The sequence below is a fragment of the Natator depressus genome, chromosome 2 (genome assembly GCF_965152275.1).
Source record: "Natator depressus isolate rNatDep1 chromosome 2, rNatDep2.hap1, whole genome shotgun sequence".
Lineage (NCBI taxonomy): Eukaryota > Metazoa > Chordata > Testudines > Cheloniidae > Natator > Natator depressus.
The window spans coordinates 126,694,452-127,847,884 of record NC_134235.1 but is presented as its reverse complement, the minus strand read 5'-3'; the positions used below and the strand labels follow the sequence as shown (position 1 = coordinate 127,847,884).

At 40.7% G+C, this 1,153,433-nt stretch overlaps 1 protein-coding gene, 5 long non-coding RNA genes and 1 other non-coding gene across 11 annotated transcripts; 6 read left to right on the top strand and 1 right to left on the bottom strand.

Annotated features, from left to right (window-relative positions):
- Positions 1-18,666: 18,666 nt before the first annotated feature.
- On the top strand, positions 18,667-78,758 carry LOC141982696 (uncharacterized). Of its 2 annotated transcripts, XR_012638178.1 has the most exons (4): positions 18,667-18,785; positions 19,316-19,418; positions 64,401-64,529; positions 75,910-78,758. It is a non-coding gene; the product is annotated as an uncharacterized LOC141982696 (long non-coding RNA). The 2 variants fall into 2 exon arrangements; XR_012638179.1 differs by lacking the exon at positions 64,401-64,529.
- Positions 78,759-234,249: 155,491 nt separating this feature from the next.
- Positions 234,250-1,057,078, bottom strand: CDH12 (cadherin 12). Of its 3 annotated transcripts, XM_074944993.1 has the most exons (15): positions 1,056,830-1,057,078; positions 770,202-770,302; positions 531,512-531,655; positions 469,881-470,074; positions 440,096-440,511; positions 383,682-383,976; positions 319,375-319,494; positions 314,839-315,006; positions 289,246-289,433; positions 276,194-276,447; positions 253,344-253,480; positions 245,703-245,824; positions 242,169-242,286; positions 238,492-238,743; positions 234,250-235,438 (listed from the first exon to the last, which is right to left on the bottom strand). In XM_074944993.1, the coding sequence occupies exons 5-15, from the start codon at positions 440,324-440,326 to the stop codon at positions 234,939-234,941; spliced, it is 2,385 nt and encodes a 794-aa protein (XP_074801094.1). In that variant the 5' UTR covers positions 440,327-440,511; positions 469,881-470,074; positions 531,512-531,655; positions 770,202-770,302; positions 1,056,830-1,057,078; the 3' UTR covers positions 234,250-234,938. The 3 variants fall into 3 exon arrangements, with proteins under 3 accessions (XP_074801094.1, XP_074801093.1, XP_074801095.1); XM_074944992.1 differs by lacking the exon at positions 469,881-470,074; XM_074944994.1 differs by lacking the exons at positions 469,881-470,074; positions 531,512-531,655.
- LOC141982698 (uncharacterized) lies at positions 300,210-302,416 on the top strand. Its single transcript, XR_012638181.1, has 3 exons — positions 300,210-300,440; positions 301,322-301,410; positions 302,365-302,416. It is a non-coding gene; the product is annotated as an uncharacterized LOC141982698 (long non-coding RNA).
- On the top strand, positions 309,104-347,077 carry LOC141982697 (uncharacterized). The gene is made up of 3 exons (XR_012638180.1): positions 309,104-309,211; positions 309,875-310,021; positions 346,952-347,077. It is a non-coding gene; the product is annotated as an uncharacterized LOC141982697 (long non-coding RNA).
- Positions 890,111-890,182, top strand: TRNAC-GCA (transfer RNA cysteine (anticodon GCA)). The gene has a single exon. It is a non-coding gene; the product is annotated as a tRNA-Cys (tRNA).
- LOC141981545 (uncharacterized) lies at positions 916,960-981,407 on the top strand. The gene is made up of 6 exons (XR_012637822.1): positions 916,960-917,014; positions 920,561-920,674; positions 961,614-961,809; positions 969,185-969,292; positions 977,936-977,958; positions 981,328-981,407. It is a non-coding gene; the product is annotated as an uncharacterized LOC141981545 (long non-coding RNA).
- A 40,946-nt stretch (positions 1,057,079-1,098,024) lies between the features above and the next one.
- On the top strand, positions 1,098,025-1,141,622 carry LOC141981544 (uncharacterized). Of its 2 annotated transcripts, XR_012637821.1 has the most exons (4): positions 1,098,025-1,098,092; positions 1,109,691-1,109,890; positions 1,110,185-1,110,300; positions 1,140,550-1,141,622. It is a non-coding gene; the product is annotated as an uncharacterized LOC141981544 (long non-coding RNA). The 2 variants fall into 2 exon arrangements; XR_012637820.1 differs by lacking the exons at positions 1,098,025-1,098,092; positions 1,109,691-1,109,890; positions 1,110,185-1,110,300 and adding exons at positions 1,138,095-1,138,408; positions 1,139,730-1,139,796.
- The last annotated feature ends 11,811 nt before the right edge of the window (positions 1,141,623-1,153,433 follow it).

Genomic DNA, 1,153,433 nt, shown 5'->3' with positions numbered 1-1,153,433 from the left:
AGTTGAGCACCCAGCACTCCCAATGAGCTCCACAGGAGCTGTCCACCATAAAAAGTAGATTTGAAATATGTAGCCTATCAGAAAAGGCCTGTCAGACATCCACTGGGAATGGTGAAATATCTGTGAGTTCCCTCAAAAAGCGTTCACTCAAAAAGATCTTCTACTACAAACATGTATATTAAATTCTCCAGCTAAGCATCTGAAAAAAAACTTTCATTTGTTAACTGTCTGATGTGTTTAATGAACAAGGAGATGCAAAATAAATGTCTTGATCTCACGAGTGCATTTGACTTGACTGGAAGGATACTTGGATTCCTTAAGAATTATGAAGAACTGATCACTGTAGCTGATGTTTACTTAACCAAGGAGATTGTTGAAGAAGTTACTTGTAATCCAGTCTTTATCACAGATGATATCAGTGATGGAAAGAAGTAACAATTTCATTCCAAGACCCAAGCAACACATGGTGGATCATTGAGACACACAGAACTCTACCACACACTGAGAATTTGTAATTTGCACGACTTTATGAATCCTTTTTCTTATCCTGTTAACATGCAATTCAGTGATAGCTGAGGTTGCACCTTTTTTAAAACTGTAATTGATGATGACTAAAATATGTGGTTCTTTGTGTTTTGTGGATGTATATTTCACTATGAGACACCAAATTGAGGGGCATTTTAGTTTAATTTCCCCGCTTTCACTGGAATTCAACCTCTTTTTGAACAGTTGTTCTTATTATAAGGTTTTCTTTTGCTTATTTCTGTTTAAAATATTTGATTAAACAAATAAGCAGGCCAGACAGCAATATGCAGATTTACACCAATTTAGATTCTGACTTGACAAGCTTATATTGGTAGGACAGCATTATGTATGAGTACTCAGATTTTACTCCATATTTGAGAAATAGCATGTTTGTATATCAACTGAAGTAATTAAATCTGCAAAATTTAACTATGTATATGAGACTTTGGCTTCCTAATCTAGCTTCTCTTTCATGTAACAATAGTGGTGAGTATATCCGTTGCCACCATTTGCCAAGCACGGTCATCATGGTACCCACCTAGGCATTTCTTGTATTTCCTTTGAAATTGTTCTGATCACCTCTGGAAACTGATCCAGATATATGTTGCATAGGCAAAATACCCCAATATGTGGGATCCTTTTGCTTCAAACACCATCAACTGGGAAATATTTTAAGATTTATTCAACAAGCTTAAGCTGTGTCTGTATAGGACTCCTGTTTAACAAAGATAGAATACGTAAACAAATCCCTTCTAAAAAAGATACTGTAGAAATTAGAAACTACTCCATACATTTGTTTACTTGAGGCTACCTGACCACAATATAGGACCCGATCCTGCAAAGAATTAAGCACATGATTAACTTTATGTAGTGTATGCAATCTAATTGAATAGTTAATGGGACTACTCACAAAGCACAAAGATAAGCAATGCCATAATTCATTGCAGGATTGGGGCCATAATGAATATTTGACATACTATTTCTAGAGGCTATACATCTGCAGAAGAGAGTAATAAATACAAATGTCTGATTTTTCCCAAAATTAAGACCCAAGGCTTTTTGTATAATCTGTGTGGAACTACATGCAGTAGTTGCAAATGCAAATTAGACAATTGCACACACAATCAGAAATTTACATATGCTTATGCCCAGTTATGTGACAAAATACCATCTGTTGCATAAATATCTGATTTAAGCCTATTTTTGGCAGCTCTGTGCACAACTGTGATAATTGCACAGGTGAACTGCCACACACGAGTATGCATACAATAGCATAGTATACTATTTCTGCTCCACCATAGATTTCTTGTGGGACCTTGAGCAAATCACTTAGGCCCAGAGCCTCAAAGTTTTCAGACACCTTTTTGAGGATCTGGGCCTTTTGTCTCTTTGTGCCTCAGGTTTCCATCTTTAAAACTGGGATAACAGCACTTCCCCTCTTGACAGGAATACTGAGGATAAACATGTTAAAGATTATGGAGCACTCAGATACTACAGTAATGTGGGATATATAAGTAACTAAGATAGATAATAAAAAGAATAGGGTTACAGAGCTTTTATCTTCATTTCATACTATTAGATACAGTACAATTGAAATTAGAATAATATAGGAAAAAGGGCTAACATTTTAAATTGAGTATTTTACTATTTAGACAGCTGTAGCCAGTAGGCAATTTCATATTGAATTTAATTTATTACTTTCATATTCAAATCGTAGAAAGCAGATATATACCTTGGGATAAATACAGAGAATAAACACGCCTAATTAGCTTTGCCAACAATTATCGTCATAGTTATTTGAAACACCTGGTTGAGACTCAGATAAAATAATGTTGAAACAAGAGGGACTGTAATAAAGCAGATATTTAGAGATATCATTTTTTATGATGAAAATTTGTGGTAATTCAACTCATCTGAAATGTGGTTGTTGCACTTCTTTTAAGAGAACTGTTTGACTGTCTCGCTTTGAAGTTTGCTTCTGAGAAACATTATGCATGAGGTGTGTGCATGTGCACAACAAAACACAAGTAAAAATAATAATCAAATGTAATGTACATAATTTGATACCGTTCTTAATGTGAGTAGTACTTGTGTCCTGACACCAGTCCTTTTTCGTGGCAGATGGGATTAAGAGATGTTCTCCTGCCCACATAGCATGGAGGTGGAGTAATTATGCCGTTGGAGAGTACTCTCCCATCGGCATAGCGCGTCTTCACCATAGTGTGTTAGTCTATGTTAAATCTCCCTTGCTGCAATTTAAACCCATTACTTCTTGTCCTGCCCTCCATGGATAAAGCGAACAATTGATCACCCTCCTTTTTTAATATAACCTTTTATATACTTGAAGACTGTTATGTGCCCCTAACCCACATCTTCTCTTCTCCAGACTGAACAAACCCATATAAATATCCAGTCTCTCTTGAATCTTGTTAACTTCTTAGCTTCAACAATTGCCTGTGGTAAAGCACAGTCAAAGCACACTCTGTATAAAAAAGTATTTCCTTTTTCATAAACTTTGTGGTTGAGTTCCCCCCAGCTGAGCCTGGGGCTAGCTGGTTCAGCCCTCAGTCATGTTAATGAGCCCAGCTGAGCTGTAACAGAATTGCCTGATTGGCTGGCTTGTCTGATTGGCTGAAAGTAGCTGACAGGTCTGTATGTAAGCTCAGAAACAGCATATCACTGACTGCTCAACAGTTATGCCTGCAGTTGTGATATCTCTGGCTGTAACCACTGGGTCTAGTTACTGACTTCCAGTTCTGACCACTAGCTCCAGTTACTGGCTTCTGACTCAGGCTCTGACCTCTCTCTCTGATTATTCACTCTAGCTCTAACCTTTGGTTTGATTCCTGGTTCCTGACTCTGCCTTTGACCTGTGGCTATGGTGTCTGTCCTCTTGTTCTAACCACTAGGTAAGGACATCCACATCCTGGACCTGATATTGTCCCAACCCAATGGCCCCCTCCCTCGGGGTCCCCTGGGGAGGCAGATCAGCATTGTATGTAGCTAATGCTGTGGCAGGCATCGCAAGGCATTTTTGGAAGGGTTGAAGGTGTGAGTGTGGAGTGAAAGATTCCTTTGCACAGTGTGAGAGGCCGAAGGGGGAGGAGGGAGAAAGGAATGGGTTAACTTGACACTCTAGCTAGGTCTGAAGATAAGACGCTGACTCCAGACCAAGGCTTATTCAAATTCTTTTAAAAGAGGCTGGATTTTCCACTATTTAATAAACAGTGCAACCCTCCCAGGTTTTAACATAACCTTTAAATTAAAATAATGGCAATCAGTGGAATAAATCTCTAAATTATGAGAGTATTATATTTAATATTTTTTACTTTTGAGCATTATTACCCTTAAGTCACAGATAATTAGATGCATATAATCCTTTGAAGACAAGGACTGAGAGTTCGGATATGGAGTGATCACTTTGTGAAAAGTATTTTCCCATGGGTGATAAAATGGTAAGACAAAAAGCACCTTATCTAACCTAGTGGTTAGAGCCAGAGGCTAGAGCCAGAGGCCATAGTTAGAGTCAGGAACCAGGAATCAAGCCCAGGATTAGATCAGGAGTCAATAACCAGAGACGGGCCACATCCTGAGTAAGAAGACAGTAACTGGAGCCAATGGTCAGAGCCAGAAGCTGGACAAGGGAGCAGGGCCAGGGCAGACTGGAGAAGGACCAAAATGGAGCAGGAACAGACTGGAGAAGGAGAGGAGCAAGATTAGAGTAAGGCAGGACCAAGGTGGGGAACAAGGCAGCCACAAGAGTGGTCGCAGCTGTGGGCATAAGTACTCAACATGCTTATTTATGTATTGTCAATGGGGCAACCCCCCAGTTTGCCTTTCAGAATGCTTTGGTTAATTGTCTTTAAGGTTTGTTTTAATTTCAGGAAGGTTCAGACCCCAGGACTGGTATGTTTTCTTCATATTATCATTTATTATTTGAGCTGGACAAAAAATGCAGGGTAATTTTTGAAAAACAGGTGAAAATGTTCACATACATTTTTCATAAAAATTTAAAGTTTTTGACATCTTTTTACCATTCTGTAAAATGGCTGGCAAAACAAACGAAGAAACTGGATTGTACTGCAATGATTATTTGTATTGTGGCAGCACTAACGGGCTCTAAAGATGCATCAGGGCCCCATTGTGCTAGGCACTGTACAAACACATATCAAAAGATGGCCTCTTCCCTGAAGAACTTAAAACCTAAATATTTCAGAGAGAAATGAAATGCATGTATGGTATTTATCTGCCCCCCACCATTAATGTAGTATTTGACTTACCCCAACTAACCCCCTGTGAGGTAGGAAATCACAGATATCCCCATTTCACAGATAGGGATCAGATGCACAAAGGCCCTGATCCACAAATAAATGTAGGCAATGAGACATTGAGCCACAACAGCTAACATTTAGGCACTTGGAAAATCGCAGGGACAACACCGAAATTCATGAAGTATGAGTTAGGGACTTAGGCTTCCTGTACAATGAATGGGGAGAGACTGGCACCTTAGATTCACAAAAGCCAGCACAGTAGATGGGGAGCCACCTAAACTAACAAATAGGAGTTGCAGACCAGAGGGGTGTGTGCCAAGCCATGCCCCTCTCTTGGAGATTGGCCCCTAAGTCTGGTCTGCAGAGAGGTGGACACAGGCACCACCATCACTTTCTTTTCCTACTCCTCTGGCCAGATTTTGAATAGGACCCAAATGTGTTAGGGGCCTCTGAGCACAGCTACCACAACGGTGAAGCCCCTATATTTCCCTAGTTTGTGGATCACTCTGGGGCTTGGTCAGGAGAGAGGTATCTGGATGCCTAGAGGGACGTGGTAGCGTGCATGCCCGGAGGCAGAAACTTAAGCACCTAAAGAACTTTTTACTGTGAAAATGTAGGCACCAAGTGCATATAGGCATCTGCAGGGTTATATGGCAGCTGAGCTGTCAATGGCTTGACACTCTGGTGGTGTAAATAAGCATAGATCCATTGATTTTAATGGAGCTATGCCAATTTACCCCAGCTGAGGAACTGGTTCTAAACTTTCTTGGCAAAATGTGATTTGCAATGTTTCAAGAAGCATCTTTAATTGAATCTAAAATACATTTTGTTCATATTAACTGTAACCTTTAGACAATCAATGGCTATACAATTTCAGTAACAGTTCCTTAAAATTAGAATTATTGAAAAGCCTTATGAGCGGTGATGAAGCGAATAAAGTAATATTGATCAGCCAATGAGAGACATTGACTTGGTAAACCAATCTAACGCTGGAAGAAATATATTATTGTGCTCCTTTCCGCTACTCTGTTCCTGAGTCAACTATAATTAGATTCGCAGATTTTATTTTATAAAGTAAATAGTATTTTAATAACTTAAGCAAATTTATGACTGCAGAAACTTCAGGATCTCAAATACAGCATGTCAATTGAACAAGGGGTGTAAATATACTCTTATTTTGTATTGCATATATTTTTGCTGCTTATCTTTTACTGAGCAAATATATCTACTGATATAAGTCATTGTCATTCTTGGTTTCCAATATGCCAAGCTTGTGGAAATCTGAGCTTGTTCAGTCTTAAATAAGAAAGAAGAGTAATATGTAATTTTACACTTATATAATTATTTGTCATTGTTACATTAAATTAAATCCAATTTAGAGAGGATGTTTTCCCTGGAACTTATGAGGCATGTGCATTATGAACATCTAAATAGAGATAAGATGATCTGGGGGAGGATTATGTATCCAAATAAACTATGCCATTAGAAATATTCAGATTTTATTCAGGGAAGTATAAACTAAAATAGAGGTTTACACAGTTTAGCACACTTATGGCTAGCTCATGGTCTATGGCCTGCAAATGACACATAGGAAAGTTTCACTGCAGGTACTTCAGAGAGAGATTTATTTTCCTATTTTAAATATGTGGAATCTAATTGTATTTATGCTAGCATCCAGCACATCACCTACCAATTAAATTCTTCCCTTCTCTGGTACACCTAATCCCAGTCTCATCTGAGAGAGTATTTGGTGAACTTCATACTCTGTTACTCCTGGGATCATCCAAAAAATTAACTGGTATGAAGAGTGTTGCATTTGAGCTGGGCCCCAACTGTAACAGAACCTCATCCATGGTTAAAGGTAAGATGGGATAATGCAGAAGAAGATGGAGAATCATGGTATGTGGTAGAAAGGCCTTCTGGAAGCTGTGGGTGGGTGGAGAAGAAAACTGGCATGCAGAGAGAAAGAAGGTCAGAGGAACGTAAATTTACACGGACCAGCAACCAGCACCCCCAGATACCAAAATGTTTCAGCATTCCACTACATGTTCTTCCAATATAACTCCATTGCAGGTGCCAAGCTTTCTGCTTGAACAGTGCACACAACTGCCTTCCCCCAACTGCCAAAATCTTCATCCAGCACTATATTAACCAGCATACGCACGAAATCCAAGGCTAAAACACAAAGATTAACACCATAATAACTACAGTTGCTTGTTGGCATATTTTATAATAATTTACTAGATAATCTTAAAAATATGTTTTTACTATTTGACCAGCTTTACAAACCATTATGCATATTTTATAACTTAGACCTGCCAAAAACAGTGAGAGCTGAGTTAATAAAAAACTCATTGCATGAGCATAGTAAGTTCCCAGACACTCAGGCATATGCAGTACTGCACACCTCATCTCACACATGAGAACAGGTGGGATTTTCCAAAGCTAATCAGTGTTGGCCCAACTTTGCTCCCATTGAAATCAGTACCAAAGCTTCCACTGGCTTCAGTGGGAACAGAGTTAGGCCAATGCCAAGCGTTTCTTGAAAATCTCAGTGTGGCTTTGGGCCTCTATTCAAATGCTGCAGCAGGAGAGTAAGAGAATGGGGAAAAAAAATCTTTGCCCTTTGTGCTGGTGCCTAAAGTTAGCTCTGTGTTTACTCAGAACAAAGACACTCTTAATCACAATGTTGTCGTAGTCTAACCATCACATCTTCAGAAGAAATGAGTCCCAGAATTCTGTACAGTGCTGAGGCATTAGCCAGCCCTTGAAACTAACAGGTGACTCTTTCAGGACATAGACTGTACTGCCACAAGCAGGGATCACTACCCACCTAGGCCATGAACAGTGCCAAACATTGACCGAGACAGATGGAGAAAAGGACACAGTCCCTTGGAATCCTGCTGAGAGGAACAGGAAAATATTAAGCTTGGCTGTTAATTGAATACACGGGATTTCAATTACCTGAGCAAACACATTAAAAGTACATCAGAAATGCTTAGTGTCATAAAGGGGGAAAAAAGTAAATAATAGCAATAATAAAAGACCAGCACAACTGATAGTTGTGCAAAATCAAATCAAATCAAACAAAACAAAAAAAAAAGCAACACGTCAGCTGTTCTGTAGGCCTATCCTCATTGGCAGTTACCACACATTAATTTCTGGCCACCTGGCAGCCTAAGTAAAATTGGTTGATCTCAGCCTAGGTCCTAGTGGACAGATGTCCACATCACAAAAACTACAATCACAATTAGACATGTCCAGAGAGACAAAATCTACAATTTCTTGGACAATATTTTATTTCTTCTATGGACAGAGGGCTTTGACTGTGTCCCTATCATCACCAATACCGTCACTTGGACTATACTTAGATTCCGCCACCCACCCATGTGCTGAAGTCCCACTTCCCTCACTACCTTCCTGCTTCTGCATTAATAGTGCTTTTTAACAAGCCTCTAATGAACCGTCCTTACTATAATAATGGCCCAAATGTTCTCCCTGCTGTATTTCCATAACAACCATTGCTAGAGAGAAGATGTACACGTTTGGATCTGTGGTGTGGAATGTTTCGGCTCCTTCCTCCATCAGTGCTAAAATAAAATTCTTTTCTGTGATCCACATTATGGACATCTTATCAGCATGGATCTATATTGCAAACTCTGTACTTGCTCTGTGTGCAAATCTCCTATTGATGTCAGTGGAAATGTCAAGCATTAAATGAGTTCAGTGTATGTGAAAGGCCTGCACTGTGGCTCAGCAGAGATTTGTGCTCCAAGTTTGTCTGCATTTGTAAACCCTGTTATATAAAAGAGATCCAGTCTTCGTAAACTCACTTGCAAGGGTGTGTATTTGTATGTAAGTATAAGTTATGTTTACTGAGGGATGGGAGGGGGGGAGATTCAGCTTGCACTGGTTTTAGACCAGTTAACTTCTACTGAATGAAATGTAATTACACTGGACTTGCACACTGGTTCCTGAGTGTCTATGGTTTGGCAGGAGGATATATGAAAAAGACCACATGACAGAGTTTCAGAATGCTGAAACATTTTTTATTGTTCTCAGTGGGAACTTTTAGGTGCTGAAAACTTTTCAGAGTTCACTCATTTCATTTAGATCTCTAAATGGAAGCTGAGCTCTTTAGAAAATCCAGGCACTTATTTAAACTAGATGTGATATATTGGGTGTTGAGCTGTTTTGAAAATCTCAACCCAGAATATATATATTAAATTCTGGGGTGAGATTTTCAAAACAGCTCAACACCCAATGGATCAAATATTATATGTATTCCTTTTCTGGTTTAGATTTTGTTCCCCTTAGTTACATCTACTCTGAAAGAGACAGAACCTTTTTCTTCTTCTGTGTACTTTGGATTTACACCAGTGTAATACATTGCAATTCCGTAGTATTAATACAGGTTCATACCAGTCTGAGAAGAAAATCACACCCTCAGTATAGGATTTCCTTCCATAGTATTTTAAAAAACAGTATTGTTTGGGTTTTTAAGTTTCCCTGTAATTATTTTCCTGACCTGACAAATGTGGTGGAGAGGCTGTTGAGGTTATCAGATTAATTGAACGGACAGGGAACACGTTATTGATTCTAGGCTTTTGCGCATGTGCTCAATAGGATGCTGTTGGGATCAGTTCAATGGGCCAGAAAGAAGCCACACTAGAAGGAAGGTGAGAATATCACCCTTTCATGTGACATAGTGACATGGTTTTCTCAGGCTTTGCAGGTTTCACATGAAGACTACATGCAAGAATAATTTTCAGTAAGGGCTAAAGACTATATAACCTCAGTGGTATTGTTTATTTGCAACTACCCTGAGAAAGAGAAAGAAACACAGAGAAAAATGAAAGGGGATACTAGAGAATCTGGAGAATTTGAGCTTTTTAATATTTTTTTGTGGGAGGCAGGCAGACAGCACAGGGAAGAGCAACCTTATAAAAACCTAGATAAATAAATATGCACCAAAAACATGCTAAATAATGACAGGTTTCAGAGTAACAGCCGTGTTAGCTCAAAATTTATTTGAGCATAAGCGTTCGTGAGCTACAGCTCACTTCATTGGATGCTGTAGCTCACGAAAGCTTAAGCTCAAATAAATTTGTTAGTCTCTAAGGTGCCACAAGTACTCCTTTTCTTTATGCTAAATAATAAATCACCTCTGAATTCTTTTGCTCTGATATGCACTAGTGGTCACTGGGAGATTTCTGTCATTCTCTTAAATCTAGCCCTTTACTCATGTAAGCATGGGAAACAACATGCACTGAAACCACAGGCGATTAACAAATCCTGAGGTATATGAACTGAGGACAAACAAACAAATCATATGAAACCCATGCAGGTTCACCTTCAATGAATCATAGCAGTCTGGAAGTCTGAAGGCTTTAAATAACTTTATGTCTGAAGCTACCCCTCTCATGACTGGTTAGGCTACCAATAGAGCTATGGTTGAAAAGTATGAAAAGAGATTCCCAAATATTTTCATTCCTCCTCACCATGAATTTGTTATGCTGTTATTTCTGGCGTCAGAGCTGCCATTGTTTGGGAGGTTTAATTGTTAAAAGGTTCATGAATCCCCAAACTTTCCTAAATAGTATAATGAATGATTATGCATGTGAATATTTACACTGGAAGTACATTTTACTGTTATTCATCCATCATTATACTCCTGTTTTAAAAATTTTAAAATCCTGTCAAGGCTCAGAAGCTATACCAAGTGATTTAGGTTACCAAGCACACACTACACAGATCTGGCATCCCAGGTAGACTAATGTCTCTGTAATCAAAATAATCTTGCCCAACTCTGCCACATCATGCACAGGAACTGAAGTTGGAATTTCAGGCCAGAAACTCTGCAAAAGAATTTGAAGTTTATCTTTTTTCAACTTTTTTAAACTCAATTTTGTGTTCAAGACCTGATGTATTCTAGTTCCAACAGCTACATTTTTTGCCAGAGAACCCACCCCTTGCCAAAGAATGATACATCAGACTCTAACTTTTATTTAAAAACAGACTATGTCTATATTATTATTGCAGTGACACCCTAGAGACCACAGCTGATATTAGGGTCTCTTTGTGTCAGGTGCAATTATTGAGGCTGCCCCATACATCAAACCGTAAGGGTGCCTGTAGCATGCCAGGTTTACTGCGATTTGGACGCAAGCACTTCAGGTGATTCATCAACTAGACCTTGGAGGCTCTAACCCTTGTGGATCATGATTGCCAGTCACATGCATGGCCGAGTGAGAGGGTATTTTACTAGGGCTGGCAGGAAAGGGAAAGGTTCCAGATGTCCTAGGTACAAAGGCTTAAACAGTTACAGCAAAAAGTGAGCTATTGTGGTTCCATGGGGGCCATGTGAAAATTTAGGGAGTTTACATAAAATAAATGTAGTTCAACATCAAATTAAATAACTCAAGGAATGTTGTATTATTCATTTTCATATCTGACTTAATAAAAAAACCTCAATTTTTAATTTGCCGGAGGCTGCTACAGAATTTCCATGCTAAGTCTTTCATATGTGTGTCTAAAGCTGAGCTCCTAAATAAGTGGATGGCATTTCAAAAAGTGAGTGGAAGCTGCTGGATGCTCAGTTCTTTTGAAAATCAAGTCATTTAGTTAGGCAACTAAATAAGGATTCAAATCTTCAGTAGTACCTAAGAGCTAGATTCACAAACGTACTTAGGAATTGCAACATTGAATGTTGAAATGCCTGACCCCTAGTCATCCTCTGCCTAGTGGACTTCTCAAGTCTGAGTTAGGCATCCAGGCTCCCCATACTAGTCATTGGGAGGGTTAGGTGCCTAAGAATGGGATTCTCAGGAGTCAGCATGCTAAATGAGGAGCTGCCTATGCTATCCAGCAGTGAAATGCAAAAGAAAGGGGAGGAGTTTAGGCCCAGATCTTCGAAAGTATTTTGACCCTATGTCCAGTGATCTGAACCTTAGGTGCCTCACCAATGGGCCAGAGAGAATCACCTCCTTCTGCTCAGAGTTCTCAGCTGTGAGCCCTCTCTGAGAGTTAGGTTCCTAAATCAGGTCAGCCCTTTCTTATGAAAAAAGAGAGAGAGCCACCCCACGCCCCACCCCTGAATAGCCAGTGTCCCAGTGGTTAGGGCACTCACCTGAGATGTGGAAGACCTGACTTTAAGCAGATGGGCCCAGAGCATGTCTACAGTCTTGGGCCCCATTGGTGAGGTAAGTGGTGGAACACACAGGTTCAGAATCTCACTTTGGAGCTGCTGGATCTTTAGTTTGCTTATGGCTCCAAGCAGCTCATTAGCTCTGGGGTGGCATCAGGACTTAGGCAGCTTTGTACATGGCAAGCAGCAGAAAATTAGGCAGCAGATGAGCAGTGTATTTTGGGAATATCAGTGGTGACTAAATGTTGGACTTCATGCCTAAAGTTCAGTTAGGATCCTATGTAACTTTGTGAATCTGGACTTCTCAGGTGAGTGCCTAGCCACTTGACTATACAGTGATTCTCATTCTTTCTCTGGCCCCTAATTCAGAGAGACCCACATAAGAATACTCTTCCCTCGGCCTTCCCTCCCCTGGCCATTTTGTGCAGGTTAGGCATTCCCAGAGCACATCTTACTCCTGAGGGCATTCTGAGCCCCCCCCCCCCCGCCCAAAAAATATGCGCACAATATTTTAACATTCTGCAAATAGTATTTGTCAAATAAATGTGGAGGCTCCATAATGGTCCTGGGGAGAATAGGCTACTGGCTGCACAGAAGTAGGAGATTACTGTGCAGCTTCCTTGGGGACACGGACTCAGTAGTGAGGCTGCACTCAACCCTGACACAGCGCAAGGACCGGGCCTGCCCCAGAAATACCCCAGGGTCATGTTCCTCTGTGCCAGGTACACCAGGTGTGGGCAGGCAGGCTCAGAAACGCAGGATCCAAGTGTGGAGGGGCTAAGTGTGTGTGTGTGGGGGATCCAGGTGTTGTTAGGGCAATCTGGTTGTGGGTGGCTTAGTGTGGGATCTGGATGCACAGGGGCTTGTTGGGGGGTTCTGGGTGTAACGGTAATGGGCTCTGAAGGGTGGGGGTCCAGGTGAAGGTGGTTGGGACTCAGCGGGGGAGTCTGGTTGTGCGGGGGATAGAGTTTGGCAAGGGGGTATGGGTGTGGGGGTCTCAGTGGAGGATCCAGATGCAGCTGGTTGGGGCTTGGTGGAGTGGGGATCTGAATGCAAGTGGCTCGTTGTGGCGGTCCAGGTGCAGGTGGAGTGGGGCTCATTGCACAGGATTCTGAGTGCAGAGGATGAGGCTTGACATGAGGGTCTAGGTATGAGGGGGTGTGGATGTGCGGGGTTGGGCAGATGAGGGAGCAGCTCCCTGAGCAAGGATCCCTCCCCCTGCAGCTGAGGAGCAAAGCATGCCAGAGGCCGGGGAGACTGCAGAGCTTCTTTCAGCCAGGGGAGAAATCTGGGGCTGGGTCTGACCTGGCCCTGGATGGAGTGCAAGGGAAGAGGAAGCCCTATCCTCCTCAGCCCAGCCAGGACTAGCAGCTGAGTCTGGTGCAGGGTAGAAGCCACCAGCCAGGTCTTCCCCAGTCCCGCCTCCCTGCCCCATAGTGATTTACCTCTCTGACGGCTGCCCTTGCCCCCCTACCCCCGCCAAAAACATACTGCTGGGTAGGGTTACATGAATGCTCTTGTGGCTTCCCTTTGCTTCCCCATCAGAAAGTAATTTTTCTGCAGGGAAGCAAAGAAATCTGCATGGGACATAAATTCTGTGCATGCACAGTGGCACAGAATTCCCGAAGGAGTAACACCTATCAGATTGGGACCTGCAGACAAGATAGATTGAGGAATGCCCACCTTCCCATGGTTTGTGGATCACATTGAAGCTTAGATAGATGTCTAGATGCCTAGAGTGAGGTAGCAGTGAGCATGGCCAGAAGAAGAAACATAGGTACCCAGGGATTTTTTTCAGTGAGAATGTAAGGGGTTGAGTAAATTTAAGTACCTACACCATTATGTGGCAGTGAAGAAGAGTTTTATGGATTGCAGTGGTGCCTTAAAATGGGACTTAGGCGCCTAAATCTGGGCTTTAGGCACCTAAATCATTTTTTTGCATATGGGCCTAAGTCTCATTGACTTTCACTAGTAATCACTGTTCAGTGCGGTGTTTGTCTCACCTTTGGGGGAAACTTGGTCCCAGTCCATTGATGTGGAATGCTGCAGAATTTAGGGGCATGGATGGAGAATTTAGTTCATGATTTCAGTAGAGTAAATGGGGGCCTTGTATATGTTTAATACATCTGTTAGGGGTATTTTAACATTATGTGGGTTAACCAGAATGCAATTTTGTTCGTTTTTTAATTCAAGTATTTTAAATATTACCTACAGATTTATTCTTGCTCATTAGGAATTTAAGACTTCACCATGTTTACAAGAAACAAACTGATAGCTGAGGCCTTATCTTTGCAATATCTTAAATGCTAAAGCTGAGCATGAGGTAATTTAACCACGTGTCACTAAAATAATAATTATAACTGATTTCCCTTGGCGTGAAACTTATTTTGAAATTATATTACAACAGTTTCATGTATGAGACATTTCAGTGTGATGATTTCCATCTTAATGGCTTAATCAAACTATTTTTGAGCTCTGTCTCATCTCACATTTGAATGCACTACCTACTGAATGTGAAATAGCTATGCAAGTTACTGTTGCTTTTGTGATTCTGGAGAAAGACAGTTGTTTTCAGGCAATGGATATTTCTTTTCATTGAAGAGGAACAGTATTTCTGGATTCTAGATACAGTAGTTAAACTTCAAAGCCTGTTCTTCTTTTTATCCTTTGGTCCTTTAATAAGAGACTATTTGTACAACTATCTGTACAAGAATAAACTTCAGAGATCAAAGAAAAAGATTTTAACAGTATCTGAGGGGGAGGTAGAGTCTCCAAAAGCATTTTTTTTATTAGAGCAAAAGGCGAGGAGGAGAGGGGAGGATTTTGATTCATCTTTGTTCCCACATTGAACTCAGGCTCATCTATCAGGGACAATAAAAAGTTTCTCATCTTTCTCCTTTAACCTGCACCTCACCACACATACAAACAGGCGTGGATTCATACTCCTAATAAAATAAAAGACAGGAGATCTAAAGCCTGTCCATGAGAATTTTTTTCTCAGTTAAGTAACTTAATGGTATCTGCCATTTGGAAGGGCTACCATTCCGTTGCAGAGTTCTCTGTGTCATAAACAACAGGGAACTGTGTAGGCACAGTATTCTAAACATTATTATTATTATTATTTTGTAATAACACCTGCAAGTCCAAAACAAGATCAGGAGCCTATTGGACTAAGTGCTGCACATAGTGAGAGGCAATCTTTGCACCAAATGGGACTGATCACAAAATTAAAGTTATGCACATTCATAAGTATTTGCAAGTTTAGCGCCTAAACAGACAGAGTATTATTATTATCCTCATTTTACAGATGGAGAACTGAGATTCAAAGGCACCATTCAGTAAAGTGTTTAAGCACCTGAATAGTCCCATTGATTTGAATAGAATTACTCAGATGATAAATTTAGGCCCATTGCTAAGTACCTTGCTGAATCAAGAGATTTATATGGGATAGTCTATGTGGGGATCTCCTTTTGAAGCTCTTCCCCTATAGTTGTTGAAGCTGTACCACTTCCCAGGTGGGTGCCTTAACCATTGAACTACAGACTCCTTCTCTCTTGTACCCTCTCTCTAGCCTAATGAGTATTTAAGTATTTGTCCAAAATGTAACAGTCTTTGGGTGAGAGAGAGACTGTAATCCAGTGTTTGGGACACCCACCTGGGAGATAGAAGACCCCAGGACCACTCCTCTTGCTCCAATCACTCTTTCATTATTTATCCACAGGGGAACAGCTTCAATGGCAGACACTGCACATAATCAGAATATTCCAGAACTCTGTGGTTAGACCAGGCTCCTGAGTAAGTGGGAGCTCCTTGTTTAAGTCTTTTCTTAAGGGGAGAACTGGTACCACCATTTCCTCCTTCTCCTTCTGGATTTTGAATGGGACCTGATCTGATAGAGAGCCTCTGAACAAGCCTACTGGATCAGGTCCTGCACAGGATTTAAGCAGCCAAGTGCCTATCTTCTCCCAGTTTGTGAATTACTTTGGTGAATTTAGGCAGGAGATAAGTGTCTGGGCTCCTAGAGGGTGGTAGCAGTGTGCATGTTCAGAAGCTGAAACATTGGTGCCTAGGGAACTTTTACCCTGAAAATTTAGGCACTGAATGAGTTTAGGCACTTACCAGGTTTAGCAGGGATTTTGTGGATTGCAGTGAAATTAAAACTGGGACTTGGGTGCTTAAATCTGAGACTTAGGTTCCTAAGTCTGGGGTTTGGGCACATACGTACCTTTGTGGAGGCAGGCCCAGGTGATTGCTCCGATGTAGCAAAGGAGAGACAGTGAATGTGTCTGAATGTAGCAGAGAAGGGACAGAGATGAGTTTATACTGTTTCTACCATACTAAGACAAAGCTAATACTACCAAGTTGTTTTTGAGGACCCCTCTGTTAGAAAAACGCCACTACAGCTGCTGGCTCAGACAGAGCAGGTTGAAATCGTTTTGTCAAACATATGGGGTTTGATTTATCAAAATGAAACTATTTGTGAATGGTTTTCATTTTGGATGAAATTTGTTTGACAAATAATTACAAAAAATTTTAAAAAAATCAAAGTGTCTCATGTTTTGCTAGAGAAAAAGTCCACTCACCTTTTTTACTCTCTCCTCCTTTATTCCCACTGGAAAAGAAGGGTAGAGAGAGAGAAGGAATGAAAGACAGTGTTGTTGGTTTTTTCCCTGCTCAAAAATTAAATTGTCCAGAATAAGAAACACTTTTAAAAACTTTTTTTAAAAATACCTGAAAAACTATGGATGATAAATATTGTTTCTTTAAAAAGTTTCCATAATACCCTTTGTTTGTTTTTAACCAACCCTACTCATAGAAATTTCATGGGCTTCCTGAATGTCTGCAGCTAATGATGCTCATACCCTGTTTGGCAGGGGGAGTACTTCCTAGCTGGGTCATTCATATGTTCATATTTTTATGCTTCCTGGGCAATCCCTAGATACTGAACTTGATTATTTGATGGGACAGGTGAAATAAGAAGGAGGTGCATGCTGTGTCAAGCCATGTTTTTCCTTGATGAGTTCAGTCTCTTATGGAACTCTTAGAGAGCTTATTCCTTCACTCTCCAACTTCCCTGGTCCTTCTCACATGAACAGAGAGCAACAATACCTGAAGTCCGAAGGTGCAAACAATATGATGTTTATCAGGGTGCCCTTCCAGCAAGCTTAAATCCAAGTTCCTTTTTCCTTATTTTCAAATCCCAACTTACTTCCTGTTTGCCCCTAATTTATATAGTAGTAATCTTAGCTATACCTTAACCAGTCATTCTACTGAAATTTACCTAACCAATCCTAACATATTGTAACATGATTAGCTAACCAATTATATCCCACCACCTTAATTAGTTTACACCCAGCAAAATTAATTATACAGCAGACAGAAACAACCACCGAACCAGACAGAGACTATGCCAATAAATAATAGCGGAGGGGGAACTATAATGACAAAAAAATAAAGAAGTGAGGATTTCACAACTACAGCTATAAAGACATACGGGTTTCCCAGCTATGACTATTGATAAGTGAGTTTTTACCAAACAGAAAACTATCAAACTAAATTTCCTTTTACATCTTCTAGGCTCTTCCCTTTCTTTGGAGGTGATAGTTCGGATCACCTTCCTAACAGCCCCAGATTGCCTTATTTCAATGTGACTGGTTTGGAATGTGAGGATGTGAGCGTTCGCTTCCCAGCTTATGGCTGCCTCTGCTGCTTAGCCAAAGGCCTTAGCCTAAGAAGAGGGCCTCAGACTGTCACAGTGAGAGAAAGCCCTTGCACAGATTCTTTCTTTTATACCTCTATAACTAGCTAAATGATAAACATATACCTACATTCTTAAAGTATAGGCCTTTACAGACAGGCCTGAATATTTATATCCTAACAGGAACTATCATGCATGGTTTTCCATTGCTAAATGATTTGGAAAGGCATGGACCTCTTCAACTGAATCAGGCACCACATTTTCCTCCCCATCATGTTTAGTTTGGTTCAATTTCTATGAAGTCAGAAATATGAGTGAGGTGTATATATGTATTTTACTCAAAAAGAAACCAAGTATAACCCAGGGTGAAGTCTAAATTCACTTTGCCACTGACTGTGCTAATGCAACAATTCTCATCTTTGCCAACATGGAGGGACCTCAGGGAGTTAAATACACAAGTCTCTACAGATTTTTCTAAAAAGCTAGGTCAGGGTGGTGCTAGATCCACAAAGGGATTTAGGCATTGCAATGCTCAGTGTTGCAGTGTTTAGTTACCCAATAGAGTCCAAAGGTGTGAGTTAGGCACCCAGGCTCCCTACACAATGCAGATGGAGATTTAGGTGCCTAAGAATAGGTTCCACAAAAAACAGTATGCTGAGCAAGGAGATGCCTAAATTAAGCAGTAAGAAATGCCAAGGAAAGGGGTGTATCCTAAGCCCAGCATCTGAGAAAGAGTTCAGTGAATAAGTCTGGGCCAGAGGGAGACCCTTCCCTCTGCTTGGAATTCACAGCTAGTCCTCTCTCTCTCTCAGAAAAGACACCCTCCCCCTTTACTTTTAACTTAGTGGTTAGAAAAATCATCCAGGCTGTAGGAGACCTAAGTTCATTTCTTCCCTGCTGTGGAGAAAGGATTTGAGTTTCCCACATGAGTGCCCTAATCACTGGATTCATTTGCTCTCTGGCTAGCCTAGTGAATATTTAATTAGTTATACAGTGGAACAGCTGCAGCAGGTGAGACTGAAAGCCCTGTGCCAGAATGTCCCAAAGCCCAGTGCACTCTCCTGTGAGGTAGGGGGCTCAAATACAAATCCTTTTTCCACATCAGACAGAGAGGAGGATTGAACCTGGCTCTTCTAAATCCCAGGTGAGTGCACTAATCACGACGCTACAAGTTGGTCTTCTTGGCTGCAGGGTTAGGTGTGTGCTGAGAATGCCTATTGGCTTTGACCCCACTGTCAAGGTAGGCAGGGAATGCCTAATGTGAGGATCCTGCTAAGGTTTAGGTACCTGGGCTGTAGCAACAGCGCACATCCACACTGACAGATTTTTAGGTACCTAGGGGACTTTACCAGCAGAAATGTTGGAATCTCCAGAGTTGGGCAGCAGCTGAACCAGGGTTTTAAGAATCTCAAAGGTGCCTAAATGTTGAATTTAAATGCCAAAAATTGCAATTAAGCTAAATCCCGCTTGTGAATCTAGCCCTTTGTAATCAGAGACTATAACTCACGCATCCGCACAGAGGAGAAGACATAGAACATACTATGCAGTGTGTTATACTATAATAATACTTTACACAACACAGAAGTGGCCTCTTCTTTACGAGTTTCTTAGTTCCTATTAACTCTTTTTAGAACCTTCTTTTAAAGGGGTTTCCTTTTATACTTGTTTTCCCAGCACACCTTGCTGCACAGGCCCTTTAAATTGGGCAGAGCCAAGCAACTTTAGCCCTAAAGGAGCCATTTCGTACCTGAAAGATGCCTCTCTACTTTTCTTGTTTGTAAGTACTCAATTAATGTTTTGTACTTAAGGGTGATACACTTACACTGGGGTCAACAAATACTGTTCTAAGTGACATAAAATGGAATAAATATGAACCCCCATCTGGCAAACACTGGTGGTGTGTTATCTGTGAGTGTTCCTATTGAAATCAACGGGGTATGGGTGGTAGCAAAACCTGTGGGTTGGTGTTTGCAGTAGCAGAGCTTTGGTTTCTTCTCTCTGTTCTTTATTTGCTGATGTAAGAATCAGGAGAGTGTCCTCAGCATATTTTGGGTGGCAATTCCCTAATAAAGGATATAATCCTATATTTAATGGTCTTTTCTGCTAGAACTCATTAAACTGTGTTCGTACCAATCTGTTAGAAGGGAGCCACCACCCTATCATTGAGAGAAATTATTGGAAGAATCAAAAGTTTTGAAGCCTCACCTTTGCAATTATGTCTCTAAGCTGCAGTCTTAATTAAGGCAAAACGCCCACTGAAGTCAATGGAAGCTTTGCAGGATTGGTCATTTAGTTAAAAGTTTTCAAAGAGGAAAGACAATGGTACTAATTCATTACCCTTCTGTATTAACTCATTAAAGGGAATATCCCTAAGTGATAGGGAGTCCATATAAATATTTTAGCAATGAAAAATCTTTGAAAGACCATCCCTCCTCTCCATGAAGTTACATATGCATTATTTATTTCTTTGATCTAAACATTATCTTCATCTGGAAACCTGCTATCAAATCCTAGTGAAAAGAAGGAAACAAATGTTTATTCATTTTAGGCAATGAGCTCTCCTTGAGGGCACCTCATTGATTTCAATAGGGATCTACAGAAAAACAGGAATCTGCATATATGGGGCTCCTTGTAGGATCAAGAATTTAGGGTGTAAATGTAGGTTACAATCATGCAAACATTTAGGCATGCACTTAACTTTTAATTAGACTATTCATGGTAGTCAAGTTTAGCACATGTGTAAGTGTTTGCAAGATTGGATTATATTAATTAGGGTATTGCAAAAAAAAATGTCCAGAGTACAACACACTTCTGAGGGATACAAAAGTATTAATCATCAATTTGAATATTGGGGGCGGGGGGGGAGAGAGCCATAAACAGTTATTAATTAAGACATTTCTAATTGTAATTTGTAATAACTTCCCTTAACTAAAAAAAGACTTTAAACCCTGATCCTGTAATAATTTATGCACAAGCTTATCTTTGCACGCTGTTAATTCCACTGAAGTTAATGGACTACTCACTGTGTGTGTAAAGTTAAGCATATACATAGGTGTTTGCAGTGTTGGAGCCTTAGACGACAAAATTATTGTTTCTTTTTCTTTTCTTTTCTTTTTCTTAATTGTAGTTTACTTCACTTTCAGTAATCCATATTTTTCCCCCCACTGGCTTAAATATTAGAAGTGACATATCAAGTGCATGCTATTGAAAAAAGACAACATCGACTTTAAAAATGACTTGTTAAAGTAGTAATGGTCTCTGTTAAAACTGGATTTCTCCTTTTTGAAATAATATATTTTTTACTCTGGAAATTTAGGAGCACTCATTAGCTATGAAAAGAATAGGGCAACCTCATTTCTTGTATTACCAGCAAGTTGTCAAGTCTCTTTCTTTGGAGTTTGTACCTGAATCTTTTTAGGGATAATTTGGCTTATCATATTATATCTTCATTTATGATGATGCTTACTGCACAGATGATAAAGTGCATTGGAAGCTATGTTCCACTAGCAGAATTCCTATCTTAGCTTCCAAATTACTCTTCAAAATATTTTATAGCACATTCCAGTATTGCTGTTACAAGCCTTTACCTGATCATTTTAAAGTGCTTTATAGATTCTTGGTAGTACAAAACATTAATAAATTCCTTCCTTGCATATAAAGGGGAAAACAAAGCTTTATGTTAAAGGATGATGGGAAGCTACTGCAGTTCAGCTCCCAATTAAGGATAAATTCATTCTAAACATCCCTCTCTCTGCTTCAGTGATACTTCCTGACAAAAGACGCTCTTGGGTATATTGTGTTTGAAAATGTAGCAGTGGTAAATTAAGACGTGCGAAGCAGTACCAAGGAAAACTATCTGTCCAAGGACACATCTTTTATTTTTCACCTTCTATCAAACCATGAAAACATACAGGCCAGCAATAGATAACTTCTCTTGCAAATACAAAAGTAATTGGTCCTATCCTGAGTGTCAGTACAGTAGACAGAGTTTCTCTGGCTGCAGTCTTGATTGTCTTCCTTATTTATAGTGGAAGCTTTAAGGAGGCTTTGAATTTATTGTCAGAAAAGAAAATAATTTGTAAAGTTCACCTTTTTAGACATATAAAAAGGAATCTTTAACTATAGCTCATCCACTGTACTCTACAGTTAAAGTCGATTTCACTATTTCTATTAGAACCACCTGTTTCCTGGAATTTTTAACAGGCTTACAAATTGGCTGAACTTCAGCACACAGGAGTCTCAGGCTGGAAAGGAATGTTGTTGTGTTTAGGAGTTATAAAACTCAAATTACATTTCAAGAATAGAAAATAATATGGATAAGACTTTATTATTATTTTCTTGGTTTGGACACCCAAGATGCTATCAAAAAGATTCAATTCTTCCAACCTTATGTTGAGTGGTATCCAACTTAGTGAACGGTTCCATGGACCCATATGTTGAATATGATACTAATCGGTAGAGTGTGTCAAAAATAATTTAGTGAAATTATTTTCTATTGAAAAATGCTGTGTCATTGAAACTGAAATGTTTCACAGAAATGTGTCAGGTCCATGGAAATATTTTCTCAGGCCAAGGGTGGAATTTCACAGAGAAATATGGAGACATTCACCACCCCAGAATAGCTAATAGCATGATGGTAAGGGTACTAGCCTGCTTAATTCAGAACAGGAACTTGAATTGGGGTCTTCCAAATCCTATGTGAGGGCCTTAACCACTGGACCATTGGCTATTCTAAGATGGGTTTCTTGTCTTTTTTTCATGAATAAAATTTCCAAAGTTCTTATTTGTGTTCTGCATCAGAAAGAAAACAAATTTTGAAACCTCAATATTATTCATTGAATGGGATTGTTGTTTTTTGGACAGCTCTGCTAGTTAACGTGAGTAAGATGACAAAATTAGACTGTAAATCAGCACTCTACCTTTCAAATATATTAATAAACATATCTTAATAACACTTTCTATTAAGTTTCGATTTGTATTGTCATTAAAATTTCATTTATAAATCAGTTAGATTAATAGCATTTTAATGAACAGTTCCTCAGTTGTTATAGATTGATGCAGAATCCAGCTGTTCAATTGGCTACTTATAGGATGGGCCGCAATTATCTACAACACCTTCCACTGATATGCCTATAAGCATCCATAACACATTACTCAAGTCTGTAACATATTTATAACATATTTTAATAATTTATAAATGCTTTATAACCCATTTACAAATGTAATTTTACTATAAAGTATGGCCCTCTTTCTATTAATGCTTAATTTGAGGCTGATTATTATTGATACACTTTGCAATGTGCATTTATAGTTTATCAGAAGAAGCTTTTTTACTAGCTTCACTAACTCGGACATCCAATTAGCTCTCCTGTTATCCCCAGCTGGCCAATGGGAGGCATAGAAAATCCCACCACTACCCCTATGCACATTCCTAAATGCATTAGAGATATGAGAAGAGGCCTGGCTCTGGAATTTCTGGGCAGAGAGTATCCCCCTCTTTGGGGAGTTTGGATATCGTTCCTGCTAGTCCAACCCCAAACATCCCCCCACTGATAAGGCATTTAGTAATCATTCTTAAACAAGACCCAGTTGATGGAAGTCTTGTTCCTTTGATCTTAGAATTGACTTGCATGTAATGTACTCCACAAGTTCTGTCTTGATTCTTTTACAGATAAAAAACAAACCCAGTAACCCAGCTGCACTTCTTGTTACAATAACATTTTAGGTGTATTATATCTAAACTTCAAAACATAATATTTTTAAAATATATGTCCCCCTATTTCACCCCCTGGGAATTCTGCCTTCCTTAGTAGCAGAATCTCAAAGAAATATCTCTACTTATCTGATAGCCTGGAAGTCAGAGCTAACTGCAGTTGCAATATTCAGCCTGACTAGCAATACCATGAAATCCATTCCAACCCTTTAACAGGTGAAGTAATGACAATAGTATTCATATAGGTCTGAAGGTGTTAGTGAGAACTTATGCACTGATTAGTTGTCCCTGAGTCCCAATGTGTGGCTCTTTAATTTGAGAGATGTGCTTATTCTGAGATGTCATTTTCAGAAAAACTCAGTTTCTAGACATGAAGGGGAACTGATATTACTTAATTAAAACTTAGAACTAAAGCTGCCATAACTTAGTATATACTCTAGTGGAAATGAGGTCCTCAAAATTTACTAAGAATGTTTACATGAACTTTAAAATTTTGATATATACATTTATATACTGAAATATATCTTATATGCATGCTTTGGCTATGGTTCATAATGTGATTTAGAGTATTTTTAGAGGCAAAGTAGTATGAAACAGTTACATAATTTTGGTGAAAAAATATAAAATAATTCATTTATTATTTGTATCACCAAACTACCAGTTTCCACATACAGGTGTTGGATGAGTAGAGTTGTTAAAAAAATAGCAGTTACAAAAATCATTTTTTCTCCTTTTTTAACCTTTGAAATAAAATTGTTTACATTTGTAAAGAGTTTTCTAAAAAAATTAAATGTTTAAACTCTATAGGCGGCTAAAAGAGTGAAATACAAATTTGTGACAAAGTTAATTAAAATACTTAAATTGTATCCAGCTCTCATAAAACAAAAAAATATGATGGACTATGTCTGGGTTACCAGTTGTTCAAAGACAAAGGCCCCAAACTTGCAATTACTTATTCATTTGTTTAACTTTACTGCTGTGGGTTGTCTCATTGAAATCAATGGGGCTACTCGCAATGGTAATGATGAGCACAGATATGAATATTTTCAGGATCTGTGACCAAAGTTTGTAAATCTGCAAATGAGATCTTCCTTCTAAAGCACTACTGCTTTAATACAGTGCACAGAGTCTTATTGACACAAATGAGCTCCATACAGGTGCAAATGAATTAAAAGATCAAGGCCTGAGATTGAAAAAGAGCTAAGTACCCATTTTTCTTATTTTATTCCATGTACATTTTAACACAAATGTAATGCAGGACAGAGATTTTGCTTTTTAACTGGAACATAAATTGGTTTACCTTGAAAATTTTGCTTATGTTTTGCACCCATGTTTTTAATGATTTATAGCACAGTACAACCTCAGAGTTATGAACATCTTGGGAATGGAGGTTATTCATAACTCTGAAATGTTCGTAACTCTGAACAAAACATTATGGTTGTTCTTTCAAAAGTTTACAGCTGAACATTGACTTAATACAGCTTTGAAACTTTACTGTGCAGACAAAAATGCTGCTTTCCCTTTCTTTTTATTTGTTGGTAGTTTGTTTAACACAGTACAGTACTGTATTTGCTATTTTTCTTTTGTCTCTGCTGCTGCCTGACTGCATACTTCCGGTTCCAAAAGAGGTGTCGGTTGGTTGATTGGTCAATTTGTCACTTCAGTGCTCATGACTCTGAGATTCGACTGTAAAGAGATATTTCTCATTTTAATAATTGAAAATGGGGTGCACTGTGCCATTTTTGTCCTTTCAATATTAAGATATACTGACGAATGCATTACAAAATATCTTTCTGATATTATTGCTAAAAAAAGGTTTAGAGCACTGCTTTGTATTAACAAATGCTTGGATAAAATGAGGATCCTTTTAAATCAGTTTTGTTTGAATTTTGACAATTTTGTTTTTAAAGAGTCACAAGTGAAGGAGAAACATAGTGGTTTGATATATTTAGTTTTAAATACCAAATAATGACATGCATGTGCTAATTATTAATAATGTGTGTGATTACCAAATATGTTACGAGGTTAGAGGGAAACAACTTAAATGTTGACCATACATTTTGGAATAAAACTGAATTTTGTACAAGCCTGGCCACACCAAATTAATATAGAAAGGAAGTTCTTCAACACAGAACAAATAAAAATCTTCAGAAAGTTGGAAATAGATACACTTAAAGAATTAAAAATTATATAAGCTGGTGATATATAAAGAACTTCATGCAACTTTAATGGTAATAAAGTTATTTTTAAAGATATATTAGGAAAATATTAGGCAACAAGATTCCTGAGCTACCAGCATTGTTTGAACAAAGGCCACCTATTGGAAAACTTGATAAACACCTGTTTCATAATACCATTAATCAAAGTCTTATCAACTTTATTTTTATATGAGATGTTTCAAAAAGTGTGCAGGCAAAAGATGCAGGTATTCTTCAAGTAACTCAATCTAAAAGAGCTTATTTACAGTTTTAATAGAAATCAGTGAAAGGCAGATGTAATATAAAAGGACTATTTTGCATCTGCACACTGAGTTCCAGTTAACATCAGAAACCTCCCACTATGGAAGAAGAAGAATCTTGAGGAATAGTGAAAGAATTCTCCATGTGGAAAACATCATACCACAGCTTCAGCAGTTGAGACACTGGGACAAGTTTGTGGGTGAGACCAAATGTGCACAAAGTAGTCATCTGTTGTTATCCGTAAGTCAGCCACCTATATAGATAGCAAGTATTCTGATACGATGGAAATAAGAAATAGTATTAATTATAATTTCTAGTCACAGAATTATTCCTCAAGTGAGTTTGGTGGGCCTAGAGATACCTATATTGGACTTAAAGTGTACAGATACTTTAGTAATTTCCTTTGCTGGACATTTACAAATATGTACTTTGGGATCTAACTGCAAAAAACGGAATTTGTTTGTGTCTGGTATAAAGGACTGCAATTTAAAGGAACAGAAGTTTAGTCTAAGCATTCAGTTATGAATAGGGTAGGCTAAAACACACAGACAAGGTTTACTGAAACTGAATGTTGTAGTACTAAACAACCTTCTGTTGAACATTGAATTGTGAAGGAGAAATATATGTGTTGTATTAGAGATCATGTATTGGTAGTTATTATTGAAGTTCATTTTGTTGTGTGATAATAATTAGGTAATTAATTTAAGGTCAAAGAATTCACATAAATCAACTTCTGAACGTGTAGAAATGACCATGGGAACGAGTTAAGACTATGGTGGATGTTTTTTATTGGTAATAATTAATTGTTAATGTTTTCTGAGTATTAAACTCTGTCAAGGGCAAGCCAGAAAACATAGTTGTTTTGATCAATTGTCTGTAAGGTGCTTCTTGAATTGTACTTGAATATAATTGATGTCTGAAGGGACTCATCCCTATTTTCTCTGTTTTGTTTTGTTTTTCATGTAAAGTCACAAATTTATTCTCCCTAAAATACCTGTCCAGGAAGAGTTTATTCTCATTAATTACCCGTTAGAAAGTTTAAAATGGAGAGAGGGAGATAATAAGAGCAAGAGAGCTGAAACTTAAATACATTACGAAGTCTTGATTTTTATATTATGTTCTGATATCCTGGAGAACGTCTTTCAGGACTCTTTTTCATTTTAATCAGTCAAATCATTTTTTATATAACTACAAAATCTGTGTTCAAAAAGTATTGCTGTACCAAGTAGAATTTTCTCTGTGTTTACCAAGAACTTACAATCCCAGGGATTGAGCACTCTGTGATGAACAGTGTTTGCCAGGGTCAACGCTCATTTAACGTTTCTTTCCATTCCAGAGCTGCTGTCTGGCTCAAAGTGAAGTTAACCCTGGCTCAGTGTTTCCTAATACACTAATTCAAAACTCTCTGTTACTGAAAAATATCCTGCGCCCAAAGACATAAGGACATGTTGCTTCTGTTGCAATAGATGGTAGTAGCTACAACAGCATACACTTTAAAAAGTATAATTTTGTATTGTATACTACTATTTCACAACCCGCAAAATTTGCTACCATTTTCCCAGCTTCTGATTTTGAAAATATAGTTATCTAATCCTTAAAACAGGTTTTTAATAACTCACTATATTTATAAACAAATAGGCCTTACTTAATGTAAGTCTAAACTCTTAAGTGATCTAGATGGGAAACATTATAATTGTATTTTCAAGTATAAATTGCATTAGGTTAAAGTTGCACGTCAATATATGGCACAAAAAACATTGTTATGAACCCATAGTAACCAAACAGTGTTGACAAAAACAACATCCAAAGACTTGCTAAAAAGAAACCTCTACCAGATCATAATTTATTAGATCATTAAAACATAGCAATGGTTAGAAAATAAAATGTGTTTTGTTAAGTGCACCAACTGCACAATTAAGGGAATATAGTTTTAAAAATGAAAATAATTGTAATTTCAAATATTAAGTTAATCTTTCTAGAAGTTGTGTTCCCCAAAGTATGCTGCAAACAACTTTAGTTTGATTAGTGTTAACACACCAATAACAATAGTGTTTAACTTTTATATGGTTATGTAGCAGCTTGTACCTCAGAGCGTTCTGAAGGGCTGTAGATACTATTTTGGCCCATGATCCAAAGTAGCTCTGCTGAAATGAGTCCTGGTGTAACTGAGACAAAATATAACCCTCTGTCTTTGAATGTGAACTAATGACTCCCACTGACTTAAGTGGAAACTGCAAATGTATCACAGTGTAGAATTTAGTCCATAGTTAGTAAAGTGACTTGGAGACATGATTTTTATTCATGAGTATATTCTTCGTCCTGTGCTATCCGTGACTACTTTTCTGTGTTAAAATAGAACATAATGTGAAAATTCCTTTTTGTTCAGTTAACATTTAACTTGGCCTGCTTCATTACTTCTGTCTTCAAAATATTATGTCCTTCAGACTATAATATGACTCATGAAACTAGAGCTCATTCTGTTAACTATATTTCTGTCACATTATATTATTTTATGGTTTCTTATCCTATACTAATCTATAACTGTATTCTTGAGTATGAGCACTGTTCTTGTATTTGATAAGTTTGCCCATGAATTTCTTGTGTTGAGCTTTCACTTGTATCAAATTCCATTTGAAAAGCTGATTTAAAAAAAATGAAATGGCTTTTGCAACCAATTTCTATTAAAAAAAAATAGTCTTCATACTTACCTTGATCAGGAACATACAAAGGGCATGCAAGTACTATAATGGTTTGTATAAAATAATCTAGTTCGTTATACCCATTCCTTTTATTGTGCGTAAGTCTCTCTACTTGTGTGTGGATTTGATTTGCTACTGATGCCATCATCACCCTAACTCAGTTTAGCACCATCTTTAAATAACTGTGTACATCAAAGCTGATTTGACTGAAATCTGTCACCTTTATAATGCTCAGCATTCATACCTACTACATTAATGAATGGTTCATGCAAAGGTTATGCACAGTGACATTGCAAGCACCCTTAAACATCATTATTCCCACAGCAATAAATATTCCACTTGCAATTGAAGAGGATAATTAAAACCATTTCTGTGACTAGAATGTTGGTGCTTAGTGGAGTCCAAGCACAACATTGCTGAAGGATTTATGAATTAAATTTGCCTGATGAGCTGCAACAAAGGTGACAGCAACTCCAGTTTACAGCCTGGTTTTTAATTTCAACATGTTATGCATGGCCAGAAACAACAACAGTGATTTCCTTTTAACAAGCATTATTATTTATAAATCATGTCAGTGGGATAACTGCATTAATGTGAATGGATGAACAGATAGCGGTGCTGTAACTGCTTGATCTGTTTTCTAGTCTTCATCCACAAAAAAAACCCAAGCCAGTCATAGGGTGGGACTTCGGATTTAATTGCTTTTATGCATTAAAAAGTAGCTGCTCCTGAGGTGTAGGTTTACAAGGAAGGATAAAGGTCTAAGGCTCTGATTCAGGAAAGAACAAACTAATGCCTCTCTGAATTAAAACCTAAGTCACCCACCTCACAAATACAGTGTCAGAGTACTACCTGTGAGGAAAAATTAGAACCATATCAGAAAAAGGTGGAGTTTCCAAACTGCCATTTTTTTGGTAATATATTATTAGAACTTCCTTTTAAGGGGTAAAGTTCAGTCCTTGACTTTATTAATTTTTATTTTAATATTAAATCTTCTCAGTTGGATCCTTACTGGGACTCTTCCCTGAGTAGTATCCTGGTGATTGAAATGTGATTAGGAATTCTTTGATTAAACTGATTTTTGTCAGAAAATGCCAATTTATTGAAACTGAAACTTTGCAAGAAAATATTGGTTTTGACAAAAGTTTTGTCAGAAAGGCTTCTCAGCTCCAGCTTGGGAGGAAAGGGAAGAGTGAGAGAACGAGAGAGACAACTGCACACATGTGCCCCAGAATTTGGAAGCAGGGATTACATAAAAACACTGATAGCAAATTCTTGTATTTTAATGGAGGGCTCAAAAGATAATATTCATATTATTGGCAATATTGTCACCTCTGTAGAGTAATAGTGGGTGTCAGGGACTTGCAGATTGGCTTCTTGTTAGAGGAGAAATCTAGTCTATGTATTCTTAGTGTGATTTGTTTCATTAACATACATGCACCAGTCTTGGAACAGTGGTGGTCTCAAGTGGTAGCCTGGTAATCACCTCTTTCACAAATCTCAACCAAGTACTAGTTACTATAATCCAAAAATTAGCAGTTCTAGCTGAGATTGTGACACTAGAATGCTACAAATGGCAAAACTGGCTTTAATTACCTCCACAACTGAGTAATGCACACCTATTTGGAAAAGAAACTCACACAGAGACCTTGCTGATACCCAGCTAAATTTGGCTATGAGAATTATAACTAGCACCCTGATGTTTGCTCTGCTGCCTTACGCTGCCTCACAAACATCCCTCCTTCAACCATCAGGAGAGAGATGGCTTCATTACTTAAAGAATTGGAAACCAAATTGTAACCAAAAGCTCCATCTGTGTGACAATTTTGTTCACCCTCCTCACACTCACCTTAAGTCCCACTGACCATTCTGGGTGGCTGGAGAAGCTCTTTGGTTATCCAGCTTCAACCCAGAAGACAGCTGAAGGATGCAATGGGCAGACTCTGATGTTAAAATAGCAAGCACCTCATAAATGATCCCACCACCAAACCACCTGGTTTCTTGCTCTGACAAACACAGTGAACAATCATTAACCACATCAGGACATCAGATGGAACATGAGTACACCTGATACACAAACAGAGAACCAAGGATTTTCCATAATATGAATGCGGAGACCTACAAACCATTAACCATAGTGTGAACAAGTGTCCCGTTTTTTTCATTTCCAGGAGGCATAGCAAAGGTGCATTCTGAATCTCCTGAAGCTCTCAAATGGATTTCAAACCTTTCTATTAATTTGTAAATGTTGCTATTTTCATATGAAAGGAGTGTCAATGGCCAGTTCCTAGAGAGCATCTCTGTCTCACGAATGGACCCCTCATAGAGAGATTATGACAAAGTCCAAATTCCCTTGCTACCTGCCACAGTTCCAGCAAAGAAATGATAACAGAAAACTAAAAATAACACGTTTCTTCCAAAGTTAAAGTTTTATCACAGTCAAAGAAAAAAAATTGTAAGAGTATGTATAATAGCACCATCTGGTTATCCTTTGCCATAATAATATTTAATATTTATATTTTGGTAATGTCTGGAGGACTCAACAGATTAGTGGGTCCCATTGTATGAAACACTATACAACCGTTGTAAATGATAGTTCTTGCTCCCAAAAGCTTACCATCATGATGGATTAAGTGGATAAACAATTAAATTGTAAATACTGCCTTTAATGATTTTAAGGATCATTAGCCAACAAGGGTATCAAATAGACACAGCAGCTAATGAGGGGGGGAAATGACTGTTAAACAGAGGTGCTTAAGACACAGACAGATGCAAGGGTCAGATCCTATCTTCCCTCGGTGTAGCTTTGCCATCATGCTCTGAGCATTTGCAGAAACATGATTGTGAGTTCTTAAATTCCACATCATGTGACCATTTTTGCAAATCAAACACAGCTGCTCAAATGTTAACTAACTCTACAGAGATACAGACAAAACTGAAGAGAGAGAAGTCTGAGCAAATATTTGGGTAAATACTTTTTGCAGTATTCTCCTGACTCTACTTCAGAGTAAACTAATAAATGCACGGTAGTATATTTTGCAAAAATAATTACATCCTGAAATGAGAAGTCTTTGCAGCAGCTGTTATTAAATCTTTACTGATACATGGGGAGAGATGGATTTTTTTTTCCCTGAAGATTATAAAGTATGTGGTTTAGCAAAGCAATGATTGGAGTAGAGTTGTAGATTTTAATTCAATAGCTACATATTAAAATGTGTACATTTGTCTGACCCCATCCAATATCCTGATTTGATTGGAAAGACAGCAATGAAATATGCACAGTGGTGGGAGTTCCAACACTCACTAGTTTCATAGTATTGTTCTGATAGCTTTTCCTAGCACAAAACAAAGGGGTAGATGAAATACTAAAGGGACAGTATGGACATGGTGCCTGTCATGAGAAAACTGTATTTGTGGCTCATTGTCAGAAAACATAGCACAGTGCTCCTAGTCCCCAAACATTATCTCATGATGATCTCCCTTTCTGCTGTTGCCTTATACGTTATGAAAAGTCTATATTCTGAAGGGAAGTGAATGTATGTTTCTTCTGCTACCCCTCATCTTGAAGATGGAATTGACAGTTTAGAATATCAGAGTCATGTGACTCTGATTAACTTGAAATGGCTCATATTCATAGCATATTCAGTAATTAATGCTGTTTCTTCCACCAAGATTTTGTACCAGTGTTTAATTGCCCATATTAAATCAGAACAATTAAGCCTCAAACCATTCTCTGTCTAAAGTATCAGTACAGTGAAATTGAAGACATTCCAACATGCACACAACTTGAAAGGTGAAAAGATTATCTTGGTAAATGATTAAGATTATAAACTTTAGACTCTAACATGCAGCTCCACAGAACCATGAGTTTTTCATAGAACCCTATGGAAAGACAAAGTAGGGACTGTACAGCTAATGATGAGACAGGAATGGACAGTACTGTGAGGGGGTGAGAGAAATAACCATATGGGCCAAATTTTCAAAGGGAGATTCAACTTGGTCTCAATTTGTGCATATGGAAACTAACAGCTCTGTTCAATAAGTAACTTACAGAATTTACATATATAAAATCAGTCTGGCCAAAAGGGACAGACATACAGAGATCTTCCTTTAGAGCTTCCATGGAAGTCAATAGCAGTCCATTGTGGCATGCATGTAGAATCAGTACTTTCAATGCGAGCCAAAGTGCTGACCTGTCGACCAGATCACAAGCTGCTGTGATGTCGATATGTGCTGAGGGAAGCAGGTCATTATATTCCTGGTGCAGTTCAGCCAGAAGCCAAAGGATGAGGACAGTGTTTATTGTTGACAGTGGAATCTGAATGCTATGGATGACAATGTCTGTTAAGGAGTGGCTGCATCTTGCAGAATGTGACTGAAGACTTTTTTCCAGGAACTGATAACAATGAGACAAACTGCTGAGAAATAGGGCAGACACACCCCAAAACTGGTGGCTGTTCTTCCATAAGATATACCCAACCAGCAATAAAGGTAAACTTCTGTCTCACCACACTGGCTAACCAGAAGTCAGAAATGTTGTCTCCTTAGGGTACATCTACAGTACGAAATTATTTTGAAATTATTCTATTTGAATTTTCGGAAGCTATTTTATACATTCGGTCTTCTGTGTCTCCACTGAAGCTTGTGAACTTGGCGGATTGCGTCCACAGTACCAAGGGTAGCATCGAATGTCGGAGAGGTGCACTGTGGGTAGCTATACGGTGTCCATTGGAATTCTGGGTGTTTCTGGGTGTGTGTCATCAGAAAGCTATGGCAGACAAGCATTTTGTGCCTTTTTGGTGTGCAGACACCATACTGCTTTCAGCAGATGGGTGCACCGCTGCTCTCCTGCTACTATGAATCCACCTCTCCAACTCAACCCTGCTCGGCCATTGTGAACCGAGCAGCACAGCTTCCGCTGCCAACTCTGCTCTCCCGCTTCTCCATGTTCTCTGTCCTGGGCTCCCACCTCTGTGAAAGCCACAGAAGACAACCATTTTCAGCCTTTGTTTGGCTACCGTGAACCAAACAGCACAGCTTCCGCTGCCACTCTGCTCTCCTACGTTTCACGCCCTTTTTCCAGGATTACCCGTGCAGGCGCCATAGCCATGGAGCCCGATCAGATCTCCACTTCAGGTTTGACCATTGTAAATACCTCGCACATTATCCAGCAGTATGTGCAGTACCTGCAAAACCGGGTGAGGAAGCGACGACAGCACAATTACTATACTGATGAGGACATGGACACAGATGGTACAGCATGCGGCAGTTAGGAGATCATGGTGCTTTTGGGCCAGGTTCATGCCATGGAATGCCGATTCTGGGCCTGGGAAACAAGTACAGGCTGGTGGGACCGCATAGTGTTGCAGGTATGGGATGATTCCCAGTGGCTGAGAAACTTTCGTATGCGTAGGGCCACTTTCTTGGAACTTTGTGACTTGCTGTTCCATGCCCTGAAGCACAAAGACACCAAAATGAGAGCAGCCCTCACAGTTGAGAAGCGAGTGGCCATAGCCCTGTGGAAGCTTGCAATGCCCGACAGCTACTGGTCAGTCAGGAATCAGTTTGGAGTGGGGAAATCTACTGTGGGGGCTGCTGTGCTGCAAGTAGCCAACGCAATCATTGACCAGCTGCTATCAAGAGTAGTGACTTTGGGAAATGTGCAGACCATTGTGGATGGCTTTAATGCACTGGGGTTCCCTAACTGCGGTGGGGCGATAGACGGAACGCATATCCCTATCTTGGCCCCAGAACACCGGGGAGGCCAGTACATAAACCACAAGGGGTACTTTTCCATGGTGCTGCAAGCACTGGTGGATCACAAGGGACATTTCACCGACATCAACGTGGGATGGCCGAGAAAGGTGCATGACACTCGCATCTTCAAGAACTCTGGTCTGTTTGAACAGCTGCAGGAAGGAACTTACTTCCCAGACCAGAAAATTACTGTTGGGGATGTTGAAATGCCTATAGTTATCCTCGGGGACCCGGCCTACTCCTTAATGCCATGGCTCATGAAGCCATACACAGGCACCCTGGACAGTAGTAAGAAGCAGTTCAACTATAGGCTGAGCAAGTGCAGAATGGTGGTAGAATTTGCGTTTTGACGTTTAAAAGCACACTGGTGCAGTTTACTGACTCGGTTAGATCTCAGCACAACCAATATTGTAATTGCTGCTTGTTGTGTGCTCCAAAATATCTGTGAGAGTAAGGGGGTGCTGTTTATGGTGGGTTGGGAGGTTGAGGCAACTCGTCTGGGGGCCAGTTTCACACAGCCAGACAACAGGGTGATTAGAAGAGTGCAGCATGGTGCGCTGCACATCAGAGAAGCTTTGAAAGCCAGTTTCATGACTGGCCAGGGTACGGTGTGAGAGTTGTGTTTGTTTCTCTTAAAGTTACCTGCCCCCATATGTATATATGAAAGGAAATAAAGTCACAATTGTTTAAAAACTATTCTTTTTTATTTGTTGCACAAACATGGAGAGAAATCAGAAGCTAGACGGGGAGGGTGGGTATTTGGTTGGGGGGGAAGGACAAGTCCAGAAACCAAATAAAAATTTAGGATATGCCAGCTTTCTGCTGCTTGTGCAATCCTCTGGGGTTGACTGCGTGGGTCCCCGTAGCCTCTCCCTCCCTTCCCTCCCCGTGTTCTTGGGCATCTGGGTGAGGAGGCTATGGAAGTTGGGGAGGAAGGAGGGCAGTTATTTAGGGGCTGCAGCAGCAGTCTGTGGTCTTGCTGCCTTCTCCGCATTAGATCCACCATACAACAGAGCATGTCCATTTGCTCCCCCATATGAGCTTGACCATAGCATCCTGCCTTCTCTCATCGTGCACGTCCCTCCTCTCTTCGTATTCACGTAACGCTTTACGCGACTCTGCAATTGTTTGCCTCCATGCATTCAACTGGGCCCTATCAGTGTGGGAGGACTGCATGAACTTGGCAAACATGTCATCCCAAGTTCGTTTTTTCCACTTCTAATCTGGAACAGCCTCTGGGACAGAGTAGATAGGGGCCACATTGAAACATTTGCACCTGCTGCAGGAGGAGAAAAAGGGAGGATAGTACTTTAAAAGATACATTTTAGAGAACAATGGGGACACCATTTCTCAGTGAAACAGGCAATTCATAGTACACAGCACATGTTCTTTCTGTACAAGGTCTCATTTTGCCTCTTATACTGAAGTGCCTGCCACTTTGGTGTGAGTAAGCCATCACATGCAGCCAGGCAACAGAATTCAGCTTGCAGGCCGTGGCCAGGCAACAGAATTCAGCTTGCAGGCAGCCTGCGGGCTCTCTGGGATGATCGCTTCACACAACATCCTCCCATCCACCCACACACATACACACACGGCGGGGCTCTGATGAGGCTCTGAGCAGGGGTGAGCCCTTTAAACTAAACACGAACAGCCCAGCGATGCTTGGTTTCTCCCCATCCCCCACCGTGTGGCTCCGATCAAGCTCTCACTCACCAGAAGTGCCTTCTCCAGGGTCATGGTCTGGGAGTATGCTTTGGGAGTAGGTGGAGGCTATTGGCTCCAGCATTAAGAATAGTTCCTGGCTGGGGGGGAAAGAGATTCCCCACTTGCCACCTGTGCACTGTCCTCCTCCTCCTCTTCGTCCTCCAAAAACTCATCCTCCTCACTCCATGCTACTCCCTCCTTACAGGTGTCCCTGGACAGTGGTGGGGTAGTGGTATCACCCTCCCATAATTGCATGCAGCTCACGGTAGAAGCGGCATGTATGGGGCTGTGACCTAGAACGCCCGTTCTCCTCCCTGGCTTTTTGGTATGCTTGCCTGAGCGCCTTGATTTTTGTACGACACCATTCTGTGTTCCTGGAGTAGCCTCTTTCTGTCATGGCCCTGGAGAATTTAGCGTATGTATTTGCATTCCTTTTTGGAACATAGTTCTGCCATAACAGATTCGTCTCCCCAACATGCAATGAGATCCAGTACCTCCCGTTTGGACGATGCTGGAGCTGGTCTGTGAATCCGGTACTGTGTGGTCTCTTGTGATGGTGGACTCTTCATGGTCACCTGTGATGGTGGACTCTGCATGGTCGCCTGTGCTGATGGTGACCAAACAGGAAATTCAAAAGTTCCCGGGGCTTTTACTGCCTACGTGGCTAGTGCATCAGAGTTCAGAGTGTTGTCCAGAGCGGTTACAAGGGATCATTCTGGGATAGCTCCCGGAGGCCAATATTGTTGAATTGCGTCCACAGTACCTGTAACCCGGAATGGCGATCTCGATTTTAGTACTACTCCACTTGCCAAGGTGGAGTACAGAAATCAGAGTAAAGAGCCCTTTAAATCGAAAAAAACCTGGTTTGGTCATGTGGACAGAGCCAGTTTTATTTCGAGGTAACTCGGCTAATTCCGAAATAACTGCGTACTGTAGACCAGGCCTTAGGTATTCCAGCTCTTGTTCCAGCACCCAGACACTAGACTTAATGGTGAATGGTTATTTAAAACCAGTTTAATCAAACAAAGGTTTCTTCTGATCCCCAAGGACTAGCCAAATACCCAGGTCAATATAGAACTCAGATCTCCTCCCTACGATCACATTGTTGTTAATCCTTCAGTATCTAATATCTTAAGGTCCAAAGATCAGAGCAGGAAAGAGGCAAAATGAAGATGTTTCCATGGCCTTGTATAGCTTCTGCCATGTGAAGGGAACTTCATTGTCCCAAACAAAGCCCTCAGCACAGTTTGAGGAAAAGTACAGGCACAAAATGTAGTTCAGTACCACATGACCTAGTCACATGCCCTTGCCTACTTCAGTGAGTCATAGCAGGGGCCATTACCCATATTCTAGCTCGAACATCCACAGGAAAGTCCATTAGGTGGGAATGGCTTCTTCTATGACCTATTGTTTTTGTTGATGGGCCATCAGCTTGAATACTCCATTCACAATATGCTAGCTAGACTGGATGTAAATTACTGTGTGGGTGTTACCACAGGAGCAAACATATTTGAAATACAGGTACATAGTAAATATTCATAACTTCACATACAAAAATGATATACACATAAAAAGAAGATAATCATAGTCAGCAAATCATAACTTTTCATTGATACCTTACATGACATACTTTGCACAAGCTTTGTTGCAATTTTATAACAGTAGTAACAACAATGATCTGCATGGTCATATTTTAATCATATAATTCACAACTTGTAGTTGCCACACACCATGCAAAATCCTTTACATTGTATAGGGACTCTTTCCATTCTGCTGGTACTTTGCCTGATGGTAACACTTCTAAGAACAGCTGATGCAACCTGATGCCCACTGGTTCCAAGGCATCTTTGAGCAGCTTAGATGGAATACAATCAGGTCAAACACTATGTCCATTCCTTAACTTTTGGATGTCCTTTCATACTTCCTCAAGTGACAGAGGATCAGTGTTTGTCCCTGGGTCTTTAGCCCTGTGGTTTGCCCAGTTACTTAGTTCTAGACAGTCACCAGCAGGTGCATAGTTCAGCACCTTTTCATAATGTGTTTTATATCTATCCAGAATCTCTTCCATTCATGAGCAGGGAGAGCCATCTGGTTTTATGATGGGGATGTTAGAAGGCTGTTTATGGCTGCCAACCAGGTGTGTGATGGCTCTGGAGACAGGATTCAGATTATTGTACTTTAGACCATCCTCTGCTTCATTGGCCAGGGAGTTGATGAGGATCTCATGGTCACATTTTGCTATGGCCTGGAAAATGCCTTTCAGCCATTTATGCCACATTTTTACACAATCTCAGATGTGCATCAGGGAGGCGTTTTTGCCTTGGCACTATTCTCTCAAGCTATTGACTGCGTATTAGGACTTATCGTGGCATATGTCTGAATCGAGCTTGGTCAAGAAGTGTTCGTCGACCAAGACTACACCAGCGACACTGCCTGGCTTTTGGAGAAGTCAGAGAAGTGCCCTCCAGTGTCTCCAAGATGCTGCCCACACTATGGGGATGAATGTTTCCATGACAGACGACCAGGATTTGGAACCTGAGAGCTGGTCCACCGACCCCTCCAGTGCAGAGGGGGCAAGTCCTATAGAGAACATTGATAAGCTGATCTTTGTAGGCTGCAATCAAAGTTAAAACGTCACAGCAAATTGGGCATTTGTCGATGACTGTGTCTTGCTGCCTCCTGGATAATATCCATGTCTCATTTGTGGATGCAAAAATATCTTTTTGAACTGAGACAAAGATCATCGTCTATCAAACCTATGTACAACCTGCATTGGTATGGGTCAGAAACCTGGTCCTTTTTACAGGCAGATTTGGAACAGCTAGAGGCATTCTACGTGCGCTGTCAGCCCCAAATCCTAAGGATGAAGTGCAAAGTGCAAAATTTCATAATCTTGCAGAGATCTGGCCTTTCTTCAATCACTCCTTATATTAAAAAGCAGCATTGCGTGCTCTTTGACCATGTCATCAAGATGGACAAAAATGCCCAAGTAGGTCATGTTCTCAAACTCTCTATTGACTTTTGAAGGGGTATATGCCATGACCCTACCAGGAGCCACAGATCTGCAGGATTGAGCCAGATCTGGAAACTTCACTATATGATGCCTGGTGTGATTCCATCAACCATGGTCACTCAGCTGGTGGAATGATCTTCAGAAGAATATAGAATATCAGGATTGGAAGGGACCTCAGGAGTCATCTAGTCCAACCCCCTCCTCAAAGAAGGACCAATCCCCAACTAAATCAACTATGTGATTTGGTAATACATACACTCTGCCCTTCCACAGACTCCATTTTAACATAGTTTTTGTCTGGGAATTTTACTTTTATGATTCATTCAAACAGAGCTGGATCTTGCAAATCTTTGTTCATGGAAGCAGTTACTAATCATCTGTTCCCTCGACTAGTCATTTGAGTAAGGTTAAGGTTTGCATGATTTAGCCCATATTAACAAATTTACATAAAGTAGTTTTGATATTTGTTGTTATATGAATATATTATGAGAGTGTCAAAGATTCTTATGACAGGTTTCAGAGTAACAGCCGTGTTAGTCTGTATTCGTAAAAAGAAAAAAGAAAAGGAGTACTTGTGGCACCTTAGAGACTAACCAGTTTATTTGAGCATGAGCTTTCGTGAGCTACAGCTCACTTCATCGGATGCATAGCATATCGTGGAAACTGCAGAAGACATTATATACACACAGAGACCATGAAACAAAACTTCCTCCCACCCCACTGTCCTGCTGCTAACAGCTTATCTAAAGTGATCATCAAGTGATCATCAAGGAAGGCCATTTCCAGCACAAATCAAGGTTTTCTCACTCTTCCCCCCCCCCCCCACACACAGACACACATACAAACTCACTCTCCTGCTGGTAATAGCCCATCCCTCTTTGAAACCTCTCTTTATAATGCGCATGATAATCAAGGTGGGTCATTTCCAGCACTAATCCAGGTTTTCTCACCCCCCCCCACACACACACCCCCTCCAAAAACCACACACACAAACTCACTCTCCTGCTGGCAATAGCTCATCTTACAATGTGCACAGCAATAATCCAAGTTTAACCAGAACGTCTTGGGGGGGGGGGGGGTTTGTAGGAAAAAAACAAGGGGAGATAGGCTACCTTGCATAATGACTTAGCCACTCCCAGTCTCTATTCAAGCCCAAATTAATAGTATCCAATTTGCAAATGAATTCCAATTCAGCAGTTTCTCGCTGGAGTCTGGATTTGAAGTTTTTTTGCTGTAAGATAGCGACCCTCATGTCTGTGATTGCGTGACCAGAGAGATTAAAGTGTTCTCCGACTGGTTTATGAATGTTATAATTCTTAACATCTGATTTGTGTCCATTTATTCTTTTACGTAGAGACTGTCCAGTTTGACCAATGTACATGGCAGAGGGGCATTGCTGGCACATGATGGCATATATCACATTGGTGGATGTGCAGGTGAACGAGCCTCTGATAGTGTGGCTGATGTTGTTAGGCCCTGTGATGGTGTTCTCTGAATAGATATGTGGGCACAGTTGGCAACGGGCTTTGTTGCAAGGATAGGTTCCTGGGTTAGTGGTTCTGTTGTGTGGTATGTGGTTGTTGGTGAGTATTCGCTTCAGGTTTAGTGGATTAGTGCTGGAAATGACCCACCTTGATTATCATGCGCATTATAAAGAGAGGTTTCAAAGAGGGATGGGCTATTACCAGCAGGAGAGTGAGTTTGTATGTGTGTCTGTGTGGGGGGGGGGGGAAGAGTGAGAAAACCTTGATTTGTGCTGGAAATGGCCTTCCTTGATGATCACTTGATGATCACTTTAGATAAGCTGTTAGCAGCAGGACAGTGGGGTGGGAGGAAGTTTTGTTTCATGGTCTCTGTGTGTATATAATGTCTTCTGCAGTTTCCACGATATGCTATGCATCCGATGAAGTGAGCTGTAGCTCACGAAAGCTCATGCTCAGATAAACTGGTTAGTCTCTAAGGTGCCACAAGTACTCCTTTTCTTTTTTCTTTTTAAAGATTCTTATGTAACTATAAAAATACACACATCAGATAAAACTATTGTATGCTCTTAACCTAGCCTTTCTAAAGGAGATTTTCAGAAAAGATGTATGAATTTAACACATGGTGTTGATCTTAATGCTGTCTTGAAAAAAGGGATTGGCAGTGGGCACTTGTTGATGAATAGCATATTTAAAAATATGTTTACATTTTTAACTACCTATTACACTCCTTGATAGCTACACTCATGCACTGTTACACTGTATAATTGCATTTATAAGAATTACAGGTACTCTCTGTTAGGGAAGGACTTCAAGTATCATGAATCTGCATAATAATATGGCCTCCAAATACAAAAGCCAGATTAGTGCTAGCTGGAGTTATGTTTTGAAAGACGTATATATTTTTAGAAGGCTCTATTTTAAAGTGGACTTCGCGGCTTGTGACTATCTTAGATTTTAGGTGAACATAATGAATATGATGCATAAGGACTTTCTAAATATCTGGAATATCTGAATTCCTATTCACTGTGTGCCACTGTGACTAAACTGCATCATTCTAGCAAGTAATTTTCTGCTTCATAATTGATTGCTCCCTATTACTTTGGATACATACTTTGCTGGGTCTAACCTTCCTCTTGATGTTGCTAGGAGTCAGGGTTTTTTTCCCAGTTATGCAGAACTGCAGCAACCTTTCTACATGTAGTGTGACAGTGACATCTACAGTAGTAACCTGTTAAACCCATATTGCAGGTGACTATGGTCTCTTTAGACTGTCAGGACAGATCACTTCAGAAATATGTTTGGTTATCAATTCTTGGGGCCAGCTCTTCACCATATTAATTTGCTTGTGTGTTATATCACCGTCCTTTATCCTTCTTCTATTTTATGTCTATTAAATAGTGAACCATCTGGAGCAGGAATTGTCTTTTTATCTATATTTGTATAGCTCCCAGCACATTAAGGGCCCATTCTTGGGGCTCTTGTTTGCTACTACAATAACATAAATATTTATTAGTGGTGATGTTGTCTCTTGACCTCTTAGGGTCCTGCAGATTTACTGATGAAAAGCACTATATAAGAGCTAGGTGGTGGTATTATTATTACAGGTCAGCTTCCCATTAGAGCAGAAATCACTGACTTGATATCTGGGTGTGATCTTAGTATGACTTCTTGTATTTACACACATATCCCAGTCCTTAAATAGAGGTGGTGACAGACAGTACCCAGGCAATCTCCCCTTTCAGGAATCTCAGCACAAACAGTAATGTCTGGTTCCCAGGGAACAGCTCTGCCACAAGAACTGATCTGGTTAAAGAGATTTAGGCAGTGAACATAAACTCTCTTACTATTTGCATTATTTTTGTCAAAGAACCTGCATAAGAAAACCCACAACTGTATCATATTTTCTTCCAAGACTGAAAACTTGCTCACATGCTAAGAAAAAGAACTTGTAAGACTATGTGTAACAGTGGAATCTGGTGACCCTGCTGTAACAATAACTAACTCAGCTACACTGAGGGACAGTTGCCTCATGTTGAATGCATCATTCCTGTGCTGTATGGAGGAGATGGCTGATCCATTTATTGGAGAGGTGATCCAAAATTTTAGGCTGTCTTTTTCTCACTTTTTACTTACTGGCCTTTTTTAATTTGGAGCAGATTGACGGACTACTTCCCAATCCAACAATGTTAGAACAAGTTTTGCACATACACGTACATATGCACTCACATCTAAACTGAATTAGTGACTCTCATCATTAGCTGAAAATGGCATTTGATTTGATACCCAAAGAGGCTGCTCACAGCTTGAACCATGAGCAAGAGAAGAGTGCACAACTACAGTGAAGAGGAGCTCATTGATTGAATAATGTAATTGGTTTTTAGTGAACATATATGCACAATATAGTTAGAGAGAACTATATCAAGAACACATCTTTCTTTCTATCTTGTGATTTTGTTCAGGTTTGCAAAAGGAATCAGATCATTTCAGTGCTGATGCTCTTTGTGGCCTTATGGTTTTATTGTGGATTCAAATGATTATACAGTACACCCATAATACCAAAGATAGTATAAATGAGCTGCTCATGTTTAGTCACCTTAAGGGAGCAGTTTAATAGATTAAAATCCTTGTTGCATTTTCATATCAAACATTGTACTTACTGAAAATTTGTTTAACTATGTGCAATGAAAGACCATTTTACCATCTAACTTCTAGACACTAGCATCATCCTAGGCATCTGGAGGTCTGAATTTGTTCATATTTAGTCCAGTTCACTACACCATACACAAGTTGCACAGTGCATGGACCTTCCTGGAACAGCCATTCACAGCTCCCCATTTGGGTCCAATTCACCCTACCCACTCTGATGGCATTTGGCTGGTTATGATGTTGCCAGATGCCAGACTGGTAGATGTGCTGCATGTGTATGGCACAGGAGCCTCCCTGACCGTGGTATATAGTAGGAGGCAGAGGGAGCAATCACCTTGTCCTTAGCGACCTGGTTTCTGTCCACCATGGAATGTCTTTTTACTTGAGGTCTATTCCTTGGAAATATATTTTAAGATATTTCCTATTTTGGAATGAGATACAAAGGGCAAGAACTTGTCACAAACCAGCAACACACATCTAATTTCTTTGTTTCACAGCACAGACCATTACAAATAGTGGTGAAAAAAGGTCTAATTCAAAGCCTGTTGAAGTCAATAGGAATCTTTCCTTTGGCAGCAATGAGCTTTGGATAAGGCCTATAAGGGGTGTAAAATTATGGGGGGGGGAGCGGGAATCAGATGCTTGCATAAATCTTAGAGAAAAAGCTCTGTTTGCCTATTGCTTTTCCAGTTATTTCTTATTATTGTTTCCTTTTCTCTTCTGTTCTATGTAGATTCTTATACTCTGCTCATCAACATACTATCTGAGCACCTTCCAGTAGTGCATTAAGCAATGAGACTAATATTCGTAACATCTTGTTTGTTCTCTCTTCCTCTCCAGAAGGGAAGAAGTATGTACTCTGGAATGTATTGTTTTGTAGGGTGGTTTTAGGACTTGAAGATGTTGGGTTTTGTTTTTTTTGTTATGTTTTTGTTATCTTTTTTTAAAATTCACGTTATGTATTTATGCTAGATAAAACAAAATCAAAGAAATGCACCTGGCACTTGGAGAGGAAGATGGTGATGTCTGTGTTGGTCCCTAGATCCTGTGGGAGATCATTCCAAAGTCTCCGCCCCCAAGAATGTTCTGTCTCCTGCACAGATGAGCTTTACTCTTACTTCAGAGAGATTTGTTGTGCCAGAGGAGTGGAGTTGATTACCATTGTCTTTATTCCCAGTGATTTAGGCAGTCTTTTAGATATCGCCAGGCCATAGAATGTTGAAGATAGGAACTGAGACCTTGAACTTGTGGGGGCGATGATGAGGAAGGGGCCATCTGGGGGGCAGTATGTCAATGGTTGAAGTAATGGACAATAATGGCAATTCACCAGGTCCTTGACTATCAGCCTGTGGGTGGAGTACTGTTGTCCTTTTAGCAGGCTCTGGAATTTGTTGGAATCCTTAAATCTTCACTGTCAAATCAGGTTCACTGGTCTGTTTTGTTTCCTGGTGGAGGAAAGATCTCGGACTACTGCCTTAATGAAGTGATGGTCTGTCCAAGATAGTGGCTGTGTTGTGAAGTCCTCCATACTGTTATTTAAGCCAAAGGTCAGTTGAGGGTTGGACCAGAGATGACCTGCAAAAGTCCTAGGAAGGAGATGAATTTTAGACTTTTGCATCTGTGGCCTTACTGGTGTGTGTTGAAATCTCCCAGGGTGACAAGTCTAGAATATTTCACCACCTTCACCAATAGGAATCATTATATTCTTCTTTTTTTAATTCTTTAGTCTGTGCTAGTTAATGAGTATAAAATCTGTTAGGTTTGGCTCCTGCACATCTCTTTCATTTGATGTTTGCAGAGAAACTTAATGCAGTTCTGCTTGCCTTCTAATCCTGTCTGGGTTTGTGATGTACCAAGCCACACAGGGTTCACTGCGTCATTCCACCAGGTCCTGGAGATGCGGGCTATTTTGGGTGCTTCATCACTGATGAGGTTGCATACTCTTTGTGTGTTTGTGCTGTCTGCTCCTGGCCTGTGTTGAGGTAGAGTTCCTTTGCAGTAAATAAGTGCTAGATGTCTGGAATATGGATCCTTATCTGTTTTTTCTGTTTCCTTGGACACTTCCTCACAATCTGAACTGTGATGGATGATGACATTGATTGTACCATGGGATAATCCAAGCGGAGGAATGGTTCTCTGATGTGCCAGATGCCCTGGGAAAGGCAGGTCTGTTGGCTACCTTTTGGTATGGTAATATGGTTGAGTCCTGGGAATGGGTGGAGCTGAAGCAGTGTGTTCCCGGAGTATTGGTGTGTGTGCTGGAAGCATGGCAGCATAACTGCAATGGAAATAGAAATAATAATTGAGATGATAACAGGTAGGATCAAGCCCAACAGAAGGAGTAAGCATGCATGGCATCAGATATCCATTTCTTGAAATAAGCTGCCTGTGTTGTCATGACACCCCTGGATACTCTTACCCTGCTTTGGGAGAGGTGGAGAGGAGAGAGGAAGGGAAATTGAATTTACCATTTAGTGCTGTGAAGTGTCCTCCAGGCCAGGAGATGGCAGTGAAGCCAAGACTTGTCTGCAGTGAATGTAAAGGAAGTACAGAGAGAGGCTTTGGGCACAGAAGTGGATGATCTGGAGTGGCAGACTTGCAGTTTCTTTGCTTAGAAATCCCCCAGCTGTCATTTGTTTCTCTGGTGGTCAGGGACACAGGAATTTCTCTACATTTTTTTTTTTTTTGTAAATAAATAAGAATACACCAAAGAATTGACCTGACTTGAATCATCAATTTTTCATCATAATGGAAACAACCTGAATATCAAGCTGAATATCAGCTGACTGCTCAGCACAGAGGCAACAATTTAAATATTTAACAGGGCAAGAATGTGAATTCATTTGGAGCCACATACTAGAGAAGGAAAGGAAAGTAATCTGATGCTACTGCTCCCTTAGTGGATGACTTGTATAATAAATGTCTGGGAGTGAGAAGTCAGAAATCCCTTATGAAAAGAAAATGTCATAAAGCTCTACAAAATGATGTGAGGCAAGGTCTGTTACATGCTGAGTCTGTAGTCTTCATCTTGGAGAGCGATGCTCATGGTGTGAGTGGCTTCCCTTCTGTGCAGGGATTTGATAAATCCTTTCAATGGAAACAGTGAGTATGCCCTTTAATAAAAGTGCATTAATAATAAGCAATAGTGAAGTCATATAATTACTAAAATGGATTTCATCTGAATGCTGTAGGATGTGGAGATTAAAAGAGAGAGAATGTTCCTGTTGTGTTGCTGAGTAAGGAATAAGTATTAGCAGAACCCATGATTAAAGGGAAATGATTGCATCAGGCTTCTTAGAAGGAGATATATGCTCAATAAGAAGCAATGAAAGTTCACTGTCTTATTTCACCCCTGCTTTATCAGTGTCCTCAAACATATGTTGCTGTAGAGGGAAGTTAACTCATTGATCTGAATGGAGATTACTCCAAGCTGTGTATAAACAAAACCAGTTGGTGGCTTCAGACTTGTTGCCATTTGTACAAACCAAAAGATCAAACCACAGTTTGGCACAAGTTTGTTTCCATTCAAAAGAGATCCAGGACTGGAACAGCAAGGATGCGACGGGTCAGAAATAAGATGCCCATTGGTAGTTTGTGGGGAAGGCTGCACAATGCTGTAGCATTCCTGGTTCTAACCAGTGCTACTAGTTCCTTACTTTTACCATGCAGTAAATAAGAGTAAATATTTTAATTTGAATGATGGCGAAGTGATGATGGGCCAAACTCCATCTCAGGACTACATCTTTCATGATGCACCATGGCCTCTTCTCTGATGCTCCCCTGCGCTCCATCATGGCAGTCTCATAATTGCAGATGCAATGTCAGATATATAGTCTGGTCAGGTAGCCTTTCCAAATAGGCAAAGAATGAGGACAAAAAGCACCTGAAATACAACTCCCATGACTTGCTGTGGTACCATAGGCAGATGCAGTTTAATGTTGAACTGGCACAAAGCGAAACCTTTTGACATTTGCAAATGGATTTTTATATGCAAAAAAATGAGATATTTTAACAAATATCAGAATTTCCCACAGGATGGTAAAATTTTCAAAAGCAACTAAGTCCCTAAACCAAAGAATATACAAGAAGTCTGGGCCAGCTGGAATTGAACCCAGATCTTCTAAATCGAGTCCAGTGCCTTAACCACAAGATCTTCCTTGTTGTCAATAATACTTACTTCACAGTCATGGTCCCAGGACCCAATTGTGCTAGTTGCACCACAAATACAGAACAAAATAAGAGTCCCTACCCCAAAGAGCTTACAATTCAAGTATAAAACAAGAGACAACTGATGGATATAGACAGACCATGGGGGAGTACAAGGAAATACAGAGACAGTATTGGTCAGCATGAGAGCTTGTGGTCTCAGCACACCAGCATCCTAACTGTTGTCGAGATTTTTGTAAGCATTGCAACAAAGGAAGGATTAGGGAAGCTTTAAGGAAGGATTTGAAGGAGGGTAAGGAGTTCGTTTTGCAGATGTTTGCTGGGAGCATCTCCAAAAAGTGAAGGGGAACATGGGAGGAAGCATGAAAGCGCTTGTTTGAAAGTTTAACAATGCTTGAATCTTCAATATTATTTTCTAGTGCAGCTCTAATGTTATCTGGTATGCTTTATGTATGTGCCACCTGCATTTACACACTATGGCTCTCTGTTCCCTCTAATGGCTGGACCGTACAGGGGTTTGAGTCTGCTACAGCCCGTGTCCTAACAGAACTATGATTTCTAGTCCAGGCACTAGAGGATTGTGCTTTTAGATCAAGAGGTACCACGTATAATCCTCATTGTTGGCAGCCCACCCAGGGATGTCGTGCTACATATTCATTCACATATGGGCAAATTCTGCATCCTGCTAGAACCTTGGGCAGTCGCACCCTGTGAGGTTTTGCTGCATGGGGACAGGACAGGATTTAGAAGGAACTCCCTTTATGGCAAAGCATGGAGTTAGATAGTGTATGCAGGCAAGGGAGAGGGCTGGACTTTTTGCTGCTATGCAGTTCCTTCCATCCTCTACCCAAGAGCTGAAAACATAAAAGCCACTCCACCACTTTAGCCTGGGATGGTGGGAGGGATGGTTACTTGTCCCTCCTTTTCCCTATTTGTCTGCACAGTGTGGTTACTTGGGCTGGACGCTGAGCTCTAGATTTCTCCTAAAACTACTTAATAATTTTATTTCTATAGAGTTTTCTTCCATGCTGAACATTAGTACTGTGCATTAGTCAGATGGGTATACGGTTTTGGTAAATGGCCTCTTTAAATGTAAGGTGAGAGAACTGACACAGCAAACTAATTCTCAATTAGTCCCTTAATTGCTTACAGCTAATAAGATCAGGATAGGTCAGCAATGAAATGGTCCTGGCAAATTAATAGCCAAGAAGATTTGGAAAGAAAGTCTGCTAACACAGTGGATAGTGAAGTAGTTTGCTCAGCTAAACTCCTCTTCAGAATTACAAGGTGGATTTTTGTCTTGTAGGTTTAATAGGTTATTTCATCAGAATTTTGTTATGCAAAAGAGCAATGACTTAAAATATACTAGGGCTCAAATATCTGTCTGGGCCTTAGACACAAAGTCATCTCAGACAGAGCCCAGATTCTCTGCTATGTCAAGATCCACACAATGTAGCTGAGAAGGGGGATTTACTAAACTCTGGCAGCCCCCAATGGATTGTATGCCAGATGGGGGTTGGTGGAGCACAACATTCTCTGCTCCTGCACTGCCTTTGGCACACACAGTGTGAGGCTGATTCAGGAGCTGGGGATGTTAGTTTTAGCATTTCCTCACGAGGGGAATTATAAAATGGCCAGATCCAGCTGCCTTCTGGCATCCTTACTCTGCCTGAGTGGCACAAAGGGACAGAATGCACAAAAGGATCAGTCTTACACTCTATATTGCTTTTTAAACTAAGCAGGGATTAAATCTATTTAACCATGAGGAAACTGGTTCTGGAAAGATGAAAAAAGGACCAGATTTCTGACCAAATGTTGACACAAGTCAACAGGAAACTTTTGTTAAGTTTGAGCTATTTGAAAAATTTCCATCAATGCTGTTTTAGCAAATAGAAAATGCTTTTGCTTTATTTCATTTATTTATTTATTTATTTATTTATTTATTTATTTATTTATTTATTTATTTATTGTCCTAAACATTGCTTTAGGCAATGCCCATTTTTTATTAAACTTTTCAGTATTAATCAAAACACTTATTTTTTCCACGTGTATAATTTCAACAACAAGAAAAAAAAGAATTCCCCTGGAGCTCTAAGAAATGCTTCCTTTCCTTCTCCACATGATCCAAAATTGGGATTACTGTAATGGGAAGCTGTCGTTGGGTCTCAGAAGGCTCTGACAATCTCTTGCTACTGTCTTCAGATCTTATGAGCTATGGAGCTACCTAATCTTGGGTATTTGACAAGAGTCTTGGGCTTTTTGACAGAACCACCAGAGCTTTAAGGACTGTTCCCTAAATTTCAGGTTTTTAGGCTTTGCTCTGGTTGTATCTGTTAGCACGAATGCAAGAGCTACAGCTGTGAAAAATTGACTTCAATGGAACTGCTTGTAGGGTAAGATAATACACAGCATTAGTAAGGGTGGCAAAATCTGCCCCAAAGACATTATGCATAAAACTCTAACTTGATGGCTTTGACAGGTCATGGATGCTTTAGCCTGGAATTTTAAAACAAGGCTAATGGAATTAGATGTTCAACTCCTGTTCAATTTCTTTGTGAGAGGAGCATCTAACTCCATCAGGATTCTGAAAATCCCACCCTTCCACAAAAGCAGGATTTTCTATTAAACTTAGTTAGTGCCTGGAGGGAGGAAGAGGTTTAATGGTAAAATAAACTAGTATAATAATCAGCATCATTATTAAAGATCTTCCCTAAAAGAAAAATAGGCCAAAGGATAACAGGCAAATGTAGGTTACTTCAAAAAGGCCCAGAACATTGTATTCAACAATAGCGTTCTGATGTATGTTCTTTGACCGAACTGTGTTTAGGAAAGGTTGACCAGGGTTTTAGTGGACATGCAGTAATACAATACTAGAAAAAAATATTGATATTTAAATATAGGTATTGATACATATAAGAAATTTAAGATCCCTTTAATGCTATTGCCTTACAGACAAAATAGAAAACACATTAAACTCAAACCTGTGTAAATCTTGTATAAAACACTTAAAGTACTGAAATCAACATGCTCTCTGGCTGTCTTTACAACTGAGATAAAATAATATGAATATAAAGGTATATTGCAGACATAAAAAGTAAAAGAAAATCTAAATTGGACAAGAATGAACATAATGTTAAAAAGGTATTATGCATTCAAAATGAGATGTCATTGTCGAAAAGTCACAGTGATTCTAAAATATATCAATTAATTCATGTGCAAGGGTACAGCACAGCAAGGAATCAACACAGAAACAAAAGCAATAAGGATTGGACAGAATATTGAACTTGGCAAGGAAAAGTAAATAAACTTTTACATCAAAAGCTTTTGTCAAGGCTGAATCCCAACTCTGTCACTCTGAGTGCAGAAGTTTGGCCCGCAAGGATTTTAAAAAATTAATACTTGCCACTCCAGGCTTGTATTTAAACCCCCAAGGTTACAGCTTGTCTCTGACCATGGCTTGGTAAATGCTGCCACCACTTAAATGCAAAATAAACCCCTTAGAACCCAGGAAGGAGTACTTGGGGTACTCCTTCCTGTGGGGTACCCTCAAGCCCTTTCACCCCCCTCCCCCCCTCCGGGGAAGAGCTGAGAAAGAAAACAAAGGAAATTATCTGTGGCTACCAGCTAATCAAACAACATGCACAAACCTCTTAGGACACCAAAAGTCCAATCCTGTTCTTTAAAAAAGGTAAATTTCATTAAAAACAAAAAGAAAGAAAATACATCTGGAACTTTTGCTAGATTTCAAAAGAGCAATTCCAAAAATCAAGCACCCAAAATAGCGTTCTTGGGGGTTCAGCTTAAAGGTTACAAGCAAACAAAAGCATCTGGGATTAGCACAGAGAAGATCCACAAGCCTTGAAAAATAAACAGAAATATACCTGATCATGTCTAGCTAAACATTCTGATCTACTTACACCTTTGGGCTGTTAAAAGTAGTTCTAGATATGATCTGATGATTTTCATATCTGGTTCAAACTTTACACAGCATTCCTGCTGCCCTGTCTCTTCAGCCCAGAGAGCAACAGACAAAAGGAAAGTTTATTTCCCAATTTTAAAAAGTTCTACCTTCCGAATGGCTTTCGGTCAGGTGCCCACTTAATTTTCTTTACCCCGGGGGACTTTTTAACTCTTTACAGGTAAAGCAAGTAAAGAACAGTTACCAAGAGGGATTTTACAGCTAACTGGCTGGCTCGGTGTCCATCAAAGGGAGCTATCCCCCCACCCTTTATTTATCACAGCTTTATGTGCAATTTAATTGTTTTAGAATGTGCCAGATAATTATGGCAAAATGTACCTCTAGCAGTGCCCAGTGTACAAGGTATGTCATTGTGTGATTAAGCATTGTGTTCAAAGCTAGTTCCTGGGGAAGGTGAGTGGGGCAGTTGCCCTGGATGCCAACTTTTTCTCAATTCCACAGCTAGCAATGTCTTTATTCAGTGCCTTGGGTTATTCAGTGCCACTGTGTTATTCAGTGCCTTGGGTTAAATGTTCAGTACATTGCATTGCAAAATACACATACCCATCTCATTAACAATAATTCCCTTCATATATTTGAAACAAAGAAATTGCCGTACACTGGATGAGAACATTTGTCAAGTTAGAATAGCATCCTGTTCTCGGCAAATGTCTGATGCTTTATAGTAATAGGAACTACGCATAGCGAACACCTTCTGAGATTTTTATTCAATTGTCTTTATATTCTTGGGAGGAAACATTTTTCTTGATACAGATAGATGATCTCTTTGCAAGCTCTAGCATGAGATTTGATTGCCCATATCATTAATCTCACTTGCATAATGTTATGAATATTGATAAAAATATCCAATCTTTCTTTTTTTTTCTTTTTTTCTTTTTTAATCCAGGCATAGTGTTGGAGTCAATGAATCTTCTGCAGAAAAGTTAACCCAAGTATGTTGAAGAGAAACCAGTTGTAACTTTACAGACACAGAGGTGAAAAGACTGAATCAAAGCTATGTTTATTTGGTCAAATAATAAAATTAAAATAGTACTAATCCTAGCTAAAGGGTTTGAAAAATCCACTCAGTAAAATTAGGCTTACATACATACTAGATGGCTTAATTCTTCACCCCCTGTTCAGTTTCCTACTCACCAATAATAATTGTGTGGATTTTTGAAGCCCTTCAGATGGGATTAAAACTATTTTAATTTGTCACATATAGAGTCATTATTGTAGTGAAAAAAACCTTCCAAATGTGACTCTGTGCAGCTCTGTGACTGAGTCTGCAGACAGACAGCTCCTGTGTCTCTCATATGGTTCATAGATTTCCCAGAGTGAAATTAACTAGTCCCAAGTCAGATACATTGACTAAACTAAATCTGAAACTGACAGGGCCTGTACTTTTCAATTTGCTGATGACCAAAGCAGCATCCCAGGCAGGCACTTGGGGTAGTCACAAGGAGGAAGTGTCTAAAAATAGATTCTTGGGGAGAAGAGGTATAGTAGCTGCTAAACTCAGAGGTTCCCATCAGGAGGCTCTGGGTCAGGAGGGCTCAAAGAGAGAAGGAGACCTCCCTTTTCCTCCTAGTAAGCCAGAAGCAAATGGAGAACAGCTTGAGATTTCAAACACCTAGTAACCAGGAGCTGACCTGAACTATGAAACCCCAAAGAAATTATTGTGAGAAGCACTCACTGTTGCTGTTATTTTCCTCTTGTTTCAGGATAGTCTATTTTAAAGCTGGATGAATACTGAAGAATTTCTCATTAGTGTTCATTTAAATTTCAAAATGAATTTGCTAGGCTGTGCTCGCAACCCTTGTGTTCATTGTCTGAGGACATTTGAGTAATCAAATTTTATATGTGTGCGTATGTATATTCATACAATATAAATTTACAGCCACCCACTTGAGTCAGTGTACTTGAAGTGATACCTTTTATTTTATACTAAGAGCAAGTGCTGTAATTTTGGGAAGAATACATAATGAAGTAGCTGAAACATCTGCTTTAAATAAAAAATCAGCTTAATCTTAACTATGGAAGTGGGGCTGGAGCTTCCAAATTATTCAAGGGTTTGATATTTTGCTTGACCCCATCACTGGCAAAGGTACAAATTACTTAATTCTTAACTTTCTGGTGGTGAAGACATGCACAACAAGAAACGTGTATACAGTATCTATATTTTGGATTGAAAAACTGAAAAATCTCTTTTGGCAAATATAAACGTTTAATTCATTCTAGAAAGCTAATTGATATCCTGAGCCAAAAGGAACTGAGATCACAGAATGCCAAACACAGATTAGGACTGTCCTCAGGTTTTTTCCAATTCTCATTAAAACAACAACAGTTAATTCAGTTCTGAAAAAGACGTAGTTTGCCTATTATGTACCACTTACTCAGCTATTGTTCTTTCTGATGCCTGACAATTGACATCATGGTCTGTGCACAGCAAGGGTTCAAGTGGGGGGTAAAGAGGATATTTTTTTTTTCTTCCCAAATTGCCTGAGTTATTTAGAATTAACACTAGTATATCTAGCTTCTTTAAGGTGACATGTTTTTCCATGTTCAAAAAATCCAAACGTGACACCATTGTTAGGAATGCATGTTCACTATTTACACAGAAACTTTGAGAAGGAAACTATATTTTTATTTTCATCTACGAGGTTTATTTTTTAATCTAACTCATTTAGCTGTGGTAGGTTTTTATACCGTGGATGTCATTATGTTACCTAACAAACTCAGAATGAAACCCAGTAAAATCACAAGGCTCTATGTGGTTTCCCATAAAAGTGAGACCAAGCTGCAAATTTCACATTATTTTGGGTAAAGATAGGCTAAAACAAGGAAACTTTTGTTTAACCCCTCCAACCCATGCCCCCAGACCTTGTGGTATTCAGATAGAATGGGACTAGAGGGTGCATCACTTGTACTTTTGATTTTCAATTCATAAACCTAAAATCTGAGAGCCTTTGCAGAATTGAAATAATCCCTCTTCTCCCCCCTCCTCCCCCTTCATTTTTGTGTACATTTAATTTTGGAGTGAAATCATAAACTCCCCATATTGACTTGAAAGTTTGTGAAAGCCTGGTTTGAATGTGTGACAAAAGCTAAAACGGGTGAAAGTCAAAATTTTGCACATCTCTAATCATTATGAAAAGAAATATTATTGCCTGTGGAAAAGTACTGGAGAGTGCCTACATAATTCAGAATGAGATTCACACAGATTTTCAGCCGATATAGCACTCTGCAAAATGGTCTTCGTTTTGATCTCGTATGTAAATACTTTATTAGTAAGTATTTATTTTTCCAATAGCACACAAATGTCCTGAGTGCAGAGTGCAGTACAAACACAGAAAAGACACACCTTGCACCCAGATTCTATAATAATCACTACAAAATTACTTTTCACCACATTGTTCATTTGCTAATTCACGTTCTCCAAGGTGATTAATATCCGTTTGATTGCACATTAGAATATCTTGCTTACGCTGTTTTATGAGAAGTTTAGTTTTTCATGTTTTGAATACTAACCATGTAGAATAACATTCTAGGCCATTTAATTGTGCAGTACAAATACAATGTAATGTAATCTCAATGTTCTTTTTATGCATGAGAAATCAATTTCCCCCCTCTCCTTTTCTGAAACAGAAATGCTACATTTTTTCACCTCCTGCTGACCCTGATTTTCTTATTGATCTATTTTATAACAATTACTATAACAATGGAAATGATCTGCAGTAATCTTTTATTAGGGTTCACTTTCTAATCAACCATAGCATGGACAAGTTTTTATGAGAAAATGGGGCGAGATGTTTTCCAAATATTCTTCCATGCAAATGGGCAAAAGAAACACTTAAAACCTCTGAATTATTTATTGCTTATGTATTAAAATAAAATATTCCATTTTTGCAGGACAGTTGTTAGGTGCTGCACAATTTTCCAGTAGCACCAGCAAATGTTCCTTTGTCTTATTTCATACGTTCTGCAGCTTCTCGGTGAGCAAAAATATTCATTAAGTGAGATTTGTATCCTAGGCCAGTTCAGGCTTCAGCAAACAGAACTTGTTGCATCTTTACACATGTACAGCTTGCCCAGTCACCTTGTAGCCAGGGGTGTGTGCAGGAATTTAAATCTGACCACTTTTGGAGTGGCATCTTAGAGCAGCGACCAGGGGCTGGGTCAGTGGCCAAGGGCTGGGTGAGCCGCTGGGGCTGGAGCAGTGGCCAGGGCTGGATCTGGGGCTGAAGAAGCAGCTGGGGCTGGGTGCAGGACTGGAGCAGAAATACATATTTTTAAATGAATATTGGGGGGTGAGGGATGTCCCTGCTTGATCCCCCTTTGTGCACTCCCCTGCTTCTGCCAAAACAGTGAAAGGCTCATAATGGAATGGAATGTAGAGCCAACATTACTTTCTGGTTTCAGAGTAGCAGCCATGTTAGTCTGTATTTGCAAAAAGAAAAGGAGGACTTGTGGCACCTTAGAGACTAACAAATTTATTTGAGCATAAGCTTTTGTGAGCTACAGCTCACAAAAGCTTATGCTCAAATACATTTGTTAGTCTTTAAGGTGCTACAAGTCCTCCTTTTCTTATTACTTTCTGGGTAACTTTATACTACTTACATAATCCAAATACCCTATTTATACATTTAGTTTCATCCTATGTAACCTCTGTGTTCCTCTTTGGTCATTCTTTATCACTAGGTGTATTTAAAGTTAAGCAATATATTTTATTTCTTAAGGATTCAGTTGAACCCAGTTGCACAATGCAGGGGGAAGGAGAGGGCAAAAGATGTCTTCTCCCCACCCCTTGTCTCATTCCCAGGTGCAGGGCAAGGCATCATTCAATTCTTTACTCTCAAGTTACAGAAGGGCTACAGAAGTCCAGAGCAACTAATGGTATAATGACTGTCATCTCTGTTATTACCAGGGATTGAAACCAGGACCCTCCAGAATTAAACTACAGGTGTCTACGGCTTCAGTCTAAAGGATTTAGGGCCAAGATTTTCCAAATCTGGTGCTTAAATTGAGGCTGCTAAATGAGGGACGTGAGTTTTCAAAAGTGCTGAGCCACCCTATAGCTCTTTCTGACTGATGCTGAGTTTTTCAGGTGCAAATTCTGGCTCTTGTATGTAGGTGTTAAATTGCTTGTACCTGCAAAGTTCTGGGTGCATGTATGTGAGTATGCAATTTTGCACTCATTTTAAAGCTGCCGGACTGATCATTTACACCATAGAGTCAACCGAAGCAACACAACTCTCATAGATGCTCACACCTAGGTAATGCACGTGCAAAATGTTCTCAAAAACTAGCACAATCAGAACAAGAACAGAAATGACTCTTGTATGTCTCAATTTCTTGATGATTGAGTATAATTGCCCAGGAAGCTATACAGTTTCATAGTTGTAGCACAAAAAATGTGTCTGAAGGTTCTGCAGTGAAAGGGATCACTGCTAAATTTTGCTGCCTTTATCTACAAGGAATCCTTCAAAGGATCTTCCAAAGTCCTTAACCAGTTCATCAAAGTTCTGTAACACTGTGTTTCAGGTTAGGCACTTTTTAAGGGATTTTGCTAGATAGCAAGTAGTGTCATTAATCAATTCATTCAATGAAGAGAAAAATAGATAGAGCTCGTCATTGTCTAAGTGACTGTGAAGTAGCAAAGGCTTTATTTCAAAGACAGATATGGAACCAAACATCTGTTACGTGTTTCTCACAGATAACAGGTTCAACATGTCCAATGATCTGTGGTGTGTCACAGGACAGTCAAGTCTAACACCTTTCAGGACTAATAGGTTCTGGGGAAAAAATAATTCTTTTTCTTTAGGAATATCACCAGAGCTGAAGAGATTGGGGAAGGGGGGGCATGGAGAGAGAAGCACAAACCCTGCTTCTGCTTAGTCTTGTGATATATGAATATCACAAGGAGGGAATATCACAAGGAAGGGGGGAGGGATAGGTCAGTGGTTTGAGCATTGGCCTGCTAACCCCAAGGTTGTGAGTCCAATCCTTGATGGGGCCATTCAGGAATCTGGGGGAAAAAAAGGGGGGGGGATTGGTCCTGCTTTGAGCAGGGTGTGAACTAGATGATCTCCTGAGGTTCCTTCCAACTCTGATATTCTATGAATACCAGGTCCTGAATTTACATAGCAATAAGTTTATTTTGTGTGTGTTAATACTTGTGGGTGTGGTGCCCTGAAGTCTCAATTCTTGGGCCAGATATTCAGCTGGTATAACTTGTTGTAACTGCATTAATTGGCATAGCTCCATGAAATCTACACTGGTTCAACATCTTGGCTTTCTCTGTTTAGCCACTCCTTCCACATAGTGCATGCAGTGGCAATGTCAATCTTCCCCACCAATGTCTCACCCTTAACTGGAAGGCACATTTCTAAGGGTGAGTAAATAATCCAATGTCAGTCAGTACTGACAAACCCAAACGTCCAAAAAATCATGAGTCAAACCTAAAAAATCAAATTGCTAATAGAACATGATTATAAAAAATCCCCATGCATATATTTTGGGTTCTTTTTATTTGCCTGCTGATTTCTGAGTCTTTTGGGGTTCATGTTTTCAACCTGTTCTGTACAACCATGAGGACTAGAAACTTGTTTTTTCTCTCTCCTATAATCACATGACTCCAAGAGTTGAGGGCTTTAAGAAAATCATCCAACATCTCTAGACTTCTGACAGTTGGCATTACTGATTCATAATAACATTCCCCAGTCTCTTGACTGAGGGACCCACTCCAGAAATCCTTAATCATTCAAGCACTGACATTGTCATCTGTATCCTGCTGGTGACGGAAGGCTTTCTGGAATGAAGCAGAACACCCCTGTGCTCCGGTTTGTGTGATTTAATTAAGCTTGTTGATGTTATAGCTTAGTTTTTTCTAATTCACCTCCAAAATTTTTAATGTTACAGCGTTGCAAACGGCGATATTGTAGTTCTTGTGAACATTTGGTATTTTTCTTAAAGGCCCCGATCCTGGAGCTATGTGAGAATCCTATCTTTCATTTAAAAAAAAAAGTTTCCAGCTCTTCCATTTGTGGAGGAAAGCTTGAAAATATGAACTTAAAAGACTCAAAAGTCAGAAGGCAAATAAAGAACCCACCATTTATTATAGATTTAAAATATCATGGCTTTTTTAAGCCAATCTGGTGATTTTCTTGTGCACCTGACAAGATTTTTGAGCACTTACTATTAGCAATATTGATGCTATTGCTGCAAATGAAACAGTATGGACACATGTCTGCTAGTAACTGAACTGAAGTGACCAAACTAATTTTCTATAAGCCACTAAATTGTACCTCTTTTCAGTTATGTGGTTGAGATTTGAACTGTTGTTTTTAGACTCTGATCCTGCAATTCACTCTGCACAGGAATACCACCTGCCTCTGCACAGAGTCTCACTGAAGTTAATGGGGCTCCGGGAAAGCCGTGGGATCCCATTATTGCCAACCCCCAATGTTCATCGCAAATGGTAATAGCACACATGGTGCAATCACAAATGTGATCCCAGTGACAAGATGTTACTGTTGAAAACTTATAATTAGATTTTACATTAAAATTATGGGCAGCTCATTTGTAAATGAAAGGGATTTTCACCTAAAAAATGAATCATTCATCTTATCAGTTGTGTCAGAAGTGTCATACAAGTTGAGCAACCTTTTCAAAAAGGAAGACCCTAAAGTTGGCCTTCTAAATCAATGGCCTGACTTTCAAAACTTCTTAGCACCCAGCAGCTCCCACTGATTTCTAGTGAGAAGGAGTTACAAAGGTGCAGAAGCTAATCAGATACAACACTGACAAAATCAGCTATTACTTCAGAGTACCACAACCAGCTCTTCCTGCATGGGATTTATTGCCAAGGAGGTGATTTTTCTGTGGTGTACGCTACACCTGCATTCGTTAAAAGGGAAAAAAATACAGTCCCCACAGTAACTAGAAAGTTATCTTCATTATATCTCCACCTGAGAAAGCTTTGTTGTTTTTTTCTGAGAAAAAAACGTAAAATAAGGAAGGATGATGCTATATGATTCACTACTTTACTGAAGGCCCTTGGAGAAATGTCTGCTGATGGAACAAAAAATTCATCTCTTTCTGTGTTTGTCTACACAGATCATTATCGTTTGTAATGCCAGCAGGCAGGATTTTTTATTTTTTTTTACAAAGATGTGTTTCTATGTTCCAAGTGGTAAAGATGGAGGTAGCACCAAGCACAATAAGAAGGAAGTTGGTGATTAAGGCCCTGGACTGGGACTCAGGGAATATGGGCTCAATTCCTGCTCTGCTGCAGGCTGCCTGTGCCATCCGAACAAGTCACTTAGGCTACATTTGCAGACACATTATTGGCAGTGGCATGTAGTGTACAAGTAGTTACACATTGTGGTGAAAATTTTGCTACATGTGTCAGTGAAAGGCTCGGGGGGGGGGGGAGACAACTGGGAAAGGCTGAGCCTTTATCAAAAGCCATGTTGACTCTTTCCCAACGTATCATGTTCATCTATGTTTCCGATAATTCTGTTCTTGACTATAGTTTCAACCAGTCTGGCTAGTACTGAAGCTAGGCTTACTGGTCTGTAATTGGCAGGATTGCCACTGGAGCCTTTTTTAAAAAAAAATCAGCATCACATTAGCTATCCTCCAATCATCTGGTTCAGAGGCTGATTTAAGTGATAGGTTACATACCACAGTAAGTAGTTCTTCAATTTCATACTTGAGTTCCTTCAGAACTCTTGGGTGAATACCGTCTAGTCTTAGTGTCTTATTATTGTTTAATTACCAATTTGTTCTAAAACCCCTTCTGTTGACACATCAGTGTGGGAAGTACTTCACATATGACACCCAAAGAGAATAGCTCTGATGTGGGTATCTCTCCTACATCCTCTGCAGTGAAGACCAATGCAAAGAATTCATTTTGCTTCTCTGCTATGGCCTTGTCTTCCTTGTATGCTCCTTTAGCACCTTAAACGTCCAGTGGCCTCTCTGATTTGACAAGCTTCCTGCTTCTGATGTACTTAAAAAAAAGTATTGTTAATTTTTATGTCTTTTGCTAGTTTGCATTTCAAATGATTTTTTGTCTTCCTAATTATACTCTTACGTTTGACGTGACCGAGTTTATGCTCCTTTCTATTTTCAAAAGTAGGATTTTAAAAGGATGCCTTTTTGCCTCTAACCTCCTCTTTTACTCTGCTGTTCAGACAAGGTGATGTTTTTGGCCTTGTCATAAATATAAAGGGAAGGGTAAACACCTTTAAATCCCCCCTGGCCAGAGGAAAAACCCTTTCACCTGTAAAAGGTTAAGAAGCTAGGATAACCTCACTGGCACCTGACCAAAATGACCAATGAGGAGACAAGATACTTTCAAAGCTGGGGGAGGGAGAAACAAAGGTTCTCTCTGTCTGTGTGATGCTTTTGCCAGGAACAGAAAAGGAATGGAGTCTTCAAACTTAGTAAGTAATCTAGCTAGATATGCATTAGATTCTGTTTTGTTTAAATGGCTGAGAAAATAAGCTGTGCTGAATGGAATGTATATTCCTGTTTTTGTGTCTTTTTGTAACTTAAGGTTTTGCCTAGAGGGATTCTCTATGTTTTGAATCTGATTACCCTGTAAGGTATTTACCATCCTGATTTTACAGAGGTGATTCTTTTACTTTTTCTTCTATTAAAATTCTTCTTTTAAGAACCTGATTGCTTTTTCATTGTTCTTCAGATCCAAGGGTTTGGGTCTGTGTTCACCTATGCAAATTGGTGAGGATGTTTATCAAGCCTTCCCCAGGAAAGGGGGGTGTAGGGTTTGGGGAGGATTTTGGGGGGAAAGACGTTTCCAAGCGGGCTCTTTCCCTGTTATATATCTGTTAGATGCTTGGTGGTGGCAGCAATAAAGTCCAAGGACAAAAGGTGAAATAGTGTGTACCTTGGGGAAGTTTTAACCTAAGCTGGTAAAAATAAGTTTAGGGGGTTTTCATGCAGGTCCCCACATCTGTACCCTAGAGTTCAGAGTGGGGAAGGAACCTTGACAGGCCTCTTACTTTTTCTTTTATTTGGGGTCTACATTTTGTCTTATAAAAAATGAAGAAGTTGAAATCTATACATAATCTGTCAGTTTTGTCAGAAATTAAACATCGGATCATCCCAAAATGAGATTTTTAAAAAAAAAAATTGTCACAGGGAATTTTGAAAATTCAAGGTTTGATTTCTAAGCAGAATGAAAACTAATTCTGAAATCTCAAAGTGCTCTGCAGAATGAAATTACCATTCTCTAGTAATTTGAACAGCTCTAGTAATATATTTGTAATCAGGGTAATAAATAGGTGTCACTATGTAGTGTCATATTCTTGCACTTTGTTTGAAACTCTTTATATTCAGGTGCTAATAATTACTAGGTCCTCCTTCAATATGTTCATGGCCCATGGAAAAATGTTTTGAATATGGGAATACCAAGACAGTATTTCTGATCAGCTTCCTCCCACCCCTGTAGTTTCACCACCCAGCCGTACAAACTATGACCCTTACCCACTGCACTCAACCCCCATCACCATGCATTTTAGCTAGCCTGAAGTGCGGCACTCATTGTGCGGCATTCCAGACAGGAAGGCTGAATATGACAACAGGACAGATGCAAATCTGTGATTCTCCCGTTCCCCACCCCACCCCCTTCCCTCCTCCCACATAGCACAGATGTATCATGCCCTTTCTGTTTCCCCAGCAGTTATGTTTCTTTTCAATAAATGAAATTTTTGGCTTTGAAAACACTTTATTGCATTAAGTTAAAGATACCGTAGCCCAGGAAAGCAACAGGCACCGCAAGTCAGTGCATTGTACGTAGCAAACACAGATGCCTACTAGCATTGGAGCCACTGCACTTCACCTCCTGTGTAGGGCACCAAACATTACTGGTGGCTTTCAGAATTGAATTGCTTCCTCAAGGCATCCTTAATTCTTACACCCCTGTGTTGGGCCTCTCTAATAGCCCTGGTCTCTGGCTGTTCAAATTCAGCCTCCAGGTGTTGAACCTCTGTGGTCCATGCCTGAGTGAAGCTTTCACCCTTCCCTTCACAAATGTTATGGAGAGTACAGCACGCGGCTATAAACGTGGGGATGGTGTCATTGGCCAGGTCCAGCTTCCCATACAGACAGCTCCAGCGGCCCTTTAAACGGCCAAAAGCACACTCAACAGTCATTCTGCACTGACTCAGCCTTTTGTTGAACCACTCGTTGCTGCTGTCAAGGCTCCCTGTGTAGGGTTTCATAAGCCATGGCATTAAAGGGTAATCAGAGTCTCCAAGGATCACAGTGGACATTTAGACTTCCCCATCAGTGATCTTCTGGTCTGGCTTGCAGCTTCCTAAACAAGCCTGTGCTCTGAAAGATGTGTGCGTCATGCACCTTTCCAGACCAACCTGCGTTAATGTCTATGAAATGCCCACTATGATCCAAAAGCACTAGGAGAACCATAGAGAAATACCCCTTCTGATTTATGTACTCGGAGGCTAGGTGGGCTGGTGTCAGAATTGGAATATGCATCCCATCTATCGCCCTCCGTAGTTAGGGAAACCCATTTGTGAAAAACCAGCCACAATGTCATTCACGTTGCCCAGAGTCACAGTTCTTCTGAGCAGGATGCGATTAATGGCCCTGCAAACTTGCATCAACACTATTCCAGTGGTCGATTTTCCCACTCCAAACTTGTTAGCAACTGATCAGTAGCTGTTTGGAGTTGCCAGCTTCCAGATTGCAATAGCCACCCGCTTCTCCACCGGCAGGGCAGCTCTCAATCTCGTGTCCTTGCACCGCAGGGTGGGGGTGAGCTCAGCACACAGTCCCATGAAAGTGGCTTTCCTCATCCGAAAGTTCTGCAGCCACTGCTCATCATCCCAGACTTGCATGACGATGTGATCCCACCATTCAGTGCTTGTTTCCTGAGCCCAAAAGCAGTGTTCCACTCTGGGGAGCATGTCCGTGAATGCCACAAGCAATCGCGTGTCGTACGCATTACGCGAGTCAACATCACTGTCAGTTGGTAGGTTAAGGAGTAACTCGACTGCAATTCATGACGTGCTGGTGAGACCCATCAGAATATTCTTCACAAGTTCAGGATCCATTCCCACAGACTGAAAGGGAAGACAGAGCACGTAGTACAAAAAACGTTGAAAGATGGCGCCAAATGTGGACGGAAGCACAGGGGATGCTGGGATGTGAATCGATGCATCATGGGGCGTTGGGACAGGACCCAGAATGCCCGGCCCCCCCTGCCCCCTTCCCACAAGCCACAGCGCCAGAATGGGTAGAGGTGATCTGTGGGATAGCTGCCCATAATGGACTGAACCCAATGCCGCTGCAAGTGCTGCAAATGTGGCCACGCCAGTGCGCTTGCAGCTGACAGGGTGAACACATGGCAACGCTTTTCCTGAGGTCTCCGAGGGCTGGTTTAACTCAGAGCGCTCTACATCTGCAAGTGTAGCCATGCCCTTAGATTCAGCTACTTGTGCCTGATGAAGTGAAGCTGTCCTTGTTTTTATAAAATGATAGGGTATTTTCAAGAGAGGTTTGCTTCCTGATGTCTGTCAACTTGGGAGTTTAATATATATTGCTGCCATTGGCTCCATGTGTATCTCAAACTGGTAGAGTAAGCAGCTCTGCCACTCATGTCTGATTAAATGAAATCAATAATCCTGTCTTTGTTTGTCTTAAGCAATGTACTCATGCCAAGCTTTCTGCTACACTAATTAGTCTGAACCTCTTTCTTTGTTTTGTTATACTGTAGCAACTTTATACTACCAGAATCTGGATTTTTCTGGTCTCATACAGTGTAGCTGCAGGCGTGTATTCTTCCCTCAAGAAAGTTTGATTAAATAATTGTTATGCAGATAACCAGTGGGAGATCATGTTTTATTATGTGATACATTGACTGAATCATTAAAAGAAACAGATTGTTTTAGATATATTCACATGTGAATGATGATGATGATATTCATGTGATAAATTGCAGAGCTGCAATGTTATTGGTGTGTGTACAAGTTTTGTTTAACTGAGTGCACAGGCAGTTATATTTCAGGGAAATGTTAGTTGTGGAATAGTGCCATTTTAGAAGTTGTTAACTATACATTAGACAAGTTGATTCACGATGTGCATCGCTGAACCATTTTTTTTTTTTTAGTGGCAGAGCTGCTATCTGCAGGATATATACACACACTATGTGTAAACCTTGCAGAAGAACTTGGGACCCACCATTAGTTGACACCATCAACCCTTCTGTATGAGAAAGCACCTTGCCAGCAGTTTATAGGTGGGTAATTTATGGTTCTTGGACAAGAAATCCTCTCTTGATGAGCCTTACTAATACCACCTTCTCCCATTTTGGGGAAAAGATTATTGAGAGGGTTATGGCAAAGTAGTTCTGACAATATCTGTATCCCAAAGATTTTCTAGGTCTTTTAATCTGATTTTTGTCCTGGGTGTAATACAGATACCAGTTGGCCTACTTGGGCAGTCATCTTTCCCCACAAGCAGCTGTACCCTTTGCTAATCTCCCCTTTTGGTTTCCTTTATATTATTACTTTAATGCACACTTATATTTACTTTAATACTCTCAAGGATTGAGTTAAGTGAAACATTTCAGTGGAACAGAGTTATATTTTTCTGGCACTGCCAGACTGCTTCAGTATCCTGATACTCGTAAAGCTCAGAGATAAAAAGTGATCAAATTCTCATAATAAGAAAAACAAACAAAAATCAATTCAGGCCTGTATATGAAATACCTTGTCACAGTTAATCAGAATCAATCTATCAAACCACATATTTGTTTACTTTCTGGAAAATAAGTTCTGATAATCTATAGCTTGAGGCAGTTAATTTTAAATTGGAAGATAGGTAACATTGCATACAGAACTTCTGAATTCTCTGTACACTAAGTGCAAAAGCAAATATTCTAATCCAGTGAGCTATGGTTTCACTCTTATGCTGGATCTTCTAAAAGGTTCTCTTTAGAGTTCTCTCATGCTGGCATCTAGTGACTATTAACTAAGTATGAGCATTTGAGGAAGGATGCGGATGACACAGAACACAGATTGCTCTGGAGCCGCAGGGAAGTGTGGGTATTTTGTTTCTTGCTCTGTTATTTTGTTATTTATTCCTGGATTATCCCCCCTCCATCCCGCCGCCAAAACAAACAAACAGCTGTTAGAGAAAAGCAAACAAAAATTAGAAATAATGATGGACTGATTCTTTCTGCAATCTTATTCACAGATTCTGATACTTCCAGGGACACGAGAGTTCAAATTCATCTTTACTGCAATTCAGCTGATGTCAGTAGAGTTACTAGGAGTGAGTTTTGCTCCATGATGTCTATGAATAATGTTTTAAAAGAGATGCAAGGGTTCTGGATATCGCTGATCAGTGGTGCTGGAATAATGTTTATAGTGGGGGTGCTGTAGTCGGAAACCATGTATTCGGATGATTATCACTTCAAGCCAGGGGGTGTGGCAGCACCCCCAGCATGTCTAGTTCCAGCTATGCCTAGTTCTACCTATGTCTCTGATTCTAATTATCTCTCATATTCAAAACACAAGGCTGAATTCTACACTCATTTGCTCACTTTGTATACCACCATCATTGGTCCTGTTGTGGCTGCTTCAAACCTAGTACACTCTGGGCTGAGATGTTGATTTTTGTGAGCCATGGTATATTGTTATATCTTCTGCTAGAGAGATGCTTAACAGTGCTCCTTATTGGGGTCTACAGAACAATTATTCAAATTGCATGAATAGTGGCTGTAATTATTCAGATATACTAAGATATCCACATATAGTCAATATTTATTCTATTCAGGATGCTAGTTATTCATTTCACCTACCTACAAAACTATACAATGTATTTTACAAACTATTTAGAGTACCTTTGAAGTATTAGTAATATATCATATTTCCATAATTAGTCAATGAAAATTAGTTGTTCTATGCCAAGGCTTTTCTCATGGCAGCTTAAATTTGTTTGTTTCTAATAAAACTACTGAAAATCATTAATATTGTTGTGAATGAAAACAGTTGACTGTTGTTCATGCCAGCCATGTGAATAGGCAATAATCAGAGAAGTATTTTTTTTTTCTGAACCCCGGCAAATTTACAAATGGTAGCATGAATAATTATTCATCTTAATATTCATATTAGATGTGTATTATGTATTATTTGCTATCCATTATTCATCATTCTCTGTTCATTCTTCTTCTCTCTCTCTCTTTTTTTTCTATCTTATAAACAGGGAGCAGAAACAATAACCTGTGACTTAGGTAGCTAATCATTCTCCAGGAATAATGAGTAGTTAACAGACAAATTGGTCAGTTCATGAAAAACACCTTGGATGAAAATTGTTCAGTAGATTAGTTAGATATTCACAAATAAAATAAATTTGCTGAAATCAGGATTAGTTTACAAATAATTAGGGACCATAAAATGGACTAAATTGGTAATGAATATTGTACCCAGCACATAATTCAGTCAGCTCTAGGCCAAATTCTCTGTTGGTGTAAATGAGTGAAATTGCATTGAGGTCATGTGAGCTGGGCCCATTTACAGCAGGAGAGAATTTGGCCTGTGGTCTCCACATTCATAATGAATTGCTGTTAACTGCTTGATTATTACCATCAGATATTGCATTGTCCTTAAAATCAATTAGAATCTGAGTTATTCACAGGCATTGTATTTAAATACCATCAGTGTGTCACTAAAGGGGGAAAAGACACATTTTTATTAAAAGAGAATTCACTCACAAAATCACATACAATTGCACTTTAAACTTTATAGTTAATAGGATTTATTACTACCCTGATGAGTTGAATATATTGCAGGGGTCAGTACAATTTACCTTTGTATAATAATCTATTGAGTGATCAAGCCCTTTCATTAAGCAGTTTAAAACCAACAAAGTACATCTGAAAAAGCAATTCAGTGGAAATGTGCTATGTCACATGCTAGAAAAATGGTACTGAATTTATAGATGCTCCTTTACCTGCATGTTACACAGCACACCTGCCTTCCTCTCCTTCATCCACAATGGAATGATAATGACAAAAACATTGAAAAGACTGAGAGAAAGGGAGGAGGCTGGGACACACACAAAGTACAAAATATGCACTCTCCTCCCCAGTCTTACTAAACAGGATATTTTGTAATTTGGACCTATGCTGTTTGGCTCATTTAGGTTCATCGTAAAACCTGAAGGCAGATGCTTATCTAGTGTAAACCAACCTAACTTCACTGAAGTCAATGAATTAGGCTTCAAACACTTAACTGGTGCTTAGGTGTCTGTTCATTATGGTATTTCTAGATTAACCATCACTCTAGTATCTGGTGGCAGAATATTTTCAGTAAAGAGTTATTGAACTGGAACTAACAGGCTGTCAAAACTTACAAGGTGTGCTGGATTTGCCCACAGTTTGTTCTTGAAGCATTTATCAGCTATCTCCAAAGGAAAAGAAATCTGTGAAGGTTACACGCTCCAGAAAAACGTCCTCACTTACAGAGCCTGTGTACGGCTTCATGAGACACAGGAGCAAGGGGTAGGCGGGGTCGCCAAGGATAACTATTGGCATTTCAACGTTACCAACAGTCATTTTCCATTCTGGGAAGAAAGTTTCTTCTTGCAACTTTCTGAAGAGACCGGAGTTCCTAAAAGGTGCACGCGTCATGTACCTTTCCCAACCATCCCATATTGATGTTGGTGAAACAACCCCTGTGATCCACTAGTGCTTGTAACACCATTGAGAAGTAGCCCTTCCAGTTTTTGTACTCTTTGGCAAGGTGGTTTGGTGCCAAGATAGAGATGTGAATTCCATCTATCGCCCCAGTTAGGGAACCCCATCACAGCAAAGCCATCCACTATGTCCTGCATGATTCCAAGAGTCACTACCCTTCTTAGCAGAAGTGAATTGATTGCCCTGGCTACTTGGATCACATAATCCCCCACGGTAGATTTACCCACTCCAAACTGATTCCCAACTGACTGGTAGCTGACTGGCATTGCAAGCTTCCACAGGGCAATCGCCACTTGCTTCTCAACTGTCAGAGCAGGTCTCATTTTGGTATTTCTGCACTTCATGGCTGGGCAAAGCAATTTGCAAAGTTCCATGAAAGTGGCCTTACACATTCGAAAGTTATGCAACCACTGTTCCTCATCCCATACCTGCATCATGATACAGTCAGTGCTTGTTTCCCTGGCCCAGAAGCAGCATTCCACTGTGTCAACAAGCCCGGCTGCCGCTGCCAGTATGTGTGAATTGCTCCGTTCCATGGCGTCCAGCACAACTGTTTGGTGGCATCACATTCTTCCATGCAGCTGCTCCTGGCTAGGCTCTGCAAATACCGCAGGATGATGTGCGAGGTGTTTGTGACGCTCACAACAACAGCGTACAGCTGAGCAGGGTCCAGGCTTGCTGTGCTATGGCGTCTGCACAAGTAACCCAGGCTTAGGCGCACTGTTGCTTTCAAGGAGGGAAGAGCCAAGTGCATCATGGGAGGCTGACAATATGTACCCAGAACACCTCACAAAAATGTTTTTGTCCCTTCAGGCATTGGGAGCATAACCCAGAATTCCAGTCGGCAGCAGGAACTGTGGGAGCTGCCCACAGTGCATCGCTCTGTGAGTCGATGCTACCCATCATAGTGGAAATGCGCTCCGCCAACGGAATTTACATAGTGGGGACATACACCATTGATTTTGTAAAATTGGAGGCTACAGGTTGACTTTAATAAATTCAAACTAATTTGGTAGTGTAGACAAGCCCTGGGTCATGCCTGGGAGTTCTGGGAGGCATTGTCCCTCTTAAGGCTAAAGTGACCATGGATAATGTTTTCTAAATGATTTATGAACCCGAAGTCCCATTTGACTTTCAGTGAAACTAGCCACCCGAGTCTAAGGCTGCTTGACCCTCTGGATCAGAATTCAGATGGTAGCCTGAGCTGCCATTAGTGCCACAATGTCCACGCTGCTGTTTTTCATGCACTAGCTCAAGCTGATCTAGTGTGAGTCTGTCTGTCTATGCTGGGAATCGCAGCTCCCATCTGTTACGTAGACATAGCCTTAGGGTTCTAGTGGCTCAGTTACTTCTGAAAATAATATTTAGGTTCCTAAGTCATTTAGGTACTTTTGGAAATGTTGCCTATGTCATGGATTTTTATGATATTTTGGTGTCCTGCAAATGACTGTCAGGACATGTGAAATGTCCGGTTTTTTGTTTTAGTAGTCAAAATATTTAGGTATTTTATGATTGAAAAATGCTTGTTCTAGATGGATTACTATAGTGAGTCAAATTTGTTCTGGATTTTGCGGGGGGGGGAGATTATTAAAATGAGAAAAAATGTATTTTATTCAGCATTACAAACTACAGAAGTATCTGAAAGGATTTTATTCAACCATCCCATTAATGAAGACCAAACATCATTACAATTAACTGTGCCAATAAGTATTCCCATTTAGGAGCCTAACTTTTGATTACACAAAAAATCCAATAGCTTCGTGTCTAAACAGGCATTTGTCCACACTTAATTTGTGCATACAATTTGTGGCCACACTATTGAGGCTCAGGTAAGAACCAGGTCATCTATGCATCTGATTTGCATGTGAAATCTGGTATTTTAACTTCAAAATGACCTGAAGTGGAGTAACCAGACTGCAAACCCCAGAACAGAAGCCACTTCTACTGGTATTCCTCAGTTTAAATACAGGGAATCTCTCTCAAACTGGTAGAATATTTCAAAATAGAAGAAACTTTTTAAAGTGTGTGTGTGTGACTTTCAGTTATTGCTTTGCACATGTTCCTCTCTATCTCTTGAATAAATTTGTGTAATAAATTAAAAAAAAACTGACTAGTGTTACTTGCCTTTGTCCATGCCCACAGGCTAAACCCATTCTGAAAAACGCATGGACATATATATCAAAACATATTTTGAGAGATCACAATACCTTATTTTTCAATAGCTCTACTAGCTCCTTTGCTTGTACATTTTTGAGATTTCTATTGGATTGAATTTAGTGAGTTTAAGATTTGGACTTTGTACTTCCATTGGACACATTCTGACTTGAGCTGAGAGAATCAACCAGGAGGTACCTTGCATGCTCCAAGCAGCTTGTTTAGTAGTGTTTGTCAGACTGGTGAACAGTTCACTAAAGCTTTACTCTGTGTCATCACTAAGTGACAGGCACAGCTCATTTTAGCAAACAAAGCACTTTACTTCCAAGATTTTGCATTGTGATTAATCCAATTATCTCCCCTTCTGTAGGAGAGCAGTGATTATATTGGATGGTTTTGTTTCCTGCAGCAGAATAATTTTCTGCATGACCAGCAATAACGTAATATGGGAGATTTTAATAAATGGCAATTATTTTTTTTAAATTAAACTTTTAACAGAATGCAGATTGTAATTATATGGCAAATATGTGCACAAAATTATGAGCCACTCTTAAAACTGTTAACCCTGAACTGTGTTCCAATACAGGATAGCTATGACAAAAGGAACAGATTTTACCCTGCCCACAAAAAAAACAAAACAAAAACAACTTAATACAAGCAGAAGGGTTGCATCCTGCTCCTATTGGAGTTTGGCTATTGGCATCAATGACAAGACAGTCTATGCATTATTACACCCAAAGACCTATGTTAAAAAGATTGTTTTTAAGGTTGCAAAGTCAAGCGCTCAAAAATTAGGAAATGCCAGAATTAAAGTTGCTCATGCAATTCTGGCATTTCCAAACTTTTGAGTGCTTGATCTTGCAACATTTAAAGAACGTTATTAATATAGTTTGTGGGTAATTTCCTAGGTTTTTTAAACACCAGACTGGGGGGGGGAGCAGGGAAGGGAAAGAAATTATGTCACGTGACATCTTGTTGAAATGCATATTATTCAGCAGCAAGGTTGGAACCTTTAGATCCACAGCATAGACCTCTGCCACTTGAGCTAATGGAGTAACTGACAGTAGTAACTTGTCTGTCTCTATGTGGCTCGACAGTAGAGGGGGATGAGACGTGCCTTTGCCAGTGGATTTTACATTGTTGACATTGGAGGAATGTGCTCTAGTGTGTAGACACATACTCTTCTACCTGTTCTCCACAATCTTGACCCCTTCTGTCCTGTTTCAGTTCGGTCTCTTCTCTGCTCCTGCTCATTGTCCCAATCCCATGTTCCTTGCCAACCTAGTCCCATGGTCTACTCAGGGTTTGTCTTCACTACTGTACTTACATCTGCACAACTGTATCAATGCAGCTGAGCTGATATAGCATGTGTGGTGAAGACATGCTAGGCCAACTGGAAAGTACTCTCCCATTGATATAATTACTCCACCTCAACGAGAGGCAGAAGCTAATTTGTCAAGAGAGCATCACCTGCCGACATAGTGCAGTGTAAACACCCTTTTAAATCGATGTAACTTACATTGGTTTTCAAACCCCTAAGTGACGTAAGATACATCGACATAAGCAGTACTGTAGTATTTACAAGCCCTCAGACTTCTCATCCCAGTCCTAGACTCTTTGACCAGCTGGTTCTAATCTCTTCTTGGGGGCTTCCTATCACAGTCCTAGTCTGTACTCCCAATCTCTCCCTGTCCCCACACCACAGTCCCAGTCTCCTTGCCCAGCCAGTCTCATTTTTCCCCTGCTCATCATCCAATCAGTCTCTCCCCTGCGCCCCTCCCTCTAGCTCCGAGTCCTGGTACCCTTCCCAGGATAATAGTCCAACCTAAGTCTCTCCAGGCACCCCATTCCTGGTCCCTTGCCCTACACACTGCTCACATTCCCTCTACAGTGGTTCCTAACAGAGCTGACTGGAGGATGAAAATTCTGTTTCCCAGCATCATCTTCAAAGGCTTCAAAATTTTCCCAGTGAGGAACAAATCCAAAACTTTTTCAAATGTTTTTGCTAAAATGGAATTGTCAAAATGTCTAGTTTTGAATAAAAAAACCTGGAGGAATCCACCTTTATGTCACAGTCCTCACCAGGAATAGTTGAAATTTCAGAAGAAATTGCAGTGCACTGGGATTAAAAAAAAGTGTTAATTAGCAAGATTTGACATTAGAAAGCCAATAAGTCCCTCCATTAGACTCCTTTTACTGATCTTTATAGTTTTGACTGGTTTCTACTGGTCTCCATTGTTTCTACTGGTGGGTCAGTAACTCCAGGAAACAATAGATCAGAGGATCCATTTTTCTTTTCCAAAACCCATGTGAGAACTGAAACCAGCTGAAAATGTGTCTGTACAAGGAGCAGCAAAAGGAAAACTTATCACAATGTTTTTTTCCTGACTGAAGTAGATAAGGACAGACAATAATGAACAGAACATTAGCAGATGAGGAATGTTCCTTAACCCTTGAGTATCTCAGCAGAAGTCTAAGGAGTGTACAGGCTTTCTGGCAGTGGAAATTTAAGTTGTACATGATGGTCAATTGGAGAGAGGGGAATGTCTGGATCTTCAAAGCTGATATTACCTCAATATGGTAATATCTCTGTTAGATCATTATCTTTATCACTGCAGAAGGTTGCAGAAACCAGATTCAATTCAGCTTACTTTATGTGGAGTACAAGCTAAAGTTTTAAATGTGCAAAAATATTTTACAGTTTTACTTGAAAAGGAGGAGGAAACTTGAGGTTTGCTTCATTTTATGGAATCACAAATTGAGTCATTAATTCCAGACAATGTATCTTCAAAGAATGGAAAACATGTAGAAGTTTTACAAATATTCAAAATATACTATTTGTAAACTCTCTGATTTATGGACCTGATCCAAAGCCCACTGAAGTCATTTGAAAGACTCCCATTGAAGTCGAGGGACTTCATATCAGCCTCTATATCGCCAGGGAATTCTAATAACCAGTTGCCTCTTCAGGTTTTTAAAATAGTTCTCAAATAGGTGCTTGAAATTAAAAAGTAATGTGTCCCTCCAATAAACAAAGCCCTTTTTAGTCAGCTTACTCTCTTCACCAACATCAAATAGTCTCGGAGGGGGAGATTTTCAAAGACCCAAATGATAATGAGGCACCTAATTCCCACTGAAAGCCAATAGGAACTATGCACCTAACTGCCAGTTGTGCTGTTGAAAATCTCTCACAATACCCCTATTGCTGCCCCAGGTTTTGCTCAACCACCTGATGTCTTCCCAAGGAACACCTGTATTGTGACATTTGTCTTTACGGTGTATCAAACTGGGAATGGATTTTATGACGAGCGAGAGGGTATAATGGAAATATTATTCAGTGATTAGATTTTTTTTAGGATTTTTTTCTTTCCTGGCATGATGGGAAGAAAAAGCATGTTAACCTTTTTTGACAGAGATTAAACATGAACTATGAAGGGAAATTTTAAACTCAGATTCCCCTGTTGTTGCTAGATGAGATGAAATGGCAAAGTGTGTTTGTTTTAGGATCCTAACTAGAGGCCAGATTTGTGTTTCTTAAGAATAAAGCTTTCAACAACCAAAAAAAGTCTCTCCTCAACCCTAGATACTCAAACGTCCAATCCAAGAGAGGAAAGATTTTTGAGGAAATTGTAACAATAACATTTCTGTCCCTTATAATTACTTTTAGTGTTTTCTTTCTTCTTCTTGAATGTAGAAATATATATCTTCAGTCTGAGATTGACAGTTTTATCATACAGAATTAAAAGTTGAGCTACAGCATGAGTGGAAGATTGTATATTTATAGCTTTGCTTTATTCCAACTTTTTAAGTTTCTGTACTATTAGCCACAGTTCATGAAACTACATAAGCCCGGGTCTTGCAAAGAGTTACACACATGCTTAACTTTACATCCTGTAAGCAGGACTTCCATGAGAATATTCACAGTGCTGAAAGTTAAGCGCTTTCAAGTCTCTGCAGGATTTGAGTCCTTTTTTGTTAAAATTTTTGCTATTATATATCTCTGCTTGTGCATTTTAGGGAGATTTTAAGTATTGTGAATGGCTATGAAAGATTCTTACATAAGAAAACAATGAGGGGAAAGAATGTTTTGTGTAAGACTTTCACAAGTGCCTAAGTCCCGTTGAAAGTCATTGAAACTTAGATGTGCTTGAAAATTTTAAGGTACAGGACTGGGAGGCTGGAATCCTTGTCCAAATCTTAAAAAGCCAAAGATCTTCAGAATATCTGAAGTAGCACTTACTGAGTGTAATTATTCAAACTTGGCCAGACAAGATCATGCAGTTTTCCTATCATGAAGAATTACAATGGTGAGTCCAGGTTACTTATATTCATTTTTGCAATGTTTACCGTGAGGTTTTGTATGTTTCTGTGTGCAATTTTCCAATGATGATGATTTTTTTTTGCAAGTACTTATGTGTATTTTCCCAATATTAGGGACAGATATGCCCATTTTGTTTACACTCCTGTTTTATAGCCCTAGAAGCAGGGGAAGAAATATTTAAAGGGGAGAGGAGATATTATTTCAGTTAGCAAGTCAAAAGTGCACAGTGGAAACCTGAAAGGTGTAAAATACTGCAGATTCCAACTGGCAGAGAATGCAAAGGTTGGAATAGTTTGAGGCTAGCAAAACTACTAAAGCACAATAACTGGGCTCTCACTTCAGTATCATGCCTGGCAAATAAAGAAACATACTTTATTATCAGTATAATCAAGATCTTGTGCCTGGTCTAAGTAATGTTTGCAGCAATTTTGCAAGGCCATACTACATACATTAGATAGTCTTTATGTCAGTCAAGAATGTATCACCTCTAAAAATCCTTCTAACTTCCTTGCTTAAATATAGTCTCATATTCCCGAAAAAGTGGTGTTTTCGCTTATCCATTTTTATGTCTGTTTCTGGAGATGCCCAAAGAATGCAAAAACAATGTTCATGAATATTTGTTTGCTTTTCCAAACAACAGCTCAGTTCAATCATATTGTGAGCACCTTTTTACCTGCTTTATGCAAGCATTCATGTAAGTACATTTTGTGATGTAACAATGTTTGCAAAATGGCTGTTCTAAGAACAAATAATATACCACTGTTGACATGCATTCAAAGGTATATGCACATGAACAAGACTCTTCTGTTCACTTTTCATTATTCACAAATGCTATTCATTATTTGCCACTTGTTATTATTCTCCTATTTAAAATATTTCAGACAATCAGGGAATCAGCAACATTTCCACACGACTTAAGGGGCTCTGCAAGTAAAGAATAGCCAATAATGAATAGTTGAAGTGAACCCTTTGCAAATAATGTGAATATTATTTGTCAGAGTTACTCAGTAAAATCTTACTAAGGACAAATAAATGTACATAAATACAGTAATTGCAGCACTGGATCAGACTTGAGCTCCAGTTAGCCCAGTATCTTCTCCCTGACCATGTCCAGCACCAACTGCTTCAGAGGAAGATGTAAAAACCCCACAGAAGACAGTTGTGGGATAATCTATCCTCCACATTAGATCTCATGTTGATATCTAATAGTTAAAGATTAAGCCCTGAAGCATGAGGTTTAATATGCCTTCCAATATTTTTAGTACCAATAAGAATTGCAACTCCAGAGCATCTTTTTATTCACATAAATATACATGAAATTAATGTGGGTACACAAACAATTAATGAACTGAGAATGGGCCTAAATTGGTCATATAGTTTATTTGCGATAAATAAGGCCACCTTTTTCTCTTATTATTATTTTATTTATTTGTGTTTCATTAGGGCCAAGAAACCGATGCCCATTGTACTGGGAACCGTACAAACATATAACAGAGGACTGCTTCTGCACTCAAAAATTTACAGTCTAAGTATCAGCCTGGAGACAAAGGATGTAACCAACATCCACAGTGAGATTATTTGTTTTACTTTGATGTTCTCTACACATGCAGAAAGTCTATTTGAAAGTTTAATGGAAGTGTTAGTGCTTAAGTGATAACTTGCAGCAGCAATACGCAGAAAGGAAATGTGGAAATCACTTAAGTGTCAAAAATATAATTTGTTCCTTCCCCTAATACACTGCACATAGTTTATCTACTCCACTGCTGTTATGTAGCATACTGAACTAAAGTTCAGGATGATAATAGATTAATGAGACACTTCTCACAATATAAATGAGGAAGTTAGCAGATTTACATTACTGTAAGCCAGAAGATGGATGAATGTAATTTCTATTTTGGTGCCTTGAATTTAATTAATCAGTGTTACCAGGAGAAAATGCATTATTGGGAACATGCTTCAAGGGAATTTGGGTTATGGTTGTACTAGGGCCGTGTCACTGGAGGTGTTATTTACTATGGATCATCGCAACAAAAAATGAGGGCCCAACTCTGTGATATGCTAGGTACTTTGACAGGATCAAGCCCTTACTTTGTAGGAAGATGGAATAATTTCTGTTATATTTCCATGTGCTGAAAAGCAGGTATAGGAAAAGTATGAAGTTATGGGGAAAAAAACTGCATTTTGTTTCTTTGGTCTTAAATTTCTTTAATTTTTTGTTTTGTTAAAAAATATTTAAAAACTTTGTTTTTATTTAGACTTTAAAAATACAGTTATAATCTTAGAATACTGATAATTCCCTAATTCAGGAAAATAAACTTGATTGCTTTCATGGGTAGGATGGAACTTAAACACATGGTTAACTGCTTTTCTCAATAGAGGCCATTCTTTTTGTCCATAGATCTTTTAGTTTATAAGAATAGAGTAATATTCCTTTAACTAGTCTGTGAGCCTTCTAGTGGTGCTCACTGTGTTCTGTGGTTAGAACTGGACAGAAGCAAGCCAGGACAGCAATATGTACTTGTATCTAAGCCTTGCATGTTGTGATTATTTAGTAAACACAATTATTTGAACATCACCATGCTCATATGAGTCCTCTATATTATGTTCATTTTGTTAAGAGCAAAAGATACAATAGAGCGTGAAATGCTTTACAAAGGTATTATCCCCATTTTAGATGTAACCCTCTTGGGGATATGTTTTAATTCTGAAAGAGGCCTTGAGCACAGCCTTGTCTAAGACCTTGTCTACAGCTGATATTATACCACTTTGGCTACACTAGTATAGTTAAAGCAGTGCAATTACCCCTAGTGTGAACACAGTTACACCAGTATAAAAGTCAGGAAGGGGAATAAATACCAGTATAAACAATTGTACACTGATATAACTGTATCTACACTAGGGGTTGTAATGGTACATTTGGGTTTTTAAAAAATCACTCTCCTAACCAACAAGTTTACTGGTACAATACCTGTGTGTAGACCAGGGCAAAGAACTTACATCCTGTGTACCTGAACAGTGTTCAATAAAAGTGGCAATATTTGATCTTGCAGCCTGTTGCCACTTCTGTTTTCCCAGGCAAAGTAATGAGGAGTGAGAGAGAGGGAGGGGTGAATAAGACTTTAAAAATAAAAGCATAATAAAACACTTTGTGAAGGGACAGAGAAAGACAGAGCCCTGGTCTACAATACAGATTAGGTCGATGCAAAGCAGCTTATGTCGACCTAACTCTGTAAGCGTCTACACTAAAATGTCGCTCCCGCTGATGTAGTTGCCCGCTACACTAACTGAATAACTCCACCTCCACAAGAGGCATAGTGCCTGGGTCAACTTAGTTAAGTCAACACAGTGGCAGAGTAGACACTGTATTGCTTACATCGACTGTTGCTGCCTTTCAGATGTCGGCCCACAATGCCCCCCACTGACAGTTGAATTGGTGCAAGTGCTCCTGGTAAGGACGTGCACCACCAATACAAGGAGTGTAGCGTGGATGTGCAAAATCAATTTAATTACTGCGGTGGCTGTATGTCAATGTAATGTAGGTTGACATAAATTTTTAATGTTGACATACCCAGAGTTCTTTGCAACTCCTCACTTCATCCAGTTGTTCTTCCAGTCAGCAGAGAGAAGGAAAATAAATGAGAAAATCTGTTCTTTGTGTTACCGTGATTTTGAAATGAACCAACAGTGAGTGTTCCCTAATTTCGAGGTGGATGTATATTGACTTCTGGAAGTAGGAACAGACTTTTACTGAGCAATCCAAATGAATCCATCTGTTCCAGTTAGCCTTTCAAAAATGCCAAGAAACAACCTTGCAGGTATTCTAAGTATCCTTCATCACTTTCTGACATGTAAAAAATTGTTTGGGTCAAGAGCAAAGCACCATATGAGATTTATAGAAAGATAGAAATAATATAGATATATACTATATACAAGAAAAAAAAAAGATCACTAGTTCTAATGTTCATGAAAATGCTGCACAATGATTACTCTTTGATTGTCTTACTAGTTGGATGATTAAAATATTTTCTTTAAAGATCACCCTCAAAGAAACCTAACTAAAATGCTTTTAGTTTATTATATTTTACATTCTTACAATCGTTTTGTTTGTTGTATTTGTTTCCACCCCCCATTTCCTCCTCACTTGGTTACTAAAGTAAAAATGCAATTGTGCGAACACAGTGATTTCCCTATTCTAGTGCTATGTTGCAGGTCAAAAAAATGTCTAAATCATAGATGTACTTACTAAATGTACTTACTGAAATGTTCTTTGTGGATTATTTTTATTCCATTTATTTCAACTGAATAGGGAACTGTGCAATCTGAAATGTCTGTTTTATAGCTTGCTACCATAGAGAAGGGAAAAACACACACACAGTTGTAATCAGAGATAGTTGAACAATGGAAATATAGTGAGTTAAAATTCTGCTGGCCCTTGGAGAGACAGAAAAATGGAATCTCACAAAAAGAGTGGTAGGGGTGAAGCATAAGTTACAATAAGAATGAGTTTCCAAAGAAGCAGAGTGAAGGAGCTCAGACCCTATTATATACCTTAAATACCTTCCCAAAGATTATCCCAACAATGGTTACAAAATTCTTTAAAGAGTGAAAGGCTCAAGGACATCATAATTCTTGAAGGGAGACAGCCTCTTTGATTATAAATTCCTCAAAAGGAACAGGTTTCAGAGTAGCAGCTGTGCTAGTGTGTATCCGCAAAAAGAAAAGGAGTGAGGTTCCATTTTTCTGTCTCTTCAAAGGCCAGCAGAATTTTAACTCACTATATTTCCATTGTTCAACAATCTCTGATTACAACTGTGTGTGTGTTTTCCCCTTCTCTATGGTAGCAAGCTATAAAACAGACATTTCAGATTGCACAGTTCCCTATTCAGTTGAAATAAATGGAATAAAAATAATCCACAAAGAACATTTCAGTAAGTCTCTAAGGTGCCACAAGTACTCCTTTTCTTTCTTCAAAAGGAACAGTTCATTATCACTACAGAAATCTTCCTTCACTTCTCTTACCTTCCACTTTCAAAATGAACACAAATAGGTACTGGTAATGTCTTTGACAGGTGTTGTGTTTTACTATTTCTGCAATATTCATTCCAGCTGTGATTGAACCCTCTGCTTATATGAGGGCTACTGACTGAAAGGGAGAAAGAGAAATGATTGACTGAAATTCTTGAATCCCACAGTAAGCATAACTAATCAGGCATTATGAGGCTGTCTGGTGTGAGAACTGAGGGAAAGAAATCCCACTCCCAACCTTGCACAGATCTTGGGTCTGCAGCTGTTGTGTCCCTCCATATCCCTTTTCCAGCCACGGGATAATCGTAAGGACAGATCCAGTGGTCCTCCTCCAGCCCATCCGCAGTGTCCCTCTCTGCACTGGCAAATTTGGAACTAACATGGAGCTCTCTTCAACAGCACACAGGGAGTATGGAATTCCCCCAGCACAACTGCTCCACCCGTTCTGCCTTCCCCATTGCAGGGGTGCTATAGGTATTCTATGGAGAGAAGAGGCTCCAAACAATGGGCAAATTTCATCATTTGAAAATAAAGTGAAGCTCTTTCAGCATTAAAATTCTTCACCTGAATTGTGCTCAGCTCCAATTCAAGGGACACAGACTCCTGGTTACTCACAGCCACCTTCATCTTTCTGGATTATGTATGCATTTCTGTAAGGTGCTCCATTAAAATAAAAATATTTATTTTCATGCAGTCATGAGAACACCACTTTTCACTGCTTTTGCTAGCAGTCATATCCCCTGCCCCCCAAAAAACCCAACTCCCCAGCAAAAAAAACAAAGCCATATTAGCTGTATCTCCTCTGGTGTTACATCCTGGAGACCTTTTTAAAAATAAATAAATGAAAATGTATTTAGGGATTTCATCAGCACTGCTGGGACCCTGTAAATAGTTATTAATGCCATCATCTAAAGCAGTGGAGTTTTTACAGTTATGCTTGACCTTTCTTTTTATAGAAAAGGAGCTTGTATTACAATAGAGCTTTACAGCTTTTTTCAGCATACCATTAAATTTACCTTAAGCAATGTTCTTATCTATAAGTGGTGTACAGAATGAAATATCTTTTTAATTACATGTTGAATGATCTGACATAAGAAGAGATTTGAATGAGCTATGTGACTCTAATTATATTCACAGCATAAAATTATACTGCAAACCCTCTGTATTACTTTGCAGTGGTGCTACCCATCTCTATAAGATATTTTAGTAATGTATTCTATCATAGTGGCCCCAAATGCTATGGAGACGATTTTTGGATCTGCTCCTGTCCTTTTCAGACACTCAGACAGCATAGAGAGAGAAGAGAGTGCCCCTAACTTTTCTGCCAGGGAATTTCTAGCAATCATAGAGCTGGTGCATTGGACCTGGACAAGTATAGTAGGTGGAAAGAAGGGTGAGCAGAGGTAGTGGATGGTACAATATATTCTGGCAATCACCAGCAGGCATGTGGTGGTTTGAAGACAATAGCTAGCTGGCTCAGTGCACAGTAACCAGCTGTTCGGTAGCCTCCTCATCTCTGTTGCGCCCAGCGGAATCAGGATACAGCAAGGGGGGGGGTTACCTTTTCCTTTTCTCCCCCCTCTCGCCCCGTGCTGCATTTTTCCTCTCTGCAACTTTTCCAAATGGAGAAACTGCTGAAATGTTGCAGTAGGGGAAAAAAGAAAAATAGAAGCCTGTTCTTTCTATTTCAGATAGTGGCAAAAACAGGAAAAAAAGGGAGGAAAAGAGAGAAACAAAAATCAAAAATGTAATTTAAAAAAATCAAAAGAAAATATTCACTTTGAAATGAAAATGTTCTTTTCTCCAGTTTTCAAAATTTTCAAAAGAAAATTTACATCAAACAAAATTTTCCTGGGGGAAAAAATTAGTTTTCACTAGGGTTGAGTGATCATGTGGGAAATTTTCCTGGCCTATGGAAAAGTCCATTATTTCAGTATTTGGTTTTGACTCAATCTGGACAAAACTGCATTGTCAAAACTTTGAGCAGAATGAAAAGTTAAAAAGAAATAGAAATATTGAAATGTTTCATTTTACTTTTTTGATTAAAACAATGTTTCAACAATCATGAATTGAAACATTTTGTATTAGTGTGTTGAATCAAATTGAAACATTTCACTTAGACTCATTTCAATATTAAATTGCATCTGCCAATGAAGTTCGGATGGAATTTGAAACAGATGAGGCTTGTCTGCACTACTGCTTAAGTCGATGTAACTCACGTCGCTCAGGGGTGTGAAAAAGCAACCTACTGAGCAATGTAAGTTACATTGATTTAAAGCGGCATTTACACCGTGCTATGTTGACAGGAGATGCTGTCCTGCTGACGTAACTTTTGTCTCTCATTGAGGTGGAGTAATGCCAATGGGCGAACACACTCCTGTCAGCATAGTGCATCTTCCCCAGAACTGTAGCATGGTAGTGTAGACTACCCCTTTAGACTAAATCAAAATTTTCCATAGGGTTTTGCAGAAATTGCATTTTATCAATTCGCACCTAGCTTTCATTTTGACTAAACCTGTTTTTGCCAGATAAGATATTCAGTTGAAAAACTTCAGCTTAAAAACTAATGATAAAAGACTTGATTTAAAGTTGATTCCTCCCAGTAAGTCTCTGCTGTTTGTGGTTGTTGGATTGTAAGCTCTTAGCATTGATTGTATGCCTCTCCCACCGAAACAACAACAATAAAACCATTTCTTCACTTGTGTCCATTTTGTCTGCACTTGAGGCTCCACCTTGACTATGGAATCAGCATAGGCATTATATCTTTTTAGGCAAAGCAATTGATAAATATATTTTAAAAGGAACTTCAGTGACCAGTATGCTAATACTTCCAAAGGGCCTTTTTTCTTTTGTATATCTCAGCCATTTACACTAATGGGCATAATGAAGCATGTTTCTTTAAGATTTTTGTGTGTCCTAAGCCACTTAAGCAAAGCTTATTATATCTAAGTGAGCCTGCATATTTTGTCTGGACACAGTCACTGCCTTCCCAGCCAGTGTGCCACTTTGATCAATTATTAATTATGCACACAGTGGAGTTTGCTGGCATCCAGGAGAGATTGGCCTGCCTGTTTTCTTTTCAGCTCTGATTGAGCTCCAACGCTTTTGCTGGCATTTATATAATTTGATTGCTAGCTTTTTAAAATTCTTTTCTTTCTTTGTTTCTAAATTATTTTCACTTTTATTTTCTTCCAAAAGATCCCTTTGGCTGGAATTTTATTTTGCTGAATTATGGTGCACATCTTTTGAAATCCAAGTGGCTACCTTAACGAGAAAGATGACAACAATGATGATAAAAATCATTCATACATTTGGCAAGATCTAGAGCTGTTAGACATTTCTCAAATGAATAGAGCTAGGCAGTATTTTTTTTTTCCATTCTATGGACAAAAATTAAAATTTCAAATAATTTTCCCATCCTGAATCAGGATAAAAAGACAAAATATCAAAAATGTTCACAAACTGAAAATAAATAAACAAATAATTTCAGGCCAATAATTAAAAATAATTATTTCATTTCAATAATTCCAAAATGTTTCTTTTTTTCTTTTTACATTTTATTTATTTGTCATAATTAGTTTAATTTCAAAACAAAAAATATTTTCAAACTAGAAAACTGGAATTTTTAATTTTCAAATTGTCATTTTTTAAAATTTTGTCTTATAACTCTTATTTTTTCAAGACATTTCTCTAAGCAGACCCTTTCCAGACCAAAAAAAAAAATTATTAAACCGATATTTTCCAACGTTTTGTCAAAAAATTCCTATCCAGCTCTACAAATGAAAAGATTTTTGTATTGAAACATGATTTTTTTCAATGAAAAAATCGGCTACAACTGTTCTTTTTCCCCTCAATATTTTGTTCCTCTTTTGAGGTTTTGAATAAAGATTTTATTGAAACCACAATTGATATATCAAATTTTCAATTTCCAGCAGTCAATATATAAAAGGTCTGGCAGTTATGAAAAGTCAGAAAAGAAATGTATTGGTCTAAGCAAAGCCAAAATGTTTCAGAACTTTCATTAAATTGAATGAGTTGTGAAAATGGTATTTCAGGTCAAACCAGACATTTCATTCAACACAGAACTAAATTTGTTGGAGTATTTTTAATAAAACTAAAGGAAATGAATGATCATAAATGTCTAGAAAAAGGGGTAAATAGTGAGGTGGCAAAATTTTCAGATGATACAAAATTCCTAAAAAGAGTTAAGACCCAGGCAGCCTGTGAAGATCTACAAAAGGATCTCTCAAAACTGGGTGACTGGGCAACAAAATGGCAGATGAAATTTAATGCTGATAAATGCAAAGTAATGCACATACATATAAAATGAGGGGGTCTAAATTAGCTGTTACCACTCAAGAAACAGATCTTGGAGTCATTGTGGATAGTTCTCTGAAAACATCCACTCAATGTGCAGTGGCAGTCAAAAAAGTAAACAGAATGCTGGGAATAATTAAGAAAGGAATAGATAATAGGACAGAAAATATCATGTTGCCGCTATATAAATCCATGGTACACCCACATCTTGAATACTGTGTGCAGATGTGGTTGACCCATCTTAAAAAAGATATATTGGAATTGGAAAAGGTTCAGAAAAGGGGGAAAAAAATTATTCAAGGTAGAGAAAGTAGATAAGGAAGTGTTGTTTACTGCTTCTCATAACACAAGAACTAGGGGTCGTCAAATGAAATTAATAGGCAGGTTTAAAACAAATAAAAGGAAGTATTTCTTCACACAATGCACAGTCAATGTGAAGGACTATGAGAAGGAGAAGGACAAGTCCCCAGATGCAGGGGAAGCCACCCTAATACTGAATGGCTCCTGCCCTCTCGATTATCTGAACTCTGGATTATCAGAATAAAATCTGTGTCCCCCATGCTATTTGAATAATCAGGAGTACACTATATTCCTAAAGAGATGGGCTAGGTAATGTAATAGGTCTGTGTCATAAATAGAAAGGGAAGGGTAAACCCCTTTAAAATCCCTCCTGGCCAGAGGAAATCTCCTCTCACCTGTAAAGGGTTAAGAAGCTAAAGGTAACCTCGCTGGCACCTGACCAAAATGACCAATGAATGAGGAGACAAGATACTTTCAAAAGCTGGGAGGAGGGAGAAAAACAAAGGGTCTGTGTCTGTCTGTGTGATGCTTTTGCCGGGGACAGAACAGGAATGAAGCCTTAGAACTTTTAGTAAGTAATCTAGCTAGGTATGTGTTAGATTATGATTTCTTTAAATGGCTGAGAAAAGAATTGTGCTGAATAGAATAACTATTTCTGTCTGTGTATCTTTTTTGTAACTTAAGGTTTTTGCCTAGAGGGGTTCTCTATGTTTTGAATCTAATTACCCTGTAAGGTATTTACCATCCTGATTTTACAGGGGGGATTTCTTATTTCTAATTCTATTTTTATTAAAAGTCTTCTTGTAAGAAAACGGAATGCTTTTTCATTGTTCTCAGATCCAGGGGTTTGGGTCTGTGGTCACCTATGCAAATTGGTGAGGCTTTTTATCCAACATTTCCCAGGAAAGGGAGGGTGCAAGTGTTGGGAGGATTGTTCATTGTTCTTAAGATCCAAGGGTCTGGGTCTGTAGTCACCTAGGCAAATTGGTGAGGCTTTTTACCAAACCTTGTCCAGGAAGTAGGGTGCAAGGTTTTTGGGAAGTATTTTGGGGGGAAAGACGTGTCCAAACAGCTCTTCCCCAGTAACCAGTATTTGTTTGGTGGTGGTAGCGGCCAATCCAAGGACAAAAGGGTGGAATATTTTGTACCTTGGGGAAGTTTTGACCTAAGCTGGTAAAGATAAGCTTAGGAGGTTTTTCATGCAGGTCCCCACATCTGTACCCTAGAGTTCAGAGTGGGGGAGGAACCTTGACAGTCTGTATTCCACAGGACAAATTAATACTTGCATAGCTTGCAGTGCTGTGAAGAGAAGATGGAGGTGCTGTGTGAGATCCTTCCCTTCCTTTGCACTAAGGGAACAAAGTTCTGCCTATCTTCTGTAAGGGAGGGAATGTTATTGAGAAGAAGCTTCTCTCCATCCTTTCCCCAAGCACACTTTAATTAGGCCAGCCATAAGCTGGCTCTAAGCATCTAGGATATGGATGTTGGAAGGTAATTCCTTTGAACCTGGTGCTCTGATAAGGCAATTAGAGCACTGAAGGTTATCTACTCCAGTGCAATGAGAAAATCTTTTAAAACTTTTAGCCTGTCCCCGAGAAAAATGCAAGTAAACCTCTCCAATGTTACCTTTCATTTATTTTATGAAAGTTCAAAATGAAGAAATCATTAAAGCTATTTCTCTGTATATGAAGGCTTGTTAGCAACCACCAAGTTTAATCAAAGCTGAAAAGTAAATAACTCAACTAAGTTGACACTATAAATTGTAGCAAATTATCTGTTACGGGTCTGATGTTGATTTCACTTTTGCCGGTTTTAAATAAGTGTAACCACAATAACTTCATCAAAGCTACTCCTGATTTAGACTCTTGGATTTGAGGTCAGATCTATCATATATAGGTTCCTAAAATGTCTGCATCACTGTAGAATGTGAGTGCCTTCTAGTAGTGCATTAAATGACATAACTAACATCTGTCACATTTGGTTTATTCTCTCTCTGATTCTTTCTACAGGGGGAGAATTGTGTGTGCAGTGTTCAGTTTTGTTTTTTTTTAATTAATATGTATATGCTGTCATGTGTTTATATTACAGAAGGCAAGGTCAAAGAAATGTGCCTTGTGCTTGGAGCAGGAGGTGGTGAGATTTGTGATGGTCCTTAGTTCCTGTGAGGGAGCTCATTCCACAGTCTTGGACAGGCACCAAGAAAAGCCCACACAGAGCTTTACCCTTATGATGTAAATTTCCATTTTGCCTGAGGAGTAGAGTTCACCACCACTGTATTCATCCCAAAGCTTTAGGAGATATTTTAGGTATCCTGGGCCATGGCCATTGATGCTAAGGACTAAGACCTTGAATTTAACTCAATATTCTATGGGAAGCCAAATTCAAGAGCAGCAGATGGGTTTGATGTGCTTGTGGTAGCCCCAGCAGGAGAGTGCTGCACTCAAGAATTGCTGGAATGCATGCACTGTAAAATGCAGTTCTGGCTCCCTAAAAAAATGTTGAACCAATGTCCTAGAGGATCCTGGCACGACTCAATCATTTGGTAGCCAGATTTTTGAGAAGCATTCAGTGCTAGCTGGAGTTTAAGTATTAATGTCTTCATGCCCAGGTATCTTACATTGCTGTGGTAAGTGAAGAGGTCATGGTCATTGTCTGCCAGCTTGAGATGGAGTATCCTATTAGTCTCTGAGTCTACTCTATTGTGTCCACTTATTTTCTCCCACATATGGAATTATGGGTATAAATCAGAGCATTTGTTCTTCCAATTACATAGAGCACACTCACTGTCAGATACTTTGAGGCACAAGCCTGCTTGCAACAGAACAGTTAGTGGTCCCAGAATACCGGTATACTTGCACGTTCGCCCAGAAAGTAAGCTCTGCCTAGCTGAGACACTAGGATTAAGTGGTACTCCCAGATTGTGCAGATCTTCATAATAGGATTCTTCTTCTCCTTTCTTAGATGTTATGATCAGCGGTCTAACAAGCTAAAAATGTTGACATTTAAATTATCACGATTGGCCATTTGAGTTAACAGCTCACTGAGATGAATGAATAGTTAATAGATTGCAGACCAATTCTTAATTGCTGTCTGCTAGACCGGGCCCAGAATATCTAAAAAAAGCTCCTAAAGATCTGGTAGGAATACATGGTGGTGAACTCAGTCAGAAGTCACTGCACTAGTTGCACTCACTTCAGGTTTTGAAGGTTAGCTTTGCATCCATAAATGCTAGAGACTATTTTTTAAAAAATGAAAACTATTATTATGGTGCACCGGACAGTTTGGAGGAGCTGAGAAAATACAATATCCCCACACAGTCCCAGTTAAAACGGCACTCACAATTCAATTGTGGATGCAAAATCTCAGCCATACATTTTATGGGTACAAGTTGCTTCAGAAAAAGGCAGGTTGTATTTTGAATATTTGTCCCAGTCTGTATTTTACAATGAATTACATACTTAAATAATTAAACTTTGTATGGCACAATAAGTCTCCACCAGGCCTGAGTCACCACTGATTTATTTCAGTTTTATGGCAGTGACACAGGATATTATCCACTCTGTGCTGCATTTGGCATTGTACAGAACCAGCATTTAACAGTGTAATGATTGTGTCCATAAAACTTCTTTTTCAACTGTGCAACAAAGAACTACAAAACTGCAGACTATAATTTCCAGAACAGATTCATGCAGTTTACTTATGTGTAATATTGAGTTTCTCCCGAAAAAATATGGTTATGCTGTCCCTTCACAACTGCATGTGCAGAATGGTTAGGTAGACATATAACTGGATGTTTGTATGCCCAATTGCTAGACTTATATACAAATGATGTGTGTAACCACACCTGAACTTTTCTGAAAATCTGGCCCTTTATGTCTAATTGTAAACTGCACAGACATTGAATTAAAATTGTGAGCCAATTTTCACACCATGATCTGTCCCTGGTTGTCTAATTTACATATGTAAGTAAATCAGGTTTTTACTGTAGTAATATCAACACCGACAATGGATTTGAACAATGCAAAGAGGGTAGGATGGGTGGGAACTGGTTGATTAAATGTGTCAACCATAACTTTTAAAAAAGATAAGTCAATTCATTAGACACTACAGTATTTATCATCAGATAAATTTGGGAGATAACTGTTTAATAACACATAACTGTTTTACACTGAAATGATCAGTCATGTGAACTAATTAACTCTCCTAGTACCACCCACTTTCAGAGCATGACCAAGAGAATTATATCCACTTGCTAATCTGTATTCATGCGATTACTGTGCATATAAATAAGAGCCTTGTACATTCAGTTCTCAAATTAATATCTAGAAATCCTTCATGGTCAATAGGTGGACAGAGGTACAGAACAATACTTATGCCTTGTCTACACTACACAGTTTTGTCAACAAAAGTTAGGTTTCATAGACAAAACAGTGGATGTCTACACACAACAATGCTCCTTCCACTAATTTAACTCTCCTGCTACACCGAGATAATAAACCCGCTTTAATGTGTGGCATAGAGCTGTTGGTGACAAAGTTAAAGTGACGCAGTGTCAGTGTAGACATGGCACTTGCTTATGTTATCCTATGTGGCCTCAAGGAGGAGTCCCACAATGCTGATCATGACTGCTCTGGTAAGCAGTTTCTACTCCACTGCCCTGCAGCCAGGTACACAGGCATGGACCCCGCCCCCCTGAAAGCCCTGAGAATTTTTGAAATTCCACTTCCTGTTTTCTCAGCATGAACAGCTCACACTACATCTTCCCAGCTGACCACGCTGGCTTTCCACAGCAAACAGGTTCCCACGTGGAGTACAGCAGAGTTGCTGGTTCTATTGGGTCTGTGGGGAGAGGAGGCTGTGCAGCCACAGCTCCTATCCAGACATAGAAACTTTGACACCTATGAGTAGATTACTTGTGGCACGGATGAGAAGGGGCAAAAAATGACATGCAGCAGTGCCATGCTAAGATCAAGGAACTAAAGCAGGCGTACCAGAAGGCAAGGGAGGCCAACCATCATTCTGGTGCAGTGCTAAAAACATGCTGCTTCTACAAGGAGCACTATGCCATCCTCAGCACCGACCCCACCTCCACTGCCAAGAACCCCATGGATACTTTGGGAAGAATGGAAGCAGCAGCCAGTGGAGTCAACCCCGAGAATGAAGTGGTGGATGAGGACGTTGAGTAGGAAGAGGTTGTAGGACAGGCAAAAGTTCATCCAGTGGCGTGGTGAGCCATGACTTCTTTTTCGGAGGAGATTAGCCAGTCCCAGCAGTCTGGCTCTGGCATGCCTGAAGCAGGGACCGGAAGCTCTTGTAAGGACTCATTTTTCTTTTATAGTGCATGGTTACATGTGGTAGAGGTGTCCTTTATTTTGTTACATGGTGCACATGGGGTAAGGGATCAAAATTAATCCCAATTGTAGGAACTTTGGCCTGGTAAAATGACAATTTCTGTTCTCCACCACCCTCCTTCACCTCCTGCCAGCCTTCTGCTTCTACCATCTCCATTATTTGACAAAATATAAGTACTGTTATTGCAGCAATCCTGTCCTGATGCAATGCTGTGCTCATGTGTGCTACCTTGTGTGTCAGGTAGATTGAGTTACTATACAAATGTGAGAGAGAAAATCTACTTCTTTTTCCCCATCAAACTGCTATACTTTTGCCCTGTGTCCTTGGAAACATAACCACTGCTTTATGTGTATTATATATTATATGTTTAAAGCTCTGGACTGGCAAATTTAATATCTTTCTATCACTGTTTTTATTCTGTGCTCGTCACTATGGTACCTGAGTGCTTATGAAATAAGAGTAGAAAATAAAAAGCACTTTCTTTAACATGTTTTAATGTAATCTGTTTCCCTTATTTCTCTCCATAGATTATCCACATCCAAGTCTCTTCACAAGATATAATTGAAAGCAAGGATTATATATATCTTTTTGTTAAGTTTTTACTGTCTTCCGTTTTAAGATTTTCCATTTCAATACATTCTGGTTTTAAATTTGCTACAATAATTACTTGGGGCTGTGTTGGAATCAATTAAGTTGTTTCCTGGGATCAGGGAAAAAATTGTTATGCAAAAAGAAAAGACATAATAATATGTAGCTGGTATGCATTTTTCAGTCTCTCTTTTGTCAGTGTGCAGGACTAGGCCCCAAAACTGCAAGGAGTTGTGCATGTTTAATTTTATGGGACTCCTCATGTGTCAGTTAAGCAAGAGACTTAAAACGTAATCACCAGTTCCACCTTACAGTTAAGGCTAGGTGAATAATGAATTGTTTGGTTTGCTGGCAATTCTGAAAAAAATAAATAGTTTTGGCTCTAACTGAAAACAACATTTTTTTTTAATGTTTTGGTAAAGTGGAAAGTTACAAAAAGTGAGTCAAAACAAATCAAAATGTTTCAACATTACTATAAATAAAAATTTTGAGTGGAAACATTTTGTTAATGTCAAAACAAAATGTTTTGTTTCAACTTGAAACATTTCATTTTGATTTTCAGGCATTTTGACAAACATAATGGAAAGAGAGACAGGGTGGATGAGAATCTTTTATTGGACCAGCTTCTGTTGGTGAGAGAGACCAGTTTTCAAGTAGTGGAAGTGATTCACAAAATGGCTGGAGGAGAAGGAGATGATAATGGATAGTGATTAGGCCAGGGAAAGTGTGAGATGACTCTAAAGTCTGGTACTTGGGTCTACCATATCCTAGATGAGTGTCCTAAATTCAAATCTCTGCCCCAATGACTAGTTATTTATAAAACATAAAACAGTTTCAAGAAGAAAGATTGAGAAACTAGGATATCCGATAGCCACAATCCTCCTCTACATCAGGCAGAAGGTGGGGCTGAGCTTCGGTCTCCCACATATCAGGTGAGTACCCTAATCACTGGAATAAAGTTTATAAAGGAGGCATTATCACCGCCACCTTGTCTTCCTACTCCTCCTGTTTTGTAAATACTTTCCTTTGCTTTTGTCAAAATTTCTTGAAAATTGAAACAAAACTTTTCATTTAGCTGCACTCACTTTCCATCCACTAAAAACACTGTTACCCTGTGGATAGCCACTGCGTGTCTTATCTGGCATGAAAAGAAATAGCATTGCCTTAAAGTAATACAGGAGTGCTTAAAGAGCCAAACATGATTGCCTGAACTACTCTGCTCCTCAGCTGCTGCCAGAAAAAAAAACTGCTGTTTAAGTGCTCATGTGTTTTCAGACAGCTGATGGTATGGTTCCTTGAAGTGAGGGTGAGGGATTACAAGGCACAAAAATGCCTGCAGCCAGCACCAAGAAGTCATCTTAGATTTCCCATGAGAAGAAATCATGACCTGTAAATTCTCTTGTGTCTCATTAATTTTACCTGCAGGAGGTACGGAGGCACTCATGTTGAAAAGGTTTTTGACTTCACTGCAATAAAGGAAACAAATTCTAAAATTGCATTATTGGCCCAGATTACCCTCTCCCCTATTAAAAGTCACAGGAGGGAGCTTTTCGGAATACCACTGTGAGTGTGGGTTTTTCACTGGAGTTATTTTTTATGGTAGTTAAATAATTTCCTGTTGAGATAAAGTGATATACATGACTATAAAGCATTGAGAAATTAATATAGACAAAGTTGGGTTTTCTTGAAGGACTTACAGTAAGAAAGTGCTCCTTATTAAGATTTCCTTTCTAGTCTATCCAGATTCTTATACCGTGCCCATCACCATGATATCTGAGTGCATTAGGAATCTCTTTGGGGATGCTCAGATTTTAGTCAGATCGGAGAAGAAGCCAACTGCTGTGTATTTGAGTACTTGACAACTTGTAGGCCTTGGTCATCTCAGAACTTCTGGAGACCTAAGTGATATTTGGGATCAGGACCTCCAATCAGGCATCAAAAAGAAACGGTGCTCTCAGCACTCATTTCTGAAACTTTCCCCCCTTTACAAGTCACCAGTGGTTAGTGCTGTGACCGTGCAGATACCAGAAGGGACATTATCATGAGGGCTGGGTAAATAATCAATTTTGTTTTGGTTCAGTGGTTGAACTGAAAAATAAAATAAAAGAAATAATAATTTCCGGCCAAACTGAAACAAAAAAAAATCTTTTTCTTGGTAAAATGAAAAACAAAAAAAATTGGTTTGGGTTAAAGAAAAAAAATCAGTTTATTTTGGGTTTTTTAACTGGTTTTAATGGTTTTTAATTAAATTTAGGTAAATTCTGAAAACAAGTCTTCCTGTAATGAAAAGCCATTTTTAAAATGGCAAAATGAAATGTTTTGATATTTCTGAAATAAAAAAAGTCAAAACGATTTGCTGAATTCTACCCCAAATCATAAATGCTTTTGGTCTGCCTGAATCTCTATTTTTTTTGCAACTCCCCCTCCCCCCATTTGCATGAAAAAAATCACCCAGCTGTACTTACCATTGTGGATGCCTTTTAGCTCTGCTTAGAATGACGATAGGTTATTACTGCCTATATGTGGCAGTAAGGCAGACTACTGTTCTGGGATTGTGTGTTGTATGAAGTGGAAGATGGAGATGTCCTTTAAGATATGTCACGTGTGAAATTTGTAAATTTGTGTGATTTAAAAAAAGCCCAAAATGCGGGGGGGGGGGGTCTTGGTTCCATGTGCTGTGTTGTAATGAGCAATGTTGCTGTGTGTACGTTCCCCAAAGTTTGTGCACAGCACTGACCCCGGCTTTAGGCACAATGACCTCTTTGTTACCCGACTTTCCGTGATCAGTTTTTGCATTCCAACTTTCACAGAATCTTTGGATTCCAACATTCCATTTGGTTCTCACAGGCACAGTGATCTCTGAACCTGGTGGTATTAGAAACAAATAGATCTCTCAGCTATGCTTGCAGCTGTTTTCATCACTTTACACTGACTCAACGCATATTCTGGGTTTCAAAGTGACAAGCAGAAAGGCAATCCTGGAAGATTTGTGTTGATTTGTGCATGTGGCAAATGAGGAGAGTGTGATGCAGTGAGGCACTATGTTTGTTTGGGATGATTGTGTATGCTGGCTGTGTTTTTGTTTGGGTGGTTGTGTTGGTTTGTGTCTAGGCAGGATTGTGATGGGAGATTTGTGCTGATTTGTGTGGGTGGCAGTTGAACCAAATAATCCACCATCCCTGCAGTCTTACTGTTACAACCCAGGAACTGTTGCATGTAAATTAGCTGTAGAGTAAGGATGGTGATTGGTTGAGTTACCTCTGATATCACAAAAGTCTCAGATTCTTGGTGTGGCATAGAAACATGCCTTACTGTGTCTGTTTCCATCACTTCATGCTGATTCAGTGGACATAATTGTCTTCAGAGTGACATACAGCTTATTATCCTTGAAGCTTATTATCTAGATATCACTGGTCCCTATCAGGTTTCAGGTCCTAAGGCAGGAAAGGTATTTGCTTCTTTAATGGTCCATGCTGTTAAGATAAACTATTTGAAGTTTGATAATATACAGTGACTTAGGGTATCAAACACGGTTATCCCTTTGAGAAAGATTTGACCACATGACTGAACATACGAGGAAGGGTATGCTAATTTTAATTAACTGAGTTGTCCCTGTTGTTTTTTTAATGAACAACATACATTAGTGATGAGTTTAACATTAATTTAAGACTAAACCATAATGTTCAGGGAACTTTTGATTTGCTAAGTGATGTACAATTGACTTTTAGGATAATGACTCTTAAATTAATGAATGTATGCTAATTTGCTCTCACTAACTTTGAGATTGACCAAAAGAGCTCAACATCTGGAATCTGCAATAAACAGAAGTAATACTTTTTTTGTTTCAATTACTTCCTCTAATTTATTGACTGGTGATTCCCTACCACATGTGTATCAGCTCCCCTGTGTACTTTTCTCCTCCTCAAACTCTTTTATTTATTTTTTTGTAACTTAACTGCCCTTTGTTCTGTGTGTGTTTCTGATCAGTATTGTGACCTTGTTCTTGTGAATCTTAGTAATCTTGGCGTTACTTGGAGAGGGAGAGAGGAGGTGGTGTGTGTGTGTGTGCACTAGAGAGAGAGATGGAAGTAGTGATGGTATACAAAAATCTGATGGCAAGCTCCTTCTCCCATTAACATTTTTTTTTAAACCGGAAGCAATGGGAAGATTTGATCTGTCATACTGACCTAAATGCACACACTTCAAGCATTGGGTACAGAATACTGGGACCAAACATACAAATTATCCAGAGAATCCTGAAAATAGGCATTGTGTTTCATATGGCTTAAAAAAATTCCCTTCACTTGTAAAGAGTATGTTCTGTGTTTCATTGCACCATCCAGCCAATTCCATTCCTAAATATTTAAGGACAAAAGGAACTAGAACTGGGCAATTTTTTTTGACAAATAATAAAACTTCAAAAAAGGCATTTTCTGGAGTAACAGAACTATTCATCAATTTGGGTTGAATTCAGCAAATAGTTTTTGCAGAAAAAAAAACCCTGGGGAAAAAAACAATATTTCATAAATGTTGAAATGTTTAATTTTGAGATTTTCAAAAGGACCATTTTGACATTTTGTTTTGAAACAATGTTTTTCTAAAAGAAGATGTCAATTCAAAATTAACACCTTTGAAAAATGTGTTTCAAATCAACATTTTGTTTAGAAAATGTTGTTTCAAATCAACCCAAACACAACTTTTTGGTTTTTCATTTCCATGAGAAAAACTGCAGGGGGGAGTTTCTATTAGAAACTTTTTTTTTTGTTTTTTTGTTTTTGTTTGATCACCAACGTGAAAAAATAGGTTATTCACTTAGCTTGAAAAGCAACTGTTATGATCATCTAGTTTATCCTCCTGCATAACATAGGGCATAGAATTCACCCACTTTATATGTTAATTTTTGTGAATTGTACATCTCTGCATCTCCAGCAAATTTCAACTTAATGTGTCAAACTGAAGGCATCATTTCTCCCAAGCCCCCCACTCTGCTGGCAACTTAACTACTCTCCTTGCCCCTCAAGCTTCCAATTTCATTTCTCTCCATCGCCTTCCACAATGATGCCCTCACTAAATCCAGGGTGTATTTCCTTTGACATCTTCTCCAAAATCCATCCACTCCTTTCCTTTCTTACTCTGAAAATCTTTTTTAAAGGCAGTGATGATTTCTCATCTTGACTATTCTGAAATTGTTCATTCACTGTTGTGGTTCTGTCATTTGGGGTACTATGGGGTTCCATCTTATCACCCCTCTTGCTCCCAGTATATATGAAGCTTTAATGTGTTAAGGAGGAGGCATGCTTTGAAGTGCTCTCAGTGTGTTGACTGCACACAGATTAATACTTTTATCTCAGTTAGTCCAGTGGGAGTGGTTGAGCACACTACCCTGTCTGGTAGAGACTGGGGCATGGGTGAGAGCCTGCTTGTTGAAGTTTAATTCAGATATGAGGGAAGTGATTATTGTAGGTTGTGTAAAAAAACCCAAAAGATATGGTGCAGATAATATCTGCACTTTTGATTGTGGGTATACATCTGCCACTCACTGCCTGATTTCATAATCTGGGGTGTGGTTAGAAGGGCAACCGGTTTTATACAAGTAAGAAGCAACAGCAGATATATAATTTTTCCATTTATAATCGGTCCAAAGAGTCCAGTTTTTTTCTTTTAGCTGTAGAATTTAGTACTGTAATTCATTTTGTTATTACTGAGATTAGACTGTTCTTTATACCTTAATTCTCATCAGAAACATAAACTGATGAGGAATACAGCCACCAATTTATGGGATGAAGTATCTCACTGGGAGTCTATAGCATCTTTGCTCTGTGAGCTGCACTGGCTTTCAGGTAAAATTTAAAGTGTTGACTTGACCCATATAGCCTGAGACCCCCTTTTTGATATAGTGCATCTCTCTCCTTACATCACTGCCACAGCTCCATTCAGCAGATATGTTTGAGTTGAACATACCTTGGTTTTACCTTTAGAGCATGCTACAAGGACCATCTATTGTCACAGGCATTTGTGAAGGGGATACAGAGAGGATGAGGTGGAACTTTGAGGTGGATTGTTTTGTTTATTTTGTTACTTTGATAATGGGTCAATTTCGTTAAAGGGTCAGGATGATTGATTTGGCTTTTCAGTATTACATAAATATGTATGTGATACTTTAATGTAAGTGTAACCCACACACCTTCTGGGTGTGGTGTTCTGTCCCATCTAGTGGCACCGAGACCACTGAGAGAGAGTTAAATGAGTCTGTTCTACAGCCTTTGATTAGAGCCAACCGGTTTTTAGCTCATGCGGTAGAGGCTCATGCAGTAAGCTCCAGGAGGTCCCCGGTTTGATCCCGTCCACCGCCGACTGGGGTCTGTTGGTGTCACATAAGAACTCTGGATAGGTCCTTTTTTAGATATCAGAAGAAAGTCACTTTAAAAATTAAAGAATACTGCAACCTACTCATCTCTGATCTTCTAGATTTAACCTTGCTCCCCTCATCCCATCCAAAATGCAGCCACGTAGATTATCTACCTTCTTAGATGTGCTGTTGTATCCAGCCCTTTTTTCATTTCCTTTCATTGGCTTCCCATCTTCTCTTCATCAACTTTCGATTCCCTCTCTTTGCCTTCAAGGGCCCTCCTTAACCTGCTTCCTTTGCCTACCTCTTTGCTGTCATTTCTTTCTGCTGCCTCCCTTGCCCCAAACTCCCTGATGAATCCCCATTCTTAATCTTGTCTCCACAGGACTTTTTTCCACATGCTCTTCTTGTATTCAGAAACTTCTTCCTTAACCAGGTCACTCTGTCTCAGGCAAAGGAGAAGGGAAGTAGGCACAATATATATATTTATCTTCTTATTTCCCTGGATGTGTTTCCTATACATTTTTACTTAATGACTAGTGCTAGGTAAATAACTGATTTTTTTGTTTGTTTGTTTGGGTTTTTTTTGGTTCACTGGCAGTTCTGAATAAATTTGGGAAAAAATCCTTTTAGGTCAAACTAAATCCAAACATTCTAAACAATCTCAGTGTTTTGGGTCAAATGAAAAAATGTCATAAAATAGTGGCTTTGAATAGCCATTGGGCCAAGATAATGAAAATGACTTTACAGGCTGGTGGTTAAGGCACTTTCCTGATATCAAGAAGACGTAGGTTCAGATCCTTTCTCCGAAGAATTTTTATTTATTCAAATATAGCTTCAACTGGAGATATTCATAGAGACCCATGCCAGAATAACCAACAGCCTGGTAATTACAGAACTCATGGGGCTGGCAAGACACCTAGCTTTAAGTCCTTGGTCCAGAATGTGAATTTGAACCAGGGGCTCCCATATTCCAGAGTGCCCTAAACATTGGGCTAAAAGCTACACAGTGGCCACCACCACCACCTCCTCTGGTCTCTTTGTGAATCTACCCTGAAAAACAACTATGGACAAAAGTATTTGGTGAATAGGTCAGGTTGACCAAAACTGCATTTTTCAGAAAATAAACCATTTGTTTGAAATATTTCACACAGCTCTAATTATGACCCTTTTCCGCATCTATTTCCCAACACCTCTTCCCAACAGTCAAGTCATCTCCTTATTCCATACAGACCCTCTTTCCTTGGCAGATATGGACAGTTCCCTAACCTAGGTCTGGCTGATGCCAGAGGATGGAGTGAGCTTCTGGAGTTTTGAAGATGAGTCCCTGAGGGTCCTTTTATAGGCTGACCCATGGGAAGTGCTGGTGAAGGTTGTTGGGTCTGGGAAGAAGGCCTCAAGGGGGCTAGGTGGCCTAGCATCCAGGTATCAGGGGGAGTCAACTAGCTCGCTCCCTCCCCTTGCCCTGATCTTTCCCTACTGCTCTTTGTTATGATCCTCCTCAGAGAACCTTTGTACAGTTTCTACCCCACTTGGAATGTGTGGGTGTGTGCTTTGAACAGCACCAGTAGGCCAATCTCTCTACAATATAAATTCTTTGGGGTGGGGATATTGTCTTTATACCTGTCTGTAAAGCCCCTAACACACTGCTGTTGGCATACACATAAATAATGATATACTAGTATTTTAAATCATTGTCCTAGTATTTTAGTAAGGGCTTGTTCCCTGATGGGCAGCAGCACTGTTGGCACCACTGTATGTGCTTCCATGGTCGTAGCAAGCAGAGAAGTAGCCCCCTCCTCATCCCAACCCTTGTAAAAGGCAGAGTTTCAATAGGGTAGTGCCACTACAGGGCCCTGTGACAGAGGTTCTGAGAGACTCTGTGGGAGCCAAGGCTGTGAGAGTAAGATATAGAAACTGTCACTCAATTGGGAGTGACTGGATCTGATCATGAAGTGAGACAGCTGACATCAGAAGCTTCAGAAGAGAGTATTTGGATGTAATTGCCTCCCTATAGCTTAGCTGTCCTACTGGTAGCACTTTTCAAGATGACCTCGGGCATCCAGCTCTAGCCCCAAAGCCCCAAAGTGCTTGTTGCAGCCTTTTTTTTTTCCCACATAAGGGCCCTCAGAGCCACTAACTCCTGTTAGAGCCAGGTTAATGATAGAGGGGAAAGTTGTGAGGAAGTAAATAAGGAAATCCTGTTGAGAAATACAGATCCATTCTCTCTCAGGCCAGTGTCTGTTGCTTGTTTAAATAGAAGGCTAAAATTGAAGGCCTGCAAGTCAGTTTACTCAGCAGTGTCTGGATAGACTAAAATGGACACTGTAGCCTTTATTGCCGAGCTGGAATTTTAGGAAGAGACTGACAAAAGCCAGAATAATTCTTGCTGCTGGTTGTAAAAGAGTGAACAGTTCTGATGTTGGTCTATGTAGTGTGTTATTTATAGAACTAACTAGTGTGAGCTGTTGTGCATTTGCAAATCTCAGGGTTTGGCCTATAGAGATTTTCGCCTTCAAAATACTGTATATGTATCAATGAATTAATCATTACAACACCCCTGTGAGAGAGGTAATGATAATTACTCACTTGTACTTCTGCTTCTCTTAAGGAACCATGTGACTGGATTCCTACTCATAGGTCTCAGATATCTAATGTGAGCTAGACCCTCCATTCCCCCCACACACCCGGCAAATTCATAAAGTAATGGGGTCAAAATTAGCTGTTACCACTCAAGAAAGAGATCTTGGAGTCATTGTGGATAGTTCTCTGAAAACATCCACTCAATGTGCAGCAGCAGTCAAAAAAGCAAACAGAATGTTGGGAATCATTAAGAAAGGGATAGATAATAAGACAGAAAATATCATATTGCCTCTATATAAATGCATGGTACGCCCACATTTTGAATACTGCATGCAGATGTGGTTGCCCCATCTTAAAAAAGATATATTGGAATTGGAAAAGGTTCAGAAAAGGGCAACAAAAATTATTCAGGGTACAGAACGGCTTCTGTATGAGGCGAGATTAATAAGACTGGGACTTTTCAGCCTGGAAAAGAGACTACAAAAGGGGGAAATGATAGAGGTCTGTAAAATCATGACTGGTGTGGAGAAAGTAAATAAGGAAGTGTTATTTACTTCTTCTCATAACACAAGAACTAGGGGTCACCAAATGAAATTGATAGGCAGCAGGTTTAAAACAAACAAAAGAAAGTATTTCTTCGCACAATGCACAGTCAACCTGTGAAACTCCTTTCCAGAGGATGTTGTGAAGGCCAAGACTGTAACACGGTTCAAGAAAGAACTAGATAATTTCATGGAGGATAGGTCCATCAATGGCTATTAGCCAGGATGCGCAGGGATGGTGTCCCTAGCCTCTGTTTGCCAGAGGCTGGGAATGGGCGACAGGGGATTGGTCACTGGGTGGTTACTCGTTCTGTTCATTCTCTCTGGGGCACCTGGCATTGGCCACTGTTGGAAGACAGAATACTGGGCTATATTGACCTTTGTTCTGACCCAGTATAGCCATTCTTATGTTCTTTAAGAACTGTTAGCCCTGCATGAAACACTAGTTGTGAGATCCATTCTGAGACCAGCTGCAAGCACCGCAGTGTGTATTTCTTTACAGTCACAAAAAATCAAGGATTGGATCACAGTCTTGCAAAGTGAAGTCTTGACTATACCAGGGATTAAAAAACAGTCATCTTGATGATGAGTCTGTAATAACATTCTCCCTCAAAAATGTTAATGGAAAAAATTTCTGCAGTAGGACAATCAACTTCATCTAGCATGTACCATTGAAATTCCTTCTTCCTCAGCTTCTGCTACAGTCATTTGACCATGTGTGTTTGTCTCTCTATCTATCTATCTAGATATTACACAATACACACATTTAATCTTTAAGTGTAACTTACTCTCTACGTTAAATGTGAGGCTCTGTACATAGAATCATAGAATCATAGAATATCAGGGTTGGAAGGGACCCCAGAAGGTCATCTAGTCCAACCCCCTGCTCGAAGCAGGACCAATTCCCAGTTAAATCATCCCAGCCAGAGCTTTGTCAAGCCTGACCTTAAAAACCTCTAAGGAAGGAGATTCTACCACCTCCCTAGGTAACGCATTCCAGTGTTTCACCACCCTCTTAGTGAAAAAGTTTTTCCTAATATCCAATCTAAACCTCCCCCATTGCAACTTGAGACCATTACTCCTCGTTCTGTCATCTGCTACCATTGAGAACAGTCTAGAGCCATCCTCTTTGGAACCCCCTTTCAGGTAGTTGAAAGCAGCTATCAAATCCCCCCTCATTCTTCTCTTCTGCAGACTAAACAATCCCAGCTCCCTCAGCCTCTCCTCATAAGTCATGTGCTCTAGACCCCTAATCATTTTTGTTGCCCTTCGCTGGACTCTCTCCAATTTATCCACATCCTTCTTGTAGTGTGGGGCCCAAAACTGGACACAGTACTCCAGATGAGGCCTCACCAGTGTCGAATAGAGGGGAACGATCACATCCCTCGATCTGCTGGCTATGCCCCTACTTATACATCCCAAAATGCCATTGGCCTTCTTGGCAACAAGGGCACACTGTTGACTCATATCCAGCTTCTCGTCCACTGTCACCCCTAGGTCCTTTTCCGCAGAACTGCTGCCTAGCCATTCGGTCCCTAGTCTGTAGCGGTGCATTGGATTCTTCCATCCTAAGTGCAGGACCCTGCACTTATCCTTATTGAACCTCATCAGATTTCTTTTGGCCCAATCCTCCAATTTGTCTAGGTCCTTCTGTATCCTATCCCTCCCCTCCAGCGTATCTACCACTCCTCCCAGTTTAGTATCATCTGCAAATTTGCTGAGAGTGCAATCCACACCATCCTCCAGATCATTTATGAAGATATTGAACAAAACCGGCCCCAGGACCGACCCCTGGGGCACTCCACTTGACACCGGCTGCCAACTAGACATGGAGCCATTTATCACTACCCGTTGAGCCCGACAATCTAGCCAGCTTTCTACCCACCTTATAGTGCATTCATCCAGCCCATACTTCTTTAACTTTAATTTTTTAAATTCTTCTTTAGATGCCTTCAGACATCTAACCATTCCCTGAACAATGAAAACAATCATAAATAAGGCTGTGAGTCTGTTATGGAGGTCACAGAATCATGGATTCCATGACTTTCCATGACCTCCATGACGTTTTCAGCGACTGGTGCTGCCTGAACTTATTGGTGCAGAGCTGCAGAGTTTTAAAGATTACAAAACAAAAATGGGTTGGTAATATAAACTTATGACTAAGTCTACATTTTAGTCACAAGTATTTTTAGTAAAAATCATGGACAGGTCATAGGCAGTAAACAAAAATTCACATCCTGTGACCTGTCCATAATTTTACTAAAAATACCTGTGATTAAAACCTGGGCGGGGGTCCATGAGTGATCTGGAGGGAGGAAGTCCGGGGGCACTGCGGGTGCTCGGGGAGGGAGCTGGGGGAGGGGGGCAGGCCATGGTGCATGTCCCAGGACCCCTGCTGGTGCGGTGGGGAGGGGTTGTGTCATGGTTGGCGGGGCTGGCAGGGGCTCCCTACCTGGCTCTGCATCCCTGCAGCTCCTGGGCAGAGGAGGGCACAAGCACCAGCTGCCACAGCTTCTATTGGCCGGGAACCGCAGGGCCTCCAGGCGCGGGCAGCACATGGCGCGGAGCTCCTGCCCCCGGCCCCTCCACAACTGCCAGTGGAAGACACCACCCTGTGGCAAGCACCCCCACAAACCCATCAACCCCCTGCCCCTAGCCCTGAATCCCCTCCCAAACACCCAAATGTCCATGGCTTTTACTAAAAATACCCGTGACTAAAATGTAGCCTTAGTCATAAGTTTATATTACCAACCCATTTTTGTTGTGTAATCTTTAACACTCTGCAGCTCTGCACCAATAAAACCTATTAACTTTTCTGATTGTCTAAAACATGTAAATATTGTCCTCTGATATCAGGGTTGGGGGAAAATGCAGGGTTATCAGCTCCAGTATAGTAAATTTCAATGTTTTCTCTTAGGTTTTATCTGGGATCATGTTAGTTCGTTTAGGAGATTAACTTCAGCCATTGCATATCATAACATTTCCTTCTTAGAAATACTAAATCCTTTGAAATGTACTGAATGGTATTGCTTCAAAAAGTTGCAAAGCAGTATTTGAAATGATAAAAAGTACCTACAGACTCTACACAGACAACTTGTCAATCCATTTATCAAATTGTGTGTGATTCCTGTCTTTAGGCAGATTGACACAGCACTAAATATTAAGCTAAGAAAGTTCATCTTTCTCCAGAGCTTCCTAATAAATATGTTGTTTTAAAAAAGCAGAACCACTGATTTTTACAAACTGTTTGGATTTGTGTTTTGTTTTAATCTCCCAGTAGAATAAATAAAATTATTCTTAATACTGAAGTGGCGGGCAATCCAAAGCAAGGTTTTGTCAAATTATATGTAACCCCTTGAGGGAAATCCTGGCAGCTACACCGATAAAGATAAGCTTTATCAACCATATGTCAGGCTGCAGTACAACTGTCCATGGGGCTATGGAATGCATTAATTGAACTACATTTTACATCCAGAGGAACCCGAAGGGATCAAAAGGTTTATGCCATTGTAAGAGATTTTTCTTTTTATTCTAGATTAGAGATGAGTCAGACTGCTTCAGCAATGTGGAGTATCCCCAAACTCTGGGCATTTGGAACCCACCGATAACTTAAATAATTGCCTGCTGTTACTGGTCTACTTGAACTCAGATTTTTTTGTCCAGACTATTGGAAATGTACAAGGCATGGAAGATTTAACCAGAAAGAGGGAGCTCTGCTACTATATCTAAGTGTTCTCCAAAACCTTTTCGTTATTTCAAAATGAGTTCAGATCATCCTTGACTATAAGGCAATTTCTAGCTTTAAATTATACATTTCCGGTGAGCTGAAAAATACAAAGTTAAACAATCTACCCCTATTGCCCCTATTACTGAGTATTTCCCAAATGTTTAAAAATAGAAATAGGTTTCTCTCTCTTTCTTTCTTCCCAGCCTTATTGGAGAAATGGTTTGATTATTTACTTGTGTATATATATGTATGAATAGAGCTGACTGAGGGAAAGGCAGGTCAAAGAGATGAATTTTGCATTAAGTTCTGAACATGGCACAGCCTGTCATCTAGATGGAGTAATGCATATGACAGTCTTTCTGATCAGTCTGTAATGTACATCCCACACTGCTTGGTATCTTCATACTTGTGATAAAAATTATCTTATCACTGAGCTGTAAAGTTAGTCTCTCTGTCTGTCCCTTCCCCTTCCTCCAACTGAAAAATTTCAAAATGTCTGTTTTACCCTAATGTAAAATGGGACAAATTTATGAACTCTTGAAAATATTTGTGGAATGTGAAAACTGTTTCCTGCTCAGCTCTACTTCATACCTCCGTAATGTTTCTCCTTTTATAACAGCCACAAAGATTAATCCATAAGGGACATATCAAGTATCAGAGAGGTAGCCGTGTTAGTCTGTATCAACAAAAACAACAAGGAGTCTGGTGGCACCTTAAAGACTAACAGATTTATTTGGGCATCAGCTTTTGTGGGTAAAAAACCCACTTCTTCAGATGCATGGATTGAAATTACAGATATAAGCATAAATATGTATTGACACATGAAGAGAAGGGAAGTTACCTTACAAGTGGAGAACCAATATTGAAGGCCAATTTGGGACATATCAGTTCCCTAACCCCAGCAAGTCCTTAAAAGTAATTATTCAGGGTAAAAATGGGTCCTTAAACAGGGCAAATTGGTGCAAAAGTCTGTGTTAGCCCTCTGTGCAAAGTGGGAGGTTTCACTTACAATGAATACTTAGCCAAAAACTTTGTTTTTGTTTTTGTCATAACATGAAACTCTGCAACCTGCAGATCTTATGGATGCTTTGTGTGCTTGGGGCCTGATCATAATAGTTGCTGAGCACCAACAATGCTCAACAGGTTAGCTGGACATTGTACACGCCCAAAAAGTATGTAGCAACTCTTAGGGGCAGGCCAAAGGCCCCAGTACTGCTTTAACTGTGATCCAGGGCAGTTTTTTCCATTTACTTTATTAAGACTAAGTTTAGGCCTTATTCTGTGCTCGTTTAAGTCAGTGGGAGCTTTGCCACTGATTTCAATAAGTGCAGGATAAAACATTGAATGAGCAGAAGGTTTTCTAACATGTGTGTCCCTGTTGCTGTTTTATACTCTCTGTGGGAGTACAGTTATGATTTTTATTTGAAAAGATAACTGCATCTATTTTCCACAGTTCAGCTATCTGAAAGTTGAAAAGTTCACATGGGGGCAAAACACTTGTCACCATGAATAAACTGTTAAATATATTTGAAAATATTTATTTTAAATTACAACTGACATTTCTAAGCCTTCTGCTAGTTGAGGCCATCTCATTATAGTCACCTGATTTGTGACACTGGCAGTATGGGAGAAGATAGGATGCTTAAGATATTATTTTTTTTAAAAAAAATCTGTTAAACAGGAATAAATTACCTTTTGAATTCTCTCTCCTGCTGTTATTCCCAAAGCTTAAAACAAGTATCATCTGGTGTGAACTATAGAGAGTGACCAGCTATCATGGCAATTGAAGTAAAAGATCAATGAATAAGCCAAAAGCCTTTTGTTCATAAATCAGGGCAAATTTTTTCATCCAAAACTTCTTTCACCAAAACTTTGCAGATTTGGGTCAACCAAAACATTCTGTGAACTTATTGAATTCATCATATTATTATGGTAGGAAAAAACCCACCCAAATTCCAAATGAAATCAAAATGTTTTGTTTTGAACTTTCAAAATGATATATATATATCAATTTTTCAATTCAAAACTACTTCATTTCCAATTTTCATTCAATTTTATTTCACAATATAGAAGGGGACAAAACCCCTTAAAATAAAAATAAAATTCTGTTTGACTAAAACCAATTTTGTATGATGTTTTGGTATGGTCAGCAAACTGAAAAATCAGTTATTCTTGCTGCTCTATTTCTTATGATTTGACATAGTGTTTCACTAAAGTACAGTACATTACCATATCAAATATGAGGTCATCGGGAAATGAATTAAGAGACGTTATCAAATTATATAGTGAATGTGGATAACCTGGTAGATACAAGCAGAGTAAAACTTGAGTGCCTGTGGTATCTGGGAATTAGTGAAAAAACACTAATTATTTTTGGTGGCATGAAGAAACACATTTAAGAGAAACTGTACATACTTTTTTTTCTCAGGGCACACAATGCTGTACTCAGTCATTTTGAGATAAATATGAAAAATAAAGGACAAATAGAAAGCATGCAGTTTTGAATGATGCCTTCTAATCTGGGTTGCTTTGTAGCTCTCCATTTATGGAGCTTTCTGTAAATCCCAAAAGTGTGGGTATATATTGCCCACTCACCAAGTCAAACTATTCTGGGGAGGGTCTCTCTGATGTGGTAAGTGGGAGAAAGTGATATTTACCCACAATAGTCACTTTACTCATAAGATGCCAAGTTATTCCATTATTTGGTTCCACCCTGATTATTGTTTTAAAGATTTAATTTCCAATTCAGCAAAGCATTTAATCACATGCATAAATCCTATTGAAGTCAATGGAACAGATGCATGTGGTTAAATATAAGCACATGCTTAAGTACTTGGCAGGACGTAACCTTGTGCTTTCATAGATTAATAGAATTTTTAAGATAGAAGGAGTTGTCATGATCATCTAATCTGACCTCCTGCATAACACAGACACAGTAATCTTCATTAAGGTGGTAGACTATAGCTCATACAGAAGTTATCTTTTAAAGAGACCTCCAATCCTGATTTAAAGATTTGAAGTGCTGGAAAACCCACCACATCCTTCGGTAAGTTTGTCCAATTGTTAATTGCCCTCACTGTTAAAAATATTACATTTTATTTCTTGTCTGAATTTGTCTGTATTCAGCTTTCAGCTATTGGAGCTGATCATGTTTTTTTCCTGCTATATTAAAAATTCATGTACTATTAGATCTTTTCTTGTGTTAGGTACTTGTAGACTGTGATCAAGTCAACTCTTAACCATCTATTGGATAAACTAAATACATTGAGCTGCTTAAATCACTGGCTATAAAGTATGTTTTCCAGACCTTGAATATTCGTATGTGTCTTCTCTGAACCCTTTTCTGTTCTCGAACATCATTTTTGAAGCATTGACACCACAGTTGGAAACTGTATTACAATAACAGTTGTGCCTTTAAGCTAAGCCCATGCTTCAGTGGTTTGATAAAATTGCTGCCTCTGTGGGTGTTGAGGGAAAATCATCCAAAAACAAACTTTTAAAAACAACAAAGTTATCGGTGGGTTCCAAATGCCCAGAGTTTGGGGATACTCCACATTGCTGAAGCAGTCTGACTCATCTCTAATCTAGAATAAAAAGAAAAATCTCTTACAATGGCATAAACCTTTTGATCCCTTCGGGTTCCTCTGGATGTAAAATGTAGTTCAATTAATGCATTCCATAGCCCCATGGACAGTTGTACTGCAGCCTGACATATGGTTGATAAAGCTTATCTTTATCGGTGTAGCTGCCAGGATTTCCCTCAAGGGGTTACATATAATTTGACAAAACCTTGCTTTGGATTGCCCGCCACTTCAGTATTAAGAATAATTTTATTTATTCTACTGGGAGATTAAAACAAAACACAAATCCAAACAGTTTGTAAAAATCAATGGTTCTGCACTGCTTTTTTAAAACAACATATTTATTAGGAAGCTCTGGAGAAAGATGAACTTTCTTAGCTTAATATTTAGTGCTGTGTCAATCTGCCTAAAGACAGGAATCACACACAATTTGATAAATGGATTGACAAGTTGTCTGTGTAGAGTCTGTAGGTACTTTTTATCATTTCAAATACTGCTTTGCAACTTTTTGAAGCAATACCATTCAGTACATTTCAAAGGATTTAGTATTTCTAAGAAGGAAATGTTATGATATGCAATGGCTGAAGTTAATCTCCTAAACGAACTAACATGCTTCCAGATAAAACCTGAGAGAAAACATTGAAATTTACTATACTGGAGCTGATAACCATGTATTTTCCCCCAAGCCTGATATCAGAGGACAATATTTACATATATTAGACTATTTAAAATAGTACTTCTTTCCACCGAAAAAGGTGTGTGTGAGTTATTGTGTCTAGTTCAGAAAGTCAAGCGTATTAATCCTAAATGGTAGAGATTGAGAACAGACTTAAAGAACTAACTCTGGTCTTAGTTACAGCTAGAGAACTGTTTCAGAGTAGTAGCTGTGTTAGTCTGTATTAGCAAAGAAAACCGAGAAGTACTTGTGGCACCTTAGAGACTAACACATTTATTTGGGCATAAGTTTCGTGGGCTAAAACCCACTTCATTGGATGCAATTGTGAAGTATACATAGTTATATGAATATATGATAGATTATAGAATTATAAATGATATATAGAGAGATCTTTTGATGAATGACTTGGTAAGAATTTGAGGTCCAAACTGATTAATTGTATCTACCTGCCAATCATTATACCTACAGAAACCTCTTATTTACACTCGTCACACTCACCAGTCACAGTAACTGAATTCTGATTTTCCTGTCCATTGTTCTTGGCTATAAGTATTAAATATGGCCTTCCTTCAGTTTGGTTGTATTCCATTTGTACAGTGGCCTCTTAAGTAGAGAAAACAGATTTTTCCTGAGTATGAATCCCTTTTATAATCATCTTCCCTGGCTATGCAATATAAATTATTGAAAGCCCTTTTGACACAATGGCAATTAATATTGATTGATTGATTTTACAGTTCACAGAAATGTGTTATGTGCCATATAGAACAAATTTGTAATTTAATTTAGTCCATATTACTTCATTTTTACTTTATATACAATTTCTCTACCGTTATAGCAATAGGTTACATTGATTTATGGTAATAGCTGATTAAAAGTCTTCAGCTGGAAGATTCTCTTTACTTGTCAGAAGTCTGAAATCCTAAAGAAAGGTGAAATCTATGGAACAGATCACCGGCTCATGTAAATCAGCATAGCTCTGTTAATTTCAATGGAACTATGCTGATGTACACCTGCTGAGAATCTGGCTTTGCATATTTATAGCTGGATAAAGAATTACTACTTTGAGCCATGTTTAATGGCTAATATAACATGTAAAGTTATTTAGCACCTCTCATCTTCAGATGCCAAACAATTATTAGGCAGTGATAACACCTCTGTGTGGGGAAGGCATTATTTCCTTTTTACAGCTGAATAAATTGGGGGCACAGAGGGGTTGTATAATTTGCCCATTTGTTACAGAGTGAGTCAGAGAGACACTTGAGAACAGAAACCTTGCATCCTGACTCCTAATCTTATTCTCTAACTACTAAAAATGCTTCCAATGGAAATAGAAAAGTGTCATGGGAGGCCCACCGATATATTGGAACAAATATTTCTTGCACTAGTCATGACATTTGGAAAGGTTACTTTCACAGTGGATGATGATAGTATGTCGATCAGTGAAGGGGAAATTTGGGGTATACATTGTGGATAGTGAAGGTTGCAACCAGCCAAGAGTGAGACAGCTTTCAATACCATCAACAGCTGTTGACAAAGAATATCACTCTGCCCTAATCCTACACCAACCACTTTAATGCAGATTTTTTAAAAATTGAATATGACTAGAACTTCAACTGCTTTGAGGTGGTAAAAGAGTCCAAGTTCTTCATGTGTTAATGACCACGGAAATTAATACATAGCAGTGATAAAAATTACTTCATATTAAGGTCTTTTTTTCCCCTAGGATCATTTTGCCAGTCTTTGAAATAATGAGTGAGCTATTAATAATAGTGATACATTCCACTACAATAATAGGAAAATGTAGGGGTACATACTGTAGCCACCAGAGTCCTTTCACAGTGATAAGAACAAAGATTGGCATACACATTATTAAAACTTATTACCAGGAATGAGGGTGGGAAAGGGGGGCTGCGGGAAGCAGATGAAATATTGAAAATGAAAGCAAGGGTTGAAAAAGAAATGAAACTGAACTATGTATATAAAATGGAGACCAAAGTCCATGCAAGGAAAAAGAGTTTAAATGACTATCATTAAATATAACATGTACAAGAAAGTGCATGCTGGTAGGGTTTAGAAGGTCTTAGAAGCACACACCAGAGAAAATTTCCCATGATTAAGAGGTATGAGCTATGGGAGCAGGCTAGTGAACTATGGGAGCGCTATTGTCTTAATTAAGAAAAATGGGATAAACTAATGTTTAACCATGAGGAAATGTTCCCCAGGGTTTTCAGAACCCAAAACAGTGGTAACTTAACTGTTTCACTCCAGGCAGTGTCAGGAATAAATCAATGGAAACACAGCACTCCGGCTGATAAAAGATTAATACAAGTAAGCGTGCTCTTATCTAAAACTACAATTTATTAGATTTAAGCACACACAAGTGAGAGGTTTAGAATATCCTAAATATTTACTTAAAATCTGGGACAGTATTGGGTAAGTTGTGGCAGTTCAGCAATGGTTGGTTTTCCTGAGTTTTCCTGCCAGGGAATAAGGTGTCAGGAAAAAACTTCAGAGGACTACCCCAAAGTACACATTATTATCTAGTCCTTTTTTATAACTAACTTTTACAAAATACATAGATCATAGCATAGGCACTGACTTTTGGTTTTGCTGGTGGGTGCCTCACCCTGGCCCCAGCCCCTCCTGAGGCCCTGCCCCCACTCCACCTATCTCTGCTCTCCACCTTCTGGTGGCTCTGTCTAGTGTCTGTCCCCACCCGTGCACTCAAAGTGGCAAGGAAGGTTCCCCTCCTCACGGTAGGAAGGGTTTCCTAGTGGTTAAGGGACAGGCCTGACACTCAGGTGTTCTGGGTTTGATTCTCTGTTATGCCACAGACTCCATGCTTATCCCTCAGGAAAGTCACTTCACCTCTGGGTGCCCTACATCCTCCCTTACAAATGGGGCTAATACTTCCCTGCCTCCTAGGCTAAATCCATTCATGCCTGTGTGGTGATGGAGGCAATGGAGGTTTTGGCCTTCACAGCATCTCCTGGCAATGAATTGACAGGTTGACTGACTGTGATTTGTGTGAAGAAATACTTCTTTTTGTTTGTTTCCGATAAGCTCTAAGACACCTGAAGGTGTATTTCCAGTAGATGCAAATGTTATCACCTTTTTCCAATGGCAATATATTTTCTTTTCCTTTTAAGATACTCAGTAATTAGAAATAGAGTCTTAAACATTGTAATCTACTTATACAATGCATTTGATATTTCTCCAGCACAAATGAAAACACACTCCAGTTCAAGGTACTAAAGGTGTAAAGATTCAAAACATAAAAACAAATTTAAAAATTGAACTTGCATTTCCAATGACTGATCTAAAAGCCCCTGGAAACAGTTCATCCTGAGCATGTATCTACAGTGACCCAACTAGATGATTTTTAACCATGTCTTAATAAAAATATAATATTACACTATACGTCTTAAATGTTATTAAGAAAATTTGCCCTCTAAACAATGTCATTTTCAAGGGCATACTCAAATATTAAGAAATTAATAAAGAGACCTGTTCTAAGGTTGTAACACCTGGTAGAATAAAGAGCACTCCATGAGTTGTTAAAAAAAGAAGAAAAAAAGTCCCTGGAGCTGATTTGTGGCTGCCCACAGCTGATCATCCCAGTGGGTGATCTTTTCCATGAGTGCTCCAGCCCCGGAGCACCCACGGAGTCAGCACCTAGAGATTATAGTGACCCCTACTGGGTCCTAACATCGATAAACAATTTCTCAGCAAACATTCCTAAAAAGCTTAGTCCTAATAAGCTTCTATATCAAAGGTGCCCAAAACTCAAGGTTCCCATTTGCTTATTTTCTTTCAGTCTCAAATTGTTGATTCTTTTTCTCCCCTCCTCCCATTCTGATTAGCAGAAACTACAGATAGTTTTGGCCTTGTGGCGAGAAGCCATGCTTGTTCAAATTAACCCTTAATTAGGTGGTCCTCTATTTTATAAAATCATGGTGGCTGAATGAACATAATATACTTGCAATTTATCAAAATCTGGGGTGCACACATCCCCCAATTCCAGGCAAGAGGAGAGCTAAACTCTAAAGGTAAGTCTACCCAGCAAGAGCTGTGAACCAGCTAGCCTACCTGAGCTAGATTGAATCCAGCTAGGGTGCGTAACAACAGCAGTGTGAGCTTCAGTAAAATCCTGACATGGACCCTGGGTATATACTCAACTCACTAGCCCACACTGCATTGTCTTCACTGCTGTTGTTACCTACCCTAGCTGGATTCAAGCTAGCAAGCGTACAGCTTCTGCTGTATAGGTATACCCTTAGGGAAGTCAGTGTGCATGTATGCATAAGCTTCCTTTAAAGAACAGATGAAACCTTGACCCTAATTTTGTTTAAAAGTGAGTGTCAGTGATAGACTGTCAAGATATTTTAATAATTTAAGCATGTGAATAGGTATTCACAGGGTCAGCATCTGTATTATGAAGAAAAGGAATTAAGGAAGAATCACTGTAAGTTTCTATGAACACCAGTTTGATGGGAATGGAAAGATTAATACCACACAGTTACTTAAGCAGGTATCAAGAGAGCATGTCTGAATTTACAGTCAAGGACTAAGAGAATATAGATGAAATTTTTTATCTTAGATTACCAACATTAGTAAGAGGAAGAACTAATGAAAACACTTTTTAAAAGAAGTTAAATCTGTGAACATAACTTTTTTTTAAAAAGAGATTTTAAATTAATTTATAATATTATAAAAGTGTACAGAAAAAGGCGGACTGGACAATGACTAAACAAACAACAATGACAAAACCCCTCTCTATGGTCTTGATGCAACACTGATTAAAATCAGCAGGGTTTTTTCATGGGCTTGGATCAGATCCCATATGAGCAAACAAAAATAGGTGGAGATTAACATCACAGTTAAGTGCAAATGCATCTGTATTCCCCCTCTGTAGTCCAGTAAGGCACCTGCTCTCAGGCTTCTGGGTCTTCAGCCTCTCTTTGGCAGAGGCATACAACGTCTCTTTCCTTCCTGACTGGGGTAATTCCTGGCTGCACAGTTCCCTGCCTACACTGTGAATTCCCCAGTAAGTCATACTGCCTCAGCAGGCCTCCTTTGCCTTCCTTCCTCAGATGCTATAAAAAGCATAATTGCCAGAATTAAGTTACCACATAGCTCTTTTTAAGCAGACACATTCTTTTTAAGGTGAAAACATTAAGGAGAAAACATTAAAAACAATGAAAAAACCTAGCTGCATGCTAATAAATGTACCAGAGATCACTCCAGCTCCCTCAAGGGCTCTGTTCATCAAGTTCATCACAGGTGTTAGCTCAGAAAAAGCACCCCAAGAACAAGAGTCACTTCTTTATATCATTTGGGTCTTTGAGCTGTCCTCATGTAACAGGTGATCAGCAGACAAAAGGTCCTCTCCTCCAGGTGAAGCTTCAAAAGGCTGAGTCTGGGGCTGGGAAATTAGTATTCCCTCCCACCAGGTAGTTCCTAGAAAACTCACTTTACTTTAAAAGTTCACATTATTTCAAATCTTCCTTTGAAGCTCACAACACTTCCAAGGATTTGCATTAGTCAGGTCTCTTCCTTAGAGATGTTACATAAAATCACAGCATGATACATAAACATTTGAATTTTAATACATGGAGCTCCTAAGATACTTAAACTTAAGTCAATAAAGTTTCACTTAATTCAATAAGCTTTTGTCCAGAATACTGCAGGAAATTGCCATGTCTGTCACTGTCATAAATATAAAGGGAAGGGTAAACCCCTTTAAAATCCCTCCTGGCCAGAGGAAATCTCCTCTCACCTGTAAAGGGTTAAGAAGCTAAAGGTAACCTCGCTGGCACCTGACCAAAATGACCAATGAGGAGACAAGATACTTTCAAAAGCTGGGAGGAGGGAGAGAAACAAAGGGTTTGTGTGTCTGTCTTTATTCTGTCTTTGCCGGGGATAGATCAGGAATGGAGTCTTAGAACTTTTAGTAAGTAATCTAGCTAGGTACGTGTTAGATTATGATTTCTTTAAATGGCTGAGAAAAGAATTGTGCTGAATAGAATAACTATTTCTGTCTGTGTATCTTTTTTGTAACTTAAGGTTTTGCTTAGAGGGGTTCTCTATGTTTTGAATCTAATTACCCTGTAAGGTATCTACCATCCTGATTTTACAGGGGGGATTTCTTATTTCTAATTACTTCTATTTCTATTAAAAGTCTTTTTGTAAGAAAACTGAATGCTTTTTCGTTGTTCTCAGATCCAAGGGTTTGGGTCTGTGGTTACCTATGCAAATTGGTGAGGCTTTTTATCCAACATTTCCCTGGAAAGGGGGGGTGCAAGTGTTGGGGAGGATTGTTCATCGTTCTTAAGATCCAAGGGTCTGGGTCTGTAGTCACCTAGGCAAATTGGTGAGGCTTTTTACCAAACCTTGTCCAGGAAGTGGGGTGCAAGGTTTTGGGAAGTATTTTGGGGGGAAAGACGTGTCCAAACAGCTCTTCCCCAGTAACCAGTATTTGTTTGGTGGTGGTAGCGGCCAATCCAAGGACAAAAGGGTGGAATATTTTGTACCTTGGGGAAGTTTTGACCTAAGCTGGTAAAGATAAGCTTAGGAGGTTTTTCATGCAGGTCCCCACATCTGTACCCTAGAGTTCAGAGTGGGGGAGGAACCTTGACATGGTGGCATAGTGGTGGGATTAACCTGAAATCATTTTGAGATCCAGTTGAGATTTTTTGAACTAGAAATACAGATTTTAAAAAAGGAGATTTTTTTTTCCTTTGGAAAGGAAGTCCAGAAAGCAGCTTGTTTTTTGTCTGCTTTGTGGCCAAGCAGAGACAAAAGGGGATTATCTTTGTGAATTGCAGGTTTTCTTTGCCTGGAGGCAGGGTACTTAACTCCTGCAGGGAAATTCACAGTCTTCCAACCCAGAGTTTTTTTTTTTCCTAAAAGTAAATAGGGGGGGTGTGTTCTACCCATTTGCTTTTTCTTTGGGCTGGGTAAGCAGGTTTCCAAGTAGGTTTTTTGCTTTGATTTGGGCCCAGAGCAGAGACAAGGGAATTGTCTTTTTCTGTAGGCTGACAATCACTATCAGAGAATAGGTATTCTATTCCAGCACAGCAAAATTTTACAGCCAAGTTTTGTTTGTTTATTTCTAAACCTCGGGTGTAAAGTTAGTTAAAAACAGAGAGGTTAGAATGACAAAATCCGCGACTCGACTACAGCTGGAATTAGCCAAATTTCAGGCTGAGGAAAAACAAAGGGCACATGAAAGACAGATAGAACTCATGCGGCTGGAGAAGGAGGTACAGGAGGCTGCCCACAAGAGGGAAATGGAGGCAAGGAAGCATGTGGAGGAGGAGAAGGAAAAAGAGAGGAAGCATGTGGAGGAGGTGGAGAAGATAAAGGCTCAGCAGAATATACCAACAAACCCTAGCAATCCTTCTCCAGGTACCATTTCCCATCCCAGAAAGTTCCCCACCTACAAGGCAGGTGATGATACTGAGGCCTTCTTAGAAAACTTCAAAAGGGCCTGCCTTGGGTACAGCATCTCTACCGACCAATACATGGTAGAGCTGAGGCCACAGCTCAATGGACCCTTATCTGAGGTGGCGGCTGAAATGCCTAGAGAACACATGAACGAGTATGAACTGTTTAAATCCAAGGCGAGAGTAAGAATGGGGATAACACCCGAGCATTCTCGTCGGAGGTTCAGAGCCCTAAGGTGGAAACCAGACGTGTCATTTACCCGACATGCCTACCACATTGTGAAACATTGGGATGCCTGGATATCCGGAGCAAGTGTTGAATCTCCAGTAGATGTGCCCTTCCTAATGCAAATGGAACAATTCTTAGAGGGTGTTCCTGAGGAAATAGAAAGATACATCCTAGATGGGAAGCCCAAAACTGTAATCGAGGCAGGAGAGATTGGAGCCAGATGGGTGGAGGTGGCAGAGAAGAAGAAAACTGGTTGCAGTCGGAGCGGAGACCAGAAGGGACAACCCCAGACCCCACCCTATTACCGGGGGCCGCCCAAAGCCCCACCTACCTCCCAAAGAACCCTCCAGACCCCTTATCGTCCCACCACCCCGTTCTCCAGCAACCCTCCTCGCCCCAGTGACCCGTCAGCTGGACGATGTTTTAAATGTAACGAGCTGGGGCATGTAAAGGCCAACTGCCCCAAGAACCCCAACAGATTACAGTTCATTGCACCAGAATCACACCAGAGGTCCACAGGCCCAGATTCCTCCCAGATACCCTTGGAGCGGAGGGAAACTGTGAGTGTGGATGGGAAGAAGGTCACCGCGTGGAGGGACACCGGAGCACAAGTGTCAGCTATCCATGCTTCCTTAGTGGACCCCAATTTAATCAACCCAGAGATCCAAATGACGATTCAACCCTTCAAGTCCAACTCTTTCAATTTACCTACAGCCAAGTTGCCTGTCCAGTACAAGGGCTGGTCCGGAACGTGGACTTTTGCAGTCTATGATGATTATCCCATCCCCATGCTGTTGGGGGAAGACTTGGCCAATCATGTGAAGCAGGCCAAGAGGGTGGGAACGGTCACCCGCAGCCAGGCTAAACAAGCCGTGAGGCCTAGCTCTGTTCCGGAAACTTCTATCAGGACCCGGTCAGAGGTGATGGACCCGGACCCCAGGCCAATATCTGCAACAGCAGTAGTGGATCCAGTCCCAGAGACCCAGATGGAACCAGTCCCAGAACCGGAACCAGCCGAACAACCAACACCAGACCCATTGTCAGCACTGGATCCAGTACTTGCAACCTCAACACCAGAGGGCCCCACCGACCCTGAACTGGCAGCAGCCGATAACCCGACACAAGAGGCTCAGCCGGAGCCTGAATCCCAACATAGTGCACCAGCGGAGAGCGGTTCACAGTCAACAGAAACAGCTCCATCCCCTATATCGCTTCCAGAGGGACCAAGCCTAGGTCCACAATCCAATGAGGAACTGATGTCTCCAGCATCAAGGGAACAGTTCCAGACTGAACAGGAAGCAGATGAAAGCCTCCAGAGAGCTTGGACGGTGGCATGGAGCAACCACCGCCTCTCAGCTCTTCTAATCGATCCAGGTTTGTTGTAGAAAGAGGACTTTTATACAAGGAAACTCTTTCTGGTGGACACCAGGAAGACTGGCATCCTCAGAGACAGTTGGTAGTTCCAACTAAATACCGGGCCAAGCTCTTGAGCTCAGCCCATGATCACCCTAGTGGCCATGCTGGGGTGAACAGGACCAAAGACCGTTTGGGGGGGGTCATTCCACTGGGAGGGAACGGGCAAGGATGTTTCTACCTATGTCCAGTCTTGTGAGGTGTGCCAAAGAGTGGGAAAGCCCCAAGACCAGGTCAAAGCCCCTCTCCAGCCACTGCCCATCATTGAAGTTCCATTTCAGCGAGTAGCTGTGGATATTCTGGGTCCTTTTCCGAAAAAGACACCCAGAGGAAAGCAGTACATACTGACTTTCATGGATTTTGCCACCCGATGGCCGGAAGCAGTAGCTCTAAGCAACACCAGGGCTAAAAGTGTGTGCCAGGCACTAGCAGACATTTTTGCCAGGGTAGGTTGGCCCTCCGACATCTTCACAGATGCAGGGACTAATTTCCTAGCAGGAACTATGAAAAACCTTTGGGAAGCTCATGGGGTAAATCACTTGGTTGCCACTCCTTACCACCATCAAACAAATGGCATGGTGGAGAAGTTTAATGGAACTTTGGGGGCCATGATACGTAAATTCGTAAATGAGCACTCCAATGATTGGGACCTAGTGTTGCAGCAGATGCTCTTTGCCTACAGAGCTGTAGCACACCCCAGTTTAGGGTTTTCCCCATTTGAACTTGTATATGGCCATGAGGTTAAGGGGCCATTGCAGTTGGTGAAGCAGCAATGGGAGGGATTTACACCTTCTCCAGGAACTAACATTCTGGACTTTGTAACCAACCTACAAAACACCCTCCAAACCTCTTTAGCCCTTGCTAAAGAAAACTTACAGGATGCTCAAAAAGAGCAAAAAGCCTGGTATGATAAATATGCCAGAGAGCATTCCTTCAAAGTAGGGGACCAGGTCATGGTCTTAAAGGCGCTCCAGGCCCATAAAATGGAAGCATCGTGGGAAGGGCCGTTCACGGTCCAGGAGCGCCTGGGAGCTGTTAATTATCTCATAGCATTCCCCACCTCCAACCGAAAGCCTAAGGTTTACCATATTAATTCTCTAAAGCCCTTTTATTCCAGAGAATTAAAGGTTTGTCAGTTTACAGCCCAGGGAGGAGACGACGCTGAGTGGCCTGAAGGTGTCTACTACGAAGGGAAATGTGCTGGTGGTGTGGAAGAGGTGAACCTCTCCATGACCCTTGGGCGTATGCAGTGACAGCAGATCCAGGAGCTGTGCACTAGCTATGCGCCAACGTTCTCAGCCACCCCAGGACTGACTGAACGGGCATACCACTCCATTGACACAGGTAATGCTCACCCAATTAGGGTCCAACCTTACCAGGTGTCTCCTCAAGCTAAAACTGCTATAGAACGGGAGATCCGGGATATGTTACAGATGGGTGTAATCCGCCCCTCTGAAAGTGCATGGGCATCTCCAGTGGTTCTAGTTCCCAAACCAGATGGGGAAATACGTTTTTGCGTGGACTACCGTAAACTAAATGCTGTAACTCGCCCAGACAACTATCCAATGCCACGCACAGATGAACTATTAGAGAAACTGGGACGGGCCCAGTTCATCTCTACCTTGGACTTAACCAAGGGGTACTGGTAGGTACCGCTAGATGAATCTGCCAAGGAAAGGTCAGCCTTCACCACACATCTCGGGCTGTATTAATTTAATGTACTCCCTTTCGGGCTGCGAAATGCACCCGCCACCTTCCAAAGGCTTGTAGATGGTCTCCTAGCGGGATTAGGAGAATATGCAGTCGCCTACCTTGACGATGTGGCCATATTTTTGGATTCCTGGGCAGACCACCTGGAACATCTACAAAAAGTCCTTGAGCGCATAAGGGAGGCAGGACTAACTGTTAAGGCTAAGAAGTGTCAAATAGGCCTAAACAGAGTGACTTACCTTGGACACCAGGTGGGTCAAGGAACTATCAGCCCCCTACAGGCCAAAGTGGATGCTATCCAAAAGTGGCCTGTCCCAAAGTCAAAGAAACAGGTTCAATCCTTCTTAGTCTTGGCCGGTTATTACCGACGATTTGTACCGCACTACAGCCAAATCGCCGCCCCACTGACAGACCTAACCAAAAAGAAACAGCCAAATGCTGTTCAGTGGACCGAAAAGTGTCAGAAGGCCTTTAACAAGCTTAAAGCGACACTCATGTCTGACCCTGTACTAAGGGCCCCAGACTTTGACAAACCGTTCCTAGTAACCACAGATGCGTCCGAGCGTGGTGTGGGAGCAGTTTTAATGCAGAAAGGACCTGATCAAGAATTCCACCCTGTAGTGTTTCTCAGCAAAAAACTGTCTGAGAGGGAAAGCAACTGGTCAATCACTGAAAAAGAATGTTACGCCATTGTCTACGCTCTGGAAAAGCTACGCCCATATGTTTGGGGACGGCATTTCCACCTGCAAACCGACCATGCTGCACTGAAGTGGCTTCACACCGTCAAAGAAACTAACAAAAAACTTCTTCGGTGGAGTTTAGCTCTCCAAGATTTTGATTTCGACATCCAACACGTCTCAGGAGCTTCTAACAGAGTGGCTGATGCACTCTCCCATGAAAGTTTCCCAGAATCAACTGGTTAAAATCGTCCTTGAGATGTAGAAAATATTGTTAGTCTTTATGTACTTGGTAGTATACTTAGAGATGCATGTGTCTTATTAACTCTGTTTTTCCTAGAGCTCCAGGAAGAAATCCCAGCCAGTGTTTCACCCTAGCTGAGATTTGGGGGGCGTGTCATAAATATAAAGGGAAGGGTAAACCCCTTCAAAATCCCTCCTGGCCAGAGGAAATCTCCTCTCACCTGTAAAGGGTTAAGAAGCTAAAGGTAACCTCGCTGGCACCTGACCAAAATGACCAATGAGGAGACAAGATCTTTCAAAAGCTGGGAGGAGGGAGAGAAACAAAGGGTTTGTGTGTCTGTCTTTATTCTGTCTTTGCCGGGGATAGATCAGGAATGGAGTCTTAGAACTTTTAGTAAGTAATCTAGCTAGGTACGTGTTAGATTATGATTTCTTTAAATGGCTGAGAAAAGAATTGTGCTGAATAGAGTAACTATTTCTGTCTGTGTATCTTTTTTGTAACTTAAGGTTTTGCTTAGAGGGGTTCTCTATGTTTTGAATCTAATTACCCTGTAAGGTATCTACCATCCTGATTTTACAGGGGGGATTTCTTATTTCTAATTACTTCTATTTCTATTAAAAGTCTTTTTGTAAGAAAACTGAATGCTTTTTCGTTGTTCTCAGATCCAAGGGTTTGGGTCTGTGGTCACCTATGCAAATTGGTGAGGCTTTTTATCCAACATTTCCCTGGAAAGGGGGGGTGCAAGTGTTGGGAGGATTGTTCATCGTTCTTAAGATCCAAGGGTCTGGGTCTGCAGTCACCTAGGCAAATTGGTGAGGCTTTTTACCAAACCTTGTCCAGGAAGTGGGGTGCAAGGTTTTGGGAAGTATTTTGGGGGGAAAAACGTGTCCAAACAGCTCTTCCCCAGTAACCAGTATTTGTTTGGTGGTGGTAGCGGCCAATCCAAGGACAAAAGGGTGGAATATTTTGTACCTTGGGGAAGTTTTGACCTAAGCTGGTAAAGATAAGCTTAGGAGGTTTTTCATGCAGGTCCCCACATCTGTACCCTAGAGTTCAGAGTGGGGGAGGAACCTTGACAGTCACAATTAGAGCTGGTTGGAAATTAGTCTTCACAGTCAAAATATTTTGTGAAAACATTCACTGCCAAGAAATTGTTATTGAATCACAGGCATGGTTCTAATGGGTTCCACTGTGAATGACTACAAATGACAACATATAGTCACAGAAAGAAAATGAGTGATTCTATAGCCTGCACCCCATTAGGGCACTCACATAGGATGTTTCACGTTCTTGTTTGCCTATTTGAATATCTATTTATGCACAACGGAACAGTTTCAACAGGAGAGAGTGAGAAAAACCTGCCTTAGAATACTGTAGAGCCCTGTGTTTGGGGCACCCACCTACAACGTTAGAAGACCCAGATTCAAATCCCTTTTCTATATCAAGCAGAGGGGATAATTGAACCTGAGTCTCTGACCTCTCCAGTGAATGCTCTGATCATTGGCCTAAAAGTTATAAGGGAGATCCACTAGCGAGAAAATCCATTTCAGATTGATTCATTAGACCCAACATGGATTGTTTCAGTTCACCAAAAGCTTTCACAATTTCTGGACTTTGGGTCAAATCAATTTTTTTTGAACTGCCAGTGAACCCCCCAAAAATCAGTTAGTTGTAACAAATATCCAGGGACTAGAATGGTGGGAGACAGATGCTTACAACAGTTAACTAGTGTGGTGGGTACGATTATTTGTGGGATCATTTTGAAAGAAACAATTTCAGATAATGTTACTTTGAAGGGAAAGCACAGGAGGGTTCACAGGAGGGTTTTAGTAGGGTTCACAGGAGATGTTTTAAAGAGTGGCTTGAAAGCATGGTAGATTCAGACAGTAAGAGAGATCCGGATGCATGGAGGGATGAACTGAGAGAGGATTAGAAGAAGGAAACAAAGAGGCTGGTTAACTTGTGCAGTTTGCGGCAGAAGGAGAGAGGAACAATGTAACTGTAGTACATTATTGTTGTAACATTGCGGAGCAGAACTAGTAAATGAAAGGAGGTGATGGAAATACTGTGGTTGGGCTTTCAAACCTGCTTGTCCCCTAGACCTTTATGTATCTGACATTATGTCCCTCTGATGCTGAATCATGAAAAAGCTGTATAATAAGAATAATAAAAAAATATTGTGTTATGCCCTGATGCAGGGAGATACTAGTTAGGGGTAATTAATTAAAATATATAACTACTTTAATTACTAAGAAAATAAATGTATGAATCAAATGATTGATTTCCATGGAAACTGCCTGGAAGTTGCAAGTACTAAATTAAAATCAGAAATGCAGTTTTTTGGTTATTGTTGTTTTAATCCAAGTTAATGGACCAGTTACTCAAAGCCATTAACAGATACTGTATCTTTTCTCTGAGTCATTCCCCCTTGTAAGTAATACTCATTTACACCTTAATGTTCTTAAAATTACATGCTTTAGTTTGATATTGTAATATGCTCCTTATTATTTACTAAAGGTCTATTTCTGACACACAAAAAAGCAGCCATCTGTGAAACAATTGCCATAGCACTTTTGCCTGTTAGGGGACATAAACCCCAGCTTGTGTCTCAGAAGGAGACCAAACCACTGATGATAAAAAGGTAGCCATAAGCCGTTCTGCTTATTTGCTGGTTTAGTTATAGTTAAGATATGGTGTCAACCCTGAAAATGGAATCAGAAATCTATTTTGTAAGTGTTGTCCAGTTACACAGCTCTCCTCTACTCTCCCAAATGATAAGTAAAAACACAGCTGAGTTCCAAACATGCTAAAAAGCTCCCCCTGCTGGCAAAGACCATTGAGAGAAGAATCAGTCTTCATTTTTTCTTTTGTAATGGGAAGCAAAACTTCAGAGCTATAAACCTGCTAGTAACTAGAAAAACACTCATTTAAGTAAGGTCATCTGCAACCGATGAAAATAGGAAGGAAATATGCTTGGTGGAGATTTTAAATTACTGTAAGAATCATAGGATAAGAAAGAATTGCAAGGAGGAAAAAAAACCTACTCTAATTAAGCAAATAACAAGAGGAAAACAAAGCTACTGTATAATTCTGCAACAGCACCATTATTTTAGACTTGTGGAATTAATGTATACTGTGAATAATTCAAGTTTTTGCCAATGTATATTTCACAGTTATGCTCTAGTTTGAGATACTTTGTTCAAAGGAATTCTGTGATGGACTAGTATTAACTTCTGAGCCTGATTTACAAACGTGCTGCCACTTACAACTCTAGTTAGTCTGTGGCATATAAAGGTGAATCATCACCTCTGAAAATCAGTCCCTTCATTATTATTCATAATAACTCAAATTACTTTATAATAAGGTTAATAGATTCATAGATTATAAGGCCAGACAGAACTACTCTGATCACCTCCTGAAAAACACAGACCGTAAGACTTTCCTGAATTAATTCCGGTCTAAACAGGTAGTGCAATATATGGTGTTCAGTACTCCCAAGTGCAACTGCGGCCAAAGGGCCTGTGTATACTAAGGAGTGCATGTTGGCGAATAGAACGCACCATGCCTTGACAATAATAATGAATTATGTTGGTGTAAAGGAAATAAGCAGATATGAAGAGGCCCAGAATGCTTAGGATACTGAAATAAATGGGCTCTTTGGTAAATGGACTGATTTGTTTGCCTGTCCTAACCAGATACGCCTCTTCTGTTTCCTCAAAGAAGTGCCTTCCTGCCAGCCGCATAAAAAGCAAACTTTTAGGGATGCCCCGAATGCAGGTCTAGCATTGGGAAACCCACTAGAATCATAACCAGCCAGGCCCCAGCATTAAGATGGCAATGAAGACAGATGTCTGTCACTACAGGTGAGGTGTGCTGGGGTGGGGGGGGTAGCTGTACTGTTGTGGAATGATGGGATGAGAAGGAACCACAAACATATAAAATATTGTGGTAGCTCATGAACCAAATAAGACAACAAGGAAAATTGATCTGGAGTAGAAGGATCTCAATGGGGGATGCATGTGTGCTGCATCCTATGTCTATAGCACAGCATCTTGGCCTGTGACCCAACTTGTCTGCTTCAGGCTGTAAAACTGAATATCATTCACAGCTGGATCGGTGACAGCTAAGCTGTACTCTAGGGTATAGTCCCAGCTCTGCCACTGAGTTTCTGGGTGACGCTGACCAAATCACTTCAGCTCTCTCTGCTTCCCCTCAGTTTATTCATGTGTAAAATGGGTTAATGATGCTTTCTTTCTTTGAGATTGAAAGATGAAAATTGTTATATAAGGGCTAAGTATAGCAAAGAGGTTATTGTATAAACTGGTCTGGAATTTTTCATCAAAATGGGTTTTAGTGGAAAATGCAGCCTTTGGCCAAAAAAAAAAAAAACTATCTGGACAATCTGAACAAAATATTTCATAAAAAAAAATCAGTCTGTCAAACCAAATCAAAACTTGAATTTTGGGTCAGTGTTCGTCTGTCCTGTGGCAGTGCTTTGGGGGTGTAATTTGGGTGCCTCATGCCTAAAATGGGCTTCCTGGCTGGACTACATCTCTGATCATTCTACATTGCAGTCTAAGTTGACGTAACTTATGTCACTCAGAGGTGTGAATTAGCCACCCTCCTGAATAATATAACTTATGCCAACTTAAGCCCTGCTGTGGCCAGCACTCTTTTGGCAGGAGAGCTGCTCCCGCTGACATAGCTACCACTGCTTGCGGGGGGCTGGAGTAATTAAGCCAACAGGAGAGCTCTCTCCTGCCCGCTTAGAGCAGCTACACTGCACCACTGTAAGCTCTCTAGTGTAGCCAGAACCTCTAGCTAGATCTCTCTGTTGGTTGAATTGATACGGTGTATCATGGGAGATGTAGTCCAACTGAGGCGCAGGGAAAACAGGCTCTTAAAAATGCAGAGTGTTTTTTGTATTGAAGGGAAACAAACTCTCTGCACATACAGTATATTACCTTATACCACTAATACTTTTTCTCTGTCAAGCTGGAATGCTGAAGCAAATTGTCTAGCAATAGTCAGTTGGAAGGATTCATGCAACTCAATATTTTAAAAGGGTCAAATAGAGTATTATGCAGAGTGGCAGCATAAGACCAAATTCTCAGTTACATCCATGCAATACCATTAGAATTAATGTGGTGGTACAGATATAGCTGAAGGGAGAACTAGGTCTCTAGTGTTCAGCTGGAAAAACTAAATGGAGGCCCCATTTCACTGTCATAATTCTTTGTGAACAGAAACGCAGCATGTCTTGTTTTCCAGGATGGCAAGCATAAAACCAGGTATTAATTGCCACTAAAGTTGTTGTGAGATCAGCTGGCATAAAAGCAAAACTGAGTTCAGTGATTCGAAAGAGTTCTTTGGTATACAGTTCTCATCTGCATGATTATCTAGACATCTGTCTGTTTCTCAACCAATTGTCCACTCACTTCTTATCTGGGCAGCCTGTGTAACTCTGAGATCAAACGGCATACTTTAAAACTGGCTGGGGTAGTAGCCTTATGTAAACATCTACCTATAAAGCATCTCATCATCAAGATATCTGGAGTTTCACACACATCTTTACTTGCATTCCTTTCCAGTGTGACTGGGTGATCAGGGAACATGTGACACTGGTTTCTCTTTTCATGGTTATTTCTCAATATTTTAACTGGCAATACCCATTTCTGTATTAGACTTCTGTTACCCTTTTCATATTGGGCAGCGTCATGGTGCTAGCTTTTTACCCTTTTTCTTAGAGAACTTGTAGCACTTTATACTGTTTTTTTATATATACCAACCACATATCTGACAGTACATTTGTGTACTAGTTTATTCCCAAACTATAGATTATACAAGTGTCTATGTCTGTGTCTTATTTATGGTAAGAGCTCCAAAGCATCCAGTATATTTTACTGCTCATCTATGTCACTTGATTCTGGATCAATTCCATTGGTGAAACCTTTCCTGTTGTGACAGCCTTTATCAGTGGTTATGATTTAGTTGGGGTTGGTCCTACTCTGAGCAGGGGGGTTGACTAGATGACCTCCTGAGGTCTCTTCCAACCCTAATCTTCTATGATTGTATGATCATCTTATTGTGTGAGTAGCACAGCGGATTTACAGATTTGTTACGCGAGGGTGCTATAAGAGGCCTTTACTGACTTTAATAATGAGAAATAGTCTTCCAAAAATCTAGCTTTTCTCTTTGATCTGATACTTCTTCATTCCTTTGATCCTCAAGTTCTGCTTCCCCATACATCAAGAAAGGAAGCTGTTTTCATTCAACCAGCATTATCGTCAACAGCTGTTCGGTTTATATAAATAATACCGATTAAGTTCTTCCCTTTCTGCATGTGCATTGTTGCAAATTAAGGGACTTAATTAACAAGGTGCTGAGCACCTATTGCAAAGTGATCTTGAGATACACTGACTAGGAGTTGAATGTCAGCACTTCAGAGTTGGTGCACGGAATTGGGTCTTAGATCTGTAACATCTTACTAAAGCAAAAATATTACTTTAAGCTCTTATGGTTCACCTGTCAGCATATTACATTTGATTTCAACGCTTTATTAGATGACAGCTGTCACCTTGGAACATCAAATTTGTATATGCAGAGTGATTTTTTCTTTTCTTTTGCTATTTGTTCTGAAAATGCTGCTGCATTCTTTTGAGAATATGTCAAATATTCCTAAATGAGTCAGCCTAGGAATCAGCAGTTGGTTCTTTTGCATAAAGCAAAATTGAATTGAGCTGAACCAGATTTGCTTGTAAAATATTTTCCTTTATGCACATGTGACAAATACAGAACCCAGAACCCAGTGACAAACAATATCGGCCCAGTTCTTTGTATCCCACCGGCATAATACCTTTCTCAGCACCCTGTAGAGCAGTGCTTCTTCAGACTGTCCCCATTCTTATTTGACTTTACAAGGATTGGTATAAGAATGCTGAAATATTTTGAATTCCTGATTCTTTCCCATACTGTTTACAGTCCTTATTCATGCTGCTGAGCATTTAGACATTGTCTACTTTTGGATTTTTACTACCGTGTAGCTGCATTGATGCAAAAACCTAGTGTAGATGCAATGTGGTGATAAAATCCATTACTTGTCTTGGTGCACCATTTCTACTGTATGGCTTTGCACTGGTGCAGGTAAGCTGGTGTAGAAATGTTAATGTCTGAAAGCCCAATGTAGACAAGGCCTTACACAAATGTCAGTGGAAACTCCTTGTGTGAGTAAATACTCATTATCCTGAGTAAAGGCTGTACAATCTAGTTATATACCTATATAGCCCTCATCACCATCGCATCTAAGCACCTCATAATCATCAGTGGATATTATCCTCACAACACCCCCATAAGATAGGGAAGTGCTATTGTCACTTTATAGATGGGGAGCTGAGTCACAGAGTAGATTAAGGGAGAGATTTTCAGGAGCAGATATGACAACTGCTTAACTCCCAGGTAGTATCAATGGAAGTAAAACATCTCACTGCCATTTATGCCTTTGAAAATTTCCCAGTAAGTGACTTGTCCAAGGTCACACAGGAAATCTGTGACCGAAACAGGAACGGAACCCAGCTTTACTGAGTTCCAGTCCAGTGCATGATCCACGAGACAATCCTTCCTATTTCAATTTAAGTAAGGTTGAAAAAAGTCAGTACTATTATACTATAAAGTAGTCCTTTTGTTTATAAAAAATCATATAAATTGCAAATTAGATAACATTAGTGTTTAAATTAAATGTGTAAAAAAATTAGATTTAGCCTAATAGATACTGATGGTATAATAAACTGTTGAAAAGAGTTTACTTTCCTTCATGATGAATGAAATCAAAAGCAATGAATGTAAATGAATACATTAATTCAAATTTTAGGGAAGTACAATATTCCACAATATACAGTACTCTCTAATGCTTTTATTGGTAGTGGTGATCATAGTTTAACACCCAGGGCTCATAATAACAACCTTTCACATGGTGGGAATGTGGCGATAGGAAACACAGGAAGAGGAGGGAAAACATAATAAAAGGACCCTAGGATTTTCAACACTCTGATAGTTTGTTAAATGTTTCTATGCTAGATGTCATTTGGTTTTCTTATTAAGCTGTAACTTATGGAAAGATGATTTGTTGGTAAGAACACTTTGTTATAAAGATCCCTTGATTGTACATTAACATAAGTATGAACATATGAGAAGCAGTGACCTATGCAGTGAAAAGATGCCATGCCGTGAGCAATTGGTCTTGGATGAAGACATTTGAAATCTGTTAGTGAACACATTGTTGGCAATAAGAGAAAGATTAAAGGAACCCAAGAATCTGCATTACTAAGTGTTTCCTACAACTTTGGATAGCTGTCTTAATTTCCCCCTACTTTGTTTAGCTCCTGTTAGATAAAATGTAAAGTTTCAGTTACTTATGTATCTATTCACTTGGCCATTTTGCCCTGCCAATGTAGCAAGTGGGTCTGCATTGGGAGTGAGGTCAAAGCTCTTTGGTTACTTGAGATATTCACTAGACACTATCTAGTATGTCACAAGTATTTTGGAGTTGTTCTTTTAAACTCAGTTTGTATTTCCTTGACATTTCCTTGATATTATGGGCTGGGGTGAGAAACAATCAGAGAAGCTTGTGAAATTGCAGACAATTACTGTGGTACATAAAGAATTATTAGAGATACTCAGCCAACAGGCAAGCATGAAGCGATGACAGATGCCTTAGGAAGCTGAGAAAAAAGATGTTGATGTTGATGAAAGGGAGAATTATAGAAGGAGAGCCGGAATGACTAAGAATGAGTATGGGGATGCTAATTCTGAATTCCTGTGGGGAAAAGAGCTGAAAAAGTTCCATTAGTGGCATAGAGAGAGCAGGGACATGGAGTGGAAGAGGCCTGGAAGAATTATGGAAGTTAATGACTTCCATAATGACTGAAGTAGTACAATAAAGAGCATGCAGGATTTAAAGGGCCTAATGAAGTACCATTGAAATTAATGGGAGAGAACTGGCATCTACATGACATCCCAGGTATCTTTTGGATGAAGCTGAATGGTTTCTAAACTTCATTTTGGAGCTGGAAACCATAATGGAATGGGTATGACTTGGTGAGATTGTGATACAAGAGAAATGGAGATGATAATATAACCATGAGTTACCTAAAGCAGAGTGGAGACTTCAGTTAACACATTCTAAATATACCTGAGACTAAAGGGGTAAGCATTTTCCTAAGTAACTGTCTCCCTGAGCAAGCTGAGTGACACTGATCAGAGAAGGGGGCAAATAGAGGGTCAGATTATGATTGGCCTTTGTGTGCATGCACAAGGGAGAGAAGAACAAGGAGACTTATTTCCCACCAAATGACTTAAACCAGGAACCACTGCAGTCCCTATGTTTTGTTCAGCACAGGAACTGCTTCCTGCTAGCAATCCCTGGAGTGCAAAGACTGGGTAGAGAGACTATGACCCCAGGCCCCTTGTGTCTGCAGAGGAAGTAATATTCTGCACTATCTTGGTGGGACATTCAGCAACCATGTTTCCTCCATGCTCTATGGAGATCTGGAAGGCACTGAGTTCTTCGCATACTGGGTAGTGTGAAGCTGCACTACACCAAAACTAACCTGTGCTTTCATAGCACAATTTGGCTCTCAGGAATTTATAAAAGCCATTTGAAACCAGCATAGCTGGGGGAGCTGAGTACTTATTGTAAATGTTTGGTGTTCCTTAGCACCTCAAAGGCAAAAATTAGTGAAGGAGGAAATAGGATAATTACAAAATACGATACAAAATGAAGCACTATAAAAAGGGGGAAATAGTTTAATTAATATCTATGTGTATAAGAGAGGGTGCTTAAATATACCGTCTGACAGTTGGAATGCACATCATTACCTTTGATTTCTTTATCAATAGGAAGTGATACTAGAATAACTAGAGCATATCTTAATCAGTTCAGATTCAGAACTAATTAGTGTTGCCTTCAAGTTTTGAAAGGTAAACAGGGCAACTACCAGTAAGCTGCTAACAAAAATCTCTGAAATCATATGGAGTTGCCAAATAGACTAGACATAGAATTTTAAAGACAATGGATTAAATCTGCATGGATCCACTCATGTCATTGAAACTAAGTTGATTTTCATCATCTGAGGTTCTGGCCTTATGTATGTTTGAACAGCGCATTTATATTCAAAGTCAGAAAGCTTTTTAAGGAGTTTGGGCCCAGTTTGTCTGATAGAACCCTGTTCAAGTCAATGGAAATAGATCAGGGATACATTTGGGCCACTTAGTTTAAATTAATGTCTTCCTGACCAAGACATAGTGCTAATTTATGTTCCATCATTATGCAGAATGAATATCTGAAGAGAAGGGCAAAAGTGGAAGTTGTAATGGTTTTTGCAAGACCTCATTGGTCATGTGGTCACAAAACCAATACAAGGATTTCGGTCCCATTCTCGCTTTAAGCAGCTGAGTTAATTAAAACTTGCCCAAAGCCACTGATGTTGTTAGAAGTGGTATGGGGACTCAGGAAGAATTAGTTTGTCCTCTGCTCAGAACTCTGAACCACCGATTAGTCCAGAATGCCAGACCTTACATGAAAATATATGGGAAGTAGTGTGACATAGTGGACAGGGTGCATTGGGATTCAGGAGCTCGGGGTTCTGTTCCAGGTCTGCCACTGACCAGCTGTGTGACCTTGGACATTGATCTGCTTCTATTTCCACTCCCACACTTTTTCTTGCCTATCTAGACTGTAAGTACTTCGGGTGTTTGTGGCAGGAACTCTCTCTCACTAAGTGTTTGTATGGCACCTAGAACAGTGGGGCCCCAATCAGCTGAAGTCTCTAGGAGCTATTGTAATACAAATAATAAGCAGAGAAACCCCACATATATTTTATGATAATAAGCACAAACTAAATATTGTTTAAGATCCCACTGACATTTTGTGGAACAATTTGGAGGAAGGAAGCATTTTGTTTGGCAAATTTTCATTCCCTAGCAACCTAAAACTGAGGTCCGAAAACATATTTCATGCAGTGCGAACATCACTGGGAAAAAAAATTACCCCCCTCCAGCCCCACCAATTAGAGTTAAATACAGGAAAGGGTCTTTTTTGGTTGGTGTTTTTCTTTCTTCTGCATAATCAACTATACCAAGATTCAAGGAAGAAAATGCAGTTACCCTGGATGCCAATGTTAACTGGAGATAGTGATTATTCATTAATTTACTCTTTTACTCTTTATTTCAGTTATGTATGGTTATTCTTACTCACATGTACAAGTTGAGCTGATCAACAGATCATAGAGGTCAGATATTTTCCTCCAGGACATGTCGTCAAGGCTCTTAAAGGGTTTTCCCCCTTCATCTGTAGCATTGAGCACGGCTTATCTGTTAGGATCAGTTAAGGCCCTATCCTACCCAATTAATATGCTGATATTGCAAGGGGACAAGAATTGGTGGCTCTCAGGCTTTCTGTCTTACTTTTCCATAGAGGTGGTCATTGAAGCTGTGTGAATATTGATTGCAAAACCCAAGGACTTTCTGATTTTGTAGCAAACTGAGATCACATTTGTTTCAAAATATTTGCTAGGTTTTGCAGATCCTCTTAGCAAACCTGTACCTGGCTCAAAGTGAAATGGAGACATTTTGTAGTTTGTGAGAGATTTATGATTTTGCATCTGACAGGTGAAATGCAGTAGTTTTAACTTTTGATTTTTGTTTTGGGGTTCATTCATTTCAAAACAAAACATGGGACTTGCAAACCAGCACAGATGGAAAGCAAAGAAAATTCTAACTTTCCCCTGTGAAGTGACCCTAGATGTGTGCTGGCTTTATTGCAAGATGGTAAATATATTCTAATCAACAAAAATTCCCCATACAAATTTGGCTAAGCAGATATTAACAATTCCATCCAAAAATCTTTTCTCTATTGTTGCTGGTTCAGAGTGGTTCACTAACAGTTGATGGTCCTTTTTTAGGCTCAGATCCTTCATCTGCTGAAGCTGCTTTGCAATACATTGGTTGGTCTCTCACATACCTGACTATAGTAGTCCCTCAGGCTCAGAGAGAGGACAGTCTGTCTTGTTGTGTCAGGCAACAAACAATTATCAATCTCGGGTAAGATCAAACCTCCTGGTTAGGGCAGACAGCAGACACAGTTGGGCTCTGACCCTCTGGGTGGGACAGAGCAATAAGCAAGATCACAGGCCTTCGGACCTAAGGAGAGTGTGCAGCGCATCCCCAGCTGTGGGATTGGCAGCGAAGGGGGTAGGAGGACCCAGGGCCACCCTACTCCAGCAGGTCCCACCCAGGGCCCAGCTAGTGGTGGATGGTCCTGCCACTTGGTCAGTGGGAAAGCCAAACTCCACTGCCCTGCTTCCCAGCAGAACAACTTGACCAAAGTCTAGTTCCTGTGGACTATCTCCTATCGCCTTCCATCAGCATGGCTACATCATCAGCGAGTACTCAGTCACTTCGGTCTAGACTGCTGATGGCAGTCCCAGTAACTCCTCTCCTCTCGGTCTCCTCTGGTGGCAGGGCGTGGTAGAGTTCAGTGTCTGGCCAGAGTCGTGTGGAAGGCTCAAGACATCTGTCTCCTTCCACAGCATAGCCCCAATTGAGCTGTAGGGCTCTCTCTTTATACTTCCTGTCCTGCCCCTGCACTTCCAGGATGGGGGGGCTAGTTCGGTTCGGCCCACGAGGGGAAGTGATGTGGTCCCTCAATCTCAGGCTTGGAGGGAGGCTACTCTGCCTTACTACACTGACCATAGGAGGATAATCAAAGTACCGGTGTATCCTCTTTTACAAAAAAGAGCATACTAACTCCTGCACGATTCTGCTCTCTGTGGCAAGTGTGGAGTGAAGGTGGCTGGGGGGAAAAAGACTGTGTCCACAGGTTCACTACAATCCTCAGCTACTATATCTGCTTTTTGGCAACATTAGCAGCTGGTGTAAGCCCTCACGCTATATTTACTTATGGTTGGGAAGTTGCACGATGAACAGCTGGCCCAGGGGTATAGGAGAGCATGTGAATGCACATACCATAAGCTTACCCACTTGATAGAGAATGGACAGATTGGACAAAAAGTGAAGAGTCTGAGTTGTAAAGTTAATTACACATCTTGTTAATTCCATACATTTTGCCTGAATTTCAGCTATAATATATAATTTCTTCAATACCAAAACTTTTTCTGAAGGGTAAAGTGCCGGTTGGGCTGACATATGTTGTAATTGAATCTCTGTTCAGGAAACTCTCTTGACATTGAGGAACTAGCCTTCTATTTAGAGAAAAGTAATCAAGAAACTTGTGACTAAGTGGCTCCAGGGCTTTCTGGACAATGTATGATTTTATCACATCTTTCAACTTGGTGTGGGTTTTTAATTCTTGTTATCGTTGTCAGTTGCTTCATATTAAGTAGAAGGCAGGGATCAGAAATTAGGATATTCAAAGCAGAACCCACCAACCACCTGTATCAACACTGGTTTAGTTTTGGTGGCTTTCTTGGTATCGACATATTAGAATGGAAGACCAACAAATTCTGAAGCATGTTTACCAAGAAATGCTGCTACATGGCCACCAATCACATGGATGAGAAAAATAAGATTGCCAATGTCAAACATAACTGAATATGAACGTAACAGCTAGACTACCTTAAAGATCTAGCCAGAGATAAGTCTGGGTGGTGGTCAATTTTCAAAGAGACTACATCCTTCTGGGTTTTGCCATGGTGATGTTGATGGTAAGGAGGAGGATGAGGAGGAGGATCCTGGTGTGGGGATGTGGCATGTTTTGGCATTAGTGTGCATTATGGATATTGGGGTGAATGCCAGACAGCTTTCCAATGTTATTTTCAACCAGCTGTTTTTAATAAAATTGATTGCAAGTTGTTCCTCAGTCAACTGCATGATCTAACAAAAGTGAATGGGACCGATCACCTCAGTGATTAATTTCTCATATATATATATATATATATGTTTCAGAGACTGGTAATGAATAATACTCACCTAGTCATCATACTGTTCAATGTGTATATGAAGCCACCTCAAGAATTGGCACCAAGGTCTATGCAGTGAGAATAACCAGGTCTTATATAGCCCACCATGTCCAATCTGGGCAATTCTGTCTTGGCCAGAATTGAAGGGTGGTGGTGAGTAATTTGGTTGAAACTCCTAATGGACAAGATGTAGGTATTTTTATGATGTACAGAAAACATAATGAGCATTCTTTCTGTGCAGTGGAGGCCCTAGAAATAATTAAACTTATTCCAATCAGATTAATAAAGTTTAAAGTTTGGTGAGGATCTATTTTTGACTTGGAATTAAACATGAAAGTTAATATTTCACCAGTGGTCAAGAATGCCTATTTTAATGACGAGAAATCACAGTCTTTTCTTCCTGCTGCATGCACCTTGTCAGAGAGTGATCATTGTGCTTGTGATTCCTAGGTTAGTTTGTAGTGTGAACTTTTGTTGGACTACATTTCAAAAGCACTCTTAGATTGTAGCTAATTCTCTTGAGAAGCAGAGACGAATGATCTCAGCCCTATGTTTTCTAAAATGTCTGTGTAGAGTGAAAAACTTGATGTGAAACTATGGAGCTGCTATGGCACTTCCATAGTAGAATTCACAAGCTGTCTTATCCACTAAGTTTTCAAAATCTGTATTGCCTTTGAGTCCTTTCATAAGTCATTTTGGACTCTAGTAGGCCGGGGTCTTTTTAAGCAAATGTGTTGAATTTGTTTCTAGGTACTCCATCCTTGCATCACTCACTCTGAGTGGTACAATATGTAGCTTCTTTTAATACTTAATTAACAAGGTATTAACTTCCTTTTTCACAAGCAAAGCAGAAAAGTAACCTGATCTGTTGCTTTCCATGTCCTTGTAATTTACACTTCAGCTGCAGCATTGTTTATTGTGCTGAATTTCCTGACTGATTATTGTGACATGTTCCAATCTCATATTTGCTATCATGGACATTGTAACTTATAATACAATGGGAAATGTTTTCTTTGCTTACAAAAGATGTTTCCATTAACACTGTCCATGTAGTTTGATTTCTTTTAAATATAATCATAGCGACTATTCAGATAGATGAAACTGTGGACTCATGTAGCCCTGAAGTATGAGTAGTTCTATTTAAGTCAATGGGAGTTGAAAGTGCTTACACCCAGGGGCTGAATTTGATTCTTCATATGAAGTCTTGCTATACAACATGGTTGGGTACAGTGCCTTTACTTTTGTTCAAGACTCATTGGAAAATGGGTAACTGGAAATGTGGTGAATCAAAGTATTGTGCTGAAAAGCTTTTAGTTCTAGTGCCATATTTAAAATGTTGGGAAGTGCCTAATAGTCACCAAAGGAATAAAAAATATAAATAAAAAATAACAATAGACATTGTCTATTAGTCAGCACTTTAAAAACAAGGTAAATTACATTCCTCCCTGTTGAGCACACTCAATTAGGTATTGTATGTTTCCGATAGTGTCAGTTATCAGCTTTCAGATCACATCACACAGACAATATGCAATGTGAAATTGCAGCTTCAGTGATAAGGTGAAAGACTTTGGTGCTGATAGTACTAATACAATTACAGAAGTGTTCAACAGAAGGAAATTAATGTTCTGCAAGATACAGGAGAGGCAATTAACATGGTTTTTCACTCTGTACTGAATATAACAGACATAATGGCATTGAAATGGCTGACTGCTTGTCAATATCTGTACAAGTCATTGTGAATAAGAGACATAGTTGATGAATTGTTATAGAAGAACAATGGAAGAGTTAAAGATATATATTTCTCTCTATAGATATAGATATATTTAAAGTTTAGCACCAACTTGCATTGTAGTACAGTCTTTAGTTTCCATCCTTATGGTTGGGTTTTGCATTTTTGATAAGCATTTAATTCACATTCCTGTTGGAAACAAAACATCCCATAATAATTATTGGGTTGTAGTGCTGTGTTTTGTTTTGTTGTTTTATTTCCCATGGTTCTCTTGCCAAGCTCAAACATTGCAGTTTACACGGCCGACTAACTTCAGCCATTTAGTCAGTCACCCTGAAGGTAAAGAGAGTCTTCCTGCCAGAAGAGAAATAGAAAGTTAGTTAAAAAGAACTGATGAGATAGCAATTATATTGAACAGAAAACAGACCAGGTAGATAAACTTTAACAATCTGTAGTCACATACACACATAGATACCACAAGCATCAGCTAAATAGCGAATATGCAGCATGGAGGGGAAAAAAAACGCGTGGACTTGTATTTCAAACATGAGCTCTGGAGATAGGCCTGGATCAAAACCCTGGATCCAAATACTCCTGAATTTGGGGCAAGTTTGGCTCTAGACTGACAATCCTGACCTGAGTTTCTTCTTAGTTGGCCCACATTTAGGCCAGTGTAACACCACTAACCTCAGAAGTTACTCCTGATTTACACTGGTGATAACAGAATTAAGCCTAAACTCGGTGGCCTGTCCATATTTAGTGCAACTACCTACCTTGATGTGCTTTTAAGGGCGAGATCTTGCTTCCCAGCATCATCTATATTGTTTGGCATTTGTAACAATCTTTAGGTTTGAGGAAATAATGTGGCCACTGAAATTAATCCGTAAATTAGCCAAATCACAAATATGAAAAATTTCTTGCAAAGAGGAATGGAACAGGACTGCATTATCATTATCCCTCACTCTCAAGTCCAGAGGGAGGCCGCTCCATCTCACTACACTTGCGCTTAGGCTAGTTTTCATCAGAATTTGTTGTTTTATCTCCCATAGTATTTATGAAGAAACTGACTTGGAATTCCCCACTTTAGTTATTAAGTGCAGATGCCAAAAGCAATTGCTAAAAATGGGCAATCCATTAACACCAGTGTGATTAAAAAGCAAAGCTAAAAGCATATGGGGCATTATGGAGAAAATTATTTCCATTATCTTTTTGTTCCTTTGCAAACCCTGTTTTATTACAGCCCCTCCTTTACTGCTTCTGGACCTTTAAATTTGGGGTGTCGTTTTTCCTCTCTGAGGATTGGCACATTCTTTTCTAGGCCTTCTTGCTAGAGCTGGGTGGAAAGTTTTGGCCAGTACTCTTTTATGATGAAGAATGCAGATTCAGGTTGATCGCAATATTTTGCAAATGCATATTAAATTCATCAGATTGTTTTTGTTAAATACAATCTAAAAATTTGAAATATTTTGAGATGAAATGTTTTGATTTTTTATTAGAAATGTCTTTTCATTTCAAAATATATTTAAATATTATTTTTTTAAAATAAGCAATTTAAAAACCTCAAAAATGAAATAAAATATTTAGTTCAACTTGAGAAAAGCTTTTTTCTCCTTTTTTTTTTTTTTTTTACTACAGCCAGTGAACTGAAAAATCAGTTCTTCACACAGCTCTATTCCTCACGGCAGCTGCTTTGCTGTAGAGCCAGAGGATATTTTCTCTGTAGATTCTTCCTAATGGAGTTTAATTTTTCTTTGCCCCTATGCTGGTCTAGGGCTTTTCTTGTCCTCTCAGCCCTTCTCTCCTTTCTGTGGATTCCTCTTTTGGGGCCTTCTCCAGGGCTTGGGATGAAGAAAACAATTCCTCCTCTCTGAAGGTGGAATCCAGTCACTTCTAACATCGTGTTTGTCATAAATATAAAGGGAAGGGTAAACCCCTTTAAAATCCCTCCTGGCCAGAGGAAAAATCCTCTCACCTGTAAAGGGTTAAGAAGCTAAAGGTAACCTCGCTGGCACCTGACCAAAATGACCAATGAGGAGACAAGATACTTAAAAAAGCTGGGAGGAGGGAGAGAAACAAAGGGTCTGTGTCTGTCTGTATGCTGCTTTTGCCGGGGATAGACCAGGAATGGAGCCTTAGAACTTTAGTAAGTAATCTAGCTAGGTATGTGTTAGATTATGATTTCTTTAAATGGCTGAGAAAAGAATTGTGCTGAATAGAATGACTATTCCTGTCTGTGTGTCTTTTTTGTAACTTAAGTTTTGCCTAGAGGGATTCTCTATGTTTTGAATCTAATTACCCTGTAAGGTATCTACCATCCTGATTTTACAGAGGTGATTCCTTTATTTCTATTTACTTCTACTTCTATTAAAAGTCTTCTTGTAAGAAAACTGAATGCTTTTTCATTGTTCTCAGATCCAAGGGTTTGGGTCTGTGGTCACCTATGCAAATTGGTGAGGATTTTTACCAAACCTTTCCCAGGAAGTGGGGTGCAAGGGTTGGGAGGATTTGGGGGGGGGGAAGACGTGTCCAAACTACGTTTCCCAGTAAACCCAGTTAGAGTTTGGTGGTGGCAGTGGAGATCCAGGGACCAAGGATAAAATTAATTTGTACCTTGGGGAAGTTTTAACCTAAGCTGGTGAAAGTAAGCTTAGGAGGTTTTCATACAGGTCCCCACATCTGTACCCTAGAGTTCAGAGTAGGGGAGGAACCTTGACAGTGTTGTATTGTGGTGCATGTAAGAGCAAGGAGTGTATGTGTTTCCAACATAGGTAAGAGCTTTATTCCAAACAAGTGAGTGAACATTATTTTCAGGTATAATGAGGCCGTCTAAATTAACCCCTTAAGTACCTACCTCTAAAGCGAGGCTGGCGAAGTAGGTGGCCCTATGTGTGATGTTTAATAAGCAAGCAGGAGTCAAGTTTTTCAGGAAAGATGGCTCAGTACTACTTCTTGTATTAGGATTTCATTATGGTTGAATCTGTTCAGGTTTCTAGAAAATCAAATTGGTTTTGCATTTCTCTAGTATGGAGGGGAGAATATAGTATTTAGTTCTAGGTGGTGGAATGGAGGTTATGTGACGTTACTCAGTGACAACTTTTCTAGCAAATGAAGTACTCTTCAAAGAACTCTAATAGGGTGAGACATGTTCAGTATTGTCAACCTGGGGCATTAAAAAATGTCAGTCAGTTCTATCATGACTTAAAAATCATTACAGAGAGGTCTGTGTGTCGTGGGGGAGGAGGAGCATTCTTTATTTCCCTTTTGCGTTTTGAGCCTTCAGGGGACACTGAGGTTTTTCCCTGCAAGTATGAGGGCTAAAAACTTGCTTTAATTTGTAAAATGAAAGCTGATATAATAATATCGAGTGCTTATCTGTCACTTTTCGTCAGTAGAGCTCAAAGCTATTTACAAAGGGAAGTGAGTATCATACTCCCCATTTTACAGATGGGGAAACTGAGGCACGGATAGGTGAAAAGGCTACCCAGCAGGCCAGTGGCAGAAGCAGGAATAGAACCCCGATTTCCTAAGTTCCAGTTCAGTGCCCTATCCCCTAGGCAGTATTGACTCCATTGACTTAAGGTGCAGCGTCTTTAAGAAAATCACCAAATATCATGAGATTTACAATAAAATTGTGAGTTGGCAACACTAATTACCACTTTCCTTTAGAGAAGCCACTTTCACTTTCGTGCAGCTGTTTCTGATTTAGAGATGGATTGGAGCCAAACTTCTTCAAAGTTGCTGGGGTTTCAGTGCTGATGCTCCAGTTCACATGCTTCTTATGGAAGGAACGGGTCATAAAGTTTGGATTGGATCCAATCTAACTTCCAGAAAGTTCAAAGGGGTCCAGATTAAGTGTCCTGATTTGGGTCCATCTGTAATCTAATTCTAGGCATAAGTGCATCTGTTGTGAATATATTTATAAAGAAAGAGGACTTCTGGATGGTGAACAAAGCCAAGTTTGAGTTTCACCAATTAGAGTACAATACAGTGGTATTAACTCAGGACAAATAAAGTGAGCTTTAATGAGCAACTGGGCACAGAAAAATAGATTCTTAGAAATGTATTTATCTCAAAAATGCTTGCAAACAGATTAAACATTTGTAGGGAAACTACACACACTTTTAAGATGACAATAAACTTGAATATGCTCATTAACATTGTTTTGAACTCTTTTAATCTGTAGGGAAAATAGCTACTAAGGAAGCCATTTTTGGATTTATTTGGGATAACTGATCAAAATATTGTGCAGGTAGGAAAAAAAGATGGAAAAGGAACTGTTAATTTCTTTAAAGATTAGGTCCAAATTGTGATCTCTCTCATTCTACCATGAATAATTATTGTCTTTAGTGTAGTTATTCCAGATTTCCTCCAGGGTAACTACAACCAGAATTTGGTTCAAAATATTTATTTAAATATGCCTCATTTGAAGGAAGTCTTCTATATAGTCAAATTAAGAAAGTAAATTAGAATGTACTTGTTTCCCTTTCTAGGGCTAATAAACCCATAAAGCAGCTCTGAAATGGAGACAGGCAAGATGCCATCTAATGCTGCTTTCCTACTTGACTGTAGTACACTACTGAGACAGTTATTCTGATCTCAGTTACATTGTTGTAAACCTGGAGTGACACAAGGGTAGTGAAGTAACACCTATGTAACTGAGATCAGATTCTCCCTACCCAAAGCATCTATATTTGCAGTGTGCAACTCTCAGTAACACCAATGACTACCACCTAGCCTCAGGTACCACTTTGAAAATGTAAGCCCTTTTCAGAATCAGAGTTACAAACATTGTGTAAGTAAAAACATTTCTCACACCAGATTACATGTAGGTGCCAGATACCACAGTAGTTACATGTACCACAATATTTTTCACTCTGTGTATCAAGAATACTGCGAAGACAATGGTAAAGATAAATACCATGGTGTGGTAAACTTCCAGATTTAATATTGCCCACTGTACTTGTAGTTACATGCCTATATTTACCCTGCAGGTATCATGCTATTTTTAAAACAGGACACATGGGGAATACAGAATCAATGTAAAGCAGCAAAAAGAGCATGCATTAATGGTACCTACTGTACATCATTGTTCTATACACCACAGTGTAGAATTGTAGTTTCTCCTGTTGGCATATACATCAATAAGGATGTTTTAAAATATTTTGTCTCAAGTAGGATTTAAATGATTTCCCATTCGTTCTTTCCAAATGCTTACACATCAAGGAGATGGAACATCTTTAGTTATCGTCTACATAATTAAAACTCATGTAAAATGTCTTTTTGTATTTACAGAATGAGGGCTATGGATCCTTGCTGTGGCAAGCAGAGCAGTGATTCATGAAAAGAGGCTGAATTTTGCTGGCCTTTGCTAAACAAAATTATCCCATTCTTCAGAATGCACACTCTTAGAGGGGGGGGAAAGCCTAAGGGAATATTTGTTTGTAGATATACTGTGGGCTCATAACATCACTCACTTTATTAGACAGCTGACTCTGCATGGTGCATAAATAAGCTCTGTGCAAGGCACAAAATCTTCCTTGTAATCATTTTAGATTAAAGTTCAAGGACTACACATAATGGATCACATTAAATCTGTATAGAAACTGGTATTGGCATTTTGAGGAAGCATGAACTTTTTGAGGCTTGGTGCTCAAAGAGAAGTTCAATGTGATTGGGTTCAAAATGAGACACAGTGTATGGTGAAAAAATATCTGGATGTGTGGCTTGAAGATTGACGTATGTTTGAATGTGAGTTATTCTTTCCAATTTAACCAGACTCCATCAGAAACTTCACTGTTGACCACACACACGTCATCTGGAATAAAAATAACACATTTCTTCTTTAAGTGATGCCCATGTGCATGCCATTCTTGGTGTCTGTGCACCCAGAGTATGGCGGTCAGAAGCTTTTCCCTTCAGCAGTGTCTGTTGGGTGACCCGAGTACGCTCTGCTGCTGCACACCACAGCATGCGGGTATAAAAGGTAGAGCTGCCTCTAGCCCCCTCAGTTTCTTCTTACCTACCGTGATGGTCACTGGAAAGCTTGTTCATTGCCAGAACAGTTTCTTTTGGCTCTTCATATAATATAGGTAGTTTAGGAGTTTATTACAGTTAGTACGTTTTAGTTGTTCAGTTTAAAAGAATTGATTTTGCCGTTTTTTCCCATTTTGGGGTTCTGCTGCTTACACTGAGGCATGCCCTGTCACTGAGCTTTAAGCCATGTGTTTCTTGCTCAAAGCTTGTGCTGGTGAGCAACCCTCACAGTAGTTGTCTTAAGTGCCTGGGTGAAGTATATGTGAAACCAGGATTTGCCTGGAACTCAAGTCTAGATCAAAGAAGGAGAAGCAGGAGAGGTTGAAATTCCTGCTGATGGAGGCAGCACTTAGATCCCCATTAGGGCCATCCTGGTCCAACTCTCTGAGTGCTGCAACTTCAGGGAGAAGCCCATGCCTCCAGCATTGTCAGAGTCCCAGCACCGATCTCCTTCACCCGTCCCAAGGAAGAAATGAGGCTCTGACCAGGGGAATATCTCCACCTTCCACGTCTGGTAGGAGGGTGAGAAGTAGTCAAGTAGAGTGCATCTGAAATCTAAACACTCCTCCTCCAAATCAGTGGCTCAGTTGGCTCCAGTACCAGAGAGGGCACCATTATGCCTGGTGCCAGAAGTGGCACTGTCAACGTCATTGGCACAGCAGCAAGATAAAATCTTCATGCTGAGGATCCTGAAGGTGTTTACAGCAACAAGGAATTTTCTCATCTTTTTGGTGCTAATGTCACCAACACAGCAGGGTTCAGATTCCTCGGCACCATTGCCCCACCCGGCATCAACACTAACGGTGGAACTAGTGGTACCACTCCAGCTGCCTTCTTCCTGGATGGTCAGTCTGATGGTACCGCCTGAGGGGAAGCCAGAAATGATGGCGACACACCACCCATCACCAGGTTCTTGGTGCTGGCCCCAACACCAACTGGAGCATTTCCTCCATAGTTGGAGGAAGGGGAACCTTCATCATCAGACTTGGAGGTGGGATCTTATATCTCAACCCCAGACCAGAATCAGCCAGTCCCTTTGCAGAGTTTTCTTCTCCACTTACCATCACAAACTCACAATGGGAGCTGCCATTGGAATGTAGCCAGGAAATCACTGGGATCCAGCCACATATCTCTGGCCTTTTTGGAACTTGTGGAGTTTTTCCCCAGCTTCTATATTTTCCCTTGGCCATGACTGCTAAGCACAGTATTCTAGGTGGGGGCGGGGGGAATCTACACACCAAGCTGCCGTGTCTCCTGTGTCCAGTACTAGGCCCAGTGCCAAGCATCAAGAACAGGTTCTGGAAGCAGAGGAATAGCCTGTGAAAGAGAGTCAACCATTTCCAGTCTTGGCTTCCTCCTTTTCCTTTTAGGATGAGGTGTTTTCCTTACAGGCAACTTCACTATCTCCTGCTGATTGTAAAGCTTATCAGGAATTGTTAAAGAGGGTGGATTCAGACATGGGCATTCAGGTCCAGGAGGCCAGGGAGTGCTAACATTGCCCAATTGACATTTATTAATGGAAAGTCCCTCTAGCATGGCACTACCAATTACTGAGGCAATATAAGAGCCTACAGAGACACTATGGCAGACGCCGTTTTCATTGCCTCGCATCTCAAAGCAAACAGAGGGAAAGTACTATGGGCCCTCCCAGGGCTTTGAATATCTTTACTCCCACCCACCTCCAAGGTTGTTAGTTGTTCCATCAGCTAATGAGAGATAGTGAGAGGGCATCAGGCTGCCACTCCCAAATCAGAAGACAAAGAGATTGGCAGAAAGATTTATTCAGTTGAGGGACTGCAACTTTGAATTGCCACCATCAGGCTCTGCTGGGACAGTATGATTTTAAATTATGGGAGTCCATAGAAAAGTTCAAAGAACTACTTCCTGAGAATCCTAGGCAAGAGTTCTCTTCTCTGATGAACAAGGGCAGACAAGTAGCAAGAACATCACTGCATGCTGTGCTGAATGTAGAAGACTCAGCAGCTAGAACCACGGCTTCCACTATGGCCATGCACAGATCCTCATGGTTACAGTCTTCTGGTTTCCCCTATGAAGTCCAGAATGCTATACAGAACTTTCCTTTTGAGTGTCCTTCTCTGTTCTCAGGCCAGAAGGACAGAAGTGTGATGTGCTTAATGACTCAAGAGCCACTTTAAAGTCCTTGGGTTTGTACATGCCTGCCCCAGTCAGAAAGCACTATTGACCTCAGAAGATGCACCATTTTCTGCTCTACCTCTTTGTCATAACATTTCAGTAAAGAAGTCAATGCATTGTAGGCTCAGGACTTCCCCTTCTGCTACTTTGGTTCCAACTTTGGGACCTTCAAGACACCTAGGAAGTGCCAAACAGTCACTCTGATGGGCCTGTTGAGGACACCATACCAGTGTCTCTCTCTCCAGATACAAATTCCCCCATCTTTACAAAGAGTCTGTCCCATTTCCCTGGTGCTGGGTCACGAATTACTTCAGACCAAGGGTCCTGAGCACTCTGGTGTTGGGATAAACTCTACAGTTTGTTTCTACACCTTCCTCTCACTCTCCCTTTCCATCCCTTTCAGGGACCACTCTTAAAGGGAGCTCCTCGTCCAAAAGGTACAGTCTCTCTTCTCTTTACAGGAGGGTCCATGCTGTCTCAGAGAGAAAGGGTTTTATTTCCACTATTTCCTAATTCCAAAAGCAAAGGGGGGTTTCAGACCAATTTTAGACTTGTGTCAACTCAACAACTTCTTAAAAAAGATAGTTTTGAATGGTCACCCTAGTTTCCACTATCCCTCTTTGGATCCTGGGGGATTGGGATGCTGCCCTTGATAATAAAATATGCCTACTTCCATGTGGTAATCAACCAAGCTCACAGGAAGTAGCTCAGATTTCTGGGTAAATCAAAATCAGTACCAATTCAATATACTACCATTTAGCCTGCCAGCGATTCTCAGGGTTTTTCCAAAAGTTGTGGCAGTAGTAGATCAATTCCTCAGAAGATCAGAGGTTCAAGGTTACCTCTATCTGCACAACTGGCTTGTCAAGGGCTGATGCAAGAGGCAGGTACTCTGGACTGGGTATCCCTAAAGTAGTCAACATTCAATGCTTTGGGTCTGCTAGTCAATGCAGAGATGTCTCCCCTCTCCCTGGTCCAGAAGATAGAGTTTATTGGGGCTTACTCGACTCAACTCAAGCTAGAGCTTTGCTTCTGGACTTGAGGTTTTAGGCAATTCAATCAATTGGGAGATAGGAAAGCTCACCCAGCACAACAGTATGAAAGTATCTGAGGCTCTTTGGATGTATGCCTCCTGCACTTATGTAGTTCAAGTTGCCAAACTGTGCCTCAGGGTTCTAAAGGGTTGGCTGGCATCAGTTTACTCACCAAGCTGGCATCATCTAGACTTGGTGGGGCATGCCTTCTTGTGTCCATGACTCCCTAGAATGGTGGATAATGTATGTATAGGAGTTCCCTTTGCCCACACGCAACAGATGCTCATGTTAGTGATAGACGCATCTGCCTTTAGCTGTGGGGCCCATCTGGGTTCTCTACAGACTCAGATCTAAGTCCTTGGAGGACTTAGCTTTACACATCAGTGTCAGAGAGCTGAAATCCATTTGACATGCCAAGTGTTTCTAGTGCAAATCAAGTTCTATCTCAACAAGCAGGGAGGACCCTGATTTTTTTCTACTCAGTCCAAACACAAGTCTGCTCTGGGAGCTCTGCATTGCCAACTTATATCTAGAAGCTTCTTACCTACTTAGATTCCAAAATGATCTAGCAGCAGTACCAGATTCACAATGACACCAATGGTGCCATGCACTGGGCCCACACTCAGAAGGGGCCCCAGTGCCTGGACTGTGGCCCCATCCCCAGTGCCCGGACTGTGACTCCACCCTGAGGCCCTGCCCCCACTTGGCCTCTTCCCCAAGGCCACACGCACTACTCACTCCTTTCCATCCCCTTTCCCTGTGAGAGAGATGGGAGGGTCCTTGGGGGGAAGATGCTGGGTGGGGCAGGGAATTGGGGAGCAGTGTGAATGAGGCCTTAGTGGGAAGAGTCTGAGTGGGGATGGGACCCCAGAGTGGAGCAGGGTACAGGGCCATGGTCTGGGCACCGGGGCCCACAAAAGATGTCCCTGTCTAGCAGACCACCTGAGCAAATCATTTACAAGTTACCAGGAGTGGTCTTTTTTCCAGATATGGATAGATACAGCCGCCACAGGTGGGGGTTTCCCCAAGTACGCCTATTTGTGACAAGGACCAACAGAAAGTATCAGCAGTTCTGTTCCCTACGAGGTCACATCCTGAGTTCTCTGACAGATGGTCAGGCAGTCTCCTCTAAGCTTTTCCCCCAGTTCTTTTCATTCACAAAGTATTATTAAAGATAAGATGGCACTAGACCAGAGTCATAATATTAGCCCCCGTGTAGGCCCATCAGCACTGGTTGTTCACATTCCTGGCACAGTCAGTGAAACCTTCAATCTCACTTCTGCTGAACTTGGACCTAATCTTGCAAGAGCATGGTTGCCTACTCCACCCAAGCCTACAATCACTTCACTTAACTGCATGGATGCTCCATGGCTAGATAATAGAGAGTGGTCTTGCTCAAAAGAAGTTAACAGGGGTTAAATAGTAGAAAGCTTCCTACAAGAGCTACTTACCTCTCAAAGTGGAGATGTTTTTTCCATCAGGTCTAGCCAGTATGGAGTATCACCAACCTGTTCTTCAATTCAGCATATCCTGGACTACTTGTTGTCCCTGAAACATTAAGGTTTGGCTGTTAGTTTAATCACATATTCTGACAGCTATTTCAGTGTTCCATCCTAAAGTCGATAATCACTCTATTTTTTCTCACAAGTCCATAAGGTTTTTGAAAGGTCTAGTCAAATTGTATTCTCAGGTGCAAGACCACATTCCCCTGTTGAATCTAAACTCAGTGTTATCCTGACTTAAGGGTTCTACATTTGAGCTTTTGGCTACTTACTTTCTGCTGTATCTGTCAATGAAAGCAGCACTTTTAGGTGGCCATCACCTCAGCAAGAAGGGTAGGAATGCTGGGGCTCCCTATATGATATTCTTTAAGGACAAAGTTTACTTGTGCCCTCCTCCAAGGTTTGTCCCAAAGAAAAGTGGTTTTCTCTTTCCATATTAACCAGCCAATTTATTTGCCTGCATTCTACTAGAAGCCACATTTGAGGAGAGAAGAAAAGTGTTTACGTACCCAGGACATGAGAAGATCTCTGGCATTCCACAAGGACAGAATCAGGCACTCCTGTAAGTCCTCCCACCTCTTTGTAGTGGTGGCAGACAGAATAGGACAAGCAGTCTCTACCCCAAAAAAATCATCCTGGATAGCCTCCTATATATGCATACACTAGGGCCTGACTAATGTCATCCTGCCAAGCAGAGTCACAGCTCATTCAATGTGATGGCATTGGCCTCAATGGCTTTTTTGGCACGTGCACCAACTGTGGATATTTGTAGAGCAGCAGCCTGGTTTTCAATCCATACATTTACCTCCCATTATACTGTTGCTCAAGATTCCAGAGTTGAGGCTGGAGTTGGACAAGTTGATCTTCAATCTTTCTTTATTTAAATGGACTGATCCCACCTCCTGTTTTCATGGCTTGTGAGTCACCAAGACTGGGATGCATGTGTACAATTACTCAAAGAAGAACAAACGGTGACTAACCTGTTCTGTAACTGTTGTTCTTTGAAATGTGTTGCACATGTCCTTTCTACAAGCTGCCCTTCTACATCAGAGTTCCGGAAAGAAGGAATTGAGGGTGGCTATGGGGGGGCTCTGCCCTTTATATCTGCATGCAGTGGCACGCAGCAGCAGAGGGCGCGTGAGCCTCCCAACAGGTACTTCTGAGGGAATAATTTTCTGACTGCTGTGTACTGGGTGTACAGACACCATGAGTGGAGCGGACATGTGCAAGACATCTTGAAGAACAACAGTTACTAAATAGGTTAGTAACTTTTTTCCTACTAATGGTGTGAAATTCATGCCAGAGCACAGTGCACCATAAAAGTGCCACTTTCATGACAAGATTCTGGGTCTATTACGAGTAAAGAGTAAAGATTCCTTAAATACCTGTGTAGAATCACTGCACTGGACTGCATCTCATCAAAAATAAGTGAATATATATAACCTATTAGCTAATATAAGGTTATTAAGAGTGAGTTTGTAATTTTTAATTTAATTACAATTTCAAAGGAGCATATGTATTAAGTCCATTCCGTTAGCCAAGTAACACACTTTAACATATTGTTTTCTAAAAGACTACAAGGCTGAAAAGGCTCTGTTTATATTTGTAATACATTAAATATATTTGTGGCATACTATTACTTCTGTGATTTTCAATATTTTTGTCAGGATCTAACCCTGCAAATTCTTATCACCATGAGTAGTCCCATTGATTACTCACTATAGTAAGTAGTATCTTTGGTAATAAATGCTTGTATGGCTGGACACTAATTTTTCATCAAGCACTTTTATGGACCCATGTAGTATGTTGGGTCCAGCCCAGTACAGTACAGTGGGAAAGCTTTTGTTTTGGGGCCCAACAATTAAACTGTATTTATTTCTTCCCCCCACACACACAAAAGAGAAATAATTCCTTTCAATGAATTCAGGTTTTGTAAATGATCACAGCTGAAGGCAGTCATAATTTACACTCTATAGATAACACAGGTTTTAGACTCTTAATTAAATAATAATTAAAATTAATGTATTCAGTAAAAAGGTAGATAATGGCTATAGTAACCCCGGTAATATATGTTTCTATTAGAATTTTAAAGAGCCAAATTGCTGTTTCAAAATACAAGGAGCCATATGATTTCTCACTGTGAAAACCATTTCAGTTTAATGGAAAGATACAGAATATTGTGTTCAGTGGTTTTCACAATGGGAAACCTGTGCTTGTTCACAAAAAGGCCCAACATTTGTAGACAGATGGCATGATTCCTAAAGGACCACACTAAAGGGGGAGAGTGTTTTGGAAAATATTTTTTTTCCTTTGCCAGTTTCCTCATAGGAGTTTATCTTAGATTCCTTTTGGTCTTTTAATTCTTAATCCATGGTAGAAAAAACAGCAAATTACTGGATAAACTAGAGGAATTTTGCTCCAGACAAGCACAAATGGCGTAAACTTTAATTTTTAGTTTTGCTGAAACAATTATGGCAAATTGCAGACTTCTACAGATAATTGAAAAAAGCCATATGTCTCTTTTGTGGAAATTTTCAAATCTAATACATCTTTGCACAAGAAGCTTACTTACAGGTATTTTATCATTAAGTCAATGGGAGAGGAAGTTTGCAGCTGGGTAAAATAATTAACATTAAATATAAAGAATGCCAAATTTTGTGTCTATTTTTTTTTTGCAACCCTGCTGTAAAAAATCTTAAACACATTTGGAAGCTAAGTGTGTTAGACATTGTTGGGTTAACACATGTGAGGCAGAGATACTCAGGTTTCTTAATTCAAACCTTTATTTGAATCAAAACCATAACTTGCACTTACAATTACTATAAACGCGATGGATAACAACAGATACACAGAAATTTATGATCATCAGTTACTTTCTGTTGGGGTGTAGTCAGGTCATGATAGATTTCTCCTATGATGCTCCAACTACTCCATTACATTCTAGCATATTTATATCTTTCCAAATTATAGAACCATAACTTTCCAACAATTGACATTAAGCATTATATTGTATGTAACTCACATAATATGCATGTGCAATTTTCAATTTAAGTAACTTTTGCTGTCCATGCTATTTTCATGTTATATTTCTTTTCTAATTGTTTTTTTCCATATTGATCATGCTGACCGGGCCATGTACCTCTTACTCAATTAAGGGACTTTCCTGTTTTTCCTTAATTGCTTTATGGCAGTACATTCTGTATATCTGTTGTACTGACAACTTTCTCTTATCTATACAATATCCCCAACTTAAATACATTCCATGTTCAAAATATCATCTGTGCTCTACACAACAGCTATAAGCATTATTGAGCAAGTTTACATAGGGACAAGTCAGCAAAGTAACATCCACATCAAGTATTATCCCAGCCTGTCCAAACTTACTGAATGTACATGATCCATACTTCTGACATTTCCAACAACATATAAGTACTGCAAATGCTCTGTCATTATATAACTAGAAGACATTATTATGGCAGTGTGTTTCACCTCACTATCTATAACTAAGATTGAACAGAAATTCATCATTTTCACCAACTTATAACTAAAAATGGTAGAGTGGGAATCCTGTAAATATTAGAAGTATTTGAAACTTTTGTATAGTACCTGAAGTTAGGTGAATCTCAAAGGTAGTGCTGTGTGTAAATGATAAATATTTATGCACTGAATTTCACATGGAAATATTCACCATTTTATTTTGTAATACATTCTCCTGACATTGAATTTTCCCATAACACTTTGGCATCATATGGCTATTTTAGATTTACTTGCCAGGATCCATCTCTGAGACCATTATTAAGCCAAAGTTACCTGTTGGTTCATATAATCAGTGACATTGTTACCCATGAGCGCTCCTCTGTCAAATTAATGGTAATTGACAACCTAGATGTGAAAGCTTGCCCCCTCCACCAGGTAACACAGGTACTGAGCCCTGCTTATCTTAAGCATGTAAGTTGTCCCATTGAAATAAATTTGACTACTCATGTGCTTAAAGTTAAGCAGGTGTTTCGCTGGATCAGGGTCAGAATGCTCAGCAATTTGCAAGATTGAGTCCATAATGTCTAGATACCTAGGAATAGAAGCTCCTTTTAACCCATCCCTTGAACTTCATTCTCAAGAACTTTGAAGGAACTAGCTGGAAAATCATTAAAATATTGAATCCAGTCTTTTTTAAAGCTCCAGTCCAGATCCACATGGGCAGAGCCTTGTGCCTGGATGGAGCTCCATTGTCTACAATTGGACTCCGTGTGCGGGTGGAAGACTTTGCCCTTGCAGATTCTATTGCCTAAGTGGGACCTAACTGAAAATCGCTAACATAAGAATTAACAACATTTAGAGAAACCTTTCTTTGTCACCCTTTTACAGGTATCGTAAACTGGTTATGCAATCAGAAAACACTCATCAGCTGTTCCCATGTCATTCACACCTTTGGTAGTAGCAGTAATTATATGTTTATTGACCTATAACCAGACTGCACAGGAATTAATATACTATACAGAGTAAATATTAAGATCAGTTTAGTTGTTCAGTAAATGGCTCAGTTTGTTGAAAGGAATTCTAAAGTGTTTGCAAGAAATGAGATTTTAAATTGTATTGATAATTATTGATATCTCACAGACTGAACATAAATAAACAATAGGTATTACTTTGAAATTAAAGGCATATTGAAAAAAATATATTAATATAAGTGCTGTGGTATAATTTTTGCCTGGCAGGGTCTGAGATATTAAGGCCTGATGATTTTTAGGTATCTTTTATTTTCTGTAATTTAAATATTACTTGTACTTCAAATAATCTAAAAGAAATAATAGAATTACTTTTGATTGACTTAAGTCAGCGTATTTATTTATTTGTCCTGAGTTTTGTATAGATTCATGGATGTTAAGATCAGAAGGGACCATTAGGATTTATCTAGTCTGATGTCGTGCATACCAAAGACCACAGAACAGTGGTGAGCAACCTGTGGGCCGCCTGCGGCCCATCAGGGTAATCCACTGGTGGGCCATGAGACAGTTTGTTTACATTGACTGTCCTCAGGCACGGCCGCTCGCAGCTCCCAGTGGCCGGGAACAGTGAACCGTGGCCACTGGGAGCTGCGGGCGGCCGTGCCTGCAGACGGTCAATGTAAACAAACTGTCTGGCGACCTACCAGTGGAATACCGCGATGGGCCAAGTGTGGCCCATGGGCCGCAGGTTGCCCACCACTGCCATAGAATCTCATCCAGTAATTTCGGCTTCAAGTCCATAACTTCCATTTGAAAGTTATCCAGTCTGATTTCATGACTTCAAGTGATGGAGAATCCACCAAGTTGTTCCAATTGTTAGTTAACCTCACTGTCAAAAATGTGTGCCTTCTTTCTAGACAGAATCTATTCATTTAGACAGCATCCAACCACTGGATCTCCTTATGCCTTTTTGTACTAGATTGTCTGCTTTCAGAAATCTCATGATCAAATCACTTATTAATCTTCTCTTGCATGAACTAAATGGATTGAGCTTCTTAAGTCTATCACTATAAATCAGATTTTCCAGACCTTGAATCATTCTTCTGGCCCTTTTCTTAAGGGATCAACATACAAACCCTACTTTTCACATTTTATGCAACTTTCCATTCAATAAATTTCAAGGTGCTACGAGGTACGTTATCATCCCTAGAAAGGTTTCAGAGTAGCAGCCATGTTAGTCTGTGTCCGCAAAAAGAAAAGGTACTTGTGGCACCTTAGAGACTAACAACATTTTTTGAGCATAAGCTTTTGTGAGCTACAGCTCACTTCTAGAAAGGGGATCTAGTAGTACAATTATTACAATTATTTTTATGTAGCACCTAAAAGTATGCTCACTACTTTACAGATATATCAAGAGAAGTTATTGCCCTAAGAAGTTCGTGCTCTAAGGCCCCAATTACATCAATTAGACTATTTCTGGGTGTCAAGTTAAGCATGTGCATAATTGTATGCAGGATTAAGGACTAAATAGATAAAAGTTAAGACAGGCGAAGGAATCAACACAGGATTTTTTCTCACTTTCAAAATCCATATTATACCTCTGATATGGGTTCTTCTAGCTGAATTGATGTCAGCTTTTTATTTGAAAAATGAAGTATGTTTTATGATGATGCACAGTTTTGCCTGAACTCTCTATTTCATATGACTTCTCAGTTTTCTAACATGGAACAACAAGTGATTGTGTACAACAGACCTGTTTTTTACACAGAGAAAGCTGTATAAGAGAGTACCCTGACTTGGCAAGATTCTCTTTGAAGAGATCACCCCAAATACACACACCTGGATTCAGTTCAGTTCTGCACCACCTTCTTTTAGAGAACAGATTTGTGTGTGTTACTTTAAAATAGGTTTCACTCTATGTATTCAGCACATTCCTGCATGCACTCTTGAAAGATCTAAATGAGACACACACCAGGTTTTATGCATGAAAATTCAACTCCCTAATAATGAGTTTCTATCACAGGCTTATTTGTGATTTATTATCTTACTGCCTCATAAGCAGTAATTACAATGTTATTTATTTGTACTGTGCATAATCTCTGTTGATCTGTTAAAATTGAATTATTTTCTTTTCCCATAAATTTAGCTCTGATTTCAGGCTGTCCATGCTGCTGACTCTTGGGCTCCTTTGCTCACCAGTGCTGCAATACAGTGGGGAATAAATGTGTAGAAAAAGGACTGGGGAGACCTCTGACAATTAAAAGATAGCCACAAGGAAATTTCTCTCTCATCCCTAGTGGACTCAAATTTTGCATCCTTTTGAACAGTGGTCAGTCTGAAATACATGCAGTTTGGAAGGTACAAAATGGCTGGTCAGAAACAGTTCAAACTCAGGGATTTGCTCCTTGATTGCATACTACTTTCACCAAGTAAGGTCAGATTCTTCTCTTAATCACACCAAGTCAGAAATAATTCCCCTGATGTCAGTGGTGTTACTCCAGACGTGCATCACTGTAAAGAGATCAGGATTTAGGCGTCTATTAAACACTTGACTTGACTTGACTTACACTGACTTGTGTAAGCAGAGTTATTCAACACTACAAGCTTCCTATTCCTGCTTCTGAAACTGGAATAGTGTGTGACCTTGAACAATGATTGTTACATGCCTCTGTTTATTCATTTGCAAAATAATGACATTCACTGGGGTGCTGTGGGTTTATTTAATTAATATTTGTGAAGCACTCTAAGACCTTAATCACTTGAATTGTCATTTTGATTTTTCCTTTTATCATTGCATTATTACCAAAACCATCTCTCTCCACTCTCCATGCCCATCTTTATACCCTGCTCCCATTCATATAACTATGGGCATCCTACAGGAACAGCACAAGGTACCATGAACAATTGCAGAGTTGGAGTTGGGGGTGGAAAAATCAGTGAGTGAGCTGTCACATAATTTCTGACCAGAATGAAACTGAATTAGAGATTCATTCTCTATGCCCATGCACCATAGAGATAAAATAAAACAGCATTCATACGTCTGCATATAAATTGTTATACTCCATGATTACACATCCAGTAAAAGATTAAAAATTGGCTTGTTGTTCTATGAAACATAAGCAATAAGTAAAGCATTGTGCAATATGTCATCTATACTGAGAGTAAAATTAGGCTTGTTTTTCATATTTACATATTTGGAAATGACTTTAGCATTGCACATGCAACACAATCAACACATTTATATGATATGATGCAAATCATATTGCCATGTTATTGATGCTCTTTGTGAGGATGCTCTTTGCAATAAATATGACATTAGCTGTGCTTGAGTATGTGTGTGTTTTTCCCTTCTTAGTGCAAATCAGTGTTTTTTGTAAGAATATGCCATATTGGGACAGACTAATCATCCATCTAGCCCAGTATCCTGTCTGTGACAGTGGCCAGTACCACAGCTTCAGGTGGAGTGTGCAGAACAGGGCAGTTTTGGAGAGATCCACCCCTATCTTCCCCTCCTGGCTTCTGGAAGTCAAGGGTTTACAGTTGCCCCAAACAGGGAGTTGCATCCCTGACCATTTTGGCTAATAGAGATTGATGGATCTATCCTCTGTAAACTTACCTAGGTTTTTTTTTTTTTAAATCCAGTTATACTTTTGGCCATCACAACATCCTGTGGCAATGAGTTCCATGGGTTAATTCTGCATTGTGTGAAAAAAGTATTTCCTCCTGTTTGTATTAAACCTGCTGCCTATTAATTTCAGCAGGTGACCTCTATTTTTTGTATTGTGGGAAAGAATAAATAACACTTCTCTATTCCTTTTTTTTCCATACCATTCATGATTCTATAGACCTCTCTCACATCCTCCTATAATCATCTGTTTTCTAAGATGAACAACTCTAATATTTTTTCTCTCTGGTCATATGGAAGCTGTTCCATATCCTTTATCATCTTTGTTGCTCTTCTCTGGACCTTTTCCAGTTCCACTATATCATTTTTGAGATGAGGTAATCAGAACTGCACAAAGTATTCAAGCTGTTGATGCACCATGGATTTATATAGTGGTGTTATATTATTTTCTGTCCTTTCACCTGGTGTTATGTTCTTTTCTGTCCCTTTCACAATAGTTCCCTATATTCTGTTAGCCTTTTTTTACTTCTTCTGTGCATTGAACTGAAGTTTTCAGAGAACTATCCATGATGACTCCAAGATCTCTTTCTTGAGTGGTAACAGCTAATTTAGGACACATCATTATGTATGTGTAGTTGGGATTATTTTTTCCAGTGTGTTTTACTTTGCTCTTCTTAATGTTGAATTTCATCTGACATTCTGATGCTCATGTCATGCTGTCTGGAGTGATTCAGGATTGTGATTGCCAAACTCAGGGCAGACTGTCAAAGGGTAGCACAGATGCCTCTCACTGTTCTATAATTAGATTTCACCAACTCCACAGCAAATATGAACTCCTAAACACTGTGTTGGTCTTACCAAGAAGTCACAGACAGTCCCATTGGGCACTCCAGTCTAGCTTGCCACTCAGGCAAGCTGGACTCTGTGATAAATGGTCACTTATACCATAGATCACAAAATATCCAGGTTTCTCCCAGTCCCAAGAGACCAATCACTTACCCCAGGTCACTGTATAACTTTGACTTCACACTATAGACAATGTTAGTAGCCAATCCTATAGTAAATTAACTAAGACTTTAGGAAAAAAGAAATATGAGAGTTATTTTATGAGTACAGCAGGCAACATATATGCACAAATGAGTGCATGGTTCCAAAAGATGGCAGAGTTGTAGTAATCTGTCCCCTGAATGTCTTTTAGGGCTAACCCAGCTTGGCCCTGGGAGTTTCTGCTTTTGTTTCCTAGCTCCAGCCCTGTGAGAGTTCAAACAGCAAAAAGATGAAAAATGTTCCGTCAGCTATCTTTATTTCCCTTTTCCAGGATTCAGACTGATGGCACATTCTCTTCTGCACATAGTCTGTTTAGGGGAAGTTAGCAAAGTCTTTGTATCATGATTCTTTACAATGGCCAACTTAGTCTTGATAGTCCTCATTGATGGGCAGGGGAAACCACTTCTTCTATCTGAATTCACAGGTCACAGCAAGCATTTTTACAATTATAAAGCAAAACATATACATTACCCTATTGCATGGGATGCAGACATTACAGACGTTACAAGTAATATTAATGGAAGCAGCAACATAAAAGCATTTTATAGAGACTGAACACATCTTTACAAGTTAATACCGATTTTGAACAATACTAACGTACAGGTGTGATGGTCTATTTACCAGCTATGAATTTGTTAGCACTCAGCTGATGCCTCCCACCCTAGCAAGAGCTGGTACCTGGTCAACTAGGATCACAGCCCAGTCAACCAGTTCTGGGAGTTCCCCCTGTAACTCTTCGCAGTGTGCTTTGGACATAACTATCTTGAACAATTTTAACTCATCTGCAAACTGCCACTTCACTGTTCATTCTCTATTTCAGATAATTAAGTAATATGCAGCACAGGTCCCCAGTACAGATCCTTGGAACACCCAACTATTTACCCTTCTCCATTGTGAAAACTGACCATTTATTCCTGCCCTTTCTTTCCTGTTTTTTAACCAGTTACTGATCCATGTAACTCTTATCCTATAGCTACTTAGTTTCCTTAAGAGCCCTTGGTGAGGGAGCTTGTCAAAGACTTTCTGAAAATCCAAATATGATATATTGACTGGCTCATCCTTATCCACATGCTTGTTGACACCCTTAAAGAATTTTAATAAGTGGTTAAGGCATGATTTCGCTTTACAAAAACCATGTTAGTGTAACACTGACAGACCCCAGTCCTCAGCAGGCGGGATCGAACCTGGGACCTCTGGAGCTTAGTACATGAGCCTCTACTGCATGAGCTTAAAGCCACATGGCCTTTAGCTAAGCCTGTAGAGCAGACTCATTAATCTTTCTCTAAGTGGTCTCGGTGCCACTACATGGGAGAGAGCACCACACCCAGGAGGTGTGTGGGTTACATTAGCTCTTCCCCAACAAATCATGTTCATCTATGTGTCTGATAATTCTGTTCTTTACTAAAGTTTTAACCAATTTGCCCAGCACTGAAGTTAGTTTCACCAGCCCGTAATTGCCAGGTTCACCTCTAGAGCCCTTTTTAAAACTCGGCCTTACATTAGTTACCCTGCCAGACATTTGGTACAGAGGCCTGTTTCGATGATAGATTACATATGAGCTTCTCTGCAATGGCCTTGTCTTCCTTCAGTGCTCCTTTGGCACTTTTGTCATGTAGTGGCTCCACTGCCGGTTTGGCAGGCTTCCTGCTTCCAATGTGCTTGAGACCCTTTTTATGGTTAGTTTTTGCATCTTTAGCAAATTGCTTCTCAATTTTTTTCTTGGCCTGACTTATTATACTGTTACACGTAACCTGCCAGACTTTGTGCTCCTTCTTATTATCCTCTCATGATTTTGACTTCCAAATTTTAAAGGATGCCTATTTTGCCTCTAATCCTTGTGATGGGGTGTTTACCCCACACCAACCCTGAAACGGTTAATGAAGCTCAGAAAGGGCCAATTAGTGTGATAGGCCCCACAGGAGGAGATTAGGCTGGAGAAGCAACTCCTGTTTGGAGGATGAAGCTCATCTGAGCAGAGACGGCTTGGGCTAGTATAAAGCCAGGAAGCTGGCAACAGAAAGGATGGCAGTGGGGAAATGTATATCTCCGCTCTGTGCATTAGAAAGGAAAGGAGGGAACCCAGGGAAATATTAGGACCTGAAGGAGAGATGTACCCCAATGAGAGAAGGGTGGAGAAGAAAGCCTGTGGGAGGTGAGTATGAATGAGCCCAGGGAATGGGACACAAGGTTGGGGACTGAGCAGACCTTGGCTGCAGGTTGTAGTGTCCTTGGGCTGGAATCAAGAGTAACAGGAAGGCCTGGCTTCCCCTACCAGCCACTGACTGAGTGGCTCTGCCTGGACATTGGCTCCAGGAAGACTATATCCTGGAAGGGGAAACCTCACAGTGACCAGTCCAGCGGGCTGAGTCATGAAGAGGAAGCCGCAGCTCCTGGAGGGAGAGAGAGGCTGCAGTGTGTGTGAGAGAGGACAACAGGTGGAGACACCACAAGGGGAGGTGTTGGACCTGGAAGAGAGCTAATCTCCAGAGCGGGCAGGAGGAGGAACCCTGTGACATTCCTCCATTACTCTGCTGTTTTGGTGGTCTTATTGTCTTTTCTGATTTGGGGTACACATATAGTCTCTATTAGGGTGTTCGTAAATATTCCCCTGGCTGCTTTTAGGTATTTAACCCTTATGAGAGCTTATTTTAATATCCATCTAATAAGTATCCTCTTTTTGTGTAGTTCTCCTTTTAAAAATTAAATGTTACTATTGTGGGGTCTTTTGGTATTATCCTCCCTACAAGGATGATAAATTTAATTATTGAGCAGTTCAGCTATTGTTACCTCTTGGACCAGATCCTGTGTTTCACTGAGGACTAAATCAAGAATTGCCTCTCCCCTTCAGGGCTCCAGGACAAGTTAGTTCAAGAGGCAATCATTATAGTGTCTTTATTGGTCTTTCTAAAACTGCCCCCCATGTGAGTCAGATTCTCGGGGAATCCTACCGCTTTGGGTGGAGTCAGAGCTGAGAATGGGTATACTTCATACATATCACAGGTTCTAAAGCACTCAGGAGGGGGATGGGAACACAGGTCTATTGCCACTCGCTTCTCAACTGTGAGGGCTGCTCTCATCTTGGTGTTCTGGCACTTCAGGGCAGGGGAAAGCAAGTCAAAGTTCCATGAAAGTGCCCTTAGGCATGCGAAAGTTTCGCAGCCACTGGGAATCATCCCAGACCTGCAACACTATGCAGTCCCACCAGTCTTGCTTGTTTCCCAGGCCCAGCATCGGCATTCCACGGCATGAACCTGCTCCATTAGCACCATGGGATAGTAAAGGGGCTGCAGAGAAACCTAGTCAGTTTTTATCTGGTGTATGTGCACGGTGAGCCTTCCAGACTTCACCTCTATGCAAGTGAAGAAGTAGAATGTGTTCTTAACTACAGTTCATAAGTTTGGGTTCCCCAAAGACATAGTGAGAGCCAGTAACTGACCGACCGATACCATTTTGATCAATAGTTTGATCTCGAGCTCTGCACAAAAACTCCACTCCACCTATTTTTAAAATGCCTATATTTTTCAGGGCTTCTCTCTTCAGAACCACTGGATCAAACAATCCCAACATGAGTCATTAGCCCTATTCTGCACTCGCATGAGGCAGAACAAATAGCAAGACATTCCATACAAGCATTGTATTTTAGATCACTTAAAAGCATCATCTTTTAAACTGAAAGGATACAAGGACAATGTAAGGAATGGGCTCCTCTATATCTCCATCTGCACCGTAGAATGCCCTGAAAGGTGTGAAGTAACCCATTCAGCTCAATGTGATGTTCTCAGTGGAATGACAACACCATGTCACAACACTGTGGAAGCCTATTACTAGCCCTTGGGGAGGAAGGGGACAAGTGGCTACTTCCTGCTTTGGGGGCAAATTAATGTGATGGTTCCAAAGACACACATTGTGCAGATTTAGAACTGACATTGCAGTTACTTTTACCACTGCCAAGGTTACCAAGGTGTAGACTCTGGGTGCTTCCTGGATCATGAAGTTGCAGACATTTGCAGGAGATCAAGGAGTATACCATGACATGGGGATTGCTGACTATACGCAGATTTGGCATGCTGGTCAAATTGCAGGACATGATATGTACAGCTCCCTAAATGACTAACTCCTGTTCCAAAAAAACCTAGGAAATTCAATGGCAAAAAACTAACCTCATGCAGAGTTAAGGTTGTCCTTTAATAGTGTTAGGTGGAATTCCGTGGGTGAGAGTGAATGGGTTGTAATGGAGGTGAAAAGCTTGTATATTTCAACAACTGTGGGGTTGACAGAGTAAAGATACGTGTTAATGGGAGACATTGGGGCGGTAGTGGGGCAGTCACCTCATTCCATTGTGGAAGGGGTTAAAACAGCCCTGGGAAAGGGCTGCCTCGAGGAGTCAATCAGGAGCGGGCTTGAGGCTGCGAATCAGGGCCGGGCTGGGAGTATAAGAAGGACTAAGGGAGGGGCTGAGTCACAGTCTCTCTAGGTTTGGAGAGAGATGTACCTAGCTGCCTGAAGGAGCAAAGGGTACATTGGACAGAGCAGTGCTGGGGAAGGGCAAGAGCAGCTGGGGAGCTACAGCCTGGCAACTCTCCAGGCTGAGGCCTTGATAAAGGCCTACACAGGTACTGAGCTGGGAGGTGCAGCCTGGGAATAGGTAGAGGCAGCTGGTCCAACCCCCTTGCCAATAATCAGTAGCCATTACAGACTGCAGTTTGCCCCAGTGAGAGGGGGCTAGGTGAGATGACTGGCAGTAGCCACTGAGGCAAGGTGGGTACAGAGGGTTGGGAGGTTCCCCTGGGAGGGGAGATCCAGCATATGCGGGTACTGGAGTGGGAAGAACCCCAGGGTAAGGAGCACCACGGGCCTGGGAGGGACATGAGGGCCTGAGGCAGGTGAGACGCCGGCCAGCAGAGGGCACTCCGAGGCTGGAAAACAGCTAATTCCTAGATGACCAGCAGGAGGTGCCGCACCGGTGAGTCTCGACCTTGCTACAGGGGCAAAGAGGGCATTTCCTGCTTTTCAGAAGCTTGAGTTTTGTGCAACTCAATAGCCTGCAAGGGGACAACATACCACTAAGCAACCTTAACTCTGTATTAATGAAACAATCAATCACAAACTATTTTGTGTAATACATTATTCTTGCAGCAATTTGCATCTAAGAAGTGTACAGACATTAACTAGTTAATCCCCACAATACTCATGTGATTTAGGGATATGTTAATCCTCACTTTAGAGATAAGAAAACTAAGGCAGGAGGTTAAAAAATTGACTAAAGGCAATCTTTGAGAGAGCTGGGAACAGAACCTAGATCTCTTAGGTGAAACCTTGACTCTATTGAAGTCAATGGCAGTTTTGCCATTGGTTTCCATGGGCTTGTATTTTCACCTTTTGAGACCCAATTCTAGTGGTAGTCCTGGTCTAAACTAAAAAGTTAGGTTGCTGTGTTGAAGCAAGCGGAGCTTTCATAGTCAATGCCAAGAAGACCTAACTTGAGGGTAAATAATGGTGGCCACCATCCATATCCAAGAGTAATGGGCATATTTTTTGGATGGGAGCAGATGGAGAAGACATTTGTCATAAATATAAAGGGAAGGCTAACCACCTTTAAATCCCTCCTGGACAGAAGAAAAAACCCTTTAAGAAGCTAAAGATAACCTCACTGGCACCTGACCAAAATGACCAATGAGGAGACAAGATACTTTCAAAGCTGGGGGGAGGGAGAAACAAAGGTTCTTTCTGTCTGTGTGTTGCTTTTGCCGGGACCAGAGCAGGAATGCAGGTCAGAACTCCTGTAGAGGGTTAATAAGCAATCTAGTTAGATATGTGTTAGATTCTGTTTTGTTTAAATGGCTGATAAAATAAGCTGTGCTGAATGGAATGTATATTCCGGTTTTTGTGTCTTTTTGTAACTTAATGTTTTGCCTAGAGGGATTCTCTATGTTTTGAATCTGATTACCCTGTAAGGTATTTTCCATCCTGATTTTTACAAAGGTGATTCTTTTACTTTTTCTTCAATTAAAATTCTTCTTTTAAGAACCTGATTGCTTTTTACTTGTTCTTAGATCCAAGGGTTTGGGTCTGTGTTCGCCTATGCAAATTGGTGAGGATTTTTATCAAGCCTTCCCCAGGAAAGGGGGTGTAGTGCTTGGGGGGATATTTTGGGAGGAGATGTTTCCAAGTGGGCACTTCCCCTGTTATTATTGTTAGACAATTTGGTGGTGGTAGCGTTTAACCTAAGCTGGTAAGAATAAGCTTAGGGGGTCTTTCATGCAGGTCCCCACATTTGTACCCTAGAGTTCCTTTCCCACTTTGAAGCTTGACAAAAGAAGACATTTCTTGCCAGTATTTGCTTACATTTCTAGGAGTAGTAAAGAGGTCAGCAGGACTCTAGGATGACATATCCAAGGAAAAAGTGACTTGTAGAATGGGAAAACAATGTCCCATGTATCTCCATGAGTGTACTCTCTCTAGTAGTACAAATTATATTTTAGTTGTACTAGACTGAGTCAGTTGTTCTGCATCCATATGCTTATTGTTTGTTTTTCATTTTGACGTTGATCATGTCTCCTTGGAAAGAAATTCCAATAGTCTATTTTAATAGTCTAATCTCAGTGACCCTAATGGCTATTGGTACATGGATATCTAAGCACATATGGAAATCTAAGGCCATGTCTAGACTACAGAGTTAAGAAGACTTAAGTTTTGTTGATGATCATAAATTGCTTTAATAACATCAATGCAGCACATCCAGACAACACTCCTTGTGTTGACTGAGTCCATCCGCAGTCATTGCTCTTACATCAACAGACAGAGCATTGCATCGTGAGTAGCCATCCCACTGTGCAACTCATCACCATCTTTCATCCTCTGCTGCTGGGAGCTCTGGGAATGGATCAAAATGTATCATGGGGATGTGCTCGCTGTCCCGTGATGCAGTTAATTCCATTCCATCATTCCATGGGCTTCCTAATTCATTTTGTGCTGTTTTTCAACAGCCCTTGTAAACTGTGCTCCCACCATCTCTGCCTGACAGGTTGGATCCTGAACTGCTGACCATTCTGCTGACAAGTGTTATGAACACAGCGTGACTGGTCCTGCAGTATTTCATGAGCTGTGAAACAGAGTGAATCAGCGATGCCTGCCCTGCTGTCTGTCATGGGAACAAATAATTCAAGATTGCTGCTGGAATTCATGAATCAGCTCGCCACAGTGGACTGTCAGTATGGGCTTAGGAACCCAGCACATAGTGGTGGGATGATGAGCAGTAGCTGCAGAACTTTTGGATGCACCTTCCTGGAACTGTGCGCGGAGTTCACCCCTGCACTGCGGCGCAAGGACACCAGACTGAAAGCTGCCCTCTCCGTGGAAAAGTGAGTGGTGATCGCTGTATGGAAGCTGGCAACTCCAGATTGCTATTGGTCAGTCGTGAATCAGTTTGGAGTTGGAAACTCCACCTTGGGTGCTGCGGTGATACAAGTGTGCAAGGCCGTTAATCGCCTCCTGCTACAAAGGATTGTTAATCTCAGTAATGTCCAGGAAATATTTGATGGCTTTGAGGCACTGGGATTCCCTAATTGAGGTGGGGTGGTAGATGGAATTCATATCCCAATTTTGGCCCCTGACCACTTTGCGATGGGATACATCAACCATAAGGGATACTTCTCCATGATTTTGCAGGTGCTGTGGATCACCAGGGCTGTTTCACTGACATCCATGTGGGCTGGTCAGGGAAGGTGCATGATGGTGAAGATGCATCTTTCGGAACACTGGACTGTATAGAAATCTGCACACTGGGACTTTCTTTCCAGACAAAAAGATTCCAATGGGGGATGTGCAAATGCCCATAGTGATCCTTGGAGACCTCCCATACCCCCTTGTTACTGGTGTAAGGCTGCATGAACCATGGGACTTCAACAGGCTCAGCAGGTGCCAAATGACCGTTGATTGTGCCTTAAAATATTTTTAAATTTTCCCTTGGAAACTTCTGAACAAACTAGAACTAACATTTTCAATTGAAGTTTTTGTTTTATTTTTGAAAACCTACTTTAAAAAATATATCCGATTTGATTTTTCCCTTATAATTTTTAATGCAAAGGTATGAATAATGACAAGGGGTTTATTTTCACTTCCCTCCCCCATTCAATTTCTTTAAACTTCCTCAACTTTTGAAAAGTTTTGGAGTGGCCAAAGATAAAAATGAAACTCCATAACATTGCCACTTTGTAATTTTTGAAAAGTTTTCAGAAGCTATTGTGGCAGCATTACTTTTGCCAATCTAACTCCTTCCAAACTGCAGAAGTTTTCAAAGGTGTAGTAGAATGGAAAGAAAAATGGGGATGGTGGGTATGTGAGGTAATGGACATTAGCCACTTTAGTTTGCACTGAGTGGAAAACCAGGAAGAAATGAAAATTCAAAATTTTCAAAAAAAAATCACAAATTTGAAAAAGACAAAACCAATTTTTTTTCCATAAAATGAGAAATAAAATATTGAAATCTTGAATTTTTTCATGGAATAGATTTTCCATTTTTCAACCAGCTCTATTTGGAATTAATCCATTTCTGGAGCAAAATTGTCAAAACTGCTTCAGCTATAATGTGTATAATCTGCACAAAATATAACCAGCTTCTTTGCTCTTTTTATTTCTTTCTTTGCATAGTTCTCCACTGCTGTGAACATTAATATCGTGCCTGATCTACTTCCAAATTTTACCAAAGCATTAGTGGCAAAAGTTATAACCAATTAAAATGTATATTTCTTATTTTAGTTATATGACACTGTTGCCTGACTCAAACAGATAATGAACCCTTATACAGTCTCTGCCCTGAAGAGCTTTCAGTCTAAAGAAACAAGAATCTAGAAAAGGGAGGGAGAAAGAGAAACAACATACATGGGATAAAAATGGGAAACTGGGATGCACAGCGATTAAAAACCTGATCCAAAGATTAACAAAAATAGGCTTGACTTTAGTGACCTTTGAATCAGACCACAATTAACTTGCTCAAGATCCCAGCTGGAGTCTGTGGCAGAACCAGGAACTGAACCCAAATCTTCCAAGCCCCAATCTAGCAGTTGTGCAAAACAACAACCCATGCTGGAGCTAAAATTCATCTGATAAAAATCCTACACAATTAATATTTATGATACCAACACAGCTACTGTGAGAGCCGTTTACTCTTTTGCTCCTTTTCTTTCTATGGCTTATCAACTCTCGATCACTTTTCAAATCCAATTTGCAAAATTTTGCTGCCCCACCCCTTTCCTATACCTATTAATTTCTCTCTTCCTTTATTTTTTTAAAATTTTGTAGCCAAGCTATTTTAGGGCTATATTGTGGCTTTGCCAGAAGCCCTATATAATGAGATCATATTTTTTTCCTTTTCCAAGGGGTTATTCATTTGTTGCTGTTCCATGTCAGCAGCAAATTATTGCTCCTCAACACCCTCTGGGATAGCTAATAGGGGTGCTGGGGAAGTAGATCAAAGACTAGATGTCAATGGCATTTGTTGTTCAGCACCTTTCCAGATTAAGCCCTTACATAGCCATTGCACAAGGCATGTTGGCCTATTTTTTGATCTCTTTGCATATTTTAATGTCACACCACCATTACTGAAGAAGTAATGGCTCCTTGATGTAGGCCTGGTTTGACGCAAGTAATTTGCCTCATTTTTTACTGGGCATGATTAGGACAGTGAATTGAAGGGTAAATTGTCATGACAAGCAGTATGCTGGAGTCAGGATGGCTAGCTAAAATTACCAGGAACATCCTGGTGTTAGTAAACAAAGATCAATGTAAGATAAATTAGCAGTCAGATTATCTATGGAAAGAGCATGCAGCACAGGAATTGGTTTCTACAAAATACCCATGCCAATCCCCAGATGTGTGATACAATGTAATGGGTATATATGTAGAAAGGGAAAGGTTTTCTCTAAGTTTGGTTATGTACATGCCCTTTACCCACCCCCTATGCTCAACTCTGCGTAGATTTCCTGTATGCAGTGGTGAGCTGGAGCCGGTTCCCATCGGTTCGCTAGAACCGGTTGATAAATTTAGAAGCCCTTTTAGAACCGGTTGTTCTGCGAGGGACAACCGGTTCTAAAAGGGCTTCTAAATTTAACCAGCCAAAAGTGGCACCTTAGGCGCCAACTCCATGGGTGCTCCAGCCCTGGAGCACCCAAGGGGAAAATTTGGTGGGTGCAGAGCACCCACCGGCAGCTCCCCACCCCATACCTGGCCCCAGCTCACCTCCGCTCCGCCTCCACCCCTGAATGCGCCACAATGCTCTGCTTCTCTGCTCCCCCCCCGCACAGGCTTCCCGCAAATCAGCTGTTCGTGTGGGAAGCCAGGGCGGGCTGAGAAGCAGGCGGTGGCTTCACACTCAGGCCCAGGGAAGCAGAGGTGAGCTGGGGTGGGGGGGACACGAGGAGGGCTGCCCGTGCCCGAGGGGAGGGGGGGGGCGCAGGGGAACTACTCCTCACCCCAGCTCACTGCCGCCACCCTTGGCCTGAGTGTGAAGCCGCTGCCTGCTTCTTAGCCCTCCCAGGCTTCCCGCTGAACAGCTGATTTGCAGGAAGTGGCGGGAGGAGAAGCAGAGCAGGGCAGCACGTTCAGGGGAGGACGACGAGGTGAGGTGAGCTGGGGCCGGGCATGGGGCAGGGAGCTGTTGGTGGGTGCAGAGCACCCACCAAATTTTCCCCATGGGTGCTCCAGCCCCAGAGCACCCACAAAGTTGGCGCCTAAGGCTCCACTTTTGATGTGATCAGTGGGGGGAGCGGCCACTTCCCCTGCTCCCCCCCAGCTATGCTACTCCGCCCCTAGGAGCGAGAGGGACCTGCCGGATGTTCCCTGGGAGCTGCCCCAGGTAAGCATCTCCGGGACTCCCCACCTCGCCCCCCTGCAGGTCCCTCTGGCTCTTAGGGGCGGGGTGGGCACCCACTACAGTGGCCCACGAGACCCTCCTGCCCGGTTCTGGGGGCAGTCAGGGGAGAGGGGTGGATGGGGCAAGGGTCCTGCGGGGGGGCGTCAAGGAACGCGGGAGGTTGGATGGGGCAGGAGTCCCGGGGGGTTGGGGTGGGCAACGACCCCCTCGTGGGGTGAGGAGGGAACCAGTTGTTAAGATTTTGGCAGCTCATCACTGGCTGTATGCCAAATAAAGGATACACAAATGACAAAATCTGAAGTTGAAGTTGAAGTGAGCTCTTGGGAAGCTGAGTGGAAAGAGGTCTGAGAGGGAATCCCAATAATTGATACTCTCCTTTGCATGGTTAAGTTACCCATGCAAGTGAAGTCTTTTTAAGGATCATAATAGAGGTTCTTTTTGACCATACATTAACTTTTTTAATGAGCTTTTCCACTTAACCCAATCCAATATTCAAAAAGCATATGGAAAAAAAGCATCAAAGGAGACTTGTATCTTTCATTCTTTAAACTGAAACATTTTGACTTTGATAAAAGGAAATAAAAAGATAGAGCGAAAGGAATATATGGATAATTGAATTGCTCTTAAAAAGAAAATGGTGAGTCTAAAAGCCTGCTATGACTCTATTGTACATTTTTTTTTCATTGTAAAACCTTGTTAAGAGGTGCTAAAAAGGAAATAAAAAGCAGGGAAGATCTGATGTCCCCTTTGAAGTAGGGAGTTAAAAATAAAAAAGCCAATGCTATGGTTTAGAAAGATCATATTTTATAACTACTACTAAAACATAGTCACTCATTCTGCATTGAAACTGGTGGAGACCCCGCAGAGTAGTAAATGTGGACTAGACAATAGACATTTTAGCACCTCTACCCTCTTTAAGCTGTTAATTTGATTTGCCATTATTAAATTTCCAAAGCATTCTTAAATGTTGCTGTTGCAAGATTGTGCTGTTGATTTTTCTTTGCCTTGTGTTCAGTCAAAAAATCATTATAAACTAATATGTTAAGATTTTCATGATTCCTAGGGCTAAGAAGTGAGTACTTAGCAATTCAGTGCCTTTCCTTAGGGAAACTGATGTGATGGTGTTAAAGTAGCAATTTCAGTCAATTAGAGGTTTTTCTAAAATAATAAAAAAAAAGATTCACATTACTCTTCCTTGTAGAGCTCCTACATCTTAAGGGTTTCAGGGTATGTCTACACTATGGAATTAGGTCGAATTTATAGAAGTTGGTTTTTTAGAAATTGTTTTTATATAGTCGATTGTGTGTCCCCACATAAAATGCTCTAAGTGCATTAAGTGCATTAACTTGGCGGAGTGCTTCCACAGTACGAAGGCTAGCGTCGACTTCCGGAGCGTCGCACTGTGGGTAGCTATCCCATAGTTCCCACAGACCCCACAACCAATTGGAATTCTGGGTTGAGATCCCAATGCCTAATGGGGCAAAAACATTGTCATGGGTGGTTCTGGGTACATGTTGTCAGGCCCTCCCTCCCTCCCTCCATGAAAGCAATGGCAGATAATCGTTTCATACCTTTTTTCCTGGGTTACCTGTGCAGACGCCATACCACACCAAGCATGGAGCCCACTCAGCTCACCGCTGCTGTTGTGAGAAGTGTAAACATCTCGCACATTATCCAGCAGTATGTGCAGAACCTGGCTAAGAGACGCAGCACGAGGACTACTGTGATGAGGACATAGACACAGATGTTCCTGAAAGCACGGGCTGTGGCAATTGGGACAGCATGGCGGCAGTGGGGCTCGTTGATACAGTGGAATGCCGATTCTGGGCCCGGCAAACAAGCATAGACTGCGGGGACCGCATAGTGTTGCAGGTATGGGATGATTCACAGTGGCTGCAAAACTTTTGCATGCATAAGGCCACTTTCCTTGAACTTTGTGAGTTGATTTCCCCTGCTCTGAAGTGCAGAAATACCAAGATGAGAGCTGCCATGACAGTTGAGAAGCGAGTGGCAATCGCCCTGTGGAAGCTTGCAATGCCTGACTGCTACCGGTCAGTCAGGAATCAATTTGGAGTGGGAAAGTCTACTGTGGGGACTGCTGTGATCCAAGTAGCCAATGCAATCACTGACCTTCTGCTATCAAGGGTAGTGACTCTGTGAAATGTGCAGGTCATACTGGATGGCTTTTCTGCAATGGGGTTCCCTAACTGTGGTGGGGCAAGAGAAGGATCACATCCCTATCTTGGCACCGGACCACCTTGCCAACCAGTATATAAACTGAAAGGGGTAATTGTCAATGGTGCTGCAAGCACTGGTGTTTCACAAGGGACCTTTCACCGACATCAACATGGGATGGCCGGGAAAGGTGCATGATGTTCGCATCTTTAGGAACTCAGGGCTGTTCGAACAGTTGCAAGAAGGGACTTACTTCTCAGACTTGAAAATTACCGTTGGGGATGTTGAAATGCCAATAGTTATCCTTGGGGACCCAGCCTACCCCTTGCTCCCATGGCTCATGAAGCTGTACACAGGCAGCCTGGACAGTAGTAAGGAGCAGTTAACTATAGACTGAGCAAGTGCAGAATGGTGGAAGAATGTGCCTTTGGACGTTTAAAAGCTCACTGGTGCTGTTTGCTGACTAGGTTAGACCTCAGTACAACCAACATTCCCATTGTTATTGCTGCTTGCTGTGTGTTCCATAATATCTGAGAGAGTAAGGGGGAGATATTTATGGCAGGGTGGGAGGTTGAGGCAAATCGCCTGGTGGCTGATTTTGAGCAGCCAGACACCAGCGCGATTAGAAAAGCACAGCTAGGTGCACTGCACATCAGAGAGGCTTTGAAAACCAGTTTCATGACTGGCCAGGCTACGGTGTGACAGCTGTATGTTTTTCTCCTTGCTGCAAACCTGCCCCCTTTGTTGATTTTAATTCCCTGTAAGCCAACCCCCTACCCCCCTTCAATCACAGTTGGCAAAGGAAATAAAGTAACTGTTGTTTTGAAATCATGCTTTCTTTCTTTCTTTCTTTCTTTATTAAATTTTAAAAAAAAGTGAGATAACTGACAAGGTAACCCGGTTGGTGTGGGGTTCAGGAGGAGGGAAGGACAAGGCCACATTGCTTATTCTAACCACACTACAAATCAAAACTTTTTGAATGACAGCCTTCTGTTGCTTGGGCCATCCTCTAGAGTAGAGTGGCTGAGTGCCCGGAGCCTCTGCCCCCTGCATTCTTGGGTGTCTGGGTGAGGAGGATATGGAACTTGGGGAGGAGGGCAGGCGGTTATACAATGGATGTAGCGGGGTCTGTGCTCTTGTTGACTTTTCTGCAGCTCCAACAGATGCTTCATCATGTCCGGTTGCTCCCCCATTAGCCTCCTGCCTCTGCTCTTCACGCTCACTTAATGCTTTCCTGGCCTTTGCCACTTAAGGCCTCCATGCATTAAGCTGTGCCCTATCAGTGCGGGAGGACTGCATGAGCTCGGAAAACATGTCATCGTGAGTGCGTTTTTTTTCACCTTCTAATCTGTTACAACCTCAGGGACAGAGGTGATAGGGGAAGAATAGAAACATTTGCACTTGGGAGTAGATAAAAAGGGAGAGTAAAATTTAAGATGATACATTTCTGAGAACAAAAGGGACACTCTTCCACAGTGAATCAAGCAATTCACAGCAGACAGCACATGTGCTTTAGGTACAAGGTCGCATTCTGCCTTTTATATTGAGCACCTGCCAGTATGGTAACACATCACACACAGCTGGGCAACAGAATTTGTTTTCCAGGCAGCCAAGGTAAGCCTTCTGGTATGTGGGGTTGGCTTCTTATCCCTTCATAACATGTGGGAATGGTTTCAAACTGCAGTGCCATCCTTTCCCACAGCAAGCAATGCTGGCTGGGTTTCACATTTAAAAGGAGGAGCTGCAGTTTTCGGGTGGATGTGCAGCACACACCTCTCCCCACCCCACTGCATGGCTATTCTCTGGCATGATCCCTTCACCCCTTCCCCTGCCGTGTGGCTATTCTCTGGGATGATCCCTTTTAGCCAAGCACAAACAACCCAGCATGAACGGGGTCCTTTTACTGTTCCCATACAAAAATTCCCCTATTTCAACCAGGTGGCCATGAATGATATCACTCTCCTGAGGCTAACACAGAAAGATAAAGACCAAATGTTGCTTGAATGCGACCAAAACCCAGGACCATTCGCTGCCATGCTTCATGCTTCAATGATTCCGGGCTACTGGCTTGGTGTGGTAAAGTGTCCTACTGTGGAGAATTAAATAAGGCAGCCCTCCCCAGAAACCTTCTGCAAAGACTTTCAGAGTACCTCCAGGAGAGCTTCATGCAGATGTCCAGGAGAGCTTCAAGGATTCCCGCTCCATCCCCAGACACGTTAAGACTTTTCCAGTAGCTGTACTGGCCATGAATGCATCCCAATTCTTCAGGGCAAATCAAACATTAAACACTATTGTTTTTAAACCCTGTACTGTAGTTACAAATGTACACTCACCAGAGCTGCCTTCTCCAGCTTCAGGGTCCGGGATCCCGCCTTGGGAGGGTATTGGCTCCAGGGTGAAGAAAAGGCCCTGGCTGCCAGGGAGAACAGATTCTCCTCTTTCCTGCTGTGCATTCTCCTCCTCCTCGTTCCTCATCCACAAAATCCTCCTCCCTGGTGCATGAGACTCCCCCCCTTGCAGACAGTGGTGGGGTACTTGTAGGGTCCCCTCCTAGAATGCCATGCAGCTGATCACAGAAGTGGCATGTATGGGGCTCTGACCCGGAGTGACCATTTGCCTCCTTTGTCTCTTGGTAGGCTTGCCTGAGCTCCTTAACCTTCACTCGACACTGCTGTGTGTCCCTGTTGTAGCCTCTGTCCACCATTCCCTGTGCGATTATATATATTAGCATTTCTTCTTTTTTATCGGAGTTCTGCCTGCACAGATTCTTCTCCCCATACAGCAATCAGATCCAGTGTCTCCCTTTTGGTCCATGCTGGAGCTTGTTTGCGATTCTGGGGGGACTGCCTGGTCACCTGTGCTGCTGAGCTCGCCACACTGACCAAACAGGAAATGAAACTCAAAATTTCCCGGGGCTTTTACTGTGTACCTGGCTAATGCATCAGAGTTCAAAGTGCTGCCCAGAGTGGTCACATTGGAGTCACATTGGTCACAAGCTCCCGGAGGCCAATACCATCAAATTGTGTCTGCACTACCCCAACTTTGACCTAGCGAGGTCGATTTTAGCGCTACTCCCCTTGCCTGGGAGGAGTTCAGAGGTCGATTTTAAGAGGCCTGTTGGTTGATGGAATGGGGTTGGTTGTGTAGACGCATTCATTTTAAAATCAACCTAACACAGCTAAATTCGACCTAACCCCATAGTGTATACCAGGGCTAAGACAATCTCCCTTACTTTCAAAAATAGTGTGTAAATGTAACGTTGCTATGATTTTTGGGATGTCTTTTGCTGCTGCTTCCACCATATTCCACAAACAGCATCATCTCTCTTTCAGATAGCACATTCTGAATGGCTTCATTAACGAGGAAAGCAGAAGATAAGCTGGGACAATCAAAGGAATGTCCACATTGTTCCTGTATACAAACAATCCTTTCTCCCTTAATTTAAACAGATTTCAGTTACAAAAGATCCTTTGTACAGATTTGATACTTGTTTGATATTTAAATGTAGGAAAAATGAAGTCTGTATTAAAACAAAGAAGAGTTCTCATGATTGATAAATTCATAGAAAAGCAAGATTAAGTGTTTTACATTTGCTGACACTGTGTTTTCCTAGGCATCTGCTTTGGAAAAAAATCATTTAAAAATGTCCATTTTTAATAAACATTAGCCCAAGTGTTCAAAAGTGCACGTGTGGAAATCCTTCAAGTGTTCGCAAAAAGAAAAGGAGTACTTGTGGCACCTTAGAGACTAACCAATTTATTTGAGCATAAGCTTTCGTGAACTACAGCTCACTTCATCGGATGCATAAAGTGGAAAATACAGTGAGGAGATTTATATACACACAGACCATGAAAAAATGGGTGTTTATCATACACATTGTAAGGAGAGTGATCACTTAAGATGAGCTATTACCAGCAGGAGCGTGGGGTGGGGAGAGAGAAAACCTTTTGAAGTGATAATCAAGGTGGGCCATTTCCAGCACATTTCCAGGAGTTAACAAGAACGTCTGAGGAACGGGGGGGGGGGGGGGGAGTGAACCCTTCCAAGCCACCCTGCATTTATGGGGATACAGCCCTTTCTGTTTTTGAATTCTGGTCCCAGATTGGGGGGTAGAGAGAGGAGCCAATAATAGGCACATGTGTCCCATCAATTCCCCTAAAAAAGTTTGGGAACCCTGTGTCTCCAAAGTCACTAGTAATCTCAGTATAAAGCATTACCAAGCTTTATAACATGGTGCAACAGTATACTTTATTCATGACATCACACATGTGCATGAAATGGGCCAACAATCAATTTCCCTGTAGCCAGCCAGTTTGGCATGGGATGGTAGCATTCAGGGGTGGCCAGTTTCCTTATGGCAGTGGTGACCCACTTGTCCCCGGGTATGGGACACCACATGTTGGTACATTGCCTCTGCAGCTCCGGGGTAGGTTCAACACCTATCTTCAAAAAGGTTGCCTTCCACTTTCTGAAATTCTCTCTCCACTGATGGTCATCCCAAGTCTGCAGAGAACTCCTTTCCCACCAATCTGTGCTGGTTTCCTTAACCCAGAAAGGATGTTGCACGCTGTGAAGCTGCTCCAAGGACCAGTCTTCTGCTATCAGTTCTTCGGCATCTTCCTTTTCTGCATCCTGGTTTAATGGTGGCTGAAGCTGCTGCTGCTTCCACCTTAACTGCTTGGTGGTACAGAAGGCAAAATCCCAAACTGACTTCATCTAGCTTTGAGTGCTGAAATACAGTCAAAATCAGCCTCTGTGAATTCTTGGTTGCCACCATAGTGGCATGCAGCATTGCTGGATCCAGGCTGGCTGGCAGCAATTGAAAAAGGGCACTAGCCCACCTGTAAAGGAAGTACAGCAGGATTTGTTTCAAAATTTGACTAGCCTGGCTTTTGCTATGCATCCCATAATGCACAGTGAGAAAAGTCCCAAAATACACACAGTGTAAATAACAAGATGTCTTTAAAATTCTTGCACATTGCTCCCCTTCCACTATACCTAAATTGTTTGCTGTCCATTTAGGGCTGGGATTTCAAAGGAGTCTAAGCTGCCCAGTTCCCACCCATTGAATTTCAATAGGATCTGGGTGTCTTAAGTCCTTTGACACTCAGCCTAAAAAAGATGATGTTCTTTTCGGCAGATACCTTATATTTTTATCTCTATGTGACTCACCCAGCATATTATGGATGCACATATATGATAAATATAGAAGATTCCTGGAACTATTACCTTGTGCGTCAGCATCAGTGTATATCGTGAGTGAGAAATGGGGCCAATAATTCTTCATTGTTTCATGGCAGGGATTCTCTTTTCCTTCAGTGTCATGAGTTTTGGATAAATATTGAGGATTTGGCTTTCTTATCCTCCAGAAAAGCCACGTAGGGCTAGATTGAGGAGTTACCACAAGGCCGGAGGAAGGGGCAGTGTGTAGTTGGACTGCCCCAGGAGCTTGATTGTCTCTTGGTGCATACCCATGGAAAATGACCCATGAATATTAAATTCACACTTCTCTTTTTTTATAGCTTTAATCGCCATTTGTGATTATTTTTATGGCATCTGTTGTTCATCTTTTAGTAGTGAACTTGGAAAATGTTGAAATATAAATGAAAATAATTTAAATTCACTTAAGATGTTGCAACTAGACTCTACCCTCCTATTTTGAAAGCTATTCTAAGCTGAGGGATCCATTGACCTTGGGGAAAGCAAATGAAAAATCATTTCCGCACAAATTGAACTTGCATTTTCCAGGTGCCTTTACCTTATGAGCTTTTTAGAAGTTACTGGATGTACAACAGTTTCTCAGTCTCAAGCTTTATCACCTAGTTGAAGCACTTTGAAGTAGCCCGGCAAAATTTGTGTGGCAGAGAAAAGTCAATTACAGTCTAAAATTATTGGCCGTTAGTAAGTGATAAAGTGTCCGATAAAGCAGAAGATCTCCAAATTAACTCTTTATTGAATATCATGAGTACACAGAAGATATATATATTAGCAGTTCATTGTTTTCTGATGATCGATCTCATGCTATGAGCATAAAGAAAGATTATCTGAAGATGGCTCGAATGTGCACATGTTGTAGGAAAGCAATGCAGTTTTTCAAAAGAGGTAAAGTTTTTCTTTTCCTTTTTCTTTTTATATATATATATATATCAAGGCAAGTGAGGCCTGCAGAAATGACATAGCCTGAAATGGTAGGACTACCATTAACCTGAATGGGCTCTGGATCAAACCCTTTACACAAAGAGTTCTTTGTTTCTTGGCAGCACTCCCACATTATTGTTGTTGATCCCTCGGAAGGGAAAAATGGTTAATCAGGGAAAAGTTTTGCATAAAGTCAGTATTTCAAGGATTTCCTCTTGAAGCTAAGAATTGGTCAGATTCCCATCTGGGGAAGTCAGTGTAACTCTATTGATTGCAACGGAGCTTTGTCTGTCTATAATGACTTGTCATTTCAAGAGTAACATGTTTCATGTGGTGCTGTTTTAAATTCAGTGTTTACAAACATTTTTCATTTTACATGACAAGAGTGAGACAGTCTTAGACACACACCAAATGAACTAATTGATCATTATTATTACGACTTATAAACCACCATCAGTACAAAGGATAACACTGGATGAACAAAAGTCATCCATTCTATTCATTTTCAATAGAAGATTGGTACCCACTTTATTCCCATGCACACTGCAGCCATCAGTCTATCTTCCTCCCAATGGGCCCATGCCATAGCCCTGAATATAGAGTGCATCTAACAGACTAATTTACTGTATTTTGACAAAGCTAAGCCTCCCTCCAAACGTCTTGTGCACGGATGCTGTCAGACAATCAGGTGGCTAGCATACCCACTTTCCCAGATCCAAGTTACTCCGTTACTCATCATGCCCTCTGATTTCTCTCTGCCCCAGTTTCAGTCATGATTTCCCAAGGCAATAATGAGAAATTTCTATATATTACCTTTTAAATATTATCTCTATTGGCTTTGAGAAGGTGTAACATGATTGGGACAGTCCACTCCTGTTTCAGTCTCTCTCACTGAAAAGACTAGGAGTGTCACCTTCTGGGAACTCACCACCCTCTGGGGGAGTGCTCAGTGGCCTTGGACCCTGGTCCTACATTCCCCATCTTCATCAGATTCAAAGGCATTTGATCTGTAACATGCTGTTGGCTGGAAGGATCCACACCCTTTTGGCTACTGTCAATTCCCCAATTCTGCACAAAGGCATGGCTGCAAAGGGCCAAACACCAGATTCTACCACAGGGGGCATGCTTTGTCCACCCCCTAAAAACGGGGCCATATGATCCATAAAATCCACAATCCCATTCTGACCTCGCAGTCCAGCTACTGGCAGGAGGTGGAGCCTACTCTACAGACTACTCCTAGTCCCTGGAAAATCCAAGGGACCAGAAAACTCCTCTAACACCCAATCCTTGGGTAAAGGATCCTCTAACTTCCTCCCTTGACGAAACCTTACAGGCACCACAGCTTTAGGCATATCACCTACATTCCTTGAGAAGGGACCTTCTAACACCCCACCACAGATCAGTGATTTCAGCCCTGGGGAAAACCCCCAACTCAACTTCCCTTTCCTTCCAGTCCTGCTCATAGCTCTGGTGGGAAAGGCCAGGAGTGGGATTCAGCAAATGTATCCCACCATCCTGCCCCTCCAGGGCCCACTCCCACACCCCTTGTCCAAGGGCAATCCTCCCTACAAGGGCACTGTGCAGGGAACCTCTGAATCACAGATCACTGATTCCAGTCCTGCGAAACTCCCGGTCTCTCCCCCACTTCTTCTTTCCCCTCATATCTTGGTAGGGGGAAGAACATAGCCAGGATATCAACGGCCCTATGTCCACTCACCCACCGCTGGCCAAGAGAACACCTCTGGTCACTGCCATCCTTCTCTGTTTCTGCTTGGGGCAAGCCAGGGTCATGCTGTCCCCATAAGGGAAAAGCCTAGTGGTGTTACTATATTTAATGGGACTGGCCCCTAGGCTGCAGCTAATGGGGTTGCTCACCACTGTGCTCCTGGGGATGTTCTCCATCCAGTCCCTATGGCACCCTGCTGGTCAGCCGGAGGCTCAATCCAGTAATGGGCACGTGTGTAACAGCAGGCTCCTTGCAGCCTTTCTAATGCAGAATGGTCACCCCAAGTACAGGAAAGGGCTTATAAACCCGTCCCTTGGGTATGCATGAGCCAAGTAGGCCTATCCTGTACCCCTCTGTCCAACCAATCAACCATAGAGCATCATTCCTCAGTTGCATGAGGAAAAAAGTATACAGCAATCCTGAAGGGTGTCAAGGGTTTTCTTTCTCCTGCTGTTCCAGACAACTGCAGATGGGGCATGTTCTATGCATATGGCATCGAAGAAGGTACAAAGATGCTCATGGGAGAATCAGACCACTGGACCATGCAGGGTGAAAAAGAGGAGGTGGTGGGAAAAATGATAAGCTATAGTGGCAGACAAGTAGGGAGGGCATAGGGTGGGAAGGGCCTTCAAGGTGAGGACAAGAATCTTGTAGTTAATGAAGTGGAGCTAGAGGAGCCAGTGAGAGGATTCAAATTTTTGGAGGGGGAGAGGAGGATAAGATATGGACAGAACAAGAAGATAATCTTAACAGCAGCGTTTTGAATGGACTTGAGTTGGTCAAGGGAGTTGTTAGGGAGGCTGGTGAGGAGGAGGGCCTGGCTGAGAAGTTTACCTATGTGAACAGATTAAAAAGGCTAGATTTTAGGGCTTGTCTACACAGGAAAGTTAGTGTGGAGCTAGCTAGGTATAAGGCAATGAGTCATCCCTGAATGATAGCCTGATTAAGCTGCATGAGATAAGTCATTTTTATGCTAGGCTTCAGCCAATCAACAAGTGAGGAGCTGGTCTGGTGACTCTCAGGGCAGCTACATTAGCCTCACAGGATAAACAGCAGCTCAGTGTCACTGCATGGCTTGAACTCTTCCCTGCCTGACAGCAATGGGCTTAGCCTGCTCCAGCCTTATTATTGCTCCAGTCCTATTCCTAGCCCTGCTTTAGCCTTCCTTGACCTCTGACCCAGGGCTCCCACCAGTAAGTCCAACTGCCACCACGCCAACCCATCGGCCCAGCCACCCCCATCATGGTTTCTGATACTAGGCTGTGAATGTACTCTGCACTAGCTACTCCCCACTAACTCCCTGTGTAGACGCTGTGACCTAAAAATGCATTTGTGCACTTTAGCTTAATACACTCCAAAGTCAACTAAGCTAAGCTGCCCAAAGGCATTTTTCATTCACAGGAAAGAGCATCAAAATGGAGAGTTAGTGCAGAGCAGCTAGTGTGATGTAAATTCACTCCCTAGTTTGCTGAGCGCTAACTTCCTGTGTAGAAAAGCATTTACAGTTGTTAAGGAAGAAGACAGAGCAAGGTCTGTAGAAAGATGTAGTCAGCACAGTAATACCCAGTGATCCCCTGTGTGGCTGGAGCCACAATCTAAGAAACCCTTACTCCAGGGAGCATGGAACTAAGGGAGGTGAGGTTGGTTGTTTTTTGTTGTTTTTTTCGGGGGGGTAGGGGGCATGCAGATTGGGCAAACACCTGTCAGGGATGGTCTAGATAATACTTTGTCCTGCCTGACCAGTGTGTTACCAGCTCTTTATAGCCAAGAAAAGCTATAACCCTCTGTCCGTGTACACATCAGAGTGTACATTTTTTTTGCCTTGTGACAGTCTAATCCACTTGGATGACTTTCAAAATGGTTTTCCATAGGAACCAGGGGTTTGCCATATCACAGCAGACCATTAAGTCCAAAATCCTCCCTCTATCTGTGTCCAGTTCCTGATTTCAGAGAAAAGGGGAATTAAATTTCTGCACCTCACTAAAAATGATTATGGTTTGGAAGTATGAAATTTAATTAGCCTTATTTTAGCATTCATATCAGTTACAAATAGTTGCTCAAAATTATCTACTCTTTAATTAAAATCTATTTTGAGGATTTGACCCCACACTTGCATATGAATGTTGCTATGTAAATTTCATGTCCTTAATATGTTAAGACCATCACTATTAATAAACTACAATTGATTTGGACTTTTGTAATGCTTTGGGGATTCACCCAGACTGTAAGGGGTTGGGTCATTGCCTGCCCTGTAACCTAGGGCACTTCTGTGCTGCACTGCTTTGGCTCACAGCGCAATGGCCTCACACTAGCTTCCAGCAGCCTGGTTGCTCCAAGTACAGTGACACCAAAACTCCTGACACTCCCAGGTCTCCCCACAAAAATCTCCCTTGTAGCATCCAGTCTCTCACAGTGGATACTCACAGAAGTTATCCATAGTTTGCTGCCTCCAAAGAGACAGAACAAACTCCAGCCTGGTAATTTGGACAAAGACCCACACTTCAGTTAAATACACAGCACTGAGATGGTTTTGTAATAAAACAAAAATAAGCATGTCATAAGGCACTCCCTCAGGTACCCTATATGCCTTACTGTCTAGCCAGTTACTATCATAAACACAGCCCAGTTGTTTTCCTGTCACCCCATGTACCTTTTATTCCTCTTCTCATTTACATATCAAACAGCCCATAGACATCTCAAAGCACAGCCTCCCTTCTGACTCTTGCATCCCCATTCCTTCTACTTATATCCTCCCAATTACATCATGAGCTCAATAATTACCATCCAGGCGCACATAATTCCCCAGCAGAAAGTGTTTCATTGCTCGCAGCTGATCCTGCAGCCTTCTTTGTGTTGCAGCAATGTCAGCAATCAGGGTGCTGTTACTAGCACTTTGTCCCAGAGTTTATTAATAAAGAACGTAGGTTTAGGTGATTATAAGTAAGAGTGAGTGAGATAGGAAAGGTTACAAATAAAGCAAACAAAATATGCTTTCTACTGACTAAAACTTAATTCTAGTAAGTTACAATCTTTGCTTAAGCAGTTTGCATAGTTACATCAAGTTATCAGTACTCCAGACTAGGATCCAACTTAATAGATTCTAAGGTTGCTGTATCCTATTCTCCCCTCAGTGATGGATACCAAAATGGTCTTTTGGTTCTGCTTATATTTTCCCAAATGTAATTGACCCTGTTTCAAGGGGCAGGAAGACTAAGGGTATAGTCTCCATCCTCTGTCGAGACTGTTCAGTGGTCATCTTCTTCCACTTGCTCTCCTGATAGCTCTGCTTTCCATACTTATAAATATGCTTTTCTTTTTCTTTGGCCTTGTGATGTTATCTGATTAAAATATGACTATGTAGATCATTGTTGCTACCACTGTTATATAATTGCAACAAATCTTGCACAAAGTGTGTCAAGTGAGATGTCTATGGAAAGGTTATAATTTGCTGAATATGGTTATGCTATTTGTATGAATGTATCAATTTTGTATCTGAAGTTATGAATATTAACAAGTTAAATGGCTCATCAAGGAACACTTAACTCACAATGGACCATGGAAGATACCTATCTACACTTAATGGACTTTCCTGTAGTGGCCTCTGCTATGACTAAGCGAAATCATGCATGGTCATGTGACTTGCCCTTCTGACTCCAAACACCATCTTATTACCTGTAATTTTCCACAGTGAGAACACTGGGATTCCCTTTACTTGGCAGAAACTATACAAGTCCTGGAAACACTTCCATTTTGCCTCTTTCCTGCTCAGATCTCTGGACTTATACTGATGGGAGCATTCTAACCAAAGGACTGAGGACCTTCCCATTATTTGGAAGCAACCAGAGACTTAACAAGCCAGTAGTTTATTCCATCATTGCTACAAGCCTGATCCAAGAGCTTTGCAATTATTGTATGTATTTGATAACTTTAACCAATTTTAACTCTTGCCTTTCTTTCTTTCTTTTTATAAATAAACCTTTAGATTATAGATGCTAAATATTGGCAACATCCTGATTATTGGGTAAGGTCTGAGTTATATATTGACCTGCATGTGGGGCTGGTCCTTTGGGATCAGAAGAACGCTTTTGTTTGATGAAATTGGTTTTAAATAACTCATCATTAAGTCTAGTGTCTGGGTGTTGAATCCAGGACTGGAATACCTAAGGAGGCTGCAATTCTGACTTCTTGTTAGCCAGTGTGGTGAGACAGAAGTTTACTTTTGTTGCTGGATTGGTATATTTTATGGGAGAATAGGCACCAATTTTGGGTTATGTCTGCCCTATTTCTCAGCAGCGTATCCTGAATTTGATATTCTCAGTTGTGACCCCTGGAGGCACGGTGACAGGCCTCACCTTGCTTAATTTACAGTGGAGACACAGTCAAGCCAGTGAAACAAAATTCCTTTGTCTAGGACAGGTTGGGCTTATGCACTGCTTGCTAAACACAGTTTTTGGAACATATTTTGAGCACACATCTGTAATTCTTCATACGCTGCCCGTACATACATCAAACAATAATATTAATGACCAGTGTGTTACCAGTTTTCATATGACACCTTACATGACTCACTTTAGATACACTCATTTCCATGGTTCAGTGTTGTCATAACCTCTGACAATTGTGGTCTGATGTGCACTCTGCCAATTTGCACTGAGGGGCTAACTGAGTCACAGCTTTGTGTGGGGTATTGCACTTGCTTCTATCTAAGGAGTGATCCTCACACATTTTGTCTCCTCAATGCTAGCGTCTGCACTCACTGATAATAACATATAATTAGTGGTTAGACCAATGGTCCATCAAGCCCAATATCCTGTATTTTGACAGTGGTCAGTGGCAAATTGTTCACAGGGAATGAACAGAACATGTCAATTGTTGAGGGATCCATCCCTTGTTGTGCAGTCCCACCTTCTGACAGTCAAAGGCTTGGGGATACCCAGATCATGGGATTGCATCCCTGACCTTCTTGGCTAAGAGCCATTGATGGAGCTATCTTCCATCAATTTATCTAATTCTTTTTTGAACCCAGCTATACTGTTGGCTTTCATAACATCCCTGGCAATGCATTCCACAGGTTGATTGTACGTTATGTGACAAAGTACTTCCATTTGTTTATTTTAAACCGGTGGCCTATTAATTTCATTGAAGGGGTAAATAACACGTTTTCATTCACTTTCGCCACACCATTCATGATTCTTATACATCTCTATCATATCCCCTCTTATTGATTCTTTTCCAAGCTGAACAGACACAGTCTTTTTAATCTCTCCTCATATGGAAGCTGTTGCATACCCCTAATCATTATTTCCCTTCTCTGTAACTTTTTCCAATTCTAATATATCTTTTTTAAGATGGGGCGACCAGAATCGCATTCAGTATTAAAGGTGTGGGAGTACCATATATGTATACAATGGCATTATTATATATACTGTCTTATTGTCTTTTTCTTTCCTAATGGTTCCTAACATTCTCTTAGCTTTTTTGACTAGCACAGCACAATGAGAAGATGTTTTCTGACAACTATCCATGGCTACTGCAAGATATTTCTTGAGTGATATCAGCTAATTTAGACCCCATCATTTTGCAGGTATACTTGGGATTATGTTTTCCAAGTGCATTACTTTGCATTTATCAACATTGAATTTCAGCTCCCATTTTCTTGCCCTATCAGCCAGTTTTGTGAGATACCATTGTAACTCTTTGCAGTCAGCTTTGGACTTAACTAGCTTGAGTAATTTTGTATCATCTGCAAACTTTGCCACCTCACTCTTTACCCCTTTTTCCAGATAATTTATGAATATTTTGAATAGCACAGGTCCAGTGCAGTACAGGTGACTAACTTACCTCTCTCCATTGTAAAAACTTATAATTTATTCATACCCTTTGTTTCATGTCTTTTAACCAGTTACTGATCCTTGAGAGGACCTTCTTCTTATCCCATGACTGTTTACTTTGCTAAAGAGGTTATGGTGAGGACCTAAAAATCCAAGTACACTATATCAACTGGATCACCCTTGTCCACGTCTGTTGACCCCCTCAAAGAATTCTAATAGACTATTAAGGCGTGATTTACAGTACAAAAGCCATGTTGACTCTTCCTCAATATACCTAGTTCATCTATGTGTCTGATCATTCTATTCTTTAATGTAATTCGACCAATTTACCTGATACTGAAGTTAGGCTTACCAGTCTGTAATTGCTGTGATTGCCTCTGGAATTTTTTTGTGGGGGTTTGGGTTTTTTTTGGTTTAAAAGAGTTACATTAGCTATCCTCCAGTCATCTAGCACACAGGCTGATTTAAGCAATAGGTTACAGACCACAGCGAGGACTTATACAATTTCATATTTGAGTTCCTTCAGATCTCTTCTGTGAATGCCATCTGGTCCTGGTGACGTATTGCCATTTAATGTATCCATTTGTTCCAAAGAAAGAATTTCTCAGTTGTGGGAATCTCCCTAACATCCTCTGCAGTAAAAAATGATTCAAAGAATTCATTTAGCTTCTCTGCAATGATCTTCTTTTTCTTGAGTGCTCTTTTAGCTTCTCAATTGTCCAGTGGTCCCACTGATTATTTGGTGGACTTCCTACTTCTATGTACTTTTTAAAAAATTGTGTTAGTTATTTGTGTCTTTTGCTAGTTACTCTTCAAATACTTTTTTGGTCTGCCTAATTATACTTGATTTGCCAAAATAAATGTTCCTTTCTATTTTCCTCAGTTGGACTTGACTTCCAATTTCTAAAGAATGTCTTTTTGCCTGTAACTGCCTCTTTTACGCTGTTGTTTAGCCATGGTGCTTTTTTGTTTGGTTTTTGTTTGTTTGTTTGTTTGTTTTTGTTTTTGGTCCTCTTACTGTTGTTGGGTATTTTTGTTTGTTTTTAATTTGGGGGTATACATCAAATTTGAGCCTCTATTATGGTGTTTTTAAAAAATTTCCATGCAGCTTGATGAAATTTCACTCTTGTGACTGTTCTTTTTAATTTCTGTTTCAGTAGCTTCCACATTGTTTGTATGTAGTTCCCCTTTCTGAAATTAATTGTTAGTGTGTTGGGCTTCTTTGATATTTCATCCCCACAAGAATGTTAAATGTATTTACATTATGGTTGCTATTACTGAGTAGGCCAGCTGTATTCACCTCTTGGACTAGATCCTGTGTACCATTTAGGATTAATTCAAGAATTCCCTCTCCCCTTTTGGTTTCCAGGACCAGCTGCTCCAAGATGTAGTCATTAATGGTGTCTAGAAATTTTATCTCTGCATCCCATCCTGGAGGTGACATATACCCAGTCAACAGGGGATAGCTGAAATCCCCCATTATTATTGAGTTTTCTATTTTTGTAGCCTCTCTAATCTCTGTGAGCATTTCACAGTCACTATCACCAGCCTGGTCAGATAGACAGCAGTATATTCCTACTGCTCTACTCTTATTATTCAAGCATGGAATTTCTATCTATATAGATTCTATGGTACAGTTTCAGTCATTTAAGATTTTTACTATATTTGTCTCTATGCACTCTTTCAAATATGTTGCTACTCCTCCCACCAGCATGACCTACTCTGTCATTTATATATATATTTTGTATTAATAGTACAAAGTATTACCACATCCCATTGATTATCATTGTTCTACCAAATTTCTGTGATGCTTATATCAATATCCTCATGTAATACCAGGCATTGAAATTCACCCATCTCAGTATCTAGACTTCTAGCATTTGTATCAAGCACTTATAAAAATTGTCATTATTTATTTGTCTGATTTCATGTGATGTAACTGAATGGGTCTCTTTTTTTCCTTTGACGGTTTCTCTTCAGCTCCTACCTGTACTTTATGAACTTCTAGCCTCTCCTCTATACTAGGATCTAAGGAATCCCCATTAATAGAGCCTTCACTAAGGGATGTTTCTGTCTGAAGAGAGTGCTCCTCCACACCTGTTGGCTTTCCCCCAGCCCTTAGTTTAAAACTCCACTACAATATTTTTTTTTTATTTTACATGCCAACAATCAGGTTCATTTTGGTTTAGATGGAGCCCATCCTTCCAGTATAGTGTCCTCCTTTCCCAAAAGGTTCCTTAGTTCCTAATAAACCTAAATCTGTCCTCCAGAAACCATTGTTTCATCCACTCTTTGAGACCCTATCTGGCTCAGCACGTGGAACTGGAAGCATTTCAGAGAATGCTATCATCAAGGTCCTGGACTTCAATCTCTTATCTAGCCGTTTAAATTTAGCCCCCAGGACCTCTCTCCTACCTTTGCCATGCCTATTTATCATGAGCCTCTTTCTGGCATCCACTAAGCCAGTTTATTTTTACATTCTGCCTCTTTCCCTTAATCCATAAAATCCAATTTTGGGTTTGAAAGATCAAGTTGCTAATTACAATAACTACAACATCTGAAACAAACCAGGACCCTCTCATCCACAGTCAGGTAGCTGTCTATCTGCATTAGAAACTGTCAAACTCTATGTCATATAATTAGACATAAGGCAATTATACATTTATCTCAGGGATTGCCTGCATTTAAAATGCTACAGCAGCATAACTGTGCCACTGTCGTGATTCAGTATAGACACTACCTATGTCGACGGGAGGGATTCTCCTGTCACTGTAGGTAATCCACCTCCCTGAGAGGTGGTAGTTAGGTTCTTCCTTCTACCTTGTGCTGTGTGCATGGGGATTTAGGTTGGCTTAACTACGCTGCTCAGAGGTTTGGATTTTTCACACCCCTGACCAACATGGTTATTTCAACTAAATTTTCTATTGTACACCAGGGTTAACACTGCAAATGGTGTTTCCACTGTGATTGCATACCTTACCCCCCAAAACCCAAACCCAACAAGAAAAATAATTTCTGAGCAAATATTTCAGAGGCAGAAAATCACTGGGTTATTTATTTATTTTGAATAATTAGAGAGTGAATAATTCTTTTCAATTTTGAGAAGTCCAAGCCAGTTCATATTTAAATTGTAAAGCAGACTGTTATGAGGCAGCACTTCACAGGAAGAAAGCTAAATAAACTGCAGTTTAGAAAAAAAAACCCCACAATTTACTACAATGGCAGATTCTTCTCTCAGATAAACAGGTGTAAATCCAGAGCATTACCATCACTGAAATAAGATGATTCCAAATTTGAATTGGTGAAACTGAGAGCCGAATCTGGCCCTTTGGGTTTTTCATTATTGTGTGACCTTGGTGACAGTATTCTGTAAAATACTTTGAGAGCAGCCTTGGGCTCAGTATGTTCTGCTTGTGTTTAAGGAACCTATATATTTTCTAGAAGTGGATGTTCAGAATTCAATCGTTTGTGATTATGTGTATTTCTTTGGTCAATTTCATCTAGCAAATGTTTGACACAGCCTGTGCTTTGGCTCCATATTTTGTATCTATGTACATAAGATAAATAACTGGAGAAGAGAAGTTTGCCTTCTGTAGTTCATTAACACATGTACTGTAAGTCACGCTGTCCGGTATAGCTTACAACTCAGCGTGCCAAGCTCAGGTCAGACTGTCAGAAAACAAGGAAGACACCCCAAACAGGTGGTGTGTTCTATAATTAGATTTCACCAAGCCAGTAACAAATGTGCACTCCTGGATTACTATATCAGTTTTACCATGGAGCCACACATAGTCACGTTAGGCTCTCTAACATGTCTTTACCACCCAGAAAAACTGAACTTAGTGATGATAGGTTATTAAAACAAACAATCACCTTATATTAGGTTACTCCCAACCTCAAGGGGTCAGTCACTTAGCCCAGGTCAATAGATACTCTGGATCTCACACCAAAGATCTTACAGCCAATTATTCTAGTAAACTAACTAAAGATTTATAAACTAGGAAAAATAAATGAGTTATTGAGAGTTTAAAACAAGTCAAATACGTTAATAGGTGAGTCAAAATGTGTAAGTCCAAAATGATAGCAGAGATATAGCAATCTGCTAGTTTTCCATAAATCTCTCAGGGTTGTGCAAAATAACTTTAGAGACCTTTGCCTTTGCATCTTAAACACTCCCTGTATGTGTCCAAGACAACTCAGAGATACAGGATTGCTCCCTGGATCCATTCTTATAGCTGTCTTCCCTGGACAGCAATCTGCAAAGTGTCTCCATCACAGCATGGACTTTTTCTCTGTTGACTAAACACAGACTGGGTCTGTTGATTTTCTACAGTCAAACACAATGACCCATGCTTTGAAGTTAGCGTGCTTCTTCATTTACAGTTCCAAGGCTCCAAACCCATTTGATGGGCAATCCAATTATAGATACATAGATAATGCATTTAGTTACAATCAATCTTTTATTAATTTTCATGAAGTTTAAACATCAAGAAAATACACCTTTGATATAGGATTATCTGATTACAACGTATACATAATGTAACTACATATAATGTAACAGACAACAAAATACAGACAGGAGAAAACAATACTGTTTACAGTATATTGTTTAAAGTTGTAAATGGCCTTAGTTACTTGAAAGCCTTCCTGTGTATGTGTGGGCCAGCCCATGGGGAATGGAGACTAGGGGTCTTACAGTGACCTATGACCATGTCACCTGATAATGAAATCCATCTTAAATTTGGTACTTTTCCATTTAGAAGGAGGTGTGGGGACCCAGAGAGACAAAAGATTCCTGCCTTATGCCAAAGCTATAAAGGGGCTGGAGAAGGACAAAAGGGGCTGCCAGTCCTGAGAAAACCCCTGCTTACCACCTAAGATGTCTCCTGGAACTAACAAGGACTGTGCCATTGGAACGGATTGGGCCCAGACTAGGAAGGCATGTAGTCTGTGAAAGAAGCTTATTAGAACATCTCTTAGGGTGAGAAATTACCTGTAATCAGTTTCTTAATGTATTAGGCTTAGATTTCGCATATTTTTGTTTATTGTGCTTGGTGACTGACTTTGTTCTTTCTGTTATTAATGAAACCACTTATATCCTACTTTTTATACTTAACATCACTTTTGTTTATTAGTAAACCCAGAGTAAGTTATTGATACCTGGGGGAGCAAACAGCTGTGCATATCTCTCTATCAGTGATATAAAGGGTGAACAATTTATGAATTTACCCTGTATAAGCTTTGTACAGAGTAAACTGGATTTATTTGGGGTTTGGATCCCATTGGGAGCTCTGCGTCTGGGTGCTGGAGACAGGCAACCTGCAGAACTGTTTTAGTTAAAGTCTGCAGCTTTGGGGGCGTGGACCAGACCCTGAGTCTGTGTTGCAGCAGGCTAGCATGGCAGGGTTCTGGAGTCCCAAGCTGGCAGGGAAAATGGGCTCAGAGGTAATTTCAGCACATCAAGTGACAGTCCCAAGGGGATCTCTGTGACTGAACCTGTCACAAATACTATTAACATTTCCTTTGATCTGATCTAACAAGTGAATTGGCTTGAACAGGCTATGACCTTTGAACATTTCCTTGATAGTCATGCACAAGTGAATTGCCCTGTTTCTCTATCCTGAGCAGGCAATCTGTTAGACAGCATCACACTATATACCAATGTTAAATGATGATAAATAGTGATTATAATCATTATAATTATAATCAACATAATAATTATTAATTAACTGAAGCACCAAGAGATCTAAATAAGCCCATTTCAGCCAGGGTTCATGATTAGTCCCCTTCAACAAATCCCCTTGACTCCTGCTCAGGAACAAAGTGATGTTCTCCTGCCATCACCAAGGTATACTTTATAAAAAGCCATCCCTCTAATGAGCATCTACAAACCTCTCAGCTCATGCTCCTAACTAATTCATCAATTACATAATCTCACAGTTAGATTTCACCTTCCTGCTACAGTGACAAAGCTAGAATAAACACAAACACTTAAGCATACTCTCCACTAGAAAATTAATTTAGCTTCATTGTGTTGCTTAGGGATGTTAAAAATCCACACCTCTAAGTGGTGTAGTTAAGCTGACCTACCCACTCCTCTCCCTGTGTAGACAGCGCTAGGTCAATGAAAGCATTGGTCAGTTGACATAACTACTGCTTCTCAGGGAGGTGGAATACCTACACCGATATGGGAGGGGGTGTGTGTTCTCCAGTTGGCGTAAATAGTGTCTACACTGAAATGCTACAGCAGCACAGCTGCAGCCATGCATCTGTGCCAATGTAGTTTTTCAACTGGAGACAAGACCTTAGTAAGTGTTGGCTCTCAAATAAAATAAAACCAAAAGGAGATGAGGGGGAAAAAGTCTCAAAATCCTGCTTTTCCTCTGTCAGGATCTGGCCTTCAATCATGGTCTTGAACACAGGTGCTTGAGATGAAGTGTTGGACATCACACCGTATCAACTCCTCCATATACTAGGGAATTCACAAACTGGAGTGGGAGGGAGCAGCTTCCGGAGTTCTTCAGCCTGATTCCTGATTGGTTGGTGACCCTGATTGGTTGGTTCCTGCTTCCTTTCTGCCCTTGTCTGAGACATAAGCTGATAGTTTGAACCCTGCTTGACCCTGCCTTGCTTCCCCTCATGATGCTGCCTTTCCTAACACTGCATTGCTGCTCCACCCAATCCTGCCTTTCTGCTTTGCCTGACTCTTCCAGCTGCCTTGCTGTGCATTCACCTTGGGTTGAATCTCCTGCCTATTGGACTTCTTGTTTGAATACTGACCACCAATCCAGATTGCCCTTCAACCTGCCTGACATTACATTGCCGGGCCTTCCATCCTCCTTAGGACAAGCCACCTTTCCCATCCCCAAACCCACTTAATCTGTGCCCTCAAACTCCACCAGAGAACAAATAGGGAGATTACCTTCCCCACCAACTTTTCTTCTTTAATAAATAAATCAAAGACAAACCATAAACCCAGACACAAATTAAGGTGTGCAGATGTGAGGAGCTAATGTGAACTTGGCCCTTTAGTTAAATGGACTTAATATTTGTGTCTATTAAGAAATGATATAAATTCTCCAAAGAAAGACTCTATATACAGCTGCCAACATTAAATCCCTCCAAATAAAACAATATCATGATGATAATCTTGAAACAGCATGTCCTTTTCTATCACACAGATTTGCTTATGAGCTCAGCTGCTTTAAAGCACAGTATGCACATTATTGAAATCACTGCCTGGGCTGAGTCATATACAGCTTTTCTGGTGTCAAAAAGCAGTTGCTAGATTCATTTATTTTCCATGTTAAGTGCTGATCCTGTGATGAATGCTTTAAGAGGCTTTTCTTTGTATTTCATAGCTAGGAACTGCTTAAAGGAGAGCTATATTTTTGGTTATAGTTGTCTTTCCTTTTCAATACTGTGACCCTTGCTCACCAAAACTTTTCTTTTTGTCTGAGGCAGTCTAGGCTTTTATTATCATATCTTGAAGATGACACAGCACACATAAGCACAACAGTTCAGAGAGAGAGAGAGAGAGAGAGGAAGAGAAGTTGAAATATGTCATCCTAACGATACCTAGAGGTTTCTTTTGCTATCTGTTACCATCCACGTAGGAGGATTTTTATTTATTTTATTTTTGGATATGCTTATGTGAGAAACCCATCAGCATTTACATCTGACGCCTGTAAATATAGTTTGTCAAAAACTGCTCTCCCAGACAACTCAATATGATATCCACCAATATGACTATCTGATGCATCTTATTATGGAGTGTAGTTGTAGCCATGCCAGTCACAGGATATTAGAGAGACAAGATGGGGGAGGTAATATATTTTATCGGACCAACTTCTGTTGGTGAGGGAGGCAAGTTTGTGTCTCTGATGCATTTTAGATCTTTAATGGACAGCTCCAAGATGGATTGCATGGAGACAACTCCCTGGCTTGTCATGGAAAGAGGAAATTTCTTCCAGAGGGCCTGCGGCTGTGATTCAAAAAAGCAGTTCTGTTCAAAATGACACAATGTATCTGAAAAATACCCCTTTAAAGATGGGGGGAGGGAGGAAGTTGTGTCTTTTATTGCCTCTATCGTGTATAAAGAAAGAAACACGTTGTTGAGGGTTTTTTAAAACATTTTTCTGCTTGGCTTTTTTAATACTAGAAACATTGGGTCTCGGCTTTGTTTTTGCTGAAAGTCTTTTCAGAATACTGGAGAACATGAGTCTTAAATTGTGTCCGCAAACTCCCTTCCCTTCCTCTCCCTCCTAGGCAGGGGGTTGGGAAAGCTGTATTGCATTTTCCATATGAGCCTTTACTTTCAGGGGGAGTAAATTATATTTTATACTAAAAGAAAAAAACAACAAAAACAATAAAGGGAAAGAACAAGACTGTGTCACCATGAGAGAGGACAGTGTGTCTCTTCTTTAAGATGCTGCAGCAACTGAGGAGGCAGGCTCAGAAATGTATCGTTACAGTACATCTGCTAACAGATCATGACATTTACATAGGTGCATATATAATGAGGGGTAGGGAATGCTCAGGCAAAATTCTGTATAACTATAGACTCCCCTTCTTCCTGCACCTTCGCTTAACTCTTTGCAAAAGCACAGGCCAGTGTTGTGTGTTTTCAGAAACTTATGGAAAGCATTACGCAGAGGTAAATCTCAGGGCTATTGTATGTAAAATCCTGGTAAATGGATGTGAATAGCCCCCAGTCAAGTTCAAAGAGAGTGCACCATACACTTTCTTAGTAAAATGAACATATATAGAACATTGTAAATGATTGGAATACTATGAATAACTTTTGAACAAAAGCTGCTATACAGTAAATTACTGGAGTTCCGTATGCAAACTTTCCTCCTTTTGTTTTTGTTACAAACATTCAAGTATAAGGTTTCAATATAACATTTTCTATACTTCAGCACACACATCAAAACACATTCCCATCTGATCTTTTCTCAGAAATTTTTCAGTCTTCATAATGTGACAGTAGTATGTAGTGGCTGTCATCTGGACTCTTCAGAACTTGATCAAATGGCCCCGTCTCCATCCTTTCATAGAATATCAGGGTTGGAAGGCACCTCCGGAGGTCATCTAGTCCAACCCCCTGCTCAAAGCAGGACCAATCCCCAACTAAATCATTCCAGCCAGGGCTTTGTCAAGACTGACCTTAAAAATCTCTAAGGAAACAGATTCCACCACCTCCCTAGGTAACCCATTCCAGTGCTTCACTACCCTCCGAGTCAAAAAGTTTTTCCTAATATCCAACCTAAACCTCCCCCACTGCAACTTGAGACCATTACTCTTTGTTCTGTCACCTGGTACCACACAGACTAAATAATCCCAATTCCCTCAGCCTCTCCTCATAAATCATGTGCTCCAGCCCCCTAATCATTTGTGTTGCCTCTGCTGGACTCTTTCCAATTTTTCCACTTCCTTCTTGTAGTGTGGGGCCCAAAACTGGACACAGTACTCCAGATGAGGCCTCACCAATGCCGAATAGAGGGGAATGATCATGTCCCTCAATCTGCTGACAATGCTCCTACTTATACAGCCCAAAATGCCATTAGCCTTCTTGGCAACAAGGGCACATTGTTGACTCATATCCAGCTTCTTGTCCACTGTAACCCCTAGGTCCTTCTCTGCAGAACTTCTGCCTAGCCATTCGGTCCCTAGTCTGTAGTAGTGCATGGGATTCTTCCATCCTAAATGCAGGACTCTGCACTTGTCCTTGTTGAACCTCATCTCAAACACTTCAGAACCCCGTAAGCAAACAAACAGTCTGGAGATCTCCACAGACATCAGCATTCCAGCCCTTAGGTTAGTAACTCTCATTTGCTGGTGAAACAGAAGTCTGTAGCCTGTATTCAAAGTAGTATAGGGATTGGGATCAGCATACAAAAGCACCATTTCTTGGATTTCTATAAGACTTCCACTCTATAGAGCACCATCTTTGCCCCAGCCATCACAGCACAGACACATTTCTTGGTCTTTTTCTAATCAATTGCCACATTCATACCGCAGTCTTTAACTCCTGTATTTATGATTTTCCTTCCCTTGGACTCTGATTGGCTCAGCTTTCAGAGGGTGACTAGGGAGTGCCCTGCCAGCTGGGTTGCCAACAGTGAAAACTTCCTACACAGCCCCAGAAATAGTTACTGAGCATGTCTAATTAACTGTAACACCCCTTCTGAGTCCTTCTAATTCAGTTGCTCTGCCTAGCTCCTCTATATGTGTGCAGAGACACAGAATATCCAACTAAGATCTATGTCTTCTTCCCACGGCTTCTCTCCCTCTCCTCGTAAGAAACAAAGTTAAATGCTGTGGTATAAATCATATGGGTTCCACATACAGTAGAAGATGCAACTAAGGTTTCCACCTCTTGGGATGTCATTGTTCCATTTCATTACTCTTCCAAAAGAGACCTCCAAAATTTGATATGTTTAATGGGAGGGGAAAATAGTGGGAGTAGGGAGGAATAGAACAGAAAAATAAATTCTTCTGGGAGCTAACCAGAGACTTTACACTTCAATAGTGACATTCACCTAGGTTCAGGGGGTCACAAAAAGTGAGACTTTAGTGATATTTAGGTCTTGTACTGGCCTTCAGTAAAGAAGTAAATTTAATTCCAAGAGGACAATGAAGACCATGATAGTTTCTTTTCCTTTTGCAGTGCACCTTTATATGTGATGACTCTGAAGAGAATGACATTAATGTGACTTAAGCGCATCATGTAAAAAATGAAAAAGCACAGCTAAAACTAAGCCCTAGATGCATCAATGCTATTAGAATTTGTTACAGGGAAAAATAAAGCAAAACATCCAGGCTCGGAGATCTTACTGGGTGCTCAGGCACCAAGATTTTCATGCGGGTGGCTAGCAAAAGTATGCTTAAAAAGACTGAACATTGTGTGAAAAATCAGAATAGCCCAGCACAAATAGCTACAGTACACTGAAATCAATCAATCAATCAATCAAAATGCCACGGGTTAGCCAATGGAGGAAGCATGGTTCAGTAGAGTTAGAGGACTGGGAATCAGGACCTAGATTTTATTTTCAGCTTTGCCCAGGATGGCTGTGTGGCCTTGTTCAATGCAGTGTTGTAATGGCCAGCTCAGTCCCCCCCAGGATATTAGAGAGAAAAAAGGGGTGGGACATTTGGGGATGATGTTTATTACCTCAGCTACCTTATCTCACAAGTGACCTTGTGCAAGACATTTAGAACAAAACGCTTGTATTTGGCTACTTAAACATTAAGATCCTTAATCCATATCTAGACTCCTAAGTATATTATTTGATTTCCAGAAGTTCTGAGCACTTGCAACTCTCATTGACTTCAGGGAATTTTATTTATTGAGAAATATATTTTATTTAAAAGGTCACACTCAGATCTGAAAACCTACCTGATTTTAAAAAATTGCATATTTTCATGAGGACTATGTGGACTTGTTTCAGTAAAGCAAGAATTGACCCAAGCCTTCATCCAGAGGTTGAACTGAATTTGAATAGAATCTGTTTCAATCTTTTAAATTACTTTCCTATTAAGATAAATATAGAAGAATTAACATCTTAGAATTACTAAGCTGGAGGTGTGACCCTCCCCCCCCCCCCCCCCGTGACTTTTGCCTGCAGTAACAGAGAGAACAAACAAACTAAACCAAGACTCTAGCTGCACACTGCAGAACCAAGAATATACATTTTTGGGTACTCTAATTTCAGTTTATTTTTTTTTACTTAGGTGGCACATAGGTGATAGATTTTCTACCAAGATAAGTTCATACAATCCCTGGCAAGACATACTGCAGTCTCACTAGAATAACAGTGGTGAGTGATCCATCCTTAATACAGTTCATATTTTCATCAACGCAAATGTAGAGGATGAGTTCCTGGGAAAGAATGAACTGCAGGTGCAGTTCTATAAGGACAATTTAAAGAAACCTCATTCTAGAAGAACAAAAATGTGGAGTCCAATTGCTGGCAGGAGACAGATGGTAGTTGAATTTCTGGTGGGAGGAAAATACGTTACAGATGTTTGATGGTGCATATATAATGCTCAGAGTGGAGAGGGGTGCACATAAGAGCTGAATTCTTGTCACCATAGCCTTATAATGTGCCAGTAAAACAGTTGCAGTCTTGGCAAGTGAAAACTCAAGGATTTATTATTTGTTAGGGAATAATCAGAAGTTGAATGACTGATGGAAAAAAAAACTAACTTAGAAGGTTATTTAACAGTTTGACAGGACTACTGTTGAATTACAAACTAAAACTGTATGAAAAGGGGGGAGTCACTAAACTGTCAAGTATATGGTTAAAGTAATTGATTATCAATTTGCATTCCACAGATGTAATGTCATTAAAGTAGTGTCATGCTTATTATTACTGTGCTTATGATTGTGTAATACAATAAATCAGGATTTGCTTTGCTGGGAGGACCATGAGATAGATTTAAGGTTTTTTGCCCTAAGACTCCTGTTATGTTTAATCTAAAATCACTGAAGTGATGATTCCATGAGAAGGCTGTATTATAATTAAGCCTTATTAAGAGAGTTGTCTTCTTTTTATGTTGTAAACTTTGTTTGAAGTTGTGAGTAGGCAACAAAAATATTAACCAAAAGCAATCTCTGGGACAAATTACATTAACTCTACACGTCAGAGGGTATTGCTGTGTTCAGATGTGCTGTACCAGAAAATGTGTGAGCATATCTGTGATGTCTTCAATCAGGACTAACCATTTGGACTGGTCTCATACTCTGATGTGATATATAACAAGAGGTGTGATGTAAATTTCTATGAAGTCCTACAGTAGTTCTTGCTGCGATATTGGTCTGATGTACACAATTGAATGCTGGGGGTGAGGACTCTGTAAAAAGCCAAATGGGACAATGAGGCTTCTGAGATATAGGAATGACAAGTGTAAATAACATTAGGTGATAACATACAGTACTGAAATAACTCAAATTGAATTTTAAATAGCGGAAGTGTAAATAGAGGAGATGAAGTTCACCTCTATGAACCTTAATCCTTCCAATACCCCAGAATATTCCTTGACCTCTGCATGAGTTTAATGATTTAATTGCTCATAGGCTTATTTGTACTTTGTTCCTTTTCCTAAAGTGCATTGAGCCTTATCAGATGAACCCTAAGAAGGGTGGAGGCGGTCAGGAGAGTGCCTATTACAGCAAGGCAAAAAACATTTGTTTCTGCTCAGAATTTAGAAATGAAAGTTGAAAGAGATTCAAATGTCCTCCTAGGAAATTCTCTTTGCAGTGATTTGTGGGAAAGGTCACAAAGCAATATATTCTTACCTCAATGCTCAATAATGAGGAAAATGAAAGATGACTGCAGACATATTTAGTCCAGCTGAAAGGGGAAAACAAATGTCATGTGCCCAGGAGAGTCAAGACAGAGCACTAAAAACAGTATTGGATGTACATGGATGATTCAAAGCAGCAGTGGGTTTAATGTCACAGTCATAACTATCACAGCAAAGCAATAACAAACAGGCATTTGGGGGAAGGAAAGTATCCTGAATTATTTTTAGGCGTTTGCTTCAATTTGACCAAACTCATAATAATGGACGGAATTTTGCCCTGGCCTAACTTGGCCAGACAGAGGATAGGAGGTGTAAAGACATTCCGCTATCTTTGTGCACGCAAGTAGTTTGCAAATACAGCAGGAGCTTGGGAGAACACAGAGGATGCACCCCCTTCCTTCCTTCTAGGGGCGAATTGATGGGGGTGGGAAGGGAGAAGATGGAGCCATTCTGCTGCACCAACACATGCTAACCAGCACAGCTAGCTGTTTGCACAGTAGTATGTATGCTGCATCTCAAACAGATTCCCCCTCCTTGCAATGGGGACTACTGGGAGGTATTGTGAGAATTCCTCCAGCATTTGCCCTGTGAAGGTCTTACCTCCCTCCACATTGTCACTTAGCTTGGGTTGTGCCTAATGGCCAATGAGAAGAAGAACTTTAAACATAGCCTCTGGGTATTTTGTTCATGTTTTATATACTTTATTAAAGTTTTAATGATGTAACAGCCATTAATGATGTATTCTGAATGTTCAGAAAATTTTAAAGGGTGCATCAAACTATTTCATGAAAAGCCCTTCTATTATATATTACAGTGCTCGGGGTGGGAGAGGTCTTAAACTGGCTATATTTTAAGTGTTGCATCTCAAGTTTCCAGTGTGATAGTCTGAAACAATATATGCTGTACAATTTCACAAATGCAGCGTATGTCTACATTTGAGATGCCCAGCTCAGGAAGCCATACCCACGTTAGCTGAGCATGAGCTAGTGCCAGAAACTAACTGTGCCTACAGCTTCACAGGTGACTGCTTGGTCTAGATGCACAGAGTACAATCCTGCCCAATCCTCGGCTATTTATTAAGGAGTCTAGCCTGAGCTTCCGCCTATGCTACCCCAGTCACACTGCTGTTTTTAGGTGCTAGCTCCACAGATCTAGCACAGGTATGTCTACGTGAGCTGAAACATCACATCTCCAAGTTCAAATGTATCTGTACCCTAATAGTTATCTGACACCTACAGTTCTGCTTTTATACTCTTATTTTTAGAGCAGGTCTCATACTTGGGATTTTTATGGCATAAAGAACACTTCATCACTGTTATATACAGCTGTGTTCCTGCCTGCATCTCAATTCTCATTTCCTCCTCCTCTTGCACCCTAATCTGTCAACTTTGTTCCAACTTTGTTTCCTTCAAGTGGGACTACTGAGGGACTAAGGTTCTGCTCAGTCTGAATGGCAGAATCTTGTCTATTGACTATAGTGGAATAATTGTAGAGTAATAGGCTAATTCTCAACATGAGTAAGAATGGCAGAATCTGGAGTGGATTTTGAGCATTTTAATACAACTGTGTCCTGAGAATCCAATTCTGTACTATTTACGGTGAGTAGCACTTACTTCCCTGAATAGTCGCACTGAAGTCAATGGGCCGGATGTTCAGCTGGTGTAAATCTGTGTAGCTACATTTGATTTTAATAGACCTTCATCAGTTTACTCCAGCTGAAGATGTTGTGTAATGAAACTACTGGGGGAGTGAATACTACTGCATTCAAATAAAGTAAAGAATTATAGAGAAACAGTAGTTTATTAAAGTGCACTTAATTAGGCTGCACAAAGTAAAGCTGTCTTGGGCAGCAGAATCAAATAAGTGACATTATTTGCAAAATAACCTGACCAAGGCCCATGCTATGATGAACAACTGAAATGATCATTCTGTATGATTACGAAACGTGAACCAAAGATTTATACTGTTGCTCAAATCCTACCGTTAATTCACTGTGAGAGCATATGAGAAATGTCATCCTGCCAACTTCTTTATAAAACAAAATTAAAGGTAATTCTTTTTCAGTAGCAGTGTAGTAGATTTCTGATCCAGTTGTGTGTGTAATCCGATGATAAATGAAAAATTCAACTTGAAGCTTGAAGCACAAAGTGGGGGAAAGCCACTATATGGCTTCAGGCTGTCATCACTATAATGGCTGAAACAACAAATATATGTGAATATGAACCCTGTGAAGTTCTAGGCAGCAAATCGGCACAGCTGAGAAGTACTATTTGAGACAATTGCCTTAAGATGCTTTCTGCACAGAGTGAACCGTGCTAACTCAAACAGTTTAAATGTTCTTGGATGTGGATAGAACACATCTGGGACCTGTGGCAAAGCATCCGAATTGCATAGTAGGCACACACAGAACAATTTATGTCTTTAATTAAATAGCAAAGAATTCGTTAGCACAGTATTAAGGTTCCCAGTGATAGCTGGTTCCCTTCCCGAACGTTGAGTTCAGCAAAACTCAGACTGCTGAAAAGCAGGCAATACAGAGTAAGTGCCCATGCAACCTTAACTCTGCTTCCCTAGTGCTCCACAGAGCACTCTCCAGTTGACTCTGGTACTCCACCGGAATGAGAGCAGTAAGGTAAATCGATGGGATACTCTCTCCCATTGACTCCAGTTACGTTATCCATGTAGCTGGAGTCGCGCAACTTAGGTTGACTTACCCTGGTAGTGCAGCCAAGGCCTTCATGTGCCTAACTGGAGAAGCTGACTCTTTTTCAAATGATATTTTAATTTGATTTCCCCCACGGTCTGAGTATGAATTGATGGGGGTATGCACAGCTGCACTACCCCCAGAGCAAACACACTACCTTCTGTTGCTTCCAACAATGCAGAGTGACTGCCAACCACTATGCAAGCTCCTCTGGCCATTGTGAACAAGAGTCAGAGCCATGACATTGCCCCTCCCCATCCCTTTTGTAGTAGCTTACAATCAATGGGGCACTAAAATGCAATAGATATTGTCTCCGTATATATAACTTATGAATTATAAACTGGAGCAATTTAGACTACTTTGGCACTTGGACCCATCTTCTTACATGCAATTTATACCAAACATTTAAATCACATATGAATGAAATCCAACATCTCTAATCCATCAGATGAAAACCATGCAGTGTAGAATATCTTGAAACAAAGGTTCCCCATTTTTAATTTATCAATGTCATAGTGACTAGATTATTACATTAAAAAAAACCCCAAACAATACAACAACAAATACAAAAGCTTGCATTGGGCATGAAAGCCATGCAGATATTACATTTGTCACTGGTCAGATTTGCTTAATGCCTCTTTGTAAACTTCTTCTCTGTGGAGCACCTTTTGAAATGTAGCTGTGTCATTTCTGGGACAAGGCTGATTAATCACCAATCAACAGCACAACACATCCCAGCAGTCAAATTAATAACCATAAGCTGAAGGTTAGCTTGTAAATGGCATCAGGACTTCTGTGATGAGGCTATAGATCTTGAAACCTCTGAGATGTTAGTCTTCTCAACATCTCTTCCTTGGAAAGCCTATTTATTGCTACCAGAGGTGAATGATTTTTGCTTTTATTACCAAGAATAATTGAGTACTACATTCTCCATTTTTCTGTGGCTTAAACACTTAGTCCTGGGCTATTAGTTAAACAAACATCTGGTTATCTTCATCCTGGGTGCTAGCTATCAGGGCAGTAAATTGAATGATGATTTGCTGTAATAGAAAGCAGAAATGAGTACAAAATCTCTTTGAGGATACAAGTTTCCATCTATACACAATAAATAGTAATATCTTATCTTTTGGTCCTTTGTATATCTAGATTTCTTTTTAAAATGTAAATTATTTTGAGTTAATGAGTCACTGTACCTGAAAGTGAATCACCTATGTTGCACTGTATTCACTTGGGACCATACACAGTATCCCCTTGGAATCTAGTGGCCCAATCCTGCTTTCCATGCAGCTCTCCATGACGTTACGGGAACTGACTATACATTTCTGAGGACCGTGGTCTGAAAGTATGTCTGGGCTTTCAAACCTTGACTTCTAAAAAAAAAAAAAGTGTGTGTTCTACCAGGAAAATTATGTTTTAAAACAAACAAAACAACAAGACCAGTGACATGACGGTTCTCAGCTGTGATTAGGATGTGCTAAATGCAGCTGTAAGGAGCGTGTGTGAGAAAAAGTAGCTTTCCAGTCTTGGGGCCCTCTTGCACTAAGTCAATCTCCATCATAAATTAAAGCAACCCAAAGGCTGTTATTGTAACGCCAACAGACCCTGGCCGTTGGCAGGTGGGATCGAATCAAACCAGGGACCTCTGAAGCTTAGTACATGAGCCTCTACCGCATGCACTAAAAGCCAACTGCCCGTTAAGTAAGGCTGTAGAACAGACTCATTTAACTCTCTCTCTAAGTGGTCTCAGTGCCCTATAAGGGACAGAACACCACACCCAGGAGGTGTGTGGGTTACACAATAATCTGTCATCTGCCAGATGCCTCCATGGGCTATTCAAGCAGTCATAGATTGTTGGGAAGTAGGGACAACCTGGTCACACACTCTAGGCATCTCATAGGGAGGTTTATGAGGGAGGAACTAAGGAGGCTATACGCCAGGTGTGGCCTCACTTACTGACTGTCCAAGCCGCATATGACAATCTTTGGAAGTTCAAGAGCTGGGTGCGCCTGCCAGGCCTTGTGGCTTCTGCCTCTGCAAGCATGCCCTGTGGGGCTGAAGCCCCAAGACCCCCTCCTCCCCTCTGGGAAGAAGCCAGCGGTGACACATGACGGGACATGCCACATGTCCCCCCAGATGTTTGCCAGCCTTTTCTGGCCCTGCTCAGTCACATGGTGGTGCCAGAGCCCTTTCCTGCAGGGCAGCTCTTGGAGCCGGCAAGCTGGGAGCTGGGGCCATGGGAGGAGGCAGCAACAAACAGCTGGGAGCTTCAGGGAGAGAGGCTGCTTTTGCTGCTGCCTCTTCCCAGGAAGCGAAGGCAGTGGCCCCTCCCTGCAGCTTCCAGCTGTTTGCCACTGCCTCTCCATGCGGAGCTAACACCTGGGAGCGGCAAGAAGAGGCTGCTGAGAGGGCGGGCATACTTGGAGATGTGTGACTCAGGTGGTGGGGGGTGGGATCTTCAAATTGTGCCCTTCTCCCTCTCAGCAGGTACCAGTCACCTCTGAAAGCCCTTAGCCTCACCACCCCACTGCAGGACAGAAGCCCTGAGCTCCTCTTCCCTGCCCTCAGTCTGGTAGGTAGTCAGTTTACTTTAACTGTAAAAGAGCCGCACAGTTTGGCCGCCCCTGTTATATGCTATCCTTGGATCCCTCTGTGAACGGGGACTCCTAAAGCAGCTGTATTCACAGTAAAATTCAGTAAAAAAAAAAAAAAACCAGTAAGTAGGATAATGATAGTTCAATAATTTAGCCCCCCACCCCCAAAGGAAAAACAAGTTTGCTTAATTGTGTGGTGTTTTAGTTTACAAATAGGTAAATGACAGACTATATACAGAGGATTTTATTCATTCAAGGTCGGAATGTGTCACTCATAAACTTTGTCTTTTTTGTGAGTTCTCAATAACCTTATCTTTTAATCAATAAACACCCACTAGAAATAGTTTAATGATAATGAAATCAAGCCTACCAACATGTAGATGGACTGTTCTCATCCAAATTGTCCTAGCCTTGTTGATCCACCACTACATTTTGTCATTTCTGGTGTGGTGCTTCATCAAGTGTCATTAACAAACAATGACAAATAATCAATATTGCTTGGGCTGCAATTATTTACAGAGTGTCAAAATGAGCTGGGGCTAAGAAACTTAACTTGACGTTTTTTTTTGATGCTTCCCATGTATCTGTGTAAGTACATTGTTAATTGCAGGTGATCGTATTTCCCCTAGCACCTGGCCTGAATTGAGGAGCCCAGCCTGCTACTTACTCATAGCTAAAGGAGTTATTCCCTTAACTCAAGTGCTAGGGAGTTTTGGAGATGAAGGGCTTAGGTTCTATTCCTGCAGATGAGTGATTGCTCTAGGTATGTGGTGATGGGTTCATTACATTTGCTTCCTTTGGCTGTTATGGAGATTACAGGGGAAAGGAGTTACAAAAAATAAAAAAAAGTTGTCCTGCAATAAGCTCCAGGCAACTGTTTATAGACTTTTTTGACCTGATCTGACATTTGTATCTACTTAGAGATGATACATGTTGTACCAATAAAATAAAAACCAGCAGGATCTTATTAAAGGGAAAAAGGCAAAATACCACATTTATTGTGAATACAGAAAGAATCATAGTAAGCAGTTAGTTACAGCTGTAACATTCCATTCAATCTCATCTTTATTCACACATTCATTCATACACACACACACACAGGTTCTGCAAGTTTGTTATCATAGTAAGCAGTTAGTTATAGCTATAACATTCCATTCAATCTCATATTTATTCACACACACACACAGACGTTCTGCAAGGTTGTTATCATAGTTACCAGCCTTAGAGTTGCTCATGTCAAGCCACTGGCCAGGTGGCCTGGACATGAGGAAGGAGCAGGGCCTTGTCAGATGCTCATCTGATGCTCCTGGAAGTTGCTTTGCAGAATCAGACCCCAAAGTTCTCACTTTTTAGAGTCTCTTTTTATAGGAATTTCTTCCTATGCCAGTCTATGGGAATTGCTTCATCATGCTGTTGCTGAATCAATCAGCAGATAGCACATTCCTGACGGCTCCGTGCTGCTAGATGTTATCTTGTTCTTTGGTTCTCCCATTCTTGAGGCTGTTGGGTGGATTCCAGTCTGCTCTCTGGGGGTCCTCTGGTTATTTCCACTTGACTCCTTCTTCAGCCGATGGACACTGGATTCTTAGGCTGGCACCTCCCTGATCATTCAGTTATTATCCACACCAAGCATCCATCCACATACATCCTCTATCTCTATTTTAATCACAATTGTTAATACAACAAAAGGGCGGGGAGTCTCTGGGTGCTGTTTCTATTGTTAGAATGTACTAACACAATTAGCAGCTTGCAAGTTTCACACATAGAGGGAGAGAAACAGTACCAAAAACCAAGAGACCTCTTAATTAATAATACCCTGGAATTTAAACTATGGGGAATCAAACTCATTTGTGATTTTAATACAGAACTTCTTTAATATGATCCAACATACAGATATCTGCTGTTGGCGGTGGAGTCATTGACCCTTTGCAGAACAATAGTTGGAGCATACAGAGTCTCCTGCTGGTGCCACTACCATGGCTGCTCCTTCAAATCACTTGGTAAAAGTACTATTTGTTATCTTCAAAGATTCTTATCAATGAAGGAAATTCTTTAATGAAATAAAGTATTTGCAACCCTAAATTGCAATCTACAGATAAGGACACGACAGGGATGCCTATGATGGCACTATATTTAAATGTTTGCCTGTGATTCTGTGAGAAACTAAAGTGCAGGACAGGGAATCAGGAGATCTAGGTTATGTTTCTGGCCTATCATAGGCTTCCTTCCATTGCAAACGTCATTTAGGCCCAACTTTTCCAATTTGGGTGCCTAATTAGGCACCTGAATAAGTGGCAGCATTTCAGAGATACTGAGCACTTGCAGTTCTCCCCCAAGTCAATGGGAACTGCAGGTGCTCAGCACCTCTGATAAACAGGCAACTTTCTTTGAGTCTAAATATTGTAATAAAATCCAGGCTGAGGGGGCTGGGAAATAACAAATAATCTGGGAATAAGAAGATCTAGTGCCTGGAATTTGGAATGAAAAAAGAATTGAAACAGAAAATAAAACACCATTTCTGCCCCCAACAGTGAAGGAAATTAACCATTGGATCAGGTTGCAAGCAACTGGGGTAAATTCTTCATCAGTTAGAGTCTTTAAATTAACATTATATGTTCTTCTAAAGGATATCCACTTCATTAAAAGTTATTTGGCATAATACAGGAAATACTGGGTAAAGTCCTATGGCCCCTATTATGCAGGAGGCTAGGTGAGATGACCGGAAATGTTTTCTTCTTACCTAAAAAGTTATTAATTTTAGATTTCCCAGCTTTGCATTTGTGACATTATTTGGGGAATCTGTTTATATACAACTTTTTAATTATGATGTTATAAAATTTTTGACTCATGGAATACCTCAGTGCATGTGAAGTCTTTCATCTGCTGTCAGGGCTGTAACATGTCCCTCCCAGGCCATGTGCAATGGTAGGTTGTTAGACCTTAACTGTTGCCTATTCAGGTGCAAATGCTTTAGGACAATAAGCTGGTTGAGGTTTGGAAAGTCAGTTTTCTCCAGCTTCTCTACAGAGGCCTGGCATCTGGAGAGCAGAAAATCCCCAAAACACAGGACAAAGAAAGAGAAAGGTGTTTGCTAACCTTTAAAATTAAAAGGACACACAGGATGCTTTAGGTCATAGAGAGGAAGAACAGGCATGAGTTTGTGGTGGGGAGCTTAACAGAGGGTAAAGGAAGGAAGGTGTGACCTAGAATAGAGGGAGAGAGACTCCATAACTTGGAAGAGAATCCATGTGCGGGGGGATCCTGAACTCCGGTCTGAGCCCAAAACTCCCAGAGGGATGATGAAACTGAGGTATGGGAATATGGACCGGTTTGTTTATTATTTCGTCTAGATCTGTGTATCTCATGTGATATCTGAGTAGATACGTTCTGTAAGGGTTTCTAAAAACACAATAACTATCTGTCTGTTTGCTTCACTAGCATATGCCCCCCTGACAAATTACTCTGTAAACCCAGAGCACCCACATGGTTGGCGCTCAGGGAGATTGTGTCCTTATGGTACTGAGGAGTCTGGGTGGTTAGCAGCACTGGTGTTGGGGCCTAAAGCAGTTGGGCCCCAGGGACCAATTTCTGAGAAGGGATCAACAGAGCCTGGGCTCAGGCAATGTCCCAGAGAGGACAATGGGAGAGAGAGTACTGTGGCCTACTGAGACCCAGAGAAGTTAGAGTGTGAGAGTCCAGGGGATTGGGATTCAACACAGCAGCCAAGTGAATGTCCGGCAGAGGGATTTTGAACAGGGCTGTGTGTGACAATTAGCAACTGAGACACTTACTTACTTTTTGGTTTTATCTGTGTAGATATGTATCAGAGCTTTATGGATAGTCATATTTCTTCTAAAGAAGAAATAGCCCAGTTTTGTTGCTACTGAAGTCAGTTGGATTTGTCTTGAATTCATCCACTGTCCAGTGTTTTACAGATCAGAGGTAAAATCTTGTTAACCCTACTTGTCAGTGTAGGATTGTGTGTCAACATTCTGACACAAGAAATGAGGGGAGGAATACTTTAACACCTGCTCACTTGAATAAAGCATGCACAATTTACTGGTTTTGAGAAGTAGTTTCATCCCAAACATTACACCATTGTTCCAGTTCATAATAACTAGAAAATTAACAACGCCCAGAAATGGAGCAGTTCCCTTTCACTTATGGAAACAGAAAAGGAAGCAAGGCTCTGTGAATAATGAAAAATAAATAGAACTGTAGCAACTTTTAAATTCCCAATCTAGAATATTATCAGTAACATAGGTAAGGATTTATTTTAAAGTATGGTATGTTAAGCTTGATTCACCTTTGCAACATTATTTCAATTAATGTGCTTGTACTAGCATAACTGGAGTAGAATATGAGCCATAACATTTATTATGATGATCCTCCCTTTAATTTCTAAAATATTATATATATTATATATATATATATATATCTCTGCTATAGTAGGCATTTCTACACTTTTTGGCATTTTGAATAAAAGCTGCCTTTCTGGGTATTTTTAGGCTTGAAAAGAAACTGCTGAGGTGAGTCACCTTTGAGTCTACAAAATGAATTCAGCTGTAGCACTTCCTGAAGAGTGTTGGTGCTAGTTTTGTTCAGTAGGGAATAATTTCAATCAAGCCTTCATTAGTTTTCTCAGTCAGAATGGCTAAATGAAATGAAGAGACATTTTACATTCTGCACAATGGTTTGTGTCTAAAGAAATGACTGGTTTTGAATTTTTTCCTGTCCATCTAGTTTTATTGCGCTTTACTTTGACACCTTACTGAAATATTAATAGTCGTGGTAGTCATCTGAAAACATCTCTGTGCGTGAGAGAGTAGTGAAGGGAGTTTGCATTCCCAAACTCCACAAGCCGCTTCAAAATTGCGGACACAACTGCCCACTTTTAAATAAGCTTTCCTGGTCTTTTTGAAAAGAGATGAAAGAGTACCTGGTGCCCATATGAGTCAGGGCCTTGCATAAATAGTCTTTCTGGCTGTGAGTGAAGGAATCATGCAGGCAGAAACTCCTATTTCCTCATGGGAAGATTTCTTGCTGTAATTATACCAGAAGAAAAGAGTTCATAACCTAGGAGCATTACACTTTAGCTACCTGTGTTGTTAAAGGGAAAACTTTGTGCTTTTAATCTTCCCACATTTCTGAATGACTAATCTACCACTTCTCTCTGATTACTGAGCCAAGGCCTCCCATGAGCTTTGCTGCTTCTTTTTGGCTTCATAAATGCAAGGTTTTCAAAGATGTCTAGCAACTGGAGGACAATTCAAGGAGCTGATTTTTCTGAGACAATTTAAAGGCCACTTTCTGAAAATCAGGTCTGTTTAAAGTGTCTTGAATTGGCACCCCAAAACGGAGGTATCTAAATTCACATCACTTCTGAACATTTTGGCCAAAGCACTTCATCTTTGAACTACGTACTACAGTGTAAACCTTATTCACATTGGCTGAGGAGGACCACTTGTCTGACTAATGCTCACCAATGTGAGGGCTGCGAAATCAGATTTATGGTTTGATCCACGCTACAGAGTTAGGTTGATGTAAGGCGGCTTACACTGAGGTTATTATGTCAGTGTACACACTACAGTCTTGTTGCTGCCAATATAAGTGCCATACTACACTTTCTAGGGCTTATGTCAGTGTTGTTAGAGCAATGCAATATCAGTGTAGACAGCACCTTTGAGTTTGCAGGTGGAATGGATTTAGAAGATGGGGTGGTAGACTGAGAAATAGGTGGGACAAAGAGTTGTTGGGGGGGAAAACTAGAATATGTTTGTCTTTGGAAGGAAAGGAGCTAGAAGAGAGCAAAAGGTTAAGATTGAGAGGAAGGGAGTAAAAAGCGTGGATGGGCAACATGGAGAAAGAAGTTGCTTAATGACCCTTAACCATTGCCAAAATTTTATATCCTCTGCAGTGTGGTACTGTTAAATGGTTTACTTCCCAGACAGGAAGCGTGAGGAAGGGGCTGCCATAGTCCATGTTTTGTTATGCAAAAGGCAGTAGGTGCAGCATCAGGGTCAAGGCTGATTCCCCACTCTGGCACTTCGAGTGCAGAAGGTGGAAGCCCACAAGTATTCTAAACATTAATACTGGCCAGTCCAGGCTTGTATTAAACTCCCAAGGGTACAGCTTCTCTCTCACCTAGAATGGGTAGATTCTGCCACCTCCAAAATGCAAAACCCCTTAGAACCCAGAAAGGCACACTTGGAATTCCTTCCTGTGGGGTACCCTCAAGCCCTTTCACTTCCCCTCCGGGGAAGAGCTGAGAAAGAAAACAAAGGGAATTAGCTGTTGCAAAACCCCTACCCCAGGTCAGAACCCCCTCCCGCACCCTAACTCCCTCCCAGCGCCTGCCTCCCTCACCCCCAACCCCTTGGTCCCATCCCGGAGCCCCCTCCCAAACCCCTCATCCCTTGCCCCAGCCCAGAGTCCACCACCCTCAGGCAGAGACCGCCCCCCTACTACAATGCAACCCTCTGCCCCAGCCCAGAGCCGCCTCCTGCACCCTGAACCCCTCATTTCTGCTGCCACCCTGGAGCCAGGACCTGCTGCTGGAGCACTCACCCCCTCCCACACCCCAACCCCTTGCCCTAGCCTGATGAAAGTGAGAGAGGGTGGAGGATAGTAAGTGACAAAGGAAGGGGGATGAAGTGAGTAGGGGCAGGACCTCGGGGAAAGGACAGGGCAGGGGGTGGGGCAAGGGTGTTCGGTTTTGTGCGATTAGAAAGTCAGCAACCCTATCCCCAAGTCATCCTAAAAAAGTAATAAGGAGAAAAAGGTTGGTTTTGAACAGTGTAGTAACAATCTGGGTTACCCAGAATATTTATTTACTACTTATGTGCATACAATATTCTCTTGGACCTGCATTTTGGCATATTGATGGGGTTTTGTTTTTTCTCTTTGGAGAGCAGCTGTCTCAGTGCTGCATTATTTCTGAAGTTAAGAGTCATAAATGTTCCATTATCATTTTTAAATGCCTACTGTGGTGCAACAAATGCAGTATGCTTCAAATACAATGTTCCTTCCCACGCAGTCATTTCTGGAGTATACAATTTGGCCTTTTTTATAATTACATGTACAACAGCAGTAACTCCACCTAGCTTGTGTAACTGAGATTTGTCTGCACTGAGAGTAGTCCCCTTTCTATTGTGCTAGAGCAACTAAACTTGGGGGAGAAGCCACTCCTCTGGCGGGCCCTCACTCGCTCCGGGTGTCTTCGGCAGCACTGAAGGTCCCCTAGCGAGTGAAGGTCCCGCTGCCGAGGTGCCGTCGAAGACCCGGAGCGCCACCGGGTGAGTAAAAGCGCAGCAGCGGGTGGCGCCTTTTTTGGGGATCGCTCCCCCTGTTCCCTCAACAGGGGAAAATTTAAAAGGCACCAAGACACTGGCAAGGCGCCACTTGTGCTCTAGGGGGGAGCGGCCGCAGCCCCGCTCCCCCCCTAGCTACGCTGGAGGGGAGGAATGGGGATTTTTCAAAAATCCTGAGGTTAATTAGACGTTTAAATTCTCTTTCTATCTTTAACAACCTCCTCCAAATGAATAAGGAATATCATAAGCCTTCCGGGCCAAATTCACAATAAGGTAAGAGGGGAAAAGATTCCAGGAAAATGAAATGAGTTTTGCAGACTTACACTAGTAGTTATTTTTGTGCTATGTCTAGATGATATAGGCCCTAATTCAGAAGGTATTGAAACATATGCCCAACTTTAAGCATATGAAAGGGTTACATCAAAATCAAAGGAACTACTAACATTAGGCACATACACTTTCTGAATCTGGACTTTACAGATTTTTTTGTTGTTGTCACACTCCGTTGTAGTCCAGCTGCTATTATAAAGGAGGAAGCAATCATGGCTAGTTTCCTTCTTCTCCCTTCCCCCGCCATCTTTAACAAAGAAAAAGGGGTTGTGTAGGCTTTCTTTTCCATGTGGACCTAGTCCCAGCCATCTATGCACCTTGAGACTAACCTTGAATAGGTTACAGTGTGCTCTATAGAGGACTACATCTAAAAACCACCTGGAAATTTCAATGGATGCAGAATTAATTCTTTTGATTGGTAAGAGGAGGGTTTATTAGGCCTGTGCTCTTTGACCTGTAGTTGGCTATCTAGTAGCTGCCAGGCTGATTTTAAGATGTTAGGCTTTCTAGGTCAAAAACCTAAATGACTGGGAACCTCCCTAAGAAACCTTTTTCTCCCCATAAAGCCTTGTCTGCAGTACAGAGTTAACTCAACTTAAGTTATGTTGATGACCATAAGCCATTTAAATTGCATCAGTTGTGCATGTCCACACAGTGCTCCTTGTGTTGGCAGAGCGCGTCCACAGTTGGTCCTCTTGCATTGAAAGAGAGAGTGTTGCATTGTGGTTAGCTATCCCACTGTGCAACTCGCCACTTCTGTTTCTGGGAGATCTGGGAACAGATCGCACTGCATCATGGAGGTGTGCTCACCATCCCATGATGCAGTTCCTTCCATCTCATCATTACATGGGCCTCCAACTTCATTTCGTGCAGTTTTTTTAACAGCCCCTATAAATTGTGCACCTGCCATCTCTGCCTGAAAACATGGATCCTGAACTGCTGACAAAGTTTGGTGATGAGCGTTCTGAACACAACATGGTTGGTCCTGCAGTATTTCGTGAGCTGGGAAACAGAAAGTGAATCTGTGGTGCCTTCACTGCTGTGTGCAATGGAAAGAAACAATTCAAGATTGCTGCTGGCATTCATGGAGCAGCTGCACATGGTGGACCTTTGATACTGGGCTCGGGAAACAAGCATTGAGTGGTGGGCTCACATCATGATGCATGTATGGGGTGATAAGCAGGGCTGCATAACTTTTGGATATGCAAAGCCATCTTCCTGGAACTGTGTGCTTAAAGACACCAGACGAAGAGCTGTTCTCACTGTGGAACAGTGAGTGGTGATTGCTGTGTGGAAGCTGGCAACTCCAGACTGCTACCGGTCAGTCGCAAATCAGTTTGAAGTTGGAAACGCCACCGTGGGGCCTGCAGTGATGCAAGTGTGCAGGGCCGTTAATCACCTCCTGCTACAAAGGACTGTGACTCTCGGTAACGTGCAGGAAATAATTTATGGATTTGCAGCAATGGGCGATGGATATGCATTCCATCTCAATTTTTGCAGCAGACCATCCTGTGACAGTGCATCAACAGAAAGGTTTTCTTCTCTGTGGTCTTGCAAACGTTGGTGGATCACTGGGGCAGTTTCACTGACATCAATGCAGGATGGTCAGGGAAAGTTCATGATGCACACACCTTTAGGAACAATGGACTGTATAGAAAGCTGCAAGCTGGGACTTTCTTTCCAGATGAGATGATTATAATGGGGGATGTGTAAATGCCCATAGTGATCCTTGGTGACCCCACCTACCAGTTCCTCCCGTGGGTCATGAAACCTTACACTGGGAACCTAGATAGCAGCAAGGAGCGCTTCAACAACAGGCTCAGTAGGTGCTGAATGACTGTTGAATGTGCCTTTGGCAGGTTAGACCTCAATGAAGAAAATATTTGATGGTCATAGCATCCTGCTGTGCTCTCCATAACATTTGTGAATCAAAGGGGGGAAAGTTTCCTCGGGGTGGAGCGCTGAGGTGGATTATCTGGCTTCTGATTTTGAACAGGCAGATATGAGAGCAATTAGAGGGGCTCAGCGGGTAGCTAATGGAATCAGGGAGGCTCTGAAGAAGCATTTTGACACCAAACACCAGTAATGTTTCTTTATATGATGCATTTGTCAGGCAATATTTACATGCCACCTCAAATGATCCCTCTAATGCTTGCTTCCTGAGCTTTAATTGTATTGAGCAAATGTTCCCGCCTATTGCCACTGTGTTTGAATTTAAGCAGCAACTACTGTGTGCATGACACACAGAGAGACTCATTTTGTTTCAAATACTAAAAGTTAATTAACTAGAAGCTGGGTGAATAATGGATTTTTCTTTTTCTTTTTTGGGGGTGGAGGTAGGGGGGTTCACTGGCCATTTTGAAATGTTGTATGTGGGCAGTGGAGAAGTGGGGACGAGAATTCCTTTTTCGTTGGACCAAACCTAAAAATTTAAAACAAGTGCTGATAAATCAAACCCTCCTCCCCCCACCACCCCGAAAGGCTTTTGTTTCAAGAGAATTGAAATGTCTTATTTTGGCTCTGACAATTTTTAAACTTGAAAAATTAAAAAAAAAAAGAAACTCAAACTGATTTTCAATTTTTTAAAACTGCCAGTGAAACAAATGATCAGTTATTCACTTAGCTGTACTCATAACATCATCCTGCTTTACTTCTCTCATCCATTTGTGTAAAAAAACCCGGGAAACAGCCTTAATTAAAATGACTTAAGAAAACAGCCATGACCATCCTCTCTGTTGAAACTAATGACTTTTTACATTCAAAATCACTAGAAATATTGTCCTCGTTGCTCCTGGAGATATTGTGAAAACTGTGATGAAATTATTTGCAATGGTCCACTCTCTTTAATGATTTTTTAAAAAAAAAAAACATGGAGTTTAAAGTATGAGGTATGATATAAAATTGCTCATCCATGGAAGTTCTTTTCTATTGGCAATATTATTACTGTTAATAATCTTTCTTGTTTCTTTTGGGGCATTTTCACATTAATCTTTCTTATCCTAGGGAAATCACAGTGTTTTCGGAATAAGTGCATCAAGAAACACACCACCTGTGCTCTGTCAATGTCCATTTCAGAGTTCAGTAAAGGGTCGTTATTTGAGTGTGGCAAAGTAACAATTTGAAAACATTTTAGACTTCATACGTTCACAGGGCTTTGGCTATTTTAACAAAATACGCCGGAGGACGCTTTTGCAACTGCAAGACTATTTCAGGAGAGTATACCTCTAAAGTTTGTTTTTGCTTGTCTGTTTTTTACTCTAAATTAGGGTATGTCTACACTGCAATTAAACACACATAGTTGGCCCATGTCAGCTGACTTAGGCTCACGGGGTCAGCATAGGCGCCAACTCCGTGGGTGCTCCTGGGCTGGAGCATCCACGGGGAAAAATTGGTGGGTGCTCTGCACCCACTGGCAGCTCCCCGCCCCAGCTCACCTCCGCCCCTGAGTGCGCCGCCACGTTCTGCTTCTCCCCCCTCACTCCCAGCACTTGCGCCATGAAACAGCTGTTTCGTGCAGCAAGCCTGGGGAGGAGGGGGAACGTGGTGCGCTTGGGGGAAGAGGCGGGGCCAGGGCGGAGATTTGGGGAGGGGTCCAATACGAGCAGGGAGGGGTGGAGTTAGGGTGGGGACTTTAGGCCAGGGGTGGAGTAGGGGTGTGGCGGGGGGGAGCACCCACAGGCACAGAAAAATGTTGGTGCCTCTGGTGGTCAGGCTAAGGGGCTGTTTTAATTGTGGTGTAGCTGTTCGGGCTTGTGGTGCAGCCCAAAATCAACATTGGGAACCTCCGGTCCCAGAGCTTGGTTCCAGCCCAAGCCTGAACATCTACACCATAATTAAACAGCTACTTAGCACAAGGCCAGTAGCCTGAGTTAACTGACAAAGGACAGCCATGGGTGTTTGTGACCAGAATCCCAGGTGAGCCAGCAGAGGTCACTCAATTAGGGCAAACTACAAAGAATGGGGCAGGCAATCCCCAATGCTGGTGGATATTCCAACACTTAGATTTACCAAGCCAGCACAAAGCATCTTCTATTATACCTCACTGGTTACTCAGAAGTCAACAACACAGTTCCCTTAAAGTAACCCAGCTTCAGCCCTCCACCTAGGCATCCAAGTCAGATATGATGAGGATTAATGAAAATGTTATTCATCATATAACAAAGGTTCTACCAATGAATATTCCAAATCTTACCCAAATACATGCTTATAACCAATTCTTATTAACTAAACTAAAATCTATTTAAAAAGAAAAGGGAGAAAGAATTGGTTAAAAGAACAGTTTACATACAGACATGAATCAATCTTGAGATTCAGATTCATTGCAGAGATGGGGAGCTTTGCAGATGCAAAGAGTTCTTTCAGAAATAATTGAAAGTTTATAGTACAATGTTTATATTTCAGGGCGGTCCAGTCAGAATTGTGATCTCAGTCCTTGTGGCTTAGGCTTCCCCTGCATGAAACCTCAAGCAGATATGAGATGACAAGATCGGGATCCAAGGGTCATTTATACAGTTCCAGGCCTTGTTTGACAGGTCAGAGTCCTTAGTAGAAAAATAGGCACCCCTATGGACTTTGAAGTGGACCCATTTCCTAAGCATAGCCGGTAATTATCCACACAGATTAAAACAAGACAATTGCCAGTTTTTCCACCATTCACAGATGATTTGCCATATACTTCAAAGAGAGATGAATACAGGGATATCCTATGTTTATAGCTCATTTAAATGTTAAGGTGTTCTTTTGATCTCTGAGTTAACAGAATTCAGCATAGGCAGGGACTGTTTGATTACGTTGTTGATTTCTACCAATATATATGTAAATACACAAAAACACAAACATTATCTCCCCATATGCTTTTAAGGGTTGAATTTGAGTCATTTATCCTGCAGGATGCTTAACCCTTTCTGGTCATGCTTGTCAGTGTTTAACTGCAGTGTAGAGAGACCCTTACTGTATTGTGCTGGTTTCAGAATTACCATAATTCTGGTTTCCCCCTACCCACAACATAACCTATAGAGATCTTTCTTTTCAGAATGAAGCATTACAAGGGCTGTCCATCAATCACATTACAGCATACCATGAAAAGCCTTTCCTACACCTCAAAGGAAAATCCATTTCAATCCAGTGCACCTCAGTTCTAGCTGATAGAATTATACATTACATCATGTGGCATGAGCAACAGAAAGGGGAAAAAATAACCCTTATATACATTTTTGTTAATTTAAGTAATGATAAACGACATGTCAGGTTAGAGTCATACACACGTCCCTCTGCAGCGTTAGAATAAGCTACAGTAAGAGCCTTTCAGCTTAGTACACTTGAAGGCAGGTCTGATTCTGGACACTTTATTATGCTGTTTTATGATGTGGCATGAACACTCCATTGCACTAAAATCTAGTGAATGGCCAAGCTAAAGAGATCGTCATTGCTTTTGTGATTTATATGATGTGATCTTAGCAAAATTATGTCATCCTTCAGATATTGCATTCTTCCTCCCTTCCTATGATACCTATGAAATAATTGACTGCCTTCTTCCCCCCTGCAAACCCTGCCCCCCCCCCCAAAAAAAAAGAGGGAAAGATAGCTGGCAATGATAAAGGAAAACCTCATCAACTTTATACAATACTTATTACGGAAGGACTAAAAATCTGTCTTTCTCATGAGATATTTGCTTTTATTAACAAAAGACATTATATTAAGTTTAGCATTTTATCTGGGAGCATCATACTATGGCACCTCTTAGGTGAGTTAGCAGAGATGCTCATTTATAGCCTGATCTTGCAAACTTTAATGGACATATTGTGCAAAGACATCCGATGGAATAGTACATGTTCCAGGCTTGCAGGATTGTGCCCATTACTTGTGTAATACTACTAGTGATTGTGGTTTTAAATTTGACAGGGTACCGTGCATTCTGTTTCCTCTTTTTATTGTTATTAAAGTGTTCTTCTCCATATAAGAGCTTCCTGAGAGTCAGTTGGTTAAATTCAGCCTTGAGGTAAGCAAAAACAACTCTCACTGACTTCAAGGGATTATAACCTACTCATGTCTGGGCTGAATTTGGTCCATTGCTTTTGATTAAGTTGTGAGCATCAGATTCCCCACTTAATAGGGGTAATGTTATGCTGAAGATCTATACTGAGACAACACTATAAGTTACATGCTATTAATTCATCGCTGCAAAGTGCATAGAATCCTCCACAAGGTTAATATGCAAAGTGCCATAACGCTCTCCATTAGGATTCAATTCTCTCTTGCTGCACTCAGCAGCAATTCTGAAAACAGCAGAGAGCTGTCGGTTTCTTGTGAGCAGGGATTTGATTGCCCAGCTTTCTCCCTGCTGTTTAATTGAAGTATGTTCAAACAATAAAAAAAAAAACTTTGTTTTAAAAAACGTTCATGATCAGTGTTGTCAATATAACATCACAGATTAATACAATTATTGTTTTAATTAAACAAATCACATGTGCCTTTTTAAAATGCTAATTTCTGACTATTACTGATGTTTTCATGGTTATAAATGCTAGAAATACCAAATATAAATGAGTGAAATGACCACTCATGAAGAGTTAATGTTGACAAAAACCTACCTGAGTAAGTGGAAACAGCTAGTAGATGGGATGATTCAATGAATTGTTGTGTGGGTTTTTTTTTAAAGTACTCACTATGCAATAGAACTCAATGCACTGAACTGTACAGCATAAGAAATTATATGTACAACTAGCTTTGTGCTATGAGCATAGCATTGGATTGTAATAGGTCAATTTCCAAACTATAAACAAGACATATACAGTGGGTGAAATCTTGACCCTGTTGAACACAAAGGGAGTTTTTTGCCATTGCCGTCAACATGGGCAGGATGTCCGCCTTTAACCATAACCTGTTAACAGATAGATAGGAAGATGTGTGTGTATCTCTTACCATTTTGATGTATGATGTCTTAACACGTGTAGAGTTGATTGAGTATAGCGCATGGTGAATCAAATTAATTTAGAATTAACTGAAAGCATAGGAGGTTTTTGGTAAGTGTGTGTTTTTTATATTAAATGTACAGTAACAGTGAAATTAAGAAAAGGAAAAAAATAGGTTGAATAGGAAAAACCCTTCAATGGTGAAAACTATTAGATTACAGTATAGCCTTTCAAGAAAGTCATTCAGCCTACAGTATTTAGGGTCTTAAGCAGTACTGATGGTGTCTGAATGTCACTGGCTAGGCAAACTGTAGAGTTTGATCCTGTGCTCTATGGTGTTAAAAGCACTGTTCAAGCAGCTAAAGGATGAAATCCCTGAAGTGGCATGTGTAGAAAACTCATAAATCTATTAGCCTTGAGAGGGGAGCAAAGACTTGTGCTCTTGTTGCAGGTTACAAGAGCATCTAAAAAATTCACCACTTCAGATAGCTTTAGATTTTTCTTTCTCCCTCCTATATCTATAGCTAATGAATTTGTGTGAATATGATAGAAGCTCCATTGCTGGAGTCATTTTAAGACTTAAATGCATTCTTGAGTGCTTTTCCGATATAGAGAACAGTCTTTACAGCTTTGAGATAGATTAATTGGCCTAATAGGTGTTTAATTTCTGTGTTACTTTAACAAAGCTATAGACTTCATGGTGGTGGTTATGATGTACACCATGGATATTGTGATCCTGGGAGCCCCTCAATGGCAACTGTAGAGAGCACACCATACCATAACTCAGATCAGGCCTAACACACTCATTGCCCCTGCATACTGCTGTCAGAATCTGTGTCTATAAGGTGTCAGGTAAGGTATGATATGCAAACTGGTAACCTGATGGTCATTAATAATATTGTGTGATGTATGTGTGGGCAGTGTATAAAGAATTATAGATGTGTCCTGCAAATGTGTACTTAAATGGTGTTTTGCAAGCAGTGCATAAGCCCAGACTGTCCAAGACAAAGGCATGTTGTTTCGCCGGTTTTCCTGTGTCTCCAATTTAAATTGAACCAGGTAATACCTGTGAAGACAATGAAAAGTACATCTGCATGGAAGCTAAACAGAGCTATCAAGCCAAACAAATGGGGGCTGGGGACACAGATGGGAAGACTGCTTAATGATCACAATGGATGATGGAGCCTCCATCTCCAGTTCTTAGCTCTTGAAACAGAGACTATAGACTTTGGGAAATATAAGCAAAGGCAGAAAGACATTTTGGCATCCAACGTGGAAGAAATTGTTTGTCACTGGAAAGCATGTTTGTTTTACTTATTGTTTGCAGTGTTGTTGTAGCCAAGTGGATCTATTCTCTTTTCTTGCTTATCACTTCACTACCAGTTCTTTCTTAATAAACTTAATTGTGTTTTATTGCAAAGCTGAATGGTGAAATCCTCAGCTGAACTACCAGGCAGGTGTATGTTCTGTCTCTTTGGAAGCAGTGAACTGAATAACACCTATGAGGGGGACTGGGGACTGGACACTGCAAGGGAGATGGTTTGGGGGAGACTTTAGACATAAACGACTGTTGGTGTCACCTTGCAAGGAGCAGCCAAGCTGGGGGAAGCCAGATTGAGGCCATTGTGTTGTGAAAGTGCTGCTGGTGTCAGGACTTTGAGCCAAAGCTGCACACTACAGAAGCACCCAGGGTTACAGGGCTGGCAGTGACACAGCCCCTTCCTGGTCTCGGAGAAACCCCATAGCATCACAGCCAATAGGAATGTCACAGTGAGAGAAGGGACCACATTTACATCCTCTGTTCCCAAATTGCCTTGCAGTTGGAGAATTCTTGTAGAGGGGTTAATGTTTAAAAGTACTCATGCCAGCCAATAGAGGGCAGGGGTAGACATTCTCCCCAGGCCATTGCAAGCTATTGAAATAAGGACTCATACTGAATAACTTAACCTCATAAGATATAATTATATGTAATGGTCTATTAGCGGGGAAAAAATCAGATATGCCTTTCCAGAATAACACATCCTAAATAGCAGCAGCATAAATACTAGTTTTGTAGTAACTTATGAAAGACTCTTCATGGCTAATTGAGGGTAAATTAAAAAAAAAGATTAAACTGAGAACTTGTGATGGAAATGAACTCAAAGACAAATAAACAACAGGTATTGCCTTCAGGCATCTCATCTTGTGCTATAACATCTCACAAACTAAGTAGAACCATAGAACTGGAAGGGACCTCAGGAGGTTATCTAGTCCAGTCCCCTACACTCATGGCAGAACTAAGTATTATCTAGACCATTTCTGAAAGGTGTTTGTCTAACCTGCTCTTAAAAATATCCAATGGTTGAGATTCCACAACCTCCCTAGGCAATTTATTCCAGTGTTCAACCACTCTGACAGTTACATAGTTTTTCCTAATGTCTAACCTTAACCTCCTTTGCTGCAATTTAAGCCCATTGCTTCTTGTCCTATCCTCAGAGGTTAAGAAAAACAATTTTCCTTCTTCCTCCTTGTAACATCCTTTCACATAATTGAAAATTATGTCCCCTCTCAGTCTTCCCTTCTCCAGACTAAACAAACTCATTTTTTCAATCTTCCCTCGTAGGTCATGTTTTCTAGACCTTTAATCATTTTTGTCGCTCTTCTCTGGACTCTCTCCAGTTTGTCCACATCCTTCCTGAAGTGTGGCTCCCAGAATTGGACACAATACTCCAGTTGAGGCCAAATCAGAGCAGAGTAGAGTGGAAGAATTACTTCTCATGTCTTGCTGACTACACACCTGCTAATAAATCCCAGAAGGATGGTCGCTTTTTTTGCAACCGCATTACACTGTTGATTCATATTTAGCTTGTGGTCCACATTGACCCCCAGATCCCTTTCACAGTCCTCCTTCCTATGCAGTCATTTCCCATTTTGTTTGGGTACAATGGATTGTTCCTTCTGAAATGGATTACTTTTGCACTTGTCCTTAATGAATTTCATCCTATTTGCTTCAGACCATTTCTCCAGTTTGTCCAGATCATTTTGAATTTTAAGCCTATCCTCCAAAGCACTTGCAATCCCTCCCAGCTTGGTATCGTCCACAAACTTTATAAGTGTACTCTGTATGCCATTATCTAAATCATTGATGAAGATATTGAAGAGAGCTGAACACAGAACTGATCCCTGCGGGAACCCACTCATTATGCCATTCCAGCATGAGTGTGAACCACTTATAACTACTCTCTGGGAATGGTTTTCCAACCAGTTTTGCACCAACTTTATAGTAGCTGCATCTAGGTTGCAGTTCCCTAGTGTGTTTATGAGAGGGTCATTGAAAACTGTATCAAAAGCTTTACTAAAGTCAAGATATACCACATATACCGCTTCCTCCCCATCCACAAGGCTTGTTACCCTGTCAAAGAAAGCTATCAGGTTGGTTTCACATGATTTGTTTTTGACAAATCCATGCTCACTGTTACTTATCACCTTATTATCTTCTAGATGTTTGCAAATGGATTGCTTAATTATTTGCTCCATTATCTTTCCGGGTACAGAAATTAAGCTGACTGGTTTGTAATTCTCTGGGTTGTCCTAATTCCCCTTTTTATAGACTGGGACTATGTTCGCCCTTTTCCAGTCATCTGGAATCTCTCCAGTCAGGACTTGTGAATTGAAGGTCAGGCTCGACTGGGCCAAATTCAGCTATAATTTCCTATACTGATTTGGCATCAGTGTCACACAGGCCTTATTAGAGATCTGATGAAATTCCTATTTCTCATGGTATGTCTCCAGGCATTTCAGGAGCTGGTACATAACCTTTGTCACTTGCTGCAACTTCCATGCTGACCAAGATGGACATTACAACAATTACTCCATGATTGAGGTAGTGGCAGCAGGATGTTTTCAGGAATGCAGAAATAAACTAGTTTTTGTGTATATAGTAGAACATGATGCTGGGACTGAAGCCACCCTTCTGGTGCTATCATCATGGTACAGATAATTTGGCCACTAACACTTTTTTGCATGGACTTACATTGAGTGAATGGAATTATAAGGCAGAGAGATTGTCCCCTTGTATTTTCCTTACCAATATTCAGACTGTAAAAAGAAGCAGAATTCATTATGCTACTTAAGCATCCAAGATTACATGTTAAAAATCCAAAAAAACAGCACTCCCGAGTACTGTCAGAACTAGCCAATGTCATGTTAGTTCAGGACACGCTTAGTTGGTAGTTTTTACAGGAGTGATGACATCTGGCAGTGGCTGTCTGGTTCATCAGGTTTTGGTACACAAATTATCCAGTGTCTGCTACCCATAAAAGATAAAATTACTATGAAGTGGAGGGCTTGAATAGGGTGGTGTGGCGCCCCAGAGGCTGGAGGAATGGCGGAGGAACTAAACCCGTGTCCTATCCCTGAGTTCAAGGATGGATTTCACTCCTCCAAACCTTTTGAACTTCATCAAAGTCCAGTCTTTATAAAGTTATATGGAGATCAGTTTTGCTGGGAGCAGTGGAGCAGGGTGACACAAGTGGCTCATTAAGTTCCACCCCAATCAGACAAAATAGACTCAAAGGGGAAGCTTTAGCTTATGATGCTGGGGAAGGCCTTTCAACAGCATGGAATTGGTATCATAACCTTGTTCTGTCACGTTACCTTCTCTTCCCTCCTGTCCCCTTACACTGAGAAAAGCCACTTTACACTGATTGGAGATTCCTCCTACGCATGCTGATTTAAGTTTAGTTTGCATTTTGTAAGCAGTGCAAAGTGAACTACGTAGACTATTGCTTGGTCTATGCCAAAAACGTAGGTAGACTGAGGTATATCAATCAGGGCTGTGAAAAATATTGTGCCCTGTGTGTCGTAGTTAGGTCAACCTATCCTCCACTGTAGATGTGGCTAGGTGATAGATGAATTCCTCCATCTACTTAGCTACTGCTTCTCATGGGGGTTGATTTAGTTCAGTGTCAGGAAAAACCCCTTCCGTTGTGGTAGCAAGAGTCTACACTACAGCAGCATAGCTGCAGTGCCTCTGTAGTGCACGCGCAGCCTGAAGAATCCGGCTCTGATCATCCTAAGCAAATTTCCTTCTGCATTGACAAAAAGGTGTAACTAACATATACAGTTAATTACATGACTTCTTATGCTCCCTGAGATGGTTTGGATGGGGCGGGGGGAGAGAGATCTGTATTTAAAAAACAAAAACAAAAAACCCAACCCAACCAAAATACAAACTAATTAATGGTGTTAGCCATCCCAAATCCGGATATGGTCTGATATTTCCACTATGCAATGGTTTTGTAGATAGTTGCATTTGGGGTATAGTAAATATCTGACCACAAAAGGAATAGAAAATATACCACATGTAAGGTAGATAACTGAAAACAGGGCTCGGGAAAATGTGTTTTAGTCCCTGGATGTGCAGGATTTTTTTTTTTAATGTTTACTGGCTTTTTCCACCAGCTGTTCTTTCATTTGAAAAATGTATGTCTTTTGTTAAAGAATATATAGCAGCTGTTTGCACTTTCATAGCTAAACTAAGCTGCATTAATATCCATTAGTTTTCATTAACTCTGCTCACTTCTGTCTAGCCTATGAACCATGGTAAACCTTTACAGTGGTGGGTTTTTTTTTAAGCTCTATTTGAATTTTTTTTAAATACCTTGTTTGTTAACGGATTACATTTCACTGCACCACAATTAAATATGTGCAGAATATCTATATTCTCTCGTAAAAGTAGAAACCTGTTTAAAAAAACATACCCTGAAGCTTCAGGGTAATCTACCAATTGAGAATATTTGAAAATTAACCCATAATTATTTTTTTTAAATTAAACTTGTTCTGTGACCTAATCCTCAGTATACTTCATGAACATGAATACATACAGTTGAATATGTCAGCTTTGTTTCCTCTTCTTAGTTATGCCATTGTAAATCAGGAGTAACTACACTAAAGTTAATAGAGTTGCACCAATGTAAAACCAGTATGAGGAGAATCTGTTCTTTACACTTTAAAAGGTCAGACTGTCACAGCAGCAAGTTTTCTATTTAACAAGTTTTAACAAGATTTTAACAAGTTTCTACTGTAGAAAAAATAAAATAGCATTAGTGCAGTATTTATATCTATCTGGAGTAATGCTTTACATCATTAAACTGAAAAATATTACAGAGCTCTTCACTTGAACTCAATACCAATAGTTTAATGACCATGTGTATATACATGCAAAATTGTCAACAATTATGCATCTAGCACTTTCTTGGGAGACATAGCAAGTAACTATGGAAAGTCATTTAGGAAATAGGCATAAACAATAACACTGGGCTTTGTTAGTTGCAGAATGCAAATGACAGTGCAAGGGGACAGGCATGGAACTGAGTAAATAAGAGGGAGAAATTACCCAAGAGAAAAGGGCTGAGCTTGAGAATAAATTCATTGGACAGAGTATCTCTTCTGGTAAGAAGGAAAACCTATGGAACTGATCTTTTCTTCACAAAGGATAGGCACAGTTTCTACAGCTGCAAGAGAGAGGTGCAGAGTCAGGAAAGTACTTAAGCACGTGCTTAAAGTTAAACATGCACTCTTTGTCTGTATTGGGGCCACTTGCCTGATACTGTAGCCCTTTTTGTATCCTTTGTGAGGAAAAGCTCAGTTCCAGAAGATGGAGATCCTCAGCTGGTATAAATAATCATAGCACCATTGAAGTCAAGCCAGCTGAAGATCTGTCTTTAGGTTTTGCTTCTGACCCGAATCACAGCCAAAAGGATGAAGAGACACTAGAATTGATTCTGATCTCATTTACCTGGAGTAAATCAGAAGTCATTCCATTAATCCCAGTGTAATTGCAGCAGTTTAAAATGGATGTGAAATGGGAATGAGGCCCACAGAAATAAACAGCTCCACTGTAAACTTGGGCCGTTAAATGCAGTGCTGAATTCAGCAGCAGAACTAAAAAATAAAAATATTTTTTCCCCAATAATTCCTCTCCCACTAAAAATTCAGGAATACCTACTATCTTAATGTTAGCAGCCTTGGATTGTTTTCCATTATTTCCATTTTCCTGTATACTACTATATTGTATTTAATGCATGTTCCACTTATTTTGCATTTGTCCTATTAATTTTATTGCCAGACACTTTCAGTGTATTTTTCCATAGACAGAACATGTTATTCCAAATCTAATATTCTTGTGGGAACTAGATCTAATTAAAAAGTTTGTGAGCCTAATTTGTTGTTGGTGTATATACATGCTTATGCTGTTCAGAAAGAGTGTGAAGGGCTCCTGAAGGGATGACCAAGGGAGCTATGATGGAGGGAAGCCTGAGGAGCAGGAGACTCTTATTGGGAAACGGGGACAGCATTTGGACTTAGAAGTTTGAGGGCCTAGAGCTAGTGTCAGAAGGCTAAGTGCCAGCTAGCAAGAGCTGAGAGGACAGACTAGGACAGAAGAAAAACTCTTGCTGTGAGAGAATACCAGAGCTAAATATGGATGGGTGCATGGTGAGGGACTTCATTTCGGGATCCTGAGGATTTTTTTTTAAGTTTGTTATTTAAACAAACCCAAGGCAAGGGTGTTCATTATCCACGTGAAGGCTGTATGCAGTTCATACGGGGCCCTCAAGGGGGGGCTAGAAGAGGCAGCGTGCATGCAAAGTGACCTGTGGCCATGAGGAGGTGCTCCGTAAATGGCCACCCTGGTACACACCAACATACACAGAACATTGGAGACCATACAGAGTAAATTTATCTCTCACACACAAAATCTATAAGCCTAACAGACAGGCAGGAAGGAAAGTAAATATATGACCTACACACACCAATGAAAAAAGTCAGAATGTTGAAAGTGTTCACCGTTTGACCCAACTCTGCTCCCAACTGAAGTCTCTTGTAAAACTCTTACTGATGTCAGTGGAAGTAGAGTTAGGCCAATTCTAAGAGCTTTTCAAAATCCCCTTCTAAGTAAATAAACCAACTGTACAATTTCTCTCTGCAGATGTGCTTTGTGCAGTGCTTTGTTTCCACAGTGAAAATTTAGCTGTAATCAAATTTTCAGCCAGCACCAAAGGTGGACTACACGGGGGGGATAGAACCAGACTTCAAAGTGATCTGGAAAGAGGAGAGAAGTGAGAGCTAAAGGCAGCAAGGTCATTTTGAGTACAATTAAATGTATAGTCTGACACCCACTGACAGAAAATAAACATCACAGATAGAAAATGTGGGTGCATAACCAGAGGGTAGAAAGCATTCTATTAAGGCAAGTTTATTTTTACTCTCCTCTAATATAATTTTTTATTTTCATGAAATTTAGCACTCTATTATCTGCCCGTGAAGGATTGGGAATCTGAAGCTAGAATGGGAGGTCTCTAAAGAGAGATGCTCTGTATTTGAAGACTGTGCACTTATACGTTTTAGAACTACAGTTCTGAGACACAAACAATGCCTGTTGCAAAATAACTTGTATCTAGTGCAGCAATATTCTCAGTCATAGCAACATCCTGAGTTCAGGACTGACACAGTGGTGGGGCTTCTCTTAGAACATTACTAGAGAGGTCACTCCTATTTCCCCTTGACTTCCTCAATATATTCTTAGGCAAGAGAGGAATAACCAGAGCAGCGGTTTACCCTTTTCCCCCATAATAAAATAATCGATAAAATAGAGACTAAGCAAAACCCAACATCACTAGTCCATAGCCACCTGTGTATTTTCCATGTTAAGGACAAAATAGTATAGATACAATGTAAAGATATTCATACCCATAGGGTATATGTCACATTTTATGATTCAAGGGAAATCACAAATTATGTACATGCACATGTATACAAACAATCAAAATGGGCCTAAGACAATGGATCTAACTGCTGATATTGCACCATGATATGGGGAGGAGTGTTGCAACAAGTAATTTGAAAAATCAATGAAATTCATATCTAGGGATCATGAATAAGTTGTATTCTGGATCTGTGAAACACACACACACTTTTGCCCTTCAGACTGATATGATTGGGACTTCACAAGGTAATGTGTGCTTGCAGGTTGTGAAAAGGAACTCCTGCAAGGGCACTTTAGCTTTATAATAACAATTATAAAATCAAGATAGCAGAGTCTTCTGCAACCCAGTGGAAAGGACACCCAAATAATTTCCCTCTGCAAAAAGAACACCCCTAGCTTTAAAGATGAAAGTGGATTGGGAACACATCCACTTTTGCAAAGGATTCACACCATAAATTGTGCTGTCATCAAAAAGTGGTGCTTCTCACTTTCATGGATTATTAATGCTCATTTTATAAATGGTTGTTTCTCACATTAATTACTTGATTCACATTTCTTCCTCTACAGGTCTAGTAGCAGAAAAGCTAGCAATAAGCATTTGTTACACATGAGGGTTGCAAGTGACAGTGCATGGAAACTCAGCTTTGATCTCAACCTCCCCTTACACCCAACTTCATCAAGAAATTATCTCATGTTCTTAGAAAAGATGTCAGTTATACATTGTACTTTCTTTTGAGACACTCAAAGCACTTTATCATGAATTAAGGTTCACAAAAACCATGTGAGGTAGAGAAATATTACTGTACCTCTCTGTGTATATCTATGTTGGGGAGCGTGCTAGCTGCCCTACATTCAGGATAAATATAAGAACCAGTTAAGCCCATTTACAGAGTAAGATAGATGGAACAGTAGGAGTCATCACCCAAAACACATGCCACACCAGTCAGGCACTGATCTATGTAAGTGACAAGATTTGGCTGGGGCGGGGGTGATTGCAAAATCAGGGGCTGTGTCAGCAGGAGTCAGTAGCAATCAAGAAGAAGAAAAAGAGGACCAGAAAAGGGATGGGACAGCCAGAGATGCACTTGGAGAATGGCCTAGGAGGAAATCAAGCTTGAGCATTTTGGGCAGAGTGCTGGCTGGAAAAAGGCTTGGAATTGTGAGAGAAAAAACTGTCTCCTGTTTGATTTCTACTATGTTCAGAGAAGCAAGACCTCATTTACAAAGAATGTATATGAACAAGATTGCTTTGAGGAAACACCTGACTCTGTCGTCAGTTTCTCCTCCTAATGGAAACAACCTGGAAGACCTTGAATATTGGCTACCCACTTGGGGAAAAAAAGGGGTAACACTGGTGTCATTGGTGGGATCCAGTTTCCAAGGTGAGAAATTGTGAGCTGGTATTCCTGTTGAATTGTAATGGAGAAAATGAGATAAGTTCTTGAAGAAGTCAAAGATGGCCAAAAGAATTTTAAAAAAAGAGCTAAACACTTTGAAAAAAGGAATGACAACAACATCTGGAAGTGTCCCAGAAACGACTGAGAAATGAAATGCAGGAAGAGATGAAAATTTTGTTATGACAGCAGCTACAAAGTGTCTGGGTGGATTGGGAAGCCCAGATGCAACAGTCCTAATCTGGAATGGCAAAATGAATTGAAGAGGTGGCCAGCAACCTGATTGCCATGGATCAGAAGGTTTTCCATGACCTACGGAAGATGAGGAAAGCCTGGCAAACTTGGAACTCACTAACAGAGAAGCTGTCACATGGACTGAAAGACTGAAAAATCATGTGGAGAAGTATATCAAATCTTGGAGGATCAACCCCACAGATGTTGTTAAGGTCTCAGCAGTTGAACAACAATGATGGCTACTGAATGTGTAATAGGATGTGTGAAATGTGTGGGGATAATGGGCATTGGATCAAACGGAACAGTATTGGATCAAATATTGTAAACAGGCTGGAGAATAGGGTATCTAAAGTGAACCATCTAATTGGTCCAGGATGAAAACAGAGACTGGGGAATGTGGACCAGTCCAAAAAAGGGAAAAATAGATTTGAAAATTGGACCTCAGAAATTCAAGAAAGAAATCCAGATTGCTGAGGCAATGGACAAGCTATTAATTGGTTTGGATTTCATTATGGCTAACTGTAATAAATGCAGGGAGAGGGGTCCTACAAATTCAGTCTGTGGGAATGCCCTCTAAAAATATGACCCAGGAGAGAGAAATTATTTATATACAAATCGTTTGCGGTGAACAAGTTGTCCTGCCTCCTCAGGCAGAAACCATAGTAATAGCTATCTGCTGAGGTAGCTTTCTAGCAAAGGACAGTGCAGGAGTAAGAGCAGCTTTGCAACCCAGGGTATTGGAGAAATTTTAGCTGCTAAAGTTCGTGTGGATCTGAAGCAGGAATGCATTCCTATTTCTTTGATGAATGTTGCTGACAAGTAGCAAATAGTGTAAAGGGACTCACAGCTTCAAAATGTGAGCCAGTGGATCTAGTAAATGGTCGGGTAGAAGAAAACTGAAAGGAGTAAAAGTGAGCTCCCAGAGTTTCTATTGGACTTGTTCCAGTACAGTGCTGTTCATTTAAATAAGCAACAGAACGGTCAGACTTTCTGATTAGGAATTGGAAGTAGTTCTTCCGTTCCAACAAAGATATATGTTGCATAGGCTATGTTGGGTAGGTCTAGCACAACAGTGATAATGGGGGATGCCAGCCCATTAAACAGTCACCTCAGTGTGTATCGGTAGCAAAGAAGGAAGAGGCTTTAAAGGCTATTCATGACACCTATCAGGAAGGCATAATTGAGTTTCCAACCTGTCCTTGGGTTCATCCAGAGTGCTGGTTAAGAAAAAGGATGGCAGTGCCAGATTGTGTAGGGTCTATAGAAAACTACATGAAGTCACTTTAAATTAGGGTGACCAGATATCAAGTGTGAAAAATAGGGACAGGACGTGGGGGGTAATAGGTACCTATGTAAGAAAAAGCTCCAAAATCAGGACTGTCCCTCTAAAATCGGGACATCTGGTCACCCTACTTTAAATGATTCACATTCATTACGGTGAATAGATAATGTAGCAGGTTCAGTCTGGCTTTCCACACTGGATCTTAAAAATGGGTGTTCACAGCATGGTAAAGGCTGTGGCAATTTAAAGTGATGGCTTTTGGCTTGTATAATGCACCAGCCACATCGAAGAGGTTATTACAAGGCAGGACTTGTTTGTTAGACCTAGATGTGGTCCTGAGGCATACTAAAAACATTGAATAGGAAATGAAACATTTACAAGTGGTCTATGATAAGTTAAACGCTGCCAATCTGAAACTGAACCCAAAGAAATGTAAGTTGTTTCAAGAAGAGGTAAAAGACCCTGGGTACACAACCAGCGAAGGGGGGATTTCCAGTGAGAACTATAAAAATAAGGCTGTTCAGATTGGGCCAGCTCCCCAGATACTTGCAGATGTGCAGAGTTTTGTAGGACTTTACAGAAGGTTTATTTAAATGTTTTCCAGTATTGCAAAAACACTGTCTCAGCTGGGAGAGGAAGGGGAATCACTTCAGTGGTCAGCAGAGTTTTAAAAGGTCTCTAGTGACTGCTTCTGTCTTAACTTACCTGTGTTTCAAAACCCCTTTCTAACTGGACACAGATACTAGTGCTTACAGCATGGGATCAGTATTGATCCAAGGACACATCTGGTAGTGACTTATTACAGTAAAAATCTAAGCTGTCGAGAGAGAAATGATTGTACCATCCAAAAAGAACGCATCGCGGTGGTTACATCTATAGAACATTTTCACCACTATAGAATGGGAAGAAATTTGTAGTCAGTAGAGACCATGCATCTCTGTGGTGGGTTTTTAGATTCATGAATCCTCAGAGACAACTTGCCAGGTGGCTGGAAAAACTGCAGGGTTGTTTTAGTCACATGCTGTCCACAAGTACAGATGGGCAATTATTTGTTAATAATAAATTCACCAAAAATGCTCCTTTTTTTTTTCTCCCTCAGAACACCAAAATTATTTGAGAACATGGGTCAAACTTGGTGAATAGTTGCAGACAAAACGCCCTGAAAATTAAAATTTTTGACATGTCAAAATGCTTTTTTTTTAAAAAATAATTGAAACAAACCATTTGAAATAAAAAAAAAATCAAATCAGTATTTAAAATTGCTTCATTTTGACCCAAACAATTTTCTTTTGTTTTCATTTTGGCAAGAAGAACAAAAATCAACTCCGTTTTGATTCTAAATGAACTGATTTTATTAGTAAGTATTATTATTTTTAGTTTGGCTGCTGAACTGAAAAAATGAATTATTCATTCTACTCACAAGCTGATGACTTGTCCAAACAGCCTTGTAGTGAGGCTAATTGCAAACAATGTCCTTCTGACTCTACAGAAAAAAAATAGATACTCTCCGGGGGCGTTTGGAAAGATCACCCTCCAAGATTGAAAGGAAATTAGGCAGGGGGAGAGAGAAGCTCCAGGTAAATATGGATGGACGTGAAATTGTTTTGGATTAGTGATGTGTGAATATCCCCCCAGAAAGACACTTTGTAAATAGCTAAGATTGTGTAGTTTACAATTTTTGTTTTTTTTTCTTTCTTTCTGGGATAGGTGGTTAGAGTGTCAGTATGTTAAGCTGCATTGGGGACAAAGGGCAAAACTGAGATGGGGTGTTAGACTAAAGGGCATGCTAGCTGCCCTTCATTAAGCATAAATGTAAGAAGCAATTAAGCCCCTTTCATGGAGTAAGATAGTTGTAATAATGGGAGTCACCTTCCAAAACAGAGGCAACATGCAAGGCTGGCCAGAAGCTGGACTATGTGGGTAGCGGGGGTTGGCTGGAGATTGGTTACACATGCAGGGACTGTGTGCTGTGTTGTAGGTGCATCGGAAGCAGCCAAAAAGTAGGCAGAGAGGACCAGAAAATGGAAGAAACAGCCGGAGAAGTGTTTGGCATGTGGGCCTGAGAGAAAGAGAGACCTTTTTGAGCACAGTGATGGCTGGAACAGTAGGCTTTGAATTGTGAGCAAGAAAACTTTCCCCAATGTTTGATGTTTGATTCCTATTGCCTTCAGGGAAACAGAACAGTGTACAGTCTTTGTAAATAAACAGGATTTCTTCAACTAAATACCTTATTACATCATCAGTTTTTCCCTCCTAATAGAAACAACCCAAAAGGCTCTGAATATCGGCTACCTACTTTGCTCAAAAAGGACTAATATATACCCATTTTACACATGAAAAAGTGAGGGCACTGAGAGGCAAAATAGCTTTCCCAAGGTCACACAGTGGATTGGTGGCAGGAATAGAATCCAGGAATTTTGACTCAGAGAACCTAGCTGTGACCATTTGAAAATGACCCCTCACTAAAACAGTCTCTGTCTCAATCTCAATGTACAAACTGTAAAAGCATTTTTTCTTCTATGAGGCCCATTCAACCTTTTATTTAGTTGAAAGAATGAAGCCCCATGAGACATCTCACATCAGTCTTGGTGTCTTTTTGTGGTTGAAAGAGACATAGTTTGTACTGGTATTGTTTGGTCAAAACTCAAAATTTCCATCTTGTGTAAAATTTTGAATTTTTTTTTGGTCTGAGTCAGAATCAAATGCAGTCTCTTAGAAGAGAGAGATCCATTATAACAGAAAGTTACATAGGTTTTGCATTGCTATTGTTTTGTTTAGACAATTTATTCTGTTCTTAATTTAAATAAAAATGAACCTGATTTTGCATTAGCAGAAGGCTAGGTAATGGTGTAATGCATTTTGATTTTTCAGGCACACTTAAATGTCACCCCCATTAGGGTTATGATTAAGGGTCATTTCATTATTTGTTTTCATCAGTGCTCTATATCTCAAAACACTCTCACTATTCAGGAGATGTGGAGTGGAATAGCTTTGCTAATGGCATTTAAAAAAAAATAATTGCAAGGAACTTACACAAACAGAAATTACCAAACTAAAACCAGACATACCATGTGAAGAAATGATGAACTACATTTTAATGGATTAGTAGACCCTCTTTCGTTAGCTCTATTTTATACAGGGTCACAGTTTACTGTGCTATGTCACACACAGTTTTAAGAACTCCTTTATCTTCATAGATGCAATCAATGCTAACATAAATACAATGCTTGCAGCGCTATGGGATAAGGCTTTGATAAGTCTTCAAAGACAGATTTTTTTCTTTTACTTTTAGATGTGGATACTCTTAACATAAGAATATTTTCAATGAGGCCTCTGTAGCATAATAACTCAGTCAGTTGTCCTTGGATGCAGTTAAATACCCTCTGGTCTATAATATACTCTGAGAGACAAAGGCTTGGTCTACACTGCATAAGTACTTCAGTATAACTGCGTTGCTCAGGAATGTGAAAAATCCACGCTCTTCCACCGACATAGCTACAGCCTCTCGTGGAGGAGGATTTATGAACCCAACGGGAGAGCTGTCTCCCATCGGCTTAAAGTGTCTTCACCACATATGCTAGAACAGAGCAGCTGCATCAGTGCAGCTGTGCCAATGTAAATTTGCAATGTCGACCTGTCCAAAATCTGCTCTCAGGTTCTCCAGTGTAAATCCAAACTAATTCCGTTGTCTTCAGGGGAGAGTAACCCTGGATTTGTACTGAGTAGCACAGAACAATTTAGGCCAGAGTTCATTTGCATCCTATGCAAACTGATCTCTGTATGTGAATACCCTTTTTCCATCTCTCCCCAAATTCTTGCAGTTTGAATTTTTGGCTTTGTTGCAAATTCACATTTTAAGAGCCATGTTCAAGGATCTCAGGTTTACAAAGGAGAATGTTCTTGAGTCTAGATTTCAATGCATATTTTAATTCTGATAATGTAGTTAAGCCATCTGAACTTTTCTTACTACTAACCTTTTAGTAAAGAGACATTTTTTAAAAAGTCCTCTTTTTCTATCCTATAAAACTCCCTCTTCAGGCTATGACACAAAAAGGTCTGTCGTCTTATATAGTCATAATTTGAACCCACCAATTTTCTTTTTTTGTTCTAACTCAGATCTCCTTACACCTCTATCTTTATAGGAATTTCTTATCTGTAGCACTTCCTTTCTCTAGCACTGATGTAACAGGCTGGCCAGGTGAGCAGCACTTGGATAATCTGTACCAATACACACAAGTGCTGATTGCAAAAAACAGATGCATGCAGATGGCCCCCTGTGCCAGTGTGGAGGAATCTTATTGAAGTCAGTGGGGTTCCTCCACAGCACAGGGATCTTTACATGCACATGACTATGCAGGTGTCATAAATATAAAGGGAAGGGTAAACCCCTTTAAAATCCCTCCTGGCCGGAGGAAAAATCCTCTCACCTGTAAAGGGTTAAGAAGCTAAAGGTAACCTCGCTGGCACCTGACCAAAATGACCAGTGAGGAGACAAGATACTTTCAAAAGCTGGGAGGAGGGAGAAAAACAAAGGGTCTGTATCTGTCTGTTTGCTATTTTTGCCGGGGACAAAACAGGAATGGAGTCTTAGAACTTTTAGTAAGTAATCTAGCTAGATATATGTTAGATTATGATTTCTTTAAATGGCTGAGAAAAGAAATGTGCTGAATAGAACGACTATTCCTGTCTGTGTGTCTTTTTTGTAACTTAAGGTTTTGACTAGAGAGATTCTCTATGTTTTGAATCTAATTACCCTATAAGGTATCTACCATCCTGATTTTACAGAGGTGATTCCTTTACTTCTATTAAAAGTCTTCTTGTAAGAAAACTGAATGCTTTTTCATTGTTCTAAGATCCAAGGGTTTGGTCTGTGGTTGCCTATGCAAATTGGTGAGGATTTTTACCAAACCTTCCCCAGGAAGTGGGGTGCAAGGGTTGGGAGGGAAAGACGTGTCCAAACTATGTTTCCCAGTAAACCCAGTTAAAGTTTGGTGGTAGCAGTGGAAATTCCAAGGGCAAAGGGTAAAATTACTTTGTACCTTGGGGAAGTTTTAACGTAAGCTGGTAAAAGTAAGCATAGGAGGTTTTCATGCAGGTCCCCACATCTGTACCCTGGAGTTCAGAGTGGGGAAGGAACCTTGACAGCAGGATTGGAGCCTTTTAAAAAAAATAGATAACTACTGGGTGTTTTGGATGTCCAGTTTGTGACCTCTAAATAGGACCTGTTTTTGAGAAGTGTCAGACACCCAAAATCATCAGTCATGCTCGGATCTGTAGACCTAGATATCTATCTATATTCTTTCATGGCCCTCATCATCATGATATCCAACATCCTCATAGCAATCAATGTATTTACCTGCAAGACACCACTGAGAAGCAGGAAGGACGGAGAATTGAAGCACAGAGCGATTAAGGGCCTGATCCATCTCCCTATCCAATGGAAAGACTCCGTGGACTTCAATGAGAGCTGGATTTGACACTAAGGGCCTGATTTTCAAAGGTATTTAGGTGCCTAAAGACACAAATAGGCAATGCATAAATGATCTTCAAAAAGTGTGTGTGTGTGAGGGGTGGGGTTTCCCATCCTAATCTGGGAGCAGCAGCTTTGGTACAGCTGTGCTTACAGGGCACCCTGCAACCACCCCGCCCTTTTTTTTTTTCTGTGCCTGTTACCTATTGTACCTCCCCACGCCCTGCGTGTGTGTGTGTGTGCACATCTTTTAATCACTGCAGATAGGCACCTAGCACAATCTTCAAAAGCATTAGGTATCAAATGCCACTGATTTCAATGGGAGTTCGGCACCAAGGCACTTCTCAAAATAACACCTGCTGCCTAGCTGCATTTTCAAGCATCTAAATACTTTTGAAAATCTGGCTCTAGAAAGTCACATAAGGTCCCACAACAGGTGTGTGGTAAAGACATGAATTGAATGGAGTGCCCAAACCACACATTAACTACAACCCTCTCCTTCTCCCTTGTTCCAGATATCCATGTCCAACAGTAACTTCAGCAGGCTGAGCTAAAACTGTTTGATTGCTCTTCAGATTAGGTGGCTGAAATAAAAGATTTTAATTGAGATTGACAATTAAATTAATAATTGCATATCAATTCATTTCAGAAACAAAATCTTGCTGGAAGTTGATTAGCTAGATGATAGGAACATCTCAATTACAAACCTCTGAAATGTCAAAAATATGCATCAATTTTGTATTTATTTAGCATACAATAACTCTCTTGTTAAATATGTATTGTGAGCAATGACATGGCAAGGATCATATTATCTGGCTACTCACCTTTGGAGTCCAGGCTGCGCTATCCAGAGTAAATGCCAGTCTGCTCCAGAGCCCTAATATCCTGTTCTCCAGCCCCAGTATCCAGAGGAATTAGAACTTTTAGTGACATTCATGCTTTGTAAAGTCAGACGGTCAGAATCTGCTCTCTGTTACACTACTGTAGGAATTATTAGTGAAATATATGTAAAGAGCTTGGAGTAATGTTACCGGGAACTGAATCTAGCCCTGTGACTTCAGTGGTGGGAATGGACAGTGTGGGAGTCCTAATTTAGCATTTTGCTATTGCAGAAGAGGAGTGATGAAATTCCTGTCTACAACACAGATGAATCATCACATATACAACACGCAGAAAAGGGTGCCTCCACAAATGTGAATTTTGGCTGGATTAAGCCTCTCTGGCAAATACTAGCAAATCATTCACATGAAGTTTTGTTTTGCAATTGCACAATTTTCATTTATGCTACAGTCCCGTTACATCTCTTTAGCAGTGTAATTTACACCTACTTTAAGAGCAGTGTAAAGTGACCTTAGTGTAAACAATCATCAAGCCCTAAATTTGATTAAAATGTGTTAAGTGTGCTTGACATTTACAAGTTCTTTAGATGGCAAAGGACAACATATTGTCCTTTGGTGAATGAAAGACTGTGATTCACTCAAGGCTCACACTCACCCTGCCAATGCCATAAACTTCAAGTGCAGCGCAAGCAGATTATGGAGCACTGTAGAAGTCTGAGAGAGAAAAAAATAATTGTATATTCACTTTGGGCCATAAACTGCTGCTTCTAAAAAAAAAAAAATTACCATACTTTAGATCAGCAGACAATTCAACATTAATATTAATACTGATGTGGCATCATCCAGGCCAATCAGTATCAAAATGGTCAATACTTGCATGGATTGGTTGGTTGGTTGTTTTTTGAAAGTGTAAGAAAAAATGCAATAAAAAAATCAGATGGAAAAAAAATGTCAAAAATGTAATACAAGGAAATGCCAGCTGGAGCTTCCAGTTTCTTGAACTTTGTTTATGTCACAATAAATCTTCAGTGGAATGATGTCTGGGTACCACATGATTTGAAATGATATCTACACTTCTAAGTATATGAGTACGTATATATAACATTTTACATGTATAATTTAATCTGACGCTGAATATTTTCTTGAAGACTACTGTAGGCTTAATTTTCAGAGTGCTCTAAGACATTTGAAACATCTGACACCATAGTGGCACTGATACCAAAGTATGACATATCCTGAATTTTAGAGTATGACCAGTTGCGCAGGTTCCAGCAGGAGTTTAACATATATGTCCTCTCTGTCATGTATGTCTACAATATTGACAGAATAACAAACTAATTTCAAAGAAAAGCAATGTGAGGTCCTTTATATATATTTCATTATTCATACTTACAATGAAAAAAACCCAACACTGATACTAAAAAATACATTAGCCCTCTAAAAACCACCACTGATGTACCAATAACTTGTCTGTACATGATGAGTGGGAGTCAAGGGAAGTTTCCTTCCTATAAAGGAATAGATGGTTTTTTATAATTTTCTCTTTCATCCTGGAAAAAGTGTAACTGATTATTTTTTTTAAATATTCCTTTGTGTATGTGAAGATCAGTGTGTGTATGTTTTTAATTTTGGGCTTTACATCTTGAAATCGAGTAATAGCACTTTTTATTCAATTTGTCAGTGAAATGCGGACAGAAGAAATGTGATATCTTGGCATACAATTATTATTATTATTCCTTAAAATTAAAATAAAATAAAAATCCAAAACAATACCCCTTGAGTTTTAGTCACTGGATATATTCCAGAAAGTTATCTTCATTTTTGTTTTATAAGAACTAGAAGTCAGCATGTTGCTATTGCTTCTTGACATAAAGATAACGTCCTTTATGTCCAGTTTACAGCTCAGTTCTGTAACACCATCATAGCAGAGTCTTTACCACTTTAAATGATAAAAGTTTCAATAGGCACTTTAGTGGAATTAAGAAAAATCTACCACTCTTCCACCGCGATGCCAGAAAGCTAGCTTCTGTCTAAGTTGTCATATCAGGACATCATAGCTAATAGGCCTGAGCTTGTCTCAGTGTTATTCCCAAGTAACAAAAAACAACAACCAAAAAGTATATCTTACAGGGTTTATCCTCCCTTTGCAGACCAAATCAAAACTGACAGTATGATAAATATAGTAACTTGCTGGAAACAGGTCCTGTCTTTAATAATCAGAGGAATCTTGTCCTATAAAGCTTGGGTTTTATTTTTAATTTGTTGTTGTTCTAGTTTTCTTATTCTTGCCTTTTGGGTTTCCCTCCCTTAAGTGACTTTATCAGTGTTATAATTTTCTTCCTCTCCGAACATCTCTGCCAAGACTTTAAAGCGGGGTCCCCAGTCACTCAAGTAATCATAATCCTGGTCTGCCTCTGTAGTAAGTGAATCTATAGAGCTCAGAGACTCTGCTACAGATCCGTTTCCTTCATAGGCGTAGGTTGCCAGTGAATCATAAGGGGGTGCAGTGGGATCCACATCGTTTTCCTGCAGCCTTTGATTAATGAAATCTCTTATGTCTGTGTTGTCTTCCACTGGTGGTCTCTGACGTGGTAAACATAGAGTGTCCGGTTTTATATCCCTGCGTATTTTGTTATCTTCAATCACTTTTGGATTCCTCAGGGCACCAATGTCGAAAGCCTGGGTGTCTTCCTCCCCACCTCCTTCATCATCATAATGGATGACATTGTCTCTGATGTCTTCTTTAGAGGTCATCAGGGTGTCTTTTTTCTTCTGCCTTCGCAGTGCTACGTACAGCACAACAATGACTGGAACAAGGGAAGAATTGTAAATTAAGACAAGTATGGAAATACCTTGGCTGTCTGCAGACACACTAATATATCCTTCTATGATAGCTAAGGGCAAGCAAAAGGATCTTTTCTTTAGAAGACATGTTCCTGCTACCTTTTTTTTTTTTTTTTTAAACAGTGCTGTAACCAGTAAGATAATATTTGCGGCTTGATGCACCTAACTCCCATCATGCTAGCTATGCACTGAATAATGAATAAGCCCCAAAGGGCTTGCCTTTACTAGTAAAAAGAGCCATGTAGGAATCAGATTTTTTTGTTTTGAGGGTAGTTTCACAATGTGAAAATTTCTTCCATTCTAGAATGGCTGGAAGAACATTGAAAAATGTTAAAATTTCCTGCAAGCTGAAATTATGTGTGTGTGTGGGGGGGGGGGGGGTCATTTTGGATTGATCAAAACTTTTCATTCAGATTTTGCCTTTTTTATTTCATATTGTATTTACTAATAAACACATTTTAAAATAACAAACAAAAATAATTTTGAAACAGAAAACCAATGTTCTGTATCAAAGAGGTCAAAATGTTCCTTATCACTTTTTTTTTTCCTCCAGTTTGGAAATTAATTTTCATCAATGATGACATATTTCTGCTATATGTTTTGCTTTTTAAACAAACCAGCATATTCTGATGGAAAAATAATTCATAATAATATTCCTGACAATGTCAAATAGAAAATTACATTTGAACATAACCTTGAGGAGTTACACTAACTGACATGATGCTGATAGTGACTTTGCAGTCAGGGACAAATCATGTCAATATGGTATCAATTAGTTGGGGTTAAACCCTGGTCCTAATAATTTACCCAGGAACCAGTGACACAGTACTGAACATGACTTCTCCCTGTCTATACTGACTGTAGGATCATGGCCAATAATATTGTGTTAATTAACATGGCTCTTCAAGGTGGTGGTCTAACTCAGTGTAACTTTCTAGTGAAAATGAACCTTTAGGGTACAGCAGGCTGACTTTTGAAATATCTGATTTTAAAATCTCTGTATCAGGTAGGTTTCTTAGATAACAATTATGGGGGAGGCTTCTAAGTTACAAGTACAACAATAAGTAGTAGGAAGTGGGTTTGAGAGATAGAAGATCACCTTAAGCTACAGGGAGTACTGAAGATTGTCATTGACAAATTTAATGTTCCTTGGTCAAGTGTAACATAGCACACTGTTATCACACTGAATGGAATACAGAGAACCACTAATAGATCCAAATCCTCTACTCTGTACAAAACCAAATTAAATGGGCCTCGGAGTTCTGTGGGAATCAGTGATGGAACCGACCCCTCAGACTCCAGAGTCATGTAGCAGCTGTTGCTATAGCCCACGCTCTTCAGTAATTTACACAGTTGCTGTGTCACATCATAGAATCATAGACATGCAAGACTGGAGGGGACCTTGATAGGTCATCTGTCTAGTGTTTCTCAATCTTGTTGGGCTCAGGACCCATTTGTAAAAGTTTACGATCTGTCTCAACCCAGTAAATAGTCTGAGGGTGGAGGCCATAGGGTGGTTTTGGTCAGGACCCATGCCCCACAGGGGACAAGATCTGTCAGGCACTTACCCCTCAGTGGCAGCTCCTGCAGCTCTGTACTGTGGGGTTTGTTGGGCTTGGCTCTCCTCTCTGGTCATTGCAACCTCTAGGGTTGAAGCATCGCCCAGGTTTGGCCCATCCCCCGGACTGGGCTAAATTTTTGTGAGTGAAGTTGTTACCTGGCTCATTGGGCTGCAGTGCCACCCACTCTCTCACATTTGGCCTACCCACACTCCCATCATCAGGGCAGCCCATCCAGCCCCGTGTGACAGGAACCATTAGAGCTGCCATGCGACCCTTTGAAACAGTCTTGCAACCCAATTTGAGGTCCCGACCCTGGGGTTGAGAAACCCCGACCTGACCAGTCCCCTGCACTGAGGCAGGACTATTAGTAGTAGTCGTATCTAGAACCTTGGTTTTCAACCTGTGGTCCCCAGATCCTTGGGAGTCCACAGACCATGTCTAAGATTTCCAAGGGGGTCCACACCTCCATTTGAAATTTTTTAGGGATTGCAAATGAAAAATTATTGTAAATCCAGTGATCTAGACCATTCCTGACAGGTTTTTGCCTAACCTGTTCTTAAAAACCTCCAAGGACAGAGATTCCACAATCTCCCTAGGTAATTTGTCCCAGTCCATAACTATCTTATATGCAGGGATTGAGTGTGTTCATTTGTGTGTCCTCCACCAGTAGTTCTGTGTAAGGAGCACAGATCTGGTCTGAAAAGCTTGGATTCAGGGCATTTAACACCTTGAAGTGCTATTTTAGGCATAGGCTAACACCTATCAGAATCTGAGTTACCTAGTCTACTGTGTAAGCAATAAAGCAGGTTCGATTACACTACTATTGTAGTGGGGCTTTATTCTGGGGAAGATAGGCAGTAGCATGGGCTGCCAATGACACTGTATAAGTAAGATGTCATGTAAAGAGCACTTGTGCTCAAACAGCAATGTCATGCTATGGAATCCATTTCTGTACAAATGTTGTATTATTTTTCAATGCTCCAGTCAGCCACAGGCTACATTATAATTATGTCTTCCTGTCTCATTTCTTAATTCTTCTTACTTAATCCCTCATAATAATTGAAGAAAGGTCCTTACCAGGTAGCTGCTGGTGCAGATTTAGTAATTTTATATATATATATATATATATATATATATATATGGAAATCAGTTCCTCATGAAAGGTATTTAATCAACACTGTTTCAGAGCAAAATTTGCATTTCAAACCAAACTGTAAGATATTTTTTCCCACTCCATAAGAAATATGTAGTAGTTAGCAGATTGCATGCTCGGATTCAAATTAATGGTCAGTGCTTTGGGATATTTTTCGACAAAGGTAGAAGCATAAAAGTTCTCTTTGTAAACAGCTGTACATTTTCAATGGCCTTTGTTAAACAATAAATGGAATTATGGTGACTCAAATTAATTCACAAGTAGAATCAGAGACATACTTTGTTACAGGATGAAAACTAACCTAGAAGTATAACAATACACAGCAATATTGCGATCAAAGCCCCTGTGCTGAGTCCAACTGGTAGGAAGATTGCTTCAACATTGCAGGATAGAATGGTACCGTCGGAATCGCATCTACAAACGTGGATAGTCATTGTGTTTGTGCTGCTCTGTACAGGATAGCTGCTGTCTTCTATCACAACTGGGAGGAAATACAAGTCTTGCTGCCTCCGGCTGTAGCCACTTCTCCTGGTTTCAATTCCAGCTGTGTTGTCTGCAAAACATGACAGTCCTCATAGGATTGTTTCTATGGTGCTTCACTTAACATTTAAAAGTTTGTATTTTGTTGAACAGCAGAAAGATAATCTGGCTTCCTGAATCAGTAGATTATATATGCTCTGTAAATCCCTTGGTTCATTATTACTGAAGCTGTCAAATTCAAATCAGATGCAGCCAAGGTTTTTTTTTTTTCAAGGCAACAACTAATCTTTGTTGTTTGTATTCATTTATCCTGCTGAGCTTGACAGCTAACATTTCAAAGCAGAAATGAAAAAGAATATATATTTCCTTTCCCCCCCCCCCCCCCCGTTACAGGTATTCCTTAGCAGGGGATTTCAATCTTTCCTTTCCTTTTCTTGCCATGGAATTTGGATCAGGTCCCCATTATGAATGTGTCTCACTTTAACCCTTTGGATTTGACAATGAGGCAGCTGGAGGAAGCACAATAGCCCCTCGACTTCTCCACCCCACTGAAAACAGACAATTAAAAAAAATTACAGGAATCAACTGAGCCCTTCGTGCCGTTAGTACATTTGCCACTAATCAGTGCCGAAACTGCACAGAGCTCCCGGGAGCAGAGTTTTGCCACTTCTTCCCAGCAGAAGCTGACTTACCACGGCTTTACGTGAATCAAACAAACTTGAGTAGAAAGGCAATGATGTGAAGATTAAAAGGATTAAATAGAGGCGAAAGGAAAAGCATGATTGGAAAGCAATTTACTATCAGGTCTGATTGGGGATAGCCTGCAGTGCTTATTCCCCTTTACCATCTCTCCCATGTGAATTACTGTCTAGTTCAGATCATTTGCTGCAACATTACAAGAGTTCACTTACTGGATGTTTTTTCCCTTCCCCCTTTGAATCCTGCCACTGAATATAAAGATTAAGAGCTACATCCAGCTCTCAGATACCTATGTTCAACAATCATTAAAGCTGGTAAGAGTTGAGTGCAAGTATCTATAGACCAGATTTCTTAAGCACCTAGATACTATTCTGATTAAAGCTGGTTGAACATTTTCCAACTGAACATCCTTCTGTCAGACAATGGTGTTTCATTGAAACTGAAACTTCCCACAGGAATGTGTCAGTTTGGACAACATTTTGTCATGGGGCGGTGGGGGGCAGGAGCTTTTTTGATAAGGTTTAAAAGTTCCATTTCTGACCAGAACATTTTGATTTCTTTAGTATCAACATGACAATCCATTAAGAAAATAATTTTATGTTGTATAGTAATGTCAAAATTGGGGGAAAAAAAAAAAGATTTCAATAGTCCCAAAATACTTCCCGCCCCCCCTCAAAAAAAAATCTTCATGGGTAATTTTTGAAGTTTTTTTTTTTTTTTCTAAATCAGAATGAAGACAAAGAATATAAAAATTCTGGAATTTACCACAAAACAGAAACTGTGGTTCCCACACAGATCGAATTCTGATGAGGTGCCTTACAGCTGGTCTGCACTTAAAAATGCCACAGCTGCACCGCTGCAGTAGCGCTGCTGTAGCACTTCTGTGTAGAAACTACATACCCTGATGGGAGGGATTCTCCTGTCAGTGTAGGTAATCCACCTCCAATGGGTGATAGCTAGGTCAACGGAAGAATTCTTACATTGACTTAGCGCTGTCTACAAGGGGACTTAAGTTGGCTCAACTATGTTGCTCAGAGGGTGTGGATTTTTCACACCCCCGACTAACATCGTTAAACCAAATAATTTTTTAATTGCAGACCAGGCCTTGTAAGAACAATAACAGACAGGTAGGATTTGGTCCTAGATTCAAATACCAATAGTTATGGGAAATTAGCATTAAAATGGGCCTAAAAAGGCTCTTTGGATGCATATGTATGCCTCTAGCACAGTGTTGACTATTCTAGTAACTTTTTATTTTACTGTGAGTCCTGCAGTGCTTGGTGGTTTTTTTTTTTTTTCCTTTCTTTTAAACCCAAACTCCTGGAATCAGGAGAATCCCAGCTTTCATTTAAAAATGTTTTAAAACCTCATAGTTGCAGAGAGAAGCTTAAAAACATGAAGTTACTTAAAATATTGGTGTTTTGTTTCTTTTAAAGCCTCATGATTTTATGCCATTTGTGATTTTTGGGAGCCTTAACTCCTAAGGTTTGAATGGTTGGGGCTGGCAAAACTGCTGCCATTGCAGTTGCTAGGAGCAGTACACGTCTTTAAGAGCAGAATCTGGTAGACTACTTTGGTGTGGTTTTTCCTCAGCCTCTGGTCCCCCTGATTTCTTCCCCTGCCCCCCCAAAGGAGAAAATCAATGTTATGAAACAAACTCTTTCATGCTTCCTTTCCCTTCTGTGCCTTCCTTCTTCATGTCACGGCTGAACTTGAGGTAGAACTGGATGCAGTTTTTTTCATGACAAAGTGTTGATTTCTTGAAAGCAAAGCTTCTTGTGGGAATGTAACAGTATTAATGAAATAGGTTTCTCAAACCCAGGATGGAATTTCTGGAGAGAGAGAGAGAGCCATCCCAGAACAGCCAATAGCCCAGTGGTAAAGGCACTCACCTGGGATGTGAGAGACACTGATTCAGGCTATTTTGGGGTACCTCCCTCTTTTTTTTTTTTTGTATGGAAAACAATTGAAAGGTCTCAGTTTTGTCATGATGTACAATGGGAAAAATTCTGACATCTTGAAAAAATGTTCAGGGCAGTAAATAGAGCTGGTAAATAGAATAAATTCACTTGAGGTATTCCTCCTACATTCTACTTCACCTCATTCCTTCAACCCCCTACCTTCCTATTTCTGGGCTTCTCTCACTCTATCATCAGCTTCTTATTTTTCACCTTCTATCAGCAAAAAGGATTCACTGGCCGACTATGTAGGGGAAACAGTGAACGTGATTGTGTAACAAGTGCTATCAAATGCACTAAGTAAATTAAATGAAAAAAGAAGAAATGTGAAAATCTTTGTGTAAAACTTCACTGTGCATGAGTCATTAATCATAATGCACTCACAAAAATGGGCTATTGCATGTAAACGCTGATGCTGTGTAGTTCTCTTTGGCTTTGACAACAAAATACAAACCCTGGTACAGATTAGTTGGCCCTTTTTTGATTCATTCATTGTTCATGAACAATTAAGGCAATAGATTATGTAAATATAAAACTGTCAGGGATTATTTACATACTGTATTACATTTAAGTATTCAATAATATTAAAATATTCTGTTTACAAAATATGTAAATCATTTACACAGATTAACAAATTTTAAGGCCTAAAGGGACTATTAGATCATCTAGTCTGACCTCCTATATACCACAGATCCTTACATTTCACCCAGTCACCTCATTGAGCTCAGTAGCTCATATTTGGCTAAAGTATATCTTCTGGAAAGGCACCCAGTCTTGATCTGAAGTCATCAAGAGCTGATGTATCCACCACTTCCCTTGGTAATGTGAGTAAACAACTTACTCCTGTAGTCTTGGACTGTGAAATTTGGTTTGGTGGACGCCTCAGGTGACAGTCTAAAGGAAAACCTTTGCCCAGCAGGGGACAAATCTTTGTCCGCAGCACTGACAGTCTGAATTACCTGAAATGAGATTGAAATAGAATTTGAGGTCAGTTCACTCTTTTAAAAGAAACAGCTTTGCAAGAACCTTAATGTAGTCATCAAATGAAACAACAGAAATGGACATTTAAGCAATAAGACACGACAGAGTCTGTTTCCTGCTGGAATAAAGTGCCATTCCTCTGTGTTGTAAGGTAAGAGGATGAACTCAGAATGCCACATTCTCTGGTGTAGTGGTGTATCCAAGCAACTCACACTGTGAACTGTCTGAATGAGATTATAAAATCATCCCATGAAAATAATAATGGAAACAAATAAATATTTTGTAACTTGTACCTAAAAAGCATAGTGATGGGCACAGGAAAGATATAGATATTTTCTTGCCAAGTAGTAATACCATACTATATAGTTCACATTAAGGAAAAAACATGTGATAATTAGGATGAAATAAATAAGAATTTAAAAATAGAGACAGGTTTAAATCAAAACTCCAGATCTAAATGCCTTTCACAAACTCTGTGGAACTTTGGCTCCCCATAGGCTCTTGCTATAATTGGTTTAGAGGGAATGGCCAAGAGTCTGTCTCAGAAGACCTCTTTTGTATACAAATGGAGAAAGGGAAGCATCAGAGCAAAAGCGCAGTGCAAAAGCCAGAGATGCAATAGTTTAGGAGTACGTGTGGGACTCTGACTTTATTTACACGTACATCTTGCACTGTTTTTAAAGCTGATTTAGTAAAACTGGTACAAACCCCTTTGTGGATGCTCTTAAGTCAGTTTGCACCAGCTTCGTTGATTACCAACTTAATACCAAACTTATGTAAAATGCTTTTTATCAGCAGCTTTCGTAGCTCTTTACAAAGGAGGTTAGTACCATGTCCCCATTTTAAACATGGGGAAATTGGGGCACGGACAGGTGACATGACCTGCCCAAGGTCACAAAGCAGGCCAGTGGAAAGAGCCGAGACTAGAACCTAGGTCTCCTGAGTCCCTGGTCCAGTACTTTATCCACTAAGCTCCATAAAAGCATTGTGTACACTGATGTATGTATGCCTTTATAGGGGATTCCATTGGTTTTAAAAAAGAAAACTCTTTAGTGAAAGAACTACAATTTTCATATGTAGACACTGTCTTAATATTGGTACCTGTTCAAGCTTTGCAATGCTCACCTGAACGAAAATTTGTAAGATTTTCCCATCCCTAGTATCATTGATTAGATAACACACTGATAGGTGCTTTATAAATATCATATATTAATTATACCAGTAAAATAAGACAGATTAGTAGACAGAGGTACATGCAGACCATAGATGCACACTGATTACTACAGCACCTCACTGAAACTGGTTGATACACAATACTCCTTTAGTGGTAAATTTTGAGCCCTCCCAGCTTTCCTCCCAAAATAAAAACAAATGGCCTGGCACTGAAGTTGAGATGAAGTACAACAACTGAAAAACTGCCACCACCTAAATATAGATGTGGGTTAGCTCCCTGCCTTCTCAATGGAGCCAACAATTTTTGTCAATCAATTTTTATATATTCATGTGTTTTGAAATCGCAGACAAAACTGTCACTTAAAAAAATGAGTATGATGGTTACATAGACAGGTGTGTTTTGCTTTTCGTTTGTCACTGATTATAGAGCAGGCAAAATCATTCTAATTCTATAGCTGATAACCAATGTTCCCTCTAATTTTTTCCACCCATGTGCGGAATTAATTTTGTTATGTGCATCAGTATGGAGGTAATGTGCGGATGTGCGCCACCAGTAGAAACAAAAAACCTAGATACAATATATATTTTTTAAAAGTTAACATAGGGATAATTACTCCAGCCAGGACAGGTTAGGCATTTTTGAACTCACTACTCAAAGAATTAAATTTAAGCATAAGAGAGAAATCAAAATTATGAAATGTGTAGACCAGCCAAAAAAACAAAATAGCACTTTGAAAGAATAAAATTACAGAGACTATATGACAGGTTTCAGAGTAGCAGCTGTGTTAGTCTGTATCTGCAAAAAGAAAAGGAGTACTTGTGGCACCTTCGAGACTAACCAATTTATTTGAGCATAAGCTTTTGTGAGCTACAGCTATATGTGCATTGCAGGAAGTATCAAGAAGTAACAACAAGTTATAATAATACAAGTATGTGTTGGGAGGTGAGTGTGAAAGTGTGTGTGTGTGAGATAGAGAGAGACACACACACACATACCTCTCTCCCCTCCGCAGCCCCCAGACTGGGGGAGAGGAGTCTCTCCCCGGCTGCCACAGCCCCAGGACTGGGGCTGGGGGAGAGAGGTGTCTCTCCTGTCCCAGCCACAGCCCTGGCCAGGCCTGGGGAGAGCGCCGTGTCTCCCATCCCTGTCACAGCCCCGGCTGGAACTGGGGCTGCAGGAGAGAGGCGTCTCTCCCTCCCCCTATCCCAGCATGCCCCAAGCTCATCCAAACCCCCATCACCTCACCCCACTGCCCCCACCCTCCACATTCTTCATGCTCACCTGTGTGTGTGCCTGCGCGGCTGGTTTGCAGCCCTTGATGGGCTCATGTGCGGTCACAAAGGCGCACACCTTAGAGGGAACACAGCTGATAACTGAAGTAATCAAACTGTTAAAGCTGCAAGCCCGGTTTGCTTGAGGCAAAATTTTGATACAGTACAAAAGATGTTATGGCCTAGGGTTTTGCAGACCTTTGACCATTCAGCACTTAAACAGGATCACATAGCAAAGAATTGTGGACCAAATTCTGATGCTTCAGTCAGTTGAGAAACATCTTACCCTGCGTATTCTACTATTGACTTAAATGGATCACTTGTGGAGTAAGGTGCTGTTCAGCTGTGTGAGGGTATCACAATCGGATCCTGAGTGTAATGTATATATTTCAGCCTGCTGATTTGGGGTGAAAATATCTCTGCTTTGTTGAGACTTCTTCCCAGGGAAGGAACATATGGATAAAGACACCTGACCAAGTATCATCTAATTGTTTCCTTGAGCCCACCCCCTCTGTTTTATCCATCTGTTGTCTATAGTCTTATGCTTAACCCTAAGCTCCTTGGTGTAGGAATTGTCTCTGTTATATGCTTGTACAGTGCCTACAGTGGGGCACTGGCCCCTAGGTGCTACCATACAACAAATAAATAGTACCAGTAACAGAAAATGTGATGGGCAATAATAAGAATTTTCAAAGGCCATTGCTTGTTTTCATTGGGAACACATAGCTAATTTTCAAAAGGATTACAAGCTGATACTATCAACGCTTTCTAGGGGATTTGGATGCTGAATCTTTGGTGCTCAAATCCCTTATGCAGCTTTGAAAAATCTCATCCACAATTTTTTATTTTTAAGTGTGTCCCATGAACAATACATTTTTGTTTTTCGAAACTGGCTTTTACTTTTATAAAATAATAATAACGTTAAAAGGAAACCAAAATATCAAAATACCTGTCCTGGTTTTGCGTTTTCACATACAGATGTCTCATATGGCACTGAAATTTCTGGAGGAAATTCGTTGACATCTAAGACATTTATTATAACATTGACCTTGCTGGTTAGTAATGGATTACCTATTAAAAAAAATTGACAGGAAAAATTAGGAAATACTATTTCTGTATGTCCCCCACAACAACGCTCATTATCTTCCAGATACACAGCTTTTACACTCGTGCAACTCCTTGACTTCAATGCACTTAGTTTTCATTCTCACCAGTGTGAGTTCAGACTCGATTCAAGGGCTTTATTGTTTTGGGCCAGATCCTGATTACCTTATTTACACTGAGTAGTATCTTCCTATTCATGGAGTAAGGTAACTACTCAATACAAGTAAGGGTATCTGAAATTGACCCTTCAGATGGAAATTATAAGTGCATACTTTTCTTAGATCACTTTAAAAGAATTCTCCTGCTAATCCTTTCCCATGATTTAAAACTATTCATTTTTTCTAATGATGAAACACAAAAAATCCATAAACTTAATACTTACAATCCGCTATACATCTTCAAGATGCTGTACAAATGGTAATTAATTAGGAAAGTAAATAGATACACGCATAGTATGGATGGGGAATATGAGCGAGAAGGGTTCAGTGACTTGTCAAAAAGCTACAGAGTGAGCCCATGACAGAGTCAGTCGTGGAACTCAGGTGTCTCTGGATTATAACATTGGTTAGTCCACTAAACTATGCTGCAACAATTATCCATTTTCTGTACAGGTAACACATACATATGTGCACAAAATAAATGTTTAAAAAGAGTATGCATCATGTTAATAGGCAAGGACCTTCCAGCTCTCCCAAATTGCTGTGTTCTAGAGATATTACTGGTATGTTGTTTATAGAATTATGTGCAAATTCAGCAGGAACAATTCCACTATGCAAAATTCTCCACATTACACTGGGCTAACCCTAGGGATTCAAAAGCAATTGTGTTAGAAAATCAAAGGATAATTTCATCCCTCAGGATTGAAAATATGCAGGCTTCTATGCAGTTGTAGTTAACCATAAAAAAAAAAAAAAAAGTTTGTGAGCTGTGAGTCATGCCTGGCAGAGCCACAACAATGTGGGATAAGAAATATAAGAACTGTCCTAAGCCTTCACCCATTTTTAGAACCAAGTTTACATGGAACCTTTCAGAAGTGCTGAATTGTTTGGATTACTTGCTTATTTTATATTTTTTGCACAAGCCACTGCAAGCCTGGGATCTGTGACCAGCACAGCCAACAGTGGGGGTGGAGAATATAATAATTTGCTGTGTGTATAGGCTAGCAATATACAAGTCCCCACCTCCAGACCAACATAGAAGCATGGTGGGAATTATACCTCTGAGAGGCACAATTTTTTTCCTGTCCAGTGGCACATCTGGATGCTACCTCTTACAAAGCCACAATCTAGACTTGAATGATTTCCAAATCAAATTCGTTAAGTTGCAAAACCAAGCAACAAAAGAATATAAACTGTGTTATTTCTTCTTGTGAATCAACACTAATACAAATATTTTGCAAGTCAAATTCTGTTCCTTTGCAACCCCATTTCCTTCACATTCATCCTCAGCTACACCTGTGCAACCTCGCTGAAGCCAAATGGGTTTAACAGAGGACAGAATTTGGCCCTGCAGTTGGAAATTAAGTGACAGTTCTGTTGATAGACAATCTAAAATAAATTCTACACCGCTCTCTCAAGGTTGAATTGTCTCTGTAGTGCTAAAAAAGTAAAAATGTAGCAAAAGTTTATTTTAGTCACTAAAGAAAGTATCAGCGATTCTGAATACACAGCAGCAAAGAGTCCTGTGGCACCTTATAGACTAACAGATGTATTGGAGCATAAGCTTTCATGGGTGAATACCCACTTCGTCGGATGCATGTAGTGGAAATTTCCAGAGGCAGCTATAAATATGCAAGCAAGAATCAGGCTAGGGATAATGAGGTTAGTTCAATCAGGGAGGATGAGGCCCTCTTCTAGCAGTTGAGGTGTGAACACCAGGGGAGGAGAAACTGCTTTTGTAGTTGGCTAGCCGTTCACAGTCTTTGTTTAATCCTGAGCTGATGGTGTCAAATTTGCAAATGAACTGAAGCTCAGCAGTTTCTCTTTGAAGTCTGGTCCTGAAGTTTTTTTGCTGCAGGATGGCTACCTTTAAATCTGCTAGTGTGTGTCCAGGGAGGCTGAAGTGTTCTCCTACAGGTTTTTGTATATTGCCATTCCTAATATCTGATTTGTGTCCATTTATCCTTTTACGTAGGGACTGTCCAGTTTGGCCGAAGTACATAGCAGAGGGGCATTGCTGGCAGATGATGGCGTACATTACATTGGTGGACATGCAGGTGAATGAACCGGTGACGGTGGTCAAGTAAGGAGGTGTTGTTTTCATAGCTTCACTTTCAACAGCACCTCATTTTAAAAATCTTGCCCATGCAGCAGTCCTCTCTGGAAGGAAAATTGTATATTCATACAGAATAACTCAGTCATACATGATTCTTTGAGTCTATTATTAGTTCATTTTAGGGAAAGCAATGAAGATCATTCTGGATTGTATTAGCAGGAGTGTTATAAGCAAGACATGAGAAGTAATTCTTCTGCTCTACTCCACACTGATTAGGCCTCAACTGGAGTATTGTGTCCAGTTCTGGGAGCTACTTTTCAGGAAGGATGTGGAGAAATTGGAGAGAGTCCAGGGAAGAGTGACAAAAATGATTAAAGGTCTAGAAAACATGACCTATGAGGGAAGATTGAAAAAATTGGGTTTCTTTAGTCTGGAAAAGAGAAGACTGGGGAGGGACATAACAGTTTTCAAGTACGTAAAAGGTTGTTACAAGGAGGAGAAAGAAAATTTGTTTTTTCTTAACCTCTGAGGATAGGACAAGAAGCAATGGGCTTAAATTGCAGCAAGGGAGGTTTAGGTTGGACATTAGGAATAAGTTCCTGTAAGGGTGGTTAAGCACTGGAATAAATTGCCTAGGGAGGTTGTGGAATCTCCATCATTGGATATTTTTAAGAGCAGGTTAAACAAACACCTATCAGGAATGATCTAGATAATACTTAGTCCTGCCATGAGTACAGGGGACTGAACTAGATGACCTCTCAAGGTTCCTTCCAGTTCTATGATTATATGAAAGATAGCTGCAGAAGAAGTTCTGAACCTAAATTGTAGATGAAGATGACAGTATGAGGGCACAGTCATCACTGTCAGTTCCTTTGTATCATTAAAAATATAATAAAATACTTTGCTAATAATGCATTAGTTGTGAATGATGTATGTTCTTGCAAGTGTCTTGTAAATGGAAGCAGCTGACTAGTTAAATTGTTTAAAATCTTGGTAGTTCCTATTAAAGTAGTAATCTCTCTATATATCACATCGATTTGAATTTTCTTTTGGAAGTGTTTCATATGAAAGCTTATTTTCATTTTGTTTTCAGCTTCTGCAGCACAGTGTAGAAATTACAGGGGGGAAATTTTTAAAAAAGAAAAGTTAAGAAGGGATTCAAGTGACTGCCATAAAAATCAATGGGAGTGGTTTGGTTGTGGTTTTTTTATTAATTCCTGTGCACCACTTTGAAAACATACCCGTTTTGGCCTGTCACTGATAATCATGAAAGATAATAGAAGGGGCCAGATTCCTCTATCCTTACTCATGTAGGCTAATACCTTACAATAGCGCTGCCTCAACCTAGCTATAATCATAAGAATAATAGTGGGGCTACCAGACTTTGTTACTATAAACAATAATAATAAATAGAAATTTCTCTAGAATTTTCTCTTGCTCTTGTCTTTCAATCTATTTCCTTTTAAAAATTATAACCTGAGGTGTTCTTGTGCTAATAATAGAATTATATGAGTCATAGCCAGCATTATCAGCTTGTAAGGAAAGTCTGCATTATTCATCTATATCTGCATTTGGGTTTATATATTGCCTGCCACTATCTTTAGCAATTTGAGTTGCATTGTACTTGTGCTATTACTAGAAAGTAACTTGATCTCTTGAGGACTACACAATCACTTCTAGTCAAGCTTAGTTGCGGTGGAAGAAAGGTAAGATAAGCATCATCACTGATTTTAAATACAGCCCTTCTTGAAGCCACAGATGCGCAATGGAAAACAATAAGGACTGTGTCCCAGGGATGAGACAGGCGTAGTTGATCCACAGAAACTTGTCCATGACTTGACATTATTTTCCATGCAAAGTAGCATGGTGGCAAAGCTCTTTGAGCTGCTGGGGGCTAAGATGGTGGGCAGTATTTAAGTGGTTAAACATAAGAAGCACATCACTTAGTCAATTGAAAAAAGGCCTTAGGAGCCAGCCAGAAATGGGATTTTTTCTAAATTGAGGGGAACAATCTTAATATTTGTTTTCGTTCATTTCACAAATGTAGATTATTGTACGAGAGGAGAAAACTCTAGACAGCAGAGAAAAGTATTAACTTTTGTGATCCATTGTGCCTATGCTGATTTGGGGACCTAAATATAAGTGATGTGACATTTTCTGAAGAATTGAGCACAATCAAATCCCAGTGAAGTCAGTAGGAACTGCAGGTGCTTGGACAATGGTGGTACAAACTCCTGGATCTTGTCTATAATCTCTACTCTTGGAGCTGCACTTATTGGGTAACTATGGGTTGGAAAATTCCTAATGAAGACAAGAGAAGGATGATTTGTGGTTACGGCACTGGGTGGGGAGCTGGGACATCTGAGTTTACTTCCTGGCTATAGATCTCTTCTGTGACCTTGGGCAATTCACTTCACCTGTGCCTTAGACCATAATCTGTAAAATAAAACATGTGGAGAATTGGGGCCCTAGAGATTGCTTTTGGAAATTCGGGCCTTTAGCTATTAAATTCATACCTTGTATACTCGAATTGTATGTATATCACTTCATAAATACACACATGGTTAGGCTTTTTTTTTTAATAGGCTAGAACTGAGGGCTATATACAATTACTTGAATGGATGAGAAAGTTAACCAAATCATTCTCCCTCATCTTGGGAGAATTAAAATTAAAATGTCGATTTTTGTATGTGCTAATTTTCAAAAGTTATTTAAATTTTGTTTTGCTGGGGAGGCTTGGAATGGGGAACATATGAGATTATTTCATCAAAATTGCAAAAGGTAATTGGAAAAAAAAGATAAGTGAACATTTTTTGCTCATGGCTACGATAATTCACAAGAAATATAAAACCTCAAGCTTCAGGACACAGGACAACCTCCAATTGACAGGGTTAAGAAAGAAACTTTCTTGATGGGCTGGTTATTCTATAATTGTCCATTATGAGGTATTTTTCACCTTCCTCTGAAGCAGCTGGTAATGGCTACTTTCAAAGACAGGACACTGGGTTAAATGGACCATTAATCTGATCAGGTGTAACCATTCCACTGTGCCTACATCAGTACTGAGTAACTGCCATAATGTTCAGTTTTAAAGCAGGAACTCGTCTAAATAATTAAATTATCTTTCTCTGTCTTTTTCAATGGTCCCCTCACTCCTTCTCCCTGACAAAGGCAGTGAATATGATAAAGTATTTAAAATGTTTCCATGGCAGGGAAATTCAGAAATTTGCCCTTTTCCCCTCCTCTACTACTACTTAGCATTTCTGAAATCCCAGCATTTCCCTCTGTTACCTCTGAGTCAGACAGACCTGTATGAAGCTTTGACAGGTAATATGTCTTCATTCTCCGAAGTATCTCCAATTATAGGTGTACTGTATGTATAACATTTATTTTTTATGAGATGAATAACATTTAAAGCACAAATATTAAGGTATATGGGAATATGAATTTCAAGTGTATGGGAGGTATAGGTTTACTAAGTTGGCTAATGGTCAGAATTGGGAATTTCATAATGTGGGCTACATGCAACAACTCTAACATAAGCACTATATTACTATAACTGTATTTCCCTTTATATGCCATGTTGGTACACAGATAAGTGAACCTGGTTTTTTTGGCTTGTTTTTTTAATTACTCTGGAGTCTGGGAGAATAATAAATGGATTCACAATGAGTTTGCTAGACCAAATGCCTTATTTCAGGACAAGTTTGCAAATCGAATATGCTCATTACTAACCAATACATCTAAATATTTAAGCTTTGCTTAAGCACAGCCTATTAAGAGACCTCCATTTCTGCAACACCATTTCTTTCAACTTATCTGAAATCAGATTACAATTCTGCTGGCCTATTTTTTCTAAGTCACTCAAGAAAATGTGCTTCCCCCCTACAAAGGTAAGGTCAGAAGTCACAGGTTTAGTGTATACACATAATGAGATGACTCCTTCAGTTTAAGTGCATAGGCACTTTATTTTATTTACTGTTCTATCTTCAGCCTTTAGGGATATTCCTCTGGCTCAGTTTGGGATAACTACAACTGAGATTTTTTTTTCAGCTGGAGTAAGTTTTCATAATATATGTATTTCTCTCTAAAGTCCTCCCTTCTATGTTATTAGTATGTATTGTTTATTGAGTACTCATTGCTGAATAATGCATAAGGGAAAACATGGTCCCTGCCTCTGTAACTTACATTCTAAAACAGATAAATGATACAGTACTATCATAAAGTGCACCAGGAGTCCAGATCCACAGCCTATTGAAGTCAATGGGGATTGGGGATTGGTCCTGCTTTGAGCAGGGGGTTGGACTAGATGACCTCCTGAGGTCCCTTCCAACCCTGATATTCTATGATTCTATGAATGGAAAGACTTCTGTGGATCAGATGCAGATGATAGAACAACAGGTTTTTTCCAAAGGATGAAACAAACCTAGGAGAATTAACTTTGACAGGGAAAGATGTGTGCTATACAGAAGGATGTGAATGAAGAGGGGGATGATTGCTTGATGCCCCATGAGAAGGAGGGAGTTCCCAATATGGGGGGAGACTAAAAGAAGGCACAGAGAGGAGCATGGGAGAAGACAACCAGGGGAGTGACTAGGCAGGGGGGCTTGGCCAGATTGAGAGGAGAGATGGATCAGGCAGGTGAATTCATACAGAGCCTTCCATTACTGGTATCACCTCAACCTTAACTCCATTCTAATATAGTTTTTTGTTTGGGAATTAAAATAACCATTATACTCTTCCACACAAAGAGGAAAGGTATGCTTTCTCCTTGACCGTCCTCAACTCAATCTTATTAAGTAAATAACAAAACAAAGAACAAGACGAAGGTCTCCATGTGAGAACACCAACTCTCTCTCTCCGCTGTAGCGCCCAAAGACAAAATGGCAGCTATCTCTGCATCAAGGAGGTACTTTTCTCCATTTAAAAGTTTAGTACACATACAAGACACAAACTACAGTAGTTACAGCACAGTTATCAATCATTTAATCACAGTAGTCCCAGTAAAATGCAGGTTCTAATATCATCCTTTAAACCCAACCACTTTCTGATAACGGAATTTCCATTGAATTCAGTGGGAACTGTGCTTACATAAGGAGTACAGGGTCAAACCTGATTATATGTGAGTATTTGAATACGATACTTAGCCTTGCCAAACCGATACATTGTATGCATCCTTAAATCATTTCATTCTAATAAACATTTTATTTTTGATCATTGTATTCTGAGAGACACTACTTTAGCATCTTAATTCAATTCATGCCATACTTACTAACTTTACTTGCAATTATAGAGAAATTGTACTGTGCGGTGCTTTCTCTGTCCAGTATTTCATTAGTTGCAATGGTTCCTTCAGATCCATCTATTGTAAAGTAGCTGTCTGAATCACTCTTCCGATCTATGAAGTACCTGCATATGAAGAAAGTAGATGCAAATGTGCAATGATCATACATATATCATACTGGCAGCCAGGCTAGCTTGACATATTTTGGTTTTTTTCCCTCTCTCTCTGTAAACAATGATTTCTTTATTTCATTATTTCCCATTTCCCCTTTACTTTGAAAGATTTAGTACTACTAAAGTTCGTATCATTTTAAGCCCTTGATACCTACAAATTTATCACATGCTACCCAGCTTCAATGACCACTGATCACTACCACAAATCACCTGAAAGTACTAGAGAGACTTGTAGGGGAAAAGAAAGAAGGGATGCGAAACAGCATCAAAAGGCTGGATTCTCTAATCAGATATTGTCACTTTGTACCATCTGGAGGCACAAAAATGCCAGAAACTGGCAGCAACTGGCCTGGAGTAAACTCCCCTGCTGGAGATGAACTCCTTGAAGGCATGAGTGTACTGACTCCAGATTGGGTGCCTATCAGTACCCTCGTTCCTGGCTTAGTTGGCATGTCAGGGGCAGAAGGGGTTTATGTTGGGGGGAGACAGTGGTGAGAAGTGGGTGTGATATAACTCTACTGCACTACATCTATCCTCCACTGGTGTAGAGCCCATCATGGACCCCGTATCAATATATCAAATTAGAGTGGCCCATAAGCAGCCCTGACTTTTGTCAGGTCTGTGGGAATCAGGGAGCTGTAATTGTCTCCCTGTCACTTGCTTTGGACTCTTCTGTGCCAAGCAAAGCTCTGGCACAGCAGAGAATCGAGGTCTGGGTGTTTTTGTTCTAGGAAGGACTTAATAGGAGAAGGAGATGTTCTTGTAAACAGAGCAGTTCACAGATAATCTGATAATTTGTTCCAAAACCATTTCCCTTGAATGCAAATTAATTTCTAGTCTAATTTCTCATCTGATGGTACCGTTTGCAATCATAACAGAATAATAATTTTTCCGATGCCGTGCCCTGAGCTACTAATTCCTTTTTTCTTTTTCATTATCAGGCAACAACAGCTGCACACCTAGCTGCCATTGCTTGAATAATAGGCAGGGTAGAATGGACACAGTCATTTGCGAAAAGTAGACAATAAGGATAAAACTGATTGTCGGTTAATTTAATAGAATGTAAATATTGGAGGACTGTGGACTTCACACATCTTGTGATTTTCATGCTCCCTCTACTCTCTTATGAACCAGTGAGAGTAAATGTAAAGTAGCATCTCATTTGCTAATGCTCTCACTCATTGTGTGTGATTTATAGGAAGAAAATATATGTACTGTAAAGGCAAGCAGTAGAATACCAGACTTTTCCTCACTGCTGACTGAAGTGATGAGTAAAACCGGTATTTGACATATCCCAGAGTAACCCAACTTGAGCTAAAACTCAAGAACTTCAATTGGAGAAGAGTTAAATTAAAGTTCATGACTGAGATGAAGTATTCCTTGGGGAACATTTGCTTTCATTAAAAATGCACATGCCCTCCAAGAAAATTCTATATATAGATGAAATATATTATTGATTAGCAGCCAGCTTTGCCAGTCCTCATCTTAATTGTAAAAGCCTTGTAAATGATTAGTTAAAGGCATGGTGTATAGTTGTATACAACAGGACTGCAATGGTCTGATGTAGGCCAACCATTATTGAAAATGTGGGTGTCAGTGTTCAAAGTAGGTTGTTACATAAAATTTATCAGAAAGAAACATTGATAAAGTTTATGTGCTGTTTGCAGTGTTGTTGGTCCCAGGATATGAGAGACAAAAGGTGGATGAGGTAATATCTTTTATTGGACTAACGTATGGTAGTGAAAGAGACAAACTTTCAAGCTTCACAGTGACTTGAAGATGAGCTCTGTGGAGTTCCAACACTTATTTCACTCTCAAACAGAAGCTGGTCTAGTAAAAAGTCACCCATCTTGTCTTTCTCATAGGTAAAATATGGCAGTATGCTTTCAGAAGTGTCTTGTTTAATAAAGTGTGTCTGCTACATGTTTTAATTTGCGATCAATGCTGAAATATACTGGAGACAATCATGAGATGGCAGTTTCATTTACCTTCCCCTCTTTGGTGCCTATGTAAGTTATGTTTGGTGAAATATCTTTGCATGAACCAGAGAAGATGACTCAGGATCTGACTCATAACCCTTTGAAATCAGTGGGAGTTTTCTATTGATTTCAGGTCCTTGGACCCAGGAGGCTATAGTTTAAGGCAGGGGTTCTCAAAGCTGGTCCGCCGCTTGTTCAGGGAAAGCCCCTGGCATGCCAGACCGGTTTGTTTACCTGCCGCGTCCGCATGTTCAGCCGATCATGGGTCCCACTGGCCGCGGTTCGCCGCTCCAGGCCAACGGGAGCTGCGGGAAGCAGCGCGGGCCAAGGGACGTGCTGGCTGCCCTTCCCACAGTCCCCATTGGCCTGGAGCAGCGAACCGCGGCCAGTGGGACCCATGATTGGTGAACCTGCGGATGTGGCAGGTAAACAAACTGGTCTGGTGCGCCAGGGGCTTTCCCTGAACAAGTGGTGGACCGGTTTTGAAAACCACTGGTTTAAGGTACCAATCCTACAAACACTTATGCGTGTGATTAATTTTTAGCAAGTCAATTTGTTCTGCTGAAGTCAATCGGATTAATCTTTTGTTTATAGTTAAGCACATGCATAAATGTTTACAGGCCTTGGGACTCTAGCCTGCAAACCCTAATGCATGTCATTAACTTGATGAATATGAGTCCAGTAACACTACTCATGTGCATATGTGATTACAGGATCCAGGCTTAAATTAAACATTTTATTTCCCAGTCAGTGGACCTAACACTGTTCCCTCTGAGACCATGACAAAACTGCTACTGACTTCACTGGGATTGGGATGGGATGAGAACAATTGTCCATACTTATCAAAACAGCATGGGCTATGTATGCTGGTAGTGCTTGCAATGGTCTGAGAAAGGGGTGGAATTACCATCGTCAAATTCAATGAACAATTGTATCCAGTGGTTGCAGCATTTAATCACTTTCTCTATTGCTGTTACTTTACTAATAGCATATTGAACTATACTTATAAGGAAGAAAAATATTCCAATAGCTTTTAGATTTAATTCAGCCTAGTCCTACATCATCCATTTCATTGATCAATCCCAGTGTTATTTTCTGCATTTCATTTTTTTAACTGTGGCTTAAACAGACCCAGATGTTACAATAATTCTTAATCTAGGAGAACAGATTTTGTATGTGCAACTGATGCATCTGGCTAACATGCTCAATTTGGAACCAGTCTGCTTATTTAGATTTACATGTGCAAAACCTAAGCACCTGATAAAGCATTTTGTACATAAGTGAATTCCTGGTGTGACTGGATATTAATGAAGCATAATTTCTATGAAACTTAGTCTTGCTTTCAAAGCCAAGGTAAGATGACATTTTTCTACATCAGCATCTTTCTTAATCACCTGTCAACCTGCAATCTTATTTTACAGCTGTGCCATGCTGGAAGAAACCAAGATCCTGCTCTTTCATTTTCCTGTGGGACTTTGAGTTGTGACTTGTCTTTGGAGTTGCTGCAGAGCTTTGTGACTGATTGTCCTATTTTGCGGCATTGAAGGCATAGTGTTTTTGATCTGCCAGTCTTGCTGGTTTCTGTGGCCTTCTCCACCTAGAACTGAGTTGCATGACTTGGCGTCCACTAGAAATCCCAGGATGTTTCAGAACAATCTGAACCATAGCTCCTGCTTGGAGCCTGGGTAGTGTTCTGGGGCTGCTTTCATCTGCTCTTTTTAAAATCTGTCTTAAACTAGAAAAAAAAAGAAATATTTTGCCACTTAGTTAGGAGGAAATACCTATTGGAATTACTGTTGACGAGGAACATATACAAATTAGCCAATCTGAATAATTAATTCCAAGGTACTAGGTGAATTAACAAAAAGACTGACTGAAACCCTGATAACTTACTTTTGAAAAATCAACTGGGAAAGGAATCAGAAGACTAAAGAGTAACCAATGTAATACTCATTTAGAAGGGAAGAAATGTGATCCTGGCAGTTATGTAACTGAATCCTAACTTCTATGTCTAGAAAAAAATATAGATGGCTAGTAATTTTTTTTTTCTTTTCATATTCATTCAAAGACCTGATTTCTCAGGGAGCATCCACAACTACAATAGAAGTCAATAAGAGCTCCATGAGCCCAGCACCTCTGAAAACTAGGCATTGAATTATCCTGGATTTGCAAATGATAATTCTTGCCAGAAAACTTGATGATTGTTGATGTGGGGAGTTGGGGGGAGAAGAGGAGGGTTAGAGAAATGTGGATTACAGAAACAGAGTAGATATAAAGTATATTTTTTAAATATAGAATATGATAACATCTCTCTCAAACTCTGCATTGAAAAATTAACTCAAATGTGCTTGGAGAAACACATATCCCCTGCTCCTGCTCCCACTAGCTGCACTGGGAGCAGTTCAGGTACACTGACCAGTGGAACAAAAACACTGCAAAAAATGGGAAATGATAGACAACATTATATTAATATGTGGAGAGGGGATATTAATGAGGTGTGTCTGGTCTCATTGTAGGGAATGGTCTTATATAAAGCCTTCATTTATTATATAGAAAACAGCAAGCTAATGACTTCTGAAATTATACTGAATTAGGATGGGTAATTCACCCAAGAGTTGGTATTCACCAGATGGTATTCACCCAAGAGGTCTGAAGTAACTCAAATGTGAAATTGCAGAACTACTAACTGTGGTATGTAACCTATAATTTAATCAGCTTCTATACCAAATGACTGGAGGATAGCTAATGTGACACCAATTTTTAAAAAGGGCTCCAGAGGTGATCCTGGCAATTACAGGCTGGTAAGCCTGATTTCAGTACTGGGCAAACTGATTGAAATTATAGTAAAGAAGAAAATTGTCAGACACATAGATTAACATAATTTGTTGGGGAAGAGCCAACACGGTTTTTGTAAAGGGAAATCATGCCTCACCAATCTACTAGAATTCTTTGAGGGGGGGTCAACACGCATGTGGACAAGGAGTATCCAGTGAATAGAGTCTACTTAGATTTTCAGAAAGCCTTTCACAGGGTCCCTCACCAAAGGCTCTTAAACAAAGTAAGCTGTCATGGGATAAGAGGGAAGGTGCTTTCGTGGATTGGTAACTGGTTAAAAGACAGGAAGCAAAGGATAGGAATAAATTATTAGTTTTTAGAATTGAGAGAGATAAATAATGGTGTCCCCTAGGGGTCTGTTCTGGGACCAGTCCTATTCAACATATTCATAAATGATCTGGAAAAAGCAGTAAACAGTGAGATGGCAAAATTTGCAGCTGATACAAAATTACTTAAGATAGTTGAGTCCCAAGCAGACTGTGAAGAGCTACAAACGGATCTCACCAAGCTGGGTGATTGGGCAACAAAATGGCAGAAGAAATTCAATGTTGATAAATGCAAAACAATGTTCACTGGAAAACATAATCCCAACTATACATATAAAATGATGGGGTCTAAATTAGCTGTTACCACTCAAGAAAGAGATCTTGGAGTTGGATCTTGAAGTTAGTTTTCTGAAAACATCTACTCAATGTGCAGTGGCAGTCAAAAAAGCAAACAGAACATTGGGAATCATTAAGAAAAGGATAGATAATAAATCCGTGGTACGCCCACATCTTGAATACTGCATGCAGATGTGGTCACCCCATCTCTAAAAAGATATATTGGAATTGGAAAAGGTTCAGAAAAGGGCAACAAAAATTATTAGGGGTCTGGAATAGCTGCCATATGAGTAGAGATTAATAAGACTGGGACTTTTCAGTTTAGATAAGAGATGACTAAGAAGGGATATGATAAATATCTATAAAATCATGTCTGGTGTGGAGAAAGTAAATAAGGAAGTGTTATTTACTCCTTCTCATAACACAAGAACTAGGGGTTGTCAAATGAAATTAATAGGCAGCAGGTTTAAAACAAACAAAAGGAAGTATTTTTTTCACATAACGCACAGTCAATATGAGGAACTCCTTGCCAGAGGATGTTGTGAAGGCCAAGACTATAACAGGGTTCTAAAAAGAAGTAGATAAGTTCATGGAGGATAGGTCCATCAATGGCTATTAGCCAGGATGGGCAGGGATGGTGTCCCTAGTCTCTATTTGCCAGAAGCTGGGAATGGGCAACAGTGGATGGATCACTTGATGATTACCTGTTCTCTTCATTCCCTCTGGGGTACCTGGCACTGTCCACTGTCAGAAGACAGAATACTGGGCTAGATGGACTTTTGGTCTGACCCAGTATGGCGGTTCTTATGTTCTAATGAACACCATTCAGGTTAGGGAAATAATACAGAGGGACCTAAAGAGCCTGGAAGATGATAAAATGAGATTGAATTTTTAAATATGCCAACTAAGGACACTGTATTTTTATACATGCAGTTCCCAGGGGGAATGAACCAGGGAAGCAACAATGAGAACAGGTGGTGTAGACTGGAAGAAAGCAAATTAGTCTAGAGTTTGAGATATGGTTGCACAAAAGTGTGCAAAAAGGCGTTATGTAATGTAGTAGGGAGATAATAGACCCTGTTTCTGGTAAATGATAACAAAAAAACTTGAAGTTTCTCTTGGGCACCACATGACAAATAAGATATCAGCAAATTGGAGGGAGTTCAGAGAACAGCATTAAAAATAATTCTGGGTCTTGAAACAGTCGATTATGAGGAAAGATTAAAAGAGCTAAAATATGTTTAGCTTGTATATGAGATGACAGGAGAGACATGATAATGGTCTACAAATAGTGGAAGGGTTTAAATACCAAAAAGGGACGAGTATTATTTAGTATTATATAGGGAGATATAACAAGAGTATGGGATGAAATTAAGAAAGAAATTTAGGTTGACGAACAAAATCTTCCTGGCAATGATACATATTAAGCTGCAGAGTAGTTTCCTGAGAGAAATGACAAAAGTCCTATCACTGGACATTTTAAAAAATAATTTGGGCAAAATCATAATACATTTATTGTATGGAAGAATACTGCATTGGCAGGAAGATGTATTGGGTGATCTCATCGGTCTTTACCATCTCTAATGTCTGATTATAAACAGATATTTCATGCTAAAAATCTAATTACATATAGTAATACTCACAGACAAAGTTTTCATTAAAATGGAATTAAAGTTGAGTATATAACAACAAATTAAAGATTAAAAGCTTAGAAAAATGTTGCAGTTATTTAAAAAAACAAAAACACAAGAAGAAAATGACATTTGGCTCTAAAGTTATGCCCAAAAGAAAATGAAATATTTTAAAGTAATGAAGTTGAAATGTCTGTCCTCTTAGCCTCCTATCTCAATTTCTTGTTTCTTTTATATCTACTCGATAGGATGAGTTATTCTTGGATTACAATTTTTTTTAAAAGGCATAAAGAACATACATTTTGGGGAAAACAACTTGTGTCTAGAGCATCAAAAATGCGCACCACAGAGCACTGGTTCATATGTACATATCTTCCTCAGTGAGATGCTTTGTTATCATACTAACCTTTGTCCTTCTTGTAGGAATTGCATAATTTCTTGATGCGGACATAGGAGATTTATACAGGTAGGTAAACTAGGGTCTGTGCCTAATAACATCTGGATAATTGGCAACACATGGAATTCTATCTAATCAAGAGTGATGAATGATTGCCTTCAGTTTGCTATTTATTCCATCACAAGCTTGTATTACAAGTATGTCTTCCTCAGAGAGCTCTTCATGGCTGTTAAGGGCAGCTGGGACTAGTACAACCAACACTGATCAGAAATAAGGGGTTTTGTTTTGTGTGGTCAGTGATGCTGTTAAACTTCTTATTATTGCTAGACGGGGTAGTCAGAGAGTGGGTTCTTTTTCTCAGGGACTTCATATTTGAGACAACGTTAAGATTATTTGGGTTCCTTAACTACTTACAAAGGTTTGGGTTTAGTTGAATCTTCTTTTGTGTTCTAAGGTCTTGCAGGAGGATGGATTCTAATAGGCCATTTCTGTTTTTTAACTGATATGATCCTATGAAATAGCTGTATTAAATATGGAATATGTTTTCATAAGCACAGAAGACCACATAAAATTCAAGTTGTTCTATGTTAACAGTCCACAAATCCTTTCTGCATGATTTTTCAACTCCTCAGTACTCTGTACTATCCAGTGCCCATAGTATTGTGTACATCCATTGGGCTGACTATCCTGTATCAGGTAACTTTCAATAAAATCAAACAACACTAATATTTAGTTAGATAAATCATATTTATTTTGAAGTGAGGTGAAGATTAACATATTTGAACCTATTAAAAACCTATAGGGAAAATCACACCACTGATTTATGCCAGTTCTAATACTGGGATATTTTCATAATGAAGCATTCCTACTTAAATGATAAAAATCCTGTCAATATCAACAGAAATCACGTTAGTAGGTTTAACCACCACAATGCAGGAAATGTGGTCTGATATAGCAATGTCTAATAATGGGTTATTGGGGGGAGAGATTTAATACTGTTTCCCATAATATCCAGCCAACATTGAATTTTCTCTCTATCTTTTATTTATTCTGAGCCAAGAAACAGGAAGGACTGGTAATAGAGCTCAAAAGAGGCTAATATATCCCCACACGTTTTTTTTCCTCTTTAAATAATTTAGAAAGGCTAGCTCATCTTCTCTTAATGGGGGCATGAACTCCCTATACCTATGCTGAGGATTTTCAAAGCCTTGTTATTTCATTAAAGGTCAAACCAAATAAAATCCTAATGGAGTTGCAATCAGCTCTTATCTTACCCTCCATGTAACCCTATGGGTACCAGCTTGATCCCAAAAGAAGCCAATCTATGCAAATATGTCCCAAACAATTTATAACATCAGTGAATAAATACTTGCAGGAAGATATTAACCAAAGCAAAATACAAACAAGATGGCAGAAATGTCAAAAATAACAGAGACTTCTTAGGCAGTGTGGCTTACAAACTCAGTTCACTAAACCCTTACTTATCATCCAGTATTTTCCCCATATGCTACCTTAAATGTCTCTACTAGCACACAAAGCATACAATATGTGTACAAGAACAGTGAGGTATGGTATGATCTAGAGGACTTATTAGCATGAATTAGGATGGTTGCATTATTCACCAGTAGCAAAGTCAAGAGTGAGTTGGGTAGGTCATGTCTAACAAATGACCAAAAAAACCCTTTCATTTTGCACTTCACTGGATAAGCATTATAAATGTGCCATATATTTTCCATAAAATCCATTTTTACAGATATTGTAAAGTGTTTATAAGATGTTCAGTAGGATTACTTTTTTTTGTACCCTTCTACCTATAAAACCAAGTGTCTTTGTTAGTGTGAGGTTTCCAGAAGTATTGGCCTAACTCTTCTCCTACGCAAGTCAACTCTCATTGACTTCATAGTCATAGTTGTGACTTCACAGTCACAAAAATCCCACCTATAAATGAAACTGTATAAACACCTGCGAGAGAGTAACACTAACATACCTAACCCCCCTATATAAATGACCCGCAATGGCTTCTCTAGATTTAGAAATGTTTTGACTTTAAAGTGTTATAAAGCTTTGCTGTTTTGTGAGACCGCAGACCCTAAACTTTTCACTGGTGCTAGACAGAATTTTGCACATTGTGGGCATTGGGTAGTTGTGACTTCAGGAGGGTGGAGGGAGAATTCTACATTTGGAGAGAAGAAGAAGAAAACATTCTATTCACCGTATCACATGGCCAGCTCTTTCACGTGAGAATTAGATATAAAACATATGTAGAAATTCAACACCTCCACTGACTAGAATTCTTTGCACTCTATAAATACATGACTTGCAGTCTTTTCACAGTGAGCTACAATCTCACTCCATTTCTAAATAATGAAGGTGAAAGATTAATGTTTTTCAGCAGCTAGCAGGCCACCTGATGTGGTACAGATAATGTCAATACAAACAAATAACACTTTGCTCTTAGCTTCTGATGAGAACAGTGAATGTTTATTTGGCATGATGCAGAACTAATTTACATGAAGGCAATGGCTGTGGGAACACTCACTGATTCTGATGACTACATCAGATTTGACTGAAAGAAGCTGTTGAACTTTTCATAAGCCCTATAAATTTGACATACGCATTTTAGTAAAACACACTCGACAAAATGGGGAATAAAATCTGCTTCACTTCAATTATCAATGGTTCCAAACTGCCAGTTGTTCCTATCTACAAATTTCATCACTTCCTCACCCTCCCCATCTAAAATGCTGTTCAGATGCTCATCAAAATCTTCAGTCAGCTCTGTTGTCTGCTTTGCATTTCTTATGATGGGATGCATATCTTAGCAAAAGCTGTTGTCATTTGGAAAATGCATTGTTTTTATTTTTACTAGTACACTGAGAAGGCAGTGCTGCAAGACCAAGAGAGAATGAAAAGCTGTAACTTGTATTTCCGGCTTAGACGTTTGGGGTAAAATGTATGTATTTAGAAATCTTGCATTTAACCCCTTTAATACAAGCTTACCATACACAACATTTCTCCAGGGCTGGTACAGCTGTGGTGCACCTACAGGACAAAATTAGGTTAAGGACAAAGCCTCAGAACCCCATTCTCCTTGCTGCTGTAATGGATCTTTAGGTATTGCTGAGGTTTGGGGCAGACCTGAACAGTGGAGGCCATTCTGCATGTGCACTCTCTCTCTCTCTAACCTGTCCATAATGAGGGAAGGATGGTACCATCTGAGTCTACTGGTCCAGCATTAGTAGGAGATCTGTTTGCTACCAGCTGATTTATTTCCATTGCCTGCAGATGGGAGATCAGACTATGTGAAAGTGTTCCTACTCTGCCAGCTTTCCATGGGGGGAGGCCATGATGGCGTGGACATTAAAGAGCATCCTAGAATCTCTGGTGATGGGAGGGGCATTTGAGGATGGTTTGGGGTGGACTGTGGGCAGACAGGGAGCTGGTTGTGGCTCCCTAGTTCTCAGCTGCCTGTCTCCAGGCAGCTTTAACTTACACTCTGGCATAATGTTCTCAGGGTCTTAACACCAACCAAGAATCAGGGGGAGCAGAGTTTCACTATACCACACCCTTTTCAATTTCTGTCCGTCTCCTGACACACCCAGCCCCTCTCCTTAAACCAGGAAGCAAATTTCCAGTTCAGGAAATGGTGGTGTAAGCATATGTGACAGCAGATCTGGTAGAGGAAGCCACAGAGCTTCATACTAGTAATGTTTCTCTCACCCAGTGGGAATTGGCTGCTTTGAGTCCACTTTTCAGTGTGCAAATATTTGGCGTTCAGTATCCTATCTTAGTCTTTGAGATGCGTTAACTCAGTACCTATTCTCATTGCATAAATCAAAACCGTAATGAAGCTGAGGAAGCCCAAGAGAGAAAAGATGTCACACTGAAGACCAGTGGTGCCAAAATTACACTAGTGGGAGCTGTGGACACATAGTGGGATGATTCTGTCACCTACTCTGGCCTGTATGGGGGCCTCACAAACCCTGCAGCGAGGGGTTTGGTACAGGTAGATTTGGGGATTTGAAAGGGAATGGCTATAGTGTTAAGCACTTTGGGGAATACTGTGGTGCTGGGCAGCCCATAGCCAGCCTTGAGGAGGTGGCCATAAATTAGAATAGTCCCAAGGCTGCTCCAGTTTACACTGAAGGTTGTTCAAACCCCAGAGAAACCCAGAATCCAGAAGGTGGTCGTTGGTACCCCTTGACTTCCTCTTGGGCTGTGACCTATCAGGAAATATCTTTGGAGATTAAGGCCTAAATGAGTTCATTAATATCAAACTGCAGATTGTTAATGTAAGATCTATATGGATGCCATGAACGCCATCCCATTTTATGTCTGCTTTTTCAGTTCATCCACATACAAAGATGTGGCCCCAGCCATGTATTTGCTACTCTCCTGTGTGTTGATCCATTTCTCTTAGAGGTCTAAGGACGCCCCAGGCTGAAATTGTACGCCAAGCATGTGACCATCCCCTACCCCAAATATATGTGACTGTCAATAAATCCTAGCTTAAAATTACATTAATGATGCTGCAAGGAAACAATGGCCCAAAATATAAGAATCTCTCTAGATGAAATGCAACAACTGTTTAGACATATACAACAACAAACTATACAACAGGTTAAGAGAGGAAGTTAGCACTAACATATCCAATTTAATTAAAAGGGAAATTTAGATTGAATGTATTTGGAGTTTAGCCAGAATACAAGAGCTAACGCCACTATTCTTGTGAAAAGTGCAGTAGGCTCTTTAATTACCACCAGTCCTCAGGGCTGTAGTTTTATGTGGTGGGGAGCTATTTCAATTTTGACTAAGGGAAGAGAACCACTTTAAAGAATGACCAACACTGTTCCCTATAGCACCTAGGTTTCTTTAGAGGTTCGTCCAAGTAATGACCTAAGCAAGATTAAGATGGGTTTTGAGCCATGACAAGATCACTGGTTGAGATTATGGCTGTAGCACATGAAATCACTGCTTTCAATCCAGTGATTGCATTTTATAGTGTTTGAGGAATCCATTGCTGCAGAGACTTGGAGTGAGGACCTTTCATGCAAAAGCAGCAGTTCTACTACATGAGCTAAAGTACAATTGCAACAGAATGCATATTTTTTGCAGAATCTAGCCACTAGGGGGCAAAAGCATAATATGCTGATGCTCCATTAAACTACAAGTGGGTGGTTAGATCATTATGTACTGCTGAGCGCTTACCTCCTTCATTCCTGCTTCCTGGCTGGTCCTAATCAAATGGAGGAGCCTTCTATGACAATTCTTCCTCTCTCCCTCAGTGCTAAACACTGTCCTGAGCTACCAGCACACACTTTCTGACCAAACTGTTCATTCAGACTGAGCTTGATAAGCTGATGGAGGGGCTGGTATGATGAGGTTGCCTACAATGGTATATGGCCCATCCATGACTGCTATTAGCAATATGGTCAATGGCTGGATGTGGGATACTTGATGGGAGAGCTCTGAGTTTCTACAGAGAATCCTTTTACACGTGTCTGGAGGGTGGGTCTCTCCCCTTGGCTCAGGGCCTAACTGATCATATTTGGGATTGGGAAGGAATCTTCCCCAGGGTAGATTGGCCAATCCCCTTGGGGTCTTTCACTTTCCTCTGCAGCATGGGACACAGGTCACTTATTGGTTTGAACTCGAGTAAATGGTGGATTCTCTGTAACTTGAAATCTTTAAATCAAGATTTGAGGACTTCAGTAACTCAGCCAGAGGTTATGGGCATATTACAGGGTGAGTGGGTGAGGTTCTGTGGCCTGTGATATGTAGGAGGTCAGACAAGATGATCACAATGGTTTCTTCTGGCCTTAAAGAGTGAATCTAAGAGTTATGGATCTACAGCCCACCTACTGAGAGAAGTGTACAAATACTTTGTTTTCTTCAAGTAAAATATCAAAAGTAGTATTTGACATTCTAGTAGTCAATTTTTATAAACCTAGTGGATAGATCACTGGACTGGGACTAAGGAGTTCTGAGTTCTTTACCAAATTCTGCCATTGACCTGCTGAGTGACCTTGGGCAAGTCACTTCACCTCCATTTCCCTATCTGTAAAATAGAGAGAATGATACTGACTTCCTTTTAGAGCACTTAGAGATCTACTGTGGAAAAATGCTATGTAAGAACTAGGTATTGCTATTAAAGATTGAGGGTCCTCTCCTTCCTGCTTGAGCTGTGAATTCTAAACAATCTCAACAGCTGTGTGGTGAATGCCCATTGCCCACACATCTTAAAACAAAGGATCTGACCGTTGTGCATGGATGTTTAGAAATCCATCTTTTCTCCATGTTCACCATTAGAACAAAGACATTTTTGCCAGAGTAGGGTGTCCATCTGACATCCTTACAGATGCAGGAACTAATTTCCTGGCAGGAACTATGGAAAGCCTTTGGGAAGTTCATGGGGTAAATCACTTGGTTGCCACCCCTTACCACCATCAAACAAATGGCCTGGTGGAGAAGTTTAAAGAAACTTTGGAGGCCATGATACGTAAATTCGTAAATGAGCACTGCAACGATTGGGACTTAGTGTTACAGTAGTTGCTCTTTGCCTACAGAGCTGTACCACATCCCAGTTTAGGGTTTTCACCATTTGAACTTGTATATGGCCGCGAGGTTAAGGGGCCATTACAGTTGGTGAAGCAGCAATGGGAGGGGTTTACACCTTCTCCAGGAACTAACATTCTGGACTTTGTAACCAACCTACAAAACACCCTCTGAAACTCTTTAGCCCTTGCTAAAGAAAACCTAAAAGATGCTCAAAAAGACCAAAAAGCCTGGTATGATAAACATGCCAGAGAGTGGCCCTTCAAAGTAGGGAACCAGGTCATGGTCTTAAAGGCACTCCAAGCCCATTAAAATGGAAGCATCGTGGGAAGGGCCATTCACGGTCCAAGAGCACCTGGCAGCTGTCAATTATCTCATAGCATTCCCCACCTCCAACCGAAAGCCTAAGGTGTACCATATTAATTCTCTAAAGCCCTTTTCTTCCAGAGAATTAAAGGTTTGTCAGTTTACAGCCCAGGGAGAAGATAACACTGAGTGTCCTGAAGGTGTCTACTGCGAAGGGAAAAGTGATGGTGGTGTGGAAGAGGTGAACCTCTCCATGACCTTTGGGTGTATGCAGAGACAGCAGATCAAGGAGCTGTGCGCTAGCTACGCACCGACGTTCTCAGCCACCCCAGGACTGACTGAACGGGCATACCACTCCATTGACACAGGTAATGCTCACCCACCCAATTAGAGCCCAACCTTACCGGGTGTCTCCTCAAGCTAAAACTGCTATAGAAAAGGAGATTCAAGATATGCTACAGATGGGTGTAATCCGCCCCTCTGGCAGTGCACAGGCATCTCCAGTGGTTCTAGTTCCCAAACCAGATGGGGAGATACGTTTTTGCGTGGACTACCGTAAGCTAAATGCTGTAACTCGTCCAGACAACTATCCAATGCCACGCACAGATGAACTACTGGAGAAACTGGGACGGGCCCAGTTCATCTCTACCTTGGACTTAACCAAGCGGTACTGGCAAGTATCGCTAGATGAATCCGCTAAGGAAAGGTCAGCCTTCATCACACATGTCGGGCCGTATGAATTTAATGTGCTCCCTTTCGGGCTGTGTAATGCTCCCGCCACCTTCCAAAGACTTGTAGATGGTCTCCTAGCGGAATTAGGAGAATATGCAGTCGCCTACCTTGACAATGTGGCCATATTTTCGGATTCCTGGGCAGAAGAACTGGAACATCTACAAAAAGTCTTTGAGTGCATCAGGGAGGCAGGACTAACTGTTAAGGCTAAGAAGTGTCAAATAGGCCTAAACAGAGTGATTTACCTTGGACACCAGGTGGGTCGAGGAACTATCAACCCCCTACAGGCCAAAGTGGATGCTATCCAAAAGTGGCCTGTCCCAAAGTCAAAGAAACAGGTTCAATCCTTCTTAGGCTTGGCCGGATATTACAGGCGATTTGTATCGCAATACAGCCAAATCGCTGCCCCACTGACAGACCTAACTAACAAGAAACAGCCAAATGCCGTTCAGTGGACCGAAGAGTGTCAGGAGGCCTTTAACCAGCTTAAAGCAACACTCATGTCTGACCCTGTGCTAAGGGCCCCAGACTTTGACAAACCGTTCCTAGTAACCACAGATGCGTCCAAGCGTGGTGTGGGAGCAGTCTAAATGCAGGAAGGACTGAATCAAGAATTCCATCCTGTCGTGTTTCTCAGCAAGAAGCTGTCTGAGCGGGAAAGCCACTGTTCAATCAGTGAAAAGGAATGTTATGCCATTGTCTACGCTCTGGAAAAGCTATGCCTATACGTTTGGGGATGGCATTTCCACCTGCAAACAGACCATGCTGTGCTACAGTGGCTTCATATTGCCAAGGGAAATAACAAAAAACGTATTTGGTGGAGTTTATTTTGGTTTTAATATTTTGATTTCGACATACAACACATTTCAGGAGCTTCTAAGCAAGTGGCTGATTCACTCTCCCGTGAAAGTTTCCCAGAATGTGGAAAATATTGTTAGTCTTTTCCTTAAGATGTGGAAAATATTGTTAGTCTTTATACAGTTAGTAGTATATTTAAAGATGCATGTGTCTTATTAACTCTGTTTTCTCCTAGATCTCCAGGAAGAAGTCACAGCAAGTGTTTCATCCTATCTGTCATTTGGGGGGCATATCATAAACATAAAGGGAAGGGTAACCACCTTTCTGTATACAGTGCTATAAAATCCCTCCTGGCCAGAGGCAAAATCCTTTCACCTGTAAAGGGTTTAGAAGCTAAGGTAACCCTGCTGGAACCTGACCCAAAATGGCCAATGAGGGGACAAGAGTCTTTCAGATCTGGAGAGAAGGGAATAAAGGGTTTGGTCTGACTGTGTGATGCTTTTGCCGGGAACAGATCAGGAATGCAGCCTTACAACCCCTGTAAAGTTAGTAAGTAATCTAGCTAGAAAATGTGTCAGATTTTCTTTTGTTTAATGGCTTGTAAAATAAGCTGTGCTGGAGGGAATGTGTATTGCTGTTTTTGTGTCTTTTTGTAACTTAAGGTTTTACCTGGAGGGATTCTCTATGTTTTGAATCTGATTACCTGTAAAGTGTTTACCATCCTGATTTTACAGAGGTGATTCTTTTACCTTTTCTTTAATTATAATTCTTCTTTTAAGAACCTGATTGATTTTTCATTGCTCTTAAGATCCAAGGGTTTGGGTCTGTGTTCACCTGTACCAATTGGTGAGGATTATTATCAAGCCTTCCCCAGGAAAGGGGGTGTAGGTCTTGGGGGGGGATATTTTTGGGGAAGACATCTCCAAGTGGTCTCTTTCGCTGTTCTTTGTTTAAAAGGCTTGGTGGTAGCAGCATACTATTCAAGGACAAGGCAAAGTTTGTACTGTGGGGAAGTTTTAATCTAAGCTGGTAAGAATAAGTTTAGGAGGTCTTTCATGCAGGTCCCCACATCTGTACCCTAGAGTTCAGAGTTGGGAAAGAACCTTGACAGGGTTGAATCAGCAACCCTTTTCCCAGCACCCTGTTGCATGTGGAAAAACGGTCTGACCCAGCATGGCCATTCTTTTGTTCTTAACAGTACAAAAGGATGTAAGTAGGGGGCGTTATATTCTAGTTCTGGAATTCTGGATCTGAGCAGGTTGGGGCCTTTTTGCTTTAAATGGTTCTGTGGATCACGAGGTAGGGCACGTGAGTCAAGCAAGGAGGTTCTGCGGGGCAATGTCATGGAGGAGAATATCAAATTCATTTTAATCAGTCATATCTGTAGTTCAGACCAAAGGTAAAAATCCTTTATCCACTAAGATACATCATCTCCTAGGAAATTTGACATCTTCAAAGATGCCACTTGAAATGTGGCTTAATCTCACATAGTGTTAGAGAAATATCTATACTCCAGATATCATTGTATGTAATGGTGATTTCCCGACCATCTATTTATGCATTTTTGATTGTTACTTAGCTTTGTCCCTAAGATGTCACATTGGTCTCAACCTTTATAGAGTATGTGCATATGTAAGCATGATTTTAATAAAAAACCTGATGCTATCTCTAAAAGAAATTAGATTTGATTGACACCAACATTTTCTGATTTATAAATGATATAAATACTCAGTGTTTATTTGAGTACAGATACTTGTCTGTCCTGGAGGGCTTGTAACTGTCGTGGGCTAGGAATCTGAGAAGAACATGTGAGAATATTTCCTTTCTTTTTCTTTGAGAAGTGCTTTGGGATCTTTAATGGCCACAAAGTACACAGGACTTCAGCTTAACATTTATGCCAAGCATTTCTTGCTGCGGTATGAGGGAAATGGAAATGGACAGAATATCTCTCCCGCAAGTACTGAAATCTAAATTTAACACAGTTTGAAAATCAGGTGCACTACGGCGATGTTCCAAAACAGTGTCACATAGAGTCATATTTGCAGGTGCTGACTACCTAAGGCACCTTCTTTTCTTTGTCTTCCTATTTCTCTTTCTCTGAATTTGTGTTCTGGGCCTCTTCATTTCCATATTTCTGTCAACTTCCATCCCCACAATCCATACTTATTCAAACTCTGAACTTCTCAGAAACCTCAACAGCCCTAATTCCATCTACTGGAGAAAAATAAACCTCCGCATTTTCAGTGATTTTCAGCAACATAGTCTCTCCTTCTTCTTTCCCCCACGCAAAAAAAAAAAAAACACCCAAATTCAACCTCCACTATTATTTAGCTACTATTTCCCCCTCCCCATACATTTAAAACAGAGTTAGACATTTTTGCCTGATAAAGTGGATTAAGTTGCTGTGACTAGTGTTGCATCCTTTAATGTGAGCTATTTTAGACTGCTTTGTTCTGTTGAGTTATAACTTCTGCTGCATACACTGCAGATTTTCCTTTATTCTAGTCTCCATTGTTTTGCAGATTGTTGTTGTAACAGGCACCATAATGGCTAAACTGCTCTAGGAAAACATCTCTGGGAACATGAATTAATTTGTAAAGAAACCGTACTATCCAGCACATTATATTGCCTATTACCTCAGAGAACATTTCTTGCCATTCTGTGTCTACTTAGAGGGCCTATTTACTTGGAAGCAGTGTTGCACTACTTAAGCTCCTTCTTTAAAATATTGTAAAACTGACAGACCATTATTTACCCCTACAAGGTAATCTAGATTTTAAATAGCTCAGAGACCATAATTGCTGTAAGACCCATTTGAAAGTTGTAATCACATGCAGCTCTTTGTAACTAAATTTTGCTTTTGCTAACTTTTCTTTATTGACTCTTACTTTCAATTAGAGGATATAAATCTTATGGAGTATTGGATTCTAATACATAAGTAATTAACAATTATGTCTATGTTCTTTCACTTGAACTAACTAATATGTGAACACAGACAGGTTAAATAGTAAACAATGACCATCTTACCGCCACCCCCAAATATGGGAGTTCTTTAATTGGCAGTTTCCACAGTTATAAGGGACTGATCCAAAGCTCAATGAAGCAAATAGGAGTTTTTCTATTGACTTAAGGAGCTTTGTATGAGGCACCAAGGCCCAAAGGTATTTGGATGGGAAGTTATAAGGGGAGAAGAGAGAAGTATGTGTTTTCAGGACCAAAATCATGATGGTTTGGCTGAAAGAAATTATCTTTCAGAGTCAAACTGAGGGAGATGTACTGCCTCTGCAGTACCCAGTAGTCATTTGTCTTTTGTTGTCCCAGTGTGTCTATTGGTCTTCTGGCACCGCCTCACTTATCTGTAGTATCAGAGTATCTAATCCCTCATTTGGATTCTCAGACTGGCACTTGGACACCTAAGGGCATAGACAACTTGTGCCTCCCCATACGGGGCTGGGAGGTGCGGGTGGGGGCAGTGCACAATCTAAAGGGGAGGACATGTGACCTCCCAGCCAGGGAGAAGTGGCTCTCAGGCAGAAGTGGCTCCATCCGGCTCCCTATCCAGCTGCCAGGGAGAGCAGTTGAATGGGCTGGGTGGGGAGGTGCAGGGAGAGAAGGACAGAACCCTTCTCCTTCCCAGCCCCCGACAGGTCAATCTGGGTGGACACTTCTACACCCCCCCATGCCTTCCCTACAAGTCACCTCTTGACTGGGCAAATGTGGAAATGAGCACCTCAGCCTAACGTAGACCCCAGTACTGCAATGAGCTCTGCATGGGTGGGCTCTGAAGGATGGTTAAATCAATTATTGTGTTTGCCATAGTTTTAGTTTAATGTTTTAACTAAGTCAGGAAGCTCAGAAAGGGATCCAAAAAAGGGAAGATGCACTATAGAGTAAATCCTCCAGGAAACTAAGAGATGCCATTCTTCATGCAGTCTTTAGTTTCCTGGGGCACACTTCCTTCTGGAGCAGAAACAAAGCAACCCAGGACAGGGCAGTCACAGGCTACAGCTACACAGAGTAGTAGAAAGTTTGTTACCTCATTTCTGTACACAGCTTCTATTCACAATAAAGGGTTTATCTTGACACTGTTCTGCTCACTATAAAAATATCACAGGCTACTGCACCCACAAGAAGTCCCACAGACTTAACCAGTGGTTCCTTCAGGCAGATTCAGTTGCAGGATCAGGGTCTAGGCACTCAAGCATGAAAACTGGCCTCTCTCAGGGCCAGATTATCAGCCAGTTACTCTCACTGGAGAGCAGTTACTTATTCAGGAGATTAACACTGGGCCATTTGAATGAGAAACTTCTCAGAAACATGAGTAAGGGGCTCACTATCTGGCCCTAAGAGAGAGTCCAACTTTCAAGATAACTGTCATAAATATAAAGGGAAGGGTAAACCCCTTTAAAATCCCTCCTGGCCAGAGGAAATCTCCTCTCACCTGTAAAGGGTTAAGAAGCTAAAGGTAACTTCGCTGGCACCTGACCAAAATGACCAATGAGGAGACAAGATACTTTCAAAAGCTGGGAGGAGGGAGAGAAACAAAGGGTCTGTGTGTCTGTCTATATTCTGTCTTTGCCGGGGATAGACCAGGAATGAAGCCCTAGAACTTTTAGTAAGTAATCTAGCTAGGTACATGTTAGATTATGATTTCTTTAAATGGCTGAGAAAAGAATTGTGCTGAATAGAATAACTATTTCTGTCTGTATATTTTTTTTTGTAACTTAAGGTTTTTGCCTAGAGGGGTTCTCTATGTTTTGAATCTAATTTCTATTAAAAGTCTTTTTGTAAGAAAACTGAATGCTTTTTCATTGTTCTCAGATCCAAGGGTTTGGGTCTGTGGTCACCTATGCAAATTGGTGAGGCTTTTTTATCCAACATTTCCCTGGAAATGGGGGGTGCAAGTGTTGGGAGGATTGTTCATTGTTCTTAAGATCCAAGGGTCTGGGTCTGTAGTCACCTAGGCAAATTGGTGAGGCTTTTTACCAAACCTTGTGGTTTTGGGAAGTATTTTGGGGGGAAAGACGTGTCCAAACAGCTCTTCCCCAGTAACCAGTATTTGTTTGGTGGTGGTAGCGGCCAATCCAAGGACAAAGGGTGGAATATTTTGTACCTTGGGGAAGTTTTGACCTAAGCTGGTAAAGATAAGCTTAGGAGGTTTTTTTTCATGCAGGTCCCCACAGCTGTACCCTAGAGTTCAGAGTGGGGGAGGAACCTGGACAATAACACTGGTTTTGATGGGACTACTTTTGTAAGCTCACTGCTAGGGGAAGGGGTTCACAATCTGGCCCTTTGTTAGGGGCAGCGGGGGAGGGAGAGGAGGGAATGTAATCTATGTTCCCCAGTCTATATGAAACTACACCATTTAGTGGTGGAAAGGAATGCAGGATGGGCAGGCACAAGAGCTACCTGTGGGAATGCAATCACTCTTCCCATTGCTATGTCAGCTGTCTTAGATCCTGAACTCCAGCAATATTTGCATTCTAGTCCTGGGCGCCTCTGAAAACACTGGCATTTTTGTTGAATTGTGTTGTTGTTTTGGAGATGTGCTTGGCAATGGTTACTAAGGACAATTACAAGATTAACAATTTATTTTCACATATTAAATGTAATCTCCACCAACATGTGCACTCAAGTGTCTAGAGTAGAGTAAATTTTTTTAACATATTAGCTACACAAGGTATTTTAGGAGAATCTAATTTCATGCAATTATTAATGTGTCTTTTCTAAATCAGAACCATTAATTCTGTTTACATAAAGTATATGTATCATTAGCATCAGACTTTTTTTTTCTGGAAGTCCGAAGCAGTTTTAGAAAGAGTGAGACTTGTCACACTTTATAGTGAAGTTCCATTTTTTTCATAAAGGTTTAATAAATTATTCCTGTTATAGACATGAATACCATGCATAATAAATGGTTGTGAGCACATCATTAGAAGGAGGTAACGATGGATTGTTATATGCAGCCTATTTACCTTTTTGACACTAATAATCTATAACAATTTATTCATCATTTATTACTCTTTATAAACTATTTATGAATGGAACCTTAATATAAAGAGTGACAAAAAGACTATTACTTGGAAAAGGTGCAGCACTGATATCCCTCAATTTATGCATAATATAGGTGTAGTATGTCCAAAGCATTGCCAATTCCCCGACCCTGCCTTTCCACATTTGCTCCCAATGTACTTCTAAACAGTTTTTGATGGACTCCCTCTGGGTATGACAAAAGTCTGCATACCTATTCAGTACCCAGAACCTCTGCTGAGGTCAAGTGTGTTAGTTAATGCCAACTGGTATGGTGCTTTTTGTGATATGGACTCCTGTTTTCTAGTATCTACTATATATCGATTGACTCATTTCATGTATGCCACCCAATGCAGCATGTACTTTTTTGATAATTACTTTCCGCAACAATTACTTGTGATTTTGACTTTCATGTGAAATGCTTCATATATCATTACCACTCTCCTGATCCATTAAGTCTCATTCTCAGCACAAATTTAGAAAATAAGAACATAAGAATGGCCGTACTGGGTCAGACCAATGTTCCATCTAGCCCAGGATCCTGCCTTCTGACAGTGGCTAGTGCCAGATGCTATGAACAGAACAGTGCAATTGCTAAGTGATCCATCCCTTGTCATCCAGTCCCAGCTTCTGGCAGGCAGAAGCTTATGGAAACCCAGAGCATGGGGCTGCGTCATGGACCATCTCATCTAATAATCATTGATGAACCTATCCTCTGCAAACTTTACATAATTCTCTTTTTGAACTTTTCTGAGTTTGATTTGTATGAAAGGTATGTAAGAAGGAAAATGTTTCCTTACCTAACAGAGCTGCTGCCAACATCAAGATCCTGTGCAGTTACAGCACCTATTATGGTCCCAACAGGAGTATCCTCATAAACCTCCATGGTGTACATAGGCTTGCTGAAAACTGGAGGTTCAGCCACATCCAACACATTGATCTTCACAGTGGCTGTATCTTTGAATGGACCCACAGAGTGGAATCGATGATCAAGATGCACATTGGAGGCCTCTACTTTAAAGGTATATGCCTTTTTTGTTTCGAAGTCTAACGGCTGTGGTAAGGACAGACAAAAAACATCATCAGATCTGGCAAAATAGCTTTGTAAAAGTCTCTTCAGACTGTACAGTTTAACCTGCTATTGATGTATCAGAGATTGGCAAACTTAATTCCCATGTGTTCTCAGCAGATTAGAGATCCGTCCAAATAGTTGGATTATATTATTTATTATTAGCATTATGGTGGCTTCCAACTAAGCCCAAATTCACACAGGAAGGTTGGGGTAGAGCTGGGAATTGAACCAGAATCTTCTGTATCCCACTCTAGTATTTTAAACCCAAGCCCCTTTTCCTTTCACCACAAAGAACTACAGAAAGAACAATTATGGTGGAAATGGATCCAAATCAAAATCCTGCTGTGTAGAGATGGGTCCAAACCAAACTTTAGTGTTTGGCTTGGAATCTCAACCCAGACCTGAATTCTTCTTTTTATTCTGAAGAAAAAGCCAGGAACACCCAACAAACCTGAAGAATTTGAGTAGGGGATGTAGTCAAAATCCAGATTTTAATTTTGCAAATTGGCAACAGCTCTAACCTATCGTGGATTGAATGCAACATGGCAGTTTGGGTACAGCAAGCTATAATTGCTTAACAGAGCTACATACTAAAACGGGATTACTTTGATTTGAATTTATTTCATTATAAAATAATCTAGTGTTCTTGGTTTTAGTAAAGTGACCAGGGATATCTCTTCTGTGCATTATTGCAGTGATATTCTGTACATTATTGTACTCATATCTAGTCAGAAAAATACAAAAGCTTTACTATCAATACAGCATTTGGCGGGATTGCCTCTCAAGCTTCTAGCATTTTACTGAAACAGTCTTTTCCTGATGCTTAGATAATACTGGCATCTAGTGGCTTTTAGTTATAATAGCCAAGTTAGAAAATTTCAGTTTAAAAGGATATGGTATTTGAAGAAAAACACTAGGTTACAACTGTAGGATTGAAGTAAGAATTGCTTGTTTATTTCATTTCCATCATCATAACCATCACTACATTGTCTCCCAAGCAGTTTTCATTTCTAGCATGGGTTTAAACTCTGCCATTTTCTGCTCTTGTCACAACAAGACTATAATTGGCCAGAGGCTGGGCTGGCATAAATAGGAGTAGTTCCGTTAAAGTTAATGGAGTTATGCTAATTTACACCAGCTAAACACATTGCATAATGGTTTTAAATCCTTGTGAAAGTCTCTATATTTTTAACATACTATATGGCCAAGCTTTTCAAAGCTGGGGACTTAATGTTAAGTCAATATATGGCATGTAAATAATCAAGCTTGAAAACTCTGACTATGGTATGCTGCTCATATCAAACTGGGCTGTCTTCATTCAGGAAAAAATGCCAGAGGAGTCAGTGTGAATTTCGCCTGGTTAAGGACTGCAGAATTGGTCTGACAGGGATCACTTGTAAAGCATGGGCCTAAAATAAATATTCAGAAGTTTTACTTTCGTTCCCCTCCAGTGCCACCTCAACAACCCCATATTCCAGGTTGAATGAAACATTTTTCTCAAACCCAAATGAAACATTTACTTTTCATTTTGCGCATTTTATTTAATGCCTCTAACTTTTTAAAATAAATTTGAAAGAAAATTGAAAACAAAAATTGTTTTGAACCAAAAAATCAAAAGTTTTTTTTATTTTTATAAAATGTCAAAATGAATTTCTTGATCAAGATTTTTTTTTATTACTCCAATGAGTTAGCAACAGCAATGTGAATTTGCAAAAATGTTTGTGTTACTGAATCTGCATTTTTCACCTAGCTCTAGGCAGGAATAATGTTGGGACCCAAAGAAGTTATTTGTGTTGCAGATGGCCCTGTCTGACTGGATGTCTGCTTCACCTTTTATCTGTGGCATAGTGAGTCTGTAATATGGACTGCCCAGAAACATAAACTGTACTGAATTGAAAGAGTCAAAATAATACATTTTATAGTACTAATAAATACACTAGTGATGAATGCACCATTTCAGACAAAATACAAATGGCCCAAATGGTGGCATCTTCCACTATCTAATCATGTAAATTCTGCATTTCAAAGACTGCCTGTCAAATAAATGTAAATGGGATTTATATAGGCCAAAGTATGTCTGCAGATGCCAACTGACTCAGATTTTAGGGGTTTTTTTGTTTTCATTTTTTTTTTTTTTGTAAATATCATTTTGGACAAGAAAGAAACAAGTGCAATAAGGTGTGGAAGCTTTTAAGCATCATTAGTTGTTCCCTGTCCTCATTCCTCCTCATCTAGCTTCTTACATACCCAAAGTGCTCTCAGACATTTCATCCAACTCTAGAACGGGCATTGGAAAGATTTGCTTTACAACCTGTAGCTCTATGTAAATGAGATTTGCAGACCTCAACCATGCAGATAATTAGTGCAAGTCTTACTATACACCTCAAATCCTGACATCCAGTTGACATATTGGGCGTCTGTCAGAAAAGTTGATGGCTGAATATCCTGGAGCTGCCTAGTTCCCAGACTAGATTTCTATAAATTTTTCAAGTTTTATAAGGTCTGGAATGTAGTTCCTTGGTATTGTTTTTGTGGTTGCTTCTCACATCACAAAAGAAGGTATATAGCGCCCTACTCCTAACAGTCAGCTGTAGTTTGTTAAGGTATTCTAGCTGCCAAAAAAATTTCACATCTGTGCTGCCACCTGGTGTCTGATCTATGTAACTAAACCCTATTACGCACATAAAGTTCATAGTGTTAGTAAACTAGTAACTTTGATTTTAAAGGGCTCTGAGCACAGCAGAATTTGCACTTGATAAATATTTAGTTCCTCAGCTAGTTTTTCCCAAAAGATTCCCCAGTCAAATCTCTATTTCTAATGTGATGATTAAAATGCTTTAAAATTCATGAAAGAAGTTAATAGAGACAAAAAATGAGGTTGTATTAAAAAGCCAGGGTCTACGGAAGTTTTGCTAAAAATCTGTAGAGTTGAATATGTAATGAGCTCCTTTCTATAGTTTTTTTTTAAACCTATTGAAAATTCTTATCTGTACCATAGACGTCTATTAACTTCAAACAGACCGTTACAAAAAACCTGCCATAAAGAAAGGCAATCATTTTGCTTCATTTCATAGGATTTTTCCCATAAGGGAATGACAGTTCTGCTAGCACCAATGTGCCTATTTTTTCAACCATGTAGCTGTAGAGCTATTATGGGAGCATTTTGTAATGATCTCCTGTCAGTCTCATAACAAAAGAGTTTGGCTCTCTTGGCAGGCCCTGTCTTTCTTCTCTCTGTTTCGGCTATTAGCTACTGTATACAGACTCTTAGTAAAGCACTATCAGTGTATGCAGAGCTGTGTATAGCAATATCACTTTGTAAATACTAAAATAAAATAACACATAATGACAAACCACACTATTTAGCTTCATAGGAGGTACCAGGAACTGGTTTAATTAGTGTGAACAGGAAAGCACATCAACCCCTCTGATTTGAAAGTAGAGGTATTTTGAAATATTACTGCTTCCCTTACCCCATATAGAAGTGAAGGAATACTGACAAATAATACTTTAATGTAAATTGTGTAAGGAAAATGCAACAGAGATTTTTTCCTCCCCAACTAGAGGAGGTTGTCCAAAATTCTAAAGTTGCAAAACATGCTTACTGAGTTGTCTTGATAAGGATGACATAGGTGGGAAAATAACTGTATGTATTCATCTCATTCTCAGAATGAGAAAAATAAGAGCTCACAAAAAGTGCTGGACAGGCAGCCTCATGACCTCCAATATTTATCCATAGAACAAGTACAGCATGACACAGGCAGAACAAGCTTCCCCCAAACTGCCACATCCATATTTCACAGTTCTGTCATGGAGGGGTTTGGGGATGGGATGGTGGGCCAAGGTTTGAATGAACATAAAATGTGATCTGTTGAGACTGCCAACAAGGAAGTCAATGCGCTGTCATTGGGATGATGTGTTTTTGTAAAGTCTCAACAACTGATCCACAAAAATGGGCTGACCACCAACTTTAACACAGACTTCCAAAATATCTGTCGGATGTTAACTGTTTTTTTTTTAGTAACTACTGACTTGCGCTGGATTTGAAATAGTAAAAATAAAAATAAGTGACAGGGCATGCTGGTCTGTTAAGGAAGGTTCCAGCTCCAACACTGTCCTACGTTTCTGATGAGTGTGCAGAACGAGCAGCATGCTAGGAGCTCTCGTCCAAGGGACAGCTAGGAAATGTTAGCAGTTACCTCCAGGATTGATGAGAAGGAACAAGATGTACATAGGAGCTCCATTCTCTCACAACAGGGAGAGAAGAAGCAGCAGAAGGAGTTCTTGGTCTTGGGTGGCAGCTTGAGAAAGATCTGAAGCCACATGGCCAGGGTAAAGCAGCCTGGAGATGGTTTGCTTTCAGCCACCCACAGGAAGCCAGGAAAAAGAAGGGGTTGGGGCTTATTGTTTATGTTGCACTTTTGTGGTTTTGATCTTTTTGTTAAGACCCCAGAAAATGTCAAGGACTTTAGACAGAGGTGAAGGAAGTGACCTTGAGCAGAAGAAACAGTTTAATATCTGGACTAGATGCCAGCTTCCTTTTAGGGACTTCCAGATGGAATCGGACAGAAGCTCTGCTTCACGCAGTTCACCAAGGTCGACACAGATGCTCAGTAGAAAGCCTGTGGCCCAGGCAAAGAATGGGACAGGAAAGGGATGTTGATTTTGTTCTTTGATATATTTGGACTGTCATTATTCCAGAAAGGTGTGGCCTAGTTAAAATGGAGTGTTAATCCAACTTCCCAGTGAGAGCAAGTGAGGAAATGGTTGCATTCCCATGACTGTAAGGTAAGATCCTGTGACAATGTGGCACATCAATGTTTGTTTTTGCATGCAGTGTGATAAGAATGTAGTTAATCAGCCTTGTAATAATGAATTATGAGCAAAATTTATTCAGAGTGTATACAGTAACAACTAGAATGTTTAAAGTGAACTGGTGGTGATAGATGTCTAACCAAAGGATAAATTTCCCACTCATCTATACGGAGCTCAAAAAATGTTACTAGCCCATACAAACTCCTGCAGTAAGAGTTTCAATTCTTGAACTGCTACCAAACCCAACCTCCCGCTCCCCCCAACCAACCAACCAAAAAAACCTGGCAACACTGGCTGATTTGGTCTTTGGAGACTCAAGAGCTCCACTTCCTGTTTTTGATCACTTCATTAGCTTTGTATTTTTTGATGACCACCATCATCTTTCTGATAGCATTCTTTGCTTTATTGTGGGTATCTACCTATGCCAAAGGCTTGGCATGTCTACTCCTCCTTGTTAAAATATGAAGTCTCCCCATATTATACACACATGGACAATCCTCTCTTACAATTGACTGTCTGTGCTGTGCTGGGTATCAGTGTCTGCAAAAACCCTTGACGTTCCCTTGGGTCACATTAGTTTACAGGTTTTAGCTCTCTTGTAATATATCCTGGGGCATGTACAAGTGTCCTGTTATTAACAGGCAGCACAGCTTATTGATTAATGAAGCCTTTTGCTTTTTTGTTACTGTGAGAATTTTTAAAAAGGGAAATACACCTTTGAAGTGCAGGGATGTAGTGTATTCCAGAAATGGCCTTACAGTAACCATATTATCTGTGCTAGCGAAATAATGGCTGATTTGGTAGTTCAGAATTTCTGGTTGTTTTATAATCACTTTGTAAGTGTCCATTTTTTTTTGTAGGTGGTCTTGTTTCATATACTCAGTGGTATGTGATGGCTTACTGGAAGAAGGTTTAGATACTCTGGGAGCTCAGGTGCAAATTCCATAGGTCTGACTCAATATTCATCCTTCTGAGGTAAATAAACTTAGTGCCGTACAGCTTGGTTCTTTCAAGTGTCTCTCGCTACTTGCTGTGGTGATTAAGGATCCCCTATCAGTTCTGGTAAGATTAGGGTTTGTCTTGGTGTCACAGGGAAATATATATTAAAGAGACAAGATGGCTGAGTTAACATTTTTTTATTCGGCCAACTTCTGTTCATGGACCTTGGTCCTCCAGGCTGCGGGTTAGGCACAGGGCTAACAACCCTCTCCCGTAAAAAAAAAAAAAAAATGTTACGGGAACAGCAACAGAGAAATCTACCATTACTGTGTGTGATGGCCTTCAGGAGTCAATGACCCGTATGACTGTCAGTGGTGAAAGACGAAAGGAAGTTACTGGCAGGAAGACTGAAGTGCTCAACACCAAGACAAAAACCAAACTTGTTTTTTGTAACGTACGGACAATGTATGAAACAGAGAAGCTAGCTCAGGTCACAGCAGAGATGAGACGCTACAGCTTACACATCCTGGGTGTCCACGAGATGGATGGGATCAGGAAGATTAACAACTGCCTTGGGAGAAACTTTGCTGTATTCTGGATGAGATGATGGACAACACCATAAGGGTGTTGCCAATCTTTTGAAGAAGGAAGTGGAGCATTTCCTGCTTGAATGGAAGTCCATCAGCAGAAGGTTTAAGAGAGCCAGACTGAAAGGGAAACATAATAACACCCTGATTCAGTGCTCTGCTCCAACAAATGACAGTGATGGAGAAGTAAAGGACAAATTCTAACTTACATTACAAGTGGAGTTAGAGAGAGTACCATGCCACAACCTAACTATTGTCATGGGAGACCTGAATGCCAAGGTCCGTAAGGACAACACAAAGACAGAGCAATTGGAAGACATGGGTGTGGCATCATGAATGAAAACAGAGAGAGGCTTTTTGATTTCTGTAATATGAATGACCTAGTGATCGGTGGAACCCTATTTCAACATCGTGAAATTCACAAGCTGACATGATGTTCTCCAAATGGCAGAGATAAGAACCAGATTGATCATATAATGATCAATGGCAAATGGCGATGCTCACTGACAGATGTGAAAGTGAGAAAGGGTGCAGATGTTGGCAATGACCACCACCTTGTGACCTAAAACTGAGATGTGTGGTCCACCAAACAAGGGGCATAGACGTTATGACATTCACAAGCTAAAGTCCCCTGAAATACAGAAAGCCTTCATTCTGCAGCTAAAGAACAGGTTTCAAGCACTTGCAAACCGTGATAAAGAGGAGGGGAATGAAGATGAGGTGATCAACAAGAAGTCAGACAAAGTAATAGCAATTTATACACAAAGCAGTGAAGCCTGTCTAGTCTACAGGCAGAAGAGAAGGAAGGAGTGGATTACACCCAGCACATGGAATGCCATAAAAACCAGACTAACCCTGAAGAAAAAAAGTTTTAGACACACAATCCCAGAAGCTGAAGGACAAATACTGTGAGCAGTATAGAAAAGTGCACCAGGAAGTCAAATGCCTTGTGAGAGCAGACAGACAACATTATATTGATAATCTGGCAACACAAGCAAAGGATGCAGCTGCTCTTGGTGAACAAGAAACAGTCTACAAAATGACATGGCTTATCAGTGGTAAACAGCAGACACCAAGAAACACTCTCATCAGGGACAAACTAGGCCACCTAATAACAGAAAAAGAACAAGAAATGCGCTGGACAGATCATTTCAAAGAATTGCTGAATAGGGAGCCACCTAAAGAGGAAACAAACATCCAGGAGGCAGAAGAAGATCTTGATATCAACACAGACACCCTAACTAAGGAAGAGATCATTCAAGCCATCAAATCCTTAAAAAATGGGAAAGCTCTTGGCAAGGATAACTTGCAGAATGCAGAATTGTTCAAGTTAAATCCTGAGTTAGCAGCATTTATCCTGGCCCCTCTATTTACATCAGTCTGGGAAAGGGGAAAAGCGCCAGATGAGTGGACCATTGGGGTTATAGTGAGGATACCAAAGAAAAGAACTCTCTGTGATTGTAATAACTGAGGTGGTATCACACTTTTATCTGTGCCAATCAAAGTATTGTGTAAGATCATAGTCCAGCATATATCAGAGGCAGTCAATAGCATTCACAGAAAACAGCAAGCTGGTTTTCAAAAACAGCATAGATGCACAGAGCAGACTTTCACTCTAAGAAACGTAATAGAACAATACTTAGAATGGCAACGGAAACTCTACATACATTGCATAGACTCTGAGAAGGCTTTTGATAGCATTCACAGGACCAGCTTTTATTTCAACTTTATATGCAGTATTGATCACAGTGAGCTCAATTTTGAAGTGAAAACAGGAGTATGTCAGGGTTGTGTCATGTTTGCAATCCTCTTCAACATTGCCATTGACTGGGTAATGCAGCGTACAACAGAAGACATGTCAAGAGGCATTAAATGGACACCCTTCTCATCCCTTGAAGACCTAAACTTCGCAGATGATCTCGCTCTCCTATCACATACCCAATGCCACTGTGCTGGCTGTACAACAATGTAAGTTAGGTAGACTTCATTTTGTAATGTATACAAAACCTATAAGAAGTATAAGAAGTGCTCTGTGTAAGTTTGAAAGCTTGTCTCTCTCACCAACAGCAGTTGGTCCATAAGACATATTAACTCACCCACCTTATGTCTCTATAAAATGATAGTCACTATCTATGAAACAGACACATTTACGTGCATAGAAATGAATAATTGTATGTCTAACTACTAATATTTATGAATTGTTTAAAAAGCTGATTGATTAGGATGTTGTTTTTAAGCCATAAAGAATTCCCCCCTACACACACTTTTTAGCTTCATTGCTTTCATTTTCCTTGGAGCTATTCCTATACCAACCACACAGTGGTGCTAAATGCCAATAGAAGCCTCTGACTTGCAGAATGTAACATAATCTGTTTCTTGTTTATAGAATGATCACTGTAATAACTAAACTTATACACCAGATCATATCTTAAAGCTAAATGGTCAGCAACTCCATTCTGAAATTTAAGATGTGCACCTATTCCATATAAAAAGAATTGGCTTACAAAATCCAGCTAGTGCCAGAGAAGCACAAAACTCCCTCTCCTTGTCAATTCACTTGGAATACTGAAGAGAAAAACCTGGCATGTGTCCTTTCCACCAGCAAATACAGCTTTTCACCCAAACAAATTTACAAAGACTTGTTCAGCAAGACATTTTTCATTTACATATAGAAATTGCACCATTTAAGAGAAAAAGCTTTATGTGGTGAAGGAGAAGTTCTACCATGGCAAATTTTTCATGACAAATAAAAACAAGTTTTACAAATAGCATGACTGTGTTTTGATACAGCTCAGTGCTGAACTACAGCAGTGGCCCAGAGATGTTAATAGACTGTAATACAAGAAGCAGAGAGGGGAAAGCAAACTGGCTTTTTAAGCAGACAATAATTGTTTTGGTTAAGTGGTGGTACTGAGCAGCTGCTTCAGCAAATTGTGATTTTTTTTTTAGTCAAATAGTTACTGGAGTCCTAAAGATGAGCCTGAATGTTAGTGGGTCCCAATTTAGCAAAGTACTGAAGCATATGCCTAACTTTAAGCATTTTAAGTAGTCCTGTTGAGTCTGAGAATGTACTTTGAAGTTTTAATGTTGAGCTTCACAACAACTAGGCCCATGTGCATAGTCCCATTGACTATATGAGTAGTGAGCGTAACACACATTGTGTCAGATGTCTAAGGGCATTGTGAATGCTCAGCACCTCTGAAAATCAGGACCTAGATCAGAATCCAGGAAAACAGTTGAGATTGTGCTTAATTTTAAGTCTCCAGGTATTCCATGGAAGTCCACTAAATAAGTGTCCTGATTTAAAATACATAAATAGATAAAGTTGCTGATAAAATTCATGAATAATTTTACAGGCTATGTGATGGTCCTTTAAAAAATATGTTCCTTAGTGTAAAGACTAACTAGTATGAAAGGCTAGTGTGTGCAAGGGATTTCATTGTGCATATAACAATACAGTAACTACTAGTATCCCAGATAGAGGCAATGCAGATCTGTTGCTTGGCTTGTACTGAGAATGCTCAGTAACATCTGCTGCACTCTTTCTATCCCCCCTCCCACTATCAGCAGGTAGGAGTCTGCATAAAAAAATGCAGATGAAGAGCCTAATTGATATATTTCATAGGAACGATGCTAAGCCAAACTTCAACATGGAATATTAGCACCCTTTTACTGGGACAATATTCCAGTTAAAATACTCATTCCTGAACATAAATAGAGAGTGTGTCTCACTCCCTGGTCACAGCATATGTGTGCACTCATTATAACAAACAACTAAGGGAGCAGCAAGTTTTCCGCACATCTGAAAATCATGTTGCTCTTATTTATGACCCCCTCCAGTAAATCAATGCACAACTTTAAGCTTGTGAATCTTTAAGCACCCGAGCCACTGAAGTCTGAAGGGATAAATCAATGGGAATTTTACCTGAGCAAAGTCATACAAAGGGCAAAATGCAGGATCAGGGCCTATGTAAAGGCATCCTTCAATGGAGGGCCCTGCACTCTGGAATTATTCCTTTTGCATTACTTCATACTACAGAGCCAGAATTCTTGACCTTCAAGCCTATCTCTAAGTTCAGGCTCTTTCTGATGGGGAAGATTGAGAGGGGATAGGTTGGGTTTTTTTTGTTTTTGTTTTCCTATTCAGTGCCAAAGTTCTGTTGCTTGCATTAGGTAATGTTGATTGGCCAATGTATTACAGTGGGGATGGTTTTTATTATTGTAAATGCATTCAGACGATAACAGGTAACAGGTTGACAATGCAAAGGCTAAAATAAGTAAATACAGCAAAAATAGCGTGGAGACCCACAAATAATCAGATTGAGGATTTACCTGTGTCCATGATTTTTTTTTTATGAGACATTAACCTCTTCCTCACAAGCCAGTCTTGAAGTAAAGTTGGTTAAAATGTGGGATTTCCAGTTTGTGGGAAATTCTTTATTTTTGAAATTTGTCTTTGTTTCATATTAGAATGAATCCATTTTTTTAAAAAAAATCCCCATGTACCAGAAATCCCCCCAACACACAATTCTGTTTCAGAAACACCAACAGATGGTGTTTCCCGAATGAAATCTGCTCCCTGGGAAGCTGAGAGCTGCTGAATGAAATTGACATTCTTGTTAATTTCACAGCTGCCCCAGAACCCTAGGCTCTGGGCTCTAATAGCCCCAAGAGCTCTGGCTAGAGCTAGGGTTCTCAGGGCTTTCAGCATCCCTGCTGTGGAGCTGGGAGCCAACCCCCAGTTACAGCTTGGGCTGCTATGACTTTCAGGAGCGATGGTAGTGACATGGGAGGCCTCTCTGTCCCAGAGCCGGGGGGGGGGGGGGGGGGTTGAGTGGCCAGGCTCTTTGCTTTTGCAGTCTTCAAGGAAACCTTTTGTCAATTTCACTGTGGAAGTGAAATACACAAGAGCCTTACAGAAGAACAGTCAGGGAGCCATTCTTCTTGACACCCCTCCTCCCCCCAATAAAATAAAATAAACAGAAAATTGAAATTTGTTGGCTGAAACCTGAAATTCTCTCAGAGAAAAAAAAATAGTTTTGTGAAAAGGGGACATTTTTCATCAGAAAATCATTGCAAAAGAAACAAAAAATTGACCACCTCTACATGGAAGCAATTTAAGATGTTATCTACACTGGATTTTATGTATGTATGTGTTTATTTGCACTAGTGCAGTTGCATCAGTGCAAACCCTTCTACGTATGTGTTGCTCCAGTGCGGGGGTGGAGGGGAATCAAATAGTGTAGCCTATCCCCGCTTCAAATGTCTTTGCACAAGTGCAGTGTGTATACACTGTAGTGCATCTGCATTGCTGAAGCTACAACTTTGTGCAAACTACTCTCCCTTCCCTCACACACAGCATAGTAGAGGCTTAAAAGCAAACCCAGGGCCAGGGAGAATTTAATCTTATCTAAAGCCTACTATGCCTGCTCAATTTTTTTCCCCCAATCAATCGTTTATACTCATTATTGGTTCAAACTTGGCATCTGGTGGCCCTCACTGTCTTTTTACAAGTGTGACTGTTCAAAATGTAGCTATTTTTTAAGTATCTGCTGAGGCAAAAGGGTAATCAGAATTTTCCTAAAGAGAGAGATGTAATTTTTCCAATAATTCATCAGTTAAAAATGACAAAAGAGATTATATCCAAACTTTTGCAAATGAAGAAGGAAAAAAAGAGTGTCCTGGAAATGACTAGGTATGGAAATGAAAGCTTGAATGTAATGCCACGGTGGCCAGTAAGAGAGGAAGTCCCACAAGGTGGAATGGCCCTTTAAGTTATGTAGTCTTAGCCCCAGCTGTGGCTGATTATCTACCTCCCAGGTGATGGACTTGAAGCCAGGTACGGGTTTTAAACTGCAGATGACCTGCTTCTTCCATTAAAGGTCAACAAAAGATTACAGTGGAAGAGAGACCAGCAGGGAGCAAAACACCATGGTTGAAGAACCTGGAAGGGGGTTCTCTACGCCAGCTAGGTGGAAGACCTGGTTGGAGAAACCTGTGGCACAGGCAGAAGCAGAAGCCTTATTGGGAAGAGGCTATAAAACTCATCTTGTATAAATTAATAAAGTAAAACAATGTCAAAATCATAGCAAAATGTTTTGATTGACCTGGAATTCCATATTTTCCAAAATTTTATACTGTGGGAAATTTTCATTTTTTGTTCTGAATTGGAAGTATTTTTTTTAAATGTCAAAATGAAGTATGGAAATGTTGGTTCCTGATCAGCTCTAATAATTAGTACATAAACAAAACTCATGCATCACAGGTCATTGTTGATTGAGTGTGACATAAGAGGTGAAATTCTGGCTCCACTGATGTCCATGGGGTCTTTGCCACTAATTTCAATGGGACTAAGATTTCACCCTATATGTCACGTATCATGTTTAGTTGTATGATTCATTTTCAAATTTCAGCCACTAGATTTTTAGTAAATGAATACCTTTTTCAGTTTGATGACCCCTTCCTGGGTGTTCTCATCTGTGGTGATGTCAAATAAATTCCCTCCATCTCCTGGGACGATGTTGTATTCAATTTCTGCATTTTTCCCAAAGTCAGGATCCACAGCTCTGATTCTTCCAATGGCTGAACCAACAAGTGAGGACTCGGGTACTTTCAAATGGAAGATACCTGAGAGAAAGTGTTAAACAATAATTTGGGGGAGTTTACACAATACACCTGATCAGGAAAAAGCATCCTGTATCAAAATAAACCAGCCTTTGTAAAGATGGTGTGTTCACAACAAGATCAGGTTAGAAAAAGACATGTAGCATGACAAGTTAAACATGGCACAGTTAAGTTCCAAGAGCCCCAAATATGGCTTTACGAACCCTGGAGAGCTTAATTGTATGTTTTAATCGTATGTCTACATCATTGACCCTTTTCAATTTGTAGTTAGTGCATGTTTATGAGCATTACTACATAGTCTATTGAAGATGTTTTAATTAATGCAAGCCCTGTGGCCTGAAGACTTAGACTGAAAGGACATCACTGTAAGCATCTGTTGGTGAAATGGGAGTGTCCCAGAGGTACTTAAGAGCTGGGACTTCACTGGCCAGGGAGCTGGAGAGCTGGCATCAGTTGGAGAGCAAAGCGAGTAGACGGAAAGGGCCAGGCCTCCTTTTACATTTCAGTTTTGTGATGGTTTGGGGCATTGTGGTTAAAATTCAGTTACATTTTGACTATGGGGGATAACCAAATGGAATTGACATAGTTGGGAAATGCAAGGCCAAGACATTGACATTAAATATGCCTGGGCCCACCCTAACTGACACTGCTGTCAGGCACTATTGGGTCAGGGAGCCTGGATAGAGCAGAAGAAGAGACACAGAGAGAGGAAAAAGACTGTTGTCTGCTTTTGGGAGAGCCTGTCTAGTGGTAAGGGCTCTGTCAAAGTCCTAGATCTCAATGATGTCTCTTTAAGAGCTGAGCCAAGCCTGCTGTATTTGCGGAGTGTGCAGACACTGGTGGCAACTTCAAGGCAGTAGCGGCAGCATGGTGGCAACAGATAGTACAGGGCAGCAGTGGCAGTAAATGGTGCCAAGTGGCAGCAGCAGCAGCAATTGTTCTGTGGCGACAGATGGCTCAGAGTGTTGGTGGCCCCTTTGAGGGATGGATGGTGTGGAGCGGCAGCAGAGATAGGCAGCTTGGTCTGAAACCTCGGAGAAAGCAGCAGCATACCAAAGTGGTTCTGGGGTGGGCCTCCCTACCTAGCAATTAAAATAGAAATCATTCCCAGCTGAGTTAGTCAGTTGGGCCTCTAACCAGCCCCATAGCACTGACCTACCAGAATCCTTGAACTTCTCCAACCCAGGGCAGCTAACCATGAATGGGGAGCTAGGGAGGAGGGCAGTGGCTAAAAGACATCAGCCACTCCCAATGGCCAAAGAAGGACTGAGGCTGGGATTACTGTTAAGACACTTTAGAAAATAGAACCTGGAGTCTTTTACTTCTGCCAACACCTGGCAGAATCTTTAATATAATGTTGTAACATCTCTAAATTTTGTTTTGTTTGGAAAACTGGGTAGAGTTTATCCATCCATTTCACAATGATGGCTAATGGAAAAATATAGCAGTACTAAGATTTAACCCTGTCACCTTAAATACCAGTGGAGTACCGTATTCAATAAATAGGGCAGCAGATTTGTTACAGTGGGAAAAAAAAGTCAGATAGTATGATTTTTTTTTCTATTTGTCCATGTCATTTTTTTCTGTCCATGACTCACCGCATAGTAACATATGCTTTTCGGCCCCTGTCCCATGATGCTCAGCCTAGCTTCCCACTCTGGGCATTGTGACTTGATGCACCAGGTCACACCACCACTCAGGTTTGGTCAGGCCTCCCTCTGTCATGACAGGGAGGGATGAGGGGCAGATCAAATCTGAGCCCACACTCCTGTTAGATTACAATGTCTGGAGCGAAGACCTGTGCCCAGCCCCACAGGAGGTAGGAGTGACTCACCAATTGTCCCCTACCATCATGTCCGGGCTGAGATTAGGGTTGTGGTGCCAGGAGCGGAGAGTGCTGAGTAGTGTGGTTGGTGCCCCCATGGTGAGATGAGGAGGAGGACATTCCTTATCAAAATCAGGCAGAAGTCCCAGCACATGTATGACTCTTACTCAACTTACTGTGACTGCTCTGGGATTTTTGCTAAAAATCAGCTCTACCAATAAATTATGCAATTTCTAGTGCAACACACACACAGCTTTCAGGTATCAAAATATTAGCCCCCAGAGAGTGTTCTTTCTAAAATGTTAAGGCCAGACTTATAAAGCTCCAATTGTACACACCAGGGTTTTTTATTTTGTTTTTCATTTGAAAAACCAGACAACCATGAATCAAACTTCAATAGTCATTCATAATCACACCCACTTGTGTATGCCTATGCAAATTTTGCTCTCACATAAAAAGGTGGCTTGGCACGGAGGCCAAAAATCTTAATTACTATACCTTTCATAAAAGGGCTTCTGAATGCATTAATTCCACCCTAACAAATGGCCTAATCCTGCTTCCCTTGAAAGCAATGGGAGTTTGGACATTGATTTCAGCAGGAGTAGGCCAGTAATCAGGACAATGAGGCTTAACTTGAGGTATTGCTGCTTGACTGAAGAGGAAGACATATGTCTATAACATTAAGCTTTAGCTTGTCTGCGGCATTATTATTATTTCTGACCTTTCAACAAAACCAAAAGAAGTTTTGGCTTTTGTGTTTTTTTATGATAGTGCTTGAAGCATGAAAATGGCCACAGCCTAAGGGCCACTATAGCTATAGCAGGCACTGCACAAACACAAAGTAGTAGATGGCCCCTGCCCTGAGGAACGTACAATCTATACATACCATCCAAACCCAGAGTGGTGGACGGGGTATAACACAGAGAGTGAACTATGAGAGGGTGACAAATATCATGTTAGTGAAATGATTTTTGGGGGGGAGGAGTTAAGTTAGGAGGGAGACCAGCTAAAGGAAAAGGAAAAGGAGAGGGAAGAGAAGGGTGAGGGAATGGTCAGGGGAGAAGAGGGGAAGGTAAGGAGTGAAGCTCAGGTGTAGAGAGACCATTGGGGAGGGGAAGGAAGAAGGTTGGAGCAAACAGCCAATCAGCACAGATAAAGACCACTTAAAACTGTTGAAAGTTCTCTGAATAATGTCTAAAGGTCCCTGTTCTGGCTGCCTGTGATCCTACCAGTTGCAGTCTCTGGGTGGCTCCTCTCTGCAATTTTTCCCCATAGATGCATGGCTGGGGCATTGCTTCTAGCCTGAGGCTATGGTGGAGGGTTCCCCTGCATGGTTCTCGGTCCAGGAGAGTGCTGGAGAGGCAGGGATCCTAGTGTTAATACATTTTAGTGAAGCCAAGCGCCTCTCTATGCATTAAGAATAGGGTCTCAGAGCTCTTTTGAGTTGGTGGCACTAAGATTCAATCATAGCATGATACTACAATATGTCTGCTGAAACTAATTTGCAACTTTAGGAGTTCAGTTCAGCAGACCCATATTACTCTGGTTCACTTTATCACTACCCTGACACTCAACAGAACTGGGAAGTTGCTGGAGTCTAGTTGCGCTGGATCACCCTCTTGCAACTCTCCCACTGTTTTTCTTTTGGCTTATCAATGTTTTGCGTATGGCTCTTTACATATACAGATAAATCAGACCAAACCTACAAACCTTTAAGTAAAAAAAGAAAGGGACCAACCTAGGCAGCTTTGACTACATATGATAGAGGCCTATGGAACACTTCCCCAAGGCAGTAGTTCAGTCACTCTTGACTGGAAAGGGCTGGGTCAATTCATAGCCCACCTAAAGGCAGGCTAGGAGACATTCACAGCATTGAGAGAAGCTGGAGGGCTCCCTGCAGGAGAGCCACCTCCTTATTGGTTTTTAAATGCACAGTACACTTGGTGTCAACTTCTTCAGCTTTGCAAAATTTTGCAAAGAGAAACATTCTCAAGGGAGTCCACCAGCGCTACTAGATTAGGAACAAACCTTTTCTCTCTTGTGAGTTAGGAACACACCAGTAATTATTCATATCTGTATTGTGGTAGATACATTATTTGCTGGCCTACTTGAGGGGGTACTGTGTAATTACGCACTGCCTGCCTTCTCCCTTCCTTTCAGGAGGCATGGGTGTGAGGACACAGGCTGGCTTTCGTGATTAAGAGAGAATCCCCAAGTGTAAAAAATTAGTTGGGTCAGCATCCCCATTTGGTTGCATTAACGAAGTCGTAAAAGGTTGCTCCGATACGTTTCCCCTATTTTTTCCCCTTTTGACGTAACATGCTGAGCTCTGTTTTTCAGCAGGAAAAAAATAATGAGGCAAATAACAAGAAATGTCAAGTCAGACTTGGCTCAGCTATTTCTTAGTGGTACCTCACTGATTTAGATTCAGGAGTAAATTTTTTTCAAGTAATGTACAGGAGGTACAATCACAAATCTTATTATTAGTTAATGAGATTTGAGCTCCATGTGGACAGGTATTGCTAAAAGAAAAGGGAAACTTGACATCGACCAACAGGGTTTTATTTATTGCGCCCCCCACTCAGCTTTAACTCTGTTACCTGAGTTTTCCCCAAATATTTATGGGGAATATCACAAAAATCATTGTTGCAGCATTGCTCTGTACAGCCACAATTTTAACAACCATAAAGCAAAGGAACACAAGAGACTGAATTTCCTCCCTCTTTCCCGAGTAGATATATTCTTAGTGAGCTGAAAAGCACCCAGATTCATTAAGAACAAAACATTTCTCGATCAAATATTGTGCCTGGTTGTAAAGTGCATGGGACTTATATAGAGCCAAAGAAACTCTACATACTCATTTCAGATTGTTTAGGCTAAATCCGTTTATTTTCAGTGACCTGGCATTTTATCAGTTCCAGAAGTATAACCGCAGTAAAGCTAGGGTCATTCAGATTAATTTGAAATCTGAAGCGATCTTCAACTCTACCAGAGTCAGATCCCTGCAAATGTACTATGTAACTACGCTTCCATCATGCTCCCATAACAGTTCCTTCGTAGCATGTGGAAGCGCTTAATGGTACTACCTTGAGAACATACTTCTAAAGTAATAACAATGAATACAAATAATGTAGATTTCTGCCAACACAGGAAAAAAAACATCGACAGAGTATAACTTATGAAAACAAAACTTCCATTTTTTCTCAATTTTTTTCTTCTTTGTAAAGAAAAATTGTGAATTAATATTGGATAATAAGGACTTCTTGTGAAAAAAACTAGAATGACCATTCAGAGAGAGATCTGGTCTCTCTATAATGTTCCACTGTAATGGATTTGCTGTGACACCTTTCTTTTGGTAAATTGTTATTTTCGGTTCTGCCTGTATACAGTCCTGCATGTATTCACTGCACAACTATATTGAAATCAACCTGGATTAGCAGTCTGTTCTGCCTATTCCCTAACACTCTGGAGACCTTCTGTGGTCCTCCGGAGCCAAAATGAAACATGGGACAAGCAAGACAAACAAGCTTATGCAGAAACTAGTTACACTGCAAAAGCATTTGTCACAAATGGGCAGTCTCCCAGGGCCATGGAGAATAGGGACTGACAAGAGAAACATGCTGATTTCTGAGCAATCTGATTTCCTGGGCTTTTTACCAGTAGCAGTGGGGGTGGGGAGAGGCAGAGGTGAAAGTAAGCCGGTCCAGTCCGGAGTACCGGTAAAAAAAGATGCAGTAGTGTACTGGCAAATAAGTGGAGCATTCAGTACCGGCTTACTTTCACCTCTTTTGGCTGCAGAACAAAAAGTTCAGCTAAAAGCTAATAAAAGCTTGGAAAGGGAAAACTCACTGTCACATTTGTTTGTTGTTTCTCTCCCTCTCCTCCTCCAGCCAGGCTGCTGATGGGGCTAGGCTCCACATTCCCCGACCCCCGCACTCAGCAGGGGCTGCAGGGGCTCCCCTCTAGCTTGGAGCAGGGAACAGGAGGGCTGGCTGAGCGAGAAGCCTCCCCAGGTAGCCTGCTGCCTGCATAAGAACAGTTTAAATTTAACTGTTCACTCCCTGGTTCAGACCGCGGATTCGGGGCTATTTCTGGCTTCCTTGTTAATTTCACTCAGGGTTGTTGCTGGGAGCAGGGGAGAGGGGGTTGTGTGAGACCAAGACGGGGCATTTGGCTGCACAGCTTAAATCCAGAGGTAGTAAAAGCCAGTGGAAGGGGAAAACTCACTGTCACATTGGTTTCTCTCCTCCCTCCTCCTCCAGCCAGGCTACCCAACGCTGCTAGCCTCAGTGCTTCCCTGACCCCCGCACTCAGCAGGGGCTGCAACGGCTCCCCTCTAGCTTGGAGCAGGGAGCAGGGGGACTGGCTGAGGGAGAAGCCTCCCCAGGATGCCTGCTGTCTGCATAGGAACAGTTTAAATTTAGCTGTTCACTCGGTGGTCTGAACCGTGGAATTAGGGGCTATTTCTGGCTTCCTTGTTAATTTCACTCAAGGTTGTTGGGGCGAGGGTACCAAAGCCTGGGCAGTTTTCTGCCCCCTGGATGAGGCGATCTTCAATAATATAATACACAAAAAATACAACCAAAATCAGGAACCATTTCCAAGTTCAAATCTATCCCATTCCCTCCCCAGCAGTGGATTATGGTTGTGATGCCCAAACTGCTTGCAGATCCTCTTTGAAATGGTAGTGTTTAAAAAAAAAAAAACATGGAGAACATGGTGCGACGATGTGTTCTGATGATCGGGGTTTATTTTGGGCAAAGCAATTTTGGTAAAACATCTAAAGATTCACAGGGAAAGCAAATAGCCCCATAGACAAAACCACAAAGGACTGGAGGGGAAAACTGGATATTCAGGGAAATTATTGTCCTCCTTTGAAAGAAATAGTAGTTTTCATTCCACTCTCTTTATATATTGAATTAAACACCTGAAATGTCCTTAGGACATAGGGGCTCAGATCTCTTTTTGTTTTGTGGGTGTCGGTGTCCTGCAGAGTGGGGAGGCTGAAATTGACAAAACTTTCTCTAAGTATCTTGCATATTTCATGGCAGCTATTCTAGTTGTCCTTCATTCATCCCGGTCTTCCCCTACTAATAGCCACCCACTGGTGTGCCCCCTGGACCCTTGAAGCTAATACCTCAGGAACTTCTGCTTAACGTGTGCTGCTTAATGGCATCTTGCCCCTGGGGGGCTGTTGGTCCGATTCCTACACTGAAGAGCTATCTTTTCTGAGAGATCCATCCATACTGGACATATACATTTGGAACATACCTGGAATAAGAGTAGATTTAGATCTAGCTATTAGATCTAGCAAGTCAGATATCAAGGATTGTTTATTCTCCCTCCCAGGCACATAAAAGTGTGCAGGGGGCACACCAATGAGTGAAATTAACAAGGAAGCCAGAAATAGCCCCGAATCCACGGTTCAGACCACGGCATGAACAGCTAAATTTAAACTGTTCCTATGCAGGCGGCAGGCTACCTGGGGAGGCTTCTCCCTCAGCCAGTCCCCCTGCTCCCTGCTCCAAGCTAGAGGGGAGCCCCTGCAGCCCCTGCTGAGTGCGGGGATCGGGGGAACGGGGAGCCTAGCCCCATCGGCAGCCTGGCTGGAGGAGGAGGAGGGAGGACAAGGAGAAAAATGTGACAGTGAGTTTTCAGGCTTATTCCAATAGTAAAGTTTTATTACTGACAGTACTGGTAGTAGTAATAGTAGCTTTATTTTCTATAGCTAAGTCACGCAATGGGAGGGATCCATGAAGTATGTAGGAGAGGTGGGTTGCTTGTGTTTGGACTGTACAGGTAAGAAATGTAACTTACTTCCACCTCTGGCCCCGCCCCTTCCGCCTGAAGCTCCGCCCCTTCCGGAGGAGAAAGAGTGGGACCCGTACCGGTAAGAGCTGTATTTTACTTTCACCCCTGGGGAGAGGTGAATGGCTGGGTCTTGTGAGGAGAGCGGCAGTGCAGAAATTCAGCACATGCCTGTTCTGTAAAGTGGCTAAAGATACAGATTTAGCAAGAAATGCTTTTGTATAAGACTTGGTACATGTAATCAGAGATAGGTGCTGACTTTTGTAAAGGGCAGGTGATTATGAGGAACTACCAGAGGTACATCAGATCAATCTGTTTCTGTTCTCAATCAGCTCTGGGTCAGTCTTTAGCTATTTCTCCATTTGGTCACATTTAGCCAAGTATAGCCATGAAGTGGTATGATTTAACCACAGTACAAGCCATGTGTAGTAAGGCCAGTGAGAGTCCAGACATCCCCACAGCACCCTATCAACATCCTTCAACCCTATCCTGGCTGAAACTTGTAAGATTGTTGTGAGATCCATTAGATTCAATGCTGGTGGACCTTGCAAATCAAAGTTAGTGTATCTAATCTCAGGTCTATATAAACTGTCAATCTCAGCTGAGTTTGCCTGAAACTCAGAAGTACATAGCCAGAAACTGCTTCCCAAACCAGTGATTCTCTAGTTACGATGCAAGGACTTCAGGAGTGTCTCGGGCTGCAGGCACAAAAGAGAGGCAAAATGGTTTTCTACACTACAGCTGTCAATAGCACAAATTGACAACCTACCCAGTTCTTATACTATGTTGTGAGTATGCAGGAGAATGGCAGACTGAGGAGGTATTTGCAGAGTTCATGGAAAAAAGGGGGGAGGGTAGGAGCAACTTTGTTACCACTGAAGATCTTAGGCCTAAAGACTAATGAAGAATCTTGGCTGGCCCCCAAAGACACTGACAAGGCCAAGGTGAGGAATGGGAATACAACCACCTGCTACATCCCACCCAGAACACTTCAAAAGCAAGGGATGGGATCCCAGATGTTTTCAGGAGAGGGGCAGGGTTGTGTGAGTGAGGAGAGAACAGTGATGTTTGACTGAAACTCAGTCCAGGTGTGCAACACTTTTGGCTCAGTTGGGTTAAGCTTCACTTTCTGAGGCCCGAAACTAGGTAAGTTCTGATGTGTTTTGGTTTTCCTCACAAATATTTTTCTATACCTGGAGTTAGTGGATGTGTCTCCACTGATTTCTAGTCTGGATTTGGATCAGAGCCTTTATGTCCAGTCAACCCGTGGTATGCCTGCCAGAAAAGTTGTCACCTATGATAAGAACAATGGCCTGAGATCACCATTTCACTTCACAAAGACCAGCAAACAGCCATTAGATGGTATTATAGCCAAGTCACTAACAACAGGGGCAGGATCCATACTGTCTTTCAGCAAAATGGATATAAATCTCATTAACAAAGCTTTAGTCATCCACAAAAGTGCTTTTATGTGTATAAAATTATCCTTTCCTGCTGTTTCTTTAGCTATATTTATTTTAGTTTTTCTTTTAAAAAGTAACATCTAAAGCACTGTTTGCTCACTATTAATGTCATGTAATAGACAACCTACAAGAAATAATTCCTACTGTAGCTTTCTGTTTGGTCAAGATCTCATTTGTTGTTGTGGGAGGGAGGTTGTGTATTTGTTTGGCAGAATTTTCAATTTATTATGAACCTTGAAAAGCTAATGTTCAAAAGCAACCTCATTGAAAAGAGAACCATCCCTCGAAAAATAAAACAAAAACAAATATTGTGCTTTTTGTTAGCTTAACCCACCAAGACATCTCAATTATTCAACCCAGAATGGCTTCGGAGATGTTTGGGCAAGTTTTCTGAGGTGCTATTTGCCTGATTTAAGGAGAGTCCAAGAAAGATGGTCAGTGTATGATGGTTACTTGCCTATAGTCTAATATAATTTGTTGTTGTACTGACAAATGTGAAAGGTAAAATAAGATAATTACTTGGCACTTACATAATTCACATTTTTTAATCAGTTGTGATAATATTGTTTAAGTAGCTATTCCTGGTACTAGTACTGGGAAAACATAATGATGTCTTCCATTCACATAGTTTACACCAGAGATTCTGAAACATGCATATGGATGTTAAGCATAAAATGGGAACAATATGGTTAGATTTGTTTTATATTAATTCTGAAGATTTTAACCAAACATTTCTATTTCAATATTTCTATAATATTTATAAAGCCCCATAAAGATGTATGGTGCTTCATAGACACAAAAAGGATAATGCTCAAAAGTAACCAACCTTGTTCCAAAGATTTACAAGAAAAAATTGGCATTTTTGAATCAGCTTTGCTGCTGGTGAGTCCACTATACTACCAGGGGGGGAAAATACAACAATTTTGTTTATCCCTTCTATAGAATTTAAACAGAATGGTTTATGAGACCACCAAAGTGATAAAAATATATTGTCTGGGAGAGGACATGGAGTTTGTGATGCTCTGATTAATATTTCAATACATTGCTTCTTAACATCTTGTGGAAGCACTTTTCATACTTTCTCCACCACTGCAGAACCTCAAATAACAACATTTTATTAACCATCAACTCTTAATATCCCACACTTGTATTGCTCACAAGAATGTTTATTATGGAACCATAACTTGCACATCCCCATTACGCACAATTCTACAGTCAGTTTCTGCTATGGAGAAATGTCCACTTCTTTTCAGCAAACTGTGTGCACAGGGTCTGAAACAGAAAATAAGATTTAAGATGTATCTAGATGCAATTATCCGTATATATGTGATTACAAATACAAAATGTAGTTCACCCTGCTTAAGTTATGACTTTTCTGTATGCAGTTTCTTTAGGCTAATTTTCTCTGCAGATTTTCACTTTAAAAGTGAGATGTATTCAGAAAAATAACATCAAAATTTGGGATGGTGTGCCTAAAAGGTGAGTTTCTGCAACTCCCACCGAAGCCAATGAAAGCTGTAGGGGCTCAACCCTTTTGAAAGTCAAAGCACCTATTTAGGTGCCTAAATACCTTCCTTTGAAAATATTGACCATCACCTTTTGTATACTGTACAAACTTGCTGTGTAAGTCACTGAAAGAGGAAAAAAAAGTTACCTACTTTACTGTCGTTCTTTGAGGTGTGTTGCAGATATCCATTCCTCTGTAGGTGTACAGTTGTTGGAGAAATGTTTCCATCAGTGGTACCTGTCGGGGCGGCTTCAATACCCTTTGCTGTTGCATGCCACCACATGCAGGTGTGAGAGGATGGAGCTGCACTCATCATCCCCCTCTGTTCCTTCTGACCAGAAGGGAAGGACTGAAGGTCATGGATTGGACATGAGCAACACATCTCAAAGAACAACGATCAAGGAAAGGTAGGTAGCTGTTTTTTCTTCAGTGACTGAACATATTCATTCCACTGTAGGTGACTCTCAAGTAGATTACCGTGGGGGTGGGCTCGTAATCTATCTGAACAGCAATTGTAGAACAACCCATCCAAGACTGGCAGTGTTCCTGAATTGATGTGAAATGGAATAATGAACAGCAAAAGTGTAAACTGATGACCAAGTCACAGCTTGGCAAATATATCAAATAGATACTTGTTCCAGGAAAGATGCTAAAGCTGCTTGTGCTCGAGTTGAATGGACCAGCACTCTAGGTAACATGACATGAATTAACTGTAGCTCAAATGCAAGAAATCCAGGAGGAAACCTTCTGAGTAGAAACTGGATGGCCTTTCACCCTGCCCCAACCGCGACAAATAACTGAGAGGAGGGTCTAAAAAAGACCTGGTGTGGTCCAAGTAGAAGACTAAAGCTCGTCTCACAGGCAGTGAATGTGTGTGAATATCCAGGAAGAAAGATGGCAAATACATTGCCTCGTTAATGTGGAAACTAGAAGCCATCTTTGTCAAGAATGTTGGGTGAGGGAAGAGGTAAACATTATCATTATGGAAACTGTAGAAGGAGGGTCTGAGACCAAAGCTCTCAACTCACCCACTTCAAATACTGAGAGGTGCAGTGGGGAGCAAGCAGCAAGAGATTCAAATGGTGGCCCCATTAATTTTGCTAGTTCCAGGCTGAGATCACATGGAGAAACAGGTTTTGCATCTGTGGGTATAACAAGTCTAACACTTTTAAAAATCTGATAGCTATGGGATTGGGGGAAAAAGGGTGGAAGGGTGGAAAGCTGAGATAGCTGCCAAATGTACTTTAATAGAACTAACTGTCAGACCTTGATGTTTTACCTGCAACAGATAGTCCAAAACGTGGTTGATGGAAGCTTGCACTAGAAAGGCACGTTTTTGTTGAGACCAGCTAGAAAAAAATGTTTCCATTTGGCCAGGTAAGTATGCTTTGTTGAAGGGTTTCTGTTATTCCAGAAGCACTTCCTGAATGCTTTTAGAGTACACCCTTTCCAAAAATGTTAGCCATGAGGCATCCATGATGTCAAGTGGAAGGTGTGACACCCTGGGACCCCAGTATTCACCACTGTCATGTAATTAGGATATGTTTTGTACAAAGTATGCCTTGTGAGCAGTGTTCCCTCTAATTTTTTACATCCATGTGCGGAATTAATTTTGTTATGTGCACCGATATGGAGGTGATGTGTGGTGGGGCTGGGGATGAGGGACTCGGAGTGTGGGAGGGGGCTGAGGACTGGGGCAGAGGGTTGTGGCGTAAGGGGATGAGGGCTCTTGCTGAGGGTGAGGGCTCTGGGGTGGGGGCGGGGATGAGGCGTTTGGGATGCAGGCTGCCCCGGGGCTTCTGTGAGGAGAGAGGACTCCCCGCAGCCCTCACTCAGCGCAGCTGCTGGGACACCTACGCATGGCCATGGCAGCTACGGCGGGGATGGGCTGGGGCTGGGGCAGGCTGGGGAAGGGGAAGAGATGCCTCTCCACAGCCACAGCAGCTCCGGCAGGGCTGGGCTGGGGAGGGGCGCCTCTGCCCAGAGGTGCGGCCCTTAATAGAACTGCTGCGCAGCTGCATGGCCAGCAGCTTAGACAGAACTTAGCTTGTGAGGTATCATTCGAAAAGTCTTCTTCTGCTGTACATTCATATCCCATTGGATTGTATGTGCTATCGTTGTATGTGAAGTTAGGCTACGTATGTGTTACTGAAACATGTTGGGAGATTGAAAACACCCACAAGCAGACTTTGAGGTACAACAGTAAAAAAGGCCAAACAATGTTAATGGCGTATTGAGGAAATGCACACAGGCACAAGAATTACCCCAGGAACTGTGTACAATAGAAACCTCTCAGAGACTGCACTACATAATGTGAACTTTTTGACCCAGGTCACAGAAAAAGAGCTTTCCAGCAAGTGGAAAGAAGATATAAAAGGGGGACAGTGACATAATGATGGGCCCTCACTCTCCCTACAAAAAACACACCTAGAAACACCTGAGGAATAAAGACTGAACAAGGAGAAGTGATGGTCCCAGGCTAAGGGATTTCTAACCTGTGTATGAAAACCTGGTATAGTCAAGCTGAAAAGGAAAGGCAGTTTGTGCCTTAAGAACCTGCCAGCCTGTTTATCAATCAGGGTGAGAATTTGCTAATTCATATCTACCTATCTAGTGTGTTAAGCTCAGTTTTAGGATTTGTTTATTTATTAAGGTAATCTTCTTTGATCTGTTTGATATCACTTATAACCACTTAAAATCTATCCTTTTTAAGTTAATTAATTTCCATTTGTTTTGTCTAAAACCAGTGTGTGGAAATCATAATTTGGGGGCAAAAAGCTGTTGCATATCTTCCTCCATATTGAGGAAGGGAGCAAATTTCATGAGCTTACGCTGTACAGTTCTCTGTGCAGCGCAAGATGGTATAATTTTGTGTTTACCCTGCAGAGAGGGGTGTGTGCCTTAGCAACTGGGAGGTGCCTTAGCTGAGCCTTCTCATGCAGAGCTGATCTCAGCATCTGTGTGTAGCTGCAGCTGGGTGTGTCCCTACCTGTGTGTTGGTGAAAGTGTGAGACCTGGAACGTGTCTTCAGCTTGTCACAGCATTACAGGGTGGAAAGGGAACCCTGGCTGGTGGGTCAGGTGGGCTCAGAGGTATCCCAGTTCTAGATGGCACCCCGAAGGGGGGACCTGTCACAGAGGGCTTGCAAGTTGGGATGGAGCAGATGGCCATGGTCCTGAGAAATCATATCTGGGTCCAACATGAAAGGCAGAGGAGGTCTCACTGACCAAATGATCAGTGTTGCCAAGGCCAGGCTGGTACTATTTATATGAGGCAAGCATGGTCCAGATTGCCCAGAGTCTTAGTCTAGACAATGAACAGTATCAAAGGAAAGGCATACAGCAGGGAGTTCTTGCACTGTAGCAGGAAAGCGTCAGTCAATGAAGCTGCGTTGTGACACGCCTCCCCCACCACTCCCCGGGGCAGAACCGATCATGTTTTCTGTTGGCCTATGTTGCAAAATGTGTCCTCTTGGGGAGTCCCCCGCAGCTGAAAGATAGATTTGGCCATGTCGGGACGTAGTGACCTTTCATGGTGAGTGGAGAAAGATCTGCTCAGATGACCACCCAATGTGTTCTGCTTTCCTGGGAGGTAAGCAGCTTTCAGGTGAATGTAATTGGGTATGCAGAACTCATAGTAGAACTGCCTCCTTGCACAGTTGCAATGAATGTGCTCCTTCCTATCTATTTATATAGCACATAGTTGCTGTGTTGTCCCTTAACACTAGCAGATTTTTTCCCCACAATACAGCAGTGGTGCTGGAACAATTTTTATTTTGGGGGTGCTGAAGACATATTTGGATTGTTATTACTACTTCAAGCCAGGGGGTGTTGCAACACCCCCAGCACTCATGATGGACAAAAGGCTGAACAGACTAGATGGATAGCATGTGACTTCCTGATATCTGGGAGTCCTCAGATCCTGGGAAGATTATAAACCTGAGTTTTCAGGGCTCTCACAAGTGCCCCCCAACCCAATGACAAGGCATCTGTGACTAACGTAAGTATTGGCTGCAGGAAAATGAAGGGAACTCTGGTATAGACTTTATGAGGGTCTTCCACTAGCCTAGAGAGGACAAAATTTACCTTTGGTATGTGAACCAGTCTATCTAGATTATGTCAACTGGGAACATGCACAGACGCTTGCTATCCCCCAAAGCCTTCTGAGGTGTAGTCTGGCGTGTTGTGCTAGATAGGTACCTGCTCCATGTGCCCCAGGAGTCTGAGGCAACTGTGCACTGTGGTAACGGGATGTGCTTTTCGTTCCATGGCCAGGCCCTGGAGTGTTTGGAATGCTGACTGAGACAGGAATGCTTTGGATTGCATAGGCTCCAGGAGTGCTCCAATAAATTCTATTCTTTGAGTTGTTCAACTGAGTAATAGCCGAAATACATTGAAGATGGACTGGACAATGATCATGATAGACAATACCTGAGAGTTGGACTGGCCTCTGACCAGACAGTCAAACAGGAAGGGGAACATGTGGCTCTCCAGCTGCTGAAGATATGCCCCTACCACCACCATGCAGTTTGTGAAAATGTAAGGGGCTTCTGACAGACCAAATGGAAGTACTGTGAATTGGTAGTGGTTTCCATTCATAATAAATCTGAGAAACTTCCAGTGCTCTGGACACATCACTATATGAAAGTAAGTGTCTTTTAAGTTGAGGGCAGTCCCCTCGTTCTAGGAAAGGAATAATTTTATTTTCTTCAGATATTTATTAAACTATCAAATATAAAATAGTCCTGATACCACCTTTTAGTTTGGGAATAAGGAAATAGTGAGAATAAAACCCCTTCCCCCAAAGATCCCTATGGTGCCCTGTGATGAAGTAGAGAAACTGCCAGTCAGCACAGCAGTGGTTAAAGAGAGCCTTTGGGCCCAGCTCGCCCTGCCCTGTTATATCTGCAGCCAATGCCAAGCCTGGAGTGGGGGGAGAAAAGAAGAGAGCCTGGCCCAGTTCAGGGCTGACTGGCAAAGAAGCAGGAGCTAGCTGTCCCCATACCTGAGGGAAAGGATTACTAGCCTGCCAGCCAGGACAGCCATTTGGGAGCAAGCACTGTCTCCCCAGCCAAGGGAGACTGTAAAGAAACCTCCGGCACTGCAGGAAAGTGAATAAGTGAATTCCAGAGACATTGTGGGGCTTGTCCGCACCAACTGGTGGCTGCCCCACCTGAAGGAGCCTGGGACCATGACAAGGTGCCACCCAAGATTGGCACCCAAGCTACCCTACAGGAAGCAAGCCGCCCAGAAATCTGGACTAGAGAGACCCCATAGTGCTGGAAATAGGGGTGTTGCCACACCCCCTAGCTTGAAGAAGTAATATCAAACACCAAATACATGGTTTCCATCATTAGCACCCCCACTATAAAAATTGTTCCAGCACCCATGGAGGGGCCACACCCCAAACTGAAAATACTGGTAGGGAGTAGCCCAGGGCAGCAGATTCTGACTCCTTGATGGGAGTCCCTGCTGTTCAGGTGTTGATGTACACAGGACCCTCAGCTGGGACATAATGGAGAGGGAGGGCCTGGGTCTCAATATGCCCCTGGACTTAAAAACTGAGACTCCTCAATCATGCAAGGGCTGAGAGCAAAGTGCTCTGATCACGATGCCACCCAGCCCTCCAAAACAACTATTACACTCTCTCTAGAAGACAAGATTGGACCGACCACTGAAGAATGGTATCATGAGAGTGGTCCCTGAAGAGGGACACGGAAGGGGATGGGAAGGGAAGAGAGAAACAAACATAGGGCCTATCCCAGATCCACTGCGGTTACGATCCATTGATCCAATGTGATGTGAGTCCAAGCACAGAGGAACTGAGATAGACAAGTGGAGAACATTTGGGTAGGAACAGATGGGCCTGTAGGAATTGGTATATTTCCCTTGACAAACATGTTTAGTCTGGGCTGCTGTTTGAGAGGAACCTTTTGTTGCAGAGGAGGAAGAGATGGGAGGTGGTCACCTCCTATCATTCCTGCCCCTTTTTCTCAATGAAGTATAGACCAAGGTATAAAGTTCTGATATCTTACAGGCTAGTAGCCAATCATCCATCTTTTCCAGAAAGGAGGGACCTTTAAAGGACAGATCTTGGATGGTCTGCTGTACTTCAGAAGTGAGATTGGAAGACTACAGCTACGAACATCTCCCCATAGATATGGCAGACAACATGGATTGAGCTCCTGAGTCTGCCATGTCCAAACTGTCCTAACCACTAGCTAGCCCTCTTCCACCATCACACTAAATTCCTGCCAGAGACCTCCAGTAACCTGTCTTTAAACTTCATTATGTTTTCACACAAAGTGGAGTCATAATGAGTAAGAGTTTGCTGGTTAGCAATTCTAAGTTGCAGCCCTCCCGCTGAATAAAGTTTACAACCAAACAAGTGCAATCTCTTTGACTCCTTCCCCTTCAGTATCGATGCTTGGCACCCCTGCCTCTCCTGCTTGTTAGCTGCTGCCACCACCAAAGAGCCTGGGGGATGGTGAGAACAGAGGTGATGAAAACCCTTGGAAGTGACATAGTATCTCCTCTCTGACCATTTTGCTGTAGGAAGGAGGAATCTGCCAGGGTGTATTGATCAGCTCCAGAATTGCTTCATTAATCAGAAGTGCTACACTGGAGGGCCCTGTTGAAACTAATATGCCCATTAGCATGTGGGATTTCTTGCAGATCTCTTCCACCCGAATGTGTAACACTGAGGCCACCCTTTTAGGCAGCTTTTGGTGAGACTTGTAATCCTCTGGTGGCAGTGAATCACTCACCATCTCTACAGTCTCATCTGGATGAAGACACACCAAGATGTTGAGGCAGTATTTGGTCTCTTTCTTGCAGTGGACGAGCTGTCTGAACAACTCCAGCTGCTCAGTAGTGGGCATCAGATAATGTTGTCTGTGGTGCTGATGATCTTGGTACATCCTCAAGGAAGTCAACTCAAGCAGGTGAGGGGAAGTTCTAGCACGGGGAGGGTCACTCCACAGTGTCCACAACGGCCACTGACATGGTGGTGGTGGGTCCCATGCTTGTGCAGACCATTGCCTCTTATTTATCTATCTAGTGTTTGCATATTCACTGAGCCAAGCAATAGTGTCTTTAGTGGTCAAATGGAGCTCTCAGAGGCCACATTTGAATTTGGTTAGTGGGCACTCCTCGACAATGTGTATCATTATTTGATCTGCGCCATAGCTGCTGCTTGGATTGTCTCAAAGACCCCAATGGTGCTCGTTGGCTGCACGAAGGCCTGGCCCACTCTGGAATCGGTTAAGAATGTCCCACTGATGACATGGCAGGTTGAAACTGGGCGATATTGAGATATGCCCACTCCTGGGACTGACCCCAAGGCTGTGATGGAGGGTATACATCCCATCTCACATGGAACACACAAGACCTCATCTCCAAGTCCAAAGGAGATGACTCAGAGTAATGTGATAATAGTGGAGCAGATCCTATGTGGACAGGAGAGAGCTGAGCCTGGGGTTGGCAGTACCAGGGATATTAACGATGGTTTGCCTCTGGATTTTACCATCCTCTTTGATACCAGAAGTGTAGAGGGTATTGATACCATATGCTGGTGAGGCGCTGGTGTAGGAAACACAGCCACTGGTATTGGCTGAAACCCTTCCTCCTCCAATGGGGACACTGGTACCAAAAATTTGAGTCATCCTCCAGCAGCTGAATATGCTTCAATTGTTGTCAGGACCCAGAATTGGGTTTTGAGTTTGATGTCTTTGCATAGGAATTTCAAGTGTCGGCCTCAATGCCCTGGCACAGGTTCTGGAGTCACGGATTCTGCCCCCCCCCTTCCTAGAAGAGGCATGCTCTGGTGTACGTTTCTCTTCAAGAGTCTCTCCCCGACTCTTTACTGCTAGATGGCCTTGGTACCAATGATCTTGCTAAATGGGCGACTGACTCCTTGGAAGATCCACATCTTTTCTTCCGTACTGGAGCCATACAATGCAGTGCCAAAGGGAGTATGCTTTGAACCTGATGGCTCTGATGGAGGGCGAAATGCTGCCTCCATAAGGAGACACTTAAATCTCACTGCTCTATCTTTTTTAGAGCAAGGCTGAAATCCTTTACAACTTGTCACTGATGTGGGACTCCCCCAAACTTTCTAGGCAGCTGAGCTGTGAGTTGCTGACTGACATCAGCTGTCAAACAATTGGTAGGACTTAAGCCCCAGAGTGAGGCATGGCTTCAGTCCCAGCACCAAGATTCAAATTTGGTCCAAAATCTGAAATCTAATATTCACTATACATTCTACCTAACTAGCTACTGTGAGAACAAATAATCTATAAGCAAAGAGTGCAGGGAAAACTTGCAATAGCAAGATGGGAAGCACTCCAACAACAATCACTGGTGGTAAGAAGGAACTGAGGAGTTCGGGGAAGGTGTCCAGTGGCAGAAGGCACTTGAGCTATCCCAACAGGTACTACTGAAGGGAAAAAGTTCTCTGACAACTGTGCACTTGTCAGGCACATACCTACAGTGGAATGGACATGTGCAATCACTCAAAGAACAAATAACAATTTGGAGAGAATTCAATGGAAAACTCTGAAGGGATCCCTTGCAGTGTTTTTCTGCCCTCTGGTCTTCTCCTGTGGCTTTCTTTGAGATGTGACCTGACACAATATATTTGGAGCCAGATTTCCATAACTGCTTAGTTCTCATGTAGACAAATAAATAAGTGGCCAGATTTTCAAAAGTGCTCAGTAGAACTGGTTGAAAAAAAACAAAAACAAAACTTGCATTACGCTTTTTTCCACTGAGAAATGCCATTTTGTCAGCACCCTGAATTTTTTGAGTAAATGTATCAGTTTTGAAGAACATTTCACAGATCAGGTCAAGATGGAGGATGTACCAACAAGCATCCCAGAACACCCCAGTGGCTTGGGCATTCAGCTGGTATGTAGGAGACTTGGGTTCAAGTTCCTATTGTTCCTGCTTCAAAGCATAGCCAATATCCCAGCAGTTAGGGAATTCACTTTGGTTTCTGATATGTGTCTAACTTGGGTAATTTTCATTCTGTCTCCCTAAATACCCCAGAATAATATCTTCATATCTCCTCACAGAAAGCAAGCTGGGTAGAATGACTGGTATGTTTCCACCCAGAGGTTGCTGAACTTCTATGAAGCACTTTTGTATACACCTTTCATCCAGAAAACAACTGATATAAGGTATGATTATTAATGAAGACCGTCTCCTGCAATGATAAAACATTTCAAAATTAACCTACACATTTTGCTGTTAATGGCCAGCCAGCACTTAAAGCTGATGGTAGGGGAAAATAACCCCATTTCACGAACTGAATAAGAATAGACTAATAACACCATCTTTATAAGATACAGATAATATTTATCTTCTAACCACTATTCGGTAAATAAGTGCCATTTATGTTCTGGGAATACAGTGCGTACTGTACCACAGTACTATATTTTTTCTATTGACAAATTATCTAAATACTATAGTTATTCATTGCATAATGCCGAGGAACATTCTTTTTTGTTTGTTTGTTTACCTGCTTTGATGTTGTTGATGGCTCAGTCTATCTTGTTTGAGTACTGTAACAGAGGCTTTTATTTCATTCAGTCAATATTCCAAACAGCCTTTCAGAAAGCTTCATCTGACTTGCGTATTTTTGTGAGAGCTAAAAACAAAATCAACTCAATAAGAGTATGGCAGACAAAAAAAGCAGTAAATGTTAAACATTTTGAGATGATGTATTACCTGAAAGTTTCTCTCTCCAGATTTCTGAAAGTATTCCTCACTTTTTATTTCAGTTTATGTTTTAAAGGTGTCCTTGCATTCTTCAGTTTAAATAGAACTTTTCATTCTTCCAGATTCTTCATGATCAGGAACATACAATGTTGATAGCTGACTATCAAAGACAAACAACTATCTAATGAGTTTTCTGCAAAGACTGAATCTACTGTTGAAGAACTAAGCTGATCTCAGTGGAAGCTTGGGAGAAGTTCTGCTATGATAGGGTGGGTATTCCATTAAAAATAATTGGCTTAAATGGAAAACTGAATAGAGATTTAGCTACTTTTATTTATTTATATATTCTGGATTAGAGGATTTTTTAAATGTTATTTTTTTAAACAAGTAGGTACATCCATAACTGTGAAATCATAGTGCTGCATTTGACTGATAGACAATGTGGCATTGTTTACTTGCCACAGGACTGAGGCAGGAGACCGAGGTTCTAGTCTCTAGTTGTACATACTGTACAGTCTTGGGAAAAATCACATAACTGAGCTGGGTCTCAATTAGTCTCATTTTACACATGGGGAAAAAAACTATAATACTGTTGTTACCTATCCCAAGTTGTGCTGGGAATGCTAATTTGTTAGTTTGTAATACACATTAAAATCAGTAAGTGCATCCTTCTGCTACAGCACCAAGAGCATGCTCAGTCAAATGCTTTATACGGACTTGCGAATTATGTGACAAAACTCTTTATCTGAATAGGGTTTTTTTCAGTAAAAGGTGAATTAAGAGGGTGTCAGGATTTAAAGAAATAACTAATCTGACCTCCAAGAGAGACATTTTATGGTGGTCTCGTGTTTGCTAGCATTGGAATGAAAATAATATACTTTTAAAATATTGACTGATTATTTTTCTGTATGGGGTGGGGGATGTTATCTTCTAAAAGGATATTTATCTTATTAAAATAACAAAAAAGAGTGTTTCCTTGAACCAGACTGTTTCTATGAGCATTTATTGTTCTATAAATACTATTTTATTTCTCTGAATTGCTTTCACATTCACTCTGTCATCATTGAGCAGAAGAAAGAGGCAGGGCAGCTGAAGCACAACAACATTGCAAAATATGAATTAACCACTTCACTTAATTGGTTTGATTCCATAATGTATAATTTATACCAGCTAATTATACAGCTTTTGTCATTTAAATGTTGAAGTAAATGCATCCCATCAACTTCTTCTGAAGCTTATTTTAACAATTGGAAGCCAGCCACAATCATCCTGGAGGCTAGCTGAGAATAGTCTGACACCAGCATGTTAAGGCTTAGTACATTAGCTTCATGAAAGAATGTGCTGAATTGTCTTTTTACTTAAACAGTTCTCCCTATGCATTACTAGCTGAAGAGTGAGAATACCCGTTAGCTGAAACACATCTGAATGTGAATTGCTTTCACCCAGGCCCAGCCTACACTAGAAAATTAGGTCAACATAACTACTTCTCTCAGGGGTATGAAAAATAGTCACCCTTGAGCAGTGTAGTTAAAACAACCTTAATCCCCATCAACTAAGCTACCACATCTCAGGTAGGTGGATTACCTACACTGACGAGAGAACCCCTCCAATTGACATAGGTAGTGTCTATGCTGAAGCGCTACAGAGGCTCAGCTGTGCAACCGTACCATTTTTAAGCCTGGACATACCCCCAGTCTTCTCCATCCAAAGTCTCCTTTCTTTCCCCGAAGATGTATTACCGCACATTCTTGATTACATTGTTCCTGACATCAGCATTATTCTACAGACCACATTTTCACTCCCTCGCCTCTTTGGTAATATAAAGGACCTTTGGATATGAGAAGATGGTCTCCGTGTTTACAAATGTATTCTGTCTTTATCTAGGAATCATGCTCCGTAATTTAGAATGGCAGCATAATCAGAAGAGTTAGTCATAATAGACATGTGAAACCCCTATGGAAACATATTCCTACTAATGAAAACTTTAAAACCATTCATCCTTCCAGTTATATGAAAGTCCATGGAAGCAGGTTATCTTGCTTTACAAAATGTGGGTCAAGAGTTACCTGCAGAACAAACAGCTCAATCACAGATTTATAATGCTTCAAGGTTTTCCTGTTTTCTCACTGGTCCACCTTCATTACTTAAAAATACACAAGAAGGAACTTCTCTGTTGAATACTTTCAAAAGCGTATTTCCTAAATAAAAATGTTCAGCAAGACAGTCAATAATCTTTCATCTCTAGAATCTGCTATCCTGTCTAAACCCACCTAGCTCTTTAAAGGAGCCTCAGTGAAAGAAAAGTGGTGTGTGCTTGAAATTTTTTTGGCAAGCTTAAAATCCATTATTTATCAGCATATAGTTCCTTCCTACTATTAATAATATATGCTATCTCACTTTTGTTGGGGAAAAAAAGTCCTAACTGAATTCAGAAAATAAGCCTAAACCTTATTCTATTGTAATGAATAGTTTCTCATTCTGTAGGATAATGTGGTGTGCAGTATCTTTGGCAACAAGAGTAGTTGCCCTATTAATGGACCCAATTTTGTATGGTCCTGAGCAACTTTGGTGAGATGCCAAATGCCTCAATTGCCCTGGGTCATGGACTCCATAAAGACATTAGTTTTGTGTCTCATTACAACAATCTGTAACGCACTAACCCTCCTTTGTCCTACCTATGACAGCAAAGGTGTTAATTGCCCACTTCATCTTGAATGGTTTCTTGCAATGTGTTAACTCCTTATGTTTACTAATCTATTCCAGCTTGTATTTAGTTGTGACATTCTGATTACCTTTGCCAGACTTGAAGAGCTCTGTGGAACTCAAAATCTTGTCTCTTTCACCAACAGAAGTTGGTCCAATAAAAGATACTATGTCACTCACCTTCTATCTCTCAGTTCCTATTGAAATAGATGAAGGCATTCAGGGCCTGGCCCGCCTGGGCCTAATATGGAGGCTTAACACCAAACAAAAAATATGCACTAGAAACGCATTAATTGTGACAAGCCAGGGTGGGATTCACAAAGGTACCTAGGTGCCTAACTCATTGATTTCAATAGGAGTGATGCACCTAAGTACTTTGTGAATCGCACATCTCAAGTGGGTGTCCAGATTGAGGGCAGGTCCACACTACAAAATTACTCTGGTAAAACTACATCATTCAGGGATGTGAAAAGTGCACACTGATGCTAATCCACCTCTGTGAGAGGCCATAGCTATTATGCCAATGGGAGAGTCCCCATTAAGCAGCGCTTTTGCTATTACTGTTCTGAAAAAGCCGTAGTCATTACTTTTCATTAAGCTAAACCTGTTCCCTCTGTGACACACCCAATAAAGACTGTTTCAGTGACATGGTTACCCCTGATTATGCAAGTCCTTACTGAAAGGAATACCCAATATCATTCTCTCACATTTTAGCCTTTGGCCATACTAAATGTATGTTACTTCCATTACACACTGTGCACCTCAGATATTATTCCCGTCTGTTTCATCAAGAGCTATAGCTATTAATTGACTTCTGACATTTGATATAATAAGAGAGAAAAGGTTTACAACTCTCAGTATGCAGAGAAGAGCAGAAACTTGATCTGTTGATATTTTAACCACTGCATAAAGCCTTGACTAGACTAAAAAGTCATCACTACAGACATACATGAAATAAGACCTTTAAAGCTGTCTTTTTGGAAGTGTAAAAAATAATCTCCTGGTGTCTCTATTTTTGTTTAAAAGTATATTTTGTTCCTTTGCACTTTGAAATGTTTCAGTCTATTAAGACAGATGGTCACATAAAGTAATTTCGGGGGCTGATTAAAGCCCACAGTAGCAGAGAGAGTAAAAGGTACAACTGAAAATCTGCTGGAAGAAGGGCTTTGTGAACCTTGCCACACTGGAAATCTCTGTTTGATATTCTAAGGGAGGTTCTTGACTCTCTCCAGAAATGCAGTGAATTCCATTCCGGAAGGTGGGAAGAATAAATGTTGGAAAGAAAACAATAGTCTCACAAAGACATAGGTGTAATCTGAAGCCTCTGTCACCAAAGAGCCAGTTATATGTACTGCAATTACAGTGTGGAATGTAAGGAATGTAGGAATGTAATCAAAACCACGTAGGAATGTAATCAAAACAAGGTAGAACCATATAAATAGTGGCAAAAACAAGACTCCTGTGCCATCACTAAATTGTTCATTCAAATATTCTAATCTAATAATAGAAGTTTGTCTTGTTGACTGTCATTTAGCAACTAAGGGTGGGATTCACCAAGGTATTTAAATTCCTAACTCCCATTGAAACCAGTAAGAGTTAGGTGCCTAAATACGTTTGTGAATCCCACCCTAATATTTTGGCATGACTACCCAAGTTTACAAGCTCGATTTTCAGACTTCATGAGCACTCACAACTCCAATAGTCTTCAAAAAGATCTGCACGTGCTTCTGAAAATCACCACCCTATCAAACAACCTTTTTAAACGAGTACATTTCTGAAAAGCCTGATTTCAACTAATTTATATAAAGATCTTTAGTACATGATCTCTATTCCGATTCTATGAATATTTTCCAGTACAGACTTAACCTCGATAGGCCCAGATGGCACAACAGTGTTGCACCTGCTAATGACAACAATTATTCTGACTAGTAGTACTTCTACCAAATATTGCTTCTGAGTTGTTTCTTTGAACAATGCCAGCTTATACCTTTAATAAATGGGCCAGGAATGTGTGACCCACCCTCGAATGTAAAACATTTATAATCAGGAGACATTTGAAGAGTAACATCACCTTTCCCTGGAATAAAATATATGTCCCGAACTGATGTTATAAAAAAATATAACTGCTACCAGCTATGGGCCTGATCTTGCAAAATGCTGCATACCCTCATTTCCCATTGGATGTTTGGCAACTTGCAAGATTGGACCTTGTGTTCTTTAAAACAGTTCTTGTCTTAGCAAAGATCCAGTCCATAATTTTCCATCATGCATTAGGGTTCCCTTCTGTCTGGCCTCCAACCCAAGAAATTCTGTAAGGGAGTCTTCACACTGATGTTATAAACTACACTCCTTTTGAAATTAGTGTATGTAAAATAAAACATACTCTTGGGAAATCTGGGTGGGTTGTCATTGACATCGGTGAGAGTTATGTTTACAGTGGTAGTTCCAGCTAATCCTCCCAGCTGTCCTCCCATATCCTTGGCTTGGATGAGGACTTGATATTGTTCTTTGACCTCTCTGTCCATGTTTGGCAAAGCTGTTCTTATTACACCTTGGAGGGAAAAAAGAAAAGAGAAACACAATATATATAAAACAAAGCCTTGGCAAAGGTTTTGTTTACAGAATAATATTCTTTCCTATGTACGCTGATGGTCAGATTCCGCAAAGAGTTCATCAACTGGCAGTTACCATTTAGATACCTGAATGAAGTGCTCAGATTTCTAAAAGAGCCCAGCAGTCAGCAGCTCTCATAGAGAGACTCACATTGATTTCAGTGGGTGACCAGAAGGAAACTTGATTACACAGTAGTATTTCAGGGGCTGTCTCCCCCGCCCCACTTTAATCCACCATCCAAAATGTGGGTTTGTTTGTTTTTTCGGATGGTGGATTAAGACTGACAAGTGTATTTTCCCTAGGGATGTGAATGAGAAGAGAGTGAATGGAAAAGTCATAAGGGGCAGTGTGGCTAAAAGCACAGAGACATGAGTGGGAGAAGAAGGGGGGAAGTGTGGACCAAAAAAAAAAAAAGGTAGAAAGTGGTGAGTAGTCCTCACTACTTCTCAGACTGTCTCTGTCATCACTACTTCTCAGACTGTCTCTCCTGCATTTGAAACAAAATATCCACTATCACCACCAATGTAGTGAGGTTCCATTGGTCAAGATAACATCCTTCTGTACAAGAAGTGGGGTTTGGTCACAAAAGTATCGCTGTTCACCTGCTACAGCCATTGCCGAAAATGCTCAGGCACTTTTTGAATAGAGTATGGTAAATATCCTACCTGCAGTTGCAAACACAAAATTAGTCATTAATCAATTGTGTTTTAATCTTGAGTGACTCTGAACAGTTGGCATCTAACTATACCTTCTGTAGCATTCTTTCTGTTATGTTAAACATTTTTATAATAATTATAAAGGTTTTATATAAACATTGATGTAATAACGTTTTTATGTTAAAAATGTAGGCTCCTGTGACCAAATTCATGGGAAAAGGTATATTACCTTGTCATAAGCCAACACTGTATAATGCAATATAATTAAACAATATTTCTCAGAAATGGTTCAATGCAGGCAGTTTAATGCAGACAGCCTGTGTGGTTACAAAATAAGCCAGTTGGAGAGGGATTATTATTATTTCAGAAATTATTATCTATGAACATTAGGCTGGTTGGTTTTAAAATCTGTCTTTTTCCCTTTTGTTACAATGTACGCAGAATGATAAGAAAAAAATCTCTCTTGGGATGCTTGTTATTTCTTTGGCAATTAACTCGTGTGTCAACCAGTAAGAATGGAATCAATTAGTTTATAACACTTGCTAGGAGTCTAAAAATAACTTTGGCTTCGATTCACCACTGGTTCAACTGATCAAAAATTCCTAATAAAATTGATTGTATAAGGATGAAGATTTCTTTCATTTGCAACATTGATGATAATAGGAACAATTATTGAAAATAATGTACTGCCTTTTTCCTCAGTATGGCAGTTAGGGCACTAAATAATAACTAACTTCTGAAACAATTAAGCACATGTGTACATAGTTTTGAAACAAGGGTTGTGATACTTTTCTTTTCAAAAACTCAATGCTATTCAAAAGGCTCCACTTTTCACGGTAGAGTTTAAAGCTCCAGGATTATAAAAATAACTGAAAATACATATTTAAAAAGTGAATAAAATACTAAAAAGCCCTACTAGCATCATTAAAAATGGGAGTCATTGGAGACTGAAAACAGAAAGGGAAGTATTTTAAATCTTTGGGGTTTTTTTAGTGGCAAAAGTCCTTTTGTAAATTGGGACAACACTGTCAGGCTTCCACTGAAACCTCTTCCCCTTTCCATGATTTTACCTCCTGAAATGTTTTACAACATATTTCTTATACTCAAGTCCAAGGAGTAAACAACGATGGAAATCAATTTTTCCCCTTGTTATACTAGTAGAAGAGAGCAAAATAATAATAGTTAAATAAATAAAATTGATGTGTTCAGCACTCAATGAAACAAGCAGAGAATATTTCATGAACACGAGGTGCAGTTCACCTTGATTTTTACATTATGTTTTAAGATAACATTGGTTAGCTTTAAATCTGTTAAAAATCTTCCTAATGGATTACAGTACATAAACAATTGGCTGTCACTCTAGCAGTGAAGTGCCTAATCACCCACTGCTTTTCCTGTCTGGAAGTTGGAAGCATTCTGTAGCTTTTCCCATAAGAGATCTCTGTCTCCAATAAAAAATCAGTAAGAATAATTTGAATGTCAAAAATAGTCCAATGGCAATATTTTTCCTTCACTTTGCACTCTATATTAAAAGACTAAATAAAAATGAAAAACAACATTTTCTATAAAAAGGCATGTGTTTATATGGATGTTTCAGAGAGCACATTTAAGAATCTCACTAGAGCAATTCATTATATGGAATAATGATTAACAGGAAAGAACCTATTGCATTTCTTCTTCCTCTTCACAAAAAAAATTAGAATTTTGAAATCAAGGCTTATTGTAATGCTAGATCTACATGGATTCAGTGCTGCACTGAATGTTCCCAGCTTTTACCATTTTAAATCTTTTAGCGTTAACCAAGAGGGCTGCAGAATTGAATAATATTTAAAGGGTTTTTTTTGTTTGTTTGTTTGCAAGGAATACAGATATTGAATGTGAACTGACATACAACATCCCTGGGGTTGCCAAAAGACCAACAAGTATAAGCTCAGGACCCAATCCTGAGTTCTATGCAGATAGGCCCTGCACCTGGACTGATCTCCAGTGATCTTAATGGAGAGTTGGGGGTCTGTCCACATGGAACAACTTGGAGTATGTGAGCCTCTGTGCCTGATCTTGTAACGAAGTTCATGAGTTAATACTTATGTGAGCAGTTCCCTTGGTGTGAATATAACCCCTCTAATGGCTTTCATGTACCCTTGTATATTGCAAGTTAATGTTTCTCAGAGTAGCATTAATCTATATGCTCATTTCTGATATTAGTTCCACTTGAGTAGCATGTTCAGAGGGGTTGATGGGGGATGTGTGATATATGGGGTTTCCCCCCTGCATGACTTTCCTGGGGTCTTCTTATGTAAGCTTTCCCCATCTGCTCCACTCAATACTGAGTAACAAAAGGCAGCATATACCCCCAAAGATCTAAAACAATGCAGGGAATGCTGGTGGGGATATAATCAGGTGTTACATGAGAAATATAGATACCTGAATTCAGCTTGTGGCCGGTTAAAGCTTTTCAGTTCACTTTTAAATTCCTCTCCATTTCCCACAAGATTTAATCCAAAAAGAAGCATTAAGGTTAAGTTTTTTTTCAGGTGTCTGAAAAAGTCAGATTTTGATTTTCAAAGTAGAGTCGTCGAGCCAGCCTGCAATATGATCTACTGCTAAATGGAGCATGTGACAGAGGAACGTGCCCTTTGGAGATTCTGCACTAACAGTGTTGTGCATCTCCCATCTCCAATTATTGATTCATCTGTGAGAAAGTCTTTAACATGCCATCTGACATTCAAGTACAGCTTCACTGGGAGAAGAAATTCCATTTGTTGAAAAGGGCATATGGGTGACTATTCCTGTGCAGGTTCAACATATAGTTTGTAGCATTTAGTGTGTACATTCTAGGTTCACTGAATTATTAAATATAGAAACAGGAATGGCATTTAAAAATATAGGGCACGATAAAATATTGCAGTCTCCCTTTCTTCTCTGACAACACATCTAACAACCTCAGACCAACATCCTGTGCCCCAGCAAAAGAAGAGGGCAGGTACCAATCAGCTGTCCACATTCTCAAATTAAAAAACATGCAACACAAGAATTACTGCTAGAGTATTCAGAGTAACAGCCGTGTTAGTCTGTATTCGCAAAAAGAAAAGGAGTACTTGTGGCATCTTAGAGACTAACCAATTTATTTGAGCATAAGCTTTCGTGAGCTACAGCATCCGATGAAGTGAGCTGTAGCTCACAAAAGCTTATGCTCAAATAAATTGGTTAGTCTCTAAGGTGCCACAAGTACTCCTTTTCTTTTTGCTAGAGTATTCTTCATTCTAGGCAATCAGACTGCAAATTGAGTCAACAGGATGAAGACTTGAGAGTTGGAGTCAAAACATCCAGGAAAAAAAAGAGAGAACACACAAACTGAACAGCACTTAAAGACAGAAGTAATCTTAACAACATGGAAGTAACAGTGCACCAGGAAAGACCTCTTCAACACATACATACTTTAGACATTCCAAACTATATGGCAGGTTGCAATTTATTCAAAACCCAGTCTGCGCACAAAGCAAATGTATGATGATGTATTGGCCTTTGGGTGTATCGGAGCATTAGGTATTTATTTCTAAACACGCCAATAATAATGCCCACTTAGATGTTTAATCAAAGTTTAAATGTTTGAAAGGTCAATATAATATTGTTGCTGATGAAACATTTACCTGTCTTAGGATCAATGGAGAAGTATGGTTGCCCCTGAAGAATACTATAAACCACTCTGGCACTGTTTCCATATGTAGGATCATCAGCATCTGTAGCTTTAACCTGAAGTACGTATGCGCCTAGAAAAAAATGCATATGTTTTAATTTCCAAAAGAAAACAAAGATCAGGAATATTGCTGACATATTGTATAGCTTAGCCCCTTTTGATGAGGGCATTTGCTGTAACTCCTGCTTCTTTGGAAACAGGGAGAGAACAATGTAATGTTTCAGCCCCACACTGACATAAATGTAAGTAGCAGTTGCAGCAGACGGGGAAGGGAAGAGAAGGTGGGCAGGCACCCATGCTTCAGAATACACTTACCAGCAAGTTGGAGAGGAGGGGTGTTGTGAGGGAAAGCAGGCCAGTTGCCCACCCTTGGGTATGTAAATATGTGTGGGAGTAATAGGATAATCAATTTCCCCTTCAAGAGATGTCTAAAGGCAAGGGGAGCCCACCTATGCCCTTTTGGAGGGAGGGTATTTCTTGTGTGTTTTGACAGTTTTACAACACTCACTGGGGACCATGCAGTTTACCAGTCTGGCTTTGGGGGTTTGAATCTGCATAAACACCAAACTCCAAGTGCAACCTGGGAGTCCCAACACTTTGCAAACCAAAATCATCAGCAGAGTTTGCTGACATTCATGTGAGGGAATTATTAGCTAAATTGGAAGAAGATGGGGATCAATATGAAATTTGAATATGAAAACTGAAAGGTGGATAAGGAACTGGTTAAAGGGGAATCTACAACGGGTCCTACTGAAAGGTGAACTGTCAGGCTGGAGGGAGGTTACTAGTGGAGTTCCTCAGAGATCGGTTTTGGGTCCAATCTTATTTAATCTTTTTATTATTGACCTTGGCACAAAAAATGGGAATGTGTAAATAAAGTTTGTGGATGACACAAAGCTGGGAGGTATTGCCAATACATAGAAGGACTGGGATATCATTCAGGAAGATCTGGATGACCGTGTAAACTGGAGTAATAGTAATAGGATGAAATTTAATAGTGAAAAGTGCAAGGTCATGCATTTAGGGATTAATAACAAGAATTTTTGTTATAAACTGGGGATGCATCAGTTGGAAGTAACAGAGTATTGGTTGATCACAGGATGACTATGAGCTGCCAATGTGATAGGACCGTGAAAAAAAGCTAATGCGGTCTTGGGATGCATCAGGCAAGGTATTTCCAGAGGAGATAAGGAGGTGTTAGTACCATTATACAAGGCACTGGTGAGACCTCATCTGGAATACTGTTTGAAGTTCTGGTCTCCCATGTTTAAGAAAGATGAATTCAAACTGGAACAGGTGCAGAGAAGGGCTACTAGGATGATCCGAGGAATGGAAAACCTGTCTTATGAAAGGAGACTCAAAGAGCTTGGCTTGTTTAGCCTAACCAAAAGAAGGCTGAGATAACTGCGCTCTATAAATATATCAGAGGGATAAATACCAGGGAGGGAGAGGAATTATTTAAGCTCAATACCAATGTGGACACAAGAACAAATGGATATAAACTGGCCATCAGGAAGTTTAGATTTGAAATTAGATGAAAGTTTCTAACCATCGGAGGAGTGAAGTTCTGGAACAGCCTTCCAACGGGAGCAGTGGGGGCAAAAGACCTATCTGGCTTCAAGACTAAGCATGATAAGTTTATGGAAGGGATGATATGATGGGATAGCCTAATTTTGGCAATTAATTGATCTTCAATTATTAGCGGTAGATCTTCCCGATGGCCTGTGATGGGATGTTAGATGGGGTGGGATCTGAGTTCCTGCAGAGAATTCTTTCCTGGGTGTCTGGCTGGTGAGTCTTGGCCACATGCTCAGGGTTTAGCTGATCGCCCATATTTGGGGGCGGGAAGGAATTTTCCTCCGGGGCAGATTGGCAGTGGCCCTTGGGGTTTTTCACCTTCCTCTGCAGTATGGGGCACAGGTCACTTGCTGGAGGATTCTCTGCACCCTGAAGTCTTTAAACCATGATTTGAGGACTTCAATAGCTCAGACATAGGTTAGGAGTTTGTTACAGGAGTGGGTGGGTGAGATTCTGTGGCCTGCGTTGGGCAGGAGGTCAGACTAGATGATCATAATGGTCCCTTCATACTTTAAAGTACATGATTCTATGAAAAAACAGGCCACATATTTAGGTGTCTACATTTGGATATAGGCGCTTAATTTTAGACAAGATTGAGTATTTGGACCTCTTCCTCTTTGTCCATAGGTTTAGTAACACAGCCACAAATATTGCTTACTTTTGTATATCGGCTCACCAGCGAAACTCTGGTTTCCAACTTAGTGGGGTATCAAGCACTTTAGTGTCATCTGTCATCCTTGTTTCTAGTAACAGGGATTCTACAGTGATGTTTATGAATAATATTGGGTCTAAAGACCTCACTTACAATAATAAGAACAGTTCTCCAAACCTGAAAAGACATATTAAAAGTGCTGGGGGCCTAATCGTGCTCCTGCCATTGGAATTTTGCCATTACCAATAGCATCAGACCTTTGAAGAGGCTTATTTATTTATTTACAAAAATCTTCCCTTCACACATTAAATGGACACTGGTGAAAATATAGTGCCAGATCTAGAAAGTGGGTGCTTAAAGTGCATGTTGAAAGCTAGATACGGCTCATGGCATGTGCAAAACCAACATTTCTGCACCCACAACTGGCATTTGCAAAGTAAAATGTATAAACTGGCCTTGAAACCAGTACGTAGGCAAGCAGCCACCTGATCTGCCTGCAGACAGACCACGAACTACCATGAGAATTATACTATGGCCTCCTAGAAGAAAACTTTCTAGTGCTAGAATACAAGTCCAAAAAGGAGTCTGTACATTTTAGAATGAACAACATATTTTATTCACTAAGTTGGTTTTGAAATCAAGGCTTGAGTTTTGTTTCATCTACCTGCCTTGGTCAGCTTCCGGTAGGAACACTGTAGAAATAAAGTACTTGTTTTTATATAGCTCTATCTGACACTTGTATCAGGTGTGTTGATAGAAACTTTACAGTAAGATAGTCTGCCTTATATCCATACATATAGGGGTACTCATAGAGTAGGTTTACTCCATTTCCCCTCTGTGTCACATTGAGAAGTAGTACGTGGTGGTCCATCAGGCAGTCTTTCTGTTAGAATGGGGGTGCATACTACAGCAAGTTTGAGAACATCTGGCATTCCCTTGACAATACCCAGCGAATACTGCAAATGCTGCAAAATTATTAGCTATAAAGGCAATTGGAAAGTTTTTAAGCATCATCATTGTACTAGCACTAACAGTGATGTGCATGTCAATGTTTATTTTTTTTAAAAATAAGCAGATGATCCGATAGTGAAAGATACTCCAATACAGTCAAGGGAAAAGTTTGAGGTGATTTTTTTAAACTCTCCTACACATCTCTACTTTCTATTGCCAGCACCACTGGAGGAATTGGAATGGATAGTGAAAATAAATTGACTGCTTGTTGGATAGTATTGTAGAGTTTCTCCAGTTACAGATGGTCTTTGGCCAAAGCAAAATGTTAAGGTGCCACTGGAGATTTCTTGTACTACACTGATGATCATGGGGAAACGTGAGAGTTCATGAAAAGCTATTTGATTAGCAAGACTGGTTTTAAAATAATGCGGGACAGGTTTACAAAGTGAGGGCACATTTAGTTAGAGTCAACTTTTAAATGAAAAGAAAGATTAGGGATGCGGGAAATAAAATATTACTGCAGAGATCATCTGGACTCATTTCAGAAGTAGCTTGAGGTTAGTCTTTGATTTCCTGAAGGATGGGGAATGTCACATTTTAGAGGCCACGAGGTGCCACAGAAGATCAAAGTCATAGTTCAATATAACGATTATGGAAGCACTGCATACTCAGACATTTATGCCTAAACTTCTCATCTAATACAAAATCAAGATAACAGAATGTGTGCTATGTAGCTCTATTGGGGGGTAGGGGAGTGGCATTGAGTATGGAGGTTCTCTCTCTTTGCCAGGATAACGGGAGCATGTTTTACAATACATACAAAACCTTCCATGGACTCTCACTACAAGAGGGTGAAAATAGAAGGGTCTATGTAGCAGGGGATCTGCCAGTCCCAACCCTGTCAGCACTTGCTGGAATGCAGGGAACCCCAACAAAGCTGAATTCTGTACTACGGAAGGGGAAAGCGTAGGGATTTCATAGTATATCCTTCATGGTGCCTCTTGAATCATGCTCCTCAACGCCCACCTTGAAAAGTAGAACTTCACTGGTTCTTCTGCCAAGCACTGCAGAGGAAAAGGCAAGATTTTCCCCATACTGCTTAATTACACTAACAGGAGTGCCAAAAAAACATAACACAACCCAGGTTACCCACAATACACTAGAACATTAATTCACATCCTCAATCCAGCCACAGTCATAAATCTTGATACCAAACCAGGGCATAACCTATGGGATAAATATATACTATGTATTAAGTTGTACTGGTTGCGGACTTGATGACTCAGGGGATTGGGTAAAAAGGCTGTGCATTTGGGTCCCATAGGAACCCGAATAAACACAAATATTTAGATAAGCTTGGGATGTGTCAGTATTTCAATTAGCGTTTACAGTTTCTATGGACTTTTTTGTGGGGAGATGCTCAGGAATTAATTTACAGGGCTAATAAAAGTGTGATCTGTATGACTAAGTATTCCCTGACCCATTAAAGAAGCTAGTAAAAAACAAACCCCAACTACTTACACAAATAAACACAAATACAAGTAACTACAACCCACATACAGCCCTAATTGCCAAAGGAATATGGAAGCTTTTATCTTGAAAAATGCCCTTATGTCTATCTATCCATCCACATATCCTCCCCACCTCACAGTATCTTACTATCTTGCCACCATAAAAGACAAGTTTATTGCATTCTTTGCCTGAGGGAATGTTTCTTTGTGCCATTGTCATTTTCCCCCTTTTCCTGTCCTGAACACACTCATTCTTCTGCTACTTTCTTTTCCCATACAGCTGTTTTTTGTTCCTATCTCAAACACTAAACCCAATCATCTGATTCTTTGAATCCTGAGGTTTGAATGAGAGTTGGGTGCTTTAGAGGTTTGATTTAAATAAACATCCCAAAATTTGTATTCTTACTAAAAGCTTGGCTGGTCCTCCAGGCTCTTTCTCCCCAAACAGATCTCGTCCTTTAAACCCATTCCCTCCACACTGTCCCCTACATTTCAGGTTGGTTGCTGTTGTGAGGGGAAGAGAAAAGGAGTTGGGAAGCCCATGTCAGACAATAGCATGTTTTAAGAGAAGTAGGAGACTATCTAACACTTGTAGTCAGCAAAAGTATTTGAAGTAACAGAACAAAGCTCTTTTCTGACATTAACAAAACAGTAGGGGGCCTACCTTGAATTTGTACCCCAGAGTGAACAGCATTCTCCTCATACCCCAGATGGAGAGGTACATCCAATTTTTCAAAAGTGGTGAATTACATTGGGCTTCTGACTACGTATCAGCTGATTTTCAAAAGTGTTGGGCACTAAGCAGGTCCTGCTGAAATCAACCAATACTTTTAGCTTACCTTTAGGCTCTTGTTTTTGAAAATCTTGGCCATAACGGCCCCCTCATATGTATTATCAGAATGGTTTGAACTCAGGGGGCCTTCAAGCACTACAGCATAGCCCTCTAAAGGTTGAGCTAAATGAATAACTCCTTTAGCTGGTAGTAGTAATAGATTGTTATCATCTAGTTGGCTGACTACCAGAACGGGCACATTTTGCCAGTGTATTACATAGATAAAATTTCCGGATTGCTTCATGCACTCTGGAGCTCAAAATACCAGAAATGTAATCTCTTGCATTTGAAAATACACCTGATGCTCTATTTACAGGTTAATATTTAGAAACTCTGGTTCAATACAGCTCATATACACCTTGAAAATAGCACATAACATTGATCCATTCCCCAGGATTTTTTTTCCCTTTAGCTGAAATTCTAACACCTAATACTGTATTGAGCTTGAAATTTAAAATCAATACTAGCTGATACACTCTAGCTGCAAAGAGGAAAAATAAATCATAAATCTGATTTTACTTCAAGACATTTCATCAAAAAAAATTACTGGTGATGATTTAGTTAATCAGTAACACTTCATTTCTAGCCTTTACAACTACAGCACAACATCTATAATTATCACCATCACTGGTATTATTTTTAATCATTAGGTGCTCAGTTCATAAGATAGATTTAATTATAGTGTACTTTATAGTACAGCTTCAGATATGCTAGTTTTCCTTAGTTTATACTCATAAAAATCAAGGCAGACTGTGATCAGGTACATTCAATCAAAGAATGTAGGGCTGAAAGGGACCTCAAAAGGTCATCTACTTCAGCCTCACTTGCACTGAGGCAGGATCAAATATACCTAGACTGTCCCTGGCAGGTGTTTGTCCAACCTGTTTTTAAAAAACCTCCAGTGACCAGGATTCCGCAATCTTCCTTGGAAGCCTATTCCAGAGCTTAATTACCCTTATAGTTAGAATATATTTTCCTAATACCTAACCTAAATCTCCCGTACTGCAGATTAAGTCCATTACATCACATCATAGCTTCAATGGACATGGAGAAAAATTGATCCTCTTTATAACAGTCCTTAACGTATTTGAAGATTGTTATCAGATCCTCCCTCTGTCCTCTTTTCTGAAGACTAAAAATAGCCAGGGTTTTCTTAACCTTCCCTCTTAGGTCAGGTTTTCTAAACCTTTTATCATTTTTGTTGTTCTCCCCTGGACTCTCTCCATTTTGTCCACATCTTTCTTAAGGTGTGGTGTTCAAAACTGGACAAAATACTCCGACTAAGGGCTCACCAATGTCTAGTAGAGTGGGACAATTACCTCCTGTGTCTTATGTGTGACACTCCTGTTAATGCTGAATGACGTTGGCCCTTTTCACAGTTGCATCACATTGTTGGCTCATCTTCAGTTTGTAATCCACTATAACCCACAGATCCGTCTCTGCAGCATTACTGCCTAGCCAGCTATTCCCCAGTTTATATTGTACATTTGATTTTTCCTTCCCACTTGTCTTTATTGAATTTTACCTTGTTGATTGCAGACCAATTCTCTGATTTGTCAAGGTCATTTTGAATTGTAATGCTATCCTCCAAAGTGCCAGCAACCCCTCCCAGTTTGATGTTATTCTCATCATGTATTATTTGATGTATTATTTATACACATACTGTCCACTACATTAGCTAAGTCATTAATGAAAATGTTGAATAGTTCCAGACCCAGGACAGACCTCTGTGGGACCCCACTATTACATGGGACAAGTCTTGCAGTCTTTACATTGCTCTTACTTAGGCAAAATTTGTGTAGACTTCATGAGCCTTTTGCCTGAGTAAGAATTTGGTCTTGTATTTGTTGGATTACACACACAATGTTGTCTCACATTCATATTCCATGTCTGTAAGTTAATAGAGTGACACCAAGGATGATTAGGGCCTATTGTCCTTATACAACATTACACTTGAGATACAAACTCATAAAAAATAAAGAAATTTGGAGTTAATAGAGTGCAACCTCTGCCTTTAACTCAACCCATTATGCCTAGCTATTAGAGTACATGCAGCATAGTATTTAATTTAATAGTGATCTGAAAGAAAAGAAAGTCCAGTATAAAAGAGTCATAAGATTCACTAGGATACCAAAGGTTTCAGAGTAGCAGCCGTGTTAGTCTGTATTCGCAAAAAGAAAAGGAGTACTTGTGGCAGTACTCCTTTTCTTTTTTTAGGATACAACAGTATAACATTGTTTAAGGGCTCAATCCAATGCCTACTGAAGAAAATGGGAATCAGATTGGAACCTAACTATATATTCCCAGACAAACAAACAAAAACAATTCCCCCCAAAACCTATGATATGGTGGATTGAAGGTTGAATGTATGTATCAGTAACACTGAAGGATAAAAACAATACAGTGATGTTGCAATTGTCAACAAACCAAGCAGTAAAAACCCAAGAAATTTAGCAGTTGCTATTAAACGTACTTTGGAGTGAAGGAGGGTTAAATTTATACTTTGGTAAGAAATGCCCTATTAAGACACCAAACAACCTTAACTTTGTCCTGCAGTGATGTCATGAGTTAACCATACAATTATGATTGCATTTCAGTGTTTGCGGTCCTAAATTAGATTAAACAGATTTTATTGGACACAGTTGGTTATTTTCATATTTTTTCCTTCGACTATCACTACAGACAAAAAAAGGTGGCCATGCCACTTCACCTGCTCATTTATCTTTGCCACATGAACGAGGCTTTATACACATAAGTATTAAATAAAAAGAGACCAGAGTGAACCCAGCTGAAATTAGATGCAATCCCTGGAGGTCCTAAACTTTAATATTGCTAAAAGTTGTATCATGTTAAACAAAAGCTTTCTGCTGGAAAAATATTTGAGACTGTTAGAAAACTGGCCATGGCTGTGAAATATTGATAGGACTGCTGATAAAGGAAGCACCGATAAAAATGGTTTCCCCTGAAAAAGAACCTGTTGCTGAAACCTGTTCTCTCTTGAAGGGATTAAGGCCAACATTTTCAAAGATGGGTGCTCAAAGTTAGGACCCTAAATTCATACCCATGTTTAGGAATCTAAATAAAAGTACCATGAGTTTCAAAGGAAATGGAAGTTGCAGGTAGTCATAACCTCTGAAAAATCATGCAGCTTAATTTGGTGCCCAAGTATTAATTTTAGATGCCTAAATATGTTACCTTAAATGCTTTCTCACATACTCTCTCCATACACACACCAGCTAAATTATTCAAAATAAGGTAAAACTGGTGAATAATAAACTGTTTTATTAAGGCAAACACTTAGTCGTGTTTTTCCCAGGCAATTAGATGCAGGTAGGCCTGGGAATCCCAACAGTAGTGTGTGTTGGTTTTGAAAAATAATATCTAGACATTATTAATTCACCTGCCAACTCCCCAAAAAACAAACTTGAGAACATGTATAGTGTGTGTTTTTCAGAGAGGTCATTTCTGGCTTATTATTTTCTTATGTGGCTTCAGTGGTTCTTCAACTACGCACATATATGTTCAGTATTATGAACAGATTTTTTTGAAACTAGTTTCTCATCTTTTCTCATGTTATTGAGCATTGCCTATTCTGCCTGACTAATAAATGTACTGTTTTATAGTAAAGCATAAAAACAATTATAAAAGCAGCCTTTATAACTTAGTTATTTCTCCACTCAATAATACAGTGCAATATAGCAGCAAATACTCATTGTCTACTAAGCAGTGATGGAGAGTTAAATTTATTACATCCCCAGGCATTTTAATAAAAATATAATTTTATTTTTATGTCTTTATTAATACACAAACATAATAAAAGGGCCAAAATAAACAAACTATAATTTCTTCCACTGTATATATGTCAGACTATATTCAGAATAAAATGAAGTTTTATATCATTAATATTTGAATTGTAATTTGGAAATCTTTGTTTTAGAGATTGTAAAATACAGGGAAACAGACTGATATGCCTAAGCCCTTGTTTTTTTTTTTTCTTTTTAAGGGTGGAAAAAGGCTAAAGGCTATGAAATGCTAAATAACTTTAAAGGCTTAAGAAAATTGACATTCTAATGGTTCATCAGGAGTATTTTTATTTTAAAGTGACAGCAAATGACATTGGAGGACTAGTGTATTTCAGATGGTTGCTTCACACATAAAAACCATTGGCCTAGATCTTGCTCCCATTGGAGTCAACAGGAATTTTGCTGTTGATTCCAAATGGAACAGGATCATGACCCATGACTTAAACCACCCTGACCAAAGATAGAGAAAAGTACTGTAAAAGTCTGCGAGGGTGATATTAGGATGGCTAGGAGAACTTCTACATAGAAAGTCCAGGGTTGTGTATTGTAAAGTGGATGCTCATGGAAATAAGGACCTTGAAACAGAAGCTAAAATCAAGATTAATGCAAATAAAGTAGATGCTCGGAGAAGTATCTCACACAGTTTGAATCTGCAGCATTTCTAGCCCTTGGCCCACCCAGGGAGCAGAATGCTGATACTGTCTGATACTATGGCCACAAATAATTCTAAAAATTAAATGTTCAGTGCTACAAGGGCTAGGGGACTACTCATATGCTTAAAGTGAGGTACATTTTAAAGTGATTCACTAGATCCGGCCAGACTGCTCAACACCTATAAGTATTGAGCCATAAACACACAGAAACTTGTGCCCTAAATCACAATTGAACCAAAGTCTCCAGAAATGAAAGGCTAGTGCACTAACTCTTGGTACAATCTAGTCCACTACAGTACTACTGTAGCCATGTGTGTCACAAAGCTCATTGTGGAAATAGCATGGGCATTTGTGCATCTGGAAAAGCATTACATTGTAGCAAATACTTGTACACAATAATGAGAAGCATTCACATCATAGCACAAAACTGGGGTGGTTTACCTTGCATGTGATTTTTTTTTTTAAACATACTGCTAACCACCTGAAAATAGCTGTTGATCTCTTTATTTGCTGGGCGTTATTCCACAAAAATGAAAAGGTATCCGAAAATCGTAAGGCCACAGCATTGAGAAGTACGTTCACTGGGATCAGAAAAAAAATATTATTTCTTTTAGGGAAGAAAATGAGGACACAGGACTAATAAAGTGTTCAAATCTCCTATTATTTAAAGTTACACAGTTACCACAGAAATAAGTCTCTAAAAATAAAAAATAACAACTGCATAAAAAAGGGCTAATTTCCAAGCCTTTTCTCACCAGTAGTTTCTACCTGAGCCCATAGCACATCTCAGGTTGCTTCTCTCCATATGGCTTTGTTTACACAGCTCACCTTTAACACATAGAAGGCCACATGACTTTAAGGGCCACAATTACTGAGGTGGGCCAAACTCTCAATGCCTTGCAGCACAAAAGGGTCCATGTAAGGGCTTTGACAGTATTCACTTATAAGAGAAGGGGTTCCTCTACAAGACATATCTTATAGGAATCTTCCATTCCTCCTTCAAAAATGGATTAGTCTGACCAATGCTGAAAAAAACCAAACATCCTAGGTACATTGGTTCTAGTCAGCTACCACCCAGTGTCAAATCTTCCATTCCTGATAGAAGCTAGCCAAAGCTCATCTAATTTAAGATAATATTCTAGATCAAGCAGTGTCTGGATTCTGGCCAGGATACAGAACTGAAACTGCTTTAGTGGCACTGATGGATGATCTCCTCTCCTCTCAGTGATCATAAGATAGACATCCACTCTGATCCTGTTGGTCCTTTCTGAAACATCTGACACGGCTGACCACAAGATACTGCTGTCTCACTTGAGAGAGTTCAGAGTAATCCACTAAAATGGCTTAAGTCCATTCTGGAGAGATGCATCCAACAACCAGTGATGTGAAAATACTTCTCCACCATGAGACCCCTCAATTGTGGTGTTCCAGAAGCATCGATTCTCTGTCCAGTCCCTCTCAACATCTATATGCAACCACTAGATAAACTGATTAGACAACATGGACTCAAGTGCCCTGAACATGCAGATGGCACATAGCTCTACCAACCCTTTACTACAAAGAACCATACCACTAGCACAAAGATGGCCAACTGCTTAGATGAGGTCAGCTCATGGATGAAAAACAGCTGGCTGAAGCTGGGCCTGAGAAAGTCAGGGGTGATACTGATGGGAAAGCATTCTGAAGAGTTTGCAGCAACAGTGCAGTTTCCTTTGGTTGACTGTACACATCCACAATTGATCAATTCAGTCTGCAGTCTAGGAGTAGTCTTAGGTTCTTCACAGACATTAAACTCTCACATAGCAGCATCCATGAGTAATGCTTTCTATCATCTCCAGTTGTCTAGAACAGTGGTTCTCAAAGCTGGTCCACCGTTTGTTCAGGGCTAGCCCCTCGCGGGCCATGCCAGTTTGTTTACCTGCCATGTCCGCAGGTTGGGCTGATCGCTGCTCCCACTGGCTGCGGTTTGGAGCTCCAGGCCAATGGGGGCTGTGAGAAGCAGCGCGGGCCAATGGATGTGCTGACCACCCTTCCTGCAGCCCCCATTGGGCTAGAGTGGAGAACCACGGTCAGTGGGAGCTGCGATCAGCCGAACCTGCAGATGCGGCAGGTAAACAAACTGGCCCAGCCCGCCAGAGGCTTTCCCTGAACAAGCGGCGGACCAGCTTTGAGAATCACTGGTCTAGAAGACTTCATCCTGTTCTACAGGATGAGGATATGGCCTCAGTTAATCATGCCTTCATCACTTAATTGGACTAGAACAATGTGATATACTTGGGCATGAAGTCTTCAGCACTTAGGAAACTCTGGCTAGTACAGAATGCTGTAATGCATCTCCTTAGTAACAGAGGCTACCATGAGCACATCAAACTTGTCCTTCACTCTCTGCATGGGCTTCACATATAATTTTGAATGAGGTTCAGGGTCTCAGACCTTATGCTCAAAGTGATATGGCCTGGGCTCAGGGTATCTAAAAGGTTGCTTAAAAATTTTGGACGAAGGCCATGCTCGACAACTTTGCTCCTTTAGCACAATGGACCTCTCTAGAATAAGGATAAAGTTAGTCTGTGCAGGAGACAGAATTTTCTTGGGGGCTGCTCTAAGATAGTGAAATGAATCCCCCAGGATCTAGGGACCACCACAAACTTCAGTACCTTCCACTGAAAGTTCATAGCACATTTATTTTACCTGCCCTTCTCCTAATATAAATGCATAGCAAAATATATACAAACAAACCTAAAACCCCAAGAAAACAAGACTCTCCACTGCACTTGCTTCTTCCTTGGGGAGAGAATGATCTAACAAACACTATGTAGCAGATGTGAGGTCATGTTGTTTAATGCACTTCTGGAAGGTGCTCACATAATATGGTGGTAATTATACTTCTAGTTTCTTAGGGCTTGTTTCTGCAACCTTAACTCATGGGGTAATGCTTACTGTTAGCCAATATATATTAGGTATTATGTGCATAGTATTAATACAACGTCCATTTTTAATTTTTGTAATCGCTTGACTGCCCTAGTGTATCTGTGTGTGTGTATATATATATATATATATATATATATATATATATATATATGTATACAAAACACACACACACACACACACAGATACACTAGGGCTCTCAAGCAATTAAAATATTAATCATGATTAATAGTGCTGTTACACAATAATAGAATACCATTTATTTAAATATTTTGGATGTTTTCTACATTTTCAAATATATTGATTTCAATTACATCACAGAATAAAAAGTGTACTGTGTTCAACTTATATTTATTTTTACAAATATTTTGCACTGTAAAAATAAAAGAAATAGTATTTTTCAATTCACTTAATACAAGTACTCTAGTGCAATCTCTATCATGAAAGTTGAACTTACAAATGTAGAGTTATGTATAAAAAATAACTGAATTCAAAAATAAAACAATGTAAAACTTCAGAGCCTACGAGTCCACTCAGTCCTACTTCTTGTTCAGGCAATCACTCAGACAAGCAAGTTTGTTTACATTCACAGGAGATAATGCTGCCCGCATCTTGTTTACAATGTAATCTGAAAGTGACAACACGCGTTCGCATGGCACTGTTGTAGCCGACGTTGCAAGATATTTCTGTGCCAGATGTGCTAAAGATTCATATGTCCTTTCATGCTTCAACCACCATTCCAGAGGACATGCATCCATGCTGATGATGGGTTCTGCTCGATAATGATCCAAAGCAGAGCAGACTGACACATGTTCATTTTCATCATCTGAGTCAGATGTCACCAGCAGCAGGTTGATTTTCTTTTTTGGTGGTTTGGGTTCTGTAATTTCCGCATTGGAGTGTTGCTATTTAAGACTTCTGAAAGCATGCTCCACACCCTGTCCCTCTCAGACTTTGGAAGGGACTTCAGATTCTTAATCTTGTGTTGAGTGCTGTAGCTCTATTTAGAAAGCTCTCATTGGTACCTTCTTTGCGTTTTATCAAATCTGCAGTGAAAGTGTTCTTAAAAAAACCCAACATGCTGGGTCATCATACAAGACTGCTATAACATGAACTATATGGCAGAATGCAGGCAAAAAACAGCGGAGGAGACATACAATTCTTCCCCAAGGAGTTCAGTCCCAAATTTAATTCACACATTATTTTGTAATGAGTGTCATCAGAATGGAAGCATGTCCTCTGGAATGGTGGCCAAAGCATGAAAGAGGAATACTAATGTTTAGCATACGTGGCACGTTGCAATGTTGGATGCAAAAGTGTCATGTGAACATCTGTTCTTGCTGTTAGGTGACACTGTAAAAAAGAATCGGGCAGCATTATCTCCCGTAAATGTAAACAAAGTTCTTTCTCTTAGCAATTGGCTGCACAAGAAGTAGGACTGAGTGGACTTGTAGGCGCTAAAGTTTTACATTGCTTTGGTTTTGAGTGCAATTATGTAACAAAAAAATCTACATTTGTAAATTGCACTTTCACAATGAAGAGATTGCACTAAGGTATGTGTATGAGGTGAACTGAAAAAATACTATTTCTTTTGTCATTTTTACAGTGCAAATATTTGTAAAAAGATATTAAGTGAGTACTGTATACTTTGTATTCTGTGTTGTAATTGAAATCAATATATTTGAAAATATAGAAAAACATCCATAATATTTAATACATTTCAATTGGCATCCTATTGATTAGCAGTGCAATTAAAAACTGCGATTAATTGCGATTATTTTTTTTTTGAGTTAATCACATGAGTTAACTGCGATTAATTGACAGCCCTACACACACACACACACACACATAGGGAAGGTATATTAACTGAATGTATTATGCTATCCCCAATTCTGTTCACCCATGTCAAGTATCTGACAATACTTTGCAAGGCTGAAGTCAGTTTTGGCATTAGAAACTAGGAAGCCTGTCAAAGCCAAGATGGATGAATGGTGTGTTCCTGTATACCAGCTGGTTTGGAATGTAGCATCCAAAACAGATATAAGAACAAGTTAAGCAACAGGTACAAACTCATGGGTTGGATTCTAGTGAAACATAAAGAGTTTTGTAACTTATAAAGTCATACTATAAATACTACTCACTGACATGTATATCTTCAAAGCACACTTTCTGTGTAAGGTGAACACGCAGCAAAAATATGCTTCACCCCCAAAGGAAGATATGTTTGTCTTCTTTTCATATGGTACTGTTTTATATTCAGACAATAAATTTGACGAAGTTTGGTTATTTGGTCTCTTGAACATTTTTAAGAATGAACTGTGAGTGTAATCAAACAATTAGCAACATCTTTTAGTAAATATTATGCTCATGACCAGTCCCAACAAATCACTGTGAATAAGGACTGTACTATTGGACCTTCTGTTGTCAGCTATTTACATATGGTTTTTTTTTGTTTTTTTGGGGGGGATGGGTTCAGCTGCAACTGGCTCTACTGAAGGTTTAAAAGATATGCCATCACCTCATTTGTAAAAACTCTTCCTCAAATAAATTTGTTAGTCTCTAAGGTGCCACAAGTCCTCCTTTTCTTTTTTCTACATCTATACATTTTGTGTGTTTGCCACAGTGCTGGGAACTGAAGGTGCTCAGCACCTTTGAAAATCAGGCCAGTTGTACATTAGTTTTTAAGTTTTTATATTTTTCATAAGGGCAGTGTGGGAGAAGGGACATGGTAGCCCAGAAACCTCACACTTACAACAATATTCCTCATCAATATTTCCTCAAATAGCTGCCTGACATCCAAAACAATGTTCTTCTTCGTTTCTGAACTCAGGCAAAACCTAATCAACATCTGCCTACCTTGTTTTTTTTTTTTCTCTTTAGAAAACATGGAGAGTAGATTTATGACTCACTGCAGTACTACATTGCAATTCAGATCAGGAGGCCCCCAGTCTCGAAACACATTCCCCTGACCTGTCATTGACAGTTTTAGCAAAGCTCCAGCATCGTGTGAGCGTGTGCATCTGTAAAGAGAGATGCTGACATTGCCCTTGTGGGGTTTGTCTTTTATAGGAAAAAATTACCAATAATATGTTCTGAAGATATACTCTGGAAGCTGACTCCTACATAAGTAATATGAGGAAGAAATATTTTACCTAGAGAGGCCTGTTTCTAGCTTATGCATTCATGGCTGTGCCGCCCTGATAATAACACAACCTTGCTGGCTCCATCAATATCTTGAATACTAGACAATTGGGAAGGCATACTCTTGTCCTGTTCTGCATTCCAGACAGCACACTGAATATAATATTTTTTTCACTCTTAGCTGTCAGAAGTAGCCATGTCCACAAAAGCAATGCTGCCATTCCCCATTATAATTGATGAAGAATGGCAGCTTTTTGCTAATACCTTCAGTGCACCCGCAGCTAGCGGCAATTGGCGCAAGTCTCAGTGTTTAGTGCACAACCAAATCTATTTCTAATATCTCCAGAATAACACAAGTTGATTTATACTGCCTAAAGAGCAGGGAATGTGAAGGCTGGCGTTCACAACAGGTTTTGTTAGGCTGTAGCACAAGTACACTCTGATTGCATTTACAAAACACTCAGTTTTGGATTTCTTGCACGCTGGTTGTACACACAAACCAACATTTCAAGGCAAAACGTGAAGAATATGCCCCAAGTAATTTAAAGGGTAAAACAATGAAGTCTGAACACTTAAGAGTCAACCCATTACCTCATTGACAGAAATATAAATTTATAACACTACCTTTGAATTGCAAATTGGTGAGGTCAGTTCCCCTTTCCCCCTTGGATGCTGGTAGCTGGGAGGGAGGTCTGAGTGGAGGGTGGAAAAATAGAACACTAGGATCTTTCTTTTCAGACAATTGCATTGTTTAGAGACCAGTTAGGCATTTATTTTTTCTCTTCCATTGTGATCAGTCAAATATAAGCCACTAAAAATATGTCTAAGCTATTGGTGACTCTGTCTGCTTGAGTAATTATTTAATTTAATTATTTTTTATTAATTTAGATTATTTATTTATTTATAAAGCAATCTAGCTGTATACACAGTCCCAGGGCTGCCATAATGTTTACATCAATTGCACATCTGAAGAAAGCAAGGAGCTCAAAATAGCAGTTAATAAGCAGTACCTAAAAATGCACATGATGAAGCAGCTGGGTATCAATAACTGCTAGAAATAATGCACTGGGAGAGAAGCACAAGACCCAATTAGGAAATACTAGGTTTGTTACCCAGCCATTTAAAAGATATGCCTTTTTAGAATGATTTGTCCCCTCCATTCTCAACCCTGTGGACTACGGCAATGTCACTCATGTAATTTAAATGTGAAAGGCAAAACTACCCCAACAGCCACTCAGACTGGAGTTTCAAAAAGAACAGAATTTAAGGAATAGAGAAACCTATATTTGACATTTTGTTTTTATCATCATGACCAGAATGGCACTGCATTAAGTCCTTATTTCACAAGTGGCTTAACTACATGCCTAGTTTTAAACAGGAGTTGTCCCATTAATTTCAATGGAGCTACATACATGCTAAAAGGTTGGAGAATTGCAGTGTTAGAACCATAAAGGGGACTTGGACTCACGATTGCAATGCCTAATTTAGGTACCCTGCTGCATAATGGCAGCCACATACTCTTGTTAGAAGCCCAGTCTCCCTGTACAATGCAGAGAGATGGGTACCTAAAAAAAGGTGCTGGCCATACCCCATCACCCAATAGATCTGTGGTTACAGGACTGTGATGGTCTACATTATTATGTTCACCTCTTTTAGAAAACTATGATAAATCTTGTACAAAGTATGCCTTGTGAGATATCATTTGAAAATTCATAATCTGTTGAACATTATTGTCCTGGTAAAATATGTGTATCAACCCTGAATGTAAAGTTACAAGATTCTGCTATATGGTATTGTTGTAACAAGATCCAAATTTAAGAAAAGCAGGCCCAAACCAGTTTTTCAGAGACAGACACACTAGCACCCCAGCCAGCTACAAAAGAGCTATCGCCTGTGCCATTCTCCAGCAAGGGGAGGATGTAGACAAAAAATGACATTCATCACAAGGATGCGCAAATCTCACATCCACAGTTGACTGTGTGTCACCATGACTCAGCAAAGATGTTTCTAGCACAAGACATTGAATTATGAAGATGGGAGGAAAATGCTTGATTGCATTCCTCTCTGTTCCTTCTGCTCCTTCTGCTCATGACATCAATGACTCTCAAAGAACTGAGCTAAGGGGGAGGGGTCCCAGGCTGAAAGGAGACCCAACCTGTGATATTTACTGCAATGTATGGTGAGACAAAAAGCTTTTGCTTTTAAGGTCACTTAGCTTGTTAAGTTCGGTATTATTATTTACTCTTATTTTCTTTTGTAACCAGTCCTGACTTTTATGTATCATCCTTTGTAATCACTTAAATTTATATTAATGTTTTACCTTAACCAGTGTGTCTGGATTAGAGTGTGTGGAAAACTCCATTTGGGATAACAACGCTGGTGCATATATTGTTTTCCTTTGATGAAAGGACAGACTTTCTATAAGCTTGCATTGTTCAGTAATGTGCTAGACAGTACAAGATGCACATTTTGGGGGGAACAAGGCTGGGATTAAGAATTTGTGAGTGTTCCCCTACATGTAATTCATAAGTGACTGGTCAGAGTGCTCATGTATTTAGCTGGAAATGAATTTGCATGCTGAAGGGTGTGTAAGCAGGCCAGGAGTGAATGATCTGACAGAAAAGCAGTGTAAAATGCACCCCACGCTCAGTGTTTCCTCTAACTTTTTTATGTCCATGTGTGGAATTAATTTTGTTATGTGCACCAATATGGGGGTGATGTGTGGCACATAACAAAATTAATGTGGTGGGGGTGGGGGCCGAGGGGTTTGGAGTGAGAGAGAGGGCTCAGGGCTGGGGCAGAGAGTTGGGGTGGGGGGGGTGCAGGCTCTGGAGTGGGGCTGGGGATGAGGGCTTCGGGGTGTGGAACCGGGCTCAGGGCTGGGGCAGAGGATTGGAGTGCGGGGGGTGCAGGCTCTGGGGTTAGGTCGGGGATGCGGGGTTTGGTGTGCAGGATGCCCAGGGAGAGAGGACTCCCCCCATCCCCAGCCCTCTCTCGCCTCAGCAGCTCAGGGCCAGGGGAGAAGCGCCTTCCCCCGGCTGCGGCGGCTCTGGCGGGACTGGACTGCATTGAGGGAGGGGCTCCTCTTCTCCGGCCATGACAAGTCCAGAGAAGATCCATGCTGGGGGAGAGGTGCCTCTTCCCTGGCCACGGCAGCTTCCGCGCTGGGACCAGTGGGGAGGGGCACCTCTCCCCGGCGTGGCAGCTCCGTGCTGGGGTTGGGGGAGGGTTGCCTCTTCCCCAATTGTGGCAAATCTGGGGCAGCTCCGTGCTGGAGCCGGGGGGAGGGGTGCCTCTGCCCCAGACGGGGCCGGCGGGGCCGGGCACTGCTCCCCACCATGGCAGGTCTGCCTTGGGTCCCTGAGCCCCTGCGTGGGGCTTAATTGCTAGCTGGGCAGCTGCACAGCTTAGAGGGAACTTAGCCCACGCTACAGAATTCAGTGGACACAGTTTTCAGGAGTCCAGATTTTACCTGGGTAATGTCACAAATACTCAGCCAGGATATGGGATACCCAGGTTCACATCTCTACTCTGACTGATTCAGGGCAGTGTCTGGGCTCCCAACCGACTGCTCTAAACAATGGACCATGGGATAGTGTAGGGTGGGCTTCTCATGATGTCTCCTGCTGAAGCTTTTCAACTATAAAATATTTAAATAGTCATTGGGTCAGTGAGAGAAAAAAATATCACTATAGTCCTGTGGTAAGTACACTGCCTGGGGAGAAGCAGGGTCCAGTCCCTGCTCCAATGAATATTTAAATATAAGGGAGGGGTACCACCTCCTCCTGAGCAGTGGTTTGTGTGAGTGCCGTAAGAGTGTCTACCAGATTGGGCCCTGCAGGTTAGATAGCTCATGAGGGAGATTCTGAGTTTGAGAAACTTGCTGGGATTTAGGCACTGAGCTGCTTGGTACCAGCAGAAACTTATGTGCCTACACCAGTGCTGGGCAACCTGCAGCCTGTCAGGGTAATCAACTGGTGGGCTGCGAGACATTTTGTTTACATTGACCGTCCACAGGTACAGCCACCCGCAGGTCCCAGTGGCCGCAGTTTGCCGTTCCGAGCCAATGAGAGCTGCGGGAAGTGGTGGCCAGCATGTCCCTGAGGTCTGTGCTGGTTCCCGCAGCTCCCATTGGCAAACCACAGTCACTGGGAGCTACAGCCAGCCGTGCCTGTGGACAGTCAATGTAAACAAATGGTCTTGTGGCCCGCCAGCGTATTACCCTGATGGGCCATGTGTGGCCTGCAGGTTGCCCACCACTGGCCTAAAGGGTTAAACAGCAACTCAGCAGGGGTTTTGAGGATCTAAATTTTGGACTTAAGGCACCTGAAGTTGCAGTTAGATTCCTAAATCCTTTGGTGCATTTAGTATTTTGGAGTGAAAATGTGTAGCACAGAATAAAACCAAAGGCATAATCCACCTCCATAAAGCAGCATCAGCCTCACCGTGATCAAAACATGCTTCTCAGCAAGCTTGAACAGAGATTGTGTAATTATCACACTTAGTCTGTTCAGTGCGGACTACAATATACTGGAATTGATGCCTGGCATTTGAAAATTAATGTGACTAGATGGTTGTAATGACGTTCAGATGCACAACATTCATTATTATATGCTGAATGCCTTTCCAAATCCATGCCATCCTCCAAGTATCAGCTGAAACAGTACCAATGGATGAAATACTTTAAAACCATTTAGGCACCAGCACACACTTTTCCCATCCAGAAGCTCCCTGGAGACCTTGAAGATGTGAAAAAGGTCTTTAAATTGTTATAAACAGACCCAAAATGATGGACATAACACAGAGCACAGGAGAAAGCTGAGCATAATGTTCATTTCTTTAATGTGTAAAGTTTTTCATGAGCTGAGTTTCACACCCAAGTATATCAAGTGTCAAATCATTTACACAGTACTTAATAGTGAGATAACTGCAGCTTTACACAATACAGAAAGAAATATGGGTCTGAAATAAATATCATCCACACTGTGTAGCAGTTCAGAAGACTTTGCCTTTATTAGTAATTTGCATTAGATACAAGCATTGTGCATGAAGGCTTGATTGTTTTAACTGTTTAGTCCAGATTTTGAAAGCGATTACAAATAAATGCATTTATCAGCCACTCAGGAGCCCCAGATAAATAAAGCTTGCAATTCTGAGGCAGAGTTGAAAAAAAAACCTTATTTGTTCCACATCACAGGGGCTTGCCATACCCTTTTTGCTACTTTTGTTTCCGTGCGTTCACCCACTTAGACCAACATTTCCTAGCTCATGATTTTGGGTGCCCAATCAGGACGCCTTAAGGGAGCCAGCTTTTAAGAGGATGGGGGCTTAGCACATTCTGAAAATCAGATCAAGGGGCTTTTGCCTGCTTTGGGTTTCCTTATGAAAGCTTCATATGTCTTTAGTCTGGGGCTCACACAGTTTCATGGCCAGGCAGAAGAGATTCATATGCAGATTTGTTGCTGAATACAAGTCAACTAGCTACTTGTTTCTTAAAAATTACATGGTATATTCTCCCCCCATGTTGTTATGTTTATGCAAAAATACTATGCACAACCACACCTGAGATCGAAATCTTTTAGCCCATAGCAAGTGCTCAAATGCCATCTGTCCCAGGGTGCTCCACTCACCCCTGGTCTAGCACCTCTTCCTGGTCACTCTCGGGATTAGCTCTTGAGGCTAATGCCTCCGTCTGCAATTTGCATGCCATCACTCTGACTCTGGTCTGCAGCCCCTCTTGCTCCAAGACCTGCAGCGCCCTCTTTGTGAGTTAGCCCTCCAGCTAGGTCACTCAGTGTTCCCCTTCCAGGGTTCAGTCAATCAACAGTTCTAGGCAGTTTTCCCATTTACTGCCATACCATTCCCTCAATGGTTGATAGAGGAACCCAGGCTCAGAGTCTTCTCCAGGTTCCAGGCCAGGGACCCTAGGTCAGCAGTTATAGGCCTCTTCTCTCTAACTTCACTGATCCTTCCCTGGACTGCTTCCTACTCTCTGGATCCTGTTCTCTCTCTGGGTGTGCCAACTCCAAGAACTCTCTTCCCAGGAAATGATGGCCCTTTCTCAGCAGCTATCCCAATCTGAACCTAGCTTCCTGGCTTTATGAGCCCCACCTGTTTCTGCACAGGTGAGTCTGTTCCTAACTAGCTGCCTACAGTGAAAAGCTCCCGTTTGAAGCCTAATTAGCTGATTGGGCACACCTGGATGAATTCTACTCTTGCAGGGCTAGTGTGGGGATCTCACCACATCACACTACCATACAAATGTTGCTTGATATTTAGATGACTCAGGAATGGATTTCTTATAGAATGGCACATATTCACTTCTGGTCCCACACTGGCTTCTCCTGCTATAAACACTTGGTGGCTTTAGATCTGCCAGGCATGAGACTGCTGCAGAATATAAGAAGATGAAATCTCCCCTCCTATGGTGGGAGGTCTTTAAGCAGTCAGACTACCCCAAGTGGTGCTGGTTGGGAAGGGGTCTTAGATGAGGTAGCCTTAGAATGGAATGCATCACCTCTGCAGTTTCTGTTGAGACACAACAGCAATTTAAAGTCACACCTCCTTGGTAGAAACCCAAGCAAAGAGCAGATGGCAAGACCCTCATACAGAGAAGAAATCACCTGGTTCAGAGAGGTATAATTGACTCCTCCCTCTGCCAATATGCTTGAATCAAAACCTATCTATTCACTTTGAAATTTGCTTTTTCCTCACAAGAAACTTCTTTCCATGTGCCAGAAATTCTCATTTCCATCTTTCATTTGCTCCCCCTTCCATCCCTCTCCAAGTTAAATATTAATGTATAGAAGATCTCAAGACGTGTAAAGCAATATTATTCATGGACTGATACCCAGAAGCAAGTACCTCAGGGATATTGATTCCAAACCTGCCAGTTGTCTTGTTACCAGCTACTTAACGATTTTAAGCTAAATCCTTCATAAAAGATACAACATGATCTTCCATTTGAGATTGAAATATGTTCTGATTCTGTTTTTGGGTTGTTGGGTCCCTCTCTCCCCTCCTCAGCTGCAAATTGCCAAGCTCTCTAAGAGGCAAACTTAGGCATGATGTTCACTTGGTAACAAGCAAAATTATATTTAGAAAGCAATGCTGACGATTACATTATATAGTGCACAGGACAGCATATACCACTGGTGGAAGATGTTGATTTTGTTTTAATTTAATGCTAACATTTCTTTGATGGCTTACTTACCACTTTAAGTTCAAAGTAATAAAGGAGCAATAGGATTTTACTGTACAAATCTGTTTGTACTAAAATTGAAAATTCTTTGGAAATGTCATCTTGTGTAGATTGACTACATTGATCATTTTCTATTCAGTTCCATGGGAATTTTTCATAGCCTCTTGCTTCTTCTGCTCTCCAACCAGGCAGCAGCTGGGAAATAATAATAATAAAAGCCAGAACCTTGTTACTGCAGGCTGAACTGCTGGGAGCATCATGAAAATCAGTGGGGTCTCACCCAAGGGTCCTCTCCGGTGGAGCAGCTTCTGAGATCAAGGCTTGATTGTAAACAACCTATGTTTTAATATTTTAGTCTTCAGTGGAAGTGCAGATGTGCATTTTTGACATTTTTTCATCCTTGAAGACCACTCTTGGCTTTGAGATGTACATGAAGCTCTGAAGGAGTTTGTTTTAAATGAATCTCTTCCTCTATCCCTCTTTAATAGCTCTTAAACAAACAAAAGCATTTTTTGCTGTGACAATTATCCTAAATGCCTATGGTGAAACTTTCAAAATCATTGATGTTGAAAGTTTTAACATTGACTTCAGTGGGAGCCAGCTTCGGCTAACATTGGGGCTTTTGAAAATCGTTGGAAATCTTTAGGGAATCATTTGAATAATGTTGCTATTTCAAATCTAAAGAAAAGTTCTTTGATAACCATTTTTTCTCAAGAGTTACAATTTCACTTTCCAACTTAACTGATCCCCTCAATTGAGAATCATACAATAGCAAGCTAAATTTGGTAACAGGCCTTGGGCATAATGCAACATTTTATTTATTATTTGTTTTTTAACTGCCAAAGATTGGGGACAAACAAATACAGGCTGAATAGCACATAAAAGCGATGTACACTGTAGTACAATAGAACATTTACCAGTAATTCTGCAGCAGAACTTCTTCCTCTTTACATACAACTGAGGGACTTCTCAGAACAGATAGGCTGTGTGTACACACACGCTCACGGAGTGGTGGGGAGGAGTTGTTATATTGTCTGCTGTACGAATGCAGTCATACCTCAATTTCCCCACCCTTTCAGTCGTTAGTTTTATCCTCAGTCAAACCAAAATGTCCCCCTATTTAGGGGTAAAAAGCCCAAACAAAATGAAAACCCAAATCTTCCACCCAACTTCCTGTCCACCTTCTCTCCTCTTTGAGGTGGAATGGTACTTCACTCAGTCTCTCCCTTGGAATGCAAGCATTTACAAAGTTCTTTTCCTTGGTTGCAGGGGTATAACATGTCTGGGTGGTACCCTGGTGCTCAATGTGCCATACCTCCCGCTACCACGGATTCCGTCCTGAGACCCTCAACAGTGAAGTGGCTGGCTGAGCCAAACTCAACCATTCCTGTTTTACTTTCCCCCATATTCATTTTCTACACTTACTTATTTTCCTCTTAGACCTCCTACCAGACTCTTTCCTCGGGATTATTCAGCCAATCTCCTTCCCTGAGTCTCTCTCCTCTGGGAGCCCTACTCCTTGCCTTGGCTCAGACCCTAGTCAATGGAAAGTCCCACCATCAATCTGTTGCTTTCCCCAAGTCTGTCTGCAGTAAACAGAAGGGAGCTCCTTTATATCCTTGTCCCCTTCCTCAGCATGCAGTGCTTCGACTCTTTAACATTCCCCTCCTCTGTTCCAAAATACCTTGCTTCCTCTCTTTGCCTCCTCCCCTTGGTTATATTTTTATGGTGAAATTTAAGAAATTTCTATTCATAAATTTAATTTTTTTCAATACAGTTGCAAACCTGAAAAGATTATATCAAGTTTCCTGGGAGTGTATTGTGTGCAAAATGATTGGCACAGCTCTACAAGTTAGTCTTTCTACGGTTATAGTCCCATGACATCCATTGCCAACAACAGACTTCATGCCAAGATACTAGGAAAAACTAGCATTACTGTGACACTTGAAACAAGATGGAATTTTAAGAGAAATCTAAATATCGTCAGGTCACTTCTAATGGTTTGACACTTAATTTGTGCATTTTGAATTTCTGTAAAGGTGCACCATGCTCTTCCTAACATCAAAAGCAAAAAAGGAAAGTAATGATCACTTCAAGGAGAAGCGTATAAGCAGATAATGGAGAAAATAGTCGCATTCATTCCTTAGATAAAGATTCTAAATATGAGATGTAGAATAAAGTCTGGTTTCCATGAAATTTGGTATGCATACGGAGGTTGTTGTGAATGAGGGAATACACTCTTCGGCCATTATGTAAAAATGTTTAATTAATTTTCTTAGTCAGTTTCAATGTGTTTCTTTGGTCTGTTGGGAATCTCACAGGTGACTGATTTTGCACCTGAAATTACAATTCTGTTTACCTGAAGCCACTTTGTAGCCTCATTAGTACAACATGCCATAATTTGGTTCTGATTCTATAATCTAAATCTTGTTAAGACTGGAATTTTTCTTTTAAACTACCAATATTAGTATCTGGGGGTTTTGTTTGTTTTTATCCACTCACATCTGACATGGGTGATGAAATCTTTCTCCATTGGATTAGTTTCTTAAACAACGTTCATACTTGTGATAAAAAGTGATCAAAAAGTTTAAAACACAGAAGTTATTATTACAAAAGTCACAAAGTCCTTGGGGGTTGTCAAGGTTCCTCCCCCACTCTGAACTCTAGGGTACAGATGTGGGGACCTGCATGGAAAAACCTCCTAAGCTTATCTTTACCAGCTTAGGTCAAAACTTCCCCAAGGTACAAAATATTCCACCCTTTGTCCTTGGATTGGCCGCTACCACCACCAAACAAATACTGGTTACTGGGGAAGAGCTGTTTGGACACGTCTTTCCCCCAAAAATACTTCCCAAAACCTTGCACCCCACTTCCTGGACAAGGTTTGGTAAAAAGCCCCACCAATTTGCCTAGGTGACTACAGACCCAGACCCTTGGATCTTAAGAACAATGAACAATCCTCCCAACACTTGCACCCCCCTTTCCAGGGAAATGTTGGATTAAAAGCCTCACCAATTTGCATAGGTGACCACAGACCCAAACCCTTGGATCTGAGAACAATGAAAAAGCATTCAGTTTTCTTACAAAAAGACTTTTAATAGAAATAGAAGTAAATAGAAATAATAAAAAAAATCCCCCCTGTAAAGTCAGGATGGTAGATACCTTACAGGGTAATTAGATTCAAAACATAGAGAACCCCTCTAGGCAAAAACCTTAAGTTACAAAAAAGATACACAGACAGAAATAGTTATTCCATTCAGCACAATTCTTTTCTCAGCCATTTAAAGAAATCATAATCTAACACGTACCTAGCTAGATTACTTACTAAAAGTTCTAAGGCTTCATTCCTGGTCTATCCCCGGCAAAGACAAAATATAGACAGACACACATACCCTTTGTTTCTCTCCCTTGTCCCAGCTTTTGAAAGTATCTTGTCTCCTCATTGGTCATTTTGGTCAGGTGCCAGCGAGGTTACCTTTAGCTTCTTAACCCTTTACAGGTGAGAGGAGATTTCCTCTGGCCAGGAGGGATTTTAAAGGGGTTTACCCTTCCCTTTATATTTATGACAGGGGTAAACAGTGTAGAAGGCAACACATATCTAAGCAGTTGTGCTGTGTATTTTCTTCTGATTTTCTGTCTCTTCTTTGTTGGCCATGATGAATATTGTGATCAGACAAAACTAAGCACTTTACTCCTTTATTATTTATTAAGAGCATTGTATAGATGGCTTAAGGAAATGCCTGAGAAATTATTTTACTTTTATTAGATTTATTTGCCATCTGAAATATTTCCTAAGTGACATTTATTGCACAGACAATACTCATGTTACCACCACACAACACCCACTCAAAATGTGGTGATTCTATTGCCACCTACTCTGAGTTTCTTCCTCCTATGAGTTAATTCCTACCTCTTCCAATAAAACATTCTAGTTCAGTGCAACAATAAGGTATTCATTATAATTTTCAACAGTTCCTTTTGCAAGATGATTTTCATACCAGGAGATGGCACCATTTTTCTAGCAGGATACAGAACATATGCAAATTCTTCAATTCTTACTCATATACTTATTTAATAATCAATATCTGCCAATTTGCTATTTAATCTGTGTCTTGTATATTTATGAGTTCTGTGTCAATGTTTATTCAAAGGTAGTAACCAATCACAGAACATATTTCACAAGGAAGAGATGACCCAGCATAACTCTAATTGTCAGATGTGCTTGTTGTCATTTTCTTATTTTCATCATTTGCTAACTACTTTCCTTACTTTTATTCACTTAGGGCAAATTCGTCCCTACCAACTGCACTGCAGAACTGCAGTGCTCTATACTGGATACTGTACATTGACATGAATGGACGTTCAGCACACGGACCTAGTTCAGAATACATGAGAGATCATAGTGGCAGGTCAGAGAAAGGAATGTTACCCTGAGATGATCACTTATGTTTCTACACTTGAGGTTAAAAGAGTGAATATTTTCTTAATATAAAAATAAAGATCAAAACATTTAGATAGTATTTTGTGTTATATTCCCCTCTGCTGATCACCGGCATATCTGTGTGATGGGCTGAAGCAAAGGTATTTTGCTGCTCATCTGAAGTGGCAAAGAGCCACTACTTTTGTGTCACTCTGTATTTCCCCTACAAAAAAATAATATATATACACAGAGATGTAGTCCCTTCACATAATGTACTGTCTTCAAAACTGACACCCTAAAATCTGCATGCAGTCAAGGAAAAAGATGGCCAAAAAAACCCTCCACCAATTCAAGTTTTTCATTTATTTATTAGCTAGAAATGTCTTTTTCTTTGCCCACTGATATGTCTAAAAGATACTTTTTAAATGTTTCCCTTTTTGCTTATCAAATTCAGCTCTGCCAAGAGATGTATCTAAACATTAGAAAGAAAAATTGTACACTTTTTGCTGATTTGTTATTTTAAATCACTTTTAAAAATATGTATATAACTATGCATAATTGAGGAGAAAGATTATATGGAACTTTTTGCACCAACTGTGCTCTCTCTCTCTTTCATGCGCATGCACACACGCACATCTACACACAGTTGAAATAGCAAATAAAAGCCTTAAAGAAAGTGCAGAGGGCCCAATTCTCATTTTCACTAAGGTCCTTTTACACCACTCTGGTAGCATAAAGGGCTTTAAAATGAGCATAAATATAATTTACACCCATTTTAAGGCCCTTTTACAATGCCAGAGTGGCATAAGGGGGCCTTCATATAAATGAGCATTGGATCCTTGGAGTAAACAATCCAGTGAGATAATGTGACTTTGAAAATGCACTCGTTACTAGACACAAAACTTGATGCACAAGTGACCTCTTTAACAGGATACATGTCACTAAAGGCCATTAAGACTCTTTACATGAAAACATGTTGTGGTAAAGGACAAATAAGGGACTTTTATCATTAGCAGTGTTTTTCAGTCCTTATTCTCAAACTGATAAAAACTGGAAATGACTTAGAATCAAAGATCAGCTCAAGCAAAATTAACCAAGACCCCACAGAAGTCCCCATCCAGACCCTGAATTCTGTTTACACCTATTCTCCAAAATCTGACCATTGTTCGGAGGGTGATCCAATTGTATTTGATCCAGGATATACTGTATACACACACACACACACACACACACACACACACACACACACACACACACACGCACAAAATGGATTTGTCATTCAAAACTCCCATTGATTTTAATTGGAGCAAGATCAGGTCAATGTTTAACAATGGCCAACAGCATTAACTAGATTTTTTTTAAAGAGAAGCCTAAAGATTTGTATTGTTTAAAAAACTTTTGCTATTGAGCTTGGGAAGCTGAACCATGTAATAATTTAACTTCTGTGGAACTTCAGACTATGCCTCTCTTATTTTAAATTGGTTGTGGTTATGACAAGGTTTTTATGTACTGGCAACACAGCTCCAAAAAGTATTAAAATTTGTAAGCATGTTATACAGCTACAAGAGGAATAGTCTGGACCAGTGTTTCTCAACATTTTCAGGATTGCATCCCTTTATTCAAAGCCAGTTTTTTTCCCCAACAGCCTTACTATAAAAGAAAGAGTAAAAGTGTATCAGTGATAAGTCTATATAATTTATTTGGTTTTGTCTGTGTGCATGCATGCATGTTTCAAATTGTGGATAGAGAATACCTGACCTTGAAGGGTAAGGGAGTGAGATTTCCTTTGCTTTAGGCTGTAATATAATTTTCAATGCCACATGACACCCTTCCCACCGCCCTTATTTCTTTTCATGACCCACGTGCCCTTGGGTCAAGAAGCAGAGGTTCATTGCATGATTTCTGCTTGCATAAACATTTCAAAATATCTCTGTCCACACTAGAAACTGAAATCATGCTAACGCTATGATAGCTACAACAATGCCGAAAATGGATGTAGATAGCATGCTTCTACTGCCAGCTCAGACAGAATCTAAATGATTTCCACCTCTGATACTTCTGTTACCACCTGTGGCCCCATGCAGAAATGTTTCCTTCTCCCATATCTAGATCAGTACAGAAGAAATAAAAACCCATAATTAGTTGCAACTCAGGCTGTGGTACAGGCTGACTCCCAGATCATTCACTATTTGTCTTCCTTAACAAGATGATGTTTTCAATTAACATCACAGGAACTGGGTGGGACAAGAAAAATTAAGCTTTGTGAGACCCTGGGGCAAGATATCTGGCTCAACAAAGGAGGAATGAAGGAGGGCAGGTGACTTGGCTTACTATTTTTTTATTGTAGTGGGAAAAATATAAGATTTAGGCAAATGTTGACGATCTGGCTGTATATATCCATAGATTAAAAGACCAGAAGGGACCACTGTGATCATCTAGTCCAGTAGTTCCCAAACTTGTTCTGCCACTTGTGCAGGGAAAGCCTCTGGTGGGCCGGGCCGGTTTGTTTACCTGCCGCATCTGCAGGTTCAGTCAATCGCGGCTCCCAGTGGCCGCAGTTCGCTGCTCCAGGCCAATGGGAGCTGCTGGAAGCAGCGGCCAGTATGTCCCTCAGCCCGGTGGAACAAGTTTGGGAACCACTGATCTAGTCAGACCTCTTATACAATTTAGAACTTCCCTGAATTAATTCCTGTTTGAACTAGAGAATATTTTTTAGAAAGACTTTGAATCTTGATTTAAAAATTGGCCATGATTAAGAATCCTCCTCAAACCTTGGTAAATTTGTCCAATGATTAATAACCCTCTCTGTTAAAAATGTTCATCTTATTTCTAGCCTGAATTTGCCTAGCTTCAGCTTCTAGCCATTGGATCTTGTTATGTAATATTGTCCCTGTAATTTGCTAAATCACTTGTATTGTTTTAAACAAGAAAAAGTAAAGCTCTGATGACTGTAGAGTACAATAAAGGTACATATTTTTTGCCTTTTTTTATCAACGTGAATGCGATTGAGTGTGATTAATGCGTGACATTTATAGGGATTGTGGTGTGAAAGACTCAGGAATTCTTCTGACAACATGCCACATATACTATGTGTTGAATGTAGAAGTCACAGAGGACCTGAGGCAGCTCTCAATTAAAGGGATACAGTCAAGATAGAGCATATTGAAAACAAATACTCCCCACCAATATTGCTAATAGAAAGTTAGTCCACTGAAATGAAATATTTTATTTAAAAAAATCTAAATGGACTTTTCATTATTTTTAAACAACTTGTGCACTTGTTCTGCTTCACTCAAGCTTGGCTGCTGGACCTTGGCTAGTCAGGTTCTCTCATCAGTTTCACCGTCTGATTTTTTTATACCAGTACCATGTTGCAGTGTTTGGGCTTCCAACCCCAGAAGGAAATATTCACTGGGCCCAGAGACAGGGGTAGAATATACAATACTACCATTTTTTTTTAATTGTATAGGAACAATCACCACCAGCAACAATGTTATTTATGGCATGTATTACAAATACTACCCAGAGATAGCGGCATAGTGGTAAATGAAGCAATACCTGAGCTAGCACACAGTTTGTATAGCACATCCAGAGCTTTCTGAATGCAAGACACTACAGACCTGCAGGTTGCTAATTAAACTGTGTCCTCGGTATAACAAACAATTTGGGGAATTTATGTTGCCTTAACTTGGTACGATAATGTATTTCCTGTGGCGATACTCCCTCTTTGCTGAACGTGGAGCCTGGGGTCCTCTCCTAGCTGATGTACTGAGGATTGTCTGTGCTGTGGGGTTTGTCAAAGACAGAATAGGTGTAACTGGTTTCACAATTACTTGCTTCATTTTTAGCATGGCAGATAGGAGAGGAAGGCTGTTGGGTGACACCATATTGGGACTGAAGAAGAACCACCTAATTGTGAACTAATGTAGTCACATTTAGCATGATACATTGCACTCTCATCCCTTACCATGAAGGACAGTACAAAGCTTCAGTAAGGAGCATCAAATGTGCTGAAATGCTGAAACTTCTTTCATCCCTATTCCTCTTCAATATGGGCCCAAATTCAACTTCCTATTAAGTCAGTGGAGAGACACACCTGACCCCATTGACTTCAGAGCAAGCTGGATGAAACCCTGTGACAGCAGACAAGTGACTGATAGCACAACAGACTGGACACCATTATTGTAATCACCTGTTTATGGGGAGGGGTGGGGAGTAACTTTTTTTGTTCACTGCAATTGGGAAGAATTCCCCTTATAATGAGATTATATGGAATTATTCTAGGAGACATAGGTGAAATCATCACCCAGAGCTGCTGTTCTCCCATGTGGCTGGTACTCCAGTCTCCATGGGCTGAAATAGCAGCCACAATCGCAATTGAACGGGGTGTATGGGTGACTGGATATGGGAAACACACATCCCAGGGCCCTTCCCTGTTGAATCTCTTTTGACGGCTTACAACACAAGCCTATACACAGACTCGTTCCATGGCATCTAGAAGGGGCATAGGCACCCCATACAGCCACTCTACCTGCAATTTGCCCTCTTGGTGCCTCTGTACATGACTTTCTGTAAGCTTTACCCTCTGTACCATGTGTGAATTCCACTGTCAGTGCATACAGGTAAGTCTGTTGCTAGCAAAAGCTAAACAAAAGCAAATCCCTAATATTTTATTTAGGATTCACACATGCCATTTCCTCTTCAAAGCCCTTTACACTCATTAACTATTGAAACAAGTATATCACAATATACCACACACACCTTAAATAACTGTGTTTAAAATTATAAAATTATGAGTGTATTTAAAGTTTTAATTTAAAAAGAACGTAGAATCATAGAATATCAGGGTTGGAAGGGACCTCAGGAGGTCATCTAGTCCAACCCCCTGCTCAAAGCAGGACCAATCCCCAATTAAATCATCCCAACCAGGGCTTTGTCAAGCCTGACCTTAAAAACAAAGCAACTGCAGGACAGATTTCATAATTAAATTCACAGAGGAACTTCAATCCACACCTCTACTTACTTTATTTTTATTTTCTTTTTAATTTTCATATATTTGTATTGAATCAAATTAAATTTAAATATGAAGTGACACCCTACCAGCATAACTTCAGCCCTTGGCTTTTCTTTCCTTATGTGCTGATGGAGAGACTGTGATTCCTGAAAGCGTGCTCAGATTTTTAGGTTACTATATTAAAAGCTGTACACTATTTTGATTTTCTTTTCTTATTATATATTTGACTAATTAAAAATTCCTTGGGCGATATTCTGTTCTCAGTTTCATGCATGCAACCCCACTGAAGTCACTAATTAACATTTAATCAGATACCCAATAACGTCTTCTTAGGAAAAGAAGGTGAGGAAGGGAGCAAGAGGAGGGAATGAAAGGGCTGGAAACCTCAAAGGAAAGGAGGATTAACTAATGCAAATAAATTACATAGGTGTAACTGATGGCTGAATCTGAGCTCCTTTTTTCTTTTCCTAACTTTGATGACTTCACATTCATAATAAGATTGGAGTTTCTTTTTAAAAGGCAAAATAAAAATGAGAAACTGCTTAGTTAGGATCCCACTTGAATAGCCAACTGCTGCTATTATTGTGGGGTAGGATACTAGGCACTATCAGAGAAGGGAGCTGGAATGTCTGTTTGTCAGAGGGTGGAGCTGGATGGCAGGAGAGAGATCACTTGATCATTACCTGTTAGGTTCACTCCCTCTGGGGCACCTGACATTGGCTACTGTCAGCAGACAGGATACTGGGCTGTATGGACATTTGGTCTGACTCCGTATGGCCATTCTTATGTTCTTATTCTTATGTTAAGTACCTACCCTAGTAAAAAAAATGGATCCATAATTCCTTACCATTTGTAACAGTGGAACTCTAATGTAGGCGGGGTGCAGGCATTTTTATCTCTGTCCCACCTATCCCTAAAACAAGGTGGTTAAAAATATTTACCCCATCTTACACTATGGATACCACCATTGCTATCACAAGCAAAGCTGTTTTAGCAGAGCATTGCAGATCTGAATTTTGCTAGTATAGTCATAGCTTAACAGAATTGTACATTCACTATGCAGACTATGGCTACACTGCAATCCGAGATGTGAAGCGCAGTTTGGATAGCCCTGAAAGCTAATCCAAACCTTATCTGAATCTGTTGACTCTTCTGAATTGAGTTTGAAACTCATGAGAAAAGGCTCTTTCAAGAAGGTTTCCAATACTCTGCTTCCAGTCGGGCTGGGAATACTGGAAAACACCCTCTATTGATGATTTTTTAGCTTTTTTTTTTTTTGGCACCAGTCTCAGCTGGAAAGCTAGAAATACAGAAGAATGTGCAAATATTAGAGAATAAAACTTACCAAATATTTCAGAAGTTTCCAAATAGTTTGGATTTGGTTCTAGAATTTATTTAGAGGGCCTTTTGCTTCTTGTTTCCCCAGGACCTTGTCTTCCTCTACCTAATTTTTACTGAATATTTAAGTATCTCTTTATTTTGTACTAAGATTGACTTTACATTAGTTGTATACTTACATCCTGTCACTGGGACTCAACAACCCTGTATTGGCAGTATAGGTGATGAGTGTGTTTCATCTTTAGCTTTTATAATTTAATAACAATGATAAATGAATTCTGATATATCCTTTAAAGTATGAGACAGAACTAAATTCCCACACTATAATGGGTTAGCAACTGGCCCTTCCCCTTTGGCTCAGTGGGAGGTCACCCTGCCTCACTGTATCATTGGGGCACTGTCCAGTATCAGGGAATTAGCAAATCAAGTGTCAGGGCCTGAGGCCCCTTTGGCAGGGTAGGGCAGAGCAGCAAAGCACTCTAGGGAGCTCAAACCCTCAGACAGGGCAGAGCAGCAAACAGTCTAAGGAAGTCAGGCCCTGAGGCAGGGCATAGTCATAGGCAGTTTTTTCCAGGCGTCCTGGCTCAAGCAGATGGCAAACACAGGCCTCTTGGCCTCAGGGGGTAGGTGGCCACCCCAGACTCAGGGGGTAGGAGAACTAAGCCCACCTTACTCCACCAGGTCCCAGCCCAGGACTCTGCCACTGGGTATCCCACCAAAACATGCTGACTTGGGTTCTGACAGTGAAACTGGACCACAGTCAGGTTTTTCTAGGTGTTCCTTGGTTCGGGACCAGAGCCCAGGGTCTGCAGCGGGCTTGGGACATATGTCTCCTTCCCAGGTTCAGGCTCAACTGGGCTAGAGATCCTGTCTCTTATACTTCCGGCCCCCACTCTTAGCTTCTGGCATGAGGGGCAGGCCTAGCCTGGCTCCACCCACCATGGAACAGAGAGTGGTCCCTCCCCCTTTGGCTCAGTGCAAGGCCACTCCCCCTCACTATACACACTTTTAACTCTGCTGTCCATGTGCTTTTCCTATGGGTGTGATATGGATAAACACAGGTTTGCCAAACATTCTACACTTCCATCTCTTAATAATTAGCTCATGTGTACTACTGTCTATCACACAGTGCTCTTAAAACTAGCCCACAGCTTACTGCTAGAAAACTAAATAACTACATGCTAAAAAACACACAGAAATATCAAAATATGGAACCCAGTGAAATATATCTCTATAGTCTGGGATGCACTAAACCGCATGTGGCTTGCAAATACCTATTATCATTCAATCTGTCACAGCTGTTGGCACTTATAAGTTATAGATGTATCCATTCTAGCTGCTAGGATCCTATGGTATGTTCACTGATTCCACATAAAATAATATTCACTTACTTTCACTAAGTTTGCTTTGAATGTTTGATTGTGACTTACATGGCAAAGCTGAAATGTAACTTTCATTTGCAATTGTTTTACAGTTTTATAAAATCTCACTGAATTATCTATGACACCTGTAATAAAGCACTATTGTAAAATTATGTTTAATTAGTGTAATAATTATATTCAACAGTAAAATGACAGCATCACTTGAAGACGATATATGGTCTGCTTTATTTTCTAACAATCTGGAAATATGGATCAGAAAATAATGTTGCACTAAAAATCCGAGATATGTTAAGTGAGTTTTCTACTTTAAAGCTTATTCCCCCAGAAAAGAGGTGATGATGTTTGGGAGTGGGGAACTGTGTGGGCACTTTGTTATGAAAACAGTCATCACTTGGATGTTGAGTGAAACATTCCAACATTTGCAGTAAATGAAGCATAGAACACATACTCTAAGGCATGACAGCCAAATTACTGGGTAGGTAAATATTCTGTCTTGGTGCCCTTTCACTGTCATATACTGTTAAGCATTGAAACTATGGCTCTACTGTGAAAAGTAACTATGAAAAATGGCAGCTCCCTACTTCCTATGTTTTCAGAGTCGCACTGGGTCACGTTACTGACTAGAGTAGAGTTCACTCCTGCTTGTTACCTTCATTTGTTCTGTACAGCTTACATAGCTATGGGAGTGTGAGCAGGAGCTTTACATCTCACAAACAGAATTCAGAGTATCAGCCGTGTTAGTCTGTATTCGCAAAAAGAAAAGGAGTACTTATGGCACCTTAGAGACTAACCAATTTATTTGAGCATGAGCTTTCGTGAGCTACAGCTCACTTCATCGGATGCGTACTGTGGAAACTGCAGAAGACATTATATATACACAGAGACCATGAAACAATACCTCCTCCCACCCCACTCTCCTGCTGGTAATAGCTTATCTAAAGTGATCATCAAGTTGGGCCATTTCCACCACAAATCCAGGTTTTCTCACCCTCCGCCCCCGCCCCCCCCCCACAAACTCACTCTCCTGCTGGTAATAGCCCATCCAAAGTGACCACTCTCTTCACAATGTGTATGATAATCAAGGTGGGCCATTTCCTGCACAAATCCAGGTTCTCTCACCCCCTCACCCCCCTCCAAAAATCATACACACAAACTCACTCTCCTGCTGGTAATAGCCTATCCAAAGTGACCACTCTCCTTACAACGTGCATGAAAATCAAGGTGGGCCATTTCCAGTACAAATACAGGTTTTCTCACCCTCCCCCCCCCCCTTTTTTTTTTTTTTCCAAAGAACACACACACACAAACTCACTCTCCTGCTGGTAACAGCCCATCCAAAGTGACCAATCTCCCTACAATGTGCATGATAATCAAGGTGGGCCATTTCCAGCACAAATCCAGGTTTTCTCACCCCCCCCCCCCCGCAAAAAAACACACACAAACTCACTCTCCTGCTGGCAATAGCTCATCCAAACTGACCACTCTCCCCACAATGTGCATGACAATCAAGGTGGGCCATTTCCAGCATAAATCCAAGTTTAACCAGAACGTCTGGGGGCGGGGGGGGGTAGGAAAAAACAAGTGGAAATAGGCTACCTTAGCCTATTTGAGCATAAGCTTTCGTAAATTGGATAGTCTCTAAGGTGCCACAAGTACTACTTTTCTTTTTGCGAATACAGACTAACACGGCTGTTACTCTGAAATAAATCAATAGTATCTTCTTGTTTCTTATACATTGCCTAACATGGCAGTATTTTAGCATTTTAGATTAACTCTGCCCTTGATATTACAATGGTTCTTTTAATAATTTAGAGTTTATGAATAAATATTCAAAGAACAGCTAGAATAGATCAAATCTGTGCCAAATGTGAGGAAAAATGGAAACAACATAAGAAGGAAGAGCTATGGGGTTTTGGAAGGAAACTTTTCTCCAAATACACACCAAACTGGCAGTGCAGCTGCTTAGTTCCTGCCGTCTGGGCGTGTCTAATTAGAAACTACCTAGAATAGGCTTTCACAGAGCTATTAAAGGAGAAGGTCCACAGCAGATGCTGCTTTGAATCCCTGAGGGCTCAAAGATAAGGCTTCAAGAACCTGTGGATCACTGAGCATTGGGAATATCATATCACCTATCATGGGGCTGTTGTACAATGCAATGTTCCTAAAAGAACTAAATATCACTTGTGTTTAGAATTTACATGAAACCCTACAGGGAGGGAGTGATGATTACAGAACAGTGACTATAAAGAAAGTGAAACAACATACATACAGCTTCACGCTGCTAATGCAGACGCACCACAGTTTAGGCTGAAGTGGCTTTTTTTCCTTCCTTTGAAACCTGATTTTCAGCTTTTAATATCTCCATTTCAAATCAGATTGAGCTAACACTGAATTTGTGTACTTAATTTCAAACAGTTATTCAAAAAACCCCACTCTAAAATAATTTGCAAAGGTTAAATAATATTTCGTTCAGCATCAGGAGAAAAAATGTTATTTTTTTCCCATTCTCTAGCTAAAAATGGGCTATTTTTTATTAAATGTGCCAAGCTAGTTAGGAGTAGTACTTTCATAGTTATTTTGATATAATGAGTAAGTACTTAGGGTCCCAGGCAGGATTATTAGCAGGGCAGCTACCCTGTCCCAGAGCCCATGCCACCATGGCTATGTTTCTATTTTTAGCATGACAGCTTGATCAAAGCTGTGGCCTGTATGTCTACCTGAGCTGGAAATTACACCTCCAGCTTCAAGTGTAGACATACCCTAAAACTAGGTCTATCCTTGCAGCACCATGTAGAGTACAACCATTGTATGCCCAGTTAGCACAGATACAAATAGCAGTGTAGACGGTGAGGCACTGCTTAGAAGAGTAGAATACAGACACACAGGCACCCTAGGTTCTCTACATGTCAGAACCCTGCAGGGCTTTCTACACATCCAAGCAGTGTCTCTCATGTCAACACTGTTATTTTTAGAAGTGTAGTGTCCCACTGCCTCCCCACTGCCAGAACCTTTCCCTGGCAGATGGGAAACGCTATGGCCAGGAGGTGACAGTGGGGAACTGCTGCTGCCTCCTCCCAGCTACAGCCTTTCACTGTCATATGAAGCTTGCTTCTGACCCCTTGGTGACGCTCCAAATGGTGCAGACCAAGAGAATGCCTGTCACTATATTTGTATTCTCTATTTCTGAATCCCCCAAATAAATTTATATATAATTCATAGTTAAAAGGTGGTCTTAGTGTGCTTTTTACAGTAGTCTTGTGAGAGGCATCCTCAATAATGAGTAATATTATATGACTCTCTCAGAAAAGCAACATACTTTCTTTCACCAGTCTGGCCTGTTTCTCTTAAAATCCAATACAAGAACTTTTCAATACCACCAGTAGCCATTTACAGGCTCCAGTAATTGAGTGGGAATTTCAGACACCCAAAAGTTTAATTGACAGACCTTTTGACCAGTGGCATAGTTAACTGTCACTTCTTAAAAGACCGCAAATTAGCATAATCCACTGTTATGGGTAAATTTGGAGATGAAATGAGTTTAGTGGCCTCAGCTTAATCTACAGAGGAAAAGTGTCCATAATCATAAATTTGATCAGGTTTCAGAGTAGCAGCCGTGTTCGTCTGTATTCGCAAAAAGAAAAGGAGTATTTGTGGCACCTTAGAGACTAACCAATTTATTTGAGCATAAGCTTTCGTGAGCTACAGCTGACTTCATCGGATGCATCCGATGAAGTGAGCTGTAGCTCATGGAAGCTTATGCTCAAATAAATTTGATCAGAGTTTGTTATAATTTTATTAGAGTTCAGCATGATGGAGAGCTTATGTTTAGGATATGTGCAAGATTGAAATAGCACGCTTGTTGCAGGAGGGAACCAAAGATGTGCTGGCAAAACAGTGTGGGAGAGATTGCAATGCACCTCTCTTTTGTAATGCCTGTCCCTTGCTGAAGGGTTCATGTTTAGTTATTCTACCTGGAAACAGTCAGAGCACACTCTGGCTGTTTTGTAGAGGCAATGCACACATTACTTCTATCCAAGGACAAGAACTAGATATGAACCATGAAAAGTTGATTATAAGACGGTGATCGTGGGAAGCTTTCTTAGCCTGGGCTCAAGGTCTGAGAACCAGGATTGTAGTAGATAAAAGTTAGTAAGTAAGAATATTAATCAACGTCATGCATTCCTTTGTTGTATCTTTTTGCAGTAGAAGTATGTAATGCATAAGGGGGAGGAATATAATAAAAGGAGAAGGTTGAAAGCTGGGGGGGCTACAGCCCATTTCAGCTGACCAGCCTGCTTGCTTGGAAAAAGCTGTGTTCTGTCTCATCATTGAACCGCCACACCTTGCAAATACTGTCAGCTTGGGTAGAGTAGAGCTTCCAGGAGCCAGGCAATTTTCTACCTTTTACTAAAGAAATAAAACTTCCCTCCACGCCGCTGCCTTATTCTGTCATTGAAAGGGTTAATAATGGTGGGAAATTTTAAGGGAATAACAACACTGTTAATAGTATTTGCATGCCAAATACATGTTAACACTAAAAAGTTATACATATTATAGTGTGATCAGCAATAGCACAGTCCAGTAATGATACGCCCCTACATTGTTTTCAAGTGTAGGATTCCCAGCCATCATTCTGATGCACGGCACATTGTACATGGTCTCTTGCCTCCTTACTCTCATGTCTGTTCTTTAGAACAATATTGTGCCTGCAGAAAAGTTTGTCCAACAGCATTTTCAGTTAAATCTTCCATGAAATATGTCAACTTTCTGACAAAAAATTGAACACTAAAAATGTTCAGCTGAAAATTTGTGATCTGGAAATGCCACTGTAGTGCCTCATGGGAGTTATTATTCAGCTGCCTCATTCCTCCATTCTTATCTATGGGCTGGGGTCCCTGGGTGGACTATGTCTCCCATGATGCACCACTGTGTCCTCTCTTCCTAAGCTACCATGGTACATAATGGAAGTGTAACTCTAGTGCAGGGGTAGGCAACCTATGGCATGAGTGCCAAAGGCAGCATGCGAGCTGATTTTCAGTGGCACTCACACTGCCCGGGTCCTGGCCACCAGTCCGGAGGGCTCTGCATTTTAATTTAATTTTAAATGAAGCTTCTTAAACATTTTTTAAAACCTTATTTACTTTACATACAACAATAGTTTAGTTATATATTATAGACTTATGGAAAGTGACCTTCTAAAAACTTTAAAATGTATTACTGGCACGTGAAATCTTAAATTAGAGTGAATTAATGAAGACTCGGCTCACCACTTCTGAAAGTTGCCGACCCCTGCTCTAGTGCATCATGGGGGATTTAGTCCACAGAAGAGAATGGGATCATGAGGTTCCAAAACTATGACTCTCATGGGTAACCATGGCTGAATTTCCTAATCAGAACTGTGTTGGTCAAAAACTGAAAACTTTTTGCTTTTCAGCTGTTCTTTTTTTTTTTTTTTTTTTTTTTTTTACAAAAAGTCAGAATGAATTTTCTGCAGAAATCATATATTTTCCTTGAAAAATTTAATTTAGCTGAAACTCCACATTTCTGTCACAAATCAATTTTTATGGAAAATATTTGACTAGCCCTATGCAAATAGCAGTGGAATATCAGAAGCCCAACTACTAAGATGGGGAAATAAAATATAACTCGGGATAACTGAAGAAAAAAGATATAAGCTATGGAGTGAAGCCAGAAGCCACGTATGTGGTATGAGCACATCACATAAAGAAATCTCAAATCCAGGCATCAAAAAGTTAAAGTTGCTACCAACAATACTAATGCACAAGAGCATTTTAGTTTCTATAGTCTATATGATAATAATGTGATTTTAAAAGCATTCCTATAACTTGTCCACCCTTCTTCTTGATGATAGAAATACATATATAAAATGTTATGTTTGCTGTTCTCCATTAAAGAAATCTCATGACAGGGAATCAGTATCTTGCTGACATAGCCTGAGAAGAAGAAAAAAGAAAGTGTGACCCCTGAAGCCCCATGACAGTCAAAAAGAAGTGTTGTCACAGACTTTTACATGTGTCTGCCTCTTACCATAGGAGAGAGAGCTGACATATACTGTGGTGCTGACAGAGACTGCTGTTGCTGCAATACAGAAGAACTCTGGAGCACAGCAACTGTAGGTAATGCTGAAAAACAACCATGATAAGGTGAGATCCTCCAATCCTGCTATCAAGTTACTTATATAGGTCCTCATCAGATCTGAGCCATTCAGCATCTTTAACGGATTTTATTCTCACAACTCCTGTTAGGTAGGGAAGTGTAATGCCCACATTACAGAGACGTGACTGATTTCCAGGGTAGATTATGTGATTTCCCCAAGGTCACACAGGAAGTATGTGGCTGAATCCAGACATCCTTCCTACCATTCTCCAAATAAATTCTATATATACTGTATAAAGTCAAACTTATCTATCCATGGAGTTTGCCTTTATTGGTAGCTCAAATAATAACTAAAGCTGATCAAATACAGGCATTTCTGTTCCATAGATAATTCTAATATTTTGACATTTGTTTTCACTGAATGAAAAGTTCCTGAAACTTTTTGATTTAAAATGTCTAAATGTTTCATTGCGAGTCAGTCCAATTTTGAACTGAATCTACCTGAATTACCATGCCTCATGGGGGTTGTAGCTCAGATGTCTCATGTCATCATTGTCTCCTAAGGGCCAGACTCTCTGGCCAGACTACATTTCCCATGATGAACTGCACTCATAGGACTCCCAGGATGCACTTTGACAGCTCAGTGAGAAGAGATACTGCAGTGAATAATGAAAAATATAGTCCTGCCAGGGAATCCATCTCATAGGACATGAGATGACTGATCTACAACTCCTAAGGCTATGAGATGTCACAGCAGCTCAGGGGGACACAGATTAACATCAACCCAATCTGAAACAAAACATTTTGTTTTAATTTTCCCAAATAAAAAAAATAATTCAGAAAATTTGCATTTTACATGGAAAATTCTGAATCAGTGCAAACTAAATTTTCTGCCAAAAACATTTTGATGGAAAAATTCTTACCAGTCCTAATAACAACAGAACATGAAGTTCAGCCTAAACTTACTTTTCAAGCCTGGCTGTTCCTGAAGTTTTCTACAGGACTTCTCTGTCTTTGTCCTTTGTTCCTTTTGACCACAGAACCACACCCAACTCTTCTGCTGGTGTGAACAGGCTTGCACTGGACACAAGTCAGCAGAATTTTTTTTCTATCTTTATGCTGGATTCTAACTAGCTAAAAGGGAGGGTTAACAGAAGAGATTAGCATCCCCACACAATAACCATTTGTTTTGGGTAACCATACCCTTGTAGCCACATAAAATAAGAATGAATACATATTTGGCCTCAAGCAAAATATTTAAGTACACTCCTATTCAGCAAATCATTAAGCACATTCTTAAACCCACTGAAATCGATGGGATTTAAAGGATGGACTGTTGAATCAGGGTCTTAAAGATTAAATGTGTACAAAAGTCATCAGAGTTTATTGTTAGATTTAAAGATGCATGGTTATGTAAGAGGTAGTTCCGTCCCCTTTACACTGCTTTTGCCTGTCTTACTTCTGCCTCTTTCTGGCTCTGCTTCCTACTCTCCCTCTACTGACTAAGGGCAGAACAGGAAGCTGGGAACTTCTGAGATCAAATCCCAACTCTGGCATTGACTTCCCCTCTATAGAATTGGGTAAGTCACATATCGGCTTCAGTTTCCCCATCTATGAAATGGAGGCAAAAATACGTACCTACCTCTCAGGGTCATCGTTGTGCTACCGAAGGACAGAGTATTTTTTTTATAAACAACAATTATTCATATTTCAGAATTCTATAGTGCCTTTCCTCCTAGGATCTCAAAGTACTTTACAAATGTTGATGATTGGATAAGCATCATAACATCTCCATAAGGTTAGCCAGGATACACATTGGTATGCATTTTTTTTAAATACTGGACTCTTTATTTAAATTTTGTATATAGATATAGGAAAGATAAGCATTTTTTCATATATGCCCTTTGAAAAGGGAATAAGAAAAGACATGGAATACCAAAATCAGTTGGATTCAAAGGGACATAGAGATGAACTGTAGATGCCTAACTGTCTGTGTTTGCCCACTGGTTAAGCCTGCAGCACTCCTCATTCATTATTATTTTAGTCTCTTTCAGGTTACAGGTTACTTTTTGCAGTAACCCCAAACTTACTGAAAACCATTATTAACTTCTCATAGAAAAATAAAAGGCTCACCGGAAACAAAAGAATGGCAGTATAGGGCATGTTAATAACTCCTACTCACTCTGCAGGCGTGAACATTTAAATAGTTGCACTACATACCTCCATTCTTGAAGAGTTATAACTATGATGAACAGACAATATCTAGATTTGTGTTTTGCATTGTAGAAATGATAATGATAGATAAAAAACCCTCATTCTTGAAAACTCTCACTGTTGTTAGAGCTATACTGTGTGTACTCTGGATAGTTTTGCTCCCTTCTTTGCACTTTTTCCTGTTTTGATGATAAAATTATTCTCCTCTGAAGACCAGATAAAACATTGCTTTAGTTTGCACAGTGGCAAAGAAAAGAAAAGAAAAGAAAAGAAAAGAAAAGAAAAGAAAAGAAAAGAAAAGAAAAGGTGAAAAACTAATGAAAAATAAAGCTCAAATTGTAAAATATATATATATATATATATATATATATATATATATATATATATACACATATACTTTTCCCAGAGTCTTTGGATGTCATCCTGGTTGGAGTGTGACTTTACCCTCCTTTAACTTTAGTGATCATTTTATTCCAGTAATTTGTCTTTGTAAGCCAAAAAAGGTCCTTTTATCTTGTTTGTGTATACTCACAAATTCTAAAATACATATCATCATCACATGTATTAGAGAGCCTTGATATAAAGAAAATATTCAAGTACTGAAATACTGAAGGTGAAAAAAGTACTTTTCTATCCATTCAATAACTAACGTTTTTTCTACATACCTGTGACTATTCCTTAGGTCAGTGTTTCCCAAACTTGAGACGCTGCTTGTTCAGGGAAAGCCCTGGCGGGCCAGGCCAGTTTGTTTACCTGCCGCATCCACAAGTTCGGCCGATCGCGGCTCCCACTGGCCACGGTTCGCCACTCCAGGCCAATGGGGGCTGCGGGAAGCGGCGACTGGTATGTCCGTCGGCCTGCGCCACTTCCCGCAGCCCCCATTGGCCTGCAGCGGCGAACCATGGCCAGTGGGAGCCGAGATCGGCCAAACCTGCGGACGCGGCAAGTAAACAAATGGGCCCGGCCCACCAGGGGCTTTCCCTGAACAAGCAGCGTCCCAAGTTTGGGAAATACTGCCTTGGGTCATACAAACAAATGTCTATACTTCTTCACTAAATAGTTTCTTAACATGTTTTTGCATGTTTCAAATAAAGATGGACCCAAACTGCTAACTTCCAGATCCTGATTTCAAAAGAAAAAAACAAACAAAACCCAGCATCACTACCACCACCAACAATAAAACAATTTGGGTGCGTGCAGCTCACAGGTTTTGTGTTAACTCATTACTGAACTATGGGGCAGCTGATAAATTGAGATATGGGGCCAGACTCTGATCTTCCACTCCCAAGGTTGAAGGGTGCTTAGATGCAGGAGTTATACGAGCTGATCCATAACCCAGAGAAAATCACAGCTATGTGTGTTGGAACCTACCTTTAATGTCTGATCCAGGCCCCAGTAAAATCAATGGAAGTCTTTACACTGATTTCAGTGGGAGCTGGATCAGCCCCCAGTGCAGTCTTTAGTATCTATCAAATCCATGCATTTAGGGCCATCTATAAATACGTTGATAAAATTCCACTTACTGATTGTCCAAACTGTATCTCTTTCAACTCCTTTCCCAGATTAAAAGAAAAAGAAAATGCTGGCAGATCCCATGTTACTGTCTACTACAAATTGGTAATCTCTTGACTGATTACTCCGAACACCGCTATAGGAAACTAAAATCTCATTCTGCTTGTGAAATGCCAATACAAGGATAATAAAGTAAAATAAAATATAAACAACCAAGCACTTCTTCTGGCATAGATACTTAGTAATAAGAGTTGATTTTTCCAAACTAAGCTTTCTGCCTGCCCGCCCACCTCCCAGTCCTTTCGGCACTGTATCAATCAAAGAGTGGATACAAGTCTTTTCTAAAGAAAAGAAAATGACAGTGATGCTGAACTGTTTTTCAAACACTACAATTTAAGTGTAAGATCAGATAGCAAAAGAACAGCCACACAACCAAGATGGGAACTAAAAATGCTATGGAGTGGATGTTAATGGTTAAGAATGTGCTTTATGCTCAGGAAATGATTGGTTATGACGTTTATGCTCAGGTCAATCATTATTTGACTGTATAACGGCCATAACACCTTTCCTTGGGTGTTCAACTATGGGCTGTTGCCTACCTCTTCATTCTACAATTCCTTTCCTTCACATTTAATTTCCCAATTGCCTCCTGCACCACATACACACAACTTATTTTCTCTAGTATGGATCTCCCCCATTTCCCTTCCCCACCCATACATTGCCATCTTTGCTGCATCATTTTGGATTTATGGATTCAATGAGTGATAAGTGCACACAAGCATTGTAATGCATACCCCCTCCCGACAACTTAGGTACTTATATGGTCCCGATTATTGTTGTATCTAAGCACTTTTCTGTCTCCAATGTATCAACACCACCCCTGTGAGGCAGAGAAGTACTATCATCCCAGTTTTACAGATGGGGAACTAACATGCAGAGAAACTGAGGCCCAGATCCACAAAAGTACTTAGGTCCCTAAACCCCAGATTTAGGCACATAAGTACCAGATCTGGCTCCACTGTGATCCAAAAAACTCCTGCTGAAGTCAGTAGGTGCCTACACTCACTTTGGCACTTAATTTTCCAGGTTAAAAGTTTCCTAAGAGCCTAAGTTTCTGCCTCTGAACACGTGCACTGCTGTCTCCCTTTAGGTTCTGGCTGCCTAACTCCTGCCGAAGCCCCAGAGCAATCTACATACAGGAGGCAGATAAATGTTCAGCTGCCTGAATTGTGTGCAGGGCCCAATCCAATAGGCATGCTCAGAAGCCACCTACCAGCTTGGGTCCCATTCAAAATCTGGACAGAGGAAGAGTGGTGCTGGTGCCTGCCTCATAACTTTTAGCCCAGTGAAAAGAATGTTCACGCAGAATGTGGGAAAGCCAGGTTTAATTCCCTCCTTTGCCTAAAGAGAACAAAGGATTTGAACAGGGCTCCCCCATAACTCTTAGGAGATGTCTCTAACCATGTCTCTATTCTGATGTGGAGAGAACCTCAAACTCTCCTGTTGAAACTGTTTCTCTGTAGATAAATAATGAAAGAGTGATTGGAGCAGGGGGACTGGATTCAGGGTCTCCCATCTTTCAGGTGAATATCCTAACCAAGGGGTTGGCAACCTATGGCACGCGTGCCAAAGATGGCACACGAGCTGATTTTTAATGGCACGCTGCTGCCTGCCGGGTCCCAGCTGCCGGCCCCGCTCAGCCCGTAGCCAAACCCAGCAGTGGGCTGAGCGGGGCAGGGGCTGGGACCCCGGCAGGCAGCAGCATGCCATTAAAAATCCTGCCTGCCCTGGCCTGCTCTTCTCTGCCCCCAACCCCCTCCCGCGGGGGCAGGGTGAAGAAAAAGTCCTGCAGGCTGCTGTTGCAGGGCAGACAAGCTCCCCCTCCCCCCGTCTCTTCCCCCAGCGTGCTGGGTTCCTGCCCCTCCTCCTCTCCCTCCCTGCCGCTGATCAGCTGATGGGCCTTGCCAGGGAGAGGGAGAAGAGGAGCCACAGAGTGAGAAGTGCTCGCTGCTCCGGAAAGGAGGTGGAGAGGAGGTGGAGACGAGGCTTTGGGGAAGAGGGGGGAATCAGGGCATATCCCCTCCAGCCCCCTGCCATGAGCTGCTCTAGCCCACACCCCCAGCCCTCTGCCCTGACTCCTGCATCCCCCACACACATACCCAGCCCTCCTACTTCATGCCCTGACTCTTGCACCCTCCTCACATGCCCCCAGCCCTCTGCCCTGCCTCCTGCACCCTCCTCACACACCCCCAGCCCCCTGCCCTGCCTCCTGCACACCCCATTCCTGGACTCTTGTACCCCCCACATTCCCACCCCCACCCTGAGCACCAAACGGGAGCTCCTGCACCCCTCACACCAAATGGAAGCTGCCCAGGTAAGCACTCCACACCCAAACCTCCTGCCCCAACCCTGAGCCCCCTCTTTCATTCTAGCTCCTGGCCAGACCCTGCACCCCAACCCCCAGCCTGCTCCTTCACCCCCAGCCCTGTGCTCAGTGCACTCCCACCATCAGCTCAGTGCAGAGAGAGAGGAAGAGAATGGGCTAGAACCAGGGAGAAGGTAGGCACCCACTCTGTGTGGGCAGGGCTAGGATCCCAGACCAGCAGCGGGCTGAGTGGAGCCGGCAGCAAGGACCCTGGCTGGCAGGAGCCGGCGGATGGAACCCCAGGCTGGCAGCGTGCTGAGTGGCAGCAGGCCGAGCTGCTCAGCCCACTACCAGTCTGGGGTCCTGGACGCCGGCCCCACTCAGCCCACTGCTGGCCTGGGGTTCTGGCTGCTGGCCCCTTGCCAGCGAGGGTCCTGGCCGCAGGCCCCACGCAGCCTGCCGCCGGCCTAGTGAGCGGATTGCAGCAGGCTGGCGGCGTAAGATCAACATTTTAATTTTATTTTAAATGAAGCTTCTTAAACATTTAGAAAACCTTGTTTACTTTACATACGACAATAGTTTAGTTATATAATATATAGACTTATAGAGAGAGACCTTCTAAAAAACGTTGAAATGTATTACTGACACGCCAAACCTTAAATTAAAGTGAATAAATGAAGACTCGGCACACCACTTCTGAAAGGTTGCCGACCCCTATCCTAACCATTGGACTACAGGGTCAACTCCTACTTTCTTTTGCCCAACAACTGCAATATAATCTGCTATGCAATGATTCTAGGTTCACAGAATCATTTAGCCTTTCTCTAGATTGTAAAATTAACCTACTTGGATATAGATTTTAAAGAAAGCTGTCTAAAAATGGTTTCTGTTAACATGATTTGCCTTGAGTGCGTATGGAGCATAACATTTTAAAAGTGGTGATTGAGGACAGTTTTCAAAACGATTAAAACAAATTGCTGTTCCTTCTGCCTTAATTGCAAACTTCATTATAAGAAACTACTTTTAAGATACAGTTTTTTAGAAAAGATTTCTGAACACAGCTAATTGTGAAGTCTCAGCAACTATCACGCAATGTACAAAGTACCCAGAAGCTCTACTTCATTATACATTTTTAGGTCAAAACATTCTAATTTGTGTTTCTAAAGTCAGGCATCCAAATAAAATGTGCTTAATATTCACATAGGCATAGTAGATGCCACTTTTGAATAGCTGGTGCTAAGGGCCAGATATTTTAAGGTATTTAAACACCTAAAGTTGATCCTAGTGGGATTTTCAAAACTGAAGGCCAGATTTTTAAAGGTTTGTAGGTATTGTTGTGCTCAGCATTGTAATGCATAACAGATTTAGGAGTCTACATCTCATTTTCAGAAGGGATTTAGGCACTTAGAAGCCTGAATCTCATTGACAGCCAATGGGATTTAGACTCCTAAATGCCTAAATCCCTTTAGAAAATGAGATTTAGGTTTCTAAATCAATTAGTTATTGTGACACTGAGAACAGAAATGCCTAAATACTTTTAAAAATCTGAGACTAAGTGCTTGACTCTCCTTGAAATCAATGGGAGTTAGAAACCTTTGAAAATCCTAGTTAGGCATCTTTCTGCATCCTTAGGCACCTAAATCCCTTTAAAAATCTGCCCCTGGCGGTATATCTATGAAGTATTTTGGAGTAAGCAGGACCTAGCACCCAACCTGGATTGACAGATATGGGTTAGTGGTGCTCGTGCTAGCACTCTAAAAATTGCTGTCTAAACAGAGCTTTGAAATTGAGGGTCAGGCTGGAGCTCTGGCTCTGAAGCCCAAGGAGGAGGGCGTGCATCAGAGCCTGAGTCTCAATTTCAAATTTCTGTCTATACAGCTATTGTTAGAGCAGTAGCATGAGCCCAACTAACCCAAGTCTGTCAACCTAGGCTGGAAGGTTCACTCCACCTCACCTAGACATAAGTGAGGATGTCACGGTGTGGGTGTCAGCATGGGCTGCACAACCCTGCCTGACACCCTGCAGTACATACTCACTTGCAGAGTCTACATTGCAATGTCCTCACTTCTATTTTTAGCAAACTAGCTGGGCTACAACTAGAGCGAGTACATCTACATGAGCAACAAATCACACCAGCGGCTACAGCATGTAGAGGTACCCTATGCTGCCTTATTTACACGAGTGTTTTAGAGTGTCGGTTAGAACATGTTAGCTAACACATTCAGTCCTAGTCAAACACACAAAACTCCATGCATGCAGTGGCCTGGAAGAAAGGATTCTTGTCCCACAATCTTGCAACTACTCCCCACATGCACAATCAGCTTCCTGGGCTGTGTTTTGGGGCCAGAATCTGGGCCACAAGTAGTTCAACACCTCTGTTATTTTAAGCTGCCCATCTGACGATTCAGAAACATCCCTGCATTCAGGTAACATTCAGTTCACAGTAATAATGGCTAGAATTTTAGCTTACTTATTGATTTGATTTAAATAAAAGACTAACTGATGTAGAAACCGATCAGCTCACAGGGCAGCGACTGTCTTTCATTCTATGTCTCTACAGTGCCTACCACCAGGGGGTCTCCAGCTTGGTTGAGGTACTTAGGTGCTACTGTAATAAATAAAATAATAATAATAATCACCATCATCACAGCAAGTAAGAATATCTGTCATTCTCCACACAGACTTTCTATATGCAAATGGATATGTGGAGCACTGCTCAGGCTTTATCAGTATATTATATCAAATATCCCCACCCGCCACTTGCTTTTAGAGGAAAGCCGGGTTTTCCTTCAGCAATAGCAGCTGGAAAAGCTCTGGAAGACATGTGAGATCATCCATTATTTGAACAGCAAGGTGTTTTGTCTCACTGGATTATGTTCAGTGATTATTGCTGGTTTAGATCTAAAAACCTGTGAATAGAGGCTTTTGTAAGCAGTAGATGTGAGCACTATGGAAAAGACTGTCAAATATCTGGAAAAAGCTATCTGACAGAATTTGGTTTTTGTTAGGGATGTGGAACATGGAGTGGAAGTAGCAGGAAAAACTGGATGAGTTTGGAGTTATTGAACCAACAAAGTATCAAGAGGAGCTGCTAATTTGACCACCTGTGTCTGTATCATCTCTCTCAGGAGTATAAACTGCAATAGTGAGCATTTGAACCGCCCTTCCAACATGTTTTTTTTTTTCCTCCTGAATGCTTTCAAGTCTGTTGAAAATATTAGTTACCCTATTGCTAAAAAGATGGAGCAGAAATATAGCAGGTTCAGCAGCAAGTGATGAAAATAATCAGAGGTGTGGAAAGACTTTCATATTAAAAGAGTTTTAAAAGATCATTACTGTTTAGTTTTGAAATGAGACAAAGTGTACAAAATAATCAGTATTACAGAGAAGGTAAACTTGCTGTTTCTTCATAACTTTTCTCATAGTATAAGAACAAAGGGACATTCAATTAAATGGAAAGGTAGCAAATTTAAAAATGATAAAAGGAAATACTCTTTAGATAACACATAATTAACCTGTAGAACTCTCTCTCACTAGAGATCACAAGGCCAAGACTTACGGGAAATTTTAAAAAGTATGAGACATTTATAACAATGAGTTACACTCAGTAGGGTTAAAAAAAAGAGGATATAAATCCTTAAGGGATAAATCAGTAATGTTTTTTTGGATGAAACTCCCTTATTGGCAGATTATTGCAAAACTATCTGCTTCAGGGTTTTTCTACCTTCCTCTGATGTACTGGCCTCTGCCAGAAAGAGCATACTGCACCACCGATCTGATGTTCCCATGTCATATGAATACCGGGTATCATATTATGAGGTATTTCAAGTTATTTTGGATACTCCTTTATATCAGATTAAGCAATGAAAGCCTCTTTTTTAATGTTCTAACATAAATAAACCTGTACTGGCAGATGAACTACATGATTCACCAGATCTTTTCCAGTTGTAGAATCCAGTATCACATTGTTACCATATCAATATTTGACTTTGTATTTGGATTTACAACTGGATTGCCACCTAATTTGCATCCCAGAATTGGTACACCCACCTCATTCGGTCAATTGCCAGGAAAGAGAGTGACTCCAATGAACACCATAAACTCTGAAGAATAATGTAATGGTGTTGTGAATTCAGTTGTGAATGGTCAGTTTCAATGGTATGCCTAAGGTTGCTTGAAACCTTGTTATCCGTCAATAACATGTGTGAACTGATGTTTGTGTGTCAGATATTTCCCACTGCATGTCCCTTATACTACATGCTTTTACCCTTCTCCCTTATGGTTGCTATTTCAGTTACCTTGGTTGTTGTTTATGCTTAAAGCAGACTATAAAATAAAAGTAAATATCTCCCAGCAATGGGGACTGGGTGACCCTGAGGACTGGTAATGAGATCTATAGCCATTCCTTTCCTGATTGCCAGTTTGAATCCAACACAGATCATTAGTTACTGAAAAAGTTACTATTGACAGCTGTTCAATGGCTTCTGTGAAGAGAGTTTTGTGTGCCCCATTTATCTCTACCTCAATACAGCTATCACCCTTGTTCCTCTCTGACCTCAACACTTGTTTCTCCTCTTTCTCTGCTCCCAACACCCTATCCTAATCCTCTGGGACATCAACCTTCCTTCTGATGACCTGTCTCACTGCTGCTTCCTGCTTGCTCTTCTAAATTTTCACTTTCAATGTGCAACTCTGAACCAGGACCCCTGCTGGCCTCACCAAGTATTCCTTTTGCTCTCTCAACCTCAGCATTCCCTTTCTCTGATCTGTTTTCATACCGCTCATGAAGGGAGAGTTCTGTCCCCATTATATGTCTATATCCTCTTTTTTTCCTCCTTCCATGACACTGGATGTGGAGATTTTTAAAAGAAAAACCTTCCTGAGTGACAGCTGCTTTATATTTGGTTGATAGAATGTTACTATCATTGAGGACCCATTGATTACTAAGTAGCCTAGACAGGTGGGGATGAATGCTGGGGGCCAGCAAAGAAGAGAAGGATGACCCTTATGCCTTGTGATACTTTCTTGGGGGTGCCCAGGACTCTGTCATCTTGTTACCCTCCTGCCTCCAGAGAGAGAGACTTGATGGTGCTCAATTCAATGTCAGCTCCCTGACAACACCAGTCTGTTAGCCAGTCAAACAATCTCTACTCCTGAGGGAATTCTGCACCAAAACATTAAAAATTCTGTAACGAATAAAAAAAAATTCTGCACACAATATTTTCAAATTCGGCATATTTTATTTGTCAAAACAACACAATATAATCACACCAGTTTCAATTATTTTTGGTGATTTATTTCAAAATGCCTGTCAGCAAGTATGTCTTTAACTATACAGAAAACAAAAAAAGATTTAGGATTTTTTTTTGACAAATAGGCATATTACTAGGCATATTGATACAAACCTCTGAGTATCAATTCATTTAAACTACAATACAGAATCACATTTCCCGCATCCCTCAGAAGCTGTGCAAAGGCTTCGGGGAGTCGGGTAATGGAGGAGCTGAGGGAGAGAGAAGTAATTGCTGGGAAGGAGCCTGGGGGTGAACTTGGAAGGTTGTTGGGTATGGGTGGGAAAAGTATGGAACAGGGGGTTTTTTTGGTGAGGGAAGGATTGTTAGGGAGCTTCCCCCATGCAGATCCTGGCTAACCCCTAGCCTCTCCCATTCAGTTAGGCACATTTGCCCCTATCCCCATGTGTTCCTGCACCCCCATATGTTTTTGCATCTCTTGTCCATGTCCTCCCTCCACCTCCACTCAGACACCCACTCTCCCCATCCCCATCTATCTCTGTGCCCTCACTCAGCCACCCCGTCCCTATGTGGCCCTGCACCCCTCCCCCATCCCCATGTGTCTCTGTTCCCTACTCAGCCACCCCTTGTCCCTAGGTGGCCCTGCACCCCTTTCCCCATCCCCATGTGTCCCTGCACCTCCCTCCGCCCTGTGGACCTGTGCCTCCACACCCATTTAGCCCCTGCCCCAGTCTGTCCTCCCCCACTAGCCCTTATGAGCCCCGACCGACCCACCAGCAGCCCCACACTGTTTGTCTCTCCATATGCCCGGTGTCCTGACCTGGCCTGACAGGTGCTGTGAACAATGCAGGCTCTTTACTTCCCTAGATGGCCAGGAGCTGCTGCTCTGTTCTAGCACCACAGTGCCATCTGGTGGGCAAAAGGCGGAGCTGCAGCAACTTTCCAACGGAAGCTTTTTTCTGTGCAAAAACTTAATAACTGCAGCTTATTAATTATGCACACATGCAGTGGTGCAGAATTCCTCCAGGAGTATATCTCCTCATGGCAATGCTAGCCCTCACTTTGTTTTGCAGATTAACAATAGATGCATCCCAGTCCCTGACCCCCTTTGAAGGATTCCCTTGTGATATCCAGGCCTTGTCACCAGCTACTCACAGAAATATCAGGTTTGCTATCCCCAAGGGGACAGTGTACATACCAGCTTGTTTTATTCAGATGAGGATCAGCTCCTATATAATGCTAAGATATATTTATAGCAAGTGAAATCATATGTTTATTATCAAGGATTTAAGAGATAGTGAGTAAGGATAATGGAAAGAGAAAGGTTACATACAAAACAAAATCTATACATGCTTTCTAGAGACTAAACTTTAACAAGCTAACCATCTGACAAAAGAGCAATCTATTCTCACCAAAGTCTTCTTGCATCATTCCTAACCGAGTCTGGTTGGGATCCTGTTTTCATGAATATAATCACCCTAACTGATTACTTTGTCAGATGCAGGCTAAAGGGGTGTTTTTTGTCTTCCTTTTATATTTTCCAAAGTCATTGTTTGTTCTCAAGATGACCCTCCACCCCCGTGGTTTATTCCCTGGTGTGCTAATTCCATGTTGACTTCACAGCCTCATGTTAAGTGTGTATGTAAACAGGCTTTCCATTTTGTTTGCTATAATGCTTAATTTACATGTGTAGCCTATAGGATACATTATAGATTTAAGTTACTTTAAGTATAGGAATAAGATATAAAATTTAGCGGTAATCCAAGGAACCTACAGGCCCAAGCCTATAAAACAGTATCTTAAGCAGTTAGCATAAGAAAGTTAGGTGTATAAGCCTTAGCATAAGTAAGTTGACCAGCAGTGTCCCTACATCACAAGACAGGGCAAGATATTATTTTGCAATATATACTTTTGCTGAGATCTTGTGTAAAATTTTGACATGTAATTGCAAGTATTCAATCAATGCCAGTTTGGGATCTTTTAGGAAAGGAACACCAGCAAATGCATAACCACAACATTATCAGAGTAACCAATTGACATATATGCTAATAAAATAGGGATAACCAATAGGATAAGGACATCCCAACATTATTAGGTTGAGGAGGTTAGTTATGGGAAAAGGAGGCAGAAATATCTTATGAATTTTCATGGCAGCCATCAAATCTCAGAGGTTTAATTTATCAATTGGAGATTCTTAAATAATTAATATAGCCAATATAATCAATATACAATCAATAGATCAGGAAACACATGTGAACCAAGACAAACAGGTGAATACACATCCTTGGTCTGGCAGAAACCTATTTGTCAACCCTGCCTTAATTTAGACTTTTAGGAACGTATTTTCTCTGTGTGTGCAAACACACATACACAGAAAGAGCTTTTTATATGGTATGAGCATATACATTTCACAACAATATTAATTATCAGTGTCACTTCGGCTTTTACTGAAGACCTCACATAACATTCTTTATGGATAAGTACAATGAAAGTCGTGTGCTAAGTGTAGTGAGTTTGTCAGGCCAGTTAGGAGTTGCTATTACAGAACAGTGAAGCCTTTGTCAGCTTGTAAAAATCGGTCTCAGTGTCACACACGTATTGCATATTTGAGAAGAGCCACCTCAAGTAGAAGTAAGACACAGAGACAGACTTTGACAGCAGCAGCTGCAGAGGGGATAAGGGAAGAATATCGAAGTCTGCCTCTAGGTACCACTTTTACAAAACCCTTATATAGCAAATAATTAGCTAATTAATGGCATTATAACATATACTTGTCTTGTTAAGTTCCTTTAATTCTTACTCATAGCTGGGAGAAAAGCCACTTCTTAGTCTGAAAATCTTAATAGCGGTGGCTCAAATAATAAAACACTATTTGTGTAAATAAATGGTTGCTTTATTTAATCCTAGAAGTTTGAGACTCTTTCTTAAGGACCTTGGGTTGATGAGTTATTTAAACATTTCTGTTGGGTGCACTCTACCCAAGCATAAATTTCAGATCTCATTTTCTTGTATTGTACATCCCTATACTTACAGTATTCCCAAAATATCCATTTACACATCTCTCCTGTACATTTTCTCACCCATCTTCCACTTCCTTCCAAACTATGCCTTATGCCTGAAACACTTTTCCGATTTGGGTTTGCTCAACAACTACCATTTAATTCCAATCCCTCTTTAAAATATGCTTCCTCTATCAACAGCAATCCCCTAAATACAAGTCAGATGCTTCACTATCTTGCACCTTGTGCAGTCATTTAGAACACGGCATAGGGAGTGCAAATTGGATTTAACTGTTACCATTTTGTCTTGGTATTGTTTCAAACCCACTTTTTACTGATCTGAATGACTACATATGGTGCAGAGCAACAGAGAACCAAGCCTTAAGTCTTAATATTCCACTGAAGAAAATGTGACATTCACACCACTCAGCGACTGTACCTTCTCCTTGAAATACAGAGTATTGTATGTCTGAACTGCATTACCTGTTTCACTTTGATTATAAACTTCTTGGTGCAGTGATTGTGTTTTCTTGCAGTCAGTAGGTGGGACTGCAGCACATGTAGACAGATCTGAGCTTGCTTTGATCTAGCTAGGCAGCATAGGTGGTGGCACAGGCAAGCCACATCCATCCAGAACCATACATACATACTCAAGGGGCTAGCCGTGCTGTTCTGACTTCACTGCTAGTGTTACTCAAGATAGCATTGTATGTCTACACATGCTGCAGTAACAGCTCCCAAATGCTGTATAGATATACCCTATGTTGTGCACAGTGCTAAGAACAACAGCAGTGCTCAATAAACGACAAATAACAATGGTCTCAAGCCATTTCCTAGTGGGATGATGCGCACATAACAAAAACCACAGCCATCATTGGCAATCTGAGCTGGCCAGAAAGTGGAATTTCGATTTTGCAGGAAATTCAGGATTGTTGATGTTTTGTTTTCTATCGGAACATCAACATTATGGAATTTCCAGCAAAATGGAATTATCCTTCTTGGTGCTCCCCTGACGGGCAGTGGGGCAGCTGGCTGGTTTACCGACTGGCTGTCTGCCTGGCTGCCCAGCCAGCCTACTCTTCCACCAGCCAACCAGTTCGGCAACAGGCAAACCAGCCAGTTCCCCAGCTGGGTGAACTGTCTGGCTTTCTGGCTTCTCAGACAACTGGCTGGTGGGTGGATGGGGTGCCCAGTTCTTCTGTCAGGCAGCTGGCAAGCTTGCCAGCCAGATAGGCTACTAGCCAGCCTGTCTGGTTTCCTGCCAGCTCAACTGCTCACTAGCTGGCTAGACAGATGGCTGGCTGGCAGGAAACCAGACAGGTTGTCCAACCAGTCTTCCTTCCTGGTTTCCATCAAAAGTTTACACAGAACTGACTGTTCCTGCCGAATATTTTGATTTAGTTGAAACCGCATTTTCCATTACATTTTCCAGTTGTTCTCTTGGAAATGTTTTGATCAGCTCTATTGTCAGCATTATTGGCCAAAGACTGAAGGGGCACAGAGTTTAAACTTTCATCACTTCTCTCTCAAGATCAGGGCTAAGGTGCCTGGTCAGGGCAGTATGAGGGGAATCTTCATTGCTTCGCCCATGTGGTATTTGATTTGTGGCTCAACCGAGGACTCACAAGCATTGTAGTTCACAGACAGGCATGCTTAGGCATGCCATTTAAACAGATTGTACTGTATTCTGTCCCTCCTTTTTATAATATTTTTATGGATTTTAAGACTTTATTTTACATATAATTTGTCTAAAAGATTACTTTTATCTCCAACACGTGGACTGTATATTGTAACCCTCTTATACCCCATAAACAAAAGAGAATTTGTCATTTTCACCATGTTTGTGATCAGAGATTTTCCTCTTTAAACTCTTATTAATCCAACTTCTTGTGATCACTTTCTTGTCACTCTGAGTCTTCCTGGGATTGTAGCTAGTTTGCCACATGGAGTTATTTCTACACCTAGAATTAAAGTCATTAATCATGTTTGGTTTGCTGATTCCCATTTGCTTAGAAATCTTGAGAACATTTTGCCTTCTGCTTTGTCCTATTCTAGGGCTGCGTATGACTCGATTGATTCATGCAATCCATCAGTGTCTGGTCTTTTGGACCAGCTTGCCCTAATACTGCAGATGGTTCATGCCTGCTTACTCTTTGGTGTTCACTGCAGAATTATACACTCAAATAGTAGGGTGGGGGAGGGGGATGAAGATGCGCCCGGTGCCTATGCTGTACATCTATTATAATCAGTTTAAATCTCAGCTTGTTCTCATTATCCACAATGTCTTTATGAGAGTACAATGACGGGGATATAATTGCTTGTCATAAACTAAGAGCTGAGTTCTGACAATGAAGTCTTGTGCTTGCTCTCTTGTGTGAAATATAAATAGAAGGCAGCTAATAGGAAAAAAATAGCTCAGTAGCTGGAAAGCAACTTTAAAGAAAAATGATGTCCATAGCCACTCAGCCAGTAACTGGAAAAGCAGGTTTTATAAACCATCTTTAATGTTTACAGGCACTCAGTGGCTGAGAAAAGTAATACCTTTAAAATATGTTTAATGTTTTGAACCGTTTGGTGGCCAAGAGAGCAGTTCCTGCTAAAAAGATATTTAATGTTTAGAGTTGTTTTGTGGTAAGTAAAAAGAAACGTCTTGTTAATTTTTAACATTTACTGCTGATCAGTGGCTACTAAAGCAACTATTGAGACATGTTTTATGTTTAGAGACGCTCTGTGCCTGTACAAAAATAATTCCTATACATCTCAAGCCAATACCAAAGCATTGCAGTATCTTTACCTCAACAATCACTTCACTGACAAAAGCAACACATACCCGTAACTATCTAATACAACCTCTCCTAGACCTCAGGATGATTATGCATACCAGTACTCACTACTTGGCAAGCAACTGATATTCAGCGTATCAAAAGTGCCTAACGTATCCATTCAGTGTAAAAACAATAGTAGAATCTAAGAGCCAAAATGCTAGCTGGTTAAGTGGACAGATGTGTTTCAAGGTCTGTGTCTGAAGATCTCTGAATTTAGGGGGTGATGCGATACAGTGTATGGGCTGAGCTATTAAACTGAGAAGAGCCAGGAGCAAAGATTGGATCTAAGTTTGGATCTGAACTTCTCCAATGCTGAGGAGGTCTTCCAAGATGAGATTTTGGCTTGCCACATCTCTAGTTAAACATACCAAAAGTCTGTGTCCAAATATAGACGAGAGGGCTCACATACCCAGAGGAAAGGTATATTTCATAGTGCCAACTTGGCAACTATTTGGACATGTGTTTTTACTACATATTGCTTTTTGAGTTTTCACATCCTTCAAAATGTTGAGGTTGTGAATTAGCAAGAACTGTTTAATCAGTTTTCACCTAGCTTTAGTTTTAGCGATTTCTCACTTACAATCATTGTGCTCCATGGGGTTTGCAGGACTCAGCCCAGTATGACTTTCATTTCAGATGGGCTCACAGAAGTCAGTATTATTTGTCATATTTCATTGTTTTGCTGACAATATTCAAACACATAACTCTGTCACATTGATCATACCAAGCCCATCTTTGAAACTCTCCATTGGTTACCCCTTCACCTCTGCATCAAATACAAGCTTCTTGTCTTATCTTTAAGGCCTTTCATAACTTTTAACACTGTATCTATGTATTTTACTAATCTATCATGATATCAAGCCTCACTTAGTTCCAACAGCATTCCTAGCCTTTGCTCCCTACCTGTCTTCTTCTTCCTTAAACACCTCTATGCTTTCTACTAGCTGCTTCTTATGCATTGGAAAAACTCCCTGATAAAATCCAAGCAGCCGTGACCTCATCTTCCCTCAACTCCCTCCTCTGCTATGAAGTTTATAAATCCCACCCTGATGCTCATGGCTAGGCAGTTGACAGACAGTGACTACTGCTTTTCCTGCCTTTTTTTCCCCTGCTCCTTTCCTCTCTACCTCCACTCCCAATTAAAAAAAAAAGAAATATAATACAAGTATCTAAAATAGCTGTGGCAATTCTATATCAGGTTTATGTCCTGTATGTTGTATCCTCACCCCCTACCCTTAATCTGTCTGTGTTTTTAACCTGTAAGCCCTTAAGGACAGGAACTTTCTCATTTGTATTTGCAGAGCACACAGCACAATGGGGCCTGAGTCTGACTGGGATTTTGGGGTGCTACCAGAAACAATAATATGGGCAGCTGGACTGATGTTTCCTTGTTAAATACTATTTTGGCTCCCCAGTTTGGACACACTGTACTAAGTGATCTGACCTTTGATATTTAAAAAGCGATTACTTGTTATTATGGTGATACTATGGTGAGGCGGTTCATATAAGTGAGAATGAGCTAAAGATAAAGACAGAGGGATAACTTTCCTGGGGCAGCAATATGGTGAAGAGGTTTTACCTTAATTTAATATGAATGTATGGAATGTCTAGTGTATGCCCCCGTAATGTTATCTGTTGATCCTAACTGAAAAATGTGCATGTTTTCTCACATTCACCTTACTTCATAATATAAACATAGAATCCTCTGCGTTTTTACTAACACTTCACTAATTAGTTTGCTTATTGATCACTGTAATTCATCTGGATGGTCTCTATGTCTATTCTTGGTAGGCAATTAAAACACTACACCATGGGACCAAGGTTAAATGCAAGAAATGAGTTCATAGGCATTAACCATCATACAAAATAGCTGGGAAGCACAGAAAAGGGAGAGATAGATACCATGTCATCCCACCTGCCCTGTTGTATAGTATGGACACTTTATCCATACCATGGCAAATAGAATCAAATTATAATTATTCTTTTGAACAACATACAACACATTCAATTATTTATGTATTTAGTTCATAATAATAATCTTTAAAAATGCCAATCCAAGTGTCTAGATGCCCTAACACACCATTCATAAAACAATCAAATTGCAGCAGCATTGAACTAATCATTTCAACAGGCATGCTACTAGCTAGCCACTTACATAAACTCCTTTGCACCCCTCCTTCGTTGTGGGCAACATACCCTCAGACTTCTCCAAAAATCTTATCAAACAGATGTTTGTTGCAGCAAGCTTAGGAGGATGCCAAATTTAAAATATTTATATAGATAACTTTAGTATTATTGTGGTGGGGCAGCTGCCCCACAAAGGGAGAAGAAGAGGTTAAAAGCAGCACCAGGGAGGCTGCACAGAACCTACGAATCAGGAAAGGGTTTATTGAGCCCACCAATAGGGAGAAGGCTTGCTGAAGCAGTCGATCAGGGCTGGCAAGGACCATATATAAAGGCTGCTCAGCAGAACAGAAGGAAGTCTCCCCCTGGAAGGCAAGGGAGGAGGACTGGCTGCCTGTCTGAAGAAGTGCCATAGATAGCACAGTGCTGGGCAGGGGCAGCAGAGTGCGAGGGTGAGCTGCTGGCTGACCACTGCCAGGCTGGGGCCTTGCTACAAGGGCTGAGAGGGTGCTAGGGCTATGGGGGAAGTGGCCCAGGGAAAATAGGCATCAGGTTGGAGGAGCTGTAGGGTCCCTTGGTAGGGACCTAGAGTAGCGGGCGGGCCTGGGTCCCCCCCACTTGCCAATGAGGTGAGTGGCCAGGATCCAGACTGCAGTTTGCCCCTGAGGTGAGGGGCTGGACTTGGACTGCAGTTGGCCGCTGAGGCAAGTGGCGGGACTAACGACTGCCAGTCCCCTGCAAGGGGAGAGATACCGGAGTGGGGCACAGCCGGAGGATTGTGCCCAGAAGAGGATGCTGCAGTCAAGAGAGCAATGTGGGTCCAAAGAGTAGAGATAGCAGTGACAGCACATGTGACACCATTAGCTGAAGGTGGACTGTAAAGGCCGAGAACTAATTCCCAGAATGGGCAGCAGGAGGCACCGTGGTGGTGAGTCCTACTTTATCACAATCATGATACAGAGTCAGTACTAAATCTATACCAAATAGAGTTTCCAAGTAAAACAAAATATAAATATTTTAGGGCACCCATTTTTAGATACTTATTAATTAAAAGATGTGGAGGCAGAATAATTCCCACTATCACCAGTAGTTAATTAAAAAAAATACAAAGTACAATACTGGCAATATTTTCTTATAAACAGGCTCAATTACACACACACACACACACACACAGAGGTTCGGCCGATGGCGGTTCCCAGAGGACGCGGTTCGCTGCTCCAGGCCAATGGGAGCTCCTGGAAGTGGTGGACAGTACGTCCCTTGGCCCACGCCACTTCCAGCAGCTTCCATTGGCCTGGAGCAGCAAACAGTGGCCACTGGGAGCCGCCATCTGCCGAACCTGCGGATGCGGCAGGTAAACAAACCAGCCCGGCCCGCCAGGGGCTTTACCTGCACAAGCGACAGAACAAGCTTGGGAACCACTGTTCTAGAGGCAGAGAAAATAACTGGAGAACATGGAGTCCTGATAAGAGGATACCAGTAGAGAATGCGTCTTTGTAGGCAGAGTGGAAATTCAAACCCATGACTCTGATATCCCAGATGAATGCCCTAACTGCTGGGCTATTGGGTGTTCTGCTGACACATCCATGGACCAGCCTCAAAAATTCAAGACCTGCTTGCCCCCAGCTGTCTTTTAGGAGGGTTAGGCATGCTCAGTGCATGCCTATTGGATCAGGCCCCACAGACAAGATAGGTAGGGGAACACCTAGTTTGAGAATCCTGATGGGGCTTACGCATGTCCCAGAGCTGCAAGCAGCTCAAATTAGCTGTAGGACTATTGTCAGAACTTCAGCAGCTTTGGGCAGGCATACCAGTGGAAATTTAGGCACGTATGAGGATTTAGGTGCCTACTGGGTTAGGCAGCAGCAGAGCAGTAGCTATTTGAATGTCAGTGGTGCCTACTTTTTGGACTTGGGCATCTATGAGGGCAGTTAGGCACCTAAGCCCCTTTGTGAATCTAGCTCACAGTGCTTAGTGCAGTGTATTAGACATACTGTACAGCAGAACCTGAAGGCAGCTCCTCATGCAATGAGACACCTGGTTCTATTTTGTTAGTTTCTATATAAGCACACATATCCACAGTAGAGGGAAAAAAGAAAAGAATTCCCTGATCATGCAAACCGTGTTATTGGTCATCATTTCTTTTTGTCTTTTGGTATAAGGTCATATCCTATTAGCATTCATTTACTATCTGATCTATCCTCTCATGGGAACTATATTTTGAACTCAAATATAACCAGTCCTTTCCATTATTAATTAATTGAACTGCATGTGCATTTTTATAACTTACTGAACTTCTCTGAACCTACTTTTTAGGTCAGGATGATAACATGATCTGACTGCCTGATCATATTACATATACAAATTTCATACACATCCCAGTTAATTCCATAGGACAATTTAAGTAACTGGCTAACCTTTTTTTGCCCCCACAATAGTCTATCCAGTCTCCACTATATGTGTTGTTTGGTTAGAGGGCCAGGAAAAGCTGTCTCTACAGTTTCAGAGTTAGAAAGCCTTAGCAATTGTTCATACTTGGAGTTTTAAATTATAGCCTAGGAGGTGATGAGCAACTCTGATTTGTGAATGTGCCAGGAAAAGGGAAAGCAGTTTTGGAGTCAGTAAAGAGGGTAATAAACAGCAGCAACCAGGCACCCTAGACATGGATATGTGAAAGCTTCTGCCCCCTGTCCCATAAATCAGAACTAAGCAAAATGGTTGTTGGTCAGGTAGTACTACCTTGGGAGAGAAATTGGTTCTTGTTGTTTGTTTGAACTGAAATCCTTGTTTCTATCCCCAGGTTGTGTGAATAGCTGATCGTGATGTGAGCACAGTTTGTAACCATTTAAGAGCCAGATTGTGGCTGTTCTAGTGGATGCACAAAGTAGTGGGGACCAGGCACCAAGAGTCTTTTCCCCATTGTACCAATGCCCAGGCACCTGTCACAATCACCTGAGTGCAAAGATTGTGTGAATCTAGTACCACCATGTAGAGCAGATAGGCTAGTGCCATGGTTCTATGCTAAGCCTCTGCCCTGGACAGCTGAGCTGGTGCAAGGAGAGAGCACACCACAATGTGCAAACATCCTTCCTGTTTGCATTCCTCCCAAAGCCCATGGACCCATTTTGTTTGAGTTATCCTGGCTCCTACTGCTATAGAGCCCTAAACATACTTAACCCCATTCCTTCCCAGTGCAGGCTATAACTTAAATCCCTTGGTAGCCATTTATACATTAACAGTGGGGAAGAGAAGAGACTTGAATGTAAGAAGATAATGCTAAAATAAAATTGAAATATGTATATCCCTAAGAACAAACCCAGCAATTTTCGGTGTTCTAACCAGGAATTTTAGGAGCTAAATTTCCCCTGCAGCTTCCTCTGTAGGAAATTAACATTGAAAACCAGTAAGTAGGATCTAGTTAGTTATCAAGGGGTGTATATTTCTTACTCACCCACTGGAGACATTTCTGGGACACTGGCAACATACGGCCCATCTAGGAACTTTGGCTCATTATCATTAATGTCCTGCACTTTGATGATGAACTCTGATTCAGGCTCCAGTGGTTTCCTGGTGTCTATGTCCACAGCCTGAGCACGGAGTGTGTAGAAAGGCTTTTCTTCTCGATCAAGGCTCCTTATGGCATGTATGTCCCCTGTGGTCTCATCAATGGTAAACACCGTGCCAGCTCCATCCCCTGAGAGGGTGTATTTAACAGTGCCTGCTCCCTTGTCCAAGTCAGAATGAAGCTTAACAGAAAAAAGAAGGGGAGGGGAATGGAGAGAAAAATATTAATGGGTCATTCTGTGCTGGAAGACAGCTAGATTATTTTGTGCCTTCTTAATGTCTTCAAGGTATAAGAGGAAATGGCTGGCAATATACAAAGATAATTTTTATCAGTTACTAATACCTAGGAAGGAAGCATTTCAAAATCCTAACTAATTAGAGCCATGCAAATTCCTTACCATAAAAGCTCCAATGCACCAGGTTTTGAATTTGACAACAAATTTAAACCTAAGCCCAAGTTCATCAGAAGGTTGGCTACCACTTTAAGCAAACCTCAGCCAAGCTTAGAGCAAACGTGAGCTGATTTGTGATTTTGTGTCAAACACATAACATTCATTTGGCTTTTACACACATGCAGATGGTTTGACTGAGTTTTGCTTTTAGATGATAGGTTTGTTTTAAACTCCAAACTTGGTTTAAAAGGCATAATGAATTCACGGTATTATAACTTGGTTCTAAGCAAGCCAGGAAGCTGAAATTAGAACTCATTCAAGGTCAGATTCTACCTTCACTTACACCCATGCCACCCCATTGATTTCAATGTTCAAATATTAATCATTTAGTACACTCCCTACTGTGAACTACAGTAGTTTCATTATACCCTGTGACACAGCAACCCCTTGGCAAAGGGCCCCCTGCTCTTTGCAAACATCTCTCACCTCAGACCTGACAATCTCACTACACCAAACACCTATCTTACAGGATATTTACCCATAAAGTATCTACAGAAAGCTTGTAACTTTTCCAGATTCAGAATCATTGGAAGATGTATATATGGGTAATATTTTTAGGAATAAAATAAAATATGCTTTGTGGACTTGGAGTAAAAATTAGTCACTAGTGGATAACTAGCCTCGGTGATGGCCCTTTTGGGCAGGGAGAAGTTGTCCCCCTGCCCTATTTAGCTAGTGATGCAACGCAAAGCTCAATTGTTTAACCTTGTGTGATACTAGGACTTTGCCTCTGGCGGTTTCCAGTAAATGGCAAACAATCAAAACCACTTGCATATAAAAAGAACTTTAGAACAAGAGAGAGATTCACCCTGTCTGTGACTGTAAACAAAAGACTCTTTTCAGTATAACACAGGGAGGTAGAAGCACTGTGGACCCATTTGCTGGAATGGGGAAGCCCCTTGTGGAGCATTGGGCGGGAAGAGGGTCATGAATATTTGTATTCTTGTTCCTGTGAAACCAGCCAACTCTGCAATAGACTGAACTTTGAGGGGAAACCTACTTTATTAGGAAAGGTAACTATTAATACATGTAGATCCAGTTTGCTTTATTTTATTTTGTTTTGTATTGTAACCATTTATTTCCATCATTTTCTCTCATTTCTAGTTAAATCTGTACCCTTTCTTTAAAAAAAAAAAAGACACCTACTTTTGTTTCATTGTAAGTGCTCAAATGTGCTGGTGATTTACAGAAGCAATGGTTTAAGGTGAAACTGGTAAACTCACCTCAATGAGCAGTGGTTGCTATGTTGGAGGAAGAAGCTCTCCAGCCGACATAGCTCTGTGCATACTACCACTTATGCCGACGAAACTTATGTTGCTCGGGGGGGGGGGGGGGGGCAGGGATGCGGGTTTCACACCCCTGAACAACATAAGTTTTGCCAGGATAAGTGGCGGTAGTGCAGACCTTACCTAAGTGATTTTCCCCACAGAGCCCTGGTCTACAATACAAAATTAATTCGGTATAACTATGTCTCTCAGATGTGAATAATCCACACCGCTGGCAACATAGTTATATTTTCCTAACCACTGGTGTGGTGTGGACAGCGCTATGTTGGTGGGAGAGCTTCTCCCACTGACATAACTACCATCTCTCATGGAGGAGGAGTTAGTAAGCTGTGACGAAGTGGGACTGTTGTTAATGTTTCCTCTGAATACTGTAGAGGTGCCTCAATTTCCCCTATGCATTTCTTAAGTCTCTAGGTGGTGGGATAAGGGGGTGTAATTGTTGCAGAAAAAAGGGCCAGTGTACATAAATAGCCAACACTCTGTCTCCTGGCAACTGATGGCCTGGGCCCTTCCCCCCTGCAAGGTGATAGCTAAAGGGTTGGAGAACAAAGGAATCAGGTGACCTCCTGTCCCGGGAAAGGGAGGAAGCCCAGAGGAGGAGGGGCTGGAGGGTGAGTTGTGTTTGGGCTGGCTGGGGACGTGGAGTGAAGTGCAGACATGGTTGTCTGGCTCACTGCCCCGCAAAATGGACCCGGCTGAGGGGTCCTGTTCTCTGTACCTAAAAGCTCTGTTTTAGATCGTGTTCCTGTCATCTAATAAACCTCTGTTTTACTGGCTGGCTAAGAGTCACATCTGACTGCGAAGTTGGGGTGCAGGGCCCTCTGGCTTCCTGAGGATCCCGCCTGACCGGACTTGCTGTGGGAAGTGCACGGAGGGGCAGAGGATGCTGAATGCTCTGAGGTCAGACCCAGGAAGGTGGAAGCTGTGTGAGCTTTTTGCCCTGAAGACAGTCTGCTCACAGAGAGCAGACTTCACCAGAGTCCTGCCTGGCTTCGTACGGAGCAGTTCTAGAGCATTGCCCGGGGATTCTGTGACATGAGCTACAGAAGAACTCTCTCTCCTATTGACTTAGAGCATCTTCACTACAAGTGCTACAGCAGTGCAGTCGTGCCACTGTAAATCTGTAGTATAGACCTGCCCTCAGAGGGAAAACTGGGGAAAACTCAGTAGTTTGTGCCTCACATTTCCACACATCTGCTAGCCCATTGGAATGGTAATTGTTTGTTCTTAATGGGAGAAAAACCCAAACTGCAAGATTTCTGGGTCAAGGACCATCTTTTTTGGTATTTGTTTGAATTGTGCCAAATAGAATGGGGCTTTAATTCCTGTTTGTGGGGACAGGAACTACCACAATAGTAACAAATAATATCATCAGGTTTCTTTTCTACACGCTGACATCGGATTCACACTCATATTTAAGATGAAGCTAGAAAACTTTAACAGGTGCCCAAAGTTATGTCACAGTAGTATGAACTCCCAGGTTTGCCATAGACTTAAACAAGGGGGGACATTTTAGATGCTCCTAGTCCCATCTAATAAGGGGTAAGCAGATCTGCTGTAATGGACATAGCCTGGAAAAGAGCTTTCAAGATGCCTCAGAGTGCATTTCCTTAAACGGTGCACTCAGGAGATTATGGCTATCGGCTTTATTTATATTATGCATTGTAGAAGGCAAAACACAATAGAGAAAACATGGAAAGTGAAAGTAAATTATACCAAAAATGCATTACTGAGAACTAGCTAAATGGTTTCAGTAATGGAGCAAGAAGCTGAGTTACAAAGGAAGCGGTAAAGACATTTATTAACATTTATAGCCCATTCTTCTCTTGAAATTGAATCTAGGTCCTTGTGACTCAGGAGGAGGTCATGGTTTGTGGGATAGAAAGAGCACTCACACACAGAGTTTCCCCTTCCTAAGCTTTTTTAGCCCATCCCTGCTCTTCTCTGAGGTAATGGGTACCTGACCCTGCATCTAGCTACCCTATAGGTGGGGTTTAAATTACCTCACCACTTTAGCATGGTGTTCCTCCCATTGTGTGCTAGGTATAGACATGTTATTAAAGCTAATGTTAAAAAAACATTATGTAATACATAGGTTGAGAAAAGTGTCTGTACATCTGGGTATAGTGCTTAGATTATCCATAAATGCAGAGTTTGTTTGTAAAAGTCATATGCTAGAGTACATAATCAGCAATAACCCAAATTTAGGTGAATAAATTTAACAATACAGTTTAGATATTAGATTCAAAGGCAGCTTATCCATCCACTGCTAGGAGTCAAACATCCCCTTTGTTTGTGAAATGACAAGATAATGGCTCCAGCCTTGAGATAATTAATGTGTGTCTCTCATCATTTTAATTTAAGTGGTTAGTTCACATGCATCCTGCTGCACCATTATACTTTGGTCAGTTACAGCTGCTTTCAAATGTAGGTTTAAAGTCATTTGAGGAGTACAAGAAGAGAAAACCAAAATGAATAAAACAGAAAAATCTTAGTATGGTGCACAGTGAGAATTGAAACACTTTCCTGACATGTATGTAACTGAAATTAAGGCTTTTTTTTTTTTGGTATATGTACCATGTGATCTAGGCTGGTCTGGTAGCTATGATAGAAGGAATGACACAAGCCAAATGTTTATGGTTGGGAAACAGGAATTTGCCAACAGGGAGAGCCACACCAACCATAATTTCTCTTCCCCTTCCTCTGGCTTTAGATCAGGGATGGCTGACTGTGATTCCTATTTGCCAGTTGGAGAATCCATGACAGGCTAATAATGAATCAGACATCACAGTACATGGTAGCTATGAGTCTCCATTCTACCAGAGAGGAATGAAAAATTGCTGAGCAGAAAACTGGTCATGGGAGAAAAATATAGAGTATGGCGGCCAGGGGTGTGTGTGTGTGGGGGGGGGAAATAAAGGTTTCTGAGAGAATGGTCGAGTGAAAAGAAGCTTGTATTGGAAGAGAAGCACAACCGCAAATTAATGTGGTTCGTTCAGATGCAATAGGCCTTGCAAGCATTATACTTGGCAGCATTACAAGTTCAGTTGTCAAAAATATGTTCACTGCGTTCCATACTAGCAATGGGCTAGATCACCAGTCGGTGTAGCTCCATCAATTTCAATAGAGTGATGCTGTTTTACACTAGCTGAGGATCAGGCCCATTACATTTATTTCATCAAGCTGTTTTATAATTTGATTTTGCTGATGAAACCCATCATTGGACAACGGGCAGACCTAGCATTTACTTTCAGTCTATTTTGAGCTATGCAAATTATGGGGTGATTAGTAGATACACAGCATCTCCCTAAATATGATAAACAATCACTCATCTCAACTGAACCAAATTCTCCAACAGTAAAAGAGAAAGCACATTAACGAGCTGCATCACCTAGCCTTAATGCCACTATCTGAGTTCCAAATTCACTTAGATTTCAAATAACAAGCTATTTAAAAAAACAAAAACACAGTTGTGTAGGTGATGGAACTATAGATCTGTAGCATCCAGACAGCTGTTTGCTGTTGGTGGTGGCGTTATTGTTGATGTTCCCCAAGTCAGCTCAGATGGTGCGAGGAAATCAGATGCCGAGAGAGAGAGAAAACTAGGATCTGCAGGGTTTGCACAAGAGTACAGGCTGATCTTGACTTTCATTGCTTTAAACTTTACAGAAAGCAATTTAGTCTACAGAATAAGTGCTTGCTATTCTGTATCTGATTTATATGTTTCAAAGTGTACTGCACTGAAAAGATATTTATCCTTGTCTTGTCAGAGTTGAAAAGTGCACATAAAATTTGAGAGCGCGCTTTTTCTATCACTGTGTGCAACAGTAATTTTGTTTCATTCCATTTTTTTCTTGTGGCTTTTACTTATTTTCTATTTCCTGCTTTTCTGCTCTTTGAGCAAAGCTAAAGGGAAGGAGAATAGACCCCTCCCCCCAAATCTTAACTCAAAGCATCAGCTTTGTTTAAATATTAGAGTGACCTGAATTTACTATACAGTGACTATAAATGATTGCATCCATGCCAATTTCCTTTGCTATCATGTTTTCTTTGTACTTTTTAAGTATTAAAAAAGCCATGAAGCTTTGAACACATGAAGGATTCATACCCAGCATTATTCATTCAAATTAGCTCTCTTGCTCTGTGTATCCCAGTAACATAGAGATAAATTTTAATGTCACATCGTTGTTTAATTTTACATATGGGAAAGATTTGACTAAAGATTTCTTACAACAAACACTGTTAGTGCAGAAAATCATGAATATTGCTCTGTATGACAGCAAATAAAGACAGTGGTTAATAAAAGGAACTCTAGAATCTATCACTTATCATAACACACACATCATACCATAATCTACTGATATATGCAACAAAAGGACATGTACCACTGGTGAACTGGGTGTTAAAAATATCAGCTGTATACAGTTGCTATCATGGAGACACTTGTTAAGTGCCTTTGCTAACTGTACTTGGAAATAAATAGATTATCCTTTGTCAATTAATTATTTTATAATAAACCCCATTAAACAGAGTGAATATCTTCCATAGAGGCTTTGCCAAACCAGATCAGGATTTTCTTCAACCACTCTAGCATCTCACCTTAGGCTGCTATCTTGTAGCTAATACTTTGCTTCAGAGGAAGTGAAAATCACCACATTACACAGTCACCTATGTAATGCATATGTACATTGAGTTTATCTGGGAGAAATTATTTTTCTGAGCCTCACAGGCAATTAGCTCATGACCTTAAAAATGAGAGAAGATTACTACTATCTTAGCAGTAAATGTAATGGGTGGTCATACAACTGCTCATTCCCTTTGAAAATAGAGTCATGGCATTTGACTTCATGACTGCTAGAACAGTGAATCCACAGTCATATGCACCGTACAGTCATCCGATGAAATTAATTGCGGCAGGAGATCAAGTTCTTCTACAATATCTTCTAGCTTCAGTAGAACATTGTCAAGGCTTGACTGGTGAAAAACGTCTCTGGCTGCTGCCTCTGTTAATGAATTTGTGCTATCCTTCTAAAGAAGGAATCTCCAATCTAGAAGGGTCAGGATTTTGTCTTTGGTATTCCATATCCTTTAACCCCATGTGAATACATATCCTTGGTTATACCTCATGTGATTGCCACCAAACAAGCAACATGAATACCTGGAAGCAAGCTCAGTCCCTAACAACCTAATGAAGGAGCAATCCCTTCTTTTGCAAAATGCAAGCAGTTTAACTTTTAGAAATACCTTTTATGCCCCTGCTGGAAAACAGTTACATGTTTCCTCCATACGGAGTGATTTTTGGCAAGACTGAACTTTAAAAGAGCAAGAACACTCATAACATCTGAGAAAAAGTAGATGTGCTGGAGTAGTATGTTCTGGAATAGGAACTTAAGAACAAACAGTTGGCATCTTATGGATCTCTCAGGAGTATCATGGACTATTAGGTCCCAGTAAAGCACATGCTGAAGTCTCACTGACTTCAGTAAAACAAGTACAAGCTTCAGCTTTCTTAAAGTGTTTAAGTACTTTGCTGAATGAGAACCTTATTGCTTCAGAAACTTAACAAATGTGTCACAGCCTTACAAAGTCCATACCTGTTCATAGACAACTTAATAATTCAGCATGTTAATTATTCCCGCACACTTTATGGGACATATTACACTGGAAAGCACATAAAACTTCAGCAAGTGTGTCAGCCCTACATACTTCATAAGGTGCACAGGAGTTGTGGCACAATTGCCAAATAGTCTTCAGGCAGTAATGTGGATTACCCGTGTTTGTTCCTTGGAGATGTAGTCTTGCTCCATTCATGACATCTGAATAGTTTATATTAATCCTCTCAGAAAGTAAACACAACTTCAAATCTGCATGGATCAGTACACATTTCTTGAGGTAGGCAAAAGGCCAAATGCACTTCATAAAAAGCAAAGGAATTGTGATACAGATGCTGAATAATTAAGTTGTCCATAGACTCCTACACATTTTGTAAGGTGTGCAAGGCCTGTGATGCTCTTGCCAAGATTATATGTAGTTTACAAAATGTTCAGGAGCTGCAATATGGATGCTGAATAATTGAGTTCCTCATGGATTTGTGTGCCTACTGAATTCAGTAACAGTTCTGAAAAGGAAAGGAAGAGAAAAGAAAGCTCTAAATGCAGAAAAAAAAACACCTAAATCAGTCTCCAAACTAACAGATGCAGTCTTTGTTATAGTCTGATATGCAAGGTTATATTAGCCAATTTCATAAGGTTATCTAAGGGTACAGAGAAAAATTCCTGTAGCAGAATAACTCTTTTTGATGCTATATTACAGTGCAGGTTTGGGATGCAAAACAGTATGTTAGGTGTATCCTCTTCATTGTTAACCTCTGCATGTGACTGCAGACCTCCTTTTTATATAGCCCATGCCTAAATCTTCTCAGTCTTTGCCCCTTGTTGCTAGTTTTTTTTTTATTACACAATCCCTTCTGCTGGATCCTCCTTTCCCCACTCTTTTATATATATCACACACACACACACACACACACACACACACACAGGTATTTTCCTCCTTGCTCTATATCTCCATTGACCCACTTCTTTAATAAGCTGTGGAACCATGCCAGTCCAAGTAACCAAAGCAACGTAACTGAAGCTTAGTGATGAAAATAAGGAATGGTGGCTTGAGTAGAAGCATGAAATAGTTAGCTGTGTAAGTCAAGGAATGGGGAAATTAATGGTTGTGTAATGACTGGTAAAATGATGAAGTAGATGGCTATGTGAGCAATGGCCATTGCAGAAATTGGAAATATATTATATATTTATATATTTTAATATATATCTATAATATATATATAATTAAATTATAGCAATTATAAATTAATATATATTATATTATATTAATTAATATAGTTTATATATTATATATAATTATATATAATTTAAGTATACCAATTCATCCCCAATTTTTCCATTAAGGACTGCAGTTGCCTTTTAATAACAGTATTGATTACAAAAAAAAGACATTAGGAAGAGACAGCACTATACCTGATCTGACCTGGCCCTGATACTGCACAGGTATCAGCTACCATAGACCTTTATGGGCCCATGAACCCACTGTGGAGTCTCATTGATTTCAGCGTTAGAGCCTATGTTTTCCATAATCACAAGTATGTTACATTCTGTTGCATTATTGAGCATGCAGCAATAATGCATGTCATAGCACATTCTAAAAATACATATTTTACTTGTTCTACATAAAGCAAGATTGGATGTTTTTCTAAAAGCTCTGCTCTAGCAATTCTTTTGAGGAAGTTCTATGGCCTGTGTTATGCAGGAGGTCAGACTAGATGATCACAGTGGTCCCTTCTGGCTTTAGAATCTATGAAAATATAATTACCCACAGACATGAAAAATGTACCTCTAAATGAAAAAAATGCAGCACTAGTGAAATATATAAAAAGAGTAAAAACAAACAAACAAACAAGATAAGAAACCAAACCAAACTCTAGCCAACTCTACTCTGGTTTTGTAACTAGATTTCCTCATTTATTTCAAATTGGAACACACACAGACACCGATCTGGCTTTATTTCTTACTAATACTATTTTAATAAAGTATGTAATTACTTCTGGTAGTAAATTATTTTTACTGTACTCAAGTAATACAGCCGTGACACATTCATTTATTGCTTGGTTTATCTGAATCCATACCAACATTCATCTCTAGTTGAAAAAATAAGATTTGTTAGGGGTACTTTCATCTCAGCTCAAATCCAGTAGATGTGAGTAGTGATGGAGAGATTTGACCATGAGATGGAGTAGTTGGTAATTACCATAAAAATGAGTGTGGTAGTGTTACCAACCAAAGTGTTCAAAAATCATGTGATAGACTTACAATTCATAAGGCTTCAAAAATAATAAGCTTTGGATTATTTTTATTTCTAATAAGCTTTGAATTCTTTTTGTCATCTTGGTTTTCAGTCTTTTGAGTTCATGTTCCCAAGATTTCCTCTGCAGTCGTAAAGGCTAGAATTTTTATATAGTTTATAATTAAAGCCAGAAGTCCCATAACTTAATCTCATGACTCCAGGAGCTGAGCCTTTAAGAAAAAAATTACCAAAGATCTCAAGAGTTCGCAATACTGCCTCAGTCTATTTCTGGTTAGTCAGGTAGCAAGCTGTGCTTACTGATCCTAAGATTTGTGTACTTTTGTCGTTCCCATCTCCCTTGCTGTCACCCTGACTCCCTTTGTTTTTCTCATCTACCTCTTATGTCTTGTCTTTCGGAATGTAAGTGTTTAGGAACAGGGATTAATTTTCTATGTGTTTGTAGAGCACTTACCGCAATGGGGTCCTGACATGGTTGAGGCCTCTAGGCACTACGACAATATAAATATTTAACAACAACAACGACACATTTCAATGGAAAATTCCAATATGGTTTGCTAGTCACTAAAATAAGCACCAGTTCAGGAAATACCTCTGTTCAGGACAGCACTTGGCCACATACTTATTTTTCAGTACCTGCTAAAAGGTAAGAATATAATTAAGTATTGTCCTGCATATGGATGGACTTACACATGTTTCAATGCTTTCCTGAATCAGGGCCACAATGACTGCACTATAATATGTGTAATGCAGTATTCTTTGTAAGATGCAGCTACAAGTGGAAGACTATCGCACGTGTTTAGCAACATCTTCCCATCAGCACAAACCTAATTTATTTGAAAATCTTTACAGTCGGACAAGATAACTTTATAAATAGATTTGTTGCCTACAAGATAAGGCACCTTTACGAGCTCTGAAGTTTTACTTGCTAAATATAACTATCTTGAGATAAAAGAGGAGGCAGCACCATGTGGGCTTTGAGTGCGGGACAAAGGCCTGATTCTGATCGCAACAATGCAATTCCACTGACTTCACTGAATCAATGCACATTTCTGTACAGTGGTGTACAGCAAGATCAAAGTCAAGCCTCATGCTTCAGTTTCGAATAATTCACTTTTAAACTTGGGGTTGGTTTTAAATGAAACACGTGAAACAATCTTAAAACCTATTTTTGTTTTAATTTTTCCCACCAGGTCAGGTGCAGTCTGACCTAGGCTGTTTGCTGCTGATGCTGTACAAATAACCAATCGCCAACTCAAGCTTTCAGTGCTGGCTTACAACCAGCTTGAAAAGGGTCTGATACCACTGAAGTCAGTGGGAAATGGCAGGTGCTTATCTCTTCTTGAGATTAGGTTTGGGGGGGAGGGGAGGAACCTTCAAAAGGCCATTGTGCATTCACTACAACCACTAACAGAAAAGAGATACTTGAACTCCCCACGCCTCCTCCCCCACCACCCGTTTAAGTATACGCTCTGTTAACTAGTTCACTTTTGATGATCTCAGCAGAACATCCAGCATTTGTGCTCATCTTGCAATGATCTCCCTGACTTCTCCAAGTGGGGATGTAATGGCAATAATTTACACAGGGGCTCCTAATTTCATTGCATTAATGAGTTTCATAATTATTTATTTAAAAAAAAACCCCTCTTTTTTCATTAATATGAAATAGCCACCAAAATTAGCAGTCAGCCACACAAAAGTGCTACAGAATCCAGGGACCTAATAAAGAATTAAGTACAGCATGCTGTGGAGCACATGGGGCCTTGTCCAAAATTCTCACTGGCATGGGCCTGCAATTTATGATACACTGCCTTGTGGCTGAAAAGTCGGGACCAGATCCTCACCTTATATAAATCAGTACCTTCAATGACATCAGACTATTTGATTTACACCTATGGAGGATCAGGCCTCATTCAGCTCTGTCATAGTATTTAGCCAGATTTCAAGTGGGTAGGGAAGAACTCAACTCTGATGGTTAAAGCTGAGAAATAGAGGAACGGCTACTATACTCAAAAGGGGCTGGGGGTGGGGGTGAGGGAAGTCACAGCTGTGACCAGAAAATATCACCCTGCAAAGAATTTTTATTTCTTATTTGAAAGAAGTGCATGTAATAAATCAGAACTTAAAACTGAATTCCATGTTTATGTTGTTTGTTATGGCCTGGGTCTACAGAAAACCTGTTGACCTTGCCATAATTAAAATGGCAAGTGTAGAGCTGCAGTACAATTATTTATTTAGTAATAATGCGCTTAGTTCTTTCCTTATTGTAACAGAATTCAGTGTATGAATATCAGAAGTAGGTCAGACTGCACCTGGCCTGGTGGGAAAAATTAAAACAAAACAAAAATAGGTTTTAAGATTGTTTCATGTGTTTTATTTAAAACCAACCCCAAGTTTAAAAGTTAATTATTGGAAACTGAAGCATGGCTTGAGTCCACACAGGAAGTCTGTGGCAGAGTAGGGAATTGAACCTGGGTCTTCCTTTGCACTTTTTTGTGTCCCAAAGACTAGCAAGATATATAATTTTACAGCATGCCTCCTGCTGTAACACATACATAAATTATGAAAACATTAAAATATTATGTATGTAAATATAAGGCACGAGTAAATATAATAGAAATATATAGGCGCTACTTCCAAAGCTCTGATATAAAACATGTTAAATCTATAATGAAAACTTAAAATACACGTTTAGAAGACAGATTTCAATTGATTGATATTTATGATGATTTTCTTTGTGAAAAGAGATTGCAATTGCTCACGAAGATAGGAACAAGGAGGAATACAGTAGTGTAAGTTGCTACTGAAAGTAAATTGCTGGCCAAGTTAGGTTTCTTCACTGTAAAATGATGTCTTTTTGATCATGTACTGAAATTACAAAATCTGATTTCTTTCAAGGTTGTGTGAAGGCGACCCATTTTCTGCAGAATGATATTGTATGGATGCCTTAAGCGATAAGATATAAAATCATGTCAGCGTATGTTCTTTTCCTCATTCCTAATCAATTAACTATGTAGGTTTTACAAAGAAAATATCATTAACAACAATGGGCAGGTACATAGATTTCAAATTATGTGTAATTATAGATTGTGTGAGATTTTGCACATCATCTCATAATGGGTCATGATCAGAAACAATTATTTCCATTAGATTTAACTGCTTAGGCCACCTATAAAAGTTGCCCAATCCTGTATCCTTTCCATTCTCACATGAATTGTACTGTTGATTTCAGTGGGAATACTTCTGTTAAAGCTGCAGGATTAGGCCACTAAAATATGCTGCTAATATTATTTTGGAATAACATCATGTGTCCAGTGTATGAAGTATTGACAAATAATAAATTCAGCTGATAAAGTAATATTCATGAGACCTACACTCTGATCTAAATATGAAATGTTAATGATCACATGTAAACCAATGAAGAACTGGGATTATTACAACTGAAGGGTGAAAATTCCTTAATGGACCAAATTCTGAGTTCTAAGAGAGAAAGGATAGTCCAGAGGTTAGGGAACTAGCCTAGAGGAAGACCCAGGTTCAATTCCCTACTCTGCCACAGACTTCCTGTGTGGACTCGAGTCAGCAGACCCATGCTAGGGAGCCCTGAGCTTGAGCATCTACATTGTATTTGAACCCTATGTCAAGACTTTTCAGACCTGCCCTTGAACCTAGGGCTCTGGTGTATATATTGCAGTGTGCAGACCTGAGTCAAACTAACCATACCACAGAGTTCCTAGTTCCCACCCCTCTTCCCCCCCCCCGGCAACAAATGTGGCTGCTCTAGCCCTAGGAGTGTGGTGCACTGTGAGAAAACTTTACTGCCCACCCTGCATGTTACCAGGAAACAGCTCACTTGGCAAAAGGCTTGATTGGTTCACTCTCCATTGCAAACCCAGGAGGCTCTCTGATGGTGTGCTTACAGATCGGTGATCAGAAGAGAATGGGTTAACACTCACCTGCTCTACTGCCATTTGCCAGGGGGGAGGGGGGAGTGAGAGGGGGCTTTCATTTTCAATAGAGTGTCTCAGATTGTTGGGATAGAGAGGACTAAGGAAGTTGTACTGTGGAATTATGGAACGCTTCCAGATAATTCCCAGACACAAGTCAAGTGGGGCTTCATCTATGCTGCAAAGCAATAGAGCTTGGACCCTCCAGCCCTGCAGGGTCCTGAGGCCCTGGATCGGAGCATCAGGTTAGCACAATTGCAGTGTAGATGAGTCCGGGCTCAAGCACAGGCTTACACTGAAGTGTAGGAATACACTTAACCTCTTTGTGCCTCAGTTTCCCATCTGTAAAAAGGGCAGGGGGAATAATACTTCCTTACCATGGTTGTGGTGAGGATAAATACATTAAAGACTGAAGGCTTTGAGATCTACTGATGAAACAGCACTATATAAGAGCTAGGTAGTATTACACAGATCTAGATTTAAGCAGGAGAGGTAAATAAATGACCTTGAAATTCAAGGCTTGCATCCTTGTAGCTATGTAGGTGCCTGAAGAGAAATGATGTTATGACTCTCCAGAAGTACCCAGATTTGTGAGGCACCTCAGCCCTACCTCCCCTTACTGCGAAGCAGTCTTGTTTGCGTCTGCTGTAGCTCAGCTCCCTGAAACCAACAGCCTCTGGCCACACAAACACTGTCTTCCAGGCCTCTGCAGACCTCATTCTCTATGTTCAGCTTAGTAATAGGCACACCAGCCCCCGAGTCGCCAAAACATTCCCTCAGTAGGATTCAGCCCTATCATTGGACACTCATAGAAATTACCAGGTAAGCGGTCACTGATGAAAGAGTGTGTCATAAATATAAAGGTAAACCCCTTTAAAATCCCTCCTGGCCAGAGGAAAAATCCTCCCACCTGTAAAGGGTTAAGAAGCTAAAGGTAACCTCGCTGGCACCTGACCAAAGTGACCAATGAGGAGACAAGATACTTTCAAAAGCTGGGAGGAGGGAGAGAAACAAAGGGTCTGGGTCTGTCGGTATGCTGCTTTTGCCGGGGATAGAACAGGAATGGAGTCTTAGAACTTTTAGTAAGTAATCTAGCTAGGTATGCGTTAGATTATGATTTCTTTAAATGGCTGAGAAAAGAACTGTGCTGAATAGAATGACTATTTCTGTCTGTGTGTCTTTTTTGTAACTTAAGGTTTTGCCTAGAGGGATTCTCTATGTTTTGAATCTAATTACCCTGTAAGGTATCTACCATCCTGATTTTACAGAAGTGATTCCTTTACTTCTATTTCTATTATAAGTCTTCTTGTAAGAAAACTGAATGTTTTTTCATTGTTCTCAAATCCAAGGGTTTGGGTCTGTGGTCACCTATGCAAATTGGTGAGGATTTTTACCAAACCTTTCCCAGGAAGTGGGGTGCAAGGGTTGGGAGGATTTGGGGGGGAAAGATGTGTCCAAACTACGTTTCCCAGTAAACCCAGTTAGAGTTTGGTGGTGGCAGTGGATATTCCAAGGACAAAGGATAAAATTAATTTGTACCTTGGGGAAGTTTTAACCTAAGCTGGTAAAAGTAAGCTTAGGAGGTTTTCATGCAGGTCCCCACATCTGTACCCTAGAGTTCAGAGTGGGGGAGGAACCTTGACAGAGTGTATACACAGTTTGACTAGTACTATTTAGGACAGATCATTTTTATAACAAGACAGCACTGGAATGTACTTATAGTGGAAATGAACATAAGTTTATTAACAATGGATAAGATTGAAGAGCTAGTAAGCAAGAACAAGAGCAACAGGTTACATATAAAGAAAACTTGTAACATGCAATCCTAGGTCTACACTTAGCAATAGTTACCTTTCCCATGTAATAAAATATATTTTCTCTCAAGGATTCAGCCTTTGATTGAGCTGCTGGTTTTCAGTCACAACCAGGATCCAAGTTTTCATGAACACCCCAAACACTTCAAGGGCTTTCCTCTGTGAATGGATGACAAAATGTTTGTGTGTGTCTCCTTATATTTTCCAATAATCATTGTTTTTTTCCTCCCAAAACAGGCTGACCCCCATGGTTCTCTTCCTGGGTGTTGGCTCCAAGGTGTCCTCCCATACTCCTGTTTGTTTCACAACCCCCCCTCCCCACACACACACACACAATGAACCTGTTTGTCCTGTTTAATTTCACATGTAATTGGAGAATCCACTGTGTTGGCTTTGTAATGCTTAATTTACAGCAGAGACAGAGATAGGTGAATAGACATGCTTTGTCAGGCAGAAAACCTGTTGCCAGCTTTGCCTTGTTACAGACTTTAAAGCATAGTTTCAGTGTGTATGCACAACTCCTTATACAGTATTTCACAATGATATTAACCACCTGTGTTTCATTGACTTTTGTGTTTACCTTACCACACGCTTTTTGGATAAATATTATGAAAGCATCATGTTGGGTGCAATGAGTTTGTCAGGCCTGAGAGGAGTTGCTGTTACAGAACAGTGGACCCTGTGCCAGTTGGCACTGAGGGAGTCTTAGGGTTCCAAATTTCATACTGTTGTGTGTGCACTGCACCTTTAAATGTACAGGAGTCTCCCTGCCTCAGGTAGGGGGCCGTTTAAGGCAACTACATTTTGTGTTTCAGTTCAGATTAAGGAATACGACAAAGAGATTTATAGAGAAAAAATATAATACTCGAGAGAGAGAGAACGAACAAAGCGATCTGCTCTGTGCCATTCTGCATCTGAAGAGAAAACAAAATGACAGCTGCCTCACAGCTACCACTCTGGATGACAGGGAGACTCCTACATATTTAAAGGTGTGGTACTCACAAAAACCATCATCTCCTTTTAATCTCTGAAGTCCCAGTTTCCCTTATGATAAGTAAGGTTTCAGAGCAACAGCTGTGTTAGTCTGTATTCACAAAAAGAAAAGGAGTACTTGTGGCATCTTAGAGACTAACCAATTTATTTGAGCATAAGCTTTCGTGAGCTACAGCTCACTTCATCGGATGCATACTGTGATAAGATATTACCAACAGGAGAGTAGGTTTGTTGGGGAGGGTGGGGAGAAAACCTTGATTTGTGCTGGAAATGGCCCACCTTGATTATCATACACATTGTAAGGAGAGTGATCACTTTAGATAAGCTATTACCAGCAGGAGAGTGGGGTGGGGGGAGAGAAAACCTTTTGTAGTGATAAACACCCATTTTTTCATGGTTTGTGTGTATAAAAACATCTTCTGTATTTTCCACAGTATGCATCCGATGAAGTGAGCTGTAGCTCACGAAAGCTTATGCTCAAATAAATTGGTTAGTCTCTAAGGTGCCACAAGTACTCATTTTCTTTTTATGATAAGTAGGGACACAAAGATTACCAGAGAGAATTCTCCTGTGTTTCCACAGATATACCTTTGTTGAAAAAACTGTGGCTTGCCTGGCAGAAGGCAAGCATGTTACTGTGACTATATTTCAGGAGAAAGTTCCAGCAGAATCTCCATGACAAAATATTCAACCCATACTAATGTGAATGGGAGCCTTGCTTCCCACATCAAGGGAAGAAAAGATCCCTTTAACTTGAAGATGGAGAGAGAGACTTGCATGTGCACTGAATTGTGCGGTCCCTTGACTCCCTTTCAGTAAACACACTCTTGGCAGCATTAGGGTGACCAGATGAAATGGACAAAATATTGGGACACATGGGGGAAGCAAAAAAAAAAAAAATGCTGGAGCGGCCAAAGCTGCAGTATCTGGACAAATGGCGTCCCGACCGTGCATTGGTCGGGACACGGGACAAAGAACTAAAAATCAGGAAGTCTGGTCACCCTAGGCAGCATGCACTGAAACAACATTGATTTAAACCCACTGCATTTGTAGAAGTCAAAGATTTTAAAGGGATTATAAAAATTATGCTTAATTTGACATTGATTGAGACTAAGTAGCAAATAAATCTTTTATTGATTGTTTGTTATTTCTGTTTGTTAAATTCTACTAAGATAGTATGGTGTTCTGGAGCAAAAGTCTTTTAATTTGGGCCGGTGTAGATTAAGAGTCCTTGATTTTGATATTTGAATTATGTGGAGTTATGCAATTTTTTTCTTTTTTTTTTAATTACTCTTTTCACTAATTACATTCCAAATAGATACAATATCTCTTTTCCTCCCATACCACTGAATTTAAAAACATGTTATGCAAATCATTCATTTTAAAGTGCTGTCATTTAAAGCATCTCATTTTTTTTAGATAATGACATATCAGAAAATGTAGGGAACAGAAAAATTCTGCTTCAATCTGCCTGTCACAGTTTGACAAGACCTGGAACTGTAAATAATTCGACCAGGTCTCATTCTTTTTGACCCAGGAACAAAATATCAGTTTATATTCTATCACAAAGTTGAAAAATTAATTTTACTCAATATAATAATGAGAAATTGTCAAGTACTTTAGTAAGGCTAAAATAGGATCTGCCATACAACAACATAGTGCATTCTAAATCTCTCTCACACGCTATCTCAGCTTTTTTAATCCAACACTTGGTCAAAAAATTAAAACAAAATAGCCTATCAGCCAAGATCCTCTAGATCTTAACTCTGCATGGTGGTGCGAGGATAAAACCTCCCTTGTGCCTCTCTGTGTAGGATTAGACATAATTACAGCTCCTATACTTCAGGAGGGCACAGTCCACATGACTCTAGCAGCCCTACTGGCGCTAGACTCTCCAGAGGGGGCAAAAATGGGCTTTGGTCTTAATCCCCCACCTCCAGTTCCACAGGCAAGAAGAATTGACACTTTACACGATGAAGCTTTTCCTGTCCTCTGTCAAAGGGTGGTATAGCAACAGCACACTGCTGAGCTTTGACAGTCATGCTGTGAGAGTCATTGCGCCTAACTCCAAGAGTTCCCACATAATAGCGTGCTTCCACACAAATAGACAATAGTCTTGCCTAAGCAAGCTTCGGCAATAGCCTAAGACACTGGGCTGTGACTCAGGTGATCTGGATCCAATTTCCCACCATATCAAAGATTTCACTGTGTGGCCCTGGGCAAGCTGCAGAATCTCTGTGCCTTGGCTTATAATCAACAAAATGGGTATAAATGTTTCCTTTCTGCCACCCTTTGCCCATCTTGTCTAATTCAAGAAGAACTTTGCTTATATATAATCAGAGGAAAAATATGACACCCAAATCCCATAATAAATAGGGAGGCTTTGTTAGTTCCTTGGATTGTTGTTTTAAGCAGACTTCATTGTACTAGAGGAAACGACAGACCTCCGCTGAAGCACTTCAGTGTCGATACTACCTATGCCAGTGGGAAGGGTTCTCCATCAGCATAGCTAATCCACCTTCCTGAGAGACGGTAGCTAGATCAACAGAAGAATTCTTCCTTCAACCCAGCGCTGTCTACTCCAGGGATTAGGTCAGTATAACTCCATCTCAGGAGTACGGATTTTTCACATTTTGGAAAGATGCAGCTATGTTGATTTAAGTTCCCAGTGTAGACAAACCCTAAGGTATCTCACTTATTATTTGCAATTACATCCTTCTTAACTGAGGCCTGGTCTTCACTAGAAAATTAGGTCAGTTTAACTACATCAGTTAGGGGTGTGAAAAATCTAGAGTTAAGCCAACCTATGTCCCCATGTAGACAGGGCTGCCCAGAGGATTCAAGGGGTCTGGGGCAAAGCAATTTTGGGGGCCCTTTAATTAATTAAGCGCCTTTTTAATTTTTAGTCATGCAGAGAATGTTGTGAAGGCCAAGACTATAACAGGGTTCAAAAAAGAATTTATGGAGGATAGCTATTAGCCAGGATGGGCAGGGATGGTTTTCTAGCCTTTGTTTGCCAGAAGCAGGGAATGGGTAACTTGATGACTACCTGTTCTGTTCATTCCCTCTGAAGCATCTGTCAGCAGTCACTGTTGGAAGAGAGGATCCTGGGCTAGATAGACCTTTGGTCTGACCCAGTATGGCCATTTTTATGTTCTTCTATTCAGTATAGTGTCTAAACTGAAGCGCTACAGTGGGGTGGCTGCAGGGGTAGAGTTGTTTCATTGTAGCATTTTAAGTGTAGTCAGGCCCTAAGATATCGGTCATGTTTTTGGTACTATCTAGCCCAAGATTTAAATTCTTACATTTATTATTAGTATTCACTAATAGTGTATTTTTTTTCCATGTTTGCAGTGTTGTGGTAGCCGTGTTAGTCCCAGGACATTAGAGAGACAAGATCAAAAGCTTATCTCTCTCACCAACAGAAGTTGGTCCAGCAAAAGATATTACCTCACCCACTTCGCGTCTCTACTTTTTTCCACACATTTATTCTGTACTCAGGAAAACCTCAGCTTGGCATCTGTCTGTAGCTCAAGCACATTAATTGGCTGCAAAATTGTATTTAACTACACATCAGTGAATGATGCAATATCTAAACGGTCTTTGGCAAAGATGGGTCCAAAATACAAAGTTCAGATCTAAATCTAGATCTTCACTTCTCTGAAGTTTGTAGGATACACATCTGGGATTTGGTTCATGCACATCTCTAGTTTGATTGAGCCAGATTACACTATTTGGAGCACAGAGTTATCATAGTACAGGAGAAGATCTGGTAACTCCATTTTACTAGTTCCCCATTTTACTAGTTCTGCACTTCAGGTGAGCTTCCAAGTGTGAATCTCGATCCCGTTGATATCAGTGAATAAATTCCCATTGACTTCAATAGGGCCAGAACTTCTCTTCAAAACTTTTTCTTGGGATTGAATTTCTATAGAGCCATGTTAATAGTACAAGTCACAACAAAACGTAACATTATCCTTTCATTAATATCAGCCTCTTGTTCTGTTTAAAACAGCAAAAATTCAAATATTTCCTTCCCTTATAAGTTCAGTTATTCCCTCACTAGCCATGATGTCTGATGCTCATTGCTGCCACAGGGGTTAGGCTGCTATGGAGGCAGCAATGACAGCTGGAGTGGACGGAACTGAGCTCTAATGGCCTCCTGGATGATGATGCAGGCACTGGAGGTGGAAGGGAGCAGTAGTTGGGTAGTTCTAGCCGCAGAGGCTGGATCAGGACTCAAGTTCTCCTACTGCTATGAAGATATTGCCCTTTGGGGGTTATAATGGAGAAGTTGCTTTGGAGGCAGCATCAGTGGCTAGAGCTGAGGAGAGCAGGGTTTCCCCTGACTCAATAAAATAAGCAACTGGTAACAACTGTGAGAAGGACAGTTTGAGAAAATGAACTCCTCAGGGCAGAAATAGTGTCCTACTATGTACCTGTACAGTGCCTAACACTTTTAGATCAGAAACTGAGTGACCAGAGATGGACACAAATCAGATGTCAAGAATTATAACATTCATAAACCAGTTGGAGAACACTTCAATCTCTCTGATCTAAAAGTGACTATTCTTCAACAAAAAAACTTCGAAAACAGACTCCAACGAGAGACTGCTGAATTGGAATTAATTTGCAAATTGGATACAATTAACTTAGGCTTGAATAGAGACTGGGAGTGGTTGAGTCATTATACAAAGTAAAACTATTTCCCCTTGTTTATTCCTCCCTCTCACCCCCCCAGTGTTCCTCAGACGTTCTTGTTAACTCCTGGAAATGTGCTGGAAATGGCCCACCTTGATTATCACTTCCAAAGGTTCTCTCTCCCCACCCCACTCTCCTGCTGGTAATAGCTCATCTTAAGTGATCACTCTCTTTACAATGTGTAAGGTAAACATCCATTTTTGCATGGTCTCTGTGTATATAAATCTCCTCACTGTATTTTCCACTCTATGCATCCGATGAAGTGAGCTGTAGCTCACGAAAGCTTATGCTCAAATAAATTGGTTAGTCTCTAAGGTGCCACAAGTACTCCTTTCCTCTAGGTAGATGCTCTTCATGCCTGTCGGAATCCAAAAATCAGAATTGGCTATTAGATAATAAGAGTTCATGAGCTGGAGCCCTTCTAGACAGCATAGGAACCTACTTCCGTTGCTGTCTGAATTTTCATTTTCATGGATTTACAACACCGTCCCCGTGTTAGTTGTCTTAAGAGTCTTACTCCACATATGGAAACGTAGATTAATAAATATGCCTGCTATAAGCAAGTACTTTTATGTGCAAAAAGCCTCACCTCTGGACACACTACTAATGTGTTAAACTTCACAAACAAAATAGTGCAGGGGTATTAGAATACAAACTGTGGATTCTAGTTTTGGGGATATTGTGATTGCTCTTTAAAAATAATCAGTCTAAATGCTCAAGATCTATGATAAAAACAAATCTCTGCATTCTTCTTATAGAGAAAATAATATACTTCACTCACTGAGGAACAGAGAGCCCGCGCTACAAATTAGCTTGGCTAAGCTAACATATTACACCAACCTTGCTGAAAGATAATGAATCTTAACCATACTTGAAAAGACAGCTACAAAGAAACATGTTCACTAATGAAATCACAGAGCACTGATAGCCATTTAAAATTAGATTAGTTAATCCTAAATTAATTAGCATATGTTTGTTTATTACTTTAGCAATATTAGCACCATAAAATGATCCTTATTTAACAATGGGAAATAATGAAATCTAATTTACAGAGGACAATAAGTCAATTACTGTAAGGACCCAATTTCTTCATGGAACTTATTACATAAACTAACTTTGGTTTTATTTCGTGCAAATTAAATGAGAGACAGGTGGTTGCATTGATTGGCTAATGAGTTTGGAGAAAATTAGTTTGCAAGAAAATGCAAATCCAGGTTTTTAGGGGAAATATTCTAGTTAAATATTAAAATGTGAAAAGTTACTGCTTGTAACTCCATTAACATAGGAAATAAAACTTTTCTTTAGATGTGATACAGAAGATTTATGATCATGTATTTGAAGAAATTCTATATAATGAAAGTTCTCATCAGAGCAATCTCACTTTAAGGGCCAAATCCAACGCAAGGGGTTGGAGCTAGGTCTGAATGCTCATGTTATCTAAGAGGCAAGGTTTGTATCTGACTCCAAAAGTCCACACTGCACACCCACTGTGGAATCTCCTGCTAGGCTGTGCTCCATAGCTTTATCACCATTTATTTTGTGATAACATCTGAAAACCACAAGCCAGGCTCAGGGGGCGGGCGTAGAGGAGGGGGCATTGTTCACTAATCATATATATTACAAAGTTGCCTTCCCCACAGAGCTTACGTTCTAAGGACTTGATCCTTCACCATTGAAATCAATGGTAGTTTTGTTACCTGTTTCAATGAGAACAAGGGCAGACCTTGAGTACCTGCCCACCATTCCTCTCCTGCCAAAATCCCCCCACCTTTCCAGGCCTCGTCTGTCTCTGCACAATAGAACCACCATCTCTATTATGGAGGGCCACTTGCAGATGTCAGAGTAGAGGATGTAGCCCAAATGCTAGGTTTTCCAGCAGGTTGGCTAAAAGCATGAAAAAGTAAAGCACTCACTTAAAGTACATTTTTAAACATTTGGCAAAGGGTCATCACTCATTGACATCCAGTTGGCCTTGTTTTGAGCACTGTAAAATATGCTTTGAAAAAAAAGTATACAGCGTAGACGAAGAAAAATATTTAAGCAAAAATGAGCTTTTGATTTACTATACCTGAGCCTTAAAAGTGCATATTTTTCATTATAATAATACATCTACAGGAAGCAGATATTGCTGTTATGGGATCTCAAGCACCGGTCACAACATGAAATTTTGTGCTATAAAAGTACAAATAAGTTGTGCCCCTGCACAACATCTACCTTATGAGGGTGATGCTTTTGTTATAATAGAAAGCAATTAAACTCCGGAAAGCAGAAAGAAGGTGGTAGGACTTCTGCTTAGAATTTGGAGGTTCATAAATACAGTAAGCTTTCTTTGCTAATTTATTAGTTAACTTCCTTACCTGCCCACGCTAGCTAATGCTGATTAATACATTTGTTCTGTATCTTAACTTATCCACTGTACATTAAGAAGGCAGAATTAGACAGACCACAGTAAGGTAAAGGAAGGATATTAAGATGAAAATCTGGTTGAAATATTATTTTTGAGAGCAATGTTTTCACTATTGGAGCAGTGGGGACCTCAGGAAAAATGAAAGCAAAATAAAATAAATTTTCCTTCCTCCCAATGCTATGTACTAGTCACAGCTGACACTCTAACATCATAGCATTTCCATCTTCCTGATGAAAGATCTATATGGGAGCAGCTGTGTGAATGCCCCAAACCACTGATGATCCATATAGGGCTTGCATCAGCCACTTATTAACAAAACCAGAGTTTGGTTCATACAAAATAGAATTCCAGCTTTCATTAAAGTCTCTAACCTTTTTATAGAGCTTCATAGCTTTTAAGGCCAGAAGGGAGCACCAGCTTATCTAGTCTGACCTCCTATATATCACAGGTCATTAAATTTCACTCAGATACCTCTATATTAAGCCATAAGATTTTAGTTAGACCAAAATATTTCAAACCTCAGAAAACTAAGCTGCCTGACACAGACAAAGAACAAGAGAGACTAAGATGCCACCAAATCCTGAAACGCATTCAGGTGATCCCAGCAGGAAAACCATACCCCATGCGTCAGAGGAAGGTGAGAATCCTTCTGATCCCCGCCAAACTGATATGGGGGGGAAGTTATCAACCAACCCCAAATCTGACAATCAGTAAGATTCTGAGCATATGAGAAAAACCCACCAGCCAAACATCAATCAAAAAACAGCCAACCAACCAAAAAAAGGATTCTCAGTACCACTTCAGAGTACTGGTCTACTCTGTCCTATGTCCCATCTCAAGCTGTGGCCAGTCTCTGCTGCTTTAGATGAAGTTGTAAAAAATAATAATTGCATCTTGTTTCAAGGTTGAATTTCTCTAACTTCAACTTCCAGCCACTGGATCTTATGTCTTTGCCAACAAGGTTGAAGCCTCCCCCCATTTTTAGTGATCAACTCTCAACCTTCTTTTTGATAAGCTGAATAAGTTGAACCTCTTAAGCCTCACATTGTAAGGTTTGTTTTCCAGCCCCTGGTCCATTTTTGGGTCCCTCCTTTGAACTCTTTCCCATAATTCCACATCCTTCTTGAAATGGGGACACCAGAACTGGAAACAATATTCTGGTAGTGATCTTACCAATGCTGTGTACAAAGGCAAGATCATTTTTCTACTTCTACTTGATAATCCTCTTTTGATACATCCAAAGATCACATTAGCCCTTTTTGCCACAGAATTTCACAGACAGCTGGGGTTGAGACAACTGTCTATGATAACCCCTAAATCTTTTCCCTTGTAATGATCACCTGGAATTGATAAACAGAGATAAACCAATTGTGAGATTGAGAAGAATAAGAAGCCAGTTGCCATGTCAACAGAAAGAGGCTGATGGGATGAAGGGACTCACTCAGTGCCATACAACAGGGTAATGGCAGAAGTTTGGTACAGAACCCAGGTTTCCTGATTCCCACTCCAGTGCTCTATCCATTGGCTGCTTTCCAAAACCAGACAGAACTTGGAAGCTTTGGGTGAATGTCAGTTTGAGTTTGTTGTTTATTCAAACACAAAACACAATGTGAAGATCAGAAGTGTGAACTTGTTTAAATCAGAGCCACCTAACTTCACAGAGCTATCATTGGAAGCATCTAAGAAGGGAATATGCCACATCAGTCTTAGTCACTACTCTAGCTAATTCAGGAGAAGAGGAACAGGGTCAACTAGATCTACAGGAAGCCCCTTATCCTTCCTCAGTATGAAAGTAGGTCAACCCAATGAAGGCTTGAGGATGGGAATAGTAAAGAGCAAGAAATATCAAGGCTCCAAAGGGACTCAGAGGGAAATGGGGAGGATTAATCCTTGGGGAAAAAACTGGATGAAGTGGTTATTAAAACTTGCCCATCACTAACAGTTACATAGATGAATAGATGGCGGGAGGGATGACTGTGTTTCTGATTCATTCTTTTCCCTGTAAGGGAAAAAGCAGAATGTGATCAAACACACATAAATCACATCTCCTAGATTCTGCATTACTAATAGAGGTTACAAAACAGCTAGTAAATGTTTCCAGACAAAGGGTCAAATGGATTTTACATGTGGAAAATGGTAAGTATTTCAAAAATATACATTTGAAAAGGAACATGGAACACAAACCAGATGGAATTTTAACCTGGATTCTAAGTACAAGAATTCTCTATTAAGGTTTCTGAATAATATATGCATCCCTCTTTCTGTCTCTTTTATATATATAAACTTTTCAAGATTTACTGTTGTATTTTAGATACAATTATAATGAATAATTTCATTAACATATTTTCAGGAGAAACTATTGCCTTTAGGAATCAGTATGCATTAAGATCTTTCAAGCTATTTTTTTTAAGACTGATTTCCACTCTTCATAGCCCTTTTTATATTTTTTTCATGTGGAAAATAATTCTCTTGACAAATTCATTATCAAGTTGAGCTCCTTTTAACTGAACTTTGCCTTGCATTTCTTTCATTGCTTCAGCACAAGTCCATCACTTCATTGTTTCCTAAATTAAGTTTATCAGCATATTATTTTTTCATTTCTCATTTGTACTGCAGTAACCTACTCACATTGATTTTGTACACTTACTAGCCTCTAATTGCTTACTGCATTAAGGTATTGTCTTTACATTGTTGTCTTTCTTGGGGCAAAGCCCTTTCCTTTACCTCATGTACTTTTCTCATCATCTCAAAACAGTTATACCAAGCACAGTTGCCAACATTCACATGACAAATAAGCACCCCGACTTTCACAATAAGTCAAAAATCAAGCTCATCCCATTTCAAAACAAGGCCAAAATAATCCAATCCCTAAGAACCCCAACACTCTATGTGACTAGATCCCTCTGGTGGGTAGTCTGGGACTGTGGTGGGCCCACTGTGCACCCGACTCTCTCCCCGCCTTACCCCTGCTTTCCCCTTGCCCCTGCTTGCCTGGAGCTGATAAAAAAAAAAGCAGCAACAAGCTACAAGCCAAACAAGCAACAAGCCAAAAACTAGCCAACAAGCAACTCACAAGCCAATTAAGTCAAAAACAAGCCCAATTTTTGCATTCCCCCCCCCCCACAAGTTTGGCATGTCTGACACCAAGCTAGAAGACACAAGTCCTACACTCAACCATGTCCAAGTTTCACTCAGATGCAGTGGAGAGTGGCAGCTAGAGAGAGCCCATTTACAGTTCTCTGATTCAGGGCTGTCTGGCTGTCGTGCAAATTATGGCTGTATGTGGACAGCCCTAACTTACACCAAGTAGTGTAAGTTGTCTCACAGACTTCAGCAGAGGATAGAACATGGCAGAGTCCCCTCCCTATCCCCACTAGACATGGTCCTTCTCCTTTTCCACATTCTGGGTGTTGTTTTAAAATTTGCAAATTTAAAGGACACTGGTGACTTTAAAAAATTACAGATGTGTCTGAGGGCCCAGCCAGCAAAGATTTATGCATGTAAGTAGTTCTATTAAATTCAGTGGGATTACCTATGTGCTTAAAGTTAACTACTGGTATGTACATAAGTCTTTGCACAATCAGAACCTATATTTTAACTCATTATTGTTAAAAGTGTGCATGTTTCCTTAGATTTATCCAGTTGTTTACTTTGTGATTGGCAACACTTTGCATTTTCAATTTCACTCTTTCCCCTCAATAATCCATTAGTTAGGGCCAAATCAAATGTTCATGGAAGAATATGGAAAGAATAACGTTGACTTCAACAGGTGTTAGATCTGGCCCTTTATTTCCAGTGTTCTTTGAGGGGGCCTTTCACACAGCAACAGGAAACAGAAAAACATGTTTTAAATGGAGGAAAATGTTACTGTAATACCAAACAAACAAACAAAAACAAAATGGCAGAATGGCTCATGTCATAAATATAAAGGGAAGGGTAACCACCTTTCTGGATACAGAACTATAAAATCTCTCCTGGCCAGAGGCAAAACCCTTTCACCTGTAAAGGGTTAAGAAGCTAAGAACCTCATTGGCACCTGACCAAAATGACCAATGAGGAGACAAGTTACTTTCAAAGCTGGAGGGGGGCGGGAACAAAGTCTGTCTGTGTGATGCTTTTGATGGGAACAGATCAGGAATGCTCTTCAGAACTCCTGTAAAAAGTTAGTAAGCAATCTAGCTAGAAATGTGTTAGATTTCCTTTTGTTAAATGGCTGGTAAAATATCTGTGCTGAATGGAATGTATATTCCTGTTTGTGTCTTTTTGTAACTTAAGGTTTTGCCTAGAGGGATTCTCTATGTTTTGAATCTGATTACCCTGTAAGGTAGTTACCATCCTGATTTTACAGAGGTGATTCTTTTACTTTCTTTAATTAAAATTCTTCTTTTAAGATCCTGATTGCTTTTTCATTGTTCTTAAGATCCAAGGGTTTGGGTCTGTGTTCACCTATGCAAATTGGTGAGGATTTTTATCAAGCCTTCCCCAGGAAAGGGGGTGGAGGGCTTGGGGGTAAGATGTCTCCAAGTGGGCTCTTTCCCTGTTCTTTATTTAACATGCTTGGTGGTGGCAGCATAGGGTTCAAGGACAAGGCAAAGTTTGTACCTTGAGGAAGTTTTTAACCTAAGTTGGTAAGAATAAGCTTAGGGGGTCCTTTATGCAGGTCCCCACATCTGTACCCTAGAGTTCAGAGTGGGGAAGGAACCTTGACAGCTCACGAACTCAAATTAATTTTAACTCTTTTTTTTAAATTGATTAGATTAAAAATGGCAGTGTCTTTAACTCTTCCATATAAGTAACTTAAATATATACATTCATTCAACAATATTCTCAATAAAATATTAATTGCAAAGGACTAAAAAAAGACTCCACAATTGTAATCATATAAATTACTCTATAGTGAAGTTCTATATAGTTTCTCCCCTTTCTAATGATATTTGACTACACAAGGGAGTTTTGTACATCAATTCTTTCTTGTGGCATTAGCTCTATAGAGTAGTTTGGTACAACTAACAAACATGTGAGATACAAAATATTGAAAAGATTGGAGGGTTTGGTTAAACCTTAAGCAAAGAAGAACTGAATCTGAACATGACAATGTTCATTTAGCCCTAAAGTCAATCGGTTTAATGCCTTCATACTTGATTTTGATTAACTGGGAGAAAGTATTAGCTAGCTCTTGCATGCTAGGTCTTTGAAAAAGAAAAAGAAAATACTTTTCTATTATCCTGACCATATTTCACTCTTTTAAAGGAAAAGAAAAGGAAAGGCTCAGTTTATTCAGTCCAGCATACCACTAAGTGTATTGGTGATTATTCCTTTAGTTTACGTCTAAATTTCAATTTATGATATCTTCTCCTTAAGTAAGAATATATATTATTGACTGCTTATAAAATTAGTGCTAGCAGATCATGAAGTGAAGTGGAATTCCATGGGGGGGATGAAAATGTATATCCTTATCGCTAACTGAACACAGATTCTGTAAAATGCATTTGCATTAATAAAATCTGTCAAAACGTGTAGGATATTGGCAACATTTGACAGATTTCACCAATATCTCTTGTACAGGCATGGTTTTAGGCCCTTGTTCATCCTGTCCTTTAGTTTATATCACCCATGCACATTAAGACTGTAAGTGACTTCAGCTATTTAAATATATATATTCATGATATAATATCAATGGTTTAGCAAAGTCCTTGCATAATTTTGCATATATTTCTTTTTTTTTTAAACTTACTTTCTTCCTGCAGCGTGAGCTACTTTAGTTACACTGGAGACTAACTATTGAAGCAAATAACTTGTGCATATTAATCTGGCTTACACTAACATATGGATTTCTCCATTGGTAATAGTAATAAAAATGGAGCTGACATCCATAAACGGAATGAATGAGTTCTTATTTCTAGTTTTGTGGATTATGTGCGCTTGTTAGTAATTACTTCTTTTATATAAAACAACTGACTTGTGGCATTTGCATAAAGTACTCATATTGAGTATACAACCATTATTCTCCCATTATACAGGACAATAAAAATATGAAATAAAGACTATTTTCAAAAACTATACAACCGTAGCCTGATCTACACTAGGAAAGTAGGTCAGTATAACTACGTCTCTCAGAAGTGTGAAAAATCCACACCCCTGAGTGACACAGTTAATTCAACCTAACCTCTGGTGTAGACAGTGCTAAATTGTTGGGAGATCTCTCCCATCGACCTAGTTACCACCTATGGGGAGAACCCTTCCTGTTGGCATAGCTAGTGTCTTCACTGAAGCAGTGCAGTGGTGCTGCTGCAATGGTTTAAGTGTAGACAAGCCCATAGTTTGTTGAAAAGGTAATATCATTGATCAAATAATGATTGGATGGCTCATTACATATGTGATTGTTTCCAGAAGTTGCTATTATTAACACTTGAAGATTATTTAACAAAATGATCAGTTGTGCCAGAATCATTTTAACATATTTTTAGTGAACAATTATTGCAAATACTGTAGAATCAACTTTTGGAGGTTGACACCTCTTACAGGAGGTAAATAAAAGACAACTTATCCAAGCCCTCAAAGGTTAACACATTGTTGTTAATGTAGCCTCACACTCTATAAGGCAGCAGGAATGGAGGGAGGAGACCCAATAGACACATGGCAGTGGCTGCAAACATTCCCTGTGGAAACTAAACCTGATGATGAACCGACGCTATCCCACTGGAGTGCCCACTCCTTCCACTTTCCAAAGTGATGGGGAGTGTGTGTGTGTGTGTGTGTGTGTGTGTGTGTGTGTGAGAGAGAGAGAGAGAGAGACACATATTACCCCTTTAAGTACACTGACCCCACTTTACATTTCCTTTTTACATAGATCAGCAGTTGCTGCCAGCAAGCTCCCTCCGTCCTGGGCCCTGTCATGTCCCGTCCCCCCTCAGTGGAGATTGGGGTACAGTAGTGGGGGGCAGGAGTAGGGGGGAGGGGGACACACTGACATCAGCACCCCTCTTCTCCCCCACCCCCTGTACAGCAGGCAGGAGGCTCCCAGGAGCAGCTCCAAGGCAGAGGGCAGGAGCAGCACACGGCAGTGTGAGGAGGGACACCTGAACTGCCGGGCAATTGATAGCCTGCTGGGCGGCTGCCTCACAGGGAGCTTAGGGGAGCTGATAGGGGGGCTGCCCGTCCACCCTAGTTCCAAGCCCCCGCCAGCTAGCTCCAACAGGCTGCTCTTCCTGCAAGCAGTGGACAAAGCAGGCGGCTGGCAAACAATGTTATATGGGAGCATTCTGCAACTTTAAACTCGCATGTTCTCTAATCGATCAGCAGTGAAACAACGATAACCTGGGACGATGTGAAGTGAGGAGTCACTGTAATGGAAAAATTGAATAGAATATTATGACTTTAACAGCACAGTCCTTTTTCACTGCATATTTTTCTCTTGTTCTTTTAATACCAGCGTAGTTTTGCATGATGGTGCATGCATGTAAACTTGTTGGAGATGACAGCTTCCCACTCTTCCCTTCACTCCCTGGAGCTTAGTTCACCTTGCAGTTGTAAATTTGGAAATGTTAATATCAAGTTGCCTGACTTAGAGCTGCACACTGATTCTAATAAGAACCTGAATTACTGGATTTAGAGAAACCTCATCAATAAGCCTTTTATTTCATTTTCAACAGGGCATATCTCCTCACCAGAATAGTTGCCAGTGCTATGTCACTCAGTGTAGCCAGAATTCATGGCTCATCAGCCCAGCAACCACCAAATTATAGGCCATCATTCACATAACACACTATTTTTGGTAAGACAATTAATAAAATAAAGCATTAAATGTGAATGAGAAACACTAGTCCAAATTCTGCACTGATGTATATAACCCATGCCACTCCACTGACTTTGGCTGTCTAACTATAATATAGATAGGAGGTAGGAAGGATGGTCTATATAGAGCACTGGACTCAGGAGACCTGGACCTGGTTCTGACACAGACTTCCTGTATGACCTTGGGTAAGTTCATGAATCTACCCTCTTCCTCAGCTCCCCATCTGGGAAAGTGAAGACAATGACTGAGATATTCAGAGACAATAGTGACAAGGCCCATATATATACCTATATGGATGATTTAACTGGGAATTGGTCCTGCTTCGAGCAGGGGGTTGGACTAGATGACCTTCTGGGGTCCCTTCCAACCCTGATATTCTATGATTCTATGATTACATTTTATAGAGAGAGGAATAAGTGCAATATGTAGGGAATTTTCATGTGATACACACTCAAATAGATATAAAATAGTTGTACTAAATCTTATCATAATGTTTGTGTCTTTTTATTTTAATGAACCAATAAAATATTTACAGATCTGATTCTCCACTGCCTTGAACCCATAATTCATACCTGTGCAAAATGGGTGGAAAGTGTCACAGCATATAAGTAGCAGCAATTTATATCCAGTTTACACAGATATAAATTATTCTTTAGGACACAAAGCAGTCAAGAATCAGGCCCTATAAATCTCCCATAGTATTTGCAATTGGAATACTGTAATATTATGTGAGCAAATCAAATCAGTCTAGCTTCACTGTATATTTTGTGTAAAATATAAACAAGTTTTTAACATCCCCCTACCCCTTTAAAAAACATAGGTAAGGATTGTTTTGTGTTGATTTAATTTTTAAGGTATATGAAACTATTCTGTACAGCACAAGAGCTATTCATGAAAAAGTAAGCATTTTAAGTTAGTTTTATGACTTTCTATTTCTTGACAAACTGCAATGATTTTATATATATATTACTGAAAGGAAACTGGTCATTGTTTCATCTTTGCAGCCTATTTATGACAGCTGTTAAACTGCTTGAATGCCAGCTGCCAGAATTAATTAGGATTATGTGTGAATCTTCTTTTGAATCCACAGACATTCATCGATTTATTCAAGATCTCTACCACTGGCATCAATTAGGGTTAAACTAGAAGCAGTTACCTGCTGTCAGATTGATACAGCTGGTGTTGACAACTAAGGGCTATTAACTGGATTTTATTATTGTCTCAAAAATGTGTTCAAGATTTTACAAATGGTTCATTGCCCTAATCATTGAAATGAGATTTTTTTTTCCTGGCTTTCACTTAACTGATATGCTTTTGTTCTCAGAGGGAGGAAAACTTATTGCAAGAACAAACAGACTGTTCCTCACAATACAAACGGTGATTATGATAATTGATCAGACTGCACAGAGAGGAAGGCTCACTACACCTCCCTAATAGATTACTGCGCATGCAAGTTAGAAATGTGTATGTATATACACACTCCCACACACCCCTCAATATTTTCAGATTTGGTGATTAAAATCCATATTTAGGCACCAAAAGAAAAAAAAATGGCCTCATTTTCAAAGGTGCTGAGCACCCACAAACCCCACTGTCTTTGGCGGCATTATACTCCATATTTACATTAAAATGATCAGAATATGGTCTCCAAGTTGGTTAACAACTTGCTAGTTCATCACTGCTGAGGAGCAACATGACTAGCAGGATCTTAATAGAACACTGGCATCTTCTCAACTCAGTGATCTTACATATTTTCCAGGGATTATTTTCTGCTTATGGCCATAGACAGAGTTCAAAAGGGTGTCCTTTACTAATTAAAACATGTTCATTGACATGCCCTACTTGAACCATCTTAACACAAAAAAAATCATTATGCTTAAGCCTCCCCTCAAGTTTCTTAAAAGAGCACCTGGGAATTGGGCATCAGAGTACATTTTTAAACAGCCATAGGAGTACAGAAATTCAGAAGTCTAGTATAAACATCCCTCATAGATAAGAATGTTTACTCAATCTATACGTCCAGCACATACTATCGGCAAAATTCTCTGGTGTTTACATTGTGTTTTGGAGTTTTCCCTCAAAGATTTTCTAAAAAGATTCACAAAACATTGATGTTATTTACGTAAATTAGATGTATTTATTTTTAACTGCACGTGAGTTTCAAAGGGGGATTTGTTTAACATACATCAAATCTAAGGGCCTGTGGTATGAAAAGTGCTCAGTACCCTACAAGATTGGGCCTTTAGTGAACATCCATTATCATGTACTACACAGTGCTTCAAGTAACAGAAGGGAAAGGAGTTGGGAGAACATCACCATCAAATGAGCCTAAAAAAATAATTTAAAACAATGATCCATGGAATGTTGTGGGAAACTCCAACACCTCTTATGGACCCTTTGAACTTACCAGATGAACAAAAAGTTCTTCTACAGAAGCAAATAGGAGACAGGTGTGCCTAATGTTCATTTCCTCTTACTTATGGCTATTTATTGTATCAAGAACAGACACAAGGGGCCAGAGTTTGATCCTTACTCCTGTTAAGTAGGCCTTTTTCATGAGTTGTCCCATTGGCATCATGAATAAGACTACACCATCTAAGAGTGCAGAATCTATCATAAAAGATGTAGGATATTACAGAGCTGGATTTGATATAAAATCTAAATATTTAAATGGATAAGAAGAATAGAAACATTGTAATCAAGATAGCAGTATGGAGACATGACATCCACCTTGGGCCCAACCCTGCAAAGTCTTAAACACCTTCAACTCTCACAGATTTCAGAGGGAATTGGAAGATGTTCTTGTCACAAATCCTAGTGAGTTCCCCTTCCTGACCACCCATAGGACAGCTGTGAGGGGAACCCAAGCCTCTGTGCTCTGGATCCCCTGGGGTGTATTAAGCTTCTGGAGCCTGAACAGAGTCCAGCCACTATCCCAATCTCAGGGTATTTAGGGGGCAGACCTTCTATCTGGCACCTCCTTTCTGAGTGTTAGAACCCACTGTCCAACCACCTAGCCCTCTGGGCACAGCCCTGACCCCTCTGACTCACCAGTACTTAAACACACCCCGAACTCCAACCAAAAGGTGGGAAGCTTCTGATCTGCAGTTTAATTCCCTCAGGGACAATCAATAGTTGTGAAGCAGTCAACATACATACACTTTGTTCAGTCTATCAACTTTAAGCTCTTTATACGTAATCATGTAAAGCACAGGCTAGTACAGATCACAAAAAACAATACAACATTCTAAATCCGCAAAAAGAAAAGGAGTACTTGTGGCACCTTAGAGACTAACAAATGTATTTGAGCATAAGCTTTCGTGAGCTACAGCTCACTACATGCATCCAATGAAGTTTGCTGTAGCTCACAAAAGCTTATGCTCAAATACATTTGTTAGTCTCTAAGATGCCACAAGTGCTCCTTTTCTTTTTGTGGATACAGACTAACATGGCTGCTACTCTGAAACCATTCTAAATCCGATGTCCCTCACTAGCTCATCCTTCCTTCAGAGAGCATCTGTGTTCCATCAGCCAGGTAAGCAGGAAGGGTCTTCACCACACTGCCTATCCTGCCCATGCAGCTGCCTTTATCCCATCTTATTCTGGTATAAGATGGCTCTCATTCCCAGTTCCTTTCTCCCCCCTGCCCCCGTGAGTCCCTGTATAGACTTCTGCTGGGGTCTCTTGCTCCTTTTTTTTCCTCCTGGTAACTTTCCATTAATTCCAAACCCCCTTCCTTTCAGACATGAGGAGGTATCTTCTGCCAGCTAGAGCAGACCCATTGTCCCAAGGGGTGTGTGTGTGGGGGGGTGTTTTAATAAATGTTCACCATTGTCTCTGGCTAATTTAAGGGTTGCTTCACATACATATAGGCTTTCTATGACAATAATTTCGTGATACAATCTCATAAAATACAGACAGAACCCCCCCAATTCATCACAGTTCTCTGAAAGGAAGTACTCAGGACCTTATAGAATATGGCCCATTGTCTCTTGACAAAGCAAATACCATTCATATGACACTCAGGCCTGGTCTACACCTAAAGCTTTGATTGACCTATCTATGTCACTCAGGCCTGTACAAAATGCATATCCTTGATGCATGTAAGTAAAACGACCCGAGCCCTGGCATAGCCACCACTAGGTTAACAGAATAATTCTTCTGTTGATCTGCCTACCGTGTCTCAAGGGGGTGGTTTTAACACAGTGACAGAAAAACAATTTCCATCACTGTATCAATTGTCTAGACTACCAGTGCTGCAGCAGCATAAATGCAGCCCTGCAGCTGTAGTGCTGGTAGTGAAGACACTTAACACCTCATTAAGCTGCACAGTGTACTTCAGTGCTCACTAGTAAAGATTCAGCATTTACCAAACAGTTGCCACATTGTGTTATCTGAGATACTGCAGTTATTTACATTCTAAGTATAGGGAAAATTCCTATTCTAAGTATATGGAAATACTGTGGAATCCATAATGATAGTTAAGAATTTTGATTACGTAGGATAATTTTGGGGTAAAAAAATTTTCAATCCAAAACTTAAATGACTCCTATCTGTCTTGTTCATACTTCTGTATAAAATCCTGAGGCCAGCTCTATGTAAAGTCAACCACATGATTTTTGGGGGGGCGGGGGGGAGGGGCACATTGCCAAACTTATCTGACTTTTTTTTTTCTTAACAGAGATGACCATCAGACATCTAGTGGAGGAGAAGCAGAGCCAACTTACTATTATTACTAGTAATTATCTTGTTTTTATAACTGTGCTGGATTCTATCACTTAGTTGCCAACATGCAAAATGTTATCCAATAGCCAATTCTCTACTTTGGTGTGGGGCCACTAAGCTACTAGTCACAGGAGGGTAGTATGGGCCATATTACCAACTCTCATGATTTTATCACCACTCTAGCAATTTTGTGTGTGTGTTTTTTTTTTTAAATTAGTCTCATGAAAATATGATGAAAGACTGCCAACTCATGAATTTTCTCTTATTCAAAATGGTCACCATTTCCTATGACTAGCAATAAGTCTGAAGCCATCAAGATGCCTGCCATTTCCCTATAGACTATCTTCTTGTGGGAGCAAGGCTAGCCTGAAAATTGGCTGTCACATCCCACTGTTTTCAATGAAATTTGAAGCAGCCCACATACAAAATGGCTTATGGCTTCTACTCTGTTGTTCAGAGGACTGGAGAAGATATAGGGACTGTGGGGAGCAGCAGAGATGGGACACTGAAAGGTGTATGGGGAGAGTGAGGAGGAACAGGGCACTGTGGGAGCAGAAGGCAGATGTAAAGGTTGCAGAGGAATGTGGGGGAAGGAGAGAGGCTAAGAAGGATGCAGAGGACAGTGGTGGGGATGGGAGATGGCAGCTCCACCAGCCAGGGGGTAGTGGTGGATAAGGGGAATCTCCTCTAAGCAGCAAAGATAGGGCAGTGATGCAGTTTTGCCTGCTCTCACAAACTGATTGCAAGTCATGGGATTTCCATGCCTGCAGGAGGAGTGTTGCAATAAGAGAAGCTCCACTGTTCACAAAATGTTCAGGGCTAGGCATGTGAGATCCTCAGGATTAAAGACTCAGATCTGCCCTGCCACTGAGCTCTGACTTCATGTATAACTCTTTAGGAGAGATTCCTGGGGAAGCAGGGGGCAGAAAAGAGGGGAATCTTAGAACACATGGTGGTGGGATCTGGTGTATTGATATTGGAATGTTTCTGCACAATAGACTCATATACTCATAGACTTTAAGGCCAGAAGGGACTATCTTGATCATTTAGTCTGACCTCCTGCACATTGCAGGCCTCAGAACCTTGTTCACCCACTTGTGTAATAGATCCATAACCTCTGGATGAGTTACAGAAGTCCTCAAATCAAGGTTTAAAGACTTCAGGTTACAGACAAACCACCCTTTACACTAGTTTAAATCTGCAAGTGACCCATGCCTCAGGTTGCAGAAGGAAAGCAAACCTCCCCTCCCCCCGAGTGTCTGACAATCTGACCCAGTGGAAAATTCCTTTCCGACTGCAGATATGGTGGTCAGTTGGACCCCGAGCATTTTGGCAAGACCAATCATCCAGACACCTAGGAAGGAATTCTCTGTCGTAATTTAGAGCCCTCCATCTTTTGTTCCATCACTGTCCAGGGGGATATCTGTAACTAGCAGTCGCCGAATGGCTACATGCCATTTAAGGCAGTTTCAACATACCATTTCCTCCACAAACTTATCAAGCTCAGTCTTGAAACCAGTTAGGTTTTTTGTCCCCCTTGTTTCCCTTAGAAGGCTTCCAGAACTTTACTGCTCCGATGGGTAGAACTTTCATTTAATTTCAAGCCTAAACTTGTTGAGTGCCAGTTTACGTCCACTGGAGTTTAACTTAAATAATTCCTCTCCCTCCCTGATATTAACCCCTCTGATATATTTATCAAGAGCAATCATATCTTCCCCCAGCCTTTGTTTGGTTAGACTAAACAAGCTAAGCTTTTAAGGATCTCCTCTCATAAGATAGGTTTCCCATTCCTGTGATGAGGAGGAAGCACTTCTCTGCACCTGTTCCATTTTGAATTAATCTTTCTTACACATGGGAGACCAGGAATACTGTGTGCAATTCTGATGAGGTCTCACCAGTGCCTTGTATAATGCTATTAACATTTCCCTATCTCTACTTAAAATACCTAGCCTGATGCTTCATAAAATTGCTTTAACCTTTTTTGCAGCCATACCACATTGGTAGGTCATACCACCAATGAACCAATACACCCACCCACATCTTTCTTATCCTCTGTCACTTCCAACTGATAAGTCTCCATCTTATAGCAAAATGTATAGTTAGTTCCACAGTGCATGACTTTGCACTATTAAACTTCATCCCATTTCTATTACTCCTGTTTTCAAGGTCATCCAGATCTTCTTGTATGAAATTCCAGTCCTCCATATTGGCAATACCTCCAAACTTTGTGCCATCCACAAATTTTATTAGCACACTCCCACTTTTTGTACCAAGGTCATTAATAAAAATGATATAAGATTGGTCCCAAAACCAATCCCTGAAGAACTCCACTAGCAACCTCTCTCCATCCTGACAGTTCACCTTTCATCGTGACCCATTGTAGTCACCCCTTTAACCAGTTCCTTATCCATTTTAAATTTTCATCTAAATCCCCATCTTCTCCAATTTAACTAATAATTTCCTACATGGAATTGTATCAAATGCCTTACTGAAATCCAGATAGATTAGATCTACTGCATTTCTTTTGTCTAAAAAAATCAATTATCTTTTCAAAGAAAGCAATTAGATTGGTCTGGCATGATCTCGCTTTTGTAAAACAATATTTCATTTTATCCCAATTACCATTTACCTCTAGGTCCTTAACTATTTTCTCTTTCAAAATTTGTTCTAAGACCTTGCATATATTAGGACCAAACTAACAAATCTGTAGTTTCCCAGATCACTTCCCCCCTGCCCATTTCTTAAAAATAGGTTCTATATTAGCAATTCTCCAGTCATAGGATACAATCCTCCAAATGTACAGATTAATTAAAAATCCTTGCTATTGGGTGTGCAATTTCATGTGCCAGTTCCTTTAATATTCTTGGATGGAGATTATCTGGGCCCCTCAATTTAGTCCCATTAAGCTGTTTGAGTTTGACTTCCACCTCAGAAGTGGTAATTTGTACTTCCATATCCTCATTTCCATTAGCCATCCCGTCACTACCCCTAAACTCTTCATTGCCCTTATCAAAAATATAGGCAAAGTACTAGTTTAGGTGTTTGGCCATGCCTAGATTATCTTTAATCTCCACCAATCCTCAGTGTTTAGTGGTACTATTTCTTCTTTCCTTGTTTCAATATATGAATTCTGTGTAAGATTATGAACTCTATGGGACTGTGTCAGGATGAAAACTCTATTTTGAACGTGGACCCTTTTGTCTTATCTATGGTCTATTTGTATCCATGTTGGGTTGTGTCATAAATAAAGGGAAGGGTAATCACCTTTAAAATCCCTCCTGGCCAGAGGAAAAATCCTCTCACCTGTAAAGGGTTAAGAAGCTAAAGGTAACCTCGCTGGCACCTGACCAAAATGACCAATGAGGAGACAAGATACTTTCTAAAGCTGGGAGGAGGGAGAAAAACAAAGGGTCTGTGTCTGTGTGATGCTTTTGCCGGGGACAGAACAGGAATGGAGTCTTAGAACTTAGTAAGTAATCTAGCTAGGTATGCGTTAGATTATGATTTCTTTAAATGGCTGAGAAAATAGCTGTGCTGAATAGAATGAATATTCCTGTCTGTGTGGTTTTTTTGTAACTTAAGGTTTTGCCTAGAGGGATTCTCTATGTTTTGAATCTAATTACCCTGTAAGGTATTTACCATCCTGATTTTACAGAGGTGATTCTTTTTTACTTCTATTAAAAGTCGTCTTGTAAGGAAACTGAATGCTTTTTCATTGTTCTAAGATCCAAGGGTTTGGGTCTGTGGTCACCTATGCAAATTGGTGAGGATTTTTACCAAACCTTCCCCAGGAAGTGGAGTGCAAGGGTTGGGAGGATTTTTGGGGGAAAGACGTTTCCAAACAACGTTTTCTCAGGAACCCAGATAAAGTTTGGTGGTGGCAGTGGAAGTCCAAGGGCAAAGGGTAAAACAGTTTGTACCTTGGGGAAGTTTTAACCTAAGCTGGTAAAAGTAAGCTTAGGAGGTTTTCATGCAGGTCCCCACATCTGTACCCTAGAGTTCAGAGTGGGGAAGGAACCTTGACAGGTTGAGATTCCAAAGGCTGGTGAAAAAACAAAAGAGGGCAACTGACCAAGTCCCCAAACATTAGAGATCTATGCACTATAGACAAAAGACTGGTCACTACTCAGGGGAATTGGTTTAGTAGTGGGGGAGGTCACCTTGGCAATGATGTCACCTGAAAGGGGTTTGTGCTCATGTGATGAAGCTGGCAAGGGTATCATCTGACAGAGGGGGACTAAAAAGATTTAAAAGGGCAGAAGCTGTTCTACTCAAGGGACATTTCCCCCAATCAATGAGGAAGATTCAGCCACGCATATCGCAGCCCACAAGCCATGCACTGAAGCAGGAGTCTGGACAAACCAAGGGACTCTGACCCCAGCCCAAAGAATGCCCTGGAGTGATGAAGGAAGTGAAGCAGGAACATGTATAGTATTTGTTGTTTTATATGATCTGTACTCTTCTGTGTTTTACATGATTAAGTAACACTAACATGTTAGATTCCCCATCCACTGTCCCCTGACTGCCCCCAGAACCGGGCAGGAGGGTCTCATGGGCCACCGTAGTGGGTGCCCACCCCACCCCTAAGAGCCAGAGGCACCTGCAGGGGCGTGAGGGGGGGAGTCCCGGAGGTGCTTACCTGGGACAGCTCCCAGGAAGCATCCAGCAGGTCCCTCTGGCTCCTAGGGGCAAGGGAGCGTAGCTGGGAGGGAGCAGGACTATAATGAGCAGGAGGAGTGACCACTCCCCCACTGATCACATCAAAAGTGGCACCTTAGGCGCCGACTCCCTGAGTGCTCCAGGGTTGGAGCACCCACGGGGAGAATTTGGTGAGTGCAGAGCACCCACCGGCAGCTCCCCGCCCCACACCCGGCCTCAGCTCACCTCACCTCCTCCTGCTCCCCTGAACACATCGCCCCTCTCTGCTTCTCCGCACCCTCCCCCGGGTTCCCGCGAATCAGCTGTTCAGCGGGAAGCCTGGGAGGGTAGAGAAGCAGGCGGTGGCTTCCCGCTCAGGCCGAGGGTGGTGGAGGTGAACTGGGGCGGGAAGTGGTCCCCCTGCCCCCCCCGGGTTACCTGCTGCGGTACGGGCAGCCCTATTTGCGCCCCCCCCCTGCCCCAGCTCACCTCCGCCTCCCTGGGCCTGAGCGGGAAGCCACGGCCTGCTTCTCAGCCTGCCCCAGCTTCCTGCTGGAACAGCTGATTTGCGGGAAGCCTGGGGTGGGGGGCGGAGAAGCAGAACGGGGCGGTGCATTCAGGGGACGAGGCGGAGGCAAAGCGGAGGTGAGCTGGGGCTGGGGCGGGGTGGGGCGGGGCCGGGGGTGAGGGGAGAGCTGCCGGTGGGTGCTCCAGGGCTTCTAAATTTAACAACCAGTTCTAGCAAACCGGTGGGAACTGGCTCCAGCTCACCACTGGGCACATGTTAGGATCTGTGTCAGCGAGGCAGAAGAGAAGTACTGGGACAGAGGGAGGCAGGGATGGGAAAGCTGGGGAAGAGGTGCTCCTGGATCCATGGTACAAAAGTTCTCTGGGATATCAGGAGACAAAATGTTGCTGCTGGGTAAAGACAGCAATAGGAAATGGACGGCAGTTACTCTCTTCTCACCTCTAAGAAAGGGGAAAATGCTTACAATGGCATGTGGCCCATCGGCGAATGCCAGTAGCAAAAATCCCCAGCAGCCAGAGATGGGAAACTAGACGTGGAGGGCTGTGAGATATTACAGAGAATTATTTCCCAGGTATCTGCCTGCTGGGTTTTGCCCACCTACTCAGGATCTAACTGACCACCATGCTTGGGGTCAGGAAGGAATTTTCTTTTGCGGTCAAAAGCACAGAGACCCTGGATTCCCCACCCCCCACCCCCATCTTCCTCTGCAGCATGGGATATGGATCGCTTGCAGGTTTAAACTAGTGTAAATGGTGGATTCTCTGTAACTTGATGTCTTTAAACCATGATTTGAAGACTTCAGTAAGTCATCCAGCGATTAGGGGTCTATTACAGGAGTGGATGGGTGAGGTTCTGTGGCCTGCAATGTGCAGGAGGTCAGACTAGAGGATCAGGATTGTCCCTTTTGACCTTAAAGTCTGTGTCTATGGAGTCTCCATCTGACCAGTGAAAGAGAGAGGTGTGCATTAAAAGATCTTTCAACCTGAAATAGTCACACACACACAGGCAGAGGGGCTTAAAAAGTCAAAAGTTCAAATAATGCTTTAGGCTATTTTTTTAAATCTTTTTTTGGTCCAATCTTGATTTTTGAGGGTCTGATTCATCATTTTTGATCTTTCAGGTTGGCAATAGTGTGTATGCATCCTTGTGAATGCAACAATTCTCTACAAACATTAACTAATTTATCATAACTCCCGATTCAGAATCATTACATAAGATCTTCAATTTACATGTGATGAAATTGAGACAGAAAAGCTCTCGGTCTCCTGAAAAAGGCCAGCATGGAAATTAGTATTAGATTTAGGATTAGAATATAGGAGTCCCTTTCTCTCAATTCTGTACTTTCTCCACTAGACCAGACTAGATCATGCTATTGAGCTACTGCTCCTTGTAGCCAGAAGCAGCAGTGACTGCTCAGCAGGCAGTTGTCCGAGAATGAACTGATGGTGGTTCTTATGCCCTCAGTGGCTCTGTGGGTAGCACTAACACACCTCGAGTCATTAGCTGATTATGACTATCACTGGGCAAACACCACAGAAACACCCTGGGCATCCACTAATCGCATATGTTGCCCTGTATCATTGAGACACCATTAAGACTTCAGTCTACAGAAGCTAAGGGCTCCATACAACTCCATACAATAAACTAGTAGAGAGAACTATTTTACCGAATACATGATTAAACCAAACAATAATACAGCATGGAGCATGTGGAGATATCACGTATTGTGTGAGAGGCCAGTTCTGCCTCTTTCTACTTCGAATGCCCTCAGCAAAATAATTTTTTTTATTTATTTTGAGTCACAGCAATCCATATAATTAAAACAAATAAACTAAGCAGAATCAAAACCACAGTAAGTAACAAACTAACAGTAAGTGCTGACGACAGATGAATCCAAACTGTCATTCAAAATTATGCTTGCTGTATTAGTTAGAAACTATCACTACTAGCAATGGCATCAGTAAATAGTTGAAGGAATGTAAGAAATTAAGATAGATTGCAAATTATAAATCCCATTGCAAGTGGTATGCAGTAAAGGAAGCCAGGGAGGTTTGGTAGCATAGTGTTTCTATTGGAATCCTGGCTCTATTGAAGTCAAAGGCAAAAGTCCTATTGACTTCAACAAGGTCAGGATTTCACCCCCTTATTTCCACTAATGCCATTTCTGTAGCTCCTGCTGCACCTTTTTACTGTTGCAATTTCTGCTTCTGCTTACCATCATTATCTTTTATTCTTTTGGGTTTTTCAAAATCTTATCTAATATTATTCTGTTTTCATCCTGTTCTTTTTTATTGTGTGGCTGTACTAGAAAATGTGAACAGAGCAGTGAAAGAAGATCCTTTTATTAGTGTGTTTGTGAAATTAGGTTGCTGTACCTTAGTCCAGAGGAAATTAAAATTTAAACTAGAAACTAACAATTAAAACTACATGTAATTTTATTTCAAGTTCAAACATGTCCATTTTCTTCTGATTCTCTCATCTATCCTCTTGTACCTCACCTATCTCTTACAAAGAATATCACAATCAGCCAATGGACTAATTGCCTTCCTAGTAGCACTGAAGCAATCAGGTCAATTTTTGTTTTGACAGTTTTCTTTCCCCACTTCTGTCTCTGCTTCTCACACATTTCATCCTTAAGGTCAACAGTTTTGTTGAACCTGATGAACATAGCTGACGAGACAGGCCCTCACCATGGAAAGAAAAGTAGTCTACGAAGTATCTTGGGCAATTCCAAAAAGGGTGTTGGAGATTAAAACGGAGACTTTGAATGTGACTTGATGTTCTATGGGAGCCAGTTTACTGAGTGAGGTATTGAGAGACGATGTTGTGAGCAGTTGGTGTGCCAACCCAAGGACCCTCACGCTTCAAACACTCTTATGTAACAGTCAGAGATGTTGATCTCCAAGTTGAGATTAAAGCTAAGACATGAAGCTGAACTTTACCACTGAACTTCAATAAAATGCGATGTTTGAGTTATGGCTCCAATGTGACTCCACAACATCGGGCACACAGTACTGTAGCAAAGCAAAGACTCACTGGCATGGCGCCTCCTGCTGGTCTTCTGGGAATTAGCTCTTTTCCAGCCTCAGAGCACCCTCTGTTGGCCAGTGTCTCCCCTGCCTCAGCCCCCCATGTCCCCCCCGGACCCTTTACCTCAGTGTTCTGCCCCAGCAGTACCCTCACACTCTGGGTCTCCCCACCCAGGGGAACCCCCTTCCCCTATGCCCACTTTGCCTCAGTGGCTACTGCCAGTCATCATCTAGCTCCCTCTCACTGGAGCAAACTGCAGTCTGTAAGGGCCACTCATCATTGGCAAGGGGGTAGGACCAGTTGCCTCCTCCTATCCCTGGGCTACACCTCTGTAGCCCCAGTACCTCCTTTAGGCCTTTACCAAGGCCTCAGCCTGGGCAATTGCCAGGCTGGAGCTCCTCTTGCCTTTCCCCAGCACCGCTCTGCTTCAGGTACCCTGCTCTCAGGCAGCTAGGCCATTCCCACTCCAGGGCTAGAGTGAGAATCATTCAGCTCCTGGCTCACAGCCCTTTTATAAGGCCAGCTGTGGCCTGATTGGGTGTGGCCCCATCTGTGGCTGCTTCCCCAATCAGCCTAGCCTTTTCCACCAGAGCTGGGTAACTGCCCCACTACAAGTACCCTTTGATACCGAGGCCAGCAGAATAATTTATTACTTTGGATTTGTATCTATAAAAATTCTACTGTATGGTCTATTCTGAACTGTAGCTCACTAGATTCTATTAAACCTTTTAGGTATAGTTTATAGGGCAGTATTATGGTATCCCATTGATTTGTATCATCTCACCATGTTTCAGTAAAGCCTATTATCTTATGACCACCTTCTATTTCAAGAAACCTTAGTTTTTACTTATAAGATTCTTGCACTGATATAGGTAGGGACTGTGGGACATTTATTCATTTTTATTTTTAGCTGTCTGACTATTTTTAACTCCATAGCCTGACACTCTTCTGGTTTTCCAGAACTTAATTCTGTGATCTCAACCTGTTCCTCCTTCAGTTCTGATATAATTTCTGTTTTAACCCTTCACTGGGTACAGAGTGGTTTTTGGATTACCAGATGTCTATGTCTAACCTGAGTGTTCCCCAGTATAAGAACATAAGAATGGCCATACTGGGTCAGACCAAATGTCGATCCAGTATCCTGTCTACTGACAGAGGCCAATGCCAGGTGCCCCAGAGGGAGTGGACCTAACAGGTAACGATCTAGTGATCTCTCTCCTGCCATCCATCTCCACCCTCTGACAAACAGAGGCTAGGGACACCATTCCTTACCCATCACGTCTAATAGCCATTAATGGACTTAACCTCCATGAATTTATTCAGTTCTCTTTTAAACCCTGTTATAGTCCTAGCCTTCACAACCTCCTCAGGCAAGGAGTTCCACAGGTTGACTGTGCGCTGTGTGAAGAAGAACTTCCTTTTATTTGTTTTAAACCTGCTACTCATTAATTTCATTTGGTGGCCCCTAGTTCTTATGTTATGGGAACAAGTAAAATAACTTTTCCTTATTCACTTTCTCCACACCACTCATGATTTTATATACCTCTATCATATCCCCCTTTAGTCTCCTCTTTTCCAAGCTGAAAAGTCCTAGCTTCCTTAATCTCTCCTCATGTGGGACCCATTCCAAACCCCTAATCATTTTGCCCTTTTCTGAACCTTTTCTAATGCCAATATATCTTTTTTGAGATGAGGGGACCACATCTGCACGCAGTATTCAGGATGTGGGCGTACCATGGATTTATCTAAGGGCAATAAGATATTGTCCATCTTATTCTCTATCCCTTTTTTAATGATTCCTAACATCCCGTTTGCTTTTTTGACTGCCGCTGCACACTGCATGGACGTCTTCAGAGAACTAGCCACGATGACTCCAAGATCTTTCTCCTGATTAGTTGTAGCTAAATTAGCCCCCCATCATATTGTATGTATAATTGGGTTATTTTTTCCTTTGTGCCTTACTTTACATTTATCCACATTAAATTTCATTTGCCATTTTGTTGCCCAATCACTTAGTTTAGTGAGATCTTTTTGAAGTTCTTCACAATCTGCTTTGGTCTTAACTATCTTCAGCAGTTCAGTATCATCTGCAAACTTTGCCACCTCGCTATTTACCCCTTTCTCTAGATCACTTATGACTAGGTTGAATAGGATTGGTCCTAGAACTGACCCTGGGGAACACCATTAGTTACCCCCCTCCATTCTGAAAATTTACCATTTATTCCTACTCTTTGTTCCCTGTCTTTTAACCAGTTCTCAGTCCACGAAAGGATTTTCCCTCTTATCCCATGACAACTTAATTTATGTAAGAGCCTTTGGTGAGGGACCTTGTCAAAGGCTTTCTGGAAATCTAAGTACACTATGTCCACTGGATCCCCCTTGTCCACGTTTGTTGACTCCCTCAAAGAACTCTAATAGATTAGTAAAACATGATCTCAGAAACCATGTTGACTTTTGCACAACAATTTATGTTCTTCTGTGTCTGACCATTTTATTCTTTACTATTGTTTCAGCTAATTTGCCCGGTACTGACTTTAGATTTACTGGTCTGTAATTGCCAGGATCACCTCTAGAGCCCTTCTTAAATATTGGTGTTACATTTGCTATCTTCCAGTCATTGGGTACAGAAGCTGATTTAAAGGACAGGTTACAAACCATAGTTAATAGTTCCACAATTTCACATTTGAGTTCTTTCAGTACTCTTGGGTGAATGCCATCTGGTCCCAATGACTTGCTACTGTTAAGTTTCTCAATTAATTCCAAAACCTCCTCTAGTGTCACTTCAATCTGTGACAATTCCTCAAATTTGTCACCTACAAAAGACGACTCAGGTTTGGGAATCTCCCTAACATCCTCAGCCGTGAAGACTGAAGCAAAGAATTCATCTAGTTTCTCCATTATGACTATCATCTTTAAGTGGTCCTTTTGTATCTTGATCCTCCAGGGGCCCCACTGGTTGTTTAGGAGATTTTCTGTTTCTGATGTACTTAAAAAACATGTTATTACCTTTTGAGTTTTTGGCTAGCTGTTCTTCAAACTCCTTTTTGGCTTTTCTTATTACATTTTTACTTTTAATTTGGCAGTGTTTATGGTCCTTTCTATTTACCTCACTAGGATTTGACTTCCACTTTTTAAAAGATGCCTTTTTATCTCTCACTGCTTCTTTTACATGGTTGTTAAGCCACGGTGGCTCTTTTTTTAGTTCTTTTACTGTGTTTTTTTAATTTGGGGTATACATTTGGAGTATATCTGTCAGCTTTTCCTCAGCATCTAGATTAAAATCCCCTTCAGACCTTGCAAATAATCTCTGCCAGCAGTCAGGTTCCACTTTGGTTAAATTAGAGCCCATCCTTTCTGCATACACTCTTACTGATCCACAAAGTTCCCAAGTGCTCATAAATCCTCCTCCTTCATACCAACTTTTCATCCATTCATTGTGCTTCTGACAATCCCACATCTGTCTGAACCTGCATATACAAACAGAAGCATTTTAGGGAAACCTACTACAGACACAAGCAGCCTTTTTTCTAGTCATCTAAATTTAGCTTCCACGAACTCTCTCCTACACATCCTTAGGTCACAACCACAGGCTCATCCTCAGCACCATCTTCTGTCTAGATGATTCATTAAGTCTGTTGCCACCAAGAAAGGAAACCACTGAATTGTCCTCACAGTCACAACACAGTCTTCTACCTGTGACTGAATTCCATACCACCATCAATTGATGAGGTCTCACAACTGTAACCCCTCTCTTGTGTGACCTCCTTAGTGTGCAAAGAATGATCATTAATCAGCCCCCTTTACTTCTATCAGAAAGCGTGTCACAAGGAGTCTGTCCTCCCATTCCACCTGGGTCTCCCTTTCATCATAAGTCCACTTTTTTGTCCTTTCATGAAAGAAATTAAAATGAAGGTTTCATCTGGTTTGTTTGATCACCACATATTTTATGTAATTCTTCGCAATATAAAAACCACAGACAGAAGCTGCTGCTGTGATAGATACCTAGCTTTCTAATTTTCCTCATTAAAGCTTGACATCAGCCAGTTTAAGAAGCAAATCCACGAGATGAAAAATAGCAACACGTGTGTTATATTTAATTCTCAATCCTTTACAACATGTTTCAGTGATACTGCATCTTTCTGAACCTCATACAAAAGATAAACTTACAAAAGGAAACATTAAAAGCAAATGTAAGTTGCTACTGGGAGTTTATTTATTTCTACAGCTCCACTTAAAATTCCATCCCACAATTTCATGTGCATCTGTCAAATATATTGTGTGTCTTGTGTACTTTATGCAGTGAACCAGATGCAAAACTTTCAAAATCCTCCATTTTTCACTACTTAATATTAAAGGAGAGAGGTGAGGTCAAATGGTCTGAGCATAGTCGTGTGAGCTGGGAGCTTCTGAGTTCTAATCCCAGTGCTGATTCCCTCTGATCTTGAGCAAGCCACCTAATCTCTCTTCCTCAATGTTCCCATCTGTAAACCTGGGATATTGCTGCTCTGCTCATGAACTTCATAGGGACATTGTGAGAATTACCTGATTTTTTTAAAGCCCTTTGAAGATTAAAAGTGCTAAGTATTACTAATGTCTCATATATTCTTAAAAGAAAATATACATGTTAGGAACAAAGCAATCACCACAAAAATACCCACAAGAGGCATGTAGCTAAGAAAGAACATCACTGATTAAGGGTTTATCTAAACTGTAATTGGAGGTGTGATTTGCAGCTTCTGTAGACGTACCTGTGCTGACCTCTAGCTAGCTCATTAAAAATAGCAGTGAGGTTGTGGTGTCATTTACTTCAGTGTGGGCTGCACAATTCCTCTTGGCCCCCTGGGTAAGTACTTGCTTGTGCAGCCCTCGTTGTCATGACCTCACCTCTATTTTTCACAATCCAGCTAGATTTCAGTGAGCATGGGTAAGTGTACATGAGATGTAAATCACAGCCTGCCTGCTGTGTAGACACACACTAATCGAACAGAAGCATCTAAACTACCAAACAAGGGTCCCAATTTTAACGTCCAGTACCTTGGTTCATCTCCCATTGAAATTAGTGGGACGTTTAATCCATGGGGTTGAAGTGGGTGAGAGAGTTTCTGGTGGGGTCAGACATGTGAATAGCTTATTAATAGAACTACTGCTGTTCTGAAGCTGTTCATTTAACTTTAAATGCAATTTGCCCACGATCCGTTATATCCAACAAGTGAGTAACTGGGATGTCCTTCTCAAGGGACTGAATTAACATATGTCATAAGCAATAGTCCATGAAACATCATCTCTTTTATCTCCTTGAAAGTGACATCAGAGGAATGACTAATGGGAATGATACAGAGAGCTCTTCCTATTTCTCTTTGCAGTAGACCTGGTCTCATTTGTGAGTTTTGAATCACATGTGCTAGCACAAAAGCTGGGTGACAGCTGGCAAATGAAATGTTACCATGGTATTACTCAACAATAGAAATCTATTAAATATATAATTTAAAAGAAAATCAGATTAGCCAAGGCACATGCCTCAATAAAGATTAAGGGCATGGCTACACTTGCAGATGTAGAGGGCTGTGAGTTAAACCCACCTTCGGAGAGCGAAGTAGGGAAAGCACTGCAGTCTGTCCACACTGACAGCTGACAGTGCACTGGCGTGGCCACATTTGCAGCGGCATTGGGAGCGGTGCATTATGGGCAGCTATCCCAGCATGCAAGTGACTGCAACATGCTTTTCAAATGGGGGGGGGTGGAGTGTGACAGGGAATAAGTTGTGTGTATGTGGGGGGAGAGAGAGTGGGTTTTTGGGGTGCTGAGAGTGTGTCAGTATGCTGTCTTATAAAGTCAGACCCCGCCCACCCTCACCCCCGCCTCTCTCTCACTCACTCAAAGCAAACAGTAAACGGTTGCTTTTTCTCAGAGCTGATAAGCAGCCAGCTTCTCCGAAATGGAGCTTTGAAAGGGCATTTCTGCATTCCTGCAGCCAGTTTCACAACAATGACAAGAGTGGCCACTTGACTTAAGGGGATTATGCAACATTTCCGGAGGCTGATCAGAGAGCAGTAAAGCAATACCTCGTTCATACTGGCGCTGCGGCGCTCCAACGGGGGCGCAGCAGACTTTATTCCACTTGCCATGGTGGAGTACCAGCAGTGCTGTAGCCGCGGAGTCAGAGCGCTCTACATGCCTTGCCAGTGTGGACGGGTAGTGAGCGAGGGCACCCGGGGCTCCTTTATTGTGCTGTAACTTGCAAGTGTAACCAAGCCCTTATACTAATTTTTGTGTGTAAAGGGCAATATGGTTGCAAAATACATGTATGGACTTATCTTCCTTTTAATTGTATTGTTTTATTTCCTTCAAGTGAATGTAGTGTTTGTGAACAGTGTCAGATTAAGTGCCCCAGAACTGGAAGTCTTCTGTTTATCTAGAGGAGGATTACAGCACATGCTGTTCAAGATTTCTTCCCTATGCGTCCCCATCATCCAATTTTGTTTTGGAGGCATCAGCCTGTGAGAGAGAGGACAGCTCATTCTCCTGCAACATTCAGTCCTTGGTATCACTTCTGGGCCTGTCAACACAGGCACCAAACATGCCGGTGATTTTTGTAATATTGATATCTCTCCATCATGAAATGGGCTGATGCCAGCAACTCCTTTCCCATCAAGTGTGTGTGTGTGTTCCAGTGTTCATATTTCAAGTTTCTTGGCCAGATGATCAGGCACCATAAAGAGAATTTCCCTGCTGGCTCCCTGGTGTGGACATCTGCCTTCCCATACTGGTGTAGGTGGAACATCAGGGGCATGACAGAATGTGGAGAGGGCACAGCGTAGTAACACTGGGTTACACCTATCCTGCAGTGGCATAAGGACCATTAAGAACCTTATGTCTTAGTCCTGCTAGCAGCTTTAAATTGTGTTGGGGCTAGAGCTAGTCCTGAGGATCAGGACCATACCGTACCCTTCGGTGCCAAACAGAGGTCTGAGGAGAGAATTTTGCCCTTTGTGGGTTGTTTATATATAAATCCATCTAATTTGCTGTGCTTGATGTCATTTTACCAGCATCTTGAGGCATTAAAAATCATAAACATAAATTGTGTTGTGTGTGTGTGTGTGTGTGTGTGTGTGTGTGTGTGTGTGTACACACACACACACACACACACACACACACACACACACACACACACACAATGTTTATGCAATTTTTAATGCCTCAAGATGCCAGGAAAGTGACATCAAACACAACAAATGAAATGGATTTATTTCTAGAATCAAATAAGCATACAAAAATCCTCCTCATTTGCACAAATAGAACTCAGGGCAGTATTGGGCACAATATTTGCATTTTAATCTAGAACTGCTATAGACAACTGCTATAGAGACTTCCCTGAGTCTCTTGCCTGTAAATCTGGCAGATTCTTACTGTGCTCCCACCCTACTGTCCAATATGCAGGCAAAGGATTTCTGAAACCTTGATTTACTGTTCCATTTACAATGGCCAAAGTGTGTTGTCAAGAGAATTCTTTACGGCCAGCTTTGAATGTGTCAACCTTAAGCACTATTTCAGGTTCTCTAACTGTGAACTAGCCTAATCCCCATCAGTTTCTACAACTATCATTTGAAATGCAACCTGACACTTTTTAAGATAGTCTCCTGAAAACCAACATAAACTGGATTGAGAGTTTTGGCTGATAATATCTGACATTACTGCTGTAAATCTCTTCCGTTCTGTTCCAGGTGGCTTCCAAAATTAAGTAGTCATCTCTAAATGTTTAGTGAAAATGGTAGCTGATTTAATAAGCACATTAAACCTTTATTTATAAATTACAGAGCTATTGTTAGTGCTGCAGTTCTATAATAAGCATATAACCCACAGTGCACCTATCAGAGAATTGTCCTGTTACCTGACTGGAAGAAAAAGATACAAAAGTTGTAATTCCAAGCACAAAATAGTCTTACATGCCACATGAAAAATCCTGGATATTCCAATACTTCAAGAAATAATAAAATAGTGCTAAGTCAAGAACTGCTTCCCAAATATACGGCTTTAACTTGATGCTAAAGAATCATTACAAATAAAGCAAACATTGGATTTTCGAAAATATGTAGGAACTCATTTGTGCACCACATGGAAAACCTGAGACATATCGCCACTGCTACAATGATCAACAGCCTCCCCTGCCCAACACACTTTTCAAGATTCATGGATCCTACACATGCCTATCACAACAAACAGTGTGCCTCATCCAGTGCTCTAAATGCCCCAACAACAACTATGTGGGTGAAACTAGAGAATCACTATGCTCTTGAATGAACTCACACAGGAAAATGATAAAAGACAAAAACACCCCATCACCTGTGGGCGAACACTTTTCACAAAGCCATCACTCTCTGTCTGATCTAAGAGTCCTCATCCTCAAAGGAAACCTGCACAACACTTTCAAAAGATGAGCCTGAGAGCTTAAACTCATTACTCTGCTAGACACATAAAATCATGGACTGAACAGTGACACTGGATTTATGGCACATTACAACAATCTGTAATTCACTAACCGCCTCTTTTTGTCTTATTATTGCAGAGGTGTTATTGGGCCACTCTAACTTGAATGGTCCCTCAGCACATATTTTAAGTATTCATACTAAAAATCTGTTGCATTTTGCTGTGATGCTGAAAGTACCTTTCCCAGACTTGAAGAAGAGCTTTGTGGCTTAAAAGCTTGTATCTCTCACCAACAGAAAGTTGGGCCAATAAAAGATACTCACCCACCTGGTCTCTCTAATAGAGGTTTCATATCATGCAATGGGGGAATGTCTGTGAATATCCTCTTCCCAGTTGGGTGTGCATCCTTTGCTAGTATTCAAAAGGTTAAATAACAGCTCTATCCTAGATATACAGCTATTTACTATGCTTTCAGTTGGAGATTATATATATCTCCAACTGAAAGTACAGTAAATAGCTGTATATCTAGGATAGATCTGTTATATATATATATTCGGGAAATCAAGCAAAGAAGCAGCCACGTAAAATAATGTATTCAATGATCTCTGGTGGATTGTTGGAGATAAATGCTTATGACAGATACAATTCTGCCTCACCGAGGAAATTGATAATAAACATAAAGTAGAACCATACATTGTTTCAATACACGATCAGCTTAAACAGTTTTCATGTCCCAGAAACAGATCTGTGTTTTCTGCCTTAATGTTAATGAGGCATTCATTACCCTTTCTCAATTATTGTGTGTTCCATGAGCAGAGCCTTCATATTTTATTTTTATCTTCTAGGTAGAAGTGGCACACTAGGGGCACATTTCCTTAAAGTGTACACTAAGTACTCAAGATGCATCAATATTACTTATCTTAAAGTGCAATTATATCCATACCCCTATGTGTGATAAAGAACTCCTCTTTTCAGCAACTTGAATCAGTTTAAAAAAAAAGACTTCAGAATGAAAGAAAAGCCTGGTTAATCTGTAAAACCTACTCGTGACTAATATTGCTCTTTAACCATAATGGTTTTTAGTTTGTAAAGATGTGCAAATGTTACCCACTGTTCATGCAAGGCTAATATGATCCAGTTATCCTTTGTCAGTCTAAAACTTCCCAGAATGATTAGCAAATCATCTTACATAAGATCACAAAAACCTATGAGCCGTGGTGGTGCTATGGTAGCATCTCTGTGTGCTGAGACAGAGTAAAGCTTAGCAATCCTGTACCACAGGAGAAGATGTGATTTAAAACCTTGCAAAAGGATTTCCTCTCTAGCATCTTCTGTATAGGACAGAGGAAGGGGTGAGTTAAGAGAAAATATAATGTACAACCATAGCAAATTTGATGATCACTTTTATTATTTACTTACATTTTAAAAAGTGAGAGGAGATGCAGGGTTTCCTACGTCCGTGTGCTCAAAAGGTAAGGCTTGTGTCAGATCAGCAATGCTGTAGTGTATCAGGATTTTTCAACTACTTTGACTAAGATGGGATTTGTCAAACAAACATTCAATCTCAAATAAACAATCCTAAAGTAATTTGAAAAACCCAATACAGAAGACAAAAAGATATAAAGCTACATTGTCTGACTATCCATGTCTGTATAACACTCATCACTACCGTACGTGAGCACCTATTCCTGATGTCACCAAACACTGCATGACTCCAGGAACTACAGGTACAATAAATCTCAGACAGAGCATCAAGGACCAAATTTTATCATTATATTAGTTTGCTTTTGTGGGGGGTGGGATGGTAAATAGGTTCACCATGTTACCTTTTGTGTTTTGTTCTCAGTATATATATTTTGCATTTCAAAATTTTATCTCTCTCTATTTTAGGATTTTATTAATGCCTAAAGCTATAATATTTGAACACATTCCACTTTAGATTAGCAAAGCAAAGTTCCTAGCAGATTTTATGGAGTCTTCTACTCTTCTTTCCCTGGTTCTGAGGGGTTTGCTTGGGGCAGGAATGGTAGAGAGGTGACATTGTTGTAAATATCATTCAGGTTACAGTTAGAATATGGTATTCATTCCCCACATAGACAGAACCATTTACATTTGAAACAAAGATGGAAAAAAAGATCTCTGTGATAATAAGCAAAGTCAATGCATGATGTTGCATTTCTATTGCAAGCAAAACTCCAACACTCATTTCAGTGGCAGTTTTGAGTGCCCAAGGAATGAATCATTGGCCTCTGACTTCCAGTGAGTAAAGTCCTATGGTCAAATTAGAATTTATGCATAACAGAGTAAAGGAGAAATATGAATTAGGTAAAACATCACTGGGTCAATTTCCAATGCATCATTCAGATTTTGACATATCCTACTAAAACTTAATTGGAGCTGTTAACTACTCCTCCAACCTCTGTGCAACTCTGCACATTGGCTGCCTGACAGTTTAGGTTGCATCTTATCTTTCATTTCAGAAGACTTTTCCTACTGTTGCCTGCACCCCACCCAACTGGTTGCCAACTTAGACATGCACCACAGAAGAAATGATGATCACTGTAACACACACACACACAAAGTCATGGTTCAAACAAACATTATCTTGTAATGCAGCCCTTATATATATATATATATTGTGTGTGTGTGTGCGCGTGCGCACACACACACTATATAAGGGCTGCATTACAAGATAATGTTTGTGCACGCACACACACGCACACACAGTACAAGAGCTGCATCAGATTTGTATATTTGTTTGAAATATGTGATATGAGGCAACCTGTCCACCTGTCAGGCATGCATGGAAACAATAGGAATGATCAGAAAGTGAAGCATATGGTACCACAATATGATTTGTCCTTAACAGACCAAAAGCAAGTATTTGCCAAAAAGTAATGTGAGTAATAGTACCTAACTACAGAAATGACAGTTTACACATGCAGTACCTCAGTATGGATCAAGTGGCAGTATGCTTGCCCCGGGCCCAAGAGTGGCAGATCCAAATCCGACCCCTGAAATTGATCTTACATCTAATTCTAACAATGATGAACAGCCCTATAATAGATCCTACTATGTTTATTACTACACAAAAATGTTTCAGAATTCCCAGATTTATGTTATCTCCAAAGCAAGAGTAATGTGAACATAGTCAGATAGTAAGGGTTATAAATTTGTGGATAAACAAATATTGATATCTACATTAGTCATATGCTGGGGTGCGGAGTTGTTTGTACCCTAGTATTCTAAGAGAAACAAATAGGGTCTAATTTTCAGCTGACATAAATCAACATAATTGCACAGAAACAAATGGAGCTATGATAATTTACACCAGCTGAGGATCTGATTCCTATGCAGTATGCAAACTGCATTTATTAATAGCTTTATTGTTCTCTTTGCTTACGTGGCAACATGTATGAAACACCAAAATATGGGTTATTTATTTATTTATAAGCTGCAGGAAAAGTGAGGGACTTTCTGAATTTCAATTTAATTTAAGCACAGTTTTCCATTCATATTTTGTATGATCCACCAGATAGATACACAAAATATAACACCAGAAGACTCAGTTTAAATTTATGGGAGGTGGGGGGGAAGGGTGGAGAAGATTCATCCTGTCTAAAACGTACACATTTATAGCTTATATTACTATCTGTCTGTCACTTCAGCATTTAAAGAAAAAGTAAAAAATTACCTTTCCCACATACTGGGGTTCAGAGCCCATATATTCCTCCAGCACAAAAAACTGATTCCATACCCAGCCTCGTTTGACCCGCTGGGCGGATGACCTCCTCCCTGGCATTGTGACAACATTTTCTCTCGGCTGTGCTTCTAAAGTCTGTTGTAGTTGTGGATGCAGTGGTGTTAGGAGACCTCCATCAAACAGGACCCAGAGAAGCAGGGATAAACAGTTCCTTGTAAGCATTGGCAAAGGTTTCCCTACAGCAAGTAATAAAAACTCCAGCACTTAATGTAGAGCTGTAGAATCCAGCTTTGAGGTGGCTGTGGCCTGCACCACTTAGCTTCGGATTTTATTGCAGAAATGCTAATGCAGACATTAATCCTTCTGATGACAAGGTTTTTGCAGCATTAAATTCCATCTAAAGGGACCTATAAAAGAGATTTACATGGCAACATTAAATTACGTAAAATTACATTGAAGTGTTCATCAAAATTCTCACACCTAGTTAGTTTCTTGAGACAGAGAGAGAGGATCAAGAAGCAGAGTTTAAAAAAACTAGTACTATTTTGCTGATAGCATTGAGTTGCTGTAGGATACTGCACAGTGACTGTAGGAATGGTTCATTCTTACTTTGTTTAGTATTACTTTTGTGTCTGTCTGAAGACAAGTGCTCTTTTTGGCCTAGTTATCAAATAAAATTGTTACACCTCATTGATTTCTAATATGTTTACTCTTGATTCGCGCAGAAAATATTGAAGTATAGTGGACCAAATTATCAAGAGGCAGGATGCTGTACCTTTTTTAATCTCTGCCACAAAACATAAGCCTTGGAAACATTTCCCCTTTCTTACCATAACTGGAGCTATACACAGACAGCTTTGCATTGAACCTTATTCTCAGAGAGATGAAAGTGTGTGAATTCCACAGGAACTAAAAAGGATGAAAAGGAAACTATACCAATATAGAAGAATAAAATAAAACCACTGATTCAGAATGCATGTGTCATGACTGGTGGTCTCTTCTCAGAACAGGCCCAGTGTTAAATGGCAGGGATGTTGCAGTTCAGGAGTGGGCTGGGTCCTTAGCTGCTACCATAGTAAAATAAAATAAAATAAAATAAAATAATAATAATAATAATAAATAATACAGTAATAGGGGGAAAATAGCAAAAGAACAGCCAATGGGGAAAACTGCAAAGCTGCGCGCACACACACACACAAAATCGGTAACGCAAGACATTGATATGCATTTACACTGACATATACCAAACCTACAGATTAAAAAATAAATCAGCACAGTAACTATGTGGCTGAGACAGAACTATCATATCAAGGGAACTATTACAATTGTAGTGACCCTTGTAGCAGCCAGATGCCAACAATGTAAAATCATATTTTCTGTCTGTGTGCTTGTCTCAGTGAGTCCTATTAACACATTAAACTATGAACCCCAGTGCAGAATATTTCATATGACTGATGAAAAAAATGTTGTTTTCCAGCCAGTGTAATTACAGCGATGTTCTCTCTCCCTCTCTATTATTTTTGTATTTATGATATCCTTTGATTCATTGACAGTAGTTAGTAAAATGGCAATGGTAGAAGGATGCAAAATAAGCAGTTCCAATATTTAAAAAAAAATATGGATCAAATTCAGACCAACGAAAGTCTGAGCACAGCTACCACAGGAGTCTTTGCACCAAATTCAGTGGGATAGAAATGGTGAAAATTAGCACCCACATCACCTACATATGGCCTGATCCAAAGCCTATTAAAGTCCATCTAAAGATTCCCATTTATTTGGTTTAGCTTTGGATCAGACCCATACATTTTAACTCATGCCATACCATCCCCAACAAAAGCTAGCTCTCTTGTAAGTGAACTCAGGTCTCAACAGATGAAATGTTGTTCTCAATTTCACTGGTGAAAATCCACCGAATCTGCACTGGAGTCAATGCAGTAACTTGGGATTTTAGAATTAGGTAAATATCACAACCTGTCTGCGCACAGCCCCATTGTGTTGGATTTCCACTAACATTCAAGCAACTGAAGTATGCTTGAACAAACGCTCATGGAAAGTGAATTTTAAGCTTGCACAGCTAAGGATTCATAGGCAGCAAATGTTTCTTGCTATGATGATGATGCTATGCTGGTGCAATTGTCAGAACTAGTCCCTTGGCATTTTCATGGGGCCCAAGTATGTCTGTTTGGCATCTCTCCATCCTGGGCTGATTCGACTGCTCCTTCTTCATTGCATGCTGCTGATGGCCAGCAAAGGCAATCATTCTATTTTATATGGGACACTGCTTATTTTCATGGCAGGGAAGCAGAGTTGTTTTCTGCCTAACTTACACCTGCAACCATCATGTACAGTATTTACAATACCAGCAAGACTGAGATTCCGATGGAGATCTTGTGGACAGCAAAGATAGGTTGTTCAACAGTTCTGTGTATAATGTTCTCAGACAAAATGCAGTTTCTCAAGCATCCTGTAAATTTCTTCCAGGATTTAAGACAGGTGAATTTTAAATCTTAAAAAACAAAATGCAATTTATATCATCATGGAATTTACCACTTCGTTAGAGCCATAGTGTGTCATTGATTTTTAAGCAGAAGTCGTCACTGATTTCAGTAAAGACTTCTGCTTTAAAAAATAAAAATAAAAATGCTGCAACATGGCCTTTAGTAAAGAAGACACTGCAAGCTACCTTACTGGATCTATTTTCTCATGTTCAAACAATGTCTACAGTTATTTTTCCTTGTGCATAATGTTATTCTTTTCAGTAATCATGATGCAGTTATTATTTCTTAGATATAGGCTCAATTCTCAATATAAAAGACACATAACTGGGAGGTTAGGGGAAATGTAACAAGCTTTGAGAACAAAAGAAAGTAGAAAAAACCTACATATCCTAATCATAAAGGGTATTTTCTCTTCTTCCCTCCCCCCAAAACCACCACCACACCTAACTGATTGCAAGACTTAAAGAGCAAACAAAGACATGCACAGATATTAATAAAATGGGATATTAAAGTGCAATGAAAAGGTATTTAGTTAAAGTGACCGCTTGATCTTTATTTTCAGAAAGGATTAAAGTTTGATATTTGCAGTACAGGGAAAAAGGGCACAAGCCTGACCCAAACAATTGGTTCTAATAAAGATACTTTCAAAATTTATGAAAGACATTTCCTTTTTGGTCTCTAGAACTGAATATTCTACGGTAACAAAGGAAAATTGTCAAACTTTAGTACTCTCTCAAACATCCAACCTACTTTTTATTTGTTGCCTTTTATTGACGCCAACCATAAGAAAGGATTCCATCATACTATAGCTCTACATATGCTCTCAATATTGGTACACACAAAATTCATTTCTTTTAACAGCTTTATTTAACTAACAGTTCAGATGACTTTTTGTGCTTCCGTTTTTAATGAACATATAGTATACAGCATAGTGTTAATCAATAATTCAGTTCCAGGGCTGCCAGCTCCACATGCCTCTTTTGCTCTACAGTTGTTGAGTTTTTGCCTAGTTTGGATGACAAAAATCTCAACAACCATGGATCATCCAAACAGAAATCCACATGTCCTCTCCAAATCCCCAGTCCCAGATTAGAGCTGAAAATAAATAGTGATAGAAAAAAGCTCCAGGACAGCTAAAAATCATTCCATATTCCATTTAACAGCTATACCATTGTCCTTTACTGAGGAGGCTCTACTCAATACATTATGGTTCTCCCAGCAGATCTCAGCCTCTGGCCACATCCATCAGCCCGGGAGCTTTTAAAGTGTTATATGGCACCAAAAGTAATGCAAAGAGACAGAAGGACTCTAGTGAAAGGGGAACAGTTCCCCCGTGGCTGGAAGGTTGGTATCCAATACAAATATATTACTTTAACCCCTTCTCGGTTGGTCTGTTCACCTGCTTTCCAGCATCTCAGCTGCAGTAGAATGTTATGGCATTAGTTTGAAGCCCCAGTGTTGCTGACATCATTTACCTGAAAGATCTAAGTTGCTGTGTGTGCGGGGAAGGAAGATGATGACAGGGGTGATATGTGGAACTAAGGAACAGCCTCCACATCAGCTGCAGCAGAGTTCACCATGAGAAAAAAAATCTGTATGTGGACAGGCCCAGAGCTTAAAAGATGTCTCTTTAGCAGACACATTCCCTACTCTTTTCCATGAATCTTCTGCTAGATTACACTTGAGCAGTGTGAGATTGAGGCAGAGGGTCAGGGGAAAGGACAAAATAACTCTTTGAAAAATAAAGCTTTTTGCTGACAGCACCAGAGGAAGACTGGCAAAACTGACAAACAGCTAGTAAATTTAGCAACGCACTGGACACCCACATTGCAATTCAGAAGCTGATGTTGTACTTAGAGCTGACAGAGGTTTTTCAGACAAATTTTTTGTTTCTCACCAAAAACACTCCCCAATAAACCAAAAAAAACCCAACAGCCCTGCAGATTCAAATAAACCAAAACATGTTGTGAATTTGAGTTGATTTTGGCTAAATGTTTCAGTTGAAACAAAAACAGGAAATTACTTTTTGGAAATGTCCAAATGAATCCTTTTGATTTTTCAGACAAGATTCACAAGAGGATTTAGGTGCTATTCACAAAAGAAGAGGAACAAGAGCCAGGATACATGCCTGGATATGGGAGACCCAAGTTCAAAACCCTGCCCTGGAGCAGGGACATGAACCCAGGTTTCCAGCCTCCAGGCAAGTGCCCTAACCACAAGGCTACTGGCTATTCTGGGACTGAGCTCTCTCAAACTGTTCTGATCACACCTAGATTCAAGTATCTCCTCCAGAGTAACGATTCAGACTTAGGTCGCTCACAGGAGTACCCCTAGCCACTGAGCTATTGGGAGCACTACCTCTTGAGCCTACTTATTTTTAAATTTATCCCTTCTTTTCCTTTGCTTTTGTTTAAAATTCCCAAAAAAGAAACAAAAAAAAATCATTTGTGATTTTTTTTATTTGCCAAAAAATTTGTTTTTGTACAAACACAAATTATTATTTCTTGATTTTTCTGAAAAGTCAGTTATTCATAGATTCCAAGGCCAGAAGGGACCATTGTGCTTATCCAGTCTGACCTCCTGTATAACACAGGCCATAGAACTTCCCCAAAATAATTCCTAGAGCAGAGCTTTTAGAAAAACATCCAATCTTGCTTTAAAAATGGTCAGTGATGGAGAATCCACCACTGTTGGTAAATTGTTCCAAACAGGTAATTACCCTCACCATTAAAATGTACGCCTTACCTCCCGTCTAAATTTGTCTAGATTCAACTTCCAGCCATTGAATCATGTTACGCCTTTCTCTGCTAGATTGAAGAGACCTTTATTAAATATTTGTTCCCTTTGTAGATACTTCTAGACCATAATCAAGTTACTCCTTAACCTTCTCTTTTTTAAGCTAAAGAGCCTCCAGGAGCTCAGTCTATCACTACAAGGCATGTATGACACCTCTGTACCCCAAAGCAACACCCTGGCACCCCCGTATTCACCATGGTTGTATAATTATGTGTTTTGTACACAGTATGCCTTGTAAGGTATCATCTTAGAAGTCTTGCTTTGTTGAATATTGTGCTATCATTGTGTGGGAAATTATGAAGTTTTTCTATGTGTGTGTTACTGAAATATGTTGTAAAGTTGGAACCACCCCCAACTAGCCTTTCAGGTACAACAATGGAGAAGCCAGACAGTGTTGATGATCCATTAAGGGGAATCCACACTACTAAGAACTATCACAGGATCTATACAATGAAGGCTTCTCACAGGGAGCATATAAACAATAGTCACAAGCATAGATGTTTCCAGCAAGCTGGAAGGAACTATAAAAGAGGGGAAGTGACATCATCATTTGGCCCCTCTCCCCTGCACAGCTCAACACCTGGAAACACGTCTGGAGAACAAAGACTGAACTGGGGAGGTGGTCCCAGGCTGGAAAGGAGAATCCCAGCTTGTGTATTAAGGAACTACACCATCAGAGTGAGACACTGCTTGATTTGAATCCTGTCTAGTTTATAGAACTCAGATTGCAATTTTACTTTTTATTTCTTAGGTAACCAACTTTGATCTGTAAGCTTACTACTTATAATCACTGAAAATCTAGCATTCTGTAGTTAATAAATTTGTTTTATATTTTTACCTAAAACAATGGGTTTTGCTTGAAGTGCATGGGAAATCTGCTCAGGAACAAGAGCTGGTGCCTGTCCTCTCCACATTGAGAGAGGGGTGGACTGGGCAATCAACTTATACGGGTCAGGCTTCTGACCAGCTGGTACAGCTCTGCGATCCTAGGTTGGGGAGCTGTGGGGAATTGGCTGGCACCTCTCTATAGTTGGTTCATGAGTAGATGGCAAAAACATTCATGTAACTCATTTGAGTGTGTCCCTGCCTGTGGATGTCTGTGTAAGTGCAGTACTGGGAGGGATTTGCAGCTTGTCACAGCATCAGTGTGAGAGGGAACCCAGGTTGGTAAGAGAGGACTCAGCAGTACCCCAGTTCCAGGTTGCACCCGGGGGAACCTGTCACAACATGTTTTCTACGTATCAACATTTTATGTTTATTGAATCGTGGCTTTGGTTTTTTTCCAACTCTGTCCTGGGCCCAATTTTTAAACCTGGATGCCCAAGTTTGGTGCCTAAATCCTAACATTAAATGTTTAAAAGTGGTAACCAGGTCTCTATATGCCTGATAAATATGCAAGGTATTTGGGCAACTGATTTATGTTCCTTAGATTGAAAATTGTGCCTAGCACACTTGTGTCAAACTTTGTGCTCTGTTTGCAAGTCTGGTGCTCGTCTAGCCACCAAGCCAAATGTCAAAGTATGCTGTCCGATATTTAGCCTCCTATACAGTAGATATTAGTGCAGAAGGTTAGATTTTTATCTTGTTGAAAACCAGTTTCTCCTCACTGTCCTATTTTGACTTAAATATTGTTACTTAAGTCTTTATCCTGCAGAGGAACCTACAGGGAGAGACCCTTTTCAGAAGACTGGAACCCTAAAAGAAGTCAAAGGGACATCATTCACATGTACTCCTTTGCAGGACTAGGGCCTTATCCTTTTTCCATTTTGTTACTTTCCCTGACCCAACTTCTCTAGTAATGGTGCACCTGGCTGACTGCAAATGGAGATGTTCCAAAGAACCATGACATGTAAGAAATCTTGTTCCTATTTATCCTAGTCAAACTGCGGGGAAAGTAGTTCAAGACTAGAGCCAGGCATAAAATAGTTTTTCTATTCTATGACAAGTTTTGAAATTTGGGAAATTTCTCTCTTCCTGGATCAGAACAAAACATCGTTTTTGCTTCAGTTTGGGTCAATTAACATGTTTAGATTGGATTATTTTGAAACTTTTCATTTTGATGTTATTTTTTTTTAATTGTACTACATCTGAAATTTCAAGATTATTTCAACAGTTTTCCAAGTAGAGAAATTCATTGAAACTGATACTTCACTGTGCAAAATTTCAGTTTTGACAAATTAGCATTTTTGATGAAAAAAGTTGTTAAAAATTGAATATAATAATTTATTAATAATAGCAATTAAATACAGTATTATTGTTACTACTTGAAACACTCTAACACTAGAATTAAATTAAGCTGACAAACAATGAACAGCTCGAATGAAGGATTGCTCTAAGAGTGGAAGCACCTGCATGCTACAACACTGCCTTTAGTGAAACATATTCTGGTACAGCACAAGAGGATATCCTCACTGAGCTTGGCAGTGGCTACACCTTTTTATGGAAAGGACAATCATATGTCCTTTGTGACCACTAATCTGCCCATAATAGTCAAATCTACAGAGAACTTTGAAACACAGACCTAACTGAACTTTGTTGTGTATAACTGGTGGGGTAAAAGACAGCAGATGAGCTATAGTCCCATGTCGACTAACAAGAAACACTAAAGTTCCATGAAGCACTCAAAACTGTCTTCAGTCCAGCAAAGATGATAATTGCACCACTGTGAATGGAAGTGAATTGCTTACCGACAAATTATCCATTATGTGCTGATGGTGGAAACATTTCAACAGCCACCTTAATCATAAATCAGTCATTGCAAAGAACACTTTTTGCTTATGTGAAACACCAGCTAATGCCGAACAGCCGTCTTCCTGCTCATAAAGAAGTTCGAAAAGTCTTGGCAATAGTGAAAAATGTGCCAGATCTGTGCCAGATGGAAAACCTACTAAGATGTAAGAATGTGTAATGGTTGACCATCTAACTTAATTTCTCTGCAATATCTGGAAAATAGAAATAGTATTGCAAAAGCTAAGAGATGCCCACACTATTAAAAATAGATTTTGAAAATATTAGAATGGAAGGATGAGCCTGGGACTCACAAGGTCTGGGTTCAACTCCAACTTTTGCTATAGACACAATCTGTGACCATGGGAAAGTCACTTAATCTCTGTGCCTCAGTTCCCTATCTGTAAATACTGGGATAATCATATTCCTACAACCATTTGCCTGTCTTTTCTATTTAGATTAGCTCTTTGGGGCAGGCAAGGTCTTTTACTTCAAGCAAAGGGCGGGGTTGGGGGGTTCTGATTTTGTTGCGGGCTGGTCGGTGCTTCTGTATTACAAATTATAATAAATAGAAGCCTTCGTACAGTAAAGCACTTTAGCACATGTGGAACTTCAGGCATATGAGTAGTCTTATCCCTGTTCATCAAAGCATTTCAGTATGTGCTTAACTTTGAGACTACCCACCTGCTTAAAGTCAAATGTATGCTGAAGTACTTTGCTTACAAGGGTTGGGATTACTCAGGTGCTTAAAGTTAAGTAGATGATTAAGAACTTTGCTGAAGTGGAGCCAGTGTTAGAAAAGTTCTTGTCAAGAGACTAATGAATAACATTATATAGACAAGGAGGACTTGTGGCACCTTAGAGACTAACCAATTTATTTGAGCATGAGCTTTCGTGAGCTACAGCTCACTTCATCGGATGCATACTGTGGAAACTGCAGAAGACATTATATACACAGAGACCATGAAACAATACCTCCTCCCACCCCCCCCCCCACTCTCCTGCTGGTAATAGCTTATCTAAAGTGATCATCAAGTTGGGCCATTTCCACCACAAATCCAGGTTTTCTCACCCTCCGCCCCCCCCCCGCACACAAACTCACTCTCCTGCTGGTAATAGCCCATCCAAAGTGACCACTCTCTTCACAATGTGTATGATAATCAAGGTGGGCCATTTCCTGCACAAATCCAGGTTCTCTCACCCCCCCCTTTTTTCCAAAAAAACACACACACACAAACTCACTCTCCTGCTGGTAATAGCCTATCCAAAGTGATCACTCTCCCCACAATGTGCATGACAATCAAGGTGGGCCATTTCCAGCATAAATCCAAGTTTAACCAGAACGTCTGGGGGGGGTGTAGGAAAAAACAAGGGGAAATAGGCTACCTTGCATAATGACTTAGCCACTCCGTCTCTATTTAAGCCTAAATTAATAGTATCCAATTTGCAAATGAATTCCAATTCAGCAGTTTCTCGCTGGAGTCTGGATTTGAAGTTTTTTTGTTGTAAGATAGTGACCTTCATGTCTGTGATTGTGTGACCAGAGAGATTGAAGTGTTCTCCGACTGGCCCCCCAACCTGAAGCAAATACTCACCAACAACCACATACCACACAGCAGAACCACTAACCCAGGAACCTATCCTTGCAACAAAGCCCGTTGCCAACTGTGCCCACATATCTATTCAGGGGACACCATCACAGGGCCTAATAACATCAGCCAACTATCAGAGGCTCGTTCACCTGCACATCCACCAATGTGATATATGCCATCATGTGCCAGCAATGCCCCTCTGCCATGTACATTGGTCAAACTGGACAGTCTTTACGTAAAAGAATAAATGGACACAAATCAGATGTCAAGAATTATAACATTCATAAACCAGTCGGAGAACACTTCAATCTCTCTGGTCACACAATCACAGACATGAAGGTCGCTATCTTACAACAAAAAAACTTCAAATCCAGACTCCAGCGAGAAACTGCTGAATTGGAATTCATTTGCAAATTGGATACTATTAATTTAGGCTTAAATAGAGACGGAGTGGCTAAGTCATTATGCAAGGTAGCCTATTTCCCCTTGTTTTTTCCTACCCCCCCCCCCCGACGTTCTGGTTAAACTTGGATTTATGCTGGAAATGGCCCACCTTGATTGTCATGCACATTGTGGGGAGAGTGGTCACTTTGGATGGGCTATTACCAGCAGGAGAGTGAGTTTGTGTGTGGGGGGGGCGGAGGGTGAGAAAACCTGGATTTGTGGTGGAAATGGCCCAACTTGATGATCACTTTAGATAAGCTATTACCAGCAGGAGAGTGGGGGTGGGGGGTGGGAGGAGGTATTGTTTCATGGTCTCTGTGTATATAATGTCTTCTGCAGTTTCCACAGTATGCATCCGATGAAGTGAGCTGTAGCTCACAAAAGCTCATGCTCAAATAAATTGGTTAGTCTCTAAGGTGCCACAAGTACTCCTTTTCTTTTTGCGAATACAGATTAACACGGCTGTTACTCTGAAACCTGTCATTATATATAGACAGAATCAGTACAGACAACATACCAGAATCGCAGTGCAATTGTCAATTAGAACACAGCACTATTAAAATGATCTTGTTTGCTCAGAAAATGCAATTGGAAAAATGGAGGGAACAAGAGAGTCTTTACTGACCTAACAAAAACCTTTGAAACAGTAAAGCTATATGGATTTTGGAAGCTTCTGAGAGGGAAAAAAATGACTGCATGGCATGGTCAGCACTGTCTGTTGGCATAATGAGGATGACGGACATGATTGGATAAATCTATTTAGACAGAATTGTATCTTGCAGATAAAATAATATCTTATTATTCTGACAATACACATTTTTGTACACAGGGTGGAGGACTTGCTGTCCTGTGGTTATGTTGAATGAAGTCTCCTTTTGTTGATCTCTGTGTATGAAGATTAGCTTCTGTTCAGGCAACAATTTCATGTGTGACAAACCATAAACGCAGTGGGAATTCCTAATACCGAATTAGGGCCGGATTCTGACCTCAGTTACACTGGTAGAAATCAGCAGTAACATTGGTGCAAATCTGGATTAGCCTACTGAGTTAGAACTGTTATAAAATGAGGCTTTTAGTCTTTGTGCCTGAGTGTTCTTGAAGCACATTCAGTGCAAGACCAACAGATAATTATATAATGTTCTGGAACCCACTCTGTAAATGTTGACTTGATCATTAACATTACAAAAATAAGTGATATACTAAACCAGCATCCAACAAATAAGGCAGATACCATCTTTTTGTTCGGGGTCTGTTCACAGTGGGGCCCTGGTCCATGACTGGGACACTTAAGAGATACTGCAATGCCAATAAATAATAATGATACACTCATCATGCTTCAACAAATGGTTCTGAAGTGTAATAGGAAAAAGAGGGATAAAGCTATTGTTTTGAAGAGTCTCAAAAAGTTAAAACAAACAAACCTGTGGCTGTGTACTATTGACTTAGAGTAATAGTAAATTAAAGCTGCCAAATAAACCAATTAGTGACAAAAAAATAAATGATGGAAAGAGACTGTTTGGAAATAGTCAATGTGATTACACAACAATATACCACCTCTATCTACAACTAATTTTCAACATCCAGTGTATCAACCTCATCAGCACCACCAACACATATCTATGTAACCCACAGCAGAACTTTTAAGTCACAAATGTAAGACCTAAAACCTGCATTTTTCAAATGTGAAGAGATAATCAATTTTAATCCACAAATATGCATGAATATCTGAGCAGGAGGAGTGGAATCAAAAGAACAGGGTGAAGCTTTCATTACAAACCTGAAACAAACACTCAATACAATTGGTTCCTGGTTTCATTACCAAGTTGACACAGCCCACTAAGGATCACAAATAAACCTTGATCACTCAGAATTCAAGTCAAAGCCTGCATTTCTCTCAAACTCTTAGTAACTCTACAGCTTAACTTCCAGTTCATTATGTGTTTTTTTTTTAAATGCCTAATAGTAATGTACACTTTTGCCTATTTTCTGAAGATGGTCAAGTGATACACTGAAATCACCAGTCTTACTTCTGTTCTGTTTTACATCAATGTCCATGCAATGTTGGCCTCCTCACAAAAGTACTAACTCTCAGAAGAGAATCTATAGCCACTTGGACAATGATATAGAATCTTAAATTTTTGATAAATTACAAACATTTTCATTTCTGGTAGGAATCTATCAAAGTCAAAATGTGCACACTTGTGAAACCATCTTTCATTTGATTCTGTCAGCAATGTTTTAAGATTGAGCGGGGAAAATCAAGCTTTTTCAGCACACTAATAATGTCTATAAATAGCAACTTGAAGACAGCAGGCTATGACTGAAAGGTGTGTTTAATTTTACAAATAATATGTGAGACTGAAATGAATCAGAGCCTATTGTAGCCAGTTATTCTGATACATGCAATATTGTAATTTTTAGAGGTTTTGTATCAGGTTATCACATATTCTAGTAAAAGCTTGCGAGTACACACATTTTCAGTTTAGTTCCTCTTTTACTAAAAGATTCTCTGATATAAATGAGTCTCCAATTACATTAGATTCCTTCATAATTCCCTTTGCTAGGAAAATTACTTTATATTATCAAAATACCCAAAGCCAAAATGTTCAAAAGGAGGTGCTTAAAGTTAGGCATCTCAATCCACATTTAAGCACTTCAGTATAAGGGGACTGATTTTCAGAGGTGCTGCATGGATACAGCTCCCAGCAACTTCTATGTGGCTAAGCATGGACTGAAGTATGTAACCCTAGACACTCATGTGTGGAAATATTGGCATCAGCTTCTAAGGGTGTATTAAAATTAGGGGCAGGGCAATGTAAATAAGGCATTTTGATGACCCCATAGTCCTTAATTTAAGAGATTTTTTAACCCTTTGATCTCTTTCTATATCGGATACTTGGTGGCACAGCTAGATTTTTACCTCACTTACAATTTGGGTTTCCTGAATAATCTATTTAATTCCATAGGCTGATACTCTCTCCAGGGTAAATTGACAGCCTATTTTCACAAAGAGCTAGAAGCCAACACTATTTATCCTGTGAACATTACAATTGAGTAAGCATTGGGTTGAAGAGAAGGCACAGCTCTTTCACTAACTTCGAGAACACTCCTATCAAGGTTCTGAACTAATTTAGCTCACATGGGGAATGCTCAGAAGCTTAACATAAACATTAGCATAGACACACCCATGCTATCAACATGTCATCTGTTCTCACAGGGTTTAGATTTGGTCACATCTGTAGATCTATCAGGCCAGATGCTCAGCTGCTGCTAAGTCTCTGGTCTACGTCCCTTCTTTGAAGATTGATACATCAAAATAGAACTTTTGTGTTTTGAAAGTGTCAAAAATGCCACTGTTTTCTGCAGCTTATACTTTTATTCTTTAAAACTGACAGTACTTTTCTTTGGCCTGGCAGCCATTACAACATGAATATTGAAGGATAATGTGTTAATAAATAAGGCATATACTTAGTGACTGGCTCACTGTTATGACCAAAGATGACTCCAGCCACTGAAACTGGCAACACTGGTCCTAACTAGAGATTCCTGCCAATTATAAATAACTCTAATCAACACAAATCTCTGTGTTTTGGTTGTCCAATTTTTCAAAGCAAGAACCAGATGTGTTTCAGAGGTAACCTAAACATCATGAAGGCCTGTGAATCACCACAGCAATCTCATTTCTCTTTACAGAATTTCCACTACTATCCTTGTAGGAGATTTCCAGATTTGTAGAACAAAGTTAGCTACTAAACTGCTAGACACACTTAAAATAACTATTTTACATTAACTCTCTGAGTAAGGTAGAACAGGAATCTTGTTTGACCTACATCATTAGAAACTCTTAAATGTCTCTGGTGTACATACTGCACATTTCCCAGTCTCATGACTAATGAATTGAGTAATTTCACAACAGATGCTTGCTTTGGATTTCAGCACTTAGGATCCAATGCAGACAGCATATGGTGTGATAGAAAGAAGAAATAAAAAGACACATTTTTGACAGCTTCTAATGCAGTATCATGCTGCATCTTGTCTAAAGAAACAGTCTGGATTTTTACAAACACACACCCCATTTACTCCTCACCTTTATTGCTTTCATTCTATTCCAATGTATTTCCCTCCGAATATTTGAAATATAAAAGGGGAAAATGAAAGTAGTATAAAAAGACACAGGGGCATACTAATCCAACAACAAAACTGAGAGAAAATTATTGCAGGCTATTTATTTATGTTTTACAGTCTCATTGTCTGACACTTCCTTTCTCCATATGGTAAAAAAGAGCTGTCCTGTAATTTTTTGGTATGAACATATATTCACACTTCCACTCATGCAGGTAGCTCCTTTAATTTCAGAAATGAAATCCTCTTAATGCATCATCTCTCTCACTCATTCTGTTTGTCTTCTGTCGTATATACACATCCTCTCATAGTATTATACAATGAATACAAGAAATAGGCATTTTACAGTGAACTGAAAAAAAAAAAATAACCTTCTTTAGAAGCATTGCTACAACTAAAGGATATTTTTTCCAGCACTGAACTGTGTGTCCTGCCAATAAGGCAGAGATAAAATAACTTTGGTTCAAAAATGGATATTATAAAGCTAACCTACAGTGATGGCCATAAAAAGTCAACATTTGCAGTTAGCAGTTTTACCTTATACTAAGAATAGGAGACACAGACACCAGTGAATTGTAACTGATGGCAAATATTGACCATTGTAATGGCAACCTCTGCATCATCCAGGGGAGTTCTGAGGCTTAATGCATTATGTTGGTTATACAGAAGGTCAGATTAAAGGATCTAATGGTTCCTTCTGCCCTTAACTTCTATGCATCTATGTACATAAAGATCCTTGAGATCTTCAGGATGACTTTTAACCATTAAAACGGTTTTCTTCCAAACCATTCCTTTTGGATTCAAATCTAATATAAATACAGCTATATGGTTATGCATGTGTTTATGTTATATATAAACTAATTCAATGTAAGTAATGGGAAGTCATGTCTGCTTATTGTGTTTTTTTTTATAATAAGCATACATTTGTTTAGTTATTGTATTTTGCAAAACTGCAGTTTAGAAGTGAAATCAATAACACACTTGGACAGTTAAGACTCAGTGGAACAAAGCACAGAAATAGTCCCTGGTGAAACTATAACTTAGCTGAACTGACAAACAACAGCATTATGGGGAGAGGATAATGTCATACCTTCAGTATTATAGATTGTATCCAATCAATCAGATATTCTGTAATAACTAAGGTACAATCCTCCAATTATGCTAAAAAAAACCCCTGTGTTTTAGTTTCAAGATATGTGGAAAGATAGGCAGATCTGTTTGGGAGCAACTTGGATTGGATCCCCTGTAAAGAGGGGTAGCCAAACCTCACCACCGGATATAGCAAATAAATAAATAAAAGCCTTCTACAAAGAAGCATGGGTATCAGAGCAGAAGCCAGGGTGAGAGTGATAATGATTTTAGCAGCGGCAAAGCACATAAAGAGCCAGATCATGCCATCAGTTTTTAAGCAACGTCTGGGTCCCAGTTTATGCCCATTCTCCCGCTGGCTCCTCTCCAGAGTCCCTATGTCCTGCCACTCACCATTACACAGACCTCTTTTCTCTTGGCCCTTTGTTCTCCTGAGGTTGACTACTGGTGTGGAAGAGGAGGGCAGAGAACTAGCAGAAGAGAGCAGCTCCTACCTGTGCCCTATTTATGGTAGGGAAAAGAAAATGCTGCAGCTGGGCTCTGTATAGCCATTGTCTCCTTTCTTGGGATGCCATCATTTCAAGCTCACAGTTTTCTATGTTTCATACAGATTTGGTATCCCTTCATTTTTATTGTTGAATCTTAATTGCAAAAGCAATCAAGAAGCATGAACATGATTTTTTTTTAAATAAAAAAGTTATGTACACTAAAGGAAGGAATCACATCGTATTTTAAGCTTTGTGCATGAATAATTTGTTTTGTGTTCCTCCTTTTGTGCTTGTGTTACGCTTTATGTTCCACATTTGGGCTTTGGCTGGTCTCGAGATATGCTGCTCAGAAACCAGTCAGAGTGTTAAAGGAGTGCTCTGTAAATGAGTGATGTCTATATACGTAAATATTTAGTAAATAAAGGGCCAGTAAATGGTGCTCAAGAACACAAAGCATAGATCCTGAGTTTTAAAAGATCAATGGAACTTCATGTTGTGCACAGCAAATGGGTTCCACTGGCAGCCCTTTACATAGAGCACTTAACACACACAAAGCTCATATAAGCTATTGATGGAAAATCTTTTGAAAATTTTAGTGGCATATTTTAATGTTGTTCCCTCAAATTGAAAATTAGGAGGCACATTCCCTGCCTGCCAAACTGTGCTTCTGAGCAGAAACTTGGCAGATATAAGCTTCAGGTAGTAGAAAGGGTGAACTCTCACATGTGAAAAGTAAGGTGGCTTTCTTCACAATTTATATTTTCAAAAAAGGTTTCCTTTCATTTCAGGAGCATGTAAACCTTTTTATTTGGTAGAAATAAAGACAGGATTTTTTCTCTGAACACTTATGTATATGAAACCCTTCTGCCAGGAGCTGTCATCCTCACCAGGGGCTGGACAACAATAGCTAAGGGTCTCTCTTAAACTAATACACCCCAGTCTTGAGTTCACAGCCTGAATTTCTAAGATCATTAAAACCCTTTCTTTCCGGGGAACCCTTATATTCCCCCCATTTGCAAACACTGAGCCAGAGTATGAAGAAAGGAGAACTTTATCAGTGGAAAATGGAACTCAAAATCAACATGGGAAAACAAAGCAACAATATATCTATATGAATGATAAATAAACCCCTCCCCCATGATAATGATGGCAGTATATTAACTCTGTTCTCCACCCACATGACCAACAGACTAATGTCCTGTTACACCATCAAGTCCCCTTTCTGCATGCCCCATCTGTTAAACCCCATTCATGCTTTGTGGGTAGCATAATTCCAGAGGGTAGCATTCAATGGGTAGCATAATTCCAGAGTTCTGCAGTGGACTCAGGCAAGCCTGTCTCCAGTCCCTTGGGAAGCACTGCTTGGTCCTTTCCTGAGACCCCACCACTTGACTCAGTGATAGTAATTTCAACTAAGTAGGAACGGCCTCTCAGGAATTCACTCAGCTCTGCTGTAGCTTCAGTAAAGAGCCACATCCAGTCAAAGAGTCCTCCCAGTGGCACTAGATCCTCAATGAAGGTGAACCAGCAACATACAAGACTTAACCACACTCCTTATTACAAGGTAGGTATCTTTTCCCTCGTTCTCTTAGTTCAGTTCCGCTACTCAACCCAACCAATTCTGAATTTGTGTGCAGTTATATTGACGTGGCCAAAGAACACACACAAACTAGGACAGCTACGTCCCACCTTCCTAGAGGATCTGATCCAGAGACCTGAACAAGGGTACGAAAGCTGGTTCTTTCCTCCCTCCCTTCTTTACAAGTGCCACTGGAAAAATTCTGGGTAGAAAGGTTATGCAAATGAAGCTCTCTCAGTAGCTGTAATCCCCACTGTCCATTAATACTTGAGTTTCTTGCCCTCTGGAGCTTCTGTGCATCTGGAATTCTGGGTAAATAGTTAGAGCTGTTCCATATGCATGTGGCCATTCGTCCCTCTGTTCATCAGCATATGGGGTGTGATGGGTTCGGTCACAGGGATCCGCTTAGGACTGTCAATTGATGTGCTGAGATTACCTTTGAGTGAGTTTTCCCTGCCAGCTTGGGACTCCAGAACCATGTCCTGTTGAGCCAGACATGCTAGCCTGCTGAAACAAAGACTCAGGGTCTGGGCTACCCCCCCAAAGCTGCAGACTTTAACCAAAAACAGCTCAGCAGGTCACCTCCAGCATCCAGACACCCAGTTCCCAATGGGATCCAAACCCCAAATAAATCAGTTTTACTCTGTATAAAGCTTATACAGGGTAAGTTCATAAATTGTCCACCCTCTATAACACTGATAGAGAGATATGCACAGCTCTTTGCTCCCCCAGGTATTAATCACTTACTCTGGGTTTATTAATAAACAAGTCATTTTATTAAGTATAAAAGGTAGTATTTAAGTTGTTTCAAGTAATAACAGACAGAACAAAGCAAGTCATCAAGCAAAATAGAGCAAAAAGACACAAGTCTAAGCCTAATACATTAAGAAACTGATTACAGGTAATATCTCACCCTCAGAAATGTTCCAATAAGCTTCTTTCAGAGACTGGACTCCTGCCTAGTCTGGGCCCAATCATTTCCCCTGGTAGAGTCCTTGTTAGTTCCAGCAGACATCTTAGGTGTTAAGCAGGGGCTCTCTCATGACTGGCCAACTTTGTCCTGCTCCACCCCCTTTTATAGCTTTGGCACAAGGTGGGAATCTTTTGTCTCTCAGGGTCCCCACCCCTCCTTCTAAATGGAAAAGTACAAGATTTAAGATGGATTTCATTATCAGATGACATGGTCACATGTCACTGTAAGACCCCTAGTCTCCATTCCCCATGGGTTGGCCCACATAGGAAGGCTTTCAAGTATCTAAGGCCATTTACAACCCTCCACTTACTATGTTTACATCAGTGATACAAGTTTATATCTTATTCTTCTAACTCCAGATATAGAAATAATACATGCAAATAAATAGGATGAACATACTTAGTAGATTGCAAGCTTTCTAATGACACCATACAAGGGGTATTTAGTGTAAGCATATTCCAGTTATGTCATATTCATAATGTATTTCCATAAAGCATATGGAGTGCAACGTCACAGTGGGAAGCAAGCTTCTTACTATTGAGAGCTTCAGGCCACAGCATTTACATTTACACACACTGGGCCAAAATCATTCCCACACACATTCTGAAGTAAGAACCTAAGTGGTTTAAATTCTCTCTTTTTACTTCCCCATTAATTTTCTCTTTTTTTTCCTGTTACACAAAGAGTAAGGACTCAAAGAATTATGTCCCATAGCAATAGCTGAAGCAAGATAAAAGTCCTTCATTTATTAACTCCCCAAATGTGCCTTCTGAGATTTTTCTCTTTTCCCAGTAGACCTCCTTGAGTGACTTCACTTCCTTTGATGCTTAATTAATTATTTTAATTCCTGGGGTTTGGGAATTGTATGTCTGGGTTTATTTCATTTTTTTTAATGCCCTCTCTGGTTCACAAGAACATTTTAGTTGTGAGTGACATAAGCATATATACATACACACAGACGTTGGGTATCCACCTTTTTATATCTTTTGATATTTCTAGGAGGGCTTTCTCCCCAGGAGGACTCTTGCTTTCCATTACAAAAAGAACTAAAACAATTCTTTGTTTTGTACCCCATTTTGATGCACATACACGTTTGTGTATGGGTTGTTGCATTAAAGGGTATTAAAAACTAAACCTTGCAATTTAGAAATTGAATAAAGTTTTACTTTTGAGATTATACCTACAATTATTGGCTTTACTATCCCTTTGATGGGGCAATGAGAATATAATACAATAATCTTATGTGATTAACAAGATCTTTTTATTGATTCATCATTTGCAACATTGTTTGCCACATGTAATCATCTGCTAACTGGTCAGATGCTTTTCTTTTCTATTTACTTGCTACTCTAACTGAAATTCCAGTTCAGAATATGTTCAACTTGGAACAGGGATGGACTTAAACATGTGCTTAATACTGTACAGACAACATGACCCCATTAGAGGCCCTGATTTAGCAAAGCACTTAAACACATGCCTAACTCCCATGAAAGTACCTGTGTAAGAACTTTGCTGAATCAGCATCTTAGTTAACTGCATTCACTTCCCCATTTCAAGGGGTTATTGAAGAAATCACAAGTTTACAACACTGCTACACAAGACACAGCAACTCTACAAGTAGCCCCACACAATATCTGTCTATCCATCAAAGAGTGAAAGCTGGAGAGGACTCCTTTTAGAGACTAAGAGGGAAAAAAAGCAATACTAATCACTAAAACGAAAAGGAAGTGTTCAAATCAGTAGTAGTACGAAGAGTAGCAGCAACTCCATACTCTATTCATTCTTTGTTTCATGACTGAACTTCTGAATGAACCTGAGAATTTTGTGGGATTTGTAGAAGGGATGAGAAAACTAGTGTGTATAAAAGAAAAACAACAGGAAATTTTGTCCATTTTTAGAACCTTTGCTAAGGTTCTGAAATGGGCAGATAAGAGTTTTACATCTTCACATTCTGGCTGGAACAGAAAGCAGAAGCCTAAATACCATTAAAAACATTTTTCTCACAGTGTATCCACCTGGGAGTGGCAGCAATGGAAATCCAAGAAGCAAGCGTGTTCTCTCCAAATAAAAACCCAGTTTTGCAGATGCAGTAGTTTCGCTTTAGCACTAGAGTTTTGGATAAGTAGCCACACTTTAGGATGCATATCCAAAAGCAATTTGAACTCTGAATCATTTGAAATTTGACTATATTTAATCCATAGAAGCATTTTGTAACCAACAATTTTGTTTACACCATGTCTTTATGTTTAAGGATGACACTCCAGTCCAGAGGTAATTATAAGGCAGTATGTTCCCTAGTTACATTATTTTGAAGCATTTATAGCTTTCCAATATATTTACTAGAGTAGTAATACTGCAGTTTCTTTTTTTTTTTTAATAATGCTAATTGTAAAGTCACACTAAATGACCAGTTATTGTAAAATGTTAAATTGAAATAACTAAGAGGCATGATCTAGTTATCATTTGTTTGCAAAGTATCTGTATCAAGGGCAAAATAAATCTTAGCTTGAAAGTTTGATTGGTGGAGGGGATAAATAAAAATGTCACCAGACTTGTCCTATTTAATATATCTCAGTTCTCCTCCTCATCCTTTGAGAAAGTGAGCAGAGGGGAAATAAAACCTATCTGCCTTTGGTATTAGTACTGCATCCATGACTAATATCTAAACAGTACTAAAATAATTCAGTGTTTAATTAGTGTATTTAGTATCTGGAACAATATATTGGGGAAGGGTCAGAAGCTATGGTGTCCATGTTTGAGTTGGACAGTAGGTTGGAGAGCTCTATGGGAAGAAGATAACTGGGACAGAAAGAATGACTGTATGATTATTTCTTACTAAAATGTATGAAACGTCTCCCAGCCAATCAATGGAAAATGATTTGCATACTGGACAATTATTCACAAATAACTTGAACAGTGCAAATCAGGAACTTTCAGCCAGATGACAGAGATTTACGTATTTTATTGTTACTGAAAGAAAGCTATTCCATAATTATGCAAGTGAACCTCTCAGATAGGGTGCAGAGAATTGCATAATTGCAAGATAAATGCATCAATAGCTGTACAACATCCCCGGACTTTGACTGGCTGAGGTTATTCTATTTAAAATGTTGTCCAATTCTATGCAAGAGAGTCCTCCTAATGTGTCAATAAGGTAGGCACAGACACACACACAAAATATGCCACTATGGTTAGAATTTTACATGCGGCATTTTGGGGAGGAAAAGGAAAATATCAGTAAATTAATAGATTAAATGTGCTATGATCCACATTTTCAAAAAGTATTTCATCTATATTTAGGCACTTGACTAAAGGTGACCTGATTTTCAAAGGTGTTGTTGGCCCACAACTTCTGTTCACTTCAGTGGGAGTTATTGATGCTCAGCCCATGTGAAAATCAAGCCACTTATATAGATACACATAGGTGTATGATCCAGATATACAAATGGATCATCCAGTCTGACTGAATGATGCTGAGTGCAGGACTAGACACCACATCCAATCCCTGAGCTGGCCTGGGACTTGCACAAACCCTGAAGGAATTTAGAGCAGCCTCAGGGATGCTTTTAAGTTTTGTCCGGACATCTACTGCCCCAGAGGCCATTCTGGGGATCACTAGAACACAGCAAAACGCAGATCACAGCTCTTTGTATCAGATATACCATCTATGCCAGAGGATCTCAGGGGTGGCGGAATAGATTTGATGAAGCAGTCACTAGCTGAGGGAACTGCCACGTAAAGCTTGTTTTATGGCCTGTATGCCCTGCTCATAGTGAGGGTCCTGATGTGGCCCACACACTGCATGCATGTATGGTACCAAGCCAGCACATACTTAACTATAAAAATAATTAGGAGTCCTTGTGGCACCTTAAAGACTAACAAATTTATTTGGGCATAAGCTTCTCATAACTATGAGCTTTATGATCCCCTTTGTAGTGAAAAGGTGAAGAAAGTGCAAAAATCTTCAAAAATGTATTACAAAAGTGAGTTGAGTAAATAAAAACATAGCCTGAGATTTGAAAGTTTTGTTTGTTTTTAACTAATTGCAATGGGTGTGGCTAGAAACATTTAGAAATTTTAAAACCTCAGATGCTTTACTGAAAAATATATGTAGAACTATAGTAAGCAGTAAAGTATTCTGCAAATGTCAAACTTTTCCAAGCATCTTGAACTCTGAGATGAAGCAAGTATGCTCCCACCATGTGCAGCTTTTTCCTTCATGCTTCAACATCCACAGAAACGGAGCCTCACCAGACACCAGATTTTTGTATTTCACAGTAATTACTATTCATTTTCTATGTAACTTATTTTGATTTTACGAGGCAGAATCCATTAGTATTTTGACTACTCCCTGATTCCTCTCCTCTCTCTGGGCCGCATTTCAGTTTCTGGAGTTTTCAGGTATTCTGTGAGGCCATTTTTGTTTTTAAAGTTGGTATGATAGCAGGCCAAGCAGAAAGCTATAGCTTTGTACAGATTTTGGAGGCAGGTTTTGTAGTAAAAGTGCTTCACATTTCAGCATACAAGCCCCAGACACATTTGATCCTATATTAGCTACTGATATACCAGCAGCTTATATCCTGCTTTCAAATCAATTACAGTGCATACAGGATATATAAAAGACAGACATACCCTTCGATCAGTGTGTCTACAGTATTTGGAGCTGATTTAGAATTAGAAACTGCAGACTCTTTCCTACCGAGGAGCGAAGCTTGATACGCTTCATTATCATAAATTCTTTCACGGTAGGTCTCACCCAAGATCATCATCTCCTGCAAAGTCCCGAATTAAATGTTGGCCAAAAGTTTGAAAACTGCTCACTGGTCCAATATTTTCACCCATGGCAACCTTAAACCTGTACCTGAAGGGTGACCTGATTTTTAAAACAAATCAAAAACAAATAAATAGAAAAGAGGAACCGCTCTGAGGGAAGCCCGAGAGAGTAAGGAGAGAAGTAGGAACTGAGTTCTAGAAGTCCAGCTGGACAAACTAATGGATATTTTGGTTTTCTGTTAATTGTTAAAAGGGGGGGGGGAAATGTTGGGATCAAACTGAAAATATTTTTTCCAAGGATTTCATTTAGATTTTTAGCATTTAATATTTTTAATTTTTTTAAAAAAAATTGTAAGCAAAATTTTGTGACAAAATGTCAAAATAAAACATGTTGACTTTATGTTTGCTCTCCTCTTCCCCCCTACCCACCAAAAAAAGACAAAACAAAACGCAATTTGGCAAAATCAACACAAATGCATTTTTCACCAAATAAAGTTTTGGACAACGTTTTTAAAATCTCTCTTCAGTATCCCCATTCCACTATGGCTGGAAAGGGTGCAGGGGGTGGGAGGAGGAGAGGGAAACATACAGAAAGCTGTGGGGCTCCCCAACCAAACTGTGTGTGGCGGGGGAAGTGATACTGTTAGCCCCCTAAAAAAAGTACTATTGTAGGAAGCGTGCTCCAAAATGCTATTTCAGGGGTTCTCTCCCTCCAAAATATTGTTGCCAGGGGTATGGTATGGCTGCTGAGCACCCCTCTCACTAGATCCTTCTACCACACTATCTAATAGCAATACAATGAAACAACACCTTTACTCATACTCACCTCTCTAATTCATACATCATCATCATCAACAATAATTATTTGACAGGTTTCAGAGTAGCAGCTGTGTTAGTGTGTATTCACAAAAAGAAAAGGAGTACTTTTGGCACCTTAGAGACTAACCAATTATGAAGTGAGCTGTAGCTCATGAAAGCTTATGCTCAAATAAATTGGTTAGTCTCTAAGGTGCCACAAGTACTCCTTTTCTTTTTAATAATTATTTGTATTACCATGGAACCTAGGGGCCCTAGTCATGAACCAGGACCCCGTTGTGCTAGGTGCTGTACAAGCAGAACAAAAAGACAATCCCTTGCCCAAAGACCTTACAATAAGCATAAAACAAGAAACAGATGGATATAGACAGATGGGAAAACGAAAGGAAACAATGAGACAATATTGGTCAGCATGATAGGCTGCGGTCTCTGCACACAAGCAGCATAATTGCTGTCAAGGCAATTTTGTGTAGGCACAATGGCAAAGGAGAGTTTTGAGGAGGGACATGAAGAACAATGACGAAGCTTTGCAGGTGTTTAGAGGATTCCTCCCAAACATCAGGTGCAGCACAGGAGAAAGCATGAAGATACTGTTTTTGAAAATTTAGCAAGTGGGCATTGGAGACTGGCTTCATGGACTGGTCAGAAGTGGGAGTCGATCTTTCGATGATGAATGAGAAATGATAGGAAGATGTGCCATGAAGGGCCTTGAAAGATGGGAGAAGTTGTTCTGTTCACACACTACAGAGTGAATTGTGGAGAGTGCCCAGGGCTTCCAGAGTTCTTTATGAGGCTGACTGAAGCAGGGTTCTGGCTCATGAAATCAGCAAGACCCCAAGACAGATAAATAAACCCTCTTCACCCAGCACAAAAATTAGCAGGGGTAAACAAGGTGTGAAAACAGAGAACAATAGATCTGATTTTAAAATATACTTCACTGTGAGGGCTATATGGTGTTAATAACATAAGTAAGGGAAAAGCCTGATTTTAAAAAATTATTTTCAGATTTGGTGTCTCTTGTAGTCTAAGTGGAATGGCAAAGTTTTGTCTACAAGCATTAAGATTAGTGTTAGGACATGAGCATTCTTTCTCCCAGAGAAAAATGTTGATTTTTCTGAGAGAAAAGCCCAAGTTAAGTATTACAAATTCTCCTTCCTGTCTCTTATTGATTATTCTGCACTCTTAGGAAGTCAAGCAGAAAGCTGAAGGTCCCTTAATTTCTTCAACTTTGTTCAGAATTGCATCATTCACTGCAATTCATCTGACACATTCCTCTCCCTTTAGTGGAATTGGACTCTCCTGTCACAACTGTTGCTGCTTAAACTAGAATTTTCAAACTGTTGGAAATATTTTTTTTCTCTCTAGATCTTTTTTTTGGGGGAAAGGGGGTTAATAGGTTGTGTGTGTGTGTTTTGGAAAGTGGACCTTTTGGATTAGGGCTTTGGTAGTGAGAATGCCTTACAGCTGAGCAGAGAAAAATATCAGTAATATTATCTGCTGATGTTGAGGGCAATGGACAGTAAGAATAAAGCGTAATCGCCCATCTTTAACTTGATACTAAAACGAAGAAGTTCTAGGGAATAAGAAGCCAATTCTTGACAATTCCAGCCTGACAATAAGAAGCTAATTCAAGTTCTTAGTCAGATGGAAGTTGTTTCCCAGCCCCCAGATTCACACACTGAGGAGACCATATATGGGTCTCCCTATTCCTGCACAGAAGGGAGAGGTAACTGCCATCCCAACACTGTTCCCCTCTAGATGCCATAGAGGGCATATTGTGGGTCCAATATCTGTGCAGACTGATGGAGACTTTGGACATATCCTTCCACTATAAAAAATAGTGCATAATAGAAAAATATAGCATGAAAAAGTATACACACACTTATTTTCTACTGTTTTGCTGTTATTCAATTTATTCCATAACTTGGTGCACTGGTACCCTCTCAGTAACACCTTATGTCCCAAAGATTATTTTCAGTTCTTACTTTTCCATTGTAAAAGCTAAATCTGGGCTTCCAATTAACTTCTGGCACATAAGGGGAGGGGGAAGACTTAAATGGCCAAAGGGCTACAAACAAAGGGCTACTGAAAAGACATACAGGTTCACGCAGGAAAGGCAGAAAGGGTAACGTAGATTAAAATGCTGGAGGGAACACAGGCAGTTTAAACTGAACCGGCAGGTTTAAAACCACTCGTGATTCAGCTGTGTAAAAAAAAATGTGTTTACTCCAAAAATATAACATTAAAGATGAAACAGTGACTTCCTATCCGAGCCAAACCGTATTGCTCAGCACCACAGCATAATTGAGGTGGCTGAGCTGCATTGAAGCTTTAAGTAGCTGAACTGGGAGCAATTTCAAGCCTCCTTGTTCAGTTGAAGATGAAATGAGATGTTTAAATGAAGAAATCCAGCAGCACAAACGGGTTGGGTGAAGAAGATAGTAACAGTTTAAAATCAACATGACTTTCTTTTCACATGCTCAGCCATGTTTTTTTCCTCCCTCCCCCTATTAATATTTTCACAAGGCAATAACTGAAATAAGAAACTAAAGTGGACATATTTTCTGCCCTATTCTGTCCCCTTTGCACCAGCAACACAGAAGATATTAAATCTGGCCCCAGATCTTCTAATGGAGACAAAAGTCATGCAAAGGTAGGGAGGATGAATGGTCAAAACACATTAGGCTCTGGCTATCCCCAGATGGTCACCTGTGTACCATTCCCTACTCGTACATGTTAGACCCATTCCAATGTGTTGGGCCTGGCTGGTGAATCAGTCTCACAACCAGTCCTCATCCACCTGCAATACCAAATGGGTCTTGCCTGTTGCAGAGAATCTGGCCTATCTTACACAACACATTGGGAATTTACCACTTCTCCTGTGCTTATGGAACATGGCCTTTGCCTTCAGGCCAGACAGCACACCTAAAGCATGGTAATATCTTATGACACATGCCCTCTCACATAACCTTGCTTCATTAAGCTATTACCACAAAGTGTGGGTGGTTCCCCACATCACAGGGCTATTAGGGCCCTGGTTATTTATGTAAGTTAAGCGAAGAACAACTTTGGAAGACAGTACAGTCAGGGATGCTGAAGTACCAGGGGTGCATACTTTGAGCATCCAAAACACTCCAAATCAATGTATTTTGGAGGACTAGAGGATAAGTTTCCAGGGCTGCCAATGCAGAAATTTGTACTAGCACTAAATTCACTTTAATAAAAATAAAACCAAGCCCCAAATAATGAAAAATACTTTCGAGATCTTGGCTTCTGTGTTATCTTTGCGTAATGAAGCAGATAATTTGTTGAGCAAAACACTCTATCTGGTGAAATTTATCTTGGAAATCTCAACTTGATTTTGTGCATTTTCCAGAATAGAAACATATCCTTCCATATTGGCATAAATGCCATGATTATTTTATGTGACTCCAGAAATAACTTTTAAATCAGTTCTCATAATGGAGTCATCGTCATTATTCCTCTGATTTTTGGCATACTAATAGCCCCACATAGGCTGAGGCACTATTTTAATCTACAAGTGTCTGAAATAATAAGACATTACTACTTAGTGCATCAGGACCAATGTGTATAATATGCTGTCCTAACTGTGGAATTTTATTGAAGCAATAGGTTGTGACCTAATGTTCATTACATTTAGTTTCTGAGGTGCTGAAGATTGATGCACGAGCCAAAGTGCATTACTGTTTTCAATGAACCTTGACAGTTATTAGTCACAACTTTGAGGCTAATGGAACTAGTCTGTTAGTGCGATTGATGTCCAAGGTTAGATGAGTGGATGAGCTCCCGTTCTTGACCAGAAATTATTTGCCTGCTAACAGTTAAAAAAGGAAATTAAAAAAAAGGGTAAAATGGAAGTTGAAGTTAGAGCTAGCAAGAACAGATATTAGACATACACTATAAAGAGCTATCAGTCCAAATTCTCAATTTTATGAATTTACATTTTGCTACAGGTTAGATTACATTTGTATGGTACTGAAATAAAAAATAATGGCATAAGAAATCTTTTTCATTCGCCTGTTTACACCTATTTTTTGTGGAACTATCATCACAGGTCACACAATGAAAGTTAATAAAAATGACTGCAAGGTTTCTCATGAAACATGATCAAATGAGATTTGCAAAAAGTAAATCTGTAAGCCATCTCTGGGGAATCTGAACAGCTCCCTATAGTTAGAAAGCCACAAGCTACTTATCACCTTTCCTCGATTGCTCATTGTGATGCTTTAACAACCTGTCACTACACAATACATGAAAGCACTGTATGTAATAGCATAATGCAACAGTCTTCCCCTTCAGGACACACATTTTCCACCTCCTCCACATACATGAGGCTTTTTCTTCATTTTACTGACTCAGTTCAAAGATTCAGTTCTCCCTAGAATTTGTTTCATTTGTGTTTCTTTACATCATAGAAGAATTTAGGATTGAATAGATTTACTGCTCTGAACAATATACAATGGGTCTTTTTGTTTGTTTTGTTTTTGTTTCCCTTTATTTTCCAGCAGACTATTGGGACATTAATTGCATACTCTTACAAAAAATATTTTTACAGCACCTTTCAAATCCTTTACATTATGCAATCCTTTTCTTGTTATTCTTTAGTTCCCATTCTTCACAGAAAAATTCATGCAGAAATACAGCAGAGAAAATATCTATAGTAAATGCATATAATCAAAAAACAAGGTCATTCACTTAATCAAAATTCCTGAGATATGCATGCTTGTTAAAATGTTTACCTATAGATTTAATTATTTTTCAATTTTCCCTTTGTAATTACTGGTATTAGAATTGTCCCTCAGCTCTCTGTACTGGAAATCGTACAACAGGAAGAACATAGTATGTCTCATATTTCTGAGAGAGCACAAAGAATTGTTTTCTCATAATGTTTTAATTGGAATTTCCTAAAAACAAGGCAGTTCCCCATTTTATTTCTGGAAAGGTGGTGTGGAATGAGATACAGGAGAAATGATACAGGGACATATTCCCACAGAAGTCTGAGGAATCCCCTTTTGAGCAACACGTCCTCTGGTAGGAAAAAGTGATGTAAAAGACTAAGAAGTGAAAACTTCGTTTTCTACTTGGGACATTTTTTATGTGATCTCTTATTTTTGGGAGGCATGCTGACAATCAGAAGTAGTTGGAAAAATACTATTGAAATGGTTGTGTCAGAAAATGCTGTTTCAAATAAACCTATTTTTTCAGGAAATCATATCAATTTTGACAAAGTTTTGCTCTGCAAAATTGGAAGAGAATTTTCAATATTTGAAAACTGAAGATAAGTGTAGAGTAGTGGCAGATAGCTGATGCATCTGGGCAGACGGAGCCATAGCCAGCACCTGGATGACATAGAAAGAGCCTCAGCCATCAGCTGGTCTGATGTAGGAAAGTCAGAAGAAACAAGGTACATGAGAACCACAGAAGACAATCAGAACACTGACCTTCTGACTGAAGGGAGCAACAGCGTAGAAACTGATCTCCCACAAAACAAACAAAAAGTGGCAGACTCATTTGAAGACCAGCACACTTGAAGGACTATGAGTCCTAAGAGGCTGCAATGAGATGGTATTAAAGCAATGTCCCTAGGGTGAGCAATGTACTAGTGACATTTGACCCCCATAAGGCAACAACTATTTTCACCAAAGTCAAAACAAAATTGTTAAAAGGAAACTTGCAGGGGGGAGGAAAGGGGGAAGAGCACAGATTACAGGAGGCGCCAGGAATTCGGTCTATGTCATATAACTAGCTGCAGATGCAGCATCTCTGTAAATAGTTGTCTTAATAAATGGCCAATTTAATTTTACAAACATGGAATCCTTTCATATTATTACCCAGAATGCAGTACATGAAACACCCACCTTCCTCTGAGCGGATAAGCACAAAGCTTTCTCCAGTTGCATGCTGACCATCACAGCTACAGCATCCCTCTTGGCAAGTTGCACCTGCTTACAACATGGAGGCCAGTAGCCATCTCAAAGAGTCCATCAGCTCAGCTTCTGCTTTCCCACATTGTCTTCCTACACATGCACACTGCTCTTCTTACTCCTCAGTACTACTTGAAGTAACAGAACAGACTTAATGTGAGCCAAACCCCATGGAAGTAAATGCAATTTCTTTCATTGACTTCAGTGCATCCTATCAATATCTGGCACTCCTGATCCACAGGAAGCTGCTCTACCAAGTCAGGTAAAAAGAATGATTAAAAAAATGTGCTAATAATGTAGCATGTCTTTGGAAAGATATGAAAAATGGTTTTATAAGATTACAATTTCAACAGGATTTAACTTCAGTCCTTTTGAAAAAATAGCAGATCCTTTATCCATTACATTTCAATTAAATTAAATTTTAAAAATGAACAGAAGTATTATAGAGTCAGATTCTGAGGATAGTTACAGCTATGTCAAAATCAATTAACCACATTGACTTCAGTGGAGTTACTCCAGTTTAACATGAGTCTAAGTGAGATCAGAACCTAGCCCTGTAACACTTGTTTTTTTTCTTCAAAAAATAATTCTCTATTCATTCACAATAGTTTTGAACCTAAAACAATACCAGCACATTCCCAAAGATGCTAATCAACAACTTTGAAGTGTAATGAATAAAGTGTCTGCTCCATATGTTCAAAGTACTTACTTAGAATCTTGTTTAAAAAAAAAAACACACACAACAAAGTAATTCTAGATTTACATGGGAATAGCTATCAGACTCTCACCCACAAGTGTTTTTCACCAGCCTTCACAAAGATCTAAATGGATATAGATTTTTCTGAAAAACAGAATTAATATTTTTGCCTTTCCTCTCCAACAAAAAGCAAGGAGGAGGAGAATTTTTTTAAAAACATTTTAGCTACATGACCAATAGGAATTAGTGACGGAAAAGATCTTGAAGGTAATTATATTCACCCACTATCTGTTCAGGGTTGTTCCCTAAAGTATAGTATCCAGTACATTGTCCTGTGAAGATTTACATCTCTCAACCAATGGCCACATCACTTGAGAGAGACTAGTCCACAAATTAATAGATCTTGTTACCAGGGATTTTGTCTAAATTTCTATTCCATTTCTTTTACATTTTTGAAAAAAAATAGGGTACCTATTAAAACAAGTTTTTTTTTTATTTTAGATTCATAGCTTTTAAGTCAAGAAGAGACCATTCTGATCCTGATCTCCTGCATAACACAGATCATCAATGTGATTCTGAGACTTGGTGTTTAGTCTTTGTTCCTGACAGTTAGGCTTGTATGGTAAGATCATGGACTTTTTGCAAAAAATCACAAAACTCAAAGTTTAAGTGGTTGGCATGGTCAAGATCATGCCATAGACTCTTCATCAAGGTCTTTATCCTGAAGTTATTGTGTACTCAAAATTCTCATTGTCTGGAAAAATAATACAGGTTAATGCTCCAAATTTTTGAGCCTTTGCAGAACAGAAGTTTGAGTTCTTAGGGCTTGTTTTGCTTTTCCTGGGGGCAGGGGAGGAGAGGGCTCAATTTTTTTCTGTATGACTACTGTGAATATCGTTATGTTGTGCATACAGATGTTTTTAAACAGTCTGAAATGCATATAACAATGCATACAATTTTCACCACTTTAGGATGACAAAATAATTACTGCATTCTATTACTGAAGTCATTTTGAATGATGTAAGTCAGTCAGAAGTGTATTAAGAGGTGATCTTTTCAAAAATAATAAGGCATCCTTTACTTCATTGTGACTTGGTTCTTTGCCTCTGTCTGTCTGTTGGGATTCAGAAATCATTTGCAAGATCATTTTCCTACCAAAAAGATTCACACAGATAGAAGCAACCTTCCACAGAACTGGCAGGAGACTTTTCATCATTCAACATTTTTTATCCCCGTCCTTTTTGGAAGTGAAAATTCAGTCATTTTGTGGGTTGTGAAAGACTGAATGTAGCGTTAATATCTGCTGAGTCCCTGTCTTAGCTAATCAGTTCTACCCTTTTTGAGGAGAGTATCTGCAATTATCATATGCCAATCCACACAGCCAGTTTGAAAAGCCTGACCTCATGCTCATTCTGAACTGAAAGCTGACAGGATACTTGCACGTCATCTTTAACAATCAGAGAAATCAAGGCTCCTAGAGCACTGACTTGGATGAAGAGCAAGATTAAAAATGGTTACAGAGTTCCGCATGAGTTATTAGCTGTTAGCTTGCTGTAAACATGACTAATGGATAATGGAATTAGTTTGGCCGAGCAGAAGTCACTCAGAAGAGCCAAAACACATCTCTTCCATCATTAAATATTTCTTAGGAGTGGGGAAAGAACATCTGTGTGTGTCACTTTGGGAGACCGGGTGGGTTGTAACACTGTTGAAACAGAATTCTCTCAGGGAATGCACCTTTGATCTTTACACAAGCAGTTGGAGGATGGGGGGGGGAAGGAATAAATAGTATGGAGGATGGGACATCATAAAAAGAAGTGTATCTGTCCTCACTCACTTCACTTTCATAATGTCCTGTCAGAAGCTTTAGTTGTTTTTGTCACTGATTCCCCCCATTCTCTGAGACCTTTGCACTTATTATCCTATTAACTGCTTGTCCCTTAAAAGTAAAGAACATGTTTATTTCTCTATAACACTCCTTACTCTCCTTATAAGCAGTAACAGACCTGATACTTCATTATTTAGAGTTTACTTTCAGAGACTGGGAAACTTTCCTCCACAAGCTTGTAGGTTTACAGCTATTTGCCCACTGTATTTTAAAAATGAGCAAGCCTTACAAAAATTCTCACCTCAGTTACACAGATATAAATGAAAATGATCTCCATTGATTAAAGTGTAGTTACTCTAGATTTACACCAGCATAACTGAGATCAGAATCTAGCAACTGATATTTAACATTCAAATTATATATACACCTGTGAAAAAAGTGCAAAATCTATGTCCACACACATGACAGCATGGAAGATAGGAGAAAGAAGGAAGCATAAAATAGACACTCATGAACCAGTTTACTTTTCTGTAATAGTGAATGGGAAAGACAGACAGACACAAAGCAGACACAAACGGAGGAAAGAGAAAGAGAGGTAGGTACAGTGAGGACTGAATCCTAAAGCAATTGATGGTCCTGATCCTGGTCCCATGTACACCAGTATAAATCAGGAGGAATGCCATTGACGTCAGTGGAGTTGTATCAGTCTACAACTGATCTCAGAGATCAGAATCAGGCCCCTTTTGTCTGGTATCGTCGGTCAGAAAAAAAGAAGAGGGGGGGAAAACATCTGTGAAAATATTCACCAGAAAATCTTTTGCCCTTTTTCACTGAAAGCATTATCCGATGAGGATCTTGAATGACAACCCTGATCTTTGTGGATCATAAGGACTAGAAACACTGTTTTTACCTGAAACTTAGATTCCCAAGCAAAAGATAGCAACATCAAGTACTATTATATAAAACCACTGTGAAGCACTCTATTCACTTCTTGGGCAACACCCCAAGTCCCCAAAATCAGCATGGGACTTCCATTATGTTACATTTTGTACAAACACACAGGGAGACATGATATCCACTCAGTGCTGCAAATTGAACTAACTTTTCCCATACAATTTTCTAATTTTGCATAATTTAAATGAAAAATTAATATATCAGCCAAGTTTGTTTGTGGACAATTGGTCACCTGAAGAAACCTATGAACACTGGCAAATCTTTCGGAGAATCTGGCATGAGATTTGCATTTGTCCTAAATACTCAGTGACCTCCATGAGGGCCCCTGGATAAACACTGTGGTTTCTGCATCCTTCCACTCTATACACGTTGCACTATTCTATCTACTGTAAACAATGGTTCTCAACTAGATGCACAACCTAAAGTGGTCACAAAGAGTGTCCCAATGAGTTAGAGCTACTGGCTGAGAACTGCAAAATCCCTGAGTCACTAGGTAGTTGCTTTCCCACTTGTTCTTCTGCTGCAGCTTTCACCCAACCCTCAATTCAAGAGCAGCTCCTCACTCCTTCTCTGCACACTTATCCAGCATTCAGCTGTGGAGCCAGCTTCACAGTCTCATGAAGCAGCATTTTCCAATAATTTTCCTGGAGCCAAGTGTTCTTCAGATCGGTGTAGAGATTGAAGGTGAGGGAGAAGCCTCTTCCACATACCCACTTTTTTATATATACAAACCATAAAACAGCTGAAAAATTATCCAGTGACTCTAATCCTACAACTTTTTGCACCCACAAAGAATGACAGGCTGTGGGGTGTATGGTAATTTTTCAGCCTTTTTGTGGTTTAAGGAACAAAAAAAAAAAATGACTGAAAACCCACAGTATTATAACCTAAATACACTCGATGTTGTCAGTATATAGATTTTATTCAAATGTTATTAAGACATCCGGTTATCTCTTTGGTTTGTGTGTTCTAATGTATATTTTGTTGGATGTGTATCTCTTCAGTACACTAGTCATCAGAAACAGAGGTCATCTCATACTCAACTGGGATATAAACTAAAAAAGTTAAAATTGCAATAGTGTGTTTGTGTCCATCTCTACACTCATCGTTACAGTCATAGGTTCTGCAGATGATTCTAGAACATCAGATAAAATCCTACAAAAGCTCTAAAGCCATGATGTTAATAAGTTCTCTGTTGCTGTTAGTATTAGGGAACTGTCCAGCAACAAAAAAAACAAACAAACAAACAAAACAAAAATGGTCCCTGAAAAAACATATCTGTTCTGAATACTAAATACTGGAAAAAAAAATATTACTAGTAAACATCACCTGCAGCCATTTAACTCGTCCTTCTCTTGCCCCGGGGAAAGAAAAAAAAACCTGTTAATGTAGAAACAACAAGAACTTTACAATTCATTATTACAGTTACTTACAAAGTAGTTTGAGGAGTATTTGTGCAGTATATTAAATAGAGAAACATATAAATAGCTAAAAAGTTGTTTATAAAGATACAATTATTAGCCATTCCATGAATAACTCAATTCATTATGTAAGCAGGGTCTGAATGAGCTGTCCCCTGACAGCTAGCTGGGGAGGAGAAAAGGCTTCAGGACCAGACTGTATTTACATGAACACACCCACTCTGCCTAGGTATACAGCAAACCAAGCTGTGTTGCCAAAATGATCAACTTTGGTTGGCGCTGAATAACAAATCACTTTAGTATTGAATGCAGCGGTAATGAAATGTTGTCGTCCTTATTGTATGAGTAACAGGCAGCAGAACGGTGCTTAGCCTGTCCTTTTTGAGGGGGTCACCCTCAACTGAAATGAACTCTTTAAGCAAAGGGCTTGGATGCCAGACACTGTGAAGGGTAAGAGGAGGTGTCCCTACATGGAGGTTGGGCTCTGCCTAAGAATCCTAGGCATGGTTTAACCTGCCTCTCCCCGCTGTTCAAAGATAGATCTAATTAAGGCTCCATCAGGAGTCTTTTGTTAAGTGACAACTAGAGCTGAAATCACTACTTGTGGGACAGTGTTTTTGCCCAGCCTGCTTCAGCAATGAAGTTTCCCTACTAAGAGCTGACAGTCACTGAGAGCTGAAAATCACTAAGAGCTGGATGGAACCCAAAGAGATTGACCCACAGAGGTCACGGTAGAGAAGCATGTGGCAGCAGAAGGTAACAGTGTGCAGCAGAGGAGCTGGCCAGTGGAGCAGTGGCTGGCTGGCAATGCTAGAGCAAGCAAGGTTCCTTCTACCCCCTCATCCCAGTGGGAGGTGAACTCACACAGATGCAACTCTAAACTCAGTCTTCACTGACCAAGGCCAAACATTGTGATCGGGGTATGGTGCGGGAGCAGAGAGGGGCACCTTAAAGGAGCTTTTGGTTGTAGAACTCATGAAGCTGAAGCAAAAGACACTGCCCAACATATTCTGGGGTGGATGTTTTGCTCACGGTTTTATGTTTATGAATCCTGCTTACTGCGTTTTCCCTAATTAATGCCGGGTGACTTCCCTCCTTTCATTAAAAGTTTATTTTCTACACTCAGACTCTGTGCTTGTGAGAGGCACCCAGGGGTGGTTAGTAATTTTCCAGGTTACTGGGTGGAGGCTCGAGCCAGTTCTACACTGGAATTTTCTATAGAAACCCGTAGATATTGAATCCAGCCCTGGTTGCTGCGACTCCACCTGGCAGAAGGGTTACAACTTATAATATGGTAAAATTCAATGGCCATAAAAGTATTCCTAGCCAATGTATATAGTGCTATCTGTCTGTACATCCATGCACCCATATATTTTCATGAATAACGGTTTATCTGAAGATCTCATAGCACTTCATAAGAAAACATTCATGAATAAAAACATCACACCAGGGCTATCAGGAACATTAATATCAGGAGCTTCATTTTATAGAAAGAGAAACTGACACAGATGATATATAATTTAAGTCTGTCTGGGCCAGTATGATTAGAACAGAGCTGGGATTAGCACTCATATGTGCTGAATTCCAGTCCAATATTTTAACCACTTGGCAGTCTTTCCCTCTTCTTGGAAATACAGATGAAAAGAATGAGTTTAGATACCATTTTAAAAGCAATGTGACTTTCTAATCTGGTGGGCACAAAACTGCATTCATAGTTGCTAGCATTTACAGCCATGTGATCTGTAGGTGTAAATGTTGCATTTAGACTTTTGAGGCAGAATTACTGAAACGGAATTATCTGTCATGTTAACTGCTTGCATGCTGCAAAACTTGCCAGGCACATAGAGCAAAATGAACAGCATGTACGGTCATCTATCAGGAATGTAACTTTGAGGCACCGATATTTCTATGGAACAAGGGCATCTTAGAGTAACAGCACCACATTCCATGACAGCATAGAAGCTATACCAGAACTAGAACCAGCACTGAGGATTTTAAGATTTATAAGGAGAATTTCTTTTTCTAAACAAGGTAAACTTTGTGTTTGAACTTACTAGACTAATAACAATGTCAAAGATATAACTATTTCACTGGAAATGCAGTAAGTTATACATAGATTTGTGCTTTATGCTGTTCATAATTGTGTTATGTCTTGGAGGAGGGGGGAGTTATATCTGTTAGATGGCATTAAGCTTTGTGGGTTATGCAGATGAATTTTGACAAAAAATATTGCTGAACTCCTCTCTTTCCTGAAAGTAGTGAGTGATTCGCTCCCGCAACACCTCTGCTTACAACAGTTAAGGTTTAATAGCACTTGAAGAGTTACTGGATATAGCCTGTCATTACTGAACTATAATGTATAATCATCCTGTACCTTCACTTTTGTTTTTAAGAGATGTGATAATTTAGTGAACATTATTCATTTGTCTCTTTTAGCAACTGTATTAATCATTGTAAAGATGAACTGGTTAAATTAAGTTATTGAATGGTATGGTATTACCATTAATAGGAGCACTACATGCTGATCAAAGAAATAATAAAACATTCTAAATTGCTTTGTGGTATCCAAATATCCCACCTATTTTAAATGCCAATAAAAGCTATAAGCAGAAGTAATAAAAATAGCATTTAGCAAAAATGTTTGTTAAACTTTATTCCTTCAGTTGTACAGTAAGTAAGTGGTTTTCATTGCAGTTATACAAACTTTTTGCATTTAAATCCCTAATCAGATGAAACTCTCAGGATGACCAAGAAAATCTCAAAGAAAATCTTGGCTGGCCCAGAACCATTCCTCCCAATAATAAATCCCTCTTAGATAATCTTTCTTAGTTCCCATCTGTTCTTTGAGAGATCTTCTTGTTGGGAGCGAGACGGGCTGTAACTTTTCATCCCATCTGAACTCACTGGACAAACTGGTTGGCCCCTCCCTCCTAACTCCTGAGGATTCAAAAGACAGTTGTTTGACTGACTCTGCATGAGGGGAGGTAGCCAACATGTCTGTTCTCCCTCAACATCTAGTTTGTATTTTTTGATGAAGTGTGTTCATTATTTTTTCTTGCAGCTGTGAGACCAAGAAATGTTTCTCTTGTCCCACTGCTGCCAGGTATCTAGAACATTTACATCACTCTGGAGCAGACACCCCTAAACATGCTTTGGGACTGTCCAGAAGGGAGACCCTTTATTTACATGGCACATTTTGGGGGAAGAGGTAATCCAGCTCTCCACTGATGATACCAGGAAGAGGCCACCAGTGCCTTCCCAGAATGTCAGAAACCCTGATGGAGACAGTCAGGCTTCAAGTAATCCTAATGTTAACTAAATTGTGTAGTTCACTTAGATTTAATAGAATTATGTAAGAATAGCAGAGATCACTAATGAGAAAGATTTATTCGATTATCAGTCCATCTCCCCTTTTGAATACAAAATTCTTGACAATATATATTTTCTCTAGTACACCTTCAGGTTATCTCTAGATATGGTCATATGGTTTTTAAAAAACCCTTGCGCACAGTCAGGCCTCTGAATTAGAAACAGGTTTTCTATTCAGACCTTTTACATCCTTTACTATGTGCAGTTTTCAAATATCCCTATCTGAGCAAGGTTTTATTGGAATGTTTGCTGAAAAGTGCATTTTGGGCCCATCTCAAGGATCAGAATTCATTTTGGGCATGTATGGAAGAAGTTTATAACGTTAAATAATCCTGTTGGGGAATAGAAACAATGCTGTGTAATTTAGATAACCATGAATTCCAAATCAATGGAATACTAGCTATTATAATAACAGCTCACATGAGGCTTTCAAAAATGGGTAAGCATTATTTTCCCCATTTTTCAGCTGAAGTAATGGAAGCACAGTAAGATTAATTGACTTGCACATGGTCATACAGGAAGTCAGTTATAGAGCCAGAAATATAACCAAAGTCTCCTGACTCAGCTCCAGCCTTATACAACAATGACTTCAGGAAGTCTCATAAGAAAGCCCATTCTTCCAATTTCTCTCCCACTCAGAATGAGTTTGGACAAGATCAGGAAAGCTTCAAATATTCACCCAAACATTTAGCAACTCATCCAAACCAAACCTCCAAATTGACTGCTAGCGATTCCATGTATGACAGTAAGTGATTACTTGGCAAGGTTCCCCATCCTCATCATTATGGGATGATTTGTTATATAAATATATAATTTTATAAATAGTACCTCACAATTCATCTCACATCTGATGCTTTTTTAAGCCTGTTTTATCCTCAAAGGCTTGTAAATGGTCTTCAACAAGGTGCAAATGTCTGCTTTTGACAGAAGCTCAAGAAGAAACAAAAATGAGTTAAAAGATTTCTGTGTGGCACAAATTGGGAGAAAAAAAAATACTCACACTAAAGAACTGCAACAGCCAATCCTGCAATATCCCCTGGAAATCTGTAACATTCTGTTATATGGTGTAATTCTGTTCTCCTAGGAAATGGTGGAAATAGTGGATTCCAGTGCTTAATTTGAGCCCTAGCCCCTCTTTCATTACAAATTAAAGCACTGGTGGATTCTTTGTAACTTGAAATCTATAAACCATGATTTGAGGACTTCAGAAATGAAACCAGACGTTAGGGGTTTGTTATAGGAGTGGGTGGGTGAGGTTCTGTGGCTTGCAATGTACAGGAGGTCAGACTACATGATCATGATGGTCCCTTCTGACCTTAAAATATATGAGTAAGTGTGTGTGTGTGTGTGTGTGTGTGTGTGTGTGTGTGTGTGTGTGTGTGTGTGTGTGTGTGTGTGTGCGCGCGCCTTTCACACATAAAGGACCCTACAATTTGCAGTAATTAAAAATTAACTAAACTGAGAATTTCTTGGACTTGTGGGGGGAGGGGAGTGCTGCCAATGAAGGGGCAGAAGATCTGCTTGAGTCACATGGACATTTATTTTGGTTTGTGCTATGAGAAAGGTTGGGGATGTTGTGGAGGAGTCTGGGAATAGTAAAAGACATTCTGGAAGGCCAGTGATATTTGTGTCTTAAATTAGTGGTCCAGTGTCTTTAAATGAGCAGTGATGTTTTGCAGAGTTTAAACCTTCTGAGACTTTTTTCACTAAAGGTCCCCTTGGGAGAGAGAGAGAGAGAGAAATGTGGCTGTGCAGGGCCTGGTCTCAAAGGCTCCTGGCCCCTGGAGGATGTCTCTAAGTATGTGTCCACTGCCGCTAAACATCCATGACTGGCCCATGTCAGCTGACTTGGGTTCATGGTATTGGGCTAAGAGGCTATTTAATTGTGGTGTAGATGTTTGAGCTTGGGCTAGAGTCAGGGCTCTGGTACCCTGTGATGGGGGAGGATACCAGAGCACAGGCTCCAGCCTGAGCCCTAATGTCTACATCACAATTAAACAACCCCTGATGCCAAGCCCCACGAGCCCAAGTCAGCTGACACGGGCCAATCATGGGTGTTTAGCTGAAGTGTAGATATACCCTCTGAGATAGGATGAGAAAAAAACAGATCATTTGCAGTTGATAGTGAACTCACCTAGGAAGTAATTTCATTTCATTTCAGCTTTGAAGAAATATGTGAGTACAAGCAAATACCATAATGACATGATTTTAAAAAAAAGTATGGAAATAGCTAAATTGAGAATTCTTTGTGAAAATGTAACCAGTTGGTCTGTGTATCCTACACATCCCTTCCTGTGCCTGATCCAAAGAGTACAAGAATCTGTTACATCCCAGGTTGTGAATCTTTAATTCAAGTTTAAGACTTTCATGCTTTTGGACCCCAGTTCAATCCATAACATATTGGCCAAGTGGGGGGTTCAGCTAAGTTTCAAATTCCCTTGAGCGTCAAATGCTTGGGATGAACTTCCTCTGTCCAGAGAAACACTGCAACTCATGACAGTGTGTGTTATGGATTTGCCCTCTGTGCTCCATCCACAGAAAGGAGGTGGACCTGCTACAGCAGCCAGCTAGATAAGCTGGTTCTTAAACTCAAACTGCAGAGACTCATGCTTTGGTTCTATGGTTCAATCTCCAGTGCCAGTGAAAATGGCAGCCATCACAAAAACACCAGCAGCCTGGTCTGCAAAGAAGGAACAAATGCTGGGAATATGTTCTTCAATTCACTATGCCTTTACCCAAATCCATTTCTTCATTATAAAGACTGTTTGGGCATAGGGATTTACTTATGCCTGGGTAGTCTCTCCTAGAGTCTTCCCTGTTATTTTCTCTGTGAGCGTGTGTGCGTGCGCACACTTGCATTATCTCATTTTACTGGGCATTAACCCTTCTCAACTCTACTTTGGCTAACAAGTCACAACTCTAACCATAGAGCTAAAGGTGATTTTCTTTGACCTGTTTGAGTTGGATGCCATTAAACACATAGAATAACTATCTTTTTCAGGATAGTGCTTTTCTACGTCACAAGGTAGGCTGTTGGGAGGCTGTTCACTAAATGTTTATAAAAACCTTCGAAATCTTCAGATGGGAGTTGCTACAGAAACCCAAAGCAGTATTGTTGCTTTTTAAATTCTCCCTACAGAAATTGTTTTGGTCACAAAAAACTTTAATGCCTTCATTTTTAAACTTCTAGCACACACAGGTTTGTTTCATGTTTGCCACAAAGCTAACAGATCTCCCCTTGTATGTTTGGTCCCAGGAAGTGTACAGGAGGGATAGAGTTAGATTAGTGACACTGTTTGTTAAGTAAAGTAACCACCTAGAAATAGCATGAAAACTGCCTTAAAACCCATTTGAAAATGATTTTGTGGCCTCAGTCTATTGCACAGTAGATTTGTGTCCCCATCACAAAGCCACCATTCTGTTTAATAGAAAACAGCGAACTTCCTGAGCCCCAAAGCCAAATGTAGGTGCCTCAAGTTGGAGTCCTAAAATCTTTTTTTAGAAACCTAAATAAATAATTTCATTTTCAGAGGTCCTATTGACGTTAGGATAGAGTTGTAGGTGTCAGAAATTGAGAAGCAGGTGACCTTTATTTAGATTTCTTTCTAGGCAAGGATTTACGCAAGATGCTTGCGCTGAGGCACACAACTTTGGGGGAAAGTGGATAAAATATGTAGCAACAGGGGGGAAAAAGTATAGCTGATATTTTGTAGCAAAAATTCCCCATAGCAAAATAGACACTGAATTATCTCTAATGTTTCTCTGAGACATATGTTTGAAGTACCCATTCTCCCACTCTCCTCTATGGGCTGGGCTCCCAAGCTAGACTTTATCTCTTGTGATGCAGCATAGCCATGCAATTGCCATGATGAACCACCTACCCTCACCCAGAGAGAAAACCATTGTGCATCATGAGATGTAGTCTGATCAGGGAGTCAGACTATAGGGAAGAATGGGAACACAAGGCACTCAAACTGCAACTTATGTGAGGCACCATAGCAGTATTTCTGATTCAAATTACTTCAGTTTTCAGCCACAATATTTTCAGGTTTGATCTCCCGCCCCCGCCGAAAAAACTCTACATTTTCCATGGGGAAAGAGACCCCATTTCCCAACCAGCTCTAATCCCATCGTGTGAGGCGTTTTACAAACACAGCAAAAGATTGTACTGCTTCTCTCTCTTATATCTCTTTGTAATAAAGGTCCATCTCATGCTTCCAAAGAAATCACTATTACAGATCACATCCCTAAAACTCTTCTCTTTCAATCTGCTGCCTATAGTCCACAATGCTGATATGTTCCAGTGCATAGACACTTAAAATCATCCACTTTTGTGTCAGTCCATAATCTTAATTATAGAATATAACTGAGTTTGTTACAAACACTCACGGAAACAGTAGGCTCTTTAAAGTGTGTGTGATTGCATATGTACAAGCAGGGTGATGTTCTAACATAGTGGAAGGGTCCCTTGTCTGATTTGTATTTTGTCAAGCAATTGTAAACCAGACAACCTGAAACAACTGCAAACTGCTGAAACTACATTAAGAGTCAGACCTGGACAAAAGCCAGGAAATTCAAAGTTGCAGCTCAAGGAGTTTCCTGAGTATTTGGCTTATCCTATATACCTTGCTCAGCTATACAGTCCTCCCGAGTGCTGTCCTTTTACCCTCCATTTCCATGTCTGTTTCTGTATTAGACTGACCTACCTTCTTCCACACCTTTAGGTCTGTACTCCACAGCTCCCTGTGCTAGTCGGTCCCAAAACATGCAACAAGGAGGTGGAGGTAAGTGTAACACAAGCAGTAAGAGGGTGTAAGAACTTAAGCAGTTGAAAAAATTTAAATGAAATGTCATCCACTGAACTGCTTTCACATTTTCTGAAGCAGTTAAGAGGTGTAAGGCTTTAGAATATGCCAGAATACTAATGTAAATGGCACAGCTAGTTGAAAATGGATATATATTTTCTACAAAAAAGTTTCAAATGGAAAAAAAAAGTTGTGTTTCAATGTTTTAGTGGAAATTTCCAGTCCCATACACCTTCCTCCAACCCCCCCTCCCCCCCACACTTAATTTCTTTCCATCTTCCAGTGGAAGAAAAGAGAAGTAAAAAAAAGGGGGACACCCAGGGGAAATTAAAACACACAAACACGGGAAAAAAAGTTACTTTAAACAAAACCAAAAAAACCCAAAAATCACAAAAAATTCTTTTAAGTCAAAAAGACATTTCCATCCCTCCCAAAAAAATTGTGAAAACATTTTTGGCCAGCTGTAGTTACAATGTTTTATTAAAAATGCCACCTAAAAGTTTGATTTTGGTAACTGTTGTATAATACACATCATTCTAGGAGCAGCATCTTCTATATGTTCTTATATATCAGTCCAACTACATCTCACCTTATGTTCTTGCCCTCACCCAGCCCAAGAACAGGTCATATCTGTCCTTCTGTAAGTTCAATACTGAAATGTGGCAGCTCATCTGGCTAAGATGCAATGAGGAGCCAGGCCTTATCTCTTGACTACAGTCTCCTCATAAGGGTCTTGATTTGCTCTGGAATTTTCCTGCTGAGCAGCAAGGATGAGACTCATCTCAGCAGGAGAAGAGGAATTCCTGATAGAGACATACCATCCCAATACAGGTGGGCCTCACCTATGTTTCACTTTCCCATAACGCATCTCCAGATGAAAGTCTAGATGAATTTTTTGACTATTACAAGATAGTAAGCCTGTGGAGCAATTCAGTGAAGGGGTGATTTTCCCCAGTAGGTACTTATCTTCAGTGATCAAAATTGGTCCTGGAAGACCTCTCATAGGATCATGTACTGAGGTCAAGTATGAATTAAAAAAAAGTCAATATTTGCCATATATTAAAATACATGTCAGTTCTCCCCACTACTGTATCTGTATTATTGTGCATGCTTTGGTATGTTTGTTTATAATGGGTTACTTGCTATGGATTTAGATTTTAAAAAGAAGGATAAAGGAACCAAGCAGGAAAGGGGAAACAATGACCTAGATGAGACGCATTCTAGCAAACACAACAACCGTGTTTATAGCTGAGCTGAGACAACTCCTTGGATCCAGCCCTCATGACAGCTCTTTTGCCAAGGCTGAGAATCTGTAGATCCAAAGACACCCATCTGTTAAAGGACCTGCCCTACAGAGAGGGAGTTGGGAAGTTGTCAGCTGCTGCAGGCTGACACAGACTGTCTAAGAGCCAGGGGTCTCCCACAAGCAGGCTGTAAATTAGTCTCCAAGAGATTAAGGGCACAAAGGCTAAGTCATACCTACGTGAACTGGAGGGGCATGCCAAATGTAGGCAACACATGTATAGGTCTTGGTTGTTTTAAATCCATTTCTCTGAGAGCTGTGAACCATTTAGCAAAACAAATCATACTTTGGGTTAAAGAAGCTGCTTCTCTGACACTGCATAGTGTTACTGTCCAGAAGCTTCCAATGGAAAGCTCTTCCTATTAGGCCTGCTAGCTATCACAGTTGGCAACCATGAGGGAGCAACCCAGAGACCCAGTCAGAGAGTGGTTGGATCCTGGGGTCCCATCCCAAAAAGAAGTACAAGCTCAGTCCTGTCACTGAAGAGACTTGCATGCAGGGAACTGGAAAAGGGCTGTGGAAGGAGCAACCTATCCATGGACCATACATGACTAGTAGCATCTGAGATATCAATGATTTCCCTCATACCTGGGGAAAAAAGTTACTATGTTAACTGTTGGTTATTATTGTATTTATAATGGTGACCACTATAGTAACTACTAGTACACAAGAGCAGAAATTGTCATATTCCACTTTTGATATCAATGACTTATATTAAGAAGCTAAACACAATGGGTGAAATCCTGACCTTACTTAAGTCAACGGGAGTTTTACCACTGGCTTCAATGGAGCCAGGATTTACATCCCAAAAGTTAGTGCATATTAGAAAAGAGGTAACAATGCTCCATTAAATGATACTGAAGCCTTAGAAAAAACCTCAAACAGCAAAAAACAAACAAAAGGAAAAGGAAGACCTTGAATGAGAACAGCAGTATGAGAAGGAACTTGAAAGAGAGAACTATTGAACAGCTATACCAGCTAGAAGGAGATGAAAATTACACATGCATGAAGATGTCCAAATCATGATGATAAAGTTTATTTTATTTAATTCCCTGTACTTGCTGAAGCAGACTCTGTTCAATTAACCTGCTGAAGCTGAATATTCTAGTTAGCCCGTATTACAAATTCCACAACACTTTTAGCCAGCCGGAGAGCTGACACTTCTCCTTTTCAGCCACACAGGATTCCTTCTTTTCCAATGCTGTGCAGTTTGATAGTGCTATAAAGCAAATTATTTTTGAATAATTACAGAAAACTAAACACTACAACTTTAATTACAAAACCCAAAGCTATCAAACCCACCAATCCATTTAGCATAATTGGCAATGTCCATTTAGGCCTTAATAGAAAGACATTCAGCTCTGCCAACAGCTGCTTGAAATATACTTTGCTTCAGCTAGTGTCATCACTTCTACCCTTTCTGGTGGTATAAAATTCACACACAAGAAGTATACAAAACTGTCTAGTTGGTCTTAAAAATCTAAAGTTAACTGTCACTCGTTCCCTAGAGCCATGGATTGCTGGATCCTACTTGACACATAGTTCTGTACTGAGATTGTCATTATTGATAAGAAATTGCTGACAACCAGTGGGACTCTCCGCTCTTATCAGAGAATGCTATCCTGAAGGAACACCCACTCCACTTTGGCACCTCATAACAAAGACCTTCAGAGAGAAAGAGAAGGCTTTATTAATGCATAGCACACTCTCAGATATGAACACTTCACAATAATAACCAATGGGATAATAGGGGCACATATGAAAATCCACATGGTTTATAGCTTACTTTACAGAAGAGCTTTTGAAATATATGCATTGCAAACTGTAATATATAAAAATATTGTACACTTTTGTGCCTGCCATCTGAGGATCTCCAAATGCAGATTTCTTTTATTAGACTCTTGCACTCAAATTACTTACCCTCCCTTTCCTAAAAATGAGGTTCTCACTTTAGATTTGTTGGTGCAATAACAATAATCTGAAGTCCTAAGTGCCTTTTCTAAAGCAGGGAGATCAAAAATAAATGAAAACCTTTTGTCTTAAAAACTTCTGCATTCTGACAAAGCAAAGTCATTTAAAAGGGGATTACATTTAAAACTTGTATACTATATTGCCATTTGAACAGTATGACTTGAAATCCTCCTGGACTATTTGGAGTTGCAGGTAGTGCCATAAGTCATTCAAAACTTAATTTCCTCTAGATTTCCAGTGAAGTCCTAGATTTGATCTATGACATCTACGTTACAACAAACTGGCCATTCTTAATGTAACTGTGCCTCAAACACATGGTTCCATGAAAGAAAAGTATGGTATGAAGGATATTTGGCCCGGTGTTATGTGACCGCAATAATGAATAAATAAACTGAAAGTGACAAAAAGAGCACTATGAAAAATAGGAACATGTTAAACAAATATAAATCATTGCACTAAGCAAGATTCGGCAAGATACTTAAGCACATGTCTAACTTTTAGCCTGTAGTAGATCTGTGCCTGTGCTCTCACCCATCTGGTGAAAAGGGGGCATGGGGGACAAGAAGGGAGTGTGACTGAGCTCTGGTCCACTACTTCTCTCCTCCACTGGCATGGGGCCAAGTGGAGGTCCAATTTAGAACTGCCTGGCAGCAGCAATACGTATCACTGGGGCTGAGGCTGGCCCTGAGGGCCAGGGAGCCATAACCAGCTCCCTGATGCCCTCTGCATACAGCTCAGACGGAGGAGCAAATCTGCCTCTCTGTGGATAGAATCACTTCCTCAAATCCCCAGGTTACCACTTTTACCACCCCTCCTTGTTCAAAGACATCCAAAATCTCACTTCTTCCACAGAGTCCATAAAATTAATTTAGATTATGCTGGAGTTTGGAGGGGGGAAAATAAAAAAAAATGCACAGTTCTCATTTTCCCAGTGCCCTTATCTTCTACGTGTATTTTTAAAATCATACGTTTTCTGAGGCACAACTGTCTTCATTTTTTATAGTATCCAATACCAAGCATAGGGTAACTGCCAGATAAATAATATCCACGTGATAGAGATAATATACTGATATTACTCCATTGCCAGTTGGCGGATTGAGAGAAGCAGATCACACAGACACAGTGCGGAGGCAAAGACTATGGAATTGAAACTGGGGTTGCCTCCTTCATCAGAGAAACACAATCAACCTGTAGGGGCCAGACCAGGACACTGATGGATGAGCTAGGCAACCAAATGCAGAGCTCTGAAGCGTACACATGGCTGAGAACACCCTGACATGCATGCAAACTGAAAGTGACAAAAAGAGCACTATGAAAAATAGGAACATGTTAAACAAATATAAATCATTGCACTAAGCAAGATTCGGCAAGATACTTAAGCACATGTCTAACTTTTAGCCTGTAGTAGATCTGTGCCTGTGCTCTCACCCATCTGGTGAAAAGGGGGCATGGGGGACAAGAAGGGAGTGTGACTGAGCTCTGGTCCACTACTTCAGCCCAGGCAAGGGCATTTCTTGTGGGAGAGAGGTGACTACTGGGCACTGGGTCACACCAGGCAGAGGAGAAGCAGCCTTGGAGTTGCTCCCTGCAGCTAAAGGGAAGGTTCTGTTTGTTTCTTGGCCAGAGGGCTTGAGACTGACTGGCTGCTTCAGTTCAACAAAGAATGAGCCTCAAGACTTGTTTTGCTTTTGAGGACTAACTGCCATCTGAGCCCAGCAGGTCTCCCCTGCACTGGGAGCTAGTGAACTTCTAGGGCTTGCAGCCACTATGGACTAACTCAATCCAGAATGAAGAACTATCGGTTTCTCCATGAGGAATGACACCCATTTTTGTCAAGCTCCAACTATGCCAATTATCTAAGGCTTTGTCATAAATATAAAGAGAAAGGTAAATACCTTTAAATCCCTCCTGGGCAGAGGAAAAACCCTTTCACCTGTAAAGGGTTAAGAAGCTAAAGGTAACCTCGCTGGCACCTGACCAAAATGACCAATGAGGAGACAAGATACTTTCAAAGCTGGGGGGGGGGGGAACAAAGGGTCTGTCCGTCTGTGTGTTGTTTTTGCCGGGACCAGAGCAGGAATGCAGGTCAGAACTCCTGTAAAAAGGTCAGTAAGCAATCTAGTTAGATATGTGCTAGATTCTGTTTTGTTTAAATGATAAAATAAGTTGTGCTGAATGGAATGTATATTCCTGTTTTTGTATCTTAAGGTTTTGCCTAGAGGGATTCTCTATGTTTTGACTCCGATTACCCTGTAAGGTATTTACCCTCCTGATTTTACAGAGGTGATTCTTTTACTTTTTCTTCAATTAAAATTCTTCTTTTAAGAACCTGATTGCTTTTCATTGTTCTTAAGATCCAAGGGTTTGGGTCTGTGTTCATCTATGCAAATTGGTGAGATTTTTATCAAGCCTTCCCCAGGAAAGGGGGTGTAGTGCTTGGGGGGATTTTGGAGGGGGGAGACATTTCCAAGTGGGCACTTCCCCTGTTATTATTGTTAGACACTTTGGTGGTGGCAGCATTTAACCTAAGCTGGTAAGAATAGGCTTAGGGGGTCTTTCATGCAGGTCCCCACATCTGTACCCAACAGTTCAGAGTGGGGAAGGAACCTTGTAGGGAGATTTTTGGGGAAAGTCCCACCAAGAACACCCTATTTCCCAGGGGTTGGGGCCCTCACCTAAAATATGAGTGCCCAAGGTCAAATCCCTCCTCCACATCAGGCAGAAGAGGAAATTGAACCTAGATCTTCCACATTCTGGATAAAGTTGCTAACCACTGGGCTATTGAGGTGGCGGCGGCGGGGGGAGGGCAGGGAGACCACCACTACCTCTGGTGTTGTGAATGGTTATAATAAAAGAAGCCCACAATCTTATTGAAATATTTAATTCAACCTGAAACAAACTTTGTTTGGGCTTGTCTACACTGGCAAGTTTCTGTGCAGTAAAGCAGCTTTTTATGCACAAACTGCAGACGTGTACACACTGCCAAGCCTCTTTGTGTGCAGAAACTCCTCAGTTGCAGCAGTGCAAAAAAACCAGAAAAACCCCAAACAAACAAAAAACCACCCTCTACGAGAATCATAAATCTATTTGTTCAGTGGCTCCAGTGCCCTATTGCCAGTGTAGACACTTGATTGCTTTCTTCACTGTAATCCGCCTCTGGAGCTGTCCCATAATGCCTCAAGTGACCACTCTGCTCATTGTTTTGAACTTGGCTGCCCTGGAGACATGCACCCCTTCCCTTTCAAAGCACAGTTTCTGACAGCCATTAGGTGCTGTGCTGATCTGCTCTGGGACACAAAGCAAACCATTAATGTGGAATGCTCATGCTGTTAAACACAGAGTCAGAGAGAGAGATTGATTGCTGCACAGACAGCCCAGGGCGGGAGGCGGGAGCTGATGTTGGGGTTTTCCCCTTCCCCAGGACTGGTTGCTTCCTGCCACTATCTGAACTTATACGACAGCATGCTGACACACTCTGTCCCCCAAAACACACTGTTTCTCTCCACCACCTCCATACACACACACTCCCTATCACACACTCTCCCCCGCTCCCCACTTCAGTTGAAAAGCAGCTGGCAATGTAGTAGGATGCCCATGGAACAATGGAATCGGGAAACCTGCATCATGTGACATTGTGCATGCCCCATGAGGCATTGCAAACTCTTCCAAATCACCCTGTGGCCAGTAGCACAGTGGGAGAGCTACCAAAATGCACTGCTGTCTTTGCCATTGCAAGAACTGCTAATGTGGATGCGCTCCAGCATCACAAGGAGCACAGTGTGGACACGCAACAGCGGTTTAATTCCATTGTCAGATGGAGAAACTGAAGCAGACAGAATTAGCCATACATTTTCAGAAGAAGCCTCTCATATTGGGTGACTAATTTTAAACATCTACCTCAATTGAGCAATCCAAAACAAGGGGCTGTTTTCAGGGGGAAAAATGGCCTATTATATATATATATAGGCCAAGTGATTTACCCAAGCTCACAAGGAAGTCTGTGGTAGGGCTAGGAATAGAACACAGATTTCCCAACTCCCAGTCCAGTGCATCAACACAAGTTTGTCGTTCCTTTTTAGTGTTCCTGCTAAATTTGTGTCGACAGGCTACTTATTTTAGAGTTAATGGAATAATACCAATTGAAGAAGCAGTATTTAGGCAGGTCACAATATATAAATAGCACTAAATAGCATCATGCAGGTTCTGTCATGGCATGGCCGGGTTAAGATATTTGCCAGCCCCCATTCTCCTCGACATGAAACATCCCAAGATAAACAACAAAAAGCATTGTCTTGAATTATCTAAATGCTCCATCAATAGGACGGGAAATTGCATGTTTAATACACCATTTAGAAAAGTTAAACATTTAAAATAAATTAAAAACATACGTGTAGGGTGTATATTCTTACACATTAATAACTATAGCCATAACCGGAGGGAGACAATTTAAGACATGGTGCAACACATATCTGTTCAAACAGGCATTTTAGTTAAGCAAACATTTATTACTTGTGGATGGGGAGGACCCAGTAGAAGAATGGACAGGTTTTTGGTTTTTTTAAGAGTTAATTTTTCAGCGTTTATTTTTAAGTTTTGTCACCACAAATAGATATGGATTCAGTATGTTCATTGTAAATTATTGCATAAATAGAAAATAAGTCCTGCTGACGTAAACACTCAGTGATAAATAATGCCAGGAAAAGGCAATATCATTTTAGTTCCATTGTTGATCAATATTTATTATTGAAGTGTTCAGATTATAATTTGGAACACCTTTTAAGTATGGTTTTAATGGTTGCTGTACACAAGTAGTCCGTCTATAGAGTACTTGAGTCTTTTACACTGCAAATGCTTATTAGGTTATTTTACATACCAGACTAAGGCCTCAGTATTGCAAACATGTATGTGCTTAACTTTACTGCAATGAGCAGCACTATCACATTAGTAAAGTTAAGCATATGCATACATGTTTTGCAAAATGGGGGCCCAAATTCTTCAGTTGATTGCATGCTGGTCATGAGGTGTGCTTACATGCTGTCTGTTGCAGGCTCAGCATCAAAGATTCATATTATTCTATAGGAAGCTATGAGTGGAACTTACATGAGTTTGCTTTCCACGATTCCACTGAAAGTGTCCACTCAGCCCATCCCCACTGTGAAAGTAGCAGAGAACTCAGATTACAAAATCAGTTCTCTGAGATATGTTTGGATACCTGGGAGTCAACATAGTCCATTTGCCTCAGTATTCCCTCCAAACTCCCATTTGTCCCTTGGCAGTAGGTCTTCTTTGGACTCAAAGATTTGTTTAGTCTAACATAACATCACTTAAAGGGCAAAGTGGACACTCATATGTAAGAAAAATAGTATGTCTTTACTCCCTGAGTTACAGAATGGTATTAAAATTAAAGGACACAATCCTACAATCGAGTGTGCATGAACAGATCCTTACACCTGCATGGAGTCTGAATGAAGTTAGCATGGCTCATATGGGCACAAGGATCCATCGGGTTGGCTCCGATTTCAGGATTGGGGTTAAAATGTTAAACTGGGATGAGCAAATGGTGTCAAAGAATATGAATCTAAACCAATAAAGATAAATGTCATATGGTTCTGAACCTTTTTCAGGTCAGGACCCATTTGTAAAACTTGATGGCCTATCACAACCCAGAGACTTCTTTGAGGCACCCCAGACCTGATCCCCATCATGCACAAGGGTTCGGGAGGTGAGGGGGGAGAAGGGTTGGTGAGGAACTTGGAACTAAGATTCCAGATGCTCCAGGCAGATGTTAACAGTTGGGGACCATCCCCCAACAACCGGGAGGAGGCATAGTGAGCCAAGACACCCCGCAAAAATACACAGCCCTCCACCTCACAGGCCATGAAGGACAGAGGGTAAGGGGTGGGGAGACTTGGGGGTTCTGAAAGTGAAATAGGGAGGTTGAGATGTGTGCGCACAATTAGTGAGGAAGGACTGGGAATTCTGGGGGTGCTGGAGAAGGAATTGGGGGACAGACTAGTATGGGGGAGCAGTGGGAGACTAGGAAAAAGGATATGGGGCAGAGGGATCTGTGAAGGGGCTGTGAGCCAGATCATCTCCCAAAAAAACACTCAGCCTCCCACACAGCCCATGGGGGTGGGAGACAAAGTGTAAAGCGATAGGGGCTTGGGGTCCTGAGGGTAAAGTGGGGGAGGGCTGGGGAGGTCAAGGAATGGTGGTATGACACAGGAGGAGTCACCTGCAATGGGGGAGGTATACATGGGGGCGCCCATTCTGTGGAAGCTTGGGGGCTGGACAGGGGACATGGAAGATGGGGTGTTATCTGGTTGTGGGGAGGGAGGTACACTGGCGGGCTGGTACTTACCAGAGAAGATTATCTGCAACCTGAAGCAGGAGGCTGATCTTCCTCTGTAGGAAGAAGGGGCAGGTAAGGGGAAGCAACCCCCCCACCCCCTCCCCAGGCCACCCTCCCTTGTGTTTCCCGCAACAACCTGCTGTGTCCAATGTAAACATACTCCAAGCACTCCCTCCTGACTCCTGCCTTGCAGGGCTGGCTGGGCTGGGCTTCTCGCTCCAGGCATGGTTTTCTCAGGGGTTGCAGCATCATTCAGGCTTGGCCCAGCCCCCTTGAGGTGCACCAGACAGGCCAAACTTGTGTGAGTAGTGCACAGGGCCAAAACACCTCTTCCTCAAATTTGGCCTGGCTAGTTCCCCATCATCATGGTAGAAAGATGGTTGGGCCAAACTTGAATGGTACTGTGACCCTTCACAACAGGTTCAAATGCCTGAAGCAGGGAGCTGAACCCAGCCAGCCCCACAATCCTTTCAATCATTCTGGCATCTCACTGTTGGGTCATAACCCATCTGTTGAGAAACCCTGCTTGAGAGAAAATTCCCCGTCATTCCCCCCTTCTGTGTTCAGGGTTGGAATAACTTGCAAAATAATCTATCCGAGTACTAATTCTGTTGAGTTTCTATATACCACTCTATATGTCCATCATTACTTTATCATGCCCAACAGCATTAAATATCACATCCTCCCATGACATATCCATCTGAATCCATGAATATCAATAATCTTGCCCTGTCATATTACTTTCACCATCCACTCTACTCCTCCACCCACCTCTACATTATTACCAACAGAAATGCCAAGTACTAAAAAGAATGACTATAGAATATTCTGTATCTCATCTTGTTAGCAGCTGTCTTCTTTGTACCAATCGAAATACTCAGAAGAGCCAGCCCTGAACAATGCAAACCTTGCACAGCATCTCAAAAATCAATGTATGATCTCCTGCATAAATCTCTCTCACTCCTTCGTTTGTCCTCTCTCCTTATTAAAGGAAAATTGTGAAAGCTAAATTCTCCTCTGATTTGTAGTAGTCAATTAGAGAAGTGTTCACATTTGCTTTATTTAGCTTCAAAGATAAGATTGCTATCTGAGTTGTGTTATATTCTTTGAGTATCTGGATGTGAATTGGAATTCTTCTCCTCAATTTACAATACCTGCACAATTTGGCCTGACCCAAATTCATGGGCAAAGCCATGTTTCTACAATATATTTGTTTGTATCTAATTGTTTGAGGGCAGAGTTGCAATAAGTGACACAAACTGTACAATGACAACTAATTTTTACAGAAAAAGATTGTAATCCTTATCCTCAAACTATAGTGGCTTGCTTTACACCCAAGTAGAGGCAGCAGAAACCAGCATGCTTCTTTAGAGTTGTTGCTGTCTTTAAAAACGGTCCGAACAACCTGGATGTAGGCACACATGCAAATATACATCAGTTGGCTACACAGAGCCCCCAGGAATACATTAGCACAAGGCCAGAACTAGCTTAATCTGGACCTAACGTAGGCAGAGTAATGAGCCGCTGACATACCACCATGGCATATATGTTTAATCAGATTAAAATGCTCCTAAAATGTCCAAAGGGCAGCATGAGTCATTGCATATGCCTGAAGACTTTGATGCACAGAACATCTCTTGTTCACAAAACAAATGTAAGTGCCTCATCTCCCTTCTCTGTCATAAATAATTTCTGCAAATGCCCGTTCTATTTACTCCTTTTGCTTTGATTGCTTTGGCATTCTCTTTCAAAAAGAAAGTCAGTCATATTGGTTTACCTCTTTGAGCTGTCTGTTATATTTCAAAACCATGTCACTCTATATTTAACAGCTTCATTCCAATTTTTGGAGTAATTTAGCCAATGTAATGGTCTCTGGTCCAGTTTGAAACCAACAGCCACCAAAGAGGACATGTATCTGTGAATCTCATCTGCTTTATTTATGTATATTCTTTTGGCTTTCGTTAGAAAAATTATCTTCCCCAACATCGGATCATGTCATCATGTGAGTAGCCATCCAAAGTGCTTGGCTTCCTAACAAGCTCCATTTTGCTGAAGTTTTTAACTATACAACTGTTTATTGATAGCTCTGTCACTTAACCTATTAACCAGACAAAATATTTTTGACTGAAATTCCTTTTGTCTACCGTAGTTAACAGGAAAATTGTGCCCTATTTTTTGTGTAAATAATAATTCCACATGCACTTTCTGTGCACACCCATTTAAAAAAAAAAAGAGCACTGACTCTTTGGCCATCTTAATGTGAAAATTGATGTTTGATTAGGTTAGTCAGAAAGTGACTATGTAACAAATATCTGCTCACTGCACAGATATGCTCCCTCGATTAATTTACAACAACCTCCGTTTTCTTTAGTGAGAAAAAATAGGCTTTCCCGACACTATTTCTAGCTGGCAAAGCAGACTCTAAACAGCTGTGGAAGAGTGATCTGGATTCTTTTTTGGCTCAGGCAACAAGAGAACTGTTAACTAGGTTCCAAATACAGACTCTTTACCTCGTGATGTGCAGACATACACCTTAACTGTACTGATAATACACTTCAGGTGGGATAGCATTCCTGGCAATAGTGCATGAAAGAAAACCGCTTGACCTTCAGACTTCAGTGTTAGTTTGCACGGCTGGCCAGGTTAAGTACAGCATCATCATTTTACTTTTTAAATGAAAAAGGTTGATACTGAAGCTGCTGAGTGACCAGAACTGCATTTTAAGGGCTCTGTTCTCACCCTGGCGAGCCTGAATTACTACTATTAACTTTAACATATATTTCTCATTTGTGAGCCAAATGCAAGATTGCTAACACCACCGGCATTTTCCTCAGCCTAATCTTAAATGAAGCAATGAAGTTTCCCTACATTACCATCACTGTCCAGATGATTCAAATGGTCCTGTATAGTACAGGTTACTCTTAAGTTACGTGCTAGACCACAAGTCAGAGAAGGCAAGGGAGATTTAATGGGTCACCATATATCCTCTAACCAGAGATGCAGAAGATACCTCACCCCAAAGGCAAATTCATCAGCATGAGTTTAGATGAGATGCAAATCCAGGACCCACATGAGAATCCTAGTACCCTGCACTTATACTGGCTTTGGATCAGAACTAGCAGAGCTACTATCAAACTCAGCACTCGAATTGCCAAAGTACATCATCTTGGAAGGTTTCAATAAAAATGACAATTACATCTTTTAGATGTCCACAGGAGTCTGACATACTAACCCAGTCAGGACCTCATATCCACCAGGGGACTCTCTGAAGTAGGCCCTAGACCCACTCATGCTGTAGGACTGCTATGGACCTGAACTTTAGCCATAGTACAATTAGTGGAAGCACACTAACTAGAGCTGGCTGAGAAATGTTCTCCTACCCACTTCAGAAACATTTGATTTTTTTGTTAACACTACCTACATCCCTGGGGGAAAAAAGAAGAGAACAGATTAAAAAATGAAGTTTTTTGTTCTTCAGATTATAATGGAAAAGATGATATTTGTAAAGACAAATTTGTTTAATCAAAAACAAATCAGCCTTAACAGTAGAATTATAAAAACAAAACAATGAAATTATTTTAAAAGGAATATATAAAGGAATGTGCCTAAACTACTGTTAGTAAAAAGACAGCTAGTAGAAAAAAATGTTTTCTGAAAATCTGGAAAAAGAAAACATTTTCATTCTATTTGACATTTTTTCAGGATTTTTTTTGTTTGTTTTTTAATAAAAAAGTTTTAAAACTGTTTTATTTGGAAATGGTTAGGGAAATACTATGGGGAACATGTTTTATATTTTTTATACTATTTCACTTTTCCCCATTTTGGGGGGGGTGGGGGGAAGCACAAAAAAAATGGAGAGAAAATGAATTTTTTCTGCCCACAATTTTAAAACATTTTTTAAAATGTCCATGGGGGGAGGGGGGGAGGGGAAACTGTGTGATGGAAATTCAAAATATTTTTCCCCCATGAAGAACTGTTTTCAATGAAAAATGAGATTTCACTGATTTTTAAAAACCAATTCTATCCTAAACCCTTATTTATTACCTAAATAAATTTCCTGGATTTTAAAAAGTGCTGGGTATCCAGTTGCTCCCACTGAGCTCAATTTAAGGTAAGTACATTAAAAGCTTTTTGGAAGATAATATTAGGGCCGTTCAAAAAAAAATCAAAACTGTTTTTCAATGGTTTGACGAAACTCAATATTTTGCAAAAAGTGGTTGGTTTCAATTAAAAATGTATATATATTTTAAAAATGGCCAACCTTTTTGGTTTGTTTTTTCCAATAAAATAATCTGAATTTTCCATGAAAAAATTTAACCAAGAATAAAATTTGAAATAAAATAAAAAAAAAAACTTATTTTCTGACCAGCTCTATTGATTACTTCACCATTTTTATCAGCACTTATGGTGTATAGATTTTCTTTCAAACTTTCACAACAACTCTTCTGTATTCAGGGGTGGAGGCAGTCAACTACAAAGCTAATTTAGGTGAGAATTTAGGCAGCCTACATATACCCACAAATAATGTTATTAATCAATATTACACACTCAGTATGTAGTCTGTTTTATAAGAAGGCATTCATATGGTAAAAACAGAGGAAAACTCTGTACTAGTAGATGCTGCACAGGTATAGAGTAATGTAATTTTTAAAAATCTAAACAAAACATTTTCATTGCAGTCTAAGTAATCCATGTAAACAAATTACTTTCAGAAGAGTCCAAAAATTATTTTGTAAGAAGTCAAAAGGATCAAAATAAATACAGAATGTTGGAGGGGGGAGGGGAAGAATTATTTTAACCCTTACTAGAACTGTAAATTTGATGCAAGTTCAAGTTTTTTGACTATGGGTAACACCACGGCCATAGAGCAAAACTAAACATTTTAGTCCAAAAAAGATTGGAAAGGGGAACAGCTACACCAGATACTACCTACGGACAATAAATACATTTATCTCTAAATAAGTTTAAAACCAGGTTTTCCAATATAATAAATTTTCAGGGCAAAATTATTCCTTCCCTTATGTGGGTGCAATACCAAGGGAAAGGTGAGGTCCCAGGATAACCTGACTCCCAGCAATCCATAATGCAAGGGGGAACACCTGTGCTGCCAGAGGCATGACATTACTGCCACCGTCCTGCTCCCTCTGTTTGTCAGAATGCAGCCAGTGCTCTTCCCAGTGCATTCAACAATTTAAATGATCAGGAGACCTCTCCCACAAGGATCCCCCAGTCCCAGAATAAATTATGCTTTTTAAAAGCACAGTATTTGCAGAAACATATTCCCCATGACACCACCGCTTGTGTGGTGCACTTCCCTCCTTTTCCCAGCATGGTTCAGGCTGTTAGGAACCCTAATGGAGCCCACACGATCTGATATCATATGCACCACACTATTTTTATAGTTTTATACAAATACTTAAAATGTTTTGACAGACTGTGTTCTAAGAACATTTAACTGAATTTCAAGTACCTAAAATCACACAAGTTTTTCTGATGCCATTCCAGTTGATTAGCTAGAGTACAGACACATGTCCAAACAAAGCACATGGATATTTATAGTTTGTAAAATTATAAAGATGACATTAAGAGATTCAATATAAAACAATTTTTTTTATTCTCTTGAAAGTCTGAAACAGACTAGCATTCAGTCTTGGGTGTTTTCTTTTTTTCTTGCGCAAAACACAGGAAAATAAATCTGAATTCATTAATGGACACTATAAAAAGCCAATTTCAACTAAAATGTGCTACTAGCCTTCTAGCTCAATAGAAATAGGATTTATATCCTACTTATTTGTTTACTACTGTAACACAGAAGAAATATTACAATATTGACCCTTTTCCATTTTGAGCTTTCTCCAAACTGATAAAACACTTAACAAGGGATGTTTTGTTGCTATTGTTGGAAATAAACCAAACTACAACGGAACAGTCAATGTCTCTGAGAGGTCTGTTCTCCCATCCATGTATACACATCCCTTCTATTAACACTAATGAGAATTACCCCATGAATTACAGATGAGAGATCAGGCCCCTTAATTTGTTTAGATGAGACCAATTTTAATCAGTGTAGGCCACATATAATATTGTGCCATGCTTGTGCGGCTGGTGAGTCAACCCATTTGAGGTTATCACTTTATATTGTAAGGGCTGCTAGCCAGGCCAATAATTTTAAAAAGAAGTATGTCAGAATGTTTAGTCAAGGGTAACAGTCTCTGGGTATTTAAACCCTGGTGAAGGAAAAAAAGCCTTAGGGACTTAGAATGACTTTGTAACAGTAAACTACCAGGGACTGAGCACTGAATGTGATAAGCAAGATTCAACCCTAAGCCCATGGTACCAATGTCTTGCAGCTGCCACTGTTTCTATTATATTGGAGACTTTGATTTTATTAAAATACAGTCAGCAAACATCTAGTTCTGGTGACGCTTCAAAATTTTCATCACCTTTTACCCTCTCAGTAACCTGAGGTTAAGCTCAGTAAAGACATTTGTTCACAGAACATCCATTCAAGGACATGATTTAGAAGTGCTACATAAATAGCACCCAAACACAGTATACAGAGTGAGATAAAAGAACTCAAATGGAGGAGAGATTTCTTTATGCTACTGACCTTCATTTGAGAATTACTATCAGTCTCAACGAGTGGAGGAGAAAACACCCCCATGCCAAAATGTCCATATGCCACTACTTCTCCCTTGTAATGGAGATCATTCTACCCAACCCACTTCATACAGCTCAGATTTTCCCTCAGATGCAGGGGGGATATCCCTCCAAATGACAACAAATACTGACATGTATTATGTTTTCTATAATGTAGAGAGAATATGTTAATCAGTGGAAGCATTCTAGAGATCACTTAAGTCTCTAATGTTATGGGCCAGGTTTTCAGAAAGGATGTGTGAATCTGGACACGCCATTTACATGTGCATTTGAAGTCCACAGGACTTTGCTCAAGTGTGTGTCCGCTCATGCGGATCCAACTGCAGGATTAGGACCATGTATTTTTCCCTAATGCCCCCTTCAACATTTCTCCTCCCAACCCATGTTAAGAGTTTACTCCTGATACCATGGGATGGCTATCTTCAGAGCACCCATTTGTGGTCCATCCTGGCTCTGCAAGTGTGCTGCTCACTTTACCCACTCATGCTCTTCCAGTCAATCACCTAGGCCAGATTAATTCAAAGCACATAACCTCTTTGTCAGGGTCGAGTTCATTAACTCTGTCGAGAATAACTCACTTATTTAGTGATTCAAGGTCACATCCATTCTGAATCCATGTAACTCTGTCTAGGACTCTCTGGTAGATTTCTCTTGCTTCTTTTCAGGAAGTCCCAGTAATGGAGTTGTTGGGGTAAGGGAACTCAGATTGTATTTAATGGAGATGAAGTTGTGCTTCAAAACAATCAGTTGATCAAGACATGAGAGTCCCCAGCTCTCCTCCTTGAAGCTGTGGACTATTATTTAGACAGTCCCTGTGTCTCTCCTGAAGACAGGAGTCTTGAATATTTGCTTATAGAATCATAGGGATTTAATGGAACATTGCAAGAAACAACTCCAGCACACAGAGTCAGGGCTGAATTTTCTGCTAATTCCCTGGATCAGATATAACACCACAAGGACACACAAAACAACAAGGTAACACTAAGCTAAAGGTACAACACAATCTCTTGGTAGGTGCTGTCTCCACTGATTACACAGTATTGTCATATTCAAGAGATCAGAAATCATGAGTCAGACCCCCAAAAATCATGAGATATTTCATAAAAGATTATATTATGCGTTTTTTTTAGGTCAGTCTCTTGATTTTTGAACACCCTCTGCCCATCCCCCAGGGTGTGAGCAAGTGACAATTAGTGTTGGCCACTCTCCCGCATGTACTGGATAAGGTGATTTCGGCCCCTGCAGCTGGAGTTCTCACCCCCACATCTGTCAGTCTCCTTTCCAGCAATTAATCCTGTCCTCCAGTCCCCCATTAGTTCTGTTCCCACCCAACCCTACCTCAGTTCAGCCCCCCCTCAGTTCAGTCCCCCAACCCCATCAACCCCCACCACTCTCAGTTCACCCTCCCAGCACTGACCCTATCTACTCAGAACCCACCATCCATACAGTCCCTCCATCCCATCAGGCCCCACCCTCCTCATTTCAGCCCCCTTGCAGCCCCAAGGCCACAGTTCAGCCCTCCAGGCCTCACCTCTGCTCATCTTAGGGTTCTTCACCCACAAAGGTCTGGGGGGGCTCCAGTGGGGTCCAGTCTCTCACTTCTAAGGCTGAAAGCTGAAGCCTGACTGCCCAGGGCTGGCAGCCAGAGCCCATGAAGAGAAGCTCCCGCTTTCAGCCCGCAAAGAAGGGACAGCAGAGGCTGACAGCAAGACCACCAGGCAACTGGGGCTGACAGCAGGAACACCAGCCACCCAGGGCTGACAGCGATTTCTAAGTAAAAGTAAGCCTCATTCATGATCTCAGGATAGAACTCTCAAATGTCAGGATACCCCCCCCCCGCCCCCATCACAGCTGGGGAAAAAAAAATCTTGACATTCAAGAGTTCTATCATGAGATAATGAATGAGGCTTACTTTTACTTAGGAATCATGTGTCTGACAATAAATTTGTGAGAGTTGGCATGTCTGATTATAAGTCCCCCATCTCCTTGGAGCTTGGGGTGGAACTTAGGCCAGCTGTAGGGCCTTAGCCAACTTCTCTGTCAGCTGGCTTCTTTTTCACCAATTATTCTTCAGGCTCAGAGGATTCAGCAGGCCAGCCTTCTCCTACTGGTGTCTCTCATGCTATGAGGTAGGAGGCAGCATGTATACTGGTCGCCTTCCTAAAGCTCATCCCAGTTAGCTGGGAGACAGGTGAGCCTTGTCCCACCCACTCTGCACACTTCTTGGTCTTGGACCTTTAAAGAAACCGTAAGAGGATTTCTTCCCAAATACTACTTATTCCCAGGACAGCTTCGTCTCTACCAATATTTCCTAAGTCCGTGATATAAAAGATCTGCTGGAATCTTAAAGGGCAATGAATTCCAGAATACCAGGCTGATTCCAGGCACCATTCCCCTTAAGGGGACAGACTACTTTGCCACACTTACTGTTAACAAATCCAACTCACAACACTTTCAGGCTGTTCTATTGTAACTTCAGGATCCTGTGAGGCCATAAGCTAGGGTGAAGCCAGGAGTAAGTTATGCATGTCTTTCCTAACAAATGTCCATATAAATCTGCATACTACACCATGCCATTAGATATACTTGTATATGCCACAGGTATAAGAAAATTCTTTATAAGTGGCTTAGAGAGTTTTAAAAATACCTACTTATTATTATTTTTATATTCTTTCCCCACATAATAGCAAATGCAGTTGGCGCTAAGTTCAACTTTATAGGGCTCAGAAGAAACCATAAACGACTCCAAAAAGACCTAAAATACACAGTGCTTCAATTTTAAGGGTTGATATTCTGGACCCTCCTATCATTAGAAAAAAAAAGCCATCCTATTGGAAAGGTGGGAATTTTCCCTTTCAATGGTATACAAAGCTCCCGTTTCCAGGCTTCATTACACATGAGATGTCAGAAGTGTATCCTGCCAATAGTGCATGAGTAAGCATTGCTCTGCACCCCACCCCACCCAGTCATATTTGGGGCATAATCAACAGTTGTGTGTCGTGCTGAAGGAAGAATCTCTCTTGTGCTCCCCCCTGCTTCTTCTTCTTCTTTTTTTTTTTTTAAATAATAATGGCACGTATTTAAAGCGGCTCAGAGATTTGTAATACAAGATGTAGCTCCAGCAGATCTGGATTCATGAGCAGAGTCCAGCTGAAGTGGCCAAAGGTGTATGATTAACACAATTTATCACGTGGCTCTCACAGGAAGATACATTTCCTTTCTCTCACACAGCCCTAATTGCTTTCTTTGCCTTCAACACCATTTTCCCCTTGGACCAAAAATGGTGCGATGAGCAAGAGAAGCGCAGTATACAAGTTTCTTTTTCAGTCTGGTGAAGATTAAAGTATTTTTTAAATAAGACAATATATTACACCACTGACTTCTTTATGTGATGATATTTATATAAAAGTCAATGCTGAGATTCACATTGCACCTGGTGTAGACTAATAAAAGAATTTACTTTTGAGCTATTTATTCATGCTAGCATGTTTAACAAATTTTGCAGAAGTTATTGCAGGATGGCAGTAAATAAGAGAAAACTGGATTGTGGAGCTATGCAATTTAACACTGGTAATATTCAGAAAATAACTAGCAATTAAAATGTTAACATTATATACAGTTTCCTTGATTTATGAAGGCATTAAAATGAGAAATTGTTAAAAACATTTTGAAGGGAACCACATTTTAGTTTACTTTAACCTAAACATATGTGAAGAGCTTAGAGATATGGAAGCAAACACTTTATTCACATTAGACTGAGGGATAAATAAGCTTGAATGTAAACAAACAGTGCCCTCACATTAAGTTTATCTTAATTACAGTCAAAGGACTCATTCTGATACATTTTAACAAGATGATCCCAGGAGATATCAGATTGCATGTTTAGTAAATACAGTCATCTTTCATCTCTGATGATTCAAATTCAAGTCCACCAAAGAAATGAACCCGAAGGTTACAGTCTACATTCTCTTAGGAGTTTGTCCACATCTCAGAACCATTATGCATTTTAAAGCAAACTCTGCACATCTGTCAATTTCTGCTCAGGACCATACTATTCTATCCAAACTCGGTTTTCATACTGTACCCACCCACCATAGTATCTGAGCACCTGAACTGGTTGACAAAGAACTGCCTACTTTCTGCCATGCTATTAGTCTTTTGCTTGCCTAACTGGTAAATTCTTCATCCAATTTAAAATGAATCAACTGTAGCCCAGAAAAGCTCTAAAAATTCACATAGAAATGAAGGCTTCCCTGGAGACAAGCCATTTAATTAATCTGCTTGGTTTGTCATAATCTTTTCAAATAAATATTGGAAGATGCAAGGGTACTGAGAATTACGAGAATGTCAGGTCCTTATTCTGCTCTGAAAAATGTTGTGAAACCAGCTGAGATTTACTGATCTGGCTTCCACTCACATAACTATTCAGCAGAAAAGTATACCAAGCCATGTACATATTTTGGTGATGATGTACAGGAACTTCCCACAGAGAGCTGTTAGGAAGTAGAGCTGATGCTAAAAACCTGCTCTGCTGAAATTTCTGACTCAGAAGATTAAAAAATAAAAGAAGGTGTTTTGCTCCAGCAGAAGCAATTTTTGGGAGCTGACAGTCAGTCTTGCCAAAAGATGCCCTGGCTGGCAAACTGTTCTGATTTCTTTTTAAAATATCTAGTTTCCTGACAAGTGGGATGGGGGGGGGGGGTCATACTCTATAGCCTCAAATATATATATATATATATATATATATATATATATATACACATACACACACACACACACACCTATTATATATATATTTCCTCTCTAACTCTTTGGAAGGATGCTGTTAAGAATGTCTATATCTAGACAGGGATGAGTTACCTTTTTTCAACGAAGATTTTGAAGACCCTCTGTAGCATAGTGTAGCAGGGTAGTCACCCTCTCCTGCCCGGAAGGGCTTAAAACAGCCCTGGGAGAGGGCTGGGGCAGGAGGAAAGCTGGGCTGATTGGGAGGCAGCCTCAGCTGTGGCGTGCCCCAGACAGATCCAGCTGGCCCTATAAAAGCCAGTGAAGCCAGGAGCAGAAAGAACTCTCACTTGCTGAGGGAGAAGGGCCTGGCTGCCTGGAAGCTGAGAAAGCACCTGAGATGGAGCAGGGGAGCTCCAGCCTGGAAACCCCCCAGGCTGCAGGCCTAGAGTAAGGCTAAATAGGTACTGGGATTGCAGGGGGCAGCCAAAGGTAGGCAAAGGCAGCAGGTCCAAACCCCCCTTGCCTATGATGTGTGGTGCTTACACTGCAGTTGGCCCCAGGGAACAGGGGCTAGGTGATGACTGGCAGTGGCCATAGACTGAAGTGAGGTGGGGATAGAGGGTGGGGGTTCCCAGGGGAGGGGAACTGTGCAGGGTACTGCAGGGGGCAGCACCCTGGGTAAAGGGGCACGGTGGTCTGGGAAGGACACGGGGGCCCAGCGGGACACTGGCCTGCAGAGGGTGCTCCAGATGCTGAAATGCTAATTCCCTGGATGACCAGCAGGAGGCGCCACAGGGCTGAGTCACCACCCCGCTACACATAGACATCAGCAAGCTTTGTGAAATCCACCTACAACTTCGAAGATGGGTTTGAAGCATATTTTTATATCTATATTGGGGAGCTGTGGTAGGGGAGCTAATTTCAAAAATACATGAAGCTGATAGGTTGCCAAAGAAAATAATGCACGCACAATAAAAAAAGTCAGCCTAACCCAGAGGTTGCCCACCAATGAGGTGGTGGGACATCATACTCAGGCACATGGCCAGTGTCAAGGGTCTTTCCCCACTCTGAACTCTAGGGTACAGATGTGGGGACCTGCATGAAAGACCTCCTAAGCTTATTCTTACCAGCTTAGGTTAAAAAAATTCCTCAAGGTACAAACTTTGCCTTGTCCTTGAACCCTATGCTGCCACTACCAAGCGTGTTAAACAAAGAACAGGGAAAGAGCCCACTTGGAGTCATTTTCCCCCAAAAAACACCTCCCCAAGCCCTACACCCCCTTTCCTGGGGAAGGCTTGATAAAAATCCTCGCCAATTTGAATAGGTGAACACAGACCCAAACCCTTAAGAACAATGAAAAAGCAATCAGGTTCTTAAAAAGAATTTTAATTGAAGAAAAAGTAAAAGAATCACCTCTGTAAAATCAGGATGGTAAATACCTTACAGGGTAATCGGATTCAAAACATAGAGAATCCCTCTAGGTAAAACCTTAAGTTACAAAAAGACACACAAACAGGAATATACATTCCATTCAGCACAACCTATTTTACCAGCCATTTAAACAAAAGGAAATCTAACACATTTCTAGCTAGATTGCTTACCAACCTTTTACAGGAGTTCTGAAGAGCATTCCTGATCTGGTCCTGGCAAAAGCATCACACAGACATCTCCCCCCTCCAGCTTTGAAAGTATCTTGTCTCCTCATTGGTCATTTTGGTCAGGTGCCAGTGGGGTTATCTTAGCTTCTTAACCCTTTACAGGTGAAAGGGTTTTTGCCTCTGGCCAGGAGGGATTTTATAGTTCTGTATACAGAAAGGTGGCTACCCTTCCCTTTATATTTATGACAGCCAGCTTGTGCTTAATGGAGGAACAAGCATGGCTGGGAATGAATGGTGATTCTGTATTACTCCCCATGACTGCCAAGATGCCCTGGGATGAAAGAAAATTTTATGTCAAGTTCCCACCTTATTTATTCACACAGAGATAAATTTTGTGAGGAAAGACTATAAGCTCTCTAAGGCAGGGGACATCTTTTGTGTTTGAATTGTGGGGCTGCAGCCTTCAGGAACTACCATGACTAATACAAAAAATAAGAATTTGTAGAAAATAATCAAGTCCATTGACCAAATTCAAGGAATCAGAAAATGAAAATGGAACTCTTTGGGGGCAAGAGTGGTAGTAGTTTGTATTGGCTATGTCATCCAATAAGAGAAAGAAAACAAACCACTAACAATGTGACAACTGGAGAATCGTATCAGCTGCCACTGGATGTGGTGCAAGGAATGCCAGGAGCTGGGATCCCTGGTGCCACAGATGAAGAATATAGATCATGCTATCATCACTCTGAGAGCTAGAACCATGCTAGAGAGGACCCTGAAGGATTCCATCTGCTGTCAAGACATGGAAAACCTGAAACAGAAGCTGGACCAGGGCAAAGCCTTCTAGGTGACGTGCAAGTGGGATGCCAGCAATGACTTCCTCCCCGGGGTCAACTTCACCCGATTTGCCAATTGGAGGTTCATTCACGGGGCCAGGCTCAACTGTGTCCCACTGAATGGGGCCGTCTGCCACGGGAATTGGGACAAGCATTGCAGGAAGTGCGGCTACGCCAACAAGATGCTACCCCACATCCTGTGTAGCTGCAAGCCCCATTCAAGAGTTTGGCAGCTGTGACACAATGCCATCCAAGATCACCTGGCCAGAGCCATCCCACCACCCGTGTGGAAGGTTGCCGTAAACTCCGCCATCCCTGGAACCGACAGCCAACTGGGACCGGACATAGTCATCACCAACGAAGACCGAAAGAAGATCATCATGGTGGACTTCACAGTACCGGTTGAGAACAGGACCCTGGCCTTCCACGATGCCGAGCTCGAAAGGTAGAGAAATATGCCCCTCTGGCCAAAACCTTGAAATCTAAGGGTTACCAGATCCAGACACAGGCACTGATTGTTGGAGCCTTAGAGGCATGGGACCCCAGTAACAAATAAGTGCTGAGAGAATGCAGAATCGGTCAACGGTATGCTTGGCTGATGTGGCAACTTATGGTGTCGGATGCCGTCAGGTGGTCAAGAGACATCTACATAGAATACATCACTGGACACTGGCAATACCAGGAGGGATAAGCTGGAGCGCCAATGAGAAGCGCAGTCAGGAAAGTAACAAATACTTTCCTCATGGATTGTGTTTTCTAAATGGACAACCAACCTAATTCTCAATTACTGAGGGACAATCTCCACTCATTGATATATTTTGCTTTCCACAATAAAATCTCTGCACAACCTTTCATGAGTGATGTATCCGAGTATTCGGATTCTTATATCTAAACTGTATTGTTAAATCTATTCACCTAAATTTGGGTTATTGTTGCTTATGTACTCTATGTATCATATAACTTTAACTTTATATTTGTGGATAATCTAAGCACTATACCCAGATGTACAGACACTCTTTTCCCAACCTACGTATTATTTTTTTAACATTAGCTGTATTGGCTATGCCATCCAATAAGAGAGAGAAGAACAAACCACTAACACAACCAATCACACAGTTTGACTAGTGAATTGCAATTATTGTATAAAAAAGGGGATATTCACATTTAATCACAATTCACAAGCAACCCATCAGCTAGCATTTACTGACCAAAAACATTCAGTGAACAATTTATAATACTGAACAAAATCATAAAAGAAATACAGTTTGTCCATGGACAATTCGTAAACAGGAGGAGGGCTAAATTTGCTGAGTAAACTGTTCTTAATCCTTTGACCAGATCTAGTCCATTCTTTTCCCTGTTAGGGGGACGCTTAATGGTAATGGATTAACCACATTATCTAAACGAGGTTCAAATGTTAGGTGCGTTCTCTCAGAGTTTTGTGTTTCTGAGGCAGAATAAATGAGTTCAACACAGTTTTGTGTGTGGAGGTAGGTCTTGTGAACAAAACCTTTATTAAAAGAAATCAAAGTCTTGACTGATTTTTTCTAATGTGTATGGAGGTTAAAGGCCACATTAGTTAGAAACACTTATATCCACAATTGATAGGCTAATGTGCCAAAAAAAGTTACCACAAATGTAAATGCAATTACCCAGTCTGCATGTGCAATTGCAGTAATTGCTCGCACAATCTAGGTACATAACTGTGCATGAATGTTTGCAGATGGCCCTCAGATCACTGCCTTTTGTACAGTTGCACCTTTTGCAAGATTAAGTATCTGCCCCAGTGTCTTGATCAAAATTTCATTTTATACATTTGCATACATTGTCAAAATAAGGACTCTTCCCTGACTGATATGGCAATATCACCCCAAGAATTCCCCATTTTAAGGCAGAAAGAATGTCTGGGTGTAGTCTGAGTTGAGAACACCAAATCAGAAACTAATCATTTTTTTACAAACTCTTTCCATAGTATATGGCCTCAAACCAGCAAATCACTTAAGAATTAATTTAAATTGAAGTATGTCAGTGGTCTCATTAAATTAAATGTGATTGCTTGTGTGTGCTTAACTATAAGCACATACTTAAAAGCTGTGCTAGATTAAGGGGCATTCAATCTCTAATCTTAAATTTCTCCCTTTTACTATCTTCACAGTGATCATTCAAGGACTGATCGCATAACATTTGTAAACTTGTATATAAATGTTACCTTTATAATTATTGAAAAACTCTGTTACAGATGTGGAAAACGTTCTGGCAGTTTCAGATGAAATAATAGATACTCATAGACTTTAAGGCCAGAACGGACTATCAGAGTCATCCTGTCTGACCTCCTGCACATATCAGACCATAGAAACTCACTCATCCCAACATGTAATAGGCCCATAACCTTTCACTGAGTTACTGAAGTCCTCAAATGTTGATTTAAAGACTTCAGGTTACAGAGAATCCACCATTTACTCTAGTTCAAACCAGCATGCTGAAGAGGAAGGCACAAACCAAAACAAAACAGGATCTCTGCCAATCTGCTTGGAAGGAAAATTCCTTCCCAACCCCGTATATAATGACCAGTTAGACCTTGAGTATGTGGGCAAGACCCACCAGACAGACACTTGGAAAGAATTGTCTGCACTAGCTCAGAGCCTTCCCATGTAGCATGCCATTGGAGACAGTCCCCAATAGCAGTCACAGATGGGCCATATGCCATTGTAAGTGACCTCATTATTCCATCCCCTCCATAAACTTATCAAGCTTAAAACAAGCTAGGTTTTTTTGCCTCCACTACCAGCCTGGGAAGATTGGACCAGAACATCACTCTTCTGATGTTTAGAAACCTGTGTCTAATTTCAAGCCTAAACCTATTGATGGCCAGTTTATATCCATTTGTCCTTTTACCCTGTTCTTTTAACAATGGTCCTCAACTTAAAGAACTCCTGTCACTCCTTGGCATTTATCCCTCTGAGATATTTATAGAGAGCAATTATATCTTGCCTCAGCCTTCATTTTGTAAGTCTAAACAAGCAAAACTCCTTAAGTATCCTCTCATCAGGTAAGTTCTCCATTCCTCTGATCATCCTAGTTGCCATTCTCTGCATCTGTTCCAGTTTGAATTAATCTTTCTTAAACATGGGAGACCAGAATTGCACACAAGTATTCCAGATAATGATAATAACACTTCCCTCTCTCTACTGGAAATGCGTTGCCTGATGCATCCTTGGATTGCATTAGCCTTTTTCATGGCCTATCACACTGGCAGTTCTTATTCATCCTATGATTGACCAATACACCCCAGGCATTTCTTCTCCTCTATTGCTTCCAACTGATACATTCCTAAGTTATAGCAAAAATTCTTATGGCTAGTCCCTAACTGAATGACATTGCACTTTACATTATTGAATTTCATTCCATTTCTATTACTCCAGTTTTCAAGGTTGGCCAAATCTTTGTGTATGATTTTCCTGTCCTCCTGCATAACAGCAATACCTCCAGCTTTGTGTCATACACAGATTTTATTAACACACTCCCACTTTTTTATTCCAAGTCATTAATGAAAATGTTAAATAAGATTGGTACCAAGGCTGATCCCTGAGGAACTCTACTAGTAACTTCCCTCCAGCCTGACAGTTCACCTTTCAGCATGATCTCGTTGTATGATCTGCTCCCTTTAACCAGTTCTTTTTGATTCTCATTAATTGCCATCTTCTTCAATTTAACTAATAATTTCCCATTGGGAACTGTAAGCTAAGCTTCAGCCCTCAATGCTACAATGCTGTCTCAGTTAATGTCTGCACAGCACGTTGATAATGTAAAATAAGATGTAAATGCTAAATATTGTTATTAAAAGACTTAGACTGCCTGTAAAAATATCATTTCACCCCTCTGTCCCTAAAATACAGTCTAAAGAGCTTTATCCAAGGCTCACCTTAAACCTTAAGGCTCTGTTTCTGATTGATATTGTTTGAGAGAGAGAGCCAGTGAACTCTCCCTCAAACTGAATTCCCTAAATATTAGATGGTTCTGGGTACTGTTCCTTGTTTGTGCTATCCCATTTTTAAGGCAAACATCATCGTCATTAACTGCATGCTAGCAGTTCTCACCGGTGCTAGCACAGAACTCTTATGCCAGTGGAGCAGGCCTGATGCTGCCAAAACGAAGCTAGTCTCTCATTCATCTCCTTTCCCCTATTCCCTTGGTCTGTGTACTCCGGACAGACTTCTCAACTCACTTCAACTGTCTTGTTTCAATGGCAATGATATTCTCACTAGCTCTCACCCTGCTGCAGGTATTGGGGGACAGGAGAAAGCAGAAAGGGGACTGAGAGGTTGCACTCCATATGTTTTATGAAAATATGTTTATGAGTATGACATAAGTGCAATATGCTTTATGCTAAATACTCCTTGTATGGTGTCATTAGAAAGCTTGTAATCTACGTCTGTTCATCCTATTTGTTTGCATGTATCATTTCTATATCTGGAGTTTGGCAAATAAAATATAAACTTGATCACTGATGTAAACATATTAAGTGGAGGCCATTAAGAGTGCTCCAGAAATAATCAGTTGTAAATGGCCTTAGTTACTTGAAAACACTCCTGTGTACCTGTGGGCCAGCCCATGGGGAATGGGGACTAGGGGTCTTACAGTGACATGTGACTGTGTCACCTGATAATGAAATCCATCTTAAATCTTGTACTTTTCCATTTAGAAGGAGGGGTGGAGACCCAGAGAGATAAAAGATTCCCGCTTTGTGCCAAAGCTATAAAAGGGGGTGGAACAGGACAAAGTTGGCCAGTCATGAGAGAGCCCCTGCTTAACACCTAAGATGTCTGCTGGAACTAACAAGGACTGTACCAGGGGAAATGATTGGGCCCAGACTAGGAAGGAGTCTAGTCTCTGAAAGAAGCTTATTGGAACATACCGGGTGAGATAGTACCTGTAATCAGTTTCTTAATGTATTGGGCTTAGACTTGCATGTTTTTTGCTATATTTTGCTTGGTGACTTACTTTGTTCTCTCTATTACCTGAAACCACTTAACTACTACTTTTTATACTTAATAAAATCACTGTTGTTTATTAGTAAACCCAGAATAAGTGATTAATACCTGAGGGAGCAAACAGCTGTGCATCCCTCTTTCAATGTTATAGATGGCAGACAAATTATGAGTTTACCATGTATAAGCTTTATACAAAGTAAAACAGATTTATTTGGGTTTTGGATCCCATTGGGAACTGGGTGTCTGGAGATAGGTGACCTGCTGTTTTTGGTGAGCTGTTTTTGGTTAAAGTCTGCAGATTTGGGGGCATGGCCCAGATCCTGAGTCTTTGTTTCAGCAGGCTAGTGTGTCTGCCTCAACAAGGCAGGGTTCTGGAATCCCAAGCTGGCAGGGAAAATGGGCTCAGAGGTAATCTCAACACATCAATTGACAGTCCCAAGGGGATCTCTGTGACCGAACCCTGTCACAAGGACATATGAACATTTCACTAAGAAACTGTACTCCCCTCTTTTTTTTTTTTGTCTCTCAGTCTAATGAAGCAGAGACAGCTTCACTGTCAAAAGAGATTACGAGGACGACACTGAGTTTTTATCGTAACAAAACCAGAGAATTTTGTGTAGGTCAACAGCTGTTTATCCAGCATGAGGCTTCTAGAAAGAGATTTAAAGCTGAATATTAAAAGCACTGATCTGTACCTTGATTACTTATGTTTGATATATACCCTGATAGCTGATTGAATTTGTGTAAAGTATTATTCTGGCACTAATTTTATATGCACTTCTGTATTACTAGTTTACTCACATAAAGTGCATTTGGTATTCACTTTTGGAGTGGGAGTCATACCTTGTATTAATTATTCCCTCCATCTTTAATGACATACCTGCAATTTCACTACCTACTTCTAATAAATGGCTAACAACTGAATTGAGTTTTTGTTCTTAATGCTTACAACAGCAGCTGTTAGTCCTTTTTTCCCATGTTCTCTATCTAAAGGTTCAACCCAGCTTTCATTGAAGGCCCTGGTTCTATCAATGGGTGTTGAATTACACACTAAATTCACACCAGAAAAATCCAGCTGCTACTTTAGTTTCCCTGCCTGTTCAGTTTATGACATGAACAGAAGTTCAATCAGTGTGGAATAATTAGAACCAGTATCATTTGCAGCTAAATATTCTCTTTTCAGCATTTTTTACAATCAAGGCCACTCCACCAAATAGAAAGGGAAACAGGGAGAGCAGCTAAGAGTAGTTAGCAATTTGTGCTAATACCAACATGGAGTAGACAAGAGAAATATTCTAAAGGAAGCATGATATGGAGCGTTTCGTTTGCAGTACCAATGATCTCTGTCAATACTGGAATTAACTGCAGGCCAGCTTTATAAAATCCTGAGATAAAAAGATCGATTCTCAGTGATGTGTTAATTTTAGGAAAAGAATTATTTGAGAGAAAAAAAGAGAGACAAGATTTCACAATTTTCATACAACTCTACATAACTAAAACAAACTAGTTCAATTATACATGAATGTTATAACAGTACTGTAGATATAGGGATGTCTGATCTCAGGGTAATTTATGTGGGATCATGGGCGCATACAAGGGGCATTCAATCCTCCCCCTACCCTCCCTTCTTGGAACAATTGTGGACCCTTATTAATCCTTATTAAGAGGAGCATAGTGTCTGCTCCCTTCACTGTGCCCTGGTACCACAATCCGCCTCAGAGGGAGACACTTTACCTCATCACCCTGTGAAACTGGGTTGGGGTGGAAAGGGGAGAAAACTGTAACATCCCAAGGGTGCATATTCCACTGTGCATAGAGCGCTAGGGAAAAGGTTGTGAGTGTGACTCCTTGAGGCATAATCCCTCATTGAATTACTAGTGTGGTGGGATGGCTCTGCGTGGCTTCCAATGTAGGCCAGTGAAATGCCATGATCTGACTCATACTGTGTTACATCCACCCCCAAATTTTAACGCATGGTTTATTTTCTTTTAAGAATTATGTTCTTGCTGAACTTCAAAACAAAATTGTGAAACAAATTGGTTTCTTCTTAGTGATTACACATTGCAAAGTTTCAAATTAATTGACTTTAAAAGAGTTTACAGTGATTAACTCAGGAGCATATTGCTCTGTCATGGTCAATCTCACTTTGTTTTCTCCCTTGAAATTGATATTTCATGTTAAGAGATGCACGCTTCTTAACACTCTGCTCCAGTGTGCCGGTAACTCAAGGTCTTTGCTGGGAAATTCAGACTCAGAGCAACAAAGTCAAACAATTGTCATGAAATTGGGAGCAGATTCAGCCTCCCAATATTGACTAAATGAGTCACATCAGTGTGTCAACAATCCATAGCTGTACTTTCTTTTTTGAAAATTTGTAATTTTTCAGGTTGCTTGCTGTTGAAAGTAGTAATAACATTGATGAATTTGTGCAAGGAGGAGACAAGATGTGTTTCAAGGCCAGCTCTTCTCAAGTTTTAAAGACTTGCTCTGTCATCTTTCTGCCTTGAAAAACTCCACTGAAGTCAGAGGGATAGATCTGCAGCTGATAGAAAATTGGCATAGCTATTCTGAAGTCAATGGAGCTAAATCCATTTACACCAACTATGGGTCTGGCCCAGGAAGTGTTTTGCCATTGATCTGAATGGGAACTGGACCAGGCTCTAATGGCCTTCCCCAGCCCTGCTTGACCTCAGGTACCCTGGTACGCTCCTCAGCAGCCAGGCCTATCTCTCTCAACAGCTAGAGGAGACTCTGTGCACTCCTGGCCCACTGCCCTCTTATAAGGGCCAGCTGGGCCCTGATTAAGCCAGCTGTGGCCTGATTGGGGCGTGGCCCCCAGCTGAGGCTGCTTCTCCCAATTAGCCTCACTTTTCCTTCCCTGCCACAGCCCTCTCCCCAGGCTGTTTTAAGGCAGGAGCGGGTGACCACCCTGCTACAATGAGATATAAATAATGATAAAGATTTTGATTAGGTTTCAAATACATATTGCAAATTTTTATGTGCACTACCACTAGCAATTTCACCTCAAATACCAAAGCACAAAAACCAAATCTGAATCTGTTGTGTCATAATTGGGCTGAACAGGCACAGATGGGCTAGATTCTGATCTCCGTTACACCAACGTCAGTCTGAAATAACATTGCTGAAATCATTGTGGTTAAGCTGATAAAACAGAGATCAGAGTCTGTCCGGATGTGTCAACTGCTGAGAGCAGTCTACAAGCTGCATAAAGTTTTAATGTGTGTTTTCAAACTGCAAGCGTTAATTGTGACCTTGGTCTTCCTCAAGGAGAAGCCCTTGGAAGGACTGATAATTTGAACATGTGGAGTAAAGAGGGGAGCTAGCAACTAGGGGGAGGGATAGCTCAGTGGTTTGAGCATTGGCCTGCTAAACTCAGGGTTGTGAGTTCAATCCTTAAGGGGGCCATTTAGGGATCTGGGGCAAAAATTGGGGATTGGTCCTGCTTTGAGCAAGGGATTGGACCTCCTGAGGTCCTTTCCAACTCTGATATTCTATGATCCTTCAGAACAAAGGAAGCAGCATCATAATTACCTGAAATGGTAAACTTAAATGTGCCATCTACTCCACTTTCCCTCATCAGTTGAAGCTGAAACATGGATTTTAAAAGATTTTCAAAATTCTTAGTAAAATGGAAATGTGAGGTGTCTGATTTAGAGATTCAAGCTCCAATTTTGCCTGCACAGTTTTGTGCTCACAGATCAGGTAGTCAAATGTGTAAACTAAGTTGTTTTCAGCAGAAAAACTGAGGAAAATTTAAGGTCAGGTTTAGGTATTTTAAGAAACAGACGTATCTATGACATGCAAGAGCAGATATAATCTAGCAGCTCTGCAGAACAGGAGATCTGGGTTCAGCTGCCAAACAAAGAGATCTTGCAGTCCTCATGCAACCAAAACTATGACCCTCTTCAAAAGAAGTTTTTGGTGCACAATGAGGGCATGATGCCAAGCTCTGTGCACCCATGTGCACTGTGCCAACGAGGTTGATTGGTACTAGAGCTGCTCAAAGGACAAATACCTATTTTTGAGTTGCGGGGGGGGATGAAGCTTTTATTTTAAAGCATTTTTTTTAATTGACTCAATTTTCTGCAGGAGTTTTTAATGTTTTCTTTTTAAAAAAATTACATTGAAAACATTTTTGAAGGGATCAACATTTCCTGAAAAATGTTCACAAATAATAAAAGAAAAGGAAAAAAAATCCTTGACTTTTCCCTCCAAATATTTCAGTTTGGGGGCAAAAGCCCATTTTATCTATGAAAACTTTTCACTCCCCCAAAATTCCAGCTCACTCCAGTTGGTGCTAAGAGGGTGAGATAAAGGAGGAACCACTGGAGTCCTACTTACACAGAGGGGGAGCCCAGAGAGGGAAGTCCAGATGGAAGGTGAGGGGGGACCAGAGAGTCTGCCCACCTTTAGTAGGGAGGCTCTTGCACAGGAGGAGGGTGAAAAGTCTGCATTTAAAATGCCAGACCCTGCTCCTGTAAATCAGGGTTTAAGGGAAAACTGGGGGTCAGATCTCCCAGAGGGGAGAGCCGCACCAGCTAATCTTTCGGGAACAGAAAATGGGATGTCCAAAGGGATTTTGCCAATCCAAAACACCCCATTAAAAGATGTTCTTGCTACACTTTGAAGAAATAAAACTGTCTCTTCAAGGCAGGAGGGAAAAAATCTCTGCATGGGTGACGCTTCACAGGGGAGTGGGGTCCAGCCCAGAGAAATTCCAGAGGGAGGGGCCAAGGACAGGCATGGTTGCAGTACACCCTTTCCTTGTCAAAGCCTCAAACACGTGCCTGAAATTAAAAACCTTCCCCAAAGAGGCAGAAGAATCTGCATCAGAGTGCCTACCCAGAGTGAAATCTGTATACTATGGACTGCAATATCCAGGGGGGTGAAAAAAACTGCTTCATCTAGATATTGCCTAGTTTAATAGGGGTGAGAAGTTAGACTGCATGCTTATATTTAATTTTAGTAACTAAGTCTGACTTTTTGCCTATCACTTAAAATCTATCTTTTGTAGTCAAATTTGTTTTACTGTTTATCTTTACCAGTGAGTTTGTATTAAGTGTGTGGCAAAACTGCTCAGGTTTGCAAAGGCTGGTGTACGTCCACTTTCCATTGATGAAGTGGTGAACCAATTAATAAATTTGCACTGCTCATCTTGAGCAGTTCTATTACTTGCTTTCCTGACCATACACACTTAGTGTTATAAATTATTTTAGGAAAGGTAAATCTACTTGGCATATTGGTGATAGTACTCTTGGCAAGGGGGTGGGAATGCGGGAAAGAAATGTATTTCAAATTGCAAATGCCTAAACATATCTGCCACTTTATAGTGGTTGTGTAACCCAATAAATGAGAAACACTGGTATTGGCTGTAGAGTAACAGCTCCTATCTGTGTTCAACTAATTCCATGTGGTCAAGGAAATAAAGAGAGATTTCCTTCATTTATTAAAACAATTGGAATCTTTACTTTCAAGATCATGCATAATCAGTACTATCTCAGGACTCCCGTTTGCACCCTAAAAAACTGAACTTTGATCACCATTCCCCTTTAATGGGTGGTGTCAGTACCATCTCTCAGGGAAATAGGCTTCCCCATTTGAGAGTCCATTTTGACCCCAAAAGTACTAACTCAGCCTGCCCACGTTTCTTCCTGTGCTGTCATATAAGATGTACTCCACATGAAATAAGGAACATCGACCTTGAAAGGAAAGGGAAGGGGAAAAAAAAAAAACAACCACACATTCAGCAGCCCAGACCGAGATCTAGGCTCTGTCAAAATGATTTCTTATTCCATTTTACTGAAGCAGTGCCATGCTTTATCACTTCTGAGTTCATGTCTTACAGCTGAGGCAGCCCACTTGAATTGGTAAGTTGTTTAGTTAAAGTATACATGTGCTATTCACATTGTCAGTATGATTTAAAAGGACAGAGGCATTTTGCAGGTGAAATACAGCTGCAACAGTCATAGGAAACTGGAACCCAAAACATTAAACCATCTATAATTAATTGCTGTGTGTCTCACTAAACTTTTTTCCTCCATTTATGGGCAGTTTACAGTTAGACTTGTGGTTTGAGATGCTGGTGGTCAGTGGTGATGGTACCAGCTTCAGATCATTTGGGAGCTTTTGCTAAAGTCTTTCACATAGACATAAGTAAAATGGGTCTGGTAATTTTAGCTAAGTCTGATGAACTGTCACCTGCATCATTAAATCATCACACAAATACATGCACATACACTATGGCATAACTTGCAGCAGTGCTGAAGTTGCTTTCTGAGTATAAACTGGATAGTTGCTGGACATTTCAAAATGAAACAAAAAACAAGTCACTGAAATCCTTAGTTTTCAGCCATGAAACTTAACACTTCATTACACCTTGCTCAGAAGCAGTTGCATTTATTTATATATATTTTATAGAGGTGGTCTGGGATGCTTAACTTCAGCAAAACAGGCAGGGTGCTGCTTTAATATGAAGTGTCAGTGGCAGTAATAGTGCTGAGTAATTCTCCTGGAGTAGAAATATCCCTATTAAAGTCCAATTGAGGAGGGTTATTTACCCAAACAGCAGAGAAATCAAAAGCCTTCTTATTGTGATTTGCAAATAAGTAAACCCAGATCTGGAATGCTAGAAGTGCTCCTTTAACTCAATTTTAATTTTGTTTTAATGTAATTGAAAAATCTGTGAAGCCAGTGTTGAAAGTTGTGCTCATTTTCCATTACTTTATAGTACAACACCAAACAGTCTATGCATTTCATATAAATTAAAAACACTAATCAGACTACAATGAATATAAACACTCCTCCATCTGTAAGTTCTGAAATGTGAATAAATAAAAACTTGAAAGTAATGCAGATGAAGGTGCTGACAAAAGATCTGCACAAATTCAGAACTAGGTCAGAAGTGAATGCATTAGTGCTCGATATAATTCCATCTGAGATTTTAATGTTCTTTCTCCTTTTGTTCTTGCTGCCAATTGATTACCTTTCAGTAAAGTTTACATGCTATCATTAAATGTTAATAATGCATAAATATTAAGCACATCATTGTAAACTTAGCAACACTATTAATAACTTCTAATATTGCCTACCAAGATCCAGGGTACCAAGATCAGTGTCAATTGTCAGAATCATAAAAACCCTGTCATTCTGAAATTCATAGCTATAAACAATAGTTATAGTGCAATTCATAATTAATACAGTCATCTCTTTCTCTGCGGAACTGCATAGAAGGAAGAAAGCAGTGTTAGAAAATCATAAATAATTCCATTTAAAATTCTTTGTTTTGTTTTTATAACATACCCCCTTTTAAACCTTTCACTATTTTCCATCCTTTTGTCTGTCTCTCTATGGTATTTCTAAGGTATCTGTCACCACCTTAGTACCTTGGCATATTCTGCTCTGCAGTTTGTTCAACAAAAAGCAAAATCAACCTTCTGAAGCACAGATGTTACTGTCAGCTTCCCCACCACAGATCCTTGTCAGGCAGGGCATTGTTAGAGAAGCAGGCAAAGACTTAAATATGCATTGCTGCTCTAGATATTCAATCCCACAAGGTGACAACTGCTAGTTAAAGTATACATGTGCAGAAAGCTTTACAACCCCCTAAGTGTGCTAAATCATTGTGTTGGCTCAAATTTGTTTTTTAAGAGCTTTGCTGACTTCACAGCTGGTGAGTTGACACTTTCTATCACTCCACCACTTGGCAACAGATGCCTCTCATTTATGCACAGATGCTGACTATCCACCCAACCCTAACATTAGCCTTGTGTTCTGAACTAATTGGGCCAACACAGTTGTAATTAAGATTTGAATAATTAGAAAACTAACATGATTACTTTCACACTTAATCCTCAGATTGTATCATTATACTCTTTCTCTGGAATTACGGTTGTTGATCCCTTCTTATTTCTTTGTGACCTGTACCCTCATCAGCCTTCTAATCAGTGGAGTACTAAATTATTTTGAGGATGGTAATTACAATAAAATGTTTTTAAAGGGGATTGGTGGATGGCAATCTTACAGTGGTACAATAAGCAGTTTTGATTGAGTTTGTCTTCCAATCAGTTTGCCTTTTATATGGGTTGTCCCTGAACAATTTAATAGAAAGAAAAATCACAGAGTGAAAAGTCTAATACTAAGCATTTCAATGCACATGGGTGCATGATACAGACGAAGCTGGTTAACATGGACTAATATGGCAAATCCTGTTTTATCCATCTGACATGATGTCTATTCTAAGTTGGTGGACAGTGGGAAGTTACTTTCCAGCAAGGGAAAACAGCTGAGGGGAGAAGAGACAGAGAGCAACTTGGGAAGTCTGTCCTCCATAAAATAATGATTTCAGCATTAGCAGATAATAGCAGGGAGTCTTATCTGGAGGACAAATCGGTGAAGAGAGTAGGTGATGTAAGGGAAACCTTTAGAGAACTGAATTAAGTAGGGAAAATGTCCATCCAATACATGAGAGGTGTAGATGCCATTCCAAGCCTCGTATACTTTGGATGATGGATTTACATGAATGAACTCTTTAAGGTTCATCAGTCACTCGGATACATGGTATGTGTGTGTGTGCACACATGTCCCAAATCTGTCTGAGATATGCTTCTAAACACATCCTCAGAGCCCAGATCAGCTCCTGAACTCAGATATTGCCATCTGAAAATGTTAAATCCACAGCAGTTGAGCTATTTTAACCTTTTAACGTTTATCATGATGTGTTATAACTACAGCAGCTAGTTTCTGATTGCTAATGCATGTTTGTGGTTTCTAATGCATGTTTCTGGTAGGGTTGCTAATGTATGTTTCTGGCAAGTGCAGCATTTTATTTTAAAACTTTCTTCTGGATGAGTAAAAAAAAAATATGGTACATTTATATAAGAGATACACACTTCACCCAATCTACACCCTGGTTTTATAAAGCACAGGGTATTAGAATAAGGTTGTGTGATATGTGCTCTTTCTGATGGCTGCCTTTGGGACTCCAGACCTTTGGTTGCCTGTCACCATATAGGAAGTCTGGTCTATTTTATTTAAGCAGTGATTAGCTCTTAAAGTGTGGACAAGGGCAGACATGTCATCCATAGTATTGGATTGAAAATCAAATTTAATTTAATGGAAGTTTTGTTTGAATAAGGAATACAGTATCAGGCCCTAACAGAGTTAGTTGTTTTTTTTTCTGGAACTAGTTCAGATCTTGGCATTCAGCATCACTGAAGAAGTATTAAGAAACCTGCCAGACTGCCACATGTGAAGATCCCTTCAGCAATATAGACCTAAAGAAACCTTGGGTGAAAATCTGGTACCATTAGAGTCACCCTTTTTTACAACTTCTATTATCATGGCACAATATATTCTATTTAACTGCTTTAACACACCTTGACATATATCATAAATATTTATAGATGTGTTATATGATGGCCAGAACTGTTTATTTCTTATGGTTTAACCTCAACATTAACTTAAGTTGGAAAATTTAAAATATATCATCTGCAGCTGAGAATGTCTTCAAGTTCCCCCCTACCCTCCCATGCCCTGAAAATGTCAAGGTAAAGAGCCGCTTTTAATAATGATGCATGTAAGCTAGGCCAGTAGTCCAAAAAAAAATGTTGTCTGCTTAGATACATAAACTATTAACATGGAGTACTATACAATATTTTGTCAGAGACTGCAGGGCAATAAGAATAGCTGAGGGCATGTTAAAAGGCATGCAGGAATTCCTAAGAAACAGAAACTATTTATAATTTTAAATATTTCCCATGAAAACCATGCAAAATTTTTACTTTTCCCATTCTGCTTATGCATCTTCCCCTTTCATTTCTCCCACTAATGGAGTATACTAAGACTTGGAAGGATTTGATGCTGATAAACACAGATTTTATCATACACACAAATTTCCATCGATAATAATAAATTTACAGATAGGCAAAGTTGGAAAAATGTTACTTGAGAACTGATTAGCATTTGATTTAAGCATATTTATGTTGTGTACTTTGACATGTGACCTTGGCAATTTGTGTTTTAGCAGTTACAAAACTATAACTTTTTGAATCTGAACATCTATTGTTGTTAAATACGTATTGTCTCATCCTCTTGCTTTCTGCCCATACACATACTTTCCTGCAACTCTTTAAAATCAGTAAAAATATAGAATGCTTAAAAATAAATATTGACATTATCTGTCCAAATTATTTAAAAATATAAATTACATTCTGCCAAGCCTAAGTATATAATATTTGATATATAGAGATAGGCCCGAGATAAAATCCCAGATCTCAAGAGGCTTAAACTTTATGGAAATACAGACGTGGAAATACAGACATATTTTGCAACTTGAAGTTATCTCTAAAAATATCATGGTTTTTCAAGAGAACTTCAAGAGAGATTCCAAGAACTCCAAAAATTATGTCAAATAAATAGGGAAGTATGGTCAACTTTTTTCTACATAAACGGAACAACAATTTTAAGAAAAAAAAAAGCTTCTTTGGCTAAAGAAAACTTTACCAGTGTCAGGCCTGGACTGGCTCAGGATGCCTGGCATGCTGAAAACATCATGGTATATGTGGGAAATGACTTGTGATTTTTTCCTCTGGTCTATTAAATAGGTGATACTTCAAAGCGTGGTATCTCATGAATCACTAGGGATTATAAACTGATGCTACTCTAACACAGTTGATCCACCGCTGACTGTTACTGCTCCCCAGTTAAAGTTCCTTTAGCTTGTGCTCTATTCTTTGGAGCTATAAGTCCCAGGCAGAGCTGTATAATTAACTGAGTTGTCTTAAAAAAAAAAATCATCCAGCTTCAGTCCCAGCTGCCGACCCAAACAAAAGGGTTAGTAAGCTGTATGCCATTGGACAACTGGGAATCTCACCCAGTTCATGATAATTGTTCCTAGTCTTGGTAGTTTGTGACATATCAGATTTCTGGTCCTTTTGCTCCTACTTACTTTCCAACTTGATTTTAAACACCCTGTACCTTGAGAGCTGTTAGAGCTGGAACTAATGCTGAATACTCTCGGATAGCTTTCAAGTAGCATAAAGCATTTAATATCCAGCTCTAGGAGTTGGCAAAAAATATTGGCTGCGAAAGTAATGCTGGAATTGAAGTGTGAGGAGAAAGCAACATGGTAATTTATAATTATCCTATTTTAACTAATGAGTGGGTGTCCATCTATTATTTCGCCCCAACATTTTTTATTATTTTTCAATGGCAATTATTTAAAACCAGAGTAATTTCACAAACAAAATTAAAGATATGTTAATGTTTGCTCCAAGAAGCGGCAATTCACTCCTGCTGCAAAGTCTAAGAGGCTGTTTAAATAGCTATAGGACCTGGTCCTTTAGCTCAAGCTGTAGAGGTTCATGTTTTTAGTTATGGCCACACCACTTTCAATACCTGGTGTTGGACAAGTTAGTGGTCCTCACACAACCACATTAAAAATGTTGGGATGGATGTCCCCAGGAGCGAGAATGCATCATTCCAGCATAGGCACCTTAAGAAGGATATAAATAGAATGGTAAAAAGCTGGGGAAGGGAACAAGTTCTCCTTCTCTCCATCAATTGTTGTACCAATGTGCTACACCTGGTCAACAAAGTAGAGAAAATATTGGATGGGGCTGGAAATAATGATATCCACTGAACTCCAGGTGGCGCTGTTGCAGCACTTCTTGGATGCGGAAACAGGAATTGCTTGTGATGTCATGATATCAGCCTCATGGGAGTCAAACAGCCACTCAGACTTTGCCAGGAGAAGGAACCAGCCACAGCCAAGGGATAAATATGAAACAACTGAAGTTCTGGATAATTAACTTTAATGACAACAAACCTATTGGACTAAAATAGCTTAATAAACAAGGAGGGGACTTACACTTTAAGATCTAAGATTTTGTGACTTCCCAGGGCAGAGGAACACTTGGACAGATCACTGAAATTATTTCAGCACCAGTAAACTTTTCTAAACATTGACCCTGGGACAATGACCAGATTGAGGATAGGTCAAACGAGTCACAGTAGCACTGCCCTGTAAGCAGCAATGTCACTCAGCTGTATGTAGCAGTCTCATCTCTCAGTACCGTCTACGCAGCATATAAGGTGGGTTTCTGCCTGCAGTAATGTTGGGAACAAACAGAGTAGCTGATGTGCGCACCAGGGAGGAAGCATGCCCGTACCATAGCACCAGGGAGGAAGCATACCCGTACCATAGACTGTGACCCATCATCCCACCCCAGGCAGAAGCATACACTAGCAATCACAAGCTATCCACTGCAGTTATAAAATATCATTTTAAAGGTTAATAAGAAAGTAGCTTAGTTGCTGTGGATATGTTTAGATACAACTATGTGAATCTCAGGAGCTTTGAGTCTCTGTGGGTATCTATCAAATTTATCTGCAGAGCTGAGTTTTTATAGTCTATTCATCATCATCATCTTATAATGCCTTGCATTAAGGGCCTATTGCTGAAGACAACAGGACTCTTTCTATTGACTTCAGTGGGGGTTTCATTGCATCTTAACTCAGGTTTGATTGCTCCCAAATGACTTCTTTTGCCTCTATGGTACGAACTTCTGACTCCCATCTTCTGACCAAGATTTCGCCGAGTTTCATCTGCTGCCTTAAGGATCTCTTTAGGAACATGACATTGGACAATCAAAAATACTTGGTAACTTCTTTCCAACTTCTCATTGGTGGACACAACATCTATTTTCATGAAATGGACAGATCCCTCTTTGCCTAGGTGAGAGTGTTGGACAACAACCCTACTGCAGTATGGTTCCCTCTATACCTGCACAGAAGAGTATATATTGTAACAAAGAGGCATCAATAAATCTCAAACTCATTGTCAAAGAACATTTAATTCCTGGACACTTTGGAAAGTTTTAGAACTTAAACAAGTAAAACCCAACTTGTTTATAGCTATATAACTCCAAAGCATAATATGCTGATGCATCAAATGGTTGTTTTGCATTTATTTCCTTTTCTGTATATTTATGTTTTAGTACACTTTGGTTTTTGTTATTATAATTTCGTGTCTTCTAAAACATATCACTGGTTATTTATTAATATATCTTACTGCTTATCCTTGCATCTGTGATCCTTGTCCTGGTCAGGATAAAAATAATTGTATAGCTCTGTACTTGTTTTTGTAAAATATTTTTTTTTAAAGAAGAGGAAATAATGTAATAAAAGAAAAGCACGAGGTCTAATTAGACTTCTGAAAGGACACAGACTCCTAGAACAATAAACATGCTTACTCCCCCTCCCCTTCTGACAAGAGACATTCCTCTATTATCTTTGTATTATGTTTCTTCTTAGATCCTAGTCACAACATTTATCTTAGTGTTATGGTTCTCTCTCCCTTTTCAAATGTTTGCCTCCAGGGGCACCGAAACTACTAAAATACATTGTATTTGGTGGATCTGCATTAAAAATCACTTCTTTCTCCTGACAAACAATTTAAACCATTACGTTTTTGCCTTGCAAATTGATCTTTTTAAATATATAGAGAGAGACCTAGAGCCATCTGACCCAAGTTTATTTTTCTCCAATGATTGCAATTTCCACTTGGGGATATTATTGTTAAATATCTGTGATGGAGATACTTTCAAAAAAGTTATTGTTTACTTTTTTATTGATTTTTTTAAAACATGCCATAAGAGAAAATGTATAAGAACAAGTCATAAAAACGGACAACTTAATTGTAGATATATCAGAGATAATGGTATAATTATTTCTCAAAATGCATGTTAGGAAAAGAAGAATGATCAAAAGGCCATACCTCATACAGATGCAGCCTACATGTATACAATATTTTGTATTTTTAGGCAGTATGCCGAATGTATTGTTTTTATGTTATTGCACCAATTTTATTTATATATATATATATAAAGGGGAGAGACTCTTTGGATTTGCAGTTAACTTATCCTTTCTCTAATACAGCATCTGTCCCAATAAAATGTCAAAGATTCAAAATAGATGTCTGGTAAAGAGGGGAGAAGCTGAGACACTCAGTTACTGTGATGATGGGGACAATATAAGGACCTAGATAGATAGAATAGACATAAACTTTGTGTTGTGCCTTGTAGACCATGTGTGACTCTGCACTGAAACTGGCAACTGAAGTAAGCTACACCGGACCAGTTCTGTCTGTTACTTATCAGAGGAAGAATTACATTAAAATGAATGTTACACCTTGGATCTTAGTTTAAATTATAGTATATTACTATCTGGGCATGATAACCCCAGTTTTGACTCCCCCCCCCCCCATACACACACACACAGTGACTGATTTCTGTATTCAAGAAAAATCCAAGCATACTGAATTTAATCATCTAGTTGCATCTGGTACACTGTAATCCCAGCTAATACACATGGGAATCTAATCCTGAAAAGATCTGAACACCAGTAAAGCCCTGTGCAATTAATGGCGGTTCTGGACATTCAGCACCCCCAGAGGATCAAGCCCTCTGTTAGCCCAACAGATAATTTCTGAAAGATACTAAAGTGCATGAATTTCTGATTTAAAATATGCATGCGCATTGATCACAAATAGGGCAAAAATGTCATACAGTTATTACAGAGAAAAGTGAGTTGATTAAAATAGGTGACCTTTAGAAAGCATTTGTAAAAAATGTCTCCTGTTTGTTAGAAGATAGCGCCCGAGGGAGTTCCAGACTGGGTTCAATTGAATAGTTTAAATAACAAGCTTAGAAAAAAATGTGGGATTCTATGTTTGGGAGTTTTTTACAGGAAAATATATTTCTTTGGGAGTACTTTCTTAGTCTTTTTTAACTTGACCTATTAAAATGTTCAGATGGTTGGTCTGATGGCTATGCTTTATTCTGCCACACATGGGAACTCATTTGAACCCAACCTAAGGTTGCTCACTTTATGGGCTGGTGCAGCTTAGATGTGTCATTGACTTGACATACTTGGGCTCTCAGGGTTAGAGAGAGTGACAGGTAATTGCTACATCAATGCAGAGTGTGATGGCTAATTCAAAGTGGCACTGGTGATGGTATTGAAAGCTCACCCATTCTGTAAACTAGATAAAGGGTACCACAACTCTCTAAAAGAAAGAAGTCATGTTACATAAGAAAATGGTTGTCCCTCAAAACAAAGTGCAAGATTCTTAATGCCAAATCTGCACAGATATGCAGTGAGTGCTAACAACCACGATGGAAAAGTTTACCTGGGATGAATGGTAAGGACTGAACACAGAAAAAGCACATAAAGTTAGTTATATACGAGCCTCAGCAAACCTTTAATTTGCAGATATAGATGAGTTGCTATAAGAGATCAGCAAATCTTTTTTGACATTAACCATATAATATTTTAGTTAACAAGTTTAGTTAACTACATCTCCCTCTCCTTACCCAAATTCCTTTTTGTACATAGCTACTCTTCAAGGTAGCACCCAGTTTTAAAGGCAGAAGGACCAAAATACTGAAAGAAAAACTGTTCTCATATAAAGTCCTGTCCAATTTTGTAGGCCTAGGAGGTCTGACTAATCATTCAACTTCAGGGTGGGAATCTGATGCAAAGCTGAACTTTTTGAGACATGCATATTGTTAGTCGGTACAATGATGAGTGTCCAGTTAAAGGCAGAGGGTCTGCTTCTGATCATAAGAGTAATTCAGAAGTAACTCCAGCAAAGTCAATAGGCTTGCACTGAGGTAACTTCACACTGAATAGGTCCATTATGTGTTCTAGGGAAAACATGTTTTATTAGGCAATGGAGTAAGAAATGCTATTTTCGAAAGAGAGTGCAATGAGTTCTTGTTATATTTACCAAGTTAGTTAAAGATTTAAAATTAGATTTAATGTAACCAAGTAGTAAAAGAACTTAATATTTTATTAGCATTTTAGTTATAAATGCAATAACCATTAACAAGCAAAACATTCACATATTCCTTTGAATGGCTATGAAAAGGCTTTTAGCTTTTCCAGGGTAATGAGCACCTCAGTTAATGACTAAAATGCTGCTTTAAACGAAAGAGCTTTTCCAACAAACTTGTTAAAAATATAATCTGTGAGATGCTTTGGTCATAGAAATCCTTAACATGCATACTAAGTTAAAGAATTATATTCCGGCTATTCAGACCAATGGAAACCCAGTCAAATATATTAGCTTTATTCTCCCTCCACTCCAGTTGCTACAAATATTCTTAGACCACCACCATTAAATTGTCCTACTTGATACATGCATTCCATTCACCAATATTATTTTTTTGTTTGCTTTATTTTCAAAAATGGGAAAAGTGAAACTTGCGACCAAGCCACATTAATTCTACATTTGAAGGACTCAGTCCCGTGAGGTTCTGGGCACTTCCTGAAAGGTGCTAGGCAATCTTCATCCTGAGTGAAGTTAATGTGAACTGAGAGTATCCAGTATATCAGAGGCAGAAACCAGCACCTTTCACGATCAGGCCCACAAGTAACATGATCAGAGTGTTGGAGAGTATGTGTCTTGTTAGTTCCGATACTGGGTTATGTTTTATTTTTTGGAGAGTTCATTTTTCATGGAGAGGACACTAACAGAGTAGTGATGGGGCAAGTAGAATGGTAAGGAAGTGGTGTATTTAAAGAAGCAAAGGAGCAGGGGAAAGGATGGATAGGAGGAAATGGGGACAGATGGAGTAGAAAAATATGGGAGATGGAGGAAAGGGAAAGAAATGGGAGACAGAGGGGATGCTGTGAGCGGAAGGATGAGAAAGAGTATGGTCAGCATGGGGAATGAGGTGCTATATCAGAGGGAATTTGGTAGCCACAAAGAGACAAGAATGCACATCCAGGAAACAAAACATGAAAGTGACATGAGTTCAGTTTCAAAGGTTTAGTGACAGTGGGAAACTGCTGGCCAAGTGAAGCCCTGCTGGTGATGGTGCTGCTGCTCCTGTAAGGAGTTCTAGGGCTGGAGCTTCAAAGCTGCCCTGAGAGCCGCTCTCTCATTAGTCCTGAGCCTTGACATGGTCTGTGGGCTCAGAGAAGAGAAGCTGCTGGAACTCGGTGCCCCATAGCATCTCCAACATAGTCTTATTTCTCTTTTCTCATGTCCATCTAAAATTATATAGTTACCCTTTTCTCTTTTCCTTCCCTGGCATGAAATTGTTAACTTTAGCCATTAACAAGGATTTCCTTTTTTTCACACTATCATCACAATTGGATCAGAAGTGTGCCTTGTTGCTCTATGATAGGTATTGTTAGGTCTGTCTGTGGATAGATCTCATTGCTTTTACCTCTGTGTTATTTTAACCTCACTGGTTGTCAAGCTTCCTTTAAAGAAGCCCCAGGTATGAAAGTGTTAGTATCATATACTAATTTCAACAGAGATGAGCTAGATAGCAAGCTCTATCTTATGTCAGTAGTAATGAAAGTCGGCTTGAGGCAAAGATTTGAACACTCGCCTCATTCAAAGACCTAGAAAGAACTGAAATAGAGCTGAAACCTATATATAACATTTAACGTTACTTGCTATGGTCTTATGGTCACAACAAAGGCCCCAAAGGCAGGAGACCTGGGCTCTATTCCCAGCTTCGCCACTGGCTTCTTACATGACAACAGATGTGTTTCAGTTTCTCTATGTACTGTGTTTAATGGGAATAATTATACTCTCCTTCATCCCTGATATGACATTGAAAGATTAATGCTTATAAATTGCTTTGAAATCCTCAGATAGATGGCTACTCAAAACAATTAGTATTGTCTTTTATTTTTTCATAATGTGAAGAAGATTGTATGGGTGGAATCTGCAGGTGTTTGGAGAAACATCCTTATATATGATCCTTAAGCCAGCATATTAAAAAGGGCTCTTCACTTAAAAACAGAAGGTGCATCTGGATTTGGTTTGGTTTTTAAATACTCTAATAACTGAACTCCAAGGGCATATGGGTTTAGAGAGCCACAGACGTGATGAAACAAAATGTGATGCTTTTTTTTAAAATCTATTTCAATGTCTTTGATGGAAATAGAACAAAACACATCATGTCAAACACTGTTTATAGTTAGCCCTTGCGAAAGACCAGACGGGAAGTTGTTGCTGTTTGCATGTGAACACACAAATCAGCAGCTGTATAAGGAATGCTTATTCTCAAAGCTAGGGAACATTTCCCTGTAGAGTAATAGGGTGTTTTCTTTTGATTAAATTTTTGGATGGATGTTTTGACTCATGTATATTAATACTAATTATGTTGAGGAGCTATTCATGAAACATAGTTCAGTGCAGATAGCTAGAGTAAGAGCTAGATTTATCCTAATAAATCTCCTCCCAGCCCTGGTCAAGACAAAGTATCCTCTCCGGGGAGAAGCAGCACATGCTTGAGTAAATATCTCTCCACTACTACAAGGGCTGAGAAATGGCCCAATGTGGCAAACCAAACTAGTTGTCAATGCCTGTACCTACCTCCAAAGGCAACTTCATTCCCAAGAATACAACAGTTACATGGTGACACCAGTCTCAGATACACTGCCTATGGAAATTAGTATTTTCAAGAATGAGACCATATTAACAGCCAATTAAGATTTGCAGGGCTTTCAGTACCTTCCCCAAAACCATACTTCAATTTCACATGTGCTTGCATTTATGAAGGTGGGATGGAAGAAAAGAAACTTTTCACCAGCTCCAGCCATGAAAATCTGATGGGATAAGCAGTAAACTTGCAGATAACTGAAATTTTCCTGAACTCCTTTTGTTTCAGGGGGTGGGGAGGTGAAGAAAATCTCTCCAAAATTGTGTCTACATATTAATGTATGACAAAAAGCTATTAATGATATTGAAAATAATGGTAGCTGATAAATTATATATGAATATTTGATGCCTGCTGAAATGATTTTAATGATATTTACAACACTATTGGCTGAAATAAGGAAATGTAATCACACTTTTAAAAACTATCTAGGGGATATACATATGAAAGCAAGATATGCAATCAATTAACTTTCAATTGCTCTCACAGGGATTTTCTCTGTATTATGACAGATTTTTAAATGAACATTTTCTGTTCCCTTTTTTCTTCTTTTTATTGCCCTCCCAAGTAACATGCTCAATACAACAGAACTTACTTTGGGTCTCTTGCTGTGTTACAAAGTTTGGACAGTTTAACCAGCTCCTCACACCTAGCTCCTGACTTCATGGACATTAAGTATGGACTGAGCTGAGGCGATCAAATTCAACTCACTTTAGACACATTAGACTGGCAGGCTAACAGCAGTCACTGTAAACATCCCTGACTTTTTCTTAATAATACATTTAATCTTTCAAGACATCCTCTTTCACCTGTTCTCTGTCCTTTTTCAAATAAACATCTTAATCATCAGTTTATTTCTTTCTTTTAACATGGCATGCTGCTTCCATCACCCCATGAAAGATCAGTCCCCATCCTTTGAATCAAAACAATGATTCGTGTCAGACTACTTTTTTTGCTGAAAGCTATAGATTTAATTATCTGACCACTCACATAAGAAACAGCTCTCCTCCCCAGCCTAGCTGCTAGTCCTGCATTGGAAACTGTTCAAAAACATGTCAGATGCTTAGTATAATATCTCAGACTCCTCAATAGCATTGCTAACCTGGGAAGCTGCACACATATTCTCAACTCACATTTGAAATACCCCTTTCTCATTTAAATACTGGGGAACTTGGAAGGCTTTAGACCATGAGTTTCCACTTGAGCATGAACAAACCTCTTTAATCAAAATTAAGTTATCTGTGCCTTGCAGACTCCTTTAAATATATTAAGGGCAAAGAAGAAAGATAGTGTGTTTGCCCCCTTCTCTTCCCCACCCCTTCTTATGTCTAATTGTTTTTGCAAGATTCAGAAGACCATCTGATCAGAAATATTTCCAACAGTTCAAATCTAAAAATCTTATTCTCTTAAGACAATAGTTCCATTATGGGACACTTATCTCTAAACTAAGGCTTTTACTGACATAATAAATGGACTGTCTTGCTGCAGTGCAGAATGTCAGTTTACTCAGTTAGAACTTTCAATGCAGAAATTCAGCATGATGCAGTCCCCCAGATAAAGCAGCACTTACCTTAATTGAAATTCTTTTTCTGATAGAGCTGAGGCATCAGTCAAATCAGCAGTGATTTGGGGGCAATCTAAGTTTTCAATCAACACCCTCCAGGTAGCTGCATACTGTACTGCCTTTTTCCGTTTGTGTTCAACTCCTCACTGTCTAAAAGAGAGAGAGATAGATAAGCTGAAATCCTCAGAGGTTCCCAGTGAGTGAGAGAAAGAGTACCAAAGCAATGTTTCTTAACATGAGATTCTCAGCAAACGTGCTCAGGTCTGGAAGATCCTGTAACTGCTGTGACAGGCTCCTGTCATGTCCCGGGAGCCGTGGGATGATCATTGACCTGATTAGCACTGAACACTCCCCACACGCAGAGAAAGCACAGAGAGGATTGGTGAGTTGCAAGGGAATTGGGAAAGGCACTAGGGCCACTTGGGAATCTTTTCTCTTTCAGACTAATGGATATGCTGCAGCTGAGGCTGTAATTTATGAGGAGGTTATGCACAATGTTAACTATCTAAGGACTTAAACAAATGTGCTTTTGCATGCTGTTTCTGAAGGTGCATCATCGTTCTACATAAGGTACATCTGAGTAATTAGAGACTGATGTAACTGTTTTGTAATATGAGGCTCACTGTATATAATGTTCTGTAATCTTGGCAATAAAGTAGATTCATACACTTGCCTTTGACCTGGGAAAACAGAGCTCAGTTCCAGCCTAGCATAAATTAAATGAGTTTGATGGACTTGTATTAGCCCTCAGATTTGCCTATGTTAAAAAAAAAAAAAGCAGACTAGACATAGTAAATAATCATATTTGACAGCTTAAATAAAACAGATTAAGAATGCTGAATTATCCTTTCATTACAGAAGGGCCCCTTCAAAGAAGTAAAGTGCAGAAAGGCACATTCACTTCCACTAGAATAGTATAAGAAGCAAACATAATATAAAACAACTAAACTTTACAGGGCTTGATTTGCCTCCCACACCACTGTAAATCAGGAAAAAGTCCTTGGACTTTAGTTAGTATTGGTTAAAAACAACCTGGTTTAGAGAGGAAGTGAGGGCAGCTATACAAAATATATATCTATATATAACAAATGGAACAAAGAGGAGGATGATAGTAATGAATATAAATCAGAAGCTAGGAATGATAGGAAATTGATAAGGGAAAGAAAGGGACAGGAGAAATCTATGGCTAGCAGAGTAAAGGACACACACACATTAAAAAGAAGTTTTTAAAGTGTATTAGAAACAAAAAGAATCCTAACAGTGGAATTTGTCTATTACTAGATGGAAATGGTAGAATTATCAGTAATAATGCAGAAAAGGCAGAAGTGGTCAATAAATATTTCTGGTTTGCATTTGGGGGGGGGGGAAACAGATTATGCAGTCATGCATTATGCAGTTATGATGATAACTCTTTCGTCATTCGACTAGTACCACAGGAGGATACTAAAGAGCAGCTACAAAAGTCAGACTTTTTAAAATCAGCAAATCCAAATACCTTGAATCCAAGAGTTTTAGAAGAACTGGCTGACAAGCTCATAGACCACTAATACTGTTTTTCAATATGTCTTGGAACACTGACGATGTTCCAAGAAAGCTAATGTTGTTCCAATATTCAAAAAGGGTCAACGGGATGACCTGGGTAAGTATAACCATGTCAGTCTGACATCAGTCCTGGGAAAGACAATGCAACAGCTCACATGGGACTAGATTAATAAAGAATTAAAGAAGGGTAATACAAGTAATACCAATCAACATGGGTTTATGGAAATTAGATCCTGTCAAACTAACTAGATATCTTTTTTTGATGAGATTAGAAATTTGGTTGATAAAGGTAATAGTGTTGATATAATATACTTAGAGTTATGTAAGGTACTTGAATTAGTACCCCACAACATTTTGACTAAAAAACTAATGACATTAAATGGATTAAAAGCTGTCTAACTGATAGGTTTCAAAATATAATTGTAAATTACACTACACTATTTAACATTTTTATCAATTACCTAGAAGAGAACATAAAATCATCACTGATAAAGTTTGTAGGTGACACAAGAATTCAGGGAGCGGTAAATAATGAAGAGGACAGGTCACTGACATAGAGCAATCTGGATAGTACAATTTTTAATGTGGCTAATTGTAAATGTATGTAACTAGGAATAATGAATATAGGCTATAGTTACAGGATGGGGAATGATATCCTAAGAAGTAGTGATTCTGAAAAAGATTTTGGGATTGTAGGGGATAATCAGCAGAACATGTGGCCAAAAGGGCTATGCAATCCTTGGATGCATAAACAGGGGAATCTTGATTTGGAGTAGACAGGTTATTTTACCTCTGTATTTGGCACTAGTGTGACTGCTTCTGGGATACTGTGTTCAGTTCTGGTGTCCAAAATTCAAGAAGGATGTTGATAAACAGGAGACAGTTCAGAGAAGAGCCATGGAAATGATTAAACAATTAGATGACAGACCTTATAGTGATAGACTCAAAGAGCTTAATCTATTTAGCTGAACAAAGTGATGGTTATGGGAAGACTTGATTACAGTCTATAAGTACCTGCATGGGGAATAAATATGTAATACTGGGCTCTTTGCATACAAAGGTATAACATGATCTAATGTCTGGAAGTTGAAGCTAGACAAACTCTGACTGTAAATAATGCAAACATTTTTAACAATGAAGCTAATTAACCACTGGAACAATTTACCAATGGTCATGGTGGATTATCCATCATTCGCAATTTTAAAATCAAGACTGGATGGAATCATTTTCTGGAAGTTCTATGGCCTGTGTTATACAGGTGGTCAGAGTAGATGATCCCATTCATCTTCTGGCCTTGGAAATCTATGTATCTGTGAACATTTATGTTTTTTAATAGGTGGAAAACCAGTGTAAGGTGAATCAGGCCCATTATTGTATTGTTCTTAATACACAAAACTCGACTGGTATATTTAATAACACCAATTAAACAAAACTAGAATGCTGGACAGAAATTGCACAGATCGTGGTGGTCAGTCTCTTTGTTTCAGATATGAGAACTTTCATGATCACAGTCACCTGCTATGTGCCTGACCCTCGGATGCCCTATGTGGCACTAGTCAACTAACACAATTTCCCCCTGGGTGTTATCTTTGGAAGCCCTTGCTCACTAAAAAGAGAGGAGTTCAAAGAACATCTTCATTGGCACTGGCTGCCTGTTGAGGGAACACCATGTGGAAATAACTCTATGGATAAAGGAGGTCAGTATCATTATCTGGTAAATGTAAGCCTGGAATAGGAATTAAGTGTTCTGGAAAAGGGGTGCCCAGTGAAATGTTAAAATTTGAAACCACTAAAATATTTAAGTTAGTCATAATTAAAGACTGTGAGAAACTCCACTGGGACTTATTGTTAAGTTGGACAATTGGGCAGCCTAAATGTCATATGAAATTCATTGCTGACAAATGGAAAGCAATGCATATTAGAAGGGATAAATCTGAACCACTCATACAAATGCCTGAGATCTAAATTTTTTAGGGAGTCAGAGTACAGGTCACAAGACTGGAAGCCAGGAGATTTGGGTTCTATTCCTGCATCTGCCATTAACCTGGTATGTGGATAAGCTACTTCACCTTTCTCTGCCTCAGCCTCTGGTTTCTCATCTGTATTAAGGGGAAGTGTAATGTATCCTTCTTTGTACTAACTTTGAGATTTATGCATGACAAGCACTGAAGAAATGCTAAGTAGTAGTAGCAGTAAACTAACTATAACCACTCAAGAAAAAAGGTCCAATGGCAGCATTGTGAACAGCTCAATAAATTCATCTACTCGGTGCAGTTTTGTTCAAAAGAACAGACAGTGTATTTGGATGTATAAAGAATGGTATGAAAAATAATAGTGAACATTTTCTAATGTCATTATATAAAACCAGTGGCACACCTTCACTTGAGATACTGGGTTCAGTTCTGGTCACCCATCACAAAAAAAACAACAACAACAACAGTAGAAATAGAGCCTGGGGACAAAAATAATCAGAAGAGAGGAAAGACTTCCACAGAAGCAGAGCGTATAAATATATAGCATAATAAATGGTATAGATTAAAAAAAAGGTATTCCTTTTTACCCTTCTTTGTACTACAAAAACAATGGGACATTCAATGAAATTAAAGGCAACAATTATAGAAAGAGAAAAGGAAATTTTTTTTTACACAATCCATAATTAATCTTTGGAACTCATTGCCAAAAGGTATCATTGAGACAAAGAATTTAGCAGAACTCAAAAAAAGGATTAGACATGTATATGACTAGTGAAAAATATTGATATTAGCATTAAAATATATGAAGGATATAAGACCATAACGTAAGAATGGCCATACTGAGTCAGACCAGTGGTCCATCTAGCCTGTTACCTGAAATTGGACCACCTAGTATGCTTAGGGAGGACTAATGACCCACAAGTTTGGCAGAAAGCAGCACGTTTATTATACTGATAGCTAAGCTCAAAAGAAGTGGGGGATCACTCTCACACTCGAATACTCATGCTTCTAGGACAGGCACAGCACTGGAGATGTCAGGATCCTTCAAGGTAAGTGTCCCGCAGCGCAGCCATGGATGGTGCGATGAAGGTAAGTCTTCCCAAGGCACAATGGAATGCAATGTGGTGAACCACTGGCCAGGCGGTCCAGGCAAAGGGCCTTCACGGGAGGTACAAGCTTGTGAGTGCACTCCTGAGCACATGGCCCCTTCCCCTTTTAAGGACCTGTGACTAGAGATGACTTGGCCGAGTCTGGCTGGTCACGCTCCACCTCAGGCAGTGTCCATGCAGTGTCCATGCATTGGGTGTATGATCGCTGCCTAATTAGAGTCCCAGACACCTTGTCTGCCTGGGAGCTCTTCTGATCTTCCAGCTGTTCAACCAGCCCATTCATTCCACAAGCATTCCAGGAGGGAAGGGGAGGGAGGGAAAGCCACTTCACTGGTATTCAAAGAGGGAGAGGAGACAAAATGGGGTGGGGGGAAGCATAGCAGACCTTTTGAGCATACCCGTTATACAGACCATAGTCATATAGAGCATACAGATCACTGCTGCTCCTACAGCATAGCCCAATATCCTGTCTTCCAACAGTGCTAGAGCCAGCTGCTTCAGAGGGAATGAACAGAGAAGGGCAATTATTGAGCAATCATCCCCTGCTGTACAATCCCCACTTCTGGCCGTCAGAGGCTTAGGAACACTTGGAGCATTGTGTTGCATCCCTGACCATCTCAGCTACTAGCCGTTGCGAGACCTATTCTCCATGAAGTTATTTAATTCTTTTTTTAACCCAGTTATACTTTAGTCCTTCACAACATCCTGTGGTAGCAACTTCCACAGTTTAACGGTGCACTGTGTGAAGAAGTACTTCCTTATATTTGTTTTAAACCTGCTGCCTATAAATTTCATGGGGTGACCCCTAGTTCTTGTGTTATGTGAAGTTAAATACCCTCATGCTTAAGGGTATAAGCCAATTATTAACAAAGAGGAGTTAGGGAAAAACAAATTCCCCTTTGGGCAAGTGATTCCATAATTCCTGATTACAAGATTTATTGCACTTTTTTCTGAAGCATCTGATATTGGCCACAGTCAGAGGCAGAACGCCAGAGTGGCTGGACCACTGGTCTGGCTCAGTACGATAATTCCCTAATTCCCATTTCAGATACCCCGTTGTTGACTTTTAGTAGCAACCAGGGCCAGCTCCAGGCACCAGCGAAGGAAGCAGGTGCCTGGGGTGACCACTAGGAAGGGGCGGCACTCCGTGCGTTACTGGGGCGGCACGTCCGGGTCCTCGGCAGCAATTCAGCAGTGGGTCCTTCGTTCCCTCTCTTCCTTTTTCAGTGGCACTTCGGTGGCAGCTCAATCGGGTTTTTCTTTTCTTTTTTTGTTCTTCGCCGCTTGGGGCGGCAAAAAAGCTGGAGCCGGCCCTGGTAGACACCATTATTGTCTTGGAAAATAGCTTGGCCTGCTACTATGCTTTAGTACTTTGATTTATTCATAGTAAAGCTTCAAAGCAACCCACTATATCACTGTTCAGGTTACAGAACTCACAGTCAGAGGCTATTAGGTACTCATGTTTCATTAATAATTACTTTGATTATTATGGCTACAACATTTCATCAGATAAGTGGTAAATTTTGATGAATATCCTTAAGACAGACATTTGTTTGGATGGGAAGAGCAAATGTGATGTCAAAATAAATACAGCAATGATGGGCTGGCGTGGTGGGAGTGTACTGCACTTCCACTTGGGAAACCTATTTTCAATTTGCAGATGTCTCCTTCCTTCTCAGCTAAGAGGGGTGAGGAGTATGATGGAGGGGGCATACTAAACACTTGACAGGATGCTGAAGGCCTCAGGCCATGCTTTCAGCTGTTTAAGGAGCAACGCAGATGGATTCCAAAGTGGGTATTGTCTAGTCCATCTTAGCTAGAAGGATGGTGACCACGTGTCACCTGAAGGAGTGACCCAAGATAAAAGTAAAACAAACAAAACAAAACAATTTTAGTCAACAAGAGCTTTTCCTAAAGGGTTAATGTTAATCAGAAAATAAAAAGAAAATATCCTCTGGCTTGTATTTCAAGCCAGTCCTGTAACCCGTGGATGTGGAGCCCTCCCTTTTCAAGGGTATTCCTCTCATTTTATCTTCCAAGCAGCCATTCTTTTAGCCTTTCCCTGTGAAGGAGAGGGCAACTGTAAACTGGGATTAACATCTTGTTCACTTGGGCCTGCAACAGCATGCTAAAGTGAAGTAACCTCAGGGCTTAATAGGAGAAATGGGGAGGGGGAACGGGGACTTTCACCTCCCCAGAGGAAAACATAACCATAACAAACCTATTTGATGTGTTGAAAATACTTCCCAATAAACTTCCCAAGCATTACTGAAGACAAACAATCTTCATACTCTTGGGGAATTCAGCACCCAAACTTTTCCAGGAGAGTTGGGAGCAGCCTGGCTGGCTAGCTGTCAGCAACATCTGAAAACTCCTCTTGCTGGTACTTTGGACTCAGGGGACTAAATGCCTAATCCTATTCATATTAACATCAACACAAAGCTCCAGTTGACTTCAATAGTACAGGATTAAGCCCCACAACCTCAGTGAGCATAAAACCACATAGCTGCATTGACATCAGTGGAGCTACACATTTTACTCTAGATGAGGATCTGACCCTAGGACTGCGGCAACTTCTTATGAGATAGTACCATATATTCTGCTGGACTCCATACATCAGCACCCCTTACGTCCAAGCAAAGTGTTCTAGTTTTTGATGTAGCCCATTTTACAGCTCCTTTTCAAACTGCCTGGATTTCATGATGTACAACAACCATGGGAAGCTTCTTTTGTATTTAGCAGCACTGTCAGCATGAACATTCAGCACTTTAATTCATCTCCTTGTCCAACAAGCTGTTGAGGTTAAGTTAAAGTTGCCGAGTTGGAAGGGAGCATCTGGCTTCTAGCCACACTCAGTTGAAACTGTTTGACTCATCCACTTTTCCCTGCTGGTAGCTATAGGAATCTTGTTAACTCCAAAACACACTTGTCTTTATCTGCCTACTGCCCCTGAACACAATCCAGGAACAATCCTCACTAACATCCTTCTTTACCTCGGCCAGGCTTCTGAAGATAAGGGTAGTAGTACAAACAATTGCTCCAAGACATATAAAAGTATTTTATTTCATGAAATGCAGGATTTGAATTGAGCTGGCACATGTTTGCTAAGCAGGGTGATGTACTGAACCATACCAATTCTGATGCCCTTGCTTTAATTCCCTGGGGGCTGGCCCACAATGTTGGGGACCTCCAGATGGAAGAGACAGGCCAGGGGTTTTAGAAAAGTTCCAGGAGCTGCATGGAGAGAACACTTTGCAGATGCTAAAGCATAAAACCTCAGGGTAGGACAGATCTCGAAGTGAAGCTGATGTTGGAAGGCAAATTGTGGCTGCAACATCCAGTGCTCCAGGTTGAGTCAGGTTTTGGAGCACAGTCAATGAGAGGACACTCAAGAGAAACAGGGAAGCATTTAAGGAATAGGGAGTGAGGGGAAAAGAAGGATGGAGGGACTGGAGCAGGGGGGCTGGAATAATTTGTATAGTCTGGGTGCTGAGAGCCATTGAACCAACTTGTAAACCCTGAAAACAATGGAAACCAATTCAAAAAGTAGAAATGGGGAGAGAAGGACCCAATAAGAGAAAGAAAGTCGAGGGAGAGAAGGCGTCATCAGGAAAGGATGGAGGAAAAAAAAGACTGATGGGATGCAGTATTGGGAGGCTGTAAAAGAGGAAAAGATGGAAGAAGAGATAAGAATGGGACAGAAAAATATAGTAAGAAGGAGATACACAAAAACGTCATCCCTGAAGAAAGAGAAAATGATGAAGATAAAAGTGGGCAACAAAACTTGAAAAAGAAAAGCACACACTGTTATAGGTAGAAAATATTGTGGGTGTGTGGGGAGGAGATTAATTATTCATGTAGTTACATTGCTTTTATTGTATTTCCTTGGCAGAAAATCAGGAGTAGAAAGGAGGAAGGGCTGGTGGATGTAGGAAACCTTTTGGTCAACTGAAGCTGGGAAGGAGCGCTGAGAACCTAAAGGCAGCAAATATTTTGTGTGTGGGATGGGGGAAGTGTATTACCAAAATTCTTATTTCTCCAGGTCAGACACAGAGGGATTGGACAAACAACAATGGATACAATATAAAGAAAAATAAAAATGAAGATCTCCCTATTGGGCTAGGGATAAAACCTTCCCTAGCTAATAGCACTTACTCCTTTTCAGACTAAAGTGGGTTGCTATTGCGTTAGGTTCAATTTTATTTTTGTTATGGAAAACTCATCCAACTGTGCATCATAAAAGATTTTTACAGTGCTGGTTCAAAGCATCAATTAAATGCCAGATAGTGACAAAACCAATACGAACAATGGATAATTATTTGACTATGTTACATGCCTAGAGTACTACTTACAGCAGGATATTATAGAAGGCAGCTTTGGTGAAACATAGTATCCTTTTTTCTAGGGAGAGAAAGCCTTTTATACAGGAACTCACTGTTCGCCAGTGGAATGCACCCTCTGCAGGACAGGTGGAATGTTGTGTCTTATGAGGCGGGGGAGAGGACAGAAATTTCTGGCAGGTAACTCATGTAAGAGGGATTCCTTGCTCCCTTGCATGAGTGTGAAGTCTAAGTTGCAATTTACTCCTAGGATTCTCCTAGGCATTTTTATAGGTAAAGCCATCTCTGCTACTTTCTGAGAATAATACATTAAATCAAACACATTTTAAGGGCCACATTTTCAGTCATAAACTATAATGCCAGTACATTTTTTCAGAGGATCATGTCTGGGGAAGGGAGAGCACCTCTCCCTGACTTAAGGGCAGGAATATTTCAGATATTGTTTGGTGTGTGTAAAGAATCAAACCACTACTGGATAACAGATTCAAAACCTCAAGTACAGCAAACTTCCAAACAAATAAATATTGTACAGTGGTGCTCCGTGGCAGTAGGTATTTTTCATCCTTCCAACCTTTTCTCACTTCCAACCCTCAACAATTTTCTTTTGTATCGTAAGGTGTCTTTTCTTCCCTCAGACTCATTTTATATAATCTCTCATCATTTATTTATTTTTTCCTCTAAAACCCTCGGCTGTCTTTTTTCAAGACACTTTTTTTTATCATTCTGGTGTTTTCTTTTCCCATCTTGTTCACCTGTCTAATCTGCTTTCTGTCCGAATCTCTCCTCATCCCTTTTTTCTCCACCATTCGCCCTTCCTGCAATTTCCTCTGCCCCCATAAACACCCCTTAGTCTTTTACTCCCAAGGATTCTTTCCCCTGGTCTTTCTCTGTCTTGGGTGGAAGCTGTGTGGAGGAGAGGCAGGGGAGAGATCTGTGCAGCACTCATTCCACGGGTATGCAGCACCCCTTACTGAGGAAGAAGAAGAAGTTTGGCAAGATGCGTTCTCACTCCCTTGGCTCCTTTTCAGCACTCCCTCAGCTCCTCTTCAGCAGGACCTAACCAACAGAAACTGGTACATTTGTCGGTTGCTGAAATGGGCTGGACTTTTCTCTGTTAGTCTGACTGTGAAGCTCTATGCACCTGTATCTCTGTCTCCTCATTCAACCCATTAAAATTGATTTCTCTCTCAGAGCGACAATAGCTCTCCAGCTAGAAAGAGCAGCTTACTTCTGTATAGCAAGTAAACAGAGGAGACAGTATATCCTGTTGTGTTATTTTGTTTTGAATTACAGGGGACAAGGCAGATGAACTGATGGGTTGATGGGAACATTGGCCACAAGCTGAGTTGTCCGTTAGCTTCTACACACCCTCTTAAAGCTTTGCAGTGGCTGGCCAGTATCTAGCTCACTTCCAGCTGTCAGAATACTCACATTGTAACATTGAGGGTGGTGCTGGAAAAGGAGATAAGGCAGAGATCTCCTTCTAAGCGGCCTGAATAGTGCAGAATTTTCAGAGCCTTTAAGGAGACAGAATCCAGATGATTACAATATGATGGCCTCTGTGAGCCCCCATGCAAGCCATTACTTCTACAATGGCTACACCCCCTTCAAGAATGTAATAGGCTGTGGGACTCTCATCTTGGATTTTACAGCTCCCTTATGGTATCCTCTGATGCCAAGGAACCATGAAGTTATCAATCTGGGTAACTAAAGACAGCAACTGTTCAGTGATGCCTGAGTCTGTGTAGTTTTATTTTTGTTAATCTTGCTTATCTTCATCTCCCACATTAATCCCCTTAAATCTGTCCTTTTTCAAAAAGTGTCATCTAGAAGCACCCCCACTAGGTAGCTGTTTATGCTGCTTTGATTAGGTTTCTGTCCTCTCTCATCCTCCTGCACAAATCCCCAATCTGTTCCTGTAACTGATGCCTACCCCCATTATCCTACTGCTTCCCTACACTGGAAGGAAGGTCTATACTGGAGGCACCAAGTGATCTTCAACAGAAGTAAATTCCAACCCAAACCCAGGTCGCCAAGCATTTGCCATCATTTGGTAATTAGACTAAGGGGTAAGACGGTACCTATAGATGAAAAATCTTTTTCCAATTTCTCCTCTCCACAAACATGGTTTCCAGTAGGACCTATACATTTATTAATAGAAATGCCACATTGTGACAGGCCATTGCGTGGGTGCGAGCTAAGGGAGGCAGGGAGTAGGCATGGAGTTTCCTTCACTTGTGAAGCCCATCAAAGGCCCTTAATTATAGGCAGCAGGTTTAAAAGAAACATAAGGAAGTGCTTCTTCACACAATGCATAGTTAACCTGTGGAACTCATTGCCATAGGGTGTTGTGAAGGCCAAACAAGTTAGGATAAGTTCATGGAGGATAGGTCCATCAATGGCTATTCGCCACAATGGTCAGAAATGCAACCCCAGTCTCTCAGTGTCCATAAACTTCTGACTGCCAGAAGCTAGGACTAGAAGGGAGGGGGTCGATCACTTGATAATTGACCTGTTCTGTTCATTCCCTTTGAAGCATCTGGCCACGGTCAACAGACAGGATACTGGCCTGGATGAACCATTGGTCTAACCCCCTTATGGCTGTTCTTATGTTCTGAAGGCCCTGTCACAGTTGCAGTCCCTTCACAGACTGCTTACCCTCAGTGTGCCTTTAAGGAGTGTACACAGAGGAAGCGGGCAAGGTATGTAGGACTTCAATCTCTGTCCACAATGGCCTAAGGAACAAGCTGCATCACCATAACAGATGGTACAGGGCGTGCAGCCCTTCTTCACGTTGGGACTGCGCTTCCATGAGGCACAATCCCTCCCCAATCTTCCTTCAGGGTGACATGGTTTCACCTCACCCAAGACCAGGGTGAGTAGATAAATACCACAATTTGGTTGTGCCTTATGGAATGCTCCAGCTGCAAAAAACAAATTATAATAATGATACCTTCTTCTGAACAAGCATTATCATTAAGTGATGATATCCAAATTGGGCCATTAGCCTCTCTTTCCCCTTGTCCTGGCCACTGAAGAATGAAAGATACTTTAATTATAGCACTATGGAATTACCTCCAACCGGGGGAGGGGGGGAATAGAACATAATCAGAATACAATGTACAGACTCGAGAATATTATTTTAAAATATGTATTTCTAGTATCTCTCACAGTTGCACTTGCATTTGGAATGAAGCACTACATTTAAAATACATATATGGGGATCAGATTAAAAACAAAAACTTTTACTCAAAGCCACATTTGAGAATGTATTGGCCTTGTTCCCCCCTTCACTGGGCCACATTTTTTCTCTCTTTGCTTTATAGATACTGCGTGGTATGAAATGAAATCTTCTAAGGACAGGATTCATATTATATTAAAAATTACAGATCAGGAATATAAGCTGTAATGAGCATGTATGCCTGAATAAACAATGTCACCCATACCATATAAGTACTGGTAGTGGTGCTTAGTGGCTGCACTGAGACTCAGAAGACCTGGGTTCTGTTCCCAGTTCAGTTACTTGCTACTGGATGGCATTGGGAAAGTCATTTCCTGCTCCATGCCTCAGTTTCCCCATCTTTAAAATGAGGATTATGATGCTGACCTCCTTTGTAATATGCTTTAATATTTACTGATAAAAGCACTACGTAAAAGCTAGGTATTATTATTACTCATATTTTCCCATCTCCCAATGCAAGTATATTGTGCAGAGCTGCATTTAGCTAACATCCTATGAAAATCACAGGGGGTTTTTTTTGTTTTGTTTTTTTCTATTTTATTTTTAAAGAAAATTCACAGCAGTTTCATGGGTAAACTAGCACATTTCACTAAATCGGCACGGAATGCAGTCAGTGAAAAGTCAGGGCTGAATTTCTTTGTATAAAACTCACCTCCGAATCCCACCTGAACTGCTGAGATTTTTTAAACAGCAGAGAGGCTGAAGCAGGCTTCCCCACGCCCGGTCACATACTCAGTGTGGTTCATTGTGCACAACAGCGTCATACTGGAGGAGCAGTTTGAGGTTTCACATAAAACCGACAAGAAGCCCTCACGAACTGCTATCGTGTGCTTCAAGGTGCACTGGGCATGAGACCAGTCTGTGTGGATGCCTGCTTCTGCCACCCTGTTGCAGGAAAAATTGAAGTATTGAAGAATTTCACAACTTCCATTCAGTCTGCAAAATTGCGATTTTCACAGGGCCCTAATCAGTCTGAATCAGTAGAAACCCCAGTATCACTTATTTCCCCCTCCTATTTAAGAGGACACTTTTGAGAATAATAATTACACTACTTGGCCTTTATCTAGTGCTTTTAATCTTTAAAGTGCTTTTCAAATACTAACTCACTAATTAACCTTCACAACCCCTATTATTCCCATTTTACAGATGGGAAAGCTTTAGCAGAGAGGTTAAGTGACTTGCCTGAGGCCAAAAAGGGAATGGTGGAGGAAAGTAACAAAGGAAAATATGGATATAACTAGTAAGAAATGAAGGCAGATGGGACAATTATGGTGATTTTTGGCAAATAGTCCTGCATCTCCAGTGAGGAGTTTAATTTATCACTGGAGGCCAGGCAGTGGCAACTGTACTATGTATTATGAAGTTGCGCAGTATTCCAAAGCCTGAACAAATAAAAAAATGGAACTGACAAATTAAATGTATATTTAAAAAAAAAGCACACTTCTGCAACATTTGTAAACAAAATGTTATCTATTCTTAGGTATCAGCAGAATCTTAAAATACATCCTGAGCACAAATTTAGGTCAGGAAGTTGGAAAAGTCCTTCTAATTTATTTGACATTCCATGTGACATTGGGCTTCATTTCCTAGACATTGAATTAATTGAACACAAAAACTGCATAATATACTATGAAGACAACTTGTGCTATATGACTAGAACTTTTGTACCCAGATCCTGTCCCTCTTCAAGGGGTTCATCCAAAGTCACTGGGCTTTGGGTCAGATCTCAAGGCAGGTTGTGTGAAACCAAAGGCCTACAAAACAGTTTTCCAGAGGCAGAACCTCAAATAATAACCATTTAAAACTGCAGCTATTCCACTCAGATATTTTTTTCACAATCCACATTTCCCTTTAATTTAGACCACAGTGGGGTCTCCCTGCCTCCTAACTGATTGCCTCAAAAATCACTCGCTGCTCTACTAGAGAAACCCCAATTTAATAAGATGATTTTGAACTTATACCCCCAACACATTTTGGATAAATGGGGTTGGATTATTGTATGGGAATGTAAGCTGAGCCAGTCAGAACATTTGTGGTCACTAGGGCACTGGCCTGAGGTGTGCGAGACACAGGTTCGAATTCCTGCTCTGCCTGGTTTGGTGTGCTATGGTGTGAAAAACTCCATTCGCTGATTCAGGCAGAGAAGGGATTTGAACCTCTGTCTCTCCAGGGCCCTAACCACCAAGACACATGCATCTTCTTGAAAAGTTCAGCTTTCAAAGATTTTGTTTTCATTCCAATGCAGAATGATAATACATTTTGAAATCTCAAAATTGGCCATGAAATTCAATTGTTGTCCTCTAGATAGCTCTAAGAGCAGGTAGCCATACCATGTTTATAGGATCTATTCATGTAGGGATCAGTTCTGCCACCCTCACTCATGTGATTTAGTACCTTGCTCCAGAAGAAGCCATATTAAAATGAATTGATTGTGCAATCTCTTTATCATGAAAGTTGAACTTACAAATGTAGAATTATGTTAAAAAAAACTGCATTAAAAACAAAACAATGTAAAATTTTAGAGCCTACAAGTCCACTTAGTCCTACTTCTTATTCAGCCGATCACTCAGACAAACAAGTTTGTTTACATTAGCAGGAGATAATGCTGCCCACTTCTTGTTTACAATGTCATCTGATAGTGAGAACAGGCGTTCTCGTTGCACTGTTGTAGCTGACAGCACAAGATGTTTATATACCAGATGCGCTAAAGTTTCGTATGTCCCTTCATGCTTCAACCACCATTCTAGGGAACATGCTACCATGCTGATGATGGGTTCTGCTTGATAACAATCCAAAGCAGTGCGGACCAGTGCATGTTCATTTTCATTATCTGAGTCAGATGCAATCAGCAGAAGGTTGATTTTTGTTTTTTGGTGGTTCAGGTTCTGTAGTTTCCACATTGGAGTGTTGCTCTTTTAAGATTTCTGAAAGCATGTTCCACACCTCATCCCTCTCAGATTTTGGAAGGCACTTCAGATTCTTAAATCTTGGGTCAAGTGCTGTAACTATCTTTAGAAATCTCACATTGGTACCTTCTTTGCATTTTGTGAAATCTTCAGTGAAAGTGTTGCATTTTGTGAAATCTGCAGTGAAAGTGTTCTTAAAATGAACAACATGTGCTGAGTCATCGTCCGAGACTGCTATAACATGAAATACATGGCAGAATGCGGATCAAACAGAGCAGGGGACATACAATTCTCCCCGCAAGGAGTTCAGTCACAAATATAATTAACACATTATTTTTTTAACGAGCGTCATCAGCATGGAAGCACGTCCTCTGGAATGGTGATTAAAGCATGAAGGGGCATACAAACATAAATACCTTGCAATGCTGGCTACAAAAGTGACATAAAAATGCCTATTCTCACTTTCTGTTGACATTGCAAATAAGAAGAGGGCAGCATTATCTCCTGTAAATGTAAACAAACTTTTTTGTCTTAGCGATTGGCTGAATAAGAAGTAGGACTGAGTGGACTTGTTGGCGCCGAAGTTTTACATTGCTTTGTTTTTCAGTGCAGTTATGTAAAAAAAATCTAAATTTGTAAGTTGCACTTTCATGACAAAGAGATTGCTCTACAGTACTTGTATGAGGTGGATTGAAAAATACTATTTCTTTTGTTTATCATTTTTACAGTGCAAATATTTGTAAGCAAATAATATGCACTTTGATTTCAATTACAACACAGATTACAATATATATGAAAATGCAGAAAAAACATCCAAAATATTTATTAAATTTTAATTGGAATTCTATTGTTTAATGCTGCAATTAAAACTGCGATTAATCACGATTAATTTTTTGGAGTTAATCGTGTGAATTAACTGAAATTAATTGACAGCCCTAGTTATAATTTTTAGCCCAGTGGTTAAGGCACTGGAGAAATAAGGTCTATCTCAGCCCCTATGCCTTTAATATAATAAAAACTACTTATACGATAAGGTATTTTACAGTGTCATTTAGCAGTATTTGCATTAGCAAAACAATATCAGCACAAAAAGCCGTTTTGAAATATGAACTATCAATATGAAGTAACTGGAAAGAGTTTTGTTCTCTTGTGAAATTAGCTTTATGTTTTATGCATAAATTTATGAAATTTTGGAATGATTTGTCTCACAAGGTTGGTACTGACAACTTAATTGAGCTTCAGATCTACACCCAAAAAATCAGAATGTCATGCACTACAATGTGATTTATCTAGAGCTCAGTGGATAGCCTTTTATACAGGTGTTTGCTGGTTCTCAGACTTTGGTACCTGCAATTAAACAACCATATCAGCACATATTTAATTAAAATTTGTTAATATGATCTGAATGTTGCTGATGCCAACATTTTCAAGTATTGAAGGTTATTTTGAGCAAGGCATGAAAGTGTCACTATTATTTTTAGCATTCTTTATGTTTCCGTATGGTTTGGCTTTATACTCTTCTTCCAGAATACACTACATCATTATTTTGGATGCCTTTTTTATTACGTAATTAAAACTACACAAATGGAATAAAGTAAACTAGCTCTATCATAACTGGCATTTGCACAGCAGCACATTTGCAATCAGCTGAAAGTATATTTGTCCAATGTCATTAATGATATAAAAGATACAAATTACTTATTTATGATGAATATTAATAATAAAATATTAATTTCTTCAAGAAAATGCAGTATAAATAATAAATAATCCTGATCTCTTCATGACCAGAACACTAGGATTAGATTTCTCTAAAATTTAGAAAATATTTCTACATATAATCACATATGTGAAAAAGGATTCTCTGTCCTTGTAAGCAGTGGTGAAATACAAATCTCTGAACATTGCTTCCAGAACAACCTCTAAGTAAATATCTGCATTGGAACTTTATGTTAATTTTGAATTAACATACTGTACTGTACCTTAAAACCGAGGTGCACCTTCAAAATGAAAGTGTCACCATTTTTCACAGACAAAATTCTTGATTGACAAAAGAACCTCAAAGTCTAAAATCAGCAATAAAAGACAGGAAAGAGAACCTGAAGGAAGAAAGTCCAACAATACAAACACACATTAATCCTTGTATTATTACAGGCTCCAATTCAGGAAAACATTCCTTGACAGGAAAGCATTTAAGCATGCGCTCAACATTCAGCCTCTGCTTAAACCCAGTTGAAGTCAATACTTTCTTTAATTGGAGCCATTATTAGCAAAAGTGTTGTTAAGAAAATTAGCTAGAGATGAATCAGAACAAAACCCTGGATCTGAATATAGTTACAGATCCAGAGCCAGAGTTCTCAGGTTGAACACAACTCTAACATTAACTCAAATGTGCATATTCCAGAGAATCCCAATGAGCTTTACAACAGGCCCTGCTTCAGTTACTTGTGCATGTGGCCTTAAACTGATCTACTGACTTTGTATTCTCCTGCTTAATTCTTTTTCTTCCCCTATGTCTTCATCCAACCCATACTCTTTGCAACCTTCTTCCACTCTTGAATTAGTACCTTCTCCTAGGCTCCCCCAAAAGATAAACCACCTTTCTCTTCTCATGTCCCCCAAAATACCTCTCTCCTCCTTCAAATACCTTTTTCCAAAATATATTTGTTCCATATAGCTTTCCAATTATGACACCTGCACCCTTCAAACTCGTAATGTCATTTGCTTTATTACGTGCCTGAGCCATTTTGCCTGGTTCTTCATTAGAGGCTGATCCTCCAAACACTTAATACTAGGCATAGTTGCAATGACTTCAGTGGAATTGTGACTGGTAATAAGACACTACACCTGACAGTAAGTGTTTGCAAAGTCAAGCACACAGAACACTGGATTCTTAGAACCAAGATTATATCCCATTTTTGTACAATGCAAAGCACAGTGTCCATACTCAATCCATTATAAACAATTTAAACTCACATGTGGCAGGTTCTATCCTCAGTTCTACCAGTGCAACTCTACTGAAATTAAGACAGGCGAGAGCTGGATTTCGTTCTGTATATCCAGAGAACGCTTCACTCACACTTTACAGATGCTGTAAAGCATCTACTTCTTGGTGAAACCATGACAACTGTCTGAGGTGTTGTCTACCCTGAAAAAATAGGTACATTCTTAACTCAGGTTAGTTAACCTACATTAGTTAACTTGGGTTAAAATAGCAGTGAAGACATGGCAACTCAGCTTTTAACTCAGGTGAGCATCTCGCGTTCAGCCTCAGGCTCCCCAAGAGGCATTAACTCAAATTGATCACCTAACTAAAAGCTGAGTTGCCATGTCTTCATTTCTATTTTAACTTGAGTTAACTAGCCGAGTTAAGAACACACATTCTTCCCCCCCCTCCCCATGTAAAAATATACTCCCTGCATAAACACCAATCAACAATTTGGGCCACTACCTGAAGATATACAAATGACAAGTTAACAAAAATCTTCAAAACAAACAAAGGTGCCATATCATCAAGCATGTAACCAATAAGAAAAAAAAATGAGGCTAATTTGTATTCAGCATATTCTTTCATAGGTTGTTCCAGAAAAGTCAATGGGACTAGTCACAGGAGTAAGGGAGTTAACAGAAAAAAAAAATGTAGGTCCTGACCCTGAAAAACATATGCAAGTGAATATTGAATGTGAGCAGCAGCAAAGATATTAATGAAACTACTAATGTGTACTCAAATTGTGGCACACAATTTGCTTAAATTCTTCACAAAGTATAGCATTTTATTAGGTTAAAAGCTGCAAGAAATCAAAAATAATGTTTGAATCTGAAAATTACTATTTTCCTCTTGATAAAAAATCTATACGCAGCTGGGCACAGATTCTTCATAAAACTACACCTTGCATAGCTTTCTACATCAGCATAAAGTGAAAGGAAAATGTTACCATTCTACTGCAGTAGGCCTTTATTTCCGCTTTTCACTGCTGTAAATGACTACACACAATGCTGGGCAACTAAGAATCAGATTCTGTGTGTACAACAATGACTTAACCTGTGACTACTCATGGGAGCAAAGATTTTGACTGAATTAAGCTCTCAACATGAAACCAACACATTTTTGAGTTTTTTGAAAGTGCTACTTTGGGTGCAAAATGTATGGAACTGCACTTACGATTCTCACAGAAGTGTTCACAATTAAAAATATTTTTACACCAATGAATACTTCATATTGTTACTAAAACTACATTGACTCAGTCTCTGTAGGCTTCCTCTGACTGTGTGGACACAAAAATAAAACATTTATAATAAAATAAAATAAAATTAACAAAAAACAACAACCGTCTTTCTAGTGTTCTTTCTTCTCCTTGCTTGCCACGGTTGTACAACTCTAGCTGCCTGGCTGATTCCCTGGGCATTCCGCAGTGTCCTTTTACTTGGTGTTATGCCAGATGTTAAATTGAAGTGCATTACACTACAATGCCCATCATCCATTGCTGTTCTAGCTTGAACCAACTTTGGCTGAAGAACCAACAGTTAATAAATAATAAAAATACTATCTACAGCTGTGCTCATTCAGGACCCCAAAACTCTGTAAAACATTACTGAATTGAGATTCACACAACAACCTTTGAGTAACATAAATTTTACGCCCATTATATAGACGGGGAACCTTGGGTCAAATAGACTAAGGTCAACATGTCCTAGCTTGTTTTCCTATGATTAGACACCTAAATCCATATTTAGGCATCTAAATAAATGGTCTCATTTTCAGAGGTGTTGAGTACTTTTATGTCCCACCATAGGTGCTGTACCTAGAGGTGCTGGGAGTGTTACCACCTTGCTTGAAGTGGATTCCATTATATACAGGGTTTACAGTTTTGTTTAATGGCTCTCAGCACCCACACTATAAAAATTGTTTCAGCACCCCTGTGTTCCACTGAAGTCCATAGGATTTGTAGATGTCAGCAGCTCTGAAAATACAATTACTTTTATTTAGATGCCTAAATGTTGCTTTAGGTCACCACCCTTAGGCAAAGAGGTCTGGAATTGGTGGCTGAAGCGACTTGCCCAAGCTCATGCAGTTAGTCAGTGTCATACCCAAATGATGTGTGGTGTTCCAATGAGTTTCTTTAATTTATTTTGTTTTAGTTTTAATCTTCTATGAGTTTGTGCTCGCATGTCAATACATTGTAAGATCTTTCTGCAATGCTAGTGGAAATTAGGCTGTATGCCCAATTTGACCATTTTTATCCTTTGTAAAATTACACAAATATTTTATAATTTGCAAAAGCAATCGCTACAGTTTTGCCCAGGTCTGACATTTTAATGTGTGTTTAAAAACTCTCAGTCTGTGCTCTGGATCAGGAAGAATATGGAAACTGATTTTATCTTAAATCAAAGATGCCGTTTTGCTACTCCTTAGCTCTTCCTCCATGGATATTGTTTTATTATGAGGTAAATTTTCAGTACAATACTATAGAAATTAGCCACTCAACTCCCACTGTAAAGGGAGTTCGGCCTCTAATTAGCCATGAAGCACACTGCCAATGTACCGACACCCTGCTGTCAGTCAAAGGTAAGTGAAAACTGAATGGAATGGGTACAGCCAGCAGGAAGAGAACATGCACAAATTAAGAAAACAAGTGAGGGGTTTTTTGTTCTCAATATCAGGCTGATTTTGAAGTTTTGTCACAGGATAAATCTGTCATTTTTGACAATGGTGTGTGTGGGGGGAAAGAAACAATTATAGGTAAGGCTGTAAGAAAATCATGATTTTTTGGTTCAAAAGTTGCAGATACAGTTTTTTCAAGTTGCAGTTTTGGTGCAGTCAGACATCAGCAGGTCAGCGTAGCACTAGGCGGACACTCCCATCCTGGGTGGGACACCCCAGGCGGTCTAGTCTCAGGTTTCCTCTCAACTTGTTTCCTGATGAGAAATTAAGACCTCTCTCCTTTCAATACTCCCCACAAGGATCAGCAGCCCTGGGCACACTCCCACACATAGGTACTAGAGCACCTTCCTCCAAGGCATTCAGTCCTACCTGCCATAGTAGAGCAGCAGCACAGAAGAGAAGCCATATGTCCTACTTGGCTCTCAAAGTCAAGAATAATGGAGGGGTGGCCTGGCGAAATTTGAATGGCGTTGTGACTCCGTGTACCAGGTCACAATGTCACTCACTCAAATTTTGTCCAGCCACCCTTCCATCATGACAGAGGAGCAGCTAGGCCAAATGCGAGTGGGGTTGTGACATGACACATAAAATCGCAACACTATTCAAATTTGCGGCAACTTTAAAATGTTTCAGTGTGTGTTAAAAGTTGAAGTTTCCATAACAAAACCATGGGCCGCCATTTTCTGACAGCCGTAGTTATAAGTAGGTATTGTTACTTCACTCATAAGCGATCCATGTGAATTGCAGGTGTAAATATAGCATCTCTGCTCTTTGGGGCAACAAGAGAACATTTCCACTCTCATATTTAATTTTATTCTGTAAATGCCTTGCCTTCAAAGTTGTGTAACCATACTCAGTACAGCCCTTCCCCAAACTGGGTACAACACAAGGCAGTGCTGTAACAAAGAGCTTGTGAGCAAGTTGATAGTGGCCAGCTGGAGACAGTAGGTGAACATAACTAGAGGTCCATTCCTTCATCTATAATGGAGTGTTACAGAAATTACACTTTCACATGAAATAGACTAGCTCTTTTCACTGAGGAACTGAAGCCACACTCCATATAATAAGCAAACCTCCTAAAGTGAAGCACATGTCAGGAGTGCTCCTATAAAGCCAATAGGACAGACATTCCTCTGCACTGGAGATGCTGAGACATGCCACATAAAATGCTATAACCTATTTAAGCAACCTTGGTCTCATCATTATACATCAATCAATCCGATTGAGACTCCAACTTCCCACTCTCAGAAGACCAACTTCTACTCTCACTCACACTCTCCCCAAACACCACTTGAGTGTATTCCTCCTTTCAGGCACTAGGGAATGTCCAAGGAAACAGAGCAGCTCCCTTTGAGAACATCCCTGAAAATCTTCGCTCTGAGATGGGCTTTTAAAAAACTTCATAGCCTAGTTTTGAATTGAAATAACTTACATTAAAGAAAGAAAAAATATTATGACTACAACTGTTGGAAAAACTCAGAGAATGCAGTTCCATCAAAATTGAAACGCTGTGAAATTGTGTTGCTTTCACTGAAATGTTGTTCTTTGGGGAGTGGAGAAGTCCAATGATTAAGAAACATCTCGTATCAATATTTTCAGACGATGTTTTGATTTTTCATTTTGAAACAACTTTTAACTTCAAAATTGTTTTATTTTGTCAAAATTGAAATGAAACATTTGATTTCACAGAAACATTCTGATCAATCCAAAATGATTTTTTCCCCCAAGAATTTTCCATCATGGAGATATTTGAAATGTTCATGTTGCTTTCCAATTCAGAATAAAGCCAAATGAAATGTTTCAATGTTGCTGAAATAAAATATTTCAGTGGATCTCAGGGCTTTTTTATTGTTGTTTATCATAATTTTCTTTCACAGAGAATTTTGAAGTGTTTGCATTTTGTTCCTAACTGGAACCAAAACAAATTTGAAAATTTGAAAATTCTCCATGAAACAGTATTTCCATTCTTTGCACAGTTGAGATTATAGTGATTTTAACTCTGCCCATTCTTATTATCATGAGAAATTCATATTATCGTGAAATACTGGCACAAGTGACATCAATGGCAAAAATCCCATTGACTTCAACGGGGGCAAGGTTTAACCCCTAAACTTATACCTTAAGCCATTTTCTTTCTCTCTTTCTTACTTTTCTTTTTTTTAAAACCATCATAAGAATGAGACATTGGATCAATTAAATCAATGGAGTTACATGAGAAATAGAATTGTCTTATTAGATATATCTTATGCCTACAAAATGCATGAAAAATAGAAGTATGCAATGCTACTGTGCATCCATTTAAATGTTTTCTACTTTGGCTGGCAGCTAAACTTGTAAAAGCTGTGAAGGCAACAGTGAATTTTTAGTCACATGGCAAAGGACAGATTAGCATAGTTTACTGTTGTTTGTCACAGGTGTATAGCATTGTTCTGTGTAAAAAAATTGTAATGAGAACAGAATATGTAACTACATGAATCCACTCTCATGATAATGATTGTGATGATAATTGGAAATTGTACAAACAGAACCAATCCTATTACAATTTAAAGATATTAATCTCATGGCCATGCCCAGTTTCAATCTTCTTGTTTTCAGACTGAATAAAATGCACGTAGAGTTTATGTACAAATTTAAAATAGGAAATAGCTCACCTCATAACAATCATTACATCTAATCTAACCATCTGTCATAATGCACGCATATTAGACAGACAGGTATGTATTAGAGAAGTATGAAATAATCTCAGAACGCTGTTGCTATTGTTTTAACAAAGCATGTTGTGCTATATTTCTGCAGCATTAATAAACACCAATAAGTTACAAGTTATGAAAGGGCAATTCCATTTGACTTATTCGAATGAATCTTTCTTTTTAATTTAATGGGTGTGCACCACCATGTTCCAACATTCGTTTCAGAATAGTGTGATGAATAATAGTTATTAAATTAAATTTTAAAAGATACTGAGCATTGATACAATGCCACATAGAGTACATGATATTTGTGTTTCTCCTATTTTAAAACACTGTGTGTGTGTATTGTAATAGACCCAGGCCAGTTGGGTACAGCAGAGTAGCCTTATTGAGGTCCAGGAATTGGGTGGGCAAAGCCCGCCCAATGCTAAAGGATCCCCCCCCAGCCTAAGAGGGGGTCCACAGGACCTGGAAACCAAATAATTATGGGGGACAACTAATGAAAGAACAGGGACAGGAGTGCGGTCAAAGGATCAAACAAAGGGAACCAGACGGGGACACCGAGCAGAGAACCTCGCACAGTGCCCACTGCTCCTCAAAGGCATCAAGAGAGTCAGTGGACACCGCCCAGAGGAACTCTGCTCAGTGACGTGAATGGACGAAGGATCAGAAATAGGCCCCACAGTCACAGGAGTCACAGGAGCCTCCATTGGCCAACCTCCTCACCCTCCTCATTGGCGGAGGGAAGATAGCAGCCTCTGGTGAGTCAGGACAGGGAAATACAGAGGCCGCTCCCTGGGGGCCATCCTCTGGAAACGAGGAGGTGATGGCCCCAGGCACGGCAATGGCATCCAGAGTTCTCCCCGCCAGCGCACAGGGGCTCCAGACGTTAACGGGGTAGGAGGGGCTCCATTGGGGGCCTCTGAGGGAAGGGACTCCAGCGGAGGGGGGATACTGCCTTCTGGTGCTGCCACGTCTTCCCCAGCTGGTACCGGTGGATGGAACACACCCTTGGGCAAGGCAGAGGGCTCGGCATTGGTGCCCCCCTTCCTGGTTTTCCGGGGGGCTTCCGCATCGGTGGAAAGGAGCAGAACTCGAGCCTTCCACTTGCCACGCTTCCCCTGTATTAAGGCCCAGCCCTCCATGGCATCATCTGGGGGCTGGCTAACAGGGGTCGGGTAGGGGGGCAGGGGTGATGGCTCAGAGACTTCGGAAGGCAGAGGTGTCAAAAGCAGATATACTGGCCACTGGATAAACAGGTTTCTGTTCCCTGACTGACCAGAGCAGGGGATGCTCCAGGCTAAAGAGAACACCTGACTCCAATTAACCTGCAAAGAGTCAGGTGAGGCCATTAAGCTAATGTGACCACCTGTCTATAATTAAGGCCGCTCTGATACTATAAAAGGACTCACTCCAGTCAGGCAGAAGAGAGCTAGAGGAGAGTAAGTGTGGCTGAAGGGCTGGTTAATGAAGACACCCTCAAGTCATTGGTAAGGGAGAAGCAGGAGAGCTGTGGGGAAGTGGTCCAGGGAAATGTAGCACTCTGGCAGTGAAAGGTTGGCTGCCAACAGCTGCTACCGTTAGGGTCCCTGGGCCGGAACCTGGAATAGAGGGCGGGCCCCGGTTCCCCCCAACCCACCACTACAGAAACACCTCCTGGGAGGGGGAAAACAGGCCCCTGTCAGGACAGGAGGCTAAACTGTTTTGGCATGAGGCCGTAGGAGCAACTGAGACTGGGAATTCTCTCACCTCCATTGCTGGCTTATGATGAAAAGGGCTCAGTAGACTGTATCCCTGGCCCTAGAGAGAGAAGGGCTACGTGGACGGTTGCAGTGAGCCTCTAGCATAAACCACCTGGAAGCGCGGGACCCACGGGGACAAGGTCGGAGCTCTGCCACAATACATATATACAGACACACAATTGAAAAGTAAAATGTAATCCTAGAACCTACATTTTCATTTATTTTCCCTAGAGAGGTAAACAAACAGTTGATTTTCTTTTCACTTTCAACTGTGTAAATTGGGATGAACTATAATCAATCAGCCTACATCAGTGTAATATTAGAGTAAGTGATCTCAGGAGCAGGACCAAAACCATGTATGATATTTATGGAAGATCCTTTTCACAATGTTACCCCATTAAATTAAAAACAACAAAAAGATACAAATTCCTAACACTCTGGTGTACAGAGAGGAAATAAAATAATAGCTTTGTCTTTGAATTGCTTTAGAAATGTAACTGTGACATGGAAACATGAAGTTCATCACTCAGCATTATAATGAGAGGTGCTGAGTCTCTCCAATAAAATCCAAACTGTTCTCAACTCCTCCAAAATCAAATGAAGCTGGGTAAAATTTTCAGCTGATTTTTTTTCCAGCATAAAATTTAGACTTGGCAACGTGCAAATGTTTTTGTGAAATCATGTTAGTTTCACTGAATTGTTTATTTTAAGGGGGCGGGGGGAGGATATATTGATTTTTTTTTTTAGTCTGAAACAAATTTTTGTTTTAAAAGTGCCTTTCACTTTATTTTTAAAAATTCAAAAACATTACAATATATTTATTTTGGTTCAAGCAAAACGTTTCATTTAATCCAATAATGCAATTTTTAAAAAATTTTCAATTTGCCAAAATTTTCAATTTTTGTTGTTTTCAGTTTGACCCAAGATTTTTCTTATTATTTTTATTATACTTTATGACATTATAAATGAACCAAAACATCACCAGTTCTACTCCCAAGTCCTACTGACTGAGTGGACAGGAGTTAACGACATTCATCTCTTCACCAGAGTGGCTCAGCATGTTGTAGTGAGAAAAAATCCTGTAATTTTATTTAGCCCTTGCTCAGACAAAGATCCTATTGGGTTCAGCTGGTTCAGTGAGATTTTTGTTTGTGCAAGGACCACAGATTTTGGACCAATGAAAATGATGCACACTAAATGTGTTTCTCATATTTGCATTTCTATCAAAGTAGTAAAATAATTACAAAAAAAAATCTAGGGAAGATTGACCAAAAGGTATACAATAAATGTACACTTTAAAATACTGCCATGTGTAATAGTATGAAACTATGGAATTTAGTTTCCATATACCCATAAAACTTAGGCTGTGTCACAGAGTTAAAACACCAAATATTCAGCACATAATAGCTGTGTGAATGATGAAATTTAAAGATACTTCCAATTAATGCCAAGGATCAATACATGAAGTACATCATTCGATATTGTTGGTTTTCTGCATCAGCAAGAAATGACAGTGTGACATTTTCAGTAACATTGCAAAAATGGCAAGCACACTAGCACTTGAATATAGAAGGTTTTGAGGTTTGTAACAGCTACATAAGTAAAGACAAAGACAGGATGCAGTTTGGACACTCTTTTGATGTACTCTGAAAGTCATTAGTTCTAAGGGGAAACAGAAAATCTGTAGCAGCTTCCTTGAATTTTGTTCTGTGTTATCTTGCTGTCACTTCCGCAGCATCAAAAAGCTTGTGGGATATGGTAATTTACAAAATAACAGAGGTGTCCATAGCGACCAAATTGTTTGTTCCATTAATAGCACTGCAAAATGGTCTTTGGTTTTAATTATATAGTTTTAATTTTCTACCAGGGTCATAGATCTGTGGGCTAATTAGCATATACTTTTGTTTGTTTGTTTTCACTTCCTTACTTAGCCCCTATGTTTCAGATGGATCAATTCCCCCATTCCCTTTTAGGTGATCTTCAGGAACAGACAATGACCTATACTTCATTAGGCATCATTAATTGCAAAAGACCTTGTATTTCACCTTCAGTAAAATCAAGAGAGAGGAGCCAGAACTTCATGAGGGGGATGATCTGGTTGGTTGGGGAAAGCATTTCATGGAGCTACAGAAGACCACCGTACAATTCCATTGCATCAGGGCTTCCTGGATCAGGAATAAGGAGTGTCTGGAAGGGAGATGCCAGAAGCAGCTGAAACCCACAGCAAGCTGCTTTCAAAGCCTCACAAAATAGCCTAATGATGATCAGTACAAAAATTAATGCTATTTGAAATATTAATATTTACTACTGTAACTAAGCATTAATTTTGCAATTGGCGTTATGTTGGCACACTATTATTTATTACCCACGGTGTGGTAGGTGCTTTACATGAAATGGTCATTCACACCTTTCGGCAGTCTCGGCAAAGAGACTAAGGACTGAATATGCATGAAGACTTAACCATCTTTTTTACTTCTAGAGGTGCTTCTGTCAGATCGGGGTTTGGGATATAGGCAAGGCAGTGTGGAAAAGCTGCACTGACACAAACTCCGCAGTATCAGTTCTGTGGATAACACAGAGGGCTTTGGCTCCACGGCTTACAATTTGGTACCTTTCAGAAGCCCTAAGATTGTTCATAAAGCATAAAGAAAGAGAGAGAGGAAACAAAAGAATATCCTTGAAACATTGTACACATCGCTGGTGGCTCAATAAACAGAGAAGCAGACACATTATTCTTGAATACTAATTGCTTGTAATAAGTTGCAAACTTGCATTAAGTACCTGCTAAATGTAAGGCCTGCACCAGAGCAATGTACGCTCCACACTTAAAGTAATGGAGACATAAAAGCTTTGGAGATAATCTCACATTGTGTCTCATAAACATTTCCACAGACCATCAGTGACTAAACTTGTCTGAAGAACTTTTTACATTATTCAGGGGACCCTCTAGGTCACTGATCCCCTTTACATCTGAGTGATACCCAGTCTATGCAGGATGTGTTCTGCAGCATTTTAAATTAGCTGGAAATTCATCCTCTTCAACTTCATAATTTTAATATTCAAATGCAAACTCATTTGAGCCAGACTATGAATGACCCATACAGAGGGTTGCAGGAAGAGAGGACTCAAGTAGTATCCACACTTGCATTGCCTGAGCATGACCCACACAACTGTAGTCCTTATGTTGTCCTCCAGAAAGTCCAGCCTATAGGAGAGAATAGGAACCTGAACTACAACTCTCAGAAGGCATTGCACTACTGTGGAAAATGCTATTTAATTTTTTGTTGAACTAACTCGAAACTGTTTTGAGTCAGTTAAAACATCCAAAATATTCCAAATCAGGTCTAGCAGACCATAAATGAAATATTTTATATAGATTTTCCTGACAGAAAATTGAACATTTTTGGCAAAATCAGAATTTTGATTTTTCCATAGAGACTGCATTTTCTGTCAGAAAATCATCCCAGTGGGAAATTCCTGAACAGCTCTACTCAGAATAAATGTCTCCTACCATCATTTCAGTTAATAAATGGAAAACCGAATAGTGTGATGTGTTGTCTATGGAAAAAATATGATTTGTGCACTGGACTAGGGGGCTCAGGAAATCTGGATTCTATTCCTGGCTCTGCAATATGCCTTATGGGAGACCTTGGGCAAGTCACTTCACCTCTTAAATCCTCAGTTTCCCCATCTGTAAAATGGGGATAACAAAACTGACCTCCTTTGTAAAATGCTTTGAAATCTACTGATATATAGAGAGCTAATATGAGAGCCAGATATTATTTGTTGCTATTTATAGAAAGGCATGGCTACTTTTTGTCACCTATATGGATAATATTCAGAGTGTGAAGAAATCTGTAAGCCTCACTATCTTTTCTCTTTATTAATAATATCTCTCCCTTATGTCTCTCTATGTCATGGAGACATAAGGCCCTTCACCACTGTCTCCCTTCTTTGCCAGTCTCCCTAGAAGGCATTACACTCCCACCTGCATAGCTCTTAGTGTCATGGGGGCATGAACACATTCCTGCTACCTCAAGGTGAAGTCCATGGGGAATGCTTAATTAATAATATATTTTTATTAATAAGAGTTCTCACGTAGAAATGTTTGCAAATGAAATATTAACTGCTTGAAGTAAATGCATTACAAGACTTTGCAAACTAACAACAATCTTGGTTAAAGAAAAAATATATTAAGTAAGAAAATGTATAAGAAATGATACCTGGATATTATGCAGGGGATCATACAGACAAAGTTTTGTCCATTATGTTAAAATGCAATCTGTTCCTTTGGACTCCGGAGTTTAATTTTTTAAATGCTAACTTCCTTTTCAAGTTCATTGCATAGGAAAATAGCCAATATTCTGTCAGACAGACTATCAAAACCTTGTTGATTAGTTTCAGGAAATTCATGAAGTATCGTCTTAACAATTTCTGAATAAGTACCTCCTCCTACGCCCCCAGGGACATGTGTATCAAGTAGAATTTCAATAACAAACTGCTTTATTTCCAGACCACATCATCACCCTATTTTTTTGCCAGAGCGATCTACTGATTTTTCAGGAATCTAGTTCTATAGTAACTGTCAAAATTCCAGGGTAATTGCACCTTTATTCTCCCTCCTTGGTCCCTTGAGGGCAACCATTTAAAGGTTTCCGACTTCTAACCATCTCCTCTCTTGGGCGGACACCACTATTTCTTTCCCTCTTGACTGTGGGTTTTAAGGCTGCATACCTTACACTATGATACACCCAGCAAGCCAGATTGTGTAAACAGGCCAGTGCCTGTGCTTTGCCTTCTCTCCAAGGGCTACAACCAGTGAACTGCAAGAAGTTACAAGTTAACACACTCAAGCACATTCTTAAGGTAAAACTGTAAAAAAGAAAATTTATTAAAACAATAAAAGAACCTAAACGTGCGCTAAAAAAGCTTACCAGAGATCACCCCCAACTGCAACATACTGCTCTGGTAGGTTTTAGTACTTCAAAATTCACAACTGGTTTTTCCTCGTGGTTAGAAGTTCACCTCCATCTTAGATCCACAACCAGAATAAAGGCTGGGCAAGAGCAACCATTTCTTTATTCAGCTTCAGCCTTTGATATTGGCCTTCTATAAAAGGTTATCAGAAGACAGTGACCCCTTTCCTCAGGGAATAGATTCAAAAGGCTGGGTTTGGGCATAACTGGAGTTGGGTAATTTGCATGAACCTCTCCCTAGGGAATTGCCAGAAAATCTATCTCACATTTTTTGTTCCAAAGTCCATACTTGGCAGGAACTTTTTCAATATAGTGTATTGAACTGCCAGGTCTTACATCCGTCACATCACCTCCCAGAAAAGTTGCATATAATCCCAGATCAAAATAATATATAAAAAAATACAATAAGGTCTTTCAAGGATATTGCAGGAAGCTGCCATATCTGTCACAGTGGCCTTTCCAACTTATTGATGGCTTTGTTTAAGTTATTTATGAAGTACTAGGCAGAGTATTATTTTAAGAGTGAAAATCTAATGTAGCTACACAACCAGTAATCTTAAAAGGGGTACAATCTTTTATATAATTGCAATAGAATTCCCCTTCTGGCTAATTAACATTTCAAGAGTTAAGTGCCTCTCAAATTTCTTTGTACTGTGATTTTTCCATTAAAATGACTCCACAGAGTCAGCTGTATTTCAGAAGAGAGACTAGAACAATTACAAAATTAACATACGTTTGTTCCTCACAGGCCCACACATGGATGCGAAACCACCTCTGACCACCCCTTTTCCCAGGATCTACACTAATGGGTCTTCATACAGTCCAGGACCCATCTGGGGAGATGAGGAGGATGTTTTGTTCTCCCACTGCACATACACACACAAACACACACCAATGCCAGGGAAAAGGGAAAATTAATCAAACACCGGCAACCCAACAAAGAGCTTCTCTAGGACAGCCACAGGCAATGGGGGGTCTGCCATGAATCCAGTTGATACAGGGGGCTCTGGAGCTTCCAGTAGAGTTTGGGGCATCTGGATGTTATAGGTGTCAAACCTCTGCTTCTTTATGGGAGTATGGTGAGGGGCAAAGCCCTCTTCACAGCAATAGCATTCAGAAGACAATCCACACAGGGAACTTTGCTGCTATTTCCTCTGCTCTTGGCAATCTCCCATCGGTTTTCCAGTGGGATGGGAGTATCTGAATCACAAAAGTTGTAAGTACAGATTAAATCTGTGAGAGTTTTAGTGACATTCATACTTTGCACATACAGTGTTCACATAGTCTTAGAAACAAATAAATAAATCTTTGTCAGCAAGGGCAAAATGTTTGCTTCTAAAATCTTGGGGGGAAACTCAGAACTACAAGTATTAATAGTAACAGCTCCTCAAACTTAGACCACATTCAGGGTGTACCTACACTATAATTAAACATCTGCAACTGGCCCGTGTCAGTTGACTCACGCTCATGGGTCCCAGGCTCTGGGGCTTTAAAACTGCAGTGTAGGCATTCAGGCTTGGGCTGAAGCCTCAGCTCTGGGACCCTCCCCGTAGGCAGAGTCCCAGAGCTTGGACTCCATCCCAAACCCAAACCTCTACCTGCAATTAAACACCAGCAGTGAGTCCGGGTCAGCAGACATGGGCCAGCCGAAAGTGTTTAATTGTAGTGTAGACATACCCTTATAAGCCTAAAATTGTTATGGCGTTCTTTTTTTTTCAAAAGAAATGACCAGTGATTTAAGGTACCCATCTTGAGATTAGAGCTGGGAGGGACACAGTTTTTCCATCTAAGAATTTTTGACATTTGGAAAAAAAAATTCATCTAGAGACAGATGGAAAAGTTGAAATCCCCAAAAATTCACAAATCAAGTGTGTGGGGGGAAAAATCAGTTCTGGCCAATCAAAATGTTTTATCTCATTTTTGACCTTTTACCCATTTTTTAAAAACTTTTTAGTGTAAATGTACTGAAATTTTGAAATGAAAAGTCATTTTGACTCTCCAATCTCAAAACTTTTTTTAACACCAAATATTTTTGAGTTCGATAGTTTGTCGAACTTGACGCTGTCTCATAAACAGTTTTGGGGTGATGAATTTGCATTTTGGGGGGAGGGAAGTGGTGTTGAAAAATTCCCAACTGACTCTACTTGAGAGTCCTTGAAGGAGCCTGATTTTCACAAAAAGTGTTGGGAACCTTCCTTCTGAAAATAGGTCTCCTTTACAATGTCTCAATTTGGGAACCCAAAAACTGAGGCAACTACAAAAATTAATGCCTTTAAAATGAGTGCACTGTAGTCACAAGCTACGGATTTCTCTTTGGTGATGTCAGGTACAAATCTGAGTGAGACATTGCATTCAAAGCCTTGCTCAATTAGACACAGCTAATCTGATTTTACCCAGGCAGTCACGATTTGTATCTGAAGACATACTCTGAACAGAGACCATACCCAGATTATTGGATCGCACTAATATTTTCAATGTAATAGCCAGGTTGGTATTTTGTTTTTCTTTCCTCCTGCATGCTCATATGAACTTTGAAAATAGTCAATTCAATCAAACCCATCTCTTGCAAACTGTGATACCAACAGCATCAGTTGGAGGTTTTACAAGAATATTAACATGGAGAGGTGAGTTATGACAGCAAAGAGCTGGAAGACTTATCATTTTGGTCATGTACATTTGCCAAAATAAAAAAATGAGAAAGTCTCTTCCAATGACTCTTAGCAACTTGAAAGGCAATGGCAAAATAATGCAAAAACAACATTAGGATAATGGAGCTGTTGAAAAGCTGAGGGCAGGCAAAGCCAAAGGCAATGCATGGGGGGAGTCATGGGGAGCCACTTTCTCCCCCACTTCCAGATTTGCTCTTTGGCTTGTACTGAGCATGCTCATAGGGACTGAGCGAGCTCAGTAACACTGCTGAAGCAGGCTGCCCTCACTCTGCCTCCCCTCCCCCGACCACTATAGTCAGGCATGGGTCATCTCTGGGCAAAGCCCTTAATACAACATTTCTTTTTGCTCTGATCCTGCATCTTTTGTACAGTGGAGTGCCAGGTTGTTGCATTACAGTACAGGTGCAAGCAAAAACTATATGTGGCCACACATCCGCTCAAGTACTAGGAATGCAAGGAGCTGAGCAGCCTCAACTTTAAATGACTTCAGGGAGAGTTAAGTATGCTGAGCACCTCAAAGGAGCTGTCCCTGTGTATGGTGAGCAGAAATCAATCTCAATTCTCAACTCTTAAGAGCACAAGGTAAAAATTGACAAGCTGTGGGGAGAGAATGGGCATGTCTGAAGGCACAGCCTAAGTGTGATTCTCAGCATACAGATGAGGTGCTTAGATGTGTATGTGTCTATACCTGCTTATAGGCAGGAATTACTTGACGTGGGCTCTTTAATGAAAGATTGGGGTCTCTTCCTGGTTCTGCATTTTTCACCCTGGGTTTTACATATACAAATGAAACATTCTGCACCTGCTCAGTGCAGACTCAAACTCTTAAATGGGATGCCCAGACATGATGGGAGGATCTTGGGATTCTAATTTATCAAAATGTATTCATAACAAAATATAAATTTTAGGGCTTCTAGTTTATTAAAATGTATTAATATGTCAGAGAAGGATACAAATGTAGTCACTTTGTGATATTAACTGGAAAAGGGAATTCTGGTTTAGAGATAAAGGGCTACAGTCAGAGGTGAGTGTAAGTAAAAAGGGAATCGAAGCTGATTTACACCTTCTGCTGCCCCCACAGCGTACATACACTACATCAATATCACATTCTTTAGACTCCCTCGGACAAACACTGACTTCACAACATGTAACTTACACCTTTGTGCCCACTTACCAACTCTGAATTGGTCAGAATATGAGGTGGTATTACTCAGGAGTCCAGAATGGAAGGGGTGGGGCAATCACACAAAAAGCAACTAACAGGCAGGTGCAAGAAAGTGTCTGCCAAATTAGGCCAACCCATATTTTAACTTGCACCATCTTCTGACTCCTTGACGTGTCATTTACGCTAACTTTGATCCCTTACGTTCACTTATGCATGGAATCTCGTTGAGTGTAAGGGAGTCTGAGTACATGTAAGGGAGTATCAGTAATCAGTTTATACATCTTCTCTGAATTTGGCATGAAATGTGAAATATCGGTCATGTACAAGGCAGTTATGAGGTTTGTTTTTTGTACTATTAAAACCTTTCAGGATTCTTGAGTTGAGATAAATATTAGACAGTCAGGTAGGAGACAAGGGAACACTCTGGTGAGTTTTCACATGTAATTCAAAAGTCCCAAAGGGACATGTCCTGCATTTATATTGAATATTGGTTAATTATGAGATGAAATTTTCTTCCAGTGCAAATTTGTGGAACCCTTCAATCAAGTATGGTCAGTATACCCCAGACATAAACTACTTATATTTGAATTGCCTAAGATCTGAAACTTAAATATGCACCAAAATAATATACTGAATGCCTGCCTATAACAAAATAATTTTATGGATAATACAGATTTTCAACTGGTGTAAACTGGCATAGCCCCATTGACTTCAATAGACATCCACCGATTTATACCAGCTGAAAATCTGGCCTGTTGTGATTTCAGGATGGGTGCCCGGATGAACTATTTTTGACCCATTCAATAATACTGAATATATGCAGAATATGAATGTTTTCCAGAGAATGCCCCTCTCCGTCTCAGCAGGAAGGAAGTTTGGTCTGACTAGAAGGGGGATGGCCAACCCTTGGGAGGTGGAGGGGAGAGCTCGTATCCAGATATACTCAAGCTGAGCCCCTCTTTGTTCCTCAAAGTGCAACATGTGGGAGTATGCCTGGAGGGGGAGAGGTTCTGCCTCCCATTGGCCAGTTTGGGAGGATAATAGAAGCTGATTGGTTCTCACAGACCCCCCCCCTCAATTTAAAGCTTTCCCAAGCAACTGAGAGCCATCTTGCTGTGTTGCTGTCCCATCCTCTCTCTGTGTAGTTGAGGCATCTTTTTTGATAAGGAAGGATTTTTTTTCCCATTGGGCCAAACTGGCAGGGGTCTTGTGCATGGGGGTGGGGTTATCTTCCTCACAGAATTGTTGAGACAGAGTTTAGGTTAAAAGGACTAAGAATAGGAATCTTAGTGCTAGAAGGAATGTAGTTATGTTCAGTTCATCACAACTTGTTGCTGGTGTACAGGGTGGATAAAGGCTAAAAGGGCCACCACCCAGATTATAAGTGAGACCTGTGATTTGGCTGAGGGACCTTTTGCCTGTAAGACAAATGGGATACCTCAAGTTTTTGCAGACTGAGGTTCCTCTTAGTATCTTCTATCTTCTTGCCAGTAGGAGGGCAAGATGAATCAGAAGTGAGCTGACTCCTATGTATTAGGCTGTAGGTCTGCCCTGAGTTATTGGTTGTATGGTGGGAGCCTTGGAACCCTGCACTTGACCCAATTAAATACCTGGTATATGTGAGAGGGGGTTGGATAGTGTCCCTCGCTATTGTTAATATAGTTGTAGCCTGTTGGCACTTAAATCCATCCCTCTTCCTTTCTTTCATTCACCTGTGTGTCCTGATCAAAGTTAATTCCTGTCATAATGATCTGTTAAAATCTGGATGGAATCATTCTAAGTATTTTCTGAATGCATGACTAAATCTCACAGTACTGTTCTATTTTCCAGTTGAAATTTATTTTAACAATATAAAACAATCTTAAATAATGCTGCTCTTCCCCTTCACAGACTACAAGAAATATCATATTGTAATTATCATAGGAGGAACATTCAAGTTGAATGAATAAATTATTACAGTTCTTATTGATTGCCTCTTGTAGGGCAAACAAGACTTTGGCAACCAAAGACCAGATTCTGCTATCTTTTCTCATCCTAAAGAGTACTCTATTTTTTTTTTGAGTACTCCTAATGAAAACAATGAGACTACTCAAGAAGTAAGGTACTGTCTAAAGTGAGTAAGGGAAGCACAGTCTGGCCCCAAGTGGGCAACATGCCGGTTTATATGCATTCACATCCTGGAGTTTTGTTACTGTTAGATAGCTCTGGCTTGATTAATGTATTTTGAATGCTGTAATATGCCGTGCAAGAGCAATCCAAATTCTCAGTTAATAAAGTCAGCACTATCTCAGACAAATCAGAGAAGTATCATATAATACACTAAAACCCTCTGAAAACAGTAAAAAAAAAAACAAAAAAACAACCTGAAGTGGAACTATACCTTACTATTGAAAATGTGTTGTTTAAATGGAGCTTAATTCTCATCAGAGCACTTAAAAGAAAAAAAACAGATTGTAGAAAATAGAAAGAAAATAAGTCAATAAAGATGTTTAAAGTTGTGGTTAACTGACCCCAAGATTTTTTTTTTTTTAAGGGCAGAGATATGGTGTTTTAGGAATGAGCAAATCTCACCCAAGTGTACATAAGAATACAGTATCTTTCTGTCAAAATAGAACAGTTTATTTAGATTGAAACATCTACTTTTTGAACTGTAGGTCATTTCACTATAGGGTGTCACACACTGTTTCCATTTTGGATTAAGTTTTTAATGACAACAGTTTTATTTCAGAACCCAAGTACCAAGAGATTTTCATAAGCAGAGATGGACTTCTTAAAATAGTTTCAACAGGGAAAGGAATGTTCTTCATTCCAGTGGTAATGAAACAAAAGATGGTGCAGCTGTCATTTTACTTTCCCTTGCTCAGAGGGTATCATTGCATAAGTGAAGCTAAGCAAGCCTTAGTCCATTTGATTAGATTGAAGCTGTCATCTCCAGGGTCACCAATGTTTGGAAATAATCCATAGTGTATGAAATATAAAATCAGAGAAAAAAAAATCCAGTGAATCAAGAGAAGGGCATTAGAATGCTTACTGTGGAGACTTCTGATATCAGTGTCCTGTTAGCTACATGGTTAAGACTGTATCTATGTTTCCATTAATAAATCCCCATTTATAAATACAATTAGTGCATATAATTACTAGTTTTAGGCTAATCCTGAAAAATGCTGAGCAATCTCAGTCCCGATTAACACTCAACAGGAATCAAGGTTGCCCAACAGATCACAAAGGTGACCACCACCTTGTAGGCTTGGGTTCTATCTTCTGTAATTTTAATGGAGAACATAACTTACCCACCATATACAGAATATACACACACCACTAAAAAGTCATCCCTTGCCAATCAGGATATCCAGGGATGAAGCCCTTGCCTGTTTTGGAAGGGCAGAAGCCAACCATCTCCAATGGAACAGTTGGTCAGCATCTACATAAGCCAACATGAATGGAGCTTCCTGCTCCCTGCATGGGAAAAATCTGCAAAGGGGCAAACTAGGCCCTTGATTTGTTTATCTAATCTCTTTATTCCCATACATAAAGGGAGCTCATCCAGTGCTCTGAGCACTGCCTACAAGAATCTCACTAACTCTCCCACAGACATGTTGGCTCTGACATGTGAACAGGAATAACTAGTAGTTAAATCCTGTTCCAGTCAATAGTGTATGCAGATGGGACTCAGATCTGTTGACTACAGATAGGCTATTTTCTGCCCCAAACTGCCCTTTAAGATTCAGAAAGAGTATTTTGAAAGGAATGTCTTCTTTGTTAATCTGGAAACAGATACTGTTAACAAGAAAAGGCACCCATGAGACACTGCCACATGGCTTCTGTCTTAGATGGAAAAAACAATTCTGTACATGACACCAATTCAAATAGTAAATTTATACTGCAGGATACATTTGCAGAATGACTAATTTGTGTTTCAAATAAAGATTAAATCAGATTCCCCATTTCATAATTTCACATATGCTGCTGATGCCTATATATTCTCCTCTGTACCTTTCAAAATAGGGACATAGCCTGAGGAACTAATTGTCCTCTAAATGTCTTTAAATAAGGCTGTCCCTGTTTCCTTTGAAGGAAACTTTGTTATTCAGTGATGTCGGTGGGCTTGTGTTATATGGTGAAGGTGGGAAAAAAAGAAGAGTTACAGGATGTGAATGTGTATATGAAATTTATTTCATTAGGTAGTCTCAATAATTCATTAGTGCTGGACCCTCCAAGATTATTCATAATATTTGCACATCTCAAATATAAGAAAAAGGCTGATTTAACTGTTTGCTTTATAATTTCACTTGTTTCATTCCAGCTCCATACTCCAGATTTATATAAAACAAAATTCATTCTTTATCCAGCCAGGCTCCCTCAACCAGAAACATCAAATTTAAAGAAGTTATGAACCATGAGTCCTTTTATAATAACATGTAAACATACTATCATTTACTGTGATAACTAACATAAAATGTTTCATAAGTTAATTTAAAATAACTAAAACTACTGCTGTAATGGAGTCTATTAGAAAACTGATATGTGATATGTTTTGAATGATTTAATTATATCAGTTTCTTTTATCTTTCTGATACTGGTGCATTTTTGTTCAAACACTTACATTGTCATCTTTTATTCATAGCCTCACTTCAAACAAGCTTAATTGTAATCAATTTCCAATACATTAACTCTGACTTGTGGATAATTTCTTGCTCTTTTTCTCTTGTCCTTCCTGTGTAGGTATGATCTCTGTTCCTCTCCTCGTTCTGGAAGTTGTGTCTGACTAAGGACTGTAGTACTATGCCAACTATTTGAGAAATTATCCACAAAGAGTCTGATTCATAGATACTAAGGTCAGAAGGGACCATTATGATCATCTAGTCCGACCTCCTGCAAAACGCAGGCCACAGAATCTCACCCACCCACTCCTGTGAAAAACCTCTCACCTATGTCTGAGCTACTGAAGTCCTCAAATCGTGGTTTAAAGACTTCAAGGAGCAGAGAATCCTCCAGCAAGTGACCCATGCCCCATGCTACAGAGGAAGGTGAAAAACCTCCAGGGCCTCTGCCAATCTGCCCTGGAGGAAAATTCCTTCCCGACCCCAAATATGGCGATCAGCTAAACCCTTAGCATATGGGCAAGATTCTCCAGCCAGATACTACAGAAAATTCTTTCCTGGGTAACTCAGATCCCACGTCATCTAACATCCCATCACAGGCCATTAGGCCTATTTACCATGAATATTTAAAGATCAATTAATTACCAAAATCATGTTATCCCATCATACCATCTCCTCCATAAACTTATTGAGTTTAATCTTAACGCCAGATAGATCTTTTGCCCCCACTGCTTCCCTTGGAAGGCTATTCCAAAACTTCACTCCTCTGATGCTTAGAAACCTTCATCTAATTTCAAGTCTAAACTTCCCAGTGACCAGTTTATATCCATTTGTTCTTGCGTCCACATTGGTACTGAGCTTAAATAATTCCTCTCCCTCTCTGGTATTTATCCCTCTGATATATTTATAGAGAGCAATCGTATCTCTCCTCAACCTTCTTTTAGTTAGGCTAAACAAGCCAAGCTCCTTTAGTCTCCTTTCATAAGACAAGTTTTCCATTCCTTGGATCATCCTAGTAGATGCCAGAATCCTAGATCTTGTCTGCTCTTCACATTAATTAACCATGGCTGCATACACATACAAACACAATGATTATCAGATGGGACTGAACTCAGAACTTTCCAAACCAAAAGCACAGGCCCCTTCCAACTGAGGTAAAGGTAAATCCGTTAGTTGCGAGATAGTAGTAGGCTATGTAGTCATTGGGACCAGCCACAAGACACCATGGTCATATACATTAGCCCAATATACTACACACTGATGGGGGAAGTACATCCACATTCATCCAGCTGACCCTCTGTGTGATACTTGACATGGTGGCACACAAATTACTCCTATCCTGCTCCTAGGATGCTTCAGAGGTGTGACTGTAAATACCCTGAATAGTCCCAAATCCATCCTCTTAAAAGAGTTGGTCTATGATTGTTATGGTAACAGTTCATCCACCTCCAAAAACCTTACCTACAAAGAAAGTCCCACAAGGCTCAATCCTCTCTACCTGGCACCTAGTTGAAGTTATTAGGAAAGCTTGTGAAATACAGGCCAAAGTGCCAGCTGTATGCAAACAATATCCTTCTCTACATCTCCTTGAGTTCAAATGCAAACAGCCCCAAATTCCTGATTTCTCAATGTCCAACCAAAATCAGAACCTTTATGACGAGCAGTTAGGTAATGCTGAACCAAGACTGAGGTGATGCTAGTGAGGAAGAAGCAGCAATTTGTAGAACTGCATCATCTATAACCCGATCCAAGGGTGCCTTGTGCTAATCTGTTAAGTAGGTTCATATCCTTGGGGACTTTTTGGGTTCCACAACACTACTAGATATCCAGGGCACCGAAATTACTGATACTGGCCAAGATATTGCATCTCTTCTTATCAGACAATGATCTAGCACTTTGGAGAAAGACAGAATTTGACCCATCCATAAAGAATCACCACACAATTACCACACAGCATAAGACTGGAAGGAAACTCCAGGGTCATCAAGTCCAGTCCCCTGGTATTATAGGCAACCCCATCATATAATCCCATTAATAACATTTATCAAACTCCATCTTAAAAGTAGTGTTTGCTCCCACTACTCCTATTGGGAGGCTGTTCTAGAATACCACTACTCTGATGGTAAGAAACTTCTTCTAATTTCCAGCCTAAGTTTATTCATGGCAAGTTTATATCCATTTGTTCTTGTGTCAACATTGTCTTTTAGCTTAAATGGTTTCCCCCGCCCACAATATATTTATAGTCAGAACTCACATCTCCTCTCAGCTTTTGTTTTGCTAGGCTAAGGAAGTCAAGCTCTCTTAGGCTCTCCATTCCCCTAAACTTTCTTTCTTGAAATGCATGATTAGAATTGAACACAGTATTCCAAATGAGGTTTTACCAGTACTTTGTACACAACATTAATACTTCCTTATCTTTACTGGAATTCTTGCCTGATACATCATGGGATTGAATTTGTCTTTTTCATGACCACATCACACTGGTGGCTCAGACTCATCCTGTGATCAACAAATATACCAAGATCTTTCCCCTTCTCTGTCATTTCTAACTGGTGAGCCCGCAACTTGTATACATGGGAACAGCTAATTGAGCAATGTACTTAAACATTATTGTATTGTGATCCAATTTGAACTTTCCCTCTCCGTGACAGCAATTTAGTTTTTTTATTCAAATAAGTGCAAATATATAATCTGGTCAGAGATCAGTTCCTTAAATTACCTGATAATTTATAAATAAAATAAATAAGTGAGAATAAATTTTAAATTTAAGAAAGGGCTCCTACGGATTTTTTCTTCCAAATATTTATTTCAAATGCACACAAGTCATTATACATTTTTTAATAAATGATAGTGTACTTAGAACTCCCTTCAGGTAAATAGCATACATGTTATTGATTTATTTTTAAGGGCTCAAAGGAGAGTAATCAGCTACCCTGAATATGTTTGTTGCATAAGTGTACTTTCCTGAAGCCCTGGGGTGTGTCTTCTCTGTAGTTGCTTTTATAAGCTTTTTATTAATTAAATCATGGCTACTCCACTGTTCACTTCCGTTGTCCTATCAGCCAGGGTTTTTTGTGCTGCCCCACTAGCTAATACAATGAATACTCCTAGCCTGTTGGGGTTTTTTTTCTCATCTACAGCATGTACAGTTCCAGCATCTGACTGTTACCCATGAGGAGTTGTGTCATCACTTGCCCTTCAACCCTGGGTACCTTACAATGCTTTGGTACTATAGCTTTCTGCCTGGGATGCCTACAAGCACACAAGTCACACCCTAAGTGTCTGTGCTAGACCACCTGGGTTCACCAGCTCTGACCCCAGCAGCGTGTCTACAGCCCCACAACCCCATTCTGGCTTCCACCACCCTTGGTCACAACCAGCCAGGTGACTCCAACACTCTCCTAGTCTTGAATTTTCCCAAAACCTTGTGCTCTGCAATGTCCAACCCTCTCCTGGACAGTTTAGGCGAATAATAAGGTCTGTCTGTTTAAAGAGATGAAAGCACATAACAGCTTATTAACTGAACTGGAGTAAATACACCTTTTCTTTTGAACACAATATGATTTGGTTTATAGTAAAAAAATAAAACAAATTTATTAACGATAGGAGATAGGTTAAGTGATGCCAATTAAAAAAAATAAAGTTAGAAAGGGTCACAAGGACATACAAATGAAAACACTTAATGTAGCCAAGCAAAGGCTTTGTTCAGAGATGATTTCTTTCACCCATAATAATTCTTTCCAACAATGACTGACTTTCTCTCAGTCAGGACCTTTCACAGAAGTGCAAGATGCTGGCTTCCCTTGTCTTTCTAGGTGATTTTTTTTTTTTTTTGCCTAAGCAGGTTTCTCACTTACATTCAGTTCCCAGAGACTCCCTCCTCCTCCCCCCCCCCCCGGGTTGAAGGACCCATCTTTCTCAGGTTGCAGTAACTTAGTTCCCTTGTGTCTGTCTAATGAAGGATAACTTAGGGGTTCTCTGCCCCTCCCTTTTTTAGTTTAGTAAACATTTGAAAAGCATCTCTATCAAAGTTCATTGACTTTGCTTCAAGAGGCAGGATGATCTCATGCTATTCTTCCCTTCCTGTGGTTTTCTCATCCCTCTGCTGATTTCTGTGTAAATGGAGTGTCCATCATTTTTGATGACACCTTAATTTCTCTGGGGACAAATAGATAGATGTGACATTCCCGCTTGTCTGGGAGAGATCTGTTTCTTCCTTTGTTTGGGTCACAGCTATTAAAGCATAATATGAATGTGTATTCATAATTCCTTATGTGGTGTTAATACATACAATTCACAATATTAATCACCAGTGTGTCATAGGCTTTCATAAATGACATCACTCCATACACTTTTGTAATACAGTAATATTGTATACAATCAGTTGATTCAATTGCTTATCATGGGAGGTTCAGCCCCCCTATCTTTTTAGACCAGTAAACTTTTGCAATGTGTTCCTTGAAAAGTAAAACCAAGACCAAGCTGTCTCCTTCCTCCCCCACCTGTTAGCTTGATAGCTTTGTTTCCCTAGTATGTAAATGTACCTTCACTGTCTCTACCAGATTATTGGTCTGGTCAAAGGATCAAATACACAATCCTTTGTCTAAGGAAGACTGTCCTTATGCATTGCTTGCCAAACACATTTTAAGAATGTACTTCTTAGCTCATATTTATAACTTTTTGAACACACCCTGTGCATACATCATATGAGAATATTAATGATCAGTGAGTTATTAGTTTTGCAATGATATAGCACATGACACCTTTTAGATATAGATTAAAACCATAGTGATGTGGGGTATGCTGAATTGGTCAGGTCAACTGAAATTCGTTACCTGATATCTCATGATCCTTGCTATCTGGAATTGGGATGCTCTTAAGGTCACACCTCCCCTGTAACAGGGCAGCATTCACCTCTTGCGAGTATCCCTTTGGCAGAGTGCATGTGCCTGAACTTTCTCTCCCTGAAGCCTTGTCTATACGCAGTCTATAAATGGTCTTGGCCCTGGTATCAAGCTATACTCCAGCACTTCCCCCATGGAGGCAATTTCGTCATACTCTCTAGGTCTTTCAGGCCCCAGATCTCCTGCTGGGCCCCTAAAAGAGTTCAGTTCCCCTTCTGGGATGTATCAAAGTCCAGGTCACTTCCCCAGTGGCCAGTGGGGGGGACTCAGGCCCATCCACTACTCCACATCCTAGCCCAGGGACCCTATAAATAGCACTGTTTGCCAGGTCCCTTTATCTATGCTGTGTCACTGTTATAAGTCCCTGGGCCACTTGCGCACAGCCCCAGCACATTCTTCACCCTTTACCTCAGGGTCTTGACCTGGTTGAGCCAGCAGCAAACCAGCAGCTCCTTCTCACTACTCCAGATATCTGTCAGCACTGCTCTGTCCCACGTCCTGTAGCTCACTCAGCCAGCCAGGCACACCATCCATGCTCCTCCAGTTCCAATAAGGAACTGAACACACTCTGCCTCTGCAGCTCTTTTTATATAGCCTTCTGGGCCCTGACTGACTGCCGCTGCTGCATTCTCTCTAGGCCACTTGGAAGACCCCACTCTATTGCCTTTTTCACAAAACGGCACACAAACAAGCAAGCATAGGATAGAGAGAGGAAGCACAGATGAAAAACCTTTGCACTAAGAAAACATACATTTTACACATTCCTAAACATTTACTTTTTTCATGTAGATATTTGTCCAGCTGTCTTAGGACCAAATGAGAAATTTTTATTGGACAATTTCTGAAACCTTGTAATGGGGAAAAATATCTTGGCTCAAATCCTGCAATAGAGAAATAACATTCTAATCTAATCTAATGGAATATGACAGTGTAATATTGGCATGAAGTCAGAATCAGGCCCCAAAAGCAGGATTTGGTTTTTGTTTTTGTTTTTTAACATTCACCTTCCTCCAGTGTCCTACTGAAATGTGGTGTAAGTACCAAGTGTCCCATGTAAAACTCCTTTTCATAGGCTGTAAAAATCCATGTTCCGTAGAATTCATGCAGTGTGAAATCATGCAGTATTCTCTACACACATTGATTTACCTGTTTTGGAGCATTTCTATAGCACTCCTCACACTAGCTCCTGAATTTCCTGAGTGCACATGAGGTGTGGCACTGGCACTCAAGGGGTTACAGATATGAGTGTAATACTCAATTATTTTATCAGAGATTGACAACAGCAAAGGAGAGAGACCTTGTGAACTCAAAACAAATATAGAACACTTAAGTGCTCATGGTCTTGTCTTGGAGAGTTCTCTATTGACTTTAAGCTCCTCTTAGGAAAGAAAGGTAGGTGTAAAAGGTGCCATTATGCATGTATTGGGAGCCTGAAGCACTCATTCATTGAAGTCATGTGCAGGCGGTGGTCTCCTTGGGTGCCTGCTGGTTGTAATGAACGGTTCCAGGATATAATACAAAAAACTCCTGCTATTTATCTTTAAAACACGAATCCACTTATTTATTTCTTCCTTACATACTTTAAAAGTACATTTGTTTGACTTCATTTCCAATCTCTCACATCACTCATAAGATAATAAATTAAAAATATTTTATTCTGCTTTTATTTACATTCTTTTAAGATCTTGTATATCATATTTTGATTGCATTAGAGTTTATCCTGTAAACATCAAACAAACAGACTTTTTGTGGAATCCTGCTGTGGAATGCTGACAACATCTGCTATATTAGCTTCAATGTTTCAAGTTCAAAATTCCACCTGTCCCCTGAGGGGTTTCCTAAGGGTGAATTCCACTGAACAATGTTGAATTCCTAAAGAAAATGACACTTGGACAATCCTTCATCTGCTGTAAACTGCTAATGATTTCAGTAGAGCTACATCAATATGCCTCAGCTGAGGATCTGTCCCTGCCTGCATTACCTGTAGTAGGACAGATAGAATAAGGCTCCAAGACTGAAGGCATCATTTCACAGAAAATGAGTCCAGCTGAGATTTCTGAAGACTTCATTGTGTTCCAATGGGTATTCAACAGGAATAAATCTCTCCAACAGTTTCTTTTTTGTCAGGTCTTTATTTTTCTTACATAACCAACAGATGTGAAAATTAGAGCAGATGAGTAGTAAACAGGATGGCATGAAAAAGATGATAAATGTTTGAAGGAAGAAGAGAAAATAAGCTGTTTTGCGGGAAGCTGGAGGGCAAGAAAGACCTGACATGGCATGATGTTAATCATTTATAAAAACAGAGATTGATTTTGCTTAATTGACAATTAAGAGAAGTAAAGAAACAATAAAAAAGAACACAGATAGTGAAGCTGAATGGCAGGTAAAGAGCTAGCCAGGATGTGTACATGTGTAGCAGTTATTGTCATTAGGCAGCCACTCTGAGGGCTTTGAATTTCTGTTTTCATGGATTTTTCTGATCTTTTCAAATAAATAGTGCACAGAAAGGATGACTCTGTACACATATGCTGCATTAAAACAATATTTTAACTGTTAATGTAGAAGTTCAGGTCAAAAATGGACGAACAACACGTTTAGAAATCTCTGCCTAAAATCAGGACTAGAGCTGACCAAACATGGAATTTCAATCTTGTGCAAAGTTCCAAATGTGACAGATGAGATAATTTCCTGCAATATCCAGGACAAAGCTTATTGAATTAAGTTCAAGTGTCTTCAGAGTTCATTGTATTAAAAATGCAAGTATTTATTTAGTATTGTGTGAGTGTATGTAAGTTCTTCAAAGGGAGACAGGACTAAAGTAAACCCTGGGAAATGCTATGATCTTCAAAGGCCTCTTTTAAAACAATGGGACAGACAACACTGAGTTTTTAGTCGAGTGTGGGTACGTCTACAGTATGAAATCATTTCAAAATTATGCTATTCGAATTTTCAGAAGCTGTTTTATACATTCGATCTTCTGTGTCCCCACTAGAGCGTGTGAATTCGGCAGATTGCGTCCACAGTACCAAGGCTAGCATCGAATGTCGGAGCGGTTCACTGTGGGTAGCTATCCCATAGTTCCCACAGTCCCCGCCGCCCATTGGAATTCTGGGTTAAGCTCCCAGTGCATGATGGGGCAAAAACATTCTCGTGGGTGTTTCTGGGTGTGTGTCATCAGAAAGCTATGGCAGACAATCGTTTCACGCCTTTTTGGCATGCAGATGCCATACTGCTTTTAGCAGACAGTGCACCGCTGCTCTCCTGCTGCTATGAATCCACTTCTCCAACTCAACTCTGCTCGAACATCGTGAACCGAGCATCACAGCTTCTGCCGCCAACTCTGCTCTCCCGCTATTGCCACACTTCCGAGCTTCTCCATGTTGTCTGTCCTGGGCTCCCACCTCTGTGAAAGCCACAGAAGACAACCATTTTCAGCCATTGTTAGGCTACGGTGAAACGAACAGCACAGCTTCCGCCACCAACTCTGCTCTCCCGCTATTGTCGTGCTTCCGAGCTTCTCCGTGTTGTCTGTCCTGGGCTCCCACCTCCATGAAAGCCACAGAAGACAACCATTTTCAGCCGTTGTTTGGCTACCATGAACCGAACAGCACAGCTTCCGCCGCCAACTCTGCTCTCCTACATTTCGCGCCCTTTTTCCAGGATTACCCATGCAGGCACCATAGCCATGGAGCCCGATCAGATCTCTGCTGCAGCTTTGACCATTGTAAATACCTCGCACATTATCTAGCAGTATGTGCAGTACCTGCAAAACTGGGTGAGGAAGCAATGACAGCGCAATTACTATACTGATGAGGACATGGATACAGATGGCACGGCATGTGGCGATTGAGAGATCATGGTGCTGTTGGGCCAGGTTCATGCTGTGGAACGCCGATTCTGGGCCTGGGAAACAAGCACAGACTGGTGGGACCACATAGTATTGCAGGTATGGGGTGATTCCCAGTGGCTGAGAAACTTTCGTAAGCATAGAGCCACTTTCATGGAACTTTGTGACTTGCTGTCCCATGCCCTTAAGCGCAAAGACACCAAAATGAGAGCAGGCCTCACAGTTGAGAAGCGAGTGGCCATAGCCCTGTGGAAGCTTGCAACACCCGACAGCTACCAGTCATTTGGGAATCAGTTTGGAATGGGCAGATCTACTGTGGGGGTTGCTGTGCTGCAAGTAGCCAATGCAATCATTGACCAGCTGCTTTCAAGGGTAGTGACTTTGGGAAATGTGCAGACCATTGTGGATGGCTTTAATGCACTGGGGTTCCCTAACTGCGGCGGGGCGATAAATGGAATGCATATCCCTATCTTGGCCCTGGAATACCGGGACGGCCAGTACATAAACCACAAGGGGTACTTTTCCATGGTGCTGCAAGCACTGGTGGATCACAAGGGACATTTCACCGACATCAAAGTGGGATGGCCGGGAAAGGTGCATGATGCTCGCCTCTTCAGGAACTCTGGTCTGTTTGAACAGCTGCAGGAAGGAACTTACTTCCCAGATCAGAAAATTACTGTTGGGGATGTTGAAATGCCTATAGTTATCCTTGGGGACCCAGCCTACCCTTTAATGCCATGGCTCATGAAGCTGTACACAGGCACCCTGGACAGTAGTAAGGAGCAGTTCAACTATAGGCTGAGCAAGTGCAGAATGGTGGTAGAATGTGCATTTGGATGTTTGAAAGCACGCTGGTGCAGTTTACTGCCTCGATTAGATCTCAGCACAACCAATATTCCAATTGTAATTGCTGGTTCTTGTGTGCTCCACAATTCCTGTGAGAGTAAGGGAGAGATGTTTATGGTGGGGTGGGAGGTTGAGACAACTCGCCTGGCAGCCAGTTTCACACAGCCACACAACAGGGCAATTAGAAAAGCACAGCAGGGTGCGCTGCACATCAGAGAAGCTTTGAAAGCCAGTTTCATGACTGGCAGGGGTACGGTGTAAGAGCTGTGTTTGTTTCTCGTAAAGTTACCTGCCCCCTATATATATATATGAAAGGAAATAAAGTCACAATTGTTTAAAAAACATTCTTTATTATTTGTTGCACAAAACATTGAGAGAAATCAGAAGCTAGACAGGGGAAGGGGGGTATTGGGTTAGGCGGGTGGAGGAGGAGGGAAGGACAAGTCCAGAAACCAAATCAAAATTTAGGATATACCAGCTTTCTCCTGCTTGTGCAATCCTCTGGGGTTGACTGTGTGGGTCCCTGTAGCCTCCCCTCTCCTCCCGCCCCCCGTGTTCTTGAGCGTCTGGGTGAGGAGGCTATGGAACTTGGGGAGGTGGGTGGATGGTTATTCAGGGGCTGCAGTGGCAGTCTTTCTGCCTTTCCCGCATTAGATGCACCATACAGCGGAGCATGTCAATTTGCTCCCCCATGAGCTTGACCATAGCATCCTGCCTGCTCTCATCTCGCACGTCCCTTCTCTCTTCGTATTCATGTAATGCTTTATGTGGCTCCGCAGTTGTTTGCCTCCACACATTCAACTGGGCCCTATCAGTGTGGGAGGACTGCATGAGCTTGTCAAACACATCATCCTGAGTTCGTTTTTTTCGCCTTCTAATCTGGACCAGCCTCTGGGACGGAGTAGATAGGGGCCACATTGAAACATTTGCACCTACTGCAGGAGGAGAAAAAGGGAGGGTAGTATTTTAAAAAAATATATTTTAGAGAATAAAGGGGACATGTTTCTCAGTGAAACAGGCAATTCATAGTACACAGCACATGTTCTTTCTATACAAGGTCTCATTTTGCCTCTTATACTGAAGTGCCTGCCACTTTGGTGTGAGTAAGCCATCACATGCAGCCAGGCCACAAAATTCAGCTTGCAGGCAGCCTGTGGGCTCTCAGGGATGATCGCTTCACACAACACCCTCTCCCCCCCACACACACACACACACCCCGCAGGGCTCCAATGAGGCTCTGAGCAGGGATGAGCCCTTTAAACTAAACGTGAACAGCCCAGCATGGCTCTGATGAGGCTCTGAGAAGGGATGAGCCCTTTAAACTAAACGCGAACAGCCCAGCATGGCTGGGTTTCCCCCCCACCGCGTGGCTCCGATCAAGCTCTCACTCACCAGAATGCCTTCTCCAGGGTCCTGGTCCTGGAGCATGCTTTGGGAGTAGGGGGAGGCTATTGGCTCCAGTGTTAAGAATAGTTCCTGGCTAGGGGGGAAAACAGATTCCCCACTTGCCGCCTGTGCACTGTCATCCTCCTCCTCTTCGTCCCACAAAAAAACTCATCCTCCTCACTCCGTGCTACTTCTCCCTTGCAGGTGTCCACAGACAGCGGTGGGTAGTGTTGTCGTCACCCCCCATAATTGCATGCAGCTCACGGTAGAAGCGGCATGTATGGGGCTGTGACCCAGAGTGCTCATTCACCTCCCTGGCTTTTTGGTACACTTGCCTGAGCTCCTTGATTTTTGTAGGACACTGGTCTGTGTTCTTGGAGTAGCCTCTTTCCGTCATGGCCCTGGAGACTTTAGCATACGTATTTTCATTCCTTTTTTTGGAACATAGTTCTGCCATAACAGATTTGTCTCCCCAACATGCAATGAGATCCAGTACCTCCCGTTCGGACCATGCTGGAGCTCGTCTACGAATCCAGGACTGCGTGGTCTCTTGAGATGGTGGACTCTGCATGGTCGCCCGTGATGGTGGACTCTGCATGGTCACCTGTGCTGATGGTGACCAAACAGGAAATTCAAAAGTTCCCAGGGCTTTTACTGCCTACCTGGCTAGTGCATCAGAATTCAGAGTGTTGTCCAGAGTGGTCACAAGGGAGCATTCTGGGATAGCTCCCGGAGGCCAATACTGTTGAGTTGCATCCACAGTACCTGTAACCCAGAACTGCAATCTCAATTTTAGCGCTACTCCACTTGCTGAGGTGATGTACAGAAATCGGAGTAAAGAGCCCTTTAAATAAAAAAAAATGGTTTGGTCATGTGGACTTAACCAGTTTTATTTCGAGGTAACGGCTAATTCCGAAATAACCGCGCACTGTAGACCAGGCCTGAGATTCCTAGGAAATACCTGAGAGGAGGGGAATGCAAATTACCACCACTGGACCCATCCTTTTGAAGTTAGGAGGAGAAATTCATTGTCTGCCTGATTACATGTTTATGGTCTCCGCAGAACAAAGGCAGAAAACTACATAACACAGTGACTTGCAGATTGATGGGGGTACTTGTTCTCAACTTGTATGTACAGAAAAACTCTTTGGTGGATTATGAAGGACTGTTCACCAATCAGCGCTCATGTTGGAATCAGGGCATGATCTCTTATAAGCTTATTAGTATGCATGCAGGTTCTTCTGTTGCTTTAATATGTTTTCTTTGTAATGCTTCTACATTAAGAATAAATGTGCTTGCTTAGAAAGCTGTGTGGTAACCTATGATAGTGACAATTACTCTGTTCATAGCTTTCAAAGAGAAAGCAGAGCAGGTCTGCTTGGGCTGTCTGATTTTGCTTGGGAATTCACAGTGGAGGCAGGGGACCGCGCAGCTTGAAATACTCTGGTCAAGTGGGAGAGAGATGCGGGTTTCCACCTAATAGCAGTGACAACTGGGTGTGAGGCTCCTCAGAGTGGAAGCTCTTGCTGAGCCATGGGGGGAGTGGAATTCAGGTGCAGTTGCCCTGAACTGACACAAAATGTTTCAATTTTTTGTCCCAAATCAGGATGAAAAGCCAAAATATCACAGGTTTTGTCAAATGGAAAGTTTAAAAAAAATTAGATACAGCAATGTCAACCCTTTTCTTGTTCTGCCTGAGCTGCTGTAGTGCCTCATGGGAATTGTAGCTAAGGTCCCCTTGTGTTCCCATTCCCACCCTGAGAACTCAATAGAAAATTCTCTCAAAATCAATCTTTTCCAAGGAAAAAAATAAATGTTGACAGAACCCAATTTTCTGACATATTTAATTCAAAGTTTTTCAACAGCCCCACTAACAAATACTTGCAGACCACAGCACAGGTGGATATTCTATGGTTTGGACCCCATTTGGAATTTGTACTGCAGTACTGCCAGGGTTGTGGCAGAATTTTCAAGCATAACACTTAGTATATGAGTCAGTGTCTTTCCCATCAGTACCATAAGAAGTTATATTTCAAAAAAGCACCTTGATTTTGTTACAAAGTAACCTCACCCCACAATGTTGGATTTGCTAAAGGATGTATTTGTTAATAATTGAATGTTGAGATGCTAAGATAACTCTAAAACGGTGCCATTTTCTTTCAAACTGCGGTGAATTATTCAGTGGAGTCAAAATGAGGTGAACAAGCCCCTGAGTGCTCTTGAGTTTACTGCCATTAATCCCCCATTAAACTTGCACTGAAAAGCAAGTCAAACAATTGTAGCCAGACACGGCCCCCATGCACCCTGCTGAACGCGCCCCCACTTCCCCCTCCATCTACTCCCTCCCTTTGCTCTTTCGAATGCTGTCTTTGTCTGTGTAGGTTTCCTATCATGTCATTACCTTGCTCTTAAAGTGCAGTTTGCACAGTTTCCTGTCACAACCACGAGCAGCAGAAAATAATCCCCAGTAATGTTCCCTGCTTCCTTAAAGCTATATTACCAATTGTATTCATACTTATGAATATGTAACCAAACCAATTAAAGCAAGGAATGACTGAGATAGTGTGAGTGTAAGAAACCAATCGCAAGGCTTGAACCAAAATATCACAGTGTAAGAATAATTAAGGTGTATAGGGGGCTGTGTATAAACCTATGGCAGTAGTGGCCAGAGAGAGATGTAACAGCACGCTAAACTCAGGACCGGACCAGAAGCAGTAGAGCCCTCGCGGAGATCCGAAGGGATTCTGGGGACTCTTGTTGCCTAATGGTTCGATCTCTGGGCAGCTGGAGCCTGATCACCCCCAGTGACCTAAAATCGAAAGCAACATCCACGCCTCCAGTCTGCCAGTAAAATGAATGCAATGTGTGTGTGAGTATAATTGTGCAGATAAGAGAAGCAAGTAATAAATCAACTCTCAGTACTGCTCTAGTTCAACCTTTCTGGTTATTGGCTGGTTCCAAGAACAGGTAACAACAGTATGTTGATGAGCTGACAGAACATTTCAGACTATCTCAAACACAGAACCCAGTGAAGCGGATGAAACTCTAAGGTAGCAGTTAAATGCTATAGGATACTCACTTCTCATACCAATGGGTGATGAAAACTAACTGCAAAGATTTGTTAATTTGTATGTATTACTAGCATAGGGTCTTGGGAAGCAATTCCAATTCTAGGACTAACCTTTTTTGCACATTCAGTGGCCTTTAGAGACAGAAGAAGTTAAGAGGTGTGGGAATGTCCTGCTGTACAAAGCTGACATGAAGGCCAGAAGACTCAGAGGAACATTGAAGGGAGCCAGGAGAACCACTAAAAGAGAATGGAAGCATATGGGTGAAAAAGCTGGAAAAAAGAACACTGTGGATTTATTGCAAGGATCCACGGAGATAAGTAGTATTGGAAATGACATAAGTATAGCCACCCAGGTAGGCTAGAGGAGCATATGAAGGGAACATGGTTATCCACAAGGCCATGAACAAGGACCTGGTGTGCAAAAAGGGGATCAATGAATTACAATACATGTAGACATTGTTCCAAATGTCAAGGAGCTTACAAAAAGAAAAGGAGTACTTGTGGCACATTAGAGACTAACCAATTTATTTGAGCATAAGCTTTCATGGGCTACAGCTACAGCTCACGAAAGCTTATGCTCAAATAAATTGGTTAGTCTCTAAGGTGCCACAAGTACTCCTTTTCTTTTTGCGAATACAGACTAACACGGCTGCTACTCTGAAAGGAGCTTACAGAAAACATCACACACACACACACACACACACACACACTCCTGAACTTTATAAAAAAGGAATGAGAGTGTTAACCAGCTTTTCAGAAGGTTCAAGTTGTAGGAATGGGCACAGTTCCAGTGACTAAAGGAACGTAGTTTTTTTCCCCAACCATTCCTGTTCTCAAACAGTATATTTTCTTAAAGGCAGCTACAATGTGTTTTGTTTTTCAGTTGATCTCACTCTTGACATCCGCTTGTTGTTTGTATATTTTAGGATTCACAAAGGTGTTCCTCCCATATGCTGCCAGCTCACGATATCCTCCATATTTTTATATCTATATTTAAAATTTGCCTAGAAGTACCAGTTATTCAAGTGTGATTAATATAGCTTCAGATTGCTGGAATTAGTCTTTCAGGTTGACCTGGTTGTAGAACCTCAGATCTGAATTCAGGAAAATTACTAATACAAAATACATAATGGTTAGTGGTTGAAGATCCTACATGGACCAGAACTCTGGTTTGACAGATTGTTGGAACAGAGCAAAAGTGCAATAATCTTATTACAGTAGAGATAGAAATAGCTAAACTAAGTGTAAATGTGATTTTTTTCGCCTAAATCTGCCTTGAAATGAAGAAAAGTGTAAATTCGGCTGGTTGTAAAATGTCTCACACTGTCTAGTATTGCACAAAAGGAAAGATTTGAAATTCATGGGGGAAGTCCTGGCCCCACTGAACAAGAGTGTTGCCACTGACTTCAGTGGGGACAGGATTTTACCCCCATTTAAGATATTATTTTCAGCTCATGCAAAAGCCAAATAAATTGGGAGACTGTAGCTATTTGTTCTTTTCTCCTAGAGCTATGAGATCTTAGTCAATGCACCAGGCTGGCAAAGTTTTAAAAAGTAATCAAGCTTAACTTTGTATGCACCCTTACAGGCATTTGACCTATGGATATCAAAGTGATACATGTATTTTTCTCTGGGTATACTCTGAACTAACTGATTTTTTCTTTAATGATAACTATAACCACAGTGTCAACGTGCCTCCATGAGTCACAGCTGAGAATACCAGATTCTGGACAAACTGCTAAGAAATGGGACAGACTGACTCCAACTAGTGGTTATTCTTCCATAAGATATAACAACCCAGTAACAAAAAGTAAACTTCAGTCTCATCACACTGGTTAACAAGAAATCAGAAATGCAGCCTCCTTAGGTATCTCAGCCCTTGTTTCACCACCCAGACACTAGACATTATGATGAGTGGTTACTTAAAACCAATTTCATCACACAATCATCTTCTAATCCCAAGAGATCAGCCATGTAGCCAGGCCAATATATAACTCAGATCTTACCCAATTATCATGTTTTTGCCAATCCTTTATATCTAATATCTAAAGGTGTATTTGTAAGAGAACAGAAAGAGGAGAAAGTTAAAATGGTCAAAGGAATCCAATACATACACTCATGACAAAGTTCCTGTATCAGGCGTGAAGAAATAATGGAATAAACTACTGGCTTATAATGTCTCTGGTAACTTCCAAAAATTGGAAGGTCCACAGTCCATTGGTTAAAAGAAAAAAGAAAAGGAGTACTTGTGGCACCTTAGAGACTAACCAGTTTATTTGAGCATGAGCTTTCGTGAGCTACAGCTCACTTCATCGGATGCATAGCATATCGTGTTTCCACGATATACTATGCATCCGATGAAGTGAGCTGTAGCTCACGAAAGCTCATGCTCAAATAAACTGGTTAGTCTCTAAGGTGCCACAAGTACTCCTTTTCTTTTTTCTTTTTACGAATACAGACTAACACGGCTGTTACTCTGAAACCAGTCCATTGGTTGTAATGCTCCTGTTGTAAATCCATAGTCCAGAGATCAGAACAGGAAAGAGGTAAAATGGAGATGTTTCCATGGCCTTTTATATTTTCTCCCATGTGGAGGGAAAGCTTTTAGTCTTAGTTTTTGGAAAAGTACAGGTACAAGATGGAATCCAGGGTCACATGAGCGAGTCTCATGCCCTTGCATGTTTTGATGAGTCATAGGAGGAGCCATTACCCATATTCTGGCTGAACTGTCCTCAGGAAGACTCATGGGGTGGGAATATGCTTCTTCTATCTTCTACTGTGCAAGCTTAGTGTCCTTCAATGGGTCATCAACTTGAATAGTCCATTTACAATGTGCCGGACAGACTGGATGTAAACTAACTACCTTGTGGTGTTAGCACAGGAGCAAACACTTTTGAAATACAGGTATATAGTCAATATTAATAACTTCAGACACAAAAATGATATATGCATGCAAACAGGATAATCATATTCAGCAAATCATAACTTTTCGATTGACACCTTACATGTCATACTTTGTACAAGATTTGTTGCATTTGTATAACAGTAGTAGCAACAGTGATATACATGCTCATATTTAAATCATATAATGTCACACCATGTAATTCATGGCCTTTGAATATTCACCAGCTCTGACACCCATGGAGTTGATCAAAGTCAGGTGAGACAGAGAGCTCAGTCCAAATTTGTGTCTCTGTTGGACAGAGAGCAATATTTAAATGTCCCTAATCCCTTTTTAATTCAACTTGAAGAAGGACAAAGTGCAAACCCACTTATGTCAGAAGTAGACCTGGTATTTACAGCTGCTCATGTGTGTATACATCTGGTTTATTGATAATTCATTTGATTGACACATTTAATTGATACAGCTGATGGGAGTGAGCCTCACAGCCCAGGTTGACAAATTCTTGCTAATGGGGCTCAGGCTGGTGTGCTAAAAATTACTGTGTAGACATTTGCTCTGCAGCCCAAACCCCTCCCTAGATTTCAGAGTCTGAGCTCCAGCCTGAGCAGGAATATTCACATTGCTACTTTTAGTGTGCTAGCTTGAGCCTTGCTAACACAATTTTGTCCATCAGGGCTGCAAGACTTGCTTCCATCAGCCAGGGCTGCTGGGATAATTTGGATAGTGAGGGTCCTGCGAGCCATTGAAACAAACTGTAAGCCATGTATATGATGGAAACCGCTTCAAGCCAGGGGATGTGGCAGCACCCCCAGCACCCATAGTTCCAACACAGTCATCAGCTGTGGAGACATACCCATTGAAAGCATCTCTCTACCAGATAAAAAACGTCTTAAGCATCTACAACAAAGTATGAATTATTAGCCAACAGCTTACAATAATTAGTGTTTGCTTTTTAATAAATTAATTTTGAGAGGGAGAGAAATACAAAAAATTCTTATTGGCCTATTTCTGAAGCCTTTATTTGTCCAAAAGTCCCACTGAAATCAATGGTCCAAATTCTGCTCTGAGTTATACCCATGCAAGCCCTCTTTTCTTGGCAGAAATTGGGCAGAATGTAGCCTAATGGGAGTTTTGCCTAAGAATAGAATTTAGGATCTGACCCATTGTGAACAGCTTTATGTCTTAGTCAAATAATTTCTATTTCAGTTCCCTGCCCATGTAAATTATTCCTCCAGTTTCCACCCCTGCCGACAAAAAAAGACAGAACAAGTTTAGTCAAGTGGAGAAATAGTGTACTGCACAATAAAGTAATGCTCAAGTTCTGCTTTAAGTCAGGTCAGAGGTAACTATAATAAATGCCTCTAATGCCTTCTGGAAAAATTGAATTGTGTGTTACAAAGTTAGAATAATGTGATGTGTCACTTCTTGACAGAACTGAGACAGCCTTGTAATACACAGTTTCCACAGAACATTTAGACATGCATATATCTCTGCATATTAATCTGGTTTGCATTATTTTCTTGTGCAAACACACATGCACCTCTTCTGTATCCAGTACGTTCCAATCAACTGATTTAATAACTGATAAAATTGTTTCTCCTTCACCTTTCATCAGCTGCTGCTAAATTCCCTTCTATTAGTTCTGAGCATTAATTACTTACTTACAGCTCTTCACCACTGCACTTTTGTCTTCAACTTTTCTCTGTTCAGCATTTACTATTCAAGATATATTAGCTGTTAACAGCCACAGATACCCATATCTACTGTTTAACAAAATTATAGGCGCACCATTCACACCACTTGAGTTAAGGTTGTGTCAGCACTTCTGTAATAAAAACTGCTCTTCAGAGGTTTATAATTCAACCATAAACATTTGGTCTGGGCTGAATCTTGGCATATAAGGTCATAGCCCAAGGCAAATTTGTTTTACCAGTTTTTAGACAAATTGATTCTGCCATTTTGAGTGGTGCAAGTATCAATCTAAACAGAGATTTACCAATCTGAAACTAAAAACTGTGGGCCAGATTCATCCCTGGTTCAACATTACTGATTTTCATGGAGTTACCCCAGGAATGAATTTAGTCTCGTCAGCCTAAACTCTGGATTACTGCTCGTGTACTTTCAAATAAAACAGAGGATTTGGGGATCGAAATGGATTATTACTTCTCCCTTATGCAGTCCTTGGGCCAAATTCACCACTGCTCCACCTCCACTGACTTAAGCAGCTTTGCACTCACCTATTTGAATCTCAAATTTGATGCATAGGGTCCAGTCTTACTTACTCTACCCCCAAGCCGGGTCTAGTTTACGAAGTTTTCTCAGCTTTGTCAGGAGAGTTGGGCGGGGGGGGGAGGGGGAAAAACCTGCACAGCCCACGTAGCTATGCTGGCAAAAATTTCTATGCACATATAGCTTCAATGACATAAGAGAGTTTCTGTGACTTAGATAAAGTCACTCCGGGGGGAGGGGGGGGTGTTACCCTGTTAGCGGAAGAACTTCTATCGGCATATACCTCATCTACATTTGGGGCTCTGCTGCCATAGCTATGTTGACATAGGCACTGTAGTGTGGATATGGCCACAGTTGTACCAATTTAATTACATTAGTTTATAAACCATGTTTACAAAGCAAGTGTTTATATCGGTATGCCTTAATTCTGTAAATTCATGGCTATACTAATATAAGCACCTTTATGCAGACAGAACTGCATCCACCTTAAGTGTTTGCCCCAATTTAACAATTTCTGTTTCTAATCTGATACATTTACATCAGGACAAAAACGGTGTGAACACAAGCTCTCAGATGACCGCAAATGAGTTTAATGATAATCTTATCATTACATGCATAATACAATTAGGCAGTCTTTGCTGATTGCAAGCCTAAGACTGGTTCTTATTTTTTATATTAATTGGACAGAGGTTTCTTGTCTTGACAACAGAGCTGGCCCATGTTAGAACTTAATGTCAAGAACTCAAATGAGTTCCTTGAGGGGTTTGCTTTACTCTAGCTGGGAATTTGTGTGGGATGATTTGCTAGTAACTGCATGCCTTCAGAGGAATTTGTGTATCAGACTGAGAAAGAACTGGTGTTCTTGCAGACAATGCAACTTTGCTGTACTTCTGGGAAGGTAAATCACATTTGTCTGGAGTGCAGTAGTGAGTTACTTTAATGGTGTCATGTTATATGATGCTGGTGATGTTTGTGTGTGTGACCAATGCAGTTGAAAATATAACAAGCATAGTAAATTACAATTCTATCAAGTTAGCATTGTTTTAGAACTTTGGACCTTGGCTAGACGAACAGAGAGACCTTCTCCTGAACATTAATTTGTCTAGCTCATCCAGGAAAGATACTCCAATGTCTTCTCAGTCTTGTTTCATTTTACCAGGTTTCGTCTGCTTATATTATACTTTCATGTTTGTTTGTTTTCAGGGAGGACATTTTGAAAAATAATTTTTCCTCAAAATGTTGTACAATTTTTTTTCAAAATTTCAAGGGAAAAATTGAAACAGAAACGTATTTGTTTCAGTTTTCCTTCTCTTTCACTCCCTGGCCTTCCTTTGTCCTTTATGGCTCCTACTTCCCCTTTTCCAGTAGTGAAAAGGAAAAAGCAAAAGAACAAGTGTAGCTTAATCAAAAAACAAACAAAAAAACCTTTTCCAAGGGAAAATACCTTAATAGAAAATATTGAACAACCCTAGTAATAAGTATTTTGCTTTTGTCAGTACCAAGCTCATTTCCTCCAGAATAAAACACAAAATAAAGGCAACCCTGGAATTTACATTTTAAATGTGGTTTATTGCATGTGCCTAAACACGCTTGAAAAACACACTTGATGTGGTTTTTTTTTATCTTCCAAACTTAGTGCCAATGCACAGCATATGTATGCCAAGTATTTTATAAACTCATTTACTGAAACTATATTTGAGAAGTATATCAAAATATTGTGGTAAATTTGCCAGTATTCAAGCAATACCAGAAAAAAAATTCAGAATGATGACCTCCTTTTTGCATGCACAATATGTGCCTTTAAACTTTGTGTTTTTGTGGGTGCAATTCAGATACCCGTGACTCTAATACTTATCAACCTTTGTTACTGTAGTATCTGAGCACCTCACAAGCTTTAATATATGTAAACTCAAAACACCCTATAAAGTAGGGCCAGGGCCGGACCAAGACATAGAAAAGACAGGAATGTGCCTAGGGCCCAATTCTTGGGTAGGCCAACCTGAGGTCGAGCTGGTCTGGTTCATGTACTGAACCATTGGGCAGGAGTTGGCCCAATGGCAATGGCAAGGAGCAGCAGCAGGCCAGTAATGAGGGAGAGTTATGGGATCAAACCTGAATAGGCAGTGGGGAGGCCAACAGTGCTTCTCCTCATCACTGCTGTGGGGCTGGCTCCTGCAGCAGGGCTCCACAAGCCTGGGCATGCCCAGTTTCACCCCACTTCCAGCAGCCCACGTCCCCACTGTCTGCCCACAGGACTTGCTCAGTGACAGCCCTCAAGACCTGCTTCAAGTATAGGGAGCTGTGGTGAGTTACCACACAGAGGAGCTCGTCAGAATGGGGGTGATGTGGTGCACTGGGGGACAGACATGAGGATGTTTTGCGTAAGGGTTAATCCAAATCCATGGGTAGGGCAGTACTATTATCCCCATTTTAGAGATTAGGAACTGAGGCATAGGAAGCCTGTGACTTGCCCAAAAAGCAGGGAACTGAATCCACATCTCCAATGTGACAGGATAGCACCCTAACCTCTACACCATCCTTCCTCTCTAATGGTGTGGACTCAGGTATTAAGAGGTACAATAGTATCCACATCCTGTAGGACCAAACTGCATATGCAAAAGGAGACATAAAAGGCAGGGAGGCACCCAACTCCCATTTGCACCTCTGAAAATCTCAAGCTACACAAATACGTATTGGAAATTATATTTTGTACATAAACATTGGCCGATACCATGGTATTGTTAATATCAGTGTACAATAGACTCTGTTGATAGTGACATAGTCAAGCTCCATTTATAATGATGGTGAATGGAAATCCCAGATTAGCTGTGCATGGAAACAATCACACTACTGGTTTTAGGATCTCTCCATTGAAACCCATGAGAGTCTTTACATTGACTTCAGTGGGCAGTGCATCAAAGCCATAGTGATAGCCTTCCTCAGGTGAAATTTGAGGGAGGAGGAGGGAATATACTCCAAAATACAAGGTTTCCAGTAAATTGTACTTATTCACTGTCAAATGCATTTAAACATGGTGTATGTACAATACATCTTGTATAATACACAGTACATTCAGGGAGAAAGTATTGTTTTTCTGTATGGGCAACAGAGCTCAGAATTTTATTCAATCAGAATTCACTCTGGCATACACAAATGAATAATGCTGCACTGATGGTTTCTGGCAAATCTGTGCTCTACATGGAGCGGCACAGGTGGCTTTGAGAATGACTTGACCTGAGTTGTGCTGGAATAGGGGAGATAATATCAACATTTCTCTAACCTGCCTCTTAAATAATTGGGATAACTACTACATTTATCATAATACTTAGCCAAGGATAATCATTTTAACTCTATTGTAACAGAGGCACAGAGAGGTTAAGTGACTTGCCCAAGGTCACAGAGCAAGTCAGTTGTAGAAAGAGAGAGACTCAAAATACATGCCTTAACTCCCAGCCCTGTGTGCTCAGTTCAATACACGATAGCTGCCAGCTAATTATATTACTTGTTATAAACCAGAGTTACCAAGGATTCGAAAAAAGAAACAATATAGGCTACCTTTAGGATGAAACTCTTTCTTCACTTCATTTCTGCATGAATTGTACTCTGCAAGATTGCTGCCCAGTTCATACAGTGCTGAGAGAAGGAGCCCAGTGAATTAGGGAGGCTCTTTGATGGTAAGCAGAGCAGGTTTTGCCTACACTGTTTTGAAAAAGAGACCTGTATGATCTTTATCTGCTGCTGCAAATTGCTTCTGTATGTACATTTTTGTGTGTTCATGTTGTTTGCTGTGATTCAGTCTTCAGTCCATGCAGATGCTGATGAGGCCTTCATTACCATATATCTGAGCACCTCACAAACATTAAGGAATATATTCTTATTGAACTCCTGTGAAGCAGGAAAATATTATCTTCCCCATTCTACAGATGGGGAACTGGGGGAGGGGGATAGATTAAGTAACTTGCCCAAGGTCACATAGGAAGTCTGTGGTAGGCCTGGGAACCAAAACTAGGTCTCCTAAATCCCAGGCCAGGGTCTTAACTGGGGTTGCCAGGCATCTGGTTTTGACTGGAACGCCCAGTCGAAAATGGACCCTGGCGGCACCAGTCCGGTTGGCCACCTGCAGCGGGGCAGACAGGGTGCCTGCCTGGCTCCTCACAGTTCCCGGGGAGCTGCCAGCATCTCCTTCTGGCTCCTAGGCATAGGGGCAGCCACAGGGGCTCCGTGAGGTGTTCCCTCCCTGAGCACCAGATCTGCAGCTCCCATTGGCCGGGAAACACAGCCACTGGGAGCTACAGGGGTGGTGCCTGCAGGCAAGGGTGGCACCTGCAGCAAATAGAGTCACCTGGTCACACCTCTGCCTAGGAGCTGGAGGGAGATGTTGCGACTTCCAGGAGCCACCTGAGGTGAGCGCTGCCTGGAGCCCAGACCCCGAACCCCTGAACTCTGTGCCCCAGCCCTGAGCTCCCTCCCACACTGAAACTCCCTCCCCTCCCACACCCCACACCCCTGTCCCAGCCTGGTGCCCCCTCCTGCACCCCAAACCCCTCATCTCCGGCCCCACGCCAGAGCCTGCACCTCCAGCCAGAGCCCTCACCCCCTCCTACACTGCCTGCCCCAGCCTAGAATCCCCTCCCACAATCCATACCCCTTGGCCCCAGCCCAGAGCCCCCTCCTACATCCCAAACCCCTCATCCCCAACCCCAGCCAGAGCCCTCATCCCCTCCTGAATCTCAACCCCCTGCCCCATCCTGGAGCCACCTCCCACACTCTTGAACCACTCATTTCTGGCCCCACTCCAGAGCTTGCACCCCCAGCCCAGAGCCCATACCTCCTCCTACATCCCAACCCCCTGCTCCAGCCTGGAACTCTGAACCTTCAGCCTGGAACCCCATCCTGGACCCCCCAAACCCCTCATCTCCAGCTCCCCCCAGAGCCTGCACCCCCAGCCGGAGCCCTCACCCCCTCTCACACCCCAAAGCCCTGCCCCAACCTAATGAAAATGAGTGAGGGAGGGTGAATGGAGTGAGCAGGAGGTGGGGCCTCAGAGAAGGGGTGGTGCAAGGGCATGACCTTGGGAAGGGGCAGGGCAGGGCAAGGCTGTCCAGTTTTCTGCAAATAGAAAGTTGGCAACTATAGTCTTAACCACAAGATCAGCCTTTTCTGTTATTAATTGTTTGGATTTAAATTCCTTTTTAAATGCTCTGAAAATCTAGGAGGAATGACCAGTGTGAATCTGCAGTGGAAGCCTGGAAGAACCGTACCTTCTATCAAAGAAGAATTTAAAATCCAGGCCCCATGCCAGTCAAAGGGTTATGGCAGATCCTGTCAAGAAATTCCAAAGCTGGGAAAGACTACAGCCTCAATATAAATAAAATTACCTTCAGAGAAAACATACATCCAAGTGGGTTCTTGGAATAAAGTCAATCATCGGGCATCAGGGTGACTGGTCAATTAGTAGTAATTTTCTTAAGATGCTTTTTTTAGTTATCTTACTGATTAATAAATCATGGGGAGTAGAAATAGGTTCCAAAGCCTATTCTGGATTTTGTGCATAAACAAGCTACTTATCTGTGTTGACGTTTTGAGACTGCAGCAAAATCTACAGCCTGTCAAAACACTACATAGAAGTGGCTCTTGAATAAGATGGGAAACAGAGATAGACAATTGCTTCCCAGTACTTTAAATACATGCATTGACTGTATGCGAGTTTAATTGCCTCTGAGACACTTTTTCTGTATTTATTCGGTGGGCAGAGACAGTGTCACTAAATGGCTTTTATTTTAAGCTGGTATATTTGTGAGAAGAAGGACTTGTGGCACCTTAGAGACTAACCAATTTATTTGAGCATGAGCTTTCGTGAGCTACAGCTCGCATCCGATGAAGTGAGCTGTAGCTCACGAAAGCTCATGCTCAAATAAATTGGGTAGTCTCTAAGGTGCCACAAGTCCTCCTTTTCTTTTTGCGAATACTAACACGGCTGTTACTCTGAAACCTATATTTGTGAGGTTACTTTTCCATAATCTGGTGGGACTTTTTTTTTTTAAATCAAATTCTGCAGAGTTAACCACTCTTATATATAAACTAAACCAAAAACAAACACAAGATGTTCAGTTTTTCACTGTTTTACAAATTGGATAACTGACACAGAAAGGCAGGGGTGTGGAGAGAATGGTTCTGATTCTGATAATATAAGTTTTACCCTAGGGTACCTGTGAGCCTACCAGCACTCCTATGCCAGACAAGGAGATCTCTGATAGGAGCAGCGACTTTCAGCTGACCTGACCAGTTCAGTATCCCAACTTACTACTGTTATAATCTGTATCTAAAAAGGTCTCATGTAATAATAATAATTGGAAAACTAATAACATACTGATCATTAATATTTTTGCATGATGTGTCTATGGTCAATTTACAAAGGATTATGAAGGTATGGTAAAAACTTGGTAAGACTAGGCAGTCAGGGGCGTTGATTAATAGGTTTTCTTAAGACAAAGAGGCCAACACTTCAAACCAGGTATGGACAAATTCAAGGGGCTATTCATTTGTACTAGAGGCTGCAGGAAGAGATCATGTGCATTATGAAAATCCCCAGTGGGGGAGAAGACAGCATGGATTTTACACTAGAAAGTGTGATGTCCGCACCCAGCAGTGAAAAGGAACTTCATTTGGCGATACATTTCAGAATAATACATTTCAAAGGTGTACTGGACTATAAAGAGAGGGGGAGAGAACCTTCAAGTTAGCCTTCACCCGAGGAGACAAGGAAAACCAACATCATCTTGGACTCTGTGGGGATCCTAACTAAAAGCTAGTCAGCCATTGCTGGGAAAGGAAGATTGGTGAGACAACTACACTGAATAAAGACTGTAGCTTGTTAAATTAAATCTTAGTGTCATGCTGTCCGGAGGGGCTCACAACTGTGAGTATGAATCTTAGGTCAGACTGTCAGAAAACAGGGCAGACTCCCCAGACTGGTGGTATATTCTATAATTAGATTTAACCAAACCAGATAACAAATGTGAGCTCCTGGATCACAATACCAGTCTTACCATGGAGCCACAGATGTCCCCTTAGCATCTCCAGCATATCTTGCCATCCAGACAAACTGAACTTGGTGATAAAAGGTTATTAAAACTAAAAATCACAGCACATCAGGTCACTCCCAGTCCCAAAGGACTAGTCACTTACCCCACATCAATTAATACTCCAGACCTTACACCAAAGACAATGCTGGCAGCCTGTTCTATAGTAACAAACTAACAAATGGTTTATTAGTCAAGAAAAAGAAATGAGAGTTACTGAGAGGTTGAAGCAGGTAAAATACATTAACAGGTGAATCATAGTTTGTAAGTCCAAAATAAATGCAGAGATGTAGCAATCTGCCAGTTTCCCAAAATTCATTTCAGGGCTACCCAGAATAACTCTGGGGATCTCCATCTTCTTGTTCAGTTATTCAAACCTGTTAGCATCCAAACAGTCTAGAGATACAGCATCTCTTTGAATCAGTATTGATAGCTTCTTTTCATGGACAACAATCTGACAAGTGCCTGTACCCACACAATGGCCAGTTGCTTTGAATATAGTACTCTTCTTCATTTGCATTCAGTGACTTATTTAGTCCCAGGGATGTACATAATGCAAATGCCTGCCATTACATTATAATGTGGATAGAAAAGTGAAAACAATACAAGCGATATCCCTCCCATTTTCATGAAGTTCTAACACCTGAATACACTCTTACATTAACACATTTTGATCTAGGGTTATTCAATTACTGGGCATGCATAACTAACTTTATCCCTTATGCTTGAACTCACTTAACTCTCTTTGATAAAATAAACTTGTTTTAATTTTTATTTAAATCAACCCAGTGCTTTTGATTGAATTGAAATGATTGTTAATCCAGTCAAGATAACAATCTGTTGTTTCCATCTCTTTAAAGGAGCCACAAACTTCTGCAAATATCTTCTGTGAATGTGCAGTGGTAGAGGTTGTGCACTGCAGAGAGGAATCACTGAGGAGCTCAGGGAGTTCACTGATGGTTTCTGGCAAGGCAGACAAGCTGGTGTGTCAGGGAGCTGTCACAGAGGTTAGCTGCAGCAAATCTCCCACTTGCTGAGAGAGATAGCACAATGTCTCACAGCTCTAGATAGCCCCAGCAGATTGTCACAGCACCTCTATTGACTTTGATGGAGTTAATATTGATTTTCACTGTGATAAAGTGGGAGTAAAATAAGGTCTTCCTCCACGCCCCCCATGCAGCTGCACTCACTTTTATCACCAATCTTAGATTTGTGGCTGGCTATTGGTGCAGAACACACCACAACATGGAGCCAACGGGGCTCCATGTGGGCTCAGGGGTTTGCCCATGCTGAGCTCATTGCAGAACTGGGGTCTCAGAGACAGAGTATGTCTGGCCAAGAGCTGGAGTCTCCTGTGTTGCAGCAGCTTAGGTATTAACTGCCTATCAAGCTGTTTTGGTCAAATGTGCAGAGTCGTAACAGTGGTTGTCAGAGGGAAAGGAACAGAAGTCAAGGCAAACAAAGTGATGAGAAAATGTAGTACAATAGCTGGGATGCAGCCCTGGCAATCAGTCTCCATGGATATTCAGTACCAAGATACGTAAGATCTGTGGGCCCTGTTTCTACAGTGTACACGTTGCCTTCAAGCCCAAGATGAAAAACAGTCACTTGGAAGAGGAATTTGGGGCATAAAAAATAAACGAAGCATATAATGAAACATTAATTAGAGAATATGATATTTAATTTTAATAAAACATTTTGAGACAATTGGGAAAACTAAACTCAGATTTGTCCATCTAAGAGTTTACAACAGTTAAAATAAAACACTGCCTAGCCTTTCTCTTTCTTGAAACAAGCTTTCCATTATTTCTGTAGAGAAGCTACATACTCCATGTAAAACTGTTTAAACAATAGTTGTAGCTTATAATCTCCTGGAGAGGCAGCTGTGGCAACAGGTTTAGCGGGAGGCACTTATCAAAACACTAACCCATGTTGGCAGAAAATGTGTTTCTATTTTCTATTACAATGGAAAATTAGTTTTAAAAACTAGCAACACATTAATAGGGTTTAGACCTGGGTCACTCTTTGCTACTGAATCTCAGCCATTCTTCAAAGGTAGCAGTTGTGCCTGAATACATGAAACATTTGAAAGAATGGAAGACTGTGTCGAGAGGAAAATCAAGTGTAATAAATAAATAAATAAATAAATAAAAAGTAAGCACTGCTGGGGTGGGAAAGTAATTTGAGTTCTGCCCTTCATGTAAAATAAGATCTGACAGACTCAATCTTGTCTCCAGGGCACTTAAATCCAGAATGAAATTACTTCAGATTCATCACTACGGGACTTGGGGCTCACTGGGCTCCATGGGAACATTAGAGGGTTGAATGCAATACAAGCTGCTTCTGATAACTGTAGTTAAAGGCCAACTTTCAGATTTGTGTAAAAACTCCTGCATACTCCAATTAACATATATTGCTGTAAATTATTATTATCCTATAAGATGCAATTATAACTGTTGTCATTACACTTCTATTTAAATAAGCCAGTGCAGCATGCATTTTCTTGACAGCCTTCTGTTTCCTTTAAGATTAAATTTGATCGATTTGTAGCCAGGTGATTTTTTTTTTAAAAAAAAGCATACACAGAACTTTGTATATTTATTTATAGGAAACAGATGACTTTCTCCCTCTTTTTTTCCCCAATTCATTCCACAAAATGACATCCAGCGTGCAGCATGCATTTTGATCAGCAGTGCCACTTCAGGAGGTCAGAAAGCCAAGCAACCAGTTAATTAAAAACAAAACAGAACCGTTGCTTAGAATCAGCATGTGGTTGGGAAGCTGGAGTAACCTCGGAGATGAATACTGCTTCTACTGATGTGTACTGGAGTAACTCTGGAGAAATCAAGTACAGGATTGAAAATGGAATTCATACCTCTGGTATTGAAAATATAAAAGCATGGGGAAACATTTCTTGTACTATTGAAATTTGTGGGCCTGATACTTCTCCAAGACTGGGGTAAATCTGGAGTGACTGCTCTGAAGTCAGTGGAGATTCTCTGGCCAGTATCAATAGAAGTCATGTGTTTTAGTCATTCAGAGTAAGGAGAGAGGCATACGGAGCTGGCTGCTGAGAGGGTTAGAATACAGATGTATGCTTGCTATCACTCCAAAGCAGTTGTATTCAGAACAGGCCAAGTCAGGAAATGAAACAAATGTCAAATTCAAGTAAGTGCAATCAGAATCTGAGGCAAGAAGAGAACAGACTGAAAACTATCCCCTTTCTTCAGAGACAGAGAAGCCTGTTGACCTTAGGGAGTAGAGAGAGAGAGATAAGGAGAGTCTGGAGATGGTTTACATAATTTAATCCAGCACTAAACAGGGACAGGTTGCTAATTAAACAATCTTCTGTCAGCAGGCAGACACTGCAGAAAAGACAGAGTTCTCTGAGCCTTGCCCTTCCTGCAGGTAGCACTCATTTAGAAGCAAAAATACAAACATCAATGTAAGGAAATAGACAGTCACTGGCCGTAAATTCCACCTATTCAGACACCTGAGGAGTGAATTTTGACAATCTTGCTTGAGGGAATAGAAAATGAGATGTATTTTAATGGCCTTAAGACTGAATGTGGATTTTAACATTTAGTTCCCATGAGCACTAGCAATGCCAATCTTCCAACAATAGGCAATGCAACAAAGCCAGCAAAGTCCCTCTTTTCTAAAAGCTTCCTGTGTCTTTCAGCTGACAGCTAATTTTAAGAAAGAAATATATTGGCCACTGTTCCTTTTGGAAAGTTAGCCACAGAGAGGAGGGATAGAATCATAGATTCATAGAAGAACAGGATTGGAAGAGACCTCAGGAGGTCATCTAGTCCAACCCCCTGCTCAAAGCAGGACCAACCCCAACTAAATCATCCCAGCCAGGGCTTTGTCAAGCCAGACCTTAAAAACCTCTAAGAATGGAGATTCCACCACCTCCCTAGGTAACGCATTCCAATACTTCACCTCACTCCGGGTGAAAAAAAATAGTTTTTCCTAATATCCAACCTAGACCTCCCACACTGCAACTTGAGACCATTGCTCCTTGTTCTATCATCTGCCACCACTGAGATCAGCCTAGCTCCATCCTCTTTGGAACCCCCTGTCAGGTAGCTGAAGGCTGCTATCAAATCCACCCTCACTCCTCCCTTTTGCAGACTAAATAATCCCAGTTCCCTCAGCCTCTCCTCATAAGGCATGTGCCCCATTGCCCTAATCATTTCCCATTGCCCTCTGCTGGACTCTCTCCAATTTGTCCACAACCTTCTGTAATGGGGGGCCCAAAACTGGACACAATACTCCAAATGTGGCCTCATCAGTGCCGAATAGAGGAGAATAATCACTTCACTCTCTGCTGGCAATGCTCCTACTAATGCAGCCCAATATGCCATTAGCCTTCTTGGCTACAAGGGCACACCGTTGACTCATATCCAGCTTCTCGTCCACTGCAATCCCAGGTCCTTTTTCTGCAGAACTGCCGCTTAGTCAGTCTGTCCCCAGCCTGTAGCGGTGCATGGGATTAGCATAGGTTAGCAGTTAAACCACAGGACTGGGACTGTGGATACTGGGGTTCCATTCCTGACTCTGTGTAGACTTCCTGTGTGACCTAAGGAAATTCATCAACTCTTTGCCCCTCAGCTCCCCATCTAAAAATGCAGATATCACCACTCCTTTTTATTCCTGATCCTTGTCTGCCTCATGCATATACATCATAAGCTCTTTGGGGGTAGGCTCTCTTCATCTATGTTTATACAGCTCCTAGCATAATGGGGCCCTGATCTCATTTGGGGCATCTAAGGCTATGTCTACAGTACAACTAAAAATGGCAGAGGGTCCATGTCAGGTGACTTAGGCTCCCAGGGTTTGGGCTAAGGGGCTGGTTAATTGTGGTGTAGATATTCGGACTCAGGCTGGAGCCTGAGCTCTGGGACCCTCCGCACTTCCCTAAGGGTATGTCTACACTACATTGTAAACCCAGGTTAGTGGGATCCAAGCTTGTGGACTCAGTATTTCCAAAACCATGGAGCATTCAACACTGCACTGTAAAACTGGGCTTACAGTTGCTGGACCTGAGTCTCATAGCCATGCTAATACATCAGTACGGCATTCTGCACAGTTCTGAGCCCTGAGCTGAGCCCACACTGCAAAATGACAAGGCATGGGCCCAAGTCACAGGGAGGGAGACTTAGGCTATTGCCCCCCCCCCCCCCCCGCCCACTCCACAGCAGGGTCCTCGGCCTTGAGTCCTTGGTATTTGCTGGCCTGAGTGTGACTCATTTGTGTGAGGCTGAATGGGGGTCTTGAACTCCAAACTGAGTCAGAGCCCCGACTTATTGTGCAGTATAGACATACCCGAAGTGCTATAATAAGAGTTCACCACTTAAACTCAAGCTAATAATTTGCTTATAAACAGTTAAGTCCCTGATTCATCAAAACACGTAATCAAATTCTTAACTTCATGCATGTGCTTGAGTGAATGAGACTTACGTAATGTGTTTAATTGCTTTGCTGAATGGGGATGGAATTGCTCACATGCTTGAACGCTTTGTTGACTCATGTAAGAATTCTGCCCATACAGCCTTGTACCTAAAAAAAGAAAAAATGATCCATTTCCCTACAAACATTCAGCAGATTTGTAGCTACAGTCTTAACATGAAAAAAGTCCTTTAATTATAAATGCCTAGCACAGATGTATAATTGATATCATAATATACTGTAGGTAGAGATTCATTTCAGATGAACGATGGTGAGCAGTGAATTTTTCGACTGCTAACTAGCTCGCTGGCTTCCTGCACACCAAGGCCAAAGCATTCAATCACCAGACCCCACCTCTTCCTTCATGGTTTGATAGTTTTGCATTAGTTTGCAACTATTGTAAATGACTCTGACATGCAATAATTTGGGGTGAATTATAAGTACTCTGTTGAAAGTTAAAACCAAAGTGAATATCCAGACGGAATTTTGAAAGTCACAAGTGAGGTATTTCAAGAGATATTATTCAGGTGCCATATAACATAATTTATAATGCTGTTCCTTGAAAACAATACATAGTAATCCACCCTGTAAACTGAATCCCAGCACTGCAAAGGGAGGGAACAGAGGTGTATCTGAGGGTAGTATATGTTCCCCAGAGCCATCCTACCACCAAGGGACAACACATGATAAGGCACATGCTGCAGCTTTAAAAGAAAACAATGCATGCCTCTAACTAGGATTTGCTGCAGACTTCAGGAAAATAACTGGAACTTCAGCACATTCCTTTGTAACTGTGGAGAGGTTAGTGTGTGTGAGTGCGTGCTTGTGTGTAAGTGTAATAGCTAATTCAATAGAGGGAGAAAGAAGCTTCCAACAGCCCATTCCCTTTAGCTCAATGCAGGGCAAGATTTGGCTGGTCTAAATTTTCCACTCAATCCACAATTTTTCCACTCAATTTCCACAATCCACTCAAGCAGCACAATGTGCATGGATTTCAGACTAACTGGCTGGGAGGACCCTTTGCAGAGGGGAACTCCACATTGGCATAAAGCTGTCAGAACTAGGTATAGTGTCAGCCGTCTGTCTCTGCCCCGGTGCAGAGGATCATGTGAAGGAGAAAGGAGGTGCTGCAGAGAGGGACAGGGAACATAATATTCCAAAATGCTGATTCTTCCATTGGCTGCTTTAACTTATACCAGGGCCAGACTGACACTGAATCAGGGAGACGTAACCCTCTCCTTGATGCTCCCCACCAGTCATCAACTTGTGACAAGTGGAGCTCAGGTGCAGGGAACAATTGAGCCCTATGTGTTCAAATCAGTGTGATGATCCAAACCTCACTTATCTTTCCAGTAGATAATGGAAAATCATAAAGAGAAATATTATGGTAAAACATTTTTAGGCATACTCTGCGTATTTTGCCATGGATGCCTCTCATGGGTGCCAGATCTATTGGTAAGAAGGGGCGGGTTATGCTCATTGCCAAGACCCCTGAGATGAAAAATCAAAATTTCAAACTGGGTTGACCTTTTAATGAAGTGTCATTTGAAAGCAGCTTTAGCATATTTTTTCAAACACTGCAGAAATATTCCCCTTTGCCTTCAGAGTAAATATTCCATTTTTTCAGGTCAAATGGACTTCTGAAGTCAAAGTTCCAGGGGTGCTAAAACAGATAAATTAATCTATCTGAAATAGATAAATTAAGGTGCTACAAATACTCATAAATAGTTATAGGGCCATAAAGGGTTTGTAGTGGAAGTTTGTTGCCACATTAATCACTGAAACACAGCCACAACTGGAGAAGAATATGGTAGTTTTTCGGAGAAAAAAAAAACAAAAAAACATAGCATTCTCTAAAGCACTTTAGGACAGTGTGATGGGGATGTGTTTCCCCCACACTAGCCTTGAAAGGGTTAATGAGGCTGAAAGGGGGGCCATGTTAACTTGAGAGTCTACATTTGAAGGAAATGAGGCTGGATAAGCAACCCTGGACTGAGAATAGAACCCATATGAGAAGGAAAAGGTAGGGCTATGATAAAGCCATCAGAAAGGGGCTGCAGTGTAGAGTCCTGCAGTCACTTTCTAGCTGTAGAAAGAGAAAGGAGGAAACCAGAGGGAGAACAGAACTCTTGGAATCATGGCCCTGAGGGAAGGGTGTGCTCAGAGATGGGTGAGGAAAGAGCCTGATAGAGGCTAAGCAGGAGCAGCAGAGGGAAGCATTAGCAAGGTTTAGGACTGTGCACACCTTGGCTGCTGATTGTAGGGTTTCTGGGCTGGAACCTAGAGTAGTGGGCAGAACTGGGTTCTCCTACCAGCAACTGGGGAAGTGGCACAGAGCAGGCTATGGAGTAGAAGACTGCCTAGGGCTGTCATCCAATAGGACTTCAATACACTGGAGAGGAAGATTATAGTGACCTGGCCAGAGGGCCAAGCCATGGAGAAAGAGCAAGCCATGAAGGGAGAGCACCTGAGTTGCAAACAGAGAAGCAGCAGGATGTGTGAAAGAGCAACAGAAGAGGGTGTTGGATCTGTAAAGAACTAATCCCCAGAGCAGCCAGGAGGAGGTGCCATAGCAGTGACTGGACCCTGTTACAGACAGGAAATCAAAAGTGGAGATCACTTACTGTAACTGGAAGTTATTAGAGATGTGTGGTTCCTATCTGTATTCCACACATGGGTATGCATGTGCACCATGAGCCTGAGTATGGAGATTTTAAAAAGCAATGTCTGTTGGCCCACACATATGCAGTTGGTCTCCGCATGCTCCTGACCGAGCATTAATAATTCTTACTGATGAAGGTACTTTCATTAGCTTCAGTGGGACTATTTACAGGGGGAAAGAATTGTTCACGTGAGTAAAAGTTCCAAAATTGATATCTGTCAAGGTCAGGAGGGCCCTGGGACCAGAGCGGGTACAGGGGAGGGGATGACTTTGCCTGATATCAATTCTGGAACTTTTACTCTCGTGAGCAATTCATCGGTAAGAATTATTAATGTGAAATTAATGAGTCTCATAATGAGGTTCTATTGAACTTCCACTACCATTGACATCCTCAAAGGAAACCCAATGTGGGGAGACTACAACTGAATATATAAAATTGCTTTAGGCTGTTACACTTTCTTGCACAGTTCTCCAGGACTTGAGAGGAGGCAACATGAGCCCCCACACTCCACACATTCAACCTATTCATTTTACTTTGCCCCTCTTACTGGTCCAGCCTTTACACTCTCCACCGGCACAGGCACCAGAACCCTGGAGCACCCTCTGTGAAGCCAAGATGTAGAAGGGGAGGGAACTGTGAAAACATCTGAGCCTCACATGCAGCAGGATCATTCAGGGGGAATGATCCCGGTTATTAATATAAGTGGTATTTAAATCTATTTGTTTAGAGCTAAACTTATTCAAAGAAATAGTATAAAGCAATTCACTATAAAAGTAATGTTTGACACTTAAATATTCTTTGGGCTGCCTGCAACTAGTACATGATAGACTAAAATCTGACATCTTGGAGGAATTTTAAAGTGAAAGAATGTCAAAAAAATACATCTAGAACAAGCTAACTTATTAAAAAAAAAAGATTTAAATCTTTGAGCCTTTTTATCAGGGAAAATAAATCACAATTCTAAGACAACAGTGTGCTACTTGACAACATTAAACCTGATGTGATGCACAATAACCTGCTCAAAATCAGAGTTTATAATGCAGCAACAGAGCCTTTTCATTATTAGTGACAAGAAATTGTTTTCAGTGAGTAATATACAATATTAAAGTTTAATATAAAATTCCTGTACAAAAACACGTGCTTAAGAAGATACATTTCATGATGAGACTCTATGGCCCTTTAACATTACCCTCTAGGTTACAAACAACACCTACAGATTAGAATAGTAGCAGCCTCCTCTGTGGCTCAGTTACAGAGTGGGGATACATAGCACACACTGAACAGCGGGTTACACGATCAATGCTTATGTGTCCAAATGCAAGCCAATAAGCAACAAGGGTCAGGGAAATATTTACTCCCATAATATTGCAAAATTAGTTGCATCACAGAGGTGTTATGCCTTCCTTTATAGCACCTGATAGTGGCCACTATGCCAGACAAGATGAACTAATGGTCTCTTTAAATTTAGCACTTCCTAAACACATCCCCAACCCAAAATTACTCCTGGATAAGAGACATCAGGTAAGCAATAGGGCCAGTTATTTAAGATGAAGAAAAACTGATTTTAACTATGTTATTTCATGCTATTCAGTTTTTAGCTACTTGAACAGAAAATCTCTATTCATAGAGATGTACATATATTATTATGATTTCTTTTTCCCCAATAAAAAGGGGAATCTTACTGTATTGTGTCTCTTGTTTGCTTAGTTGACAAACCAAGGTTAAAACTGATAATGTGCACTATTACAGTGAAACATATAATTGCTTCACATCCAGCCTTTATGTACTTTTGCTTTTTGGAAGAGGGCTCTGGCACAATGGCCTTTCCTATCAAAGACTGGAATCTGAAGTCTTTGAAAACGAAAGATAAATTTGCTCTTGAAGAACAACTACAAACCAAATATAGTATCCTTCCCAAGAAATTTAAGAGGACAGGTGATCATAAACCTTGACTGAGAGACATAATTTGTGTCCATTTTTACATAACTCAAAGCTAATTTTGGGCGCTGCTCTAGTCCCTAGACATTCAGTGTTCTGAAGATTCAGGGCTTCAGTGCAGCGAACAGGCAGATTGGGAAAGGCTGTTCTGGAGGCTGTTTTGGCCCCACAGTAACCCAGAATCCAGGCAACCCAAAAATGATGAAGGAGAGGAGCTACTTGTAATGTAACATGAGTGTGATATGTGGAGAAAGTCTCTGTTCTCTTGCAGAGGCAGAGATATTAAGTTATGGAACCAGAAGACAGAACCATATAAATGTAGGTCTGGAAGAGACCTCAAGAAGTCATCTAGTCCATTCCCTTGGGCTGAGGAAGGATTAAGTATACCTAGACCATCCCTGACAATTGTTTGTTTAACCTGTTCTTAAAAACCTCCAATGATGGGCATTTTACAATCTCCCTCAGTAACCTGTTCCAGTGCTTAATTATCCTTATAGTTGGAAAGTTTTTCCCAATATCTAACCTGAATCTCCCTTGCTGAAAATTAAGATGATGCCATTTTGTCCTACCCTTGGTAGACGTGGCAAACAACTGATGACCAGTCTCTTGTAACAACTTTTATATATTTTAAGACTTATGTCCCCCTCAGCCTTCTCTTCTCTTCGCGGAAAAATGCCCAGTTCTTTCAACCTTTCCCGGTAGGCATGTTTTGAAACCTTTTATTTTTGTTGCTCTCTCTGGACTCTAAGAAAGATGTGAACAAATTGCAGAAAGTGCAGAGCCCCAAACTGACCTCTGCATTCCATCTGAGGCCTCTCCAGTGCTGTGTATAGAAGAAAATTACCTCCTGTATCTGACATATAACACTGCTGTTAATGCACCCTAGAATGACATTCGCCTTTTTCATGCTAACATCACACGGTTGACTTATATTAAATTTGTGATCCTCTATAACTCCCACAAAATCTTGTTCTGCTGTTACCTGGTCAGTTATTCCCATTTCTATTGATGCATTTGATTTGTCCTCCCTGAAGTGTAGTACTTTGCACTTGACTGTAGTAAATGTCATCTTATTGATGTCAGATTAATTTTCCAATTTATCAAGATAATTCTGACACAGTTTGCCCACTAAACAAAGATTTAGAGCATAGATAGGGGACATTTCCTAGAATGCAAGGGGTTTTGGAGGCAAGGCGACTCACCCCCACAGAGATCTACAAGTAAACTTTCAATCCGCCCACTAATCCATCCATGCTCATATTATTTCTGGCATTCCAAACAATTTAGCATCTTCAAAACCTGCAATATTTTTGGCAGCCTGCCAGAGAAACAGTTTCCTTCTTCCCTTCAGATGTGGAGTTTCTCCTTAGTATTGGAATAATCTGAGGATAGGGTAATGAGGCTAAACACTAACAGCCCAATGAAGTCCACATCTAGCTAGAAAGTCAGGAGGTGATCCAAATTTCCCAGCTTCTTAGTCATTGCAACACACTTTACTCCCTTCTCACTTGCCCCCTAATTTGAGAAGACTTCCAGCTAGAAGGCAAAAAAGTGTCTGAAGAAACTCAACATCAGTTCCATAGCAGAGGCAGCAGCGCAACTAACAAGCCACATAACTACTGCTCCATTCCCTATTGTCTGAACCTGTCACAACTTTCTTGGTACTAGTGGACTATTTATTTAATTGTGCTAGATATATGATCATGAAAGTGATCAGATACATTCCTGTATTTCACATGAAAGGATATACATTTCCAAACAGCATATTAAAACATTATAGAATCCTATGTTATGATTCAAGCTGGTTGAAATTTCATGAGTCTTTGATTAAACTGTTTTGGCTGAAAAAATTGAATTTTCAATTAAAATTGTCAAACATTTCTGGATTTCTTCAAAGAGCTATAGACCTGGTCACTTTTTTGATAATTGAAAAACTTTCAACTTTTTGTATATATTTTTTGAACCACCAGTAAATATTTTCAAAAAATTCTTTGTTTTTCAGCCAAATCGAATCATATTCTCTATATTGATTGCTCTTTCCTCAGCATGCCGCCTGATGGTAGATTACAATGGTTTTGGCAGGTAGCTAGACAAAGGATCTAGGCCAGAGTATGCATGTCTTTGTTTCTGCTTATGTTGCTTATCCACTTCTCATGATAGACCTTTGTTGTTCAAGATAAAGTGCATCTAGGGGGTCTACATTAGGTAGTTGTTTATACCCCTTTAATTTGTTTGATTGATGTCATTCATCTTTTTGCAAAACCCCAAGCATTTTCTGTACTTTGATAAGAGTTTAATTATATTAGCCCAGTGATACCTAGTTTTGTAAGGGTTGTCTCAACTAGACTAGAGATGAGTGAAGGAGGTAGAGAGTTTGGACTCAGTAGATTTAGCCTGGGGTTGGGGTTGGGTTTAGAACACAGTCGGGTTTAGAGCTAGATTTAGCTGTGTTTAATTTTTATCTACTGCTCAGTGAGGTGACATATAAGAAGTACCGCTACTTCTGACAACAGATAATTTGTAAATTAATGTGTACAACTGTAACTTATATTTGAAAAAATAATAATATTTCTAAAATGAAATATACATTGTTTAAATAACTCTTAATTTCCTATTCCCAGGTTTTTTCCAACTTGTGTTTCCACGATGATGACATTTTACAGAAAAAAGAAAAAAAGACTACAATGGAAAAACTTCAAATGAGACAACCAAGAAAGAGGAAGATTCCCAAGCTACATAATAAAAGAGCACTAGCCATACAAACACTGGTAAATGGCCTAGAAACAGCACTGAAATATTTTGAACTTAGGCTTTAATGTAATAATTATAAATGAAACTACAAATAGTGTAGGAATTTGGGTGACTTTTGCAGAGTTTTCCCAAACAATTAAATCTGAACAGGTAATGCAGTATTTACTCTATGTGAGGTGTCAATTTCTTTCTTTTCATATATTGTTCAAAATATGTTTACCATGGAAGCATTTTCTTGCCAGATAGTACACTATAAACAAGAAACTTAAACCAGACACTTTTCTTTAATAAATAAATCCCAGACCAGTTCCACACACATAGAGGAGGAAAGCCCCTAATTTATGTTATCACACAACTGAAATCCTATATATATATATTTTGCTTCTTTTTCCCAGATCTCAAACATGCTGTATTATTGAAGGCTTTCAGGAGCTCACGCCACATTAAATTTTCAGCAATGACAAATAAATCTTTTAATGCATTTTTTAAACAGTGCTCGCTCTGTGATTATCTGGCATGCCCTGGGATCTTTCACTGTAGATCGAAAAATAAAGATGCCAATCACATATGCAATGGCAACTGAAAAAATACGTGTGTCAGTAAAAAGTCATTTGTGTTAACCCCGATGCCTGGACTTTTGGTTAGTTTTAGATTCTCTTCATATTTGGAAGAGGTGTTGTTGTTGTTTATTAATAATCAGAATTATCTTAGAACTACACAGCCTAAACTGTGTATCTGACTATTGATTAACCATTTATTTTGCTTACATCCCCTGAAGATTAAGTCTTAAGCTTTCAAAGCCACCTCCAGTCATCGCTGTGCATGTGGGTGGAAGGAGTAGCAAACAAGAGTTTCTGCACCTCCTATAAAAAGAAAAGGAGTACTTGTGGCACCTTAGAGACTCACGAAAGCTTATGCTCAAATAAATTTGTTCGTCTCTAAGGTGCCACAAGTACTCCTTTTCTTTTTGCGAATACAGACTAACACGGCTGCTATTCTGAAACCTGCACCTCCTATGTAAGTCTATGACCACATTCATCTACGCTGTGCTAATGTGACCCATTAGCTAGGCCACTGGTACTCACACACAAACACACCACACGGTAAAATTTGTGATCTGCTGCAAAGGTCTCTTAGTGGGGTTTCAACTGCTTTAGCTTCTCCTGCAGCAGATATGCAGCTTTTAAGCTGTTTTTGGCCCTTCTGCTCACCAATACAGAGGTTATATTAAAAAGCCAGCCTTCACTAATAGTTGACATGTGGTAATATTTGTAACTATGACAGTACTGCTCTCTACTTAGAACTGGATATACTCTTTAACGGTTTCTACTCTACAGCGGTTGCCATTAAAAATCAACATTCATCAATAGTTGCCACAATATGGTACATGAGACAATGCTTTGTATACTGAGAATGGGAAACAGTTGTGCCTAGGTTCTGTATCATGGTGACTGGTGCATGGGAGAGACAGAGAAAAAGAAAAAAGAGAAAATAAATCTCAAGATGCCACATTGAGGTAAACTGTAAACTTTTTAATGGTAACCATTGTAAGTATCCTGGGATTGGATCCTAACCCTTTTAAAGCAGGCCTTCAGTATATATTTCAGCTATGTTTGTTACTAGCTTATTTTATTTTCTAAGAACCTTTGATACCTGTGCGATCCACTAAGATTAAGCTGCTCTTGCTAGAGACTGAGAAGACAGAGAGAAAAGCAAGACTTGCATAGTAATAGAGTGTAAAGTATTCAACTGAAATCTAAACCTACCTGAAATCAAACTTGGTTCAAATTCCACCTACAGTTCTAAATCTGTAGGAGTTCATTTGTGTTTTGCCAAGGCCCACAAACTTTCAATCAAAGCTTATTGCAAATTAGATGGCTTTATTTTGGAATCCAAAAACATTTTTAGCATTCTCTATCAGTGCAATTCAAGTGCAAATTATATTCATTTGGAAAGATCACATTGGGTAACTTGTATGGTATTTTCCAATATGGCAACTGATCCCACTCCCGGTGAACCCGTGAACCTATGATAGTCTGTGTGAACTGATGCAAACTCATACAAATGTAAGCAAAGTTATCAAAAATAATCATTGCCTATGGCATCATAATGGGATGTGACATGGAAAAAAGTACTGTTTTTTTTTTAAATGAAGTAGAGCCTCTGAAACTTCAGAGCCTGTGAACTCATGCAGACCAAAAACACACAAAAAATGCATGAATACATTCTATACTGAATTTTAAATGGGGTGCATGACTGTACAGCAAAACATGTTCTTTTTGTGTATCACTAGGTAAGTAAAGAAAAGAAACACAGATGCAACATTTATTAAGCAAGTTATAAAACTCAGAGATTCAAATTCTTCAGAATGTTATATTTTCTACTGAAGGTTTATTTGCCACACATATTTTGGAAAGTCAACCCTATGCCAAAGTGGAAGAAAGAAAATGAAAAGTAAATGCAATCAGGAAAATAGCATTAAACCAGAAATTATCTATTTCAGCTACACACTATACTGGCAGACTCTTCCAAAACCTTTTGGAACTCAAGTCTAATGAACAAACAGAACAGTTGTAAATATTTGTTTGTGAATAACTTGGAGAAAATGGTGAGGCCACCATCCAAACTGGGGGTTGCTTTCTTCTTCTCTAATTAGAAATCCAGGGGGGGAAATTGGTGGGATAGGTACTAAGAACTTCTTGATTACTGAATAGGATGGGCATGATTGTGCGTCTGACCACTATGTGGGTGCACAAAATGGTGAGGAATAAAACGGCTTTCCTTGACACTTTTCAGCCCCTTGCAGGATGTGGGTATACTGGCAGTGTTTGTGTGTGCTTAGGAGGTGAATCATACTGCACCTATATAGAGCCAACACATTTAAGCATTATGTGGGTGGAATGAGAAGTGGTTGGGGAAGCGATAACCAGCCCCAACCCAGCCAGGGTCAGGCTATCGAGCTACTGTGCAGGCAACCTCTCACCAACCCACCTCCACTTGTTTTTATTAGCCTCTAGTCTGCAATAGAGGCTACAGAAGCTCTATATGAGTTGCGTGGAGTATTGGGGCTACTACAGCCACGGCTTAGCATGTCCTTATCCACAGTGTGGCCTTCTGTATTAGTCTGTGTGGGCCCAGCATGGAAACTTTTTACTTAATGCACAGACGGTATAAAGGCATGCCTTTCTGACCATTGAGGTACACAACCCCCTGTGACATTATTGACATGAACTGGGACCATATAGATCATTGTTGCAACCAAGATCCTGTAGTGGCACCAAATCTTGGATAAAGGGGGTCAAATTAAGTGTCTAAGCCAAGGTTATGGTTTGCTGGTTATGATTATGCTATCTGTGTGCACCTGTCATTTTTTGTATTTAAAGTTATAAGTATTGGCTCTATACTGTCTGTAGTTCAAACTTATGCTATGCTTCTGGGTGACACCCCAGACAAGTTGGTGTCAGCTCTGCCTAGCTTGCTTGATGGCCCATTAAGGACCATCAGCTGTACAATTGACCCATTGAGAGAAGGCAGACACACCTTATGACTCAGCAAGGCATGCAGGGACCTACCTATGGACAGAACTCTGAGGTTTTTCCATGCCATGTGATGGAAAGCTTGTCTTTGGGACAAAGAAAGCAGAGACCACATGGCAAGAAACTATAAAAAGCTGCCGCAGCTCCTCCATCTTGTCTTCAATCCTGCTTCTTACCTCTGGAGGGACTTTGCTACAAACGGAAGCTCTACACAAAGGACTGATGACCCATCCCAGTTGTGGATGTACTCCAGAGACTTGATTTGAACCTGCAGTTTATTCTTTCACTGCTACAAACCTGAGCCAAGAACTTTGCCATCACTGTATGTAATTGATTCCATTTAACCAATTCTAGCTCTCATCTATATCTTTATCCTTTTATAAATAAACCTTTAGATTTTAGATTCTAAAGGATTGGCAACAGCATGATTTGTGGGTTAGATCTGATTTGTATATTGACCTGGGTCTGGGGCTTGGTCCTTTGGGATCGAGAGAACCTTTTTTCTTTTACTGGGGTATTCATTTTCATAACCATTCATCCCCATAACGAGTGGCACTGGTGGTGATACTGGGAAACTGGAGTGTCTAAGTGAATTGCTTGTGTGACTTGTGGTTAGCCAGTGGGGTAAAACCAAAGTTCTCTCTCTCTGGCTGGTGTGGTTTGCCTTAGAGGTTGAAAAAACCCATGCTTGGCCTGTAACTGCCCTGCTTGAAGCAATTTGTCCTGAATTGGCACTCTCAGTTGGGTCCCACCAGAACCAGCATTGTTACACCCCCGCACACACAATATCAGTGCTGAGCTTATGTCGTGATGGTAGCTGCCACAAGGTCCTTTGTACCTGGGTGAAAGCTCAGAGAGTTGTATTGCTCTTCAAAGGAGGCAGGAAGAAGGAGGTCAATGGTTATACACAAAGGGGAATTCATGTTGCACACTCTTCCAAGCTAATACAATACCTTGCTCCCCTGTGCAACTTACAGTTAGAGCAGGCATTGTATCTGCTTCCAGCCCTATGCCTCTTGCAGTTCTAGCATCTTCTTATCCCCAACACTGGATAGCTCTCCCTCACTCTCCAGAACCATTTCACACCTCTAGTTTTGCTTTCACAACTTAGGCCATGCAGGGTAACGAATATAAGGACTAGATCCTCAGCTGGTTTTAATCAGAAGAGATTCATCGTAGTCAATGGACCTATGCCATTTTACCCCAGCTGAGAATCTGAGTCTATTAGGTGGTCTCTAATAGTGCTTGTCTTTGGAGAAAAAAAGAAGAAGAAGAAGAAGAAGAATAGAAAGGATGTCTTGTATATAGTTGTATTTCTAGATTATGATTTTCCTAGGATCCTGGGCCCAGTCTTGAATGTGCTCCATGCATTACATTCCAGTTCAGCATGCAGAGCACTTGTAGGGTGAGGCCTCCTTACTGACCTAATATCCTTTTGTATGAATGTGAAGGAAAAGTTAACACTTCATGTATTTAATACATTCTGCCACACGTACTTGAATTCCTATGAGTTAGGGCAAAGAATCTAATCATCATAATACTTAGAATTGTCAACATTATAATCTTTACAATGTTGCATTTGCAAGTACCGTAAGTAGTGTTACATGGTACTGTTAACATTCCTAATACCATGGCAATTTTAATGATTTACAAAGATAAAGACTGTTATGGGGACCACTGCAGCACTTATATACACACAATTTTGCATTTTTGAAGGACTATGCAGCTAATTAATCCTCAGAGATCCCCAAACAGATTTTACAGATGGGGAGTAAATGAGAAACAGAGGGACATATTAAGTCAGTGTATGAGTCTCACACCACTGATTTGCCTCCAGGGCTGAATTTGACACACAGACACATTTAAGTGGCCTAATTTTTAGAAGAGATGAACACCTAGAATTCCTATTGAAGTCAATAGGAGCTGGAGTTGTTCGGCACCTCTGAAAAACAGGTCATAAGTAACTAGTCCCAGGTCCACTGAATTTAGCGGGACCATGCATATAGTCAAGTACTTTTCCGGATTGGGGACAGAATGCTGAGCACTTTCAGAATCAAGCCCAGAGTCAGTAGTCAAGCCAGAATTAGAACACATGAGCTCCTGGTTCCCAAGCACATGCTCAATCCTCTAGATATTGCTTCCCTCATAAATCATCCAGAAAAGACCTTGGTCATTTTCTTTCCTTGCTCCCCTCTTCTGTACTACTATGCATCACACAAGTATCAGAGACTGTGCATAGAACTACAGCAATACACTTTATACACTGTATGCACCAGCAGCTACTCACCCTTGACAGTGCTGAAACACCTTGACAATAGTTATCTGCTAACGCTCTGGTCACTGCAGTTCTGTCTGAAGGTTTGGCTACTCCATCTTTACTGATAACACAGAAGCACAAAGTGAACCCTATCTTTTACACATTAGCTGGCCCAATGAATCAATATGCAAGTGAGACTTGTTTCTTAGGCTGCAATGCAAAGTGTAGAATTCCTCCCTCTTACTATTACTGAAAAAAACTGGCTTTGGATGATTTGGAAAAAAAAAAATCTCTGCAGAGAGATGGAGGACAGCTTCCAGGTTCTGTTGGGACCAGAACAAGAAATTAATACCCACCCCACATCAAAAACAGCATTCTCCACTTCAGAAGCCCTGTCCACCAACAGGAAACAGTCTTATATTATCCTTTGCCCCCTGTCTTCCCCACTAAGGGACTCCTCTAGGTTTAGCTCAAGCTCATGATGTTGCCTTCCCTACCACTGCCCCCACACTGCTGGAGATGTACCAACTCTACTGTTACGACATGCAACATGTGCATGTCTATATGTCACAATGCTGCATGTGCACACCCTGTTGGACACTCATGTGGCTGCTGGGTCCATGTGCTTTAAGCTCCCCTACACCTGAGTAGGCTGTTTGATTTCTTTGTCCTCAAGGGTCATCCCTGACATAAACTCTCTAGATAGCACCCCTGCTCTGAAGTAAGACCCCTCAGTCCAATTGCCCTAGGTCCCAAACTAGTGCCCCCAAGATTCTCAGTAGCTTAAGCGTACCTTCTCCACAGTCCCACCCTAGTAGGAACAACTATTTATAGTTTAACCCTTTGGGGACATGAAGAAGTTGGATCTAATAAGACAAAGTCTTTGCAGTGGGATTTCTAAACCAATCACTCTTTATTTCTACTTTTACACAGCATGAGAGATATACAGATATGTGGGGAAATAAGAAAAACCTGTACACCATTTCCTGACTTGGTTTCCTCAACAATACCAAGCATTCTTTAGGATTTAGTAAGTGTCAATTCAGGGTTCTAGGTCCCCTTTCCTAGACTTTACTTCTCCAGCACAGGATTCTCTTTTCATTTTCATAGAATCATAGAACTGGAAGGGACCTCAAGAGAAGCAGTGCCACCACTTCCTGCAGCTCCCATTGGCTGGGAACGGCAAACCGTAGCCACTGGGAGCTGTGAGCGGTTGTAGTTGCGGAAGCTCAGGAAAACAAAGTGTCTCGTGGCCCACCAGGGGCTTACCCTGAACAAGCCGTGAACCAAGTTTGGGAACCCCTGATCTAGACCATCCCTGACAGTAGTTTCTCCAACCTGCTCTTAAAAATCCCCATTGATGGAGATTCTATAACCTCCCCAGGCAATTTATTCCAGTGCTTAACCACTCTGACAGTTAGGAAATTTTTCCTAATGTCCAACCAATTTAAGCCCATTGTCTATCATCAGAGGTTAAGAAGAACAATTCTTCTCCCTCCTCCTTGTAACAAACTTTTATGTACTTGAAAACTGTTAGCATGTCCCCTCTCAGTCTTCTCTTCTCCAGACTAAACAAACCCAATTTTTTCAATCTTCCCTCATAGGTTGTGTTTTCTAGACATTTAATCATTTTTCTCACTCTTTTCTGGACTACCTCTAATTTGTCCACATCTTTCCTGAAATGTGGTGCCCATAACTGGATATAATACTCCAGTTGAAGCCTAATCAGCGTATAGTAGAGCAGAAGAATTACTTCTCATGTCTTGCTTACAATACTCCTGCTAATACATCCCAGGATGATGTTTGCTTTTTTTGCATCAGCATTACACTGTTGACTCATATTTAGCTTGTGATCCACTATGACCCCCAGATCCCTTTCCCTAGTACTCTTCCTAGGCAGTGATTTCCCGTTTTGTATGCGTGCAATGGATTGTTCCTTCATAAGTGGAGTACTTTGCATTTGTCCTTATTCAATTTGATCCTATTTACTTCAGACCATTTCTCCAGCTTCTCCAGATCACTTTGAATTTTAATCCTATCCTCCAAAGCACTTGCAACCATAGGCACCAACTTCGGGGTGCTCCCGGGCTGAAGCACCCACAGGGAAAAATTGATGGTTGCTCTGCACACATCGGCAGCTCCCTGCCCCCCCCCACAGTTCACCTCCAACTCTGTCTGCTCCCCTGAGCGCGTCGTGTCCTGCTTATCCCCCTGGATCCCAGCACTTGCACTGCAAAACAGCTGTTTCATGGCAGCAAGTGAGGGGAGGGAGGGCAGAGGAGGGGGAACACGACATGCTCAGGGGAGGAGGCAGGGCTGGGGCAGGGATTTGGGGAGGGGTCCAGTTGGGGCATGGAAGATGTGGAATTGGGGCGGGGACTTTTGGGAAGGGGTTGGCATGGGGGCAGGGCGGGGTGGAGTCAGGGGGGGTGGGCTGGGGGGCTCGAGCAAAGTTGGTGCCTGTGCTTGTAACCCCTCCCAGCTTGGAATCATCTTCAAACTTTTTAAGTGTACTCTCTATGCCATTATCTAAATAATTGATGAAGATATTGAACAGAACTGGACCCAAAACCGATCCCTGTGGGACCCCACTCATTATGCCCTTCCACCATGACTGTGAACCACTGATAATTACTCTCTGGGGATGATTTTGCAACCAGTTATGCACCCACCTTACAGTTGCTCCATCTAGGTTGTATTTCCCTAGTTTGTTTATGAGAACATTATGCGAGACAGTATCAAAAGCCTTACTAAAGTCAAGATATATCACATCTACCACTTCCTCCCTATCCACAAGGCTTGTTACCATGTCAAAGAAAGCTGTTAGGTTGGTTTCACATGATTTGTTCTTGACAAATCCATCCTGACTGTTATTTATCACCTTTTTATCTTCCAGGTGTTTGCAAATTGATTGCTTAAATTATTTGCTCCATTATCTTTCTGGGTACAGAAGTTAAGCTGACTGGTCTGTAATTCCCTGGGTTGTCCTTATTTCCCTTTTTATAGATGGGCACTATATTTGCCCTTTTCCAGTCTTCTGGAATGTCTCCCATCTTCCATGACTTTTCAAAGATAATTGCTCATGGCTCAGATATCTCCCCAGTCAGCTCCCTGAGTATTCTAGAATGCATTTAATCAGGCCATGGTGACTTAAAGACATCTAACTTGTCTAAGTAATTTTTGACTTGTTTTTTCCCTATTTTAGACTCTGATCCTACCTCATTTTCACTGGCATTTACTATGTTAGACATCCAATCACCACCAATCTTCTTGGTGAAAACCAAAATAAAGAAGTCATTAAGCACCTATGCCATTTCCACATTTTCTGTTATTGTCTTTCCCCCCTTATTGAATAATGGGCCTACTCTGTCCTTGGTCTTCCTCTTGCTTCTAGTGCATTTGTTGAGTGTTTCCTTGTTACCCTTTATGTCCCTAGCTAGTTTGATCTCATTTTGTGCCTTGGCTTTTCTAATTTTGTCTCTACATACTTGTATTATTTGTTTATATTCATCCTTTGTAATTTGACCAAATTTACACTTTTTGTAGGACTCTTTTTGAGTTTTAGATCATTGAAGATCTCCTGGTTAAGGCAGGGTGGTATCTTGCCATACTTCCTATCTTTCCTACGCAGTGGGATAGTTTGCTCTTGTGCCCTTAGTACTTAGTACTTAGTACCTTAGCCAACTGTCTTCAGTTGGGTTTCCCATTAGATTTGCTTCCCATGGGATTTTACTTACCAACACCCTGAGTATGCTAAAGTCTGCCTTCTTGAAATCCATTGTCTTCATTGTGCTGTTCTCCCTCCTACCATTCCTTAGAGTCATGAACTCTATCATTTCATGATCACTTTCACCCAAGTTGCCTTCCACTTTCAAATTCTTAACCAGTTCCTCCCTATTTGTCAAAATCAAATCTAGAACAGCCTCCCCTCTAGTAGCTTTCTCCACCTTCTGGAATAAAATATTGTCTCCAATACATTCCAAGAACTTGTTGGATAATTTGTGCCCTGCTGTGTTATTTTCCCAGCAGATGTCTGGGTAGTTGATGCCCCCGATCACCACCAAGTCCTATGTTTTGGATGATTTTGTTAGTTGTTTAAAAAAAAAAACCCTCTTCCACCCCTTCTTCCTGGTTTGGTGGTCTGTAGTAGACCCCTACCATGACATCACCCTTGTTTTTACCCCTTTTATCCTTACTGTAGTGGGATGGTTACCCGCTCCTGCCCTGTGGGGCTTAAGAGCCAGCCCTGGGAGAGAGCCAGGGCTGAGGGCAAGAGAAGCTAGGCTGATTGGGGAAATAGCCGCAGCTGGGCTATGCCCCAATCAGGCCACAGCTGGGCCTATAAAGCGGCTGCTAGGTTGAAGCTTAGCCAGAATCTCTCTCTGTGTTCAGAGAAGGAAGGGCCTGGCTGCAGCGACCTGAGGGAATACCCAGATTGGGGCAGGACTGAGGGGGAAAGGCCAGGGGAGCTCCAGCCTTGAAACCCCCAGGCTGCTAGGCCTAGATTAGGGCCCATTAGGTACTGTGGTTGCAAGGGGGGACCCCACAGGTAGACAGAGGCAGCAGGTCCAAACCCCTTCACCTGTGATGAGTGGCTGATACACTGCAGTCTGCCCAGGGAGTGGGGCTAAGCGATGACTGGCAGTAGCCAAGACTGAGGTGAGGTGGGGGTAGTGGGTGGGGGTTCCCTGGGGAGGGGAGACCCTGAGGGATTGTTGGGGTTTACTGCCAGGGTGCGGCACCCCAGTGGAAGGAGGCACCGGGTTGTGGGAGGGACTGGGACCAGCAGTACAGCAGATCACCAGATGGCAGAGGGCACTCCAGAGGCTGATGAGCTAATTCCCAAGGACAACCAGCAGGAGGCGCTGCTGGGTGAGTCCAGCTCTATTACACTTACCCAGAGACTTTTAACAAGTCTCTCTCTTATTTCTATTTCAACCTCAGTCCAAGTGTATACATTTTTAATATATAAGGCAACACCTCCTACCTTTTTTTCCCTGCCTGTCATTCCTGAGCAAGCTGTATCCTTCTATACCAATATTTCAGTAATGCTTATTATCCCACCAAGTCTTGTGATGCCAACTATGTCATGGTTGTGTTTATTTACTAGCATTTCAAGTTCTTCCTGCTTATTCCCCATACTTCTCACATTAGTATACAGACACCTAAGATACTGATTTTAATCCCCCCCCCCACAAGTTCTGTCTTGTCTCCAGGCCGGCCCACAACATTTTGGCACCTGAGGCGGGGAGCTCAAATGACGCCCCCATATCCCCTTGCTTGGGCCAACACTTTGAAAGGTCTCAATTCTGCCTTCTTCCTGTTCTATTTCTCTCATGGTACTGCTCTGCTACCTATCCCAATAAAGGAGAACTAACAATGTAAAATGCCTTGTTCGAAAATTTTAAGTAACACTTTCAAATGCCTGAAGAGCAAATGTAACTTTTGTCTGCATAGTAAACGCTGGCATTTTTATCTCTTTGAATAATCAAGTGGTGCTTTCCGTGCCTTCTTGGTTGCAAAGATTTGAACTGCTTCCTGTTGAAGGTCCACAATCTGGGCCAGCTCATGCTCTATTGAGATGGTTGCAAGGCCGACCAGCCTCTCCTGTGTCATTGTGGAGCATAGATGTATTTTTATTAAACTTCATCTTAGAGAAGCCGTGTTCTCCACTGGCAACTGTTACAGGAAGTGTTAGAAGTATGTGCAGAGCAACAAAAGCATTTGGAAAGAGGGTGGTCATCTTATTTGTGCACATATATTCCAGAACCGCCTTTGGAGTTGATCCTGCTGAAATGTATCAGTTCATCACCTAAATCACTCGCATCAACACTGTGCATGTCATCATGTGTCAACACTGTCTCTAGTGCCCTGCATTGCTGGGGTAGGTCTTCTTCAGCAAGTTTTGGAGGAGTTTTGGAATATTGTAGAACATCCCAAATATACTGCTGTGTTCCTTGAGCTGCATGAAATGTTCTTCAACTGATTTTATTGCACAATCTAGCACTTGGTTAAAGAATTCAACTTTGAATTGTTGTTTGGGGTCTCTTATGGGATTATCATATGCCTCATAATCAAAATGTCTTCTTCGGTGACTCTTGTATTCTTGAATGGGTGGGAAAATAGCTTCAGTGTGAAGTTCCTCTGCCAACTTCTTTGCACGCTTCAGAATGTTTTGAAATCCCTCATCTGACCAGTAAGACTGCAGGTATGACTTTACTTTGTCCAGTTGTTCTATTGCTCCAGATATATCAAGGTCAACACCTTGGAGTCTCTTGCTTATAACATTTATTTCAAACAGTATGTCATGCCACAACACTAAGCCACACAGAAATTTGCAGTTATGTATGTTTCTGGTGATTCCATTTCCCTCTGCCACTGTTCTCCCATGAACAGTTCCTGTCACAGCATTATCCTCCATAATGGCAACTATGGGATCATCTATTTTCCCAATTTTGTGTTTGATAGGCTTTATCGCCTCCACTCGACTTTCCCATCATGTGGAACTCAGTGGTTTCAGTGTCAGAGAGGATGTTCCCAGATGTTGCTTCAAAATTTGCCATCGATGAGTTGATGCCCAGAGAAAAATACATAGATGCTTTGAATTACATTAAAACATTAAGCAGCCTCACTAGAAGCTGATGCTGCATCACTGACCACCAAGTTCAATGAATGAACTGCATGGGACAAAAAAAGCTTGAGGGTTTAACTCTCAGATCCATGTCTACACTCCTCTGTTCTTTCCTCTCATGTGGGCACCATTATCGTAGCCCTGACCTCTCATGTCAGCTATCGCAATTCCCATATCTTCCAGCTTTTTAAGAGGCACATTTGTCATACCAGTTCCTGTAGTATCATCAATGTCAATACATTCTAGAAAATGCTCTCTGACAGTCACCATTGCAGGGACATTTTCACTAGGTTCTGTTGTTGTTGCAAAATGCACCATTAAAGTCATTTGTTCCGCATGGCTCATGACAGGTGTGCAGTCCAGAAGAACAGAGTAATATCTTGCTGACTTCAGATCTCCCACAATCTTCTGTTTGACTTTTATTGCCAGTAACTGTATGATCTCATTTTGAATTGTTTTTCCAAGGTAGTGGTGTGTACGTTTCTTGGGTGGTGACTCTTCTTTGATGCTGTACCCCAGGACCATGTAACTCAGCCATAAGCACCACAATTTTAAGGAAATGTCCACACACACAACTGATCTGAAGTGCCACACAGTACTAGGTTTTGGGTAGCAAGCATTTGCACAATGGCAATGAGCCTTTTCAGATCATTCTGCCAGTAAAGAGACTCTGATGCAACCTTCTCTTGTGCTGATCATCTATGGTGGCCTTTAACCTTAGTCTCATCTCAATCTCTTTCCACCTATGGAATGCTCTCTGGTGATTTGCTGACTTCTCATGGAATGTCAAATTTCTAGCCAGATTTTTCCAGTCCTTTGTTCCTGTAGAACACAATGTGGCTGGAACATTAGACTGGAAGAATTTGCAACAAAAACAGTATGCAGCATTCTGGGTTTTTGAGTACATAAGCCATGGCCTCTCCACTTTGTCACCATTGGGGATTTCACGCCAGTAATGTGTTGGACGGAAACTTCTATTTTCATTGTCTTTGGGGACCATGAAGCTTTTCACTTGCTGTGGCCCATGCAGTACAAGGAAGTCTCTCAGGCTACTGCTCAAGTGGGTCCACAGTCCTGAATCATCTAGACTTAAGGAACTAAACTCAGCAGCAGCTGTTTCTTGTGCCTCCACCACACTCTTCTCTGATTTACACTTTTCTTCAGGAATGTGCATGGTTACATCCATTTGAGATGGAGATATGGATGCTGCAGTAGCTGCCAGGTCAGCTGCACTCTGAGTAACTGGAAGATCAGGCATCTCCTCACCACTCACATCCTCACTGGGGCCAGAAGGCTCAATGTGAACATTTGTGTCTATGTATCTCAGGAGAGCTCCTTCCTGCTTAGATAGAAAAGCTTCCTTTGCTTGCTTGCTTTTTCTGAATGCTGCCCCAGAGGGGCGTTTTCTTCTCTCTCTCATGACTGCTGTTCTGTGCCAGCTATAGTGGCTCTCAACACTCAATTGATGGAGGCAAATAAGCAGGCTGGTAGCAGGGCCTGAGTGAGGGAAGATATCAGCGTCTTAAGGGCCTAACTGGTTCCTACTACTACAGTTGACTGCCTGTTCTCCTCAAGTGGGTTCAGAGAAGCAGCAGGAAACAGGAAGCTCCTGAGAAGCTGGTGTTAATCAGTCCAGGCTCCTGGGGGTGCTAGAGAGGTATATAAGAGGCTCCTTCTCCTCCCCTCTCTCCCTGCAGCTCCTGCTGCTTTCTGTTATTCCCTCTCACCTTTTCTCCTGCCTGCCTGTTGTCTCTTGTGCCCTCCTTCCTCCAGCACAGCACTCCACCATCTCTGTGCATCTAGGGCAGAGAGAATATATATGCACCAGCAGCAGACACAATTTTCTACACTCTGGGTCCTAGTGGCCCCCCCGTCCCCGATACAGTCTGGCACCTGAGGCGCCCACCTCAGTTCACCTCATGGTAATACCAGCCCTTGTCTCTCCCTTATTTCTGCTATAACAGCCCATGCTTTCCCCAGATTCCAACCCTTCTCCTAGGTTTCCATGTTTTTGACTTACCTGTGGGCTTTGGTCACCTGCCCCCATCAAACCTAGTTTAAAGCCCTCCTCACTAGGTTAGTCAGTCTGTAGCCAAATATGCTCTTCCCCTTCCTCAATAGGTGGACCCCATCTCTGCTTAGCAGTCCTTCTTCCTGAAACAGCATCCCGTGGTCAAGGAAGCTAAAGCCCTCCTAGCAGCACCATCCTCACAGCCAGGCAGTCACCTCCAGGATGCGTCTGTCTCTGCCAAGGACTCTAGACTGGAAGGACTGAGGAGAACACCACCTGCGCTCCCAACTCCCTCAGCCTCACTTGCAGAGCCCTGTAGTCAATTCTGATCTGCTGAGGGTCATACTTTGCAGTATCATTCGTGCTCACATGGATGAGTACCATAGGGTAGAAGTCAGAAAGCCGGATGATCCTCAAGAAAACCTCCATAACATCTCAGATACGGGCCTCTGGCAGGCAGCATACCTCCCGGGATGCCATGTCAGGGCGACAAATGGGTGCCTCCATCCCCCGCAGAAGAGAGTCTCCAACCACCACTATGCTACTTTTCCTCCAGGAAGTGGTGGCTGTGATCCTCCCAGCCTTGGGGGTACATGGCTTCTCCTCTTCAACCTTTGGGGGTGATTCCTCATCACTTGTTGCCAGCGCAGCATAACTGTTCTCCATCACCATGGTGGGTGGGTTGGGAGTAGGGGTGGAGCACTGCCTGCTGCCAGAGGTAACCAGCAGCCAGTGTCCTCCCTGTACGAGCACCTTATCCTCCTCCCCCAGTGCCATGACAGCAGTACTCTCTTGCTGGATAGTGTCCTCAGCCTTGGAAGTCTCCATATGAATACTGTCAATGAATTCCTCATCTGCACAGATGCTCCTCAGCCTAGCCACCTCCTCCTGTAACTCTCCCACCTGCTTCCTGAGAGATTTCACAAGCAGGCACCTCTCACATTGGGTGGTCTCCCCAGCCTGGCTTTCTGTGAGTGGGAAATGCAGGCCACAGTCTCTGCAAATCCACACCAGGATCTGGATAGAGGCATCCATTGTTAGTTTCTCTGTCTGGATACAGGCGCAGGTGGAGGAGACAGGAGCAGTGTTGGCACTGGCAATATGGCCCTTCCTAAGCATAATGATTATATTATGACTCCCTCTCACAAACTCCCCTGTTCGCTAGCTCTCCTTGGTCACTTAGCCTCTGGCTTTTAAGGCCTTCCCTCCTAGGTCAGCCCTACCCCCTCATTAATCACATGGGGGAGGGTGATCACAAGGCTGATCAAGGATGATCAAAGGAACAAAGGCTCAAACTATCCCCAGACACAGTCCCAATTGACCCTGTAACTGAAATAACCTGAAAGAAAAAGAAAAACACGAACGGACAAACAAACTCATTCCCCACAAGGTTAGTACTCACACCTTGTTCGTTCACCAGGGGGATCTCCTTTGCCCTCTCTCAAACTTCCCCTGTTCGCTAGTTAGTGAGAGCACACTGCTCCAAGAAGACTTAACCCTCCTGGTCAACCTCAAATTCCCTGTCACCCTTTTCCTCTCCCTGCCTCCTCACCCAGATGATCAAGGTCCTATCTTAGGTAGTTGTGTGGTTACTACCTACCTGGCCTCCAGACTTGAAAAACTGGTTAACCATTGTTCTGCTAGGGCAGGGCCTATTGAGTTGTTGATGGTCCTTAATGACCATCTAATACAGAGACAAACCCAGGCACTATTTCCCCGCCCCTCTTCTTCTTAATTCATGAAATGTGATGCAAGACTTCAGGAAATGACAGCGAAGAGGTATAAACATACAAAGACTTCAGAAAAATCAAACTGGAATTCATAATTTGTACAAAGACAGGTCCCCCAAGTCATCACACTAAGCACTCCGAAAGAAAGAAACAGGGTGATAAGAGGAAATGTAAAAGGGAAAGATAAATGAAGAACCAGTGATTTTGCTTATGGGCCTGATTCACTAATGACATAAACACCATACCACTGACTTCAGTATAGTTGCACCCTCTAACACACTCTAGACTGGTTGTGAATTGGTCTTTATGTGCCTAAAATAACAGGTTATTTTAAAACAATCAATACATCAGACAGAAACAGTGACCACAATATATTGGGCCTTGAAGAAAACAGGTTAGCTTAATGGTCTACAGCCCTGGGGAAGGACAGATGATATTTATGTTGCTCTCTGCATATGAATAAGAATGGGAAAAAGGTGAGGAGGTTATTCTATTAACCAGATCCATCACTGGACAGCATGAAAATTGTATTCTATTTCCCAACATAGTCTGGGGGGAATTGTAATGGGTCCGTTGATGTTATTTTTTGATTCTGCCTAAATTAAGTGAAGGTTTTACATTTATAAGTTTTCTATTTAGCCAAAGATCGATATCCAATTGCATGTTTCAACTTACTTTGTCCTGTAAAAAGTTTTTGCCGTGATTTATGGAGGCATTTTAATTACAGAGTGCTGCATAAGTAATTGAATTATGAAAAATATGTCCTGTAAAAGACAGCCGCAAGTCATGCCCAAATAGAACAGCTTAATAAAACCGTGGACTTAAAATATAGATTCATAGATGTTAAGGTCAGAAGGGACCATTATAATCATCTAGTCTGACCTCCTGCACAATGCAGGCCACAGAATCTCACCCACCCCTCCTGCGATAAACCTCTCACCTGTGTCTGAGCTATTGAAGTCCTCAAATCATGGTTTAAAGACTTCAAGGTGCAGAGAATCCTCCAGCATGTGATCCGTTCCCCATGCTACAGAGGAAAGCGAAAAACCCTCAGGGCCTCTTCCAATCTGCCCTGGAGAAAAATTCCTTCCCGACCCTAAATATGGCAATCAGCTGAACCCTGAGCATATGGGCAAGATTCACCAACCAGATACCCAGGAAAGAATTCTTTTTAGTAACTCAGATCCCACCCCATCTAACATCCCATCGCAGGCCATTGGGCCTATTCACCATGAATATTTAAAGATCAATTAATTGCCAAAATCATGTTGTTATCCCATCATACCATCTCCTCCATAAACTTACCGAATTTAATCTTGAAGCCAGATATGCAGGTCTCAACTATAACCTCTAGTTTGATGAAAAGTTGTCCTTTTTAGGAGACTCAGACTCATAGACTTTAAGGTCAGAAGGGACCATCATGATCATCTAGTCTGACCTCCTGCACATTGCAAGCCACAGAATCTCACCAACCCACTCCTGTAATAAACCCCTAACTTCTGCATGAGTTACTGTAGTCCTCAAATCATGGTTTAAAGTTTCAAGTTACAAAGAATTCACCATTTACACTAGTTTAAACCTGCAAGTGACCCGTGCCCATACTTCAGAGGAAGACAAAAAAAAACCCTGGGTCTCTGCTAATCTGACCTGGGGGGAAATTCCTTTCCGACCCCAAATATGACGATCAGTTAGACACTGAACATGACAAGGGGTCAAACCAAAATTCAGGATTTGAACAGCTTTGTACACAGAGGAAGGATAGTCTTGTAGATAAGATAATGGGCTGGACTCCTGAGAACTGATTCTGATTCTCATCTGTCCCACAGACATCTGGTATGATCTTGATCCTTCTCTGCCTCTGTTCCTCATTTGCAAAACAGGGATGGTTATTGTTCCTTTCACCTCCTTTTTTCCTCATCTGTATAGTATGTAATCTCTTTAGGGAGGGACTGTTTATTATTGTGTATTTGTACAGCATCCAGGACAATGGGGCCTTGGCATCAGGTGGGACCACTAAATGGTACAGTAATGTAAATAATAGTACATTAAAATCTGAAAGAGTACAGAACCAGATCAAGATCTGAATTTATAGCTGGTCTCTATAGCCCTCATTTTCAGTCTGAAGAATGATTTTCAGCATCTGACGTAGGGCTTCCAATTCCCCAACATGTGCAAGCAAGTCACATTGTGTGTATGCATATAGACATGTATGCATGCAAATCCAAGTCATGTACACACACAAGGGATCTGTACACCCAAGCTGGGAGCACAAAACACACACACACACACACACACACATGGGTCCTATTCCAAAGTCCATTTAAGTCAATAGAAATATTTCTGTAGATTTCAATGGGATTGGCTCAGACCCAGAGCTGACTGGAAGATAATTCCTTTTTGTAGTAATTTATGTGGTTTCAGAGTTTGTTTTTGTTCTGCACTGGAATGAAAACAAAATCTATTCAATGCTTCTGCAAAAACACATGCACATGTCTTTCTCTGGGTTGTTAGGAGACTGGTCTGAGATGTGGGAGACCCAAGTTCTCCACAGGGATTTAAATCTGGTCTCCCACATCCCAGATCAGTATCAGTCATAGAGTGAGTAAGTCAGTAGTCTCTCTCCCAAAAGCCTCTGACAGAAGTTTAGTGAAAACTGGTATGTTTTCATGAAATATTTCAGTGAAAATGTTCTAAAATCAGTTCTAAAATGCACACCTGTTTGAAAATCTGGTTAATCTCTGTAAGGACTAAATCCAAACCTAGATCCAGGCCACTCCCAATGTTTGGGAAAAGTCAGAACCAGATCCAAGCTTTGAAAGAAATTGATAAGATAGATTCTAATAAAGGAAGATGGGGGAAGGGAAATGAAAAGGACCATGTACAAAAATTTGATCCTTTCTTTTATTATTAGGATGAATAGTTCCTTTTAAATATTAAGCACTAAATGTTCTAAAACACAGGAAGGATTCTTAGCTGTATATCGACAGCCCACATACCGATCCACACGCTGATTATTACCCAAGAAGAAAGCGAATCATATTCAGAGGATAAGTAATATTTGTATGCTCCATGGCATATGCAAGGTCACTGTTTGAAATTCAGAATCACTACCAAAAACCAAATTTGTAAAAAAAGAAAACATAAGAATTAGCAGCCTTGCCTTCCTGGGTGGTGTGAGGGAAAGGTGTGCTGTTAACTTATACAGGGTAAAATTCTAGTGAAGACAAGGCAATTTGAATTTTTCATACAAATTAGAAGTTTGAGGTAAACCCTAGGCGTCCTCATAGTCTTTAACTTGACCTGATGACTCATGGGAAAAATTCAAACTGCCTTGTCTTCGCTGGGATTTTAACTTGTATTACTAAACTGGAATTAAGATCAAATCTTTTTCCTAGTGAAGACACTGCTTGAGTGTCTTCACTTTTTACTTCCACTCATGACATTGGCTATAAATTCTACATAAGCTGTATTAATGATTCACAAAGCTCCAAATAACTTAGAGCTTTAGCATACACCACCAGTAAATAGATTCAAAGACTTATATTTGGTCCCCCTTAAAAAAAGACGTACAGCTGCCTTAAAGCAGCAGCTGATGATTCCCAAAGCACAGGGGAATCCTGAGCTGCTGGAACCATATGTGTACCTGCCTGTTCTGACCCCTTACTTGCATCCAGTACAGGGGTTACTTGTTGATCACAGCCTATGCACCAACCCCCAAAGGACTGTTATCTGCTGGTACAAGGTAAAGCAGCACCTATGTGGCTTTTTAAATTGTGCCAGGAGCCACTCTGGCTCCTCGGAGACCCGTTTATAAAGAAGTGGCAAGGAAAGTTCATGCACTGCAATAATGCTGAATAGCCATATCTGGGCATATGGATTCTCCTTTCCCCACACTTTATCACATAAAGTATGTTCTAGTTTCCCTAAATTCAGAAGAGCCATGATCTCATATCTATAAATATTTTAATCTGCTGGTTGCCAGTGAACAGCAAATATAATTTTCACAGGACACTGGCACACAAATTACAGTTAAAATTAATGGCAGGCTAACATTTTTTGCAATAATTTTCTGTCTCCAATTGACAGACATTCAATGGGGAAGAACAAAATGTATATTTTCCTCAGCACACTATCCATTTAATCTGGCAGCTGAAGTAGAAAGAACATATTTCATTACATAGTACAAAAGATTTTAAAAGATAAAAGGGAAAGCATACAGCAAAAACCCTTCAGATACAAAGCTTTGGTAGGTGTCCTAATAAAAACGGTTCCTAGTTATAATCATCTCTCTTGCAGCATTTCAATTCAAATAAGATATAAATCACTGGACAAAACAAAGCCAAAAAACAGGAAGCAGTGTTGTCAGAAATATGCCTAATCATGCTAAGTAGTATCTGCAATCATTGGGTTCCCTTGTGGAGTAAAATGCTACTCAATAAGGGTTGGAAGCATCTGGTCAGAGAGCTTTCATTTTAACTGTAGATACAGTGAGCATTGCACATCACTGGCTGAAGAAGACTCCGCTGCTAGTTTTTCTGAGGAATAGTGGGGAACTTCAGGGCTTCATTTTGTAACCCCATGTTCTGTGACTGTTGTGGAGTGAGACATTTATATGTTATTATGGAAAACATATATTATTTCTCTTCTCTCGAGCTGGTGCGAGAGGATTATCTGGAAGATGCAGTTAAGAGGGGAACAGCAGCAGTTTGCCTGCTTTTCTCCTAAATAAAGTCCCAGTAGAAAAAGTAATTGAGACATCTAAGGTGCAGTTTCATATTATATTAGCATACTCATTGATAAGAAGGGAAAATGCAGATTATGAAGCAATACAGTATTAAATATGTCATTGTCGAGCCAAGAAAGATTTGGATATCTTACATGGGACACTTACTTTGTCATCAATATTTTGGATATTTTACCATTTCCTTTCCCACTACTTACACACAGTGAGCTAGATCTCAATCTCATTAACATCCATATAAATCAAGAGTAAATACACTAACACCAATTTAAAGTGAGATTAGAATCAGACCAGAATCTTTTTTTATGTCCTATCAATATCTTAGTTTTAGTGTGTGTGCAAATTACAATACAGTCTCTGACTAGATGGTCATATTATTTCTCCAGAGGTGCAATACAACATTATGCTTTTTAATTTCTGAAATGTATCAGTGTCTGAAACCAGGAGGGTAGAATGGCAATGATTATGCAACCTTTACTAAAGCAATGTCCCAAATATATGCTCAGTGTTGTAACACATATTGTCTACTTTCTTTAGCTTTTATGATTAAAAAAAAAAATCTGGAACACTATTTCAAAGCTAGTGGCAGGCATTTAATACATTCCAGGGAAATTATTTATGCCTATTATTTACTTCAACTAGGACTCAGAAAATCTGGATTTGAAGGACCGCTGTCAGTCACTGAGAATCATAATACACCTCTATCAAGGTTCCTCCCCCACTCTGAACTCTAGGGTACAGATGTGGGGACCTGCATGAAAACCTCCTAAGCTTACTTTCACCAGCTTACGTTAAAACTTCCCCAAGGTACAAATTAATTTTATCCTTTGACCCTGGATTTCCACTGCCACCACCAAACTTTAACTGGGGTTTACTGGGAAACGTAGTTTGGACACGTCTTTCCCCCCCAAATCCTCCCAACCCTTGCACCCCACTTCCTGGGGAAGGTTTGGTAAAAATCCTCACCAATTTGCATAGGTGACCACAGACCCAAACCCTTGGATCTGAGAACAATGAAAAAGCATTCAGTTTTCTTACAAGAAGACTTTTAATAGAAGTAAAGAAATCACCTCTGTAAAATCAGGATGGTAGTTACCTTACAGGGTAATTAGATTCAAAACATAGAGAATCCCTCTAGGCAAAACCTTATGTTACACAAAAGGTACACAGACAGGAATATTCATTCTATTCAGCACAGTTCTTTTCTCAGCCATTTAAAGAAATCATAATGTAACACATACCTAGCTAGATTACTTACTAAAAGTTCTAAGACTCCATTCCTGTTCTATCCCCGGCAAAAGCAGCATACAGACAGACACAGACCTTTGTTTCTCTCCCTCCTCCCAGCTTTTGAAAGTATCTTGTCTCCTCATTGGTCATTTTGGTCAGGTGCCAGCGAGGTTACCTTTAGCTTCTTAACCCTTTACAGGTGAGAGGATTTTTCCTCTGGCCAGGAGGGATTTTAAAGGGGTTTACCCTTCCCTTTATATTTATGACAACCTCACTGTTGGCAAGGCAACCATAACATCAGTAGTACCCAGTCCCTTCCTGACCTTATGTTCCGTTTTATGGTTGTTTTTAAAGGGAGTATTCCCTTTGGATGAATCTTCCTGTTAACAGACCATATTTTAACCAACCAAAGACCATATTCAGGACACTGACTAACCTTTAAAATATAGCAAAAAGAAAAGGAGCACTTTGTGGCACCTTAGAGACTAACCAATTTATTTGAGCATAAGCTTTCGTGAGCTACAGCTCACTTCATGCCACAAGTACTCCTTTTCTTTTTGCGAATACAGACTAACACGGCTGTTACTCTGAAACCTTTAAAATATAGAAGCATCTCAGACAAGGGACCTGAGAAAAGGCAGTTGAGCAGGAAAAGCCAAAATGATTTGTGTTGTAGAATCAGTTTTAACCTTACTTTCTTGACTGAATACAGATGAATCCCATTATTAAAAAGTGAACAAGATTAGGAAAACATCCCTAGCATTTAAACATGTGTTAAACTTTAAGCAGGTGCTTAAGACCCTTTACAGTCATGTGCTTAAATGCTGTGCTGACTAGGAAAGGACTTAATTACATGCTTAAGTTCTTTCTTCAATTGAGCTCTTGGATCTTAATGGAGAGGGAAAGGAAAACCAAAAGTGGATATAGGATTGCAATGCTATGTAATGAATAGCCAAGGGATCTGCCTGTTCAGGAAAAATGTCATGCAATTGAATTATAAGATTGTAACTAGCAGCAAAAAGAGGAATAAAATAGTGCATTTTAAAAGCAAATATGCTCAAACCAATTTGTTTAAATGGACACACACACACACACAGAGTGGACAAAATTTAACACCACTATAAAGTTAATCTGAGTGACTACTGTGAGAGGTTTTAATTAACCACTGATCACGCTAAATGTTTTAACAGTCATGTAACTATTCTGGTGTAGAATGGACAGAACTGCATTAGGCAGCAGGAGAGCATAGAGAAGCCATAAAATATCAAAGTTTCCCCTTTCAGTAGCAATCTCCCCTTCACAAAAAGTGTATCATTCAGTGGGTAATTATTTCATTGTATTTATAATTTCAACATGAATACTCCAGTTGCAGGTTTGAAGCACTCCGATGGCTTCAAACTGTGAACATAAAATGATGGCTTTCAATGGTGGAACATGCAGGAGAATACTCTTTCTGTAGGGAAAAGATAGAGAAGAAAATCAATAGTACTTTATTTATGCAAACTAGTTAGTCCCCCTTGCCAAAAACTGAAAGAATATTCTCAGTGTGATAAGAACATATTGACTGTTGAAGGTAACCTAAAAGTGGTTCCCTGACTCAAATTTCCAGAACTTGTACACTAATGATATAAGAGATTGGTTCACAATCCTGAGAAGCAGATAGGTTATTAGCTCACACGATCGGATTCCTGCCATATCTAGAAAGGTACAGACACAAAATTGCCTTCTAGACTCATTCACCCTGTGGTACTACCAGACTGCTGATCTACAGTAATGAATCATTATTATCCAGATAGACCCCCTTTGAACAGAAAAGCAATGTTTCCATAGTGCACCGACTCCATAGTTTGTCCTTACCATTGTAATTGTAATAGATGATGATGAGAACTGTATGAGTGAAAAGTTAAGGATGCACTACGAGCACAAGTCTCTACTTAAAGTGCCTTACCTGGCAGCAGCAGCAGATTCATTAACCTCTTATGTGGACCAGCCACTAGTGGAGGGCAAAAAACCCAATTCCCTTAGTTTGAGTTACACATGCAACGACCAGCTTTGGCATCTCCTGACTTTTGAATGCATGCTAAGCCCTGCATACTAAACTGTATTTTTTTCTTAAAGCAAATATTGTTTGTTTGTTTGTATTTTGCATGTCAGATTCAGCTCTGATGGAAGAAAGCACAACTCTCATTTAATCTGATTCAGCAACTTTAAAATACTCTATCATTGTCTGAAATTAAGCCGGGAAATGTGAGTTATTATTTATTTCTATTACTCTAGCAACTAGGAACACCAGTCATGGACCAGGACCCACTGGGCTAGGCCCTGTGCAAACACAGAACAAAAAGACAGTCCCTGCCCCAAAGGAGCTCACAATTTAAGTATAAGACAAGAGACAACAGATGGATATAGCCAGACAAATAGGGGAGTATAAGGTAATAATGAGACAATATCGGTCAGCATGATAGACAGCGGTCTCTGCACACCACGAGCCTATCTGTTATGCTGAGTGGAAAGCCACTCCCAGAACCATTAACAATGATTAGTGTAACAAGTTAGAGTTACTAAACTGAATGGACTTTTATTTTATTTTGAATGCTTAATCAGGTGGTTACAAAGTTCCAAATATGGCTTGATGAATTGAAACTATAAATGAATAATAAAAGTGTTTGCACACATGCAATGCTGCTGCTTCAGAACCAACCTGACTGTTCTGAGGTGTAATAGATAGATAGATAGACAGACATTGTGTTCCTAGACGTAAACCTCGAGGAGAATCAAGGTATTTGGCTGCTGAAAAAAGGCTCACTTGCTCTAAAGTTGAGCTTCTTTGTCCAGATACTCAGCTGATGTAAGCAGGCTTTAGTTCCATTGAAGAAAATGAAACTACCTCAGTTTACATCAGCCCATTATTTTTCTTTCTAAGACTTCAGAAACTCTCACTCTCTCTATCACAAGGGCAATACCTACCCTTTTTTGTTTTTCCCTACCCTAAGATTGTTTTTCTTGGGTCCTGAGCCTTCATAACAACAGGAAGACCACTAATCATGTTGGCAGTCTCAGCTGAGAGGCAAGAATTTAATTAGCATGGATCAATCTCAACTACCCCATTCAACTCTAGATCTGGTCTCCCTCCTCCTCCTCCCCCCTTCCCCCCCCAATTCAAAACATATAGAAAGGGGAATGAGGATACTTTAGATGATGTACTCTCTGCATGTACATGGATAAACTAAGGAATTTGGTATCCTGAGTTAAGAATCCACCATCTTTCATCAACTCAAAATTTTACTACAGATTTAAAAGAAATGTGAACAGAACTAGAATGATAGAGTCACACTTTTCATAACATTTTCCCTACTTTCCTATTTTGTGGGTAAAGTTCAATTTTCCTAGATAATCACTGCTAAAATGTACCCTGCTGTAAAACAGTATGATTGCCTCTACATTGACAGGTGTGTTTCCCCCAAACATCTTGCAATTTTATTTTAGATATTTTCACTTCCAAATTCATAATTTATCACCTAAATAAAGATTATTTTGTCCAAAGAGTGGTTTGTTAAAAGGAAATATCTTATGTCTGCAGCAGTGGCATCCTTCTACAGGATGTGGTTCTGGGCTAGATGCGAGGTCGGATGAGGCTCCATTGTAGATCAATGCTATGTCTCTCTCCATTTGTCCTGGGGAAAACAAATCCAAATTGGACTCCTGTTTCATTTATTCATTTAATTTTCTTAGAGCTTTTCCAACCTGTCCCTAAGAAATAATCAGAAAAAATACATATAGAAACTAAGTAAAAAGTCCTTACTGTCATGAAAGGAGCTCCCAGAGGGTCTAGCAATCTTTCCAGCTGGCATGAGGTATAACATACATTCAGTATATAGCAACCCAGCTCTGTCCCTTACACTAGGGAAAGATTAGCTGCTCCTCACATATTATAAATCACAATTGGCAACCTATACAACAAGAATAGGCAACCACAATCCACTGAGCCTGGGTCTATGACAAATGCCTTCAACCATCGTCACAGCCCAGGGACCAAACTGTAATTCTCTGGGTAAATACATTCACGGAAATTACTCCTTTAATTCCAGGCAAATGAGAAGTGGAGCACATGAGAGCACTAGAGACATAAACTGGAATTAACTAACACAATTAGCAGTTGTTTTGGGACAACAAAGTAAAATAGACAAAGCTCTTTGCTTTCAGAGTTAATTCCATAGGCCAGACCATGGCATGGTGCTACAAAGGCATAAATAGGAATGAGAGGGATGCTATGTGACTGATACTTTCCATCCTCCTGGGTGAATAGTGGGCGGAGAGGAGCAGGAAATGTGTGGCATCTTGAGTCTACCCTCCAGTGTGCTGGCCAACACGTTGAACTGTCATGGGGAGTGGTAATTTGATATTGGTGCCCTTTCCCTCTGTGCAGAGGGAAAGCAGATGGGATATTGTGCCACCAAGATGTATAGTTCCTTGCCTGTCCGCTCTTGAGGTAGTACAGCTCCTCCCCTTACATAGGGCTAGTTTTAAATTCTTAAAGGCCCAATTCTGTGAGGTGCAGCACATCTCAGGAATGTGAGGAACTCAATATCCCTTTGACCATGTCCAGTACCTTGCTGAATTGGGCCTTTCATGCTTTGTCAGCCAATATGTCATGTGCAGCATTTTTCCTTGATTGAAAGGTCACCAAAATTACATTTTTTTCATCTGTTTGTGTAGCAACATTTGCTAAACAATAGAAACAAAGTAAATATTCCAATAAATAATTTCACAGATCCCAGTCTGTGAAGCAAACCTTGTTTCCACCATGGGATTGCAGGTCACATTCACTGTTGATTATTTTTGAAACTCAACCTATCAGGTCTTTATATTTGGGTTGAAAATGAAAGAGATGATCTCAGATGGGCACAGAGGTGGATTCCAGTGCTCAGCAAACACATTTAGAAAATAAATAGGAATTCACTTTGAAGTACAAATCTGTCTGTTTGTGGATGTTTCATTCTGCAGAATTATCATCTATTCTTATTTCAAAATACAGGTTATCTTGGACACCTAAGATTACAGAGCTGGTTTACCTATACACAAAAGTTAAAAAGACAGCTAAATTGTTCAGTATTAAGTCCTTATTAGCATTATTATTATTAATAGATTTCAAAGCCAAACAGGACCATTGTGATCATATAGTCTGATCTCCTGTATAACACGTTAATTTATTATTTGTATTACAGAAGCTTCTGAATGCCCCCTTAGTCAGGAATCAGAATCCCATTGTGATAGGTGCTATCTAGCAGTCACAGCTATTATCTTATCTTCATTGTCATTGGTAAATTAAAGATTGTGAGGTGCTCAGATAGTACTGTAAAGGGGGTCATACCAGTAGCTAGTCATGACATTATCTATTTTAATTTAATTTGGGGTTGAAATCCAATTTTGGGTTTATTGTGAGCATAAACCCACTCACTCGCTCACACGAGGTTTATTTCAAACAAGCACACAGAGAACCACATTTCAGCCAGCCTATAAATCTGTGAGCACACATTCTGCATTTGCGCACATAAATCATGTAGTTGGTTGTGTAGTTACCTGAGCTCTGTATACAAACAGGTGTGTAGAGGTTATTGCCAGTATAAGACTAGAGGTGGTGACTGAAGAGCTGGCCCCGGATATGAAGTCTGTGCCCCTGGTTCATTGTGTACACTACCCATATTTAAAAAGCAAACACAAGACCCTAGTTATTACGGTTTTGTGAACAAATAAAGATGAAACATCATAGGAGTGTGATGGAGAGTTTCATAAATATTCATGCACAGAAGGTAATAAAACCACGTATAAACCAGCACTTGAATCATCATCCACGATGTCTGGATTCTTTCAATATAGGGAGCAGAAAGTGACAATGGCTTATTGTTATTCTCTCCAAAGCAAGAAATCGAAACTCATGTCCCTTACAACCTCCATTGAATGAGCTGAGCTGGAGAAGCAAGCCTCTTGCCCATCTGTAAAATCTACAACAATACACCATTACTCACCAATAACTGAAACAAGACTGGAAATAAACTACTAGCCACATATTCAAAAGGCTCTATAAAACCTATAAAGCTCAGTATCGCACCATCTGCTGTAGTGAACTGTGTTTTCCAACACATGCAGAGCTGAGAAGATACTGCTGCAGTTTCCCAGAAATCCTGCATAGGCACAAGGAATATCCAACAAACTGGCAGTGACCTTGTCATAAATATAAAGGGAAGGGTAACCACCTTTCTGTGTACAGTGCTATAAAATCCCTCCTGGCCAGAGGCAATTTCCTGTTACCTGTAAAGGGTTAAGAAGCTCAGCTAACCTGGCTGTCACCTGACCCCAAGGACCAATAAGGGGACAAGATACTTTCAAATCTTGGGGGAAGGAAGGCTTTTGTTTTGTGCACTTTGTTTATGTGGTTGTTCTCTCTTGGGACTGAGAGAGGCCAGACAGAAATCCATCTTCTCCAGCCCATCCTAATCCAAGTCTCCAATAGTGCAACCAGTATAGGTAAGCCAGGCAAGGAGGATTCGTTTATCTTTTGTTTTATGTGAATTTTCCCTGTGTTAAGAGGGAGGTTTATTCCTGTTTTCTGTAACTTTAAGGTTTTGCCAAGAGGAGGATCCGCTGTGTTTTGAATCTGAATACCCTGTACAGTATTTTCCATCCTGATTTTACAGAGAGGATTTTTACCTTTCTTTTTTTTTAATAAAATCCTTCTTTTAAGAACCTGACTGATTTTTCCATTGTTCCAGGATCCAGGGGTTTGGGTCTTTGGTGACTTTGTAACCAATTGGTTAGGATATTATTCTCAAGCCTCCCCAGGAAAGGGGGTATGTAGGGTTTGGGGGGATATTTTGGGGGGGAAGACATCTCCAAGTAGTCTCTTTCCCTGGTCTTTGTTTAAAACGCTTGGTGGTGGCAGCATACGGTTCAAGGACAAGGCAAAGTTTGTACCTTGAGGAAGTTTTTAACCTAAGCTGGTAAGAATAAGCTTAGGGGGTCTTTCATGAGGGTCCCCACATCCGTACTCTAGAGTTCAGAGTGGGGAAGGAACCCTGACAGACCTAAATGGTGATGAAGAAGATCCTGAATGTATTCTTGTAATTAGAAAGAGCCTAAGGGGGAAGAGCGGTGCAAAATGCCAGAGAAGACTCCCCAGATGTGCAAACAACTGGTGATACCACTGGGGGAAATCCCCTCCCTCCCATCCACCCCCACCACCCCCGCAAAAAAAGGAAAAAAAAGAAAAAGAAAGGACAGTTCTCATTTCAAGTTAACATAGAGTATACCTTCATCTAATTCAGTGTTTCCCAAACTTGAGACGCCGCTTGTTCAGGGAAAGCCCCTGGCGGGCCGGGCTGGTTTGTTTACCTGCCGCGTCTGCAGGTTTGGCCGATCGCTGCTCCCACTGGCCACGGTTCGCCGCTGCAGGCCAATGGGGGCTGTGGGAAGTGGTGCGGGCCAAGGGACATACCAGCCTCCACTTCCCGCAGCCCCCATTGACCTGCAGCGGCGAACCGCGGCCAGTGGGAGCAGCGATCGGCCGAACCTGCAGATGCAGCAGGTAAACAAACTGGCCCGGCCCGCCAGGGGCTTTCCCTGAACAAGCGGCGTCCCAAGTTTGGGAAACACTGACCTAATGTAATGCAAAGACCTCTGATCCTTTTTTCTATAACAGTATTTCTCAACTACTAGCTCACAGTTCCCGCCCTCCCCTGTTCCCAGGGGGCTGTCACAAAAGACATCTGGGAGGTTGCAAGCTGTTGACAGTTTTATTACAATCAAAGCAAAGAAAATCTTACTCCCCCATTCACTGCACACCCTTACCCTTGAAGGTCAAGTATTCTCAACCAACCTTTCGAAGTATACACACAAATTATATAGGCTTATCACAGATACCTTTACTCTCAAAGTAAAAAAATGTTAGGCTATTTTGAAAATTCTTGACTTCAAATAAGGGGATGCCAACCTGAAAAGGTTGAGATACACTGATGTGTAACAGCCACCAGCATTCACAGAAGCAGGAAAGGGACACACAAATCATTCAATGAGCCAAACTTTGTAGGTTTGTATTTGGGAAGGTGAAAGGTATAGGAGGAAACCAGATAGATTACAACCCTGGCTACTGTTCCATGAAGGGAAATTGGGAGAAGTGAGGAGGGTATAATTACCTGCCTGCGCCGGTTACCCATGTTGCAGCTTGCAGCAGTGAGATGGAGAGCAGTCACAACCCAGCTACTGCTTCCCAGCGTGGTGAGTGGACAACTCTAGCTTCGACCCCACGTGCTAGCCAGTGTCACAATAGAAAAACCTGCTGTTTCATCTGCTGTATATTTTGGAATTACTTGAGCAAGGCAAATTAAATTTTACATTCCATTCCATTCCAGCTGCTACACTGGTCTAGTGAAATCTATACTTTGCTATTTACACACATGGGTTATATTCTTGTGGGACCTGTGCATGTGACAGAGGCCCAATCATGTCATCTTTTATTCGCTTTACTCTTGTGAATAATCCCATGGAGGAAGGACCATTCACATGAGTTTTTGTAGGATCAGACCTCAGGTTACAAAACTAATAATTCTGAAGATAACCATTCTGCATTTTGAGCAATGGGATCCAGCAGCACTACAAACTCAATTAGAACTCATATTAATATTTTATACATTACATTTTATAAGTTATACTTGGGTGAACAGAGCAACTGAATTAAAATTTGATTTATAATTAAAAACTTATCAATCATCTCAAGAGAACAAGTACAACCATGCTATATACTTGGCACTTCCCTCTCACTGAAAATTGCGAGGTAACCTGTCAGGTAACAAGAGTCATTAGTTCCATGCAGGAGACAATTGTTTGTGGTGATACACTGAGTATTTACAGCTGATCAGCAATGGCATAATGATTTATTACACTCATGAGATGTATACTATGCCAGAAAACTGCAGATACACAGTGATGCATAAAACGGCAAAGTTAAATAGTTTTCAAATTTTAAATAGCTCTGCACAGTGGAAGCCTGGTTTGGTTTTCCTTCATAGTTAAATATATAAATGGGGTGGGAGGATGAGAGAAAAGTCTTTTTTAGATCATGTCTGTATAATTCTTTATCACCAGCACCAGCTTTATCACCAGCTTCAGTCATTGTGGGCTTGATCCAAAGCCCAGTGAAGTCACTGGAAGTCTTCTCATAGACTTCAACAGGCTCTGGATCAGGCCCTATATTTGGATACAAATTGAGGTGTCAAAAGGTGTATCATTATTTCCCTTTCAATCGCCATTTTAAAAAATTACAGATAAATTAAGTTGATATAGTTTTGTGTTTAGCATTTTGAAGTTGATATGGCTCTATGATCATATCATTACAGTTAAGATGACATGTAGGGCTGTATGAGGGTACTACCAGACCAGTGTGGGGTTATTTTTCATGTTCTATCTATGTTGTTAAAGGAGCCAATCCTGCTAGGGACTGAGGATGCTGGCCTCAATTCATCAGCCTTTCCAATAAACTTTGACTTCAGTAGGACTACTCGTGTTGAAAGTTAAGCATGTGCTTAAGGGCTTTTCTGGATCCAAGCCAGAGTATTCAGCACCTCATTGGTTTGATTTCAACCAATATAGGTAAATCCACTGAGCTTTATCCAACAGTATTTAAATAACTGTAGTATGACTTTCCCATAGACAGCGCTAGTACATATGCTCACAATAAACTGAATGAAACTCCTGAACTGACAGAACTTGTGTAAGGCTCACTTCATTGATCTTTACTGTTTCCAAATGGACTGATAATCTTAAATAATAAAGGGTGACTTGATTAAAGCCATTCCTTTTTCTATTAAATAAAATCCAGGAAAAACCTTCAATGTGTAAGTAATAATAAATGAAAACTCATTTTGTAAAATATAGTTCAGGAAATTGCATTGTTTCAATCTAACATATTGCAAATGGGTTAAGTAAAAAAAAAAAGGAGGCCAATGCCAGATACAATTTTTCTCTCTCGTTTATTTCCTTTGAGTTCTTTGTTCTGATTTCTTTTTCTTTTACCCTACATCATTTAGCTCGGAAAATAAAATAAAAACTTAATTCAGGAACATTTACGTCAACAATTGTTTAGCCTGGATGGTAGTTTGTAGGTAGCCCATTGAAGACTTGGCATACAACTGCTGAGCTGTGTTACTCAGCGATTTCTAGCATCTTCCATAAGACTATTTCTCTTACATGCTACTCTGCCTCTCATCCATTACCATCTCTCTTTTTCTCTTTAATGAGAAAACTGTAGGTTGTATCAGCAGTAGAGGACCTCAGGCCTCCAAGCACATCATATAATGTGCAAATCCCATATGTTCATTTATATGAAGGCATTTAAGTCTGCCGAAGCAAGTTATTTTCTGGTATTATAGCCAGAGGTACAAATAAACCAACCACCAGGTTTCAAACTCTGTCCTCCGTTAGTAATCCCAAGCTTAAAGTGACTACTTATTGACTACAGTATGTGAGGATGGTGGAAAGATGTATGAATCACTCAGTAGATTTATTATTCAAAATGCCTGCCTTCCTCCACAATGTCTTTTTTCATCTGCTCCTCATCTAATCACCTGAGAGTGACATTTTATATTTATTCTGAAACTAGGACAATAGAGCTATTTCTCAATGCCTCTGTGACATATTATGAAGTTGGATCAGGAAAACAAAGGTCACATACACTTTCTTGTGTAAAACAGGCACAATTCTTTTGGTGCTTAGGCTGAGATTTTCAAAAGTGCTTATGAGAATTTGCCACTAGCTGGTTTTCAATAAGAGATGGACATCTAACTGCCCTTTTGGTCATTGACAATCCCAGTCAAACTATCCCATTCTGTCCACAAATACACATATGGCCACCATTGATATAGTATCTGAGCACCTCACAAACTTTAATTTATCTCACAACACCCCTTTGAGGTGGGGAAGTGCTATTATCCCCATCTTACAGATGGGGCACAGAGGCACAAGAGTCTAAGTGACCTGCTCAAGCTCACACAAAGTCTGTGGTAGAACGGGGACTTAAACCCAGGTCTCCCAAATCCTTGGCTCGTGCCCGCACCAGTGAACCATCCTTCCTCTCTAATTAATTTATTTTGCATTCAGCTGCAGGTTGGATGGATGGATGGATGGATGTCTTCCTCTTCTGTGACCCAACGTACTCCAAGGGGAACCTGCACTGAAAATGCCAAGGTCAGAGCAGGCTGCAAAAAGGAGAGCAGATTCTACCAAATCTGGGGGTTAAACACTGTAGATAGATTCACCAACCAGTCGCAAACTGTGCCCCTATCCCCCACACTGGTTATCAAAAAGCTGAAAAGAAGAAATCACACTGCTCCCTATATTGCAATCCAGTCTCAGACTCCCAATCCACAAATAGGTCCAGTAAAGTGAGAAGATTTTTAAAACTCTACTCACTATATGTTATTCTGATCCCCAAAGGGCCAGCCAGATTACCAGAGCAATACTAATTTGGATCTTACCCAAAATACTACGCTTCCAGCCAATCCTTTAGTATCTAAAACCAACGTTTATTATAAAAGAAAAGAAAAGGAAGAGAGTTGTTAAATGGTCAAAGCAATACATATGACTTCATAGCCCATATATCAGGTTCTTAGCAGCATTGGTGTGTTTGCTAGCTTGTAAAGTCTCCCTGGAACACATCTAAAGCAGGGATCAGTCTATCAGTCCTTTGTTCAAAGCTTCAGTTAGTAGAGAAACTACTCCACAAGTGAGAAGCAGGATTGAAGATAAAATGGAGAAGATGTGGTTGACTTTTTATATTCTTTGCCATGTGACTTGTACATCCTTTGTCACATACACAAGCTCACAGCAAATGGGCATGGAAAAGTATTTGGAGTCCCCTGTCCATAGGCATGTCCCTGCATGTCCTGCTGACTCATAGGCATAGCCCCTGTCTTCTCTCAATGGCTTCATTGTACAGCTGATTGCCCTTGATGGGCCATCAAGCAGGCTGGATAGTGTCGATGCCAATCTTTCTGGAGGTGTCACCAAGATACATACAGCACAAGGTTGAGATATTAATATACCACACATATTTATAACTCACAATACAAAAATGATACATACATATAAACAAGGTTATCATACACTTTTCCACTCATACCTTACATGGCATATCTTGTATGATTCACTGCAATTTTGTAATATTGGTATCCATAATATTATAAATAGTCACCCATATTCCATACAGCATCATACTCTCCCTCCCCACCAGAGAGCTACATACTAGATAAGGGTAACTGAACCCAGGACTTTCAGGTCCTAAGCTAGTGCCCCACCACTGCTAGGTACAAAGTGCCAATCTCCAGGGGACCTGGAACTGAATCAGGATGCTGGGATGGAATCCAAAGGTGTGCAATAAACTGAGAAGAGAAGGTGCCACTTCATGATATCAGACATCTCCCTAATATGCAGGAAGCAAGACATGAGTAAAACACAGGTTCCTCTGACCATGATCCTACTAGCTTTCACAGCTTGGATCCCTGTGCTACCAGGAGGATAAAGGCAGGCATAAATACAACCTAAAACAGTTCAATGAAATAGAGTAGTAGATAGAAAAAAAATGCTAGAGAAATAGTATTAACCAAATAACTGCTGCTCTGTTCAAGATGCAATAGGATAGTGTGTTTTCTCAACTGCAGATTGTTTTGGGTAACTTCACGCATCTCTTTTTATGAACATGAGGCCAATGAGTGCATCATTGTACAATATCCTCCAAGCAAAGAAAGAAAAATGTGTGTCTGATGCCAATGTGATTCGTTTATTAGGGTCAACTGGTATTATACTGGCACGAAGTCACAGAAAGACAAAGAACAACACAAGGACGTAGAACACAAGGAAGTAGTAAAGATAAAGTAGCGAGAGAAGCTAAAAGAAATCAATTGAAAAAGAGATGAGCCCAAGTTACACAGTTTGGATCTGGATCCAAGCATCCACTGTGTTCAAGGATGTTGGGATACAAAGATTTGGTATGGGCTCATGTCTACATAAAAATAAGAAAATCATCAAGAGAGCCTTATTCTTCAGATTACAGGGGAAAGAAGGATTAAAGAACTCCAACTAGAAAAGAGGAAAATGAAAATAAATAAATAAATAAATAAGAAAGAAAAAAACGTCATCCTCCTACTTAACACTGATCAAGATAGAACTGTTAGAAATCAAAGGATTTATGGGGGGAATGTCTGGCATTTAAGTTGGTAGAATTTCAGTAGAAGATGGCACATAAATAGAGGGAGCTGGTCCCATAGCACACTGTTGAATCTAGCACAGAAGGGCCCACACAACTGCTTATAGACTGCTTACAATTATACATTTTATACATTTCAAAATTTCAACCACAAATTGTCAAAATTGTGACTAAACAAGGGAATTTTTAAATGGAATTTTCATAAATCCCCTCCTCACATTTTTACACCATCTGATTGGATCTTTTTGTATTTCTATAGCATTTGAAATTTTCACAAAAATGGGAAAAACTATTTTAAAATTGCTTTCCCAATAAGCTCTGGTTAAATAATATTTTTTCTCTGCCAACCCCACTGTAAAAGTGACTTTATGAGGTTACATGGTTATTGTTTTTAAAATATTTTCAATTTAAAATAGTTCCAGGTTACAGATCAAAGCTCAGACTAGGCTCTCAGTCAAACCGGGTTCTTTTCCTTTCACACATTCACCAGTAAAGACTCTGCAGACCAGATTAGATCCTTGGCTATAGATGTGCAACCCCATTGTCCTCAAATTATGTCATCAATAGGCATGGACGGTAGGTGAACCACAGACTCCGGGAAGCTAGCTCCTGGGCTGGCACACCCCTTCTGCCTCAGGCCCTGCCCCTCCCATGTCTCTTCCCCTGTGGAAGCCCAACTCCCCGCCCCCCCCACACACACATGGCTGCCAGGTCCCCCCCAGCCCTGGGCCACCTGAGTCCCAAAGCACTATGCAGGAGGCACGCACCCCCTCGGCCCCAGAGCACCGAGTTGTGTGTGGGACTCCACAGACCTGGAGTGCTGGGCAGCATGGCCCCAGCACTGGGTGCCCACCCCCACAGCGCTGGGTGGCCCCAGCCACCCCTAATCTCAGCTGCCCTGGCCCCTGCCGGCTTCCTGGAAGAGAAGCAGCCTGCCTGGGCTGGGGCCAACTAGTGGCAAGCAGGAGGGGCCTCGGGGTAGATCATGGACAGGACCACACAGGGCTGTTTCGGGAAGCACAGCCTTCCACTGCCTATGTTACTCACTGCCCATGTCAACAGGGTTTGATGTTTAAATATTAATTTAAATATTTTTGATGGAACAGTTTTCTACTGAAAATCAAAGTGTTTTGTTGAAATCAAAGTGTTTCACAGGCGCATGATGATTTAGACTAAAATTTTGGTGGAACATTTTTGAAGCAATTCAAAATCCAAATGGAATATTTTCCTCTGACTTTCACTTTTCATTATGACTTATGAAGTGAGCTGTAGCTCACGAAAGCTCATGCTCAAATAAACTGGTTAGTCTCTAAGGTGCCACAAGTACTCCTTTTCTTTTTTGTTTTCTTGTGACTTTCTTGCTTCATTTCAACTTTTACATCAAATTATAAAATAGTAATGTTCTATTTTGTATCCATATGAATTATATTTAATATTTTGTTTTATATTTTGAAATTCTCCAAACATTTCAGTATGGTTACTTTGATGTTTCTAATTTTTTTTTTTCAGAATTTCCCTTTTGTGGAAAAAAAAATTGAAATTTTGACTTTTCACCCTGATTCGAGGGATGGAAATTCAATCAGCTCTAGTCCTCACTGACACTTGTGGAAAAATACCCATTATATTCAATAGGTTTGGACATATGGACCTGATCAGAACTTAGTAAATAGTTGTACTGATGATAGACAAGCAGGAACAGAATCCTGTTCACTGTGTCATAGCTGTGTTGACTACGCAGGCTAAAAGGCAGAAAAGGGGAGGGGGGGGAGTTGCTGTTTTTTAAAATCAATGATCTTGAATACATCAGTAAAAAAGATCTGTGGGGCAAGGAGATTCCATTTCCATAACCACCTTTTAGAGCAGATCCACTCTAATGTGCTTAAATAGTGCTGTACAGCCCACCTGCAGGTGGTTGGATTTCACTCTAAGACCTGCTCTCAGTGCTGGCCTAGGAATGGCCTCCAGAGCACTGTTCCAAATGAAGAAAAATCCTTGATCCTTAATGTTTAATTAACACTTGTAGACAGTAGCACAGAGCAGCAGCACTGAGACAAAAGGACCTGAGGAAAGTTTATCCGAAACAAGCCACTTTTTGGTAATTATTGCATTTCATGGCAGTTATTTCTCATTTCATTAACAACAACATCACTCTCTTTTTTAGACCATAAGGAACCTTGCAAGAAAAGGACTTGCTTGGTTGACATTAAGAATTTATTTGAGCATAAGCTTTCGTGAGCTACGGCTCACTTCATCGGATGCTGTAGCTCACGAAAGCTTATGCTCAAATAAATTGGTTAGTCTCTAAGATGCCACAAATACTCCTGTTCTTTTTGCGAATACAGACTAACACGGCTGTTACTGTGAAACCTGTCATTAAGAATTTACTACAGCGGAAGCCACTAATTGGTGCCACATCAGGTCAAGTTGCTTTGTCACTGCACTTACACTGGAGGTAGAGGAAGAAGGGCCAATGTAATAGCTCATGAAACCTGGCTAGGGATAATGAGCGCCATGTCAACATGATGCATCAAAAATTGATTCCTGGTCTTTGCAATTAAAGCAGAAATTGTATCACTTCTTATGGGCTGATAGAATTTTTAATTAAAAAGACAATCTTCCTTAGCCAGTGGACCATAGTCTATTCTGATTTGGGGAGATGAGGCTGCTTTCTCCAAGCAAAAACAGAGCTCATTTTCAAAGTATAGCACAAAGAGAAAGGGGAGGGCTCAATTACAAAGCGTAGCAGAAGCAAAAGGGGAGTTAATGCTCACACTTAGCTACCGTTGTACTGTGACAGCTAACAAATAAGCTTTGTCTTTTTCAGGCAGGCATCAACATATGTGCATCTTAATTACTGATGATGGAAAAGAGAGGGATGGTAACTCCCTCGGGAGATCGTGCCCATGCTGCCTTGGGGATATTCACTGATGAAGAGTTCCAGCCAAGACATACAGTAGTTGAGACTCTCCCCTCAGGGAACTAAATGGTTCACTTTAATCACATTCATCCTCTGTGTGCCCAGACCTGATGTAAGCTCTCCCTTTTGGCACAGCAGTGTCAGGAGTGTGACACAAGGGAGTTGAGCATGTTGAGCTATTAGCAAACGTGCCTCAGCATTGACTAGGTTCCAACTGTTGCCTGTGAAATCCTGCATAATACACGCTGAACACCTGATGCATTAAAAAAAAGGAGCATCATATCCTATTATTGTAATATGGAAAAGAATGCCGGGAACTTACCTAGTATGGTACCAATAATGAATATAATGCATAATGTAGTGGGTAGTGTGCATTTCAGCTGCCTTGCAAGATTTTTGTAAGATTTTACCTATAAAGACTTGGGATTTTTTTAAAAAAATGTTTTATGTATTCTATGCTCTATTCCACTGCATAATCTCACAATTTTAAGTAATTGGGATGAGTTTTATATGAAAACGATAACGCTTTTGTTTTAACAAAATCCCCTTTATTGAGTTATGTATATCACATACAAAAAAAACAAAGGCCCCCACCATTGATAGCATCCTTCAAAAGCAATATAGGCTTCACTTGCAGGAAATAAATTGACTCTGAGGGCTGGCACTGTAATACCTTTTTCTTTTCTTTCTTTCTTTCTTTCTTTCTTTCTTTCTTTCTTTCTTTCTTTCTTTCTTTTCTTTTTTTTTTTTTTGTATGGCAGCATATGGTAATTGGAAATGGAATACATTTAGTACTTCCTACTCTATTTCAGTCTTGGATCAATGACTTCAAAGCATTCCAAGCACTTCACAATCTAGAGTTGTTCATTTAAAATAAAATAAACTCAATAATAATAAAAAAGAGAATACATTTTTTTCCTGAATTCAAACATATGTAACACATTTTAAAGGTACTTACCTTATTTGAAATGATTGTTGAAGAAAAAATAATTTAAAAGAAACAGCTAAACTAAAAAGATAATGATAATCCACACGCTGTAAGTATTGGGTCTCATACGTAAAGGGCCCACAACATCCAGCCTCTAATCTTGCACATGCAAGATCAAATTTACCCTATGCAGAAGGTCCACACAAGGCCTAAAATTCCAGTTAAGACCTCAAATAAGTTTAAGCAGGACACATATACCTTGTGGCACATATACCTTGTGTAAAGCCCTCTATGCAAGAGTGATTTTCACCAGCAATGAAATGCATGCATAATTAATTCCAGGGGCATAGGATAATATTCAGCAATCTACCTGATTTCTGGATGCAAACTGGTAGGTAGCAAATGACTGTGGGAGAAAAAATATAGTCCACCATGCATATGTATTCAATAAAAAAACAGACACAGATGTCAAGTATCAATGCATTATTAATAGCACTGGATGAAGTAGACTGGTAAAATAGATATCCTTTTGGCTCATCTCAGTCAATCATTTTGTAAGTATGGATGTGTCTGGCTATGAACCCCCACACTTTTCATTTAATCAGGCAGCATAGTGCTTAGAGTAGTACAATTACTTCACCAGATGCTCCCAGAAGAGGATTCCTGAATGGATTAGGGTGAGAGACAAGACACCTACCTGCTTTTCAAGAGGAAAAAAATAATAAAAAGGAAAAAAACGAGAGCATAACATAGTGGTTGCCCTGAGGATAAGTACAAAGTGACTCTATCAATTCCCGCTTTAAGCCTTTGAGTATGCCCAGTGGGGAACAGACATTTTCAGATGCCTGAGACGACTTGAATTGAGCTGGGTGATCATGAAAGTCAGAAAAAGTGCTGTGCCTTTTCTCTTGAGGAAACTGACTCTTGAGTGCCCCCCAAACACTCTAGGAGATGGTGTCATATCCTGTATATAAGACTGAACATTAGGATGTGGGGAATCAGGTTGCTGTGCTTCCTTCTTAACCAGGAAGACCTTTGGACATAGAATACAAATCTAAATTACACCATATGTTTTAAAAGTGGATTTTTAATCGGATAGACTGTAACAAAGGAGCCATTTTGCAAATCCTTCTTATTCTATGCACTGTTGATTTGAGTCAATTGAGCCAAGCATGTGAAATGAAGTCCATGTGCCAAAAATAATCCTCATGAAATACTTATTGGGGAAAAATACTTCATATTTGGACTAGTGACATCTACAGTTTTGTATCTCGGGGATTTTAAATCTACTTTTTATTTCTCCAAATTACCAAAACCAACCAGACTACGTAATAGAACAATCATTCACCATCAAAGATATATTTTAGCTCTCTGAAGCGAGAAAACCACGTTAAATAGATCACATTCACATGTTCCTTTCTACTGCTCAGTTGTGTAACTTTAAAACGGTCACATTTCAAGTGTCAACCGAAATCCAATTTTCATAGCCCACTGCAACCTCCTAACCAAAGTTTATAATCAAACAGCAGACAGAATGTATATAGATAAGAGTGCATCATATAATGAAAGCTCTGCTGTATATTCAGAGAAGTGAGTGTGTGATATCTGTCTATACTTTTAAGAAATTTAGAAAGGGCTTGTGACTTTAGATTTGAGGCTTTTGACAGACTCATCTTGCTCACTTGTATATAATAATTATTTATTCTGATATAACAACCATCATATGACAGGTTTTAGAGCAGCAGCCGTGTTAGTCTGCATTTGCAAAAAGAAAAGGAGTACTTGTGGCACCTTAGAGACTAACAGATTTATTTGAGCATAAACTGAAGTGAGCTGTAGCTCAAGAAAGCTTATGCTCAAATAAATTTGTTAGTCTCTAAGGTGCCACAAGTACTCCTTTTCTTTTAACCATCATATGAGCTTCTCAAAGCACTTTGCCGCATGATGATAATAACTGACAAGTTATGGTCCAAGTCTGGCCGCCCCTTGTGAGACAAGCCTCCCATCAAATCCAACGTGTAGCACTGTTGTTGAAGCTCAGCACAAATGGGGTTTTCCCTGAGCAAGAACTGCATGATTTCACTTTGTACATGGCATAGGCTCCTTTGAATAGCTTTGAAACATGTTTGTTCTGGAAGAATCCTTGCATTACCTGCCCCCCTACCCCCGCATCAGTCCTATGTAGACATCTAGGAAATGGTAACAGAACTTCAGACTGTATGACCTTTCCAATTAACCTCCTCCATGCGGGGAAATTATGCAGGAGATCTTCACTGAGGGCCACATCCTCAGCCAGCATCGAATGCATAACTCCATTAACTTCAGTAGAGGGCAGCTGATTGACACTAGCTGAGGCTCTGGCTGAGAGTTTTCCTCCTTGCAAACCTCATCCCACAGGTATCCCCATAGGAGGGGAAGCTCTGGGTCCGGGACCATACCTCCCCCCCACCCCCCCCTCCTTCTTTTCTCCTCCATGAGGCTGCTGCTGTTGCTGCTGGTATCCTATCACCTTATTGTAGGATGTTTATTATTATTTTACTGATGACTCCTTTTAAAGATTTCCCTTAGATACTTTTTATTTTCCAAAATATTCCGATTTGTTTCCCAGGATTTATTTTCTTTCCCTTCCCCACTTTTATTTTTTTCCTGCAGTAATGGGATCATCATTTTCATTCTACCATTGCTGCTGTAACTGCTACAGTTCAATTTACTTCATGAAGACTCAATCACATTTGTTTCCTAATTGTACCATGGCTATATTTTTCTTTTATGGCTATAGCATAGTATGTCTTTCAAACCTCCTGCTTTTTGATTCAGTGACATTTCTAATGTGCTTTGTTGTCTTATTTGGGAATATGTGGTTCATTTCACATTAGGGCTAGTGGACTCAAGATAGTACTGAGCTGTGCAATGTCACAGTGCTGCATTTATACTTGACAGCATATAGCAAGTTGCATATGCCTAAATACTCTTCCCTTTTCTAATGTGCTTTCATTCCTGAATCTCATTCTCAAGAGACACTCTGTTTCATTCCCCACTGTTTGCATTAATCTAGAATTTGTCTTATTCTCAGCTTGATTTAGTGTTGTCTGATTTCTGAGTATCTTATCCCCATGTGTTCATTTTGTACATGTTTTTTTTTTCCTCCACTTACTCACAATCTACATAAATGCATCAACTTTGTTAATGCAGTGTTGTGGTGGAGATTTTATAGTCACAAAAGCTGGACACTGCAAAAGTCTGGGGACTAATCCCTTTGCAGGAAGTACTCAAACAGAAACTAGGAAATTCAGTAAGTTGAAACATGGAGAATTTCCATTCTATTGTTCTGTGTGGGAGGGAGGGAGAGAGGGAGAAGTGGGGAGGGGGAGAGATGCCCTCACGTTGAATGGACAGAGGCAAGATCCATCAAATTTGCGTATTACCTGCGTTAGGCAGGAAAATGTTGCCATGCTTGGCAATAGGGATTGGCAATTTTTTTTTGAGTGAACAGTAAATTTACCAAAAAGTGAGCTTTTTAGCACACCACAGCTATTTGCAAATTGGGGTAGAATGCTGTGAGTAGTTGCATCTGAAAAAAATGGAAAACAATTAAATTATCAATTCAAAACAAGATTTTTGAAACAAAATGTCAATTTGAATCCACATTTCATTTAGAAAATGTCATTTTGATTTACACTGAATACATTTTATTCAACCCACACATTTTTTTTCAGTTTTGCATTTTGAAACAAAAAAATCAATTATTCACTCATCATTATCCTCTACTTGATAGACACAGACACCCAGGATAGGGCACTCCAACTGAAGCTCATGCCTCCAGTTTGCTACTTGAGCACTGTACTTCTCTGAGACAACATGCTCCTTCCTGATCTGTGTTGTTATGTTATTCCCACTGGCTACTTCTCTGAAGCCACCCTTTGGGAGGGGTGATGTGCAGGATTCACAGCACAGGGCGTGGGGGGGAAATAGGTTCTCATTACCTTCTTGAGAAAATTCTACTGGGTGTCGTGGTACGGGATCCATTCTGATACCGTCAATCAGTACCTTACTCCTTAAGTAGTTGCACTAAAGTTAATGGAACTATTTGTGGTGTAACATACTCCTCAACTTAAGCGTAACAGAGTTTGTCCTTAGCCAGCAGCCATCCCCAGGCCCAATATACCATGGTGGAGAGTACTGACTGAAAACCACATCTTCAAAAACAGGTGCCTAAAGTTAGGCTCTTATGTCTACACCTGAGCACCTAAATAAAGGAAAAATTTCCAAAATTGCTGAGCACTCAGTAATTGCATTGCTCAGCAATTCTGAAAATCAGCCTGCTTGCACTGGTGCCCAACTATGGCTTTAGGAGCCAAATTTCAAACACCCATTTTTGAGAAAATTGCCATTGACAGAAAATAATAAATACTTTCTGCATGGAACAGTATCAAAAATTCAGCATACGCAGAATCTGTTAGAAAAAGAGCCTCCTTCTTACATAAAGCACAGTCAGTCATTTCTGCTTAAGATTGCCAGTTGGCATTGACATTCACTTAATCAAGCACTTGACCAAAGGTCACCATGCTTTCCGGGGGAAATATTATAAAATCAGATTGAATATCATCAAATTCTGAACTATTTGTCACATAACCTATTATTTAATGGTAGACCCTGCTTTACGATTGTCAACTGCTTTCTGTTTACGATGAAAAGTACCAGGAGGTTTTCATTTGTTCTGAGCTTGTGAAAATGTCAAAAGGAGACTTCTGTTGTGTGTGACACCAACATCACTTCTTGTGGTATTTAGAAAAATCCCACCTATTTGATTAATACTGAATCAGAAAGATATTTGATGATGGGGAAAACACCACTCCAAACAATAACAAAAACAAGGATAGCACTAGCCCAGTTAAGCTTGGCAAAATATTTTTGGCATAACTTCTCCAAACTATATTGCAAAATGTATAATGCAAAAAATAATGTTATACTAAGCAGGTATTTCAGGTAAAGTCAAGAGTACAAACGCTCTCAGTTAAAGACATATTGCCTCCTTCATGTATGCTTATTCCGCTTTCTCCCATGCAAAACTTTTCCCCAAGTATCCCTCTTAATATTTTGGCTCCTAAATCAACCTAAGTTTTTTTTTCTCTCTGATCATCTCAAGAATATGGTTTTTGAACTCTGAGCCCAATTCTTGGATGCTATTAGCTCCCTCTTCACTCAACAGCCAGTCGTATATTTTTATTCCAGTTGTGAAAAGTTTTAGGACCCTTCCTTCCAGTTCCCCGGACCCTATATTATGCCATAGTGTTGGGAAATAAAAAAAAATAGACTTTACCCCTACACAGCCCTGCAGCTTAAAATATGTAGAACTTGTGTAACAAGTACTCTATGCCCTGTCCAGCTGCTGGCAGAGAAACTGGCTCTGATCTTACCTCGCAGAGCCTCCTTCAGCTCAGCAACTTTGGTTGGGTAGTTGTTTATTTCTCTTTTCCTTTTATCTCTCTGACCTTTTTTTCTAATATGTTGAACAGTGTTTGGAATCAGTGATGAATGAGATGTGATGAAAACCATACTAAGGATGCAATGTATAGGCTTCTTTCTCGGGCAGCACAAATATCAGACAGGCGGGAGGGAAAAAGTAGAAATCTGACAAGTTTAGCCTGCTGACAGCCCATGTTTATGGGCTCTGTAAAGAATATAGATGAGACAGAAAAGAGGAAGAGCTGACTATGTCATAATAAATCTTAGCCATAGTGTTTTCCACCAAAAAACTGAAGAAATAAAATCAAGTTTTGGATGCTGTTAATGGTTAGGCTGTCACAGGATAGAACCTTTTCACTGTCTGCTTCTCTGGATGAGAAGATTCATTTGACTTCCCTGTATAATACTTATGTGAGCTGCAGCCAAAAAATACAGAATTTATTTCCCTTTTGACCACAAGGCACTTTGGATAGTAAATAAGTTGGGTATTCTGGTTCAAATCCGTATGGTGGTGTGTCTGTCTCCTATGTACCAAAAGGTTACTAAAATATTCAATGGGAAACCTATGGTGTATAATATATTTTTAATTAATTAATGTTGGTAAAGTGCTTGGCAGATTAAAAAAAATAGATTCATTGGCCAAATCCTGAAGCCCTCATACATAGCCAGTTTCTCAGCTGTTGTAAATCAGTGTATCTCCGTTAACTTCAATGGAGCTATACCAGTTTACACCAGATGAGACTCTGGCCCTCAGTTCAGACTTCACGATTTGGCCTATTATGCACTTTGTAAATATTTAGAGTATTGATGCCTGAATTTTTTTCCACTAATCCCTAGCCTCTAGACACAATGAATATTTCCTCCCGTCTTATTAATGTATCTCACATAAACATGGCTCAGATTTCCTTTGCATTCAACTTTAGATTGCCTTTTTTATTAAACTGTAGTCTCAGTCAATTTCCCCATGGCAAAAATGTACCACAAGCATAAAGAACCCTGAAATCACCACTCACTGAAAAGAAAATATTTTAAAGATAGGAGAGGGACCAATGTCCCATTCTCCAGTGACTTGTTCCATGCATATTATAATTGACATCTGGGGTCATAATTATTTTATTACACATTTCAGTGACAGCTAAGTATGACAGCCAAACTGTAATTTATACATGCATTTATACAATGCAATTTATCCCACACATCTTTACAGTTAATATATTCTTCAAAGCCCCTCTAAAAATACTGTGTATGTACTTTATTGTGCATAAATTAACTGAGTAAATGGGGAATTTGGCTAATATTAAGTCAGAATCAATTCTGTAATGGTATTAATTACATGAGGCCTTCCATGTTTGTAATCCTGACTGATCCAGTTATCAAACATTGTGTGAGACCAACATAATAGAATGGTGACTTAGGCCTTTGTGAATATCCTTTGTGTGGAACATGTCTTCAGGGCTTGTGAAAGGCTCAATGCAACTCCCACTGAAGTCAGTGTAAGTCTTTCCATGGTTTTAAAGGGAGTTGAACGGGACAGTGAGGAAGGCTCCCCATAGTGGTTATATTACATGAGAAGGTCCCACCAATATCAGTAATGACTTACTGGAATTGAAGACAATGAAAAGAGAGCTGCGTGACCAACACTGAAATGGAAACCCATGTTCTCCAAAAAGATAAGTACATGGGTAGAGTAATGAAAGCAAAGAGACTATAAGTAAACCATGTTTTTTCTTTTCTTTTCTTTTTAAGGCAGGAACCTTAATTATGATTAAGGAATGGTTTCTTTTGGAGTTACAGTTGGATTCATTTTAATTAAAATAAAAACAACACACAACTCTTACACAGCACTTTTCATCTGATGTCTCAAAGAGGTTTGAGGAAGGCATTATATCATTTATATACTTTATTTCCATTATATCCTCATTATATACATAGCAAAGCAGAGGCACAAAAAGGTGAAGTGATTTGAACAAGGTCACACAACATGTCAGTGGCAGAGCCTCGAATGGCATTCAGACTTGCTGAGTCCAAGTCTAGTGCAGTTGTCACTGGACAACACTGCCTCTCAGTTAAAATATATCAAACCTTTAAGGTAAGAATCAATGTTAATAGTAGAAGCCAATTTAAAAAGTTCTAAAAGTGTGAGAAATCTTTGTGAGAATAACTTTTGTGAAAATAAGGTTGTCCAAAGATGGCCACCTGCAGTCTTTCTTGGAATTCTTCAAAATCTATTTCACATCTTTAAGCAGATATATGCTAAATATTGTCAAACATATGCTAAACATTACCATTACCATAATCTACTGTAACACTTACTAACAGTAAATGTACACTTCACCTCCATGGCGACATTCATTCCCCCAACAACACTTAATATTATACCCCACGGATGTTTTGGCTACTGGTTAGTCATTCCCTGCCAAAAGTAAACCATGTACAGGGAAATAAAAGGGTAATCCACTGTTTCTTTTATTATGTGGCCTCAATTCACAGAGGATACAAATATGATACATGTTCCAGGTACAGGATCTTACACTTTATCTCAAGCTGTAGAGGCTCATTCTTTTAGTTCTTGAGGTCCTCTGTTCAATCCCAGGTGTCAGCCAAGATGGCGGTCACCACAACATCATCAGAATGCAAACCCAGGTCTCCCACATAAACTGCAGACTTGCACCAATAGGCTAGCAGACAAGACATAAATGGCCTGATTTACAGATGCGCTGACAATTCACAGGTCCTGCTGCTCAGCACTTCTGAAAATCAGGCCACACATATAAATAAGTATAACGTTTGAAAAAAAAAGATTTGAAATATCTGAAAAAAAATATTAACATACAATCATTAAGAACAACCATTGACAGGTCAAAGAAACATAATATATTCTGAGCAACAGAAGTCACCCTTCCAGCTACTAACAGTGGTAGAACATCTTCCTAACGTCCTGGATAGTAATTCAGAAATGTTGCTCCCTTCTCCCCCAATCCCTTGACCTCCATCCCAGCCCATTGACTAAAATACACCTCAGAGCAGGGAGTATAAAATGTGTCCGTGCTCTACGTAGTCTATCTAATGTTTGAATCTGGTAAACAGAATCTGGTAAACTTTGAGTATGTGCAAAATTGAACTGGGAATAGTGTCCAAGTGATCATAGAATACTCTCTGGGTTATAATTCAACATAGAATCAAATTGAAACAATAGGAAAGAGTGTCTGTTTTCTCCCTCTCATCATTCGACTGTTACCCGTCATTTACTATTGTCTCAGCTTTGGCCCACAGGTAAACAGCACTGTTAACAAATGCAAAACTGGTTTTGCTTCTAAAATCATGCAAATCATATTCTACATATAATACAAATGTTGCAAAATTAGACCTCTTGACCTGTCCATTTTCAAGCACGCAGTCAGTGTGAACCTCCACTTTAATGATGGAGTAACAAATGGATGAGGAAAAAAATCCTGTTGTGTTAATACACTACTGGAATTCTGAAATTCAGGGGTCAGGGTCACATCACTGAGAATTAAAAAGACAGGGCCCAACAAGGTAAATATAGCCAAACAAACAAAACACAGACTGTGGTTTTCATCTAATAAGGCAAAGGTATTGGCCAAGTTTTCAAACATAACTTGCAGTTTTTGGATGCCTCAATTTGATACTTCAAAAGAGCCTGATTTTCAAAAAGTGCTTGACACCTGCCCTTTGAAAATTAGGCCTCTTTTAAGGAGTTTCAATTTGGGTATTCAACCTCACTAGCCACTTTTGAAAATTGTGACCATTGTCTCCTGGGTTAAAATAAAATACCTTTAGTAGATAACATGATCACTCTGTGACTTTGTACGTAACAACAACATTTTATGGTTATATAATAGCTTTAATCTAAAGATCTCAAATAACTTTACAAACATTAATTAGGTAAGCTTCTTGACACCCAGTAAATTACTCAAATATTATATTAGTTCTACAAATTAGTAAACATATGTAGGGAGAGATCAAGTGATTTGCCCAACATCATCCATAAAGTCAAGAGTGAAACCTAGAAATTCAAATTTACAGCAGCTAATCTAATTATGAAACAGACCTGAATTACAGCTTGTTACCAGTTACTTTATCAACGCCTAGCATGGTCACTATGTGCAGTATAATATAGCACATATTTATCATCAACTCTATTACATTTACTCTGGCTAATGGGATTCCTTCAGTCCCTGCAGAGAAAAGATTTTTACTGAAGGGGAATTATTTACTGGCAATTATGTTACTTGTAATTATTTTCTTCGAAAGTCTATTAAAATGCTTCTAGCTCTTCTCCCACAGAAAATAGGGAGGCAGTGGAACAGAGACTAATACACAAATTATAGCAGATATATAAACAACAAAAATAATGGAGAACAAAAGAGAAAAATCACAGGAATAACCAAGTAGTAAGAGAGCCATTATTCTCTAGAGAGCCAATCCTATATGTACCCTATTGCAGCTACTGCCAATTAAACAAGATTACTTGTGTTAGTTATATTTTAGTATTTTTATGTACAGCCATAGTTGACAACTGTTTGAATGTTGACAAGTTGACAGTTCAAATTTTCACTGCCTCTAAATTATGCTTATTTAATTAAGCAAGAATTGGAGACACCAGGGATGATGGGTCTGATTCTGTGCTTAGTTCAGGACCAGAGGAAAAAAAGGGAGCAAAGGCTGTAACCCACCCTTGTGCCTCCCTAATTCTGGCCCTGGCTTCTCTCACTTGTGCCAGCATTGTGCCCCAGCCATGCCCACGCTTTCTCTCTCCCCATCCCCATCCACTCTTAACCTGACTCTGATACACATCTTTGATCAGGGCCGAGGTGGATGGCAGGGAAAGAATGGTGTAGATCTGCACATGTTAGGAAACCCCCTTCTCTATTTGCAGGTATAGGAAGGTGCAAAACCTGAAACCATGGAAACTCTTTTAAACCTACTTCATGTTACATTTTTATTAGAAACCATTTTAAAAAGTACCATTGGTCAACCAATCTAAAAGAAATGTAAAGAAAATAACTGGGATTCAGTTAATTAAAAGTGCCTCTGGAGAACGTCCCATGCTGTATGGGGCCATCCATCATAACATGCCAGAACACCATACACATCACACTTACAGAAGGGATGAGACCATACTAAGAGAGGTGGCTGCATTTCAAGACTATTTGTTATTTTGAAAAGACATGTGACTCTCTTGTGCTACCTTCAGAGTAAAAGTGCCTGTGATTAAGTATTTCTTTTGCTATGAGAGTATTCCTTGCTTGCCTGCCACGTTATCACTGATGGTGTTAACTGAGACAATCAGAGTACCCATAATGAGATGGAACTCTGAGGGAGCAAGTATAAGCAACTAGGAGCTCAGGAAGGCTAAGGCAGTGTGTTTGGGAGTTTCAGGGAGCCAGTTATGGAGCCCCACATCCGAAGGAAGGGTGGCAGACATGGGGTCTGCCCCAGGAGTTTACCTTAGAGGACTAGAGCTAAGAACAGAGACCCAGCTCTGCCCAGACACATGGGAATTAAAAACATGTGGGAATATGTAGCGGTGTTATGAGGATACATACATTAGAGATTGTGAGTTGCTCAGATACCATGATAGTGGGGGTTAAATGTAAATACCTATGGATAGATAGAATCATTGAGCTATGAATATGGTGGGAGATACACAGCTGTCCTCTCATTGCATACTTCATTTGCTGCAAAATATCTTAAGACTTAAAAACAGCAAGAATTGATTTATTTTTAATGGGAAAATTGGACAGCAGCTAGGAGAAGGATTAAACAGCAGTGCTCTGAACATTTCTGTCATTGTTCTGAGATTAAGCATTTCATGTGATGGGGAAAATCTCCATGTCACAAAAAGATATTTTTCTTATACCACAGCTGGAGGTGTGTGCTAAAGAACAGTGCTTTCCCAAACTCAACATTGGGTTTGGCCCAACCCCCATTGAAACAAAAATGTTTGGAAAGTTCTCCACAAACCACAGATCCATCTGTTCCTCCATGCTGGCATCAGGAAAAGAAGCCCATTGACTTGGAAACTAGACTGGGATTTTTGTCATTATTTCCAAATGGAAAATTAATAATGACCCATCAAAAACACACCAAGTAATTAAAACATAAACAAGTTTTTATTTTTAGGTAGCATGATGTAGTGGCTTATTAAATATGGAGATCAGAATGCAAGATCAATGTTATCATAGTGGTCAAACTGATCCCAGCTTCAGAGGGGCATGTTACAGTGAAATCAATGGGAGTTGCAGATATGTCACTAAGGGCCTGATCCAAAGCCATCATTCAAATAGCAAGTTTTGGAAGAATCAATAGGTCAGTGTATCTGGTGACCTTGCCACTTTACATTGCTTAGATGGCATACAAGAAATGGATACTGCCTGTACTTGGGAAGCTCAAATTTTCACTGGTCAGGGAAGGAGCTCTCAGCTGGCATAAAGTTGGTGTAGCTGGCTCTTATGCTACCCTCTATCCCAGATACTGGTGTGAAGGGTGTGATGGGTGGTTCAGGAGGTACATATTATGAATGTTCATAAATAGATTGGTAGTAGATAAGGTGCCGGTAGATGTCCGTAGTGAGGTGAAGTGGCCTCCTTCTAGATTTGAGAGCAAGGGACCACTACACTCTCTCTGGTGGGCAGAGCCAAACCTGACCCGCCCCCCTCGCTGGAAGTACTGCGGTGGGCTGGGACTTGGTGGAATAGGGTGGGCCTTGTCCCCCTACCCCTTGCCACCAACCCTACCCCTGGGATGATGGCCTATTCACACCTAGGCCAGAAAGCCTGTGCATTGCTTGTGGTCTTCCCCAGCCAGGAGATTATAGGTCGCACACTGTTTGCTTGCAATCTGTTTTAGCCAGGAGGCTTAGGCAAAAGCCTACTCCCTGCTCTGCCCCGCCCAGAGGGACGGAGCTTCCCTTATTTGCTGGCTGCCCCAGCCAGGAGACTATGGGCTAAAGACTGCTTGTGCTCTGCACTGCCTAGAGCAGCGGTGGACAACCTGTGGCCCACGGGCCACAAGTGGCCCATCAGGGTAATCTGCTGGCAGGCCGCCAGACAGTTTGTTTACATTTGCATCCCTGTGGCCCACGCCGCTTCTCGCAGCTCCCATTGTCCGGGAACGGTGAACCACGGCCACTGGGAGCTGCGGGCAGCCTGCAAATGTAAACAAACTGCCTCACAGTCCTCAGGTGGATTAGCCTGACCGGCTGCAGGTTGCCCACCACTGACCTAGAGGGAACTAGAACTCCAGACTATTAATGATTTTTGCCCCTGCTAGGAGGCTATGAGCTACAGACTGCTTATTGCTCTGCCCCACCAGCAGGACCTGAGCTGAGTGCTGCTGCCTGACGCAAGTGAGGCAGAGTGGCCTCCCTCCCCACTTGAGAATGAGGAACAATTACAACGACACTCAGAATAGAATATTTAGCACAATTCTTGGGTTTTCTAGGATCAATAAAATGTGTTGCATTGTACAGTGCAAATGGCTTCCTGGTGCACCAGGAAGCAGAAGGGTGCATGTGGCTGGATCGTCAATCCTCCATGCCAGTTCTCGGTTGGTGGATGGTCCAGATGGTCCAGGAATGGGGCTGGTGTTGAGCAGGGAAGGGAATCAGGGAGCTGAAGTTGGCACCCTGATGTCTCATTCCCTTCTCTTGTGCTGAGCCAGTGGCAGATTAGCCACTGGGCCAATGGGGCCGGTGCTTGGGGCCCCCCGGAAAAACGGCACCTCCGTCCCTACCCGCTCCTTCTGCCGGGGAGTGACATCGGGGCACAGGGGCTTGCCCTGTTCCACCTTCCTGGCACTCCTGCCAGGAGCAGGGGAAGCCATTGTGCCCCATCCCTGCTCCCCGACAGGAGCAAGGGATGGGGAGAGGCCCCCATTGCTCTGGCCAGGGTCCCTCAAACCCCTAACCTGCCTCTGCACTGAGCACATATAGGCCTAAGAGAAAATCTGGCTCAATGTATACTCAAGGAAGTTTCATTTCTGTTGAAAGGGAGGGTTCTAGAATATGAACCTGTGACTAAACATGACCTGGGAAACATACAACTGGCCATGGTTAAATACATCATCTCTAGCTGGCAGCATGTAAAATTAATGTAATTTTTCAAATTACCATCCTTATAAATATATTTATGTCCATTTTCATATTGATAAATACACATGGTCCCAAAAGTGACCTCCATTTCTCCAAACTGGAGGCCTTATACCCAGCATAACCAACTTCTTAAAAGAAATTAAAAGCATTTCTGTAAACAGTGGCCTCTGAGATGCCTGTAAGTGCATTTAAATGGTTGAAATCAAATAAAAACAACTGTTGACCTTTTGGTGTCCTCTCATGTAAAGCTGGGGGACATGTCAGAGCTTTCACGTTGGTGTCCTCTATTAACCCTACAGGATGGGCGGAAATAAACTTGACAACGTGGCCATTGGCACTCTAACAATCTTACAGCAGAATGCAGAGATTTCTGCCCCTAAGATGTTCTTCAGTAGCTAGCCGCTAATGTGATAATGCTTCAAGAAACCCATTCCACCAAGGAATCTCAATTACAAATTAGGGTTTATCTGATTGTAGCTGCCACTCATCATCAACAATTCAGAATCTGCACCTGTGTGAAATTTGGACTTAAGTTTCAAGTACTTGGAGAATCTGAGGAAGGCAACAACATCACCTGGCTCTTTTTACTTGCAAATGGAATAAATATGCTGAATATTTACCACCCCCACCCCTTTGGAACAGTGGCAGCATCCTTCCCTGCCTCTTGTTCTATATACTGCAGTGGTATGCAGAGACTTCATTTCACCTCTACACAACTGCCAGCCACCTGATGCTCATTGATTGGGCAATTGCTGCCAAACTATCCTGCCTTTATGAGCTAAAGCAGTCTCATACTTTCCACTCAGCTTTTTGGGATACCAGAGCTCATTTTTACCTCTGTAGATACTCCATTTTCAATCTCACAGCATACATTTGGGAACTTTCCACACTCGTAGCATCGCCCCCTTGTAACAGTGATAGCAAGTCTAGAGATTGCACCGGCTCAAGTCAACACATAAAAGAGATGGAACTTTTGGTGTGCTAGTTGGGAACACTTCAGATAAGAAATACACAGAGACTCCCCATAGTCAGGGAATTATGGCATATGGCTGATGATATGAACTTGGCATACAAGGTCTTCTGTCAGACTATTAAGTGTGGCTAGAAAGTTGACATGTTTTCATAGGGCATATATCCCCTGCTGTGATGATGTCAGTGACAACCTCTATCAAAAAGAGATACAGTTTGCTTCACCAGACACACACACACAAAGTCACTAATATATTAATGGAATGTCTTAGTGTTAAGAGGCAAGAAAGGTAGCACGAATGTTTTGAATGTCTAGACTTCATGCACTCAGGACATAGGGTTTGGGGCCTTCTTTGTCACTTTTGGGCAAAGGAAAGCCCCAGATGCCCTACACATCTCAACAAATGCTGCGGCAGCCCACCCTGTGGCCAACAGCTGACCATTAACTACAAATAGAGAATATGATTATAAGGTATTGCCTGTGTTCAGAAAGTTTTGGTCAATCCCCTCAGTCAACTCTAGCTTCTCCCAGATATTCACTAGGCAGGAACTGTGATTTCATTCTTAAAATCTTAGAAGGTTCTTGGGCTAGACAACATCCATGGGGAGTTCCTGCATCATATGAACTCATCCTGTTGCAACCTTCTGTTAAGACTCTATAATACTCATCTAGAATGCAGTACTGTTCCAAAAGATCTTGCAGAAGTCACACTTAGTGGCACTTCTAAAGCCCGGAAGGAAGATGGATGACCAAAGAACTATAGCCTAATCACTCTGATCAGTGTCACTTTTAAGCAGCTTAAAAAACTGGTAATTAAATGACTCTTGCCTTGATGATGCGTTGGAGAGGTTTTAGTTGGGGGCTGAAGGTGATGGCTAGTGGTGTTCTGTTATTTTCTTTGTTGGGCCTGTCCTGTAGTAGGTGACTTCTGGGTACTCTTCTGGCTCTGTCAATCTGTTTGAAGAGTATCCAACTAAAACCTCTCCAACCCATCATCAAGGATCTACAACCTATCCTGAAGGACGACCCATCACTCTCACAGATCTTGGGAGACAGGCCAGTCCTTGCTTACAGACAGCCCCCCAACCTGAAGCAAATACTCACCAGCAACCACACACCACACAACAGAACCACTAACCCAGGAACCTATCCTTGCAACAAAGCCCGTTACCAACTGTGTACACATATCTATTCGGGGACACCATCATAGGGCCTAAAAACATCAGCCACACTATCAGAGGCTCATTCACCTGCATATCCACCAATGTGATATATGCCATCATGTGCCAGCAATACCCGTCTGCCATGTACATTGGTCAAACCAGACAGTCTCTACGTAAAAGAATAAATGGACACAAATCAGATGTCAAGAATTATAACATTCAAAAACCAGTCGGAAAACACTTCAATCTCTCTGGTCACTCGATTAGAGACCTAAAAGTGACAATTCTTCAACAAAAAAACTTCAAAAACAGACTCCAACGAGAGACTGCTGAATTGGAATTAACTTGCAAACTGGATACAATTAACTTAGGCTTGAATAGAGGTTGGGAGTGGATGGGTCATTACACAAAGTAAAACTATTTCCCCATGTTTATTTTCCCACCCCCCACTGTTCCTCACATGTTCTTGTCAACTGCTGGAAATGGCCCACCTTGATTAACACTACAAAAGGTTCCACGCCCCCCCCCCCACTCTCCTGCTGGTATTAGCTCATCTTAAGTGATCACTCTCTTGTTACAGTGTGTATGATAACACCCATTGTTTCACGTTCTCTGTGTATATAAATCTCCCCACTGTATTTTCCACTGAATGCATCCAATGAAGTGAGCTGTAGCTTACGAAAGCTTATGCTCAAATAAATTTGTTATTCTCTAAGGTGCCACAAGAATTACTTTTCTTTTTGCGAATACAGACTAACACGGCTGCTACTCTGAAACCTGTCATACTCCGAAAGAAGAAAAGGTCAAATTTCAAATGTGGGGTTTTCTTCTGTACTCTGTAGCCCATAATGAATGAATACACCACATTTCAAGATACCAGTTCAGTGGGAACATGAATGCTGTGTCAGTCAGTTACTCGTGGCAAGACTGTTTCGTGTACACACATTATTGTGCATATTGTGTATTTTCACACTCTATAAGACAGGCATCTAAGTCTTCATCACCCATGCACACAGAATATTATTCTTGTAGCTGTTTCTAGGTCTTTTGGAAGAGACGGGGATCATAAGACTCTTACTTAGCAGCAAGAATAGTATCAAACAAGTGTGGCTTTGCAGCACTGACTGGTCTCCATCTGTGGTGTCGGAAGGGAATTCCACTACACTGAAGAGCAGTTCCCCAGAGCTTAAGGGGCAGTTCAGCTGTGGCACAAGGCATTGCTAAACCCATTAGGCATAATGTATCACTCACCCTTTGCATTGATCCTGTAACCTATGATTGCAGCACAAAGGGGCATATCCAGCCACCTACTCTGGATGGCCTCTTCGCAGTGAAAATGATGTGGCTCCACTGTGCTACAGGGGACCTTGATGCATGAGTGGCACACAAAGGGTGTTCACTTGGTCTGTATGAGATATGCTTGGCAGCTTGTAGGTTTCAGGAGAGGTCAGACTTGGGAGGGTTGAGGAAGAGAAGGCTGGGATATTCACCACTGGGCAGATCCTCTCTTTGTCCCAGGAGAGCGTGGCACACATATTGGGGGACGCAGAGCATGTAAGGAACTGTAAAGGCTACCCCAGTCATTTCAAAGCCTGTGGGGGTGTATTCCTCCTGGCTACAATCCCATCTGCCTTGCTATGCATACTGACAACTGGACTCAGGATTTATTACTCAGTGAAGAAATATTGGGAGTTGTTATCACACAGGAAAACCCGTTGCTTGCTACACACTGTATTTGCTCTACCTTTGTTTGTTACTGTTGAATCACTTTTCTCTAATTCTTAAAGAGCAACGGATCATGTATTGGAAGCTAGTGGTGAAAGTTCAGAAAAAAAATCATTAACATTCCAATTTCATTGTAAAAGGGAAGATGAAATTCCCTTCAGCCTCTCTCACATATCTACTAAGTTTGATTTACAAAACTTTAGCGTGTATATAAAGTGCCAGAAAAAAGCTACTTCAAAAGTTAAGCTGAAAGGCTTTGTATCAGCTAAGATCTGAGCTACTGGTGCTTTTCCCTAGTACAACATTTTACACCAACACCACCTAATACAGAGCAACAGGCTAAGTCAAACAGCAACTGTTGCAGCCAACCACTGAAAATTTTGACTTTCCATCCTATGAGTAAAACATCTTTTGGTCTGTTAGTTCTGTTACTGAGCAACAATATAGAAGTCTCAGTGCAAGCACAGAACCCAAGGCTTTGCAGATAGAAGAGAAAAAGAATTGAATTTTTAATGGTTTTCTTTTAAGTTTCATTTACATGTAATTTTAAAAGTCTCCTTAGATAGGATTATTTCATAGATTCATGGATTTTAAGGCCAGAAGGGACCATTAGATCAGCTAGTCCAGTGGTTCTAAACTTTTGTATTGGTGACCCCTTTCACATAGCAAGCCTCTGAGTGCGACCCCCACCCCGTACAAATTAAAAACACTGTTTAATATTTAGCACTATAATAAATGTTGGAGGTGAAGCAGGGTTTGGGGTGGAGGCTGACAGCTCATGCCCCCCACACATAATGACCTTGCAACCCCCTGAAGGGTCACAACCAGTGTTCCCTTTAATTTTTTACGTCCATGTGCGGAATGAATTTTGTTATGTGCACCAATATGGGGGTGATGTGTGGCACATCACCTTCATATTGGTGCACAAAACAAAATTCATGTGGTTGGGGTGGGGCCAAGGGGTTCAGAGTGCAAGAGGGGGCTCAGGGCTGGGGCAGAGGGTTGGGGTGCTGGAGGTGAGGGCACCGGCTGGGGGGGTGAAGGCTCTGGGGTGGAGCTGGGGATGAGGGATTCGGGGTACAAGAGGGGGCTCAGGGCTGGGGCAGAGGGTAGGAGTGTGTGTGGGGGGGGGTGAAGGCTCTGGAGTGGGACCGGGGATGTGGGGTTTGGAGTGCAGGCTTCCCCAGGGCTGAAGTGGGGAGAGAGGACTCTCCCAAGCCCTCTGTTGCTGCAGCAGCTCGGGGCCAGGTGAAAAGCACCTCTCCCCGGCCACGGCAGCTCCAGCGGTGCTAGGCTGGGCCGAGGGAGGGGCTCCTCTACTCATCAGCTCTGGGCTGGGCTGAGAGAGGGGATCTTCTCTCTGGCAGCTCTGAAGGGCCTGAGCCTTTGCTGGGGGAGGGGTACTTCTCCCCACCTGCCTGCGTGGCCCTTGAAAGTCTGCTGCGCAGCCGCACAGCTTACAGGGAACGTAGGTCACAACCCCCAGTTTAAGAACCCCCTGATCTAGTCTGGCCTGCTACATAACATAGGCCATGGAATTTCATTCATCTACTCCTGCATTGACCCCACTAACTTCTATTTTGCTAATAACTTGGGTATTTATGTGGACTGTTTCCAACAGAGCAGACTGCAGGGTAGTTTCTTCTTTTTGAAAATCAGAGAGGTGGCAAACAATGGCAGATGGCACCACTCATTTGCTCCAGTAAAACACACCAAGGGAAAAATAGGGGAGAGGGGCAGGCTAACAAATACCAGGGAACTAAAGAGTCAGAGAGTAGAGGAATCAGTGCAGAAAGGCATCAGAGGGTTTTGAAAGAACAGCTGCATTCTGGTAGGGAATATAAACATAGCCAGAAGCCACAGCCATGCTGTGTTTAATATTGGAAGCTATAAACAAATGCAGATGGGACCAACCTTCCTCAAGTCAATTTGGGAATCCACAGGCTCAGGGTGTGGGTGTCCCCAGTTCCACTCTAGTGAGACCCTATCACAGCTATGGAGACCTGAGATTCATTTGGTCCTCTCTACATGCCTCCTCTCAATATCAGGCTCCAGCACTGCTCACTGTGAGGTATCATTAGCTGCCAGTCCTGTTCAGAGAAAATCTGGGACCCAGTTTCTTTAATCCTTAAAACAGAGACTATGCACAGGTCCACTAACACGTCACCCTTCTCAGTCAACAAGTAGTTTTGGAGACAGTGAACGAAAGAGAAACATCAGATGCCATTTGGATCTATACTCTGGTAAAAGATATTTATAAGCCCTCTGTAAATAAATAATATACAGACTCAATAACTTTTGAAGACAATAGTCTTCCAACCACTCTAAAATACACAATATCCCTACCAGTGATCCAGAAACCATCACTCAGTGCAAGTGATCTCACTGTCACCTAGAGTCTAATATTGTCTTCCTGAGCAAAGTGATTGAGAAGGTGATAGAGAATCATCCCCATCTACAGCTGATTTCACCCAATATCCTGACTGTTTCATATCAGACTTAGAACTAAGATATGACACAGAAATGGTGCTGCTCATGCTAGTAGATTATCTTCTCCTGGCAATAGACAATGGGCAAATATTTATTGTCATACTGATGAACCTCTCGGATGCTTTTAACACAGTAGACCATGAAAGGTTGGTGGCATGCCTTGAAGATCTAGCAGGAATGAGGTGCCTTAATAATTAGAAATAGCAAATAGATATCTGTACATACATTTATTTATCTACCTAAAACATTTCAGTTTACTTCAATAATACACCATTGTGACAGTTTGGAATATTTGCATATGAAAAAATCTCTACCTTTATTAAATGACGCTTTCCTTTCCCATTTCTTTTATTTTCTCTCTCTCTCTCCCCTCTCCACCCTGACTCCTTTCTCTTCACTGTGTATGCTTGATGCATAGCAATTGGAGATCCATAGCGTACAGCAATTTAATAAGATGCAGCATCAAATTATCTAGAACTCCAGTTGTTAAACAACTTAATGTTGCTCAGAGTCTCGTCTCACCCTTGTGAACGCTTTTCTTGAGGCAACACTTTTCTTACCGTTGAGGAGACTCGACATTCAAGATTAATGCAATTTGGTTTTTGATTTTTCTAGGACAGTCATACACCAAACGTGATTCAATTTTGAATTATTGTGTCATGAGGATTGCTGTTAAACCATCCCATCCCTGGACTTACTGTATGAGTTTCAGTGGACAACATTAAACCCACAGAATTTTCAAAATGAACATGTTGCTGTTCAAGAAGTTATTAAAATTCAAGACAAAATGCATTAATGTACTGGGAAGGAGGAAGCTGAAGGACCTTTTCTCATTCCTAAAATTCATATATTTTCCCTTGCAGAGATATATCAAACATATTACTTCAGCCTGCCTAGCAACTATTCCATTCCTAATATTTATGCAGTATTGTTTGGTTTGGTTAATGATGAATGTCTTTCGATGCTCCCATTAACTGAAGAAGTAGTGTGATAACTCAACTACAGCAGACATAAATAGGAAAAAAACAGTTTTGATAAGTAAAACCATGTTCGTTATGTAGCTGCAAAAAATGTTGTGTACATTTGGTGTAGAGCAGTTCTGTATATTCTCATTGGTGATTCATTCATTAAACCTTTAAATAGCAATTACATTTGGTACTCACTATTTTTAATGTGGTGACTTATGATTAAAAACAAATTATTTCAAAATCATTGCTCTTCTTGAGTGTTCCCTCCTTTGAGCATCTAAATGACATTCTGTGAAAGTGAAAATGTTTTTTTCAGAAGGTTATTATTAAAAAAAAGCTATAGTAGTATTTCATTTTATTAGTATTTATTATTTATTGATATCTTTTTATAATCTGGCTCCTGTACCAAGCTCTGGGCACCTAATGTTATTTAAAATACATTACCACATTTTTTAATCTACAAAGCAAAATTTAAAATGTTCAGTTATTCAATTATCCAGTAACCTCAATGACCAATAAAGATGATAAAACCACCCACCAAACTCCCAAGACTCCAGCTAAACCAACACACTGTCTGCAGGCCCGTCTACATCTCTCCCAAATGCCGGAGGATTAACAACTCTGATGTCTGGCAGAGGGGAGCAAATTCTAGAGCCAAAGAAACCTCACAGAAAACACCATAATAACAGCTCCCATTTAAACCAGGGGAATCCACTTTACTGTGGGGGTATCATACAGGGAGACATTCGAGATATTAAGGAAAATAAATTTTCCTTTCTTTAAAATGTCTGACAACCTTTGGGTGGGGTGAAGGCAAAATTTTGGAATAATTATGTGCAGTAAAGAAAGTGAAAGTTCTAAAAGCCCTTTTCATGCACAAATTTGATCATGAGGAACAAAGTCATGGTGGTGCTTCCCTCCAGATCACACAGCCCAGATGAGCTTTGAGCTTTATTCCCACTTTTGTTACTGCCTGGTTTTATAGCACTTGACAGTCTTTTCTTTAGTTAGATGACAAGGAAAAATTCATTTCCCCTATTTTATGCACCAGGAATAGTGTCAGGGAAACTGAGGCTCAGAAACGTTAGTGCTATATCCAAAATTGTGAACCAAGTCAGTGTCACTACCCGGATTAGTGCCTGAGACTCTTGTCTGGTAAGGCTCATGTTTAATTCACTCACAAGCACTACACTTCAGGACAACCACAATGTCTTGGTTTCCGCACCTGTAAAGCTGGAATAACACATGTGACTATGGGTGAAAAACTGAAAAAAGAGTAAATATTTCATGTAAAGTTTCCAACATAATTTTCAAAAACCATTTTTTTAAGTTTTGATTTTTGTTTTTGTTTAGTCAAAAGTTTTCAGTTTAATTATTTTTTTCTCTTTTTTTTTTTCATTTTCCCAATATAATAAAGGGTGGATGAACAGAAAAGGAGGAGAAAAGTGACAAAAATGAAACCCAAAAGCTGAAAAAGGAAAATAATGTTTGAGTTTTTTTGGGGAAAAAACAAACTATTTTTTTAGAAGTGAATTCTTCCAGCACAGGAGCTGAGACAGACAGCTGCTGGCTGTTTTCTAATTACAGTGATGTAGCTGGAGTTGAAATTTTGGAAGGTCCTGACTTATAGTGGACAAGAAATGCCCAGAGGAAATGGGAGATCCTGCAGACTCAGGGGCAAGTACTGGTTGACCTGGGCGGAGGAGTGGTCAGCAGCTGCATGGGACCTGGCTCTCACTGAAGTTGACATGGGCCAGGAGAAGTTTGTGGCACTTGGAATTCACACAAGCTCAGATTTGAGTGTGCCAGGTGCTAGTGGGATGGGCCATGGCCCATCCAGGCTCACCCATGTTAATCCCCCTGTCACACACCCTGGCATATGGGATTTGCCAGAGGCAGGACTCAGAAAGAAAGGTTGAAAGAGGTGGAGATGAAGCATATTTTGCTGCTGAGATTCTGGGCAGAGCTGCTGCTCATTGGCAGCTAGGGACAGGCTACCTTAACTCAGGCATCCTCCAGATACAGCACAGCATGTCATCCTCATTTTGCAGGTACTTAGCTGTACAACCAGGTCTTGAATAATGTCACTATTCAAGAATCCACCTCTTTAAGTAACAGTTACAGGAATGATATCACCACCTCACAGAACCTTCACTGACTAACAAATGGCAACACTATTCTTGAGTGTACCATATCCTGTGGCAATATATCATGTCAGAGAGTGGTTCTGATTACATACACAAATAGATGGTCATTTGTGGGTTACACATGCATTCTTAAGAGGGTCAAGCATCCTACTGTTTGTTCATCTGTTGTACATAACAAAAAGAAAAAAAATATCGCTTACTTGGAGCAATATTTAAATAGAATACTCTGACAGTGGCAGTTACTTAGAGGTCAGTGAACCTCAAATTAATCAAAATGTTGGTGAGTTGTAATGTTTAAACCATCTTCACTTCACCTGCATTATATGCATTACAGGCAGTGTCCAATCTGATAAATAACCATCACTGCCAGCTTACTAAAACGCGCTACCACAAACTGCAGCTAAAGTTATGGAACTGCAACAAGCAAGTGTAATGAACTAAAGAAAAAAAACCTCTTTTGATTGTATATTATGAAGGATAATAAGCAGTGGCTGGATATCTATTGTATATTACATGTGGTAAAAACATACCTATATATTTTCATGATAAAAGTAATCATTAAGTAGACATACAATATTTTAAAAACTCTCCAAATAATGTTATATCTAACAATTTGTTATGGCTTCACTACCTCATATGCCTAGTTTTATGATATGTGAAAAAATGATGAAGCTGTGACTTGTTAAATTAAATTACGTACCACATATAGCTCTAGCAATTGGTGTAATTACTCTATAATTTCTAAAATATGTATAATAGGAATGCACAAATGATATAAAGCCCATTATTCTGTAAACAGAGTAATTAATACAGAAATCTCAAACTCTCCTGACTGTCAAAAGCAATATGCTTGCAAACTTTGAGAAGGTCTGGCTTAGTGCCTTGAAAGACTTTAGAAGAAACAGTGTAGGCAGCTTTCAGCACAATAAATATATTCATAAAGTAGGCAAATGAAATTCAATAGGTATTATATAACAAACGCCCTAGGATGTGAAGCTATGATTCACCATTTGTTTTTTCTCAGGATAATAAAGACTAATTGTGATTGTGCTCATCTGAATAGGAAAAAAAGCCATCAATCTTTGTATCAGAATACAGAATGTGATTTGGTAGTCCGCATCACATCTATCCTCATTGCTTTGCAGCGGGCTCTACTCCACTCACGTTTATGCTGGAGTTGGGCAGACTCTGAACAAAAAAGCAGTACAGGACACCTCTTTTCAAATGACTTGAAGACTGTATTCTCCTTCTGACAACTCAGGGCCCAATTCACCTTTGGGTTACTCTGCTTTTACCCTGATGTAATGCCATTGATTTCCACAGAATTACACTGGTTTAAAACCAGAACACTTCAAGGGTGAATAAGGCCCTTAGCGATAGCAGTTGAGAGTGGAATCATTTAAAGGGCACACTGTATATGTCTGTAAGAATCCAGAGGATTTACAGTGAGGATGAAGAGGCCTAAAGAAGCAATTTACAGTCTCTGCTCTAATCTATTAAGTATTGGATTAATAAACAACTACCAGTAATTTCAATGTGTATAACTCCAAACTATTTTTATTATTGCAAGTTCAGTCTCACTCAAAGCATTCGTTAGTGCCAGCAGCAAAAGCTCTGGAGAGTAAAGCTTTCCAAGAGTCAGAAGTAGCTGTTTAAAGAGCATTCAGTAGGAGTCTTTTGAGGCAGTTCTATCATCCAATTCCTGTTATCACAACTAGTTCGTGCCCATTAGCCACTTGCGAATGGTGCATCCTTATGAAGAAAATTCCTTGGATCTGAATACTATGTAAAGCACACAGCACAAAGCAAACGTCCATTGTCTTTTAAAAAGTTCTCCATTCATGTTCAAATTAGCCATGGGTGAAATGGCATGGCTGAAATAAGAACCAACCTGCTCAAAAGTCAGACTGAACCAGATAACCAAACTTTTCTGAGGTTTGAAAAACATGTTACTAAGTTGTTGTAGTTTTCATTTTCACACCCTCCAATCTATGTAGTTGAGGCAAATTTCTGAAAAACTGTGAGAAAAATTATTATTATTATTATAATTATTTATGGCAGCATTCAAAGACCCCAACCATGATGAAGGCCCATTGTACTAGGTACTGAACCAACAAAAAAAAGAGTAAGACACAGTCCCTGCAACAAAAAGCTTACAATCTAAATAGAAAAGACAGAATAAAAAGGCAGAAAGAAAATACCACTATTGCCATTTTATAGATGGGGAACTGAGGTTAAGGAACGATCAAGTAACTTGCCAAAGTCACCCAGAAACAGAGTTGTGCACATAACAGATTTCTCAGTTAACTGACAATTCCAAAAAAAAAAAAAAAAAATTTCAGGTGAACCTCAAAATGATTTTTTTTTAAATGGTCAGTGAATCAAAAATGTATAAAACATGGCTTGGGTTGGGAAAAAAGATGCTTCATTTCAATTCTGAGCATTTTAAACATTTTTAAACAAAACTGAAAGAAATTTCTAAACAAAAAGTCATTTTCAATAAAAAAATTGATTATTGCATTTAAAAAATGTCCAACAAAATTTTGACTTTTTTGAGACTTCTTGTTAGGTGTTTTTTACATGAATATTTCAGTGACATGGAAACAATTCATGAAATGCTCTGGTGTCACAGAATCTGCATTTTTCACCGAAAAAAGTTTCAGCCAAAAAAATTTGCCCAGTACTACAAGGAAATCCTGTGGCAGAGCCAAGAATCAAACCCAGATCTTTTGGGTCCCATTCCAATGCCTTACACACAAGATAAGAAAATTTCAATAATCCTTCCATCTCTGTATTTTAAGTTAGAAGTATTTAAGTATTCCTGTTTAACCATTTGTTTTAGCAGAATTTAAATATTGCCTGCACTTGACTTCTTTTATTTCCACAAATCAATTTTTTTCAACATTGTTCTGTACCTATACTGCAGATGTATCTATTTATAGTACCCGATAACTGCAAGCACACACAGATGCACACACACAAAATTGGCCTGTCCAGGTCATCTCCGTATACCTCAAACTACCAAACACAATGCAATTTTGTAGGGCTGGGAAAACTGCATGATGGGGCTCTAACAAATGTATCATAATTAGGTCCCCAATGTTTTTAGTAAGCACACTTATAATGATCCTAATTAACCACCTCTAATATTAAAATGCTGTCCTATTTTCCAAAATTCAGTACTTCAAAGCCACATAGTTGTTTCCAGGGTAGTGTGCATATTAGAATCTAAAAATAATAATACTAAGAATCTATATAATGCTTTTCATACACTGGTCCCAGCAAAGAAGGTTAAGTGAAAATATCCATGTAGTAGAGAATAGAGGATAAGTGACTTGCCCAAGGCCACAGAGGAAGTCAGTGGAAGAAATTGCCTCTCCTGTGCGCTATCCATTTCGCTATGACGCCTCCCTGTAAAAATACAAAAGATCCAATCTGACAAGTAAGTGATAGTTAGTTGAATAGTAACACTAAGTTCACCTGCAATTCCCATCTGACTGCATTAATATTCTGCATTAATATACCATCTGACTTATTTGTCAACAGAAATTGCTTCTGATGTGTTTCTAACAGAAGATAAAGATGCACTGAAAGTTGTCAGAAAAAGAACTAGGAAAATGGTAAATTCGAGGAAGGGGTGGCATGGAGAGGATTATGCTTTCCATGTGGATTGTTTGTTCCTGTAAACTCAGTCCACATTACTATCAAACAATAGTTAACCTTAAGCAAAAAGCTTGGTAATGCTTTTAACTACTCATGAGTTATGAAAACAACAAAACCCAAAATAAACAAACAAACAAACAGAAAACCCCAACACAGAAACCCCATCCAAATCATCACTACACCAGAATACCTTCATTCTACTTTCTCCTGCTTTCCTGTTTTCAAAAACAGACAACTAAATTAGACTGTTTAGAACTTGCTGTATCCTATTTACCATTCACAATTGGAACATCTTATTTCAGCCTTATTGTACACAGCCTAGCCAGTCTTAAAAAGCTGGCTGTCTTCGAACCATGGGAAGTGCAGCATAGCAGACACAGATGTTGGAGGAATAATGAAACAACCAAAAAGTTATGTTATTTCTGGCAAAGGTTTTGCATGTTTGTTTATTGGCATCTCTTTAAAAGAATTGTTCTGGTAACAGTTTTATGCAAATTGGTCAATACTGGGGATTTCAGAAGCATGGTTGACTTGCTATGAAAGTCTACAGCCAGCAGGCTTATATTTATCTTTTATGCCATGACCATGAAAAGTATGTACACAAAACACAGTACCACAGCTGGAGTTTAAACAAATGGCAATCCATTAATTGTTTTTTTTTCCCCAAAACATTTTAAAAATCTCTTTTCATATCAGACAGCCCAAGGGCAAACAAGGTTGCTTGTCAATTTATAGGCAAGTTTATACCTGCAAAGGTCCCATGGGGATGTTCTAAGCCTCAAACAAATGTCCATTTTCTTTGCGATGCATTTGGGCTTTTGAGACCAATATTCTCTAGGTGCATTATCTTTGTCTGAGACTCATTAACATGGTAAGATAAAAATTGTAAATGACAGGCTGTGAGATGGAATCTCATTTTAGGCATTTTAAGGGCTAGATTTACTAGAATTTTGTGTGACCTTAAATATTTGGTACTGTTAAAATATGAATGAGACAAAAAACAATGTTTCAATATAGGCAAGCTAATGTTAAAAAGCGTGGACAATTCCAAATAAGAGGATATCCATCTACACATGCCTATTTCGCTTAACTGTGTAGACATTACTCAGCAGAGATCAGTAAAGAAGAAAAATCCAGTTGGATCGTGAAAGAGTTCAGTATTAATATTTCAGGATGGCTCACTATCCATTCATACCTCTCGTACAATATTCATCACTATTATTCATTTGTACTTACCACTTATAGTTACTTACTAATGTTTCCTCTTTAATCTTTTTTTTATTTTATTTTTATGAATATGGTACTTTTCCTGCTCCCAAATATCACAAATTGTATATCTCTTTTGTCCTGTCATTCCCCCTTCCCATTAATTAAATATCTTGAGATCTTTCCCCAAACACCTTTCATGATAATAAAATCAGCTAGACCCAATAGGACTGGTGTTGAAAAAACACACACAGAGAACACAGACAATTTGTCAGCTAAATAGCTTTTTTAAAAGGATATTTAAGCCCCTCAGCGAGAATATTATTTCTTAGGAGGACAACCCTGTCTTCTCAATATTTCCTTCTTCCTTTCACCCGGTCTGCTCATTTTCTCCTGTTTCCTCTTCTCTCATCTCCTTTACTTTAATGACCATCTCCCCTTATGATGCTTAGGGGTGCAGAGAAAAAAAGGAAATTTAAGAGCTCCACAAGGGGTTTCAAACTGTACAAAAGCACAATCTAGCAAAGCACTTAGGGCCTGATCCAAAGTCCACTGAAATCAATTGAAAGACTCTCACTGATTTCACTGGGGTTTGGATCAGGCCCTTAAATGAGTACTTAACTTTAAGCAGACCAATGGGTCTACTCTCTTGTAGGAAGGTAAGCACATACTTAAGAGCTTTGTTAAATCAGGGCCAATGCTAAAATAGATTTAGACATAGGAACAAAATATACACTTGCAAGTTCTGAGATAGCACATATATTTACCTGTTTAAATATCTCCAAGCCCACTGGTAAAAGCTCTTATCTATTAATAAAAGCTATTAATCTGTTGATAGTTTATAAACTAATCCAGACATTTTTCTCAGTACCTAGATTTATTTCTTACAAGACTACATACAGACATTACAAGGTGCACTACACCTTGGAGTAACACATTATTAATACAGAGATGAGATCCCCCATCCACTTTACAGTTATATTTTAACGTGGTCTGTTAGCAATTCCTTTGATTTCAGCACTGCGCAGGTCTGGGTGATGTACATATCCTTTTATCTTTGTTCTCATATATATATTTCAATCATCTATTCCATGGCTTTGGTGTGCTCTTACAGGTATTTCAATAGCATCTATAACAATATGCAGTAAATCCCAAAACTAAGAAATACACATAATAGCTTTCACAGTAGTAGTGTCAATAAAGTACTTATGGACTCTTAACCTTTATGCTCCTAATCAGGTTTGTATTCGCAGCAGGTTCTCATTTAATCACATACATATATGTTTATTGACCTACTTGTGTTTTAGCTCACTGCTCGCAGGTACTCTTAATAATCAGGGGAGTATAAGATGAAAGCAGCATGAAGGAGGACCTGATTGAACCAAAAAGTGGAATTGCTGTTTTCAACCATGATGTGCTGTTTATCTGCAATAGCTTCAGAAAAGCTGCCCAAAACAACAACAACAAAAAAAACCAAACAAAAGAAAACCTCCAACAAATGTGCTTCACTAGGGAAGTAGAGAAAGCAGTTTTTATTTCATTGGTAATAGAGAAAAGCATCCCTCTTAGTTAACAACAAATCAGGATGTTACTTTGTAGTTTTATAATACAGCTGGTTGGAAAACAGAATTTCCATTCCATGGAAAATGTTGAGCTTTCAATAAAATAAATAAATAAATAAAAATGTTCCGTATGAAAAGATTTTTGCAGAATGGAAATTCCAAAAAATATTCAATTAGGAAACATCTAAATATTTTGTGGTCATAAAGTTGAGCCATTTTATTTCAATTATGTCAAACATTATACAATCGTGCACATATATTTAGTATTAAATGATTTGTATTACATGAAAATATTACTATTAGTCTCAACAAAATTAAATTAAACAGACAGAACAAAAGGTGTTTACCTTTTCTCAACAAAATGTTTAGACATTATTGAAATTAAATGAGCAAGTCAAAACTATTTGTTTGGACTTTTTCCTGTTGAAAATTTCATCAAAATCAATGTGTTCCCATGAAAATATTTCCATTTTGAAACAAATGCATTATCCGACAGAAAATTGTTCCATCATTTTTTTCCCCATCTACCTCTACATTTTGAAGCTCACATTTTGTCTTTTACTCCCATACTAATGAACCTTTTCAACATTGCCACTCTGTTCTGCTCTTGCTGCCTGTAGTCACAACAGAGACCACAAACTAAGCCCCTAATTTTCTTGTGCACAGTTTACATTGAACATAGCAGAGAAAGGTGGGTGAAGTAGAGTCTGCACTAATTTCATCAGAGAAATTCCATTGGCATATAATGGGCATTTTATACACAGAACAAGCGTAGAATATGCAAGGAAGGTGCAGCTCAAAGAAGGAAATTTTCTCTATTGAGAGTAAAACTGCGACTGAAAAGATGCCCTTGTATGTAGCCTACTGGAGAGTTCTGTAATTTACTGGGGAAAAAAATGATAACATTTTTGTTCTACTTTCTATCATGCATTGCACGTTTAGCGACTGTATTCAAGAACACAGACAAATTGCCATAGGATAACATTAATGTATTTTTTTTAAAATGTCCTTTTATGTTCTTGCCTAAAATCTGCATTTGATTCATGCCACTGTAGCAGCCACACCATTTGCAACCACTCAAATGAATCTCATGTATCAAGGTAATGACTAGGCCCTTAGCTTGATATATTATATGCTACAGTATCTTGAGAAATGAGTAAGTAACACATCGTTGTGCAAAAAACCAACAACCCCAAAACACATATTTAGCAGGAAGAAGCATCTATGTATAAAATACCAGGAGTCTAATGTTTAAACTGTGCTTGTGGGCGGTTCTTGCTGATGCTAGAAAACTGCATGAAATTTCCTTCAAAAAAAACACGACATTAACAAATAACGTGACTAGTTATTTATTTATTTACATCTTTATAACCTAAAAAGAACCCAATGGATATTTTTTCCTATATCTGATACAAATTGACTTTATCCTTGGATGAGACATTTGTTTATACTAGAAACAGTCATTCTCAGCAATAAGATGCAGATCGCTTAGATTGCAACCTCCTCAGGGTATGGATCTTTTCTTTTTACGTTACCTGACACAATGGAGCCCTGATCCAGGGCAGGGTTTCTCGGGGTTATCACAACACAGATAACAACATACCATAAAAGCATTTAAACGCTGTGTTAAAGTACAAAGTGGCATTAATATTAAGATTACAAGTTTAAAGGCATGAAAGTCAGGAAATATGGAAGTTAAGGTTGAAGGAACCTCTGCTCCATTATGTGTATGCATTTTTATTTAATTATTTATTTGTATTACTATAGTATCTAGGAGTCATGGACCAGAACCCCATTGTGCTATGAAACAATTTTCAAAAGCATGTAAGGGCTTTTGGACATGGGAATTATTCCAGTATATCTATTCCTGGTTAAATCCCAGTGTGGATGCTCATCTTCTAGAATAAGAGTGCCGTATTAGTTTAATCCACTTCCAAAATGGAGTGAGCTAATTCAGAAGAAGGCTTGTCTACACTGACATTTAGTTCACAGCAAGTTGGGGTGTGAATCTAGCCTGATGCACACTAAGTGTCATTGTGGACCCTGCTGAGGCACACCAGTTATTCCTTAGTGCTCTTTGATCTATTCCTGTTTCAAAGTGGGGCAGATCAAAGCACACTAGGGAACCATTAGTGTGCATCAGCAGGGTCTGTTGTGATAATTTAGCCTACAAATTTACCCTTATTGTGAGCTCAACTGTGAAAAAGTGAATGAAAGTTCATAAAAGTCACAATAACCTATAAAAACAAATGTTGAAGAGAAAAAGGGAGACAGGAAGACTGTATTAGTCTGAACAAAAATGCTTAATGTTGTAATCCTCAGGCCGGGTTCAGGTCATGTCTGGTAAACAAGTACAGCAGTGGACTGGAATTAACCAGAATTGGTATGGAGGAAATTAGGCCTAATTCGTGGGCAAAATAATGAGAGGCTGGGCTATTCCACCTGCCACTCCCCTTTTGGCGTCCTCAAAAAAACTCTGGAGGGAAATTTGGCAAGTAGACGCAGGGATGCGAAAGCTGGCTGACTGAAGGAAGGAAGGAGCAAGCTTCACGATCATTGTTGCCATCCCCACAGTCCTTTGGGACCCAGGGATCGAGCATTACACCCCTGTACCTTTGTTGTCCTGATCCTGAGAGATGTCCTGACCAGACCGGGCCAGAGAGAGGAAGCCAGATGACAATATCACCACCACCTCCCCCAGCAAAATCTTGAACACCACCTGGGATGTCAGACTTTGCACATATGTGCATGCACACACACTTTATTCCTTCTCTTTCCTATCCTTCTGCCTGATAAGAATCTGTTGCAGGCAGCCAAGACTGCATATTCTGCAACACTGCTGCGAACCTCTCACCAGAAAGATGCCGCTCAGAAGCAATGCCCTAAACAACCTGACACGGGTACAAATTTGTCAGGTCCTGGATTGTGTGCTGTGCCTATGTTTTGTTCCCAGCAGTGAGGTTGAGAATCCTATTGAGAATCTGGGAAAGGGCAGGCATGAGTCCTGCCTATATCTAAAAGCCCCTCCCCCCAGAAGAAGGGGAGGAGCTACCAGACCCATATCCCAAGTAAATACGGGTGACAACAAATGATAAAAAACAAGAGCAGTGAGGTTGCAAGTAAATGTGAACACCAGAACAGAAGCTAGCTTTTCTATCTTTGCTCTTCTTTTCTCTGCTCTTGTGTGTGTGTTTGTCTTGTTTAATCTTCTAGAAAACAGGATGGAACTTCAACAGCAAAAGCCATAAGAGCTCCAGCGCATCTCAGCTAAATTCCTCTCTTTTCCCAATAAATGACAGTTACCACCATCTTTAATACCACCAATAAGACTCTCAAACAAGGAGTTTTTTTGCATATCAACTTTCTGTGCAGCAAAAGGGAAAGGGAACAAAACGTTGTTAAAATGAAAGCCTTACTTAATTCTTAATCCTTTACATTAACAAATGTTTAAAATAAGTTTAGTGTGTTTAATATGTTTGGTGTGTTTGCCATGATACTAAGCAGGTGAAGGTTTCTGTATACCAAACTCCAAACCTTGCTTAAAACTGTTTAATGTTGGACAGTTATAGGATCGTGTTAACACCTTTGACTTTTTGGATTCATATAGACAATCTAAATTAATTCAACAGATCCACATGGAGTGGCAGGCTAATGTGGGATACATTTACATCCCCAGCTTGCCACAAACTAAATGTTGCTGTACACAAGCCCTAATATGCTCTTATTCCATTATAAAAGCATTTACACAGAGACGTAATCAGGAAGAGCAAGTCTATTAATTAGCTGTTATTCCAAATTAGCTTCCCTGTGTAGACAAGCCCTAAGTGACTGAGGAGCCTGAGTTCAATTCACAAAAGCGGCTCCTAAGTCACCTTTGAAAACTTTACTCAGTCTTTAACAATAATTTCTACTTTTGCTCAAATAATAGAGTGCCATATATACATATTTAACTTATTTTCACATGGACACTGAACAGAGAGACAGACTTTTTGAGAAAAAGTGGCCCTTGTGGGCAAGGTATCCACATATCCCACCTTCCTTAACAAAATGAAGTAAAACCTGCTTAGGCAGTAGAACACTAGGAACCAGGGAGTTCCTGCTGTTGCTTCAGGAAGTGGAGACAGGACAGCTGTATCTAATAACCAATCAAGATGCATACAGAAGGAAGTTTCTTGAAGGGAGGCTTTGTTAGGAGGTGTCCTGCTATTCTGATGTACATCTGAGGGTAACGTCTACACTGCATCTGGTAGCAAGCTTCCCAGCCTGGGTCCACAAACTTGTGTTAGCGAACATTGCAAGCACTAAAAATTGGATGTGTAGATATTGTGGCTCAGGCTCTGGAGCCTGAACGTCAAAGCAACATCTACCCAGCTATTTTAGCAGGCTAGCACGAGGCACACTAACACAAGGCTGTGGACCCAGGATTGGACACCCACCGACAGATGCAGAGCACACATACACTCAGGGTCTTTATTTAGCTCAGTTCACAACTGTAGAGAAACATCATTGCTCCTGAGTCAGTAAATGGTAATACAATAATTTCTTCCTCTTAAACAACCAGCTTGATTAGCGTATCTTTCATTCAATACTTTTTTTCCTCCTTTCTTTTTGATATATATATTAGTTTCTCATCTATTTTTTTATTTGAAATATTTACCTTCAATTAAAGTTTTTCTCCTGTTTCCTCTGGTTAGATTTAATCAAAATGGTATGGCTAACATGTAGTCCGAGGTCATTCACAAAGTCTCATTAGCTTTTTGATTGTCTGCAACACCTTCCAAGAGAAGGTTTAATTATCAGTCAAATGGAAATAGCCCCTTTGTTCAGACAGGCTAATTGTTACATAGCATAATTTATAGATCACTGAATATTCAACTCATCAAAATGTAAAGAGTTGATGAAATCCACATCACACCAACTAAACATTGCCTGTTACTCACACCCAGGGAGAGGAAAGAAAGAGAAAGATAATGGGTAGTTACCTCCTGTGCTATGAAGTTGTTTTGTGTTTTTGTTTTCAGTATTCAGCCCAAATGCAACCAGGAAAGCCATTCAAACTTAGGGCAACGCACAAAAGAGAAAAGTAAACTTAAAACTGCTCTTTCAAAACCAATTTTCTTAACGTGCCTTTTCCCTTCTCTAGGAAAGATTTGTCACAGCAACCAACCATTAAACAACCATATCATTAAAACATTTGTGAGACATAGAGTTCTTTTCCATACATTTTGCAAAGAAATGGGCCAAAGCCATAAAGTTTGCATCATGATCTGAATGAGAATTCCCCCATAGGTCCAGTATATTCCGATTCCGTGTTCAAGTTCAGCCTATTTGAAAGTGTTTGGAGCTTTCAGTCTATGAAAGAGTTGTAGCATCTGCATCCAAATTTAACCATCCCCATATTTTGGGATGGTGAAAGACAGTTTCAGGCCTGTCTTCCACAACAAGAAAAAAAATTCACACAGAGTCAGAGAGAAAGATTGGAAGAAAAACAGCCTATTGGGAGGTATGCAATCTGAAAAAGCTTCTGATTGTGCCAACCAGTCATAGAGAGATCACCATAGAAGCATTTATTTAGCCTCCTCTCCTCTCATGCTACTCCTCCAGGGCCAAATTGAGTTGTAAGTTCAATCTTCCTGAATCACCAGCAGTGGGTAGGTTGTGCACTACTATTGACAGATCCTCTGGTCCTGTTCCAGCCACTATGTGCCATCTGAGCAGGGCAACAGGGGCAGAAACTGGCCAGCTGAGAATTTACCAGCATAGAGGAGCTCACAAAAGATGTAAAGTGATGTAGCTAACTCCGACATGAAATGCCCCCACTCCTGGCAGGGGGGCATTATGAGGCGGTATTGGGGTTAAGCAAATGTGTTCCTGCACTGTACCAGTTCACAACCACCATATAGTCCCACAGAGTCTGCAACCACCTGGCATATGTTAGAGCAGTTAAGGAACCTCACTGACTTATACCGAGGGGCTTGGGCCAGCATCTAGGCATCACAAGAATCAGGGACATGTAACATGTTTCCTGATGGGTCCCTCCCTCTCTTATGCCAAGTGAATCTCAGCACAGGAGAGAAACTGGCTCAAATTCCCTGTTTTTAGATTAAATATTATGAGAACTTTAACAGGAAATAAAAACACAAATTGAAAATGGACAACCTAAGTAAATGTTAATGTCCATCTGGTAGATTGGAGTATATATGGACATTTCCAGTCAATAGGCAGCTGTGAAGGTTTAGGAATAAAATCTTTTTAGACTATGTGGATATTACACTGAACAATCAATGCTGATATCCTCTATTGAATAAAGTGGACAGCCACCCAAGCAGTTTAGTCAGTCATTCCATTCTGTACTTATTTCATTATTAAAAAGATGCAGAGTGATCTTTTAGACACACAACATTGACCTTCAATCAATAAACACTTTAATGGCAGATGGACCTCTCTTTCTTCAGTCTCTTCCAGCTGCATTATTGTGACACCACCATTTGGATAATGATTAACATGCTCGATATGTCAAAGTTTAATTCCTGTTTACACTGAAAGATGCTGCATTACACATTCTACATTTCCATACAATATTCAAGGTCCTCCGGTAGTGGATTCTGACAAAGATAAGCTGTTGATTGCTTTCAGAATGGCCTCTGCTGAAGAAAGAAGTGCTGTCCCTTTTTCAACACTGCTAATCAATAGGTGAAAGTATGTGAAATGCTAATATTTTGGGAGTTTTAAACTATGGGGGAATATATGTACACTCTAAACTCTAATTTGCTGAAAACAGGAAGAAAAGCAGAACCACGGATGGTATTTTTTCTGCTCTTCTGATTTTCTAGTGCAGACAAAATTTAAAGGGTAATCTAAAAGGGTAATTTGCTGAGTAGAAAGCTAAAACCAAGTTTGTCTTTTCTTTGCTGACATAAACTGGAGCATGTATATTCAAGGGATAGCCATCTGCATCATCTGGTAAACAAATGCTGAGAAGTTTAAAAATATGGACACCCTTTACAATAATGATTAATTCTTTTACTTGTCTATTACAATGGAATTCCTATAAATGATATGAATAATACTCAGCAATCAGTGTTTGCACATCAGAGAAAAAGTGTCAAAACAAGCAAAACCTATTTCAAAATCAAGACTTTGTAGAGCTCGGAGATCGTTTGACTTTCTCTCCAAACTTCTCATTTGCCCCCATGATGAGAAACATCACAACTCTGAGCTGATAAGAAAATTTTCAATTATTTTTAAAGAAAAGGAAGATCAGAAACCATTTGTTATACAAGTATTTATTGTATGTAAAGTACCTACTACCTGTAGGTTTTCTGCCTATTCATAAATAAGCAAGTATCTTACGTTAGGAAAGATTTTCCTTCCTTTGTGCAACATTTTTTAGTAATTATCTATTAACCAGCCAAATGCTCTAGGCTCATGTACCAATTACTAATCACTCAAAAATAATAGGAAACTATAGATTCTTCATTGTCCTATTAACCCAAGAGGATGCTATATCAAAATGATCAGTAGCCTCTCCCCTTTAGCACTCTCAGATCACGCCCATCTCAAAAGCAGCATTGCTCTTGTGTATTCAGTGTATCCTGAAGCTCAGCAGACTCAAGCTCCCATTAACTAGAAGGGAACTGAATTCCACAGTCAGAAGCCACTCACTGAAAATGCCCTGCTCCCTCCCCACATTTAAACCAGCTGGATGCAACCCTGATTGCCTCAGCTGACCCCAAGTGCTATGCTCCACCCTTTGAGAGAGAGGTAGCTGCTAAGCAGACAAGGCCTTAAACTTTTATGGGTCCCAAACCAACACTTCAAAGTACATGTGGAGATGAACTGGAAACTGGTGCAGATGATGGAGCACAGGTCTGTGGTGTTCACTGCTTGGCTCCAGGTGGGTTCTGGGAAGCGGGTGGATATAAGCCTGCCCATGGCTAAAGGTCCCTCTCCCAGACTAAGAGGAGAAGTCACTGAGCGCGGGACTCAATGAAATATGGAGAACAACAGAAGAAAAAACAGGATAGGTGTGAGGGTGAAAAAGTCAAAAGTAGGAACATGAAAGGGACACAAAGCAGAGAACCCCGGACAGCATTCACTGTTCCTTGAAAGTGGTAAGGGAGCCAGCGGACGCGGCCCCAGATACTTGAACGGAGAGAGGAATAGAAATAGGCTCCACAGTTGCAGAGAACCCCCCCCCGGCCAACATTTTCTCCCTGGTGTTATAGAGGTCTCATGACTTCTTGAGGCCAAGAATGGGGTATGCATAAACAAGAAGGCGGGGGGAGAAAAAGAAAAAGCAGGTCCAGGAGGAGCCTGAAAAGGGGCTGCAACCTGGTGCACTCAAGGTAAGCATGTGCCAAGGTCTCCCTCACACCACAAAAGGAAAAGGCATGGGGGAATGTGGTGAACTGTGCCAAGTACATACCTTTGCTTATGGTTCCAGGAAGGAGCTGCCAACTAATATCCCCAGTGGACTGTGGGACTAGGGTGGAATACAGGCTGGCCCACAGGGCTCACTGCTTGGCTAGCAGGTGGACACATTCCACACTAGCTGAAGTTTCTAAGTGGTTTACAGGTGTAGTTCACACACACACAACATTCCCACTATCAAAAATCCAGTGAAATTAATGAAACTATGACCACTTGCACCAATTGAAGATCCATCCCGGGGATGAAATTCTCCCTCCATTGGGGTCAGTGGGAGTTTTGCCATTGATTTTGCTAGTTCCAGGATTTAACCCCAGGTGAGGAAGGTGTGGCTAGCCCTAGTGAGGTCCACATCCAAAAGCAATAGTTGCTAATGTTACCTTCTAGATTAGCCTAGATGGGGAAAAAATGGCCACTGTTGCCACATGGATATCCAAAAGCAGCTGGTGATCTAACAAGCTCTACACATTATGAACCTGCCTGACTCATAAAGTTGGTCCAAATTTTGATTGTTTTTTTGAGGAGGGGGGTTATGAAATATTTCATCTAAGTTTTGAATTTCAACAGGAAGAGGAAATACATTTTTGCCAAAAAAAAAAAAAAAAGTGAAAAAAATCCTCATTTTCCAACCAGTCCTGTAATCAAAGATTACATAACTACCACTATTCCTTCTGTAAGAAAAGAAAGAAACTAGCTAAGCAAAGAGGAGAGACAAGCCAGAAGAAATGAAGGAAAGATGGCACTCAGAACCTCATGTGAAACGGGTTGCCGTCTCATGCTGGCTTAAACTGGCTTATCCCTGGATCTACTAGACAATGGTAGGTTGAAAAAATATCTTTAGACTGAGAAGAGCGGATTGTACACAATATTTCTCTGTTCTGCAAGAGAGATTAGATACAGAAGATGGTCACATTATGCAGTCCTCACTAAGGGAAAATTACTCTGAAGATCATAAGAGTGACATAAAACTGAGTAAGGTCTGCATGATCTGATCCTTTTTAAAAAAATACAAATAATCCTGCTTTTCTGTTCCTACAATGAACAAACAAAAACAAATGTACAAGATATTGGTTTCCATGGTGTATCTTCCAGTTTTTTCTTACATTTTCACTTAGATGATATTCTTGTTCACTTCCGGTCTTAAAATGTTGTGTAGTGTTACAGCACACACTGTTTAACACCTTCCATGTACCACCCCAGAAGTAGCTGCACTTCGATGGTAGGGAAAGTAATGCATGTACAGATCCTACAATAAAAAGCACTATGTCCATGCGAGAAAAAAATAATAAATAATAATTACTATAATCAAGGCTTGATTTAGACCTGCACTTAAAAAAGTGCTACTCATAGCCATAAAAATAGGTTTTAGTTAAGACTAAGGGCTTGTCTACTGCAGCTGTGCTGCTGTAGCACTTCAGGGTAGACACTACCTATGCTGAGGGGAAGGGTTCACCAAGTGGAGTAGCTAATCCACTTCCATGACAGGCAGTAGCTAGGTCAACAAAAGAATTCTTTCACAACCTCGCACTGCCTACGCTGGAGGTTAGGTAGGCTTAACTGTGCCCCTCAGGGTTATGAATTTTTCAGACTCCTGAGCAACATAGCTAGGTCAACCTCATTGTTTAGACCTAAATGGAAACCTCTATTAAATATATTGATAAGGTGACCAATCTACTCTGTTTAGTATCCATTAGACAACAGGGCTATAGGATCAATTTCTGCATCTTTACATATCAGATGTGTTTAAAAAGACACCATTTTAATACATTGAATCCACATAGCCCAGTTAGAGAAGCAGTTGTTTTCTACTATAGTTCAATTAGTTTTGTAGTGCATCTTCCGAGGCTGTTTATGTCGCAAAGGAACAATCAAAAACATTATCACAGCAAGTCAGCAGGATCAGAATAGCATGTAAACAGCAGTCCAGTGGTATCAGGCAACAGTAGAAAGGCGAAACTGAGAGCAAAAAGGGTAGGCTGACAGTGATGGCTGGACAGCTCAGAAGTCAGCCATAGATGATAAGGAATTCTGGGGATTGCTGCAAGCCATAACCATTTTAATTTCTCAACATTTCTGCCTCTTGGTTTGTTTCCAAAAATAGACAATCTCCTTCCCCTCCTGGATAATACAATATTACAACATAGTTACTGTTATCTATTATACTTACTAATTACCTGATCCTGCAACCTTTACGTGTGCCAAATTCCCACTGAAATTAATGGAGAGTTATACCTGAATGAAGACGGCAGGGGTGAGTTCTAAATTTAAAGTGCCAGAGCAGACAGCAAACTATGGGGGTTTATCCACTCTGATTAAAAACATGAAGTCTGCAAGTGTTTGATGGCCAGTGGGTAATATCAAGGCATCTTTAGTCTTTCTAATTTGCTAAACTGTACATCCAGAGTACTTTGTTAGCAAAAGTGTGCTATATTTTACATTCAAGACTCTGCCTTAATTGCATAATGCTGTGCCTCGTAGGAATTACACAGGAGTGTAAAACTGCAGTCAGTAATAGATTTGTGGGCAAGAGGCCAACAGTTGTGAGACTGTGACTGACAGTTGGGCTTTCATTTTAAAGTCTTCTTCCCTGCTCTAATTACTGACATTATAAGCAAAGGGATATTTGACTTACTTAAAACAGGCTACTTCTAATTAGCTGGCTTTTTGCAAGCACATACAAATTCTCTGTGAGGTCAGCTATACTTTCAGGCAATCGCTGCTGAATTTAGAGGCCAGTATACAGTTAACTGCAATGGTTATTTTCAGCTTTAGTCACCACTTGGAGCTTGTCAAATTTACGTGTTTTGATCTCTCCTAAGCCCTTTTCACCTGCATCATGTAAGGGCCACTGGTGATCTAAAAACATTAGGGCACTGGAAGAGCTCACTTTAGATTAGCAAACAGCTTATGATGCCAGCTGTACAAAGGAGTCTTATACTGCAGTGCAGCATTCTTTTCCCATTGTCAGCTTGCAGCCAATAACTTAATGAGACCAGAGAGGGCTAACGGAGACTGATGAGCGCTGAGTTTGATGACAGCAGTTAGAGGGTAGCTCAGCCAAACTAATTTGGTGCTGTGACTAACTAGCCAATATTATGATCAATAACACCTCTTAATCTTTCATATTTCATTGTATATATTATTGTGGCCCTCTCCCCCCCACCCTCCCCACCCAGTAATTACAAAATGGTCCTGACAACTCTAGTGGGGGTGTTCAATTTTCTGCTAAATTAGCCCATGGTTGGTAATTCCAGCTTCTATCCTGAGGCAGCTGTGTGCATGCTCCAGAAATTTAACAGTAAAGGAAGCCATTCAAGGTGTTAACATTTGCAGCACCTACCTGATAATGGGGATCACTGGAGCCTTATGGCACAAACAAACAGATAATAGAACCTCTCATGACTACTTTCTTGTAAGGAGTGTGGCGAGGACAGAGGACTTGTTCAAATAAGAGAAAAAAGTATTGGTGTAAGGCTAGCAGTTTAAAGTGAAGCAACTAGGCCAGACCCTCAGCTGGGGTAAATTGAAGTAGGTACTTTAGCTTCCATGGAACAACATGGAATAACTGCACCAGATCTCAGATGGTGAGCATGGAAAGGACAATAATAGTGCTATATCCTTGTTCCACCTTTGAAAACTGTAATACCTTGTGATAAGGTGATTTGAAGAACACCTATTTTCTTTACCTACTAGCGACACCTATTATATTATCTTGACGACAGAAAAGTGGGAGTGTTGGTGTGAGTGTGGGTTTGTGGGAAAACCATCATCAACATTTTCTCTATAATTTTTTTGTAGCTCAGATCTTCAGCACCAGCATGTGTAGAATGCTAGTAACCCACCTTTTCACATACAGAAAAAAATATATATACTGTTTGTCTGAGTTTCACTAAAGTACCAAGTACCTTTGTATCTAGCTGCTGAATACAAAAGTAAAGATCACCTTATTTGGCAAAGTTTACTATCTCTGGACCATTTTTTAATATTTGACAAGGCTAGGTGTTTCCAGTGGAGTTCCACAGGGATTTGCCCAATGCTATTCAATATCTTTATCAATGATCTTTATGAAAATATAAATTATTGTTGATGAAGTTTGCAAATGACACAAAAATGGATGGATTAGTAAATACTTATAAGGAGAGGTCAGTTTACTGAGTGATCTGGGTCACTGGTATGCTGAGCTCATCTGAACACATGTTTTAATACTGCCAAATTCGAGGCCATACATGTAGGAACCAAGAATGTGGGTCACACACAAAAGATTGTATCCTGGACAGTAGTGATTCTGAAAAGGATTTAATGGGAGTCATGGCAGACAATCAACTGAACATGAGCGCCCAGTGCAATGTGGTGACTAAAAGGGCTAACACAATCCTTAGTCTTATAAGTAGGAGAATATTGAGAATAAGTAAGGAGGTGACGTTACTTCTGTGTTCAGGACTAGTGAGATCATTACAACAATGCTGCATTCAGATCTTGGGTCCACATCTAAAAAGGGATCCTTAAAAATTACAAAGGCTCAAAAAAAGAGCTACAAGAATGACTCCAGGTCTGGTAACCCTACCATGTAGTGAGAGGCTAAAGAAGCTCTATATATTTACCTCATCCAAGAGATGATTCAGTCTAAAAGTACCTACATGAGGAGAATATTTCTGACAGTACAGGGCTCTTTAATTCAGCTAACAAAGCCATCACAAGATCCAGTGGCAGGAAGCTGAAGCTAGTCAAATGCATACTAGAAATATGGTACTTAAAAAAACCCAACAGTGTGTGTTGGGGGTTATTAACCTTCGGAACAACGCATGTAGGGATGTGGTACATTCTTCCATCATCTTAAGTTTTTAACTCAAAATTAGACATTTTTCTAAAATATATGTTCTACCATACCCCAAAGTTGCAGTATTGCTGCACGCATTACACAGTGAAGTTCTATGGCCTGTTTTATGCAGGAGATCAGACTAGATGATCATAATGGGCCTTTCTGGCCTTTGAAAATCTGTCCATTTATAAGTTCCGATTGAGTTATTTCCTCAGAAGCCTTTTTGAAAGTGTAAACAAACTTTCTTATTTTCTTTGTTTTTACTACACACTATTTTAACTAGTTCAAAAAATTCCAGTACATTAGCGAGGAATAATGTGTACTCTTACAAATGTCATGTTGCTTTGCTACTATCGCTGAATAGCTGTTATATTTGTAATAGCTAATTATTTTCTCACCTAGCATTTTTTTCCTGTTGATGAGTTAAGCATCATTAGATTATAATTTCTGTGATCACTCATTTCCCTCTCTCTTTTTTTTCCCTCCTTTTCTTTAATCGACTGGTAGCACATTCAGTACCCAGGCTGCAAAGAGAGCAGCTGGCCCTGTAGAAGCTGCCAGGCCTTTTTAAGACCTAGACTTTGGTTTCAAACATGAAATTTGGATCTGGCTCCAAACTTTGCTAAAATTCCGAGATGTTTGATGAGGGCTTTCATTTGGGTCCATCAGTATCAAGTTCCCACTATGGATATCGCATAAAATCAGTAAACATGGGGAAAGGAGTCTGACATTTATGTGATAGAAGATACTTTGGAATGGGGAAGGAGGTGAGCTGATGAGACAACCCCAACTTTGAAAAAGTTCTGGGTTTATATCGATGTTGAAAGTTTAGTACATCTTCCCCTAAGTGGCCAGTCCATAACCAGTACTGATCCCATTCTGAAAGAAAATTAATGCACTTCTTTTGTGTTTTCTTCTTAGCCAAAAGAAACGTTGGAGTGAAAAGAAACCAGCATCCCAACCTAGGCAGCTCAGCTTTTCATTGAATACAAACAGCTAACTAGACAATAAAACACACTAAATTCCCAACAGGACAAACATTTTAGTAAGTGAATGGCAAAGACATAAATGCATACCCCTCCCAAGAGTCATCATGAAGTCTAAGCTTAATGGATCAATTATGAAACAGTTGATATTAAATAGTCTCTGGTGGTGGTTGTCAAACACATGACGTATACCTCAACTTAACATTGTTTTACAACCAGAAAGCCTTTAAAACTGCAAATATTCTATCATCTTTATGGGATTCCATCCATATTCAACAGACACAGATAATTATAATGAGGGGAAAAATCTATATTCTACTATTTTCCATTAACGATAATCACTCTGTAATGTCTGTAGAGAAAGGTTTACCGACAAAAAATATGAGACTAACTCTGGTGACCAGACATTTGTCTTCTTATGTGATCTGGTTGGTGGGATATTAGTCTCACAGTCTGGTAACAGCAATTACTGTATTTCACCAGCTAAAGGATGCAGAAAAATGTCATGACACAATCTGTCCCCTTCTTTGAGAGCAAAATATTGACAGCTTAGTGGTTCTAAAACGAAGATCCACAAGAGCTAACGAGACTTTTTTTTGTGGGCCACAGAACCTCAAGAGAAAGACAGAGAATGATGTGTGGAAAGTGGGTTGAAGAAAGGACTATTAGAAGATCTTTTCTTACAAAATCATCCAGAGAGAGGAAATGATGAAGAACCCCTGGACAAATGGGACAAAGCAAGCAATCCTTATTGAAGAAGACAGCAGTTGATAGGGGTAACAGTGTGTGATACAGGCATATAATTTCAGGATAGAACCCGAAAGCAAACTGACATTTTTCTCATATTTACTATAGACAAAAACTAGCCTTTTGTCTAAGTACATGGTACAAATGATTGGATGTAAAAATGTGTTCGAGAAACCTGGTCAGCAAGGTCCCACTGTGATGATATTTACTTGTAGTTGTACGCTTCAGCCACTAGATGTCTCCATGGCATACTGTAAATTCCAGGAACAGGTGTGTGGTCTTCGGATGCAAAGATGGAAGCCAGCCTGTTTTACTAGTACCTTGTTACTGTTCTCCCTAATAAAGACGTATTTTTAAAAGAGGTTTGTTGCTGCATATAGTATGACACTCACAAAGTGTATAATCCAGACCTCCCATCTCCAATACTTCACCTCTCCCAACCGCCGTATTGACAACCCTAAGCATTCAAAACGCAGGAGTCAGTCTCCAAAAAATCATAACATGGGCTTAAAAAATCATGGGATTTTAAAAATAATCAATTTCAGGGTGTATATATTTGGCTTGTGCTGTTGTAGCATTTAGGGTTCAGGATTTCAAGCCTTTATCCACAACTGTGAGGGATAGAAACATACATTATTTAAAGGAATGATGAGATTCTCAGGTAATAACCTGAAGGGGTTTTCAGAAAAATACCATGAGACTTGTAATAAAATCATGAGGCAGCTACACTGCAACCCCATGCATTAACCTTCTGCATCACTTCACCGGCACACAAGGAAAACACAACTTGTCTGCTACAGCAGCAGCTAGAAGACTTTAAGCTGCAAACCCTTATGAAGAAAGAGTGTGGTACAAGAGAAAGATTTTTCCAATACCCAACTTGTACACTCAGCATGCAGAGCAAAAAGATGCTCCCTCACTGTCCTTAATCTTTTCCTTTGCAGTTTTATTTGTTTGCTTGCTTTCTGTTTAGTGGGCATTGGATTCCTCAACATGGAGGCAAACTCTTATTTTTTTTACATAAAATGTAACATCATAACATTTTGATATGATCAGAAGAGAAGGGTTTGCCCTATCAATAGTAGCACCTTCTATCTGAGAGTCTTGCAGCATTTTACAAGCCTTATATTTAAATCTTACTCTTATGAGTAACTGTTATTACACCTTTCAGAGTAGCAGCCGTGTTAGTCTGTATTTGCAAAAAGAAAAGGAGTACTTGTGGCACCTTAGAGACTAACAAATTTATTTGAGCATAAGCTTTCGTGAGCTACAGCTCACTTCATCAGATGCATTACACCTGTTTTACAGATGGGAAAATGGAGGTACAAAGAGATTAACTGATCTGCAGAACATCATAGAGAGTCAGGAACAAAACTCAGGATTCCTGATGTTTGCAGTACTCCATACACAAAGATCAGACAGACATTCTCACTCTGAAGGACTTGTTTAGAATTAGTACTAAATCAAGAAAGGACAAGGACACTTCATGAGAAAGGGTAATGTGTTTCTCCTCTGCAGAGGCTGTAGCAAATATGAGAGGAAAAATGGTCACTGATCTTCACAATTCATTTATAGAAATGCAAAAGGCACAGTATACACAACACAAAGGTAATCCAGTTTCATAGTTACATGCTCCACACTAGACTATCTCCTACTCTAACTGCTTGAGAATTTGGAGATAATATGATTAGGGCAAGTCCCTCCTTAAATCATAGGATCTTTTGTTTCTAAATGTTCTATAGACACTTTTTGTGTATTTTACATAAACACATATTCTATATCATTTCAGTAAAATGAAGGAGAAATGTACTCTAAATATATTTCATACAGTTTCTTGTCTTTTTTTTTCTTTACAACTCCTATGGCTTTTTGAAGATTTCATGAAGCACAGGGTCAGCTAAGCATATAAATCATGTTTGCTTTGCTACTTCCTGTGAAATAACTTTAATTCTTCTAATCTTGCCTCTGACGGTGGACAGGTTCACAGGTGTAATGGATAACACCGCAATAGCACTTCAATAGCTTTCATCCCAGAGAGTTTTAGCCCTGTCATTACATTCTAGTGCAGGGGTTGATTTAAGAGTTATTTAAAGGTTAGATCACAAGTGATAATAAGCTGGTGCTTGGGACTTTTTGTTTGTGTTTTTAATTTGGTCAACTATCCTGTTGCCCTGAAGAAAACTGAGTCGCTCGACTTTATCATGCCACACTCACCTTCCATTCTGTGTCCAAGGGTTAAAAGGATACATTGCTCTTTGGAAGAGGCAGTTTGAAAAGCAGCCAGGATTGCTTGAAGAAAGATTCAGGCAGAGATGTGTGAATAAACTGATGGAAAATGTACAACTGCAAATGACTCAAGGAAAGTTAATCTCTAAGTAATCTGAAAGTAAAACTTGATACGTTACAAAAAGAGCAGTCTTTCATTTTGGGTACTTATGAACACCTCATATAGTGAGCTCTGACATTCTGCTGAGACAAATGAAAATGCCTTTAAAGGCACAGATTAGATCAGAGGGTCTCAAATGTGGTATGTAGAAGGTTTGCTGGTGATCTAGGCAGAGCCTGCTCGCTAGTTCTAGTTCCTTGTTTCTGCTAAATCAGCTACAACTCATCAATACTTTCCTAATATTACTGTTCCATGTAAGCAATTGGTTTAGTTGCCAAAAGGATGTCATATAATTGCTAATGGGAAAGCAGGATGGTCTAATAAGACGGCCTGCAGTATGGAAGGGTTGGAGAACCTCTAAGTCAAAATGTAAATAACAGATTTCATGAGGGATTGTTCCTTAGAGCAATATGGTATGGTATGAATACAACAATCAGTGACCCTTCATAATGAGTGATTACATACCAAAACATTGGTTTAGGCCGCTAAATCTCTTTGGAGATTTTAAAGCCAAGAAAAAGTTATAGAAAAACACAGAGAACAGGGCCTGTTGCTAGTGATCACAAAAAATAACCACTTGATAACTTTTGTTTAAAAAAGAACAAACACTGATAACATGAATTAATAAAAGAGAGAAAGGAAAAGGAGGCAGACATGATGTATTAATGAGAACAAGGAAAAAATCTAAACACATTATTTCTGCAAAGATGTTACAAGCACATTATTTTCCCCTGTCTTATATAAAAGGCAGAAGTATAGTGCATTCACTGACCACTGCTAGGTGCTGTCAGAAGGAGAATGTCAATCATTTGAGTGTGATCAAACTTTTTTTTTTTTTTTTTTAGGAAGTAAGTGGTATTTAAAAAATAATAATATGGTGGAATAGTCTCATTTTGTGCTGGATTCTGTTGAATGACAATCCTGAACCTGCAGAACACAGCAAAGTCTTTTAAACTTTTAAACATTATTTTAATAGTAGCTAAAATTCCTTGGAGTAGTGAAATACCAGTGCTGCTATTGTAACCTATGCCTGCTTGGTGTCACTTTGTCCCCATTTAGTGGCACCTAGGCCAGCTAGAGTTCAGTGCGTCTGCTACAAGCCTTGGCTAATAGAGATGTGTCTTTTAGTTCATGCAGTAGAAGCTCACGCATTAAGTTCCAAAAGTCCCAGATTTGATCCCCACCACTGCTAACAATGGTCTGTCGCCATTACACTATGGCTATAGCTTTGCAGACTTAGCTCTGAGGGGCAGCATGGCCAGGGCACTGTACTGGGAGACAATACTTAGGTTCCATTCCCAGCTCTGCTGCTGATTGTCTGTGTTTCCTTGGACAGGCCACTTCAGCTCCTCACACTTCTGTTTCCCCTCTGCTCCTTTATTTTGTCTATTTAGATTATAAAACTCTTCACGGCAGGGACAGTCTTTCTGTTTGTACAGTACCTAATACAATGGGACCACAATATTGGTTGGAGCCTCTAAACACTACTTTTAATTAATTATGCTACTAAATAACATGCTTTCTGGTCTGCATTACTAGTTTGATCTATTTGTTCAAGATAAAATGTTGCTTTGATTGAAAAGGACTGGCATGATGACAGGAAGCTTTCAGAAATCTGTCTTTTGTGAGGGCTTATTTTTTTTATATAAAGCATTTGGTTAATGGAAATCACCCTTTTGGCTTTCTCGCTCACAGGCTGGCTTGATGGCCGATGCCCTTATTTAGTGACTAAATCTGACTGATATATACTTTCTCATCCACATAGCTACTTAACTACCTTTTTCAAATCTTTCCCCTGGGCAAGCGTGATAACAGTAAAACTCCATCTACTAGTTTGAAGGATATTCCCATCTAAAACCAGCTGATTTATTCATTATGGGGGGGGAAAAAAACCAAACCTGTTAAACTGAATTTCACTTTCCTTCCTGTTCCTAAGTTTTTGGTGAACAAATCACAACTCTTATAAATGTATTAGTCACATAGATATGTGTGCAAGCATATTTCAATGAATGTAATATCTGAGCAATATTTGTGGTGATCTTTAATTCAAGCATTTGGAATTTGCTATTCAAGCTAGTTGGTCACCTAAATCACATGGCATTATTTCTCCTCCCTTATTATATGAGGAGCACTTTACAAATGGCAGGACTGCCTGAAGTAACCGCTGGTTCTTTGATTATCCCAACAGATGGCGGAGTCGGGAGCAAACACGTAGGGAGTGGGTGGAGATGAGAATGTGTAGAGAACTTTAGGAAATTCTAAATCTTTTTTCTGTTTCCTTGTGCACAAGATCATAATATTTGTTTTTTTTCATGAAGCCAGGGTTAACAACACTTAGACTCCGTTCTGGAAAGAGTGCGTGTCAGAGGGAGAGAGAGAGAGAGGTCATATTTACCAGCTGTTTTGCAGACTTCAATTTTGCCTTATCGCATTCACATAAATGTGAATGTGCTCTTACCACAGTGCACGTGCTCACTTGTTTTCACCTCTCCCATTTGAGCAGTCACCGAGTGCCAGGGATCTGGCCAGAGGGACTTGAGGAGCTGCTATGTATTGTCATATTCCACGTGCAACACATTGGGATAGATCCTCAGCTAGTGTAAATGGACACAGCTCCCTTAACATCCATGGAGCTGCACCTCTGTACACCAGCAGAGAAAATGGCCCACTATTTTGTACATCAGCCAAGTTAATGAATTGAATCTAAGAGGCTTAATTTTACATCTAAGGCATAAGTGCTGACTTTCTCTCTACCCAGGGGGTGCTCGACCCCCACCCCATCCCAGGCTTTGCCCCCAGTCCACCGCTTCCCCCAAGCCTCCACCCCGCCCCACCTCTTCCTGCCCCGGCTCCACCCCCGGCCCCGCTCCCACTCTACCCATTCCCCTAAGGCCCCACATCGATTCTTTCCACCCCTCCTCTTCCCCACCTCTTTCCACCCCCTCCTGCATACTGCGGAACAGCTGATCCATGGCAGGCGGGAGGCGCTGCGAGGGATGGGGAGGAGTTGATCAGTGGGACTGCTGGGGGGGGGGGCAGGGGGCGATGAGGGGAGGAGGGAAGGTGGGTTCTTGGGTTCTGGTGGGTGCCAAGCACCTGCTAATTTTTTTCCGTGGATGCTCCAGTCCTGGAGCACCCATAGAGTGGGCACCTATGATCTTAGCTTTCATAGAATCATAGAATATCAGGGTTGGAAGGAACCTCAGGAGGTCATCTAGTCCAACCCGCTGCTCAAAGCAGGACCAATCCCCAATTAAATCATCCCAGCCATGGCTTTGTCAAGCCTGACCTTAAAAACTTCTAAGGAAGGAGATTCCACCACCTCCCTAGGTAGCACATTCCAGTGTTTCACCACCCTCCTAGTGAAAAAGTTTTTCCTAATATCCATCCTAAACCTCCCCCACTGCAACTTGAGACCATTACTCCTCGTTCTGTCATCTGCTACCATTGAGAACAGTCTACATCCATCCTCTTTGGAACCCCCTTTCAGGTAGTTGAAAGCAGCTGTCAAATCCCCCCTCATTCTTCTCTTCCGCAGACTAAACAATCCCAGTTCCCTCAGCCTCTCCTCATAAGTCAGGTGTTCCAGTCCCCTAATCATTTTTGTTGCCCTCTGCTGGACATTTTCCAATGTTTCCACATCCTTCTTGTAGTGTGGGGCCCAAAACTGGATACAGTACTCCAAATGAGGCCTCATCGATGTCGAATAGAGGGGAACGATCACGTCCCTCAATCTGCTGGCAATGCCCCTACATATACATCCCAAAATCCCATTGGCCTTCTTGGCAACAACGGCACACTGTTGACTCATATCCAGCTTCTCGTCCACTGTAACCCCTAGGTCTTTTTCCGCAGAACTGCTGCCTAGCCATTCGGTCCCTAGTCTGTAGCAGTGCATGGAATTCTTCCATCCTGAGTGCAGGACTCTGCACTTGTCCTCGTTGAGCCTCATCAGATTTCTTTTGGCCCAGTCCTCTAATTTGTCTAGAGCCCTCTGTGTCCTATCCCTACCCTCCAGTGTATCTACCTCTCCTCCCAGTTTAGTGTCATCTGCAAACTTGCTGAGGGTGCAATCCACACCATCCTCCAGATCATTAATAAAGATATTGAACAAAATCGGCCCCAGGACCGACCCTTGATACTCCACTTGATACCGGCTGCCAACTAGATATAGAGCCATTGATCACTACCCATTGAGCCCGACAATCTAGCCAGCTTTCCATCCACCTTATTGTCCATTCATCCAGCCCATACTTCTTTAACTTACTGGCAAGAATACTGTGGGAGACCATGTCAAAAGCTTTGCTAAAGTCAAGGAACAACATGTTCACTGCTTTCCCCTCATCCACAGAGCCAGTTATTTCGTCGTAGAAGGCAATTAGATTAGTGAGGCATAACTTGCCCTTGGTGAATCCATGCTGACTGTTCCTGACCACTTTCCTCTCCTCTAAGTGCTTCAGAATTGATTCCTTGAGGATCTGCTCCATGATTTTTCCAGGGACTGAGGTGAGGCTGACTGGCCTGTTCCCAGGATCCTCCTTCTTCCCTTTTTTCGCCAAGTTCTAATCTGTTAAAGTTCCTTCTCCACTCTGAACTCTATGGTACAGATGTGGGGACCTGCATGAAAGAGCCCCCTAAGCTTATTCTCACCAGCTTAGGTTAAAAACTTCCTCAAGGAACAAACTTTGCCTTGTCCTTGAACCCTATGCTGCCACCACCAAGCGGCTTACACAAAGACCAGGGCAAGAGACCACTTGGAGACGTCTTCCCCGCAAAATATCCCCCCCAAGCCCTACATCCCCTTTCCTGGGGAAGGCTTGATAAGAATCCTCACCAATCTGTACAGGTAAACACAGACCCAAACCCTTGGATCTTAAGAACAATGAAAAATCAATCAGGTTCTTAAAAGAAGAATTTTAAATTGAAGAAAAAGTAAAAGAATCACCTCTGTAAAATCAGGATGGTAAATACCTTACAGGGTAATCAGATTCAAAACATAGAGAGCTTATGCTCAAATAAATTGGTTAGTCTCTAAGGTGCCACAAGTACTCCTTTTCTTTTTGAAAACATAGAGAATACCTCTAGACAAAACCGTAAGTTACAAAAAGACACAAAAACAGGAATATACATTCCCTCCAGCACAGCTTATTTTACCAGCCACTAAACAAACAGAAATCCAACGCATTTCTAGATAGATGACTTACTAACTAACAGTTGTAAGGCTGCATTCCTGATCTGTTCCCAGCAAAAGCATCACACAGACAGAGGAACCCTTTGTTCCCCCCAACCTGCAGATTTGAAAGTATTTTGTCTCCTCATTGGTCATTTTGGTCAGGTGCCAGCCAGGTTATTTTAGCTGCTTAACCCTTTACAGGTAACATGATGTTGCCTCTGGCCAGGGGGGATTTTATAGCACTGTATACAGAAAGGTGGTTACCCTTCCCTTTATATTTGTAACATAAGCACTCCAGTCAAGGGATCTTTCATTCAGTTTTCCCCTCTATTGCTCACCGCTGCTCATGCAGATTTTTTTTTTTGAGAAACCAGTGATCTTAAAAATATTCCCCCTGCCTCCTAACATCCTCATTGACAAACAGACAAAATCAGTATGGACTGGGGTTAATGCATATATAGTTATGCCAGCACAGATATTCACATTTGCATGTAAATATTCTCATATGCACTAGAATACACATATGTATCCTTAATATAAGCACCTGCTCACACATTTAGGCAAAGAAGAAATACTTCACAGTAATGTTATAGGAAAAGCAAAAAAAAAAAAAAGGGTTGCAGACAGGGCAGAATCATAAAGAAATCCAGAATTTGCAATAAAATGTGACAAATAGTTTAGATTTTAAAGCACACTCAGCTGATTTTGGATTTTCCCTGACATATTATTTTTATTTTTTGTTTAACATGCAATCATTCCTTTTGTTTAGTTATGTACACCACACTTTGGTCTGTCAATACTTTTGTTGCAGAAGAAGTTGGCAAACTCCATGCTGTTTACAGCTCATTTGCAATTTAAAAAAAAATGACAGAAAGCTGGTAAAATATGGATGATCTGGATGGCATTCAATCTGCAAGGAGATTTCATCCCTTTGCGATTTGCTTTGATAATGGTGATGGTGAAATATGGAAGCAGTCATTAAAGTACAGCATCTCCTGAGATGTGGTATTCAACTGGCATAACTATAGACACACATACATGTGTGCTTAATTGAGTGTCAGCCTAATTGAGTTTTGTCTCTGTAATTTCATTTTTCCTGCCAGAATCATTTAATAAATTTAACATTGCTTAGGGTAGCTGGATGTACATACATAAGCGCACATATGCATATAATTTTTAACTCCCAGCATTTCTTGGGCTGTGCACTGGATCTCATGAAAGAATAAGAGAATTATGCTTTCAAACGATGTATAGCTTTAATTCTATTTTAAAATGTAGATACACACAATATGTAATTTCTTTGACAGCTGTCACCTGAGACTATTAAACGTCAATGGTTGCATAATTAATCTATTACACTTGGACTTCATGAAGATTCTGGGACTGATCAATTTTCTCTGGACTCATTTTGCATAAAGCAGCAACTTGAACTTGAGGCCAGATCCTAGACTAAAAAGTTCTGTAATTAATGCACTAAAGCCCACCTTATACCTTGAACAAGATAATTCTTAACTCTGCGAAGCACACAGTTAGGATGTTCGCTATGCAGAACAAGGATTTCATATAACAAATCATTTATCACCCATGAACCTATCACATTTATTAACAAGTGTCCTAATGAGGATCTCACCCAAAGAGAAAACACATTTTCTAATAAACCATTGTGACAGAACAGTACATTTATCTTTGAGCTATTCAGTTTCTCAACTTTTCATCCAGTAACCTTGAGAAAAAATTGCTCTTTCTTTACAATTTTGATGATTTCCATCAATAAAGCCATGGTGAAATTAAACATTAAACCTCATTTAAATTAATGGAAATATCCTCTATATCCCATATCTTCTAGGAGAAGACTCTGTTGTCCCATGCCAGAAAGAGACCTATGTACCAGTCTGTACTGTAGTGGGAAGAACAGATTGTACTTTAAAGAGCAAGAATCTTTTTGTCCTTGTGTTTAAAAGTTTTCTTTCCTGTTTTTGTGACATTGAAAGATTTTTAAAACTTAAAAAAATCTATCATTTTTTGATCAAATGTGTAGTCCCTTCTCGGTTGTTGTATTTTCTCTTAGCTTTTGCCAGTTTCATCTTAGTTTATGATTGCTCACAAATTTCACTTTCTGGTTCTCCTGCACTACCAAAATGCTGAAATGTTTGGGTTTTAAACACTTCAGGGAAATGTTTGTGTGGGGTATTTTGTTTGTTTTTAAGTGTTGCTAAATATAACTTAAATTTCCTGAAAGCAACTTGTTGGTATTCAATTCTGTGTTTGTTTTTGTGGATTTCTTTAAAGCTGTCAGACATATATATGAGCCACAAACAGAGCTTTAGTGATCCTTTCAAAGAGATACCATCAATGTAATTACCCTAAGCCTGCATTAAAAACATATGAAAATTTGATTTGTACAAATGAGACAAATATGGTAGGAGTTTTTACCAACAGATGAAGTACATGGGATTTTTTTTTTTATGTGCCTACTTCCAAATATCTTGTAAAAACAGAATTAGTAAACACACACACACACTTTTCCATGTCTTCTATTCTGGTGGGTCTCAACCTTTCCAGACTATTGTATCCCTTTCAGGAGTCTGATTTCTCTTGAGTCCTCCCAAGTTTCACCTCACTTAAAAACTACTTGCTTACAAAATGAATCATAAAAATACAAGTGTGTCACAACACATTACTACAGAAAAAAGTCTTACTTTCTCATTTTTAACATTATAAAATAAATCAATTGGAATATAAAAATTGTACTTACATTTCAGTGTACGGTATATAGAGCATTATAGGCAAGTCATTGTCTGAATTAAATTTTAATTTGTAGTGACTTCTCTAGAGCTTTTTATGTAGCTAGTTGTAAGACTAGGCAAATATCTAGACAAGCTGATGTAGCCCCTGGAACATCTCTGTGTACCCTCAGGGGCACATGTACCCCAGTTGAGAACCACTATTCTATTCTATTTAGTATCTTCTCTATTAAGAATATCTAGATAGACATCATGAATAAATATAAGACACTTTCAATGGATACAATTGAACAGTTACTCTCAAAACCCCATTCTTGGGACTGTATAATGAAGAGGAACTTCAGGTAAACATACTAGGACCTCATCAGCCTGGTTTAAAACTCAAGCAGTCCTCAAAAAGACAGGAGTAAGGAGTATATTTGGAAGCTGACAACAGCATGGTGTCATGTGAGAAGTTATTGTTCTGCTTTGTCTTCTTGCTGTTTTGAGTGAATGATTTAAAACATCTTTTCAAAAATACCAAGAAACACAAAGCATGTAAATGCCACTTGGACATCTGTGACATTATACGATTAAAATCTAACCATGTATATAATTTTTGCTACCACTGTTACATAATTGCAACAAATCTTGTACAATGTATGTCATGTAAGGTGTCAATGGAAAAATTATTATTTGCTGAATATGTTTATCCTTTTTTATGCATGTATCATTTTCGTATCTAAAGTTATGAATATTTCTCTTACAAATAAACCTTTAGATATTAGATACTAAAAGATTGTCAACAACATGATTACTGGGTAAGATCTGAGTTATATATTGGCCTGGCTACATGGCTGATCTCTTGGGATTAGAAGAACCCTTTGTTTGATGAAATTGGTTTTAAATAACCACTCATGATAAGATGTAGTGTGTCAGTGGTGAAAAAAGGTTGGGATGACCAAGGAGACTGCATTTCTGACTTCTTGTTAGCCAGTGTGTGAGACAGAAGTATATTTTTGTTATTGGCTTGGTATATCTTATGGAAGAATAAGCACCTGTCTGGGGTGGGTCTGCCCTATTTCTCAGCAGTTGGTCCTGAATCTGGTATGCTCAGCTGTGACCAACTCTAGCACATTGACAACATTTCAATAAAACTGGCAATATCTGGAAGTGTAAATACTGCAACACAGCTGGGCAAAAATCTAACAGGAAAAAAAAATCTAAGGGAAAAAGGAGTTCAGGAAAGCTGGCATGTTCTCAAGGACATAATATTAAAGGCACAACTGCAAACTATCCTGATGTGAAGAAAAGATAAGAGGATTAGTAAAAGGCCAATACGCTTCCATCAGGAGCTCTTTGATGACCTGAAAACGAAAAAGGAATCCTAGAAAAAGTGGAAGCATGGACAAACTGCCAGGGAGTACAAAAAATAAAGGAACAAAAATCAGAAAGGCTAAGGTACAAAATTAGTTACACAGAGCAAGGGACATAAAAGGGCAATAAGAAGAGGTTTTTTTAAATACATTCGAAGCAAGAGAAATACAACAGAATGTGTATGATCTCTACTTAGTAGAGGAGAGCTAATAACTGATGACACCAAGAAAGGTGAGGTGTTTAATATCTATTTTGCTTCAGTCTTCACTGAAGCATTAAAAAAGTTAATGGTGACCAGATACTCAAACAATAAATATTAACAAGGAGGATGAAATGGAAGCCAAAGAATGGAGGAAAAAAAACAGGTTAAAGAATATTTAGATATATTAGATACAGTGCTCCCGCTAATGTTTCCCAGATATGTGTGGAATGAATTTTGTTATGTGCACCAATATGGAGGTGATTATATGTAGGTGATGTGTGTCACACATCACCTCCATATTGGTGCACATAACAAAATTCATGTGGCAGGGTGGGGCTGAGGGGTTCAGAGTGTGGGAGGGGGCTCAAGGCTACGGCAGAGGATTGGGGAGTGGACTCCATCTGGGGGTGTGGGCTCTGGGGTCGGGCTGAGGATGAGGGGTTTGGGGTGCAGGCTGCCCCAGGGCTACAACTGGGAGAGAGGACTCCCCCGCAACTCTCTCGCCCTGCAACAGCACCTGGGTTGGGCGGGGATAGGTACCTCTCCCCCTGCCACGGCAGGTCTGGGCTGGGGCTGTGTTGGAGCCGAGAGAGGGGCGCCTCTCCCCCCAGGCATGGCAGGTCCAGCCTAGGCCTGTGTTGGGGCTGGGGGAAGGGCCCTCTTCCCGCTGCCGTGGCAGGTCTGGGGCGGGGCTGGGCTGGGTTGGGTTGGGGCCAGCAGAGGGGCTCCTCTCCCTGTTGCAGCAGGTCTGGGGCTGAAGGAGAGGCATCTCTCTCCACTGCAGCCCCGAGTGCCTGCACGGCGCATAATAGGCTGCTGCGCGGCCATGCCCCTTGGAGGGAACTTTTGTTGTATATATTCAAGTCAGAAGGGCCTGATGAAATTCATCCTTAGGAACTTAAGGAACTAGCTTAAGCAATCTCAGAACCATTAGCAATTATCTTTGAGAAATCATGGAAGATGAGCAAGATCACAAAAGATTAGAGAAGAGCAAATGTAACACCCATCTTTAAAAAGGGGAACAAAGAGGACCCAGAGAATTATAGACAAGTCAGCCTAACATCAATACCTGGAAAAAAATATTGGAACAAATTATTGAACAATCAATTTGTAAGTATCTGGAAAATAGTAGTGTTATAAGGAGTAGTGAGCATGGATTTGTCAAGAACAAATCATGCCAAACCAACCTAGTTTCCTTTTTTGGTAAGGTTACTGGTCTAGTGGATAGGAACGAAGCAATAGATGTGATATATCTTAATTTCAGTAACAATTTTGGCACGGACCCAGATGATAGGAAAGTGTGGGCCCCTTACTGAATGAGGGAGGCAACCTAGTGACAGAGGATGTGGAAAAAGCTAATGTACTCAATGCTTTTTTTGCCTCTGTTTTCACTAACAAGGTCAGCTCCCAGACTGCTGCGCTGGGCATCACAGAATGGGGAAGAGATGGCCAGCCCTCTGTGGAGATAGAGGTGGTTAGGGACTATGTAGAAAAGCTGGACGTGCACAAGTCCATGGGGCCGGACGAGTTACATCCGAGAGTGCTGAAGGAATTGGCGGCTGTGATTGCAGAGCCCTTGGCCATTATCTTTGAAAACTCGTGGCGAACGGGGGAAGTCCCGGATGACTGGAAAAAGGCTAATGTAGTGCCAATCTTTAAAAAAGGGAAGAAGGAGGATCCTGGGAACTACAGGCCAGTCAGCCTCACCTCAGTCCCTGGAAAAATCATGGAGCAGGTCCTCAAAGAATCAATCCTGAAGCACTTACATGAGAGGAAAGTGATCAGGAAGAGTCAGCATGGATTCACCAAGGGAAGGTCATGCCTGACTAATCTAATCGCCTTTTATGATGAGATTACTGGTTCTGTGGATGAAGGGAAAGCAGTGGATGTATTGTTTCTTGACTTTAGCAAAGCTTTTGACACTGTCTCCCACAGTATTCTTGTCAGCAAGTTAAGGAAGTATGGGCTAGATGAATGCACTATAAGGTGGGTAGAAAGCTGGCTAGATTGTCGGGCTCAACGGGTAGTGATAAATGGCTCCATGTCTAGTTGGCAGCCGGTGTCAAGTGGAGTGCCCCAGGGGTCGGTCCTGGGGCCGGTTTTGTTCAATATCTTCATAAATGATCTGGAGGATGGTGTGGATTGCACTCTCAGCAAATTTGCAGATGATACTAAACTGGGAGGAGTGGTAGATACGCTGGAGGGGAGGGATAGGATACAGAAGGACCTAGACAAATTGGAGGATTGGGCCAAAAGAAATCTGATGAGGTTCAATAAGGATAAGTGCAGGGTCCTGCACTTAGGATGGAAGAATCCAATGCACCGCTACAGACTAGGGACCGAATGGCTAGGCAGCAGTTCTGCGGAAAAGGACCTAGGGGTGACAGTGGACGAGAAGCTGGATATGAGTCAACAGTGTGCCCTTGTTGCCAAGAAGGCCAATGGCATTTTGGGATGTATAAGTAGGGGCATAGCGAGCAGATTGAGGGACGTGATCGTTCCCCTCTATTCGACACTGGTGAGGCCTCATCTGGAGTACTGTGTCCAGTTTTGGGCCCCACACTACAAGAAGGATGTGGATAAATTGGAGAGAGTCCAGCGAAGGGCAACAAAAATGATTAGGGGTCTAGAGCACATGACTTATGAGGAGAGGCTGAGGGAGCTGGGATTGTTTAGTCTGCAGAAGAGAAGAATGAGGGGGGATTTGATAGCTGCTTTCAACTACCTGAAAGGGGGTTCCAAAGAGGATGGCTCTAGACTGTTCTCAATGGTAGCAGATGACAGAACGAGGAGTAATGGTCTCAAGTTGCAATGGGGGAGGTTTAGATTGGATATTAGGAAAAACTTTTTCACTAAGAGGGTGGTGAAACACTGGAATGCGTTACCTAGGGAGGTGGTAGAATCTCCTTCCTTAGAGGTTTTTAAGGTCAGGCTTGACAAAGCCCTGGCTGGGATGATTTAACTGGGAATTGGTCCTGCTTCGAGCAGGGGGTTGGACTAGATGACCTTCTGGGGTCCCTTCCAACCCTGATATTCTATGATTCTATGATTCTATGATATTCTCATGAAGAATTTAGGGAAATGTGGTCCGGATTAAATTACTATAAGGTAGATGCAGAACTAGTTGAAAGACTGCACTCAAAGAGTAGTTCTCAATGGTATGCTGTGAAACTGGGAGTATCTAGTGGTGTCCCACAGGGGACCAGTCCTGGGTCCAGTTCTAGTGAATATTTTAATTAATAACTTGAATAATGTAGTGAAGAGTATTTTTATAAAATTTGCAGATGACACCTCAATGGGAGGGGTTGCAAGCTCTTTAGAAGACAGCATTAGAATTCAGAATGACCTTGACAAATTGGAGAATTGGTCTGAAGTCAACAAGATGAAATTCAGTTAAGACGAGTTTAAATTACTTCACTTAGGAAGAAAGAATCAAATGTACAACTACAAAATGGGGAATAACTGGCTAGGTGGTAGTACTGCTGAAAGGATCTGGAGGTTTTAATGAATTAGAAATTGAATAAATGTCAACAATATGATGTAGCAGTAAAAAAGGCTAATATCATCCTGTGGCATTAACAGGAGTGTCGTATGTAAAACACAGGAGGTAATTTTCCTGCTCTACTAGGAACTGGTGAGGATTCAGCTGGAATATTGTGTCCAGTTCTGGGCACCACATTTTAAGAAAGATGTGGACAGATTAGAGAGAGTCCAGAAGAGAACAACAAAAATGATAAAAGGTCTAGAAAACCTGAGGAGGAAAGGTTAAAAAAATGTTTAGTCTTGACAAATGAAGACTAGTCTTGAAGGGGGGACCTGATGACAATCTTCAACTATGTTAAGGGCTGTTCCAAAGAGGACAGTGATCAATTGTTCTCCATGGCCACTGAAAGTAGGACAAGAAGCAATCATCTTAGTTTGTAGTAAGGGAGATTTAGGTTAGATTTAAGGAAACAATTTCTAACTGTAAGGATAGTTAAGCTTTGGAACAGGCTTCCCAGGGAGATTGTAGAATCCCAAGCATTAGAAGTTTTTAAAAAGTGTTTGGACATAAGCATAAGCTTTCGTGGAATAGACACTGGGAGTGGCTGGGTCATTACACATATTGAATCTATTTCCCTAAGTTAAGTATCCTCACACCTTCTTGTCAACTGTCTAAATGGGCCATCTTGATTATCACTACAAAAGTTTTTTTCTCCTGCTCATAACTCATCTTAATTAATTAGCCTCTTACTCCACCTTTTCATGTTCTCTGTATCTTCTTACTATATGTTCCATTCTATGCATCCGATGAAGTAGGCTGTAGCCCACTAAAGCTTATGCTCTAATAAATTTGTTAGTCTCTAAGGGGCCACAAGTACTCCTGTTCTTTTTTCAATTAAATAATGTTTTCATTGAGCATGTGACAAACAGAAATTGATTGCTCAAAGACATGATGCTGCCAGTGCAATATTTGCAGAGTTTGGCTGGATCCAAAGGAAGGTAAGGACAGAAACCCAAATATACATTAGGTTTGTTGTTAATATGCCCACCAATTAAACCTAAACATGGAGCAAGCAATCGGTAAAATATTGCAAGGGAGAATTTTCTTTGACTTTGCAGCCTTCTTTACACACTCTCCAAAAAGGACTGAAGATCCAGATGCCAGAGTGGCTAGAAGGCTCCAGAAAGGGGTTGCAATGTGATGGAGCTTTATTATTTAGACACTTAATGTCATCTCTCAGTATGAAGAGAATCTTCTTGAATATTTTAAGACAATCAAACTTTTTGATGATTTCAAGGCCATTGTGATTCAGTTGTTCAGGGGATTTCTGAGAATGCTGGAAATCAAGGAGTTCCTTCCCTCCCCCCGCAATAGAATGTGCCATGTTGATGTGTTGTACAGCCAGCTGCAAAAACAGGACACTGACACAGTATATCTTGAGAGAGTTACTACTGAGTCTGTGAGCAGCATCAACAAAACGTGGGAATTCATTGAGGGTCTGGGATGTCAAGTTGCTCAACAAGCAGCGGCACTGAATTTCTAATCTCTGCCTCAGGGCCCCGGTCCACCGCAACCCCTAAGCGCCCACCCCCACCTTGCCTCTTCCCTCCCCACCCCTGCTCCAATCCTGCCCTGCCTCTTCCCTCCCCTGAGCTTGCCCCATCCTTGCTCCTCCTCCCCCCGACCCCAGTGCCTCCTGAACACTGTGGAACATTTTATCATGGTGGCGAGTGGTGCTGGGAGGAAGGGGCAGGTGCTGATCAGCGGAGCTGCTAGCAGGCGGGAGGCACTGGGGAGGGAGGGAAAGGAGCTGGCTGCTGGTGGGTGATCAGCACCCACTATTTGTTCCCTGTGGGTGCTCCAGGGCTGTCGGTGCCTATGTCAAGAAGTTTGAGTTTCCCAGATGTAGAACTGAAATGAAGACAATGAAGCAAGAGGCACAAGATATCTGTGACAATATAATTGTTCACGTATATGAAAGCTTTGTATTCACAAAACATCTGGTGTGTGCAAAGCTATTGCAAAATGACCTGTTTGAATACCATAACCATTGTTTTCCACTGTAAGCATTAACCAACACAATAGAAGCATATCTAATACTGAACAAAGAAAAATTGTACACTGAGATTTCAGTTATACACAGGAATCCAGAGTTTAGTGGTGCTGTGGCACTATTCTGCTTATTCCTGAGAACAATCTGAAGGACACATTTTCAGAGACTGAATTATTATTCTCATTACAACACACATCACAATGGTGGAATCCTAGAGATCCTTTTCTACTCTAAAAAGGATAAAAGATTTAAGAAATGTGATTAACCAGGACTATCATAGAATCACAGGTAAGGCTACAATTATGTCACAGAGGTCACGGAATCCATGACTTCCAAGACCTCTGTGACATTTTCTGCCCCAGGGCTGGAGCTCCCAGACGGCACTCTGCAGCTCCCAGACCCCACCCTGGTAGGGGAACCCTGCAGCTCCCATGCAGTTGACCAGATGTGTCGGGTGGTGAGGGTACCCCATGTAGCTCCCAGGTGCAGCGGGAGGCAGGAAACCCCCTGCCGCTGCCCAGCCCCAGAGGAAGGCAGGGGACCCCCCACAGCTGCCCAGCCCCGGTGGGGGAAACCTGCAGCTGCCCAGCCATGGTGGGTGGCAGGGGGACCCTCTGCAGCTGCCCAGCTAAGGGGTGTGTGTGAGGGGAACTCGCAGCAGCCCAGCTCCCATGGGCAGTGGGGGATCCTGGAGCTCCCATTCACTGCAGGTGGTGGGGAACCCCCTGGAGCTCCCTCTTGCCATGGGGGAGGGGCCTGGTGCTCCCTGCCACAGCGGACGTCCCCCCCCCCCCCGAGCTGCTTAGCCACCATGAGGGGTGGGAACCAGGAGCTCCCACTCATCACAGTGGTAGGAGACCCCAGAGCAACAGCAGCGGTGGGTGCTGAACCTACCTCCCTTCCCATTTTGTTAGGGATATTTTTAGTGAAAGTCAGGGACTGGTCACGGGTTTCTGTGAATTTTTGTTTATTGCCCGTGACCTGTCCATGTCTTTTACTAAAAATATCCCTGACAAAATCTAAGCATTAGTCATAAGACCATAGGGTTCGAAGAGACAGCGAGGGTCATTTAGCCACCCCTCACCAAATGCAGGATTTGTGTCTAAACCATCCAAGACAGATGGCTATCCAGACGCTTTTTGTGTCAAGGAGATTCCATGACTTCCCTAGGCAGTCTGTGCCAGTGTCCTACTGTTTTTATAATTAGGAAGTTTTTTCCTGAGATTTAATCTAAATCGGCTATGATGCAGTTTGAACCCACTGCTTCTTATCCTGCCCTATGTGGCAAGAAAGGACACTTTTTCTCCATCTTTCTTATGGCAGCCTTTCAAGTATTTGAAGACCACTACCATGTCCCCCCTTAATCTCCTCTTTTCCAGACAAAACGTACCCAGTCCCTTCAGCCTTTGCTCACATGGCTTGCATTCCATCCCTTTGATCCCCTTTGTCACTCGCCTCCGGATCCTTTCCAATTTCTCTACATCCTTTTAATACAGCACTGACCAAAATTGGACACTATTGTAGCTGAGGCCTAACCAGTACCAAGTAGAGTGGTACTATTACCTCCTATGACTTGCATGCTATGGCTCTGCTAATGCAACCCAAAATTGCATTTGCCTTTTTTTGCAACCGCATCACATTGTTGATTCATGTTGAGGTTGTGATCCATCACAATTCCCAGATCCTTGCCAGCAGTGCTGTTGCCAAGACAGCTATCCCCCATTCTGTATTTGCACATTTGGGTTTTCTTCCCCAAGTGTAGGACCTTACATTTGAATTTGTTGAATTTAATTTTGCTGTCTATAGCCTATTCTACAATTTATCAAGATCCCTTTGAAATTTAGTTCTATCCTCTAAAGTGTTGGCAACCCCCGCACACACACAACAACTTTGTGCCATCTGCAAATTTGATCAGTATGCTCTCTCTTCCTACATCCAGGTCATTAATAAAGATGTTAAATAACACCAGACCCAGAACATATCCCTGTAGAACTCCACTTGAGACCTCCTTCCAATCTGAGTACACTAGTGATGCTGTCAATGGAGAAACAGATGATCCAAGAGATAGCAGATTTCAACAAGACAACTATTGAAAAGTTTTCTGCTCTCAAAGATCACCTGGGAAAAATCACTTATAACTAGCTGAGTATGTTTTACTTAATGACTGCTTTACATTATATAAATATCTATCTTTTTTTGGTTAAAAAATTATTTTGCAGTGACATACATTTTACATTGAGCACATCAATACATAGTCATCTGATTAAATTGCACAAAAATATTTGAACAAAAATATTTACATTGGCCCTGTATGAATATATGTCACTTTACATAATATGGATGCTAGTTAATCATTATATAATTTCAATGTTAAGAAAAAATTGGTGTGAAACGATTTTTTAGTCAATATGATTTCATGATTCCCCGCCCCATGTCCCATGTGCCCAAGGCTTATAAGCTGCCACTTACCATACATTACAGCAAAATTACTCTAGTCAGGCCATGGAATCTAAACATGTGGTTCCCCCACAAGTCAGCACATCATTCAGTTCTCAAAAGGAGACAGAAACCCTTTAGAAGCAATACACTTTCACTGTATTTTCCATCCTTTCTCTATTCATTCCTTGAACTGCTTTTTCATACAAAGAAAATAGTCACAAGCTCAACTGCAAAGTTTATCCACAGCTTGTACAAATGAGATGTATTTCCATTCTTTGATGAACCTTCTCCTCCTTTATTCACACTAGGAGTTGTCATTTAAACACTTGACTGTCACTGTTAGACTACAGGCATAATATTAACAATAATTTTGTACATATATAGAGTGACTTTCATCCTGAAGAATCCCAGATATTATAGGGATTACAGAAACATGGTGGAATAGCACTCATGCTTGGAATACAGGTATTGAAGGGTAGGTGCTGTTTAGCAGAGATAGGAATAAAGGTAAATGTGGTGTAGTGTCCAACATCAATAAAGTAGTAAACCTTAAAGAAATAAGAAGTGATAATATGGACAAACAGAATCTCTATTTGATTCAAAATCACTTTGGGGAAGCATTATGAAAAGGTTCTGTTGGGATAGTGTTAGGGGACAGCGAGAGATCCCCATGGTCAGACCTGGATAAGAACAGAGGTGTCTAATAGTGTTAGAATGATAAACTCTTTTGGGAATTGTCTCATAATGGAAGACTAACTTCCCAGATATAGATTAGAGAATAAATACTACTAATACTAGTTATTCCTCGGTGTGATAGATGACAGTTTTCTTTATCAAACTGTCACTGAACCAACAAGAGGTGATGTAATTTTAGACTTGGTATTGGTAAGTAGTGAAGGCATCATAGAAGAGATGGTCATAGGAAATAACCTTGGATCAAGTGATGAGTTAATTCAGTTTAAATTAAATGGAAGGATAATCAAAACCAAGCTGTCAACTATACTTTTTTATTTCAAAAAGGGCAGACTTTGGAAAATTAGTTAAAGAAGTCAGCTGCACTGAAGAATTCAAGGATGAAATGTGGAGGAGGCCTGGAATTTCTTCAAAGCAACTGTTCAAAAAACTGTATTCCAAACGAGGGGTATAACATTTGTAGAGAAAGGCTCCAGATTTTGCTGGATGAATAATCACCAGAAACGCTACTTCATGGAGGTTAGAATATGTGGGAATAAAGTGAGACTTGCTAAAAGCCAAATTGTATTAGCTCTTGCCTGGGAAAGTACAATAAACAGACGTCTGAGTTATATCAATAAAAAGAGAATAAGGAAAGATGAGGTAGGGCTATTATGCAGTGTGGCTGGGAAACAGATGAAATAACCTAGGTATGGACCCAAAACTAAATAAATACTTTGCCTTGGTTTTCAATAAGGATGATAATATGGAATGTGTGCATGAAGGCAGGTCAGCAAACGGAAATGAGCATCTAGAAATGGATATTACCACATCTGAGGTGGAAGAAAAACGTAATGCACTCAAATCAGGAGGAATGGGCCATCCCAGAATATTGAAAGAACTGATACATAGAAATAATAGAATCATAGGACTGGAAGGGACCTCAAGGCAGGACTAAGTATTATCTAGAGCATCCTTGACAGGTGTTTGTCCAACCTGCTCTTAAAAACCCCAATGATGGAGATTCCACAACCTCCCTAGTTTATTCCAGTGCTTAACCAGTCTGACAGTTAGGAAATTTTTTCCTAATGTCAAACCTAAACCGCCCTTGCTGAAATTTAAGGCCATTCCTTCTTGTCCTATCCTCAGAGGTTAAGAAGAACAATCCTTCTCCCTCCTCCTTGTAACAATCTTTTATGTACTTGAAAACTGTTATCATGTTCCCTCTCAGTCTTCTCTTCTCCAGACTAAACAAACCCAATTTTTTCAATCTTCCCTCATAGGTCATGTTTTCTAGACCTTTAATCATTTTTGTTGCTCTTCTCTGGACTTTCTCCAATGTGTCCACATCCTTCCTGAAATGTGGCACCCAGAACTGTATACAATACTCCAGTTGAGGCCTAATCAGCATTGAGTAGAGTGAAAGAATTACTTCTCGTGTCTTGCTTACAATACTCCTGCTAATACATCCCAGAATGATGTTTGCTTTTTTTTGTAACAGCGTTACACTGTTGACTCATAATTAGCTTGTGGTCCACTATGACCCCCATATACCTTTCCGCAGTACTCCATCCTAGGCAGTCATTTCCCATTTTGTATCTATGTAACTGATTGATCCTTCTGAAGTGGAGTACTTTGCATTTGTCCTTATTGAATTTCATCCTATTTACTTCAGACCATTTCTCCAGTTTGTCCAGATAGCGTCCAAAGCACTTGCAACCCCTCCCAGCTTGGTGTTGTCTGCAAACTTTATAAGTGTACTCTATTCCATTATCTAAACCATTGATAAAGATACTAAATAGAACCAGACCCAGAACCGATCCCTGCGGGACCCCATTCATTGTGGCCTTCCAGCATGATTGTAAACCACTGATAACTTCTCTCTGTAAACGGTTTTCCAAACAGTTATGTACCCACCTTATAGTAGCTTTATCTCGGTTGTATTTCCCTAGTTTGTTTATGAGAAGGTCATGTGAGACAGTATCAAGTGCCTGTCTAAAGTCAAGATATACCACATCTACCACTTCCCCCCACCCACAAGACTTGTTACCCTGTCAAAGAAAGCTATCAAGTTGGTTTGACATGATTTGTTCTTCACAAATCCATGCTGACTGTTATTTATCACCTTATTATCTTCTAGGTGTTTGCAAATTGTTTGATTAATTATTTACTCCATTATCTTTCTGGGTACAGAAGTTAAGCTGACTGGTCTGTAATTCCCCGGGTTGTCCTTATTTCTCTTTTTATAAATGGGCACTATATTTGCCCTTTTCCAGTCTTCTGGAATGTCTCTTGTATTCCATGACTTTTAAAAGATAATCACTAATGACTCAGATATCTCCTCAGTCAGCTCCTTGAGTATTCTAGAATGCATTTAATCAGGCCATGGTGACTTGAAGACATCTAACTTGTCTAAGTAATTTGACTGGGAAACATAGTCAAAGTGTCAGTTAAACACAATATGAAGTATGTGTTAACTACTTATGCTAAACAATCTGTTCAAATCTTGTATTTAATTAAATTAGTCTCGGAGACCAGAAGAAGAATTCTGTGTAAGCTCGAAAGCTTGTCTCTCTCAGCAACAGAAGTTAGTCCAATAAAAGATATTACCTCACCCACCTTGTCTCTCTGAAGGCTGGACTAACAGAAATGGGATGAAATTCAATAGTACAAAGGGCGAGGTCATGCACATAGGGTCTAATAATAAGAATTTCTGCTACAAGCTGGGAGCTCATCAGGTAGAAGTGACAGAGAAGGCAAGAGAGACTTGGGTGTATGGTCAATCAGAGGATGACTATGAGCCACCAATGTGATGCGTTTGGGAAAGAGGCAAATGGAACCCCAAGATGCATCATGCAAGGCACTTACAGTAGAGAGACAGAAGTATTAATGCCATTGTACAAGGTAAGACCTCATTTGGAATACTTGTTCAAGAAAGATTAATTTAAACTGGAACAGGTCCAGAGAAGAGCTGCTATGATGATGAGAGGAATGGAGGGCTATCTTATGAGAGAAGACTGAAAGAGCTTGGCTTTCTTAGACCAGTTAAAAAAATGGCTAAGAGGAAATATAATTGCTCTCTATAAATTGAGGGGTAAATACCAGGAAGGAATAAGAGTTATTTAAGTTAAAGGACAGCACTGGCCCAAGAACAAATGTATTTAAACTGGTCTTGAACAAATTTGGCCTAGAAATTAGAAGAAGGTTTCTAACCTTCTGAGGTCCTGGAACAGCCTCCCGATAGTTGGGACACACAACTTAAGTAGTTTTGAGAGAGATCTGGAAAAACTGATTAGTACAATTGTATGACGGGATTGCATCCGATGGGAGCCGGTCTCAATAGCCATAGGGCTGAGTTCTGTTTGATGTCTTATGTTCCTAATAAGGATTTATTAGGTTTATTATTAATAATCCTGCCTAGGGTTTCAGATGGTCAGGAAAGGATTCTTTCCTGCAGGGATCAGGAAGGGATTCTTCCCTCACCGAGAATACATCACTTTTTCCCCCCAGTTCCTTCCTCTGAATCATCAGAAGTGGCCATGGCTGGAGATGGGACACTGGACAGGGAGGGCCAGTGCTCTGAGGTGGCATTGAACTTCTCTCTGTCTCAGGTGCTTGCTTGACTTTCTCTGTCACATGCTCAAGATCTAAATGATTTTCTTCCCAACCCTACATTTGGCATTTTCCGCAAGGTCAGATTGGCAGTGACCTTGGGTTTTTTCCACCTTCCTCTGAAGTGTGTGGGTGGGGGTCACTTGCCAGGATTATTTGGGTATATCTCAATTATTTCTCTGCCATTGCAAGGTCCTTGTGGATTGGTGCACATCAGTCCCTCCTATTCTCTGTCTCTGGCACATATTCTAGTCTAATCTAGCAGGTGCTGGGTGGTGTTGGTGGCCTGTTATATAGAGGAGGTCAGATTAGATTATCTGGTGGTCCCTTCTAGCCTTAAACTGTAAGACAATATTTGAAAACCATAAACAAGAATGCTAAGTAACCTATTTCCTCCTCAGTGGAGGAACATAGACACTGAGGAAGCTGGGAACAGGACAGAGTCTGCTATCCCCCATTCACACGTACATCAAGTGCAGTTGCTGGGGGACTGCTCCATAGTTCTGGGCCTAGCAACCTCCTTCCCCTTAGGCTTCACATTTTCCTCCTTCATGCACTGCTCTGTGAAAAGCAGCAGCTCCTCAGACACTCCAGCAAACTATAACCATTAGTCAGATCAGAAAGCCAGGGCATCCACAGAGTCAGCAGTAGAGCTGTGTGAATAATGGATTTTTTTTGGGGGGTAGGGGGGGGCTGGAGGGTGGCAAAGGCACCAACTTCCCCTGTTCACGGTGGGTGCTCGACCACATCCCCGCCCCTGGCACTGCTCCTGCACCCCCTCACCCTGCCTCCATTCCACCCCTTCCCCAACGTCCCGGCCACTGCCCCACCTCCTCCCCTGAGTGCGCTGCATCCCCGCTCCTCCCCCCTCCCTCCTGGAAAGACCTAAGCGCTGCAAAACAGCTGTTTGGTGGCGGGAAGCACTGGGAGGTAGGAGGAGAAGTAGGGACGTGGCACACTCGGGGGGGAGGAGGAAGAGGTGGGGTGGGAGAGTGAGGTTAGCTTGGCTGCCAGTGGGTGCAGAGCACCCACTAAATTTTCCCCATGGGTGCTCCAGCCCCAGAGCACCCATGTACTCAGTGCCTATGGTGAGGGGGGTAGGCAATTCAGTAAAAAAAAAAAATAGGTTTGGAATGATCAACAATTAAAAAAGGTCTGTCAGTCAGAATAAATCTATTTAATATGTGCCATGGTAATTTTGTGTTGTTCTAGTTTTTTTAATCAAAATATTGTGTGGTATCAAGTCAGGGTGTTACATCAACACTATTACCTTTATGAACCAAAGTTATAGTCTCATTTAAAAAAAAAGTTAGGTTGACAGGATATATTATAAACAGATGGTAGCTTACACACACACACACACCCTTTGTAACTATTGTTTAGAAGTTCATTTGTCCCGATAATTGCCAAAAATAGAATATTTCTTCAAAGTAAGGAGAACATTTGTCATACTGTTTATGAGTTACAGGTCATTAACAATTACCCTACTTTGTAATTTTGACTTACATAATCTTTCCTTCTAGTTCAGATAGAGCTTGCTACTGTCCTTAAATCCTGCTAAATACTGCCCATGTTCTCTAATGAATATATATAAGCAGTTCTGCCAATTGTCATGATATTTTGTAGTTTTCTTAAATTCTCTGAGTCATGATTACATGAGAATTTCAGCTTTCATTGGAAAAAAAAAAGTCTCCAGCCCTCATCATTGTGGACGCATGCTTGAAAATATTAATCCTCAAAGTTCCAAAGCAAGGCAAATAAACAGAACCCAAATTTTATTAAGATTTTAAACAATAATATTTTAGCTAGTCTCTTGATATTTTAGCGTGTTTGACTCATAATTTTTTATTTTTGAATATGAAAACTTTCTTCTCAAATACAAACCTTTGAATATTGTACCATAACACACAAATCTTGACTGACCCAAAGCTAAATATGGTTCTTCCATCAGTAATGTAAGTGCAACACAAAACTCTTCCAAAAGAAACAGCTTATATATGTACTTACAACATTGACCAGCTTCAAATGCCAGGCTGCATGCATACATGATTTCACAAATTGATAATGGCATACATCTTTCATATTAAATTACCATTAGAAAAACCAGTTACAAGAAATTTACCACGAAAAATATTACTGTCAATTGATAATATATTCACCGATATGTCCAATTTAAAGAAAATATTTAAATACTGAAATCAAGGGAAACAACAACACATTAAAGAAACTAACAATCCATCAATTGGTTGGATGGAACATTGTTATGTTACGATGGAATATACATTCATCTATACTTGATAAGAATAATGTGTTTATTCTGTGGGAGTGTAAAGATTTATTAGCTCCTTAACTATTAATTTCCTTGTTTTTGAGTGCTCGGGCTGTGTAAATAATGAATCAGTTAAGTACATTTTTGTCACTTAGGAACCTCAACTGCTTTCCGCCCCCCTCCCCCAGGAGGTCTATTATCACTGAATTGTTTTTATTTCCTCATCTTGGAGTCTGTGAATATAGCTGTCATTTATTTCTACATTATAGACAATGTCTCAGCTGCCTTACCACGGTCTTCAGTGTCTGTGATGCCTCACAACCTCCTTATCTTCTCTACTACCTCCACTCTCATCCCCTTATTTTTTGATCCCTCAAGTCCCTTGTGACAAATAGGGCAATTTCCTGCCATAACCTTGGGACTCCTTATTGAATGAAGTTTAAGTAGCTTTGTAATCCACTATATTACATGAATGGTTTATGTATCATTGTGGGCCAGAATTGCGTGTAACTCTCGAGGGGGAGGTGAATGTAAATTCCCCGCCTCCAGTTATGCAAAAATCCAGTTTTTAAAAGCTATGCCCAGAGGATCATTGTCTGCTCATCACCCCTCCCCAGAAGCTGCAGATCAAAGACCGAAGCTGTATAAAAGAAAGACTGAACTATTCATGGTTACGCTTGTTCTGACCTAAGGCTGTTATGAACTTGTAACCATAAGAAAATCCTACATTTATTCTTAACGTGACAGCATTAGAGAGAAAAAATTAAAATAATAAATGTATTTGTATGCATGCTAATAAGTTTACCAGAGATCACCCCCCCACCCAACTCCAAAAAGGGCTCTGTTAGCAAGCAGTGTTTCAAACCCCACCAACAGGTTCTCCCGTGGGTACATGTTCATAACAGTCTTAGCTCAAAACAATCACACACATTAATAGTTCAGTCATTCCTTTATACAGTTTAAGCATTTGATTTTCAGATTCTGGGAACAGGATATCAGCAGACAATGGTCCTCTCCTCAGAACATAGCTTCAACTGGGTTTTTGCATATCAGGAGGTGGGGAATTTGCATTCACCTTTTCCTCCAGAGATTACATGCAATTCTGACCCACAATAATAAACCATTCATTTAATAAATGGACCACAAAGCTACTTAAACTGTTTCGTTCATACACCATGTCAAGGTTCCTTCCCCACTCTGAACTCTAGGGTACAGATGTGGAGACCTGCATGAAAACCTCCTAAGCTTACTTTTACCAGCTTAGGTTAAAACTTCCCCAAGGTACAAATTAATTTTACCCTTTGCCCTTGGATTTCCACTGCCACCACCAAACTTTATCTGGGTTTACTAGGAAACGTAGTTTGGACACGTCTTTCCCCCCCAAATCCTCCCAACCCTTGCACCCCACTTCCTGGGGAAGGTTTGGTAAAAATCCTCACCAATTTGCATAGGTGACCACAGGCCCAAACCCTTGGATCTGAGAACAATGAAAAAGCATTCAGTTTTCTTACAAGAAGACTTTTAATAGAAGTAAAGGAATCACCTCTGTAAAATCAGGATGGTAGATACCTTACAGGGTAATTAGATTCAAAACATAGAGAATCCCTCTAGACAAAACCTTAAGTTACAAAAAAGGCACGCAGACAGGAATAGTCATTCTATTCAGCACAGCTATTTTTCTCAGCCATTTAAAGAAATCATAATCTAACACATACCTACCTAGATTACTTACTAAAAGTTCTAAGACTCCATTCCTGTTCTGTCCCCAGCAAAAGCAGCATACAGACAGACACAGACCCTCTGTTTTTTTCCCTCCTCCCAGCTTTTGAAAGTATCTTGTCTCCTCATTGGTCATTTTGGTCAGGTGCCAGCGAGGTTACCTTTAGCTTCTTAACCCTTTACAGGTGAGAGGATTTTTCCTCTGGCCATGAGGGATTTTAAAGGGGTTTACCATTCCCTTTATATTTATGACACCCCACGAAAGAACCTCAGAAGAAAATGAATTCATAAATATTACAGTGTGTTACTGAACTCAAATTCTATTCTTAAAAGTGTTAACTATCAAGACACATGTACCATTTACCAAAGTAATTAACAATCTATTGTTTCTCTTGTCTTCCCATCCCCATGTTTAAGCCACATGTAGGTCAATGAGTGTTAGTCAATAAGAGTCTAAGTTAGTATAGTTTTGTGTGCTAATTGGACCAGGAGGTGCTGTAAATTACACAAACTTTATGGCTTGTCTACACTGTCAAGTTTCTGCGCAGTAAAGCAGCTTTCTGTGGTGTATCTCCTGATGTGTACACATGGCCAAGCCACTTAGTGCACAGAAACTGTGCAGTTGCAGTGCTGTAAAAAAACACCCCGATGAGAGGCGTACAGCTTTCTGCGCCGGGGCTAATGACCCACGGTGCCGGTGTAGACACCCTGGTTGATTATAGCGCTGCAACTGGCCTCTGGTACTTGTCCCACAATGCCTGTTCTCACCTCTCTGGTCATCAGTTTGAACTCTACTGCCCTGCCCTCAGGTGACCAACTGTGAGCCCCACCCCTTAAATTCCTTGGGAATTTTGAAAGTCCCCTTCCTGTTTGCTCGGTGGTCTGTGCAGTGGTCTCAGTGCATCTTTCCAGGTGGCCATGCCTGCTCCACTCATCAGGCAATCCCCCACTCGGAGCAATGCCGAGTTGCTTGGCCTCATCAGAATTTGGGGAGAGGAGACTGTCCAGTCCCAGCTGCGCTCCAGCCGTAGGAATTATGATACCTACGCACAGATTTCATGACGCATGATAGAAAGGGGCCATGACCGGGACACACTGCAGGATCAAAGTGAAGGAGCTGCAGAACGCCTTCCACAAGAGACGGGAGGCAAATCACCACTCTGATGCTGTGCCCACAAGCTGCTGGCTCTACACACACAGCTGAACGCGATACTTGGTGGCAACCCCACCTCCACTGAGAAGGTCACTGTGGACACTTCGGTGGCTTGCATACCAGTTGAGAGTGGACAGAGCCAGGAGGAGGAAATCTTGGACGAGGATGTGGAGGCAGAGGACGACTCGGAGGTCAGAGATACATGCAGCCAGGAGCTCTTCTCTACCCCAGAGGAGGCGAGCCAGTCACAGCTATCGGAGCTTGGTGAAGCGCAAACAGGAGAGGAGGCCTCTGGTAAGTGGCTTTGATGTTGGGAATCACTGAAGTGAGTTGTTGGGGGCAGTAGGGTTGCAGGAAGCAGACTTGTGTCTTTATGATGCGTGTACTACAACATGCCTCATCTGAGCGGCAGAACAGGCTGTTGATTGACTCCCTCACTTCACGGGAATCTGCCTCAGAGATCTCCATGAAACTCTCATGGGGATACTGGGCAATCCGCTGTCGCAGGTTCTTTGGCAGAGCTGCTTTGATTCTTGCCCCATCAAGGGTAACTTTCCTGCACCACTCTGCCATCACTGGAGGGGGGACCATTGCTGCACACAGGCAAGCTGCATAAGGGCCAGGGTGGAAGCTGCAGTCTTGCAGAAGACCCTCCCTTGATTCCCTGCTCACCCTCAGCAGCAAGATATCTTCCATAATGAACACAGCCTATGGAAAATGTGGGGACAGGAATGATTATAAGCCCACCCCACCCCGGCCCCCAGTGCTGGCTGTCTCCCAAGAGCCACATGCCCAGTGTACAGTATGTTCCTGGAATACTGATTTCCCCTGCCCCTGCAGTTACTCACCATTTGGTGGGGGGGGGGGTCTTGGGGCTCATGCGTGCTTGCCTGGGTTTAACCAGTTAGTGACATGGTATGCGAATAGTGGCTGTGTTTTAAATCACTGAATCAGTGGTCTGTGTGTTTCAAACAGTACTGCTTCTGTAAAATGTTGCATTTTGGCTTCACAGATATGACCTTGCGAGCCCAGACTCCCTACTTGTTATCGCCAGCTGAACAGCTGCGCAGAATTAGAAAGAAGCCACGAAGAACTAAAGAGGACTTTCTGCGCGATGTCATGATGCACTCTGTGGCTGAAAAACAAGAACTGAAGGAGTGCCAGGACAGCGAGAAGAGGAACCAAAAGGAGAACATGACGTGCCAGAATTAAGCCACGGAGCAGCTTTTAAAGGTTATGGAGCACCAAGCGGACATGCTCAATGCCCGAGCAGCTCAATGCCTGCCCTCCCCTGCAACTGCTGTTGCAAAACTCTTTCCCATGTGCCCCTGCAGACACTACCAACACACTCTTATCAACCTCCTGGCTCCAATCTATACCTGCTGCATTCCACTCCTGCCCAGTCATAGTCCAGCCCTGTGGACTCCCAGGACCCACTGCACTCAACACCTGTCCCTCTGCAGTTTATCCCTGTTGAAGTACAGTACCCACTGCACTGTACTCCAAAGGACAAGGTTGCATATGATACCTGGACCCTTCCTTCCCCCATCCCCCACAGTGCTGATGTGTTTTTTTTTTTTTGTTTGTCTCTCTCCTCTGGTTGTGTTTTTTTTAATAAAACAATTGTGTTGGTTTGAAAGCAATCTTTATTCCATTAATTGAAAGCAAACAGAGCCCTGCAAAGCAACAGGTAGTTTTCTTAAACCTTCACAGTGCATCGTCTGAACCAATCACAATCACCTCCTAGCACTACAAGCACTGCACTCTCAAGGCAACCCTGATCCTTATGGCCGTGCGCTGCGCCCCTCTAATAGCCCTGGTCTCTGGCTGTTCAAACTCAGCCTCCAGGTGCTGAGCCTCAGCGGTCCAGCCCTGAATGAAGCTTTCACCCTTCCCTTCACAAATATTATGGAGTGTACAGCACGTGACTATAAGCATAGGAATATTGTCATCGGCCATGTCCAGCTTCCCATATAGGCAGTGCCAGCGGGCCTTTAAACAGCCAAAAGAACACTCAACAGTCATTCTCCACTTGCTCAGCTGAACTGCTCCTTGTTGCTGTCAAGATTCCCTGTGTATGGCTTCATAAACCATGGTATTAATGGGTAGGCAGCGTCTCCCAGGATCACAATGGGCATCTCGACTTCCCCTATGGTGATCTTCTGGTCCGGGAAGAAAGTCCCTGCTTGCAGCTTCTTGAACAGGCCAGTGTTCCAAAAGATGCGTGCATTAATGTCTGTGAAACGCTCACAGTGATCCACAAGCACCTGGAGAACCACAGAGAAATACCCCTTCCGATTAATGTACTTGGTGGCTAGGTGATCTGGTGCCAGAATTGGAATGTGTGTGCCAGCTATCACCCCTTCGCAATTAGGGAAGCCCATTTGTGCAAAGCCATCCACAATGTCACACACATTACCCAGAGTCACCGTCTGTCAGAGCAGGATGTGATTAATGGCCCTGCACACTTCCGTCAACATGTGTCCAATGGTCGACTTTCCCACTCCAAGCTGGTTAGTGACCAATCAGTAGCAGTCTGGAATAGCCAGCTTCCACAGTGAAATCACCACGTGCTTCTCCAATGACAGGGCAGCTCTCGTTCTCATGTCCTCGAGCCACAGGGCTGGGGTGAGCTCATCACATGGTCCCATGAATGTGGCTTTCCTCATCCGAAAGTTCTGCAGCCACTACTCGTCTTCCCAGACATGCATGATGATGTGATCCCACCACTCAGTGCTTGTTTCCCGAGCCCAGAAGCAGCGTTCCACTGTGGTCAGCACCTCCATGAATGCCATAAGCAATCTTGTGTCATAGCTACTGTGTGTGGCAAGATCAATGTCGAACTCCTCTTGCCTTTGTAGTTTAAGGAATAACTCCACTGCCACTCGTGACGTGTTACTGAGAATGAGCAGCATACTTGTCAACGGTTCGGGATCCATTCCTGCAGATTGAAGAGGCAGGACATGCAGTACACAACCCGTTGAAAGATGGCACCAAATGCAGACCCTAACCACAGGGATTGCTGGGATACGAAGCAATGCACCATGGAGCATTGGGACAGGACCCAAGATGCCCCGCAACCCCCTCTGCCTTCCTACAACTCTTAGCGGCAGAAGAGGAGGAGATGTCTGTGGGGTAGCTGCTCAGAGTGCACCGCTCTGAATATCGATGCAAGTGCCACAAGTGTGAACACGCTATTGTGCAGGCAGCTGACAGTGTGAACACACAACAGCGGTTTCCCTTCAGTGCTTTCTGAGCGGCTCTGTAACTGCCAGTGCTGTAACTCTGCCAATGTAGACATACATCTGACTTCTGTATTTACCCTCCATCTTTTAGGTGTCTGTGAAGAATCACATATCTGGTGTCTCCAGGTCAGGGCATAGACACAGTGAAGCTTGCAGTGGCATTGTCCATGCTATATGAATGATGTGGATAAACAGAACACTTTAGTCAGCAGGGCCATCAATCTGACAGATGTTACTTTTATTTTAAGGGCAGAGTATGTGAGATTTACATGCCTTGTATTCTAGCCAAGATTATCTAAAAGTATTTTTTAATACAGTGTAGAGTATAAATGTTCAGCATGTCTGATGATTTATCACATATCTGCCCTGCTTCCTTCTCATTACTATTCTTGACAAAATTTGCATGCGGTTATAGAGTAATTTTAAAGCCTCATTTTGAAACATTCTGATGTGCCAAACCGAGATGGTAAGAGTATCATGTTGTGTCAAGATTGAATTAGAATAGATTGTTTCCCATCAGTTCCATGTTTTCAGTCATCTTTAAAAATGAGTCAACAGACTCTCCATGTGGTATAAAGATATTGTTCATGAACACCGTTTTTTTTCAGTGAGATCAATTCTAAGTTCCTTTCTTTTTTCCTTTTATTTTAAAAATACAAACACTTTACATAAACATAAAATATCTAGAATCTTCCAAAAGCTGTATGCAAAGCACAAATAAACAGGAGAAAAAAAAGAATCTCCAGGCATAGGACATTTAAACAAAGTATGAAAACAAAGACAATAAAAATTAAGGCTTTGATTATAGACTCTACTCTTATCTTCTCCATGGATTTTCCTACAGCACATCTGCATGGCTTCCTGGTTTGTTTGTTTTTTTGTTTCTAATTCTGCACCAGTACCACACACCTATTCTTCAAAGTATATTTTGATAGACCCTGACTTGTGCAGAGCCCCTTCCCCTCACTCCTCCCCCATCATGCTATCCTCATGTGAACTTAGCGCTGGTTTAAAAAAAGTGACTTCATCTCAATTTTTGTTCAAATTTTTTGACCAGCTCTTTACTTGGCTGAAAAAATTAATGATTTTTAAAAAATGCAAAAAGTTCATCTCTGTTTTGGTTGAAATTTTGAGTTTTAACCAAAAAAAAAAAAGTGGAAAAATTCAACAAGCTTTAATGCAAACACATATAGCTGGTTTAAAATGACTTAATCCAGTTGGAAAATTTTGGAAAGTTTTCATGAACACACACAACCCTCCCCCATTTTTCTAAAAGCTCCATTACAGACAATGGACAGATTGTCTTTCCAGATAGATTATAGTAAATACAATACAATAGTATTGTAATAGATACAATAGTCTAGAATAGATCATTTTTTTTAGGCAGCATAACCTAGTGGACTGAGATTTAGAAGACCTGGTTACTATTCCTGATTCTGCCACTAGGCAGATGGGTGATCTTGGGCAAGTCACTTCACCTCCCCTGTTCCTCAGTTTCTCCATCTGTAAAATGGAGATAACAATACTGATCTCTTTAGTAAAGAGGTTTGAGATCAACTGATGAAAAGTGTTATGTAAGGGATAGGTTTTATTATTAATTATTATTATATGTGCAAATAAAGTTATATGTGCAAATTTCAACCAGAATAGCATTGGCAAAATATTACCTCTTGGCTGTTTAGTAAACTACACAAATAAATACAAATTGGTGACACTAAACTACTTCCTAGTAATAGATGTCTATTATTTATAGAGCATCATACATGTCAGTTTCTGGGTCCTCCTAGACATTTGGTCAAATAATTGAAAAAGGGAATGAAGCATTTGATTAAATGCCTAGAATTACTCACTGAATTAAACAACCAAAGAGATAAGTGCTTCATTTGGTAACAGACTAGAACAGACTAGGAGCAGGGTGGGGAAACATAGCTCAGTGGTTTGGGCATTGGCCTGCTAAACCCAGGGTTGTGAGCTCAATCCTTGAGGGGGCCATTTAGGGATATGGGGCAAAAACCAGTTGGATGATTTAATTGGGGATTGGTCCTGCTTTGAGAAGGGGGTTGGACTAGATGATCTCCTGAGGTCCCTGATATTCTATGACTATCAAATATCATTTATTTTTCAGCACTATGGAGAAAATTTGCTTCCTTTTCCCTAATGGAGGAGTGCCCTGTGTAGTTGAGTTGCCCTCAGAGTCTTTTGGTTCTCCAGTTACCATAGCAGTTGACCAGGATGGGCTGTATGAAGAATTTAATACAGGGGAGGAGTGCCAGCTAAGAGATCATTCTCTATTTCTCTACTTAAGCACATGAAGTCTGTTGTCTCTCTGCTCACATTATAGGCTCTAGCCCATTGTAGTCAATACTATTCAGCTGTATGAGGGAACTGAATTTGTAGTCTCCACAGGTTGTCCATATGCCTGATGGCCACTCAGTTCCCTGCACTTCAGGATCGGAGTTTGCAGAGACGAGTGCATCAACTGAGGCCGAAAGGTTAGCAAGATCCAAAAGAGGATTGGACATTTACATAAGTAACAAAAATGTGTCCATTTATTCTTCTGCGTAGAGACTGTCCAGTTTGGCCAATGTGATATATACCATCATGTGCCAGCAATGCCCCTCTGCCATGTACATTGGCCAAACCGGACAGTGTGTATGCAAAAGAATAAATGGACACAAATCAGACATCAAGAATTGTAACGTTCAAAAACCAGTAGGAGAGCACTTCAATCTCCCTGGACACTCAATAACAGACTTAAAAGTGGCAATTCTTCAAAAAAAACCCCATCAAAAACAGACTCCAATGAGAAACTGCAGAACTGGAATTAATTTGCAAACTAGACACCATCAAATTAGGCCTGAATAAAGACTGGGAGTGGATGGGTCACTACAAAAAGTAATTTTCCCTCTGCTGATACTCACACCTTCTTGTCAACTGTTGGAAATGGGCAACGTCCACCTTGATTGCATTGGCCTCGTTAGCACTACAGAAGTACTTTTCCCTCTCTTGATATTCACCCCTTTTTGTTAACTGTTGAGTATAGGCCACTTCCACCTTAATGGAATTGGCCTCGTTAGCACTGACCCCCCACTCAGTAAGGCAACTCCCATCTTTTCATGTGCTGTAATATTTATACTGCTTACTGTATTTTTCACTCCATGCATATGATGAAGTGGGTTTTAGCCCACAAAATCCTATTCCCAAATAAATGTGCTGGTCTCTAAGGTGCCACAAGTACTCCGCCTTGTTTTTATGAAATAACAGGAGGCTCAATAAAATCATGGAGAGCTGTCAACACTGATCAGCTACATACTTCAGGGCATAATCCAACCTCTAACTAAAAGGGGAATAGGAGGAAACTTTCCCTGCAGCAGGTTACCCCGTAGCTGCCTAATACAGGGTTTCTTGCACCTTCCTCTAAAGCACCCATTGCTGGCTTCCATTACTGACAGACTATTGATCTAATCCACCACAGCAATTCCTGTGAGAAAGGGTTAATGATGGAATATTATGTTGGAGAAATTAAACTCACAAATCTGTCAGTTGATTTGATTTATGCACATTCACTTGGTTATTTATGCTTGATTGAAGCTAGTCGGACTTAATATAAACACACTCTCATTCCTTGTAAGATATCTCTGCATCCTACACAGCAAGCCTGAACCTGCTTGCCACCATTGAGCTTAGTGCAGCCCTAGCAAATAGGACAATAAGGGGTTATCCTACCTCTTATTGCCACATTGTCCCACAATTGGCAGTTCTAATGTAGATACAATAAAAAGATTAGATGAGCGTGAACCCACAGGCCTACATCAAAAATCCAAATTTAGCTTTCCTTATTGCAGCCAATATAATTTTACTCATAGCAGTATTTGTCAATTAGTATATAAATGGATTCCCTCAGAAAATATACAGAGCAGGGCAAACTCAATCAAATTTGCAGAGTGTTATTACAGAAGTGACTGCTTGATTATTGTTATACTTCCCCTCAAGGTTAGCATGACAAAGTGACCCAAGGAATTTTCTCGTGGATCTTTCAAGAACGAGCTCTAGTAATATAATTTCAACAGGATATTCTGGTTCCATGATAATTTATACCATGGTTTCTTGAAGACACTGCACAGACACCCAGCTTTACCCTGGAAGATTGCAATACAACATTGAGAGAGAGAGAGTTTTGGCCTTCTTCTTTGTTCCTATATTGAGAAAAGGTAATGGATGAAGAGTGAAGCAGTGCAGAAAAAAATAGTGTGTTATGGCAGCGTTCTCAAACTATTATTATTCGTACTACCATACCACCTAGGAGTACTAATCAAGGACCAGCTTCCCTTTATTCTAGATACTGTACAAATAAAAGAAAAAGGCGGTCCCTGCCTTAAGGAGCTTACAATAGCCTGCAGACCACCAAAGGACTGTGGGGCCCTTTCTACTGATCCACCAGACCATTGGAGAAAACAGGGAAGGCAGTGGGGAAGGCAGCAGAGCTGAGAAGTTGGGAGTAGCAGATGATTCATCTCTTAAAATGTTCCACAGAGTAAAGAAGTGTGACAAGTACTGTGTCTGAGGTTATAAACCTGACCAACTAGTCAAAGTTCTCCTTAGCCAATGGCTCACTGGGTTGGTGGGGTTCAGGTGCATCAGTTTCATGGCCAACAGTACACAAGGGAGTGATGTGGCCAGCATCATGGTTGAGTGTCCTGACCCAATGGGTCAGGTGGCTGAATGCTTAAGATGCTCAACTGCAATCATGAACATCAAGGATTTGAATCTCAGTCGATCTCATACTGAAAGTCAACCTCTAATTCACCTACCTAATCTACTAGGAACATGGGCAATTGTGGAGTAGAAAGAGATGACAAGGGAAGCTGTATCTGTGCATAATAAAAGCTACAAAAATAAGACAACTTCCCTGTGGGCAAAATTCAAGTGTCCTGTCTTTGAGTGTGAGTACAAGGATAACCTAGTAATGCAGCTGTTTATTCAGGTTCAGTTGGTTCGGCATCATAATATTCTGTCACAACCACCAGGTGGTGTATTAACATAACCATAATACACAAGAGTTTTTTCTTTATTCAGCACAATTATTTTAATTCCAAAATGCCTCAAAACAGAAGTAAGAGTTCATCTGGCATTTAATGTGTTGTATTTAATTAGTTCTAAGGATTTTTAACACAATGAAAAAGAAATAAGAACAAGTTAAGTACTTCTTGTGATTTCAGTAAAATTCACTATGAATAATCCCCTTTTGTGTTTGTATCTGTTATTTGATTGATTTTATTTTTAACCTTTGTTACAGATTGTTTCAATGCTTAGAAGTCTCTGCATTACTGTATTTCAAATCCAATTACAATTGAAGGCTGTTATAACAAACATTTCCCTTTAAAAATAGACGACAAAAAGCAGGGCTTGTACTGAAAGTAAGGTAGCATTGTGTGGTGTTTTGTTTATATTCTTTATCTCAACACAATATGTTCAACCTTCACAATTCAGAGGTATATGTTGTTGGTACATTCAGTTGCCTTACTCAAGTCATTGTAATTTAGAGACTATACACAGGCATCTCTGATCTTGCCAGAGAGGGTTGAAATGTTTCTAGCTAAATGTTTTTCTGATAGGATAGGGGTTTTTTTGGACAAAATGTTTGTTTCTTTTGAAATGTCATTGTTTGTCATATTTTTGTTTTGTTTTCATAAAGAATGTTGAAAGTTTTTCTGAAAATAATAATAATAAAAAACCATGTCAACATTTTTCATAGGGAAAAAAATAATAATCTCCTGACCAATTCTACTCAGAACTGCAGGTTGCTGAAGTATAACTCTAATAATGCTAATACCTGATCATCTAAAACTGGAAGAATCCAAATCCAGTGATGTTCCGTTAAAAAAAAAAAAAAAAAAAAAAAAAGAATGTGGACAGAGGTAGAAGTGAATCAAAGTTCTGGTGGGGGCCTGCAACTACAAAATAGAAAATGTAAGTGTTAAACATTTGCTATCCAGATTCCCAGATTCATACTTTTATTAATGAAAATGCTAAATTGCCTTACATGTAAATATTTTTTAATGAATTATACATCTGGAGAGGTGTTGTGCCTATCAAATAGTATGCCAGACCCCAAATCCTACAGTCATTGAGTGAAGTCTCCTTTGCAATGTTTGCTTTTGCTATTTGTACATCTTTCACATTCCTGGAATCAGGGCTCAAATTGTGACTCCTCTGGGGTCATTCAATGGGATTGCTCATGGCACGAAGGTCTCACCCAACAGTAAACATGTGTAGGGTTGGGCCTGTGGTCTCTAGCAACAGTTCCGTCAAGTAAATAAAAAAGGTGACCAAGCCAGTAGAAGCTTTGCTGAACTTGTCTCATCTGGAAATTGCTCTTGGCAAGTTTATAGTATGATCCCTTGAATTATAAAAATCCGATACTTCATTGTCAAATTGTCAAAATAGACCAGCAGGTCAATAGAGCAGTTTTAATTACTTTTTATGGATTTAAATTGGCTTTACTGTTGGTGATTGTAGCTTCTGTTATCAAAGACAAACTTATGTGAACTTAGCTACTATGCTAGAATCATGCTAATGTCAAAAATAATACAGATGTGAAAATGTATAGTTGAGGGATACCTTCACGATTTTGTAAATAACAAATGATGAAAAGCACAGGAGGAGATGAGAGAAGCAATAATTAAACACTGTAAATTTCTTCAATATATGAAAGGGTTAGTACTCTGCAAAAAATAGAATATTTATCGAGTAAACTAGACATCACTTGTAATAATCAGAACATTCTTTGTAGACATTTTGACAACAGAGTACAAGAAACAGCACATGTATGTCTACCATCCAATCCAAATTGTTTACATATTGCTTCTGTAATTTTTTCCATAACCTATCTGTGGTTTATTCTTTGCCACCAAATATGGTCTTGTTCAGGGTAGTAATGGAACTTATGTATACAAGCTTTCCTACCATTTATTTAGCAATGGATTTATCTTTACAGTTGGTAAAGCCTGGAATGAATGTCTACAATCAACTAGCAGCTACCCCCACTATGGAACAGCTTGCTTTTTTGAGTGAGATTGCCCTCAGTCACGTATATCATCAAATAATGGCTACCAGCCATAACCATAGGCTTCTATTGCAGTGAAACCAATTAAGCTGGGCCTACATTTTTTTGGCAAAGTCCATGGATGCTGCATCATTCTGGTGTTGCAAACTAGAAATGCTGTTGCAGTTTCTTGTAAGTTAAAAAAAAATGAGGTTTTAAATAAATTGAATATGAAAGTGAATGATTCTGTTGCTACAATTGTAAATTATTTTTATGCTATCTCTATGTTTTCAATTTTCAGTATGCATCTGATTTTTGTATTGATGATGTGTAAGTGCAGTAGTTATGATGGAAGCTGGATAAGTTGGCAACTTGACGAAGGACAGTTGAGAGTGTTAGCACCTGAGAAGGCCTGGGAAGCACTTCAGAATTGTGGAACAAGCGCATTAGTTGGGTGTGTCTTCTAAAATGATCACGTTAAATAGTTGACAATGTTGACATTTGCATTATTATCCTTAGGTTTCAGAGTCAACAAGTCAACGAAATAAATAGGGCAGTGTGCACCACTCAGAGCTGTTTCAGGCTGTCTGTAGACTCAGGAAGCAAACGTACTGACTTACACTTACTTTAGATTTTCAAAGTTGTCTTTGTAGCCAGGAGGGCTAGAAATAGATATTAAATTTAGATTTTGAACACAATTCTGTGGCAAGTGTTGAACAAGGGGTGGATTTTATTTCAAATAGTGCACTATGCAATTGCAGAACACACAGAGTCCAAATTACATTCTACGTTTCACTCAGAATGGACATCTCTTTTCTGCTTGTCTGCACTCATCTGTGGCAATGTACAAATAGTAATAAATGCTGTATTTGAAATCCAATGGATTGGCACCACCAGGTACCAATGCCAAAATCATTTATATTTATAAGCTTTTGGGGGTCTTTTTATATAGGTATGTACACTCAGTGCCTAGCACAATGGCATCTGATTCCCCATCAGGACCTAAAGGGATGAGTCCAATACAAAAGTATCTTGCTGCAGAACAAAGTTGAACCTTAATATAGTGTAACTTCTCCTACAAACAGAATGGTCTTAGAGCATTCCCATCAGTAAGACTACTCAAGTGGGTAAAGGTGCTTTTGCTATATGATATTAATGAATACCTCTGATATGGGGCTCTGTGATTGCTTTAACCGTGTAAAGATGGAACACACAGTTGTATTGTCCAAGCAGGAGACTACGAGGGAGATTTTGACTCCAAGAGCCATCTAACATCAAAATACCCACACTATTAATGTAATAAATGGTCCATACACCTCAAACATTTACCGCCAAATAATAATCACATCAAATCTCTATTGAGACAACCTCAGATCCCCCCAAATCCCAAGTCTCTATCCCAGCCTCTGAAAGCAGAAGACAAATAAAGACAACTCCATGTTATTTATTATTATGTTAATGTCCTGATTTGTAAGCCAATCTCATGATCTTGGCAGTCCTCGAGAGTTCTGTAAGTTTGTTGTCGTCAATACTGGTACAATGTTTAGCTGACTGTGCCCCTGATCTCGTTCAGAACATCTGCACATTATTATAATACAAATATTTGTATTAAACTAGCAAGAGTACAATCCACAGACTATGGGATCTGTGCCAACAAATACTGATGCAGGACAAAGTTCAAAAGAGTGCTGAATTTGATCACAGGCTACATGGTTGCTCATTTAGGACTGAATTTCCTGACAGATAATGCTGTAAAATTGATCTCACTGCTCTTCCCAAACAACTTGTTAATTATATTTCATCTCCTCTCCCAGTAACACTACCTCTTAAATATAAAGATTATTTACATTTGTATATAGCACCCCCTGAATACAAATGCATTTTGCTTTCCATATGGATTTGATACAACATGATACTATGCAGGGCCAGATGTCATTAGTCAAGATTGAGGACAGGATGGAGGTTTACCCAAAATAAGGTTATGAGTTTTCTCCTCTACAGTGAGAGGGTGGCATGTTAGTTCATTTTAAAAACATAAAGTTAAGTGTTTGATTGGCATGGGAGGGTTACTCTTTGCAGGAAAGATTATGGAAATGTGTGGCTCTTGATGGGAATTTAAGGAAGAGATGATGAAAGCACTCTGGGGTGGATCAGGGAGGGTAGTCCAGGCACAGGTGGCAGTGCAGAAGCAAATGCAGAGGCACTTGTTGAAGGAGAGATAAAAATGGAATTAGCAGAATTTAAGTCACAGGGGTGACACCAGAGATTAGACATTAGCAGGGACAGAGCGGTGTACAGCTTTCGAGGTGAGGACGGGGAGTATGTATTTGAGGTGGGAAGATTAAAGAGAAACTCTAGAGAATCAGTGTGGTCTATCAGCACTGGACTAAGAGCCTAGACTGATGAGTTTTAATCCTGGTTCTACCTCTCCCTTGTGAAATATTGGACAAACCACATAGACCCTGTCATAAATATAAAGGGAAGGGTAAACCCCTTTGAAATCCCTCATGGCCAGGGGAAAACTCCTCTCACCTGTACAGGGTTAAGAAGCTAAAGGTAACCTCGCTGGCACCTGACCAAAATGACCAATGAGGAGACAAGATACTTTCAAAAGCTGGGAGGAGGGAGAGAAACAAAGGGTCTGTGTGTCTTTCTTTATGCTGCTTTGCCGGGGATAGACCAGGAATGGAGTCTTAGAACTTTTAGTAAGTAATCTAGCTAGGTATGCGTTAGATTATGATTCCTTTAAATGGCTGAGAAAAGAATTGTGCTGAATAGAATAACTATTTCTGTCTGTGTATCTTTTTTGTAACTTAAGGTTTTGCCTAGAGGGATTCTCTATGTTTTGAATCTAATTACCCTGTAAGGTATCTACCATCCTGATTTTACAGAGGTGATTTCTTTACTTCTATTTACTTCTATTTCTATTAAAAGTCTTCTTGTAAGAAAACTGAATGCTTTTTCATTGTTCTCAGACCCAAGGGTCTGTAGTCACCTGTGCAAATTGGTGAGGCTTTTTATCCAACATTTCCCAGGAAAGGGGGGGTGCAAGTGTTGGGAGGATTGTTGATTGTTCTTAAAATCCAAGGGTCTGGGTCTGTAGTCACCTAGGCAAATTGGTGAGGCTTTTTACCAAACCTTGTCCAGGAAGTAGGGTGCAAGGTTTTGGAAAGTATTTTGGGGGGAAAGACGTTTCCAAACAGCTCTTCCCCAGTAACCAGTATTTGTTTGGTGGTGGTAGCGGCCAATCCAAGGACAAAGGGTGGAATATTTTGTACCTTGGGGAAGTTTTGACCTAAGCTGGTAAAGATAAGCTTAGAAGGTTTTTCATGCAGGTCCCCACATCTGTACCCTAGCGTTCAGAGTGGGGGAGGAACCTTGACAGACCCTGATCCTGGAAAGATTTATGCATGTGCTTAACTTTAAGCACATGGGTAGTTCCACTGCTTCAAAAGGTCTACTCAAATGCTTAAAGCTAAGCAGCTATGTAAATCTTTGCAAAATCAGGGCATCCAACATAATTTTTCAAAATTTTTCCTTTAATTTTGGGAGCCTCAGAGTGTGGGTACGCCATTTTAGAAAATCAAGGTCTCTGAAGTCGGGAAAATCGAAGAACTAGGGCACCCAAATTTAGAGATCACTTTTGAAAATTTTCTCCTATATTTCTCTGCCTCAGATACCTATCTGCATTGTTAGACTCACAGTACTTCTCCAGATGGTGTGAAGAATAGCTAGTTAATGTTTGAAAAGCACTGTCTGAATGCTGAGCGTTAGAATTATTATATGCAATGTAATTAAAAAGGTCAGTAGGCACCTATAAAAAAGACATCTTTTTAATGAAAATATGGACTTCCACATAGTGTTTTCTTTCTTATGGTTAAAATAATAGATGTTTACACTGAAATTTTAATTTTATTTTTCAGATTTCCCTTTCTTTCACTACCAGTCTCAGGCTCAAGGAAATTCCATTACTGGCTATCTGGTGAACCCAGGTAACAGTTACCAGCACTTTACAATGTCTTAGCCTGAACACAATGAGATTATTTACTTTAGTGCTATAATTATTACCTGAGGTTAAACTGCATCCTCAGCACTAAAATTAAATTCTTATCTGTTCCAGGTTCTGCATCTCAAAATGTAGAAGGTCCCCAATGGAGAATTGTGCTTTCTGTAGAGGCAGAAGTGTTCTCTATAATTCAGTTCCTTTCCATGCTTTTATCTCCTTAGTACTGTAAAACGATTTTTCAGCAATCAATCATATGACATGGCCAAGTCACAGCTATTGAGAAGGTCTTTATCCTTTCATAAATTTACAAATGATAACCCCAGCGTGTCCCATTGTTCAGAACAGCAGAATGTCATAATACCTTACAACGCTATGTTGTGGCTTACATATCAAATTACTTTACAGATCCTGTACTAATTTCAGCTCATGATTCAGAATCTTCAGGTCACACCAGGCACGCTTTTACAATAGAAGGCACCTCCAGAAGAGTATTGCCCCCAATAGCAAGTTGGAGAACTGGTTAAATACAGATTGAGAAGGGAGAGTGCCACCAACTGAATTGACAACACCATTTCACCTTGGCCCCCTGGACTTTCCTTGGAGATTTACCATGAAAGTACTGGTCAGACCAGACTCTGCTTAGCTTAAGGGATCTGGACATCACAGATTATTATTGAATCCTGTATTTAAACCAGGGATAGTCAAAATTATCTGCATATCTATTTTTGATGAACATTTTCATTGAAATATTGAAAGTCAATACAAATGGAACATATTTCCCCCCTAAAATATCTTATTTTTCAACCACTTCTAATTTAAATTCAGGCAGAGCTAGCTATTGTTGTTGTCTTTTCCCCCCAACACGTATAGTTTTCAGACTGTGATCAGAGGACTATTGGAGATCCACAGAGACTCTGCAAGTGGTTCAAGGAGAGTTCCAGCTAATGCTGTTGACTTCCCCTTATGCATCCTGGAGGTGATGTGCCTATAGAAGCTGAGGGGAAGCCAGCTTCACAGCACTTATTAAGGGTCTGCAAAAGGATCCTAAGACCGAAACATCTACGAGAGGACCTGAGATCTACCCCAGGGGCTGCAACACTATGTTCTGAGGCCTTAAGCCAGGAACTACCAGCCTAACAGGTAATGCAGGAGGAATATATGTCAAGTGTCCTCCTTGACCATGAGCAAAGTTCTCTCCTTTTCTCCTGTCCCCATTACCCTGAAACAAGTCCTGGCCCAGTGCCTTTTTCAAGAGACCTAGCTCTTGTACTACTCCTTTCCTCCCCATCAATTCCAATAATCCTCCTGCTACCTTGCTTTAAACGCTGCCCACTGGTACCTTTCTCCACTGCTATTTTGACCTTTTAGTTTCTGCAGCAGATTGGGTACCATGTTCACCCTGGATGCAGCTGTATTTTAATGGGAAGAGACTGATTCTTCTGAGTACAGTCTGTAAGGCACTCTGGGATCCTTCTGGATATAAAGGACTGTATAAATATGACATTTTGCTGTTATAAATAAATGGGTAAGTAGAAGATATAGCACAGAAGATCTACACAAGGTAGGATGACCATTCGCTTATGTTAAGGGTCATACCTTGTTTGATGTCTCATATCCCAGATAAAGTCAATATAAAGAACACAATTTGTCCTCTATTTCAGCGATAATCATGCACAGAATGACACAATGACATACATTGTAACACGAATGCAATTTTAGGTTGCAGTCCTATAAAAATAAGCTCTGTAGAGTAGTTTTCATACAGCTGTCCTTTATTTCTTTGAAACATAGGCAGTCAGCCGAATAATACATATTGGGGGTATTGTATTTAGAGTTCCCTACCAACAAATACGTAGATAGACCTTTCCTGAAGATTTCTATCTTGTGTTATGTATGTCTTCTCCCAACAGACACTACATCTACTTCCTTCACTGCAAGCACATTCATTTTCTGTGGAAGCCCATATTTTAGGACGTCTGTTGGCAGAGACATGACGTATTGCATTTTTGCTGAATCGAGACTTTGGAAAAGGATGGAAAGCCCAAGGAAGAACAATTGATCAATGAGATAATCTTGTGGACACCGGGCCAGATCCTCAGCTAATGTATGTAGCTTGGTGTAGCCCCTTTGACATCAATGGAGCTATGCCGATTTATATCAGCTCTCTTTTTGTCACCTACCGTCTTTTTTTTTAAAGATAGATGTTTAACTTTGTACAGTACAATTATTTTATTAAAAGTTGAAAAGAACTCTTGGCAGGTTAAGGCATATATAAATATTTCTATGTTAATGTCTACCAATCTCAGTCTGTCAGGTTCCCATCTCCCATCAACACAACAACAATATTATTTTCCAAACCTCTAAGATTTTTCTCTGCTAGAATTTTAAAAGGTGGACTCACACATTGTATCACTGAAGAGGGAAACTTATGGTCATATAATACAAATCTGAACAAGAAATAAATACAGTGTGAATACGTGTATAAGTTTATACATGTATAAGTTTGATGCACAAAACATAAAACATAATTATAGGCAATTAAATAAAAGAACATGAGGCATCTCTGTTAATGTCAGCATAACAAGCTATCCTACAGAAGTAAAACATTGTCTTTGAGATGGGAGTAAAGAAAGTCAAAGTAGCTATTTCTGTAATTTCATTGCTAGATTCTGAGTATTTAGTAAAAGAAGACCAAACTGCAAAATACAATACAGTAATGGATATTTTTAATTGTTTTTCAGGCTTGTAATTTCATACATTGAAAGAACATTCAAAACCTTATTAAACTAAATATTTAAAGTGTGAATGTGTATTCCAGCCTGAGGCAAAAGAAAGAGATGAACTGCAATCAAAAGAAATTTAAGAAGAGAGTCTACTTTCCCTTCAATGATTTTCATTATTCAAACCCAGGAGATTGATGGACATATTTAAATTAAATCACATAATCATCTTTTTTTAATACATTGAGAAATTAATTTCCCAAATATTTTAACTCTGAGTCAGCATACTTTCTGACGGCATTGATCACATCACTACCAAAATGTCTCTTTGGTGAATTCATTTTATATCATCCTTGTGATGTAAGATATGCAAAATTTGATCATTTCTATTTAAATACAGTCCAATCTTGCAAACACTTGCACAAGCAACTTCAATGAGACTAATCACAGTTCACTCAATTAATCATGGGTATACAAATTGATAGGATCAGAGCCATGGTTTGTACATATGTTAAGCAGATTTCCATAGCTTTTCCTAAAATGTGTTGACTGTGCCCATGTGATTAAGATATGTTGCTTATATCTTTTGATAGATTGTCTAGAAGGGGCTGTATTTTTCCACACTTCCACACTTACTTATGTGAAAGGTCTAATTCGGGTCAATGGAACTGCTCACGTAAATTACAACTCAACTCCAGTAAAGGACATGGAATTAGGCCCTCAATCAATAAAGTTAATTGGGCTGTTCATGAGCACTACTTAGTTTGTGCAAAGGGTTGAATAATTTAGCTTTTGTGTGGGTTTGTAGCTTTTAATAGTATTGTCCAGATTTTGAAATATCTTCCTTTGTATAATAGTGAAATGGTTGGCTGAATTTCTAAGTCTGTTATTGGTCTTAATGAGAATTCTTTGTAATTATGCACATATAACAGTTTTGAAACTATTGAAATAAATCTAAGTTAATATTGTGATGGGTTTTTTAAAGTGATAAAAATTGGACAACTAAGCATTTGTTCAATATTGATTATTTGTATAAAGACTCCAACCAAAATCAGGATCCATTGTGAGAGGCACCATTTTCAGGCTATTAGAGTATATTTCTTGTATGAGAAATGTCACTTAGTGTTCTGTCTTGTACACAACTTGTTCAAATAACTGCTCAGTGAAATGTCAGTGTGATGGGCTGTACAAACCCCACAGTGAGGAACAAGGGGTTAAAGAACTACTCTGGGCTCAGCCAGCTCCACCCCACCACACCTGTAAGCGAATGCAGTAACTTGAGAAGGAGCTAAAAGGCAGGAGAGCAGCTCATTTGGGGGCAAACCAGGAAGGAGAGCAGATCTGCTGCTGGCAGCGCCAGCGAGAAGAGCTGAGGGAAGGCAGAATGTCTCTCAAAACAACTGCCCAAAGGCCCCTCCCAGAGGGAAAGGAAGGCCAGCTGCAGAGACCAATTGAGAGGGAAGCATTGCCCTCTCATATGATCTCTGGACTGGACTGGTCCCCTTGATTTTTGTTTGAATTACCCCTGCAGAGGGAAGCCTTGGACTGAGATGGTCCAGGAGGCTGGGCCATACCCCAGGAGGACGCATTGCCCTCATGCCCCAGACAGTGACTTTTGGACAATTGCAAGGAGGTGGTAGGAAGTGGCTCAGGGAGGGCTGCTTTAAGCCTCCCTGGCTGTCAGAGCACTTATAGCCCTCAAAGGGGCCTGGGTCAGAGCCCTGGGTCAGAGCCTGGTGGAACGGAAGGACCTGGGCTCCCCTTCCAACAAGTCCTCTTTATGTCACTGTCTAAGCACTAACCATTACGCTGTGCTCCCCTACCAATCAGCCCTGAGTGAGGGCAGTCACAGTCAGCAACAGCATCCTTTTGTATGCTTTTTAACAGCAAAATCTTTTAGGAGTACATTATACCGTGAACATAAACCCAAACTGTGGCACTAAGCCACTGGCCCATGTAAGGAGTGGTGTGAAGCTGCACCAGCCCAACGGGATCTTGAGAGGGAAGAAAGCGCCAAGCAATAAAACCCCTCGCTGAGTGGCACACTGCACAGGGGGACTATGCAGACTGCACTATCATTGACAACAGTGCAGCTTGCTTCCCTCTGTGCAGCCAACTTGCTCTTGTTGGGCAACAGACAGGGTTAGGTGGGGCCATTGCCTTGCCTTTCTTTGCTTCGTTTAGGGCTCTGTATGACCCTGGGGATGTCCTGATGGAGGAGTCCCTGCTCAGCACGTAAATTATACAATCTTATCACAGCAGTTCATGCCCTGTCTGAATATGACCCCTAGACTAGGTTTGTTTGCTTGTGGGTGTGATGCCTGTGTTAGCCTATGTGTTTCAGAATTAAGCAGTGAAACCACAACAATCACAATGGGAAAAAGACTAGGTCTGTCCCAGCTCCACGGCTGCTAAATTTTCCTGGGTTCATTATACCATCTCATCATCATGGATATAACTGATTGCATAGCAGGTAAGATTCAGTGATTTTCCATGATGCCTCTAAGTCCTATATCCAGTATCATCAGAAGCTGACTTAAACTAAAGGAACCAAAAGGCAGCTCTCAAAATTCATTTAAATTGTTGGGTCTCATATGGAGTTTCACCAGTGTGCTATTGGCCTGAACTAAACAGAAATGTTAAGGTAAACTGAAGGGATGTGAAACCACATCAATGACAAACAAACGATCTAATATAGAATTCCCCCAAGTTGGATGCAAACACTTCCTGAGTTAGGAAATTGTCATCTATAATAGTTAGTAATTCCACGGGTGTTTTAGTACCAGCAGCATGAAACCTCCAGCATATGTGACTTAAATTGAAGTCTCCCTTGATCACACAGATTTTTTTCCTACACATTATCGTTAGGTGTGTAGGAAACTGGTCATCCTGTTCCCTAGTTTGATGTGATGGTCTATAGCAGACATCAACCTAATATTCCATCTTGTGCTTTATTTGTTAGGACACTGATTCATGAGCATTCAAGGTAATTTTCCTCTCCGTTATCACTGACTCAGAAGCAGGTAGTGCAATTTTTGACAGAGCGCCACTCTCCTTCCCTTTTAGCCCATCGAATGATTCCAAAATAGGTTATAACCATTGACTTTAACATTCCAATCAAGTGAATAATCCCAACAGGTTCCAGTAAAACCTTCCATGAGTTTTCTGGCCTCAAGGATCCTAATTTGAGGGAAGAGAAATTAGCATATTTGACACATTTATTGTCTCTGTTTTTCCCAATTCCAGAGAGTTCCACCTCTCTCCTGTTTTCTCCCCTGAACCTAATGTGAACCATACCACCTTCCTAGCCCTCTTCTGATCCCCTGAGGAATTCCAAATGTGGATTCCCCCACCACGCAAACTGATGAGTTTGCCCCATTGTCACCTTCCCCTACCAGAACTTCATCCCTTGCTGCCACAAACTGCCCCTAACGGCCCCTGTTCCTTCCATACCTTTCCCATACAAATGCCCTCTCTCCATGTTTTTTGCTCTGAAGGAGTATTTGGCATCAAAATACAGCAAGAAAGCAGCCTTGGAGAGGAAGACAATTCAAGAATCATTGCAGACAAGACTCCTGACCCAGCCCTATCTTTTAGCAGTCAAACTCTCTACCCTCTCAGCACAGTAAACTACAGTTTGCTACTCCTTAAGCCCAGGGAAGTGGCTGACCCTTAAGACATAACACACCCAAAGATTATCTCGTCACCAAGGCTTAATGCAATTCTGAACTACTTTTTTAAAAAGTTTCAGGTTTCTATTTTAACACTTATTTATTTATAACATTGTCCTCAGAAGTTTGAAAATATTTATTTCCTTATGGGTTTTATCTTCTTTTCATTTAGCAGTCATTGATGTCTCACCCCCTCCCCATGTTTCTTACACAGCAAAGTCAACACCGTTATGTTTTATTTACATTCTCATTTATGTATCAACATCAATGACATCAGAATAGTTCTTGCCACGTTTTTCACAAATTTTGTAAAAAATTCAGAACTGCCAGGAAACTGAAGAAAAAAAACAAAATCAAATCAGTTATTTACACAATTCTAATCTGCACTGAACAAGATTTCAATTACTACTAGCACCATCAAAACTGATGTTCAGAGATTCATCGAATTTAAGACAAGAAAAGACCATTACACCATATAGTTCTGTGTATCACAGGCCATTTCACCTATTTATCCCTGTATGATCTTTATTGTTCATATACAAATGGGTCTGATCCAGCATACCCTCCAAGTGTACAAGTCCAATTCAAGTCAATGGGAGTTCTGCATGAAGAGACCTTATCATATCAATCCTTACATTATTAATCTTCTTTGTTAAATATACTAAGATACTTTATACTTATCATCCAGGCTCCAACCCTACTTCCATTAAAATCAAGGGGAATTCTGCTAACTGAATTTTTTCATACTTTCCATTTTTAGCAGTTAGCATTAATATTGGTTGTATAAAGTGTAATTCCATATAACTATCAAAATATCATCTTGTGTTTCCATGCTTACCATCTTTCAATGATGTCCTGATCAGATCTTCCTAGTTTACAAGTGCAAAAATGAGTTTCCTAACTGCCAGCACTATCAATGTGTGGGATCTAAAAACTAAGCTGAGTTCTTTTTATGCCTTACATCACCAAAACAATTGGAATTTAGGTAAAAACCCAGCTAATTTTGTGAGAAATGAATCCCGCTCACTATCCCAGAGCTGTATTGCTTTGTAGTGTTATCAGGAAGCAGTAAAAAGTGTAATAAATACCATCCAAGAAGTCAGCTCTCATCTGGATGAACACAGAAAACAGATCTGTTGAGTAAAACGAAGCCATTTTTTCATTGCTGTTTTTCATGGTAGAACTTCACTTTAAATGAGTGTGCAGAAGCATGCAGTTGGCCTCAGGAGAGTTGCTGTCTGTTTCAATGGGCAATTGCATTTTCAGCATAATTTGTGATATAATTGTGCATTTAGATTTAGTCAATTCATTCATTTGTTCACATAACTAATTCTGATTTATTTTCAAGCTCTCTTTTTGCAATTCTTCGTTTTTCATTTTCTGCTTATCAACTTGCTGAAGGATAGATTAGATTCTGAAATCCTTTGGAAACTGTTTTTATCTTCTATATTGAAAAAATCAGAAGTGAGGAGTCCTTTTTTCCTCCCCGATAATAAGGCAATAAGTTGTCATTTTTATTTTTAACATTCTCAAAACAACAAACATTCCAGAAGAATCCAGAGGTCTTTACTCATTCTTTATTCAGCACATTTCTTTACAAGTTGCAAGGTCGAACTGTGGGTAAAAGCTAAAAGTGAGCTACAAATTTGGTTCCCTATTGTTGCTCTAACTTACACTGGAGGTATTAAGTCCTGCATTCAGTGGTCCCATGATGAATTCCATGCCACATTTGCACTCTACCAATCCATGTTGTGTGCAGCTCAACACAGGAGCTAACCACATATTCCAGGTCTTAGATTTATGAACTGCTTTTAGAACAGTTGGTCTTGAGCTGTTGATTAGAATGGAATCCTAGTGGAAATAGATGTGGCTGCCCTTTCATGGCCCCATTTCTATTTGTTGTGCTCAGTGCAGTTTTGGCTCGTTGCTTGTCTGCCCCAAGAGCTCTCTCATATAAGGTTTGACAAGATTCCATCCTGTCTTACTCTCTTGTTCAATATGTACATGAGGTAGAGCTGCCAACATTGTATTTCAAAAATATGGGACTGTTTTACTAGCACCCTTACCCAGAGGCAACATTTGTTTGGAGATGTGGGGGGAGGAGAGTCATGCAGGGTCACGTGCTCCCCCAAGATTTGCAGAATGGCTTGTACTGAGCATGCTCACACCAACTGAGCATGCTCAGTAGCATCTGTTGAAGCCACTGTGCTCACTTTGCCATCCCCCCCACTATCAGTAGGTACAAGTCATCTCTGCCCCTCCTAATATTCATTATTATTATCATCCTCATCCAGTAGTATTCACCTACATTCACCTATTTCTTGATGCTTTTTTTTTTTTTGCAGCACTCAGCAACTCCCAGTCTTGTTGTACAGAGATGAAGAAATCTTTGTAGGATAACTGAAAGATTATGCAAATTTGGAGGTTGCTTTTAATTAAATCTCTGTGGCATGTATTCCATACATCAGACCATTTATTCCCCATTAATGAAAAAATCCTCACTACAGATCTGATCCTGGTATACTGAGGACAAAGAACATAACTTGGAACAAGTTTTTCAAGTTTTCTCTTCCACGCTTCTGAAATTCATACACCCATTTTTTTACTGATAGATTTGGAAATGTCATTTCTTGATGTTTTGATCACATCTCGACTGGTGCAAAATTCCTCATAGAGATGGTCCATGTTTATGATTTCCCTCATTATGAGTGTATCTGTTACATCCTCAAGATCTGAGAAACTAAGCTTCTCATAGGGACCAATGGATTTCAAGTTCATCACTGCATTGTCAGTAGAGAAATCAAACCATTTATTGGTGTACGAAAGCAGAGAGTAATAAAATGTAATGAAGTCTTGTTTTACCTTTGCTTTTTGTTGTAGTAGTAGCTTTCCCATCAGTTGTTTGGCTTGGAATTTTTTTTAAAAAAATCCTCTTTCTGTTTTAGCATCCTCATCTTAAAATGGCACATCTCCACATACACATCAGTAATGTATAGTTTTGATTCCTCCAACTTCCTAACAAGTACATCAAAGATACAAGTCACTTTGTAAAAAACATGTATGTTTCCACAATGCACGCATACTCACCATCTTCTGTGAAAATGTTCTTTAATGCTACTGGACAAGACTCCCTTAGTCACTTGAAGTAGGCTGAAATTGCTTGCCAGTTTCTCAAAACTCGATCGACTGCTGAGTTAAAGCATTGCCATCTTGTACTCAAGGATCGCAGTACTTCTTTCCATACAATGTCAACAAACTCAAAAAACTTCAGAGTTGTTCTCCACATATTGCAGACACAGAAAAATGGCTGTAAATTTTCAACACAAATGTTGCTATGTGAACCAGCAACAGATCACTCACATGTTTGCAAGTATAATGAGCTATGTGTGCAGGGTAGTTCACCTTCAAAATGGGGTCATTTTCAGGACATAATTGATATACCAAATTGTGTTTGCCATAGTTCACATTTGCATCAGCAGTAGAGTATGCAGTAATGCAATTAACATTAAGCTGGTGTTTCTCTAGGCAGTTCATTACAGCATGATGAATGCCGTTTACGGATTCATCACTGTCTTCATAAAAATTGAGCCACTTGCACTTCACACAGTTTGATAACGGTGAAATATCATAGGCACATCGGAAACATCTTCCAGTTCCCCTTATTTGAGGCATCTGTTGCTACAGAGAAATACAAGTGCTGTTTTGTGGGTGACGGTAATAAATCCCATACACAATCCCCCATAGACTTTGCGGCCAAAACATTGGTCACTAATAGCTCTGCTTTGGTTCTTCCACAACACAATTTGTCCACAATATTTGAATTACGAAACATTTCACTGGCAAGCTTATTACCACAATCCATATTGTTGTAACTTGGGTTGTGTTTAAGTGTGTGGAAAAGAGGTGGAATTTCTCATGCTGCAATTCTGTCACTTTCAGTGTTTGAAGAGACAAAGAATTTGCTAATATTTATCATAGTTTTAGCCTGTGTGTTTTTCTTATGTCCATCGGTTGCTGTGTGCTTCTTCAGGTCATTTTGCCTCCGTGCCTGATAGTGAATTCACACTGGCACAAAGTACAAAAGGCTTTTCCAGAATCAAAACTGAAAGGTTTTACCCAGTTGTATTTTTCTTCCCATTGACTTTTATATCTTCATTTTTTTCTGTTTAGGTTCAGGAGGACTGTCTGGTGTTCCCAATGCTTCACTCTTAATTGCATTGAACATTTTCTTGACCATGTGGTAAAAGTTTGCTTTCAGCTAATGTTAGCCGCTAATAATGTGATTTCCAAATATTAGTTCCGCTATATTGGTTCAGTAAATCATGGGACCGATTCTGCATTACTACATTGCCTAATTTGAAAAACTTTATATCATTGGAAGGTAAGGTAATAATAAAACTGCCTTTGCATGATATTTTTAATATGTTGAAATATGGGATAAACGGTGTCCTGTACTGATTTAGTATGGGATAGGCAATGTTCTATTTAAATAAGGGACATCCCTTGAAAAATGGGACTGTGGGCAACCCTGCCAAAGGCCATTAGGAGGGATGATGAGGAAGCATGAGTTATGGTGTTTTCAATAGGTTGATGACACCCAGTTCCATAGCTGTATCCCACTACTCCAAGCCAAAACCACTGAATTCCTCACCCAGTGTTTGGTAAACAGTAAGACATGGAAGAGGTCTAGCTGGTTGAGCTTCAATTTGAATAAGATTGAAGTATTGCAGGTAGGATGAGGAAGTAACTAGAAGAGTTGGGAGATTATGTCAGCTACTTTCCTTGAGGGTATGTTACAGTCATTAGTTACAAATATTATTTAGGGGGCATGGCTGGATCCCTCAACTACTAGTAAATGGCCACACTGCAGCAACAACTAGGATGACTTTTTTCAGTCTACATCTCTAGCCAGGAAGTTGCAGGTACAGACTTTGCTACCATGATCCATGTCTTGAGACTAGACCGTATGAATACTCAATCTGCAGGGAAATCGAAGACGGCTCTGAATGCACTGGCTTATATCTTATGTTTTGTTTTGTTTTTAATCACAAGCACATAGCAACAGTTATCCATGATCTGTACTGCCTCCCTATCAGTTTCCATGAGAAATTTAAGATGATATTCTCAACCTATGAAGCTTTTGATGGATGTGTAACGTTTGGATGAGCAGCTCCCCACTGTACCCTAGTGCTGTCTTTGATATCAGCAGAACTGCTACAACTGAGGCTTCCTCAGTTCAAAAAATAGGCATTTTCTATAAGGGGCCCTCATTTTTGGAATTCACTTCTCTTCTTTGGTCTAGAATAATCCACTTCTATGGACTATAGGGACATCATGTAAAACACACTTCTTCAGCCAAGCTTTTGGAAATGGAAGGACAGATTGGGTAAATGATTATTATTATTTTGATAGGGAGGTTGTTTTTATTTTATTTTTGGCTATTTTTACACTGCTTTTGGGGAAGCTGCCAGGCTAATTTGTGTTTGAACCTGGATAGTCCTTTTAGCAGATTTCAAAGGAGCACAGAGAACAGGACCAGTACTTTTAAATTGTATCATACAAATCAAAATAAAATAAATATGCAAAAATTAGGGGAGAGGGGAGTGCAGATCTGAATGGAATCATATTTAAATTAAGCTAGAGTTTTAAAATCCAACTTGCTCACCCTCTTGCATAACTCTAATAAATTTGTTAGTTTCTAAGGTGCCACAAGTACTCCTGTTCTTTTTGCGGATACTAACATGGCTGCTACTCTGAAACCATTTATTTGTAATATAATTCTTTTTTTCCCCCATTGTCATTTTTAACATTTTGGTAAAGGTGGATCAGCAGCTTTACAAGCCTTAGTTAACTCCACCCTAGGTTGGATCTTTATGTTGGCATCAGGCCAGATAACAGGCCTCTTGAGGGAAATGGAAGAATACACCTGAGCCCTTTCAGACTTGCAGTGCTTCTGTGCTGATTGTGTATTGGACTGATTTTGTTCGCCTTTATTTCTTTTTAATGAAAATACTGGAAGAAAGAAAGTGACTTCTATGGAATTCTAGAAAGGACAGAGGGAGATTGCTTGGCTGTTTCATGACAATCGTATATGGAAGTGCATGCTAAAATATATGTTTTCAAAATGTAATCTTGTTTAGTCCTATTTCTCGTAGAGAATTATTCAGTGAGTGATATAAATCAAAGATGAAAATAACATAGTGAACATTAATACAGAGAGAAATCATTTCTTGCAAAGGGAAACTGCAGAGATTAATCAAATTAACAGAGATAGCTAAACAAACATACACCCACGTGGTAGTATGTATATATAAAACAGAGTTACTGAGAATAAAATGTACAATTTGTCCTTTGTAGCTCTGCCCCTGTGGACCATAATTAAAACTGCAGTTACAACCTCTTGCTGGATTGACTTTCTTGTTCTACCGTGTACATTTGTTAATTATTATTCCAATGCCCTTTTTTCTTTATTTGAATTCATACTGTTGGATTTGTGACTTCACAATTATTTCCATCACAACAGACAATGATGCCATAAGCAAGTTTTATGATTTCTCCGCAAGATAACACAGATGAGGACATTGAGATGGGTAGGATACAAATAGCCTCAATAATAGCAAAGGCAGCAGAAAAATATTGGCCAAATAAATTTCATTTTGGTTTGTATTTTTAAAGCGTTCTCCCCAGTGACACTATATAAAGACTATATTGTCATTGATTAAACTACCAATTTAACCCCTTAGTTCTTTATAAGGATCTTCACAAATTGGCATGTTATTGATACATTTCTGCACTAATAAGTCCCTTGGCATATTCTCTTGGCTTCTGATTAAAAAAAATAGAAGCTCATCTGCCTTTTAAACCTCTCCCCCGCAATCCAAAACTAAAACAATATTTCCTTTCTTTCTGGAGGCTTGAATAGCAGAGAACCTGGAGCACATTTTCTTTCCTTCCTTGTTTCTTCAGGAAGACATGGATGAAATGCACTAAGTCACAGGGAAGGAAATTCTCTGAAACACCAGCTAATGGATTCCTTGCCTGACCCTTCTTCTCTCTTTTTGCCACTGGATGAAAGGTACACAATGATTTTCAATGCAGACGACTTGCCTTTGAAGATTCTGTACCTGTTATATTCCATTTATAGTATTTATTAAAGGGTGATTTTATGCTAGAGGTCAGTGATGTGGAACCTTTCCAAATGCGAATGTGAAAAATGACATTTTGATGTCAGGTACCCCTTTACTCCTCTGTCTCTGCCTTTTTTGTGCGCTCTCTCTCTCTCTCTCTCCCACTCTCATCCCTTCCTCTTATTGTGCCTCATTTTGCCCATTATGCTCCTTTAACTGCTGTTTCTTCTCTCTCATAGTATCTGAGCATCTCACAGTCGAAAGTATTTATCTTCACAACACTTTTGTGAGATAAGGAAGTGCTATTATCCCAGCTTTACAGATGGGGAACTGAGGAACAGAGAGGCTAGGTGACTTGTGCATTGTCACTCAGGAAGTCTGTGGCAGAGCAGGCCATTAAGCATGTCTCCCAACTGCCAATCTAGTGCCCTAAACACTGGATTACTATTAGAATCATAGAATATTAGGGTTGGAAGAGACCTCACGAGGTCATCTACTCCAACCCCCTGCTCAAAGCAAGACCAACACCAACTGAATCATCCCAACCAAGGCTTTGTCAAGCTGGGCCTTAAAAACCTCTAAGGATAGAGATTCCACCACCTCCCTAGGTAACCCATTCCAGTGCTTCACCACCCTCCTAGAGAAATAGTGTTTCCTAATATCCAACCTAGACTTCCCCCACTGCAACTTGAGACCATTGCTTCTTGTTGTGTCATCTGCCACCACTGAGAATAGCCTCGCTCCATCCTCTTTGGAACCTCCCTTCCGGTAATTGAAGGCTGCTATCAAAATTGAAGGCTGCTAATGGAAGGGGTTCTTCCATTGCTTTAGTAAATCCATCTCTCTGAGAGGCAGTAGCTAGGCTGACAGAAAAATTCTTCCATTGACCTAGCGGTGTCTACACTAAGGTTTAAATCATCTTAATTGCATTGCACAGGGTGTGTTTTTTTTTCTGAGCTATGCAGTTAACTCGACCTAACTTTGCAGCATAGACCAGCCCAAAACTTTGTTGAATTCAACACAATTTCTTGAAGTGTTTATATTTAGACAGAACTACATTTTCCTGCAGAAAAATATATCACGGAAATTTTTCCAGCCAGCTCTAATTCACAATTTGTGCTGGTCCTCTTGCTCAACTTCCAGTACAGTTTCAATGTACACGTTAAAGAGAGGGAATGGAGGACACATTGCATAAATCATTAGGTGACTGAGCTACCACCAGCCATCTTCATTTGAGCTTCCCACATTACACACTTGGGAATTTAGCCACTCACCACACAGACTGCCTCATTTAAAGTCCAGAACATCATTCCATTTGGGTTATCTGCTCCATATGGTCTTCATTACCCCTACAGACTGAGGAAATACATCAAATGTAAACATCTTCCCTTACGTCCAAAAGGAATCTGTTTATACATCCAAGCACATATGTGGTCATGTCGCACTTTAACTGTATTTTGGTCTAGTTTTAACAGCTATGTTGTTAGTCTCTAGCCACATGTGTTTTGTTTACCCTCGTTACATCACAAACAAATGAATTAGCAAAACCCACCTGAAAATGAAGAATTTCAGTTTATCTATATGATAATTTTGGACAGTAAATACTACAAGCCATTTGACTCTTTTTATTTTAATACATAAGAACATATGAATGTAGTTCCTCTTTCTGAAATTAAATGCTAGTGTTGGGCCACTGTGGTGCTTTTCCTGCCACAGCGATATTAAATTTAATTATATTATGGTCACTAACACCAAGCGGTCAAGCTATATTCACCTCTTGGACCAGATCCTGTCCTTCACTTAGGGCTAAATCAAGAATTGCCTCTCCTCTGGTGGGTTCCAGGACCAGTTGCTCCAAGAAGCAGTCATTTAAGGTGTCAAGAAACTTTATCTCTGCATCCCGTCCTAAGGTGACATGTACCCAGTCAATATGGGGATAACTGAAATCCTCCATTATTAATATTGAGGGTTTTTTTTTATTTTAATAGCCTCTCTAATCTCCCTGAGTATTTCACAGTCACTATCACCATCCTGTTCAGATGGTCAGTAATATATCCCTATTGCTGTATTCTTATTATTAGAGCATGGAATTTCTATCCATAGAAATTCTATGGTACAGTTTGATTCATTTATGATTTTTACTTCATTTGATTCTACGCTTTCTTTCACATATAGTGCCACTCCCCCACCAGCACAACCTTCCTTCTGTCCTTCCAATATATTTTGCACCCTGGTATTATTGCATCCCATTGTATATTCTCATTCCACCAAGTTTCTGTGATGCCTATTATATCAATATCCTCATTTAATATGAGGCACTCTAGTTCACCCATTTTATTATTTAGACTGCTAGCACGGGTATATAAGCACTTAATATACCTGTTCTGAAAATGTATTTTTAGGCAAATACTGAACAAAAGTTTAATTTAAAATTGTCTTACCAATTAACAATGTAATTTTACTTTCAGAGGGTCATTAACCTACTCCTGTACTCTCTTTATATCTATTCTTGCTCACAGTACTGCAGGATTATTTTCTTTGAAGTCAGACTTTGAAAACTAACAGGCTCCCTATGTATTCTCAAATCATTTAATAATATAAAGGATTACCACCTTCTCTTCTCTGCCCAGCCCCCCAGCCCCCATATATCTTATACATATAAAATGGGTGCAAGGGTTTAGAAAAAAAAATCCTTGTAACATTTGTGTCCTTACAGTAAGCAATCAGATTTCAAATCTGAGTATAGAGATCCCCATTATATTTTCCCCTCACCCCACAGACTACACTTACATTGTGGTAGGTCTTTAAGCACTTGAGAATGGGTTTTCCTTTGTCTTTGGCCAAGACACATATGAAGGTTATGATCAACTCTGAGCTAAGGCAAGAATCAGGAATGGTCTGAATAAGCATCACAGGTTTTTAATCCACCCCACTCTTTCTCTCGAACAGCTATAACACAGCATATAGATAGTCCCGTTGTGAAGAAAAGGTGACATGTTTCCTGTCAGTGCATAGGTAATTACTAATAGTGGATGTTGGTTAGCAATACAGCCACCTCTTGAAAGATTGAGAGAACCTATCATCTCCGCAGCATTTTGAACACTTTACTGACCCAGTGGGCGAAAGCCCAAACTGAGTCTGAAACTAGGGTCTCCCATGTGACAGTGAAATGCATTAATGTCTTTCTTGGTTGTACATTATACTTCCTGTACAATAGTTAAATGTATTAATGAGTTCACAGTTAATGTAAACCTCTAGAATAATTGGATGCTATCATTGTACATATGTGTACATTTCATTTTCCAGGGATATTTTCATGTCCCCTTAATTTATTTCAGGATCACCCAGTACATTAACCAGTGGCTATGAGCCCCTTGGGCCCCACTGCATTGAGGTATGTAGTGTATGCATTCCCACAACATAGACTTTATAAAGGTGAGTCTTGAATAGCAACAATTTTGGTTTGCACAAACAATTATTTCCATTCTGATGGAAACTTCTGCGGTTTTTATATGAGTTTCAGGCCCATATAAACTCCCCAACTAAAAAAAAAAACTAAGCCAGTACAGATGGTATACCAAATATTGATACTGTGTGTGTCACAAAGTTATATGAATAGTTTCCACCCAGCCCAATAAATCCCTCAAAAATTTAGCACAGATTCATAAAACGGTATGCAAACTTTTGGTAAAGCTGGCTTGAGCTTCACATTTGAAATGAAAACTGAAACCACGAAAAAGTGTCACAACAGTACAAGCAGTACTCAAAAATCTCACTAAGACAATTTATATCATTTCTGACAAAGATGAGAAATGGTTGCAAACACACACTTTGCTCAGCATGATGCAGCTGTTAAGCTTTCAGTAGGAAACAAACAATTCCAGTCATGGCAAAACAGCAAAGAGAACCAGGATACCCTGTGCTGCAGAAGTCAGCTCCCAGCCCAGTACTGCAAACAGGAGCTTATGCAAATCACCATATGTCAGGTAAAGCTGACTAAGCTACAGCTAATGATATTTCACTGCATTTCACTTGTCTAGCGCATGAAGGTCCAGAAAACACATTTGATGGTTGTTTGGTGACCTATAGTATGTGAAATTAATTAGTGGTCACATGTGCAAAAACGGCATGAGACTGACTCTGTAGCTCGGTGGTTAGAGCACTCACCTGGTAGGTGGGTAACCCAGGCTCTGTCTTCCCTGCTCTAATTACTTCTAGAAGTTATTTTTCCACAGTGGAACAGCCCGGTGGCTAGGGCACTCATGTGAGAGGTGGCAGATACCAGATGAACTCTGTTTTCCTGCTCAGGCAGCGGGAGAACTTGAACTCAGGTAGATAAACAAAGGATAAGAATAAATGGTCAGTTTTCACAATGGAAAGCGGGAAATAGCGGGGTCCCTGAAGAATCTGTACTGGTAGCACTGTTGTTCAACATATTCATAAATGATCTGGAAAAAGGCTAAACAGAGAGGTGGCAAAGTTTGCAGACAATATAAAATTATTCAGTATAGTTAAGTCCAAAGTTGACTGTGAATCCCTCAAAATTGGGTGACTGAGCAAAAAAATGGCAGATAAAATACAGTTTTGATAAATTCAAAGTAATGAACATTGGAAAACATAGGAACAATGAACATTGGAAAACTGAATAGGGAAGTTTTATTTACTCCTTCATATAACACAAGAACTAGGAGTTGCCCAATGAAATTAATAGGCAGCTGATTTAAAACAAACATAGGAAGTACTTCTTTACATGACACACAGTCAAACTGTGGAACTTTTGGCTTCTGTGAAGGCCAAAAGTATAACTATATTAAAAAAAAGTAGATAAGTTCAGAGAGGATAAGTCCATCAGTGGCTATTAGCCATGCAACCCCTTGCTTCAGGTGTCCCTAAATCTCTGATTGCCAGAAGATGGATGACAGGTAGGGTTGCCAAGCCTCCCAGATTGGCTGGGAGTCTCCCGGAATCAGCCTCAATCTCCCAGTTGCTACTGAAAGCAATCCGGGGGATTTTAATAGGCCAAAAATCCGGTCGGTGTGGGTGGCGCAGCAGGACTGAGGCATGCTCCCTACCTGCCCTGGCTCTGAGCAGCTCCTGGAAGTGGCAGCATGTCCCTGTGGCTCCTAGGCAAGAAGCCAATGGGAGCTGCAGGAGCAGTGCCTGCAAACAGGGGCAGCACGCAGAGCCACCTGGCCACCTCTGCTTGTGCCAAGGAGCCAATGGACATGTCACCATTGCGGGAGCTGCCGGAGGCAAGTGCCTCCCGGCCAGAGCCCGCACCCGCTCCCGCACCCCAATCCCCTGCTCCAGCCCTGAGCCCCCTCCTGCACCCAAACTCCCTCCCAAAGCCTTCACCTCACACCCCAACCCCCTGCCCCAGCCCTGAGACACCTCCTGCACCCCAAACCCCTCATACCCAGGCCCAGAAAAAGCCTGCACCGCCTCCCATACCCCAATCATCTGTCCCAGCCCTGAGCCTCATCCTGCATCCAAACTCCCTCCCAAAGCCTGCACCCCACACCCAAGCCTCTGCCCCAGCCCTTAGACACTTCCTGCACCCCAAACTGTTCATCCCCGGCCCCAGACAGAGCCTGCACCCCCTCCTACACCCCAACTCTCTGACCATTCCTTGAGCCCCATCCTGCACCCAAACTCCCTCCCAAAGCCCACATTCCACAGTGCATGCTCCACACTCTGCACCCCCTCCTGCAACGAGGGGGTAGGGTGGGGTGGAGCAAGCAGGGGATGGGGCCTCAGAGAAGGGGTGGGGTGTGGCCTCGGGACAGGGGGCAGGGCAAGCTTGTTTGGGTTTGTACAATTATACAGTCGGCAACCTTAATGACAGGCGATGGATCACTCAGATAAACAAACACTCTAAATACATCAGACAAGATAAACCATATAATAATATCTAACAATGTGAACTGAAGCTCAAACTTGGGTTCTGGCACCACACACACACACAAAGAGAATGAATTACAAAGGAAGAGGGGACTGTCAACAAAGAAGGACATTTCACCAACAAAGATGCTGAATATGTCAAAGTGAAGGAACAGGAGACTTGTTGCCACTAAAATTAAGCTTCACATCACCTTGTGTCTTGATTACCTTGTATGTCTTGAAGCTTCACATCACCTTGTGTCTTGATTACTTCAGCATCCTTTTCTTTGGCTTTGACAAATTCAATCTCACATCATTTCAGAATCTCAATTACTACTGTCATTAAATAATTGTCTGACCCCCCCAAATCTTTTCTGCAACTGTAACATGTAAAAGTCAATAAAAATAAATGTTGGAAACCCATAATTTTGCACAAGTACGAACCTTTACATCAATAAAAATCTAAAAATTGCTTAAAATAAACAGATATTAGCTAACAAAATTATTTTAAAAATAAAAATTGAATTGTGCCAAGCCTATAAATGCCATATAGGGTCTGCAGTCTCTCAAATATCTGGATCCCAAGTGAGTCGATAATAGGTCCAGTATCTATCTGATAGCTTTTGTCAGCCATTAATGACATAGAACCATTCCACAACTAGCTGTCCCACAGCATGGACATTCTCAAGCTTTCTTCATGGCATAGATTTGCATTTTCATAAAAAAAGATTGTCTTTGGGACACCTATCCCAAGTACAATTTTACTTGTGCTATGCACCTGTGACTACTAACAGTAAACATGCTGTAAGTATTTTAGTCTTCTGACTGTCACGGTTTGCCATTGCCCCCTGACCTGGATCACAGGAGCAAGGTAAGACCAGTGGGACAGAAAAAATGTTGGTTACATGGTCTATACCTAAAAAATGCCCCAAAACATCTTTTGCTCCTTCATCAGCTTGTACCAGCCACAACATGGTCTGTGGAATGGGATCACAGAAAGGGTATAGCTTCAAGATTGTGAACCGAAGACACAGGCCACAAACCAAGGTGCAGAGGGAATAACTGAGCAAAATGATACTGCCCAGTTGCTGCTACTTCATTCGCAAGTCTATGCCCTCTGGGTAAGCAGAAATCTTTCCTGACTGTCCTGGGAGCTACTGAGGCTCTACATGACTGGAGTTTGGTTTCTATTAGCTCTATGCCCCAGGGTCCCAATCATCCATGGAGAGGGCTCTGCTGGCTTTGTCTTCCATCTCGCCCTATTCCCAGTCTGTCTGATACCAGTACATACCATTGCCTCCTGGGGAAAAAAATAAAGCTTTTATGGGCTTCTCTCTAAGAGATACTGTGGCTCTCCCTTCTCCCTGTGCACAGCTGAAAGGAAGTAGCCTGTGGGACGAAGACAGGGAGGATGGAATCATCCCCACAACCTGCAGGGCGGGGTGTGTGTGTGAGGCTTTCTTCACTGATGGACTGAGGCTATTACTACAACATATGACCCTGGATATAGGGAGAAAATAACAGACATAGCCTTCTCTTCTCTCCTCACTGGTTTGTAGCCCCACTGATCCAATCTCTGCATAGCCCGACTAGTCGTACCTCAAAAACGGCCTCTTTCCAATCACTCCAAAATCCAGCACACTGCTGTCAGAGACATCTGCTATGACATAGGAGTTGAGGCTTCCTTGTTCAGACACTTCACTGCCTGGCCTCCCAAACAGTGGAAGTGTGGTAGTTATGATGTGGTCAGGGCCACACACACACTCATGAGCTGGCCTATGACCCTCTCTGTAGAGAAGAGGGGACCTGAGAAATCCACTTAATCCCCAACACAAGCTACCTGTACCACATCACAATGTGGGTGAAGAGCAGCAATACAAGCTGCTCTTCTCCTCACTGCACAGACACGTAGGCAAGAAGTGGGTGCATCCTTGACTGCAATCCCCTCTTCCCAATAAAGCATCCACATAGCTGGGCTGGCATAGAGGAGGCAGGCAGCTGCACAGTGAAAAGGGATATCACAGAGCACTGGGAAAACAGATAGTATGTTGTGACTGAGTTACAATTCTTTCCCTGCTATGCTTCTTGGACAGTGAAATTGTATGTTACCCCCCACTGATGGCAGATTGCTAGGGGCCAAATCCAACAGAGAGGGAACAGCAGTATTTGCTTCTTAACTGGGGGTGGGGGTGAAAACTATATTAAAACATAGCGTAGGCAATATCCTACAGGGAGGGAGTGAACCCTTTTAAAAATGACTTTTATTTTTATTTCATTTTTGAAATGTCTTATAAATGTTTAAACTTCTCCCATCACTTTGGAATAACTATTGTGAAGGAGTGCCCATCACGCCAGTGTTTTACTGGCAGCATCTAAAGACGTGTGTTATGAACGTTAGAGTTGTGGCTGATGTAATTCAAGCAAAATTACCTTATAACAAAGAAGTATGTAAAACCATGGTGTTAAATTTTAACATGATTTGACATAACTCTAATACAGAAAAGTAGTGAAACCGACAGCTAAGTAAGTCTTCAAACAAATCTTGACACTCCTCACTGTCTGCCTCCTCCTCCCTGCCCATTACCTTTCAGTTAGGCAGCAAACAATAGAGGCTTGAAGTCAGGAAAGCTTTAAATTGTTTATGCATCATCTGTAAAAGATTGTACTTTACATGCTCACAAGTTCTCTATCCCTCACCCAGCAAGAAACCACCATGGAAACTAATTTTAAAACAGGCCATGAGCTCTGAATAGCACAGTTATAGAGTCCAGTTCTCAAGTTGGATAAAATTTCCTATCAATAAATAATCAACATTAAAGGATATGATATTTCTAGATGAAGGGAACATTAAGGTTACATCTTAAAATTACAAAAGCTAGGACATTAAGAGCTAACACAATACCCATGAAAGAGATTGGGTAACTGCAGAGATCAATACACAATCAATCAGTGTCCCAAACTGGTAACATGTAGGGGGAATGCCATTTTGAAGTGTGTGTCACTCTTCCTCCTCCAGCATGACCTCATGCACACGGTGTGTGTGAGATCACACTGGCAGGAGTAGGGTGGTGCACTCTTCAAAATGGTGTTCTCCATAATGTGTAATCTTGCACATACAATGCATGTGAGGTCACACCAGCTGGGCGAGGTGCTCTTCAACATGGTGCCTGCAAGGTCATGCCAGCAGGGGTATGCCCACACCATTCCCAGAAGTACAAGAATATCCAATATTCTGGGGATGCGTGAGTAGCCACCCTAACACACAAGTCTGAAGCTGTAAATATGTATCCATACCCACAATTCACTAGCCCTTCATTCTGAACTCATCCTGCTGTGCATTTCCATTGCAGAACTTCAACTTCTTTGGCCCTAATTTCATATTTCAGTATTTTATCAAAATGTCACAGAATAGGTGAATTGTCAGCAGAGATAAAAGATAGTATAACAATGAATGCTGTTATTATATATGTGTCAGACTATAATGAGTATCTCTTTCTTTAATAGGCCTTTATCACATGAACATATGCAGCCAGGTTAACTGATTTTTCAGATGAATCCCAAATAAGGATACTGTAACCGTAATCAACCAAGATTTTCAGAAATTACTAGTGATTTTGGATGCCTCAATTTTCATGTGCTCAACGTGACACACTTTGATGGAGCCTAATTTCCAGAGGGTGGGTGCTCAGCGCTTACCAGCAGTTCAAGCTCTGTAATGTGTCTCAAGCTGGGAACTCCAAAAAATTGAAACACCCCAAATCAGTAGTTGCTTTTAAAAATCTTGGCCATCATTTTTCCTTTGAATTTTTATGCACTTAAATATTTTATTTTGAACAAATATATACTCCATATAGTGCTGGAGAGCGATGTAAGCCATCCACTATAAGCTTAAACAGCTTAATTCTAGAAAGGAGTTTCAGTAAGTTCAACCAATGCTTCTGTATTTGGATGCCTTATTCAGCTAGCTAGATCCTCAACCAGTGTAATGCAGAGACTTACACCAGCTGAAGATCTTACAGCAGGTTTAGTCACCCAGGTATTTGAAAGTGAATATAGCACAATGTTTTTGCAGCCATTGATTTCCAATTCGGAATGTCCTTGGTTTTTGGCACGTACACAATATCACCTTATTATAGTCTGTATGTATTTAATTTCCTCTTTTGGTTTATGGTCTTTCAGAGACGAAAATACATTTTACTTAGAAATATAATAGAGATGACAGATAGCCCATATCTTCCACAATAATCATTTGCCAATTTTATACATGTCTATTTTTCTTCCATAAAGTTTTATTACTATTTTTATAGCACATACTATGTACCCAATGAACCACAGACGTCTGAATCCTCATAATAGTTCATCTTGGTAATGCATATTTAAATAACTCTTAAAAGCATATAATGTACAGTAATTGAAAAGCTAGGTCCTGACCTTGCAAACAAATATATTTTTTGGTGAGTAGTCCCATTGATCCCAATGGGGGCTCAGCAAGTATGAATCAAGATTACTCATATGAGTAATGGTATGAAGTCTCAGGCTCTAAAAGAGCTCCTTCACCTATTGTACCAACTGTCAGTATCAGTTAAAATCAGTGCAGTCTTGGTAAATTCTCATGTGCAAGGCTATTTCAGTGAATACAAAGTGGTCAAACTACAGGAGCACCACTGATGCTTTCAGACACCCCAAAAGGGAATAGGCTATTTGTGCTACACTTAGAAATGCTGCGGGTGAAGCAAGTTTACATTATTTTGTACATGAAATGCAACATAGCAAATTACCTTATTTATATGGCACCAGTGTGCAAGAGCACTTAAACATGCAAGAAGACAAGGATCTTGCCCCAAAGAGCTTACAATTGATATCACCCAGGCAGACGGGGCGCTTTCAATGGATCACTATTTTGCAGGACCACAGTCTAAAGAACATATACAACAATGGTTTGTTTGTTTTTTTTTTTTTTTAAGCATTCAAAGAACTGTGGCAAGGGATAATGCATGCTTCAGAAAAAAAGTTTTAAAAGGGTCAGTGTTGGGAGACCATGATCCATCATTCCTATACCACTGGTTTGAATCCTGTCCAACCCTGGACTTTCACTAGCTAAGAATTCTTCCACAGGATGTATGAAACAAGATTCCATCAGTATAGACCTTAATTAACTGGCCTAATTGGCAATGACAGCAGAGAGATCAAGAATGGATATTGAACTATCCTCTCATCCCTAAGCCATTTCCTTCAAATCAGGACTGAGGCACATTGTTAAGAGGAGTTTGCGCTACCCCTGACTGTACTGTCTGTGTTCAGTAACACGATACTCTACATTCCAAGGCAGTCAGAGTTTCGCTGGGCTGGTCCACTGACCCCTTGGACTCCTCCTCAAGGCAGTGGGCAACATCCAGGTCCTTGTGACTTGCACCCCCATTCTTGTTTTTTCATGTTTTGTCCATCTGTACTTAGTTAAGTCTTGGTACTGTGGCCGCTTCCTCCTCTAATGAGACAGCCTTCAATGGGGGGGCTCTGTCCATCAATCCCAGAATGTAAATAGGCTTTTAAATGCACTAAGGAATAAAAAAGGGTCACAAACAGAGGCATTGTTTCCTATGAATAGAACAGTGGACTGAGACTCAAGACACATGGGTTCTGTTCCTGGCTCTGTCACTGGCCTGCTGTGATCATAGACAAGTCATTTTACCCCCATGTGCCTCAGTTTCTCCTTCTATAAAATAGGAATGATTTTGACCTCCTTTGTAAATTTCTTTGTAATTTAATGATGAAAAACATTAAGAGCTAAGTATTACTAATTATTATTATTAATAATAATCAAATCAGTTGAAAGTTTTCACACAAAAATCTTTTCCCTATGAAAAATTGCCATTTAAAAAAAAACCCTGAACTTTCACCCCAGAATTGCCAATATCTTCAAAATTTTCAGTTTTCCCATAAATTTTCATCAATTTCTTTAATTGATTTTTTAATTAAAAATGGGTTATTAAACATTTTTATTTACTGAAAACATTGTTTGGGGTAAATGAAAATGTTTACTTAGAATTTCAAAGTTTTCATTTACTGAAAATATTGTTTTTTTTTCAGTAAATGAAAAGGTTCATTAATAGTTTCAAACTATTTCAATATAATTTTGTTAAAATAGATACAAATGTTACAAATTTTCATGAAATATGGGTCCAATTCAGCCCTGGGAAACATACATATTTGAAATTTTCTGCAAAACTGGTTTACTATTTTCTGCCCATCTTTAGGGAGTAGATAGAGAAGTTTTGGCAAAAAAGTGTCAATTTTTGGAAACTAGAACCTAAAATGGAAATATTTTCAAAAACTGGAAATGGAGAGGTCTAAATTTTCAGAACCAACTAGAAATTTTCAGACATTTTAAGGGGCTCATTTTCAAAAAGTGTGAGCACTCACATTCTGTAAACGGCTTCTTTAAAGTGACTGAAGTTGGGTTTTCAAGTTTTGAAGTACTCCAACCCATTAGACACTTTTGAAATGTACATATTTGTTTTTGTGCGTGCGTATGTGCACAAATCAAACTCAATCTTAGCCATGGATATGTAACCAGTACCCCAGTGTTGCACGTGCATACATACATATATAATCACTCTTACATGCATATTTTGAATCCATCAAAGTGTTAAAGTTACTGTTTGCATATATTTATAGAAAAAGAAACCACTGAAAAGGAAAAATAAACCAGCAGAGGGAGCACAAGTTAACTAACAATCTGACTTGAAGATGAGCTCTGTGTGGCTCAAAACGTTGTCTCTCTCACCAACAGAAGTTGGTCCAATAAAAGATATTACCTCTCTCACCTTGCCTCTCTAATCTATTTAATGAATTATGCAGTCATAACTGATTACATGATCCATAATAGCACTATCAAACAAGGTAACAAAGGAGTCACAGACACCTTGGTCTGTATTCTATATGAGTGAGAGAGAAATTGTTTGCCATGCTTTCCAATAAGAAAGGAGAATATTGGTAGGGAAAAAAAAATCAAGTTTGTAAGAAAGCATTTCCAAGCATATAATTGAAAAAGAAATCTAAATAAAAAAGGTATAAAAGCGTTTTAGCATCTCATTAACTACATCATTGTTGTCTAACGTACCAGATACACAAAGAAACACCCACATCCATTGTCTCCATTATCGAGCAGATACCCAATGAAATATCAATATCCTAGGGGAGCACTGGCAATTAAATTAACACCTGTGAATTGAGAGAGAGCAAAGGAATGGTCATCTTTTAAAAAAAAAACAAGTATTCCATTATAGGGGAAAAAGTGAAGTCAAACACAATCTGTTTGGATCATCAAAGAATATAATTACTCATGAATAAGGTAAAAATGGTTTTATGTGAAGCCTTTAAAGCCTTGTATTATTTTATTTTTGGGGAGCAAGGTTCAAACTGAGCTGGCTTGTAGCATTTCAGCAAACCAACACTCTGATAACTGTTATCTTCTGTTTCAAACCCAAGGATTTCTTTCTTTGCCTTCCCCCCCGCCCATTAAGTCTTTGCAAAAAATAACCAGCAAATGTTAACTAAGTGTAAAGCGATGCGGAGATGTCTGCCTGAGTCTGAAGAGAGCGTAAACAATAGCTCAGAAAGTTTTGAACGGCCCTTTATTCATTTCAATGCATTGTTAATTCTGAAGCTGAATGATGATGACACTTTAAATGTCAGCACTGGCCTATTTCACTGCTGATCAAAGTACCCAAGAAAGAAGAGACAGAATGTGATTTTAAAGATATACAGTGAGCAGAGTTTTTTTTAAGTGGAGCTTAGAAAAACACCACTGCTATCCCCCCCCGCTCCGCCCCCCTCAAAAATGTTGCTGCTTTTAGCACTTTACATTATTCTCTTTCAGTGAAGCTCAGCAGTTTATTCAGAATCATCAAACTGTGCACACAACTAGCTTATACTACCACTAATCCACATTACCCGCGTCTTGACTCACATCCCTTCTATTATTCATCACACATTTGTTATACATTGTCTTAAATTAGTCTGCAAGCTCTTTAAGGCCAGGACTGGAACGAGTGAAATCTTTTGGAATTGCACCCATATCTGTTTTCCCCTCAAAAATGAAAATGTTAGAGAGACCATTTTATGTGATCGTTTATTTACTGCAGCTTTATAGGTCCATTGTTCGATTTAGTTGTTTGTTAAAAGAAAACTCCAAAGTAAGGAGAGGGAGGATTTTTTTTTCTTTTCTTTCCAAATATCTCTCACTTCTTGAGGGACAAAATGAAAAAAAAAAGTGATGAAGGGAAAAAAGGAAAAGGAGAATGGGGAAGAATAAAGGAGAGAGAATAAGGAGAAAAACAACTGGCATGTCTACTATAATTGGTGTGTGTGATTTCTGCCCACGTAGGCATACCTGCGCCATCTTTAATCTAGCTAGAGTGAGTACCAAAAGCAATGGAGCTGTCGGATTACAAGATTCAGCCTGGGCTGCCCACCTGGGACCCCAAGTGCGCATGCAGTGAGCGAGCCTCTTCTGAAGCCCATAGTGCTGCAGCTTCACTGCTATTAGTGCCCTAGGGAGATTAAAGCTCGCTTGGGTATGGAGCATGTGCAGACAATCACACCTCGGACTACAGTGTAGCCAGAGGGACAATAATTAAGGTGCTCACTAATTTTTTGGAACAAACAAAACATACATTTTTGACCAGCTCTAATAGGGACGCCATCTTTTTATGTGTTTGTATGGAGTCCAACATAATGGGGTCCCCATCCTCAGGGGAACACCTGAGAGTGCTACCACAATACAAATGCTAAATAAACCTGTAGTTAATGTAATGATCATCAACAGGTAAAGTATTTTGTGGATTGATTCTTTGAAATAAAGAGTGAACTGGAGGATCAAGGTCTCAAACCCTCCTACCAGAGAAGTGGTGCTGTGGTAGCCAGTTCCTTTTCAATATGAGCTTTTAATCCTTTTACTCGTTTTATTGGAAGCCAGTTACCAAATTACAAAGACACAGACAGTGAAATAAACAATAATAGCAATGAATTAAGGATAGACTGAGGATAGACTGAGATCTGGAGAAGGGGGAAAGAAGATGACTCAATATACACAAATCCACAATGGTAAAAAAATAAAACCCTGAAAAAAAAGCTGAACCAATCACATGAACTACAACAGAAAATACTGATCTTTATGCTCAGATTCAAAATGCTAACTCAGATACAACCATTTTTTATATATTTGCCCGATAGATAGACCCATGAGACAAGATTTGCACAACTGGATGCCTAAAGTTGGGCTATAGAGTCCATATTTAGACTCTTTAAGTGGCCAGATTTTCACAAGTGCAGAGCACTAACAAGCTCCCAGTGAAGTCAATGGAGATACACCAGGAACTAAGATGACCATGGTATTAGCCCAAACATTGGGCTCAAACTGTTTGAGGTCTTTCAAGTTCTGCATGATTATTTTTAAGGTTATGGAGAGAAGATTATCCAGGACTGTTTTCAAAGATTTATCCCTCCTACTCTCAAAGTGGCATTTCATTTCTTTTGAAGCTCTGGCTCATGGTTTCCAGGAGAACATTAGTTATGGTGGGCCCAATCATTCTTTTCCAAAAGAAAAGCTGATTCATAATTTCAGATTTTGAAATCACAGGTCATGAACTAGTATCCCTTGAATTCCAGAAAGTTGCATTGAAGGCAATGGGCCTTAAACAACAATATCAAGCAGTATGAATGACACAGATGTGCAACCCAAATGATAAATGACCTCACAAATAACCTCAATACTTGCTTACTCCCATACCCAACCTTTCTTATACACAGACAAGGGCTCTCAGAGCCAGTGTTGGCACCATAAGACTTCCCTTAGGACTCTAATGACCTTAAAAGGCAACCCCCAAAAGCACCCGGGTCATGGAAAGCCTTCTTAAAGGTCTTGAGGGAAAGAGGAGGAGGAAATACAGTCCCAGGAAACATCTGATAAGACATAGAGGTGAAGGTTGTTTATTTCCCCAGGCAAAAGATATCTAAGATCTTGGAGGAAGAGTTAAGTTGTTTGGGCAGAGGGAATGCAACATAGGGTAAGGGGTTCTGTGATCTGAGAGTGGAGCCTTGGGATAGGTGGCGGTGAGTGTTATACTCTGTTTTAAAGATCCGAATATTAGCCACTATTAAAACCTCAGAACCTAACTACTGCATTATTCACATGTGCCTGCTTATCTAATACTTAATACTCCCACATACTTGGGGAAAAAGCCCAGCTGTGATCACACTGGAAGGAAATATCTGCATCTTAGACCGGGGCTCCCTCTCAGGGGATAGAGCAAACACACATATCTATCTACAGTGACATCATTAGAAGCCTGAGAAAAAAATCAACAAATAGTAACTTCAAAGCTGAGGAAACTGTGGTGGAAGGGGAAGCAAGAATGAGACTAAGTAGTGTCAGACTTCTTTACGATTTGACATCAAATTTCTCAAGTGGCTAAAAGTTTTAAAATGTGAAGGGACACGGACAACTTAAAAAAAGAAATCACATTTGTTTTGACCATTCAGGAAACAGGATGGATGAAAACAAAATAATTTGAGGCTATGTACAGTTGTGGGCCAATATTTGCAAAAGATATGCCCACATTTACATTTTAAATCCATATTTAAGCACCTAAATATATGACTTGATTTTCAAAAGAGCCAAGCACCAACTGCACAATGACTTCAATGGGCACTCTTGAAATCAGTGGGTGATGTTGGGTGCTCAGCACTTTTGAAAATGAGGCCAACTAACTTAGGTGGCTAAATAGGGAATTAAGAGACTAACTAGGTATTATAAATCTTGGCCTTGAAGCCTTAAAACTCCACCTTTCCTGTGAACGATTTCCTGCTTACCGCATGAAAGCCATTGAATAACACTGAGTTCCTGTGAAGAGGAGAGACAAATCCTGCAGGAGAAGAAGTGGTTTAGGACTCCAGGACTACAATGTGTGAATTCTATTTTTGCTTAAGTTCTTGTGTATTAAATCTAGCTTCCACAGAAGGAAATAAAACAGAAAACACCAGTATAGCTTAATGGGAAACAAACTACCATCAGACCCAGACTTCCCTTATAGTTTTTTTTTTTTCTTGATAGAAAGTGCTCTTATTAAGTGTTCTTTTCATACGAAGGAACTCTTATTAAATCAACTTAAAAACTATTTTTCCTGCTCTCTTCCCAGAAGGCACATGCCACTGCTAATTGAGAGAAGCTTTTAAAAAAATTGACACCCTTTATCCCTGAACAAAGATTACATGCACACTAAGTTGTAATCCTTAGCTTTGCAATATTGCTTTACGAGGTTAAGAAGATGAATGTTCATTGCTTTTAATCCCCACCATGATTTATGAGGCTCTGGGTATCCTTTCCCCAGAGCATCTACAACTGTGTGGTTGTTCCGCCTGCTGCTTAAATTACAGAGACATCTGCAAAGTAAATTATGGATTGTTGTCTTACAGCCGAGCTGCCTCTTCATCTCTCCTGCAGTATTTCTTTGATTGTGACAAGAGGATTTTACATTTTTACTTGTTTGTTTACTCTGTTTGTTTCTCCCAGAATGTGTGATATTATGATGACCTGGATTACTGCCTGTCATGCTAACTTTCAAATAACATTACTACAGCTGTAAAAGCCTGCGAGGGTGGTAAGTGGGTGGGAGCTGAAATCACCCCGCTTTTTTTTTTTAAAGCTCTTCAGCGTTCACAAATCTGGAATTGATTTTCCTAAACTTAACTGAGAATTCTGTGACCAAAAGAAATACTTGAATGTTCTGCATCTATAATGAATACACAACAGTGTTCTGTTGCCCTGACTGATCTCAACTATTATTTCAAGATTAGAATTGCACACACACCCCCTTATACCCCCACAAATAAATGTAGTCCTATATCAATGCATATGCACATATTATATGCTTGTGTATGTTCATATGAGTATATACATATATAAATGAATCTATACCACACAGTGAACATTTGAAACCTAGCTGTCTAAATTCAGGCATCTAAAAGCTACATTTATACACCTAAATAAGTGACTTAATTTGCAAAGATGCTGAGCACCTGTACGCCTTTGATATGACAGTTGTGGGTGCTCAATAACTGACAGATAGACACCTTGTTTCAATGGCTAAATATTGATTTATAGGCTAATTGTAGGAATAAACGTGTTGGAAATTTGTTATGGTGAATATACAAATTTGATGAGCTTCTCCTAGTATGCTTAAGGGGACTGAGGTACACAAGCATTCAAATCTCTAGTGAAAAGATTACTTCAATTTTGTTTGCAAATAAAATGCTGGCAATCTCCATGCTGAAACAGCAAATCGCACTTCCCCCCTCTTATTTGTTCTTTATATTTGTTATCCTTTGTGGATGATGAATCATGATTCCTGATGATAAACATGCACTGTCAAGTCTTGACACAAACAGCACTAGAAAAATGTCTAGTGCCATGTTGTCTGCCAACATTTCCTAAGAGGCATGATTTGTAATTCCAACTCTAATCCCACTGTCAAAAAATTAAGCAAGCAAAGTGAAAGCCACACAGTAATAGGTTATCTAGGGCATTCTCATGAGGCAGGAAATGTATTTTCAACAGCTGATAGCACAACATGCTCCTGGAACACAACTACCAAAGAAACTAATCAAGATGTTGATTTCACTAAAAATCAGAATCTTAAATTATGCATCAGGAAAGAGAACCATCAAGTTATGAGACCTTGGTATTATATCACCAGGTCTGTTTTGATTTGACATACACAACACTGTCCCATGAGGAGACACACATAGTAGGGACATGTGCCAATTTTATTATATTGCTCTTCACAAAGGATTCTAAATGGAGATAGGGCTGAACCAAAATCAGGGTTCCGGACAGTCCCAAATTTCCAGTGTTTGAGATTTTTCATCAGAATGTTGTGGCCCAGACTCACCTGTGAATTCAAAGTATTTTACATACTACATACTGTGTATACAGAAGAATTATTGAAATGCAGCTGCCTCAGTGGCAGAATGTGGCATCTGTAACCCCATTACCACTCAACTCTTTAGGCCAGAATGTGAAGTACATCCTATTGAATGGCAACTATGAGAGTTTTAGGCGTACAGAATGGCATTACAGAAGATGGAGTTTGGGCAGGCCAGCAGGACGAATATCTTACTGTGAAGACAAATACAAGGATTATTTAATTACCAAAACCATCAGGACCTTGGTTTTGCATCCCATCCAAATGATGGCACATCCAACATCACATTGTCCCCAGCACTATGCTCGGACTGTGATCTAGTACTGCTTCAGAGGGAAGATGGACACCTATTGAATCACCAACACTACTGCCCTCTTCATGTAGGCATTCCTTGAAGTAATCCATCCAATGCTGACTTGGTTCAATCTTACTTTCCTCATTACATTGAACGGAAACACAAACCAAGGTGGTATAACTGCATATATCCCACATTACAAATGTAACTCAACTCCCCCGCCTCCTTTGCAGAATGAATTGTTCACTAGACCAAATGGCTCATCTAAATTGATTGTCATCTCCTGCGGATTGAGATGCAGACTCTAAATTTATTTTGATTTCACCTTCAGAGTGTATAATATAACTGCCATCACACATATGACAGCAGTGCTTAAAACCAGCTACCTCCATCTGGTCTAAACTTTAAATAAGCATGGAATATTATCAATGGTTCTTGTTCCCCAGCATTAGATTCCTGACATCAATAAAGGAAAAGAAGCTTGGAGTTTGATTCCACAATTGATCTAGACAGTAGCATATTAATATTAATAAACATGAGGGAGCCTGTGACATTGTCTTCCTTTCCTCTCTAAAAGAGCTTTTACTGAGGTATGACTTTGAAATGAGACATATCTCATTTGACAAAAGTAATACCCTGCAATTACGAGAGAAAAAAACATTATAAAAGTGAAGCTCAAAAAGAGAAAATGGATTTCTGTCCTTTAAGAGGCACTGAGTAGGCTGTAAAAGGACTTTCATTTCCTCCAATCTGCATGCAAATTGAAACAGTCTAAAATGCATGACATACAGTACAGGCATCTGTAAATATAATTCCATGAGCAGAACTGGTGACTTGTACGAGACTCTGGTTTGGACAGAATATTTCTTTTGAGACCTGCACCAAACACTCTATAATTTCTGGATTCTTCTTCCTTGATTTTATGTGGCAAAAACTGGTTCAAGTTTATATACAAACAAAATTGAAAAAGATACTGTATTTTAAACTACAAATTAAATGGATTTGTTTTAGAAAGGATAATTTCATTTAGCACTGGTTTCCAGTAGGTGATGCAGAGATCTATAAAATAGAAAGATCTACCTGTGATTATGGTGCCACATCATCCAAGATCTTAGAGAAGTACAGTTAAGTCCTTAGCTGGCCTCATTCTCCAAAGTCATCACTTGATTCGTCACTAAAATCTGCCAAAGCAAACATGCAAAAGTAAAATATTTAACGTCAACAGTTTAGGTTTATGATTTGAATGCATGAAGAAACATAAAAAGTATCTGATTAAAAAACTCAGTCCTATGGAGGGGGCAAACAAAAAAAATTACAGCAGCATTTTTTCTCTGGATCTTGATGTATAATGCACAGTAAGTGTGAGGGGGAGTGGCTCCTTGAGGTATATGAACCTCCAACTGAGAAAACATGCAGAAACACTGAAGTGCCCATTTTTCTAGCAAGCTGCCTAAAAACCTGTTGGATTTCTGTTGCCAGTGCCCATTAATGAAGATCATGATGCTAGGAAACCTGTCATAATTTGGATTCACTGTTATGGCTGTATTTCCTTCATGCCAACTATCATTCATCTCAGCATGAAAATAAACATACAATGATTTCTCCAATGGATAACACAGTGATGACATGAGTTAATTGCATATTTAGTGTGAAATGCTGTGTTACATTCTGATTGTTTTGAAGTTAAACTGTGTAACCACCATGGTTTACTTCAGAATCACATACTGACTTAACAAGTGCACCACTGGACTGAAGATGTAATTAAAACAGCCTATAATGGGGTAAGTAACACAGCAAGGCCATGTGACTGACTCTCATTTTTTGGAGCTTTGGCTTCAAAGCTGAAAGAATGAATAGGTCACGAGTGAAATACTTCAGATAGTGTCTTATGATTACTATAGGATTGACAATGTGCTTAGTATTGTAAAAAACAGTGCCCACCCCTGAGATTTTGATGATCTAGAGGACAGAGAAAGACAGACAAGTCACATTGGTAAATGTAGAAGAAGTTACCGAAGATATCTGTGGATAACGTTTTTAAATAACGTACACACTGGCCACTTCTGCATAGGCGTATTCCAATACCAGAAAAAAAAAAAGATGGTCATGAAGGATAAGGCTTAAGTGGCTTAGCTGAGTTGTGGGACATTCATAGCCCCATCCCAAACTGTGCCTATTGCTAAGCAAGGATATCAGTTTCTCACTTCTATGTCCACCACCTTCTTAAAAGTCACAGAGTCACACCCCCAAGAAGTTAGAGTTATTTCACTCTATAAATCAATAAACAGTGCAGTGATGACCAAATAGCATAAGCTATAAAATGGGGAAGTTGACATTGTTTTCTTGTGGGGAAAAAAAAAAAGAAACCAGCATAACCACTGGAACTTCTTAAAGGCACGGGCAACTGACCAACTCTACTACTGTTCCGCTCCTGCGCTGTAGTTTATCCTTATGTGACATTTGATGTGACGCTAATCACTTTCACTACATTACCAATACAACAAGAAAGCTCTGGGGTAAAATCATGGTACGGCAGAAGTCAATACTATTGACTTGATCAGAGTAGGATCCTTCATCAATTGCTTGTTCAGTTGTTAGTGCACTGGAGTCTCTGAAGGAAAATGAAATGAAAAACAAACAAAAAAAGAGAAACGGAGAACAGAAAGGAGTAGAAAAGAAAAAGAAAATGAAACAAATAAACAAACAAAATCAACAAGAAATAAGGCTGAGAGGAAAATAAGGAAAGACTGTGAATGCCCAGATGAAAAGGGGAAAGATACAAAGAGACAGAAGTACAGTTGAGCTGACAAGCAACTTTTCAACCTCTACCTTTGGTATCCCATGGAATTTTCATGTTAGATAATGTGGGTTACTAGATTACACTGTCCATCAATGCACGTACAATACTGGCATAAACATGAACACAGGAAAAATAGCTAATCTATGCATACGGATATATACAGCAGTGGTTTTCAACCTGTGGTCTGTGGACCCCTTGGGGGTTCACAGACTATGTGTAAAATTTCCAAAGGGGTACACACCTCCATTCACAATTTTTTAGGGGTCTGCAAATGAAAAAAGGTTGAAAACCACTGATCTATAGTATAGGCAGAAAAGAGAAGTAAACTATCACAAAGCTATCTATATTTAAAAAATATGCATTTTATTACATAGCTGTCTAAGACAGTAGAATGTTAATTATGCATTTATAAATCCAAAGCCTAATTTTGCAGTCCTTACTCAGGCTATATTCCCATTGGTTTAATCAATGAGCCCATGATAGTCAATCCATCTTCTGTGTATGGGTTATCAATACCATGCCATTTAAACAAAAGCTAGCACCAAAATGTCCACTGGCTTCATTGGAAACAGGATTGGGTCCCAAATGACTTGTTTGTAATTTTGTATGCCGTGTTATTGTTGTTGTCATGTTGGTCTCAGTATATTAAGAAGACAAGTTAGGTGAGGTAATATCTTTTATTGGACCAACTTCTGTTGGTGAGTGAGACAAGCTTTCAAGCTTAGATGGAGGTCTTCAGTTCTGGGAAATGTACTCAGAGTGTCACAGCTAAATATGAAATGGAACAGATTTAGCTGTGAGTATGTTTCCCAGACCTGAAGAAGAGTTCTGTATAAGCTTGAAAGCTTGTCTTTCTCACCAACAGACATTGTTCCAATAAAAGATATTACCTCACCCACCTTGTTCGTAATTAACTTATAACTTCTAATGAAACTTCAGTTTATTTGGCCTGGTAGTGTTCACTTAAGAGAATAAATTCCCTTCACTGCAGGAAGTGCTGGGTGAAATTCTAGGAACTGTGTTATGCAGGATGTCAGACTAGATGACCAGAGATCCCTCCTTCTTTCAAAAATCTCTGAATCTAATGTAAAAAATGTAATAGGAGAGCCAAATCTAGAACTAGTCAGAAAATACCAATTTGTGGAACCCAAAATGTTCTCATGGAAACACAAGTGCTTGGAAACCATGAGAATCTTGGCTCTAACCTAGGTTTGACTCCCAGCCCTGCAGCTGATCTCAGGGTTCCTCAGGCCGAGCTCTCAGGGTAGCTGGCTTCTCAGGTTCCACAAGTTGGGCAGTCCTAGTGAGCCCACTGGTCCAGGACTTTGGAAGCCATGGGATCTATGGCCCTGGGGCAATGTGCATGACTGGGCTGCCCCAGAGTCATGGACCCTGGGGTCCACAAGAGCTGATTGAAATGATTCTTGTGAGATTTAACGCTTCCCAGTAGCAAATAGCAGCAGTGAACCTGACATGAATCATGTCAATTTCACTGAGCAGCTCCTTTCAGAATCATTGTTTCTGTGTTTCCAAAACAAAAATATTTTTGAATGTCCTCTTCATGGAACATTTCAAAATGACAATTTTTCTTGAAAACTGGAAGTTCCAAATTTCAAGCACCTCTCGCCAAGTCCTGCTCATTTTGCTCATGAGACATCCTATTGACTTCAATGTTAAAGCAAGAAGGATTTGGATATCAAGTTTTTATGCCCAGAAAAAAGAAAAAAACGCAATTTGGCTTTTTCTTTTAACAATTTACTGGTGACCCTGCAGAATTCTCTAACTCATATTAAAACATGAACATGTTTAGGAGAAAGTAAAAAAGAAACCTTCAGAATCTCTTTGTTTCTCAGAATCTGCCTGATAGAAAGCGTGACAAAAAAACCCTTTGATCTGTCTACTGTAGTTTTGCCTTTGCCGGCTTTACATCCAATCTACTGCACCATGCGCGCGTGTGCACACCCACACGTCCAATTTTCACTTTCACCTTTCCTCTGCAGCCAGAAGTCATCAAAAGTTCTCCTAACAAATTTATACGGTAATATTATAAACTTTTTTCTCATCATGTCACTGTCACGTGCTATTGATCTGGGCTTTGTATCAGCAATATTAACTTCCTGAATCAATAACTCTTGATATCAGTTCAAAACAGAAGTCAAAAATTTTGCTTAGGGTTACACACACTGCACTGTTCTTAAGAGATACTGTGGGTGCTGATGTGGAAGATGGATATGTGTATTAATATACAAATGAATATTATAATACTGGAATTTTGAAAGCCAGAAATATCTAGATTTTTAGCATTAACATTGAAAACCTCTATTGGTTTAAATTATTTTTAACATACAGTGAGAGCATGGTCCCATTTGTTTTCTGCTTAGCAGTTTCTACTGAAAAATACTGACAACTGGAAAGAGATGAGAGTGATTTATATTGCCAAATAAATACTTCTTTGGTATTGTAGTACTGATATTGTTATTAGTTACATTGATTTAATTTAAAAAATCTTGTCTCCAACTATTCAGTTTGCCTAGCTGGAGGAAAAGACGAGCACATACAATATGATGTATGGTTTGGTTTTATCATCTAGTCTAGACTGTGACTTAGAACTATGCTGCTTGAATACACCAGAAAATACTCATGACCACAGGGAAGTTTAGAAAAACATTTACAAAACAAAATTAATGCTGTCAAGATTGTTATCCCCCAGGAAATTGAAGGAGAAATCTTGTTGAACCAAATGATATAGAACCTGCATACTTGGAAGAATAGTGTGCTATTTGAATTTGAAATATTTTTTAAAACAAGACAATTAACTGGAGGTCATCTACCTTAGACTAGATTAAATTACAGTTCTCTACTCTATCCTTTTTGCCTGACGTATCTGGAACTCTACTAAAGCTTCTAACAATTAATGAGAGCTGGAATACCTATTCAGGATATACACTATAACAGAATAAATGGCTAGAGATTAGGGGTGAGCAAAAATGGGGACCTCCAATCAGTACCTTTTTGGTTGAATTCCTTGACACATACCACCTACAATGGTTGCAGATTGGAAATGAAATTGCAAGAGGACTGTTTCCTTGTTTGAATGAAAACCAAATATTACATAAACTACTATTATTTAAAATATTATACTCCAGAATGGTGTAAAACACATTCGAACTCATGATCTTCTATGTCTGCCAACAGCGCTGGGGAGATGGATGTCCCAGACAACGGCCTCTGACTGTTGGCAGGTATCTACTCCACAGTTTCTGTTGTCTCCTCCTCTCCAAGATAAAACAAAAAAAACTAGAGCCACCAGCTTTTGTATTCTAATGCTTGGTCTTGAACAGCCACAGCATGGTGCATTAATTAAGACAATCTCCATACATGAACAGCCTGCCAGGTAAAAAGAAAAAAGAAAAGGAGTACTTGTGGCACCTTAGAGACTAACCAGTTTATTTGGGCATGAGCTTTCGTGAGCTACAGCTCACTTCATCGGATGCATAGCATATCGTGGAAACTGCAGAAGACATTATATACACACAGAGACCATGAAACAAAACTTCCTCCCACCCCACTGTCCTGCTGCTAACAGCTTATCTAAAGTGATCATCAAGTGATCATCAAGGAAGGCCATTTCCAGCACAAATCAAGGTTTTCTCACTCTTCCCCCCCCCACACACACACACACAGACACACATACAAACTCACTCTCCTGCTGGTAATAGCCCATAGTTTCAAAGAGGGATGGGCTATTACCAGCAGGAGAGTGAGTTTGTATGTGTGTCTGTGTGTGTGGGGGGGGGGGGGGAAGAGTGAGAAAACCTTGATTTGTGCTGGAAATGGCCTTCCTTGATGATCACTTGATGATCACTTTAGATAAGCTGTTAGCAGCAGGACAGTGGGGTGGGAGGAAGTTTTGTTTCATGGTCTCTGTGTGTATATAATGTCTTCTGCAGTTTCCACGATATGCTATGCATCCGATGAAGTGAGCTGTAGCTCACGAAAGCTCATGCTCAAATAAACTGGTTAGCCTCTAAGGTGCCACAAGTACTCCTTTTCTTTTTTCTTTTTACGAATACAGACTAACACGGCTGTTACTCTGAACCCTGCCAGGTGTTATGGGAAGTGAAGTGGCCATATGTTCCAGACACTTGAGGACAAACCAAAATAGGCTTCAGCAATGGGTGTTTAGAATGATCCTCAGAAGGGAGTTACAGTACACAGGAACAGAATGAGTGGACAGAGAAAGTTTATGTTGATTCCCATATATAAAAGACAGCTATCCAAGAGAGAAAGGAAGAAGGTAGATTATTACTTTTAGCCTTAATCTTGCTGTTTTAGAAGTCACATAGACCTGGCTGCATTCTTAAAGTTAAAGTCAAATCTGACAAAAAACAGTATCCTGTGCTTCAGATCAGGGACTTCAGAACTGGAAAATAAGACTAGATAAGTGAGGTATGAATAATCCAAAAGAATGATCAACACATACTGGGATATCGTCAGTCTTACTGTAATCAAACAAAGGGAAAAATACACACACAGAGGACCTATCATAATACTCCTGCAAGTTTAGGAGACCAGGCACATTACTGTTGTAAATTCAAATAAATCAAATAAAAAATCATTATTGGTGAATGAGTGACTAGGAAATACAATCTCATAAAAGATATGGACCTATGAATAATGTAGATTAAAATGACCTGGCATTGTTTGATTATAGGTACATATAAATATATTGCACTCTGGTTGGATTAATTATTTATCGAGCAATTCACTTGTCTACCTCTTAGATGCATTCAGTTCTGCTCTATTATTTGTGGGACTGGCATTCCAGCTTTCTTTCTTTGTCAAGTCCATTGTGCACCAGCATGTATTCTTCACAAAGGAAAGACTTTCAACTAAGGTAAAGATGGTCGTTTTGTACCCATCACACTTATGTGCCAAATCAGTTGAGGACAGACTATGATCATAGACTGAAAGGCTTTTCCCTCCCTTACGTTACTAAAGCACCATCTTGAGACCAATCTTATCTAACACTGCCATTTAATGACTTTAGCATAAAAAGTGGGAGTGTACTAACAAAATTTGCAGGTGACCCAAAGTTGGCAGGTACAGTGCCAATATGGAGGAGGACTGGAATTTCAAACAAGAACATTTGGATAACTTTGAGAACTGAAGTAATAGAAATAGGATGAAATGTAATAGTGCAAAGTGCAAGGTCATGCACTTGGGGACTAACAACAAGATTTTTGACTATAAGTTGTGAACATATCAATTGGAAGCAACAAAGTGGGTGCATTGGTCAAATCACAAGACAACTATCAGCTGCTAATCTGATGTGGCTGTGAAAAAGACTAATCCAATCCTAGGATGCATCCGGTGAGGTATTTCCAGCAGAGATAGGGAAGTGTTATTGACATTTGAGAAGGAACTGGTGAGGCCTCATCTGGAATACTGTGTGCAGTTCTGGGCTCTAGTGTTTAGGAAAGATTAATTCAAACTGGAACGGGTGCAGAGAAGGGCTACTAGGATGATCAGAGGAATGGAAAACCTACCTTATGAGAGGAGGCTCATGGAGTTTAGCTTGTTTAGCCTAACCAAAGGAAGGTGGAGGGGAGATATGGTTGGTCTCTATAAATACATTATAGGAAGAAACCCCAGGGAGGGAGAAGAATTTTTAAGTTAAGGGCCAATGCTGGCATAAGAACAAATAGATATAAACTGGCCAAAAATAAGTTTAAGCCTGAGGCGAGAAGGAGAGTAGTGGGGGCAAAATACCTAACTTGTTTCAAGACTGAGTTTACTAAGTTTATGGAGAGGATGGTATGATGAGATTGCCCACAATGGCACAGGGCCCATCTGAAACTGCTATTAAGAAATATCCCCAGCAGCCAGAGATCGGACAGTAGATGGGGAGGGCTCTGAGTTACTACAGAAAATTCTTTCCCAGATGTCTGACTGGTGCATCTTGCCCACATGCTCAGGGTCTAACTGATTGCCATATTTGGGATTGGGAAGGAATTTTCCGCCAGGTCAGATTGGCAGGTTAGACTTGGGGAAGTGGGATTCATCTTCCTCTGCAGTCTGGGGCACAAGTCACTTGCTGGTTTGAACTAAAGCGGTGTAGAGCAAAATGACGTGAGAGGTCACACTAGTGGGATTGTTCCCACACGGGCAGGGGCGTTCTGGTAGCTCTCAAAATGAAAAGGGTCTGAGACAGTTGGTAAGATGCCAAAAAGGTCCTTGGGGGAAAAAATTTGAGGACCACTGAACTAGAGTAAATGATGGATTCTCTGTAACTTGAAGTCTTTAAATCAAGATCTGAGGACTTCATTAACTCAGCCAGAGCTTATGGGCCTACTATAACAGTGGATGGGTGAGTTTCTGTGACCTGTGATGTGCAGGAGATGAAACTAGATGATCACGATGCTCCCTTCTGGCCTTAAAGTCTATGACATTTTACTGTGTTTGCATATTTACAAAATTTGAATGTTGAATGTATTGAGGACAAATAATAATTGAAAAGGACAGCATGTACACTTTGACCATTCAGAATAATAGCAAATGATATTGCAAAGAAATGGACTTCCATTGGGGGCTTATTTTATAACTATAAACTCGCATAAAGATGTAGTGAGGAACAGTTAAATATGTTGTCACACTTGCTCCTCCACAAATCAATGCATAAATCACACTTACTCCTCTGCCAGGGCCTCATTCTCTTCCCAGTGAAATTAATGGCAAAGCTCCCAGTGGCTTCAAAGGTACAAAATCAGGCTTTGGAAGCCCTGCCCCACACTGGTCCTATCAACACAATCCCCCCTCCCCCTGCAACACACACACACACACTTTTTTTTTTGGCTATTCTTCTGTGAGTAGTAGGTGGCAACAGTGCTTCCTGTTATTGTTCGCAGTCCTGTGCAGAGACGCTAAATTAGACCTTGGTTACTAAAGCAACATGTTTTGTATAACATAGAACAGCCATGGCTGTTGATGTTTTCATGCTTGGCCATGTAAAAAGGCATATCTCCAAAAGATATGATTTTATTCACAAAATTCTGTAGAATTCTTAGCAGAAAAAGGTTTTTAAAAGTATCTTTCTGCCTGTGGATAAGTATTGCAGTTGCAGTAATGTCTGGTCCACACTGTCCATTGGTTTCTAAGGAACTTCTATAATAGTAAGTGCTGTTTCATAAAACCTTTTTTTTAAACTTTCATCATAGGTGAAAACTTTTATCACTTTTGTTGCTCTCCTCTGGACTATCTCCAACTTATCCACATCTTTCCTAAAATGTGGTGCCCAAAACTGGACACTCCAGTACTCCAGCTGAGGCCACACCAGAACTGAGTAGAGTGAGACAGTTACCTCCCATGTCTTACAAATAACACTCCTGAATGATATTAGCTTTTCTAAAAACTGCATCACATTGCTGGCTAATATTCACTTTATGTTCCACTATAACCCTCAGATCCTTTCAGCAGTACCACTACCTAGCCAGTTATTCCCAATTTTACAGTTCTGAATTTGATTTTTCCTTCCTATGTGAAGTTTTTTGGACTTCATTGAATTCCAGCTCATTGATTTCAGACCAATTCTCCAATTTGTCAAGGTCATGTTAAATTCTAATCCTGTCCTCCAAATTGCTTGCAACCCCTCCCAGCTGAGTGTCATCTGCAAATTTTACAAGCATACTCTCCACTCCATAATTTAATTTATAACATTTCAGGGGTAATGTAATACCCACAGGCCTGCTGACACTCATAGGACCACAGTGGGCTGTGTTTAAATGACTGAGGGCTATGTTCGTCCCTTTCCTTTTCCTCCTTTCTGAATGAAACTTGGCTTCAGTTCCTACCTCCTTATCTGGGTTCTCTCTTTCTATCCTTTTCACCTCTGTTTGAATGCATCTTGGCTATTTTGGTCACATTCATTCTTTCTAAGCTGCATTTAGATCTTTTCATTTACTCTCTCACTTTCAAAATGGTCTGCTAACCAATGGCAACTGGGGAGAACATTTACTAAGGCCTCTTTGAAACATGGGCTGCACTATTGCTCAAACTAGCTGATATTTCAGTCACTGTATGAATTGTATTTTATGTGCACAGAACCTTCATGCAAAATTATTTGGAATCCATTGTCAAATTCACTGTTTTTCCCTGGTGATGAGACGCCTGCCCCACTCTGGGATTTAAGGGGGTTATAGAGCCCTTGGGATGCTGTGCGGGAGGAAGCCAATCAGAGAGCGGCTGCGATGAGCAGCCAGTCAGGGCCAGGCGGGCCCATATAAAAAGGGCTGCAGAGCAGAGCAGCTTCAGTCGCTCCCTGGAGCTTGAGAGGGAGGAGGACTGGTTGCCTTGCAGACTGAAGGCAGCAAGCACCCTGGACAGAGCAGTAGTGCAGACAGAGACCCAGGGAGTTAAAAGCAGTTCCTGGCAAGCTGCAGGGATCTGCAGGCTAAAGCCCTGAGGCGAGGGCAAAGAGAGTGCTGGGACCACAGGGAAGTGGCCCAGGGAGATCTACAGAGTTGTTGGAGGGGACACAGCAAGTGGTGGACATCTACAGGGTCCCTGGGCCTGGAGACCCAGAGTAGTGGGTGGGCCTGGGTCTCTCCCCACCCCCTCACCACTGAACAAGTAGCCAGGCAATTGGCTGAGTTGCCACTGAAGAAACTGGCTGGACAGTGGACTGCAGTTCCCCCGGGAGGGAGTAGAACCAAGTGTAACACAGCTGGAGGGCTGTGTCCTGAAGCGGATGCAGTGGTCCGTGGGGTGATATAGGTCTTGGAGCAGAAGTGATGGTGGCAAGACATCACCAAAAGAGGGTGCATTGGTGAATGGAGCTAATCCTCAGGACAGCCAGCAGGAGGCGCTGTGGTGGTGAGTGAACCCCATCACATCCCCCTTATGTGCTGCTTTACAAGGCGGCATTTACTTTGCTGGCTAAGCATTATGGGGCTTTATTACAGGTGGGGACTTGTTTCCTTATCTTCAGAAAAATAATGTGAACATAAGCTTCCCACCATTTTGTTAGTTTTGTCCATGCTCATGTGGAGAACCATGCATGAAATACTTTTTTCTGGCACTTAGTTAGTAGTAGCACTTCTTGTTGAGGTTTGTAGGCCTCTGCCAAGGACTGGTCAATATACTGAACGGAATAAGAACAATATTGAATTACTTTAAAAAACAGCCTAATGACAGCTTTTGAATATGTTAAGGGCTGTTATAAAGAAGACACGATCAATTGTTCTCCCAGTTCTCTGAAGGTAGGAGAAGAAATAATGGACTTAATGTGCATCAAGGGAGATTTAGGTTAGATATTAGGAAAAACTTTTTAACTATAAGGATAGATAAGCACTGGAATAGGCTTTCACAAGGGAGGTTGTGAAATCCCCATCATTGGAAGTTTTAAAGAACAGGTTGAACAAACAACCGTCAGGGCTGGTCTAGGTTTACTTGGTCCTGCCTTAGCACAGGGGATGGGACTTGATGAACTCTCGTTGTTCCTTCCAGCCCTACAGTTCTATGATTTTCATATACATGTTTTAATTCATTTTAGCGCTAACAGAATATGCCAAAGGTGCAAGCCCAGAGACTGGAGTTCTCATTTTTTTCTAAAGAACAGCAATCTGGGTAATAGTTACATCAGCATCTGTAAACTAACCTGTCAGATACCTCAGCCCTGTTTTGGAGGGACTGCTTCCGATGATGAGAAGGTGATTAAGGCTCCATTACCTGCACAATACTTAAATCTCCTATAACGCTGACAATGGTGGTAGTTATTTTTCCTTGCGGACATCAGGTCACTAGGAACTGCAGTGAGACCAATCATACATTCTGCATAGCAACTGCAGCGCTTTCAGACAGTAATGATTTTCAGTCACCACTGACTTGGCTTGAATTTGAACTACTGACCGAAAGGGCAAAAGTGCTCTAGCCAATTATCAATCTCCTGAGCCATCCAGCCCCTTCTATTATCTTGATTTCTTTTACAAGATTAACACTGTTACCACAATTTAATCAAATAAACTTTTGGGTCTGATATTTACTTCATCCCATATCTGCTTCCTATAAAAGATAAGATGGGACAAGAGGGCCTAAATGAAACAGCTACCACTAATACCTCTTAAGAAATTAAATGCTGACTGCTCAGGCTATATATGAAGCATTAAGACTGAGAATTCTGTCGATTCACTATATGGTGCTCTATCTTCTTGAAGATGGCAAAACATTTTGCCCTAAGCTTTCAGAAGGGAACAGTAATTTGGGGTTGTTTCAATGATTGGGTGCCCAACATGGAATATCAAAAGGGAGTTGATTTTCAGTGAGTAGCTACTCACCACTTTCTAAAAACTAGGCCCTTTTAAAATGTACCTAGCTTGGCACCAGAATACTGACAGATCAAAATAATCACTGTCTCTTTTTGAAAATTTAGCCCACCACATTACTGTGGTACTCAACGTATGTATAAAACTATCAGATACAGGTGAAGTTTCCTTCATCTGAGATGGGAAGTTGATTCTAGACTGGTTCACAAACACCTGATGGTAGTTTATTATGACATCTTCAGATCAAGATTACTATGGATTTCTCAGATAAGTCTGCATTCATCTCCATCCACTTTTATGCATATGCTAGAGGGGGGAGGAGAGGGCTCTTTTTTAAAATTCCACAACCAAAAGGAAGGATTCACTCTGAATACTAAGTGATCTTTCATAAGGGTGATTTATCTCTGGTCTGAAAATATTTTAGACTTTCATCTTTGGAATTGACTACATTGCACCAAGTGTAAGGTACATTAACAATAATAAAATAAATAACAGAACAGGATTGTCTACAAGGCTCCCCTGGCCTGGTCTTCACCCCCCACTCAATTTGAAGTTACAAAAGTTGAACTCTGTACTACACGTAACACGTTTTTCAGGAACAGCAAAAACAACAACTTTACAGTGAACATACTTTAGACACATTCCTTTGTAAGATGGGTTCACTTTCCTTCTTGGCTAATGGCTATGAGAACGTGGTTTTATTTAAATGGAAAACCAAATTATTGAATTCTCCAATCCCTCACCTCTCCCTCCACAACTGTGCACACATACCACTGGGACACAGGTTTACCCCAGGTTAAATAGGGGGTGGAGGATTTTTGTGAGAGGTGATTCTTCAAATCTGGTATGTTCCTGTTGCCAGTTTTCCTATCATTACATTTTATTAATTTGAATTGAGATTGTTTGTCAATGAATCACAGAATAAAGCAGCATGTCAAAATAAGTAAACAGGTAACTTTATCAGAATTCCCATCAACCTCATTTATTGCAATACGAAGAAAATACATAATACAACATACCAGAATCATCTGTTATGATTCCATACCCGAGCTGGCCATTACATTGGATTCTGTACTCCAGCTTCCCTTATACAATGTATTCATGCTGAATTCATTTATTAGAAAAAGCCATTATCTATCATTTTCCAACAATCCAAAGAACTCCCCCAACACCCCCCCCCCCAAAAAAAAACAACCTCTGTTATAAGGACATTTAACAGCATTGAACATTGGGTTTGAAAATAGTACCAACTGAAACCTATTAACCAGTTTAATTCATAACTATAAAATGATTGAACTGCTCTCTTCCTGGTAAGGATCCATTTGAAAATCGTGAGGGAGGGGAAGGAAATGTTGTGAACCTAGGCGTTATTGTGAAATCATAATTTGATTAACCTTTAGGTCTCATTTCTGCAAGAAAAATATTTATATGGATACCTTTAAATAAATCATTTTGCTTTTGCGTACAACTGGACAAGCTATTTGGTAAAAATATTAGAGTATTATCTTCTGTATCTCTCAGGCTTACTTCATAATTAATTTGCTAACCAATAAAATGTAAACCTAGACACACACACAACTGTTTTAGCAGTTAGTAAATTAATCATTGCTTCAACTACATATATACAGAGTATGTGACTAGACATGTGATATTTGCTCATGTATTGGATGATAAATGGTTTAAACAGAACAAAAAAGAATGCACATCCTATATGAATTTTCAGGCAATGATATTTGTGTTAAATTTGTGCAACTGTCAAGGTTTCAGAATTTTCATTATCCCATAGTGATTGACAGAGAACTCGTATTGGCTCTTTTATTTCTGAAATATTTACACAGCTTTTTTTTCTTCTTCAAAAGTATTCAACAGCTTTTACTTCATATTAGTTTCAGGATTTAAATTTATTAGAGTACTTATAGATCATCTCTTTTTTCATCTAAATGAAACACTGGATTTTTTTTCTTCAGAACATGGAACTCGCAATATATCTGGTAAATTATATGTGAGCATTGAGATTGCATGATTAAATCTTCATTAAATTCAAAATTATGGGTCCCACAGCAATAAAATAAATAGAAAGTTCAAAGACTTAAATTTACCCACTAAAGACTTCACTGTGTCAACATAAGGAATGTGGAATGGGCTCCAAAACTATGGTGGTAGGTCACAGTATAAAACGTTCAGATCATATAGCCACTGAAAGTACATCAAGGGCTTTGAGATGTATTTGTTGAGACATGTAACCTATGTCTGGGAGAGACTACATGAGATAACATTCAAATAATACACTATTGGCTTGATTTTGTGAGGGCCCACCCATCCTGCTAGAATCAAAAGGAGCTGGAGGTGACAATCACCTTTAAAAATCAGACCATGTGTATTTAGTTGCATCTAATGAATTAAAGGTGTTTGTTGCAATAGATGTACATTTCTGGTTGTTCATGAGTAGGCTTGGATATCCACAGTTAGTACACACTGAAGTCAGTACAGAAAACAATGTATGAGGTATGCATATGATACAGTAGTCACCATGACAAGTCAGCATTTGCCATCCGATTTCTCACAACTCACAGCGATAACCTATTTTAAGTAGGATAACACTATCATATAACATCTACCACTACAGAGCAGTGATAGCACAAACACTGACTCTTTAAAAATAACATTCTCAAGCATCTCCTTTGCAAACTTGGCAAAGATGGCATTAATTGTCTTCAGTGAGGAATGCAAGTTACATTATATTTGTGTTAGCTGAATGTAAACAAGTAGGAATATTTATTTTAAATGGTGAAAAATACTGGTTAAAAATATTTGGTTAGTCTGTATATGACTGAATTTGATTCAATTTTTTTGCAAAACAAATCACAACCGAGCTAAGAACTGACAACATAATTTCTGCTGAAACATAACTATGGTGTTACAAATACTATTCTAAAAATATACAGCTTCCTTAGCTATCATTTTTCTAAGAATTGATATTAAGCTGCTACAAATGTTTGTTTTATAAGCATTCCCCTCCTAGTGGTATTTGCAGATGAAAATATTCAAATAGTTCCAGCTAAGAAGTAGGTTTGGGAACAAAGGCAATAAATGTTTTGGTAGCCTGGTTCCTGGAGCTACAGATCCTCTAGTAGAAAACAAGCGTGATCAGCTGACAGCTTTTAACCAAGTCTACTGGAATGCCCATTTGGGCTACCCATTGCTATGTTCTACAGTAAAAAAACAACATTTAGCTTTTGCTGACATAAAGCTGAACAGGGCATGGTATTTTAGGTTGTTTCCTGCCTAAATACATGTAAATCAAAGTGTAGTTAACGCTCTTATTCTACAATACAAGAACTGCAATTTCTTAGAAGAGCAGTCTTTGCATTGTTAGAGTGGCTCCTTCTTAAACAATGTAGTTAAGGCTGTAGCGCACAACAGTTATTTTCAATCACAACAGAAAAGACAACTATACGGGCTTTATTGATTGTCCAAAGAATGTGAATTATAGTTTCAGAGATTCCATTGTTCTGCTCAGAAGTTTATGAAGTCATACATGTTTTAAGCAAAGGGTATCTCATGAGACCTTAATTTTGACAACTAATGTGTTGGAGTCAAAATAAAATAGTCACTCCATGTCATCGTTTTAAAGAATTGAATTATTTTTCAAAATTCATAGCCTGAAATCACATACTCTCCTGTATAATCTACCTTCGATATTGAGTGCCAGTCACTCACTACCAAGATATGAAAAATGCCATGTATGTTTATGTAGCACCAACAAGCTGTTACCTTATTGTCTACAAAGCACCTAAGTTATTATGAAGTAAAAATAACATAGCATGCAAATAAAATTTAAGACTATGATAGCTGTGTACTGCAAACATAATTAGCATATATATTTTATATTAAAAATCACTGACATAGATTTGGAACAGTTTAACAATATCTGCTCTCAACCAATGCATATAATGTACAAAGGGCACTTTTCACACAGGACCTCCTTTTGAAAAGAGTGTGCATATTATTATGTAGTGGAGCTGTGCTCCTTGAAAAATAGTACAGAAGGATAGGTTAGAAGGTAGGCCCGGTATGGGGTGGCAACATTGTCATGAGGACCATAATTATGCAGATTCAGTGCCCAAAGGTTGATTCATAGGAGGGGTAGCCCCTAGGGACTGAAGTAGCTGCTGCAGACAGGACGGAGGGTTGCCCCAGCGGCACGACTGGATTGTATACTCTCAATCATCACACAAAACCAGATTTTTCTCAAGAAGAGTGTCAATGCGTATGTGTTAGAGAGAGACTGCATCCTAAATTAAATTGAATGGCTGTGAAAATTGAGCATATAAGTGTTGTGATATTTTTATTTTTCATTTTCAAAAATGTACATGCAATTGTGAGAGACTTATCAGGTACCAGAATTGCCTATTCAAAGGGCCAGCTATGAATCTACTTGGAAACTTCTAGCAAAAGTGCTAGACTTGTGAATGTGTGCAAAGGTGGTAAATGCACATGCATACCTGCCAACGGTTTCATTGTCACTTTTTAACTCTGACCTCTAAACAGAATTCATACATTGACTTCCGTTAAATAAAAGTTCTTCTCAGATGGACTTTCAAGAAGGTAATCTCTTTTGTGTAAATAAGAATGAGGGGTGAAATTCAGATATGGCCACAGCTAAACAGAGCTCCAGAAAATAGTCTTTTGAGATGGAAATATGTGCTTGGTGGGGGCACAGTAGCCATGAAGTCCTTCTACACTAACTACTCCAGCCCCCTACGAGGTATCTTATAGGTACTGAATATGGAACTGACTATAATAGCTATATAATTGGGGAGCCAATGGCTACAATCTTGGCCCTCCTTCTTTCACCCTCTTGCACAAAGCCCAACCCTGCTATGAACATTAGGTACTCAGCTCCCCTTGCCTGCCTGCCCTCCTCCAACAAACCAGCAGTGATTATAGGGCCTTCCAAGGCCCTTCCTATACGAGGTAAAGTTCACCCTCTACCTCACCCTCTACCCTTTTAGCAGTTACACACTTTGTCAGCATCAAGAAATCGCACGTAGGGTGGATATCACTTTGTCAGAAACCAATCCCATCCCTTCCGATATGGGCAATGGAATGCCACTTATTGAGAACTTTTTTTGGAAGAAAGGCACTGGCTGCAGGCAGGTTTGTGGGGCTGCAGTTAGGGAAGGAAACATTAGAAGGTGCTGAAGCCCAACACAATTTGCCTTTTCCTGGGGACTGCACAGGAGGTAATGGGCTGGAGCTTCTGCATCCCTGTCCAATGGGGGAGGCCCTGCCAGAGTCCCAGCACTGTGAACAAGGAGGGAAGGCTTTGGGGAGGGGAGCTGCAGCTCAGATCCCAGGGCTTTCCACAAGCAGTAGGGGCTCTGGGGGCCCATGGAGTACTTCCCCCTGCTGCTGCCCTGCCCAGTCCCCTCCCAGATCCCCTCGTGCAGCCCTGCAGGTTCCACTCCTTGCTGCAGGCCCCCTCCCCATGAAAAGCCCCAGCATCCTGGCTGCAGTACCCCTTCCCATTGCTGCCCTCCCCACAGACAGGTTTTCAGAGCTGCAGCCTGGTATGTCCCAGCACTTCCTTCCCTGGCTGCAGCCCCATAAACCTGTCTTCCACATGCTAGCAGCTGCCGAACAATGGCAGATTTTAGCCATCAACCAAGGGATAGCTAATAAGCAGAATCTACAGCATATCATTCGTCACTGTGGAAAAGTTTTTCAATCCTCCCTTTATTTAAAAAATAGAACCTGAAGGTCTTGAACACAGGCTGACATTATTTATATTCAGAGGGAAATAACTGTAACCAACCAGGAATTATTGTTCAACCATATGAATGCTTTGCTTAGGATGTTAGAGATTTTTTTTTCATTATTTCAACTATGAAAGATCTCACAACCAGCTTGTGAGTTTATCATTTTTATCCCTGTAGTTCACAGGGCCTTATTTATCATCTTTGTTGCTTATGCATAATACATATTCACATGAAACTGACTAACATGATCAAAAGGACTAGGAAAATTTATGTATGTTTACCCCCAAAAAACAATGTCCTTTCCCCAAGTAGTGAGATTAACTGACCCTCTAATGCATTTTCAGTCTTTGGGCATAGAACTCAGACCTCTTTATCCCTGGCTCAGTGACACTGCTGAAGAGCTTGCCTGTTGTGAAAGTTTTGTCCTGTTAATCAAATGCATTCTTATGACAAAACTATGAATAACTGTCAATATGCCCACTGCACAGCATGAAAACTTTGATTGACGTAGCTAACAAAAAAGGTTAAGTTAACGTAGATCAGATATGTGGACCGTACTTGGAGAAAAAATATGGGGAAAGCACAAAAAAATGTTCTGTTCTGCAGCATGGTAAAACCCATAGATCCTACAATGAGATTGTGTCAGCGGGGAGCAACTAGGGTGTGGACAATTTAACCTTGTATAACTGAAATTGAAATAACTACGCACATAGATTGATTACTAATTTACTGAAGAAAACACCGTCCAACTACAAACAGCATCAGAAGAGCCTAGCAGGCCAATTTGGGAGTGTTTTATGAAGGGATGAATAGACGATAGGGTGCATGCCTTCAGATGTCTTTAAAAATGTATGTGTCAATCCGAGATTCTGTTCCTGCTCTTAGGGAGTGGGGCCTGAGTGCAGAAAGGGAAGACAAGTTATTTGTCATTTTCAGCTGGGATCTACCCAAACATAGGCACCAACTCTGTGGGTGCTCTAGAGCTGGAGCACACATGGGGGGGAAAAATTAGCAGGTGCTTAGTACCCACCAGCAGTCAAGCTCTCCCCCTCCCCCTTCCCCTCAGCACCTCCTGGCCCCCAGCAGTCTCACTGATCTCTCCTCTCCCATCCTCCCAGCGACTTTTGCCCGCTGAGGATCAGCTGTTCTGAAGCATGCAGGAGGCCCTGGGAGGGAAGGGGAGGAGCGGGGATGGGGCATGCTCGGGGGAGGGGGTGGGAAGAGACAGGGCGGGAAGAAGCAGGGTGGGGCCCTGGGGGAAAGGGTGGAGTGGGAGGAGGGCCGGGGGTGGAGCGGGGGCAGGGAGAGGCAGGGCAGTGGTGGGAGTTTGGGGGAAAGGGTGGGGTGGGGGCAGGGCCTGGGGTGGAGGGTATGTGGAGTCGAGCACCCCCCAGATAGAAAGGAAGTCAGTGCCTATATACCGAAATATCGATGACAAAGCATTATTGAGCTTGAGCCTCTAGTTTTCTCTAACTATACTGTTGGTGCTGTGCGTGGACATCCAGGCTGCACCACAGGTTTCTCTTGGGTGTGATGGCTTGGGACAGAAGGGTAGTAGTGCTCTCTCCCATGATTTACGGGATATGAAGTTGACTTCAGGGATAAATACTTGAGTCCCTCAATAAGCCCTTTGTCAGCATGAAAATACTCTATGGACAGAGCTTCTAAATCCAATGCTTGTCTGCTTACTGAGATTTTTATTTATGTGTATGTGTGTGTATATGCAGGAATACTTCAGAGAACCTCCTACACTTTTCCTCTGGTATATTATGATGTTTCCAAGAGCTACTTTGCTTTGGGAAAAAATCATTAAAAAAAATTTCAATGTTAAATATCAGTGCTTATTTTAAACTTTTTTCGTTTTAAATTCACTGTTGTAGGAAAGCCTGGGGAAGAGTCAGACAACAGGGCAGATCAGACAATAGTTCTTTAATGACAGACAGATTCAAAAAGTAAAAACTTTTTAAGTGTTAACCCCACAAATTGTCAACATCACATGTTAAAATATACCAAGTAAGTATCCATAAATCAAACTCACTCGAGCAGCATTTTTCTTACTTTGTCTATCTATAAGTTTTGATTTTTAAAGATGGATTTTTGTTTTCTGTGTGTCCAGTGAAATTAATGTTTACCAACACTTACTGATCAAAATCCAGTCCGATTTATATGTCTTTTCTTCCAGGAATACAGCCACTTTTACCTGCATTGGTGGCCAGAATCCTGCCTGAGAAATGCAAACCAAGTAAAGGGTAATCTGAAAAGAAATAATACTGCTAGGGATAACTACCAAAGGCTTGCTCTCAGCCTGACATTTTTTACCTTTCCAGGAAGGAAACTCATCAGCGACCATTCCAATGCCAGGATTACTGAGGTGGATCAATGCCACGACGGCCCCTAGCGTTGCTGAAGCTTCCTTGTAGCTCCTTAGAGATTATTTCACACACCTCTGTCAGTTAGTTTATGGATATAATCCCACAAACTTTGAATTACAAATCCAAACTCCTTATCAGGGCAACAATTTGGGATATAAAGGCCTAATCTTGATCTTGAGGGGAAGTCTCTCATTTTGTTGCTTCTGGGTGGGATTTTCAAAAGTGTCTAAATGATTTAAGAACACAAGTATCAGTGATTTACAGTCTCTTGAAAATTCCACCCTGTATCGTATTTATTGTATTTAATAAAAGGTTCATCCAGCTTAAGGCTGATTGCTTCAATGGCTCTCCTTAGTCTCAAAGTCTCAAAGTATCCCTGAGGGAACAATCTTTCCTTCCAATAATTCTGCTGAGGACAGCAGTAGACTTCTCTTGCCTGTTCTTCTTGTAATTTAGACAATGCTTTGGATCTAAATCCTAGAACACTCTTGGTCAGAATCTTAATGATAAATCCGACACACTCGAAAAATAGACAGCCTTTCTTTCATACTGTGTTTTTTTTCATGCTGTGCAACAGCTGAAGCTATAGCTATGTGAAAAATAAATCTCCCTGACACCAAACAACCCAAGAAACCCATGTTCTTTCACAGGTCTGAAATCCTACAGCAATACTCACCAATAGAAAATATTTGTTGTCTGCACATTAATCCTTACCATATTAAAACTGGTGTTCCACAAATCCGTAGCAAAAATATAAAGAAAAGGCCATTCCAGATCAGCTTGTGTATTATTATTTGTTGGTCTAATAGCATGATATCATTTTTATCTACCCAGACCACACAGTTGTCACAGGAAGACGGGTGAATTGATTCCTCTTGGCATTTTTGTGACATTCAAATTTAAGAGACGTATAATGCCTGATATTTCATCTGCTAGAGGACTATATTGCATTGGTAAGGAGCTAAACCTGAGGCTCTAAAAATGTTAGAGATAGAAAAGATCTATGCTTCTCTTCAAATACCTCCTTCACTTTGGGGAACTTATCAGGGAATACCCCATTAACATCCGATGAAGTGAGCTGTAGCTCACGAAAGCTTATGCTCAAATAAATTGGTTAGTCGCTAAGGTGCCACAAGTACTCCTTTTCTTTTTGCAAATACAGACTAACACGGCTGTTACTCTGAAACCAGACATGAACTGTCCCCTATCGGTATGGCTTACCAGGAGGAGGCTGGGAAAACATTTATGCTAGTTGAAGTCTCTGAAGTTGCACTCATGGAAACACTGGTGACCCAGAAGTGAGAATCAGGCCCTCAAGGTTTTTATGACTAAGGTTTTGCATTCATAAATGTTGAGAATTGTGTGTATTCAACTGCAGTTTTAATGTTGCGTGATTCTTCAAAGCTACTGTCTGATTCTACATGCACAGCTCTGAGGCTGTGAAAAGCCTAGGTGTAGTTTTAGAATCTGATTTGGGAAGCTTGAGTCTCTCTTCCCTCACTCAAGTTTTTAATTCACTCCAATTCTGTATTATTCAGGTATCTCACATCTCTGAGATGGAATACATACTGCTAGCTTCCTTTGAGTTAAGGGTATATGTAAATTAAGCTCCAGTTTAGGAGATGCAAATAGAAATTTTAACTACAAAAAGGGGCTCCAATGGATTGGCCAAGGAGCAGCGCAGCAATTGGCTTCATTTGAATTATTTATAAATTACCACTTCCATCCTACAGAGATTCATTTCCCTCTTTAAATTTTAAAGTATATGTCTAAAAAAGACAAATGGTACCCAGTGTTCTGTTTTACCCCAAAGTCCATTCAGATATAGGATATAGCTACCAGGAAAAAAAAAAACACACCTTAATTTTTATTTTGACAATTGAGTATTAAATATTTCAGCTTTAAATTCCCCTGTTTCTTAGATCCCCAGATTAGAGAGACAACACAAACCAATTCAATTACACTACAGACTATGATGTCAAGCCCCATTATCTGCAATGGTGTAATTCATGTACCTTAAAATGAGCTGGATGTGGCCCTTATCTATAAAAAAAAAAAGAAAGAAAGAAACCAAACTAAAAAGCAAAGACCACAACCACAAGCCAACTCAGGACATTTCTTTACCACCCTCAGATCAATTATTTCATGCAGAAGAACCTCCAGCAGAGAGCTGGAGCATAGGAACAGATACACACAATAACCTGAAAGCATCTGAATTAGGGCTGGGGATTGGAATTTCCTTTTGCTTATTCTGGTTTTTAGAAGTAAAAGACAAATGCATGAAAATAAGATGTGCTGGCAACTGCCAAAGCCATGTACCAGCTGCACTGCCAGGTGGGACATTATGTTGTTTGACAGAAACTGTCACTCAAGTGCCTAACACCATTGTTTGCTTGCAGCAGGAGATGTGATTTTTGAAGTGTTAGTGGGTAAGTTTACAGCAATTAATCCTTGTGTCAGGCAAGGCTTTAGTTACAAGCCTTGTTAGTAGCTGCTAAAAATACTTACCTGAGTACCACAAAAAAGAAAAAAAGACACCCTTGGATTTCTGAAAGGTGATGCTTGATAATGCACTTTTCTGCTCCATTACTAAAATTCTCTGTCTGGCAAAAGCCAACTAATTCTTGAGATCCATACTGAGACGTGTATAAAGTATGTCTATAAAAGAGTATTAAACAGATGTGCATAATAAACTAGTTATCCTGAAAACAGTGACTGCTCTGATTGTATGTTTACCTGAGATGCAGCACATCCATAGAATAGAATTTACTTCACAAAACTTAAAGTGGACTTTTGCTTAATCATTTACCACTTTACTAACTGAGCCAGCACCCACATGAGTCTGAGTAGGCATATTTTAGACAGGTATACGTGTTTGTGAAAAAGAGTGCTTCTTTAAAGGGTTATTTGATGGGGCAGATCTTAAACTGGCTTCTTAGTTTTAATGGGTGTCATAGAAGAGAATGAGAAAGCATAAAATTAGTCACTTTGCTTTTGTCTCTGGCAAGGTTTCTGATTTCAGTTCATTACTAATAAAATAAAGATCATCTGCCAATTTACCTTTTCTTGTTCTGTTAAAAATTCTGCTATGCAGTTTTCAAGGCAAACCTGAATTATTTTAAGAGGTGTTTTGCTACAATTGAGTGGCCTTTTGCTGTTTGGGGTCGAGGGGTGGGGGTGTTTTCAAATAAAGCAACATGGTTAAAGATCAGAAGCTCACACTGTAGGTCTTTGTTTCTCATCACCTGGATGTATCTTCCTCATTTAAAGGATTTTGCTGCCTCCGAACCGTATTGATTCATTCCCTGGAAAGGATTACTACAATGTTTTAATGTATAAGGCTTCATATTTTAAAAGAAAAAGAAATGGATTCTAGCACTAATGGTACAGAGGTAGATAGATGAGACAAATACATATATAGATAGTGCTTAGGATGGGTGTGCAAGTCTTTGTCCACTAAAAACTCATCATTTGTAGTTCAGCTGGCAAGTTTAAAAAAAAGAAACCACACTGGAATCTCATTGGTATTCAAAAGGAAATCATTACTACTAGAATGTTACAGGAACTATAGTAGATACAGGCCAAGAGAGTAAATTAAAAACACTATGATAGCATTCTTCGCATTTTACAAGCCAAGGAACATGATCAATTGCTGAGCTGACATCATAATATGAAACTTGAGATTGGGTTCTGTTTTGTCTATACATTTTTATAAGCCTGATACGTCAATGAAACTGAGCAGCTCTTAAACTCTAGCAACTGGAAGGGGGCAGACAGCACAAATTACACACACAGTTTAGTCCCAGAGGACTTCTAGTTTTAAAGAGAGCCTATTAAGATTTCCAGCATTAGAAGGAATTCCTCTGAAGCAGTTTAATGGATATTTTTATGACAGTTCTTCCAAGAGTTTCTTCCACTGATTTTTCCCTTGGACGGATAGGGTGCTTTAAAATTCCATCAGCCTTCTTCCCTTGCAATAGTTGATATTTGAATGACTTCTCAATTCACCTCTTACAATGAGGAAGATGGTGGCACAGTAACAGCTAGTACAGGATATTATGCAGTGGGATATAAAGAGAACTTTAAAACCAAGAAGATCTGGATGTTACGATGCAAATACAACACATATCATAGAGTGACATACCTATTTAAAGGAGAGGGAAGTACTTTTTTTTTTCATTTAAATGGATCTTATCTGTTTCTGAGGACTAGTGAACTTGACCTGCATGATCTCATTAACAGTGAGAATATTTTTTCATATACTACATTTTTTGTTAGCAATTATTTGAAACATTACTGTCTTAGATAGTCACAACGTTGCATAGTGAAAGGTGCAAAGTTTCGCTATTACTCCTTGAAAAGATAAGCTACACAGGAGCTGCAGATAAATATCCAATTCCACATATGTGTATAATTCATGTGTATCAGACTACATTGTACCATTAATAAGAAATGTATAGGACTAAAAGTCAAACCAATCTTGCATTATTTAGAGGCCAGGTATGGTAGCCTTTAGGACAGTGCAAAACCCATGTTCTCCCATGCTGGTGTATGATGGAAAATATTATGATTGTCAAGTACATATTTTGACAGACAGACAATATCTTGCTGTATCCTGGACAAGGCTAATTGGAATTAAGATAATATTTATTGAATAAGGCTGACCTTACCATTAGGTGAACTGAGGCGGGTGAATACAGGTGCCACACTGTGGTGGGGCACAGGGTGTAGAAAATTGTGTCTGCTGCTGGTGCATATGTATTCACTCTGCTCCAGATGCAGAGATGGAGTGCTGTGCTGGAGGAAGGAAAGCACAAGAGACATAACAGGCAGGCACGAGAAAAGGTGAGAGGGAATAACAGAGAGCTGCAGGGAGAGAGAGGATGGCGAGCCTCTTATGTACCTCTCTAGCACCCCCAGGAGCCTGGACTGATTAACACCAGCTTCTCAGGGAGCTTCCTGTTTCCTGCTGCTTCCCTGAACCCACTTGAGGAGAACAGGCAGTCAACTGACGTAGTAGGAGCCAGGTAGGCTCTTAAGACGCTGATATCTTCCCTCACTCAGGCCCTGCTACCAGGCTGCTTATTTGTCCCCTTCAACTGAGTGTTGAGAGCCGCTATAGCTGGCACAGAACAGCAGTCATGAGTGAAAAAAGAAAACTCCCCTCTGGGGCAGCATTCAGAAAAAGAAAGAAAGCAAAGGAAGCTTTTTTATCTAAGCAGGAAGGAGCTCTCCTGAGATACATAGACACAAATGTTCACGGTGAGCCTTCCGGCCCCAGTGAGGACGTGAGTGGTGAGGAGATGCCTGATCTTCCAGTTAGTCAGCGTGCAGGTGACCTGACAGCTACTGCAGCATCCATATCTCCTTCTCAAATGGATGTAACCATGCACATTCCTGAAGAAAAGTGTAGATCAAAGAAGAGTGTGGTGGAGGGGCAAGAAACAGCTGCTGCTGAGTTTAGTTCCTTAAGTCGAGATGATCCAGGACTGTGGACCCACTTGAGCAGTAGCCTGAGGGACTTCCTTGTACTGCATGGGCCACAGCAAGTGAAAAACTTCATGGTCCCCAAAGACAATAAAAATAAAAAAGTTTCCATCCAACACATTACTGGTGTGAAATCCCCAATGGTGACAAAGTGAGAGGCCAGACTTATGTACTCATCTTCCAGTCTAATATTCCAGCCACATTGGGTTCTACAGGAACAAAGGGCTGGAAAAATCTGGCTAGAAATCTGGCATGCCATGAGAAGGCAGCAAATCACCAGAGAGCATTCCAAAGGTGGAAATAGCTTGAGAAGAAACCAAGGTTTAAGGCCACCATAGATGATCAGCGCAAGAGAAGATTGCATCAGAGTCTGTTTACTGGTAAATGCTCTGAAAAGGCTCATTGCCTTTGTGAGAATGCTTGCTACCCAAAACCTAGCACTGTGTGGCACTTCAGATCAGCTGTATGTGCCAGACAATGGAAACTTCCTTAAAATTGTGGTACTGATGGCTGAGTTTGATGCTGTACTCCAGGAGCATCTAAGAAGAGTCACAACCTAAGAAATGTACACACACCACTACCTTGGAAAAACAATTCAAAATGAGATCATACAGTTACTGGCAACAAAAGTCAAACAGAAGATTGTGGCAGATCTGAAGTCAGCAAGATGTTATTCTGGACTGCACACCTGACATCAGCCATGCGGAACAAATGACTTTAATGGTGCATTTTGTAACAACAACAGAACCTAGTGAAAATGTCCCTGCAATGGTGACTGTCAGAGAGCATTTTCTAGAATGTATTGACATTGATGATACTACAGGAACTGGTATGACAAATGTGCCTCTTAAAAAGCTGGAAGATATGGGAATTGCGATAGCTGACATGAGAGGTCAGGGCTACGATAATGGCACCAACATGAGAGGAAAGAACAGAGCAGTGCAGACACGGATCCGAGAGTTAAACCGTCGAGCTTTTTTTGTCCCATGCAGTTCTCATTCATTGAACTTGGTGGTCAGTGATGCAGCATCAGCTTCTAGTGAGGCTGCTGAATTTTTTAATGTAATTCAGAGCATCTATGCATTTTTCTCTGCATCAACTCATCCATGGCAAATTTTGAAGCAACATCTGGGAACATCCTCTCTGACACTGAAACTACTGAGTGCCACACGATGGGAAAGTTGAGTGGAGGCGATAAAGCCTATCAAACATCAAATTGGGAAGATAGATGATGCTTTTGGGGACACTGGGCACTACACTAGGTAACTCAGGAGGGTGGAAAACCACGAGTGTCGAGGAAGCCCTCCTGCTCTAGGCCCGGATAAACCAAGGCCCCTTTGCTCCTTGAACCCTCTGTGATCCGGCATAACACTGAAGAAGCTAGCACACAAACAGACAGGTTTGCACACAGCTCGCCAGCCAAGGCCAGCTTTGGCCTAAAAAACAAATAAATAAGGCAAAAATGTTTAGCAAAAACCAGTAACAAATAAAACCAAATAAGGCAAGGCTCAGGCAATGCTACTAAGAAAAAACACAACTGGCTGCTTTAGCTGATTGGCTACGGTATTGTACGGGGCAACAGGTAATTGGTTGCATAAGCTTTATGTAATAAAATAGGCAAAAGTATAAAATGTATACTGAAATTTGCTGCACTGCAGCAGGATTTAAGACAGCTCAGTCTCCCTGCACCCTATTTGGAGCTCCAAATAAATCTCTCTGCTTCTCCACCCCGTTGTGGTCATTGGCGTGACGCACACCGGGCAACGAACCCAGCTGTTGCTTGCCTCGGGCACTCTGTGCCAGCAACAGTTCTTGGCGTCCCTGGGTGGGCTCGAGGCTGCTATTCAGCCTTGCCCGGATCCCTCCTGGCGACCGATGGATTGCGGCGACAACCAACGCCTAGCGCGCACCGGTGAGTTCATCGGGAGGCCTCGGAGGAGACTTGATTTGCTCGACCCCGGAGGGCACAACGGTGGAACGCGCCCCTATAGTGGAGAAGCAACTGCAGGCGACGGTGAGGAACCGGTCCTGTGGAAAAGGTAGGAACAGTCCAGTGGTCTGGACTTTCTCTGTTAAGACCAGAGTCGTCCGGGAATATGGGACAGGGACAGAGTACAACAGGCAGGGCACAGTGCACGCCCCTAGAATGCATTCTACCAAACTGGAAAGCGTTTAAATCAAATCCAATAACTAAAAGCAAATTGAAAAGATTTTGTACAGTAGACTGGCCTCAATATCGGCTAAAGGACCAGGAACGGTGGCCACCAGGAAAGTCAATCAATTATAATACAATCCTCCAATTAGTTTTTTGTCAGCGAACAGGTAAATGGAATAAACATCTGTCTGCACAAGCATTTATAGCTTTAAAAAATAAAACGGACATTCTACAAAGCTGTAATTTGACTCCAATAGGACCGGTAGTAGCTAATGTTAGCCCCCAGGACCCCGCCCCAATGTTGTAATGGCAGATTCGGTGTCCCCTTCGGCCCCCACACCCCCACGTTATAAGGGTAGGATGCATCAGGTTACAGAGATTGCCCCCTCAGTGGGACTCTATCCTTTAATTACCGAGACTGTTGTGGCTCGCCCAGGGGCAGATGGACGACAGGCCACCACCATGCAAGTTTACACCCATGTGCCATTCAATCCAATAGACTTAGCAGCTTTTAAAACACAGGCTGGAGAATTCTCCACGAACCCAAGCTGGTTTATTTCAGTCTTTAAGGGGTGCCTCAGTAGTCACAAGTCGGATTGGGATGACTGTAATATCCTCCTGAGAACCCTGTTGTCTGAGGTGAAGCGGAATCAGGTTACAGCTAAGGCAAAAAGAAAGGCACGGCAAAAACATGAAAGGAAGCTATCTGTCAAGTCCCTACCCCAAGCACTCGTAAACGGCTCAGGGCTTTTCTGGGTATGGTGGGCTTTTGCAGGATCTGGATCCCAGAGTTTGGACTATGGGCTAAACCGTTATATAACTGTGTCAAGGAAACGGATCATGACCCCTTTCACTGGTCCCCAGAAGCCGACAGGGCATTTAAAATCCTAAAAAAAAAGCTAATAAAAGCTCCAGCCCTGGGTCTGCCGGATCTCTCTAAACCATTTCAATTGTATATACATGAACAAAAAGGGGTGGCCCGGGGAGTGCTAACCCAGTTGTTGGGGACCTGGAAACGTCCCGTGGCTTATTTTTCCAAGCAACTGGATCAGGTTGCAAAGGGTTGGCCAGCATGTTTACGGGCGGTCGCAGTTACTGCCCTAGTGCTTAAAGCCAAGAAGCTAACATTAAAAAAAGTTATGCAAATCTGTACTCCCCATATGGTCCGAGCCCTGCTAGACACCAAGGGTGGGGTCTGGCTCACCCAGGATCAGATTGCTCGGTATCAGGCTAAACTGTTAGAGAACCCCGAGGTCACCCTGCAGTCTTGCCCCTCCCTTAACCCAGCCACCCTCTTGCCAAAAACAGAGGAACAGGAACACGACTGTTTAAAGATCACAGATGCCCAGTACTCCAGCCGCCAGGACTTAAGGGATCAGCCGCTCCCAAATGCAAATTATGAGTGGTACAACTAGTGGTAGCAGCATTGTCATGAAGGGGCAAAGGAGGGTGGGTTATGCTGTCGTGACCCTCCATGATACCGTAGAGGCCAAGAGGTTTCCCACCGGGACCTCTGCCCAGCTGGCTGAGCTAGTAGCCCTGACCCGTGCGCTCGAACTGTCAAAAGGAAAGCGGGTCAACATTTTAACCAATTCAAAGTGAATTGGGGTGCTGCTGAGCTCATGCTCATGCTGGCCTATAAAAGCAAAGGGGAATGCTAACAGCCCAAGGCTCCCCAGTCAAGTACGGGCCCCAAATTCTCCGGCTCCTGGAAGCCGTACAACTCCCTTCAGAAGTAGCTGTGATGCACTGTAAAGCCCATCAAAGAAAAAATCAAGACGTGGTCGCGGCAATGCCAGGGCGGACAGAGAAGCCAAGCATGCCGCTACCTTGACTCCACCAGAAGCTGAGGATGCCCACATGCATACCCGCATCCCATTTGGGGAACTTCCAACCCCTCAGTACTCTAAAAAAAAAAAAAAGGAAACTAGCTGACAAACTCAGTCTTCAAAAAAAAGAGGAATGGCTTCATTCTCCAAAAGGGAAGATCCTCCTACCGAAGGGCCTGATCCAGCCAGTACTGTAGCAGCTACACCAAACCACTCACGCCGGCAGAGAGGCCCTTATCCAGCTAATGGGAAAATACTTCTTGACTTCAGGACTCCAACCCCTGGCTACCCAGATACAAGCTGACTGTTTAGTCTGCCAAAAAAATAACCCTCGGCCAGAACATGCAGTAACACCAGCTACCCTGGAACCCACTCCAGGCCCCGGAATGGTGTGGCAAATAGATTTCACTGAGTTTCCCCAAACTCAAGGGTTCAGGTATCTCCTCGTCTTGGTGGACCAATTCAGCGGATGGCCTGAAGCCTTCCCATGCCATAATTGCACTGCCAAAACAGTGGCCCTCAAGTTCGTTAAGGAAATTATTCCCCGCTTCGGACTCCCCCAATAAATAGAATCTGACAATGGAACGCACTTCACATCAAAAATCATTCAAAACATCTCAGACGCCTTACAGATCCCTTGGAAACGCCATACGCCCTGGAGACCGCAGGCCAGTGGTGTAGTGAAACGCACCAATCAAACCCTTAAGCGCCATCTCTCAAAAGTGTGCCAAGAAGTCTCCCTGCGATGGCCTGATGCTTTACCCCTTGTCCTGCTCCGCGTCCGTGCTCTCCCAAAGGGTAAATTAGGGCTTAGTCCCTTTAAAATTATGTTTTAAAAGGGCATGGCCTATAAATGGAACACTGGTTCTGGCAAAAAAGTAAAAAATGGAGTATGTTTTTTTGTCTCAGTACATGTGCTCTCTGTCTGCTGTTCTCTCTTCTTTCCACAAGTATACCAAAGACTTCCAGCCTCTTCCACTGGATACCCCTGTCCACTCTCTGCAGCCAGGTGACTCCGTGCTTGTTCGTACCTAGAAGGACGAGCCTCTCCAAGAGAAGTGGAAGGGACCCCACACCATCCTGCTGATTTCCCACACGGCGGCAAAAATCAAGGGACACAAAAACTGGATCCATTACTCTCGCCTGAAGGCAGTGCCTACTCCTCCACCAGCGGAACAGTGGACCATCCAGCCCATCACCACATCACCCTCCGACAATCTTGGACTCAAATTATTGTTTAAAAAAACATAAGCACAAAAAAGGGCGGGGCTACAAAGGCATATACACCATGAGATCCCTCATAGTGGGTGTCTCTGCCTGGTATTCCCCATTTCTCTCTCTCTAAAAAAAAATAAATAAAAACCGTTAATTTAAATGTAAATACCTATAAGGCACTCAAAATCACCTTTGCCCGGGAATTTAATCTTTCCAGCTGCTGGATATGTTCTCAGATCCCCTACCATGCAGCCAGCTTCCCTTGGAGGGCAACCCCCCACAACTGTTCAAACCTCTGTAACAGGTAAATAAAAGCAAACGCCACTCCCTTCGGGTCATGGCCCACCTTCCATCTGACACCAGCAGTCCCTGTATGCCACCCCCAAACCCATTAGCAAAAAAAAAATAGATTCGGTATAATCCTCCTCCCAGCATATGGGGTAAGTAGATTGGCCAAGCTGTATCGCCAGCTCTCTGTATTTCTCACCAAGTTCACCAATAATACCTTGGCCATAAAAAGGAGCCTCAACACGGAACTTTATCAACTCCGGTTGTTGTCCCTGCAAAACCGCCAAGCCCTAGATTACCTTTTGGTTGCACAGGGCAGAGTGTGTGCTCTAATTAGAAATAAATGCTGTACATATGTCCCCAAAAATTCACAGAGTATTAACAAGCACATCCTGTCAGCCGAACAGGCCCTTGACCAATAAAAAGCCCAGGAAAGAGAGCCCACTATCTTTGCCTCACTCTGGGGATGGCTGCCCGACGTGGGGGGAGGCATTGTTCGTCTCCTGGTCACAGGTGCCGTGTTGTGTATTATCATTCTCCTCTTGCTTGCCTGTTGTAAAGCACTCATATACAAAATACGTGCCTCCCGCTCCACAGAAACCCCATTATATCCTCTTGTTGAAAATTCTAACTCCTCAGCACTGAATCACTTATTGTCCAAAAAATATAAAAAAACTCAGTTGCAAGCTTGTTAAATAGTCTCAAAGGAAAAAGTTGTTGGGGACACTGGGCACTACACTAGGTAACTCAGGAGGGTGGAAGACCATGAGTGTCGAGGAAGCCCTCCTGCTCTAGGCCCGGATAAACCAAGGCCCCTTTGCTCCTTGAACCCTCTGTGATCCGGCATAATACTGAAGAAGCTAGCACACAAACAGACAGGTTTGCACACAGCTCGCCAGCCAAGGCCAGCTTCAACCTAAAAAACAAATAAATAAGGCAAAAATATTTAGCAAAAACCAGTAACAAATAAAACCAAATAAGGCAAGGCTCGGGCAATACTACTTAAAAAAACCACAACTGGCTGCTTTAGCTAATTGGCTACGGTATTGTACGAGGCAACAGGTAATTGGTTGCATAAGCTTATATAATAAAATAAGCAAAAATATAAAATGTATACTAAAATTTGCTGCGCTGCGGCAAAATTTAAAACAGCTCAGTCTCCCTGCACCCTATTTAAAGCTCCAAATAAATCTCTCTGCTTCTCCACTCTGTTGTGGTCATTGGTGCGACGCACACCGGGCAACGAACCCAGCTGTTGCTTGCCTCGGGCACTCTGTGCCGGCAACAGTGCCATACTTGCCATTGCAGAGGATAATGCTATGACAGGAACTGTTCATGGGAGAAGAGTGGCAGAGGGAAATGGAATCACCGGAAACATACCTAACTTCAAATTTCTGTGTGGCTTAGTGTTGTGGCATGACATACTGTTTGAAATAAATGTTGTAAGCAAGAGACTCCAAGGTGTTGACCTTGATATATCTGGAGCACTGGAACAACTGAACAAAGCAAAGTCATACCTACAGTCCTACCAGTCAGTTGAGGGATTTCAAAATGTTCTGAAGAGTGCACAGAAGTTGGCAGAGGAACTTCACACTGAAGCTATTTTCCTACCCATTCAAGAATACAAGAGTCACCGAAGAAGAAGACATTTTGATTACGAGGCACAGGATAATCCCATAAGAGACCCCAAACAACAATTCAAAGTTGAATTCTTTAACCAAGTGCTAGATTGTGCAATACAATCAGTTGAAGAACATTTCATGCAGCTCAAGGAACACAGCAGTATATTTGGGATGTTGTATGATATTCCCAAACTCCTCACTATTCCTGAAGAAGACCGACACCAGCAATGCAGGGCACTCGAGACAGTGTTGACACATGATGACATGCGCAATATTGATGTAAGTGATTTAGGTGATGAACTGAAAGCCCTTTCAAGATACATTTCAGCAGGATCAACTCCAAAGGCTGTTCTGGAATATATGTGCACAAATAAGATGACCACCCTCTTTCCAAATGTTTTTGTTATTCTGCGTATACGTCTAACACTTCCTGTAACAATTGCCGGTGGAGAACACAGCTTCTCCAAGCTGAAGTTTAATAAAAACACATTACGCTCCACAATGACACAGGAGAGGCTGGTCGGCCTTGCAACCATCTCAAAAGAGCATGAGCTGGCCCAGATTGTGGACCTTCAGCAGGAAGCAGTTCAAATCTTTGCAACCAAGAAGGCACAGAAAGCACCATTTTGATCATTCAAACAGATAAAAATGTCAGTGTTTACTATGCAGACATGAAAAGTTACATTTGCTGTTCAGGCGTTTGAAAGTGTTACTTAAAATTTTTGAACAAGGCATTTTAAGTTGTTAGTTCTCCTTTACTGGGATAGGTAACAAAGCAGTACCATGAGAGGAGTAGAACAGGAAGAAGGCAGAATTGAGACCTTTCAAAGTTTTGGCCCAAGCGAGGAGGTATGGGGGCATCATTTGAGCTCCCCGCCTCAGGTGCCAAAATGTTGTGAGCCGTCCCTGTTATTGAATAAAATTAAATCCTATTGAATTAGGTTTAATGATTTTGGGGTCCATCAGATGAAAAAAATGCAATTGTGTATGTGTTATTGTGAAATTGTATGTAACTCCTTCCTCCGTTAGCAGCCCTTTGAAGACACTCCTCTCAAGATGTGTGCATGTACTAGTTCACATTAGATTATTCATGGATTGCCAGAAAAACAAAGGATTTTTGAATAAATAGTCTTGTTTTAAACAGACTCAGGGCCTTCTACCTGATCTGGCAGATGGACAAGGACATGGTCTCCAGAGGACCCCACTACTTAGGAAAGGTTTAGAAGAATTGGGGCTTACTGAGGCCCTATAAGACGGGGTGATTGGTCTGAGCTTAAGCTGTGATTAACTTGAAACCACAACAAAACCCTTGGGGTGGGGTGTTGAAGGATTGCCATGCCTCACGTTAAGTTTGGAGTCAACTTTAGTAAACATATTAGCATGCAGGTAGGTTCATTAATTGTTTTACTATGTTTTCTCTGTAGTGTTTTTTGCCTTAAGAATAAAATAGGCTTGTATAAAAAAAAGAGGTGTATGATAACTATAATGGTGGGCAGTCGCACTGTAAACCATCACTGAAGAGAAAGCAAGCTGGTGCTCTTGGGCAGACCATCTCTGCTGGGAATAACACAGTTATGGCAGGGAACTGTGCAGCCTGGAAATACCCTGGTGAGAAGGGAGTGAGAGGTAGATCCACCCAACACAGGCAACAGCCAGAGAGCTGGAAACCTGAGAGTTGGTACCCTTTCTGGACCACTGAGGGGAAACACAAGTGTAGTTGCCCTGAATTGTGACACACATCTTTTTTCTATATTGTTGTAAGATGTGAGAATAACCAGTAGGGAGATATCTGTGTTTTTTGACCTACTGAATTTTACTGTTACTTTTTGGTTCAGTCCAAAACACTAGATAGGCACTTTTTATATATATTATCAAAGTTCTGTAGCTTTTCATTACTGATACTAGTTTTGTGAAAGAGAGAAAGAAAGAAACCTCTCTAAATTCATTTCCTTTGCAGATTGTAGCCTATAGGATGGTTTGAGTTAAGAAATAAGTAGAAGGCAGGTTTGGGGCCTAAGCTAGCCTAAGTGTAGGAGTTTGAAAAATTGAAGTTGTTAGTGTGAGACAAAGTGTTATGGGAAAGTAAGAATTAGAAAGGATGTGACCCATGGCCACATTACCATTACATTTGGATATAACTGGTTTTCGCAAGGTTTTTAATGGATGTTTTTGAGAATTATGAATGCTTTATTAAAATCCTATCTATATTGACAGTGTGGAAAAGGCATTGGTGCAGATGTTAATTTAAATAATGTGTAATGTAGAGAGACAATAAGAAAGGGCAGAAATATAATTATAGTAAAGGAGTTTAATGTTAATTAGTATTATAATGGAGCATAAAAGTAGTTTTACTAAATTGTAGAGTGCTCCTACACTTAAATTTCAGGATTATAAATCTGTACTTTACTCTGTTCAGTGGACTTATCGCCCACACATCATTTCATCTTTAAGCATGACTATAACTTTGGCATATGTATAAGTAGTAATTGCATGACTGCTTGCTTAACTAATCATTTTTCTTTTTAATAAAGTTTGGTTGTATCATTCAGTGTGTAACCTGGAGTTCCTCTATTAAGTAGATTTTTTGTAACTGACCTAGAGGCTCAAACCTGAAAACTAAGTTGGTTTTATTGCACCCTTATCTTTAAAAACATAATATTAATTTAAAACATTTCAAGAAAAAGGTTACATGATATATAGTTTAGGAGTGTGCCTTGTAAGTCCCAGAACCATTCACAAGCATTAACTCATTGCGATTATGCTCATCCACCAACTATCATTCTACATAAGGTTACAAAAGACTTACCACCCCAACTATTCTCAAAATGTAAAGAGGGAGAGAAGGAAGATGTTACAGTGTGGATGCTTTCTAGCTTATTACTGACGCCTCACGGTATGTCTCGTGAGGCCAGGCCACAGAAATCAAATGTGAATTAAGCAACTTGTTTCTACTATGTAAGGCCAAATCCTTTGAGAAATCAACCTAGCTATTCACAGCATTAAAGAAGATCAAAGGAGTGATTAAGCTATCTGTTTACAAAATGTTTCCAAACCTGCTACTAGTAGAGAACTCTATTTACTAGCAAGTAAATTTAGCTCTTTCTTCATGGATTGTTCACCCTAAGAGATTAAGTCTGCAATTGCAATGCCCAGTTGGAGGGTGGAGGAATGTATAAATCAGAGTGACATAGCACACTCCCAAAATAAGCATCTGATCTGATCCTAGAATCAAAGGAACAGTGTAGAATTCTGTCATTAAGTGACCTGCATATCACATCTATGACTTGCACTTCTCCCCAGATGCATAAAGCAACTGGGATGATTTAACAAGTTTAAGTAGTTACAAATATCTCATTCTATATTTTTGTAGCTTAACATCAAGATCGACCACAAAGCTTCATGAAGAAAATTATGGGTGATTGTCAGATACAAATGGAATTCAGACACCTCCCGGAGCAGTTATTTGGTGATTATCACCACCTTATGCCTTTGTGAATATGTAAAGGGAAGAGGAGTCAAAATGCATGGATTTTGATTTCCCATTGGTTGCTATAATTGCAATGAAAAAGGCAACCGTTAGAGAGAAATGGTGAAAAGAAAGGAAGACCCAATATTTGTGATAAATACCAGATTAAAATCCCACAAGCCACATTTAGAACACTGGTTGCAAGCTTGTGGGTACTACTTCTTAAAAATGATTAAAAGGAAGGTGAATGAAAACAGATCCCCTTCCATGAGAGCAGGAATGAACGTAGAGAAACAGAAGCTACATTTCACCAAGATTAACAGTTATTCTAAAATAACAGCAACCAGACAAAGCTCTTTTGTCTCATCTGAAACTTGGAGTACCAGGGGAAAACCAATAGTAGATGCTGCCCCCAGTGAAGAAGTAATTCATCTGTCAGAGAGCCTGTATCTGTGTTCATAAGGCTTTCACTTTCATCTCCAACCAATTACCAAAAAGTAATACATACCCCTACTGCAACAAATGAGGCACTCTAATGAATCCCTCAACAGCACCTTCAGTGGTGCTTTGGCAAACTAACCTCTCAAATGCATGGCATGTGTGATGAATCAGATATGCTGATCTTTTTGGATCTAATTGATATTGGTGCATAGGAGGTCAATAATATTTAATATGTGTATTCTCTGTTTTGTTTTTTTCCTTGTCAATGAGAGTTTACAAAATAAAGTTTTAAAACTCTTGTTAAACTGAGATCTGTAACACATTATCTATGGTGTAGATACTACTGCATAATTTCTGACACTGCACCAGTTTTACAGTGCTAGAAGAGATGCTGAATTTACTTCATTCCAGTTTTAGTGTTCATCTGAAAATCATATTCAGTGCTTATAAGGCTGAGAAGCTAAGTACTTATAAACAAGGAATAAATGATTAAGGTAAGTGCCCCAATTACTGAATACATGCTGCTCTCTTTGTTTAAAATAATAAACTGAAATGATGGCCCAACTTTGAGAAGCTGGAGTTTGCCAAGGATAACCAACTCCATCACATACACTGGCATTAACAGTCCCATGCACCCCAGAGGCAGACTGCTGTTAACTACATACAACATTTTACATTCCCATACACCTACCAACTCAAAGAATCCCAAAATGACAACAGTCACTTCAGAGAGTAGTGCTGCACTGGAACTGTTGTGTTGTCCCTAAACTCTAGTGCATTATTTGAAGCTGTAGGGAAGATTAGGTAGAGCAGAATGTAATTTGGCCATGTCACAGAGGTTATCTTCATCCTTACTATCATGCAAGGTGTTACTGAGCACAAGAAAACAGAACTTCTATACATCCAGCTGCTCAGTGTCTCATAACACCACCATATTGTGGCATTGTTTTAGTCCTGCTGCTAACTGAACACCACAAATTCCCCAAGTAACCTCGATTTTTCTCTGGAGGGGATGGGAGTGGGTGTGGGGAGGGAGGTGTAAATTGCTAATGAGGCCCAGCTCCGCTTTGGAACAAATTCTCATGAGACCCTTACAGACCTAACAACAGAATTTAGTCCTAAAATACTGAAACCAAAGAAATTCATGCTCTAAGGTGGTATTTAAAAGGTATTTACAGGTGTTAATTGATTTTCAATAAGTCAGGCCTGGAATCGCACATATAATTGTGCACTTAGTTCACATATGCAATTACCATGATGGTATGCACAACTCAAGTATTTGGGTACATATATGCTCTTTTATAAATCTAGATGCTTCCCTAGAATGTGAAAACCCTCAATATTAATGCACAACAGCAATTTGCATACACAAATTAAGTCCCCAATTATGCATTTTTTTTACATGCAATCACATGCCTGAATGGCTATCAAGTTCTTATTTTCTTTTCCTGAATCTTTGCAGATATGTGTATTTTCAGAACCCTCGAACACACAATTCACAACGGACTAACTTCAAAACGTATTTAATCCAATCACATTGTGCACGTGGTTTCCTTTAATCCACTGGATACAAAGCTGAATGAAGCATTAAAAAAAGCAGCAGAAAGTTCATGCAATTAACCTCTTTAAAAAAAAAAGAGTTGATTTCTTATTGTCCCAATAAAAAAAGACTAATCACAAGCCTCCCTACACACAAACAAAACACACCTGTGAATACTGCACACCTCTCCTATTTGTGACTGTTATCGCATCAGAGCCTACATTTTAAGCAGCACTGAGGCTAATCGATATGAGGATGGGAAACCTGCAAGGAAGAAAACCTGGGTGCTCAGAAATGGTGCTAGTTAGCACTTTCTCTGGGTGTGTCAACACTAACATTTTTCTTAGAATTTTCCACCTTTCCTGTAGTGCCAGTGCAGCTTCCCCAGTGGTAGTGGAAGCTGTATTATAGACAAGGTGTGCATGATTTTACCCTGCAACAACTAGCCTGCTCAGAGCAGATCTTGAGAACCCATCGGTTACAGCACCAGTGGTTGGGTTGCTCTAGCACTCCCACCATTGTTAAGGCCAACGGAGAGGCACTGGCGGTAGTGTAAATGTGGAACATCAAGAAAAATGTCAGTATAGGTAAGGGGGCTCTAAATCATCACTGAACCAATATACTATGTGGTGATATAGAAAGTTATTGATGAAGATGCCTTCTTCCAGGAAAGAAAACTGAAGTCTGGCCGCATTTATCTTAGGTATTTATATAGACTATATATATATATATATATATATAGACCATATAATATTATATAATATATATATATTACCATAATATCTGAGCACTTCACAATTTAATGTATTTATTGCCACAACAACCCCACTGAAGTAGGGAAGTACTAATAGCTCTCAGTTACATATAGGAAACTGAGGCACAGAGGCTAAGTGACTTTCAAAAGGTCACACAGGCAATCAGTAGAACAGGCACTGGAAGGCAGGTCTCCACAGCACCAGGCTAGCATCCTAATTTCTGGACCATCCTTCCTCTTATTGGTTATTACAGAAGGGATGTTAAGCCTGGTTTCCTGGACATGTTCCACCTTGACTCCTTCCATTCTGCCTAATGCAGCTTGAATTCCTCTTACATTTATCTAAGACATTCTTCACTTTCTGTGCAATACTCTCATGCAGTGTTTCTCACAGTATTTTGTGCTGTCCAAGAAAACATTAGAGGTTGGTGACAGCTCTTGAACTTCCCCTCCCACACCAAAAAACATAACATTAAACAGGAGAAGCCAAGACTAGCTGTCTGTAGGCAGTTTTATGAAGATGTAAAGGGTCATGACATCTTTTCAGGAACTTTCTGAAGTGAACTGGAACTGTAAACCTTTGGAGATTTGTCCATAATGCACACACATTGTACAGTACAATCCCCTACTTTATTCACAAATTGGGGATTGAGGAGTGCATAATAATTGAGAAGTTCATAAAACTGAACATCTCAAAATTATAGATGGCACAGTGCATAAGTTAATGTATGAATCCTTTAATGATAGCATACCTAAATGACTGGTAACAAAAGGAATACAGTGAGACTATTGCAATTGTGAAAATGGATTGCACTACATCATATAGTGAGGTACATGCATACTGTGCTGTAGGCTCCTACAGACACTGGGGAAATTGCAGAATTTTCCTTGTTTCTAAAGCATGGTACTAAAGCATTTTCACCAGTGCATAAGAAGGAAAATACACCCTGCTCAGACTGTGTGTGAACTTCGCTCCCAGCTGAAGTACATACACGTGTACTTTATTAATTGAGGGATAAAAATGGTTCATATGACTAGTCGTTCTTAAGATCTGTGTTCAGTGTTCATCAGGGTACCACTGCAGAAGAAATCACTATTGGATAAAATGCAGACCTCTGTGATCAACTGCATTTTTTGTGAACCTCTTTCACCTGCATTCTGCCTACTAATCCATCTACACTAGCATTACTTCTAACACTGCAAGTGAAAGGTAAATGCAGATGGTTCTGCAGTTTATGACATGGGTGTCTGGTAACATTTGGATCCAGGTTAAGACTAGATATATAAAGGCACTATGGATTATTTGTGAAAAGCTATATAAAAAGCACTATCATTATTTGCTAAAGAGAAAAACTTGTTTGGGAGTGTATTAAGTGACTCAAGTTTTTCCCCTTTATACAGTCCGAGTTCTCAAAAAAAGGAGCAAACTATATAGAATACTGATTTCTGGGTACACAGGAATTTCATGTAAGACCCAAGTATAGCATGAATAGTGTCAGTGTAAATTTCCCAACATACCACAACAACGTGACTCAACAACAATAGTATTGCCAAACACAAGGGTTAAAAATAATGAGGTTGTCATTAAGAAAAAACAATAGATTAGCTTTCAAAAATCTCAATTTTAAGATAGTTTGAGGTGAGGGGGGAGTGTCATTTTTCTTTGCACTCAGGTTCCTGAGCATTCTGGAGACCACATTTTCAAGATTTTTGCCTCAACTATGAGTAGGATGGCGAAGTGTCCGGTTTTCAACAGAAACACCCAGTTGAAAAGAGACCCTAGCGGCTCTGGTCAGCACTGCTGACCGAGCTATTGACTATCTGGGGCCGGCAGGTTCCCATCCCCAGCCCCACCCCAGAGCCCAAATCCTCACTTCCCTCCCAAACCCCAAACCCCTGCCCCCCCTTCGACCCTCTCAACCCCTGAGTCCAGCCCGGAGCACCCTCCTGCACCCTAACCCCCTCATCCTAAATCCCACCCCCAGCCAGAGCCCTCACACCCCCCCACACCCCCAACCCACAACCCCAGCCCAGAGCCCCCTCCCACACTCCAAACCCTCAGCCCCAGTCCACAGCCCCTCCTTCAGCACAAACCCTTCATCCCTGGCCCCACTCCAAAGCCCACATCCCCAGCAAGAGCCCTCACCCACTCTCGCATCCCAACCCACTGCCTCAGCCTAGAGCCCCCTCTCACACTCTGAACTTCTCATTTCTGGCCCTACCCCAGAGCCTGCACCCCAGTAGGAGCCCTCACCCCCTCCCACACCCCAACCCCCCCGAGACAGCCTGGTGAAAATAAGTGAGTGAGTGAGGGTGGGGAGAGTGAGTGACAAAGGGGGGGGGTGGAGTGAGTGGTGGGGAGTTGGAGAAGGGGCGGGGCCTTGGAGGAGGGTTGGGGCAGGGAGCAGGGAAGGATGTTCGGTTTTGTGGAAATAGAAAGTTGGTAACTCTAACTATGAGAGTTAGAAATGTACTTTTCTGTAGTGAAAACAGATTCCTACATCACCATTTGGCTCCAGGAAATGGAACTTTTAGAAAAAAAACTAAATATTGTGACCACAGAAATAGAATTGTGTGAGCTGATAACATAACAATACTAATCTAAAACATCCACCTCTGAGAAGGTAGAAGTCTATCCTTATGCCTAGTTTTTAAACTCTCTACTGACAGTTTCAACCAGAGTGCTAATTAGAGTCAATTATGGTGATTACCTTTGTGATGTGGTTCCTTTTCCATTAGGAATAGCTTGAAATCAACAAACTATCTTACGTTACACAATTGTACAGAGATCAGAAGGGAACAGGCTTAATCTGAAGAACTACCTTGAGATGAATAGCTCTAAGATCTCTTGAGATTTCTGGTACCTTGTCATTTTGGATGAGTTAAAGTTTCCAGAAGAAAAGCTTTTTGTCCTTATGTTTCTATTTGGAATGAAGATGTGCAGGATGTGAAAATGAAATATAAATGTTAAGAGCATCTTCAACTTCAGAAAAAAAAGACTGAGGCAGAGTTTGTTTCATGTTTAGGTTAAAGTGTTCTAAAAGTTTTCAAGATATGCAAGCATCCTTTCAACTTCTTTGCAAAGACTTTGTAGCCAACCATTTATAAATTACACTTAATTTGTATGCCAATAGTAAAATATGTGAAGTCTCTGACACATGATTAGAAGAAGTCTTTATTTTTACATATAAAAACCTGATTTGTAAATAAAACTGCAAAGGATTAGTATCCTTTTTATACATCCTATCAACCAGGATTATTGATCTAAGTGCCTTGTAAAAAAACCTGTTACAAGCTATGGAGTTTATGTGCGTTCTCACAATGCCACAATTCCCACTTCACCCTCATTATGAAATATGGGAACAGCCTTTCATTCTCTCCCTGCCCTTGAAAACACATGCTTATTAAAGGCCTTCTGGAAACCTTCATTCTAGAAGGAAGGCCAGATATTGTTCCCTCTAGCATTTGACAGTGTCACTGCAGCTGGGTTAGGGTGGGAGTCTGGCTGGAGAACACCACAAAAGACACCTATCTCACAAACACCCAAGAGACTTTGTGATGACTTCGCAGTCCTCCTATAACAGGCTATTTAGCAGAAATTATGAAATCACTAGAGCACTTCCCAGCCTTAAAACAGTAAATTAAGCAAAATACCCATAATAATCCGTTCTGAAAGATTCAACTCTCATATAGCTATTCATTTTACTTCATTTTTACACCTCCAAGCATTGTCAATAACTCACTGTCAAGTCAATTACTACTGATAATTTACAAATACCCTACAGTTCATAAGCTCAAGCAGTATTCAGACCCTCACAATATATACGCACAACGTTCAAAGCCAAAGACAGGCAGAGTTAACATTTTAATTTCCTTTCACTAATAGGTGCTGGAAATATTACTTATATTTTTCAGTGTTTGCTTTTTATTTTTTTAATTTTTGGTTGGCTCTTGTATACATCATTAATAAAAGGAGATATACATTTTATGTGCATTCTTGGATATGGAAAGATTAACAACACTGCTAACTTCTCAGATAAAGGGTGATAAACACAGCTGTCATAACAGTCATTCCTCTAAGGAGTCCCTGAGCAATGGGTCATTGCTGAGGTTGGTAACTACTAATCCAAGCCAATCATTAATTTCAGGATCAATGCTGAGGACATTGCTTACTATTGTATTACTTAAAATAGTTTATAGCTCTAATAATGTCCTTTAGAATAAGTTACTATAAATCACAGCTGAATGGCTGCAATGAAAAAAAATCAGTCATTTTCTGTTAACCTACTGATTTTCTACCAATTACAGTGCAGGAAACACTCTATTAAATTATACTGATATCCTGCACTGCTATTAATATTTTGCAGCTTCAATTTTTCCTTTTATAGTAAAGTGTTAGATGCATTAAAGATTAAATAAAACATAGAAGAAGAGGTACATTAGAAAAACATAATGCAGTACAAATTAGAAAATAAGATAATGGTAAGGTAAACAGCCAGGACAAATGAGGCGTCAGGTACAGGCCTTCAAACAAGTAAGGGTATCATTTACCCGTCAATGAAAAGAACCCATGAAAATGAACCAAGGCTGGCTTACAAAAATGGTGACTGCATGGTATAGAACAAAATGAGGAAGCATGAGAAAACAGATGTTTAGGGATTAATTTGTGTCATAACCATACAGCTAAGGGTAGCTTAGAATTCCTCCTTACCTGTAAGGGGTTAAGAAGCTCAGATAACCTGGTTGGCACCAGACCAAAAGGACCAATGGGGAAAGAAGATACTTTCAAATCTGGGGTGTGGGGGGAAGGCTTTGTTTGTGTTCTTTGTTTTGTGTGTTCTCTGGGGAAGCAGAGAAGCATCAGGTCAGAAAACTCCTCCTAAAATCATCCTAAAATGAGTCTCAATGTTGCAAAAAGAGTAAGTACATAAGGCAAGGCGAGTTAGATTATCTTTTGTTTTTAGCTGGTGAATATTCCCTGTGCTAAGAGGGAGGTTTATCCCTAGTTTTTTGTAACTTTAAAGTTTTGCCTAGAGGGGAATCTTCTGTGTTTTGAGTCTGATTACCCTGTAAAGTTACCTTCCATCCTGATTTTACGGAGGTGCTTCTTTTACTTTTTCTCTTTATAATAAAGTTCTGTTTTTTAAGAACCTGGTTTACCTATTTGGTTGGTAGATTATTCTCAAGCCTCCCCAGGAAAGGGGGTGAAAGAGCTTGGGGGATATTTTGGGGAAACAGGAACTCCAAGTGGTCCTTTTCCTGAATCTTCGTCTCACTCACTTGGTGGTGGCAGCAGTACCCATCCAAGGACAAGGAAGGATTTGTGCCTTGGGGAAGTTTTTAACGTAAGCTGGTAGAAATAAGCTTACGGGGTCTTTCATGCTGGTCCCCGCATCTGTACCCTAGAGTTCAGAGTGGGGAGGGAACCCTGACAGTTTGAATGTAAAAAAGAAAAAGAGGGAGATGGTTGGAAAGCCAAATATTTTGAGACCAGAGGGAATGCGTGTACGCAACAAGTGAAACAAAATCATTAATAGTAACACAATTTTTATTAGGGAAAAATCTAGTAAATCTATACTCATATTATCCTGCATAGTATTCCACTTTAGTTAACTATGTATTGCATTTAGGTGTTGTATGAGTGTATAACCTCCCCATTCAATATCTGTTAGTTATCAGACAACAAAAGTGCGAAAAGAGAAAGTTGTTTAGTCACTTCGTAAAACTTTTCTCTTTTACCTAGAAATCTAGCTCTTAAGTCATTAAAATAAATATGCAATTTGTGAAGCAAGTACCTACCCGATTTAACTTAAATTTCCCAGAGAGACCATTATAATCTTTCACAATAACATAACTGCTGTACATGCATGCTTAAGGCAAAATCTTGCCCCTTCTAGTATGCAGGTGCCCTTGTAGAAGAAGAGTGATGGAATTTTATTTTCACTCATGAATAGCTCAAGAAAGTGCCTCTTTGGGAGATGGGTTACTGAGTTGGCCAATGAATCACAATTCCAAGAATGTATGTACATTTGTTGCACTATGTGACAGTTACGGCAATTTTCTACAACATTATGGACAAACCTTAATGAATTAAATCGTATTAAATTAAGTACGTTTGGAGTCCGTTGCTTTAAAAATGAGACATTTTTCGTATTATTGTGGGGGTTGTATGTAAGTTTTCTAAGGGGGAGATGTGGCCAATGTAAACCTGGGGAAGTGCTATGAGCTTCAAAGGACTATTTTAAATAAACAATGTGCTGGACAAAGTTAAGTGAGGTTCCTGGTGAGGTGAATGCAAATTAGCACCCCCAGTTATGCAAAGAACCTGCATTTTGAAGCTTGGCCCTGAGGAGGGGACTCTTGCCATGGCCTCTGCAGATCAAAGATCCAAACTGGATAAAAGTGACTCTCGGATACATGGGCGTACTTGTCATGAGCTAACTGCTGTTCTGAACTTGTGACAGAAAAAAAAACATTGGTGGGGTCTGAAGGACTGATCTCCTGCCAGAGAACTTGTTGGAGTTGGGGTGAACTCTGGTAAGCTTTTAGCATGCATGTAGGTTCTTTATTGCTTAAACAGGTTTTCTCTGTAATATTTTCACCTTAAGAATAAATGTGCGTGCTTAGAAAGGTCTGAGTGGTAACTTAGACCGGTTTATAGCCTTTGTGGAGAAAAACAAAGCAGGCCTGCTGAGGCACTCTGACTTGCTGAGGAATTCACAATGTCGACAGGGAACCGTGTAGGCCAGAAATACTCCTCCCAAGAGAGGTGGTGGCTGGAAAGCCGAAAGCCTTAGAGCGTTGTTCCCTCGCTGGACGAGGGAGGGAGACTAGAGGTGCTGCTGTCCGGAACTGTGACACATTGCACTGCCTCTGGGACACACTGAAGATAGCACTATACCATGTCTACCACTTCCTGTGTGAATCAGGCCCATCTGCAGGGAAAAAATGAGTCTGAGAAATAATAGTGTGTTTGGGGACAGAGCTGGAGCGATCATACAATCTACTTCAAACATGAGATTTATTTTTTTGTTAGTTAGTCGGCACCTAATGTTATTCCTTCTATCCATATGGATGTAACTAGAAACAATAAGGAATTGAGTGATAGCTGGATTTTTCTTCCCAAGTAGGACATCTGACTAACATGGTAAAACAATAAATGTATGTATTTTTCAGCAAATAAATATCTCAAATTAAGAAATTCTGGAGGCAACGAACTAGAGTCACCTCCCATAACAACTGTATTTGCCTCTCATTTCCTGTCTGTTTCATTGAGGTGTTGGATCAGAAACATAAATGGCTTCTGCACTCAGCAGACATACCGTATCACTGCTTACAATTATAAAAAAGATTCTAGAAGCCTATATTTTAGAGAGGGTGGACGGGTAACTGCACAACTCAATATTTTCTTTAAAAATTTAGTTGGACTGTTGTCTGCTAGAAGTTGCTTTTATTTTATAATCAAAGTATACAAGATAAAAGAATCAATCCAGCATTAAGCGTATGGAAGACATTTTTGTTAGTGAGTAATGGTGTTTGAGGATTTTTAAAATACATTTTCTTACTGAATAATAATACTTTGATTAATGTACAGCTTTATACACATTTGTTTTGTTTGCTTGGGTTGGGGGGGTGAAGAAGAGGGGCTAAATTTACTGTTTGCTTTGTACATTGTTATAGATACCATGGCAAATGAGATTTATGTTTGCTGTAATGTAAATTGTAAAACCATTGGTGATAAATACAAATGTTAGAAACTAGAGATTTGTGAATAGCGTGTTGCATTCACAAACCATTTCCGTGTAGACTGTTCTTCACAAATAAAAATTAATCACCCTCCATGCCACATGGCTACCCATTGTCTAGTAGGTAAAAATAAATAAAGGTGCCCATAGGGATATTTGTGAGCTCTTCACAGTTTACTTGGGGTCAGTATTGTGCCTTTAGTGTCAATTTTAGGGCATAGAATGTCAAAAGTCATAGAGTTAGAGTAACATTCTGAAATCTCCCTATCTCCCCACTTTAGTAAATGGCACTTTGCTCGGCTTCAAGTGACAGTGTGTCCTATATCCTCATCGTGGAGATAAAAACAGACACTGAAAGCCTTTTACATAGTCTGCCTAAGCAAATTTACTTTTTACTTTCTAGCTTATAATTTCCACTATTTTTTAGCATCATTATTTTGCAATTTTACAGGAGGCAGTGCTATTTATCTTATTCTTATCTCAAGCACTTGTGAAACAAATTAGCTAATATATCCAGTGTTTTATCTGCCATACAGACAGCAAAGCACAGATTCAGCTACCTGCTGATGATGGGAATGCGTCAGAACCCTACCATCGCAGAATAAATCTTTCTAAAGCATTTTAGAAGTGGATTGTTTGTCATCTACAGATTGTATTAAATAAACCAGAACATGGCATCACATTTTATTTTTAAAAAATGTTAATATCAGGAAATTATTTCATCTCGTACAGGCATCAGCAAACACAGTAAACAATAAGAACAACAAATCAATACTAACCCTATTTTATAATGCCTGTTGACACTGCAACAGAAGACAACCAAAAACCTTCTTTATGGAAGAATCCTACACAATTTAGATGATGCCAATAATATTCTCTTGAAATGTATCAGGAATTCTATAAATTAGTGTAAAAGCCTATGGAATTTAATACAGAATAAGATCCTCTCTATAGGGTTTTCAAGCCATTATTTCAAAGTAAACGTTATTATGGGCGGTATCCACAACATATGGCTAGCATTTGCAAAAGTGAATATTGATTTTTAGTGTTTAATCTGAATTACTGAAAGGGACCGCATTTTCAGGGGGTTACTGTTCAGAGCTTTGTGTGTCCAATATTAGGCACAACATTTGTGGCAACTAAAGACCACTAGTCACTTGGAAATCTTGGTCCATATGCGTGAAGTACACATTCTCTAGGTTGATTTCTGATGGTGCAACTGAAAGATAAAGCCTCTGACAAGAACTGGGAAGGAAAGAGGTTTCCTGTCTCATAAAGTTGAACATTTCAAAAAAAAGTACCATCCAAAATTGGGATGAACAAAATCTTGAAATCTTTGCAAATTAATAAATTGGGGGGGGAATCAGTTTGGATCAATCCAAATGTTCCATTTTGAAACAGTTTGTTTCGACATTGACTTTTTTTTTCTTTACTCTGATTGGCTCAAATTTCTATACTAAAAGTTGTTTTGAGCCAAAGAATGGGAATTTTTAGCTTTGAACATCTCAAAACAAAATGTTGACAATATTTTTTTTAAAATCAGAATTGAGAGAAATGTGTCGAAACTGACCCCTTCCTGAAAAAAGTTTCCGTTCTGATGAATCAGCCTGTTTCAATGAAGAAGAAAATTTGTAGAAAAATTCCCAGCCATCCCTACCTCTGACCAATATCAATAATGTGAATGGGTTACAATGGGGCCCCCAGGCCAAAGCAGAATAGTAGATGCTGGCAGAGTGATGTGGGCCTTATATGTGGAGTTCTAGATTTGAGATATTGTAGTCCATTGGCCTATATCAAGGGAACAATTGAGGTTGGGCTCTGTGGCCCATTAGTTTGCTTGCAATTGGGAGAACAGTCAGTAAAAACTAAGACTTGAGTCATGATTGTGTACGTTCTGACCTTTAAAATGGAAGTTGTGATGGTCAGTCCATGCAAAGGATACAATCTCCACTTCCCCAAACATCTAATCCCCTCCCAAACACCAGCTGCAAAGGCAGCAAAATGCATTAGTCCAAATGTCCTTGTTACATTATCTCTAATTGTAGCCTGCATGCCAAAGTCCAAAGGCCAAATCCTGTATTTTATTACACACAGGGACTATTGGCATCTACACACAGGCCCATAGATTTCTGAGTGGCTCCACAAGGGCACTCAATGAATTCCAGTACTGGGAATCAAGTTTGCAAAGACAAAAAGCTGACTGTGAAATACTGTATGTTCCAGACACTACATTTGGAAAACTACACCCGAGAGATGAGAGTTTATTTTTGGGTCTTGAATCATAAATATGTCTCAATGTTCTTTTATACTTATTCTTAGGGGCCTAACTGAGGCCAGTACTGCATACTGGCACCTTCCACAGACCATCAAGTTGTTGGTCAGAATCTCAGCTTTTTTTTTTAAAAGTAAGTAAACCTTTACCCCTTAGAGCTACAAAGAAAACCAAGAGAGTGTGATACTAGTGTAAAGTGATGCAGTGATGCCTGCCTCCATCAGCAGACAACCTGTGGAAAAAAGAAAGAAAGAAAAAAGTTTCTGCTACTTTTAAACACTTGTCAGCTCTCCAGAACCAATTCAGTTTATATGGCAATGAGGAAGAATCTCTTTTGAGTTGGGCATGATCAACAGAATTGTTCACTATGTTCCAAAAGCAGGACCGGATTCCATCATCTTCCTTTACTCCCATGCAATGTTACTAAAGAAAAGGAGGTTGTACAGACATAAGTGAGGACAGAATCCTTGAGTGAGGTCATTAGAAAGACTTCTGATTCTTTTAACATATGGTGCTGATCAGTTAGACTCTGAGCACGTGGGCAAGACCCACCAGCCAGAAGCCTATGGAAAAAATTCTCTGCAATAACTCAGAGCCTTCTCCATCTAGCATCACATCACTTGCTGTTGAAGATACTTGCTACTAGCAGTTGGTTTTCCCTTACCCCCTGTCAAGGTTCCTTCCCCACTCTGAACTCTAGGGTACAGATGTGGGGACCTGCATGAAAACCTCCTAAGCTTATTTTTACCAGCTTAGGTTAAAACTTCCCCAAGGTACAAAGTATTTTCCTTTTTCCTTGGACTTTATTGCTGCCACCACCAAGTGTCTAACTGATATATAACCAGGAAAGAGCCCGCTTGGAAACGTCTTTCCCCCCAAAATCCTCCCAAACACTACACCCCCTTTCCTGGGGAAGGCTTGATAAAAATCCTCACCAATTTGCATAGGTGAACACAGACCCAAACCCTTGGATCTTAAGAACAATGAAAAAGCAATCAGGTTCTTAACAGAAGAATTTTAATTAAAGAGAAGGTAAAAGAATCACCTCTGTAAAATCAGGATGGTAAATACCTTACAGGGTAATCAGATTCAAAACATAGAGAATCCCTCTAGGCAAAACCTTAAGTTACAAAAAGACACAAAAACAAGAATATACATTCCATTCAGCACAGCTATTTTATCAGCCATTTAAACAAAACAGAATCTAACGCATATCTAGCTAGATTACTTACTAAGTTCTAAGACTCCATTCCTGTTCTGTTCCCGGCAAAAGCATCACACACACACAGAGAACCCTTTGTTTCTCCCCCCCCCCTTCAGCTTTGAAAGTATCTTGTCTCCTCATTGGTCATTTTGGTCAGGTGCCAGCGAGGTCATCCTAGCTTCTTAACCCTTTACAGGTGAAAGGGTTTTTCCTCTGGCCAGCAGGGATTTAAAGGTGTTTACCCTTCCCTTTATATTTATGACACCCCCTAGTTTAAAAACCTCTTCTACCAACTTTTTAATGTTACATGCCAGCAGCATGATTCTGTTTTGGTTAAGGTAGAGCCCATATTTCCTGTATAGGGTCCTCCTTTCCCAAAAGGTTCCCCAGTTCCTAAAAACAAACCCTTTAACCATCCTCCCTACACCATCATCTCATCCATTAATTGAGTCCCTGCAGTTCTTCCTGTCTTCCTGGCCCTGCACATGGAATTGGAAGCATTTCAGAGAATGCTACCATGGAGTTCCTGGACTTTAATCTCTTATCTAGCAGCCTAAATTTGGCTTCTATTCAGTAATATTGCAAGTGGTTAGTGTCTTGCACTTTAGCTAAAGAATCTCCTCTGCTAAATAGCACTATTAGAACTTACACACTCTCTTTGCCACACAAGTATCAGCATGCGTGATGATCAGAGACTCTAAAGCAGGTTCACTTCTATCTTAAGAAGACAGCTCTTTATGAATCAACCCGTATTCAGGGAGAAAGCAGGGATACAATTAGGCAGGAAGCTTCCTTCCCATCCTCCCCCCCCCGGGAGCCAGGACTTAAAACCCTCCTGAGAGCTGGAGCAATTCGGAGACAGGGCCGACTCTAGGATTTTTGCTGCCCCAAGCAAAAAAATGTTGGCCACCCCCACTTTTTTCGTGCCCCTCACCCCCAGCTCCGCCCCTTTCCAACCCCTTTCCCAAATCCCTGGCCCTGCCTCCTCCCCCAGGCGTGCTGCATTCCCCCCATATTGCTTCCTGCGGCTCCCCCCCGCAACCCCCTACCCTAGATCACCTCCGCTCCGCCTGCTCCCCTGAACATGACACCGCTCCACTTCTCCCCCCTCCCTCTCAGGCCAGGGAGAGGCAGCACGTTCAGGGGAGCAGGCGGAGCAGAGGTGAGCGAGGGTGGGGGGAAGTGCAGGAAGTAACAGGGGGGTAGAGAAACCGCTCCCCGCCCCAGCTCACCTCCACTCCACCACCGCCGCCTCCCCTGAGCGTGCCGCCACTCAGCTTCTCCTCCCTCCCTCCCTCCCATGCTTGCCCCATGCAAAACAACTGTTTTGCATGCGGCAAGCCTGGGGGGGGGAGAAGCAGAGCAGTGGCAGCGCGCTCAGGGGAGCAGGTGGAGGTGGAGGCAGAGCAGAGGAGAGCTGGGGCAGCAGGGGCACATTTAGGGGTGGCATGGCCGGCACGGCCGGCGCCAGAATGTCGCCCCTAGAAATGTGCCACCCCAAGCACCTTCTTGTTTTGCTGGTGCCTAGAGCCAGCCTGTTTGGAGAGCACAGCAGATCCTTGGATGGCCTGGGCCCAGGACAGCACTCCCGTCCACCCTTTCCCCCTCCCCCATCTTCTGATGTTACTCAGACTTGGCCAGTCTGGGTCACGCGTATGTGATTATGAAAGTGGGTTAGGGCTTGGGACATTAACGCTTTCTTTCTTCCCCTGAGTGACGTGAGAGCGTTCCCAGCACTCTCTGCTGTTATTTTATTATTTTATCAATAAAGCTTTAAAATTTAGACACTTGGTGTGCCTCGTCATCTCCTCCCCCCAAAAAAATCCTGTGGCCCCAGCCTGATCAATTGTGGCCCAGGCAGATTGGTAACGAAAATCTGGCACACCTTTTCTGAGTCCCTACCCCACTTACTCCATCCCCCTTCCCTCCCTCGCTCGCTCTCCCCCACTCTCACTCACTTTCACCGGGCTAGGGAAGGGGGTTGGAGTGTGGGAGGGAGCATGAGCTCTGGGCTGGGGCAGAGGGATTCAGAATGCAGGAGGGGTGTCTGGGCTGAGCCTGGGGCAGGGGGTTGGGCTGCAGGAGGGAGTGCGGGATGCAAGCTCTGGGAGGGAGGCAGGTTTTCTGCCTGGCCTAGCCCTGTGCTGCTCCCAGAAGCGGCTGGCATGTCACTGTGGCCCTTGGGGGAGAGGGCTCCACACACTGCCCATGCCCACAAGCGCAGCCTCCGCAGCTCCCATTGGCTGCAGTTCCGAGCCAATGGAAGCTGCAGAGTTGGCACTGAGGGGGGGAAATGCACGGAGCCACCTGCCGCTCCAAGGGCCTCAGGGACATGCCAGCTGCTTTTGAGAGTGGCACAGAAGCAGGACAGGCAGGGAGCCTGCCTTAGCCCTGCTGTGCTGATGGACTTTCAGCACCTAAAATCTCCCAGTTTGGCTTCAGTAGCCTCCAGGATATATGGAGTGATACCGAGAGCGTTGACAACCCTATGTGCTCACATGAACCAAGCTGGGAGTGCAGAACAGCTGATGCATGCAGATTAGGACTGAAAACATGCAGAATTACATACACATACAAATTCATGACTTTTGCACATGTACTAGGCATTTTCCATGTGCATTTCCACTTGCACCTTTGGGTCTGCACTTTTAAACACATGGTTCTGTATTTCAGGACCACAGCCTTAAAGGTGGGAGGAGGGATATTCAGTACAAACGAAATAATGTATAGTGCAATAGAATCGGGGGGAGGGAGTCAGACAAAGAATATTCACAGATTAGATTATTCTGCAGTTGATTTCTGCTTACTTGCATCAGTGAAACAAAAAATCTGCCGAATACTGCAAGCATTCTTGGGGAGCTGATTGCTTGTATGTTTCTATATTTTTTGTCTGATTGTACTGAGCAACTACAGTTTCTACTTCTGGCAGAAGGACTAATAAGTGTATCCCTGATAGCAACACAAGTCATGTACAATTACACTGAGAAGATTTATTTTGTAAAGTTGAGGCTATGCACATCCATTAATAATTGAATTCCAGGACTATAATGGCCATCACATAATGACTGAAATTAGGAAGTCAGAAATTTCAAGGATTCAGCAGATTCTGTGGAAACAGCACTCAGAAGAAGACAGTCATTTTTCCTTTTCAATGTTATGTCTCCACAGACTTAACAAATTAAGTGTAATGGTGACAGATATAAGGGTCATAGCCTGGCTTCATGGTACTTGATATGTGAATGGCTAACTTGAACTGACTGTGTAAAGGTCTTATCTGATTATATTAAGTTTTAACTGGTGTTTCAACTGCTGGCCAATTATGATCAGAGTAGCATTCATGAAAGTTTACGCCCAAATAAATCTGTTAGTCTCTAAGGTGCCACCGGACTCCTTGTTGTTTTTGCGGATACAGACTAATACAGCTACCCCTGAGATACTTGGATCTATAGTACCAAATGCTTGACCTACTCATTTTCAGAAAATTAGCTCGAGAACACCCAGCTCACCCCTTTCCACTCTGTGGGTGAAAGGGAGAAGACAATTTAGACAGACGTGCTTTTCAGAAAAGAATGCCCTATGACTCTCAACAAGAAACCAAGAGCACAGAGGCATTCCATCATAATACAGTCTGACAAGAGATGGTGAATGGTACAAATTATCCAATGACTGTTTCTATCTGAGCTATGGAGAAAAACTGACTTTAAGCCAGTACTTATAATGGGGATGAGGCAGGAAGGGGCTGAGCACCAGCAACCTCCACATGCTCTGGCCACATCCCTTTTCTTGTGAACCTGGAACAGCTGGTTGGTGTGGAAGCAGGGTCCTGGCTCTGCCCTTTTGCCACAATGCCCAGGGAGTCTAATGTCTTTGTTGGAGATGCAACATGGTCTAGCTGGTAAAGCACTGGACTAGAAGACAGGACCGCTCTGTTCTATTCTCAACTCTATCACGGACATACTGTGTGACACTAGGCAAGACACTTCATCCCTCTGTGCCTCAGTTTTTCCTCCCACCTACTGTCAATCTTGAGTACTGGATTTTCAGAGCTAGGACTCTCTTTCATACGTGTTTGTATCATACCTTGCACAATAAGGCCCAATATTGGCATACCCTCTAAATGCTTCTGCAATGCAAATAGATAAGTGATGTCAGACATTTGCAGGCCTTGTGCACTTGCAGCAAGTATTGGGATTTTATGCCTGACCACTCCAAGGGAGCAGGAGAGAGAAGACTAACTTTCCCCTCCTGTATATACCTCTGCGGAAACAGGCACAATCTAAACCACAATCTGTAATTTCATGTTTCATCAGAAATACCATAATAATTTATATCATATCAATAATTCCCACTTCCTTAGAAGCAAAATCTGATAAAGCACCGTGTCTCCCATAGCATCAATGCGTATTATAATATGTCATATGTATACTTTCTCTTATTCTGTACATAGAACATCTGTTAACCCTGTCATCCCCATCTGGTCCCCTTACCACCAGATGTTATTCTCAAAGCTGCATTCAGAATCTCTAGAATTTGGCTTTACCATGTGTTTATAGAAAAAAACAGGAATCTCTACAAATAACTGAGGACTAAGTTGGTATGCTCAAAAATGAGAAGCTTTCATATATAATTAGGTCTTCCTCCCAAATGCTTAGCGAAAACCAGAAGTTGTGACTAATCCACATGATGCTCTCTGAAACAGATACCTTTGAAGGGAAATCTCAAGTTAAGTGGGATCTCAGCTGGAATGTCTTACTTATCTCATTGTGTTCTCAGCTATATCATTAATAGGGAATTGTCTGGTTATGTATAATTTCATAAATCTGTCATCCAAATCAGAGACCCAAAGGCAAAGTGTAGCACCCAGTGACTTCATGCCAATTTTGGAAATTCCCTGAAAGATTTTGGCTTCATAAAAGCTAGTGAGCAGATGACGAGACCAGTCTGAGTGAAACTTTGGTCCTAGTTATACCCTTTGCAACTCCATTACAACCTGTGACTGGTATTATTTTGAAAGATAAAGGGCAATAGCAAATTGAGAAATCACTGCTAACCTAGTATTCTCTTTTGAAATTGCAGACTTCTGGAATGAAGAAAATTGGAAGAATTTTAACCTGCTGCACTTTATGTGAGCAAACAATACAGAACAGAAATTGCCTTTACAAAATGACAGGGAGTGTTGTGTGTGACTGGCACACCAGTGAAAGAAGAGACAAGTCAGCCAACAGCTTTATGTGGCATGGCATGAGACAGAAATCTCAAGGCAGTTTAGGCAATATACCATTACCAAAAAAATAGGTGTATTACATGCCTTTAACTCATTGATATGTATTATGCAATCCTATACAGCATAATGATGTGATGCATAAAGATCAGAAGCATTATATTGATGGGCCATATAGAACAGCATTCAGAAAAATCTAATTTATACAGCACTGAAATTAATTGACAAAGATTGATGAACCAGTGTCTAGGACACGCCTGCACTGTGGACAAAAGGGTGGATTATAATTAACATTGAGGCTGAACTACATGAAGAAGCAACCAGGATATTCCTACAGTAAAAATAAAATAAGATCTGTGACAGGGTCGGGCCAGATGGCTACAGGAGAGTGATAGAAGACAGATATATTAGCCCCAGGTTAAGTAGGTCCCTTTTCCCTGGGTAAGGTAACAGGGAAGGTTTCATAACAATCATGAACTTTCTGGAAACAATTAAGACAGACAAGCTAATTAGAACACCTGCAGCCAATCAAGAAGCTGCTAGAATCAATTAAGACAGGCTAATCAGGGCACCTGGGTTTAAAAAGGAGCTCACTTCAGTTTGTGGTGTGCGTGTAAGGAGCTGGGAGCAAGAGGCACTGGGAGCTGAGAGTGAGAATGCATACTGCTGGAGGACTGAGGAGTACAAGCATTATCAGACACCAGGAGGAAGGTCCTATGGTGAGGATAAAGGCCTTGAGAGGAGGCCATGGGGAAGCCCAGGGAGTTGTAGCTGTTGCACAGCTGTTCCAGGAGGCACTCTAGATAGCTGCATTCCACAGGGTCCTGGGATGGAACCTGGAGTAAAGGGTGGGCCTGGGTTCCCCCCAAACCTCCCAACTCCTGATCAGACACAGGAGGAGTTGACCTGGACTGTGGGTTCATGAAAACGGCCAAACTGAGGGCTGCCGTGAATCTCCGAGGTAAGCAAATCCTCCAATAAGCGCAAGACCCACCAAGGTAGAGGAAGAACTTTGTCATAGATCTTACAGTCCTTTATTATGTACCCACCAGCTACACACTTTCCCCCTACTCTTCCAAGAGGGTTCTAGTTCTTTCAAGGAATTCCTGGGCCAGGATTCTTTCCTCTGCTCAAAGTGCTTCAGTAGCCCTCAAAAAATCATCCAACAGATCACAAATCACAAGATTTATCCTACTTCCAACCAATGAGGATGCAGTGCCTGGGGACGTGTTACCTAGCAGCTCTGTGTTCTTGGGGAACCCAGGGCACAGAACCCAGCCTATCTGACTCACAAAAGACCTTTTCCCCCCACCCCCCTGCCTCTGCTTGAACCAAATCTTTATCAGATGAAAGACTTATAAAAAGCAATGAAAAGGCAGAGGGGGAGACACTTAAACCGCTATTCCTACCTACATGCCTCCAGCTTTCACCCAGACCACACCACACGATCCATCATCTACAGCCAAGCTCTATGATACAACCGCATTTGCTCCAACCTCTCAGACAGAGACAAACACCTACAAGATCTCTATCAAGCATTCTTACAACTACCATACCCACCTGCTGAAGTGAAGAAACAGATTGACAGAGCCAGAAGAGTACCCAGAAGTCACCTACTACAGGACAGGCCCAACAAAGAAAATAACAGAACGCCACTAGCCATCACCTTCAGCCCCCAACTAAAACCTCTCCAACGCATCATCAAGGATCTACAACCTATCCTGAAGGATGACCCATCACTCTCACAAATCTTGGGAGACAGGCCAGTCCTTGCCTACAGACAGTCCCCCAACCTGAAGCAAATACTCACCAGCAACCACACACCACACAACAGAACCACTAACCCAGAAACCTATCCTTGCAACAAAGCCCATTGCCAAACTGTGTCCACATATCTATTCAGGGGACACCATCATAGGGCCTAATCACATCAGCCACACTATCAGAGGCTCGTTCACCTGCACATCTACCAATGTGATATATGCCATCATGTGCCAGCAATGCCCCTCTGCCATGTACATTGATCAAACTGGACAGTCTCTACGTAAAAGAATAAATGGACACAAATCAGATGTCAAGAATTATAACATTCATAAACCAGTCGGAGAACACTTCAGTCTCTCTGGTCACTCGATTACAGACCTAAAGGTCACAATATTACAAGAAAAAGACTTCAAAAACAGACTCCAACGAGAGACTGCTGTATTGGAATTAATTTGCAAACTGGATACAATTAACTTAGGCTTGAATAGAGACTGGGAGTGGATGTGTCATTACATAAAGTAAAACTATTTCCCCATGTTTATTTCCCCCCCACACAGCCCCCATTGTTCCTCAGACGTTGCTGTTAACTGCTGGAAATAGCCCACCTTGATTATCACTACAAAAGGTTTTCTCCCCCCCCCACTCTCCTGCTGGTAATAGCTCATCTTAAGTGATCACTTCCCTTACAGTGTGTATGATAACACCCATTTTTTCATGTTCTGTGTGTATATAAATCTCCTCACTGTATTTTCCACTGAATGCATCCGACGAAGTGAGCTGTAGCTCACGAAAGCTTATGCTCAAATAAATTGGTTAGTCTCTAAGGTGCCTCTAGTACTCCTTTTCTTTAAACCTCTGGGATAAGGATGACAGGATTAAGGAAACTCACCTAGCCTCATTTGCATCAAAGATGGGACAGGGAGGCATCTCTATTAGCATACAGAATGGAGAACAGAGATTCCAAGGCAAGAACAAAATGGAACTCTGGGACCAGAAAAGCAGGGAAGCACTGCATGATGGGGGATCTCTGCTCCAGATGTTAATGAACCCACGCCTGCACAGACCCAGCTCAGCAGTTATCTGACCAATTCTAATAAAATCCTTTATCGGTATCCAAAACAGTGAAGCTCCCTAATTGCATTGTGAGCGCCCTCCAAGGAAGACCGCCCAAAGCCAGGAATGATCAGCTCCCATGGTCAAGCCTGAACAAAACAACTTTGGTATACTCCCTTGTTTACACATAAACAAATCTAGTGTTCTCCCCTGAACCATTGTTGTTTCTCTACAAAAACCTTTACCCATGCTCAAGTAAGTGTTCTGATGCCTGGATCCAAAATCTGTATCAGTTCCACTGGGACTTCATCTTCTCCTGAATGATCATGCTGGGGGCTCTGCTACCAGCTACCCTCAGCTACCACCACCACCTGGGATTCCCGATCGATTCAAGCTTCATGGAGTGGTGAGAACCCAGCTCTCTTTCTAAGTATAGTGCCCTCGTGGGTCTTTTTTGGTTTCCTCATTCACTTTGCAGCATACTAAAAGATCCCTTCAGTGCCCAAAAATCCTGTGGGGTTTGCTCATCAAGTGGGTTACTACCAGAACATTTGTAACGTGAAAGTGGGGATAGAGATGTGCTGAATCTGGGACATATGAAGGTGGCAGCTTGGAAGTGCTGCTCGACCCAGCCTGCTCAGGTGTGCTCTATTCCGGTGCAATATCCATGGCATATGAGGGTGACAGCTTGGAGGTGCTGTTCGACCCAACCTGCTGAGTCCAGGGACATACAAGGGGTCAGCTTGAGAGTGCTGATTAACCCAGTCCTCTCAGATGCGCTCTGTTAGTGTGTGTGTGTGTGTGTTCATTCATGTTCATCTGATTCTGGGGCTGGAAGAACCCAGCCCTGGGGAACCTAGGTCCTGCAGGATAGCTCTGTTGGAAGGGGACTTACAGCAGGGAGAAGTAGAGCTCCATATGAGAACACAAGTGACACAAGCAGTACATTGATAAAAGGTACAGAAACTCCCCCCTCCCCAAAGAGTAACCCTAATAAATGAGCATACCCAAAAGTTCGGGGCAAAGCTGGTAACAGATGTGAGGAGGGGAAGTCTGGCTGTTGAACTCAAGTTCAGCACATGAGAGACTCCTTTTCCTCTCCGAGGCAGGGCTCTTGTGCTGCTTCCACAGCCCAAGCATACTATGAGAGTGGCCAAATGGCTTTGTTGAGGAACCCCAATAAGCAACAGGTGCTTTGGTACTGGCACCTCTAGTTACTCTGACAGCTTTACCAATGAAGGGGAAATGTCAATAGCATTATGAAGCTGTCAGGGACATGCTCCCTGTACTATAAGTTTGTTTCTGTCTTTTTTCACCTGTTCCGTAAACATTTACCAACTGGCCCTTTAACATAGTCTTTCCCATTGCTGTCCTCTTACCATTAGAGCAGTGCAAATAATCAAGTTTTATATTTAGTGGCCTCAGGGTTAGGGGGAAGGAAGTATTTTTTGTGGACAGAAAAAGTCAAAAGAAATTGTTTGGGATTTAAAAAAAAAGTTTATTTAAATAAAATTGAGGGAAATTCTGAAGTGAAACATCCTTCTGAAATAAGCAGTCCAAACATCCTCCCCCCAAAATGACTTAAACAATCAACATTGACCCAAATTTGTGCATCTTTAAGTGGGAAAATTTCATCCAGCTCTATTTACCACTGATAGTACCTCCTGGCAAGGAGAGAGTGGACGTATCACAGACGCTGCAAAACAGTTCCCTCAAATGGTGCAATTTTGTTCTGTACCCAGTGTTACCTTTAACTCAAAGCATAATTAAGCATGTACTAAACATCCATTGAGCGTATGAACATAACAATCATTATTTGTATTGAGGTAGCACCTACTTTTCCAGTTATAGCGCAGGATGCCATTTTGCTAAGCACTGTATCCTCCTTTGACACGTTTTTTTGTAAAGAATGAACAATCCACATATGAGACAAGACAATACAAAATACAGGAATGCAAAGAAACAATACTGCTCATAACATGAAAAGAAGTGTCATGGCACACCAGTAGGCTCACCACTTCTAAGTTTTTTCATAAGCATCATGGTGGAGGTGAATTTTAAGGAGGGATTTAAGGGGGGACAATGAAGTGGCTTTGTGGATGAGTAGACGGAGATCTTTCCATGCTTAGGGGTGGAATGAGAGAATGTGCAAAGGTGTTTGTTGGAAAGTTAAGCGATTGGGTGATGAAGGCTGGCATCCATGGCAATACATCCATAAACTGTGCTTGGAATAGGATATCTTTATTTCAGAGTCTTATACAAGCTCCTTATGGGCCTTGGTCCAGAATGTGCTGCTCCTAATTTTGTGTTGCAATACGTGGCTTCTATATCACACCCCTTTGTCTTATATTTGAGAGATACAGCATGTTTGTTACTGTCCAGAATAATCCTTCGTGATACAGTCTTCGGTTATCTGTTGGGGCCCTCATTGGTCACTATTTAAAACATAGCATTTTCCAACTTGTTCCTGAACAGAAGACCCTGACTTATCACTGCTGTTTCCTACTGAAAGTTTAGGGGAAACTGTGGCATCTCATTTCTCAAAGTATGGAACTATTGGCAGATGATGACCTTTTTTTTTTAAGCTAGGTGTCTATGGTGGCCCTTAAGAATAAATATAATTATGTTTCATATACAGCTATTCAGTTAGGAGAAGCCAGTGAACTTACAGAGGAAACTGTGACCAGTGAGCCCATTCTCCATGATGACAGCTGAATGAACTAAATGTATCGGTTGAACATCTATGTGTTCCTCAAGCACAGATCTGTGAATCTTTCTCACTTACTACACTAGCACATCTGTAAACACAAGTTCACAAAACTCAGACATGAGTAAGTTAGAAGTTCTTCTTCCCTCATAGCAGATTTGTAAAATTTTACTCACTCAAGATAATTGTTTTTACTAGTTTACCATGGTATTAATCATGGGCGGGGGAAGGGGGGGCAAGGAACCTATCAAAGGGATGATGAGAAGACTTTGTGCTTGGGCTGGTGTATTTCATGACAATTTTCCAAGGCAATTTTTCAAGACTGTCATAAACTTGACAGTCCACATGATCCACTGAAAATGTCAGTTGAAGGGTTTTTTTCCCCTACTTTCCAAAGTGTAGCATATGGCATTTGGTTTATATCTACTGCACATCTTCAAACAAGCATTTAAACTCATAGGCATATGTGTGCATTACATTATAAGTATAAATAGACTCTCTTCAGAAGTATTTATGTTCTTATGCATATTACCATAAGCACCTGTAAACAAGCCACATAGGTGAAGACCAAGAAACTTAGTTGAATTCCCTTGCTAAATTAAGATATAACTTAGTCCTCATTGCTATGCAGGAAGGAGGATATTTAAAAATCTGTCATTAAAGTGATTAATTATTTTCTAATTATTTATGCTCATTTCAGCACCATGCCCAATGTTTTCTGCTACTAAATTACTTTTTAAGCAAGCAATTCAACATATTTGTATCAATTATTCCTATTATGATTAATTATTCTTACTGTTACACTTAATGGAGCTATGCTTTTGGCTCTGGGTACTTATCACCACTGTGAATATAATTGCATAATTACTATTAACCATGAATAAGACAATTTAATTCCTTTTTATTTTCTCTGCCAGTATTGTCTTGCAGGTGGTAGAATCCCATGTCTTAAAGTATCAACTAAATAATATTAGCCACATCTGTAAACAAGTTGAACTCTTGGCTTTCATGTTACCCCCAGAACAGCAGAACTTCATAGGGAGAGATCAGGCATATTATTTAGCGCAGAGGCTAATAGAACAAGCAACCTTGCGTAGAAACAATTTACTCATACACTTTGCCATCTGGCATCTTCTCTGTTATTGTGTTCCTATGGGATGTTTTCTATATTGTCAGTAGATACCTTTTCATCAAAGGCAAAACACAATCATAAGGATTACAGCTTTTGCATTATCAATACGCATGACATAGTGCAGTATTGTACTATTTTTGGAATTGTACAAGGCAGGCTCAATGGATTTCAGTTATACCATACAGCTACCCTCACCACCACAAACATACAAAGTGGTCATTGTAAGCTAAAACAAGTAAATATTAACCTGGTAGTTTCATGGATGTTAGCGAAGGAGAAAATAGAAAGGTTTGATTCTTCTCTGCCTTGCCCATTTTGTAGTCACTCACACCTGTACAAAGTCATTATCAGAATCAGATTGTTTTGTGCTCTGCACACCAGTGTATATTTATTACTTCAGTGTGTCCAGTGTGCAAATCAGCATTGATTTTTGGTCCTGTGTGCCAGTTACATCAGCCACCAGTGACATTCTGACCACTGTGGGGCCTCAGAAACAGATACAATACCCACAGAGATGAATACAAAATACTTGAGGTTATGCAAAGACACTACTTAAGTATCAGTTGTAGAGACAGCCCAGGGGAACTGAATTCATTTTCACATAATACGTATATTAAAATGCAAAGTGGCAAGAATGTGGTGAAGACAAGGCTACCTTTGGGTACATGGTATGAGACTGACCCATTACATTCCTATATGTAAGCTTGTCATTAGAAGAAGTTCCTTGATTTGAGGGATTCCCACAGGTTTGAATTTGGCTGCACTCACACAATTATCACTTAATTTGTGGTATCTCACAAGATTCCCTAGGTGTTTTCTAAACAGAGGAAGACACCAACAATAATGTGTTCTGACTAAATGCAAAAAGAAGTCACAGCAATAGCTTGGAAGTTAATATTTAACAGATTTCAAATATAAATATCAACGTCTTGTAAAATAGTGTGAGCGGATTCTCTACTAAGATTGTCAAATGGAAAGAAACTTCTTTAGGTTCAATTTCAAGATCTTTTCTGTGATTGTATATTTAATTGAATACTCTTGTTACCTTGTAATCATAGAAGTGTAGGGCTGAAAGAACCTCAAGGGGTCATCTGGTCCCACACCATGCTGAGGCAGGATCAAATATGCTTAGACGATCCCTGACAGGTGTTTGTTTAATTTATTCTTAAAAATCTCTAATGATGACAATTCCACAACCACCGTAGGTAACCCATTCCAGTACTTAAGTATACTTACAGTTAGAAAAGTTGTTTCCCAATATCTAATCTTAATCTCCCTTGCTGACCATTTATTACTTGCCTTGGGAAGTAGAGATGAAGAAAACTATATTTCTTCTCTTTCCCCATTTTTTCCCCACCACCCCACCGTTTGGTTTTATTTAATATATTAACTCATTCTTAAATGAGAATGACCAGGGCCAGGCTTAGGGGTGGGACATGTGAATGACCGCCCAGGACTGTGTGGTCAGGGGGCGCCACGCGGCAGCATAGAGATGCACACTGCGAGCTGGCAGGGGAGTGCCGCAAACTCACAGACTGTTTCCTCCTGGCGGAGGAACATGGGGTGGGTTCTCCTTCCCTTACTTTATTCTTGAGAGCTTGCAGAAACCTACCAGCAGAAGCCAAATATTGGATCCTGAAACCTTTATTCTGCAAGGATTCCTTATTCATACATGTAATCCCATTGAACTCATGAAGGTTGCATGATCTGTCCCCGGCTCCTGCTGTCGCTCAGCAGTTCAGACTTTGGGAGCAGCACTATATTTGGGTTGATCTATCTGCCAACATTTTAATGTTCTGCTCCTGCCAGGAAGAATAAAGAATGATTCTATGGTCTACCACACAGTCTTTGTATCTTGAAGTAGACTCACTTATGCCAGACTCCTGTTGGCTATATATAGCACGTGTTGTGAGAGATAAAGCCTGTTTTCTTGCTGATACTGAGCCTTGGTCTACACTAGGAGTTGAGGTTGAATTTAGCAGCGTTAAATTGATTTAACCCTGCATCCGTCCACATGACAAAGCCCGTTTTTTCGACTTAAAGGGCTCTTAAAATCGATTTCCTTACTCCACCCCCGACAAGGGGATTAGCGCTGAAATCGGCCTTGCCGGGTCGAATTCGGGGTACTGTGTACACAATTAGACAGTACTGACCTCCGGGAGCTATCCCAGAGTGCTCCATTGTGACCGCTCTGGACAGCACTCTCAACTCAGATGCACTGGCCAGGTAGACAGGAAAAGGCCCGCGAACTTTTGAATTTCAATGTCCTGTTTGGCCAGCGTGGCACGCTGCAGGTGGGTGCAGAGCTCATCAGCAGAGGTGACCATGATGGCGTCCCAGAATCGCAAAAGAGCTCCAGCATGGACCGAACGGGAGGTACGGGATCTGATCACTGTTTGGGGAGAGGAATCCGTGCTATCAGAAATACATTCCAGTTTTCGAAATGCCAAAACTTTTGTCAAAATCTCCCAGGGCATGAAGGACAGAGGCCATAACAGGGACCCGAAGCAGTGCCGTGTGAAACTTAAGGAGCTGAGGCAAACCTACCAGAAAACCAGAGAGGCAAACGGCCGCTCCAGGTCAGAGCCCAAAACATGCCGCTTCTATGATGAGCTGCATGCCATTTTAGGGGGTTCAGCCACCACTACCCCAGCCATGTTGTTTGACTCCTTCAATGGAGATGGAGGCAACACGGAAGCAGGTTTTGGGGACGAAGAAGAAGAAGATGATGATGATGAGGTTGTAGATAGCTCACAGCAAGCAAGCGGAGAAACTGGTTTTCCCGACAGCCAGGAACTGTTTCTCACCCTGGACCTGGAGTCAGTACCCCGCGAACCCACCCAAGGACCTCTGGTGAGTGTACCTTTTAAAATACTATACATGGTTTAAAAGCAAGCATGTTTAATGATCAATTTGCCCTGGCATTTGCGGCTCTCCTGGATGTACTCCCAAAGCCTTTGCAAAAGGTTTCTGGGGAGGGCAGCCTTATTCCGTCCACCATGGTAGGTCATTTTATCACTCCAGGCCAGTAGCACATACTCGGGAATCACTGTAGAACAAAGCATTGCAGTGTATGTTTGCTGGTGTTCTTTATCTCTCCAAGTTATCCTCAGGAGAGTGATATCATTCATGGTCACCTGGTTGAAATAGGGTGCTTTTCTTAATGGGACATTCAGAGGTGCCTGTTCCTACTGGGCTGTTTGCCTGTGGCTGAACAGAAATGTTCCCCGCTGTTAGCCACGGGGAGGAGGGATGAGGGGCTAGCCACGCGGTGGGGGGAGGCAAAATGCGACCTTGGAACGAAAGCACATGTGCTATGTATGTAATGTTAACAGCAAGGTTTACCGTGAAAGAGTGTACTCATTGTTCTATAAAATGTGTGTTTTTAAATACCACTGTCCCTTTTTTTTTCCCCTCCACCAGCTGCATGTGTTTCAAGGATCACAGGATCTTCTCCTTCCCAGAGGCTAGCAAAGATTAGAAGGTGAAAAAAATGCACTCACGATGAAATGTTCTCTGAGCTCATGCTGTCCTCCCATACTGACAGAGCACAGACGAATGCATGGAGGCAGACAATGTCAGAGTGCAGGAAAGCACAAAATGACCAGGAGGAGAGGTGGTGGGCTGAAGAGAGTAAGTGGCGGGCTGAAGAGAACGCTGAAGCTGAAAGGTGGCGGCAGTGTGATGAGAGGAGGCAGGATTCAATGCTGAGGCTGCTAGAGGATCAAACTAATATGCTCCAGCATATGGTTGAGCTGCAGGAAAGGCAGCTGGACCACAGACCACCGCTACAGCCCCTGTGTAACCAACCGCCCTCCTCCCCAAGTTCCATAGCCTCCTCACCCAGACACCCAAAAACGCAGTGGGGGGCTTCTGGCCACCCTGCCACTCCACCCCAGAGGATTGCCCAAGCAACAGAAGGCTGGCATTCAATAAGTTTTAAAGTTTTAAACTTTTAAAGTGCTGTGTGGCCTTGTCCTTCCCTCCTCCACCGCCCCTCCTGGTGCTTCTCTCCTCCACCACCCTTCCTGGGCTACCTTGGTAGTTATCCCCTTATTTGTGTGATGAATTAATAAAGAATGCATGAATGTGAAGCAACAATGACTTTATTGCCTCTGCAAGCAGTGATCGAAGGGAGGAGGGGAGGGTGGTTAGCTTACAGGGAAGTAGAGTGAACCAAGGAGCTGGGGGGGTTCATCAAGGAGAAACAAACAGAATTTTCACACCGTAGCCTGGCCAGTCATGAAACTGGTTTTCAAAGCTTCTCTGATGCGCATCGCGCCCTCCTGTGCTTTTCTAACCGCCCTGGTGTCTGGCTGTGCGTAACCAGCAGCCAGGCGATTTGCCTCAACCTCCCGCCCCGCCATAAACATCTCCCCCTTACTCTCACAGATATTGTAGAGCACACAGCAAGCGGTAATAACAGTGGGAATATTGGTTTCGCTGAGACCTAACCAAGTCAGTAAACTGCGCCAGTGCGCTTTTAAACATCCAAATGCACATTCTACCACCATTCTGCACTTGCTCAGCCTGTAGTTGAACAGCTCCTGACTACTGTCCAGGCTGCCTGTGTATGGCTTCATGAGGCATGGCATAAAGGGGTAGGCTGGGTCCCCAAGGATAACTATAGGCATTTCAACATCTCCAACAGTTATTTTCTGGTCTGGGAATAAAGTCCCTTCCTGCAGTTTTTGGAACAGACCAGAGTTCCTGAAGATGCGAGCGTCATGTACCTTTCCCGGCCATCCCATGTTGATGTTGGTGAAACGTCGCTTGTGATCCACCAGTGCTTGCAGCACTATTGAAAAGTACCCCTTGCGGTTTATGTACTCGCCGGCTTTGTGCTCCAGTGCCAAGATAGGGATATGGGTTCTGTCTATGGCCCCACCACAGTTAGGGAATCCCATTGAAGCAAAGCCATCCACTATGACCTGCACATTTCCCAGGGTCAGTACCCTTGATATCAGCAGATCTTTGATTGCATTGGCTATTTACATCACAGCAGACCCCACAGTAGATTTGCCCACTCCAAATTGATTCCCGACCGACCGGTAGCTGTCTAGCGTTGCAAGCTTCCACAGGGCCACTCACTTCTCAACTGCGAGGGCTGCTCTCATCTTGGTATTCTTGTGCCTCAGGGCAGGGGAAAGCAAGTCACGAAGTTCCATGAAAGTGCCCTTACGAATGCAAAAGTTTTGCAGCCACTGGGAATCGACCCAGACCTGCAACACTATGTGGTCCCACCAGTCTGTGCTTGTTTCCCGGGCCCAGAATCAACATTCCATGGCATGAACCTGTCCCATGAGCACCATGATGCCCACATTGCCAGGGCCCGTGCTTTGACAGAAGTCTGTGTCCATGTCCCCATCACTCTCGTCACCGTGCTGACATCGCCTACTCACCCGGTTTCGCTTTGCCAGGTTCTGGTGCTGCATATACTGCTGGATAACGTGTGTGGTGTTTAATGTGCTCCTAATTGCCAAAGTGATCTGAGCAGGCTCCATGCTTGCCATGGTATGGTGCCTGCACAGAAAAAAGGCGCAGAACAATTGTCTGCCGTTGCTCTGACGGAGGGAAGGGCGACTGACGACATGGCTTACAGGGTTGGATTACAGGGAATTAAAATCAACAAAGGGGGTGGCTTTCCAAGAAACAGAATGGCCCCCTCAAGGACAGAACTCAAAATCGGGTTTAGCAGGCCGTTGATTTCACAGAGGGAGGCAGGAGAAAATGAATACAAAACAAATCTGGTCTATTTCTTGTTTTGATCCACTTCATCTATCTTTATACATCTTGCTGGCAGCAGACTGTGCAGTACGACCGCTAGCCATCGTCCTCTCCTGGGTGCTTGGCAGAAGACGGTGCAGTATGACTGCTGGCCATCGTCTTCTGCTGGCTTCAGATTAAACGAAACTTAAAAGGGAAATGACTTGGCTGAGTCACTCCCATGTTTGGCCAGGCTCCCCTGACCTCATCGACGTCGGTTAAAAGAGCACCCTGGAATACGTCAACGGCGGCTACCAGTCATACTGCACTGTCTGCTGCCAAAAGGCAATAAACTGTTGCTGTGCAGCAATGCAGTACCGCGTCTGCCAGCACCCAGGAGACATACGGTGACAGTGAGCTGAGCAGGCTCCATGCTTGCTGTGGTATGGCGTCTGCACACGTAACTCAAGAAAAAAGGCGCAAAATGATTGTCTGCCCTTGCTTTCACAGAGGGAGGGAGGGAGGGAAAGGGGGGCCTGACGATATGTACCCAGAACCACTGGTGACAATGTTTTAGCCCCATCAGGCACTGGGATTTCTACTCAGAATTCAAATGGGTGGCGGAGACTGCGGGAACTGTGGGATAGCCACCCACAGGGCAACACTCCGGAAGTCGATAGTTGTGGTTGTGGTGATAGTACTGTGGACACACTCCGCTGACTACATGCACATAGAGCATTTGTGTGGGGACACACACAATCGACTGTATAAAAACGCTTTCTACAAAACCGACTTCTATAAATTCAACCTAATTCCGTAGTGTAGACATACACTGAGGCAGACATTGCAGATGTGCAATGCTGTTAAAGCTAGAATGTATGGGTTTGCACAGGAGCAAATTTCCCTATAAATTAATTCCTAATAAAGGTAATTTCTTCAGAATAAGCACTGGAATATATTTTTGCAATATTGATGAGGCTAATCAGATTATTATTTTTGTAAAGACCGTTTCATAGCAGGCAATGTATGGAGCAAAATTTATACCCCTTATGTCATGGTTTTTGCACTTGTTTATACATTTTTATTATTGCTTTATATTTTGTAGCTAACATAAAAGTTGCTAAGTGGGGGCCAGGGGTGATGGGGATTGGGGTGTCCACAGGGGTCAGGGACAATGAGGGGGATGCCGTAACCGTGAGTGCCGGGATGCCAAAATACAAGTTCACCCAGGACACCATTTTCCCTAAGGCCAGCCCTGAGAATTACTATCTGTTGCTCTATTTCTTTATTCAATATATAAGCACTCTAATACACACCCTGATTATTATCCCTAAATCTACATACCAAAAGTCCTTTCCAAACTGGACATCCACCACTTAAAGGATTTAAGTGTACAGTGGTATATTCCATTTATAATTATAGAGAACCTTGAAAATATGCCACAGTCCAATAAACATTTTTGTAAATGGTAGTGCCAATAGGTTAAAAAGTTTTTTTGTTAACTTTTAATGGACAAATATCTAGGTTTAAATGCTCTGCTGATGCACCATAGGCACAGTTCTATTGACGTCAATAGCCGGCACTTCACCCGTTTATTGCAGAAGAAAGTCTGGTATTTAAGCTTCAAATTTAAATGAAATAATAACAATAAAACCTTTATCAGGAGACATCATATAAAAAGATGAAGAAAAACTACTCCACCTCCTTTAAAATGGTGACCTTATAAATGAAAAAGCTGGAAAAAGAGCAGCAATATATCTCCATATCTCAGAGTTTCAGGTGCATGGAAGAGACTGGTAAAGCAGAGATCGGCATGGGAGCCACATCTAACCTGAGTGAGTGTGCTACAGCAAAATGTAAGTCATGTTGATATTTCCTTCATAAATATGCACGTCATTGGTTCAAAGAATCCTTCTGATATAAACACTAGATAAGTGGTGGGCAACTGATATGAGAGTCTTCATTGCTAACTGAAATGAGGAGCGAACCACCCAGTTAAGGCTTTTAATCACATGATTTCTCAGCCCAGTTCCTGATTTTTGAACACTTAAGTCTTTGCAAGAATTGCCAACCCAAAGTGCTTTGCTGAATCAGGATCTGAAGTTCCATCAGTTAGTGTTTGTGGGCCCTGTGAAAGTCACTGAGTTTCTTTAAAGAGGAAGTTGAATGAAGGCATGGGAAACTTACCTGGTACACCAGCGTAATGATAGAGTTTCAGGGAGGGAGTTCCTTTATGCACAAGGTACACATGCATACAGAAAACAGACAGGTTTTTATTCTAGATTTCATAAAGTTGTTTAAAATGTCTATGAAACCATGGTATTTTGCTATTATGTATTACTATATAATAAGCTGGGTAGGGTTTGGACTTCCTAAGGACACTGTTTTGATGGATTTCAGAGTAGCAGCCATGTTAGTTTGTATTCGCAAAAGGAAAAGGAGTACTTGTGGCACCTTAGAGACTAACAAATTTATTTGAGCATAAGCTTTCGTGAGCTACAGCTCACTTCATCGGATGCATTCAGTGGAAAATACAGTGGGGAGATTTATATACATAGAGAACATGAAACAATGGATGTTACCATACACACTGTAACAAGAGAGTGATCACTTAAGGTGAGCTATTACCAGCAGGAGAGCCAGGGGCAGGGGGAACCTTTTGTAGTGATAATCAAGGTGGGCCATTTCCAGCAGTTGACAAGAACATCTGAGGAACAGTGGGGGGGGGGTGGGGGGGGGGAATAAACATAGGGAAATAGTTTTACTTTGTGTAATGACCCATCCACTCCCAGTCTCTATTCAAGCCTAAGTTAATTGTAGACCAGTTTCCAAATTAATTCCAATTCAGCAGTCTCTCGTTGGGGTCTGTTTTTTTGTTGAAGAATTACAACTTTTAGGTCTGTAATCGAGTGACCAAAGAGATTGAAGTGTTCTCCAACTATTTCCCCATGTTTATTCCCCCCCTCCACCTCCCACTGTTCCTCAGATGTTCTTGTCAACTGCTGGAAATGGCCCACCTTGATTATCACTACAAAAGGTTCTCCCCCTCCCCCCGCTCTCCAACACCCATTGTTTCATGTTCTCTATGTACATACATCTCCCCACTGTATTTTCCACTGAATGCATCCGAAGAAGTGAGCTGTAGCTCACGAAAGCTTATGCTCAAATAAATTTGTTAGTCTCTAAGGTGCCATAAGTACTCCTTTTCTTTTTGTTTTGATGGAGTGAGGGGAAAGGAAAACAAATAAACTGTGCACATACAGAACACTGCAGATATAAACAATATATTTTGCCTTTTCCCCCTTTCCCTTGAAACTTGTTTGCATCTTACCTGCATTGGAATTTTTAAGACAGAAGCACTAAAATCATTGCAGAGTTTCAAACATTGCAAACTTGGCATCTGTGAAAAGCAAAGCATCCTAAGAAATCCATGAGGATTAAAGGTTTATTTATTTCTATCTGGCTATTAACAGCATGTCATACGTACAGTGCAAACACAGCTAAAAATGTATTTCTTGAGCAATAAGATAAAGAAGTTCAGAAGTCAGATTCAGTGTGAGTAAATAGCTAGTTAGTAGGGTATTTTTAAGCCCTTCTCTAACCAAGTCCAGTCCACTGAATAACCAGGATTGTATGCAATTCTTGTTAAAATGAAAATCCATTAAAAAGTTTTGTGGGTTAGAATGCAGAAGAGAGAAGGTTGTGCTGGATCTTGTGTCACTTTTTAATGAATTAAAACTACGTAGGGAGAAGAAATAAAAAGTCGCAAAATGAAGTATGAGTAAAGAAATAAAGAGACTTGTAAGAATAGTTGTAGAGGGATGATGGAGAAAGAAGGCAGTGTAGGAGTGACCATAAGTCACCCAGGCCCATCCACAGAAACTGAATCCAAAGACGGATGTTGTTTCACAACTAGATTTAACAATTGTTTGATGCAAACCTGGATAAGAAAATGCTTGGCTTGATCATCACTAATGGGGTTTCTGGACAAGAGTTTGAATATCCAGAAAACAGCTCTTTATACATATGTTCATGATGACTGGGTTCAAACTAGAGGACCACACAGGTGAACCAAACTTTAATCTTTCCTTTAAGCTGACCCACACTTTAGACTTTTTCAAGCCCAACTGTACAAAATCTCTCATATTTTACTGAACCCCTTAGTTTGCGCTGAAAAAGTTCTGCAAGAAAGTCTATTGTCTTGCTTTGTGATGTGGCTGATAGTTCAAAATACTGCTAACATTTCATAGGTCTCTTTTGCAAACCATTTTCCTTTCTACTTTTGGGTGAGTTGCTCTGGCCTTTCACGGTAACAGAAGAGGGAGGAAAAGTGTGTTATCAGTCCCACTCCAAAAACAGGTCAATCAGCCACAACAGGTCAATCAGCCACAACAGTTCCTCCCCCCACACCCTAAAAAATGGTAACTAGAACAAACTAAAGACTTCTAGCTCCTCCATATCACCACCACCATCGTGGACAAGTCCTATGAAATATTGGACATTTTCTACAAATGTTTGATTTTTGTTTTCAACATCCTACAGATTTTAATAGAAAATAATCTCTATGTTGTAGAATTCAGGGACTTGAACATGGCTTTCCCCACATCCCCAGTGAATGCTCTGTCCATTAGGATATTGACTATTCTGGTTTGACTCGCTTCTTTCCTCCCCACTTGCCTCCCCAGAAATTTCATCCTGGACCCAAGAAACCCACCCAGAGACAGTTTCATTGATAGCACAATGGTTTGGTGAAAAGTTTCAGTTCTGACTGATTTTTCTGGGTGGGGCCAGAAAATGCCATTTTATCAAAAACATTTCCAACCAACTCCACTCTTACCATATCCCATATTTAAGATATAAAGCAGTGATCTCCCACAAGAAAGTGTCACATTCATCACAACAGGAAAATACTAAGACTGCAAATCTGTATCTTCCCCCTTCACTTGTCATTGGGAAAATACTGCCTCTGAGAAAAAGCAAAGCTAAAAAAACATAGCTAAGGGAGTTGTTTGTTTATAGAGCACTGTGAGTATTACTACTAACTGGCTTATTACATCCGCGCCTTCGCTAGTGAGCTGATCACCCGAGGAATCAGGATGGAATCCTGACACTCTCTCCATCTCAATATATGCCATCACTCCTTTGACTCATTGCATTATGGCCTTTTCACTTTCATCTCATCTATAATGTACTGCCCACTGACCACAGCAAGAAACTGGACTTGATGGACCAATATCTATGATGGAAATAGTCTGGCAAACTCTACATTCATTCCTAAGAGACTAAGAAGAAAACATTTACACACTGGCGTAGGTGAAATAGTACAAATATGTATTTTGCTTTAAGGATATTATACAGTTATGTTTTTTTTTTATTTATTTCAATGGGTATTGTAAGGAAGTGAAACAGTCATTAGGTGAACTTATTGACTCCTTAAGCAATCTATACACTTTCACATCAGATAAATAAGGCATGAAGAGCACAATACCTGTCCTAACAAACAGCCCCTTTACAAGAAGTGTTTTTTATCTTGGGGTGTGCTATACAATCCCCCCTGACACAAATACACACAAATGTTTCTGTTGAAAGCTGTGTAAGTGTGTAGCGTCTGTTAGAGTCAAAGAGGAAGCAATGCAGATGGCTAATCACTGGAGTACAATGTTGTAAAGATTATAATCTAAATTATTTTAATAACGTTTTTCATCCTAAAAGCACTTCATGAACAATCTTAATAACACATCTGAAGTTAGTGGATATGGGGATAGTATTCTCCTTTTACAGGTAGGGAAACTGAGACAGAAGGAGTAAGTGACTTTTCCAAGGTCACACAGCAAATTAGTGGCATACACAGTTTGGGAATCTAGATTTTCTGGCTCCTAGTCCAGTGCTCTGACCACTCTGACCTGTGCTGAGCTAATATTAAAGCATTTGTGTTAGCAATTTCATTCAGATGTACATATGCATCTGTGTACATCTGCATATGTCAAGGTCCCTCCCCCACTCTGAACTCTAGGGTACAGATGTGGGGACCTGCATGAAAAACCTCCTAAGCTTATCTTTACCAGCTTAGGTCAAAACTTCCCCAAGGTACAAAATATTCCACCCTTTTGTCCTTGGATTGGCCGCTACCACCACCAAACAAATACTGGTTACTGGGGAAGAGCTGTTTGGACACGTCTTTCCCCCCAAAATACTTCCCAAAACCTTGCACCCCACTTCCTGGACAAGGTTTGGTAAAAAGCCTCACCAATTTGCCTAGGTGACTACAGACCCAGACCCTTGGATCTTAAGAACAATGAACAATCCTCCCAACACTTGCACCCCCCCTTTCCAGGGAAATGTTGGATAAAAAGCCTCACCAATTTGCATAGGTGACCACAGACCCAAACCCTTGGATCTGAGAACAATGAAAAAGCATTCAGTTTTCTTACAAAAAGACTTTTTAATAGAAATAGAAGTAAATAGAAATAAAAAAAAATCCCCCCTGTAAAATCAGGATGGTAGATACCTTACAGGGTAATTAGATTCAAAACATAGAGAACCCCTCTAGGCAAAAACCTTAAGTTACAAAAAAGATACACAGACAGAAATAGTTATTCTATTCAGCACAATTCTTTTCTCAGCCATTTAAAGAAATCATAATCTAACACGTACCTAGCTAGATTACTTACTAAAAGTTCTAAGGCTTCATTCCTGGTCTATCCCCGGCAAAGACAAAATATAGACAGACCCACATACCCTTTGTTTCTCTCCCTCCTCCCAGCTTTTGAAAGTATCTTGTCTCCTCATTGGTCATTTTGGTCAGGTGCCAGCGAGGTTACCTTTAGCTTCTTAACCCTTTACAGGTGAGAGGAGATTTCCTCTGGCCAGGAGGGATTTTAAAGGGGTTTACCCTTCCCTTTATATTTATGACAGCATATATTTTTATTTTAAATTCTAATACATTTTATTTGCCAATTCAGATTCAGTGTGAGATCCAAAAAACAGGTATCAGTCCCTGCCACATACAATGCTCCCACTCTATTTTACCCACAAGCAGTTCTGTATTAAGGCTTTTCTTACGGCTCTTCTATACGTAGCATATTTTTTTCCTGTGGCATGTACAAATCCCAGCAACATCTGGGAGAGCTCACGTTTAACTATATTTGATAATACAGCCAAAGAATGCTCCATTGTTGTTGGTGCTGAGTTCACAGGTGAATCTGTCAGTTCAGAAGCTAGCATCTGCCTGTTTCAACTAAGTCCTAGTTTTTCATCTGTTCTATGGAGAAATGCACTTGAGCCTTAAAGTTCAGATCTGGAATTCTGAATCAGTCCACAATAGAGAGAGGCCACTCAGAATTTGGATTTAGATTCCTACTTCCTTCAAGCTCAGGTGCGTTCACATCCTGGCTTTTGGTTTGGGCGCCTTTCTAACGCCTCGTTATGGCACGCATTCCTGTGTGCATCTGAGATACTATGTGATCCTTTCTACAAATAGTGCTTCCAGCTCAGTATATAATCATGAACAAGCCAGTCAAGGCTTTTATTTAGAACTATGCTTTAAGTGCAGAACTCACTCAACTACAGAAGGTACCTCCATAATTTGGTAGACATTTATTTTTAGTTGTAAATTCTGCACTGTAATAACCAGAAAATTGAATGAACTCTCCCTTAACCCCCTAACCCTTCAAAAAAAAGGCCTTTCACTCTCCACAGATTCAGACCACAGTAATGCTGAATGCGGTATCACCCGTGAATTTACTGATACCATCATAGGAATGTATGCCATCTCCTCAAACAATAAGAGGGAAATTAAGGGAAAATATTACAGGTGCTTATCAGCTGGAAGAGAAAAAGATTAAGCAAGCTGCTGCCAGTTAAACTGGGCACAGCCACATAGCTGCAGCCCAGGAAAACAATCCAGGAAAAGAAGTCCCTATTAAAGAGCAGCTCCATATAGAGCAGAATGAATAAGGACCAGAAAGTCACTAAAAATGTAACCCTGGGAAAGGTGCTGATATCGTGTGGTATATCTCAGTACTATATTACACATCCATAGAATCTACATAGGCGGGCATCATCCTCCAAGTTTGACTGTTTCTGAATGCAGGGGACCAGTGTCAGATTTTACTTAGTCTATCTAAGAAATAAATCAAAATCTACTTTCTGGCATTTTCCATTGTGGGGGTTGAGATAGAAGAGGAGATACCTCACCCTTATAATCAGAACAAAATATTGGGAGCAAGTTGCATGTCAAAAAAACAGATGACAATAAATCTCCCTAAAGCTCCATCTAGCACCTCATTCTGACACTAACTAGACAGCCGTGTCATATAGTTTTCTGCAACTAAACAACAAAATAGAATTGTGTGAAGAAGCACTGATTTGTCAGAAAGTCAAACTCATCCATCCTGGCTGACTTGAATCTATATTATAAAAATCCCCCAATATATCCAAAGAAAAACTGAACACATCTCAGTGTTATATCAAGCACAGAACAAATGCAGAGACTCACTTCTCTATCTTTAAAAGAAATTACCATTTCATGGCTTTTCATTCAAATTTTTCCTTAGCAAAGCATTCTGTAACCTTGCACCTATCTTCAGTACATTTCTGCACTTCATCATCTTCTATTAACTCTTTTCTCTATCCAAGCTTCTTATCAGCTTGTTTCCTTTGTATGCTTCCTCTGTATCCTTCTTCCATTCCTCACTTTATACCTTTTATACTTCATGCTTGGAACAGCCTCCCAATTATTGCATGGCAATCTCCTTCCCTTTATCGAAAAAAGAAAACACTAGTAACTACCAATTAGTACCAGTACAGACATGTGGTGCCACTACACAGGTCTATATTGCACCAATTTTTAATCCCCTTGTAACTTTAGATGTAATCTCTTTGGATCATAGCTTCATATGTATGCATAGTTTACCTGCTGTACTGTGCTAAGTACACTTGCAGAAACAAATAAATGACAAAAGCATTAATTTGAAACAGTCATTCTAGCTTGTCTCTGATCATTCCATGAAGGGCCATCTCTGTCAGGCTTATTACTGTCTAGCTAGCATTTGTTAACTGTTTTCAGTGGACAGCACACTTTCTTCCTGAAATACTTACTAGGCAGTAGGAAGCAATTTACACATAAAGGGCTCTCTTTTTTAAAGGACTTTTGGGGTGGGTTATATCTTTCTGGGGAAGAGAAAATAAATAATAGGTTGACTGTCTAAACTGAGTTTCCTTATTCATTTATATGATCAATGAGATGGGGAATTGCTACTTAAATCTGGGTGTTCTCTATGCATTCTGGCTCTACCAAAAGAGCAGGCAGAAGTTTAGGGCTAACTGGAAGGTGTAGGCAGGAATACTAATGTGATCATTTATCCATTTTCAATGACAAAAATAGAAAACAAATTGTTTTCAGTTTTTCAAATTGAAAAAAAAATCCAAAAAAAAATCCAAGAAAAATTGGCAAAACACAAAACTTGTGAGAAAGAAGAATTTGCCGGACAGCTCAGAAGTCTCCTGTGTCCCAGTCCAGTGCCTTATCAAAGCTATTCTTCCTCTCACTGACACTCTTCCACACCCTTCAAATGGATTAGTGTTACTGGACCATTTGCTGCTTTGACTGACTGAGAGAAGTATTTCCCAAAAGGTAGCTATACAAATAGGACAATGTTACCTGCCTGCAGGTAAAAATAATACCCTTGCCTGGTTTCTAAATCCCATCCAAGATCATAGGAAAACTATGGACTTGGCGACTCAGATATATGCACCATTGAAGAGGTTTGCATCTCTTAAATCCCCTCTCCTCGTTAGAATAAGAACTCAATTGCTAAACAGTACAGCCCCATCAAACTAGACTCTTTAAATCTTTTTTTTTCTTTTGCCCCTAAGCATACAAAATGTATTTGCATTGCCACTGGCATGATTCAGTTCAGAAATCCTTTCTATTGCTTCATAAGGACTTTTACTTCCTTGCCTGTTCCTTTGGAATCTGGTTTTCCTGGTCTCCATAAAACTTTGTTCATATTTATTTTTCCAGATAACAAAACTGTGTTTTTTATCCCATCTGCTGCTTGTCCTGAGAATTGTAGAATCTGTCTATTTCAAGTTATGAAGGATTGTCTATAGATTCTTTGGTGTATATTCACTTCTGCCATTAATGCACATAATTTCCATGATTGTAGCTCATTTAAAATTGATGTGTTGCCCCTCTCTTTCCCTGAAGTAGTTTCAGCTAAGTTTTGCTAACTTTTTCTCAATGCTCTCCAAAATCTGCTAAAACTCTGTGTATCCCGTGAGTACTTTTCACACCAGACGTTTATTAATAGAGGAACCTATACATTATTTTATATACCTACTTTTTCAAAGAAACCCCAGAAATCACACCTTTAAAAAAAAAAGAGAGAGAAAGAGATTACTTCAGCCAAGGGCCAAATTGTATAAAAATTGTATCTGGATTTGCACTGGGGTAACCAAGCAGAATTTGGCCTGTAATATCTATGGCTTCAACTGTTGCTGTGTCATAAATTCAGAGTGTCACAATTTGATCCCTGGATCCCCAGAGGCAAAAATTAATCTCTACCAGCAATATATGGTATCTGGCACAGATTGCTTTCCATTCCACATTAGCTAAACTGCTAACTCATTGGCGGTGGAGACAAGGATCTATCCATTCCCTACCCCTATCTGCTTATACGGTAGTCACCATCTCAGCTGACACACTGGGAACTGAATTGGGGATGTCTAGACTAAAAGCATGAGCTGCAGATCTAAAGAGCCATGGGTCTCTAGCTAAGGCTGTAACAGACACATATCCTCAGTGGATCACACGCAGAAGGGGACCTGTCACAAACTCTAACTAGTGGTTATATCCATTCCTCATGCATCTGTGCGGGAGGAGCAGTAGCAGCACATTTACACTCCTCCCCCTTCCCCCGCCCCATGCATGTATCCTCCTCTAGTCCTGAGATAAAAGGGAGAACACTTTAAGGCCCCTGATTCCTACTGATGTCAGTGGGAGTTGCAGGCAAATTAATCCCTGATTAAGCAACATAGACTTCCATAAACTGAACAAAAGTCATAATAATAAAATCATTTTAATGATGTGGAAAAAGATAATAAAATTGTGATTAAAGTACAACCTCAACAGGTTTCTCACTCACTTCATTTGAAATATGTCAAACACTTAATCCATTAAATTAAATATGCTATGTCTAACCAGCATGGGAATACAGAGACACTGTTTTGACCAGCACAAGGTTTCCTTATTTTTCTATTAATGCAGTAGAAACCTAATATAAATGAAGAATTTTTTTACTGAAACACTCACTAAGGATTATCAAGTTCTTTCAGCACTGCAGACTGATTTGGAAGGAAAATTCGTTATTTTGGATTCATTGATAGACAAATTTTGAAGTATCTGCCTCTTGTGTGCAAGTATTTTGCCATGTGCTTGAGTGACATCTTTACATTTAATATTCACATTTTTTAAAAGATGTCTCTCATTCAAATAGTTCAATATGACAAACTTAGAGTTCTCAGTAGGATGCACTGGCGATCTCTGTGTATGCAATGTCCTTGATAATTAAATTTAATTTACTTTGGCCAAATTTTGCTGTTGGACAAATGTTTACAACTTTAAATGAAATATGTTGGCCAGACTGTGCTCTTGTTCACATCAGTGTATATCTGGAGTAATTTGGAGTAATTCCTTTTACTTCATCCACTTGAACTAAAGGAGATGTCCCTCAGCTAGCAGTTAACAGTTATATCCTTTATCCTCTTTCGACCAGCCTCTAGAAGGTGACACACAACCAACGTATTAGACAATGCTTTGTAAGGCCTTAAACTCCCCCTAGTTTCACTAAGATTGAATTAATATGTAGAAATATGACATTGTTGAGACGAGTTAGTCAGACAATGCCTCTTACCTGATGGTGCCCATTAACTACATTCAAACTATTCAACTGCTCCTATCTTCAGAAGCTGAGCCTGCAGTGGGATGATAATTCTGCAGCTGATGCTAAGGCAACATCAGCTCATTAGCATTTCTGATGACTTGTACCTCTTCTAAAGGGAATCTTTCTGGGACTGATGGCAAAGAAATTGGTTGTATCCAAGGCAGGAAGATACAGAGTCAATTGGCAAAAAGGCATGCTACCTATACATCACTAAACACCCTGAGATTCTGATCTCAGTTACGTTAATGTATATCCTAAATAAGGGTATGTCTACAGTATGGGCTTGACAGTGGCATAGCTAAAGAACCAGCATGGGAATACAGAGACACTGTTTTGACCAGCACAAGGTTTCCTTATTTTTTTAAAGTTCTTTAGCTATGCCACTATAGCACCGTAGTGTAGACCAGGGGTCAGCAACCTTTTAGAAGTGGTGTGCCGAGTCTTCATTTATTCACTTCAATTTAAGGTTTTGAGTGCCAATAATACATTTTAACGTTTTTTAGAAGGTCTCTCTCTATAAGTCTATATATTATATAACTAAACTATTGTTGTATGTCAACAAGGTTTTCAAAATGTTTAAGAAGCTTCATTTAAAATTAAATTAAAATGCTGATCTTACACCGTCGGCCCGCTCAGCCCATTGCCGGCCTGGGGTTCCGTTCACCTTGGCCGGCATCGGACTGAGCGTGGCCTGCTGCCGGGACCCCGGCTGGCAAGGGACCGACAGCCAGAACCCCAGACCGGCAGTGGGCTGAGCGGGGCTGGTGGCCGGGACCCCAGACCAGTAGTGGCCTCAGTGGCTCAGCCTGCTGCCACTCAGCATGCTGCCAGTCTGGGGTTCTGTCTGCTGGCTCCTGCCAGCCAGGATCCCGGCTGCTGGCCCCGCTCAGCCCGCTGCCGGTCTGGAGTCCCGGCCCTGTCCATATAGAGTAGGTACCTAACTTCTCCCTGCTTCTAGCCATTCTCTTCCTCTCTCTGCACTGAGATGAGGGTGGGAGTGTGCTGAGAACAGGGCTGGGGGTGAAGGAGCAGGCTGGGGGTTGGGGTGCAGGGTCTGGCCAGGAGCTAGAATGAGGGAGGGGGCTGAGGGTTGGGGCAAGAGGTTTGGGTGTCGAGTGCTTACCTGGACAGCTCCCATTTGGTGCGAGGGGTGCAGGTGGGAATGTGTGGGGGGTGCAGGAGCTCCTGTTTGGTGCTCAGGATGGGAGTGGGGATGTGGGGGGTGCAAGAGTCAGGGCATGGGGGGGGCTGGGTATGTGTGGGGGGTGCAGGAGTCAGGGCAGGGGGCTGGGGGGGAGGTATGTGTGGGGGGTGCCGGAGTCAGGGCACGGGGCTGGTGTGTGGGGGGGGTGCAGAGGTGAGGGCAGAGGGCTGGGTGTGTGTGAGGAGGGTTCAGGGGTCAGGGCAGAGGGTTGGGGGTGTGGGCTGGAGTCGTGGGGGTGCTCCCAGCCCCTTGCCCAGAGTGGCTCACGGCAGGGGGCTGGAGGAGATATGCCCTGATTCCACCCCTTTCCCCAAGGTTCCCAGAGCAAAGTGCACGCTGCGGCTCCGCTTTTACCTCTCCCCCTCCATAGCAAGCGCCATCAGCTGATTGGCAGCAGGGAGGGAGAGGAGAAGGGGCAGGAACCCAGCACGCTGGGGGAAGAGGCGGTGGGGGGGGGGAAGCTTGCCTGCCCTGCAAGGAGAGAGTGGTGGGCGGGGGCAGAAAAGAGCGGGCCGGGCCGGGCCGGGCAGGATTTTTAGTGGCACGCTGCTGTCTGCCCGGGTCCGGCAGTCAGCAGCGTGCCATTAAAAATTGGGCTTGCATGCCGTGTTTGGCACGCGTGTCATAGGTTGCCGACCCCTGGTGTAGACACTTTGTACAATGATGGAAGGGGTTTTCCTTCTATGCAGGTGTAATCCATCTCCTCAATCAGTGATAGCTAGGTCAAAGGAACAATTTTTCTAGTGACTTACCCATGTCTACACTGTGAGTTAAGTTGCCTTATCTATGATTTTTTCACAACTCTGAGCACCACAGAAAAATTATGTTGACATAGATAAATTTAGAGCAAGCCTAAGTAGTTACTTCACATTTATATCAGTGTAACAGATAAGAATCTACCCAAGCTCTTTTGGGTGACATAAGCCTCCTTGAGACTTTCCAACTCATCTCTATCAATAACTTTGTCTAACGTCATCAATGTAAGAAAATGAGCTTAGTATGGGAGCTCATCAAACACGAGACCTGGTTCAACACAGATGGACAGTGGATTTCACTACATGTTAGATGTCTCACGTGATTACTTTGCTTCAGGTTTCAAGAATAGCTTTGCTACTCTGGTCTTTTTATTTACACTTGGAACCTGTGAATAATTATGTCTCCTTATAAAGCTTATTATAAGTAAACTATGGATTCAGAATCAGCAGTTTGTAGCTCAGCTGTAAACACACTCACACACAGCTGAAACAGGACATATTCAAGGTTATAAGCCCCAAAACACATGGAAACAAAATATAAGAATGTTTAAAAATACGGTTAGCTGTATTTGTGGCCTAGGAGTGGGAAAAAAACAAAACACAGTAAAAAGCGTCAAATTCACAAATTGCACAGAAAAAAAAAGTATATTCTGGAGATCAAGTGGCAAAAAACTCAGCAGAAACACAAGGCTCAATACTGTGCATATATTATGGCCTGTAGGTACAAGAAGCCAGGGTTATGTGGAACCCAATGGATTTTCTAGACTTGAATTCACTTAGTCCATAGATATGGGTCATTCTACTCCCCAATGTGTGTTACATAGACAATCCACAGAGATACGCCCAAGGTTGTCTCCTGACACTTGCTTTGACTCAGCAAAGACCATTCCAGAGAGATGTAGCAAGCACTTCCTGCTCTTCCCACCTCTGAATCCTGACATGTCTCCCTCTGACAATCAGGTTCCAGACACCCCAGGGTTGAACAGGGGGTCTGAACCCCAAAGACGCAGCAACTGAACCGACTGAAGACAATATTATTTTATTAAAAAAGAAAGTGAATCAGCTTTATGAAAGCTGGCGACATACTGGTGATTAATAGCATTATACAGAAATGTATATATTAGCATTATATAGCATGTATAATGTATAGCAATAGAAATGTATACATTAGCACCATATGAGGAATTATATGGTATTATGCTTTTAAGGAATGGTATTATGCTTTTAAGTCTGTGACAAACATTGGGAGAAACAGGTTCTCTCCCAGTCAGGAGGGAAGATACCTATATACTCATCTCTAATATAAATTAAGCATTGTGAAACCAACACAATGGAAGGCCCATTTTCATATGAGTCAACAGGGCGATGGAAAGTCAATAGGAAGAGAAGAACAGGAAGGGAATCATATTGACTCTGGGGAAGAAACAATGAGTTTGGGGAAATATAAAGGGAAGCAAAAAGCCATTTTGACACCTATCACTTAGGGGACAAAGGGAATAGCATCTTCTGATTCTGTGAATGGTGAATCCTCCTGCCTGAGGTGCTGGGGATGCTGATAGCCTGAAGTAAGTGAGAAAGCTTTTTAGGCAAAGATTGTAGCTCACTAAAATTTAGACACTTTGTAATCACACATGCCTTTTTTGTCTTGCTTAGTATCACTTAAATCAAGGTTCTTTATTAATAAGATTATGCTGAGTTTTACTATAAATCATGTCAGTCCTGTATAATACACTGAAGTGTGGGTCCCCAGCTCACCTACCAGGCTGGTGTGTGTGCTGTCTCTTTGGAGGCAGTGGACTAGATAATTTCTGTGAGTCTCCAGTGAGAGGGACTGGACACTGCAGAAAGACATCTCTGGAGAACTCAGGAACTGGCATTCACTGAATGTTACTTGGATTTAGACAGACAGACATAGTTTAAACTACAGCAAAGCTTTCTTTTGCTGAGGCACAGAGTTAATACAGTGGCTTAAGATCCTGGGCACACTGAGGAGAGAGCCACACTCCCCTTGTTGCTTCTTCCTACCATGTCCATTACATTATTCCAGTTTTGTGCTGAAATAAGCTGTCTGTTTATTTGCTGCACTGTTATGGGAACTCTGTGCGTATAGAAATTAACTGTTGATACGGCATGCTCTCATTGGCTCTATATTATACATTCATCTAACACAACATAGGATATTTTATGTATAGATCAAGTGTTCTATTTTATAATAGTGTTCTATTTTTATACAGCTAAAATAGAGGACTGATTTGCACAACAGAATGACATACTTTAGAGGCATGATAGGCCAGTGAGTAAATAACATATGTAGAAAGCTGTCTCTGCTTTTTAAACAGGAAATATTCCATATTTGAAAAAGAAAAACTATAGGTCAAGTCCTACCATTTCCTGAGAAGTGACTCAGAAATACAGCTGTACAAAACACACAAAAACAATGAAACTCCAAACCAGACAGAATGTTTGTTTTCAAATTTCATTAGCAACCCCAAATTCAGGTGGTGTTTCCTGAAAGGCTCACTGGAGCTAGTGAACCTTTCCAGTAAGTTACCAAGGCTATGCATATGCTGCCCTTCAGTTCAGACTATGGGGGCATGAATCGCAGTGTGCACCAAAGTGCTGCTCTATAACTCCTCTGAGTGGATGTAGCAGGTGCAAAGTAATTCCCATAAATGTAGTCCTGTTCGACGAGGACTATGTTAACACAATCTATAAACATTTTAGTTCTGGCCTGCAGCGTCCAGATGGGGGAGTTACAAAGCAGCACTTTGGTGTGCCTGCAATTCAGGCCCCCATAGTCTGAACTGCAGGGCAGTGTAAGCATAGCCTTAGATTCTAAGATCTTTGGGGTAGGGGCAGTCTTTTTGTTCCCTATTTGTACAGTGCCTTTTGCAATGGGGTCCTGGTCCATGAATGGAGCTCCTGGGCACTACAATAATACAAATACATTAATACGTTCTGAAGGAACCCAGGCTAAGTTACGGCTTTGAATGGCAACCATATCAAAGGTACCATTTGGGCTGTTTCCAAAAAAAAAAAAAGTGGTGTGGAGTGGATGCAGGATGTTCAGACCTGAAAGGTAAAGTGATACACAGTGGATGAGAAACCAATGAGAAACAATGAACCAAAGCTTGGTACTGCACACACACAAAAATAGAACTGTCCCTGCCCTAGAAGGTTTGTAATCAAAATATAAGACTAGAGACAATCATGCAAAACTGTATGGAGGGCCTGGTGAGGAAGGCTGGGCCTCCCAAGCAGCCTGGCCTCCACCCCCTATCCACCCTCTCCCACTTCCTGCCCCCTGACTTCCCCCCTCAGAAACCCGACCCATCCAACGCCCCCTGCTCCTTGTCCCCTGACCGCCCCCTCCCAGGACCCCCCGCCCCAAAACACACCCCCAGATCCCACCCACAGCCAACCCCCCCATTCCCTGTCCCCTGACTACCCCTGCTCCACGACAGGCCCCCCAGGACTCCCACGCCCTATCCAAATCCCCCTGTTCCCCGACCCCTGACTGCCCTGCTCCAGAACCTCCGCCCCATCCAACCGCGCTCCCTGTCCCCTGACTGCCCCCCCAGGACCACCCGTCCCTACCCCCCCCCGCTCCCTGTCCCCTGACTGCCCCCCCGGGATCCTCTACCCAACTCTGTCACCGCCACACATGCACCACCGCCGCCACCCCCTTACCATGCTGCTCGGAGCGGCAGGAGCATGCAGGCCCACTGCCCGTGTGGCAGCGCAGCTGTGGGGGAGGGGGGACAGCAGGGGAGGGGCTAGGGGTAGCCTCCCTGGTGGGGAGCTCAGGGGCCGGGCAGGACCGTCCCGCAGGCCAGATGTGGCCCACGGGGCATAGTTTGCCCACCTCTGGTTTAGTCTGACCTCCTTCACAATGCAGGCCACAGATTCTCACCCACCCACTCCTGTAACAAACCCCTAACCTATGTCTGAGCTACTGAAGTCCTCAAATCGTGTTTAAAGACTTGAAGGTACAGAGAATCCTCCAGCAAGTGACCCATGCCCCATGCTGCAGGGGAAGGCAAAAACCCCCCAGGGTCTCTGTCAATCTGCCATGGAGGAAAATTCCTTCCCGACCCCAAATATGGCGATCAGCTAAACCCTGAGCATGTGGGCAAGACTCACCAGCCAGACACCCAGGAAAAAATTCTCTGTAGTAACTCAGATCCCACCCCATCTAACATCCCATCACAGACCATTGGGCATATCTACCGCTAATAGTTGAAGATCAGTTAATTGCCAGAATTAGGCTATACCATCATATCATCCCTTCCATAAACTTATCAAGCTTAGTCTTGAAGCCAGATATGTCTTTTGCTCCCACTGCTTCCCTGGGAAGGCTGTTCCAGAACTTCACTCCTCTGATGGTTAAAAACCTTCGTCTAATTTCAAGTCTAAACTTCCTGATGGCCAGTTTATATCGATTTGTTCTTGTGTCCACATTGGTACTGAGCTTAAATAATTCCTCTCCTCCCTGGTATTTATCCCTCTGATATATTTATAGAGAGCAATCATATCTCCTCTCAGCCTCCTTTTGGTTAGGCTAAACAAGCCAAGCTCTTTGAGTCTCCTTTCATAAGACAGGTTTTCCATTCCTCAGATCATCCTAGTAGCCCTTCTCTGCACCTGTTCCAGTTTGAATTCATCTTTCTTAAACATGGGAGACCAGAACTGCACACAATATTCCAGATGAGGTGTCACCAGTGCCTTATATAACGGTACTAACACCTCCTTATCTCTACTGGAAATACCTCGCCTGATCATCCCAAGACCGCATTAGCTTTTTTTACGGCCGTATCACATTGGCCGCTCATAGTCATCCTGTGATCAACCAACACTCCGAGGTCATCAGTCACAACACACTAGCTACCTAGCCACTGTCAAATATTCTTAATTTAAATTGTTCAGTTAGCACAGCTCCCGAGACTATTATGCTTAGGCTAACTGGCTATTTATCTCCTTAAAACACGTACCCTTTCCTCTTCCTGTGACTGGAAGCATTTGTCACTGAGCCTTACAGCTGGTCAAAAGCAGTAAAACAAGAAAACACCTATCACCACAATTCAGCTGCATTGCCCACTGTTTACATCTCCCTAATCAGTTGTCATGATTATGAGGAGTTGCGTTCTCTCTCAGACTCTCCAGAAGAGCAACACCTATCCTCCCTCTTCAGCCTATTCAGCTTCCTCCGGCTCAGGCAACAACAGGTGGGTGTTTTCATTGCAGAACTCAGTGACTACTGAATCACTGGCCTGCCTAACCCAGCTATCCTATCAAGAATGTCCCAGGCATGGTTTCTCCATCGCACAATACTGTTTTGTCAGAATAACTCAGCAATTAGGTGAACACAGCATGACCCTGTAAATAACCAAAGTGACAGATGGACAGGAAGAAATAGAAATAATAGCAAAGTAACTCTTATTCCTCTTTTCAACACTTGTCCTTGGTGTTCCAAAGACATCTTGTCAGCCATTTCATGTGTGCTTGAAGCAATTGCTGAGTCTCCAGAAGAATGAAACTTTAAAAAAACACAAGACAACATGATCAGCCACGAAATGTAGTTAAGAGCCGGGAGAAGGAGAGAGTGACAAAATATGTTCAACTGAGAATGATACAGTTTGGCAATAACCTGCTTATTTTGAATCAGAACACCTTACTCTATAGGGGATAGTATGCAATGCATTCAGCTGTCAATTATACATGATAACTAATGGCTGGTAAACACAATTGTCAGTCATAAGACATTACATTGCATTTATCATCTCTCAGACAGACTCCCGTTGGGATTGCAATATACCTCATTAACAGAGTGCTAAGCATTAGGATGCCATGCCAAAGTTGGTCATGTCTGGCAATCAAAGAGGGAAAGTGCTCTATTGATTGTAACACAGATCCTGTGCAGAGATAATCGACCGAGGATCTTTCGCTGACATGAACCCACCCCCCACTGAAGTTATGAAATAAAGATTAGACCTATGATGTTAATCTGAGGAATTTCCAGAAGTAACAAGAGTGCTCAGTATATTGCACATCAACTGGAGGAGGGTTAGATAGTAGCATGTAGTTTTAATTTTGTTTCAGTCAGCATTTTTAGTTATAATGTGCCATAGCTGTTAGCAATTATTTCTTCAACACCAAATAATCCTGCAAACACATTTAGAAATGCTTCTGACAGGCAGTAACTCAGCACACTACTAGCTTGGCTTCAATTAGACTAGAAGACCATTGTATGTTTTATTTACAGATAATTACTGCTAACTAAATAGATTTTTCATTATATAATATAAGAGCAAGTAATAAGTGTGTTCATTAGGTCAACGAAACTTGAATCAATGTACAGAACTTATGGAAAGTCCTGTGTTATTTAACATTCTGGAGTAATATAGTATTTACAAGAGGAAATCTGTTCTAATATGATTGAATAGCAGCAAGGATAGAAAATTACATTGATTAAGGTCTGGGATTTGCTCTTGTATATTCAGTTCAGGACCAATGACAAAAAAGCACTTTACCTTGAAGAACTAAAGGCAGTTTTAAGCTCTAATATCCCATGAATCACAAACACTAGGAATACAGGGTTTACATCACTGGAAAGATGAAATATGTTTGCCAGCTTTCCCTCGCTTTTAAGTCTTCAGTTTCAGTCATCTGGGGAGGCAGGGAAGACTAGGGGACAGAGCACTGGACTGAGACTCAGGGGAGCTGGGTTATATTCCTAGTTCTGCTACTGGCCTCCTGGATGACCTTAGGCTAATCATGTCATTGCTCTTTGCCTCAGTTTCCCCAATCTGAGAATAATGATACTGACCTCCTTCGTAAAGCACTTTGAGGACTATTGATAAAAAAGCACCATATAAGAGCTAAGTTTCATTATTATTTACCTGCTATCTGAGTGTAGGGAGGGGAAAAATCACTTCACTTCTGTGCCTTTGTTTCCATTCCCCTGCCTGTTTCGTCAACTTAGATTAAAAACTAAACCAGGGCAGAAATTCTCTCTTTTGTGTGTATACCAGTATTCAGCATAATGGAGCTCTGATTTTGGTTCAGGCCTCTGGGTGCTCCTGTAATAACAACAACAACAAGAATAATCCTGTCAGACTTAGTGACTGGCAGTCTGGGTACTTACCAAGAAACAGAATTCAGCCCTACCCAACCTTGGCATTGGAAAAAGGAGATGATGGTAATAATACTTGAGGATGCTCCATATCTCACAAGCTAAATAAATATTTTTTTTTATCCATAGATCTCAAAGTGCTTTCCAAAGGTAGCTGCAAAAAGGTGCACTGTTACAAAATATACAGTAAATGCTAAATTAATTGTTATGAAATGTATTGTAGATGAGAATAGTGAAAACATATGCTATGTTGCAGATCTGAGGACTCATTATACTTGATACATCAAACAGTATAAATCACCAGGATCAAATGGTATTTACCCAAGAGATCTGAAAGAACTCAAATATAAAATTGCAAAAGTAACAACTTTGATATGTAACTTATTGCTTAAATCAGCCTCTGTACCAAATGACAGAAGGGTAGCCAACGTAACACCTATTAAAAAAAAAAAAAGTTGCAGAGGCAATCCTGGCAATTACAGGATTACAATTACAATTGCAATTACAGTAAGCCTAAATTCAGTACCAGGCAAACTGGTTGAAACTATGATAAAGACTAGAATTATCAGACACAAACACAATATGTTGGGGGAAGAGTCAACATGGCTTTTTTAAAGGAAAATCATGCCTCATCACCTTATAAAAAATATCTGAGGGAGTCAACAAGCATTTGAACACGGGTGATCCAGTCAATATAGTGTACATGGACTTTCAGAATGCCCTTGTCAATGTCCCACACCAAAGGGTCTTAAGGAAACTAAACAGTCATGGAATAAGTGGGAAGACTCTCTCGTGGATCAATAACTGGTTGACAGATAGGAAAAAAGGTTAGGAATAAATGGTCAGGTTTCACAAACAAGAGAGATTAATAGCCCCACCCCCAAGTATATGTAATGGGATGTGTGCTGTTCAACATATTCATAAATGATCTGAAAAAGGGGATGAATATTGAGGTGGAAAAAATGGAAGATGAAACAAAATTACTCAAGATAGCTTTGGACTTAACTGACTGTGAAGAGTTACAAAGGTATCTCACTAAATTGTGTGATTGTATGACAAAATGGCAATAATGATAAATGCAAAATAATGCACACGAGAAAACAATCCCAACTATATGTACAAAATGACGGGTTCTAAATTAACTGTTAGCACTCAAGAAAGAGATCTTGGAGTCATTGTGGATAGTTCTCTGAAAAAATCCACTCAACGTGCTGCAGCAGTCAAAAAAAGCTAACAGAATTTTAGGAAGCATTAGGAGAGAAATAAACAATAAGACTGCAAATATCATAATGTCACTATATAAATCCACACCCACATCTTGAATACTGTGTTGCCCCATCTCAGTATAGATCAGAATTGGAAAAGATAGAGAGAAGGAAAACAAAAAGGATTAGGGGTATGTAACAGCATGCATATGGGGAGAGATTAAGATGACTGTTCATCTTAAAAAAGAGATGACTAACGGGGTTTATGAAATCATGAATTGTGTGGAGAAAGTGAATAGGGAAATGTTATTTACTCCTTCACATAACACAAGATTTAGGGATCATCCAATGAAACTAATAGACAGCAGGTTTAAAATAAATAAAAGGAAGTACTTCTTCCACACAATACAGTCACCCTGTGCAACTTGTTGCCACGGGATATTGTGAAGGACAAAGTTATATGTGGGTTCAAAAAATAATTAGATAAGTTGAGGGACCTATCCTCCACAAATGACTATTAGCCAAGATGGCCGGGGTACAACCCCATGCCCTCGATGTCCCTAAACCTCTGATTGCCAAAAGCTGGGACTAGACAACAGGGGATGATCACTACAAATTGCTTTATTGTGTTCATTCCTTCTGAAGCACCTGACAGTGGCCACTGTGGAAAGACAGGATAATGGGCTAGATGGACCCTTGGTCTGACCCAGTGTATCTATCATTCATCCCAGCTGAAATGTCACACAGAGTTAGGATTACAGGGAAAACTTGATCACTCCTTGCAGTTTCTACTCCTGGCTCTTCCCAGAGCTATAGACCAGGCTGCTTCTTCCCTTGCTTCCCACCTCCCTATCTTACTTCTTTCTGAGTGTGCCTCTTACTACAGCATGTTGGAACAGACTGTAGGGAAGAACGAGAGTTGACACTGGATGCTTCCCACTCTCCCACATGCCCCCTGGACATGACCATCAGCACATCCCACCTCAGAAGGAGTTTATGGGCAGGAGGCAGGGGGGAGAAATCAACATGCAGATGTTAGCAGGAGAAACAGAACCATGTGGGAGAGAAAAAAATGGGGGGACAGACGTACTGGGTGAGGCAAACTGTACAATGTACTGGGCATGCAGGACAAGAAGCACAAGGACTACATGGGAGAAATTAGGGAGAGATCAGACCATTGGGAGTCAGAGGACTGGAGGAAAAGTTTGAAGAGAAAGAAACAGATGATGGGAAAAGGAGAGACAACAGCTGGGAAAAGGGAAATGAGAAAGAGACTCAGACTGAAAGAAAGGGAAGAAACAAAACACTGAAGGTACAAATAGGGAATAGCTGGTCTTGTAGCTAATCCACGTGACCAGGAGTCAGGATTTTAGATTATATGCCCAGATGAGACTCTGTCACTTTGAGGCCCTTAGAGATAAAGAGATTACCCAGTTTCCCCATATATCAAATAGGGTTAACACTGAGCTACCTGACATGTACGTGAAAGCACTCAGAGACCCTCAGCTGAAAAGTGTTATACAAGTGCCCAGTGTTACTCCTAGACAGGATGAGACTGGCTGTATCAGAAAAGGGCTGCTGGCACTGGTGAAATAAAAGTCATAGGAGGAACTATATGAAACTAGGCAGCTGCACATGAGATAAGAAGCCTCCAAAGTAAGTAGTCAGGGGTCCCCATGGAATCATCCTTTAGGCCCTGAGTTACTCTTCTGGGAGGACTCTCCAGTTTAAGAAAACTAAGGGCCAGGGTGAGTAAGAGTGTGATCCTGATCTATTTCAAATAAATTTGAAGTCAATTGAGTTGCATTACATGCTCCTCTGGGCCTAGCCTAGGAGGATATTGAGACCGCCCCCGGTGCGAACAGGCAAAGGGCTCGGATCACTGTTCTGAAACAGTACTGTTGACAGGCCTGACGAACTCACTACATGCAACACATTGGACAAATTACTATGAAAGCAATGAGAGTTGAGTGAGGTATCTACTGATTGCGAGGCTCACGCTGATGCTCATAATCATTGTATGATGTATGAACAGGTGATATTTAAAGTCTAACTCAAAGCGGGGTTGACAAACAGGTTTTGCCAGACTAAATTGATTTACCTGTCTCGCTGTCAGCTATGAACATTAAGCATTAAACATGAAAGACAAACCCGCATGCAGAATAAATAGGGGTATGGAAAAACACGAGAGACTAAATCACAGGGGATTGTCTGGTCTTGGGGGGCAGTGAAGAACTTTGAAGAATATAAACAGAATGCAAAGAGCCTTTTAAAAAATCTATTCACTGAGGAAACACTTTGAAGAGAAGGGTGTGTTCACAAATGATTGGATGAAAACTAGCAACTCTGCAAAAGACTAAATCCTGGTTGTGGGAGAGACTATTTTATTAAATAGAAAAGCTAACCATTGATAAAACACAAACCTAGGCCTATGCTTATGTTTGTTGTATCTGTAACCGTTTCAGTTTCCACTACACTTCTTCACTATTGAATTTTAGCCTTGAGAATAAATGTATGATTGTTTGCACTATAAATCTGTCTCAGTGCTGTGATGTTATAAAAGGACCTGTGCTCCTGAGTTGGACCAAACTAGCTAGTGTGTTTTCACGCTGCTCCTTTAGGGATATTTTGTCTCAGAATTTTTGTGAGCATCTAGTAGAAAAGGGCTGAATACTGCAGTGAATGCTCCAAGGATTTGGTGGTTGATGTGTGCCTACCACTAACCAGCTCAGAGAGGGCAAGGTCTTCCAAGACCTGGAAAGCTGTGCTTCTGTGGGCCAGAGGCCATTAATTTCAGGGAGCTGAACTACAGACACAGACAAGACTCCGTCATACTACAGGCAAGTAGTATGAGATACCTCTGTGACATTCTCCTCTGGTGTTATCTGGACCGGTGATCTGCTAGGCCTCTCCAATCCTTGACTCTGGGAGCCAGCCTTACCCTGCTCTGCTGTGAGAACCCCCACTTCTGGGCTGTTCACGCACAGCCTCTGGCATGTAAGCTATTCACAGCTACATGCAAGCGAATGACACTAACCAATATCTCTGGTCCCAGACACAACCCTGGGAACCTCCATCTTTCCATGTCCAGTTATGCCCGCTGGACGCTGCAAGCTTATATAAGTTTGTCAGTTTAACAAAGAAATTGATATGCACCAGGCTTGTTCTCCCAAGGGGAGTCTCTGACACACTGCAAACCAAATGCACTGCTTCAGGTAGAATAAACAAACAGATTTATTAGCTATAAAGGTAGGTTTAAGTGATTATAAGTCAAAGCATAACAAGTCAGATTTGGTCAAATGAAATAAAAGCAAAATGCATTCTAAGCTGATCTTAACACTTTCAATGTCATTAAAAACTTAGATCTTCTCACCACAGGCTGTCTGGTTACTTTTCAGTCAGGCTCTCCCCTTTGATCAGCGTTTCAGTTGCTTGGTAGTGGTGGTGTCTGTACGTGTAGGTGGAAGATAGATAGCATGGCAAAATGTCTCTCCCTTTTAGCACGTCTTTTCTTTCCTCTTGGCTTTGCCGCACCCCCACCCCTACCCCGCTTCAGAGTCAGGTGAGCATTACATCATCACAGTCCCAAACTGCCCAAAGGAAGGGGCTGACTCCCTGGAGGGTCTAACAGATTCTTTTGTTGCTGCCTAGGCCAGTGTCCATTGTTCCTGTGAGGCTGGGCTGGCTTTGTCCCATCCATGCCCTGATGAGGTGTGAACTGCCCCTCTGTTCTTGGAGAGTTTTTGGATGGGCTTGCTTTAAGCCATGAGGACACATTTTCAGCCTCATAACTATATACATGAAATTATAACCTATAACCTTACTGTAACATTACTTTAACAATTACCATAACATAACAACCATGCTCAGTGCACCATGAGCCATCCGAAGACACCCAACATGACAAACTTGGCATTGGATACCACACAATCATTTTATAAAGAACATGGGGTAGTAGTTCCTCCAAGGTGTGTTCCTCCAAGGTACAGAGCATCACAGCCTCCCAATGCTGGGTCCCCCAGGGAGCATCACAGATGTCCTGTCCCTGACTAGATGTTGCATATTATGTTTAAGGCTAAGATATAGTCACGGGTAGTTTTGGTAAAAGTCATGGACAATAAATAAAAATTCACAGCCCAGGACCTGTCCATGACTTTTACCAAAAATACCTGTGACTAAATATCTACTTCTGGACCCCACTGCTCTGGGGACACCTGTTTGGGGGGCCCTGATCCAGTGCTGGAAGTTGACTGCTCCCCCAGCCTCTGCCCGGGGACCGCTGCTGCTTGGGCAGTCCCCAGGGCACCCCTGGACCACTGCTCGGGCGCTCCCCAGAGCCAGCCACACCGACCGCTGTTCCAGCAGTCCCTGGAGCCAGCTGCCTGGGGCCACCTGAGTAGCAGCTGGAGTGGCTGACCCCAGGGCCACTCCAGGGACCGCTGCTCAAATGCTCCCTGGGGCCGCCCCCAGGACTGCTGCTTGGGCGGTCCCCAGGACCAGCGGGCTGCACCAACTGCTGCTGCTCAGGGCTTCCCAAGCAGCAGCTGGCCCCATGGGCTGCCCAAGCAGCTTGCCCCGGGTCGCTCCAGCAACAGCTGGTGCAGCTGGCCATGAGGCGCCCGAGCAGCAGGCCCTGGGTCCAGCTGCTCAGGTGATCCTGGTATCATCCGCACCAGCCACTGCAGAAGTCATGGAGGTTGCGGAAAGTCACAGAATCTGACTTCTGTAACCTCCGTTAAAGAATCACAGCCTTAATTATGTTATCGCTAGGGTGTAGGGCCAGCAGCCAGAGCAGGCAGCACAGGCTGCCTGTAGACAAGGCTCTTGTACTTTCTGCTGCACACAAGATTCAAACTCCTGCTGCTGCTTCCAGTGCTGCTAGATGTGACAATTTCCTGTTTTGCTGCAGGTAATTACAGTGCAGCTCTGTGATACTGAAAGCCAGTGAAGTGGCTCTCTCCATTATCTGGAGCTCAGTCTTAGCCCCTGCTGCCTATGCACACCTCTGGAATGGGGATTTATCCAAAAACCCATACAGCTGAAATCACAGAATCATAGAAATGTAGGATGGGAAGTAGCCTCAATAGGTCATCTAGTCCAGTCCCCTGCACTGAGGCAGGACTAAGTATTATCTAGACCAACCCTGACCGGTATTTGTCCAACCTGTTCTTAAAAAACCTCCAATGACCAATATTCCACAGCTTCCATACGTAATTTGTTCCAGTGCTTAACTACCCTTACAGTTAGGAAGTTTTTTCCTAATGTCTAACCTAATTTTCCCTTGCTGCAATGTAAGCCCACTACTTCTTGTTTTAGTTGTACCCAAAATCTTCAGAGAAAAGGCCTTTTCTATATGCTATCTTTCTAAGAGGATGCTTGTAGTTTTACTGATAGATTTCCTATTATTTTTCTTTTAATTAAATCATCCTTCCTAATAAATCTGCTTGTATATTTTTTGGGGGGTGGGGAAGAGGCAGGGGGAAAGAAGAAATCAGGAGGGAGCTGTGGATTTAATTCCTTTTATCTATATAGTATCTTGAGAAAAGCATGAAGAAGAGGATAATCCTCTGTCACTGTCATTTTCTGAAAAACCACATCATCCTTAACAAAACAAAGAATATTTGGACTTTTTTCCTTATTACAAAATCCGGTCAATCTACAACAGTACATGGTGTTATCACACATAGAACTAATAACAGCTAGAGTTCAGTTTGCCCAAAGGTTTTCATTACTGAACCTTCCATTTTAAAACCATTCATAATGTTCTAAAACTTTCACCTTTTGGACTGAAGTTTTCCTTGCTTCAGTTCCGCCCAAGAGTCAATATTTATGGTTAGGATTACTATTTACAGCCAATAAATAGGGTTATTTTAATTAACTGAAAAGGGGATTGTAAGCGGTGGCACTCACCCTGTGGCATCTCCTGACATCAGGTCAGGGTTTTGCAGGGGTCATTATCTCAAGCACCCCCTGTTGGTCAACTCTTTGGCCCTGCAATGGACAGGTTCTGTCACAGGTCAGCATTCTGGCTAAATCCCCTCTAGTCTAGACTCCTTTCTGAGTGACAACAGTACAACTAAAAGTCATAAAGGGTAGGGATAGCTTAGTGGTTTGAGCATTGGCCTGCTAAACCCTGGGTTGTGAGTTCAATCCTTGAGAGGGCCATTTAGGGATCTGGAGCAAAAAATGGGGATTGGTCCTGGTTTGAGCAGGGGATTGGACTAGATGACCTCCTGAGGTCCCTTCCAACTCTCATATTCTATCTATAAGAAAAGAAAACGTCCCAACACAAGAGATCCCTCTGTCTCCTTCGAGGCTGCCTATTCCTTGGCCTCAGTTTTCAGCCACACCATGGGCTCAATCTTTACATCAGCTTTGTATGCCCCTTCCTCAGGGCTGGACGCCATTTCCATGCTCTGCTCTGGGTTCCAGTCTAATAAGCAGATAAGTCTCCTTCAGATATGATGCTTTTTCCCCTGACCCACTTCCTACCTCCAAGTCCTTTTTGCAGCTTCACTGCAGTCTGTGCTTAACATGGCCTTTGATCTGATCCTCAGGCCTCTGGCTTCTTCATAGGTCCCCCCAGCTCCTTCTTTCTTTTCTGAACACCAACCTCCTCCTCCCTCGCCTTCTAGGGCCCACCACAGGAATTAATTCTTTCCCTGTGACTTGTTCAATTTGCCTTCTCCAAACCTTTCTCAGACAGAGGGAACTCCCTATTCCTCTTACCTGGGTCTGCCTTACTTTTTAGATAATCTTTCCTGACCCTTTCATAGTTGGGATCATAGTGGCCAGATCAGAACCAGGTAGGAGATAGCAGCTAGGTCATAGGCAAGGCTGAGCCTGACTCCCCTTAAAAGTCTAGCCAGCCAGTCGGTAACAGGGATCAAATAATTTTTTACTCCCCACCCCACCCCCCCGCACCCTCCGATATAAGGAGGGACATATGGCCATGGGGTAAAGGCACTGCTTGGATGCAGGAGATCCAGGTTCAATTCCACTCTTTTACAGCCTTCCTATGTGAACTGAGGCAAAGATGTCAATTTTCCCCATCTGTAAATTGGGGACAATAATACTTCCCTACCTGTCTTAGATACTTAAATGGCCTCATGTTACTGTAATATCTGAGCACCTCAAAATCCTTAATGTATTTATCTTCACAATACCCCTGTGGGGTAGTGAAGCTCTATTATCCCCATTTTCCAGATGGAGAACTGAGGCACAGAAAGGTGAGATTCATTATGGTTCTTAGGTAGCTAAGTCCCGTTTTTAGGCACCAATGTGATCCACAAAACTGCCACTCGACTGTTGCCTAACCCTGTAGGTAACTAAACTCACTTGGCAACTACAAATTTTTCTTCTGTGCATGCACACTGCAGCCTAAGCCCCAGAGTGATTCACAAACCACAGAAGATAGGTGAGCGGCCACCTAAGTTGTGTGCTGGGCCCAAGCTGATAGGCATGCTCAGAGACTGCCTACTGGATCAGGAACCTAAGGCATGTTCACAAAAAACAGCCATGGGTGAGGACTTTCCCTATAACCTTTAGCCTACTGCATTGCATACACCTAGGATTTGGGAGACCAAAGTTCAAGTCGCCACATTTCCTAGGGAGCAAAAGGATTTGAACAAGGCTCCGCACCTCTCAAGTAAGTGCTCTATCCACTAGACTATAGAACCACTCTAACTTGCAGACCCCCAATTAATATTTAATTATTCAATTGTTTAATTGAAGCAGAACATCTTCAACAGGCAAGACTGAGGGAAAGCCACATTAGAATATTATATAGTCTAGTGATCAGGGTACAGTTGTATTAATTCTGATGTAATAAAGGGGCCAAAGGTGTTAACATAACCAGTCGCTGTCCACCATTAAATAGTGTTAGACAAGGTCAGGGGTTTGGTACACAGAGATCTCAGCCTGTTTAGTGTGATGGCAGACACATCTTTGAAAATTATTTTAACCTTTTATTAAAGATAAAGAAAAGAAGGAAAAACACTTAAAGCCTTTGAAATGTAGACCATTAAGTGAGGCTTTCATTTTACCAACATCCCTAGTTTCTTTTCCATTCAGCCAGAGAGTTTTTAGAAGGAACCCCGTGTTCCCTCTTGTTTGACCATCTATTCCATGGTATCAGAAATGGTAATAACTGTCCTGTTGGGCTAACAAGAAGAAGTTAGTTGAGATGGGCTGGAGCTGTTGTTGAGCTGTTGTCATTAAAGTCTGATCCCAGGTGATGTTTGGGATTCAGTTAGAGCTGGTAATGTCATCGGAGTCTGTCGTGCTGGCCCAGCTGGGCCAGGACATCTCTCAGGATCAGGCTGACGAAGGCCTGTGGTCCCAGGAGATGGTGGAGGTGGCAGCCATGATAGTGATACTCACTCCGGTAGCCAATTTTTCTCCCTAAAGTCTCTTTCTTTAAATGACTCACAAAGGGAACAGTGGGTGGAATAACCCAACACATCGTTATTTTGTCTGCCAATTAGACCTAGCTTCTGACACACCAATTTTGGTTCACTGATTTCTAGTTCCACACTTCTCTTGTTTACCAGGTAGCAGTAAGCCTTTTTCTTTGGACTAATTCACTTTGTCTCCCTGTTATACTTTGTCCCAACCACATTTGTTAGTATAGGTTATTGTGACATTTTATGAACTTTCATGTACTTTTTACAATTGAGCTCACAATTTGAGTACATTTGCAGGCCCAATTATCACAAAAGCACTCACCTGAGAGGTGGGAGTTCCCTATTCAAATCCTGTCTTACCCTCAGGAGGGGGTAGCCTAAAAGTTATGGGAAGGCACTCTTTCCTACTCCTCTGGCCATTTTGTTTTGGGCCCCACCTGCAATTTAGGTGGCCAAATGCCTATCTTCCCCTGGTCTGTGGATCATTTGCAGAGCTAGATGCCAAACTCCATGAGAGGGGTGGGGTTAGCATACACCCCTGTGGTCAGCATCTCTCATTGGCTAGCTAAGACAGGTCCTGACCTAGCATGCTGGTTTTGTGGATCACACTCTAAGATGTCTCTCTCCCCATTCACTGTACAGGAGCCTGGGCACCTAACTCAAGGCCTGTGGATCACAGTGTTGGTCTTGTGGTTTTCTGGGTACCTATAGGCCAGGTGCCATTATACTCAGAATTGCAACACCTAAGTCCCTTCTTGGATCCCATCCTAAGTACTTGGCCAGGGTCACACAGGAAGTACGTGGCAGAGCAGGGAGTTGAACCTGGATTTCTCGCAAGTGCCCTAACCACTGGACCATCCTTTCTCTACATCTCAGAGAGTCATTGTGAGGATTAAGTAATTTTTATAACATGCCCATGTACTGATGGGGCCACATACAAACCTAGACATATAAACCATGGGACACAAATGAATCTTGTATTTTATTTCCATAACAACTACTAATGAATCTCATTAACAGGTGTTAGTCAGACACCTTACCTGCCAAATCTAGCTATGAGGTATTTTTTATCTCTGGGGTCTAAGCCTTGCAAAATAGGCAGTGATGGTAGAAATATTGGCAGGTCCTTAACTCCAGTGGCCCTAGCAGGCCCTGCTGAAATGACTTCAAACACATATTCATTGCTGTTAAGTCCCAAGTGGACCCTCAAGAGAAAATAGTGATAATATCAAAATAAAGTAAATGTAAACATCTGTCTGCTTTAATCTCCCTTTATTGATTTTTTCATGATTTTAGCATGTATACTTCCCAGCTTTATCGCAGTGTCACTGAAGGCTATGCACAGTCATTACACTGAGACTACATATATGCTTTCAGCAAGTACTCAGAAAAGTGAAACACACTCTGCAAAGAACATGATGACTTATCACATACAGATCTTTATTTAAGTAAGAAGTGAAAAATATGGATCTCTTACCTATAGTAGTTTAATAGTTTTCAGATAAGGTAGTTTGTGATTGTAGTGAAAAAGTCTAACAATTTAAAAAATATTTCAATATTTCAACCCAGGGCACTGGGTTCTTCTACCACTACATCTTTTATCCCTGCTCTGAGAAAAAATCACGTATGCAAATATTTCTGACTGCACCTACAAACAAGTTATTTGCACGCACATTGGCTGGTTATGCACCTAACCGGTGGTGTGTGAGCACAAAGTCCTGTTTTTCTCTAAGCAAATGACATTTGAGTATACAAATAGAGCCCACCTCTGAAAATCCAGTCCTCAGATGGATGGCTGTCATGGTCTGAAAATTCTCTTCCTTAGAGTTTCAGTCTGGAAAACCTCAGCCCATCCTCAGATGCAGTGATGAAACGTTTTCCTTCAGTCTTTTTTTTTTTTAAGTTAACAGTTTTCTTGTCCTGTAACCGTCTTTTTGATTATTTCCCACAATTAGTATTATAATTATTTGTACTGCAGTACCACCCACACCTCCCCAATCAGAATCAGAGTTTTACTATGCCAGGCATTGTACAAACATAAAATAAAGAACAGGCCTTGCCCCAAAGAGTTTACAATCAGAACTGCTGGTGAGAAACGTTTTTGCTTTGGGCACCCAGCTCTGAAGGCAGCACCCCGCCAGCAGCAGTGTAGAAGTAAGGGTGGCAAACCATACCATGCCATCCTTCCTTCCGCGCTGCTGCTGATGGTGGCTCTTCCTTAAGAGCTAGGCTCCCAGCACAGCAGTCACTACTCTCTGGCCAACCAACTTGAATGGCAGCAGCAGCACAAGAAGCAAGGGTAGAAGTACCGCAACCCCCTACAACTCCTTTTTTGGGTCAGGACCGCTACAATTAGAAGACCGTGAAGTTTCCAATTTAAATATCTGAAATAATTAAATTTCCAATTTTTAAAATCCTATGACCGTGAAATTGACTGAGAATTAGGTAAGGCCCTAGTTATATTCAATATGCAGAGTTGTACTCTGGTCTTATTCCAGTAGTTGGCACAATCAGACATCCATGACCAAGGGCAAAGATCAACAAACACCCTCAGTATAGGAGATGGCAACACCTTACTACCATATCTGGATAACGATAGATACATGATACCATGCAAGGACTACAGTGTCAACGATTTTGGCAAAGCCACAAAGAGTTATATGCAAGAATAATAAAGCATCATGAGAAATGAAAATGCAACATTACAGGCTGTAACACAGACACCAAAATCAAAACCTACTGTCTACAAGTGAAAACAAAGGCAATTACAATATGGAAGAGCAAGACTCAAAGATAAAGCAAGGAAATTTTTACACCGGCACAATGGAAAAATCCATCATCACGCACCACCAATCTACTTCATCACAACAAGGACTGATACTGCTACTAAATGTTTTCCAGCAATGGAAATGCATGTACAATCTCCCATCGAGTTCTGACAAGTCATCTGACGTGAAAGAGAAGATTAAACAGGATAATTAAAAACAATGATAATCCACTGAGCAAGGTTTTGATAACATGCATTTTACTCCACCAAAGCCATTCAATTACAAGCATTATTCCATTCACTTTAGAATGACACCCTAATAAAGATATAGGCACCGTAGAGTACCAGCAAAAGTATGAGAGGCCACTCGGTGGGCTGTACAAGGTGGGCAAGTGCCAGCAGCAGTGTGGTGTCATAAACTTCTGCCAGTACTGGACTCCACTGAAGGTCTGGAGGTAGAGGTGCCATGAATCTGTCCCATCCCTCTTTATGCTGGAAAATGGAGTTGACCCCACACAGAACGTGTCATTCAGTCTGAAGTGGTACAATTCCTCTGCTCTTGAAAATCCAGAAGCACCATATAAGATGGTGCAAATTCTGCAATACTAACCAGAACCTGGAACAATTTTGCCCTATAATCAAATTATTTCAATGAAATATAAATTGACACACAGGAAAATGAAAACAGCAACCTCATTCATGGTACAAGAGAACAATGGAATGCTTTATCAATTAATATCAGTGTCATAACTGGGAATGACTAACCTGAACCAGATTTTTCTTAGTATTATTCAGTGATAGCATTATTTTAATCTTAAATTGTGCACATTATGGCAAACAGAATAAACCATTATTTATTGTTTGAATATGCAACAGAAGTATAGTTTATAAGCTTTATGTCTCAAGTGTATTTTATAACTCCAAGGGCAAAGTCTGTCACAGACCGCCGACCCCTACTAAACAGGGAAGGAAATGACTACCAATCAGCCACCCCCAGAGATGCAGCAATCAGGATTCTGAATATGAGTTGTTATAAAACATACCAAGGCCATGTCCAAAGTCAGAACTGCTAAACATTAGCTGGACTAGTTTGAGACTGAGGTACTCAGCTTCCTGGAGATAGGTATGAGACAAAGAATATACCTACAGAGATTGTAACTCAGGGCAGTGGGAAGGGATTTCTCTTCAGGAATACCTCTTAAGCACACAACGTTCATTGTAGGTTTGTTAATACTTCTGACCAAAAATTCGAAGGAAAGCAGAAAAGATGAGCCCTTTTTTAAAGGTCTGGGTGGAACAAAAGAGTCAGTCAGGAACAGCTCTCTGCAGGCTGTCAGTCTGACTAAGGCAGGGGTCCTCAAACAGGGGGTCGGGAACCCTCAGGGGGTCACAAGGTTATTACATGGGGGTCGTGACCTCTCAGCCTCCACCCCTTTCCCTCCAGCATTTATAATGGTGTTAAATATGTAAAAAAGTGTTTTTTAATTTATAAGGGGCGATTGCACACAGAGGCTTGCTATGTGAAAGGAGTCACCTACAAAAGTTTGAGAACCACTGGACTAAGGGCTGGTTTACATACAAGTCATATTGCTTTAACCATACTGGTATAAAGTGATACAACCCCCCTTAGTGTGGATGCAATTACACCATTACAAAAGTACTTATTCTGATATCACTTATACCCAGGAAGGAAGGAAATAAGTTATACCAGAAGTTTATAGTAGTATAAGGGCAGGTCTTCACTACCTGCTGGATCGGCAGGTAGTGATCGATCTATTGGGGATCGATTTATCATGTCTCATCTAGACACGATAAATCGATCCCCAAACGTACCCCCCCATCGACTCCGGAACTCCAGCTCGCAAGAGGAGAAAGCGGAGTCGACAGGAGAGCGGCCGCAGTTAACTTGCTGTCGTTCTCATGGACAGGTAAGTCGACCTAAGATATGCCGACTTTATCTACGCCATTCACGTAGCTGAAGTTGCATATCTAAGGTCGACCCCACCCCAAGTGTAGACCAGGGCTAACTGTGTGTACACTAAGGGTTATACCCAGCATAACTATATTGGTAAGAAACCACAGCCTTAACCTAGTTATATCAATACAAAAATCTGTGCATAGACTAGGCCTAAGGGTATGTGAAATAAATAAGTTTATTTTCTTCTTCTGTAGTTTAAGATGAAACAGCCAATCCAGTTTAGTTGTAGTGAAGCATAAACTTAGGGTATGTCTACACAAACTGCTCTAGCGCTTCACTGTTAACATTACCTATGCCAACGGGAAGGGTTCTCCCATCAGGGTAGTTAATCCATCTCCTCGAGAAGCAGAAGCTAGGTGGGTGGAAGAATACTTCCTTCGACCTAGTTCTTTCTACACTGGGGGGTTAGGTTGGCATAGCTCCATCTCTCCTGGGTGTGGATTTTTCACACCTCTGATACACAAAACTATGCAGATGTAAGTGCCCAGTGTAGACCAGCTCTTAGTCATAAAAAGAGATGCCTTTATTTTTCTTTTATCCATTTTTTCCTCTGTGCTTTTAATCTTAAAATAAAACTTGTTTTACTAAGGAACCTGTTATCTGTTTGGAAAGCCTGTCTCAGGACTTCAGTCTCACAAGAGAGACAGAGACACGGATAGGGTCCTTATGGATGAGGCTGTCAGGTAAAGGAGACTGGGAAGTCAAGGCACCCACCTTTGTTTCAGTGTAGAAAGGCAAAGATCGCAGTGTCCACACCACAGAAGGGTGAGTTGGAAAAGGCAAAAGAAGGCAACTCACCATGGGGCAGGTGGGAGACCAAAATGAAACAAAAGGTACCCGTGGTTTAATGTTCTCTCACACACAAGGTAATGGAAGGTTGAAACAGATCTACATGTAAGCTCAGCAGCCTTATTGCTAGCTGCTCAGCACTTATTCCTGCAGTTGTGATGGTGTCTGTCTTGCTCCTGCCCTGTTCAGGTTTTGCTTCACTCTACCCCAGCTGTACTTGGTTGCCCCGTTTCTAAGTCTGGCTCTGATCTCTGGCTCCAGTCATTTAAACCTATTCAAAGAGAGTACAAAATGCTTCTAAGGGTTTGTCTACATGGAGATTTGCCTAGCTCGCTATGCACTGTCTCCATGCAGGCAAGCGCTAGGACACTTCCAATGTGATTTGTCAGCATTTCATATCCATTTTGTGCAAGGGTAAATGGGTCCATCAGATGCAAGGCAGCAGGAAACCAGCCCATTGACTGCAATGGGCCAGCATCTGTGACTAAAACAAGCACAATTCCATTCTAAGTGTAAATTAGACTTTTTTGTCAAGGCACTAGAGGCCCAGGTTGTATGCACACAAGTCACTTCAATGGGTCTCTTGTCTGCTAAAGGACTTCTGGCACAGTATTTTAGTATCAAAGGTTATAGAGGGAAGTCTACTCCCCAGTACTTAGGAAGAAATCCAGCTTTGTCTTAAGTTCACCCATTTCAGTGTTTAGAACTTTTTTATTTCTTTAACAAATAAGCCTGAGGTGCCAGAATAAGTGATTCTCTGTAGAAAAAAGTGCTTACAAAAATGTACCCTTGCAGTAATCCTCTCTCTAAACCATATCCACCAACCCCTATGGGGAACTTCATGTTAGCACTACAAAACATATGTTCTTCATTCATTCCATTTGGGATGAGCACTCAGAAAGAAAGACTTCTCTGACTATGGTAGGCTCCATATGCTTCAAATTGCTGTGTGGGCATGGCATGCAGACTATTCAGTTTCACAGCAAGAAAATAAAATACAGTAAATTACCTTTCCAGGACATCAAAGTGGCATAGATTGCTGCTTTTCTCCCATGATCATCAGATGATTGAAGATCATTTTCTCATTAAAGACTCTTGCAATAGCTCACCCCTCCCCTGCCCTTTGCTTGCTTATTAGATGACATAAAGGTTTTTACCTTCCTAATTGCAACTGGATACAAGCTCTGCAGCACTGAAGGGGTTTTGAGAGAGAGGGAAGGGAATCTGTTTCTTACTGTGTAAAAATGATTTTAATTTAAAATACCGAGAGACCAAAAATGTATATGCAAGGTGGTCTTCTTTTACCTTGCACCAGCAAATCCCAGGACACTGAGCACCCACTGGTGGAGAAGCTGCTGGCAGGAGCCATAAGGTTAAGTTTCCTCAACTGAGCCTGGAGTTAGCTTCAAAGGAAGGTTAATGACCCCAACTGGATTGTGGTCGAATCACCTGAATGACCGGCTGGCCTGCCTGACAGGCTGCAAGCAACCAACAGGTCTGCATGTAAGCTCAGCAGCCTGGTTACTAATTGCTTACCACTTATTCCTGCAGCTGTGATTGTGCCTGTCTTGCTCCTGTCCTGTCCTGGTCCTGCTCCAATCTACCCCAGCTATACTTGGTTGCTTAGCTTCTAAGTCTGGTTCAGATCTCTAGCTCCAGTTATTGGCTTCCGATTCTGGCTCTGACCCCTGGCTTGAGCCCTGATTCCAAATTTGGCTTGTGGTGCTGGTTCCTAACTCTAACCGTTAGGTCAGACTGCCCATGTCCTCGTCCTGACAGCCACTCACAAGGGGTCTGAGGCCATGCCAGGCAGCCATAAGTCTGCTCCATGGATGGCACACAGTCAGCAAACCCAGCCTTAGAAGTGGGTAGTGCTGCCAGGAAAGAGTTTATTGATTGATTGGCCTTTTTCCTCACTGATGTATATGAGCACCTCCCTAAATTAATGATGAGTTTAGCCCTGTGAGGTAATGAAGAACCATTATGTGCCTTTTATGAAGGGAAACTGTGACTGAGTGACTTGCCCAAGGTCACACCAGTAGCACGTGGCAGAGCCATGAATTTAATCCAGCTCTGGTGAGACCCAGTCCAGGGCTCCAACCACAAGACCCTCTTGCTCCCCAGAACTATGACTAGGAAGCTGAATGTGCTGATTTAGTGTATTTCCTATGCAACATCCATTATTAGCATTCAGAGCAGCTCTCCTCTGGTGATTCAAACACAACCTTTCCTCCCTCAAGACTGAATCCCCCTATTGATATAGAGGACTGTGATTTGCATTATATGGGGTTAATCAAATGCTTTCTCTCAGTAAGAAGAAATCAGATTGTCTATTTCCCTCCCCCTCTTCCCCCCACCACACAAGTAGTCCACCTGAAGCTGTTTAGCTACAGCAAAAGAACACTTACATTCAGGGAGTCTTATATTTAAAAGTAACTGATGGCATGATGCTGTGGATTCTGAAATCAAAATAACTGCTTAAGATACACTAAAACATGTGTTGTCCTTATATGTTTCTCTCCTTTTACCTTCCCTATATTTACAATATCCATAACATTGCTAATAGGGAGCAGGGGGAGAGTATGGTAAGCAAGTATCTGAAGGCTGTAAACACCAAGCAGGGAGAGAAATTAGAGTATTATTAATAATAATACCTAGTTCCTAAGAAGCAATTTCTCTGTAGATCTCAAACCACTTTATAAAGAGGGTCAGTTTCATTATCTTAATTTTACAAGTGGAGAATCTGAGGTACAGGAAGTGACTTTCTTAAGGTTACTAAGCAGAACACAAGCTGAACTCAAGTATCCTGAGACTAAGTCCAGTGCCTATCCACCAGGCCACACATAGGAGGAACAGGGATAGAATTTGTGTGAAAAAAATCACCAGGCTAAGCTAGTATTTATCCAAGAGTTCAGCAGGCAATACAGTGTTAAACACGATAGCAGAAACAGTAACCCATATAAGTACAACATCCTAACAAAGATGCTCATAATGCTATTGAACACTAGAAAGTCAATAATGTGGTGCCTATTTTTAAATAAAACTGCTGAGATTTACAGCCTGCTGAGACTCACCCCATTACTGAGTAAACTGATGGAGAGTCCAATTAAAGATGGAATAACAGAACAGTTGGATAAGTATAATTTGATAGGCTCAAACCCAGTGTGATTCCTGTATGGAAAAATCTCGATCCTTTAACCTCATAGAGGCTTGTTGGGGGGTTGTTTTTCAAGTTGGGGAAAAGTAGATAAAGTTGGGCATAATTAACTTGTGTTTTTTAAATCATATTATTAGGTCTTTCCCAAAAGGACATTAATAGGATTTAAAAAAACAACAACAAAAAAAAAACTATAGTAAATTATTATTTATTTGTATGGCTGGGTACTTTACTAAGGAACAAAAATCTTTCTATGATTTAGAAACTAATTAAGCAATAGGAAATTAAAGTTGAAGAGCTGCTCCTAGGAATGGACCTGTAGTAAGTTTTGAGTGAGGAGTCTCAAGTGTCTTTATCATTATTAATGATTTGGAGAAGGAAGTGGACAGCAAGTTGATGACATTTCCTGGTGATACTAAGTTGTTTCAGTTAGCAAAAGCCATAGTGTTTTGTGAGAAACACCAGATGGAGTTGGAACACATAAGAGGATTGAACAGCATGATCAGGGCAAGCTCTAGGCACCAGCTCGTGCCTCGGGCAGCAAATCAGAAGGGGTGGTACTTCGGCCGTTCTTGGGGCGGCACTCCGGCTTTTTTAATTTTTTTTTTCCTTCCTCAGGGGCACTTCGGTGGCAGCTTATTCATCTTCCCTTCCTCGGCAGCACTTCGGCAGCTGCTTTTTTTTTTTTTTTGCTTCGCTGCTTGGGGCGGCAAAAAAGGTAGAGCCGACCCTGTGCGTGATGGCAGATAAACTGTAATTTGGCTAAGTCTAAGGTAATACACATTGGCATTATTAATCTACACTTCTCAGACTTGCTCTTGGGCTTTGACTTGTAGGGTCTCTGAGAAAAGAAATTTGGGAGTCATCACCCATGGTTTAATAGAGATATATCTCTCCCATATGTAAAGAAATTTAGAAAAGCAAACAGCATGCTTATATTCATTCTATAAAGGAACAAAATAAGTGATAAGGAAGATCAACCTGGAAAAAGCTCCAAATTTATCACAACTTTTGAGCTAAATAAATCATCATGAATTTCTGGCTGATATTTTCCAAATTGTCTAGGGCAGTGGTTCCCAAACTTGTTCTGCTGCTTGTGCAGAGAAAGCCCCTGGCTGGCCGGGCCAGTTTGTTTACCTGCCGCGTCCGCAGGTTCGGATGATCACGGCTCCCAGTGGCCATGGTTCGCTGTTCCAAGCCAATGGGAGCTGCTGGAAGTGGCAGCCAGTACATCCCTCGGCCCGCGCTGCTTCCAGCAGCTCCCATTGGCCTGGGGCAGCGAACCGCGGCCACTGGGAGCCACGATCGGCCGAACCTGCGGATGCGGCAGGTAAACAAACTGGCCCGGCCAGCCAGGGGCTTTCCCTGCACAAGTGGAGGAACAAGCTTGGGAACCACTGGTCTAGGGAATACAGATACCCAATTTTATTCAATTAATTGAAACAGTGCATCCAAATCCGAAGGCAGCTTTGAAAATATCAGTCTTTATGTCCCATCTACTGTAGCCCAGTCGGTTATTACCTCTATTCTAGTCTCTGCTTTGCATTATATTCTGCTTTATTATATTCAGCAGTAATGCAAGGAACCAACAGGCTTGTATCCTGTAAGACACTGGCTTCAGCAGTTAAGATGAGGCTTGAGGTCACGAACTTTGACATAGACAAACTTAGGTAACTCGTAAGTATTGGGGAACTGGAAGTAGAGTGTAGGGGGGAATTTTGTCCATAATGACATCAGCCAACCACAGAACATGAACTGACACCACCTTCTGGAAGGTTTTGGATGGAACATCCAACCGCAAGAGTGCCATGGCAACGAAGTGACGTATATGATAATGGGGTAAAATCACAAATACAGTAACCTATAGAAGAAGGACATCTTAACATTGGTAAGGGGAGGAAATACAAATAAGGAAGAGGGGAGAAACCCCTATTGAATATGAGTTAGACATGGTAACGTCAGCATAATGTATTATAAAAGTGGCATCCCGGCCTGGGGACAGTAGGAGAGAGAGATGTAGCCTTTGGGAGGGGCCAGGATGATGGCCACTGGTGAAGATGAGGAAAGAGACAGTGATGAGGCAGATGATGGCTAACATTTCAGGTTGTTCTGAAAGGGATGGTATAAGTATGGATGCTCAGATGGACTTTCTGTATTATCTCTATCTACCTTACTGAGTTGGAGTGTGTGTGACTTTGCTAAATGTATTAATGAATTATTTATTTGTAAGTATAAAAGAGTTCCTATAGTGTGAGTGTTGCACCTGTGCCCATTGGGGTTCCCAAATATATAATAACATTTAATAATACTGGGCCTGATCTTGGGACAAGAACCTGTCATCCCGCAAAGTGAAAACAGGGAATTTTTATTTATAGTCTATAGATCAGGCTACTCTACTCAAATCAAATACATTTCTTTACCTTTTTTTCTTCACCTTCACTCCTCTTCCCCTCCTATCCCTCAGGCTTCCACATACTTTTTTAGATCAGCATATTGGAGAAGACAGCAAGCTCAACATGAAATTTAAGGTGACATAAAATTCCTTCTGAACTCCTAAGGAAAAGACACAGATGGTATGCATATTGCCAGTGTGTGAAGATGAGATGACCTGTAGAAACCATTAAATGCATGCGCTGTCTTCTCAGATCACCAATACATTAAGAATCTCTCAGATCAAACAAAATGTGGGCTAAAAGAATGGAAAATCCTATCATAGAATAACTGCAAATAAAAATTCACACTAAGCATGAAATACACTGGAACCCGCTAGGAATTAATCAGTTGTGAGGAGTCTCCCTATGAACAGATTCTGAGCCTAATCCAAACCCTGGGAAATAAATGGGATCATTCCACTGATTTCAGTGGACTTTGGATTAGGTTCTCGTTACTCAAATGCACAGTTTTCCAGATATATATTTGGTGACAGTCAAGAGGTTCAGATAATCAGGAGTCTAATCATGTATGTTCAAATGTGGCACCTTTCAAGCTATTCTAACTGTTGATGAATCAAAGAGCTTACAAAAGTATTTCCAGCACTGGTGTCTCATTCTAACACCATCATTACGCCACTGCTGAGCAATAGCAGAATTTCAGGGCCTTGCAGTTCTACTTCATGGAGTGGCTATATTTTAAATGTAACTTGTTTTTTAAAATTAATGTATCAGTACAAAAAGTGGTCAAATATCACGCAAGAATCATTTCTTTGAGAAATCTGAGATCAGTGTGAATGCCCTGTTCCCAAAGACCAACTCTGCCTCAAGTATTGACTGTAATCAAAGACTAAGGCACAGACCAAATTCTTCTGCCATTTACATGGGTCCCTCTGCAAGAAACACTGCCTCTACACAAACCTTGCATAACAATAACCCCACAGTGCGTAACCCAAAAACTAAAGATTTGCATACACTCTAAGAAAAAAAATGGAAAACTATGCCACTTATAACAAGATAGTTATTCAGTTGAGGCATGTTTTGTACATGCACAGTACCTTTTCATCCAAAATTTTCCAAATAATTTTCCAAACATTAATCAACCCTCACAACACCCCTATTAGGCAGAAAGCATTATCTCCACTTTACAAATAGGTAAACTGAGTTAAGGCAAGGTTAAGTGAATTGTCTCAGACCACAATGTGAGGTAAAGGCTGAGCTCAGAGAAGGAATCAGTCTTCTTGTTTCCCAGTCACTTACTCTAAATTGGATAAAATTGAAGATATAGAAGGTTAGTTATTTCATTATTATAAATATAGGACCAAATTCTGCTCCCTATATTCATACAACCTCATGGGGTTCACTGGCCAATAAGAATTGCACTATCTAGTTTTGCTTTGATGTTTGGATTTGAATTACTGAGTTTCACCTGATTTCATGACAAAAACATTCATGGTTTCAACATACCACCATAAACTAACCCAAGATGAAATAAAGAAGATTCACAAACTATAGCAATCTTTGGCTGAGTTGTTAGATTGTAAAGAAAAAAAGTGCATGTTATGTATATTGAGTTTTGTATCCAAAATTTACTATAAATCTATTCCAATTTGGGACAGTACACAATAAAATAAAGTAAAATTGTAAATTCTAAAAAGCTAGATAAAATAAATTGTTACTGGTTGCCTTCTCTTTCCTTATTATTTGTTTTTAGATCCAATATCTTTTAGCACTCATCAGTACCCAACATGGTTATAAAAATATTACAAATAATACTGTAACAATAAACATGTTCCCTGTTTCCTTCCTTTGCAATTCAATGTTGTGATCTGGCTCGCCCTCTTATTTGCTAGAGGGGGAAGAAGGGACAAATGCCACCCATTTACAAAGGCAAACAACAACAACAAAGGAATAAAAGTATTTCAGTTTAGAGTTTTTACTAAAGCTCAAAACCTAAAGTAAACACAAAGGAGTTAGCGGGTAGAGAGATTTCATGTGTCTCTCATCTGATGTAGCATTTCAGACCTGTGTTAATAAAAAAACACCACTCATAGAACCCACTAATATTGCATCCAATAGGAAAAAAATATCAATAGCAATAACAGCTAATAACACACAAAATATCATAATGCCACTATATAAATCCAAGGCATGCCCACACCTTGAATACTGGGTGCAGTTCTGATCACTCCTTTTCAAAAATATATATTAGAACTGGAAAAGGTACAAAGAAGGATAATAAAAAAGATTAGGGTATGGAACAGATTCCATATGAGGAGAGAATAAAAAGGTTGGGGCTGTTCATCTTAGAGAAGAGAAGACTATGGGGGAATATGATAGATGTCTATAAAATTATGAATGGTGTGAAGGGAGTGAATAAGAAAGTGCTATTTACCCTGTCATATAACAAAAGAACTAGGGGTTACCCAATTAAATTAATAGGCAGCAGGTATAAAACAAACGTAAGGAAGTACTTCTTCACACAATGCACAGTCAACCTGTGGAACTCATTGCCAGGGGACGTTGTGAAGGCCAAAAATATAACTGGTTTGACCGGGTGCCTAGGATAGACCACAATGAGAATGCCACACTCAGTGTGTACTGCAAAAAACAGGGCAGACAATCCCCAAAGCTGCTGGTTTACTCTATAGATTCACCAAACCAGTAACAAAAGAGCATCTGCAGTAGCACATTGGTTAACCAGATTCCAAACACAGTCCCCTTTAGGCATTCCAGCCCTTGACTCCCATCTATCCATTTCACATATGTGAGGTTCTTTCTAATCCCAGAGGCTCAAACATATATCCCCCTGTCAATATGAAGCTCAGATTTTACCCAAATATCACACTGTCAGCCAATTCTTAGAAAATGAATGAAACATTTAATAATTAAAGAGAGTTATAAATGGTTAATACATCATATACATAGAAATTATTGCAAAGTCCTTATATCAGCAGTGATGGAATGGACTCTCTGATAACTTCCAGAAGATTGGAAGGTCCTCAGTCCATAATTTAAGATGCTCCTTTTAGTTGTAAATCCACAGTTCAGAGAATCAGAGCAGGAAAGAGATAACATGGAGATGTTTCAGGTGTCTTTTTATATCCTTTGCCATGTGCATGTAAATTTACTGGCCCAAACAAAGTCCACAGCCCCTGTCTGTGGAAAGTTACTGACCAAAATGGAATCCAGGGTCACATAAGCATATCACATTCCCCTACACATTTTGATGAATCACAGGGGGTGGCTGTTGGTTCCTTGCTATTTGAGGCATCCTCAGGAAGAGTTATTTGGATAGGATGAGTTTCTTTAATGGTGTATTGTGACAGTGGAGTGTCCTTGATAGGCCATCAACACATAGCTGTCTTGCCCTAATGTAAATTCTATCTGGGGGGGTGTCACCCAGGAATACACCACAAGTTTAGATACAAATACATAGTCAACATTCATAATTTCAGATACAAAGATGATACATGCATATAAACAGGATAATTATACTTAGCAAATCATTTTCATTTTCCAATTTCCATTGACATCTTATATGACATACTTTGTACAAGATTTGTTGCAAGTGTGTAACAATGGTAACAATACAAATTTCAGAGTAGCAGCCCTGTTAGTCTGTAGTCACAAAAAGAAAAGGAATACTTGTGGCACCTTAGAGACTAACAAATTTATTTGAGCATAAGCTTTCGTGAGCTACAGCTCGCTTCATCGGATGCATTCAGTGGAAAATACAGTGGGGAGATGTATATACACAGAGAACATGAAACAACGGGTGTTACCACACACACTGTAATGAGAGTGATCACTTAAGGTGAGCTATTACCAGCAGGAGAGCGGGGGGGGGAAAAACCTTTTGTAGTGATAATCAAGGTGGGCCATTTCCAGCAGTTGACAAGAACGTCTGAGGAACAGTGAGGGGTGGAGGGGGGGAATAAACATGGGGAAATAGTTGGAGAACACTTCAATCTCTTTGGTCACTCGATTACAGACCTAAAAGTTGCAATTCTTCAACAAAAAATCTTTAAAAACAGACTCCAACGAGAGACTGCTAAATTGGAATTAATTTGCAAACTGGATACAATTAACTTAAGCTTGAATAGAGACTGGGAGTGGATGGGTCATTACACAAAGTAAACTATTTCCCCATGTTTATTCCCCACTCCCCCTGCACTGTTCCTCAGATGTTCTTGTCAACTGCTGGAAATGGCCCACCTTGATTATCACTACAAAAGGTTTTTTCCCCCCCGCTCTCCTGCTGGTAAATAGCTCACCTTAAGTGATCACTCTCTTGTTACAGTGTGTATGGTAACACCCATTGTTTCATGTTCTCTATGTATATAAATCTCCCCACTGTATTTTCCACTGAATGCATCCAATGAAGTGAGCTGTAGCTCACGAAAGCTTATGCTCAAATAAATTTGTTAGTCTCTAAGGTGCCAGAAGTACTCCTTTTCTTAATGATACAAATGGTCATGTTTCTAATGCGCAGCATCACAACTGGTTTCAATAAAGGATTAGATAAATTCATGGACGATAAGTCCATTAATGGGTAGTAACCAAGATGGTCAGGGATGCAACTTCATGGTGTCCTTAAACCTCCAACTGTCAGAAGCTAGGACTGGATGAGATGGGATGGATTACTTGAGAATTGCCCTGTTCCCAGGATGGGCAGGGATGGTGTCCCTAGCCTCTGTTTGCCGGAAGCTGGGAATGGGCGAAGGGATTGGATCACTTGATGATTACCTGTTCTGTTCATTCCCTCTAGGTACCTGGCATTGGCCACTGTCAAAAGACAGGATACTGGTCTGACCCAGTATGGCTGTTCTTACGTTCTGTTAATTCTGTCTGAAGCATCTGGCACTGACCACTGTTGGAAGACAAGATACTGGCTGGATGGACCATTGGTCTGATCCAGTATGGTCATTCTTATGTTTTTATGTTCTTATTCCATGATGAGGAAAGATATTCAAACACGGTCCCCAACTCATTCTTTGGAGACTTCTGTCCTTCCCCATAAGGCCTTGCTGTTGTTGCAGAATTCCACAGTTTCAGGGTCCCTTGGACTGGCAAGAGAAGAAAACACCAGAAGAGGAGCCTCCAGTGAACGTACCCTGCCCCCTCCTGTCTCTTGAACTGTCAAGAGAAGCCCTTCACAGGAAGCAGGGTGGTCTCAGGCCCACAACAGTCTGCTCACATGGAACATCTTGCAGGAATTAAGAGCTTTGCTTAAAGCGCAAAGACTGAGCGTATGTCTACACTTAAACTGCTACGGTAGCAGTGCTGCAGCTGCACTGCTGTAGCTATTTAGTGTAGACACTACCTACATTAAGAGCAGGTAATCCACCTCCCCAAGAATTCTTCCTTCAACCTAGTACTGTCTACACAGGAGGTTAGGTTGGCATAGCTACATCTTTCAGGGGTGAGGATTTTTCACACCTCTGAGAGACATAGCTATTCTGATGTATGTTCCCAATGTGGCCCAGCCCTCAGATTATTCATTTCATGTGCCAGAATTACAGCTCAAAACACATAGAATGTGATCCTAAAAACTGATTTTTACAGTCTACAAATAAGTACAGTTTTGAATAACTAATATCAAAACTGACATAGTCCCCTTTGAAGAGTTTTCATATGGGAGAGATATGAATCATATTACTTACATGGTTAAGTAATAGAATAAAAGAAGCTCACTGAGAAGGGGTCATTGCCACAAAGGGATAAGTTATTTCTAACTAATTAAAAGATTTTATTATGGAAGAAATACAGCAAAATTCATTCATCTTTCATTTACTTTTATTCTTGGAAATCAAGAATGATAACCCAAGACACTTGAACTCTCTCAGAAAGGTGAAATTCCTCACAAAAGAAAGGAAAATGTAGTATCTCCAGAATGCTGTTGATTCCTCTCTATCCCCACTCCTACTTTCTATAAAACTCCTCCACTCTTCTGTGAATTTCTGATCCATGTGTCAACAATAAATAAAAAACCCATCAATGTCGCAGGAGAAAACTCCATTTCTCCATAAATTAAATACATGCAACAGAATATGGGTTTCTTTGTTTCATACATCTTTGAGGCAGTAGTTTGTGAGAGACTAGAAGACTCAGGGAACTGGTAATGGAGTACTGGAGCCTTTCTTCTCTAGGCCACAGATTGAAATTTAGTCCAGGTCAGAAGAGAACACAAGTCATTCACACCCGATGTCTAGTGGATGGCCAACTATACGGGAAGAGGGTCTGTGGTCTCAGTCCAGTCCATAATGGACAAGTTTACACAACACACAGCAATCACCAAAAAATCATTACTAATGGGCTCCTCATGGCTGACAATATCAGCAGATCCAAAGATTGAATACACATGGTGTAGGAGCAGGATTTTGTAATTGTACTATGAGAATTAATGTATGATTTGATTCCATCCTGCCAGACACCCTTTTTGAATAAGGAGAAAGGAATGACCCTCTGGGACTATGGGATCCTGTCTCCCATATGTATTACAAATTAGGCCCTTTTAGTTTTGTTGTAAGGTTTAGCTAGTATGAGACAGGATTCTGTATTGTGTCTATGTTAAGTAGATTAGAGGAACGTTGATGGCCTGGGCCTCAGTGTGAATTGTTTTGGTTATAACATTTAGCAAGGTTTAATGTAATGTTTTCTCGCTCGATAAAAAAATACTGCTGTTTGTATTCTCAAAGGTCTCTGTAAAAGACTGTTTGTGTGAATGAGGAATGTATGTATCTGGAAAAGATAAGGTGTGAAGGCCATTGTTAACCAGATGGTCAAGAAAGGAGGAGTGAAGATACTTTACGAGACTTATCGATGCCAGAGAATCATCAACACGCATCCATGATTGAGGAAGGGCAGATTGACGACGCTGAGGTGGAGGCTGGCACCCCTAAAGCGATTGATTAAATCAAATCCGGGACAGGATGACCCTCTCGGAGGTGTTTTGGAATGTTAACATTAAAAGAGAACACCAATTAAGGAGTAATTGGTCATAAACTGACACAGGAAAATCCATAGACTTCAACAGAGAAAAAAGACTATAAGAACAGGGTGCTTTGCCATGGGACTTTGGGTTCGTCTTGCCACTACTCCAGGAGTATCGGATCACAACCGACAGAGCCCAGCTCCCCTCTGTGACCAATCTGGCTGGCCACTAGATTGATCCAGACTCTGGACTGGTAACTATAAACATCGACTGGCGGGACTGTGTGCATGGTGTGTGTGTGTGACTGTATTCTCAATAAATGCGGTGTGTTGCCTTCTCCCCTGTAAAAAGATCTAATTTACTTTGTTTAAGGATAACAATGGTAGCCTCTTACTCCTGGACTTATTCCTTCCTGGTAGTTGTTTGAGGTGTACACAGAGGGCAGGGTGTGGAATACACTTCTAAAAGATTTTCCAACACATGAGCTTAAACACTATTTAAATGATTTCTGGAAGGTAACATTAGAGTCACAGTAAACAATTATGAAATTCCAGCGATACTTACTATCAGAGGAAGAGTAAATAAATCAAATTCCTCCTCAGAGTTGATCTAGTACATATACTTATTTGTTCTTGATTCAACATTATTATTATCACTCTTTATTCATATATATCACCAATTAATACACACTGAAGAGAAAACAGATTCCAATGTTTTTAATGGGGCAGCACTGTTTATGGAAAGCATGTTTGCACTGTTCCCTGGAATGATTTTCAGGATACTGAACAGAGTGACTCATAGCAGCTACAGGGAGGACTGCAGCTGTGGCAGCATCACATTCTCATTATGCAGCATCACACTCTACAACAACCACAGTTAAGGGAAGCAGCTGATTTAACTACATGCTGACACACTGTAAAAATTCACAGCCTTCAGAGGCTCCCCGTTTTTCTTACTTTATACATATGATTTATATTCCTACCACCAAATTGCCAAAATATGTATAGAATAGACCTTTTTAAAGGACTTTGCTGTCAAGATACACTTGTTCTCCTCCATGTTTATTTCTTTCTGCCTCTACCTGGATCACATTCGATAAACAAGTTCAACAGACATTGTTTTGAAAACTGTAAAGAAATTATAGTGATCAGGATGGAAGCTCCCCTTTGCCAGTACAAGGACCTGGTGCCACAGAACACCTGATGCAGTGCGCACAAAGATTTCCAGACGGAATAAGTGATCCAGAAATATATATTCCAAGCACAAAGTTATGTATGTCAATTCTGAGAAGCTTTTTGCCATAAAAAACTTTGTGTGGCCTGAATATATAACTTTCTACATATAACAACCTACGTGTATGGTGTTTTATTGTTGCTGTTTCCCTTTAAACTGCTTATATTCCAGTACCATAGTAGGATAAACACTGGAGAACCCCTCAATTGATTTATCTGCATGGATCCTCTTGTAGTATCTGGGTCTCAGAAGGTAAGTTGACTAAGAGGTATAGAAAAGCACACTAAATATGAGAAAGTGGGGTGAATATTTTCAATGGCACAGCGGTGAGGTAGCATCCAGGGCCAGACTGTTAAAGGTTCTTAGGTGCCTAAAGAACCTAAGATAGGTATCTAGTGGAACTCCCATGGGACTACTGCACCCACGCATATTTGAAATCCCATTAGGTGCCTATCTTCAGGCACCCAAATCATTAGGTAGATAAATACCTTTAAAATATGTCTCCTAGCTCCTACTGAAAGTCAAAAACAGCTGGGTGTGTAACTGCCCTTTGTACCTTTGAAAATCTCTCTGTTGTATGCAAGGTTTAAAAAGGGCCCAAGACATATTATATATGATAATGTTATTCAGGGGTCCTCTTTCTCTTCTTCACTATTATCTCCATTAATTCACCTGCAAGGCAAGGGAAAGGACCTAATTATTCATGCTCTGCACTGGAGGTTTGGGGGCGGGAGTAACTAACTGCCTCCTGGACAGAGGAGGCATAGCTAAGCCTTATAAGTAGACTGAAGGCGCTAATTTGGGGGAGAGACAGCAGAGGAGACAGGTCTCTCTAATTATAGGTCAGACCAGATGGCTGTAAAATAATCCTCACCTCAACAAGGGTGTTGGGCTGCATGATGCAGCAGCGAGGATGAGTGAGGAGTCAAAGGACTGGGTGGAGCTAGTCAAGAGAGTCAAAGAGAAGATGTCAAGTCAGTTACAAGCCCCAGAGACACAGTTACACAAAGCAAGCTGGGAGCTGGAGGAGGTGAAAGCTTCATGACAGAAAATAAAAGAAGAGGCAGCAAAGCAAGAGCAAGAATTTGTTCAGACAAGACAAGATCTGGCACATGAGAAGAACTGTTGTCAGCAACTTGAACAGCTGCTAGCTGCATTGCAAATCAGGAAACCATGTGATAATCTGACCTCAGTCTCTAGAAGTCCACAACATGTCCTTGCAGGAGAAGAAGCTTCTAAGGCAAATTTGTGGGAGGCGGACATCCTGAATGAGGAGATGAGAGAAGCTGCCTTGATTGTGGACGCTGACCTGTCACCCCAAAAGCAATTGCAGGAGGCAGGACCAACAGCAGAGAGTACATGATCCTGGGACTTCGGGATAGGTTAGCTGCTGCAGAGGAGGCTTTGCAAATACACATGCAAGATACACAATATTGGAAAGAATGTTTGAATACCTGCTAATTGAGAAAAAACAGTTTGTTCACTTGTGTGCATGACTTAGAAAAAGAGCTGAAATAACTGTAGGGCACAATACAGTAACTCTGAAAGAGTACCCTGACTGGTACTTGTTTGAGAGGGGAGTATGTGATGGGGCTTAAGTCCTATCACCAACAAGACAAGGGACAGAACCAAGTAGTAATGCTCTGCATCTGGGGCAGGGGTGGAAAGTGCCTAAATGCCTTATGGACAGAGGAGGCAGAACTAATCTGTATAAGTAGATTGAAGGAGCTAAGTTGGGAGACAGACTGCAGAGGAGACAGGTCTCTCTGATTGAGAGAAGCCCTGGTCTATGGTTTAACAGGCAAGATACAGTAAGTAAACCATAATGAAGCCTGAGAGGTGTGGAGGGCTATTAATTTGAAAACTTGTTTGAGTCTTTATTTGGACTTCTTTGTACCATGCTGGAAGAGGCTCAGACTTTTACATGACTTGGCTGCAGGGCCAAGCCACAGAATACCCTGAGGGGAAGTTGGGGGAAGACACAGGCTGAGAAAAGCCATAACAGGCCAGAGAGAGAGCCCATTGGGAGTGCCAAAGCCGAGGACCACACACAATGCTGCAACCAGAGATGGGGCGGGCAGGGAGGGTGTACCCACAAAGTGAGGATGCAGTTCCACAAGGTGGTAGTTAGTAGGTAAGCAATACCCCTATGGAGGCGTAGGTTCATATGCCACTGCTGACACCACCTCTTTATGGTATGGGGGTATAGCTCAGTGGTAGAGTGTCTGATTGCAGATCAAATGGTCCTTGGTTTAAATCCAAGTGCCCCCTTAAAACCCTCTTCCTTAGGGGGAGGGGATAGCTCAGTGGTTTGAGCATTGGTCTGCTAAACCCAGGGTTGTGTGTTCAATCCTTGATCGGGCCATTTAGGGATCTGGGGCAACAACTGGGGATTGGTCCTGCTTTGAGCAGGGGGTTAGACAAGATGACCTCCTGAGGACCCTTCCAACACTGATATTCTATGAATACAAAAAAAAATACATGACACAACATTAACACTTATGGAAACAACAACCATGTTTAGAGGTGCCTGTCATTTAGAGGTGTCTAGTCCCAGATCCTTATCTAAATGGAGAAAAAAACTGCAAAGACAGGATACATTTAAACAAACAAAACCAGGGTGACAAGAGATTCTCATTCCGTGGCTATGAACAAGGCAAGGATTTCTTGTTATGTCAATTATAGAAGAAAAAAGGTCTCATCTCTAGGGTTGCCAACTGTCTAATCACACAAACCCAAACATCCTTTCCCTCCCCTTGCCCCGCCCCTTCCCTGGGGCCCCACCCACTCACTCCATCCCCCCTTCTTCCATTGCTCATTCTCCCCCACCATGACTCACTTTTCACTGGGCTGGGGTGGAGGGTTTTGGAGTGTGGGAGGGGCCTCCAGGCTGAGCTTGGAGCAGGGGGTTGGGCTGCAGGAGGGGATGCAGGGTGCAGACTCTGGGAGGGAGCTGGAGTGTGGGAGGGGGCTCAGGTCTGGGGCAGAGGGTTGGGGTGAGGGGCGTGGGCTCCAGCTGGACAGCACTGACCTCAAGCAGCTCCCGGTCGGTGACGCAGTAGGGCTTAGGCAGGCTCTCTGCCTGCCCTGGCCCCATGCCACTCTCAGACACAGCTGGCTTGTCCCTGTGGCCCCTGAGGGGGAGGCCAGGGGTTTCTGTGCGCTGCCCCTGCCTGCAGGCACTTCCCCCACAGCTCCCATTGGTTGCAGTTCCAGGCCAATAGGAGCTGTGGAGTCGGAGCTCCAGGCGGGGGCAGCATGTGGAGACGTCCCACGGCAGGAGCCACTGGGATGTGCTGGCCGCTTCTGGGAGCAGTGCAGAGCCAGGGCAGGCAATGAGCCTGCCTTAGCCCCACCAGACTTTTAGCGGCCTAAAATCTCCCGGTTTGGCTCCAGTAGCCTTTGGGACATAGAGCCTGATTCTGGGAGACTCCCAGCGAAACTGGGAGGGTTCACAACTCTACTCATCTCCAGCAGGAGAAAGTGAGAATGCTGTTGAGGATTCAGTCTTACCTGCAAATGGTTGATTTAATAATTCTTTGGATATGTACTTTGAGGGAAAAAGTTCATTATAATTCCTTTTTTTAAATTAAAAGCTTATTTGCCAAAGTGTCAGGATTTTAGTAACTAATCCCCCCCCCACACACACACACACACCTTTCTGGGGAAAGGAAAAGGAACTGATAATCATCTTTCCTTTCCGACATTTATGGATACCCTCAGGGCCTTGGAATTTTTGTACAAGGTCACAACACACACATATTGATTGGATAGCATCTTTTTAAACCTTCCTTACCCTGCAAACTCCAATACACAGATGGGCTCCTGCACTCAGTCAGAGCCCCATTAAAGTCAATGAGGCTCCATATAGACACAGAGATCTATATGGAGCCATGAATTTGCAGGACAGGGACCTTATGTGAACATCAGTCCCGAAACTGGATGCACTTGGGCAAAGCCCCACTGACTTCAGTGAATTTTGCACTGGGTGCAATAGTCTGTCTGCATGGATCCAGTTGGTGGATCTCAGCTATATTTTGTATATTTACACATAAATTGTAAAAAGCATAATTAACCATCAAAATAAAACAAACCTTCTGTCAATGAAAATTGTTTATAATGCCACGATGATGCAAAGCCCATTTAATCTATTTAATTATTAGTGAGCCTTAGGAGAGTTTTGACTTCAGACATAGTCAGTTGTTGCCCAGAGAATGGGATTCCTAGAAAACCATCCCATCCAATTTTGCTGGGGATAGCATTTGGATTTGGTGCTATGCGCTCATAGGGCTCTGGATGAAAAGGGGCTCTGAAAAGTGACAATATTGGTGGAATTATAACAGAGACTAACTGGTGTTTTCCATGACAGCAAGAACATCCAGTAGAGAAAAAGGATTCATAAGCCCAGAACATGATTAGTGCATTTATTTACTTAATTTTGTTGTTTCTTAATAATTTCACATTTGACTTTAAAAAGAGAGAAGTTGTTAAGCAGAGTATATCCAAAATGTGACTGACTTTTGTGACAGGGTCGGGCCAGTTGGCTATAGGAGAGTAACAGAAGGCAGATATATAAGCCCCAGGCTAGGTAGGTCCCTTTTCCCTTGGTAAGGTACAGGGAAGGTTCCAGAACAATCAGGAACCTTCTGGAGACAATTAAGACAGGCTGATTAGAACACCTGCAGCCAATCAAGAAGCTGCTAGAATCAATTAAGACAGGCTAATCAGGGCACCTGGGTTTTAAAAAGGAGTTCACTTCAGCTTGTGGTGTGCGTCTGAGGAGCTGGGAGCAAGAGGCACTAGGAGCTGACAGTGAGAACGCAGACTGTTGGAGGACTGGGGTGTACAAGCGTTAACAGACCTCAGGAGGAAGGTCCTGTGGTGAGGACAAAGAAGGTGTTGGGAGGAGGCCATGGGGAAGTAGCCCAGGGAGTTGTAGCTGTCACACAGCTGTTCCAGGAGGCACTCTAGACAGCTGCATTCCACAGGGCCCTGGGCTGGAACCCGGAGTAGAGGGCGGGCCTGGGTTCCCCCCAAATCCTCCCAACTCCTGGTCAGACACAGGAGGAGTCAACCTGGACTGTGGGTTCAGAAAAACGGCCAAGCTGAGGGCTGCCGTGACACTCCAAGGCGAGCAAATCCGCCAATAAGCACAAGACCCACCAGGGTAGAGCAGGAACTTTGTCACACTTTATTATTTGGCTTGGAATGTCTTCCAAATTCTATACAATAAGGACAGATTCTATCACTATCAACAAGATACTACTGCAATGTTCATGTAGACCATACTGAATTTTGAACTGCCCTTTCAGATGTCCATAGGAAACCAATCGAGGGACCACACGTTAACTAATATAAGTTAACTACCAGGCACTCTAGGCTTTACAAAACATGAAGCAGAAAACAAATGCAAAGCTACCGAAAAAAAAATTAATGATGTCCCTTTAATTATGCACTCCATAGATCTGCACTGTTGGAGAACTAATTTTTTCCGAAGTGTCAGAGCTCTAATTTTGACATTTTAAAATGACAGATTCATGTCTCGGATTTGATATACAACACAAAGCTGGGTTGCCACAATTTTCTAGTCTAATAAGCAAGACATTTCAGAGTGTAAAGGCTCACCAAAATTGAACAAGCATTTCTGACTGCAGTAGAAACACCTGAATAAACAAGTGAACCTTCATAGGAACGTAAACTAGAATCAGGGATCAAAACAGCAAATGGCAAATATGTGCCTTATAAATTGATGATAAAACACCATGCAGTCTCTCCCAGGAATAACAAGGCAACACTAACATTGTAAACACTTCTTTTTTCCTACGGCCTGTTTCAGTGAGGCATTTAAGCATGTGCTTATCTTTTGTGTCAATGAGCTTAAGTGTTTTGTTGAATTGAGGGGGTAGAGGAGGAATATGTTGGAAGCTGCTGCGAGACAAGTAGAGCCAAAATTCCTTTTGCTTAGAAATCTGCATTTGCTCAGCACTTGTACAGGGAAGCATCTGTGTAGTGCAGAGAGGTGTTCATAGAACTCAGGAACATTGAGCAATCCTCTGTTTGCCTGAGTGGAATGGTACCAGTATTAGGGCAAGAAGTGGAAGGGGTGGAGACAGGGAATTTCTGGGACATAGGTACTTAGATGCAAATGACATTTTAAAATTTTTCAGGTAGCCCCAATTGCAAGCCCACACTAGAAGTTCAGACAAGTGTAATACTTAGAAGAAACGGAGAGAAGGGCAGCCAGGAAGGCCAACCACTGACAGAAAAATTAATCAAAGGATTCTAAAAATGTATGCCGTGCAGCCACCTGCTTACTACCTCATGATGTATGCTAATCATAGTGTTCCCGCAAACCTACCAGTCTGTGGCCCTACATCCCATCACAGAGTAAATTCCCATGGTCAGCAACCTTACCGGTTACTCAGCGCTGTTCCCTCACAACCCTCACATGCAACCCTCCAAGCTCAAGTCCTAAAAGAAATGCTTGTTACCTTCTGCTGTAAAATTGTAATATGAAATTTAGTCACTTCAAAATTTTTCAGTCACACTATAGTAGTAGCCATTAAAAATCTTTAACCTTCCATAACTGGGTCTTTAACCTCATTCCACAAGAAACAAATAGCCTGCTGCCAGTGGTAGTTATGACTGTTCATCTTTGAAAATCAGCACGTAAAATATTTGCACTATAACTACAGGAATTAGAGGGTATGGTGTTGGAGCTGCAAAAACTGCACAGAAAAGAGGCATTCTGGGAAACGGAACATTTTAGAAGTTCCATTACAGCTGTGAGCGGAGGGAGTTAACAAACAAATCATTTTTTTCTGCTTATTCATGAAAATGCATTTACCTATCACTGTTTCCATGCTTAATGATTTACTATGATTAATTGCCTATTTCTTCCCGGAATTATGAAATGCTCTTAATTCAGTATTTGAGCAATTCTGAGACTTGTTCACTTGCAATTCAAAGTACTAGTTAGCAAGCAAACAGCTCATAAAATTAACTCAAGAAAAGGACAACAAGGGCATCCATTAAAATTTTGTCCCAGTTCTATCTAAAGCACCCACAAATATACAAAAACAACATTTAATATGTCATGGAAAATGCAATTCAAATATTAAATGTTTAAAACTGGCTAACACATACAACCTATATGTTTAAAGGCAAATAGTGTATTTTTATGAGTTTTGGAGACATATGCTCTGCAGATGCTATGGCACTCAGAAAGCAGGAGAAACCACTGGATTGGGGTAGCGGTTGTCAGGAGGGACCACAGAATCCCACAGAAGCCATTCTGTGTACTTAGCTCCTGGATTCTGGTGCATGTCCGAAGGTTTACATGGATTTCAGGACAACCACAGTCTTGTGAAGAGGAGTGAATGAGGATGGATTGTGGGGCGCAGAGTAGGATTAATAAAATACTCTAGGCTATTACACTTCTCCACTTGTGCAGTGTGGCAACAAACCAAACAGTTCTAATCACTGTGGAATAGGAAGGGAATTTCTTGGGAGGTATTGAGACAATGTAATGGCTATACACCTGCGCCATTCCTGCCATACTCAAAGTCCCCAGCTTAGGGGTAATGGTCAGAGAAAGCACTGGGAGTAGAGCACCACTGAACTCTGACTATTTACAGACATCAGAATGCCCCCTTAGGACCACAGCCTGTCAAGTGAAAGTTACAGCAGCCGCAAGGCTGCACCAGGAATCAAACAGGTCCTCAGCCAGCCCCAGAATGTGCAAAGATACTTTAAAGCCATCTTTCCTCCACTCCAATTCCTGTGTTGAGCAGAGCTGATATTCAAGCCCACTGAGTCCAAACTGGTGGAGTTTCCGTCTTCTTACATGGGAATAATCCACAACAGGGGGCAGCCTGGCCTTTCATTTGCAATTTAGTATACTGTTTGTTTTCAGAACTTTAAAGTAGAAAGAATGTATGTAAAAACAAACAAACAAACAAAAAACACAGAGAAAAAGCTAAATTACACTCTGTTTTTGGAAAAAGCTAAATAAGGAGCAGGTTTGATTTACTTACATATTCTCCCTACCCCAGTACTAAAACTGGTTCACTTCACAACATTATCTTGCAGCTTAAAAGTGGCAAGTGCTATCACTTGCAGAAAATAGAAATCTGCCTGAATCGCACATGATCAATGGGTTGGCAGATCATGTATTGAGAACATATTTTCCTGTTTGAAAAAAAAAAGTTGAAAGTTGTTAGACTTGGAGTTACTCTCCCTTAACTAGTGATGATGTCATCTTCTTTAGTTTGTAACACAATATAAATGATGGAGTGGCACAACTAATAAAATGAGTGTGTTATAAAAGAACTACAGGAAAGTGGTGTAATTTTCAAATTATATGACCACATCAAAGACAGTGAAACAGAAACAATTCTATTTACTGTCTTCAGATTGCAATCTGGTTACCAAGCATTTTTGGTTTTACTACCTTTTGATTGCTGTATGTATTTTATACATCTCTATTTTTAGACTTTTTTCTTTGCTGTGGATGGGTATTATGGTATTATGTGGTGCTGCCAGGGTTAGGTCTCTTAGTCATTAGGAAGCGCAAGTAACTCTGTGTTAATTAGAATTTACAAAGGTTCCTCCACTCCATAATGCTCTGTAATAATTATTACCCAACCAATTAGAATCCCCTGTTAATGACCAATCAGTCACTCTAATCAAGAAAATTCTGAATGATTTCTCTCAAGAACTGTAGTTAAATCTGCTGAAAGTGGAACTGGGTTTGATTACTTATGCCTACTCTTCACACAGACAGTTGAGAAAGCATTTGGAATTTAATTGTTTTATTCATACATCAGAGACCAGCCAAGGACAAGAAATGTGCCCTATTTACATGTGATTTGAAATGGGACTATTCATGTACATAAAATTACAAAGCTTGCATGATTAGGGATTTAGCAGATTCCTTCACACTCATTCACCTACATTCAAAAATCTTCAAATACCCAACCATCACTCCATTTGGCAGCTATTACCTTGTATATAATAGGAAGTTTAGATGCCACATTTTTTTCTTTCATTTTACTCTGGAATACATGCTACACAGTCCCAGAACCTTCCCTTTCTCTCTCCCTCTCTCTTAACTTGTTCCATTGATTAAAGGTACACATTTGTGACGTATTTCCCCTCTTTGACAACAATAGTGTTGCACTGAGATTCCAGATCTTCCAGCTCTTTTCACATTCACTTATCATAGTACAACTATGGATCTGATGCTTGTAATTTAATCTACCACTGCCACTTGCCATCCTTGGTTTGTGACACTGGTTTCTAAGATAAGGTGCTGGAGGTATGTTCTGACAGATCTCCATACCACAAATCTCCATCACAAGCACTGGGATGCAAGCTCAGCCTGGTGTCAGAAAGATGTGCTTGCAATTGCTTCTGCTTCTCAATTTAGGGATTTAAAATGACCGACACAAAGCCCACTGAACTCTGCCCATGGCAATACGGTAGCCCCAGATTTGTGAGAGAGCTGAGGGTACAAAAAACTGCAAGCAGTAAAATAAAACATCACCATTGTAATCTACTTTACAAGGATAAATGCTTGCTCTCAGCCAAAATCCCAAAGGGATATCAGCTAGCTAGCAGGTAAGATTAAAAAAAAAGTCCTCCTTTTCAGTGAAACAGCACACATTTCAGAGAATGCTATTTAAATCCTACAATACATAATGAAGCCACCCAGCGCCTTTGAAGGCGGGAATGTATCTTAATACGAAAACTTTTACAGCCTGATCCACCAGAACTGCTCGCCCACCCTAAAGAGACAGAAACCCTGCTGGTTACCATAAAAGAGAAATCGAGAAAGAATTTCATAACCCTGATGGAGCCAGAGTTTAGAAAGCTTAACACACAGGATGCTTCAGACTACCTTAGGGCAATGATATGACTAGTGAGCTAAATCTGGGTAAATCTCTTGTATATGCTGTGTGTGTGGCTCACTTTTAAAAAGTTGTAATAACACAGTAATTCCCGATTGTTTAGTTGTGCTGAGATAGTCCCATTGATCATTCAAAGGAAATATAAAAGCAACTAATGAGCAGGACATACCTATATCACCTATATATACCTATATCACCTATATATACCTATTATGTTCCGTTGTGGCAGTTAAGCCTTGCTAGAGCTGTGTCAGTTACCAGCATTGTTATTTATTAAGCACTAACAATGTACTCAGGACTGTACAGGGCAAAAAATGAAGAGTTTACAGTGCATTGAACCTAGAATTGCCCTCTCCAGGGCAAGTAGCAAGACATGTTACCAGAAAAAATCTTTGCCTCTGGAGCTTGCTGCTTCCGGTATTGATTCAGCTTGAGGTAAACCTTCATACTCTGACTTTCAAATAAAAAAGGGCAAGAACAACAAAGCTGGCATCTGGATCCCAATATGAGCCTTTTCCATGTTTGAGGCTGTTTCAGATTTTCCTAAATATATAATATTTAGTGATATTTATTTAGTTACATTGAATGTGAGGTATCCAGAAATTATAGCTAGAAAGAACAGCCAGGATCTACATCAGTAGTGGGCAACCTGTGGCCCATCAGGGTAATCTACTGGGGGGCCAAGAGACACTTTGTTTACATTGGCATGGATGCCCGCAGCTCCCAGTGGCCACGGTTCACCATTTGCAGCCAATGGGAGGTGCGGGAAGTGGCACGGGCCACAGATTGCCCACCACTTATCTACACCTCCATTCCCCACCCACCCCCAAAAAATGTAATAAAGAAAAACTGGAGTGGGGGTGACAAATTAAAACAATTTACCAACTGGAGAGAAAAATGTTCAGCCTGCAGAAACCATATGCAAACAGATCATTTTAGGACTGGTGTTACTTGTCTCTCCCAGATCTATAACAGCTACCAGAATCCCCACCATGTTCTTCTAACACTGAGAACGGTAATGCCTAAATACCTTTACAAATCTGACTCAAAAGACTTAATTTTATGACAAACTCCAATCAAAGTGAAAGCATAAACAGATGAGAGAGGAAAAACTGAAGCTTATAATCTGAACTCTTGGGTCCCAAAGGGTATGTGTCTAAAAAGAAATGATTTTATGAGATTTCTGCTGTTGTGGGCTGTATGTCAGGATATCTCATGATGTTTCAGAATCATTAAATCCAAACCCAGTCCTAACCCTAATACAGATGCAAACACCAATCTACTAATTTCATCCCTAATAAACAGTGGTGGAAAAATCTCTGTACATTTTCAGGGTAAAAGGTAACAGTTAATTGAAAGTGACCTGTCTTGATTTCTTGAACCTTTTCTTCATTTCAAGTTACTAAATTTGTTCTTTGACTCTAAAAGATCTGATGTTGATACATACATAACGTAAGCGACGAAGGGAAAACAATCAAATAAGATTAGTCAATTAACATTTGTAGGGAAAGATAGGGGTAGTAGAAAAGCAGGTAAATGTAGTCAAAGGGCTGGAGGGAATTTGATATGATTCACACATATATCAGCAATTAGAGTAGTACTACAGGGAACGTAGGCTCTGTGACACTGGTAAACCAAATGCCAGCTCTGGCCAAGGCCATAGGCATTAGTTAAGAACTGAAAAATTCATAGCTGGAAACAAACCAGCTCACCTGTATGTAAGTTTTGTTCAAAATAGGTTATTAGTATTATAAGAATGTATTTAGTGTTTCATCACTCTGTGTTCATCATTCTATAAAATATTTGTATGTTGTTGCATGCATTAATCTCACTTACAAAGTCTGTATTCCATACTATAGGAATTATGCAAATTTTGCTTTATAACTTTGAAAATGTAGGCTCTGAACTTGTGAACACAGGCATGGGAATCATCCTGCCCTACCCATTCAGGATGATTATAAAAAATGAAGTTGGCCATCATAAAACAAAAGCTTTGTTAATTTCCCCATCCACCCAGGGAGAAGTATGTGCAGAAAGCCTCATTTCATCAAGTTGAATGCTCGAAGAGGAAAATAAAAATAGTAGACATTAAGATTTTTCATCTCTTTGCTCTTTGAACTCTTACAGGACCAAAGACATTAAATGAAGGCAGAGATCCCCAGTGGTTACCTCTGGGTCCACCCTGAAAGATATTTTGAATTGACAGATTACCACATCTCTGTCATTTTATGGAATTGTAGATGATAACTCGTGTGTGTATATGTTTGCTTGCTTTAACCTGTAAATAATTCTGTTATTTCATTTTCTCCTAGTTAATAAACCTTTTGATAATTTATTACAGGATTGGCTACAGGAGTTGCCTTTGATGTAAGATCTAAGGTGCCAGTTGGTCTGGGGTAAGTCACTGGTTTCTTGGGACTGGAAGGAACCTGAATTTTGTGATTTTTGGTGTAAGGGACCATTTATCACTTATTCCAGCTTGCCTGGATGGTGAGATAGACTGGAGAGTCTAACTCCGTGGTAAGACTGTTATAGTGATCCAGGAGTTCACATTTGTTACTGGCCTGGTGAAATCTAATTTTAGAACATACCAACAGACTGGAGTGTCTGCCCTGCTTTGACAGTCTGCCCTTAGGTAGACAGTCATGATCGTCAGCCACTCCAGACAACATAAAAGGCTCATTACCAAATCAAGGGGCAGGGGCTAATCGCTGCACAAATCCAAGCATAGCTAGTTTGGTTGTATTATACTGGAGTTACAAGAAGAACTTGAATATTACCAGTCTCGAATATTTCTTCAGTCTAACAGGTTTATCAACTATCATTTGGGTTCTAAGAGGTCTCCCTGAAAAATTAGAGTCTTGACCCAGATTGTTCTTCCTCAACCTGAACAGTCTTTTTCTACATTACTGTATGAATATTTTACCATGTTCAACACACCAGTGAACAGTAAAGTGTTGTTTTCTCCCTGTTGTTGTATAATAAAGGTTTCTCTCCTATTCTCTATGGATACTTTTTGCTTCCTTCCCTTATCCAGCATTAATACTGAATTCTATTTAATAAAAAGCTTTCAGCAGAGATGACTGAAGATTTTCCATCAACTTTTTACATACAGATATTGGCTTTTTGATTAGATGGATTTTTTATTTTTTTTAATGGCTTTAATTAAAAATTGCTATCGTTTTAATAAAACCCAAAATATTTCAAAAGAAAAATTGGTGAAACCAAGAGAGATAATCCCTGATGTAGATTAATTATCAAACAAACCATAGACTCTTACTGTAATTTAAAACCCAGTTCAGCAAAGCTTTTATGATGGCATTAAGCCATATTAAAGTATATGCTTCTGAACTGGAGCCATACTGAACACTACAAATTAAATGATCTCTATAGCAGAAACCATTCATATTGGTCATCAAGAGACAGACTGTCACAAAAGAGCTGTGGGAACATGTCTACAGTTTGCTTCATGGATCAGGGTTAAGTCTAATTTTATGTAACATTTTCATTAATGATCAGGATAAAGGAGTAAATAGCTCCTTGCTAAAATTCACAGGAATGGACCCTATTTTTACGAGGTGGATCTCCTCTTTTATTTAGCAATGCTTATCCTGAAAAGCACAGAGTTTCCCCAAAAAGATTTATGGCTCCACTCCCTACCATCCATCATCCTCCCACTCTAGGTACATCTGCAATAGACATCCCTTCTCTTGAGTTTGATTTTTACAAGCACTGCTGAAGCAATTGTGAAAGAACTTGTGCAGTGGATGCAGATTACACAGACTGGCAGCTAATTACAGGCATTCAGTTACACTCCCTTGGTGAAGGTGAGAAGATTGTTCTGTGTCCATGTACATTCAGTTCATAGCATCTGAGATTGTCAATAGACATGCCAATTGTGATATGTGCACATATCACTATTCCTGTTGAGCTTGTTCAGCTTTGATCCAGAGGCTCCAAATTCAGCCATTAATTACTTGAAAGCCCCAAACCCTGATCCCTGATGAAGATTTCAGCTACTCAAAATAAATTTAATCTGTGATGGAACCACTGTAATTTGAAAGATCCATGTCAGAATGTCACTTATTAGAATTGGTCAAAAACTGGTATGTTTTGTGATAAAAAAAAGTTTTCTTTGTGTTTCAAACATTTCAGATTTTTCAATGAAAAACAATACAAATATTATTTGAAACCAAATAATGATTTCTTTTCAGTTTACAGTTTTTCCCTTTTCTCCTTTCCTCCTCCTTATTCCTGTTTCCCCTCTTTTGGCCACTAAAAAGGGAGGGAGGGAGAGACACAGAAGAGGAGAAAACTCAAAAAAATATTTTCTCATCAAAAAATTAGAAACTTTCAAAACAATGATTTTTTTTAATCCCAACAAATATTTTTGACTAGCTTTACTTGTTATTCACACTCAGAGTCACTGAGGTATTTATTTGCTTCTTTAACTCCCTGAACAAAAGTAAAAACAAAACTGAATGAAAAACTTTATACAGCATATAACTTGAGTTACATAATTTTTTTTTAGGAATCGATGAGGTTTTTTTTTTTTATTATTTTCCAGATTTAGATTACTGCAATTACTTATCATAAGAAAGCTAGAATAAATGTAACTTGCAAGACTGCAGAATGCTGCAATTAGATTATCTATGCACACCTCCATCTGCAATCAGCATACAGTACTCCACTAATGACGAGCTCCTTTAACTCACTTCCAGTTGCCCACCATGCAGACTGAAAGACAGCACTTGTGACCAGTAAGAACTGAAAATGGCTCAGGGTCTAGCAATTTTTATGTTGGTTCCTAATTACAATATACTTGTTTGGAGTAATCTGTACTAATTGTTCTAAGATAAATGTCTTTGAGAAAATGTTACCCCTACTTATGCTGGGAAGCACTTACTTATGCAAGTGGTCCTCCTGGCTTCAATGAAAGTACTTGTGTAAGAAAGTGCTTGCCAATGTGAGCAAGGGCTGCATGAAAGTAGCCCTCTATGATGAAACATTTTTGGCCAGGACTTTGAGATGCCTTTGAAATGTAAGACGTTAGAGATGAACTTGATTCAAATATTAATTTACCTTCCACACATTATTGTGAATTCTGAGCACCACTTTTTGTCAATATTCATCTAAGGTTTTAGTAAAAGAACATGACATACAGTGCTTCTGTAGTATATTATACAAAGTATGTGATGATCTAATGCTGCGGCTGTACATGCTTGTTATGTTTTGACTTGAAATAAGGTGCACCAGAATGCAAGAAGTTAAATAGACTCCTCTGTGCAATTACTTAGAGTGTGTGGAATTCTCTATACACATTATACTACATAGACTATAGTTAGCTTGCTATAATATCACTGTTTAGTATTGAGCAAGAAGCAGCAAAGTTCATTTTAATTTGGTGACATCTCTTCCTAACCTAACAAAGATGAAACCATAAATGTAAAAATTATTTTGGTATTTTGATCACCTGACTTACATCTTTTTAGATAGTTAGCAGTGATCATTTCATACTGGGAGAAGCAGGTGCAGAAAAACCATGATTTTTTGTCAAATAGCTACATGTATAACAGATTTGGGACTCAACCGTTTCCCTAAGGTTCTCCAGTTCCCTTCTAGAACCATTTAAACCATCCCTTTATTCCAGTGCTCCATTCCATCCCTTGAAAACTCCACTTCACTGTAACCATTCTTGTTGTTCAGTGGGACTCTGAGAGCCGGCTGAGGCTTCTCTTCTAAAGGGTGGGGAAGGTCACACTTGAGAGACACAAGGAACTCCTGGTGTCAGAGTGTGCTGCTTCTGCTGTACATCCAGTTGTGCTGGACCAGAAATCAAACCCAGTTCTTCTTTATGGCAGGGCAGTGTACTACCACTAACAGTAAATGTCCAAACCAGCCACAAGGCAGCAATAGGTCAGTGACCATCAGCACTTACTGAATAAAGACAGAGCGTCTGAGTGGATCAGATTGTCTAGATCCCATATTCTGAAAGGGCTCCCAATTTTTTTGTAATACATAGAACACATGGAACAGATTTGGAGTAACAAATTCAGAATCTCAAAAGTTTTGAAGGTTCAGATAAGCATTTTAAACTGGAAGAATGTCTCCAAACCTATTGGGCCTGCAAAACTGTGCAAGAATTAATTTGAGAACAGACTGTCTAATCAAGAATTCTACTTCTGGTTGGGCCAGAAGTACAAGAGCATCCTTTCTTGTGATACTTCCCCTTCAACTTCATGTCCTTATCTGGAAGTATGAAGGAGCACAAACTGTGTTGGTAGGGAGAACAATTCATTTTTTTCATACTATAAAAATGTTTATTTTGGGTGTAAGCAGGGTCTGAATGTGCTCTTTCCTTACATCAAATGAATAAATGGGGAAACAATTTTATTATATTTTTGAGAAACTATAATTTGTATAATGACTGTATACACGTTAGAGGATTGGTGCAAGGCAATGAATACTGACCCAAAGAACTGCCTTCCAGTAACAGGGATACCTGAGACATTCGATGATGGCTAATTGAATCCACTGTCCAGGCAGCCTCCAAATGCATGAGCAACTGCAGAATGTTTATGAGAGAGGATGGTACCTTTACAACACTGTGTAAGCTGCCAGTGGGACCCCCACAAGTTCCACATGAGATAGCAGTGGCTGGCCACATGTGGAAGCTGGTAGGCTCTGGAAGCCAGTCCCCACCACCCCGTCTCAGATGCAGAGTTGTTAGAGAATATGTCAGCCTTCTTAGAGAAAGAAAGAAGGACCCAGCTGATATTCTGGGTTTGTTGGGCCTTGACCCAACAGCTCCAAGCCTGGGATTGCAACCTCATCCAATGTGTGAGCAAAGGCACTGAGACAAGCATTAGAAGCAAGGTTGTGCTGTCCCATCTTAAGTGAAACTCCTATCTTAAGGTTATTCACTAGGATAACTGTGATAGTAATATCTGGGGAAGAGGCATTTGAACCCTGATTGGAACATACAACTGAAATGTTGCAGGAGTGAGCAGTACCAGATACAGAAAAGTGAGGGTGTTTAGTAGACAGATTTGAGCATAAGCATCCGATGAAGTGAGCTGTAGCTCATGAAAGCTTATGCTCAAATAAATTGGTTAGTCTCTAAGGTGCCACAAGTACTCCTTTTCTTTTTGCGAATACAGACTAACACGGCTGTTACTCTGAAACCTGTCAGCATTAGATGTGATTCACACTCTGAAGCTCAGAAACCATGGGATCAGTGTGAAGAACTGCCCAGAAGCCCTCAGTTACACCTCTGGGAGCACAGAGGGCTCTTAGGACATTATTGTAAGTTTCTCAATGCTCAGCAGCAAAGGGGCAAGAAAGTTTCAACTTATATATAGAGGCTGGAGAAACTAGTACCGAGAGCAGCCAAGAGTGGAGCACTGAAGAACGCATGCTTCCCATTGTGGTGCCTGCAATGATTGAGAGAGAAGTGCTTGTCATGAGTACCTGCCTAAAAGGCAGTAAAGGGGCATTAGCAATGGTAGAGCAGCTGGCTGAAGGAGGGCTCCCTGAAGGAGTGCTGATCCCAAGTGGAGTCATAATCTTACCTGCCAAAGCACAGGAAAAGGTGACTATACTATTGCTAATGAAACAAGCTGTGATGTGGTTGTGAAACAAGGGCAGAATGTAACAGACCTCTTTGAGCCTGAAACCATTGTGAAACTCCAGTGTGAAGCCAAGGATCCACCAATAGATCCTGCAAAGTTTGATTTTTAGATATTAACCATTGTCTGAGGAGCAGAAGGTTCACTTGAGAAAGCAACTTGGTGAAAGATCCAAGGTATTCTCACTGCATGAATGGGAAGTGTGAAAGGAATGGAGTACATGATGAGACTACAAGACTCACAACTCTTCAGAGAGAAATCTAGAACAATTGCTCTCTCTTTCATGCAGGCCATGCAGCATCATCTTCAGGAGCTGATTGTGAATGGCATCGCTTCAGAATCCTCCAGCCCATACTCCTCCCACATTTTGGTAGTCTGTAAAAAGAGTGGGAAAAATCTGGATGTGTATTGACTACTGTATCCTAAATAGACACACTGTAGTTGATCAGTACACCATGGCATGAGTACAAGATGCCTGGCACTTTTTTTCTGGGGAGCCAGTGGTTCTCAGTGTTGGATCTTCAAAGTGCATACTACCAGATTCCTCTGAGAGAAGATAAGGAGAAGACAGGTTTCCAACAGTTTGAGCGCATGCTCCAAGGAATTTCTGGAGTACCTGTCACATTTCAGCATCTTATGGAGAAAGTTATGGTAAACATGAACTTACTGCAATTCTTAGGTTTTTTGGATGACCAGACTATATTTGGAAGAAACTTGGAGAAACACGAAGAATGATTTTTTAAAGTACTAGACCAGGTAGAACCCGATCGACTGAAGCTTTCAATTGATAAATGCCAGTTCTGCAGAACATCAGTCAAATACCTGAGTCACATTTTGCCCCAAGAGGGTGTGAGTACTGATCCAGATAAAATAGAAGCACTCACCACTACATGTCTGCACACACATAATTACAGAGAACTCAAAACCTTTCTAGGATTTAGCAGCTACTGTCGCAGGTTTGTGAAGAATTATGTTACTATCATAAAGCCTATAAATGACCTCACCAGCAGATACCAGTCCAGTAAGAGCCAATCTAAGACCAAGGGCAAGGGGAGGTCTCCAAAGCCTCCCGAACAGAGACACTATGGCCCCTTAGAACCTTTGGGACTCTGATGGGATGGGATAAGATACATGAAAAGGTTTTTGAAGAAATTGTTAGCTGCCTAACTTATACTCCAGTCGTTGTCTTTGCTGATCTAAGCAAACCTTTTATCTTATATATGGATGTCAGTTTGGACAGTTTGGGAGTAGTCCAATACCAGGAAGCTGAAGGCAAATGGAAACCTGTGGCCTTTGCCAGCTGAGGACTTTCTGATAGCAAGACTCACTACTCCATTCACAAGCTGGGCTTCTTGGCCTTGAAGGGCAACTTACGGTGGAAGGCAGTCCAAGTGCTAGAGACCCTCCAGTACTAGAACTGGAGATGCAGTGACCTATGTCAGTGTCCGAGGGACCCTCAAGGGAGCTCTCACCCTCTCTAGACCAAGGACAAGTCTCCCCTCACCCCTGCAATACCCACTCTCAATAGGCATGACAGAGTTATAAGGCCAGTAAATAGGTTAACTTAGGATGCATCTGGGGTAATTAGTGAACAACCAATATACTTAGCTCACAGGCTATAGGGACAATTACTGGACCTGGTATAATATGCTCTGAGATTTTCCCAAAAGACAAACTTTGGCTGTGGGGAGAATGTCAGCAGGCTCTGAATTAGCTCTCCCCTGACATCTAGTGATGCACTGGGAGAAAAGACTTCAGGTGCGAACCATATTTGCATAGACACATCTACTCTGCCTAGGTGTTCAACAGACAGAATTGCTTTACCAAAGTGATCAATTTTGGCTAGTTTTCGGTAACAATTGATGTTTAATATTGAATGCAGTGGTAGTGAAGTGGTGTTATCCATATTGTGCGAATAAAGGGCAGAAGAACTGTACTTAGCATACGCTGATTGAGGGTGTCCCTAAACTGAACGTCATTTGCTAAGCTGGGTGTAGGGATGTCAAATACCATCAAAGATAAGAGGGGGTGGGGACAGGTGTGGGATGGACTCTGCCTAAAATATCCTAGACACCATTTGATCCTCCCCTCTCCAGTCTTAAAGACAGAGTTGATTGGACTCAACTGAGAGTCCTTGTTTCTGTTCAGTGATTACTAGAGCTGAAATTATTGATGAGCAGGTTTAGGAGATAAGCTTTAGACCTGATGTGAGACAGTGTTGCAATGAAGAGACAGCAGCACAGAGGTTGCCTGTTAGCCAGAGAAACCACTAAGGAGCTGGCACCACTAACAGCTGGGCTAAGTGGTGGATCCTCAGAATGTGACATCGCAGACATGGCAGTGAGTCGCAAACAGCAGCAATCGTAACAGTGGCAGAGATGAGTGGCTGAAGATGTAACAGAGGCAGAGGTGGCAGTGAGAAGCCAGCAGTGGCAGAGTTAACAACAGCATTGAGCTAGTTGCAGAGGCAGCAGCAGCATGAAAGCATTGCTTGATGTGCCCCCCCACCCCCACCCCCCTACACACACACACTTTTTTTTCAGGAGTGGGAAGTGGATCCGTATGAATGTGCCTCTGCATTTTGGGTTTTTGATGACCAAGGACAATCACTGTGAGAGGGGTGCAACAGACGGAAATAGGGATGGTGTGTTACATGGACATTTGTTTGCAGACGTTCATACCGTAAGGTGGGAAACTGAGGCAGGAGACCCTGCCCAATATAGTATGGTGTGGGTGTTTGCTTATAGTGACATGCTTTTGAATTGTGTTTGTGGTGTTTTCCCAAATTAATGCTGAGTTCCATTTCTGTTTTACTGAATGTTTTCTTTTGTTATGCACAGACTGAGTGAGTGCGAGTGGAGAAGTATTGTCTCTTACAGGCACCCAGGAGTACTGTTTAGTTTTTCCAGATCACTGGTTGGTTGCTCAAGCTGGTTATGTTTAATGATATGAAGAGGAACCTCTAGATATTGAATCCAGCCCTTGTTGCTGCTGAGTCTACCTGGCAGAAGAGTTACATGGGTGTAGACTGAATTTTGGATGTGGGGTAGACAGTTCTTATTTTAGCTAAACAGACATACCCATATTACTTGCGGTCCTGCATTTTTTGCCGATCTGACACGATTTATTCTTAAACCAGTATGTGTGTCCCTGACTGCCACAAGAGCTATGGGTCTGACCCATCACATTTTTTATTTAGATCTGTATCTGACAATCTGACTTCAGATCTATCAATCTGAAAAATAGAAAAAACCTTCAAGTGTGTACATTCATGAGAAATATAAATCATACCACAAAACCTACAGGATTAAAAACATATTAATCTCTTTACACTATAATGGAATCACATTGGATTCCATAAATCAATACTTGAGTGAACTTGAAGAATAGTCTTCAGCCTCTGGCACATACATAACCCAGTCTTTAGAATATATGTAATAATGAAAAAAAATCTAAAAGTATATATATATAAAAAAAGCATTTGAACACATATACAATAAAAGCTTTGTTATCCAGCATGTGAGGAGAATGGGGTGTAGGGTGGAGGTGGGGGGTTGCCGGTTAATCAAAAATTCCGGTTAACTAAGACTTATATTTTTTTACCAATGGAATACCATAATTAGAATACAATAAAACAAAGTATAAAATAGTATACAGGTACTCACCAATCCAGTAGCAGTGCTGCACTGCAGAGTGGTTGGTTTCTTGAAGTACTTAGGTGTATACAGGTAAAGTTTTCTATACAGTAGGTTATCTTATGACACTATATATCACTATGGGCAGTGTATGACGTACATCCAGATCACTAAAACTACACTTAACACTAAAACTATACTGAACATAATTTAATATTTCTTTGATGATTCAGAAGGCACTTCAGTATCTTGTAGAGTCATCATTATCAACATCAATTATCATAGTAGATGTAGAAAGTGTAGGAGATTCGGCTGAATCTGTAATGGCCCTATGACATACTCTAGAAGCTGCTTTTTTGAATAAATCCCTGGTATCAGCTTGCTTACTTGTCTTCTGCCTCTTTTGCATAAAAATAGAGTTCAGAATGTGCAATTGCATAACCTCCTGGGCAGTGTACGAGTCCTGGTTACGAGACTGAAGATTTGTATTGGGAGATATCAGAAATGCCGGTTAATAGAGCTTCCCGGTTGATAAAGTGCCAAATAACACAGGTTTTACTGTACTTTGAATGTATTAGATTCACCAACATTAAAAACAGGCTGTGAGCTTATCTATATGGGGATTTCAGAGTAGCAGCCATGTTAGTCTGTATCCGCAAAAAGAAAAGGAGGACTTGTGGCACCTTAGAGACTAACAAATTTATTTGAGCATAAACTTTCGTTACAGCTCACAAAAGCTTATGCTCAAATAAATTTGTTAGTCTCTAAGGTGCCACAAGTCCTCCTTTTCTATATGGGGATGTTATTCCAGAATACAGTAGAATCTGAATTTAAATGCTACAGCTAATGCAGAATAACTCTGTGTGGACACTTATTTTGGAATAAGAGTACCTCATTCTGGTTTAGCTTAATTCACATCCAAAAGGGATTAAGCTAGACCAGAAAAAAGACACTCATTCTGGAATAGGAGGGTCCATACAGGGAGCTAGTCTGTAATAGTTTATTTTGTAAAAACTATTCTGGTCAGTTTTCCCAGGTTGACAAGCCCAAAATCCCAGCAACCTTTGCTGATAGCACTGAAAGGCTCATTGATCTGTTGTGTAAAATGGCACAGCCAGTCATTAACAGATGGTGAGAACAGCACTTGCAATCAAAGTCTATAGCAGCTATACAAAAAGTTTTAATCTCTCCATCACAACTCCCCCAACATTTAGGGACGGAGAAAGGTAATAAACTGCACTTTTCAAGCAATCCAACACACACAAATGCCTTCACAATTTCAAATCCAGTTGTGAGTCTTTCGAATGCTTCTAGTAATTTAGTTTTCTTTTTAAAAAAATCTGAACCAGAGCTGGGCTGAATATTTCAAACATACCATACTGTGCATAGAGCTCAGAATATCTCCCTGGAATTCCTTCATGAGGATTCTAATTGTATTTAAATGTAGACTTTTTACTTTACAAGTTTCAAACCAGAGATTTATAGGGATAAAAAACATTTAAGAAGTTGTTCCAGCAACATGGATCCCCGCTTCCCACAATACTCCCCAATGTGATCTATAATCAACTTAGACCAAGTGGATCCTTTTATACCCAGATTTGGGGATGTACATAGAAGGGCAAAGCCTTAGCTGGTGTACATTGGTGTAGCGCCATAAACATCAACAGAGATATGCTCACTCGAACCAAATAAAGGTCTGGCCCATAATCAATATGCTGAAGCACACCTTCCTCCTTCCATTGCTTTGCCCACCTACATACATATAAATACATGGATGATAACAAAGAACCAGAAATTATTGTTGGAACCAGTACTGGAAATTGAGAAGATTCATGTCTCATCTACAGGTTAAAAAAAAAAAAAAACACCATCATGCTTTCTTGTTGATTAATTAAGGGAAATGCTTTGTAAACAGAGTTTTGTTTACAAAACTACAGCTGGGAAAGTTGTGGGGATGTTTTGTTCCAGTTTTCAAACTGTAATGAATTTTTTATTATCTTTCTTTTAATTCCATGTAGGTTTGTTCTTGCTGATAACATGATCTATTGTTCTCTGAGTCATGGTGAGATTGCCATCTCTTAAACAGACAGCACTTACTGGAAATTAAACTTCTACTAATGTATTATAATTATTACTTCAGGGTAATTTGCTGCTCCAGCAGGGAGTCAAAGCTAATCTGATGGTAACATTTCTTCCATGGAGCCGTTAATATTTCTTCTATGCTGAAATTCCACATAATGGATCTAGCCTAAGGCTGATTAATGATCTCTGTGCTGGAACAGTGATTTGTAGCTAAATCATCCCTCACTGGAGGAGAGTCAGGGTTGTTCCAATCCATACTGTTAAATAAGTGTAAACAGTGACGTCTGTTAGCACAAATGCAACCTAGTAAGGTGAGGGGGGGGGGGGCTATAAACTGAAGTAAATAAGGGAAATTGTGCTATCCATGAATTCCATTTACACTTGTAACAGATATCAGGAAACAATACACACTGCAGAACAATCAGAACCTGTGGTGCTATTTCCCAGGAAAAGCAATTTGTCTGCATTGAAATACTGTTTCCTAAACAATGTAAAGGTAAAAAAGAGAAAAATATATAAAACAAATCAGCATTTCTTTTCCCCTGGTGGTTATGACTGGGCTTGAGTGACATTATAAGGATAATAGGGTGTTATTTTAAGTAAGTCAAATGTAGGATGGGCTCAGGAATGATTTTTAATGGATTTTACATTTTACCTCTAGAGAGGCTACTTTGTTTGCATTGAATTTTAAGAGAAAAATCAGGCTACTGTATATTTTATAAATTTATTAAAAGAATAAACAGCCATTTATAGAACAAATATGAGTATAGGCAAAATATTTCACTAGCCAATTTAACTTATCGTTTTCCTAACCTAATTTACAATAACACAGTGCAATAATCAAATCAAGGGTAGAAAGGAAGTATAATCAATATGTTAATAGTTCGATTTATCTGGCTCAGCAATTAGTAATTAAATCAACAACTGAAGTTGTTAAAGGAAACAATTATTTTAATATTTCACAGGAAGGTTAAGGGGAGAAGCAGTTCCTTTTGAATTAGGCAATTTAGCCAAGAGTCTGTTAGAGGCGAGTCCACTGAATGCATCCGATGAAGTGAGCTGTAGCTCACGAAAGCTTATGCTCAAATAAATTTGTTAGTCTCTAAGGTGCCACAAGTACTCCTTTTCTTTTTGTCAATACAGACTAACATGGCTGCTACTCTGAAACTAGTCCTTGCCGTAGTTTTAAGCTCTTTGACTGTTTTCCTAGTAACTTTCTCCTTCAGATGTTTTCTCCTGTTAAGCTTCACTGTTGGCAGAAGCTATATCAAACTGTTGTTTACTTAATCTATCTCCCGTCCCCACTTTAACACAATGTCTGCAGCTTCCTTTCTGGCAGTGTTGCACAGATATGAAATGATTTTTAGAATTTCACATTTCTAGCCACTTTAGAATCACACTTATTTAACCCAGAGAGCTCTTACTAGTTAAAAACAGACATACTTTGGGAAACAGTTAGTGACACACAAAGACACACAAGCACACACACGCGTACCCCCTCATTATAATGAGCATTGGAGACATTTGAGCATGCCAAATTGCTTTACAGAAGGATTTTCACAACTTCTTCTTAAAGCCTTAACTCACACGATTGGTCATAGTTTTGGAACTAAGCCGTTATTTATCAGTATCTTTATTGATGATACAATGGAACATGAAGCTTTTTTGCATCCAAGGTGTGGGGGGAAATTTGGTCTCTTCAGACGTCAGGCTTTGCTTAAGCAACGGGCAGAGTCTTTCTCCTCTCTTTCTTTGGATGGCTGGTCCAGGGAAGAAAGCAGGATACAACTTTGGGTATTGTTGATGTGAAAGAGCCCTCCACCCCTTTTCTTTTGCTTGGATATGATCTTTTATAGGCATCAGTGTCCCCTTACTCTACTTTAGGTGACACCCTGATATCCTCAAGGGCCAATGAGATATTACAGCCTGATAGCAGTAATATTACATGATCCTAGAATGGCCTAGAAACTTCATCTTGAATTCACATTGAAGATTCCAGGGCATTTAGGGTTGCCAACTTTCTAATCGCACAAAACCGAACACCCTTGCCCCACCCCCACCCTTGCCCCGCCCCACCCCGCCCCTCATCTCAGTCCCCGCTCCCACTCACTCCATCACCCCTCCCTCTGTTGCTCATTCTCCCCACCCTCACTCACTTGCTCATTTCCACCAGGCTGGCTCAGGGGGTTGGAAGGGGGTGAAGGCTCTGGCTGGGGTGCAGGCTCTGGGGTGGTGTCAGCAATGAGGGGTTTGGGGTGTAGGAGGGGGCTCTGGGCTGGGGGGTGGAACTGAGGAGTTCGGAGTATGGGAGGGGGCTCCGGGCTGAGACAGAAGGTTGGGGTGTTTTGGGGGTATGGGCTCTGGGATAGGGGTGTGGGTTCCAGGGTGGGGCCAGAAATGAGGGGTTCAGGGTGCGGGAGGGGGCTCCAGGCTGGGGAAGGGGGTTGGGGTGTGGGGGAGGGATGAGGGATGCGGGGGCCAGCTCTGGGGTGGAGCTGGGGATGAGGGGTTTGGAGTGCAGGAGGGGGCTCCAGGCAGGGGCGGAGGGATTCAGAGTGCAGCAGGGGGATCAGGGCTCGGAGGGTGGGTTGGAGTGTGAGGGTCTGTGAGGGCTCTGGCTGGGCGTGCAGACTCTGGGGTGGAGCTGGGGATGAGGGGTTTGGGGTGAAGGAGGGTGCTTTGGGCTGGGACCGAGTGGTTTGGAGGGTGGGAGGGGGATCAGGGCTGGGACAGGGTGTGGGAGGGGGTCGGGATGCAGGATCCGGGTGACACTTACCTCAAGCGGCTCCTGGAAGCAGTGACATGTCCTCTATCCCACTCCTACATGGAGGCATGGCCAGGCGGTTCTGCACACTGCCCTGTCTGCAGGCACTGCCTCCACAACTGAAATTGGCCACAATTCCTGGCCAATGGGAGCTGCAGAGCTGGCGCTTGGGGTGGGGGAAGTATGCGAAAGCCCCCGCCTGTCCCCATACATAGGAGCCGGAGGGGGGCATGCCGCTGCTTCTGGGAGCTGAGTGGAGCCATGGCAGGCAGTAGCCCCACTGCTCCGCTGACCAGACATTTAACAGTCCGGTCAGTGGCGCTGATCAGAGCCACCAGTGTCCCTTTTCAACCAGGCCTTCTGGTCGAAAACCGGACACATGGCAACCCTAAGTTTAGTGTGTATATGTCTTGTAACAATTCATTCATAAACTCAAGGAGATAAATCTTGAAAACTGGACACAGGAAAATGCAATGTGATAAGGAGCTGGTTGGCAGACTTCCGTTAGATCCAAGACATAGATGTCATTAATTATATTTAAACAATTAAGACTAGTCAGCATTCACACGTCCACTTATTCTCACACATTCTCATGACAATGAGTAGATTATGACACTGGGAAATTAATGCTGAGAAGCGGGGAAAGAGTCTAGAACAAGTGAATGACTTTACCCCAATAACCTTTTGCCTAAAAAGCAGAAAGCTGGGACATCGCCTAATAATGCTCACTTTCATTAAACATTTGGCCAACTAAAGCTACTCAGGCCTAAATCTCAATATAGCCTATGGTCCCTACACTCAGTTAAGCAAACATTATCATCTGATACTATCCAAGCAGGTTATCAACAAAATAAAAACAAAACACTGCACTCTTGAACCAATGGCATTATTGGGTCACGCTCTGATATACTTATATCTCCATATGATGATATTTGCAATGTGATATTGTCACATTCTGGGGTGCAATCCAGACCAGTGAGGGGCTGTGTCATCAGCTGCCCTGCAACCTTGGGTACCTCACAATGTTTTCCTATTGTATCTCCCAACCTGGGTTGCTCACAAATAGCCTTACAGCATGCAGCTCACATCTTGAGTGTCTGTGTATATTTGCAGCCCTGGTCCAGCAATTCTGACCTCAGCAGCCTGTTAGCAACACACCAGCCTTGGGCTATTTTTGTCCTTGACCTCTGTAGTCCAGTCACCCTTTGAAGTGGATTCTTTTGAGAATTACCCCACAAAGCAAAGTTTATTCAAATAGTAAACAAGGAGTCTGGTGGTGAAGATGACTATATTCTCTTTCTCCTTCCCTGTGTGTGCTGAAATGCAGATTTGCCTTGTCTCCTGCCATTTCCTTCTCTTGCTGTCTCAAGGACCCTTTTTAATAGAATCATAGCCCTGGCTGGAATGATTTACTTGGTGTTGGTCCTGCTTTGAGTAGGGTATTGGACTAAATGATCTCCTAAGGTCTCTTCCAACCCTGATATTCTATGATTCTATGATATGCTTAGAGCTGACTAGTGGACAATAATTCTGTTCTCTAGCAATTTTTGAGATTTGTTTCCATTTTGCATCGGAGAGTGAGAGTGTGCATGTGTACGTCAGTGTCATGCCCTATAGCTGCTTGATTAGCATAGTGAGCTAGGATGTAGGAAACTCAGGTTCAAGTCCCTGATTTGGAGTGATCAGTTATGAAATGTTCTGCTATGAATCAAGAGGAGCAGGGATTTGAACTTGGGCTGCCCACACCTGAAGACCCAAAAACCTTCCTACTAAAGTTTTTGTGGAAACTGATAGGTCTCTGTGCAACATTTTGGCTTTACCAAAACAGCATATTTTACCAAAAGTGTTCTGGCCACTTCTAAACACACATGCTTTCACCTACTGGTTCAAACAGGGCCGTCCTTACCCATATGCAAAGCACGGAGCTGCATAGGGCACCTGTCCCCCATGGAGGCCTGGGACCATCCCCACCCCTGCTCTTCCCGCGGAGGTCTGGGGCCTCACACAGTCCGCTCATGGGGGCTGCGTAGGGCACTAAAATAGCTAGGGACGGCCTTGGGTTCAAATTCAGTTCAGTTTGCTAGTGAGCAAAAGTTATTGCCATCTCATGCCTGTTTGATAGTCTCAGTTCAGTTCCTAATGGAAACACCACCACCCGCTGCTGGCACTCTTACTGGTAGTTTCAACGTGAAGGATGAACTACTCCCTCATACTTAGAGATGGTACATCCAGGACAGGGCAGAGGAACATTTGTGAGCAAAGCTTGTCATTCTTCTTCCTGTGTTTGTTGCTCTTTTGTGAAACAGAACTTCAGCTTCTGGGCTATCAATCCAGGAACTTCCATAAGCACTAAAGCACTTAAGCATATACTTAACTTCCATTGACTTCAGTGGGATTTAAGAATATGTTTTAAGTTAAGTATGTGCTCAAGTGCTTTGCTGACTCAGAACTTCAATTCAAACACATACTAAAGCAAACTAGGATGTTTAACGGTGAACAGCAAGCGGATGAAATGGGAAGAGAAGTCAAGTTTTCAAAAGGTAGAAAAAAAGGGAATATTCCAAAATTCAGCAGGATGCCTTCAGAGTATTTTACAATGAAATTAGTTGGCTTTGAGTTTCTACATAGAATAAATTAAATTCCCAACATACCAAGAAAACATATTTCAAATATCGAGGGATGAATTTTGGAAATGTGGCAATAAAAATGTGTACTGTGTGGCAATATACAATACTCCACATATTTTGGACAAATCTTGGGAGAAAAATGTTGCCTTGGACCTGGCTTATTGGAAATATAAAGACTTAAATTCTGTAGAGATTTACACAAAACTAAAAAAGAAAATTTAATTTTTCTTTTATTTAAAGCAAGCTACTGGAAATGCCCAGCAGCTCTTCCCCCACAAACAGAATGCTAGTGAATGCACTGGATAGGTAAAGATTAACATCAGTGAATGAATGACAACAAATAGGAACAAGAAAAACCCTCATGTTACTATTTAACCATATCACAAATCACTAAAACATTTCCAGAACATAGGTTGCAAAGCTTCATGGACAGTAGAAAAGGCATAACACTGTCAGGTATTTTATGATTAATCTTTTTTAAAACATTTTAAAAAAAATTGACTTTGTTCATTTAACTTGCTCTGCTTTTCCATTTCTTGATCTCTTTCCCCAAGTAGAGACTGGCAATTATGCACAACAGTGTGCAGTACTTGTATGATGAGAACAAAAATCTTCTGAGATTTAAAGTGAGACCAGCAAATGTTTTGATTAAGCTAAAATATAGCCCAAATGGTGGTTTGTGATGAAAAACACAAAATTGCCCTTAACTAATAATGCCATGGGTGTTGCTGTAATACTTACATGGGTCATAGTGTGACTCCCTTGATCACAATGGTGAATAATTATTGACCCGACTAGTTCCATTCACACAATGAGACTGTGTGGGTGCGTAAGAGTTTAGCAGTGTCTTTAGAGAAAGTGAGGGGCCAAATGTGTGTAATGTTTATGTATATACAGGCAGTCCTCGACTTTACAATGTTTGAGATCTGAGAAATGACACTTACAATTTTTTTATAAATTGTCATCAAATTTCAACTTTAAGATGTTGGTTTCGACTTTATGATGCTTGATCTGACATTGTGCCTATGGGAAATTCGAGCTATGATATTTTCGACTTAAGACATGATTGTGTCATAAGTCTGAGGACTGCCTGTACTATGCAAAATTGGTAAAGGAGTTAAAATACATTATATTTCTGATATGGAGCAAAATCGTCTAAAAAGGGGACAGGAAGGCGTTAACTGTTGGATACTATCCCAGGCAAAAAAGTATCTCAGATGGTGGGCAATTAAGACTTTTGACACCTTATTGTTTTATGGGAAAAATATCATTGAAATGAAAAATACTAAAATAGGTCCAAGATCAGTCAAAGTGGTGGTTATTAATAGGATTGCTCTGAAATGTAACTGACTTGCTCTGTTTTTCAAACAGAGAATATGAGATAATAATAAATGGATTGACTAAGTATCATCTTATTTTATGAGTAGGTCCACTGGAATCTATAAATGTACTCATGATATACGTTATGTAAGTGTGGAAGATTCTGGCCTTTAGTCATAAAACATAGGGCCAGATCATCAGCCCTATCATCTTGTCTTCACTAGAGATTTTTACTATGGCGTTAGTTGATTGCCAATTATCTCAATGTAGTTAACATGTTTGTAGAGACTAGTTGGACATTTCCTAGGTTTACTATAGGCTGATACCCAGAGTAAAGAACAAGAGTTGTTGTTTTTTTAATCTCTGAAGCAAGTGATTGGGGAATATCCAGACTAGCCTTTACAAGGGAGTTAGCTACTTTGATTTAATGATAATCTGCTAATTTGACGTAAACAAAACAAAACACAACCTTGTGTGTATTTTATGTCAATTAATCCCATAACTCGATGTTATTTCCCATTATGCTGGGGAGAGGGAAGCAGGACCTGACCTACATGGATTGGGAGCATTTGTAATCGGGCCCCACATGGATCTGTTCTTGGCCCAATGCTATTCAATATTTTATCAGTGATCTGGGAAAAATATAAAAATGTTACTGTTAAAATTTGCAGATTAGAGATTGGACGAGTGGTAAATAATGACGGAGATTGCTTGGTAAGGTAGGATCATTTGAGTAGCATGAGTTTTAATATAGCCAAATCAATGTCATGCATGTCACACTTATAAAACAGGAGACAGCATCCTGGATTGGGGCAAATGATTTAATGGTAGATAACCAACTGAGTATGACCTACAGTGTGAAGATGCAGCTAAGAGGGCAAATGAAAACCTTAGATGTATAAGCAGGGGCCTACCCAGTAGAAGTTGGAAGGAGGTATTACCTCTCTTCACAGCATGAGTTTGATGATTACTGGATTATGTCTAACTCTGGTGTCCGCACTTCAAAAAGAATGGTTAAAACTTGGAAAGGGTTAAATAGAGAGTTACAAGAATGATGTGAGGTCTGGAAAACATGCATTATATATTGAGAGGCTTAAGAAGCTCAGTCTATTTAGTTTATCTAAGAGAAGTTTAAGAGATTTATAGATTATGATCTATAAATATATATATGGGAAAGAGATTTCTGATAGTAGACAGCTCTTTAATTTAGCAGAAAAAGACATATTGTGATCCTATAGTTGGAAGCAGAAGCAGGGAAAATTCAGACAGAAATAGGGCACATGTTTTTAAGACAGATTAATAACCATTGGAACATCTTATTTAGGAATGTGGTGGATTCTCCAGGACTTGAAGTAAAATGAAAACTTAATATCTTCCTAAAATATGTGCTATAGCTATAACAGAAGTTATGGGCTTGAGGCAGAAATTACTGGGTGAGGTTCTCTGACCTTTATATTTCCTTCTTCTGACCTCTCAACCTGCAGCGCTCACTTAATTCAAACTGCCATCCATTCCCTTACAGTGGAGCTTGTTGGAAATGTTGAAAATGAATTGCTTAAGAAGTATGAAATTATCAGCCACAATCCCCTTTTAACCTGTCTGTGTAGCCTACTGTCATGAAGTCAGACAAAATGTAAGCTTGAATGCTTTCCAGAACAGAACATTTTTTATGGATTGAAATAAAGAGCACCGGGTGTAGCAAGCAAATATATTTTCTCCACTATACTTAGACTGTAAGCTCTTTGGGGCAGGGACAGTCTTTTTGTTCTGTGTTTGTTCAGCGCCTACACAATGGGATCCTTGTCCATGACTAGGGCTCCTAGGTGCTACCATAATACAAAGAGTAAATAATATCTGGGACAACCTTGCACACCTCACAACTTGGTTTCTTTATGGTATATTTATTTAAATCTGAGAGGAAGGCCAGTTTTGTGGTTGACACACAGCAGTGGGATGCAGATCTGGGCTCAACTCCTGACACTGCCACATACTTTCTGTTTGAGATTGGCCAAGTCATTTGGGTAAAGTTTTCAAAAATTACTCATGGACTTAGGCCCCCATATGCCATTGACTTTCAGAAAATCTTATCCTTAATCTGGCTCAGTTCCAATCTGTAAATTTGGGGTAATACTTCCTTATCTATACTCTTCATTTATCATATCTGTTTGGATTGTGAACTCTTCAGGGCAGGGATTTTCTTTCCCTATGTATTTGTACAGAGTGACACTGGCTGACGACATGCTAGAGTGTATTCAGGTCTATTCATTTGTGTATTAGTATAGATCAAAGTAATTGTTAAATATATAAGAGTGTATTTGGTTTTTAAATGTCATAGAAACTAATGGGATGTTACATGCATTATTTTTACTTATCTGTGTCCTGTTATAATATAATAAAAACATTTACATTGTAAATACCCCATAACTAAATAACCCATCAGAGAGGAAAGAAGCCTCATGAAATGCAAATGAGGAACTTTAACAGAAAATGCTAATTTCAAAGCAATGGGCCATCATGTGTGATGACCAGAGGCCAAGCTCTCAAAGTGCATTCCTCACTCACCATCATCAAAGGAAAAGTCCATGTGGTTGGAAATAGTCAGCTTGTCTTCTTTCAGAAAAAGCTATAAATATGGATTAAAGGAAAAAATCCTTCATCTCTGGACTATTTGGACTCTTACAGGGAAGTGTACCCAATGCAAAATAGAGATTCCCCAAAACAATCTGGGAAACCTGAAAAGACTTTTGGGAAACTGGCAGTTTATGACATCACTGACACCATCTGGAGTTACAAACTGTACGTATATTTTACCTGCTTTAACTTCTCAATAACTCTCATTCTTTTTTCTTAGTTGTTAAACCATTAGTTAATGTACTATAGAACTGCCTGCCAGTATTATCTTTGGTGTAAGATCTGGAGTAACAATTAATTTGGGGTAAGTGACTGGTTGCTTGGGACTGGGAGCAACCTGATGTGGTGTGATTTTTTTATTTATTTATTTTTTTGGTTTAAGTGACCATTATCACAAAGTATAGTTTTTTCTGGATGGCAAGATAGTCCCCCTTAGCTTCTCCAGCCTATCTGAGACTCCATGGTAAGTCTGGTATTGTAATCCAGGAACTCACATTTGTTACTGAGTTGGTGAAATATAATTATAGAACACACCACCAGTTTGGGGTGTCTGCCCTGTTTCCGACAGTCTGCCCTGATGTAGGCACTCACAGTTGTGAGCTACTCTAGACAGCACGACACACAGCACTTAGCACAGTGGGACCCTGATCTCAAATAAACCCTCCAGGCACTATATATTATATTATATATTATAAATAATAGATAATTATTATCTTTGCAATCCCAAATATACACTTAATATATATTTCAGGTTTATGCATACATTTTCATCCCTATCTATAAAAAGGGATATAAATGTACACATAAACATTAAAGCTATCTTTGACATTTATGGACTCTAGGAATGTAGGCAATTGTTATTGTGCTAAAAAAATATAAAACTGTTGATTATTATATATATATTTTTAAATTGCACAAACAAATCCGAGGAAAAATACAGAAATGAAAGTCACTGAGACACAGAAAGCTTAAGTGACTTGCTCCAGGTCGTACAGTGAGTGATGGAATACTCAGGAATAGCCAGGAGCACTAGATCCTATTGATTCCTGTTGTTATGTGGAAATGAATTAAAAGCGCTGTTTGTAACTCTTTTAATTACATTACTTTCCTCTCTCTTCCTTACAAACCCCTCTAAGGAACACTCCTCTCAGTTTATTCTCTTTAAAGTATAGAATAATATAGAGATTCTTGTATAATTTTAAGGCACCTTTCCCAGAGTTCTACTAACACAAAAATATAAAGTTTAATATAAAGTACAGGTCTCGTATGGATGTTGTCTGTTTATCGTTGAAGTAAATGCTTTATTCTTAGTGTTTTTAACAAAGACCAAACCTCATATGAACAGGCCAAAAATTTGAACTTCCATGACAGTCTTCCTTCCTTTCTCCCTCTCCAAAATTATCCAAGGTGTTCCATTAACGTCTCCACAGCAATAAACAAGTACAAAAGTTTAGCATTAAATCTACTGTTTACATTCTTTTCCTTTTTTGCATAGGCCATCTACTTCCTGTAAGTGTGCAAATAAATATCTCTGTAAGAGAAGTGCTTGTGTCAAGTTCTAAGATCTTGAGCAGTAAACACAATAGATTTTCATTCTGAACAGAGTCTTTTACATAGTGCCAGACTATGAACCCTTTTCTCACACTGGTGAGCTGCTCCTCAGAGGAGTTGTCCTATTCATAGATATTAAGGTCAGAAGAGACCATTATGATCATCTAGTCTGACCTCCTGCACAATGCAGGCCACAGAATCTCACCCACCCACTCCTGCAATAAACCTCTCACCTCTGTCTGACCTACTGAAGTCCTCAAATCATGGTTTAAAGACTTCAAGGTGCAGAGAATCCTCCAGCAAGTGACCCATCCCCTATGCCACAGAGGAAGGGGAAAAAACCCCAGGGCCTCTTCCAATCTGCCCTGGAGGAAAATTGCTTCCTGACCCCCAATATGGCGATCACCGGAACCCTGAGCATGTGGACAAGACTCACCAGCCAGATACCCAGGAAAGAATTCTCTGTAGTAACTCAGATCCCATCCCATCTAACATCCCATCACAGGCCTATTTACCATGAATAGTTAAAGATCAATTAATTGCCAAAATCATGTTATCCCATCAAACCATCTCCTCCATAAACTTATAGAGTTTAATCTTGAAGCCAGATTTGCCCCTACTGCTTCCCTTGGAAGGCTATTCCAGAACTTCACTCCTCCGATGGTTAGAAACCTCTAATTTCAAGTCTAAACTTCCCGATGGCCAGTTTATATCCATTTGTTCTTGGGTCTACATTGGTACTGAGCTTAAATAATTCCTCTCCCTCTCCTGTATGCTTTCTGCTTTTTCTTAATCACCTCTGAGATCCTTGCTCATCCAGCTTGATCTACAACTCCTGCCTATGAATTTTTTCCCCTTTCTTGGGATGCAGGCTTCTGATAACTTCTGCAGCTTTGACGTGAAGTAATCCCAGGCCTCCTCTGCCTTTAGATCCATAAGTTCTTCAGTCCAATCCACTTCTCAGCAACTACTTGATGAAGGAATCCATCAGCTATATCGCATCTAGGAAAATCTGAGTCCTATTATTATTACTAGCACTTGTCCTCCAGTCTATATCTGGGAAGTTAAAGTCTCCCATGATCACGCAGTTTCCATTAGTATTTACTTCATTAAAAACATTAAAGAGGGCTCTATCCATATCCAAATTAGACCCCGGCGGTCTATAGCACACCCCAAGCACTATCACAGGGGAGGCTGTAGTAGTGTTCTTCCCCAGTCTGATTTTTGCCCAGACAGATTGTGTCTTATCCATTCCATTGCTTCTTATTTCTTTACATTCTACCTTATCATTGATATACAATGCTGCTCCACCACCTTTACCTTTATTTCTGTCTTTCCTAAGCAGCACATACCCTTCAATACCTGCAGTCCAGTCATGACTGCTATTCCACCATGTTTCTGTTATCCCTATATCTGGTTTCACTTCCTGCACCAGTAGCTCTAGTTCCTCCATTTTGTTACCTAGGCTCCTCGCATTGGTGTACAAACATCTTAATTTTTGCTGTTTGGCCTCACTCACATTCTTCACCCGATTAGACACAGACATTCTACAACCAGTATGACCTATTAGACTGGTATCCACACTGCCCTTCCTCCTTATGTCCTTCTCTTCCCTCTCAATGCTAAAATCCAGTGTGGAGATTACCTGGACATCTCACAACCATCTCCCCCAAATTTCGAGTTTAAAGCTCTCTTAATCAGTTGTGCCAGCCTCCATCCTAGAAGTCTATTTCCTTCCCTACTCAGATGAAGTCCATCCCGAGAGAACTGTCCTCTGTCCATGAATGCCTCCCAGTGGTCATACATCCCAAAGCCCTCCTTAAGGCACCACTGCCTGAGCCATCTGTTGATAGTCATAATCTTGTCACACCTTTGTGGCCCTTCTCTAGGAACAGGCAGAATCTCACTGAAGATCACCTGAGCCTCAATTTCCTTAAGCGTCTTCCCCAGCCTGGCACAGTCTCCCTTGGTATGTTCCAGTGAGAATCTACTGGTATCATTTGTTCCCACATGAAGGATGATCAGTGGATTCTTTCCCGCTCCCTTTAGGATCCTCTTCAACCTCAGGTCCACATCCCGTATCTTAGCACCTGGAAGACAGCACACCCTTCTATTCTCTGGATCAGCTCTGGTTACAGGCCTGTCCATTCTTCTCAGTAAGGAGTCCCCAATCGCGTAGACCTGCCTTTTCCTGGTGACGGTGCGATTCTCCGGTCTATCCCCTGTTTCCTCTGGCTGCAAGTTCTTTCCATACCTATTCTCCCTTGTAATCCTCTTCAACCCATCCTGTATCCTCCAGGGGCTCATATTAGGTGTATTCTCCATTGACTCTTCCCCTTTTCCTATAGGACTAGCCGCTCTTCTCTTCTCCCTTGCCCTTCCACCTTCAGTGACCACCTGCTGAGCCCCTTCTTCATTTTCCAACTCTGCAAACCTGTTCTTGAGCTTTATTTCTCCTTCACTAGCCCGTATTTTCCTCTGCCTGGTTCTCTTAGTCACATGCTTTCACTGTCCATTTTCTTCACCCAGCAGTCTCCCCTCAGAATTCTTCAGTCCTGCTTCCATCTGCAAATCTGAGCTTTTCTCTTCAGCCTCCTCCTGTCTTTGCTCCATAATCCACTCGAACCCCTTTCTAAACTCAACCAGAGTTTCCACCTGCATCTCCAATCCTCGGATATTTTCTTCCATCAGCTCTATCAGGCGGCACTTCATGCAGAAGAAACTCTTTCCAGGTACCCACTCCAGGACCATGTACATACCGCAGCTTCCACATCCAGTCATCCTCATTGTGTCTTCCACTACATGGGTCACTTCCATGTATCTGCCTCTGTATCTCTCATAGCCTTCCCACCTAAATCCTGTTAATCTGGAAAACATAAACCACACCAAAACACCACCACCCACAGCAAAAAAAAACCCAAACAAGCTCCGCAAGACAAACTCCCCTTTCAACCTCCACTCAAATTCCCCTGTTTACAGCTCTGTTTGCTGGCTCCTGTGCCACTACAGCTGTCTGTGCCACTGCCTGACTGGCTGGCTACCTTTATAGGACCCCTAGTCAGAGAAGCCCCGCCCCCTAATCAGGGCTCAGCTTCTCTCCCAGCACAAAGCCCCCACAAGCCTCTATTGGTTCCAGTCATTTCTCACCAAGGTGAGTAAGGACATCACAATCTGGCTAAGAACCTTAACATAAAGTTTTAGAGTGAATTAATAATCAGAGATAAATTAGATCACAGAGGGATAAAGTAAGAAATCTGGGTGAAGAAGAAAATTTCAGCTAATACTGGAAATGAAATGGAAAGCTGATGAAGATGTGAGATATAGGAGGGCTATTCCAGACAGCAGGAGCCGCAGAGGAAAAGGATTTTGCTCCAACAGTGGTGAAATTATGAAGAAGAGCACAGTGAGGATGACAGGAGAATGAGGAGAGATACGAAGGAGGGTGCAGCTAGTCCATAGTGGGTTGTAGAAATAAGTAAGGGAATTTGTAACTGGATCTTGAATTGAATGAGTAGGCAATGAAGATATCTGATGTCAGGATAATGTGGTTGTAGTTTTTATATTTGGGAGATGGTGGCAGCAGCACTTTGGGATCCAGTACATAGAGAACTGTGATTTGGAGTGGCTATGCAATGTGAAATGCAAGAACCCTATTCAATATTTCATATGTGGATATATCATACTTCACACAGTGCCATATTCAACTCCTGAACAATCAGAGTTGGAGACTACATGGGGATCTGTCTGATGCTTATAAATATCTCTTCTTCCACTATAGATCTGTAATTAAGCACTGATACGTGTAGAGTGCCAACTCGGTGATTTTATTATCTTTTGGGATGTAATTCTAGAAGGCAACACACAAAAATATAGAGAGAGCTCTCCATTGTGACATTTAGACATGAGGCTCTTGTAGGGGGTAGTTTGGAGCCTGACCAACACAAGAGGAGCTGCAGGAGAGACTGTGCCTTAAGGAACTGCATTCCTTCACAGTTCCCAAAGGGAAATCTGTATTACCCCTGAAGAGGGTGTAAAACACTCCCCATCACTCTGTGCATCAGCCCCACTCCACTGACAACGCAGAAAGGAACAGGGCTATAGACTCCACCTTTTCCCATACTCTTTGTGAGTGGCTTATGCCCACGGGAGTATTAGGAGGACACAGTTCTAATGCACAGGAGAGTCAAGGAGCTACAATTGGGCCTGTCTCTTTTATGGGTCATTACAATCAGGACCTAGGGTCAGATTTGGTCTCACACCAGGGTTAATTCAGGCTAACACCAAACAAATTAATGGCCTATGTTCTATTGTATTAAGTCACTTCCTATACAACTCAGGTGGTCCGGGAACAGGAAGAGGTTAAACAAGCATAGCGCTTCAGAGGGAGCATTCCTTCTAGGTGAATATTACAATAAAAACTGTCAAAGAATGATACATTTTTGTATTGCAGTCTTTTCTGGTATGAAACTGCAAAGCAGATTATATTATACTGTTGGAAGAAAAGATTCAAGGTGACATAATGTAAATGGATTCAATGCATAATGTTTCTGGTTGGTTTGAAGCTAGACGCAGGGTTTTTAAGTGTAGACAAAATAATATTCCTCATAGGATGCAGGTTTCACCGACTGTACTAACCAGCAGCACTGCCTTTGAATTCAAAGTAATACCGTACTTGTACAACACCACATCCTTAATGCACATTACTATGTTAATCCCCACACCAAGAGACACTGGCTTTAAATTGTGCTCCTTTTAAAATTAACAAAACACCTTTAGAATGGCCAATATGTTCTGTTGTAGGACTCCTGGGCCTGAATTTGTGTATCTGTTATAAATACCAGGATGACCTGCTCAAATGTGTGTAGCACATGGAATATATCATTTGCAGCTATAATTTAAAGAGAAACAATCCCAAGCATACAGCTGAGCTGAGAGTATGGATGGATGACTGACAGCGAGAATACTTACTTTCAGTATCTCTGCCTCAATTTGTCATTCTCTGGGAAAACTTTCTGTAATCAATGTCATCCACTCCTACAGAATATGCTAGCATCAATTTATCTGTGCACCATCTCCTGCACACTTGTTACCAGCTGATGGACAGATGGCAGGTTTTTTGATGACAGTGGGGAAGGCAAAAAGTCACAGAAACTTCCAATGCACAAGTAGCTTTCTCAGTGAGAAGAACACTCTTGTTTTCACACACACAGATGTGCTTTCTCCACCCATGAGGAGAGGGCAGAAAAAGAGAACGTAAGATGATAGGAAAAAAGCAACAATAATGACCTATGATGTCTGTCTAGTTGTGGCCTCTGGTGCCAATGTGTGGTTTTTCTTTGATGTGCTCTTCTTCTTGAGAGAGTGGGAGAGAATTGTTTATTCTACTGAAGAAATATATGAGATGTGTACTGATCTGAAAGATAATACAATGAATTGATTTATGAAGTAGTGATGTGGTTATGAAAAGAGTGTGAGACCCTGCATATCCCTTTGTGAATGAAGAGTCAAGATAGAAAGCAAAAGGAAAGGATGGTTCAAGGGTGGTCTTTTCTCTTAAATGTTGAACACAGACAGAGCAGCTCTCTTATTCACAATTCATATCCCATAAGGCCCAAATTTGCACTATACTTGGCCAGTATTAAAAAATAGAAGGAATTTGACTAAAATCACCATAATTTGTGAATATATTTATATACTGCATTACAAAAACATTAAAAGAACATTAATGTTGCAAAGGCAAGCACTCACACTTTAGGAACTGCTAGACTTAAGGTTGCCTGTGCAACCTTAATTAGGACCCCTTGTACATATGCATTATGATCAAGGCTACAAGACTTTCATGGAGATCACGGAAGTCACGGATTCCGTGAATTTCTGGGATCTCAGGGACTTCCACAGCTACACTGGCTGCTGCTTCAGCGGCCTCAGGCAATTGGTCCTGGGAGCTGCCTTGGAGCAGTGGTCTGGGAGCAGCAGTGATGTGCCGGGCTGCCCCCGGCCTGGAAGAGCAGTGGTGGCAGCAGGGCCCAGGGCCACCCCCCGCAGACAGGAACAGCAGCAGTGGCAGGACCATGGGCTGCCCCACGCCTGGAGCAGCAGTGGTGGGGCCCTGGGCCGCACATCCTCCCACGCCCCCGGAGCAGCAGTGATTGCTGGAGGAGCCCCGAACCTCCAGCACCTAAGATTTAGTTAGGGGCATTTTTAGTAAAAGTCACGGATAGGTCACTGGTCATGACTTTTTGTTTATTGCCTGTGGCTTTTACTAAAAATACCCATGACTAAATCATAGCCTTAATTATGATACAGTTTTTATTACATGGCTACATGTTATTTTGCCACAGGATGCCTGCCTCATCCAGTGGATAGGTACTTATTCTCTTTATCCTTCTCATTCAATGCATGGCCCCAGGCCTTATTTATTGCACTCCATCCAATCTGCGCATGGAATATAAAATTAATTATTTATATTTACAGCACATCTATGAAGCAAAGTGGTATTACTCCCATTTTACAGCTGGGGAACTAAGGCACAGAGACATTAAAGCCAAAATTTACAGAAGTGTCCACTAATTTTGGGTGCCCAGTTACTGATTAATGATAGCTAGGTCCTCATTTTCCACAATATTTAGCATTTTAATACAACTTTATATGTTCAAATTCTTATGAATTCTTATGTAGAGTGTCTTATGAATCTGTGAATTCTGTTACACACCTTGTTACTAACAATTTCAAATGAATAACATGCAAACCTCCAGTTTGAAACAGTGTCACAACCATGGGCCCTTTAGAGGGCCCACACTGACGGTCATCTCTGAAAACACTAAAGGACTCAGAGGAGTCAAACAGGACATCTGCGCTGGGATGCGCACCCTCTATAAATGTCATGTGACACACAGAGGGCCAAATAACAACAGGCCCTGGATTCCTGGGATGAGATTAGCCATCAAAAGGCAGCACGAGAAATATGGCAGCACTATCTTCGTGAAACCGAGCTCAGCGTCAACACACCATCTACGACAGAGCAAAATGACATTGAAGTCTTGACCATTGATACGGATAACATCTCCATAACATCTGTTTACAAGCTCCAAGGGGAGCAGTTTGCCTTTATGAGCCCAGGAAACCTAAATGACAACAATGCACATGTGATCATTGGTGACTTTGATAGTCACAGCATCACATAGGGTTATAACAAAAAATATACCAATGGTGACTTTGCCAAGATGTGGGCGAAGCATAACACCTAAGCCTGATCCATAACTCAAAACTTCCTGGGTCTTTTAACAGCTCCTGATAGAGGGGAAGCTATAATTCAGACCTTGCCTTCATTGACTGCAACATAGAAGCTATGTTCAAAAAAGATGTGTTGGAACCACTCCCGTTTATACAAAACGAACTAATCACACACAGTGCTATAGCAGCCATAACTCCAAATTTGGTATCAATGCACAGACACTTTAATTTTAAGAACGCGGCTTGGAGAAGCTTCTTTGAAGACCTTGACAAAAAATTGACTCATATCGATGCAACCCCAGAGAATTACAACCACTTTGTGAATGCACTGTGCAATATCTCTAAGAGGTATGTAGCCTGAGCATGCAGAACTGAGCACATTTCAGGGCTTACTCCTGTGCTAGCAGTTGGATACAAAAAAATCAACAAGTGTTCCAAAGAGACCCTTTCTTGGAAGACAAAATTGCAGCAGAGACAGCCCTAGTTAACAAGCTTCAAGAAGAAAGGCAACGAAAATTGAAAGAATTGATCAAAGGAATAGATATGACCCACACTAGTAGGAAAGCATGGTTGACCATTTTCAAGTTGAATAATGATCCAAAGAAAGTAAAGAAATACTACAACATCACAGCCAGCCAGGTGGCACACCATCTTCTGCTTAACGGGAGAGCTCTGAACAAGTAGCCTAAAATATTAATTAGACGACAAACTGATCTAAAAGAAAATCATTTCAGTGTGCCATACACGATAGATGAACTCAGTGCTGGAATAAGTCACTTGAAGAACGGCAAAGAAGCTGGACTCAAAGACATATGCAAGGAGCGTATTAAGCACTTTGGTCCTGCAACCAATTTATGGGTATTATTCCTTTTTAACAATTGGTCATCAACTCTTAGAATACCTAGATTATGGTGATGAGGCCGTGTAAGAGCTCTGTTGAAGCCAGGGAAGGAGGCCTCTGACCCAAAGAACTTCAGGCCAATATCACTGCTATGCCAACTTTATAAACTTTACAAATGCCGTATTCTCAATCACCTCTGACCTCATATTGAACAGTATCTAATAGTATCCAGAACAACCCAGATTTAGACCAGGAAAGTCCTGCACTGGCCAAATACTAAATATCACCCAGCATACAGAAGATGGATTCGAGAGAGAGATGATAACAGGCTCTGTGTTCATAGACTTCCCAGTGGCATACAATACAGTCCGCAACTAAAATTTGCTTGCCAAAGTCTATGATACGGTGCATGACTGCAGCTCATCTGATCTCTTCTGGAGAACTGACGTTTTTATGTAGAACTGCAAGAAACAGAGCCACTGAAGACAACAATGAAATGGCTTCACACAGGGCAGTGTGCTAGCACGAATCCTCTTCAACCAATAACCAGCTATACAAAGCAATACAAGGAGCTTCATATATGTCGATGATCTATGCATCACATCACAGGAGAAAGACTTTGCCACTGTTGAGAACATATTGACATTTGTATTGAGCAACCTCTCAGCTTATTACAATAAGAACCAGCTTCGTGCCAACCCAACCAAGACATAAGTGATGGCCTTCCACCTATGACATTGAGAAGCCAAGCAGATAATAAACATCACCTGGGATGGAATTCTACTGGCTAATCACCCAACCCCCCTGTCTACTTGATGATTACATTGGACAGAACACTTTCCTTCAAAGCACATGTAGATATGATGAAAGGGAAAGTTAGTGCCTGCAACAACATCCTCAAAAAATTGGTCACCTCTAAGTGGAGAGCCAATCCAGCTACTTTGCAAACCATTGCTATTGCCTTGTGCTACTCTACAGCACAGTATGTATGTCCAGTGTGGGAACGATCCCTCCATGCCAAGAAACTAGACCCTGTTTTAAATGACAGCTGTCAAGAAATAACAGGCTTTTTAACGCCAACATCAAAGGATAGCCTATACTTACTGGTTGGCATTGCACCATAAGACATCAGGAGGAAGGTGGCAAGCCAAAGGGAAAGATCATGGCAGATGGAAGACATAAGGCATCAATTTTATGGTTACACAGAAGTAACTAAATGCCTTAAATTGTGAAAGAGTTTTATAACCAGTGTTGAGCCTTTGGATATGACAACTGGCAAGGCATGACTGAGATTATGGAATGAAAGACCACATGCAGTCAGATGCACTCAAATATATATGGAACCCCAGGAGCCCTCCCCGGAGGGGCCAATAGAGACTGGCAACATGATGATGCCTGAAGCACCTGCACACACAAACTGGCAGATCAAAAGACTAACATGATCAAATGGGGCTACTCTAATGACATGAATACACATGAGTGCAGTGAAGTGCAGACCATGGAGCATCTGGCCTTTTGCCAACTCCTTAGGAAGACCCGTGTGACAGACTTCCCCAGGGTACAACCTGGAACTGGGGTACTGTGAGCCCTATGGCATACCAGCCTGGGCTCCCTCGCTCACTGTGATGCTGTGACAAGCTGCACACTGCTCCTGGTCCTTCACTCCCACAAGCATTCACACAGGTAGGGATACAACCAGCTTCAGTTACATGAAGGCTTCTCCTCAGCCACTCATGAACTAACAATAGAAAGGCTTCAGCCAGCTTCCCCCCCCCCTGCAGATTCACAGCCTAGAACCCCTGAGCTGTACCATCTTGACCTGGTCAAAATCTGACCAATGTAAGTTTATTACCCTATCTGCCCGTCCCTCCATGTGGAGAGGACAATGCACCAGTTTTTGTTCCTGAGCAGATTCCCCAAGTAATTCTAGCAAAACACACTGTTTATATAGAACAAATTTATTAACTACAGAAAGATAGATTCTAAGTGATTCTAAGTTGTGAGCATACATATCAAAGCAGATGACCTAAGAAATAAAACAAAAATGCAATCTAAGCCTTAAAACTAGATAGGATTTGAATTAAGCAGTGTTTCATCCTGTTAGACAATACAAACAGGTCACAGCTTTTGCATACACAGGTTGGAATTATTCTGTCCGCCTGGGACCCTCTTCCCCAGTTCAGTCTTTGTTCTTAAGGTATTTCCAGGCGTTGTGTTATAGTGGGAGTGAGGCCCCAGGATGACATCACTTCCCCCTTTTATAGCTTCTTCCATGTGGAGGGAACTTCATTGTCCCAAACAAAGCCCCCAGTACAGTTTGTGGGAAAGTACAGGCACCAAAATGGAGTCCAATATCACATGATTTAGTCACAAGTCCTTTCACGTTTCAATGAGTCATGGCACTATTACCATATATTGGCTGAAGCATCCACAGGAAAGCCCTTCAGATGAGGATAAGCTTTTCCCATAGCTCATTTTTCTTGTTGATGAGCCATTTCCTAGAATTACCCATTCACAATGTGCAGCTAGACTGGATGTAGACTACCTGGTGGGAGCCCATGAGCAAGCACATTTGAAATACAGATGTATAATCAATATTTATAACTCCAGATACAAAAATGATACATGCGTACAATTAGGATAATCATATTCAGCAAACAATAACTTTTCCATTGATACCTCACATGACCTATTTTGCACAAGATTATTTGCACAAATAATTATATTTTAACCATATCATAATGATATCACTATGGTGAATATAGCATGCAGAGTGTCACAACCTGTATGAAGGAGAACCTCGCTGCAGCAATGGAAAGAGCCAGTGCTTGTGCATGGTTCTGAAAAAAATTCTAGTTGCAACGACACGAGAAGAAGAAGAAGGAGAAGAAATGTTCAAAGCCCTGCTCCAATCAACTTCAGTTGGAGTTATGAGAGCTCTGCACTCATGCAACTCAAGCCTCAGGTGTCTCAAGTTGGGCACCCAGAAAATAAGGAACACACCATCAGTTGCCAACTATGACAGTTTGATTTAAGTGACTTGCCTAGCATCACATAGGATCTCTATGGCAGAGGCAGATATAAAATGTATTTCTCCAGGGAGGCGTTCAACTGTATTAGCAATAGGACCTTCCTTTCTATTCCTGGAATCCCTGCCTAATTCACTACACAATGTTCAGCTTCTGCAACAAATGGGCCAGGAGTCCTACAGACAACAGTCTTATTCACTACACAGCCCTGATTTATCCTCAAAGCAGGTTCATCCTGTGCACTGAATAAGGCATGATCCTGTGGAAAAAATAGTATGTGATCATGTAATTGAAGACTATCATAGTGCATATACACAAGGAGGCTTAATGAAAGTTGCTGGGGAAACCTTAATATTTGTGTTTCCTAATATTTCACTGCATGCCTTTGCAATTTTTCCTATTTTTTAAAGACAAATTGAAAAAAAGAAAAACAGAAATTCCAACAATATATATGTTAAGGCAATCTGAATTTTAGCTAGTGCTACCAGTTTCTCCTATAATAATGAACATTTTATTTTATATACACTAAATGGTCAAAGGTGATGTGTTCATGACTTTCAATTCTAATTCCAAGTTATTCTGAACATATACTGGCCAAATTTCTTGTCATTTACAACTGTGTAAATCTTGTGTAACTCCACTGACTTAAAAGGAGTTTGGATTTATAAAAGAGCATGAGCGGTACTTGATCCTGCACATTCGATGAGCAGATGGTGGTACCGTCCTTATGTATTCAACATGCTTCATGAAGGCCCCAATTCAGGAAAACATCTAAACATTGGCTTGAGTTCCATTGATGTCAATGAGAAAAGGAGTACTTGTGGCACCTTAGAGACTAACCAATTTATTTGAACATAAGCTTTTGTGAGCTACAGCTCACTTCATCGGATGCATCCGATGTAGCTCACGAAAGCTTATGCTCAAATAAATTGGTTAGTCTCTAAGGTGCCACAAGTACTCCTTTTCTTTTTGCGAATACAGACTAACACGGCTGTTACTCTGAAACCTGTCATTGATGTCAATGGGATTTGTTCACGTGCTTAAGTGCTCTCCTGAATAGAGGAGGTCCCATAGATTCCATTCAGTGTCAGGGCACTATTGTTCTGGTTGCTATACAACCATAAATTGAGACAGTCCTTGTCGCAAAGAGCTTACAATGTAAATAAGGACAAGATGCAATGGAGGTGTAGAACACAACTGTGTGTGAATGGGGGAATGAGATGGGAAACATTCAATACAAGGATAATAGAGGAGGACAAGGTTGTATGTAATAGCTAAATGTATTACAGTTTGAAGGCTTCAAAGGTTTTGTTAACAAGTGGAAAAGAGATATTCATGAATTGCTAACAGGCTTCCTGATTAAGCTATTATTAGCACTAATTGATAGCCTTGTAGGCAATATCAATGGAGAAGCCAAGGGCTGAACCAATACAGGAGCTGGACTAACTTCTCATGCCTAAAGGTGGCCAGTCTCTTTGTGAGGGCTGGGAAAGACTGTGCGCCTGCTTCTTGTGCTATGCTGTACTTAATTTAAATAGAAGATTTAAGACCTACAGGTCTGTCAATGTGGCACCTTTCATAAATTGATTTAAAAAAAGAAGTGAGGAGGAAGATTAAGTTACTGACGATTCAGTAGTGGCTGCGCTATTGAGCTGCTTTTTAAATCTATCTTTAATAAGAAAAATAAGGGGAAGTGTTATGGACAATTAGGAAGTAACGAAGATCGTGTCAATGCAGCTAATGACAAAGGTTCTTGAAGGACACAGTGTTTGTCCAGTGGAATGCTGCAATTTTCAGTGTTCGGCTTTATTTTATGTAACAACTTCATTAATAATCTGTGAGAAGGTATAAACAGTTCATTAATTAGAGGAGGTGTTCCCATGGCTGGAGAGAACAGACACATAATGAGAAAGGGTCTAGAAAGGATAGAAATCAGGATAGGAAATAAAATGAGATTCAGCCTGGAAAAATGCAAACTTGGGAGCTTGCCTCTGGTGTGGGCTGCCTCTTCTTTCCCCCAGTGGAGTGAGCAGCACACTCCGCAAACTGATAAATGCCTCAATCTTCAGATGTGCCAGAACTTAGCTCAGCCCACCTGAGGGTTGAAAGGCCAAAGGTGATGTTATGCCTGCAATTTTGGGGAGACTAATATGGCCGTTGGAGTAAATTAGCCTCAAGACTTCTGTAACTTAACACAGTTAAATATGCTTCCCAGACACTTAACCCTATCTTGTACTATCCCCATGCAAACCAGAAAGGGAAGTTGGAGGTTTGAGACTTCAGTGTACCTGTGGAGCCCTCAACTGCCAGGGGTGAAACCTGATGGAGTAACTACCCTGTGATAGGCCTTATCCTACAAGCAGTTACTCAAAATTAGCCCCAGTGAAGGGAATGGTACCCTGCATCAGAATAAGTGTAAATAAGCAAGTGTAAATAAGAAGCTTGAGCAAATATAATCCCCCTTAGCCTGTGATTAACTGTGTTTGCCATGTACTTGCAGAGTGTGGAGGTGTTAGCTTGTTTGCAGAACTAGGGAATCTATTGCTTTGTCTTCCTATTTTTAAAAAGAGCATGGCTTCAAAATCATAACCAAGGCTCCGGTCCTGCACAGAGATCCATTACTACCGCTCATGTGGAATACCATTTGCTTCAGTCAGACTCAATACGGGCCCTGAGGATAGCTGCTAGTGGATCCCATACATTCATTGCAAGATGGATTCAGTTTTGTTCCTGAAACAAAAAGTACTGAGAGTATGGTAATTATAGCATAGTAAAGTGAAGAGAATAGTTGGAATGGAGATCTTGTAAAGGGGTCAAGATGTAATCTCTCCTGGGACATTGTTTTTTTACATCTCCCATTTGGTTGCAATATGCCTCATGTTCTAAAGGCAAAAGTTTTGTTCTTCAGCAAAGCTCTTCAGTTTTGTAAGTCATCTCTGACAGGGATGAGCCAGCAGTTTCCAGAGGGAGGCTGAACTCTATTGGCAGGAGGGAACTATCCCAGCTTTCCCTTTAATTGGACAGCAGAATTTTATTATGGAGCTCCTCAGTGCTGCATCCTGTTCATCAGGGAACAATCCTTCAGTTGCAGGGAGATGGACATATTAAAACTTCTGTCTTTAACATCTCTGATTCTACCCTTTACCCATCAAGAGAATACTTACATAATGTTATCAAATAGCTACCCCTGTATCATAAATATAAAGGGAAGGGTAAACCCCTTTAAAATCCCTCCTGGCCAGAGGAAAAATCCTCTCACCTGTAAAGGGTTAAGAAGCTAAAGGTAACCTCGCTGGCACCTGACCAAAATGACCAATGAGGAGACAAGATACTTTCAAAAGCTGGGAGGAGGGAAAAAAACAAAGGGTCTGTGGCTGTCTGTGTGATGCTTTTGCCAGAGACAGAACAGGAACGGAGTCTTAGAATTTAGTAAGTAATCTAGCTAGGTATGCGTTAGATTATGATTTCTTTAAATGGCTGAGAAAATAGCTGTGCTGAATAGAATGAATATTCCTGTCTGTGTGTTTTTTTTGTAACTTAAGGTTTTGCCTAGAGGGATTCTCTATGTTTTGAATCTGATTACCCTGTAAGGTATTTACCATCCTGATTTTACAGAGATGATTCTTTTTTTACTTCTATTAAAAGTCTTCTTGTAAGGAAACTGAGTGCTTTTTCATTGTTCTAAGATCCAAGGGTTTGGGTCTGTGGTCTCCTATGCAAATTGGTGAGGATTTTTACCAAACCTTCCCCAGGAAGTGGGGTGCAAGGGTTGGGAGGATTTTGGGGGGAAAGATGTGTCCAAACTCCGTTTTTTCAGGAACCCAGATAAAGTTTGGTGGTGGCAGTGGAAATCCAAGGGCAAAGGGTAAAATTAATTTGTACCTTGGGGAAGTTTCAACCTAAGCTGGTAAAAGTAAGCTTAGGAGGTTTTCATGCAGGTCCCCACATCTGTACCCTAGAGTTCAGAGTGGGGAAGGAACCTTGACACCCTGGAACAATTATTACAAAGGTCAGCCTCTATCCCCAAGTCCTACTATGGTATAAAAGAAGGAAGGAATTGCAGAAGTCTCTAGAGAAACTAAGCCCTGGTCTACACTGGGGGTGGGGGGGTGTCAATCTAAGTTAAGCAACTTCAGCTACATGAATAACGTAGCTGAAGTCGACGTACTTCGATCGACTTACTGTGGTGTCTCCACCACGGTGAGTCAACTGCTGCCACTCCCCTGTTGACTCTGCCTGTGCCTTTGCAGCGCTGAAGTATAGGAGTCGACGGGAGAGCGCTCGGGGGTTGATTTATCGCATCTAGACTAGATGCGATAAATCAATCCCTGCTGGATCGATCGCTGCCCGGCGGGTAACGAAGACATACCCTAAGATTCATCTTGAAATTTATTGTAGAAAATCATGGAATTTGAAACCCATTTGGCAATGGGGGCTTACTTTGGCATACCCCTAGTAATCTCCGAGACAAGCTCTGATGACAGGGAGAGTATGTGGAGGAGCTCTGCAAGCCTGGTGACGGAAGTTCTTACTGAATGCAAGAGACTCTAGAAACCATGAGGATGTAGGGAGATAAATACATGAAACAGAAAGACAGGTGAAATCTGAAAGCATAGACCATCAAGGGAGAGACACTGGACCAATTCCTCAGCAGGTGTAAATCGGCATTGCTGCCCTGCACCAAATGAGGATATGGCTGGTTATACATAGAAACTTACTCCTACATTGGTTGAACTATTTAATTATTCTCCATGTTTGTTAATAGAATCAAAGAGCCAAAGAGGTTCCAAGCAAGATTTCCCATTTTATCCTAATCTTTCAGCATTCTTCATTCAGTAGAGTACAAAAAGTCCTCTATTATGGTATCATCTTTAGTGCAGAAAATCTTTAATGAGAAAAGTAATAAAAAGGATGATTCATGTTTATTTTAACACATGAATATTTTGAAAAGTGATTTGACATTCATTATGTAATAGTTTGCAGAGACTGCTGAACGCTAATAAGTGTAACTTACAAGACTGTTTTTCCAACCTGACTTTATCAGCCAGGGTTTCAAAAATGTGTGTGTGGGGGGATCATTTAGTTATTACCAGATTAGCTGACAAAGAGGCATACAGTGATATTACAATAGGCTATGGTTGTTTCTGATTAAATGACCTCAATTAAATTAGCAGGCAGCCTTAACTAGGGAAGAACAGACTATTTTGCTTAATCTAAACCCTTCTGAATGTCAGAACTCATTCTAAATGAGTTTGAGCTACAAATTTGTTAGTCTCTACGGTGCCACAAGTACTCCTTTTCTTTTTGCAAATACAGACCAACACGGCTGCTACTCTGAAAACAATACATTGTGCGTCTCACTTCAATTAGTAAAATGTTTTCTCAGCTAAAGAATAAAATTTAGTGTGTCATACTGTATCCACTGGAAATACATGAAAATGCTGTTCCCAGATGAAGTGCCAGATGGCAGCAGGAAAAGGAAAAACAATATGAGCACGAGGCAAAGTGAAGACCTGAACAGGGGAGGTGAGAAAAAGTGATGGGGATTGTAAAATGGGAAATATAAAGATAGATGTAGGGACTTCAAGAGTGTGTGTAATTCCCACCCACTCAATGTGATGCCCTGAAGTTGATTAGCCTCATTCAGCCTTGGCTAAGAGAACTGTGTTTTTAGCTCAGTCATCAGAGGCTCTTGCTTTTAGAACCAGAGATCTCAGGGTCAATCCTCATTGTTGATGATACACCCAAGGAGCTGATGTTACAGTTGATTGAGCTGGAGGGGAAAAGGATCTTTAAAGAATGAGGGGTAAACAAAGTATGTACTGTAAAGGGTACACACCACCACAAAATTACTGTTCAGGTAAATATACATGAGTGATATGTGAACCTCAAAAAGTTCAAAGATCAGTTCCAATAAGTCCCTGAAAGGGGGATGTTCTCCCCAAACAGTACTCAAATCTCTAGTGTCTGCAACATTGTTTCTTGCATTGCAAACAGAAGTAACTTAGACTCTAAGTTCTTTGGGACAGGGACTGTCTTTATTATATGTTTGTACAGTGCCTAGCACAATGGGGCCCTCATCTCTAGGTGCCACTGCAATACAAATAATAAATACTCCCCAGTACTAGTACTAAAGAGGCAGTCTTGTCATAGTTCATTAGTGCCATCTCCAGTGCTGGCTAGAAGCTAAAGTTGAAGAGCTGACCAAATGTAATTTACACACACTATAATTCCTACTTATTAACGCCTTGGAAAGTCATTAGAGAATTTGACCCCAGCCTATTACAAGAACCGCTGGAAAATAATAAAGGCCTCAGTATGATTTGAGGTATGATTTGAGATTTGAAGATATGGTTTTGATATTTGATATGAGATTTGATTTGATATGAGATTTGAAGATATGATTTTGAGTGGTTTTGAGATAACAGTGGGAGTTATGTTAATGTAACTCTGCAGTATCAAGTGTGTCTTGCTTTGAGTTTTGGATGACAGACAAAGAATGTTCTTGTAATTAAAGCACTGAAATTAATTCAGCTCCCAGGTCTGCCACAGACTTTGTAATACAATGGGAAAAAATCACTCAGACCATGATACCACAGTGAGTTCTGTGTAGGCAGTACCCTGAGCCCCCACAGTCTATTAACTTCAGGGCTTGCATCTCTCTGTGCATCAGTTCTTCATCTGGATAATGAAGATAATATTTCCTTTCCTCCCACTTGTTGTCTGTCTAATTTGATTGTAAAATCTTTGGGGGCAGGGATTATATTTTATTAATACAGGCAGATCTGGTAGCATGGCAAATAGTTAAGCTTGCCCAACATTCTCTGTTATAAGACCCATTTTCAGTTGCTTAAAACTCTGGCAAATTTTAACCACATGGGCTGAAATTTTTCATGCAGGGTGTCCTCTTCAGACTGTTTTTTTTTTCGCGGGGGGGGGGGGCGACGGGGGCGGGCTTTCAGCAAAAATGTGTTTATCTTTTTCAGAGAGCTTGATTAGAGGAAAATACATTGTTTGTCCATATTAATATATTTCAAATATTTAATTGAGAAACTTGTGTGTTTTCTTGCATAGGAACAGAGACTTAAAATATACTGGGGGGAGGGGGGGCGGTGTTCCTGATGTCAGGGATGTGCTATTCCCTGTTCCTCTTGGCACCCAGGCATCACAGAGGAAGAAATGAGGTGAGGATTGCAGGTAGAGGTGGTTGGAATTTTATGTTATTGTTTTTTGGTTGCAAAATGCTCATTGATTGAAACTGAAACTTTCTGCAGAAACATACAGATTTCAACAAAACATTCATCATGAAAGAATTCATAGGTCCAGGATGAAATCTCAGCAAGAATAGGTGCCAGTAACTCAGTAGTTAGGGCATTTACCTAAAATGTAGAAGACCTAGAGTTCAAGGACCTGTTTTGCCTTAATCAAGCCAGAAACGTGCAGAAACTTGTGTGTATGCCTTACAATTGAGTCGTTAATTTCATGATCACATATAGAGTTGGGTGATTTTTTTGGATACATACTTTATTCACTGAAAAACGCAGTTTCAACTCAACTGACATTATTCACCAATTTGGATCAAATACAGCAAGTAGTTTCAGATGAAAAAAAGATTCAAAACAGTCACATATTTTATTTTGACGTTTACGCAACAAAATGTTTTGCTTTGTTTCAAAACAACATTTCATTTAAAAATCAGCTAGAGGTCATTATTTTAAAAAGGGTATAAAAAACCCATCTGAAAACAAAACTTTTTATTTTGTTTTGTTTTTGGTGTGAACAAAAAAAAAACAAAATAAAACAATTTGCATGTAAGGTCCACCAAAATGTTGTTGTTTTTTTTTCTTCTTATTTTTCAATTTGGCCACCAAACAAAAAACAAACCAAAAAACAAACAATTATTCAAGCAGCTCTAATGACAAACTATTGTTTCCCTAGGATCCCATCAAGTGCATAAGATGGAATATGCTCTGAGACTGCATCAGGGCTCTATACTGAATGAGACTATTACCTGTAAGATCCCTGCAGAAGTTGGGTTTACCACTAAGGAAGCAAGGGATTGCTGGAAGAGAAAGGATGCTCTCATGTTTAACACAGATGAATGTTGCCCTGGAGTCTTGGATTTTATCCCGGTTTCTGCCTCAGTTCCTATATGATGCTGGGCAAGTCACTTACACCAAACATTTCACAATTGGCCACTAGTTGTGTGTTCCTCATTTTCTGGGTGCCTCACTTGAGATCCTGGGGTCTGATTTACAGAAGTGCTGAGTGGCTGTGCTTTGTGTTTTGTCTACACTAATACCTCTCCTACTACTGTGGGCATGCTGCTTTTGAAGGCACACATTATATTTTGATTAGGCTGTGAATTATACATTCCCTCCATTGTTCGTGTCTCTGCATTGTCATTGACCTTCCCACACTCAAACCTAGCTTGGGATGATTATTGTTATGAGCATGATTCAGGAAATGTTAGGGAAAATAATCTTGGCTTCCTAATTCCTGCTACTTTTGTGATGGGGGTGGGAGGGTGAGGGTGCTATCCCTCATTCTAGTTCTTTATCCCACATGTAGTCACTAGCAGGCTGAGTGATGAAGTAGTGACTCTATGAGAAAAGTAATACAGAAAGAAGGTGAGGATAGCTGCTTATTAAAAACTAAGAAGAAGAGGTCTCATTCTTTGGGACTAAGAATTTTCTCGTGGATGAATCATGGGACTGGGAATAAGAAGATCTGAATTCAGGCTGTGATGCTAACTAAACTGCTGTGTGACCTTAGGCCAGACATTTGAGTCTCAATTTCCACATCTGTGATATGAGACTATTACCAACTTCAGAGGGGACAATGTGAAGATTAATTCCTTACTGTTTATAAAACATTCTGAGATCTATAAAAGCATGGTGCTTTGGAAATGCTTTTTTCCCCCCCAGAATGGTAGTACATGTTTGTGTGAGAGAGCGCACATGTACACAGAAAAAAAAACAACCAAAAATATCTCCCTGACTGCAGAAATGTCTCCCCCACAATTATGGTGGAAATGGTTGGAAAATATTTTTAGTACTAGTAAACTATCTATTTTCCTCTAACCTCATTCTCTGAAATGGCTGAATCATTTTTATTGAAACATACACAAAAATAAACCTGAGAAAGACAACAAATGAACAATTTGTGACTGAGTGGTTAAAATTAGGCGGAGAAGCAATTGAAAACAGAGACTTATAATGAAATGGGCGATGCAGAATTAAGTATATGATAACTCTAGTAGCTCTGCTTATGATTAAATAACCAATTGGTACTATAAAAAAGTACATACAAATAATTCGGAACAATACCTGTGGAATGAGATTGCAGTTAAGAACACATGTATAAAACAACTACAGTACTGGAAGCAAACGACCAGGAAGAGTCTAAACCTCAAGAGGATAAATAGATGTTACAGAATGGTGACGTAGTAGTACTTTCTTTAGATAGCAGTCACTCTACTCACCTTTTGGAACGTAAATTAGTAAAAGTTATTAGTTTTGATCTTGGAGACTTAGGATCAAATCTGGCCTCAGCATAAGCAGGTGCGACTCCTTGGTTTCCATTTGAGCTGTGCACACTTAAACCAGGGCTGAATTTGGTCCATAGAGTAGTTTAAGAATCACACATGGCTTTTTACTCTCTTGAAATTAAATGAAAAGCCATCTAGGACATCAAAAAGAAAGGTGGCTAAGATCCATAGTTTAATTTAGAGTCTATTTAGGGTAGAATATATCTGTATTTCCAAGTGAAAGATCCATATTAACCCTGTGCCACCTCCCTACTTCTCAAGTTTTCTCTGATATGAAATAAAGAAGCTTTTTCTCACAGATAGTTCTGGAGGGAAGTTCTTCACTACTTTATTTTCAGAGGGCTGGATCTAGTGTGGTGCTGAGTATCCCCTAGGTAGCACAGCCTGCCCTTACCCCAAGGTGGTTCTCAGCATCTTGCAAGATTGAGCCCATACTGTGGAATTTTGAAAGCAACTTTTACTGTCACTTTTCATTTATTATATTTGTGAATGTCCCGGCATTTATGTGCAACTCCAATTTCCAGTATCTATTTTCAGTGCAGAAGACAATGGCAGCAGCAGCAGATGTGAAAGTAATGATGGGCTGACAAGTGATGTACAGACTAATTTTGGAAAGCACTTTTGTTCAGGACAAAATCAGGTTGTTTTGAAGAATTGCATCATAATCAGTTATCCATTTTCAACCTCTGGGAAGGGAAAAGTTTCTCTTTACCTGCAAACCAATTAAATCTAGGGGTGTGAGAGAAAATAAGCAATACAGGAAAAATATCATTAGATTAATGTTACTGAAAGGAAAAGGCAACAAAGAAAGGAGGAGTAAACACACAGAAAAGAAAATGAAAAGGTAGACAGAGAGAGTAAAAAGGAAAGAACAAGAAAAAATTTATCGGTGATTAAGGTGTGGAACTGGGATTAATGAGACCTGGATTCAATTCCTGACTCTGCCATATATATATATATATATATATATATATATATATATATATATATATATATACATATAATATATATATATATTTGAGTGTGTGGTGTCCCCACAGAAAATGCTCTAAGTGCATTAAGTGCATTAACTCGGCGGAGTGCTTCCACAGTACCGAGGCTAGAGTCGACTTCCGGAGCGTTGCACTGTGGGTAGCTATCCCACAGTTCCCACAGTCTCCGCTGCCCATTGGAATTCTGGGTTGAGATCCCAATGCCTGATGGGGCTAAAACATTGTCGCGGGTGGTTCTGGGTACATATCGTCAGGCCTCCGTTCCCTCCCTCCCTCCGTGAAAGCAGCAGCAGACAATCGTTTTGCGCCTTTTTTCTTGAGTTACCGGTGCAGACGCCATACCAAGGCAAGCATGGAGCCCGCTCAGGTTACCGTCACCGTATGTCTCCTGGGTGCTGGCAGACGTGGTACTGCATTGCTACACAGCAGCAGCAACCCATTGCCTTGTGGCAGCAGACTGTACAATAGGACTGGTAGCCGTCATCGTCATGTCCGAGGTGCTCCTGGCCACATCAGCCAGGAGTGCCTGGGCAGACATGCATGCAGGGACTCCATTAGAAGTGACTTGACCAGGTCATTTTCTTTAGTCCTGCAGTCAGTCCTATTGAACCATCTTATGGTGAGCAGGCAGGTGATACAGATTGCTAGCAGTCCTATTATACCATCCTCTGCTGAGCAGCCATGAGATGTGGATGGCTTGCAGTCCTTCTGCACCGTCTGCTGCCAGCCAAAGATGTAAAAGATAGATGGAGTGGATCAAAACAAGAAATAGACCAGATTTGTTTTGTACTCATTTGCTTCCCCCCCCACCCGCCCCCGTCTAGGGGACTCATTCCTCTAGGTCACACTGCCGTCACTCACAGAGAAGGTGCAGCAAGGTAAATCTAGCCATTTGTCAATCAGAGGCCAGACCAACCTGCTTGTTCCAATAAGAACAATTACTTAGGTGCACCATTTCTTATTGAAACCCTCCGTGAAGTCCTGCCTGAAATACTCCTTGATGTAAAGCCACCCCCTTTGTTGATTTTAATTCCCTGTAAGCCAACCCTGTGAGCCATGTCGTCAGTCACCCCTCCCTCCGTCAGAGCAACGGCAGACAATCGTTCCGCGCCTTTTTTCTGTGCGGACGCCATACCAAGGCAAGCATGGAGGCCGCTCAGCTCACTTTGGCAATTAGGAGCACATTAAACACCACACGCATTATCCAGCAGTATATGCAGCACCAGAACCTGGCAGAGCGATACAGGGCGAGGAGGCGACGTCAGTGCGGTCACGTGAGTGATCAGGACGTGGACACAGATTTCTCTGAAAGCATGGGCCCTGCCAATGCATGCACCATGGTGCTAATGGGGCAGGTTCATGCGGTGGAACGCCGATTCTGGGCTCGGGAAACAAGCACAGACTGGTGGGACCGCATAGTGTTGCAGGTCTGGGACGATTCCCAGTGGCTGCGAAACTTTCGCATGCGTAAGGGCACTTTCATGGAACTTTGCAACTTGCTTTCCCCTGCCCTGAAGCGCGTGAATACCAAGATGAGAGCAGCCCTCACAGTTGAGAAGCGAGTGGTGATAGCCCTGTAGAAGCTTGCAATGCCAGACAGCTACCGGTCAGTTGGGAATCAATTTGCAGTGGGCAAATCTACTGTAGGGGCTGCTGTGATGCAAGTAGCCCACGCAATCAAAGATCTGCTGATATCAAGGGTAGTGAGTCTGGGAAATGTGCAGGTCATAGTGGATGGCTTTGCTGCAGAGGGATTCCCTAACTGTGGTGGGGCCATAGATGGAACCCATATCCCTATCTTGGCACCGGAGCACCAAGCCGGCGAGTACATAAACTGCAAGGGGTACTTTTCAATAGTGCTGCAAGCTCTGGTGGATCACAAGGGACGTTTCACCAACATCAATGTGGGATGGCCGGGGAAGGTACATGACGCTCGCATCTTCAGGAACTCTGGTCTGTTTCAAAAGCTGCAGGAAGGGACTTTATTCCCAGACCAAAAAATAACTGTTGCGGATGTTGAAATGCCTATAGTTATCCTTGGGGACCCAGCCTACCCCTTAATGCCATGGCTCATGAAGCCATACACAGGCAGCCTGGACAGTAGTCAGGAGCTGTTCAACTACAGGCTGAGCAAGTGCAGAATGGTGGTAGAATGTGCATTTGGATGTTTAAAGGCACGCTGGCGCAGTTTACTACTCGCTTAGACCTCAGCGAAACCAATATTCCCACTGTTATTACCACTTGCTGTGTGTTCCACAATATCTGTGAGAGTAAGGGGGAGACGTTTATGGCGGGGTGGGAGGTTGAGGCAAATCGCCTGGCTGCTGGTTATGCGCAGCCAGACACCAGGGCGGTTAGAAGAGCACAGGAGGGCGCGCTGCACATCAGAGAAGCTTTGAAAACCAGTTTCATGACTGGCCAGGCTACGGTGTGAAACTTCTGTTTGTTTCTCCTTGAGGAACCTGCCCCCCACCACTCCTTGGTTCACTCTACTTCCCTGTAAGCAACCACCCTCCTTTCCCCCCTTCGATCACCACTTGCAGCTGCAATAAAGTCATTGTTGCTTCACATTCATGCATCTTTATTCATTCATCACACAAATAGGGGGATGACTACCAAGGTAGCCCAGGAGGGGTGGTGGAGGAGGGAAGGACAAGGCCACACAGCACTTTAAAAGTTTACAACTTTAAAATTTATTGAATGCCAGCCTTCTGTTTTTTGGGCAATCCTCTGTGGTGGAGTGGCTGGTTGGCCGGAGGCCCCCCCACCGTGTCCTTGGGCGTCTGGGTGAAGAGGCTATGGAACTTGGGGAGGAGGGTGGTTGGTTACACAGGGGCTGTAGCGACAGTCTGTGCTCCAGCTGCCTTTGCTGCAGCTCAACCATACACTGGAGCATATTGGTTTGATCCTCCACCAGCCTCAGCATTGAATCCTGCCTCCTCTCATCACGCTGCCGCCACATTTGAGCTTCAGCCCTCTCTTCAGCCCGCCACTTACTCTCTTCAGCCCGCCACCTCTCCTCCCGGTCATTTTGTGCTTTACTGTACTCTGACATTATTCGCCTCCACGCATTCTTCTGTGCTCTGTCAGTGTGGGAGGACAGCATGAGCTCAGAGAACATTTCATCGCGAGTGCATTTTTTTTTCTTTCTAATCTTCACTAGCCTCTGGGAAGGAGAAGATCCTGTGATCATTGAAACACATGCAGCTGGTGGAGGAAAAAAAGGGACAGCGGTATTTAAAAAGACACATTTTATAAAACAATGGCTACACTCTTTCAGAGTAAACCTTGCTGTTAACATTACATACATAGCACATGTGCTTTCGTTACAAGGTCGCATTTTGCCTTCCCCAACCACATGGCTACCCCCTCATCCCTCCCCCCCGCATGGCTAACAGCGGGAAACATTTCTGTTCAGCCACAGGCAAACACCCAGCAGGAACGGGCACCTCTGAGTGTACCCTGAAGAAAAGCACCCTATTTCAACCAGGTGACCATGAATGATATCACTCTCCTGAGGATAACACAGAGAGATAAAGAACGGATGTTGTTTGAATGCCAGCAAACATACACTGCAATGCTTTGTTGTACAATGATTCCCGAGTACGTGCTACTGGCCTGGATTGGTAAAGTGTCCTACAATGGAGGACGCAATAAGGCTGCACTCCCCAGAAACCTTTTGCAAAGGCTTTGGGAGTACATCCAGGAGAGCCGCGAATGCCAGGGCAAATTAATCCTTTCACATGCTTGCTTTTAAACCATGTATAGTATTTTAAAAGGTACACTCACCGGAGGTCCCTTCTCCACCTGCCAGGTCCAGGAGGCAGCCTTGGGTGGGTTTGGGGGGTACTGGCTCCAGGTCCAGGGAGAGAAACAGTTCCTTGCTGTCGGGAAAACCGCTTTCTCCGCTTGCTTGCTGTGAGCTATCTACAACCTCCTCATCATCATTTTCTTCGTCCCCAAAACCTGCTTCCGTGTTGCCTCCATCTCCATTGAAGGAGTCAAACAACACGGCTGGGGTAATGGTGGCTGAACCCCCTAAAATGGCATACAGCTCATCACAGAAGCGGCATGTTTGGGGCTCTGACCCGGAGCGGCCGTTTGCCTCTCTGGTTTTCTGGTAGGCTTGCCTCAGCTCCTTAAGTTTCAGGCGGCGCTGCTTCGGGTCCCTGTTATGGCCTCTGTCCTTCATGCCCTGGGAGATTTTGACAAAAAAGTTTTGGCGTTTCGAAAACTGGAATGGAGTTCTGATAGCACGGGTTCCTCTCCCCATACAGAGATCAGATCCCGTACCTCCCATTCAGTCCATGCTGGAGCTCTTTTGCGCTTCTGGGACTCCATCATGGTCACCTCTGCTGATGAGCTCTGCATGGTCACCTGCAGCTTGCCACGCTGGCCAAACAGGAAATGAGATTCAAAAGTTCGCGGTTCTTTTCTTGTCTACCTGGCCAGTGCATCTGAGTTGAGAGTGCTGTCCAGAGCGGTCACAATGGAGCACTCTGGGATAGCTCCGGAGGCCAATACCGTCAAATTGTGTCCACAGTACCCCAAATGCGACCCGGCAAGGCCGATTTTAGCGCTAATCCACTTGTCAGGGGTGGAGTAAGGAAATCGATTTTAAGAGCCCTTTAAGTCGAAAAAAAGGGCTTCATCGTGTGGACGGGTGCAGGTTTACATCGATTTAACGCTGCTAAATTCGACCTAAAGTCCTAGTGTAAGAAGCGTGGGCCCTGGATGGGCAGTTGATCTTCTGTTGTACTCTCTGGGCTTGAAGGAGCTTCAAAAGAAGGATGATCAGCCCCAGAAGTACCCCATGACATTGTCCAGAGACTATTCTGGACAAAGTAGAAGTTGTGCTCAGGGAAGGATCTAACCAGCTGTCTTCTCAGCCAAAGAAGGGCAGCAAACCACAGAACTTGAAGGTGGCAGGTGCAAAATCAAGAGGAAGTCTTTTGTACCCAAGAAACTAAGCAGTGCTGTTCAGCCATGTTGAATCACACTGCTTCCTTAGTACTTAGACCAGGAGTAGGAATGGTTCACCACCATCACCATCAGTTATTTGCCATGTTTGCTTACTCTGTGAAGTTAGCTGGTAGCATATATGAATCTAAATATCCCATTAAAGATAATGCACATGCTTAGATATACTGCAGGTTAAATCTCTTTTATACACATATTTTAAAGTATTATTACATTGGACCCTTCACACGGATCCTAAACACAATTAATTTGGCAGACTGAGTCTAAGGACTTTTGCCATCCCACATGGCTAAACTGTTTTAAAGAAATTAATTGCTTTTCAAGTTTTCTAACCTCTTATTTTCAAGCTGCGTATGATATCTCCATAAAATCTAGGGCTGCCACATCTAACAGAAAAGTATCAAGTCTTAAGTAAAATTCATACATGGCTCCCTGTTGCAGTTGATTACCTAGAGCCCAGCTGTCTCCACTAACAACGTTCAGGACATCTTCCCACTGCTGCACTAGCATCAGTAGAACACCAGCAATGGTAGGAGCACTAGTGTAGTCCAACTGCTTGCAGATTTAACCAACCGGTGTTGTCTACAGCTGCTCTGAGCAGGGTTTGGTACAAGCATCAGCTCCCAGTCTACACTATTGATTCCAGTATTACTAACACTGGTGGGACGGTATCAACCTGAGTGCAGAGGTGGGAGATTTAAAAAAAAACAAACAAACAAAACTTCAGTGTAGATGCAGCATAAAGGAAATAGTACTACCACTACTAAAATCATCCAGGAGTTAGATGACAGAAATAAATAGGTCTGCCCAGGAAGCAATTCCACTTTGCAAAATGTTTCAAAATTTGTTTTCATTCCAATATGGAACCAAAACAAAAATGAGAGCGAAACACTCTCTGATGCATAGCAGATTGGCCTGGGCAGTGGGAAACTCAGGTTCAATCTCTGGCTCCAAATCAGGCAGCACAGGGATTTGAACCTGGGTTTTTCCCAGGCCAGTGCCCTATGATTCACATTAATTATTTGTATCACCACAGCACTTTGAACCCCTAGTCATGGACCAGGACTGCTTTGTACAAGGTATTTTACAAAAATAAAATATTTCTCTCTTCCCTTCCTCCCTTAAATACATCCTGGACCTGAAAAACCTTCCTGACCATATTGTCATCAGAACCAATATTTTGGCTTTGACAAAACAGCATGTTTCAACAGAAAAAAAGTTTGTTGCCAAAATATTTTGACCAGCTTTAGAAATAAGCCTTTTGCTTAAACATTGTACCTCACGCAATTTGCATGGTTCGTTAGTATCTGACTTTTCAGCTGTTCTAACAGCCGTGTCAATTATCTGGTTTTGTATCTATCTAAACCTCTCTCAATGAGGTCCAAAATGGAATTAAAGCTGTATCACTTTGCTCCCTATGGGATGTCGCTTTGTGACATTATATCGTTGTTCCAAACGCCCACAGATTTTTCAGCAGCTAAATTGCACAAATAGAATCTTTGCTTTAATTTATAGAATATACTGTAAACTCAAATATTGAAAAAACATTGTAAATGCGGTTTCAATTTGCCTGCCAATAATAAAAGCTGCCCCAACAATTCTCTATTGAAATCTAAAAATACTATTATAGTCACTTTACCCACTCAAGTCGCCAGTGTTTCTTTGTGTGACACAGAACTAATAGCATTCATTTGAAACGCAAACTGTTCCCTTATGGAAAATCCTTAAGAATTTAATGGAGAATGATAACACATCAAATTTTTAAATCAACCTACAGAATTGTTTTGTAACTTTATATTAAATTCTGCTGGTTGCCTTAAAACTTTTACAGAATGGATACAATTCTTTATTAAACCCTATAAAGTTTTTTAACTGATTCCTACAACTTCCTCCTGGTTAACTTGCATAGAGCACTTTTATTTCCTCCCTATTACATTTTATAAGACTTTTACACAGGGGTTTACCCGCTTAAAATACAGTATTAATGCATGAGTAATTCTGTGCATATGCCAGTGTATGCTCATTCCATAATTTGTTTACACATACTCAAGATCTTGGAAATAAAGTCAAACATCACCAAATTCATTAAACTTATCCAGATCTTGGGACTTGACTATTGCAGAAGTTATTATTAATAATAATTATTAATATTTTAAGTACTTTAAGTAAATTGAGAGGTGCAAGGTGTCGGAAATACAATATGGAGATCATCATGTACAAGAGTTTAGTACTAAACAAGAAGTCTTATCTCCTTAGGCATTCAAGTGCTAGTTAATCCCCTTAGAAAGAATTCCGAATCAGACTACCTGATACATGTTATTGTTTTAGTTACTGGCAACGTAAGAGCAGAACCATGACACTTCCTACCTTCCAGGCCTTTTTCAAGGTTTAGAGATAGAAGCAAGGTTTCATGTTAAACACAGAAAGAATTCCATTAATTTTTGTAAAGGTACAGTCTGACCTCTACATGTACACATTTCCTGGTAAGCAGGAGTTGAGTTCATTCATTGCAGAATAAAACAGGAGAGAAATGGGGTCATCCCCCCATTACAGCTGCTTGTGATTTATCTGATACAAGCCACATGGACGTGGTGACACTTTTGCCCCAAAACTTTGGGTTGCACTGATCGTGCACTGTATTTGAGCCTCAGGAACTCTAAACCTTTATTTACTTATTTTTGTCTGGGATCAGCACTTTCTGGTTTAATTATTATTTATATTATCAAAGTGCCTAGCAGCCATAGTCATGGGATACAATACCACTGTGGCAGGCAGACAGTGGGAATTCAGTCATAGTTTCAGACCCAGAAATCTGTGTAACTGCCATCTTGGATTCATCCTTATGCCCTCCACTACTGCTGAGCTGCTATCTTGTAATGACTTAGACACCAGTGTTCCGTGGTGCAAAAAATACAGATAGGCTTAAATGTCAGCTGTCTTTTCAACTGTGCTTTTAACAGGTCCCTGATCCATTGCCACTGAGTTAGTACCTCTAGGGGTCCTTGTCAGATCTACACTGCTACTTCCAGTGTCTCGTGTGGCTGTACAGATATTTCATTGCCTCAGGTCCAAATCTGGAGAAGATGCCTGCAGAACCACAGACTGATGGGCAATAGACCTGAATGAAGGCAGAGAGATAGTGGGAGATGTGACATCAGCATCAGCTTTTCAGGAAAATAAATGAAAAGAAGGTGGGCTGAATCAGGCTCAGCTAGACCCTGCTAAGCCTAACCTCAGGTAAGGGAGTTCAGACAAATCCAGGCTGCAGTCAAGTCCAAGAGTGGTGAAGAGAGCTGAAGCAAACCAGACCAGGAAGGATCAGAGCAGGAACAGTGTTCAGGAAGGTCAATGTATGTGTCTCACAGAATATACAAAAACATCTCTTGCTCTCATATCAGGAACAGGAGGAAATCACAGGCACGGAAAAGAATCACGGATCCTGCAATTTTAGCATGATATTCTAGCTGTATTATTTGTTTGTCAAGTTCATTCAGTGGATAAGGATGAATTCCAGTTTTAATCGTGAGCAAGGGTATATGTTTATGACTGAATGCTACCTCTATCCACAGTGGATTAGTCACTGATGTCAAAGGGAGATTTGTAGAAACATCAAAGATGGAATCTGATCTTTGTATAGTAAACTCATAAGAGTTATTATGTGTGCAGTACATAACTGACACTTTCTGTATGGCTCAGTTAGTCAATATTTTCATCTTTTAATAATTACACTGTTTCTTTGTGTCTCCTTATGTTTTTCCCCCTTTCCTGAAGCATCTCCCAATACCCATCCGTATGTGCTTCACTCCCTTCCACATTCCATCAGCTAAAATGATCAAGAATTAATTTTTACTTGAAAGGAGTATTTGGCTTTAAAATTAACATTCCAAATAGATTAAAGGAGGCGAGGGAGTCCAGAATTGTTTCAGGGTGCTGCAGACTCACGCAGACTGAGAGATCTACAACAGTTACACTTGCTACACATTATGAAGGTTCTCTAAAAACAAGAAAACTAGAAAAAATGGTTAAATACTTTTCTTAACTGTTGTTCTTCGAGATGTGTTGCTCATGTCCATTCCATTCTAGGTGTGTGCGCACCCACATACACAGTCTTCAGATTTCAGAGCAGCAGCCGAGTTAGTCTGTATCCGCAAAAAGAAAAGGAGTACTTGTGGCACTTAGAGACTAACACATTTATTTGAGCATAAGCTTTCATGAGCTACAGCTCACTTCATCGGATGCATTCAGTGGAAAATACAGTGGGGAGATGTATATACATAGAGAACATGAAACAATGGGTGTTACCATACACACTGTAATGAGAGTGATCAGGTAAGGTGAGCTATTACCAGCAGGAGAGCGGGGGTGAAAAAAACTTGTGTAGTGATAATCCAGCAGTTGACAAGAACATCTGTGGAACAGTGGGGAGGGGGGAGGAATAAACATGGGGAAATAGTTTTACTTTGTGTAATGACCCATCCACTCCCAATCTCTATTCAAGCCTAAATTAATTGTATCCAGGTTGCAAATTAAATCCAATTCAACAGTCTCTCGTTCAAGTGTTCTCCAACTGGTTTTTGAATGTTATAATTCTTGACGTCTGATTTGTGTCCATTTATTCTTTTACGTAGAGACTGTCCAGTTTGACCAATGTACATGGCAGAGGGGCATTGCTGGCACATGATGGCATATATCACATTGGTAGATGTGCAGGTGAACGAGCCTCTGATAAGGTGGCTGATGTGATTAGCTCTATGATGGTGTCCTCTGAATAGATATGTGGACACAGTTGGCATCGGGCTTTGTTGCAAGAATAGGTTCCTGGGTTAGTGGTTCTGTTGTGTGGTGTGTGGTTGCTGGTGAGTATTTGCTTCAGGTTGGGGGGAGGACTAAGCAAGGACTAGCCTGTCTCCCAAGATCTGTGAGAGTGATGGGTCGTCCTTCAGGAAAGGTTGTAGATCCTTGATGATGCATTGGAGAGGTTTTAGTTGGGGGCTGAAGGTGATGGCTAGTGGCGTTCTATTATTTTCTTTGTTGGCCCTGTCCTGTAGTAGGTAACTTCTGGGTACTCTTCTGGCTCTGTCAATCTGTTTCTTCACTTCAGCAGGTGCGTATTATAGTTGTAAGAATGCTTGATAGACGTCAAGAATTATAACATTCAAAAACCAGTCGGAGAACACTTCAATCTCTTTGGTCACTCCATTACAGACCTAAAAGTTGCAATTCTTCAACAAAAAAACGTCAAAAACAGACTCCACGGAGAGACTGCTGAATTGTAATTAATTTGCAAACTGGATACAATTAACTTAGGCTTGAATAAAGACTGGGAGTGGATGAGTCATTACACAAAGTAAAACTATTTCCCCATGTTTATTTCCCCCCCACCACCACTGTTCCTGAGATGTTTTTGTCAACTGCTGGAAATGGCCCACCTTGATTATCACTACAAAAGGTCCCCCCCCCGACCCTCCCGCTCTCCTGCTGGTAATAGCTCAAATTACCTGATCACTCTTGTTACAGTATGTATGGTAACACCCATTGTTTCATGTTCTCTATGTATATACATCTCCCCACTGTATTTTCCACTGAATGCATCCGATGAAGTGAGCAGTAGCTCATGAAAGCTTATGCTCAAATAAATTTGTTAGTCTCTAAGGTGCCACAAGCACTCCTTTTCTTTTTACAGTCTTCAGAGACTTTTTCCTTAGCAGTATCCGTAGGGTCAGCTGTGACGCCCCCTAGAGTGCCGCGCTCATGCATCGGCATATCAGGTGCCACCGACCCTAAGCCCTCTCAGTTCCTTCTTGCCAGCAACTCCGACAGAGGGCAGAAGAGCGGGTAATGGAATGGGCATGAGTAATACATCTTGAAGAACAACAGTTACGAAAGGTAGGTAACCGGGTTTTTTTTTCTTCGAGTGCTTGCTCATGTCAATTCCATTCTAGGTGACTCACAAGCAGTATCCTTAGAGGTGGGCTCAGAGTTCACAGCCTAGTGGATTGCAGCACTGCTCTACCGAAGCCAGCATTGTCCCATGCCTGCTGGGTAAGCACCTAATGGGACATGAACGTGTAGACAGATGACCAGGTGGCTTCCCTACAGAGGTCCTGGATTGCCACTTGGGCTAGGAAAGCTGCCGAAGAGACTTGTGCCCTGGTTGAGTGGGCAGTGACAATCGCTGGAGGTGGCACCTTCACCTCGTCATAGCAGTAGGGAATGCAGGCAGTGATCCAAAAAGAAATTATTTGAGCACCGGATGACCTTTCATTTTGTCGGGCACTGCAATGAACAGATGCATAGATTTGCGGAATGGCTTGGTCTGTTCAATGTAGAAGACTAGTGCCCTTCTGACATGTAGGGAATGCAGCCGATGCTCCTCCCCTGACTTACGGGGCTTTGGAAAAAAGATGGGCAGATAAATTTCCTGACCCATATGAAGCTGGGAGACCACGTTGGGCAGGAAGACTGGGTGTGGATGCAGTTGGAACTTGTCCTTGTAAAAGACTGTATAGGGTGGTTCCAAGGTAAGTGTTCTAATCTCAGAGACCCTGTGAGCTGAAGTTATTGCGACCAAAAATGCGACCTTCCAAGAAAGGAGGAGGAGAGAACAGGAAGCCAGATGCTTGAAAGGAAGTGCCAGGAACTGGGATAATAGACAATTAGGTCCCACGGAGGGACTGCGTCCCTGACGTGTGGATAGAGGCACTCAAGGCTCTTGAGGAAGCTGGCACTTATGCTGTGGGCAAAAATCAACCTGCCCTCTAGTGGCAGATGGAAAGCCAAAATAGCAGCAGATGGATCTTAATGGATGACAGGGACAGGCCTCAGAGCTTGAGCTGCAGAAGGTAGTCCAGGATTAAGTGCAGCGAAGCCTGCTCGGGTCGAATGCCTTAATTCAAACTGCAGGGTGAAGCCTCAAGAATCTGTGTCGAGCACCCAACGGTCAGAGGTCAGCCACAACCAGGCCAATCGGAAGGGACATAGACGGTTGAGGAAAAAGCAGGGGGGAGGATCCTGGGCAATGGCTGGGGCGCCATCCTTGGGCGCATCCTCAAATACCTGCTTCTGGTTGCCCTCATCTCAAGAGGGCCAAGCTGGGCAGAGGAGCGGGAAGATGAAGGGTGCCATTACTTAAATCCCTTGACTTTCTCCTTCCTTCTGTAGGATATGGACTGGGGGATGCCCCACGACCTGGATGGAGGCAGAGGAGAGAGTGGCTGGAATGGCTTTCTAGTCTGTTGAGGGGTGTGCAGGCCCAAGGACCAAAGGGTGGCACGGGGGTCTTTAAGGCAGTGGAGCTGTGCATCGGTCAGCTCCAAGAGCCCTTCTCCCTCAAACGGGAGATCCTGGAGAGTAGTCTGCATCTCCTGGGACAGCCCGGAGCACTGTAACCAGGAGCTCCACCTCATGACCACTGCAGAGATGACCATCCTGGCTGCTGAGACTGTAGCGTCCCAGGCCATCTGGAGGGTGCCTCTTGTTACCTCTTTGCCCGCATCCATGAAGGTGGCAAACTCCTGGGCTTGGTCCTGTGGAAGGCCCTCCTTGAACTTGCTGATGGAGTCCCACAAGCTGAAGTTGAACCTGCCTAGCAGAGCCTGATGGTTAGACACCCAAACTTGCAGGCTGGCCACTGAATAAACTTTTTTGCCAAATAAGTCTAGTCTTCTGGCATCTTTATTTTTGGGGGTGCCACTGGCCTGTACCTGCCTGTCTCTTTCTTTGATGGTAGACACTACCAAGGACCCTGCAGGAGGGTGGGTATACAGGTATTCAAATCTCTTTGCCGGAACACAATATTTGTTTTCCGCTTTCTTGGAAGTAGGTGGAATGTAAGATGGGGTCTGCCACACTGACTTGGCAATTTTCAGGACCCCTGGGTGTACAGGCAACGCGACCCTGGCCAGGGTTGAGGAGGGTATGACGTTGAAGAGGTTGTTGAACTCCTCTGCTAGTTCCTCGATCTCCTCTGCTAGCTCCTCGACCCTTTTGAGCAGTGCCATGCTCCTTGAAATCATCAAGGGGACTACTTGCTTGCGAGGGGCCCTTCACTGCCTCATCTGGAGATGAAGATGATGATTGTACAACAGTGGGAGGGGCGGCTTCCCCTTGCCTGTCTGGAGATGGCTCCTTGGGCGTCAAGTCCTACTGCGCTGCTCCCTCGTCAGACTCGGCACTGTGCTCCGATGCCGGCTGGGCTGGAGGCAGTTTGTCTGATGCAGCCTGAGAGGAACGGTTGGAGTATGGGACTGGCATGACGGGTTCACCTCATGGGCTCCAGTATTGATACTGGGTGGGTCACTGCCCTTGCTGCCACGTCGCCACCACTAGGGCTGTGCCCATTTCATGGGCTGTTGTGGCTGTCCTAGGTGAGGGGCTGAACTCTCCCTCTGGCTCGGACTACTGCCCTTCCAGTGACGAGGGCGGAGCCATAGATGCCTGAGTCTGTTGGCTGACTCTTGTCAGCGATCGGTAAGGAAAGGGGTGAGAAAGCGCCCAAAGAGCGGTACTGGAGAGTCAGAGACCAATGCTGTGACTGGGAACAATCCTGCACCAAGAGGGATCGACACCAGGGGGGAAAGCCTAGGTGATGGGGATCTGTGCCTCAGTGATCTCTGGTGGGAGGCCCAGCAGTACTGTGGGTATGGGATCGGTATCATGGCTTGGGCGTCCCATGCCTCGTAAGTGACAACCTAGGTATTAGAGACCTGGGTCTCCTACATGGAGATAAAGGCTGTGGTGCCTGGGTTCTAGGCCGTGATGACACAGATCAATGCCTGCAGTCTGGGGACCGGGGAGGCTCCATCACTTTAGAGGAAGGTCCCATAACCTGCTTCCACTTAGACGTCGGGGCCTTAACCAGGTCCATCGCCTGGCTTGGCGTCTGCAGTGCTGGACAGCCTACTTGATCCTTGGCCACCAGGGCACCTTAGGCACACGTGGCCCTACAAGGGGCCAGAATCCCCTGCCACTCCCGGGAATTGGAGGCAGATCCCTGGCTGGGCTTGGGGGTCTGACTACAGCAGTACCCCCAGTGTAGCTCCATAGCAGGCACGTGGCCCTTTGTCCGAAGCCCCCTTGTCCTGCGATGCCGACAGGCTCTTAGGCTTCAGCCACTTCTTGGGCACCGGCAAAGGGGAAGGCGTGTTCCAGTGCCAGCAGTGTGCTGCACGCCGACTCCAAAGTACTAGGCGTGGAGTCTGACTAGGAGGGATCCAAGGCAGGATGAAGAGCAGCCTCCATGAGGAGGGCCCTCAAGTGGATATCTCACTCCTGAGCTTGAGGGTGAAAGTTCTTGCAGATCCTGCACTTATCTTTTCAGTTTGATTCCTCCAGACACTTCAGACAGCTATCATGGGGTCACTAATGGGCTTCGGCTGGGTACATGATGAACATGGCTTAAAGCTTGAGGAATGGGGCATGCCCCACTCCACAACAAAGTTTCAGCTGGGACTTTAACTACTAAAACTATCTAACACTAAACTTAATGGTCAAACTAAGTACCTAAAACTAAGGAGACAGAACAATGGGCTGAAAGAACCCGCTAATGCTCTTGCAGTGCAAGAAAAGGCACTCTGACCAATCATCACAGGGGGTAAGAAGGAACTGAGAGAGTGTAGGATCAGTGTCGTGTGATATACCAACGCATAAGCGTGGCACTCAAGGGGGTGCCGCAGCCGATCCTATGGATACCGCTAGGGCAAAAGTCTCTGACGAATGTGCACGTGGACGTGCACACACCTGGAATGAAATTGACATGAGCAAGCACTCAAAGAACTCTCTTTTTAAATGAGAGCTTAGAATCTGCAGAATTTGAATGTATCAACTGAGACTCATATAAACATTCATTCAACTGGATTCCCTCTGTGGGTTGTTTGATACCTTGCCATTATTCAATATTCTTCAACTTCTAATTCTTTTTTGTTGCTTTTTTTATCCCACAAAACAGTCATACAATGTAATAAAATAGGGTGCCTCTCAGCTAAACCGATCTTGGAGAAAAGAGAAAACTGTTCAGCAAAACAACTGCAACTGTGTTAGGACTAACTAAGAAATAAAATAATCAAACTTAGGCATTCTCTCTCTGCTTTTATGTTTTATGCAGTTAGATTTTGGAGAAATGTTTATTGTTAGTTGTGATGCAGTTGTTTGTTTAGAAGCTTATTTAGATGTCATCACCACTATAAGTTGGTTCTTTCTGTCTTATTCTCTCTCTCCAGTGGAATAATTTCTTAAATGCAGAGCTACTGACCCAAGGATACCATGCAAGAATATATATATATACATATATGATGCAAAATTCATTATATCAGTGATAGAATCTGATCAGGAAGTGTAATACAGATAATTAATTATAGTTCTGGACCCTTAATATTTGTGACACTGCCTTTTTTGTTATATTAACTGTATACAATTTTAATGTGGAATTATTATTTATGCAATATTTTTGTTTCATATAGGACCCAATTCAAAGTCTTTAGTCAGTCTTTCCTCAGGCAAACTTCCCAGTTACTTCAATGGGAAATTTTCCTGTGTCAGGAGTGAATAAGGACTTCAAAATTAGATTCTATATTGTGAAAAAAAATATATAGCTCAGGATTTAGAATGACAAAAAGTAGAAAATCATAAATGAATGAATGATTCACATTGGTATTCCCAAGGGCCATCTAATTTTAAATAGACATACTTTTTATCTACTCTGAGCACAAGTACACAGGTATTTAAACATTTATTTTTATATTAATACAAAGAAATCTTGGTTTTAGTTTGCATATTTCTTTAAGCCAAAACTACTCATGTATTTTTTTAGGAAGTTTAAACAAGTTAAAATAAGTTGATGCTCATAGAAAAGATTCTCTCAACAGGAAAGACAATATTTTTAATTAGTTTCATCCTAATTTGAGGTTAATCCTGGCTAACTGATTTGCATATATTTTCCCTATGGGCAGGGGGAAAAGAAGCTAACATTAAATTCAAAACAGAGAATACTCCACACTAAACTCCTAAAGTGAATAAAAAGCAGCATAAACATTCAAAAACTCGATTAGAATATTATAGTTAAACTGTTTGCTGCATAGTTAAGATGAAATTAACTCTACCATATAGGTTTCTTAAAAAGTGCTTAGAAATGAGCTGAACTCTTGTGGTAGACTTGTCTAGGGGATGGTTATAAATAGGTCACATGTGTGTGGGGGGACATCACCTGTGTTCGTGGCAGGTATTCTTCATGCTAGTCCTGGCTTAGCTGGTTCAAGGAAGAAAGTGGGTATTACTGGATCTGTGCTTATGCAATTTCCATGTGGAGTCACTGAGCAAGGAAGGTGCTGTATTATAGCCCATTGTTGGGAACACTGGGCATGGCCACTAGGTAACTCGAGGGGATGGAAAACCATGAGTGTCGATGAAGCCCCCTCACACTAGGCCCAAGTGTCCTTGACCCCCCGGCCTGGAGGCACTCGCAGCAGTTATGCGCACTAGGCCCAAGTGTCCTTGACCCCCCCCCCCCCCGCCTGGAGGCACTCAGAACCAAAGTCAGCTCTCATTTCCCTTGGTGTAAATTCAGAGCAATGTTAACAGAACTACTCCAATGAAAATTCTGAGCAACTGAGTACTCATAGGCGCGGGAAATGGGGTGTGGGGGGTGCTGCAGCACTCCCAGGTTTTGTGCACAGTGTCCTGGCTGCTGGCCCCACGCCCCTGCTGCCCAGGGTCCCGGCTGCCGGTCCCGCTGCTGCCCGGGGCTCCGCCGCCATCCCTGGGTCCTGCCTGGCTGCCGGCAACGGGGGCTCCGCTGCCAGCCCCAGGGTCCTGCCCGGCTGCCATTCCTGCACTTGGGGGCTCCGCTTTTGGCCCCACAGTCCCGGCTGCTGGCCATGAATGCAGGGTCTCGGCTGCTGGCCCCAAGCTCCTGGCCGCCAGCCCCGCATGTGGGGTCCCGCCCAGCCATTGGCCCGACATGCGGAGTCTTGGCAGCTGGCCCTATGTCCAGGGCTTCACACCTGCCCCCAGCTGTGGCCGCAGCCTCTGACACCTTATTCCTGTCAGCATCCCCACTCCTGGAGCCACGACCATGCTCCCAGCCCCAGCTCCAGGGGGCAGTGAGGGGCATGGACAAAGGTAAGGGGGCGCAGCTCCACACCCCCACTCCAAAAACTGTTCCAGCACCACTGGTGGCCCTGTATCTTTTCCCTCAACCCCAGTCCCTTTCCCCTCAACCTCAGCCCCTTTCCCCTCCCACACTGTTTTAAATCTACTTATTGTGGTATAGGAAATAAGCAAATGAAGAATTTAATAGTGCAAAGAGGAAAAAGCTAGAGGGCAGTTTTATGTTCTTATTAGGCTAATCTACACTATAAGCACTACAGTGGCACCGCTTCCCCATTGGCATAATAAAACCACCTCCAAGAGTGGCGGTAGCTATGCCGGCCAGAGAAGCTCTCTGGCCAACATAGTGCTGTCCATACCAACACTTAGGTTGGTGTTATTTACATTGCTCAGGGGGTGGCTTATTCAACTTATTTAACTTGAGATTCTAGACTACAGAAAATACTAGAATTTGTACTAGGAAAATTTTTGTCTGCAGCTACTCCCTCCAAAACTCTCCTGTTAGCTGCCTCTCTTCGTGTCAATGAGTTACTTTCACCATCATTACATAGGAACTGATGAAGGGCAAAAATTCATCACAATCCCCCCCCCAAAAAAAAAATCATTTATTCTTAAGTTAAATAAAAACAATTTTTGGACCAAATGTAATGGGAAATATTTTTGTCGTGATTGTTTGAGGGCAAACTCTAAGCCATTCATTAGAAAATTCTTGTGAGTTTTTAAAAATCTCTCAAAGGAGAAAAAGGATTAGCTATGGACTTATTTTTCAAAAGACACAGCCCCCAGTACTGCAAACTCTTACCTATCTACTTAACTTTACTCTTAGGAATTACTATCTAAGGGTTTGTGTACACTACCAGCTGGATCCACAGGCAGTGATCGATCCAGTGGGGGTCTATTTATCGTGTCTAGTATAAATCGACAGCCAATCGCTCTAGTGTCAACTCCTCCTCAACGAGAAGTGCAAGGGGAATTGACTGGAGAGCATCTCCCCGTCAACACACTGCAGTGAAGACACCAAGGTAAGTAGATTTAAATACGTCGACTTCAGCTATGTTATTCACCAGGCTGGACCCATCCTACTGTGCTAGGCCCTGTACAAACATATAATACAAGTAATTTCTACCACAAAACTGTATACTCGCTTAAGTGTTTTCAAGAGTGGGACTTTAATCTTGACTCTCCCACTAATTTGCTATGGGACTATAGTTATATTTTCATTCATCATAATAACTGAGTTTTTTGAGAATACTGTATACATTTAAAGGGTAATGTTTTCAAAAGTGCCTAAATGCCTTAGGAGTTTCAGTCTCATTTTCATAATGACTTAAGAAACCAACTTCCATTGACATTCATTGAGACTTAGGCTCCTAAATGCCTAAATCACGTTCAAAATGGCACTGAAGCTCCTAAGTCATTTAGAAGCCTTTGAAAATTTTACACCATATTAATGTAACACAGTGACAGCTGTTAGAATAGAACAGAGGACACTTGCTCTTAGCACAATCCCTATACCGTCCACAGGAGTGTTCCTTCTCCTTGAATTTTTGCAGTCTCTTTAAAAATGTGCACCACATGTATTGGCTGAAACTTCATACAAATGATGTGTTCTCACTAGTTATCACATGCTTCACTTTGTTTCTGGGCATTTTTAAAATGTCATTGTAAAATTTCTTAATAATATTGAATCGACATAAACGGTATTTTTTGGCAAATAAACTATTTGTCCAAAAATATTCACTCACCTCTAGTCATGAGCTTTCCAACTGATACTAAAAATATCCAGATAAAAGGGATTTCCTCTGATATTTGCTTCCAGGTGCTTGGGGGCAATAAGCATGTCCTAAAATGTGAGAACTAAGGCACTACGTATACCTATTTTTTGTCTTTTATTGCAAGATCTTTTCACGTAGAACACTTACAACTGAAATATTTAAAAGTTCACAGAAAATGCAGGAGCACTGATAACCACAGTAGTTAAAAGAACAGGAGTACTTGTGGCACCTTAGAGACTAACAAATTTATTAGAGCATAAGCTTTTGTGGGCTTATGTCCGTGTTCCCTCCCCACTCTGAACTCAAGGGTACAGATGTGGGGACCCACATGAAAGACCCCCTAAGCTTATTTCTACCAGCTTAGGTTAAAACTTCCCCAAATTCTTTGTCCTTGGAGGTACATTGCCACCACCAAGTGATTTAACAAAGAATCAGGGAAAAGACTACTTGGAGTTCTTAATCCCCCAAAATATCCCCCCCCCAAGCTCTTACACCCCCTTTCCTGGGGAGGCTTGAGAATAATATCCTAATCAATTGGTTACAAAGTGATAACAGACCCAAACCCCTGGGTCTTAGGAAAATAGAGAAATCAGTCAGGTTCTTAAAAGAAGGATTTTATTTTTAAAAAAGGTAAAAATCACCTCTATAAAATCAGGATGGAAAATAACTTTACAGGGTAACAAAATATTCAAAAACACAGCAGAACTTCCTATAGGCTTAGTTTCAAAGTTACAAAAAACAGGAATAAACCTCCGTCCAGCAAAGGAAAAATTCACAAGTAGAACAAAAGATAATCTAACACGCCTTGCCTGGCATTAAGTTAAGTTAAATTGCTTAAGCCTCTTCATTCTCTCACTGTTTTCAGTCACCTATAGTTTTCTAAATCATTATGGCATTTTTCAGGTTAAGCCCAATTGCAAACAAACAAACCAAACTTGTGCAAAAGTTGTCAACCCTTTTAAATTGAGGACTCTCAAAAACAAACAAAAAAAACCCAACCCTTTACTTTCCCATGTAACTATTCTAGAGACTTTTTTTGACTAGAGTAGAAAGCTGGAATTTTGTACAGAAGAAGCCCATATAAAGGAGGAAATGCCTTTGAGGGTCCCATGAAGTGCTTTTGAGAGTACTGAGTTCTAAGGGTGAGAATTGTATTTTATATATGAATAGTGCAAGTGACACAATTTTAGCAGCTTTTAGCAATGGTCAGAGGAAAGGTAGAGTATGCTGCATGTAAATTCTTAGATTACTTCACGGCTAAATGAAAGATTAATACAAATGAACAATAAACGCGGCAAGGCTTTTCAGGAGCTCTTGTGTTTGTTCAATGTTTGCACAGTACCTAGAATGATGGGGTCCTAGTCCATGACTTGGGATTCTACGTGCCACAGTAATACAAATAATTAATAATAAAACTTATTTCCTGCACCTTATAAGAACATATAACCTTAATTTTTGTCTCCTTGTGCTTATGCATGGTGGGGATATGGTCATATACTGCCACATGAATAATACAATCTACCAAATATAGTTTATAAAACTTTTTTTCTTCACCTCACTGTGGGGTAGATTGTGCCTTTCGGCATAGCTCTGAGCACCAACCCAGAAGTACCCTCTGGAGGCAGAGTGACTTTCACACACTTCTCTGAACAACAGTTCTCCTCTTGCTTCCTCCTTGTTCTGGAGAAGGTAACTATTTGCTACCCACCTACCAACATCAGATTACAACCTGTACTGGCTAAACTGCGCTGATCAGTAAGGGGATGAGGGTGAAGCTAAGTCTCGGTCTTTTCCCTGACACCCTTCAAACACCTACTTGGGGTGCGGAGAATAAAAGGGCATGCAGCACTTACTTACTCCATGGGTTTTGTGGCCATGGCTTGAACCTCATGCTAGCAGAAACTCTTTGAAAAGCTGCTAAGTAAAGACTGAGCTATTAAACTGTTTTATACAATAAAGGCAAGTGCTGGGAAATCACCCTCAGGACATACTTTGCATGTGTGGGATGTAGGAGAGAGGTGGCTGGGGCTGCTAGCTGTTTTTATTGTTTATTTTCAAGTTGCTTTCCCATTGAGGGAAATTTTGGAGCCTTTTAACTGCTCTCTTAGAGGAGCATTTGGACTGGCCATGCACTCCCTTTATAAGACTAGCTGAGGGAAGAGATTGGGGGTGAGGGTGGCAGGGTCTTTGGGATACTCCTTGTTCTACCCAGAATGGGAGAGGGGATTTAAAACAGAGCCTGCATGACACAGATGCTGAGTGTGGGTCTTAGCAGCATGAGTAGGGTTCACCTGTTTAAAAAAAAAATCATGGCCGTCTGAGAGGATCTTACTATTCACAGTAGAAAGGAGAGGCTAGGAGCGTAGCTAAGAGAGACACTTTTATAGAAATAAGGGAGCAAACCAAAATGTGTTGCTTCTTAACCTGGAGAACTCTTTGAATACTCTAAGGGCCAGATGTGGGTTCTTGTTTTATAAATAGGCTGGGTCAGACCTTCATATGCAGCAACAACCTTGGGAATTAAACTGCCCCCCAAGTAGAGCAGCTCTATGTCAATCCCCCAGCCATCCTTTTCACCACACCGCTACCTCCTGGGAAATGGCATAGCACATTCCAGGGATAGGCTGGGTGGCATAGTGGGCAAGGGGAATCCCTACCTGCATAGGACTAGGCGTGTCTAAAGGCTTAGCCATCCCACAGCATGGACAAGAGTAGAGCCTGTACCCTTATGGTGCTAGCTAGATAATGAACATATAAACTGAATATGTACAACATTGTGACTATGTTCTGTTTCCAGAGTCATCTGAGTTAGAGATGGAAAAGACTCTATCACAGGGGAGTGGTCCCTACAGCACATTTGCAAGTATTTAGTTAAGTCTCTTTAAACATAGCAAAGTATGGGCTTTTCATCTCTCAACTTGAGAGAAAAATCCTTTGTTTAAAACCTGTCTGTAAAAGAAGTTTTCCCTGATATCCAGCCTACATTTTCCCCTTCTTACCTCTTGTCCTTTATTCCTGGTTGTGACACTGTAAATTACTTCTCTCTGCCCAAACATGGTCTATAATAGCAAGATGTGATCACACCAGGACCATCTACAGAGGAACTATTATTTCCATGTTAACTGGTGATGCTATGTACATAGTTCAACATGGCATTCACCTCTCTATTGCTTTGTCACATTGTAAATTAATGTATAGTTTTGTATTCTCTATAATGGCCAGCTCTTTTACAGTATAACCAGTTTCCGGGTTCCTCCCTCCCTCTGAAAACCTGCATGCTGGATTATTTTCCACAAATCTATTAGCTGCATTTTTGTCCAAGTTAAATCTCATTCTGTTTTCTATACAGGTTTCTAATGTCATTAGGTCACTATTTCCCTCTCCTGTCTGGTGGTGGCAACTCCACCCAGTTGAGTATAATCTGTAAATGTGACTGATATGATGATTATTCCTTTTTCCAGATAACTAGTGAAAATATTAAATAACAGTTCTTGCAGTACACTACTAGACACTTCCTCTCCCCAATTACACAGCACATTATTTATAATTCCCCTTTCTCTAAAGTGCTTCAGACAGTTTTTTGGCCCGTATGATAGTGGTATTCCAAGCAACAGGATATTTTCAAGTGAGCTTTCATGAAGCAATATCAAATTTTGATGATTATTTTATGCTAAAAGGCCTAGCTAAAAGGCTAAAAGGTACAGTAATATTATCAAACAACTAAAAAGATATGACTATTTTAACTGGTTAACCCATCAGGACTGTCAAATACCTCTCCTCTCCTTCAAGACTACCTACGGCCTCCTTACCTTCCCCCATTTTTGGAAGCCTGGGGAAACAGAGAAATTTTGCTGCATAACTTGAAATCCAGCCAGACTGTCAACCCAAAACTGAGGATCACTCTTTAAGAGTTCATAGAATCATAGAATATCAGGGTTGGAAGGGACCTCAGGAGGTCATCTAATCCAACCCTCTGCTCAAAGCAGGACTAATCCCCAACTAAATCAGACCAATCCCCAACTAAATTATCCACTTCATAACTGGACAAGAAAACTGTCAGATGAAGCCCCTTACCTGGCCTCAGCTGCCACACAGGGAGAGAGGTGGCCTCCTGGGTAATTAGATCTCAACACATTTAGGGCCATCTAAGCAAAAATCAATATGTTGGAAATACACTGGGAAATGAATTGGAAGCCAGTGAAGATCTTGGAGCACTGGTGCAATGCAGAACATGTTTTAAGCGCCAATAAGAATGTAGGCCATTACATTTGCACTCGTTGAGATTTTCTGAATTATCTCCAGGAATTGCAGCACTTAGAACAAGTTAGAATTGCCTAATCAATAGATGACAAAAGCGTGAATAATTTAAGTGAGGTCAGCTTACAAAGAAAGGGCCCAAGCTTCTAGCCTAGCACAGATGGGGAAAAAAAGTGTTGTCCACACAGCAGCAGTGGTCATTCAGAAACCATTGAGGAATCTAACATGAGTGCACAGTTATTAGCTTCTGTGACTTGATCTCTCAAGTGAACGGAGGTAATCAACAATTCTTCATAAGCTTTTAGAAATGTTCCACTTATTGTGTTCCCTTCCTCTAATAATTGTCAAAAGTTAATTAAAAACAGAAAGTTTGTTTGGAAAGATCTATGCTTTAGAAATCCACTGTTCTCAGTGTTTCTGGTTCCTTATCTTCTAGATATGTAATGGTGTTCACAAATTGCCAGGATAATTTTTGAGTCAGTGTATTTTCTTTACACCAGTCATTTGGTACTGCCTCAGTTGTGAATTAATTACAAAAAATGATTCACCGCCTTACTGTGGACTAGCTTTCTGAGGTTGCCACAGGAAAAAAGGTGTGCAGGGACTCGAACAATAAACATTCCAACAGCAGCCCCATCTCATGAAACCCCAACCCCACTTCTGGGGCCTATTCCAGCAGACACTGAGGCACATTGGCACATTTACTTCTTAGTCCCACAGTGCACAAAGTTAAGCAAGTAAGATTTTAGAGGACAGTGTTTGCAAGATTAAGCCCTTCAGGGTACAGCAGGCCTATACCAGGATCCATCCCATGCTATGGACCAGATCCTCAGATGGTATAAAACAGCACAGCATCATCTAAATCAATGGAGCAGTGCCAATTTAACACCAGCTGAGGGTCTGACCCTTGATGTATTAATGCAAACTAGAATTCAAAGAACAGAACGGAGTTTCATGAAAATGTCATCCACTTTGTTGAGATTTTGACCAGCTCTACAGCAAATAATCCTAATGTCTTTTTTTTTTAAATCAGGAATATATGGAAATGTTTCCATTAATGTCATGAATTATCAATGTACTCATTTATGAAGACTCACATTCTAAAGGGGCAATTAAGCTAGAGGGCAATACAAATGTGGCATGAGCTTTAATTTCCCTCTTGTATTAAACTGTAATGATCTGTGTCAATTGTAAAATCAAACTAAGTAACTGGATAAGTTTATAATACTTACACAGAACTAGGTGAGAAGTGAGGATCAACTATTTTTTTGTTCCTTTTCATTGGAATTTTGCTGAAGTGAACCTGTCAAAATAACTACAGTTATTGCAAGAATAATGAGTTTACAAAATGTGAAGATATTTGAGCCAATCTCCATACTGAAATGCCTCTTCATCTTTTTTTAAAATAAAAGACGCCAATATTGACAGTGCAGTCCGTGGACCTGATGATTCTGATCCCACTTCAGTGAACACCAGAAGTAGCCCCAAGAAAGTCACTGGAATTGCACTGGTGTAAAACCAGCATGTGAGATCAGAATCAGTTTGAATGGGAGTGTCCCTTAGTAAGGTCGAAATAAAAACTGACCAGAAAGTTCTTAAGAACCTCACGACTTAGCTAATATTTATTTTCATTTTACTTCTTACTGAGCAAAAGACTTGAGTAATTAAACATGAAGTTGGGAGGATGCTTTAGAAATAATGATGGTAAAACGAGGCCCATTCTCCTCTCCCTACATTCAGGAACTCCTATTAGTGTCCGTGAGAATGATGTACATGTAGGGGCTGACAAATAGGCTCCGAACAGTGTTCACATTTCATTCCAGCCTTCTGGTTTGGAAAGCAGAAGCTGTCATCTAATTGTCCTCTTGTTACTGGCTCTAGTAATTAAGTATTTAGACAAATGATTAATAGTTACCAGATAATTACATGGTTACAACACAGTGGTTATATGTGCTTTGTAGTAAAAGAGAAATAACCAAGCAACAGTAAAAGTAAAGAGTTGGATATTTTACTGTCTATTCATCTCATGCATCCTGAGATATGAAACTTTAAAATAGTCTACTAGGGCTTTAAGCAAGACACTGCATTTTTCTTTCTTTCTTTCTTTCTTTCTTTCTAAGAGATTGCGTGGAACATTGCCTTTCCCTACCCCTTCCTTCTTATATACTGTATGGTGTTTTGCTTGCTTAAAAGAGATCCTCCGTATCCTTTATATTATGATTAATAAGACTCCACTGTCGGCACAGAGCCCTTTGGGAATTGGTTATTTATTCAACAGAAAAATACATTTCTGAGAAAAGAGGTTTCAAATCTGGGAGAATAAATAACTCAAGCTAGTTCTCTTCCTTTTTGTTTCAATCCTCAGGTGTTCATGCCTTATCCATAAGAAATTTCACACAGTCCTCTCCAACCATCCGCACAGCCTGCACTAGTGCATTTAACCCTTTCACCCTTTCTCCAGGAAGGAAAGCAGGTAGGTACTCCATTCAGATGGGGTAACCACTAATTAGCATACTAGTTTACTTTACTTATAGTGCGAGGAGGAAAGGAAATTCTACTTCTACTAGAAGTAAATCTGACAGTATCAGCTATTCCCTTTCGGAAAAGACGCATACAATTTAATATAGATGAAATGGTTCCATAGAAATTACTCAAATGTACTGAATTAAATAATTATCCTTTTTTTGTATAGGTTTTTGAACCATCCTTTACAATTAGTAAGGAGGGATAATTTTCTATTACATTGTATAGAGTATTTTGAAAAATTTAAAGCATATTTTTTCTAATAAATTTTATGAGACTTTTCTACAAGGGAGAAAAGGAAAAGTCTTCAGTCATTTCTTTTAACCTAGTAGGACAGATTTTCCCATGCTGAAAATATTGCAGCAACAGGTAGACGCTAATGCCCAAGAACTTAATCTTTGCCCTAGAGGTTCTAGTGAGTAGCCTAAGAATTTGCTGATAATAACTGTTAAGGAAAGTCCCCTGGAACATTTCAATTATAATTTATCTGTACGCTGCAACACCTCCCAGTGAAACACAGTGTCACACATAATTATACAGAACCCAGAGATAACACAAAAGACCATCTGTAAGCTTTGAACAAATGTAGCTTTTGAATATTTGAGCTTATATTAGGCTTGAAATTTTTAAAGCTCAAAACAAGTGTGGCTTAACAAAATGATATGAGAGTGGTAACATTTTAAAAAACAGGGCTCTTCAGATTTCTCTTCTGTTCTGTAGTCTGCTCAGTACTGTTTAGAAACTAGTATCTATTTGTCCCACAGTAATATTTTGTAAGTAAACTTATCTCTGTTTTTGACACACACTTTGTTACTCAGCTACCAGTGACCTCTATAAGTGAAATGTCCTCTGAAAAGGTCTGAAACTTAGTACAGAAACATAAGATCTGATTAAAGGTTGGCAGGGAGTGATGCACTCCATCTGGAGTTGCACTCAGTTTTGGATGGCATTCCTGCTTTAGGTATCAATCATTTAACTCCCCTTCAGACCTAAAAACACACATGGGGCTTGTCTAGATGAAGCATTCGTGCATGGCAAGCTGGGGTATAAATCTACAGCATAATAGTGTGCCACCTGCTAACAGTCCATATGGACCCTGCTGCTGCGCTCTACAAGTTTCCAAATATGCACACACAAACCCATACAAAACTCCCAGGCACCACAAAACCACCATAAGAACTTGCCATTTTGGATAGAAGTCTGAGAACTGGGGACATGTCTTTAAACATGGACCTCTCTGTCCTGCAGATATAATACATCCAGGTGAAAGGGGAAGCTTATTGGTGGGGCACGATAGGAAATTTTCACTTAACATGCCTGTGCCATAATTGTTCCCTGGATTAGTGGTTGTCAACCAATTTATCATGATGGGCCGCATATGCAGCTCTCTATGTGTTATGTGGTCCGCATCCCCACTCCTGTATGGCCCTGAGGTTGTCCCCGGGTCTGCAGCTGTGTGCTGATTGGATTGCAAATGGTGTGCGGGACATGGGTTTGAGAACCAAAGCACTTCAGACTCTAGTGCTGTTAATCTGATATCTTTGACTAACAGTATATTTATTTAGTATATAGTAGAAACTGACTACTTCAATTCAGTAATCACAAAGGGTAAAGAATGGATGAAGGGTAAAACGGTTGGATTTCCCACTGCCCATAAAGTAACCACTATGAAAGATAAAAGTAAAGTCAAGGACAATTGAGCCCAAGATGACAAGTACCTTTATAGAAAGTAGATGACAGACTTACAGGTGAACAAGGTAATCTCTGGAGGTTAATAGAAACTGTACACAAAGACAATTTGAAAGACAAACTCTAAAAATTTGTTCCCATTTACAGACACCTTATCTAAGTGTGCTGAAGGGCAAAACAGAGATTAACTGAGTCAGAAAAGCTCTGTTAATGGAGGCAACCTGGGAGAATCAGAAAGGTGCTTTAAATAAGTGAAAAAGCTACGCATATGGGATAAGACTATATTGATGATATCCAAAAATACCAGCTTAGTGGCATGACAGATATGGCAATCGTAGGCATATCTTGAGGCTATTGTGTTTAACATTATGAATGTCATCTGTGGGGGAGAGCCAGCCTTGAAAGCATGAAAAACTTCAAGACTATTACACTACAATGGGCCAGATGATAACTGGCCCTTATTCATAGACCTTAGTGTCATTTGTTATATGTATCTTTGAGTTCCTTACTGACTGAGTGGGTTCATTGTAAAATCTGGAATCATTAGGAGGTGATTAGTGCAAAATACAAATCTGGTTATGCAGATGCCCAGCCTTTGAACTCTTAACCCCTGGGGAAACAGCAATGACTAGCTTCACCTGTTTCAGGTAGCTGGGTAAAAAGGGGGGTTGAGGTATGAAGGCTGAGTTTGAAATAACTTAAGAGGCTGCTTCTTTGGCTACAAACTGACTTGATGAAAGCAAGAGAGACAACCCCTTAGAGAAGGGTTTGAAAGGCTTTGGAACCTTTCAGGGACTCCCATGATGACTGATGGGGTGGCACTCTGGTAAACTTAAATATGAGTTTAGATCCTTTTATTATTTTATGGGTTTTCTCTATAAATCTTTTTATCCTAAACTAAAGGTACTCTGCTTCGAAAGTGCTGTGTAGTTACTTGTAGCCACTGGCATACAGAGCACATAGCCCTTGGAGAGAAAGCAAAGCACAGGGCAGGATTTTAGTCAGACCTCCCGGGATAAAACAGTGAAGTGCAAGGGGGCAGCAAGCCTAATCCCCTCGTTTAGAAGCAGAGAGACACAAAGTCCCTGCTCAGACAGATGACAGCTAAAGGCCTGAGACCCGGGAGGGCATTCTTTGAGCAGACCACAGAGTGGGACAAAGTTTGACCCACTCTGTGGTCTGCTCAAGGACAAAGCTGCAGTTACCCCAGACCTGTGGCAAATGGACCTCTTTAGAAAAGGAGACATTAAAGAGAAACATTTTGTCAAGGAGAGAAAAACCTGTAGATTTAAGGGGTTCCCTGGATGATGAGTTTGAGGAGGATGAACCACCCTCACTCACTTACAATACATCTCATTTTTCTAACTGCAGACACAAATTTCAGAGCATTCTCTCTGATGGCTCAGCCTGCAACTGGTCATGCTTAAAATTTGGCAGCAACCATATTGAGGAAGATTCCTAGTAGTCTTTTGATCTTAGTCGAGTTTCCATTACTAATTTTGAATGGACCAGACGGGCAACCAGAGAGGTGAGAGGGCCCAATATACATCTGTGGAACAGACTGTACTTACTTCAACCATCCTATAAAACTTTCTCTAGATTTTTTTCAATCCCATGGTTTTCCAGGTGTTCAAGGGCATGATCCAGCAAGATAGTGAGCACCCTCCACTTTTCTTGCAATCAGTGGGACTGAGTACTCAGGACTTTGCACTATCAGGCCCCAATTGGTCAAATTATAATAGATGTTCAGATCATCGAAACATAGGGCTGGGAGGCACCTCAAGCTGTCATCAAGTCCAGCTTCCTGTGCTGAGGCTGGACCAAGTAAACCTAGACCAACCCTGACAGGTGCTTGTCCAAGCTGTTCTTAAAAACGTCCAGTGATGGGGATTCTACAGACTCCCTTGGAACCTATTCCAGAACTTACCTACCCATAGTTAGAAATGTTTTACTAATATTTAAACTAATCTCCCTTGCTTCAGATTAAGCCCATTACTTCTTGTATTAAGACCATAACTTCATGTCATCTTTCAAATTTTCTTTAGAGCTTCCTGAACGGATGTTTGCATCCAGTCCTTTCTGACGTTTCCCATTCCCAGTCTAAACTTTTTTGCTGTTTTTGCAAGATCAGGCAATGATCTCTCCCCTTCTCCTCCTCCCAAAGAAGGACTGCAGAAGTGTGTGTGTGGGGGGGGGGGGAAGCAACCAAAATGGGACAAATTCCAGCAGTGTTACAAACCTGTGTGCCAGGTTGCAATGCCACGCACTGAAATTTGGCCTAGTCATGACTCCATCATGTCAGTACAGATGGGGCTCTGCTATTATGCTACACAATTCCAGTCAAGGGCCAAGATGTGGCACGTTGCTCCCTGGCCAAGGTCAAGTTCTCAGAAGTGGATGTCATGCCCCCCACCTCTTTAAAAAGTGGGAGGGGCAAGGCAATGCCCTCCTCCCCCATTCTCTGGCACCTATGAGAACCAACTTTGTCTGGAGAATTCTCACCAGATTTTTTATGTGTATAGATAAGTTTCTGGTGAAATGGAGGTTGGAGGAAAAAAGAGACCAAAGATTTCAAGTACAGTATATGCAGGAAGTGTTGGCTTGATGAAAATCTGTTAGAACAACAGTCCATAAATTTAATCTTAGAAAACAGCTGAGAAATTTCTAAGTGAGATCAATTATACTAGGAGAGTGCAAAGTCAGTTTATAATAACGACAGTTTACATCAGTGATTGTCTAATCTGGCTCAACTGTGTGAAGCATCATTCTCACTCTTTTTCTTTTTGTTTTGTTTTTAAAGCAAGGCAACAAGAGAGACATAATGTTAGCCAGACTAATTAAGGGTATTACTGGCAGTCTCTTCCATCTATGATATGCACAGTGAATAATGTTTAGCTAATATAAGCAATGTTAATTATATCAATTCTACAAATTCAAGACATTTTCCAGGATGTGCTACGTTAAGGTCATATTAAATATACTTTGCTTCCTACTGAGTTGCTTCAGAAGCACATTTGAGCCTTTAGTTAAAAAGAAACTTTTTCAATAATGTCACCATTGAAAACAGGTATAATCCAAGTTTTCATGAATGTTTGTCAGCTAATCTGGCACTTCCTTGTTGACTACGCACAAAAGAGTTTTTAAACTGGAGAATCCTCACACTCGTCTATTGTACTGGTAAATCACTAACAGTTTAAAAAGTTCTGGTATTAAGACAACTATATTTGATAGGTCAATTTCATTATTAAATGTTGATATAAAATATATTCCAAAATTGATGGATGGCTATATATTTTTTATTATACAGAGATCAGATTTACTCATTTTTAATAATACATGTCACCTATTTTGTTTTTCATGTTGATTTCAAGTTAAAACTTGGGGAAATTGGTATTAACATCTTCCTGCATACAGATAAAGCATCTGCTTCTCCACTGCATTGCAACTTGTACACTCATTTTTATATTTCTATAAAGAAGATGTAAAATGTTACCAAATACGAATGAACTCACATAGAAATTTGATAAAAGACAAAAACAACACATCTCCCATGGGATCCCATCTCACAAAATGGTCACTCTATATCCGACCTTTCAGTCCTCACCTTCAAATGAAACCTACATGACACCTTCAAAAAGACGAGCCTGGGATCTTAAATTCATAGCTTTGTTAGACAATAAAAAATATGTACTGAATCAGGGCTGTCCTTACCCATACGCAAAACACGCACCTGGTGCCCTACGCAGCTGCGTGCTACTCCAGCCCTTGCTCCAGCTCTTCCCCAGGCTCCCGCCCCTGCTCTGCCCCACCCCGCCTCTTCCTGACCCTGCTCCGCCCCAGCCCCACCCCCACTCCGCTGAAGACTGCAGCCAGGCCCGACCCTGCACTCACCGCGTGGTAAGCGGAGCAACCTGGTCCCAGCCTGCTCCACTCCCCTGGTTCCCAGCCATGCTGCCGGCGAGTGCTGGGGGGCAGTTCCCCCCTCCCCCCAAGCCTGGGAGCCAGGGGAGCAGAGCAGCCTGGGGCCCCAGGCCTCTGCGGGGGGGGGGGAGCTGTGTGGGGCCTCAGGCCTCCGTGGGATGGGGTGGGGCTGGCCTCAGGCCTCCATGGGGGACGTGAGGGGGCCTAGCCACTTCCTGTGGGAAGTGGAGTGACTCAGCCTCAGCCTGCTCTGCTCCCCTGGCTCCCAGGCTTGGGGGGTGGGGGGAATCACCCCCCCCCAGCACTCGCCGGTGGCGCGGCTGGGAGCCAGGGGAGCGGAGCAGGCTGAGGCTGGGTCACTCCACTTCCCACAGGAAGTGGCCACCCCCTGTCCCCCGTGGAAACCTGGGGCCAGGCCCCCTCCCCCTGCTCTTCCCGTGGAGGTCTGGGGCCCCACACAGTCCGCTCGTGGGGGACTGTATAGGGCACCAAAATAGCTAGGGTCGGCCCTGTACTGAATAGAGACCCTGGATTTATGGCTTATTACAACAATCTATAACCCAGTAACCCCTTCCCCCTTTTTTTTCTGCTTTTCCCTGGTGACTTGAGAGGCATTAACTGGCTACTTCTCCTTGAATGGCCCCTTGACGTGTGTGTTAACTACTTATGCTGAACAATCTGTTCCACCTTGTATTTAGCTGTGATTCACTGAGTCCATTTCCCAGACATGAAGAACAATTCTGTGTAAGCTTAAAATTTTGTCTCTCTCACCAACAGAAATTGGTCCAACAAAAGAAATTACCTAAGCCACCTTGGTTTATTCACCAAATAAGAAGGCAGAGAAAGGTTATTCCATTTCACAGAGGATTTCGATATTTTCAGATTTGCTTTTGTTCTGATTTTGATCAAAAATAAAAATCTGGAAATTCTCCATGAAAAGAAATGGAGTACTGGCTCTGAAACAGACCACCCCATGGGATGTCCTGGACCACAGAACTGAGAAGCCTTGGAGTCCCTGAATCTGAGATGGTCTGCCAGGCAGACTACTTCAGAACTGTGGATTCTGGGAGCCCTGAAAGCTTGGGCTGCTCAGGAGCCATGAGGCTGGAAGCCAGGACTCTTAGGACTGGCAGGGATTCAGGTAGATTTATGGTGGAAACGTGCCTGGGTTCTGCTGGAACTTTATCAAAATCAAACCGCCTTCATGGCACATTTCAATTTCGATGAATCAGAAAATTTCAGCGAACAAATATTTCTTTTGATTTTTTTTCTGACCTGCTCCCCCTGAAATCTTTGGGTCACATTCAGTCCTATACCCCCTTATAGAGAGCTGAATTTAATCCTCTAGCAAGGCTGCATGATTTAACATGTCCAAGACTTTTCACACACATAGGAATCAGTATTATCTTGATCTGCAAGAGCAGGGTGCTTTAGAAATGTGCGTAATACAAAATAATGACCTTAATTAATATTTTGTGGCACAATACCTACAATTATAGTATTTTGTGACTCTCACTTCACTGTTTCTAGTCATTCATGTGTCTCACTGTAGTAATCCAGTGTCAAGAATATATTAGCAAACTCCGATATTAATGGAGTTAATTTAAACTAATTTAAAGCTTTGATGTTAACAAATGACACAAAAGGCACTGGAAAGGGATTTTAGGTTTATCATTAATGATCTTGAAATACAAATGTATGCTTAAAAATATCTGACAACATTTCTGTTGTCCATAAATAGCAGAAATTGTATTTATAATTTTTCCTGTTTCATGGCATTCCATGTTTCAGATGAGTTTGCAATTTGGGTGGTATAACTTTGGATATAATTTGAAAAAAAGGTTATGTTATTTTAACCATAGGTTAAAATGTTCTATATACTCTATGTAAAATGAAATGCAATGGTCAATTGGTTCTATATTTTGCTTTACTTAAAAAAAAAGAATGAATAATTCTGGTCTGAGAGGGCAAAGAAGATCAACCAAAATTACAAAATAAGGTGTCTAAAATGAAGCATTTAGAGGGAGATTTTAAAAGGCACAAATATAAATCGGGCACCTAATTCCCATGACATTTCAGTGAGAGTTAAGTGTCTAATTGTCACGAGTGCCTTCTAAACACTCTCTCATACATTTGTAGACACAAGTGCTGGCTTCTTCCTTTCCCTGAGGGTGCTCAACTCCTGCTCAGCCCCAGGCACCTCCCCCACTCAACTCCTTCCCTCTAGGCCCCCCGCCCGCGCTCTGCCTCTTCCTGCCCCCACACCACCCCTGCCCCGCCTCTTCCTTCCCTGTTCTGCCTCCTCCCGCAAATGCGCCCCGGCCCTGCTCCTCCCCCTCCCGCCCCCCAGTGCCTCCTGCACACTGCGGAATAGCTGATTGTGGCAGAGGGAAGGCACTGGGAGGGAGGGGGAGGAATTGATCGGTGGGGTCACCAGTGGGCGGGAGGCGCTCGGGGGGAGGAGAGGAGCTGGATGCCAGTGGATACTAATCATCCTCTATTTTTTTCCGTGGGTGCTCCAGCCTTGGAGAACCCACAGAGTTGGCACCTATGTTTGTAGATATTTAAAGAAGAGCTCAGATTTTTCACAAATGCTGAGCACAGTTCCCATTAGACTTGTAGGTTTTCCTCATCTTAGAGAATCAAGCAACTTCTTCTATTGGGAGCCTAAAAATAAAATGTAGTTCAGGAATCCAGAATACAGTGTGTCAAACTTGACCATTGGCTTCTGGAAGAGGTATATTCTGTTCATAACAATTTCTTATTTTCATTTGGTATGAATGACTTTTCTGGAAGAAGATAAAGTAGTCACCCAAATCAAATGGGGACCTGGAAGAGGCAAATTTCCAAATGTCTTGATTTGGCCAATGTACAACTTTTGTAACAATGATATTTAACAACAATGTTATGTGGAGTCCATTTTCCTTAATTATTACTAATTTTATGAGGGTTAAACAACTGTTGCATGTTATATTTTTTGCAGATACATTGGAACTTCGCAAGGAGGTATTTTCAGCATTATCACATATTTATGCTAGATTTTTCCTAGATAGATAGATAGAAAGAGATCCTAGAAATGTAGCAATAACAATACAAAATTAAGTGACTTTTATGTAATCTTGCACCTTGGCCTTGAATATTAATTACTGTTATTAATTAACTAATTTATTTTTTATTGAGTTAGCACGTAGGAGCCCCTGTCATGGGTCAAGATCTCACAGTGGTAGGCACCTTGCAAACATCTGACAAAAAGACAACCCTTACCCCAGAAAGTTCATAATCTACGTAATATCACTGCTTCCCTAGTTGATTGAACACGGCCACGCCACATGACCTAGTAATGTGTAAATTTAATATTTTAACATAATGTTTTTACATAAAATCCTGATGTAGATTCCTTATGTGTAAAAAGATAAGATACAAATGTAAATGTTGCCTTCAAACTTTCCTTTCTGCCTAATTAAGTTCATCCCTACTAATCCAGTCAGAGAAATGTAAAAGGTCAGAGAGATTTAAAAAGTCATGAAAATATATTAATTGCTGGTGCATTAGTCCATCTGTCATGAAACAAGAGCCTTGGTCCTCCACAGTGCACTCAGCTGTATCAATAATGTTAAGTGGTGTTCAAAGGCTATGCTTCAGCTTAGCTCCTCCTGGAGCAGACATTTAATTGAAACACAGGCTGACTCAGTGCATGGCTCCCTGTTGTTAATTGGTCTTTGGAGACCTTTAGGAAGTGTGCCAATTATCTCCAGTCCCACAACAACAACAACAAACATAAAAATGAAGAAAAATAATAAGGTCACCTTTCCCCTTTGTTAATGAACAACACTAAAAAGTTTCAATTTAAAGGACATGTAAGTCTAGGTGGTGTGGTCTTTGGACCTGAAGTTGAACACAAGTATGACACAGCAGTTGTTCATGCTAAGGCAGGTGGCCTAAAAAGAGTTTGATCAATGACAGCACGGCAACCTTTTTTCCTTCAGTTAAAATTGTTCTCCCTGGGAAAAAAAATTAAAAGAATCTTTAAGAAAGATACATGAAAAAAAGAATAAACTATAAAATGTCATTTTGCTTTACAAGACTGGGTGGCGGAACTAGAGCAACCACTGATATATAAGAGACAGTGCAAATATGGGTTATAAATCCGCTATAGTGAGGGTGACTTTATAAACTCTATATACACCAATTTGGATTTGAGCAATAAACTGTGTGTCGTAGGCAAGTCACTTAACCTTCATGAAAACAGAGATAACACTGAGCCACCACTCTAAAACAAACAATGAGATATATGGGTGAAATATGTAACACATATTATTGTTGTCCTGTAAAATAGCACTTGTGTGAACCTACAGTCTTCATACATTCTCCATCAATTCCTTTGCCACACTACAGAAAACAATGGTCTGGGCATATGACTTGCACTGTGTTTTGCTCTATTTTTATGAAACCAACAGTCACTATCTCAACAGTATAAAGAAAGTGACACCTATTTTGAATTTTTAAAAAGCCCAAGATGGGGACAATCAACAAATGTGGATCAGGATCTGAACTCTCTTAAAGTTTAAAAGTGTTTGGATGTGAGATTTTAATTTCAGCATCTCTAGCACAAAACAATGTGCACAATGCAACCTCATATGCAATATCATTTGAACTTACAAACCAGGAAAATTAAATATCTATATTCAGTCATCTGAGTCTGTAATTATATCTGAAAAATGAGGCTGTTTTTGAAGATTTGTCCCTAAATTACCATAAACTATTTGTATCTCTTCCTGTCCTGGATCATTACCTGGATAATTTGCTGAAAGCATTCAGTAGACAGAAGCTTTCTTCTTTTTAACCACTATAATAATTTATTCATTGACGAAAGAAAAATGTGTGTGTGCAAATATTTATGTTCCAATCCTGAAAACTCAGAATCATGTAAGTAACTTTACACAGATGAGGACTTACCATTCTGTTGATCATAGGTTTATAAAAGCTTATGTTTACACAATGTAAATGCTGGGTTAAATTCGGGTTGATATCGTCTCTTTAAATTATTCACCAAAATTCACTCAGTGAGCGGTAGACCTAAAAACTGAACCCATGATCCCAGGTCTCTTGGCTCCCCATCTACTGTTGTATCCAATAAATCAGCGGTTCTCAAACTGGGGTCCGTGGAACACTGGGGGTCCGCGAAGATAATCCAAGGGGTCCATGAGTCATGTCCAGGGCCTCCAGCTCTGCTGATCAACTCCTCCCCCTCCTCCCAGTGCCTCCTACATGCTGTGGAACAGCTGTTCACTGGCGTGCAGGCAGCGCTGGGAGGGTGGGGCGGAAATGGGGAAGGGGTGCACTCAGGAGAGGAGGTGAAAAGAGGCAGGGATGAGGCGGGGCAGGTGTGGAGTCGGGGTGGGAGGAGGTGGGGCAGTGGTGGGGCCTTGCGGGGAAGGGGAAAAGTGCGAGTTGGCCTGGGGCTGAGCAGAGGTTGAGCATCCCTGGGGAAAATTAAAAGCCGGCTTGGGGGTCCGTGAAAAAATTTAAATCAAAATGGGTTTCCTCAGGGTGCTAAAGTTTGAGAACGGCTGCATTAAATCATACTCCTTGCTAATATCTCAAAAGTTGTTTATTGTTCTAAAAAAAGCAATAAGTTAGAAAATTAAACTCATGTACCTATAACGTAATTTAGTTTAGAGAAAACAGAAATCTTTTCAAAGGTATCTAGAGGAGATAGTTGCCTTTGAAAACCTCACCCACAATGCTTAATACCTTTTCACTCTCCTTTGGGATGAAAACAAATGTTGACATATCAGAATTTCTCTTGGGACAGAAATTCCATTTTTTTATCAGCTATACATCTAACATAATAACTTTCTGATACTACTGCTATGTGAATAGAATGATTTTACACCGATATGGAATTAAATGATGTTAACATAGCTGTTACGAATATAAAAACCCATCTGAGTACAAAAATATTAATATTAATGTGGGAATTAATTAATTATCTGAAAATGGTTAAGCAACTTCCGCATCAAAATCAGAAAGACAAGATCCATCTCTCTGGCGGTGATATACGCTAATCTTGGTGAACAAAGAGGAACACTAGATTTATTTTGAATTTAAGATTCTTATTATTCATTAGTATGCCTGTCTCAAAGACTGTTCACTGAAGTGAGGTGGTGGGTTATAGAAACTGCTATTTCAACTGCAGAGATCTTGAATGACTTCTTTTAAGTAACTGAGAAATATTTTCAGCAGTTTCATGGGACCTAGTACAATCCCTTATCTTTACCCCATTTATAAACTGTTTTGCTTATCTATGATACATTAACACAGGCTGACTGCTGATTTGGGAAATAATATAATTTGGTCCTCATATACCTGCAGAAGTGTGAACCCACCATGGTGGAGCCATCCTCCAACTTATAATCTCTATTGAAAACTCTTCACAGAAAGCCATACCGAAAAGATTGTAACTGAAGTAACCACTGTTTACTGCTTGTGTTTTGTTTTGTTTTTCATTCTCTTTCTTTATTAATAAAATGTTCATGGTTAATAAATATGAATATTGTTGCCCCTTTTTGACTCATGTGTCTAGTAAATGTTTGGGGTCCTAGGGATATTCTAGTTAGGAGGAGAAATTGGCGAGAGTCAGGTATTCCTTTGATAAAATCTAATTAATTTACAAGGAATGTAAAAAGTCCTGCTTCTCTGAACTCAGAAGGAACCAAGAACAAATGGAGCAGTTTCATAGCAAACAGCCCCAGATCTCTTTAGCCAACAGAGCCAAAAGATCCTTCTAGTTTTTCCCAGGGTCACACTGTGCTCACTAGCTAAAATTTGGCTTTATTACTTTGTGCCTCTGCCTCTCTGTGTTCTGTCTGTTCTCCCCTCTTCTTCCCTTCCCTCCTCTCCCCTCCCCTCCACACACACACAACTTAGCAAAAGCCCTTTGCACACTTACTCCAAACACCTGGGAAGGTTCACAACCCCTTTTGTCTTAGGTGGGAGCTTGTAATTAATATACCCTTACAGTTACATTAATTGAAGGGTGCATTCACACCCAACAATCTCAGCGAGGTTTTAACTTGACCCATAACAAGGTTTCACCCAGCTCATTTCTTTGCTTCACAATTCTTTGCTTGTATTTAATTCTGAAGTCCCCTAAAAACATGGTGAGAAGAAAACTATGTGACTAATATAATTGGAATCATATCCCTGGAATCATATTTTATTGGCATTAAAGAGAGAATCCTTATGATTTGGCCTGCCATTTCTTGTTCTACATTGTACATTGTTAGTAGTTTTGGGGATAAAATTACTTGTTGCTCAACACCTTAAAAATCCTATTCTCTCCTACATGATCCAGCCTCTAGAATGGGCAGTCATGTTGAGAAGCTATGGGTTACACAAGGATCCTATGAAGAACCTAAATTTAGGATAGAGACTTTATTATTTACATTACAATAGTTCTTTGAGATCCAACTTCTATCCTAGTCACTGTACAAACAGATTGTAACAGACAATCCATGCCCTAAAGCCCTTAATTAAAATAGAAAAGGAAAGGAAAGTGTAGGAGAAAATTAATATTATTATCCTCATTCTACAGAGGGAACTGAGGCATAGAAAGAGTGACTTGCCCAAGGACACTCAGCAGATCTGTAGCTGAGATGGCAATGGAATCCAAAATTCCAGAATCCCAGTCTAGGTCTTAAACCACTAAACTGTTGATACTCAACTTCCTGAAGATCGAAAGGATATGAGTTGAGAAAATGTTTCTCTGTGTTACAGAATATATACATAAGAGCAGGTTTCTGAAGCTAATCTAGTCGAGAGGGTAGCTGTAAAACTGCTGTTAAACATATAGCTGTAGTTAAAGAGAGATAATAGTTTTAATTTACTAAAAGCACTTTAACTGTATTTATATAGAGTTTTATACAGTTTACATCAGTTGGGGAACTGGCCCAAAGTGTTTACTGCATTTTTTAATTGTGTAGACAGTTCTGTTCTCGGTTTGCTAGCCAAATCCCCTCCTCTTTCAGGGGCTTGTCGTTTCACATTAGAGTTAATGAAAAATATTGTTTTTTTCTTTCCTTATTCTTATCTTGTATCTTCTGATTCTAACTCTCAACAGAAGTACTTAAAGGGACACACATCGACTTGAAAATCACCTTTCTCTGTAAATTTTGTACTTATTAATTACAAGAAACACCTATTTATTACTCTAAATGAAAGATTAGAGAAAAATATTTTCTCTGTTTTTTTAGTTTGTGCATTTGGCAGCACTTTTGTATAGGCATTTTTGCTGCTTCTCCTGTACAGTGAGTCAATTTCTCCCTTGCTGAAAAAAGCTTTTAAACATCAAAAGTTGAACAAGAAACCTTCATGTTTTGTTAACGTTTTTTAAACAAATAAAAAAGGTCAAGGTATACTATTTAAAGTGTGCTGTATCAGTAACTGGAAACGCACACAACCTTGCACAGCTCATGTCCATTTAAAATGCTGCTACTAAAAACCTCTTCCTGGATCATCTATCTCACCACCTCACCCTTCTCTGGCCCTCTATTGAATTCCCCTGTTCCACCACATCTGAAAAAAAAAATTCTCCATAATTTAGCCCTGCCCTAACTATCCATCTTATTATTTTATTGTAGTGTCTTCAGAGGTGAATGATAGGGAGTTACAGAGCAATGTCAACCAATCACATCATATATGCAAATTAAGGTATGCTAATTAGTTATACTTTTATTCAGTGTATACTACTCCAGTTCATCCAAGAAGGGAATAGTTTCTCCCCAACCCCAACCTCTTACTCCTGGACTGATAAATTCTTCTCCCTCTCAGAAGGTAACTTTTACTGGAAAAGCAGTTACGCTTCTGAAATTAATGGTCATAATGATGAAATTCCCAATTATTTCTGAGGATAACATTCAGAAGGTATGTAAATATACAAATATGGATTTCATATGGCAATAAACATCCATAGTTTCTATCCTTCATGTTATTAAAATATTGTCTATAATTTTGCCTCCACGAAGAGTCACTTCCTCGGACAATACATCTCAATATTTACCTCAAGTGGAGACAGAATTGACTAATTATTAATTTTTATGTAAGTACCATTGTTTTACAGTTGGTTTAATAGAATTAATGTTTTTCCAACCAAACACAAAAGCCCATATGCCCAAAATGAAATACCTACAGCACATTATATAACTTTTCATTAAGATTTACAGAAATATAAATATTTAAGGTTAGAATGGAATGATTTTGATCATCTAGTCTGACCTCCTGCATAACACAGCACAAAGAACCTCACCCAGTAATTTCTGCATCAAAGACCATAACTTCTATTTGTGCTATATCATTACTTTGATAAAGACATTCAATTCTGATTTTAAGACTTCAAGTGATGGAGAATCCATACGTTCCTACGTAAATTGTTCCAATGTTTACTTACCCTCACTTTAATAATGTGCACCTTATTTCTATTCTGAATTTGTCGATCTTCAACTTCCAATTATTGGTTCTCATTATTTCTTTTTTCTGCTAAATTAAAGAGCCGCCTATCAGAAATCTCTTTCCCGTGTTTAAGTAACTTTCTTTTGGATGAACTAAACAGAATGAGCTTCTTTGTCTGTCACTATAAGGTAGGCTTTCCAGACCATAAATCATTGTTAAACCTTTTTACTGAACCCTTTCCAATTGATCAAATTCTTCTTGAATTGTGGACATCAGAATTAGACACAATTATCTGAGTAATATTCTCACTAATGCAGTATACAGAGGTAATACCCCCTCCCTATTTCTACCTGAAAAGCCCCTGCTTATCAATTCCAAGGATCATGTTCGCTCTCTTAGCTACAACATTGCACTAGCAGCACATGTTCAATTGCTTATCAACCAAGTCCTTTTCAGAGTCACTGCTTTCCCCACCTTATAAGTGTGACCTGCATTCTTTGTTCCTAGATATATTACTTTGTACTTGGCCATGTAAAAACACGTCGTATAAAACACATATTGTGCAAATTAGTCCACCTTAACAAGAGATCATGGCTCATCCTTATAACTGATCCATTCCTATCATTAGTTACCATTCTGCTAATGTATGTGTCATTTACAAATTGAATGTTTGACAGAGTGGAGACCATTGGCCTACCTCCCTTGTCCTTTTCCACTCCCTATAATGTGTCTTAACTCTTCATAATGGTACTGTCAGGTAACAGATTTGTCTTGTAAGAAATATTTAGGTTTCTATTCATCATTGCCTTGTGCCATCATTTACATCTATACAAAATGGGTGGGAAATGCTGCCAAATCAGAATGATATACCCTCTCTGTTCTGGTGTATATAAATAAGCAATGAGCATGATAATGGCAAATTAGATCCTGACCTGTGAAGACAAGACTTTGCTGTCTGCATTTGGGTTTTCTGCAGAGTCACAAAGGTACCTGAGCTATTTCACAAACTGCATCCAGTTTTATATCTCAAAAGTACCCTCAGTGCACCACTGTTTTCTATTTGCATCTAACACGATTTGTTTGGCTATAGTGTGATCCACCATAATGACCTCATTGTGAACATCACAGCTAGTACCTGACTGTTCAACTACAATCAGACAGTTCTTTGGGGATTTTGAGCAGATCTTCATATTTATGTTGTTAAAAAAACCAGGTACTGGTTTGAAGGGGAAGGGAGAGTAGCCTTTGGTTTTAAACGCTTTTGCTTGTTGGTCATTCAGTTGTACTGCCACTAGCTAAGTGTGTGATTCTGGGTCAGTGAATGGATCTCGTGGCAGCAGCAGAAACTTTGTGCTCGCCCCCTCCCCCCCAAATCTCCTCCTCCAGTAATAAAGTTTTAAGCACACTAGACATTTCAGATTTACCGAGGTGAAGATTCAAGGGAACAGTTCTTAAGCAAAATATAAGTAATTTTATTTGATAACTGTTTTAGAATCAAATTGGTAGATAGCATTGTTTCAACATGGTTTCACTATCTAACGTGGACAGGCATTGGTATAGACCAGCGTTTCCCAAACTGTGTTCGGGGGAACACTGGTGTTCCGCATGACGTGAATGGGTGTTCCATGAAAGAATCGTCATTTTAAAAAGGGGTCTTGCACTTGATTTTTGTACTACTTTATACGCACTTTCCAGTTAGAAATTGTTAGTTCAAGTTATTTTAAATTTGTATTTTTGCTTTGTTTTATAAAATAAAATATATTTGAGCATAAATAACGCAATTTTTTATTTGAAAACCAAACGACTACAAAATAATATTAGAAGCGTTCTGTAAATATATACCAGGTGTTCCATGGCCAAAAAAGTTTGGGAAACGCTGGTATGGACAATCATGCTGAGTCTGGTATATACTTTCCCCAACACTTTCACAGATGTTTTTATCCTATTTAAAAAGATGTACCTAATACCCACTGGCAGTGACATGTCCACTGGCAGTGACAGATTTCTCATCTTCATAAGGAACTTACTTCTGACTCTAATAGTTAAATGCACAACATGCCACAAACTACCCTCCTTCACAGTATTACACATAACCTTAATTATGACCCCACAAACACATAACTAGAGCTGAGGAAATAATGGAGTTTTGGTTTGAGGACCAAACTGAAAAAGTCAGTTCAACTATAACAAAAAACTTTTTTTTTTCAAAATTTTCATCAAATCAAAAAACTAAAAAAAGAGAAAAAGGTTTATCTTTTGGTGTTTTGATTGATTTTGAGTTTAAAAAAACAGTTTGAGCAACTTGAAACATTTTTGTTTGTTTTTAGTTTTGATTTGGCTGTGTCTGGTGTTTTTAACCCTTTTGTGTGTTTTCCCTCCTAAATTGGCCATGTCTGAAATTGAAACATCGATTCAAATAGAAAAGTCAAAACAAAACTTTCGACATCGAAACATAACTAAGGTGACCGGATGTCCTGATTTTATAGGGACAGTCCCAATTTTGGGGTCTTTTTCTTATATAGTAGGTTCCTATTACCTCCCACCCCCGTCCCGATTTTTCACACGTGCTGCCTGGTCACCCTAAACATAACAGTCTAAACAAAATGTTTCAAAATGGTCAAAACAAAACTTTTAAACTCTTTTTAAAAATCCCTGCAAAACTGTTTATTGAATTCAGGTTGAATTTGGCAAACAGTTTTGTACTATAGGATTGGGCTATCATTCTGATTTGACAAAAAATAAAATACAATACAATACAATAAAATAAAATAAAATATTTCACCCAGCTCTATATATAACAAATGGCACACTTAACCTATGCCTCTGTGTCAACCTTGTATATTTGCTAAAGTTGCTGAGGTGATCATTTAGATTTTGTGTTATAACATGAGAGAGTTTTGTGTTTTCTGTAGCACGTTTCCTCTTGGGACACAGAAGGAAGTTCCTTGTGAATGGGTGAAATCTGCCACTGTCAATGGGAATGTCTGAGTGTTAAAATATGGGAAAGAAGTGTCCTGTGTCTTCGACTTTGCTTATTTTTAATTGGAGGGATGTCACAATCAACATTAATTCCTTTCAAATGTATTTTTTGTGCATGGAATGTATATAAGAACAAACACACACACAGTATTATTGTTAATAATAAATGAGAAGAACACTAGCATCATGTGGGTTGGAGAAAAATTTGGGTCTGAAATGAGAGGTGTCCTTCACAATGAATGACATTTTGAATGTAAATTCAGCAGATTATATTTAAGCTATTCTTTTTTCTGTGATTTTTAAGGGTTTTATATTTCCAAATGCAGCTGAAAGAAAAAGAAAGAGAAAATGTTAGATAATTCATATGACACATTGAAAAAGAGAGCGCAAGAAATGATCAGAACACAAAAATAGTTTTGGAGCAGCTAGTAGTTAACTTTTTTCTTATGGGTCCTGATGAACACTTCCTTTACTGCAATTACAGCATTATTTTAGTCAAGAAAAGCAGCAAGTATAAAAAAAGGAAAAAGGAAGGAGAGATGGAGACATTACATAAATTACTAAGCATGAGCTTAACAATAAGAAAAGATTTTTTAATATTACTATTAATTACTTTCCTCTTCCACAAGCATACTAATAAGAGGCGGAAGGTAGAGATCTATAATAGGAAAACCTCCAATAGATATGTCTCAAAAATGTATGAGACAAAATTTAGCCCTTCCTTTCATGCATGAAACTCCACTGACTGGGATCACATAAGTGCATTTTACCACTGGTGTTTTTGCTTGCAATGGGCATCGGATGAGAGTGCTGAGTAGTTTGTGGATAAATTCCTTGGTATGTTTATAATAATAGTCATAATAATAATAATAATAATACTCCACAATTCTATAGTGTTTCCCACCTTCTATATGCTGTACAAACATTAACTAACATACATTACCCTCATTCTAGAGATGGGGTAACTAATGCAAAATGAATTACTAAAAACAACATACTCGGTGTGTAACAGCTATGGTTAGAACTCAGGAGTTCCTGTGTCACTATCCCACATTCAAATCAGTAAACCATACTCCTTTCACTTTAGAAGATGCTGCCATTTTGAATGCCATCACCTTAAGTACCTGACAGTACTAAATGGCCGAGCCAAGATATAAAGTGCCTCAAGATCTCCCTGTCTCACTACTGTCGGTAAGAGCTGGGCCCTACAGCTTGCCCAGAATGTCAATAAAGTCCATCTATTTACATGCGAGTTTGCTGGAGGGAATATAAAAAGGTGATTTATGGATCTTTTTATTTTTAATAGGGGTAGCATTTAAAGATCTGACTCTCTACTACATGATGCATACATGCAAAGCAGGAGAGGATCAAACACTGAGTATTCTGTTACCAGAGAACAAATATTATATCTAATGTATATATATATATATATATATATATATATATATATATATATATATATATAATTTTAGATGCTCTAGGGAAAGGAGATAATTTGATAAGTAAATTTAAAAAATCTTCCAGAAACACCACTGCCCCTCTGTCTCAAACTTTCATAAAATCTCTTAAACTACCATAAAAGAAAATATGCTATTTTTGGTGTCACTTTTAGTCCTTAAACAATGTGGACTGATCTCCCAGTACATCGTACCTTGCTGAATAGTCTGTACCTAAACATGAACAGAGGGTGCAGCAGGCTAGCATTCTTATTGTAGGCATTTTATAGCCACTCAGAGAAGGTGTAAGGTAGTGGAGAATCAGGCCCAATATTCCTGAATTACTATATCTATGGCCTGATTCTGTTCTCTGGTAAAGATGTACAACTCCCATTGAAGTGAAAGTGCACCAAATGGGAGAATGTAGCTTCTGGGGATGAATCCTGCCTGAGGAAATTGCACTGGGAAAAGTGGGGAACAATCCTGTTATTAGAATGAGGAAGAGAGGTAGCTGTAGCAGTGAATAGAATGAGATGAAGCTGGCCAGCGAAATCACTATGCAAATGTATTTAATTCATCATTCTCAAGGTGAGTATTTTGCCTAATATAGTTTTTTCTGTCACCTGGTATCTTAACAGTTGCTGTTTCAGCTTTGACTACTGTGGGCACTTCATTTTTAAAATGAATTTTTCAGCTTAAGCAATGTGGTGCCACATGAAAGTAACTTTGTGTCTAATATGCTCCATGTCCAAATTCTCATTTTAAACACAAATTATAATCCGTCTTCAAAATTAGATCAACGATATCAATATCTGAGTTCTGAGTTACAACCTCAGCACCAGAGACACAAGCATGAGAAAGATCCAAGGAGAGCTAGCCAGACTAAAAAAACATTGATAAGAGGATTTCTTATAAAGGAAAACTAAGATATGTCATTTAAAAATTAACTTCCTAATGCATTACATTTTACCCTATGACCTTCCAGTTCAAATATATTTCTTTTTAAATGTTTCACTCTTTATAAAGACATAGAGTGTTCCTTAGGGAAAACAGGGTGTCTATAGTCAAGGGAAATTTGTTTCCATATTAATGTGTTTTAATTTTATTCATATATAAAATATCATATCTCTACTTATAAAAATCTTCCAGAGATGTTTCCAACGTGTGATTATATAGGAACATAGAGTAAGATTTTCAAAAGTGACCGGTGATTGTAGGTGCTAAACCTGAGACTCTAAAAGAGCTCAGGACTTCCTGAAAATCAGGCACCTTGAGTTAGACATCCAAAAAATCATTAGGCACTTACAGAAATCTTGGCCTAGTTTGTCACAGATTAATCCAACCACTGACATCTTCCAGAGTGGTTTCAGCTGACCATCTCCAGTATAGGCAGACAACTACAAGCAGTGGGGTTGACTAATGGAGCTCAACGCCTTGTGGAAAGTATTCCTTGCTCATGAAAGTTATAAATAGATGACAGGTTTCAGAGTAACAGCCGTGTTAGTCTTATTCGCAAAAAGAAAAGGAGTACTTGTGGCACCTTAGAGACTAACTAATTTATTTGAGCATAAGCTTTCGTGAGCTACAGCTCACTTCATCGGATGCATACTGTACTTTCCACAGTATGCATCCAATGAAGTGAGCTGTAGCTCACGAAAGCTGATGCTCAAATAAATTGGTTAGTCTCTAAGGTGCCACAAGTACTCCTTTTCTTTTTTGCAAATAGATAACAGTAGTTCATTTTCTTATTTGGTTCGTCTGCAACTCTCTGTACATTTTCCCTTTTATTCTGCTCTTTCACCTAACCTGTTTTTATCCTAGTTAAAATGAACACTTACAACCATATACTTTTTCAAGTGTGAAATCAAAGTATGACCTTAGTGGCATATTTATAACCTTGGAGGTTGCTTTCTAGTCCCCTTTCTCTCCAATCCTAGAAGTTGGAAGAAAGAGCTATTCCCCCTGGATACTGCACAAATGAACTAAATTCTGATGGCTTTTCATGTGTTGAACAGCCTATCACAACAGACAAATCCCATTCAATCATCATAATTAGTATTCCAAGGTTAGGATCCTACCTATTCCATGTATTACAACAACATGAAGCAGAGAGGGGAGGGTGTGGGGGGCAAAGTCTCCCAGTAGATCTCAACATGACAGACTGCACGAATCAATTTTAATTAATTCTGCCTCTTTAAATCTGTCTGCTCTTTTGGAAAGATTGCTATCTGCATCAGACGCTATGGCAAGATAATTAACAAAACCACTGCAGGATGCTGATAGCACAAGCGGCCAATTTACTTGGCAGCATCTCAGTTTTACGAGAGTGCCAGGTTAGAAGGTCCATGGTATTAGGAGGGGGATTTGCAGTGTAATATCATGTATAAAATACACATATTTTACCAGAGAACACCTTGCGAGGTTTTAATGATGTGGCTTCGAGCAAGGATTAATGAGGCACAGAGCTTCTGAAAAACAACTTTAGTGTTACAAAGCAAAAAACTGTTTCAGCACAAGATTGCTGACAACCAAAACCAAATGCGCCACTCCTTTAAAGCTCATTCTGAGAAACATACGCTTATAAACGGCTCTCATTTTTTATGCTATTTGGCATTCATTTCAGGCCACCTACTGTAAAACACTGACTTCTCTGAAGCAACAATGTCTCTGCTAAATCATATTATTCCATTTCCCACTAAGGGGCTTTGGTGAGGTGACACGATTCAGCACAACACTATGTCACCATCAGTGTCAATCAGCTGGCATTTGTTTGACATGTTTCATTAGTGTAAGCAGTTAACACTTATTGCAAGCATATGTAGCATGCACCAGGAACACACAGCTGCTCTCTTACAATTCACAGGCCTAAAATCATTACTACCAATTTTTTTTAATCACTTCACATTTGTAAAAGAAACAAACCAACAAATCTCTTCTCTAAGACAGTGCCTCCCAGGGCATATTGTATGTCCACTTGTGCGGTCCATTACAGCTGTTTAAAAACACCCCCAAAATCATGAAACCTCTTTTTTTGTCAAAATATTAAATTTTGTCCAAAAATCTCATTTAAGACAAATCTAATTTCAGCCATCTCTACAGTGTATAAGGGGCCTAATCCCACTGTGAGCACCATGCAAAGCCGCACTGCCTTCAGTGGAACTCCATGTAGATATAGTGTTCTGTCTGCACAGATCTTCTTGAAGGATCAGAGTGTTAGAAAGCAAGCTCCTTGAAACAGGGGCTGTGTCCCTGTTTGTGTTCCCATATAGCACAGTTAAGAAATACTAATGCTATCTTTGAGGTTAGGTGTCTTCTCTCAGAGCTCTTGTCCTGATTCAGCAAGGTGCTTAAGCATGTGAGGAGTCTGAGTGATATCAAAGGGTATTGCTCATGTGCCTCGGTACTTTGCTAAATTAGGGTCTCTATTACCAAAATATTATGGTGACAGTTATTTCTCTCTGTATTTCATGGTATCTGATAGAAGCAGGTAGGCCTTGTCCCCCCACAAGAAGCCAGTGGATTTTAATTTGATGGTCCTCAGAACTAATTGTTGTGCTGTCAGATCATTTAACTCTGACTTTCATTGTGGCTGATAACTGAACTAGAGGAATAGATGATCTCAGCACGTTTTCAATTCAGCAACAAAATTTTAATTTTTACCTAGACAAGGTGGTGTTCAGGCCAACTCCTGAATTCTGCCATACGAAAAATCTCTTAATTCCACTTCAAACAGTGCTTTACTTTACCATCATTTTGTCCAAAATGCAAATATTTAACTGAATAAAACCATGACATTGGACACTTACAAATCAGTGAAGCATTATGTAAAAGAACTACATTGGAGGGGAAAAAATAAATATTCAATTTGTGTGAGGGCCAAAGTTTGTAAATCCTCCCTCTCCAGGCGAATCAACCATACCAGCAGGCAGACCTATATACTGGTTGACAAGGTTCCTTCTTGAAGTGTCAAAGCTCAGTGAATCACATTCTTGGCCAATTAACAGCAAAATGGAACAGAGACTCTTACAAAAACAAATAAACTTACCCTTTAAAAAAAAATCTATGGCCAAATCTATTGCAGTCATTCTTAAACACTATGGGTAACATTTCAAAAGAACCTATGTGATTTTGGAGTCTAAGTTCCATAGACTTTTAACGGGATTTAGACACTTGAAAAATTTGTCCATTCCATGTACAGAAATCAAAGCAAAACTTTCTTCACCCTTGGGTGCTTGTTCCTTAACTGTTTTTACATTCTCAGTAGTGTCATCCAGATTAGTGAATTTCTGAATGTAGGAGAAAGGTGAACTTTGTTTTCAATGTTGGTGGCTCACAAGGAAACCCACAAATCTAGAAGAATCCCCACTCCACCAAAAGCAAACAAAAATCGGGATTGAAGCACCCTGATTTCATTAGGGCTTCTCTACGCCAAAATCCTTCTGCATGCTCCCTCCATAGGTAGCACAGGTTGCTCGGCCCACTTACATCCACGACACTGGAGATGTCATTATTAGAAAGTCCACTGAAATCAGTGAGAGTTTTTCCATCAACATCAATGGTTTTTAGATCCAGTCCTAAGAGGTCAAGTGCCTCTCCATTGTTCCCATACATGATGGATCAAAAATGGTTTATTATGAAAGTTTATATATTATTTTACATCCCAACCATTCCATACAAAACCCTGATGAAAAGCGCTATGTAAGAGCTAGGTACAATTAATACCATTTCAAGGATATAATTCTATTTCTAATGAGAGTGGATCATAATTATTAAACACAAAACAATAATTCTCCAGATAGACCAGATGTCTGGAAGTCACTAGGACTCCATCCATCACTGTAATTTATGTGCATTCTGGTGAATTTGAGAATGTTATTAATGGGAGAGATCCATAACTGTGCACAGACCAAGCACAAGTCCTATAAGCACCATTTAAGTCCTGTTAAGTTGGACATTTTCCAACTGGCTCCATTAATGACAAACTCCTCTTTGCTCAGGTTGAAGTGGCAGATGGTGTTTAGCCTGCCCAATATAAAATGGATCAGCTACAATGGGTTGCTCTGGTGGTTTTAATACTTTATGGCTGCAAAAGGGCCTACCTCTATTTGTACATTAATTAATGCTTCTTTTCTAAAGGTCCTGAAGGCAGTGAATGAGCTAATGAGACATTTTTGAAAACCACTTAAGATCACACACTGGTCTTACCCATTTAGATCAAAAATATACAGTGAAAGAAGGGAAAAGCTGATATGTAAGTGCACACTAATAATCAGGTAAATATTAAAATAAGATATAAGAACTTTGCATAAACCAATTGAGGCGGGGAATAGTGCCAACCCAGAACTCAAAAAATCATGAGTCAGTCCCAAAATACAGTGAGATTGAAAACAATCAATTCAGTTTTTGGTGGTGGTTTTCTTTCTCTTTCTTTCTTTCTTTTTTTTTCCCACTTGTTTTCTGGCTTTGAACCTTTTTCTCTGCAGTCATGAGGTTAGAAACCTTATCTATGGTTAATTATGAAAACTGAGATTTTCATGACCTCAGGAGCTTGAGCTTTAAGCAAAACACCAAATATCACAAGGTTTATAATAAAGCGTTGAGAACTAGCAACAGTGGAAGAGAAATCAGTTTTGCAGAAAAGCAAAGGACTGAACCAATGTGGTAGTTTCTCATAGACACTGCCGCAGGAATTCCACACCATCACACTCTACCAGGTGCCCCCACTTTCTGGGCTTGATCTAGGTCCACTGAAATCAATGGAAGTTTTCTGTTGACGCCAAAGGGGTTTGGATTAGGCCCTCTGGGAATGGCCTACTAAAAGTCCTTCCCTGTTCCCTGAACACCTCCATCAGGAGCAGGAGCCAGGGGACAGACCAACAACTTTGTAGTATTTCTGGGCTCATTACTGAACCATTCACCTTGTGAGTGGTATTAATTATTGTCTTCCTGCCATGCTCTTAATCTAGGGGTGCCAACCCTCCAGGACTGACCTGGAGTCTCCAGGAATTAAAGATTAATCTTTAATTAAATATTATGTCATGTAATTAAATCTTCAGAAATAGGTCCAACCAAAACTGGCAACTTTACCTTAATCTCCTTGTCCCCTCCACTGACCAGATTTATTCACACCTCCCACTCTACATCTCACTTTACTTATCTGCCTAGCTTCATCCATTTTAATGTTCCTCTTCTCCTCCTTCTACGCACAACTTCCTCTCTCACCAATACCACAGTTTCTTCCTCCCTTCTTTCTACAACTCAGTCTCCTAAATCATAATCACTGTCAACAATGTTAGTTCTTAACAATGGGTGAGTTTAAAACAAAACAAATTCACCTGGAACCCTTTGGAAATGTGCACAGTCAAAACACAACACCACATAGTCTTATTATCTAACCCAAGTCCTTTCTTCCTCTACTCTTTATCCTTCTGCTAATTCTGGTTTTGTGTGTGTGTGTGTGTGTTTTCTGTGTAATTTTAGACTAAGCTTTTCAGAGAACTACACATTTTTCTCAAATACTTAGCACACTGAGCTCTAATTAAATAAATATAGCAATCTAAAATTAAAAAGTATTAATAATTACAGTGGTTATGTTACAGGAAGAAATGAACTGTATCTCTAACTACTCTCTCAAGAATGATGGGCAAGATTTTCCAAAAGGACTTAATGATGTTGGTTGCCAAACTTGACATACTTAGTAGGGGCTTAACTTTCAGAAAGTGCTGTTGCACTTTTAAGGTGTCTCAGGTTTGGCTCCCAACATCACAAAGTTACTTTTCAACATTTTTGTTGATGTCTTCTCACAGTACTTAAACAGGCTATGTACACATATAAGACCTAAAGCCTAGACATTTATCATGCTTATGCTAAAGAACTCCCATGAAGCTTTGCAAAACGTAATGCTAAAAGAGTTTATACAGAATTATTATCAAATAGAAGCAAATCTGCTTGTTAAGTGGAAATACGTTTAAGAGAATTATATTTTTCATAGTTGTTTGCAGTGCTGTTGTAGCCATGTTGGTCCCAGGATATTAGAGAGACAAGATGGGTGAGGTAATATATTTTATGAGACCAACTTCTGTTGGTGAAAAAGACAAGGTTTCAAGCAACACAGAGATCTTCTTTAGGTCTGGCAAAGGCACTCAGAGTATCACAGCTAAATACAAGGAGGAACAGATTGTTTGGCCTATACAGTTAACAAAAAGTGTTAGAGACCACTCAAGGTGAAGTGGTCTCTCCAGTCATTGGACAAAAAAGAGGGGCTATTGTATTACAGATTGCTGTAATAAATCATAAATCCAGTGCATTTATTAAGACCATCATTTTCAGCATCTAGCAAAGTTATGAATTTAAGTTCCTACACTCGACTTTAGAAGGTGTTATGCAGGTTTCCTTGGAGAATGAGGATTGAGAAGTCAGTGATCTTTTTGTGAAAAGTGTCCATCCATGGGTGATACAGTGTTTTTGTCTCTTATGATTTTCCTGTGTGAGCTCATTCAAGAGCAGAGTGATTGTCTGGTTGCACCCATATAGTTCTTACTGGGGCATTTAGTACACTGGATGAGGTACATCACACGTTGTGATAGCCACAAATTGTAATATGGGATAAAGATGTTGTGTATAAAAGTCCATTAAATCTGTTGTCATGTGGCCCACTGCATGCAGATAGCCTGGTGACCCCAGAGGTTGGCAAGCTGTTGGCTCTCTGCAATGTGCTGTCATTTTCTTTGGTCAGGGAAACCTGATTTAATAAACTTGGTTGAGCTTACTGTTTAATGTCTCATTAATTAATACTCTAATAGAACCCATTATTTACAGCAAAATAAACTCTTATCCAAATCAAAGGAAGAGGACTATTTTTACAGATTTCCTCCTTGTCACATGGATTCTGAGAGAAAATAGCTACTAGAGACCTTTTGGGACAGGAAACAGGGATTTTCTGACTTGTGAAAGATCAATATATTAGAAGATGATGTTCATTGCTAATTATAGCATGGACTACTTGCTTATCAACTTTGTGTTTGAGTTTGCATTGTTATCACTGAAAGGGTGTTAAGTAGGCCCTGGACTTGTCTTTTCTAGCAGAGATAGGAACTTTCACATTTAAAATGCTTAACTGAAAAAAAAAATTGCTATGAAATTCTACTAACATAAAGGAAACAAAAATAAAACTTCCACCGTAGCAAAATTAGGACTATAAAAGGATAAAAGAACTAGAAACACGTAAATAAAAAAAAAATCTGGTTTAAAGACATAAATAAATACTGTATTGGTATTTAATTAGTTTTTAAAATCAGGACATTTATTTATCCAGTTCTAGAAGTGACAATAGGAACTCTGAGCAGACTGGTGGGGGCCGGTTAAAGAGAAATGACCTGAAAGGTGCTCAGTCCAATTACAACTGATGATTCAGAATATCCTACAGAACTTGTAGAAAAGGAATCATTGGGAGACTGACTAAGGCTAAGATCGTCTTAGAATCTGGATACCCAGTTCCTGAGTTTTTGAGAGATGTAGCAGTGGGATTAAGACCCACGTATGAATATCAGGAAAATCTCCTACTATGGGGCAGGTTCTGATCTCTTATATAGATAAGAATCCAGGATAACTCAATTGAAGTTAATGGCATACTCCAGATTTCACCAATGCATTTGAGATTAGAATCTGCCCTAGTGACATTATTAGCCCCTGAAATAGTACCCCAAAATAAGTGGTGGACACTTTTCAGCATGTTCAAAAGTGTTCTGGATAAAACATGCAGAAGATGGACTAGATGACCTAATACATCTTTTCAATGTTTAGATTCTGTGCTTGCCAATGGGGTATCCGATAGTGTAAATAAGGGGGAAAGGAAATGGGGAAACGAGACAGTTTCCTTATTTTCTCTCTTTCTTATTTTCAATTTTTTTTTTTAAAAATTACACACCTAAAAGTATGTTGTTCCCTCCCCCATAAGTGCCTCCTGTTCAGCTTCTCTTCATGTGGAGAAGCTGCTGTGAAACATGAACTTAACAATTTTTATATAAATCAAAAGCATCTATTTTTTTCTTAAGTGAAACTCCAGAAATAGGCTAGCTGCCTCTCAAATGTTATTGAGTACAGAAGCCAAAAAGGGAGAGAGACAATATTTCTCTTTGAAGTTCAGCTGTTTGAGAATGTTAGTGGCCAAACTTCAAAAAGAAATTGCCCTGCATACCTGGCTGTAGCACTTCAGAGAAAACTAATTTAACTTCTCTGGTGAAAGTCAAACCTTCCTGCACCCTAGCTGCCTAGGAAATGCTGCAGCTGGTGGACTCTTGAATAAGGTGGCTATTTTCTTTGAAGTTCAGATACTCGACTCATTAGCAATTCAGAAGTGGTGAAGATACTTTTTTTTTAATTTTGATATCACTGAAAAAGCTAAATCGGGAGTTCCTGATTTATTTCTTAAAGTCATAGTCACACTTTAAAGGGCAACACTTCTAAAAACAGCCTCTAATTTTCTGGAATTAAAATGGCATCATCATGTTTTGTTTTCTTTTGTTCATTTCATACATTCAGGCTGGGGCCCTCAACTTTCTGCATTTCCCTAAAGAATGTATTTCAATGCACAAGTGGTACTTACACTTAAAATGTAAATGATCTAACTACAGTAACTGATTTGGGCACAATAGTATCAATCCATGAATATTTTGTGGATTCACGACTTGGTTGCTCACATTTGCATCCCTCAAACTAGCAGGAGTTTGGGCACACAAACAATTATCTTGATGCAGTAAATACTTATGTAAATGAATAGTCTCATTGAACTCTATGAGCTTAATCACCTGTGTAAAATTCCTTGTGTGGAATTGGATTGGAATTCAGGATTGGAACCTATGAAACCAGATTCAGATTACTTTGAAAACTCAACACTAAAATCAGCTCAGCAATTTGCCAAGCAATGATGCAATTTACCAAGCAATGATGCATATGGGCATGTTCTCAAAGCGGGGGAAATGCACTAAATAAAGTACTTTTGCTGAGTGTGAATGACAGGGAATATGTAAAGAATTGGAAGGAGAGAGGAAATGAAGAAATGGAACAAAGGATGTAGAGAGGAGGAAGGAAAAGACTTCTATTCAGTGAAAAACAGAATAGGGGATTCAAATGAAGAGATCTTTAAAATAAGAAATTATAAAGAGCCGAAAAAAAGCTACGGCAAAGAAGACTACGGCAAAGAAGACTTTTTCTAGTCCATCCTCTTACTACTAAGACTTGTTTTCCTTTTTACATAGTGGAAAGTTATGTTAAAAAAAAGATTTTTTTTCCAAAAAGATAGTTTAAATAAATTAATTGAAGCTTAAAGAGCCATATTGTAATAGAATTAAGGCACTCCAGTGGTTTTATTGATCCATTAATACACACCTCAGGTGGTTAAAAAGCACTCAACCACACAATGCACCTGAAATGTGCATTAATTGATCAATAAAACACACTCTGTCTAGTCTCAGTGCTATAGTGTTGTTACAAATGTAATAAGCACACTTTTGTTTACAAAATATCCCTAGATGCTATCTGTACCTACAGTGACATTGTATTCAAGCAGACACGATGTTAGATAAAATAACCAAGTATATTTATAAATGCAGGAGGAGCAAGTTGTCCCTGTCCCCTCTGAGGATGAGGATGCCTGGAGCATTCCCTCCATTTTGTGCACCCTGCACAATGGCTAAAGGGAGCACAGGAGTAGCCCATTCTGTTCTCCTAAAGGGGATGCATATGGTCTCAAAGGGATTGGGGAGAGGATGATCTGAGGAAGACCCTTGGCCCCAGCCACCCTTCCACACCAATTCAGTTAAAAGGCTAGGACATCCTAAAGGATGACTATCTTTATGCTTTTAGAAGCTCAGAGATAGATTTTGGCTCCCCGAAGCACACTCGTTCCTCAAGCTCCCCATGGGGTGGTGAAGTTCCTCATGGCCCCTTACTGAAGGGCTGTGCCGTGTTCTAGTTGAAAATAAGAAAGTTCAGAAAGTGTGATAGGTTGTGTTTACAATTCAGTCAAATTCTTGGTACAGAGATGTATCTACACTTTTGTAGCATATGATCACTATTAAGTACACGTAATTACATCTAAAAAGTAAGTACTTATATGGTGAGCATTTGCAGGGTACTTACATTATGTGCAATGTACTAAGGGCACATCTACATTTGCAAAGTTACGGCGCTGGCAGTTACAGCGCCACTCAGAGAGCGCCAAAGGAAATCCTGTTCACACTGACAGCTGCCTGCACAACAGCATGTTCACACTTGCGGCACTATTCGGAGTGGTGCACTCTGGGCAGCTATCCCACAGATCACCTCTTTCCTTTTTTGCCACTAAGACTTGTGGGAAGGTGGAAGGAGTCGCATGGCACCCTGGGTCCTGTCCCAATGCCCCGTGATGCATTGCTTCGCATTCCAGCAATCCTTGTGCTTCCATCCACATTTGGTGCCATCTTTCAACAGCTTGTATACTGAGTGCCCTGCCCTGCCTCTTTCAGGCTGCAGGAATGGATCCCGAGCTGTTGACCAGTATGCTGCTCACACTGACCAACATGTCACAAGTGGCAGTGGAGTTATTCCTTAAACTACAAAGGCAAGAGGAGTGCAACATTGATCTCACCACACATACTAGCTATGACACGAGATTGCTTGTGGCATTCACGGAGGTGCTGACCACAGTGGAATGCTGCTTTTGGGCTTGGGAAACAAGCACTGAGTGGTGGGATCACATCGTGATGCATGACTGGGAAGACGAGTAGTGGCTGCAGAACTTTCGGATGGGGAAAGCCATATGCATGGGACTGTGAGATGAACTCACCCCAGCCCTGCGGCGCAAGGACACGAAAATGAGAGCTGCCCTTTCGTTGGAGAAGCGCATGGCGATTGCACAGTGGAAGCTGGCTACTCCAGACTGCTACCGATCAGTTGCTAACCAGTTTGCAGTGGGAAAGTCGACCGTTGGAGTTGTGTTGATGGAAGTGTGCAGCGCCATTAATCGCATCCTGCTCCAAAAGACCGTGACTCTGGGCAACGTGAGTGACATTGTGGATGGCTTTGCACAAGTGGGCTTCCCTAACTGCGGAGGGGCGATCAATGGCACACACATTACAATTCTGGCACCAGACCACCTAGCCACCAAGTACATTAATCGCAAGGGGTATTTCTCAATGTTTCTCCAGGCGCTTGTGAATCACCATGGGCATTTCACAGACATTAACGCAGACTGGTCCGGAAAGGTGCATGATGCACGGATCTTTCGGAACACTGGCCTGCTCAAGAAGCTGCAAGCAGAGACTTTCTTCCCGGACCAGATGATCACCATAGGGGAAGTCGAAATGCCCATTGTGATCCTGGGAGACCCTGCCTACCCCTTAATGCCGTAGCCCATGAAGCCATGCACAGGGCAACATGACAGCAGCAAGGAGCGGTTCAACAACCCTCTGAGCAAGTGCAGAATGACTGTGGAGTGTGCTTTTGGACATTTAAAAGCCCACTGGTGATGCCTGTACGGGAAGCTGGACATGGCCAATGACAATATTCCTATGCTTATAGCCACGTGCTATACGCTCCATAATATTTGTGAAGGGAAGGGTGAAAGCTTCACTCAGGGCTGGACCGCAGAGGCTCAGGGCCTGGAGGCTGAGTTTGAACAGCCAGAAACCAGGGATATTAGAGGGACACAGCACAGGGCCATAAGGATCAGGGATGCTTTGAGGCAGCAATTTGAAGCTGAAAGCCACTAATATTTGTTGCTATGCTCGGGAATGCAGCGCTTGTAATGCTAGGAGGTGATTGGTGCATATGATGCAAGAAGGGGCCTTAACATAATTGTATGTTGCTTTGCAGCGATCTTTTTGCTTTCACTTAATAGAATGATTGCTTTCAAACCACCACAATTCTTTTACTGAAAGACAACAATCGGAGGAGAGAGTCAAATGAAAAAAAATCATCAGCAGGGAGAGGATGGGAGAAGGGAAGGTCTCAAGAGGAGGAGGGGTCCTGGGAGGCTACAGATCTGTGTATGTCCAGGGATCATACCCAGCCTTCTCCTTTGGAGTACAATGCAGCGGGTGCTGTACTTCAGCAGGGCCAAACTACAGAGGGATGGGTGTTAAGTGCAGTGGGTAGTGGGAGTCCACACTGCTGGACTGGGAGGAGTGGAATGCTGTGGGTAGAGAGTGGAACTAGGAGGTTGATAAGAGCATATTGGTGGGGGGAGGAGGGAAGTGCATGGGAAAGAGTTTTGAGACAGTGGCTGCAGGGGAGGGTGGGTGCGGAGCTGCTCGGTTTGAAAAGCTAGTATCGTCTGGAGCATATCCGCTTGGTGCTCCATAACTGTTTCTGGCATGCCGTGTTCTCCTTTTGGTCCCTCTTCTCGCTGTCCCGCCACTCCTTCAATTCTTTTTTCTTGGCAGCAGAGTGCATCATAACCTCATGCATAAAGTTCTCCTTAGTTCTTCTTGGACACTTTCTAATTCTGCACAGCCGTTCTGCTGCCAATAACAAAGAGGGAGGCTGTGCTCCCAAGGTCATCTCTGTGAAGTTTAAATGCAACATTTTACAGAAACAGTATTGTTTGCAACACGGACACCACTGTTCCAGTGCTTTAAAACACAGCCAGTACTCACACACCTGTCACTAATTGGCTGACCCCAGGAAAGCACACGTGAGCCACAAGACCCCCAAAATGGTGAGTAGCCGCAGGGGCAGGGTAAATCACTGTATGATGGGCCTGAGCCAGCACTGTATGATGGGCCTGATAATCATTCCTGTCCCCACAGTTTCCACAGGAGGTGATCATTATGGAAGATATCTCGCTACTGAGGGTGAGCAGGGAATCAAGGGTGGGTCTTCTCCAAGCCTGCAGCTTCCCCCCGGCACCTATGCGGCTAGCCTGTGTGCAGCAATTGTCCCCCAACCCCTCACGGCAAACTGGTATGGGAAAGTTACCATTAATGGGGCAAGAAACAAAGCAGCTCTGATGAGGAACCTGCAGCAATGGATTGCCCAGTATCTCCACGAGAGTTTCCTGGAGGTCTCTGAGGCAGATTCCCGTGAAGTGAGGGAGTCAATCAACAGCCTATTCTGCCGCTCAGACTAGGCATGAGGTGGGAGACAAGCCTGCTTTCTGCAACCCTCCTGCCCCCAACAACTCGCTTCAGCGATTCCCAAAATCAGATCCACTTCCCAGGGGCCTCCTCTCCTGTTTGCACTTTGCCAAGATCCGACTGCTGTGACTGGCTAGGCTCCTCCGGGGTAGAAAAGAGCTCCTGACTGCATGCAGCTTTGGCCTCCGAGTCATCCTCTGCCTCTGGGTCCCCCTGCCCCCCTCCGTCCAAGATTGCCTCCTCCTGGCTCGGTCGACTCTCGACTGGCACGCAAGCCAACAAAGTATCCACAGGGTCCTTCGCAGTGGAGGTGGGGTCGCCACCGACTATCGCATCCAGCTCTTTGTAGAACTGGCAGCTCGTGGGGGCAGCACCGGAGCAGCTGTTTGCCTCCTGCATTTTGTGGTAGGTGTTCCACAGCTCCTTCACTTTGACCCTGCACTGCAATGTGTCCCGGGTCATGGCCACTTTCTATGATGCATCTAGAAATCTGTCCATAGGGATCATAATTCTGACAGCTGGAGCACAGCTGTGACTGCACTGCCTCCTCTGCCCAAATGCTGATGAGGTCCAGCAGCTCGGCATTGCTCCAAGCGGGGGATCTCCTGGTACATGGACCAGGCATGACCACCTGGAAAGATGCACTGAGATCACTGCATGCCTCACCGAGCAAACAGGAAGAGGATTTTGAAGTTTTCAAAGAATGTACCGGGTGGGGCTGATGGTTGGTCACCCGATGGCAGGGCAGTAGAGTTCAAACCGATGGCCAGAGAGGTGAGAACAGGCATTGTGGGACACCTCCCGGAGGCCAATTGCAGTGCTGTAATTGCCACGGTGTCTACACTGGCACTGCAGCACTGTAGCCCCGACGCAGAAAGCTCTATGCCTCTCATCGGGGTGGTTTTTTTAGAGCGCTGCATCTGCGCAGTTTCTGCGCACTAAGTGGCTTGGCAGTGTGTACACCTCGGGAGTTACAGTGTTCAAAGTTGCTTTACTGCACACAAAATTGCCATTGTAGACAGGGCCTAAGACAGGTCTGACCAGGTTTTAATGCCGGAGTATGGAACAATAAACTATCCTACCCAGTGTGCCTCAAAAACTCTCATGTGTGTCCAAGCAGCTACAAATATACAAATCAGGTCACCACATGTAAATAGGAGGCAGGAAGACAATTACCCAACATGCACACAGTAAATAACCAGTTGAACATACAAAGATAGGGGACAGCAGGTATAGACATAGTTTTTTTGTAGGTACACACATTGCACCCACATTAAAATATATATATTTATTTAAAATGTCACTTCATTTTCTCTGACTTCTGTACAGGTGGACCTGGTAGTGCCTGCTATAGCTAAGTGAGCTGAGGAAGGAGTGGGACTGGGAGCCAGTGATAGGGAGGCAAGGTGGTGGGGAGTAAAAGACTGAGATCGGATGAGTAGAAGGATGGGGAGAACTGGGCTTGGCTGGACAAGGAGATTTAGATGAGGGATGCAGGGAGGGGGCCTGGTATTCTGTAATCAGAAGCCCAAGGTGAGGAGACTGGAACTGGGATGACAAGCTTGGGGCAAAAGTGAAGCTGGCAGGGGGACAGAGCACTGGCTCAGGCAGTAGGGGTCAGGTCTGAGTGAATGAGGGGTGGAAGGGTCTGTGACCATTAGTGTCACCTTTCCTTTGCTGTCAGCAAACATATGTGATACAATCTTTGCCAGTGGGTATCATCCCCCTCTTCTGGCTGGAACCTATGAATGATAAGAACATAAGAACCTGCCATACTGGGTCAGACTAGAGGTCCATCTTCCGACAGTGGCCAATGCCAGGTGCCCCAGAGGGATCGAACAGAACAGGAAATCATCAAATGATCCAACCCCTGTCGCCCATTCTCAGCTTCTGGCAAACAGAGGCCAGGGACACCTTCCCTGCCCATCCTGGCTAATAGCCATTGATCCTACTATTGCTATCAGTTACTCTGTTATCTCAAATAGCAGAAGTCTGGGCTGAGATCTAACGGTTCCAACGCTACTGTGACCCATATGGGTATCAATATGACCCCACATGATGGAATTTCTGTTTTAGTTTTATTTAAAACCTAGGAAAAATAGTATGTAGGCATGAAATGAAAGATTGTATTATAATGCATACACACAAAGGGGGCTGAATTAAGGTTTCCCTGGCAGTCTATATTGTGTGTGTTTGTAATTTTATATACACTGTAGTATTATGGATACTGTAACATAATAGCATTTAATGACTTATATAGTGGCTGATATTTAACTTTTAAAAATAGTATTAGCCTTTGCATCTGCTGCAGTAATTTTAAAGAGAGTTCAAGGTAAAAATTGTTTAATTTTGTGAGGAAGTCAGACAGTAGATCAGCCTCATGTTCTAGGATATAGAATGTTCTTATCTGACTATAAAATATATCATAGCGATAAAGAAGTTGCAGATTAAGAATGCCAGTCTAACTGCGATTTGTGTCATTACTGTGTACAATAGATCACTGTCACATTCCAAACTATCGCCACCAATTCATAAGAATACTGAAAATATATGTAGTAATTGTGGAGGTAGGACAGAAAAGGAACCTCCTGCCCTGAGAGTAGCCTCTTTCCCTAATCCAAGTAGTAAGAGGCCACTGCCCAGCTCAGAAAAGGCAAAGGAGGCAGGGGCCCAGCCCCATAATCCCTTCCTCTCAGTGACATATCAAAAGGTCACCAGAATGGGCTTGCAGATCACAGTTCTGCAGAGGCAAATAGAGGAGCAGGAAGCTCAGCATGTAGGACCTGTTTTGATAACTGCCTTCTCCCCTGCAGGATCATGAGATATTTCAATCCTTAAACCTGTCACTTGTGTGAATAGTGTCCATCCTTGGGCCTTGGGTAAACATAATTAATGGGATAAACTGACATGTGGAGAAAGAAGGGGTTAATGTTGTTAGATTTGGAACCTAAGAATAAATCCTGGCAGAGATGGATAGTGGGCACAATGCAAATGATGGGGTCAAAAATCCATGATACACAGTTTTAGGGAAAATGGCGCCCTGGGCAAACTTTCTCTGCTCTCCAAGCAGCGGGTGGGTGCTTAGCAGGCAGAGCAGCAGCAGGTGAAGCAGACTGCAGGTGTCATACTGCCGGAAGCGCAGAGAGGGGTCGTGTGTGAGCACCTGGCTCCCACATTGCAGCTCCCTTTATCCCTTCCTCCCACATCCCTGGTTGGCAAGGACCTTCTGCAGTCTCTTGACCACAGCGCCCCTCCCCTCCTGACCACAGCATCCTGGGCGGTCGCACACCCATAAGGCCAGTCCTGATGATACATGCTCCTTAATCACATGGCTCTACAATGTCTCACATTATTATTGCTACCACATTTATTATTATTATTAATTATTATTATTATTACACTGTAGCAGGTGACTATACATAAATATTATATATTGATATCTATTTATATGTGTACAAACATAGATATGGCTATAGATAGTCCTGCTTTAACTGGATCTAACTGGCATTCTCACAAGCTGCAATGTTTCTTATCTGTAGCCAAGAGACACTCAAGTGAAATCTCTTCACACTGAGAACAAAGAAAAGCAACAAAATTATTTCTTTGCAATCAAATGCCTCTTGATAAGTGAACACAAATGGCGAACATAAGCACAGAAGGAAATTATTTGGAATGCTATTTTTTGATCCATAAACTGCATGATTTGAATGACCACTATGGGTGCTAATCACTAAAGCTGAATTTCACAGCATATTTACTAATAATTTAAGTGATTTATTTGGCATGTGTTACATGCAAGGACAACCTTCTCCTGAAATAACATGTAACTTTCAAAATTATTTCTGGAGTTCTGTTTCGCTGTCTATCTATTTTGGTCCATAGCCATACCTCCTTGTATTAGTTAAGATGGGGAAGTATTTACATGGGAAAAATCCCAGGTTTTACTAGGAAATGGTGTTGGTGATTCAGTAGGTGGCACAATTTGTTGTAAACTAGTAATTAACTAGTCCCACAGCATTGAGCATCCACTATATGCCCTCAAGGCACTTTTTGTAAGAATGTCAACCACAGTGTTCTAGGCTAAATCCCAACAGGGGTAATTGCATCCTTCCTCACTAAATTATTTTATGTCAAATGGAGAAAGTGTTTTTCCTTTCCTGTCATAATTGTTGTGTTGTGTGCTGGTAGGTAGTGTCTGTGTTTTTTTTCCAAGAGGTGGCTTTCAGTGGTAGATAAAATGATTTCTTTGTAAAGTAGTCTGTAAAGCTCTTTGAGATCCTCTGAATTGAGCAGTGATATCCAAATGTAAGATTATTACAGCTTTGGTTCTTTAAATAAAATAAAGGTTATTTTGATGTATGCAAAGTCTCTTCAGTAATCTCATTTTAGGACTAAGACAGGTAGGTTACTTCAAATTTGGTATCCCCATGCAGCCAGCAAAGCCCAAAAAAGTCAGAACTATAAAGTTCTTGAACCCAATAAAATTCAATACCATTTAGAGTTGGATTAACTGTTACTAAGCTGATGACAGTCACCAAGAGTAATGATTTTTATGAGCAATACTATCCTGCATTTATTATCTGCTTGCTACAGAACTCATCATGTTGAAGTGCTCATGTACTCATTAAATTTACAGTATGGCTGTAGTCAATCAGCCTTTTGGGGAGCCTCCTGTGGATAGACATATAGGAAAATTCCGGGAATTAAGCCCATCAGATGAGTGAATTACGTTTTTATGGTTAAATGTTTAAACAACGGGGAGTGTGGGGCAAATTCTCTAGTATTGTAAATTAATGCAACTCCACGTGGCCCAGGGATAACTGTATTTCCAGTTTGCCCTCTGCACATCTATATTAAACTAATGGACTGATGTTTCTTTTAAAAATGAGAGTTGTGTTTGAGCCCCATTAACTGGAGCTTTTTTGGGGATCAAGGCAAGCCTCTTGGCTCTGCTCTGCCGAAGGGAATGTCAATTAAACCTTGAGTCAGAACTTCTTAGTAGCAGTGGTCTTTGGGAAATATTTTAGTAATAGAATCAGTCTGCTTCCATACACTTTTTGAAAGATCAGTGGAAATTTCTGTAAAAAGGATTTTACTCTTTTTAGGAGAAAGTTGTGAGTGAAGGCTTCAGTGATATATAAATAAGCACTGCTCACTGTCAAGAGATCCACCAAAACATGGACTCACCTGTGGACTCGTTTCTTGCCAGTTTGAATAGCTATACAGTTGACATGAATAGAACATCACCATGAACCTAGTACACTATACAGCAATTCAAGGGTGAATTTTAATGCTAAGAAACCCCTTGTTGACTTAAATGGGGCCAAAAGATTTCCCATATAGGTCTCATTCTTTAGCTCAATTAAAAACTATGTTGTGTATGTGTTTGTGTGTGCACACATGCTCATGTGCACACACACATATATATATATGTACATACACAATTTTAAATGGCACTTTACACATTTTCACATACTTGTACCCCTGTAAATTGTAGTGCCTTTCAGGAGTAAATCTACACAAGTTCATGTTTTAGCAACCATACACCTGGGTAACTAGCATCAGACTAACCACTGCAACCGCTGGCGTTTTCAGACTATAATATTATGGTGTCCTTAAAAAGAAAAATCATTATAGCTCTTCCTAATGCTTTTGAACCCCAGCAAGTGTAGATAAACAAACCTCTCTCAAGTGTTGCTCTCATACAAAGCACTGTCACTATTACTGTCCTAAAGGCTTTTTTCACATATCATTGTGTTCTCACCATGGTCACATTTAAAATGCTTTTCTATTTATAGTTGTAATTGTATTAGGGAGTCTGCTTTTCAAAATTTTCTAACTGATGGCTGTGATTTGGAGTCATTTTACCATCAGTCTGCCAGGATTATTTGTGAGACAAGGTAATATCTTTTATATGACCAACTTCGGTTGGTAAAAGAAAGCAACTTTCAAGCTACACAGAGCTCTTCTTTAGGTCTTCTTCAGGATAATCTGTGGCTTTGTTTCTGAAAGAACTTGCTTATTTTCCTTTCTTGTCTCTATCTAAATTACCTGGAATGGAAGGCAAGATGTATTTGTCTTCCTAGTTCCACCTGTTGTCTATTGAACTTTCAATGCACATTCAGAGTTCCTCCTGGAGCAGTTTAATTTTTTCCTTTGTCTATGTCTGCCACCAGATTTCACGGACGCTCTGAATATGTGCATGTTTTAACAATGCTTTACTTTTTTGGAAACCAGTTAATTTATTCCTGTTCTTTCTGAAGGTCCTTTTCAAGCACTTACTTTTCAGTCCACAAGTGCTTGACATCTTGATTCTGCTCTGTCAATGTGTCTTCCAGCTTCTTTGCTTTGGCTTCCAATTTCCTCTTCACAGTATCAGTTTTTGTATGGCTTTTGTTTTCCACAAGTTTATGCAAAGGAATGCTGTTGGCAAACTTTGATAGATTGCTTTTCCTTTACAGTTTTGCTCTCAGTGCACTGCATTTCTGATTTGCTGTGAGCTGTTCTCCACTTATTGTAAATGTGTTCAGCATCCTCTGATTCAACATCAGCTTCTTCTATAGCCATTATTGGACCAATCCATACTTCTTGCACCTGGGCTTTATGTTTCCCCTGTCCATGAAGGATGGTTTTCCCTTTCTCTGGCTTGGGTCTGCTGGTGCCACAGGCTTGTGTGCTTTTGGCATGCACACATACATTACTTTCCATTCTCAAAGCGTATTACTCTGCCATTTCCACAGCTCATCCAATACCCACATCAAAGATGGCTACCACACATTTCCTATTGGCATCTTTTGCCCTCAGCAAAGATCATGACAACAGACATGCAGCAGTTCCACAACTATATATATATGAGTCAGCTTGTCGTCTTGAATATGGTACATTTGAAGATGCAGTCCAGCAAAGCACTTAAACACATGCTTAATTTGAAATCAATGGGACTACTCACATGATTACAGTTAAGTGTTTTGCTGGAATGGGTTCTGAGTGCATATTTGTGTGCCTCTTGCTAGTGGGTTTCTTTCTTTCTTTCTTTCTTTCTTTCTTTCTTTCTTTCTTTCTTTCCATCCTTTTGGGGGAAGAGAGGGTGTTCCCCCCATTTTCTCAACACAGATTCAGTATCCTCACCAGTTGCAATGTCTTGTGGTTGTAAATCCAGAGGTGCACAATGACCAGGGTTAATGCTCTTTTATTAGCAGAGCTCCAGGCATTCTAGCAAGTCATGCACAAGACTCACCTCCAGCCATCCTGGAGTTCTCCTATTACAGTACCACAGTAGCATTTAAAGGCACATACCATTATGGAAAGTAGAAGTACATCGTTTCCTGCACATGCGGCAGTATGGAACAAAGCTGAACTACAGAAGATATTCTGATGTGTTCCACTTGTGTTAAATCCCCTGGGCATGAGTAGGGCATTGAACTGGTTCATGTTCTCTTATTTTAAAGACACCCATGTTAAATGAGCCTTTCCTCCTTCCCTCAGCAATCCAGCTAATTTATTTTACTGTGCGTAAAGAAGACCTTATGTGGCCATAAACATACATTTCTCAAATATAGTAAAACTTAATCCAGTGAAGAGGTGGATTAATGGCTATGGAAGGTGCATATATCGCTGGGAAGGTTAATGATATGCCATGTATATAAAGGTTATATTAGAAGTTATAATCTGTACTTTACATTTTGTTGTGTTATCTGATATTTTAAGGGATACCATGTTTAATACCACATCACAAGTAGGAAGGATTATGCTTGAGCATTCAACCTAAATTTTGAGGATTTTCTTACTTTGGTGTGTTAATTCAATGATAAGATTGCAAAATGGAATACTAGGGCTTTTTTAACTTTAAATTTTTGTGATGGCTAAAAATACAAAAGTGATAGAGATGCTTAGCAGGAAAGAGTATGCACCCCATAAATGGATGCAGTGAGCTTCCTTCAATGATTTCTGAAGAAATTCTCTCTTGCTTCTCTCACTTGGGCCATATGGCTCTGCACCATCCCTTATACTTGGTTCTTCCTGAGTAGCACAATCTATGGCTCATGGTCAGCCAAGTTTGGCTGAACCACTGTGATTGTGGCCCAGAGCCCATTTGGAAAATATACTCAATCAGGTCCCTAAAGAAAATCAGTTTCACATTATAATAATAAACATGCACATAGTGTACTAGTACAGTTATGTAGGGACAAAATCAGAAGGCTAAGGCACAAAATGAATTACACCTAGTAAGGGACTTAAAAGGCAATAGGAAGAGGTTCTACACATATATGAGGAGCAAGAGAAAGATAAAGGAAATTGTGGGTTCTTACTTAGCAAGGAAGCTAATAACAGATGACATCAAGAAGGCAGAGGTGTTTACGCCTATTTTGCTTCAGTTTTCACTAAATAAGTTAATTGTGACACAATTCATAACAACAACAAGGTGGAGGAAACACAAGTAAAATATGGAAAGAATAGGTTAAAGAGTATTTAGATAAGTTAGATGTATCCAATTCAGCATGGTCTGATGAAATTCACCCTAAAGTATATAAGGAACTAGCTGAAGTGATCTCTGAACAGTTAGCAATTATCTTTGAGAACTCATGAAGAACGTGTGAAGTCCCAGAAGGCTAGAGAAGGGCAGACATAGAACCTATCTTTAAAAAGGGGAACAAAGGGAACTAGGAGAATTATAGACAAGTCAGACTAACTTTGATACCTGGAAAGATACTGAAACAAATGATTAAACCATTAATTTTTAAGCACCTAGAGGAAAATAGGTTATAAAGAATAGCCAACGTGGATTTGTCAAGAACAAATCATGCCATTCCAAACTAATTTCTATCTTTGACAGGGTTACTGGTTAAGTGCATATGGGGGAATCAGTAAATGTGATATATCTTGATTTTAGTAAGGCAGTTCCATATGACATTCTCATAAGAAAATGAGGGAAATGTGGTCTAGACAAAATTAGTGTAAGGTGGGTGCATAACTGTTGAAAGACTGTACCAAAAAAGTAGTTGATCAGTGTTTCACTGTCAAACTGTGGGACTTCCCTGTGGGGTCCAGCAGGTATCTGTCCTGGATCTGATATTATTCAATATTTTAATTAATTATTTGGATAATGGTGTTGAGAGTACACTTATGACATTTGTAGATGATACAAGCTGGAAGGGGTTGTAGGCACTTTGGAAGGCAGGAATAGAATTCAAAATTATTTTAAGAAATTGGAGAATTGGTCTTAAACCACAAGATGAACTTCAATAAAGAAAAGTGCAAAGTACTACATTTAAGAATGAAAAATTAGATGCACAGCTACAAAATGGAGATAAATTGGCTAGGCAGTAATACTACAGAAAAAGATCTGGGCGTATATTGGATCATAAACTGAATATGAGTCAACAGTGTGATGCAGCTGCAGAAAAGGCTAAGATAATTCTGGGGCATATTGCCAGGAATGTCATATGTAAGATAGTTCCACTCTACTCAGGACTGGTGAAGCCTCAGCTGGAGTACTGTGTCCCGTTCTGTGTGCCACACTATGAGAAAGATCTGGACAAACTGGAGATATGCCAGAAGAGAGCAGCAAAAATGATAAAATGTTTAGAAAACCTAACTTAGGAGAGAAGGTTAAAAAAATTGGGCAAGTTTAGTCTTTAGAAAAGAAGACTAAGGGGGAACCTGATAACAGTCTTCAAATATGTTAAGGGCTTTCATAAAGAAGATGGTGATCTCTGTTTCTCCATGCCCTCTGAAGACAGAAAAAGTAGTAATGGGTTTAATCTACAGCATGGGAGATTTAGGTTAGATGCTAGGAAAAACTTTCTACCTACAAGTATTGTCATGTTCTGAAATAGGCTTCCAAGAGACGTGGATTCCCTGTCACTGGAGGGTTTTAAGGTGGTTAAACAAACATCTATCAGAGATGGTCAATGGTCTCAATATACATGTTCCTGTCTCAGCACACAGGGCTGGACGATATATATATAGAGATAGATAGATAGATGGATTGGCTCAATCGATACATAAATAGATAGTTAGATCTCAAAACTTTTTTGTAAATTTGTAAAAGAGAGGGGGAAATTACTTACCTTTTGTGATGCTTTGCATAAGAAAGATGACCATTTGTATCATTGTAGCTACCACTGTTACACAATTGCATCAAATCTTGTATAAAGTGTGTCATATAAGGTGTCAAGGAAAATGTTATGATGTGCTAAATATGATTATCCCATTCATATTCATGTATCACATTTATATCTGAAGCTATGAATATTGGCTATGTGCTTGTATCTTACATGCGTGTTGTATTCCCCAGTAACACTCCTCCAGATAGGATTTACATCAAGGCTACACAGCTATGTGCTGATGGCCCATTAAGGTCACTCTGCTCTAACAATGGGCCATAGAAGAAACTCATCCTATCCAGATAGCTATTCCTGAGAATGCCTCCAACAAAAAGGGGCCAGTGGCCATCCCCTGTGATTCAGCAAAACGTAAGTGTATGTGACGTGCTCATGAGACCCTGGAATCCAGCTTGGGTCAATAACTTTCCACAAACAAGGGCTGTGGACCTTGTTTGGGACAATAAAACTCAATGCACATGGCAGAGGATATAAAAGGGCACCGGAAGCAAGACATTTAATTTCTGAGTGCTTCAGTTCCCCATCCTCATTACAGAGGATATGTCCAGTGATGATACTGAAGTTCTCATTTACCACAGTGGTGGAAGTCATATAAGTACCCAGGGAGGATTCTCAAGCATGGATGCACAGGGAGGATGGTCAAGTGGTTAGGGGACTAGCCTGGCATTTGGAGACCTGGATTCAATTCCCTGCTCTGCCACAAGTTTCCTGTCAGATTTTGGGCAGTCTGTGCCTCAGTTCTCCATCTGTAAAACAGGAAGATAATACCACTTCTCTGTCTAACAGAGTATTATGAGGATGAATACATTAAAAGTGAGGGGATCAGATACTATAGTAACTGGGGCCATTATAAGTACTTCAGATGGATAGATAGGTACCATAGGTGGTTTACAATTGGCTGTTAAGCTAGAAAAAAAATATTAGAAACTATGTAAAACATAAAAAATATCAATGAACGATACATTTTATTGTTCATTTAAGGTCAGCCTCAGACTATGAATATAGTATAGAATAGAATGCTTATATTTGACTGAAGGAAATTAAATATAATCATAAGAATTTTAGTTAATACTGCATCTGGGGTTTTGTTGCTGGAAAACGTTTTAGAGTTAACATATTCTCACAAAAGAGCCTCAAATGTGTTAATTTCATGGATGACACAACATGTCATGGGCTTCATGGTTTTATAATATCCCAGATTTCTGTGCTGCTATAGTAGCATCGGATGATAAAACAAAACATTGAAGATATTTTAAATGCTAAAAGAAGATTTCTGCTTATGAAGTAACTAAACAGTTTGGCTGGTTCATTGTGTAACATGAAAGCTGATGAAGCCCCTAACTATCAGCCCCTAACAATTTTTAGGGCACTTAGGTCTGTGCTCTTTAAAAAAGAAAAAAAAAGAGAGAGAGAGAGAGAGATTCCAATCTACCAGCCAAAAGTCTTCCTCTAGGATCAATTTGCATAAGAAAGTGCCATTACTGAGAAGGTTGTAGTTTTTTTGTTCTGGGTTGGGTTTTTTTGGCTGGCACATTGCTTGGTGTGACCTGATTGTGGGAACAAAGGATGGGAGGATACTATAATGACATGCCCCACATACAAGAAAAAATAAATGTCAGTATTGGTTTTCCATTTGCTCTTCAGCTGTTTTGCACAGTGATACGAGCCTTCTCAGAGGGGATTTTAATCATCTGCTTTATTACCGGACTTTACATGGTTGCAATGAAAAGAAACTAAACTATTGTGTCCCGAGGGGCAAGAAGTACCTGGAGGGGGAAATTATCTCTTTAAACTTGCATTACTGTATTCAGTGCTGTGTTTATTGGCCAGATGTCATTTTAACTCTTGTCACTGTGACTCTTTCTTCTCCATCCACCTTCACTGAAGAGCAATGACGATCAGTGAAAGAAACCAAGGATGCCAAATCAGATGGCTTATGAAGAAAAGCACAAGCAGGAACACTGCAGCTTGAGACCAAGCATGTGACTGAAGAAAAAGTTATAGTTACTGAAGAGGGAAACACATAAAGGAATAAGGTAACCAGGAAGAGTAGTAACGCAGAGAAACAATGTCTATGGAGCCTTCGAATCTTGTCATTAACAAAACATATTCTACCCTGGAGAAGGAGAGAGAAAAGACACCAAAGATAGATATTAGCCTGGCCTATGACCAACAAGCAAGTGCTAACAGGGAGCTTCCACAAACAAAGAAGTAATATCAATGAGTGAATCCATAGGAAGTAATCCAGCACAAGATGTCTGTGAGCCAGATAAAGAGCAAATAACAAAATGCTGCTTCTTAGGAGTTTTGACATAAAGAGAAGATCATATCTCATGTGCGAACAAATGAGAAGTACCAACTGAGAACCTGCTGCAGGGAACAACCTTTCACAGGTTGCGTTTCCACCTGCAACCCTAGTAGAATTGCAGGGAAGGGGAGATGGTCCCATGTTGGTTCTATTTCTTTCCCTCCAGCAGTTTTGGTCCCAATGAAGTAAAATTTCACTGCTTTGGTTCTTTTGGTACCACACAGCAGAGGGGACAGAACAAAACATAAGAGTCCTCTGATTTCAAAGTAAAACAAGCAGCATTAGCCTACTTACCTAACCTTCCTGAAGGATCACTAAAGTTTTACATGTTTAGAGTTACATGCTCCAGACTAATTTGTTCAGCTCACTCATGTTGGAAACAACAATATGTTCAAACCAACATGTTGTTAAGTTAGGTAGCACATATTTTTGCCAAAATGCAATACAGAATGGTACAACACCAAATCTGTCTAGGTATTTATATGGCCTCATCATCACAGTATCAAACCACCTATGTACAATACCAATTTATTGCCAATACAGGGGGAAAAATCATGGAGCAGAGAAGATCTCTCTGGATTAAAATTCAGGATGATTTTTTTTCCAATCTTCAATCTAAAATGACTTCACTTAGGTGCTAGAAGGTTAATGAATAGTTCAGTGACAAGAATCAAAGTGGACAGCTTAATGACACCTTGTTCTCTTGATCTTAGGAGGAGACACCTCTGTCCATAGATGATTTTCAACACTTTAATCAATGTTACGGTTCAGGTATCCCTGACCTTTGATGCCATATGCCCTGGTGCAACTACTTGCTTTAAAGGAACAATCATAATTGGTATATTAATCATAGAGCTAAACATGGACCTGGGTCTTGTAAGAAAGAGGCTGCAAGAGGAGTTAGAATTAAGATCACAATATTAATAACAAATTAGCTAACTGATGCATTACACTTTAACTGATGGGTACAGAAAAGGAAAGGATGAAGGTAAAAAAGGAACCTAAGATAAAACAAAGGCTTTGCTTATAAAACAGGAAAACCTGTTGAGAGATTTTAGCCAGATCTTTGCATTGGAGCAAAGCATGATTTATTATCTCTGAAGGCCAGGGGGAAAATGTGGGTTACCCTTCTTTTTATTCAAGGGTGATTTAGCTATGTTACAGTGTGCTATAAAGAAGGCCCTTGATAACAGGCTCTATTTAAAGTAAAAATTTCCCTTACTTCAAACGCCTTCAACATTCTTTTTAGAGTCAATTGGAATGAGTTTGGTATTTGGGTAAATCAGGAGATGCGTACAGCATACTGAACGCAGCTATTTAATTGCAACAAATTTTCCATTGATTTTTCATGCAGATACGCAGCATATTCTGCATTTTTTTTTGGTCTTTTATTCGGTGCTTTGGAAACTTCACATTGCATGTCAGCTTTCTTTTGAAACTATTTCATGTCCAGCATGTTCTCTGGTATTAATTAAGGGCTATTCGTTATGTTTTGTTTTTATTTAAAAATTAAAGCTCTTAGAAAAAACTCAGTAACTGATCTATTTTTCCCCCTAGCTTTGACTCAGTGCAGATGGCTGTAAAGATTAGCAGTCCTGTTAAATCTAGCATAGTTCCAGATGGACAATTTCGTGTATTAAGTCCAAGGTGACGTTCTCAGTAAAGGCTTCTGCATCGGATTCACTTTGTGTGCAGTATCATACAAAATTCAGAATTTGTGTGGTAAATAATCTCTGCTTCAATAAGCATTGCAAAACAACAATGATACTACAACAAGTTTTTACAGTGACTGGAATGGCCTCAGGAATGCCTCCTTTACATACATATGTGGATCTCTCTAATGGGACACATTTTACTGACTCCAGAGCTGGTCCTGCAACAATATATACCCTATTAATATGTTATTCAGCCAGTACAAAATGGTCTGTCAAGGAATGAAATGTATTTTTTTCTGATGTCCACTATATATTGTAACCTATCAAATGGTTGCCTTTAGGTTTGCCAGCATAGTTTTTTTTTTTCATTTCAGTATCCCAGATCATCAGCTGGTGTAAATCGGCATAATTTCATTCACTTCATGTATATAAGGATGATTTAGGAATATAGAGCTGACTCAAACCCATTAATTTCAATAGGCTTTGGTCCAGGTGCACAGAGGCTACATGAGTTCCTGTCTGACTAAGTTTCATAGTGGCAGCTATTGCTTATCCACATATCTCAACCAAAACCATCTATATATTTGACTGTCCTACATTGTTCCCTGCTTTGTTCAGGCAGTAAAATCTCACCTTTGGCCCATCTCCTTTGTATTTGACATGGAGCTCAGCAGAGGTAGGTGGAAGGTTTGTAATTGGATATCTATCCAAATGTGGGAGGTTTAATAAGCAACAGCATCCTTCTATGCTTCAGCATTACTCCAAGCAGACCTGTTCAGTTGTGGTGTCACCAAGACAGAGAGACAGATAAAGCAGGATGAAAAGGAGAAGCAGAAAAGCAAGAGAAGAAAAAAACACTTTCATATCCTTCCTCTCATAATAATTCTGATGAATCTTCAACCACAATAAAAGCTTTGACCCCTCCAGAATCGTTGTGCAACCCAAAATCCATTACTCTAGTTACCAATGGACATCTCAAAAGGTTGTGTTGGTTTGGATTGGACAGAAACCAAAAATTCAGATGCTTTCATGAACTTATGGAAAACAATTAAGTTCTCAAGAAACCATAGTAGAAATCTCTGAAGAACAAGTTCTAGTGATATATACATTAATTCCTGGTTGCAGTCAAGTCAAAAATACCATGAGCCAGAGTCTGATCTCAGTTACATCACAATATTTCCACTTGAGGCTCTACTCAAAGCCACAAACAATAGAGGTGCACAACTTATAGTGACATGACATGTTTTGAATCTCCAAAATGTTTTTAGTTTTGTGTGAAGATCTGGCCAGTTTTTCTTTCATATTTTATCCAAAAGGGTGTTATTCCTGAGTCTACGACATTGCCAACCTCTATGATTTTATCACAATTCCAGAAATTTTAAGGATTTTTTAACCTGTCTCATAAAAATACAATAAAAGGCCACAAACATGTTAATTTCCCCTTACTCAGAATGGCCATCATCTCCTAGTACTGTCAACAGGTCTGAAGCCAGCAAGATGGCTGCCATTTCCTTAAATCAATCCACAAGCAATGCTTCCCTTAATAAAGATGGCAGCCACCTCCCACTGCTTTCAATTAGACTGAAGCCATGCCAAGAAGCAAAAGAGACGGTTCAAGGTACAGACAGGACACTATTAGGACACAGGGATGGTGAGGAACAGCAAAGACAATGTAAAAGGAGCATCAGGAGACTCAGGGAGGGCAGAATGCAAATTTAAGGGTTGCAAGAGGATGTGAGGGCAGGAAGGAGGCTGAGGGGGGCAAGAGGAGACTAAGGGGAAAAGGATTAATATAGGAGATAGGAGGTAGGAGAGTGAAGAGACGGAGGAAGAGACTGAGGAGAGTACAAAGGATAGCAATGGGGTGGTAAATGGAGTGAGGTAAAATGACAGCTCCTGTACTCTGGGAGTAGTAGAAAATAAGAGCAATCCCTTTTGAGCAGCAAGTGAGAAGAACACAGTTTTGCTTGTGAATTTAAGGCTGGATTTTGATGCTTAAAAGGTCTCACATAAGAAGTGCGCAGCATTAACTAACGCAAATGTGAACACACTTGTTTGTCAGAGCGATTGGCTGAACAAGAAGTCGGACTGAGTAGACTTGTAGGCTCTACAGTTTTACATTGTTTTGGTTTTGAATGCAGTTATTTTTGTACATAGTTCTAAATTTGTAAGTTCAACTTTCATGATCAAGAGATTTCACTACAGTACTTGTAATGAGGGAATTAAAAAAATACTATTACTTTTAGTTTTTTACAGTGCAAATATTTGTAATAAAAATAAATATAAAATGAGCACTGTACACTTCGTATTCTGTGTTGTATTTGAAATAAAAATATTTGAAAATGTAGAAAACATCCAAAATATTTAAATAAATGGTATTCTATTATTGTTTAACAGCACAATTAATTGTGCAATTAATCGTAATTAATTTTCTAATCACGAGATATTGCACGATTAATCGTGATTACTTTTTTAATCGCTTGACAGCCCTAATTTAAACTGAAAGCATCAGCTCTTACTTTAACTGTTCTGTCGTAACAGAAGAAACAAGTATTACTATTTGTAATGCAACATTCTACTGTTTTATTGCTGTTTAGCATTGAAGTTGATCTGAAAGTTAAATTTTTATGCTTATGATTCTCCTTTCAATGTAAGGAAAACAATCATTTTTGACTGCGGGGGCGGGCAGGGGAGAAGAATCTTTAGTTGCCCTTCAGCTGCAAGGCATGTACGTTCTCTAACATAGTAAACAGTTGTATCTGCTTCATCTTTTACTCTGCCAATGTTCAGATCTTTCAAACAACCAATGAATTGCCAGCCACTTCCATTTCAAATCTGTCCACCTCCACTCCAACAATGTATTGCTGTTTTCACTGAAATTAGAAAAACTGTACTTATTAAGCAGTAAGTGCCTTTTAAATATCGTTCCTTTTAGTACTGTGGCTCCATGTGAAAAGTTTAATTGTTTTTTGAACAACAAATCCTTCAAAATGGCCTCTCAAACTGCCAATTGGCCTTTTGAAAAGTACATAAATAATAGGCCCAGTTTTCAAACTTTGGTGCCTAGTTAGGCACTTAAATACCTATTTTAGAGCCTGGCCCTAGGTATTGAATCAAGCATTTACGATCAAGCTCTCCACTGGTGAGTTAAGTGGATCTTTGTTCAATTACACTCGCACAGAATTTTGCTCCTAAAATGGATTAAAACACTTAACTATTGGGCCCAATAGTGTCAAAGAAATGTTGTAACTTTAAATTCAAGTTCAGCATGTGTGCCCAGGAAGAGTCATTTGAATAAGTTTGTACAGTTGGGAAAATTATCTAGCTAGTTGTTGTTGTTTTTCTTTTGTGGCTTTCCTACCCACTGCTGGTTAAGCTATCTCATCTGTTTATGTTTGCCAAAGGTTCTGCCAAGTGGCTGGGTTCCAGTCCTATGTGTGATGTGAGAGACTTGCTGTCTGTTCTGATAGAGATATAAAGAGGGAGTACACTGAGCGTGTTAAAGGATAAGCCAGCACATAAGGGGAGTTCTCTGGAAGAGACAGTTAATGGTGCCAAAAAGAAAAATAAAGAACTCCAAAATAAAGGGGTTGACTAGCCTTAGCAACTGTCTGCATAAGTCTTTAGTTGAGCTGAAGTTCTGGCAATGAACAAAGCCTGGATGCCACAAACAAACAACTGGGTACCAAAATAAAAAATAGGTGGTAGAGGGTTCAGCCCAGAACAGGGAGTCAAGAATTCTAATGTTAAGTCTGACATTTACTCCTTCTGTGGTCTTGGACCAGTCACTTATCCTCTCTGCCTCAGCTTCCCCAGCAGTAAAATAAAGATAAGACTATTTGCAACCACAGGAGCATTGTGGAGATTAATTACTGCTTGTAAAGTGCTTTGAAGCTGAAATAGTACCACAGTGCTAAGTATCATAAAAACAAGTGTTATCAAGCAAGCCTCTTCTTCTCACTCCAGTGTATTCAACAGGAGAAAAGAAGGCATTCTGTTGAATCTGTATATACTGTAATTCTTTGTAAATATCTGCAGTTACATGATAATAGCAGCAGAGAGATTAGACAGACATTTTTTTTCTTTGCTGCCCTTTTATATTCATTGAAATATGAGGACTAAATATAAAGCACAGAGATGGTATATTACTTTGCTTGGCTTTACAAAGTTTGTTTTGTAATTTGCTTTTGGGTTGTTAGTATTACTCCATGGAGTGCAGAAGCATTAGTAACTGTAGGTTGGATTGTACCTAGTCCTAGGTGGACAAGTAGGGGAGAAAGTACCTCCCTTCCTCCCATCTCCCTGCACAGCTACCTACCAGAGGACCTACCAAGGTCTTGGGTCCAGGCCGGGGGAAAAGGGCATGGGCTATGTTCCTCACATACTTCTCTATTTGAGGAAGTAAGGATAGAGAGGCAGGAAATAGGCACAGCCATGGCTCTGCACATGACACACCAGCCAGTAAAAAGAAAAGGAGGACTTGTGGCACCTTAGAGACTAACCAATTTATCTGAGCATCAGCTTTCGTGAGCTACAGCTCACTACACCAGCCAGTGGAGCTTGACCAATCTCACAGGGAAAGTAAGTTAAGTCTTTGGAAGAGCTGATGCTGCACACTCCCCATTCCAATATAAAAGGACTGCATGGGAGTAATTGTGCTTCAAAGAGCTGTACCTAAAGCACAGTTTCTTCCTAGAGTTTCTCCTGCAGTGGCACAGCTATATGCTGGGCCCACATTAAGGGCCTAACCTAAAGGCTTAAACTAGCCATACGTGGGACTGGGTAGAGAGCTCCAGCCCCCTTCTTCCTCCCTCCTTTTCCCCACTCCTTGCTACTGCGTAAATCCAGTTGGCTTGGGGGAGAGAGACGGAGAGTGCCACTCCAAAACACGGACATGGTAATAACTAGGGACCCACCTGGGAGGGTCTGAGCCAAAGAATAGATGAGGCTGGACAGGGGAGAATCCCGGAATGTTTTGGGGAGAGAACAAAGAGCTGGGCAGCAGCAGAAGCAACAGCACTGGTTGAGCTGGGGCAGAGTTCGAACTAGGAGCTGCTTGGAGGAGAGCCAGCTAATTCTCGCAGAAGGGGACGCTTACAGCCACATAGCCTGGAGCTGACAGGAGAGCAAGACCCCTCAGTCTGAGTTCACAGTGCATACCAGGCTTAAAGTGCTTGGACAGGCTGAACTCTGGGGATTGCATTGCTGTGGGGCTGTTTTGCTGCGTGCTGTGCCAGGGTGAGCATGCCTGTGTAATTCCTGCCAGAGATTCTGACCTGGATCTACTCCTGGCTTTGCCTGGGTTAGATAATAGTGCTGTCCTATTGTTAAGTGTGGTGCTTGTTTCAGGTCTTAACTCCGATCTCCTGGGAAGGAGGGCTGGTTGTGCAGAGATGCATGGCTAGGGCCTGGAATCCCTTCTTCCATCCTGGGAATCTCCCCCACCTGGTACACAAATAAACACATCTCTCAGGCTCAAGGATAGATGTGTCCCCAGGGGTATGTTTTCACTGCCACCCTCCTTTGGGTTTTCTATGAGGAGGGCAGCTTTAAACTGTGGTCAGGAGTGTAGCTGGGCAAAATTTCAGCCAAAACTTTTTTTCCAATGAAAAATGGAGATTCGGCCTCAAGCGAATTCATGTCAGTTTTACCAAAGTTTTCATTTTGGAAAACACAACAAAACAAAAACAGATCTGAAAGACGTCTAAACATTTCACTTCAACATTTTCAACATTTTGATTTTTTTGAAACATTTTGACTTTTTGTTTCAAGTTTTCCTTCCCTTTTTTAAAAGAAATGCAAACATGTAAAAACGTTTAAAACTGAAATGAAACATTTCATTTTTGATCAAACAAAACATTTCAGTTGGTCGAAAATGATTTTTTTTTTCAATTTTTCAATTCACTGAAAACATTGAAAGAAAACATTTTCAGATTAAGCCAAAACAATTTTTCCCCCTACAATTTTTTGGAACTGTCAATGAACTGAAAAACCCTTTGTTTGCAGAGCTCTAGCCAAGGATCCCTCTTCATGCTCCATCCCCATCAAAGACCATTAATTTCTGGGGTTTCTCTGATTGTTTATAGGCTTTGCCTGAGGGAAAGTTGATGACTTTCCATCGTTTAGACTCTCCGCCTGGGTTAGGATGGCAGAAGCAAACGCGCGCGTGTGTGTGTGTGTTGATAGACATGGTATAAACTGAAATGAAACAAACCTATATTGAAAATGTAGAAAAGCGGGGGGGACAGGGACCATGCACTGAGGTAATGATAGTGTTGGGATTCCAGAGAGAACTGTCAGTGTCTGCAAATAGAGCATCAAAGCACATTAATGACACTCTAGGCTCCTAGGGCATGTCTACACAGCATTTTGGAGTGAGCCTCCCAGCCCGGGTTGACAAACTCAGGCTAGGAGGGCTCATACTAGTGGTTTTAAAATAGTTTTACAGACAGTGTTTTGAAATTGTGGCTAGGGCTGGACCTCTGGTTCTGAAGCCTGGGGGTGGAGAAGGAAGGGGGCTTCAGAGCCCAAGTTTCAGCCTGAACCTCAACTTCAAAGTGTTGCCTACACAGCTATTTTTCCAGCACTAGTGTGAGCCCTGTTAGCCCGAGTCTGTTGATGTGGGCTGGGATGCTCACTGCCATGGGCTGTATAGACATACCCTTAGTGACGTGTCTAGTCAGAGATAGTCAAAACAAAAATGAAAATTTCATCTCAGGGGCCTGGTGCTGATCTCACTTACGTTGGCTTAAACCAGAAATTTCAATCAACAGAGTGGTACTGTTGTAAAACTAATGTAAGGAAGGACAGAATCAGACTCTACATTTTAAAGTCTCTTAGTCTTTCAGAACTGTGATTTCAATTAAGTTAAATAGTATGTGGTGATTTTATAGACAGTATGTCCACTCAGGACAAATGAGATCCAAGTAATTTCATTTACTCCTCCAGACATTAACAACCCTTAAAGTAGCCTCATGATATCACTTAAAAAAATTAAACACCCCAGGCTCTTAATGAATGAGCTAATTTATTTACTTTTGTTGTTGGAATGAACCTCGCCCTAATGGTAATTTCCCTGATGTGGTGCCAGTGGTACCCTGATTTTTTCAAGCCAAGTAAGAGGACAGTAAACTGCATGTTGAATTCTACATCAAAGATTAAATTTAAAAACCCACAATTTTTAAACTGTGAGATTCCAAATACCCACGTATGCACACATTATCACTACAGGCCCTGGCAAATAACTGGATGTTTACCCTCCAAATTAATTACATTTTAAGTACTCCTAAAATGGGGAAAAAGTAAATCTTAGTTATGTAAATCCATTAAACAAACTTCATCTGCTTCTAAAGATGTATAGTAGCTAATTAAATAGTGAAATAAAAAAGTTTTTATTTAAGGTATTTATGCCCACTAGGTGTGCAACAATTACAAGTTTCATTTTCATGTGGCTCTTCTTAGTGACCTGATAATTTTCAGAAAGCATTGTAAGAGAAATAGGTGGAGCTGTTATTAATTCTGCAGTAAATTGCCAAAAGATTTATTCATAATGGTCACTGTATTGTTAGTCATTACTAGAACTGATCATTTTTACCAGAGCCAACATTAAACAAATCTGTTGGGAGAATGTGTGCAGAAGTTACTGTATACAGGAAAAAATAATATGTAATTACCCTTTGACAGCCATACAAAATCCAGTCGATCCAAGCTACAGCATGAAAGCCTGATAAGCTATCACTAATTTAACTGTACAGATGGTCAGGAAAAAAAAAGACTGAAAAATAGACACGCTTTTTGCAGGAAATTTTTTACAATTTTTTTTGACCAGCCCTATTCAATAAAATCAGATATCCTGTATCAGCCAATTGAACGAAACATTATTGTTGGTGTTCTATTTTGCCTCTTTATGTGTGCAACCACTTCCTCCACGTTTCATTTTTTAAAATTAGTTCATGGTTATTGTCATGCTGTCTGCAGTGGCTCATGACTATGAATGCCAACCTCAAGGCAGACTGTCAAGAATCAGGGCAAAAAACGCAAACTTGTTGCATGTTCTATAATTAGATTTTACCAACTCAGTAACAAGTGTGAACTCCACAAGCACTATAACAGACTTACCATGGAGTCACAGACAGTACCCTTTGGCATTCCAGTATATCTTGCCAACCAAGCAAGCTGCACTGTGTGATAGATGGTCACTTTACACCAAAAATTACAATAATATTCAGGTAACTTCCAGACCCAAAGAACCAATCACTTAACCCAGGACAATTGTACTCAGATCTCAAACCAAAGACAATGCTTGCATCCAATTCTGTAACAAATTAACTAAAGGTTTATTAACAAAGAAAAATAAATGAAGAGATATTTACAGAGTTAAAGCAGGTAAGCATACACATACAATTGAGTTACAGTCAAGTTTCAAAAGGTAATACAAACTTTTATAGTAAGCATTTAGGCCTAAGTCAGGCAAACCACCTGGGGATTCCTTGCTTATGCTTAGAAATCCTTGCCCCTCAGAGTTCAACCAGCACTGGAATACGTTTTGTTTTGTTTTTTAAATAGGCATTTTTATTCCCTTCCCCCCAGCATTCACGCTGTGATGGGATGAAGGCTTGGGCATATACCTTCTTCAGAGCCAAAGAGGAAGCAATCAACAAGTATTTTGTTCACAATGGCTTATCTGATGTCTGTAGATCTTCTTTTGTTGGGGAGGAGACAACATCTCTTGTGGTAAACTAGTATTTTGTACTTGATAATGCTTCTCCCATGACTGTGGGGGATTTACAGTTGCAGGCTATGTCTACACTACCACTTATGTTGGCAACATTTATGTCGCTCAGGGGTGTGAATATTCCACCCCTCTGAGCTACATAAATGACGCTGGCATAAGTGCTAGTCTGCTGCTTGCAGGGGTGGGGTTTTATGCTGATGGGAGAGCTCTCTCCCGTTGGCATACAGTGTCTTCAGCACACATGGTACAGCTGCGCTGCTGCAGCGCAGTAGGTGCAGACATGCCCTTAGCAAACACTTTTATAGTTACAGAGCAAACATTTAAATATTAACGTATAACATGGAATGCAGATATTATAAATAGGATTAACATATGTTTCCTCCTACAAGCTATTCGAAAGGTTTAAAATCATCAAGTTATCATCTATTTTAACAATACTAACACAGAGATGAACCAGACTGGTTTCCAGCTATGCATTTGTCAGTGTTCAACGAGGCCCAGGGCCTTGGCATGAGCTGGCACCTGGTCTGCCAGCATCACAGTCATCTCTCCCCCTCTTTACTGCTGTCGTTTCAGATGTGGGACTTCAGGGGGCCACTACAGTCAGACTCAGATTTTAGTGTTCAGATGCTCTATACTGTTTTTCCACAGTGATTCAAAGAAAGCTTTATGGATGCAGGAGCAGATTCTGAGAAACAGCCGATGCACCCCTAGCTGCCATGCCTCAGTTCTGTCCCTCTTTGTCCTCAGCGTACCCATCATTTCCCAAAGGACGAGATGCCACTACACCCAAAAAGACCAGTAACACATTGGGTGGCGTTAGAGAAAACTACCCATGAGTTAATAAAAATACTGATGAAAGAAACAATCTTTGTCAGTTGCCATAAGAGAATTTGTATGCCATGGGGTAAATTCAACTACTCACATATCTGCAGGGTAACATATAAAAGCCAAAAAGGCATAATCGAAGAAGCTCCTCTCTTATTACACAGAAGACAACTTTATCATCTATAAAATAACCAACTGGAATGAACCTGTCCTGGATGGATTCCTTAATGACAGAGAGGAACTGACTAAGCAGCTTGGTAGGAGTCACTATGAGCTACTCAACTTCACCTTAGTAAGGAAAGGGCTCAGTGTACAACAAAACCATAAATGTATTAGGTTTCAAGAAGGCACTTTTTGCAGGAATTAAGAACTCTAATGATTACGGTGCAATACAAATTATTATTATAATAGGAGGGGGCTGAGGGGATAGATTATAATAAGGCTATATGATGATAAGAAAATCCAGATGACATTTCCTTTGAAAATGATAGAAGGAAAAATGTGGATTCATGAGAGACTACTCAGACACCTGAGGGTAAAAATAATACCCTTTACTAGAAAGACAGAAGTGGGGAAGCAATCAAAAAGATGTGAGTTTAGAGCACAGAGCTAAACACATCACTCTTCCTCTCATGTCTAAGGTAATTTGCGTCTGTTATTTGAATAGCCAAAAGATTGGCTGCCTTGTTGCTCTGTGGAGAGTGCATCACATTTCCACCTGAGATACCAAGTTTCTATTTCCAGATCCAATTATTTACTCCCTTAGTGCGGCAAGTGTTAGAAGCACTGAAGAGATAAAACAATCTGGGCTTCCTAAAGAGAGCAGAAAATATTTTGTTTTGAAGTACCCCTTGTAGCAGAGCAAGGTTCAGGTTTACCGGAAAAAAAGAATCCCACCCAACCCTCCAAGGCCAATGAGAGTTGCCAGAAGGGCGTGGGGGACTTCTGAGAGTTCTGTAAACTGAACTGTTGGGTTGCGGAGAACACAAGAAGATGTAAGGGTTACAAAAGCATTTTTTTCTTAAGAAAAAAAATCAACCCACATATCTGATGGAACACTCATTTGCTTCTTTAAAACTTAGAGCCTTATTTCTGTGGAACACCCATGCAAACAAATGAAATATTCCAGTGGATCTCAACTTTTTCCATCCCAGAACATTCCTTCCCATCTATCCAGAACCCTTAACCCATTTAGCAATATGGGAAGGACAGTGTGGTTGTGGTGCCAACACGTGTTCTCATCCTCCCTAGGCAGAGAAACCATGAAATATTCAACCACGCTGGATACACATTTTAGTCAAGAATAATGATCCGTAGTTTACAGTATTATGAGTACACTTGATGTTAATATGTTCAGCAATGAAATAGTTAATTTGACATTTTAATGTCATCATTATGTTTCAAAGATAACACCTCATTTGGATGAATGCAGAGAAATGGCACCACTTGCAGAGCTATTGTTTCAGTTTCTCAGAAGACAGTCTTGCATCTGCATCACATTCAGGTTTATGTTGAAATTGGATTGGTTGGAAACCTTGTTGTTCAACATAGAATGCTTAAGTTCTATGAGAAACAGAATATCCGAAATAGCAAAACTTGTGGGAAAAACCCTAAATGTGTGCAGAAATTTTACACACACACACACACACACAGAGGTTTCCTTGAAAATAGCTTGTAAAGTTATTTGCTGTGGGTAACGAGTTGGCCACAGTCAGACAGGATGTGGCTTCAACTCTTGAAAATAATAATAAAAATAATTCTGCTCCCTTAAAAATGCAGGAACAGTCTAGACCACAGGCTCCCTGACTTCTTCTGTTCTGGCTGCCTAAGCATTCAAGTGGTTCTCCACTAAAGTAATTTTTTTGCTAAGTATTACTGCCACAGTAAAGGAGTCATCATAATGTGTAATGCTTTACTAGTCATCCAAATTAAATTAAGATACAGCTTGGCACAATAAAATCTTATCAGCACCTCTCCAGAAATCCAATTATTATATTGATTACACATATCCAGGAGTTTCCTTGCTTTTATAAAAATAATAATTTCCTCATAGATCAGACCTCACTACACAAAGCTTTTGTTGTATTTACGGACATATAAAAAAGAGATTGTCCATGTCTGTCTGTCTTCTGCTGTCCAGCACAAGTGCTGCATATGAATAGCACCTATACATGCAGCAATTAAATAATCCTCCAAAACCCTTCCTTGATTAAAAGGTGGAAACCATCCTTGCCAAGGTGGAAACATGCTGCAAATGTAACTTCACCAAAATATGTTCTTTCCTTTTGGGGCTACTGGGGACAAGATCTCTGGCTACTTCCTCAGAGTACCTTGTGTTTGAGAGCCACCGTTCACTATGGACTTGATCCAGCTCTCACAGAAATCAGTGGAAGTCTCCCTAACATGAGTAACACATGAGTATGTGTTAGTCATTTACTTAGATTTTTTTTCAGTTCTGCACATGCCATACTCCAGGTCCATAGCACAAATTAAAATACAAACATTTATCATATATCCATTACAGAACTCTTTAAAAATACTCCCCAACCACCAAATTGCCTCCATCCTATCTCCCATTCATGGCCACTCCCTATTCTCACCCCAATCCAGGAAAAGCTTGGGCAGGGAAGCAGGGGATGCACAGAGGAGAGAATGACTCTTGCAGCATTCCATGAAGGTAACCAAAATCCAGGGTTTGACAAACCAAGTGGGAAGGGGAAGTTAACCCCAGAACCCAAGATCTCTGAGGGTCATCTTCCTGCTATTGGCCCCTCCCTAGCAAACCGGGGGCTGGTAGCTCAAGCATCTCAGATTACAGCAACTGCCACAGTATTCCACTGATTGCCTGTCAATCAAAACTTACACCTTAACTTCACCCAGAAGTTAAACAAGTGCAGATGACAGAGCACACATCCAGCGAACTCTGTACATGAAAGCATCATTCAGAAAATGGGCAGTCACGCTCTGTACTAATCGCAATTTCTGAAAAGCTTTAAATAAACAGTGCATTGCAATAATCTAACCTCAAAATGACAAAGGCATAATCTACTTTTATGGGGTCTGCATCTGAGGGTAGAGGGCACACAACCTTGTCAGCAAGTGTAGATGGTAAACAGAGTATGCTTGGCAACCTCTGTTGTCTGTGCCTCAAAGAGCAACTGAGGATCTAACTGGTCCCTAGTGTAATTTAGAGCATCATTTAGACTGTTCTACATTATTTTGGCTAGTCCTTTTAAAAGCTGGTGTGCTGGCCTGTGATCACCCCTTCATGATTATAGGAACACCCCCATACCTGTGGAGGGGAAGGGGGTGCAGAGTTGAGAATGGGTGGCATGGAGCTTCACAGCACCTGGAAATTCCCCTCTATAGCATGAAGCTGCCCTACTGGGACAACTCGTGATTCCCTTTGCACTGCCAGAGTTTCTCTGGCACCAAGTCCTATTAGTGGGGGAGGGAGAGGGGGGAGGACGAGCAGGGTTGAGAGTGGGATGGGATGGAACTGGCTATGCTGGCTTTACAACACTCAAATACTCCTTCCTTCATCAGGAGGAGCCCTGGCCCCTTGTTAGGACAACTCTTCAACTCCTTTGTAGTGCCAGAGTTTCTCTGGCACCTTCCCTTCTCCCTCAGGATGGCACTGAAAATTACCTCAGAACCATGGCCCCAGCACTTCCTTGCTGTGCAATTTTGTCCACCTTCAGCAATGAAGTGTCAAAGAAAGTTGCTGCCAGGGCAATGGGGAAAGAAATGGCTTTTATAGCTCCGGTTCTTCCTGGCAGGCTGCGGAAGGAGCATAGTGATATCTTTGCCTCTGCCCTTAGCAACTGTGGGAAGAGAAGTGAAAAAGTAAAAGTAAAAATTAAGCTTTAGCTACAGTGAAATTTTATGTGGGAGAAAGTACTTCACTGATTGTTTTCTGCAGGTAAAAGTAGACAACAAGTTGGTGAAATTTCCTGATGATGCTAATCTATTTAGTTACTGAAACCTATTATTATTATTATAGTTTATTATTACTGTAGTGCCGAGGAACCTGAAGATCTTAGCCTGAGGACCTCATTGTGCTGAGTGCTGCACAAACACAGAACAAACCTCTAGTGGATTATGAGAAAGTGAAAAAGGATCTAACTAAACTAGCTGATTTTATAACATCATTGTAAAAAGAAATTTAAAATATGTAAGTTCAAGGCAATCCAGACTAAACAATATAATGTAAGTGTAAGCGGGGGAATAGTCCCACTATTGTGGGGAACTTTCCTGGCTTCTGCAATACCCCGGTGAAGTGGGCTAGCGAAAGGATCATAGAATCATAGAATAGAATCATAGAATCATAGAATATCAGGGATGGAAGGGACCTCAGGAGGTCATCTAGTCCAACCCCCTGCTCAAAGCAGGACCGATCCCCAATTAAATCATCCCAGCCAGGGCTTTGTCAAGCCTGACCTTAAAAACTTCTAAGGAAGGAGATTCCAGTGTTTCACCACCCTCCTTGTGAAAAAGTTTTTCCTAATATCCAACCTAAATCTCCCCCACTGTAACTTGAGACCATTACTCCTTGTTCTGTCATCTGCTACCACTGAGAACAGCCTAGAGCCATCCTCTTTGGAACCCCCTTGCAGGTAGTTGAAAGCATCTGAATCCTCACTCCCACTTCCTTTAGCCAGTGGCCTCCCGGCCCTTGAGGACTCCCCTTCCACGCTCCTGTCTGGCAGAGTCCTCGTAACCCCAACAAGGCTGGGCTCAGGATTCCTGGGGGGCTCAACCCCCAACCCTGCTGCGGTCACCTAGGACAGGGGCTAGGGTGTCCCCACTCAGGGGTACTCTCTCTGCAATGGGCACCTCTCTGACCCACTGATTATTACATACAATTTGAAGCAAATGCAAGTTATTTAATCAACAATTAATTTTAAAAAGAATAAGGGGAAATGGGAAAGGTGAAAGGAAACACATCAACCCGCTCTGTGGCAGGGAACATCACAAACAGTGTCTCTGGAATGTCAGGGCAGTTCACAGTCTGTCCCTTGTAAGTCCCAGGCCTTCTTCTCAGGCCCTGGCTGTGCTGCAGGGATGCTGTGGCTTGGACACTTGCTCTGGTGGTGGCCACAGACTCTAGGTGGCAGGGCCCTTCTTCCCAGCATTGCCCCCGCCATGTCGGGGTTACCAATCCCCCTTCGAGTCTGGCCTGCAGAGCCTCCTGGCTGAGGCATCTCCCTGTGCTGGGCCCACTGCCCAGGGTCCCCCTCGGCCTCCCCAGCTGCTCACGACACCCGGCTCCGGACTGCTCCAGCCCCAGCTCCACCACTCTGCTCTGCCTCCAGCTCCCTGGGCTGCTTCTCTGGCCCCTCTGGCTCTGGTTGCTGCAGCTCTGCTCCCAGGGCAAGTCTGCTCTCTCTGGGCTGTGCCTCTGGTTTTGGGGCTGCAGCTCTGCTCCCAGAATAGGGTTTGCTCTCTCTGGGCTGCTTTTCTGGTCCCTCTGGATCTGGCACAGCTCTGCTCCCCAGCTCAGCTCAGGCCCCTGCTTTCTCCTTAGCTCGGCTCCAGTCTGTCTGATCCAGACAAATCCAGCTCACACCGAGGACGGGACCTCCCTGGCCTCCTGACTCCCTGATTAGCCTGTGCGCCCTGTCATTCAAGCTCACCTGGAGCATTGGCCTCTCCCCATTGTTCCTGGGAGCTGTCAGTCTCAGGGTCCTGATTCCCCATTGACCCTTCCCCCTTTTTAGTACTGGGAGCTAGCAACTAAAACACCCCCACTGAATGTTAGTAAGGGGGCAACAGCTTCACATGTACATGGATAGGGACTGAAATAAATACTTTAGATTCACTCATTGAGATAATAACATGGCATAGGTTGAAAAAAATCACAACAGTAATGGCTTTTAGGAGAAGTGATGATTGTTAGCACTAGCTAAATTGTTAAAAGCTGCACCACGCACAACTCAGGAGCTCAGAGTTTACCAGCAGTAAAACAACAGTCAACTGCCACCTGCTGGCCACTGATTGAAACAGGAAGTTCTATATAGTTCTAATTCAAAGATGCAAACATGCAAATTCTATTATTATTGTTACTACTACTCGCATTAGGGATGGATTCATGCATAATGAGAGACTACAAAGTGTGGTATTATTTATCTTAGAAGGCGAGGAGTCAGAGGAAATTTAAACGAGGTACCCAAAATTGTCAAAAACATAGGGTGCAATTCACCCCTTAACAAGTCAGCGCACAGCCCAACCACCACTTAGATGCTCCAAGTAGGGCTTACGTGGCATTCAAGAGGTGTTTAGGCCTTGTGCTGGCCCTCTGTACAGGGGTGAATTTCACTTATATTGAATAATGTATCTGATGCTCCTTTTTATCATGTCCCATACAACATGAATAAAGGGAGAGTCCATGAAATTAAAAGACAACCAGTTTAAGAATACAGAATACTTCATCATGCAGCATATAATCAACTGGTAGAATTCACTGCCCCGGGAGACCATTGAGACAAATCATGTATCCTTGTACATATTTTTGAAAGGATTAGATGTTTCTCTGTGCTGTTAAAATTTGCAGCTGTACAATCTAAAAAACAGTAGATATAAGGGAAATGGATTTCATGCTTCAAGACATAAACTGATCAGCTGAGAAGTTTAGGGAAGAATTTTTCTCTCACACACTGTATTGTACTGTTGGCTAGCTGCAATAAGGAAGTTCTTCACTTTCATTCAAAGCAGTGTTTCCCAACGTCGATGGGAGGAGGCAGGCTTGACCTTGGTGGGAAGGGGGCATTTAGGGCACGGAAGAGTAACACTAAAGAAAGCTGCATGATCCTGGATTTGTCCCTCACTACCCATCCCCCGACCCAAATGCAAATATGCTCATGTGGCTGCAGGTAAAGTAGCATGTGGCTCCATGAAAGATCCACCTTCCATCCCTGCTCACACAGAAATTCCTATTGCAGTCTGTGACAGGAGCTAACTGTACAGTCTGTGATAGGACTGCTGGATTATGCCACAGCTTAGCGACCCACGTTTCTCTCCTTTGTTCCCATAGCATTCAGTTACACTACAAATGCATGTATGACTTGTTACCATAAAGCCAGACAACAGCAGATGCTGCCACCTAACAGACCAGGCAGTCTTGTGCCTGCTGGGGAACAGGGAGCTGGACAGACGAAACAAGAGAACAAAAAGGTATAACCTTGAAAAAGCAAAAAGAAATACAGAGTAAAGGGGAAAGAAAGAAAGAAAGAAAGAAAGAAAGAAAGAAAGAAAGAAAGAAAGAAAGAAAGAAAGAAAGAAAGAAGAGGCAACAGTCACCAGGTGGACTTCACCAGAAAAGGTTTGTAATAAAGCATCAAGGATAAGCCACCAACCCAGACAGTCAGCTCAAATATGGCAACTTCACTTAGCTCAGAAATAGACTGTGGTCTAGAACAGACTTTTCCAGTCATTTTTAGTGGAGCCTCATTTAAAATAGATTGGCAGATGGATGATCTTTGTATGTGCAGTGATGGCTCCATGAGCCTAGGTCATATATTTTCTTTCACTTTAGCTGGTGCCATGGGAAGAAACTGGGGCCTGTGGCTTACTGATTTAGCCTTCAGTCCTACACACAGGACCTGCTTCTGTGTGCAGCAGTAAAACGTGCTTTCAAAGGACTAACCTCCTGTTTTGCCCACAGTCTCAGGAGCTCATTTGCACTAGAGGGTGAGGATGGAAAGATCCAGGATTATATAGCTTTCTTCATCATTACCGTTCTTCCCTGTACTGCACTTGTCCTCAACTAGTCTGGTGCCAGTCACAGAATGTGAAACGCTGGGATAGAGCCACTGAAAGAACAACAAGCAGCTAGAACAATGAGCATGAACTATGGGATGTTGTTGTTTGTCACATGTATTGTAGCTATTTATCTGTTAATGCTTACTTACACACCATGTGCAATGCATATTTCTGTGCAACGCATCAGCTAAATGGTATATGCATGAACATACATCCTTTGTTTGCACATATTACCTGATTCATATTTGCAAATAAATACTCTGAGGGCATGAAAGTGGGGGTGCATTTGCTCTTGCATTTGTTGTGTATGTGAGACTCCACTAAACAAACTTCATCAGGCCTTCAACTAAATTACATGAGTGAATAGTGCATAACTATGTATTCAGAACCACTCTCCTCTATAGCAGCAATATATGGACTATTTTAAAGTGCCACATAAAATGCTTGGACCAATTCCACCTACAATGTCTATGGCAGATAGCTGGAATTAAGTAGCAAGATTTGGTTCCAAACACCAATGTCTTTGACTGCTGCAACATCTCAGACATTAAAACTTTTATAGTCAGAGTGCAGCTAAGATGGTGTGGTCATGTGGTCAGTATGCCTGAAAGCAGAACACCAAAGGCCATGCTTTACAGAGAACTGCAAATGGGAACTTGTTTTAGAAGCAGACCAAGAAAACATTACAATGACACTCTTAAGGCCAGTCTTGCAATGTTGACCTCAACACCTGGGAGTTCTTAGCCCATGACATGATCTGACAGCGGCAGCTCTGGCACCTCAATTGGAAAGGTTTCAAGAGTTTGCAAGATTGCTGCAATCCAGGAGAGACATGAGAGGCAGAGAGCAAAAAGCAGAGCACATTCATCCATTGTCTTCTCCTGTGGCACTTGTGGACAGGACTGCAGGTCTGAAATTGATCTTTGGTCTCATCTCAAGACCCACAATAACTGACTGTCGCTCATTCATTGAACTCAATAGAAGACTCCATCATGTATTTAGAAACTGGCAGAATTTCTTCTTTTTTCCTCTTAAAATTACACAGATTAGCTTTTCACTGAACATAAGCATACAGCAGGCACCACAGCACAACCAGACGGGTAAGATGTAATCGATTTATATAAAAAAAATTAAGTCTAAATTAAATTTTGTACTCAGCATTTAGACTCCACAATTAAGCTGCAATGACTTCAGAGATGTGTTATCATCATCATCCATTTGGCACCCTGGATGTGTTTTGATGTTAAGCAAAGTATGCAAAATGTATTTTATACAAGCCAAAACCAAGATAAATGCACTGCTTTCAGGTGCAGTATTGATCCACTCCAGTACTCAGAAATAGAATATGAATAAATATTACATATTGAAAAAATGTACTCTGTCATTCTACAAGAGAAGCATTTAATTTACTGTAATAAATTACTTATCTGACAGATTGCAGACACAGTAATGTTTACTGTATTTTAAGGTCTATCTTGTCTCTTTGTTCTTTGTGATATTTTGGCCCTCAGAGATAATTCATGATTTATTCTTTATCTTCTCACAATGGCAAGTGCAGTAAATAATATCTGGAGTTATTTTAGCCAATCAGGAATCCTGATTAGTTGTAGTCTAATTAAGGAATAATGAATGGTGAAAAATTTCCCCTTCCTCATTTATTCTTGTAATTAAATTACATCAATCGAATCTATGTTATTAGGAATTGCAAACTTTTTCAGGGGTTCACATGTTGTTTCATTGGCAGGGAAATTCATCAGGTTTTAAGGCCACCTGTCAGATAATCACAAAGCACAAACTTTAAGCTAACTAGCTAATTGTGACCTCAAGGACAGATGGAAAACAATTAACCAGAGCTGTTACAAGAACTTCATGGTCTTACTTCTTCCCAATCAGTCTGCCATCATGGAATTGTGCAATGCTCTCACAGGGCACTGAAGAGAGTCAGGGCACTGATGATCAGGTAATTATTTAGTATGCCAGCCAAAGATTGAGGTGCAATACTTACCCCTGGATCTTTAAGTCATGCACCAATTTAACACAGCCTAGACTGCCTATTGTCCTCACACAGTGTCCCCCCCTAAGACTTGGCATGGATTGAACAGTAATAGACTAGACTGCAATGCTGACTAAACTAAAAGCAAATCCTCCATAGAACAAAGCCAGACAGCACCCCACATCCCATCACATTTATCAGTAACAGATATAATGTATCCAGGAGGCAGCATAGTCTAAAGAAATAAGCACAGAGTTTGGACTCAGGAATTCCTCAGTACTAAAACTTCGAGCTGGTCAGTAAAGAATAATTTTCCAGTGCAAAACTTTAATTTTTCAGAGGAAAAAAATAAAATGGAGATATTTTAGCCAAAATCCAAAATTCACAACTGCAACTCCAGTGCATCCTGAGAGTTGTAGTTTAAGTGCCTCATGGTCCCTTTCTCCTGTACAGACTGGGTGCCCTGGTCAGAGTATGTTTCCATGATGCACCATAATGAGATGAGGCAGTGCATCATAGGAGTTCCATGGCCATAGTGCATCATGGGAAATGAAGTCCAGCTGGGAAGCCTGGCCCACAGAGGAGAAAGGGGACATGAGACAACTGAACTACAATTTCCACTATGCATCACGGTGACATTTCCCATTAGAAAAACTTTCTTTCGGGCATTTGGGATTTTGATTTTTAAAGAATTGAAATTTTCCCCAGAAAGAGGACACTTTTCACAAAACATTTTGTTTAGTGAAAATCCTAGTTTTCCATCTAAAAATAGTTTTTAATAAATTGTGATTAGCCCCATTACAACTGCTGCTAATTCTGACAGTGCTGTCTGACTCTGTGTAACTCACTTTGCCTCCTGTTATAAATTTCCCCATCTGTAAAATGGGGAGAATAACACATGATTACCTAATAACCGTACAGGAGTGTCATTAATTAACATTTTAACAGTGCTTTCAATATGCACACTGGCATGCAAATACTAAATATTGTTATCTTCATGAGAGTCTGTTCTCAAAATTCCCCTCCAAAACAGGATCCAGTCTCTTGCATATGGATCAGATTGTTTTAGCTGCCCTTTTTAATGTGGAATACCTGCTATCTTCCTCTTTTTATGGTTTGATGCTTTCATTCCCTTTTGTTATTTCATATTCCACCATGCCAACTCTGATTGCCGCAATTGGGTGACTTAACCAGAACTGTGGGATACAAAATAACAGTAATAAAAGACCAGAATGCAGAAATTGCCAGGTGAAATATTTATGCATAGAACATAAGCACCAGCTGTGTTATGCCAGTGTCAACAGCCAATTGATCCATGCTAAGTTTATCTATCTATGGCACTTGTGACTTTTTTTCATTAACTGAGTATAAAATGAAGTTGCACTGAAATGTTGGAGTTGAAGTAGACACCCACAAGGTAAGAGTGGAACTGAAGTTCTAGTATAAGTTCAATTTTGCCCCACTCCTGTATTCCAAAATACACCAGAAAAAAGTCACACTGGCCTTAAAATTGGTAAATAAGAGCTCAGGCAGAGGTATACCTTTTCTATAAAAGTTAAAGTGAAATGGACAAGAGGTTCCTGAATTATTATACACTTCAAATAGAGGTGTTTACCAAAGTTCAAAAAGCCTATCTCTTTTCCTTGTATTTAGCTGTGACGCTCTGAGTATCTTTCCTAGACCTGAAGAATAGCTCTGTGTACCTCGAAAGCTTGTCCTTCTCCAGCAGAAGTTGGTCCAATAAAAGATATCTCACCCAACTTGTCTCTCTAATATTTCTTTTCTGCACAGAGTTTTCAAAATGGAAACCAATCACTAGGAAAGCTTGTGAGTAGAAAAATAATTATTTCCACCAAATGTTTCCACCAAATGTTACATTTGAGCCAATGAGCATCCTAAGACTCAAGAATTTGTGGGCAACAAACATTCTAATGCTCAGTGGAGATATTCCATTCCTGCTGACAGCAGGGAGATCCACAGGAAGGATGGGTGGAAATCTCATCCCAGATTGCTTCCCTCCAACCACCTCATCTCTCCAGCACACTACCTTCCAAAGGCTGTGTGTGCATCTCAAAAAAGACACTGCTTCTCATTCAAATAACAACCACAACCTTAATTCTAACCCAGAAAAGACAACATCAGGGTAGCGATATCTAAAGAATATAATCACACACAATATACACATTAAAACGCCTCAAATCATTCTGTAGACCTTAGATCTTTCTATAGACTCACTCCCCTTGCAGGGTCTTGTAGCCCAGGCTCCAGCCCAAGCCTGAATGTGTACACTGCAATATTTAGCCCCAAATCCTGCGAGCCCAAGTCAGCTGACCAGGCCCAGCTGCGGTCATGCGCTGGGTCTTTTATTGCAATGTAAACATACACTTGCAGGATGTCTACACAGCACACTAAGCCTGGGCTCTGACTCAGGTTTGAGGCCAAGCCCCCTTCCATCCTCACACCAATCAGTCTGGCTTGGGTCAGCAAGCACTCAGGACTCAAGTCCTAGGACCTGCTAGGGGAGTGAGTCAGAGCCTGAGTCCCACTGTGACTCAGGTCCAAGCTCTTTCATTTTATAGTGTGGATGCAGCTCAAGCCGCAGACATGAGTCAGAAGGTCTGTGTAGTGCTGTACAGACGTGTTAGCACAGCTGTGAGACCCGGTCCAGCAATTGTAAGTGAGGTTTACAATGCAGTGTCAACATTCAAGAGTGGGCTTGGAAAAACCAGGTCCACAAACCCAAGTGCCACAGACCCGGAAATACAATTCAGTGTAGACATAGTTTTTGTCTCTTGGTCCCTCAGTTCCTCATATGTAAAATGACATTAATGGTTCTTCCCTACCTCACAGAGACTCCATTATCTATTATGCAATTTCACTTTATGTTCATCAACTTTAATAAAAACTTCCAAAACACAGAGTTATGAAACATACTTAAATAGCAAGAAGTACAATGCTATAAAACTATTAGGCAGAATTAAGGCTGTGGTTATTCACTGAGAAAATCTATGCTTTGCTTGCAAAATGGCTCCTTGTACCCTCAAGCCATTTTTAGATAGCCTTGGAAATGTTGTAAAATGCTAGTAATCATAATTGGAACTGAGTCTGAAAACTTTCCAAATGATCTCTATCACATTTGAAAACCTGAATGTTCTTGGAGACAGTAATTAACAGTGAGATAGAAATTGGGAGTGGGAATTTTGGCCTGCACAAAGTGGCATGTACAACCTCTGTTTGAATACCGTATTAAAGTTTAAGTAATCCATTTAGGATAGAGCTTACGTATCAACAGTACTTAAGAGACTAAACTAGCATGGGCTGTAAACTTCAAAATGAATGAATACTTATTGATCTGCGAAAATGATTATGCTGCTGATGTAGGGGGAAGAAAAATCTCTTTCTATTAAAGTTCAGAGATAAACATTGTGAGGGACTTTCAGGAAGTGAATGAGCTGCAACTATTACCAAATTAGAATATGCAAAACTTCCCAGAATTTTGATGTGGTACACATTTCAAAAACCATTTTCTCTTCTTTCACTGTAAATATGTACCACTAAGCAGCTGGGAAATCTAGTTTAGTTTGAAAATCTGCTTAAAATTTTGATATTTTAATATTTCTAGGGAGAGTCCAGCATACTGCATTTATATTAGAATAAAAACAACATAATGAGAGATGAATGCATTATAAAGGAATAAAATGATTTCATTCATTGTTGCACATCCGCAACTTTTCCTCGTATTCCTCATACATCAGGGGAACATGATTTTGATCACATGGAATTATGTTTCCAGTTTCTGATGTAGATAGCTGGGAAAAGCAGGCACATTTCCAAGGTTTATGAAACTGGGGGGGGGGAGCGTGTGGGTGTCTGTGTGTAGGCGGAAAGGGGTATTACCAGGTTTAAATGAATTTAGAAAAATTGGCTACTAGTCCTGCCACTAATGAACACTTGTTGTTTCTCTGCAGTTACATTTATCATTGTCTAGCAACAAGGAAAGCTGAACAACATTTACAGGGGTTTTCCATTTGGATTTTACAAAATCAGTTGTTTTTCTCAGGAAAACATTCTTGTACCATGTAATACTTCTCTCCGTGTCTCTCTCTCTGTCCTCCCAGTGACAGAAACTGATTGAGCTTATTTAAAAACAACAACAAAACTAATTCACTTGGAGATAGAGCATCGTATCTAACAACAATCACTCCTTTATCAAGGTTACTTATGGAGCTGGTAACAAAGACATTTGGTGTTCTGATCCCTCACCCCTTGATCATAAAATTTAAGGTAAGAAAACATAATGAACCTACTTCTCTGGCCATTCATATTTTAGCTGCAGTCTCTATTAACCAGTAGTGTTTTATGGTTAGCCAATGAGGTTTATGGCACTTTTATTGGAAGCATTTAACAAGGTTCAGTCCTGGAGCAGCCTGATGGTCACTTTGTGTGACTGCAGTGGTTGGTAAGAATAGCCAGACTATCTACAAACAAGAGAGAAGGGGAGGTAAACCTTAAGAACGCTCACACACTTCTACAAATTTTCACTTGTCCATTCCTGTCACCAAGAGTGCTTCAGATTACTGTTCCTCTGTGAGGAGTGTCCTGCAGAGTAAAAGACAATGTGACAGTATCGAAAAAAGACACTCTCATGTTGGCACTGCTGCAGTGTATTCAGTTAGAAAACTTTCCTCTCAATGCCTGTCCCAGTTCAAGACCGTTCTACCTGACACCCATAATCAATAAAAAGCCTTTGGAAAGTATGAACATGCTCTCTCTCCTCATCAAAAACTGCTGCACAAGCACAAAGGAAATAATACTATATATATATGAGCAGCTTTCATTGTAAATAATCTGCCATAGAAGGTCAGGATCAGCTAACCTTCCCCACCAGAAGAAGAAAACAGGGAGCAAAAGACAGAGTGAGGCAGAGATCTGATTTCTGCTAATGTCCAGCCCGTCTATTCAGCCAGATGGCCCAATGGAACCACAAGAGGCAGGTGTCACAGTCAAAGAGAAGCCTGACCCTTGCCTGGTTTCTCATCTCTGGACAAAAATAATAATTCACCAGCAGCTAGCGGAACCCTCAAGGCTTCATGGACTAGCATAGTGAGCTTTCCTGTAATCACTGGGATATCTCCAGGAACAAAGGGTGGCATGACTCATTATTTGGCTGTGATAACATGACCCACACGAACACTAGGGGATAATGGGCAAGTCTGCACTCTGCAAATCAAATCGCACCATGATCCATCATTAACCTAAGTGATCCATTGTTTTATTGAAGTAGCCCTCTAAATGAACAGGTCACAATCTAGTTTAAAAACTCAGAGATTTGTCAATGCTCCAAGGATTTATGTTCTTTTAGAACATACAGTCTGAGCATAAGTTAAATTGTAAGCATTCTAAGAGTGGGGGAAAGGAGGAGGAGGGATGGGAAACACATGATTTATTTAACTTCTGAGCTATTTTTAAAACATGTCACTGTTATATTTGGATATACATAAGTATATGGACAGATATTTTTATGTATAATAGTACGTTAGGATTTGTATAGAAAAAAAAAGGAGAAAGAAATTGACCATTTGGAAAAAAGTTTCCACTCCTTGCAGGATTTCACAGTGCAAGGAGTTCAGAAGAGACTCTGATATGGTGTGGAAATTAAAGCACTGCCAGTTAATATGAAGCAGCAATTCATGCAGAATTAACATTGCCCTTCAGAACAGATCTACTGAATTGAACCTAGGAGGAGTTTAAGATTAAGCCATTTAATTGCTACTTTAGGAACTCTGGATTTTGCATAGACATGAGTCCAGGTGTTAAATCTGATTCTTCTCTGTTCAGTTCAGATAACAGGACTGAGCCTCAGAACCAACTAAGACAAATCTTTCAAAGATTTCCTCTTCTTTTCAGTCCATCTTGGGAGTTTATTTTAATTGTGGACACCACAGGGAATTGGGGCCATTACACTCAGAGTGTTGAGTCTTGAATGAAGAGAGAGTTCTTTCTCTTCTAAATTATTCTGAACTAACATTTATAACGATAATTATTAATTTGGTCTTGTGATAAATATAAAGGGAAGGGTAACAACCTTCGTGTATACAGTACTATAAAATCCCTCCTGGCCAGAGGCTCAAAATCCTTTTACCTGTAAAGGGTTAAGAAGCTCAGGTAACCTGGCTGGCACCTGACCAAAAGGACCAATAAGGGGACAAGATACTTTCAAATCTTCCGGGGGGGGGATTGGTCTGTCTGTTCTGTGTGCTTGTCGGACACAGATCAAGAAAGCAAGCAATCCAACTCCATTTGAATTAGTAAGTACTAGCAAGGGAATGTGTTATCTTATTTTTGTTTTGGCTTGTGATTTTCTCTGTGCTGAGGGGAAGGTGTATGCCTGGTTTTCTTTTTGTAACTTTAAAGTTTGACCCGGAGAGAAATCCTCTGTGTTTTGAATCTGATTGCCCTGTGTCATAAATATAAAGGGAAGGCTAACCACCTTTAAATCCCTCCTGGCCAGAGGAAAAAACCCTTTCACCTGTAAAGGGTTAAGAAGCTAAAGATAACCTCGCTGGCACCTGACCAAAATGACCAATGAGGAGATAAGATACTTTCAAACGTAGGGGGGGTGGGCGGAGAAACAAAGGATTCTCTCTGTCTGTGTGTTTTTTGTTTGTTTGTTTGTTTGTTTTTTGCTGGGACCAGAGCAGGAATGCAGGTCAGAACTCCTGTAAAGGGTTAATAATCAATCTAGTTAGATATGCGTTAGATTCTGTTTTGTTTAAATGGCTGATAAAATAAGTTGTGCTGAATGGAATGTATATCCCTGTTTTTGTGTCTTTTTGTAACTTAAGGTTTTGCCTAGAGGGATTCTCTATGTTTTGAATCTGATTACCCTGTAAGGTATTTACCATCCTGATTTTACAGAGGTGATTCTTTTACTTTTTCTTTAATTAAAATTCTTCTTTTAAGAACCTGATTGTTTTTTCATTGTTCTTAAGATCCAAGGGTTTGGGTCTGGGTTCACCTATGCAAACTGATGAGGATTTTTATCAAGCCTTCCCCAGGAAGAGGGTGTTGGGCTTGGGGGAATTTTGGGGGGAAAGACGTTTCCAAGCGGGCTCTTCCCCGGTTATATTTGTTAGACGCTTGGTGGTGGCAGCAATAAAGTCCAGGGACAAAAGGTAAAATAGTTTGTACCTTGGGGAAGTTTTAACCTAAGCTGGTAAAAATAAGCTTAGGGGGTTTTTCATGCAGGTCCCCACATCTGTACTCTAGAGTTCAGAGTGGGGAAGGAACTTTGACACCCTGTAAGATTATTTTCCATTCTAATTTTACAGAGGTGCTTCTTTTACCTTTTTTCTTTCTAAAAAAACTTCTGTTTCTTTTAGAATCTGATTGGGGTTTTTTTGTGTGTGTGTCCTAAAATAACCAAAGGTTGGTCTGTGGTCATCTTGTTTATTCTCAAGCCTCCCAAGGAAAGAGGGTGCGGGGACTTGGGGGGATATTGAGGGGGAGTAGGAACTCCAAGTGGTCCTTTCCCTGAGTTTGGCTAAATCACTTGGTGGTGGCAGTGTTACCTAATCCAAGGTACAAGGGAGAATTTGTGCTTTGGGAAGTTTTTAACCTAAGCTGGTAGAAATAAGCTTAGGGGGTCTTTCATGCAGGTCCCCACATCTGTCTTCTAGAGTTCAGAGTGGGGAAGGAACCCTGACAGGCCTTGCAATCCAATTTATATTCTTTGTTTTCATCTTGATGACACCTAAGCTCACTCAAGTTGTTTACATGTTGGATGCTGAGTGAATGAGTTTGACTGGCAACAGTTACACACCCAGCTGTCTCAACAGAGACAGAGTTGCTTGGGAGTCAGCAAGGTGCACTGACCACATGCTGCGGCCTAAAGGGAACATGCTGGGCTACAGGATAAGAGGTGCCCTCCCCCACGTAGGAAATGCTGGTGGGAGCATGCTGGGCAGCATAAATTCCTACATAACAATGGTAATCCATGTTCCTTCCCATCCTGCTGCTTTCTTTTTTTGCTTGCACACACCCAAACTCCCCCCACCCCCAACCCCCTGGGCCTGCTAGTGGTGGCAGACCCCTTCTACTCTCCCCATCACAGTCAACTCCATTATGACTATCCTTGAGTAGATGGGCAGGGAGGTAAGGGGCTTCTTGAACACTCTCCTGCTTCCAGGGCATCAATGCAGGGGCAGACTTTATTTGGCTGTATGTTTCTAAGGCAACACCAAATAAATAAATAAATAAATACTTCTATACAAGCTGTTTTGTTAGTTCCTCATCAAATGTTTTTCTTCTATTCACCATGTACTTCTTTCCCTTTATTCTTCCTCAAGCTCCTCTTAGAATTTTACCTACTGGATTGAAATTCACTATGCCAGACTGCTTTTATCAACTAGGGTGAGCAATTTTCTTCTCCACCTGTAGATTCAAGAACATAATAAAACATGCATGCTTAGGGGACTGGATTCACTCTTTCAACCATCCTCCAGTTGGCACCCACAGCCAGATGAGCCAAAAACAATGAACTAGCTTGCATGTGGATGATAATGAAATCCCTGTGAACCACTCACAGCTTCTGCATGGATCTCGGAAACCTGAGTATGTACTTGTGCCTGCCTCTCCTCTGACTTCAAAACCTAGCTTATACTCATATTGAGTTAACCTAGCTGAAGTAATAATGATGATAATAATGAGACAACTAAGCCAGATTGTTAACTTTTATTTATAGGTTTTATTTACCTTTGAACATTTAGGTTTCAATATGTGTGGTGAGATGGGCCAAATTCTCCCATCTGCTAAGACTACTTTGCACAGTTTACAAAATAGACTTAAAACAGCCAGCAATATCTAATGGAGAATTCACTGTCCCGTCTCCAAAAGAAAAGGAGTACTTGTGGCACCTTAGAGACTAACCAATTTATTTGAGCATGAGCTTTTGTGAGCTACAGCTCACTTCATCGGATGCATACTGTGGAAACGGCAGAAGACATTATATACACAGAGACCATGAAACAATATCTCCTCCCACCCCACTCTCCTGCTGGTAATAGCTTATCTAAAGTGATCATCAAGTTGCGCCATTTCCAGCACAAATCCAGGTTTTCTCACCCTCCGCCCCCCCACACACAAACTCACTCTCCTGCTGGTAACAGCCCATCCAAAGTGACCAATCTCCCTACAATGTGCATGATAATCAAGGTGGGCCATTTCCAGCACAAATCCAGGTTTTCTCACCCCCCCACCCCCATACACACACAAACTCACTCTCCTGCTGGCAATAGCTCATCCAAACTGACCACTCTCCTTACAATGTGTATGATAATCAAGGTGGGCCATTTCCAGCATAAATCCAAGTTTAACCAGAACGTCTGGGGGGGGGTAGGAAAAAACAAGGGGAAATAAGCTACCCTGCATAATGACTTAGCCACTCCCAGTCTCTATTTAAGCCTAAATTAATAGTATCCAATTTGCAAATGAATTCCAATTCAGCAGTTTCTCGCTGGAGTCTGGATTTGAAGTTTTTTTGCTTTAAGATAGCGACCCTCATGTCTGTGATTGCGTGACCAGAGAGATTGAAGTGTTCTCCGACTGGTTTATGAACGTTATAATTCTTAACATCTGATTTGTGTCCATTTATTCTTTTACGTAGAGACTGTCCAGTTTGACCAATGTACATGGCAGAGGGGCATTGCTGGCACATGATGGCATATATCACATTGGTGGATGTGCAGGTGAACGAGCCTCTGATAGCGTGGCTGATGTTGTTAGGCCCTGTGATGGTGTCCCCTGAATAGATATGTGGGCACAGTTGGCAACGGGCTTTGTTGCAAGGATAGGTTCCTGGGTTAGTGGTTCTGTTGTGTGGTATGTGGTTGTTGGTGAGTATTCGCTTCAGGTTGGGGGGCTGTCTGTAGGCAAGGACTGGCCTTTCTCCCAAGATTTGTGAGAGTGTTGGGTCATCCTTCAGGATAGGTTGTAGATCCTTAATAATGCGTTGGAGGGGTTTTAGTTGGGGGCTGAAGGTGACGGCTAGTGGCGTTCTGTTATTTTCTTTGTTAGGCCTGTCCTGTAGTAGGTGACTTCTGGGAACTCTTCTGGCTCTATCAATCTGTTTCTTCACTTCCGCAGGTGGGTATTGTAGTTGTAAGAATGCTTGATAGAGATCTTGTAGGTGTTTGTCTCTGTCTGAGGGGTTGGAGCAAATGGGAGGAGGGTGGGGGGGATGAGAAAACCTGGATTTGTGCTGGAAATGGCCCACCTTGATTATCATACACATTGTAAAGAGAGTGGTCACTTTGGATGGGCTATTACCAGCAGGAGAGTGAGTTTGTGTGGGGGGGGTGGAGGGTGAGAAAACCTGGATTTGTGCTGGAAATGGCCCAACTTGATGATCACTTTAGATAAGCTATTACCAGCAGGAGAGTGGGGTGGGAGGAGATATTATTTCATGGTCTCTGTGTATATAATGTCTTCTGCAGTTTCCACAGTATGCATCCGATGAAGTGAGCTGTAGCTCATGCTCAAATAAATTGGTTACTCTCTAAGGTGCCACAAGTACTCCTTTTCTTTTTGCGAATACAGACTAACATGGCTGTTACTCTGAAACCTGTCCCTTCTCAGTCAGCTTCCCCACCGCCTGCACTAGCTGATCCTGACACCCCCCCTTCACCTTCAGGGCACATCTGCACTGCAATCAAAGGGAGTGTGTGCAGCTCCAGTAGAAATACCCAAGCTAGCTATTATAGATCTAGCTCAGGTCCTGGAGTAGTGAAGTAGTCACAGCACATGCTTCAGTGTAGGCTATCGCGGCGAGTAGTAAAAGTGTCTTTGGTAAGCTAGTACAGCCTGTGCTGATGCCCGTGTTGTCATGGTTTCACTGCTCTGGGACTCAAATTTGCTAGATTAAAGCTGGCCTGGGTATGTTTACTGGAGATGCACACACTCCCTCTGATTATAGACATAACCTCAATGCAGAGAAAGTGGGGAAGATAAAGATACTCCCCTGCTGCTCTGTCTTGCACCAGGATAAAATGGTTCAGGATCAAGAAGCTGCAACCTGCCCCCATAGCTTCCTGCACCAAAGCCTCTCAGTGGGATATAGAATCTGCCTCATTAGCTTAAAGCCACTTCATGCTTTGGATGGGGCATAGAACTAAAGCATGGCATCCACTTTGAGAGGATTGAGGGAGCACACATGGCAATGGGATTTCATTTTATTGGTTGTGCATGGCCCAATCCCTGAATCCATCCTCTATGGCATTTCTAGTGCCATTGTTGACACTACGGACCTGATTCAGCAAGGTACATGAGTAATCTCACTGAAGCCAATGAAACCATTCAAGTGCTTACAGTTAAGCATGAGCTTCAGCACCTTGAAGAACTGGGACCTGTGTGAGCTCAGTATAGTTTGGTGGCTCACGGGGATTCATGCAGACCTCTTCTTTGGTTTTAATCAGTGTGGTTTCACTCTTGTGTTTTGCTTTGAGTTGGGAGGTTATTCATCAAAGCCACCAATTTTCAACTGTTCTGACAGTGCAAGAACTGGAAACCAAGAATTGGCCCGAGGCCAGGCCCAGGTTCATTTGAAAGGTTTACATTATCTTCTTAAGAGCCTGGATAAGTTCTAAGTTAGTAACAAAACCAGACATGAGGACAATTTTGCCACAAAGATTTTTATAGTTCCACACTGATAGCAGTTTATTAATAGATATTATTAGAGAAAAGATTTGTTCCTAATACTCAGCAGACACAGATATGATGTGATGTCATCTGCAGAAATTGCTCCAGAATACAGAATTTTTAGGAGTGGGATTATAGGTAGGGCTAACCAGAAATCAAGAATTCTTTTTTTTCCCAAGAAATAAATAAACAAAATAGAGCTTTCAGAATTTCTTTTTGTTCTGTACTGGGGTCTTTTGAAATATTTTGCAAGAAAAGAGAGATATCCACCACTCCAGAATAGCCACCAACCCATTGGTTAGATACTTTACTTGGGATGTGGGAGACCCATGTCCCAGTCCCTGTTCTCTCTCTCTCTCTCTCTCTCTGTCCTAATCACTGGGTTGTTGGCTATTTTGGGATGATGGGTTGGTGTGTTTCTCTCTCAGTTTGACCTATATTCCATCCTGGACCTGAGAAACCTTCCCAACCAAAGTTCATTGAAACATACATTTTTGTGAAAGCTTTGGGTTTCACATTTACAGAAATGCGTTTCATCGAAAAAAATCCTGACCAACTCCAATCACAGAACCAACATTTTTGATGCATTAAGGCGCAAAGTTTCTATAGGTCTCTTTTTTATTTGCACACACACACACACACACACACACACTTATTTACACATGCAACAACTCCAACACCACGTGCAGACATTCCATTTAACTAATTGCATACATGACCATAGTACCCAGTTTTTACATGCAAACGGCAGTCTGCACCATGTAAATATGGGTTTTCAGTATGTGTGCACACCTGTTTACAATCTGAAAGACCTTTAAAGGTCCACATTTTCAACATATCCCCACAGGAAAGATGTGTGGGAAAAACACTTATGCAAATTCATGCAAAAGACTAGTACTTTCACCTGGGAAGAGCTAGCTAAGCACCTAACCCCCTTTGCTTTTACAATTGTCCAATTGGCACATTTGACTGCAAGTAACTTTGCACTTCAGCAAGGTGCACACTTTAAAAAAAAAATTGGTCCTTGAATCTCCATGTCCTGAAGGTCACTTTCAAAGGACCTCCATTTAGTGCACACACAAAATGTGTGCACTGTCATTCCTGTGTGAAGTCCTGCACTGCCTTTGAAAATATGCCTCCCAATTTCCCAAAGGTACAGCTTTAGGCCACAATATGGCACCTAACGATTATTTGTGATCAAAGAGAAAGAATGCACGATAGGACACCTGGGGCTTGATCTAAAATGTATTTTTTAAGTGAAACCAACAGAGAGAGAGAGAGGGGGGCGGGGGCTAACTAGACGGGATAAAGTACTGGTCCAAATCCTTGCCCAACACTTAACTGAATCTTCTCTTACCACTTCAAACGTTATTTTTCCTCCCTTGGTATCCTGCTGTTAATTGATTTATCTTGTTAGACTGACCTCACACTTGGTAAAGCAACCCCCCTCCTTTCATGTATTTATACCTGCTCCTGTATTTTCACTCCATGCATCTGATGAAGTGGGTTCTAACCCACGAAAGCTTATCCCCAAATAAATGTGTTAGTTTCTAAGGTGCCACAAGAAATCCTAGTTATTTTTTTTTAATCTTCTCTGAAGTTCATAAATTTTGGCTAAATTTTAGAATTACTTTTCATTTTCATACATCAATCCAGCTAAGCCCAGAAGAAGGAAGCAGCAGAAATTTCAAAAGAGGGCAGTCTCATGGCTGTCCTAAGTTTCAGGAGTTACAACAACTCTACGAGGGGCTGTTCTGGCAGGCAGGGATTATCAGGGCACAACAGCACCATTCTAGCCATGTTTTCTTTCCCTTGACAAATACCTACCATGTGCCAAAAACACAGCTGGATATATTGCTTTAGGATTCCCCAATGCAAAGAAAATACTCAGCAAGTTGGTTCAGTCACCTTTTTGCCTGCTCTTTATTTCCAGAATGGTCCAAAGTAAGTGAATCAGGGCTCAGGATGTGGTCCAGTTTGCATAGGTGTAAATGACTACTGCTGGAACCCAAAGTGTGAGGTACTTGAGAATCAGGCTTGTACTTGTTAGTAATTAAGATGCCTCTTTAGTGACTCACATAATTTCAGTGTCAGGGTCCAGAGTACCTGTACAGTGTCAGCGTAGGCTGTCTCCATCAGTTCCAGGAATATTTAGATGACCAGGTTGAATTTAATCAGATTGAATTAACTTCTCCAGCCAGAGTCTTTATACTAAGAAGGTATTTTAGAACTGTCCCTTCCCCAACTCGCACCTCTGCTTTTTTCCCCCCTAATCCATGTGCCCAACTCAGCAATCCACTCAATCCAGGCCATTTTTATTTTCTTTCAGAAATGTGTCTCTCCTTCTGCTCAGTCATGTGCAGGGACATCTTCAGTTCTGAAGACATTGCATAACCCTTCACATTGACTGCAGTGACACCAAGATTCCACAGTGCATAGGAGACCCAAAGGTGCCCACCTACACAAAAATGAGCAGAAACAGAGTGTACATCCTTTTGAGAGTGGAAAGGGATCACAGGTTAAAACACTGCAGCCAGAAGAGACTAGACTGGGAGAAGCCTACTGGTGAGTTACTAGCCCTGAGGTGCCCCCGTGGAAGTCATGCGCTAGGTAGCTGAATACTTAACTGATGCCGAAGGCAGACTTTGCAGGTGGAAGGAATTTTTCCATACAGGGAAAAGAGATAAAAATATAGAAAAATTCAACAGACAGTGAAATAGTAGATGTAAAGTTTATAGGAACTAAAAGTGTTTTATAACTACAAACAACTGATATACAAATTGTCATATGAGGCATCACTGGACACATCAGTGAAATGCAGCCACAGTAGGTGGTTAAGAGTGTCCAGCAATAGCTTTGGCTAGGAAGAGAAGAATATCTTCTCCCACTGAAACAAATTAAAACATTGGCCAGAATTACTCAAGCAGACATTTTGCCAGGACCCCAGATCTTACACTACTATTATTTCAAAGAGTACTATGGAATCCTTAGTGATCACAAGTGGTTAGGGTTTGCATCTCATTGAAATAATAGCACTTTTTGCAGCTCAGAGTCCATTAACACTATGTTAGGGACCGGGAACCCAAATTCAGGAAAGCATCCCTATTCAAGACTTAAACACACATTTTCTCAATCCACATTTAGATGATGTACTGAATAAGGATCAGTTTAAGAACATGCTTTCTTGAGGTGGAACCTGCATTAAAAAACTGCTCACATGTAAGAGGGATACTGACTGTGTCCCCACTACCTCATCTTAAAATATCTAGCTTTTCCTTAGATGCTTCCCATCTAACCCAGGAGCCAACATTATTTTCTGAGAGCTGATAGAATCACAACACATGATAGTGTGAATGTACATGTGCACACACATCAGTTGTCCTACATTTTGGACACAGCTACTTCTATAACATGATGATATTTTAAAATACCATATAGTTTTCAAATGTAGGCCAGTCGGACTAAGTTTATGGTGACAAGTTGTTGTCACAACAGGGCCTGGACTCCTATACAATACATTTAAGGCAACGTAACATGGACGTGCACGGAAGGAAGGGGGCATGGCTGTGCTGCTGGAGGTGTCATTCTTCATATAACATGTTAAACCCAAAATGGTCTGCCTCTGATTGTCAGCTAGATAAGTAAAAGCTGAAGATCATGTGGCATTTTTCAAAGCGTACAGTGCCTTACACCACATGCCTTCTTAACATCATTTGTCTATTCAGCCTCTATGACCAGCATGCTTTGTGATACTTTGAGTATGATAGGTGCTGTATAAAACCAAATTCTATTCTACTTTAAAAAATGACTCATAAAGAAGTCTCCACTTAAAGAGTATGTGTGTCCACTTTAATTGTAGGTATACACGCACATTCTTCTTTATACACACCAATGCTTTAAGTCGGGGGTGGGCAAACTTTTTGGCCCGAGGGCCACATCTGAGTATGGAAATTGTATGGCGGGCCATGAATGCTCACAAAATTAGGGGTTGGGGTGCGGGAGGGGGTGAGGGCTCTGGCTGGCAGTGCGGGCTCTGGGCTGGGGAGAAGGGGTTGGGGATGCAGGAGGGTGCTCTGGGCTGGTACTGAGGGGTTCGGAGGGCAGGAGGGAGAATCAGGGCTGGGGCAGGGGGCTTGGGCACGGGAGGGGGTCAGGGGTGCAGACTCCGGGCGGCGCTTACCTCAAGCAGCTCCCAGAACTAGCAGCCTGTCCCCCCTCTGGCTCCTACATGGAGGTGTGGCCAGGCAGCGCGCGCTGCCCCGTCGCTTGGTGTGGGGGCAGTGTGCAGAGACCCCTGACTGCCCCTACGCATAGGAGCCCAAGAGGGGACATAACACTACTTCCAGGCATTGTGCGGAGCGGGGCAAGCCCTGCTCCCCAGCGGGAGCTCGAGGGCCAGATTAAAAATGTCTGGAGGGCCAGATGCGGCCCCCGGGACATAATTTGCCCACCCCTGCTTTAAGTGGACACATTTCCTAAGTCATTTTTCAAGTAGAATAGAATTTGGCTTTATAGAGCACCTATCATATACAAGCACTTTATAAAGCAATGGTTTAGAAACTGGTTATGCAGTGATTCTGTGGATACATACACATAATTTAAGAGCAGCAGATATGTGTATAAGTATTACGATTTTCTTCATTTACCCATGAGCAGAAAAGCCACAATTAAATTATGAAAAATCCCGATGCTACTGGATCTACATTAATTTATTCTCTTTCCACCTTCCACCCATCTCTGAATTTTAAGTTTGCACTTTGTACATTCAAATATTTCACCTGTCATAAATGAATGACATAATGTGGAAATGAAATTAACATGTGCCTGATTAGGTGAGTAGAAAAATTAAAATTTACCAATGTATTTAATTAAAAAACACATTTTAGTTCTTATAGAAGTATTTTTCTTCCCCACTTGTTTGGATTGTAATTTAATTAATGATGTTTAATGTAGATTTCGATGAACTGATGAGGAGATCTACACTGCAGGTATTTCACTTTTTTTTTTTTTTAATTATAATCACATTCTGGCTATAATCACCTTGTTAACAAAGAGAGTAAGAAAACAATTTTCTGTTCATGACAGAGAAACAATATGATTTCCTAACAGAAACAGCCCTAAAGGTAAAAGTTGTGATTCTTTAAAAAAAACCATGTAAGTGCAAATTGGACAACTGTGTTGTATTACCAAAGTCAGAAATGAAGTTCCAAGCACAAAATTGTTTCATACCCTGCTTGATATCTGGTATTGCCAATGCTATTTACATATAATTATATAATATATTCACAGAGATAGCACTTAACTTTAATCAAACTTGGAATTATCAGGCAATGCACACAGAATTTTGCTGTTAATGTCAGCAGTTAGCATATGTTGTTAGGACCACTAGGGAAAAAAAAGACACAAAAATAGCTTTCAGAGAAAATCTGTTTTACTGTAAGAGAACTTTTGTTTTTAATTATGGCAGTTTCAAATTATTGTGGTACATGACATCTGTCCAAGAAATAGATATGTATAGTGTATATGCACACACCACACCAAAATATTCAAGAACAAAGTGGGGTATTTTGTTTGAGCAGATATTGTCATCTTCAAGATTATGCAAATCTAAGAAATTCTATTCTTATATACAGCCTTCTCAAAGAAAGTTAGTGTCCATGGCCAGTTATCCGTAGCATGATAAAATATTGCCTTCCATATATTCATATTTTTTCATATTGTCAGATTTAATTACTTCTTATGTACATTGGGCCTGATCCATGCTCACTAAAGTTAACAAGAGTCTCTGAATTGAGATGTATGGACTTTGAATCAGGCCCATAAATGACATTTATGTGTGTGTACACACACAACTACTAATCATACAGTTGGCTACATGTGTTAATGTATAACAGATGCAGATATGTGCACACATATCTTTGCCTAACTATGCCTAATCAGCACATGAGAGTTGTGTGAAGACAGTTAACATAATTCCAACTCTTTTGTTCTAATATTAGAGTTATTGAATGTTTATTTCAATAACGCATTTCTGAATATATCATGTAGGTTATATTGGTCACACTTTATCTTAAAGGTATATTTATGAACAATGTATAAAGGTTTAGTATCTGATTAATATTTGTGTTAAGCATGTTACAAACATGAGTTATGTGTTATAGATTGTTATAAGCCATTGTTACATGCAGCCTATTGTGCTGTTCGATTCTATAATAATTATTTATTAAAACATCTATTAATCATTTATTAACTCTTTATAAAATATTTACAAAATGTACCCTTAATGTAAAGTGTGACCATAATACCTACAGTTTCTGGAAGGAGGTAATGAGTGTTGAAATTTAGAACCCTCTCTCTCACACACACACTCTCTTCTCTAAACACACACACACGCACACTTTCTCTCTCTCTCTCTCTCTCTCTCTCTCTCTCTCTCTCAACATGCCAAAGTATATTCGACATGGACATATCAGGTCATTATAATCATTTAAATATTGGGGAGAATAAAGGAGTATATATCTAAAGATTATTTGGGGATAGTTTAGGTTCTTTGTAGTCCATAAACTTTTGGAATTCACTCCCATTTCCAACACCATCATTGAAGTGATGAGTTATTTAAGGCTTGAAAAAACTGTTATATGAATGGATATGTGTTTTCCTACCTAAAAACTGGTTTCTAACCACTGAATATTTATGGCTGTTAGTGGGATTTGTTTGGAAAGAGAAGAGCCCCAGAGATGGTTCCAGAATATGAAGCTGAATACAGTAGTGCAACACTGTCATATTGATTTGGCACATCTTACAGATACTATTTTTTCTTATATGGCTCTAAAAGTGGTGGGCTAGGAGGATCTGAACATTCTTAGTGGGCAAACTTCCTTCTACTGTTTGTGAATATAACATAAATGGTGGGAGACTGTACTATCTCCAACTGCAATGCTATCCACCAGAAGCCATAGATTTAGCAATAAATACGGATTTCTTTTTTTAGCAAATGTATCCAGATAAAGTAAAGTTTAGGCAGCAAAATATGTAATTTAATGATAGCTATGAGAAAGGCAAATGAGCTATTTTCCAAGGAAGCTTTTCACATTAAAGCATTTTGTTTCTTATCAGAAGAGAGAGTATATGTTTTCCATACCTTCTCCAGAATGGACACTTTCATCTCACCACAGAACATCATAAGGCAACTAGTTTGATTAGTTAAGATGTAAGCCTCTAGTTTATGTGCTGATACTGTATGTACCTGAGCACTCCAAATCAATTTCAGCAATTAATTGCTTATGATTTTGTAGTGTAACCATCTGGCTCTCAGTTCTGAGGAGAAATTTTGTAAGAATCCTGGAAATTGCTCAACAGTAAAATGTGATAAATGAAATGGCTAATAAGGTGTTGGCAGGAATGAAATAAAGACTTCTTGACCAGTTCATGAATCTCAAAGCTTGAATTCTAAACCCCTTGTTTCACTGAAATATTTTACTTCTGATGTCATTTGTATCTGAAATCTGATGAGCCTCTGCATTATTACACCTGCTCAGTTTGCTTGAATTGTTATGCTTTTGTAATACACAGTGCAATTTAAATGTTGGGGGCGGGGGACAAACAAAAATTGCTTTTGGGTGTTATCCAGCACTGAAATAGTGCCTTTTTTTATTTAGCTCCCTGTACATATGTTTCACACTATATGAAAAAAATCTGCGAATCATCACAGAAGATCATGGAATTAGCGCAAAAGTCCAACAGTACCTATCCCTGCAGTGAAAATCATGTTCCAAATAGGAGAGACATGTATGTTTCATAATGTAATCTAGAAAACATCTTAGAACTAAGATACCAAAGTCACTAAACTCATCACATTTCTACTTTTCATTTAAAAAACAATTATTCAAGAAATATTTATCAAGAAAGAAAGATACAGAAAAAACATGTTAATTTACCTGAAAGGCATGCTTGTATCTAAAAGGCATGAATTGCAATTCAGTGCTAAACTGTTAATTTAAATGTTTATTTAAGGATTATGTATATTTTGCTTATCACCCACATGACTATTTGTACATGATCACTTTGAAACATAGACCATAATAAATCAAAGCTTGCATTTCGATACCTTATTTACCAAGGCTGAATTAATTTCTTGCCATGAAACTAATTCTGTAATCTAGTTCTAAATAAAATAGAAAACAACAAAAGATTTATCAGGTTGTTTCAAAAGTTGTTTCAAGTCAAATTATTTTGTCTTGCACTCTTCCTTTAATAGAACATATCTCTTTAAAGCTTCCCCATTCCTCCCCCACCCCAGCCCCTAAAGAGACTGAATTTTAAAAATATATGAAATCCTGATCTACTCAAGTTTTGCAGTATACCTTATTTATATATACTTTCCAACAGATTTTGCACAGTATCTTAATATTTGGCAGAATTGCTCTACTTGCCACCAGTTATATATGTGCGTGTCATACCTATGTGTTTTAAAGCCACTTAACAAACCCTTTAATAGTCAAGCACCTGCAAGATTTCAAGGGGCAGAGAAATCTCCTTCTCCCTCCCCTCCCTTTAACATCATCTCCTGGAGACCAAAGACTTATTCACTTTGTTTAGAACTTATTGAAGTTTTCTGATTCCAAATAACAAAAGCAAAGGGAAAACAACCTGCTAATTCAGACATCAGATTTCTCGTGTATGCTGCTCCAGCTTCTAAACAGACTTGATATCTTTCTATGCATTGTTTATGAATCCTGTACATAATAATAGATGCAATCACAAGATGCAATCACAAACAAAAAAAGGCAAAAAAACCTTACCTGCTAGATGAAACTGCAGCAGCAACAGCAAGAGCAGCAGCAGCATGCACAGTAGCTTGTACTGAGGTAATACCTTTTCTCTCTAAATCACTGTGGCAACAAACTGCCCTTTCTGGTGTCCCCCTTCATTCACAAAGGATCTCACAGGCAAGGCAGACAGGTAGAAAACACTTTCTTACTGGAAGAGGTTGTCTTCCTTCTCAGAAATGACTGTATCTCTCTCTGTGGGTCCCTACACATTTACCCTTCAGATCAATACTGCTCTTTAGCAGCAGCTTGAGCTCAACTGCAGCTGATAGAGTCTAGCCAATTGGTATAGAGGATTCCCTTTCTGTCACTCCCTCCCTCAAAAATACACAGCATGCATTTGAAATGGTATTAGTTGTGAAAAGTAATTTTAACCCATTGGTTGAAATCTAACCTGTTCTTTTGGCACTCCCCTCAGCTTGCATTTTCTTCTTGTTTTCAGAAAATCCCTGACTGAACAAAATATTCCCAGCTGGAATCTTTAAAGCTGGTCTAGTTCCACAGTGTGAAAACTAAAAGCTCTAAAGGTGCTCGTGACTGACCAAAAAGCTACTGCTGCTCTGAAATGGTTGCAATCTATTAGGTTCCAAATATCATAAAAACTGCAGACGCATCAAACTTCCATTGGCTTATCATCAATACTGAGGTATCTTCTCCCCTCCTTCCAGCATTAATAGATTTCTGACAAGGAAACTTGTCCAAAATGTGATGAGATTTTTTCAAAGATCAAGTTCCAGGACCCTATTGCTGATTCTATCAGTGCATTTTTTTATATTTCTTTACTTTGATTTTTTTAGAGCACCCAACCAAAACTCTATATGCACATTTATCAATTCCATCTACTAATATAACACAGTCTAAAACTGCTGAACCAAAGTGTAGGAATTAATCATTTTGGAGCGATATAAAAAAACGTAACCTCGTATTTGTAATCGTGAAAGCAAGTGTATTCCATATGAGTGCACACACAGCCATAATAAGATGTGTGTGAAGAGAGACTGTTTTTGGATTGTATGGAAATATATTTTATATGCAAGATTTTTTTTTTAATTCAGTCGGAGATTCTGGATGCTCAGAACTTTAGAAAATCAGGCCACTTAAGTGCAAAACTTTCAGAGCCAAACTTTACATATCCATTAAAAAAATTGGCCTATATTGAAAGACAAAAAAATCCCAAGAAACCTTAATTCTGTCCAGTAGTGCCCCTATGCAATAAACCTATCCTTATGATTATAATAGTTTAGGGTTTGTGGTCCCAGATTAGTTAAACTGATTTTTACAGTCATGTTCATTTTTTTCCCTCTCAGCTAATAAGTGTGTGATGACACAATAAGTGTGTTGACACAAGTGTGCACATGACAAAATACTCAGATGATCATGACAGTGAGAGGTTAAATGACTTTAGAATGTACAACCAAAAGGACTCAGTCCACCTCTAAATATTCTCACCTCTCCACCCACAAGGAGAAATGAGGGTACCACCATCTGCAAAACAGTTAAGGTTTCCCCTTCTGATAGGCTAATACCAGCCACAGCTGGGATCTCTCATTCATGTTTACCAGAGGAAACAGCCCTTTCAGTCTTTCAGCTGCACTAAACACCGGTCATGAGTTGCAATGAATGAGGCATTCTCAATTACTTCCTCACATTGCTGTTTACCTAAAACATGGCCTTCAGGTTGCTGCACAAGGTAGGCAACATCCCCCTCCTTCTGGATACCCTGTCAATTTGGCCCTTAGAAAAAAAATCCCTTTCTGATCCCAAAATTGTCAGTCTGGTCAGAAATGCAGCTCAGCAGTGCCTCAACTACAGGACAGAGGGCAGGTTCAGCAACAGCAATGAAATGGCCATTGGATGCCTAGGAGGGCTGTAAATGTGGCCTATGAGAGTTAATTGGTCCCCCAATGCCCCCTCCCCCTTATTTTAGCCAGTAGGGACTAATGGAAGCAAAGAAAGCTCTCCTCTCCCTTGCATCACATTTTCCATGTGCATTCTAAGGCACAAGGAGAGGCAGGGCCAAGGGGTACGTACATGGCTCCAGTGTGATCGGAGTGTGAGTACTCTTACTCCCCGTGTCCCCTCAGGACTAGTCATCTCCCTGTCAATTTGACCAAACTCTACACCCACCATCACGGACATGGGAGGGAGGAGGGTTATGGTCTAAAGTTAATATGTGTCCTATGCCTCAGTGTGCAACGTCCTCAGCAGCACTGTTCTTGTTGTATTTGACAGTGGTAATATGGCACCATGCAAAACAGGCCACCTCATGACTATGTTGACTACCAGAGCCATTAATGTGTCCTTCTGCAATGTCCAGAAATGTGTTCTTCTGAAACAAACACAAATGAAGTTGAAGTATTTGATGTGAAGAAAGCCCTGTGTGTCATGATAAACTCAAATAACTCCAGGGGACCCAACAAGCCAAACAATTTCCTTTCCCGTCCATCATGTGAATAAGGCATGAAAGTGTGTGCAGCTGACTGCACTGGAGAAGTGTAGTGAGGAGCAGAGTTTAGCATTTACACAGTCTGCGTGAGATCATACATAAGTATTATTTTCAGCATAATTGTCTCCATTTGATGAGGTTGGGGGAAACATGGTTATATAGTTTCACAATATTGCAAGATACCTGGGTGCCCTTTAAAAGTTCATTCCAGTTCTACAGATGGTATCAGCTCCAGGGATATTTCCTATACATGAAATGGGGAATATCACCACCAAAACTGATATCTCTAGAACCAGTGGGAGCATTTTAAGTGCACCTACTGCATGTTGGAGCTTGTTTGAGCTATTATTTCTTTGTGGTTATATTAAAGAGTTTGGAGGTTGCAAACAAAAACAAATCTTAAAAGGTAGACTAATAACACCATGTTACTGAAAATATTACCACTACTTGCCATGTAATAAAATTATATTTTTAGTTCAATCTCAACGTATGCTCCATGCATCTATCATTGCAGTGAATGTTTATTTTTAAAATTAGATTTACACTGATTTTTAAAAATCTTTCATTAAAGTTTTCTTCAATTCTCAAAAAACATGTAGCACCAACAGACAATTATTAATTATAAATTATTTGTATTATAGTAGCACCAAAAGGGTTCATTCAGGGACTGAAGTCCCATTATACAAAGTACTGTATAGTCAGTTCCTGCCCCAATGAATTTACACTATATATGAGATAAGGTGGATGCAGTAAACTGATGGGAGATCCTAAGGTAAAATGTAGATGATTATGCTAAATATAATAAACATTAGTCACAGCATACAACTGCACAGCCGTTGTTGAGTGATTTGCTGGCAGGCATCACTCTTTCAGGGACATAGAGGTAGAAAGGAGGTGGAAGTGTTTTTTAAAGCCTACACCTAACTCTCCTATTTAATTTCTCACCACAAGAATTACTTCTTATGTCTTGCTGATACATCCAGAAAACCGAACATCATTCTGGGATGTATTAGCAGGAGTGTTGTAAACAAGACACAAGAAATAATTCTTCTCCTCTACTCCATGTTGATAAGGCCTCAGCTGGAATATTGTGTCCAAGTCTGGGCACCACATTTCAGGAAAGATGTGGACAAATTGGAGAAAATCCAGAGAAGAGCAACAAAAATGATTAAAGGTCTAGAAAACATGACCTATGAGGGAAGATTGAAAAAGATGGATTTGTGTAGTCTGGAGAAGAGAAGACTGAGAGGGGACCATGATAACACTTTTCAAGTATATAAAATGTTGTAACAAGGAAGAGGGTGAAAAATTATTCTTGTTAAACTCTGAGGAGAGGACAAGAAGCAATGGGCTTAAATTGCAGTAAGGGAGGTTTAGGCACCCACTTCCCCACATTGCCTGCCCTATTTCTGGGAAGTTAAACATGAAAAGGCTTCCCCTGAAACATGCCCCTCCTACTGCTGCTCATCTCTGTTTAATCCGAATGACTCAACCATTTTGTCTCGCTCTCACCCAACTCCCACCATCTAACTATTGAGCCATCCCATTTAATAAAATTTAATACTTGATGTAGACATGGAAACAATGAAACACAGACAACATAACATGGTTAACCACAAAGGCCGTAACTTTATCGTCAGCTGACACCAACTGGGGTAACCACCCCCAAACTGCTCAGCAGTGTTGTTCCAATGTGGATCTCAACTGGTACCAATGACCCCCAATGCACAATCAACCTGAGGGTGAGCATGAAGGTCATCCAACCTGTACACCCTCAACCTGCCTGACTGGAAAGCCCTCCCTTCCTGCATGCCACAGATAGGAGAGATGGCATGAGGGCAGATGCAAGATGTGCAAGACATACATGCAATCCCCTCATCATGCCATGTGACTACCTAGGACCCATATCCAAGCAGCCCAGTAGTTTATGGGACCATTCTTTACCTCCCAACCACACTGGAACCAGCCAAAGCTTCAAAAACTATAATTTAAATATCCCCAGAGCAGTGGGTCTCCCATTCCATTTCAACTGGGTGACTCTCTTCTTGTTCTATGTACAGTGCCTTAGTCTTGGTGCATGATTAGGGCTCTAGGGTGCTACAATAATATAAATAAACAAATGCAAATAATGGTAATAATAATGAGAAAACTCAACACAGCAGCTAGATAGTCTTGGCAGACCCTCCAGACCCCAAAACAGTTGATCAGCTGAGCCCCCTAACTCACAGGAGATACAGCGACCAGCTGAAGGGTAGGACTGAAGCATGAAACTGACAATGGCTACTCTGCCCGAGAAGCAAACTGTATCACCCCGTCGCCCAACACCACCACCAGATGGGAGCCGGTCACCTGGTCTCACATCACCCCCACTACCCAATGACAGGGGAAATGGGCAGGACAAGCTGCGGAGCTGGGACCTAGATGCACCATAGGCCTCCTACCCTGCATGCCATGCAAAACAAGGAAGGGAGACTAAAAGTGAAGCAGCAGCCCCCCACATGCCGGTTGTGAAGAAGGGAAGGGAAAGGAAAAGGAGGGATCACGTAAAACATAGCATAACTTGCTCTCTGCTGGGGTCTCCCACTACATTGAGGGGTTTGCCACTCCTCTCAGCCCCAACAACCTCTTCCCCACAGTTAGTAGGAGCAGCATTTTTCTTCCTTACTTTTTTTTGGTCACAATTTCAAAATATTCATTTTTTTCTCAATCAGCTCTAGTAGTAAGCACTACATCCAGCAGTCAGTGTTTGAAGGATTGGGCCCTTAGGTACACATCGGGGAAGCAACAGATGTGATATATCTTGATTTTAGTAAAGCTTTTGACACAGTCCCACAGGACAGTCTCTAAAACAAACTAGGGAAATGTGATCTAGATGAAATTACAGGAAAGGAGGTGCACAACTGGTTGAAAACACATATTCAGAGAGTAGTTATTAACGTTGCACTGTCAGGATGTATCCCCTGGGGTCTTGCAAAGACACTAATCTGGGAGGGATTGAAAGCACTTTGGTAGACATAATTAGTACTCAAAATGGCCTTAAGAAATTGGAGAATTGAGCTGAAATCAACACGTCGAAATTCAATAAAGACAAGTGCAAAGTACTAATTAGGAAGGGAAAATCATACAAATGGGGGATATGAGTCTGAGTTGGAATATGGTATCCCGTTTTGGACACCACACTTTAAGAAAGATGTAGACAAACTGGAGAGAGTACAGAGACGTACAAGAAAAATCATAAATGGTTTAGAAAACCTTACTAGGAGGAAAGGTTAAAAAATGGCTATATTTAGTCTTGAGAAAAGAAGACTGGGGGGAGGGGGGAGGGCTTATATCAGCATTCAAATATGTTATTGGCTATTAAAAAGAGTACTGTGATCACTTGTTCTCCTTGTCCACTGAAGGTGGGACAAGAAGTAATCGGCTTACTCTTCAGGAAGGGAGATTTAGGTTAGATTTTAGGCAGGGGTGGGGAGGGTTCTAACTGTAAGGATAGTTACTTACTAGAATAGGTTATCAAGGGAGGTTGTGGACTCCTTGTCACTGGAACTTTTTTGAAGAACATTTTAAACAAACCCCTGTTAGAGATAGTTTAGGTAAACTTGGTCCTGCCTCAGCATGGGGGGATAGATTAGATGACCTCCTGAGGTCCCTTCCAGCCCTACATTCTGTGATTCTATGTAGCATTTTCTTCTCATTCTTGTATACCTATACTAATTTCACTGTCAGAATGATCTAGTATAGCTATATTGACTTACATTTTTAATTGATAAGCACTCTGTTCTTGAAGAAATGTATTTTGATAATGTTGTCAGTACTTATATATCATTGTTTTCTTTTGAGGACAGATAGATTTCTGTAAATTGTGATTTAATATCTCACAAGTTGTTTCTCAAAAAAGTGCCATTAGAGAAGTATTAACAGTGTCCATTTATAATCACTTCATGTTTTACTATGTCTCTAATGAGCAAGTGTATTTGTATCCTAAATAGGGAAATTTATAGTTTCCATGTTACTTATCCTCAGTCCTTCTTAGTAAAGCTCTGAGTAATGGAAATACTTCCTTTAAAACGCTGTTAATCTGTCTTTTTTTTTTTTTTAATTTCATGTTAGAATCTGTCCACGGAATTTTTCTTGGCTTGCTACTGATTTGAAAGTTATCTATATATTTCCAGCTGGTCAAGTAAATTGAAAACTGACTCTTTAAAAAGACATGAAGATGTGTGTGTATTTCCACATGAACAGCACTTCTTAACAGCTGTTCACAAATGTGCATCTAAAGGGGGTAAGGAGTTTATTGTGCACTTAGGGCCTTTATCTCAATAGAGTGGTTCATTCTAGTGTTTTGCACGTATATAGCACTTTTAAATATGTAGGTCTCAAATCACTTTACAGAGCATTAGTAGCACCATTTTTCCGAAGGTGCTGAGAGATATAAAGCAATTGTTGGAGAGGCACTGTGGATAAAACATGGTTAGAGTATTGGATTGTACTCACGGGCCTGGATTCTATTCCCAGCTCTGGCAGTGGCCTGCTTGGTAAGTCACTTCGTCTCCCACTAACTCAGTTTCCCCATTAGTAAAATGGGGATAATGATACTTACCTCCTTTGCAAAGCACTTTGTGCTCTACTGATACAAAGTTCTATGTAAGAGCTAGGTATTATTATTATCACTGCATAAGAAACCAGCATTCTATTCCCAACTCTATGACAAACTTCCCAACATTAATCACGTTACCTAATCTCTGTGGCTCATTTACCTAACTTGTAAAATGGGAGTGAATGCTATTTACCCTCATTCATGTTCTGGTCTGAGGCCACATTAAATATTTGAAACACGAGAAGATGACCGACAAAAGAGAATATTGGCTGAACACGCAAAGAAATTGAATGTATCATCACTGGCCAATCAATCAGAGATTTCCCTGACAGCCCATTTTTCAGAGACCTATATTATATGTCGATACTGCTTCTTAAAAACCCCCGCAATGAGTTTCAGAGTGCAGGTCTACAGACTCATGCTATGACGCTATAGACAACAGTGTAAATGTTGTGGCTCAGGCTGGAGCTTTGGCTCTGATGCCTGGGGAGAGGAGTGGGTTTCAGAGCCTGAGCTCCAGCCCAAGCTGCAATGTCTACACTGCTGTTTTTAGCACTGTAGCATGAGCCTGAGTCTGTAGACCTGGGCTTTGAGACTCGCTGCAGTGGGTTTTTTTTAAATACAGTGTAGATATATGCATAGAGAATGAGTGTATACTCACTGGAGCGCCAAGGAAGTCAATGGGAAGTTGGCAGGACTTTGCACTATGTGTTTGTGTTTTTTACTGTCTGTTCACACCCATGTCTGTGCTCCATCATAAACTATCTTTCATGTCGTATCTTTCTTTTTTCTTTTCCTGGAACACCTCTAAATCTCCCTGAAATACATTATCCTCTTCCTAAGATTTTTAGAAGTGATACAGTTAATCAGCAACTGGATACCTGAATACCGCATGTGAAATAGCAGTATTTTATTTCGCATTCTCCACAAAGATGCCTGAGGAACACCAGGGGACCTCCAGCTTACCTGCCCACAAAATGTATGTTCACAGTTCACAAAACATCTATTAATGGGGACTTATTTCTTCCACTCTGTACTGTGCTTACCGCTGATGGATAGGGGTTAGTGCATCCCTTTCTGCAGCTGAAAACACGATAATACCAATAGATGCAAAAAGAAATAGATGGGAAATAAAAGAAAAAAAAAAAAACCACACACCAAAAAAAATCTCATCCTGCCCCCTTCCAAAAACAAACTGTATTTTTCTAAGGCTTTGGAAAAGCCTATGATCATGTTGCTAACAATAGGAAAGCAAAGGATCTTCTGTGTATATCTCGCTATATCAATTCACTGCCATTGTAGGGGCCATGGGCATTGGTGCACCTAAATCCCTCCTGTTCTTTGCCTGTAGCACACAATAACAGATTCCTCTGAGGGCTGCAATACTTTGACCAAAGTCTGATTTTTAGGCTTTGGATGGGATGGGAGGGAAGGGGAGGAGGTGGCTGGGTGGTGTTTAGTGGCCTGTAATATACAGGAGATAAGACAAGATGATCTGGTGGCCTCTTTCTGGCCTTAAACTCGAAGACTATAAACTGAATACAAAATTTTGTTAAATTGTGTATTTATAATATCATAACATATTGGAAAATATGTTTTCCTATATTTTTAGCAATATTTTAAAAAGATTTTGTAGATGCCTCAGTGTAGGCCCTTCCAGTGCTCTGGGTGCATATTTCAAACATTTAAAATACACCATCTAAACATCACAATATAACGGACTGCTCTCCTTACCTTCCAGATTCTAAGGAAGGAAGTGTTCTGGAATAGACAATAGCAGGTAAGTTCTGGCACAGGAATGCAGGCCTAGAGATGTGCTATTTGGGAAAAAAAACTGTATAGAAGAGCCTTTGAAACACTATCACTGAATATTTAGGAGGATCTGGATTATGTGCATTCTGCTGACCATTGATATAATAAATGCCCTGCTTTAAAACATAAAATAAAAACCCCCAAACCCGCTCCCTGTTATCCTGTACCTACCTACTACAGCCCTGGCCAAGGCAAGTTGCATGGCTGATGACTTTGTAGAGCCAGTTGAAATTTTCTGAATTTCAATTTATTTACCAAAAATATTGTCAAGAAATTAAATTTTCAATTAAAAAAAACCTCAAAAAGAGACTACTTTCCCACCCGCAAAATTATTAATCTCTTTCAACTCCCTCTACTTGTGTCATGACTACAAATAGTTCCACAGGGTAGTGAACATGTTTTATCTGTATTGTGAGGAGTTAAGCACATTTTTGTGCTGTAATGTATAAGATTAATCATCCTAATAATTTTCATCACAAAGGTCGATTGGCTTTCTAACTGGGGGGAAAATGTTGGCAAATAAAGACCTGTCTCTAAGCTGTGTACGGGACCTGTCCTGTGTGCACCAACTATATACTCTGCACAGCACTGCCTCACTCTCCTACAGAGGAATGAAAATGTCTTATGGTATAAACGAAGTTCTCAGCATGCATTTTAGTTTTATAGAAATATAGGATTGTCATTCTGCATCAGAATATTAATCCTATCTTCTACAATTATAACAATATTCTACACTAATGGTCCTAATTACTAGAGTTTACAACTGAGATACAAGAATGGGTTGTGGAGCTATTATTGTAGGATACGATAGTAATTATTTTTTTAAAAAAATGTTCCAGGTATGGTATCTGCCTCCAGCAGTGGCCAGTAATTGATGCTTCAGAGGAAAGTGAAAAGATTCTATAATGCACATGGCCAATTGTTCTATCCTGTCTATAAAGCAACATTCCTTTCTGACCTCTATAGTGATAAGCTGATGTCCTGAAGCATGAGATTTTGACTTGATGCTTTCATTTAGAATGGTGGCATTGGCTATTTTTCTTTAAAATAAGCAATTGTTACAGTAAGTGTTTGCTCCTTAGAAACCAGTTTTTATACAGAGGAAGGCTTAGAACAGTCAAAACAATTTGTTTTCCTTCTTTCCCAGACTGTAGTTCTACGCTTCATTGACAATGCAATCACATTAAAGTCAGCATTTAAAATTACTTTTGTTGGAGTGCTCAGCCTGTTCCCCTCCTCTCCCTCAATAAAGTTAACTTTCTTCCAAAAGACAGACTTAGAGCAAAGATACAAAGTGAAGGTGATGATACAGACATGCAGTATCCCAAAGTATTGTTTTACCAGTGCCAGATATTGAAATATAACACAGGCACAATTGAAACCATTAGCTAATAAATACAGCTGTAATTAAGAGGGGGAAATCTGCCTGAGTGAACAAACAATTTTTTTTCTTTAGACCTTCTGTTATCTCTCAATGCTAGAGAAAGCTTGATCTAAGATAGTGAAGAATCAAAAAAAGGGAGGCTAAATTCAGGACACAAATTATGGCACATGAAAGACATTTGATTTTATGTTTGATAGCTACCCATCCTTGCTTTCTTCTAGAATGGGCTTTTCAAAAACCAAAAGCACTATTTTCCCATCTACCAGTAAGCAATTACTGTCATATTTCCTATAATTGTGTAGGAGAGAGCTTTGGTTGGAGTTAGAAGGCACGAAATATAATGTTATATATTATTGTATTCTTACAGTTTCAATAAAAGATGACACTGAGGAAGACTTGGAGGAAAGGATAGTGGCCGTTGATAATCATCAACTGTATTCTTGTTTTACTCAGCACTGAAACCATGGTGTTCTTTAAACCAGTGGTTCTCAAAGCCGGTCCGCCACTTATTCAGGGAAAGCTCCCGGTGGGCCGGGCCAGTTTGATTACCAGCCGCGTCAGCAGGTTCGGCCGATTCTGGCTCCCACTGGCCGCGGTTCGCAGCTCCAGGTCCAAGGGGGCTGCGGGAAGCAGCATGGGCCGAGAGATGTACTAGACAGTTTCACAGTGACTCAGAATGAAGAAGTAGCTAAGTATGATATAATTATGACATAACTGGTATCACAGACTTGGTGGGACAATTCACATGACCGGAACATCGGTGCAAAAGGATACAGCTTCTTGAGGAAGGACAGGCAGGGAAAAAAGGGAGCAGATGTTGCCTAGGAGATCAAAAGATGTACACACTTGGACTGAGGTTGAGACAGAAGTGGGAGGCAAACCTGTTGAAAGGCTCTGAGGAAGGATAAAAAGGGTAAAAAAATAATGGTGATGTCATTGTAGGGGTCTACTGTAGATCACCTAACCAGGATGAAGAGGTGAATGAGGCTTTTTTAAACGACTTAACAAAATCATTCAAAGTATAGGACTTGCTGGTGATGAGGGACTTCGACTACCCAGACATCTGTTGGAAAAATAACACAGCAGGGCACAGACTAGCCAACAAGTTCTTGGAATGCATTAGAAAAAAACTTTTTAATTGAAGAAAGTGTAGAAAGCATGTAGAGGAAAGGCTGTTATAATTTGATTCTCACAAATACAGAGGAACGGGTTGAGAATTTGAAGGCAGAAGGCAGCAAGGGTGAAAGTGATCATGAAATGATAAAGTTCATGATTCTAAGGAATGATAGGAGGTAAAATATTAGAATAAAGACAATGGACTTCAAGAAGGCAGACTTTAGCAAACTCAGAGAATTGGTAGGTAAGATCCCATAAGAAGCATGTTAGGCCTGGTCTACACTGGGGGGGGGGGGGAATCAATCTAAGATACGCAACTTAAGCTATGAGAATAGCGTAGCTGAAGTTAACGTATTTAGATCAACTTAGATTCACTTACTTTGCATCCTCGCAGCACGGGATCGATGGCTGCCGCTCCCCCATCAACTCCACTTCCGCCTCTCGCCGTGATGGAGTTCCAGAGTCGATGGCAGAGCGATCGGGGATCAATTTATTTGGTCTACACTAGACGCGATAAATCGATCCTGATAGATCGATCACTACCCGCCAATCCAGCGGGTAGTGTAGACGTGGCCTAAGGAAAAAAGAGTTCAGGAGAGTTGGCAGTTTTTTAAAGAGATACTGTTAAGGTCACAAGAGCAAACTATCCCAATGCATAGGAAAAATAGGAAGTATGGTAAAAGGCTACTCTGACTTAACCAAGAGATCTTCAGTGATCTTCAAAAAGTTGTAGCTCATGAAAGCTTATGCTCAAATAAATTTGTTAGTCTCTAAGGTGCCACAAGTACTCCTTTTCTTTTTGTGGATACAGACTAACACGGCTGCTACTCTGAAACCTGTCAAAAAAAAGAGTCATAGAAAAAGTGGAAACTAAGTCAAATTATGAAGATATATATATAAACCAACCTCATAGGGACAATATTAGAAAGGCCAAGCCACAAAGTTAGATTAAACTAGCTAAGGACATAAAGGGTAACAAGAAAACATTTTATAAATACATTCGAAACAAAAGGAAGACCAAGGAGAGGGTAGGACTATTAATCAATGATGCATGAAAGGCAATAGCAGAAAACACAACAATGGCCCAAGTGTTAAATGCCTTCTTTCATTTTTCACCAAAAAGATTGGCAGTGATTAAACAACTGACATAGTGGACTTCAGTGTAAATGGGGTAGGATCTGAGGCTAAAACAGGGAAGAACATATTAGGAATTATTTAGACAAGTTACTGGTCTTCCAGTCAGCAGGGCCTGATGAAGTGCATCCTAGAATACTTAAGGAATTGGCTGAAGAATCTCTGAGCCATTAGCAATGATCTTTGAGAACTTACGCAGGACAAGAGAGATCCCAGAGAACTGGAAATGGACAAATATAGTACTTATCTATAAAAAGGGGAATAAGGACATTCCAGGTAATTATAGACCAATCAACTTAACTTTGGTACCCAGGAAGATAATGCAGCAAATAATCAATCAATTTGTAAGCAATTACAAGGAAATAAGGTGATAAATAACAGTCACCATAGATGTATTTAGAACAAATCATGTCAAACCAACCTAATATCCTTCTTGGAAAGGTAACAAGCCTTGTGGAAATGGGGGAAGCAGTAGATGTGGTACATCTCAACTTTAATAAGGCTTTTGATAATATCTCAGATGATCTCATAAATAAACTAGGGAAATATAGATTAAACAAACCTATTATCAGGTGGGTACACAACTCATTGGAGAACTATTCAGAAAGTAGTTATCAGTGGGTCACAGTCAAGATGAAAGGGTGCGGTTACGCAGGAATCTAACCTGGATCCAGTTCTATTCAATATCTTCAATATCCAGTTCTATTCAATATCTTCATAAATGATTTGGATAATGGCATAGAGAGTACACTTATAAAGTTTATGGATGATACCAAGCTGGAAGAGGTTGAAAGTACTGTGGAAGACAGGATTAGAAATCAAAATGCTCTTGACAAATTGAAGAAATGGTCTGAAATAAATAGGATGAAATTCAATAAGGACAAATGCAAAGTATTCCACTTAAGAAGAAACAATCAATTGCACAAATACAAAATGGAAAATGACTCCCTAGGAATACTGCAGAAAAAGATCTGAGGGTTACTATAGTGGATCATAAACTAAATATGAATCAACAATGTAATGCTGTTGCAAAAAAAGCAAATATCATTCTGGGATAAAGGAGAGTTGGACTGTTGTAAGCAATACACAAGAAGTAATTCTTCCACTCTACTCAGCACTGATAAGGCCTCAATTGGAGTACTGTGTGCAGTTCTGGGCACGACACTTCGGGAAAGATGTGGACAGATTGGAAAAAGTCCAGAGGAAAACATCAAGAATGATAAAAGGTCTAGAAAAGACGACCTACAAGAAAATACTTTTTTTTTTAAAAAAAGGATTGCTATGTCTGTAGAAGAGAAGATTGAGGGGGGACAGGATAATCATCTTCAAAATTGTTATAAAGAGGATGGTGAAAAATTATTCTCCTCAACCACTGAAGACAGGAGAAGAAGTAATGGGCTTAAATTGCAGCAAGGAAGATTTATAGACAATAGGAAATACTTCCTAACTGTAAGGATAGTTAAGCATTGGAACAAATTAATTAAAGAGGTTATGGAATCTCCATTATTTGAGGTTTTTAAGAACAAGTTAGACAAACACCTATCAGGGATGGTCTAGATAATACTTAGTCCCGCCTCAGTGCAGGAGTGAACTAGATGACCTCCTGAGGTCCCTTCCTTCAGTACTACATTTTTATAATTTTGTCGTTCTATGGACATTTGTATAACCTGGCTGATCAAGAACTGCCTTCATACAGGGGTTTTACATTTTTCAAAAATACTTTGATAGACAGCCAGAGGCAGTTTCAGGAGGAAACCTCATGTCTCTCAAAGTAGGTAGCTAGTTCTTGCTGACCTTTGGGCCCAAGATATCCATAATGCCTTACTGGAGGCTATATAACAATCAGTTAGCCTTTATTTCCAAGATAGAGGAAATACAGTAGTTTATTTCAAATTACTCAACAGGAGCATTAGTTTAAATTTGAAAAACAGAACTATTACAGTAAAAAGTAAACTACTCTTGCCATTCTAAAAATACATAAGCAGGCGGTAAAGCGGCCTACAATTAGCAAAATTACAGACAAATCTACCACGTGGTGGGGCTGCATGGATGAGACTAAAAAGCTTTTGTTTCAATAAGTTTTAATGTCTATTCCAACTCTCAGATTTCATTGAGCCCCACATAATCCCCCCTTTACTTGTAACAGATCCATCCCCTGGCAAATATTTATCATCCCTACTTGTTGTCGTCATCTTAGAAATGTAAAATTAAAGATGGCCTTCTGCCTCTCCCAGGTTTTTCTGCTACATGGCATGCCCACTCCACTTCCAGCCAGGCAAACCTACTGTTATCCAATCCAACTCAAGATGGTCTTTTGGACTCATGGAGGGAGACAGGTAGGGGAGGATTAGCACTTTTACCTTTCTATAAAAATTGCTACAGATTAATCTCTACAAACAGTGCAATATTACTATTGTCAGAAAAAATCCTTTGGACCACTATCATAGATTACTTTAGTTCTGCATAATAAGAGGCACACTAGCACAGAAACACTTCATTGTACTGCCATTATCTGCCAGGGCTGCCTTAAAATTTTTGAGAAAAATTACATACAAAATACTACAAGTTTGTGGAAGCCATGATAACTGTAAAAAAGGGGAATTTCAAATGCTTTGAATTTTGCTTTGAATATTTAAACTTTGAAGTGCAACTTGAATCAGTAAATTTACTGTAAAATAACATTGGGGGGCGTGGTTTCATACTTATTCTCTTTCAGTGACTTGAATGTTAAATTTGATCTGTTTAGCAGTCACAAGGTATTTCTAATTGCCAATATTGCAAATTCAACCCAGAACCTGAAAAATCAAGCTGTGTTTCTTTTTTTACTCTTACATCACCAAGATCTGGAACTTTGCCTAACAATTTTCTTGATGGTGCAACACACAGAAAAATCCATCTGAATTTCCATAATGTATTGTCTCTGCACTGCTAACAGTACAGGACAAAGTTGTTTGTTGTTTTGTGTCAGTATAGAGCATAGCTACATTTGGAGGACAAACAGGAAGCTGCTTTATTCAGTAAGATGGTGACATTTTTACCTAGACTTTATTCTATCTACAATCATATCTTAACTGATGTGGTTTTATTTTTGTCCTCTTCTCACAAAATCTCTTTTTCTTTCCCTGACTGGTCACAGGGACAAAATTATATATAAAATGTAGCAGAATAAAAAGATAATGCTTTCAACTTATCATGCAAAGCTATTTTCTCTCTCCTCTTACTCTCAAAAATTGGAATTTAAATACCGGTTCCTTGTTCACTCAGTAGTATGATCTCATACCCAACACTATCTTAAATGCTCAGAAACCGTCATTTGAATTTTTCAAAGGTTTCTTAGGACAACTTTCAGGAGACTATTTTAGATGCATTCTGAGGCATAAATCAAAAAGTCTTGTGGCAGGAAGGTGACAAGATAAATGTCCATGAGCTTGTTTACTGCTCTGATCTGTGATTGACAATTCAGTAAATATAATAACCTTCTTAATTGAGGAACCAAATGGCTCAGGGGATTGGTAATGAGCTATGGAGACTTTCAGATCCGGGTACTCATTTTGCATCCAGTCTGACTTAATTTTGATTCAAAGTTGTAACTATCTGATAGCTGGTCAGTAATCTATGCAGAATGCATTAGGACTCTCGGTCCAGGTTACAGTGGACAGGTGTATATCACATGTCAAATACCCTTGATGGAGCAGGTTGGAAAATGTTTGATTTTTCTGCAGAAAATTTGAACTTTTCAGGGAAAATAAATTCGAAACCGAAATTTTTTGGCCAAAAATTTTCATCTGAAAATCAAATACTTGGACTTGGAAATGCTGCTGAGGAGCTTGATGGGAGTTGGGGTTCAGGTATCTTATACCACCATTCTCCTCTATGGGACAAGCTGCCTAGCTGGTGTTGCAATAATTAGGCCTACGAATTTACTCTGATTGTTAAGTTCAACTGTCAAAAGTGTATGAAAGTTCATAAATGTTATAATAACCTATAATAGCAAATGTTAATAAAAATAAGTCAAGTTGCTTTCAGTAATACTGTAATTAAAGGTTCTTTGAGATGCATGGTTCCTATTTGTATTCTACACCTGTGGTATGCATGCGCTCCAGGCGCCTGACTCTGGAAGTTTTCCCAAGCAGTAACTGTTGACCTGCATGTGAGAAATATCTTCCCCTATATTTCTGACCAGGTGTGTAAGGGGTGGTGCAGGTTGATGCCTCTCTAGTTCCTCCTCTTACCACAATACAATAGAAGTCCAAAGCAGAGGGAAGGAGGTGGGTAATTGAATACAGATAGGGGCCACACATTTCAAAGAACTTCCAGTAACAGTAAATAACCTCCACTTCTTCTTCGAGTGCTGGTCCCTATGTGTATTCCACATGAGGGTGACTGGCAAGCAGTGATCAGCGTGGAGGTGGGTGCGGGGAAGCTGGTAGCAGAGCTGCTTGTAATACAGCCGTTCCTACTGCTGTGTCTGCAGCTGCCACTTGAATTAGGGTGTAGTGTGCTGTAAATGTGGGGAGAGATCACCAAGCTGTGGCTTTGCAAATGTCCTGCAATGGGACATCTAATAAGGATGCTATGGAGGCTGCTTCTGCTCATATGGAGTGAGCTGTAACACCCAGGAGGGAGAAGCTTTGCTATTTTATAGCATTCCAATATGCATCCTGAGACCCACTCTAGAAATCTTCTGTGAGGATATGGCTTGGCCCCTTGAGCTTTCTGCCATGGTGACAAAGAGTCTCGGAGATTCCTAATGGGTTGGTTCTTTGCATGTCTGACGTTGAGGGAGTGCAGTCTCTTGTCTCCAGGAGAAGCATGAAGTTTTGGAAAAAATATGTTTTTATGTTCTTACGTACATGAAGAGAGCTAAGGGGTAAACCTGATGTCTTTAGGGCAAGGAGCAAGTCAAGGATAACTGTAATGCTCACTGTGTTGAGGGAACAGTGATGGAGTACTGCCAAAGCCAAGAAACAATGCCATTTAGCTTGGTAGCGTGCTCTGGACGAATATTTTCTGCTTTGGTTAAGGATCTCCTGGACCAAGGTAGAGCATGAGTGTTCTGTGTCTGATACCCATCCAAACACGGGGCTGTGATGTGGAGTGAGGTCAGGTTGGGGTGCCTGAGTCTCTTCTGGTCTTGGGTTAGGAGATCTGGGAATGGGTGGATCCTGGTGGGTGGGAGTGTAGACATCCTTAAGAGACCTGTAAACCAGAACTGTTTGGGCCAATATGGTGCTACAAAGATGATGGTGGCTGTGTTCCAAAAAACCTTCTGAAGAACTTGTGGTATGGCGGGCGGGGGGAAGGTGTATTTGAGGTCACGTGTCCAAGGGAGCAGGAGAGCGCTGCCTCCTGAGTTGCTGCCTGTGGCTCCCCTGCAGTAATACATGAGAAGCTTTCTGTTTGTCTGGGACACAAACAGGTCCCAAAGGGGAGTACCCCACTGTGTAAAGATGTTGGTCAGAACATGTATTTCCCATTTGTGGTCTGTGGAGAGACTTCTGCTTATTCTGTCTGCTAGGGAGTTCGGAGTACCTGGGAGGTATATGGCTTGTATTGTAACCGGATTTCTGACACACCAATTCCACAGTGTGACTGCCTCCAGACAGAGGGGATAAGATCTCACCCCTCCTGGTTTGTTCATATATACCACTGTAGAGATTTTCTGATAGGATTTGCACGTGGAGTGAGAATAAGAGGGGAAGGAAGGCCTTGCAGGCTAGGTGGACAGCTCTGAGCTCCAGTAAGTTTATATACAGTCTGGCCTCCTGCAGTGTCCATGTATACAGGGCTGTATGCATGTCCAAATGAGTGCCCCATCCTCTAAGGGAGGCATCCGTCACAATGGTGGCCCTTGGTATGGAAGAGCTAAAGGGGGTCCCCAGCATGACCCTGTTTGGGCTGGACCACCAAGCAAGAGAAGTGAGAACTCCAAAGGAAACAGTGACTCTGGAATCGATGCAGACCCTGGTCAGTTGGTAGGTTGAGTGGAGCCAAGCTGCCAAGCTTTTAGGCACCACAAGTGGAGTCTAGTGAAAGGTGTCACATAGGTGCATGAAGCCATACAGCCCAAGAGGGAAAGGCACTCATGCACCATAATTTGGGACTTATGGGTAATGCAAGCGATCAGGGTGCTCATCACATAACACCTTTCCGGGACAAGGAAAACCATTCTGTCCAATTCCAGTATTGCCTCTGTCATAAATATAAAGGGAAGGGTAACCACCTTTCTGTCCACAGTGCTATAAAATCCCTCCTGGCCAGAGGCAAAACGCTTTCACCTGTAAAGGGTTAAGAAGCTAAGATAACCTCGCTGGCACCTGACCAAAATGACCAATGAGGAGACAAGATACTTTCAAAACTGGAGGGGGGGAAACAAAGGGTCTGTGTGTCTGTGTGATGCTTTTGCTGGGAACAGATCAAGAATGCAGCTTAGAATTCCTGTAAAAAATTAGTAAGTAATCTAGCTAGAAATGCGTTAGATTTCTTTTGTTTAGTGGCTGATAAAATAGCTGTGGTGAATGGAATGTATATTCCTGTTTTTGTGTCTTTTTGTAACTTAAGGTTTTGCCTAGAGGGATTCTCTATGTTTTGAATCTGATTACCCTGTAAGGTATTTACCATCCTGATTTTACAGAGGTGGTTCTTTTACTTTTTCTTTAATTAAAATTCTTCTTTTAAGAACCTGATTGCTTTTTTATTGTTCTTAAGATCCAAGGGTTTGGGTCTGTGTTCACCTGTACAAATTGGTGAGGATTTTTTATCAAGCCTTCCCCAGGAAAGGGGGTGTAGGGCTTGGGGGGATATTTTGCGGGGAAGACGTCTCCAAGTGGGCTCTTTCCCTGTTCTTTGTTTAACACGCTTGGTGGTAGCAGCATAGAGTTCAAGGACAAGGCAAAGTTTGTACCTTGAGGAAGTTTTTAACCTAAGCTGGTAAGAATAAGCTTAGGGGGTCTTTCATGCAGGTCCCCACATCTGTACCCTAGAGTTCAGAGTGGGGAAGGAACCTTGACAGCCTCATTTATTGGAAGGGCCACACTGGACACATCCTCATGGCTGTAAGATGTCCAGGTGACAGTATTGGGAGTCTGTGTCTTCCTCCTTTATGCACCATCGGAACCAGCTGATGAGAGGGGGAAGAGTGATAGGACACTTGCAACAGTCCCAGGCATCCACTATAAGGATCCCAGGAGCCCCAGTACAGCCAGAAGGAGGGATCTATCACTTGTGATGGTCCCCAGGGGAATCGATAACAGGTGTCCCTGTGGGGGACATAGCAGGAAAATAGGAGCGCCTTGGATGTCTGTCTGTGGTGCTGCGCCTTCTCGGAAACATTGGTGGGGCTATCTCCTCTAACTCCTCCAAGTCTGAAGACAGTTCCATTGGAAGCGGTGGTACCATCAATACAAGGGTGCTCCTGTCTGCTGGGTAGGGATGGGGTCTCTCCTGCAACAGCAGCAACAGTTCATTTTCCAGGGTAAGAATGTCTGAGAAGGTCAGGGTCTGACATAAATAGAGCCTACAGGTAAGGGAGGAAGACATCCTTCAGTATTAGAAAAGTCTTCGTATGGCCTGGAGTTCCTAGGGACCCAGTTCGTCTATCGGAGCCAGCCAGTCTCTGTATTGCCGAGGCCAGTGGTGAGCTGGAGCCGGTTCACACCGGTTCGCTAGAACTGGTTGTTAAATTTAGAAGCCCTTTTAGAACCAGTTGTTCCGCGAGGGACAACTGGTTCTAAAAGGGCTTCTAAATTTAACCAGCCAAAAGTGGCGCCTTAGGCGCCGACTCCATGGGTGCTCCAGCCCTGGAGCACCCAAGGGGAAAATTTGGTGGGTGCAGAGCACCCAGCGGCAGCTCCCCACCCCGCACCCGGCCCCAGCTCATCTCCGCTCCGCCTCCGCCTCCTCCCCTGAACGTGCCACCCCGCTCTGCTTCTCTGCCCGCCCAGGCTTCCCGCGAATCAGCTGTTCATGCGGGAAGCTGGGGCGGGCTGAGAAGCAGGCCGTGGCTTCCTGCTCAGGCCCAGGGAGGCGGCGGTGAGCTGTGGGGGGGGGGGCGCGAGGAGGGCCACCCGCGCCGCAGCAGGTAACCCAGGTGGGGGGCATGCAGGGGAACCGCTCCCCGCCCCAGCTTCCCTGTGCACTTTTGATGTGATCAGTGGGGGAGTGGTCACTCCCCCTGCTCCCCCTCAGCTATGCTTCCCTGCCCCTAGGAGCCAGAGGGACCTGCCGGATGCTTCCTGGGAGCTGCCCCAGGTAAGCACCTCCGGGAATCCCCACCTCGCCCCCCGGCAGGTGCCTCTGGCTCTTAGGGGCGGGGCAGGGTGGGCACCCACTACGGTGGCCCACGAGAGCCTCCTGCCTGTTCTGGGAGCAGTCAGGGGACAGGGAAGGGGGGTGGATGGGGCGGGGTCCTGGGGGAGGGGGGGGCGTCAAGGAACGCGGGGCGGGGTTGGATGGGGCAGGAGTCCCGCGGGGTGGGGGTGGACAACGACCCCGTCGTGGGGGGAGGAGGGAACCCATTGTTAAGATTTTGGCAGCTCATCACTGGGTACCAATGATGCATCTGGACCTGCGCTCCTGGAAAGGAACCGTAAACAAGCCTGCCCCCTTCCCAGCCCATTGGGCTATTGTTCCTGGCTGGTCATCCAACTCAGTGGTTGAAATAAAATAAATGTGAGAAGCCATAAAAACAAATAAACCCAAAAGTCAAGTCAACACTAGCTGAACACTCATCTACCGAAGTGATGGGAGAATCCAACAACAACGATATTGGACCATGACTGGGTTATGTTAACACCTTTGGCCCATTTACTCCATCTAAATTAATACAGCACTGGACTAAATCTCACATCATTCACCAATGTCTCCTCTCTTGCTGATGCATGCCAGTGTTCCATGGGAAATGTTGTCTCCCAGGGAACCAGGCACAAAGAGAAGAATGAGGACATGCGGGACATGAAATACAAAAACCCAAGTTTCCACCAAAAAACAATTTTGACAGAAAAAATTTAACCAGCTCTAAATATAGGCACTAATTGCAGCTTCCACAGAGGCTAAGGATTGAATAGGTATTGAAAATTAACTACCTTATCATCCATTGCGATAACGGTTAGATTAAAAAGATTTTGGTTTAAAGAGAAGACAAATGGAAGGTAGCATGATAGTGGTAAAAGCCAAATAATCACTGGTACACAGTGATGGGCTCAATGAATATGTAACATGTGGAACTCATTGCAACAATATATTAAGGCAAAGAATGTAGCATGATTCATAAAAGAACTGGCATCTATATGACTAATATCTGAAATTATAGTAGCTAGGTACAGGTTTAGGAAGAATACTGTCCTACTTTCTTAAGAATGTAACTTAATTATTAACTAATCAAGACCAATCAAGCAATTTTTGCATGTTGTTCTATAACTGTTATGGGAATCCTTATGTCTTCTTCTGAAGCATCTAGTACTAGCTATTCTTAGATAAAGGATAATGGACTAGATGAATCACTGGTTTGGAATTACCAGTATGGTAATTCTTATGCTCCTATATAAGAAGGTATTACATCTGGCTTCAGGTTGAGGCAGGGAAACTTAGGGAGACCTGAACTGATGTCTCATGCTGTTCAGTAGCTAGAATTCTAGTCTCTAAGGGCTTGGCTGCACTTGCAGATGTAGAGCGCTGGGAGTTAAACCAGCCTTCGGAAACTGCAGCAGGGAAAATGCTGCCATGTGTTTACACTGTCAGCTGCAAGCACACTGGCATGGCCACATTAGCAGCTCTTGCGACGCCACAAAGAGCAGTGCATTGTGGTAGCTGTGCAAGTGGCTGCAACGTGCTTTTCAAATGGGGGGTGAGGGTGGAGTGTGACAGGGGGTGTGTTGTTTGTGTATGTGGGGGGAGAGACAGTGTGTTTTGGGGGGCTGAAAGTGTGTCAGCATGCTGTCTTGTAAGTTCAGACAGCAGCAGACCCCGCCCCCCCCCCCACACACAGACACTGACAACAGCAGCATTCCACACTAACGGTTTGCTTTGTCCCGAAGCAGATAAGCATGCAGGCTGTCAGAAAAGGACCTTTGAAAGGGGATATCCGCATACTTGCAGCCGATTTGAAAACAATGAGAAGCATGGCCACTTGACTTCAAGGGATTATAGGATGTTTCTAGAGGCCAATCACAGTGCAGTAATGCAACAGCTCGTTCACACTGACGCCCGGGCGTTTCAGCCAGGGCGCAGCAAGCTTTATGCTTCTCGTGGAGGTGGATTACCAGGAGCGCTCCAACTGCAGAGTCCAGGCGGTCTAAGTGCCTTGCCAGTGTGGACACATCGGGAGTTAGGGCACACGGTGCAGCTTTAATGCACTCTAACTTGCAAGTGTAGCCAAGCCCTCAGTCTAGCAAGCCCACCTGTTACATGAGTACTACATTTTTTTAAGTAGCAAAGTTATGAATTTTGTGAAATATCTGTTTTTCTCATATTTAATTGGACATTTAAAGTATAATTTAATTCAGTAAGTGTTGCTCTGCAACTAAACATAAAAGCTAATCAACCTCACGTCCTTTTAGTGAAGGTGGCTCAGAATTGATTTTTTTAAAAGAAAACATTTACTGTTTGCCACTTTCCCCCACAAAAAAAATCTTTGAGTACAATGGATTTCAATAGAGTTTAAAAGGTATGTCTATCTTTCTCAGCAAATGTCCCTACTTGCAGCTTTCAGATGTTGGCAGCTGTATCAGTGCTGCTCCCCCTCCCCACCCACCATCTGGGGAGTGCTCCCTGTAATTATTAGCACTTAAGAAGAAATTTAATATCTGTTTGCTGTTTAAATTAGAAAAGTGACAGTCTCCATAGCAAAAGGATGAAATAATTCTTTCAAGTCCCTAGTTTGATAAGCCCAGAGGCAGCAGCTGCTGTCACTTCAGCTCTTTGTCTTTAAACATGTACTGTTTGGAACCTCAAGATGCCATTTATTCTTCCAGCAGAGCCTGAAGCTCACAAAATCATCTTTCAGTGTAAAGAATATAAATGTAACCAAACTGTTCCTCACTGGTACTAAGCTAAATAACCTCAAGCATGCTTCATCTGGAGGTAGATGCTAATGTGCCAGCATCTAAAATACATACGTGTCAATTCCTATGTTCTAGACTGCACGGTGATATCTCTTAAAGTTTCTTGTTTCAAACCGAAGCAGGAAAAAAATATTTAAAATTGCACACATACTCTAGCCAGAAGCATATAATCTCTTTTATATGTCATATTTGAATACACAGATTACTTTCTTACTTCATTTTCCTGAAGATTGGAGAGCAAAGAAATTATAACCACCCAGCTCTCATCTCTGCTAATAATCAGTTCAAAAGAACTGGATCTCTCCTGAGTCATATTTAGAATTAATTAGAGCTGACCACGTAGCACAGAAAGTAATTTGTGGATGGTTTTGCAATACATGTGAGGAGTTTGCTCTGCTGATAATGGTGGGGTCATGTTATTTGTTTGTAGGTTACATGGACCACCAATTTTTATTTATAAAAATGTTAATGACTGCTGAAGGTTACGTGAATTTTAACATGAATAGTGATTCACGTTCCAACCAGTGGTGTATTATTCATTATTCATGCTTCATTATTTGCTATTTCTTAGTAGTTATTCTTCTATTTAAGAATTTTCAGTCCTCCAGTCAGAGAGCAGAAAATACCATGTAATTCAGGTGACAAATAATACACCAAGAATACTACGTAGCAAACAACGGAAGATATATTTAGAGCTGGCCAAAACTCAGAACTTCCATTTCATGGGAAATTTCGGCATTTAACCATTTGTTTTCATTCTAATTTTGAACAAAACCAAATACTTTTGAAATCCCCTATGAAAAAGAAATGCAAAAAAATAGTTTTTGAAAAATTTCATTTTAGAAATGTTTTTGAAATTCTGTTTCAAAATCAAATTTGATTTAACATTTATTTTATGTTATGATTTTTTATTTTATTATTACATGTATTATTGTATATTATTTCAGCACATCACTAGGATTATATAGTACTGACAGGTCATAGTATGACATGTCATGTTATGACATAACATAATAGTTGAAATATTCTATTAATTTATTTTATATTTTTATTTTTAAAATGATTAAGCATAGCTGCTACTTGGTACTAATTAAAATATCTCATTTTATTTTCTAGATCAAAGTATCTCTTGTTTGTATTGCAGTGAAACAGTTTGACATTTACACTTTGATTTAGAAAATAAGAAAAGCACTCAGACTCCTAATTAGAGGCACTGCTGTTTTCAATAACATGGTGTTAGCCTTTTAGAATATTTTCATTTCTAAAATACTTTTGTGGAGAAATGTCAAAATAGATATCATTTCGTGAAAAAAGTTGGTTTAATTGAATTGGTATTTTTGGGTGGAAAACTATTGACAAAAATTTTCTGACCAGCTCCAGATATATTCCACATGAATAGCTCATGAACAATGAATGTGTTGAATTTTGTTTGTACAGGGTGTGGTCAAGATCTTCAGCTGGTGAAAATTGGTATAGCACCATTGACTAAATGCAGCTAGCATTCATAAATATACTTAGGGACTATTGGGACCAGAAGTCAATGAATGTGGTTCACTTGCTGACCCATAATGAATTCTGCATAATAATAGCACTCAGGCACTTTGCTGATGGGGAGCCAATGTAAATGATGAAAACTTTTGTAGAATTAATTTTAAAAAATCGTGATTAATCGCACAATTAAAAAATTAATCACGATTAATCACACTGTTAAAGAATAATAGAATACCATTTATTTAAATATTTTTGAATGTTTTCTACATTTTCAGAATACAAAGTGTACAGTGCTCACTTTGTATTCTTATTTTTATTACAAATATTTGCACGGTAAAAAACAAAAGACATAGTATTTTTCAATTCACCTAATACAGATACTGTAGTGCAATCTCTTTAGCGTGAAAGTTCAACTTATAAATGTAGAATTATGTACAAAAAAAACCCTGCACTCAAAAAACCAAAACAACGTAAAACTTTAGAGGCCACAGGTCCCCTCAGTCCTACTTCTTATTCAGCCAATCGCTCAGACAAGTAAGTTTGTTTACATTTGCAGGAGATAATGGCTGCTTGTTTACAGTGTCACCTGAAAGTGACAACAGGTGTTTACATGGCACTGTTGTAGCAAGATATTTACGTGCCAGATGCGCTAAAGATTCATAGGTCCCTTCTTCCTTCAACCACCATTCCAGAGGACATGCATTCATGCCAATGACGGGTTCTGCTTGATAATGATCCAAAGCAGTGTGAAATGACACATATTCATTTTCATCATCTGAGTCAGATGCCAGCAACAGAAGGTTGATTTTCTTTTTTGGTGGTTTGGGTTCTGTAGTTTCCGCATCGGAGTGTTGCTCTTTCAAGATTTCTGAAAGCATGCTCCACACCTCATCCCTCTCAGATTTTGGAATGCACTTCAGATTCTTAAACCTTGGGTCGAGTGCTACAGCTATTTTTAGAAATCTCACATTGTGGTATCTTCTTTGCATTTTGGCAAATCTGCAGTGAAAGTGTTCTTAAAACGAACAACATGTGATGGGTTATCATCCGAGACTGCTATAACATGAAATATATGGCATAATGCGTGTAAAACAAAGCAGGACACATACAATTCTCCCCCTAGGAGTTCAGTCACAAATTTAATTAACACATTTTTTAAAATGAACATCATCAGCATGGAAGCATGTCCTCTGAAATGGAGGCCGAGGCATGAAGGGGCATATCTGGCACGTAAATACCTTGCAATGCTGACTACAAAAGTTCCATGCAAACACCTGTTCTCATTTTCAGGTGACATTGTAAATAAGAAGAAGAGGGCAGCATTAAATCCTGTAAATGTAAACAAACTTATTTGTCTTAGTGATTGGCTGAACAAGAAGTAGGACTGAATGCACTTGTAGGCTCTAAAGTTTTACATTGTTTTGTTTTTGAGTGCAGTTATGTAACAAAAAAATCTACATTTGTAAGTTGCACTTTCATGATAAAGAGATTGCACTACATTCTTGTATGAGGTTAATTGAAAAATACAATTTCTTTTATTTATCATTTTACAGTGCAAATATTTGTAATAAAAATAATTATATAAAGTGTGCACTGTAGACTTTGTATTCTATGTTGTAATTGAAATCAATATATTTTGAAATATATTTAGAATATATTAATATATTTATATATAATATATATTTAGTAAAAACATCCAAAATATTTAATAAATTTCAATTAGTATTCTATTGTTTAACAGTGTGATTAAAAGTGTGATTAATCGCAATTAATTTTTTTAATCACAATTTTTTTTTAGTTAATCGTGTGACTTAACTGCGATTAATCAACAGCCCTAAATTCTGGATATATTCAGAAACAATTTGCGAATGGAACGACTGCATTCATTGTCTGATTTACTATTAAATTGGCAACACTAGGTATAATGTAAGTATAATTTATTATTTTTGAGGAGGTGAAATTAGGAGGAGGCAGTGCGGTGGGGCCTAGAGATCTTTGTCATTACTGTTCTCTGTCTTTTTTCAGCAACACAGCAGGTGACAGCAAGTTGCTCATAAAGATCTTGTTTATGGAATTGAAGATGCATGGCTATTCTAACACAGGTAAATGCTTCTGGAATACAGATGAGCACTTGTTGGTAGCACCATTTGGAAAGGTCTTTAACCATAATTCATCTAAATAGACTTGTTTCCCTCAGTTACAGCTTCACTGAATATTGTGTGAGGTAAAGCTTGGCCAAATGCCTTCTTTTCCCTGATCTGCTTTTTCCATCTTTCTCGCAACTCATGACCATCCATAAGTTCTAAAAGCAAGCAGGCCAATTTTCCTTGCTAAATATTGAAATAATAAATTTGGAATCTCTTATATGTTACAATATCAGTTTGCTGGATCCAATGGACCAGAAAAGGAGGTTGGTAATTATTTTCCAACAGACTGTGTGTTAATGTCATCGTTCTATTTAAATTTCATCTGTCTTGTGTGTGCTTCTGAAGTTTAAAAAAATGCAAGATAAGACAGTAATATCATCTTACTGTGTTAAAGATACCTATTAGTCATGTCCCAGGCAAATAGAAATTTATGACTCAGACATAATTCTTCCAAATATGCCTGCTGTTCATAAAAGGCAAAGATATATGACTCAAAAATAACATTGAGACAGGAATAATTTTACACTTCACTTTGCAACATTGACTTTCCTCCACAATGTACAGCAAAATCTCCATGTTTTATGAATAGGTTTCTGTCAATACAAGAGATTTATGGCTCAGACTTCCAAATCAAGTGAAGAGGAGATCAGCTCTGATAGAGAAGAAAGGAAAATGTAGATCTTTCTTATTCCAAGGAACTGTGTGCTATTGGGAAATTGAGGCACATGCTTCACATTCTGTATGATGGCTTCAATTAAATGTCCCTTTTGTCAAAATTGACCCAGCAATAAATACAGTTAATGGACAGGACCTTCCCCAGGACATTTTTCTGCATTCCAATTCTAGCTTGGAACCACAATTGCTTCATTCTGAAAACAACGATTTATAGAAGGGGTGGTAAACATCACTAAGTATTGTATGTATGGAGAGTAAATGCTTGAGGAAGAGAAACACAACTGTTGAATTGCAAGTTTTACCCATGCTTTCTACAGCCCCTAAAGGATGTCCCTCTAGATCGAACATTCTTGCATTTAATAGCACATATTTGTAGAGTCCTTGTGGCACCTTAGAGACTAACAAATTTATTTGGGCATAAGCTTTCGTGGGCTTGAACCCACTTCATCAGATGCATGGAGTGGAAAATACAGGAGCAGGTATAAATACATGAAAAGATGGGAGTTGCCTTACCAAGTGTGAGGTCAGTCTAACGAGACAATTCAATTAACAGTAGGATACCAAGGGAGGAAAAATAACTTTTGTAGTGGTAATGAGAGTGGCCCATTTGAAATGGGCCACTTTCATTACCACTACAAAAGTTATTTTTCCTCCTTTGGTATCCTACTGTTATGTTTGAAATGGGCCACTCTCATTACCACTATAAAAGTTATTTTTCCTCCCTTGGTGTACTACTGTTATGTTTGAAATGGGCCACTCTCATTTTGTAGTGGTAATGAGAGTGGCCCATTTCAAACATAACAGTAGGATACCAAGGGAGGAAAAATAACTTTTGTAGTGGTTTTGAAATGGGCCACTCTCATTACCAGTACAAAAGTTATTTTTCCTCCCTTGGTATCCTACTGTTAATTGAATTGTCTTGTTAGACTGACACTTGGTAAGGCAACTCCCATCTTTTCATGTATTTATACCTGCTCCTGTATTTTCTACTCCGTGCATCTGATGAAATGGGCTCTAGCCCACAAAAGCTTATGCCCAAATAAATTTGTTAGTCTCTAAGGTGCCACAAGGACTCCTCATTGTTTTTGCTGATACAGACTAACACGGCTACCACTCAAACATATTTGTGGGTTGGTGTTTTATTGTTTAGTTTGTTTTGGGTTTTTTAGAGGTTGACATGATTCATGTCTCTTGTTCCTGCTAAATTCATAAATTCATAGTATGAATCTATGAGTTAAGGACACACCATTTTCCTAGTGAAGACAAGGCCTATAGGGTGCTCCCCTCATGGGCTCCTAGTAGTGCTGAAAGGGGATGCAGGAAGGGAAATGGTGTGTTTGCAGCTTTCTTGGTGAACAGCAGCCATTCAATCAAAGTGTACAACCAGAGCCAGGATTACTTTTTTTTGTGAGCCTCCAAAACTATCCCTCATGCTTTAATTACATTACTGTGTACAGAGCTGTGCAAAGAGTTTGGAAGATAAGTAAGAAAGATACACTCAAACATAACCATTTTACTTTCAAAGTAATTGTATGGGTGTATATCTTTAAGTCAGACTCCTCTTGCAGAATTGGGGCCCAGCTGCTAGTTTCTTTCATCCCAACAATAATTTATATTGGTTTCATATCTACACTTATAAGGCTATCTTCACAGAAGAAGAGATTAAAATGTCCATTTTTGAAAAAAAATGAAAATGGATGTTTTTCCTTCATGACACCCAAAGGCCATTGCTCGCTCTAGCTGACGTGCCCCGTCCTGCTCATCAGTTAAATGCAGTATGTCATGACTGCCTCCCTCTGCTTTGCTGCTAGACTTAAAAGTTCACTCATCCCTCCTTATGGTTTATGAAATGTGTTTTAAATTGAACTGCAATACTCACATACTTCCATAAAAAGTATTTATTGGTAATGCAGAGCCAGAGGAGAAATCTCCTAAGAGGCATTTCCTCTTTCAAAATCAGCAATAGTGCTTTTAGGCAAAAATACCAGCCAACAGTAAGTTAGAGGCTTAACTGTTTTCACAGGCATTTCAGAAGGGACTAGATGTCAGCATATTTAAGGTGGAGTTACATATTGTTCGATAGGATAAAAGGATGAAGAGAGCTCATCACTTGCTGTCAGTTCATTTGTGAGATTTGTCATTTTTATTGTGCATATACCTAGTTCAGTAGGATGGGTGCATTTTTAGAAATGGAGATAACTAGCAAACATACAAAGCCACCCATACTTAGAGATACCATTGGCATTTTCCATTACACATGTAATTCCTTTATTTAATCTGCATTCTAAACCTATACAAAAGGGTCCTTCCTAAACTAGGCATACATATGGTATGTCAACATAGGTGAAGGGATCATGGATAGCCATTGAGACAACTCTTACGGTTGGACTGGAGCCATCAGTCACCTTTCTCCTAATTAGACTGTCAATATACTATGGTGCGTTGCCTTGTACAATAATTCATGTTATTTCCTCTTTCATAACTCATTCTTTGATACCAGCTAAAGCAACATATAGGTGTAAGTATTAGAACATGAGTACTTATGGCACCTTAGAGACTCACCAATTTATTTGAGCATAAGCTTTCGTGAGCTACAGCTCACTTCAATAAATTGGTTAGTCTCTAAGGTGCCAAAAGTACTCCTTTTCTTTATGTGAATACAGACTAACACGGCTGCTACTCTGAAACCTATTAGAACATGATGACCTGGTTTCACATTCTGCAATTAAAAGGCAAGTGAAAATCCCAACATTGCTTCCAACTCAATGACTCAGTGAAAAAAACAGCAAGATTGAGATGTGAAGATACCTTTTATTGTCTTTGCATGAAACATTACACAATATTTAACTCTCATTTGCTTTCCTGATTAGATGTGTATCTGCATACACCACATTCTCTTGTGATCTGCTGTTCACATAGCGAGGGAGAGCATGGCTTTTTGTTCCTTTACAAATAGGCATTTGGCCTACAACTCAACAGCATTGTCTGAGAGGTATTCAGATAGTGAAAAAGGAAACAAACAGGAAGCAAAGGTACACAGAACATAATGCCACAAATTGGTATTTGCTGATGGCATCCAAGATACCTTTTCTAGTGAGTTCATTTCCTGAGATGTAAAATATGAAAGGATTCAATTCTGAACATCTTCATCAACAACCAGCCAGAAGAATCTGATATTCTGATTCAATTTTTTTTCATTGCATACGTGATCTGCTACTTTGTTACTACTGTATTGCCACCCCTAAACATTCACTATGACCCAGGCCCCCAAAATCTTGAGACTGGGTTAAAAAGCGTGAGGTTGATAAATGATAAATTTGGGGTTCTTTATACTTGCCTTCTGGCACTTTAACCTTCACGGTGCTTGTTGGGCATGTTTTCAAGCTTTTATTTGTACCCAGGAGGACTAGAACCTTACTTTAAAAAAAGAAAGCGAAAATACTCATGAAATTGCAAGATCCCCAGGAGCTGGGGCTTCAAGAAAATATAACAAGAGTTGGCAACACTGTTACCATGGATTCAGAGTAACAGCCGTGTTAGTCTGTATTCTCAAAAACAAAAGTAGTACTTGTGGCACCTTAGAGACTAATCAATTTATTTGAGCATAAGCTTTCGTGAGCTACAGCTCACTTCATCGGATGCACACCATGGAGATATTCTAGTACTGTTCTCTGTAAGTTTAGTGGCAAGACAATTCTGTTTCCTTAATACACAAGGACCCTGTTACCAGGATTAATAAATGACATGTCCAGGGACTCTTCTAGTAGAACTGTTGTACTGGAAGTACCTCAGAATCCTTAGACTGTTCTTGGAAGAATGAGCTAAACCAATCAGAGTATTTTCTCATTGCACCTTCTTAACTAAGTGCATCTGTAACCACATTATGCTTTCCAGGTTTTATGGTGAACTATAAAAGTGTATTTAAAATCTCTTCAGGATTTTGCTTTGTCAGGGGTCACTGTAGAGAACTGTGGTCTATATAGCCTATGAATAACTAGCAATTATGGATGATAGGCTTGAGTGCCTCCACAATATCCCAACACTCCACAGATGTCTCACTCCCCTAAGCCAATATCTGTATTCACAGCACCATGCTCAATCCACTCAAATACAAATCTAACATAGTTCTCCGATATATCATATTCTCACAAGTGAACAAGTTAGGTCGGAGAGTTTAAACACGATGTGATTTAGCAGTCTTTCTACGAGGCCCTTTGGTCTTCTTCACTCAGAAATTTTTTTTCCCAAATCTGTAGAAGCCATGAAGAACTACAAACCATTGTACTGCCTCTAGGTTTGTAGGACTCTTCTAGTTCTTTAACTTCCTGTCCAAGGAAGTTTATGTGGGACCTTGTTAAATTACATTTGTTTGTCTAACTCCTTAAGGAGAAATACAATCCTCTAAGTCCCCAAAAGATGTTGCTTCCATATTTTATGGAAACTAGTGCTGGCCAGAAAATGGAAATCCCTTCCAACACAAAAATAATCACATTTTTTTTTTGGGGGGGGGATTAATCTCAAAGCATGACAAAAAGTCTAAAACATTATTTTTTTCACAGGAAGGGATTTCTAGAAAAAAATCATCTGGGGAAAGCCAATATGGATTTTTTTGTCTTGCCGGAAGTTCACCTGAATAAATTTGTCCATTTCACTTTCTCCCTGCAAACAGAAAGACAAATTGACAAGAGCCTTCCAAGTGAGCTGTTAGAGGCAGTGTGCCATGTATTTCTTCATCTCTGCCTCCCTCCATCCCAAGCCTACCTGCTGGAGAGGCAACTGGGTGGCAGGGAAGCAGAGAGCTGGGGTTCTCATAGGTTTTAAGGCCAGAAGGGACCATCATGATCATCAATGTGATCTCCTGCACGTCACAGGCAACAGAACCTAATCTACCCACTCCTGTACTAGTTACTGAAGTCCTCAAATCTTGATTTAAAGACTTAAAGTTATGGAGAATCCACCATTTACTCTGCTTCAAACCTGCAAGTGACCCAAACCCCAAGCTGCAGAGGAAGATGAACCCCCCAGGGTCTCTGCCAATCTGACCTGGGGAAAAATTCCTTCCCAATCCCAAATATGGTGATCAGTTAGACCCTGAGTATGTGGGAAAAACCCACCAGCTAGACACCTGGGAAAGAATTATCTGTAGTAACTCTGCACACCCATCCTTTAGCATCCCATCTCCAACTGGAGATCTTTGTTAACAGCAGTCACGGATGGGCCATATTCCACTGTAGGCAATCTCATCAAACCATCCCCTCCATAAACTTATCAAGCTCAGATGGGAAACAAGTTAGGGTTTTTTGCCCCCAGTACTTCCTTTGGAAGGCTGTTCCAGAATGTCAGTCTTCTGACAGTTGCAAACATTTGTCTAATTTCAAGCTTAAACTTCTTAATGGGGAGTTTTCATCCATTTGTTCTTCTGCCAACATTGGCCACTGATTTAGATAACTCCTTTCCCTCTCTGGTTTTTATTCCTCTGATATATTTATAGAGAGTATCATATTTTCCTGCAGGCTTCTTTTGGTTAGGCTAAACAAGCCAAACTCTTTGAGTCTCTTCTCATAAGGCAGGTTCTCCATTCCTCTGATCATCCTAGTAGCCCGTCTCTGCACCTGTTCTAATTTGAACTCATCTTTTTTTTTTAAAATGGGAGACCAGAACTGCACCCAGTATTCCAGATGAGGTCTCACCAATGCTTTTTATGATGGTAACAGCACCTCCCTATTTCTACTGGAGATATATCATCTGATGCATCCTAGGATTTCATTAACTTTTTTTATGGCCTCATCACATTGGTGGCTCATAGTCATCTTGTGATCAACCAATACATCCAGATCTTTCTCTTTCTCTTCCAACTGATAAATTCCAAGCTTATAGCAAAAATTATTTTTGTTAGTCCCAAAGTGAATGACCTTCCATTTTATACTATTACATTTCATCCCATTTCTATTACTCCAGTTTTCAAGGTTGTCCAAATCTTGTATGATATTCTCGTCCTCTTCTGTATTGACAATACCTCCCAACTTTGTGTCATATGCAAATTTTATTATCACAATCCCACTTTTTCTGCAAAGATTATTAATGAAAATAGAAAATAAGATTGATCCAAAGACTGATCCTTGACAAATTACACTAGTAATCTCCCTCCAGCCTCCCTCACCTTGCAGCATGATCTGTTGTAGTCTCCCCTTTAACCAACTCCTTACATACATTTTGCTTCTCATATTAATCCACATCTTCTTCAATTTAACTAATAATTACCCATCTGGAATTGTATCAGATACCTTACTGAAATCCAGATACATTAGATCTACTGCATTTCCTTTGTATAGAAAATCAGTTATCTCAAAAAAAGAGATCAGGTTGGTCTGGCAAGATCTACAATTTATCTCTAAATCCTTAACCACTTTCTCTTTCAAAATTTGTTCTAAGACTTTGCATACAATTTGAGATCAAACTAACAAGCTAGTAGTTTCCCAGATCACTTTTTTCCCTTTCTTAAATGTAGGTAGTATATTTGCAATTCTCCAGTCATGAGGTACGACCCCCGAGTTTACAGATTCACTAAAAATGTTTTCTATTGGACTTGTAATTTCCTGTGTCAGTTCCTTTAATATTTTTGGATGGAGACTGTCTTTGCCCTCCAATTTAGTTCCATTAAGCTGTCTGAGTTTGTCTTCCACCTTGGATGTGGTAATTTCTACTTCCATATTCTCTTTCCCATTAGACACCCAGCCAATGACCCCAAGTTCCTCATTACTCTTTTTAAAAACTGAGGCAAAGTATTTGTTTAGGTGTTGGGCCATAATTAGATTATCTTTAAATTCCAACCCATTCTCAGTGCTTAGTGGGTCTCACATCTTTTTTCCTTGTTTTCTTTTTATTTATATGGCAGATCCCAAGCACTAATCCAGTGAAGCCTCTGTTACCTTTCTTCCTCAAAGTGATTTTGATCCGAACAGATTCCATTTCATCCATTCCATCACTTCTAATTTCTTTATAGTCCACCTTGCCATTAATATACAATGCTACTCCACCACGTTTACCTAACTTTAAGGGTAGTTAAGCACTAGAACAAATTACCTAGGGAGGCTGTAGAATCTTCATCATTGGAGATTTTTAAGCACAAGTTAGACAAACACCTGTCAGGGATGGTCTAGAATATTTACTCCTGCCATGAGTGCAGGGGACTGGACTAAATGTCCTCTCAACATTTCAATTATGCAAAAAAGGTATTTTCCACTGGAAAATACTTCTGACTTAAAATTCCTAATCAGCTCTGATGGAAACAAATTAAGTAATCTACATAAATGCAGGTGTCTCCAATTTTCAAGACTTTGAATAGACTGTTAATTACCTGATGGAATGTCACAGGCACATTCTTCAGTCTGTTATTATTATTTATATCACTATAGCACCTAGGAGGCCCAGTCAGGGACCTGGTCCCCATTGTGTACAAACAGAACAAAAGGATAGTCCTTGTTCCAAAGAGCTTGCAGAATGGCCTTCCTCTGATACTAGAACAATCTCCAGAGTGTCACAAAGAAATTTTTCTCTCTCTTCTTTCACCATTTCAGTTTGATGGTATTCAGGCACCAAATCAATATTTCTAAATGTTCTTGCTCCTGCCATCTTAGTCAAGTTGTTATCTATGTTAAGGTGTGGGTTGCCTGCCTTAAACTGACAATTAAGTCTCCTATGGCAAACACATATTGCTGTGTCTCCATTAAACTTCTAGACAATTACAGTTGTGGGACATAGATTGCTCAGTGAGACCATTCTCTAGCATAACTCTTAAAAGAAAAAAAAAGTTACGTGGCATGGTAGGTGGGATCTGTTATATGACCGACCTCATATAACCTCATGGAACACTTTTATGTTTAAGGACTGTCCAATGCTGCACTCAGTCATATCTGCCCAGTTTTAGTTTTCCATTAGAACATGTTGGTATTTTGTAGAAACAGATGTTTGAATTGCTATCTTTCATTCCTTGTCACTGTGGATACTATCAAGTCTGCTCAATCATTTACTGAATGGGTTGCTTTATAGTCTTGGTTCCTGTGAGGTTGTGAGACAACGTTAACATGCAACTTTGCCCCCATGTTCTAATGTTTCACTAGCTGAACATTTCTGCCAGTCATGTTGATTGCTCCTATGTTCAATTCTTCTTCTGAAGCAGCTTAAAACAGAATTCGGCTGAATGCAGGCCACCCTATTAAGTGGACATTGACACGAGCAGCACATTGCACTAATGTGCTCTGCGATTTTCCCCACACATTAAACTAACTTGGACCCACCATCATCTACTCTCAGGTACATTGCTAACAATGTAAAAATATATTTTTTAAAAAACCTAACAGTTGCTGCAATGTGACAACTCAAATACTTATCAGCCTAAGTGCACTAAAGAAAAAAGCCTTAAACAAAAACCTGAGTCAGATTATAACCCTGACCTCATCCCATAATATATATTTTTTTATCTTGTTCTGATTAATATACATTAACTTTCCATCCAAGTATTAGGAAATCTTATTCATAACCTGTAGGTATTTCTTTAAAAAATATATTTTTGTAGTTACTCAACCTCTTGGCATTTTATTTTGTTCAGACTCCAAAAACAGTAATAATACATTATAAAATCTACTTGATCGTATAAGAGACTGTCAGATATTTTTCACACTGAATTCATTTACCATTCTTTATTTCTCTGTGCCACTAACGTTGGGGAACTGTCCTTTTCCAAAAATGAGTTATTGCACATCTGGCTGCAAACCCATTGTGTTATCAATGGGTCCTTCCCCAAGTCAATTCTTACTGTAAACTAGTAGAATTACTATGGGCTTAATCCAGTAAATATTGTGGTTTTCTGTTTAACACTGGCATACAAATATGTTTTTAGGTGTGCAATTTGAATAGTTGCTGATGAAGGCATACTGTCACACACTACCACTACTACTCACTCAGTGTAGATGGGTCCTCTTGGTAAAACCTCTAGCTTTTGAGGTCCATGCTCTTGAATTAGACAATTATTTTGGGTGGCCTTAATCCATTTGGCCTGGGTTGCATTTAAAAATTAATTTCCCTTGTTCCATGAAAGGGAATCTATGAATATCTTAACATGAAGATCCTTTCTGTTTGTAGACAAATAACTAGGGCAAATAATTTAATATACTGCTCAGGTTAACCTAGTAGGAGGTTTGGAATTAACACATGCAAATTTTAAGGGAACACCATTCTCTGCTTTCTCATTCACAACCCTGTACATAACCATCTGACCCACAGGCTTAGTCAGTACTTTCTTTTCTTCTTCACCAACAGATCATGTAGTTTTCCCATTAAACCTTCTGTAAACAGACTTTTCACATGGGGCTCCTTCCTCGTTTGTCTCTGGGCAGAGGCACTTTTCTGAAAGTTGATTTGAGACTTACTGCACGAAATTTTGCTTCACCTGGACCATCTCTTGTTTGCTAGTACAGGTATAGCTATATGCAACAGTCACTGGAAAAGAAACATGATTATGAAGGGGATCACCTGCTTGGAATTTTCTGGCATGCTATGTCTTCCAATTTCAAAAAGCTAGTCCTTCTTTGGAGTGGCTGTATGAATTTTTACTTAACTCTTTATCTGATCCACAGTCACTGAGAAGCTGGTGGTAAAAGGCCTTTGCATCAGCAAAAATACTGCCAGATACTTACGGTAATTCCCTATTCAGACCACTCCTTTAGAGAGATTAAAAATTCAGCATCTGTTAAGCACTCCCAAATTCCACAGTCATCTACGTAAACTCTTCTGGTTAGGAGGTATTTGGCCAAAAGAAATGTTGTCCAGTGGTTAGAACACAGGCCTGGGATTCAGGACACCTGTGTTCAATTGCATGCTCCACCTGAGGTTTCTCAGGCAAGCAATTTACTTTACTCTCTTTGTGCTTTGGTTTCCCTGTCTATAAAGTATTACTTCCCTAACTGACAGGGGTGTTGTGAAGATAAATGCATGAAAGATTTTGAGGCACTCAATGGACCATATAGAAATCTCAGATACAGAAACTGTATGCCTCTAACACAAAGGGGCCTCCATCCTGTTTGGTGTTTCTAGGCATAATAATAAAAGCTGGTAAATTTCCATTGTTTGCTAGTTGCAACAATTATTTACCTTGATGGAAGAAATGTGTTGATGACACTGTAAGGCGTTGAAACACAGACAGAAGTGAAAACCTCTGACAGGAAATTCATTTCAAAACTGGAAATGAGCCCAAGACATAAATTTCAGATCCAGATATAAACTTTGTAAAATTTAGAGTATGGTTCAAGCCTACCTGTTTTATATCAGTAATCCTACATGCACACCGGACTACAGTTTTGCCTTAATGTAAAGGCACAGCACCACCAACTGTTAGAGGTGCTATTTATCATTATAGTATCTTATAGTTTTGTCTTTGTTAGGAAGTTTGTTTTCTCTCAGAGACAGGAATGTGGGTAGTATCACTTCGGGTGTAAGGATCTGTCTGTACTGAGGGCTTGTTTTCACTGTCAGGGTAAGTCAACCTAAGTTATGCTACTCCAGCTACATGAGTAAAGTAGCTGGAGTTGACGTAGCTTAGGTCGACTTACCCCAATGTCTTCACTGCTCTATGTCAATGGGAGACCTCTCCTGTCGACTTATCTTACTCTTCTTGGAGATCTGGAGGACCAGGGTCGACCAGAGAGTGCGTTGCCATCGATTTAGCGGGTCTTCACTAGACCCGCTAAATCGAAACCCACTGCATCGATTGTAGCAGCATCGATCTCCCTGGTAGTGAAGACAAGCCTTGAGTAAGAAATAGTGTTTGCAGAACTACTTTAAACTATGATCCTGCTGTGGATAAGACAGAAATGAGGGAGTTAAGGATTCAGAAGCTGTCTTTATCTAAGCTAAGCTTTTATGAGTATCTCTAGGGAGTATTTACATTTGATTCACCAGTCTTGAGAGTGATCAGACACTGAAATTTGCTTTTTGAATACCAAAAAAGGCCCTAGCTTATAGGGGATTTATCTAAAGAAAGGCTTGACTATTTGTTATGCAAAATAATTGAACATCTGCAGAGAAAGTCATCCTATGTTGTCATAAAAATAATGTATTTCTATATATAACCTGAACTATTGAGGTAACTTATTACATCCCACTGTCTGGCACTTTAAACTTGTACCACTTTGTCGAAGCTATCTGAAAAGAAAAAAGAAAACAAAAAAAATGCTTTGCATAACAATATTTACCATTGTAAATAGTTGCAGAAATTTAAAGCATCAATATGTAAAAACAAACACACACCTCTAAACACCACAATATTAGCCAATTATAATATTTAATAGGAAGAAAGGGGAAGTCTGCATCCTTCATCCATTTCTCCATCAAATTCATTTATATAACTTAAGTTAATTGTGTGTTAAAATAATACATTATTTCGTAGAATGTAAGCTCTGCCTGTTAAGTATTTGTACAGTGCCTAGCACAGTTGAGCCCTGGTACCTCAGTTCTATGGCAACATAAACAAACAAACAACCATAAAAAATGTCTTCAATGCAAGCACTTGAATCTTTCCTACAAAACCTTCTAGTAGCATTCCACAAATACAAAACAGAATCTTTTCTCTGAGATATTGTCCAGTGGAATATCACTTACCTTTTCCTAATCTTCAGAAGGTCAGCAATTTCATACCCAATTTGTACTTGAAGGACATGTCTACGGCTGCCCCACAGTTCGGACTACATGGGTGTGAACATCAGTGTTCACCAAAATTCCCCGATTTGAACATTGCGGACGCGAACAAAAAGGATCATACTTCACGTTAATGTAGTCCTGTTTGAAGAGGACTATGTTAATGCAAACTAGGAAACTTTTAGTTCATGCCTGTAGCACCCACACAAGGGAGTTATAACACAGCACTTTGGTGTACACGACTATTCACGCACACATAGTCCAAACTATGGGGCAGTGTAGAGATGTCCTAACTTATCAGAAGCCTACAAAATACCATTGCTGTATAAATGGGTATTTCTCCCCTTCTCTCTAAGCTTTCAGGTAGCTAAAAATGGTTCAAATTTTGTCAGATTCTTTTAGGTCACATGGTGGAACTAAACTCTTACCTCAAGTTATATCAGTAAAGTGCCTGATACATCGAACTTTTTGCAAGTCAAACATGCTGCAGCTATTGAAACAGCAACTTAAACGTGTAGCTCTTCAGTTGTTCACCATTATGTATATATTTGCTGAGTCCTTTTTTAGCCCCGTCCTGCTTTGCTATGCACTTAAGATTTAGTGCAACCGTCATTATCAGCAAACATAATAAAATCTCAGAGGATTTGGAGGATATATTCGTAATTGCATGTGCTCTGTGTGAAAGAGAACTGGCAGCATATACGCTGATCTATGCCAACACCATTATTAATTCTTCAGGTACTGTAAGTACCTTCAGGCTACAGAAAATAATTTACTCAGAAAAGCAATAAGGACTTTCACAAAAGCCTATCATGTGAATAGTTTTGTTTTGTTTTTTCAGCTCTAAACACAAGCGGACAATAGTTTCAAGGTATTAAACAGCAAATATCTCCAAGCAGCATTATGTTTATTACCTATTGCTCTGTTAAGGTATGATGTTCCTTATTATATTTATTACAGTGTGTGTTTTAAAATCTGCTGATTTAGAAACTGGCAATATTTTCTCGCCTCCTATTACAGCCTGTCAGATAATTTAGTTGTTCTTCCCATAGAATTGCAGAAATGCATGCGAGAGAATTTAGTTAGCATTGCAACAGAACTGAGTGCCTTGACATGCAGCAGAATTCCAGGGGCCCTGAAAATACAACAGATAAGTCATTGGAAAATACCAGTGTTGTTACAAATGTACAAGCTAATTTAAATTGATGCATCAATGTATTATGCTTTAAAACGGAGTCAAATAAATCTTCCAGCTGCAATGCAGGGAGGAAGGTGAAACTTCAAAAGGTCCTATTTGCACCAAAAATTTGCAGAAACAGTAGAGTTTTTTCAGGAATATTACAAAATTCTGCAAGGGAGAAAGGTGATGACCCTCAAAAGCCATATGTTCTAGTGGGTGAAGCACAAGTCTAGAAGGCCAGGAGTCCTTGAGTTTTCTTTCTATCTCCTTTGCCATAGACGAGCAGCACATATATGAAGTAGTTAAATATTGTTCCCATTTAGTGATAGGCAAACTAAGGCTCAGACACACACCAAGCTCACACAGCAAGTAAGTGTCAGAACAAGAATTGTCAACAGTCCTTCATTACAAGGGATGTCCCTTATTTTTTCCTCTCTGTACAGCAAGATCAGGAGTTGCTGAGTGCTGCAAAAAGCAGCAAGAAATACCCCTGGTGAATGCAGGTGAGTAATTTATTATTAATTATTATTATTACTAATTATTATTACTATTATTATTATCAGAAAGAGGGGTGGGGCAGAAGTGCTAAGAAAACAGTCCCTTATTTTTGAAATACAATGTTGGCAACCCTAGCAGAACCAGGATCAGAAGGCAAATTTTGTAATGTCTAGGCCTTTACCTAATTCACTAGTTCACAGTGCCTCATAGGCACTCGCCTCTCTCTGGGCCACATTTTCTCCACATTTAAAATGACAGCAATGATTTTTACCATAAATACATTATAAACATATTCCCATGATAGATTTGGTGCTTCAACCACAGGGAGAAAACAAAGTGCATAATGGGAGATGTAGTCTAGCCAGGGAGTTGGTCCCTTAGTGGGAAAGGGGGCAAGAGGGACCCAGAACTACAACTTCCATAAGGCATCATGGCAGTTCAGACACACACAAAGATTGATGTCCATCTGAAATGAAATCTTTTGTTTTGGGTCAACTAAACAATCTTAAACATTTTGATTCAATCAAAAGTATCATTAAAAAAAAAACTTTTTTACATTTCCAAATCATTTTTTTCCAGAATGTTAAGTTATTCAAAAAGATGGTTTTTTTTTTTACTTTTCTGCTCAGTGTAAGACCTCCCCCCCCCCCCCCCGCATCCCCCAGGCAGGGTGTCAAAATGCCAAAGTTTCCCACAGGATGGAAATTCCATTTTTCTCTCAGCTCTAGGGACAAGCAAACTTCCCCAGAGATGCCAGGGCATGATGACAAATCAACGGTGTGTACTATTTCAGGGGTGTGACAAATGATTAATGTGTGAGTTCATTTAGACTCAGTTAAAAATGATTAACTATGGTCACATCAATAAACTAGATAGAAAATGGGATCATTAGGGCATTTTTCGGCCAGGTCAGAGCACAGCAGTATATAAAAATACTGCAACTTAAAAAGAACCTTATTTTGCTAATGTTATGCAATGGCATAGTTATTCTGTAATTTAGCATGCTCTTTACCTATGGTCATACGGCACACAATTGTAAGAACTACAGGTGGCAACAAACAAACAACATTAATTGGTGTAAAAGCTGATGTAAATTGCTTCACTCGAGAACTTGGTTGTTGACTCCACCGACACAAAGCAGAGCTGCTGAAAACTCAGAGCTCGAAGGACTTGTCTTCATTGTGGACATATCAGTTGCTTATCTGAGTTAACAGCTAGGAATGTATAGTAGCAATAGGTCTATGAGATAAACTGGGTCTTTATGATTAAAGGGTTCTATAAGTAAGTAATGAATTCTTGAATTCAATATGATATTTACTGAGAGGCAATGGGGAGATTTAAGGATGGGAGCGATAAGATGGTAAACACTAGTCCCAGCAAGGATTTGAGCCATTGTATTTTGAATGAATTTAAGATGAGAGGTACAGTAGCCTTCAGGGATGCTTACAAACTAAGAATTAAAATAATCAGACTAGAAAATGCAAATTAATTTGTCAATCTATCAAGTCTCTTTAGTCAAGTAATAGTAAAGCTGTAACAACATCAGTTTGAATAAGGTAAGAAATTACTAGAAACATCACCTAAAATTAAAACAGAAAAGAGCCCCAAACTTTTGGGAGATTTAAAAAAATGTTGGTTATTTTTTTCTGGTTTTGTTTACATTTTTATAAGACTGTATGCTTCCTGGTTTCCCTAAGGTTCCTAAACAGAAATACTACAAAAAGAGCAAATCGTGTCAGTATCTCCAACTCATTAAAGAGACATATGTTATTTGAAATCTCATTAGAACCTGTTTCTCTTGAGATTTTCAGCCAAATTCCCAGAGCAAACTATGTTAGGATAAATCTTTGAAAAAGCTTCTGAACCATTTGGAGGCTAATCCAAAACATAATGAACCTCTAAAATGTCCATGATTCACTCGTCATTGTCAATATTTTAGATGTTTAAAAAAAAACTTTGGAAATTCCATTCAAAACTTTGGAAATTCAAGTAGCAATGAATAAACATCAACCTGCTTATAGAAGCAGGTCAGGATTGAGTATCCCCATTTAACTCCCGCTTCTAATGTAATTGGTGCTTCTACCAATACTCAGCTGGCTAATTATTTCTCAGTGGTAACTAACTCCTCAGCAGGAATTCTTAACACAGATACTTTCATTTACCAAATTCTCTTTGTGATAATTTTCTATTTGTTGCTCGTGAGGATTCCCCATTTTTGATCATTATTTTTTTCATTTTCCACATCCTCCTGATTATGCACAGTGAGGAGAGACAATCTGGATCTCCCATCCTTCATTCTCAAAACGGGTGTCAGGACTAACCCTTCTCCCAATAATTCCAGCAGTATCTTATTCTTTATGATCATTGTTTGTTTTTCACATCACTTAGATGTTTGAGCATAGATGGTTCACCATTTGGTGACTTTCATGCTACTGGTAGTTTCAATCTCTGTATTATTACACTAGGTTTTCCTTTTTTTATGTATCAAGGCAAACATTCTTAAACTTGTACTCATGGGTACAACTTCCTTGCCTTGAAATGACTGCATTTTTAATAGTAAGCAACACCTCTTTCACAAGCCTCTGCAAGGAAGTATAATGCAGTATAACTATCACGTTTATTACATAGGCATTATTTTCATACTGTACATGAAATAAGTCTGAAACTATGGTAACATTCACTACTGAAACAGCTACCTATTAACTGAAGGAACATAAGAGATCACCGCCTCTCCAAATTAGAGAATTATGACAGTAACTTCACACCAGCACTTAAAAGTGCCATTGTCAACATTAAGGAGTTGTTCACACAGAAAGAAAGAACCAATTACTACTCTCAATTATAGACAAACAAAATGATTAAAGTAAAATAAAAATGAAAATACCAGATAAACCCTGAACCATGCTTGATCTAAAGCTTTTATAATACTAAAAACAGGTGCAGATAACTTCTGTCCTTGTGTTATGTTTTCTAAATGCAATGAGAAACCACATACCTGTACTATTTGCATGGGTGTGCATTTTTTTTATCTACAGGAGGAAACCACGCATGAATAACAAAGTCTGAAGCTCTGTAATAAAGCAGAGAAAGGGAAGTCTCAGTGATAATATTGCTTTTGTTATCCAAAGACAATTCCTTGTTCAGTATTAGATGAAAACAACTCTGAGTCGTTACTAGTGTAACATGACGTGTATTTATTTTAGATGAAGGAAAAAAGTAACTAAAAAGTAAAAAAAAAAAATGAAGTCAGCATGAAATGCCACAGTGGATTTTATGCTCTTCAACAGGCTGTATCTGAAATCAAAACAAAATGGCAGTGCCTTTAACATACTCTAGATTCCTAGATGCTTAAGTAAGTGGAAACACAGAAATCAAAGGGATAGCATAGTTACGTGCCACTCTCTCCTTATTTTTTTCATTTTCAAGCCCCTCCCCACTTGAAATTAAAATAAAAGTGTTAAAATATCAGCCACATCAGATCTAGGAAGAAACCTTGCAAGAAAATTTGTTCTGAGGAACCCTGCAGGACAAATTTGCAAACTCTATTCTGACATATTCTCTCCCACCTTGAGGAAATACAATAATTAATTATGGAGCTATGGCCCTTACTCAGGCAAACTGCTACTGAATTCAGTGCGAGTTTTCCCAAAAGTTAATATACAATCCAGTCAAGGACCTGGTTCCATCATCTTTACTCATGCTTATTCCTTGTTGAATCTGTATCATTGATTTCAGTGGGACTACTTGTAGAATAAGGCACTTCTTGGGGTAAGGGTAGCAGAACGTGGCCCAGTATGATTAAGCACTATACTCCCTTGCTGCTTTGATGGTAAACATCTGATTATTTTGCAGTGAACACGCTTATGTTGTGAGGCAGTTCAAGTTAAGTGACCGTATATGCTGGTTTTGCTTAGACAGCAGCATCTTTTATATGATTTTTAGTGTACCAAGGAACTTCTTTTGGGAAACTGAAATGAACGATGGGGACATTTAAGTCAAAACAAGGGATGAGGTTTTTGATAAATGTGTACTTTGCTATAACAATTTAGATTTGCTCCGTGTGTAGCAGGCACAAAGTCCAGTGGAACAAGAACACAGTGCTTGGAGTATGAGTAAAAACAAATGCACTCTCAGAACTATTTTTTTTTATCAAAGTGAATATTGAAATCACTTTAGTTAATGTTTCATGATAAACTCATTGAGAAACCTAAAGTACTCAGGAAAAAATCCTCCTCTCTGAGAAACGAGCTCCAAGTCAAAAATTGGCATTTAGCAACACATATTTAGAAAATGTACTTTCAATGCATTATTTTTAGGGTAAAGAAATACTCATAAAATGGACAAAATTAGTATTGTAGTTTTGAAAATATAGTCACCTCAAGTATAAGAGAAAATAAAAGCAAAATCCTGTGGCACACATCCAACAGGATTCCACTTATGTTATCTAGAAAGGAGGCAAAACCAGGAGATAAAAATCCAGTGGTTGGAACATTTCTGGATAGCCTGGATATCTCTAATCCCATCTATTTCAGTGTGTGCTTGGATGTGTGATTCAGATGCTAGGTTCAAACAATCTATTCCGACGTTCTTCCCCGACACACACACCGTACACACACACACCTGAGCCGAATAAATATTAGCCTCACTAAGAATGCACCATTACAAGCAGAAGCTACAGGACAGCCATAAGAAACAAGTGCCAGAGTGAGCTGTTGACAAATATGTTTCAAGACACAAAGCTTAACTGTATGGCCTAAGGTTACATTTCAAAAATGTGTGTGTATATTGGATCAAGAAACCCAAACCAAAAAACAAAACAAAAAAGGCAGCAGCAGCTCAGCAGTTTTAGTGGACTCTGAACATTAGCTTTTTTCTTTTTTTACAGACCAGTTGAGTTTTAGCAGCCATAGCTTTTTTTCTGGGCATGGGTATTTTTTTAAGACTGTCATTTCCTAAGGCCCAGTTATTATTGCTTTGATTCATTTTTATCCTCAGAATGAAAATATATTTGCCAGGAATGGTTTTCCATACTCAGATAGCTATTTTTGTCGCTGTTTTAAATTCATACAACAAGAGTAATATGATTGGTAATGAGGTAAAACAGCAGCATGGGATAATAAGCCAAAATGAGAGCCGATGAGCACAATTCCCACATAACTGCTCTCACTACATTCAGGTTGCTGCAACATCATTATTTTCCAGGTTCTGGTTTTCCAAATTACCAAATAAAGAAAGACATCATTTTTTCAGTTTGTTCTTCATTAGCAGGACATAATTTAATCTGGAAAAATAATCAACATTGACAAAGGAAATGACGTCTACCATAGATGCGGCTGCTTGATGGAATGTAACAGGGCAGAGAGATAGGAAGTGTTCTAAAATTACTGTAAATTCATCTTTCTAAATATGGACAAAACAAAAAATGTGGGGGAAATAGTATAAAAGCTATGGTACTTCATATGTGAAATGAGCCATATCTGAGTTTAGAATACATGCAAGTGAACTGCAAGGATTAGATACATATGTGGTAAACAGCTATGCACCTCATCTCTAATTTATTTATTTGAGCATAAGCTTTCGTGAGCTACAGCTCACTTCATCGGATGCATACTGTGGAAAATACAGCAGATGTTTGTTTTCCACAGTATGCATCCGATGAAGTGAGCTGTAGCTCACGAAAGCTTATGCTCAAATAACTTGGTTAGTCTCTAAGGTGCCACAAGTACTCCTTTTCTTTTTGCGAATACAGACTAACACGGCTGTTACTCTGAAACATCTCTAATTTACTCCTTTGAATTCCGTGCAGGCTGATAGTGACTATTGATTCCATTGTGAGTCTCATGTTTTTAGGCTTTCTTAAAGCCCCAGCTCCTGGTGTCATTTGATTATCTGAGAACAGCAACTTTAATTTAAAATACAAATGAAAAGAATTTTCTAGTCCTTATGGCTGTGAGAAAAAACTTTAAAATGTGACCAGAATGTACCCTGAAAAAGTCTGAAAAACCAGAAGGCAAATAAAATGAATGACAGGGTTTTTTTAATGATTTTTAAGCCAATCTCATTATATTTTTGTAAGGGACTGACTCATGGTTTTTTAATGCTTGGGGTTGGCAATCCCCAAACCAATTATCATTTAACAGCTGTTCTGTGGCCTGTTGTGAAATGAGTTGATGGTCTGAGTCTGGTTCCCAGTGAGCAGGAGTCCATATCACAATAAAGCCCAACACAGTTGACACTGAGCAGCAACTTTGTTTAGCAGTCACACACAAAAAAGGTCAAGGGCTATTCATGTAAGCCAAACTATCATTCCTCCAAGTTAGAACTGAGGTACAATGGTGTGGCGATATGGGGTACCCTCGTTTTTTTTGGTATAGATCTAGACTGGGACTAAGAAGATCAGTCATAAATTCCTGTCTTTGCCCACAGACTTCTTGTGTGACCCGGAGCAAGTCTCTTAATCTCTATGTGGCAGAGTTACCCATCTGCAAAATGGGGATAATAATACTTCCTTTCCCTCAGTCTTTGTCTATTTAGATTATCAAATCTTGGGAGTGGAGACATTCTCAGATTTGTGCAGCAGTTGCACAACAGACAGTGGGCAGGATGGAGGGGCTGTGTTACCAAATCTGCCCCTGCATGCTGAGATTCCTCTCAGTACCAGAAAGCAGGATGGACCCAAAGCTCACCAGCAGGGAAGGGTAAGGAGTATGTACCTAGGTGGAGAACACAAGGGCTTTTGAGATGGGGGATCCCTGGCCTAAAGTTTCTGGAAGATTGGGCGTAGGGGCTCTTGACCAGTGTGGGGGTCAGGCTGGTGTGGGTAGAGACACCTAAAAGGGGAATATGAGGGTCAGGCTGGTGGGTGGACAGTGCATACCATATGAAAAATATCTGGGGGTGGCCCTGACAACAAGGCCCAAATGACAAATGCACATTCTAGGCAATATTGTAAAACCGAATAATGATATACTTGCTTTGTGTATTTTAATCTCTAGGGTTTTCAACAGCATTAAATCCACTTTTGAGTAATAAAATTGCATCATATAAATAAAACAACAACAATAAAAAGTCCTGAAATTGTGCAACCATTGAACTATTCTTTTCAATAACCATCTTGTGAAATGTTCCATCAAAGAAAATAGATGCAGTTTCGAGAGTCCTGCTGAGGAGTTCTCTCTCCTCTCTGTTGACTCTTTAGCTTACTAAAAATTTTAATGAGATAACAAGGGAAGAAGCCAGTTGGGCAATGCACACATTATATTTGATAAGATATTGAGTGGAAATATGTAGGGGGCGGGGAGTTAATCAACTTGTATTTCTACCAGTGAGTGTTAATACTTTTTGCATTTGGCCAGATATCCATGCTACTCATGATTTGCAAAAAATCATGGCTCTACTTGTTTGCTATCAAAATTAATCAGCTTACAAATACCATGCCAACAGAAAATTAAGAAGTGCTGTGCCAATGGTTCAGTATAAGCAGCTGTAAATCATCATATGCTTTAGGTGTCTGATTTATTATAATCTGTTTAATCTACACTGCTCACCCCCATTGATAAAGAAAATGGTAATATCCTTGATTTGATGTCAATATCCTAATTCTGATGTGAGCAAGAAGATTATTTGTTCATATTATTATTATTATTGTTATTGATTATATATTCATTTGTTCGCAGTGAATCACTCTTAGAAAGCTTGCACATAAGGGTACCAGGTTTGGGCACTCTAAAATGCACATCACTAAATGGAAGAGTTCAGGTTTCAAGCAAACCCTTCTGACTGAAGCTAAGATTCTAGCTATAACCTGGAAAGCAGGAGGAAAAGTCCATGGAAGAGTGTCCTACCTAAACTAAAAAACTAATAATCTCTTCCCCAAGCTGAAAACTATAGAGAGAGAATTACAAGAGACTGAAGAAACATATCTCTAGGATAAACAGCTCTCTGCCAAATTACATAAGGAGTGAGTCTGTCTTATCTAGACATATCCCAACACACACATTAGCACCACAGAGGAAGGTCCTGTGAATGCCCAAGAGAATCCACCTGATGTTGTTGGTCTTTTCCAGCCCCCAAACACCTTTACTTACACCCTGTAAAAGAAAAAAATAGCTACTGTATTGCCAATTTCTTTTTCCTATCTTTTTTTCAGATCTGAAGGCATACTGTACATCAACTTGTCAGACTATAGGTCAGTGCTCCAAAAGAGTGGTTCTCAACCTCTCCATGCATACTGTGATCCTGCGGTACCAAATGAAAAAGTTGCAGGACCCTCTGCACGCCATTTAGATATAAGGAAAAGGGAGAGTGTTCACAAACAATCCGGATTTGTTTATATTTCTGCTCTCAATTTGAGAACTCAGGCTCTAGAAAAGCCCAACTTGCCAATATTTGTTTGCATACCCTTCCTTTCTTTTTCTTTTTTTTTTCCTTTCCAGCATGTCTGGTTGTCTTTTTTTTCTTGTTAGAAATAATATCAGAGTCACAGAAGTTAGTAAAAAATACATATATTAGGCAGCATCCTATATTATTCTACACACTCGATTGCTATTTGGACCTATGTTAGTCAGCCAGGCTCCCTGATTTCTGCACTGAAGTTAAAATTCTGTAGTATTGTTAACTGATCACAAAATCATCAGGCAATACACTGTGACAAAGTAAAAAAATTCACTGCAAAATCGAGATATGACATCTTGAAAACTTGCCTTCTTACAGCAAGTTTGTCAAACACACACAATTGCATTTTCACAGCTTTTTTGTAATAGTGCAATACTACACAGTATGTATGGGCTGCAAAACTACTGTCACTTTATATTCTAGTTAGAGGTGTCAAAAAGCTCCTTCTGGCCCCCATCACTACACAACCTATGTTCATTTTAATCAGTTAAAAGAAAAACTACAGCTATAATTGTTAACATGATTATTGCATTATGGTCCTGATCTAAATCTATTGATGTTGGGGGGGGGGGGCGGTTTCCATTGATTTCAATATACTTTTGGACTAGGCCTTAATACAACATTCATATCAACATGCACTGTATTACACATTTAACCAAGTTATGTCCTAATGACACTGGAAGCACAAAATGTGGTAGCCAAAACTATTCCAAAACATTGTGTTTTTAAACACAGAAGCTCCTACAATAGATATAGGCTTGAGTCTTTTCAAATGGGGACTATGAAATTACAAACTTCAAAGGCTAGCCTGCAAAGAGTGTGATGGGAATAAAGTCAAAAGAAAACATGAAAAGCTAATACACCCTAGGGGGAAAAGTATACAATTATTGGATGCAACCACATGTAACATCGAAAAACACAAACCATAGGAAAAAAGGAAAAAAACTTAAAAAACCAGAAAAGCTCTTGAAGAAAAATATACAAACATACAAAAGAGCCAGTGCATCCAAGACATGAAGAAAATATTGATGGGGTAGTTATTACATATGGCAAAATGAACATTCTTTAAAAAAAACCTCTAGGAAAATATATTAAAGTATAAGGTCAAAAAGATTAAATTCAATTAAAAATTGAAGCAAAACAAAACTTATTTGCAGTTGGAAGCTGAAACTAAAGACAGAATATACTGTGATGGAATCTACCACCCTTACTCATGTTGAGTATTTCACATCACAGGTGTCATTGTTACCTTTTGTGATTGTCTCTGCTATGCTCAAGCACAAAGATTAGTCTATATTTTACTATCCCCAACTAACATATACTGCATTTCCATCCCAGAACAAAACTGATGCAAGGATAATGGAATGGTATAGGAAAAGGTTGTGTGGCTTCTGTCTATGTTTTGTGGATTAAGTGAGAATTTCATTTTCCAGAGACATTAATCTTTCACCTTTTCACAGGCACTAAATTAATGTTCAAATTTGAACAAAAAAGCATCAGGATGTGATAAATGAAAATATTTCTCATGTCATTAAAAAGGTAGGGATGCCAGAAGCGATAAATGAAAATATTTCTCATGTCATTAAAAAGGTAGGGATGCCAGAAGTGAGAATCAGTTGACTGACATATTGCATAACCAATATGACTACTGTGCAGCTAAGCCGTGTTAGTCTGTATCCCCAAAAACAACTAGGAGTCTGGTGGCACCTTAAAGACTAACAGATTTATTTGGGAATAAGCTTTCAAATCTGTTAGTCTTTAAGGATCATATGCCATTCCATCTAGTCAATATGTTTCACTATTAAAAACGATGTAGACTCACAAAAATTGTGACCACAAATAAGTTCACATAACATTTCTCAGTGATAAATAAAGTCTGTTTGTAATATTTACAAGTGGATATTATGGCTGAAATTTTAAGATGTTGGTGGCTAAAACAAGGCATGTAAATGAAAATGGTCCAATTTTTCAAAGACACTGAGCGTCCACAAATACAATTTATGTCAAATGGAGCATCTATGGGCATGCAGCATCTCTGAAAATTCAACCACAGTATTACCTACTGACATGGATTTAAGTGATTATTCTTTTGGCACCAATGTTTGACATAATTTTTTTAAAAAACCTCCTGATCGCTCTTAATAGAGATGGTTCAATTGTTGTAAGTGTATTCACTATCAAAGGAGAGAGGTTCAATCTAGTGAAGCATGGATCTGCTATGAGCTGATGAGAGTCCTCAACATTCTTTGCAATCATAGAATCATAGGGTTAGAAGGGAGCAAAAGAGTCATCTAATCTAACCCCCATCATTACAGTATCAAAACCAGAGAGTGTATCTGTATTTTTTCGAAGCACATGGGGGTTACTGGTCAAATTGGAAAGGGAATAATCCCCAAGATACTGGGTTATGGAGAAGTAAATAACAGTCATTCGGCTTCATGAAGTTTTGTTGGAAATGAGTGGATGATAAAGGCGAAGTAGCTGGCAGTATTCCCACACATCGTTAAGGCATGGTATTATGGAACTCTCTCAACATATCCTATGCTAGAAACTTGGAAATAAAGACTGAGACAGGGAATGTTGTCAAAAACAGGAAGCTTTGTTTAAAAAACCCAAGATTTTAATTCAGTTCTGTCTCCCTTAGTTTTTATTATTAATAATAATTATTTTTATTATTGCTCAATGTTCAGATACAGTAAAACTTTGAAAGGCTTAATTTTTAACTGCATACTGATGCTCCTCAGAGAAAAAGACACAAAATAATGTCAACAAGCAGGATTTTGTTTAGAACACTTTGTTTATAAGGAATCCTCCCCCCTCGACCACTTCATGAAATTCTTTAATTACATCCCAGATTAGTAAACATACCTAATCTCCAACTCACCATTCCTGAGGCTCATAATGGCTGTGTTATATTGTGATTAAAATATCTAAACAAGAACAACAAAAAGACCTTGGGTTGAAAAGCCTTTGGCAATGACTTTAGACACATGGAGGGTTTCCTGGCTTTTTAATTTTACTTATTTTTCTACAGTTTATAAAATGTGCAAACTGGCACATTCCCTTGGCACATGATTAAAATTAAAAACAGTAGATCCATTAATAACAGTTTTTACATACTGACATAAAGCCAATTTTCAGGACTCAGCCAACAAATACTGACACTTCAAAGAACAATGAATACAAACTTGGCTATCTTATCTCCTCAGGCCACATCCTGGGAAGGAATACATGGGCCTTGCAACCAGCCCTGAATGTCAACAGGGTCAGGCTCCCTTCAACCAACAGAAGGAGTGAATTCTAGAGAAAAGGGCCTCTCACTGAAAAAAGCTCTTCAGCGATCTGACTACCATTTATAATTGGGGGCTGCACCTCCGCATATGAGACCTATGATACCACACAAGTTGAGGTAAGAGGTAGCCAGGACTCAAATCACATAGAACAACTGCAAATATGGGAAAGAGATCTTAGGTTGTCTCTTTACCTTGAATCAGGTCTGTTAATTCTTACAAAGAGAGTGACTTGGATATTTGCTGCAGAGTTGGTTTTTTTCAGGTTTTTTTTTAAATGTGAACTCCCCTAGACAATAATCTCAGGAATTTTTCTGTTATTGGCCAGAACAGATGTTTAATTCTCCATACATCATGTTGCATCCTTTGCTAAATCAGTTAAAAGAGACATTGATGGTTCCTTCCTTCCTTAGATACACAAATCATGGACTTGGCCATTGATGCCTAGAGATGGAATGGCCTTTTATTGCCTGAGTGTAACTGAAAATATTTGCTTCTTGTCTGGACTGCAGATGTAACAATACTCAAGGTCAGGAATGATTTCTAAATATTTGGAATTGTTTATTTAGATTTGCCCTTATCACAATCTCTGGGTGCATTTAAGGAAATATTAATGTTTCTGAACAAAGTGACTTTTGCCATCTCATAAACTTGACTGTCAGATTTTTTCATGGGTTTCCAAATCTATTGACATTCTCATAAAGCGGAGATAATATTTTCAGAAGTTAATGACATTTACCAACGTACTGCCTGCAAAGTGTCAATCAGTTCAGTAGATGTATTGCCAGGCATCTGTACACTTGTGATGTTATACTATCTGTGTGTTTTGATATGCAGAACATAAATATTACATGAAATATTTATCTTGGTATATTTTTCTACCAGGTGCATTATCATTCATATATAAATTAAGAATAGTTTTTACTTAACTTTTAAAAATCTACCCTAGAGCCTGTATCAGTTATTGAACATACAGCAACAGTATTCATGGTGCTCCAGGAGAGAGCACCATTTAAAGTACTGTGCCTTCATTTTTGATAGCATTAAAAGTGGCATATGACACTTGTATACGGATGTAAATGAGAAAGTGTTCCAGAAATATGCCAAGTACATTCAGTATGAAGCAGCAAAATGCATCTTGGCTAGTAGGGGGAAAAACAATCAAGATACAAAATACTTCTTTCATTCTTGGGGGTGTGATAAATTATTTAATGTTTGTGAGGTGCTTGGATACTATGGGAATGGGCACTACCTAAGAACCTAAGTAGACAGTATATATGCTTAAAAGGCTTCTTCGAAGGCCATTTGCCACTCTCTAAGAAATTGCCTTCCTTTCTATTAGATTTTTTTAGACAGCCATTTGATAGAAATTTCTTCATCTGAGGGTTTATCTTCTGTTAGCGTTAGGAATAATACATGATTACCTTCTAATCTCAGTAGCAATCACTTTGGGAAGGAACCATATCCAATATTCCAAAGAGGTGTTCTTTAAAATAAAGGCAATCATAAAAGGGGTGTTAATATATTTGAAATGCAAAGTGTAATTAGCCTTAATCCACAGAGAATGAGGTCACAAAGTCCTATGACAAAGGGGGGAGTGCTGTTTACATCAGTCCTGTTATTCTTTTAAAAGGTAAGACACTTGCATAAAAATAAGTCATTGGATGGCCATTTGATATAGTACATCAGGGTTTGAGGCTCAGATTGGAAGTCAGTGATGGTTTGGAACTACATCATTTATGACACATTGGATGACATTTGCAATGTTTAGTGCTGCATCGCTTTATGTCATGTCACATTACATCGCATCATGTTGATCTTGACATGTGATAGACAAGTTAAAAAGATATATGGCAGGCACAGAAAACATTGCCATGATAACATGAATGTGTAGCCTAAAAGTACCATAAATGACAGGCAGAAGTAAATTGAATAGACATATAAGATATTAATTGTGTGTCAAATGAAGGATATGACATTTTACCAACTACTTAGATTACAGTTCAGTGGTTTAGAGGACCTATGTAATATCACCATAGGTTTCTATATCCACAGTGGTTTTATATTTTTTCTCTAATAGAATTTATTTATAATGATGTAAACACCACAAGTTAGGCAGTTTGACTTGGATAGTAAACTGAATTGATTTGCTTTGGAATTTGTTTGTTTTTTGTTTTGTTTTGTTTTTTAAGCCTAAGTAGCTAACCAAACTTTTCAGATCTCAAAACATTTGGATTCAATTTGGTGTAGGTTATAGTAAATGGTTCATATATCAGAACTGATTTGCATATATCCATTTGGCAAATTCATTATCATCGGCGAGCCCTCAATTTGAGGATAATCTCTACCATGGATTTACATACAGGTCCTGAGATGACTCAGGAGTCCAATCCTGGAATCACAGATCCATCCTCAGTATGTACAGACATTTCCTGGCGGGTCAGCTATCTACTGGGAGAAAGTTTTCTTTCTTCCTTCCTTCCTTCTCTCTCTCTTTTCACCTTCGAAGGCAAGGCACTTCTCCTCAAAGTGCCTAATGGAAGATGTGGCCCATTGAAGTTGGTTGGTGCCTTGCACCTCCCAGCTTGTGATGTCCACATCAGTTTTCTTGAGACATGCTTTCAGTGTGTCTTTGTAGCATTTCCTCTGAGTATTCTGATTCTAATATCTAAACTGTATTGTTAAATCTATTCACCTAAATTTGGGTTAATGATGTTTATGTACTTTATGTATCATATGACTTTTAAAAACAACCTCTGTATTTGTGGATAACCTAAGTACTATACCCGGATGTACAGACACTCTTTTCTCAACCTCTGAATTATATAATTTTTTAACATTAGCTTTAATAATTTTTTTAAATCTTTCCTCTGCATCTTTACCGCTATGTCATCAGTATATATCAGCTTCTCACCTTTTCTCACTAGATGGGAGAGCTCTGAGTTACTACAGAAAATTCTTTCCAAGGTGTCTGGCTGATGGGTCTTGCCCACATGCTCAGGGTCTAACTGATCACCATATTTGGAGTTGGGAAGGAATTTTCACCCAGGACAAATTGGCAGAGACCCTGGGGAGGGAGGGTTGCCTTCCTCTGCTACATGGGGCATGGGTCACTTGCAGGTTTAAACTAGTCTACATGATGAATACTCTGTAACTTGAAGTCCTTAAATCATGATATGAGGATTTCAGTAATCCATCCAGAGATTAGAGGTCTATTGCAGGAGTAAATCCTGCACTGTGTACGAGATCAGACTATATGATCATAATGTTCCATTCTGGCCTTAAAGTCTATGAGTCTTTTCCCACTGAGATCTTTCTGTTGACTTAGAACACCAATATGGAGACTTAGGGCTGAGCCCTTGTGTAGTCTGACTTTCACTTAAAAGGGTTTTGTAATTCCAAAACATGTTTGGATCACTGTTTCAGGTGTTCTATATAAGGCATTCCCCATAGTTATTAAAATCTCAGACATTTCATATTTCTATAGCACTGGTGTGAACATCCTTCTGTCCACTTTATAGTATGCCTTTTCTAGGTCTATGCAAGCCCCAAAGGTATTTTGTTGGTACTCAGCTGCTTCGTTGGTACTCAGCTAATTCTCTATCCATTGCCAAATTAGAAACATGGAATGTCCTTTCTTAAAGCTGAACTGTTCTTGTCTGAAGAGAGGTTCTGCCATTTTCCTACTCCTAGCATCCAGGATATGTTCCAGTATCTTAAGCCCATGCAACAATAGCTTTATCCCTCAGTAGTTTCCACATTCATGGATGCTTTTCTTCTTATGTATTGTGACCAGGATAGACTTTCGCCATGCTTTGGGAATTCTTCTGTTTCATTATATGGCTTTATCCACTCGGCTCATCCATTTTATGCCTCTCTTGCCCAAGTTTTTCACCAGGTCGGCTGTCACTTCATCAGGTCCCACTGCCTTACTATTGTGTATTTCCTAGACTGCATTTCTCACCTTCTCTTCAGGCACCATTTTAGGATCCCATGTTGGCAACTGCTCCTTGAAGGGATTTGCCTCATTTAAGAGACTCTCAAAGTATTGTTTTCACCTCTCCACTTGTTCAGGTGTTACTAGCAGTCTTCCCTGATCATCATTTACAAATGAGGTTAATACCACCCTTCTTTTCTTTGCATCTCATTTTTGCAAGACTATAATCTTTTTGCCAGTCCGCTGTAGGTTGTTTACAAGCTTGGCATACAAATCATTTTGGTCACTCTCTTTGGCCTTCTTCACTGCCCAAATGGCAACTCACTTTGATCCATTGTATTCATTTTCACTTACAGTTGCTTGTTTTGAAGTGCTACTTTCACTTTGTCAGTCTGCAATCACTTTTTCCTTTCCTTTGGTTTTCTCCATCTGCATTGTCCACAAACCTCTTCCACTGCTGCAATGCACATTCTTTTGAGATGGTTCCGCTCCTCTTCAGTTGATGTCTCCTTACCTTCCTGTACTTTAGTCTTGTTTCTTTTGAGCCTTGTTCTCTCTTTGTCCAATACTCTACTCTAACCTTTGCCACAAACGGTTTGTATTGCAGCACTATTGTCTTGCTAGTATCAGTTTGCAGTCCATAACTCAACTCCACTGAGATTTCCTCACCATTTCAACCTTGTTTCCACCACCAATGTACATAACCAAATGACTCACTCTCTTTTGGAACCATTTATTGGCTATCATCCATTGGCTGGCAATACACATGCCTAGTAGTGCTTTAACCTCCTCATTCATAGTACCACTCACACACTGTATCTTCCTGAACACATTTCATATCTTTTTTTATGTATGCATTTAGATTGCACAGCACCAAGACCAGAGTTTTCCTTCTCCTCAGTAGGCTGCCCTTCTGGGCTAAAGGGCCCAACCTGAGCTATCTGGAAATTTAAAGACACCAGATATCCACCTTTCACACCATGACTTTTAGCAGAAACACCCGCATCATATGAAGGGAAGCGATGGGAAGTTTGGCTGTCAGAGGTTATCAGAGATGCTGGCCTTTTATAAGCATTTTATAGGTTTTGGGAGCTCATCACCATGCCCACCCTGGCCATAACAGCCCTTTCCTCATATTGTTGATTAGCCTTTATTCCATAAGAGTGGGATTTTCAAAAGGGCTCACTATCGATACTATGAAAGACCTATTAATGTCACTTGAGCAGAGATAGATCACTGCTGAGCACTTTTGAAAATTCCATCCTAAATGCCTAAGTCATTTTGCAAATAAGACTTTGGATCTTTTGAAAAGCTTATCCTATGCCTTATAGGCAGATACTTTCATCTTCAGCTTTGGACTGTAGCTAAAGAAATAAATATGGCCCTAGACCCTGCAGCACGTACCTGAGTAGTCCCACTGAAGTCTTAAATTTTAAAATGTATCACTTAACTATGTTGAAACACAGAGTGAGCATTGTTTTTAGAACAGAATAGTAATTATACTCAGCATGCAACTGTAGCGCCTTTCATCCAAATATTTTATGGATGCTACCGACATATATTAAAAATTCTCAACAAGCTTGAAGTACTTCTTAACCACTATAATACTAGGCATTCACAGTTGTTCAGTTCCCCCATTTTTTAAAAAGATATGGTCAAAATTAGAAACATTTTAAAAAATCTTTATTCACCTCACTAATAACATATAACTTTAGATCAGTGGTTCCCAAACTTGTTTGCCGCTTGTTCAGGGAAAGCTCTGGTGGGCCGGGCTGGTTTGTTTACCTGCAGCGTCCACAGGTTCGGCTGATTGCGGCTCCCAGTGGCCGCGGTTTGCTGTGCCAGGCCAATGGGAGCTGCTGAAAGCGGTGCGGGCCGAGGGACATTTGAACTCGAACCAAGGTTGTCCCCTACAACCATTTCTTCTATGACGTCCTCACTACTCACCAAAACCAAAACTAAAATGGCATCCCCTCTTGTTGGTTCAGCAACTACTTGATGAAGGAATCCATCAGCTATATCGCATCTAGGAAAATCTGAGTCCTATTATTATTACTAGCACTTGTCCTCCAGTCTATATCTGGGAAGTTAAAGTCTCCCATGATCACGCAGTTTCCATTAGTATTTACTTCATTACAAGCATTAAAGAGGGCTCTTTCCATATCCAAATTAGATCCCGGCGGTCTATAGCACACCCCAAGCACTATCAAGAGGAGGCTGTAGTAGTTTTCTTCCCCAATGTGATATTTGCCCAGACGGATTCTGTCTTATCCATTCCATCGCTTCTTATTTCTTTACATTTCTATCTCATCATTGATATACAATGCTACTCCACCACCTTTACCTTTATTTCTGTCTTTCCTAAGCAACACATACCCTTCAATACCTGTAGTCCACTCATGACTACTATTCCACCATGTTTCTATTATCCCTATAATATCTGGTTTCACTTCCTGCACCAGTAGCTCTAGTTCCTCCATTTTGTTACCTAGGCTCCTCGCATTGGTGTACAAACATCTTAATTTTTGCTGTTTGGCCTCGCTCACATTCTTTACCTGATTAGACACAGACATTCTACAGCCAGCATGATCTATTAGACTGGTATCCACACTGCCCTTCCTCCTTATGTCCATTCTCCTACCCACGGCTGTATCCTTTCTTACTTTGTTTTCTTCCCTCTCAATGCTAAAATCCGGCGTGGTGATTACCTGGACATCTCCCAACCATCTCCCCAAAATTTCGAGTTTAAAGCTCTCTTAATCAGTTGTGCCAGCTTCCATCCTAGAAGTCTATTTCCTTCCCTACTCAGATGAAGTCCATCCCGAGAGAACTGTCCTCTGTCCATGAATGCTCCTCTGTCCATGAATGCCTCCCAGTGGCCATACATCCCAAAGCCCTCCTTATGGCACCACTGCCTGAGCCATCTGTTGATAGTCATAATTTTGTCACACCTTTGTGGCCCTTCTCTAGGAACAGGCAGAATCCCACTGAAGATCACCTGAGCCTCAATTTCCTTAAGCGTCTTCCCCAGCCTGGCATAGTCTCCCTTGGTACGTGCCAGTGAGAATCTACTGGTATCATTTGTTCCCACATGAAGGATGATCAGTGGATTCTTTCCCGCTCCCTTTAGGATCCTCTTCAACCTCAGGTCCACATCCCGTATCTTAGCACCTGGAAGACAGCACACCCTTCTATTCTCTGGATCAGCTCTGGTTACAGGCCTGTCCATTCTTCTCAGTAAGGAGTCCCCAATCGCGTAGACCTGCCTTTTCCTGGTGACGGTGCGATTCTCCAGTCTATCCCCTGTTCCCTCTGGCTGCAAGTTCTTTCCATTCCTATTTTCCCTTGTAATCCTCTTCAACCCATCCTGTATCCTCCAGGAGCTCATATTAGGTGTAGTCTCCATTGACTCTTCCCCTTTTCCTATAGGACTAGCCGCTCTTCTCTTCTTCCTTGCCCTTCCACCTTCAGTGACCACCGGCTGAGCCCCTTCTTCATTTTCCAACTCTGCAAACCTGTTCTTGAGCTCTGTTTCTGCTTCACTAGCCCGTATTTTCCTCTGCCTGGTTCTCTTAGTCACGTGCTTCCACTGTCCATTTTCTTCACCCAGCAGTCTCCCCTCAGAATTCTTCAGTCCTGCTTCCATCTGCAAGTCTGAGCTTTTCTCTTCAACCTCCTCCTGTCTTTGCTCCATAATCCACTTGAACCCCCTTCTAAACTCAACCAGACTTTCCACCTGCATCTCCAATCCTCGGATCTTTTCTTCCATCAGCTCTATCAGGCGGCACTTCATGCAGACGGAACTCTTTCCAGGTACCCCCTCCAGGATCACATAGCCTTCCCACCTAAATCCTGTTAATCTGGGAAACACAAACCACACCAAAAACAAACCCCAAACAAGCACCGCAAGACAAACTCCCCTTTCAAACTCCCACCCAAACTCCCCTGTTTACAGCTCTGTTTGCTGGCTCCTGTGCCACTGCAGCTGTCTGTGTCACTGCCTGACTGGCTGGCTGCCTTTATAGGACCCCCACTCCACCTAACAGACTCATGGGGGGAGCTCGGGGTTTCTGCCCTGTGGTGGGGTGGTGGGGCTCGGAGATTCTGCACAGCGGGGAGGGGGTCTTGGGGTTTCAGCCCATGGGAGGTACCTGCCGGTGCTCGGGGTTACAGCCGCACTCTTGCTGAAGCCCCAAGCACTGGCAGGTGCCTCCCACACAGCTGAAGCCCCGAACCCCACTACCCGGACACAGGGCAGAAGCCCTGAGCCCTGGCAGGTGTGCCCGGCTCTGGAACTTCTGAAGATGAGGCTCAGAGGGTCAATAAATTTGGCAATCCCTAGCCTATTTCATGAAAGATGTATATGCATGAGATTATCTCAGGCAGATGTTTGAAAACTTTAAGGTTTTTAGGGAAGAGCTCACATCTTCATCTGTACTGTGAGAGGCCTAGGATTTCAGAGAGCAGGCTCTATGAAATAGTAATCTGAAAGGGCTGATGATACAAAATTCTGGAATCCCTATGCTTTTCCTCCCTTAGCTTTCAGAAGGAAAACCAAACTGATCTGAACATGCACTGATTATCAAAATCTAAACAAAAAATCATCCCAGTTTTGTATACAGTCTTCAGAAGTGGATGATTCTTTCATTGTTAGATATGTAACAAATAAGGCAACCTGTGAGCCCTACATGCTAAAGTTAAATCAATATAATGCCTGGTAGAACAGCTGAAATCATATCTTCTGAGACTATGTAATTACCTATTCCAGCTTTAACCAGCCTTTTAATGTTGCCATATCTTACTGAAATTGGTTTTCAGATACGATGATGAAGATGACTATATAAATACCTAGATATATCTATGAAAATTTCAGAGGTCTAATTGAAATCTCAATTGATAAAGTTCCTTCTTATGTCGGCGGCCAGCACAGTCAGATCCCCATATTGCTAAGAGAACGGAACAATCTCCAGTTAAGTAGTGGTACATATTTCTGAATTAACTTAAGAACTCAGCTGATGTTAGCCAAGGAGTTGACTAATTTGTGCTAAGATCATTCCATGACAATATGGAACATCTTATATTAGTATTAACTAGATTCTACTGGGCTGGCATGGCTTCAGATATACATTATCTACATGAGGCATATGCAATGAAAGGATTTTCTGAAGAATGCTGCACCACTGATTAATATAAACAATCAAGGAGCTGGTTCTGCTCTCATTTAAACTGGTACAACATCATGGAAACCAACGATTTACATGGCTACAACTAAGAACAGAATTAGATCTATGGTCTTTTTAGAACCAGCTACTAAAAATATCCAAAATATTTATTTGTAGCAGAATATACACAGGTTTTCCTAGAAGAAATCAGAAGCCAGGTTTTACAAGGCAAACATTTTGTTCATCGCAGATTACCTAGGAGAATACTTCCTATCAGGGTCAAGAGTCAACTTTGTAAAAGGAAATGTTCCAGTTGGCTTATTGTGAACAAACCTAGAACCGCTCATTCTCAAGGTAACCCACAAGTTTTATAAAGTAATAGGGCTCTATTCAATCCAATGCATATGCTAAACCATGCCTCAGAAATGTGAATGAACAACAGAAAAGAGATAGAACATGAGTATTAGATCACCATATATATGGCAACATTAGAAATGTAGGATAGCTACATGGATCACTCCTAGACAATGCAGGGTTACTCTCTACAGTAATATACAAATTCTAATGCTTCATTCAGTCTAATTTTTAGGACTGTCAAGCGATTACAAAAATGAATCATGATTAAAAAAATGATTGGGATTAACCACACTGTTAAACAATAATAGAATACCATTTATTTAAATATTTTGGGTGTTTTTTACATTTTCAAATATACTGATTTCAATTATAACACAGAATACAAAGTATACAGCGCTCACTTTATTTTTCTTAAATTTTTCTTAAAACGAACATTTGCTGGGTCATCATCTGAGACTGCTATAACATGAAATATATGGTGGAATATGGGTAAAAGAGAACAGGAGACATACAATTCTCCCCCAAAGAGTTCAGTCACAAATTTAATTAATGCATTATTTTTTAATGAGCATCATCAGCATGGAAGCATGTCCTCTGAAATGATGGCCAAAGCATGAAGGGGCACCGCGGGCACTGGGAGCTGTGGGCAGCCGTGCAAATGTAAACAAACTGTCTCGCGGCCCACCAGCGGATTACCCTGATGGGCCGCGTGCGGCCTGTGGGCTGCAGGTTACCCACCACTGCTCTAAAGATTTACATATTTTTTGAGTGCAGTTATGCAACAAACAAAAACTACATTTGTAAGTTACACTTTCATGATAAAGAGATTGCACTACAGTATTTGTATGAGGTGAATTGAAAAATATTTCTTTTATCATTTTTACAGTGCAACTATATGTAAACAAAAATAATAATATAAAGTGAGCATTGTACACTTTCTATTCTGTGTTGAAATAGAAATCAATATATTTGAAAATGTAGAAAAACATCCAAGATATTTAATAAATGTCAATTGGTATTCTATTGTTTAACAGTGTGATTAATCACAATTAATTTTTTTGAGTTAATCGCGGAAGTTAACTGCGATTAATTGACAGCCCTACTAATTTTATTCTAAAAGTCTCAAGTGAGTGGGATTCCACCACTTCTTTTGCGAGATTATGTTTTAGAGTACTACACCTCAGTGTCAAAAAATGTTTCCTCAGATTCACTCTGAATTTTCCCTTTTCTAACTGTATCCTATTACTTGTAGTTAAACCTCCACACATCATACTAATCTCCTTTTAAATCTTTCTTTTATTTGCAGATTTATCATGCCCTCCGCTGGGTCACTGCTTAATTCATATTTATAAGTGGAGCTCATAGCAATCCCAATAGTTAAGATTGCCTAATATTTTAATGAGAGCAGGGACATTGCCTCTCATGTGCTCTCCTTGCTTGCACCCTCTCCTTCCTCCCCTGTTGGTGCCAAGGGAAAGAGGAATCAGCTTGTCTGAAAGCCAGAAGAGTGGGAAACAAACAAGCTGCCAGGGGAGAGGAAGTGAATGGGGTGGAGACAGACTGTGGGGCATGATAGGGGTAACAAAGTGATAGAGACAGGCTGCAGGGGTTCATGTTAGGATTCTTAGAACCATAGAGGGCAGGCAGAATGGACCAGGAAAGAAAGGTCTGTAACCACTATAGAGAACATTCCTCTCCAGAATCTACATAAGAACACAAGAACGGCCATACTGGGTCAAACCAAAGGTCCATCTAGCCCAGTATCCTGTCTTCCAATAGTGGTCAATGCCTGGTGCCCCAGAGGGAATGAAAAGAAAAGGTAATCATCAAATGATCCATTCTCTGTTGCTCATTCCCAGCTTCTGGCAAACAGAGGCTAGGGACACCATCCCTGCCATCCTGGCTAATAGCCATTGATGGACCTATCCTCCATGAATTTATCTAGTTCTTTTTTTTAACCCAGTTATAGGCTTGGCCTTCACAACATCCTCTGGCAAAGAGTTCCATAGGTTGGCTGTGTGTTGTATGAAGAAATACTTCCTTTTATTTGTTTTAAACCTGCTGCCTATTAATTTAATTTGGTGGCCCCTAGTTCTTGTGTTATGAGAAGGAGTAAAAAAAACACTTCTTTATTTACTTTCTCCACACCAGCCATGGGGAACAGAACCCATGATTTCTGAGTCTCAACATTCCCTTGCTGTCTAGCATATAGCTATGAAACCTACAGGGAAAATATGTACCTCATCAGACTCTAATATAGAGGATAACTGCCTAATACTGCTATCACTTGTTCCGTTAGCTCAAGTGGTAGAGGTATGTTCTGTGCACCAAAGGTATCAACCCTGCAGATAAACCATGTGGGGAGGAAATATGGTTCCACATGATGGAATTTCTGGTTTTCAGGACTTTTTTTTTTTTATAACACAAAATATACATTAAAAATATTATGTTAAAAGACAGTCAAGGTTGCAAAATCAAGCACAAAAAAGTAAGGAAATACCAGAACTAAATTTTCCTGTGCATCTTTAATTTGCCACCTTTGTTCACATGCATTATGAGACAATTTTTAATTACATGATCACATACAATTTTTCCTAACTCTGTTTCATTCAGTGCACAGAATTGGCCTGTTCTGGGGATAAATCAGGGTTGTGTAGAGAATAAGGCTGTTGCCAGAGTTGAAAGATGTGTACTGAATGAGGCAGAGGAGAGCAGGAAAAGAAAAGATAGTTGATTACTGCCCTGGATAAATGGATTCTATCCCTGCCTCTTCCACAGAGTTCCTGTTTGATGCTAAGTAAGTAACTTAAACCAAACTTTTCACAGGTTACTGTGCACACCTGGGGCCAGATTTGCATAAGTGCTGAGCACTGACATCTACAAGTGAAGTTGAGTTGTGTGTTGAACATATTAAGTGCAATAAAAATGCTATGTACTCTGAAAAATCATACCCTAGGCATTTCAAGTTATGCACCCAAAATTAGTGAGCACTTTTGACAATGTTCACATTAATCACTCTGTGTCTCAGTTCCACATTTGTAAGATGGGAAGGACAGTGTCACCCTACCTCACACGGGTGTTGTGAAGATAAGTTCATTAATGTTTATAAAGTGCTCACATGATGAAGATGAGCACCACAGAAAAGTCCATGAAGAAATGAGCAATTCTGTATTCAGTGAACGGTTTAATAAGGTGCAGAAAGTGAGTCATAGGGCCATACATTGAATGATGAAGATAAAATTAAATGCTGAATAGCTACCAATTTAGTGTGTATTGTCTATCCTTTGCACTGACTGAGGCAGCGTTTCTGTGGAAAAACGCCACATGATCATGTAACTAAAGACTGTATAATAATGTATACACACAAGAGAGGGGGGATTAAGTTTCCAAATACAGCCTTGATATTTTGATTTTTTATAACTTTGGAATATTTTACTTTGCAACCTTTACATTCTTTACGTGTCATTTCTCTGTGTGTAATTATTACACAAATAGCTCTTCTAATCTTTTTCTCATAAATCAATCCCTCCACTCTCTGATAGTTTTTGTTGCTCTCCTCTGAACTGTCTCCAAATTTGTCAATATATTTTTGGTAGGATGCTGCTCAGAAATTAATAAAACAGTCCAAGTGCAGTACTTTTATGTTTTCTCCCTGATTCATGGGAAGATGCTTTTGTAGAAGCACTGCATATGGATATAATAAGTACACATCACATTACAACCTGTTGTCTAATTTACTGTCACACTTTCAACTGGATTTCTCCCTACTTTTTGGACAGTTTTTCCCCAGCAGTATTATCTTACATTTATTTGCTAAGCTAAATCACATTTGTTACTTTCTACCCATGTTTCTAACCCCTGAAATAGAGTCAGCATGTGAATTTCTTCATACAGATGTGGTTTTACAGTGTAATAAACATGTTATCAGCTACAGCATCTTAAAAGTCTTCAACAAACTACATTAGTAAAGTAATGACTTCATTCAGATTGGCTCATTAGCAAAAGCCATGAGTTTGAAACATGCACAGTAGGCTTAGGATGTCTGTCTTATTTCAGCCCAAACAAAATCCTACTTAGTGAAATGAACACAAAGCACAGCTTCAGGTTCTCACTTGCTTAAGAAAAAATAGTAATGAGTTCAGCAGATCTGCTGAGTTCCCAACTCTTTGCAGGCAAATACACTGCTACCTGCTGATTGCAGGGAGGGCAGATACAATAGTCCTGAAATATGCCTACATATGTTTTTCTTTCACTCGGAAGAAGAAGAAAAAGTCAGTTGCCATTTATTTAGCAGCATAGCGTACAAAAGAACCAGTTCAGCTTATTATAAGAAGCCTATCACAGAATTTTGTGCAGTAACTAACATGCTTTTTCTTCATGTATATATGAGAGTTTTTAGAAAAATGCAATCTTGGACCCACATCTTGCAAACAGTGACTACATGCTTAATTTTAAGCATGTGAGTAATTTCACTGAAGTCAATGGGAGTACTCACATGTTTGAAGTTAATCATAAACACAAGTGTCTGCATGATCTAGGTCTTATATAATTATACAGAATACCTGCCTGCACTCAAAGCAAATACTGCAATTTACTTTTGGGGCTCTGGCAACATCAGAAACCATGAAAACACAGTGTGACAGGATCCCTGGGGTACAATCTGGAATTGGGGTACCATTGTGCGCCCTTAAAGCTCCAGCCTGGGCCGACTCTCACAATGCTTTGCTAGTGACAAGCAGCAAACCCTTCTAGGCGCTGTTATCACTCAGCACAACAGCAAGTGGAGCCAAACATTTAGCTAGATTGCATGAGTGCTCCCAGAGCCCCTCACAAATCACACAGAGAAAGGCACCAGCCAATTCCCCCCAGCTCTCCAGTCTTACAACCCAGAAATGTACCAACCCAGAAGCCTGACCAGCATAAGTTTATTACCCGGTCCACTCCTCCTTCAATCTGGAAAGGTCATGCACCAGACTTTGTAACCTGAGCTGAGGCTTCCTGAGCATTTCAAGCAAAATACACTATTTTAGGCAAAGCACAAAACAGATTTATTAACTACAGAAAGAAAAAATTTAAGTGACTGTTAGTGGTAAGCAGAAAAGATCAGAGATAGTTACCAAAGAAAATAAAAGATAAGTGCACAATCTAAATATTAAACCTTATTCAACTAGGCAGTGTTTAGATCAAGCATTTTTTGCACTCCACAGGATGTCAGAGTTCGTAATGCACAGGTTTCCCTCTTAAACCAGGACCAATCTCCTCAGATGAAGCCTTCAGGCTTGTCTACACTACCTGCCGGATCCGCGGGCAGCAATTGATCCAGTAGGGGTCAATTTATTGCATCTAGTATAGACGCGTGATAAATCGACTGCTGAGCGCTCTCCTGTCAACTCCGATACTCCACCAGAACGACGAGCATAAGCAGAGTCGACAGGAGAGCATCAGCTGTTGACTTACCACAGTGAAGACACCACGGTAAGTAAATCTAAGTACGTCGACTTCAGCTAAACTATTCACGTAGCTGAAGTTGCGTATCTTAGATCAACCCCATGCGGTGCGATAGACAAGCCCTTCGTCTTCTCAGCATGCTTGTTGCTTCCTGTGTTGGTGGAGGAAGGGAAAGACAAAGGCAAGATACCACTATCTCTTATCTGTATACTCTCAGCCCATGTGTCTAGAAGACACTTGCTCAGACATGTCCCGCTGGGCTTTGCTAAGTCACCAGGTTGTGCAATCCCCGTTGTATGGTGCTTGGACAGCTGTCATTGAATTGTAAATTCCTTGATTACAACTCCCCTGCCGATTAATGGTCTTTGAAAACCCTCAGGGGTGGGGGTCCTTTGTATGTCCCTAGCAAACTTACAGCATATTTCAGGAACAACTGTACAGCAAAATCTCATAATTTCATACACACTAATGATATACATATTTGGACAGACCAACAACTTTCAGCAGATCATGACCTTTCATATATCTTACATGGCATGCTTTGTATGACATATTACAACCATATATGAATGATGAACATGGGGGTTACAAGGTGCCATTTTGAGGTATAGTGTGTCACACACAACTTATGAAGTTTACAAATGTCAAAAGAGAGTTGAAAGCAAACGTAACCCTGCATTCACCATGTTTATGAAGCCTACATATATTCCATTAGTGAAAAGAGTCAATATAATATTTTTTGTATATTTATTTCAATGTCCATCCTTTTTGGTGTACATCTTTCTCATATCACAATGAGAGTGAGGAGTTATTACATTTGGTAGAAGCAATGAAACCAGTGAGCATCATCACTTTCACTGATATCATATGAAAAATAATATTGTCTTTGTCATAAATATAAAGGAAAGGGTAACCACCTTTCTGTATACAGAACTATAAAATCCCTCCTGGCCAGAGGCAAAACCCTGTCACCTGTAAAGGGTTAAGAAGCTAAGATAGCCTCACTGGCACCTGACCAAAATGACCAATGAGGAGACAAGTTACTTTCAAAGCTGGAGGTGGGGGGAACAAAGGGTCTGTCTGTCTGTGTGATGCTTTTGCCGGGACCAGGCCAGGAATGCTCTTCAGAACTTCTGTTAAATTAGTAAGTAATCTAGCTAGAAATGCGTTAGATTTCCTTTTGTTAAATGGCTGGTAAAATAGGTTGTGCTGAATGGAATGTATATTCCTGTTTTTGTGTCTTTTTGTAACTTAAGGTTTTGCCTAGAGGGATTCTCCATATTTTGAATCTGATTACCCTGTAAGATATTTACCATCCTGATTTTACAGAGGTGATTCTTTTACTTTTTCTTTAATTAAAATTCTTCTTTTAAGATCCTGATTGCTTTTTTTCCTTGTTCTTAAGATCCAAGGGTTTGGGTCTGTGTTCACCTATGCAAATTGGTGAGGATTTTTTTATCAAGCCTTCCCCAGGAAAGGGGGTGTAGGGCTTGGGGAAATATTTTGCGGTGAAGACATTTCCAAGTGGGCTCTTTCCCTGTTCTTTGTTTAACACGGTTGGTGGTGGCAGCATAGGGTTCAAGGACAAGGCAAAGTTTGTACCTTGAGGAAGTTTTTAACCTAAGCTGGTAAGAATAAGCTTAGGGGGTCTTTCATGCAGGTCCCCACATCTGTACCCTAGAGTTCAGAGTGGGGAAGGAACCTTGACAGTCTTGCACTGGAGGTATCAGAGAAATTAAAAATATATATGTTACTAAATGACAGTGTTAATGCCACCAGCAACCACTGCAGGTCAAGCTACAAAACCTACTTCCTTTTAAACCCCTTGTTTTCATCTGCTCATAATTTTCTGAGGCATCTGCATTTTGAGTGAAATGTAACAGACCTCAGCTCTGAACCAAACTTTTTTTAAAAAAAGTTGTAAATCAGATTCTTTTGTCTGTTTTAGAAGGTAAAAAGGCCATACAGGTTTCTCATTTCAAGAATAACTGTGGCAACATCCAATTCCCCCCCCCCCACCCCCTCCACACAATTGCAGGAGTGTCTACAAATTGAAGTTTGAAATTTCAAATTTTGTCTATCAGTAGCTCTCATTGGGAAGTGTGTGCGTGAGAAGAGTTTATCAAATAAAATTAGGAATATTTGTAAAGCACAGAAACCAAATAGCTCTGGAGCAAGCAGCTAACAAAATCAGCTGGTGGAACTAAAAGAACATTTTAGCTCCAGAAGCTGAAGAACAATGCATTTCCTCCCCTTCTCATTTCTGGGAATGTTGTTCTAGAAAGAAAGAAAATGCAAAACAGTTGCTGAAGCAATGTTAAGCTTACAGAGTTCAGGCCTGACTTTCCACTTCACTTTGTATAGTCATGTACGTCTGTTCAAAATGGGTTTAAAATGTTACCAAATCAGATTGGTGGCATTTTGCAACCATTTCGCTAAGTGTAAATGACTGTCCAAGATGCAAGGCAGGGGAGAATCAGCCCCTTAAAGTAGCAAACAAATAAATAATCAGGAGATGCAAGAGTTAAGAAGTCAACTCCATTGAAGAGGGTGTGAGGACAAGATTTGGCCAAGGTTCTATAGAAAAATGTGCAATAGATGTGCTGCTCAATGTGGACTTTCTGCTGGCAGAGGCCTGCATCTTCAGTACCACTAGCAAGACCCAGGAAATTAATCTGACCCTTAATTTTTAATTCCCATTTGAAGTGTGTTGTTCTTTCCTTCCAATCAGTTATTTAAAGTTGAGTATTTTTCATTCAACCTTCAGGCAATAATGTGCCTTTGCACATCAGCAAACAATCTCAGAAAAAAAAAGGTACAGGTTTTACGCGACAGTGGGGTGCAGACTATATGGTACAACAGTTACAGTGGTTTGTCAGAACTGTAAGTGAAGCCATATATTATTATTCCCAAGCAATACTGGGGGCTGCAATCCTATGTGACCTATGGCTATTGGTGAAATTATCTATTTTCTTTTAATAAAAAGAAATCAATTGTACCAATTATGCCTATTCTCTATTATTCACCCGACATGAATTGAACTGATGACACTTACAAGCTGTTTACTTAATCAAAGATGTGACATTTTATATCAGTATATTTATCACTGAATATAGCCAACAGCCTGTAAAAAGTATTGGCTGGCATTATTGCCCTGTACCATTTTTGTCATGTTGTAGCAGGGTTACTTCCCTTGTAAAACACAAAGCAGTTAATTTACAGATCTTTATCTCTGAAGGACGTGTCTCGTTTTTTTATATACTTAGAGGGCAGGTTGAAAAGATAGTGCTGTAGACTTGGGCAGTTAAACCATAGTATACTAAAAAAGAAAACTTATTTTCCACAAGGGAAATTTGTTACTTTACAAGATGGCATTTATTTAGAATAATCCCTTTTCTAATTGATGCATTAGGAAACATCTTTGTAACATGGCAATGTTCTACCCATCAGAAGACAAAAACTTTTATTTTATTAAATGTATTGAATTTTATTTTATAAAGTATTAGGATTAGTCTGGGTATAAGAGTTCTCAAGAAAAGATTAGTTTTTTTTAATCAGGGTGTGGGAGAGGTAGAGGAGCGGGGTCTAACAGGATATATTTCTACCTCTCAGTTACTGGACTGCAAGCTAAACACCTCTCAAGGCTATTTCCTATCCTAAGTGAAATGAACAGGTGGTTTATTTTCCTGTGGACAGGTGTACAAATCACATCAATTGTGTTTTTTTCCCCATAAGGATGTGAAAGTAGCAGTTTTGGTGGTTGTATGTCATCCTGAGAGTTGACATCATGTAGACAATTGACATTCTATTATCATGTGTGATGGAACATGGCACAGGGAGGACCTTAGAGACAAGAGTGTAAATGTGATGTAATAAAGTCAATGTACTAAGCATGGCAATAACAACCAGATGTGTGTGAGAGACAGAGTTTTACACACACATACCCAGAATATTTATGTAAGAGATCAACACCAGAGAGGAGGAGGAACTGATAGGGCTAGTACGTTTTCCCAGAGGTAGCTGGAGGGAACAGGGTCTGCATCTTTCCTTCTCTCCCCACTCTCTCCCCAGAGGCTAGCAGGAATCACATAGGGTTAAGAGATCTTCCCTGCGGGAGAAAGGACACAGTTAGGGAATTTCCCATTGGATAATTTCTATTCTCCATCAGGTGTTAGGGCTACTCCCACCTACTCATAGAAAGGCTTATAAGCCCTACAAACTGACAGACACTAGCTTCTCCTGCTGCCCCTTTATATTCTCCTGCCTGATGCCCCATTTTTCACCAGCAAGCAGAGAGGAAGCTCAATTGGAAGTCAACATGAAATGTATCCTCTACTTTCAACTGAGGAGGGAGAGCTGCATTCCCATGTGCCCCACCTCCTTATTTTAACCCCTGTTCAGCATCTCTAGGTGTCTAGGCTGATGTCAAGTCAAATGCTTCTATGAGCTCACAAACTCAAAAACCTCTAGCTTGTTTGGTTGTTACCAAGGCACAGGAGTCTATGATGTCACTGGCTCAGCTCCTCTAGCTTGCTGGGCTGACTGGAAAGCACAGCTTTCTGTGAGGCTATTGGCTCAGCCCCAGTGGTTAATAATTTGATCTATATTAAAAATAGAAAAGGGAGCCCAACAACTCAGGTTGTTTTATGTCATTGTGCATATTGATGTCATATGGTAAAGTGACATAACAACTTGTGTGATGGGACATGGCATGGGGAAGAGAATCGGGCCAAAGGAATAAAAGTATCTGAAAGAAATATGAGTCCCAAAGCAGGTCCATAGCCAGCCAAACAATGGGCACAGGGAGTGTGTATGCATGTGTGTGTGTATTGTGTAGGGAAACAAACCTTGCTCTCCAAACTACCTTCTAGCATCGCTTCATCCTGTACGACTCACCCCCAACTATGGAGAGAGGTAGGAGGTCAGAGGAAAATTTCTGGACCATTTCCTTTGGATTTTAGCTAGCTAAGAGGAAGACAGATGCAGATAGGGGACTCCCAGCTTCCTGTCCACTAGGTGCCAATGATGCTGTACTTATTAGTGGGAAGGCTTGGAACCTATTAACCCCCCAACCAGGAACCAGCCCCTCCTGTTATTTCCATTCCAGATTCTGAAGCCTGATACCTCCTCACCTCACCAGTCATGAGGAAGCAGGAGTTGACAGAGCTGAGCTCCTTGAAGACCTAGAGAAGAAAAGGAAGTGGAACTCTCTGTTTTTAGTGGAGCAGAGGGGGAGCTGTGTTCCCCTGCATTTACCTGTGCTCCAACATTACTTCAACTTATTTTTCTTTTCAATGTATTTGAATTTAACATTTCTACTGAACAGCACGCTAAGCATTCTTCAAAGGAAGTGTGATATAAACAAAGTTATTATTACTATGCTACAATGGAGAAGACAAAGAAGAATATGAAAAGAAAGAAAAGAAAAAACAAAACAAAACAGGGAAAAGAAATGGGGCACAGCCGACAGACCAAACACTTGAAGGCCCTGATATTTCTTCATTCCAAAAAAGGACATTTACCATCCTTGGTTCTTCAGTCAACACAGGCAGAACATTGGGTAAAAAAAAGAAAAACAAAAGAGGATTTCAATGAAAACAAGATGTCAAATCTGAGCTTAGTGCCTATAGTCTGAACTGTATCTCGCCATCTCACCTGTCCTTACTTAAAGAAAGTAACCAAGATATTTAAAAAAAACAGATTGCTGTATCCTTATTTACATATCTAAGTAAGTAGCCTGACTTTAAAAAATGCTGTGTATGCAGCAGAATGCCCAAACGAGGCCATTTATTTAGGTGCTTAAATAAGGATATTGATGTCTTATTTTAGGCACCAATTTCTGAAAATCTTAGTCAATTTAACCCACACTGAGCATGATTAATCCTCTGACACCACATTAATAGGTGCAAATAGAGGAACCTGAATAGAAAAGAATACTATTAATAGAATTTCTATTTAAAAGAAAAAATGTACACACACACACACACACACACAATTTTGAATCCGGGCTATTCATTGTATAATTGTTGGCAGAAACGAATTGATGCTTTGATTTTTATTGGAGGTGTTTTTAAACACTTCAATTAACAACCCAGATATGGGAGCAAAAAAAACCTAAGTGCATTTTTTGTCATATTTCTATACTATCAATCTTGATCCCAAATAGGGATACCATTCTTAGGATAACAGGTATTTGATTTTCCATTTAGAGATGAATTGTGTTAAATGATGTGATGTCAGTAGAGATCTCAGTAGCGATTTTGCTGAGATGACCAGACTCACTCTCTTACAGTAGGAATGCAAGATGAATTCATGTTGGATGGTGCAAACATTTCTTTTCTCTGTTAAACTAAACCTTTATCTACTTTGACTTCTATGAGATGATGTTGAATAGAAGTTATGTGTCAGAATGGGAAATATAAACACACACTTATTCAATAAACAGTAGAGAGAAATGTATATCATTCATTAAAGAGTCATAAAATGGCAATTTTAGAGCAGCTATAAGTGGTTTATGATAAACAAATGTTGCACTCTTCTTTTTCCCTGTTATAAGGTTTATTATAAGGTTCCCAAGCCCACTAAAGCAGATTGTAAACTTTCCTTAATGTCATGCTTCCTGCTATAACATGCAGTTTCAGGGCTCTGAAGGAGAATGTTAGCAAGGGAAAGCACTAAATTAGTAGTGAAGTTAATTAGTTTAGAAGTTTCCCCCTTGAAAAATAAATTTCATTCAATACAGACTTTGCTGTGTCAGACACCATACGAAGAAGTCATAGTCATAGAGTGTAAGGCCCGAAGGGATCACTCGATCATATAGTCCCATTTCTGAATATCACAGGCCACCAATACTACCCAGCACCCACACACCAAATCCTACAATGGAAATTAGACCAAACTATTACAGCCCACAGGAGACTCGACAATTATGTGCCACAAGCAAAGAATAGAGGGGACTGAGATGCACCAGTGCTCAAGACCCCAGCAACGGCAGGGAAATGATTAAATGAGATCCATCCAGCTAATTCTAATGAGTGACCCGCACCCACTATGCTTCAGAGGAAGGTGAAAAAAACCCCAAGGTCACAGCCAGTTTTGCCTGTGGTAAAACCCTTTCCTGACCCCACATATGGATACCAGTTAGACCCTGACATGTGAGCAAGAACAATCCAACCAAGCCCCTGAGACAGAGAATACCCAGTGCCATCTCTAGGCTGGGCCCTGGGTCACTGTACCCAGTGTCCCATCTCCAGCCACAGCCATCCTTGATACTTCAGAGGAAGCAGATAGAAAAAACCTTCCCGAATACTTTGGAGGGTGGGGGAGAGAATCCCTTCCTTACCACTGCTGATAGCCAGCTGAAACCACCTGATACATGAACTTTAGGAACATGACTGTCATGGTTCCCTCCCCACTCTGAACGTTAGGGTAGAGATGTGGGGACCCGCATGAGAGATCCCCTAAGCGTATTTCTACGAGCTTAGGTTAAAAACTCCCCAAGGCACAAATTCTCCCTTGTACCTTGGATTAGGTAATGCTGCCACCACCAAATGATTTAGACAAACACAGGAAAAGGACCACTTAGAATTTCTACGCCCCCCTAATATTCCCCCAAACTCCCACACCCCCTTTCCTGAAGAGGCTTGAGAATAAACAACATGAGCACAGACCAACCTTGGGTTTTTTTAGGATTCTAAAAAAAAACCCAATCAGATTTTAAAGAAACAGAACTTTATTATAAAGAAAAAAGGTAAAAGGAGCACCTCTGTAAAATTAGGATGGAAGATAATCTTGCAGGGCAATCAGATTCAAAAACACAGGGGATTTCCCTCTGGGCCAAACTTTAAAGTTACAAAAAGAAAACCAGGCATACACCTTCCTCTCAGTACAGAGAAAATCACAAGCCAAAACAAAAATAAGCTAACGCATTCCCTTGCTAGTACTTACTAATTCTAATGGAGTTGGACTGCTTGCTTCCTTGATCTGTGTCCGACAAGCACACAGAAGAGACAGACCAAACACCCCCCCACCCCAAGATTTGAAAGTATCTTGTCCCCTTATTGGTCCTTTTGGCCAGGTGCCAGCCAGGTTACCTGAGCTTTTCAACCCTTTACAGGTAAAAGGATTTTGTGCCTCTGGCCAGGAGGGATTTTATAGTACTGTATACAGGAAGGTTGTTATCCTTCCCTTTATATTTATGACAATGACATAAACTGGAAGTGAGCCCGAGGGCTGTTAAGCCCTGCCTCCAGCATCATAAGCAACCCCATCATACACAGGACCTAACCGGATCAGCCACACCATCACCGATTCATTCATCTGCACGTCCACCAATGTAATATATGCCATCATGTGCCAGCAATGCCCCTCTGCTATGTACATCGGCCAAACTGGACAGTCCCTACGTAAAAGGATAAATGGACACAAATCAGATACCTGTAGGAGAACACTTCAATCTTGCTGGACACACAATAGCAGATTCAAAGGTAGCCATCCTGCAGCAAAAAAACTTCAGGACCAGACTTCAAAGAGAAACTGCTGAGCTTCAGTTCATTTGCAAATTTGACACCATCAGCTCAGGATTAAACAAAGACTGTGAATGGCTAGCCAACTACAAAAGCAGTTTCTCCTCCCTTGGTGTTCACACCTCAACTGCTAGAAGAGGGCCTCATCCTCCCTGATTGAACTAACCTTGTTATCCCTAGCCTGATTCTGGCTTGCATATTTATACCTGCCTCTGGAAATTTCCACTACGTGCATCCAACAAAGTGGGTATTCACCCACGAAAGCTCATGCTCCAATACGTCTGTTAGTCTATAAGGTGCCCCAGGATTCTTTGCCACTTTTACAGATCCAGACTATCACGGCTACCCCTCTGAAGCTATATTCCATATTATCATTGTTACTGAAAATTGAAGCAAAGTAGTCATTTAGTTTTGGGGACATACCTAGATTCCCTTTAATTTCCTTCCCATCCACATTGCATAGTTGCCCAACCTCATCCTTCCTTATTCTCCTTTTATTTATATAACTAAAAGCCTCTTGTTATTTACTGTAATCTCCTTGACAAGAGTTAATTCACCTTGACTTTTAGCAATTCTCACTTTATTCCTACATTTTTGAACATCCACAATGTAGCTTTCTTTGCTGATCAACCAATTTTCTCATTCCGCAAAGGTTCTCTGCTTACTCCTAATAACCTTTTTGAGGTGATTATTCATTGAGGTGGGTCTGGAACCTTTTCCTATAAGTTTTTTCCCCTCTTTCTTGGGATGAATATTTCAGACATTTTTTGGATAGTTGATCTGAGGAAATTCCATACCTCCTCCACAGTTAAGTCCCTGAGCTTCTCAATCCAGCTGACTTTTTTAATCAATTCCCTAAATTTCTGAAAGTCTGCTCTTTTGACATGAAAAATCGTAATTGGCAACCTAGTTTTGATTATCCTTCCATTTAATCGAAGATGAATCAACTCATGATCACCCAAGGTTATTTCTTATAACCAGCTTTTGTATGATGTCCTCACTATATAAGAAAACCAAGCCTAAAATTGCATTCCTCTTGTTGGTGCAGTGAGAATTTGATGAAGAAAATATCCAATGATCACATTAAGGAATAACTGGGTCCTACTAGTATTAGTTGCATTTATTCTCCAATCCATATTCCGAAAGTTAAAGTATCACATTATGACATAATTCCCTAAAGTATGTATCTCTTCTAATAACATAAAGGAGGTCAGTATCCATATCTGAGTCTGACCCTGGTGGTCTATAACAGACCACTAACACTACCCCAACAGAATCTGTTTTACAATCATTCCCCAAAGTGATTTTGACACAGACAGATTCTGTTTTTGTCCATACCATCCATTTGTATTTCTTTACAGTTTATTCTTCATTGATGTACAATGCTACCCTACACTCTTTACCCTGATTCTTATATTTCCTGAACTGCATTTGCCCTATATTCCACTTATGAGTGTTATTCCAGCATGTTTCTGTAATCCCTATAATATCCAGTTTGACTCCCTGCACCAGTAGTTCCAGTCCCTCCATTGTATTGCCCAAACTCCTTGAATTTGTGTACAAACATTTCAGTTGTTTCCCCTCGGATCTTGCCCAGTTTTCTACACTGCGGTGTTCCATTATCCTTTACTACAGCTGCATAATCTCTAGTCTCTCCCAATCTTCTCCCCTATCTCATAGTTTAAAGCCCTTCTTTTCAATCATGCCAGCCTTGATTCCAGAAGATTAATACCCTAGGTACTCAAGTGGCATCGATCAGTTGAGAAGACCCTTTTCTGTAAATGCCTCCCAATGGTTAATCATTTTAAACCTTTCTCATCACACCAGTCCTTGAGCCATCTCTTGCTCTTCATTATCTTGTCACTCCTTTGCTCTCCTTCTCTAGCAACCAGAAGTAATCAGCTGAAAATCTAATGAGTTTCCATTTCTTTAAGCATCTTACTCAGCCAAGCATAGTCATCCTTGATCCATTCTAGTGGGAATCTAGTAGAATTATTCCTGATATGGAGTCGAATCTGTGGATTTTTCTTCACTCCATCAGGATCCTCTTCAGCCTCAGATCCTTATCTCAGATCATTGGTCCTGGCAGACAACAAACTCTTCCATTCTCTGGATCTGGTCTGATGACAGGCCTGTCAATTCTTCCGAGTATGGAGTCCCTGATCACATAGATTTGTTTCTTGCAGTGTTATTATGCATCTGTTTTATGTTCTCTCTCACAGTCCCCTATACATCATCCTCATTTTCCTTAGGCTCTGTAGTGATTCACTTCCCTTCTTTTTCTTTCTCGCTACCCCATCTTCTGCCTATTTCTCCTCCTCATTCCCCAGGACAGCAAACCTGTTACTCAACTTAATTTCACCGCCAGTAGCTGGTCCCTCCTTCTGCATTGACCTCAGGGTCATGCTGACCTATGGATCACCCTCCTCTTCGGGCAGTCCTCCCTGCAGGTCCTTTCATTCGGCAAATGTCCGCAAATCTTGAATTATCTGTACCATCTCTTCTCTCCTGCATTATACCTTGAAATATCCATCTGAACTCCATCATTGTCTTCAGCTATGTGTCTAATCCTTGACTATTCTCTGCCATGAGGTCTATCAGGAAACATTTTATGCATCAATAGCTTCCATCAGATACCTTCTTGAATATGATGTAAATCCTGCAGCTTCTGTATCCAACCATCTTCTTTCTCTCCTCTTCTCCTATGGCCACTTCTAGTGCTGCCTCAGTAGCCATCATTGTCTACTCTTCCTAGACCCTATTACTAGAGAAAGTCATATTTTGTAAAGTTTATTGGCTCCTGCATAGCCAAAAATGAAGGGCTCCATCTTACAAACATTTAGGAATGCATTTAACTTCATTCATAGGAGTTATTTGTGTCTGTAAAATAAGCAGATGGCTCTATAAAAAGAGTATGTGAATCATACCAAATTATATTTGTTTTCTGATGTGCCCTAATGAGGATTTGTATCAGATAATATAACTTACTTCTACTTGTCACGTATACCTGAATTTGAACAATAAGTGAAAAGGTTATTCTCTAACAACCCAGGTTGCCCCACATGAAATTTGTTCACACCCTCAAGATTATAATTCAATCATTGATATACACCATGGATTAGATTATACCGATTAAGAGGCAGAGTCATGCAGGAGAGGGAAGAAGGTGAAACACCTGAGCAGTATGCCTGGAGGCACTGTGTTTTAGGTGTAATGCCTTTCTTGCATGCTATGGGAAATGCATCAACATATTGCCCACCTGAGACATTCAGTGTGGCTGGCAGCACTAGCCACTCTGTGTTGTTTTCCTTAATAAGATATAGAGACCTTTGTAGGATTCATAAAGGTTTATGCGCTTGGCAACGTTCAGGGCACACCCGGAGTGTTGTGTAGGAGCAGTGCACACACTGCTCCATCCAAGGGCATCAACCTTGGAATCTTGCCAAGATGATATGAACCATGGGAAGCCTCCCAGGACTGGGCTCAAGGCCCGAGAGCAAGGAATGTGGTAGATAGAAATTGGTAAATAAGAATGTTAAACAAAGCCAGTGTATTCCTTTTATCTGTTGGAGAATGTAATGCGCGGGGGGAGAGAGAGAGAATAAAGGGGAAGGTGGAAAGCTGACAGGAGAAGCCCGTTAGCAGAGACCAGCCTGCTTGCTTGCTAAAAGCTGTGTTCTGTCTTGTCATTGAACCGCCACAACTGGCGCCCAAACGTGGGGCCCTCAGCACTCACCTCGCCCAGCAAGGGTTTCAGATGCGTCACTCATCCGCTTTGTGGATCCCGGTGAGTATTTTTCATTGTGGTAAGTATGGGAAGCTCCCTCTCTGCTTTGCAAGTGCAACACCGCAATGAGCTACAGTATTTGCTGCGTAAGGCTCAGCATGACTGCCCCACTCGAGAACTCACTCTCCTGCTACAGGAGGTGAGTGCCCAATGCCCATGGTACCCTGAAGCCGGAACCCTTAAGCTAGCGGACTGGGAGCGGTTGGGCCAGACATTGCACAAAGAGCCTCGGGCGTCCGTGCAGGCTTTACATGCCTGGCACCTCTGCCGCGACGCGATACAGCGTGTCGCCCCGGACAGGCCCTCCCTCGCGAGGCTGGTGATCTCGCCACGCCCGTCCGCTCCTGCAGCCACCCCCCCTCCTACCGATGCAACATGGTGTGTCACCTCAGAAAGACCCTCTCCCACGCCAACAGAGGGGCTGCCAATCCCACCACCCCCGTCCGCTCCTGCAACCATCCCTCCCCCTGCTTCGCCCCCAGTGCCTCTATTACCACTGCCTCCCTGGCCTTCCCCACCGGAGCCGGTGTGTGATCACCCTCCGCCCGTGGGGCCCCATGCTCCGGGGCCCCCCGGGGGGTCGTCTGCATCTGCTCAGGGGCTTTCGCTGGTGCAACAAATGGTTCACGCAGCGAAGACTCGCTCAGATCTTACAGCAGAGGAGCTGGCTGATCTGGTCTCAGTTTGTCCTGTGACCTGGCAGGATGATGGCCAGGGCAACCAGGTTGCAGACTGGGTCAGTTTGCCTTACTCGGTGATCAGAGAGGTAAAGAAAGCAATTCGCGAGTTCGGCCTGACTAGCACGTATGTGCGTGGTCTCATTGAAGGGCTAGGTAGTGGGTATACCCTGATCCCTGAAGATTGGAAGGCGCTGTTGCGCATGATGCTGACGCCCAGTCAGTATGTTATTTGGCTTAGTGAGTATTGGCAGATGGCGGAACGCCAAGCCCAGGTATATAGAGAGCAAGGTATCATTTATGAGCAGTTGGCAGGGGAGGGCCAGTTTGCTACTGTTCAGCTGCAGTCTCAACTCCCTCAGGCCGTCTTCCCCATTATTTCCACCTGCGCTCAGCATGCTTTCCGGAAGGTCCCGGATTCGGGCAGGCCTACTAAAAGCTTTGCCAGTATCCGTCAGGGTGCATCAGAGTCCTTTATGGATTTTACCAACAGATTGCAGGAGGCTATCCTCCGACAGGTGGATAACCCTGCGGCAGCTCAGGAGATCCTGTTAAAAATGGCGGTTGAAAATGCGAACGAGGATTGCCGCCGTGCTCTCCAGGCTGCACAAGCCTCTGGAATTCTAGAGCTGTCGGACATGCTGCGGGTGTGCCAAAACATCGGAACCCAAGCACATAAGGCTGGAGTTCTGGCTGCCGCCCTGCGAAAAACCGGGAAGGAGGGGAAGCGTTGTTACCGCTGTGGTAAGGAGGGTCACTTTCAGCGGGAGTGCCGCTCATCGACGGCGCCCGCCCGCCCCTCAAAGAAGTGCCCCAAGTGTCGGAAGGGCTATCACTGGGCTAATCAGTGTCGTAGCAGGTCGGGAAACCGCATGACGGGTCCCCCCCGAACCCAGGGCCAAACGGGGGTGTTTCCCACTCAGACAACTGTTCCTCTGCCTTACAATCCATAGATTCCATGAGGGCGGCGACTGCCGGAAGTGCAGGGCTTGATTTGATTATGCAGGAGGACGCTGATTTTCAGTTGCCAGGGGAGGTTTGCGCCATACCTACACAGGTGACGGGACCTCTCCCTGCCGGATTTGTGGGTCTGGTTCTCCCTCGCTCACACGCTGGGAAACAGGGTTTTTTTGTCATCCCAGGAGTCATCGATGCTGATTACACCGGTGTTATTAAGGTTCAGGTGTGGACCCATCTTCCGCAATCGCTCCCGCGTGGACGGTCAATTGCACAATTGATTTTAGTCCCCTATCAGGTGCCAGCCGCAGAGGATCGAGCCCGGGGCGGGAACGGCTTTGGATCGACGCTGTCTCAGTCGCCGTCTCACAATACGTCCTCTCCACTTGTTGCTCTGACAATGTCGGTCTGCCCCTCGAAACCTCAGTTAACACTTCTTTTAAATAATGTTCCTTTTACAGGGTTGGTGGACACTGGAGCTGACGTTACGGTGATTCGTGATCCGGAGTGGCCGGTCGGTTGGCCAACAGTTCCTTCTAAAGAGTTGTGGGGGATCGGGGGTAGCAAACCCGGGCGCCAAAGTTTGTCTTGGGTCACGGTCTCTAAACCAGGAGGCTGTGCCCTTGCTACAATCCGCCCTTTTGTGCTCCCTGTCCACCTCAATATTTGGGGCCATGATTTACTTACAAAGCTGAACACCACCCTCAATATTAATATATAATGGCCCAAAATCCTCCCTCACCCACCTTGCCATCCGCATTACCATTGGTATGGCAATCCTTAGAGCCCATATGGATTGACCAGTGGCCCCTCCCTCTAGAAAAGCTGAAAGCGCTTCATTCACTTGTACAACAATATTTGCATGCACAGCGCTTGGAGAGCTTTACTAGTCCTTGGAATTAGCTGTTGTTATTTTGGCCTTTCAATTTTTTGCTGATTGTCCCTTTAATTTGATCATGGACACGCATTATGTTTATCAGGTAATTGATCATTTACCCCTTGCCCTCATTACCCCTCAGGTCGATGCGGACCTCCTTCGCCTGTTTTTGTCCTTACAGTATCTCCTCACCACTCGTAATTTCCCTTATTTTGTTGCTCATATTCGCAGTCATACCCCTCTGCTTGGGCTACTCATTGAAGGCAATGCGCGCGCCGATCGTGCGTTACGTGGTCAGGTAAATTCCCTTTTTTCTGACCCCATTGAAAGCCATTCCTTTTTTCATCAGTCTGCCTCTGTCTTGGCCCGACAGTTTCATATTCCTGCTGATCATGCACTTTCCATTGTTCATTCCTGCCCCCACTGTGCCGCTGCTGCCCCTACCTTTTTTTATGCCGTTAACCCTAGAGGTACCGCAGCGAATCAGCTGTGGCAAATGGACGTCACTCACGTGCCACAATTCCACCCCTATTCGTTTTTACATGTTTTCATTGATACCTATTTGGGATTCCTTTGGGCGACCCCACAGCGTGGGGAAGCCACTCCCAAAGTTATTCACCATTTGCTAGCCTGTTTTTCTGTTATGGGTCGCCCAAGCCAGATTAAAACGGATAATGCCCCAGCTTACTGCTCCACAGCCCTCTCCACTTATTGTGCCCGATGGGACGTCCGTCTTAAACACGGGATCCCTTATAATTCCACGGGCCAAGCCATTGTTGAACGTGCCAATCGCACGCTCAAAACCTTGCTTGATAAATAATTAAAACAAGGGGAGCTGCGTCTCCGAATCTTAGGAGACATTCAGCATATCCTTTTGTTTACTTTAAATAATTTAACGCTGAACGCAGATCAGCAGACCCCCACGGATCGGCATTTTCACAAATGGAAAGACCGCGTGTCTATTACCATCAGCTGCCCGATCTGCAGTGGCTGGGCCCAGTGCCTTTAATCACTTGGGGTCGGGGATATGCTGCTGTGTTTCTTCCTGCAGGACCGTTGTGGGTTCCAGCCCGGTGTGTGCGACCGGCACTGAAACAGCATGGCGTGGCACCAGGGGCTGTCGAACCCCATACTGGAGTTTCAGCTGACCTTGGAGGAGAACGCGGTGCCTCCCGGATCGACAACGGCAAGACAGAGACGGAGGAGACGTAGCATCCCAAGCTAGGCCGTGACAAGCCAGCCCGTGACATGGGGAGCAGTAAAAGCATTGGTCGCTGTGGCTCAACGAAGACTGGCAGCAAACCAACAGCCAGAGACTCCTGAGACTTTGTTTGTGGCGATTCTCGCCCAAATTATTGCTAATTCTGTACTGATTGTACGCCTTTTGTGCCTGCTATTTCCTGGAGTGGTTGACTCCGAGCGCTTCCTCCGTTATGGGCCCGAATGACATATAACCTATGGGAAAGATTGGCTTCAATAGCAAATGTTACCCACTTTTGTTTATTTGATTTTGTAGCAGCTGAAGAATTGTTAGGTACATGCCTTATTTCAGTATGTCATCACCCTGAGGAAATTGGGAATGAGATGATGCTCGCCGCTTACTCGAACCTCTCTTCCCAGTACTCTAGTATGGCTAATTGGGGCCCGGCCAATCACACTTTACCTTTTTAAGCTTATTTTTTGCTGCTGCTGTGTACAATGTATTCCTTTTTGTTAAGGCTTTGTCGAGACCCGCCCTGGCAGGCTCCACGAGTTATGACCTTGCCTGTCCGGGAGTTAATTGGCTTGCAAATGCAAATTGATGGCTACCATGAGATGGCCGAGCACAAATAAACAAAAAAGGAGGGGATGTAGGATTCATAAAGGTTTATGCGCTTGGCAACGTTCAGGGCACACCCGGAGTGTTGTGTAGGAGTAGTGCACACACTGCTCCATCCAAGGGCATCAACCTTGGAATCTCGCCAAGATGATATGAACCATGGGAAGCCTCCCAGGACTGGGCTCAAGGCCCGAGAGCAAGGAATGCGGTAGATAGAAATTGGTAAATAAGAATGTTAAACAAAGCCAGTGTATTCCTTTTATCTGTTGGAGAATGTAATGCGCGGGGGGAGAGAGAGAGAATAAAGGGGAAGGTGGAAAGCTGACAGGAGAAGCCCGTTAGCAGAGACCAGCCTGCTTGCTTGCTAAAAGCTGTGTTCTGTCTTGTCATTGAACCGCCACAGACCTTGTGTTTAACACTTACCTTATTTTATTTAAACATTACATAACTCTACAACAGCAATCAGAATCTGGCAATGACTACAGTCTGTGTAACCCACATCCACTCGGAGTGGCACTGTTCCCCGTCTAGGGGCCACATATAGATGTTGATGATCTAGCCTTGGCTAGGAGAACTGGGTCTTTTAGCTCAGGCAGTAGAGATTCAGCTTTCAGACCCAGAGATCCCAGGTTCAAGACCACTGCTGATGACACATGCCTGGGCTACGTGTAACAAGTGGTGGCCCTATCACACATCAGTTCTTGGTCCAGTGCTGTGTTATGTCTGCAGCTCCCTGTAATCCAGAGGTCTCCCTGGAAAAATGGCAGGCAAATTTGGGCTCTGCATTCTCACCCAAATCCTTGTACAACAACAGCTGTTCCACACACACCTCATTCCCCTCACACTGCACCATGTAGAGGGCCAAGTTATGAGTGTCTTCTGTGAGAGTTGGGGGTCAGGGGCTCAAGTATCTGTGCTGGATCAGTCATAATTTAGTCCCATGGAATTTTCACATACCTTATAAAATGCCAGTTTATCACTGCATATATCCTATCTTGATCACACAATAAACAGAAACCCAAATCCTCACAAACAACAATACATCAAGGCTATACTCAGAAACCAGACTTCCATCTGGCTCAGAGCAGCAAAAGTCACCAAAGGCAGCACGAGCATTGGCTTCAATGGTATCTCTATTCATCAAATGTTTTTGCCCTCCCACATTCATACATAGTCAACTGTCAGTGTATTGCAGTTCCCTGGACTATGACAAATTATTCATAACTCCACAGAGGAAAATACTTTCTGAAAGAAATGACAATGCTCAGCATGAGCCTGATGCAACCATTTGTCCATTTTGGAACTTGAAAAATACTCAGTCATAAAGATTCTTAGTAATGCTCACAAAATGACAAAAAAGAAAAACCTCTAAAAGCAGCTGTGTTAACTAAGCACACAAGAACAACCAGCAAAATGCTCCACCAGCAGATGCATGAGGCTACAGTACCCCAGCAGGCCTTGTTCACCCAGCAGTAACCCACAGCAGCAGATGATAAAAACAGCCAAAAAAGAGAGCCACCAAAGACTCCTAAACCATTCATTAAGTGTCACATGCACGCACACTCACAATTCCCTGCCTGTGAAAATTGCTTCCCATCCAAATGCAGTGGCAAGCTCCCAAACAAACAAAAGAAAAACACAAACAGAATAAGTAGAGACTGCTGTGGCACCTGGCTTTCCTATTGGCACTCAGCCAACATATATCCCATATGAGGAATATGTAAATATACCAATCAGATAATAAGCTAATACACAACAATCTTGGTGCCCCCATACTGTGGCGTCTGGAGAAAATTCACCATGAATCTGTCCGTAATTAGCACAATTCTGTCTGGAAAATTCATCCAGTAAACTGTTTATTTTTATTCATTCCATTGTGGTAATATATTTCTAACAGAGAGATCCTTATTCCTAACAAATAGTATATATTCCAGTAGTTGAAGAGTATTTTGAATGCTTTGTTGTCAGATATCTTAATTTCATATATATATATATATATATATATATATATATATATATATATATATATATATATATGAAAAATATAGCAAATTCACCCTAAAATTACAGCATCTCTTCTTTGAATATTGAATAAATGTTCTGAGAATTTACAAGTAAATCTATTAATTAGTTTAGGTGTTCATATTAATTTAAAAATGGATCTTTTACAAATGTAGTGTCCTTTGCCAGATTTTTTGTGTCCCAAATAATCCAAATAAAAGAATAATGCAGACACTTCAGATTTTCCATATAGCTTAAGCTCACTGATACGTTGTGTGGAGGTTACATTTGAAGATTTATTTACCTTTTTAAAAGACTAAATGATAATAATTTTCCTGTTCTTCATAACTAGAAATGTCTTCTTCCCCAGAGGATGACAAACAATGTTTCTTTGAAAGAGAATGCCAAATGACTGCCATCTTTCAAAATGGCTGCCACCTCCCCTCATGGTTATCAATGGGACTGTGTCTGCATCCTAGAAGCAACAAGAACCACCATCTTCTCTCTCACTGGGAATAACTGGGTGGATATTTTGAAGGATATCATCCCATGAAGTTAATCTCTTTGAGAACAATCAGAGGTGGCAGCCATTTTGAAAAAAAGGCAATTCTTTGAAAGTTTCGTGAAGGAGCTGATTGATGCACCAGTCTCTGCAGACAGAAACTAAGTTATGAAAAGTAACAGCAAAATAACTATTAATCCTATAAATTTATTTTCAGAAGCTGCCAATTTCACTGGATTTGCTCAGAGCAGACAATAAGGTATGCAAGTATTGTCATCCCAGAAGTTAAAAAACAATGGCTTAGATCTCCAAAAAGATCATGAAATTGACCCCCAAGTCATTTAGGCTTTTAAAACAAACATGTTATTTGAGCTATCTTCTGATTTTCAACCTCCACCACCACAGCCAGAGTGTGTGTGACAACTGTTGCAAATTTGTAGTGTAAAATATGATTTTTGGTCACTTCATCCCTCAATTCATTTTGTGTCCCAGACCTCACATCATCTCTGAACCCGGTGCCACCGCCCCCATCTTTAAATCCATTAATGCTGTGTCCCCCAGGCCCTGACATTTGCTTCACCCACCCAAGCACACAGCAATTCTGCATTCCTCTTTCCTCACATCTGCCTCTTATCCCTTAGCACATCCCTGATTCTTCACCCTTTCCCCAGGCCTGGGGGAAAGGCAACTCCCAGAGGGTTCTCCTTTCCCTGGTTCCAAGATTAGTATTGCAGCATTAGATAGGAGGACTCCTCCTAAGGGTGTTGCCAACCCTTTTGATTTATAGCAACACAATGTTGGGCCCTGCTGGAACTGGTCCCAGGATGACATGAGAAGTTCCAGCCCTCACATGACTTTTAGATGGCCCACAGGAAAACACCTTTGATGGGCTGTCTTCCCCACTTCCCCACCCCTGTGGAAGAACAGCCAATCACAATTGCAGTAGGAGCCAGATGAAGCTCTCTTCCCCTCCCTTCAGGAACCCAGAGAAGTTTTGAAGTGAGGGCAGGGGCAAAAGAGGTAACACCATTTTCATAAGAGGGCAGGAGGGAGCAGAGAAAAGCCAACCGCCTTTGCTTCCTCACCTCCTGTGAAAAATTGTTTACCTCTTCTCTCCTCCCCTCTCCTCCTAAGAACCCTTCTCAACTGGCCAGTATGCTTTGAGGTACTCCAGAGTGCCATGAAGCAGCCAAAGCATATTGGTAAATCTGACCATAAAAGTTAAATGTCTAAAAAAAAAAAGATTTAAGGTTGATATTTCTTATCTTCAAATATTACTGGTACCATTCTCTGAGTTTCTTGTTTAGTGCTCATGTATGACTTTTTAAATTACAAACAGTTTAAAATTCTCAAACAAAAAACTATGCTAAAATGGGAATGGAGCTGAAAATATATATCAGTTATTATTGGCAAAATACATCACAGGGATGTTGTAAAAATCCCAGAATGAAGCATTATAGATGCAGTAAATTCAAAAGTTAAAATTAAACTTAAAATAAATTCACACATATTCATACACAGTTCAGACCACCCAAGCAACCTTAAACTCTGCTGTATAGTGACATAATGGGAGGCATAGGAGGAGAAAAAAATCTAATGTGTCTTTAAAAATCTGTTTAATCTAATGTGGGAACACAAACACTAAAACTACAGAATCATATGTTTATTGCATGGTGGATGTCTAGTTACTAGGTTGGTATCTTAAGAGGAGTTAATGTGGTAAAGTAGGTTATGGAAAGCTGGCATGCCCTAAATTGCAGTGCATGTTCCATGGATTATGGCAGGGGTAATCAATTATTTTTGTCAAGGTCCAAATTTCTTGGTCAAGATATAGTCAAGATCGAGACTTCAGAGACAATAATAAAAAAATAACTATAATGATAATAGTAAGTAAATAAAAAAGATTTTGGGTCCACTCAAAAGGGTCTGATGGTTTGGATTTGGCCTGCAGTCCACCTATTGACTACTCAGGGCTTATGGTAACTTTGGTAATCCTAAAATGCATGCCTATGGATAGAAGAGTAAAAGGTATGTAATGTTATATGGCTTAACTTGTTGTTTCCTTGCTTTTGTCATTTTGCATCAGGTATACTATATTAACTCTTTCTAAATGAAGTTTTTTTGTATTTTAATTTCCAAGTAGTGGTGGGTTGTTGTTTTTTGTTTGTTTGTTTGTTTTTCAAGAGGGCTTCCGTAGAAATTGTGTCATTACAGAAGTGTGCCATGGTGAAACTTTATCTAATAGATATTATGTGCATTACCTGTTGGTACCTACACTTTCAGTTATGACAAATAATGACTAAAAATGACCCTAAATCCTACTGTTTTTTTTTTAAAGATCTGTGGCACCAAATATACTAAAAAAAAAAATCTTTCTGCCATTTTTTGTATAACTAGTCAATGTTTTTCAGAAGATATCAATTGATAAAAAGTTGAAGAAAATTACACAACTGCACACATACTACAGAGCATAGGGCCAGATTTTCAAAGTTATTTAAGCACCTAAAGATGCAGATAGATGCTTAGTGGGATTTTCCAAAGCACCGTAGCTTCCATTAGGAGTTAGATACCCATCTTCATCTTTAGCTGCCCAAACACCTTTATAAATTTTGCCTATAGTTCTTACTACCATGAGTTAAATCCCACTGGCTTCAGTGGGATTACTCACAGCAGTAGACATTACACTCATCATGTGCATTTGCAGGATCAGGCCACATACTAGTCAGTTCTCCTTTGCATTCCTTTCAACCATTTCCCATTTGAGGGAAGATTCTTAGAATCTTAAATTAACAATATACCATGTCCCATAGGCTGGAGGGTACAATTTGTCTCAGAGCAGACTTATTTAAGTAACTACAGCACCTACAGGCTCCTACCCCACCAAGACTTGAGCCCCATCTTTAGGGTCAGGTAGGGTGACTAGATGTCCCGATTTTATAGAGACAGTCCTGACATTCGGAACTTTGTCATATATAGGCACCCATTCCCTCCCCCCCCCCCGTTCCTGATTTTTTACACCTGCTCTCTGGTCACCCTAGGCTCAGTACAAACATACAGTAAGAGTCATGAGACATGAGACATTTTCAAGTTAAACAGACAAGACAGACAAAGGATGGAGAAAGGCAGCATTATCTCCATTTTACAGGTGAGGAACTGAGATAGAGAGATTAAGTGACCTTCCCAAGATTACACAGTAAATCTGTGGCAAAGCTATGAATTGAAACTGGATCCCCTTGAATTCCAATCAATACCTTAACCATTAAAGCAATCTTCCTCTCTACAGGAATATGTTTTACTGTTGTTTATGCAACAGAAATTAGTACCTAAGGCCACTGTTTTAATATATACATTAATAAAACATGAACCATACCTTATCTGAACCAGTATAAATGTTTTCACTATTGATTTCTTTTATCACCCCCACTCCATTACACAATGATTAGCATTCATTAATTTTAATAAAAGGAAATATAATCATACCAAATGCATAATATTAACTCAAATGGGAAGAAAAGGTATAGAAACAAACTGTATGTAACTAGTAAGTTATTCATAGATTCTCTTGGGCACAGAATAGTTGTTTTAATTAAGAACTATGAAATACATTATATTGTTCTGTAATTTCAGTACATACTGGCTGGTGATAAGTATAAATATTCATTTGTCAAACATTACTACATTACATTACATTACAATATGATAGAAGTTTTTAATTAGGTAAAAGTTGTTATAAAAAAGGACAGTGATCAATTCGTCTCTATATACTCCAAAGGTCTGACAAGAAGTAAATCATCTTATTTTTCAGCAAGATAAATTTACATTAGAAATTAGGAAACACTTTCTAATTATATGAAAAGGGGTCTGGAGTAGGAGACCTCTTGGTGTTCCTTCAACCCTACATTTCTATGATTCCATGATTTGACAGTGGCTTTGGCTGCTAGAATTTGGGTTTTATTGGACTCCTTTTAACTGTGCACATTGGAACCTGCAAAGGGTTAGGGCTCATGAGACCTGCTAGATGGTAGGGCCCATAGAACCTTAGCCACTGAAGCACCTACAGCACTTGCCTAGGACTGGGTCAGCTAGTATGCTACTGGGAACTGATGTGCAACAAAAAAGCGCTCTAGAGACACCATGAGGAGGCAAACAATTTGTGGTCTTGTTCATCCTCTGTCCACTGGAGAGACACCATGAGAGGTGATGATGACAAATGACCTGTATAGGAAGTCCTTGCACTGAACTTTGCAGAGAAGTGGAGAGTAATGTTTGTGGACATGTTCAGGCAGGAGGCCCGGGGTTGGGAAGACTCTGCCCCAGCGCCAATCCAGATGCAACTTCAAGACAGACAGCACTGACCTCAGTAGTCTTAGGAGGTTATCGAAGAGAAATAAAAGCTCCCATCCTCACACCTATTATTTTATTGTTATATTACCATAGTACCTAGGAGCCGTAGTCATAGACCGGCATCCCATTATGCTAGGCACTGTATGTACACATACACATACACACACACATACACCCCCCAAAAGCCAGTCCCTGCCCTAAAGAGCTTACCACATATTACCCAATATGACATATGTGTTCTGTCCTCACAGCCCCTTTTTCATTTTTCAAATAATTGTTTTCCAATACATTTCCATCATCATATTTGGAGTCCGTACATCAACTTGTGGGCAATCCCAATATTTGCTTACATTACAAGGCTGACCAGATGTGTGGCAGGGACAGGAAAAGTTAAGTGGCCCTGTTCCCACATAGAGTCACTTGCTCCAGGAGTTCTACATGCTTTTGATCTACTTCCGTATTTGTTTGGAACAGCAACTCTTCCATTCCTGATGTTCCACTATTTAATTCACTCTACTCCCAACATTCATTTCCTTCTGAACTGCCTCTGGAGAAATAAATCAAGTATTTTGGTGTCCTGATAGAACCAAGGTTCCTTCCTGGTTTGGTGCTACTATACTTTGGTGATTTCATTGGGATTCATGGATTTAAGTATAGCAACTCTATTCAGATGATGCACAGATTACTCTTTTCTGGTTTGTGTCTTGCTTGCCTGGGAACGAGGGGAGGGAATCTCTCATATTAAATACGGATAAAACAAGGATTGTTTTCTTCCCCTTGATTATTACTTCTTATAAATGCTCTTAGCAATTTTAAATTAGCGGCTGGTTCATATTTTGCAATTTAGGAGTTTGGGGGTGCTTTTCCTGAGTTCTATCCTTTGAGCCTTCTATTAAATCAGAGCTTAAATCCCGTCAGATTCAGTTGCTTAACATTTCTTAAACATGGGATTTTCTGATTAACTCTGCTGCTAAGAATGTCATTCATTTGATGATAAATTCTCATTTATGCAATTGTTATACAATTCTTGCCAGGTATTGGCAAAGCAGCCCATTCCACAGGGCTGGATCTGACAGACTGCAAATCCTGTCATGGCAGGGGGTCTAACAGAGAGGCACAGTTATGCTCACGTTTGCTCATGTTGAAACCTGCAGACCTTGTAAGGAATGAGTGCATGAGATGTGCTTGATGCTGCCTTGCAGAAAATAAATACATCTTAACACTTGATTATCCCAGCCCAGGCAGTCAACCAAGACTTTTTTTTTTTTACTACTTAGTGGCTTGTATCTAACCACCCCCCATTTACTTCCCTTCCAGTCCAGCGGAGCAGGGATCCTCAGCTGGTGTAACTTGTGGCATTCTGGAAAGTTACATCAGCTGTATAGCTGTCCCTTGAAGTCTTGGAGGAGGAGAACAAGGAGTCTTGTGGCACCTTAAAGACTAACAGATTTATTTGGGCATAAGCTTTCGTGGTAAAAAAACACTTCTTCAGATGCATGGAGTGAAAATTACAGATACAGACACAAATATACTGACACATGAAGAGAAGGGAGTTACCTCACAAGTGGAGAACTAGTGTTGACAGGGCCAATTCAATCAGGATGGATGTCGTCTATTCCCAATAATTGATGAGGAGGTGTCAATTCCTGGAGAGGCAAACCTGCTTTTGTAGTGAGCCAGCCACTTCCAGTCCCTATTCAAGCCCAAATTAATGGTGTCAAATTTGCAAATGAATGTTAGTTCTGCAGTTTCTCTTTGAAGTCTGTTTCTGACGTTTTTTTGTTCAAGTATGGCTACTTTTAAATCTGTTATATAATTTTCAGGAAGATTGAAGTGTTCTCCTACTGACTTTTGTATGTTATCATTCCTGAGGTCTGATTTGTGTCCATTTTTATGGCTGACTTAGAACAACGCTTCCTCAGCTCTCGTCCCCTAGCACCCTTCCTTTACTTGCACTACACTGATGACAACTTCATCATATGGACACACGGGAAGGAGGCCCTTAAAGAATTCCACCTAGATTTCAACAATTTCCACCCCACTATCAACCTCAGCCTGGACCAATCCACACAAGAGATCCACTTCCTAGACACTACAGTGCAAATAAGTGATGGTCACATAACACCACCCTATACCGGAAACCTACTGACAGCTATACTTACCTACATGCCTCCAGCTTCCATCCAGGACACATCACATGATCCATTGTCTACAGCCAAGCCCTAAGATACAACCAAATTTGCTCCAATCCCTCAAACAGAGACAAACACCTACAAGATCTTTATCAAGCATTCTTAAAACTACAATACCCACCTGGGGAAGTGAAGAAACAGATGGACAGAGTGAGACGGGTATCCAGAAGTCACCTACTACAGGACAGGCCCAACAAAGAAAATAACAGAACACCACTGGCCATCACGTACAGCCCCCAGCTAAAAGCTTTCCAGCACATCATCAGTGATCTACAACCCATCCTGGAAAACAATCCCTCACTCTCACAGACCTTGGGAGGCAGGCCAGTCCTTGCTTACAGACAGCCCCTCAACCTGAAGCAAATACTCACCATCAACTATACACCACACCACAGAAACACTAACCCAGGAACCCAACCCTGTAGCAAACCTCGTTGCCTACTCAGTCCCTATATCTACTCTAGCAACACCATCAGAGGACCCAACCACATCAGCCACACCATCAGAGGCTCGTTCACCTGCACGTCTAATAATGTGATATATGCCATCATGTGCCAGCAATGACCCTCTGCTGTGTACATTGGCTAAACCAGACAGTCTCTATGTAAAAGAATAAATGGACACATCGGACATCAGGAATGGTAACATACAAAAGCCAGTAGGAGAATACTTCAATCCTCCTGGGCATTGTATAACAGATTTAAAAGTAGCCATACCTGAACAAAAAAACTTCAGAAACAAACTTCAAAGAGAAACTGCAGAACTAACATTCATTTGCAAATTTAACACCATTAATTTGGGCTTGAATAGGGACTGGGACTGGCTGGCTCACTACAAAAACAGCTTTGCCTCTCCTGGAATTGACACCTCCTCATCAATTATTGGGAGTGGACTACATCCACCCTGATTGAATTGGCCCTGTCAACACTGGTTCTCCACGTGTGAGCTAACTCCCTTCTCTTCATGTGTCAGTATATTTATGTCTGTATCTGTAATTTTCACTCCATGCATCTAAAGAAGTGTTTTTTTTACCCTCGAAAGCTTATGCCCAAATATATCTGTTAGTCTTTAAGGTGTCACCAGACTCCTTGTTGTTTTTGTGGATACAGACTAACACAGCTACCCCCTGATACTTGGAGGAGGATGTTTAGGTTTACTTCATCTCTTCTCCTCCTTTCTGATCCCCTGTCTATAAGTTGCCCCAGGGCCTAACAACAGATGAAGCAGGATGCTACCCACTCACTGCAGCTGAACTTTATTCCAGGGCTCCTTGAACATTGCAATCTGGTCTCAGAATGCTCTCCTTTCTCCTGGAGTGGGAACCACAGTGAAGCCATTCTTCAGCCACTCCCCAGCTGCTGACCACTTGGATGCTGGTAAGTTTTTCTGTCTCCAGGTCCTTCCTTCCTCCATCCCCAATATCCTGTCTTTGCAACCCTCCCTTACTCCACTATAGATGGTGATTTTTTTAATTCCTTCAGTGTCCTCAATTAATAAGTCTCCAGCAGTTCAGGAAGTATGAATCAGCCCCACCATTCAGAATTGAATTGTCCAAGTTACTTACTACAGACCTCATTAAAGTCACATTACCCCTTTTTCTGTGTGTTCTGAAAAGTCATTTGTAAAAAAAAGCTTTGTATCTTCCTCCTAAATTAATTCCATATCAAACATGCTAAGTTTACAAGCAGAAAGATATTTCTCCCCCTACCCATACTGCTAGCTCTGCAAATTCAACCTAAGATCTGAGAGCCAAGTTGGGTCATACAACACTGCTAGCAAAAAAAAAAAAATTAGCTAGGTCTTGATCTCACAAAGTGACATCCAGAGATGGACATGTGAGCTTACATCGATCTTAGAGATTTGCACAGGTGTAGGAGGCTTACTACGTACCATCTTGCGGGACTGGGGTCTTATTTAAGTGTCTAAACAGGGAGTTTGAAGACCAACTTTAGTCACCTAGTTTTGAAAATCTTGACATAATGGCCTCACTCACTGGTTCTAAACTGATGTAACTGCATTAAATTCAGTGGAGTTATTCCTGACATATATGACTGACAGGAGAGGCAGTATGGTCTAGTGGCTAAAATACTCTCCTGAGGCTCAGTTGACATCAGTTTTATTCCTGGTTCTACAACTAGCCTGTTGGAGGACCTTGGGCAAGTACCTTCACCTTTTGGTTCCTCAGTTTCATCTTCTGTAAAATGGGTTATTTGTATTTGTAAATTGCTTTGAGATCCACTGATGAAGAGTGCCATATAAAACATATAAAAGTTATTTAATATTATTATGAACCTGTACAAGAACTTCCAATATATTAGCTGAACTATCTGTATTAGAGAGATGAGGCACACTGCATACTCATCTCTATTTCTATCTCTGATGAGATCAAGAACTCAACGATACTATTCCCCTAATAACTTTATTTAACCTATTTTCTGTAATCACTTTGTTTAAACATTTATATTGTACTTCAGTATCCACTTATTCTTATTTTTTATAATATTGAATTTACAGTTTTTTATAGTTCTTGCATATTTTCAATTTACTTTTATTCAAATTTTTTTGTATTTTTTTTTTTGGTAAAGCACATTGCAATTTATGAAACGTCCTACATACAGTAAATTAAGAAAAAATAAATCAATATTTTCCTCAATGGGGTATTAAAAGCATAAATCATTTTCGAAATGCAATAGTGGAAGAGACACTTTACAAAAAATAGTTAACATTATTTTTCTTAATAATTTACACTTAAAGAAATATTTCAAATGAAACAAAGATTTACCATATATACATCTGAAGTACATCTAGATTTGCTCATGTATTTTCCAAACAGAGATCAATAAGCTCTGTTCCATAATATGCTAGGGATCAGTGTAATTCATCTGTAGAGTTTTAAACCTTGAGGTTACCAGTAAGCCCATAAGAATTGGCCTGCTCCCAATAGGATGTGTATAGACAGGTGAACCAAGAATGGTTCTTGATATGGACCAAATGACTTGCCTACTCAGGAAACAGCAAAATGTTGGAGTTCGAACATGGAGAAAAAAGGGATAGTGATCCTAACTGTTGGCATTTTT

What these genes read in the sequence shown, in the direction of transcription:
- CDH12 (XM_074944993.1), bottom strand. Translation starts at nt 440,326, where the DNA reads ATGCTTACAAGGAACTGTTTATCCCTGCTTCTCTGGGTCCTGTTTGAT. An exon ending in CCCAGAAATGTCTCCAGTGG is followed by an intron (nt 319,495 to 383,681) that starts GTGAGTAAGAAA and finishes ATTTTTTTCTAG; the next exon opens with GCGCATACGTACTTCAGGTT. An exon ending in GTGTATTGTTATACTTCTAG is followed by an intron (nt 235,439 to 238,491) that starts GTTAGTTTTCAT and finishes CCCTTGTTCCAG; the next exon opens with TCATTGTTGTGCTGTACGTA.